The 1,076,365-nt window shown below is 37.7% G+C and overlaps 5 protein-coding genes and 3 long non-coding RNA genes across 23 annotated transcripts; 4 read left to right on the forward strand and 4 right to left on the reverse strand.

Annotated features, from left to right (window-relative positions):
- The first annotated feature begins 162,423 nt into the window (after positions 1-162,423).
- Positions 162,424-187,544, forward strand: LOC120311548. Its single transcript, XR_005557650.1, has 3 exons — positions 162,424-162,519; positions 179,088-179,182; positions 187,350-187,544. It is a non-coding gene; the product is annotated as an uncharacterized LOC120311548 (long non-coding RNA).
- A 19,953-nt stretch (positions 187,545-207,497) lies between these two features.
- On the reverse strand, positions 207,498-218,268 carry LOC120311871. Its single transcript, XR_005557751.1, has 3 exons — positions 218,188-218,268; positions 217,894-218,088; positions 207,498-208,081 (listed from the first exon to the last, which is right to left on the reverse strand). It is a non-coding gene; the product is annotated as an uncharacterized LOC120311871 (long non-coding RNA).
- Positions 218,269-301,736: 83,468 nt separating this feature from the next.
- On the forward strand, positions 301,737-599,904 carry SULF2 (sulfatase 2). Of its 5 annotated transcripts, XM_039351249.1 has the most exons (24): positions 301,737-302,059; positions 330,811-330,873; positions 411,906-411,986; positions 430,469-430,614; positions 504,394-504,639; positions 512,910-513,149; positions 541,569-541,720; positions 544,298-544,467; positions 548,156-548,306; positions 551,139-551,314; positions 556,334-556,462; positions 557,702-557,767; positions 559,395-559,524; positions 572,551-572,758; positions 583,808-584,069; positions 585,416-585,512; positions 587,367-587,461; positions 589,685-589,744; positions 591,033-591,202; positions 591,286-591,428; positions 592,957-593,080; positions 594,149-594,179; positions 594,600-594,650; positions 596,044-599,904. In XM_039351249.1, the coding sequence occupies exons 5-24, from the start codon at positions 504,447-504,449 to the stop codon at positions 596,072-596,074; spliced, it is 2,679 nt and encodes an 892-aa protein (XP_039207183.1). In that variant the 5' UTR covers positions 301,737-302,059; positions 330,811-330,873; positions 411,906-411,986; positions 430,469-430,614; positions 504,394-504,446; the 3' UTR covers positions 596,075-599,904. The 5 variants fall into 5 exon arrangements, with proteins under 5 accessions (XP_039207183.1, XP_039207184.1, XP_039207186.1 ...); XM_039351250.1 differs by lacking the exon at positions 411,906-411,986; XM_039351252.1 differs by lacking the exons at positions 301,737-302,059; positions 330,811-330,873; positions 411,906-411,986 and adding an exon at positions 413,024-413,153.
- A 1,037-nt stretch (positions 599,905-600,941) lies between these two features.
- NCOA3 (nuclear receptor coactivator 3) lies at positions 600,942-694,284 on the reverse strand. The gene is given in 25 exon segments (XM_039351247.1): positions 600,942-603,016; positions 603,379-603,520; positions 604,193-604,367; positions 605,478-605,703; positions 606,289-606,393; positions 607,034-607,333; positions 608,321-608,492; positions 609,818-609,944; positions 611,871-612,107; positions 612,745-612,939; positions 613,259-613,397; positions 614,073-614,926; positions 615,206-615,591; positions 617,292-617,439; positions 618,097-618,234; positions 619,390-619,491; positions 619,624-619,812; positions 620,801-620,829; positions 620,831-620,973; positions 623,890-623,990; positions 625,120-625,292; positions 626,007-626,108; positions 663,101-663,215; positions 669,356-669,399; positions 694,126-694,284. Coding segments are annotated over 22 exon segments (4,185 nt in total). The 5' UTR covers positions 626,099-626,108; positions 663,101-663,215; positions 669,356-669,399; positions 694,126-694,284; the 3' UTR covers positions 600,942-603,004.
- Positions 694,285-710,411: 16,127 nt separating this feature from the next.
- Positions 710,412-731,364, reverse strand: LOC120311591 (translocating chain-associated membrane protein 1-like 1). 2 transcript variants are annotated; one of them, XR_005557668.1, is made up of 12 exons: positions 731,097-731,364; positions 726,055-726,115; positions 725,514-725,632; positions 721,808-721,924; positions 721,656-721,714; positions 720,806-720,890; positions 720,350-720,420; positions 719,667-719,771; positions 718,390-718,533; positions 717,285-717,442; positions 716,935-717,081; positions 710,412-714,100 (listed from the first exon to the last, which is right to left on the reverse strand). XR_005557668.1 is itself a non-coding variant. In XM_039351263.1 (11 exons), exons 1-11 carry the CDS (start codon positions 731,214-731,216, stop codon positions 714,027-714,029), a joined length of 1,113 nt encoding a protein of 370 aa, XP_039207197.1. In that variant the 5' UTR covers positions 731,217-731,362; the 3' UTR covers positions 710,412-714,026. The 2 variants fall into 2 exon arrangements, 1 of the variants encoding a protein (XP_039207197.1); XM_039351263.1 differs by lacking the exon at positions 716,935-717,081 and having other exon boundaries at positions 731,097-731,362.
- Positions 731,365-731,590: 226 nt separating this feature from the next.
- Positions 731,591-858,218, forward strand: ZMYND8 (zinc finger MYND-type containing 8). 8 transcript variants are annotated; one of them, XM_039351255.1, is made up of 23 exons: positions 731,591-731,693; positions 735,608-735,680; positions 786,362-786,432; positions 807,539-807,687; positions 825,511-825,729; positions 827,295-827,408; positions 828,262-828,354; positions 829,516-829,603; positions 830,801-830,856; positions 831,814-831,891; positions 833,808-833,923; positions 835,124-835,605; positions 839,790-839,930; positions 840,480-840,632; positions 840,977-841,474; positions 842,206-842,580; positions 843,653-843,843; positions 845,775-845,855; positions 847,965-848,043; positions 848,778-849,017; positions 849,117-849,274; positions 850,677-850,766; positions 856,818-858,218. In XM_039351255.1, the coding sequence occupies exons 2-23, from the start codon at positions 735,673-735,675 to the stop codon at positions 856,917-856,919; spliced, it is 3,582 nt and encodes a 1,193-aa protein (XP_039207189.1). In that variant the 5' UTR covers positions 731,591-731,693; positions 735,608-735,672; the 3' UTR covers positions 856,920-858,218. The 8 variants fall into 8 exon arrangements, with proteins under 8 accessions (XP_039207189.1, XP_039207188.1, XP_039207191.1 ...); XM_039351254.1 differs by lacking the exons at positions 731,591-731,693; positions 735,608-735,680 and adding an exon at positions 751,743-751,841; XM_039351257.1 differs by lacking the exons at positions 731,591-731,693; positions 735,608-735,680 and adding an exon at positions 751,743-751,841 and having other exon boundaries at positions 843,653-843,825.
- Positions 858,219-866,599: 8,381 nt separating this feature from the next.
- On the reverse strand, positions 866,600-984,013 carry EYA2 (EYA transcriptional coactivator and phosphatase 2). 4 transcript variants are annotated; one of them, XM_039351265.1, is made up of 16 exons: positions 983,724-984,013; positions 934,488-934,606; positions 929,688-929,736; positions 927,918-928,060; positions 923,256-923,372; positions 903,660-903,727; positions 900,373-900,550; positions 899,625-899,749; positions 897,992-898,075; positions 887,651-887,740; positions 876,233-876,291; positions 875,120-875,280; positions 873,508-873,622; positions 872,882-873,003; positions 870,563-870,663; positions 866,600-867,402 (listed from the first exon to the last, which is right to left on the reverse strand). In XM_039351265.1, exons 2-16 carry the CDS (start codon positions 934,594-934,596, stop codon positions 867,322-867,324), a joined length of 1,602 nt encoding a protein of 533 aa, XP_039207199.1. In that variant the 5' UTR covers positions 934,597-934,606; positions 983,724-984,013; the 3' UTR covers positions 866,600-867,321. The 4 variants fall into 4 exon arrangements, with proteins under 4 accessions (XP_039207199.1, XP_039207201.1, XP_039207198.1 ...); XM_039351267.1 differs by lacking the exon at positions 983,724-984,013 and adding an exon at positions 983,172-983,440; XM_039351264.1 differs by lacking the exon at positions 983,724-984,013 and adding an exon at positions 982,950-983,086.
- Positions 984,014-1,018,711: 34,698 nt separating this feature from the next.
- Positions 1,018,712-1,042,848, forward strand: LOC120311855. The gene is made up of 2 exons (XR_005557746.1): positions 1,018,712-1,018,811; positions 1,042,258-1,042,848. It is a non-coding gene; the product is annotated as an uncharacterized LOC120311855 (long non-coding RNA).
- The last annotated feature ends 33,517 nt before the right edge of the window (positions 1,042,849-1,076,365 follow it).

Below are 1,076,365 nucleotides of genomic sequence, written 5' to 3' on the forward strand. Positions count from 1 at the left end.
CTATAGAAAATTTGGCATTTGATTCAGACATTACGTTACCGAGAGTTTGGGTTTCATTTTCAGTGCCCTTTTCCATTAAATTTGCAAATATCTTTACTGAAAACTGCTGGAGAATTTTGTTCAAAAAAAGAATGCAGGCCAAGGTCCCAGAGGTCTACATGAAAATGCAGTATGTGATGCCATTCCTGTCTATATCCATGAAAACAGATATCTTAAGTGTGGTTATAATCTTCCACTCATCAAGATCTACAGCTAAATCTTGACTGGATTTGTTTAACTTCCTAGACTAGGCTAAAAAACTGGGTATTTTGTGTTTGGATGTAATGTGAAAGCCCAGCATCTTTTAGCACTCTAAGTAGCCTATTGTGTTAAGCCATAATCAGAATGTGCAAAACCAAATGTTCTGGAAGTGGAACATTTGGAATGTTCCAACAGTGAGAACTGTTCTGTTCTTCAGAATTGTCAAGCTATATGTGATGTAGTTTTCCAAGCAAAATAGCCTTGTTTGAGGACTTAGACCATGTCCAGAACACCACAATCATCACAAATCACCAGAAACTACGTTTAATTTGGAGGATTAATGGATCGCTCCAGAATAATTGGCTAAATGTGTCTGAAGGAGGATTGGATTGTTAGGTTTTGTACTTACCTAAGCTATAATATGGTTTAGTTTGTTGGATATAACATGTAATGCGAACACAGCAATGCTATTCCAGAGATAAGGTAGATTCTGCTCATATTTAAAATTACAAGGCACTGTTGAAACTGGATAAAATGAAAACATCTTCTAAATGAATAATTGCAGGTTCTACTGCAGAAAGGTTCTAGATTAGTTCTAGGTTAAGCATTTACTTTTATACTAGGTTTAGTGTATATATGTGAGGGAACAGAAACAGGTTTTTATTGCACTGATCTGTGGTTTGCTCAATCATGGATTATTGAATAAGCCACAAATGGTTAGTTCATAATATATTCCAAGGCTGAAACATTTATTTGATTATATTATATACACTCTCAATGGCTCATGATCTAAAAAAGTAATAATTTATTAATTGCCTACTGTCCAATTTCCAGTAACTCTGTGATTGAAACTCCACACCATTTGTATGTGTGTGTGTGTCACATGCAATGCCCATGAAAAAAGGGAGGAGCTTCAAATTCCACAGTTGCAACTGCCACCTTTACTTTTTTTCATAGAATGGAGGTGATGTATTTGAATGAATATGCTCTACAAATTCTTCCAAATGTGGAAGTTTTTTTTAAAAAAAAATACCAGTAGCTGCTATAATGAATTTTTAAAATGCCAATTAAACTTATAAAAGCCAGTGAAAGGAGCAAATTATAATTTCATTAGTTTCATGAAATGACTTCTGTGTTTCTCCCTCCGTGTCTCTCTCTCTCTCTCTCTCTCTCTCTCTCTCTCTCTCTCTCTCTCTCTCTCTCTCTCTCTCTCTCTCTCTCTCTCTCTCTTATCTATCTACCTACCTGCCTACCTACCTACCTACCTACCTACCTACCTACCTACCTATCTAGTTTTAATTTTCCAGCCATTACAAGCTATTTGCTGTGTCGCATTCTCCATGCACACATAAGAGCAGAAAGCAAGCAAGAGAAAGCTTCCAAATGTTTTTCAACTGTGAAAAGTTCTCACAGCTTGATTCAATAAACTTCTGCAGGAAAGTGTTGGATGTATCAGATGTTGATCTATCCTGAGTTATTTCACAGTGCCAGCATTGCTAGATGACTCATCCCTGGAACGTGTTGACTTGTTCACAACTGCTACCCTGCCAGATCTATCAGGATGCCAAGATTTTTTTTAAAAAAAAATTATTGGCAAGATAGTGGCGTGACAGGAGTGGAATGAGGGCAGCCCTTATGGCAACGCATGCTGTTTTCCATTATTTCATGACTGCTTTGTAAAGAGTTTCTAAAAAGAAATCTTTACAATCTGTCTTAAGGATCTAGGTATTGGGTCCTGCAAGTACAGCATTCAGATCTCTTGTGGCTCTGTGGACACATCTTATTAATATTGCTGCCCTGAGAAATAATTGGGTTGCTCATTCTGGGGTGATGAATCTCCTCTCCTGCCCAGGTTGAAGTGACAGTTGCTTATATTTGAGAAAATGTCTACCCGCGGAGAGAAATTAGAACTAGGGGAGGCCTTGTCCGTAAAGAGAGCTCCCATACTGTGGGGCAAGCAAACCACACAACAGCTTCTTGTGCATAAGCAACCAAGCAAGCTGAACCATGAGCATATGTTGAATTGCAGTTAAAACACAACACACATGAGTCACAGTTTGAAAATAGGCTGGTTGTTGCTTTACTTGCATCATTAGACATAATCTGGACAGGAGAATTAATTAGAGATTAATCCTCCCTTCTGGTCTTTGGATGTAAAAAAATAGGAAACTGTAAGAATTCATGCCATTTTTAATCTGAATGGAAATGGAAATGGTGAAAAATAAATCTCTTTACACACAAACATTGCCACACAGCTAGCCAGCCAGCCAGAAAGTGTACCTTTAACTTAGTTGGGACACATATATTTTACACAATTTTTTGGAAATTGTTAATAAGCAAAAATCAGCAAATATTAGCTGTCCAGGATGTTCAAAATGTTTGTTAATCAGTAAACTGGGACTGGCCATGGTTTGCTAGTTCATCTGATGCTGGAGCAATTGGTAAGTGCTTGCAGTGAGAACTGGATCAACCCAGACTCAATAAAATGTGTCTTTGTTAGCAATTTGCAGGATCCAATCTGGGTCAGTTACTTGTACCAGAGATTTAGTCTTCCAAGTTTTGGGACCCATGCTGGAGCCCCCATCCTCATAGAACTTGAGATAGAGAGAAGTTGCGCCAAGATGGACTCCACCACGAGTTCAAAAACTCGGAAAACTAAGGTGACCCAGATTGGATTCAACAAACATTGTCATGGGACGTGTATATTTCCCTTCACTTTTTATTAGCAGGTCTTGAAAAGCTTAACTATGATACATTTTAGTTAAATTAATAAATATTTATGTTATTAAATAACTTTCTGATTGGCACAGCGTACATCATGCCTACCCAACTTGTTGAGGAGAAAGACAAGAGAGGGAGAAGAAAAGGAAGAATGAGAAATTAGGGAAGGAGAAGGACAGAAAATAAAAATAATCTGCAAATGAATACCTGACACATCAATCAATTGATTGGCAGCTAGGGAAGAAATGGCTGTGGAAGTGTTCATGGTGGAAGGAATGCATGGAGAAAAAAAATCACTGAAGTTAGGAGTCCCAAAGATGCTTTTTTCATGAGGCAGCTGGATTTTCTTGTTTCTTGTCCATCCAGTCAGAGCTGAAGAAGCTTCTTGGATGAGAAGCAAAACGTTTTCAAGAAAAAACAAAAAAGTCCAGTTGCCTTGTGAAAAAAGCACCTTTGGGACAACCAGGACCTGGATGACTGAGAATCTCCATAAACATGAAGTTAGGAGTGTATCTTTTAGAAGAAAATATTATTGAATATTTTCAATAATGCTTCAGATGAAAAAAAAATAAGGATGAGTTTTCTTTAGGAAAGAGCAGGTAGGAAACTTTACGTTTCTTTAATCTTTCTACAGCTAAAAAACTTGTAGCATGCTGTCCTCCATTATGGAGAGAGGAGCCAGAAGTCCCAGAATTGCACAGTTCAAAGACAGAAGAAAAAGAGAACTGAATGGGAGAGGAAGGAAAAATAATGGCAGTAATGAAGTAATGAAGACTTTCAGAATATCTGTAAAAGGCTTGCTATATAGAGAAATGCAAAGTTTTGTAAACAAGGAAAGAAGATAAAAGTCTCTCTGTTATTACCTATCTTCACATGTACTGCCCTGTGGTCAGTAGGTTTATAGGTGCTGAAAGGTGATATGTACAAAGCTGATTTCCAATGCTGAGGAATCAGTTTGATTCCTTCTGGTATTTTAACTCACTAAGATGCACATCCATAAAAATCAATGAAAGATCCATAGATGCATTTGCTTGCTACATTTGAAACACAGCAGAGAGCAAAATGCCCCATAAAATTATAAACAAAGCTGTTTCAGAGCACAGCTAAAAATGCTCAGTTGATATTCAATAGGATGAAAGTTAAAAATCACAAATTTCAAAAGGCTTGTGAGGATAAAAACTAGTATTGCTGTTAGATAGCACACTTTGCAACCAAAATGCAATTGCTAGGATTATTATCTAATTAGACAGCAACCACTTCACCTTTTGGCACATTGTTCCCAAAATGGTTGAGCCAAGCAAGAGGAAGAAGCACAGGGGCTATGATGGTTCCACTTTGGTGGAAGTGATAATGGATCAGGGATGGTAACAGAGCTAGCAATGCTTTTATTTTTTCTGTGGATGCATGGATGGGCTACTCAGCAACAAGAGGCAGGTGTTATCAGAGGAGGCAGCTGTGGAAACCCTGGGAGACTGGGGTGTGTGTATGCCAACATTAGGAAAAGGTTATGGAGGAAAGATGGAGCTGTAACCACCATCTGCTGCAAAAGAGTCCCTGCCAAGTCTCCCAATTGCTGTTTTTGGAGAAGATTCACAGAGGAGGAAAAGGAAGAAGGTGGTGCCAGGCACCATGGCAGCAGTGACAATAACAGCTGGGACTATTCTGACATCCTGGGCTCTGCCAAGACCTACCACTTCCTCTAAATTTCTGATCACTCGGAAGGACTAGGACATCTCAGGGCTGGCTATTGAGGGATCTGGACCTGCTCCATCTCTGATGGTTTTTAGACAAAAAAAAAAGTTCATACAAAGTGAACAAAACCAACTAAACAACACATTGACTAGTGTTAACAAAGTGTTAACACATTAACTGGTGTTCTCTCCTTTCTAGGCATCACCTTATTTTAATTGACCTCCAGTGCAGAACGCGGAAGGTTACAAGGCTAGCTAAAGAAGAATGCAGCTTTAAGTCTCTAGGAAAAGGTTCCATTTGCAGCGATTGCTTTGTGCTTTTGTATATATGTCTTGGGGATGGAAGGGGTGGAGGGAGGCATTGAAAGTATCATTTCACAGGCTTAAACCCTTGTGAAAGCCTGACCTAAGTGTGTGTGAGGATCTGTGCTGGATCACTAACTGACTCTGCTAGTGCAACTTGAGAGTAGTGAACATTACCATGTGATGCCTTTTCCATTCATTTCCACTTTGAGTGGATTTCAGAATTGACATGGCTTTTTTTAAAAAAAAAAAATCGACAACTTTTCAGGTTTCTTATTTTAACTCTGTCTTTTGGGATAGACAGACTATAAAGTTACCATTTTCAAATGTATCACACAGGGCATCTAACCACACACAACACCCACCTCCTGCACACACCCCCATAGCCAGCCCATTCCTTTAGCTGGCTGAGGACTTCTGGGAGTTGAAGTCCACAAGTCATAAAAGGGCCAAGTCTGAAGACCCCTGATCAATAACATTGCAACAAATCGTACAGTAAAAAGCTCAGGCTGTGAAAAGTCTCACTAGGGCACAGGCTTAATGCAATATGTATGCCTGAAATACTGCATTAAATACTTAATGAGCTTTCCCCATCCTTTCCCCAAGCTAACTATATTGACTAAGAACTACGGGAGACAAAGTCAACCAAGAAGGTTACCAGGTTGAGAAGCCAGTTTTATCTTGAACAGAGCTAAGCTAGGAAAACATGGACCTTTGGATGTAGTTGAACAGCTCCCAGCATTTCTCAGTACTTCACATGCAACTGAAGCTGTGGGGAGCTGAAATTCAGCCATAGCTGGAAGACTACGAGATCCCATTCTTAGAAAAAACATTCTATTCAATTATATTCTTTGATTTTATTCCATTTATATGGCTACCCATCTCACCATGATGATTCTTGGAAGCTAACAGCAGTGAAAAACACAACCAAGAATTAAAATAATAAAATAAAATTGGTAGAATCACAAATAACCAGCTCAAGGGCTCTAACTGACTATCCAATCTCCAAGACCAGAAACACAGCAATGTCTTCTGGATCTTGCAAAAAAACCAATCTAATCTCTAGGAGAAGGAAGCTCCAAAGGGCAGGTGGCATTCTTTAATTGATAAGACCTGTTGCACATATTTTTGCCTAGATCTGATGGGATAGGTAGAAACACTTGGGGAGAGGCAGTCCTGCAAATAACTCAGCCCTATGCCATGAAGGGCTGGGGGGGGGGGAAGGGGTGACCACCCAGAAGCATACTGGGGTCCAGTGCAGCTCAGAGAATTGAGATCTGATAATTTCCTATGCTACCACTCATTCTATCATTTATATCAATGTTGATTTCACCATATTATCCTTTCATCATCTGCCATCCCATTTCTTTACAAGAAATATAACAAGACAACAATAACAAAAAAAAATAATAATCCAGGAATATTATTTGTTCCTGCAAAAAGCTCTGTAGTGGGTCTATTAGGAAAATATATAGGGCAACACTTTAGTGACAATGAACATAGTGAAATATTTTAACCATTATGGAGAGCCATCAGTTGATTTGTGAATGTATGTATTAAATAAAAAGAAGCACACAGGCCAAATAAATGAAGAATGGTGGAGGAACAAAAGGTATCTTGTGTGTTGGGCAGCGGTCAGTGCTTCAAGAATATTTTGGAATTGCCTTGTGACTTTAAAAAATAAATAGGAAGCCTATCTAAATAAATAAACAACAAAATTTACATCTTGCCAAGGCTGAATATTAAAATAATATGATCTCTTTTCTGAATGATTTTGGACTTTTTTTCACATTGACCAGAAGATGGCACTAATTGCTTGAGCATAACCCAGAACCCCACATTATTAAATATATTTTTAAAGCAACAACAACTGGAATTTGATCTCCTGGAGTCATGAAAAAAAAAGTTCACGCTCTTTTACATAAATAAATGTATATTGAGGCTGTTTGATCAAGATGCTGATAGAATTCAAAGTCCAGTCTATTGGAGGGTTCTATTAGTGTCAGGCCAAAGAAAGGAATATTCTATCTACTGCAACTTCTCCAACACAATTGCACCCCTCTGAAACATAGCAAATCCATCTCTGTTGGCTTCCTACTAATTTGTTGCCCTATTCAAGGTGCTGGTACTAAGCTATAAAATCTTAATGACTTTGGACCTGAAGTGATTTAAAGGGATGCTTCATCTGATCCAGACCTGTTATGTCCCGAGCCTTTGCAAACGGCTCGGGTGTTTGCAGGCAGTCCCGGGCAGGTGCAAAGCTGCCCGGGACCAGACAGGCTGTCGCCAGCGCCGTGCGCATGCGCGGGTGCTGGCACGGGAAAAGTAACCCATTTACCGGGAGTTGCCTATATAAGAGGCTGCGAGGCGTTTGGGCGAGGCTGAAGCCATCTTCCTGTAAGCTGAACGCTGAATAAAAGAAACTGAGAACTCCAGCTGCTTCTCGTGTCTGTTTCCCGCCAAGGAGCGCGCAACACTGGCGACGGGATGGGATACCTTGCACTACCAGGGAACGGAAGAAGTGTAAAGCTTTACCAAGGAGTCCTGAGCGGAGGAAGAGGAACGGCGTGTTTTTTTCCAGGGGGGGGACTCGCAGCTGGCCCGCCAATCCGGTGCGCATTCGGGGGAGGGCTGATAGACCCATCTCCTGAAGATCCGAAGATGGCGAAAATCGGAAGGCTTTCGGAATTCGACGTCTCACATCCAGAGCGGTGGGAGTCCTACGTATCCAGAATGGAGAACTACTTCAAGGCAAACCTGATTCGTCATGCCACGTCTGCGCCTTTTCACCCGTCCACCAACGGTATGGCTGAACGCATGGTGCGCATCGCAAAGGACGCCTTGAAGAGACTCACCTACGGGGACTGGCATCACAGGTTGGCTGACTTTCTCCTTTCGTATCGCACCACACCGTCCACTTCTACAGGGAGAAGTCCAGCTGAACTTCGTTGGGGGCGCCAACTTACTACTAGACTTGACCGGTTGCATCCGGACAGACTGCCTTCATCTACCTCACTTCCTAGGGCACCTAGACAACTACTTGTGGGTGCCCCGGTTTGGGCTCGCAATTACGGGCCTGGTCATACATGGGTCCCCGCTTCTGTGTCCAGGATCACAGGTCCTCTATCCTACGAGGTTGCCCTGGACAACGGTCGTGTCCTACGTCGGCACATCGACCAACTTCGCTCTAGGCGAGACTTTTTCTGCTGAGACTCCTGGGTCTTTTCCAGGGGGGGAGGGGGACCCTTTGGAGCAAAGGGAAGGGCAAGAGCTACTGCCCATCTCCACTGAGGGAGCCACAAACGGCCCATCCCCAGATTCCGCAATTGCTCCGAAAAGGACGTCATGGAGCTTACCCACACAACAGGCACTCACGCCTACTCCAGCCAGGGAGTCACCCCGGGGGCATACTCACTTTCCACACACATCACACAGCACTCCAGCAACGGAGGATACCCGGGGCATCCCAACAAATCATTCCCCGCAAGAGAACTGGCACACAATTCCCAAGGTTGGCCTGACCTTACCCCAAATCCTACAGGGGGTCAAACATACACAGAGTTAGTCGAGGAACCAAGTCCCGACTACAACAACCCTAGCACAATCAGGGAACACCTGAGTTTTGGGAAAGTACAGAAACCCACACGAGCCGAACACAGATGTGGGTCAAGGGAATGACAGCCTCCTGACAGGTCTTGGAACTGACCTGGAGGTTCCTACAGAGACCCCAGCAGGCGGCTATCACTCCAAGGGGCCTGAGGGTCTACATCTAGGTAGGTCAACCAGGTCACAAAGTAACAGAAGCCCTGGCCTGACGAGCCCGGTGGGCAAGCAAGCAGGCCAGGCATCGGGGCACAGTCCTTGGAAGACACCAGGGCACAATAGAGAGAATAGGCTCACGCCTCCCTCCAGTCAGGGGACTTATGCCAGTAACCCACAGCTAAGAAGGTCACAGAGAGCAAAGAAATCTCCCAAGTACCTAGAAGACTACATAACATTGCTGGCAAGGCAAAGGCCAGTAAACAGTGGGAGCACTGGGGAGCAAAATGTCATATAAAATAAATGTTGTATGTTGGTAGTAGTTTTAGCCCGGGGGAAAGGGGTGTTATGTCCCGAGCCTTTGCAAACGCTCGGGCGTTTGCAGGCAGTCCCGGGCAGGTGCAAAGCTGCCCGGGACCAGACAGGCTGTCGCCAGCGCCGTGCGCATGCGCGGGTGCTGGCGCGGGAAAAGTAACCCATTTACCCGGGAGTTGCCTATATAAGAGGCTGCGAGGCGTTTGGGCGAGGCTGAAGCCATCTTCCTGTAAGCTGAACGCTGAATAAATGAAACTGAGAACTCCAGCTGCTTCTCGTGTCTGTTTTCCCGCCAAGGACGCAACAAGACCCATCATCCAAAACTTTGTTCTGAGTGCCCTAAACCTTAGCAAAACTCTGGTTTGCTTTCCACAATCATGCCTTCTCCGTAGTGTCTGGGAGTATCCTGACCTGACAATTACCTAATTATCTTTTCAGTGTTAAGGAACAATTTTCCTCTCAGGGCTTTTAATATTAACTTTATATCTATATTGCAGCTATGCTTTCAAGTCTTAATTCTGTTTCTAGCAGTTTTTATTACTGTTCTAACTCACTGTTTTAACATGTTATATGTTTCTATTTATAGTTTCTTCTTTTAGAAAGTTTTGTAAGCCAGAGGGTTGCGATAAAGATGGGGAATTCAGTGAAACTGGTGCAAATTGGTGAAGATTTGCTACAAGAAGCAAAGAAATAAATCCGATACTACAAATTTGATGCTAGGAATTTGAATGGCGGGAGTTTGTAATTATCAGGAATCGGAAGAATGGGAAGAGAATCTAAACATAAACAGGAGATCACAGGATGAGATAAAAAGAGTTCTAACAGACAGAATGGAGCCGGCAAGGAAATAAAAATGAACAAGAAGGTCACACAAATGAGAGGAGAGGAAGAAACAAAACTGAAGAGTTTGGAAAAGATATAATAATTATGGCATAATGGAGAAACAGACCAAGAGATAAGTCTGGATCAACCTTGTCTGAACTGAATCCGAAGCCATGTCTTTTAACCAGGGGTGGGGTAGGAACTTAAAAAAAAGTCAGAATAGCAGCTATGATCACATAACCCACTGCTTTTTTTTATATCGGTCACATGTATGAGATATATAAAAAAGGGTAGAGCTTTCCATGATTGTGGCTTTCATTTTCACCTTTTTGCTTCTCCCAGGACAATCTTGCACTGCAAGAATTAAGGAAGTGCTAATTCTTGGGAATACTAAATCATCTATGCCAGGGGTCCTCAACCTTGGCAGCTTTAAGACTTGTGGACTTCAACTCTGGGTTGAAGTCTACAAGTCTTAAAGTTGCCAAGGTTGGCAATCCCTGATCTATGCCATTGGAACACAGTTTTTTTTTTAATTAGATTTATAATCTGCAGTTCAAGACAGGGCTCACTGGGGTCATAATTATTTTATCCTCATGAACCTGTAAGGCTGAAACAGTAGATGCTACTAGATGGCATTCAGGTTTTGGATTGCTCCATCATGCATAGTGCATCTTTAAGTCAGGAAGATCATGAGTAAGCAGTCTTTTAACCATGGGGTGGGGAATGTGTGATATATGAAGTTAAGCAAAGTCTCCTTTGAATGGAATTTGACATGTGATTTCATGAAAGTCTAGAATCATGGATAATATAGAAATGGTTTACTATTTTCAGGATTTTTTTTTAAATACTTCCTATTCTAGTTATAGTTCTAGAATTCTCTGGCAGTCTCCCTTTACATATTACATCTATTTAGCTTTCCAAGTGAGTTAGAGGCTGTCATCTGCTGAGAATTAGGAATGAATTATTCATACGCTACATTGAGGCCATTACGGATTAATCCAGGCCATTACAGATTATAAAGTGGCTTCATCGAGATGCAAGGATGACACAGACTTCCTAAACAAACTGAATACATTTTGGGGGAAGATTTGAGGCATCAGTTAGCACTCCTGCTAGGAAAGTAGTGCCCCACCCTGATGAGCAAGTGCTTAGCTTTGAGGTCAAATCTATCCAGAAAACACTGCAGAAAGTTAACATTCAGAAAGCAGCAGGCCCAGATAATATCCCTGGACATGTTCTTAGGGAATACGCAGATGAGCTGGCTTGTGTTCTGACAGATATCTTCAATATCTCATTGCAGCAGGCAGTGGTACCATCGTGTTTTAAGATGGCCATCATTTTGCCAGTGCCAAAAAAGTCCACAATTACAGGCCTCAATGTTACCGTCTGGTTGCACGGACATTCATCACTATGGAATGCTTTGAGAAGCTGATAAAAGACATTATTGTATCTAGCCTCCTGCCAGCATTTGACCTGCTTCAGGTTGCTTACCGACCAAATCGCTCTATGGAGGATGCTATTTTTCTGTTCTGCAGCTGAGCTTGAAACACTTAGAGGAAAGAAATACTCATGTGTGTTTGTTGTTTGTTGACTTCAGTTCAGCATTTAACACAATCATTCTCCAGCATTTAGTAGACAAACTGGACCTTTTAGGCTTAAACACTCCTTTGTGCAACTGGATTCTTGATTTTCTTACTAACAGGCCCCAATATGGGTGATCTGGAACAAATATTTCTAATACCATTTTCTTGAGTACATGTTCTCCTCAGTGCTGCATCCTAAGTCCGCTGCTGTTGACCCATGACTGTTGTGCTAGGTTTGCCACCAACCATATTATGAAATTCGCAGATGATACAACAGTAGTGGGCCTTATTCATTATGACAATGAGGGTGCTTACCGCAAGGAGTTGAGGGCTTAGTAAACTGGTGTAAGGAAAACAGCCTAGTTTTAAACACTAGAAAAACCAAAGAGATCATTGTCGATTTCAGAAAAGGCAGGCACAGCGACACATCTCTGTGCATTAATGATTCACCTGTGGAGTTGATTACCAGCATCAAATTCCTGGGTGTGCAGTTAACAAGTAGGCTGGCTTGGTTGCTCAACAGTGAGACACTGGTGAAGTGAGCACAGCTGCACCTGCATTTTCTGTGTTGCATGAAAAAAACACATCTTCCTTCCCCTATTCTTATCACTTTCTACAGGGGGACGATCGAGAGCATCCTGTCATACAGCATCACAGTCTGGTTTAGAAGCATCACTTCAGACAGGAAGGCGGTGCAGAGAGTGGTGAGGACGGCAGAAAAGATCATTGGCAGTTCCTTCCCTTCCACCCAGGACATAGCACATAAGCGTTGCTTGAACAGGGTCTGCAAGATTGTCTGGGACACTATACATTGTCTTCACGACCTGTTTTCCTTGTCACCTTCTGGGAGGAGGCTCCGTGGTATCTGAAGCAGAACATCCAGATTCATTCAGTTTTGTCCCATATAGTATTAACCTTGTGAACTCTAAAGCTTCCTCCTTCTGTTATGTATTCAAGATGGACAATGATTAATATTTATATGTTACTTATATGTAAGGTGTAGGTCTATACATATGTTGTATACAGGATGTTTAAACGTGTGTTATATATGTGTACACTTTGAGAGCAAGGAATTAAATTTCATTTTTAATGTGTGCCATTGTGCCCTCAGTAAAAATGACAATAAAGGTTATCTATCTATCTATCTATCTATCTATCTATCTATCTATCTATCTATCTATCTATCTATCTATCTATCTATCCAAAACAAAATACCATTCCACTTAATGTAGAAAGTACAGAGTCAGTTTGATGTAGTGGTTAAGCACCAGGCTAAAAACTGGGACACCATAAATTCTAGTGCTACTTTATGCACTAAGTCAGCTAGTTGACCTTGGGTCAGTTACTGTCTCTCAGCCATAGGAAACAGGCAATGGCCAGCCACTGCTGAAAAGCCTTGCAAGAAAACTGCAGAAACTAATTTAGGTGGTCACCAAGAGTCAACATTTATTCAGAAACACAGCTTTATTTTGTTGCTGGCATTCAGAATCCAAAGTTGAGTAAAATATTACTCTACTATTTGCATGAAACAATAACATTATATATTATTATAACATTAACAATAACATTATATAGCAGATTTACATACACACATACATATAAAAACATGCAAGTATAATACATATTATATGTGAACCCACAAGTGTATCAGTGGTGTGCTCCGTTGCTCTCTCTTTACCTGAGAAATTTGTGGATGCTACAAAAGCAGTCCAGCAATTAAAAATGAAATAGAGAATCTTATTCCATCATCACTGTTGATAGATTCCACACTTTATCCAATGTGCTGAAGTACAGTATCTGAAATGCTGTGAGGGAAGGGCACCATCTTGCCTTTTCTCTCAGATAATAAAATGCCTTGGGATGAGGTTACAAAAATTCTTGGTTAAAATCCTCTATCATCCTATTTAGACCTTGTTGCTCAATGCCTGTAATCTGAGAACAGAAATCTCATGAGGAAGCTTTACATGAGGAATTTTTCAGATTAGAGAGTGAGAGCAATCAGTAGGCTACTGAAATTTGGAGAGGCTGTGCAATATCAAAACATCCAGCACCTCCAGTCATCTCACAACAGATAAGTAAGGTTAAAAACTGCTTTGAATGTAAAGACCTTTATAAGAGAAAAACATATTAGGAAATTGGAGAAGATTTATGTGCTTGTAGAAATATGTTTCAAATTGAACTTTGGCCAAGTATTCTCTTTCTCCACTTGCAGACAATACAGGTAGTCATTGACTTACAACAGTTCATTTAGTGACGTTACAACAGCACTGAAAAAACTGACTTATGACCATTTTCACACTTATGACTGTTGCAGCATCCCCATGGTCATGTGATCAAAATTCAGATGCTATATTTATAATGATTGCACAGTGTCCCAGGGTCATATGATAATCTTTTGTGACCTTCTGACAAGCAAAGGCAGTGGGGAAGACTCACTTAACAACTGTGTTACTAACTTAATGCAGTGATTTACTTAACAACTGTGGCAAGAAAAGCCATAAAATGAAGCAAAATTCACTTAACAAATGTTCCACTTAGCAACAGAAATTTTAGACTAAATTGTGATCGTACGTCGAGGACTACCTGTACTACTGGCCTACCCAACATTATTTATTTAGGCATAATTATTTAAATAACTTTAAAAAGAATGAGTATGTCATCCCTTTGAGGTAGGTTAAATTAGGAAACTGACTGGACAAAGGTCTACTGAAACATTATTGTACTGTTGCAGTGTATAATAATAGCATCTTAAAATTCTCATAGATTCTATCTTTCCACTCCTATTCCAAAGAGAATAAAAGTGGGGTGGCCTTGTATTTCAGTATTTGAGGGGCTGCCACAAAGAAGACGGGATCAAATTATTTTCCAAAGCACCAGAAGGCAAGACAAGAAACAACGGATGGAAAGTAATCAAGGAGAGAAGCTACCTGGAATTAAGGAGAAATTTCCTAACAATGAGAACAATTAACCAGTGGAACAGCTTGCCTTCAGAAATTGTAGGTGCTCCATCACTGGAGATTTTTAAGAAGAGACTAGACAGTCACTTGTCTGAAATGGTATGGGTTCTTCTGCTCGAGCAGGGGGCTGGACAAGAAGTCCTCAAAGGTTCCTTCCAGCTCTATTCTATTCTATTCTATTCTATTCTATTCTATTCTATTCTATTCTATTCTATTCTATTCTATTCCCTCCTTTCTTGGGCCAAACTGCTTCTTACAATCAGCTGCTCAATACTTTTTTCAAGGCATCTCTATACTCCTCTACAGAATATGACATAATGGTGTGCCATCCAACTCTCAACACTTCCAACTTTATTGGCTGGGAATTCTACAGCTGAATTTCTAAAACCCAAGAAGTGTGCCAAATTGGATATGACTATAATATGCTGAGCTATAGACCTAAAATGAAATGTGTTGCTGCAGTAAATTTTATTTTTCAAGGAATTGCAGAACTGCCTCATAAACTAAACTTGACTTAAGCCCAAATATGCTATTAGAAAAGACAGAGCTACTTCATCCATAGCTTTCAATGGCAGAAAGATTTATGACAAGTTATCTCCTTCCTAAAACTGCTGCAGACAGAAATGGTCAAACCATGAATCCTTGACATACAGGTAAAATGAGGCAGGCGGTGTGAGTGTGGCCATCAGAAAAATCCTCCCTTCCATGTCTTGATTAAAACATGAAGCATCTGATTTCAAGGCAGCTGTTAAATAAATAATGCCAAGGCGAAAAACTGGCTAAGCGACTTCATCTTCAACCCTGAGTCGGTTGTGAAGGCAATCAAAGCCTTCTTGGGAAGCAGCCTTTTGTCTCATCAGATATGGAAGAGGAATGTTGATATTTCTATGGCCTTTTGCCTATTGAATGGTTCAGTAAATGAATGAATAACTGTTCAGCTTTGTTTTCTATTCTTTGAAAATTTCAATTGAAGTGTGATGTCTGCCTGTTTTCCAAAGATTTTTTTTGAAAAACAGTTTTTCCATTTGCTATGTGTATACTTAATACTGTTCTCTGCTTAGTTATTGATTCCTCCAGCTTTTGTCTGTTAAATGCAACAATTTAATTTTCTTGCACAAATGAACTAATTTTTCTCTTCAGTTTCTTTCCTTGCCTTTAAAGCATATTATCAGCGATTTCAGGGAAGTTTATACAAAGCTCTCTCCATTTTTTTTGTGTGAAGGAGATAGAGTTCATTGAAACAGGGTGCGGGGAGGGGGGGTGATGCTATGAAATGGTTGATAGTATGGTTTAAAAATATGATTTGTTGGTATATAAGTGAAGATGTGTTTTATGGTTATTTTACTGTGCCATTTTATGTGCAAGGTTTTGATTAACACCCCTCTTTGTAGAAGGTGGAGAAAGAAAAATAAGAATGCACCCAAAGTGAAAACAACCCAATCCAACAACATGGTACAGAAGTTAGAAAGGAAACTAAACTCAGTCATAGATTTGTAATATATAAACTGACAATTCAGGTAAAAATCATGTGACAATTTACATAAATCATGTTCTATTGGGACTGCTGTCAAGGGTCACAGGATAATTGGGTTTCCATTGCCAAAATCATGCACAGGACTGTGATGCTGGATAAAGGAATCCAGGGTTCAAAATTCTCTCAGACTTTGAGCATGGTTCAATCCATCACATCAACAAGACCAAATACAATTGGTGGGTTGAGAAAAAAATTGCACAAATTCACTTTACTTAGTGTCACTGCTAAAGAATTAGATGTTAGAAACTTTCATCTACTGTTATTTATTTCCCTTCCACTACAAAGGAATCATCCTTCAATGTTATTAGAAAAAAGCTTTTGTATTAAGATGGGTATAGTCCTTTGTTTTAATGCATCTGTTATTTAAGTCATATACAGTATCAGTGTATATATATACACACTGTCCCCAATTCAGTGCGCTGTGAAGAATGAGAAAAAGGGAAAGCATTTGGAAATTTGAAGGTGCCCACCAACCATGAACATCTGGAAGACCCAAGAGAACTAATAACATTAGAAGTGTGCAAATATTCAGTTTGAAGAATTGATTCAAAGATAATTTGATCAAAGTGATGAAGCAAATCAGTTGCCTCTTTTTGGCATTATATTTTGGAAAAGGTGATGTATTTTCTTTTCTCAAGTAGGGGCCAAACTACCAACTGAGTGGTTGGTGATGGTGGAGGAGAAGAAGAATCTTTTGTTGTGGCATCTTAGTGCATCAGCATTAAGAACAGCTTAATATGCCCTACACTTCTCTTTCCCGGTCTGCATAAGCAAAAGTATTTATAGGTCTACGCCATAAGCTGTTCAGGGAAGTTAGCCGCACATAAATATAACCTTTGCTTTCTAAGCACTTATAATTCTTTTCCTAGCATCAACAGGAGGAGACTACAGTATCTTAAAATCAATGTTTCAGTCCAGCTGAATAGGTATTTTTCCTATTTGTTTGTTCACCTTGCCTTAGGAGAACAGTAATTGCTGTTATCATTGTGTTTCTATTTCTGTTTATAGCCTCATGTTTAAGGTGCCTGTTCCTCAACTAGTCACTGTGAATGTCTGCTTTTATTTATGGCAGTGTTCACCAACTGGGCACCCTCTAGATATGTTCCCAACTATACCTTTTGGAACTGTAAACCACCGAAAGTCATTGATTGAGGTGGACAGCTATAGAAATTGATTGATTGATTGATTGAATGAATGAACAAATCTCCCATAATCCCTATTCCTAGTTGTAGTTCCAACACATTTAAAAGGTGCTAGACCAATCAAGATTGATTTATTGACCTTTTTAGGGGATCTTCAAAGCAGAACAGTTTGATCAGTGCAAATATCGTAAATGAACATTAAAGGTTGTTGCCATAAAGAGGTTAAATTTTAGTAAGCCGAACAATAGAAAATGCATAAAAGTTCACTTGCACTTTGTTCAATACTCACAGTCTTGGGGGGGGGGGGGCAGAAGACCACAGGGTCTCTAGATGTTCTCTTAGGTAAGTGTGCAATGAATCTGTTCTGACTGGTATGGTCTGCTTGAAGGGGGTGATCCTTATATGTCCTGCCCACCAGCGTGAAGTTGGCCAATTCCTATTCTGCCTCTATTGCTCTGCTCCCAGTCAACTGCAAGGCAGTTGCTGGCAAGGGGTGGGGGTTTGGGGAGTAGGTCGGAATAAGTAGGAAAAAAAAAACATTTTAACACTGATGCAGGAGGATTCAATCTGTCTCAGGCAAGGGCTGACAATGAGATTATGGCAATGTCGTAGATTCATGGCAAAACAGAAGTATTATAAGAGTTTGTGTCATGGTTAGGTGTAAGTAGGGAAAGGCCCAGAGACATATTCAGTCCTGAGTTCATGTCTTTTCAGATAATCCTTGAGTTATAACAGTTTGTTTAATGACCATTCAATGTTACAACAGCACCGAAAAAAAGTGACTTATGACCATTTTCCACACACAAAACCGTTGCAGCATCCCTATGGTCATGTGATCAAAATTCAGATGCTTGGCAATTGACTCATATTTATGACAGTCACAGTGACCCAGGATGATGTAATCACCTTTTGCAACCTTTTGACAAGCAAAGTCAATGGAGAAGCCAGATTTACTTGATAACCAGGTTACTAACTCATCAACTGTAGTGATTCACTTAACAACTGTGGCAAGGAAGATCATAAAATGGGGCAAAATTCACTTAGCAACTGTCTCACTTAGCAACAGAAATTTTGGGCTCAATTGTCATCATAATTTTCATCGTTATTCCTTTGTCAATATCTTGGATGACTCAATCAACTACATGCTTAATGACTGATCACTTAATGACTATTTGATTTTGGATTTCAAAAGGATTTCAAAAAAGCTACTTATGACTTTGAAGTTACAACTATTGCATTCCCCTTACATGATTGCTTTTTGGGAACCTGGCTGCTGACTCACTTTTATGGTCAGTTGTCATCATGTGAGTATGATTTGCATTTCTTCTTTGCTCTTTTCTGGTAGACAATGGCAAAAAGCATCTACTGCATTTGATGGATTGTCTTAATGATCATGTGGTTTTTTTTAATGGCCGTGTAATTTGCTCAGCAACCACGGTGACTTGCTTATCGACTATCATAAAATGGTCATAAAATCAAGTCAGCTCATGTGGTGAGCTGATACCTGCAATATCTTACAACTAAAATTCCAAGCTCAGTTGTGATCGTAAATTGAGGAGTACCTTAAATTTCAAATTCAGGTTCTGTATTTGTTGAATGGAACTATTCATGATCTCATTCACAGAATTTAAGTGGCAACAAATGAGAAATGTAAAAATAGTAATGCTATGAGACTGGTTCAAACTCAGCATTGGTGTTTCCTGTAATTGATTCATTAAATCAGAATTGTTCTCTCAAAGGCATTTACCAAGGTAATCACAGACAAGATCACCTCTTTATTCCTTCACTATTGTAACCAATGAAAAAAAAGTGTAGACCTTAAGGCTGTGAAATTATTCTGAAGTGGTGATTCTGAACATATAGGTGTGTATGGTACCCATCTCTTTTGGAATCCTTAAAGCATTCCTGTTTTTTTTCCAAATTCACACAATTGCTTAGGAAGCTTTTCTCGTTGTCTCCAGAGATATGTTCATGTTGAGAAAATTTTTTAGAAAGAATCCAAGGATGGAAAAAGATTCTTCAAATGTTAAAAAGAGAGGCTTTGTTCCCAATCCCCCACACTCTAAAGCTTCTTTACATTTTTTTATACCACTCAGAACAATCTTTCCAATTAAAATGCACAGACTCAATGAATTAACTAATATTGGGGAGGAACTAGCAAAAACTGTAAAGATACTACAGATTCAAATGCAAGGAGAGGAATTAGAACTTCAATTCAAAATACAAATTAAAGAGTAAAATAAGAATTCAGTGAAGCCCAAGTAGGTATTAGCATTGTGCAGTATGCATAGGAAATAAATGTATTTGGAATTAAGGTTGGACTGAGGAGTTTGGCTTGTGGATTTAAATGATGCTATTTTATTTGGTCTGGGACAATCAGTGATGAGGATTTGACTTGGGAAAGACAAGTTTTATATGAAACTGCTGCTGGCAGGAGCAGAACATTTTGATCATTATGGCAAAGGAAGAAGTTTAAATGAAGGGAATGTTGGAGAGGGTGTCAGATTTATCTCTCCCTGTTAGCAGAGGTAGACAAAAAAAAAAAAAAAAAAGCTTAAGATGAGAAAAGAGAAAAATTCAAGCACATGCCCATATATCACTTCAAGCGATTGGTGTGAAAATGGGAGAGGATCCAATTTGTGGAATGAAATCTTCCCTCAAAACAAAAGAGAGAATTGAAACAATTGCCTTTTTACTAAGAATCCTGATAGACCCGTTCAGAAAGTGGAGAAAGGAGATGGCCTGGATTCAGGCCACAACATAAATAAAAGGAAGGAGAAAGAATTTACAGTGGAAATAGCACAGCTGCGTAAAATGCTGACATCTCCTTTCCTGTCTTTCTTTAGAAGGATCCCACTGCTATATTGTGCCTTTGAACACGGAAACTTCATCTTGATTTTATCCTAGCAGCCTTTGCTTACTCCTTCAGGTGAGAGAGAGCATGGAGCAGCTGGGCCTTTTGTAGTAAAAAGCAGTTCTTGGTCTGCCTAGAAAAAAAAACACAGAAAACTTTCTAATCTACAGGCATCTTGCCTAGCTGGTGCTAGAAGAAGTTTTGGTCCAATTCTGAACTGGGATCCGAAGATACAGAACAATTGCTTGAGGTAGAGGTAGTAGAGTTAGAGTTTATTCAAAAAGCCAGACAGCAAAATGAGGGTCAGCAGTTCAAAGATGGGCATGAAGTCAGAATGCTGAGATAGTAATATTTATAGTAACAATGGACTTTGATCGTGAGATGTGGTAGATGTGTAAATTGAAGTGTTCTTGCTCTGGGGATGTGTGAAGTCCAGAGAAGAAAGTTGTTTTTTGCCCTATGGGGATGTGTTGATCTTATATGAGTAAATCTCTTCCTTGGTGTGGAATTTTATAAGAGGTCTGGTGTGGCCTGGTTAGTGGAGTCATCACAGAGCAGCAGTCCTCAACCTTTGTAGCTTGGCTGCCCAGCTGGTGGGGAAGAGGGGAACCGGACTGGGTGTACAAGTCAAACTTTGTGCTTGTGTGCTCCAGCCTGGTTGTGAATAGGCCACAGCCCAGTAGTGGGCCGCAGCCCAGGGTTTGGGGACCTCTGTCATAGAGGTTTTTACCTTTTAACACTGGGAACACTAAAGCTTTTTCAAAGCAATAGCAATAGCACTTAGACTTACATACCACTTCACAGTGCTTTACAGCCCTCTCTAAATGATTTACACTTTACAGAGTCAGCATATTGCCCCCAACAATCTGGGTCCTTATTTTACTTTGGAAGAACGGAAGGGTGAGTCAACGTTGAGCCGGTGAGACTTGAACTGCCAAATTGCTGGCACTTGGCAGTCAACAGAATTAGCCTTCACTATTGCATTTTAACCACTGTGCCACCACGGCTGTCCAAGCAACAGTTGACCGTCTCTTATTAAGCTTGCAGTTTTTATTTCTTTGGAAAGCAGAGGAAAATAGAGGGCAAATATCAATAGAATCACAATTACAGAATGGAAAGGTTGGAAGGGTCAAACTGTCTCCCTAAAGCAGGAAACCTGGAATGAAAGAATTTCCCACCTCCCAGGATCATATATTTTGTTGTTAATTTGCTCTTAGCATTAGGACTTTTTTTCTAATGTCCATCTGTGTTTTTGTAATGCTAACTAATTGTTTGCTATCTTGTCTTCTGGACATTCCAACTATTTGCTAAGGAACTACTTAACATAAAAAGAAATCAAATAAGCTTTGTATCCTAACATTTGTTCATGACAAATACATACTTTTGGTAATCACTGCATTTTTTTTTGAAATTTTTATTGATTATGTTTTTTGACTTGCATAAAAGGCACAATGAAAACAATGTATGATCATTTTTATAATGATACATTGGGAGATAAGGCAACTGATATTTCTCCTGTCGGTTCCTTCTCAATCCTGTGAAAAGAAAATCTTCCTTTCTTTGAGTCCTCATTAGGAATATCTTCTCTGCAGAACAAACACCTGCTTTTGTGTGATACAAGCTGTAAGGCATTGTTACGCAATGTAGTTTGAAAACAACACAATGCAGTCCTTGGTTAACCCGTGAAGCAGTTTAATTTTTTTCTTTCATCTTCTAAGACTGGATGGAATGTATCTTTTAATATATTACTATTATATTTGTGAGTATAAAATATTTTGTTTGGGAGACTGTCTGACACACCCTTGTTACCTATTTCATGCTTTTCAGCATATTTGTGTTGGGTTGGATAGAAGTCCTAAACATGTTTGACACAAACACAATATGAAGGCAAAATACGATGGCATTAAGAGGCACGCCAGTTGATTTGTAACTTGAATAGAAGATGATGTGAAACGGTTCTTTTTTTCTATGTAATGGCATATCCATTCATGATTGTGGGCATAAGAGAAATGGACACTAAGATTGTGAAAGGAGTAGGTAATTGTTTAGATTATTTATGAAATCCACTTTTAATTCAAGGAGCTCAGAGCAAGCAGGAAAACAGTATCTCATTTCCCATTCTTTCTTTAAAAAACAATCCTATAAGCTAGGCATAGGCATGGTTCTTTAAATCTAGGGCTCCACCTCTCAGAAGGGCCTTCTATCCTAATTTTAATCATGTGAAAAAGCTAGTGGTTAAACTGAAGACAGCAAGCCAGTTCTGGTGCCTGGAGGAGCACCACAAGCTGCTGTCAAGAAGGGATGCAAGCAGCAGCAACAGCAGCAGCCTAGATCACTTTGTTGGGAATAAAGCAGGATTGGCAGAGTGCATCAGTCCCAAATCTCATTATCCACTAGAGCAGTGGTTCTCAACCTTTTTAATGCCGCGACCCCCCACCGGTCATAAGTCGAGGACTACTCAACTGGTGCAGCACTGTTTGCAGAATGGGACTTTTGGTGGCCTCAGCAGGGCAGAGATAGCCTGGACAATTCCTATTGGCTTTTGAAAGCCAATAGAATTGGACTCTATTCAAGAGGGTCTATTCTATTGGCTTTCAAAAGTCAATAGAATAAAAGGGAGTAGCACAGCTAAGGAAAAGGGGGAAAAAAAGGCGGACTGTGTTGTTTGGCGACCCCTGTGAAATGGTCGTTCGACCCCAAATGGGGTCCCGACCCACAGGTTGAGAACCACTGCAGTAGAGGACAGCATAAAGTTCTCTCTCTCTTTCTCTGCTGTCATCAAGTGGTTATCCTAATCCATATCACCCAAGGCCACCTAAGGCTACCAAACATGATCCATTATGCATTCCTAGGTAAATGTGTAGGTTACTCCTTGAGCACATCCTGGCATATAATAGAGTAAACCATAACCAGATCTGTTTGTTTGCTTGTTTTTAAAATGAAGCCTGGCTGGATTCCGGTATCCAGGAAATCAATTCACCCTTTCTTTGACTCTATTTACATGATTGTATGGAAGGAAGCAAAGACAGAATCTGACTTTCTTAGCTGAAGAGAGATATGAATCTGGGTTTCTCCACATTGTAACTGCTTGCATATATACATTCTCTTGGCAACAAATAGTTTGGACATATTTATATTTTCCTAGCAATTGTAATTCTTGTATTTCCCAGTTTTCTAGCAATTGTAGGAAATAATTATGCTACTGTAAAGAGTCACAGGAAAGTTAATCTTACATGACTTTTAATATAAGCATAGAATAGATTAAAAGGCTGACTTTTAAGAGCCATACAATTCAACAATAGTTCAACAATGAATGGAAGTCAGAAAGGAAATGGGTGAGGTTGTCTAAATTATGTCGTTAATGGGAAGATTTTGTTTCCTTAAAAATCTGAATAGGTTCTTTTTATCGGTTAAGTCACAAACAGGGCAACTTTTACGCAAAAGTGCCATTGCAGTCAAGAAGGCTGATTCCTTTGAAAGTGTGCTGGAACTGCATTTAAAATATTTCCATGCCAACATGAAATCTCCCTAAAGAAAAATACAAGTTTAATAACTGCAAAATAACTAGGTTGCAATAAAATGTTGCGGTATATCTCTAACCTGAAATGTATTCTGCTGAATTTCCTGTTTGCTTGCTTCATTTGTTAGTTTATTCTGTACAATATTATGATGTTGGGGTGATTCAGGAGGGAGAATTTGGGTAATTTCCTTTTCCCCCAGTACTCCTTCTGCTATATTTTATAACACAAGATATAAACATTTTGCTTAATCTGTTGCCCTTCTATATTGTAATCCCTATAATCACTCAGATAGAATGGAGAATGGCAATAGTCTCTTATTATTGCAAATTTCTAAACTGGAATTGAAAATATTACAGAAGTATAGTAGGAGCGTGGGAAAAAAAGATTGATGAATATGCTCCACAATTTATTTTGCAGAATATACAAGACTTGAAAAATGACCAATATACATCTCATAACAAATGGTCATATAATATGGGAGCACACCCCCCTGCAGTTTTTTCTCCAAATCCATTCCAGAAAGCTGAATTTAAACTAAAATTTGAAATTTTGTGTGTGCATGTTCTTTGTTCTGTGTATGGATTATTTCTCCATATAAAACCATGGCAGTGCCATTTTTATTTCCTCTTCTGCCTATCCTGATGAAAAGATGGTTATCATTGTACAAGATGTAATATCTATTCCTAATTTCCTTTCACAGTACATATGTATATAACTCAAACATGGCTACCCAGTGCTTTTTTTCTAAAAAAAAAAAAAGGTGCCGGAACTCACACATGTCATACAACCTGCCTTGCCTACTGTTAAGTCCTTCGCGAAATGGCAATGACACGAGAAGCAGTTGTAGTTCTCAGGAACTCTTTATTTCTGTTCAGCATACTGGTTACAAGACGCCGACAACGCCCAAATCTCCCTGCCTCTTTTATAGGTGATTCCCGGGCCAAACTGCAACATTTGGTGCGCTAACACCTGCGCATGCGCGCGAGTGCTGGTGACAACCAGTCTGGTCCCGGGCAGCTTGCACTTGCCCAGGACCATTGCAATGCCCCGAGCCTGCTTCCACAGGCTCAGGACATAACACCCCTTCCCCTCCTGGCTAAGACTATGATCATACAATAATAATATACAACCCAATACGAGCGTGGTGCCCATACTACTTTGTACCAGTTATCCCCTCTGCTTCTATTGTTCCCAGTGTTCTATTTTCCTATGTGTACAGGAATACTCTCTGTTAACTCTGTTTTGCCAGTAGAGTTACAAAATCTTCTAAATACTTAGGAGATCTTCTGGCTCTCTGTGACCTCCTGACTTCTGGGTACCTGCCAAGTACCCCTTGACTGAGGGGTGATGTATGCTTGTCCCCCTTGCTACACCCTGGTGATTCCCAAGGACTGTGCTCCAATGCCTGGCCTGCTTGCTTGCCCACCGGGCTTGTCAGGCCAGGGCTTCTTTCTCTGTTTGACCTGGTTGTCCTGCCTGGCTGCAGGCTCTCTGGCCCTCTTAAGTGACTGTCACTGTTGGGCAATTCTGTAGAACCTCCCAGGTCTGTCCTAGACCTGTCAAGAGGTTGTCTTTCCCCTTGTTCCCGTTCTGTACCCGGGCTTGTTGGGGTTTCAGTGCTGTCCCAAAACTCAGTTGTCCCCTGAGTGATGTCAGAGGTGTTGTAGTCGGGATTTGGTTCCTCGACCACCTCCCTGTGTGCTTGCCCCCTTCTAGGGACAGGGGTAGTGTCGGGCCAACTAGACGGAATGTGTGCCAGTTCTCTTGCAGGGTGTGGGTTGTTTGGACGCTCCCGGATATCCTCCCTGACTGGAGTACTGAGTGATGCGGGTGAGTAGTGATTATGCCCCCGGGGTGACTCCCTGGCTGGAGTAGGCACTGGTGCCTGAGTTCTAGTTGGGCTCCATGGATTCCTGTTTGGAGCACTCGCGGAATCTCGGAATGAGCTTTCTGTAGCTCCCTCGTTACTGATAGGCGGCAGCCCGCACTCTTCCCTTTGCCCAAAGGGGTCTCCCTCCCCCCCTGGAAAAGACCCAGGAGTCTCAGTGGGAAGGTCCCGTCTAGTGCGGAGCTGGTCGATGTGTCGTCGCAGGACACGACCATTGTCCAGGGACACCTCGTAGGACAAAGGACCTGTGACCCTGGATACAGTGGCAGGGACCCATGAATGACCAGGCCCGTAGTTACGAGTCCAAACCGGGGCACCCACAAGCAGTTGTCTAGGTGCCCTGGGGTGTGTGATTGTGGAAGGTAGTCTGTCCGGGTGCAACCGGTCAGGCTTGGTAGTCAGTTTGCGCCCCCAACGAAGTTCAGCTGGGCTCGTCCCGGTAGAAGTGGAAGGTGTAGTGCGATAAGAAAGGAGGAAGTCAGCCAACCTGTGATGCCAGTCTCCATAGGTAATTTTCTTCAAGGCGTCCTTGGTGATGCGAACCATGCGTTCAGCCATACCGTTGGTGGACGGGTGGAAAGGTGCAGAGGTGGCATGACGAATCATGTTGGCCTGTAAGAAAGCTTGGAATTCGGAAGAAGTGAATTGAGGGCCATTGTCAGATACGAGGACATCTGGAAGCCCGTGTGCAGCAAAAATCCCCCTCAGTACTTGAATAGTCTTTGCAGTGGTGGTGGAAGAGACAGGTACAACCTCAAGCCATTTTGAATGGCTATCAACTAGGACCAAGAAGAATTGATCCTGAAAGGGCCCAGCGTAGTCAATGTGCATCCTAGACCATGGAGACTGTGTTTCCTCCCATCTATGTACAGGAGCTTGGGGCATTTCAGGGTGCGAGCGTTGACAAAGGTGGCATGCATGCACCTTAGCTTCAATGTCTCTGTCTAACCCAGGCCACCACAAATGGCTGTGTGTAAGCGCCTTCATACGTACAATGCCAGGATGACCCTCGTGGAGGGAACCTAAGACCCTAGTCCTCATTGAGCAGACATCCCTGGAAGGTGGATAACTCGTTCCTTTTGGACCAGAAACTCTGAAACTCAGTGCCTGGACAGCTCTCTGGCCATCCAGATAAAACCCAAGAAAGGACACGCGAAAGTGTGAGATCTGTGGCTGATTCAGCAGCCACATCCCTGGCATCTAAAGGGGACTCAGGCAAGGCCTAAATGGAGAGGATATTGATTGTTGGTGCAGGGTCAGCTTCTATTACCAGCAGGGGTAATCTACTGAGGCCGTCAGCATGGCCCATTTCTTTCCCAGGTTTGTGAAGTAAGGAAAAATCATAGGCAGACAGAAAGATAGACCATCTCAGCATTCTGGGGGAGATGATTTGGGGAGTTTGTTTATGTAAACAGCCCCAACAAAGGCTTATGGTCAGTGAAGACCGTGAAATGCCTGCCATATAGGAAATCATGGAATTTTTTGATTCCAGCAACAACAGCTAAAGCCTCCCTGTCGATTTGAGCATAATTTCGCTCTGCAGAAGACAAGGTTCTGGAGTAATATGCAACAGGAACCTGAATTCCATCTGATCTGAGGTGGCTTAGTACGGCTTCCACCCCATAAGGAGAAGCATCACAAGCAATGCACACAGGAAGGGATTCATTGAAATGTGCAAGCACACTGTTAGAAATGAGTAAGGCCTTAACCTCATTGAAACTTGCTTCGTGTTTTTGTGACCACTGCCACACTGCCTGTTTGTCCAAGAGCCTATGAAGAGGCTCGGCTACACTAGCCTTGTTTGGAAGGAAGGAGTTGTAGAAGTTCAGAAGGCTCAGAAAGGCCTGTAGTTCGGCCTTGGACTTTGGCCTAGGAGCATGCATAATAGCTTTCAATTTGGATTCAGCAGGGTGAATCCCAGTAGCATCAATTTTGAATCCCAGAAAATCTGTAGAAGGCACCCCAATTTTACATTTGTCCTTCTTAAGTTTGAGGCCCGTTTTCCTGAACCTCAGCAGGACAGCCCTTAATCTCTCAGCTAAGTTGTGTGTAGAGTCTCCTGCAATTAAGACATCATCAAAATAGGGCCAAACCCCTGGTATACCCCGTAGTGTGTTTTCCATTACGCTTTGGAAAATTCCAGGAGCGACATTTACTCCAAATTGTAACCTCTTTACCTTGAATGCCCCCCCCCTGTGGGTCACAATGGTTTGATCTACAGCAGCAACATCATCAACAGGCAGCTGTTGATACGCTTGAGCTAGGTCAAGCTTTGCAAAAACGCGCCCGCCCTTGAGGGAGGCCAGGATATGACTGACCACAGGAACAGGATAGGCATGTTGCTGCAATGCCTTATTTAGAGTGCATTTGTAATCTGCACAGATGCGAATGTCCCCATTTGCCTTAAGAGGCGTGACAATGGGGGTCTCCCAAGGACTGGAGTCGACAGGTTCTAAAACTCCTTGCTGAATCAATTTGTCCAACTCGGTGTCAATTTTACCCTTCAAAGCAAAAGGGACCCTTCTTGCTTTAATTCTAATAGGGGTGACAGTGGAGTCTAACTTCAGTGACACAGGGGGTCCTTTGTACGTGCCCAGCTGGGGGCTGAAAACATCTGCAAATTCTTTGCAGACTTCTTGTAGGTCAATTGTTTGCAAGCTGTTGAGTCCTGTGACGTGTATTCCCAAGGCCTCAAACCAATCGAGTCCTATGAGACTCGTTTGTTCACCCCCTACTACTATTACATCTAGTGGACCTTCAAAATCCTTATACTGTACGTTAAGGGTGGCCTCCCCCTTAACACACACTCTGGAGTTTTGAAAGTCTGTTAACACAATGTCGGAAGGCCTCAGCTTGGCCTGAAATCCGCTGCCAGAACAAATCTTCCTAAACGTGTGCATGGAAATGATTGAAAGTGCAGACCCCGTATCCAGTTCCATAGCCAATGGAACCCCTTGTAGCTTCACTTTAAGTGACAGCTTTTTCTTGATGGGCTTGTGTGTGCCTGTCCTATAAATGCTTCTTCGCGAAGCGCAGAAACCCACCCTGTTTTGGCTGGGAACCCAGGTACCTTTCAGGCGCAATTCTTCCCGAGGTTGTACCTTCTGACGGCCCAGACACACAGCTGCAATGTGTCCCTGTTTTCCGCATGCCCTACAGATAGCGGAGCGGAATCTACAGTCGGTCCTCTTGTGGCGACCTCCACAACCAAGGCACTTGGGGAGAGCTGAAGAGCTTTCTTTCTGTTTCCCTTCTTTCGTGGGGTAGAGACGGTCTACTTCATCGTCAGGATCCTCCTCTGGGTTCCTTTGGACTCCTTCCTGGTGCACGGACACAGCTTCTGGAGTGCTTCTGATCGGCCTCATGTTCTTGATGGCGCCGCCCGCTGCCTCTTCTGCAGTAACCTCTCTCAAGGCATCTTGGAATGATAAGTCTTCTTTAGCAAAAAGTCTCTGCTGTAATTCTCTATGCCTCAGTCCGCATACAAATCTGTCTCTCAGCCGTTCTTCTAGATCCTTTAACTTGCAGTGTTTGGTGGCTTTTCTCAGCGCAGCAATGTATTCTTTGGCTGATTCTCTGGGTCGCTGATCCCTCTGTTCGAAGGTGTGGCGCCAAGCGATGACGGACAAGTTGGGCTGGAAGTGTTCCTTTAGTAATTTTTTGAGATCTGTGTAGTTAACAGATTCTAGAGGTACAGGTGCTGCTATGTTTTCAGCGATTTCGAATGCATCTTGACCGCAAACGCACAGCAGGGTGAGGACTTTTAAACTATCTTCTCTTACTTGATTGACTTTAAGATAGTTTTCCACCCTGGCTACGTAGGACTCCCATCTTTCCGGATGCGAGACGTTGAATTCTGAAAGTCTTCCAACTTTTGCCATTTTTGTAGAAAAAGGAAGGGTCTATCAGCCAGCCTACCCCCGATGCTCGCTAGATTGGCGGGTAGCTGCCGAGTCAACGCCGTTCCTACTGCTCAGGACTCTCGGGTAAGCTTACACCTGTCTTCAGTCGATGTAAGGCAATCCCACCTTCGTTGCCAGTGTTAAGTCCTTCGCGAAATGGCAATGACACGAGAAGCAGTTGTAGTTCTCAGGAACTCTTTATTTCTGTTCAGCATACTGGTTACAAGACGCCGACAACGCCCAAATCTCCCTGCCTCTTTTATAGGCGATTCCCGGGCCAAACTGCAACATTTGGCGTGCTAGCACCCGCGCATGCGAGTGAGTGCTGGCGACAGCCAGTCTGGTCCCGGGCAGCTTGCACCTGCCCAGGACCATTGCAATGCCCCGAGCCTGCTTCCACAGGCTCAGGACATAACACCTACCCTACAAGGTTCCATCCCAAAAAGCTGCTGGAACTCTGTTCTGGGCGTTCTATGAGAAAAAAAGCCCTGTGTCTACCTGTAGCCATGCTTTAGAAACCTTTGGGAATATGCAAGGCCAAATGAAGCCCTGCTGATTATTGCTAGTAAATAGTTTTACCAAGATTTAATATTTCACATCTTAGAAATGCTGGTGTTTCTGGTTAGTGTATGTATAATGCCATATGGCTTCAGTAATAGATCTGCCACTTCTCATAAGCATTTATTCCAATTTGGGCACAATGTGTTTGCAATATCTGCTTTCTTTGGATGGTCTTGTAATGACACCAGATTTTCTGTGCAATGAAAGGGCCATAAGTCTGGATAGCAGTTTGAATCCAGAAGAAGGACAAGCTGAGACATAGGAAAAATAATACAATTGACAAAACACTTGCAATGTCCTGTGTTTCTTCTCATAATATGTCTTATGTTACAGATGGCTGTCCACATAGATATTTAGATTTTTTTCTAAATGCCACAGGCTAATTAGTTAATGAATGTAGCTTATATGCAAAATATTTAAACCCCTTAACACACACCATTGCAATAATGAGTGTTTAGATTCAAGTGATCTCTCTCAGTGTTGATAGTTTTGCCTGGAAAAAATCCAATGTTATAACCAAATGCAGGAAATTAAACAATGGATTGTATCAGCCACATGATTTAAGAATTATTGAAGACAGATTTTTATTAACTGGTTTCACAGTCCCAGGCCATGCAATACTATAGCATTTAAATGCACATAAGTAAATTGAACATACAAAAGGGAAAGTTTGTTAATTTTGAAACTATAAGTCAAGGATGGTTATTTTATATTTTTGCAGATGGAGATCCACTGGGAGAAAGTATGTTTTCTTCACATATAACCTTTTGATCAGCCTTCCCTCATTCATTTCCCTACAATTCTGCAGGAACTAAAATTTCAATAATTCTTAAACAGCATTGCCTGTAGAATCGTTAACTGGGAATTTTGGGAGATATAATTCCAACATATCTAGATGGTGTCAAGAGGAGGAAGCCTGCTTTAACAGTTAACAATTTGGCAAGAAAGAAAGTATATGGAGAAGGAGATCTGATTTGTGCTAGATTTTCTTAAGAGTTATTTACACTAAATTGTTCCTTGATAGTAAACATATGAACTAACTTAAAAATATATTAATCTGTTTCTAAAATAGAATAATTCCATATTGTGCATTCAACTAATATGTAGAAGGTAAAGAGAGAATCTTCTCCTATAGTCTATATGTTTTATAACACTACCTCTCATTTGATGACAATATTGAATGAGAAACTTAATTGAATTTAACAGGCACGTGCAAACTCTAGCATCCTAGATTTTCTGTTTCCAAAGTAATTTTGAGCCACAGAAGTATGGAAAATGCTTTGTTGTTTATAGAGGGAAGAAGTAGCTTTCCTGTTCTATACACTATGGCCCCATCAAATCAACCCTCTTTCCCATCCCCAAAGCCTGTAGCAATAGACCTTTGAATGGAAATTAATTGCTTCTAAGCTTAATTGCTTTGGGGGTGGATGTATAAATCTTCTTATCTGTCAATGTGCCTGAAGATCAATAACAGGATATATATTTGCGTTGTGCATGGGTATGAGAGAGAAAGAGAAATGAAAAGTCCTTCCTATTTGACTTTGCCATGGGATACTTTAGATGATGCTTGCTTGTATCTGGCATTCAATCTAGGCTCCAGGACTCTCTTCTGAAACTCTTTTAGAAAATCAGGCGTCTGTATAGAATGACACAATGCTACATGGAAGTTCCTTAGTTAATTCATGGAGATGCCTTTGTCTTATGACTGACTTTCCCTATTCTCTGGTTACTACTTTTTTATTTGCTAACCAGGTGATGGCAGCAGGTCCTTAACAATAATAATGTTTACTTTATCAATCTTCCTCATGGAAAGAAGGAGAAATAGTTGAAGAAGAAAGTCTCTTACCAGTTCATCAAATACAGTTCTTTAGAGATAATACAGGAGAAAAAGATCATAGTAAATCAGAGGTGGGGAACTATGGCCCCTTTATGACTTGTGGACTTCAACTCCCAGAATTCCTGAGCCAACAATATTCTGGGTTTCTGGAATTCTGGGAGTTCAAGTCCACAAGTCATAGAAGGGTCATAGTTCTCCACCCGTGTTAGATGGTGAATTAGTTTTGGTTTAACTTGAAAAAAAAACATTTCCCCCAATCAAATAGTACCTAAATAGGAGACTACCATGAATTCCTAAAATTCCTAGACTGAGAATGTAAAAATAAAATCCACATATCTAAGTACGTGGATATTCTTTGAAGTCATCTGGTTCTAAATATCTACCAATGACAGCTCTTGACTGACCTTATCCAAAATCAAAAGCTAAGCAAGGTTGGACCTGATTAGTACATAATGGAAGACTACCAGGAAACCTCAGAACTGTAACATAGACTGGGAAGTAATTATTTCCAGAATGCTATGAAGGTAATTATTTTGTTCTACTAGATCAAAATTCAACACATCCTACTACTTAGTTCCCACTGTAAAAGGTTGGCTCTATTCCATGAATGGGTTCATTCAATGTTCCAGGTAGTAAACAAACAAACAAACAAAAAAGGGGTCAGGATATATAATCAATCCTTATTATTGAATCAATACTGGTGACACTTTTGCAATTATTTGCAGACATGCAAACAAAAATTGAGTCACCCTATCCACATGTTCCCGAATGAGGCTTAGCATTTGCTAATGAAATGTTTGCTGAAATTTTCTAGAATGTAACTCTTACAAATAATGAGAATCAACTGTTTGAGAGCTGCAGGTATGTAGTAGTGATGCAAGGGTAGACTCAATTTTTCATTTTTTGCTTTTTAGGAATTAAAGAGTGGATGTCAGCTTTGTCAGGTAGTCCAGAAAAGAAACATGAGCAGATAAATTAATTATACTTTATTGTAAAGCTACATTGACAGAATATTGCAAGTCTGAAAATAAAATTTTCCCCACTGCCATCTTTACAACCCGAGAACTTAAGGAGTGTCCCTTCTAAGCCTCTTACCCCACCTACAATGCAGTTGTGGGCTATAGTATCTCTTATCTGACCTTTCCCTAGGCAATATCTCTTTGTCCTGTCTCCCAAGGTCTTTCCCACATACCATTACAGCGGAGAATATGGATTTCCCAACTTTGATTAACAGGGACAAAGTCAGCTCTGGAGTTGAAAGGCTCATAAGAAAGAGCTCTTTTCATATCTCTTTCTTTACTAGGCTCAAAACATATCTAGATTCCATTTTCAATATCCCATAGAGCAGGAATGGAGAACAATGGCTCTATGGTTTTTGTGATTTGTGGACTTCAACTTCCAGAATTATGCCATAGAGCAGGGGTGGGGAACCATGGCTCTATGGTTTTGGTGATTTGTGGACTTCAACTCCCAGAATTCCTGAGCCAGCTGGCTCAGGAATTCTGGGAGTTGAAGCCCACAAGTCATAAAAGGGCCATAGCTCCCCACCCCTGCCATAGAGGTTCTGAGGGTAATTTAAAAGGTAGCTCCTTGGACTTAGCTATCTAACAAGGGACAGTCAGAGCAATAATGCCCAGTGCAGGGTGATGATTTCTGACTCCAAGCATTGTGTGAAGGTACATGCTCAGCTTCACTGCTTTAATGAGCCTAAAGCTCTAATCCTAATTGCATGTATTAATAAGTTAGTTTCAGCAGGATTTGTGCTATGCAGCTGAAACTGTGCTTCTTGATGTGCTAAGACTGGAATACTAAGAAGTCCTTCTCTCTGTCGTTATGAGACTGAACTGATCTTGTACAGGGCAATGAACTTCCTTGCAGAGAGGAAACAAGCAGGCAGATAATCTTTATTGCAAGGCTACCATTAATAAGAAGAACAAAATCAATAGACCAGGATTGAGACTTTCCCAGATGAATGTAGCTGTCTGTAAGCGTGGCTTAGAAACTAATATGGTTATTATCCATTCCTCTCCTCCAGCCAGCATATGCCTTCATGTTTGTCAAAAAGATCTTCTGTCAGATGCTATGTGAAGGATTACAGGCAAGGTATGTAAATTGATGTAACAGGAATGTTGATGTAACAGGAACTATTAAATAGGGATTGGCAGTCTAGGGGCCAAAGCGACATAATAGGCTAGACATCATTAGGGATTTGCTGAGGTCTATTCATTTGCTTGATTTGCTTTCCATGGTTTCTACTTCTTGGAAAGCAGTTGGAAAAAAATGTAACTCAGTAAATTTTATTTATTTATTTGTTAAATTTATTTGCTTCCTATCTCACTCTGGGGCTACTCTAGGTAGCTTACAACAATAAAGAGGAAGAAATGAAAAGGGTGTGGACAGAAGTTAGATAATCGAACAATAAAATAAACAATGAAAAAGAACACAATAAATACAATGATATGATAAATAAGAATGATATTTGGCAAAATTATATTTGATTAAAATTAACAGTGAAGATAAATCAGGACATGTCTACATACAGGTAGTCCTCAACTTATAACTGTTCATTTAGTGACCAAAGTTACAATGGCATTGAAAAAAGTGACTTACGACTGGTTCTCACACTTACAACCATCACAGCATCCTGATAGTTGCTTGATCAAAATTCAGGAGCTTGGTAATTGGCATCTATTTGTGACCATTGCAGTGCCCCAAGGTCATGTGATCACCATTCACGATATTCCCAGCCAGCTTCCGACAAGCAAAGTCAATGGGGGAAGTTAGATTTGCTTAACAACCATATGATTCACTTAATTGAGTGATTCACTTAACAACCATGGCAAAAAAAGGATGTAAAATTGTGCACAACTCATTTAACTACCACTTTGCTTAATACAGAAGTTCTGGTCCCAAGTAGTCGAGAACTACATTTACAGGGCCACGGTTCCTATCAGTCTCTGCTGATACTTTCAGAAGCATTTTCTAGCCACTGGCTTATTCTCTTGTTTTATCTCACATGGCCCACAGGTACAGTACTTTTGTAATTATTTTTGAGGGATATCTCTTCAGAGCTGCATCTCCATCTCATATTCAGCCTGTTGCTGAGGCAGCCTAGAACATCATCAGTTGATCCAGGAAGGATGTAATCCTCTCAGCATAAAACCTCAGATGTAGGCAATATAAAGTATCTTCAGAAAGAACCAGAGGATGACATGGTCAAAGACAGCAATCTTCTCCACTGAATTAGTCCAGCAACATTGCTAAAACAATGTCCTTTCTTTATTTGTTACTGGCACAGGGCCTCTTAGGCTACTTTGGCTTTCACAGTGAGAAAAATTGGATTTCTGGTGAATTTACTTTTTATACTAGAATATTGAATTCCCAGGAGGTAAATAAATCTATCAGTCAGAAATCCAGCTATTTTTTTTCTTTTTGTTTCTCCGTGTGTTAGGGTGATTGTAAGGTAAGAAAAGCACATGAAACAGCAGCTATACTTACAAATGTGAAATAGGAGTGGAAAAGAGAACAGTCTTTTTGCTGGACCAAAAACACTTAGCAAGGAAAATTGGTTTCAGGAGAGAGAAGGGAAAGAATGATTCAGAGACTTTATAGCACTGATAGCTCTTTGGTTCAGGCTTTTTGCTTTGTATTTCAAACTTGTTTTGTATTTTGAATCACTCAGGCAGACTTTTTTTGCGGGGGGGGGGGGAGAGGGTGGGTTGTTTGATATAAGTAAATTGATCTTCTATTTCTCTGACAGGACAATCGATCTCCCAGGAAATTGATCGTCCTGCCAGAAGAAACATGCTGCAAATAATAGAAATAAGGCTAAATAAACTAAATGATAAAAACTAAATCTTGAACACCCAATCCTGCCCTGCCACATGATCAGCTGAGGGTTTGGTAGCTGACTTTAGTGCCAATAGGTGACCCTGAGTGGAAAGGGAAAGAATAACAGGTTTCAACTAGCTCTCATTAATTGTCATGAGAGCAGCAAGATTGCTTGGTCCCATTGCTGAATTTTGCTGAATGTAAACTGTTTATGGGTACTTTATCATCATATGTCACCTTTTTTTAAGCATGCAGGTAGTCCTTAACTTATGACCACAACTTATGAGCCCAAAATTTCCATTGCTAAGCAAGATCATTGTTAAGTGAATTTTGCCCCATTTTACAAACTTCTTTTTTGCCATCATTGTTAAGTGAATCATCGCAGTTGTTAAATTAGTAGCACAGTTGTTAAATGAATCTGACTTTGCTTGTTAGAAGGTCACAAAAGGTGATCATGGGACACTGTAATTATTATCAATACATGCTGGTTGTCACATGTCTGAATTTTGATCATGGGGATGCTGCAATGGTTGTAAGTGTGAAAAATGGTCATAAATCACTTTTTTAGTGTGATTGTAACTTTGAATGGTCAAGGCTTACAACCATTTGTTTAGTACTTGTAATGACTTGGTTTTTTTTTTTTTAAAAAAAATATCTTGTGGGCTTGGTTAGGTTTTCAAGAGATCTGAACAGGTCAAAGAAGGACATGTCCAGTTGAAAAGGAGCACAATGGGAGAAAAATGGACACATTAAATGCAGAATTATGTGATCTACAAACTACAGTGATCATAGATTTGAAGGGACTGGATTGAAGCCAACTGCTGCAATCAGGGAATAAATAACATAAATCTAGGTTGTCAAGTCTATTGATGGAGGAGGGAAAAAAAAGAAATAGATAATTTACATGGTTACAATAAATGACAATTTGAATGATTATTGTTGTAAAAGCAATAAAAATGATACACATAAAGGCAGTCAATATTTGATTTTAAAGCTGTGGCTGTTAAACAGAGGACATGAGGACACGAGGACATTACTTACAATTTGTCAGTAATCTGAAAAATTCCATCTATCCCATTTTCTTTCCCTCAGGAAATTAAAAAGGATCCTCAGCAGAAAGAATATCAAGTTATTTCCATAGCACCACAAGAAAACCATGCAGATGAACATGGAATCAAACTGGAGTCATTATTCACCTCCAGCCAATCCAGGTTTGGGAATGTGTATTTTGACTTTTCAAAACGGTTGTCTAAGATCTTGGTAAAATACAGCAATCCACTCAAGAAGCTGACTTAAGGATGTCTTTGTCACATTGTCACCCCATATTTTTTAATTTAAAAAAAATTAGTCATATTGCTCTGCCTTGCATTCTGTAGCCATGCTTGGAAACTCCATAACCACTGATCGGCTGAGAAATTATTTGTAATCTTTCTACCCACTGAGAAATTATAACTGTGTGAGGCCCTCCTGCCTTAATTTAAATTCTGCTTGGTGCAGATGCTCTCCATGTAATTTCTGTTTTCAATGAGGTTTGTGAACAGTGAACTAATGAAAGAGAATTTATAGTGTTTATAGGGCTACGGTATAAATGCAATTTAATAGCCAAATGTCGGCAGGGAGCTATCTAACCTTTATCAAGTACTCATTAGTGGTCAAGGATTTCTGGTGGAATAATGAGCTCCTGTCTGGCTTCTTTCCCATTTTTTGACAGGAGGACCATGTAAATCTGCTAACAACTAGAGGAATACATGAATTAACTGAACTATAGCTAATTAGTGGCATTTTTGTCCTCTAAGGAAGTTCATGTCTGGGATTTGCAAAAACATCCAACCTGAGAATGATAACAGGCATGAATCTGAGAATGACCTCTGAGCTTTGCATGTTTGAGGCTCAGTTAGCTATGGCTTTAGTATGTGAGATATGTTGTATAGTACAGTCAGTGTTTTTTTTCTTAAAAAAAAGAAAGTGCTGGAACTCACACATGTCATACAACCTGCCTTGCCTACTCTACAAGGTTCCATCCAAAAAAAGGTGGTGGAACTCCATTCTGGGCGTTCTATGAGAAAAAAAGCCCTGAGTACAGTACTGTCCCGTGGTTTTCATATAACCTTGTTTCCATTATTTCTCATCAGGGTAGTTTCTACTAGTACTGTTTTTTCCCAATATTTCCAACAGGAAGAAGAAAGACTCATATAGGTAAAGCTGAATCTTCTCTAGCAGTGCTTCAGGAAGTCACCTGGATTCCAGAAGCAGGCATCCAATGTAATCTGGATGTGATTTTCCCCAGGAAATTAAAAATACTGTCTGAATCACATTACTAAGAATGCATAGCTGACAATTCCATTAATTTGGGGTAGGCAAGCCTTTTCAGCCTGGAGGCTGTATTTTAAAAAATGCATTTTTGGCCTACAAGACATGTATTGAGAATATCTAGTAATGTCACATCATTAGCAGTAGTGACTTCTGGGGCCACCCCTACGCACTTGGAGATCTATGTATTTAAGAATATAATCGAATAGCAAAATAACAGAGTTGGAAGGGATCTTGGAGGTCTTCTAGTCTAATTCCCTGCTCAATCAGGAGATCCTATACTGTACCAGACAAGTGGCTCTCCAGTCTCTTTTTAAAACTCTCCAGTAATGGAGCACCCACAAGCCATTTCATTGGTTAATTGTTCTCACTGTTAGGAAATGTCTCCTTAGTTCTAGGTTGTGTCTCTCTCCTTGATTAGTTTCCATCCATTGCTTCTTGTCTTGCCATCACTATATCACTAACTTTCATTTTACTGTTTTGCTATAACTTTCATTTTGCTACTGAATTTCAGTGGAGAAATCTCAGTGTGCTTTGGGGACTACAAATCTGAGGGGGAATGAAAACACATGTAGCCTATGGGCTGTAGCTTATCTACCCAAATTTAATGCTAGGACATGTGAAAGATAAGGTGGGATGTAAGGTCCTATAAAGAAAATGAGATAGAAGGGAGAGACAAAACCAGAACAGTAAACTTTCAACTTGTTGCACTGCTAATCAGCTGCTGTGCACATTCACATTTTTAAGTCTGGGATTCTGGGCTTTAAAATTTCCCAGAATGCTCCAGAATGATGAATTCATGAAATTAAGGGCTATTTTAAATTATGGCCTCCCAGATGCTTGTCACCATCTTCAGATATGCACAGCTAAGGTTTGGGACTGGAGGCCTACTCTGTCTGGCAAGACCATCAATCAATGATGTGAAAGAATATTGAGATCCTATCCAAGTTGTTATCATAAGCCAAAATTTATACTACACTCAAAGTAGTCTTTACTGATTTGAAAAGCAGAAACTGTAGCTTTGTAATATTCTCTTGGAAGATACTAAGAAGCAAACTGGCGACCTTATTTTTAAATGATTTTATTTATGCATGTTTTCTTTTTTACAGAAAAAATTCTTGGGGGTCTTTCACTGATTATCTTTGAGCTCACTTTTCAGTAAAAACCAGATTTTGATGGGAAGTTATTATTAGTTTCTTGATTTATGCATTTTTAATTTTAATAGTTCAACACTTTAATGCAACGCTTTTCTGATTTTTAAGGAATAATAAATAAATAAGGATAGTTTTATGCTAAACACAATAATTCATTATTGTGCTTTATGTCTGGGTGCTAAATTCAAAAGCATCTGAAATAAATGATTTAAATTTGAGCCCCAAAGCTCAAAGAAGTCTCTTGTAATAATAGTATTTTATGTATGTTATCCTGCATGCATTATTCTAAAGTGGTTGCCAAAACAGCATGTCATGAGGGGCCTGTAAAAGCAGGAGCTATAGCCACAGACTGAACCATGCTTCTAAAGAGGCTACCCCAAGGATAAGTGGTACTGCTGGAAAAGGACTCCATAGGAAAGAGTCTACCAGAAGAGTAACATACCCTCTTTCTGTCTTAAACAGGAGGTCCAAATGTGTTAAGCCAGTGATGGTGAACCTTTCAGAGACTGAGTGCCCAAACTGCAACCCAAAACCCATTTATGCATCGTCGAGTGCCGAGTGGCCATGGCCCATTGAGTGGACGTGGCCCATTGGGTGGGCGTGACTGCGGTGGTAACGGCAGACTGGGTGGGACTAAAGAGTTCAATCAATCAATTCCAACTTTGCAAGATCTTTTTTTTCCTGCGAAAAGTTGAAATTCACTGATTGAATCTTTTTTTTTGTACACGGTGGCGGAGGCCTAAAGCGAAAAGGTTTTATAAAACCCAGCTGAAGGCCTAGGACTGGGGTGATGGCGTGTATGCCCACAGAGAGGGCTCTGGGTGCCACCTGCGGCACGCGTGCCATAGGTTCGCCACCACGGTGTTAAGCAATCAATTTTCAGTTTTTTATATTTCTATTATCTAAGATAAAAGAAGAGATGGACTAGGAAGAGTATTGATGCTTTTTAACTTTAGTGTTGGAGAAGACTCCTGAACAGTGGTGAGATTCAGCCAGTTCGCACCACTTCGGCAGAACCGGGAGCTAATTTTTTGTTGCCCAGACCCAGAATGGACTTACAGAAGCAGCATCCACACAGAGAACTGGTTGTTCACATATTTGAATCCCACCACTGCTCCTGAGCATACTGTGGGTGGCTAAGAAAACAAAGAAATGTCATCAAAAATATCAACCCAGAGTTCAAGGCACAAATGACCAGGCTCAAATTATCGTACGTCAGACATATTATAAAGAGACACTCATGGAATGGCTTGAATGGTGGGAAAGATGGAAGGAAAGAGAAGAAGAGGAAGACCAGCAAGCAATGAGTCCATGATTAGAAACCCCAAAGATCAGGTGAAGGATAGATTATCATCGAGAAAATCTATGTCTTGAAAATAACCCGATGGCACATAATTTGTTGATAAATATAAACAAATATCTTAATAAACCAATAATAATACACAATAAATAACCCCAAAAAGCTGCTCAGGGACTGCTACTGCTGTCACATGCTGCTTCTCAGGTTTCTACACAAGATGAGCATATATATCAAGTTTAATTTCCTAGTTTATTTTTTGCACATGCCTCACATTCAGTTCATTGAACTTGAAAATTAAATATGCATTATTTAAGTCTCTACATTTTTGGCATCCATTTTTCCAAAGGTAAAAAAACCCCTAAAGGCTGGCCTGATGAAACCTATTTTGCAAATAATTTCTCCTAATACAATGTATTTCTAACATTACTTACATAAATATACAGATTTCCATGCAGACATTTTCCTGATATACAATTTTTTGATTGGTGACAAATTGTACTGCAAAATTTGGACTCTTGCAAATTTCTATATCATTTTCAGCTTTCAAGTATTGATTTGAAAATATGAAATTAGGTATATACCCATTCAGATGCAAAACTAATTAATTCTTCTTTTGACCCTTCCTCCCCTGTAATTCTACAATGCAATGAAAAAGGCATTATATTTGAATAGAGCATACTTTAAACTCTTATATTTATTGGTACTTTCAGACACAATGCAAAGAGGTAGGTCTACTCCACTGCTTGTGATAATTTCAAGGATATAATGAAACAACTTTCAGTTTCTACATTTATTCAGGGACAATCATTGCATATGACCAGAAAGGGTTCACATCCTGATGAAGGACAATTCTTGAATTCAATTTGTAACAGTAAGATAAATGTTTGTTTAAGCTTGCAATGAGAAAAAAAAAGAGATTCCACCCTTTCTTTCTCTGGGTCTGCCTTCTAAGGTTTAGCATATTCAGTACAGATAATTATACTTGGAGCAGTTAGGATCTGTTCAGCAAAACTACAAATGTGCTTCAGTACACAAACCAATTGCTACTAGCCTGTTCATCCTTGTAGCTGGTACAGTTGGATAATTCATCACATTCTTACATTCTTCTTTAATGATGTCTTATGAGATAACCACATATATCAGTTTGTAAAGCGGCTATTCCTAAAGCAAGATGGAATAAACTTAAATATAAAAATGGCTCCATTCTGGTTCATTCACCAATCACTTCCAGAATCCAGAGAATCTCCAATATGAACAACAGTTGCAGGAATTGACATGTCTAGTTTAATGAAAAGAAAGACTAGAGATGACATGACAGCAGTGTTCCAATATCTAAAGGTCTGCCACAAAGAAGAGGAGTCAGCCTATTCTCCAAAGCTACTGAAGACAGGACAAGAAGCAATGGGTGGAATTTAATCAAAGAGAGAACCAACCTAGAATTAAGGAGAAATTTTCTGACAATCAGTGGAACGACTTGCCTTCAGAAGTTGTGGGTGCTCCAACACTGGAGGATTTTAAGAAGAAATTGGATAACCATTTGTCTGAAATAATAATAATAATAATAATAATAATAATAATAATAATAATAATAATAATAATAATAATAATAATAATCAAACATCCACATCTGCCTATCCCAGGTCCTGGGTAAGGACTCGATAGGTAGACAAAATGCCAAATCCAGTCTGAACATCTGGCTGACTGTGCGATGACCCATAATAATAATAATAATAATAATAATAATAATAATAATAATAATAATAATAATAATAATAATAATAATAATAATGTTGGAAGGGACCTTGGAGGTCATCGAGTCCAACCCCCTGCTCAGGAAGGAATCCTACACCATTTTAGACAAATGGCTGTCCAGTCTCTTCTTAAAAACTTCCAGTGTTGGAGCATTCACCACTTCTGGAGGCAGGTTGTTCCATTGGTTAATTGTTCTAACTGTCAGGAAGTTTCTCCTTAGTTCTAAGTTGCTTCTCTCCTTGATCAGTTTCCATCCATTGCTTCTCTTCCTGCCTTCAGGCGCCTTGGAGAATAGCTTGACTCCCTCTTCTTTGTGGCAGCCCCTGAGATATTGGAACACTGCTATCATGTCCCCCCTCATCCTTCTATTCGTTAAACTAGACATACCCAATTCCAGCAACCGTTCCTTATATGTTTTAGCCTCCAGTCCCCTAATCACCTTTGTTGCTCTTCTCTGTACTCTTTCTAGAGTCTCAACATCTTTTTTACATCGTGGTGACCAAAACTGGATGCAGTATTCCAAGTGTGGCCTCACCAAGGCATTGTAAAGTGGTATTAATACTTCACGTGATCTTGATTCTATCCCTCTGTTAATGCAGCCCAGTGCTGTGTTGGCTTTTTTGGCAGCTGCAGCACACTTCTGGCTCATATTTAGGTGATTGTCCACTAGGACTCCGAGGTCCCTCTCACAGTTACTACTATTGAGCAAGGTACCCCCTATACTATACCTGTACATTTGGTTTTTCTTGCCTAAATGTAGAACCTTACTTATTTCACCATTGAATTTCATTTTGTTAGATAGCGCCCAGTGTTCAAGTCTGTCCAGGTCCTCCTGTATCTTAAGCCTGTCTTCTGGAGTGTTGGCTATTCCTGCCGGCTTGGTATCATCTGCAAATTTGATGAGTTCCCCTTCTATCCCCTCATCCAAATCATTGATGAAGATGTTGAAGAGCACTGGGTATAGGGTTTCCTGCTTGAGCATGGGCTTGAACTAGAAGACCCCCAAGGTTCCTTCCAACTTTGTTATTCTGTTATTCTGTTAACTGAGGGGTCTTGGTACTCTTTGAGTTTGCTTGTTTTCTTGCAGACATTTTGTTACTGTTTGATGATGTTAACTAGTAATGAAATATCTGCAGGAAAACAAGCAAGCTCAGAGAGCACCAAGGACCCCTCATATCAGTGGTGGCGAACCTAAGGCATGAGTGCCAGAGGCAGCACTCAGAACCCTCTCTGTGGGCACGTGCACTGTCACCCCAGTCCTAGGCCTTCAGCTGGGTGTTATAAAACCTTTTTGCTTTAGGTCTCTGCCGCCTGTACAAAAAAAAAAAAGATCCAATCAATCAGTCAATTTCAATTTCTTGCGGGGGAAAAAACGATCTTGCAAAGTTGGAATTTATTGATTGAACTTTTTAGTCCCACCCAGTCTGCTGTTACCACCACAGCCACGCCCACCCAATGGGCCACACCCACCCGGCACTCGACAATGCATTAGTGGGTTTTGGGTTGCAGTTTGGGCACTTGGTCTCTAAAAGGTTCACCATCACTGCCTCATATCAACCCTGAGCTACAAATATTCTCCTTTATTAGTATTCTGTTAACTATTCCTGTAATATCCCAGTTGCTTTATATCTCTCAAAATAATGCAATGTAGATGTGGGAAACAGTACAGTAAATTCTTTCAAGCAATCTGCAGACCTGAAACTATCCTGCTGTATGAGAACTAGGACAATATGCTAGCTGCACAACAGGCTTTCTTTTTCCCTTTTCTTTCTTTTAAAAAGTTGCACAGTTGTCTTGGCTTCCATGCAGCTTGCTTCTTTTAACTTGGTTTGCTGCAAGCATTGTCATTCAATATGAAGAAACCTGAATTCATTTCTTCTGTCACATGCCAGCTAAGAAATGACTGGAATTGCTGCATTTTTATTCTTCTGCTGAGCACAATGTTGGGAGACTCTTTGGAAAAATAGACTGAAAATAACCAGTTATTCATTATGCCCCCAAACAGGTTTTTACCAAATTCACTGTGGAATTTTCCTCTCCAACTGAAGGAGTTTACAAGGATTCTATCAATCCTCCATCCTCCATCAATTTCATCCTTTAATTTTTTTAAAAATCCTTTTAAAATTATAACAGGAAAAAGAAAACACCCCAAAGTAGCAAAACACAAAATGCATACATTATTAAAAATATATATACAGGAGCTTAAAAAAAGAAACAACAGACAAAAAATAAAAACAAAATATAAACTATATTGTATACTATATCATTGTAGTAAACAATTACAATTGTACAAATAATGATCTAATGCAAACATTATCCTTGTGTGTGTATGTGTGTGTGTGTGTGTTTGTGTGTGTGGGTGTTTCTAATACACTTTATAACTGTGCTTTATCAGACAACATAGGGAGATTTATGGAGTAGTACATAATTCAGTTGAATATAAACTGGTTTTATGTTCAGATGATATTCTTCTGTTTATTTCTAAACCTCACACTACTATTCCAGTGTCGATGCAAGATAAATAGATATTTTTTTTGTAAAATACTAGACTATTATATCAACTTGTCCTAATCAGAGTTAATGCCATTAGATAAAAAATGGTTACCCATCTGTTTAAGGAATATCAGTTCTGTACTTGACCAAATCTACTAAATATTTAGGTATGTGCATATCAAAAGATATAACTCATGTAATATAAATAAAATAAATAAAGAAGGTTCATTAGATATGGCTAGATGCGAGTCAATAAACCTCATCCTTTGGGGAAAAGTGAATGTCTCAAAATGAATCTTATTTCCACTGTTATGACAGATAGGTATAAGATTACAGATTAAATCTGAACGAGTAAAAAAAATCATGGTTTTGCCCAATGGAAAATCAGCTTTGGAAATACATTAATACTTTCTTGGTTCAAGAGTTCCATGTAGGAAATGAGCTTTTCAGTTGATTTAACCCCTGAAGAAAACATGTTCCAGATGCTTAAAAATATGTATAGTGAGAAAATCCCTGCTATATGAGTATAGAGATAGCTCCAGCTTTTAGTCTTATAATTTAAAAGACATGACAGGCACACACATTTCTATGTACATAATGTCTTTTAAATTATGAGACTAAGAGCAGGATTGTATGTTATATTTCCTGTAGAGAACAAAGCTACTGTTTTGAAATGAATTCTTAGCAAAGAAACAACAAAAACTAAAAATAAAATTGACCTAGGGGCACTGTTCAAGGAAGCCTCTAATGCACTCAAAAATTGTTACCCTGAATACTATGACCTAGTTTTAAATATAAATAGAGATTTACAGATACACTTGTGTAGGCAGGTTTTCAGCTGATCTTTGAGAAACCGTAGGACATTTTTTAAATTCCATGCTTTACTGTCAAATATTTATGGACTATAGCTATTGGCATCAGGGAATACTCTAAAAATACTATGGCACTGCAGTAGAAAAATGTGATATTGCATTAAAGAGATTATGGTTTATGAATGCCTTGACCACATAGTGCTTTGTAAAATGATCTTACTTTTATGAACACCCAGGCGTGCCATAACAGACTGGGAGATAGCCAGACTTAAATGCTATGTAAACCCAAATCCAGCAAACTATGTGTACTTTATTCTGTTTCAGCCAAACTGTAGATGGCTGAAATGATTTGACTGCCAATGACATATTCTTCTTGACACATTTGTTGCTGATGGGCCATGACCTAGTTAGAGCTTCATGAATAGCAATAGCATTTAGACTTATAGATCACCCTATAGTGCTTTACCACATTTTCTGGGCCGTTTGCAATATTAATATTATTTGGATATTGCCCCCAACAAGCTGGATCCTCATTTTACCAATCTCAGAAGGATGGAAAGCTGAGTTAATCTTGAATGTGAAACTTGTTGGCCAATCTAATTATCTAAGTATGGGATGTGTATGCAACAGAGTCAAGTCACTGATCTCAAACTACCATCAATCAATCAATTTTTATTATGGTTACAGACCTGCATTACAAATAAAAGCATTAATAATAATAATAATAATAATAATAATAACAACAACAACAACAACAACAACAACAACAACAACAAAAATAGAAATAAAAGACAGATAAAATGGGTTTGGTCAACTGAAGACCAGAAACAAATAAATTAGCAGAACAGAGAAAGTTCATTAAGAATTGGGTGATGTTATTCACATTACAGAATCTATTTTAGCAGAGAGCCTTGGGTAATATGATCAATTTTCTTGGTGAAATTCTCAAATATTTTTTCATAGAATGGCTGTATTATGTATTATAATTTGATACCATCCAGAAGTGGTGGACATTAACTCCTTGTCAGAATAATGGTTGGTTTATTGAGGGATCTTGGGATTTTGAAAATAACATTTAGGGCACTTGGAACATATAAGGTTACAAAAGATTGCTTAAGATAATTTAGGTAAAATAGAATAGAGCTGGAAAGACCTTGGAGGTTCTCCAGTCCAGCTCCCTGCCCAAGCAGGAGAACCTATACCATGTCATACAGGTGATTGTCTAGTCTTTTCTTAAAAATCTTCACTGATGGAGCACCCACAATTTCTGGAGACAAGCTGTTCCACTGGTTGATTGTCCTCACTGTCAAGACATTTCTCCTTAATTCCAGGCTGCTTCTCTCTTTGATCAGTTTCCAACCATTGTTTCTCATCCTTCCCTCTGGTTCTCTGGTGAACAATGTGTCCCCCTCTTCCTTGTGGCAGCCCTTCAGATACTGGAATAATGCTATCATGTCTCCCCTATTTCTTCTTTTCTTTAGACTTTCAAGTCTAAAGAACCAAGCCAAAACCAAGTCCCGCAGTCGTTCTTCGTATGTTTTAGTCTCCAGTCCTTTGATCATCTTAGCTGCTCTTCTCTGAATTTTTTTCCAAACTCTCAACATCTTTTCTTGTGACATGGTGACCAAAATTAACTGCAGTATTCCAGGTGTGGTCTTACTAGGGTTTTATAAAGCAGTCCTAATAATTCGTGTGATCTTGATTCTATGCCTCTGTTTATACAACCCAGAATTGTATTAATTTTTTTGGTTGCTGCTGCACAACTGCTGGCTCATAGTCAAGTGATCGTCCACTAGGACTCCAAGGTCCCTCTCACAGTTACTGTTTTTAAGCCAGGTCTTGTCCAGTCTGTACTTGTACCTTTGATTTTTCCTGCCTAAATGTAAAACTTTGCTTTTCTCCACATTGAAACTCATTTTGTTGTAGCATCAACACTTCCTCACAGAACATACAGAATAAATGTTTTTAATTTGTTTTATTTGGGATCCACATTTTCAAAGGTAGTTCCATCCCAGGATGTAGGAGCACAATTTTCATCATCTTCAGATAATTGGCTAATCGCCATGCTGGCTGATTAGGACTGGGAATTGTGGAACAGCAACACTGGGGTCCTACTAATTGCTAAACTCAAATAAATACATTTTTATAGAGGTAATTTCTAAGTAAGCTTTTGCACCAGAGTCAACAGCAAATCATCTCATTAAGTGCCATTCTCCCTCTATGAGCTGTTTTTTTCAACTTTATTGCCTATGCATATAAAGAATAAAGGGGATTTGCACAACAATGCTATTTCCAAATAAGAAAAGATGTAGTAGATTTAAATATTTAAAAAGATATCTTTTCCTTCACACCTTGTAGAAGAGAAAATATAAATGCCACAAAGTTTTGAAATATGGGGTCATAAATATATTAATTTGCCCTTGGTTTTTTCAAAAACTGCCTTTATACTTGAAGGTATATTTGAAAAAAGTTAAACAATTCACCTCTACAAATCCATTCATACTTTCTTTGTAATGTGCCTCATCTGAATGAAATAGGCTAGAAACTATAGTCTAGAACAAGGGTGTCACACTGTCAGCCTGTGGGCCGAATGCGTCATACTGAAACAGCTCTGGCAATGGAAAAAAAAGTCGTGATACGTCGCAACACGCCATGTGATGTTGCGAGTTTGACACCCCTGGTCTAGAACAAGGCTTTTCAACCTTTTCACCCATTGTACCACTTTTAGGATATGGTAATATCCGAGTACCACCAGTCGCCTATCAAGGTTTTGATGACCCCCCCCCAAAAAGGAAAAAAGTGATGAAGTACAGGTAGTCCCCGACTTACAACAGTTCGCTTAGTGACTGTTTGAAGTTACAATAGCACTGAAAAAGTGTACTCCAAGCCACAGCCAAGCAAGATACCTGCCTGTCCACCCAGCAGCGCTCTTCCTCCTGTTCGAGGTTTTCATTGTTGTGAGCATTTCTGTGGAGGATTGGCAGTGGGGATGGGGTGGGGGGTGTTTGGTTTTTATTCCCCCCATCTGCTGGATGGTTGCAGCAGGTTTTGGTCACTTCACATGACCCTGGGACGCTGTGACTGTCATAAATATGAATCAGTTGCCAAGCATCTGAATGTAAATCACAAGACCCTGAAGATGCTGCAACATTCCAGCTGATCGGCGCTTCTTCTGGGCTTGGCAGAAGTGCCAGAATCAGCGCCGAGCTCCAGCTGGAGCCTGGCGCTGATCCTGGTGCTTCCACTGAGCCCTGACAACCCCGAAGAAGCACTGATCCTGGCGCTTCTGCTGAGCCCTGACAGCCCTGCAGCTCCAGCCATCTCTCGCTCAGGCTTGTGCGGTGCTGCCACCATTCAGCTCATTCCCCTGCCCCGCTACCACTTTTCTAGGATGGTCGCATACCACCTGCTAGGTGCCAATGTATCACAGGTGGTACCTGTACCACTGGTTGAAAAGCCTTGGTCTAGAAGCTATAACTTCTTACTTAACTGAACTGTTAAGTTCATTCCAGTTTTAGAGCTTTTTCCAAAACACCTCCTAGATCAGCAGTTCCCACCCTTCTGGCTCTGTGGACCAGTAGTAGCAGCAGCAAACAAATAGTTTCCTGTGTGCACCTGCGGTTTGCATAAATGGAGCTTCTTGTGCTCACCCACCGCTTGCATGGCCCAGTTCCCAATGGGCTGTGTATCAGTTCTGGTCCATGGACCGGGGTTTGGGGACCCCTATCTTAGATAGCCTAAGTCTCCACAGGAAAGCTTCATAGAAGAGGTTTCTAGTTCAGCAAACAACTTGAAGCTTCTTAAATTTGATGGAAGCTCCCACTCAATCACCTTGAATAATTTAAAAAGTAAGAGAAATACCTGCCTTCCCCAAAGTCCAGTCTGGTGATTTTTCTTCCTACAGATGTTTAATTAAAAAAAGTTATCAGACTATAAATCCCTACCCCAAAGGGGGCAGTTAAATGTAATATACCCTCATACGATGCAGTCAGGATAAAAATTATTGGATTAGGATGGCCAATAATGTGTCTCCAGCTAAGGGAGATTCATAAATGGATGTGGAATCTGATTATATCATGAATGCATAGAATTTCCACAGATCAATGAAGCTCATATTTTTGAATTCTCACCATTTTTATTATGCAATGAGATACGTACCATCTTGCCTTGTACAGTCAAGTGCATCCTTGTCTTTTTTACTTTATTTGATTAATGCAAATGAGTTGCCTGAAGCAATCAGACTCTGTTTGCCAAGATAGTCATTATACAGTGACAAAGATTAGTACGGTGCCTAATCAAAAGAAGCAGTGATTGATACTTTGTCAGTCCTGGTCTTTAATCAGGGAAGCTTTCTTCCAATCATCAACCTTTAAAGAAATTCATTTATTTGGTTATTTTGGGGATACATTTTTAACAAAAGTTAGTTGAAATATTCTGAAACAAGCTCTGTGGCTATTATTATTTTTATAATATTGTTTGTCAGGGAGTCTGATATATTTGTATGAATGAGATAGAGATCCTCCAATTTTCCTTACTCAGCATATTTGTGAGTCATCAAAACTCTTAATAAAATAAAATAAAACCACAGCCAGTGTTTTAACATGGCTGCCAAAAATTCTTGCTGAAGTGAGTCTAATACACAGAAGGCATCTGCTTTGATTGACATCTAGGTCTGTTAAATGGAATGATTTATGATTTAAGACATACCACAAGTCCTTCTAGCCAAATGTAGCATGCTTTCATATGTATGCCTTAAATTTTGCATTTCTACATTACTTATCCTTTTGCATTTCTACATCCTATTCTACATTACCTATTAATGCAGAAACGTGTAACCTTCTGGGACTATACTTAACATTTTTAGAAGGGTTAAGAGTTAGTTCCTTAGGCAATTCTAGGCAACCAACCTTTTTATCACCCAACAGTTCTAAATCCAGCTAAATGCACCTGAAGTTGTACTGAGTTGTTGATGGTGGGTTTTTGTTTTTCACTCTGTTGAAATACATTTGGATTTGGGCATAAATGTACACACATGTACATATAAAGCTTAGAATAGTCAGCCAAGAACTGACTCATCTCAGCTTCTGTGGTCCATATTTTAATTGTACAATACAACTTATTCCATTCACAAAAATAAAGGTAATAAATTGTATTCCCCCAGATTTTGACATTTGCTCTGCTGGCAAATTTTCACTGCCTTTAAAATTCCTAATGCTGGTATGTGAAATAACAAAAATTTATGCACAATTGTCATAGTGAAAGTGTCTCCCCCCCCCAATTTGCTGGCATGATAATGAGGTGCAGAGTTTCTGGGCACTCTGTTTCTAAAAAGTTCGCCATCACTGCCCTATACCATTTCAGACAAATGGTTGTCCAGTCTCTTCTTAAAAATGTCCGATGTTGGAGCATTCACAACTTCTGGAGGCAGGTTGTTCTAACTTTCAGGAAATATCTCCTTAGTTCTAGGTTGCTTCTTTTTTGCACACTTTTTTTTTCCACACTTGTAGTGATGTGTAACAATGAGTGTGTAACATATGGTAAAGAAAATTCCAAATGATGTCAAAGTGTGGCTTACACAAAATCCCTGAGCCCATCATTTTATCTCTTCCTTAATGGCCCTTATTTGAAAGCACTTTAGATTATATGTATATTAACATTAGAATAAAATAGAGCTGGAAGGGACTTTGGATGTCTTCTAGTTATCCCCCTGCTCAATCAAGAGAACTATACTATTTCAGACAAGTGACTAGTCTCTTCTTAAAAACTTCCTGTGTTGGAGTGCCCACGATTTCTGAAGGCAGGTTGTTCCACTGGTTAATTGTCTTCACTGCTAGGAAATTTCTCCTTAATTCCAGGTTGCTTCTCTCTTTGGTCAGTTTCCAACCATTGCTTCTTGTCCTGCCCTCTGGTGCTTTGGAGAATAGTTTGATGCTCTGTTCTTTGTGGCAGCTCCTCAAATACTGGAATACTGTTATCCTGTCATCCCTATTTCTTTTCTTTCTTCTTCTTCTTGTGCCATATCCATTATCGGACGTTGGCAATCATGTTGGCGATCCTGTTTTTATCAGCAGCCACACAAAAAAGTGCTGCTGAGTTTTGTCCAAACCAGTCCCTTAGATTTTGAAGCCATGATGTTCTTTTTCTGCCTGGACCTCGTTTGCCTTCAGTCTTTCCCTGGAAGATTAAATGGAATATGCCGTATTTTTCTGGGTGTTGCACCACATGTCCGAAATATTCTAATTTTCATTTTGTAATTGTTTTGATGATTTCCCTTGGCTTTCCCAGGCGGCTTATCACCTCCTCATTTCTGATCTTGTCAACCCAGCTTATACGTAACAGCCGCCTGTAAATCCACATTTCAAATGCTTCTAGTCTCTTCCGGTGGCCTTCTTTTCTTTAGACTAGCCCAGTGGTTCTCAACCTTTTTAATGCCGCGACCCCCAACTGGTCGTAAATAGAGGACTATTCAACCGGTTGTAAGTCGAGGACTACTCAACTGGTGCAGCACCATTTGCAGAATGGGACTTTTGGCGGGCTCAGCAGGGCAGAGACAGCCGGGACAATTCTTATTGGCTTTTGAAAGCCAATAGAATTAGACTCTATTCAAGAGAGTCTATTCTATTGGCTTTCAAAAGCCAATAGAATAAAAGGGAGTAGCACAGCTAAGGAAAAGGGGGAAAAAAATGGCGGACTGTGTTGTTTGGTGACCCCTGTGAAATGGTCATTTGACCCCAAATGGGATCCCGACCCACAGGTTGAGAACCACTGGACTAGCCAAACCCAAGTCCTGCAGCCGTTCTTCATATGTTTTAGTCTCCAGGCCTTTGATCATTTTAGTTGCTCTTCTCTGAACTTTTTCCAAAGTCTCAGCATCTTTTTCATAGTATGGTGACCAAAACTGGTTGCAGTATTCCAGGTATGGTCTTACTAGGGTTTTATAAAGTGATTTTGTATCACTGGACCCTCATAAACCAAGAGCACAGTCTAATTAGAGATAGTGAGTGTTGCATTCCGACTCATCTCATTTACACAGGGCTTGATTGGAAGAACAAAAAACAGAAACTAAAGTTTTCTGTATGTTCTTGAAAGAACTATGATGAATTACTGCATCATTCTGGTTTAAATTAGATTGTCAGGCAAAGGAGAATAATTATACCAAGGACTCCAGTGCTCAAACTCCTTTTCTCTTGTTTTTATTTTCAATTTGGAAATACTTCTGTAAAGAGTCACTTGAATGAAGTGGGTAGAAAAAAAAGAAGCAGATATAAGTAAAATATAAAGCAGAACTGCATAATTATACTAGATTTATTGTGCAGTAGTACATGACATTTTATATTTGATGTCTGAATTCCCAGTCTCAATCAATAGTATTCCCAATAAAGGAATTAGGGATTGATAATGTGTGGAAATCTGTCTTCCAAAATCCCCAAAGTTTTGTTTTTTTTCAAATGCTATTTTCTTTTAAATCTCTCTCTTTTTTCTTTAAGGAGCTAAGGGAGCCATACATAGTTTCTTTAATTTTATCTCCATAGCAACAAGTCTTCTAAGTAAATTGGTCCCCAAATCACCCAGTGAGCTTTGATGAAGTTGAACTTTCCTTGGTTATAATTCAACAATGTAACCCAAGGTTAACAATCCTTTTTGACTCAGGGGGCTCCACTACAATGCTATATTTTATCTGTGAACTATCACAGAAGCTAGTAGGGCTGAACTTGTCACTTTTTTGTGTGTTTTGTGAGTTGGAGGAGTTAACAAAAGAAATTTTGCCCAATTAAAAAAAATGAAATCGTTAACTATGCTTAGATCTTTAAATCCCCCAAACTAAAAAAATGCAAAAAATATTCAGTTTTACCCACTCTGGAAGGACTTGGGAGTACAGATGGAATTCTGTGAATTCTGTAGGTTGCTCATGGATTCTGGGTTTCCCATTCTTGCCCTAATGATTGCAGCCTCCTCCTGATTTTTTTAAAAAACTTTTTTCTTTGGAAATTAGGATTATAAAGGGTCAGAGTGTACTTGAGCTGCTTTTTTCCTCATGTAACTCTGCAGCCCCATTGGAGTTCTCTCATTATTTCTTCTCTTTGGATTAATTGAATCCATGAAAGGAATGAATAGGAAGTCAGGGATTAACATAATGCCTGGCTACATTTAGGGTTTAGCTTTTATAGGTGGTTTATTCCCTTCAAAAAGATCTCCTCCTCCTCCTCCTCCTCCTCCTCCTCCACCACCACCACCAGCAGCAGCACCACCATGGTGGATAAATGCATTAGTAATTGTGAGGTAAGAATACCTTATTTAGTTGATTTTTCTTCTTGCTGTTGTTTTCTTTAAAACAACAGCGATAAGTATTACCATTTTCTTAGTCCACTGAGTCTGCAGGGAAACATAAAAAAGAAAGATGATATTTGTAGTTGTAGACAAAAATGTCACCCCCCCCTCTCTCTCTCTCACACACCACACACACACACACACACACACACACACACACACACACACACACACACACGGTAGCTCTTTGATCACGTTGCCATAACCCCTCCTCACTGGTGTGTCTTTGTTTGATATTATGCGGGTCAAGTGATCTTCTATAAGTAGAAGAAAAAAGATGATGTCACCTTTCATGGCTCTGATACTAAATGGGCTATTGGCCCTTCTCACTCTTTACCTGCTTCGTTTTAAGATACATTCTTTTTAAGTCCAGGTGAGATTAAAATGGACCAAGTATGTTGAGCATAGAACTAGACCAAACATTTATAAGAAATCAATCAATCAATTAATCAATCAAGCTTTCAAAAGAGCTCAGATAATTGTATGAATTCCATAGCCTGTTTATGAGAATGTTATGGAACTGTTATCCTCTTTCAAAACAAATAAAAAAAGAAAGATATTTCTTTTTTCATGAGTTAAATGAGAAGAATTAAAAAAAATGCATAACTAATATTTCATGCTGAATTATTTGAAACAGCTGTTTGCCTGACATGGGACATTAGGTTTAGGCAGCACAACCACTGAATTGATTATATTGCAATCAGTGGATAAGACGGACAGTTTTATTAACCCTCCCACATTTTATAGGCAATGTGATGGATGGCCTCATGTACTGTATTTAGTGTCACAGATCTAGAAAGGACCCTTTAGATAACGGAATCCAACATCCTGCCAAATTAAAGCATCTCAAACAATCTGATAGATTTAACTTTTCTGTGAAATTGGTTTCACTGTGAAGCTATTCTTACTGATAGGAGAAAGTGTGCCTTGTGCATATAACATTCAGTTAGAATCTGCCTTCCTATAACTTAAATCCATCATTCCATGTCCTCCATTCTTGAATGAGAGAGAAGAGGTCCTGACCTCCTTTTGTGTGATATCTATTCAGGTTTTTCAAAAGTGCTGTGATGCCCCTGCTCAAGTCTTTTATTCTCAAGGCTAAAAATACTCAGCTCCTTATCCTTCATAAGGTTTAGTTTCCAGTGACCTGATCATCTTTAGTGTGCTTTTCTGAACCTGTTCCTATTTCTCTGAATCCTTCTTATAAGAGCGTTTTCTGAAATATGAAAAAATACTTGAAGTCTGTGCTGATAAAAACAGAACAGAGTGGAACAATTCCTTCCTGTGATTTGGAAATTGTATATCTATTGCTGTAGCTGAAAATTGCATTTAAATCACATGGTTAATCATACTTTCCGCCTCCTCCCCCAGCACCATCTAATTCTAAGAGTAAAGCATAAGAAAGAAAAAGGCTTCATATGTTGTCAAAGCAAGAACATCCAATGTTAGCAGCGTTGACAGCAGAAAGAGGAGAAAAAGAGAAAAATTGAAGAAACAGATAAGAATTAAAACTTTTCATCAAAGTCTTTGTTTTTTATCCATGTTCTCCATATACATTACTGAACAGTTGGATAAAAATATTTGTCCTTTACTGAGCACTGTTGACTTCATTCTGCTCATTCAAATCAATTCATTAATCAAATCATTGATATGATTAAGTGGTTATTTAGTGGCCTGATGAAAGTGATGCCCTGGTGAACAAAAGGATGTGCCCTTTTAAATCTGTTCACGAGAGGAAGACTTGAGGACTGACAGATAGAAATTAGTATATTAAAGCTATGGTTTTGAGTTGATGTATTATAGATAGCAGGAGTTTTCCATAGCAATTATAGTGCAGCCATTGAGATAAAAAGGTGATTATATTTTGAAGAGGAAAACATGATTGTTCTATTATTATAGTCCTTCCAAGACAATGAATATAAATGGCCTTGAAGGAATCTGTAATAGTGGGTGAACATATTTCCTTCAACCCTGTCATATGGAATTATGGACACAAAGAAGACAGGAAGTGGCTCTGATGAATGATAATGGGGAGGGAAGAATCATTTTCTGAGTTAAAAACAAAATAAAAAACAGCCTGAAAGGAAACATGACTAACATATATTTCTTCTTAAACCGTGATAGAAAACTCTGATTGAATAAACTTAAGGAAACCCTCCAGCATCGTGGGACAAATTTTGCATTGATAACTGCCAGCCTAGGAGAAATAAGATGCTTAAAATCAAATACTTTATTATAAATTTCCCTAGTAAAATCTGATCTAGCCAACAACTGTTGCTAGAATAAACACTTCCTGTTCTGCCTGCCTGTCTTTTCTCTCCCATTTCCTCCTCCAGAAATCCAAGAGAAATTTTTCTTTTTAAATATTATAGTGAGCCAGTTTTGGAAATCACTCAAACATATCTGTCACATGCAATCTGACAAACAATAACTTGTCAGTTAATGACAGTGTGTGAACTGATGATATGCTGAAAACTGCCTGGCACATTCTCAAATGTTTTCTTTTTTAGCTTCTATTATTTTTTAGCTCATTCTCAGCATGCTGGAGAATTTCTTCTGAATTTCTCTCAGTGGGATTTTGAGTTCAGTTTATTGCTGAATATTAGAAGAATGTGCTACTGGTGGAGTTGCTTTTTCTGTTGCATATCTTTTCTTCACTATAAAAGAGTCCCTGACTGTGTCATGGATAGAATTCACTCTTTGTGTCTTCCTTTGGTCCTTTCATGCCCAGAGAGCATATATACAAAAGACACAGGGCATTCTGCACTCATGATGCTTATTTCATAATTCTTTCCCCTCCTCCCTTCCACACACAGACACTCCCATCCATTGCTTGGATGACTGTGGAAGTCAAGAAAGCTGCAAAACATTTGTATTTCAAAACACAGGCTACTTAAAAAAACTCCTCTGGCTATTTCATTACTAAAGAAGTCCAACATCCCTTCCCTGAAAATTTTAAAGTCTCCTCTTTTGAGTGAATTTCTCTTCATCACATTGCAGTAAAGTTCTCTTTCTTCACACTATAGTCAACTGGCATGAAAACAAATGCAAAAGAGAGGGGTTTTTTTGTGTAGTTTTGAAAATGGTGTATTCAAGAGTTCTCCAAAAGCTTTACAGTCCTTGTTTTGTGAAGAAGAAGAAGAAGAAGAAGAAGAAGAAGAAGAAGAAGAAGAAGAAGAAGAAGAAGAAGAAGAAGAAGAAGAAGAAGAAGAAGAAGAAGAAGAAGAAGAAGAAGCTTGCATCTACATACCATCATCCTCTACTTAGCACTTCATAAGTTCTCCAGTGGAGGAAAAAGTTGTTTAGTAAAAAGCACATCCTAAACTGACCAAATTTTCAGGAACCAAAAGCCTATTAAGTTTATGGTCTCCTAACCATAAAAGGGATTGGAATGTAGGACTTCTATTTCTAGGCTGAACCTGCATAGCAGCTGCAGTTTATTAGAAATGTTACTTAATGTCATTATTTCCTAACATGGGGCCCTCTTCTTTTTATTTATTTATTTATTTATTTATTTATTTATTTATTTATTTATGAGACTTATATACCGCTTTAAGTGCAAGCACTCTCTAAGTGGTGTACACCAGTAAGCAATGTATATTACATTGCCCCCAACAATCTGGGTCCTCCTGTTGATTGGGAAACTCTGGTTGCTAACTTGAAGTCCAGAAATATCTACAGGAGATTTTAAAAAAAAAGATATGATGATAGCTGCGATTGCCTAGTCATGGCCACCATCTTGACTTTTGTGAATGTCCTTGTGGACACTTTTGCCCAAGTTCATAAGTAGCAGTAGCAGACCATCTGAAATGATGGGAATGAATGGAGAATAATCGATACTTCCTATGAATTAGGAACAACGACTTACCACCATTCCTCTGATTCAGAATGGTCTGCAAGAACAATAAAGAGATGCTCTGTATTACAAAACTCAGGTCAATTTTTTTCTCTCTCTCAATTTTCTTTGAAGAGCCACACTGGCATAGTGGTTAGAATGCGGTATTGCAGGCTAACTCTGCTCACTGCTCACTGTCAGGAGTTCGATCCTGACCAGCTTAAGATTGACTCAGCCTTCCATCCTTCTGAGGTTGATAGAATGAGGACCCATTTGTTGCAGGCAATATGCTGACTCCGTAAACCACTTAGAGAGGGCTGTAAAGCACTAGGAAGTAGTGTATAAATCTAAGTGCTATTGCTATTTTAATCTTTCAACAGTGTTTGCTCAGATGGTACAATTCATAAGGGAAATCAATAACTTGGCCAATTATTTTCAGTATTTTCTATGATGATTGGGGAGTCTGCAAGTTGAAACTCAATATATATATATATATAGAGGACATAAACAAAGAAGCAGATGAATATGGTTTTAAAATTTCTAGGCAAGGCATAATCACATGCTTTCATTATATCCTCAAAACAAGTATACCTTTAAAATTGCAACCTAACCATAACCAAGATTCAAGCAAATTATTTGGTTATATTTCTGTTCTGTAGATTAACATTCAATTGATTTTAATTATTTACATCCAATGAATGCACTTAGAATATATATGTAGTGTATATTGGAGGTAGTGACTTTTTGAGAGCTGTATGCAATGAAATTTCATTTTAATGCATGCCAATTAGTGTACATTCAAAGTGGTAATAAAGTTATTATTCTATTCTAGAAATGCATTCCTTGTGTTTCTTTGTGTAAAATCTAAAATGACAGAATAATTAAATTGTGCATTGCATATAGGTCCAACATGAGTGCATCCTATTAACAGAATGGGAAGAAGGCAGACAGTTATTTTGGCACCGGAAAATAAAAAGTGCCAGAATTGGGAGACATGTACAGAACAAGAATAACAAATTATTGATAATAAATATCTATAAAAACTTTTTTTAGTTTTAAAAGATTTAACCAGTTATTCCAGTATCTCAAGTGAAAATGCTCCTGGTCCAAACAATGTTGTTAACAAATGTTGTAGCCTTAAATACTATCACTGAGTTACATCTGATAGGATATTTATCTCTCTGCACAGTGTATGTTAAAAATTCATCCTCATTAGCATCAACTTGTCCAAAGCCAATATCCCTGCTTTCATCTAGTTTTTCTATATTACCAGTTTTTCCTCATTTTTTAAAGTTAGCTTTCCCTATAAAGTCAATTTAACATGGGAAAAAGATTAAACCTGTTTTATTAGACATTACATTCCATAGTTTTCTAACTGATATAGTTATTTATATGATGATGATAAGAGGTCTGGAGGCTAAACCATATAAATGAACGATTGAGGAATTAGATATGTTAGTCTAGAAGGAGTAGGGGGTGATATGATAGCAGTCTTCCAGTTCTTAAGGGGTTGTCACAGGGAAGAGGGGTCAATTTATTCTTCAAAGCACCTGAGGGAAGGACAAGAAGTAATGGGTGGAAGATCATTAAAGAGAAGAACCAACCAAGAACTAAGGAGAAATTTCTTGACAGTGAAAACAATTAACAAATCAGTGGAATGACTTGTCTCCAGATGTTGTGGGTGCTTCATTATTGGAGCTTTTGGGGAAGAGATTGGACAGACATTTGTATAGAATGATATAGGATCCTCTGCTATGGGCAGAGGGTTGGACTAGAAGACCTCCAAGGTCCCTTACCACTTTATGATTCTGATCTATGTTTACAGAAACACTAGAGTTTAGATCTTTATACTATCAATCCAACCAAAAATGGCAAATATGCGTATTACAAAATTGCTCAAATTTGAAAATTTGAACTGAATCTCCTTTTTTAGATTACATTCCATAACTTTCTAACTGATATAATGGTTTCCAAAGTTCTATTTGATTTAGATCCTAATACCGTCCATCCAACATAAGGGGCTATATATGTATATTCCAAAGCTGACCAATTGGGAAATTAAGAAAAATTGTTAGCTTCAATTATTAATAGTAGGTAAGCTTGATGATATAGCTACAGATTTAGAAAACCAAATCCTCCCTTATTAACTGGTAATTGCATTTCCTGTAAAGATATACCCAGAATCTAAGAACCCCATGCATTTTTCTAAATAAAGAATTTATTTTCCAAAAATATTTTAGAGCTATTTGAACAAATATAAAATGATCTGGGAATAATATTCATTTTGAGAGCATTCACCTTTCTCCAAAGAGTGAGGTTTAATCCCTCCCATATATCCATATCTGAAGAAACCTCCTTATATATTTTATTTAGATTACATGTTACTGAGGTACATTTTTCAGTATACACATACCTAAATAATGTTTGGTACAAATGGGGATTTGATATTCCTTAAATGGACGGATAACCAAATTTTCACTCATTGAGCTCAACTCCCATTCGGACCAGTTAATAGAATATTCTGCTATTTTACTAGTGGTATCAATTATTTGCATCAATACTGGAACAATAGTGTGAGATTTAGACATAAACAGAAGAATATCATCTGCAAATAAAACCAATTTATATTCAATTTATATTCATATTTATATTATGTACTACTCTGTAAATCTCCCTAATTTGTCTAATACAGTGGTTCTCAACCTGTGGGTCGAGACCCCATTTGGGGTCGAACAACCATTTCACGGGGGTCGCCAAACAAAGCAGTCCGCCATTTTTCCCCCTCTTTTCCTTAGCTGTGCTACTCCTTTTTATTCTATTGGCTTTTGAAAGCCAATAGAATAGACTCTCTTGAATAGAGTCTAATTCTATTGGCTTTCAGAAGCCAATAGGAATTGTCCAGGCTGTCTCTGCCCTGCTGAGCCCGCCAAAAGTCCCATTCTGCAAATGGTGCTGCACCAGTTGAGTAGTCCTCGACTTACGACCGGTTGAGTAGTCCTCGACTTACGACCGGTTGGGGGTCGCGGCATTAAAAAGGTTGAGAACCACTGGTCTAATAGTACATGACAAGAGTGCCACACAAATATTAAAAAACAAAAAGGTGAAAGTAGATATCCTTGTCTGGTTCTTCTAAATAATGGGACACTAGTATTAATAATATTAGTAATTAACTGTTCTTTACAACTGCAATAATGATAAGATTAAGATTAGATTTTATAGTCAAATTATTGCTGTTCAGTTTATTGTCTGAAGGTTATTATAAAATTTTGTTATCTTTATATTCAGAGGATTAACTACAGAAAGAATAATTATAAACCATGTTGTGAAGTTTACAGATCACTAATAACATGGCAGTCACAATGCCGCACAAGAAGCTGTGAAAAGCAAAATCATGAATTCAAGACCAGGCAGCTGCTCAATATCTGCTTGTCTGAAGACATATAGCCCTACTATACTGTATTTCACCAAGCATAAAATATAAGGAACTCTGAGAGGAAAACCCAGTTGGTCAGATTTTTTGAAGTTATAACAAGATAACTCCTATTTTGCTGAGTGTATACATCTTCCTCCCTTTTGCTTGTGTTTGTGCTTGTGTGCCAACTTTCAGGCGCCACATTTGTGTGCTCAGGACAACTCTGTATCTTAAAGGGATTTTACCTGTTTGCTTATCATTTGAGAGATGCAGTTTTATCGGTTTCAATCAGGCTATTAATTGTCAGTTGAAAGAAGCTTAAGTGATCTTCTCAACATCATATTGTCTTTATTTGCAATAACATTTCTCCTGGTTTTGGCTGCTTGCAGGTCATGGTGATGATGACAAGGAATTCAAAGAGAATTCATGACTAGCAATAGCACTTAGACTTATATACCACTTCACAGCCCTCTCTAAGCAGTTTACAGAGTCAACATATTGCCCCCAACAATCCTCATTTTACCAACCTCAGAAGGATGGAAGGCTGAGTCAACCTTGAACCAGTGAGACTCGAACTCCCAAACTACTGCAGCCAGGAGTCAGCAGAAGTATCCTGCAGTACTGCATTCTAACCACTGCACCACCAATAAAATTATTTCTGAATTAAAATTTTCTTCTAACATCCCCACTCCACGTGCCCCAGATATGAGGTAAGTGGAAAGGAGGCCTCATTAAAGAAGAGGACCTGGAGATGCTCCATGATCCATTGTGCTGGAGAAGCTTCTGGCAAAAATCAGAGACAATTCAGTTGTGCCACTAGGACGTTTTGTGGAATCAAAGCTGACAGAAGCTCTAAATATGTGTAAGAAGGGGTATCTATGAAAACTAATGGGAGGCTAAAGAATGAGCAATGGAGTGTGCTAGCGATGGGAAAAGAGAGATACTGAAATAAATGAGCCATTACAGGGATAGGGGAAAAAGAAATTTGATTTCAACCTCCACCCTAGCCTCAACCCAAGGCCCTGGATGACTTGAACTTCAGCTCTTCTGTAGAATGCCAGGTCTGCCTGTATATTCCCTCATCTAATCGTCTTGGATAAGAAAATGGGTCTGGCATCTACTGTATCACTGAAACCAGGATGTCTGGAGGTGTTTCTCTGGCCACAATTTGCCTAGCTGGGCTATCAATGCTACACTAGCCTTGATATGAATGTTAGAGAGAGGTATGGTGATGATATTCTGGGTGAACTTTATGGTAGCCAGATGTAAGGTCTTTCCAAGCTCCTTAACCTCATCTCTGGATTGCTGGTGGACTCCCCCATTCTTTGGTGCTGAGATAAGCTTGGGAATTCTTGGAATCCATGAGAACTATGAATTTTTCTAAATAATTACAGCACTGATTCATGCCGTTGTCGAAAGATCCTGTTAGTATATTATCTGAGGAAAAGACTTTAAAAAAATCAGTTCCTATTATGCTCAGATCATCTTTCATATTTGACTGTTCCTTTTCTCAGTTGTTAGTCTAGAGCATGGATGTCAAATTCATCACGTCATGTAACGTGTTGCGATGTATTGTGACTTTTTTCGCATTGCCGGAGCTTAGGTGGGCACGGTCTCTGCATGATGCAACCGGCCTGCAGGCTGGCAGTCTGACATCCCTGGTCTAGAGCAAGATAGCAGAAGTTGTTTCAGCTTGAGGACCAATCTTTATGATTCCAGCTCTCTATTAACAGCTTCCTTGAGTTCTGATACATGAAGAGGCTTCAGAATGACTTTGTTATAAACAATCACACAAGTAGAATAATCTAGTTTACGCAAACATTTTTCTGGCATAAACCAAATGTCAAAAGGTGTGCATGAGTTAATTTGAGTTCAAGTGGTTTAATGGATTGTAACCATGTAAACATGTTAGGAACAAAGGCATTGAGAAGATGTATGGACATTTTTAGGGAAACTATGTCTGTCAAGGATGTAAAGAATGAAATGTTAATCAAGAGGGAAAGAACACTTGTGAGAATGTAATTTATCAGTACAAAAATAAACAGTTCAAACAAATAAATACTATGGCTGTGTTGCAACCTAGAATGCTACACATTCTTTACACTTCATAAAGAAAGGTGTTTTTATTCCAATGTATGCCTTATAAGAGAAAAGGGTAGATGAACAAATGGAAGGTAGATGTGGCTTAAGCAATAATATTTTAAAGAGACCCATTTCTACATCCTGGAATGAAGATTCTATGACTTTTGGTAAAATTAAGCTCTCAACTAGTCATTTGAATATGAATGGCACAATCTGAAAGAAATCATGTGCAAGATCAAGGCTGAGACATAGAAAATTAAATCTGAATTTCATTTTTTCCACTTTTATTCCTAGCATCTTGTATTATTTTTTTCTCCCTTTTCCTCCACTGAAGCCAATGTTCTACTAAAGCAGTATACATGTGAGAAATCTAAAATGCTGAAATGACTCTTGAGATTGCATTTTAATACCTTGAATGAAAAGCATTGCTCTAACTGCCTGTTACAAATCCTGGATTCTGCTTTGGAAGAGTGTATTCCCTGCTTCTGGGAGTCTACATTAAAACCATTATAGGATTAGACTGTGAGCGGTGAACCACTCAGATTTTATCATTTTTGCCCTCCTGCCCAAAGAGCTGCTTTCACTAAGCTTCTGATAGCAAAAAGACAATATTTGCTTTTTAATATAACATTTTCAGTGCCCCTGCGGGTTTCTGCAAGTTGGAACTTACATAATTCACCCTAGCTGTAATAATTACCAATATATAACCAACCACCCATCCTGACAGTTGAGCACAAAAGCTAATGCTAATTTTGTTTTCTTCTGTCACAAGCAGAGCCAGTGAAAGCATAGCAAGCATCAGAATGACAATGGGAGAAATAGTGTGTTGGGACCTCATTGCCTTCCATAAAAATTCAATCACGTTGCACTACTTAGATTGCAAGAATATAGCTGTAACTCGTCTCCAAAGGCTTGTTGTCATGTCCTACTAGATGCTAATAAATGCAGTACTTTCTTGTCATCTTGCTTCTTCCACCTCACTGTCTAAGAGATTTTAAAAGCTTCGTTCCATTCTTCTCCTCCCCTCCTTTCTCCTCTATTGAAAAGTAGGGTTTTCTCTCTTTTCATTAGAAGTGGAACATGTGAAGTGAAGGAGAAACCAATAAAGAAAAGCTGTCCCTTTTGGCAAGAAGAAGACAAGTGCAGGTTTGACCTTCAACCATCCAGCCTTGGTTTTGATGAGAACTCTGGCTGCTAAGTGATCAAAAGATGATAATTAATGCAGGGAGAAGCAGGACAAGTCTCTTTATTGATGGCGCATTCGGTTTACTTGGGATCCCAATCAGTTTAATGCACCTGCAGGGTGCACATAAAATAATTTTCTTGTTGCTCCTCATTCTATTTCATGGAAAACAATGTATTATGCAACTGTTATGATGGAAATAAAAGTTATTTAAATTCCTATTCTTCTAAGCTGTTGTTGTTCCCATCAAAATGGTTCAGACTTGCCCAATGAAGTGAATGACTAGTTTACATTTGTAAAAATTAACACTTGCTGTTTAACCAAGTATCAGTGTAAGAGTATATGCAGCACAATTCAAATCCAGTATCTATTCCCAAAAGTACAATAAAACAAGTCAAAAGAAAGAAAAAAAAGAAAACATAAAACAAACAAACAAAAAGGAACACACCAATCTGCCATCCAAACAAAAAATACAATGGAGTTAATTAAATTAAACTCCACTGGGAGAGCTTGGAGTTATCTCCTATCATCCTTTTGTCCAAATCCTTCCAATGGCCAATGGCTAAAGAAGTATTCTATGATCCCAAAAGTGCTTTTTTTAAAAGGCATCATTTAGCTTCTTGGATGAGAAGCGAAATGTCTTCAAGCAAAAACAAAGTAAGTCCAGTTGCCTTTTAAAAAAGCACTTTTGGGACAACCATGACCTGGATGACTGAGAATCTCCATAGACACAGTTTTCTGCAGATCATGCGTGATTTATTTGTGTTTGATGACAGATTTTTTTTTTCTGAGATAGTTTTTGGATGCAATTTAAATAGCTAGAATGTTGATGTAAATATATATATGACAAAATAAAAACTAAAATAAAATAAAAATTAGGATGGGAGTTCTCACTTCTCACTGATTCCGTAGGGATGAGATACAAAAATAAGCTAGTGTGTGAGACAGAAAAGGACATACTTCTTTCTACTGGGCATTTGTTCCCACATATTTTTTTCCCAATACTGTAGGTGCAGCACTGCCAATTGTCCTCTGGCTGGCCATCTTACCGACATCTGTCTGAAACGTGTTGGCTGAAGCATCATAGAAGTTATGTGTTTAGTGTCTGAACAAGAGCCAGAAGGATCTCTGTTTTGTACATTGTTCTATAAGAAGCACAGTCTCATTATGTATAGTTTTATTTTATTTTTATTTAATTATTTAAAACATTTGTACAGCTGCCCATCTTTCAGACAACTCTGGGCGGCTCCCAACAAAATCAAATTTTATTACTCAAATCTTGAAGCCCAACTCCTGGAATCAAATCTGTCTTGTCTGAATTATGAGAAGGAGGTATATAAAGATCATTCCTCTGTAAGGTAAAACAATGAGATTGAAGATATGGCCTGTAAGGACTGAAGCAGTTTGGTCAATACTTATGGAAGGCACAAAATGGGAAGGGGGGGGAGGAGGAGGAGGAGACAAAAGGGAGGGAAAACCTTACACTTGCTATTGTAAATATTTATTTTTATATCCCAAAGTGTTTTGCACTAGTCTTCCTTCAGTGGCACTCCATATGTGAAACATTCTCAAGCAATTCAATCACCTTCTTCTCATTCTTTCAAGAAACTATATTAGCAGACACCCAACTGGTATGAAATAGATTCTTTTATAGCTTGATCTGAAAGTAGGACATTAAAAACACTCAGATAAAAGCTATGTCAATGAATGCTGATACTAATGAAGGAGAATAATTGTAGCTCAGGGTTAAAATGAGGGGTCCTTGGTGCTCTCTGAGCTTGGTTGTTTTCTTGCAAACGTTTCATTACCCTAACTAGGTAACATCATCAGTGCTAGTGAGGAGGTCTGTTTGCTGTCAGTTTATATTCTGGTGTCTTGCCTGTCTGTGTGGGTGGGGGCAGGCTTAGGGATTCTTTGGTTGGGCTATTTACTAATGGCTCTATGGCAGTGTCTTGACTGGGGTATTGCTTACTTGATTGTTGGTCTGAAGTTGACCTTGGAGTTAATCTATGCTGATCTGAGTGCTAATTACTGGTGGAGAGCTGCTGGAGTCTTCTTCTCTTTTGGGCTGGTTGATTGTCTCTTTTACATAATCTGTAGATGTTGTTAATGTTTACGTGTCTATTGATGGCTGATTTATCAGAGTGCCAGGCTTCTAGAAATTCCCCGGCATTTTTGGATTTGGCCTGGTCTAGGATTGTCACATTTTCTCAATTGAAACTATGGTTAAATCTGTCTTTATGTTGTGAAATTAAAGAATTTTCATCTTGCCTTCTGACTGCCAGTTGGTGTTCATGGATGTGTTCTGCAAGTCTTCTGCCTGTTTGTCCTACATAATAGTTGTTGCAGTTCTTACATTGTATGTTGTAGATGAATCCTGTTTTTTTTCTTCTGGGGTTGCTGGGTCTTTTGGTTTGCTTAGGATATTTTGAAGGGCTTTAGTTGGTTTGTGGGCTATGCTGATCCCATGTGGTTCTAATAGTGTAATTGCTGTTTCTGAAATATTCTTGATGCAACAACAAATGGCAGTGTAATTCTTTTTAGGATTTGTGTTGGTTGTGCTGTATTGGGTTGAATGGTCAGGGACTTTTTGATAAATTTGCTTGGGTATCCATTTTGTTGGAATGTGTTATATAGATGCTTCATTTCCTTTTTCTGCTGTTCTGGATTGTGCAGTGAGTTTGGGCTCATTTAAATAAAGTCCTTCCACAGCTTCTCTTGTGAGAAGTTGGGTTGTTGTTTTGGTAGTGGAGCACCTGGTTAGTATGGGTGGTTTTTCTGTAGACTTGCTAACATTGTTTTTGTAATGAGAGAAAGAAGAGGGGGGAAGGAAAGAGAAAGGAGAAGGACTGGGGGGGGGGGAACTCATTATTTGTGAATTTAAGAACATATTTTAAGACAAAGTAGGGTGGTTGTTCCTATTCCAGAGTTATTCACTTTGAATGGAACTTCTCAAATCTTCTCAAGAGAAGAAAAGAAGTTAATTGAGCAATTCCGATAATCAGAGATTCTGAACTAAAATTACTTCCCTGTCCATTTAACCATTATAAATAACTTTCCCTTAAAAAGTTAATTAATGTGCTTCCAGTGTGGTTTATCGATCTTTTTCTATTTCAGTGCAGTTACTTTTCACTTTTGTCATGCTAAGGATATTAGTGTGATATGTGAGCTTCTTTTCAGGATAGCTCCCAGGCAGCATAACTTTGTGAAGAAAAACTTGCCAAAATGAAGTGAGGAAAGTCTATAAATTCAGCTTGCTCTTGGGTTAACAGAAGCAATAATGTAAAAGGATCATGCATTTAGTTTGTTACAATATCCTGAACTGCCTCAAACAGTCTTCCAGATGAAAAGCTGGAAAGTGTGGCAATAATTGTTCTAGATATTCAGATGCACCAAACTGGGTAGGCTGAAGATAGGTCTTCAGTGTGGAAGATATATGATGCTGAAGAAAAATTGAGAATTATATTTTATATCTTGAATACTAGGCAATCAGCTTGATCAGCATAGCAGCTGTAGGCAATTTAACTCCTATAGCAATATGATCATTTAGCCCTTCACAATTGGTTTTGTGGGGTTGGCAAATTTTGTGATTATTTTTTTAAAAAAACTTTTGTAAATGGCTCACCATCGTGAGATGGACAGTTGTATAAATTGATTGATTGATTGACTGATTGATTGAATAAATATAAGACACCTTCCTCTGCTAGATGGCATTCTAATATTGAGAAATTGGAAAAGATTATGCCCATGGGGGGGGAACTACTGTGTGTATCAGAACTGCCATATTTGAGGCATTTGGCTATGACATATGCTGTGCCTTCACAATTTATTTCTCTTGCATGGGCCTCTGTCTTTCTGCTCTTTTAATCTACAGTATCTAACCTTTTGCCTTCTTGTCAAAATCCTGCTCAGAAACAGGCTGAGGTATCCTAAAAATCAGACCCACATCAATGATGCCGAGGTAGTCACACACTTCACAATTCTTACCTTAGGACTTGTAGTCTTTGAATCAACTGAAGAGCCTTTTGCACCCAATCTTTGAAAATGCCAGCATCTAAAGCATCAAACAGAGACAAAGGAATGCTTTGTTGTAGAAAGATGAACTTGACAGGGTTGATCAGGAGTAACCTATTGAAAGATGATAGACTGGATCTAGTTCAACTTTCTTTGGGTGGGGTCAGAGGTTGATTGCTTTTGTCTCCATCATCCAGAGCATGCTAATTCCCTTTTCTTGAGCAAACTTCCTAGAACAATGCTACTCCATAAGACTATGGTAACTTCTTATTCCTAGAATTCTTGGTTGCCAGACCTTGATTCTGTTTGTCTTCTGACCTTTTCTTTTTATCTGGTTTTCCGAATGTTGTCCTCTGAGTGAGTTTCCTCCTCTGTGCAAGAAACTGAACTTATGAATGAGCCTTACGGAATTGCTCTTAACGCAGATTAGATCCATCATTTATCAGATCAAGACATTTATTTTTATTGCTGCACATTACATACTACTCCATCTCCACCACTTCTAATACTGCTTCAACTTCATCCTGAGCTGCCCTATCCCTGCTTCACTACTGTCATAGGCTGTATTTCCACAGATCATGTCCTGACTAGTTACTTTTAGGCTACTTTATCACAACAAGTAGGAAAACCTACCTAATCATGGCTGATTTTGAAAAACCTAAGTAGGATTGGGCCTAGTTACTACTTAGAAATTAGACTGGGAAGTTTAAAAGTAATCTCAAAAGAGAGCATAATAGAACACATGCATATTGTTGCTAAGAAACAGCAGGAGTTGAGCTTGTCTCAAGGGAGACTTTAGTTTTAATTTATAATAGTGCATACATAGCTACAATCTCAACAAATTATCTAAAGCAGCTCTTGGTGTGAGTAATTTGTCTAGGAAATCATTTGGGAGGCTTCTCTGATCAGAAATTCTTGATCCCAGAAAGACTTACCAGCCCATTGATCATGTTTTTTATCACTACATAGTAATCAAGGAAATGAAGTGGTCTACTCTGGATATTGGAAACCCAAGCAACCTATAATTACAAAAGGTCAATACTTTAAACACTTAATGTCACTGCCTCCTATAAGGTGCCATCTCTGCCACATTCAAATTTCTCTTGCTCTTCACCGAATGTTGTTCAATGATGCATAGGACATTATTGTTCAAACAATAATGGTCATGGTTTCCCCAAGTTAGAATATTAAGCAATTTTAACTTGCAAACTTCTCTGTAATTTATTGGTGCTAATCTGGCAGAATTAGGTCCCCTTTTAAAAGAATTTTCCTATCCCTTTCTATCTCATCGTCTTGCTTCTGTTCATTATAAGCAGATCTTGAATATTCAAAGCACCTTCTTCCATTACATAATTATGTGTGTAAGAGAGCAAGTGTGTTTGAGAGAGCAAGTGTGTGTGTGCATGTGTGTGTGTGCATGTGTGTTGTGTATCAGGATGAGACAAGCTGATCTAGAGAAATAAATTTTATGAAGCAATTAACTGTAATTTTTCTCAAGGTAATTCTGATTTTTTACCTTATCTCACATTATATACCATATATGGCCTCTTTGGACTATCTACCTGAAGTCACAGAGCCAACAGTTACAGCTGGGTTATGAAGTCAGGATGAATATGTATTTTTCTTAATAAGTAGTTCAGTCTATAGAGATAGAAAGTATAGAATTTTGTAGGGAATGTATAGGGATTGTCTTTCATGATCTAGTAAATTAAAGTAAACTGATTAATACATCATTAATCAAAATAATATTATGACTGAAATGAAAAAAGTCCTCCTTCTGACTTCACTGGGTTGGATTTTTTTTACTAATAACATTAATTTATTAGATAGAAGAAAATATCAGAATGTGTTTTTGCAAGCATCTGGCAAATGCAGACTATTTGATAGTCTGGAGATTATATTTTCATTATTGTGAATGATGTCAGGAATGCAAAAGTATCTCTTTTTAGCAGTGGCTTAAAAGTTCTCTAGTATGAGGTGCAAGGACACTAGCACACTGGGGTAACTTGGAGAACTTAAAAAAACTAGATTGATAAAGCTGGCACTTGTAAATCCCTGGGATGGAATCTGATACTCATGAAAAAGGCTGGTTGTGGGAAATATTCATAGTGTCCCTCATAGAAATATGATGATATTGCTTGGAAGGAGAATACTTAAAGAAGTGATATCCATGAGGCCAAGCAAAAGAAATAAAAAGAGGAAATGTAGGACTATATTTTGGCATTATTTGGCATTATTTTTTGACTAAAAAAGTTTCTATAGAAACTTAAGACTTCCTGAAGCAAAACAAATCTCTGCTTCTATGTTCTTGGATTTCTCACATCTTCCTGAAGACCCCAAGCTTTAATTAAAGGCTGTGAAAAATAATGGAAACTCCTCGTTTTTCCCAGTCTGGGAGACAAAAATCTCTATATTAAGGTGACCAACCGTCCTCCTTTTGGGAGGACAGTCCTCCTTTTTGGAGTTCTGTCCTCCCTCAAAAAGTGTCCTCCTAAATGTCCTCCTTTTCCATATACCGTCCTCCTTTTGGAAGGACAGTCCTCCTTTTGTGAGTTCTGTCCTCCCTCGAAAATGTCCTCCTAAATGTCCTCTTTTTCTATATTTGAAGACTTATCTGCAGAGCTTTCTTTTCCTCATAGAACGCTCAGAAGGCGTTCCGGGACTATTTTTTGATTATTTTTTTTTCAACTTTTGCCTGAGCTGTGCTACTCCCCCATTGGCTTTCAAAAGCCAATAGGAATTGCTGCTGAGTGCGCCAAAACACCCAGGCGGCAAACTTTGCACGTGCAAGTTGCAGGAACTTTGCACCCCTCACTGCTACCCAACTACACCATCTCCTACTTAGTTCTGCAGGAGGAGACTGGAGCAGTAAGTTTCTCTTGATCTTCCCTGTTCGGTTCTACACAGGGATGCACAGGGTAGGCAGTGGTGCTGGGGGGCGGCTGGAGGGTGGCTGCAGGGCCGGAGCCAGTATGGCTGGTGCTTTGCGAGCTGCGGGGATGGCTCTACGGGGATGCACAGGGTGGGCAGTGGTACTGGGGGGCGGCTGGGGGGGGTGGCTGCAGGGCCGGAGCCGGCACGGCTGGTGCTTTGCCTTTGCAAGCTGTGTGGCCGGCTCTATGGGGATGTGCAGGGTGGGCGGTGGTGCTGGGGGGCGGCTGGGGGAGGGTGGCTGCAGGGCCAGAGCTGGCACGGCTGGTGCTTTGCCTTTGCGAGCTGTGGGGTCGGCTCTATGGGGATGCACAGGGTGGGCAGTGGTGCTGGGGGGTGGCTGCAGGGCCAGAGCTGGCTCGGCTGGTGCTTTGCGAGCCGCAGGGCCGGCTCTCCATGGCAGGGCAGCGGTGCTGGCGGGGCAGGTATGGGCGGGGGCGTGGCAGGCAGTTGACCTTCCATGGGCTGCACCAGCTGGTGGTCTACGCAGTGCTGACCTGTGCTGCCACCACCTCACCCTGCGCACCTACATGGCTGTCCTGGAGCACCTGGCTCACAACACCTGCCTCTGCCGCCCACCCCCGCACAATCCAGCCGTGTAGATTTTTGGACAAGTGAGAAATCGAGATTGAATGTTGATACTCTAGCTGCAGCACTTGCCGTAAAATTCAATATGAAGGATATTTCTTGTTCAAATATTTCCAATATATTGTTAGAAGATGATACATTGACAAAAAATATTCATTCAATGGAAAAGTACTCATTTAAATAATTAATAGGCATGTAAGAATAATTACAATATAAAACGTTATTGTTACAAATGGTTTTTATTATGCATTTATCGTATTATAGTGTATTCTGTATTATTGTTGCAATAAATACAATATTTCTTTTATATACGATATTTTTTTCTTCAATTTATTCGTGTTCTCCTTTTTGTTGTAAAAAAGTTGGTCACCTTATCTATATAGTTCTTCGAATAACAGAATAACAGAATTGGAAGGACTTCTTGGAGGATCTTGGAGGACTTCTAGCCCAATCCCCTGCTCAAGCAGGAAACACTATACCATTTCAGACAAATGGTTGCCAATCTCTTCTTAAAAACTTCCAGCGATGGAGCACCCACAACTTCTGGAGACAAGTTGTTCCACTAGTTTATTGTTCTCACTGTCAGGAAATTTCTTCTTAGTTCTAGGTTGCTTCTCTCCTTGATTAGTTTCTATCCATTGTTTCCTGTCCTGCCTTCAGGTGCTTTGGAGAATAGGCTCACCCCCTCTTCTTTGTGGCAGGCCCTTAGATATTGAAACACTGCTAACATGTTACTCCTAGTCCTTCTTTTCATTAAACTAGACAAACCCAATTCCTACAACTGTTCCTCATAACAATCAACTGCTCAAGCAGCAAACTTTATATCATTTCAGAGAAATGGTTGTCCAATCTCTTCTTAAAAACCTCCAGTATTGGAGCACCCACAACTTCTGGAGGCAAGTCGTTCCACTGATTTATTGTTCTAACTGTCAGGAAATTTCTCCTTAGTTCTAAGTTGGTTCTCTCCTTGATTATCTGTCCTGCCTTCAGGTCTTTGGAGGCTAGGTTACCGTCTCTTCTCTGTTTCTATAAGGACCAAACTATCTTCAGTGGAGGAGGTGGGTGTTGTCGTAGACACCTCCCTTGTGTACTTAACAAAGAGTCATCTTTTTTATGGGTATGTGTACTAAATGTTTGAACATATAGGCTGGAGGCTGGCAGATCACTACAGACAGTCTCAGTTTCTAATGCTAATATGTAAGTTTTGCATTTGTGTGACGCATATTCTAAGGAATACAAGTATTCCTTAGAATTTTTTATAAGTTGTCTTTTAGAAGACCAATGCAAGAACAGTTCCAATACAAATTCCTTCTACCATACTACCTTGTGAGAAAGGATTGAGTAATTTTAAGTATGTTTGGGCTGTCTTGTGGAAGAAAATAATTGTTGAATGTTTGTCATACACATATTCTTGTTTCTCTAACCATTCCTGCCACTGCGGTAAACATAATAAACCTATTTTAATTCTAATTCTATGTTTAAGTTTTTCAAGAAAATTCTGATTGATTTACCAAGATTGCAGCAGCTTTGTCTGTGCCATGAGACTAGCTCCATTTATTAGTGTCATGACTCTGGGATAAATACTAACAAGAGAGATACTTTAGGACAGGGGTCTTCAAACTTGGCCCTTTTATGACTTGTGCCTGGCTGAGGAATTCTGGGAGTTGAAGTCCACGAGTCATAAAAGGCCAAGGTTGAAGACCCCTACTTTAGGATGATGAAGGAAAAAGAAAGAAGACTCATGTTTGCAGTGAACTACAAAACTCCAAATATAATACATGCTATATGACAACACAATGAAAATCCTGCCGCTATATATTTCTGTCCCAGTGTCTGATGCATGGTACTTGTTTCATTGCTATTAACTTCCACCTACCCGTACATACCTATGAATCTTTGGCATTTTAACATCAGCATGGAATAGGACAGCTGTATGGCATCTGGGAGAACCATTCAGTCACTGCATTAAGTCAGATGGATCAATACTCTAATTTTGTGTAAGGCAGCTATAGTGGTCCAACATCTGAAGGTGTTGCAATATTTCTTTGCAAAAAGGGAATGCTGTAACACATTGTGTTATAATATCCCCACTTCATTCATAAAGAAATACAACATTCTTTGTGTGTTGAAATGGAGAACATTTTTTCTTGGATGTTATACATTGAGCCACATCTGCAGAGTAATTTGCAGCTTAATACAGATAAATGAAAAGGAGCTTTAATAGCTCCAATCTGGCTTTGTGTAAAACTGTAACAGACTAATGTCAGATATTGCTGGATAGAATTTCATTGGCTTCCCAAAGTTTAATGGTCCTCAGTCTGATAATCAAAGCAGAAACACCAGCTGCTATGCTATTAATAGTGCACCAACAGCAGCCTAATTTGTGCAGGATCTTTATCAATCTCGTGGTCTAACCCTGCCATAAACAGGCTTATAAAGCACTGCAGAGTTTATATATTTTTATGATATTGCTGCTGATATGAGGAAAATAGGATCAAACAGAACAGTTTTTAGAAGCTACGTTTTTCAGCTATTCACTACTAGTGCCAAGACATTACAAAGCTACAAGACTTGCATTTTATTTCTTTTCAAACCGTGTAAAGGACAGGAATTTGGGCATGGTTTCCAAAACCTTTGACAGATGAAAAACACTTGTCCCCCCCCCAGAGTAAAACTGATTTTTTTCAATAAATTAATAAAATAGGAATTAGCTCTCAGAGCAGTCCTGACCATTTAAAAATGAGCCATAGGACTGTCAATAGGCTTCTAGGTGCAATTCAAAGTGCTGATTGTTGTTGTTAGTTGTGAAGTCGTGTCCGACCCATCGCGACCCCATGGACAACATTCCTCCAGGCCTTCCTGTCCTCTACCATCTTCTGGAGTCCATTTAAGCTCACGCCTACTGCTTTAGTGACTCCATCCAGCCACCTCATTCTCTGTTGTCCCCTTCTTCTATTGACCTCAATCTTTCCCAGCATTAGACTCTTCTCCAGTGAGTCCTTCCTTCTCATTAAAATCCTATGTGGCATTGGATTGAGTTTTTTGTGGGACTGTCTTCTCCCAAAAATATTTCCCTGCTTCATATATATGAATATATATATATAAAGAGATTCTAAGGGACATGAATTATTATGCAAAAATTAAAGAATCAGGAAACAAATACAAAACAAATATACCACTACAAGGAAGGATTTCCATATGCATAACATAAATTCAGCTGAAGTTTTAAAATAAACAATTGAACTTTGATCACAGGCAGTCTTTCAACTGTGAAGAAAGAGTGCCATCTCATAAAAAAGAAAATGACCATATATTTATAATCTAAGACTGAAAATCCAGAATAATTCCTACTTTCCAGTATTTATTTTGACATTTGTAATATATGATGCTATTCCTTCTTCCATTTCTTTCTGTATCCTTCTGTATACTCCAGTCATGAAAGACATCCCACTAAGTCTTGTTAAATCATATTTGCTTTTTGTATTAAGAGCTTAAGCTCATCTTATTTATTTTTCATCACTCTAAGCATTAGTGCATAGGCAGTGAAGGCAGTGAACTTTATGAGCCCATGTTCGTTCTCATTTTAATTCCAGTGGTTTTAAGAGGCTAATTTAAGCAACATTTCCACTTTCTAAAGTGCATGAATTCTCAACTGAGGATCTTATTTCAGGGTTCTTTGCCTGCTCCCTTCAGTTTAAAGACATTGTGTTGACCTAGAAGTACAGTTAGTCCTTGCTTAACAGTAATTGGCACTGTTGCTAAGCAACACAGTCGTATGGCACAATGTCATGTGATTGCTCTGACGTATGACTACAGTTCCAGCAATCTCAGTTGCTGTTGTTAAGTAAATTTCACAGTTACAGCATCCCATAATCACATGATTATTAGATCTCTTGCCAACTTCCCCATTGATTTTGCTTGCCGGAAGCCAGTAGTGAAGGTTGCAAATGGCAATCACATATCCACGGCACATTGTGAAGTTATAATTCTGAGCTAGTTGCCAAGTGCCAAATCATGACCATGTGACCATGTGAATGCTGCTACAGACACAACTACAAAGAGCCATTGTAAGTATTCTTTATTCAGTGCCATTTTAAGTTTGAACAATCTACTTGTTCAGTGCCATTGTAAGTTTGCACAATCTCCGAAAAAGTAGTTGTTCAGCAAGGACTACCTGTAATAGTGAATATCAGAACTCAGCCTTGATAATTCTGTCCTTCATCTATTTATCTAATCAACTTTTAAAGATATGCAAGTTACCTTGGTGCCATGTCTCCAGGCACTTTGGTTAGGGGAAGACAGAGGTCATTGGGAAGAGTTCCTCACAACCCAACTGCCAGCTGGCAGCTGGCCCTGAGGCAAACCATTACCACCATGTCAAGAGCTGTCTCAATGGCCAGCCTTTCCATTGCTTCAACCCTCCTGTTCTTGTCTCCCTGTCTTTTCTGCTGCATTCCTCTACCAACTTCATGGGGTAAACTTCTTCCCCTCCTCAATTAATTTCAAGCTTTCTGGATGTGCTTGGTACAACTCGGTTTCTTCTGTCCAGTAAAACAATATTTGTTGTTTCTTAAGGCCATGGAATGGAGATGTGAAGGATCAAGGTTTCATTCTGATAATACCATACAGAGCCCAAAGCACATTCCATGTCAAAAGACATCAAAATAATCACCTGCTGGTGTCAAGCCTATTGGATCCCATTATAATTGCAAACAATACTTAAATTAGAATCTGTCTTTAGCTAACAGTTTCTGCCTTGAAGAAAATAGCAAGGAGCTAATTTGCCAGGAGACAAGTTTGGACATTCCCACAATTAACAAATATGGCACTTATGCAATCCTATCTCAGGCATCCAGACCACGAATTGCAACACTCAATGTGCACACACTAGAACTCTAAGGTAATTGAGTGAATTGTATTGGTTTTACTTTTATTTGTAAAGATCTATTGTAGTTGATTCCTTCACTGGGCAAGTGACTGACCTAGATGATCTCCAAGATTCCTTACATTCAGTGATTCTATAATTTGTTCTGTTATTTTTACAAAATATATACTTAAGCAGTGTGATTCCTCATATGATATCCTATGAATGTTTTATGGAAGATTTATCTTTCATTGTACTCCAGGTTTTTTTATCCATCCATCCATTATCCATCCATCCATTTTGTACAGACCTTTTCCACCTGAAAGCAGTTTTCAGTAAGAAAAAAACTAATAAAATTTGCAGGGTCATCTGCACATCCCTCTAACTATAACATGAATATGTCCGTTAAATCTTTAAATGACATGTCCTCCTATGTTGCCTTCATTTCCTTCTCAACCTACAGTGGAGGCAGTTTATTAAGCTCTTTCTTTTAAGTAATGTTTTCCCTTTTCTCCCCACATGATTTTTGCCATGGGGTCAATTTAAGATGCTTGCTTCATGATGTTCTTGATGGTGCAGTCTGGGACTGGGATAAGCCAAGTTTCTACTAGTTTCCACAGACTATGGCAGGTACACTTCTTTCTTACTTGAAGGTGGAAGGTGGAGTCACTTTTACGCTCCTGACTATTTTGCTATCCTGGGTGATTCCAGCCACAAAATCAGAATCAGACTCCTTGGTTCCTTCATAAGAAGTTTAATTCATATTAAGTTATCAATTTGTCATCTCTTCCAAAGGGTTATTATTAATTTGCTTGATGAGACAAAAACCTCAGTATAGGGTGAAATAAACCTAGTCACTTTTCCACTCCACTGAGAACAGCTCAGCTTTATTAATTACAGTAGGTGATTAGACTTATGCAATAAACGCAAAGAACATAAACTTGCAATTAAAGAAATAGAATATTGCTTTTAATTTAATGTGTACCCTGTATAAACTAATAATTACAGCTCATGTGGCTGCAAGAGATCTGAGGCAAGTTTGGGGGATGAGAAATTAAATTCCATATACGCCTTCAGATGAGGAATTTAATGGAGCTAGTGTTTGCAAGTTACTGTTCAGGGCAACAACAGACTTAGCTGTTTTGCCAAGTCTGTCTTTTTTTTCCTTTTGCCATTGTTTTATTTTTGGATTCATTGAATAAAAGCAAGAAAAACAACAGATTTAGCTGTATATTTAGAATTTTGCTATAAAAATACTGGCATGCTTAGCAGAGTCACAATAGTATGCAAATCATGACATGAATTGCAGAGTCACAGTTCAAGCCCCACCCTTTTATACTAGCACAAGCATATTTACATATTTCAACCCTTGCTCCTCCTTGGACAGCTTTGAAGTACATTAAGAAAGACTACTAGGCCAGGCAGATCCAGACAAGTTTTAAACTATATATACAGACTCACATAGATGCTTGTACTGTATATTGGGATCATCTACCATTGTTATCAGAAGCACTAAGGAAGGAAGGATACATTTACTGTTTCTTAGGAATACCAGTGTTAGAAGTAAAGTCTTCATCCTGGTTCATCCAAGCCGGGAATAAATAAACAACAGGGCGACTGCTTTGGGAAGATGGTTACAGTTTATTGAAGAGGCAGAAAGATAGTTCTTGCAGGAAAGAACAGAGGGAAGAAGGGGCTGAGCACATGGATAGTTGGTTTTTATACCCCCTCCAGCCTTTTGTTTGGAATAGTTTCCTGTTCCTGTGGCATGAACTTTGAGGCTATTTCTGAGTGTTTTTCTAGGCCTTGATATCTGTGGTTTAATCCTATTATCATATCCTTCTTCCCTGGTGATGGGGCTAATGACTCCTAGAGTTTCTGTGGGGTATGCAGATTTTAAGTCCCTTTGTCTTGACAAACGTTCTGATGGTTTTACATTTGCATATGCATAGGGCTGGCTCCTGTTTGGGATAGAGAGATTTGGGGGCAGAGTTGGCTCCTGCTTTTAAAAATCCTTTTGAGGAAAAATATATTTTTCTGCCCTTTTAATATTTCCTTCTCTGAGCTCTGATTTCCCACACCAGTAAACAACAATCATATGCATTCAGGTTCAGCAATGTTCAGGGGAGGAAGGGAGCACTGGCAAGTGTTAGGATCGCTGCTACAGCAGTATAACTGAAATTCCTACCCTATGTGTTTGTCTCTGTGCAACATAAATACACATACAAAAGGAACACAGCTTTAATTGCACCATCACAACTGTTATCTTGAGACTCCCTGCAGATGGCAGTGGTCAGTTCATTAGAAATTAGCTTACTTGGGCCAATAGTATTACTCTTGTAAAATGAGATTTTAGGTAAGCTTTGTTCTTGTATTTCTCCAGTTACATTTTTCTTGGGTTTTTTTTCCAATGATATCTATCTGACCCACCAGAGCAAGGAAAATGGGTATGTTACAGGTCCCTCTCTTAAAGAGATCCATCTACTGGGATCAAGAAGAAGATCCTTCTCTGTTATGGTTCCCTCTCTGTGGAACATCATCCCTGCAGAAACAAGACCCCACCTTGACACTCTTTCAAAAGGCCCTGAAGAAGGGGTTTTGCCAAAAGGCCTGAGGATCTTAGGGTGATATGGTTTGTTGCCAGAGGGATAGAGGCTTATTGGGTTTTGTGTTTTATTTCTGTAAGCCACCTGGAGTTACTATGAGTGTGTTTGGTGGCCATACACATTTTCTTAATAAATAAATAAAAATATTTGAGTTCTGCTCTGCCATTTTATGTAGAAAAAAATTAACTGTAGAAATACTTTGGGTTCTTCTGGTGGTTCATAGTGAAAAAAGTATGGCCTAAATCTCTTTGCAGATGCTGAAGCCAAACTTGAATAACACTGCCAGATTCCAACAGTGGGATTGCTTCTGATATTGCTACTGATTTCTCACGGCAGGAACTATGTAAAAATGTTTTGTAAACTCTAAAGCAGGCTTTAAGAAATTCAATTCCTCCTTCCCCCACCCCCCCAAAAAGAACAACACCCTAAAAAATCTGGTTCCAACTGTTTGTTATGCAGCTCTGCCTATTTTGCATTATTAGCTTATCCTCTGTACTCCTTCACATTCTCAAAGAATGTGGAGAATAACTGGTATATCTTTGTCTGAGTAGGTGGCATTGCTTTCTGTTAGCTCAGTACTGAAAAGTACTGAAGGAGTCAACTTTCTTTGGCCTTGATGTTTGCCTGGTTTGAAGAGCCAGCTGCCTCATTGCAATAGGAAGCAAGCTGCAGAATGAGATTAGACCTTTAGCTTAATGCGACAGACTCTTAAGCTTCTCTGTAGTATAATGTCAGAGAATTTACTGCTGAACTGTTTCATTTTTTTAAGCCAAAGTTCTTAGACCTGAAAATTGGGCATCAGTAATTGAACAGTTAGAATTCAATCCAGAAACAATTTTGCAATATACACAACTGAACATCATGTGAAAGAAACTCGGTTTTCCAAAATTACAAACATGGTATTCAGCATTTACCAAATTACACTAAAGATATGTAACTTTATTTGGGGTACTTCAAAACCTTTTAAATATATTGTAATTTGTTGAACTCATTCTTTTTATTATTTATTAAATATTTTTATCTCACCTTTACTACTTTATAAATAACTCAAGGCAGCCAACATACCTAATATTCCATCCTCTATTTTCCTCTACACCACAAGCCTGTGAGTTAGGTTGGGCTGAGAGAATGATTGGCACAAGATCATTCATCTGGCTTTCATGCCCAGGACAGCACTTGAATTCACAGTCTCCTGGTTTCTTGCCTGGTGCATTAATCTTTAAACCAAGCTGGCTTTTATCAATATTGTGCAATGTACAATTCATTTTGGAAAATCCAGGCTATTAACTAAATATTACAGCTTTCTTGATTCTTAATTCTTCACTCCTTCCTTTTATAATCTACAGACATCAGCAATAACAGGAAACATACCAATTCATGATGGAAGAATATACAAGTCTGATGGATCTCCTTCATTTTGGCAATAAGCTGAGTTACACAGCAGGGGTGTATTAAAACCCAGGTCACAGACTTATTGCATCTTTTTTAAAAAATGTAATGCCAATAAGGTAAATCCTTTGTGGAGTGGTTCATAGGATTTGTTCAGAGTTTGAATACTCAGCATGTTTTGGATAGATTGATATTCTATCTATATCAGTGGTTCTCAACCTGTGGGTTGGGACCCCATTTGGGGTCGAACGACCATTTCATGTGGGTCGCCAAACAACGCAGTCCGCCATTTTTTCCCCTTTTCCTTAGCTGTGCTACTCCCTTTTATTCTATTGACTTTTGAAAGCCAATAGAATAGACTCTCTTGAATAGAGTCTAATTCTATTGGCTTTCAAAAGCCAATAGGAATTGTCCAGGCTGTCTCTGCCCTGTTGAGCCCGCCAAAAGTCCCATTCTGCAAACGGTGCTGCACCAGTTGAGTAGTCCTTGACTTACGACCGGTTGAGTAGTCCTTGACTTACGACTGGTTGAGTAGTCCTTGACTTACGACCGGTTGGGGGTCGCGGCATTAAAAAGGTTGAGAACCACTGATCTATATAATCATGTCCCAAAGTCTTATTCATCTTCTCTCAATGCTACTATATGTTCTTTGGATTTCCTATGCGAACTGGCTCATGTAGAAGCCAATATGTATATGGATGACTGTAATGTCTAGGATTTCCTTTGTGGGCATTCACAATAAATGTGCTGGGTAAGCTCACAACTTTTGAATGAGACTAACAGGAAGAGTGTTTAATGGATCTGAGAATAGGAACATGTTCAAAACTGGTTGGGTTTTTTTTGCATGTTTTAGTAGCCAGACTAAAATAAGTAAGAGAAGGGACATTAAACTATTTGAAGCTGTAAAGTTAATTCTAAACACTTCCAGTTGTACTCAATACTCAATTGGAAAGCAATGTAGATTTTTCAGTAAACATACCATTTAGCAGCCTAGCTATCATGTTATATCATAACTGAAACTTCAAGACAATTTTCAAGTGTAGTCACACCTACAACATATTGAAATACTCAACACAGGATGTCACAAAGATGTGGATAATTGTCAGCAAATTAAATGGGCTCTGAAATTGTGTGAAAGTGTCTTTTTAAAAAATAATTTAAACTAGCAGCCCCCAACCTTTTGGACACCAGGGACTGGTTCCGTAGAGAAAGGTTTTCCTGTGGACCGGAGGGGGTATTTTGCATTCTGCTTATATGCTACAGATGAGGCTTCACTTGTTTGCGTGGCCCAGTTGCTGGCATGCTATCGACCAGTGCCAGTCCACAGACTGGGGGTTGGGGACCTCTGATTTATACTTTATACAGTTTAAATAAGCTGCCAGACAACAAACTTCTCTTTTTATGGGAGTACCGTATTTCCCTGAAAATAAGACCTACCCAAAAAATAAGACCTAGCTTCCGGAAGTCCATTCTGGGCTTGGGCAACAGAAAATTAACAAAAAATTAACAAAAAATTAGCTACCGGTTCTGCCGAAGTGGTGCGAACTGGCTGAATCCAACCACTGGTTGTGCTGCTGTTTCCACTGCCCTGAGGTGCATTGCACTGCTGCAAGGTGCGTCCTGCCACCCTGAGGTGAGTTGCGCCATTGCTATCATGGCAGCGGCAACGGTGGCAGGACACACCTCATGGCAGTGGCAGCAACAGCAGTGGGACATGCCTCATGGTGGCGGCGGTATGGGGCAGCTCCTGAAAAAAAAATAAGACATCCCCCCAAATTTAACACACACACACACACACACAAACACACACACACACACACACACACACACAGAGAGAGAGAGAGAGAGAGAGAGATGACTTAAAATATGAATCACTGTGACTTTGCTATAAGTACCAGGCACCATGTCTGCAATACCCTTAGTTATTCTTGTCTGGAATTGTTTAAAGCATTAACAAATACACAATCTAAAGCTTGGCATGTTAAAAGCTACAAAAAAAAAAAATACTTTGCAGCAGTACTTATATAGAAATAAGCCAGATGCTTCCATGCAAGTCGAGCTGTACACCTTTGAAGCAACCATTTTCCAAATATCCATTCTCTGCAATAGCCTGTGTGGTACACTGTGCTCAATTTTCTTGATTTCTTGTTATGAAAATATCTCTTGCAATATGTCTATAGTAGATTGTGATCAATTAGAGCAGTGTTTCTCAATCTTGACAACTAGAAGATCTGTAGACTTCAAGATCTGTAGCCAACAATGAATTGGAGTCCAAACTGTAGAACTTTCTGATGCTATTGGTTGGTTCCTGGTTTAAGATATTTTCCAATGGTCACTTAATCCTTTGTGTCTATTAAACACAACCAAGCATCACAGCATTTCTCATAGAGTGCTTTATCATTTTGAATATGTGTATTCTTTGAATTTGACTCCTATTCTAACAACCCATTATTGTGTTTATCAATGGTCTGTTCGGAATCCCTTTCTTTTTTCATTATTTGAATCCACTATTGTAAGGAATTACAACAATGGTGATGCCATTTTTTTTTAGATTATGGAGAAAAGTTAAAAATAATACTGGGCTGGCCTCAAATTTCCTAGGAATGTCAAAGGTGTGACATGCTGTGGAAACAAGCAGAAGATAGAGAAGACAGAAGGAAACAGTTCCAATAATGAGATAGTAGAATCTGGCTCAAATAACTTACATAGTTCTTAATTGTTGAAAGCACCCTGAATTTTTTTTCTTTTGAAATGTAATTTTTGCTTACGAATGTTACCTAAAGCATAAAATATGAATGCATTTTCTATTTGAAAATAAGATTAGTGAAAAACAAAAAGTCCTCTGCTATGACTGTATATTTTAAGGCAATCCTAAATGTTCTGTTGCATAAATCGTTTGTTGGGTAGAAGAGACAAAGAAAGAAATGACAGGATACACAAATATAATTTGGGTATTTTTTTTTTTTTTAGCATTTATGATTAATCTTTCCCTCTCTGTGTCTCTCTTAAAACCAGTTTAATAGCCCACAAGCAGCTGCAAATTCCAGTAAATAAGTCTTTGGATGTGATTATTTTCTGTAAAGTCAAGATAAAAACTTGCATGTTATAATGTTATTACCATGATCTTCTAAATGAAGTGCTTTTTTTAAAAAAAGCAACTTAAAAGCAAGCCACTCAAGCTGAAATCCTTGATGAGAAGTGTTCTGCATATCTGCCAAATGAGTTTTACAGAGCCAGAAGGCTTCAGGGTTGCCTGCCATGCCCAGCAGTTGCTTATGGAAACCCAGCATGTAGACATGTCATTCTGAAAGGTGCACTAGTGAGCAAAATCAATGTGTCTCTTCAGAATTCAAAACATCATGGGGATAAGACATGCCAGAACTTCAAGAAGCTATTCAAGGCACAAAGCAGAGGTTACTATGACTAGAGAGTGGGATTGCAAGTGTTTGCTATGTTACAACAAATCTATTTGCTTTGCAACAATCATTTGTAACCTTGTGCCCTATAGATGGATTACAACTTTCAATACCCACAGCCAGTTTAGTTGTTTTTTGTGTGTGATTTCTGCAACCTGGTGCTTTTTGGAGATTCTGTATTTCAGTTTACAAAATTCACAGCAAGTAGGGTCAAACATCTGGAGGGACCAGGGTGGGGTTAGGGTTAGGGAAGGTAAATATTTGAAATCTCCAATTAAAAGAAATTCTTAAACAAGCTTTTATATTCACCCTTGCTTAAAATGTCTCATGGAGCAGCTTGGATGATAAATGATAACTCCATTAACTATATTCTAATTTATTATTTCAATTTTTACCATACATTCCCCTTCCTAGAACACGTAGAACCAAAAGTCTGCTGCTTCAATATTGTTCTTCTCATCAGGCCACTGTCTTCTAAAAAAAAATCTCAGGTCATTTCCCTTCTGTCACATAATTTTAATACACATTATTTTTCTATCAGTTGTCTTTTTGTTCATTATGACCACCATTATGGAAATCTTTTCAAGGTCTTATTCAAAGCTTCCAGAATTGGCAATAGTTGCAATCATGGTAATTCAGTCTTGCTACATGTTTCTTTCCATATTTTACCAGATATTTTCCCAATAGGAAAGACAGGAACTCTGTATTTATTTCATTGAGTTCTTCTTTATAATTCTTTGAGGCTTTCAGAAAGTCTTAAATCTAGTATTTGTCTTTTATTAAATTTATCTATTAATTCCTGGTATGGCCTCAAGATATGGCTGCCATGATGGCTCAGTGGTTAAGATGCTGGATTTGTTGGCTGGAAAGCCAGCAGCCCAGGTTTGAGACACGAGCTCCATGTGATGGGGTGAGCTCCTGTCTTTGCCCCGGCTCCTGCTAACCTACTGCAGCAGTTCAAAAGCATGCAAATATGAATAGATAAATAGGTACCACTTTGGTGGAATGGTAAAAATCCATGACATCATGCTGGCCACATGACCATATAAATGTCTTCAGACAGTACTGGCTCAATAGCCTTGAAATGAGGCCATTGATATGAGCACTGCCCCTATAGTCCTCAATGACTAGCAGAATAAAATCTACAGAGACTCCTTTACTTTTTCCTTTATCTCAATATATATTCAGTCTGTAATTGTGTATCATAAATCTGAGATTAATGCTACAGAGATATAGCATTTGATAGTTACAAAAATATCCTTTTAAAAATTCTGACCCTTTTGAACAAGGGTGTTCACTGGGTATATTTGGGAGAACTAAGCCCCCTCCAAGTTACGTGAGACCACATCACAATATAGGCAAAGCTAAGAGTTTGTAATGTGTTATTATATTTTTTAAATGGTGATGTGCTAAATTTGGGGCTTACACAACCCGTATTCAAATATTTCCTCTATCAAAAATAGCAGGACATTCTTGACATTAAAAGTCACAAAGTGGGGACTTGGGAGGCACATATAAACCTTGGACCACAGGTTGTTTATCATTGGTTTAGATGAATTTGACATCCATTTTAATATTGTATAATCTATGCTATGATATCACATACATTTTTGCTTTTTATTAAATGAAAGGCTACAAATTCCCCAAGTTCAATAAAACAGTTGAGTTAGAATCCCAAGTGAAGAAGAATCTACTGTAGGTGTCTTTGAACCATATCATTTTCTTTTTTATCACTCAATATGATAACTACAGATGATGGTGATGTGCTTGGCCACTCATGCAACAGTTCTGCTGAGAAGAATCTGACATTCAGAATTCATTTTCTTACACAGAACTACATGCATATTTTGAGAAACTGACTTTCTCTGCTGCTTGGTAATGGAGCAAAAGAAATAAATAATGCCAGTGAAATGAGATACTTTTGCTTCCCTCTCCCCCCACCCCATCCTGCTAGGATAGTCATATGATCATCAGGGAGTAGAACAGGATGAGAAAAACAAATAGATATAAATATGTTTTCACACCTGAGTAGCTGGAAGTCAAATTTTACTTCCAACACTGATAACAGAGGAAATTTCTCAGTAGTTCTCCTGGTGGGAGCTGAATAGACATCACTGGGAGGCAGTTCAGCTATGTAAAAGGAATAAAAACATACAATATTAAAGCAATTGTTAGGATCTTTAAAATGTGAGTTAATAAGACAAAATATTGAAACAGAACTGAACATTCCTTTTTTTAAAAAAATAATCTTCACTTTTCATTCTTATGATCCCTGAATCCTGAGGGGTATGGGCGGTTAATAAAGTATTTGAGAACAGTAACTATTACTAAAGGCTAGAATTTCTTGGTTAATATCTTTAACAGCCTTTCCAATTCCAGATGTGTTAGAAAAGAACCTCCCATGATACATAGCTGGTTAGGCCAAGAGTAGAGTAAGGGACATTGATTGGCCAGCCCAATCTAGAATCTGCAAATGTACATCTTTTAAGCAAATTTAGCCTTAATTAATTTTTTCCTCATGTGAGAATTTAAAGCTATTGGTAGAAAGCAGAGATCCCCCCTCAAGTTGAGCTTGTCTCCTGGGGATAATACAGGTAGTCCTCGACTTATGACCATAATTGACCCCAAAATTTATGTTGCTAAGTGAGATAGTTGTTAAGTGACTTTTGCCCCATTTTACGACCTTTCTTGCTGCAGTTGTTAATTGAAACAATTAACACCAGCTCACTAGTTATTAAGTTAATAACACAGTTGATAAGTGGATCTGTTTTCCCCATCAACTTTGCTTGTCAGAAAGTCGCAAAAGGTGATCACATGACCCTGGGACACTGCAACTGTCATAAATATGATTCAGTTGCCAAGCATCTGAATTTCAATCATGTCATGGGGTTGCTGCAATGATTGTAAGTGTAAAAATCAATCATAAGTCACTTTTTTAGTGCCATTGTAACTTCAAATGGTCACTAAATGAACTGTTGTAAGTCGAGGACTACCTTTATGGCTAATCTTCCATATTGTTGCTAAAAGCTAAATGGTTTATCATTTCTTTCTCCCAGGATGGGGTTTTTTGTTTTGTTTTTTGCTTTCCCATTTTAATATACAACCCTAGGATTTTTTTAGTGGTTTCCCATTCAAATACCAACCAAGATTGAACCTGCTTGACTCTTTGCAGTTCAGCTAAATTCTCCTTCACATTCCACTGTACTTAATTTTGCCTCACTTATAACTACTGTGCTGCCATCTTCACTGGTGGGGGCAGTGAACCTTCCAGATGGGACCAGAATATGTAAACATATTGAAAGCAGAATTCTCTAGATGTTTTCTAAAAATAATATAGAATTACAGTCTTAGAATGGTAGTTTTTATTTATAGACAATAGTAGATTTGTTAAAAAATTATCAAAATGTTTATGCAAAACAAGCAAATGTTTATGTTCTATGTACTGTATACAGTACTTTAAGAATGCTTTTAAAATTATTTTTATAAGCTGGTGGGTTTTTTAAAGATAAAATTTATTATCCTTCAAGGAAACTAAATTAGGAACTTTCTGTGTTATTTTTTTCCTTTAGCTAAAGTATCGTTTCATTTGATCTCAAGGTTTGGCAGCATTTGCATGTTAATTTGATTACATCAACTGAGTAGGGAAGCACACTGATTTGTGTGTTGTGGTTTGATTGTTATCTGTTCATGTGCCATACTTTTTCCAATTTCTTCTTGCCAATTTTTGGACATTCAATTTAATGAAAGCCATAAGCAAGAAAAATCAGTACTGAGACATGTTATGGCTCTTTTGTATGGTCAGTTTTCTCAGCATTGATGTCAGAATTGAGCTGTGGATGAAGAGTACAAATTACAAGATTTTGCACAGGTCATAAAAAGGTGATTTTTTTTTTCTTACAGTATGTATCTATTCTTATCCATTGTTCATGAAGAATCTCTTTCTGAAGCCAAAGGAACCATTCAACTTTCAGGATGCTTTGAATTATTGATGTATTGCAGACTGAATTACCAGTAATTATGCTGATCCAGGATCATTCAGAATGCACTCACCATTGATTAAATATTTTGGAACTTTATCTCTAATTAACAATTTTATGAACATGCACAAAGCTTTGAAAGCTATAGAGATAGGCTTGTTTGTTTGAGGGCCAAAAAAATCAAGATGTAATCAGTCCTGCCCCTCTTTTAAGTGCATCAGGACATATACTGTAGAAAAAAGGACAGGTCTTTAATCTTGTTTTTTTAAAATTTCCCATCTATGGACACATCTGTGTAAATCTTATGATTACCAACTTTTACACAATTAGTATTTCAGTGGTATTCCAAGGACTGCACTTTCCAAAGCTGGGAGGACCAGGAAGAAGAAATGGGTAGAGCAAAGAGAAAATTAAATCAAGTCTATTTCTTTTAATGTATTTAATAAGCTTCTTCAAGGTATTTGAAGCTCAGGAATTGTAAATCAGGTCTACAGCCCCACCTGGACTTGAAGATCAAAGATGGAGAGAAAGGCTATTCCCCATGAAAGACATTAGACATTAGGGTTTTTCTTCCTAATTTAATCACATTCTAATTAAAGATGAATATCTTTTCAGCCCTCTAGACATACTAATTTCTGCTCTTATCATTTATAATCTATATTCCTAAAATCCTGCACAAAATTATTTGAAAGCAAGTCCCACTGAATGCAGCAGAATACACTAAAATTGCATAGAGTAAATTTGCACATAACGACTAATATGTTTAGTTGTTTAGTTATTTGCAAGAATCTTAGCAAAATGTAACTGTAGTTAGAAAGAAAATAAATACTGGCTAAGTAGTGCCATTTTTAAAAGCTGCCCTTTCCATCATCCAGAAGAAGTAAGACAGCTGTAACATCAACCTTATCTTTTATTGCACAGACTATTGGAGAGGAACTTCTATCAGTCACCAGCTTTCAGGATAAATACCAATATTCATTAGTGCCAGCCATTGACACTAACTTTTCCATTGAAGGTGACCTCTCGTGGGGAAGGAAGGAATGAAGGAAGGAAGGAAGGGAGGGAGGGAGGGAGGGAGGGAGGGGGAAAATACTTTGTAAAATCATAGATGAATCAGGATAAAGGGCTAAACTAAGAAACTACATATTTTAAATAATACCCTTCTGGATAGAAAACAACATCTGAACACAATATCTTTGTCCCTGACATTTTCTATACGCTTTGGAATGATCTTCCTAAAATTTGGAAGTGGCTTCACTACCGCTTTTTGGATACTTGCTGAAAACTCATGTCTTTATCTAAACTTTGTTGATATAAGTGTAGGAACAATGCCCCTCGTCCCAAAACCATTTTAATTAATATGTTTTATTTTTACTGATTATAGTCTTAATTTTTGAAATATATTTTACTGTGTATTTTATAAATCTTTCTAGTGTAAACTACTTTGAGATTTGTAGGAAGTAGTATATAAGCATGTTAAATAATAAATAAAACCCAATTATAATAACCAGAATTCTGATGCATAACTATGAACATGCAAATTCTGTGATCATTTCAACCAAATCATTCTATTGCGATCCTGTTCCTTTTGCTTTCTGCTTATATCCACTGTAGACTATTGTGGCAATCCTACCATTCTTTTGGAACAAAATTAAAATCTAGGGTATAGTTCTGATTTGTGAAGATTTATAGGTTGGTGAAGAAGAGGAACTTAAGGTAAAACTAGAGACCAGAATTAAACCCTAAACATTATACAGAATATTGCAAATCTAATTAGATTAATTCTAATAGTAATACATTATATACTAAACAGTCTGAGTATTCATTTCAGAAGAATATAGAATGAAGTTACCTCGTAGTACAGATCAACTTTGCTGAATAAGTCTACACACCTCTTTTAAAATGCTAGGTTTTCGTGATGTAAAAAAGTTAGATCAAGATGAATCACCTCAGATTTTTTTTTCACCTTTAATATAACATGCAAGCTGTACAATACAATTGAAAAAGTAACCAAAATATTTCATGGGGAAAATAACAATAAAAATGTACAATAATGTGGTTGTAAAGTGTACACACCCTTAAACTAATACTTTGTTGAAGTACCTCTTGATCTTATTACAGCATTCAGTCTTTTGGGGTAGGAGCCTATCAGCATGGTAGATCTTGGCTTGGAAATCTTTGCTTGCAAAAGTGCCCCAAATCTGTCAGATTGTGTGGGCATCTCCTGTGCACAGCTCTCTTCAAGTCAACCAAGATTTTCAATTGGATTCAGGTAACGGTTCTGCCTCTGCTTGGGCCATTCCCAAACTTTGGTTTTCTTATGGTGAAGCTGTTCTTTTCTTCATTTGGAGATACGCTTTGGGTCATTTATATCCACTGTACATTAGACCTGCATAGTAGACTTGCTAACAATCAATGAAGAAGACTTCTTCCTGCAGTGAATTGATTGGGGCTGATAATCATAATACAGGTAGTACTCGACTTACGATCACAGTTGAGCCCAACATTTTGGTTGTTAAGTGAGACATTTGTTGTGAGTTTTATCCCATTTTACGACCTTTTTTACAATAGTTGTTAAGTGAATCACTGCAGTTGATAAGTTAGTAACCCAGTGAATCTGGCTCTCCCATTGACTTTGCTTGTCAGAAGGTCGCAAAAGGGGATCACATGACCTTGGGACATAGCAATTGTCATAAGTATGAACCAGTTGCCAAGCATCTGAATTTTAATCACATGATGATGGGGATGCTACAAATGTCATAACTGAAATACGGTCATAAGTCACTTTTTTCAGTGCCATTTGAATGGTCACTAAATGAACTGATGTAAGTTGAGGACTACCCATAATGCAGTACACACATATACATAATACACACCCACATTTTCACACACATATACCTTACTGAGGGTTACAAGAAATAGGCGAGCTATTTATTTAAAGGTTTGGGGTAGCTCAGATTGTCCTGCAAAAATTAGCTTATTAAGCTTCCAAGTGATTTATATTAGGCTGGCTTGGTCACTCAGCAGTGAGAAACTGGTGAAGCAGGCACAGCAGCGCCTGCATTTTCTGTGTTGCATGACAAAAGCACATCTTCCTTCTCCTATCCTTCCTTCTCCTATCCCCCATTTTCTACAGGGGGACGATCGAGGGCATCCTGTCACACGGCATCACAATCTGGTTTGGAAGCATCACTGCTTCAGACAGGAAAGCAGTGCAGAGAGTGGTGAGGATGGCTGAAAAGATCATTGGCAGTTCCCTCCCTCCCATCCAGAACATAGCACAGAAGCGTTGCTTGAGCAGGGTCCGTAAGATTATCTGGGATACTACACATCCTCTTCACGACCTGTTTTCCTTGTTACCTTCTGGGAGGAGGCTTCGTGGTATCTGTAGCAGAACATCCAGATTCAGCCATAGTTTCATTCCATACAGCATTAACCTTGTGAACTCTCAAGCTCCCTCCTTCATTATATATTCAGGATGGACAGTATTTAATATTTGTTATGTATATGTAGGTGCGTGCGTCTATACATATGTTGTATATAGTATGTTTAGGTGTGTGTCATGTATGTGTTCACTTTAAGAGCGGGCAACTAAATTTCATTTTTGATCTGTGCCGTTGTGCACACAGTAAAAAATGAAATTAAGCTTATCTTATTATTTTTTTTTTAAATGAGGGATATTATACTATTGAAAATCATCAAGCTGAGAGTTTGGTGTCAGAGTTTTGGGGAGAACTGCTTAAATGAATCAGGGTACCTCTATTTTAATGGGCTGCCCACAATTCCATTTCCAGAACTACAGTTTGTATTTTAGTATAACTTCTATTTAGGATGCTTGGCATTCTGCCATTCAGTATTTAAATAATTCAAAACACTCCTTTAGACCGATATTGTCACAAACAAAACTCAGGTATAGCAAATTGCTTTGAGTATTAATTGATTATGGACGAGAAGTGAAGTGCAATCCAATAATACAGATTCTAGCTTACCCTTCTGGTCAAGTGCATTTGCTTTCTGGTAAAGATAACCACATTCATCCAATAATATCCCATGATGGAAAAGGGCCAGGATGTAATGTTGAGAGAGGTTATGTGGAGAAGGATTAACACAGCAGATTTGTGCTTGGAATGATGGGGAAATGGCTACAATGGAAAGTGCATAGCTGCAAAAATAGCTCATGAAAATTTTATTACTGAAACCAGGGACTCTACTGCAAAACTAAAGTGATATTAATATCATAGTCTGGGAGGTTTGTGCTTCTTCGTCTTGAGCCATTTCATAGGTTCTCATTAACTGAAATGTTTTCCTTTGTGTGTATTTGTTAGGTCTGTGAAATAGCATTTGCTTCTTTCTTTGCATTAATTAGCTGTAAGCTCAAGGTTAGTTTCAGCCCCGTTGTGATGGTGACCTTAGAGTGTCTAATGAAAAGCTACTACATTCACGGTGGCTTGACAAAGTGAAAGCACCAGCATGTTATGAGGACAATGACCCCCATACTTGCCCCATGGCTAACATTTCATTGCCAATGCTTTCATCAATCTTGATTTTATGGGCCCTTATGGTCAAAGAAGTTTTAATTAAAATAGAGTCAAAGAGGAAAGCTCACATAAGCTACTGGTTTATGCCCAAGAAAGAGGGACAGTTAACTCATTGTTTGCTTACTGCAATATCCACAGGGAAAAAGGAGTGCATTAGTGGAGTCCATTCATCCTATTGCACCAAGTATGGAAATATATCCTGAGGTTGGAGCCTTTGGGGACTACTAATTTGGAAGCTGTGGAACTTTAAGGGTGAAATGGAGGCTCTAACATCTTAAGAAGCTTTAAAGAATCTCTATTGAGCGTTATAGACTTCATTGAATCTGGATTGACTTCTAGGGACTTGACAGCCATTGCCTTCTTTAGGATCATTCCTAGTGGTCTGTAACTCCAACCCTGTTTAGCACATTCAAAGGGTTTTGGGACCACAAAAGAGCTGCAAAGAGCTCCAATATTATGTGCTTAAGTATTAAAGCATATCAAATCTTGTGACAGAGAAGTCACTGTTAAGGTTCAACATATACAAAAATGTATATTGTTTCTGCTGTGTAGCATACTATCTGTAAGATGTGGTTCTGAAGGAGCTGTCTAGTCACTTTCTGAAAGTTATTTCTTCTATAATTCTATTGCATGGTATGTGTTGTGTTCACTTTCAAGCTCATCTTCAAATATTTTTATCCTTTTTAAAAAAACAAATTGAAACTTCTGGTTAAATCTTCTAAGATTGGGGCATAAAAATAATTTTAAATATATTAAATGTTTAATAAAATCAAGTTAAAGCAGACAGATCCCAAAGCAGCTTTGTGCCTGGGTGGCAACAAGGAGCAGAGGGCAAATTCTAGATCTGTGTTTCCCTAAATGGATCTGCCCATCTATTCTGACTGTGAAGAATTGGAATGCATTTTCAATTACTCAGACTCTTCGCACAGAGGATAATATTTCATGGCTTTCATTCACACTATCAAAATGCATTCAGTGCTCCCATGTGAAATCAGATTTGTCATAAGGTCAGGTGCCCTGTGGTCTATTTCTCACATCCTTAATAATTTGTATTTACTTGGGATTGGTGCTAGGAAATAGGCAATCTAAAAATTGCAAATATATAAATGACTAAACCCACATATGACAAAACAGATGTTTCTTTCCTCTGGTCTCTTGAAAGAAATCTGGGAGTGATATCTATGTTTTGTTAAGAACCAGAAATAGTAGATGGCATGCATCTACAATATATGAAATAGATAATGTATCTGAGAACCTGAAGTTTCAGTTGGAAAAACCTATGATGTATAAGAACAAGATGGAAATTATATCATTGAGCTAACCTTCTCTGGATTAAGACCAATGTGTAATGTACTTTTCATTGTAATTAGCAAGTGATAAATTTCTCTGTGTATGTAAAACAGGAAAATGTAACAGCTCCTTTTTCCATTAAGACACAAATCCTACTGCCTGTTTTACTGCATCTCTCCTTTTCATTTGTCCATTTGCTATGTAGCAAAAGCTTTTCTTGCAAACCTTGTTAACAGATGCACATTTCCCTTTGCTCCTAGAATAACAGCAGATCAAGTATGGGACACAGCCTTGAGAACTTTTAGATTCCTCTCCCTTTGATAAATTATCATAGGTAAGGTCTAAAACTCCAGAAGAAAAACTTGAGTCGATTTTTGCAGCTCCTAATCCCTCCAAGTATTCACAAGTATTAGTCATTCTTATTGATACATTTCTCAGGGGCTTAAAAGACAAGAAAAAATGTGATAATACATTGCTTTGCCTTAAAATGCCCTCCTATATGCCTGTAGAATGGAATGGAATGGAATGGAACGGAACGGAACAGAATGGAACAGAACAGAACAGAATAGAATAGAATTCTTTATTGGCCAAGTGTGATTGGAAACACAAGGAATTTGTCTCCAATGCAAAGCTCTCAGTGTACATACAAACAACAAAATATAGGTCATAGATCATAAATCATAGTTACAATCATTAATCGTAAGATACAAACAACAAATCTCTCCCCTGATAATATTGCAGCTTTATTACTTTTATGATGTCACTAATCATGCTTCCTGGGGTCTTGGGAAACCAAACATAATTTGAAAGAGCAAGCCCTAAAAGAAACAATTCCTCCTCTTGTTTAAAATCTAAGAAAACTTAATATTATCAAAATGACATTGGAAAATGACCTTGCAAATTAGGTTTTATTTTAAATGTAATTCACTTGATTCATTAGTCATTCAGGTAAATCCTTCATGGTTGAGGAGTGAGACATAAATTTATGAATTAAATAAGGAATGAAATAGTCTCAGCCCACTGATCAGAATTAACATTATGCAGTAAAACCCTCTTCTTTTTTGTGCTACCTGTTCTCATCTAATTTGATGAAAGAAAATGTGCTTTTGAACTGTGATTAAAAGAAAAAGAATTTCAGTGGGAATAGCAGGAAAGGATTATGGTGCACTTCTTAATTATAAACAGCCAAGGGATTGTGTGAATATTCTGGTATTTTTTTCCTGTACCATTTCTGCAACAGCCCACACATAACAAATAAAAAAGGAATCAAACTAAAAATAATAATGATGATAATTTATGTTATTCTGTCACAATACATGTGCATAAGTCATGCTATTTACGTGATAATATACATGTGTTCATTTGATTCCTCTTCCCCCTGCAGATGCATGTCAGTCTCAAACTCTCTGGCTTTCCAAACTTCATACTTATTCCAAGGAAAAATCACAAGAGAACTCTTGGCTACTTTTTCCAGATTGCAAATTGTAAAGAGCTGGGGATGCTTTGTTTATATTTTTAAATGTATATGGCTGTCCATCTCATCATGCTAACTATCCTGGATAACTAACAACAGTTAAAAAAAAACCAAGCAACAGCAGAAATGAATACATAACCAGCAGCCAAGATAAAAACAACAATCAAACCTTGATTAATATAACCTTCTCATGGAGTCTGATCATCCAAGCGCAAAACATAGGAATACAACTATGATTTCAGGGCTTTGTGAAAGGCCAAAGGTTGGGGCCAATCTAATATCCAAGAAAATTATGTTCCAGAGGGAAAGTGCAATAACAGAAACACCATCCCACAGATGACATCCATTAATTAATGGCGCTCATTACATGGGTCTTCTGCCAGATTTGCTCATATGGGTAGAAACAATAGGAGAGGGATAGTGTTGTTTCTCTAGAATTTAAGTATTACCTTAGGTGGGTATTGGAAATGTATTTTTGAAGAGTCATGGGCTACAATAGATTTTTTTCTTCTGGGTGTGCTAGTTTTTCCTTTTAGTTTACAAATACTGTGAGAGGAATATTTAAAACAAATCTCGTTAAAACATCCCACCTATATGGCTTGAAATGGTCCAATTCATTCTACCACTGCAGGATCCCACCACTTACTTCAGGAAGGAAGCCCATGTAATTTACATTACAAAAAGCAGCTCCTTCTGGTTTAATAAGTGTAAGAAGAAGAAGAAGCTAAGTTCTTCATGCTAAGTCTGTCACTCAGTTGTTAATACTTAATTGTGATATCTGGACAGCAGGTTTAGTATGTTTAAGAAACCCTCTGTACAACTGAAGTATTCTTCTGAATGTAGGATTTATTATTATTATTATTTCAATTCTAATAATTGAATAACAATCATTTCAAGTTATTTCCATATGTATCTCTTTTCACATTGTTTAGAACATATTAATTTGTCTCATCTTTTAGCCTCCAATTCAGAGATTAATTACTTTTTCTTGGGGATGGGTATCTGCCTCATTCTGTTATATGCATAGACCACTAGGCCAATAGCAAAAGGAAAACAGAGAAGAGTAAAAACAGGTGTAGGTCAATGTTCATTCTATTTTTATGCATAATGGTAATGCAACATTCTACTACCCTAAGGTGACATGAAGTAAGATTTTATTTGTTTATTTATTTGTTTGTTTGCTTGTTTATTTATTTACTTATTAAATGTAGGTACTGCCCATCTCTCTCTCTCTCTCTCTCTCTCTCTCTCTCTCTCAATGAAATATGAAAAGAAACATTATCAAAGGCAAATTTATTTTCTTGCTCCTAAGTATTTTTTCTCCACTTTAGACAGAAAGCATGGAACTGTCTGACATACCCTGAATAGTAAGTCAAGGATCTAGCGATTGACATGCCGATCAATAATACTGTCTAGAATTGATGCTTACTGGTAATGCAAAACATTTCCTTGAACAAAGTTCTTTAAAACTATATTACCATCAATGAGACACAGGAGCCAAGTTTCAATCTTTTCTAGTATCCTGAGCTATATTAATCTTAAGCAAACAGTCTACTGTAATGGAGTATGTGAAATTATTCTGATAAATAAAAGAACCAGAACTAGATAAGTATTTATTTATTTACTAATTATTGAAATGTATTATCCATCTCACAAATATATTTAAAACAAATATAAAAACATCAAAAAAGAATGATTCAGCTATTTAAAAACAAGGTCAAGAACAATATAAAAGCACATGAAAAACATCATAAAATACATAAAGAAAGAACTGAGGTAATAACAGAATAACACAGTTGGAAGGGATCTTGGAGGTCTTCTAGTCCAAACTCCCGCTCAAGGAGGAAACCTTATACCATTTCAGACAAATGGTTGTCCAGTCTCTTTTTTAAATCCTCCACAGTGTTGGAGAACCCACAATATCTGAGGCAAGTCTCATTCATCAGTACAGCCACATGTCTGGGCCAACCCCCATGCCACATTTTCAAGGCTCTTGCAAATACCATCAGTCAGGGCCAAAATGCAAATAACCTCTGGGGGTTGATGTTCCACGGGAGAAATTGTAGAAGGAAATACTTGTATATTTTATTTTAGGGTGACCAAAAGGTGAAAAATAGCCGATAGCCTATTTTTGTTTAGATTATTAAAATTCCATCTTTATTATTTTTATAATTAACTCAAGACAGCAAAAATATCTAATACCCCTTCCTTCTCCTAATCTCCTGACAACACCCACCCTATGAGGTGAGTTGGGCTGAGAGTGACTGATGCAAAGTCACCCAGCCAGCTTTCATGCCTAAGGCACAAGTAGAATTATAATTCACATTTCAATAAACAGCGAAGAGAAAATCTAATCAATCCTCTAGAACCTGGGACTATAGGAATTAGTCCTTTAGGAACTATAGAATTCACTGATTCATAAATAATCCAAGAAAATATACCCCTATTCCTGAAGCCTTGGAAAGTGACATTAGTTAATTAGCACTTGCTGCCACATTAAATTGCTTGACTTGACACAACTGCTATGGTCATAAATACAGTTACATCGCAACAGATAAATGTGTTCATCAATTTCAAGGAAAATACAGAGTTTATAGTTTAGATCAATAGCATTTCATTTGGCCAAGATAAATAAAATGGTTTTAACTATCAAATGTTGCAGTGTGCAATCCTATACAAACCTATTACAAGTGAAACATACCCATGTTTACCATGATTGTCTGTAGGAGAAATACTAACACATTAAGTGCTACAAAAAAGTCAATGTCATTTGAACAGTATTCTGGTGGGCCCTAGCCAATAAGCTTCTCTTCAAAATACTGGGTCTGTGCATTGTGTTAAGCTATAGACCCTAAGTTAAAACAAACAATTTACTAGTGTTTAGTGAGAAATATGAAGCAGGTTATTAAGTTCACAACAAAGGAAGGAATACACAGATTAAATTATCAATCATGAGTTTGCATTGACTGCCAGGAAGCATCATATGAGAAACTTCAGAAAAAAAATTGTTTAATTATTTAATTTAAATGTATTCCTTAAAAAAAAGAAATAGCCTAGTGGGACTCTTGTTGATTAACTGCCAAAGTCTGAAATATATATTGCACACCATGCAGAAATGGCTCTTGTACAATTGAATAAAGCATTCTCCCCATGTAATGCCCAGGCCTAGAAACCCTGCTGTATAATATCAATTTGAGTGTCTCACACAATGAATTGCAATACATTTTTCAGAGAAAAAAAAGAGAGCAAGTAGAGAAGGTTCTGCTTTCTGTTTTCATGCTCCTTTCATTTTCAATCAAATATATTTTTACAAGGGCATCAGGAGGCTAGAAGAAACACTGGCAGGTTTTGCAGGATCATTTAGTAGAGCAGTGATCTAAAATGAAATTTGTCCTTAGGCCTAGAGCTCTTTTTCTGTGCATGGACAGTTCCTCACTTTGAGCCTCTTGCAATATCTGTATAAAAGTCAAATACAAAACACAGCTCAACACCAGCATGAAGATTCCTGGAGAGAATCTGCACCATGCAAGCCATCACATAAACTACTTCTAAAAATGCAAAATAAAACATTATATCATCTCTATCTACATATCCCTCTAGCTCTCTATCCCTTTATCCCTTTAGCTCTCTATCCTACTATCCCCCATATCTCTCTTTTCTCTATCCCTCTATCTCTCTCTCCCTCCCTCCCTCCCTTCTCTATCCCTCTATCTCTCTCTCCTTCTCTCCCTCTCCATAAATTATTTGCAATTCTGTGGAACCCCTAGGCACACACCTGAAAAGATAGTGCCAATCTCAGATTGGCCAAATTAACCTATTTTAACTCAGACACAATTTGATTACCTGTGAGATGCCTATTAAACAGCATATCTAATGCAATAAATTTAGACCTGCACGCCGTGTTGCTAGTGCTTTTACAGACTTATATCCATCTTCATATCAGGTCTATTTTTCTTAAACCGATTTCCTGATTTAAAAAATGAGTGCATCTGATTCCCACTTTTCCATATTCAAGCCCTATCTTAGCACTATGAGAAGGAGCAGAGATTATGGTGATTTACAGTCTTTCATCTTGGTAGCTTTGTTGTGCATTTACTTTGATCTCCACTTGGAAACTGATAGATTGCTCTTAGCCTGGCAACAGAGAACATGCATATATGTTTCTCAAATTTCTAGACCTGTCCAACTCCAGAACAATGCTGGGTGGATTATAAATTTAAAGGCTAGAAACATCACAACATTGTAGAAAAGAATGCTAATCAGCCAGAAGGAACAATAAAAATCCTGCTAAAAAGTTTGAAGATCAATCCAGATTTTCAAACTTCATTCAGGCACAGGAGGGGCAATTTGAATCTTGGCAATGGGGGATATTTTTCAAGAGCACAGTACTTTAATACCGTATATTCCGACATATAAGGCGACTAGGCGTATAAGACGACCCCCAACTTTTGAGAAGATTGGGAATATTGACAGAATAGAAGCCTAGGTTCTGGCAATATCAGGACCCTGGGGAGTTCCCTGCAGGCGGGTTGTGGATTGTTGAACCAGGTTGAACAAAAGAGATGCTGTCTGTGACCCATTGATACTTTTAAGACTGTGGTGCAAGTGATCTGTTAGTTCCACGTTTGATTGTTGCTCCCTCTAGTCTTTAGCCACTTGCCTTTCTCAAAAACTTCAGATGCTTGCCAAATTGTGAAACATAGCCTTTTATTTATTCAGCTGGGAAAGATCTATATTTTTTGGCTGGGAAGGCATAAAAAAGTAACAGAATAACAGAATTGGAAGGGACCTTGGAGGTTTTCTATCCAATCCCCTGCTCAGATAGGAGATCCTATACAATTTCAGACAAATGGCTGTCCAATCTCTTCTTAAAAGCCTCCAATGATTGCACACCCACAATTTCTGGATGCTAGTCATTCCTATGGTTAACTGTTCTCACTTATAACTGGTATAATAGTGTATTACTTCTGAATTATTGTGAATTAGTGAGTCGGGGGGCTTTTCTGACTTTTGACATGTAATAGGTATAACAGTTCTCAAACCAAGTCCTATTCTACCTACCTCACCCCCCTCCCCTCTCATCTCTGTCCTCTATCTCATTCTGCTATTATCCGAGGAAACTGAATGGTTGGAAAAGTTTTGGACTATAGGATCCTTTTACTCAACAAGCTCAATAACTAATACTCCAACTCCTGTTTGATATGTGGCTTTGTTTTCCTGATTCTAATTTTCTGATGTTTGCAGTCCTGTGTTGCATAAAGATCTGTTCTCTCCTGATATATAATAATTGAATTAGCTTCAAATGCATTTCTTTCTTGACATTCCTTCTCTGAATCATCCAGATGGAATTTGCTTATATGAGTTTTGCGCATTTTGGAATTGATTTTCATTAAGAAGAAAGACATTTTTTATTTTCTTTAACCTCTGCAACTGATTACTTGAGGGCTTTTATCAATTTAAAAGCTTATTAAGAGTCTAAATGTAACAGTACAAATATTTTATAGAGGGGAGAAAAGAAGATGCTTTGTCAGTAAACAATGATCTATTCCTGACAGAAGATTTTTAGCTAGCACTGACACATTATGGTGACTCAATGGCATTTTAGAAAAAAAAAACAACAATTTGTTAGATGAATCCACAGCAGAATATAACTAGTGAAGTATGAAATCTACAGAAGGAATCCTATTTAAAATTCCATTTTCTGAGGCCTACATAACAAATATCTCCATAAATCTGTATACTTACTTGGAAATTCACCTGGCAGCTTTCATGTGTCAGGACTTTCATGTGGTTGGGAGTGGAAGGGCTTTTCAAGTGCCAGAGTAATTGTGCTGTATTTTCTTCTAGTAATTGTCATTCAGACCGATGGAAGAGGGCTGAAATTCATGGGAGTTGTGATGTATTGTTGAATTTTTATAATTATTAGCCTCAAGGTTATACATGAAGACTCTGTCTTTTGTTGCACAGCTTTTCTACAGCTTCCTGTGCTTTCCATATGTCAAATAAATTCAAAAAGAAGACATCATGAAAGAACTCCTTTCTTTGTCCAGCAACAATGCTTCTGATGCCACCAAAGGGATGTCCTGCCCTTTAGAACTGTATTGAAATAATTTCTTTTTTTGGGGGGGAGAAATTTGGAAAACGTATTCATCCAATTACTTGTCCACAGATTTAGTGGAGAATTTCAAAATGTCACTTATGCCCATAATAGTACCTTCATTTAAAAGCCAGGAATTTTTAATCATATACACTCATTTCCAAGTGTAATATATTATAGAAGTTGGGGTTCTTAGGCAACATTTGAAAATCCACATTTCACAATGTCAGTTTCACTGGAATTGTAGGATTGGATATGGTGAAAGAAATGGTACCGAGGTATAATGTTATGGTCTACTTTTGACTTCTTTGCACTTCCTCCATACCCGTGTTTGGAAAGGATTACTTAGCAAAAGTTACAAATTGTATGTGACTATTGTATAATCACTTTCACTTTTGAGCCTCCTATCTTTATTATAACTTCGAACAAGTAAGATAAAAAGAGTAAATCAACCTATTACATAGAGGAAAGTGAGCAGCAGCATGTTAACAATCTTCCTTAGAGTATTTCTGGTAGACAGTCTATTTGTGACCAGGTAAGATATGTCACCAGGCCATCTCCAAGTACAGATAATACCAGAGTTACAGGCATTCACTTAATACTTATTCAAAGTTACATGATGAGCGCCCCCTAGTGTTTACGATCAAGTCCCAAAATTAAGAATATTGCAGCACCACAGAAGTCGTTCTCCTTTACAAGCGACTTCAGTGGCACTGCAACATTCACCCTATTTCTCCCCACTCCTCACAACTGCTTCCCCCTCTCTTCCTGCTGCACCAGACTCACTTACCTTGCAAATATTCTCTCTGCTGTGGTTTTTTTTCCTTTGAGGGAGATGATAGTTGGCTTGGAAATGTTTTTTGTGCAGAGAATGGAAGTTTCTGGAGTCTGTGATCTTGCGCGAGTATTTGAAGTTGTGCCAAATCATGGACGTGAGAAACTTTCATTCTCTATGCGAAAGGTGCCTGTCTCTTGCTCCTGCCCCCAACTCCTTTCTGCCTGAGGGCAGGCCTGAAGCCTTCAACTGAGGGAGAAGGCCAGGCCCCTCCCACCCGCATCCAGCCTACCAGAGCCATCGCACTGGGGGAGAAAGTGACCCCATTGTCCCCAGAACCTTGGACGCCTCCTCCAAGTGGCCCGGAATGGAGGCTGTGGGAGGCTTCTGCATGGCTCCAGAGGTTAAATGCTGGCCTCGGAGAGGCCCTCCAAGACGTTTGCACCAGTGATGGGATTCAAATATGTGAACAACCGCCGCTTCCAGAAGTCCATTCTGGGCCTAGGCAACAAAAAATTAGCTGCCGGTTCTGCCAAAGTGGTGCGAACCGACTGAATTTCACCACTGGTTTGCACCCAGAAAGGAACTTCTGGAGGTTGGATCCAGGTCTTGGAGGGATTTTTTAAGCTATTTGCACCAGGAACGGAGGTGGGAGGGCACGTGCATGCCTCCAGTGGTTGGATCCAGCCCTCGGAGGACTGCTCCAAGCCATTTGCACCCAGAAAGGAGCTTCTGAGGGCTGGATCCAAGTCTCATAGGGGTCTTCCAAGCCATTTGCACCAGGAACCGAAGTCAGGGGAACAACTGCATGCCTCCAAAGGTTGGATCCAGCCCTCAGAGGATTGCTCGAAGCCATTTGCACCCAGAAAGGAGCTTCTGCTGCCTGGAATGAAGCTTCCAGGGGCTGGATCCAGATCCATTCCAGGTGGCAGAAGCTTGGAGCAGTCCACCGAGGGCTGGATCCAACCTCTGGAGGCATGCAGAAGCCCTCCCCAACCTCCATTTCTGGCACAAATGGCTTGGAAGAATCCTCCGAGGCCTGGATTCAACCTCCAGAAGCTCCTTTCTAAGTGCAAACCAGTGGTGGGATTCCAATCTCTGGAGGCATGCAGAAGCCCGCCCCCCAAACTTCATTCAGGGGAAGGTGACTACATGGCTCCAGAGTTGGGGGGAAGTAGGACGCAGGCACTGCAAACAGCATGAGAATTCAGGCACTCATTCTCTGTGAAAGAGGATTGGTGCCTGAACTCACATGATATTACAGCACCCAGAGTCTTCCATCGACTCTCCTGTCCCTCAAAAGCAGGAACTGTGGCAGAGAGGAGACAGATCTTTTCAAGGTGAGTCCAGTGCAGCAAGAAGGGAGGGGGAAGCATGAAGTATCTTAGTGGTTCGGGAAGGCCTTGGGGGCCTGTTCCATCACTAGGCCCCCCCCATGGCCTTCCCCACCCTGAGATACCTCATGTGCACTTAACGAGAGATGTGTGTTTTAACCAGCAAGGAAGTGATCTCATTCAAGATATGAGATTCACTCTACGAGTTTTCGAGTTACGAGTGGAATGTGCAGGCTCCATTACACTCGTAACTTGAGGACTACCTGTATTGTGCTAACTACACTCCCAAACTCTGAAAAAGTATAAAGGTGGCAAAAGACCCCAATAGTTCAGAATCTTGCAATGGATCTGCCATCCCAGGATCGTGCATTATAGCAGAGGCCTTCAACTTTTTGGGCATCAGGGACCAATTCTGTGGAGGGGGCGTGGTTTCACATGCTGCCTGCATCCCACAGATGGGGCTTCACTTGGCCCAGTTTCTGGCACACTGCAGCCCAATGCCATTCCAAGCCCGTGACCCCTGCATTATACCAACCAACAGACTTTAAGGGGTTTATCCACTATCATTTTGGAAGGATGGGTTAGTAAGTTAAGGGAAGTTGACTGGTCTTTCTATAACTCTTTTAACCCATATATAGTAAGATCCCTTTTGCATTTATTCTGCTGTGAATCTGTTGTCTTCAAATCTCAGAACCTATTGGCCACCAATTGGCTACTGGTGCCAATGTATGTAGACTGGCGGCAACTCTTTGGACTTTCAAATTAGCCAAGTCTACACTGAAGTGGCATGCAAACCTTTAAAAACAACAACAACATAGAACCAGAAAATGATAAAATGGAAGGAAACACATCTGAAAACACACACACACACACACACACACCCTTCCCTCTGTCAAATTTCTTTCCTTGAGAGGTATGCATTTTTGTTTTCAGGATACACAAAAGAATGTTCAAATATTCTATGACCCAATAGAATCCTGAGTATCTTAAGCAACAAAAGCAGAAACTCACAAAAGGGTTCTGAAAAATAAAGACAACCTATTCATTGTCAGAAGCCATGCCTAGACAGAAAAGCAAACCAGAGCTGTAGGTTAACAAAGATTTATTTCTATTGTTTGCATTATTGCTACTTCCTAGATATTAAAGGTCAGCTTGAGAGACTACAGTAGTTCCTCCCATCATAAGCAAGCTTAAAAGAAATTAGTCAACAATGGGAAATGCACACTGAAATTTTAATTTTCATAATCCTCTTTGGGTGATTAATTAGCATGAAGGCTGTATTTTCAGTATTGAATGGAAAACAGCAAGAAATTGAAAAAGTGGAAAAGAGCCAGCACTGATGTCTTCCACTTCCATTAATCTTGAATCAATATGTACAGGGGTTTGCGAGAGACTCTTAATTACCATTCCATTTCTGTGTCTCCTATCAATGCTGTGCATGCTTTAAAGCTTATTCTGTGGGCATCCTGCGCCTGAGATTTCCCTACAGATTTTTTTCCCCTGCTGCTGCTGCTGCTACATTCATACCATTTGTACAGCTGTGCCACTTCTGAGAAGCTGAGCCGAGTAAAATAAAAGGGATTCCAAAACAAAATGCTGAAGAATGAGAAAAGTGAAACCTCAATTAGAAAATAGCTTCCAGGTCAATATTTATGCCACCTGTCAAATCAATGGAGAACAGAGACTCCGTGGAGAAAGGATTAACAGTTTCAAGCATGAACTGACAGTGGAGTGAGAAAAGCTTTGAAATAAATAAATAAGTGAATGGAAAGCAACAGAGCAGATTTGACACTGTATTATTTGTGCCAATACTTAGCAAGGCTTATTTTGCATGCTACCTAAGGCTGCTATAAATCAAAGTTAACTCAGCTAGCAACAGAGGATTTCTGATTCAAAGGAGCAGATCACAGTGCCAATACAGCTTTTTGTTAGGAATTATTACATTGGCTTCCCATTTATTGGATTATCAATATGGTAAATTAATTTATTTGACTGACCTATGGGAGATCCATTGTGTTTAGGGGAAATGTAATTTGACCAGAAACACTATTTAGCACTGGAATGCAGTGGTACAAAATGCAATAGCTTTTCCACAGTTACTACTCCATAGTTCATTAACCCATGTTCCCCAAACCACAGGAGTATTTTAGAAATGGAAGATGCTACAAAATACTGACTTTTCATGAACCTCAGTTCAATTTTTCTTTTTCTCAGTTCTTACCTCCTGTGAAAAATCCTTGTTGGCTGTTTATTGAGTAGTTTCTGCCCACCCTTTAGGATGTTTAGTTCTGAGGAGAATTGAATGTTGTCAATATTCCTCCTCCTCCTCCTCCTCCTCCTCCTCCCCAAGGAGTGGTTCCATGTGGTGGTTTTGTCTTTTTTGAGGCAGGAGTTCTTCTAGCTGTGAAGTAAGTGGTAATATATGCTCTTTCCAAGAGGCCTTTGCTGGACTCCTGCATTCTGGACAATACCATTCAGTTTCCAATCTTTCTAGGGGAAGGTTAGGGAAAAGGCGATTGGATGGCAAAAGTGTTCTTGGAAGAACTGAATTTTCCGGACTTAATTCTGTCAGGTTTCAAATTGGGATAAAGTTTGGAGCCTGTGTTGGTTGCATTTGTCAATGACCTTTGGTGAAGCCAGAATGAGGGTGGTGCATCCATCTTTGTGCTCCTTAATCTTTCATCTGCTGTTGACAATGGCATCTTTCTGGAGCAGCTGTACGGATTGGGAATAGGAGGCACTGTATTGTAGTGGTTCACCTCCTTCCTCAATGGCTGTTTCCAACCAGTTTGATGGAAGGGAAGAGACTGTGTCTGCAGCTGCTTACTTGTGAGTAACATGGAACTCAATATTCTCCCTGCTCCTATTCAACTCCTGTATAAAATCATTGAGTGTGATCATCCATCAGTCTGGAGTTCAGTATCATTAGTATGCCAATGATAACCAGCTCTACATCCCAATCCAGGCTGTACAATTAACATTGTCAATATACTAACCCCTTGCCTGGCGACTGGATCTGGATGGGGAAACCCTGTTTCTACCTACCCAGTACATTTGGGCAGAATGCATGCACTCCAGTAATTGTCATTTTGTGGGACCAATGAAGCATGCCTTCTGGGTCACTGCTCCTGCCTTCTGGAACAGTATTATCCCAGAGATACATATGGCATCCATTCTACTGGAGTTTCAAAAGGCCCTTAAAATCTGGCTTTGTCCCCAGGCCTATTGTGATTTTTTTATTGTCATGGTTACTTTTATTGTTATGGTTGCTTTTAGAGCAGGATGCTATGCTATGCTATGTTTTTCCACTATCTTAATTGTATTGTAAGCCACCCCCAGTCTTTTGGAGTGGGTGACCATTACTAAGTAACAATAACTAGATAAATAAATTTTAGTAGGGACAAATAGATAGTATAAACCAAACTTACGTATTTAGTGTAGGGGAAAGGGAACCGTACTGAGCACTAATACATGTGAAAAAAGATCAGAGACTCTTGATGAGCCTAAACAAAGACTAAATTGAACATGAGCCAGCAATGCAATGCAGCTGTGAAACAAACAAATGTAATCGAAGTCTGCATTAACAAAGTAGAGTGTCAGGATCAAGAGATGTCATCATTCTTCTCAATTTTATGTTTGTTAGACCAGTTCTGGATGCCATAGTGTAGCAAAGACATTGAGAAACTACAATATACCCAGAGTAGAAGGAAAAAATTACAAGGAAAACTTGTAAGATGCAAGTATGCTTAACCTGGAGAAGTGCATACCTTGGAGAAACATGACAGCCCTTTATCAATAACTGAATGGCTATCATGTTGAAAATAATTTGTTCCAGAAGATAGGACTAGAATCAATGAGCTTAAGTGACAAGGATGTTGATTCTGGTTCGTGATCAGGAAAAACTTCCTGCCAATAAGAACTGTTGAACAATTGAACATACTTCCTTAGGAGATTCTTTATTGGAGGTGTCAGGGATATTAGAGTGGTAAATACCTGCAGTGGGCATGGCCTTGGGCTAAATGATTTCCAAGGCCCCTGATCTTTATATTCTATGATTCCATTATTAAGACTACATAGGAAATGTCAACAGCATGCTCAGTGAACTTATAGCTGATGGCCAAAAACTGAAGGTGATGGATTGTTTTGTTTTCTTGGGTTTAAGAATAAATATAGCCATTGCCCTGGAGAAGTAAAGAGATCAATTCTGTAGAAGAAGACAACAAATTTAGACAACACCATGAAGTTATAAGGATATTTCTATGCCAGCAAAGTTTATAATAGTTACAACAATGTTCTTGTCCATTATATTATATTGCTGTGAAAGCTAGATATTGAAAAAGAATGAGGGTAACAGGACAGATGCTTTCGGATTATGGAGGTCAGTAAGAGTGCCATCGACTGCAAAAAGAACCAGTCAACCTGTCCTGAGCAAATAAAAACTGACTGTTTCCTTCAGGCAATAATCAGCAAGCAGACACTAACAAACTGGACATGTGACACAAACAAATGATGGACTGGAAAAAATGACAACAGTTGGCAAGGTTAAGGAAGTAGAATATAATAGAAAGACAATAGATTAGGAGGATAAATGACTTCAAACAAATTACAAGACTGTCCTTGGAGACATTTTAAGTTATTACCCATAGTAGATCAAAATGGCAAACAGTTTTCCATGATGGCTTGATGGCACGTAACAAAAAAAAAATAATTAAAATATGACACATATAACTGGCAATTTTTACAGGTTTTGGCTTATATTTATATTAAATATATTCGAAAATATACAAGTTTATGTTCATGCTCTTAATTACACATGCTAGCAAAATAATGCTTAGGATCATAGAATGCATATCAGATTCTACAAGGAAAAAGACATGCAGATATTCAACCCATAGAAAAGATCAAGGAACATGAGATGTTATTGTGGATTCATGCTAGATAATTAAGAAAGCCAAAGAATAGTGAAAATAAGTCATTATGTACTTCATTGATTATAGAAAAGTCTTATTGTGTTGATCTTATCAAGCTATAGAATGTATGAGAAAAATAGGAATCTCATTGAGAACATCTCATTATCTTCACAAAAAGCTTATATACAGGTAGGTACAATCAGAACGTGGTAAAACAGATTGGTTCCATTGGTTGGCAAATAAGTGTAACTAGATTGTATACCCTCTCCTTATTTATGCCAATATATATTAAGGAAACTGGATTGGAAGAAGATGAGTAAAGAAAATGGAGGAAGAAACATAAAAAAACCTGCAGTATGATGATGACACTACCTTAATAGCTGAAAATACAAAGAATCTCCAAGTTCTAGTAAGAAAAGTCAAGGAATACAATGAAAAATTAAAAGTAAATGTAAATTAAAACTTAAAAGTAAATGTTAAGAAGATCGAACTACTGACAACAGATAGGACAACCAGATGTAGAATTGTTAATGAAGATATTGACATGGTGGATAGTTTCTGCCTTTTAAGATCCCTGATCAACAGTAAAGGAACAAGCAGTCAAGAAATATGCTACAGACTATCCCAAAGGTTCTTTTCAAAAGGCAGTTGGACTTTTTCTTTTTGGATAATTACCTTTTAAAAATGACCTGGATGATTGAGAATCTTCATAGATATGCCACAGACTAGCCACAGAATAGCCCTTGGTACAGTGGCCATGAAGACCTCGGAAAAATATTCAAATGCTGTGAAGTGTCTATATATATATACCTATAAAGATCAGACTCATGCAATCATTTCCTGTGGAACTCTATGGAAACAAAAGTTAGACTTTGAAAAAGTAGGAATATTGATGTCTTTGAACTTTGAAACTGGAGAAGATTTATAGTCAAGGAAACAAACAAATGGGTCATTGAACTAATCAACTCAGAGTTCTCACTCAAGGCACAAATGACCAGGGTCAAATTATCCTATTTCAGACAAATTATCAACTAGCTCTTTAAAGAAAGCTCTGATGCTGTAAAAGATGGAAGGAAAGAGAAAAAGAGTGATCAGAAGCATAGTAAATAGAACCAGTTACAATGGTGATGTATGCAGTGTTGGAAGACCTAACGGACAGGTTAGGGACAGATAATCATGGAAAAACTTCACATTGTTGCTAAGAGTTGACAGTGATTTAATGGTGTATAATCAATCAACTAGTTTTCTATATAGTGTGTGGATCTTTTTAAAACAATTCTTAAAACATATTATGTTATATAGAACATTTTTCATAAATCCTAATAAACAAACATGTAAGAAAAGTGCAGAGGAGTCAAAGGACCCAGATGACCATTTATGCTAATGGATAGTGCCAAAGGTTGTGAGCTATGAACTTTGAATGTAGTCACTCTTAAAACTCTATTGACTATATTGTTAATTGGTTTTGAGAAGGTATTTTAAGGAAGGTCAGGTTCCATTACAAATTTATTACAAATCATTCTCACTTTCTGATTTGGGGAACTCTGAAATGCTTGGAACTGTGGACATCAAGGTTTATCTTGCCTTCTTGTTCTTGCTTACTCTCCCCCTTCACATGTTGAAAAAAAAATGTGAAGAGGATTTACCCTGTGTCTTATATCCTATTGCAAGTGGCCAATATATACCTATTTTTAAATAGAATCAAAAAGTTTTGCTCAGTTTTCAATTAAGTTTCTCTAAAGTATAATTTGAACTGGGCATAGAACCCCCTGATCATATTATTTTCATGATTTGACAGAGCAAGCCAAGGTGAAAAATTCAGAGATAAAAACAATAATAATGTTGGATATAAAACAGAACATAGAGGGAGAATCATTGGCTTCTTCAAAAATCTATTCCCTCTATGGCAGCTCATTGTAATGCAAGCTGCTTTTGTTTGGCTAAACTTTTTTCATTAGCTGTCTTCCTAAAATGCTTTCAGGGTGCCTATCTATTAGTTAAGCATCAAAATAAATTAGCCATGGTGCTTTTACACAGTGTGGAAAAGAATGCGACAAGGGAGATGTCCCCAGTCCCATCACAGTGCATGTTGCATAAAAAGAGAAGATATTGATTGCAATCAATTAAGAACTGTTGCCAGAACATTTGCACAGCTTCTGAGCCAAACCGAAAAAGAATTACAGCTGACATCCCTTTCAGACTCTGATTTCATTTGCATGTAAAAGGTCGCAAATTCTAGTTAATTATAAGGGGACACAAAGCCAAGGTACAGATATGTATTTTTTCCAAGAAAATTCTGGCTTCCATGTCTCTATTTTTTCCTCTTTCTCTGCCCAATTCAAACTTCTTTTTATTAGCAGCAGCATCTGCATAGCCTAAGTATTATATTCCTGTTGATGAAATAGTTAGATAAAATAATAGCACACTTTGCCTTCAAAGCTGATCTGACTCTGTCTGTCTGTCTGTCTGTCTCTCTTTCAGTGCATATGTGAGGTACATACAACTGTGTATGGATATGATATACCTAGATTTTATTCCTTTTTGTATCTCTGGCTAGCTCAATAGCTGTATGAATTGAAGAACTATTACAAACAATTACAAAGGGGAAATGAAATGAGCAACTCTGCCAAATGTAATACCCCCCCCCCCAGGAAAATACCTATTTTATTAGATGTTAAAAACTAATAAATATTGATAAAAGGCACTGCCATTTCCCCCCTTCCTTTCTCTGTCTAACAGAAGAAATAAAAATATAGCTGCCCCTTGAAAGGGTATTAATCCATTTCTATTCTTTCAGGATAATTGTTCCATGTTCTTCTCTGCCAGATGCTCAGATGATTGGATTTATAAAGATTTATAAAGATTCATTTTTTCTCTACCGTTGACACAGAAATGAATAGCACCTAGAGAAATTGATATATATATATTTTGCATAAAAAATGTCTGACCACGTCTCACCATCAATTTTGATTACAGAATAATTAAGCCATCATAGAGTTTTCCTAATTTCATGTGCTGCAGCTGTCAAATTGCCTGCATTTATTCGTTCCTGAAAACCTGGACGTGTCTAATGAGAATCTCTGAAGCATGATAGCGTTCAAGATACTTCTGCTGGTCCCATGGGGTATTCTGAAAGCATAATAAAATTGTTCTTCCTCCACTTGGCTATTTAAGTCTCTTACAGGCTCTTTTTGAATACCCCAGAAAGGCTGTAGGCCTTTGCCATCTGTTCAGACATTCCCAACTAGGAAGGCAAGCAAAGAAAATACATTTGCAATTTTATAAAGCAGAAAGAAGAGTAAACTTAAGAGCACGTAAGCTGTCACCTTGAAAAGTGGGGCATGGGGCATGGGGATACGTGAACTGACTTTTCTGCTATATATATGGTGAGCAGAGCAAGCTCATTCTGAAGGAGAAATGGGGCTTAAAGTCCTTGTAATAAAATTAAATGAAAATGCTAACACTGATTTCTGTCAAAATGAGTTGAAAAGAGAGGTTCTGTGTTACAGTTTTGCAGGCAAGCTATAAAATGGCCCATGTTTATGCTCCATGGGGAATATTATGACAAATGACCCAGATTTTACAGCTACATTTTGTTTTGGGTGATTTAAAAAAATGTGCTCAGTAAAAAGATTACTTATTCAAATATCTCTTATAGCATTTGGGGTTATTCTGCTGAATGGCCTTGGAGCTTCAAACCGTACAATTGTGTAAAAGCAAAATGTTCTCCCCACATAAATTCAATTATTGAGCTGTTTTTACCACTAGAATGGCTAGTAGTCTACTTTTCAAAAGCCTACCTTGGAGCTAAGAGTAGTCAGAGGACAATAATCTATTAAAAGGCATCCTTTATTGAAAGATGTCTATGGAGATTCTCAGTCATCCAGGTCATGGTTGTCCCAAAGGTGCTTTTTCAAAAGGTAACTGGACTTGCTTTGTTTTTCCTTCCTCGCTTCTCATCCAAGAAGCTTCTTCAGTTCTGACTCAATCTGATATTATTCTCACGTCAGAACTGAAGAAGCTTCGTGGATGAGAAGCGAAACACCTTCAAGGGAAAGAAAGTCCAGTTGCCTTTTGTAAAAGCACCTTTGGGACAGCTTTGTTGAAAGGGTTACCAGTTCAGGTCCAGATTTAAGGTAAAGGCATTCTGGAATCCAGAGCAGAGATTTGGATGAGGGGATAGATGGGACACTCATTGAATTTGCAAATGACACCAAGCTGGCAGGAATAGCCAACACTCCAGAAGACAGGCTTAAGATACAGGAGGATCTGGACAGACTTGAACACTGGGCTCTATCTAACAAAATGAAATTCAATGGTGAAAAAAGTAAGGTTCTACATTTAGGCATGAAAAGCCAAATGTACAGGTATAGTATAGATGGTACCTTGCTTAATAGTAGTAACTGTGAGAGGGATCTCGAAGTCCTAGTAGACAATCACTTAAATATGAGCCAGCAATGTGCTACAGCTGCCAAAAAAGCCAACACAGTGCTGGGCTGCATTAACAGAGGGATAGAATCAAGATCACATGAAGTATTAATACCACTTTGCAATGCCTTGGTAAGGCCACACTTGGAATACTGCATCCAGTTTTGGTCACCACAATGTAAAAAAGATGTTGAGCCTCTAGAAAGAGTACACAGAAGAGCAACAAAGATGATTAGGGGACTGGAGGCTAAAACATATAAGGAATGGTTGCTGGAATTGGGTACGTCTAGTTTAATGAAGAGAAAGATGAGGGGGGACATGATAGCAGTGTTCCAATATCTCAGGGGCTGCCACAAAGAAGAGGGAGTCAAGCTATTTTCCAAAGTGCCTGAAGGCAGGACAAGAAGCAATAGATGGAAACTAATCAAGGAGAGAAGCAACCTAGAACTAAGGAGAAACTTCCTGACAGTTAGAACAATTAACCAGTGGAACAACCTGCCTCCAGAAGTGGTGAATGCTCCAACACTGGAAGTTTTTAAGGAGAGACTGGACAGCCATTTGTCTGAAATGGTATAGGGTTTCCTGCCTGAGCAAGGGGTTGGACTAGATGACCTCCAAGTTCCCTTCCAACTTTTTTATTTATTATTATTATGGATCATCGCACAGTCAGCCAGATGTTCAGACTGGATTTGGCATTTTGTCTACCTATCGAGTTCTTACCCAGGACCTGGGATAGGCAGATGGGGATGTTTGATGGTATTACAAATATCGTCGCAGGATGGAAGCAGTTCCTAGTAAGGCCGCCTTTTGCAATTGACTAATAGCGAATTTGTCAATGCCAATGGTATTCAAGTGGTGCTCCAGTTGTTTCGGGATTGCACCCAAGGAGCCTATCACTATTGGTACTACCCTTGCTTGCTTTTGTCACAGTCTTTCTATTTCTATTTGTAGGTCTTTGTATTTTGTTATCTTCTCCAGTTCTTTCTCTTCTATTCTGCTGTTTCCAGGCACTGCTACGTCCACTATTCAGACTTTTTTGTCTTTCTTATTGACAATTGTTAAGTCTGGGGTGTTATGTTGCAGGTGCTTGTCTGTTTGAATTCTGAAGTCCCAGAGCAGTTTAATTTTATCATTTTCTATGACTTTCTCTATTTTATGATCCCACCAATTTTTGCTTACAAGCAAATGATATTTTTTGCAGATCTTCCAATGCACCATTGTTGCTACTTTGTCATGCCGCTGCTTGTAGTCAGTCTGTGCGATCTTCTTGCAACAGCTTACCAGGTGGTCCACTGTTTCTTCAGCTTCTTTGCATAGGCGGCACTTACTGTCTGTTGCTGTCTTCTCAATTTTGACTTTATACGCATTTGTCCTTAAGGCTTGGTCTTGTGCAGCCAGAATTAGTCCCTCGGTCTCTTTCTTCAATTTTCCTGCTCTTAGCCATTGCCAGGTCTTGTTATTATCTGTTTTCCCAGCTATTTTTTTAATGTATTGGCCATGTAGTGCTTTGTCTTCCCATGCCTCTATTCTGTTCTTCATTGGTCTTTCTTGTAGGCCAGTTTGGTCTCTCCAGTAGTCAGTAAGCCTTCCTGATATACTAATTTCAGTGCATCTTCATCATTGTTCTTCAGATATTCTTCCAAAGCCATTTTTTCTTCTTCAACCATCTGATTTATTATTATTATTATTATTACTTGCAGATTGCTCAACAACACTGAGTACTGGGCAATAGGGTCAACAGACATACAAGTCTTCTTCTCACCATCTTCAAAACTAACAATCAGGTAAATCTTAGTTCTTTTCAATTTTTAATTGCTGTTATAAGATATATGAATATATACAGGCGTTATGTGTTAATACAAACTTCTTTGATTTTATTTTATTGCTTCTTGATAATGTGAAAAAGCTACCCGTATCATGAAACCCTTTCTCCCACAAATTTAGGCTTCTGTAAAGGAGAACAAATCCCAATGATTTCCCTCTCAAGATCATCCAATATTACTGGATAGATATTAAATATTATCTGATGTTGGAAAGTAAATAGAATCCTGATTCCCTAGGCTCCATTATATTAGATAACATTGTGTTTATACTAATAATGACTGCCTGACTTACAACCAAAATTCCCGTTCCTATTGTGCTAGTAAGTCAAGGATTATCAGTAAAATCTAAAATATCCATTATTCTCTCCCCTGCTTCATAAGGAACTCTTGTCAAATCACATTCCCACTGCATGTGACACAGAAACTCAGCCCAAACTTGAGAAAATAGCCTGGAAATAAAACCCAAAGTAAGTTTGTCTCTGAAAGGGAAAGAGACAGCCTTTTGCAACTGATGAGGTACCCTAGATAACATTTTCCCATATTGGCATCATTTCCCCTAGGATTGGCAAGGAGTCTATCACAATTAGCACTTTCATCCAGCAGAGCTGATCTCATACTGGCTGGCAAAGGTTTGGTGTTGGCAATTAATTCCATGTTTTATTCATTCGGGAATTTTTTAAAGCTGCAAATCAGAATGCCTCCCTGTGCATTGCTAACTACTTTAGGAAGCACCAAGATTGCAAATAAAAGGGTGTTTTGCATACCAATCAGGTTAGCTCTTTTCAGAGAAGATGAATTTAGTTCTGTATTTATCTCACTAATTTTGTTTGTAACATTGCAGTCAAAAACAGCCTTCACCTCCAATTTACAATATGCAAATCAATTCATCTTTTCAAGTTGCAAATCCAAAACGTGAGCCATATGCTGTCTCCTGGGACTAGAAAATACATTGTTTGAACTGCCAATCCATACAAATCAAATTTATTGGGGGGGGGGAAGAGCTTAGATAATATAAACCATCAGAGAATAATCACTCTCCAGCCATGTGCATTCTGCAAATTAACTGTTGAAAGAAAAATGAGGCACCTGACCAAACACATGTTGCTTTATTTCCACATAATTTTAAAAAGGATGAAACCGTATATTTGCCTTCTGTCCTCACAGGTAGGAGTTAAATCTTAAGGTAATACAGGTTGTCCCCAATTTATGACCATTTTTTCACACTTAAAAACGTTGCAGCATCCCCAGAGTCACATGATCAAAATTTGGGTGCTTGGCCATTGTTCATATTTATGATGGTGGCAGTGTCCCAGGGTCACGTGATCACCTTTTGCGACCTTCTGACAAGCAAAGTTAATGGAGAAGCCATATTCGCTTAACAACCGTGTTACTAATTTATGAACTGCAGTGATTCACTTAACAACTGTGGCAAGAAAGGTCGTAAAATGAGGCCAAATTCACTTAACAACAATGCTGAGCAACAGAAATGTTGGGCTCAATTGTGGTCGTAAGTCGAGAACTATGTGTATTGTAACAGATGAGAACCTTCTCTAACCTAAGCTGGTCTAGTCTATCTTTTGTCTTGGCCAGACAAGCAAGTTTTCCTTATCCTCTGTGCAAACAGAAAATACTGAAGGACATAGATTCTGCTATCATCTCAGGCAAAGAGTCCAGTGACCCTAGAGGAATTCAGACTTCAGACTTGGTGAATTCTAGTAAGAATCAAAGTGAACTCACTTGCTTGACTCGTGCATTGATCAGAATAGAGTTTCCCCACAAACTTTCATGTTCCTTGAATGTTCAGCTGTAGCCCTGGGTATAAAAACTGCATAGAGTATTTTTAAAAATATGTATTTGAGAGGCATTTATATTTTGCAATTGAATACCCTTAAATCATGCGTTTTTATATATCCTCAAATGATCCTGCCTGGTTTCTAAGATCCACAAGAGAGATACCCCTCCCCAACACTTAGGCGCACTATCATTAGAGCTTCATTTGAAAAGCATAATGAAGAAAGCTAGTTTGATGGCTGATCCCAGATTTTGAAATATGCCAGCAACAAAGGTCAGATTAGCTTGATTGCTATTATCGTTGTAACAGAAAGAACTAGCTTTTATTCAAGGAGCACTTGACTTTCAATGTGATTTGCGAAGCAGATTTTAATGGTTTCTTTCTTTTATTGTTGTGTTTAATTATTTTAATTTTTATTTCAATTTGAATTCTGTTTTGCTAGCAGCTCCATATAAAGGCATTAATGTTTAAGAAAGAATAACTAAACATGGGGTTAATGAGTGAAGTCATGTGAAAGTCTACATCAGTGTCAATTAGTAGAATGAGTTTTCTGCTGCAAATGAGGTGATCTATAGCCACCATATGTGGACAGTAGCCAAAACATCTGGAAAACACTAGGCTATTTGTGGGCTAATTAACAAAAAAGCAGTTTTCAAATCTTGCTGGTTTCAATTAATGCACTAATTGTTTCTTGTTGTCTTTTTTATTAGATTTAAAAACAAAGAAGTACAGGCAGTCCTTGAATTACAATCACAATTGAGCCCAACATTCGGTTAAGTGAGACATTTGTTAAGTGACTTTTGTCCCATTTTACAAGCTTTCTTGCTAGAGTTGTTAAGTGAATCACCACAGTTGATAAAATTAGTAACATGGTTGTTAAGTGAATCTGGCCTCCCCATTGATTTTGCTTGTCAAAAGATTGCGAAAGATGATCACGTGACCTTGGGACACAGCAATGGTCAAAAGTATGAGTCAGTGGCCAAGCATCTGAGTTTTGATCACATGATCATGGGGATGCTACAAAGGTCGTAAGCAGTGGTGGGATTCAACCAGCTTGCACCACTTCGGCAGAACCGGTAGCTAATTTTTTGTTGCCCAAGTCCAGAATGGACTTCCAAAACCGGCATCTACACAGAGAACTGGTTGTTCAGATATTTGAATCCCACCATTGGTCTTAAGTGTGAAAAATGGTCATAAGTCATTTTTTTCAATGCTGTTGTAACTTTGAATGAACTATGTAAATTGAGGACTACTTTATCTGAAACATTGATTTCCTCCTCAACGTATGGGGGGAGGGGAAGGGGAGACAAAAAATTGCAGCCTCATGCTTTTTATAATATCTCCCTGCCCACTGCAGCTTTTGGCTTTCACGAAATGATAAGTGCAAACCACCCACCATGTCTAAGAAAAGATTGCCCACTCCTGGGTCAAATGAATTGCAGTGGTTTCTTTCTGTTCTATATGTCTATGCTGTCTAGTTTCAGGTCCTCCTAGTTAAGGACTTCAACTGGGAATTCCGGTGGAACAGGTGGAAGCAATTTGAAAGGCAAAAAGTCAGACTCAAGGTACTGCTGAAGCAATCTATGATTCTAGTCAGATAATAGAGGAAGATATGATCTTATACTGCAAGAAAGAACCAAGAAAGAAATATTGGATAGCAATATTCCAGTATTTGAAGGGCTGTCACAAAGAGGGGGTCAGCCTATTTTCCAAAGCACCAGAAGACAAGACAAGAAACTCTGGATGGAAACTAATCAAGGAGAGAAGCAACCTGGAACTAAAGAGAAATTTCCTAACAGTGAGAACAATTAAGCAGTGGAACAGCTTGCCTTCAGAAATTGTGGGCGTTCCATCACTGGAGGTTTTTAAGAAGAGACTGGACAGCTACTTATCTGAAATAGATTCTCCTGCTTGAGCAAGGGGCTGGACTAGAAGACCTCCAAGGTCCCTTCCAGCTCTATTCTGCTTCGATTGAATCTAAAATAGAAGGAAGACTGAGGTGGCAAATGGGGCTTCTATAAAGAAAAACAGACTAAAGACGTAAACAATACTTATAATTATAGGTATATTAAGTTTTTTAAAAAACGGTCTCAACCATTTTGTAAAGAACACAGAACTTCTAGGGTAAGAACCTCTATTATCTATGACAAGATGTCCGACTTTGGCAACTTGCTGGCTGGGGAATTCTGGGAATTGAAGTCCACAAGTCTTAAAGCTGCCATGATTGGACACCCCTGGTCTATGATGCTGGCAGACATTAGTATTTGTGGATTCTGAGAAAGCAAGGGACAGCAAAGTTTAGATAGTTTGGTTGGGAGGAACAGTTCAAGACAGTTCCTCCCTAGAGGTTCTCAGAGTACATCTTTGATGATCGAAATAGTTTGCTATAGTTGGCAAGATTTCCTTCCAATAAAGGAAATTACTTAGAAAAAAAATCAGTATTTCTTGGATTTTGGAGTCTGGCAATATCGCACATCACTATTTCCAGCTTTTAAGGATTTCATTAGAATCAGCCCTGATTTTTGAGTTCCTTACTGAGTTTCAAATGTAAAGTAAAATTATTTGCCAGATTTCATATGGCAGGAGTCCTATTTGGGCCTGCGTTACACAAGAAGAGGCACATAACATTTTCAAAGGAATCTCTCTATGCTATTAGAAAACCTTAAAACTCCGAGAGACTTCTGCAAATAACTAAATGCTCTCATTCAAACAAAAGCAGATACTTTTAATAGGATGCAAATCTATTATCTACTTTTTTTCTCTGTTATTGAATGTAGGCATATTATAAAGGTAAATGAAATCACAAAGAATTATGTAGAATTAACATTCAAGCCAGGTAACTAGAACAAACATTTGAATTATATAGTAGCTTTTCTTTGTTCCCATACAGTTTGGCATTTTTACTATACTTAATCTTTTTCGTTTTGTTTTATTTTTAATTTTTTAAACAATTGGTAAACTTCCTAATAGGGAGTGAATAGGCAGTCAGAGGACATATATATTTAAATAATAATATCCCGAAGGTGCTTTTTCAAAAGTCAACTGGACTTTGTTTTTCCTTGAAGACATTTTGCTTCTTATCCAAGAAGCTTCTTCAGTTCCAAAAGCTTCTTGGATGAGAAGAGAAACATTTTCAAGGAAAAACAAAGTCCAGTTGACTTTTGAAAAAGCACCTTTGGGACAACCATGACCTGAAGAACTGAGAATCTCCATAGGCATTTGAGAACAATTAATCAGTGGAAGAACCTGCCACCAGATGCAGCAAATGCTCCAACAGTGGAAGTTTTTAAGAAGAGACTGGACAGCCATTTGTCTGAAATGGTATAGATGACCTCCAAAGTCCCTTCCAACTTTACTACTACTACTACTACTACTACTACTACTACTACTACTACTACTATTATTATTTTAAATAATAAAAATAATGTATCTTGGATTCTGGATAATTATGTGGTAGTGGTGCATGTGTTTTTATAAGTATTGTGATTATAAAATTACTTTTCAAGTAGAATATTCTGAGCTAGAAGTAAATATTCTCTCTCTTTAATATTCTAATTAGTATTGGTTAGCAAAATTCTTCCTTTTTAATATTTTCTCTCTCTCTCTTTATTTTTTATTTTTATTCAGAACAATAAAACATAAAGTCCCCCTCCCAAAAAAGGGGGGGGAGAGAAACACAACAGAAGATTCATTATATTTTATCTCTCAAACTCATAAAAGAGAATTTGATTTAGAAATTATTTCAAAGGAAATTAGAATTTGGGGGACAACTAAGCAGAAATTTAATGACAGAACAATTAATCAGTGAAACAACCTGCGTCTAGAATTTGTGAATGCTGCAAAACTGGAAATTTTTAAGAAGAGACTGGACAGTCATTTGTCTGAAATGGTATAGGGTTTCCTGCCTGAGCAGGGGGTTGGACTAGATGACCTCCAAGTTCCCTTCCAACTTTATTATTATTATTATTGTTATTATTGTTATTATTGTTATTATTGTTATTATTGTTATTATTGTTATTATTGTTATTATTATTACTTGCAGATTGCTCAACCACACTGAGTACTGGGCAACAGGGTCAACAGACATACAAGTCTTCTACTCACCATCTTCAAAACTAACAATCAGGTAAATCTTAGTTCTTTTCAATTTTTAATTGCCGTTATGAGATATATGAATATATACAGGCATTATGTGTTAATACAAACTTCTTTGATTTTATTTTATTGCCTCTTGCCTGAAATGGTATAGGGTTTCCTGCCTGAGCAGGGGGTTGGAGTAGATGACCTCCAATGTCCCTTCCAACATTATTATTATTATTATTATTATTATTATTATTATTATTATTATTATTATTATCATCATCATCATCATCATTATCATCATCATCATCATCATTGGAAGAATGTGGTGTTCTTGCACTTAGTGGAATTTGTTTAGAAGATGGGAGGGAAATGGAAGAAAACAGTAATAGTCAATAAGGCTGTACAAAAGCTTAACACTGAATTTTTTTTAGAAAAAAATAACACATAAAGCAGGAGAGCAAAGGGGTTGGATCTGTGGGAAAGTATAGATAGTCCTTGATTTACAACAATTCATTCAAAGTTACAACAGCACTGAAAATAATCACTTAACAAATGTCTCACTTAGCAACAGGAATTTTGGGCTCAATTGTGCTTTTTAAATATTCTCTAGGAAGACTGCAGCTCAGAATCAGTCTCTCAAAACTGGCAAGGGATTTATATAGAGTCCTTTTTGATAAGTTCAAAATAATTTTTAAAAAGAGTGTATGGTACTACTGTTCAAGATATGAAAAGAGTTACAGATAACAAAGAATAGGCAGACCTATTCAAAGCTTATTTTAATTCAGTCTTAGGTTAAAAAAAATAGACATTCCATTGTGCAATTGTGAAATGCTGATTAAAGAGCAGGGGTGCGACTCACGCTTAAGAGGAAATATCTTGAATGGCTTCAAATCTTAATAAAGAGTTGGATTGCTGAAGAATTTTACTAATTGTTTGGCTGAACTTTTAGCTCTGAGAAATCCTGTAGCACAGATGAAGTGCCAGTTAACTGGGAGAAGGCAAATGATGTCTCTGTGTTCAAAAAAAAGGAAGACTCAAGGAACCATGGAGAAATCACTTTCACGACAATTGAACTATAATACAATGATTACAGGGATTTGTTTAAAAACATGTCCTATCAGGCAAATGTTATTTCATTTTTAATTAACTTCAACTGATTGTGGGTATGCTATGAATATAATACATCCTGACTGCCTCAAAACGTTTAGCCCAGCATTATATGACAATCTGATTAATAAATTATGCAAGCATGAACTGAATAATATATATATATTCTCCACTGATAGCTTGAGACACATATTGAGAGAATTCTTATCAATAGTTCCTCACCAAACTACAGTAAGCAATCAAGTTGAGTTCCACAAGGTTAGTCTTGGACTAGGTTCCCTTCATTAAAGACATGAATGAGGAGGGGGAAAGAATGTTTATCAAATTTGTAGATGATACAAAACTGGATAGAATAGCTAATGCTCTAGAAACAAGAACAAAATTCAAAACCATTTTTTGATAAGGTTAAAGAACAATTAATCAGTAGAACAACTTGCCTCCAGATGTTTTGGATGCTCCAACACTGGAAGTTTTAAGAAGAGATTGGACAACCATTTGTCTGAAATGGTATAGGGTTTACTCCTTGAACAGGGGGTTGGACTAGAAGCCCCCAAGGTCTCTTCCAACTCTGTTATTCTGAAAATTGTGTTCCTAAGAAAATTCAGAGACAAACTCTTAATTTGAGGAAAAGAAATTAAGCTCACAGGTATAGAATGAGAAACCTGGTTTAGTAATGGTGTATTATAGGTGATGAATCAGCAGTATGATTCATCACCAAATGCAAAAGGGCAAATTAAAATAAAATAAATCATCATCATCTCATTATTCCTGCAAGTGCAGGGTCTGCTTTCCGGATTGACGAATGCCATTTTGCTTGATCAAACGCAGCTTCCAGGTTATGTCTCCATTTTGACAGAGATGGCTGTAGATCCATGGGTTGTTACAAAAACTAACTGCCTGGCTTGTCGCCTGGACCTGATGGTATGGTCTGTGTCCAGTTCAACACTGCTCTGGTGAGTGAGCAGTATCAAAAGGCATCACTAGGAGCAGCAGACCCCACCGCCAGATTAAAATAAACACTATTTTTAAATCATGGACAGTAATTGTTCTACATGGTGTAGTTTACACTGTTCTGAGCACCAGATTTTAAGAAAGATTTAGAGAAACAAGTTGAAGGCAGTGAGGATCTTGAGGGAATTAGAAACTGTCTGATAAGGACAGTATGAGGGATCTGAATGTACAAGGGCAATTCAGAAATAAACCTCCATTTAGTTATCAATGACAGATACTCTCAGATACAGAATTTTTATTATACACATTAGAAAACTGCAATATTACATCACTTTTTGACATATCACCATTCAAATTGATGCACTTGTCATAAGGATTTGAAATTCCTTAGTAGTAGTCACTTGGCGCCAAATCTGGGCTATAGGGGGGGTGATAAAAAACATCTCAACGGAACTGCTTCAAAAGTCCATAAACTTCACTAGCACTTTGGCATCTTCACATTTGGTGGGATTTTCTATGGTACCACTTCCAGTGCAGTATTGGTTCACGATAATGCTCACCTGCACACCACTAGATGCAACCAAGAACTTTTGAAACAGTTCCATTGGGATGTTTTTAATCACACACACACACACACACACACACACACACACACACACACACACACACATCTGTAGCCCAAATTTGGCACTGAGCAACTACTACTAAGGAATTCAAACCTTGTAAGACATTATGACAAGTGCCTCAATTTGAATGGCGATTATGCAGTGGTGGGATTCAACTATGTGAACAACCAGTTCTCTGTGTGGATGCCACTTCCAGAAGTCCATTCTGGGCCTGGGCAACAAAAACCTAGCTACCGGTTCTGCCAAAGTGGTGCAAACCAGCTGAATCCCACCACTGTGATTATGTCGAAAAGTAATGTAATGTTGTAGTTTTCTAATGTGTATAATAAAAGTTCTGTATCTGTCATTGATAACCAAATGGAGGTTTATTTCTAAATTGCCCTCATATTTAGCTTTGATTAAAAAATGACTGAGGGGTGTTATGGTCCCATGTTGCAAGTATCTGAAAGCTTGTGTTAGAAATGATGGTAAAGGCTATTCTAACTCTACTTCCTCTTAGTGAGCAGAACCAGCAATCCTGCAAGCATTGTAAAACTGGCACATTGATTGACACTCTCGTAAGTACTTACCAACATTTTATAAATAATTGATAAAACATTTTATAAATAGTTTAAGAAAAAGTTACAGTTTTAACAAGTACTGTATTCCTAGTGAGACAGTGACAGTGGCAGGCCCATAAATCAAACTAGATTCCCCAGCTCTAAAATGGGGCTGTTTGACTGATGCCTGATAAGTCAAGGGCCTTTGCTAAAATAGATCCAACTTTGTGTTGCTCTTTCAGTAGTAGTCTGTGTAATAGAAGACTTCTTTTTGCAACTTCTGTTACTACCTGTCAACTGTACCTTTTTTTTCCTGATGTGCAATTTCATCTCTGCCCAGCCTCCACACAGGTTCACATTACTGTTGTTGCCATTTTAAATAAGAATAGCCTGTTAGTTTTGCCCCAAACTTTCCTTCTCAGTTGCAAGTTGCCAAATCATCATCATCATCAAAATACAAGCCACTCCAGTCCAGCCATAATGCATCAGTTCCATCCCAGTTGCCTGACCATTGTTTTCTCCCTTGGAGGTGTGTTACAAGCTGTCACACAGAAGGTCAGAATTTGTTCTTCATTATCCCAGAATGCAGGACATGGATTAATGCTCTCAGGTTACAAACTGATTCAGCTGAATGTCAGGAAAAACTTTTTAATAATCTGAACAATTGGACAGTGGGACCAATTCACAAGACAGATGGCTATCCTCCCTTCTATGGATAGATTCAAAGAGAGGCTTGAAAGCTGTCTGTTAAGGATGATTTAATTTGGATTTCTGTTCTAAATGGCCCCTTTCTATTCTTTGATAATTTGCAGGATGATCAAAGGAGGTGCTTGTGAATGTCCTAGCTTTCTGTAGCTCATCATTTTTCCAGAGATCTGCAGTTTGCTGGTTTCCCACACTTCCATTAAATCCCAAGGGCAGTTCTCCCTGCAGAACTCCTCCTTAATAGTATTAAAAGAGTTGAGTGCTACCCTTATAGAACTGTTAGACAATTTCCCCTTCCTCGTAAGTAGTTCAGAAAATTGTCCATCCATTTTCTCTGTATATAAATTTAGTGGAATTTTCAAATAGCAATTTGTGCCCAGCTTTAATTCCAATGAATTGATAGTACTTTGCTGATTGGGTAGGAAACCAAAAGGATTAGGAAATGCACTGGACGTGAATGCCCATGCAAAGCCAGAACACCCCTGAGGTTTCCAAAGTGAAATTAATGTCTTTAATCACCTCCGACATTTGCAGGAATAAAAGATCTTTGAGCAAGAAATTTATCACGCAGTCCATTTGCTTTCAAATCCAAGGGAAACATTATCCACGTTGGGCAGTTTACTTACGATAAGGTAATTAATGCAAATGCCACACAATATATTCCATCCCATCTCTGCCCGCTTCAGTTTGTTTGTTTTATGGGACTGAAATCCTGCTTAATATGTGTTTGCCTTGACAGTAAAACAACAGAGGTGGTGAAGAAATGGAGGCGCTACCTGTTCCAAATCAACTATGCAACGCCTGCTCTGACGTCTCTTATTTACAGGCAATTTTGAGTAACTCATTAGTCATGCTGCACTGAGCCCAAAATGTCATTTCAGGAAAATGCAAACACTGGGCAAACTGAAGCAGATTTTTTTTTCCTGTGCCACAGAATAATGTGTGTGTGTTTCTGTGAACTGTTTAGGAAATGCTTTATCAAAAAGCAGCTACTGACAAATCTGACGGGACAGTTATATTCAGACCTGCATCAGTATCCTGAACATGTCTTGTCATATTTGAAGAATAACACTTTCTAGCTGTCTTAAGAAGTATAATTAGAAATACGGCTCATTGGATTAAGGGATAAACATGACATTTGCCTCCCACACCCCCAACAGTCCTCCTTCCTTCCTTCAAAAGCATTGGTTAGTTTTGGCCTTGTTTAGAACTAGCTCTAATGTTTTAAACTTTATAGGTTCCTAAAAACAGGTTTTCAATCTTGTGAGGTTTTGTTGTCGGCTGTAGTTCACAGGGCTGTTTCTTTGGGAGAAGGAAAAAGACAAAGGTAAAGTTATCGATTATTTTCATTATTTACAGACCTAATCTCTGCTCAGCAATGGCAAATCAATACTCAAGAACAATGACTCATGTTTTTATCTCTCTATTTTTTATTTGTTCTGCTCTTGGTCTTGTAATACTTTATTGTTTTTAGTAACTTGCCTGTTATTGTTTTAATGCACTGTATTAAGTAATTAAATAAATCCATCCACACAACCTGGCCTTCAGATCATAACAACAAACAACTACCTATACCCTAAAATTCACATGAAAATGCAGCAAGAGTTATATGCTCATTTATATTTATGGTAGAATCCAAATTTTCTTTCTTTATTGGGAAACTGAACAATAAAAGAACAAAGTCTCTGTGGAGTCATGTTGATTTCTAGTGACTTTGTATATATATTTTTTTCAAAAATACTAATGAACTTTTTTTGTTGGTGGTGGTTTCTTCCAGGGGTATTCCCATAGCTTCTGGATTCCTCATTGTCTCTCTTCAGTTTACTAATCTGGTCCAATTTTGCTTAGCTTTTTGAGATCACACAAATTTGGATAGATACTATCATCTTATTCTTCACTCCTGCAGTTTTAGATTCAAGGTGACAAAGAAACTGTCTCTCATGCAGATATTTGCAGTGTTCTCAGGGAGATCTTCAGTGAAAGAGATTACAGCAGGGGTCTTCAAACTTGGCCCTTTTATGACTTGTGACTTCAACTCCCAGAATTCCTCAGCCAAGCATGCTGGCTGAGGAATTCTGGGAGTTGAAGACCATAAGTCATAAAAGGGACAAGTTTGAAGACCCCTGGATTACAGTGACACAATCAGCATGAACTGATGTAGAGAGTAAGGAAGATGACTTAACAGAGATAAGCCAGATCCAATATTAAAGTGACAAGAAGAAAAACATGGCTTAAGTTCAAACCAAACGAAAGTATACAAATGCAGCTGACACAGTCAACCCCCCCCCCCCTAATCCATGTAGATATAAAAGACCATCACAAAAAGTCCCCAGAAAACATCCTTCCATATATCCACAAACCATTTTACTAGTCTCCAGCCATGGTCTGCCAGATCCAGCCAGATCTTCATGATTTCTCTAAAGAGAAGAAGCATAGGGGCTGGATTTCAGAGAGAAGGGTGTTCCAAAAGGCAGGGGCAACTACACTGAAGACACGCTGCGTAAATCCACAAGATGGCAAGAGTTAAGGAAAAGGGTCTGGTGCATGCCCACCTTATCTAGCTGGTGGAATGTCTTGAATGAGTTCAAATCTCAAGGAACAGTTGGATTGCAATTTACTAATTGTTTACCTGAACACTTTACATATTAGTGTTGAGAAATCTTGAAAACGGCAGGGCAAACAATGTCTGTTTCTTCAATAAAACAGAAAATGAGGACTGAGGGAATCACAATCAGTTTGATTTGAGTATTATGGAAAAATCAAAGTATATAATTTAGCAATATATATTACAGTGTGATATAGAGATTCTCATGCTAGCCTGCAATCCAGGACAAAAAACTTTTCATATACATAAGTATTTGACTAGTCAGCTAATTTGTTTTCTTTGTTATTCTAGGTCTTAACATGTTTTGATTATATGCTATTTTATATGTCCTTTTTCAAATTTCTAGAGAGCTTTGTTATTTTTTATTGCAGATTTTACTGCTTACCATCGTGTGTTATATTGAAGGGGGGTTGAAAAATAACGTTGCTGTATATGACTGCACATCAGCTGCAGCAACATAAATTCATATATTTGGGCTACTATAACACAAGCAAAAACTAGGAACTGTGTGTGTTTTTTTCCCCTGTCATCCTCTTGAAAAAGAATATTATAGCTTGTAAAACTTGACACTGTCTCTCAGTTACTTTCCTCAAGCAGTTCCAAATGTAAATGCTTTTAAACAGGTAAGAAAAGAAGGAAAAAAATCATGATGGTCTTGTGTAAGAAGGGGGAAAATTTTTTACTCGATGGCAGCTGGAAGTATTTTGTAATTCCCCCCCCCCAAAAAAGTGGCACATTAATTAGACATTAGTTACATTACCAACACTAAATGAAACTAAATGGATCGTGTAAGCATTAACAAAGGAGCATTCTGTAGATTGAGAGCTCACTACTTTCAGAGATTGCAAGGATATCACACAATAAGAAAAGATTTACTTTTTTTAAAATGCCAATTTAGTAGGCATTCATACTTTTTTGTACAGAGTTCTGTTTAGTTGTATAAACATTTACTTCCCAAGTGCACCACAACTGCAGATACCATTCTAATAATTTATAGTAACATCCACCCATTGCTGTGGCAATATAAAGCATTCTGATGTATCACTATAACAATGGTTGGATGATACAATTCATCACCAGGTTGGGTTGTTGCAAAGAACATGTTCTGCATACAGATGGTTTCACGTTCAGCTTTGGTCATTTCCAGATAATCCTTGAATAGCTTCTGGTTTGAGACTCTGGAAAACTGCTTCCAGTCAGTGTATACATAATTCAGCTATTGAAGCCAAGGAGTTTAATTCTGTAGAAATCATTGTAGGAAGACAGCTGTGTTAGATTGGTACCCAAAAAACAAAAGGAGCCTAGTAGCCTATTTTTCAGTAACAGATTTTATTAAGAGGCATACACTTTCAATAAAATATGTTGGTCAGAAAAAATGCTATTGGACTCTTCCGAATTTCTACAGAAAGTAGTTCTCATGTTCCTGAACAATCAAAGGAGCCACTATAACTGAACACAATGGCATCCATTTCCAAATAAACATAGACAGATTGTGCTTCTAGGCAACTATTTCAACAATTGTGTAATCTCTAACTTGTCTTTAAACCCCTGAAGAACTTTGACTAGTTAATGTTGTCAGGTGAGAGGTAGGTGAGAGCTGAAGCAATTTTTTAACCTTGTATCTTCCTAATTATTCTCAGGGATGCTATTATCTGGAAAGCTTTTGATAAGGAAAGAGATGAGGTAGGGAAAAGGGCAGGGTATATTTGGTTATGTCTTAAGTTCAGTGATCACAGGATCTTGATGGCTAAAATCTGTATTCCTTTATTATTTGTTGAACTGCTTTTCTGATAGATTTCAAGAGGATTCATTTGAATGAATGTCAAAGCTTGGACAAATATGATTTAGCACTTCTGTATGTTGCTTACAAGGTAATCAATGCCCATATGGACTTCCAACTGGGAAAGACTTTAATACTGTGGTTTACCTCCAAAGAATGAGAATAATTCCTCTGAATCTCAGCATTTTATTTCTGATTTTGTTTCACATATTCATGAAACCAGTCAAGGAATAATATAAGAATTAATGTTAGCTCTATTCACCTTAGTACTCTGCTTTCAGCTGACTCTAGACTTCAGACAATCCATCTTTGGTAATCGGAAAATGTATTGGAGACCAGATTACAGTATATTGGCTGGCCTCAGATGACTACACATAGTAGAAGGGCACTCTTCTTATTTTAGCCTCTATCATTTCAAAGGTTCATAATTTCCCACAAAAATCCAGATGCAAACATCTAGATAGCAGAAATAAGACAGAGAAAACATTAACTTTTTGCTGCCATATAGTGGATGACTTGATTTTTTTTAACCTAGCTCTACCAGCCATATAGTGGATGACTTGATTTTTTTTAACCTAGCTCTACCAGCAAGCTCTGTATCAGCATGAATGACACAACACGTAGCAGTTTAAAGTACGTGAAATGTTATTGAGAAGATTGAAGTGAATTCATGTAAAAGCTGACTTTCAGGAATAAGAGCCATGGCTCTGGATCCAGTATCTGCTTTTCACAAACAACATTTTTTTCCTCGTTCACGCAAGTTTTGCATTCCTGTTCCACTGTGACACAAAACTAGATGGTTCCATCAATCATAGCCTGACAGGAGAATTTTCTTACAAAACTAAAGTTAAAACCCAGTCTTTTTGACAGCTCCGAAAATGTTCCATTTCCTTCACCTCTTGGCTTAAAATTTTATCACAGGTAAGAATGATCAAAATCTCTTGTGATGTCTGTAAGCAGTTCTTGCAGCACATAACCAGTTGACCTATTCCTGGGACAGAGTTTCAGCTTATTTTTATTTCACCCATTCTCATTTTCGGGGGGGGGGAAGGTTACTACTTTTTAAAGTAACTGCTATCAAACTGTTATTTTAATCTGTTTTATATTCCCCCCCAAAAATGCCTTGTGCATCTAACATTATTGTTTACATATATGTAGTTTTTTTAAAAAATTTATTGAATACAAAAGAAAAAAGAAAAGATTAAAAACATTGAACATGCTACATCGTCTTTGACATACATCTCTGTCTTGTCAGTCCATACTATATATTTAAATACATATGATATATCTATATACAGCTGTATATACCTAGTATCTGCCTCTACTTATATCTCTTCTGTTGACCCCATTCTTTTTTCCTCCATTTATAGAATTTATTTTAGATTCGATAAAATTCTGTTTCTTCCTGATTTTTTAGTTTTTTAGTTATCTTGTCTAGTTCTGCGCATTATATAATTTTCTTTATTAGTGCTTCCTCACTCGGTGCTTCCATTGCTTTCCACTTTTGAGCAAATAGAATCCTTGCCACCGTTATCACGTGTATGATTAGATATGTGTCACCTTTATTTACATTTTTTACTAATATTCCTAACAGTAATGTCTCAGGTTTATATTGGATGCTTTTCCTAGTCATTTCTGTTACCCATTCCCAGACCATAAGCCAGTATACCTGTGCTTCTCTACATGTTTACCATACATGAAAAAATGTGCTCTTTTCTTTTTTGCACTTCCAGCACATAGATGAGTATCTGTTATACATTTTGGCTAATCTGGCCGGAGGCAACTGCCATCTATAAACCATCTTATAGAGGTTTTCTTTATATGATGTCGCCAGTGTAATTTTGTTATTTCGTTCCCATACTTGCTGCCATTGATCCTTGTTTATATTATATCCTAAATCCATTGCCCATGTCACTATTGTTTCTTTAACCTGTTCCTCATGTAGCTTATATTCCAACAGTATTTATAAATATTTTTAATTTGTTTTTTCTCCATATATGTAGTTTTTGTGAATGTCACCAATTGGCAGCAGCTCAGCATATTCAAGGTTTTTTAGAAAATCAAAAAAAATATGTATCTAGTATCATTAATACAATAAAATAACAATAGCAGTAATTGTAATAATGTTCATCCAAAGGCTATATTCACCCAACATGCTTAATCAGATTAGAGATATATTCACACATATTAAGCTTGGTTAACTTTGGTCAGGAGTTTTTGTTGAGCATGTGCCCTGTTATATATTGAATATATATATATAAAGTTGTGTTAATCCCTGCTAAAGTGAAACTAATTTAACTCCAACTGCTTGTGAAGTTAAAATGAAACTAGATGACCCTGACTGTTAACTCCAACTGTTTTGGAAGGAAACTTTGAACATTCATATTTGGGTGGGCTTTTTCAAGTATTGTGATTGGTTAGGGCCCTGTGGGCTCAGACTATAAATTACAGGCAATTGCCTGCAGTTCTTCAGTTCTAGTTTGAGTCAATAAATGATGTTGTAGCTATGCTGGTCTGCTCCTTGCCTACTGAAACCCACTACATAATATGCCCCCTACCTTACTGCTTTATGTGTGATTTGCAAATACTGTCTAAAAGGCAGCTTGCAATTAAAAATTTGACAATACTTGACAAAAGAGAGGAAAGAGTAACAGGAGGTTAATCATAAGCAAGTACAGTTTCTATGTCTTTATATTAATAACTTGCTAAAGTACTGTTAAACCTCTCTCATGAAGACCTGGCACCAATGCATAAGAGATCACAACTAGAAGAGATCAAGATGCCAACATTCGGTTCCCAAGTCAATCCTAGGGCATTATGATAGGCATTGTTATAAAATAATATGGATATGTATGGATTATGTTTTATACCTACTAATTGGATGCATTTGGAAGGCCTATAAATATTGCAACGAAGGATAATTTGAGCCTGGTTATTTGTGGCTCTTGTGAGAAATCTGGGTTGATATGCTTGATGATCCTTTGTTTGTTTTCTTTGCTGCCAGTGGTATTCTCAGGATAATCAATATTCTTTCCCCTTTCTACAGAAATATTATTGCTTGCATGATTCTGATCTTTGTAGGTAAATATCCAATAACTACCTCTTTATTCTACATGTCTGTTGGAGCTATTGTATAAAACCAGGCCCAACAAAAGTGCAATTTATTACCCAGGATATGGCAGAGAAGAAATTATTTCTGCCATGGAAACACTCTTTTTACTTTAGCTGTTGTCATTTCAAAGGCCTCATATTTCCAAATTCACTAAAAGCACATCTGTCCTTTTGCCCTGTGGAAAAACCACTTGCACAAAGTGTATACACAAATGAAAATACATGGAGAGGGTATATAGAATTGAAAATATATACAGCAGGTCTACATTCTGGATAGGGAGGACCCTGGTTTGAAAGAGGAGTCAAAGAGGCTCTCTGTGTTAAAACTGAACAGCCCTCTCTCAACAGAGGGGGAGAGATGTGACACCACTTACCTTCTGTTTATAATGCAGCCCTTTCAGCAGTCCCACGATGGTTCCACACACATTTGCACTCTGATTCAGGTGATTTCAATGATCGCCAGTCCTCTGGGTGACTGCAAAGAATATAAATGCTTCCATTTCCCTCCAGTTAGTTTGAACTAAAGAAGATTGGGGAGAAGTGAAATGACTTTAAGAAAAATCAAGGAAGTTCAGTTGCCACCTAAAAAAAAGCACCTTTTGGGACAATTAGGACCTGCATGAATAAAACCTCCATAGATAGGGTCAAAATGAATTTGTGGCAAGACTTGAAATTTGTAAAAGCCAAATTGATAGACTCACCTCTCTCCAGGCTCCCAACCAGGCTTACAAATCTAGACATTCCATCCAGAACCTTTACTTTCAGCTCAGATGCTGTCTTTTGAATAATATATGAATTGTGTATTGACAAGTCTTTAAGTGTGAAGATGGATTTTTGCCAAGTCATGTTTTCTATTTATTCTTCATAGAAAGAGGACCCTTGAATATTCCAGATGAATTAATGGCCTTGTATTTAAAGGTTTTTGAAGTGTCTATTGAGATTCTCAGTCATCTAGGTCATGGTTGTCTCAAAGGCAATGGTGAGATTCAAATATGTGAACAATTGGTTCTCTGTGTGGATGCTGCTTCTGGAAGTCTATTCTAGACCTGGGCAACAAAACATTAGCTACTGCTTCTGTCAAAGTGGTGTGAACTGGCTGAATCCCACTACTGCTCAAAGGTGCTTTTTCATGAGGCAACTGGACTTTCTTGTTTTCTTTGAAGACGTTTTGCTTCTAATCCAAGAAGCTTCTGCTCTGACTGGATGGTGGGGAATGAAGGATTTATATTCCTTGCAGACAGCTGGTCATTTGCATTCTTTTAGAGAGACATTGAGGCCATTTGGAGGTTTATCTCTGTCCTCAGGATCACCTGAGTAGCACAAATATGTGTGGAGCCTTCTTGGCTGCAGGATGTGTTCTGCCCTGTGTCCGTTCACTGTTGAAGACAGCTGCAGGCTGTTGGAGATGAACCTGTGTTGTCTGCATCTCAAACTGAAGTGCAAATGGTTCCTGCAGTCTTCAAAATTTTCTGGAAATCCGTTCATACTCCTGCACCAATCTTTAATTTTTCCTGTCTCAGATTAAAAGATGTGGGGACAGAATACAAAATTAATTTAAGGGTTAGAAATTGATTATTTTACTGAAATAATCTTCAATATATTCCCAGTCCCATATTTTGTGGCTGAAGACCCACTCCCTCTTATGCTGCTGAATTTTAGCAAAACAGTGTGCCATTAATTTGAGATAGAAAATATGTGCTAAAATAAATTCAACGCCATTTTAAACAAAGATGTGATAAATGAAGTACCACTTGTAGAATGTAATTATTTGGATGTCAGCCCTGCTAGGTAGATCAGACCAAGAAATCCATTCCATAGGAAGACTAGAACTACTTTTATTGAGATTGACTAATACAACAGAATAGCAATAGCACTTAAACTTATATACCCTCTTTAAGCTCTCTCTGAGCAGTTTACGGAGTCAACATAGTTCCCCCAACAATCTGGGTCCTCATTTTACTGACTTCAGAAGTATGGAAGGTTGAATCAACTTTGAGCCAGTGGGAATCAAACTGCCAAAGTGCTGGCAGTCAGCAGTCAGCAGAAGGAGCCTGCAATACCGCATTCTAACCACTATACCACCGTGGCATCAGAATCTTGCAGTCTGATTTTTCTCTAGCTTCCCCCTTCTTATGCTCCAGTGAACCAGGGAGGCATCTGCTTGAGTTACTTCAAAATGTTTACTTCAGAGGTTACAAAATGTTACAGCTCCCCTTTGCCTAGGCAGCAGTTTTTGCATATTTCTGTCAAGGTTGTCTTCCTTACTCTCTACAGGATGAGAATATTAAGGCATGAGATACATAAAATCTCTAAGAAAAAATAACTAGGTCATAGGCTGTTTTTTTTTAGCCTCAACTGTCCTAGGTATCTAGTAGCATCTGTGAAACTCAGAACAAGAAAAATCAGAACATGAGGGCTGTTAAGAATCATAATTCCTTGTTTGGTTCTCAGATGGCAGATTTCTGCAAAGTTGAAAAGTTATTAAAGAACATACTGCATAGTTATTCCAGACATCAGGTACATGATTCCACTTATATAGATGTGTCCGAAGAAAGATAATTTGAGACTGTATATTTGTGACTCTAGTAAGCACTCTGGGTTGATTTATTTGATGAACACTTGTTTATTTTCTTGACTGTCCACAGTATTGCCAAAAGTCTTCTCCAACACCAAAAATTCAAAAGCATCAATATTTTTTTTATTTTGCTTCTTCAAAGTCCAACTTTCACTTCCAGAGAATGTCACAGGGAATACCATGGCTTTCATAACTCTGGTTTTTATAGGTATAGACACATCATAACGTTTTAATATCTTATCTAAGGTCTTCATTGCTTCTTTACCAAGTACTAGTTTTCCTTTTCTGTTCATGGTTGATCCTAAAAGGCAAAGAGACATTTTTGAAGTATCCACAGAAATCATGAAATGGGTTGTTTGTTTACTTAGTGTTGTGCCATTTATTTTATTTCAGTTGGAGGAAGGCAATGTTTCGGATCTTGAATACATATAAGGGCTTGCTAAATGTGTTAAATACCCTCTTCTCCATAATTGTTTAACAAAATAAAAGACCTGGTGTGTGGGTGTGTGTGTGTTCTAATTCTTTTGGCATCTTATTTTAAGTAGAGTGGGTCTAAAACAATGCATATACCGGTAAGTATCTGGTACAAACCACAATAATAAAAAAATAACAAAATGTACATTGCAATGTATTGACACAAATCCAATCTATTTATTTATACTGGTATCTTGACTTTGGTTTGCACACCTATATACAGATAGTCTTCAACTTACAACAGTTCATTTAGTGACCGTTCAAAGTTACAAAAGCACTGAAAAAAGTGACTTATGACCATTTTTCACACTTATGACTGTTGCAGCATCCCCATGGTCACAGGATTTATATTTGGATGCTTGACAACTGGTACATACTTATGACTGTTGCAGTGTCCCAGGGTCAAATGATCATCTTTTGTGACCTTTTGACAAGCAAAGTCAATAGGGTAGCCACATTCACTTAACAACTGTGCTACTAATTTAACAACTGCAGTGATTCATTTAACAAATGTGGCAAGAAAAGTTATAAAATGGGACAAAACTCAGTTAACAAATGTCTCACTTAGCAACATAAATTTTGGGTTCTTGTGGTTGTAAGTAGAGGACTACCTGTACATTTCATGATTCGATCCCCTTGCCCTTGAGGAGACTTGTAACAATGAAATGTCATGTGAGACAGTACTGCCTTAGAAACAATGATTTATATGATACATTAATTATAATGCTTTTAGTATAGGATAAACACAATACAAGTTTGTAAAATTAGAATTTTGGACAACTTTTAGGTTTTTATCAAGAAATTTACAATTGAGGATACAGATATACTGGGATTAGCTAAACAACTTTAATTAGAGCAGATGTTTCTTACTAATGTTAATATAAAATATTGAATATGCATTCAGTTCAAGATTAAAATAGAGAGGTCTTAACCTACAATGATAATCAAATTCCATTTGATTCTTGATGAATTCATTTTTGCATAAATTTTCTCAAGGTGTCTACACATAAAATATTCAATATATTGAAACTCTTACAGATCATTTCGCTTAATATACACCAAGCATATCTAGCTCAGCAACAACTAAACTTGAGATTTGGGATGAATGTTATTAGTCACTGTAAATTTTATCAAACAGTTAATGCTAGAAGAGGGGAGTTTTTTTGCAGTTTTTCAGTTTCAATTTATGGAAAAAATGGCATAATTGATCAGAAATGTGACCCATGACCCAGTGTTATCATATTAAAGGTCATAATGTATCCATTCATTCATTCATTTTCATATCAGCCTCTTCTATCTAAATGGATTTTAGATTCCTCCACTATCATACTGACTTATCTCAATTTTAACAGCTCCATTGATGGTGATGCCACTACACTGTGGGCTCTTAACTGCCCACTGATCTTCATTTCTTAAAAGAAATGAAAAGGAAAGGAAAAGGAAGTAGAAAGGAAAGATACAGACAAAAAACACACACCAAACCTTGGGAGGAAAGGAGAAAAAACGAGACAATGCACAACGGGGGGGGGGGGGAACCTGAATGCTACATGCAGACCTTCCACCCAAAACATTGCCTTATCTGCATTTGGAAACAGTCTTAAAAATAAGGAAGGCTAAAGCCAGGATTAAGCATGCAGTTGGTTGGGTAGTTGCAACAATTGAAGAGTAAAATTATTTTTTATTTATTTATTAAATTAGTATATATGGGGGCCTATCTTACAAATGTGACTTTGGGTGGCTAACAACATATTTAAACAGTAAGAAATAATATTTACAGAATAAAAAGCTGTCAATAGTAATCAAGGATGAACCCAATAAGAAAACAGGCAGAAACCTCTCAACAGGCCATCTGTCCTACAGGATCTGAGGCACATCCAGGTTTTCAGTGCTTTAAAGGCAGCCAATAAGGCTGGGGCCAATCTGATCATGCCGGATATGGTGTTCTGGATTTTGTGACAGAAAAGACCCACTTCCAAAGCATCATAAGATGACTTTCTTTAATTGAAAGGATATGGAGCATGCCCCTTCTATTGGACCTAGTGAGTAGGGTAACTGCAACCAAGGAAACAGTCCTGCAAATAGCCTAGCTAATTATCTTTGAATGCTGAGTGCATATGGCTGCTAGATATTTATCTGATATGATTAAACATCTTGTGTAAAGCCAGCTAACTGCAAATACCTTGATTTAGATACATACCTAACAGTGAAGACATCATTTCGTACATACCATTACTTTGGCATTATCAGTGGCCTGCTTGTGTGTACAAGTGTGGATGTGCTCTCATATTTTAAATACCCACCTAAACATTTTGGTCAAAGCTGAAATTACAGATAAAGTATTGCAGGATATCATCTAAACCAGTGGTTCTCAACCTTTTTAATGCCGCGACCCCCAACTGGTCGTAAGTCGAGGACTACTCAATCAGTCGTAAGTCGAGGACTACTCAACTGGTGCAGCACCATTTGCAGAATGGGACTTTTGGCAGGCTCAGCAGGGCAGAGACAGCCTGGACAATTCCTATTGGCTTTTGAAAGCCAATAAAATTAGACTCTATTCAAGAGAGTCTATTCTATTGGCTTTCAAAAGCCAATAGAATAAAAAGGAGTAGCACAGCTAAGGAAAAGGGGAAAAAATGGCAGACTGCATTGTTTGGCGACCCCCGTGAAATGGTCGTTCAACCCCAAATGGGGTCACGACCCACAGGTTGAGAACCACTGATCTAAACATTTAGCTGTTTAAATTGTCTCTGCCAGAATGAATGAGCAGAGAATATTTTTGGAGAACATCTGTAAAATTTCCAAAGTTCCTTTTGGAAGGTTGTTCAGTATGACAGCATAGAAATTTAACACACATACAGATTTCTTGGGTTTCTTTTTGCAAAGTTTTGTCTAATATTAAAACGCATAAATCAGTTGACAGCCTAAGTCAACTACTGTATAGACCTTCTTTAGCTATGAAATGCTGCTGCAACATCTGAGACAGACTGATTGTCCACCAGCTTCTTTTCTTCTGCATTCTGTAGTACAAGGAGAAAGAGAAGGACAATTTCATTTCAAGCTCATAGATGGCTGCCAGCCAGATTTAACTCTCTTCCAAGGTGAGAAACTAGCCAGAACAGAATCCCTAGAAACCAAGAGGGGGAGGAAGACTCCCAGCCAGGCAAGAATTGGCACCTATTTTGCCCATTTTCTGGCAACTTGACACTTGTATTATTTCCTGCTATGATAATTATTTCCCAGCAAGTTCTAACACAGTTTGAGAAATAGAACTAAAATAGAAACTCACTGGGAAAGAAAGGAGTCCGGCTTGAGTGGTGGATGATTAGATGCAAAATACAACAGGCCTCCTATCCCTTAAGCAGATTAATTATAATAATAACTATCTTCAGCTTTTCTTCATATTCATTGGTGACGGTTGTAGCAAACAGCTATGGATACACAGAACCTATGAATACTTCTGAATTCTGTAAAACTCAGTTGGAATTCTGTAGCGTTATCTGAATTATTGCTATGCATATGTGATGGAAGAGTGCAGACTTTCCCTCTGTGCACGTCTACTAACCAACGTTTATGATCCATACTGAAGTTAATGGGCCCTAAATAGAGCTGTTATCAATTTAAAGCTCAACATAATTCTTCCCAGCTATAGCTTCATCTCCTGCTCCTCTACCAGCCCATAGATGGTCTTTTTTAAAATCCGAGTTGAATTAAAATGAAACATTGACCTGTGATTAATTAAAATTTAGGAAAAGATCTTATTTCTTTGCCAAAGGGAGAAAAAAAAGGGGGAGAATTCAAACTCAGAATGAAACCAGGTTGGCTCTTGTCACAAACCACAGTGTGTCACAAGGGTGTCATGTTAAAAAATAAATACCAGAAGTGGAGTAAATATTCTTCCATATTCAGAGAAAAGAGAACATCCATCACTGAAAGGACAAGATTATTCAACAGAATGTTAAACCTGATAGCTGTTTAGGGCAGTGCATCATTTAGGGCAGTGTCTTTTAAATTTAATAATTTTAAGATGTGTGAATTTCAACTCCCAGAATTCCCCAGCCAACATGCCTGAGCATTTGGAAGGATATAACACAAATTAAAAAGCCATTGATCTTAAAACAATTCCTTTACTTTTCTTAACTTGTTCTATTTGTCAAACAAAGCAGCAACATTGAGAAGCAGAAGGAAACCATGCCCATTTTATTCCTATTTAAATGGAGCTATTTAATTGTCTTCAGTAGATCTCTTCCAAAAGTGTTGGGACTGCAACTCACTGGGGAAGGCACAAAAGCTAGAGTCAGCTATACTAAAATACCCACATTGCTGGGATGTTTTAATGTTTATCATCTGAAAATTGAAATCCATATTTAGAGGAGGCCATTTCTCACTACTCAGCAATGTTAACTTTGACACAAACTGCTCCAAGTTGGAATGCTGGCCTTCAGTCTCCCAATCAGCCTTTGGTACTTCAATTTTTAATAACAATGAAGTCAATCAAGAGAAAATCATTCACATTTTTGAGGTTTTATTCTTATTTTTTAAAAACCCTGCCCAGAGGCTGCTTTGGTTAAACTCCATGAACACATTTTTCTCCATTTCCTTAGAATAGAGGCAGTCAAAACAATAAAAAATGGAGAAGGGACAGTTTCATAGCCCTAGGAAGACACAGAAAAACTAATGAAATGTGAAAGTATAATTCAGTTAGGGTGTATTAAGAGAAGGGACATAGCACTGAACTACAGAAAGTCTTAGTTTCCTGCTTGGCCTTTCCAAAGAATTATTTCAATCTGAAGCCTCAAAAATATAGGCATGGTAAGATATACAGCAGCTGTGTTTGTGTGACATATTAGCCCATAACTTGTCAAACACATTTTAGTATAATGTGTTGTGAGAATGCAGTGTGTGGTTAATTTATGGTCCAGAGTAAATCAACTGGGTTAAATTAAATAAGCCTCAGTTAATTTAACCATGGGTAAGTGTGTTGTGTGAACCCAACCACTGTAAATATTCAGCTAACATTGTCTAACTCTATATAAAATCAATTTCCATAGATATGGGAGACAGTATCACTGGACATAAGACAATTACTTCCAAATACATGTAGAGAGTTATACTGCTAGGTGTTTGTTTTGTTTTGTTTCTTTCTAATCTCCAGATATTTTTGCTCCAATACTATTACAGTATAAGGTTATTTTTAGAAAAAATAACTTTTATACAAGGCCATTCTGTCTCTGAATCTTGCATTCGCAAGTAAACCTACAATATAATTCAAACAGCATAAGACAGTCTAGTAAAAAATAAATTCTAGTTTTTAAAAAAGAGAATTAGATAAAGTCTTTTGACTCCTAGTCTCCACTCTGTGGCAACTGAAACAGACATACAGACCTATTCATATTGCCACAACATTCCTTGTTATTGTGGTTGTTGTTGCTGAGCAATATTTCAAAACAAGCATTTATGTGGAATCATATAATTTTAGCTTTTTCTGTTGGTCCTGATTCTGAAGTAAACATGCTGAGCGATTCCTGTCATTTTTTTTTTCTTTTAGGGCTATGCAGAATTTCAAAGGTGCAATTTACTTCATCAGAGCTAAGAACAAAGAGCTCCTTTGAAGCAGAACCACAGGGAAAAAAACTACACCCCATCTCAGTTTGTTGTAGAGAGTGTACTTTGATAGCTCCTAAAAATGCTGTAGAAACACAACTTTTAAAAATGAATATTAAGTATTGATTTTAATTTTTTAATTACTGCTGATTTTAATTTTCTCCTTATGTCTAACTGTAAATTGTTGAAAGATCTTGCCCATGATCTATTTAATAAACAAATAGTTGAATAATGAAACATAAAAACCCTGTGTTTTATTCTTGCATCTACTTGGACATGAGATTGGCAGGGCTTGATTGACAGGAAGTTTTGCAGAAGGATGGTTCATTATTCAAGGCCTGGATAATTCTTTCTTTTCTTCTCTTTTCCTTTCTATGGTAAGCGATATCAGCTAGAACAGTGGTTCTCAACCTTTTTAATGCCATGACCCCAACGGTCCTAAGTCGAGGACTACCCAACTGGTCGTAAGTTGAGGACTACCCAACCAGTTGTAAGTCGAGGACTACCCAACCGGTTGTAAGTCGAGGACTACCCAACCAGTCGTAAGTCGAGGACTACCCAACCGGTTGTAAGTCGAGGACTTTCTCTGCCCGGGAGCGCCACGCATGCGTGGTGCCGCCCCCTGCGCCAGTCGAGGCGTAGCTGGCAAGGGGCAGCAACGGTGCAGGGTGACCACCGGCTGGGCCACCAGCTGGCCCAGCCCAAGGGAGGTAAGGCACCCACTGGGCCTCACGTGTGCCAGCAACCCTCCCTGCGCCCGCCGGTCTCCCACCTCCCACCCCTGGCCCTCTTTTAATTACATTTTTAGTAGTTGCTCAGCAGGGAGGGGTGGAAACTTCCAGACAGCTCGCCTTCGCTGCAGACAACTTGCAACACCGTTTGCATAATGGGACTTTTGGCGGGCTCAGCAGGGCAGAGACAGCCTGGACAATTCCTTTTGGCTTTTGAAAGCCAATAGAATTAGACTCTATTCAAGAGAGTCTATTCTATTGGCTTTCAAAAGCCAATAGAATAAAAGCACAGCTAAGGAAAAGGGGGAAAAAATGGCGGACTGCGTTGTTTGGCGACCCCCGTGAAATGGTTGTTTGACCCCAAATGGGGTCGCGACGCACAGGTTGAGAACCGCTGAGCTAGAAGAAATTTCCCAACTTGGTGCATCAGATTACAATTCCCATAATTTCTATCTATCCTGATTCATAAAAGAAATGGAAAATGTAAGCTGACAGTGGAGGACACCAAGCTGGGAAAGGCTGCAATAACAGTTCTTATGCTTTTTTCGTTTGTAAATTTTATTTTTGAAGCATTGCGTATTCTATCACAAATACCCAAAGTAGCCTGAAATTAAATACTATGGGAGGGGGAGAAAAGCCCCAGGAACAGTTTTCTTTGTGTTCTTGGCAATATGCCAAAGAAGAAACCTTGAAGTGATTCATTTCATACCTGAAGTATTTTATGATGTGAAGAATCTTCCAGGTTCTGAAAGAGATTAAAAAGTTTATTTCCCTTTAGGTCTTACTGCTGCATGCCTGGGAAGTGTGATTTAGATGGATGGACAGGATAAACAGTTACCCCCCTGAAAACAGGCAGTAGTTTTAATGCATTTAAAAATACAGAGGATTATATTGTCCCCATATATTCTAGTGGCAGCTGGAGAAAACATTCTAACATTTGTAAAACAGAGCAGTGCTTATCAGATTGCAGTATTGCCAGGTAGCAGTATTCTCATTGTGTATCACCACCATCACCCACAATTATTTCTAATTGCCTGGTGTCCTGCCTCTTTGGATTCACCTTCTGCCTGCTAATATGGCCTTCTGATTACCCTCATTAGCAGGTAACCAAAATATTGTGTAAGCAAAATGTTTAGCTCCACATGACAATTTACAGGAAAAAAGCGATGTCTCTTTGTAACTGTCAGCTTGATACAATTTCCCCATCATTGGTGGTTTGTTTCCATAAGGTTTGAGCTGACATCCTTAGGCTTATGACTGACATCAAAGGTAATAACTAAAAATAAGTATGGTTCAGGATTCAGATACTTCAAATCTCTCTCCAAACAGAGGAATCTGCTAGACAAAATGCAGCATTCTCAATTTCAGAGGGGAAAAGAGGGGAAACCTACTATTGGACAATCCAAGTGTCAGCTCAGATTTGATTTTTTATTCTACATTATGTAAAATAAGAATACTGAATCAATCTCAAAGGGATATCATCTGGTTGAATAAACTGGTATTTATGAGTCATTGTCAACACTCTCCTCAAAGTTTGCAGCCTTTTGCCTACTAATGAAAAGAAGAAACAATGTCAGGGATTGGTAACTTGTGACCCTTAGGTTATTTGCAGCCTTTGGCCTAATTTCAAAATCCCTTTGTCTCATCCCTTCAGCTTCAGAGAAGACAGTTTCAGCAAAAAAAATTGTTTAGGTATTTGTTTTTATAGATATCACATTTAGAAATCATTCATCTCTCTCATAGAGCAACTTTCAGTTGCTTGAGAAAGGGGGGGGGAGATTTCAACGTGAAGAAGCTACCCTATCTAACTTTGACTATGGTGATATCCATTGTTGAAATATAAATAACATCAGTATGTTCAATCCAATACGTTTAACACGTGAATTTTATTTTTTTAATGACTCTCACGCATTATTAAAAACAGCCCAAAGATTTCTAGTCTCACCTCTTCCAGAGAAGCATGTATATCCCAATTCTACCCCCACAGTTGTCAGCAACTGAAATAATAGATTAAAGAAGCTCATCCTCCAGCCTTAAGAATGTGTGTACCCTCTATTAGATTACAAGAAATCAAAACTGCTAATGCCATTCAACTGGCTCTATGTTAGTTTATGAGGTCAATTTTGGTTACAAGGCTCAGATTTCTAAAAGAATGTTTTATAAAAGACAGGTCCAAAATAAAAGAGGTGTTTTTCCATCCATCTGTTGACCTTGGCTACATCATCGGGTAATTTCCAAGCACTAGATAAACAGAATCCCAGACAAGCCCAGATAGGAAGCTGACTGTTAGTTGACACATTTGTCACCAACTCCCATGGGTTTATTTTTTAAAAAGAAATAGCTGCCATGGCAGGCCCAGTTTAGAATGGGATTATGGAGTGCTGGAAAGTGCCCTGAACTCTGACAGACGTGTGATAAGCTGCCATTGAAAAGTGATTGTCTTCACACATATAGAGCTGCTCTTTGTCTGCAAAGCTGTCATTTCTTCTTGTTGAACTTATTGTTTATGTGCAAAGGATTTGGGGTGGGGAAACATTGATGGGGAAAAGAAAGAGCCCTTTCTCGCCCAAATGACAGTCTAGAACAGGTTTCTTGTGTCTGTCTTAAAAATGAAAAAGATAAAACTGGAGATTGATGATCACATAACAAATCGATTGCCATTTCTGATGTCACTCAATAATAGATTACCAATTTGCAACACTAAACTCAGAATTTTCTTTGTATCTGTTGAGCATAACTCAGTTTTCTATAATTAGACTAGGAATGTTTTCTATTTCCTTTTATGAAAGAATGTTCCCATTCTGTTGGTATTACATTACAATATTTCAGCCAGTAACCCTTTAGAAGCTGACTGTTTTGCTCTTGCTTGGTGGTTGTTGTTTTTTTCTATTTGTTTACATTTTTTAAGTTTTTGAAAGTACTAAAAACATGTGGACCCAAATGTTAGAGGCTACATCAACTTTCAAAAAGCTTTTAACAAAGTTCTTCCTCTCAACAAATTATCTTAAGCCAACTATCCAGTCACTGGATAAGAAGTGAGATTGACAACAGAAGCTCCCCTAATCAATTTTTCATGCATTATTCCTTTTGAAAGCAGCATTAATGGCCTTTGAAGATGACGGTTAGTGGGTTGGGTTGAACTAGCCCTGGAGCAAGAGTTCTGCCAGCCTTATTCATGTAAGGATAATAAGTAGTATAGTAGTCTAGTGGTGAAGATGCTTGCTCCCATTTGGAAAGTTGAGAGTTCAATCTTAAGTAGTGGCAAATGTTTCTCAGGGCGCAAAGAGAAAATATCTGTTGTGAATTCCACATGGAGTCAGGAAGGGAATTCAGCCAGTAAATGCTCAGCTCTATCCAATCACCCTGATTCTACCCCGAATTAAGGGATTACAGGTCATAAAAAGGGAGGGTTTTTAAAAATTTATGTAAGGATAGTATTATCTTTTGTGAATATAAGATTTCTCCTAATTGTAAAAAAAATATTGTAACCAAGGACTCATTATAAGTTCATTACTTGGTTTTAGAGTTATAAGGTTCTAGTCATATATATGAGGCATTGAGGCAGTATAATAAATATGTGATCTTTCAAAATGGCATATAACTGTATCAGGGTTCTGAGTTGCTCAGTATGTAATACTCTGATACAGTCAAATCACAATAATATCATAACAGTGTTCTTTTTCATATTTCTTGCCTTCTGGAAGCCCTTTCCCTAATGACCTGACAATGAAGTGATTCCTCACATATGTCATAGAATTTCTGAGCACTGGAAAAGTCCCTGGTCCTAGAAACACAGCACTTTGGAGGCAGTGTTGTTTAGTCTATTGATTCTCATCCATTTTCCTGATGAATGCAGCAAGCTCCTAGAATATATCCACTATAAACAGCTACTTTATAAGCTCAGGCATATAGCTGAGTCTTCCTACCAGGGAAGTCAGGTCTCCACCCAAGATACTTGACATCGATTGCTAAAGGCTAATCTTGGAAGTTGTGTGTGCCTTACTGTTGAACTAAGCCTCTGTCATTATTAGTATAGCTGAATATCTTTGGGTGGAGAAAGAGAGTTTTATTTCTTCTTACCAAGCTTTGATAAGTTTCCAAGTTGTTGTTTTTTAAACTGTTGTAGATAGTCCTCGTTCATCTAGCTAGATTTGGCTTTAGAATGATTAGTTAAACACTTCTAAAAAATAGGAGGTATTATAAAATAAGAAAGTACATTATATCTACAATTATAAGTTGGATAATAATGTTAAATTATTCAATTAAATAATAATAAATAGTAATTCAATAATTTAATTTAAATGCAATCCATCTCACTACAGTGGGAAAGATGAGTTACCCTGATAGTTGAAGCTGGCAAGGCTGAAAGCAAAGAACATGGGTTTAGAAATGAAACTTATATAAACATGGTGCAGGTGCCTTCACATTCAAGGCCAAGGAACAAGGGACAGGTGTTAAGATATAAAGGCAGGAGAAAAAGACATGAAATTTAAGCCCTTCAGCTGTTATATAGAATGGACTGGGTTGCTAGAGCCTGTTGCAGTGGTGCTTCTGCAAGATTAGGTTTTGTAGTATCTGCAATAAAAGCAACCTACCGGTCTTAGCCTCATCTCTGATTCTTCCATTGATAGCTTTGAAATGCTGAATTTCTAGAGAGACATTTATTACCATGCTGTGGGTGAAAGTGCTGCTGATGGTCAATTCTGGGACCCCCTTATCTCTTTTCTCTCAAATGTGGCCCTGACAGCCCTTCAAGTAATAAAAAAAATGTCTTCAGAGTCCTCTCCTTTAAGCGTAAACAGTCTGTCATTGTGGATACAGCTCACGTCCTACTATACCAGTGGTGGCAAACCTATGGCATGGATGCCAGAGGTGGCACTCAGAGCCCTCTCTGTGGGCACACGTGCTGTCACCCCAGTCCTAGGCCTTCAGCTGGGTTTTATAAAACCTTTTTGCTTTAGGCCTCCGCCACTGTGTGCAAAAAAAAAAAAAAAGTTCAATCAATCAGTCAATTTCAACTTCTCACGGGAAAAAAAGATCTTGCAAAGTTGGAATTGATTGATTGAACTTTTAGTCCCACCCAGTCTCCCGTTACCACTGCAGCCACGTCCACCCAGCCAATGGGCCACACCCAGCCAATGGGGCATACCCAGTCAATGGGTCACACCCACTGGCACTCGACGATGCATAAGTGGGTTTTGGGCACTCGGTCTCTAAAAGGTTCACCATCATTGTACTATACTGTACATTCTATAAGTACTCACAGACCCATCTCACAACACCTCACCTGATAAAATGCCAGGGAAACACCAAACTTTTTTAATGTGCAATTGCTGTTATCAGATCAATACAATGTAGTTTATTTGAATATAGCTAACGTGTTATACCGGCTGCAAAAATTAGGCAGACTTTGACTGCCTACCGACAATCCACCTCTAATTGTAATATATTATCTTGCCTTTTTTAAATAAATAAATGCTTTTCATTTATAATGTTGGCCTGTGACCATAATAAACATTATGTTATGATTATGCATAGTGCACTGTGAAAGAGGACATAGCATCATTGAACTGCATACCCTATACCCAAGCAGTACCATAGTGGTTTTGGAAAAATAATACTAAATTATTAAGAATTAGTTAATGAAGAACTCTAAGTGAAGCATGACCTCACAACTTTCAGGATAGCATAGGTGTTTTCAGTCTATTTGGCCAACTCCCTTTTTATCCTAGAGAAGGACAAACCCAGTGTAATACAGTAGTAGAATAAAATCCCCTTCAGGATAGGGCAAATAGCAAATAGAAATCCATTGAGATTAATCTTCCCGTCTCCCTGGACAGTCTTTGGCTGTTCTAAGTAACATACTGACAATATAATCCTCATGAAAGTCTCTGCCTGTCTAGGTTTGTATCTGACACTGAAAGCCAATGAATGCATAATTGTATTTCACTCCTTACAAGCAGGAAAATGAAACAAAGGACATCAGGTAGCAAGAATAAAGACATTAAAATTGCTTCCTTAAACATATATTTCACTCTAAAAAAATGACAACACAATGAGTTGGAACTGCACTTGATTATAGTTAAATGTAGGCCTATCAGAATTGATTTGAAACTAGCATTATTTATATTGAATTCCTGCTGATTCCAATGACATTTTTAAGAACCAGTAAACCTGTATCCATCGCAATGCCATATTTAAAGTTACATACCAGTTAAATTGAGAAGAAACTCATGCCCTTGGAAATAGAACTCAAAATGCACATCCTGGACTGATAATGAAAAGAAATATGATCCAAAGGCCAAAGTGATTTCCCCCCATCCCTGAAACTGCTGCTTGTTTTTACCATTAACAATAATGGGTTTTTTTTTGTGTATATGTGTTCCAAGCAAAAAAAGTCCAAGAACATCTTAAAACGCAAGGAAACTGACATAACAAATACATGACATCCAGGGGAAAAAAAGAAGCTAGCAACATTTTGGCCATATAATATCGACTGCAACATTTTGAAAATGTCACGAGATGTTATTTTTACATTATCTGATATAAATCAGGAATGCATACCCCTTCTCCAAAACTCTTCACAGCTTGGCAGTATAGCTTCAGAATTTATAAAGTTATATACATGTTCTTTCTTTCTTTTTCATTTTTTTTTTTTGAATAATACCTATGGAGGAAGGAGGTGGGAAGCAATCCGAGCTGAGGCCACAGTCCATAAAGGTTGCATGGAAAATGTTAAGATTTTCCTATGAGTTATAGTTTCCCCTGTTGTTTCAGTTAGCAGGGCACATTATAAAAAACACATGGATTTATAATTAAATGTTGCTTAATGATAATAATGGAGATTAGATTGGACAGATGTGCTACCCTTATCATCAACAGGTAAACAGAAGTAAAAATTGCAGGAATCAAGATGCTATATGAAAATAACATTAAGAGTATGGATGAAGAAGTTCACTACAAATACCTGGGGATTCTTCAAGATGACAGCATCAAGCACACTGAAGTCAAAAAGAAGGTTAGAAGTGAATATAGCATGAGACTGAAAAATATCTTAAAGTCCAAACTCAGTAGAGGAAATACAATCAAGGCAATTAACACCTGAGCAATTCCACTCATTAGATACACAGCTGGAATAGTGAACTGGATCGACAGAGAATTAAAAGCCCTATACAGGAAGACCAGAAAAATAATTACAATGAATCCTGCCCTCTGTCCACACAGTGATGTTGACAAACCAAGAAGCATATGGGAGCCTGGAATACTGTAGATACATCAGATGGCTGAAGAAAAAAAAAGGGCATTGGAAGAATACCTGAAGGATAGTGAAGAAGATGTACCGTAGCTAATAAACCATGAAGGTTCACTGAATACTGGAGAGACCAAATTGTCCTACAAGAATGGCCAAATGAAGAATAGAAAAGAGACATGGCAAGGCAAATTATTACATGGCTGATAGATTAAAAAACTAGCAGGCAAAGCAGATAACAACAAGATCGGCAATGGCTAAGAGCAGGAAAATTGAAAGAGACAGAGGGGCTAATTGTACAAGACCAACAAATGTATATAAAGCCAGAATTGAGAATTTCAGCTGGCTACTTAGGTTACCATGTGAAGCAAGAAGGAACATTGATCAGCAATTGCATCTGAAATACCTATACTGAACTGTATTACTTCAGACTGCAGACACAAGATTAGTACTGTATATTCCAAAGATGCTTTTTCACAAGGAAACTGGACTTTCTTGTTTTTCTTTGAAGACATTTCGCTTCTCATCCAAGAAGCTTCTTGAGCTCTGCTGAAATGTCTTCGGACAACACTGGCTCCCTTGGCCATGAAACTGAGATGAGCACCATGTCCTAGGATCGGATATGACTGGACAGGGGAACCTTTACCTTTACCTACTTTCAAGTCGGTGTTGATTCCTGACAACTGACTGGACAAGTCCCTGCACTTTTATTTATTTGTTATTCTTAGTTCTCTCTAATCCCGTCTAGTGTCCAATGTTTCAAATCTTATCTTATTTTTTATTTATATAAAACATATATACAAAACAAAAAGCATTTTCCCTTGAGAAATATTCTTTATGATTAATTTCAAGATCTTATTTCAAATTTATCTATAAAAGTTTTAATTCTAGTCTTGAGGATATTTTGCCAACTCTGGAATCACTGATGTTGTATCTTAAATATAAGCTGGTAGATAGTAACAATGGAAAAGAGCTTTGATGGATTTCTCTAAGCCTAGAAATGAAAATGGATATTTTTAAAATAGTGCAAAATAGGAATGGATTGAAATTTGGATGATATCAAAGAGGCAATTAACATCCTTTCCTATAAGACTCAGAAAGAAGGTCAGAGGCAATAAGGACAATCACCCTTTTAATATACTGGGAAACAAGCACCAAATTATCTATATCTGGTCTCCATGATTTTGTAACCTCTTTTTCTCTTGCAATAAAATGAACTGCCCAGAACTTGCTTTCTTGATTGTGAGCTGCAGTAATGAATGTAAGAAGAGCTATCCTTTCTTCTAATCTAGTCCATGTGTGGGAACTTCTCAGGTGCATTTGTTTGGCCAATATGTGACAGAGGATGCTGCTAGTTAACCTTTTGGCATGATCCAGCAAGGCTTTGCTTATGGTGTTATGTTAAGAGGGCTTGTACAGATAGAATTCTAGAAAGCTAAAGAGATAATAAAGGATATTTAGACAAACAGAATCAGCTAGAAGAATTAAATGGTGCTGATAATCTTGGCAACTCCCTCTCCCCCAAAATTTACAAGCAACACATTTTTTTTTTAATAAAACCATTAATCTATTGCCATTCTTTTTCCACCATCATTGATAGGTCAGTAGGTTATTGTGCTAAAGAGAAGTGTTAGTGCTCCATTTGCAGTGCTTTTTTCTAAAAAAAAAAAAGGTGCCGGAACTCACACACGTCATACAACCCGCCTTGCCTATCCTACAAAGTTCCATCCAAAAGTTCCATCCGTTCTGGGTGTTCTATGAGAAAAAAAGCTCTGTCCATTTGAATGTTAAGACCCAGTAAAATAGATATAGCTGCATTAATTTAAGCTGAATAATTACTGATGGCAACTGCCAACTTTCAGCACATGATGCAGCTGCTCATTTTGATGTCAACAAGTAACCAAGCAAAGCAGAAAGGAACCACTATGCTTGCTTTCAATCCTTGGGGACATTTGTCCTGACAACGTGACATTTGTAATGACCTTTTACAAACCAGTTTGAGGATAGGGAACTATCACTTAAGAGAGTTCAAAGCTTTTGAGCAAAGAGCTGAAATGAAGCCTTGCTTGGATATACAACACCATTGCATAGCCATCTCCTTTCAGAAAGAGGCCAGACGATTACCGCACTGCAAATAAATTAGGGAATAGAATAGAATAGAATAGAATAGAATAGAATAGAATAGAATAGAATAGAATAGAATAGAATAGAATAACTTTATTTCACTTTGAATGTACACTAATCGGCATACATTCAAATGAAATTTCCTTGCTTACAGCTCTCAAAGGGTCACCACCTCCAATATACACTACATAAATATGATAAAATTAAATAAAGATTTATGCATATACCCACATATATTATATGACACAGAGAAACAACACAGTCTTGTTCAGGTTATGTATACATGTGCATGGCGAGAAAAACAAATCTTGAGAGTTTACCAGACAGATGGCATAGGGAACAAAGCTATTACAGAATTAGGTAGTCCTGCTATAAATACTTCAAAACCTCCTTCCAGAGGGGAGCAACAGAAACAGACTGTGAAGTGGGTGTGTGGAGTCTCTAACAATGCTTTGAGCTCTAAGCACATAGTGCTTATAAGCAACATCCTGAATACCAGGAAGTCGTTGGACTTAAAATTCAACATGTCTCAAATGAATCATGGTCCCATGAGATTTTTCAGTGTAAAAATCAGTGCTAAATCAGTGAAATGGGTATAGATCCAGGACTTTCTTTTTTTCAATCTATTGGGTCAACCAAAGGCAATAGTCCAGATTACAGGCATGATAAGTGGAGATAGGTCCTGCTAAAAGTTGATTTGGGGAAATCACAATCTATTTGAAGTGGGGAGGAGATAGGGTTGGCTGAAGGTTGTTGGTTTGTTGTTGTTTTTAGTCTCCTTTTTCTTTCACAACCTCCCGGGGTAAATTATGTTGTGAATTCTCAGTGGTTTGCCACCAAAATTCAATGACAGAAATCCAGGGGACTTCAGAATAAGGAGAGAATCTAACCTATGTATCCCACTAACTGACTATTTGGCAACAATTGATCTTCATCATTGAGTCATAAAATAAAGTGCAGGCTTGTTTAATTTTGGACTTATTGTGATATTTTGTATGAAGGAGAGGGGAGGGGAGGATTTCTCCCAATAGAGAATAGATGTTAAACTATAAGTAATCTTATATTTTCCTCCAATAAAAACAGGACTAATAAGGTGAGTTCACTAGAGGATATGCTGGATGGATTGTCATGGGATTGTCTGCTTTACTGTTCTGCCTATTTCAGGTTATTAAATCCAGAAATAAAGAACATGGCTCAGATTATTATTCTTTTAAAGGAGATAGTTAAAACTTATTCCTGTGTGAATAGGCCAGTATGATCAGTTCATTTCCTAAAAGGGAATTTGTGCATGCAAAAATATGACAGTATATAACTGTTAGTATGTCTTTAACACCTCACAGTGTGGAAAGTGTTAATTAGGAATGCTTATGAAGTTTTTCTCCAAATTTCAAGTGTCTACTTCAGTGATATTCTTAATGAAGCTGAATTTAAAGATGATGAATTCATGATTCTCCCTGAGGTACATTTTTGGAAGTTTTCAGTATATGGATATGATATGTTATGAGACAAGATGCTATAAATTATCTTTTTCCATGCTAAAAGAAAATGAACCTCCTAAATAACAGTAGAACTAACGTTTGTTTTAAACAGATTTTAATTAAGATGTTCTCTGGTAAATTGTGCCATAAGAGCTGAATAACAACCTCCTTTTCACAAACTTTGGAGATATAATAGTCTAGAATTAACAAGTCATTGCCTGTACCCTCTGAATCCCTTTGGGGGGGTCATAATGTCTCCAAGTAATCCATTTAAATAATACCGAAGAATTTTTCAAGATTTTTAGCAAGTATTTAATAAAATTCAATTTTAAAAAAATGCTCCAAATGATAAAAAATAAAACAATTCCAGTCTCCTAGTCCTGTTGGCACCATTGCATTGTCATCTCACCTCCTGTGATCTCTGTGCCACTTTGTCAAAAAAAAAATTTTTAAAAAAATATATATATTTGTTGGCCAAACAAGCCAAAAACTAGTTGGTTCATTTCCTTGTTAGAGCATTTGTCTTTCTCAGTCCATCTGGACAGATGCAGTGCAGTCAGCTCAGTACTGTAGCTATTTGTTTCTGAAAATAAGATTTAATTTATACTGCCTTGGGACAAAGGTCCATCCACTAGACAGCAATAACAATGATAGCAAAAATCCGTTTGGATAGCAAAACAACTCTCTTTTCAGGAAAACTTTGTCAAGGTGATAGGAATAAATGGTCAGGCTCGGAACAGCCATACTCTGAAGTGCTATAAACACCATGACAGCTCAAAAGACAGTTCAAGCACTTTAATATATGCTTTCTTCCTAAATAAATAAATAAATCTAAGCTATCCTTGGCTATCTTCTCAAGTTCAGGGAATGATTCACACAAGATATAAAGTGGCATAGGTTTAGCAGTTCAAAGAAGAATCAAGAGTTTCTACTTTTTTCTTCTTCTCTCGAATGATTTGATCACAAATGCAATCCCAATTTACCCCCTCAATGAAGTACCTCAAAGAGTTTAGAATCTTTATAGTGCCTACTTTGATATAGTCATATCATGACAGGCATTCAAGAAAATATGAATGTTTAATAGTATATCTTTCTTAAGTATGGTTCTTAGAATCAAACCATTTGTTATGTTCATAATATTGCATTGCACAAATTTGCCTTGCTTTATGTTTTAGGATAAAATAGCACAACAGGATTCCCATTTTATATGAGGACCTTATTTTGTGTAGTGGAGATGGTGGAGGAGGGGAAGGCAAATAGTTTTGATTCTTTATACTTTGCTTAAAAAAAAACAGCTTGATTTAGTATTGGTCTCCAATAGCTGAATCTGTATTTTAAAGGGGGATTTCATTTTTATTTTCTTTATTTATCTAATTTTCAAACAGACCATCTCCATCACCGAGGTATTCTGGGCAATGTACAAATAAAATATTAATAACATAAAAACCATAAACAAAATTTAAAAGAAAAAAGCAATGTTAAAAACCAACTTAAAGGTATGGAAAGGCTTTCAGGGGGGTAACCATCCCCTTGGTTCTCTGCACCGCAAGCAAGGTTGCAGAGCCATGTTTTCATGTTTTTATGGAAGGCTAGGAAAGTGGGAGTCACCTCGCCTCTGGGAAAGTATGTTCCACGGGATGGGGGAACTGCAGAGAAAGTTTACTTCTTGGACCCCACCAGTCAGAATTCTTTCACTGACAGGGTCCTCAACATACTTTCCCTGCCTGACTGGGTGGGATGGGCTGAAGTAATGGAACAAAGACGTTTCTGTAGGTAACTTGGCCCCATGCCATTTGGGCCTTAAAGGTCTGCACCGATACCTTGAACTGAACCTGGAGGCAAACTGGTATGCAACGTAGCTCAGGAAAGAATAGGTGTTACATGCACCATTTTTTGAGCACCTGAAATTGTCCATGAAGCTGCATTCTGTATCAGCTGAAGCTTCTAGATAATTTTCCAGAGTAGTCCCATGTAGAGTGCATTGCAATAGTCCAAATGGGTGATGACCAGGGCATGAGTAACTGAGTGGATAGCCTTCCTATTCAAGAAAGGGCATAATAGGCCTTTATAATATGAAGCTGAGGAAAGACCCTCCTAGCCACAGCTGCCACCTACTCTTTAGCAGGAGCCATGAGCCCAGATGGACCCCCAGATTACACATAAGGTCCATCTGTCATAGTACAACCCCATCAAAGACCAAAAATGATAAACTCCTGAATACAGAGAAGACCCATCCACAGCCACTCTGTCTTACCAAGATTCAGCTGAAGTCTGTTCCCCATCCAGCTCCTCACAGCTTCCAGGCACTGCAAAAGAATGTCCATAGCATCACTTACCTCACCCAGGATGGAGATATACAGTATAACTGGGTATAATCAGAATACTTGTGATACATCATCCCATGGTGACATTTTAGATTAGCAAAGCAAGACAAGGGCTTCTGCTCTGATCCAAAATAAAGTAAATTAGCAATATTTATATATATTTTCATATATATATATATATATATATATATATATATATATATATATATATATATATATATATATAAAGTCACTTTTTACTTTCTTCTCTGACCACCATAGGATTAGTCTGAACTAATAGGATAGGATTAGTCTGAACTTTCAGTTCTGTGAGATGGTAGGTTGCTACATAAGATTCTTAGTATACTGAAGAATTACAATTTCCATAAATTGTGGATTGATTAAGTAGCTTGAATTTCACTTCATCTTAATTGATTTTTGAACTTTCTGCAGAATTAATTGACTTCTGGCACCAGACTGTAGTGATGGTTGAGTTGATGAAAATATTTAAGCAATTCATTTGTATGATTTCTAATACATCTAAATCCAAATTTAAAAATGACTTTTAAAGGTCAGAAAATATTTGGCATGTCTCCATTGAAATAATTATTTGCATATGGATTTGGTGAAATAGGCAGTAATACAGAGTATAAATGTCATTTGTTTTAACTTTCCCCAAATGTGATTCTCATTAACAATACTTACTTTCAAGTGGATTCAGTGGTTTGCTGAATAGGAATGAAGCTAAAATTTGGAGCTATTTAACTTCGAATGTCTTTGAGAAATCATTACTCCCTCCTAAAAAATAAACACCACATGTTTTGTATCGCTTTCACATTTCTGAAGTGCTAGTCACTGGGAATCTCTGCAGAAGAGAAAAACAGCATAACTGAAAGTTAGAAATTTATAAGTTAAAAAGGTGTCTATTTTAATATTTGTTCCTATCAAACTCATGGAGAAAATTATGCATTTGAGGGTACTCTATAATGAAAACTATGAAATATACAAATATTCTAGTAATTAAATTGACTTAGTAAAGTGTCATTATGTGGTTTAAAGTTCATATGTTTAAATTTACAGCTTCTGAACTAATAATTGTAATCTTGGCATATGCTATCTGTCTGAGGACTAACTGTACGCTTATCAAATCAATCTGATAAAAATAGATATCAATGCAGAAAGCTAGATAACGCTGAAAAAGGGCACAGTTGCCCTTTTTTATTCCAGTTTTTTGGACATATCATAATTTCTATCAAATTTTGGTGAAAATAACTGGTGAACTTCATTCATTGAATTGCTGAAGTTCAGAACAGCAGCGATTACATGATTAAGGTATTCTTTCCCCATTAAAGCTATGACAGTCACTACTGTTGCAGTCATAATGCATATTGAGATTTTTATTGAAGTTAAACTATTTCCAGTATCTCAAATATTTTCAAAGGGATCCTTCCTTGTAGGAGAAAATCTAATGCTTATGTGAGTCATTTATGTGTCTTTTATTAGAAAACAGGAGGTCCAGTTATAACTTCAGATACCTTCCTACAGCTATACTGCATATACTGTGTATATTCTGTATAATTCTACAGAATACTTTATCCAGTTCCGATCACTATGATACAAAAATGATATTGAGACCCTATTGAGAATATTGCTATTCTCCAAAGCATCTGAGGACAGTACAAGAAATAATGGGTGGAAGATCAATGAAGAGAGAAGCAACCTAGAACTAAGAAGAAATTTCCTGACTGAAATTAATTAATGGAACAACCTATGTCTAGAAGTTGTGGTTGCTCCATTACCGCAGGTTTTCAAGAACAGACTGGACAGCTATTTGTCTGGAATAATATAAGGTCTCTTCCTTGAGCAGGGGTTAGGACTAGAAGACCTCCATGGTGCCCTTTCAACCCTATATTCTCTGTTCTGTAACTGAGTAGAAACAGTGGGACGAACACAGTACATACCTAATGTGATCTTTGCCCACCGTGAATGGTAGCATAATTAGACATGCACGGTCTGATGCACCCATTTTTCCATTATCTTGGCATTTCTTTCTCTAACCTCTGGATTTTGAATGGCAAGTCCAAAAGAATGGCTACAGTGGAACTGTTGATAAAATGAAAGCAAGAAAAATTAAATGAGACATGCACATGCAAATCCAATTTTATTTCTGTCTTTGATCCAATATCGTTGTTGGTTATGATGCCACAAAGCACACCGAGAACATTGTTTTTATTCTAAGTTTAGTATTCTTTGAATATTTAAATTCTTTAGAAGAAATTGTTGAAAAAAGCCTGAGGTTACATTCAAATTCACCAGGGCAAATTAACTCCACTAGAGTTCTAAATCACAAGCCCTTACCACATCAAACAATTGTTGACAACAGAAGATAAATCAAGAAAGGTCAGAGACTGTACCACTGGCACAACTAACAGAGAGAGTTTTATTGCTTTGAAATTCAATGCTTTTAAATTTTAGTTCCCAAACTTGGATCGTTAAAAGATTTTTATATATGTACACTCCCCTACACACAAAGCAAATAAAAATGTACAAAAATCAAACTGAACAATGTGTTCCTAAATGAAATTTTCTATATGGCTATGCTGGAAAATAAAACCATATGAAATCAATCAAAAGAACAAACATTTGTTGAACAGGCTGGGTTGAGTTCAGGCCCTGACCACCATAGAGGTCAGATTAATGTCAGGGTTTGCTGCTTTTTCTTTTTTCCAATTTCTGTTCAATTTCTAAACATGTAAAAATCAAGCCTATATGTCTATCTACACATAATGTTCAACATTCTATCAGTAACCCTGCTGGATTGGGGTTATATTATTTATCTTGATGCTTTCTGTATTTTCTTCTTTTCTTTGACTGACTTGCCCTGTTTGTCACAAGCCAATCTATATCCAGATACATCAAGAAGACTTTTTTTCTTCAATCTCAAGAAGAGATTGGACAGCCTTTCGTCCAGGAATGGTATAGGGTCAGCTGTTCAAGCAGGGGTTGGACTAGATGTCCAAGATCCCTTCAGAATAACAGAAAAACAGAGTTGGAAGGGATCTTGGAAGTCTTCTAGTCCTACCCCCTACTCAAGCAGGGAACCCTATATCATTTCAGACAAATGATTGCCCAATCTCTTCTTAAAAACCTTCAGTGTTGAAGCACCTACAACTCCTGGAGGCAAGTCATTCTACTGATTGTTCCAAATATCAGGAAATTTGTCCTTAATTCTAGGTTGGTTATCTTGTTGATAGTTTCCATCCATTGCTTCTTGCTCTGCCTTCAGGTACTTTGGAGAATAGGTTGAACCCTCTCTTCTTTGTGGCAGACCTTCCAACTCTATTATTATTCTGATTGTGAATATTCTCAGTGCACTGTTTGCCATATGAAGATACTCTTTTTAGAGGATAGATGTTATATTATAGATAACAGATAAGCAAGTTTGGAAAGGCAATGGCTGGAAATTAAAGGAGATGAAATCAAGTGTTTCTGGGCAAAGCTAGACTCTGATACAATTTTAAACTTCAGGACAAATCTGTAGGTGAGTACAGAAATTCTATTTGACCTGCAAAGACCAGAAAGAGGTCTAGGTCAAAAGGACTTGCCTGAGTAATACCAACTAATGACCAATGGGAAGTATGGGACAATATTTATACCATATTAAGTTGATTCACCGGGTGAATCTACATACCATCTTTTATTAATTAATGTAAATAAAGATGCTGCTATGGTGTAAAAAGGAAGGTTACTCATTTGCTAGCAGACCAAAATGTACTTCCAAAGCCAAATGAGGTAGTCCTGTGTGTAAAGCGAAAGGTGCAAACCAAAGAGAGCTGAAATGTGTAAAGAAAGGAGAGCTGAAATAAGACCATAAGACACAGCTTTGATTTTATTTAGCATTCATTTTACATAATGACCGAGATTCAGGTCCCAGCTGTGGCTGCTAAATGAGGGCTACCTATACTCTGCTTGCAAGGATTACATTTCTCTGTGTACAATCGGCTGTTTGGGAGAATACACAAATACATAAGAACCACCATGATGGATTAGATGGATGATAGATAAGATCAGTCAAGCTCTTTCTACAAATCAGTCCATTGGGATATTTCTAAAACTGTATTATGATCCTTCTTTATTATTACTCAGCAAGCTATATTGAGAGACCTGTGATTTCAGATATAGGAAATAGACTTCAGATTAATTCTGGCAAGACTGTGTGGTTTCAGAGGGATTGCAGAGAGGTTCCAGAGATCTATCTTTAGCTCTGACTGGTGATACATTTCCCCAATCAGTATTGGTGTCCAGTTTGGGCATTTTCCTTGACTTGGGGCTCTTGCTTGAAAAGTAGATGTTAGCATTGATGGGGGGGCAGTTTGCACAGATTCAGATTGTGTATGAATGACACACATTCTTAGACTGGGAGGCATTGCTCATGGTGATTCTTGCCTTAATTACCTCCTATTTGCAGTATTTTAATACACTCTGCATGGGACTGCCTTGAAGAGCACTTAGAAGCTTCAGTTGGTCCAGAATTCATGAACGTGGGAAATTCTGATGTTTTCATTATGCCCATAAAACATTCATGCTCTGCGACCTGCCTTGCCTCTCAGAAGGCTTCCAGGTACATTTCAAGGTGCTGGTTATCACCTATAAAGATTTACAGCATAGGACCAGACTATTTGCAGGAACACCTTTCTCCCATTCTCTCTGATAGCCCATCAGATCTAGGAGGGAGGCATGTTCTGGATCCCTTCCATTAAACATGTTGGACCCTGGAGTCATGCCTTTTCAGTGGCAGCACCTGGCATCTTCTGGAGATCCAGATGGTTCCAATCCTGTTATCTTTTTGCAAGTTGCTGAAGATATGGATGTTTCTTCAGGTGTTTAGATTAAAAAGTTAGCAACCTCAGCTGCTGTTCATGTGTTTTTAATGATTAAGGTTATTATTTTATCTGTACATGCCAAAGAGAGAATGAGAGAGAGGAAAAAATGCATTCTTGGTGTTTATGTCCTTATTATGGCCCTGGAGAATTATGGCTAGTTTCAGAAAACTATTTATTTATGTTTATTTACCCATGTATTTGTGCAAAACATTTCCCAAGATCAAATTTATATTATATGTTAGTTGTATGTATGTGTGTACACATATATGTACACAGAGACTTATTTCTAATATGTATATCTACAGCATATGGGTATAGCATATCCACATCTAGCACTGCTAGGTTTCAATTGCCCTACAGCTAAAAGTTGCACTTTCAAAGCGCACTGCTACATACTTATTTATTTATTTATGAGACTTATATACCGCTTTAAGTGCAAGCACTCTCTAAGCGTGTACACCAGTAAGCAATGTATATATATATTTACATTGCCCCCAACAATCTGGGTCCTCATTTTACCTACCCCGGAAGGATGGAAGGCTGAGTCAACCTTGAGCCGGTGAGATTTGAACCGCTGACCTGCTGAACACAGTTAGCTAAAGCAGCCTACAGTACTGCACTCTAACTGCTGCGCCACCTCGGCTCAAAACATACAATAGGTTTTTGGCACTGCTTGTGTATTGGTGCCACCGTCTTCTAATCTCATGCTGCAGTGATTGCTGGGCAACTGAGCTAATTTACTTCCAGCTCACTGGAAGTCATTTATTCCATTTTCCTGTTGCGACAATGGAGTTCTGCAAAGCTTGGGAATGAGGCAGTTTCCCATTCTTGGAAGACCCATCTCCTGGTACCTGAGCTTTAAGCTTGTGTTACTAATCCTTCCATTTCACAACAATTTTTCTTTTAATAGTGCTTCATAGGAAGCACTGACTTTAAAAACAAATACATTAGTTGGAGGGCAATGGGAAAGAAGCAATGTTTCTTGTGCACTCTCAAATGGACCAGACTGATATGATTTTGCATTTTTAGCATTTCAGTGTTGGCTGCAGTGAGAACATTCATCAGTTGGTAGGGTTTAAGGGCAGTGAGAACATTCATCAGTTGGTAGGGTTTAAGGTGTGAAAATGATGCTGCTTGAGAAGTGGGGTGTTTTTTAGTGTCTATTAAACTACTCTGGGCTTTTTTATAAAGAGCAACTGTTGATTCAATTTCTGTAATCTCTTTTTAAAACCATACAACATATGAGTCATCAGAAAATTTTGAAAATTTTCACTACACGTGGAGAAGTACCTCCTTGTATTCTTGCCATCAATGGCTCTGGATACTAGTAGTGGGAGAAGGGAAAACTCCCTCCCAGTCCAAGCATGTCTTTTTATATATTTTTCACCTTCCCTCATTTTTTTCCCTAATGGAGATGCACAACTTTCAAGGGACAAGACATGGGGGAAGGGGAATTCAAAACTTAAGTTCCACTTTAATGTGATCAAAATTAAAAGGAATGAAATATAGTTAGTACAGTAACTCCCCTGAATATCTAATCATTTCAATCCTAACATTTATTTTGTTTTGACTTCATATTTTGTACACATTTGCTTTGGGCCATATATAATCCTGGAAGAACAGGCTGTACATTTCTACATTGGACCAGAGCTAGGAGATGTTGAGGATCAGAAGTTTTGTTTCATTTGCTTGCTAGTTTTAAGAAATCCATGAAAACTGAATGAATTCTCCCCTAGTTTTATGTTCTTTCTCCTATGTCTAAACACATGGATTTGAAAGTACTAATCTGGCTCCCAATGGAACAAACTCAAATAATTGCCAGTTTACCATTTTACTAAATGCTGCACACTCTTACTCAACAAAAACACAGATTCTTCTTCTTCTACTACTTCTTCTTCTACTACTTCTTCTTCTTCTTCTTCTTCTTTTCTTCTCTTCTCTTCTTCTTCTCTTCTTCTTCTTCTTCATATTCTTTTTCTTCTTCTCTTCGGCGCGCTTCTCCTTCTCCTTCCCCCTCCGTCCTCCTCCTCCTCCTCCTCCTCCTCATCCTCCTCCTCCTCCTCCTCCTCCTCCTCCTCCTCCTCCTCCTCCTTCTTCTTCTTCTTCTTCTTCTTCTTCTTCTTCTTCTTCTTCTTCTTCTTCTTCTTCTTCTTCTTCTTCTTCTTCTTCGTCCATTCATTCTCATTCCCATAGGTAATCCTTCCCTTTCACCAGAAGAGAATAAAGAATGCAGACCTTATGTATAAATCCATAATCAAATTGACAGGTTTCATGCATGTTTCCAAAGGAAAGTCATGTCTCTTAATTTCTTAAGGGAATATGGGTAACAGACTTAAAAGCCACCCTCTCTTGGGGTTCAAAGAGATTTTGAAAAATGCTCTATTTGTTTTCAAAATGTTGGCTAATTTTCTGTCTAACACTGACACAATAAGAGATATAAAGTCCAGGACTCTAATCACCCCCCTTCTTTTTTCTCTTCTCCTTTCTTTGCAACAATCGTCTATTTTAATTAACCTAGAAATAGATTGACCCAACTGGCAAACATTTGGAAAGGTAGAAGGTTATTTTTCTAAAAAAAAATTACCTTTATTTATTGATGCAAAGCTTGAGTGGACCAGTTGTTTAAAAATATTCAAGGCGAACTACAGTATTGCTTCACTCAGTGAATCAAATGCCAATTTTATTTTTATTTACTATATTGATCAGTGAATCAAATGCCCATTTGATTCACTGATCAATTTGATAAATAAAAATAAAATGTCTTGGAAAATGGGCCAGCCCTATTTCAAACTAGAGGAGAGTAAAAGCATTATATTCCCATTAGAATTACACCTACTCCAAGAATAGTCTGATATAATTTTACAAAGAGTTTACAGCAGTGTTTTTCAAACCTGGCAACTTTAAGATGGGTGGACATCAACTCCCATGCATTCTGGCTAGGGAATTCTGGGAGCTGAATTCTATACATCTTAGTTGTCAAGTTCAAAAGCAGTGATTTAGAGGCTCACAAGGATTTAGAAAGAATGTTATGTGGCAATGATGTATGAGTACTTCAAAAGCTAGGCGTTATACAGTAACAGTTTCAAAAGATCCTTCCCAGAGATTTGTAATCCTGCTCCGTATTTTCAACTTACAGCCCAATCAAACTGTGAATATTGGAGGCATGTGTTAAAGCTTTGAGTGATTGTAAACCTAGAAAGAACACTGGCAATCTTTGCATACTCAGGTAAGAGAGGGGAGAGTGCTTAAAAGAGCCAGGTGTGGCCTGGAAGTGTGGTCACATGGAAGAGAGATATCTCTGTTAATTAACATTTATAGATTGTGGAATATATTTCTCCTTAGGGGCAGTGTATTTTTAATGTTAGACTTCAGATTTCCTCTTGTTTAGTTTTTCTGGGATGGACTGCTAGTTTATTTGTATCATTTATTCAGTATTATATAGATTTTGCTGCGATCATCTGAAATGATAGAAGTTGCTTTCTAGCCCATGTGGGGACCATCATGTTCCTGAAAGATGCTCTTGATTATGTTAATTAGACATAATTAACATACCTTAAGTTCTAAAATCTTCACAGCTTTCCATCCATCTCTGAGCATGGATCGGGTTTCTTTCAGGCATATGACTCATTTTGGGGGATGTGTTGGAACATGATAATTCCTCATCTGTTACCTGATCTCCTCAGAAGTTAGTTCCCATCTGTGGGAAATCAAAGCTTCACTTTTCCAGTATTGTGGATCTCAACTCATGTACATTCTTATACTGGTAGATTTATGACTCATGTTTCTTCAATACACTTAGTAATATATGAATAAATGAATAGTAAAGGAGTACTCAACAGATTTTAAAGCAAGCTGGCCAAGATTAGGTTCTTGTCTTTCAAACCTTTGGGGAAATATCTAACCAATACTGGCTTTCAGTGAATTTGTTGCTGTTCTTATATTGCTGTATGGTATCATCCAGAATCTGTTTTTTCTGCAGCGTTTTATTGTTTTATGGTTTCTATTTTGTATTTTTATTGCTCACTGCTTTGAGTATTCTTGAATAGAAAAGTGATTTATTAGACAAATATTTAAAGAAAAAACAGATGTGGAGAGAGTAAGTAATGCCTTGTTTTTCTGAATCCATGAGTTCAAAATTTATCCAAACTATGAACTGCCAAACTGGCCTCAGGCAAAGTCCCAGAAAAGCCTTATTACCTTATCATATCACAGAAGATACAGAAACATTTCTATTTCTTCTTCTCTTACCAAGACACATAAAAGAGCTTTATGCTGGTCTTTGACTGTAATAATATTTGATTCATAAGAGAGCTCTGTTTGATTAGTGCAGAGATCCGATATGTAGTTCATAATAGCTGTCTTAGCTGTTGCTAGTGTGGGCTAAGTATGTTGAAGATAAGTGACTTTAATATAGGAGAAAATAGAGGTGAGAAGAAAAATGAGGTGTGGCTAGAAGTTTAAGAAAATGTAGTTTTACTCTTACATGTTTGTGGTTTCAGTTTTGAACATATGTTTCATTGTAAACTGCAGAGATAACTGGATAGTCAGTGCTATAAATAAATCTGCAGAGTGAATACCATATTCCAAGAGAGAATCTCTTGATTCCTAATCTATTTTGACACATGTTATATGTTTGCTATTAAGCAAGTACAGAAGAGGGAAACTGGTGGATCCCACAGAGGAAATATATCTGTAAGGACCCACTTCAACTAACCACCCAAGAAAGCAGAACTCTTGAAACAGGCATTGTCTCAAAAGGATACTTTTATTAGGGGTCAGTGACAGTAGGGAAGTCAAAGCGAGATCTGGGAAAAATGCCAAAATGGTACAGTTAAGCAAGCAATATTCCTCCTCCCACCAAAGTCATAATGTCCATTTGAAATCCAGCCAATCCAAAGGTGGTCTGAAGAGCGGGTAACTGGCACAGTTGGTGCGCATCTCAAGGTCTTCTCCGGTTTCGTTTCTCCGTAACCGTCTCCCTGATAAGGGAAATACATTCCTTTCTCAAAGGGATGAAGGCAGGAGGAAAGAGTAGAAAGCAAAAGTGATCCCAAGCTAATGCAAAGCTCCCCCTCCCCCCAGCAGAATGGCAGGCCCCAAAAGTAGAGTATATATGCAAGAAAAAGAATAAGGATTTGGGGACCTGACAGTATCCTTTTTTCTCCTTTATTCAAAGCTTGGATCATGATGTATTTTGAGGATATATCATGATCCAAGCTTTGAATAAAGGAGAAAAAAGGATACTGTCAGGTCCCCAAATCCTTATTCTTTTTCTTGCATATATACTCTACTTTTGGGGCCTGCCATTCTGCTGGGTTTTAATTAGGGATATGCAAAATATACCGTTCTGGGGGATGGAGAATTCTAATGTTCTTTAGAACTTTCCATCCACAGAACAGTATGTTTTGCACATCTCTATGCTTAACTGATTTTAATTATAGAATTTAATTGCTTTTAATATCTCAGTTTTTAATTTTGATTTTATTTCACCATAAACCCAAGTGACCTCACTAACCTAAAGGAAATACATAAATAAGTAAATAAATATTTGGGGAAAGAATGTCTTCCTTCCCTATCCCAAATAACAGTCCAGCTTAAACAGCCTCAGAGGATGCAAAATGATTGTTGTGCTTGTTGGGGAAGGAGAAACAAATCTGAGATGGGATGAGTGAGAGATGGAGAATGGAATGGAATAGAATGGAATGGGACTAACTGGGTGGTTGACTGCAATCTTAAGTGTTCCACACTGCAATATGTTATTACCAGTCCTGATTATAATTAATAAATCTAATGTGATATTTTCCTTACCTCAGAAATACAGTTAGCAGATATTTTGTGCCTATGCTAAAACATCCTGGAGCATTCTAAGTGTAGCAGGTGACAATGCACTGGAACAATGGGGTACAAAAGCCATTGTTTTATGATCCAGAGCGAGTGGTTTTGGCTTGGTTTGTTGTTTTCAGTTAATGGATCATAAACAGGACACTGGGAAAAGATATTAAGAAATAATAGCATGTTCATGGATCACACTGTGTAGTTATGCTGTCTATGAATAAACTGAAAATGGGGAGACAGGGACATAGCTATGTTTTATAGAAAAAGTAAGGATTTCTGACAAAAGGAAGCAGACACAAATTCAAATTCTGGACTTAACTAATATATTAAAAAGATCTTTGTTCTATGTATCATTTCATAATCATAGGGCTGGAAGGGACCTTGAAAGTCTTCTAGTCCAACCCCCTGCTCAAGACAGGAGACTGTAATCTATTCCAGACAAATGGTTGTCCAGTCTATTATTGAAAACCTCCAGTGATGGAGCACCCACAATTCCAGGAGCTGTTCCACTGATTAATTGTTCTCACTGTCAGGAAATTTCTTCTAGGTTGGCTCTTTCTTTAATAGCTTCCACCCATTGTTCTTGCCCTGCCCTTAGGTGCTTTGGAGAATAAGTCTAAGAATTTTTAAGTAATTCAAATATAAAACCACTGGCATGTTGCAAAGATTGGCCTCTCGCCATGGGAATGGAAAGAATTGCTTACTAGTGGAGGCAATAGAGATCATATGGAGAATAGAGATCATATGGAGGATTACTAGAATCCAGCATGCTTTTATTAAAAACAGATCATGCCAAAGAAATCTTTCTGAGTTTTGTTTTTTGATTTTTTGACAAAGTATTAGATTAGTAGATTAATGAAATGATATAGATTTTGTGCACTTAAGATTCATAAGCTGACCAAAGCCTCCTTCTTGATAAAATAGAAAACTTGGATGGATGATCTCACTATCAGGTACATTCACAGCTAGCTGAAAAATGATAACCAATTGTTCAGCAACTGCTCAAAGTTACGGCTGAACTGAATGAGGGGAATTTACGATGAATTCTCATTGTTGCAGTTGTTGCAGTATCCCCATGGTAATATGATTGCAATTTGAACACTTGGTAACCAGTTCACAATTATGATATCATAGTATCCCACAGTCACCTTTCAACAAGGTTAACAGGGAAGCCAGCAGGAGGTTGCAAATGATGATCCCATAACCACAGGATCCTGCAATCAAGCAGGATTTGCCTTACAACAGTAACTGGGACTGCTGCAACTGCCATTGTAAGTTGACATCATGCTTTATAATTGTATTGCATAGGAATGGAGTTGCCAATTATCATTATTAAGTGAATATTACCTGTAATGCAATATGGGGCTGCACCAAAGGAGGCATAGGGTTTAAATTGTAGGAGATGAGAGTTCCATGCTACAGTGCACTGCTCAGTTTGCACCTAGAATGACATTTCCAGTTTTGGTTGCTACAGTACAAGGAAGAACTGGAAAAAGTCTAGAGAAGAAAGACAATGATGGTGAGCAGCTTGGAAACCAAATATAATGAAAAACAAGGACTGAATATCTTTAGCCTAAAGAAGAGAATGCTAAAAGGGAGACATGATAGCAATCTCCAAATACTTGAAATACTATCTCAGAGAGGAGAGTGTGCATTTATGGCCCATAGTGCCAAGGAGTAAGGCAAAAACTAATGGGGGAAAACTTCACATAGAGTTCCAATTCAGAAATAAGGAGAAAAATTTTGACTGAGACATAATAACAATGAAACAGGCTGTCTCCTGCAATTGTGGGTGTTTCATCCCTAATGATCTTCATGCAAAGATTTTTCTGGGATGATGTAAAGAGTCTAGGGGGGGGGGGTTGAACTTAAAAGACTTTTCCAATCCTATAAATTCAATGTTATGTGTTGGTTGTCAGGATCAAAATAATATGATGAAAAACCCTAAATGTCCTAGCATCTAACTATGTCTTAGGATCTAACTATGTACTCAGGAGCAGTTCTTTGAAAATTCATTTGCTTGAGATTTGACAATCCAGCCCTTGAAAGACAATTTATTTGGTACTGTTCCAATTCTACTACAATTTGTGTTAAGCCCCTTCTCTTTTTCTTTAAAAGAGTACCCAAGATGTATCTTCTTTTAATTATTAATAGATGCTTGCATAGGTTTTAATGTACATCTTTGAATTTTTGAGGGGAGTTATTTGCACTCTGTATTTTATTGACTACTTGCTGCCTTGAGTGCTCAAATCGAATGGAAGAGTGGGACAAAAATCACATAAAATAACAATTTTTGGAGCAATGGCAACCTTTATTGTATATCCCCAGCCATTCATAAAAAACCAGATTGAAGCAATATAAGGCAAAGACTGTCCTCAATTACACAATTTCTTTTGAACCATTTGATTGTACTGTCTCCCAATTGCCTCCCAAATGACCATAGCAATGAACATGGGTATATTGCAGCATTAAATATGCGGACATGCAAATTTGCAGAGGCAGCACTTCAACTAAGAGTTTAATGTCTAAAATTCTGCATTGCTGGCAGGAGACATAACTTAAGCCTGTGTTCTAACATCCTGATCAAGCATGACTCTTTCAATTGGAAGTGAATTCGGTTGTTTATATGGAATAGAAGTGAAATAATTTCAAAAAAGCTCTTTCAGTTCTAAAAGCATTTTAACTCTTTTGTATTACTAAAGCATTTTTTTTTAGCCAGAGAGAGGAAATACACAATAATTTTTTTTTAAAGTTTCAATCTGTAAGGTTTACCTACTGGTTGCCTAAATTACAGTATATAAGACCGAAAAACAATATGATATTTTTGGAATCAATAATATGCAGGAAAGTGATTTGATGTTGAGCACTTTTTATTTTGCCATTTCTTTTATTTCAAATTTTGCATAAGTATAAAAATATGGTGGTGAAGGAACCAACACTACCCCCCTCCTTCCAGGAAAAAGAATAAAAAATAAAGTTTGCTCAATTCTGCGCTATGCAATATCATTGAGTTGATTTTTTTCTCTTTAACTAGATGCTTTTCAGTGTGTGACAAATATCTGTTATGTATATGTGAATTCCCATTTACATGGTGATGTCATCTCATAGCCCAATCTAATTGGCCACACAATGCTGTAGCATTACACACCTAACTGCATGATTGCCTGTAATGTGAATAAATAAAAACAGTTAAGGGAAAATAACTGGTGCTAAAGTAATAGTAGCAACATGAAAACAATGGAACCAATTTAGATAGCAGAAAAGACATTACCTTCACATTCAATTACCTGAACAAAAGCTTGCATCACAGGAAAATATCTACATTATGTTTGAAAATAAATGCAAAAGATATTCAGTGAAGCTTTAACTCCATATTCTTAGGTCTTTCGTCTTGATTCTGTTATTTAGTTTGGAATTCTAGTTAATTCAAAAGCAGTATAACCAGAGTTCTGACTAATAAAGACCTCAGACTGACAGCCGCTCTGCCCTAATTTTGACAGTGATAATTTAATGCAGTTCAGAATAAAGCTGGAAGGGATCTTGGAGGTCTTCTAGTCCAACCGCCCCCTGCTCAGGCAGGAGAGCCTATACTGTTGAGTCCTTGGCGAAAAGCAGACACGAGAAGCAGTTGTAGTTCTCAGTTTTCTTTATTCTGTGTTCAGCTCACAAGTAGATGGCTTCAGCAGCTCCCACAACCTCCCAGCTTCTTATATAGGCATTTCCCGGGTCAATGCGATACTTTTCCCGCGCCAGCACCCGCGCATGCGCACGGCGCTGGTGACAGCCTGTCTGGTCCCAGGCAGCTTTGCACCTGCCCGGGACTGCCTGCAAACGCCCCGAGCCGTTTGCAAGGCTCGGGACATAACACCCCTTTCCCCCGGGCTAAAACTACTACCAACATATAATCATTATTTTATGCAGTGTTCTGCTTCTCAGTGCTCCTATCGTTACCTGGCTTTTGTTTAGCCAGCAATGTTATGTACTCCTCTAAGTATTTAGGAGACTTCCCTGCTCTCTGTGACCTTCTCAGCTCTGGGTTTCTGACAGGTGTTCCCTGACTGAGGGGTGACAAGAGCCTGTTCCCCATATCATGCCTTGGTGCCTTCCAAGGACTTTGCCCCGATGCCTGGCCTGCTTGCTCGCCCACCGGGCTCGTCAGGCCAGGGCTTCTGTCACTTTGTGAACTGGTTGACCTGCCTAGCTGTAGGCCCTCGGGCCCCTTGAAGTGATAGCCACTGCTGGGCATCTCTATAGAACCTCCTAGGTCCGTCCAAGACCTGTCAGGAGGCTGTCCAATCCCTAAGCCCCGTTCTGTGTCCGGGCTCGTGTGGGTCTCTGTACCTTCCCAAAACTCAGTTACTCCCTGATTTGGGCTAGAGGTGTTGCGGTCGGGACTTGGTTCCTCAACCACCTCCCTGTAAGTTTGACCCCCTGTAGGATTAGGGGTAAGGTCAGGCCAACTCTGGGGATTGTGTGCCAGCTCTCTTGCGGGGAATGATTTGTTGGGATGCTCCCGGGTATCCTCTGTGACTGGAGTGCTGTGTGATGTGTGTGGACAGTGAGTATGCCCCCGGGGTGACTCCCTGGCTGGAGTAGGCATGAGTGCTGTTGTGTGGGTAAGCTCCATGAATTCCTTTTCGGAGCACTTGCGGAAGCTTGAAATGGGCCGTCAGTGGCTCCATCAGTGGAGATGGGCAGCAACTCGTGCCCTTCCCTTTGCTCCAAAGGGTCCCCCTCCCCCCCTGGAAAAGACCCAGGAGTCTCATCTGAAAGGACCCGCCTAGGGCGGAGTTGGTCGATGTGCCGACGCAGGACATGACAGTTGTCCAGGGCTACCTCGTAGGAGAGAGGACCTGTGACCCTGGAAATAGAAGCGGGGACCCATGTATGACCAGGCCCGTAATTGCGAGCCCAAACCGGGGCACCCACAAGTAGTTGTCTAGGTGCCCTAGGATGTGAGGTAGATGAAGGCAGTCTGTCCGGATGCAACCGGTCAAGTTTAGTAGTAAGTTGACCCCCCAACGAAGTTCAGCTGGGCTTCTCCCTATAGAAGTGGACGGTGTGGTGCGATAAGAAAGGAGAAAGTCAGCCAACCTGTGATGCCAGTCCACATAGGTGAGTCTTTTCAAGGTGTCCTTTGTGATGCGCACCATACGTTCAGCCATACCATTGGTGGACGGGTGGAAGGGTGCAGATGTGGCATGACGAATCATGTTAGCCTGTAAGAAAGCTTGGAATTCGGAGGAAGTGAATTGAGGGCCGTTGTCAGACACAATGACATCTGGAAGCCCGTGTGCAGCAAAAATCCCCCTCAGTACCTGAATAGTCTTTGCAGTGGTGGTGGATGAGACAGGTACAACCTCAAGCCATTTTGAATGGCTGTCAACAAGGACCAAGAAGAAATGGCCCTGAAAGGGCCCAGCGTAGTCAATGTGCACCCTAGACCATGGGGACTGTGTTTCCTCCCATTTATGCACAGGAGCTTGGGGCATCTCTGGGCGAGATCGTTGGCACATGTGGCATGCGTGTACCTTAGCCTCAATATCTTTTATCAAACCCAGGCACCACAAATGCATGTCGCGCAAGAGTCCTTCCTACGAACAAGGCCAGGATGGACCTACGTGGAGGGATTCGAAGACCCTAGTCCCATTGAGTTGGGAATGAAACTCGTTTCCCGAAGCAGCCACCACTCTGAGAAAGGGACAGCTCAGTCCATTTTAGGAACAGAACTCATGAAATCATGGACTAGGGCCAGTGTCAGGCCAAACCAGACAAAACCCAGTAACGGCCACGTGAAAGTGTGTGATCTGTACCTGTTTCAGCGGCAACATCCCTGGCACTAAGAGGGAGCTCGGGCCAGGCTTGGATTGATAGAATGTTGACAGCTGGCACAGGGTCAGCTTCTACTACTGGCAGAGGCAATCTACTGAGGCCATCAGCATGGCCCATTTCTTTTCCAGGCTTGTGGAGTAAAGAAAAATCATATGCAGACAAAAAAAATAGACCACCTAAGCATTCTAGGGGAAATGATTTGGGGAGTCTGCTTATGTGTGGTAAACAGTCCCAGCAGAGGCTTATGGTCAGTGAAGACCGTGAAGTGCCTGCCATATAGAAAGTCATGAAATTTTTTAATTCCAGCAACAACAGCCAGAGCCTCCCTGTCTATCTGAGCGTAGTTGCGCTCAGCAGAAGACAATGTTCTGGAGTAATATGCAACAGGAACCTGAGTTCCATCAGACCTGAGGTGGCTCAGGACAGCTCCTACCCCGTAAGGGGACCCATCACAAGCGATGCACACAGGAAGGGACTCGTTGAAATGTGCAAGTACACTGTTAGAAGTGAGCAAGGCCTTGACTTTGTTAAAACAAGCTTCATGTGTTTGTGACCAGTGCCACACTGCTTGCTTGTCTAGTAGCCTGTGAAGAGGCTCAGCCACGCTGGCTTTATGTGGAAGGAAGGAATTGTAGAAATTCAGGAGGCCCAGGAAGGCCTGAAGTTCGGCCTTAGACTTTGGCCTAGGTGCTTCTAAAATAGCAGTTAGTTTGGATTCAGCAGGGTGAATCCCAGCAGCATCAATTTTGAATCCCAGAAATTCAGTAGAAGGCACCCAAATTTTGCATTTGTCTTTTTTGAGCTTGAGGCCTGTTTTCCTGAATCTTAACAGAACAGCCCTTAGCCTTTCAGCTAGAATGTGTGTGGAGTCTCCTGCAATTAAGACATCGTCAAAGTAGGGGCAAACCCCCAGTATGCCCCGTAGTGTGTTTTCCATTACGCTTTGGAAAATCCCAGGAGCGACATTCACTCCAAACTGTAGCCTTTTTACCTTAAAAGCTCCCCTGTGGGTCACAATAGTCTGAGCTATAGCAGCAGCATCATCAACAGGCAGCTGTTGATACGCTTGAGCTAGGTCAAGCTTTGCAAAAACGCGCCCCCCCCCTTGAGGGATGCCAGAATATGACTGACCACTAGGATAACAGGAAGGCAGTTGCTGCAATGCCCATATATAAGAGTGCATTGGTAATCAGCACAATGCGAATTTCACATTGCATTTAGAGGCGTGACAATGGGGGTTCCCAAGGACTGGAATCAACAGGTTCTAGAATTCCAGGTTGGATCTAGTTTTGTCTAACTCAGTGTCAATTTTACTCTTTAAAGCAAAAGGGACCCTTCTTGCTTTAATTCTAATGGGAGTGACAGTGGGGTCTAGCTTTAAGGACACAGGGGGTCCTTTGAATGGGGGCTGAAAACATCTGCAAATTCTTTGCAGACTTCCTGTAGGTCGAGTGTTTGTAAGCTGTTGAGTCCTGTGATGTGTATCCCCAGGGCCTTAAACCAATCGAGTCCTATGAGACTCGTTCGTTCACCCCCTACTACTAATAAGTCTAGTGGACCTTCAAAATTCTTGTATTGCACGTTAAGGGTGGCCTCCCCCTTAACACACACTCTTGAATTTTGAAAATCTGTTAACACAATGTCAGAAGGCCTTAACTTGGCCTGAGTTCCACTACCGGAACAAATCTTCCTAAATATATGCAAGGAGATGATTGAAAGGGCAGACCCTGTGTCTAGTTCCATAGTTAATGGGACCCCTTGTAGCTTCACCTTAAGTGACAGCTTGTGTGTGCCTGTCCTGAAGATGCTTCTTCGCGAAGCGCAAAAACCTACCCTATTCTGGCTGGGAACCCCGGTACCTTTCAGGCGCAGTTCTTCCTGAGGTTGTACCTTTCGTCGGCCCAGACACACAGCTGCAATGTGTCCTTGTTTGCCGCATGCCCGGCAGGTAGTGGAGCGGAACTTGCAGTCGGTTCTCCTGTGGCGACCTCCACAGCCGATGCACTTGAGTGGAGCTGAAGAGCTTCCCTTCTGCTTTCCTTCCTTCGTGGGGTGGAGACGAGGATTCCTCGTCCGGATCCTCCTCGGAGTTTCCTTGGACGTCTTCCTGGTGCACGGATGCAACTTCTGGACTGTTTCTGATCGGCCGCATGTTCTTGACGGCGCCGCCTGCTGCTTCTTCTGCGGTGACCTCTCTTAAGGCATCTTGGAAGGACAGTTCTTCTTTGGCGAAAAGCCTGTTATAGATCTCGATGCCTTAAGCCGCACACGAATCGGTCCCTCAGTCGTTCTTCGAGGTCCTTGAACTCGCAGTGCTTGGCGGCCTTCCTCAATGCGGCGATGTATTCTTTGGCCAACTCTCCGGATCGTTGATCCCTCTGCTCGAAGGTGTGGCGCCATGCGATGACGGACATCTTAGGCTGGAAGTGCTCCTTCAGTAGCTTCTTTAGATCTGCGTAGCTAACAGACTCTACTGGAACAGGTGCTGCAAGGTTTTCTGCGATGTCGAAGGCGTCTTGGCCGCAAACACAAAGAAGGGTGGCAGCCTTCAAGCTCTCTTCCCTCACTTGGTTTGCCTTGAAGTAGTTCTCCACCCTGGCTACGTATGACTCCCACCGCTCTGGATGTGAGACGTCGAACTCCGAAAGCCTTCCAACCTTTGCCATCTTCAGGAGACGGGTCTATCAGCCAGCCTACCCCCGAATGCGCACTGTATTGGCGAGTAGCTGCCGAGTCAACGCCGTTCCGCCGCTCAGGACTCACTTGGGTAAGCTTACACTTCTTCCTTTCCAGGTGATGTAAGGCATCCCACCTTCGTCGCCAGTGTTGAGTCCTTCGCGGAAATGTAAGACACGAGAAGCAGTTGTAGTTCTCAGTTTTCTTTATTCTGCGTTCAGCTTCCAAGTAGATGGCTTCAGCAGCTCCCAAAACCTCTCAGCTTCTTATATAGACATTTCCCGGGTCAATGCGATACTTTTCCCGCGCCAGCACCCGCGCATGCGCACGGCGCTGGCGACAGCCTGTCTGGTCCCGGGCAGCTTTGCACCTGCCCGGGACCGCCTGCAAACGCCCCGAGCCGTTTGCAAGGCTCGGGACATAACATATACCATTTCAGAAAATGGCTGTTCAGAAGGCTACAGATGACTGAGAAAAAGATTCACCCATTGTCAGGTGAGGACTAAGTTGCAGGAAATGGATATAGGTATGTAAAAATCACAAGACTAAAACAATATGAATCTAATGATTCTTAGTAAAGAAGAAATAAGAATGTTTGAAGACTAGTTAAGAAACCTTACATAGGCAAAAGCGATTTAACAGTCAGCAATCAGCCTCTAAGCTTCTAAATCAGTGTTTCTCAACCTTGGCAATAAGCTGGGGAAATCAAGGAGCTAAAGTCTACAAATCTTAAAATTGTCAAGGTTGAGAATGACTACTCTAGATCTATGATAGTTCTTTGTCAAACACATGGATTAAATGCACTTGTTTAATTAAATTTAAGGTTTATTCTGCCAAATACTTCCAGACCCTCATTGCCTTACAATACACACAATAGAAATATCCTCAATAAATACATTTTTAAAACAATTACCCATTTAACATAATTATTATTTATAGCTATAATAATTTGTTACCTTCTCTAAACTATTCAATAGTTTCCTGGTTCTTCTATTCTCCCTTTTCAAAAGTCAGTACTATATTTACACAGCTGGTTCTTCATCATTTTTCCAGGATTTCTCAGAGATCATCACTTCATTAGTTCACTCTTAGGATGCAATTTATCTCTCCCGCCCCCAAGATTTAAATTTGTTCCAAGTAAAAATCACTAGTTCCTTATTATTTTTCTATCTGTCTCAAGCATCAGTTCTGCCCCTTTTTTCTATTCCTCATAATTTCCTGGTGGAACATAGACTTCCTTCTTGGACAAGATTGAACCAACAAGTGTTGTCTATTGACTTTTTCTTTGTTATTTTTTTTAATGTATTTAAAGATTTTTTTTTGTTACACAAGCATCCTTTACCAACTTTAGCTCACTCTGAATTGTATTATGTGTAGTGACTATCTCACATCAACAAGATAAGTATTTAGATCCAAGTACTAATGAGCCCAGTGCCGTACACTGAGTTCTCCACACATTAACTATCCATCCCAAATGCAAATAATTCCTAATGCACTTACATATAAAAAGAATTAAAGGTTTCTGTTGTCCAGTTGTGATCAACTCAATGGGGCAGTGCTCAACTCCAATTCTCAGCCTAGGGAGCTGTGTTGTCTGAGAAGTTTCCATCAATGTGTAGCCAGCATGAAAGTATGAACACAGTAACTTTTCCTGCCAAAGTGGTACCTATTTATCTACTTTCATTTGCATGCTTTCAAATTGGCAAGAACTAGGGTGAGAACAGGAACTCACCCCATTGCTTTCCAGCTAACAAGTCCAGCATCTTAACCACTGATTCATCGTGCCACTCCTTTGTATATACAAAATTTTGTATATACAAAATACATTTATCCACTATATTCACATTATTCACAGTCCCATATGTATTTAGCACAGTATTGAATACCCATGGAACACTTTCAGTCAATAAATACTAAATCTAAACCAGATAGTAAATAAGCTCTGAGAACACCAAGCAATTCTCTGCTTTAATATTACCAATTATAGCTTTAATGCAGAACATTGGGAGTAGACTAAATTCTAGTTCCTAGCTAACTACATATTTTCAAATAAAAGTCAGGAAAGCAAGTGTTCTTGAAAAAAAAAAGCAGGAAGGGAATTTTGTGTGACTAGTAATGTTATAGACTCAGAGAAGGCAGAGTAAGAGATAAAGAGGGAACACAGGAGAAATTCCTTACTATATTTCACTATCTAGAAAGTCAAAACATTGTGAAATGTGTAGTCTTAATGCAACTGAAGTTAAATTTCCAATATCTCTTCTCATTGGCTCACACTCTGATTCACAACTCCCACCATCTCTTAAATTGTTCTGTTTTGATATCTGGGCAAATGCTTGCTTATGATGGGCATAATTTAAGTTCAATTAGTCCCTTTTCTTGAGTATTGCAGAGACACCTTCTGTGTATGTGCTTCTCTATTCAGGAAATCTGAATACATCTCTGATTGTACTTAAATATCAATGTTGATTTTGGGTTATCTATCCTGAAGTCCATTAACAGTTTATATTGACACACACACTTTTGGCATGTTTTTGATGCAGATACTTAATCTGTTTCCTTGATTGATAGGGCAACACTTATTGATTGCTAATTGTTCAACACATTGCTTCACCCCCATAGAAGAAAAGCTGCCCACTTATGAACTTGTAATCTTGTCTGTGTATTGCCCAGTCAATGTTTATTTAACTTATCAGTTAGGAATTGACACTGGCTGAAAGCCTGAATGCTAGGTGTGCTCTGGTTTAGAAGTGTCTGTCCAGCTTTAACTGCAAATGAGACCCTCAGTTTGGTGTACTGAACTTTCTACAAAAGACACAGATGGCTGCAAGTCTTCTTATTCTGGCTATCTATACTAGATTTCCAAATCCAATCCTGTAATGATGAGACTCAACTAAGGGCTTGTTGTTTTTTGTTTGACCATAAGTTTCCATTGGCATAGTGACCTCAGTGATTTCAATCTACCCCCCCCAAAATAGGTGTGGGGGGGAGGACAGCAATTAAGAAGAGATAGCAGGCCCAAAGCCAAGAATGAAACATAGTGATTCTTCCGTACTGATCTTTAATGTTTCACTGATCTTCACAAAATCTTACCAGACTGAGCAGTCTACTATCTACATCTACTCCTTGCTTTCAACCAACAAATTTCCAGGCATCTTCTCTGTTGTTTTGTCTCCCAAAGCTGTTTTGTAAACCAAGGAGTTTATTTGAATCAGCGTAGATGGGGAGGTCTTGGGAGGTATAATCCTGTTCATAGTTGAAGCTACTTCCATATTCCATACATAACTAAATCCCCAGCAAAACTATATAACATGACTTTGGGAAAAATCCCAAACATCCTCTGGAAATCACAAGGGCTATCAAGTGCCTGAGTAGACTTATCTAATTCAGCTATCCTCCTTATGGATCTTGGTAATAATGGTCAGTTCCATGGCAATCAGACAGAGATTTGACCATTATAAAGGTCAGGTATTAAGATCATGTCACTTCTGCTCCAGGATATAAAAAAAGCAGATCTAATGTATTCCTTCCTACAAAAATTGGAGCCCTGAGGATCCCAGGCAAGCCCTTGTTTGTCAAGAAGACCATGAACTCACAACTCACCATTTCTCATTTCTGCCCTAGAGGAAGCGGGTTAAAATTCCAATACAAGCAAGCTAGAGAAATCTGTTGTAAATCCTGAAACAGTTCTAACAACACATGTAGAGGGTAGTTAGCAGCACTTCCAACTTCTCCCTGTAATTCAACTTCACAAACAAGGCCCCACATCTATTTAATTGTGAACCAGTGCTTGATAGTAATAACCATTCTATATCCCCTACCTGGTTTCTCCTGCCTTGCATTTATGAGTGGGATGTGCCCTCCATCTATGCTGGTCTTGGTAAGACAGGGCAGGTCAGCCTCTAGTCCATGCTAAGGTTAAGTAGAGATGTATTATAGGTAGATGTAGCCTTATCCAGAGGCAGCCTAATCTCAGGGTCTTTAAGGACTTGGCAATCTAGCTTCTGAGTTTTGATATAGATAATAGACCAGCTTCTAAGACCACTTTTATCTATAGCATGATTGAAGCAAATACTCTGTTTTCCTCTGTTCAAAAAAATAAAAAAGGAGGAGTGGGAGGAGGCAGTACAAGATTGCAGGAAAGCTTTAGAAAATAAAATCACATACCAATCCCCTTTAGTGCAACAATTTGAAACTGGTATGAAAAAGCAGTAGGAGATCAATTGAAAAGTCGATGGAAAATTACTACTAGATGGTAGAAAGATGTTCCAAATGACAGCTTTCCCTTTGTGTGAGCGGGGGGTCCTTCTTTTCTCACTCTAGATTGGAACATCACCAGAACAAAAAGGTGCACTTCAAAATAAGCTCTCAGCTTTTTTGGCGTATGCAGAAACCTAAAAGATACTATTATACATATACTACATGGCAAAGCATGCAATTTATTCTTGCCATAGTTCCTAGTTAAGGTAGGATGAAAGGGTGATGGATGATACATGGATACGAAATTCCAGCCAATTGTCCTGAACAATACCCTCACACATACGTGGATGCCCGGTAAATGAATTGTGTTAAGGGTAAATTTAAATTTTGATTAAGACAAGAAACAGATTAAATTTATGTCTATGGACATCTTTGGTTGTGTTCCAGCAGTACATTTGAGATTTGAGATCTCCAGTGTATGCACTCAGTAAAACAGCCATAGGAGGTCTTAGCTTTGTAACTCTCCACATGTACTATGTTATCATCATATTTTTAAGAATAAAATTTGAAATGAAAATGAAGGCAGGACAAAAACAATGGGGGGAGCTATCAGATAGAAGCAACTAGGACTAAGGAAAATGTCCTGAAGTTAAACTATTATCCAGGGAACACCTGCCTCCAGAGTTTGAATGCTCCAACCTGAAGTTTTTTAAGAAGAACTGGACAGCCATTTGTCTAGATGATATAGGGGTTCGTCCCTGAGCAGGGGTTTGCTGTATAATGCCTCCAAGGTCCCCTTCCAACTTATTATTATCGATCATCGCACAGTCAGCCAGATGTTCAGACTGGATTTGGCATTTTGTCTACCTATCGAGTCCTTACCCAGGACCTGGGATAGGCAGATGTGGATGTTTGATGGTATTACAGATATCGTCGCAGGATGGAAGCAGGTTCCTAGTAAGGCCGCCTTTTGCAATTGACTAATGGTTGGATTAGAAGCCTTCTAAGGTCCCTCCCAACTCTATATTATTATTATTATTATTATTAATTACTCTATCTTTGGCTGTAAGAAGTGGCTTGTAATTTAGATGATCCTATTCTAAACATTTGTCTTGATAAGTCTTTTCGGTAGGATACAGCTTGAACATTCTATAAGGTATCTTTTATCAGGTAGTTATTTGGATATGCTTGTGTTCAACACAAACACAAATCCAAATCAAAACAATGCCAGCAACAATTTTGCTCATTTTTCAGCTTGATGTTAACACAGCGGTATCAAACTGCAGGCCCGCAGACCAGCTGCATCATACGAAGGCCCCGCCCATCCCAGCTCCGGCAATGCAAAAAAAGTGAGTTTGACACCCATGTGTTAACACATGCATAGTTCTTTGCTTAACTTTCAAAACTAGTCATGTTCTCTACAAAAACAGATAATAACCCATAGCACATATATAACATCTCAAGATAGTGGAGCAAGATTATACCTTTATTTGCATAAGAAGCTAAATTTAAAAGTGACTGTTCTGGCTTTAGTTTTGGGCAGTGTATAAATCTAGCCAATGATAAATTATTCAATAAATCTCAGTTAGTAATCCATTGCATTTTATGATATGTAAAACTGGTGTTCCTTTCCATAATTCATGGATTAATGTAGCTTTTGTGATACTTTTATTTGGCCTTTGACCTAATTTTAAGAAATCCCTTTGCAGATAATCAGATCAGATCACTGGTAAGAGTTATTGTCCCCATAGCCTATTGCAAAAAATAGGGTACAGGTCAGTAATGATGAACAAATAATGAATCAGGTTTGAAGGTCAATTCTGAAGGAGCAGGTCAGAACCAAGAGGCAGCCCCCAAAAAACTATTAGGGCAGCACATTTTGGAAACTGGTCAACAACATACAAAATCTGGCAAAGTGTCAGAGAAAATATGCAAAACAGGTTAGGGCTTGGCTATCTGCAGCAATATCTCTCCCAGTAAGAACCTATTTGATTATTTAGAAGAGAAGAAAAGGTCCTGCTGAAAATACCCTCAATTGTCAAAAGTTCCATTGTCTATATATAGGGAAAGGAACTTCAGTTGTATGGTTCCCAGGCTATAAAGGCCCTCTTCATAAAGTTGGTCCCCAACTCTCCCACTGTTTTGGAAGTTAGTTAAAACATAGCATTTATGTCAACATTTCTCGTTAACAATGAATTTATTGTAAGATGTAAAAGGAGAATGTTTTTAATGATGCTAATTTGTTCATTTATTGTTGTAAGATATTTCGATTGTCAGAAAGCTACAGAAGAATATAAATAAATAAGAAATTGGTAGTAGAGAAACTATTTAGACATCTGCATTTTAGGAACATTATCAGTTCAATGCTGATTGTTGTTGTTAATTGCGAAGGCGTGTCTAACCCATCGCGGCCCCATGGACAATGTTCCTCCAGGTCTTCCTGTCCTCTACCATCTTCTGGGGTCCATTTAAGTTCATGCCTACTGCTTCACTGACTCCATCCAGCAATGCTGATTAGAGAACCTAAAAATATTTATGCGATAGAAAGCTGGATACAAAAAAGAGAAATGTTCATGTTGATATTTTGTTTTTTCTTAATTAAGTTGACATGGAAATTGGATGGTAATGTAAAGACATCTGAGTGAATTTGTGAAACCCTGACATGGACCAATTCATTTGGCCCTACAGTTAAGTTTGCACAAAATAGCTTCACTCAAAAGACACACAGATGACAAATCTCTAAAGAATGCTGTCTGGTTTCATTGTAAAAAAAAGAAAACCAGCAATATTTCCACCATCTCTCTCACCCTCTTTTTCAAGAGAGGAAATCCAAATGTGAAATACTGCCTTTGCTTTGGGTCTCCATGGAGACAGTATAAACACATCTGCTTTCTTGTGAAGGATGAAAGCACCCTGCACAGAATTTATAATTGAAAGGAATGAAAGACATTATTATTTCATGCTAAAACATTTCACTGACAGGATAGAGAGAATTCAGCTGAATGTTGTAGGAGTTGGTAATGGTGCAGTGTTTTGGGGCTATCATTTCCAACAATAAAGGCCCCAAGCTATAGGTTCTAAAGCATTGCCACATTAACAGTTGGAAAGTCTGGGCACAATGCACCCAACATTTAATTGATATCATGAAAAGAAAACAGGACACAATGTCCTTTCTCTTACTGCTGAAAGTTAAAATGGCTTCACAACAGTATTCCCTTCTCCAAATATAACTGGGCCATTGCCTTCCTACTGAGCAGGCTATTGATGGCTGCTGTCCTCTTTATACATTTACCTGGGAACATGTCTCATTGAGTTCAGTAGACTTACTCCTTATTTTATGCTAAATTAGGGAGGAAGATGCAAAGTCAGAATTAATGTATTTGACAAATCATAATGGTCTGGGCACACATTACACTAAGTCACAAAGAATGAGTTCACCAATCATATTAAGCCAGAGTGGCATTCCATGGCTTAATGGCTCACATGCCCCCATTCCAATTTAGCTATCTCCTAGAACCCATTAAGAGACCCAGTTTGGTATAGTGATTAAGGCATCAGTCTTCCAATTCTTTTAACCATTAGCCATAAAATTTAGGCACCAAGCCCTTCACAGTTTTTCCACTTTTCCCAGTTCCTCAGCTTTTATCTTGAATTGAGAAGACCATATTTTCCTTTAAAAGATGTTTTGGGCAATATGATATGTATATAAAAAGAAAACCTATTAAAAATTAAAGGCAGACAGAATTTTTAGCCCTGCCCATTGTTAGTACATCACCAAATCACCACCATGTCACCTTGTGATGCTTGAAACCAAAAATAAAGGCAAAGTCAAAATTACATGTTCTGGTAAAAAGATGTTCTCCAACTATGTGTTAATTCAAAATTAATCTGTTTAGATAACATAACAAGCCACATTTAAGCAAACCACATTCCATTACAAGGTGAATACAGTCATCCTCCTTCTCCTTCTGCTTCTCCTTCTTCTCCTCCTCCTAATCATCATCATCATCATTATAATAATCATCATCATCTATATTTTAGCAATCTACCCATTTGCTTATTTTCTTGTCCTTGGGGTGTGATTAGTATTGCAAAATTATAATAATGAATTCCTCATTGTGTTTAAAAGTATAGCATAAATCTCAGTTTAAATTTTTAAATAAATTACAAAATTAGTAATGTTTAAGGAGAGAAGCTATTTAATCACATGTTCAGATGTGCATTTAAATCAAGAACTGTGCATATCATTGCTTAATCTTTTCCCTATTTTAAAGTTTCAGCCTTCTGTCCTCCTCCACTCACAGACCTTCTCAGAACAATTGTTATTTAGTTGTATATTTATACACATCACTGCACATTCATATTTATTACAGAAATATCTTCTTAAGTAAGTAGAAATACCAGAAAGTCAGGCAAATGATGGAACTAATACATCATTCAGTTGTGACATATGATTCCTGCTTTCCTGGAACTAGCTTTCTAGACTGTATCATCTAATTAATCTTGTTGTCCAACAAAACCAAGATAGTGATAAACAACATTGAGGCAATGGCTCTAGACAGCAATAATAGGCAGCTAAAGTAGATAGTAGTAATAAACTGCTTCTGTAGATAACTTCGACCCTGAAAAACAATGGATGGAAAAAGCGATCACCTCAAGCTGCATTTCCATAAATTTTGAGTGATGGTCTCTCACTTTATGCCCATCAGGGAACATAAAGTTTATACTGAGCACTGGGTAACATAACAACTTTAGAATTGGAAAGGGTGAATGTATATGTGATCTGAAATCAGGGTAGGTTTTAAGACACAACAGTTTTAAGAGGCAGTAGCTAGGATGTTTAAAAGAGAGTTGATCATAAAGAATGAAATTTGTATCTGGGCATAAAACTTTAATCAAGACCAAGTAGGTAAAATTAACTGGGGAATTTAAAGGGAAAAGGCATAATGGTGCACACTTTAAAACTTCTGAAAGCAACCATTGGTGATATCTTTTTGTTCAATAGATATTGTAGAATAAGATTTCTTAAACTATGTTCCATGGAGCACCTCAATCTTCTAGAACAGTGGTTCTCAACCTGTGGGTCGAGACCCCATTTGGGGTCGGACGACCATTTCACGGGGGTCGCCAAACAACGCAGTCCGCCATTTTTTTCCCCTTTTCCTTAGCTGTGCTACTCCCTTTTATTCTATTGGCTTTTGAAAGCCAATAGAATAGACTCTCTTAAATAGAGTCCAATTCTATTGGCTTTCAAAAGCCAATAGGAATTGTCTAGGCTGTCTCTGCCCCGCTGAGCCCGCCAAAAGTCCCATTCTGCAAACGGTGCTGCACCAGTTGAGTAGTCCTCGACTTACGACCGGTTGAGTAGTCCTCGACTTACAACCGGTTGGGGGTCGCGGCATTAAAAAGGTTGAGAACCACTGTTCTAGAAGATGTTCTGTGAGCTCCTTTAAAGGGATTGATGCCTTAATATCTGTTCCTTCAACACTGGAAGTTTTTAAGAAGAGACTGGACAGCCATTTATCTGAAATGGTATAGGGTTTCCTGCCTGAGCAGGAGGTTGGACTAGATGACCTCCAAGGTCCCTTCCAACTTTTATTATTATTATTATTATTATTATTATTATTATTATTATTATTATTACATTGTTATGAGAAGTCTTTTCATTAAACTAAAATCAAATATCAAAATAGACTGAATATTATAGCAATTCTAAAATATTGTTAAAATATCACACTTCAGACATTGAAAAAATCATATGCATGTTCATAATCATTAATATTTGTAAAAGAAAAGCTATTGTTAGACATGTTTTATTTCAATGCTACATTTATTTATTTTAAAATTAAACAGGTGTGCCTAATCCTCATTTAAAAAGTTTAGTCTTTCATGATCTTAAAATAACTAATAGCATTATTATAATGGGTGTATTTCTTAAATTGACTGCATTAAGCAACTTACCTACTTTAGTACTGAAAAATGTAATGAGAAGTTAGTGAGAATGGAATGTTTGGTAGTACAGATTTCATCTCTACTTATTAGTCTGAACTAAAACCAGTTATTTTTAGATTTGGATGCTGAAGAAACTGCTTCTCCTACATTCTTCTGAGATTGATTTAAGCCCTTCTTGATTTACACTAGATCAGTGGAAACACTAGATCAGAGAAGAACTTGAACTGGGCAATAAGCTGGACATGAGACAACCATATGACTCATATGGTAGAAGGGCTCAACCGTTCTGGGCTATATCAGAAGAAGTATCATATCAAAGAAACAGAAAGATTTATTCCCTTCTATTCTGAACTAATGAATAGAACTAGTGAAGTACTCTGTATGATTCTGACTTCCACATTTCCAAACTGATTTTGACAAATTAGAATAGGTTTAGAGAAAAGGGGAAAGATTATACAGAGACCTCATGAAAAGACTTGGGGGAGACACAATAAATGTGTTCAGGTAATAAGAAGAAGCTACAGGGAAGAGAGTTGTGAACTATTTTCCATGCGCACAGGAACTAATACCAAAAATAATGGTGGATAACAATAACAACTGAAATTCAGCCATGTTTTTAAAAATTCTACTGGTTTATGATACTAATCTAATTTCTTTCATGGGTTAATTTCAAAAGCAAATAGCCATCATAGGGAACAGCCCACCTCACATTGCCAATAATCGACTTTTGTTTAGCAATGGTGTGATACACATTCACATATTATCACTACTCAGGTAAATACCAGCAAATGGTCAGATTTCTGTAATCAAATTATAACTTTTTTATTAATTACAAAATGACATATTAAAAAGGGAGAGCTCCCTAATTGAAAAATACACATTTCACTGATTTATTTATTTATATACTGAAAACAGCCAGCCATCTCTGTAACTCAAATGTTAGCCATAAAAACTTGTATCCACAAGCACAGTAATGAAATAGGCTAATTATAGCATATGTGCTTTTAATTTTTACCTTACTAAAACAGCAGTTGACTCTACAAAAATCACAAGTAAACTATCATCAGTTAGAAGTCCATTTATTCTCTGGTGCCCAAATCTTCACGCTTTAAGAAAATTGCTGTTGAAGAAGTGAATCTATTTCCTGATCATACATTGTGCTCCACTAATTTTTTCCTAAAGTTCATTTAATTATATGCAGTTGATTTCCCTCAAACTAATATTAACTATAGATATGTTGTGTTGGGCAATTTAAGCTTGTTCGAGTCAAAAAGAAAAAAAAAAGACCTTGTTAATGAAGGTTATTGGGAAAGCAACAGCTGTGGCTGTAGCTTTTCGCTTCCACCCACAAAGGAAAGCAGGAAGGCTGAGTCAGCTGTGTAGTTTGTGTTGCAAAATGCTCCAGAGGGCCCTACCATCTGGGATGGTATTTTATTGTTTTAATCATTTTTAATTATCTCAGTAATTTGGTAAACTACCCAGAGAACTTTGGTTATTAGCCAGATTAGAAATAAGCCAATCAATCAGCCAACTGAGCATACAATGCTCTGCTCCAACTGCTGAAACTCTGCTTTAGGAGGTGCAATGGCCAAATCTAGAAAAACAAAACTAATGGCAGAAGTTCTGAAAACAATGTTTCAGCCCTTTATCTTGGGGTGAAAAATCCACCCATAACATGGATAGTTGTCTTTATTGTGGGGACACAGTTTAAAGCCCCAGGACTGCATTTGGCCTTGAAGGCTTTGGGTGATCCCTCCTGAGCTCTTTCAGCTGAATTGCAATATTTAATATGAGAGTAGATTGACAATATTCAGTAGATGGGAAGTATAGCTGTGAATTCTAGTAAAAGTTTGTTGCAATTTAAATTAAATGTCTTTGTGAACTATTTTGAGATTTCCATTTACATAAAATAGTGTAGAAATGTTTTAAATAAACAAAGGAAGTAAGGAAAAGGATAGCTGCTTAATTATATGGGAGCCACGCTTGAGTTGTAGGCAGAAATTAGAGCTGAAACTATTTTTTTAAGGGGAGAACTAATCATACTCAAATCCCACTTTTAGTATTTACAGAGTGCTTCCATCTCCATTCCTGCTTTAGCTGGGTTGAACATAAAAGCCTAAGTTCTCTCAATCAAGACCTTAAGGCAGTGTTTCTCAACTCCAGCAACCTGAAAATGTGTGGACTTCAACTCCAATCTGCCAGTGTTGAGAAACACTGCTTTAAGATAATCATACACAATAAGGATGGATATAACATGAGTACTCCAATGTCCCTTACTGTTTTGTATTTGGCTATAACTAAGTATAATCATCAGTGTATTGAGGTCAGCATGAACAACTGTGTACCATAAGCATCTGGTTCATAGCACCATGATATAAAAACAACTATATGCATATTGCAATATCTGATACAAATAAGTAAGCCAGATCAGACAAGATAGCAATAAGAGTTGTATTGATTGGTTTTACAATGGCAGATTGCAAGCTGGGAACAAGAATCAAATCTGGATTAGGACCTAGGTATGGTAAGCAGAGAGTGGGAGGGTTTAAAACTTTGTTTTCCATTGTATTATTCACATGCCTGCAACTTGCCTTACTAAAACAAAAAACAAAAAAAAACTTGTTGGTGCTAATGGGAAGAGTAGCATAGAAACCTCATTTTTGAGATTAAATGTCTTCTAACTGCTCTTCACTCCATTACACAAAGTTCGAATTCAACTCAGATAGTGCTTCAGATACTTTGTTGTTGTTTAAAAGATTATTACACAACTGTCAATTGTATGATTGGCATCTTATTTAGTTAGGCCATCAAGGATGTGGAACAACAGGAAGCAAGTACAACAGAGTCCCCTTTCTAGGGAGAGGATAGATAGATAGATAGATAGATAGATAGATAGATAGATAGATAGATAGATAGATAGATAGATAGATAGATAGATAGATAGATAGATAGATAGACAGATAGACAGACAGACAGACAGACAGACAGACAGACAGACAGACAGACAGACAGACAGACAGACAGATAGAATCTATTCTGCTACAACATTTCTATGTTGTTTGCAGATCAAACTATTAAACCATTAAAAATGTTTAAAAATAGAGACATTGCAACAACTCAAAAAAACTAATCAGTAAAATTTAAAGTAGCCCACTGCCAAACAGATTGCTAGCAGAGTCCAAGACAGGAAAAGCTAGATCTCAGCAGGAAGCTGAGCTACTCCAGAGGGTTGAGGCATCAATAGAACAGAACTGCTTTCTGGCAGCCTTTTCATCTCCCAAATTGAAAGCACCCAGAACATGCCCATTTGAGCAGAATGGCCAGACTTACTAGAGTCCTGTAGGTGCCCTAGTCTCAACCTGTAGGGCTTTATAAGTTAAAAATAGCAATTTGAATTATATTTGGAAACCTCTTGGAAGCTAGTGCAGCATCCACAAATAAGTGTTATAGTGCTGAATTGCTTGTCCTCATAAGCAAGGTTACATTACAGTTGTACAAATGTATTAATTCTAATCTCAAAAAAACCCCTTCATTTTGCAAAAAGTGTTTTTGCTTTTCTTTCAGATGTAAGAAGCTTCAGGTGGCTGAGCAAATGAGACTGAGAAGAAAGAAGATAAAACCTTCTAGCACAATTTTAGAAGACTTGACTTGCATCCAGATATAGCCACACATGTTTTGATCCCTATAAAATCACATTCCATTTGATTTCCTTTGAGCTTTTATGCACATGCCAATCCTTAGGTGATGAAAATCAGCCTAGAGTGCATTTTAAGACATTTAGTTAGTAATGGCATCAGGAGTCTGAGTTTTGAAAGTCATACATTCATGTCTAGTTCTGTCATTAATGTTTTGGCTACATATGTTTAATCCACATTTGTTCTGCTGCAGTGCACAATCCTGCCAGTTTGGTCTAGAGCAGGCATGTCAAACTCGCGACATCACATGACGTTGCATGAAGTATCAGGACTTTTTCCCCATTGCTGACAATGGGGTGGGCATGGTTTCAGCATGACTCATCCGGCCCGTGGGCCAGCAGTTTGACATGCCTGGTCTAGAGGTTAAGGCACCAGGCTAGAAATAAGGAGACTGTGAGTTCCAGTTCTGCCTTAACTTCCTAATATGTTAGAAAACAAAAAGAAATTGCTGGCTGGTTCTGATTTTAAAATGAAAATACTTTGTATATCTTTATAAAAGCCCGTTGTTTCAGTATCTTTTTCATATCTTGTTTGAATTTGCAGGTATGGCCACCATGATAAATCAATACCTTGTTCTTGTAATTCAGTTTCCCTTCATTGTATATACTTTATATATCTTGCCTCACCTCACTTAAATATTATATTTAAAAACAGAAAATACTCTTAATAACCAAGGCCAGTTACAATTCCCACTGTCTACTATTTACTACTTTCTAAGGACTATTGGGAAAGTTTGGGACATATACAATAGTCCTGGGTTTTAGAATCAAGCTCAATTAAAAATAATATATAGCTGTTGGTGAGAAGCTCCTGTTCAGTAGAAAGTAATAATAGCCAAGCTAATGACACAAATTGAAAAACCTTTTTTAGGACAAACCAAAAGGACACAAAACCATGTTCAAGTCCTTTAGATGTCATCCTCAGCACGACGCTATAACAGTCATGAAATAGGAAAAAAAACAGAAATATTCAAAAGAATTATGGCAGATTTTACAACCATACAGCCTACAGTTCAAAGTCATTCTAATGTGAAGATGTGATGCTGTCTGAAAACACAAAAGCCTTCCATCTCCAATTTATCTCTTGCCTTGAGCGACATATTCAGGCTCCTTGGTCTGGAATAAAGCACACTTCTAAAATCATTATGGTCTTTGTCTGAGTAGAAAAATAATAGCAGAATACTTCAATTATCAATCAATCAATCAATCAGATTTCTATTTTGCTGATACATATATTCGGGGGAAAATTATACCTATTTTAATAGTAATATCCAAACTTGTCCAGAGTTCAATTATAAAAGATAACTAAAAGCTAAGATTGCTAAAACAGCACCATAATATTAAAAGAAGGCTAAAGTCTCTTAAGAGAGATAAAGGAAGATGTGACTGAGGGAATACTTTCAACAGCACATCATAAGAAAGAAGCCTGTTTCAGTGCCTGCAAACCCTATATAAAAAAATCAGATATAAGGTAATAAGAAATAAATTCTGTCCTTGGCCCTGGAAGTTACTGACCTTGAAATAGATTGTACTAGGATACTATTGGCTGATCAAATGTAAGAATATTTCTTAGGTTCTAAAATCAATGTTTACATTCATACATCCATGTATGTAATTTGTATTAAAAAAAAATTAAACAAGAAGATAAAAGCTAATAGAAACCAACAGAAGCAAGAAAGGAAAAAGAAAAGAAGAAAATATGATGAACATAAATGTTTTTAGTTTGTCAACGTTGGGCATATGCACACTGCTGTTGGCAATGGAGATATCGAGTTAAATTTTTAAAAATCAACCTCTTAATATTCTTTAAATCAGACATATCAAACTCGTGACGTCACGTGACGTCACGCAACGTATCGGAGCTTTTTCGCCATTGCCGGCAATGGGGTGGGCGCAGCTCCGGTATGATGAAACCGGCCCACAGGCCGGCAGTTTGATACCCCTGCTTTAAATTGTACCTTCAGATGTTGCTGAACTACAACTCCCAGCATCCATCATTACTGGTTGTAGCTCGTCCTTAAGGCCATTTGTTAAGTCCCCTCTTTGCCCTGTTTTAAATTGATAAAATGCTTCCAGTTACCAGCTCAAGGTTTATACCACAAGTTGGCTGCATAAATGATCTGTTTCAATCATTTTCACAGCCATGCACACATGGGAATAATTCTGAAAGCCATTACACTGTTGTAAAATGCACTATTACAACAGGTGCCAGACTGGGGAGGGGAGTTCTATATCTTTTTAAAATGTGAGCCAAGAGTGCAGATAATGAGATCCTTCTGTGTATCTTATGTATTCTGATACAGGCAGACAATAAGATACTCAGAAGTTTAGATATGGACAGGCAGCAAGATGTGAAGGCACCACAGGAAAGAACTAATGAAGAGGGCCCTTCACTAAAGATAAGAAAGCCATCAAATTTGCTATTTGCCTATTCTCGGATATTCAGGCAGCTCTTAAAAAGAAGCTATAGATTTAATTCTTTGGGGGGGATCTTTTTTTAGCCATAGGCATTATCAAAAACCGACAATGATTTTTTTCACATGGCTGGGTATAGGATTTAATGTTTCTTATCACTATGAGATAAAAAGAAAAGCTTCCCTCATCTCTTTTTTTAAATGAAATACATTTATTTTCCAGGGCCCCAATGTGAGACTTACAATGAATATATAATAGGCTTGTGCTGAATACTCATATCGTCAAAAATGTTATCTACAGATATTGCTTTGTTGTATTTTTTCCATTTGTAATGATGTTGCTCTTTCATTGGTAGCAAGCTTGGAGAAACTTTTCCCAATTTGATGGTGTCCCACTCTTCAAGGGAAGTTATTAGAGACTATAGTAAGTGGCACCAGAGAAAGCTTTGGAGAAAAGCAGCCTCTTCTCTTGAACCTGTGGATAGGTTAAAGGTTGACCCTACTCTCTGATAACTCTCTGTCTCCTACATGTTCAGCTGGGAGATCTGAAGGAGAAGTGATCTTATTTCCATTTTAATAAAGGCAACGTTCCTTATGCATTATTAAATCTTATGGAATTTTATTCCCATATTCAGACAAATAAGAGTGGCATTCTTTTTTTTTTTTTTTTAGATATCTTGATTGATTTTAGGTGGGGAGAGGGAGAAGATGAAGGTCTATCACAGCAACATCTGCTATCCACTTTCTAGTCCTCAGGCATTCAGATACATTGATTTTTCTAACGTACAAAAAAATTGAACATTTTAAGAAAGGAGAAACAGACACACATATGTATACATGTACATACATACATAAATACATACATACATATGCACACAAAAGAAAAAAAAGAAGTTACAAATCTGACAAAGTTATGATTTTTCTACCTTTGTAATGAATTAAAAGTACCTGAATATATTTGATTCCAAAAATCACTATTAAAATCTATGCAGAATGTGAATATCAAGAGATGCAAGTAACACAATATGGAGAATACAATAAAACTGTGAAATTACAAAATGTGATAAATTATTTTAAAGGAAAGTTTTTTCCTTTTAAATATTGATATTCGAAAAAAGGGGAAAAGGGAAAGAGGGAAAAAGATAAGAAATCTAACAAAGTAAAAAAAAACTAAACCGTATTAAAAACAACTTGCTTGCCAATTATATTCTTCCCTCTCATCTGTTAGTTACAACTAATATATTAGGAAATATTTATAATGTCTATTTGATTCTTTTATGCTATTTTGCAGAGATGAAAAGATTCAAGAAAATGGATTCTTTCTCTCTGCTATCTATTCTCCATCTATCTCTGACTTTTTTTCCTTTGCCTTCTTCCCAGTCCTGGAGTAATGCATTCGTAGAACATTATAGAACAGCCTTCATAGTTAAACAACAGATATTTGTACAAATGTCAAAAATCCAGATAGAAACTGGATTCTGGATGGCAAAAGATATTGGGGCTGAAGATTTGTTATCCAAGCTTGTGGGTTGGTTTCTGAACATTTCATTACCAGCCTAAATAACATCTTCAGTGGAGTATCCTAAATTCTGATGAAGATGTCACCTAGCCTGGTAATAAAATGTTCAGAAACCAGCCCACAAGCTCAGAGAATAAACCTTTACCCTCATCCTATACCCAAGCTACAGATATTTGCCACTATTGCAAAAGATATTGCCTAGGAAAGGGTTAAACAAGAGTGGGGAGGACCCCTCAGAGGCTTAACAGTCATAAGAATAAACTTAGGAAGGGCCAACCCTAATTGATTGAGTGGTTAAAAGTGATGGTGGTAGATTTGTACCTTCAGACTTGAAGGTATCTGTTAATGTTGCCTTACAATAAAGTAGAATCATCTAGTCAGGTTTCCTGTCTAATTTACCTAGGAAGTCTGACATATCTATGCTGTATAGCAGGGGTGTCAAACTTTGTGTTGCCGTGAAACGGATGCAGAAAGGCAGGGCTCTGCATTCCATACCCGATTTTGTCCTGCTAGGGGCCCTGAAAAAGGCCTAAAGTCACCCCGAAGAGGCAATGAAGAAGAAGGGATGCCTTGTTGATCACGGAGAGATGGTGGTCTTTTCATTCAATCCAAGGAAAGCCCTCTAAACAGGCAGGAGAAATACCAGTCACACCTCTGCAGCCGGCCATTAGCTGCTGACAACTGAAGAACAAAAAACTTCAATTAGCATATCATAAACAGCATGTTTGGATCTGGCTGAAAATATTGATCCTTTCTTTACTATTTTACAACTGAATTTCCTGGGAAAGGCTCCCAAGAAACTAAAACATCCAGATGTGAACGGAAGCAGCATTTTAATTTTTTTATGGGGGACAGAAATACACAATACTGAAGTGAAAATAATACAAAACTACAGTTTTGATAAATTTGAGAACTGAGAAAATTGTTAAGATTTTCTCTTTGAAAAAAAATCATTGAGGTGAAATATAAGAAACATAAGAAAACAACCCTTTGTTTTAAGAGTGGAAAATGGACTTTGAATGACATCTAGTGGTGGATTTGAGTACAGAACTATAACTAGCTCTTTGGCTGCTTGGTGACTTTCAGCTTAAGGTAGAACAGCTCACAATAAAGGAAAATATTTTGGCATATTTATCATCCTGACCTTCTTGGACTATGAATACCTACTGAGCTTGGACTTTTAATCTCAAGAGCCAGTGGGAGAGAAAGAAAAAAATCACTTTTGAATATGTCTGGCTACAGGGAGGTTGAACATTTTGAATACTTGGAACATTGTGGATTACAACCTTGCCTGATTGATAATTTTCAGGATACTTGAGACAAAATATTATTATAAAATATTGCCATTAGGACTGGATTATAAAGGTTACATATAAAGACCAGAAAAATAGAGGAAACTTTGTTCAACTCTTACTGAGACTGGTGATATTAGAGGATTTCTAGAAATGATGCCTCAAGAAAAAAAACAAATACCTTTCAGAGGGAAATATTTTCTATGCTACAGCTAATTCATAAAACAATTGTTGCACATAAAGAGGACATAAAAAGAAACCATAATGAGACTAAAAGTAACCTAGATGATATAAATGACCAAATCTCCAAATTGAAGCTACAACTGGAAAGTTCCCAGACAACGACTATAAAGTATGAACAAATAAACCAGAAATCAGAGGATGAAGCAACATAAAAGAGGAGAAAGAAATAATAATCAGTGGGCTTAACAGGTGGAAACAATTTTACAAAACAGAGGCAGAATCCAGTTTAATATTCATATGAATATCCTAAGAGTAGGGAATAGATATTCATTTATTTCTACTAATTCAGTATAATCTCTTCAAATATCCCTGCACACATATCTGTAAATTTGGAGGTCCATGTTTAGAAAGATTCAGCTACTTCAGATGTTCAGAAGTATCCTGTCCTAGAAATCATTCTATATTCTGCACTACCTCTCCATCCTCATTCCAAATTAGTAAAACTCAGTTGTGAGGTAATTGTATGTTTATTTCATTAGGTAATCATCTTTCAGTGAAATACTAGAAGAAGACATCAGAAAGAAAATCTTCCAATTGTTCTATTTCAGAATGAAATATAGGCAAGCAGGGAAGTTTTAGGATAATAGATACCTGTATAGTAGAAACCAATATGATCAGGAGCTCTCTCTGCTAACTCCAATAATAAAGCAACTCAAAAACATCACCAAGAGAAATATGGAAGAAATTCTGAACTTCTTAAAAATAGGGTAGGGAGAAAATGAAATTTCTCTTTCACATAGAAATAAAATGTTCAAGAAACTGGAATGCAGATTTCAGGACATTTATGCAGTAAATATCCCAAAGATATTTTCTAGGAGAGTCAATTTAGGGAGATTGCAGCAGGTTCAGATGTATTAGATCTCAGAAATGTTGGAGACCCAAGCAGGACAGCAAATAGAAGGTAAGTAGGCTATGGATGAGTAATGTAAGTGCACAAAAGCAAATAGGCTACAACTGTTTTCCCTGACTTTCTTCCCCCTAAGTGATCGCCTCATGCTAAACTCAGGTCAATGGGGTTTGGAATCAGCTCTGCATTAATCAACAGGCAGAATGATTGGCAGAATCATTATCCTAAGCCAAAAGGTGCTACTATGTTCCTGATAATTTTGTCAGTGTGCAAGCTGTTTCTTCTAAAGAAAAATTCCCCTTGTTTCTCCTTCTCATTTTTGCAGAAATCCATCTGTAATATTGCTCCAGGGCTATGGTTAGAAGGACTATCTTCAATTCTCAAAGAAACCAGTATTGTTTCCTAAAGAAAAACTTTCTATTTTTAACAGATTCTCCATGGAACTTCTGTTGTTTATTGCAGTATCTCATCTAAACACTGTGCACTTTCTTTAAATCTTGTAGTTAAGAAGAATCAGCAGAATCCATATTCACAATTATCTTAATGAGTCACTAAAGAAAGTTCTACGGTGCACTTTTTAAAAATATTGCAATCGAGATAGCTAAAATAGGTCTGATGCTGTCTTTGATGTATGACCAAGTTGCAGCTAAAAGGGCACTTCCTCAGAGACAGAGTAGCTGATAAAAGCCAAAGTTATTAGTAATTTCACAGCTTGTTTGGTCAGTTTGTGTGGCATTTGATGCCTTTCAGAGAATTTTACTGAGGAATTTCATGACAAAGCAATGCTTTACATGGAAAGAGCGCCATAATTAGTTTGTGTCATGGAAAGCATTCCAATTCATAACGTTAGTTTCTTTTTAAAGTATTATTTTAAAAGGGCAGATATGCCTTTAATTAAAAAAAAATAAAGGCTGCTATGACAATTAAACCTCTAGCCATGGGGAGTATCTGAAGAATGAGAATGTGGGAGTTTATGTTCAAATTATTTTTCAGCATATACCAAATGTGGCAATTGTTAGAAAGGGAGTGGGGGCAGGGAAAACCCCAAATTCTTGTGTTTCCTAAAGTCAGTGAGAAAGAAATGTTAGTGGAAATAAAGTTAAAATGAAATACTTTAAACTGAGTGAATTGATCGTTGCAATTAATCTGAGCTTCCATACCATACAATTATAAGAATCAGAGAAATACAGAGTTTGACTGAGACAGGGAACTGGAAAGCTACCAACAAACTAAGCTGCCTGCTTCAACTTTACCTTACACTTGATATAGCAGGTAGGTAAATAGAAAACTGCATTGTCTATTGGAAGGTTTTTCACATCTCCTGCCAGATTTCATCTGGGATTATTTACAACAGATAACGTAATGGAAGTTTGTTCTTCTCAAGTTTTCAGGCTTCTTTCAACTTGCTAGGCAAGAAGCTGTAAGATTAGACTTGCAAGGATGCAAAAACACTGATAAAATTTATTGTAGAAAAGTTGATAAAATCATGCCAAAAGAATTCTATTGACTGTAGTGTACTAAATGTAAAACCTGTTTATAGCAAATGCAAATTTTTGCACTGTTTTGTTCTGCTCAGACAATGTAACTAACTAGAAGACACTCTCTTGGGTAGGAGGATCAGTTTTTAACTTGTCTTTTGTTTTAATGGTTTGGTGACCACTTGAGAACTGGTTCTCATTCAAGTGCTTTCTGGCTTCATTCTGAACAAAATGCAGCAGACAACTTAAAGCAGTGGTCTTCAAACTTGGCAACTTTAAGACTTGTGGACTTTAACTCCCAGAATTCCTCAGCCAGCCCTGGCTGGCTGAGGAATTCTGGGAGTTAAAGTCCACAAGTCTTAAAGTTGCTAAGTTTGAAGACCCCTGACTTAAAGTAAGATTGTTTTGTGAATGTGAAAAATCTGCTGATATGCTGCTTACACTAGATATAGCAGACAGCTCAGTGGGATTTGAGTTGTCCTTTGGTTGGTTCACTGTCTTTGAGACATCAGCATATAAACCACTGTTGTCTAGTGTCACGTGGATCTACTCTCTCATGGGCTTCCTTAATCTGAAGAAGGAGGACTTGCCCTTCTCTGGTGGTGTCTTGGTCTTTGGTCCAGCTTCTGTGAATTTCCTTGACTCTGTTATCTGTCTCTATGTGTAGACTTTGTCACATGCTTATATGTAGGACGATAATCACTGAAATATTGGTAAAACATTATTCTATTATATTATATTCCCTTCCAGGATTGATTTCTAAAAACTATCCATATTCCATGCAAAATTTATTTATTTATTTATTTATTTATTAAAATTTATAGACCGCCCCATTCCCGCAGGACTCCAGGCGGCTAACAATAAAAACACAATATAACTTAACAAGACAAACAATACAGTAACATTCATCCAGGGGTCAGATTTTATAAACCCCAAGCCTGCCGGAAAAGCCAGGTCTTAAGCAGCTTGCGGAAAACCAACAGAGTGGGAGCGGTCCTAATCTCCGGGGGGGGCTGGTTCCAAGATGTGGGCGCTGTCACAGAGAAAGCCCTCCCCCGCGGCCCCGCCAAATGGTATTGCTTGGCCGACGGGACCTGAAGGAGGCCCAACCTGTGGGATCTAACCGGACGAAGGGAACTATGAGGTAGTAGGCGGTCTCGCAAATAGCCTGGCCCTGAGCCATATAGAGCTTTAAAGGTAATAACCAACACCTTGAATTGGGCCCAGAGACCAATAGGCAACCAGTGCAACTCGCGGAGGATAGGTGTAACGTGGGTGTACCGACTTTGCACTTTGCTCTGGCAATAGAGAATAAATCTCTTTAAGATGATTTTGGTCTATGAATAAGGCTACTGATAGAATTTTTAGCTTTTTTTTCAGAAAAATATTAATAATTTAAGAATTGCATAGGACTTATCATATTGAATAATATTAATGCTCTTTCTCAACAAATGACAGGTTTCTGAGTACACTGGTATGATATGCTGATTGTATCAAATCTTACAAAATGAACATATGTTCATTTTGTAAGATTTGATACAATCAGCATATCATACCAGTGTACTCAGAAACCTGTCATTTGTTGAGAAAGAGCATTAATTTGAAATACCAAAATACATTTGTTGAAAAAGAGCATTAATTTGAAATACCAGAGTTTCAACAGTATCTGTCACATAGAAAATGAATTCTGCAAAATAAATAAATCTCATGCTTTTATTAGGTAAAGTTTATCGGGCAGAACTTTTTATTGCAGGCTTTTAGGTTCCATATGTTTAACCAGACTATTAAAAGTTAATTATTCATCAATTTTCATCAATTTCTGAAAATTTCTATCCAATTCTTACTAAAAAAAGTTTACAGGAAAAGACTCTTTACATTAAATATTATTTAATATCTATTTTTGTACTCTGAAAATGAAAAATAGAACAGAATTATGTATGGAATATGTTAAAATGACATGGAGTAGAAATAAAGTAAATCTGCCCCCTTGAAAATACGAACTAAATTAAATGTAATTAAACCATACCTGCCCCATAAAACAGGGGCTATAGCAAGTGGTTAATAGAAAATGATGAAGCACCTATTTTTACACAAATACTAAAGCCTGGATATACAAGCATATATAGCCAGAGAAAACACCCATGCCAAATCAGATGATTCAGATGCTTTAATGCTTTGAGGGAAAACATTTCACTTATCCTAAAATGGTTTGCAAAGCATTTTATACAAATGCTTTTCATATACCTAGTAAATAAATATGGCCAGAAATATGGACTGCCCAAAACAAAAGACCAGACTGACTGGAAATTTAATATTATGTTAAGTTTCACAATAGGACAGACTTCATGCTTGAGGGCAACAAGCTAGTATTGAGAGAAGAGGGCAAGCCATGTAGTTCAACAAGCTTTGTAAGAGTTGGCTTCCAGAAGGATATAAATTTAAAAGACCATTACATAACAATTAGCTGCAAACTTCCTTATACGTATCAGTGGAGAGGCCTTCTTACTAGTTCATTGGAAAACTGTGAGGAAAAGAATCGGAAAGACTCTGCTCAAATATATAGGGATATATGTTTTCTAAACTGAGAGTAGTTCAGTGGCTGGAAGCCCATCCCATCCATCTCAATAAATCTTGCTAAAGAGAACTCTGAGAAAATCAGGCTTGGGGAAAAAAAAAAACACTTTCAGTTTAGGCAGCTGCCCAAGAGCCTGACAATGGCTGTCATCCATCACCTGGCTGCTATTCTCTATTTCTCAGCCACTGTAGTCTGCAATGGCTGTTTAATAGCATCTAATAGCCAGTTCTCAGAACAATGGATATTTACTAGATCATCCAGATATACTGACACTGATACAAGAAATGCTTGTGCAGAGAGAACAATTTCACCTTTGTCCTTTTTCAGAGGTGATTTCACAACTGCAAGTTTCCAGATGCTGCCTGCACAAATCCTTTCCAATGCAGATTTTGAGCAAGTCTGATCCATCTGGCAGGTGGCACTATATTATGATAATTCCTTTCTTGTTAAGAGTGGAAGCTCTGTTCAGAATATAGAGTTTCCAGAATAGTAACAATTTCAAATCAACAGAGCTTTAAAAATGTGCTTCACAGTTAAAAGTCTGACTCACCTGCTTGATGGAATTACAAATCCGCCATGCTACAATCTCACAACTACTTCACCAAGTAATATAGTATCCTATTTATTTTGGGGGGTCCACAGCCAGAGACAGTAGGAGAAAAAAGGTTGCTTTCCAGTGTCAGGTAACTTCTGTTTTTCTATGATATGTCCTCAGTGGGAATGGCCAAACAGTATTATAAATAATAATAATTCATGCACACATCATTATTCATTAATAATGATTTTTCATATACATTCAATCTTTCATATTTATTTTTTATTAAGCACATAAATATAGCTATACTATTAACAAACATGTATTCAACAGATGCTTGCTCCTGGGAAGGAAAGCTATGGCAAATCTAGACAGCATTCTAAAAAGCAGAGACATCACCCTGCCAACAAAAGTGCATATAGTCCAGGCCATGGTTTTCCCAGTTGCAATGTATGGCTGTGAAAGTTGGACCATAAGAAAGGCTGATCGCCAAAGAATTGAGGCCTTTGAACTATGGTGCTGGAGAAGACTCCTGCGAGTCCCTTGGACTGCAAGGTGTTCAAACCGGTCAGTCCTAGAAGAGATCAACCCCGACTGCTCTTTAGAAGGCCAGATCCTGAAGTTGAAACTCAAATACTTTGCCCACCTAATGAGAAGGAAGGACTCACTGGAGAAGGGCCTAATGCTGGGAAAGATTGAGGGCAATAGAAGAAGGGGATGACAGAGAATGAGATGGCTGGATAGAGTCACTGAAGCAGTAGGTGTGAATATGAATGGACTCCAGAAGATGGTAGAGGACAGGAAGACCTGGAGGAACGTTGTCCATTAACAACAACAACAACATTCAACAGCCTGGAAAAAGGGTACATACAGAAACACCAGATCAGGTTCCACCAAATCCGTCAAATTCATAGCTGGTATAATTAACATGGAATGTTCATCCATGTGTAAATTGGGGGTGAATGTCGGCCTAAGAGGATTATAATTCTGCTTTGAACATTGCTTTTTTTCTGTAAGTTTGATTTGATGAAAGAAAGCTTGCTTTTGAAAATTCAAAGGAGAAACAAATTTCAGTGAGATGCTTATGGGTAGACATTCTGGTCCTTGTTTAGTGCCATCTTTCATTATGCAGGCATCTTTCCAGCAATTTGCAGCTTCCTTGGCAGTACGTCTCTCCATTAAATTTGATGGGAGGATATCACAACATGACGGAAGAACTCCTCCAATAGAGCTGAATAATGGAACTGAATAATGGAAAAGCAATTTACAGTAACCTATCTCCGGTAACATGAAGAAATTCTAAAAAGTCCTGAGAATAAGGCAAAATGAAGATTGCATTAAGACATTTTAAGGCAGATATTAGCCTTATTATTGTGCACAATAATTTTTGGGCTGATGTATTACAATCCATTTTAAATCCAGCTTTTGTAATACTTAAAGCATTCAGCTTTTTGGATATATGATCTTACAATGTCAGAGCAGAATACCTCTGTTTTTATGGGAAAGAAAAAGCATTTGAGGAACTCAAGAGTGCTAGAAAAAAAGCTGTTGATGAAACATGAACGTTTGTCATAAAGCAGTTGAAGTTGGAATTTTATAGTTTATGAAACAAGGAAAGACAATATTTTAGAGGCTAGAAGCTTCAACTGGCATTTTATGGATAAGCACGGCTACTGTGGCAACACATGCAAAACAGGCAGTATTATATTGCATTTGTGGAGAGGGCTATGATTTTTTTTATTTTCTTCATTATGGGAAAAGCTGCTGCATTAAACATATTCTCTGTGTGCATTTCCTGCTTTACAATGAAAATATTTCACTGCCTGTTTTACTTAATCATGAGACCAACATTCAGTCTGTAAGTGGAAAGAAATCCAAAGTCATCAAAAAGAACTTTAAAGGCCATATGCAGCTGTGTGATAATAGGATATCCATTTCTATCCTAATTTTTCCTCTACATGTCTGTAAATTTCATACCTGCATTCAGATTTGGCAGCCAGAAGGTGCAGAGTGTCTAAAGCAGAGGTCCCAAACCTTTTGGGCACCAGGGACTGGTTCCATGGAGAGAGGCTTTTGCGCGGACCAGAGGGTGCATGGTTTTGTCTGCTGCCTGCATCTTGCGGATGGGGCTTTGCTTGTTTATACGGACTGGTTGCTGGCATGCCGCGGCCCGGTACTGGTCCATGGACCGGTGTTTGGGGACCCCTGGTCTAAAGGAAGCAGTGGCTTATTATTTGAAAAAACTGATATTGCATATTGGTGGGAAATTCCTTTAAGTAACAGAATATTAGACTACTTCTGGATTTTTTAATTTAGTAGATCTTTCCTCATCCCTCTGGTGTTCTTGTATTCTGAATATCTGTAACTCTGCAAGCATGATAGTAGTATATTTAATTCTTAAATGTTACATATTGACATAGCAAGCCTCCAAATTAGACCATTATTATGATTTTATATGTTTCCTTTACAATTGCAGTAAAAAGAGGCTTCTTAAAATATTTGTGAACTAACTGTTCAAACGTGTGCTATTAAGCATCATTATTTCTTACCATGCTCTGTTAAGAATGGATTGAACCTACTCAAAATTAACTAAAGAACCAAAGAATAAAAGATAATTATAAAAGTTGTGACTATATATAATACCAGTGGCCTATGGCATAAAGGGACATTCTTTGGTAAAGAAAAACTCTTTATATCCATTTAATGAATCTTAGTTAAATTACACTTACTCAGTAAATTGGACTTACATGTAAAAAGTGAGTGTACAGAAAAATGAGGGCTCAAACTGCATGCCTCTCCTTTCAATTAAAAATAACACATGCATTATCCCATAGGGAGGAAAGCTGAGAAAGAACTTTATCGCATAGCTGCATGTGATAGAACAATGGATGTGTAGAACATGCATGCCATGTGATAATGCCTTTAATGTGATATTTAGATCAAGTCATAAAGAAGCCAGCCTGGAACTAATTTATGGTGAGCTGGCGTGAATCCTTCAGCAGGGTAATTTGCATTTTCACTAAGAATATCTGAAGTACTGATTGGACTGATGTTCTGGAGGCAAGAAGAAAAGAAAAGCCTCTCTGAGACCAGCTCAATCTATACTAATTTACTGAGTTGCTCAGACTAGGAGACATTTTAGTATTAATGGCTTAATAGGATCACCTGCAGCCCTAAGCTATTCGAGTTTCGCTGAGTTAGTAGCTGCAGTACCATCTAAGTCTATTAAGAATGATGATTCTGTGTGATAATAGACATCAAGAAAACAAGGTCCATCTGGTAACTTATCAGACTAATAAAGGGCTCAAGACAGCACTGTCACCTCCTTAAGAAAGTTGGTGATTTAAAGTAATTTTTATAATTGAGGTCTATTATGTTGATAGTGCTGAAATCCCTGTGACTGATTAAAGGGAGTCTACCTTATTAAATATATCCCACCTTAAGATCTTCCATTCCTCAAAAGAGGTATAAAATAAATAAATAATCATTAATATCATTGTCATTACTTGCTTTCTCATGCATATTCATAACCTTCAACTGAGTTGAGAGGGTGCAAAGCAATATATCTTTGTTGAACATCCATCCAGCAGGTCCAACACTGTGAAAGAGAGTTGCATTAATGTAGTTAATGGTAGCTAAAAATCAGAAGGAGCTTAGTAGCCCCTTTCAGTGTAAATAGATGCATCTGATGAACTAGACTGTAGTTCATGAAAGCTTTTGTCTGTTAATAATGTTTGTGAGGCTGAAAAGATGCCATTAAATTCCTGACTTTTCAGTTGGGATGGGTTTCCCCAACTATTAGCCAGCAGCTGCCTGGACTATGCAATCTCATCTGGGTGTTACAAGATATGCAGCTGGAAGAACTGATTAGTGAGATCTTTTACTTTTCCTGCTCCCCCTTAACCTCTTTTGCTGTGTATCATGTCTTTTAAACTGAGAGATGGTCCTTGGTTTCAGGCTAAGAGAGCATTTCTCAACCCTGGCAACTTTTAAGATGTGTAAACTTCAACTCCTAGAATCCCCCAGCCAGCCAGCCAGCCAGCCAGGTTAAGAAACATTAAGATAAAAGATAAATAGTGGGATTAAAAATACTATTGTTGGGTTGAGTCCAATAATACATGAAATAGGTTGAATCTTTTTCAGAACTGGGGAAACAAGGGCATTAGAAGAGAAGAAGGGAGAATAATGGGAGAGGAATTATCTTTCCTCTTTAATTTTCTTGGATACCGAAATAAAAAGTTGGACAGTAAGAGATCATTATCTCTGTATTTTTATGCCATACTAGGAATAGAAACAAACCCCTTCATTTGTTTTTATTCTATGTTTTTACAGGATATTATCTTCTCTCATTGGATTTTCAAAGTTTCTACTTTGAACTTTATGGTCATTGGTGCTCCCCTTTATTTTTTCCAGGGGCTTTCAAGGAGGTATTTTTTTAAAAAAGTCAAGATAGCTGTCAGGAATTGCAGTTGATAGTTCAGTCCTTTTTTGCATGGCCAGCTCCTGGCTTGTACAACATAGGTTTTAAGCTGCTAGGATGTTTCCTACAGCTGCAGTAGTTTGGGTGTTGGACAGCTTGGTCAAATGCACCATTTTATGTGCTATAATACTTAGATTAATTTATCCACAAACCCATTATTTTGATTGTGTGCCATCAAGTCATTGTCAACTCTTAGCAACCATATAGATTTTCTCCATGGTAATCTATCCCTAATTTGATCTTTCAGGTCTTGCAACAGTGCACTCATTGCTACAGTAACTGACTCCATACCCCCTGCTGCTGGTCATCCTCTTCTCTTTCCTTCCAGCATTCACAGCATTGGAGCTTTCTTCAAAAAGCTGGGTCTTTGCATAATGTGTTTGAAATAGGATGGCCTGAGCCTAGCCAGTTATGTTTTAGTGACAATTCTGGGTTGATTTGTTTGATGATCTATTGGTTTGTTTTTTTGGCTGTCTATGTTATTCTCAGCAGTTTCTCCAACACCAAAGTTCAAAAGCATTAATACTGTTCCTGTTACGTTTCTACAAAGTCCAACTTTCATTTCCATAGGGTATCACAGGAAATATCATGGCATGCATGATTCTGATCTTTGTAGGTAAAAACATATCACAGTATTTGAATATCTTTTCCAAGATCTTCTTTAAAGTCGCCCAAAAAGCCTCTTGCCCTATTTTTTCCCCTTAGATATCATGAAAGCATACATAACTTGCAAGGAATCTTTTGGATGTCAAAATTCACCTCAGAAATGGTCCCAACTTTCCCAGTATCTTCTTGCCAAACATTCTTAAAATAAATAAATATCTTTCATTTGCCAATTACAGTTTCTATAGCAACAACAAATCCCCACATGAAATTTATGCTGAAAGATATATACTTAAAGGTAAAAAAATAACACATTTTAAATTAACCTAAGCTATAAGCAGAAATAAATAACTGTTTTGATATGAATGTACCAACATTTGCACATTAAATAAGATGGAAAGAATTTGAGATTTTTAAAAAATGAAATGTGGACCAGAAGGGGTGAGTATTGGAATAATAATGTTGAAATGGGCCAGTTCCTTTTCCATATAAATTAAAACACTCCTGTCAAATAGATACCACACCCTCTCTGAATAATTAGTTTCATTGTTGAACTATTAGGAAATATTTTCTAACATTCAGTGGAATCTGCCATCCTGTGACTTAAATCCATTATTCTATGTTTTGCCAGTTGAGATAATAGAGAACAGATCTTGGACTTTTTCTGTGAAACATCCATTTCGTTATTTAGAAGTTGTTGTTATATCCTCCCTCAGTGTAGATTTCTCAGGGTTATACAACCCCAGTTCCTTAAAATGCTCTTCCTGGGATTGGAGAGGATACTTGAAATATATTTTGACAAATGCAGAATAGATAGATGGATTATTTTCTGTGTTGTAGAAATTACTTTTGTTTATGTACAATAAAATCTCATTTACCTGTTTAGTGAATATATCACATCACATGGCTGAGTCATAATTGGTTTTGTAATCAACTACTACTAGTTTCACAAGTACTGTTGCCAACCCAGCTTTACCCCTATTTTACTTTTGTTTGATGCCTATGTATAATAATAATAATGATAAAGTTGGAAGGGACCTTGGATGTCATCTAGTCCAACCCCCTGCTCAAGCAGGAACCCTATACCATTTTGGACAAATGGCTGTCCAGTTTCTTTTTTAAAACTTCCAGTGTTGGAGCATTCAACGTTTCTGGAGGCAGGTTGTTCCACTGGTTAATTGTTCTAACTGTCAGGAAGTTTCTCCTTAGTTCAAGGTTGCTTCTCTCTTTGGTTAGTTTCCACTTGTTGCTTCTTGTCCTGCCTTCAGGCGCTTTGGAAAATAGCTTGACTCTCTCTTCTTTGTGACAGCCCCTGAGATATGGGAACACTGCTATCATGTCCTCCCTCTTCCTTCTCTTCGTTAAACTAGACATATCCAATTCCAGCAACCATTCCTTATATGTTTTAGCCTCCAGTCCCCTAATCATCTTTGTTGCTCTTCTCTGTATTCTTTCTAGAGTCTCAACATCATTTTTACATCGTGGGGGCCAAAACTGGATGCAGTATTCCAAGTGTGGCCTTACCAAGGCATTGTAAAGTGGTATTAATACTTCACGTGATCTTGATTCTATCCCTCTGTTAATGCAGCCTAATACTGTGTTGGCTTTTTTGGCAGCTGTAGCACATTGCTGGCTCATATTTAAATGATTGTCCACTAGGACTCCGAGATCCCTCTCACAGTTACTACTATTGAGCAAGGTACCCCCTATACTATACCTGTACATTTGGTTTTTCTTACCTAAATGTAGAACCTTACTTTTTTCACCACTGAATTTCATTTTGTTAGATAGCACACAGTTCAAGTCTGTCCAGATCCTCCTGTATCCTAAGCCTGTCTTCTGGAGTGTTGGCTATTCATGCCAGCTTGGTGTCGTCTGCAAATTTGATGAGTTCCCCATCTATCCCCTCGTCCAGATCGTTGATGAAGATGTTGAAGAGCACTGGGCCCAGAACAGAACCCTGGGGCACCCCACTACACACTTCCCTCCATGTAGATGTGGTTCCATTGAGCTCTGGATCCATCTGGTGGTGATGCTGTTAATCCGCATTTTTCTATCTTATCAAGTAGTAGGTTGCGTTTTATTTTGTGATTCTCAACTTATTACTCTATTCTATCAGGAACATTTTGGATTTTAGTTCTTTTTTCTAAAGTATTGTTATTCGTGCAATACTAACTTTTCTTTCAAATCATTAATAAAAAAAATTCAAATATTGAAAGATCAGAACAGAACTTTTGGTATCCTACTCTGGGCCTCTCTGCACTTGACTAGGAACTGTTGATTAATACTTTTTATATATGTTTTTAAGCCAGCTACATACTACATTCTTAATCTGTTACTGATCTATATTAAAGAGATATCATGGAGTACATATAAAATGATTTGCTCAAATCAACATATATTATTTTTTAACATGTGGATTTTAGAGAACTACTATCATATTGGCCCTCTGTATATTCACCATCTCTGTATATTCACCATCCTTTAAATTCACTTTAGCTTGTCAATGTCCTCTACAGTCTGTGAAGCCCAGAAGTATATGCAGTAGGAATTATAGAGGCAAATATTGTCCATAATACTACACTAGTGAATGGTACATTCAAAGTAATGTTTGCCTTTTAGTAGTTCTATATTATACTGTTAGCTTATGTACAATTTCTATCTAATACTAATATAATCACCAAGCCAGGCTTCCCCCAATTTCTGTTTCTTCATTTTTCCCTCCCCAGATACAGAATTTTACATTCTCATTAAAGAATTAAAACCATTTTGGACCACTTTCCAAATCTCTCTAAATCTTTTTGAATGTTTAGTTTCTGAGTATTGGCCACTCTTCCTAGTTTCGTGTTATCTACAAATTCAATAATCATTCTTCAATTGCTTCATCCAGGTTGCAAATAAAAGTAATGAACATCAGAGGGCCCAGGACAGAGTTTTGTATTCAGTATTACCCTCCAGTCTAATATGAGGTGTAGGAAGATTTTTCCACTACAGGGGCCATCTATGGATATTTTCTGGCTACAGTCATTCAACCAGTTATGCATCCATCTGTTGTTTCCCATATTTTATCATTTAATTAATGAGGGTATCATGGGAGATTTTGTCAGATGCTTTGCTGAGATCAAAATATGCTAGTTTAAAGGGCTTTCCCAAGTTGGAAACTTGTGAGAAGGGAGAAAACCTTAATCTGGTGTTATTGTCTGTGATAAACCCATGTCGTCTCTTGTTAATTACTGCATTTCTATGCAAGTACACATAAAATACTATTTAATAATCTGTTTGAGAACCTTGCCCAACATAAATGTCAAACTGACAGGTCTGAAATTTCCTTGGTCTGTCTTTTTCTCTTTTTTGAAGATGTAACATTTGCTCTCCTTCAGTTCTCCAAAGGCTCTTAGCATTCTCCAGAGTTAGCAGGTTAGCAGTTCTATAATCACCTCCATTAATTCTTTCAGTACCCTACAATGTAGTTCATTTCACCCTGAATTAATTTAAGTTTCCTAAATGTTCATTTGCCTTCTCTTTGTCTATATTATTGTCAAGAATAAAACTTTGGCAACTACGTGCCTCTTTGTTTCGACTTGCGATTAGAGTTGTGGGAGGAGGAGGTGTTGCTTTAGAAGTGTTTTGATGGAGAAATGAAACCTTTATGATTCCTCTGACGACCGTGAGAGCCTGAAACATTTCCAAGGACACTGCAGCAGGTGTGGAGAAGCAGACAGTTCCCATAACAAAGTGAAATTATTTACAGAGACTAGGTGAGAGGGTGGGGGTTTGGCCAAAGAAATTATTGTTTAATTCTATGAGTTGATGTCTGGGAACCTCAGAGTTAATTTTGCTTCAACAGTATCATGCCATGCATTCAATAAAAAGTAAGATTTTCAGAATGGAATGAACCTGGTGATTTATTTGGAACATTAAGCTGGATGTTGATAATTATGCTATAGTTCTGCCTTCCAACAACTGATAGAATATCTAAGATTTTGTTTGCCTTCTGAGAACAGACATATATAAAATGTAAATTAAAAGAGTTTGTCTTTTCTATCACCTGTTACCAATTTACCTTTTTTTCCTTGCAACAGACCTACAATTCATTTGCCTTTTTAAAAACATATCTTAATAACTCCATTTTGTTGCTGTTGTTTTGCCATTTCTCCTGAAGTTTGTCCCATTCTGCATTTTAGTCTTTGTAACACAGTTTCTGGTAAATACTCTAGAGATCTTTGATTGTATAGTACAATCCCCCTTCAATTATCTAAATGTGTCTTTTTTTCAGTGTTTTAAGAAGCTTTGTGTTTCCACACTTTTCCTTCTAAATAATGCATTTAACTGGATTTTTAGTCCTTTCTGAATATTTTTCTCCTACAGGATTTGAAATCATTAGATTGATCTACCATTCAAGTTCACCAAAACACTCTTTCAAAATCCAATACCACAAGTCTCTCTCCATAATCAGCTTTAGTTCCCCTAAAAATTAAGAATTCCATTATTACTTCGTTGTATTTGCAATGTTTCTGTTCCTTCCACTTCCTCAATTAGGTTTTCCTTATTGATCCATATCCAGTCAAGAATAACTGAGCTTCTGATTCCTTCATCAGTTTCTGAAGGAGAAGGATCTGCAAAAAAGTCAGGAATTTTCAGAGTGAGTTTATATTCTGGTGCTATTTTTTCATACTTATTGGAAAATCTGCAGTTTGATTCTGAAAAGCATAATCCATATCGCCCCTTTGATTGGACAGGAGATAATAGCTACCAGCAATTGTATTTCTTATATTAAGTCTTCAATGTATTTTCACACAGATAATCTCTACAGTATTACCAAGTTAATTCAGTTAGAGTTCTGTGTGTCCATTTGTACCATGAAATGCAGATTTTCCTTCTCTTTCTACTGCTTTGTCCCTTTCAAGCAAACTGTATCCTTCATTTTTCACCAGTTCTCATTTATCTCTATTAAGTCATATTTTCCTTCCTGTACTGACAGTTCACGTTAATCTTGTTTATTTCCCATACTGTATTAGTATGAGTATAAGTACATAGAGAATGAAGGCCATGAACACTGAGCCAAGTTCCTTTCTTGGTGTTCATTGAATGATTTACTACAGCTGCATTGCAATAATATTCTCACTTAAAGTCTGAGAACATATCCCTGTATGTTGTATATGTATTAAAAAATGGAGATACCAGTAACTTTTTTCCAACATTATACACAGTTTCAGCCTGGGGTTGTCTCACACAGGAAATAGATATACAATAGGTATTGTATTTGGCCAATACAACTGGTTTATATGACATTTGTCCTGGATGACCGAGAATCTCCATAGACATTCAATGGGTTTATATGTGTCTTTTTGTTTTCTTATATCAGATTCACAGATTTATTCATTCATATACAATAATACAAAGAATTTCAGATTTTAAAATTTCAAATGTTAGCAGAATTTGACATTTTTGCTTTCTCTAGCTCTAACACATCTTTCCTCAAGGAAGCCTTTCTGAAGCATGAGGTCAAGGTTGCACATAAGGGTCATCTATGTGTGATATGGAAGTGTCAAGATAGCAACTGTGATTGTGCAGTTACATATGCCATCTTGACTTTTTAAAAAATTCTCACCCTCACAGAGGCCCCTGTTGTACACACTGAGACTAAATAGCTCATCTGTCACCTCATGTTTTGGATGCAACCCCATCAAGCTCCTCCAAAAGTTGCCATCACATTTGTAATTTTAATTAGATAGATAGTAGAAGAATACAAACTACATGGGGAATGAGATTGCTTAGTGTGATCTTCAGCTAAAAAAATATGCATTCCTGTATTAGATCATCACAGAAACTTCAGAAAAAGTTCAGATTCATTTTTTTAATATTTACAGGATTCCAGAAACTGTTTAAAGGCTTATTGTGAAAAACTATTTGGAAATGGTGGGGGGGGGGGAAATCAGAGAGAAATTTAGGAATTCAGACTTTAACCTTAAATTATATGATTTCTAGAGTTGTAAATTCTTCACACAGAAGAACTATAAAGTTGGTTGGCAGGGGAGACAAAACCTTCAGGAAACAAATGGAATAGTATATAAATTAAATACAGCTTTCAAAGGAAACCTGCTGAATTACATGGAGTGCAAGCCAGTATTTCCCTGATATGCTGTGGAGGTTGACTCAAATTGGATATACTAAATTGGACAAATAAGATGTTCCTTTCTAGCTGTCTTGTACTTAGATACTAAATTAATCACAATCAGATAATAACTTTATTATAGCTGTACATTGAGATAAATTTGAACAAGGAAAAGCATGACTAGAGATCATTGAATTATGAGGTGGATATAGATATAGAGGTGGAAGACTTGAATATGGGGAAAATCAAAGAGAAAAGCCAAGAGGACAGGTTCTGTGGAGACAGCATATTCCTAATAATGGATACCTGACCATCTCACATGCCTGTAATTAAGTTTAAATGATGCGAGTAGAAGCTATGTACTAGATTTAGTGCTAGAGTTTTATGATACTGACTTCCAAACATACCACTTTATTTTTAAATACTTTTAATTAAAGAGTTTTACAATATTAACATATATACAAACTGATATCAGTAAGAGAAGAAAAGAATAGAAAAAAAAAGAAGAGTCAGAAAAAGATTCTGTTGAGATATTCTGCTGTTTCTGATATTCCTTGCAAAAATATGGGCAAATTAATAATTCCACACCCTCTATGAAATTACATATGTGGTTCACTTTTTCCCACAACCCACCATTTATTCACAAATCTAGAAATTGGTATCAATTTTGTTCAAATGTTGGCAAAAAATCCATAAAGGTTTCCAGAACTTCATAAAAATATTTCTTATTTTAGCCCTGATCAAACGAGTCAACTTTATATACTTTTTATGGTTTGTAACATAGTGACAAAGAGGCATTTTTATCTCCCTGTCAAGTCTACTCCAAGGACCCAGGATAGGCAGATGTTGATGTTTGATGGGGTAAATACCTTTCTTTCCAGTAGTTCTGGAGCTGCTGGTCTTAGTTGCTCAGCCAACAGTCCTGAGTCCTGTATACTGTTTTCCACCAGATGTCTAGAAACTTCAACACCTAGCAGAGTTTGTGTTGGCCTGGGTGATAACCATGCCAGAATGTGTTTCTATAACATACTTCTCACCATGTTTTTTTAAGGGAGAGACACTCTTTGTTGGCTCCTCTGCAGAGACCTGTCCAGTATGGTTGAACCTCTGGTATAGCTCTCATCTTCCTCAGAGCAGACAAGCCCACAATTGCGTGAAGGTAGTGCCTCGCTGCAGAATACTTAGAATAATAATTATTGTTGCTTTTAAGAACTTAATCTTTAATTGATCAAGTTGCTTTAATTCATGCAATTGAATCTTCCCTTTCAAAAATTTCTTCAATCTTAGAAATGTTTTTTTTTTTTTGTAAATCCAAAAATATTGCTGAGGTCCTCCCGCATCTCTTGATTTGTCATTTTTATTTCTATTCGGGAAACAGTCCCACTGATAATGTTGCTGAAATATACCCACTGCACTTGCTCAGTTTTAACATTTTGTTTCATTGGGCTTATACAGCCTTTAAGTTCCTAAAATGGCTTAACATTCTGCCTTTCCCTCATATGCTCACTGAGGGATTACTATTCCTACAAAAATTTAGCTGTGCTATTTAAGATAAGTGTTAATACTTTTTTTTACACATTCCAGAATCTGACATCTGAATTTAATGGGAACAGAAAAAAATCATTTGGAATTATCAGCATGAACTGTGAACCATGGCTTGAGGCCAATATGTGAGCTGGGGGAAAAAGATATCATTTTTGAGACTCAAGACCCCAATCAAGATCATAAAATTGTTACAGATCATTCAGCACTACTTACTGAAAAATATCTGCCTTTGAAGCAAAAATATTAGCCCCTGTTCTTTGCATAAAATACTTGTATTAGCTACCCCACAGTGATTGTTCTTACAGGTTCAGGTAAGCTGTGCATTCTGCAGACCCCTCACATCCTGGACATAAACTGTTTTAAACTTAATAAATTGGTGCAAAGACAATTGCTGACCCTGAGGCTGTGAACAGAAGAGATTCTGATGATCAAAAAGAGAGGGAAGACTGAGGAAAGGATAAGAAGGATGATGAAAATATGACCTTCTCCATTGAATCCACTATCCAAGTATCTCCAAGAGACCTCTAGTCATATTGCAGAATTATCTGAGTTAAGACAATGTTCAATAGCTTTGAGAAGAATGACTGAGTGGACCAAATTAAGATAAGTATTTAATGGGAGAAGAAAGGAAAAAGAAGGAAGGCCCCAAAATTCCTATATTATAGTATTTGTAATTTGAAATAGCAAAATACACAAATCAACAAACATAATCTATATGAACAAATTTCTACCTATAGATGTACATTGAGAAATAACTGTGGATTTAAATGGGACTTCACCACTTGGTGGGAGATTATGAAGAGGTAATCTGTATTATCATATTAATTGCTTCTGGGCAACTTCAAGACTTCTTCTGTTCTCCTTTTATTGTTCAAGCATGCCTGGAATGGACTGTCCTTCAACTAGAGGACATATTCAAATAGAGAAATGTCCCTTAAATGTAGGAACCATGCCCACCTTCAGTAGTATGGTGAATAGTTGGTAAGAAGACTGGCAGACTAGAAAAAATCTTTGCCATTTCAGTTTCAGAGGGACTGCACCAAAGAGAATTGGATTTATTTCAGAATAATTACCCATTTCTGGCACTCTGAAGACCGCAAATTCAGCCATGCATTAGGAAATGTTTGACTCATTGCAAAACTTGATGACAAACTGGGAGAAATAAAGACTTTCTCTGTTTTGCAAATGCAAATTGAGGAGAAGATAAAATTTCAACATTCGTACAGAAACACATCTCCTATTCCATTCAAAGCAAAAGGTTGTAATAAATAGATAATTTTATTCCCTTTGGGGACTATTTGGCTTCATATTGATAAAAGAATGTGCCATCACTGCTGCTACTTTTCAGACTGATCAGCAACATTTGTCCCCAGTGATTTTAAACAGTAATCAATTATAAAGAAAAGGCAATTCAAGTATGAATTATCAATGTGCCTTGTTCATTCACAGTACACTGTGGTATCATTTTGAAGTTGCTCAGGCTGTGCTGAAGAGTAAGAGAAATAATACTAGACTTCGGCTAATTAATGGCTAGCCAAACCAAAAAGAACCCATGTTTGGAACAGAATGTAATCTCTTTTCTGCCTTGTCTAGCGAATGACCTTTTCTAGTGATCTTAATTAACTGTATTATGAATTAATTAATTTAATTGTATAATGAATAATCAGTCTAATGAAGTATATAGAGTAGAGTCCATTCAAATGCACAATTGCATGGAAATGCAACAGCATGCAGGATGGACTAAAGCAATGAGGACTGGGAAAATTCAGAAATGACTGATGAATAAAAGCATCAAGACTGAGGACATGAACATGAATTCAGGAGCTACTACACAACTTTTGGTAACTATCTGATAACTATCTCTCTGCCTATATTAGTTAAGCAAATGGTTGATTAATAATGTCCATCTCTAATTAGTTATGTTGGGATGGAGAGATTTATTAAAAAGGACAACTATTCAAGCTTTTATTCCATACAATTATTGTACTGTATACTGTTGACTTCTATAATGATTGCGCCCACCAGGGACAAAAATCTTGAGAGGTGAGGCAGCAAGTTTTCTATACATTATAGCAGTGTTTCTCAACCTTGACAATTTTAAGGCATGTGGACTTCAACTCCCAGAATTCCACAGCCAGCAATGCTGGCTGTGGAATTCTGGGAGTTGAAGTCCACATGCCTTAAAATTGTCAAGGTTGAGAAACACTGCATTATAGGATGTGTAGTATAGGATGTGTGAATAAAAAAATTATATAAAAGTGCATAGTTTGTTCACAGGCTAAGTAGGCCATCTCTTTTTCTGAACATAATTGATAGATTTCATTCAATCAAATTGTTGCTGACTCTCAGCAAACCACATAGATATAGTCGATTTTCTCCATGATGATCTGTCCATAACCTGGTCCTTCAGTTCTTTCAATGTGCATTAATCACCATTGTAACTGATTCTATCCACCTTTCTGCTGGTTGTCCTTTTCTTTTTCCTTTCAACTCTAGCCACATCCCACTTTTCCCAAAGAAACCAGATTAAGAATATTTTAGAATTTCTACATGTTTTCTTCCTATGCGTATAAGAGAGTTTGAACTGATCCTTGGCATGGCAGAAGGAATTGTTCCCTTTCCTTGCAGTTATGAAAATAAAAGATAGGAATCTTAACAGATTTCTAGCACAAAAGGATCTGCAACAAAGAACCTCATCCCAGACTCCATTTCATCAGTAATTTTGCTTATGTCACTTGCCAGTTTCAGAGCACAAGCTTGATCATTTATTTAGCATAATGTTATACTCAAATCAGGTAAATTACCCAAATGCTTGTGCTTAATTACCTATTTGCACATTCAGTGAACCAATTTGAACACCAAGATGTAGGAATTCTATGTAACTAAGTGAGGTGGGCATTTATGATTGCAATCAGTATACAATTCTTTGTATCTAGTTAAATGAACAGATTACAAATGTATAGGGTGAGTAAAGGGAATAACATGTTTTTTGTCAGCAAACAAGGAACCTGATGCAGAACTAAGCTTTTCACAAGAAAGACACCATGAAATTACAGATTAAGCCATGGTACTCACTTGTCTTCTATTCTGCTTGTCTAAAATGTTCTGCTTGTCTAAACTGTGTCAGTGGAAGGAGGTACAGTTTACTGCATCCATGGAGTTTCATCTGTTGTAGCAAGCAATAGGGATCTCATGTGAACAAAGAAAGGCATTGTTTAAAGGTTGAAATAATAGTTGACTGGTTCAGACTCTGGGATCTCCTGCTGTTGAATGTCAAGAAATTGGACTTAGAGATGGCTTCATTTGAGATACTGTAGAATTATTACCAGTTTAAGCCAATATATTAGAAATTATAGTTTGTGTTCCTGGCTATGTTTGTATAATAAGCTTAATTCACTTCATTTGTTTTCTAGGTTCACACAATACATTGAATCATAAACCAACTGAAAAGATTGAGTTTTCATTTTAGACTTAGAAAAGAAAAAAAAATCTTATATTTGCAATGTGGTTGGGGATTCATCTAAGCTAGAAATTTATTCTTGTAGAACACTTGCACTTTTAGTTTTCACAGACAGAAATCTGCCTCTATTACTGAACACACCCAATAATATTTCTTGACGTTATTATCTGGCTTGTCCTTTTTGGAAGAAACTTGCATTTGGAACATCACAGGCTACTTATAGTACCATTTGAAAACTGGTCAGGAATTGTTGGGTTGTTAATCACCCCTGTTCTTTTATTGGAGGATATCTGATATTTGTTACATCAGTAGTTCCTTCATCAGTTTACAAATGTATACAATAAGCTCTATAGAAATTCTAGACTAGTTTGTCCCAAATTGGTGTCTATAACTCCCATCAGTTTCAGCTAGCAACAGGAGAATATTACATCGTGAAACCTGTTCTTGTTCATTTTATAGGAATTTTAAAGCACAGGTCGATTAAGTACAGTTGGCTCTTTTTGTCTTATTATTTGTGTTTTGTTTGTTTTATTTGCCTTTCATCAGTTATCTTTATTTTAACTTGATTTATTGTACAATCAAGAATCTGCATTCAGTTTTGGTCACCACGATGTAAAAAAGATGTTGAGACTCTAGAAAGAGTACAGAGAAGAGCAACAAAGATGATTAGGGGACTGGAGGCTAAAACATGTAAGGAACAGTTGCTGGAATTGGGAATGTCTAGTTTAATGAAGAGAAGGACGAGGGGGGACATGATAGCAGGGTTCCAATATCTCAGGGGCTGCCACAAAGAAGAGGGAGTCAAGCTATTCTCCAAAGCGCTTGAAGGCAGGACAAGAAGCAATGGATGGAAACTACTCAAGGAGAGAAGCAACCTAGAACTAAGGAGAAACTTCCTGACAGTTAGAACAATTAAACAGTAGAACAACCTGACTCCAGAAGCTGTGAATGCTCCAACACTGGAAGTTTTTAAGAAGAGAATGGACAGCCATTTGTCCGAAATGATATAGGGTTGGACTAGATGACCTCCAAGGTCCCTTCCAACTTTACTACTACTACTACTACTATTATTATATATTTTGACCTTTGCCGTAGAAAAAACAGGAGCTTCTTGTCCCTTCCCACTCCTTTTCTTACTGGAAATGTATTATGTATGTCACTGCAAGAACTCAAACTTTCAGAAGCATATTTTTTGAGACAGGGGGATAAAGGAATGGAGGATCTTTGCATGCCCTTTTGTACCCAAATTAGTGAATTACCATTGGTAGAATCATATTGACTACATAATTTGTTGCTATGCCAAAGTGAATTTCAGTAGCACTCCTATTACCCCACTACCATGCATAGCTAGCTCACTTTCTTTGTTCAGTTCAGTTTAGTTTATGTTGTAGTCAAAATCTGAAACTTTAAACTTCCTTAAATAATGTTTCATCTTATGAACCAATTATACCAGCTTCTGGACAAGAAGACTTTATTCAAGCCTTAATACCATCCAATTGGATGGTCACAATGCTCTTTACATAGGGCTGCCCTTGAAAAGGCACCAGAGAGCAGGAAAAGAAATAATGGGTGGAAACTTGTCAAAGAGAGATCCAAACTAGAAGTAAGGAGAATTTTTCTGTCACAATTGATCAGTAGAACAGCTTGGGTCCTTGGGTTGTGGGTGGTCCATCACTGGAGGTTTTCAACTATTTGATTGAGATGGTATAAGACTCCTTCCTTGGGCAAGTGTTTGGACTAGAAGATCTCTGAGGTTCCTTCCAACACCATGATGCTATGATTCTATGTTTCATTCAGAATCTGAAACTGGTCCAGAAGATAGTGTTTTGGGATGCTCCATGATATTTTTCCATGCCAGCTCTCCTCTGTGAGCTTCACTGGTTCCCATGAGACTTCAGAATGGACCTTTAGAGCTTCTTCCAGTGGACTTCTGAGTGCAATTTAAGGTGCTGATTTTCACCTACAGAACTTTACACGGCACATGATCAGATTGTTTGCAGGACTGTCTCTCTCTAATTGTTTCCATTCACCCTAACTTGTCTTGTAAAACCTAGGAATCATGCCTTTCTCTGCCTCAACAGCTGCACAATGCAACAATGTCCCCACACACACATACCGAGATCTGGATGGCCCTGATCCTCCTGGCTTTATTTATTAACCAAATTGGACAGTGAGATGGGTGGCATATAAATTTAAATAAATAAGTAAATAAATTGGTATGTCACCCAATCCCAATAACTAAAGCAAAGAGGAAGAGTTTTAATAAGATATTTAAAACTTGGATATTCCTTTAGGCACCAGGAGACCAAATCAGCCTGAAGGACATATCTGCTTCTGACTTTACTGCTTGAAAAATAAGATAATTTTCAGACCATGGGCATTTGATATGAGCATGTGAGATAATAATGATAATGATGGTGATGGTGATGGTGACAACAATGATGACTATTGTTTTGGATGTTTGATTTTAGGTTGATAGGGTTTGGGGCTTTTTTAATCCACTGTGCACTCTTGTGACATGAGTGTCTGTATAAAATGCTTAAATCAAATCAAATATTTATTATGGCCATAGATCAGTATAGTATGCATACATGCATAAAATAAATGAATAAACAAAATATTCTTTTATAGACAGACATCCACATAGAAGGAAGCATGCCAGACAAGACATAAATGATAATGTAGTTTTCTGTGTCACAGAAATAAACACACAAATGCAAACAAAGCTTGTATAGCTATCAGATCACCTTTCTCACATGGAATCTCTAGTAGGAAATATGATTTTGGTCAATGGTAACATATCTAAGCGATTAAAATAGCACCCTTTTAATGGCTTAATTCCCACCTTGCAAAATATTGTGCTAATTGTTAATTATACCAGTCCAGTTTCCAACAGAATATCAATATTAAGGTACATTCATTTTATCAAGCACCAGTAATGAGACACACCATGCAGATGTTAGGAGAGAACTTGGTGCAAGTGACTTAAGCTTGAATTAAGTGAGTGACTTCTATTGCCAAATACCAGGGGGAATATTCACCCTTGGATTGCCAATAAAAAATGCTCACAAGTTGGGAAAACTCCATCAAGCTTGAAATTTAAATTGTTAAATATTTTTTTCTGCAATCCCAAAGTGATGACAATCTCTGCAGCTTAAAATGAAAATTGAATGTATTTAGCTTCACATAATGGGGCAAGTGGATGCCTTCTTTGCTATAAATGGGAATAGGGAGCTGATCTTTTTCTTGTAAATAATGAGTTTTTCAGCTTAATGATAGTTGCCTATGCTTTGAATCAACTCACTTACCTGGCCGTCAATTGTGAGGTAATGCTTTGTACCTCTCTTGCTATTATTTAATTGATAGAAAAGTCTTAGCATAATGCAGATGAATGAATCCACTCCAAAAATTCACCATGCAAACCAACGCATTCTCTCTCCAGGGCCAGCCAGCAGCCTTGATGCTTAGCAATTAGAGCTCAGTTCATGTCAGCAACTCCAAGCCTTTTAAAAGAAGAAGACAATAAATATATTTACAGTATAAATATTGCATGCAAATAAAGCCTAGAATGATTCTTTCTTTATAACTGAAGTCATTCTTACAGTACAAATCTCAAGCTGCCACTCGTCCTCATTATTCTTCTGTTATTTTCCATTGTTTTGAAGCAGCAGGAGAAGCAAAATAAAACCCTTCAAATGTCAAACTAGCAGGTTGTAAATAAACATCTCCCCGCTCCTTCCCCTTACTCAGTGCCAAACACATTTGTTCCATCCTCTGGTTTTGTTTTTTTTTAAGTTTAAAAAAAACATTACTCAGCGTAACATGAAGCCTAATTAAAATTTTACACAGTATGTCTTTTAATTAGATATGGCTGGAGCGGTGAAAGCTATCAATAAGTACCAGGATAATGGTAGAAAATAGCTTTTCAAAAATGAACAGCAGGCACGAATATACTTGGCCACAGGGTGCTGGTTGAAAGTCACAGTCTTGACAGTGGTTCAGAGCTGAAAAAAACCCAGATGAACCCTAGGGGACAGCCAAGAGATAGAGAAATTTATTAACTATTTTGCTGGAATATCATGTATACAGTATTCACTGCCTTGAGTTACTTATAAAGTAATACAGGGATAAAAATCAAACAGGCTGCAACTTTATCTTTATCTTTTACATTTATGATAGATAGTCAAATACATTTAAGAATATCATGCAGTTGCATATACACACAAGCATACAAACTTGAATTCTGTTTATATACATAATTTAGTTACATTATGCTATGCACAATTTCCATAAACCATTCAGCAGCTTTAGAATGAATTAATGCTTTTAAATTCCCTACATACAGGAGTCAAAACTGATCTATAAAAAATAATGATTTGACAAGAAGCAATATCACCTTTAACTTTATTTCAAATGTTCACAATAAGTACCTATTCTCTATAAGTCCTTGTTACCTTGCTTGCTTCTTTCTTTTGTGAAAGAGGATGAAAGAATAAGTTAAAACAATTTCTTTTTTTTAAAAAAAATCCTATGTAAATATTTATTTAGTTGAAGAATGCAGTAAACATAAAACAAAAGATTTAGGTGTGATTGGACTGTCACAGATACAATATAACAGGCAGAACCTTTATGTCACCTCAAATCACTGCAAGTATCATTCTTGTCAGTGGTATCGGTTGACACATTTTGCTACCACCAGTTGTCAAAGCCTGGTTCACACATGTACACTGGCCATTTGACAACTAGATTCTACATTATGACACATCTGTATAAAAGTGTGACAGCAAAGCGTGACTAAAATATTCTCCATGACCTTAGGCACAGAATACTTTCAATGAATCCTCTTCGCACATTCAATTGCTTCTCATTAGATACATACGTATCAACTGTCTCTCTGTGTTCTGTGTGTATAAACCACCCAAGAAGTACAATGAATCAGCTGTAGAGAATTTGCAGGCTCAGGACACAACACCCCTCCCCCCTAGCTTGGAACAATCCTGACACTTCAGTATTCTTAGTTTTGGGAAGACTGTCAAACTTCCTGACAGTCAAGCATGGAAGGGAGTGCCTGAGGTTGCCTCCACCCACAAGTTGCTATCCTTGCTAAGATACTCAAAATCATAAGTAAAACAAAATACATTATTAACTAATAACCTTAAGGGTAGTACCCCTTGTAGCTGGATAGCAACTTCACAAAGTCTGAAAGATATTTGGGAAGGCACTTGGCCCTTTGTGACCTCCTCGGACTGGGAAAGTTTGCTGGTTCCTTTTCTTTGCCCACCAGACTGGGTGAGCCAGGACATTGCTGCCCACTTGCCTCAGGAGACTCTGGTGTTGTTGCCTGACCTACCTGCTCGCCTGCCATGCTCAGTAGGTCAGGGCTTTGCTGCCCCAAGTACCTGGTTGACCTGCCCATCTGCTGGTTAGCTGTGCCCTCTGAGCTCAAACCAACATCCCTTAGAGGGGTGGTAGTCCCCAGATCCACAATGGACCTTTCTTGGGAGCACTGTCCCTCAAACCCAAGGTCAGCAGATGGATAGTCAGGGGTGGCTATAGGGCCCCAGTATCCAGTGGACCCCAAGGTCATGTCTGAGGTACCAGAATCAGGATTAGCCTCTCTGTTTGCCCCCCTTACAGAGGACTTCCTTCTGGGAGCAATTGCGGAATTTGGCCTGCTCCCCTGCTGTGTTGCCAGTTCTTTTGCAGGATGTGAGCTGTGTGGATACCCCTGGTCAGTCTCCCTGTCTGGACTGTTACTAGTTATGGGTGAATAATGTGGATACTCTCGGTGAGACTCTCTGGCTGGAGTAAGTATGAGTGTATAGGGTGAACCCCTGTCCCATGACTTCCTGTTCGGAGCACTTGCAGAACCTTGAGATGGGGGATCAATGGCCTCCTCAGCGGCCAGTAATGGCTGCTGGCATCGATCCTCAGAATGCACTCTATAGCCTTCCTCCCTCCCCAGTGCAGAGCTAGGAGTGGAAGGGTGTAAATCCAGCCTCACACGCAGCTGATCTATGTGTCGCCGAAGAATGTGGCCGTCTTCCAAGGACACTTCATATGACAAAGGTCCAGAGACCTTGCAGACCACAGCTAGTACCCAGAGATGACCAGGCTTGTAGTTCCGAGTCCAAACCTGAGCACCCACTTGCAGGCTCCTTGGTGCCCATGGATGCGACACCTGAGACACCACCTGGTCCGGGTGCAGTCTGTCCAGCTTAGTGATAAGCCGACAACCCCAGTGAAGTTCAGCAGGACTCTTCCCGGTGGCTGGGCAAGGTGTGGTGCGATGTGCAAGAAGAAAGTCTGCTAACCTTTGATGCCAGTCACCGTAAGTCAGTCTCTTGAGGGCATCCTTGGTGATGCGCACCATACACTCAGCCATTCCGTTGGTGGATGGGTGGAAAGGAGCCGAAGTTGCATGGCGGATCAGGTTGGCCTGAAGAAAAGCCTGGAACTCAGAAGAAGTGAATTGAGGACCGTTATCTGAAACCAGAACATCTGGAAGGCCATGAGCTGCAAAAATACCTTTCAGCACCTGGATAGTCTTGGCAGTAGTATGGAGGTCACAGGAACAATCTCTAGCCACTTGGAATGGCTATCAACAACAACCAGGAAGAATTGCCCCTGAAAGGGTCCAGCATAATCTATATGTACCCTAGACCATGGGGTTTGAGTTTCCTCCCACCTATGAACTGGGGCCTGAGGCATTTCAGACCAGGACTGTTGACATACATGGCACCCATGCACCTGGGCCTCGATGGTTTTATCAAGGCCAGGCCACCACAAATGGCTGTGCACAAGTGCTTTCATCCTGACTATCCCAGGGTGTCCCTCATGTAGAGAGATTAAGATCCTAGACCTCAATGAGGCAGAGATTACTACCCTACTTCCCCATAACAGGCAACCCTTGAAAGTGAACAACTCATGCCTCTTCTGCCAGAAACTTTGGAACTCAGTATCAGGGCACGTGTCAGGCCAACCTGACAATACCCACGTCAACATGCGTGTAAGTGTGTGATCAGTGGCAGTTTCTGCAGCCACATCCCTAGCACTGAGGGAGACTCAGGTAGCTCTTGAATGGATAGAATGTTAACAGCTGGAGCAGGATCTGGCTCCAGTGTTGGTAGGGGTAATCTACTCAGGGCATCTGCATGACCCATTTCTTTTCCAGGTTTGTGAATCAATGTGTAGTCATATGCTGACAGGAAAATGGACCATCTCAGCATATGAGAAGAAAGAATATGTAGGGTCTGTTTGGTCATGGTAAGCAGTGGCTTATGGTCAGTGTAGACCATGAAGTGGCGGTCGTATATGAAATCATGAAACTTCTTAATGCCAGCCACAATGACCAGCGCTTCCCTGTCAATCTGAGCATAATTACGCTCTGCAGAAGACAGGGATCTGGAATAATAAGCCACAGGGACCTGTGTTCCATCAGCCATCAGATGGCTAAGGACAGCCCCTACTCCATAAGGAGAAGCATCGCAAGCAATGCAAACAGGCAGTTGCTCACTTAAGTGAGCTAATACAGCATTAGAAGTAAGCAAGACTTTAACCTCATTGAAACTTTTTTCCTGGACCTTAGTCCACTGCCAACAGGCTTGTTTGTCTATGCAAGGGCTCAGCTATTGCAGCTTTATGCGGCAGAAATGCATGGTAAAAGTTTAAAAGCCCAAAAAGGCTTGTAGTTCGCCCTTAGACTTAGGGCTTGGGACCTGCTGAATGGCCTTTAATTTAACTTCAGAAGGGTGAATGCCTTGAGCATCTATCCTGAATCCCAAAAAGTCAGTAGAATTGACTCCTATCTTACACTTGTCCTTTTTTAACCTAAGGCCTGCTCTTCTAAAACGAAGCAAGACATCCCTTAATCTCTCTGCCAAGTTTTGAGATGATTCCCCTGCAATGAGGACATCATCAAAATATGGGCAGACTCCAGGAATACCCCTCAATGTGTTCTCCATGACACTTTGGAATATGCCAGGGGCTACATTCACCCCAAATTGCAATCTCTTTACTTTAAAAGCTTCTATATGGGTTACAATTGTCTGAGCTTCTGCAGCTGCCTCATCAACAGGCAACTGTTGATAGGCCTGTGCCAGGTCAAGTTTCGCAAAAATGCGCCGCCCCCCCTTTAGGAAAGCCAGAATGTGACTTACTACAGATACTGGGTAAGCGTGTTGCTGCAGTGCCTTGTTTAGTGTGCACTTGTAATCTGCACAAATACGTATGTCCCCATTAGCCTTAAGAGGCATTACTATGGGGGTTTCTCAAGGATTAGAATCTACAGGTTCTAAGATGCCCTGCTGGAGCAATTTGTCCAGTTCAGCATCAGTCTTGCCTTTGAGGGCAAAAGGTACCCTCCTAGGCTTGATCCTAATGGGTGTTATGGAAGGATCTAATCGTAGTGAAATGGAGGCCCCTTATAGGATCCAAGCTCAGAACTAAACACATCTGCACATTCCTTGCAGACTTCTGCAAGACTTAACGTTTGCAAATGGTGCAACCCCATAACCTGGATTCCCAGAGCCTCAAACCAATCGAGTCCAATAAGACTCGTACGTTCACCCCCAACAACCAATACATCTAAGGGACCCTCAAAATCCTTGTACTGTACCTTAAGGGTAACCTCCCCCTTAACACACACCTTAGAATTCTGAAAGTCTGTGAGTATCACGTTGGATGGCCTGAGTTTAACTCAAAGGCCACTGCTGCTACAAATCTTCCTGAATGTGTTGAGAGAAATTATGGAGAGAATGGACCCAGTGTCCAATTCCATGCAACCTTACTTTAAGGGACAGTTTCTTCTTTAGGGGTTTATGTGTGCCTGTCCTTAGAACACTTCTGCGTGTTGTGCAGAAACCCACCCTATTTTGGCTGGGGACCCTGGTATCTTTCAGATGCAATTCTTCTCTAGGTTGTACCTTCTGACAGATGCGATGTGGCCTTGCCTGCTGCATGCCCTGCAAATGGCGGAATGGAACCGGCAATCAGCTCGTTTGTGGTGTCCTCCGCACCTGAAGCATTGGAGGGCCGTTGAAGCCTTTTCTGTGCATTCCTTCTGTCTCCTTCCGGCTGCCTGGTAAAGCTTGTCCACCTCATCTTCAGGAACTTCCTCCGACTCTTCTCGCACGTTATCCTGGTGGATGGCGACGGTCTCCGGAGAGCTTCTGGTGGGCCGCATATTCTTTACTACCCCTCCTGCTGCTTCCTCTGCTGTAACCTCTCACAGAGCATCTTGGAAAGAGATATCTTCCTTAGCAAAGATCTTTTGCTGTAAGTCTCTGTTCCTTAAACTGCATACAAAACAATCACGCAGCCTTTCTTCTAAATCTTTAAACTCACACAGTCTGGCTGCTCGTCTCAAAGCCGCAATAAAGTCCTTAGCAGATTCACCTGCCTTCTGATCCCTTTGTTCAAACATGTGCCTCCAAGCAATGACAGACAACTTGGGCTGAAAATGCTCTTTTAGAAGCTTCTTTAAATCTGTGTACGTTACACCTTCCAGAGAGGCAGGGGCAACTAGATTTTCTGCAATCTTGAAAGTCTCTAGTCCACATACACACAACAAGGTGGCAGCCTTCAACCCATCTTCTCAAATTTGGTTGACTCTGAAATAGTTCTCCACCCTCGCAACGTATGATTCCCATCTTTCCGGGTGTGAGACGTCGAACTCAGATAAGCGGCCGATCTTTGCCACTGTAGCTTGCACTTCACCCCTCGCTTCTTCCAGGGAAAGGGTCTTTCAGCCAAACTCACTGTCCAGCGACGCTGTACTGGCAGGATGGATGCTGACTGTAACGCCGTTTTCCCTCTTCAGGACTTCTTTGGGTGAGTCTTATAGCTTCCTTCTAGTTATCTTGTGAAGGATCCCACCTTCATCGCCAGTGTTAAGTTCTCGAAGCAATGGCAAAGGATGAAAACACATTTCTACAGAACAACTCTTTATTGTGCTTTAGCCAAAACTCCAACAACGAGCAAAGGCACGCAGGCCTCCTTTTATACGCCCAGATCCCCGGACATAATGGCAACATAGTCAGGCACTTTTTGGACCTTGCACATGCGTGCAAAGCCGGCGCCACTCAGTCTGGTCCCAGGCAGCTTCTGCAAAGCCCGGGACCATTGCAACATCCCGAGCCTGCATTTGCAGGCTCAGGACACAACAGTTTGCATATGCTAGATGTGGTCCATAAATTACACATGGTGTGCAAACATGATATATATGATGTACATGGTCTTCAGAAGGTTTTTAAGAAACGGGCTGAGTTAGCTTTTCATAGTTCTGAATGAATCATTTGTAGAGGGATGCAGGTTACCCAAAGTTATTCTGAGTAAACTACATCTTACCTTTTTAACCAGTGTGATTTGGTAATTTCTTATGTCTGCTCAAATGGCAGAAAATGCATAGCATTATCTCTCTTTACATATTCATAGCAATCTAAGTATTCAGGACAGACCAGAAGCTCATACTGTATCAACAAAGAAAATGAATTGACTGAATATCCTTTGTATATTCTGTGTATTTCTTTCCAAAGAAATTGATTAGCTTCTCCGAATATATCTGTTCATTTCATTCCTTTTAAAAAATGTTTTCTTTTCCTCCTCAAGGAAATGTTTTAAATGACCCTTTGTTCACAGGAAAGTAACAGGGTATCCAACAACATTTTTGTGTTCTAAAAATTGGGAGGTACTTTTGAAAGTTCTAGAACTGTGGGATTCAGTTAACAATGATAATTGGGATTACAGCAATTGCTGCCAGGAAGTGACATGATTGCATTTTATGACTATATTCACCACATAATGATGGAAATTCCAGCCTTACTTGCCATTATAAGTTGAGGGCCACCTGTACATTTAGAACTCATTCATTTTTTTATTCATTCATTGATATACTCAGAATTGATTCACATGAGTGTATCAAATGCAAGATATATAATATAATAAAAACTTAAAAGTGGACTAATATACTAAGTAAATGCATTTAAATAACTATGTTTTCAGTTGAGATTATGGTATATAAACAATACAATGATGATTACTACTATTATTATTTTATATCCCCCACTATTTATTTATTTTATTAAATTTATATATCATCCAACTTCCAATATCGCTGGGTGGTTCACAAGTAAAATAAAATTAAAAAAAATAAGAAAAATTAAATCAAAAAATAGAACAAAGGATTAAAGACAGCAAAGATGACAAAAAGCAAACAGAAACAAAAAAGAAACAGACTCACATATCCCAATAGGGGCTTTGATCACCTTGGTCAAGGCCTGGGTGAAAAACTACATCTTCAAGGTCTTTTGAAACACTAGTACCGTGGAGTCCACTGTGATCTTGTATCAGAAGGCAAGTACTACAATAGAGAAGGTGCATTTCCATCGCCCCAAAGGATGACATTATTTAATCAAAGAAAACCAGAAAGTGCCAAGCTGCTGAACTGATTTGTGAAGCAGATACTATGGGAGATACATGGTCCCTCAAGTAATCAGGTCCTATGCTATGTAAGTATTTATGGAGGACAACCAGCACCTTGAACAACACCTGGAAGCAAACTGACAAGCAGTGCAACTCACAAAACAGAAATATCACATGGGCTTACTGAGCCATGTCCTCACTGACCATGTCATTGCACTCTGGACCAGTTGAAACTTCTGATGATCTTCAAGAGCAACTCCATGTGGAAGACATTGCAATAACCATGCCATGAGGAGACTGAGGTTTGAGTGACTATCTGACAGTCTCCCAATCTAGGAAAAGACACACATTTTCTTTAGAAGCTCCGGGCATCTTACATGGAGATCTCTCTGTATTTTATGCCCAGAATAATCCCATGGTTGAGAATGGATTTTAATTTTGATTTCCTTAGTTGTAGTCCAACATATTATGCACTGCAACACATTACCTATTATTATAGAAGGAGGATTAATGATTGGATACAATTTTGAGTGCAAAAATTCTTTGGATAATTATTTATTCAGTTAAATATTCAGAAAATTGTGACAATGCAACTGGGGAAAGCAATTCAGGGTTCACAAACAGGAGCAGGAGACCACAATGGAGTCAATGGATGACAACTAGCCCATTCTGTTCTGAAGCTTAAATCTGCTCTACTGGCAGGAGAACAAGGGCAACCTCATGGCATAACTCAGATTGTGACAAGATGTATGTCTAAAATTGGCATTTAGACTTATGTGTTTATTTGCAGGGTTTACAGGCTCATCCAATCAGCCAACTCTGAGCAGTATATAACACCTCAAATACATAATATAGGATTAAAAAACAAATCGCCATATTTAAAAACAGAACATATACTGTAGTCAGATCTAAAAAGCACAAATCACATTCAATATGATTTTTTTAAAAAAATTTATCATGTGGAGAAGAGTTATAAAGAACTCAGTCATTATGATTTGTTGAAGTAACCAAATTCTCTCTAATGTTCTAAAAATCAAAAGAGAGGGGTTTGTGTTATCTGGGGAATTCCAGAGAAGGGGTCAGCAATGAATGAAAAGGCATTTTTCCATGGCCCCTGAAAATGGCACTCTCTGTTTGAGAGGACAATGTGATTCTTATAGGACAAGTAGGAAGGTCATAGGCCAGGGGTGTCAAACTGCTGGCCAGTGGGCCGGATGCATCATAGCAAAACTGCGCCCACCCCATTGCCAGCAATGACAAAAAAGTCATGATACGTCATGACACATCACATGACGTTGTGAGTTTGACACCCTTGTCATAGGGTATTTCCAAGTAGGTCTCACATCCAGGCACTAAAACCTCCTTAGCTTCCATAAAATGTCTCTATTACTTGCCCTTATCCCATGTCCTAAGTCTCAAACTACCAATAAATAATGCCTTCAAGACTTTGGGGAAGGCAGCAAATGTGGTGAGTGACAGATTTTCAGTTCTAGCTTTTTTCCCCCTCACTTTTTAAAATCAATTTGCTGCTGCTGGCAATTTGCTTGGTAATAATAAATTAACCTGAAAATGTCTAAACCAGTGGTTCTCAACCTTGATAACTTTAAGATATGTAGACTTCTGGGAGTTGAAGTTGGAGTCTAGCCATTTAATCTTCTTTCACCAAACAATATGATTATGTCAACTGAACTGTGCATATGCTCTATGGGACTAACTTACAATGGAGTTTGCTGCAGATGGTTTTAGTGATTTATTCACATCTTACATTTCTCATTAGAATTAACCTAAGCGATAGATTGAAATTTGTTCACTGCTGCTGTCTATTTGCATTAGCTTATTACAGATTCCAAATGACACACCTTCAAGCCTAACAAAGGTTACACTTTCTTACAAAAAAACTGTTTAGGGAGAAAGAAAATCTTTATGGGATGAGGCATACTAATAATGATCAAGCCATGTAGTCATATCATTTATCAGGTATTAATCTTACTGTTAGTAAAATCAAGTAGTAGTGATTACCAAAGTACCAAAGTGATTACCAAAAGCCAACATGATCCAAAAACAGATCATGCCAGACAAATCTTATTGCATTCTTTGACCAGGTGACAAAATTAGTGGACTAGAGGAATGCTGTGGATATAATTTACTTGGATTTCAGTAAGGTATTTGATAAAGTAGACCACAACTTACTACTTGATAAGATAGAAAAATGTGGATTAGACAGCATTACCACCAGATGGACTCATAGCTGGTTGACTGGCCATACTCAGCATGTGGTCCTCAATGGAACTGCATCTACATGGAGGGAAGTGTGTAATGGGATGCCCCAGGGCTCTGTTCTGGGCTCAGTGCTCTTCAACATCTTCATCAATGATTTGGATGGGGGGATAGATAGGGAATTCATCAAATCTGCTGGCAGGAATAGCCAACACACCAGGAGATAGGCTTAAGATACAGAAGATTTTTGACAGACTTGAACATTGGACGCTATCTACCAAAATGAAATTCAATGGTGAAAAAACTAAGGATCTACATTTAGGCAAGAAAAACCAAATGCACAGGTACAGTATAGTGATACTGTACCTTGTTCAAGAGTAGTAACTGTAAGAGAGATCTCGGTGTCCTAGTGGACAATCACTTAAATATGATCCAGCAGTGCGCTGCAGCTACCAAAAAAGCCAACACAGTGCTAGGCTGCATTAACAGAGGGATAGAATCAAGATCATGTGAAGTGTTAATACAGTGGTTCTCAACCTGTGGGTCGGGACCCCATTTGGGGTCGAACGACCATTTCACGGGGGTCACCAAACAACGCAGTCCGCCATTTTTTTCCCCTTTTCCTTAGCTGTGCTACTCCCTTTTATTCTATTGGCTTTTGAAAGTCAATAGAATAGACTCTCTTGAATAGAGTCTAATTCTATTGGCTTTCAAAAGCCAATAGGAATTGTCCAGCCTGTCTCTGCCCTGCTGAGCCCGCCAAAAGTCCCATTCTGCAAACGGTCCTGCACCAGTTGAGTAGTCCTCGACTTACGACCAGTTGGGGGTTGTGGCATTAAAAAGGTTGAGAACCACTGTGTTAACACTTTATAACATCTTGGTAAGGCCACACTTGGAAAACTGCATCCAGTTTTGGTCACCACAATGTAAAAAAGATGTTGAGACTCTAGAAAGAGTACAAAGAAGAGCAACAAAGATGATTAGGGGACTGAAGGCTAAAACATGTAAGGAACGGTTGCTGGAATTGGGTATGTCTAGTTTAATGAAGAAAAGGACTAAGGATGACAGCAGTGCTCTAATATCTCAGGGGTTGCCACAAAGAGGAGGGAGTCAAACTATTCTCCAAAGCACCTGAAGGCAGGACAAAAAGCAATGGATGGAAACTAATCAAAGAGAGAAGCAGCCTAGAACTAAGGAGAAATATCCTGATAGTTAGAACAATTTGTCAGTAGAACAACCTGCCTCCAGAAGCTATGAATGCTCCAATACTGAAAGTTTTTAAAAAGAAACTGGACAACAATGTGTCTGAAATGGTATAGGGTTCCCTGCCTGAGCAGGGGGTAGGACTAGAAGACTTCCAAGGTTGTTGTTGTTATTATTAGTATTAGTATTATTAGTATTATTGTTGTTGATGTTTGTCAAAATGGGTTCAGTATTTGAATGAGTTGAGTCTAGGTTTATTATCTTTAAAAAATGTTTCTCAGCCATTTTAAGTATGTTGGCTGGGGAATTCTGGGAGCTAATGTCCACACACAGTGACTAAGATAAAAAAAACACTATCTTAGAGACAAAATGATTAAGTGTTACAAGGAATATATATTTATTTGAACTTCCCAATTATAACTGGGAGGTCCTCATGCAGACGTAAAGCTAACTTCTTTGTTATTCTACAACAGCCCTAGAATCAATGGATGTTTTTTCTTTACAATAATGAACTAAATCGAGAGAAGACAGAATCTGTGTAATCATCAGAAGAATTCTAACAGTCATTTTACAGCAGGATAAAAATTCTTGAGAGATTATAATTTATTTATATTGTGGAGGTATATAAGAGGACAGATAGCCAACTGTCAGAAATGCTGCAATGGTAGGATTCTTGTGTGAAGGAGCAGAGTCAGTCTAGTTGACCATGTGAGAGGATATGATGAGCTTTGAGTTAGATTCAGGGTAAGTGGGACTGGATAAGGAACATTAAAAGAGGGGGAGAAACGTCTGTGAAAGTACTCTTAAGCTAGTAAGACACCTGAAAGGAGGTCAATTTGTGACTGGATAACAGATCCCATTCTAAAAACCTGGCTACCATATACAGTTATATGTTTTGCACTATTACTTCTTGCACAATTGGCACAACATTAAGACTACTATGCACTATATGTGAATTATTAGATTACCAATCATCTGAACTGCAATATTTCCTGCCATGGTCCAAAACACTAACCCTTTTATTAAAATTCTTCTGAAAGAAGAGAGATTTCATGAATATTCATGGCATACTTTAGGTCAGGGATCCTCAACCTTGGCGACTTTAAGACTTGTGGACTTCAATTTCCAGCTTTGCTGGCTGAGGACTTCTGGGAGTTGAAGTCCACAAGTCTTAAAGTTGCCAAGCTTGAGGACCCTTGCTTTAGGTTACTGAATTGGAGAACATAAAGTAGGAAAGGAAGGATGAATCAATATGCACTCAGTCTTCTCTTCCTTCTTTTATGCATAAAATCCGGAAATAGTTGAGCAAGTAGGCAGTGGCCTGTGAAAAGATGACTCTGGGCTAGACACGAAAGAATAAATAAGAAATATCAGAAAGCTAAAGGCATTCATATGCAATGCATCTGGTGTATGTATAAGGGAATTTGAGAAGATTGTGATAAAGACAGCATAATAAACCCACAGAAGACCTGTGGAGAGTTTTAACGAGAAAAATAAGAGTCTGATAACTAATAAACCCAGTGGCTATATTATTGCCCTTATCATAGTTCCTTGTTGTTGTTGTTTGTTAAAAGAGGATCCTTAAGCTTCTTTTAAAAGATATGCTAAGGCAAGTGTGCCCTTGAAATAAGGATATGACTGGAAACTTTCAGGCTATCGGTGTCTTGATATTTTACAAAGACAGATTGGTAAAGTACGGTAATATTCAACTTTTGCAGTATATATGGTAAACATTAGTCAACACTTAGGTGTCCAAAGGAGCAAAATTTAACTGAATATAAGGTGTAAAACAGAGGGTTCTTTCTGAATACCATTTAATCATGTATCATGATGCACTATTTAGAACGTTTGACTACTTAATTTTCCCTTTTAACACTTTGAAGGCTATCCATGATTTTCCTGAATTGAAAACTTCCAATTCAGATGCATTGGGACTACACTCCCCAAGATATCTGTTACATCTGGAATCACATTGTTGGGGGAAAAAGTTATCAGTGTTAATTAGCAATAGCATTATACAACTTTTGAAAGAATCCCTACAAAATATATTCTATTTTTATTATCATCATCATTGTTAGCATCTAGTATATAAATACACATACAGTATGCAATAATTTAGGACTGCAAATCTTACGTTCAACTATTGCTATGGATTCTATAAAAAGTATATCAGAAGCAATGTAAAAACCTACTCCTGAAATGTAACACTGATGTAGTGATTAAGGTACCAGGCTAGAAACCAGGTGTGATGACTCCCTTGGACAAGTCCCCAGATACCTCAGATGTCAGCTTGGGAGAGGATGAGCTGATTCCTGGCACATTAGGAATTGAGTTGATTGATGGCACTGAAAGGCCATCCGGAAGGGATTTGGCTGAGGCTGCAACTGGACAAAGCTTGCAGAAGCAGACAGCCAGCGAAGAGGAGGAGGAATTGCCTTCTGCATCTGATCTGAGAACATGTAGGACAGAGAAAAGGCAAGAGCAGAGAAGGTCAGCCAGACTACTTGAGAGGAGAAATCCCCACCTGTCTTGATGGGCTGCACCGGAAACTGGCTAGTTATTACAGCAGACAGATGGAGGCATTGTTTTCTAGCTGTGTGTTTTCTGGTCATGATTCCTGCCTCTGGATTTATACCGTGTTTGAAACTGAATCATGCCTTTGAAATTCTGGACTTTTCTTGCCTATGTGGATTTAAATGATTGTTTACGCCAAAAGGAAACTTTGGGATGGGAATGTATATGTGCCTTGAATAGATTGTGCCCGCCCAAATGTAGGAAATATTACATAGGCCTTAAAACCGATTAGTGTCTGAAGATAACGTTCTTATATTCGAACATTCTCAATTAATTACTATATTATTACAGCACTTCTAAATATTTTTTTAAAAAAATGTTGAGATGAAGTTCTGTTTAACAAGATAATTAGCCATCAGTACTGAAAGCTGAAAAACAACACATTTTGGCTTCCCATTATTAATAAAATTTTAGACTGACATTCCTTTGCCCTGAGACATGCATATAACTTAAAAACAATACTGCTGAAGTAATTATATCTCTTTATTTATTTCAATTTATATGGCTGCCATCTTAAAAACATATGGCTGCTGCAAATTAGACAATGTGGCACATCAACAATATGTGAGAATCTTCAAAAGAGTACTTCATTTCCTTGGTTAAAAAAGCATTTTTTTTCAAATACTTGAAAAGCTGTAATATCCATTCGTCACTGAGATAGCAAAATTCATTTCCATTGAAACACATCAGTGGATTGAGGCAATTAAGTTCCACTTAATGCCTTGTAGATTGAAGCAACTCACCTATTTGAGTTGTTTCATGGGATAAGGAAAATTAAGAACTGCCTCATAGAACACAGAATATAGAATCATAGGACTGAAAGGTCCTTGAAGGTCTTCTAGTCCAATCTCTGCTCAAGGCAGGAGACCTTACACCATTCTAGTCAAATGATTGTCCAGTCTATTTTGAAACCTCCAGTGATGTAACACCCACAACTCTGGAAGGCAAGCTATTACATTGCTTAATTGTTCTCGCTCTCAGAAAAAAAAAACCCTAACTTCTAGGTTGGATCTCTCTTTAACAAGCTTCCACTCATTACTTCTTGTCCTGCCCTTCTATGCTAGTATGTCACTTTCTTGGTCTGCAAATGATACCCAGGATGTTTTTGAACCAAGGATAATTACTGGTTTTTCCACATTTAGACAGCATAGAACTAAAAGAGTTGCCAGGATCACAACATGATTACAAAAAAGTCTTGAAGGAATCAATCCCCTTATACCTGAGGTGAGTAATGTGTGGCCTGCTTAATATTCAGCTCTCAATAGCCATAGGGGTGATAGAACTGAAAACCAAAACATCTGAAGAGCACCTGATTGAAGGGATGTGGCTTTAAATTGCATTCACACAACTTGCTTAACTTTGGTATTGCATTAACCATTCTCTGGTTTAACACAATGTAGAAATACAGTTGCTTGATATGTAAATGAGCTGGTGAAACGTGTTGTATGAACAGAGCCTTAAGTATCTCTGTACTCGTGAAAACAACAAACAAACTAGTCTGAGATCAACTAAACTTTCAATGTCATCCTTGAAGATAGAATCAAGATCATGTAAAGTGTTAATACCACTTTACAATGCCTTGGTAAGGCCACACTTGGAATACTGCATCCAGTTTTGCTTACCACGATGTAAAAAAGATGTTGAGACTCTAGAAAGAGTACAAAGAAGAGCAACAAAGATGATTAGGGGACTGAGGCTAAAACCTATAAGGAATGGTTGCTGGAATTGGGTATGTCTAGTCTAATGAAGAGAAGTAGGAGGGGTGACATGATAGCAGTGTTCCAATATCTCAGGGGCTGCCACAAAGAAGAGGGAAACAAGCCATTCTCCAAAGCACCTGAAGGCAGGACAAGAAGCAATGGAAGGAAACTAACAAAAGAGAGAAGCAACCTAGAACTAAGGAAAAATTTCCTGACAGTTAGAACAATTAACCAGTGGAACAACCTGCCTCCAGAAGCTGTGAATGCTCCAACACTGGAAGTTTTTAAAAAGAGACTGGACAGGCATTTGCCTGAAATGGTATAGGGTTGCCTGCCTGAGCAGGGGGTTGGACTAGATGACCTCCAAGGTACCTTTCAACTTTATTATTATTGTTGTTGTTGTTGTTATATCAATTGGAATCTCAGCAACTCAGAGGCCTTCAGGGCTAATGACAAGAGACAGGAAACCAGGGAGATGGGACTATTCTTTTATCAATGAGTTATCCCTTTGCCAATTTTCTTCAACAAGTGCAGGCTTGTTTTGAAATCTATGTGCCCAGAGAGGCATTCAGTTTGCCTGCTATATAAAGTAGCAGGTGTTGATTCAATTGCTCCTTTCTTGTCCATACGGTGACTCAGCTGACAGTAAGTGAGTTTTGCAGATGCTTATTGAATTGTGACTTACTCAACTCTGTTGGTATTCTGCTCAAATTAATTTAGCAATGTTCTCCCACCTCCTGCTCGCCTCTTTCCTGGATATTTAAACTACTGCCTTGGAGCGTTTTATTTTTCCTATTTATTTTAGGCTTACTGAAATCTCTGTTGCAGGAACAAACCTTGTACACAAATTATCTTTGTTTCTCTTTATTAGCAATTAGCTGCTAAGACCTACATTCCAGTAGCTTTAATTGCTTACTTCACATTGCACTTTCTGACTCTCTGCCTTTCATCCTTAGGTTCTAAATGGTGGAGTTTATAAGCAATTCAGTTGGGCAGCCACCCAATCTTTTTAGACTCAATAATGAATTTTGACAATATGCGAAAGCCAATGCATATTATGTGCAGTTTGCAGGGTGCTGGAAAGCTTTTTCATTAAAGTTCCACATAATCCAGTATCTGTTTTACAAGGTTCTTAATATTCTAGCCTTCATTGTGCCGACACACTTAAAATCTTTAGGACTGGGCAATTTTCATGCATCTATTATTTATATTTCCCAATTCTAAGGTTAGAATTATTTCAACAAAATTAGCAGAGATGAGTGCAGAATTCTTCTCAAAGTATAAAAATATTTATTAAAATGTCAAGACATATGTGCATATTTAAGCTAACATCCTATCTTAATTCAGGGTTACTAAATATGTAGGCTGTAAAAATCTAGATGACCGCTAGATGGCAGCAAAAGAGATAGAGAAAACCATTTTCTACATTTAATTATCTGAATTTTTTTCAGCCCAACAAGATTTGGTAGTCCTACATTAACCTGATTGTGTTTATTAGATTTCAATCCTCCAATCCTGGGGTTCCCAGATGCCAAGAGAAAGCAGGACATGTATTCCTTTTTGTCCCTGTGTTCTCCATCTGGCAGGCACTTGACATCAACTGTATGTTTTTTAAAACACAATATCTCTCCGTGAGCAGCATTTTCTCCACTGTGCAGTATTTCCCTAATAAGTACCAACTGCTAGTTAACCAGTTCATATCTGTGATCTTAATGTTGATTAGTATCCCTCCAGCAGGCTTGCACTGCTGCCTGAAATTGGCAAGACCTTGATCAGTTACATTCTAAAGCAGGGGTTCTCAACCTTGGCAACTTTAAGACTTGTGGACTTCAACTCCCAGAATTCCTCAGCCAGCTTTGCTGGCTGAGGAATTCTGGGAGTTGAAGTCCACAAGTCTTAAAGTTGCCAAGGTTGAGAACCCCTGTTCTAAAGAGTTTTGCCTCCTAACTGGCTCCAGCATATGCCTGAAACTGAAAAAAAACCCACTCTTTCTGATGCTGGAAAAAGTAATTTCACCTACATGTAAGCATATAGCATAAAACTATGAAAGATAATATAAATCACTACTAATCAAGATGGCTATGTGTTGGCAGTAGATTGGAGATACCAGGCTGTAAAATGCAAGGGGTTGGGATCTAAGAATAGAGCCCATCTACAAGGGAGATGGCTTATGAAGTTTGATATATAAATACATAAATATTCTACAGGTAGTCCTCAATTTACAACCGTTCATTTAATGACCATTCAAAGTTACAATGGCACTGAAAAAAGTGACTTATGACCGTTTTTCACACTTACAACCATTGTAGCAACCCTATGGTCACATGATCAAAATTCAGACACTTGGGAACTGACTCATGTTTATGACCGTTGTGGTGTCTCAAGGTCATGTGATCACCTTTTGTGACATTCTGACAAGCAAAGTCAATGGGAAAGTCAGATTCACTTAATAACCCTGTTACTAATTTAAGAACTGTGGCAAAAAAGTTCATAAAATGGGGTTAAATTCATTTAACAAATGTCTCACTTAGCAACAAAAAATTTGGGCTCAATTGTGGTCGTAGGTTGAGGACTACCTATACATTCTGTTTGGCTCCCAAACTCCTTACTGGAAAACAGAAGGCTGGATTAGAAAGCAAACAGGGAGCCTTGATCTCATCTAATTTTACTCATGTTAGCCTCCTATATTGCTACTTTTAACTATCACTAGGATAGTTATATTGCTAGCATTATTGGGCAGATGGGATATGACCATAGGCTCTGAACTCAAATAAAGTTATTCTGAGTCCTGCCATCCTCTTTCTCATCAGGATAAATTGAATAAAGTCTTCACATCACTATACACAGTCCAAGACATTCTGATTTTTATTTCCTCTTAACGGAGCTTGTATATTTTATTAGCCAGTATTTTCTTCCATCACAAACTAACAAACTGTCTGCTAGTAAAATTACAGCACCCTGTCCTCTTTAACAGCTTGCTTTTTTTAAAAAAAATATATGCTGATTGCAACAGCTTTGCTCTTGCCAAAACAAGTAAACTAAGTGCCTGGTAAAGGTAAACAGAGACATAAAAAATGGGTGGTTTTTTTTTTTCAAGTTTCCATTTAGAATTCATTTGTATGCACACTTAGGCATCTGTGAGGCACTGTAGGCTGCCAGACTTTACAAATAATCACACTGAATAGCCTGATGGCAAATACATCAGTAAATACCCTAACACATATGCACTTATAAAATGAGACCCTTATGCTATGACTCCAAGCGCCCTCAGAATTGATGTAGATTGAATCCAATGGAACAAGGCATCAAGCTAGTTGGTTTCTCTGCCAGGTTCCAAAAAGACCACATTTTTAAATATAACAAGTTCTTCTAGTGGGGTTATATCTTTGCTTTGCTAAAATAAATCTGATTACTGGATATCATATGGACTGAATTTGGGATTTTAGGCATGCAAAGCCACTGCTCCAAAATTGAGCTAATGGTCATCACAGCATTAGGAGACCTACAATAGCTATTAGATTTCCCAGTATAACATTAGAAACATCTACAGTTATCCTGAAGACAAAGACAGAATGGTTGGGAAGTCTGACAGAGATCAGATCTTTTGTGTATCAATTTTTTTGGGGGGGAGTTCCATTTGCCTATGTTGTTCTATGCATTGTCACACCCTATGGTTAATCTTAAACTCTGGAAATAACATTGTAAATTTTTGGTATAATAAAGTTATTTACATGCTGTGTTACTTTCTTTGTGCATATGTGTGTATATGTAGGTATTTGTGTGTGTTTGCTAGAAAAGGAAATATGCCAGGGGTTGATTTTAAGCATATTTGATAGTTTGGGATTGTAAATGAAATTAGTAAATCTGGCAAGTCCAAATTTTAAATGGGCTGAGGATTTCAATAAATGTGTTTAGAACTGAACTGGGATAATCAATTGACATGTACTTCCACAATGATTTATAAAGCTTCAGAATCTTGAGGAATCTAGAATGCAGCTAGTGACCTCACCTAGAAAAAAAATATTTTCCCCAAGCCCACCTATAAATTCCTTTCTTCTTGGTTAAGATTTGATTTGTATTGATGTTACTGTTCCTGTAATATTTGAAAGATAAAATGGCATTAATTGTATCAAAGTTGTTGTAAGCCCTTAAAGCTGTCTGGATCAGAACCAACATTAATTTCTAACTGTGAGATAAAGAGATGAAAATGTAAGGGTTTTCTAATATGTGTTGTTTTGAAGATCTTTGCCAAAATAAAACAGAAATCATAAAGTAACAGACAAATATTAATATATACATTGGACTTCAGCATCTATAGTTCCCAATCAAGTAGATCAGGATTATGAGAGTTGAAATCTACTAAACATAAAAGACATTACATTGGGGAAACGCTGACTTGAAACAAAATGTTCCTCCAGCTGTTGGACACATCAGGTCCATCCAGCAAATTGTTTCTTTCATAATGCAGAACAGAGAAGGGATTATCTGGTGTCCTACTTTTCAGCTCTATTCAGCTGCTGCTGGAATACATCTTAAAGTTGCCCAAGTTGAGAAATATTGATGTACTGATAATGTACAATATTAATATTATTTAAAATCATCTGCTGATTTATCTCTTCTCTGTTGTTCATGGCTTTCTCTCACTGTTTTTACTTGTCTTTTTTTTCCATTTTGCCAGTGAACAATTGTTTATGTTTGCTGATGCTTAATAAACAAACACAAAGCTTTTCTCTTTTATTTTATTTTTGCTAGTTGCCCTGAGAGGCATGTATGCTTCTGGTGTAAATTTAAAGACTGACTAGGAGTGTCTGGTTATCTATGGAATTTTCTAATAACAAATACGAGAGAACCCTGCAATTTTCAGTTCTCCCCCCCTCTCCCTCTCTCTGTAAGTCAATTAACATCCCCATCTTGTGGTTTTTGACATTTTAATACTGTCCTACTTCTAACATCACAGCAACTATGTTTTGAAATGTACAGAATCAACACATAAAGTGTTACTTCCTTTGGAACTTACACTTGACATAGAAGTTCACAGTTAAATAGCCAAATTCATTCTTTGTTTTTTTTTAAATCTTCACTTTATCTCTCTATAGGAATATAGAGATAACTAAATTGAAGCAGCATGTAAAATAAATAAAAGACCTCTGCAACAGGATGAAGTGGGAAGAAAACAGGATAACTGCAAGCTCACTGAAGTTCCGAGCAAAATTGTACCTGTCTTTGTGCTGAAACTCCAATGTAGTTAGTTATTTACAACAGCACAACATAATTCTTTTAAATATTGAATGGAATTTTATAATTGTGCCAATATGGTGTCAATGATATAAATATCTATAGAATGTGTGCTCTTAGAAGAGATTCCTGATTGAAGGATGTGTAATACTCTTTTCTTATTTATCTCTATCTCAGAGGCAACTTGTCTGAATGACAATTAGAGTCTTCTCCCAAAGGTGCTTTTTCACAAAGCAACTGGGCTTTCTTGTTTTTCTTTGAAGACCACATTTTGAACAGAGAGGACCACTGGTTTGAAAGAGGGGTCAAAGAGGCCTATCTCAAAACTGAACAGCCCTCTCTCAACAGAGGGGGAGGGATCCGACATCATCTATCTCCAGTCTACAGCACAGTCCTTTCAGTACCGTATATGCCGGCGTATAAGACGACTTCCAGAAGCGCTAAACTTGGCGCCAAAGACGGGAGTCGTCTTATATGCCGGGTCGCCTAATACGCCGGCATATACGGTAGTTCCATGAAGGCTCCACACCCATTTGCACTACTCAGGTGACCCTGAGGGCTCAGATAAATCTCCAGGTGGTCTCAATGACTCTCTAAAAGAATGCAAATGACCAGCTGTCTGCAAGAAGTATAAAAATGCTTCCATTCCCCACCATCCAGTCAGAGCTGAAGAGGTTCTTGGATGAGATGCGAAATATCTTCAAAGAAAAACAAGGAAGTCCAGTTGCCTCATGAAAAAGCACCTTTGGGATAATTATGACCTGGATGACTGAGAATCTCCATAGAGAATTAGAGTCTTGGCATTCCATGTATATCAAAGCTGCTCTGATGCATTTCAAAGAATGTTTCTATAGTGTCTTCACACTTGGAATAATACCCATTTCTCCCTTTCTGTCACCTGTATCATTACTAATTTGTAAAGCAATTATTTCTGTGTTTGGGATCCTGTAAGACAGTGGTTCTCAACCTTCCTAATGCCCACTCAGCGGAGCCTCCAGCGGGCTGCTCCCAGTAGGGATCCCGGGGCTTCCCCGAGCAGCTCCAAGGCCACGAGGCCCTCACCGTGCTTCTCCCAGGGGGTGGGGCACCCGGGCGCAGGGCCAATCAGGAGCCCTGCAGGAGGTAAGTCAGCCTGAGAGAGAGAAGGGAAGCAAAAGTGCCTCTCTGTTTCTCTCTCTGCAAATGGCGGAGGAAGCCATGCAGAGATGGATGCGGAGCGGTGTCTCGGTTCCTAAGACCATTGGAAATATGTGTTTTCCGATGGTCTGAGGTGACCCCTGTGAAAGGGTCGTTTGACCCCCAAAAGGGTCGCGACCCACAGGTTGAGAACCGCTGCTGTAAGAGATGACCAGGCCGAGTGGCGTGGTGGCCGAGTGCTGAATATGCTCACCTCCCACTTGGAAGATTGATAGTTCAATCCTAGGTAATGGCAGGTATTTCTCTCCTAGGGCGCAAAGAAAAAAATATCTGCTGCAAACTCCACATGGCACATAGAAGGGCATCCGGCCAGTAAACGCTCAGCTCCATTCAGTCGCCCTGACTCTACCCTGAATTAAGGGATTGGAGGGTTGTAAAAAGGAAGTTTAAGCAGCTTAGCATAGGAATAATGCTAGGAAAAAGAAGAAGAGGTCCTCTAGGAGATGACCAGGCTGAGCCTAAGGGAGGGGTCAAATGCATCATCAGTCTCAAGTCCTTCATGCCCACAAGAGGTCTAAGTGCATCCCATCTTGAATTCTGTTGACTCTTATCTTCCACCTATTCGCTTTGACTGTTAATAGTTCAGATTCTTGTAGAGAACTTTAGCATACAATAAATCTATATATTTTTAAACTGCCTGGACTCCTGATTACCTGTGCTTGACAGGTCCTTTCTAGTGTTTGTCCATTTCTTAAACTATCTTTGATCAACATTCTATGTCAGGCCTATGTCATCTTGGGGTGTTTTCTCCTGTGTGCAGGAGCCCAGTGACTCAATCTTACTAGCTTTGTTATCAGCTAGCTTTAGAAAATAAAGTAATCATTATAAAAATGAAGTTATCTTTGTATGCTAAATTTCAGCTTCATGTTGGCGTAGAACGACTGTTGGGCAATTGTCAGAAGTTTCAGAAGTCCTATCATTCTTATTCTTTAATTACACTCAGCATGACTGGAAGCTGCTAGATTGTCTTATTTAAAGGCATGTTTTATATATCTAGCTTTGCATCCATTAGCAAATTATTTCCCTTGAATTACATCAGTAGAATCACACATGAATAGATATGACAACATTTGCACTACATGTCATGGCTTAGGAGCCATCATAGCTGATATTATGGATTAGTGTAATGCACAAAGCCCAGCCTACATATGGTCCCAGCAAATACATGAGTAAAACTAGCAATTTTGCTTGCTATCCAAATATGGATTTCATTGAATCTATCTTTCACACAAAAAAAATCTTCATAAAACAGGCTAAATTTGGAAGGGGTTCTTTCTAATGACCTAGCTATTCAAAACTAGAGATCATCTACTGCAATATATCTATCATATATGTTTAAATTTTATTTTTAACATCAAACATTTTCTACTATCATAGCCTTGGGTGTTCTCTCATTATGTGTAGGCTGCCAATGTATAGTAGTATGATGTCTTTAAATCTTGTTTGACAGCATAGCCTTGGTAGATAAAAAAAGCAAGATATTATTCCCTTTTAAGGGATGATTAGTTTGAGCAATGCTAATAGATGTTTTTGGTCTCTGGCTTAACTTAATCGGCTCATAACCCACTGTATCAATTTGCTGTATTTCTGTCCCTTAGCAAAATAAACCACCAGCATCATCAACTCTTGTGCAACAAAATAACAAGCAACTTCATTGCTCACATTTTTCAAAGGCCTAGGCATGTATAGCTATAACAAATACCAAGATCAAATTCTTTGGCATTTTCTGCATTCTATTTTGAAAGACACGGAACCACTGATTGGTTCAAAATTGGAAAAGGAGTCCGGCAAGGCTGTATACTGTCGCCCTGCCTATTTAACTTATATGCAGAGCACATCATGAGAAAGGCAGGGCTAGATAAATCAAAAGCTGGAATTAAGATTGCCGGGAGAAATATCAACAATCTAAGATATGCAGATGATACCACTCTAACGGCAGAAAGTGAAGAGGAACTAAAGAGCCTCTTGATGCGGGTGAAGGAGGAGAGTGCAAAAGTTGGCTTGAAACTCAACATTAAGAAAACCAAAATCATGGCATCCGGCCCTCTCAATTCCTGGCAAATAGATGGGGAAGAAATGGAGGTAGTGACAGATTTTATTTTTCTGGCTCAAAGATCACCTCAGATGGGGACTGCAGCCAAGAAATTAAAAGACGCTTGCTCCTGGGGAGGAAAGCTATGGCAAATCTAGACAGCATTCTAAAAAGCAGAGACATCACCCTGCCAACAAAAGTGCGTATAGTCCAGGCCATGGTTTTCCCAGTTGCAATGTATGGCTGTGAAAGTTGGACCATAAGAAAGGCTGAGCGCAAAAGAATTGAGGCCTTGAACTATGGTGCTGGAGAAGACTCCTGCGAGTCCCTTGGACTGCAAGGCGTTCAAACCGGTCAGTCCTAGAAGAGATCAACCCTGACTGCTCTTTAGAAGGCCAGATCCTGAAGTTGAAACTCAAATACTTTGGCCACCTAATGAGAAGGAAGGACTCACTGGAGAAGGGCCTAATGCTGGGAAAGATTGAGGGCAATAGAAGAAGGGGACGACAGAGAATGAGATGGCTGGATGGAGTCACTGAAGCAGTAGGTGTGAACTTAAATGGACTCCAGAAGATGGTAGAGGACAGGAAGACCTGGAGGAACATTGTCCATGGGGTCGCGATGGGTCGGACACGACTTCGCAATTAACAACAACAACAACAATTTTGAAAGACTACAAAATCACAATCAAGGGCATGGACCTTTGTTTACCTCATAATAAGTCCTTTCCAACTGATCCTTAGACTTCCAGTTATTCAAATGCATTACCCAGGAACAAAATGGAAATAAACTGAAGTATGGATGGATGTGCTGCAGTTCTCCTATTCTTTACCACAATTACAATAAATAAGTAGAGAGAAGCTGTCTTGAAAGATATTAGGAACTGGTAATTCATTAACAACTTTTTTTATCACTATGAACTACAGTAATGCAGCTGGAGGAAACACATTCTAAGGAAGAGGATAAGAAAAAAGACAGCACAGTCCAGAAATGGATCATGAGAAGAGAAATATGCATTTCATGCAATTAAAGATAATAATCAAGAGTTATAGACATTGTACTGAAAGATCCTACCACTATACTGTCAGAACCAATTAGGAACTAGATAAGACTTTGTCAGTTGAAAATTACATCCAGGGTATAAAAAGATGAAAAAAAGTTAATGGACTTTTAAAAATAAAAATTTAAAAAAAACTGTCATGCTTATTCAGAGACTCTGTACCAGTGCTTCTCAAACTTGAAAACTTGAAGAGGTGTGGACTTCAACTCCCAGAAGTCCCAGAAGCAAAGCTGGCTGGGGAAAATCTGGGAATTGAAGTCCACACCTCTTCAAGTTGTCAAGGTTGAGAAATGACCATATTTAATGATCACATCACTTAGCGATAGAAATTCCTATCCCAAGTTGAGGAGTATCTGTAAAATATCTTTGTGTTGCTAAAAAAAAAATTGATAACAGAAAGTGAATATAAGTTTCATGTAATTAAGTTAAGTAAGTAAATGTAACTAATTTAACAATGTACAAACACACACACACACACACAGAGAGAGAGAGAGAGAGAGAGAGAGAGAGATTAAACTGTCATTTGTCACAGCAACATAATATATTGACATTACTAGTAATCTGATGAGATTTATTGTTTCTATAAATCTTACTTCATATTCCTGTTTGATACTAGAAACATTTCTGTACAAGTTAATTTTAGCAAAATCTATTGACTCAAATGACAGGTATTATGGGACAGATGGGATGAAGTTGACCAGAAATTTAACATAACATCTAAATTATAGGGGGGGCACTTTTTTCATTGACTATGCCACACTATTGATGAACTGTCTGTCTACCAAGTGGAGTTTTTATAACCCAAAATCCTTTCTCAGATGAAAACAGTTAAGGGGCATTTTGAATAGAATAACTGCTTTTGCATATGTCGAAAACCGGCCTAACTAAAAACAACAATGCATTGTATCTAAAAATAAGTATGCTCTCCTAAAGCTATCCTTATTTTCTCCTCCTGCTCTCTGCCTTTACTTTTTGGGAATTATTTTGGGGACTCTTCATACTTTCTTATTAAAAGTTGTTGCTGTGTTTCTTGAGGCAATATTTTGTGTGTTGTTCTGAGGTTTTGCTCAGTGTTTAAATAAGGTATTGATTTTATTTTCAATGTAATTTAGGGTGGTAATACAGTTCTTATTTGATAACTACCCTCTAATGAGCTCTGTGTAAACAAAAGCTATACCTCTAATTTGTTATTTTTGTCATCAAAATCGACCAAGCAGCTACTAGCATTGATGGGTGTGGATTCAAGAACTAAATGTTATGCAAAGCAATAAGGAACATTAATAATGCAAGAAAGTGCTGGAGAAGGCTAAGTAATTGTCTGAGATAGAGCATAGTATGCTATTGTAATAGACCTTCATAGTAACCTCTATTATATAGGTAGTCCTCAACTTATGACCACAATTGAGCCCCAAATTTTGGTTGTTAAGGGAGACATTTGTTAAGTGAGTTGTCCTCGCATAAATGTTTTTTTTCTATTTATGGATAGAATGGAAGCATTGCTAGGAAATCTAAGAATGTCATTAGATTAAAATTGGATCTTCACCCCATGAGGCCTTCATGCACATGTTCCTTACATGTTCCACTTGCTCTCCTGAATCTGAGTTTCCCTAATAGTAATAGCTGGTCCAAGGTGGGAAGCCAACTTTTATTTTGCTTTTCCCAAAATGTTCTGGAGTAGTGCTATGTCAGACACAAATCTGTTGCATTTCAGATGTTGTGGACTTCAACTCCTGATAGATCCAGATAAGATAGACAAAAATCACTGCATTGTGGAAATTATTGTTCAAAGCATATGTCAGAGTCCAGATTGACTATTCCTGCACCATAATATCCAACTAAGGTAGGAGAGCCATGGAACAGTACCAATGAGACTTTCTAGAAGTTTCTGTCACAGAGTAGCTGCTACTGCCAGCCCTGTTCAAAATATAGCAAATGCAGTATATTCTATAGCTCAAAATCCTTGAGGTCAACTTCCAATCAAGATGCAATTTCTTTATCATAAATGAGTTTTTTCCTTAAGCTTTTTTTATTATGGAAACATATCCATGATAGATATGCAACTTCTTTACTTCTTTAATGAAATTTCTTTACTGTAATGTGTGACCTTTCTGTTAGTATCACTTCTACATTAAACTTTATTTCACAATAACAGTCTCAGTAATGAAAAAATGATGTCTAGGGTATATTTTCATTGCAAAGGCTGGACAATTCCAGGAAATCCTTTCTACTTTTACAAAGCAAAGCTATCACGCTCTGTGATTAGATTTGATAGGTACTCAGGCATGCAGTCTCTTAGTATATACAATTTAACAAAATACAATTCCTTCCCGGCTATAAAGGAAGCTCAGGTATGCATTGTCTGTTGACTTTTGCATAAAAATTGTAACAAGGCGAGTCGATGGAGTTGAAAGAACTAAAATAAGAGGTTTGTGGATGTCAGTAAGTTTTCTTTCTTTTGTTGGCAGAATATCAAACTAATCAGTCCTGGAAGGAACTTTTTAGCAAACCTAAAAACAGTTTATCCTTAGGAGTTGTGCCACATGAGGGTCACAGAAAGTATATAACACTCCTGGTTAAATTTGCTTACGATTAATCAATAAGTGCCCATATCCAGAATATCCTGTCAGAAAACTGATTAAAAACATATTCTACACTTGGTCTTATCCAAAAAGCCAAGAAGTAGTGGGATACCATTATTCACCTTTTGTTTTTGGAATTTTAGCAGCACAATTTTGGAGCATGAAAGGTCATGAAAATGACTCACAGAGATTATAAATAGTCTGTGAACCTTGGTTGCCCAAACTCTACCTTGAACTGAAAAAAAAATGGCCTCAGTGGCCCCATCTTGAACTGAGAAAAAATGGCCTCACCAGAATACCTGTTTTCAGTGATACCCTTCATTCTCATGTCCTATTACCACCACTCATGCGCTTGGTAACCAGGCAGGGGCAAAAGGCAAAACAAATATCAATCACTTCTCTTCTTCCTTTCTTCCAGCATAGGTAAAGTGACAGCAAGGAACGAGAGCAAGTAGATAGAGGAAGTTAGTAATGACCTCCTTTGCTGGAGTGAGTGTCTCTGAAAGTGCTCAGTAATAAGATTTCCTAATGGTGACATTAAAATTGAGCAATTTCTACCAACCAGCCATCTTGAAGGAAGAGATTTTAATCAGTGTCCTCATCTTTATGCAAATACTATCCTACTTGGAATTAATTCTCTTCCTGATGGATTTTCTGTCATGGTAGAAACTGTCTCATCCTAAAAACTGTTATGCGTCCCAATAATTTAGCATTGATTTATATGATGTACATTTCTTACTTTGACAGGATGGTCTTGAGCTGGTGTCATATGTCCCATTGGAATATCTGAGGGTTTTTTTTGTTTTGTTTTTTAAGAAAAAAGCTTGTCCTAACTTGTCTGCATTTGAACTGCACTGCATACACAGTATTGCTCTGTTTCTGTTTGGGTGTTTTGTCCTTAGGGTAGACTAGCTTCTGTTTTTAGGACAGAATTCAGCACTCCATCTGTTAAGAGCATTTAATGACTGGCTGCAAAGAGCATAAATCCTTTCCATTCCCTACTAGTTAGTTACAACTGAAGACATTTCTTGGATGAGAAATGAAATGTCTTCAAGAAAAATCAAGAAAGCCCAGCTGTTTTTTTTTAAAGCACCTTTGGGACAACAATGATCAAAACCTCCATAGACACTCTTTCAGCACAGCAACTGCAGTAGTACCCTAATCATTTTTACGTTTCAATCTCCACCTGTCTCTATCTCTTGTCATTTCTTAGGAATTTCTTCACAATTTAAAATTAAACTTGCAGTAAAATGAAGATTGTCTGAGTTTCAAGACCACACTTCATCACTTTTGGAGTTCAGTCCTAAGAGGCAAGTATCTGAATAATTCAAATTATGCTGGACAGCAATCAGTTGAAAGTACTTTAATTTTGATTTCTGCACTGAACAGAATGTTGAACTCAGTGGTCTATATGGCCTCATCCAGCTTTATGTTTATCTGTAGAAATATGTACTGTAAGTATCCAAAGAGAGGAGCCAAATGACAAAATCAGCATCATGCTGTTATGACACAGACACCATCCCACTTGTATGTGCATTGTGACACCACCTCATGTACAAAAGGGTGGAACTTACAGCATAACATTACAATGCTTTTTTCTTCATTTAGATCAGGGGTAGGGAACTATGGCCCTTTATGACCTGTTCAACTCCCAGAATTCCTGAGCCAGCATGTCCACAGGTCATAATGGGGCCATAATTTCCCACCCCTGATTTAGATGAAAGTGTTGGGTTTTGTGAACACCTCTAAATAGATATCTAGATTTCAATTCTTTCCCACTTCTAGCTAAGGGATAAATAAGTACTTTACAATGACAGATAGGGTTTTTGGAATAAGCTGGTACAAGGACAACAGCAATAAAATACTACTTTGTTTGTAACTAGCAGTTACAGAACACTGCCCTTGAAATATTTCATGAAGCAGATCCAAAAGCTGACATAAAATTATTTGCTTATGTGTATGTTTATCTTTTTATCCTCATATCCACACCTGACACTTGCCAAGGACAATACATGAATTTATGTGGTTAAAGACTAGGTAAATCTGTAATGCTTGAATGTTATTTTTTCCAGGAAATAGTTTTCAATCTGCTACATCATTTTTTAGTTTAGGAAGAGTGATGGTGATAAAAGTTATTTTTATTGAAACAACCAAAATTCAATAATTGTTTCATTTTGTTTTTAAGAATAAACCCTTCTTTTAATTGAGAATGTAGTGAAAAGGATATAAATGTGCCTAAAGATGATAGCAAGAGGCGCATTGTCTTGTATTAAGGGAAAGAAAACAAGCAGCAAAATGAATGCTTGGTAAGTATTTCTGAAATTGCATAAATAAATTGAAATTTTATAATCATGACCATAATTCAGATTTGTATCCTATACTTCTCACCATTTAATATGGATGTAAGCAATCCAAAATGTTTTCTTCATTGGCTCCAATCATGAAGAAAGATATTTTTTGGACACGTGGATATTCAAAAATATATGATTCTGTTTAAAAGGCAGACTGAAAAGAATTATCAACCATTTCCCAAATCCCAAGAAGTTGAAATTTAATTTTGGAAGAGACACCAGCTACAGTACAAGTTATTGAGAGGTTGACTGATTGCTTGATTATGTGTTATCAAGTTGCTTATGATTCCTAGCAAACACATAGCTTGTTTTCCTTCATGATCTGTCCCTAACCTGGTCTTTCATATCACCCACCCACTGATTGCCGCTATAGTTGAGTCCCTCCATCTTGCTTCTGGTCAGCCTCTTCTCTTTCCTTCCACCTTTCCCAGAATTAAGACATTTTCCAGAGAGCTGGATGTTTGCATAATGTTACTGAGATATCTCAGTATATTGAGAGCCAGTTTGATGTAGTGGTTAAGGCACCAGGTTAGAAACCAGGAGACTGTGAGTTCTAGTCACATCTTAGGCATGAAAGCTGGCTGAGTGATTTTGGCCCAGTCATTATCTCTGCCAATCCACCACACAGAGTTGCTGTGGAGAAAATAGGAGGAGGAAACATAATTGTGTATTTGCCATCCTGTGTTACTCATAAAGTTAAAAAGGTGGAATTTTTTAAAATATTAATAAATAAATAAAGTGTCCAAAGATAGCTTAATAGGTGGTAGAAAACCTATGGGAATGATTACATTTTTGGCAATCAATACAAAGCTGTAATCTTGATATATTTGTTATTTATTAAAAAATATAAATCTGGCAGTAAAAAATATAAGATCCCATTTACACTACAAATGTAATAGCAATAGCACTTAGATTTATATACTGTTTCACAATATTTTACATCCCTCTCTAAGCAGTTTACAGAGTCAGCATATTGCCCCCAACAATCTGGGTCCTCATTTTACCGACCTCAGAAGGATGGAAGGCTGAATCAACCTTGAGCCAGTCAGAATTGAACTCCTGACAGTTGGCAGAGTTAGCCTGCAATATTGCATTCTAACCACTGCATCACCATGGCTCTGCAATATATACTATAGCATAAACAGCATATCAGGTTGAATACATATTAATACCCCATTTAAAACAGTGGCTCCCAACCTTTCGGGCACCTGGGACCGGTTTGTGGAGAGAGGTTTTTCCTTGGAGCAAAGCAGAGCAGAGCCTGCATGGTTTCGCATGCTGTCTGCATCCCATGGATGCGGCTTGGCTTATCTGAATGGTCCGGTTTCTGGCATGTCCATGAACCAGGGATTGGGGACCCCTGATTTAAAATATTAGTGGATGGACATGTATTCGTGATTGTATGGCCCAGGGTGATATATTAAGAGAGCCAGAACAAATTCTGTGATTCCTTTCTGCTGGATTGCGACATAAAATTACATTGTCCTTCCCAGCTTGGTGACTTCCAGGGAATGCACTTATATACTAATAACACTCTGAAGTTCTTGTTTCAAAATTACTGCAGAACAAAGAAAGCTCTGCAATTTAGCCTTGAATGATTGTACAGAAAAGTATTAACTCAAAATTAAAAGCAAAGTCCCCAAAATGACTTTGGTACAATTCAAAAAATAAACTCAAATTTTGTATTCATACCTGTCTCACTGAGCATATCTGCAAAACCCCCACTATTCCTTGATAAGCAGGGTGAGTTCTGATCAGTGAATGGCAGAATATAAATCTTTGAAATAAATGCATAGTGGTCATTGCCTGAGTTGTGTGTAGGTAATTAATATGTATTTCTTACAATATCAATAATGGCCACAAGAGCTACCCAAATGACGTGGAACACATTACAGGGTCCAAGAAGGAATCTCTCACTGGCAGCAATTTGGCAAATAGATGGCACAATGTTCTCTTTAATATGCAACACCATAATCAGAGAATAGGCCAGCAAAGGGTAGCTAGTTTTATAAGTCTCTTAATTTCAACAGGAAATTTTTAATGGACATTTAGTGGGAAAGAACACTGGAAAGAATATTAGATCTAAATGTGTGAGTCCAGAACTTTTAATACCTGCTCAGCTCCAATATTATTTACTTTCGTTCTTCCTCATAAAATAGAAAATACATTCTAATTTCCTGCTGCAAATGTGAGACAGGTTGAGTTTTAAAACACTTTCCACATTAAACAAGTTGTTTAAAGCATTCAAATTAATTGCTTGCAAGCCTATAATTTTTTGTTTCTATGTAGTGTATTAAACTAACTCCAGAGCTAATTTGCAAACATCTTGAAAAAACAGAGCCAACAACCAGCTGCTCTTCCCTTGTATAATTCCCTTTAGAGTGTTTCCAAATCCATTTTCAATTTTGGTAGAAAAACAGACAGCATTTGCCAAAGATAAGGCTGTATTTTTTTTTAACTATAGGCAATATTTTCATCCCAATAGTCATTAGTCCATGGAATTAGCAAAGGAGAAAAATGTGCTTCATTAATATTGTTAAAGTGGATGAAATACTGCTTGCTAAAGGCCAGCCCAGCAGGTCTAAACATTGTTTTAATATATATCTGCAGCCACATTAATTAGCCAGTTTTAAATCAAGTTTTCATGACTTTTGTTTGTTTATCATTCTCTTGTCTAGGCACTAATCAAAAGTCATTCATATGGGAAGAGAAATTTGAGTATACAGTCATCTTGATTCTTAATTTATTTGCCTGCATCACACATTATTTGAGTACCTTTGTTAATTTGTGATGCATGAAAATACATTAAGTATTTCTCATAGGCAAGTTTAGGTTATAAATAACCAGATCAAACTCACAAGGGGCAAATGGGACTAATTGCTTGAAGACCTGGTGAAACATCTTTTCCAAACATAACCCTGCTAATGGATTCTTGAAGTGTATTAGTTTTGATTGCATGGAATCACTGCACATTGCCTCCAAAGTTTGGCTCATATACTTGGAGAAACAGTTCTCACATAGTCAAAACCAGAAAGCTTGAAATTAGACTGGAGTAATGCCAAAACAAGAGGCAGGTGGAAACCACCTCTCCTGTCCAAAAAAATATCTTCAATGTTCATTATGCCATAGGGATAGGATGCAAGAATTAAGATCTTAGTTTCTCTATAAATATCGTGTTTCCCCCAAAATAAAACCCAGTCCTTTTTTTTTTCCTCCAAAAGAGGCAGTATGTCTTATTTTCGGGGGGGGGTCTCTTTTCAACTCCACCCATGGCGGAAGCAGCAACAGCCCCGCCCATCTGGCCCACTTCTTCTGCAGTCAAAGGTAATGCCTCTGCAGCTGAGAATGGAGCTCCCGCCTGCATTTTGCCATTAGAAGCCTTTCTGGAAGGCCTCTGCAGCATTTTGCCATTAGAAGCCTTTCTGGAAGGCCTCTGCAGCAAAGAATAGAGCTATGGATTGAATCCATAGCTTGGTTCTCGGCTGCAGAGGACTTTCCAAAAGGCCTCTGATGGTGAAATGGAAGCCAGGGTATGCCGCAAAAGAAGTGGGCCGGTGAGGAGAAGCAGGTGTCGATTCATGGGAGGCTTGTTAAGTGGATGCGGGACATGTGGGGCAGCTCCACCCCCCCACCCCCACCCCAGCTTGATTTTTAGGCATGCCCCTCACCCAAAACCTGGACTTATTTTGGGGGTACGGCTTATATTAGGCCCACCCTTAAAAATCAAGCTCGGGCTTATTTTAGGGATGGGTCTTACTTTTGGGGAAACACGGTAGGACTTGCATTTCATATACAGCTCCATATCTTCACATGCCTGTTTCCAGTTTATCTTGTTGCCCCTTATAGTTGCTACTGAGGCAACTATCGGATTTGAACTGCAAAAATCCAGAGGACAGTTAGATGGCAGCAAAGAGATAGTTTCTTTGCATATTTTTGTTGCCATCTAATGGACATGCTAAAATTTTAAGGCAATCCACCTAAAGCAGGAAATCAATTCAAGTACCAACCATTCTGTGCACAAAACAGCTGGTTTTCAAGGTCTCTTCCCTGAAGTGTAACAAGCACATTGGGTACACATACAGATATAGATTAAAGCGTGGTTGTTCTAAGGAAAAGTCTGGAATGTCATATATTTCTCAGTGACCTTCTGGTCTGCATAACCTTTACCTAGAATAAACCCTCAGGACACTTTCCAAATACAGCTGATTTCCATTTATTATACCTTTTTAATCAGAATTCTGCCAGATATCTCCCTAGGTATGCCAAACACACTAAATCCCTTGTAGATTTGTCATTCTTGCTATCTTCCTTTTGCATAAGGGAACAATAAAAAGCATTCTTCCAAAGGTTAGTCACAGATGGAATCCTCACAACTTGTTAAACAAATTGCACATACATTCCATAAACAAACATCTTTATATTTTAAGATACTGTATCTCTGGTATCCTATCTATACCTGCAATCTTACCATTTTTCAACATTTGCATAAGATGTACAATTTTCATTTCATTCATTTCTTTTATGGCAATCAAAATGAACACATCCATTTATTGTTTTGAAGAGCACAGTTGAGGCAAGGAGCAGGATAGTTGTTCTTTAGGTAGATATTTAATGGAAATTTATTGTACTAGCCGGGATCAATTATTTTTCCCCTTCTGGATAATTGAATTGAGTTTACATTCATGAATAAGGTACCCATGAATTGGTCAATATTATATGAAGATTAAAATGATTAAATTGCCACACAAAACTATTGGTATTTTATCCATAAAGTTATCTTGACCCAGTAGTTTTAATTATAAAATGAATACGATACTAAATGAAATAAATTTTGCAGTTCCTTAAAAATTATATCTGCTTTTCTGCTTCTTTTAAATGGAAGAATTTGATAATTAAAATGTCTATCAATAATATGATTTGAAAAGGAAATCTGTCCTGCTATAATTCTATAGGGAATTTTCTTGTATTTGGTGGTCACAGTGGAAATGGTGAAGAGGAAATGGAAATCATTTGGCCAATAATCAAATAATAATCAAAGATAGACAGACCAACATTTTCAGTGTGCTTGGGGTGGTTGGGAGTCAAGAACAAAATTGCCTTATGCCAGCTGATGAAAACAGAAAGCCAGGAAAATATGAATTTGAAGATTTTATAGACAGGCCATAAACTTTCTGAGAGTATTTGAGAATCATGGCCCTTGAGTGGTGTGAGTGGCAGGAGGAACTAATAGCCAAAGAGTAATTAAGTTTTGTCCTTCAGTTCAATAATCAGCAATCAGCTAACAGGAGAAAGGCCAAGGAAGAAATATAAACACTGTCAATAATAGCCCAGGGTTCTAGAATCAGGGTTCTAGAGCTACACCCAGCTTAAATATCAGGGCCTGAATGCAGGACAAGCAATAAGAGCAACATAAATATAAATGCAGAGGCAGACAGTGGCTTCCAAGGTCAAGGGCTTGGAATTTACCTTCCTATATCTCTAGGTACTAGCATGTACTCAACTCAGGGCATTATCACCTTCTCCCCCTAGAAGATACGGTTCAGAGTTGTCCTTTTTATTAGTTTATAACAGGGCTTTTCAACCAGTGGTATGGGTACCACCTGTGGTACATTGGCACTTGGCACACGACCATCCTAGAAAAGTAGCAGGGGAGGGGAATGAGCTGAACCGGTGGCAGCACTGCACAAGCCTGAGCGAGAGACGACTGGAGCTGCAAGGCTGTCAGGGATCAGCAGATGTGCCATGATCAATGCTGCTTTCCAGCTGATTGGCGCTTCTTCGGGGCTGTCAGGACTCAGTGGAAGCGCCAGAATCAGCGCCAGGCTCCAGCTGGAAAGCACCGATCAGCTGGAATGTTGCAGCATCTCCAGGGTCTTGTGATTAACATTCAGATGCTTGATTCATATTTATGACGGTCACAGTGTCACAGGGTCATGTGAAGTGACCAAAACCTGCTGCAACCACCCAGCAGATGGGGGGAATAAAAACCAAACACCCCCCACCCCCGCTGCCAATCCTCAACAGAAATGCTCACAACAATAAAAATCTTGGACAGGAGGAAGAGCGCTGCCAAGTGGGCAGGGAGGTGTCTTGCTCAACTGTGGCTTGGGGGGCACTTTTTTCAGGGCCATTGTAACTTTGAACAGTCACTAAGCGAACTGTTGTAAGTTGAGGACTATCTTTACTTTATCACTTTTTCCCTTTTTTTTGGTCAAGTTTTTGACACCTCGATAGGCGACTGGTGGTACTCAGATGTTGCCATATCCTAAAAATGGTACAATGGGTGAAAACATTGAAAAGCCCTGGTTTATAATATAAAATAGAAAAATACAAAAACAAATAATAGTAAAAATAGGGGAGGGGAAAGGGAAGGGAAAAGTGTAGAAAAGAAGGGGAAAAGAAAGAAAAGGTGTTGACTTCCAACTCCCTTTGGTGCAATAGAATAAGTTAGTAACATCAAACCTCAACTTTTTATTTTTACATAGTAGGATAAACTAGCCATTTCTATAACAAGAAATCTATGTAATTGGCAAAACCCAAAATCAAAGTTTCATTTTTTTCCCACCTCAAGCCAAAAGTCCAGAAGCGGTTTCCAAGGACAAAAGTAATTGTGTTTAATTCTTTATCAAAGCAATCAGTTTAGCTATCTCTGCTAACTCCATCAACTTTTGCAGCCATTCATCCATTGTGGGGATCAAAGTGCCCTTCCATTTTGTGCATAAAGTAATCTTGCTGCCATCAACATATACAACATTAAAGTTCCAATTTTTTCCCAAGTCTTTTTCCATTAAACCCAAAAGAAAAGTTTCCGATTTTATCTTTATATTCACTTTAAGAATCTTCTGTATTAGAATATGAATCCTACTTCAGTATTTCTTTGCTTTATCACATGCCCACCATAAACGACAAAAAGTCCCTTCTTTACATTTGCATTTCCAACATTCATTTGAAATACTTTTATGCAGTGTATTCTTGATATTCTATCTGATGTACTTATCTTATATGCTATACCAGCAATACATCATATAAAATGTTTCTTTTAAATTGTAATTTAGTGTAAATTTTAAACCTTTCATCTACATATTCTCCCATTGTTCAAGCTTTACATTATATCCAAAGTTCCTTGCCCACTGAATCAAAAAGTGTTTTACATATTCATTTTCCAAATTCAAATTCAATATTATTTCATAGACCTTATCAATAATATGTTCATCACTACCACACAGAAGGATTTCCAATTTATTTTTAACAAAATGAAACCGATGTTGAGTTATCAAACCGATAACTCTTTTTATCTAATTTAAATCTTTCTCTCAATTGTAAATATGTAAACCAATAGCAGACGTATCCTTCTGACAGACAATGGTTTCCAAGTCAAAGGCTTGGAATTTGCTTTCCTGTAGCTCCAGGGCATTTTACCTTCTCCCTCCTAGAAGATACAATTGATTGGTTTTGCTCTGCATTTCATAGCTTGCAGTGTGTTCTTGGACTAAGTGTCCTGATAGAGTTTGCCCTGTCATTCTCTGAATCAGCCCTCACCTGCCCAAACTCAATGTGTCTTGAAGCTTTCTCAGATATTTTATTGCTAGCCAGCTCCGCAGGCTGATTGTCCAGCTTGTCTGCTTCTTTAGCCTATGATTCAGGAGATTCAAAGGAGACCATAACAACAACAACAAGAAGAAGAACCTGTTTTCTCAGTTATTGGGGGGAATCTATCTTAACCATTAGTCTTTTGAAGCCCCTCAACTTCTTCCAAAAACTGAAAAAGACTAAAATGTTGACTCTTTCCTCTTGAGGAAGGCTTTGGGGGCGCAAAAAAAAAAAAGGTGCTGTAGACAAGTTGTCTACATCTGAACCAAATCTTCTGCTCAGAATTTACTATATTGCAAAATTCATCTTACAACAGAAACATTAAACCTATGCAAAGCTACACTTAATAGGGTGGTTGCATCACGAGAAACAAATTGCACAAATGGTTAAAGAAGAGCTTGTGTAGCCTTGTGGTAGCTGTTTAATGTGATTTGGAGAATGGCTAAATGCTCTAACATGTGCAGCTGGCATATTTTGAACAGTCTGTTTGGTCCCTGAGGATTGTAATTTATGAAAAACAGCTCATCTCAGGAGTTCTTTCCTGAATACTGAAGTTTTGCATAAAACTTTAGCTAATCCAATTTAGTTTCCCTAGTGACACTCAAGATGGAAAGGTAATCTAAGGCCTGGAGAATAACACCTTAGGGGAAAAAAAGAAAGTATTGTATATTTAAAATATGGATTTCCACTGCAATCATACTCAGTACCAAATTAGAATTATACATAATGACATATTGTTTATGGGCTACATTTAACTGGATCTATCACTTGGCAATTGTGTATCTCCCCAAAATGGCAGAGGATTGATGAGTTTATATCAAGAACTCTCAGGAGACACAAAGGACTCATTCTCATGTCACTGTCTCTATGGCACGGAGGTGCTCTGCTAACGAGTTTTAAAGGACACATCCACAGGATATTTAGTTTTTGTCTCATCTCCAACTGACAATGGCTGCAACTTGGTTGTTTTTCATCTTCTCTTGGCACAAGTCTTGCCTATATATGAATTAGGATACTTCAGCAATTATGAGGCTCATGATGAGATCAAAAGTGAGGATCTGTTAGACACAAAATGTATATGAAAATTCCTGAGTGGCTTTCAAAGATGGAAGCATTTGCTTACCCAAATTTGATTAACTATGATAACCTGGTTAGTTATAAAGACATTTTGGACAAGGACGGAAAACTCAAAGATAGGCAAGCCCTTCAACAACAAGTATTGACTTAACATGATGGTCCTATTTGCAAATTCAAACAAGATATGAAAAAGACATAAAAATAATGGGATTTTATAAAGAGCTGACTTCACTTGATAAAATGCTTTTAAAAACAGATGAACATTTGATTAAGAAACTTTATAAATTCTTATTAAATTGGAAGATGGAAGAAGAACAAGTAAAAGAGACAACGATAGTATGGGCAAAGAACTTTGGATATTCTATAGAATTAGAAGACTGACAAAAACTGTGGGATAAAAACATTAAACTTACTAAAGCAGTAACATACAAAGAAAATGTATATAAAATGTTTTATAGATGGCATATGACACCAGTTCATTTAGCGAAAATGATTAAAAATTTATCAGATACATGTTGGAAATGTAAGCAAAAACCGGGTACTTATTGTCATGCCTGGTGGACATGCTCTATCGCAAAAAAATATTGGTCTAAGATTCATAGATGGTTAGAAAAGATGTCGAAAATGCAGATAGAATTTAAACCAGAATTGTTTCTGTTAGGAATATTAAGACCTAACTATGGCAAAGAAAATGATTATTTAATATTACATGTATTAACAGCTGCAAGAATAGTATTTGCCCAATTTTGGAAAAATGAAAACCTACCATCAGACCAGATTATAATTTTGAAAATTTTAGATTGTGCAGAAATGGACAGATTAACATTAGAGATGAGGAGAAAGAAGACTCAATCTTTTATAAAACTTGGGGAAAACTTTATCAGTGGGTTGAAACACGTTAGAATAAGAAGAGATTTTAGAGTTTTATTATATTAAGTATTAAGGTTGATGATTGGAAATAGCTGTTATGCTACCAACTATGTTAATTATTTAAAGGAATATTAGTGTTTTACCAAATATTGTAACAATACTGATTTATTCTTATAATTGTCTAGTATTATATAAACAATTATACTTAATATGAAGACCCAGACAACAGCTTGTTCGTGAATTATGTATTTACTGTATTTATCCACACCCTGTCCCTTTTATCCCGATTTTCCTGTACCTGCACCGATCCTACCTTTTCCCTACCCATATAAAATCTAATAAAATATATATATTTTAAAAAGTGAGGATCTGTCTAGTTTATATTTTGGACATACCACCTCATTTCTGCAGAGATACTTGCCCATGCAATACCACTTTCCAAAAATACTGATTAGATCTTATACAAGCTTTTTATGCAATATATATGGATTTAGCATTCCTGTTGCATAAGTTGATCTGAAATGGAAAAGAGAGCCAGGTTCTATTAATTGTGGGTTGGAAGTTCTGTCACTAACTAGTATGTTCATTTTGCCTCCTACCAACAAGATGTTTTACATGGTCATATTTTCTACTGATGTTACTGCTGTAGGGTACCATTTTGTCCACTCATCTTTCAAGATCCTGAAGCACCAGGGAACTAACAGATGACTGGAAAAGAGCTGATGTAGTTCCCATCTTCAAAAAAAGGGGAAAAAAAAGAAAGTGATACTGAACCAGCGAAATGCTGTGGATATAATTTACTTGGACTTCAGTAAGGCATTTGATAATAGCAAGAGCAAGAGCACTTAGACTTATATACCGCTTCATAGTGCTTTACAGAATTCTCTATAGAGTCAGCCTATTGCCCCCAACAATCTGGGTCCTCATTTTATCAACCTTGGAAGGATGGAAGGCTGAGTCAACTTTGACCCAATGAGGATAGAACTCAGGCAGTGAGTTGAATTAGCCTGCAATACTGTATTCTAACCACTGCATCAGCGTGGCTCTGTAAATTAGGCCACAATGTATTACTTGATAAGATAGAAAAATGTGGGTTAGACTGTCATGGTTCTGACAATCAGAGACAAATAAAGCAGAACTCCGAGGCTTGCAAATTCCTCAGCACGGTCAAGAGTGAAACCAAGTCTGGATACACACGTAACAATTTCCCAAAACAAAGTTAAATGTCCCACCCATAAAACTATGCAAGCAACTATATTCCCCAATATGATTATTTGGAAGGCTTTTTATGGTCGCGGGAGCAGCGGATGACCTTGGTTCCCAAGGGACAAAAGATTAGTTTGACTAATGAAGCACCTGAGCAACTTCCTCCCTCCATTCTATGTGGCAACCTAGAATAAGAAGAAAAATGGCTGCAGCCATGCTTATTTGTAGAGTTGACATTCAGCCCCTCTCAAAAAAAAGAGTCTCCTGTACAGGAAACAAAAAGTAGGTTAAGTATTTCCTCAAGGTTTGTGAGGATATTTATCATAGCATCACCACCAGATTGATTTGTAACTGGCTGATCAACTGCACTCAATATAGAACTGCATCTACATGTAGCGGGGTACATGTAATATGTAGCAGGGTACCCCAAGCCTCTGTCCCAGTTCTCTTCAATATCTTCACCAATGGTTTAGATGAGGGGATAGAAAGAGAACTCATCAAATTTGCAGACGACACCAAGCTGGCAGGAATAGCCAAAACTCCGGAAGATAGGCTCAAAATACAGAAGGATCTTGACAGATTCAAACACTGGATCCTATCTAACAAAGTGAAATTCAATGGTGAGAAAAGTAAAGTTCTACATTTATGCAAGAAAACCAAATGCATAGAAGAGTAAATGGTGAGTATACCTGATGTGACACAGAAGCAGAAGCGCTTCTACCTACTTTTTACTACCCCTTCTCCATTCCTATTAGGCTATGTTTGGACTTACCACTCTTTCAAAATAGCACTGTGCCCATATTCAAAAACTGGCTGAAGGTTATGGGTCCATCTCCACAACTTTAGCCTGTTAGCAATTTGTCAGGTGGCTAAACCTACCATTTGAAGCACCTTTCTAGATTTGCCTCTTTGCATCCTGATACATATTAGGACAGCAGTGAGGGATTGTTTTCCATCTGGTAGTGATGCTTTGTGGGAGCTAGAAGAATTAACCATCAGGGCAAGACAATTGGAGGCACCCCTTTTTTCTGCCAGTTCAGAAACTGGAAGTTAGCATATTATTATGGTCATGAAAAAAGTTTAAAACTCCCAAGTTGAGAAGCATTTTGTATCAAAATACCATTGCTGGCAACAAGAGCTGTTTTAAACTGCTATTGCCTTGCATTGCAATATTTATATTAGTATATAATAGAGCTAGAAGGGACCTTGAAGGTCTTCTAGTCCACCCCCTGTTCAAGCAAGAGAACCTATACCATTTCAGACAGGTGAATGTCTAGTCTTTTCTTTAAAATCTCCAGTGATGGAGCACCCATGATTTTTGGGGGTAAGCTGTTTCACTGGTTGATTGTCCTCACTGTCAGAAAGTTTCTCCTTAATTCCAGGTTGCTTCTCTCTTTGATCAGTTTCCAACCATTGTTTCTCGTCCTTCCCACTGGTGCTTTGGTGAACAACCTCTGCCTTAGGCAGCCCCTTGGATACTGGAACACTGCTATTATGTCTTCCCTATTTCTTCTTTTCTTTAGATTAGTCAAATCCAAGTCCCATAGCAGTTCTTCATATGTTTTAGTCTCCAGGTCTTTGATCATCTTTGTTGCTCTTCTCTGAATTTTTTCCAAACTCTCAACATCTTTTTTGTGATATGGTGACCAAAATTGGCTGAAGTATTCCAGGTGTCTTACTAGGGTTTTATAAAGCGGAACTAATATTTCACATGATCTTGATTCTATGCTTCTGTTTATACAACCCAGGATTGTATTAGCTTTTTTGGTTGTTGCTGCACACTGCTGGCTCATAGTCAAGTGATTGTCCACTAGGACTCCAAAGTCGCTTTCATATTTACTATTTTTAAGCCAGGTCTCACCCAATCTGTATCTGTACCTTTGTTTTTTCCTGCCTAAATGTAAGACTTTGCTTTTCTACACATTGAAACTCATTTTGTTGGATAGGACCTATTGTTCAATTTTGTAAACATATTTTTGGATCTTGAGTTTGTCTTCTGGGTTGTTGGCTATTCCTGTCAGTTTGGTGTCATCTGCAAATTTGATGAATTCCCCTTCAATTCCCTCAGATTTATAAAGATATTGAAGAGTACTGGGCCTAAGACAGAACCTTGTGGTACCCCACTGCTTACTTCTCTCCATGTGGATGTAATGCCATTGAAGACTACTGTTGAGTACAGTTTGTCAGCAAGCTACAGATTCATCTGGTGGTGATGTTGTCTATTCCACCTTTTTCTACCTTACCAAGGAGTAGATTATGGTCTACTTTGTCAAATGCCTTACTGAAATCTAAGTATACTACATCTGCTGCATTTTGCTGGTCTACTAGTTTAGTCACTTTATTGAAGAATGAGATAAGATTGGTTTGGCATGATCTGTTTTTAACAAACCCACACTGGCTACTAATTATGACTTCGTTTGCTTCTAGTTGTTCACAGATCTGTTTTTTGATTACTTTTTCTAGGATCTTCCCAGGTATTGGTGTTAAATTGATTGGTCTATAGTTTCCTGGGTCCATTTTTTTTTTTTCTTTTCTTGAAGATGGGTACCACAACAGCCCTTTTCCAATCCTTAGGTACTTCCCCAGTGCTCCAGGATTTTTGAAAGATGTAGTGCAACAGTTCTGAGATAACATCTGCCAGCTCTTTCAGAACTCTGGGGTATAATCTGTCAGGTCCAACATGGCCGTACACAGTAAAATATGCAAGATATTTAACTGGATCATTTAAAGACTGAGCATGTGGTGCAAATGCAGGATTACTTCACAAGTAAGTAAGTAAGTATGGGTTGCAAACATCCAGAAAAGCACTGGATGGCAGCTAAGATACACAGAAATCCAGCTTTTTGCTGCCACTTCATGATCATATATTTTCAGCTGAATCATAGTATGCCTAGAAGAAATCTAAAAAAATCCTGGGTTTGTTTTTAATTATTGAATTTTAGTTGTCCTTTAGTTCCATTTTGAGAGGTTTTTAGAACTCTTGTGTTTCTTGTTTTATTTCACCATCCTGAATAATTTCTACAAATTTAACAACTTAATTGCTCACTGATAGCACCAGGTCATTAACCAAATTATTTAAAAATACTGACTACAACCCTAATTCTTGAGGAAATCTATTCATTGCTTATTTACTGCTCCATGTTCTCAGTTAATGAAAAGATCCGTTTCCTTACTATAAGTTTTTCTCAAGAACTTTGATGAACAACCAGAATACTTTTAAAGTATTCTTGTTGGATTATCTTTTCTACAAAAGTTCAGAAGATTGGAGAGGCAAGGGGGATATTGATTATTTTTTAGCAAGGCTCATTTGTCTATGACCTTGATAATTTTCTGTTAAATATTAATTTCTACTCATATATCTGAAAAGAAAAAAACCCAGCAGAATATAGCTTTCTTAACATGGACAATAAAGTGAACAAGCTTATTAGTGATTAATGATTGCATAATAACTAGCCTTTTGGAATCTTTGTATTTAAAATCGCATCCAGATCAGTGATTATGTTTTCATTCTTAGATTACAAACAATAAACAAAACCTCAGGAAAGATGATTAGCTATTGTAAATTGCTTTTATGCTATAGAGCGGAACCATTTCTCCTCACACTGGTGTACTTAAACTTTGAATTGGTCTACTACTGCTAAATTTCCCTCAACAAATCATTCATGACTGAAAACAGCAGCTTCTTTGTTTTGCAACTTTAAAAAACCTTAATCTTGCCACAAAGTATTGTGAATTATACCCGGCCAGAGTCCATACAGATTTGAATGGCTTATAAATATTGCTAAATAAATACATAGATAAATCCACTCAATTGCAGATGGATACAAACCACATATAAGTGTTCTCAATGTTTGTGAAGATTAAAAGCATGATGAAGATAAGAACATAGATATAAATACCACTCCCACCATACTTTTAAGCCTCACATATGCTGAGTTCTATTAAAAGTCTGCAAAAATCCTATCTGGAAAATGTGCAGGAAGTTAATCTGTTTAACTGAATGATTCTATATCTTAGTAGATAAGTCTGTAGAAGAATGATAAAGGTGCTCCTTGTGATGAGTCTCAAAGATATGTTCTCCGCAATTTTTTGAGAACCAATCATCTCCTGCCAATTTCTTGTAAATAAAGTGCTTCATCATATTCTTGCCTAGAAATCTTATATGTCTCGTTATCCTAGAGGAAAATGAAGCAAATACATTATGTATCACCTAATAGACCATATATAAAACTTCATAACTGATAGCAGAGGATGCTTGCTACAAAACTACACAATAGGAAGAGATGGGTTTTCCATACCCAATGGAAATCCATATTATCCAATAATATCCATATGTAAATGAATTTTATCATAAAAATATGGAAAAAAGCACAGTACATTTATTTACACAATATAAGGGAACTTATATTTTAGCCTTTCTTGTTGAATTACCCTTAGGAAAGCCCAGTCCTTATTGGAGCAAGAGAAAGAGCCACCAGAATAATGAGAACTGTCCTCACTATCTTACATATTTTATTGCTGCTGGATATTTTGCAGGAAGGAAAACAGAGGACCCTGTATAAATCATTTTCTAGGAATAAAGCAAAGTCAACATCATAGGACAGGGTAAAATTGGGGTTGCAAGACCATTCTGATGGATGCTGTAAGTAATTTACAATGAAAGACTCTTTGTTAGCTAATTTCTAAGGAAGTGTGGAACAGGGCTTATGTTCATAAATCTGTAATTAATATATGTGGTTATGAGGCATAGTTACTCATGGTTAATTAAAGGCACATTATTCATATTGGATAGTATCTGTGACGTCAGTGATGATAACTGATTTACCCTCCATCCCTGCAGTATTTTATTTATGGTCATTATACTGAATGCCCCTTTCCTTTTTCAATATTGAAACTTAGTGTTTCCTTTTCTTTTTGAAAAGTATATTTCTCACTTTTAATATCATGTTCATGCATTTTTAAAATGCTTGGATAATATGCAACTGAGCAATCCAGAAGCAGGTATAATAAACTAAACTTCCCAACCTGGCGATTTCCAGTCTTGCTGATGCTGCAGGGATTTCTGGTAGGTCAAATACTTCTAGACAGCAGAAGATTGAAGAAGAAACAAAAAAAAATACAGGCAAATGGTTTCCCCTCATCCTTCCTTTTCCATAAGTATGGCCAGTGATGGGATTCAGCCAATTTGGACCAGTTCAGCAGAACCGGTAGCTAATTTTTAGTTGCCCAGGCCCAGAATGGACTTCCAGAAGCGGCATCCACACAGAGAACCAGTTGCTCACATATTTGAATCCCACCACTGAGTATGGCCCCTGCTCCTTCATCATATCTGAATAACTTTTAAGTTACTACAGTAGTGCTGGATCGGAGTAATTGGCATAATAATTTGGGGGGAGGTAATTTGTATTATTTTTAGGAAGGAATGAGACTACACTCAGAGTCTACACAGCCAAAGAAAGAAAATATTACTTTCTTAAAGGCCTTAAACGTTATGAGTGGAAGAATATGAAGAGATGAAAACTCTTCAAAGAGATGGGAAATAACAAAAGAGCTTACATGGACGTATTGCTAAACTGGTGAGAAGTGGTAGTGATGTTTAAATTGACATAATTTCTGTGAACTATATTCGTTCAAGTACATTTACAGCAGCATGAAAATGGCATGGAGTATATTTCTATGCATCTGGAAAATGTATGTCAACACTAGAATCATAAATCCTAATCTCTACCCCCATCCCATCCCACCCCACCCCACTGCTGCCATCATTATTCTCCCTTCCCTTCAGGCAGTCAAGAATTTGGTGGCAAGCTTGATCCTACTTGTTATTTAGCACTGTCAGCTTCTTCAACACGGTTGCTGAAAATATTAACTCAGGCATAAATACACCTGCCTATGATGTAGAATGTAGGCCATATACTGTATCTCCTGCAGTGAATAGACAAGCAAAGAAGTTATTCAGCTTTACTTACATCACTTTATTGTCTCTTGGTCCTTTTCATTTGCTTGTCAGCCAAGGATCCAACTGCATCCCTAACTGGTTTCCTGCTTTTGTTGTCTGTTCTCTCAGATTTGAAACCTCCTCTGGTGGTCTTTTCCTGACTAATTAAGACTTTCCTGTTTAAGAAGACAGTCATTTCACTTGCAGTAGTAAATTTTATTTCTAGTATGCTGCTGCATTTGTTAGACAGACTTTTTGTATTTTTCTTTTAATCGATAATTTTTATTAGTTTTAAAATTTGCTAGCCTATCTACATAAAAAAGATAGGCTAACAAATAAATAGATATCAAATTATTAGCAACATATTCTATTGTCCCCTTTCCCTTTTTGCATCGCATTAGCTGTACAGACTTACAACCATTCATTTAGCAACCATTCAAAGTTAAAACAGCACTGAGAAAAGTGACGTCTGGTCCTTGCACTTACAACTGTTGCAGCATCCCCACAGGCATGTGATCAAAATTCAGGAACTTGGCAACCAGCATAATTATGATGGCTGCAACATCCTAGGGGTCATGTGATCACCACTGGTGGCCTTCCCTACCAATTTCTGGCAAGCAAAGTCAGTGATTCTGCATGATTCACTTAATAACTTAATAACACACTTAGCAACCATGGCATAAAAAGTCAGGCTTGACTCACTTAACAATTTCCCTGCTTAATAATGTAAATTCTGGTCCCAATGTGATTATAAGTCAAGCATGTATTTATCTGAAGAAAGTTTGGATTCTTTTGAATTGTCTGCTTTGGGACATAACTTCTGCTTTTGAATGAAGTTTTCTTTCCTCAGGTAGAATTCTTGATATTGCTTGTTAGATAAGCTAGCAACCTATTGGATTTGACTATATTTTCTTTAACTTACAGTGTATGTTCTAGTTGCGCTTCTGTAATTGTGGTTCTGAATAGTCTCCAAGTGTTCTGGTGATCATTAGTCATCTTGATTTTCCTTTTCAATCTCCTTTTTGTTCTGGAGTTGTTTAATCCTCTTGACTTCCCTTTTCAACCTTCATTTTATCAAACCATAACTCAGAAATGTATTCTTTCAAAGTCAAACAATTTTTGATAAGTTTTAATTTCTGGAGAATATACACATTTGTTATGATCAAGTTATGTGTTTATCCAGACAATGAGGCTAAGTAACCTTTTTTCTTTTGCATGACTTCTTAATTTCCTTTCCCATCATAAGATCAGCCCAGTCAGCATTTTGATCAGAAAGATCCTTATTCCTAAATTACTCACCCATTTTGAGTTTTTGGGTTTGTTATACTACATGGCCTTTTTTAATGTGCAGAATGAACTTCCTATAGTATGCCTGGCCTTGTTTTTCCAATCTGAATTTGGTTAAAACATAATAAAGTCTTTCAATTCCACAATAATTCTATTGTATCCACCATATATGAATTCTTTAACATCTAGGACTCCATTCTCCACCGTAATTTGAGGCTTCCAACCTAAGCACAAAAACAAAGAGAGGAGAACAATAAGCAAAAGCACTTAACTTATATACTGCATTACACCCCTCTCTGAGTGGTTTACAGACTCAGCATATTGCCTCCAACAATCTGGGTCATTTTACTGACCTGACATGGATGGAACGCTGAGTCAACCTTGAGCCCCTCCTGGAGTGAGCAGTGAGTTAGCCTGCAGTACTGCATTCTTACCACCATGCCACCACCAAGAAGGCAGAAAGAAAGAGAAACTGCATCCCTCTTCAAATGACCTTATAGTTACCATGACTTATTGTAGGAATTTGCAACTTCTATCAGCCTAAGAGCCGGTGGTGGGATTCAGCCAGTTTGCACCACTTCGGTAGAATCGTAGCTAATTTTTTGTTGTCCAGGCCCAAAATGGACTTACGGAAGTGGCATCTACACAGCAAACCGGTTGTTTACATATTTGAATCCCACCACTGCTAAGAGCCATATTGGGCTTTACATAGTGGCTATATTTCAATATATCAGGTTGCAAAAGGGATGCTGGTAGGCAATGTGTGGCCCCAGACTGACATTTTGCACTTTTGATTGGTATTCAAAAGTATTTTTACCTTCATTCCTTATAAAAAATATTTTCCTCAGAGATAAACTTATAGTAAAACAGAGTGGGACACTTGTTTTCCAGTTCTCATTAGCCAACTTAGCCTCTGACTAGAAATCTTTTTAAAAAATGGAATTGCTCTAAGATGGTATAATGAAACTAATTTTGTTTCCAAACATGTTTGTGTACTTTTAATGGAGAAAGAAAAGATAAAAGTTGATTCTCCTCTGGGCTTGAGCAAGCACATAGCTTTTTCAAAACAATGAAAGAAAGCTGAACGGAACACTGATTCCTGAAAAAAAAAAAACTGCAGTTTAATCTGTCCTACAAGTAGTCCTTGACTTACAATCACAATTGGGACCAGAACTTCCATCACTAAGTGAGGTGTTTGTTAGGTGAATTGTGCCCAATTTTACAACTTTTTCTGCCACAGACATTAAGTAAATCACATAAGTGAATCTGTCTTCGCCCATTGGCTTTGCTTGTCAGAAACTAGCTGAGAAATCACTAACAGTGATTATGCAAACCTGTTATAAATACATGCCAGTTGCCAACACCCAAATTTTGATCATGTGACCATGGGGATTCTCTGATGGTCATAAGTGTGAGGATCATTTGTAAGTCGCTTTTTTCAGCACTGTTGTAACTTTGAACAGTTGCTAAATGAATGGTCGTAAGTCAAGGACTACCTGTACTTAGGTAGGGTTCTTTAAAATATCAAAACAAGGCTGTGTATTTGTGACTATGTGGACAATATACTGACTTGCCTGTATCCAGTTTATTGCCAGAATGTAATGGAATATAACAAGATATAAATCATCATTATCATCATCATACCTGGATGATCAAATGCAAATTCACATGGAATTGACAGCAGTAAATCAGTAGTTTTTAACTCTTAGGAATGTTCCATTTCAAATAGTACAAAATTAAACATGAAAAGTAGGATCGAATGTGATAAGAAAGTTGTTGCGAGTTTAAAATGGGAAAGTACAAAACTAATATTTTGCTGAAAAGTTGAGGGATCCTACAGGAAAACAGCACTGTCACATATCAGTTTATTTGGGGGCAAGAAGAAAAGGCTGTGTTCCCTTCTCACTTAGTTAATTACTTTGAGTCTTTCTTAAAAGATTCTTCTAATAAAACAAGGCATTGAAAAGAGGCCAGTGGTTATGGGATTTTCTGTCACTTTTTCAAACAAAAATAAAGTATCCATTATAAGCAAAGCTTCTTCTGACTATATATTCAGATTAGTAACCCACTTTTATTTTACTTCCCTGGCTCAGATCAAATTAAATTCAAGCGGAGTAGACTGACTCTTATGTTCATATTTCTGTGGCATAAATAATAATTCTCAGACAACTGAAAATATCAAATATCCCCTTGCAGCATATATTTAAAATATTTATTTCATTCTGTATGTTGCAGCTGAAATCTGGGAGTTAGTTCTTGACCTGGGCATCTCCACCTCTGGCTTTAACTGAGAGGAATATTGCTGGGAACATTTATTTATTTAGCATTGACTAATAGGTATTTTAATTCAACATGCTTTATCATTAAACAGTTTCAACAACGTTTGGAGTGCCCATAAGGTCCTACTATTGGTCTAACAAAAGGTTGACCATGTGTGAGAGATGCTAGAGGTCTGAACTGCATCTCCCAGCATTCCCAGTGGCAAAGAATTCTGTCAGCTTGTATTAATATTGAGAGAACTTTTCAAGGAATATACAAGGAGATAAAAAATATTTCCAGCTAAACTGCTTATCTGGGTATTCTGTATATTTATTACATTTTTGTATTAATACTGATGAATCAGTTCTTTTGTGTGTAGTTTTGTGCATATTTCTTTTGTACATGGTATTTCAAGTGATTTGTTATAATTTGGTATTTTTAAATATATAAACTTTAAGCTGAATTCTGTGCATTTTTTCAGATTGTTGTAAGATAGTAATTTTGCCTTTCTTTACAAAACAATTTCTCAAGAGATTTTGTTTTGTTATGCAGTTTAATTTTCCTTGAAAAGGGGGTTATCTTTTTGAAACAAAGATCTGGGGGAAAGAGATTGAAATACTCATTTTCAATTGTTGCAGTGGTTTTACTTTCATGACTTTTTATATGGAACCAATTCTCTATGGAAGTGGTGATCTTACCTTCACTGTCACTAAGGCCTCAGACAAACTCCTAACCAAATTACCAAAAAAAAAAAAAAAAAACCAACTCCACAAACTCCCTTTAGAAGCTCACAAGGTCCACAAGGCATTTGGGATGGATCAATCTAATAAACTATCTCTCCCCATGGGGAGGAGTGACTCCAGCAAACTGAGTACAATCAGAGAATGCTGCATAGCCAATGCCAGAAGTTCTGCCTAGAAATGTCAAGTTGCCTTTATAAAACACCTGACAGTTGTGAAGTCTATTTTTTTCTGAAACAGAGATATTTTATTGTTATAGTAAAATGAAAGGCAAAGGGCAAGAGCAGTTAATGAAAATTTATCCCAGAAAAAAGGGAGGAAGAAGATGACATAGCAACAAGTCAAAAAGAGCTCCAATGATTTTGCTGACAAGACGGGGAGGGAGGGGGAGGGGGGGACAGAAACAGAGAATGATAATTTAGAGAACCAGCTCAGATAGAAAAGACACTCCTCAAACAACTGAGGCTTCTTTTAACACACTTAACACTATGAACGTAATTATAATCTCATTTACTGGAGGATAAACTGCACAACATTGTTATTTCTGAATAAATATGCATATTGCAGAGAGTATTCATGAATCTACAAACAGCTGACTTTGCTCCAGGCATGCCAGACAACCAAAAACCTTTTGGCATGCTCTTTTTAGGCTCAAATAGTTTTCTTTTACCTAGGCCATTCAAAGCATTCCAATTATCCGTTGGATGCCATCTATTCACTTTATTTGTCCTCTTTCCCTTCGTCTGCTTCCTTCCATTTTGCCAAACATTAGCTCACATCAAATGTCCAAAGTATCTAAGGTTCTACCTGCTGATCAATGCATCAAGGGACCAGCCAGTTTCATTTAGTCCAGGACTGACTGATTGTTACAGCTGATGAAACACTTAGAGACTATCTCCAAATAATTTGATATCTTCTATGTCTTATACTTTCTCATTATTCTGCTGTAACAGTGACTCATTACTACTGTCATGATTACTGTTTTGTTATCACAGCAATAGCTTCACCTTCTGCTTCATGATCTTGAGAATAACAAAACCTGGAAGTGTGTGATATAGGCACAAAGCAAGATAATACAATTTGGGTCCCTTGGGGCAGGTGAAAATGGTGAACACATTCGGTTACAGGAGTTAACCTGACTAGATAGTGCCTAAGGAAGTAATTTGAACACTTCAATAGTTTTCACTATTTCAAAGCAAAAGTTAAATTATCAACCAATTGCAGTTGTTCATTACAAACAGTTCCACACTGCCTCTATTGTATTGTTTCCAAGTGTTAAAAAATTATCAGGTAATCCATCTGTGGATTAGCTACTTCACAACTTCAATCCTTTGAATACCGTTCCCTCTACGTTTTCTTATTTTGTCAAGTTGTTACAAAGCACTGATCAGAACTAGTAGGAATCTGGCAAAAACATTGTTTTACCATCAAATATTGAAATAGTTTCCAAAACAAGTTATTGTTATCTTAAGTAAAAAAAAAAAAACCCAACCCTTGGATAATCTTTTCTACTTGCCTTAGAGAACTCTCTTCTTGCATACAGAGGCCAGTATAATTAAAATATTTACAAAAAGGAATTAGCATAGGGACGTGAAATGTTGGAGTGTCAGTTTCCAAAATTCATGCTTTAAAAAAAACATGAAAAGTTAAGAATTAGAACTTTCTCAGCACAGAAGTTTGATCTGTAACTGAAAATACTGCTTATTATGTTTGATAAAGGCATGCTGTTTTCAATACTTGTTGAGAAGATATAATTCATACTTCAAATGGACAAAAGGGGTTTGTGAGACTAAAGGAATTGAATTAAGCTGAAGCCTAGCTTTTAAAAAGCAAACATCTCCATATTTATTCCACTGAATTCAGTGAGGCTTGCTTTGGAAGAAACATGAATAGGATGTCAAAAAAGCCAAGTCAAAAGAAATGGGCAAGCACAGTCCTAAATACATTTACATTGGAGTAAGTTCCATTAACTGCAATTAGTCTTTCTCATGTAAGCTCATCTGGATTTCCGCCATAATTTTCTGATGCATAAAACACAAGGCCCTTTTATTAGCCACATTGGCACTTAACTTTATATAGTATGCAACTATATTATTCCAGTTGGGGAATGTAAATATATTCTAATGGTAGACAAACTCTCCTCACCTTACGGCTACTCTCACTGAGGCAGGACAGATATATATCATCCCAGTAAAGTTAACCCTCAAACTAGCACAGTGTATTAGCACAGTGATCAAGAGCACTTGCACACTTAACAGCAGAAGTTCTGATGAAATATCAAGGTGCCTTTACAAAGTACCTGACAGTAGTGAGATCTATTTATTTGTTTGTTTGCTCTTCTGGAAAAAAGATGTTTTATTTTTATAGAACTGATGGCAGGTGGACTAAGGCAGTCATTGAATGGAGTCCACTTGATAAAAAAAACACCCACAAAAGAGACCTAAAACAAGATGGAGCAATTATATTAGCAAGTATTACGGGTCCAATTGGCAAAAGAAAACTCAAGACCGTATTAGCTGGAAACATGCAGAAGAGCCCTTCATCCTGCAGTAGCTAGACAATGGCTACAATGATTGTTATAATACAATAAAAAGCAAATGAAATTAATGAACATTTGTCACAGAAAAAGGGTCAGGAGGAGATGTTGTAGCAACAAGCCAAGAGAAGCTCTACAATAATTTGGGGGGATGTGTGCAAAAAGGAGCATGTTTTACACTGGGATGCTGCAATGCTACTTTCATCATTCTAATCTCCTCTCCCCTTTGTCTGGGTATGATGTTGCTGATTGAATTGATGCTAGACTGGAGTTCTTCCATCAAATTGTTCTTTTTCAGCCAGTGAGGCTAAAATAATTCAGTGAATAATGTATAAAGTGTCTCCCAGGCAATCACCTTGCCAGAGAATTGGGCAGAAAACATGGTATAAAGAACCAAAGTTCTTTTCCAAAACTCTTACTTTCCTAAAGATATTGAACAATAAATTTGGAATCTTGTGCATGCAAGATAAGCAACATGGCACTTTCTTACTAAGTTCTTATACAGTAGCAAAAACATAGATTTACATGGAGACCTTAGTCATGTTGAGTGTTCTGGGGACTTTAAATCTAGCATATTTGCAGGGTACCAGGCTGAAGAAGATGCTATATAAGGGCAAAGAGATATCTGCAAAGATGTTAAGCATTCCAAGCACAGCAGTTAAACGCTAAATTATTGGGGTTTTTTTACATAAGATCAGAACTTTGTAACTTCTACATATCTAGGGCTACTTTAAAAATTCAATTTCCTCCTCCTCCTCCTCCTCCTCCTTTGCCCCTCCCCCTTCTCCAGCTCCTCTTCCTCGTCTACCAGTTTCTTTCATTTTCTTTCTTCCTCAATATTTATACTGTCATTTTAAAACCAGAAATACTGTTTGGAAGACAGTGGAAGATGAATCGATCGGATCACTTGTCTTTCCTGATTCTTAAAAAGAGCGATATCTGTGATAGCAATTCCTTTGAACATAACAGTTTCCTTGTTCTTTGTATCTAATATCTTTTCAGTCACATTATTTTTCTCCAGGGTACCACTCAAGTGTCATTTCATAATTCAGACTCAATGTCAGTAGGTATTGATAGGGTGCCCAGTATAATGTAATAGAAGTGGATCTTTTAATATAAATTCTAAGAGAGTTTACTGCTGCATGACATTGTGTATGATTTTTTTTTATCCAGACAGTTAAGTGCCCAACCAGTATAATTTATATCCAGACCTGCCTTTTATATTGCAAAATATGCTTAATGCTTATCCTTGCACTGGTATGAGTTTTCTATTTTGCATTTTGCAATTATTTTCAGAACCCTGAAGTTTGAACTGCTGAGTCACTGGAAAAGAAATAGTAGCAGTTCCATTAAGCTTTTAGTATTAAGCCTTGAAATTGGTATGTTTAAAAATATATTTCTTAAAGCTATTTGAAAAAAACCCATCCATTTAAGAAATATAAATTTCACGTTTGCACCAAATCCATTAAATGTTTGTGAATGTATGTATGTGTATATCCCTAAGTATTTTATTTATATGTTATTAACTGAGTTATATCCTTTGGTGTATAGATATATATCAAAATATTGAGAGAGGTTTCTTCAAATAATGATTGATGGGAGTCACTAAACCTTATCCTTTGCAAAAAGGTGAATACTCTCAATATTATTCACAGATTAATTTACAGTAATTAAAGGAAGAAATTCCAGCTTATAAATCTGGAAAATATTTTCATTAAATAAATTCCTTGTTTGAAATATTTCCATGAGGTTCCAGGAGTATCTTTACAGAAAATGCAATTACCAATTACGAAGGAAGATTCAGTTTTCTGAATATGGAAGTATATCATGAGGCTTACCTATTCTCAAGTATTAAGTACTGGAAGAATTAACTAGTGTTAATTTTCCAATTTGGGCAACCTTCGAACAGGAGGAAGAGGAGGAGGAGGAATGACCTGTTTTCCAATGCAAAATTGTCATTATGGGGAAATCTATCATTAAAATTGAGAGGCAAATTGTGATATGGAAATATTGGATGGAAGCAAGGATATTGAGTTTGGACCAGTTGAAAGACGATGAAGATGAATTTGTAGCATACTTTGTCTTAAGAGATAAATATTATCTATCAGATATAACCCAATGGCAATATTTACTATTACAATGTTTGTTAATATTATTTGGCCCAGCAGCATTTTCAACTTTTTTATGTATATATTTATTTTATTTTATCACTAGGAATAAAATATAAAACAGAAATATAAAACAGAAAAAATATACATCCAACAGTAACAACAACAAAAAAATGTGTATATAAAAGGGGGGGGGGGAAATGACCCAAGCATCCAGTATTAAACATAAAAAAAAAAAATCCACCCGGGCTGGTTGCTGAAAAGAAAATTAAAAAAAAAACCCTGATAAATTCTCCTACTCTTATATAATAGGTCTTACATAACTACATAAATAGTTATAAACTTTCTCATCCTTATTTAACAAGAAAAACATATAAATAAATATTTTAGAAGTGGCAGTCTCTATTTAATTACTGAATCAGTCCAACATCTAATATACATAAAAAAAAAGAATTTTTTTTTTTAAAAGTCAACAGGTTAGCCCAAATATTACACTAGACTTCAAATCCCTCTGTTAATATCTGTTATTGTATTTAGCACACAGAAAGTCCATAAATGGCATTTTCAGCTTTTGGACACCCAAGGTACTAGAACCAGTGGTGGGATTCAGCCAGTTTGCACCAGTTCAGCAGAACCGGTAGCTAATTTTTTGTTGCCCAGGCCCAGAACGGACTTCCGGAAGCGGCATCCACACAGAGAACCAGTTGTTCACATATTTGAATCCCACCACTGACTAGAACCATTTGTTAATGCATTTAAAATGAAAACACTTCTATTAGTTTTTATAGATATTTATTATTCATAAATAAATTTGATATACAGATATTAAGAAATGAGTAGAATAAAGAATTAGAAGTTCCTATATTGTGTAGAAATGGGAGAGTGTCTTAACTTTTGGCATACAACAAAAAAATAATATTTAGAATGTTTTGAACTCCATTATGTTTGTATAGAAATGGACTGTCAAAAACAGTATTTTGTTGGAGATGTGATAATGCTTTTAAAAAGATATATTTCTACTATGTTCTATTCTTATCAAATTTTGAAAGAAAGAATTTGCTTATATAAATATGATTGTGCAACAAAAGCTAAAATTCTCCCAGGGTATTCTCTTTTTAACTACATACCTAGTACTTGGAATTTGACAACTAAACAACATAAATGAATTCTCCATGCCCTTACTAAAGACTGAATGTATGGCTCCTTTCACTCAATAGATTGAGGACATAATTGCATTTGTCATCTATGAATGGATGTCCACTTTGTATGGACAAATGTAATGAAATATGGGATTCATTTTAACGAAACACAGTAGGTTAGAAAAAACCATGATAGTTATATAAATGTATTAGAAACATATGTGTACGTGAATAATAATTGCATTAGGTGAAAGGACAGAAATTTTTATTTGGTTGACTTCACTATTTACATCCAGCACTTTTATTTTCCTAAAAGGAAAATAAAAGTCCATTCCCACTGCTGGTCTTTGGAAGTGAATTGATTAGGAAGCCTTTTCTGATTTATGTTTTTTTTATAGAATCAGCAACTGATTTTGAATTTATTTGATGTAGTGTTTAAAAAAGGCACGTGGGGGTTTCTAGTACTTTCCTAGGCATAAAGCTGACTGAGTGATGTTAGATGGGTCTCTCTCTGTCAGTCCCAGGAAGAAGACAGTTCTGAAGTAATAATTGCCCTACTTATTTCTTCAACAAGTGGCAGCTGTGGCAGTCTAGAAAGCTAATCAGGATCAGTCTAGTTAGGACAGCGGTTCTCAACCTATGGGTCATGACCCCATTTGGGGTCGATCGCCCATTTTTCAGGGGTCGCCAAAGGTGGCGATCTGCCATTTTTCACGGCGCCGTGCACGCGCGCCGCGCATGGGGGCGGCGCTGTGCACGCGTGCCGCACATGGGGGGCGTGCATGTGCGTCACGCATGGGGCGGTGCTGCGCATGTGCGCCGCGCATGGGGCGGTGCTGTGCACGCGCGCCGCGCACAGGGGCATCATGGGTGCGCGCCGCGCATGGGGGCGGCCCCGCACATGCGTGCCATGCAAGGGGGGCGCCCCCATGCGCACGGCACCGCGCATGAGCAGAACGTTTGTGTGACGGGGGTCGCCGTCACACAAACGTTGAGAAGCACTGAGTTAGGATATGGAAGGTTTAAGTCTATAGATTAATCTGGAAAAAGGCAGTGATAAATTATTCCTGTATTATACCAATAAAATAATAATAATAATAATAATTTTATTGGAATACTATTATTCCAATAAAATTAGGACAGTAGTTCTACTATAGTGCTACTATAGTGAATTCATTTTACTACCATAAATTTAGCAAAAGCAATGCAGAACTCAATTCTTGTCACCTACCTATTCTTAACATAAAAGCATTCTTCCGTTTTTATTCAAATATGTCATAGTTGTGGTTTTTGTGAATACCTTCTTAAGAGTAACTCAAAACATCACATAAATTGGAAATGATCTGTGGAATTAATTTGCACGGTCTGACTGCATATTTCCTTGGCATCATATGAAGAAATGAATAAGAATGCAAATGATGTCTAAACATTCATATATTCCTTCTGTCTGTGCAGATTATACTATTATTTGTATGATAGTCCAACTTTGCTTTTTATTTGGAGACATTATTTCAGTTGGAAAATAAATTTGCATTTGCAGATATGTGTGCCCTTCAATACGGGTACAGAGATATCACCATACCAGACACACATTAACTCGCTTGTTTATGCAATTGCTATGGTTTATAGCATTTATGAATTTTAATTTCTCTTGTCCTTCAATAACATAACCACAACAGTTAAATTGTTAAACAGTAATAAAATATGAAGTAAATACAATACTATATTCAACCTATTTTAATATATTTTTGTTAGTATCACTTTCAGTAAATTAAATATCAACGTTAATAATTAAGATTCCATATGAAGAAACAATACCTAGTGTACCTTTCCACCCTATTTAATGCTGCTGTACCTGGAAGATATTCCTTTTATTGCTTTTCAGATTTGCAGATGATATGAAAATAGGAAGGATAATCAACAGCAGAAAAGAACATTTTGACGCAGATTCAGAAGAGATAAATTTAAAATCTTAAATTGAAGTACAAATACACTTACACATATATTTACATGAATCTATATTAAAAATAAATATAAAATGAGGCAACTGGAAAAAAGTATGTGGAAACATTATATGGAAAAAGAATATAGCATCTTCATATTCCAATAAATGGAATATGGAGTAAAAGAATGGTGCAATTTCTAAAATGCTGAGGAACATAGTGTCCAAGTTACACAAAGTAATAGTACAATTACCATACAGAATCATTAAATTGGAAATAAAGGGGTTCCTGAATACAGCTGCAAAACTGTAGACAATTGGATACCCAATGTCTTTGCTGAATTATATACATGGTAGGGACTTTAGAAGTCACCTAAACTGACCTCCTTCTCAGCCCATTAGATCATCTCTAATAGATGACCATCAACATTCTCTTCAAAGACCTTCAACTAAATTCCATTGGCTGACAGCTTGCACAACCTGTTTCATTAGCTGGCAGCTTGCACAATCAGAAAATTTCTCTGACTTTTGATTGGCACCTCCTTCCCTTTAACGGTAACCCATTGCTTCTACTTGTGTCCTCTGGTGAAATAGAAAATAAATCCATTTAAATCTTCTGTCAGACAATCCTTCAGATCTCTGAAGATTTCTTTTATGTCTCCTCTCAATCATCTTTTTTGTAAGTCAAACATACCCAGATCTTTCCATCTCTTTCATCATCTTGGTAGCTTTTCTTCTGAACTTGCTCCAGTTTCTCACTGTCCTGTTTTAATTGTGATGCCTAGAAATGGGGTCTGACCAGGGCAGAAGGGAATGTATTCTGTTCATTTCACTGTATTCTACCCAACTGAACAGCCGGTGCAGGCTGTAGCATTGCAAATCTAGCTCTAAGCTGAATATGAATCTAGTTGATCTCTATGCTACCTTCAAAATATATGTTTGTGTTTAATATAAACATACAGTATATGGAAATATAAGATAGATATTAATTTAGAAGTTTAATATTTTCCTTTTTCCATTTATCAGTAAGCAGTTCTGAAAAAGCAATATAAAATGCTTCTAGCTGGGTAATTGTAAAGAATAATATTCTCTCTATAAAGACCTGACAATGACAAAATGTGTCATACAGTTTTCTCTCTAGGATTACTTGACTTTGAAGTAGTTTAATCAAAAAGATGGTTATTTGGTTTAAATGAGAGTAATAAAATATTTAATAGATTGGGACACTTTAGCAAGTGCCTCATACCTATAGATATTTTTTAAACTCAGAAGACAGTTCAAAGGAGGGTGATGGAGTGCAAGAAAGAAATAATTGCAAATTGAGGAAGATACCATCTAGTTCTGCTAATGCTTTATTTCATATTTCCATCAGTTCTTGATTGTTTTATTAAAATCTGATTTTTCTATGCAATTGAAAATAATGTACTAATACATTTTTTACAAATGTGATTCGAGGCAAGGAGTATTCAAGATAATGAAGAAAATACAGTTTAGAGACAGCATTTAAATTCTTCTACCATAACCTGTATCTTTCCACATTATCCTTCCACCTCTTCCTTTAGATTGAATCTGTATTGTGAATGCTAATTTGATAAGAGCAGGGGGGGGAGGGGGCTTCCTCTTTTTTTTCCAATCCTGAGCTTCAACTACTTGCAATTTTTTTAAAGGTTTTAGACAATACCTATTCCCTAGTGTGGTCTGAAGTGGGATAATAAGAGCATTGATACTTAGGAAGAGCTTTGCTGGATCAAAACAAAACCCATCTAGTTGGGTATTCCATTTCCAGAGTGCACAACCGTATACCAAGGGAAAGGTCAGCAATAAAGCATATTTTATAGGAGCTGATATCTAAAAGCCTCTTTCAGATTGAGTTCTTATATTGCAGTCAGGCATATAGTAGCTCTTATTTTTTCATGACCTAGATGAGGAAGTACGAATTCCTAGTTCTACGGACTCTGCAGCCTTGAATACCAATGACTAAGGCATTCTTCTGTATCGCCTGCCCATGGGATGGTGGTTCTCTTACATTAAGCAAATGTTTTGGTGTCCTGCAAACTTCATCATCTTGAGGGGTTTCAATGTGTCATGCCATATACAGGTGCCATTCTTAGTTTATAGAATGGTCCCCAAAATACTTAGCCAAATTACTTGTGAATCAGATAACTTAAGGAGACAAAAGGAAGACAAAAGGTAAAATATTCCAGTTAATCACAAAAAGATTGCTCATAAGTAAGAAATGAAGAGACACAGAGGTTTTTTCCTGTATGCATATGTCCTACTTGCTTGCCTGGTTACAAGGAAGATGCGTTGGCTACCAGGCAAAGATGCTGGTCAGAGGGAGGGTTGCACCCAAGAGAACAAGAGGTACCCAGTGCATGACAGCTATCTGAGCCAGCAAAGAAACTATGTGAGGGGAAATTAAACCAAACCAAATCAGCGAGAGTGAAAACTTTTCTATGAGACTTTGCAAGTCAATCTTAGCAAAGAGAAAACAGGAGAATTCAACTTTGTGAATATGTCATGTTTGATTCTCCTTTCTGCTCTCTTAAGACCGGCTGCGGGGGGGGGGGGGAGAGGAAGTCAGTCTGATTGACTTCAATACAAGAGCTACTATTGTCTAACTTTAATTGTTTAACAACTATTGTTGTATGTATTGTCTGTAGATTTGGTATTGCTTATATGCAAATGGTAAAACACCTGTTCTTAACTTTGATTTCAAATAAAGTAGTAAAGCTGTTTGTTCATAATTATAAGAGTATCCTGGATCTCTTACTGGATTTCTGAAGGGGGGAAGGAATGCTTCTTAAAATTCCTTGATGGTTGGATGGTTGGCAACATTTGGTATAACTATACAACAAACTGATAAAGACCATACTTTAGAAGATTCCATGGGGACAATTTTTGGAATGTAGGAATACCTATTATGTGAAAAATAGTTTCACAAAGAGGTATAATACTGAAAAAAAACAAGTTATAAAAAAGGCATGTAATGCAATACACACAGCATTACATAGCACTCTGAAATTATCTGTCCATACTGAACTTGAAGCTTCTGGTAAAATAAGATATTCTACCAAACCTAAAGAATTTATAATTAAATCTTTAGATCAGATTAAAAAGGCATAAGATTGGTTGTATAAAAAAATACAGTACTGTAATTCAGTGGTTCTCTTTTGAATTCACAATATATAATTTCATTGCCTGTTTCAAATGAAGTTTTCCTCTACGCTGCTGTAACTTTATCTCTAAATTTAAATTCAGAATTTTGCAGTTGGAAGAAATCATGAAGGTCAATTAATCCAACCTTTATTCAACACAAGAATCACGTAATTACAATATCATGACTGTACTATGTACCCAGCATCTGCTTAAATATAAACTTTTGATCTCTGACGATCTGTTTTTCACAGAGTATGAAAATTATGTCATTGCCAGCCTTTTGCACTCTGTATGGGGGTGTGATCATTTCACTGATTTGGACAAAGCATTTCATGACTCCTGTGACTTTAAATGGAACACTTCTTTGCTAATTTACATTTTATTGCTTCTGATTGTGGGTTTAAGATGAATAGACTATTAATTTCCCAACTCTCATATAGCCTCTCTAATAGGTTCCAGAGTCAGTTTCTGTTCTGTGGAAGGAAGCGCAGTGGACAGTACAGTACTTAAAGTATTTATTTTATTTTATTTTCTATTTAATTTAAACTGAAGAAGGCTTCAGTAATTAAATTCTGCTTGGCTCTTCTCAAGGAAAAAAGTCAACAATAAGACAATGAAATGTTGGAACAAGAAACTATTAAAATGTATATTTAGAGATTACTAGAAATCTGAAGACAAATCAGATTGCATCTGCAAACCACACAATTTTAATTGAAGTTGCAGCCATTTTATGCTAAATGTGACCTTTCCACACCATCTATATAAACATTAGGTAAGAATCTCAGTGATGGGAAAGGACCTCCATTATAGTTCTCCTTGAGGCTTGTTGAAGAAAATCAATCAACAGCATTAAAGGGCTTTGTGCAGGAACAACTCAAGTTATATATATTGGTTGCAGTTTTTATTCAGAAAAGAAAGTGAGTGAATTTTTACAAAATATTTGAGTTTCAAACTATGTGCTGTTCTAGTACATACCAAGATTTTCTCAAGCAAAAAGAACCTTGCAGGTGTAAACTGCAAGAAATTGACCTCAGTTGCAGGGTGGGTATTTATAGGGCATAGAAGCTAATGTATGAATGTTTGACATAATGGAACATAGATGGCTCATATTTGTTCATGGATAATACAACAACTCTTGCATCTGCAAAAGTATGGCAAAGTACTCAATATAATTGAGGCAAATGATGGTATGTTGTTACCCACTTATCACTGGCAACATTTAGCATTAAAACACTTAATTAGTTGATGGAATCCAAGTAACTTGATTAATATACTAATATGGAATTGGCAGATATCTGTATTATTACTTAATGTCGTCTGACAGCAATTATTGCATGTACTTGGAATAAAGGAGGGAACTTTTTCCTCTATATTGCATCTGTTTGCTTTTCTGTGTTTTGCACAGAAGTCTAAAATAGTTTTCTCAATGAACAGAAATGCAAACTGAAATTTTCTGGAATATGTCTCTTTTCTTTATCCAAGTCCTCTTTTTCATTCTACCCTTACCAGAAGTTGGCAAAGCAAAGAATGGACCACTTCTTTTGAGAATGTTTTAGCTTGAAGATTCTGCATGAGCAAACCTTGATCTACATCAGTGGTGGGCAACCTATAGCTTCAGATTTGCATAAGCTCCAGATTCTCTCCTATGACTTCTGAAAATTGAAAAGTATCATTTTATTGCCATTATGAAGTAAAAAACACATGAAAATAAAAATGTGTGCCTATTTTAGAGCTTAGTCTGCATTTTTAAAAATGCAAATAATCCAACCCTCTACATGTATGAAATATGATCTCATTTACTTTCAGCTATTCAAGGTTTTTTAAAGCTTTATAATTCTATGACATTCATTACAACATAGCTGTTTTCTTCTTGCAAGTTAAGCATTGCTGAGAACACTGCTGAGTGGGGATGTATTCACCTTGTTGAAGTATTCATTCATTTGTCAGGGCAGTACTAGGCTACTTTATTTTTTTCAAAAATGCACTTTCGAATATGAATGTAATATCTGCATGCAACTTTTTAAAGCAATGTATCTTTTCCTAAGATCATAAACGAATGGCAGACAGCAGTCCTGCGATCAAGATCACGCAAAGTATTAGTACTGCTTTATAAAACCCTAGTAAGACACCTGGAATACTGCAGCCAATTTTGGTCACCATATCACAAAAAAGATGTTGAGAGTTTGGAAAAAAATCAGAGAAAAGCAACAAAAATGATCAAAGGCCTGGAGACTAAAACATACGAAGAACTGCTATGGGACTTGGATTTGGCTAGTGTAAAGAAAAGAAGAAATAGGGGAGACATGATAGCAGTGATCCAGTATCCGAGGAGTTGCCACAAGGCAGAGGGGGCCAGGTTGTTCACCAAAGCACCAGTGGGAAGGACGAGAAACAATGGTTGGAAATTGATCAGAGAGAGAAGCAGCCTAGAATTAAGGAGAAACTTCCTGATAGTGAGGACAATCAACTAGTGGAACAGCTTACCCCCAGAAATCGTAGGCACTCTGTCACTGGAGATTTTTAAGAAGAGACTAGACATTCACCTGTCTGAGATGGTATAGGTTCTCTTGCTTGATCAGGGGACTGGATTAGAAACCTCCAAGGTGTCTTCCAGCTCTATTCTATTCTAATTTTGGGGAAAGATAAAGTTATCTAAAAAGCTGCACACAGAGGCTGTATTTGTTCTTCTGTAAGTTGCAAAGCACCTTTCTAATTTCCTAATTTTATTTGTTTGTTTATATCCCACCTTTTTTTATTTTTACAAGTAACTCAATGGAGCGAATACTTATTATTTAAGCAGATTACACTTGTTACTACTGTGGTGACGCAGTTGTTAGAATGCAATATTGCAGACTAATTCTGCTGATTGCCAGTTCAATTCTGACCAGCTCAAGGCTGACTCAGCCTTCCATCTTATGCTGACTCTATAAACCGCTTAGAGAGGGCTATAACACACTGTGAATGGGTATATAAATCTAAGAGCTATTGCTACTTGGGCAGGACATCCAGAAGATTCCAGGTCTGTAGGCAAAGTAGAGAAACCAAAGCAACATCCCCAAAAACAAACATTACACAGTACTATGAACAAGAAAACTATGTTGTTATGTCATCAGGAGTTAGGACTAACTCGAAAGATACAAACTCATTTTTGTATCATAAGTGAACTTTCAAGTGACTAATGCAGGCTCCGCTTCTACAAATTATACCCACAGAGAAAACTCTATTAACTTTTAATTATCCAAAATAAGAATCATAGATTTCAGTGAAATTATTCCTACTCACTTAGTATTGTATATCTGTGTTCAAAACTGGGACTGAAGTCTATGCACGTGAGTGTCAAATTACAATATCAGAGACCCAATATTATTGAACTATAGGAATAATAGTTATTTCCCCTTTTAAAAGAACTTTAAAATAAATAGCCCACCTTGGACACTAATGGAAAATTGGGATACAAATCTTGATAACTGATTTATTTACTTAGTTAAATCTCTTGAAAATTATAGGGTATTAGGCTACATGGCACTGAGAATGCAGTCCTAAGCATTTTATTTTCCAGAGTAAAGTCCCACTGTGCTCAATGGGGCTTATTCTATTCTTGCAAAGTATTTTTAGGATTATACTGTTTTAATAGACTTTATTAAGGGGCATGTATTACATTTCGGTTCAGACTTTTAATGCATTTTTTTCTCCCTCATCTTTAATTAAAACAATTCATTGAAACTGAGCAAGCTGTTGACTGATTAGTCAATTAACTATTCTGTTTATTAGCTGATTGATTAATCAGTTAATTAACTAGAGCAAAGACCGGATGCCACTTTGCTTGCCATGCAGGAAAACTTCAGAAAGTTAGTATAGCTGTTTCCTAATCTATTCACCGTGTCCTCTTTTCTCTATTAGTTCTACTGCTCTTCAGTATGACTAAGGTCATTTCTTCTTCAAACTTGTGGGTTTGAAGGGAGAAAAAAAGGAGAAAAATGTAAATCAACTTATGATTAAAAAGGTGAAGCCTCCCTCAAATTGACTGGGTTGGATTTGATGGAATATAAAGACCAAGATCATTCTGTCTTCTTGTGTTTACTTTACAGGTAGTCCTTGACTTACAACTTGTCATTTAGCAACCATTTGAAATTACAACGGACTTACCAAGAAGTATTTATGACCTGGTTCCGAAGTTCTGAGGGTTGTCCCTAGTCACATGACCGCATTCTGAGCCCTTGGCAACCAGGCTGCATTTATGCCATTTGCAGAGTCCTGCAGTCATGTAAGCAGATTTTATGTTAATTTTGCTGAAAATCAGCATTTCTGTTTTCAGCAAAACCAGCCCGTAATAAACCATTGGTTTGCTTAATGACTATGATGTTCGCTTCATCATCACTACAAAAAAGGTTGAGTGACCTAATTTACAACTATCACAACTTATAACAAGTTGTCCATTATGGTTGTAAGTCAAGGACTACCTGAATTTCCTCCTTTCCACGCCAAAGAAAGAAAAATTAGATAGACTGCTGCTGAGTCCTAAGTGTGGTAGGAAAATAACTCCATCACTCCATGAATTGATTCCCATTCTCTATTAGCAATTAACACTGATAAGTTAAACATTTATTTAATCATGATTTACTGAATAAACTATTGATGAGTTCAATTTATGTATTAAGTCAGAAATCATGATTTCTGGGCTGGGTTCAGATAACACACTATGCTAAAAGCAGGTTAAGCAACTACTTTTTATCCAATTAAGATACCAGTAGTAGACAAATAATGCAGCAAATAATCACACAAATTGAAAACGTGATATGCACGTATATGCATGTACTGCAGCACTATTCTCTGGCAGGAAGAGTAAAAGAGCAAAGGATCCCACCTTGTTGTGCTAATCTCCTAACATATCTGGGACAAGTTGTAAATATATCTGCTGTCTGGAAGCATCTGTCATCTAGAAGAAATGATAGATTCATCATTCCAGAAGTAGCTTTTCAAGGCAAAGTTTATATTTCTGCTGAAATCATGAATGTTCAGATTCTTATGTTTGTGTCCTATTATACAACCATTTCCCAGGGGTGACATCCATTGGCCAAAGGATTATGCAACACACACACAACAGAGAGAGAGAGAGAGAGAGAGAGAGAGAGAGAGAGAGAGAGAGAGAGAGAGAGAGAGAGAGAGAGAGAGAGATTATATTTTATACTTTGTTTTTATGCTTCTTGTAAGCTTTGAAAACTTGTGGGTTTGAAGGCAGCAAATATGGCACAATGTGAGATTATTTTTTTAAAGAGAAACTTTAAAGCAAATCTTATTTTGTACCTATTAAGGTAGTCATCAACTCACAATCACAATTGGTACTACAGTTTTACAACTTTTCTTGTTACCGTTCTTAAGCAAACCACTGCAGTCATTAAGTGAATCACACAGGCATTAAGTGAATCCAGTTTTCCACATTGACTTTGCTTGTCAGAAACTGGCTGAGAAGGTTGCAAACGGCAATCAATGACCCAGAGATGCTGCAATCATTGTAAATACTTGCTGGTTGCCAGGCACCCAAATTTTGATCACATGACTGGGGATGCTGTGATGGTTGGAAGTGTGAGGCCCAGTCTTAACTCTTTTTTTCCAGTATTGTTGTACTGTAACTTCAGTGACTAAACAAATGGTTGTAAGTCAAGGACTACCTATATTTGGTACAAACAGCAATAGAAGTCTGTCTAGACATTTTCTGTTCTTTCACAGAATTTTATCAGGGGGCCAGGAAATGTCATGCTATATACATGCACATTCAGATGTTTGCTTTCAGTGTAAGCATGTCATGTGGACCTCTGAAAAGAGGCAAGAGATAATAAGCAGAAGAAATTAAAGGCATGGGGAAAAAAGAAAGAAAATGTATCTAATCTCTTTTTCCTCTCACCCTGTTCACTCTTCTACTAGCTGCTAGCACTGACAATGTTACCTAGTTTGGGCAATAAAACATCTGCAAGAAAACAACCAAGCTCAGAGAACACCAGCCTGATTTCAACCCACAGCTACAAATATTCTCCTTTATTGGATTCAATCTTCTCTATACATTTGTTTTGCAATTCAATCTTCATTCTCTCTTCTCAAACCACCTCAATGCTGTAGTAGTCAGTCAATTTTTGTAAGTCCTCATGCATTCATCAGTTAGACATTCTTTCTGTTTGCTAAAAAAGAGACAATATACTGGGTCATGCAAAGACAATGTTTGTGCCATGCAAATACAATATGTAGCTTTCCAATTTTTTTATGATTAGCTTCTTTGCAATTTAAAAGATAACAACAGGGGGTGGGAGAAATTTTGCTAATGGAAAATATAAAAGAAACAAACCAATTCAATGCATAATTTAATCTCTCTGCAAACAAAATAACATTACTTTTAAAAGAATATATGTACACTTTAAAAAACACAGAAACACAGGAACGTTGCCAGATAGCTGGTAGCAATGTGGTAATTTTACCATATCCTGTGTTTCATGTATCTATCATCATCATCATCATCATCATCATCATCTAATTTATAATTTACTTGGATGTAATTTACTTACTACTTGATAAGAGAAAAATGTGTGTTAGACAATATCACCACCAGATGATCCGTAGCTGGCTGACCGGCCATACTCAGCGTGTGGTCCTCAATGGAACCACATCTACATGGAGGGAAGTGTGTAGTGGGGTGCCCCAGGGCTCTGTTCTGGGCCCAGTGATCTTCAACATCTTCATCAATGATTTGGACAAGGGGATAGATGGGGAACTCATCAAATTTGCAGATGACACCAAGCTGGCAGGAATAGCCAACACTCCAGAAGAATAGACTTAAGATACAGACTTGAACATTGGGCACTATCTAACAAAATGAAATTCAATGGTGAAAAAAGTAAGGTTCTACATTTAGGCAAGAAAAACCAGATGCACAGATATAGTATAGGTGGTACCTTGCTCAATAGTAGCAACTGTGAGAGGGATCTTGGAGTCCTAGTGGACAATCACTTAAATATAAGCCAGCAGTGTGCTGCGGCTGCCAAAAAAGCCAACACAATGCTAGGCTGCATTAACAGAGGGATAGAATCAAGATCATGTGAACTGTTAATACCACTTTACAATGCCTTGGTAAGGCCACACTTGGAAAACTGCATCCAGTTTTGGTCACCACAACGTAAAAAAGATGTTGAGACTCTAGAAAGAGTGCAGAGAAGAGCAACAAAGATGATTAGGGGACTGGAGACTAAAACATATAAGGAACAGTTGCTGGAATTGGGTACATCTAGTCTAGTGAAGAGAAGGACGAGGAGTGACATGATAGCAGTGTTCCAATATCTCAGGAGCTTCAATGGATGGAAACTAACCAAAGAGAGAAGCAGCCTAGAACTAACTAGATATTTCCTGACAGTTAGAACAATTAACCAGTGGAACAACCTGCCTCCAGAAGCTGTGAAGGCTCCAACACTGGAAGTTTTTAAGAAGAGACTGGACAGCCATTTGTCTGAAATGGTATAGGGTTTCCTGCCTGAGCAGGGGGTTGGACTAGATGACCTCCAAGGTCCCTTCCATCATCATCATCATCATCATCATCATTTATATTGTAAAATGTGTGTCTCTCTGTGTGTATGTGTGTGTGTAGTATACATTTTCAAATCCTATTGAACTTATTGAGACTTATATCAGAGGAACATGCATATGGAGTTTTGTCAGTTTACAGTATGTCTGCTGAGGACAGCATGACCAGTCATAAAACATCTGTTCACCAAAAAGTAAATTCATAAGGGTGCTTCACCATATAACCCTTTCCTGTGGGAAAAGGTTATATAATTTCTAAGAATTCAAAGTAACTCACATAGGGATGTCTCCTTATTTAATTTCATTACAAGATTCCTGTGAGGAAGACTGCATTGAGAGACACTGATTGACCCAAAATCACCCTGTGATCATTGATGACTGAGGGGGAAGCCATGTCTTCCCAAATTTAACCCGACAGCCAACCCAGTAACTTAGCTTTTACATTACACTGAATATCCAAGAGACATTCCATAAAAGAAGGCTCCTATGAAAGGCTGATGTTTTTAGTTTGAAGTATACCAGTTTCCAATTCATTTTCATTAACATGATATTTTGAAAAGATTACAGAGTGAAGCTGGACAGGGAGCCTGGCAGCATGTTAAGATGATATCTGTGAAGCACATTAAGGGACTCTATAATTTTTTAAATCAAGTGATTTAATGTATTGCCATAACTTTGAAGACTATGATTAGAGTCTGAATATCCCACATTTAGTTCTCATGACTACCATTATAATTTTAGATCAAATGACATATTTTTGATTTATTCTGATTCTGATGCATTGGAAACAAGTTAATGGGAACTTTCCTATAATTGGCACATTATGTTCACTATTAAAATGAACACATGTAATGATACATAGCAATCAAATTAGCTAGAGGTCTGTAATATACAATGAATACATATGCTGGAGAATTTAGTCAATAGAATCCCATCAAACCTTATAGTCTATGCAAGGCTAAACTTTTACAATTGCTTATTAACACATAGTATAGGCTATTATCCTTCTGAAAGCAGCACTGAATTGTATTAAAATGCTGCTTTTGCAATTTTTAGTTAAAGGTTGAATTTTACTTTGATAAAATGCAAATAGAAAAAAACAGTATTTGGCTTAAACATTCTGTCTAACTTCTTTCTTTTCTTTCTTTCTATTGCATTTTAGCTTTCAAAAACCATTTTGAGAAAAAATATATAAAATTGTCTATTCCATGTATGTGCAACAGTGCAGAGATTTGATATTTCACTTGAGATGTCTGCAACATATTTGATGTTATTTTCAATCAGATTTTTTTTTATTCTAACTCTGCATGTGAAAGTCTCATGAATTTTTCTTGTTGATGCTCATTTCAATGATAATTAGGAAGTGTGCCATTTTTATATAATACTTGTATAAAGTGAATACTTAAAAAAGAAATGATACGTGTGTTGCAGAGTATATCTTTGCAAGATAGCAGAGGTGAAGGAATGCTGGTAGGTTTTACACAAGTCTTTTTACATTGTCTTTCTATTGGAAAGATTGCTGGAATTCAGTGGATAGTAATGCAGAGAGTATTGAGGCTTGCCTTTTCTCTTACTAACAGAAATGCCAGGCAAGGAGTTTCTCTTCCTTTTTGGCCGACGGCCAATATTTTCCCACTAAATAACACTAATCCTATACTACAGATTAAGGCTGTACACCAAAATAAGCAAAGGAAGCTGCAAAAGATCTGGAACATTACTGAAACCCTGGCTTACAATATTCTACCCCACAGAAGTTCTGATGAACAGCATGAAAACACAAAGTCTGTCACTTATTATTATTTACTAACCATCTTTATTAGAAGAACCAGAAGCCAAATGCCAACCATATGCCCAATTTTGTTATCATTGCTATGATATAGTGCTGTGTTTGTACTATAAAGAATACAGAATAAGAGTTGGAAGGAACCTTGGAGTTCTTCTAGTCCAAGGGTCCTCAACCTTGCCAAGGCTGAGGACCCCTGTTCTAGTCCAACCTTCTGCCCAGGCAGGAAACCCTATCTTACAATGAATTCTTCCCAATTTCTTTACTAGCATCTTTAGTAGTAGAAGGCATTTTTTTATTTCTTCTGCTAACAAAGTAATATGGTATGTGCATGTTTATGCTTTTTTTTATATTCTGTAAGTTTGTATGTATACACTGGGAAGCAGTCCAGGCTGCTCAAGATCTACTCTGAGTCACATGACCAGAAGGCAGGCAGGAGAGGGACTTAAAATGGAGCAGGCAGAGGCATTTTGAATACCACCCAACTGCTTTCAGAGGGTTTCATGGAAAGAGAAAAAAACAAACTTTGCAGGGTGTTATGTCCCGAGCCTTGCAAACGGCTCGGGCGTTTGCAGGCAGTCCCGGGCAGGTGCAAAGCTGCCCGGGACCAGACAGGCTGTCGCCAGCGCCGTGCGCATGCGCGGGTGCTGGCGCGGGAAAAGTAACCCATTTACCCGGGAGTTGCCTATATAAGAGGCTGCGAGGCGTTTGGGCGAAGCTGAAGCCATCTTCCTGTAAGCTGAACGCTGAATAAATGAAACTGAGAACTCCAGCTGCTTCTCGTGTCTGTTTTCCCGCCACGGACTCAACACTGGCGACGAGGATGGGATGCCTTGCACTACCTGGAAAGGAAGAAGTATAAGCTTACCCAAGGAGTCCTGAGCGGCGAAAGAGGAACGGCGTCGACTCGGCAGCTGCCCGCCAATCCGGTGCGCATTCGGGGGTAGGCTGGCTGATAGACCCGTCTCCTGAAGATCCGAAGATGGCGAAAATCGGAAGGCTTTCGGAATTCGACGTCTCACATCCAGAGCGGTGGGAGTCCTACGTATCCAGAATGGAGAACTACTTCAAGGCAAACCAAGTGAGGGAAGATAGCTTGAAGGCAGCCACCCTGCTTTGCGTTTGCGGCCAAGACGCCTTCGAAATCGCAGAAAACCTTGCAGCACCTGTCCCAGTAGAGTCTGTAAGCTACGCAGACCTGAAGAAGCTGCTGAAGGAGCACTTCCATCCCAAGGTGTCCATTATCTCATGGCGCCACACCTTCGAACAAAGGGATCAACGGTCCGGTGAGTCAGCCAAGGAATACATCGCCGCGTTACGGAAGGCCGCCAAGTCCTGCGAGTTCAAGGACCTCGAGGAACGACTGAGGGACCGATTCGTGTGCGGGTTAAGGCATCGCGAGCTACAACAGAGACTTTTCGCAAAGGAAGAATTATCCTTCCAAGACGCCTTAAGGGAAGTCACCGCAGAAGAAGCAGCAGGCGGCGCCGTCAAAAACATGCGGCCGATCAGAAACAGTGCAGAGGGTGCGTCCGTGCACCAGGAAGACGTCCGACGAAACTCCGAGGAGGATCCGGACGAGGAAGTCGACCGTCTACACCCCGCGAAGGAAGAGAACCAGAAGGGAAGCTCTTCGGCTCTGCTCAAGTGCATCGGCTGTGGAGGTCGCCACAGGAGAACCGACTGCAAGTTCCGCTCCGCTACCTGCCGGGCATGCGGTAAACAAGGGCACATTGCAGCTGTGTGCGCTGAGCGACGAAAGGCACAAACCCAAGAAGAACGCCTGAAAGGGGTACCAGATTCCCCAGCCAGAACAGGGTAGGTTTTTGCGCTTCGCGAAGAAGAAGCATCTGTAGAACAGCGACACACAAGCACAGAAGAAAAAGCTGCACTCAACTGAAGTACAATGGGTTCCATTTATCTATGGAACTATGACACAGGGTCTGCCCTGTCCATTCATTTCATTGCATTACTTTAGGAAGATTTGTTCAGAAGTGGGTCTAAGGCCAAGTTAAGGCCTTCTGATATTGTATTAAAAGATTCAAGAACAAGAGTGTTGTTAAGGGGGAGGCACCCTAACGTGCAATTACAAGAGTTTTGACGGTCAACTAGACTATTAGTAGTAGGGGCGTGACGAACGAGTCTCCATAGGGGACTCGATTGGTTTGAGGCCCTGGGGATACACGTCACAGGACTCAACAGCTTACAAACACTCGACCTCCAGGAAGTCTGCAAGGAATTTGCAGAGGTTTTCAGCCCCCAGCTGGGCACATTCAAAGGACCACCTGTGTCCTTAAAGCTAGACCCCACTGTCATTCCCATTAGGATTAAAGCAAGAAGGGTCCCTTTTGCTTTAAAAAGTAAGATTGACACTGAATTAGACAAACTAATCCAACAGGGAATCCTAGAAACTGTTGATTCCAGCCCGTGGGAGACCCCCATTGTCACGCCTCTAAAGGCAAATGGGGACATTCGCCATTTGTGTGATTACAAATGCACACTCAATAAGGAATTGCAGCAAACATGCCTATACTGTTCCTGTGGGTCAGTCACATCTGGCCTCTCTCAAGGGGGGCGTGGTTTTTGCAAAGCTTGACCTAGCCTCAAGCATATCAACAGCTGCTGTTGATGATGATGCTGCAGCTCGACCATTGTGACCACAGGGAGCTTTAAAGTAAAAAAGGCTACAGTTTGGAGTGAATGTCGCTCCGGGATTTTCCAAAGCGTTATGGAAAACACACCTACGAGGATTATACCAGGGGTCTGCCCCTACTTTGACGATGTCTTGATTGCAGGAGACTCCACACACATTCTAGCTGAAAGGCTTAGGCTGTACTTTTAGATAGGAAATCAGGCTCAAGCTCAGAAAAGACAAATGCAAGATTGGGGTGCCTTCTACTGAATTTCTGGGATTCAAAATTGATGCTGCTGGGATTCATCCGGCTGAATCCAAACTAACTGCTATTTCTCCTGAATTTCTACAATTCCTTTCTTCTACATACAGCTAGTGTAGCTGAGCCTCTTCACAGGCTACTAGACAAACAAGCTGTGTGGCTGTGGTCACAAGCACATGAGGCTTGCTTTAAAGAAGTCAAGGCCTTGCTCACTTATAACAGTGTTCTTGCACATTTCAACGAGTCTCTTCCTGTGTGCATCGCTTGTGATGCATCCCCCTACGGGGTTGGAGCTGTCCTGAGTCACCTCAGGTCTGATGGAACTCAGGTTCCTATTGCATACTACTCCAGAGCATACTACTCCAGAACAGTGTCTTCTGCCGAGCGCAACTACGCTCAGATAGACAGGGAGGCTCTGGCTGTTGTTGCTGGAATTAAAAAATTCCACGATTGTCTATATGGCAGGCATTTCACGGTCTTCACTGACCATAAGCCTCTGCTGGGACTGTTTACCACATGTAAGCAGACTCCCCACATCATTTCCCCTAGAATGCTTAGGTGGTCTATTTTCTTGTCTGCATATGATTTTTCATTACTCCACAAGCCTGGGAAAGAAATGGGCCATGCTGATGGCTTCAGTAGAATGCCTCTGCCAGTAGTAGAAAGCTGACCCCGCGGCCCGCTGTCAAACCTTCTACAATCCACGCCTTGCCCGAAGCTCCTCTTAGTGCAGGGATGTTACCGCTGAAACAGGTACAGATCACACACTTTCACGTGTCCGCTCCTGGGTCCTGTCAGGGTGGCCTGAGCACTGCCCTAGTCCTGAGTTTCAGAGTTTCTGGTCCAAAAGGAACGAATTGTCCCTTTCTCAGGGTTGTTTGCTTTGGGGAAACAGAGTTGTCATTCCCACCTCAATGAGGAATAGGGTCTTAGAATCCCTCCACGAGGGTCATCCTGGCATTGTTCGCATGAAGGCTCTTGCACGCAGCCACTTGTGGTGGCCTGCTTTAGATAAAGATATTGCGGCTAAGGTACACGCATGCCACCTGTGCCAACGATCTCGCCCAGAGATGCCCCAAGCTCCTGTGCATAGATGGGAGGAAACACAGTCCCCATGGTCTAGGGTGCACATTGACTACGCTAGGCCCTTTCAGGGCCAGTTCTTCTTGGTCCTTGTTGACAGCCATTCAAAATGGCTTGAGGTTGTACCTGTCTCATCCACCACCACTGCAAAGGGGACTATTCAGGTACTGAGGGGGATTTTTGCTGCACACGGGCTGCCAGATGTCATTGTGTCCGACAACGGCCCTCAATTCACCTCCTCCGAATTTCCAAGCTTTCTTACAGGCAAACCTGATTCGTCATGCCACGTCTGCGCCTTTTCACCCGTCCACCAACGGTATGGTGAACGCATGGTGCGCATCGCAAAGGACGCCCTTGACGAGATTCACCTACGGGGACCTTGCTATCACAGGTTGGCTGACTTTCTCCTTTCTTTCGCACCAACACCGTCCACTTCTACAGGGAGAAGTCCAGCTGAACTTCGTTGGGGGTGCCAACTTACTACTAGACTTGACCGGTTGCATCCGGACAGACTGCCTTCATCTACCTCACATCCTAGGGCACCTAGACAACTACTTGTGGGTGCCTCGGTTTGGGCTCGCAATTACGGGCCTGGTCATACATGGGTCCCCGCTTCTGTGTCCAGGATCACAGGTCCTCTCTCCTACGAGGTTGCCCTGGACAACGGTCGTGTCCTGCGTCGGCACATAGACCAACTTCGCTCTAGGCGAGACTTTTCTGCTGAGACTCCTGGGTCTTTTCCAGGGGGGGAGGGGGACCCTTTGGAGCAAAGGGAAGGGCAAGAGCTACTGCCCATCTCCACTGAGGGAGCCACAAACGGCTCGTCCAAGGTTCTGCAATTGCTCCGAAAAGAAAGTCATGGAGCTTACCCACACAACAGGCACTCATGCCTACTCCAGCAACGGAGGAATACCCGGGGGCATCCCAACAAATCATTCCCCGCAAGAGAGCTGGCACACAATTCCCAAGGTTGGCCTGACCTTACCCCAAAATCCTAACAGGGGGTCAAACATACACAGAAGCTAGTGAGGAAACCAAGTCCCGACTACAAAAACCTAGCACAAATTCAGGGAAAACACCTGAGTTTTGGGAAAGTACAGAAACCCACACGAGCCCGAACACAGAATGGGGTTCAAGGAATGGACAGCCTCCTGACAGGTCTTGGACTGACCTAGGAGGTTCTACAGAGATGCCCAGCAGCGGCTATCACTTCAAGGGGCCTGAGGGTCTACAGCTAGGTAGGTCAACCAGGTCACAAAGTAACAGAAGCCCTGGCCTGACGAGCCCGGTGGGCCAGCAAGCAGGCCAGGCATCGGGGCACAGTCCTTGGAAGACACCAGGGCACAATAGAGAGAAACAGGCCGCACGCCTCCTCAGTCAGGGGACTTATGCCAGTAACCCAGAGCTAAGAAGGTCACAGAGAGCAAAGGAAATCTCCTAAGTATCTAGAAGATTACATAACATTGCTGGCAAGGCAAAAGCCAGTAAACAGTGGGAGCACTGGGGAGCACAATGTCATATAAATAAATGTTGTATGTTGGTAGTAGTTTTAGCCCGGGGGAAAGGGGTGTTATGTCCCGAGCCTTGCAAACGGCTCGGGGCGTTTGCAGGCAGTCCCGGGCAGGTGCAAAGCTGCCCGGGACCAGACAGGCTGTCGCAGCGCCGTGCGCATGCGCGGGTGCTGGCGCGGGAAAAGTAACCCATTTACCCGGGAGTTGCCTATATAAGAGGCTGCGAGGCGTTTTGGCGAGGCTGAAGCCATCTTCCTGTAAGCTGAACGCTGAATAAATGAAACTGAGAACTCCAGCTGCTTCTCGTGTCTGTTTTCCCGCCACGGACTCAACACAGATCTAGTTCATTTTTCAATTGTGTGTTTTTTAGTTGCTTTGGTTTTTTTTCCCCCCAGCTTCTCATTCTAAATTTAGACGCATTCTGCTTTCTGAAAATTATCTTGCTGACAGGCAGATGGACAGAATGAGACCCAAGACTTTTTACATAATTTGTAACATTTCATTGGGTCGGAAAGAAAAAAGAAATATGAAACAAATAAACAAATCTAAATTTCTGTTGGTGAACCAAAACCAAATTGGGGAGATGATTTTTTAAAATATTTTTTATTAGTATCTTTAGTGAAAGGTAACATTTTTATACAATTTGTTAAAACAAATGGAAATAGAATGGAAGAGAATAAAATGGAAGCAGATTCCCATTGCCTTCTATTGACATATTTTATGTATTTCCTAGTCTAGCCTACAATCCTGAGATTTCTTGTTGCCTCTCATTAATTACTCACCAGGCCTAACCTACTTTCTTCTTCAAGATTATCCAACTAATTTAAATAATCATCTAATGCTGCCATCTAGCTGGTATTAAACACGTGCTTCTCTTTCTTCCTTACTAAAAATGACAGGAAATCTAGCAGTTATTAAACTTCACATATCAAAAAGGCCCTTGAAGGCCACAAACAGCTAAAGTGTGAGCAATGCATTTTGAAATTCACATTACCTGAAAGGAATATTGGAAATGAATATGATATTGAATAATAAAATACAGGAAAACTTATAAATGGTTTGTCACATTAGAATGACTATTTTGCGTGTACATATTTTATCAGTGGATTCTTGTGAATGGAACTAAAAGTCTTAAGTCTGAGAATATTTTATGAATGGAACCACTTCTATTTCTATCATCATCATCATCATCTATAGTTTCCACATATCCAAAGAATGGAAGTATATTTAAAATAAAATTACAGAGCAAGATGACTAACTTTTCTTGGGGGAAGAAACTAAGTGTTAATTTGATTTTTATTTTCTAAAAAGTTTCTAATGGAAGATATATAATAAAAGTTTGCAAAAATACATGTGACATAGGGAAATTAAACTGAGTTTCCCTTCTCCATTTCACTTGCCAACAGAATTATAATTACTCAGCTAAATTGATTGGCAGTCCTTTAGAGACAAAGGGCCTACTTGTTCACAACATAGGTTTTTAATTAAAAGGCTAACTGGTTGAGAAATTTGGATGGTTTCAAAGTATGGTCAAGTATATTCAAGAGAGCTCAATCTTTCAATAGCTATTACCTATGACAGTTCAATCAAATATCTAGGTGAAAAGTAGCATGTATAATGTTCTGTACTAGTAAGTGAAGGAGAAGACAATGGCCAAAGAAAGTTAAGTGTTGTTCACTGCATGAATGCATGTGATGGCCCAAGTGAAAAAAAGTATGCTAGGGCTTTCTGTCTTCTACAATATCCAGACAATTCCAAACGATTTCATGTGCATGGCCACTAGTCAGAGATTATGGAGTTTTAGTTGAAAATTACTGGGAATACCCATCCTGGGAAAATCACAGGTATATATATCTTTGTACTATTTGGCAGAGCTCATCTTGTCCTCAAATCTAATTCCTTTTTGCACATGATCTGTATGTTCGGATTGCAATCACTGATGCACTGTGCTTTCAGAGTACTTTGAAATAAAGAAACATAATTTCTAGTGATTGTTATGTTGTAGGCAGTAATGTTATATCCATTCATGCAAGTATAGCCCATTGAACACAATGGATTTATTTCAATGCAATTTATAGGACAGTTTGGTTTGTTGATACCTATGAGGTTAAAATCATATTTTGCAAAAGGATTGCAGCTACAGAGATAATTACTAACTAATATTTATTGCACTTGTCTATGTAAATTTATCTCTAGCAAGCAAACAGTACAGGGCCTAAAAAGACATTTAATTTCAAAAGCAATCTGCATGAAATAATTAATCCCAGCTCTGAACATATCAAATTCCTTCTGTCTATGCCAGTAGGCTCTGCATATAACAAATTGTGTGATATTATTTTTTCTTGCATAACTGCATAGTTAGTGTTGTGGCAGTTGGAATGGAGTCAGTGTCGTCTCTCTTATTTTATAAATCAGCATGCTGAAAAATTCAAAGTTGCCTTTAGATTTAGAATTCAGGGCCACTCAAAGCTGATGTCTAATTTCATTTAATCTTATAGATGCCTGGGGAAAAGGAAAGTAACAACCATAGTACAATGAGATCAATTGATTTAAGGAAAATGGGACATTCTATGATGACATGACCTTTACAAAACCCTGAATTATCATGCCTGGTGGATATAATTAACTTTTTAAATATCTGCAAAAAAGTCATGAGCAGGCTATTTTTTAAAGTGATTTATGAACACCAACGTTGAATCCTTATAAGAATTTTTGGAACACCTCTCCCAACATTTGATTTTGTTTCATTAAAGCTCAAACTATGGATACACAATGTAGTTTATCCACTTGTATTGCCCTGAGGATGCCTACATTGCCTTATGCGGACATAGAACAGAAATTGAAGTTAATTGAATAATATTCAATAACATTCTTCTGAAACATTGCAATTGGAAGACTGTAAGCTACCCAGAGTAAGATGAGCAGCCAATAAATTTGATAAACAAGCAAACATCTTGCTCCCTCAAGATCAGATCCATAACCACCTTTTTGTCTTTCAAAAGTCCTTCAAGACATGGCTATGCTAACTAACCTGGTGCCCCAATGGCTGATGGAATAGAAAACACCACACTTCCTCTCTGTGTTCACATTGCTTCCTCCCTCTCTACCCTGCTTAGTTTTAATTGAATTTTTAAATTTAAGATCATTATTTATTGTTTTGATATTTTATACTGCATTTGATTCAGTATCTGTAAGCTGCCTAGAGTTGCCTTTGGCAAGATGGGTGGCATACAAGTTTGGTAAATGAATAAATTCTGTTAAAGAATGACTTGTTCATTCTCCATTAAATGTTTATATAATTCCAGATACTGAATGATTTTTCCTGTATCATATTCTTCCACTTACATATTTTTCTGTATTAATGGTAAATTTTGTCTGTGACAATATTTTGTCATGTGGACTTTGCATGCTGCTCTTTCAAGTCAAGATTGACTCATGGAAATTATCTCTATGTTACTTTGAATGTAAATCAATTACTTGATTAAAAGTACACTTGTCCACTTTATCCATCTATCCTAAATGTTTCCACCTTTCAGTTCAGTTTATTCTTTTTTTTTTTAGACATGCAACATATCTAAAGAAAATGGGGAGATCTTGGTATTTGCTGAGCTTGGTATAATCATATGCATGTTTACTCAGAAATATGTCACGGTATATTTTATGGAGCTTCCTCCCGTGTAGCGTGCATATAACTGCAGCACTAAGTACTTTTAAATAAATGGTGTCTTAAAAATCTACTGCTTAGCATGAACTGAGAAATAATATAGAAATTACTATCTTTAGCAGTGATTAGTACCAGAGAATAGGGGTTTTAGTGCATATACTGCATGTCTTTAAACAAATTAAAATTATCATTTCTAGTCCTGTCATCTGTTATTTAAGCATAACTTGTCTCATTTTAATTCTTAGAAAGATAAATGTAAAGGAGTCAAAATAAATGAGATCCTGAATAAGTATTTAGTTTACATAATGTATGTTTTCTGAGTCGGAGTGTTGTGCTTGGATCAGCAGAATAATCAAGATGATGTTTTTCTTTCTGTTATTAAATTTGTAGTCAACTCCCTCCAGAAGATTCACAGCAAATTACCACATATTATTGGGGGGGGGAGTACAAATGACAAGCAATATCAAAGAGCATGTATTATCTGGAATAGCTATTCCATTGAAACATGAGGTTGGATGAATTGTTCTTATTAAGATATGGTTCACAGATGACTTTAAAAAGAGGATTAGGTAATATCATAAAAGTTCTATGGCCCAATTGCCATATTTAAAGTTCTAGTAATTTTCATTAATCCAAAACTTGCTTATCTGTTTTCCAAGGGCCTTATATTCTTTAAGTATTCATCAATTTTAATGATGGCAGAATTTTGTTTGATTCTTTGAAACGTAATTTCAGGCATGGAAGGGAATGAATAAATCTGTCTGTTTTGTTCTCTATTTTATTTAATATTTTAAACATTTCAAATTCTTTGGATACAAAAACACTTCTATGTGTCAGAAACAATAAATTATGTCAGACATGTTACCTCTGGGCATAAGACCTGTTCAGTAGTGGCATCCTGGTTATTTCAGAGATTAATGGACCCTGGACAAAAGTAGGCCTTCTTTAGTTAAGGGGTGAATTTCCAGTCAGATTTCTTTTCCCCTACATCAGTGTTTTTCAAACTTATAGTAACAACTTTAAGATGCTTGAATTAGTTCTGGGAGTTAAAGTCCACACATCTTAAAGTTGTCAAGTTTGAAAAACATAGCCCTGTATGCTTATTTAAAAAATCTACTGAAAAATATTGAAAGATTTTTTTTTCTGAAACCAGAGAGTTGGACACGCTCTTTTAAACATATGGCAATGGGTCTTCTATCTTTAAAAAAAATCTGCATGGTTAGCTTTTTACAGATCAAATACAGGCCATTGGGCATTTCTTGAGAGCAAAACCTCACAGTGTTTACCAATATCCAGACCACTAGAAAGGCAACCTCCATCCATTTTTTTCTGCCAGGCATCAAAAGTACTTACTGTAACATTTGGGCCAGCTCAGGCAATGTTATTTTGTTCTATACTGTACCATTTCATTGTAGTTGAATGCCTTCATTCCAATTGGCTTTTGTTCAGTGGCAGGGACACCAACTTCTGCCTCCAGTCACTGCCATTACAAGATCTTTTCAAATTCACTAAGATACAGTGAACTTGAAATAAAGGAATAAGGAACAGGGATCTGCCTTTTTATGTGAAAATGACAGAAGTTTTGTCATTTTACCTTTACAGCCAAAATGGTAAAATTGACCAGTATGTTATGCCATACTGCTACAATGTTATGCCATACTGCTACATTTTCAGAAGTTGGAAGAAGATGGCCACTTTCTACATTAAAATAAATAATCAAATCTTTTGTTTCTACCAAATATTATTTATGGGGGGGGGAAAGACTTTACATCTGCTGGCAGTGCCCTAGTTATGCACCTCAAATGAAGGACTAAATTTGCTCACAGGAGAATCCATAGTAGAATGGTGGTGACAATACAGAATTAAACCTACTTTCTGAAGAAAAATCCACCATAACCCTTCATACTATGAGAATGAACATATAGCAGGAGGGGAGATGCTAGAATACCTTTTTAAAATTTATTTTATATATCATTTCCTATAATTTTCCTATTCTTTATTGTTGTTATTAAAAACCACTAGGATATGAGGTATGTGCCTGAAAAATGACTAGATAAAATTGTTGTTTCAGCCATAGGTTATGGGGACAGATGCAGATATCTTATTTACACTTATACAAAATCTCTTTCCAATTGTTTATCTTGCAACATATAATATTTGTCTTCTGGTATGAATTCTCTTTTGTGTTGAGCTAAGGGAGTGTTTCTTAAAACTTGACTACTTTTCCCTTCTGGGAGCCGAAGTCCACATATCTTGGAAGTTGCCACGTTTGATAAATAGTGAGCTAATGACAAAAGTTGACTCCTAACAACTTTGATGGTGCCCATGTAGTTTTCTTGGCAAGTCTAGAAGGAGTTTGCCATTACCTTCTTCCAAAATATATATTTTTTTTCCCTGAGTTCCTAGTGTAGTCTACCAGCTCTGGGATTTCCTGGCCTTCAATCCAAGAAGTATTTCAGGACCCTGCTTAGCTTTCAGCCAAAGTTAGTGACTTGAACCAATCTTTAAAAAAACAAAAATAGGAATAGATAACTTTGAAAGTGCAACCAATGCAGACTACTTAATAGGAGCTAAATCGGGCCAGGCATTGGAAAAATTGCCGCTTCAGTGACAGAGCCATTTCTTTATGAGCAAAAGTTCCAATCTTTGATTCCAGTGTTTCCAAGTGCAGAGTACCACTTAATCCAGCTAGCTCAGTATTGTGCATGCTAATAGTCTGATTTGGCTGGATTCTGATGTCATGCTAAGCCTGAACTTTCAACTGCCTGAATTCATCAACCATGCCATAAACAAAGGCACAATGGCAGAGGGCAAAAAACAGGTTGATCCAAAGTATGTCAACTCCCTTAGTAGCTGCTGCTGCACGGATAAAGGAAGCGCTGCTCTTTTCCAACCTCTTCAAACAATGTAAACTCAAGGTATTTCTCTTGGCGAGTAACCAGGAATTAGCAGGTGGATACAAAAGTTAGGAAGAGGGAGTGAGACCTCAAAAGCAAGAGGCAAGGATGGAGATAGCGAAGGGCGACTTGACTGAGCTTCCAGCTGGGCCTTCAGGCAGATAATTCTTCCCGTCCTAAAACTCCCCCTCCCCAAACACACGCACAGAGAGAGGGGGGGGCTGAGGAAGAGAAAAACACGCTGCCTCTTCCACAACCCCACAAGCCAAAGCGGCGCTTTGCAACAGATGGTTCCAGGCATCCCTCCGTCCCTCCCCTCGGCGCGGTCCTGCCTTGCTCGCCGGCTGTTCCGTCGGGAGCCCCTCGCGAGGCGCACCGAGGGAGGGCGGGACCCAGGCCAAGCAGCGGCTGTGTGGTCTTGCAGGGCGCGCGCGCCGCTTTTCCATTCCAGTGCACGGCTGGCTGGCGGACCTGCCGCGGCCGCCGCTTCGGGGTCGCAGCTCGCTCGCTACTGCCAGGGCGAGCGCCCGCTCCGCCTCAGTCTCCTCCTGGGGTCCGGTGAATTCGGCGAGCCGAGAGCGGTGCCGCCTCGGCCCTTGTGTGCGCGCGCGCGCGCTGGAAAGAAGCGCGCTTGACTACAGCCGAAAGGGCTGCCTGCGGTAAGTTCCCTGGCTGGGGCGAGAGGGGAAACCACCCCCGTTTCTCTCCCACCCGCCTCCCTCCAGTTGCAGCGTTGGAATTTTGACCTTGTTCCTGCATCTGAGGCACCCGCGGCAGGAGAGAGTCGTTGAGAGTGCCGCCTTTAGAAGTGCGGGGATGGGAAAAGGTGGATCTCGCTGCTGCTGCTGTTGCTGCTGCTGCTTGGCCGACCCCGGCGGCGCTGTGTTTGTTTTCCATTGGGGGGCTTCGAGCGAGAAGCCTGCCCTTTAACTTTGCGTGCGGTCTTGTGGGTATCTTTTCTCCAGAAGTCCCGCAAGATCCTCTTGCTTTCATGGGAATAAGGGATGGAAGAGTAGGCTGAATCTGTCTCCAGTGACTTTCAGTTGACGCTTGGAACAGTTTTCAGGGTAGTTTGAACCCTGGGAAGACCAGATAATGTATGAAGCAGGAGGTGTGTGTGTGGGGGAGAACGCCTGAGTATGTGCAGAATAATTAGTGCTTCTTTAATGTTGAAGCTTCAGTCCCGGTTAAAACTTGAGCAGCTGCATGAAACCTGCTTTGGGTAGATTCACTGAAACCTTTTGACTAAGAGAAGATGATGCTTTCCGTACCGTTTGCAAAAGCCAACTGAACTGACAGTTGATGGGCTGCTGAGCTCCACTATATCTGACAACAAGGTAGTACAAGGCAGATCACGTGACACAACAGCTCTGCCTCTTAAACACCATGCTTCTTCAGGCTCCTTATTTTAGACAACGATAGACCTGACCCATTCCCACTTCCTTTGTTTTGAGAGAATTGGAATGTCATTCTTTGGTGTGAGCTTGCATGTGGACTGCATGCTTCAGTGTAGTAACAGGTGTGGATAATCAATCACATCCCAGCTGACATTAGTTACTGAATGTTTGACTGGAGTAAATTGAGTGAGAGAGGAGTGACATTTACAAGAAACTGATTAATTTTGATCCAAGAATCTGATTTCATAATCCCCCAAGTTTCCTTAATGGATCTGTCCATATAATATGGCCTTTTCAACCTGCAGTGTTTAAGGATTCTTTCATAGATCTACTTGAAAGCAACTACTGCTAATGATAAACTTAGAGTTGCCATGTTATTTCATTATGTCGTGCACTTGGGCTAAATGCAAGTTCCCCCACTCGGTGCCTTCCAGATGCATTGTCCTCAAATCTCCTAATTCCTAGTCAGTGTGGCCAACGGAGATAAATTTAAAAACACCCAATTGGCCCCTTAATTGGAACAGATAAAAAGTTCTTGCTGCCTTGGTCTGTGCACTTGTTATAATCATGTTGCTTCCAAAGAATTCATCTAAGTGATTCATTCAGCCAGTTCTAATATTCATGTTGGTTTGCATGTGATATCATTGGGTGTCTGGTTGCCTACTTTATTAAGATTAATGATGCAGAAAGAAGCCATACAAATAAAATGCTGAAGAAAGAAGTTTTCCTCATTACCACTTAAAAGATATTTCTCTTGATTCATTTCAGTTAACAATTATTGCTTGTAAGCAAAAACACAAATAATGGTTATAATGTTTTATTATACTGTATAGAGTGTTGTATAAGGAAGGATTAATAGAACTATTGTGATATTGATAAGTAAAAGTAAGAAAGAAAATCATAGAACCAAAAACTGTACAAAGATCTTGGTTTCACTCTGACAATATAAATCCTGTCGAAGTAACAATATCTATCTATTTAGATCTCTTGAAAATTTTATAAAAATATGTTTGTGAACATGCAGATATGCTCAGATAATTGTTTGCAATGCAATCAGTGCGAGAAAATGAGAATTAAAGTGTACTTCAGGATTCATGCCATATAGTTAGTATTTTTAAAATATAGCATTCAATCAGTACAAGAAACTGAAAGCTTTTGAAGGGATGCAAACTCCCAAAGATATACTCTGCAGGCAGTTCTTGTACTGCTTGCTTCGTTTGATGAAATACCAAGAGCAAAGAACTATGAATTATACTGGCATTGGGTCACTTCTGCACTTTTTGCAGCTTTTAGAATTAGCTGTTTAATAATGGATATGCCACTATACGATCTATGTATAATCTTGAGGATAAGAATTAGAACCTTAATTTTAATGCTTTTGATAATTTGTAAGGAAAGTAAACTTGGGCTTTGAAACAAAATACAATAGGTTAGATCTCAGTCACAATTCAGATGAATATTACATTTCAAAATAATCATAATTGTTATTATAAATGGTCAAGGATGTTAGCAAACTTAACCCAAGGATGTGTATAAATGTACTTATCCTTCCACACTGTGAAGCCCTTTAGATATTTTGAGCTATAAATCTCAACATCGTTTGCATTTTGACAATGCTGGAGGTGCTTATGGGAACTGTAGTTCAAAACATTCTAATGGAACTATGGTAGGACTGTATTCTATAGTGAAATAATATAAAATAGATGCAACATATAAAAGCAGTGTATAAATAAGCCTATGAAATAGGTACAAATAATTCAATATTGGGATATTGAATGCATTGTGAATGTTGTCATAACATAGGAACCATGCTGGGCATACCTGATCATAAATTTCACTTAAGCAGACAGCAAGGTGAAGTTGCTTCTTACCTTGCAGAAGTTTGTTTATTTGATATTTATTCAATTAATATTCCACTTTTCAGTACAAATTAACATTAAAGATAATTGTTTTTTTTAAAGAACCACAATACAGATTATCAAACATATAAAATGAATAATTCCAATTGCTTTTAAGAATGTTGTGTAGATATATATTACAGGATATTTTAAATATTAAAAGAGTAGTATTGCAGACACCTGAAAATCAGAACTTTTGCCCTGAATACATCTTCAAAAACACTTTTTATGCAGATCTTAATAGCCATAAAGGTAATTCCCTTAGATGGTTAGATATTAAGCTTTAAGTCTTAAATATGCAGGTAGTAGTAGAATACTTATAAGCAATTAGCAATCAATGCTGAATTTCATTATAATGTAATTCCAGTACAGCACACCTATTAATAGTGCGGGTGTAGTTTATACTAGGTGCAATTTTAAGACACGAAAATGACCTCTAGAGCATGTTGCAATAGTATAATAGATGTTCATGGCAATGATTGTACTATTTCTACCTGGCACAGCTCTTTTAAGTACCAACTCCAAGAAATGGAGACAATTTAGATCTAGGACTGCAGAATCAAATCCATAGTCCTTGTGGAAACACTATATTCCTTGGATGTTAGGAGTTTTATGTCATTTCTTTTACATGTACAATAAAGCACAGGCAAATTGGCAAGCAAGATGAATTGCGAATCCTAACCAGCAGGTGGTTTCCTCTTTCTCAGCTCACTGACATCTGCAGGTAATGCCATGCTCCAGAATAGTTCTTCTTTGTATAGTTCTTGGGATTAAGCTCCAGTAAATAGGGATGTGTGAAATTTTAATTGGGTGGGTGAAGATTATGTGTACTAGAGTTCTAGCCTTAACTCAAGAAGAAATACTACATTTTGTTCCATATCGTTTTGAATCTTCCAGTATCTAAGAACTGCTTTTTTGAAAAAGAATCCCTATAAGCCATCTGAATGGCTTTTCTTGTTGCAAGACTTGATTCTGTTTACTTTCCTCACTGTTTTTAATAGAATGAAAGGGGCAAACAGATGCAATAAAGTGTTGCAGTGGCAAAAACTTTATGTATCTACATTATCCAAAGTGTAGTCTAGATCTTTGATATGAATCTTGATAGTATATTGATAGCCATCCTTGCTGTAGAACTGGTTCCAGATGTAACCCACCTTAGACATTGTTTTATGGTTTTCACTTGAGGGTAAAACAATATTAGCATATCCTATATATTTCATATTCAGTTTCTGATTTAGTATAGATAATCCTCAATTTATGAGCCCAAAATTTCTGTTGCTAAGTGAAGCACTTGTTATGTGAATTTTACCTCATTTTATGACTTTTCTTGCCACAGTAGGAGATTATAAGTATTGTAGTTTTTATAATGTAATATGTTTACTTTATAACTCTAGTTATCCAGTCTCCTAACTTTTTCAAAGTTTGAAATATGTATGCCTGGTAAAATTAAACTACGACTGAGATTGTAAATACCCTAGCAAAATGGTAAAGACAAATTTGATTCATGGAGACTTCATGAACCTATTGTCAGCAATACAGAGGTAGTTTGCCACAATTCTAGGATATTTACCAGTCTAACCTACAATCTGGAATTTCTTGGAAACCTAGTTATTTAGCAAGAATTAACTCTTCTTAGCTTCTGAAAAGATCAACACATGCTGCCATTCACTGAGATACTAACTTCCTCAGATGCCTACACTCTAGTGGTAGTCCAGCTTTCTGAGCTGCAGTGGTGACCTGATAGAAGTAAAGTCTTCATCCTGGTTCATCCAAGCCGGGAATAAATAAGCAAACATGGCGACTGCTTTGGGAAGAAGGTTACAGTTTATTGCAGAAAGATGGTTCTTCAGGAAAGTGCAGAGGAGAGAGAAGGGAGAGCTGAGCACATGGGGCAGTAGGCTTTTATACCCCCTCTAGCCTTGTTTGGAATAGTTTCCTGTTCCTGTGGCATGAACCTTGAGGCTGTTTCTGAGTGTTTGTCTAGGCCTTGATATCTGTGGTTTTAATTCTATTATCATATCCTGCTTCCCAGTGATGGGGCTGACTCCTAGAGTTTGAGTGGGGTATGCAGATCTTCTCTTTTGTCTTCTTGATTGCTCTGGCTTCAACTTTCTGATGGTTTTACATCTGCATTTGTATAGGGCTAAAGTCTTGCTTGGGGCAGAGAGATAGATTTGGGGCCAGGTTTGGTTTTAAAAAGTCCTTTTGAGGAAAAATATATTTTTCTGCCCTTTTTAATATTTCTTCTCTGGGCTAACTTCCATCAGACCCAAAGGAAAGTCTTCTCTATGTTGCCACATCTTGCAGACTGATTGCCAGTACTAATCGGTTCAATCCCCAAATTTTTGTACTGTATTAGCCCTTATTTTTTTCTAATATTTCACTTTCAATACAATAATTTTTATTCTGGTTTCATTATTTTAATTGGGTTTGTCTCTCCAGGGTTACTTTCATGAGAAGCATTATAGAGATTTGGTTTTTAAAAAAATTGCTCCCTGTTGAAACACAAATCATAGAGAATAGAACAAATCTATGAGCCAAATCTGCAGAAAAACCTTGAGTTGAGTCTATAATAAGAGGTTCTTTATTGGTAGTCCTTTCAGGGACAAATGAGATATTGACCAAAATGTTTTTCAGATGGCAAAGGGTAATGCATGCAGGTACATGCTTGTTTCTAATCATTGTTCTGTTCTGGTACAGCATAGAATTGATGGTGCCTTGGATGCATGCCTGAAAAACCTTGCTGAGAACAAGCAACAAGGTTCATGATTGGTTTCAAGAGGGTACTTGTACAGTTAGAATTGAAACAGGAACTCAAGTTCCAGGAGCAGCTTAAAGACAGTTGATAGGATTCTTTTGACATAAAAAGAGTGTCCTTTAATCAGCAGCTTTCCAGAAATTGCTTTTTTTTTATGTGCACAAAAGCCTTGCTGTAATATTTTAAAAATATCGAAGGGTGGAGGTAGAATGAATCCCTTGACCTTTGCCATCCAGTTAACATCTTTCAGTTTAGTGCTGATAATGTACATCTACTATGATTGGTTCTGCCTGTGTGATTGTAGTCTTTTAAATCCTGTAACAATGCCCTGGTATTAGTAAATGGTAATTTACAATGGTAAAGCTGGTCTTATTCTATTGCTATCTTATCTACAGATCACTCAGAGTATAAGCTAAATTGAAGCATACCTGAGCTTACTTGCTTAACTAAGCCTCTTTTAGTCTGTGAAGAACAATTTTTTTAAAAAACAACTTTTTGGTTTGGAGCATTGTATGGCAAAACTACTAGCTGTTACTCCTGCCTGAGGCCTTTCTCTTGTCTCAAGTTCAGATGATCCTCGACTTAACAACCATTCATATAGTGACTATTTGAAGTTACAATGGCACTGAAAAAAGTGACTTATGGCCGTTTTTCACACAACTATTGCCATGTAATCAAAATTCAACATCCCTATTGTCATGCAACATCCCTATTGTCATGTAATCAAAATTCAGACGTCTGCCATCTTGCTCATATTTATGACAGTTGCAGTGTCCTGGGGTCATAAGGTCATAAGCACTTTTGTAACTTTCTGACAAGCAGAGTCAATAGGGAAACCAGATTCACTTCACAACTGTTTTATTAATTTAACAACTGCAGTGATTCACTTATCAACCGGGGCAAGAAAGGTTGTAAAATGGGACAAACTCACTTAACTATCTCCCTTAGCAATGGAAGTTTTGGGCTCAATAGTGGTCATAATTCAAGGACTACTTGTATGAATCCTTAAAAGTCCTTAATTCAGATGCTTCTTTGAGGTGTTTAGAGTCAGTTGTTGGGAGTCACTGGTCCTTAGTTTAGGTCTGCCACTAAATCTGCTGAACTTTATCTGGATTTTAGCAGTCTATGCTTTCCTGATACTTTCTGAGCTTCACCTACGTTGTTCCCAACTCAAAGTTCATTGTGGCAGTAGCTGAAAAGATAGCATCATGCCAGTTCCAGGAATCACTAGGAATATATGGTACTGATTTAACATCCTTCATATATTTGTATCAATTCTCAGAACCATAGGGATGTCTTTAAGATTTCTTTAAATTTAATATTTAATATAAAAATGTTTTCAAAATATACGCTGAAGAAGGTTCATAGATGTCTTAAAGACTTTAAACATCACATGGGAAGATGCTGAACTATTCACCCAAAACTGAAAATACTGGCAATTCCTTGCTGACTGATATACTATATAACATAGGACAGTGATTCTCAATCTGTGGGTCAAGACCCCATTTGGGGTCGAACGACCATTTCACGGGGGGTCGCCAAACAACGTAGTCCGCCATTTTTCCCCTTTTCCTTAGCTGTGCTACTCCCTTTTATTCTATTGGCTTTTGAAAGCCAATAGAATTAGACTCTATTCAAGAGAGTCTATTCTATTGGCTTTCAAAAGCCAATAGGAATTGTCCAGGCTGTCTCTGCCCTGCTAAGCCCGCTAAAAGTCCCATTCTGCAAACAGTGCTACACCAGTTGAGTAGTCCTCGACTTACGACTGGTTGAGTAGTCCTCGACTTACGACCGGTTGGGGGTCGCGGCATTAAAAAGGTTGAGAACCACTGACATAGGAGAATCTAATGTTAATGTTACTTAATAATGTTTAAGCACTTTACTCTTTTTACAGAATAATTATTGATCCCCCATCTTATTTAATACTAGACATCAATGCTGTACTAAAAGAGCATCAACATGACTTATGTTATTACTTATTCAATTTTTAAATTATTCCATGCCCAATGCAATTACTAAACATTATGAGATACCATTCAAAGCATACAATTATTTAAAAAAAAAAAAAAAAAAAAAAGAAATTTGTGCTGCTATCTTACATTGAAAATAAAAAAAATGAAACAGATCAGGACTTGGAATAAATACTTAGGAGGTGGAGAAAAGAATCAAATTTCAGCATAACAAGACAAATTAATCCAAGGTGGTATGGTAAAGTCCGAAGTAGAAAAAGTAAAAAGTGCATTGGAAAAGATATTGAAGAGGAAATCACAAGCACAGGCTCTTCTTTGCTGCTGTTTTACAGCAGTTACCCCTCCGGCTTGCAGTTATTGGGATTCTCCCTTACTGTCTACTGTCCTCTCTTGTAGTTAGGTGCAAAGAATGAAGATTTTTAAGGTTACAGCTTTAAAACTTGGAATCTAGATTAAATAACTATAGTTCATACATTTCAAACATTTTATAATTATTTCAAAGCCTGACATGCATATAAAACATATGCTGATGTTACAGTTTCATAGATAGACATTATGCATTACAGTACAATGGTATTTCAGCCTTTTGACCCAGATAAACCTGTATGAGCAAAATACTTAAGTATCACAATGTTATAGTTTAAGATTTGCAATGATAAATGTGTACTTTTTCTTCAAGCACAAATACCCAAAATAATTGTATGCTTTGAATGGTATCTTATAATGTTTAGTAATTGCATTGGGCATGGAATAATTTAAAAATTGAATAAGTAGAGAGAGAAACATTAACTTTGCATACCCTTCCGTTTTTATATAAATAGCTTCTGAAAATAAGGAATTCATTAGATCAATACATTTAGAAAATGTGACAACACTGTTGTATGCATGAGAACACTCATTGCCATCCAAGTCTGTTCTAAAATCAGTGACAAATATCCTGTTTATGATCACATTGTGGGTTGGTTTCCAAGTTAAGGTCCCAGTTTTCTTGAGGGTAGAGCAGGGGTGTCAAACTTGCAACATCATGTGACGTGTTACAACTTTTTTTCCATTGCCAGCAATGGGGTGGGCACAGTTTCGGCATGACGCATCCGGCAGTTTGACATCCCTGGGGTAGTGTCTCAATGATAGAAGTCTATGTTGGGGAAAACATAGCTAGTCCTTACACTGTTTAAAGTTTATTTTTAAAGTATTTTCTTATTTGAAATGAAATTTATTACTTTTTATTACACAAAAGTTTGTTTCCCAATTTAAAAAAACTCCAGATGGTTTGCTATCACACCTCATAGTTACTGCAGCCGGTATCACCAATAAAATTCAAATACCTTAAGCATATTATCCTGTTAAAACCAATCAAAACAAAAATGACAACTAACACTACTACTTTCATATGTCCACCAGATTCTTTTTGAAGAATCAATAGGTTGGTGACCAGACAAATTTCATAAGGAATGCTATTCCATAATGAGATTACAAGAGGAAGTCTGCCTTCAGATCCTGTCCCTTGACCATATGTTGATGGGGATTCTAAGTATCCCATCCCAGGATGAATGCACAAAATGGATTAATTCTGAATAGAGGAGAGGGTCCTGGTGGTATATAGAGGCAACGAATAACAGAGCTGGAAGAGACTTTATAGGTTATCTAGTCCAACCCCTTGCCCTACACCATTTCGGACAGATGGCAGTTCAGTCTCTTCTTGAAAACCTCCAGTGATGAAGCACCAACAACATCTGAAGGCAGTCTGTTCCACTGGTTGATTGTTCTTACTGTCTGGAAATTTCTCCTTATTTCCAGGTTTGATCAGTTTCCACCCTTTATTCCTTGTCTGATCTTCAGGTGCTTCGGAAAATAGGTTGACACCCCCCCTCTCTGTGACAGCCCCTCAAATATTGGAACACTATCATATGGTGGCAACACTTTGAACTGGATCATGGAACCTATTGATAACCATACCTTGTTCGTCCAGTCGGTTGCATTTTGGACAAGTTCAGTAATCAAATAAGTTCATTGTAATAGTTTCAGTATTTCAACTTCAGTATTCAATATTTCAATAAAATATTGAATACTTCCAGCATAAAACAAACATCGTGTCTCCAAAATAAGAGAAAATATAACATTAGTAAAGTATATTAAAATTATTAACATAGAATCACAAAATATAAAATAGGGAAAAATTTTTATCAAAATACAATCTATAGTCTAAATATTATATACCATTAAACTAGGTAATTATAGATAAATATATAAATACCAGCATAATATAATATAACCTAATAATTTTGAACTATCCTAACTGACAAAGATCTTAATGCTTTCTGTAGCCCTGCTAGGATTAGATTAGGATTATTGCAACTGTAATCCAATCAAGTAGAAGCAATACAATAACAAGATAAAACATGATATAATTGTAGTTGTAGTTATATATATCGTTTTTAAAAAGCAACAGCAGTTTTACACAATAGAACAAAAGAGTAACAGGTACAGAGTCTGGTTTTCTCCTCTAAATTATCAATGTTGTTGTTGTTAACTGCGAAGTCGTGTCCGACCCATCGCGACCCCATGGACAATGTTCCTCCAGGTCTTCCTGTCCTCTACCATCTTCTGGAGTCCATTTAAGTTCACACCTACTGCTTCAGTGACTCCATCCAGCCATCTCATTCTCTGTCGTCCCCTTCTTCTATTGCCCTCAATCTTTCCCAGCAGTAGGCCCTTCTCCATTGAGTCCTTCCTTCTCATTAGGTGGCCAAAGTACTTGAGTTTCAACTTCAGGATCTGGCCTTCTAAGGATCAGTCGGGGTTGATCTCTTCTAGGACTGACCGGTTTGAACGCCTTGCAGTCCAAGGGACTCGCAGGAGTCTTCTCCAGCACCATAGTTCAAAGGCCTCAATTCTTTTGCGCTCCGCCTTTCTTATGGTCCAACTTTCACAGCCATACATTGCAACTGGGAAAACCATGGCCTGGACTATAGGCACTTTTGTTGGCAGGGTGATGTCTCTGCTTTTTAGTATGCTGTCTAGATTTGCCATAGCTTTCCTCCCCAGGAGCAAGCATCTTTTAATTTCTTGGCTGCAGTCCCCCCCTGAGGTGATCTTGGAGCCCAGAAAAATAAAATCTGTCACTACCTCCATTTCTTCCCCATCAATAGGCAACTCCAGTTGCTGAATCCATTTACCGTAAATGCCGGCATACAAGGCGACCCGGCATATAAGACGACCCCCGTCTTTATAGCCAGGCCGCATTCCTAGAACGTCGTCTTATACGCTGGAAACTACCAGTATTTCCGGCGTATAAGACGACTCGGCGTATAAGACGACCCCGTCTTTGGCGCCGATTTCAGCGCTCGCGGAAGTCGTGTTATACGCCGGCATTTATGGTAGATCTCCAATCTCAGTAGATTAAGCAAGTCTTAGGGACTAACTCTGTGTCTACTGATTTGAAGCCTGACAAGAACTAGTAGACTATGTCATAGACTGCAATTCAAGAGGTAAGAGGCAGCCAGCTACCAATGAGTACAAATAGTCCTTGATTTATGACCACAACTGAGCCCAAAATTTATGATGCTAAGTGAGTTTTACCCCATTTTACGACCTTGTTTTTTACAGTTGTTAAGTGAATTACTGCAGTTGTCAAGTTAGGAACACAGTTGTTAAGTGACTTTCCCATTGACTTTGCTTGTCAGAAGGTTGCAAAAGGGGGTCATATGACCCCAGGACACTGCAGCTGTCCTAAATATGAACCAGTTGTCAAGCATCTGAATTTTGTTCACGTGACTGCAGTGATGCTGCAACAATCATCAGTGTGAAAAATGGTCATAAGTCACTTTTTTCAGTGTGGTTGTAACTTTGAATGGTCACTATATGAAGTGTTGTAACTCGAGATCTACCTGTAATAGGTCTGACTCAGCACAGCTCACTCCTAATTCCAGTTCAGTAGTAAGGAGTCAGAAGCAGACTTTGGGAAGAGTGCCAAATCTTAAATCACACCACCAGTTAAAGAGGCTCCTCAAGGGAAATGGACATTAACTCTAATTAAGTGCAGTCAGGAACTGTGGCTATTTAAAAGTATGCTCCAGATCCTCTTCTCTTGTTGGACCCATTCTTATTTCCAGACCTGTGTTCCTTTAATACTCTGCTCCAGATGCTTTCTGCTTCTTGCCTTGTAATCACACCTTTCAACTTCTATATCAGCTTTCATGGAACTTTCTGGTGCTTCAGCCTACAGATTGCCTTGAACGATTAACTCAGTATTCTTGCCTCTGAACTCTCCTAGCTTGCTGCAGTAGATGTAATTACAAGGCAAGCAACTTCTCCTGCTTCTTTCTCACTGACTAAATAGCCAGCCTTTCTCCCTGCCTCAAGATTTACAACTTGTCCAATAAAAGCACTCCAACTTGAAATTGCTATGCTTGCTGTTTATATCAGCATAAGGCTTGCATTGAACATTGCTTATTTTGGTTGCTGTTTGGTTTAGAGCAGTGATAGCAAAAAATCCTTCCCCCGACAAAAGAGAAACAATTCTTTATCTACAGATAGTTTTTCACTTACAACAGTTCATTTAGTGACCCTTTGAAGCTACAATGGCACTGAAAAAAGTGACTTATGACTGTTTTTCACATGGCTTTTGTAGCATCCCCATGGTCACATGATCAAAATGCAGATGCTTTGCATCTGACTTATATTTATGACAGTTGCAATATCTTGGGATCATGTGATCACCTTTTGTGACCTTCTGACAAGCTAAAGTAAATGGGTAGCCAGATTCACTTAACAGCCATGTTACTAACTTAACAACTTCAGTGATTTACTTAACAACCATGGCAAGAAAGGTTGTAAAAAGGAAAAGAAGTCACTTACACTTAACAACATCTCGCTTAGCAATAGAAATTTTAGACTCAGTTGTGCTTGTAAATTGAGGACTACCTGTGTTCATTTGCTTTTTTAAAAAATGCAGAGAAATTAAGACAGCTCCAGGTTACCTGAAGCCTTTGTTGTTGAAGCATTTTTAGAGAATACTCTTCCACAGTCTCTGCACTCCCCCCTCCCAAAAAAAAAACTGTGTGAAAGTCCACGCCATTCTTGCATGATTTGCAGAGGCTCTGGAGGCTGCATGACAGGACTGCCCTCTCATATTACTTCCAGAGTGTCTAGAAGCTTCGTAAGAATATATCCCGTCCTTCTTTTGTGGCCTCCACAGAGTGTGGGAATAGTGTCAGCTGTTGGTGAACGCTGATGTGTCATCCAATATGTCATGGCGTGTCTCCTTTGACATGCATGCCGTAGGTTCGCTATCACTAATTTAGAATGTCCAGCCCCATCAGGCTGGAAAGGCCTCTACATACTAAGGGGAAATGATGCGCTATTTGCTAGGCAATATGGATTCAGCTTACTCAGTAACTTCCAAACAATGCACATTTTCTACCCTTGTTTCCTCTTCCAGCATTTCTTTTTCTTTGGCCTTGGATTATATTTTTCTTTTAATCAGGGGACAAAGAATTTGATGTCTCTCTCTTCCCTCCCCTCTTCTGTCTTTCCTCTTTGCCTTGCCCCAGCTGCTGAGAAGCTAGACTGTAAGAAATACCTATACCTACTTTACATGTGCCAAAATATAGGTTGTTGTTTCTGTCCTGGATGTCTTTTCAAGGTGTGCCAGTTACTTTGCTATATTCTGTCCCAGTCACATCCAATTTAGCATGAATATGAATGATTTCATCTGCAAATAGTCTTACAAATGTGTGGTTGCAACCTGTTGAAGTCTCATTTCTTACATTGTTCACAAACCCTGAACAGGTTTCCTGATCAAGAAGTAGATAAGTATTCATGCTTTACTGCTCTTGTTGATATGATATATTGCCAAATGGCATCATGTAACCATGTTCAGTCATATTTACATTTCATTTTTTGCCACTGTCACTTCTGTTACTTCATTTCTGGATTTCTAGAAGTCCATCAGAAGCAATCTCATCCTTGTTGCCTACACAGTCCAGAGATTAATTGATTCTATGCCGCTTACCCAACTTAGGCATTGCTAGAGCACATAAAATCCAGGAGGGCAAATCTTTGACAGCACTACATTCTTTTCCTCATCCAACAATTTTCCATATTGTATGTCTATGTGTTTGTCTATCACAAAATATTGGAAGAATATTGACTTGTACGTGATTCTGCGTTGATCAATAGCAGAATGAATCCAAGGTGACTTGTGATCTGTCTACCCAGTTCCTGGGAAGAAGGTGATCAGCTAGAACTGAGGACTGACATTGTTATTGTTGGTTTGTCCCAATCTCGCAAGGCCTTCCCATATGATTGGTCTGGATTAGAAACTTGGTGTTTCAATGAAGATGGAAATTATCCTTGACTGGCAATTCTTTGTGTTGTGCATGTGGAAGCAGTCTTCTACATCGGAAGAACATTGTGTGTGTTTGTGTTTTGTTAGAAGCTAGGCTAAATGAAAACCATAATAAACTTGGTATAGAAACCTTACTTACTTTTACTGTCTTCACTGAAAAATTTTCATATTTTAGGAATGGATAATACTTTGATGGTAGAGATTCTAGATTTTAGAGGGTGGGGATAGGAATTTGGCATTTTTTATTTTGAATATTATTTTAAGGCTTTTTTAGGGTTTACGATACTAATACTTGCCTCAAATGGCTTCTGTTTCTTGCTGTTTGAAGTTCAAAGATGCTCTTGGCAATGTAAACATTTGGAAGCTGAAGCTTGCTTATCCTGTTTATTTTTATATTATATATTGATTATATTTTATATTTATATATTATTACATTACATTATACAAAATAACTTTCAGTCTATACAAAGATCTCTTCGGTTTGCATATCCTATAGTAAATAATACAATATAATACTAAATCTTGCAAAAATAAAACGATGTAATATGTTTTTGTAGAGAAATTTAAAGGGATACATCATCATCATCATCATTTTAGCCATTGTCTATCCACTGCAGAATGAAGGCCTCAAATTTTAGAAAAGTATGAAGTCCATGGAATACTTAAAATTTTTAAAGGAGTTTTTGTTATTCATTCTGGCTCAAAAATAGAGAGGATTCTAAATTTATATAGTGATAGAAATTAGAGACAGTAGTTCATTTTATATATCATAATTTGCTTAATCATGGCTAATTGAATATATCACAATTGATAAAAGGCATACAGATATTAATTAAGATATTAGCATTGATGTTGTTATCTAGCTTGGGTAATGAAACATCTGCAAGAAAACAAGCAAACTCAGAGAGGACCAAGAACCCCTCCTACAGATATTGTTATGAAACATAATTTATATACCACAATGATTGGTTTTCTGAAACACATTAAGTTAAAACCAAAGAACCACATTAAAATTGAATGTTTTACATAAACTAAATTGTATATTTTTACTCATTCTGATATTCTTATTAGACAGTGTATCAATCACTAATTTATTTTAAAATTTGTTCTAGTGCTGATTTGTGCATTTTTAGCACAACCCCTTTCTTGTGTTTGCATTGGTTTTTTTATATATATGCTGCCCAGAATCTCTTTGACTCGGGTGACCTGTACATTTGATTTATGAATAAATAAGTTTCTTTGCACTCAATAGTTTTAAACATTTTGTCAGTCTGTATAAAACAAGTGTATTTGTCATTTGTCAAATTTCTAAAGAATGTAATCAGTTCCAGTTTGTACCTTATCTTTATTATGTTCATGGTCCTGAATATATCTCCCAAAAACATGTTAATTTATATTACCTTTCTGGTCAGAATTCATTCATGCACCACTTCTTTCTCTTTGTTCTGCCATCTGTCAAGTATAAGATATTGACCGCCTCTGTGCATCTCTAACCACTGCTATGCTCCCAAAAAGTGTTTTGGAATGGAAGCCACTTAAATGGCTGTTGAAGTCATTTGCACTTCCAAAGACATCTTGCAAATGCTTTCTGTGGTTTATTTAGCTGTTTAAATGGAACTGGCAGAGGATTGTGTACTAGTACACTTGTTCATTCATGGGAAGCCAGAATTCTCGATGATGTGCAAGTATTCTTAATGGGTTTTGTTCTGGGGAGAATTGCAGAAAGCTAGCCCACTTGGGAGCAACCATCATTTCAAGGTACCTGGAGCCTTTCTTGAAAAAAAAAAAACAATTTACCCTTCACTGTTGCAAACCGAAAATTGATTTGATTGAGTTTATATCAAAAAAAAAAAACAATTTACCCTTCACTGTTGCAGAAAATGATTTGATAGATATAATCCCTGATGCTGAGCCTTGGTCCACCATTGCTGGTAGAGAGTGTCTCTAGAAGCCAATGCAGCTCTCATGCCACAAAATAATTGCCTCATCTAATGTTTTGACTTCCAGCAGCTGCCTGGACAAATCATGCAATTTTCTTGGCAGTATTTTTGGAAATATCTTGCATTGTCTTAATCCTAGGGCTGAGGGGCAGAGACTGGCCCACAATCACCCTGCTGTTTTCTGGGACTAAGGCAGGACTAGAACTTTCCCAATTTCTTACATGATGCCTTTAATCACTGCATCAAATTAGTTCTCCTAATATACAGGGTTACCCTGTTGTATTCACTAAAGCTTTCAGTTGCTTGCAATTTAGCAGCTTGTTTCTGAAAAGGACCAGGAAGAAAAACGTGATTCTCAAACATCACCCCTTCAATTCAGAAGCAAAATAGAACAAGACTCTGGGGATTTTAGGGAGACAGATAGGATGAGAACAATAGAAAAAGCATACATCTGGTGGGTTTGATACAAGCTTAATTCATGCATTGCAAAGCCATTTTTCATTTTTGTGTGAGTGTTGAAAATGACAAGAATGTTGCTGAAGGTGACTCTGTAAAGTGTTCTTGTTACCATTTAGCTTTCTCTCAGATTTGAACAAAGCTGTTAAAATGTTCTGTGAAGAATAAACACATACTCTCAAACTACATCCAGTGAGCTTCCTTTAAGGCAAAGAATGGCAAAACCATTTTGTCTTCTCTAGTCTTAGTAAGATCCCCAGATCATTTGATCTCAAGAGATTTTGTAGTAGAAATGTAAAACAGTGGCAGGGAAGGTAAGGACACATACTTACTGTGGCCAATTGTGTGTCCTGCCTCTTTCTCCTTAGTTAAAATGACTTGCAATATTGTGTACAGGGTATCTGAGACTTGCACAAACCAAAACAACAATGCATTTTTGACTGTTGGCTGCTATTGTAGCCTTGTGCCACTTGTACAAAATGCAGGTTAACAAATGATATCAAGATCTAATTCAAATGATTGGATAGTTAGCAAAAGGATTGTTCAACAAACAAAGTGAGTTCAATAACAAAGAATTTAACTAGCTACACTTGTTTCGAAAGTACAGAGCAACAGAATCCTCCAGTAGTACTGTTAAGAACAAATCCAGGCTGAGCAGACTCTTTGCATTAGCCTTGATCTGCAGTTGGGTCCTTTGACCTAGAGCAGTGTTTCCCAAACTTGACAATTTTAAGGCATGAGGACTTCAACTCCCAGAATTCCACAGCCAGCAACGCCTTAAAATTGTCAAGTTTGGGAAACACTGACCTAAAGAGTCAGTAAATCAAACCAAATTCAGTATAACTAAGTTTATTCTCTTTAGCACAAAAGAAAATATTGTTTCATAAAATAGGAAGATAGAAAAATAGGAGCAAAATATAATGCAGTAACCTAAAATAAAGAAAGGTTAACACATTATATGTATTTATTTGTATCCCACATTTATTATTTTTACAAATAACTCAAGGCGGTGAACATATCCAACATGCCTTCTTCTGATTTTCTTCAAACAACAACTTGTGAGGTAGTTTGGGCTGAGAGAGAGTGATTGGCCCAAAGTCACTCAAGCTGGCTTTCATGGGTATGGTGGAATTTGAACATGCAGTCTCCCGTTTTCAAGCCCAGTGCCTTAACCACTAGATCAAACTGGCTAATGTTAACTAATGCTAAATAATGTGCCATATTTGGTCAAAAGGTTATGTATAGTAACATAACCTTATCTTTTTAATCATGTTCTTAGCCTCATCTAAACTCTAAACTTACTGACCAAATGTTTTTTTCATAAAGTCTTCCTTTTGAACATTTCGTTTGCTTTTTCTGCTGTATAGTACTCTTGGAGGTATTTACTATCATTGTAAATCATATTCTAGATGTTCTCAGATTTGAAGTTTAATAAAAACATGATATAGTTTTTTACATTCAAACATCTAAATTTATATATGAGACAAAAATTTCTCGGGTTACTAATTTTTAATTTTTTGGCAACTGTACAAGGAGTTTTTCATCACAGACTGAAGATCCTTATTATATTATGTAAGTATCATCTTGTATCCCAAATTGTTTGTGAAATTAGGATTTTTGCGTAAAATATATAGTAATACTTGCTTATATTTAAATGGATTAGTTATATTAAATCCTATTCCTAAATTAGGACAATCTTTTTACTTTTATCTTTACATCTTAAAAACATGGGTCATTCCTAAATTAAAATCTTTCTTTAGCAAATTAAAAAGGACTCTTAAGTTACTATTATGAAAGCACCGCGTTTCAAAAACACAGTGTGATATTAATGGATTTAATGTAATAGCATCATCATCAATATTAACTAATTTCTTCATTTGCATTTAAGACATTTGTTTGGTAAAAGGATCATTAAGCATATGCCAGCATTGCATACACTACATGTTCTTGAGATCCTAGCAAATGATCAATGGAAAAATTAGACGTTGCAGCAAAATATATTCTGTATTCTTTGTGAACTTGTATTCTGAAAAGAATAAAATATTCTTCCTTTAGGCAATAGAGAGCAAGAAAACATTTATTATAGTGTTTTTTCACATCAGTAAGAAATGCCTGAAACTATTTTACCTACTTGATTTATTCTCTTTACTTTTTCTGCTGAGCATTCTTGTTGATTTGGGATTTGTCTTGGTTTTGTTCTGTGCAGAAAGATATGCCACAATTCCAATGGATTCCTATATTCTGGAACTGCCTCCTGTATGTATTTAAGTATGTATATATGTATGTTTGAATTAACAGCTGTGAATCATTTGCCAAATGTTTGGTTAAATAACTACATGGTAGATTACAGAATGAGATTTTGTCTTACCCTTTAAATAAAATATGGTTGTTCAAATCTACCTTCCCATTTCTGTTCCCGTTCATGTCTGACGCACCTTTTAAAGCACTTCTGGGTTGAAAGGATTAGCTGGTGACATTATTGTTGTCCAGGGTACGCCCATGGGGGGCTCCTTCCATGTCCCTGTTAAGGAGCTGGAGCAAATGACGGGAACTTACCTTGCTCCGCAGCAGTACTCTGGTCTTGAACATGGGCTTCCTCCAACCCAGGGTCCTAATTGTACGAGCTACAGAGCTCCTATCTAGTTAAGTCTTAGATCCAAAGGGAAGCAGTAGAAAAATTTTAAAATTGTGCTGGCTACAGATAATAAGAACTATCAGTCAATTATGCTATGTTTTCATGTTCTAGACCCAGTCAAATAATATATACTGCTTGCAGGGGTTTTCAGGGGAGGAGGGGTGAAAATCTTCAAATGTTAGATGTAAGTAACTAATGTTGATAAAGCACTGGACTTGTTTGTATATTATGTGTTTAATAAAAAAAAAACCTTTCATGAGTAGATATGAGGAAATGTTGGTCCTATACCAATATTTGTAATAGCTTTTAAACATTTTTACCAAAGCCATCTCCACGATTTTCTAAAGGAAACCATTTTTGATCTTGTGCTCTAGTTGTGCAATTACAGGGAATCATTTCTTAAAAAATCTATCCATTCATTGGATGAGCATTATTGATCAAATGGATTTTTCTTCCCCACTGCAGCCTCCTGGGCCCTCCAGGATGCTTCAGTAGCTATTTGGAAGGAGGAGGAGGAGGCTTCAGATGAGAGGAAGAAGTTTATCTGTGTGCAACTGTATTTAGGCTTGTGGATAGTTTATCTGCAAAAACTAAACATTAAATATTCTTGTTATGTCCTGAGCCTGTGCAAGCAGGCTCGGGGCATTGCAAGCGGTCCCGGGCAGGTGCAAGTTGCCCAGGACCAGACAGGCTGTCGCCAGTACTGGTGCGCATGCGCAAGTGCTGGCGCGCCAAAAGTTACAGATTGACCCGGGGATGGCCTATATAAGAGGCCAGGAGTTTTGGGCGTTGTCGGTGTCTTCTAACTGTAAAGCTGAACTAAGAATAAAGAGTTCTTGAGAACTACAACTGCTTCTCGTGTCTTGCCATTTCGCGAAGGACGCAACACTGGCGATGAAGGTGGGATTGCCTTACATCGAAGAAGAAAAGGTGTAAGCTTACCCGAGTGAGTCCTGAGCGGCAGGAATGGCGTTGACTCGGCAGCTACCCGCCAATCCAGCATGCATTCGGGGGTAGGCTGGCTGATAGACCCTTCCTTCTACAAAAATAGCAAAAATTGGAAGGCTTTCGGAATTCGACGTCTCACATCCAGAGAGGTGGGAGTCCTACGTAGCCAGGGTGGAAAACTACCTCAAGGTGAACCAAGTAAGGGAAGATAGTTTAAAGGCTGCCACCCTGCTGTGCGTTTGCGGTCAAGATGCATTTGAAATCGCTGAGAACCTTGCAGCACCTGTCCCTCTCGATTCTGTCAGCTACGCAGATCTAAAAAAGCTACTGAAGGAGCACTTCCAGCCCAAGATGTCCGTCATCGCGTGGCGCCACACCTTCGAGCAGAGAGATCAACGACCCAGAGAATCGGCCAAGGAGTACATCGCCGCATTGAGGAAGGCCGCCAAACATTGCGAGTTCAAGGACCTCGAAGAACGACTGAGGGACAGATTTGTATGCGGACTAAGGCATAGAGAGTTACAACAGAGACTTTTTGCCAAGGAGGACTTGTCTTTCCAAGATGCCTTGAGAGAGGTCACTGCAGAAGAAGCAGCGGGCGGCGCCATCAAGAACATGCGGCCGATCAGAAACAGTACAGATGCTGCATCCGTGCACCGGGAAGAAGTCCAAAGAAACTCTGCGGAGGATCCTGACGAGGAAGTGGACCGTCTCCAACACACAAAGGAAGGGAAACAAAAAGGAAGCTCTTCAGCGCTCCCCAAGTGCATCGGCTGTGGAGGTTGCCACAAGAGAACCGACTGCAAGTTCCGCTCCGCTATCTGCAGGGCGTGCGGAAAACAAGAACACATTGCAGCTGTGTGCCTGGGCCGTCAGAAGGTACAACCTCAGGAAGAATTGCGCCTGAAAGGTACCAGGGGTCCCAGCCAGAATAGGGTGGGGTTTTGCACTTCGCGAAGAAGCATCTATAGGACAGGCACACACAAGCCTATTAAGAAGAAGCTGTCACTTAAGGTAAAGCTACAAGGGGTTCCATTAACTATGGAACTGGACACGGGGTCTGCGCTTTCAATCATTTCTATGCATACATTTAGGAAGATTTGTTCCGGCAGCGGAATCCAGGCCAAGTTGAGGCCTTCTGACATTGTGCTAACAGACTTTCAAAACTCCAGAGTGTGTGTTAAGGGGGAGGCCACCCTTAACGTGCAATATAAGGATTTTGAGGGTCCACTAGACCTATTAGTAGTAGGGGGTGAACAAACGAGTCTCATAGGACTCGATTGGTTTGAGGCCATGGGGATACACGTCACAGGGCTCAACAGCCTACAAACACTCGACCTACAGGAAGTCTGCAAAGAATTTGCAGATGTTATCAGCCCCCAGCTGAACACATTCAAAGGACCCCCTGTGTCATTAAAGCTAGACCCCACTGTCACTCCCATTAGAATTAAAGCAAGAAGGGTCCCTTTTGCTTTAAAGAGTAAAATTGACACTGAGCTTGGATAAACTGATCCAACAAGGAATTCTAGAACCTGTTGACTCCAGTCCCTGGGAGACCCCCATTGTCACGCCCCTCAAGGCAAATGGGGACATTCGCATCTGTGCTGATTACAAATGCACTCCTGAATAAGGCATTGCAGCAACATGCCTATCCTGTTCCTGTGGTCAGTCATATTCTGGCCTCCCTCAAGGGGGGGCGCGTTTTTGCAAAGCTTGACCTAGCTCAAGCATATCAACAGCTGCCTGTTGATGATGATGCTGCTATAGCTCAGACTATTGTGACCCACAGAGGGAGCCTTCAAGGTAAAGAGGCTACAATTTGGAGTAATGTCGCTCCTGGGATTTTCCAAAGCGTAATGGAAAACACACTACGGGGTATACCAGGGGTTTGCCCCTACTTTGATGATGTCTTAATTGCAGGAGACTCCACACACAATTTAGCTGAAAGGCTGAGGGCTGTCCTGTCAAGGTTCAGGAAAACAGGCCTCAAACTTAAAAAGGACAAATGCAAAATTGGGGTGCCCTTCTACTGATTTCCTGGGGTTCAAAATTGATGCTGCTGGGATTCACCCTGCTGAATCCAAACTAAAAGCTATTATGCATGCCCCTAGGCCAAAGTCTAAGGCCGAACTACAGGCCTTTCTGGGCCTTCTGAATTTCTACAATTCTTTTCTTCCACATAAGGCTAGTGTAGCTGAGCCTCTTCACAGGCTATTAGATAAACAGGCAGTGTGGCAGTGGTCACAAACACATGAGGCAAGTTTCAATGAGGTCAAGGCCTTACTCACTTCTAACAGTGTACTTGCACATTTCAATGAATCCCTTCCTGTGTGCATCGCTTGTGATGCTTCCCCTTATGGGGTAGGAGCTGTACTGAGCCACCTCAGGTCTGATGGAACTCAGGTTCCTGTTGCATATTACTCCAGAACATTGTCTTCTGCTGAGCGTAATTATGCTCAAATAGACAGGGAGGCCTTAGCTGTTGTTGCTGGGATTAAAAAATTCCATGATTTTTTATATGGTAGGCATTTCACGGTCTTCACTGACCATAAGCCTTTGTTGGGACTGTTTACCACACGTAAACAAACTCCCCAAATCATCTCCCCCAGGATGCTCAGGTGGTCTATCTTTTTGTCTGCATATTTTTTCCCTACTTCACAAGCCTGGGAAGGAAATGGGCCATGCTGATGGCCTCAGTAGATTACCCCTGCCGGTAATAGAAGCTGACCCCGCGCCAGCCATCAATCTTCTTTCTATCAAGCCTTGCCCGAGTCCCCTCTGAATGCCAGGGATGTAGCTGCTGAATCAGGCACAGATCACACACTTTCACGTGTCCTTTCTTGGGTTTTGTCTGGATGGCCTGAGCACTGTCCTGGTCCTGAGTTTCAGAGTTTCTGGTCTAAAAGGAACGAGTTGTCCACCTCTCAGGGTTGTCTGCTTTGGGGAAGCAGAGTTGTCATTCCCACCTCAATGAGGACTAGGGTCTTAGGTTCCCTCCACGAGGGTCATCCTGGCATTGTACGAATGAAGGCTCTTGCGCGCAGCCATTTGTGGTGGCCGGGCCTAGACAAAGACATTGAAGCTAAGGTGCACGCATGCCACCTTTGTCAACACTCGCGCCCTGAAATGCCCCAAACTCCTGTACATAGATGGGAGGAAACACAGTCTCCATGGTCTAGGGTGCACATTGACTACGCTGGGCCCTTTCAGGGTCAATTCTTCTTGGTCCTAGTTGACAGCCATTCAAAATGGCTTGAGGTTGTACCTGTATCTTCCACCACCACTGCAAAGACTATTCAAGTACTGAGGGGGATTTTTGCTGCACACGGGCTCCCAGACGTCATTGTGTCTGACAACGGCCCACAATTCACTTCCTCCGAATTTCAAGCTTTCTTGCAGGCTAACCTGATTCGTCATGCCACCTCTGCACCTTTCCACCCGTCCACCAACGGTATGGCTGAACGCATGGTTCGCATCACCAAGGACGCTTGAAGAAACTCACCTACGGAGACTGGCATCACAGGTTGGCTGACTTCCTCCTTTCTTATCGCACCACACCGTCCACTTCTACAGGGAGAAGCCCAGCTGAACTTCGTTGGGGGCGCAAACTGACTACCAAGCTTGACCGGTTGCATCCGGACAGACTGCCTCCTTCTGTCTTTCACCCCAGGGCACCTAGGCAACTACTTGTGGGTGCCCCGGTTTGGACTCGTAATTACGGGCCTGGTCATACATGGGTCCCCGCTTCTATATCCAGGGTCATGGGTCCTCTGTCTTACGAGGTGTCCCTGGACAACGGTCGTGTCCTGCGTCGGCACATTGACCAACTTCGCCCTCGACGGGACCTTCCCGCTGAGACTCCTGGGTCTTTTCCAGGGGGGAGGGGGAACCCTTTGGGCAAAGGGAGGGGCATGGAATGATGCCCATTATCAATGGGGAAGCTACAAACAGCCCATCTCAAGATTCCACGAGTGCTCCAAACAGGAATTCAAGGAGCCCAACTAGATACCAGGCATCAACGCCTACTCCAGCCAGGGAGTCACCCCGGGGGCATAATCACTACTCACCCGCATCACTCAGTACTCCAGTCGGGGAGAATACCCGGGAGCATCCCAACAATACATACCCTGCAAGAGAGCTGGCACACACTCCTTCTAGTTGGCCCAACACTACCCCTGTCCCCAGAAGGGGGCAAACACACAGGGAGGTGGTCGAGGAACCAAATCCCGACTACAACACCTCTGACTTCACTCAGGGGACAACTGAGTTTTGGGACAGTACTGAAAACCACACAAGCCCGGACACTGAACGGGATTCAGGGGACAGACAGCCTCCTGACAGGTCTTGGACGGACCTAGGAGGTTCTACAGGAACGCCCGACAGTGATAGCCACTTAGAAGGGCCAGAGAGCCTACAGCTAGGCGGGACAACCAGGTCACACAGAGAAAAAAGCCCTGGCCTGACGAGCCCGGTGGGCAAGCAAGCAGGCCAGGCAGTGGAGCACAGCCCTTGGGAACCCCCAAGGCAAAATAGGGGGATAGGCATGCATCACCCCTCAGTCAAAGGGTACTTGGCAAGCACCCAGAACTTAGGAGGTCACTGAGAGCAAGGAAATCTCCTAAGTATTTGGAGGATTTTGTAACTCTCTTGGCAAAACAGAGCTAGTAGAAAAGTAGAGCAGTGAGGCTGATGGAAAACGGGGAATACCTGGTATCGGGGAGCATGGCACTACACTAAAGAAATGAGTTATGTGTTATTATGGTATGAGGAATAGTTTTAGCCCGGGGGGAAGGGGTGTTATGACCTGAGCCTGTGCAAGCAGGCTCGGGGCATTGCAAGCGGTCCCGGGCAGGTGCAAGTTGCCCGGGACCAGACAGGCTGTCGCCAGTACTGGTGCGCATGCGCAAGTGCTGGCGCGCCAAAAGTTACAGATTGACCCGGGGATGGCCTATATAAGAGGCCAGGAGTTTTGGGCGTTGTCGGTGTCTTCTAACTGTAAAGCTGAACTAAGAATAAAGAGTTCCTGAGAACTACAACTGCTTCTCGTGTCTTGCCATTTCGCGAAGGACGCAACAATTCTGATTCAAGATTTACTTCAGTTTTTTTCTCTAGTCACATCTGCTGTTAAATCTGATTGCTGTTATTCCTAGTTCTGCTGCTGAGAAGTTGACGACTGTTGGCTGGTTCGTTTGGAAATCTTTATTCTGTCCCTTATGAGCAATCTTTTTCCAGTAAATGAACTGAACTCATCAGCTCTGTACTATATTGTAGGTACATAAGAATGACTAATTTATTGCACATAAGTCTCCTTTTAATAATTGTTCTAAGATATGTAAATTAATTCAAGCAACAAGTGAAAGTCTAATTACTAAAAACCTACATAGAAACATTGGTGTCTGTAAGAAATATATGAGATTTACTCCAGTAATAACTTGCTAAGTTACCAAAGTGTTGAACAATATCAATACGTTTTGGCATAGGACACATATAGTTATCAAAAAATGTAATGTAGCATCACCACAGAGCCGTAGTGGTGCAGTGGTTAGACTGCAGTATTGCAGGCTAATTCTGCCAATTGCCAGCTGTTCGATCCTCACCGGCTCAAGGTTGACTCAGACTTCCATCCTTCTGAGATTGGTAAAATGAGGACCCAAATTGTTAGAGGCAATATGCTGACTCTGTAAACTGCTTAAAGAGGGTTGTAAAGCACTGTGAAACTATGAAGTGCTATTGCTATACAGTAATAATCTGTGTTCAGCTCCAGGCACTGTTATAGCTTAAAAGTCTTTCATTTGTCTAATAAGGCAACCCAGTGGTTAAAATAAAATTAAAAGGACATAAAGAAAATCCTTTATGAGTTTATGTAATGGCTTGATAGATAAAAAAAGAAAACATAAAGCAAAAATATAAATGAAAACTTTAACAAAATGATTCAGATTTCTGAAATCAAAGTATAGGAATTCATTTAATTCAGTGGTAATACATGTTTCTTCGAAGCAGCTAGGCAATAAAACTTTATTTCCAATATCCAGAGTTAAACAACAAATTTATTGAAAGTAGAAAAAAAATGATTTGACCCCTTTTTGTTCAATTAGTCTTTACTGAGTAGCTTTTGCTTTTCAGCTGTCTATGGAGGAAATGTAGAAAATCTAACCTTTCCTTTCATGAATTTCCACTTGCCATAACAAATTCAGAATATGATTTTCTATTGTAAATCTCAGGAATAAAATAAATTTTTGAGCTAAATAGAAACCAAAACTCACATGATGTGCAGCTTCAGAGTCAAGCTTTTATTTTGCTGTAATGTTAAAATCTCAAGTATAAATTTTTCCATGAAAGTTGCCCTGGGCTGATCTTGCTCAGTGACATAGGGAAAGTTTAGAAAAGAAATTATTTCTATATTACAGGTCCTGTAGGATCATCTTGAATATCATTGTTTATTTTCAAAGCATTTACCATCTCTGTTTGCGACTTAGTTATCAGAATTTTAAATTGTTCTCAGTAAATATTTTCAATTCTATCACGATTTCAACTAAAGTAGTAAATCTCTAAGTTATTAAATTTCTGAATTAGATGACCCATTCGGGTTTTCATCTGCATAAATGTAGTCCTCCTAGAAAACCATATATCATGGGAAGAAGCTTTTAAAGCACTGAAAAGCTCAGTTTGGTTTTTTTTTCCCTTTTGCACCTTAGGAAAATTAAATTGAAGCTGTCAGGTGGTCTGCTGCCAGCTCTACAGACTGCTATCTGTAGGGATGGAGGGTTGGAGAAGATCTTGTTTTTCTGTATCTTCTTAATTCCAGACCTATAATAAATCAAATGCATAACACCACTGGCCAGTACTTTAGACTAGAAAGGTTTTCAGTTTTCCATTAAGCAGTAATGCACTCAAAGGGTAAGGAGCTTGCTATGTAACTTGGGAATGAATTGAAGTCATAAGTCACCACACTGATATATCATATTGAAAGTCACATATACTGCCTCAAATCTCATATACTGTCACATCAGCAAATATGTTTCATAAGAACTGCTCACAAAAATGTATGTGTTGTATGCGTGCCTTCTTTCTGATGTCTTTTAAATTATTACCGTGAAAGCAGGAGTAATATTTCTCAGCTGTTATGGAAACTTTTTTTTTCTTCACAAGAGTGAGGCAAAAATTATAATAATAATTTGCTTCCTAAACCTATCCCTATGCTTCATTTTCTGTCTCACATAGCATTCTGAATGTAGCGAAAGGTGGAGAACAAATATAAAAGATTAATTAGTTAGTATTGAATTGTTTTAATAATGGTTTTTATTATATGATGCTGATTACCTTTGAGTCCCAAAGGTGCTTTTTCAAAAGGCAACTGGACTTCTTGCTTTTGCTTGAAGATGTTTCGCTTCTCATCCAAGAAACTTTTTCAATTCTCAATGAATGGTGGAGAATGGAAGGATTTATATTCTTTGCAGTCATCTGATCATTAGTACTCTTCAAGCAAAAATGAGATCCAGTTGCCTTTTGAAAAAATCTCTTTGGGACAACCATGACTGGATGACTGAGACTTTCTATAAACCTTTCAGATTTTTGTTATGAGCAGTCTTTAAATTTTGAGGCTATAAGTAGGATACTTTGATTCATCATCCTCAAATCTAACTAATTTTAAACTAATTTACAATTATAAGGAGAAACTGGTTTAGCAATACCCTCTTTTATTTATACTGTATTTTAGAAAACTATTTGGATTGTGTTTTGATGAAACTTGTATAAACTCAGAAGCTAAGCACGGTTGAACTTGGTGAATACTTGGGTGGGAAATTACAAGGCGTATAGGCTAGACTAGGAACTTAAAAACAATTTTGGAATAAGATAATGTCAAATGACTTTTGTATCATTGCCCCAAAAAACTACGAAGCTATATCTTCAAAGAGACCAGCAATCCAATTTGAGTCAAATTACTTGTCTTTGCTTTGAGAAGTATTGTAGTTCTTTAAAACTATCATAAAGCAACTTGCCTCATCCTTTTGTCTGCTTCATGTAGCTTCTCCAATAGTTCCAATATTTAAAAGAGGATTCTGCACATGTGCAGTCTTTTTTTCCCCTCCTGAATGGTGTTTTTCTATTCAGGTAGCATGTTAGAATTAGAGTTATGAGTTCCTAGTATAGAATTATGTGTAGAATTATGAGTTCCTAGTATAGTTATCAGAGTGAATGATAATTACAAAATATAAGGAACAGATGAGGAAATTGCTGTCTTCTGTCCCTTAGAGTTCTACCTTGTCTTTGGTTTCATCTTCTTCTTATTTCCAAACCAAAAAAAAGTTGAGAGTCCAATAACTCAATGCACTTTTATTTTAAAGAATGCCTATGGAGCCTTTTTGGGATTCAGAGGCATTCTTGGAAGTAAATATGACATTAGAGGCTTGTGTTATAAAATATCACCTGCTCATTATTTGTGAATGTTAAAAATCTAAAATGATTGAAGTAAATGGAGGCAGAGAACTGAAGTTCTATTTTCTGTAGTTCCATTTCACTTATGCAATATCTGAAAAGATGCTAAGGTTGTATCTCTTAAGCATGTTATGTAAAAAATTGGGTTTTCTGCAGCCTTGCATTCTTCATATTCCTGATGAATTCTTATTTTATGTCATATCTGAATATTTATTTTAAAGAATATATCTCTTAAACCAATATCAGCAAAAGAAAAGAGTAAAGTCAAGTTCTCTTGGAGATGAGCCTGACTTCTTGTGATATATCCAAATTGATTAATTGATAATAAAATTGAAGTAGTTTGCAACTGAATTATTCTAGAATCTTTTTCAGATTTTCCAGAGTCTATCCTATAATTTCATGATGATCTTTCATCCAAATTTTAACCAAAACTAATCCTCCATTGTTTTCCAAAATCAGATAAACTTAATTAGCTGCTACCACAGGAAACCAGTCTCAAAAAGTGGAAAAAATTAATACCAGAATTAAATAAGTAACAATAGAAATTGGTGTAAGAGTAATAATAAAATTATTAACAGTATAGTTAGAATATAGTTAAATATTTTTTCTCCTTTTATTTTAAGGTCCGTATGTATCATATAACAGTTCTGGAAATAACAAAGGAACGATGTGGCTTTTTCCTTAAAGTAAGTTATTCTTTCTTTTAGCAACTAATTTCATAAAAGTATACTGTTTTAAATTATGTGGTTAAAGTAATAAAACATTTAGTTTCAATATAGGCTTTGCTTTCATTAATTGTAGACTTAGTAAAACAATGTATATTACATAATATTTTAAAAATAGATTAAGACTAGTTGAGGTGTGATAGAATGAAACAGCATCTTGAATAGTTTAAGTTAAAATAAAATAAATTAAGAAAAAAACACTTATACTGGTTTATCCTGGCATGTGTCAGAATACTGTAATATACCAGGGTCTTCAAACTTGGCCCTTTTATGACTTGCGGTCTTCAACTCCCAGAATTCCTCAGCCAAGTCATAAAAGGGCCAAATTTGAAGACCCCTGCTATATACCTAAGTAGCATGAACATACTATGCTAAAAGGCAAATAGAAATTAAAACTGTTTCTGGCAAGTTTTAAACCAGTAACCTTCTATATCAGTGGTTCTCAACCTGTGGCTCGGGACCCCATTTGGGGTCGAACGACCATTTCACGGGGATCACCAAACAACGCAGTCTGCCATTTTTCCCCCCTTTTCCTTAGCTGTGCTACTCCCTTTTATTCTATTGGCTTTTGAAAGCCGATAGAATAGACTCTCTTGAATAGAGTCTAATTCTATTGGCTTTTAAAAGCCAATAGGAATTGTCCAGGCTGTCTCTGCCCTGCTGAGCCCGCCAAAAGTCCCATTCTGCAAATGGTGCTGCACCAGTTGACTGGTCCTCGACTTAGGACCAGTTGAGTAGTCCTCAACTTACAACTGGTTGGGGGGGTTGTGGCATTAAAAAGGTTGAGAACCACTGTTCTATGTACTCGGCAAAGATTATAGCCACTCTAATTCTAATCATAGTATACTAATACATAGCCACTCAAAGCCCAGAGTTACTTTGAAATGAGATGATGTCAAATAAATCTAATAAATAAATGGATAAATAAATATGATTTTGATGCTTTATCCTGATAATTAGTTGACAGTGAGTAAATTTGGAAAATGATTTATGTTTGGTGAAAGGCACATGGACCAAATGTTTGTTCTTCATCAGGTTATACAGAACTGTGCTTGTATGTTTGCTGAGTGGATAGGCTTCAACTATGGAATGTTCGCATGAATGTGGTCCATAGTATTATTGATAGATTATACCTGTCCTGCAGAAATCGAGGTAGTTGTTTACTACAAGTCAAACAAATTGTTGAAGAAGAAGAATGTATTGGCTGATTATGTAAAAGACAGCACTTGGAAAATTTGAGTATTGACAAAATTTCCTTCTGTCAATTGCAAAGTATCACACAGCTTGGATTTGCATGTAAACTATGTGGATACATTACAATATTATGGTTCTTGGGAAGAACTCAATGTGTATGAAGGCCAACACAGGCTAAAGAACTGACAGCTGTAACTTCACATTGTTGTGAATAGATAATAATAATAATATCTTACTGTATTGCATATTGATGTTTGAGCAGAAAACTAATAAAATTAACTATTTTGAATTCATTGCTAGCCAACTGTGGCATCTGTTCAAATTTTCTTTGGATTTTTGCCTAGGAACATGTCTGTAATGTATGATATATTGCTCTCCCGCAGTATAAAATCGAAGCAGACCACAGAAGAAGTGAATTATTCCTCTTTTCCAAATTTGGAGATTTCCATAAAACTCTGTATGTATATGTATAGGTAAACACTTATGTACTTCTGAATTTTTTTTAATTTTCTTAGCTAGGGATACATCTGGCCTGAAATATATTTTTATAAAATTTGCTTAGCTACATCTGGCCTGTATACATAGTTCATCAAATACATTGCAGCTGGATTCAGTGCACACTGAGTAAAGTAAAGCTAATACATAATAGCTTTTTAAAAAATTGAAGTAAAAATATGTAATAGCAATTATTATAAGGAGCATGCTTTACAGCAGGGTTCCCAATCCCCAGTTTGTGGACTAGTACCGGACCGCAGCATGCCAGAAACCAGTCGACACAAACAAGGAAAGTCCCATCCACAGCATGCAGGCACCACACAAAACAACTGAGGCATATCAATCTTTCCAATATCTGCATAGTTTGGACAGTGATTTTGGATGTCTAACTAATCTGAAGACACATGATGTTCCTTAAGTATTTGTAGGCCTATCCAGGTTTGAGGCTAAGTATCAGATCAGTATTTGCGAGACCGCCTACGTCCGGTTAGATCCCACAGGCTGGGCCTCCTTCAGGCCCTGTTGGCCAAGCAGTGCCATTTGGCGGGGCCGCGGAGGAGGGCCTTCTCTGTGATGGCGCCCACGCTTTGGAATCAGCTCCCCCGGAGATTAGGACCGCTCCCACCCTGTTGGTCTTCCGTAAGCTACTTAAGACCTGGCTTTTCCGGCAGGCCTGGGGTTTATAAAATCCTTACCCCTGGATGATTGTTTTTGTATTGTTGTTTTATTATTTTTTATGTGTTTTTTATTGTTAGCCGCCCAGAGTCCTTCGGGAGTGGGGCGGCTTATAAATTTTAAAAATAAAAATAAAATAAAAATAAATCTCTTTGAATGAAGAAGAGTGCTGATAGGATTTGATTTCTCCAATTTCCATTATGTGAGAAGGTGCGCATAATTGAAATTTAGATCCAAGCAGTTGATGGCAGCTGAACATAGTTTAGCATGTAATGCAGAGCCTTGATTTCTCAGCAACAAATTCATTTGTATTGACAAGGATTTTCACTCTTCTTTCATGAAAAAGGAAATTCTTATTCCATTAATGGCATACTTGTAGAAGAGATTCAGTTGTCAGGTTAGAGATAATGGTGCAACCTTGCCATATACTCCATAGAGTATATGGATTCAGCAGCTTCATAAATTTAATGATAAAAGTCTGTACAGTCTGAAGAAACCTAAAGATAAAAATTTAGCTCTATATAGAAATAATTCACTGTTTTCAGAAAGATGATCAGTGTTAGAAATTCATAACACCTGTTTAAAGGTCAAATATTTTTATGTAGGTGGAGTCTCTGAAAGATAGTACTTTTGTCTATAATAAAAGTCATTCAGAATTATTTTGGTTCTACCAGACCAGATAGATTTAACCTTATGTATATTTCTCTGAATTGGAATTTGTTCTCTTGAAAACCATCCTTATAAGACCAGGTTTGTCCTTTTTTGCACTAAAATAGTTTTATTTGCAATGCCAGTATTCTGAGTAAGCATCCTATCTATTTATATCTTTCCGAAGATTATTAACATGTTCAGATGGATGAAAAGCCTTGTTGTGTGTTCCCAGAATTACATAAAATATTTTAAGCAATTTGCATAATGAGGATGCATTGTTTTTTCTGAGTCTGATTCAGAATCAGATTAGTGAAAACAATGATTAATTGAAAATCTTTGTTTCATGCTAATAGGTTGCAATGTTACTGCTCTTTAGAAGATACTGTCAGCTTGGATTTTGCATTGTTACTTGAAATTGAGTATTTGTGAATGTGTTTTTAATCAGTATTGCCACTAAAAATTCTTTGAAAATATTTGAATCCTCTTTTTTCTACTCCCTGGTTTGATTAAACTAGAATTGGATTTCCTTACATCTTGGAATAAGAGGAGGAAAGCACCCTATTGATTTGATCTACACATTGTAATTGCTATGCAAGGTAGACCTCACTTAGTTACCACAAGTAACCCTAACCCTAACCAACAACACTGTTGCTAAATGTTGCAGTTGCTAAATGGAAATTAACATAGCTGCAATGGGCTTATGACATTACTTCCCCTTCAGTTATTAACTGAATCACAGCATTGTTAAGTTAATATGTTAATATGCGACTGCAATTTTTCTGCCGTGTTCTCCAATAATTCTGCTTGTTGGAAGCCAGTTGTGAAATAATAATGCTCACATAACCGCAGGATGCTGCAACTGTCGTAAATGTGTGGACTGATTGCAAAGCTGGCTTTTTTACATCATAATTTCAAACAAGACAGTAACCAAGAACTATTTGTAGAATATATGTATTACTCATTCCTACTATATAACTATTATAAATGATCTATTTCCATTTTGCATCCTATCATAATTAGTATAAATTGGAGGGAATCAGACTTTTCCCAGACTTGCTTCCATTTCAGAATGGTAACTGGGCTTCTGTGTGAAGAGCTTTGATGTTGTAGACATTACCACAGTTGAATGTATGTGCTGAAGGTGGATAAATTTATCTTTCTCATTGCTACAAATCTGTGAGTTCTAGTTTGTGTTAGTTCAGTAAAATATTCAATATTATTTTTAAAAGCTATTAAATTTTGTAAATATTCTTGTACACATTTCTTATACTTGACCATCTTTAAATAAATAAATAAATAAACTTTATTGTCATTGTATGTGTATACACAGTGTACAAGTTTTATTAAACAAATTTGCCTTAGTACCATGCATTTGAGTGCATTATTTTCACTAGGAAGCAAGATTTCGCTTAATAACAATTATACAAAGAACTGCACTGCAAATTGATAGCAATGTTTATTTTGAAGATTAGTGAATTTCAATTTGTATATTGATTAAAAATATGAAATAGGTTCACATCAAAATATCACTCTAAGTTCATCTGAAATACTAGCATTTGGTATTGACGTGTGCCATAATCTCTTCACTATACTTTTACCTTTTGTAGCAATTTTTTTTCTTTTGTTTCTATCGTTGATTTTCTTTTCAATTCTAGCAAAAATAAAAACCAAGAATAGAAGAGTAGATAACCCATCAACTTGCAGAATGGATAGTACAGACATCATAGCTGACATTTTATCTGTCAAAAATTGATTGTGAGTAAGCAGCTGATACAATATTCCTTCCTTACATGTATTTGCATAGCTACAATGGGTGGAAAATTGGTGGATTTTATCTGCAAAATTACTTATTAAAGATTAGTAGAATTATAGACACACGCACACATACCTTGTATTAACCTTTCTTATACCACTGTAGAAATAAGGAAACAGTTTGTAGGGGTTTTTTTGTATTTAGATCATATCACAAACATAATTAATATTACGTAGATTGATTTAATTGGTAGCAGACATTCAGCAGAATATGCAGCTTGTGAACATATCAAACAGATGGAGTTTGACACTAAGGTTACAAATAACAACCTCTACACTTTATCATGTCAGCTTTTAATAAACCCTAAAGACTCATTTATTTGGTGTTCCAGCTGGAAGGTAGAGATTAGAGTTTGAGAAAGGTCTTTTGGAGTGGGTGGTTTTATTAATGTCCTGTTCCTTTCACTACATGTGTATCACCTTGGGGAGATTTTTGCCCTTAAATTATATTTATAACAGGAATTATTTCAGTTGAAATGCCTACAGTTGACGATCCTGAAAATATGTTCTCATGTGGTAAAAAGTAAGCAAGCTGATACTAGATCAGGCCAATATTGGGTATTTCTAAACAAAGAACAGATAAAAACTGCATCTTCTGCACAAAATAGAATTTCTTTTATCCCTTCTTATAAAATGGGCGGGAGAAAGACGTTCAAGAAACTGAACAGTGATTGTATTATAGAGTTTGTTTATTATTTTTATTTTTATCTTATTATTTTTATAATGAAAATAGGCAGCAAACATACCTAGTACTCCATCCTTATTTTCCCATAATAAAAACCCTATGAACTGAGTTGGTCTGAGGGAGTGGGACTGGCCCCAAATCATCCAGCTGGCTTTCATTCCTAAGGCAGGACTAGAATTCACAGCCTTCTAGTTTCTAGCCTGGTACTTTAACCACTCAGCCAAATTGGCTGTCATACATAGCAGTCATTGGAACTTCTTTATTTCTATTATATGGAAGGCAGGTTTTATTTCACTGCTTCTAGATCCAGACCTTGCCATATTAGTAGCTGCTGAAATGGTCAGTAATGCTGTGCTTGTGTAACTCAGATTGACCTCTTGACTCCAACTGTGAACCAACTAACATAAGACATAGGACAAATCTAGCAATTGCCTGACATTTTTGTGACTATATTGCTTTGATCTCTGGATTCCTTGCTGGGTAAATATTCAGAGAGAAATAAGATCTCAGTCATTTACCCTGAACCAGCAGCTCCATCATATGTGGAATTTCCCACAGCAGTCCCTAAACCCCAGGCTGTGGAGTGGTACTGGCTATACAAAGCAGTGGGTAAGTGAATGAAGCTTCATCTGCACATGCATAGGATTTAGGTTGCATGTGAAACCATTCTCCCTCCTTCCCCCCATCCGTGGAAGACAAATTTTCTTCTGAAACCAATCCCTGGTGCCAGAAAGACTGGGGACCACTGTCCCACAGGGTAGATTTAGATCTAAATTCTTGACCTAGGAAGACCACTATTTGGGCTCTCTAATGCTAACCTTATGACCAGGCGGAAAACTGCTTTTGATAGTCCATCTAATCAAACAACAAAAGACTCAAACAACTGAGGCATGCTATAGAAAGACACAATTACTTTTTCTCATTTCTTCTCTGTCTACTCAGCAGAATCTTCAGAAGAAACTAGGCACAACAGTATCCCATAAAAAGGTAAAGAGTTCCCCTGCCCAGTTGTGTCCAATTCTAGGGAGCAGTATGTTTCCTAGCTGTGGGAGCCAGTATTGTCCAAACACACTTCTATGGTCATGTGGCTGGCAGACTATATACCAAGGTGCATGGAGTATTGTTTCCTCCCACTGAAGGGGTACTTATTTATCTACTGGCATTTGCATGCTTTTGAACTGCTAGGTTGGCAGGAGCCCTGGGCAAAAATGGGAGCTCACCCCGTTACACATACTTGGGTCTTGAACTGCCAGTGTTCTGGTTGACAAGCCCAGATTCTTAACTGCTAGGTCACTGTGCCCCTTTTATAATATCCCATAGATAACTGCAAAAAAATAACGCCATTGCTCAAAAGGCCTTCATTTGTACTGTACTGCAAGACTTTAGGTCATTTTGTATGAGGGTGTCCTGCTAAACTTCCTTGCTCTGAATCAACCATGATATGCTATATATGTAGATTGGGAAGGTATTTTGTAAACTTCACTTGTCAGGAAAAGATTCAATCCCCTTCTAGAGCTCTGAAAGGGAGGAATCCAGCAATTAAGGCTGGTTGTATAATATAGTTTAAGTCCTGATGGTTTCCAGAGCTACAGATAATGCTATTGTCAAGCCCTACACTATTGAGGAAATTCAAGGAAGCACAAGCTATGCAAATTTTAGTAAACTGCTTTTAATCTAACCTGATATAAGTACATCTTAGAAACTGTAAAAGAAATTTCCCACCCTGATTTGTAGTAAGTTAATTAAGTTCATTAACTTTTTGAAAGATTTGAAGTGTTTCTTCTCAGGTTTCTTGCCACCTAGGCTAAGTTGTCATTTATCATATAAACTGCCAACTTATTTACCTTCTATCTTTTGGTTGTTTATGTTTATTTCCTCATTTTTTCTCCTAGCTTCCCCACAATGTCTTGCATTTATAGAATGTTTTTCCATTACATAGAAATAAGTCTTACTAATTCAGAAATAGATTCATTAATGATGAATTTCTTGCACTTTGGGCAATTTCTTAATGTACAGCCATTTTTTATTTCACCTTGTTTCAGCATCAAGAAAACTGGCATCTTGACTTTTCTTTTAAGAATCCTCATAGTACAGTAGGTAAATTGGCTTCAGATTGAAATTCACTAGTTCTTTGGGACCAAGAAAACATCTCATTTCTCTCTGAGAAATGTTAGAGTTACTGATTAAAGGGCCTAGTGCCTTCTCTTCCCCAAGTCCAGGGGTTCCCAACTGGGGTGCTCGCACTCCTGGGGGACTGAGATGATATTCCAGGGGGTGTGAAAACTTGGGTTTTCAAAATTATAGTGTATATACATAATTCGTTGCCATTATTTTGAACTTTTGTAAGGAGTGGGAGAATATATTAGAAGCATTCTAGGGATGCTTGGGAACCACGGCCCTGGTCAATAGAACATTGCCACTCTTAAAGCCATTGCCCTCTGTAGAGGTTGGAATGGGGATGCCCACAATTAAGATCAGAGCATGGGGATTAATCGTAAATTATTGGTTAAAGAACTTAAAGCTCAATTTCTTCCGTGTGGAGCTCCTTCTGGTTATAATGGCTGATACTTCCCAGTAAGCTGAAATAATCTTATTGAATAAAAAATGAAGACAGTATGGTTACCAGAAAAATACATTAGATCCTTGGGGTATGAGAGTGCCAAAGATATACTCCTATAGAGACTAAATGATACTGACATTCAGATGGAGATAAATAGCTCCCACAGAAAAGAAGGACCTGGTTGACAAAAGGTATGTGAGGAGTGGCTAATTAGCTCTCTCTACTGACACTTAAAAACTAAGGAAAGCTTTCTTCTAGATTAAGTATAATATACTCCCTTCAACATTACTGTACTGCAGTGAAGATAATCTTTAGAACTCGCTGGAGAAATATGTCTGTCCTTGAACAGGATATATTGAGACAGCCCAACACATGCTATAGCTTTTGCAGTGCTATCTGAAAGATGTATATAGGATTCTACTTCTCCTTCAGCAATAGCTGGGGAAACAGATAATTTCTGTATGACTACTTTTCTTAATTCAGAAAGTAGCAAAATAACCTGAAAATGAGGCATCAATTACTGCCATAGTTATAATCTAGTTATGTATTAACCATTGTAATGCTTTTATGTAATTTTGTATGATCTTGTTATTATTTGCAGTTTTGTGTTACATCTTACATTTCTAGCTTTTGCCATAACAATAAAAAATATTTTATATTCTGGAATACATTTTATTTTGATAACCAACATATGCTTTTTCACTGGAATCTTTGTTACATAATAAATGAATTGTTTATTGCTACAAATAAAACAATAACTACAAAGTAATAATATCCCTCAGCTGAGCCCATGATTAATCAATGAATCTCTGAAATTATAATTAAAGACAATGAAAAAACCCTGAAGTTGCTCAAAGAATGGACATTTATTTATTAATTTATTCCTTGATTTATTGTATATAGCTGCCTTTTTTATTTTTACATGACTATAGGCAACATAATAAAACAAATAAAAATGCAAAGTACATAACATAAAAATAAAAGCACATAGTAACCAGGTTTGATTTAACCTATCATCTGTGTAACCAGAAAATGGAGTCTCATGGCCAGGGCCCCAGGCTCAAGCACAAAGCCAAGTTTTCAATACTTTTGAGAAGCCAACAAGGATGGGGACAATCTGATTTCAGGGGAAATCATGTTCCAAAGTGCCACAGCAGAAAAAGCTTTCCTTCTGGATGCTACCATGTGAATTCCTTAGCTAATGGTATCTGGAGCATACCCTTCCTACCAGATCAGATAGAACAGGTAAAAATAACTGGGTAGAGATGGTCCTAAGTCACAAAGGGCTTTAAACGTGACAACAAGCAGCTTGAATTACACCGAGAAGCACACTAGAAGCCAGTGCATCTTGGGCAGCTGTGATATCATTATGCCCCGAGTAACTGGCACCAGTATACATATATTTCACCAGTTGAACTTTCAAATATTCTTTAGGGACAACCCCATAAAGCATATTGTAGTAGATCAATCTCAAGGTCACAAGGCCATGGAATGATCTCCCTGGTCAAGGAACAGATTACCTGACTACCTTAAGCTGGGTAAAGACTCTCCTAACTTTGGCCGTTCAAGCTGTGGGAAGGACCCCAACATTGTGCATTTGGGCATGACAGAACCAAAAATGGAAGATCCCCAGATCAGGAAACTCCTTGGTCTTGCTTAGTTTGAACTGAAAACTGTTGATCCTCATCCAGGTCCCTACAGCCTCCAGACACTAAGAAAGAACCCCCAAAGCATTATCAGGTGGCCTGGAGCATATTGACAATATTTTACTTCAAACCATCAGATGGTCTTATCCTGTGGCTTCTTGTAAGATAGGAGTGTCAAACTGCCGGCCCGCAGCCGGATGCGTCATGCCGAAACTGCACCCACCCCATTGCTGGCAATGGGAAAAAAGTTGCGATATGTCGCGACACATCACGTGACATTGCAAGTTTGACACCTCTGATGACGTTCTCAGTCATTATAGATTAGTGTCTATAATGACAAATAAAGCTTTCAGTAAAGTTTTCTGAAAATGATCAGTGCTTTAGAAATTTATTGATCTCATTTTCATAATAATTTCTAATTATATTTAACCAATCTGAAACAACATTATAAATATTTTGCTTTTTAATAATATTGACCTGAAATGATCCACCTATCTTATAGTTTTGGTCAAATGGACATGGAGCACTAAATTTAGAAGAAACAAATTCTGTATGTTTCTAGCAAAGGTTTGTTTGTAGAATTCCTTGAAAGAAATTCAGAGACGAGGTTCGGAGTAGCAGAATAAAGTTTCTTTTATTATCAAAGTTGAGTTTAGTAAAAGAAAACGGTTTGCAAAGCGTGGTGAAACTTTAACCATGCACTCACAAGAGTTGCAGGGAAAAGCCACACCTCCTACAGAAGCTAACAGCAGTTATACCCCTCCCTATCTCCTCCTATACCTACGTCAGCTATTCCTGACGTGGCAGGTCACAAACCTATCAGACGACACAATTATCCTACCTTACCTCCTACTTTACCATATCTGGGTATTCTTTTGTTCTCTACATGTGGACATTCCATACCTAGTTCCAGGCACGTATTCAGGTTTTCCCGCACATGCTCAGTGAGCCTGTTGCTGAGTAGAAAATTTTAAACTTTTCTAGAACCTTCCCATTCAATTCCCCCATTTCTTATTTGGTCACTAGTTTAATATTTTCTTTTATTTCATTTAACCTACTAGTTTCTTCTTTGGTAGTTTTCATTGGATGTGAAGTATTCATATTTTCCAACAACTGGATTTGGTCCTCAATTTCTTTTAATACCATTATGGACTTAGCATTTTGTTGGGCTTGTAATATGCCGTGGACTGAACTGTTTACTAGGTTCTTTATTACTGGAACCAGACAAGGTAACATCATTATTCCAATGAATATAATACATACCATAAACAGAGCCTGTTTCCAATTTCTGAATATTCCTCCCAAGAACCCTTCATCATCCAATATCCCTGTCCAAGTTTGTACAGGTACATGTGCAATTCTAACCATGTCTTTCGTTATCTGGTTAATTACCATGCCTGAATCGTCAATTTGTATACAGCAATTTGTTAAATTAAATTTTCCACAGACACCTCCTTCCTTAGCCAACAAATAATCTAAAGCCAAGCGGTCTTGCATAATATATGTTCTGGACAAAACACTTTCTTTAGCCAACTTAGTTAAAGCCTCAGCTGTTCTATTGGTTATAATTTCTACTACTGCTTGTAATCGGATAATTCTTTTTAACATATAAATTGGGGTCCTATACCCCCAACTTCCATCTTGGGCCCAAGTAGCTGGATCATAATAAGCAATTATTCGTTCGGGTGGCCATTCATCATCTTTCCAATTCCCAATTTTTAACCCTTCTCCCACTTTAGCCACAGACCGCCTTACCAGGTTTCCCACATGTTCATAGGCAGGGACACCCAATAATTGTCTTCTTTGTAATGGCAAGAGGAAGAAAGAGGGTTGTATAGCACCCAGAATACAAGACCCAAACCATCCAGCAGGGAGAATATTATATGCAAATGCTCCGCAGATCCAATATAACCCATCAGGAGTGGTCCAGAGGAGGGTATCGTTTTCAGGATCTTTTAGGAAGGCAAGCTCGGGAATTAAAGATAAAGAGTTGTTAGGGACACTTTGATTCGTTTGTGATATCCAAGTATTGTTTTCCCAGGTATTCAAACAGCGCATGAACCCCAGAGGTTTAGTTCTCCCACTATGGTTACTCCTCGAGTAACATATATTGCCCACCAGGTTAATGGACATCCTCCAAGTTTCATTATAGGTGTTCTGGTAAGTGAACTTTCCTTTCCATTTCTCAATTTCAGTATAATTAGCTTCTCTAGCATGCCATGGCCATTCATCTCCCATATTGGTTCCCCCACACACGAAGCAATTTTTCAGCATTAACTTCTGAGCAACCTCTTGTGCTAAAGCGATAAACATATTTTTAGCCTTTGGTGGAACAGGGAGACTATTAAATTTTGCAATCTCTTCTTGATATTCCCAATATACTTTTACTGGCTCTGAAGTTAACTTTGTTGAACTCACTTTTACTATAATATACCCATATGGATCTTTTCCTCTTCCATTTATACCAATACCAAAATAATAAAAATTAGTAGAGGGGGTTTCAGATGCCTTGATTTGTAAGCAAATCCGTGTACACTGTTCTGGCTTACAATCTGTTGATACTGAGGCCATAGACAAGTTGAACCCCTGGGGTCCTTTCCTCCATTCCCAAGGGGTCTTAGTGGTATACCAATAAGTGTGACTTGGAGCAAAAGCCACCTGGCCTGTATTCGCAGCGGGCATAGCAACTTGGAATAAATATTTTTCTTCCCTCATATAATCTTTTTCCCACTCAAAGTTACCACACTTCATTCCTTGTCTATTATCATGTCCTTGTCCTATCCTTATAGCTTTACAAGTGTCAAAACACACAGACAGCTTGGTATTTCCTCTTGTGGTATTGTGGGCAACGTATCCTCCCTTAGTTTGGGCTATAGCAAATAACCCTTCTGTTCCAGTAACTCCCCCTTTATATCCATATACATAAATGTTAGCAGTAATTGGACCTACTGCTTTTGGTTCATAGCACTGCATCCCTTGGGCTTTATAACACCTAAAATATTGAGTTTGATTACACACACAAGGTTGCACTTTAGTAGCATTACACTCTGGTCTTAGAGTGTGATATAATAAGGTACTAGTAACTATATTCCCTGGCTTAGTCTTTTTAATACATTCTGTGCACTCTTGGCAGGGTCCGAAATTCGTTGTGGTCTGTTTTGTAGTAACAGTAGTTCTCATCTTTCTAACAGGAGGGGATAAGGAATGGACAGGCTGATGAGTCTGAACAAGTTCTTCCCATAGTACTTCACACAGCCCTTCCCATTCAGGTTGTAAATACTGACTCCTAGTATTGTTACATAGAAAGTAGAGATAATCAGTGCTTTCCCCTTCTGTGCCACAACCACTGTAACACAAGGCCTTCCCTATCCAATGGCACCTTGGGTCTCCCCTGGTTGCATTTTCACACATCTGGGTAATTCCACTCATCCACTCTCTACTTTGATTTTTACAAGTCCAAGCTGGATCTCTCTGGGTTTGCCTTGGTGTTACTTCCAGAGTCAGATTACATCCATATTGAGTAGTTTTCCAGTATTGGAACTCTCCCTTTTGATGTCACCCACCTTTTCTCCTGACCTACTTGCTGCCAGTTTGGTTGCAACTTAGATTCACACCACCAAATTTTTGGGTTCAAAGATCCAGTTCATAGGACAGTGTTCACTCTCTTTGTCATTATAACACCGAATTTGTGTCCAAGTTCCATTATGTTCAAAGATTCTAGGCGGCTCAATCCATAATTTTCCCCCAATCGCCACTATTGTCATATTCAAAAGGATATAAGTCATTGTCTTTTTAACACCAGTTTCAATGGTTCTTTTTGAAATGCTTTCCATGTTTTCGACTCCTCAAGATTAGCCTTCTTTACTCGGGTATAATGAGTCCAACCCTTTTTCTTTCGTCCAGACTGCTGTTTCAGAGGTCAGCAACACTGGAATGGTCCTTCCCACTTAGGTTGCAGTTTTTCCTCCGTTCACGTTCGGATCAGGATCCACTGTCCCACCTCAAACTTGTGGACAGGAAATTTCAAAGGGGGTGTTTAGATCAGCAAGCCTTGTTTCCTGAGATAAGACAAAGCAGAAAACAGCCCCAGTATCTAATTCTTTATAAACATGTCATTAGTTTTCATATTGTGGAATTTCCTACTTGAGATGATTTAAAATCAACTTGAATGCATTGAAATAGCCTCACCATTAGATGTTATAGAGCATTTTATGTATTTGTCTACATATCATATAACCAACCATATATTAACAATAGAAAAGTATCAATTATCCCTCCCCTAGCCATTTCTTTTATCCGTATTTACAAACACATTGCTTAGTAAAGAGCCAACAAAGGAGCGCTCACCAACTCTGCTTGAGTTTGTTTGCATACAAATCTTTATTCAAAACATCATAGCTCATTTATAATCCCAAAATTTTCTCAACTCCTTCGTTTTAAACAAGGGTTGAATTACCATTCCTTCAGGTCTCCTAGATATTATGTTTTTATAAGTGTGTCCTGCACACAGACATAAAAACATAAAAATAAAACTACAGTATAGGTGTATTCAAGTTCTTCTCATATTTCATTACTATAAGAATGGGTATTAAATTTCACATCCACCCCACCTTCCTCCCAAAGCAGAATTCCAAGCGGAGAAAAAAAAAAGTTAAAATGAGCAGCCCCCCCCCTTTTCTTTCTGTCTCTCACTCTTAAAGCAACACAGCCAGCTGAAAACGAAGGGTGAGGAATAGCTTTCTCTCCTTCACATGAATTTGCCATAAATTCTCTCACATTCTCCATGGAACTCTTCTCATGCAAACACTTGCTAAAACAATAAAACCTGCAGTTTAAATGGGGGAGAAACTCACTCACACACACACACACACACAGAGAGAGAGAGAGAGAGAGAGACAGGATCAGCATATCCATACATTCACTTCCATTCAAACTGCTTGTACAAACACTTTCACATAGGGATATTTCATTTCATACTTTCTCTTGACAAATCAATAACTATTATTATTATTTCAAGGAGCTGTTCAAAAGCCAATGAGCTCCTTTCCCTCCCCTAGTAAAAACTATCCTCTTCTTCCCACACTGAGTAAACTTGCTGTTCTCTCGCGCGTTTAGGGCAAATTTTTTTTTTTTTTTTAAAAGTGGCCCTTCATTCCACATCCAAAGCATGTTGTCTCCTTATTCTGGTATCCACCTTGAAATCCTCCAAATCCCCTTCCTCTACTCCCATTAACATACTGGTTCCTTTCATCCCCCCTATATCTTGTCTCAAAGGGACTCTTCTTATCCCCAAACTCTCTTCTAGGAGGTTTTTCCTGCTTCATTACTTGCTGTTCTGTTGCTACCATCATCTGTCACCCACATTAGCGCATAATCTAATTCATTATCTAAACTCTTACATTTCTTTTTCTTCACATAGTTATATAAATTGTGACACTGAAAATAATCTGTGGAGCCCTTCCTTGGCCACTCCACATTATCGTCCTCCCACCAAACAAAACAACATAAATTGACCATATCTTCTTTATTCAACCCCAACCTCAAAATCTCCCGGTTATAGGGCAGGGATCCCCATCCAGCCAATATTTTGCCCAAAGGGCCATTCGGGTCGATTTTAAGTTTGGGGTTTTTACGGATCCTTTTAACACACTTTTTCCCCGGATTGGTCGACCCTGTATTGCCCCCCATTTCTTTTATGGGTGCTCAGCCTATCTTGAGTATGTGCGCCTGTGTCCCTCCCAGCAACTCCTTCCAGTTCCACACGTCACCGTCTCCGGATATTCAATAATATCCCCCTCACTCACTCCGTCCTGCAGACCTCCCCGAGGTCCCTCAAAAGGACTTCCACCCGGCCCCGTTGCCAGGTCTCACATCCACACACTCTATCCCGACCGCCCTGGACTCTTGTGTTCTGGTGTTTTCAAACCAGTACTCACCAGGGTCTGCGCGCAGATGTTACCCGGTCTGTCTTCAGGCTGTTCCGCACTTTATTCACCCTTCTCCTAATACGCGTCTTTATTAAAATTTTACGGGTTTTCCAAGAGCTCCGCAGTCCTCTGGGTGGTTCCCCTCCTTTCAAAAGGAAAGGGGTGCACCTAAGGAGGACCCCTCAGAGTCCCAGCGCAGATTGGATCCCGGTCGAGCCCCCAATTTGTTTGTAGAAGTCCTTGAAAGAAATTCAGAGACGAGGTTCGGAGTAGCAGAATAAAGTTTCTTTTATTATCAAAAATCAAGTTTAGCAGAAAAGACGGTTTGCAAAGCGTGGTGGACTTAACCCGTACTCACAAGAGTTGCAGGTAAAAGCCACACCTCCTACAGAAGCTAACAGCAGGTATACCCCTCCCTATCTCCTCCTATACCTACGTCAGCTATTCCTGACGTGGCAGGTCACAAACCTATCAGACGACACAATGATCCTACCTTACCTCCTACTTTACCATATATGGGTATTCTTTTGTTCTCTACATGTGGACATTCCATACCTAGTTCCAGGCACGTATTCAGGTTTTCCCGCACATGCTCAGTGAGCCTGTTGCTGAGTAGAAAATTTTAAACTTTTCTAGAACCTTCCCATTCAGGTTCATTATATGTGGGATTGATTGGTTGATCTCTACAGCATCTTCCATGCCCAAAGGAGTAATTCAACTTTTAAAAGGCACTTTTTGTAAATGATCCATAAACACAATTTATTAGATAAATTGAAAATGCACTTGAAATGACACAGAGACAGATAGAGAGAGCACACATGAGAGACTGAAATCAATCATGAATAATCATTGCATCAAGACTGTTTTTGAATGTAGTAATTCTGAAGCATGTTTTCAGTGGCACCGTAGACCATTCTTGAAAAATTCAGTTGAATCACTTTATATTTTTAATATTAGCACCATTTAAAGTGTTTTAATTGTTGCATTGTTTTATTGATATACTATATACACCAACATAAATGGAAAATGGAAAATAGGCAATAGTAGATATTTAGAACTACAAAATTTAACGAGACACATGAAATAGGGAAATATTGAAATCATATACAGGTAATCTGTGCAGTACTAAGTTAATTATATGTGTTCTTCCCAACAATTTTTATTTACTAAAGAATGAGTATCCATAGAAGTTGAGATTTTAATTTCTCCAGATGACTTCTAGATCAGTTAATAAACACTGAGGAAGAATTAAATAATTGGCTTGATTCACTCTGAACTCATATATAAGATTTAAAAACACAGTTTCTTCCAAAAAAGTAGGCAAGAGAATCAACAGGGAAGAAGTACTGGGGAGAGAAAAAGAATGAAAAAGAAAGAGAATGTTGGGAGTGAGTGGAAGAGAAGAATGTGAGCTTGATGTAGGTAAGACCACAGATGAAAATAGAGAGGGGGGTGGAAGAGAGAGCAGAGATAAAAAAAATTAATGTGAGTGAATGGGGAAAAGAGTGAGTATCTGTGACAGGAATGCTTAGAAAAAGGATGTGATATAGCAAAGATACAAAGTGCTGGAGAAACAGTGGAGAAAACCATAGGAAGCATGGGTGAGCTATTTTCGGTCATGGTTGTATTAAATGAGTATGTTATTTTATGTTACTTTAGTTGGTTTTAATGTTGGTTGTTTAGTATGTTTTTATTCTGATTTTAACTGTTGGATGCCCAGAGCTATGCATATGAGTTTGACAGCCACACATTAAATAGATATACCAAGAAGATAAAATAAGGAAATTGCATTTTTGGGATATACAGTAATTCCCCAGAGTGTACAGTTTTCAGTGTACCCAACTCTGGAAACCCCACTACCAAGGCTATGAAAAGCAAAACATTGTTTAACTCACAAGACTACCCTTCTCCTGTCCTTTGCTTTGTCTGTTATCAGATGTACATCCCTTTCCTGAAGGAGACTCTAGCAATGTGTATCGCCTCACTGGAAGCAATTTCCTATTCCCGCTGGAGGTTTACATTTCTTTTGGTTAATCAGACCTTCATTCTACCAAGGGCAACACTATTATTTTACAATTAGATTCCCATTTGTTTTCATAACAGCTATGTTGTTAAGAAAAAGCAACATTACGTCTACATCTTGCCTGCCAACATCTATGTGTCTTTGGTATTAATTTGTATTACAAAACAAGGAAAGTAGAAGAAAAGCTGCGAAAAGAAATGCCCTCCACTAAACAAATGGTTTCCTTCCTCCCCAGGAGATAGATCAATAGCCAAGAAAAAAAAGGACAATTTAAAAAAAATTAAAGGAAGAAGCTTAAGTCATGTAAATTAGGATGGAGGAGAACAGACAGAAAGCTTCTCATTGGCATTCAACAACTTCTTCAGAGCCCCCATGGTTCATTAGCTAATTTCTATTAAAACATAGAGCTTCAGAATAAAAAAAAAAAGGCAGTGGTTCTTTTCTAAAGGTTTGTCACCACCGAAATAAACATTTCCCTGTTCCCAGGACACCAGAAGACAAAAAATTAACCAAAGGTTAACTGGGTCATTAGCTAAAGCACAATATAGGTCACCACAGTTTTAATTTAGTTTGCCTTCACCTAAAGAATTAAATGCAGCAACCAGTTCTCACAGCAGGGCAGCAAGTAACTTATCAGCATGTTAATGTCTCTTGGATACCATGCATCAGATCTGTCAGGATGATACATGCCTCCTATTTTACAATTGTTTGATGCCATATCTGGTATGCACAGTAAGAAAAAAAAAGTCTGATATGACAATTGCACAATATTGTGTTTTTCATATTTGATGTATTTTATAAATGGAAAGCCTCTAGTGATTTTCAGCAAATGCATAAATGTGGAAAATACAGCTTTTTTAAATGTTTAGCTCTATAGGCATGAGCAAACTGCAGTTCAGCCTGGAAATCTATGTGGGAAGTTATGGTTATTGGACTGGAACTACCAAAGATTCAAAGTCATGGAATTAAGCCTTGCCTTGTTCTGAATTTGATAACTTAATTTCATTTAAATGAAACTGAAAGCCATGGCCAGATTGCTTGTGCTACAAAGGACAAAATAAAGACTGCTTGGGCATGATTTCTCCTCCCCAATTTGAAGCAAGGATTCTCTTGGACCTTGTAATGGGATTAGGTATAATACTCTTTGCTGTACTTGTTGCTTGTAGATTCTAACATTTTTGGATGAAATACATCAAAGTTACCTTGGAACATTTTTTTTTCTTACTGATGTACAACCCCACTCATCTGAAGGTCCCCAAGTTGTAGAAGGATGATTTAGGAAGTAGCTATATATAAATTCTGTCTATGCATAATATTTATAAATTAAAAATTACAGTGCACTGCAATCTACATGTGGCTTATTAATTGCAGCCTTATATTGCACATGTGAGATTAAAATCTTCAGGCTAAAAATAATGTTATATGTTTAACTCTCTTTTAATTTCCCAGTTATTTGTTAGTGATATTAATCACCCAAATCCAAGCAGATTTTACTTTTTTAAAAAAATATATCATAAGTTGCCGCATACTTTAAAACAGGAATTCCTGGCAGTTTGTGGTGTGCAAAATCCCATTGCCTGCAGTGCAGCTAATTCTTCCCCAACCCCTACCCCTGTTCCAGTTTATCAGCTTATTGTGTCAGGGTCTGTTAGTTTTGGTATTGTTAGAGGTTTAACAGGATTTCATACTTGGTAGTGGTCCTCTTGGATCTCCTTTCCTCTTTTCACCTCCAAATGTGTTTGGAGAGGTAGGGAGTCTGACTAAGAAGACTGCAATTACAGATTGTAATTCCTTTATGCATGTTTTTTTGTGCTGGTTTTACTGAGACCTTGCAAATGTTCAGTCCTTCTTTAGATTCATACAGAACAGCCACCTTTAGCTTCTAAAGTAACAACCCTGGATAAAGGGTTATTAAAAAGTATATTAAAACTAGATGGTTGAATTGAAGGTGCCATCTTATTCCCACCCCACATCATTGTAAAATGATGCCGATTTTGTTTCCTTTCAAACAGAATATAAGTGGTTGGATTTTACCATCTAAAGTGAGGTGTGGAGTGTTGAGCCATTATTTATTTAACCATTGTCATCATAGGGCTCTCTAGCAGAAATAGTACGGTAGGTTTCTGTGAGGGAACAGTGAATTTAAAATTGCATTATTCCCTGTTTCATAGCCAATTGATGACTGGAACACCACTAATAATATGCCTGTGGGGCCTTCTGTTTATATAAATAGGAGTCAAAATGAGATGCCTTGAAGAGGGATTTGCACATCACACTAATCCTTTGGAAAGGTCTGTTGCATAATAGAGTAGGATTTTTTTTTAACTGAGCTGTGTTGCAGACCTACTAAAAGTAGGAGATAAATTTCAACTTTATAGAATGCCCACGAAACATTAAAATTGCAATATTGTGCTTTTGTATATAAATGTTGGGCTGTGTACATTGCCAGTTCTAGTGGGATCAAGGCCAGAATGCCAATAAAATTATAGCAACTTTTAGGCAAGAGGAGAAGTAGTTTCTATGGACTAAATGTTGTCTTCTGATATACTATGTAGACTTCCAGAGACATAATCATGTTAAATATTTGTATAAAAAGATAGAATTTTGTGGTATACATTAGTCTTTAAAGTAGCATAAAAAACTATTTTGTCTATTTGTATAAACAAATGTTGCCTGCAAAATTAGTGACTAACATGACTACAAATCTCTTAAAATACTTCAGGTGCCAAAATATAGTCACATCAACATTAAACATTCCAGTTGTAGAGTCAATTTATTAGAAGTTGGATTTGTGTATGATCAGATTGCTCTTCCAGCAAATGCAAATTTGTATTTTGGAAAAACACACAGTTGGCAAGTTTACTAATGAAGCAGCAAAGGTGAGTCACAACTAACATAGCAGTGTGCATATCTAGTAAAAAAAATATATCTTTGTAGGGAAGGACTTATCATATTATTTGAATCAATATTATGTTTATGCAGAAAGCAGATATAATTATATATCTAATTGCTAAGAAAATTACCTCATCCTTAAAGAAATCTGGTTTAATTATGTGAAAGTAGAAGCCAACATGCTTCTGTTCTGTTGTACTTTTTATGTTTGCTTTCTTCTTGGGTATAGTAAGAGAAAAGCCATAATGTTCTTAATGTGTATCATAAAACCTTTTTTGTATTTGTTAGATTTTGTAGTCATTATAGATTTCATACCCCATATCTGCCTATAAAGTCTATTAGTTAAATTAACAGTATTTTAATAATTTGATACTTCCATAAATACATCATTTACATTCTAATATCTTTATTACGTGCTGATGCCAAGGTTGACATACACAAAACATTATCTTGGGATACAAAACAGCATAATGAATAAATATTGTGCAGTTTATGGCTGAGTTGCTTCTTGTGTTTGTGCATAATTTGTACAACAGAAATATTTTCCTTTTCTTGAAGCTGAGTTTTGGGTGGGTTTTTTTTTTTTTGAAACGGAAGTGATATCAGAAGATTTTATTAAACAGCAAATATTTTTCACAAGCACTTTTTTCAGATATGATCTGGCCTTATCTAATATATTAGACTAGGGAATGGAAAGATATATATTTTCAGTATATTTTTATCTGTTTTCTTATATGAATAACTCCAAAACTCAAAGATAGAAAATATTTGGCTCAGGGATGAAAACTGCAAATCCTTTTGCAGCAACACAGCACTCAGATTAAGTTCCTGTGAAATCTTTTCTCAGTTGCTAATTTCACACTTGATGGATGGAACTGTGAGCAGTTTACAGCACATAAATTTCATTTTGATAACTACTTCCTTGGGCTCTGAACAGCTTTTGGTATTTGCTGTCCTTCTTTCCTTGTTTTAAAGACAATTTCTAAAGAAGAAAGTTTTTAATTCTTAAACAGGCAAGTACCTGCACTTCAATGCTCTTTTATAATTCTGAATGCATATCTGAAGAACAATAAAAGGAAAGGACATAATATTTAATTCATACATCTGTTTTTATTATATGTTGTAATTGAGTGGGATGGGGGCTACAGTTAATTGCCTGTTTCCTCAGAGAAGCTCCTTCAAGCTTCAGATAAGAAGCATTTGAGTGTCTGTTCCTAGGGGATTTTATTACAAAATATTTTGTGAAAAGTAAAGATTTTGCTGCAAAAATACATTTTGTAGATATCTTAATTTTTTTACATGTATAACTTCGTAACCTATCTTTTAAGTGCTGTATATTTTATCCCTACTATTTCATTCCTTTAATTTCTGCACCCTTATGCTTCATGTTCTACTTTCCCTCTTATTCTTTTCTATTATTTGCATATTTTATAGAAACATTCTGGTTTCTATAGTTTTATTTTAAGTTAACCTATTCTACCTTACTTTCCTATCTCTTTAGTTATATTTCTTACATTTATAAATTATGTTACTATATTATTATACCATATATCTATATTCTCTTTCTACATTCTTATTTTATCCTTCTGCATTGTGCACACAGATGCTTGCAGTAAGTTTTGTGGCTCAGACTATATTGCCAGAACTGTGCTGCTGTTCTTTATAGCTTCCTTTTTATTGGCTGCTGCTGTCCTGGTCTGGTGCCATGCCTTGGCCTGCTGTTGTCTGAAAAGAGTGACGATTTGAAGATTTAGCAGACCCTTCTGCCAGCTAGGCTGATGTTCTAGCCTGGCATTGAGTGCTTAGATCACTTCATTTCTCTGTCTCAGTATCCTGGGCCATCCTATTGTCAGTGTCTGGACTTCCCTACAGTTGGCTATCTTGGAAAGAGAGTCTAGCTTTCCCAGGTCTTTTTCAGGCTTTTAACTTCACTGGCCCACTAATACTGCCACCTTTGGCTCCCTGCTGCATTATGTGCTGTTGCCAAGTTCTCCAGAGCTTGCCAAGTCTTTCTCAAGTGTTTGTCATCATTCCTTGGCATCCTCGTTCCTTGTTGTTATTCTGTTATTTCTCCTCCTTCTCCTCCTCCTCCTCTTCCTCCTCCTCCTCCTCCTCCCACATCACCTCAGAGATCATTTTAAAAAGTCAGTGTGCAATAATTTCAGAGGAATTGCCCTACAAAAAAACAAACTGGAAAGAGAGGAGTGGGCATTTGCTTGAATTGCATAATATTTATTTCATTGCCCTTCTGAATTGTTCAGTTTCTGCACCAGATGTAGAATGTATTGTCCATGCATTTATTTAGCCTATAATGATAGTGAGCATCAGCAAAGAACTTTTATACTTTTGTGGAAAATAAATTTTGTGTGCCTACAGTGGAAACTATAAATATGCCATTTGCTGCAGCTTTGGACCTCAGCTTTTCACTGGCATCAATGGAGTTACTGCCATTTTGCAAATATTGGCAGTTATAACAGAATAAAAGAATTGAAAGGGACCTTGGATTCTTCTACTCAACCCCCTGCACAAGCAGGAGACCCTATATCATTCTGGACAAATGGCTGTTCAATCTCTTCTTAAAAACCTCCAATGATGGAAGATTCACAATTTTGAAGGCAAGCTGTTCCATTGGTCTATTTGTATTTGAATTTTGCTGGATATTTGGTACTTGGGATTCTTTGAACGGAAGAGAATGTCAAGGTAAAGGTAAAGGAGTCACTGCAGATTTTACTTTTGTAGTCGAAAACCCCGATTATAGGCAGAGGTGCTCATCACTCTTTTAAAGAAGAGTGGTATAAAAACTTATATCTTATTGATTTATTGTTGAATGCTTTTAATGTGTGAAGCTGCATTCCCCATTGCAGCTTAAAGGCCTGTGGTTCACTTCTCCACAGAAACACCTGCATTTTGGTCACAGATAAATTCACAAATTGACATTTAAATTATGTTCATATGAGGCCAATTAAAGAGTCCACCTCTCCGTGAATGTGCATCTAAAATTAATCCCTCTCTGACCCACTCCCTGCTTTTAAAAAAGGAAGCTGCCCTCCCTAACTTCTATCTCCAAGAGGAAAGAGATTATATCTATTGTTTTTTATTGCCAAGTTTCAGTTGGAACCTTGCAGGTCTTGCTTTCCCCAAAATAAGAGTTTCTCGAATACACAGGGTATTCTTCCTTGCTCTTTCTCGGTTTGTTGTGCAGGAAATCCATCATAATAATGATTATGAGAGACATTTTATGAGAGAGCACTTTAGTCAAAGAACGTTGGTTTATTAATTGCTCAATGTGTTCAAAGCAGAACTGCAATCAGTGAATGTTTATAAGTTCACATGTGGATGGGAATAGTTGGAATGTTTAGAAGGCACAACAAGAAAAGCATTTATATTATGCTCATTGAGCCATGATAGTGCAGTGCTTAGAACAGTATTGCAGGCTGACTTTGCCCACAGCCAGCAGTTCAATTCTTACCGGCTCAAGGTTGATTCAGTCTTCCATCTTCCTGAGGTTGGTAAAATGAGGACCCAGATTGTTGGGGGCAATGTGCTGACTTTGTAAACCACTTAGAGAGGGCTGAAAACCCTATGATGCAGTATATAAGTCTAAGTGCTATTGCTATTATTTGTAAAAGACTTACTGGCTTGTATTCTAAGAATAATAATCAAATGATGTCTTTCCCTTTATTTCCTTGTAGCCTTCAGCATGCCAAACCATTGCCATTAGGACAGTAAATGAAGAGAGAAGCCATGGTATAAGTCAGTGTTTCCCAAACTTGACAATTTTAAGGCATGAGGACTTCAACTCCGAGAATTCCACAGCCAGCAACGCTGGCTGTGGAATTCTGGGAGTTGAAGTCCATATGCCTTAAAATTGTCAAGTTTGGGAAACACTGTTATAAGTGGAAGGGATGCTTCTTTCCCATTTCAGTTCTCAATGTCTAAACCAGGGGTGTCAAACTCAATTTCATTGAGGGCCGCATTAGCATTGTGGTTGTCCTCGGGGGCCTGGGTGGGTGCGGCCAGCGTGGGTGCGGCCTACTGGGTGGGTGTGGATGGAGTGGGTGTGGCCTACTGGGTGGGCATGGCCAGCTTTACATCGTTCGCGTCAAGGGTGCCTGTGGGGGCCTGGGCAGGAGTGGGACAGATCTGAGGGTCTCTGGCAGAAGAGGGTGGGACCGGGACAAGCGCCAAGGTATGGTCCATTTCTTCCTCACAAAGGGTGACACCTCCCCAGCATGCACCCAGGGGACAGGGCCGATGCGGCAGGGGCTGGTTCTTCGCTGTATTCAGATGGCCTTGTGGAGCTAAGACTGAATGCGTTTCAGCATAGATGGCCACCACAAAATTGTACAGTGACTCTCGGCCGGCCTGGGCCAGGGCCAAGGCAGTGGGGGCCATTCCCTCACTGTTTCCAGAATGGCTTCATGGGCCACATGAAACCACTTCACTGGCCACATCTGGCCCCTTGTGTTTGACATGTCTGGTCTAAACCATTTCCTTTTTTAAACTTTTTTCTTTTAATTTTTTCAGCATCTGCTGGCTGATTAGGAGCTGTTCTTAGTCCTTGCTCAATTAGCTCTACAAGTAAAACTCAAGTTGTTATCAAAATAAATTATTTATGAATTAATGTTAGCTAATTTTTTATTACAAAGGCCTTATCAGGGTTTTTTTTAACAAAAGATTTCTTACAAATAAAATATAAAATGAACTCTTCAGGGGAAGAAGCATAGATACAGATAATAATTGCATCCAAGCGTGAAATAGAAATCCAAAAAGAAAAGAAATAAATCTTTACTTAGTGGCAGAACTGAGGTTGTTCTATAGTTGGTGGAATTATGTTAAAACTATGTCCTAATTAGGACTTTCCTTCAGCCATTATTTTTTTCTTAAAGGCACTTAAGAGCAGATCAGTTTTAGCTTATTTCAGGGAATAGGATCAGGCAATATAAGAGAATATAAGAAGCTGTGAACAGACAATAGTTCTTATATTTCTTTCTTCCTCCTTTAGTCATAACTAAAAGCCAGGTTTCTTAGCAAGAGAATAGACAAGACTATTTTCAGGCCTTTTGCTTCTGATTTCCTGCTCTAGCCTTTACAGAAAGTGACCTACAAATTAGACTGCATAGCAAAATTCATAAAGCCTTGAATCTCTGTTTGACACCTATTAATGTAAGAATACTTCTTATGAATAAAGTTCCTGGTCCAACCTTTGAATATTTAGTTTTCTGGGAAAATAGACTAACTAAGTCTTTTTCACTGACTGGAGATCCCAAGAATTATACTACGACACTTCTTCAGGGAAAGCATGTAATCTACACCATAAAGAATGGTGTTCCCTCTTTATGAGAGATTCTCAATATGTCATTGAATTGGTTGGTAGCCTCTGTAGTAGATAAATACATATGCAACATGTTTTTACAATAAAATGTAAATGTTCTTGACCATATTGTTTATTTGCTTATATAACAGTAAATTGTGAATGATGTTAATGCTGGGATTCTTCCTAACATTGTTACTCCATGAACTAATTTTCCTGTGTCATGTAACAAGTATGTATACTAATTGCAGCATTTATTGCTAGGCAGAATGTTTTATGGAAAGAAAAAACAATAATTAAAATTAATCAAATGACATTCTCTTGATATCAGAAAAGCATCAAACATTTAAGGCAGTCATTTAAAAAATGTTCTATAAATCCCACGAGTTCTTTATGAGCCTACCTGCAGAGAACTTAATTTTGTTTCTGCAAGTAAATACAAATCCTGCCAAATATTTTTAATTTCCATTTTTTCTCAGAGGTAATACAAATATATATTGCTCAAGGATCACAGAATCATAGAGGTAGAAAATACCATTTAGATCAAGATCAATTCTCTGTTAATGTGCAAGAATCCAAATTAAAATATTTCTGTTGAGATGGTTGCTAAGCTTTCAATTGAACATCCCAAGTAAAGGGAAGGTTACCACCTTCCTATGAAGTGGATTCCACTGTCAAACTGCTCTTACTTTTTTCTAACTTCCCTTTGGAATCTGACTTTATTTTTTTCAATAGTTTTTATTAAGAATTATATTAAACAGATAAAATAAATATAAAAACCAAAGAAAAAAGAAAAAAAATTAAAAAGTCTGGAAGAGAGGAGAAATATCCCCCAAAGGACGTATTAAGAAAATACGTCATCCCCAGCACAACATTAAAAACTTGTCACTGTCTATTAAATGCAACCAAATATATCTTCATTTCATACTTCTAAGTCTTCAACTCTCATGAATAACCAAAGGTTCAGTAAAAATTAACGGTGTAAGTGTATAATCCCCTTTCCATTTACCAAAATCCCTCTCTTTAATAATCAAAATCTAAATCCAATTAACAATTAAATATTCCAAAAAATTAAAAACTATTAAATATTATCAGAAATATTAATCCTTTATTTAGGTAACAAAAGTGATGTAAATATTGCAAATTAGTTCATTACACCACATTAAACATTCCTTTCCTTAAAAAAACCTATTCAAGATAACCATTAAGAATCAACAGAGATATCAATCTAATATTTAACCATAATCAAGTAAAGCAATTCTGTAATTGTTTTCTTCTTTCTTCTGGCCATCCTTGAGTCCCATAGATAAAACAGAGACCCCTGTTTTACTCTACAATCTTTGCATCATCTCTTTATATTCTTATCATCTTTATCCAATTCCATTTGTAAGTTACACATAATTCCAGTAAATCTCTTATATTTCAATTTAAAAGAATAGTCCATATCACTCTTTTGGTACATTATATGTATGTCCTTTTTAATTTTTAAATGATCATCCAATTCCATTTGTAAATCCAGTATTTCCATCTCTTTCTTATAGGTTATAGTTGTTAAGTCTACTTTAAAGTCCATTTCAGTTAACTTCAAGGGAACCTGTTCATCTTCAGTAACAACATTTGGTTCCTGTATGGAATCTGACTTTCCATAACTTATATCCTTTATTCTATATCCTGCACTCTGGTCTTCTGGAGAATAGGTCTTGGCCTTCTGTATAATTCTTTTCAAGAATTTGAATGTGCTTCATTATCTCCATATCCCAGTCGTCTTTTTTTTCAGAGTTAAGCTTTCATCTTAGAATGAGATGTTAGGGGAGAAAAAAATGTAGTGTTATAGAAAAACAAGGTAACAAGAGAATAACCAAGTAGTAACAGATAACATAGAAAACAAAATGAAATAAACCAACATAATTAAATAATTTGGTAAAAACAAACAAAATAAAGTTTAACATGTATTAAAACAATTCAGTATACAAAAATACTAAAGTCCTAAGCCACATATTAAATGTTAACCACATGAAGTTGTAATCTATGTGGATGATGTCATTCTATCCTTAGCAAGGATCTTTGTGTGCCTTATCGATAGTTGAGTTGTCTGAATGCGAAGGTTACAGGAATTCGCTAGCATTTTTAGATTTAGCTTAGTCTAAGATGATCACAGTTTCCCAGTTGAAATTATGGTTGAACCTATCTACGTGTTGTGAGATTAAGGAATTCTCATCCTATTTTCTGATTGATAGTTGGTATTCATGGATGTGCTCTATAACAGCCAGCATTTAGGACAGACAGGCAGAAGACTTACAGCTTTGGTTAGGCACACATAGAAACAATAAAAAAGTTAATAGTTTTTATAGTTGTATGATGTCAATATTGTTTGAATATAATGTTTTTCAAGTCCTTTTAAAATTTTTGTTTGTTTATTTTTAGTCTCGTAAAATGGGGCAAAACTCACTTAACAGATGTCTTACTTAACAACATAAATTTGAGGCTACTTGTGGTCGAGGACTACCTGTACTGCTGTTTCAGGGGAGCAAATGACCCAGTAGCACAAATTTCAGCACAGTGAATTTTCTTTGTGCAGTCCATTAATTTTTGACAAAGAAGTCACAATTTAACAAAAGCATTTTTCTTATGAAATGTAAATGTGAGTTGTTCATTCTCGAAGTTAAGAGCAGTTCAATTTGTTTTGGTATAATCATTCAGGAATTACCTGTAGACTGATAGCAGTGTTGTCTGTTAACAAGTTCCATGACAAAGCAAAAAATATAAAATGTTTATGAAAAGAACTTGAGCACTGTGTATGTTTCTCCTGACATAGAAAGCCCTATCTTGTAACAGACCCATTTGGTCAGCATATCATCTGCTTCTTTTAACCTTTGTTAATGTTTGTATAAAATGCATATCATACTAGAAGAGATCCAGTGAATTAGAAAATTGTATATAAAGTTTGGTTTTTTTTCATTGGCAATTTGGTAAAATACTCAGAAAAAATTGAGGAGGGAAGAAAGTTTACAGAATGCAATTTTAAGTGGAAGGAGTTTACGGATATATGCAGCTTGAATTCTGGCAAATGCTGATTTTAAGAGCCATGTGTTTAAATTGTTCTGATTACTAGGAATGGGAGTGAAAGCTCTGGGTGGGATGACTTTCCCCTAAAGGGGACTTTCTGCAAAGAATACTAGCTTCCAAGTCCCTTCTTGTTGCACCTTACAAGGAGTAGGAACAGCCAGCAAGCCTTCTCTACAGATAAGTCCTTTGCAGACAGATTCTATTTGAAATAGGTAGCAAGGTAACCAGGCTCCAAACAATGTGGAGCTTTAAAGGTAATCACTAGTACCTTGAATTTCATCCTGAAACAAACTGACAACCAACATAGCTCCCACGTGTTATGCACATGTCACAGCATTGATTGTACTAGTTGCAGTTTCTGAGTGGGTCTTCAAGGACATGTAGAGTGATTATAGTAGTCCACTCATGAGGTGAGAAGGGCATGAGTGGCTATGGCTGATGCTTTCCCTTCCAAGAATAGATTCATTTGACACCAAACAAAGCTGGGCAAAAGCCTCCTGGCCCCAGCTTCCACTTGCTTTTCCTGCAGGAGCTCATAGTTCAGGAGATGGGGAGTTCAACCCCATCTAGAGCTTAGGTTGGTATTGTCCCAGGGTTAGATGGCATGGTGGAATATAATCTAGATTCTCAGGAAGAAGGGACTGTATTGCAGAGGACTAAGAGACAGCAAATTGTAATTAGTTGTGTTGGAAGAAAGAGAGTTAAGACAGCTCTTCACTAGAAATTATCTGAGTATATCTTTAATGATGCAAATGGTTGTTTTAGTTTTGGCAAGATTCCTGTATAGGTGAGGAACAAAGAAGGAAATTGCTTAGAAGTAACTCTATATGTTTTCTTGATGTTTGGAACCTGATAGATGGCTTCTGAACCTATAGCCATTCTGTCTTGCTAGGGTTGAATCTCAACTGAACTAAGACAGCCTGAGCTGAGTCTAGGACAACTCATCCTAGCTGAATTGCTACAGCTGTCTGGTCCAGTCGACAACTTGCCACAGCCAACTTGCCATGGGACAACTCATGGGATAACTCAAGAGAGGGACAAGTGAATTGCAGCAGGTCTTGTCTTGCTTTAGTTTTGAACCTTCTCAAGTTAGAAGTCCTCAAGGCTAGGGTGAGTTGCAAGTCTACTTGTGCCTCTGTTGAGTTATCCCATGTTGAATTGTCCTGTGGTGAGTTGGCCATGCAGGTTGGCCAAAGCAAATTGTCCCATTCCAGCCTGAGCTAGAGATGTATAAGTGGGCATCATCAGCATATTGATATTATAAAACTCCAACAAAAATAATGGGTTTGGGCTATGTCTTAGACCTCTTTCTTTAAGATTCTAACAGGAATGTACGCAGACTCCAGGGAATTATATAATTTACATTTAAATTAGACATAAAATTTTGGCATCAGTACATGTGTCTAAAATTTCTGATAAAATTACTGATTAGATTTTATTTAACTTGAATGTACTGCATGTACAAAATGGGCACTTTGGCTTGGGGAAATAGGATAATACAGTATTAGTAATCTTTTCAAACTTGAAAATATAATTCTGAAACAAGATTTGGTCTTGTGCTACACATGTTATATAATATATTAATGTAAAAATAAATATTTGGAACATCTCTATCAGTCAAGTGTGCTTCCTAACCTATATTAAATTTAATTAAGCCTCTGCTTGTGTTTATTTCTACTGCAAGAAAATTAATGGCAATGCTTCAGCTCTTCCAGGAAATTAATGATCTCTGTTGATCCTGTATTCTTCTAATCTCCTCATTACCTTCCCTCCTAAATCCTGTTATGGATGGAATGCCAGTAGTTCCATAAGTAGAATGTTTCAGTGCTAAGGGCAGGATGTCTGCATTTTGAACATGAACCAGCTGTTTGACTTAAGCATCTCATTCCTTTTGAGCAATTTATTCAGATGATGACTCTCTAAATTGCCAAAATTTTGCAATCACTAACCATGTGAAGCAATGATTTATCAGCTTGAGACAGAGAGGAGCCATTTGTTAGATACAGGAAAGGGTAACTGGTTCATTTGCAGGGCTTGACATTTTGGATCTGCAGCATCATTAAAAGTAAATGCTTGGCCTTATAATCCCAGTTGGAGACAAAAAAAGGAAGGATAAATATTTGATTTTTTAGAGTAGTGCTTGACAGACCTTGCAGGATATTATTGATCAGATAAGTTAATCCTCTTAGTAAATGCTACATTTCATTGGAAAAGTAGATAGATAGATAGATAGATAGATAGATAGATAGATAGATAGATAGATAGATAGATAGATATTGTGATATATAGATATTGTGATAACAACAACAATAACAACAATAATAATAAAGTTGGAAGGAACCTTTGATGTCTTCTAGTCTAACCCTCTGCTCAGGCAGGAAACCCAATGGTGGGATTCAAATATGTGAACAACCAGTTCTCTGTGTGGATGCCGCTTCCGGAAGTCCATTCTGGTCCTGGGCAACAAAAAAATAGCTACCAGTTCTGCCAAAGTAGTGTGAACTGGCTGAATCCCACCACTGAAGAAACCCTATACCATTTAAGACAAATGGTTGTCCAGAATTTATACAAATAGACACTGTTGTTCATGTCTGTAATTCAAATCAGTGTTGAAATTGCCTGATCCCTGTGTAAGTATTAATTTTATTTATTTATTGTTATTTGGAAGCATCATCTGAACTGATCCATGCTTGCTGTGGAATTAACCAATAAAATTAACATGAGAATTTATCTACTATTGTATTCAAGGAAATTCATAAAAGGATTTCATATTAAAGCTACTACTAGAACAAGAAAAGCAGGTATCGCTCTGCATAAATTGGAGACTTCCAAATGTCTTGCATTCAAAACTGTAAGAGAAGTTAGCAAGCCACAAAATACACCTGACTTTTTAAAAATTATGTTGTTTTATAATCATTGATAACAATGTGACTAATTTATAACAAATGTCATGCTTCACAGCATAAGGTGTTCATTTTCAGGGCTTGCAAGAACTGAGAAAAGAAAGAGCCTCCTGATATAATTACTTTCTCCAGCACTGGAGATGGATAATCCACGCAGTGGGTTGAGACTGTATTCCTGGCCAATCAGATCAGTCAGCCAAAGTTGCCACGCCCCGTCTTGGACCATGATCCCTAGTCTTGGCTGATCTGGCCATACAGAGACACCTACAACTTTTGGCTCCTGGGCAGGTATAGTTCCTTTCCATTAGGGGGGATTTTTTCTAGTAGCTGAAATTGCTTAGTTTAAAAGTTAATTAGAGATAATTTAATTCAATTTAATTGATCACTCAAAAATTTCCTTGCTAAATTGTAAGACTCAGGAAGTCAGATTCCTACAGGGGAAACCACCCCCACTTAAAAGGGGGAAATCCCTAACTCCCCTCCCTAACCCAAAAACCCCAGCCACCTTCCAGCAGCCGGCAGCCGCCTTAAACAAACGGGGAGGCTCGGGCAACCCCGCGCGTTTAAAACAAACAAACAAAAAAAAAAGACAGAAAGGCAAGCAGTTAGCGAGGGAAGCGGAGGACAAAGGGGACGCATGCTGGGAGGGAGATTGATTAAGGGAAACAGCTGGCATGCGAAGGAGCAGTCTTTTCACTCCAGGCTGCTCAGGATTTTTTAAACGAGGCGCCATTGTCTGCACAGCTGGAAGCACGCGCAGCTCTTTGTTACAACCGCACGTGGCATAGGCAGCCTTGTTAACACATGCGCAGTAGTTTCCTGGCCGCGGCGGCCATATTTTTTGTCCAAACAGGGGAGTTAAAGTTCCTTAAGAAAGCTAGGTTCAGCCGCTGGAGTGAATTAATAGGCAAGCAGTACTGGGGTACTAAAGCATCTATTATTCATTCAGAGACATTCTAATCAGACACATAGCTACTGGTTCCAGGACTTGGTGTCTTCTACCTAAAGTAAATAAGACCCTTTCATAACTAACTGTGTTTAGTTGCCTTTGGCTCCTTCCAGACTTCGGGTCCCCCATTAGTGGCCCGTACGCCTCTGGATTTAGTGGTGGGTTCCAGGCATCCACAGTCGCGTGCCTGTCCTTACCCACCATAGTCAAGCCGGGTTCCAGGCATTCCCATTAGCGTGCCTGTTCTTATCCGTGCACAGTGACTAACTCTGACAATTTTGCATAGTCTGCTCCTGAGTTCCAGACGCCCCCAGTAGTGCGCCTGTCCTTACTCAAAGTTGGAGCTCTCCTACTACCTGGGTCCCCCCTATCGCGGCCCAGCTTTAGTGGAGAATGGAGGAAGCAATCATTCCCTCCACTGGAGCCCCGCCTTCATCCTCTGGAGCACCTGCTTCAGAGGATTCGGAATCCTCTGCAGCCCCTAGAAAGGCGGCAAGGAAGTCATCAAAGAAGGCTGACAAACAGGCAATCAGAAGACACCAAGCCCTAGAAAAAGAGTTCGACAGAGCCCAGAAAAGGGCCAGAATTGAAAATAGGCAGAATGGGGGAATAGGTCCTGATCTACCGCTGGGTCTCCCTTCATCCCCACGGGCCATTTGGTCATTAGGGAGCTCCTCACAGTCCCAAACAGAGGGTGGGATAGGCGAATTCTCATCGCTCTCCCGATCCCCCTCCCCACGGAGGTTACAGGAAACCCCGAGGACCATGCTAACCACAGCACCTGCAGGGTCGCAGGCAATGGTCACTCCTCCTGCATTGACGGGGGATCTGCTAGCTACCCTAATAGCACAGGCAATGGACCATGCATTTGAGGCCAGGGCTCAAACTTCAAAAGCCAAGCCTCTAGGACTTAGAACGAGGCATCGGGAGGAAACGGAGGACCATCAGGACCTCTCCTCCGTCTCAGACTCGTCGGTCTCTGAGGAAGCTTACCTGGACCAGCCAGGTACGTCACAAGGGATTCAAATGTCTGAGGAGGAGGAGGACACCTCACCTCAAGGGCCGTCCTTCAGCGGCCTGTTTAAGCCTTCTCTTTTTGTTACTATTCTGCGCAAGGCTGAGGCCACAGCCCATCTGGGGCATGGGACACCAGCGGAGCCTGTCACAGTTGACACGGAGGCTGAGCCGACGTTCGCCGAAAAGGTACCCACTCAACACCGCATACCATGCCCGACCATGTTCCTAAACACAATAAGGAAACAGTGGGCAGCGCCAACCTCCCTACCGCTTCCTAGCAATGCGGAGAGGAAGCTATTTAACGTAGCAAGGGAGCTAGAGGGAACATTGGAGGTACTGGTGGTGGACGAACCCATAGGTCCCCTGATATCGGACACGGCCATATCAGGAGATTTTGCTGAGGCTCTTAAAGCCGAGGACCGAAAGAGTGAGTCCAACTACAGGAGAACGCACCAGGCAATAGCTTGGGCTACCAGGGCGTCTACCTCCTCGTCCTTTTTCACCAGAGCCACACTTTGTTGGCTCCGTGAGCTACAGGGCCGGGTTCCCATGGAAGATATACGCACTCATCAGGAACTCAGCAAAATGGTAGTGGCCACGGAATATGCGTCGGACGCAACACTTTTAGCGACCAAGTTTTCAGCCAAGGCAATGGCGGCAAACAACACGAGCAGGCGCATCCTCTGGCTAAAGAACTGGCAGGCGGACACCAAATCCAAGTGGAAATTGGCTTCGGCTCCGTACCAAGGGGCAAAGCTGTTTGGTGAGGCACTAACGCCATACCTGACAGAGAACCAGGACAAGCGCAAGGTCCTTAAACACATGCTTAAAAGGCAGGACAAGAGACCCGGCTCCTGGGGAAGGAAACAATCCTTTCGTACGGAAGCCAGGGTCAACTACTTTCAAAATTCCCCACCCTTCCAAGCTAGACAGGATAGGGAAAGACAGGGGGACAGACAGAACACAAGACATAGGCAAACACAGGGAAGACGGCCCTTTCGGGGGAACAACCGCCCCTTCCGCCGTACCAGATGACTCCCTCCCAGACCTTCCCATAGGGGGCAGACTAGCAGGGTTTGCTCCCCAGTGGGAAGAGACCACCACGGACGTATGGGTCAGGAACACCATACGTCATGGTCTATCTCTAGAATTTCTCTCAAAGCCCCCGAACCGCTTCCGCCCGTGCCCCTGTCCCCCAAACCCAACAAAGAGAAGGCTCATGAACGAGGCCGTTCAGCACCTTCTAAACATACGGGCCGTAGAGCCGGTGCCTATGAACCAGAGAGACCAGGGGTTTTATTCTATCCTCGTCGTGGTCCCAAAACCCTCGGGGGGTTGGAGAGCCGTTTTGGATTTGAAAAGGCTAAATTTCTACATAAAATACCGCAAATTCAAAATGCAGACACTACGCTCCATCCTTGGAAGCGTAAGGAAAGGGTATTTTCTGGCATCGATCGACCTCACGGAGGCATACTTGCACATCCCTATCTCTCTGGCTCACCGCCGCTTTCTACGGTTTGCCTACAGGGGGCACCATTTTCAATACAGGGCACTTCCATTCGGCCTGTCATCAGTGCCCAGGGTGTTCACCAAGATTCTGGCGGTTCTGGCAGCACACCTAAGAAACGTACCAGTCAGAGTCCAGTGCTACCTGGACGATATTCTAATCCAGTCATCGTCCGCCCAGCAGTCTCGGGCGGACCTAAAGTTAGTGATAAAAATGCTGCAGGACCACGGCTTCTCGGTGAACTTTCCAAAGAGTCATCTAACCCCAACTACGAGAATACTCCATCTGGGAGCAGTCATAGACACAAAGGAATGCAAGGTGTACCTATCACAGGAACGCCTCAGCAGCATAAAGAAAGCCGTAAAACAGGTAAGCCGCGGTCAGTCAGTGATGCTGGTCTGCCTCTCCCAGCTGCTAGGGAAGATGATATCGACCATAGCAATAGTTCCTTTGGCAAGGCTGCACTCAAGAGAACTGCAGTGGTTCATGCTCCCGTTTCAGAGACAACAAATCAGTGCATCCCGGAAGAGGGTAGGCATACCTCTGAGAGTACGACACTCCCTCAGGTGGTGGCTATCTCCAGCTCTCCTCAGGGGGGTCCCCCTTCAGGGAACCAGACAGAGTAGTAGTCACAACAGATGCGAGCTTATTCGGCTGGGGAGGCCACTTGGGGACCAAGTGGACACAGGGCCGCTGGTCAGCGGTGGATCTCCGACACAACATAAACTGGCTTGAGCTGCGGGCTATTCACCTAGCGTTAAGGCATTTTCACAGCAGCATAAAAGGCAGACACGTACTGGTCCTGACGGACAACGTGACAGCCAAGGCCCACATAAACTGTCAGGGGGGCACACACTCTCGCTCGCTCTCGGCCGAGGCCCTCCTACTGGGGGCCTGGGCGGAACAAAATCTGGCCTCCATAAAGGCCGACCAAATATCGGGGGAGGCAAACATCCAAGCAGATCTGTTGAGCAGATCAACAATAGATCACTCGGAGTGGCAACTACACCCGAGGATCTTCAGGGAGGTCTGTCACCGCTCCGGGCTTCCCCAGGTGGACCTTTTTGCCTCTCCTTCCAATGCCCACCTAACTCGCTTCTTCTCCCGATTCCCATCCAAGGGAGCAGAGCAGACGGACGCGTTACGGAGCCCATGGCCAAGGGGGCTCCTATACGCGTTTCCACCCTTACTTCTCCTTCCGGCGGTAGTACACAAGATTCTGCGGGAAAGGGCCGAGGTAATCCTTGTGGCCCCTTATTGGCCAAGGAGACCTTGGTTCGCAGACTTGAGGAGTCTCTCCTGCACGAATCCATGGCGGATTCCTCCGGAGAGGATCTCCCTCAAGCAGGGGGAGATCTCCCACCCAGAGCCACAATGGCTACAACGAGCCGTCTGGCTCTTGAACGGTCAATTTTAGCCAAGGGGGCTTGCTCACAGGGTGTAATTAGGGTCATACAGGCATCAAGGCGCCCCTCCACGAACCGTATCTACGAGGCCACGTGGAGAAGCTTCCAATCATGGTGCTCTAAACAGGAATTGTTACTCGAAGGGATCACAATTCCCAAGATCCTAGAATTTTTACTAGATGGCCTAGAGAGGGACCTCTCACCAAACACACTGCGCAGGCAAATCGCCGCCCTCTCAACTATACTTTCTGCCAGCCCCGGTGAATCCTTGGGCAAGCATCCCTTAATACGATCCTTCCTCAAGGGGGCTGCGAACATCAGACCGCCAACCGTGCACAGGTATCCATTGTGGGAACTACCACGAGTACTACAAGCTCTTACCAGAGCGCCCTTTGAACCACTCAAAACATGTGACATTCGCTATCTGACCCATAAGGTAGCATTCTTGGTTGTTATAAGATCAACATTCATATAATGGGTTTTGCGAGTTTGATAGCACTTTGAGTTTATAAGTTAAATTGTATTGCAAAATTCAGCTATATAATTTCAAGGTTCTCCTTATCACTTAAATAGCTTAGGCCCAAGATACCTGAGAGACCATCTTCTCTGGAAGGATTCTATCAATTCTATTCAATCAGCTCAGAGGGGATACTTTCAGTTCCTTGTCTTCAAGAGACTAAGCCAGTGGTTCTCAACCTTTTTAATGCCGCGACCCCCAACCGGTCGTAAGTCGAGGACTTCTCAACCGGTCGTAAGTCGAGGACTACTCAACTGGTGCAGCACCATTTGCAGAATGGGGCTTTTGGTGGGCTCAGCAGAGCAGAGACAGCCTGGACAATTCCTATTGGCTTTTGAAAGCCAATAGAATTAGACTCTATTCAAAAGAGTCTATTCTGTTGGCTTTCAAAAGCCAATAGAATAAAAGGAAGTAGCACAGCTAAGGAAAAGGGGGAAAAAATGGCGGACTGCGTTGTTTGGCGACCCCCGTGAAATGGTAGTTCGACCCCAAATAGGGTCCCGACCCACAGGTTGAGAACCACTGGACTAAGCAAAAGGGTAAACCCAAAGGTTTTTCCATGTTTTAATTTTATAAAATATAACAGATATGAAAAATACAGTAATGGTAATACAATAAAATTTTAAAGAATTTAAAAATTAAGAAACTAATAAAGAACAAAGCTTCTTGAATGTACTCTTTAACATTAGTAGTATACATTTCTTCCCATCTGTGCAAAACCCCAGGCTTGATAAAGTCATAAAATGTCAAATTCCAAATGAGTGAAATATATATCAACATCCCATTTTTGTTTTTACTATTATTTCCTCAGGATTATATTAACATATGTAATGATCTCAAGATCAGTGGTTGAGATTAACTCTAGCTCAGGGGTGTCAAACCTGATCACGTCGCTAGCCATATCATGAGGTATTGGGATTTATTTTGCCCTTGCGGGGCCAGGATGGGCATGGCCTGCGCAGGCCGCATCCAGCCTGCGGGCCACATGTTTGACATGCCTGTCTAGCTCCTCCTAATGTTTTTGTTTAAGTATATTTTATTGATTTTTTAGAATGACAGTCTTTAGTGCTTAGTAAACAATGTGTTGTCTGGGTTCATATATTTAACCATGAATAGTAGTTAATTTCTATACTTTCATAATCAACATATTAACTAGAAATACTATTCCTTGGTCCTCTCTTCTTCCAATAGGTTCTCCTTTTACCCACATTAAGCAAATATAGTTCTTAACACTATCGATACATACAGATTTAAATAAAAACATTTTTAATGTTTAACAATAACATCAGTATGTAATGTCTTTTCTAATCAGCTTATTTTACAGTTCATTTGCAAAAAAATCATCTTACGTAAATTACTATATGTCCTGTTTTTAAAACTCTTATTTAAGTTTCCCCTCAGTAGCCAAAATATTTCTTGTCCATTATAGTTTTCTCAAAATTGAATACATTTAAATATCCAAAATATTTCATATGTTTAAATCATCCCAATATTTTTACATTTCTCATATCATAAAAAAGAAAGAAAAAAATACTATGTTACTTGCTGTAAAACCCCTTCATTTCCAAGATTTAACTATTCTTTTAACCATATTTAACCACATGTTTGGTCATATGATATTCCATCTGTTATGTCAAATCTAGTTCTCACCTGTTCTTATTTAAACTTAGGTGCCCTTCAGTATTCAGAATATTTCTTATCAGTTATAATTTTCTCCAAGTTGATTACAATTGAATATCCAAAACATTTCATTCATTTAAATCATCTCATTATTTTTACATTTCCCATATCATAAAGCAGTACTATACTACTTATAAATCGCATGTCTCTTACTATAGAACCCATTCATATCCAAAATTTAACTATTCTTTTAACCATATTCAAACAAGTGTTTAGTCATGTAGTACTCCATCTGATAGGTCAAATCATCTTTCTTGAGTCTGGCTCTCGCCTTCTTCTCTTGCCTGGCAACTTGCCAAGTCAGTGTGTTCAGCTTGCCATATAATTCTTCCTGTATTTTTATAGATGTTAAGAATGGGAAAGACAAATTGAGTAAGGTGCTTTTGAGGGGGAGTTTCGCCCATTTATACTTGTTAAGATGCTTCTATTTTTCTTCTCCCTCAATTTCTCTTTCCATTTTTTGTCTCCCAGACTCTAGTGGTTCTCCTAACAGCCCTATTGTCCATTTTGTCAAATCTTCTTTCTTGTCTCCAAGTTTGTTTTGATATTCTGAAAAATGAAATGTCTTTTCCCTTTCCAATATTATAGCAAGATCTTGTAAATTTTTCTTTGTCTGTGTTAAGTTGTGGTTTTCTTCATTTATAGCCTCCATCTTTGAATCATTTTTCTCTAGTTTTTGATCTATTATCACCATTTTTGAGAATTTTTAATTGTAAGCTTAGACCAAAAATGTGTTCATTTATAACATCAAAGTTATTTTTAATCTCATTATGATTTGAAGCCATTGTCATTTGAATTAGTTGTAATATAGCATACATTTCCTCCTGGAAAATATTTGCTTTGTCTTGAAGTATTTCTCCTGCAGATCTCTGATGTTCTAGACTGGAGGTTTTAGAAAAGAATACTGCATGTGGTTTCTTACCACTTTAGTTGTATATGCAACTTTCATTTTCATCAAACCAATCACTTTTAAATTCCAAACACTATAGTCTTATATATCAGCCATCTAAAAACCATCCAGTGATTTCCCCCTAGGAGAATAGCTAAAAGGTCAAAGTTTTTCTTTCTCTGTAGACTATTCTTAAACTTAAATATCACAGCTCAGTAAGTATTTATAATCCAAGGAGGTCAGCAGTTTTCATAAACAATTGTGTTTCTCATTCTGCAATAGATAACCCACTGTGTTTTGTTTCTTCTATTCCCAGCTGTTCTGTGTTGGGCTAAGAGTCCTTGAGGATCAAAGAGATAAAAGTACTTTGTTTCTGGGCGTCTTGCCAGTTTCTGAGGAAAGAGGGCTATAATTCTATACTCTGTTCCATCACTAGATATCAGTGTCTGTTTATTTTCCAGCTTTTAAAACAAAATGATTATTCTTGTAATTCCATCAATATTCTTTTAAGTAGAAAAGCTTAACAATTTCCATAATTTTCAGTTTTATCCAAATTATAGTTTTACATTAGTCCATTTCAATGTATTTCTGTCCCCCATAAAAACGAAATCGCTGCTTCCACCTATGGAAGGGTGGGGTTATAGTCCCCTTCTCACTTTCAGAGGATTTTTTGCTTCATGGGGATCTTTTCTAGGAAATCAGTTTCAAAATAGAGAAGAGGAGATCAATATTCTCACCCAGCTCCAACACCGTTTACAGTTTTTCTTAGCTGGTGCTTTTGGCCTTTGGATGCCAGTAGCTTGGGCTAGTCACTGGAGTGCAGCTAGCCTTTCTCCTGTCGGGTTGGAGGGCTTCCCCTGGATCAAATGGATTGACTGCCATCATTCCATGATCATCAGGGTCCCCCTCCTTTGCTGCCTCTCCATGGTGACATTAGACCCATTTAGGGTCCTCAGGCAAGGCAAAACCAGCTATGGTGTGCAGAGCTCCGCAATACCTCAACTGTGTCACTACGATGCAAAACCGGAAGTCCTCTAGCTCCTCCTAATGTTTTGCATTCACACAGCCCATCATGTAGCCACCATGGATCTGACCCAAATCATCTGCTATTACCCCGTCCATAGACTAACCATCAAGTAGCACTTTTTAAATGACCTGTTCCTTGTTGGGAAGAGACAGGCCCAAAGAGCCTTGAAGAATACTCAAGAGATCTAGTGGATAAAGTTGCTTAGATTTGCTCAGAATTGAATTCTGACTGATCTGGTGAGATTGAGCTGATATAGGCATGAGCTAGCATGGTCATGGGGTGGTTCTTCATCTCTTTGAGTGAATGAATGGTTCCACCAGCCTTGAAGGATGTAGCATGCCCCTTCTCAGGAGACCATGATTGGATGTAACCATTCTGGATCATTTTTGTTTAATTTCCAACTTTACTTTTCAAGGTTGTTAAAAAGGTTACCGGGTTGCAATTACAGAAGAAGCAGATAATTCAGACATTTTCCAATTGGGATTCAGATTTGGTCAGAGTATTAAGAAAGCATTGATTGCACTTGTTGATCTACACTGGAGCCTGGATTTTTCAGCAGCTTCCAATTGTATCAGTCACACTATACCTCTGGATCAGTTGCACCAGGTTTGGATAGGAGACATGGTATTATAGTAGTTCTATTTGCACAACGTATCCTTAGAGTATATACATAGATTGCAGAATATGAGTTTTAAACAGTAGCATTCTCTCCTTTTAAAACATTTTAATGCCTTTTTGAGGCATTGCATCGGAATTGGCCATAGAGGCAAAAAATTCCCTGCTAGATTTTGTCTTTAAATTTTTTTTTGCCCTATAATCATATGTAAACATAAACCATATCCTATATTGGGAAGACTTTGTCCAAATAAGGCTTATAATATCTTCTCTTTCATGTTCAGGATCAGATTATGAATGACTTTAGGGCAAGATGTTTTCAGAGGATTGTTTTTCTCATTGCTATTACAGCTCTCCATTTGCTCATAGTGGAAAGGACAACAAAAAATGGTAACAGAAAAGGCCTGGTTCTGTACTCCTGTTGAAACATACTAATATCATGCAAACCTCTGATACCTTATATTGCAGGAAAAAACTCTAAAAACTTTGGAAAAAAGCATATATCCTCCTCCCTCAAATGAAATATGAGTTGCACATGATAGCTATTAATAGTGGATGTGATTATTTTTCTCCTTTGGGCGATAGTTGTCAACATCTTTTTTATAAGCAATAATCAGACCGGTTGTGAAGAACAAAATACCGTATGAGAACCACCAATTCATGTTTAAAACTACAATTTGAGGAGGAAAAGGGGACAGAAATATTACCCATTAATTGAAAACTGTCAAGAGGGAAACTTTTTGTTCCTAGTGTAGTTCAAAGTTATTAAGCAATCTTTTCATGCCTCACAGGGAAAATCAGTCATCATCTTTTACTGTGCTGTTCCTAATGGTAAACCACTATCAATAATAGCCTGAGGCTAAGAAAGTGGGTATTGTTTTAAGAATAAAACTTTCAGCACATACTTTACTACATGGTATGAATGCTGAGTCATTGAAAGGACTATATGTAAATAGCTACTCCTTAGAAGTGAAACAAATGAGTGCAAGATGCCTCAGGTTCTGAATTGATTTTTAGGTTAAATTATTACAGTGCATAAGTGAAAATCAAATAGAAAGGCCCCTCCCTGGGTAAAAAAAAAATCACTTCTATTAATACAAAAAGGCTAGTTTTCCATGGCATTCTTAACTAAGCTAATTAAGGGCATTCATTATAATGTGTAAATCCAAAAAAATAGGTGGCTTTGGTAATCAAATTAGTTGCATGAAACCAGATAAACACTGGAGTGAAGACTAGGGTAACATCTTTTCCTGCCAGTCAAATTAATGTACTGTAATTTGCATAAAATCATAATATTTTTGTTATTCATGTGGTTTCTAGCTCACATTTGAATATTTTTCCATTCAGCTTTTATTTTGCTTGGTGTATCTCAGTAATTACTCACATTTGGTGGATCAAGTTTTGTCAGTTTTTTTTTTAAGAGAAACAAACATAAATGTTCCACAAACAAAAAAGCCCTTTAGGACCCTAATTAATGGTTTTTCTTTTCTTTTCAGCTTGTAACAGAAAGATATATTGGCTAATATTACATTCCTTGCAGACATATGCTAATTAAAAGGCATAGTATATACAATTGGTCTCCATCAAAGTGATTGAAAGCATACAAAGATGCTTTCTTTTGCCTGTGGCATGCACATGGAAGACACTATCACTCACCATGACATGTCTTGGGAATACTTGCTCCTGTTTTGGATGCATACTATTTTAATGTAGAAAAAAGACTTGGAAAGTATTTCATCTTCTAATTTTATATGCTACTTTCCCAATTCATTGCCCTCCAGATGTTTGGTATTCAACTCAGTTCCCAATCAAGATAACGATTGAAAGAAGAATTTTCTGAATCTGTAATTCTATAGTTTTATGGCGTAACATAAGTTTACATTCAGTTGATGTTATAATTATATTCCCACATGTAGCCTGAAATGTGTCAAAGAGGACAGATGTTTCATTGCCTATGTTTAAATTCAGCATATCTGATTCTGTTGAGTTCCTGGATATATTCAGTTAGAAACACTATATTTGCCCCTTAAATTTTCTATACATAGAAAGCAGTCTAAATGACTCTTATATTTTCTTTTATATGAATTTATATTGAAGAATGGTATAAAATGTTTGTGTCAACACTGCTAATATCGGATATTCTTGCTTTGACAACAGATGGAAATGCAGCCATTTTCTCTATTGCTTTTAGAATTAGTTGCTGCTGGGAGGGGGAATAAGGATGAGAGTCCAGCTAGTCATAACAATAACTCAGCCATGGGAACCCAAGGACATTGAGCCCAGAGTTGATAGAGTTTTGGCGGGCTGGAGAGCTGGGGAGAAAGCCCGGCTTCAAGCTAATTGGGGAATATGATTTATGATTGTTTATTGCAGGAGGGAATTGCACTTTGTTACTTTGTATCCAGGGGAGGGAAATTTAGTTTCTGGTTTCAACTATATAGTGCCAATACTTTGTTTCTCGAATAAAAGATTCTTTAAGGTAAACAATGCCTCTTTTGAAAAGGTTCATCTGTCGGAACCAGATGTTTCATTGCTTATGCTTAAATTCAGCATATCTGATTCTGTTGAGTTCGTGGATGTACTCAGTTGGAAGCACTATATTTGCTCCTTAAATTTTCTATACATAGAAAGGTGAGATACAGCAGTCTAAATGGGCCTTACATTTTCTTTTATATGAATTTATACTGAAGAATGGTACAAAATATTTGATCATGAGTAATACATGCCCAAATATATTTATAATAAATACATAAATCATATTATGGCTCAAAACAATTATTTAGAACTCTGTTTTACAAAACAATGCAAAGCTTACAATTTATGTAAAATATTTTATCCCACTTTCAGTTAATTTCAAGACAGCTCACTAAGCTATAATTATGTTAGCATGTCAACAGTGCTTTAAGTAAAGTAATGCATTCAACAGAATAAATTTAATTCAGAAAATCAAAAGACTGCCAAAAATGATTTAGAGTTCCATAATTTTTTCCTGTGTTGCCATCAACTGAAACTCTTTATTGACTTACCAAGAGAAAAAAAAAACCTTGTTGCAAGTTTGTATCTCTTCTGGGAAAGACAGATTAAATTGAACATGACTGTTGTGCTATGAAATTCCAGGTTCTTTTGTCAATTTTGCATGAACTAATTTGAGAATTTAATGGATTGGTTAATTAATAGTTAAATTCTTATGTGTTTGAAATCTAAGATTTTGCCTCTTAGGACATTTAATTTAACACATCTGGCATTTAAATGCTATGGCATGCTTTGTCAGCTAATTGCTATATATAATATTTTACTATACACACTAATTTTAAAGATAAACATGCTACTAAATTATAGGTTACTTTTATGTGCTTCTTCTTTGCATGTTTATCAGCTGAGGCAAAATAAATAAGTTATTTCTTTTTTTCCTTTGGTTATCTGTTGTAAAATATCAGTAGTGGCTAAATCTTGGGAGATTGTTAGTTTAAACCTTGCAGATTATTTTTTGGGAATGCTTGTGTGTGAATTTGTTTATGTGCTGCATTCATTTACCTAAATATGTGTATAGTGCTTTGATTTCCTGAATGTTCTAGTATGTGCTTTTTAAAAGTACATATATCTAAGACATGTATGGTTGAAACAATTTAAATTCTGAAAAGTGGCATATTCATTTAGTAATATCTGTTGTCAGGATTATCCTACAGAGCAGACTGCACTGAACAAAAATTTTAATGCATATTATGTTTCTAGTAATTCTAGAGTAAATCATATGACCCTTGCTCTTCATTTGTCTCACATGGTTCAAGGATGATTAAATGGATTTTTCAGCCAGTTTGTCTCAGGACTTGAATGACTCTGATATCTGAGAAAAGGTGACCAGCTGAAGATCTCCCAGCTGCTTTCCATGCCTAAAAGAGGACTTGACCACTATAGCAAGCTGGCTATCCTAGATCATATCCCCTATAACAGGGGTGTCAAACTGCCAGCTCATGGGCCGGACGCGTCATGCTGAAGCTGCACCCACCCCATTGCCGGTAATGGCAAAACTCTCCTGATACATTGCGCGATATCATGTGACATCGTGAGTTTGACATGTCTGCCCTATAATATTTGAAATATATTGAAATATAGATAAGTTTAGATGCAGAGTTACATTTAATAAATGAGGAAGGGTTGTAAATATTTGGACAGAACTAAATTAGAAAAGGCTATGCTGAAGTATTGTGATAGAATCTTGGGACAAGGATGAAGGAATGATTTGTTTTCATATTTTAATACAAACCAATTCAATTCTTAGTTCCAAATGCAGGGTTTTGCTATTCTCCAGTTTTGGAAGATAGTTCTCTCTAATCTCAACAAGCTGATCAGAATTGGGTAATACTTGAATGGGAAATCATCAGGAAATACTAGGCCTGTGGACTATGCCAAGAAGTACAGAGAGAGCTTGGATAATAAAGGAAAAATATGAAGAAAACAAAACATGCGAAGAGTAGCAGGCAAGAACAGATGACCTGGAAGAAATAATCTTCATTGAACTCTAGCTAACCTTATGAGTTAGTGCAACCACTATAACCTCAAACAGGGAAAAGCTAGTTCTTATCTGCTCTGAAGGTAAACATGTATATGTAGTAGGCAGGTGTAAGAAAACTTGAAAACAGAGGTACTCATGTTTATGATGTAAACCTGCTCAGCTTTATTTTTTATGAATTCTATGAAAATTAACTCAGTGAACATGTCAACTGGATCATATATATTTGGTCTTGTTTCTATTCTAGTACTTTTTCCTTTCTGGAAGAGTGCCCACTGATTATTGTTCCATTTTTAAAAAAATAACAGTTCATCTGTTTATCCTCAGCAGCTTACTAGTTGTTTAATTTGGAGTGTTTCCCCAATGGAAGTAAAAGAAGATTCCCCAAGGAAGACAGCAAATGATATTATGTATTTGCCAAACCCCCCACCCATATATGAATTATCTAGAAATCTCCAGGTGTTGAGCTAGACCTAAAGGAAACTTTATATTTCTTTATATATTCCACAGAAGGGAGCGCAATGGCTCAGCAGTTAAAGATGCTGAGCTTGTCAGCTGGAAAGCTGACAGCCTGGGTTCAAGACCTGAGCACCCTCAAGGGACGAGTTCCTGTTACTTGCACCAGCTCCTGCCCACCTATCACTTTGAAAGCATGCAAAAGCAAGTATATTAATAAGTAGCACTTTGGGAAGGTAACAGTATTCCATACGCCTCATAGTCATGCTGACCACATAACCATGGAAAAAGTCTTTGAACAATGTTAGCTCCCTTGGCTAAGAAACAGAGATGAACACCACCCACTAGAGTTGGAGACAAGTGGAGCGGGAAACCTTAACCTTTATATATTCTACAGGAAAGGCTCCATGATAGAGAACTGTTGACAGCAGGTTCCAATAAAAACACAAAGTTGATGTTAAAGCTAGAAGTATCACTCTTGTCTGAGTGATGTAAGTATGTTTAAGAGGTTTTTTTTAAAAATTGACAGGTCAGTTCAATTTAGCACAAAGTTTGTTTCAGAATCTCATTTATTGCAGAACATCTTTCTTCCAGATGGCAGCTGCAAGCAAGCCTTCTCAGATTACTTTAGTAAGGAGGATTAGAGAGAAAAAAATTGGTCTTTCAGATAATATGGAGCAAGTTGTATATGTAACATGGTCTATTTGAATTTTTCAGAAGTCAACAGCTGTTGAATTCTATACTAATTTAATATTAGGATTAGACACGAAGGCATAGTGCATTAGTTTTAAAATTAGTTTAAAATTATCAAGACTTGTAGCCCTAGTTTAAAATTATTTCATCTTTTACCAGCTCAATCATAAGGTACATAAAATCATACATCTATAGGCCAGACGAGTAAGTTTAAAAGAAATAGGAAGGTACATATAATATTAGGAATAAAAACATTGTGATTATTTGTATTAATAAAAATTAAATTAAATTAAAATTAACACTAAAAAATGACACAGGTGCCCCTGAATGAAACAGTAAAACCATCTATAAAGAATTTAAACCTCTGACAAACTCAGTGAGGATTATAATACAATACATTCCACATAAAACTGTATGGAAAAAATCAATCTTTGACTTAATGTTGAGAATAAATCATATCTGGCCAACCAGGCTCGATCAGATTTAGGTCCTATTAGTTACTATATGTCTTATTTTATATGCAACCACACAGAATCTGATTACATTGCATTTTAGATTATTTACCAAATAGAGATAGTGAGGTGAAACAAAAAGTTAAACCCTGAAGTAATATAATCCAGACTTCAAATCATAGAGTCTGTTAATCATTCATTTGTTAGTGTTTGGATTCACTTGAAATAGGCTTTCCTTTCAATTGCTACAAAGATATCTATCTTGAAACCTAATCAAAACTTGTTTATACTTTTTTACAAAATTTATTGGTCCGATAACAGTTTTCAAAACTTATTGCCTTAGATACTTAGGAATCTATGATATGTAACCCAAGAAAATTTCTGCTCTCAAGATTAAAAATGGACCAGTTCTTAACAGAAGAAACATTAGCAACATTTGCTGACATTGACTCAAATTACTATAAATCATATTCAGAAAACCATGGTAATATAAATTTTGATAAAAAGTTAATTGTACTTAGTGTGCATTTATTCAAATCAGTAAAGTTTAAGGTACTTGAAAGAATAATAATACTCGTGAATCTATTACTTACAGATTCAATTCATAATTTGTCTGGTTTTATTATCAAACACTGGGATGAAGGACAATAGGAAGATTAGGTTACAGATAGAGGAGATAATTATAAAATTTAAAGAGCCAAATAATCTAAAGCCCACTCTTCCTCAAAATCTGTTAGTCTTAGATTGCAGTTATTTCTCTAGGATTTGGAGAACAACTGTACCTATATAAACTTCTTTTTCTTTTTCAAATAAAGGCTTGTGTAATAATTTTGTTTGCTGATAATTCAAGCTTCAGCATGTGAGGGCATGGGCTAATTGTATACGTGATTACCTAGCTGACAGCTAGTGTACAATTATTAGTCAAAGTTACAGAAGTTATATAAATAGTGAGAAAAATGTTACAATGCCTATTAAATAGGAGGAGTCGGAAGTTCTTTCTGAATAATTCTTCTGACAGGTTTCTGCAGTGCTGAAACCTGTGCAAAGCCATCATTGCCCTAGCAACCATTGTCTGTCTTCACTAAATTACTGATATTGTTCCAAAGCAGTAAAGATTAGGGCAGCCTATTATTTTCTTTGAAAATTTTATCCAGTGGTATTACAATACCCTTGATTTTGAAGGAACCTCTTTAAAAAGAGCATATATTCTTATTTTAATCTTCATTTGCTATTATAACCCATTTGTTGTTGTTTGCAATAATTAAATCCTTCAACTTGCTATAAATTTAGATTAGTTTATAAATTTGTAAAAGTTCTAAAATAGCTGAAAAAACGTGGAGATTCACAAATGTCATATCAAATTTTAACCTTGTTTGTTTATTTTGAATAATTTCGAAATAAACAAGTGTCTCTTGTCTATTATATTTTAAATCAAGAGTTATATTTTAAACTTGTAAGAATTCTTAGTCATAGGCTGTATCAATGTATCAGAAAGATGCCAGTTTTGGAATGCCAGCTTGGTCCACAAAATGAAGTGTTGAGGTTGAATATTTGTTCTTGCTGTAGCCTGGATAGGTACTTGTTCTGTAAGTCTCAAGACCTTGCATCTGTTGCTTTATTTATAATTATTAGAGCTTGTAGGATCCATGAACACTGAATAGAGAGAGGGCTGACATGATATTAATCTCATTTATTTAATTTATACTGTTGGAAGGATTCTCATATTTAGCTACTGTTTCCTCCACCTCCGGGAACTTCATAACTGACAATACCAATATAGGAGGTGCTAAGAATAAAATGTCTGATAGTAGTATTTTTAAAAAAAGGTCTTGTAGGTATAATTTCTTTACAAACTAAATATATCAGATGGGAATCCTCAGAGTTGCCCTGGCTAGACAGAAGTGAAGAGTCTGTTTTAAGAACTCTGACTTAATTTCAGAAGCATTTTATACATTCAGTTGGACAAAGGGTGTCCACTCATTTGAGACTTCCTTGATTTAAGTGATCCCCAAGAAGTTATTTCATCTCACATTCAATGCATGGATGCTTCTCTAATAGTGGCACAATTGCAGAAAAATAAATTCTAGTTCTAGTAGCCTAGAAAACAATTTTCCGGGAAATGTGGATGCTTCAGACTAATTCCTCTGGATATAAACATCCACTTGACACTTTTGTGGGAGATTATCTGAGTGGCATTTTAATGGTGATGGTTCCTAAAAGAGGGAGATAGGTGATCAGATTCCTCTTGTGATGGGGAAGGGATGTAGAGAAGGAAGTGTGGAGCATTGTTAAGAGAGAAAAGAGATTGGTTCTCAATTTGTTGCTGATCCTCTTAACTCCAGAGTCTGGGATATGATATGAGTTTGAGGTGACCTTCCATCAGTAATAAAACATTTGTTCATGAGTTGATGCTAAATGAAATAATTTATCTGGCTTTTTTTTCCTATCCTGGTTTTAATACCAAAGGATGAGAAGTAAGGTTGTGATGATCTTTAGAGATAACTTGCTGTGAGCAAGAATTCTGCTTCTAAGCTGATGGGATGTGAACGCTGGTATACAAAGTAAATTTATTTATTTATTGAATTTATATGCCACCCATCTCATAGTTCAAGGCAACTCTGGACAGCATAGTAAAGCCCCAGAGACATGTTGAGACATGTGCACCTCTCTCTCTCATGCTGGTTAGCAAAATTTCTTCTTGGATTTTTGAACTTATCACTGAAATAGTATTGGAATTCCCCTAGGGAACCATTTTCATGCTATGGTGAGCAAGGCTGGGCAAGACTCAGGGTTTCATTGCCTCCATGGGACCCATGGATTTGTCCCAAGCAGTCATAGGTTGAACTCACAGGTGGGCATATTATAGACCTCATTTTTGTTTCAGAGCAATTGCTGGGAGATCCAAGATGAAGGAAGTTGCAAATATCCTCATTGTTGAATAGACCTGTCTCCATGCCACTTCATAGGAAGCTGCTTTTGTGAAGAAGGGTTCTCTAGATCTGGCTTTATCTGTTCCAACCTCTATTGGGAAGTTGGTGAGATACAACTGTAGTTCCAGATACACAGTGCCCTAGAAGAAGCTGATTTTCTGGATCTTCCAGTCAGGATCCTTGGCAGAGGATCAAAATGAAATTAGTTGCTCTGATAGATAATTGTTATCAAAGTATAAACTGGGAGAGTGCTTCTCTCCTCATTGTGCTTAATCTTTCAGCATAATTTAATATCCTCAACAGCTGTGGTCTACTTATGAATCACTTGTAAGGGTTAGAGTTAACAAGCATTGCTTTATACCATCTGTGCTATCTAAGTGATTATTCCAAATAATCACTTAGAGGTGTCAAACTCGCAACGTCACGTGACGTGTTGCAACGTATCATGAGTTTTTTGCCATTGCCTGCAATGGGGTGGGGGCAGTTTCACTATGATGCATCAGACCCCTGTTCTACAGGGTCCCATGAGGGTTGTTCTTCTCTCCTTTATTTTCTAGTATCCATGCTAGTTTTTGGGGAGGTGTCTCCTAGGCTGAGCTGGAAACACCTCGGAAGTCTTAACTTATTGTTAAACTACTGGATTAAGAGCTACTGTTTGTTCAGAATGCCATCAAGTGTAAGTGCAGATTTGTGACTTAATTATCCTCCCAGTATATATAGCTACTCCTGGAAGTTTAAATGTTGGCAGTGGCTAAGAGATGCATTACCCAGCTTCAGCTGGTGAGCCAGTTATTGACCTTTGGAGCATGATGTCTTTGCAATTGTAATTTCTCTTCTTGGTATTCTAAGGAGCTAAACTACTGCAATCTGCTCTGCTTGAGGCTGTCTTTGAAGGTAACTTGTGAACTGCAATTGGTCTACAATTGTAGCTGCCTTTGTGATGATGGAAAGAGCTGTTATATCCATGTGACACCTATATATCAAGAGAAATTGGTTTCCATCAGGTTACCAGGCATTATTCAAAATGTTGACTTTAACTTTTGATGCCTTACAGCACTTGGCTCCAAGGTGATTACAGGATTGTCTCCTTCAAGTAGAACAGCCCATCCAGTGTGCTCATCTCATTTGTAAATGTTGGTGTTCCCTATTATTGGAATATCAGTGGGGGTGTGACAGCGATGTTCCTGTCGGGACTTCTGCTTTGTAATATAGTCTGTCCCTGGAGTTTGGATTGACACTTATTCTACCATTTTTCTATAAAGCAGTCAAAGAGTTATTCCATAGAGCTTTTGCAAGTTGTGTTGCAAAACTGGGTTGACTCCATTATATGTTTTAAGGGTCACTAGTAGCTTACTAACTAGTCTTAATTATTTTTTATTTACTGTACTTCATTTTTAATATTTTATTATTGGTAACTACCCTGAGACACAAGAATCAGCTTCCTACTGTATTATGCGTGACTTAGTTTGTGCATGAAACATCTGTGACTTTGTGTATGAAACACATGTGTATATATTGGTAGTAGAAATACAATCATTGTAAACATCTTTATTCAGTATTTCTATCTAGAATTACATTTATTCATCCAAAGATAATATATTAGGAAAAACATTTCAATTGCCAATATATAATTAAGACATTTTTGAGTAATTTCATTCTTTAAACAATAAAGAGTTTCTTTATATTTTTTTTAACAAAAGCAATTTGCCATATTTGAACAATAACCAATAGTAGTACTCATACCTAAATAGTTTTGGGGTTTTTTTATAAAAAGAAATACGCACACACACACCTTGTCAGTATATTCATATTAGTAAAGTTGGAAGGGACCTTGGAGGTCATCTAGTCCAACCCCCTGCTCGGGCAGGAAACCCTACACCATTTCGGACAAGTGGCTGTCCAGTCTCTTCTTAAAAAATTCCAGTGTTGGAGCATTTACTGCTTCTGGAGGCAGGCTGTTCCACTGATTAATTGTTCTCACTGTCAGGAAGTTTCTCCTTAGTTCTAGGTTGCTTCTCTCCTTGATTAGTTTCCACACGTTGCTTCTTGTCCTGCCTTCAGGTGCTTTGGAAAATAGCTTAATTCCCTCTTCTTTATGGCAGCCCCTGAGATATTGGAATACTGCTATCATGTCCCCCATTGTCCTTCTCTTCGTTAAACTAGACATACCCAATTCTCGCAACCGTTCCTTATATGTTTTAGCCTCCAGTCCCCTAATCATCTTTGTTGCTCTTCTCTGTACTCTTTCTAGAGTCTAAACATCTTTTTTACATCGTGGTGACCAAAACTGGATGCAGTATTCCAAGTGTGGCCTTACCAAGGCATTGAAGAGTGGTATTAATACTTCACGTGATCTTTATTCTATCCCTCTGTTAATGCAGCCTAGCACTGTGTTGGCCTTTTTGGCAGCTGCAGCACACTGCTGGCTCATATTTAAGTGATTGTCTACTAGGACTACGAGGTCCCTCTCACAGTTACTACTATTGAGCATGGTGCCACCTATGCTGTACTTGTGCATTTGGTTTTTCTTGCCTAAATGTAGAACCTTGCTTTTTTCACCATTGAATTTCATTTTGTTAGTTAGTGCCCAGTGTTCACGTCTGTCCAGATCCTTCTGTATCTTAAGCCTGTCTTCTGGAGTGTTGGCTATTCCTGCCAGCTTGGTGTCGTCTGCAAATTTGATGAGTTCCCCATCTATCCCTTCATCCAAATCGTTGATGAAGATGTTGAAGAGTACTGGGCCCAGAACAGAGCCCTGGGGCATAATATATGCTATAGTATATGCTAGAAAAATGGAACTTAATACAAGTGGTCCTTGACTTCTGAGGACACAGATTGTTGGGGGCAATATGCTGACTTTGTAAACCACTTAAAGGGCTGTAAAGCACTGTGAAGCCATATATAAGCCTAAGTGGTACTGTTATTGCTATTTGTTTGGTGACTGTTCAAAGTTACAACAGCACTGAAAAAGTAACTTATGACTGCTTTTCACATTTATAACCATTGCAGCGTTCCCATGGTCACGTGATCAAAATTCAGATGCTTGGCAACTGGCTTGTGTTTATGATGTTTGCAGTGCCCAGTTCATGTGAGGAACTTTTGTAATCTTTTTTTTTTATAAATACATTTTTATTGAAATTTTTTTAAAATTTTACAAAAACAAGACAACCCTTCCCCAAACCTCCCCAACCCTCCCATTGCCTCCCCCGACCTTCCCAGAGCTGAATATAGGCTTAATTAAAATTTCTTCAAAAAATCTTAAAAAAAGATATAAACCATGAGTAAATCTAAGTACATTAATTAAACAAATTATAAAATAATTAACAATAATATATATATGGAAAAACATAAATACCCAAAAAAATACTTAAAAGGAAAAAGAATAAAGAAGAAGAAAAAAGAAAAAGATAAAAGAAAGTATAATAAAAGTAAAAATAAAAAGAAAGTAAAGTCTATAAAATATTTTAAATTTTAAATATTAAATATCAGTTATTAAAAAACTAAGTAATATTTTTTATATCCAACTTATGTTGTATAAAATCTATCCATTTTTTCCATACCGCAAAATACTTCTCTTGCGATTGATCCTTCAAAAAAGCCGAAATCTTTGCCATTTCCGCCAAATAAGAAACTTTAAAAAACCAGATAAAATAACCCCCAAATATTTTACCTTATTAACAACCTCAAAATCTGTCAACTTAACCAAAGTCTGCTTATCCAAATTAGTCATATTTTTAAGCAATATTTCAGTCTTATTATTATTAATTTTAAAACCCGAAACCTGTCTATAATAATGTATCAATTGTAATAACTCTATTACAGAATAAGTAGGTTGAGATAAGGTAACCACCAGGTCATCTGCGAAAGCCCTTAGTTTATATTCTTTTTTATTAACTTCTATCCCTTTTATTTGCTGTGATTCTCGAATTTTAATCAACAATATTTCCAAAGTTAAAACAAACAGCAACGGTGACAGAGGACAACCCTGTCTAGTCCCCTTCTCTATTGTGAACACCTCTGACAAACCCCCATTAACTATAAGTTGTGCCGTTTGTTTTTGGTAAATAACACCAAGAGCTTGTAAAATTTTTTCTCCAAAATTCATTTTCTCAATTAGTCTTAACATAAATTGCCAATTCAATTGATCAAAAGCTTTTTCAGCATCTAAAAATATCAATCCTGCAGAGACTTGATTATTTTTGTCTAAATATTCTAATAAATTAATAATTTGTCTGACATTATTCTTCATATACCTTCCAGTTATAAAACCCGTATAACATGATGCAAAACCCTCATAAGCCCATTAGCTAAAATTTTTGCAAAAATCTTATAATCTACATTTAGGAGAGATATAGGTCTATAATTCTTTGGTAAAGTAAGGTCTTGATCTTCTTTTGGAATTAGAGATATAAAGGCTCTACCCCATGACAGAGGGATCTTTAAACCCTGTAATATGTTATTAAAAAGCTCACTTAAAGGTTGAATCATCTCTTGTACCAAAGTTTTATAATAAATAGATGTCAAACCATCCGTGCCCGGTGCTTTACCTAATTTTAATTCTTTGATCACCGTCTCAATTTCCTCACTAGTAATCAAACCATTAATTTCTTGTTTCTGATCTTCTGTTAATTTAGGGAAGTTGGCTTCATTTAGATAATTATCTATATCTAATACCTGTACTTTAGTACTCTTATATAATTTTTGATAATAATCTAAAAAAGATTTCTTAATCAACTCCTTCTGGTATACCAGTTTACCATTATAATTGATTTTATCTATAATTCTCTGTCTCTGTTTCTTTCTCAGTTGGTAAGCCAACCATCTCCCTGGTTTATTAGCATTACAAAATGTATTTTGTTTCATATACAGTAAATTAGTTGCAGTTTGATCAGCCATCAACATATTGAATTGTGATTTAAGCAATTTTATTGAATCTTTAACCTTCTCATCTGTAGGATTTAAAATCAAAGTTTTTTCTTTTAATTTAATCTCATCTTCCAATTCCTTACGTTTCTGAATCTGCTTCTGTCTATGAACATTATTCATTTGTATCAAAATCCCTCGCATGAAGGCTTTACCTGCATCCCAGACCATTGACATTGAAGTTCCCTTATGCATGTTTAAAACAAAATAATCCTTTAAATGCTCCTTTAATTTTTGAACATTCTTTTCTTGTCTAAATAAATTTTCATTCATCCTCCACGATCTCCTCTCCTCTTTTTCATCGACCAATTCCATCCAAACTGGACTATGATCCGTCAGTGTCCTAGGAAAAATTTTAACATTCTTTACCCTAAAATATAAGTCAGTTGTAATCAGGAAAAAGTCAATTCTTGAAAAAGATTGATGTCTATCTGAAAAGAAAGTGAAATCTCTCTCCTCCTGGTTGTGTTCATGCCAATAATCTCGCAACTCCCAGTCCTCTTTCAGATCAAAAAAAGCTTTAGGTAATTTAGCCTGTTTAAAAGAAATAGAAGATCCTTTTTTGTCTCTTTGTGTATCTAAAACACCATTCCAATCTCCCATTAGTATAACAGATCTGTAATCCAACAAGGTTAATTTTTGGTGTAACAGTCTATAAAATTGTTCCTGTTGTTGATTTGGTGCATACAGTCCCACTATAAGTACTTTCTTACCATACAAACCAACTTCAATCATAACATATCTCCCTTGAAGTTCAGATTCTACCAAACAGGCTGATAAATTTTGCTTAACATAAATAACTACTCCCCCTTTTTCCCAGGGGCAGAAGATACAAAATGAGATCCCAAACGAGCATTAACTAAATATTTTTGATCTTTAGATGTAATATGTGTTTCCTGCAAGCAGATAATATCATTATTATGTTGCTTTAAATAATGAAAGATTTTCTTTCTCTTTTGGGGGGAATTAAGGCCATTAGCATTCCAAGTCAGGAGCTTTACCATCTCCCTTAACCAGAAGCCTGGAGAAGACTGCTTGAAGATCTGCCATTGAAGAATGTACTGCAGAACTCTTGGGTCTTGCTCCTCCCACCGGCAGCGAAACAATTTCTTGAAGAGATTCTTTGACTTCCTTCTTCTGTTGATCCTTTTCCTTGTGTCTATGTGCTGCACGAGTCATTCTTTGCTCTTTGATCTCTGTTTGTTGCGACCACTCCGCCTGTAACTTTCCAGCAACCATCACTCCTACTTCTTCAGACTGCTGTTCCACTTCTTTACCATCCAAAACTTTCTGCATCGTAGGTGGTGGTGGTCCTGCTCCCAGGACCGAGTTGTAGAACTCCTTTGCTTTAGAAACTGTATTAAGTCTATAACGTGTCCCCGCATGGCTCACGACCATACCCATCAGAATCTCCATCTGAATGGCATCAATCTTTTTTTAAGTTCATTAGCTAAGAAAGCAAACTCTTTTCTCTTTCTTAAAATTTTGGATGGGATCTCCTTTAAAATAATGACATCTTGAGCAGCAATCTGAAACCTCTTATTATAAAAAGCTTGTATGATTTCATTACGCAGAGATCTCTTTGCAAAATAAATCACCACATCTCTTGGTAAATTTTTTTGCTTTGCAACCCAGGAGTTAACTCTATAAATTTTTTCAACTTCTCTAAATATTTCCTCTTTCTCTCTATTCAAAATAGTTGCAAAGTCATTTACCACAATCTCTCTCAGATCTTGCTGCATATCTTCTTTCAGACTTCTGATTCTTAAAGCATGTTCCATCTCTCTGACTGAGACATAACAATATCATCTTGTGAAATTTCCATCTTTTTTTCCATACCTTCAAATTTGTCTTCCAAAATTTCAACCTTGTCTGCCACCTCTTCCACTCTGGAATCTAACTTCTCAACCACAGAAGCGAGTCCTGTTAAAGCCATAACTATATCTTGCCTCAGAATAGTATTATTCTGCTCTAAAAGGTTCTTCATTTCCCCTCTAATTTGAGTTTTATTCTGCTCTAAAAGCTCCTTCATTTCCCCTCTGATTTGAAACACAGCACTTCCCATTATGTCTTTCATATCTTGTACTGTTATTGCTGGCAAAGGAGGAGAAGGTGGTGGTGTAGCTTTAGGTTGTTGTGCCGGTAGAATCGCAGGAGAAGAAGCCACCTTAGGTACTGTAGAAACTGCTTGCCTCTTTGAAGCCATTTTTAAAAAGGAAAAAATCTTATTTCTTCTTTCTTCCTTCTTAAAAAAAAAACAATTAAAAAATCCTCAAAAAAAAACAAAGGAGAGTTTAAAAAATCATTCCAAAACACAAGTCCACCTTCAGAAAAAATTTAAAAGAAAACCATATAGTCCATAACATTCCATTTCACTCAGTTTCTCCGGAAAGAAAAAAAAAACTTTCAAATCGCCATTTTACTTTCACTCTCCACACAAAAAAAGACTCTCCACACAAAAAAAAGACAAAGAAAAAAGGAAAAAAAAAGAAAGGTCAGCCTTTCAAACTAAAGTCCAAATAACATCCAATAAATCAAATCCTTCTGGTGGTTTAAGCGTCGGTGATGGCGGCTACTCTGTAGCCGTCCTCCTGGGAAAGCGTGAGAACCGCGGAGAACAGCAGGCACCAGCTGTTCCGCGGCTCAAAACCTCCCTCCCGGGCGAAGGGGGGGAGGGGAGTATCACCTGAATAGAGGTAGAGCCTCGGAGTTCGGGTTGTCTCCGCCTCCCAGCTGTCTTTGGTCCTTTGGGAACAAAGCAAAACGCTGCTTCCACCTCCGTACTTAAAGGAACTGGGTGAGTTATTTTTAAAAGCGGACAGAGCTGGATAAAGAACTTTTGTAATCTTTGAAAGTCAGTAAGAAAGCTAGATTCACTTAACTATGTTACTTATTTAGCAACTATAATGATACTCTTAACAAATGTGCCAAGAAAAGTTGTAAAATGGGGCAAAACTCACTTCTTAGCAACATAAATTTTGGGCTCAGTTGTGGTTGTAAGTTGAGAACTATCTGTACAACTTAGTTTTAGTAGAATATAATATTGCTAGGGCTAGCAGATTTTGGACTGCCAAATCTAGAAGGTATCTTTTTTGCTAGTGGTTATCTTGATTTTTGCAGTGCAAATGTATTAGGCATAAATATATGGACTATATTTATGATAAAAGTTTCTGATAGTTTGCTGAAATAGATTTAAAAGCATCTTCGGTACATACTATTAATTTACAGATACACAGCAGATATTGATTAATTATGTGGCATCAAGTTGGGATTTACTCTTGGTGAATGCATAGATAGGATCTTGTCCAGAACGATCTATCATCCACATAGCCCTTCAGATCTCCCAACAGTATACCCTTTACCATAGTAATTGTGTCCATTCATCTTGCTGCTAGTTGTCTTCTTCTCTTTCTTTTCATCCTTTCCATCTTTGTGGACTTCTCAAAGGAATCGAGTTCATTCATCTTAAATAGTATCAAAGTTCAAAAGTATCAATATTCTTTCTGTTTTGCTTTTTCAAAGTCTAACTTTCCATAGAGTGATCACAGGGATTACAATTGCTTGCATGATTGTGACCTTTGTAAGTATAGACATCTGAAGATAGATAGACAGACAGATAGATATTTTTTTATTTTCTAAAGTAAAAAGTTAAAATACAAAATTAAAACCAAAAGGGAAAAGAGGACAACAGGGAAAGTTAAATATTTTTTCCAAAGTCTTCATGGTTTCTCTACTGACTGCTAGTCTGCAGTATATTTCTTGTTCCTTTAAAAATTGCATTCATTTGTCTTCATTGTCAGTTCTAAGGCTGGTAGTTCTTAGTTTGATTTTCTTTATATTTAATTTCAGTTCCTTTTTTTAATACTGTGCTCCTTGTCTTTTATTACCAAGGCTTGCAGAATCTTTGCACTTTAGGTTACCTGCGTAGTGTCATCAATATAATGTAAGTAATTGATTTTTCTTCCTCCAATTTTAAAATTAAGTTCCTCTTCTTCCAATCCAGCTACCCTTAATTCATCTTACAGATTGAATAAATAAGCCTTGTCCCACTTCTTTGCCAACATAGAGCCAGTGTTTCTTCATGTTCTGTCCTTACTGTGGCTTCCTGACCTATATATAGTTTTCTCTTGAGATAATGAGATGTTCTGGGATTCAGTCAAGTGCTCAGTCTGTACTATCCATCAGAAAATACAGGACTGGGTTAATGAATTACTGATTTGAATTACTTTAATGATATTCCATATGTTTTGGATGTTGCATATTTGGAGGATAAAATAATACCATTTATTTAAGATAGTACAAACGTTGATAAAAAATTGTAAGCCACCCAAAATTGCTGTATTATGAGATGGGCGACATACAAATGTAATGACTTTTTTTTAATTATCTGGTAATTACATCAAATACCAGCCCAAGATTTTGCTTGTTTGTTCCAGGAGATAAATCAAGGAGATGACGTCAATATCTTGCCCCAGTGTCTGGAAGCTGGGATTAGCTCTACATGAGATAAAACAGGATGATGTTGATTTTCAACAAGATGGAGTTCCTGTTTGTTGACTAAAGACTTCATCTTTATTTTGAGTACAGTATCTGAATTCTATAGATACTGTACAATTGCAGGGCAGAAATACTGATCTTCCTGCTGTCAAATTTGATGCTTTATTGATGACTTTCATTTTTAAAAAATTAAAGTCTCAATGCTCATTTTATAATGACCTAATATAATTCGGAATTGGAAGGAATAATAAAAACTGCTGCTAAAGAAGAATAGGATAGGATAGGATAGGATAGGATAGGATAGGATAGGATAGGATAGGATAGGATAGGATAGAATAACTTTATTGTCACTTTAAATGTACACTAATTGGCATACATTAAAATGAAATTTTGCTGCATACAGCTCTCAAAGGATCACTGCTTCCAATATGCACTACATAAATATGACAAAAAAATGCAAATACCCACATATATTCTGTGGCACAGAGACACAACAGTCTAGTTTGGATGTATACATGTACATGGCGAGAAAAATCGGGTAGTCCTGCTGGAAATATTTCAAAACCTCCTCCCAGAGGGGAGTAACAGAAACAGACCGTAAAGTGGGTGTGTGGGTCTCTAACAATGCTTTGCACTCTAAGCATGTAGCGCTTATTAGTAGTGTCCTGAATAATCTTCCATAGGACAATGTTTTTTCTATTTTATTTTTAAAAAACATGTAAAGGGAAATGTGACAAACATTTATAAAAAGGATAGACTATCTTGATAAGAATGTACTAAATTTTACTTGAGGTACTGAAGATCATATTTCTTTTCACAGATTTTTGTTAAAAGGTGAATTGAGCTAAATAACAAACCATCGCTGATCAAAAGATTTTACCTTTTTGTAGCCTTTAACATAAATGCACATTTTTTAAAAAAAGATCTTTCCATGTTGATTAGATCATTTCATGTCACTGTTTTGTTGCGGAAGAATATTGCTTTTAAGCATAGAGTCTAGCAATGGAGCCACTCCTTAAAATACTCCATTGCATCTGTCTGAGCAATCTGGAGAAAGGATGTGAAGTTAGATAGGCTTGTAGCCATTCCAGCACTGCCATATATTGTATGATCTATCTTATGCAATTTTTTTAACGTTTTGCACTTTCTATCTAGCTTGCAAATTTGGAAAAATCAATTTGCTTTTAATGCTTTTCTATCCAGTATGGATCAATTTTTCCCTCAGGAATAAATTGAAGATATAGTAGAAGTATAAATGACTTACTTGTGCTTAGTGCAGAATGGCAACATTGTGAATGAGGAAACACTTGTATAAATAAGCATGTATCTTGCTTTTTACCAGCTAAATATGCTTTTTTTTTTTTTTTTTACAAAAAATGAATAGTGCCAACAAATTTAAAATTAAATATTTTGTCTGCTAAAATATCCTGTTTTCTGTTTAATCGTACTTTGTTAAATGTCCTAAGACACAATGCTGAATTTTAAGTTTGTTTTTCGATCTATCACGCATGAAGTTATTGCAAGCTTAAAAAGCTAACTTTGAGGAAATGAGCTGTTAAACAAGCCTAATTAGACTCCAGATGCATGAGCTATGTGACCTAATTTACTCTGTGATTCAGCATTGATCCAACTCTTTCATATGTTTTCCCTCTGACTCTTGGCTTTAAATCAAGAATGGGTGAATCTATCAATTTCCACTCAGATTTTCATTTCCCTAACAGTTTGTTCTGGCCTGGTTTTGCATTAGTCAGGGAAATTGATTCTATTTTATAAAGATGCAAATTTAACATTCTGTAACATAATATTTTTGTACCATTTCAGATATTATAATGCAACACAGAACTGAGGAGCTACAAATTAAATAAATGAATACAAATTTTTTAGATCAACCAGTTTCTCCATCAACTCCATCAACATATCTTCAGTGGCTGAGCTGAACCATTGTCTCTAATAAAAGCCATAATTAACTTTATTTCAGCTCATAAAGACAGCTATTCCTAGCAGATTTACAAATAAATCAGGTTGTGCCTGAGGCTAACATTTACACAAAGTGGTTTATTTTAAGTGTCTCCAATATTTAGAATTTTAGTAACATATTTTGTATAATCTTGCAGTGTGGACCCCTTAGGAGACACAGTCAGTTACAGAATATTTAGTTATCCATTTTTCTAGGTCGTCCTAATATTGTTTAACATTGTCCTTTTATAGTGCATACAAACATACATCCAGAGTACTAGCTATAATTTCTTTAAAAAGAAATATCAACACACAGAGGCCATTATGGAGCCCAAAATAATTTACTGGAAACAAAAATAATGCTAAAATGTGATACAATATGCCAACTTCCCATTTTTCAAAATTAATCTTATTGAGGGCATATTTTTGTTGACTGTAATTTTCAGTTGATGGTACTAGGAGATACATATAGCAGTATTCAAATGCCAATACATTTATTTGCAGTCTTGAAGTTCTTTTTACCTAAATTATTCTTTATTGTTGAATAAGCCTGGCAGTTTGAATAGGGCAGTAATCTCCACTTGAAGGATAGTATTCTCCATCATCATACTGAGAAAAGGCGTTCAGGTAAGACAACTCCCCTTTTCAGGTAGTGTACACAATTATATCCTCCATTACCTTACTAAAAAATTTTGTTGTATAATTGCATGGACAACTTTGTGGGAAACTGGAAGAAGGGAAATAAGGGAAATATTAATAAGTGTATTCCACATAGCCATGATTAAGCAATTATTGGCTTAAAATGATTGTCATTCTAAATTAAGAGGGTTGTAGATTAAATAATATTTCAAATAGAAGTAGTTACATTGGTATATCTCGAGTTACCTTCCAGTTGACTAACATATGGGCTTTGTTTCATTAGAATATATCTGCCCATATATTGGTTTCTATCTTAATTCAGGGGATATCCATATCATATCAATTCTGGACCATGATTTGTGCCTGTTTGAATAAAATGTATATTGTGGTTTTTGCGGGTTCTTTTCTCTCCATATATCCTGTATACAGCTTTCTTCTGCCATTTTAAAGAAAGTCTTAGGTAGTACATTCCTTCCTTTTTTCCCTATTTTACTACTTCTGTAATCCAGCTTCCCGTCTACAATTGCATTAAAGTCTCCCATTAAGCAAATATTTTGATATTCCAATTCCACTATTTTTTATGTAATTCTTGTTTGTTATTAGGTGCATATATTGCTACCATCAGTATCTGGTTTTGATTTATCATTATTTCCACTATTAATATTCTTCTCTCTTCATCTGCATTGTTTCTTTAATATATAAAGCTGTTCCTCTTTTTTTTTGTTATGCTAGTATGAAGTGGAGTTTCCCGATTTTTGGTTGTTCCAACAGTTTAAAGTGTTGTCTCTTAATATGTGTTTCTTGGAGACAAATTATATCTGGGGGTATTCCTAAAAGCAGTTTGATGAACTAGCCCTTGATGTTATATATAATTGATGTTATATATAATTGTTCCATTGTTGTGGCTTCTGCCAATCAGAAACAAAGACAAGGAAGGAATAAAAGAATAGAAAAAGATGGAAGGATTAATTTAATTGAAATTAATTAGTTGAAATTAATTTATCTCCAGTTTAAAAGAATATTAAGCTTCCATCTGGAAAGAACGTTTTATTCTGGTTGGATTAATTAGGACTAGGCTTGTTGGATCAATGTTCTTCCCAACTTTCAGCAAAGAGGCTAAATCTGCACACTCTTTTTGGTTTGAATGAGGTATATAAATGTCTGAATCAATCACAGAAGAAACTTCATTAAACAAATGAAAAGTAAGTAATTGATAAAACTGTCCATTAATAAGTCTGTTGATAAAAGAGTGCAAGAGAGAATTTTTGTCTTGATTGAGTAAGCTGTCAAGAAGATGGTTTTGTAACACAGTTATGCTTATGGGTTGTTGTTACTGTTCACATAAAAGATAGCAACATGTTTGAGGAGAATCTGAGAAAGGTACTCTATAGACTTGAGTGCTTTATTTTTGGCCTCCCGGTGAGATTACCAGGATGATAAGATGGGCAGTAGTTAGTAATGAAGGACAAAAGGTAGTGCAGAACACAATATTCTAAAGAAAGTACTAGATAAAGTAGCAGAAGCAGCTACCGTACCTTCTAGTGCCCCCTGCATAGTTTGGGAATCTGTATACATTTGAAAAGATAGTCTAAATGGTGTTCTAATTAATTTTAACTATTTGTTCCTCTAGTTAAGTTCTAACTAATTGTTCTACTATAGTCTGGATTGATCATATCCTATCTTAAGTAGTGACTCTATTCTGACCTTTTAGTAATAGCAATAGCACTTAGATTTATATACTGCCCCATAGTACTTTACAGCACTCTATGGCTGGTTTACATTGTCAGCAGATTGTCCACAACAACCTGGGTCCCCATTTTACTGACCTCAGAAGGATAGAAAGCTAAATCAAACTTGAGCCCTGTAAGGATCAAACTCCTAGCTTTGGGCAGTTTACCTAACCATTGCACCACCAGGGCTTCTTTTAAGGTTTCAGAGAAATTGAGGTAAATCCAGTGAAAGGCAACAAAAACGATCAGGACAATTAGTGACTAAGTCATATGAGGAAAAAGAATGTAGACACATTTAGCCTTGAGTAGAGATGACTTGGTGGAGATGTGGTAGCATTCTTCAATTACTATACATTACCTATATTTTATCATCCTAGGGAACAAGACAAAGAATACTATATTTAATAGTTACACAAGGACACTTTTGAAATAATATTAAAAAAACCTTCCTAATAATAAGACTAGTTTAGTTGAGGGGGAAAAAAGTTATTCCTGGTTCACAAATACAATTTCTAAAATGTTTATAGGGGATGACTGAGTATTATTTTGGAACTTGCATGTAGACCTTGCTTCATATATATTTAGCTGTTTATTTATAAATGTCAATTTAATTATAAATGTCTAATGCATTATTACCACAAAATAGTTGACCTTGTAAAAGACTGCCTTTCTGGAACTTCCTACCGCTTTCAGTAGGTGGTAAGTGCAAAACAAGAGTGATTGATTCAGCACTGCTTCTGAAGTTTTATTAATAGAGTTGTACAGATAATCTTTACCTGAAATGATAAAAGAATGGAAACCAGAATAATCTTCAAACAGCATTGTAGTGGATTTATAATAAATGTCTCACAAGGCAAGAGCCATTGGAATGAGTGTCAAATCACATAAAGCGTTTGCCAGCAGCATGTAGGCAGAAAAATAACCATTCTATACAACAGAATATGACTTTGATTCTAGAAATTAGAGATTTCAGAAATCATTGTATAAAAACAAAAAACTTGAAACCAGAGAGACAGTGGAAAGATAAAAAATGATAATTTACTCAGGCAACCCTCCTACACTGAACATTGTGGAATATTACAGGAAAAGAATAGTTATTCAGAGGATTTAATTTGTTTTCCAGAAGGTGTTTAACATATATCTTTCTGTATCATCTCTTAAAGACTATTATAATAATAGCTATTAAACATTATAAAAAGGCAACAATATAACTATATTGGACTTAAAATTTTTCTAGATTTGATTGCTGATTTGAATTGACTTAACATTTTAAATGAGTGTAATGATTCAAATTAGAGCAGAATAGTTCTACATAAATTGACCCTCTTTCAGAAGAGATCAACTTTTTAATCCAGTAATTACCATTTTCATCCCCTCTACCCTGCATTTTAGGATACTAGTTAATTCTAAAATGACTTACAGATAGCAGAGATGGAATACCAATTATGCTTGTTAGGACTATTTCACCACCCTTGATAAGATGCAAGTTATCCCTCTTGGAAGTAAACCTTGTGGATTTCAGTGGAATATCGGTAGTATACTATTTTTCTTTGGTTGATTTCCAATATATTCATCCCATTCTTGAATTCAGCTAGCTTTTGGAAATTCTAGTTTACTAGTGTTAACAAAAAAGATTTAAACAGTTTCCTTTCTGAATACTTTTTTTTTTTTTAAAAAAGAGTATCTGTTGTGTGTATGTCTGGTAGAACATTAAGATCAACTCATTGCTTATCTCACAGGACCTTGTAACAAATGAAGAGAGGAGGAACAAGAATTAATTACACCAATTACATTAATGACTCAGTCTGAATGTTACTACTAAATTGTCTTTCAGACTGCACTTCATCTCTTTTGATAAGTATGATCTACAAAATTAACACTGTTCTTACTAGCTTTTGTGGTACAAATTAAATTGCTTATTTTAGAAGTTGGAAAACATTTTAATGAAATATATTAAAGTAGGAAATATAGATGTTATGTTATTTTTCTCTTGTTTATTCATACTATGAATATTATGGATTTGGGTAATTGTTTCTACTGGTACAGTGTTTCTTTTTTTCCCTTTTGCAGAATGATTTAGCTGACACAGAGGAGACAGTGTTAAATGCATGTTTATTTCTATTTATCTAAACTTTGTTCTTTCATGCAGCAAACTATTAATCTTCTAAGACAATGGTCCTTTTTCCTTGTCCTAAAGTAATTGCAGTACTTATAGATAAGCCAACAATGTACAAAAATTGTAAGCTTATTGCATCATTTCCCCATTTTTGCTTATTTGTGGTTCTTCATTCATAAACATAAGAACATGCAGTGCTCTCTGAAAACAATTTTAGGGCTGTGACTTATTTCTTTTTACATCCCTCCCTTTGAATTATTGAGGAAACTATAAATTATAAATTTATATGTTCTTCTTCCAGCATTTTTAGATTTATATATATATTGTTTCATTAGAACTGGAAATAATAAAACAATTGCAGGGATAGATAAAATGTTCAGAAGGTGGTGGCATTGGTGAAACGTATTTAAAGAATCAGTCTCGGGGTATTCCTTTTTTAAAAAAAAACAATATGGACAGAGCATTTCTGTCTGAAAAAAATAAGGAGACCTATACTAATAGAGAAGAGTATATTGGAATATATGAATAGAGAGTGTGTGTAACAGAGAGAGAATGTGAATCAGGCAGAGATTTGTGTAAAGAGTTTGTGTCTTTATAAGTCAGTAGACTTCTTGTAAAAGTCAAGACCTCAAGTAACCTTGTTCAGGGCTGCTAATGATTAGGACTCAGTTTGGTTTATATTCAGGACCTTTCACAAATAGTATATGTCTTCCTGTTCAAGATTTAAAAAGACTAGGTTCCAACAGCCTTTGATTTAAGAGAAGATTTAAAGTGCATATGCAATCACTCATATGCCAGAAAACATTAAAATTATAGGTTAGGTTGGTGACTTTCAGAGCCACATGAACAATAAATATATTTACTATTTAATAAAACTGGCATTTTAAATTCAGAAAAGTTTATTATGAAAATCTATTACTAAGCTAATTTCCACTATGGAAACTCACTGTATGTGTTTATATTAATTGCTTTCTTTCTCTTTGCCCAATCAGTATCATTGGCTGGTTGTTATGAGGAAAATAGGGAGAGTGCCATAAGTTGGCTACAACTTTTACAGTTTATATGGTGACTTGATGTTAGAAAAGTTTCACATAATATTGGGAGTCCTGGCTTAATAATGGTGACTGGAACTGGCAACTCTATTACTAAACAAGGAGGTCATAAGGTGGCATGTCACATGACTGCAATTGCGGCAGTTCTGGTTGCTATTCTTAAGTGAATCTTGCAGGGACATTAAGTATGATATCACATGATTGCCGTTTGGGATTCCCAGCTGGCTTCCCCATTGACTTTGCTTGTCAGAAGCTGATACTGAAGATTGCAAATGGTGATCACATGACCATAGGACACTGCAATCATTGCAACTGTGAGCCAATTGTTAAGCACTTGAATCACAACCCTAAGACCCTGGGATAGCTGTAACTTGTTCAATGCTGGCGTCACGTCAAACAGTCACTAAACAAGGAGTTGTTAAATGAGGACTATCTGTACTGTATTGCCATTTATATTTTATTCATACATTATGCATAGTTTTGGATTTCCTTCTCAAAAAGAATGTAGAATTTAAAAGTAATCTCTTCCCTCTCTGCTTTTTTTTAATTAATAACTAAAAATCATTCAGTAAAATTGACTGGATACAGCTCCAATTATTCACACAGTCTAATTATATTATGGATCTCACTGGATCAAAATGTAAGTTGCCAATTGAAACTCTTACAAGAGGACGAGATTGGTATCAGTGGCTATTAATTACTACAGATATAGATTATGTTAGGTGCGGAATATCAGTTCTTGCCAAGAAAAAGGCAATTGTTGTTTTCCTATCTTGATTGTAGGCTTCCCAAGATTTGATTTGCTATGTGACTTTCTCCATGCAAGTAGAGAATGGGAATTCATTAGTGTCTTATATTTTATATCGCTAAACTAAACATGTTATATACTGCAACACTTGAATCAAGGGAATTCATCTGTTGACAATCATTGCTCTTAAGCTCACATTGCAAATGCTAGATTAGTTAGTTCATAATTAGTCTATAATTTTTATAAGAGAGCTGTGACAAGCAATACAATGATGTCTTTCTTCAAAGTTTGGTCATAATCTTGAAGAGGTACTTACATTCAAATATATTATTATTCTCAAGCTTTTCCCACTAGGGTACTGACTTTCACACAAGTGATTTCTTTTGTTTATTTTTTGTTATTTCTTATCTATTGTGAAAAATATTTCTATATGGCTTATAGTGAAACCAGCCAAGGTGTATTTTATTGCATGCACATTCAGATTTCTGTATACAATACAATAACACTTGATGTCCCTCCTGTCTTTTCAGATATCATGTCAATATTTTAGTGACATTCATTTCGGTACAATCCAGGGCATTGCTTTTCAAGAAGTATAAAATAATTCAACTAATGTAGCCATTCTGAATTCTGAGCATGTTTCTTACTAAATCGCAACTTATTACCTGTATTAGATTAGTAATACTTACTGGAAAGAGAAAAATATGTTTAACATTCATTTCTGGTAACTATTACCCTTTAAAAGGTTATTCTGTTAATTCTTCAGAACAAAAAAAGTATAAGGCTGTAAATTGACTTGATCTGGGAAACTGTGAATGTATGAATATTAAAAAATCCAGAATACAGGCTGGACCTGTATTCACCTAACGTTTTGAACTGACAAACTTGCAATATTTGCCATTAGCTGATTTAATTACATATACCTGCCATAATTATTACTTCAAAATGCTCATTGTGTATTTTTATGCACTTCTAATAGGTTATATACTCAGAAGTTAATTTCATTGTTGTCTAGTACTACATTTACTGGAAGTTGTGCAAGCTGTACTTTAGGAACAAAAAAGAACTAACTAGTTGGGCTTTCTGTTCTTCTGGCACAATATAATTTATTCTGGCTTTCCCCAACTTTTTGGCTTCTCATATTCATCATAATGTCCCTGCTGATTAGAAGTTTTGGTCAGTAACTCAATACATTTGGAGAATACCAGGTTGAAAGAACTGTCTATCGTTGCTATTGGCATTCCAGTGTCAGTATTTTTGTGTCCTGCACCCCAGTGTTTTAATACAGCACTTCTAAATCTCATTTAATTGACATTATTTATTCTTAGTAAATTAAATTTTACATAGTTTCATAAATGATATAACATTGAATAGATCTACAAGTCATGCTTTCCATCATATTTTAAGTAATATTGCTACCAACCTATAATTTTCTTAGTTTTGAGATGAAGTAGTTCCCAAACCTATAAATTAATTAATTAGGGAATGCTAATTGTTAATGAAGTCTTCTAATTTTCATTGAGGAGCTTCTTAGTTGTTGTTACTTCATCTTATTTTTGACCAAAGCCGTCATACATTTCATTGAAAATTATGTATCAAAATTGAATAATCAGACTGAAGCTGGCTTCTTACTGGCCTAAAATGTTATCTAGAAGACCAGAGATGAAAGCCTGTGTTTAGAACTCCACAAAGTAATGTGTCCCTTGCTTACCTCAAAAACTGATATTAAAAATCCACCAAGCCTGAAAAAGTGTAGATATTCTGGTTCTAGAGATATAGCTTCTGATGGTACAGTAATAAAGACTAAATCAGAAGAGAAACTTTCTCCAAATGATTGACAAACTGAAGCCTGGGTAAAATTCCAGAGCTCTGGTTTTATAAGCCTTAATTCCCAATAGCCAGTGATTGAATAGCTTGAACCTACCATTTTAATCTTACCTGCTTTCTTTGAAATATTGAGACCCTCTTTTTACCCTTGGACTAGTTTCCAGTTTTTGACTCTTCATAAATGTTGATTTAGATCAGTGTTTCTCAACCTTGACAATTTTAAGGCATGTGGACTTCAACTCCCAGAATTCCACAGCCAGCAAGAATAAAGAGTATAAAATAAGAGTATAAAATAAATAAGAATAAAAGGTTAAAATCAGATAGCAGTTCAAAATAAACGATTCTTTGAACTCTTCACTTATGCTGCCTTTCCCATTTTAGTACACATAAGTACTGTAAACATTTCTATCAGTTACTGCAAAAGTATTGTTTTTTAAAAGATTAAATTTTTCATTCAACAAAACTACTGAAAAATGAAATTCCAGCCTCCAGATACTTGTTCTCTGTATTTATAAAGTGTATCAATAAATATCTAAAATCTATATTGAGAACACTGTTTTACTAGGCCAACAGTTTATAAGCTTTAAGGCCGTTGAGCAGTTAGATCAGCTTCATCCTCTCCTCTCCTCCTTTTTTCTCTGGATTTGTAACCATTTTACTTGACAACGTATTTTTGGAAACTTGAAAATATCAATCAGCCAAAAATTGTTGAGAAACCCTCATTGCACGGATCATCCTTGATTCAGCAGAAATGACAGGACCCCAAGTTAGGCAAGATTAATCCTATACATAATGAGCACAGGAGGAAAGAGATCAAGAACAATTGTTCCAGCTTTGCACAGCTTTTGCCCTCCACGTATTACCATCTGCAGCAGGGGGCCTTCATGTCAGTACAGACTCTCGGCATGATTTAGAACAATTAATAGAAGAAAAGAGAAACTTTCAGGCAAAATGACTGTGGTTAATTTTGATATTCTGGGGCACCATGGCTTTTATTGAAATGGGTAGAAGAATATACTCCAACTAGACTAGAGAGAGGGCTATATGAGTGAATATTCTTCATTTTCTTGCAGGCAGGATCTGAATAAAATGAGTAAATTCCCTTCTAAATTGCTTTGTATATTTGCTGGACTTTAGTTAAAAATCATTAAGGATACTTTCTTTTCAAGATCATTTATGTAAGTACAGTCAAGGAATTTAAACATTTAGACTGAAAATTTAATCTGGAATCGTAAGTACTGTGAGCATTTGACTAATTTTAAAAGATACGGTTTTTTAAAAAAAGAATTAACTTCCTTGACTTTTAAAACATTTTTATATTGCTTTTATATCTTAAAATTTTAAAGTAATTTACAAAAAGCAAAGAAAAAGCCAGACTTTTTTATCTGCCTCAGCTTGCATGAGTGACAGAGAGAGAGGTAGTTATTATCATATAGTTATCATATACATTGCTATATATATTATGCCATTTTTAAATATATGACCATGAGTCCTGCTGGAAGTTAGAAGGGACTATGGAGTTCTACCTGGGTCATTTTCTCCAGTCAGGTTTGATTGATGTTCTACTTCACAGCAATTTGTATTTTGGATGAAAGATGATAAGCGATGGTGATTGGTTCCCTGTGGAATGAGAAAACACAGGGAGTGTCAAGTGCAGGAAATCAGAAATTTCAAATGAAAATAGGTTTATTGTACGCTAATCTCTCTACAAGAATCTGACCTACTAATGGCCAAAGCAAATTGGTGTAGATAAGAGTCAATGGAATTCAAGGTGGGCTGGACTTAGTTCTCTTGTAGGTGCGAAGGGACTTGAGACTGATGATGTGTTTAATCCCTCACTCAGGCTCAGCCTAGTCATCACTTAAGGGGTACTATTACATGAGCCCAGGGAAAGTGGACTTTGGCTGGTATGGAAGCATTTAATGATTTACTGGATTCATAGTTTGGTAGTGATCAAGGGTAAGGGTGTGAAATAGGTTGATAATAAGATTTCTCTCTTTCACAATCTAAGTCATGGATGAGCAAGCAAAACAAAACAAAACATGGTCCTATCTGAAATTTGACTTCTGGAATGTCTTCAATTTACTGTTGAATCTGTTGCTCAATCATTTTCCTTCCTGAGCTCCTCAACCTTGTTGTTAGGCTGTTGTTTGTATTTCATCAGTAATTGGTGTTAAAGGATTTCAGTCACCATATCCTAAGGGAAGGGTGCAATTTGGTAATGCTGAGGAAATTCAGGTCTCAATAGCAAACATGAGGTTTCCTCAGAAATTCTATCCCAATTCATAGAGGCAGCTATACATTAGATCTCATTTTATTTGGACATTTTTACAAAGGATATTAGTAATAGATGGATCTCTAAATGGTCCAGATGAATCTCATCACTAACTATGACTTCTGCAGACCATAAAGTATCTTATGGACCTGGATGGGTGTTCAAGGATTTCCCCCACAATCTGGCAAGCAGTTCTGATGAGATCTTGGTCAAAGTTAGGAATTGATAGGTGGCTAGAGCACTTATTGCTGCTTAGTGGCCTCTCAGTTTGACAATCTCAGGCAGCTTCTTAGTTCAATGAGGAACTCGTGTATATGAATGTTAAGACATGCCTGGAGGAGAATTGTAACGAATATGATCAAACCCAGATAGGAGCTTCTATTTGAGCCCACTTGCCAATTAGGGTGTCAAGACATTAATACCTATCTTTCTTTATTAAATTGGGTGGGCCATTGCTCAGTGGCACTGTTTAAGTTGACCTGTTTCCTACTGAGTAAGAGTATCATGAAGAGTTGTTGGTGCAACCCTTTATCACTAAAATTGTAACATTCTATGTGTTCTGAATCGTGGATAAATAAGGACAACAGTGGTACAGGAGAATTTCTGTATGACCCACTGTTGTGAATCATCTGGTAGGCAACAGAATATGGCAGATGGGATTCATTTAACTTTCATAGGTTACCAAGTATGTAGGTCTTGCTTAGTACAAAATAAATTCTCATGTGGATTCACTCCAGTGCTGAATTGTTGGCACAGAGTCAATTAAAAATCAGATGTAGTCTGTAGACTTATAATTTATTTAGGTCACATACTGACACTGCTTCACCTGATCATGCTCTTCCTTGCTAGAATAGGCCCAAAGTGCTTTTAATGATCCCCTTCAGGGAGCTCATTCTCCTACAATCCTATATTGTTGTTTGTCACATCCTTCCCTAGAAAGTGAAATGAATTAAAGTAAAAATAATATGTTGAAACTTTTTCCTTGGCTTTTGGATTTGGTTCACTTTGTTACTGGAACTTTTGGAATGGGAAGAAGGAAAATAAGTATATTTATTTATTGCTGGATATGTAGAAAAGAACCTTGTGTGAGCATTTACAGTTGTCTGTCTATTTACACAAGAGACAACATGATAGCAAGCTATAAGGAAACTGATTCATCAACTTATTATCTGCCTTAACTTGCTCTTATCCAGAAACACAGTAAAAGAAAACAAGGGAAGATCTAATCTAGTCCCACTACTTCCTGCTTTATCATTTATGAACAATGTCTCTCTTGATGAACACAGATTGTGGGTTATAGCTTCATTCTAGGTATAAAATAATATTTAATTATGTTAAAATTGCTGTTCAGCTTTACAAGTTTAGTGTAAAGAGTTGAGCATAATGCACAGAAGAAGCTAATAGCAAACATTAATTTATCAGTTTGTTAAAATTTACCATAATTTCTCGATGCAATTTTAACAGTTTTTTAAAAGCAAAAAAGCTGCTATTGAATGCTGAAAAGTTCAACTGATATGGAGAGAAACACTAGCTAAAGGATACTATAAGCAATTTTATCTTAGTTACTTCAAGCTGTAGTGGCTTAATCAATTTTGACCTTTTTATGATATGCCCCCAAACAATAATGTGTTTTTTCAGTCACTTATTAAATAATTTTTGTGAACACAAATGCACATAATATATGTTTATATTAAAACATATAAAAAAGAAATGTGTGAAAATGTGCTAAGCTCAACTGTTTTGAAAATACAATCCAGAAACTTCCTAGAGTATGACGTTTAAACCCAAGTAGTAAAAGTAGAAATGTGGGCATGTATATTTTCTCCTTACAACCCTGTTGTTAGAAGTCACTGACACAAATGAACCATGTGAATCATTATAGCAACACCAGAAGCTTAACTCATATCTAGATCAACAAACTGAAGATAAGTTGTATTCTAAACTAATTTCTGAACTAATTATCCTAGAGACAAGAAGTCCATGAATCAGGTTCCAGAACAAGGTCCTTCTTTACATTCATTGTCCGCTAGTCAAGAAACAAGAGGTACAGTCATTGTGAATTAATCTAATGCTAATTTCCAGAGCAGAGAACTATTTTAAGTCATTTTTTTCCTGTGGGCTAAGCTGGGTAACTAGGGTAAATGGAAAAAGTAGGCTGGTCTCAGTTGAGCTTCAAAATTCTTTGGAGTTACGTTATATGTTCAGAGCTGTCTAGTTCTTCAATACCAGCTAAGCCCAATTAAGTTGATGCCAAGAATTCATTGAACCCTTGACATTTCAAGTCAGGGTGCTAATATTATAAACCTTTAACACTATAAACGTCTTGTAAATTGGTTGCCTTAAGGCTTTCTTCTTTTATGAGATCTTTCCAATAAGCTTGATCGTCATTTGAGGCAGTATTTTAAAGCCTTCATGGAGCTAGGCAATGTTTTCATGTTTGTATGTGAATCGGTGTGTCTGATTATCACACATTGCACTCATATACTCTACAAGAAGGGGGGGGGGAATGTCAGCCTGCAAGAATGACAACCTGCATCAGTCCACTGCAGGATGAAGGTCTCTTCATTGAAGGTTCCTGTGTGGTTGGTAGACAGATATATATATTTTTGATTGACATAAGAAAACATTCTCTTCTTATGTCAATCAAAAATACATTTTCTAATTAAAAATAGTTATCCACGCATTAAAACTGAGTAAGAATCTTCTATGCACTTATTTCTGAAATATTTTAAGATGCATTATAAATTTATCACTCCATACAGAAATGTCATGTTATTGTCAGGATGACAAAATATGATTTACTTGGGAAGCATGTTGGTGTTTCTGTGCAGTCTCTCTCTCTCTCTCTCTCTCTCTCTCTCTCTGTGTGTGTGTGTGTGTGTGTGTGTGCGTGTGCGCGCGCGTGCTTGTGTGTGATACTTCTGTTGACTTTAGTCCCTTGTGAATTAAACTATTTAAAAGATGAAATGGAAAAAAACCTTCCTAATCTTTCTTTTGAATGAGCCATGAAATAGGATCCATGAACTGCCTGAAGTGTGAAGAGGATACCATGGCTGAGTTCCAAGTCCTTTCTGTGAGATGTTAGGAGATTTATTCTCAGATGAAAAGCTAAGGAGGAAATGGTCATTATTTTTTATACAATCATATTGTGCCTCCAAAGATACTGCACATTGGAAACTGAACACTCTTTTGGAAACATTGTAAGTTTGGAAATACACTACGTAAATAGTTTATATATTTAATTATAAATTACCTTTATTGGACAAAAACAAATAGCTTAATTTGGTGAGTATAGTTCTGGAAACTGGTTGCCTATTGTTGTTCTCTCTGCAACAAATGGTATCTCAGCCCTAATGTGCAGATTTACAGAGCTGTATTTAGTTTTATTAAAACAAGGAAGTTTACAGTTTGTTTATGTGAGTTTCCCCGACTGAAAAATTTAATCTGATCTGCCAGTGATGATCACAAATCAATGTATGTTCATAATGAAACAAAGTTCCTTCAGTTGTCCTTGTGCTAAATTATGTAAGCCTTTCTAGGTAAGAACCAATAATTGAATTGTGGGGAAACAAAATAGAAGATTGTCACTACTTGAAAACTTATTATACTTACCATTTTAAAGACACAAGAGATAAATAAAAGGAAAACAAAGGCTCCAATTCATAATCTTCATAATATTTTAATGTCCCATTAAACAAGTGTCTTTTCTAAATAAAGAGCTGCTCAAACATTGGTGCAGACTGCAAAAACTACCTGGTGGATGTTGTAAAGGCTTTTTAAGTTGTATGTAATAATACTCATGGCTACCATATCTAGTCTGCAAAGATGAAAATTTCTTTCTAAATTTTTGTTGCTAACTAGTGATCATCTATATTTCTACAGCCTAGGTATGCTAAATCTTTTCATACTGATTTGGTGACTATTGTTTAAAAGACTTAAATATTTCTCATAATAATAATAGTATAGTATATACTATTAATAACAGTAATAGTATTAATAATAATAATAGTACTGAGCAGCAACCAATAGAAAGTGACAAGAGTATTGATGTTAATGAACAACAGCAAGAAGAACAAACTGGTTGCTAAACAACTGTTAATCAAGAACTAGTTGGGAAAATCAAGGACTAAATGAGACCTGCCAACACTGAATCAAATTAACAAGAAAACTCTGACTAAAACAGCAACAATGTTAATGAAGTTGTTAAACTGATTCCAAATGAGCTGATTGATATATTCCCCCACTTGTATAACCACTGCAGAATTGAGTTAAAATACAAAGGAAGGAAGTTATTAAGAAAGTAAAATCTTAATGGAAAATGAAATTGGAATTTAAGGTAAAGAAAATTTGCACATATTTGAGCAATTTGAAGAATTTGAGTGAAGGAAACTTGAAAAATAAGAAAATCAAGACTAATCTGTATGTGAAGTGCAACCTAGAGAATCAAGGAATTGCAGAGCCACTAGAACAATTGAAACAAAGGGTCATGATTGTTGCCAGAGAAGATCAAGTGATGTGATAATGAAATAATTTAATTCCAGCAAAATTTATACAAAACCCTTGAAAATAGGATCACAAATAATGAAAAGCCTATCAAAAAAGACACCCTAGAATTTGGAAAGGTTTGTGGGAAAACAGTAGCAGACAAAATATGAATGGATTTTCAAGCAAGTTGAAAATGGAGGGAAAGTACCCAAATGAGCTATGGTGGCATAATGGTTAGAATGCAGTATTGCAGACTAACTCTGCCCACAGCCAGGAATTCAATCCTGACTGATCCAAAGTTGACTCAAGGTAGACTCAGCTTTCCATCTTTCTGAGGTCAGTAAAATCAAGACCCAGATTGTTGGGGGCAATATGCTGATATTTGTAAACCTCACTGGATTGTTCCCAGACCAGATGAACTCCATGGATTCAGGCTGAAATCATTGACAAATTTATACTTGAGGTTGGCAGAAAAGATGAATAGGGGTTTGGAAGCACCAGTAAATAAAAAATGGCTAACATCTAGAAGGACGTTCCTAATTCAAAGAAGAAGAAGGGAAATGACTCTGGAAACTACAGACCTATATAACCAGTTTACCAACAATGTATAACTACTTCTGGGCATAATTACAAATAAAATCTACAGCTATTTGAAAATAAATGATTTACTCTCTGTAAAACAAAAAGGGTCCTGCAAAAATTTGAAAGGAAAGAAGATTGGTTATTAATTGACAATTTGGTTTTAAAGAATTCAAAAGAAGAACAATTTTTTAAGGCTAGGATCAGTCTTAAGGCATTTGATTCTGTTTCACATAGCTGGATTGAGAAATGTTTCAAATATTTGGAGTCAGCAGAAACATTCAGCAATTTATGAGTACATCAACGAAGTTTTGGTGAAAAATGTTGATGGCTAATAGAAAACAGATAGGAGAAGTCAAAATCAAATATAGGCAGCTCATTATTACTGTTACTCTTTATATTATCAATGGGCACTGACAACAGTTTTGAATAAGTTAAAACTATGGATATGAATTGGCCAAAAAAGGAGTAAAATTTTGTATTTACTCTGTATGAATGATTTAAAATTATTTGGAAAAACAAAGTCTGCACTAGATTTCTTATTTAAAAGCACAAAAAATTCAATAAAGATATTGGAATAGTTTTACAAAAGTTATTAAGTGATTTCAGAACATTTTGAAATGAAAACTAAATGAAACTTCATTAAAGCAATTAACACGTGGGGAGTACCTGGTTTTGCTTGTTGGAAGCTGAATGGGAAGGCCACAAATGGCAGTCATATTAACCCAAGGCATTGCAGCTATCATAAATATATGCTAGTTTCCAAGCACCTGAATTTTGATCATTGGTGGTGGGGATGCTGCAATGGTCATAAGTGCAAAGACTGGTTTTAAGACACTTTTTCCAGTGCCATTGTAGCTTTGAATGGTCACTACACAAATGGTTATAACAAGTCAAGGACTACCAGTACAAAGGGATACTGTCACTTTTTTGCCAATAAACAGGGTTAATTGCAGTCTTGTTTTGCTGCAGCCAATCTAACTAACTGGAAATATATCCATTTTAATTTAAAATCGAGGTTCAGTAGCAGTAGCAATTTTAGGCTGCAAAGCTAAGTATATTTATTTGGAAGGCAATGTTACTGAATATAGTGGGACTTACATCAGTGTAAAAAAGGCAGAATAATACACTGCCCAAAAACCTTACAACTAATGAAATAAGATAAACCATAACCCCATCTTTTTACTGTATCTTATGTATTATGATAGGCTTTAGGAGAGAATTAAATATCAGGTGACATTTCAACTTGGTGTATGACTGAAGGCAGGGCCAAAATGAAAAATGTTTATAAAACAGTTTTTGCTTAAAATCTTAATCCTTATTTTGCTTAAAATCTTAATCCTTATTTCAAGGTTATCATGAGTTCGGGAACTACTTACTATATTATCTCATCTATTATTCCTTTTGCTTTGGTATTTTATGTCTTTTTTGAAAAATTACAAAACATTATTCTAGACTGACATAATATTATTTTACAATGTGCAAAAGTCAATTAATGCCACTGACTGTAACTGGTGTTTTGTGTATGATGAATAGGAAATATAGATAGAGTTTTGATTTATACTGCTGTCCTAATGACTTTTAAATATTTTAGGATGAATTAACAGAATCAATTCTTCATTACTTCATCAGCATTTGTATGTCAGATTAAGTTGAAATTCATCATAGGTAAATGTTTTAACCAGTTTAATTCTGAATGTTACAAAAAGTTTTGATTTTTAGAAACTATATAAGATTATTTCCAGCATTTTAAAAATATTTTCTTGCATATAGTAATATTGTGTGCTTCTTTATTTGAGGCTATGAAAAATATCATTTGGTGTTTAACAAACATTCATTTTAATGTATATGCCTTCCTTACTATTAGTACATTAAAATTGAGTGTTTGCTGCATAATAATTTAACACATCCATTCTTCACTATAAAAGTGGTTTCTATTTAAAAATTGCAATTTCAACATGATACATTTGAGAAGAATTAGTTGCATAGCAGTTTAGATTAAAAGATATTTCAATTACTTTTAAAATAGTGCTAAATTATATTACTGCTTAGCTGCAATAATTGAGACAACCATTAGAATAGAAAGGTACTCTTTGCTGCCATCTATGATAACTCTAATAAGTGAGACATTTATTTCTCCATCAGCAGAAATTTGGGTTATTCATATGGTTTATGTGTAAATTGTATTCTGTGGAAGTTCCATCTTTATTTCTGATACCTTTGAATGTGTGTAAGTTTTTGCCTTGTCCAGTGTTTACTCCCCTTTGGTAGCTCCAAAAGACTGATCAAGCAATAAAAACAAAACATTTCCCCAATATCAGTGTCACTAATTAGATCAGTGGTTCTCAACCTGTGGGTCGGGACCCCATTTGGGGTCGAACGACCATTTCACGGGGGTCACCAAACAACGCAGTCCGCCATTTTTTCCCCCTTTTCCTTAGCTGTGCTACTCCCTTTTATTCTATTGGCTTTTGAAAGCCAATAGAATAGACTCTCTTGAATAGAGTCTAATTCTATTGGCTTTCAAAAGCCAATAGGAATTGTCCAGGTTGTCTCTGCCCTGCTGAGCCCGCCAAAAGTCCCATTCTGCAAACGGTGCTGCACCAGTTGAGTAGTCCTCGACTTACAACTGGTTGGGGGTCGCGGCATTAAAAAGGTTGAGAACCACTGAATTAGATGAATTTAAACTAAGAGTCTAATTATATAATTTATCAATAGAAGTGATGTGGTTGCCTGGCATTTTTCTAATATATATTTTAAGGGTGGCCAGTGTAATAGAATGTCATAATAGACATCCTAGTTTGATAGACCTATAGCGTGTTATAAATAGTAGGATTAACAGCTGTTATAACAGATGTTAAGCTTGCCACTAATTTTAAGAGTTAACTAAAATATTTCCTTTCACATGATTAAATATGTAAGCTTCATACCTCATGGAAAGCAAAGTGTCTCCAGGGTATTTCTATTGCATTAATTTTTCTACTTGTCCTATTTTCTTTTCCCATGATCAAATGAACATCAGAGTATCTTCTCTTTTTATCTTCAAATCCATCCCTTTTTCTGTGGCTATTTCTCAGATTGTTTAACAAACACATATGCTTTGTTTTTCAATTAATTTATATAAAAATGCAGTTAATTCTTAGTACCTAAAAGTACCAGAAGTTGTCTTGAGACAGTAAAAGTGTGGGACAGCTGCCCACTTAGAAGTATCTTCCTAAAAGAAGAAAAAATCAATGGAGAAATAGTTGAGAGCAAGGATGCCAAGTATCTTATGTCAGTGCTTTGCATCTCTCATAGCAACCCCATTGTGAACAGAAAGCCTTGGTCATTTTTTGAGAGCACCCATCACATGTATTTCAGGTTCCAAGTGTGCCCACTATTCCAAATTGGGTGGAAATTTTTTATTCAATGTGATAAGGCAAGAGCTATCTAGAATGAAAACAGCTCTTTCTTAGTTCCAGTTGATGCGACTGGGAATAAAGCTTGCAAATTGCTTTGCCCACTTTTAACTCTTCACTTTCTCCCAAATGTTAGGTCATTGATATGTGATTGTATTGGTTTATTAAGGCATATACAGTCATAGACCAAAAGAATTATATTCAGTTATTTGCTGAGCAGAAAACAGTTTATGTTGCACTTCTTGAAACATGGGCATTTTTGCATGTCTTGCTATAGGAGAGCATATCAGCCACAGCCAGTGAGCCCATCTGAACATTCACAGTGAAGCTTTGTGGTGGTCCATTCAACTTGACAGAGGTAAGCCACCTTTGTAACCCATCTAAGTCTTGTGTGATTAATGCTAAAGAAAATGAGGTCACCCTCCATGGAAGATGGCTTTGTAAAATTTGTAATGCTGCTACTAAAGGTTGAGTTTCATATAGAAGGGTAATAGTAGGCACTCTGAGGGTACCATGAAGCCCTCAAGAATTTTTTTTAATGGATCTGCAAACCCTGTACAGAGATAGGAACTAAAAATTGCTAGCAATCCCTGCCATTTTAATAAAAGTGATCTAAGCCCTAAGATAAGCTTAAGATAATTTAAAAGGCGTAGCAAAACAAATCCATATTCAAGACAGAAATTAAATACCTAGCCTCCACTTATAAATTTGTGACATGATCTTGTACACTTTGCCCCATCCACTGTTCCTCACCCTTCCTAAAATTTGTAAGTGCATTCCTCAGCTACCAAAAGATGCTTCATGGATTTTCAGATAGCTCAAACCTACTCCTATATACATTTTCCTCAGAATATAAGGTTTAAGGGTTCTCCTCAGAAATTCAGAACAGCTCAGTTTTACCAATAATTTTTGTTTATGCTCATGACATGTATTACCACTATAATAAACTCTCTTCTGGTACAGGCAAACGGTGATTTATATCTTCTTTGCCACAACCATAGTTAAAGTACAAGTCCTGTTTGTATAGTGCACATTTGTAAAAGAAAATGATACATGAGTCTGTTGCCTCTGACACTTAACATAGGATACTGCCAGCAAATCACAGTCCTAGCATAATTAAATCTTGACAGCAATCAGGAAGTCTTCCCAAACAAAGATAAGCTTGTTTCTAGCATTGCCAACCAGTTGTGAAATACAAAACCTCACAAAAACCGTCAGTGTGCCCTTTGTATCCCATCAAATCCAGTGATAGCAATAGCAATAGCACTTAGATTTATATACTGCTTCACAGTGCTTTACAGTCCTCTCTACGCGGTTTACAGAGTTGGCATATTGCCCCAACAATCTGGTTCTTCATTTTACCAACCTTGAGCTGAGTCAGCCTTGAGCTAGTCAAGATCGAACTCCTGGCAGTGAGCAGTGAGTTAGCCTGAAATACTGTGTTCTTACTACTGCGCCACCTAAAAATCCAAGCTTGCCAGCCAGCTCTGAAGACAAAGTGATCAGAGAATCCACCAGAGGGCAAGTAAGTGGTCATTTCACCTTATGACTGTAGACAATGTTTTAAAAAATGATGCCGGCTTCAAATTTTCCTCTCCAAATTGAATCAGGGCAGATTTGCACAGACCTAGTTACTAACAACTTAGCCACCGAGTAGCCATAATAGTATGTTTACACATTGACTCAGTATCTTGATCATTTTAAACTTCAGTGAATTGTCTTTGAATCGCCTACCATGTTGTATGAACTCATCATACTCACTATTACTGTTTTTATTCTGCATATTTCACCAATTCTAATTACCTTCTAAATCAGATAAGAAGATACTTGAGAAGAAATATTGTAACAGCTGTTTTCATCTCACTATAGTGAAGTGTGATCATGGGCTTATTAATAGATTTTTTTTTTGGTTATAACAGTTTAAACATTTTAGAGATAAATTTGAAGAATATATCCAATAATGTTGTTAATTGCGAAGTCGTGTCCGACCCATCGCGATTATATCCAATAATACAATTTTCAAATAGAAGAATTTTGCATCGATTTTGTTTCTTGAATATCTGATTCTAGAAGATAAAAATGGAAATTGTAATGAAGCATTTTGAATAGGAAGAATTTAAAAGCTGTTTTCCCATTACTGCAAAACTTTGCCCTCCCAATTGTTCCTCCATAGTTGTTAGAAAAGCAGTTCAAGAAGAGTCAGTAACCATTCCACTGAGCTCATTCATAATCAATCACCTGGCAAATTGCAATTCACCACAAAACTTGGTGACTAAAATGAAATTATTTACAGCACCAGCTGCTGCTTGTCAAAACACTCTGATTTTCTTTTTTAGTTTAATGACTGGACTGTGGGACAGGTAGGATTTAGATCTCCCACTGTTACAGTTAGCCTTCATGCACTGCCCATGCACTGCCCATTCTATTTTTTTTTTTAAAAAAAAAAAACAAAAACAAAAATAAAGCCATTGTTTTCTAGATGTGTTTTCTAAGCAGCATGCTAATGAGGAGTTTAATATTTAGTTTGTTTTGAAGCATAGTTTTATGTTTTGATATATGCTACTGTTGCCCTGGACCTTCCAGGAGCCTCCCCTACTCCTCTGCAGAACCCCTCCCCCTCCTTATCTAGGACTCCCTCCACTTAACAACACATGATTCTCCCTTTATGAAAGCTAGATGGCCAGGATTATAGTTACTAAGTAGTGCAATCATCTTGCTTTAACATCTTGCTTTATGACTGTTTTACTTAGCAATGGAAATTCTGGACCAATTGTGACCATACATTGAGGACTACCTAAACTCAGTTGTTTATTTTGCATAACTCTGCTTTCTACCTCCCCAGTTAAATGACTGGATTTTTCATTGTTAGGGAGGTGTTCTGTCTGTAAATTTTTTTTTCTTTTTACAGTTAAATGTCAGAGCTTCAATAAATGCAGCTTACTCTGTTTCCATTTCAACCTTCAATACCATGACTTCTTTGCCAAGGACAATAACTGATATCAATTACAGATGATGTCTATAAACTTAGAATTGATTTGTTTACTTTCTGGGCCTTGGGTGTATGATCCTCTGAGTCTGAGAGGCATGGATTACATGTGTAGTCTGAATATTTTCAAGGGACATAAATTATAGCAATTAAAGTGACCTGGGGGGGGGAGAGAAATGCATTATTAATTCGCATACTCATTAATAGCTGCAAACAGCCTACAAGAGATATAATGTCAATACCTAAGCACCCAAAGTGATGGAGTGTGCCTTTGATGGCATTCACAACCTCAAATGACTAAAGATACAAGCAATGACACACAATACTATGACTCTCCCCCATAGTAACAATTTGTTCAATTGGAATATATTTTAAAGGAACAATCATTTTTAAACGACTAATTCCAGGGACAGGGACAGCATAATTGATGAGCTCTTCAGGATGTCAGGATTAAATATGGAGAAGCATAGTTACTGTAATGGACTGTGAGAATAACTTTCGGAAACAGTAGGAGGTTCTGTAACTTAAACAATAATCAGTCAAGAGATACTTCAGCCCAGAGAAGGAATGTAAGTGGAGAAAGCATCACACAAAGGACCCTCCCCAGTTCTCTGGAAAATAAAAGCAAGGGAGAGGAGAAGTACATTCAAACTTGTAAGGCAGGGGTGTCAAACTCGCAACATCATGTGACGTGTCGTGACGTATCACAACTTTTTTGCCATTGCCAGCAATGAGGTAGGCATGGTTTTGCTATGATGCAACCGGCTCGTGAGCCAGCAGTTTGACACCCCTGTTGTAAGGCATTTGTTACTGTAACATTGCAGTAAAAATAGGGTTAGTATTCAGGCTTTTGGTTTCTTGTCTGGACTACCTTGAAGGGCTGACATCCTTATCAAAATAACCAACCACATGCTGTGCCAAATGCAGAGGAAAGGAATATTTGTCTTCACCATCTCTACAGTGGCTTAAAACAGTACAGAGTTTTAATATCCCTCACAGATTGCAAAATCAATGACATTTTTCCTATATGGAGAAAATCTCAGTGTACCAGCTGCCCAGTTTAAGTGCTTGTGTCAAAATACATTGTCTATAACAGCGGTTCTCAACCTATGGGTCGCGAACCCATTTCGGGTCGATCGACCATTTTTCGGGGGTCGCCAAAGAAGGCGATCCGCCATTTTCTCCCCTCAGGGGGCGAAGCCGCGCATGTGCGCGGCGCATGTGGTGACGCCGCGCATGCGTGCCGCGCATGGGGGGCGATGCCGTGCATGCGTGCCGCGCATGGGGGCGATGCCGTGCATGCGTGCCGCGCATGCATGCCGTGCATGGGGTGATGCCACGCATGCGCACTGCGCATGGGGCGACACCCCGCATGCGCTGCATGCATGGGGCGATGCCGTGCATGTGCGCTGCGCATGGGGCGACACCACGCATGCATGCGCACCACGCATGGGGGTGACGCTGCGTATGCGCGCCGTGTGTGGGGGCGGCGGTGGCGCGCCGTGTATGGGGTCGACGGCGTGCATGTGTGCCGTGCATGGGGAAACGCCGTGCATGTGCACGCCGCACAATGGGGCAGCGGCGCGCATGCATGTGCCACGCATGGGGATGCGGCGTGCATGCATGCGCCACGCATGAGGCGACACCGAACATGCATGCGCCGCATGGGGGCAACGCCGCACATGCATGTGCTGCGCATGGGGGCGCCGCCACGCATGCATGTGCTGCGCATGGGGGCGACACCAAACATGCATGCGCCACGCGTGGGGGCTACACCGCGCATGCATGTGCTGCGCATGGGACACCAACGTGCATGCATGCCGCGCATGGGCAAGCCCACCCCTATGCACACGGCGCCGCGCATGCGCAGGACGTTTGTGTGACGGGGGTCGCCGTCACACAAACGTTGAGAACCACTGGTCTATAACGATGTCCCCAGTTTTTTTCTACATGAATTTCAGACTGGTAGAAATTAAAGTATACTACGTGTCTTGCAAATGTGGGCGCAGGAGACTTGTGGGACCTGAAATTTTACAGATACTGTTGAGAAGGTAGTGTCATGGTCAAGTTGCCACAAGAGTTGTGAGTCTTGCTTTTGATTTCAAAGTACATTTTATCACAGAGTCCTAACTTTTGAAACTTAACAGGAAACAACAAGCATGAATAAGTTCCATTTGCACGGTAATCTTTCCTTCACATGGAAAAATGGCCAGAGATCTTATCTCAGTTCAGAACTATAAAGTAGAAAGGCAGTTGTTTTCTTTCCTAAATCTCTGTTTGTGCATACCAATGTATTTTGGAGATCAGAAGAGCTCTGTCAATTCAGAAATCCAACACTATTTCTATGTAGCTGTTCCATAGCTGAAATCAGGCATACTCTCTCCTCTCTGACCAGAATTATTATCATTGCATATTTTAGTAGTGTCCCAAGCCATAATTATCTAATTGTATTATATTACTAGTTGCAATCATTACAAGGAAGAGCTGGTCTTATTCACACAGCCTCATTTTCTGAAGTATCCTATGAATGTTTTTATTCAAGATTTATAAAGAGAGATAATTTATTTCTGGCTAAAGTTGAGACCTTAGAAACAGCTTATTTATGTCTATTTCAGTACTGATAGTTAACCTTCTGTACTGAATTATTAAACCTTCTGTACTGAATAATTATTAAATTATTATTAAACAAACTCCATGATTGCTGTTTAAATGGTCTCTAATTTCTGCAGCTGTTCTAAAGTTAAATGAAATAGTTGCAATTCACAATCTCATATAAAGAATCTTTTGGTGTTTCTGTAACTCCTGGTAGCAAAATATGATTAGAATTGTATTAGGGAAAAAGAAACCATGATAATTGGAAACTGTGAACAAAAAACTTACTTTTTGTTAATTGCTACTCAAAGATCTTCTATGATATCCACTACATCAATATATTTATTGTTAAGGAATTCTCCTTCTAGCTTCCTAGTATTTCAGCCTAGCAATGGGAAGTAAAACAAAGAAACCGAGTATTATCTATCAGTTACAATTTTTATAAGAATTAGTTTGAGAATATGATGTATAAAGGATGAATTCTGAAAGTTGAAATTATGAAGGTTTTCTGCAGTCTTCTAGCATTTCATATATTACCACTTTTGCCTGTGGTGCAATATCCCACCAGGCTTGATCCACAGAAAGATTAAATAAAATGCAGAACAATAAGACCGATCTACCTAGCACTTGTAATTCAGCTCTATTTGGATAGAGATCCCTATAACCTACATGAAATTTTTGATCTTCTAGGAGGAACAGCCTAGGTTATTGCCAGACTTCATTGTAGCACAATAATAAATCTCAGCTCTCTAGACATTTTATTCTGTTTTCAGGAACTTGTGTACAGCACAAGCTCAGGGATACAACATTGCTAGATAAATTGTTTGATAACAAAATGTGTACTGTAAACAGAATTTAGTTTTCCTTTCATTAGAAGAAATGCTATGAAAGAATAGAAAATACAGGCATCCAGAAGAATGATTATGATCCAAATGATTATGTCATTTGCCATGTTGTTGCACCAATTATGTCCTTGCAACAGTTGTGCCACAATACCAATGACAAGCATTATTTGTATTATTTGTCCAGTGATATAATTTGCCTCATTGTCTCTTTGCTCCTCTGAGGACATGCATAACAGAAAATGTTAAGAAAATGTAATCTTCAAACAAAAGAACCTACTGTAAAATAGAAAACTGATAATCATACAAATGTTAGCAATGTGCAAACAGTGTCTAATTTAAAACCACAGATCGATTAAGAAGATCAATTATTTTTATCCAGTTCACTTCATATGACCAAACTGATTTGGATCAAAACTCCGAATCTGTCATTATTTGATTACATTTTAAGTATTAAAATGCACATATGCAGAAAGCACTTGAAACTGATTATTCCTCCTGTTGATTACAAAATACATAGCTAATTCTGTTTCTGGGAAGTCATGTTTCCAGTATCTCTTCTGCCTCCAGATTTTCCAGAGTTCCTGGTATTTGTTGTTTAGAGATGTTAGGATTTCATCTCTAGTAGCAAAGATCCTTCCCACTTTGCCCTCTATTCCATCCCATTTTCCCCTTAAGTATAGCTATGTGGATGAGGGAAAAATTCCATTTCATATCATTAATCCTAACTCATTAATTATTTATTATTATGTGTAACTTAGTTATTTGTAACATCAGTTAGTAAAACAAGCCACTTTTATAAATTGTAGTTTTGTATAAATCTGTTTGCTCTAAACTTTAAGATTAAGCACAATTTATGTAACATGAATTAACAAAGAAATGTATGGTTATACATTCTATTCTTCAGAACCGTAGCAAAGAAATTCCAAAGTTCCTTATACTGTAGCTATAACAGAAAAGTAGGTAGTTCCTTAGGCATATTTTCTAATGATATATTGGAATTATTTTTTATTTTTAAAAATATTGCTTTAAAAACTTTTTTATTTTTTTAAACAGAAGAAATAGCCATGTAGAACAATGGAAAATAATACAAATAGCAAATAAGATTGATCGGAAAGTAAATAAATGTTGGCTAGCAAAACTATGTTGGATTAGATCTCTTTATACAGCTGCAGGGTTGTTAATTCCAGAATAGTCCAAAGTCTATGAAGCAGAGCAGTTTGCCTCCTGAAATAACAGCTGGGACCAACTTTAGGGGAAATTTACCCAACACATATGGTTAGAGTGGTGGAAGATGAAAGGTTTTTTAACAGCTAGAGCAAAAATGCAGCTGCTAGCTTGACTGACAGAGAAAGAAAAAATGCCCATCTACATAAGCCCTTCCTTCATTCTAAAATTAAGAAGAAGGGTAGGGTTAGAAATAGAGTACCACGAGTATAATTAGGAGTGTGTGTGTGTGTGTGTATACATATATACAGACACACACACACACAGACAGAGAGAGAGAGATCATATATATATATATACATGCGTGCGTGTGTGTATGTGTGTGTATGTATGTATGTATGTATGTATGTATGTATGTATGTATGTACTTAGACGGTTTTATCTTGTACCAGGAGCAGGGAGAAACATTCTTCACTTTTCAGTTTAAGTATATATATAGTTTAAGCTTGAGAAAAGCTTTAATAAACTTTAATGTACTTCTAACTAGAACAATTTTTTAAAACCCAAAAGAGCTCTTTTTTGTTCTGAGACACTCTCATAAATAGCAATAGCACTTAGATTTATATACTGCTTCACAGTGCTTTACAGCCCTTCCTAAGCGGTTTACAGCATATTGCCCCCAACAATCTGGGTCCTCATTTTACCAACCTCGGAAGGATGGAAGGCTGAGTCAACCTTCAGCCGGTGAGAATCAAATACTTGGAGTGAGCAGTGAGTTAGCTTGCAGTACTACATTCTAACCACTGCGCCACCATGACTCATAAACCCAATGAAATCATAGGCCGTGTCTATTACCAATAGTATTCACTTGTTTGACCTTGATTTCCTTTTCAGGCACCCTATTTACAATCTTAATAATATTAAACCAAAATGGTATCACCATAGAATAGAACCAAAACATATGAGATAAAATTTCTTTTAATCTTTATAAATCAATACACAGAGGTTGAAAATCCACATCTTCTGAGATATCCAGTGTACTTGAAAAATAATTTCATTTTAAAATAACAGAATACTAATTTAACATTTTTTTAGCTTCTAACCCATTGATTTATTAAAACAAGACATTGTGGCTCATTATTCTAAATTACCTGCAAATTACCCATTATCTATCTTGTTTTTTATCTTTTTTTTTTTTTTTTTTTTTATTGAAAGTTTTATAAATTTTACAAAAAAGGAAAAATAATACAAAACAAAAGGCAACATATACAGAAAAATAAAACTAAACAATACATATATTAAATAAAAAAAAAAACAAAACCCCATCCCCCAGCCCTCCCAAAAAAAAAAAAAGGAAAAAAAACCCTCCCTTCCCCCCCCCCTGAGCTTCCCAGAGCAGAATATAGGCTTAAAAAATAAAAATAAAAATTAAATTAAAAACTTTATATTTATATATATAAAAAAATTATCTATAATATATATGAAAATAAAACTTATGAAAAAACTATATAATATTTTTGTATACCCAATCTAAATTGTATAATTTTTATCCATTTATCCCAAACAGCAAAAAACTTCTCTTGCGTTTGTTGCTTTAAGAAAGCCGAAATCTTTGCCATTTCTGCCAGATAAGCTACTTTAAGAAACCATTCCTGCAATGTAGGCAAGGATTCCTTCTTCCAGTATTGTCCTACTAACAGCCTAGCGGCTGTGATCAAGTTTAACATCAATACAACCTCCTTTGTATCACAATCTGTAACAATACCTAACAAAAATAATTGCGGAGTAAATTTTACCCTCCTTCTAAAAATTCTCTGGATATTCCACCATATTTTAATCCAAAATGCTTTTATCTCTCTGCATGACCACCAAATATGATAATAAGAAGCCTCCTTATAACCACATCTCCAACATTTGGGTTGCACGTCAGGATACATATAAGACATTTTTTGTGGATCAAGGTGCCATCTATAAAACATTTTATAAAAATTCTCCCTTAAGTTCTGTGCTTGAGTAAATTTGACATTTCTCACCAAATAGTTTCCCAGGTGTCCAATGAAACTGGCTCACAAAAATTCTGCGCCCATCTAATCATACAATCTTTAATTAGTTCCGTTTCTGAGTCCAATTCAACTAAAACCCCATAAATTCTCTTAATGTGGGTTTGTCTTTGATCCTTCAGTTGCTTAATAAGATTTTCATCTCTCTAAGAAAACCCACCTTACAATCCATCTTCCATCTATCTAATAGTTGCCTATATTGGAACCAAGAATAAATAAAATTTTCTTGTGCTAACTCTTCCCGTGATTTTAATTGCCAGTTTTGTCCATCCCATTTAAGTAACTGTCTATAAGACACCATATCCATTTTAACCCCTCTTTTTATTCCTTCTATCGCATGCCAATGGGATAGCCCATAATGGTACTTTAAAATCACTTTTATAATATTTTCTCCAAATCCTAAGTAAAGAAATTCTTAAAATATGAGATTTAAAAGCCCAATCTATTTTTTTATTAAATATTAAATAGGCATGCCACCCATAAAGTAAATCCCATCCCTCTAAGTAAAGTATCTCAGAATTTGTCAAATTTACCCAATCACTAATTAATGTTAAAACCACCGCATCATAATATAATTTCAAATTTGGTACCTTAAGTCCACCCCTCTCACGGAAGTCTTGCATAATTTTAAACTTAACCCTTGGTTTTTTCCCTGCCCAAATAAATTTGTTGAGACCCTTCTGCCACTCATTTAAATTAATCTCATTTTTCAAAATTGGTAACATTTGAAACAAAAAAAGAAACTTGGGTAGAATATTCATTTTTATCACTGCAATTCTTCCCATGAGGGATAATTGCAACTTTTCCCAATTCTTCAAGTCCTTCTGTACCCTGACCCACAACCTTTCATAATTATTTTTAAATAATTTTGCATTAGAAACAGACAGCATCACCCCCAAATATTTTACCTTATTAACAATCTCAAAACCCGTCAAGTTGACCAAAATCTGCTTCTCCTGACTCGACATATTTTTAGGTAAAATTTTAGTCTTATTTACGTTAATCTTAAAACCCGAAACCAAACCATAATGATGAATCAACTGTAATAAGTTTACTACAGAATAATCAGGTTGCGACAAAGTAACAACCAAGTCATCCGCAAAAGCTCTCAACTTATATTCTTTTTTATTAACATATATTCCTTTAATTTCCTGAGACTCTCGAATTTTGATCAATAATATTTCCAATGTTAAAACAAACAACAATGGCGATAAAGGACACCCCTGTCTAGTACCTTTCTCTATTGTAAAAACCTCCGACAAACCTCCATTAACAATAAGTTGTGCCGTTTGTTTTTGATATATTACCGTAAGGGCTTGTAATATCTTTTCACCAAAATTCATTTCTTCCATTACTCTTAACATAAAATGCCAATTCAATTGATCAAATGCTTTTTCAGCATCTAAAAATATGAGCCCTGCAGGAACTTGGTTGTTCTTGTCTAAATATTCTAGTAAATTAATAATTTGTCTGACATTATTTTTCATATACCTTCCTGTTATAAATCCTGATTGATCTTTATGCACAAGATGATGCACCACCCTCATAAGCCTATTTACCAAAATTTTTACAAATATCTTATAATCCACATTTAAAAGAGATATAGGCCTGTAATTTTTTGGTAGGGTAAGATCTTGATCCTCCTTTGGAATCAATGATATAAAAGCACTACGCCATGAAGGAGGAATCTCTAAACCCTGTAAAATACCATTAAAAAGATCATGTAATGGTTGGATCATCTCCTCTATTAGAACTTTGTAATAAACAGCTGTTAACCCATCCGTACCCGGTGCTTTCCCTAATTTCAATTGTTGAATTGCTGAGGTAATTTCCTCCTTAGTAATTAAACCATTAATTTCATCTTTCTGATCCTCAGTCAGTTTAGGAAAACTTGCCTCAGCTAAATATTTATTTATATCTAGCATTTGTATATTAGTAGATTTATATAGGTTTTGATAATAATCCAAAAAAGATTTTTTAATCAATTCCTTCTGAGAAACTAATTTACCCTTATAGTTTATTTTCTCTATTATTCTTTGTCTCTGTTTCTTTCTTAATTGATAAGCCAACCATCTCCCAGGCTTATTGGCATTACAAAATGTATTTTGTTTCATAAATAATAAGTTGGTTGCAGCTTGATCTGCTATCAACATATTAAATTGTGACCTTAATAACTTTACAGATTCTTTAATACTCTCATCAGAAGGATTTAAAATCAAAGCCCTTTCTTTTAATTTAATTTCATCTTCAAGTTCTCTACGTTTCTGAATCTGATTTCGCTTATAAAAATTATTCATTTTTATCAAAACACCGCGCATAAATGCTTTACCTGCATCCCATACCATTGACATTGAAGTCCCCTTATACATATTCAAAGCAAAATAGTCCTTTAAACACTCCTTTAGTTTTTGAACATTCTTTTCTTGTCTAAACAAATTTTCATTAACTCTCCAAGATCTTCTTTCCTCTTTCTCTTGAATCAGCTCCATCCAAACTGGACTATGATCCGTCAGTGATCTAGGAAAAATCTTTACATTCTTTACTTTATTATACAAGTCCGTGGTAATCAAGAAAAAGTCAATTCTTGAAAAAGATTGGTGTCTATCAGAAAAAAAAGTAAAGTCTCTCTCCTCTTGATTACGTTCCCGCCAATAATCCCTTAATTCCCAGTCTTCTTTCATGTCAAAAAAGGCTTTAGGTAGCCTTGCTTGTTTAAGAAAAGGAGAGGAACCTTTCTTATCCCTTAGTGTATCTAAGACACCATTCCAATCACCCATTAATACCACTGATCTATAATCAAGCAAAGTTATTTTTTGATGTAACTGTTTATAAAATTGTTCCTGTTGTTGATTTGGAGCGTAAAGTCCAACTATAAGTACTTTCTTACCATATATACCAAGTTCAATCATCACATATCTCCCCTGGGGATCTGATTCTACCAGACAAGCTGGTAGGTTTTGTTTAACATATATAACAACTCCCCCTTTCTTCCCAGGAGCAGGAGATATAAAATGAGATCCCAAACGAGCATTAACTAAATATTTCTGGTCTTTAAGTAAAATATGAGTTTCTTGTAGACAAATAACATCATTGGTATGTTGCTTCAAATAATAAAAGATTTTTTTCCGTTTCTGAGGAGAATTCAACCCATTAACATTCCAGGTCAAAAACTTTGCCATCTCCCTTGGCACGCAGCCTGGAGAAGACACCATCAAAATCTGACAGAGCTGCGTGTGTTGCATAACTCTTGGGTCTTGCTCCTCCCACCGGCGGTGAAGCACTTCCAGGAGAACTCTCTTTGGGCTCTTTTTTACGTTGCTCCTTCTCTTTACGCTTATAGGCTGCACGAGTCATCCTCTGCTCTTTAGCCTCCGTCTGGCGTTGCTTTGCCGCTTCTATCATCCCTGCGGAAACCAAATCTAATGCCTCAGATTGCTGCTCAGCTTCCTTAACACTCAAAGATTTCCGACCAGATGAAGTTGAGCCTGCACCCAGGACCGAAGTATAAAAATCTCTAGCTTTATCAACTGTGTTCAATCTGTAGCGTGTCCCAGCATGGCTCAAAACAATACCCATCGGAATTTCCCATCTAAATGGCATCGATCTAGCTTTAAGCTCATTGGTTAAAAAAGCAAAGTCTTTTCTACTTCTTAAAATTTTGGATGGGATTTCCTTTAGAATGATGACATCTTGGGCGGCAATCTGAAATCTTTTGTTGTAAAAGGCTTGTATAATCTCATTCCGCAGGGACTTCTTTGTAAAGTAAATCACCACATCTCTAGGCAAATTCTTCTGCTTAGCAATCCAGGAGTTGAGTCTATAAATTTTTTCCACTTCTCTCTGTAATTCTCCTTTATCCATATCCAAGGCCAGCGCCAGATCAATAAAGACCACCTCCACCAAATCTTGATTGATATCTTCCTTGAGGCCTCTAATCCTCAGGGCATACTCCATCTGTCTGTACTGAAACATCAAAATATCTTCTTGTGAGGAGTCCACCTTCCTTTCCACGTCTTGAATTTTGTCATCCAAAGAGTCAACTTTGTCTTCCACTTCCTCAAGCCTTGCGTCGAGCTTAACCACCACAGTAGCCAAACCTGAAACAGCTGCCAATATATCTTGTCGTAGTTCATTATTATTTTCTTGCAATTTAGACTTTATCCACGTTATCTCTTCTTTGAGATCAGATTTAATTTCTGATTTAATCTGTGAAACAAATTGATTCATTTCCTCTCTCATTTGAACTACAATCTCTCCCATTATGCCTCTAACCTCTTGTGCTGAAAGTCCAGATAGAGGAGGGGAGGGTGGTGGCTGAGCCGGTGGTACATGTTTAGATTGTTGTTGGAGCTGTGCAGTGGAAGTTATAGGAGAAGAAATAACCTTGGGTATTGAGGAAGGCTGCTGCCTCTTTGAAGCCATTTTAAAAAGCACAATTGTCACTTCCCTTTCCCCTCCAGCCAAAAAGGGAGGAGGAAAAAAAAGAAAAAAAAATTTTTTAAAAAGAGACAAACTATAGTCATTAAAAGTCCAGAGTAAATCCAAAGAATAAGTAGTAAAAGAGCAAACAGTTCAAAAGAAAAAATTCTAAACCAAAATCAAAAGCAGAAGCAAAAAACAGTCCTTAGAAAGGGAAAGTAAAACAAAAGAGAAAGGAAAAAAAACTCCGACAGTTTCAAAACGCCATCTTAAATCCTTTCACTAGTATAACAAAAAAAAGGAGGAAAAATAGTAAAAATCAAAAGATAAAAAAATAAACACCTAAAATATAACAAAAAATCCTTTAAACTGCTCCGTCCGTTTAAAAATTACTCACCAAAATGCTGTAAACACGGAGATAGAAGCGGCGGTTTCTTTTGCTTCCTAGGAAGCAAAAACAGCTGGGAGGCGGAGATCAGCAAGAGCTCCGAGGGAACACTCCTTTCACCCCCTCTAGAAATAAATCCAGAGGGGGTTCAGGGGTTCTACCTCTACTCTTGCGTTCTCTGTCCCTTCCCTTTGCCCGGGAAGGGATTTCCGAGCCGCGGGCCAGCTGATGCGCGCTGCGCTCCGCGGCTCTGACACTTCCCCAGCTGGACGGCTAAAAGCTAGCCGCCATCGCCGTCGCCTCCCACCGGAAGCTCTCCACCCATTATCTATCTTAATGCAACTTTTCAACTGCAAATAAAAATTAACTGTAGATTTAAAACTTCAGGACTTAAAAATATGAATAATTTCATAGACAGCTAATGAATCAGCTCAATTGTACATTCAGGAAATGTAATTGATTAAGAATGAGATGATTTAAAGTATAATTGTCTTTTTGCCCATTAACTAATTTTTTTTGCCATTATATTGATCCTAAAATGTTGTCACTGAAAGTCATTGATCTTTTGTGTCAAAAAGTACATTTTTGTCTGTTTTGAATCTGCTACCAAATTATTAATTTTGTTTGCCTGATAAGACTTGGGTAAAAAATGTTTTTTCTGATTTTTATTACAACTTAGTATTTTTATCCTAATTAATCTGGGTTGAATGATTATGCACCTTTTACCCAACTACTTAATCAAAATTTAAAATTTTCTTATTAATAAAATCAAACTGTGTCTTTGATACATACTTTAGTATGCTGCCACTCATTAAGTTGGTTTACCCTTTCCTACTCATGTGTCACGTACTAAATTTAAACTATTTTAAACTATTTTAAATTTCCAGATTTAAGTTTATGACATCTGGCATACTCCCCCTCTAGGTAAGGGCAGTTTTCCCACTGACTACATTGAAATAGGTCTATTTGACATTCCTCATATCCTGGTGGCTGTTAGGTTCCAACTAAATTGGAAAGTAGGACATTCCTATCAGGGTGATATATGTATGTATTGTTATGTAAATAGGTATGATGTATTCATATAATATGTTTACAGCAGAGTTGGGTCTCAGGGATTCAGGGCTTATTGCATTACAAATATCATATAACATTACAATTTAAAATTATAAAAACAAGACAGTTATAATAAAACATAAATTTGATATAAAATCAAAATCATAAAATAATAAGGATTATTATGATCGTGCTTAATAACATTATTAAGAATCCAAACTTGCAAGTAGGTCTTGTAGTCCAGTTAGATGTAAGAAGAGTGATGAAAGTGGTAAACTAGGATCAGAGAACTCCAGGTCCTCATCTCCTGTCTTCCTCCATTAGATTCGGAAGACAGATTATTGACTTGTGATTTCTCTCAGCCTAACTTGCTTCAGGCTCTGCAACATACTGGGTGAAAAACAAAACCATTTGTTGCTTCATGCTTTGACAGTTTTGCTGTGAAAACCAGGCAAATTCAGTGCAAAAAAAAAAAAAAAATGGATCATCTAATGAAGCAGGAGAAATGCTAAGAACAACTGCACTAAGATATCAGTACATACAAAATAATGCTGCTATACTATAGTATATAGTATATTATATACTACTAAGTATAGTAGCATTTGGTGTACTACTATAATTTGTAAGACAATACTTTGCTTTTGGGTAAAACAGAGGGTATACTTTAAATTAATTAGTATCAGATCAAAATGATGATGATGATGATGATGATGATGATGATGATGATGATGATGTTGGAATGGACCTTGGAGGTCTTCTAGTCCAACCCCCTACTCAGGCAGGAAACCCTATACCATTTCAGACAAATGGCTGTCCGTCTCTTCTTAATAACTTCCAATGTTGGAGCATTCACAGCTTCTGGAGGCAGGTTGTTCCACTGATTAATACTGCTTAATACACTGATTTGGTAGAGAAATGGCCTTGAAAGAAATATTTCGAAGCCATTACACAAGGAGAGGGGGGGGGGCATTTTTTGAGCCCTGGAAAAGGAGATGGCTGGATCTTCTGGCTGGATCCTCTGTGATTCCCTGGGTATAAGAGGGAGGTGGGAGAAAAAGCAGACTCGGATTTGCAAGATTCTGTCACTGTCTCAATAAAGCTTAGATCTAGTCTTCTTGTTGAATCTGTTTTCCGATTTGGATGTCCTTGAAACCTTGAAAATTATATAATAGGAAAAAATGAAGATTACAAAACAAGAGTAAGAGATAGTACCTTTTCTTTCTGCATTTTTTTGTCTTTTTGTCTTTCTTTTTTTCTTTCTTGTCTTTGTTCTATATTAGTTTGTGTTTTATGTTCTGTTTAAAATTTTTAATAAAATCTATTTAAAAATTGACATTTTTAAATTTACAAAGTTGAAATATAATTCCACAAAGAGTGCGGAGTTGGCAGCATCTTCAATTAATTCTTTTAAAATCTAGATGCGGGCTTGTAACCCTAAGTCCAAAACTATTATTGTGAATCAGTTGGACACCCATGCATCTTTTTAGGAACGTATTGGCAAGTTAGCTTAGAATCGTTTAATCTAAAAGGCAAGGGGCCTTTTAGGACAGTGCAATAATCCAAATCAAAGTATTCCAAACAGACATTATCAAGTATTTGATGGTAACCAAAAATGATTATTTTTCAAACTCTAATAGAGTTCTCTTTATCAAGATTTATTAAGTTGAAATTATATAAATGTATAAAAATTCTGGCAAGTGAACTATTTTCAGTTTAGACTTAATATATTTTGGTACACAAAGCAGAGCCTTGATGATCTTTTTCTCACAGCCTTTTTCATTGTAAACCACTCAGAGTAACTGAGGTGAGATGGGCAGTGTAGAAATGGAATGAATGAATGAATGAATGGTACACTGGAGGAGACTTTTTCCACTTGATAACGGAAGGCTGCAGCTGGTTCATTACATAATGATCACCTGAATTTTTCAGTCTGAAAAACAACTTTCTCTTCAGTCTCAGATCCCATACGTTTTCTTTCCCCCCTCTTGGGAAAACCCCTAGTTGAACACAAATCTTCCATTCCCATAGAACAGCCTTTTGAATTGTATCCAAAATCTGTTGATGACTAATGTGGAATCTGCAACAGAGGATTATAATCTGTTGAACTTTCTCTCATTTATTAGTAGGCAGGCTGCCAGTTTTGTCACCAATTACAGTATTCAAGTAGTCTTCAGAGGTGGCAGCTGCAGCTCTAGCACATGGCAGTATTTCAAACATGAATTGATAAAGGCATGAGTGACTTCAGCCAAGGAATCCTACATTATCTGGCACACCCAGCTGCAGCTGAACAAAGGCTGTCCTGGTCATGACCTCCACGTTTCTTCTGTATTTGCAACCAGCAGAGGTTGCAAATACAGAAAAAACCTCAGATCACGCAAGTGCTCCTTCAGAGGATGTGCAACCTTATCTGGGCTAGTTAGAGTTAATCTGGAGCCTGGTGGTTTCTGGCTAAATAGTCACTTAATTTTGCTGGGATTCAGCTTCACCACACTGTAGTCCTTGGTTCTAACAACTGGTATCAGGTGCAACATCCATAGTTTCTTCTGTTCAGCCTGGGCAAATTCCTATGTCTTGATATCATCAACCTGTTGATACTTCACTGTTTTTTTGGCATCTTCATGCAAATATTATAAAAGACGGGGAGAGGGGCAATTCCTTTGGGATCCCATACAGGAGCAGTCAGGTGTTTGACCTCTCCTCCCCCATTTACTGCTTGGTACTGCCACTACTCCAATTTCCAAAATCTTCTTAAAATATGGGGTACAGAATATGACATAGCATTTGAAGTATAGTCTGACTAAAATAAATAAAACAAAATTTTGTATTATCAGAAATCTGTAAATCATACTTCTGTTAGTGCCAGACTTACATTTTAGTTGTAATTTGTAGCCACATCATATTACTGATTTTATACTCAGGTTGCAATCAACTCTTATCCAAGTTTTTTTTTTTTGCACAAATAAGACTATGAAGTTAGATATTGTCAATATAACTGAGTGTTTGATTTTTGTTTCCTAAATGAAGAATAACAAAATAAACAAAGTTGGAAGGGACTTTGGAGGTCTTCTAGTCCAACTCCTTGCTCAAGCAAGAAACACTATACTATTTCAGACAAATGATTATCCAATCTCTTCTTAAAAACCTCCAGTGTTGGGGCATCCACATCTTCTGGAGGCAAGTCATTTCACTAATTAATTGTTCTAACTGTCAGGAAATTTCTTCTTAGTTCTAGGTTGCTATTTTGTCCTTGTTTCTATTAAGTATAATTCTGTTATTTTTAGCCAACTGATTTATTTTATCAAGATCATTTTTAATTTCATATCTGTATTTTAGGTCTTTGGATATCCCACCAAATTTTGTGTCCTCTGGAATTTGATCCACATTCTCTCTACGAGTTATCATTAAAAAATAGTGACAAATAGAAGACCCAGAACTGAACTGTGTGGAGCTCCAGCCAGTACAATCTCCATATGTTGAAGGTATGTTCAAAATGCAACTTTGGTTATTGTCATATGATAATGTACTATTGTCCCTTTTTTAAAAAAAATGTACAGATTAATTTACATATTAATTGATAATATGAATTGCATATGAATATGTAACACTAATTTAGTCTTTGAAAAATAGTCTCTAGGCCCCCACTCTTTTGCATTTAAAAATAAAATTACAACTTCTTATGTGTTGATCACTCATGTGAAGAAACTATAGGCTTATTAACTAGCCTTTCCCTTAGTACTTATTTATTAGCTATGTGAGAGAGTGTATCCCCATTAGGAGCACAGAATTTTACTGTGCAAGAAAAATGATAGTCCATTAGTCCTAAATGAATTGACACAGGAGAGAGCAGAATTCTATTCTTTTAACTTGTATTCTTTGCTACTGGATGGAATTTGGAAGTCCAGCATTATGGTACCTTTCTTCTGAAATAAACCCTCAAGGAAGAGCTTTTATTCCTATTGGTGGCTATTAATACATCCCCTATGCTATTAACTGTCATTATTTATGGCTTAATATGAAGAGTCATGCCAATGCTTCTCTTTTCTATTTGTTACTTCTAAGGCTGATGTGGAAATTCTGAACATGTGTCCAAAGCCAGTGTTAAAATAGGGATGGGCAACCAGTGGATAAGAGCTCCTCATTATTTGCTGGATAATTGAACCTATGAAAATTCAGGCATAGTTTTAGTACTTCTTTAATTTTTAGTACATCTTTAATTTTGACATTTAATGTTCTAAACCAGGCATGTCCAATCTTAACAACTTCAGTATTTGTGGACTTCAACTCCCAGAATTCCCCAGCCAGTTGCCAAGGTTGTCACCCCTATTCTAAACTGTTTAAAATCAGGTTATGTGAACTAATACATGCAAACAAGGTTAGGTCTTACTAAAGACTTCAGGATTCCTCTTGCTGACCAGAAACAAGAGCCATCAGAATAGTGGGCGCTAACAATAGAGTCTTTTTTAACAGTAACCCTGCTTCTGGTTTCTTTTGGAAAATCATATGTAAAACATGGTCATCTCAAGAGCTCCCTTTAAATAGAATCATTTTGTGTTTTGGTTTTTGCTTTGTTGGGGTGGTTATTTGCTGGGTTTTAAACTGTTGTTGTTCTCAATTGAGTTTGGAGTTTTAATTCAGTTTGTGTTTCATCTGTAATGTTTCTATTTATGAGTTTTATTTTTCTAAACTGCTGTGAGAAGACTTTGCTTTGAAAAATGGCATATGGAATCTCTGATGTTTGTAAGATTAAGAAAAGTGTTTTAAAAAGGTGCCTTCCAATTTCAGCCTGAAGTGGCAGAGCCCATCTGCCCTGGGGATTTTGCCATTTCTATCAGCTGGCTGTATTATATCTAAGTCATTTTATTGTTGCAAATTTGTAATACATTAGCAGAAATGCTTACTGTATAACTATGAATTGACTTGGATGTTTATTATTTTATTGCTCAGTAACCTAAAAATCTTCTGAACAGCATTATTTCCTAAGCACTTTTAACTTTTTCATTATAGAACCAAATTTTCATTTCCACAAAGGCTGACATACCTTCTTCTACTTACTTTGCTCTTGAATATGGAATCGTGTCAAAAGTATTTTTTTCTGTTGTATAATTTGCAGGTGGATTCTGCCAAAATGTCTGGCTTTAATCTCTAGAAGGAGACATTAGGGTAGGCCAGGGCAAATAACATGAATTTCCTCCTTTAGACTTGTTCTGGCATAAACAATGATTTGACAGGTGATTACTTTGGGCTATGAGCACCTGATTGTTAACAGCATCAGTGAAGGCTTATTACCTCAAGCCTTACTTCACTTTGCTCCATCTAGTGTAATTTTTCTACTATGTTGGGGGGTTTTTTACTCTTTTTTTACAGTGTTACTTTAAAGTTAAAAAATCTGTAGAAGATCAGGTGAAGTTTCAGTCTGTAAAATTAAAGCTTGTCCAGAGGATTTTACAGTATAACTATAGAAATTGCAATACTGCATATATGTATTAACAACTAAAATATATTTATTTATTTACCCATTGTGTACATTTTTATGGCCACCCATATTTTTTTCCTGAAAATGGAGCTCATATTCATAATTCCCAGATTTTCAGGGGAAAAATCACAACCAAAAATCTCACATGAAAAATAAGTTCCTATAACATCTTCTACTGTCAGCTGTTGAGCATTTAGAGGGTATAGAATTATTAAACGATATTGGACTGTGTTTTCCAGCCTATTATCTTTCTTCTATGTTAGATTTCAACTCCCAGCCAGAATTCAGTATTTCATATGGCCACATTTTGCACATAAACTGCTCCTATGCAGTCTAATTACATTAGTAATATATTACTGGAACATCACACTGCTGTAACACTACTCATTTTATTCCTAGGAAATAAATATAAAGATATAAAGATATTTCCAATGACTATATTGATAATAACATTTGGATGGCTATAGATATAAATACTTACTGCCTTTTGTTTGTCTAGAAAAATAATCTTTGGAGATGTCTTTACATAAGAATCTAAGTATAATCCTGCCAATCAGCCCCATATAATCCAGCATTGTACTTCTCACAGTGGCCAGTCAGAAGCTGATGTGCTCAAAAGCAGAAATAGTTATATACATTAGGTGTACACATTCATATACATACATACATACATACATACATACATACATACAGGTAGTCCTCGACTTAGAACAGTTACAGCAGCACTGAAAAAAGTGACTTATGAACATTTTTTCACATTATAACATTTATAGGATCCCCATGATCATGTAATCAAAATTCAGATGCCTGGCAACTGGTTGATACTTAGGACCATTGCTGTGTCCCAAGGTCATGTGGTTACCTTTTGCAACCTTTTGACAAGCAAAATCAATGGAGAAGCCAGATTTACTTAACAATCGGGTTACTAACTTATCAACTGCATTGATTCACTTAACAACTGTGTCAAGAAAGGTCGTAAAATGGGGCAAAACTCACGTAACAATTGTCTCACTTAACAACAGAAATTTTGGGCTCAATTGTGGTCATAAGTTAAGGACTGTCTATACATACATACATGCATACATATACTATCAAAACCCTCAATTATATTAGAAGGAGGGTAAAATTTACCCCACAATTGTTTTTGTTAGGTATCATTATTGATTGTGATACTAAGGAGACTACACTGATGTTAAATTTAATTACAGCCGCAAGGTTGTTAGTAGGGCAATGTTGGAAGAAGGAATCTTTGCCTACTTTGCAAGAGTGGTTTCTTAAAGTTTCTTATTTGGCGGAAATAGCAAAGATTTCGGCTTTTTTGAAGGATCAATCGCAAGAGAAGTATGTTGCGGTATGGAAAAAATGGATAGATTTTATACAACATAAGTTAGATATAAAAATATTATTTAGTTTTTTAACAATTTATATTTAAAATGGAATATTTTGATTTTTTTTTCTTTGTTCTTCTTTTTTCCTTTTTTTCATTCTTCTCTTTTCTAAATATTTATTTTTTGTATTCATGTTTTGTTTATATATATACTATTGTTAATTATTTTATAATTTTTCTAATTAATGTATTTAGATTTTTAACTAATGTTAGACTTATTTATGGTTTATATATTTTTTTAAGATTTTTTGATGAAATTTTAATTAAGCCTATATCCAGCTCTGGGAAGGTCGGGGGAGGGAATGGGAGGGTTGGGGAGGTTGGGGGGGAGATTGTTTTGTTTTTTGTAAAATGTCAAAATTTAATAAAAATTATCTTTGAAGAAAACCCTCAATTATTGATCATGCATATTCTCTGGGTTTAGGTTAATCAGGTTCTGTCATTCTCCTAGGGGGCAGGGGGGTGGCCAGGGGCTTGTAGTGCATGTAGACCATTTCCTCTATTTGTTTTGATGTATCCTCTATGGGGTGTGAAAGAAATGTCTCGGAGCTATCTGCCTATCTCAGTGCACAGGGAGGAACTAGAGAAGACCTAACAACCTTGAGAGAGGCACCTGATTGGTTGCTTTCCCACAGCTCGATGTCACCTGTGGATTGGCCTGTTTGAACTGTCTGGATAGACAGTTGGAGTGGGGTTATTGTTTTGCGGGTTTAATCTATTGATTTTGGCGGGAAGTCCTCAGATCTTGCCTAGTTTTCCTGCTTTCTGTACCTGCCAATAAAAGTTTCTTTTGAAATGATGCTAGCTAATTTCAAGAGTTCTGCTTTCTTGGTAGAGAAACAGAGGCAGGTCCTTACATATACATATACATATACACATACATGCCTACACACAAAAGCACACCATTGTTTGCCTCTACCTGGTATTTTGAAGCAAGCTTGTTGCACAGATCTTTGAATCATTATGACTTGCTCTCAAAAATGGATTCAGTATCTTTTAAAATAATGCAGGTTAGTGATCAATATCACATTTTATAGTATTGAATATTATAGGATTCAAAGATTTTGTGAAGAAATTCTTCCTTGTATTTGTTTTGGATTTCTGTGCAATATAATTTATTCAGTTTTGGTCCTTGAGTTTTGAGACGGTGCATTTATTCAGTTGAATTTAATTATTAGATGCTTCCAAATTTGGCCTGTTTATTTTTCTTCTAGCTGAAGATATAAATTTACAGTATAGTTTTCCTTATTCTTGGAAATATTTTCCAACTGGGCAAATTTCTTCATCTCATGGATGGTATCTATTTTAATTTTCTATAATCATCTCTGTAGGTTCTTAATCCCATTCCACCATAACAAACTATCCTTTAGCTTTCATTTTTTTCAAGGTTTGCAACCTTCTTTTCTCATCCTCTTATTTCACCCATAGCATGTCACTTTTGATTAAGCAGTCATAAAGCCGTTTTCCCAGCTTCTAAAGGGTAAAAGTCAAAAATCAATAATCTACTGGTCCTCCCTGAGCACAGTAGCAGTCAGAGGTAAATGAATGATTAAACATGATGAATAACTGTGTAATGGAAGACGCAAAGTAGGGGAAAGTGCTCACTTTAGCCTAAACTCTGAGATTTATTGCTGAGTCCTACAAATAATGGAATCATCAATCTTCCAAGGACTAAAAAAGGCATTCACTGTAGTAACTTTTAAAAGCATTGAAAGAAATCTTACCACCTCATCCTTGATAGTTGTCATTATCTATTGAAAAGATATTAATTTGCTGTGAAGAGAGAACATTCATATACTAACTGAATATTTTTCATAAATAACAGCTAGCTTTAGTTAAATTCACCACTGTTCTGAACACTTGACTCACAAAACATAAGACAAAAGTTTGATTTCTGAAAAGTGGGATAGAAAACTAAACCAATGAAGATTTCCGGTTCATCACACAGCCGCCATGGACGGTTGGGAGACTTGTTCTCTCTCCCCCATTCAGTTTCGCATCACTGGGGGCCCCTGAAAAGGGCTGAAAGTTGCCCTAAAGAGGTGACCAGCAAGGAGAGGCTTTCGCTGGATCCCGGGAGAGCAGCAACTCTTCCGTCAGATCAGGCGATTCCTCCAAACCAGCAGACGAAAGGACCGGCCATAAAAATATGGCTCAAGTCCCTAGGCTGCAAACAGCCGAAGTCACACTACCATTTGGCAACTTCAAAGCAGCGTGGACAGGACTGGGTGAGGTTTGCCTCTCTTACATCCTAACTACTTAATTACCTGCATAAGCTGCTAAAGTACTTTCCCCCCTGTGGTGAGGGAAGGGGGATTCTAGCCTTCCCTCCAGAAACAGCAGCTATCAACCACTTGGGAGTTTAAAATGTTGGGAAAATACTGAGATCTTAATTGGAATCCTATTTCCTAAAATTGGTGGATTATAAGATTTGTAACTTTCTGCTTTCTATATATATCTTCCTTGATTTTTATTCTAATTACTACTGAAGATTTGGGTTTTCCCCCCCTTAGAATAGAGCGGAAAGAAACAACTAAACCAATGAGCTGACGTACATACATACATGCATGCATGCATGCATATAAAAATCTTTAAAATATATTAACTCATGTAAACTCAGTTTTTAATAAATTTAGTTTGGAATGAGAAAATTGTGTGTGTGTGTGTGTGTGTGTGTAATTAATTAATTAATGATGTGCAAAAATAATCTTTGGCTGAAAAGAATAATCACCAATTAAATTGTTTGACACCGATCAAAGAAAATTATCCACACTTACCATTTAAGCTACTCCAGTCTTGTAGCTTGACTCTAAGCCAGGTTAAGGTCCTAGCTGGTCTGAAACATTTTAGTACAGGTGGTCCTCAACTTATATCTACAACTGAGCCCAAAATTTCTGTTGCGAAGCGAGACAGTTGTTAAGTGAATTTTGCCTCATTTTATGATCTTTCATGCCATAGTTGTTAAGTGAATCATTGCAGTTGTTAGGTTAGCAACATGGTTGTTAAGTGAAGTTGGCTTCCTTATTGCCTTTGCTTGTCAGAAGGTAAAAAAGATGATCACATGACTCGGGTACACTGCAACTATCATAAATATGAGTCAATTGCCAAATGTCTGAATTTTGATCTTGTGACCATGGGGATGCTATAATAACTGTAAGTGTGAAAAACAGCCATAAGTCACTTGTTTCAGTGTTGTTGTAACTTCAAATGGTCACTAAATGAACTGTTGTACATCGAGGACTACCTGTAACAGCTTTTTTTTCCCCAATTGTATATTGCTTATTCCCAGGCTGTAAGGAAGATGCTGTCAATGTCCTTTCTCAATCCTGTAAACTGTAAAAGTCTAGATGGATGGTGATATGGCTGCCTAGTAAGAAGGAATTGCTGTTTGACCATCAGAACTCTCGATTACCACTTGGATTGTTTTTTGACAGACAAGCACTACCTTGCCTGTAAAGGTCACAATTTGTGGTCCTCCTTGATTACTCCTTGTAGTAGATTAACATGTACAAACCATGGCTGAAAAGCGGGAAAAAAGCAGGGGAACCTGGTTGAACTACTGTTTTACACCCTTACCACTGCTTGGCAAAACTACTGCCATGCACTTTACATAGAGCTGCCCTTAAAAGACTACTTGAAAACTGCAATTGGTCCAGAACACAATAGTTTGTGTGCTTACTGGCTCTCATCAGTGCACACATATAACATAAATTCTGCAGGTCTTGCATTGGTTACTGTTTGGTTTCCATGTATTATTTAAGATGCTGGCATTGATTTATAAAACCTTTTATGGCTTGACATCTGGGTAACTACAAGACCATCTGCTCCAACTAGTATTGGTCAGAGGTATTAGAAAGAAAGAAACTACTTATCCTACTTTTTCAAGCATTTCAGATGCTAAGGCTAAAAGTACTCCCCATATGTCAATGCTATATGAAATTCCTCTTGAATTCCATAAAATTCCTGTATGAATTCCTCTTGAAATAGATACCATAGACTGTTTGACTCTCCTGTTTACACTCTCTTAACAGGATAGTGTGCTATGGTTTTAGAGTATAACATAGAAAAATACATATACTTAATGTATCTATTTTTAAATCAGATTTAATCGTCTTTTTTATTTTTTAACACATCATGAATACAAGATATGGAAGGCTGGTGAGAGGGAGAGGTCCGCTTAAATTAGCAATTTCTTCATAACTAAAGAAATACCACATGGCTTGCCATATCTTCCATCTCTACAGAAAAATTATGTCCAGTATCTAAAATTACCTAGTTGCAACACTGAATAAATATGTGACAGATGATTAAAATAAGGAATAAGGAATACATAGCATACCTGTTAGAAGACAAAACTATATAATATTTTTTGTTCTACTGAAGATACATAAAGCAAAGACTATAATTAAATATTAGCCTAAGATCTGATAACTGAAAAATTCACTTAAGGATAGAAATTCTGCTTATTGCTACTACATATTTAATTCTTTGGCTGACCACTTAAGAAGGAATCTAAAAACCAAGAGTTAATTAAAAGGGGGAAGTTGCCATTTATGTCCAGAAATAAATAAGACATGTTGTAACAGAATGTATTTGTGTGCGTGTGCATGTGCATGTGTGTATTTATGTCTGTGTGCATATATGTAGAAAGGGCAATGAAGGGTCTCCATTTCTTCTGATCTTAAGGAATAAAAATAGTTCATTCATTCATTCATTCGTTGTACAAATGTATGATCAAGGAGGCTCATTATAATATAGCACATCTATAAACAGTATAATAAAATTCCCACAGTATACTAAATAAAAATCATAGATAAAAATCATAAATAAAAATCAAAGCAGTTATAAAATACCCATAATGCACAGATAAAAATTAATGTATTATAAGTAGACAGTCATTAACATATAAACAATTACAGGTGATCCCCGAATTATGAGCGTTCCCTTAGCGAACATTTCAAGTTATGCAATAAGTGCCTCCTAGTGTTTATAAAAAAGTCCCGAAATTACAAATGTTGCCATACCATGGCAGTCGTTCACCCTTATGAACGACTGCAGTGGCACTGCAACATTCACCCTGGCTATTCCCTTCCTCTCCCCCCCCCTTGGGTCTCCCTAGGCACTAGACCTGTGGATACTCACCTTACAAAGATAGAGAGATCCTTTGCGTTCGTGGCTGCTCCTGGCCTTCAGCTACTGATCTCGCATGATCTCACCGTAGTTTAGCCCTGTGTTCTCTGCAACAGAGAACAGAACGGAAGCCATGGGAGGCTTCCGTGAACTTCCAATCTGGATGTCAGAGGTCTTTTCTGGGCCACTGCCACCCGGAAAGGCTGGGGGACGCTTCTGTTCTGGGCTTCAGAAGCATCCTCCATCCTCCAACGCCCAGAATGGAAGCCAGGGAAGGCTTTTTCATGCTTTCAGAAGTCTGTTCTGGGCCTTGGAGGCCTCCTCCAGGCTGATGAAGCCCAGAATGGAGGCCGGGGAAGGCTTTTGCATGCCTCCAGAGGTCCTTTGTGGACCTCATAGGCCTCCGAGGCCTAGAACAGAGGCCATGGGCGGCAGCCACGTGCCTCTGGAAGTCCATTGTGGGCCTCAGAGGCTTTCCTCTGCTCTTGCTGGGAACAGAGAAAAAAAACAGAGAGGCTGGAAAGGAGACAGATCTTCACAAGGTAAGTGACCCGTGCAGCAGGATTGGGTGGGAGAGTAATTTTGGGGACCCAGGGGAGGGAGCATGAGGTATCTCAGTGAGGGGGGGCTTGGGTGGTCTTAAGCAGGTGGCCTGTTTCATCACTAGGCCCCCATGGCCTTCCCCACCCTGAGATACCTCATGTTCACTTAATGAGTTGCGCATTCACCCATGCATTAAATTAGCGAATGCATGGACGAAAGTTGGAAGTGAATTGTGTTCAACGTACGAGATTCACTCATATGGGCAGTTTCCATTACATTCGTAACTCAAGGACTACCTGTACAGAAAAATGTAAAAAAATGACAATACTTCATATCAAAAGCATTCTGAAATAATTCCAAATGCCAACAATATGGAAATTGGTAAATTTCCATGAGGCAGGGAGGGAGGGAAAGAAGGAAGGAAGGAAGGAAGGAAGGAAGGAAGGAAGGAAGGAAGGAAGGAAGGAAGGAAGGAAGGAAGGAAGGAAGGAAGACTAATGATAGGAAGATGGGAATTATATCACAAGTCTTTGAGGAAGTGGTAGTATATCTTATTAAGAAGCCTTCTTGGGTATACTTATAATGGAACTTTACTACTTTATCTTATATCTTCCTTTTTTGGGAAGGTTTTTAAGAAGGTCGTAGAATTTCAGTTCCAGAGTACCATAGTGGATTGTCTGGATCCCTTTCAAATAGAGTTTAGACCTGGGCCTCAAATGAAAATGGCATTGTTGCTTTGAGAGATGACCTTTGTTGACACTTCTCAATGAAAGTCCTCTTTGACTTCTCAGTGGTATTGATCATGAGGATTGAAGACACTGTATTTACTGCAGTATTGCTCTTTCCTAGGAGGCCAATATATCTTTGGACAAGGGATTAAAATTCTGGGATGAGATACTCAGTAACCACCAGCAAGTGGACAATTGTCTGTATTCTATTACTAACCAGAAAGGGCAAAACCTGATTGGCTGATGGTTCTCTGAAACCTCTATAGCAGTGGTTCTCAACCTTTTTAATGCTGCGACCCCAACCGGTCGTAAGTCGAAGACTACCCAACTGGTCGTAAGTCAAGGACTACCCAACCGGTCGTAAGTTGAGGACTTTTCCTGCCCGGGAGCACCACACATACGTGGTGCCGCCCCCTGCGCCGGCCAAGGCATAGCTGGCAAGCGACAGAGACGGAGCAGGCCGACCACCGGCTGGGCCACCAGCTGGCCCAGCCCAAGGGAGGTAAGGCACCCGCCGGGCCCCACACACGCCAGCAACCCTCCCTGCGCCCGCTGGCCTCCCACCTCCCACCCCTGGCCCTCTTTTACTTACATTTTTAGTAGTTGCTGAGCAGGAAGGGGTGGAAGCTTCCAGACAGCTCGCCTTCGCTGCAGACAACTTGCAGCACTGTTTGCAGAATGGGACTTTTGGCGGGCTCAGCAGGGCAGAGACAGCCTGGACAATTCCTATTGGCTTTTGAAAGCCAATAGAATTAGACTCTATTCAAGAGAGTCTATTCTATTGGCTTTCAAAAGCCAATAGAATAAAAGGGAGTAGCATAGCTAAGGAAAAGGGGGAAAATGGCGGACTGCGTTGTTCGGCGACCCCCGTGAAATGGTCATTCGACCCCAAATGGGGTCCCAACCCACAGGTTGAGAACCACTGTTCTATAGCCTTGGTAAAATGTAAGTGTTCCTGTGTTAATAGCATCCTGATGCCCAACTGATCTGAAAATAGACACAGTCACCCAATTATATATATCTCAGTTGTTTTAAATTGAATTCAGAAGGCTGAAAGACTAATCATATCATCATATGAACGTCCCTGTAATATAGTTGCTTCATTGACAAGTAGTACTGGAAAAAAATGAACAAATTAGTTTCTTACAGTAATGTTCCTATAAATATATTGTGACACAGTACTAAAGAATAATAATATTGATGCTATCACAGACTGTACTATGGAAATGCATGCCTTTTAGCTAAAATCTTCTGGCTCGATTTTGTCTACGAACCATCTGTTGTTCCTAGCTACTTTTAATGCGGTTCCAACATTTTTTTCTTTTTTAAAAATGCATTAAGACAACGTATATTTAATTTTTTACATACCTCATATCTAAAAATGGAAAATTTCACATGCATATTTTATAACAAAATGCTTTGTCAAAAAAAATACTCTTAATTTTTTTTTTAATCTTACCATTCTTTATTTTCCTAACAGCTGAAACTACTTACAGCTCTCTTGTTCATTTCTAAGATGATAAGAGTGGATGCTTCTTCCAAAGTCTAGAAAAAAGTTCATTATTTATTTGCATGTATTTAAGTTATGCACATTTGAATAGCCTACTGAGAAGCATTAACACTTGAGCTAAAGAAAACTGGTTAGTCGGGTGGTAATATAGCATAACTACAGCGTGTATTTTTAAAAAGCATTAAGAAGTAAGTGCTTTCCTTCTCCCTGGAGCCAGAATGTGCAAGAATTTTGAGAACATGCCAAACAGTGTTTTCATATCTTGTTATGCATCATTTACTGAACGACTTGTGAAGCTGCTTCCTCAAATAATCCTGGCTACCAGGAATTGTTTTTCACAATTTATATTCTTATTACTTTCTTCCCTTTTCTTAAAAATATCTGTGTATTTTTTTATGTGTCAGAAAAGGGGAGGAAAAAGTGCCCAATTAACCTCTCACACTAACTTCTTCTCTTTTCTTTACTCTTGTACAAGAGGAAACAGTGGGATCTTGAGGCAACACATTAAGAAAGACTTCCATAATATGTAAACTTTATTACAAAATATTGTGGCAGTTCTTAAGAAGCCCTCATTAGGCATTGTAATAAACATGTGAATTTTAAATTTTAACTTTAGTGCATGGGGGGAGTCCTTATTGTGTAAACAACATGATGAAGTCTTGGGTTCAACCAGGCGCCACCTCTGTATGTAATAGGATCAATTTGCATGTCTGTAGTCTGCTCCTTGATTCTGACTGTAATCATAATGCATATGCAACTTGAACACTGGTCATGTTTTCTCTCTTCTCTTTTTATTTACTTCTTTTAAGTATTTTCTTTTCTAATTGATAGTTTTTGAGAATGTGAAAGCTAGTGCATTAATTTGTGATAAACAGGTAGCCCTTGACTTAGTGACCCTTCAAAGTTACGACCTACCTAATAAAGGGGAACTTACAACCAATACCTAAGAGTCCAATGGTCATGCCTCCCCATGGTCACATGACTGCACTTAGGCACTTGGCAATTTATGGCTGTTTGCAATGTCCCATGGTCACATGACCACATTTTTCGACAGTTTTTCTGAAAACCACCACTTTCAAGTTTTTTGGCAAAACCACACCATAGTAAACATGGGTTTGCTTAATCACCATAGCATTTGCACTTAAGACAACCACCACAAAAATATCCTAAAATTTAAATGGTTTCATAACCATTATGACTTACAGTTATAATGTCTAGACTCCACTGTTGTTGTAACTCAAGGATTAACTGTAAAGGTATTGTTTTAATATGGATTATTTTTTCTGATAGCAGCACTTTTTATGACAAATCTGATTTCTGAACAGGCTTTCATTTAATACCGCATACTGGCTACATTATTTTTATGTTATAAACAGTGAGCAATCAAGAGTATGAAGCTATTGAGCCATCTATGCAAACCTATATTTTCTCCTTAAGGTCCAGTGAACATATCTGAATGTCTTGATGATGACTTTGATACTTTTAAGTCTTTGTGCAGCAGATAGAGTGCCTTCTTAACTAGGCAACATAAATCTCTATTTCAGGCCACACATTGTTTGAACACACACTGATTATCAATTCTGCAGAAGTAAAGTAGAAGTAGGGGTGTCTGCAGCAACAATCACTGGCTTCAAAATTGCAAGTGTAACCAGATGATGGAAACCCCACAATATCCAACTTATACCTCACCCACATTGCACAAACATACTTTTCCCGTGACTGGGAGATCTTATAAGCATCATGTATGCTGCCTACTGTGATAGAAAAGCAAGCTATAATATAAACATCTACAATACATGAACTAATACTTAGGATTAGGCTAACCATTACTTCAGAAACAATATTGGTACATGAGATGTGCTGTACAGCATTCAGGTTCTTGTACAGCGTTGTAGAGATATCAATCACAGTGTTTACATGTGCTTCATTGATTTCACACCTTGGTTCTAATTTACATGAAAGCTGGGACATGACCGTTGAAGTAAAGACAAGGATAGAAAAAGTCCAAACAGCATTCTTCAAAACGAAAAAGGTCTTCTGCAGTCACGACATAAGCCTAAGACTGAAAATCATTCTTGTCAGATGCTATATTTTTTCTATTCTACTCTATGGAGTAGAGAGTTGGTCTCTAACAGAAGGCCACCTGAAGAGACTAGAAGCATTTGAAATGTGGATTTACAGGCAGCTGTTACGTATAAGCTGGGTTGACAAGATCAGAAATGAAGAGGTGATAAGCCACCTGGGAAAGCCAAGGAAAATCATCAAAACAATTAAAAAACGAAAATTAGAATATTTCGGACATCTGATGTGACACCCAGAAAAATATAGCATACTCCATTTAATCCTCCAGGGAAAGATTGAAGGCAAACAAGGTCCAGGCAGAAGAACATCGTGGCTTCAAAATCTAAGGGATTGGTTTGGACAAAACTCAGCAACACTTTTTCGTGCAACTGCTGATAAAAACAGGATTGCCAACATGATTGCCAACGTCCGATAACAGATATGGCACAAGAAGAAGAAGAAGAACCATTACTAGTTTAGATATCACTGTATTAAATAATTAGACAAATTTGTGTAGGACAAGTCTGTTAATGGTTATAAACTAAATTGTATAATGGTTCTTTTGTGTTCATCTCAATCGGTAGCCTTCACTTTTAGGATTGCATGCAGAAGCCTTAATAAGCATGCCACTGCTGAAAATAGCAAAGGAATACCTATTAGAGTGACATTTCTTTTCCTAAAACCAACTGAAGGGTAAGAATGCAAGTGCAGTACCCGTCTCCATTACCTAAAGCAGCTGCTGCTTTATCTGTGATCATGCTGCTATGTGATTTTGGAAAAGGGTGTGACTAAGGTGTTGGAGATAGGTGCTATGTTCATGCTTATACAAGCTTTGAAGCATCTTTTGGAACTTGAATTTTGCATTCTTAGTTCCTTTACATTTCAAAACAAAAGAAAAACCCTGAAACAGTAGATGCAACAAACAAATAACCTCTTCTTGAGCTGCTTTTTTTCTGCAGTCTAGGAGTCCCTAAAAAGCGCTAACCAATCAACAAGCTAACTGTGCAATCTTAATTAATTCATTAGACCCCTCCAATTTGTGCTGCTTGCTGACACTGACAAGGCCCCTATCAGTTTGACACTAAAGATTTTTGTTTGCTTCCTAAGTGCTGGGCAAACAACCGACATTCCTTTTGATATATATATCCCACTGTATGCCTGCCTACTCTCTTGTAATCTCTTCATAGTCAATGAATGTAAATACAACCATCATTTTTTTTTCTGGCTAAAAGGGGAAAATGGCCCAAAAGATTTCCTCTTTTACTAGCTTACTCATGAGTGAACTTCCAGAAAGTACCATTGGGCTCACCCACTTATTTGGGGTTCTAGCCTTTTGACACTAAAGCAAAGGAAAGCTGAAGCAAAATTGTAAGCAGAGTTGCAGTTACTGGTTTTTCACTTAGCAATCTCTTAGTTTAACAACCAATCAATCAGAATAGAGCTGTAAGGGACCTTGAAGGTCTTCTAGAACAACCCCCTGCTCAAGCAGGAAACCCTATACCATTTCAGATAAGTGGCTGTTCAGTCTTTTCTTAAAAACCTCCAGTGATGAAACACCTACAACTTCTGAAGGTAACCCATTCCACTGGTTAATTGTTCTCACTGTTAGAAAGTTTCTTCTTAATTCCAGGTTGCTTCTCTCCTTGATTAGTTTCCATCCTTTGCTTCTCGTCTTGCCTTCTGGTGCTTTGGAAAATAAGGTGACACCCTCTTCTTTGTAGCAGCCCCTCAAATACTGGAATGCTGCTATCATGTCATCCCTAGTTCTTCTTTTTGGTATTAGTGGTCACTTAGCAAAGATTGCTTATACAGGAATCCACCTAAAATAAATTTCTACAAAACATCTGGGTACCAGATTGAGGAAAGGTAGCATACTTCATGATAATATTGGTCACCTCTATCCCAGAGAACTGATCATTAAAATTGAAAGCATAATTGATTAAACAAAAGAATAGACAAACATCAAATTGTTGGAAAGAGATGATGTTTTAAAAGAAGGAATGAAATCATCATTAAAATATATCCTTATATAAGTATCCTATCCTGTAAGTAAAGAGAGTTGATATGAAACATGTTTTGAAATATATTCGGTGATCTACTACTTTGTATAGAAAGAAAAGGTAGATGCTTAGGCAGCTGTTAAGTGTTGATAAATACAATATTATCTAGACTTCCTTTCACATTTTTCTTGAAGTGATTATGGTAATAATAATGATTAGCTTGAATCCTGATCCACTGAGTATTTTACCCTTTCATCCTGTATATCATGTTTAAAAAACTACCATAAGCTTAAATAATTAAAGAAAAAATCATTTTAAAGCATGGCATTTGACTGTCCTGCTAAACTACCAGATGTCATGAAATAAATAAATCATTAAAGCTCCCTGATACTTCATAGCAAAGCACATGTTTTGATGGACAGGCCATGCATGAATCAGTTCAATTAGGATAGCTGTAAGCTATCTTTGGCTTGACAGTGTTGTATAAAAATTCAATCTTGGTATGGAATGAAATTTGCAGAAATGAACAATCGGTTTCTTTCAAAGGCTGTTTGATGCGGGCTGTCCCCTTGTTCACACAACAGGTACCTGTGCTGAGAGGGTATTGAGAGTAAATCTGCGTATGACTGTTGAGAGTAAATCTGCGTATGACTGAGTATTTTAATCCCACTGATTATTATTTATATTGAAAAGTAATATAAGTGGAAGGGCACTGTTTTCAACACCTGGGACACAGCTGAATATGAACATATTAATCTACTTCAGTGTGTGCACATGTATGTTATATAAAATATACTGTTAGATTCAAAACCTGCCTCTCAGTTAGGAACTCAAAGGAGCACGTCCTCTTCCTATTTTTCCTTACAACAGCCCAATGAGGTAATATGGGCTACGTCACTAACTTACTGAGCTTCTGTGCAGATTCAACACCTAAATCAAATTAGAATGCAGCATATTATGATGTAACAATTTGTATTTTGTTATATTTATCAGATATATTTCCTGGCAGCATCTGAAACTTCATTCTTAAATCTCTTCACAGCAAATATCTCATTCCATGCTAATTCTAATCTATTTCTCTGCTTGACAAGCCCAAATACACAAAACTACATACTATATTGCCTTTACAATTAGCTTTGTAGAAAATCTCAGCAAATTCAGTTCTGCTCAGGTGAATTCTGATTCCGCCCAAAAAGAAGAGGAAAATAACACTAACTAGCAAACTCACCTGCAAACCTTTATAGAAGCCTGATTTCGCTTATCAAGAACCTGGTGAGACAGCTTCAGTACTCCTTTAAATTTAATGCAGGTAGTCCTCAACTTAAACCATTCATCTAGTGACCATTTAAAGTTACAACTGCTCTGAAAAAATGGCTTATCATTTACAAATGATGGTAAATACTGTGGCTATAACTCTTGGATCAGTTATTCTCTTGCTTAACTCAGTTCTAAACTCAGTCACCAAACAATAAGTATTGAACTGTATTGTTTAAAACCTCCCCCATTTCTAATCAAGATTTGTAGTTTGCAAGCTTTAAGAAAGTATACAATACACGTGAAATACAGCATACGTGAAAGCATATGAAGATTGATCTCCATATTAAGTTTTCCAAGGTTGTTGTTTTTTTAAATTCTATAAAGCCATGATAGTCTGTTTTCTATCAATTAGTTAAATATAAAATGGATCATGGTCTCTCTAAAATCAATGGCAAGTATTTGTATAGATAAGCTAGATGAATATGAAGCTTTGAAAATATTTCAAAGTGGAAACTCTGAAACTCATTTGGTGCTATTCATAATTCAAATGCTTTTTTTCATTGGTTAAGTAATAGAGTTTAGCAGCTATTATGAGTACTGGTTTCCACACATCCTTTATGATTATACTTTTTATGCTAATATTGGTAATTTGCATTCCTTGATGATTCCATTGTGCCAACTGTAGCTGACTGTTTGCTTTGGGACAGCATAGGTTTTATGCGGCATTGGACCACTCACATACATGCACAAACTTTTTAACATATTTATTAAGCTTGCTACAATATATTTCTTTTGAAATTCAAAATGGGCCTGTAGATGCTATATTTCATTCTGACAGTACATAATGGGGTGACATTTGTTTACAAAAAACTGTGGCTCAGTGCAAATGTCAGATAAGTTTCTAAAAGCCTACCCTTCTCCTCCCTCCAGTGAGCCCTGATATTTGCCATATGTGTTGTAATGCAAATTTGCTTTAAAATAAATGAGATACTTAATATTCCAGGTAGGTTGCTTTGTTAGTCTTTTGCAGCAATCACACCAAGGAATCTTGTAATCCATTAAATACTAAAAGGTTGCTTATATTATTAAGTATCTACAGACTGGTATCCATTTCATCATCTGACACTTTTAATTTTATAGACATAAGATCATAACTGGTGAAAAAAATAACTGATCCTTTGAAAAAATAAGAGATTAATTGGACTGAGATTTGAGTAGGAATGCAGCAGTAGTATCCTACTGGTACTTATAGGAGTAAATGGAACTGAATCATGTCAGTTGAATCATTCTGAGCCCAGAAAAATATAGGCTACATAGCACAGGTGGCAGTACTTAACTGATCTTGGTTAATCCCAAAAGAATCAAACACACTTGGATACTAGCAATTCCAGGAATGTGGCCTAAACTAGGAAAATAGAAAGGATAGCCTGAAATAAGGCGGTAGTGAGCCATTTCTGTATTGTTAAGAAAAGTATGTGATTGTCCAGATACACAAAGGTGTCTTTATTTTTACAAGTGACTTTTGACTGTAATTGAGCCTGCAATTTTGTTCATAAGTTGTGGCAGTTGTAAAGTAGATAGCTACAGCAACCAAACCCAAGTTTATGACCTTTTCTGTGGTGGTGATTAAGTGCCATAAAGTAGTAAAGTAACCTAAGTAAATGCTGGTTTCTGGCAAAAACATAAATTGTGGTAATGTGGGACACTGCAAATGACCATAAAAGAGGCAAATGTCAAAAATGCAGTCACATGACCATGATGCAAACATTGGAACTTCATAAGTAGCTTTTGGGGAGTCCATCATAACTGTCATGCTGGAACATCATTGGTAACTAAAAGGAGGTAAGTAAAGGTGTTGATATGGATGGGTTGGGCAAATTAATGGGGTATATCGCACTTGGATATTAGTAGCAGAGGTAGAAAAAAAGAAGATAGGAGGATAGATGGATTGGTATCAATTTATTACACTGACATAAAGATATTGGTATTGGGTTCCTGTTTTGAAGTCTTGGTATGTTTTATATCCAACATGTGAATGCAGAAAAACAATCTGTTTATGTTGCTTATAACTAAAAGAGGCAAGTTTTTTTTAAAGGTAGATTCCAACCTCCCCTTTATCTATTACACAGATAGGGATGCTGATTTTAGTTACCAGACAGTTAGGTGGAGTCCATTATACTAAGATTAGAATTATTAGTAATGTTTACATTAGAGTTGCAACATGAATAATAACAATTACAGCAACAATCATTATACTGATGATAGTCTAGTTTCTTTCCCTGCCTTTATGACTCCTTGGTGTTGCATGAAATAGTCTTGTTTAGATAAACAAATTTATAACTTATGATGATATTTTAGTACTTAAAATAAAATACTAATTATAACCATAGAGCACACAATCTGCTTTGTGCTAAAATGTTTTGTCTCACTTTATATTCTTCCTAAAGATAGGCAGTTCATATATACACACAGTTTTTTTCCTTGTGGAAGCAATAGAGAAAGATTCAGGGAAATAATGGTTATAAATTAGGGAAAGTGGCTGGTGTTTGAATAATTGACAAAAACTGTTTGCGTTGTAGAAAGAATTGTTTCATAAAATGAAGGAATAGTTGCAACCAGTAATTTTAAGTTCTGAAAATGGACATTTCCATGGCAACCCTGGTTGAATTAATAGAATATAAAATAATAGTTTAAGTTTAGAAAAGCTAATTTTTTAATTGTTTTGCTTATGCAGATATTATATTGTTTTATATGATGGGGCCCTTCAATTTAACCAAGTTGTCCAACAAATTATTATTTTTTTTTTTATTGAAAGTTTTATAAATTTTACAAAAAGACAAAAACAATACAAAACAAAAGACAACATATACAAAAAAGAAACTAAACATTACATATATATATATAAAAAAAAAACCCATCCCCCACGCCTCACAAAAACCCTCCCTTCCCCCCCCTGAGCTTCCCAGAGCAGAATATAGGCTTAATTAAAAATTAAGAAATAAAAATAAAAAATTAAATTAAAAAATTTATATTTATATATATATATATAAAAAATATCTATATATATATATATAAAAATAAAACTTATAAAAAAGCTATGTGATATTTTTGTATACCCAATCTAAATTGTATAAATTTTATCCATTTGTCCCAAACAGCAAGGAACTTCTCTTGCGTTTGTTGCTTTAAGAAAGCCGAAATCTTTGCCATTTCCGCCAGATAATCCAACAAATTATTTTTGTAGTGGTGCCATCTATCTACTTTGTTCATCTCTCTATTACTTACTTAGTTTTCCTATTTGGGTTTGCCCCTTTCCATTCACTTAGTGCAACAACAATTTGGGTTAGTTGGCAGCATATATAAAAAATAGAAGACTTAAGCTATAGTAGTGAAATTAATCTTATTAGTTAATAAATGGAAGGTAAGAAAAGAAGATCTGAATAAATCCAAAAAGGAGGTAGAAGAATCCTTCCTCTACTACTGAGGTAACTACAGTATGGTAAGAAGTGTTAGAATTTGCAGGTGAATTGCGTTATTAGAGAAAGGATGCTTCAATGTTTTTGTTGGACCTGTCTTGGCAGGGGAGTCCAAATCAAAAACATGGCAGACACGGCTGTGAATTTGAATGTGTGACATCACAGAACATCCTAAAGGGGTGGGGCTTGCATTGCAACTCTCCGTCTGCCAACTTTGACATGTATATGGATGCCATTGGCGGTGGTAGTGGTTCTGTTTTTGCTGTTACTGCATTTATATTCTTTTTTTCCTTTGAAAGCTTAAGGCAAGCTTAAGTAGGATTTGAACATCAATCTTCCCAGTCTACTAAATTCAAAACTGCTACATTGCACTGCTTTTGTTATCTAATTTTCTTGTCTTAGTCACATAATTTTATGAAGAGTCCAGACATCAGTAATCCTATGAAAGAATCCTATTTTGCTGCAGCCATTTCATTTTTCTTTCCATAATGAATCAGTTAAGAAGGAGAAACTAAAATACTTGCACATAATCTTGTGTTTGGTTGAATCCAGATTCTCTGTTCAGTAACAGAAGATGGGAGGTTGGAAATGTGTGTGTGCGTATGCGTGCCTGCATATATGAGAGAAAGATCTGAAGATCTAGGGAAGGGGAATATGCCTGCTGGATAAAAGGCATTTCACGGGAGGAAATTTGTTGGCAGAAAAACTGATTGCCGATAAGAATATTGTGTAGGAGCAGAAAAATTGTGTATAGAGTTTCTCTTTGGGGTGGGGGATTCTTAAAAATTAGAAACTTTTGAAGCTATAGAATATTTCTACAAGTTTGAAAACTGTTTTGATGTCTGAAAGACATATACATTCCAACTAATTGGATGGATTTTATAGGTAGTTATCAGTTAACAAACTATTCGTTCAGTGACCTTTCAAAGTTACAATGGCACTGAAGATCCTCAAAGTACCAAGCCACCCCAACTCATACTTACAATGGTTGCAGCATCCCACGGTTGCAGTTTATAACCTTCCTGCCAACTTTCTGCAAGTAAAGTTGAGAGGAAGCCAGCAGGAAAAGTCACAAATTGTTTGGGTAAGTCTCACCCATCCATTCCCCCAGCCTCTCTGCATTCACATTGTGCCTCACCAGCCAACCACACAACCACATTGAGTCTTGCTGTGCTTGGGCTGCACCTCCCTAGTAACTTGCACATCGTCCTCAGCAATTCACACACTTTTCCCCACCTGACAGCAGCCACCCCAATAATAATGGGTATAAATTGCAGCTACCCAGATTTTATTTAAATATATGAAAAAATGCTCTGTTGGTAAAATCTATACAAGTAAAATAGTCTATCCATGGATGCTTTTAATGGACATTTTAAATGGTTTTTCAGCACATTGCAGAGGATTAAATTAGATCCTTTCCAATTCTGCAGTTATATGATTCTAAGTTCTGCAGTTATATGATAGACTTTATCTTCATAAACTTGAAAACGTACAGGAGCGATGATTAAAACCATGAAATATGCAACATCTGCTAACTAGGAGATAGACTGTGAGGGTTTTAAACAAAATATTTATGTTCAAGGAGAAATTGCATTGACAACAAAAATATTGTCAAGAACATAGTTTTCCCATCTGTGAAAACTGAAACATTAGAAAAACTGAAGGAAGAAGAAATGTGATGTTGAAAAACTTTCCTGAGAATACATTGGCCTGCTGCAGAGAAAAAGGAAGATAACCTGGACAGAGATAGAGCAAATCAATAACCAAAGTGACAAGAAGAAAACATGGATTTAAGTTGAAAAGAAGAAAAAGGCATATGCAAACAATTCAGGCAGACACCTCCCTAATTCACATGAATATAAGTGGAAGGGGAGTAAAGTCAGGCAGGTTTACAAATTCTTGTCCTATTTTATACTAAGTATAAAAATAATTTTGTCTTCTGTGGAGTTGATCTCTTGATAGTGGGGCTGACATCACTTGAGATAGTCCAGACAAGATGTATTAGCTCTAACTTTATTGTAAAACATTATTGTTATGTCCCAAGCCTTTGCAAACGGCTCGGGCGTTTGCAGGCAGTCCCGGGCAGGTGCAAAGCTGCCCGGGACCAGACAGGCTGTCGCCAGCGCCGTGCGCATGCGCGGGTGCTGGCGCGGGAAAAGTAACCCATTTACCCGGGAGTTGCCTATATAAGAGGCTGCGAGGCGTTTGGGCGAGGCTGAAGCCATCTTCCTGTAAGCTGAACGCTGAATAAAGAAACTGAGAACTCCAGCTGCTTCTCGTGTCTGTTTTCCCGCCATGGACTCAACACTGGCGACGAGGATGGGATGCCTTGCACTACCTGGAAAGGAAGAAGTGTAAGCTTACCCAAGGAGTCCTGAGCGGCGGAAGAGGAACGGCGTCGACTCGGCAGCTGCCCGCCATTCCGGTGCGCATTCGGGGGTAGGCTGGCTGATAGACCCGTTCCTGAGATCCGAAGATGGGAAAAATCGGAAAGGCTTCAGAATTCGGGACGTCTCACATCCAGAGCGGGGAGTCATACGATCCAGAATGGAGAGAACACTCAAGGCAACCAAGTGAGGGAAAGATAGCGAAGGCTGCCACCCTGCTTGCGTTTTGCGGGCCAAGACGCCTCTCGATAATCGCAGAAAACCTTGCAGCACCTGTTCCAGTAGAGTCTGTAAGCTACGCAGACGCTGAAGGGAAGCTGCTGAAGGACCACTTCCACCCCAAGGTGTCCGTTATCTCATGGCGCCACACCTTCGAGCAGAGGGATCAACGGTCCGGGGAGTCAGCCAAGGAGTACATCGCCGCGTTACGGAAGGCCGCCAAGCCCTGCGAGTTCAAGGACCGCGAGGAACGACTGAGGGACCGATTCGTGTGCGGGTTGAGGCATCGAGAGCTACAACAGAGACTTTTCGCTAAGGAAGAATTATCCTTCCAAGACGCTTTAAGGGAAGCCACCGCGGAAGAAGCAGCAGGCGGCGCCGTCAAGAACATGCGGCCGAACAGAAGCAGTGCAGAGGGTGCGTCCGTGCACCAAGAAGACGTCCGACGAAACTCCGAGGAGGATCCGGACGAAGACGTCGACCGTCTACACCCGACGAAGGAAGAGGAACCAGAAGGGAAGCTCTTCGGCTCCGCTCAAGTGCATCGGCTGTGGCAGGTCGCCACAGGAGGAACCGACTGCAAGTCCGCCTCCGATACCCTGCGGGCATGCGGCAAACAAGGGCACATTGCAGCTGTCTGTGTCTGGGCACGAAGCACAAACCCAAGCAAAGAACGGCTGAAGGGTACCAGTTCCCAGCCGAATAGGGTAGGTTTTTGCGCTTCGCGAAGAAGGCATCGTAGAACAGCACACAAAAAGCTAGAAGAAAAGCTTGTCACGCAACGTGAAGCTACAAGGGGTTCCATATTCTATGGAACTAGACACAGGGTCTGCCCTTCCATATTTCATGCATACATTTAGGGAAGATTTGTTCAGTAGTGGGTCTAAGGCCAAGTTAAGGCCTTCTGATATTGTATTAACAGATTTTCAGAACGCAAGAGTGTGTGTTAAGGGGGAGGCCACCCTTAACGTGCAATACAAGAGTTTTGAAGGTCCACTAGACTTATTAGTAGTAGGGGGTGAACGAACGAGTCTCATAGGAATCGATTGGTTTGAGGCCCTGGGGATACACGTCACAGGACTCAATAGCTTACAAACACTCGACCTACAGGAAGTCTGCACAGAATTTGCAGATGTTTTCAGCCCCCAGCTGGGCACATTCAAAGGACCACCTGTGTCCTTAAAGCTAGACCCCACTGTCACTCCCATTAGGAGTAAAGCAAGAAGGGTCCCTTTTGCTTTAAAAAGTAAGATTGAGACTGAATAGGACAAACTAATCCACAGGGAATCCTAGAACCGTTGATTCCAGCCCGTGGGAGACCCCCATGTCAGCTTAAAAGGCAAATGGGGACATTCGCATTGTGTGCTGATACAAATGCACACTCAATAAGGCATTGCAGCAACATGCTATCTGTTCCTGTGGTCAGTCACATCCTGGCCTCTCTCAAGGGGGGGCGTTTTTTTGCAAAGCTTGACCTAGCTCAAGCATATCAACAGCTGCCTGTTGATGATGATGCTGCCATAGCTCAGACCATTGTGACCCACAGGGGAGCCTTTAAAGTAAAAAGGCTACAGTTTGGAGTGAATGTCGCTCCTGGTATTTTCCAAAGCGTTATGGAAAACACACTACGAGGTATACCAGGGGTCTGCCCCTACTTTGACGATGTCTTGATTGCAGGAGACTCCACACACATTCTAGCTGAAAGGCTGAGGGCTGTCCTGTTAAGATTCAGGAAATCAGGCCTCAAGCTCAGAAAAGACAAATGCAAGATTGGGGTGCCTTCTACTGAATTTCTGGGATTCAAAATTGATGCTGCTGGGATTCATCCTGCTGACTCCAAACTAACTGCTATTTTAGAAGCACCCAGGCCAAAGTCTAAGGCCGAACTTCAGGCCTTCCTAGGCCTCCTGAATTTCTACAATTCTTTTCTTCCACATAAAGCTAGTGTAGCTGAGCCTCTTCACAGGCTACGAGACAAACAAGCTGTGTGGCTGTGGTCACAAGCACATGAGGCTTGCTTAAAGAAGTCAAGGCCTTGCTCAATTCTAACAGTGTTCTTGCACATTTCAACGAGTCTCTCCCTGTGTGCATCGCTTGTGATGCGTCCCCCTACGGGGTTGGAGCTGTCCTGAGTCACCTCAGGTCTGATGGAACTCAGATTCCTATTGCATACTACTCCAGAACACTGTCTTCTGCCGAGCGCACCTACGCTCAGATAGACAGGGAGGCTCTGGCTGTTGTTGCTGGAATTAAAAAATTCCACGATTTTCTATATGGCAGGCATTTCACGGTCTTCACTGACCCTAAGCCTCTGCTGGGACTGTTTACCACACGTAAGCAGACTCCAAACAATAATTCCCCTAAGAATGCTTAGGTGGTCTATTTTCTTGTCTGCATATGATTTTTCATTACTCCACAAGCCTGGGAAAGAAATGGGCCATGCTGATGGCCTCAGTAGGTTGCCTCTGCCAGTAGTAGAAGCTGACCCCGGGCCAGCTGTCAACATTCTATCAATCCAAGCCTTGCCCGAGCTCCCTCTTAGTGCCAGGGATGTTACCGCTGAAACAGGTACAGATCACACACTTTCACGTGTCCGCTCCTGGGTCCTGTCCTGGTGGCCTGAGCACTGCCCTAGTCCTGAGTTTCAGAGTTTCTGGTCCAAAAGAAACGAACTGTCCCTTTCTCAGGGTTGTCTGCTTTGGGGAAACAGAGTTGTAATTCCCACCTCAATGAGGACTAGGGTCTTAGAATCCCTCCACGAGGGTCATCCTGGCATTGTTCGTATGAAGGCTCGTGCACGCAGCCACTTGTGGTGGCCTGCTTTAGATAAAGATATTGAGGCTAAGGTACACGCATGCCACATGTGCCAACGATCTCGCCCAGAGATGCCCCAAGCTCCTGTGCATAAATGGGAGGAAACACAGTCCCCATGGTCTAGGGTGCACAGTGACTACGCTGGGCCCTTTCAGGGCCAGTTCTTCTTGGTCCTTGTTGACAGCCATTCAAAATGGCTTGAGGTTGTGCCTGTCTCATCCACCACCACTGCAAAGACTATTCAGGTACTGAGGGGGATTTTTGCTGCCCACGGGCTGCCAGATGTCATTGTGTCCGACAACGGCCCTCAATTCACCTCCTCCGAATTCCAAGCTTTCTTACAGGCAAACCTGATTCGTCATGCCACGTCTGAGCCTTTTCACCCGTCCACCAACGGTATGGCGGAACGCATGGTGCGCATCGCAAAGGACGCCTTGAAGAGACTCACCTACGGGGACTGGCATCACAGGTTGGCTGACTTTCTCCTTTCTTATCGCACCACACCGTCCACTTCTACCGGGAGAAGTCACAGCTGAACTTCGTTGGGGGCGCCAACTTACTACTAGACTTGACCGCGTTGAAGCCGGACAGGACTGCCTTCATCTACCTCATCTAGGGACCTAGACAAACTACTTGTGGGTGCCCCGGTTTGGACTCGCAAGTACGGGCCTGGTTATACATGGGTCCCCGCTTCTATTTCCAGGATCACAGGTCCTCTATCCTACGAGGTAGCCCTGGACAACGGTCGTGTCCTGCATCGGCACATCAACCAACTCCGCCCTAGGCGGGATCTTCCAGATGAGACTCCTGGGTCTTTTCCGGGGGGAGGGGGACCCTTTAGAGCAAAGGGAGGGGAACAAGCTGCTGCCCACCTCCAATGATGGAGCCACAAACGGCCATCCCAGGATTCTGCAATTGCTCGAAAAGGAAGTCATGGAGCTTACCCACACACAGGCACTCACGCCTACTCAGCCAGGGAGTCACCCGGGGGCATACTCACTTTCCACATACATCACACAGCACTCCAGCACGGAGATAACCAGGGGGCATTCCCAAAAATCATTGCCCCGAAAGAGAGATGGCACACAGTTCCCAAGGTGGCCTTACCTTACCCAAATTCCTACAGGGGGTCAAACAGACACAGAGCTAGTCGAGGAACCAAGTCCCGACTACAACACCCCTAGCACAAATCAAGGAACACCTGAGTTTTGGGAAAGTACAGAAACCCACACGAGCCCGAGCACAGAATGGGGTTCAGGGATGGGACAGCCTCCTGACAGGTCTTGGACTGACCTAGGAGGTTCTACAGAGACGCCCAGCAGTGGCTATCACTTCAAGGGGCCTGAGGGTCTACAGCTAGGTAGGAGAACCAGGTCACAAAGCAACAGAAGCCCTGGCCTGACGAGCCCGGTGGGCAAGCAAGCAGGCCAGGCATCGGGGCACAGTCCTTGGAAGACACCAGGGCACAGTAGAGAGAACAGGCTCACGCCTCCCTCCAGTCAGGGGACTTATGCCAGTAACCCAGAGCTAAGAAGGTCACAGAGAGCAAAGACATCTCCTAAGTACCTAGAAGATTACATAACATTGTTGGCAAGACAAAAGCCAGTAAACAGTGGGAACACTGGGGAGCAAATTGTCGTGTAAAATAAATGTTGTATGTTGATAGTAGTTTTAGCCCGGGGGAAAGGGGTGTTAGGTCCCGAGCCTTGCAAACGGCTCGGGCGTTTGCAGGCAGTCCCGGGCAGGTGCAAAGCTGCCCGGGACCAGACAGGCTGTCGCCAGCGCCGTGCGCATGCGCGTGTGCTGGCGCGGGAAAAGTAACCCATTTACCCGGGAGTTGCCTATATAAGAGGCTGCGAGGCGTTTGGGCGAGGCTGAAGCCATCTTCCTGTAAGCTGAACGCTGAATAAAAGAAACTGAGAACTCCAGCTGCTTCTCGTGTCTGTTTTCCCGCCACGGACTCAACAATTATGTTAACAACATCTTGCGAGTCTGAAAGTACATTTCTTGTCCCTCACCTTTATAGTATAAGAAACTAGGGAAGGTCCCTTCTGGGATGCTTGTCACACCCACATTCCTTCTATTTTCCAAGGTCATTATCACAAACCATTGCCGATTCTTTCATTGTAAATGGAGTACAAACTTGAAACTGAAGCTGCTTACCATGTGGCTTTTTACATTTGCTTAATTCAAAATCTTCTTCCAGTGTTGTGAGATTTATGGTATCAGAGTCTAGAAGTATATTCTCAAGGCAAGTGGGATTTCTTGAATAGAAAGCAAAACAGCTAATACAATTTTTCCACATCTGTCTCCACAGGTGGTACCGAAGCAGTAACTTTTTAGTAAAGTAATCAGGCAGCTAAGAGAAAAAATATTAAGTTCTCATCTACTTTTTCCCACGACCACCACTGGATCAGATAGATTGAGCTGAGAGACAGCAGTGACCCCAAAGTCGCTCAGTGGTAATAATTTGGGTTTTCTCACTCCTGGTCCAACAATTTAATGCTCCACCACATTGCTTCTCCATAAATAAAAATTATATTTTTCCACTATAGACCTGATACAGAATATCATTGTGTCAAATAAAACAAAGGTTTAGAAATACAGTGGTATCTTGGTACTCATCCTTAATTGTTTAATTGGTTCCGGGAGTCACGATGAGGAACAAAGAAATTTTTCTCAAAAAGAATAATGTGGTGAGTCAACAAGGCAGCTCATACCAAACAAGTTGTAGCTTGTGCATTGAGTACCAAATAGACAATGTGTACTGGGACAAAATTTTCATGAGCACCAAATTCAATGAGTTTCAAAGCAGTTGAGTACCAAGGTACTACTGTAAAGGAAAAGACCTGGTAAACTACTACATCTTGATTGAAATAATTAATACAAAGTAAGATGCTGGGGGTAAAATATGTATTTCTTATTATTTAATATTGTTATTGGTATCTTTCATTATATAATTCATTAAATCAGCTGTAAATGAGGAAGAAAATATTTTTAAATAATAAAGCTCTTCCCGTGATTATTGAAACTGTCATTCTAACCGTACCTTTGTCTCTTCAAAAAATAATAGACAGTATTAAAATTTTGAAAGCAGAAGAAGCTCCTGGTCCTGATTGCTATCCAAACTAAGGGTATAAAATATATTAGGTTGCAGTCTAGTACTACTAAGTTTATCTTAGTGAAGTTTGTAGTGACCCTTGGCGAGGTTTATATTAGATTTGGAAAACTAATAAAGATTCTGCTGACTGCAAGCCACTATCTGATTTCCTTGTTCAATATTCATGCTAAAAAATTGACGACTCTTCTGCCATGTAGATTACAAATTTTACTGCCCATGATTATCTATCCCACATAATCTGATTTTATAAAAGGTCAACAAACATTTGTATTAGATTATTAACTGATTTTGTTTTGCTACTCATTCAGAAATAATAAATTCTTTGGCTGCAGAAAAGACCCTCACTCAGTATAGCATAGACCTGTCTGTTTTTAAAAATTGATTGAACTAAAATGTGGTACTCAGATCCTTTTGCAAGCTTTGTTACAAATGGAATTACTTATGTTTTGAGGTGTCTTGTGAAATTCATCACAAGATGTCCTACCTTATCAAACATTTAGAAGCTATTTTGGATTAGCTGTGTTTGAATATAAATTACGATTTTAGGCAAGTGATATAATATTTCTTAGTGATAACCATGAATGCATATTATTGATATTGTGATTATCTAAAATTGGTAAAAACCAATGTACAGTTAATTTATACTCATGAAATTAGCACTGGCATTCAATATTTGGATCCTTGAACATTAGCATTAAGAATTTCAGTTGAAGGATCAGGGAATTTAATTGTTAAAAAGACTGAAACTATTGGCTGAATCTTTGCTGGGGAATATTTTCTACTGAGCTTAATGGGAATTATTTCTATATAAATACATACACATGCATACATATTACATATATACACATGCTTACAAGCTTCATCTTTAAGATCGTGTTTTTCTTTAGAAAAATACTTAGCTTTCTATCTGGATGATTTATCATTGCTATTATCCATTGAACAAGACTATCCATTGGCAACAAAGTCATTCCATTTATACCATTAGCTGAGGATAGAAGTTGCTCATTATCATCATCTCTACTTTCATTTCGCACCCATTCTCTGCACCTGTAATCCATCATCACACAGGATGGTAAATGTTTAGAAATAGTATGTCTAAGGGGGCAGAGGTACTGAAGAGGGGCTGTGCTTCAGCTTTCTCATTTTGCCCCATACATTCCTCAGTGCTTTAGACCTGTTAGGCAGCTTGACAGTTGACCATTCTAAGTACTCAACTCATTTAGTGTGGCCCCACTCCCTATTAGAAACCATTTTCTTTAATTTGATTTTCAACAGATGATGTATTGCTTATTGACTGCTGTGGAATAGTAATCAGCGCTAGGGATACACAATATATACTGCCATGTTTTTATACCAATTCAAGAACTGGTAAATAGTACAGATAGTCCTCAACTTATGACCACAATTGGGACCAGAATTTCTGGTGCTAAGTGATGTGATTGTTCAGTGAGCATGTCCAATTTTATGATCTTTTTTTGTCATGGTGATTAAAACATAACACTATAGTTGTTAAGTTAATTTGGCTTTCCCCATTGAATTTGTTTTATGGAAGCCATCTGGGAAAATTGAAAAAAAAATCCCAGGATTGTAAATACATGACCATTGCCAAGCCACCGAATTGTGGTCACATGACCATGGGGACGCTACAATGGTCATAAGTGCAAGGAATAGTCCAGTAGTGGTGAACCTATGGCATGGGTGCCAGAGGCAGCACTCGGAGTCCTCTCTGTGGGCACACATGCCGTGGCCCCAGCCTTGCCTCCCCCATGACCACTTCCTCACTAGGCCCACGTGGAGCAGCGCAGCCAAGGACATGGCAGCCAGGCAGCGTAGACAAGACTCTGTCCCCACGCCCCATCACGCACAGAGATGGGGTGTGGGCAGAGAGCGTGGCTGCCATGGCGCTGCTGGGCTGCCTGGGCAATCTGCGGCGGGCCGGGGAGGCAATTAGTGGCCCTGTGGGCAGGCAGGGTGGGGGTGGAGCAGGGGCAGGGCCAGTTTTTGGGCACTCGGTCTCTAAAAGGTTCACCATCACTGGAATAGTCATTTATCACCTGTTTCAGCACCGTTGTAACTTCAAACAGTTGTTAAATGTGTGATCATAACTCAAGCACTACCTGTACTTTAACATGGAAGAGTTCTAAGTCAAGTCAATGTGTGTGTGTGTGTGTGTGTGTGTGTGAGTATTTTTACAGATGTATGAATTAATGCTTAAAGTGATCAACTTTCAGATTATTTGGTGAAAATCATCATTCACAGATTCAAACAGTATCATCTAGCACTTAGCAAATATATTCCCTTTTCCTCTTTAGTTCCTCTAGTTCTCATTTACAGTAAATATAGTTTAAACTCATTACTGGACATGCTGCTTGTAATACTATAAAATTCTGAGAAATTGCTTTAATTGCATTGATTAAACAAATCCTTGGAAATGTTTCAACCCAAAATAACATCTTCAAGCAAACTTCATCCAGCGCTTCCTGAATAGATGTTAACTACATACTTGACCTTTAATCTCTTGATAAGAACATTCCCATGTGTACAATTAAGCTGAAGCGATAAAACGAAACATTAATAAGGCTGCAGATATCAAAGGTGTTAGCAAGCTTTTAAAGATGCTTTACAATAGATTTATTAAGCTGTTAAGAAGGCAGTGCTTTGCACTACATGCACAGAACAGTCCTTGTTGGATGTGCAGATAGTAGGAGAATAACAGATAGTCATCCTTATAATACATAAATTTTGCATTTGGAAAATTTGGGAACAGAAACAGAGAAGGGATAAGGTAACACAAAAGAGAGCAAAGATATGTGCTCTGAGGCATTACTAGTTTTATCCTTAATGGATCTGGTAGGAGCCAGTTTTGACTAGTGGTTAAGGCACAAGGCTAGAAAGCCTGAGGCCATTAGATTAAGTCCCACCTTAGCCATTGAAAGCCAGCTGAGTGACCTTGGGCCAGTCACTGTCTCTCAGCCCAATTCACCTCAATGGTTGTTCTGGAAAAATTGGAGGAAGGAGATATATTGAATATGTTTGCCATCTTGAATGATTTGTAAAAATAAAAAGGTGGGATACAAATAAATCAATGAATAAATAAAATGATGCATTATGAGCTACATCCTACAAGTGAGCTTTTTTTTGTTTGTTTGTTTTGTTTGTTTCCCAACACTGTTTTACAACTATAGTTGTAACTTGAGTAATTATGGGTGCATCTCAGTTTGCTCATATCAGCCTGTTACCTGCACTGGCTTAAAATACTGGTGATTAAAGCCCTTCAGGAATTAAGTATTTGTGAGATTCACTACTCCCAGTAGGAATTATGCACCAGAGCTCCATCACTTCTTTTCAATGGAATAGCATCTACCCAGAAATCTGAATGGTTCCTACCACAGGGCTTTTCTGAAGTCATTAAAACCTGGCTATTTCCAGAGACCTTGGGGGTTATAGTGTAATACTTTTCTCCTTATCATTGGATTTTGTCTTTTAGTATATTAAGTGATGCTCTCGGTCTTTATTTATGTTTATTAAGTTTATATGTTTTGATAGGTTTATTTGTTACATTTATGTATTTAATAAGATTTACAGATGCACAGTTACAGATTTACACATTGCTTAGAATTAGTGGTTGGAGTGGTCTATAAACCAAGTAAATAAATAAATTGACTAGAAAATTATGTAGCAACAATGTTCTATATGAAACTTTAAAACACTTCTGAAAACTGGGGTGTGTCCCTTAAATATCTCTGAAGATTTTACTGAATCTTAATTGTAAATAGAAGTAAAACCATTAATCACAAGTTTAGAGAGTAGTCATACTAGCTAAATTTAATTTTAATTAAATATAAATGCAAGTGAAATTAAATCAGATTTAGCTTTCATCTTGGCCTTGTTCACTACTTTTTTTTAATACAACCTCTAGCTCAGAAAACATTGAATACAGCAGCATTCTTATTTAAATTAATGGGAGCAATCAGAATCACTACCTTGTAAAAGTTTCAGTTGATTTTTGGTATCCAGTGGATCATGAACAATGATCTTTTTACTTTTTTATTTGTGAACCTTTCTCCATCTCCAAACTTTTAGATAGTTATCTAAGCCATTTACTATTGTTTTTACAGCAGAAACCTCAGCAAAATGATTGCTGATATCATCTCCACTATCATAGGAACAGCATAATGCTTCATTGTATCTACTCACCATCAGTTTCCTATGTAGCTAATGTTATGCTCCTAGAAATAGCTGCCCAAGTCATAATCTGTAGATTTTATGATAATGTCTGGGGGTAAGTTCCAAATATTTCAGCGGTTAAATTACAGAAGTAACCAATGTCTTGCAAACACAGATGTACTGGAGTGACCCATGAGACCATTTTAAAGCAGCAATACATTTCAGGTTGTAAAAACTACTGAGCCTAGTTATTCTTATCTTAACTTTTATTACATCTCTAAACATAATCCAAGGTTTCATGAGCACAACTGCAGAGGCACATAGATAGAATTTATACAGCATTATGTGTGATATTATAGCTTTTTTCAGGGGGAAGAACAGAAATGTTCCTGTGTCTGAGGAGTGTTAAATAAAGGTACTGCTCCAGAAGTCAATGTTTATGATATTCAGGAAAGGAAAATTGGGGATATTTCATATGCATGAATAGAAAACGTTTGTAGTGAAAATGCAGTTCTTATTTAATGTAATTAAGTCTGTCATTGCTGCTTTGCTAAAACATTATAGGTGGTGTTTCTCCACCGTAACTTCAGCTTAAGAAACCCCAGAATACTCACTCTCTTAATTCACCTTAATTCATCTCAACTGGGATCTTCCTCTTGGGAATTAAATAGATCATAAGTTCAGACTGGAAGATACCATAGGGTTTAATTACCCACTTCAGCAAATTGGTGGAATTAATTCAGAGCACAACACTCTGTCCAGAAAACTGAGCTCCAACTGTTTGTGTTTCTGTGTTTTAAATAATCTTAGCAGAAGGAGAGATGAAATAGAAAACGAAAATCTTTCTGTTAGCATTATCCCTGTTAGTAGAATGGCTACTTCACTACAGGAGAGAATGGAATGAAGTCTGTTCTGTTTAGATACTTTAACTTTATATTTATTGACTTAGCTGACTTGATTTTTTTCTGATTATAAAGACAGGATATTAGTGAACACAATTAATAACTTAATTTTCAGCTGCTAAACATTACAAGTGAACATCTTGTTTGTTTTTTAAAAAAAAACAATATTCCCTACTGTGTTCCATGTTGCTACATTTCTATCTGATCTCAGATTGTTTGATTATTATATTAACAAATTAAAATATTCAGAATGAATCTTGCCCCTTAAAGTATTAGTTAAAAATAAATTTTAAAAAGATGTATTTCTATCAAGTTGTTGTATATTTCATATAGTTTTCTCAGTGAGCTGATCTGATCCTATAATTTACCCTGTGCTTAATTTTAGTTTGTGTCAGTTCTATTACTAGCTCCCGATCACAAATATAGGTAGTAGTAAAAAAGGAAGTTGTTATTTACATGTGTCCTATCCTCCAAAGCTCAAGGTGACATTTCTTTCACAGTGATATGTACTTTTTGTCCCCAAGCAATTCCCTAGGATCAGTTAATCTAATATAGAAGTGCTGCAGGGTTATAATAAACTGTGGCTTATTGTGATTCAATGCCTCAAATAGACATACAAGTCTCTGCCACATCTTCCTCTAGCATGTCTTGAAAGGAAGCTTGAATGCTTTTACCCATTTTTAATTAAACCCAGTTTACCATTTTTTTATCTAAGCCTAGGTTCGCCTTAATCTTCACTAGGGTCTTTTGTAAAACGAAACTCACAATTCATGGTTTGTAATTTTTTTATAAATTGAAATGTATGTGCTGCCTTTGTTTCCACTTCTGGGGTGGGGGGAAGAATGTTATTGGGATTTTTGAGAACTGTAGTCCTAAATTCCCTGGATGATGCTGTTTGCACAATAAGAATCCATGTCCATGCAAGAGTTTGAACCATAACAAACCAATTTGCCATGTTATTATCTTGGTTTCTGATTAATAGTGTATGGAAAAATCTCCCATCTTTTTTTCTATGCTTCTAATTCAGTTTCATAGAAAAGATCTTGGCCCTGAAATGTCTTTCAAAAAAGAATTTTGGTGAAAAGATTATGGGTGGAATAAAGTATTCTTTCTTATTTATTTATTTATTTATTTGTTTATGAGACTTATATACCGCTTTAAGTGCAAGCACTCTCTAAGCGGTGTACACCAGTAAGCAATGTATATATATATTTACATTGCCCCCAACAATCTGGGTCATTTTACCTACCCCGGAAGGATGGAAGGCTGAGTCAACCTTGAGCCGTTGAGATTTGAACTGCTGACCTGCTGAACACAGTCAGCTAAAGTGGCCTGCAGTACTGCACTCTAACTGCTGCGCCACCTCGGCTCAATTCTTGTACCTTGGATAAGAAATACCGAAGGTTTGTGTGTATGTAATTATTATATCTTTCACTGCACAATCACTTGTCCAGCAATTTGCAACCTCCCACTCTTTTATTAAATCTTAGCGGAAGACATAAAAAAGAAACTTCCTATTGGGAAGTGTGGATATCCAAGTGAATTTTAGAATGAGAGGAAGCTGTGCAACACAATGCTTGTCGTCTATAGTAATAAAATGAATTCAAAACATCAAGAAAAATTGAAAGGAAGTCTCAAGCAATTAAGGATAAGCTAGGATCCCCTTCTTCAGCCTAATTTCAGAAATTCATTCATTCATTCAGTTTTTAGCCTCTCTTTGCTGTGTTTGGAGATATATGGTGTGTTCTCTATAATGTAAATCTTTCCTATGCATCAAACATATAAATTCATTTTTAAAAGTATTTTTTCCATTTTCATCCCGCTTTAAAAAACTTTTACAGTTCTTAGAAGTGCTGAAGTGATTTTAATATTTATGGATATTAATGGATTCACTACAGGAGACAATTAAATCATAGGTACAAGGAATATAAAAGAGGAAACGTAACTTTGCAAATATCCCCAAATCTGCAGAATAAGTGACATGGAAATTTTGCTTGTATCTTCACTTTACATGAGATACATTAGCAATTTTAGGAAAGCTGCTTAAAGTTTTGGATATAATGGAGCTTTCTTTAAGGTATCATGTTGTGGTAGAGAAACCCCAGTATTTGTTTACAAAGAGATAGTTTAATCATAAAAATAAAATTAATTCTTGATCACACTGACATTTTGAAAGACTTTAGGAGTCATAGTAAATTAGTGAAATATAAATTTTTACTTCATATTTTAGCACATTTCTAACTTGATGGTAGAGTTTTACTGCTATCTGTTTGCATTTGTGGGCGTAGTATTAACCAAAATAAGCCTTTTGATCATTTTTTAAATACAGCCTGCCAAAGGATATAGTTATCAACTACAGAACTAGAATTTATGACAGAACTCTGGGAATTGGTATCTGTTACAGATTATGACATAGGGAGTGTAATTCTTCATTGCATTCCAAAGTTACCAATTTATCTTTTTATCTAGTTTTCCTTCTGATCTTTGCCTTTGAACTGGTTCCTGGATGGATTAGGTTGGCACATCATTCATTTAAATATAGAAGCTGCTCTGCTATTTTGTTAATTTGTAGTTTCTACCTATCCATCCCAGAATCCATAGAGAGATTTTGTGGTTCCACATAGAGATCTGAAGAATTTTGTTGAATCATCCAGTATTTGACTCTTAACAATCCCAGACGTTTAGTTCCAGACTGTCTGGAGGATTAACAATTTGTTATAAATGTAATAAGTGCTTCAGTTCCAAAATATCATTGCTACATCATTTGGTGGTTTGATGCAAAACAGGGCAATGCTAAACTAATATCACTGTCTTGGTGAGTTAATAGTCCTCCAATAAGAACCGGGCATTAAATTACTCTTAACAGCATTTTGCTTTTAATGTACCTGGCATTACCATGAAAGAAGTCAAGCAGGTACATGTATAGTTGTGTCAACTCTTATAAAATTCTCTCTTTGCGTAATCTGCATGTTTAGTGATACAATACACACATTCACAAATGCATAGGGATAACATTCTGAATGTAAAACATGCTGCTTTGTAATAATATGCATATCAATAATCATAAACTGCTAACTCTTTAATGTAGGGTTCCCAAATAGCACCTTGGCCCCTACAGAAATCACCATAGACCTTTGAAGGCTCCCGCCCAGCTGATTTTTAATTATTATGGTTTTAATTAATAAATAAATGGAAAACTGGCATGCTATAAAACAAGGTGGCAAACCTCCAACATCATATTTATTTCCAAGAAAGCTTCTAGGATCCAAATGAGTTCCATGAATATTTGCAACCTATTAGAATGTGGCCACTTTCCCAGAGGTAAGGAAGGGGTCAGCAGAAGTAGTAGGAAGAGTTCAGAGTTAGGTGTGAGGAAGGATTATAAATAAGCAGTCTGCAAAATCAGCCTTCTGGGATTGGTTTTGCCCTCAATGGTATAGTTGGAAAGAGCAAACCTTCTTTGCATCCATTTCACATAAGTGCCTATAATGTCTTCTCAAAATTCCAAATATATCTACCAAGGCAAGAAGATTAGGGTTACTTGACATAATATATATAATAAATTCTAATACAGTGGTTCTCAACTTTTTCTTCACCATGGACCCCCTTTAAACAACTTTTGTGGGCACAGACCATGGCCATGGACCCCCCCCCAAGACTTAAATCATAACATTTCTTCAAGCCTTTGTGGACCCGTGTGATGACATCGAAGATCCCCAGGGGTCCACAGACCACAGGATGAGAACCATTGGTTTAATAGAGGCAGAGGATGTATGTCAGTGTATCCTAGTGAATTACTTTTCAATATAGACTATTCGTTGCATAGTACCTTGTTAACGGTTTATTAACAAACATACAGTAGTGGTCAAAATTGTGGAAACCTTTTGGGAAAATGTTTTTTTGAGATTTGATGGCTAATAACACCACTTTTTGGGGAGTAGTACCATAAAATTATATATCAGTGATAAGATAATTTAATTCAATTATCTGTACTGTATTCTATGAAATGTTATAGCCAAATAACCAGAAAAAGAAAGCACAACTTGCTTAGATTGATATCAGGTAACTTTCCTTCATCTGATTGGAGCAATGAGCATGAGTGTTTAGAGAGCCAATCAGGTGTCATATTGTTTTGGCAATGAGCCAATCAGATCACAGTAGGATTCAGTTATTGATGTCATGTATTGAAGCTGAGAGGAGGACATTTGTCAGTGTGTTATGTGATCATTATCAAGTTGGTTGGGTTTTTTTGTGCTCTTTCATTTAGTGAGCTTGTAAAACATAATAAAATTAAAGTAATGGTGCAAAGAGTTGACTGGTTGCCCAGAAAACAATGTAAAATAGTATTATTAAGTGAACAAGGCTATAGTTATAAAGAAATTAGAAGAAAAAATGGTGGAAACTTAATCAAAGGTGGCATTTCTACTGTACACTTTTCCCAAAAGGTTTCCACAATTTTGGCCACTGCTGAAGGTTCTCCTGCTTGAGCAGAGGGCTGGACTAGAAGACCTACCTGGTTCTATTCTATTCTATTCTATTCTATTCTATTCTATTCTATTCTATTCCCTCCTCTCATCTCCTATCCTATCCTATCCTATCCTATCCTATCCTATCCTATCCTATCCTATTCTACAGTAGAAGAGTAAAAGAAGATGGAAGTGAGATACAGGTTTAGCTGAGAGAATAACATACTTTTATTACAGTTTCTTGTATTTCTTTTTATGCCTTTGGCTCCCCTGTACAGCTTGTGTACAAATTTGTGGCAAGAAGAGGAAAGGGAAAGGGAAGGTCATCATTTGCTGGATCAGTAGATGAAGCACTTCAGGGATTATCCTCATGGTTTTTTTTTTCATTCTGAAATCTTTTAGTTGGATTTTAATTGAATTAAAATAGGTATACTGTTACACCCACCAATTCACATCTCAATTCAATCACAGTACAAACTGTAAAGGTATGAGGTTACCTAAGATTGTGTTTTCCTTGGATTAAGGCTTTGGCATTTTTGGCTCATTTTGAAAGTGCAAATTGATCCGAGATAGGAATTCAGAGTTTTAACACTTCCATAACACTCTCTTCTTTGATTTCTGCAATATCTATAATGCTTATAGATAGCATCCTCTCCAATCTTTTGCCTTGAACTATAATGAATACATGAATGGAAAACTTGAATGTGCAAAAACATTAAAAGTCTCAATCAGTATTAATCTGTTTTTGCTTAATATAGTTGCTCAATCTGATTAATTCTTTTTAAAATCGTAAATAAAAAGGACTAGAGAAGCATAAGAAAGTGTTCTTCTACCTTGTCAAATAAGGAGAGAAATTAAAACATCTAATAATTCTATGGCTATGTTGAATAATGAAAAGGACCCAACTAGGAGTTTATAGTATAGTTTATATTAATAAAATCAAGTAAAATCAAAGTTAGCCAAATGGGTAATATTGTAAGCATTTGAAACTAAAATAATTATTTTGAAAGCCCCCAAATACTAATGAAGTCAGATTACAAAGTAATTATCTCCAACTGCTGTCAAAGATGAAAAAGTTGTAAAGAAGGCGGGGTCCTTGGTGCTCTCTAAGCTTGCTTGTTTTGTTGAAGACATTTCATTATCCTAACTAGGTAACATCATCAATTCTAGTAAGGAGTGCAGTTGTAGTTGTAAAGAAAAGAAACATAAATGCCACGATGTACATAAAGTAGTTGAAAGCTAACTCTGTTTTGAATCTATATGAACTGTAAATATTTGTTTGTAACACAGTAAAGGCAAAAATATGTTGGGAGGGGGCATTATTCTGAATTCTACTTGTCGTCCCATGTCATCCTTTTCTGCCCGTTCTACATGAACATCTCTCTTCAGCTGATCACCCCTTTCTTATCCAAATCTCCATGACACAGTATTACCGGTAGATTTTATTTATACTACATATTAGATAACAAAGATATTTTTACTTTGCTAATAATGTACAGTTTGACTGTATTTAATTTCTGAAAAAGTTTGTGAACAAACTGAGAATGAAAATATTAAAAGTGTTTTCTTGGGGAATGTAAAAATATTCATGAAACTCCAGTTTGGCTTGTGCTTTAATCTGAAGGCTGACTTAACAGAGGTATTAAGAATGGGATTTAGAAAATCATGAGTTCAACTCCTAACTTAGTGCTGAATTCACTAGGTGATTTTTGAAAAAAGATGTTGCACATCCTTATATTACTAATTCTCTACCATATAAAGAGGGAGTTAACGTGAGGATTTGTTTCTTTCTTTAATCTGGCATTTATAGGAGTCCTGTATTCAGACCTCATATATAAAATTCCCTTCTGAAGAAGTCATTATACATTCATTGCAAAGGACTAAGATAAGTATCTAAATATGTTTAGTTATGCAGATTTAAATCCCTTCCATTTGGAAGCATACAATTTCTAGTTTTGGGTAAGAATTAACCTGAATCCACTGCACAGTTAATACATACAAAAGCTATGATGATATGGACTCCCCAGTGCTGAAAAAGCACAGACTACCCACCTCTGCTATTAAAACTTTATTTCCTGCTAAATATTTCAGGAGCAGGAGAAGATTCTAACTGACTTTCAGTGGATTTTTGCAATGGCTACTTCAGGGAATCAGATATAGATTTATCATTACAGTTGTTATAATTAACCTATTCTGCTAATGCATATCTTTTTACTGTATATTATTTGTGGCTTTTGGGTTTGCTAAGGAGAGAGTTGGAGGATATGGAAATGAATTTATATGGAATATATAAATACGTATTTTTGTCCCCGAAGTAACTTTTAAGCCTATTTAGAATATTCCCTTCCCCTTCCAGTAATTTATGATGAGAAGTGTATGAAAAAATGCATAGGAAAGAAAAGGAAAGATTGTGCAGTTTTTTGTTTAGTGGTCTTGAAATCTTGCTGTCTGTCTGAAAATGAATAAAAAAAACAATCTTGGGACTAATGGAGACAGGACTGGCCTTTTCTTGGAGACTACTATGCAGCAGCATAGTTATTATTGTAGAGAATACTTAATAAAAACTAATGAGAAGAAATGATTTGGTTATATAAAGTAATAAAAACCAGTCTGATTTTAAGTAGCCTTTTGAGTACTTTTCAAGTGGAGAGTAAAATATATGTAAAAAAGATTAAAAGTACAATATTTGAGATTATAAGCAAATAAGTCTTCAAATAAACTTTTTGCAAAATATGTTTTCCAGCTGGGTACAATATAGTGAAGCATCTTAAGCCCAAATAGTTGAAGTAAATATTTGTGCTTGCCTTGTTTGCCTTATTTTCACTTTTTTTCTCCTTTTCTCTATTATCTCCATTGTCAGATTTAATACTGTAATCATCTTTTCCAGCTTGATGCCCTCCAGATATTTTTGGATTGCAAATCTCAGGGATCAGCTAGAAATAAGTTAATCACACTAAGGTTTCTGCATCTATTTCGTTTTAGAAGTATGTACCAGTTGAAAACTGTCATTACATGTGCCCATTGTCTTATGTAAATGTATACATTTATATAATTCAACAATAAAATATAGAATATGCTTTCATCAGGATGAGAAAATAAGAGTTGGATAGACTAGAGTAAGTAGAGTAGAACAGAATAGAGTAGAATTAAGAACAGGAATAGGAACAGAACAGAATAAAACAGTATATAATATTTGGCCAAGTGTGATTAGACACACAAGGAATTGGTGTCCTGTGCATAAACTCTTTGTGTAAATACAAAACAACAGAATAATAATACATAATAACGATACCAATAAGAGAAGATAGTAGAAAAGATGAGAAGGATAATAGTAATATAATACAGGATAAATGCACTTAGACATAAAACAATGTTGTGGAAATTAGGATAGAGAAAAGTATACAATATTAACTCTGATTTCTTTGTTTATTTTATTTAAAACATTTATATAGATGCCTATCTTGTACCAAAGTCTGAGCAGCTCACAACCAAGAGTTACTTAGTTACAGTAGACTAAAGCTATATTTAATATCTGCATTAATTCTCTAATTGTCACGATTGTGGATAGTTTCAATAAAAATACATAGTAACATAATATTTATTTAGCATTAGTCTATTCATGCTTACGATTTTAAATGCTGTGGTTTTCCTGACTTTTTCCTCCTTAAGATGATTAACAAGATAAGAATTAACATGAACATGAAGGAGTTTGTTTTGTAATCATGCAATCAAAAACTTAGAAGGGGCTAGGTAGGCCCATGCAAGAATCTATACTAAAAGTCGTCTGTCCTCTCTTTCAGGATCCGCCATCTACTTGGAAATCTAGTTGCAAAAAGTTAGAGTGAGTTGGGGTTAGAGTTCTTTACTATGTTTTTCAAAGGACTTAGTTTACAGTCTCCTGAACATTTTTATCACCCCTCTATGAACCTCTTGATCTTTGCCAAGAATTGAACTCAGGGTGAATTCAAGGTGAAGTCCAATTAGTGCAGCATAAAATGATCTATTAGTCCCCAAGATTTAGAAACGGTATAGACAGCCAATTTGGTATACTGGTTAAGGCGTCAGTCTAGAAACCGGGAGACTATAAGTTCTATTCCTGCTTTAGATATGAAACCAGTTGAATGACCTTGAGCCAGTCACTCCCTCTCAGCTCTAAGAAGGAAGCAGTGGCAAACCATTTTGAAATCTTACCAGAGAAACTTCAGTGACTTGTCCACAAGCCAAAACTGGGTGAAAGGCACCTGCACCTGTACAGAAACTGTACCTTGGATATGTATTAATATGCCGCATTCACCCCCAAGCTGGTAGTATTCAGACAGCAGAATATTACCTGGCAATGTAATCTCCTGGCAAGATAATTTCCTGGCTACCTTTCCATTCACAGAACTCATAAAATAAAAGAGCATATTAGGGATAAAACTGAGTTTGGGCTGTATTTGTGATAATGTCCTTACCATTAACAGAGAATGCTGCATGTGATAGAGGTATTAATAAGGTCAGTAGCCTACTCTACACCATCTCTAGTTTACCATCTCTACTTAAAGGTATGTTTAAGATGTTGGACTAGAAATGGGAGACTCAGATTCAGCCCACCCTCATCCACAAAAGCTCACTGGATGACCTTTGACCAGTCAATCTCTGTTATCCCAAGCTATCTCACAGGATTGCTGTTGTGGGGAAAAGTAGGACTTATAGCTATAAGTGCCTATCAAATTAATATACTGTACTATACTAATACTATACTGTAAAAGTGTAGAAAAAAATGACAGGGCCATTTTAAAAGCCAAAAATGAACGAGAACAGTGACAGATGAACATCTTCTTAGGAAAGATCTGTTTCAAATAAGGGGTTTAAGTACATTTACTGATACATATGTATGGGAAAGGAATTATGAAAAGTATGATTAATATGGCTGTTTATAATGGAAGATTAAGAGCAGTAGTGAAGGTTACAAAAGCAATGAGATATTCTGAATATGGAACAGACTATTATTTGGCAGTATTAATATGACTCTTGAATGAAAAATGGTAGTGGAAAATAGAAAACAAAGAGAATAAAACTGGAATGACTGCAGGAAGAAAAAGAACTTCACCTAAATGAAAACATAGGAAAAGATAGTTTACTCCCCCAACAGAAGACTGAAATTTAGTAAAGGAAAGAAGATATGGAAGCTGCTTGGAACAGAGTGAGAAGAATTATATTTCAGAGAATGCAAAAAGAGGATGCTTGGTGGAATGAAGAAATGAAACAGGTGATGGGTGAAAAAAGGTATAATGTGTAGCGAGAGAAAAGAATAGTTACAGAGAATATTGTCAAACAGAGCAAGGAACAATTAAAACAGGGAGAGAAATTACAGAGCAGTTTTGATGGAAATAAAAACTTATTTTGGAAATGGATGAAAAGTGCTAAACAAGGTTCCTCCCAAAATTGAATGGAGTTAAAAGTAAAAAGTAAAAATAGTTTGGGATGAAATTTTAATGAGGAAGTGCTGGAAGGAGTGTTTTATGATGGTAATGGGAATATTAGGCTGAAAGGCAGTAGGGAAGCAAATGTTATAAATGTTAGTGCCTGATAAAGAAACTGATGACAAGTAAACCATAAATTGTGTAAGAATGTTCAAATGCTAAGGCTGGTTGTGTAACTGGAGAATTGTTAAAATAGGGTTATGGTTTCCTCGTGACTTCTCTTCTGCTGAATGTAAGAAGGAAAATGGAATTCTCCAATACACAGGAAAACACTGAGGACTTGCTGTGGCTGTATAGAATCAGACCCTTGAAATCACACATAAATAGTATCAGCTATGCTTGTGTGGAGGCTGAGAGAATCTGGGGGAATTTAAGAACCTGATAGATTATTTTTTTTCCATAACAGATTGGTATCCTGACATTTTGTTATCCCAAATCTGGGACCCCCATTTGCCTCTATGATGCTTTGTCCTTCTGTGTTTTTGTTACCTTGCTGGAACAGTTTGAGAATGAATTTAAATTGAATTACTTTATAATTTAAAGAACAGATTTGCTTTCTAGTGTAGCTGATTTATCACATGTCAGGTTTAGCATGTCCAGATTAGGTATTAATGATCACTTCTAAAAATCACCTTGTTGTTTTTTTAAGTACTTAGAGATCAACTGACAGTGGTAGACTGAGTGACCTGTAGTTTTTTAAAGACCTTCCTTTCCCTTCAATTTGAAGATGAGGATAACATTTGCCTTCCATCAGTCCCTTTGTACTTCTCACACAAAGCATAAAGGTTAGGCCAGATTATCACCAAATCCTTTCGTTGCCCTCAAATAAAATTCATTTGACCTTGAAGATTTAAATTCATTTAAAATAGTGTTCCCTGACCATGTTTTTTAAAAATTCAAGCTTGTCCCTCATCCTGTTCTTAACATTTTCCTGTTGTTGGAGAAAACTGAATCAATTTTTTGAGCAATCATGAAGCAAAGGTATAAAATTGGTGTATCAAGGCATGCCCATAATTACTTATGCCATTCTGGACCAGTTGCAGTTTCCACATTCTTTACGATGTATGAAGATTATGCCATCCTCATTAGACATATGATTTTTTTCCTTTTCCTTATATGTTGTGTGTATCTGAAAAAGATTTTCAGATGTTGTTGTCCTTAGCATCTTTAATAAACCTCAGTCCATTCTAACCTAGGTTCACACCACAGGTAGTTCTTGATTTATAACCATTCATTCAATGACCATTCAAAATTATTTTAGCACTGAATGAAGGGACTTGCAACATGTCCCCAAAGTTATCCTCCTTGCAACACCCTCATAGTCATGTGCACAAAAGTTAGGTGCTTGGTAGCCTGTCCATATATAAGTCCACAAAGGTGCTTCAATTCTCTCACTACCTATCTTCTTCCAATCTCTGTCCTTTTGGATACCCTGCACTCCATTACATATCTCTGCTGCCTTCTGCTACTGCCCAGTTAACCTATGCCATTGTCCTCCTATTGGCAACCCAGGATCCAGGCACTGAGAAAGAATACATCCCTGGGATCTGTGTGAAAAGTAGAGCAGAGCAGCAGAGCCTCATCTGCCAAAAAGAACTTGCTAGGCCCGTTTGGGTAGAAGAGTGTGGGATGGATGAGACATGTCACTCTACATTTCCAGGCAAGGTGGAGAGCCAGCAGCAGTGCCCCAGGCAAAGATGGAGGGTGTGTGGAAAGAGCTCTTTTGGGTAGCAGCAGAACTGGAGAAAGTGGAAGGATGCAGGCTTCCTGGAGGTGCAGTGAGCACTCTGCAGCTCTGTTGGAAGTGCTGAAAAATCTGTGGGCTTTAGCAATGGATGGAGGCAAGCCAACATTATCAAAATTACCCATCTGCCCTCTGCTCACTCTTACCCAGCCTTCCTCCTGCAAAGCCTGACAAACATCCAGCAGCTTCCAGCGTGAGTGCGTGCCCCTGGAGAAGCATCTGCAGGCTTCAGCACATTAGAAGCTGCTCGCCATTTATTGCCAGTCTGACTTGGCTACATCATCTCTACTCCTTCAAATATATCCATTTTGAATGCATTTTGATGTTCAGAATAAAGCGGAAAACAATACTCTAATCAAGGAATCACCTAGGAGGAAATTAAACATTCCTACCAAAACTGGCAGGCAAGCTACTGCATATAAATAAGTAGCAAACCTCACTCTCACTTGCACTGATGATGTTACCAAGTTGGGTACTAAAACTTCTGCAATCATATCACCCAAGCTCAGAGAGAACCAGGAACTCCATAGTTCAACTATGGGGTACATACAATCTCTTCTATTGGATTTACTTTTTACTAAGAATTCAAGCTTATACAGACAATTAACGGGAATCAATTTTCTAATTTTTATTCAGTGGCTTAATAATTACCATTATGATAGCACTTCCATCCCACAGTGCACAAACTTTTATATATGATCCATGCCTCAGATTTTTTTTTTTTTTTTTGTCTTGAATCTCCCACAGGCTTCAGCTGAAAGCTCAACTAATAAAATTCAAACAAAGTCTGTGAACTACAGTACATTTAGCACCAGTGTTTCATTATCCTGATAACTCAGAACATGGTCCAAGAAACCAAATCTCTGTTACTGCCAACATTTCTGAAGCTTTTTTCTTTGAAGCCATTCCCATGAGCTGGAAGATTAAATGAAACATTACAGAAAGAGCTACCTGTAGTCAACATGTGCTTGAGCAAAAAGGAATAATTTTCAGTGAAGTTGATATACTTGGGAAGTTGTTCTGAAACATCCTTAATCTGTACTCCTGACAGATGGCATACTTCCTGGGCCATTGGATTCATTTGTTTTGGTTCCTCATTGCAGGCACAACTGTCCTCTTATTTTTGTTGCCTTGCAGAGTGCAGCTGCAATTTCTCTGATCTTAAAAATTCTTCTCTCCTCTCTCTATATATTTAATACAATCCCTTTTTTTCCTTAGAGATTGTTTCTTCTGAAAGGACCTCAAAGATGTTTCTGAATTCCAGCATTGTAAAATATTGTACACTGTACTTGTTTCTTTGTTTGATTCTGTTCCTCATGGAAAGTTAATTTCTCTCTTGGTTGCAGGACCTGTTTTGTTTGCTCTGATAAATCATTTCCTTTTTTTTTTTAGAAGCTGAAGTGTGGCCACTTACTGCTTTAATCTTTTGACTTTTTCTTCAAGGACTACTACAAGCTTACACATGCTGCATATATTTGCCAAATTGTTTTTATGCTGGAGCATGCCATAAGCATTACAAAGAAGTGTACAGTCAGGTCTCTCCTTTAAGGCACCATCACTGGTGGGACTTTTTATTTATTGCACTTTCCTTCCTTAGGCTGTCAGATTATCTGAATTCCCATAACAGCCTAGAGGGAAAATTTGGAACAGACTTCCATACAGAGTCCTGGTCTATACAGAGTCCATACAGAGTTTATTTTGTAAGCAACAGGCACCAAATTTGCTTATTTTGACAAAATGTAGGTTTCATAAGAGTGGCCAATATAATATCTTAAAGGCTAACATATTTGTGTTCTATAAAACTGTATATCAGTCTTCCTCTACCCAGAGTTCCCTAAACTAGAAATTCTGGGAGTTATAGACCAATATGTCTAGACAACACCAGACTGGGGGAAAATGATTCACTGGAGAAAACTGAAAAGGAGATTAATTTGGTGACTAGAAAAACACATCTCTGGGAAATGTATGACAAATGGAGTAAATGTAAATATTGTGGAAAACCTATGCTGGAAAATAAGAGGTTGTCAGAAAATAATAAATGCATCTTACGTGCTACTTGTATGACATGCTTTAATTTTCTCAGTGGAATTGTAGCAAACAAAGGAAAAAATAATTTAATCTGAGCAAAAGTTTACTGCATTTGTTTTCTGGAATCCAGTTGAATTGTCAAAGAGCCATGTTGGAAGACATGCACTTACAGTGTAGGGAGTGCTTTTTTCTAAGCATTGGGTAAGCCAAAATGCAGAGTTTTTTTTTTAAATTAAACCTTATTTCAGTGTAAACTTGTGCAAGATCTGCTATGTTGGTCTAAATCCCCATCCCCAATACATATTTCTTCAGAAATTTGGTATCATATAGGAACTGGAAATAATGCTTATATATGTTAACTATAAACTAACAACAAAACCTAATATAAAAGGACCAACGTAAGAGGCAATTGCAGCATTTTAAAGAAGTATTAGTCTATGTACAATTCATAAAATATTTTCCACTGGCAGTTTTCCTGATTCTTTCCAAAATGTCTGTGTATGACATGCTATTTGGCTGTTAGAATACAGTTTTGATTTTTTTTCCAGGTGTATCTGTGTATATAACCCTACATATGTACATGTATATAAGCATATATGTTTAATATTATTTATACTAAAGGAGACTAATCTCCATGCTTCTTACCTGATTCTATCTCTCCTGCAGAAAATGTTGTCTTGTGCCATCTAGTGACAAAGCAAAACATTACAAATGAACTATTTTGCTGCTGTTAGCCATTAAGATCTTAATCTAAGGCTACAGCGGCAGTGTTCCTTCCAGCTTCTCTTTGTTTCAATACATATCTGCTCTGTTTTGTATTCTATCCTGTCCAAAATAAGTCCTGTCCAAAGTACCACTACACAAAATAAATACATTGCAAACCAAGAGAGATGACAAGCTAAGGTCCTCAATAGTTTCTAGCAGATCTGGTTAAAAAATCTGTACCCTGTTGAATGCTTCCCAGAAAACACATATTTCAGCCAATTTCACTCATCTGAGAGGAGTCAGTAAAACAAATTGATCAGGCTACAGTTCCTCATTCGAATGCTTGAAATTCCTCAGATGTAAAACTATATTCAACAAATTATTTTTAAGACTCTTGGTCTGCAATTTACAAATAACAAGTCTTGGATGACGACAATGTCCTTTCCTAATGTTTGCCCAGACAAAACAATAAATTCCAAGAAAGAAACAAACATCTCTTCAGTGAATGTGGCAGTTTATTAAGAGCAAATTATTCCTGATCAAATTAAAAGATGAAGCATGTATTGGTGTTTCTTAATAGAACTTGTTCCTCAGATATCTTTAAGAGAAACTTGTATCTGCATGAAATTCAACATTGCTTGCTAAATACTACCAATACAGTCTTTGAGAAAATAAATCAGCCCTATTATTGCTGAATCTTCCCTATTACTACTGGGAAGAAATGCAGATACTACCTGCTTTTTCTGAAATTTATCCTTGGAATTATTTTTAAAACTCGTTTTTAGCTTTTTTAAAATATATTTTAAAAGGCATGAGGAAGAATACACAAGGAAAAATTATTTTTTATTTTTAAATTAATTTTTGTTTATTTTTCTCTTCATTGGTACTAGTATTGGTTTATCAGCTTTTTTATAGATTACTATAAAAGAGCCAGATGATCTGTAATATAACTTCCTTATCATTTTATCTATATTTTTGACATTTTGAAAATAAATAAAATATAAGACAAAGCTTGGAATCTCCATTTTAGAAGCTTTAAAATTAATTGTGCAGAAACAATACAATTAATGTTAGGACTCTGTCCATACAGCAGCTATTTCCACTCTCCAAACTTTTCTAATAATCTTCAAATATATAGTGTCCATCTTCTCTCTCTAAGCTCCTCACAACTCCATAAGTGCCATTAGCACTCTCTCCAATTGACACATGAGGGAATGCAAAAATTAGGGGCTGTATGATACCCTGAAACCTTAACCTATATTTCAAGGGATTCGGATGTAGGACGTTGAGATAGGAGTTGCTGTCAGTGGGGTGTGGCCTTCCTGTCACATTCCTATTGCAAAGCTTCTTCCCACTTTCATAACTGTAACACAGAGAAAAAAAGCTAATTTTCAAGGTTCATGTTCATTTTCAGTCAAGGCTCTTTGTGAAATTTTGTTTGAAAAGTTAGAAATAAAGTTTTGATCCTTTGCAAACAACATGATCATCTCATTCAAAAAAGCAAATATATAACAGCATATTTATATGAAAAATGAAAAGGTTAATTTATGTGTATAGATGTCACTTAGAACTACTGTGTAGAGAGACAATGGAATATATCATGGAGTGTTATGATGAGATAACCTTTATGCATGCTCAGTCTGCTGTCTAAGAACCAACTGATTAATGGACAGAAACATGATTTAAAGTTCTTTCTGCCCTCTCATCCCACAAACTGCATAGACTTCCAAAACGAGATTCCTCCCTCCCTCCCTCCCTCCCTCCCTTCCTCTCTCTCTCTCTCCCTCCCTCCCTCCCTCCTGTCTCCCTCCCTCCCTCTCTTCATATTGACAAATTATTGTGCAAAAAATCATCCCATTTGAATTCAGTGGTATTTCCAAGTAAATATGCACAGTGTCCACTTTTAATCTGCTTTATTGTTGGAATTATAATGTCTCTATTTCAGATACAGTATAAAAGTATAAATATAAATATAAAAGTAAAGGAATAAGAACTACCTTAAAATTCCTTCTTTTGATACATTCTTCTTTGTCCACTTTTGCATTTTCTATATTGATCTTCATTTGTTCCTTGTGAACCATATGAATCATTTTTATATTTGTGTTTCTTATTGTGTACTTTCATTGCAATAATGATGTATTTATATGTTAATCATTGGCAGGGGGAGTTGATTGGACATTAATCAATATTATCACTGTAATTTAATACCAGTTTTGCTATAATCCAAATTCATCATCTTCAATATTTAATTATTTCAACCCCATCATGTGTATTTAAGAAAAATATACACATTACATTGAATTATTATCATCAAATGTATAAATGTATAAAATCCTACTGTGGGATCTAATGCATAGAATCATAGGTCTGGAAGGCACATGAGAGGTCTTCTAGTCTAACCCCTGCTCAAGACAGGAGTCTTATACCCTCCTAGTCAAATGGTTGCCCAGTCTATTTTTGAAAACTTCCAGTGATGGATCACACACAATCCCAGGAGGCAAGCTATCCCATTGATTAATTGTTCTTACCGCCAGAAAATTTCTCCTTATTTGAAGCTTGTCTCTCTTTGATAAGCTTCCATTACTTCTTGTTATGTTCTCTGGTGCCCTAGAGCAGTGGTTCTCAACCTTCCTAATGCCGCGACCCTTTAATACAGTTCCTCATGTTGTGGTGACCCCTAACCCCCCCCCCATCCAGTTGGCCAGGGAGGCCGCTCTGCTGGCTCCGCCCAGACTGGTTGGAGAAGCGCCATTCCTCTCCCTCTTTCTCTGTCTCTTTCCTCTCTCTCTCTCTCTTTCCTCTTTCTCTTTCTCTTTCTTCTCTCTCTTCTCTTTCCTCTCTTTCTCTCTTTCCTCTCTTTCTCTTTCCTCTGTTTTCCTGTTTCTTTCTTCTCTCTTTCTCTTTCCTGTTTCTCTCTTTCCTCTCTCTCTTCTCTTTCTCTCTTTCCTCTCTTCTCTCTCTCCCTTTCCTCTCTCTTTCCTCTCTTTTTCTCTCTTTCCTCTCTATTTCTCTTTCCTCTCTATCTCTGTTTCCTCCCTCTCTCTTTCTCTTCTCTCTTTTCCTCTGTTTCTCTTTCCTCTCTCACTTTCTCTCTCTTTCAGCAGCATCGTTGGGGGTCCCCGCCACACCCAGCCCAGCCTCCGCCGCGTCCTCAGCCAAACGGGCAGAGAGGGGGAGCAGGACAGGAGGCAGCAGCTCTGGCGGCGGTGGCCACTGCTGCATTGTCGGGGTCCCTGCCGCCCCCAGCCCAACTGTCATCCCCACCGGGACTCTGTGCTGCCTTATCCTCTGTCCATCGATGGAGCCGTGGTGGGGGCTGGTGCCGTGTGGCCCCTGCCAGCCCCTCTGCCAGCCCAGCTGCTCCTTCCCAGGCACTCCTCTTGCCCCGGCGCCCGCCTGAGCCACCGTGGGGGCAGCAGGAGGAAGGAGAGGAGAAGGGAGAGAAAATGGCTGCCGCTGCCCCAGCCGGGACTCCGCGCTGCCCAGCCTCGCCCTCCGCCCATCCAATGGAGCCATGATAGGGGCTGGTGCCATGTGGCCCCTACTAGCCTGTCTGCCAGCCCAGCTGCTCCCCCCAGGCACCCCTTTTGCCCTGGCGCCCACCCAAGCCGCCTTGGGGGCAGTAAGAGGAAGAAGGGGAGGAGGAAGAGGATGGAAAGGAAGCTGCTGCCAGCACTGGGCCCCAGGAGGCGGCTCTCCTCTCCTACCTTTGCTGAATCTCCTTCTTCCTTCCTGGCAGCCTGGACTCAGGTGCGCCTTCCTGGCCAGCGGGTCCAATGGTCGGGCTGGCTGGGGATCACAGGGGCTGGTCTCCCTTGGGCCACGGCTTGCGAGAGGGCTGGCCCGCTCAGTGGAGCCTCCAGCGGGCCGTTCCCAGCAGGGATCCTGAGGCTTCCCCGGGCGGCTCCAAGGCCACGAGGCCCTGGCAGCACTTCTCCCAGGGGGTGGGGCACCCAGGCGCAGGACCAATCAGGAGTCCTGAAGGAGGTAAGTCCACCTGAGAGAGAGAAGGGAAGCGAAAGTGCCTCTCTGTCTCTCTGCAAATGGCGGAGGAGGTCATGCGGAGACGGATGCAGAGCGGTGTCTCGGTTCCTAAGACCATCAGAAATATGTGTTTTCCGATGGTCTTAGGCGACCCATTTGAAAGGATCATTCAACCCCCAAAAGAGTCGCGACCCAAAGGTTGAGAACCGCTACCCTAGAGAATAAGTCAATCCCATCCTCTTTTTGACAAGTAGTGGAAGATAGTTTTCATGTCTCCCCTGCTTCTTCTCTTTGATAAGCTAGACATTTCTAGACCCCTCCACTGTTTGTCATACAATTTAGTGTCCAGATCCTTTCTCCTTTGCTTTTCAGGCCTCAACATCTTTTTGTATTGTGATGACCAGAACTAGATACAGTGTGGTCTCACCAGCACAGTGTAAAGCAGTACTATCACTTGTCTTGACATTGTCCTTCTGTTGTACATCCTAGGGCTACATTTGCCTTTTTGATAACTGCAGCACATTGCTGGCTCATACTTAAGTGATAGTCCACTAGGACATCTAAATCCTTCTTATGGATACTACTGTTGAGCTATTCTATATCCATGAATTTGGGTTTTTCCTACCTAAGTATAGGACCTTACATTTCTCACCACTGAACTGCATCTTGTTGGATTGGACCCAGTGCTTGAGTCTGTCAAACATTTTATGCAACTCTGTAAAGAAATGTGGAAATTGATATATTCCGTAGATAACTACCTGTACAAATGAATAGAATTGCACCTATGGTATTAGCAGATGGTTAATGCCGTTACTTCATGTATATTCTGTTAAGGAAATATTTTGTTCTACATTTTATTCTATTGTTTCATCTTTCCATTTATGACAAATGTATTGCTGTGTGCGCATGTTTATTTAATTATAGGTCATGTTTTATTTTTTTATTATTTTGTTTTTGATGGTGAAAATACTGAATATAAATCTAATAGATTAACAAATGTCACTTTATAGTTTTTATTTTATATTGTGTTATATATTATACAGTATATTAGCCTATAGTGATTTTGCTCATTTTCTAGTCTTTAGTCTAAATCTTTAGTCTATCTGAACTCCGTCACCACCTGCGGTGTAAAATAAGAACTTCAACAGCAGTACAACATGTAGGTTTAATCTTGAGTTATTAAAGTGATGTGTGGATTTAATGGAGATATTATGCCTTTTTTTTTTTAACCAGGGCCACCTCCAAAACTACAAATTGAATAGTAGGGGTTATTTTTATGTAGAACATAATGACATTGCATTTTGTAATATTTTGACCACAACATTCATAACTCAGTCTGCATATGCTGTCACACATGCCTTCCCATTTTACAGTTTGAGATTAATAAGTACTTTCATTTTGTTAAAACCTAGAATCGGATCTGAAGTGCCCAGCGCTGAAATGAAGCATGGGGGGGCCCAAAAGAGAAATAGAGTACACACTTGAAAGAGAAATAGGTTACAGGTAGTCCTCGGTTTACAACCATTTGTTTAACAACCATTTGAAGTTACAGTAGCACTGGAAAAAAATGACTTACAACCAATCTTCATACTTACAGCCGTTGCAACATCTCCCAGTCACATGATCAAACTTGGGCATGTATTTATGATGATGCAGAAACCCAGGATCATATGATCACTATTTGTGGCTCCAAGAAACAAAGTTAGTGGGGAAAACCAGATTCATTTAACATCCAGATGGGTCGCTTAACAACTGCAGTGATTTGTTTAACAACCATGGCAAAAAAGGTCATAAAATTGAGTGTGAATCATTTAACAACGATCTTGCTTATCAATGGAAATTATAGTCCCTGTTGTCCTATGACAAAGAATTCTTGCATTGGTAAAATTAGTAGAAACAGTACAAATAAGTTACAAGAAAGGATACAGAAGGGTGGTCACACATCCAATTTACAGAAGACATTTCTTCCATTTGAAGGATTGCCCAATTAAATCTGGTTTAAAGAGAATAATAACTTGAATTCTAAAAAGGAGAAGAGGTCCTGACAAATATTATAGGCTATGACCATGTTGGCTGGATGGAAATAGGAGTTGTAGTTTAATACCTGACTAATAGCTAAAGCTGGGCTCTTTTATGACTGGAATGTAAATTGTTAACAGTTTCCAGCAATCACTAGAAGTGCATACTTTGCATATGAATTTCTACATTCAGAAGCAACCTGACATATTCACTTATGTTTTGTTTCTATATATTTCATAAGACATTGTTTTCTCTAAATCTATTTCCAATTCACTAGAGAATCAAACTAATTTCATTGCTTTTTTGACACAATGCCGATCAGCCTATTTACTTTGCAAACTTGTTACCAACCAAGGGATATGTTATTCTTTCTATGCACTTTTATAATTTCCACCAACCTTGACTGGAATTTTTATTATGTGCTTATACAATGTATAAAATGGAAGTTCCCTTGTGACAATTTTTAATGACATGGTTGGTTGGTTGGTTGATTGATCGATTAATTGATTATGTTCAATCAGGTTGTTGTTCACTCTTAGCAACTTCATTGATAGATTTGCTCCATGACAGGTTCGTCCCTAACCTGATCTTTCAGGTCTGCCAACTGTTCACCCCTCTCCACTATAATTGAGGCCACCTACCTTATTGCTTGTAGTCCTCTTCTTCTTTTTGTTCCATCTTTTCCACCATAAGTACCTTCTCTTTGTATAATGTGATAATTAGAGCTTGATCATTTGTGTCTCAAGTGAGAACTTTGAATTGAAGTATAATTGGAAGGGGTAAATAATTAAAAAATAGAATTCTGCTGAAAGGCATGAGCACTTCTTGACACCTTTCATCACATCTTTTTCTCCTCTTATAAATGTATTTTGAAGGTACTTGTGTAATATAGATAGTCCTTGTTTAGTGACTGTGCAGAGCTATGACAGAGATAAAAAGCAACTTTCCTTGCACATATGATCTTCACAGACCTGGGAAGCAAAGGAAAGCTGATGTAAGGTCATAAACACAGTCTCAGTTTCACTTAGCAACCGCTTAGAACTTATAATAACAGAGTAGGAAGAGACCTGGATGTCTTCTAGTCCAACTTTCTGTTCGAATAGGACAACCTATGCTACTCTGGACAGATGGCTGTCCCATCTTTTCTTAAAAATCTCCAGTGATTTAGCACCCATAACTTCTGGAGCTTCACTTAACCAAGTCGCCAGTCCCAACTGAGGTCAGTAAACAGGGAATATCTCTGGACAAAATACAACATAGATTTTCTCTTTCCCCACTATCAGTTTTCCATGACTTATAACCAATTTGTTGGAGTGTTATGTTTTCTTTTAAACATTAAAAAAAGTATTTCACTATGCCTTTGTGGGCCATTTAAGAAAAAAACTCTTATACAAGTAATTTGATTATAAAATCCTATGGTATATCATCAAGCATGTATTTATTGCTTCATTTGTCCTGCTCCAATAGCATAGATACAGAACACCCACTTCGATTCACTGACTTCATTTCTTCTTTCTATTTTTCACAACTGATACAAATACTTTATGAGGTATTAATTAAAAAGGTTTCCATTTAGCCATGAACTATTCAATAAGGGTGGGGGGGATACCATAATAGGAGGATAGTTGCTTTTTTCAAAAGTATTGATAAAGTAAATTATGATATATACACATATATAAATATACATACACACACATACATACATACATATATACATGCATACGTACATACACTGTGTATGTGTGTGGGAAGTAGTGGGGGAGAAAAGCTACAAAATGTAGAAAATATCTGAATCTATATGGAACGATACCAATACTTTTGGCCATGCCTGTATACATTTGTTCCTGAAATAATATCTTAAGTTTAAAATAAATTATTTAGGAGAATTATATCAGTATTACCTCTAACCATTGCAAGTAAGATCTATCATCCAACATGGACATTCTAATTACACACAGATAGTTCTTGAGTTAAGACAGCAATTGGGACTGGAATTGCCATTACTAAGTGATGTGGTCGTAAAGCTCAATTTCACATGATCACATTGTTTAATGTTGGCAATCTTGGATACTCCCAATTGATGTAACCCCAAGACTTGCAGTGCTGTGTGGGTGATTATGCGTGAAGAGGCAGGAGTCTGAGGTAAGAAGCACAGGCATGCCCACAAGGAGATGCTGGGAAGGGCTGTGGCAGGACTTACGGGAGGGCCAGCTCAGGCTGTGTGAGGCTGGGGAGAGGGTCAGCACAAGACATGCCTGAGTCACTTACCAAAGTATTCCCTTCCAGCTTTTCCACTGACTTTGCTTATGTGAAGGCAACAGGGAAAGTAAGAAATGATTATCACATTACCATAGCTCCCTGCGATATTGTAATGTGAGCTGAGCATTTTGAATATCCAGATTGTAGTCTCATTTTTTCAATACCACCAGAATAGTACTAATATAACATAATAACAATAACATAATAAGATAGAAAGACTGTGGCAAAAAAAGCAAAGATAGTATCAATAGAAATAGGCACCTTGGGTGCAACCACAAAGCAACTGGAGCACCATCGGCATTGACAAAATCACCACCAGTCAATTGCAAAAGTCAGCTTTATTTAGAACAGCTTACATTCTGCAAAAGTATCTTGAACTCCATCAAACAACATCTCCTATCCAAGGTCCTTGGGAAGGACTTAATAGATGAATAAAAATGCCAAATCCAGTCTGAACATCTGGTTGACTGTTAGCAGATGTTCAGACTGCATAATAATAATGCAGCAAATAATAATGCAAATAATAATGACATTTGTTGACAGACAACTATTTGAAAAAAAAATACCACATGCCATTTAGATTTTCAGTTTCATGTCCCATGGTTTATTTCCTGGATCAAACCTGATGGGTTGCTATATATTTTACAAAGACCCAGAAGTTCCTATCAAAATCAGGCACAATCCTGTATTTGTATGTTATTACATATTATTTCTCTCAGCAACTCTCCTTAAACATAGATTTTCTTCTGTAACCACTGCAACCACCAATCTGGTCCTCCAGCTATTGAAATACCCCGTATATACAGTATGTGTTCAAAGTTGTCTATGAAGGGTGCTTTCCACAGAGAAGCCTTGAGGAAAATCAGTGCAGAGATTTTTTTTTCATGAAAAAAAAAAGGACCCCCATCTCTTACCTTGGGTTCAGATGCTTTCTCTTTTGATATATTCCTGTGAGAGATTTACTCCTTAGTTAACCATAATGGACTGAATTAGCTTCCTCGGCTTGTAAAACACATAAAGTAAGCACAGTGCCTCAGTTTACACAATCCACTTGGCTCAGTGAGTCTGGTTAGTTTTGGGGTTCATACACAGAGGTATCATGGAAAGAAAAACTTGACTTTTCTGGCAGTGGGAGAAATTGGTGTATGAGAATGGGAGGAATAGACGGAGTAAAAAGACATGTCTTCATGTGCTAAAGTTTGAGGGTCAGGGTGTTTTTGAACACCTATTTGCATGCGGGGTGAAGTTTACACGCCCAGCCATGCCTGCGGTGAGGGGGAAAGGGGGTGATCGCGACAGATTTCCTCGGCCTTTTGACAAATGCCGCCGGCGAAGGAACAGGTTTCCACCCCCTCTGAGCCGCCTGGGGATTGCGTCAAGATTGGAGAGGAGGATCCTCCTAGAAATAAATTAACTTTAAAAAAAGGCGTCCCACACTCTCCCCGCTCCTCCCTCCCGCTCTGTTTTGAAATGGGATCTGGCTGCTGCCTTTTATCGGGACATAAGTGTTTTCTCTCGTGCTTGGATCCGCACCGGCGGGAGCGATAGGAGAAGCGCTTCGCTCCTCGCCCGGGCACGGACGAGCCTGGCTGGCATTTTGCATTAAACCGCGCTGCGTGAGACAACCGACCGAGCCCCAGGAGGGCTTAGGGGGCACTAAAGCCGCGAGGGAAGAACGGACCGGGGCTGAAGCACTCGAGCAAGCCAAGAGAGGAGCAAGCAACAGCGGCAACGCGAAAATAGCCGGAGACGAGAGGAGAGATGCGATCCCGGCGCGTCCTCCCGGGCTCGGCGGCGGCTGCAGCCACGGCAGCGGCGCAAAGGGCGAGCTGCTCCTGAAGGACAGGGCGGAGGGCCATGGAGCCGCTCCCAGGTGAGTGGGAGGACGGGGGTGGGGATCAGCCGGACTCCCTCCAAGAGCCTCCCGGGGGGCTCTGCGAAGGCTTCCTGCCTTTTCTCCCCGCGGCGGGCCCGGCCTCCCTGACCCCGCACATGGGGCGATGTGACCCAGCCGGGTGGGGAGGGGGAAGCTTCCGTTCGCTGGAGAGAGGCTCGCCGGAGAATGTAGAGGTCCAACTTGGCGGGTGTTTTTTTTGGGGGGGGGGGAGAAGGGGAAAGGACTGGGTGGGTGAAGCCGGCTGGGAGTCGCGCGCCAAACGACAGCCGGCGCCTCGGCGCTGCCCTCCGCAGGCTGAGCCGGTCGCCCTGTGCGCCCCCCTCCCAGAGCAAGCCGCCAGGTTTTTCGGGAGCGGCCAGTTTTTAATTGCCTTCCTGCTTTTCTACTTCTGGCAGCACTTTGTCCGATGGACACGTGTATGCTTTTTTTTTACTTGAGGGCTGGTCGCTTAAGTAGTGAAAGGTAATGAAACGTGTGGGTTTATTATGCTTAAATATAATGTGTCTGGACTGGCGTCTCGGTGGGAGGCTCCTTCACAGATGAAGGTTCTCCGACAGCTACTCAAGAAGAAGTATGCCCCCCCTCCTCCTCCTCCCCCGAAGACAAGTCTTGAGTCTCCATCTAGGCCGGCTTCGCTACCCTCAAAGCGAGTGGTTTCAGTTCTTTTCTTTTGCAATTTCTTCGACAGAGAACCATTCTTAGGAAATGGTCCTAGAAAATGAAACAATTAACGTGCAATTGTGTTCACTATCCATAAAGACTGTTAATTCACTGGCATCATAGGAACAGTCCGTTCTCTTCCCCCCCCCCAAAAAAAATCTCCACTCTTACAACAGCTTTCATGAGTAATCCCCATTTCCTAAGACAAGTGAAAGAAACTGAATAGACAGCTCTCTCTATATGAGAATACTTTTGTTAGACTAGCTTGAACAACAAGAGTAGAAAATTGTATCTTTTTTGCTGAACAAAAGTACTTCAGATAAAGTAAGAATTATCCCGAGGTCTTTAACAAAAATGATATGTTTGAAATAGCATCCTGTCTTAAAGGATTAAATAGTCCTGTTAGCCCAGGACTATCCAGTCCCTTAAGATCCAGTGGTCCCATAGGCACAGCTCTTAGGGGTCCCTGGATTTCTCTATCTTGGAAGCTTTAAATCTGTGAGTTGTTTGGGTGCTTATTCTTAGCTGGAAAATTACTCAGTATAACTTCTGAAAGCTTTATTTAAAAAATTATTATTTGTTACTTCTGAAGTCTTTGGATTAAGAATCAGAATAGGGTGAAGCTGTCTAAAGGATTAGCTTTTCCTGCTCTATAATAATGCAGTTTACCTCTAGAGTAGATTGTAGTCATTCCATATAGGTACTTGGAAGCAGTGAAAAGTTGGTTTTTTTATTTATCAAATTTGTATAGCCACCCATCTGATCAAAAGCAGTTATTCCAAGATACAGATATACAAGATTTAAGTTTTCCTTTTCTGTTATTTTAATTCAATGCAAATAAGGAACATATTTGAGGAAATGCTAATTAATGTATGTAGGAGAATATTTGTAAGGAAAATTTATGTTTTTGTGTGTAAGAGAAATTGTAGGAAGTCTGGCTATAGTTGCCATTATTTGTAGGCTTCAGTGGGAGAAATCATTTAAAACCACTTGTTACATAATTTTTTGTTTAAAAAAGTGCCTGGAATGGTTTCTTATTTTTTGATGAAAACTTAGACATATGAACAAAAGGTATAATTTTCCAAATAGCTCAACTATGTAAATTAGTTCTATTAGAGGAACATCTAGCTGTCATAGACATGATTTCAGCTTTAATTCTCCTTTATACTTTAGTATTAGAATTGTCTAGAAGGACAAAAAAGCTCTTTTGTAGTCTCTCTCTCTCTCTCTCTCTCTCTCTCTCTCTCTCTCTCTCTCTCTGTGTGTGTGTGTGTGTGTGAGTGAGAGAGAGAGAGAGAGAGAGAGAGAGAGAGAGGAAAGAGTAAAAATGTAGAAATATTATTTATAATACATGTTATGTTCCAACAGGATTATTGTATGAAACAGGAAATGACATTTTACATTAGTGAGATAGAAAGAAAGCCGTCTTGGTGGGAAATGTTAACCTTAGCGACAATTAGTACCCCCTAAAATTACAATTGGTTTTATGTGAGTTTTAATATATTCTGAAAATCTCAAATTCAAAACAGTCTATACTAAAGCAAAACTATGAAAATCAAGGGAATGGAACAGAAGTACTTGTATACAAATATATACACATCTGAAATAAAAAGGTAGAATTGATATAGTTATCATCATACCTGTTTTATTGGGCAATTGCTAAGGAGTGAAATCATGGGGATTTTTTTAATGATAGGAAATATAAGATGCATTATGCAATTTCATCTACTTAAAAACTAATTGGCATAATTTATCAATTATATTGTATCACTGGCAGGTGCAAGCTACTGCTAGTACCATGTATTTCCAAATTTACTATTGTTTGTCAGTCTTACTTGCCTTTTTATTTCTGTATTTCAGCTACTGATTTAATTACATTTCTCTCCATTCCAATTATAAATATATTTACTTGAAATCAGCCTTCTAGAACCACATAACACTTGCTTTCGGTTAAGTTCATAGAATCGTAGATGTTTGCTATTTTTAGCTGTGTATAATAATATAATTTTTGATTTTTAAAATAAAAGGGGAATTCAAGAGAGAACTTAAGTTTTATGTTATTTTCTAATGAAAAAAGTCCACTAAGCATCCAGATGGTATTTGATGGGTATGATATTTCTTAGTGTTTGAATTTGTATCTATATAACTATGATTAATGGATGAGCATTCCATAATATTCTATTATATTCCTTTTTTAACTTTGTGGCTCTGAAAAATCTATTTCAATGGATCCTTCAGCCCAAACTTTATTTTCCTATAATTCATTTCATGACAGTAGCCCAAATAATGATTTATTTTACTCATACATTCAACTTACCTACCTAGGCTTTATTCCTGCTGTTCAGTTCACTTTGCCAAATGATCAGTATCAGTCTTAAATTACAAGACTGTGTCACATCTTTTACTCTTCCAAGAGATGAACATAAACCTCCTAAAATAAATGCTCTTAGGAAGTGTCTGCATCTTGCAGCAGTTCAGAAACTGTTCCAAATTTGTATGTACTCACAAAATTGGTTTAGATAGTAGGTTGACTTATGTCAGTTTGGAAGAAATCTGGATCTTTCCCTTTGTAATATTGAACCTTCATCTTGCTTGTAAAATGGTCATTTCCCAATTTACTGGAGCTCTTGCTTCACTAAAGATTCTGGTTACTGGGCTCAAGACAATAATTACTTTCATTTTTCCTTTTCCAATTTCTAATGTTTGTCTGTAAATGTTGTTAGGATGTATTTTCCCCTCTCAAGTCACTGCAGCATTGTGCAACCATTATTAAGGCTAATAGGGAAAAAAAGCATGCTTAAAAAAAATGCAAGCATGCTATAATTCACAATTACAGTTTACCAGAGACTTTTAAATGCAAGAAGAATGTTAACCCTCCAGTTATGAAGCTTCTCCTGCCCTGATATATTTTGCAATGTATCAAAAAAATAAACACAATATGGGATGCTAAGAATTTGTTATCATAAAATTTTGGACTTGAAAGAGGCTATTGAAAATCTAACACCCAATCCAGTGCTTTTTGTAAGAATCCAAATTAAAACATGTACTGTTTATGGTTGCCTATCTTTTGCTTGAAAATGTTCAGTAAAGGAGAGCCCATCATCTTCTTGGGAGAATGGTTCCACTATCAAACTGCTCTTATGGTTAACAAGATTCTTTTATTCTGTAACTTAAATCCATTATTCTATGTCTACCCTATCATCCCCAATGCAACATCCTTACAGGTACTTGAAAAAAAATAGATAACTATGATTTCTCTTGTATTTCTTCTTTTTTTTAAATTGAGCATTTCCAGTTATTTGTCCATGAACTTAGTTCCACTTAGTTTCATATTCCACAATCATCCTTCTTGCCTTTTTCTAAACTATTATGGTATCTTTGAATCCTTTTTTTAAAGTATGGTGGTCAGAGCTAGTCTCAAGATAGGGTCTGACCAATATGCAATTCAGATGAACAATTATTCCCCATGATTTGGAAATGATATTTCTATTCCTGCCTCAAATTGGATCTGCTGCTGATTCAGTTTGCAATTAATTACTATTAATTAATCATGAGTAGTATTCTCCAGGCAGATGTTCCCCATTATATATTGGTTCATTGCATTCCATTTTACAGAGAAAGTTATTCTAGCCATCTCTCTAGTCTCTTAAGAGTGTTTTTATTTTTGCTTTATAAGCTAATAGTTATATCACTCAGTTTTATCTCATCTGAAGGTTTAATAAACATTCCTTCCATTCCTCTAAGTTATTTATAAACATCTTCAGGAGTACAGAGCCCAGGAGTGAACTTTGTGGCACCTCTTTCGATATCTATACTGAGTGTGATGAGGCAATGTTGAAGATCAGTAATTTTAAAGTATGATTTTCAAGCCAGATATATATTAACTTTTTGTTAACGTTAACAACTACCCTCCTAAACATACTATGATGAAGAATGTAGGATTTCTTGACATTTAGGATCTAAGTGCTCAAGTTCTCAAGGTCATATATAGTTTCTAATCTTGGATGTGATCATCAGAGCTATCTAAAAGTTGCTACCAAATTCTAGAACTTAATACGATCGTGTATAGTAAGGGGATACTGATGGGGATAACCATAAACTGTTATCTAGGCAAAATGTCATGTTTCCACAAACACACAAAGAGGGGGTTGCAAACTTTACTGAGAAGATGATGGAGCAAATAAACAAGCAGCAAAGGAAATGTGAATGCAAACACATGGGTTCACATATTTATTTTGGGGAAAATAAATCCCCCACAATCCAACAAGTTTCAGATCCAAAACAGCAGACATAGCAGTGGTCGAGTTAAGTCCAAGGGTCCAAACATTGTAGAAGGATTGTCAGCCAATCCTGGTCCAAGTCAAAGTCACAAGGTTTCAAATCCAGAGTCAAGGCATATGGAGTCTGAGTAAATGGTTGTTATTGTCAACGGAGAGGCATGAGCTCACTGCTCTTCTTAAACAGAAGCAATCCTAGTATGTGCTGCTCATTTGGAAGAGCATAACCTTTCCAACTAGAGAGAAGCTGAACAAATGAGATCTACTTGGGAGATATGCCAGGAGGAAACATTTGCTATATAGAAGAAAACAGGAGGAAAAGACTAAAGTTTGCCCATGAATACCTAGACAAAGACCAGAACTTTGGGGAACAATGTGCTCTGGACAGATGAAGCAAAGGTAGAGTTATTTGGCCCCAGCATCAGAATCAAATACAGTATTCATCAGAAGAACCTGATACCAACTGTAAAACACAGTGGTGGAAATGTTATAGTTTGGGACTGTATTGCTGCATCAGAGCTTGAGCAACTCATCATCATAGGATCCACTATGGATTTTTCATTATACCAGAGGATGCTGAAGATAACATGAGACCATGTCAGAAAATTGAAGCTCAACCAAAAGTGGATATCGCAACATTACAATGACCCTAAGTATTCCAGTAAATCCACCAAGGAATGGATGAAGAAAAAAAGAAATGGACAGTTCTGGAATGTCCAAGTCCAAATTTAAATCCCATTGAGATGCTTTGGGTGATCTGAATACATGCAAACGTTGCATAGCTGAAGAAATTCTGCAGGTAGAAGCGGGGGAAAATTCTTCCAGCCTACTTGAGGTTGTTTCTTGCAAAGGGGGCAGACAATACCAAATGGCAGAACCAAGAGTGTACTTATTTCTTCCACAGAAGGAAATGGAATATTTTGTTGAATAAAATTATTACAAAGTAAACTCTTCATAATTTTTATGTTTAACGCCTTTACCTTTATTCTTTATATATGCTTGAATGAAGATAAAATATACAGTAGGTCCCAGTGATTTGAAAAAAGAAAACTGTACTTCTCTCTATTTTTGGCATGTCATGCAGAATGTTATATAGCTGAGTCATATCCATGGTGGATGCTGTTGAAAGTATCTGAGATGCCAAGGAACACCAAGATGGATGCATCATTCCATTGCAGCTCTGTCATCAGTAAGAACAACTAATGCTGTCTCCATCATAAACTTCAAATGAATTGGGACAAGATAATCTACTTCCTCCAGAGTCTTGTAGAGCAGTGGTTCTCAACCTTTTTAATGCTGCGACCCCAACCGGTCGTAAGTCGAGGACTACCCAACCGGTTGTAAGTCGAGGACTTTCCCTGCCCGGGAGCGCCGCGCATGCGTGGTGCTGCCCCCTGCGCCAGCTGAGGCGTAGCTGGCAAGGGGCAGCCACAGCGCAGGGCGACCACTGGCTGGGCCACCAGCTGGCCCAGCCCAAGGGAGGTAAGGCATCCGCCGGGCCCCACGCACACCAGCAACCCTCCCTGCACCCGCCGGCCTCCCACCTCCAACCCCTGGCCCTCTTTTACTTATATTTTTAGTAGTTGTTCAGCAGGGAGGGGTGGAAGCTTCCAGACAGCTCACCTTCGCTGCAGACAACTTGCAGCACCGTTTGCAGACTGGGGCTTTTGGCGCGCTCAGCTCAGCAGGGCAGAGACAGCCTGGACAATTCCTATTGGCTTTTGAAAGCCAATAGAATTAGACTCTATTCAAGAGAGTCTATTCTATTGACTTTCAAATACCAATAGAATAAAAGGGAGTAGCATAGCTAAGGAAAAGGGGGAAAATGGCGGACTGCATTGTTTGGCGACCCCCGTGAAATGGTCGTTCGACCCCAAATGGGGTCGTGACCCACAGATTGAGAACCACTGTTGTAGAGCTTAACCACAGGTCATCTCAAAGGCAGGAGAGGTCTGAAACTAACAATCACATTGCTAGACTTTCACATGACTCAGGGATGTTTTAGACAGTTTACTTCACTTTTGTGGAGATAATTAAGTGTATATTGAGATGTCCATTTGAACATCACATTTCCATATTCAGTAGGGAACATGTAAATTTAATAAAATAAATTCATGCATCAGTCAGATGTGTATTTGTTGATAAAATTCCCTATTAACAAGCAATATTATTGCAGAAAATGTATATTAATTGTCCCTTTTCCTTGAAAGTTTACTAGCTGAATGTTTATATTATTTAAGAATACAGAGATGTTTCTCTGGGTCTAGTATTAGCTAGTTCAGGGATAGGCAATCTTGGCTCTTTTATGACTCGTGGACTTCAACTCCCAGAATTCTTGAGCCAGCCATGCTGGTTCAGGAATTCTGGGAGTTGAAGTCCACGAGTCATAAAAGAGCCAAGGTTGCCTACCACTGAGCTAGTTGAACCATATTTGCTATTGGCAAAGTTTTAAGCTCTTAATCTTCATTGTTTGCCCATGTTTCCGTATCCCCTTGAGTGTACAGTAGGTTCATACTCATTATGTTATTCAAAAGAAAAAAATGAAATTCTACTGCATTATATCATCTCACTTTTGAGATCATTTTCCTTTGATCAACTTAGTCTTTTTAATTCATCTTCCATTTCTGTTGCTTTTAAATTATATTGTAATCTTATTGAGACAGAGCTCATATTTTTGATAAAATAGAATTTCTTGTTCAAGTCCTATTGAGTACAAAAATTACTCAAATGGTTTTGCTTACAGTTTCTTACATATGTGTATAGCTATAAAATAACTGTTAGTTTTATGAGCATAAAGCAACGTGTTTGCTTTCAAACATTCTTTCCCAAAATAATTACTTTACAGCTGACTTTCCTACATAGATGTTTAAACTATTTTCACACATTACATCTATCTCATTATCAAAATAGCTACTCTTCATAAGTGCTCTTTATAGCTGTCTCTGAAAGCCTGCAATCAGAAGGTATTCGGCACATAATAACTTGATTTTTTAAAAATTACTATGTGTTCTGAAAATGTGTATAAGTATCATAGAGACAGGTTCTCTGTAAGCTTTTACTTTTGCTGAAAAGTATATTTAACACCTTGCAATAATTCATAAAAATGGCATTGGACGATAGCCTCAGATACAGTGTAGAATAGAATAGAGCTGAAGGGACCTTGGAGGTCTTCTAGTCCAGCCCCCTGCTCAACCAGGAGAATCTATACCAGTGATGGCGAACCTTTTAGAGACCGAGTGCCCAAACTGCAACCCAAAACCCACTTATGCATTGTTGGTTGCCAGGTGGGTGTGGCCATTGGCTGGGTGTGGCCAATTGGGTGGGTGTGGCTGCAGTGGTAACAGCAGACTGGGTGAGACTAAAAAGTTCAATCAATCAATTCCAACTTTGCAAGATCTTTTTTTTTCTGCAAGAAGTTGAAATTGACTGATTGATTGAACCTTTTTTTTTTTTTTTGCACATGGCGGCGGAGGCCTAAAGCGAAAAGATTTTATAAAACCCAGCTGAAGGCCTAGGACTGGGGCGACGGCACGCATGCCCACAGAGAGGGCACTGAGTGCCACCTCTGGCACCTGTGCCATAGGTTTGCCACCACTGATCTATATCATCTCAGACAGGTGATTGTCTAGTCTCTTCTTTAAAATCTCCAGTGATGGAGCGCCCACAATTTCTGGAGGCAAGCTGTTCCACTAGTTGATTGTTCTCACTGTCAGAAAGTTTCTCCTTAATTCCAGGTTGCTCCTCTCTTTGATCAGTTTCCAACCATTGTTTCTTATCCTTCCCTCTGGTGCTCTGGTGAACAAAGTAACCCTCTCTTCCTTGTGGCAACCCCTCAAATACTGGAATACTGCTGTATGAACAAGATGATATCATAGAATTCAGAATTCTGTTGTTTTTTTTTCAATTATTATCTGTTAGTAAATGCTGCACTATGTCAGATCAAAATACTGAGTGCTTATCCATGCAACTAATTGCCATTGAGAAAATTTAAAGGTAATAAATCAGTTCTAAGCTTGGCAAGTTCTCTAACTGATCAAATTGTGTTCAATTTGTTGTTCAATTCACATTCATGCTAGTTTAACTCAACCCACTTTCTAAAACATTCTCATTGGCATCATAGGAATGGTAACTATTGCTATTATCTGTGTCAAGCTGGATGTGGTAAGTGCTAGGGTTGCAGAGGGCAAGAGTGTATTGTAAACAAATAATTTTAGGAAAAAATTGAAAACACTTTGAAAAACTAATTCATTTTATGCATGTCTTAGCCCTGGAATCAACAGCAAGTAACATATGAAAGTGATAAATACTACTTGATATTCAGTTCTGAAAGAAAAATAATGCAGAAGACAGCTATCAGTATAAGAGTAGATGACAGATTGGGTGTAAATATTTAAATGGCTACTCAAAGAAGAACTTATTTTATATCCTCAAAAAAGGACAAGAAACAGTGGTTTTAAATTTGAGAGAAAGAGATTGAGATTGTTTTATTCAGTCTATACAAAAACAAAGCAATTCAGTCTGAACATTTATTTAATTCTTCATAGGATGTTCGAAATTTATACTGTTGCTTTATAACTGCTTCTTTTGGAATGGACAATTGGTCAGGTTAGAATTTCCTATGAAATGCCTACTAACCAATTTACCTACTAACAAACTTCTGTATAATACGATTCACATAACATGCTAGACAAGTTAAAAGTTAGAGAGTTTGTGATTCAGGAAGTTATGGAAACCTGATTATTCCCTTAGTATACTAAATGGATCAGTCAATAATATTATTTATTCCTTTGGATGTAACATGTTATATCCAGTTGTAAGTTATTCTGTGTTTTATCAATATGGTTTAGTATAGTATATGAACCTGCCAGTGTGAAATGTAAACTAGCTTATTGTCCTTGCAGACCCAGAGAATAAGTTTTCTCCTTTAGAGGAAAAGGGAAAGCATAAGATCAGAAAGCCTTCATTTGAGGCTAATCAATATGGAATGCAGTTGATAAAGTAGACATGACAGGAACATTGGGGGAAAGTTCCAATATAGTGGTATGCTTATAGCCTAAGAATGATTCACATCCTAGCCACCTGGACATTCTTCTCTTACTAGTTAACAGAACAGCCTCACCAGTTCACACAGATGCCATTAGTGGGGGAAATCCCACATTTACTAGCTGAGAGAAAAATTGTCTTCTAAAAACATTCCATTTTCTGTAATCTTATCCTTTTCTTTTTCCGCAATTCATGTCAAAAGAAACTCAAGGAAAATTTTGCTTTCTGTTGAAGTGGGCTGCCAAAGGTTTTAGACTTCCATAACAACAAGGACTCAGCAGTAAACCTCATCTCTTAGCTTTACACACACAGTTAAACTGATGTCCTTGGTTAGGACTTGAGAAAAGTCTTATGGAGATAGCTCAGTAAATGAATCCAAATAAATAAATGATTGACCACTGCCAAAGTAAAAGTGTGTTTCCTCTGGCTATTATACTCCTGCTAGTTCAAATATGTAACTTTTTTTCTTTCCTGTCCTTTCTACAGATTAACAGACTCTTTGTAAGGGACATGATAGCTTTGAAGCTGTGTGCTTGCATAACTTATCAACTCTAGATCAAGAACTATTGACTACCAGCTTATCTTTTTTCAATTAATTTTATTTAAAGTTTTAAATAAAATAGTGAAAGATAATCATATTAGAAGAAGAAAAAATATGAAAACAGATAAATGTATTAAGGGAAGAAACTCTCACCCACTAAGAACAACTCCTCACCTCAGGTATATACGATTCCCTAATCTCAGCACCTCCTGACAGATACAAAATTCTTCATCCCATTTCTTTATAATAAGCAAGTCAAGTAAGTAACATCATCAGTCCAGTTACCAGCAAAAGATCCAAAGAAAGCTATCAGCTTGTCTTTCAAAGAAAGGAACTGTAAGAGTTATAGGTAGTCCTTGGCCTATGATCACAATTGACCCCAAAACCTCTGTTGCTAAGCTAGACAGTTGTTAATTGAGTTTTGCCCCATGTTATGACGTTTCTTGCCACAGTTGTTAAGTGGATCGCTTCCATTTTAAGTTAGGAACCGGTTTTTAAGTGAATCTGGCTTTGCTTGTCAGAAGGTTGCAGAAGGTGATCAGGTGACCCTGGAACACTGCAACTGTCATCAATACGAACCAGTTGCCAGGCATTCAAATTTTGATCACGTGAAAGTGGAGATGCTACAATAGTCATAAGCATGAAAAACAGTCATAAGTCATTTTTTCAGTGCCATTGTAACCCTGGTCACTAAATGAAGGGTTGTAAGTCGAGGACTACCTGTAGTTCTCACATTTGTTAGAGATATGAGAGTGTTACATATCAAGCCAGCTGAAAATGTCCTTGTTATCAGTTAAAAAAATTGACTGCATTGATTTAAGGAAAGATGTTAGAAATAAAATCAGAAAGCCTGTTCCATGATATACTAAGAATTCCATCTGCTGCAATAATTTTTACTAAAGAGGACTCTGTGAGATTGATGTTTAGAAAACAATTACTTTCCGTTTAAGCAACTGCCCAAGAGCCCAACACTGACCACATAATCCTGGATTATTTAAAGTTAAAGAAAACTAAAGATAAATATAATGGAACATATATTTTGGAGTCTTAAGTGTTCTTTTTTAAATAAATAAAACAAGACAAATGATTCCATAACAGAAGTAACTAAATAAGAAAAAAAAGAGCTCAAAATGTATGGCTGTTCCTGAAAAAGATACTGAAAGCAGAATTGCAAGGAGGAAAAAGAAAGAAATGACCCCAAAACAAGGTAATATAGTTGCACAAAAACTTAGTGAGAATCAAGGAAGGAAACAAAACCTAAGTAAGAAGTGGAAGGACATCACATCACCAAGAAAAAGACTGTTCTTAATTACAGAGAAGAGATGAGAACAGCTAAAGGTCAGAATGAACTCAGGCTAATGAAACATGTTAAGATAAAAAAAAAAAAATCCCAGGGCTTCTTCAGATAAGTTCAAAGTAAAAAGAAGAAAAAAAAATTAGTACAGCAAGTACATAATTACAATTGTAAATATTAACACTTAACAATAGCAAGAGAAACTAGAACTACTCAAATCCTATTTTCTTTTGTCTTTGAATGAATTTCATCCCAGAGTACTGGGATTTTGCTGCTATACTTTGTTGACATTGTGAAATCCTGGAGAATAAAAGTATCAGATGAGTGAAGAACAAATTGTTATTATTGTCCTAAAGACCAGCAAAGAAAATCCAGCAAACCTCCTTAATTAGGTCAGGATTTCAGTAAGCATAAATTACTGTGATTTCTGCAAAGGAATTGCCACATTATCTAATGATGTTCTAATTAGCAACCTAGTTAAATTTGAGGTGGATTACTTGACAATGAGGTGCCAAACAGGTTGAAAAAGAATGCTTAGCAGCAGTTGAACAATACAGTATTCAACAGAAGTTATAGTTTCTAATTATTTATTTTTTAGTAGTCAGATGGCATCTTGAGGATTTTGTCCAGTTCTAAGCCTCACATTTTTAAAAGGGTCTGGTCAAAATCAGATTCAGACAAGATCTGGGACTACAAACTTAAATATTGGTGAAAGAAAAGAGAGATTCTTGGAAGGTTGCCTTGATATATCTGAAAAAATATTGAACAAAAGAAAGCTATATCATTTTTTCTATCCTAGGATACACAATAATAAATTTTAAGTTATAGGAGGAAGAGTTGGTGAAATGCTAGCAGTAATTTCTTAAGGATAAAAACAGTTTAACAATGGAATTAATTACTGAAAACTGTAGTGGGTTTAGAAGATATTCTCAAGAGGTGCTCAGCTGTCTATCAAAGTTTGATTTGGATTCGTGCACAGAATAGGCAGCTAGCTTCAATAGCCTCTTCCGGTTTGATGACTCTAGTAAATGCATTTGAGGATTATTTTTCTTACACCAATGCTCAGCTAATATACATGCAGGTTCACTATTATAGTTTTCCTGGTTTTCTATCTTTAGTTGTAGCAAAACTTGATCTTTTTCTTTTAAGCCTGTAGTTTGCCACAGCTTAAGAACTTTTTAACTTAAGGTTTATCTGAGCAAAGTGAATTTTGGCACAAATGCAGTGCTTTTTTTGTTAAAAAAAAAAAAGGTGCCAGAACTCACACACGTTATACAACCCGCCTTGCCTACCCTACAAGGTTCCATCCAAAAAAAGGTGCCAGAACTCCGTTCTGGGCGTTCTATGACAAAAAAAAAAAAGCCGTGCACAAATGTATAGATATATTTACTGGGAAGTAAAAGTAAAATCTATAGATATATTTACTTGGAAGATTCCACACTTTTATGAGATAAGATGTGTATGTGTGTGTGTGTGTGGGAGAAAGAGAGTGGGAGAGAGAGAGATACTGTACTGTGGATATTTTAATAATTATAAGATGCCATGAGAAATGAAATTGGCAGCACAGAAGTTTGATCAACATGGTTGTGATAAAGTTGCATAATATGAAATGAAATCATGGTTTATAAAAATTAGTATAAAATTTGTAGTTTAGTGCTTTGCTGGTGATGGTGATTTTTAATAAAATATTAAAAGGTGCTTAGAGAATTTTGAGCTGTGCACCTTTGCAAATTGTATTTCTTGGGGATACTAAATTCAGTGAATAATCAAATAAGAATATGACAGTTCTACTAAATTCTGGACAAGAAAAGCTGTTGACTGTTGATTTATATCAAATAAAAATCTGTATGGCAGCTTATGGTTTTTTTTAAGAACGGGTTCTCTGTTTTCCCTTTTTAAAACAAGTCCAGCAACCTGCCTGTTTTTCTCTTTTTAAAACAAACTCACTGAGTTAAAATAATAACCCAATCTTGTTGACATAACACTGAATATCTACCTACACAGCCAAAAAGTTTAGAAAGTTCAGAATTAATTATAGCACTCTTCTAAATTAATCCTGCATTTGTCAGACACATGGAAAGAAATTCAGTTGTGATGTCAGTAAGCATACATTTTTTCATTGCTTTGAGAGAATTACTGCAGTTAAATTTCTGAGGAAAGTTACCATTTCGATTACCTGATAAAATTAATTTAAGCTTATTGCTACCTTGCCCTAAAACAGTGGTTCTCAACCTTTTTAATGCCGCGATCCCCAACCGGTTGTAAATCGAGGACTACTCAACCGGTCGTAAGTCGAGGACTACTCAACTGGTGCAGCACCGTTTGCAGAATGCGACTTTTGGCGGGCTCAGCAGGGCAGAGACAGCCTGGACAATTCCTATTGGCTTTTGAAAGCCAATAGAATTAGACTCTATTCAAGAGAGTCTATTCTATTGGCTTTCAAAAGCCAATAGAATAAAAGGGAGTAGCACAGCTAAGGAAAAGGGGGAAAAAATGGCGGACTGCGTTGTTTGGCGACCCCCGTGAAATGGTCGTTCGATCCTAAATGGGGTCCCGATCCACAGTTGAGAACCACTGCCTTAAAATGTTAATTCTATAGTTTCTGTATATTGCCATAGTATAAAAAGGATTGTTAAGGGGAAAAAAACCCAGAAAGATGGACTAACATCTTTTTACCTTTACCTGTAAACCCCCTCAACAGATTGTTTCTTTATTTAATGACTAAAATAAATAAATAAATAAATAAATGTTAAAAATCTGTTCTGGAGTGTCCTTTTCTAATTTTAATACCAATCCAATCTTATTTATGGGTTTTCATTTTGTTTTGTTTTGTTTTTTGTGGTTAAGGTAAGTTATGAAAGGAGAGCCAGTTTGATGTAGTTGTTAAGGAACTTAGTAGACTAAAAACCAGAAGCCTTTAATCTTAGTCTTGCTTTAAGCACAAAGTCACCTTGGTGACCTTGAACCAGTCTTCCTTTATTAGCCCTAGGAAGAAAATGGCAAACCACTTCTGAAAATCTTGCCAAGAAAATGGCAGGGACTTCTCCAGGCAGTTAACCAAGTTAACAATAATTTGAAGTCTGTCTGTGTGTTTATCTATCTATCAACTATTACCTATTCCAACTGTTGTAAATAATAAGTTGTTTCTTCTGGTTACCGTCTAAAATGTAAAAGAGAGATAACTATCTTCAATTCAAAGTGATTTAGTGGAAGTATATTGGAAATGAAGGCTATGGATGGCTATTTTGTATATGTTCATTCAGATTTTATAGGCATGCACATCTTCTGCTAATTGCTATGATTGCCATATAATGTGCTTTCACAACGCTTGTGAATACTCAGCTTCAGAAAGATGCCTCAGAGTATGCAGTGTTGCAAGTGTAGCAAATGCACCCATTTAAAGTAGCCACATCTTTTCTCGGGATCATAGGATAATTATGGAGGATAGCTGCACAAAAAAATGTGTCTTTTTATAGAACTGCAGATAAGTGCTCTTTGTATATTCTGCTGTACTCTAAAATTCTGTTTTGGAATTGAATCTGAAGGGATGCATAGTTTTCCCATTTAAAGGAAAATCTATTTTTAATTTAATTAAAATTTAATACAATTTTGTTGTATTTAAAATTAATGGTTTGGAAAATATGTCTATATTTTTATTGCATATTTTTTTACATTTTTAAAAAATTTTTGCTCCCTCTTAGATCAGCGTTTGAAGAAGAACCAGAAAATACTCCCTCAACTTTGCTCGAAGAGCATGCAAAATCAGAACAATATGGCACAGCGTAATATTGCCATGGGATTATTCATAATGACTCTCTTATACTTGTTGGATGACAGTTCAGCCTTCCTGTTGAATCAGCGTCTGAAGGGAAGATTTCAAAGGGACCGGCGGAATATCCGCCCAAACATCATTCTTGTTCTTACTGATGATCAGGATGTAGAACTTGGTAAGAATTAAAGGGTTGTATGGTACTAATTAATTAAAATATGGTATACATTTCACTGGTCCTAGAATTCACTTTAGTTAGTTTCTGGTGGTCCATAAATTTGTCTAGATCAGAGATGAGCAACCCATATTCAATGGTTTATATCAGTATTTCTGAACCTTGGCAAATGTTAAAATCTATGGAATCCAAAATTCTCCAGCCAACATGAGAGTTGATGTGCATACATCTTAAAGTTGCTAAGATTCAGTAAGATCCTAGAGTCCTCCATTTGAAGCCACCAGCATTGCTATGTTGTATCATTAAAATATGGAAGCAAAACAACCAAATTCTGTATTTTAATTTCTGAAGCATTCTGAGCAGTTTTCAGGTATGGAAATATGAGTGGTTTGGCTCTTCAAAGCTTCCCACACTTCCATCTTTTATCCTTCTCAAAACATGAATAAAGAGCCCTCCCCATTACAGACCAATTCCTTCCAGTGCGTCATACCATTTCTGGATGACCTTCTGGAGGTCTTCAGAAGGGCAAGATGTAGTATTGATGCTTCAAGCTTCATTCATCCAGGTAAAAATTCATGTGTAAACTCAAACAATCTGGAAATGAACTGTTGCATTAAAAAGGAGAACACAAATTGCTATCTGATGTTAAATGAAATGCATTCTGTGCTACACAAATGAATTTCTGCTTATGCAGTGTGTTTCTCTACCTCTCCTAACATCTAGTAGATATCAAAGCACAATCTATGCCATGTATATAATTCTTTTTTAGAAACCAAAATCATTTGTTTAAATCATTTGTTCAAATGCTTGGAATTGATAGGGATATACCTTAATAATAAAATAGGCTGTTGTTTCTTTGATTCTAGATTTCTAGGAAATGAGGCAGACTTTGAGAAAGGAATTAGAGCTTCACATTGTTAGGTCAGGCTGGCACAAGCTCTAGTTTTGCCTTCATTGCACATCATAAGTGTACTAAAGAAGGCTGTGTTTGTTGCCACACACACTTACACACAGATATCCACAAATAAATATTCAAAGGATAACATGGAAATAGCAGTAAGACAAGAAAACACATAAGTCATATAATTAAAATTGGAAGAATACTTGGTTAGTTTTATTACTGAAAAAGTCACCTTTTCTTTTGTGTACACAATATTTTACTTGTCTAGAAGAATTAATGTCAGGATGCCATCTTTCTGACGAAGATGGATCATTTCACTAATTGAAGATTTAATTGTTGAGAAACAAGTTTAAATAATTATGTTCTTACAGCAACAATTTGTAGAAATGATTATCTTAATCTTTGCAAAATTGTTTAAGTACTGGAAATTAGTTATGATAATATCAGAGTATTTTTATTAGATTTATGCCATAAGTCTAATTTAGAGGTGCCAAATCTTAGCCCCAGAATTTCATGTTGCTTTTGAAAGCCTCTACAGAACCCAGAAACCATCCCCAAAATAATGCCAATACTAGTGTATCTCCAATTTTCAAATGAGCATCCTTTGAAATGCATTGCATTTATATTTAATTCTGTAAAGAGTAAAGGAGATGCTGTACAAGTTACTCAAAATGTTTATACTATAAACATTTTTAAACTGACAGTTTTGGACTTTGCAAGGTCCAAATGGTTATTTCTCTCATGTTTTTAATAGACTCATATAAAAAACCTGGTATTAATCATTGTGAGCTATCCTAAGGAGAATTGCAATAAAACTACTTATTTTTGTGCAATAGAAATTCAAAATACTTACATTAACACTATAAGAAGAGTCATAGTTATTCGTGGGTGGCTTGTTAATTTTGCTGATGTTCCTTTTTTAACATGATTTAAAATCATAAAAATTATTTACATTTCCTTTTAAATTCTTAAATCATAACATATATCTACTGTATCAAGGAAGGAAATTTTAGTTTAATGAAGCATTTTTGGGTGAGAATCTTATGTGTCTCAGAGCTAGACAGACCTGTTTTAATAATGCATATTCCAAAAAGCTTTGCACATTATCTCACAGTCTCTTGTGACTAAAATTTAGAGGGTGGTCCTTAAAAATTTATCATGATCTGTTTTATGCCTGGCTGCTTGTCTCTGATGCAATTGGCAAAGTTCTCTGAGCAGTAGAGTTCCTTACTCTAATAATCTGTTGTACTTCGGCTGATTTCAAGCCCAATGGCTCATGTGTCCAAACAAATTAAGATCTGCTGGACAAAATGCATCTGACAAAGCCATCTGTGAGATCATATAGTGCTTTAGAATACGAATTATACTTAAAAATTGGCTTTAGGCTACTGTGTCTAATTTCATTTGTCTGAATGGATATATATATTTTGATGGATACAAGTTCCTTCTGCAGTTTGGATCTCTTTCAAATAGAAGTAAACTAACAGTTCTAAAAGTGTTCATTTTGTGGTTTTGCTGCAGGGATGGAATTGAGAAGAATATTGATCAGAGAACTATTACATGGAAAGGCAAAATAAGTGGTCTGTTGTTTTAGTTAGAACCCCAGGGTTTTAAACAATATATTGGGTCTGAGATATTATTGAACTTACTTCTGAGGATACATTCTTAAAGGTTGCAGGCATAACATTGTAATTCACTGATTTCTATGAAGTCAACGTATCAATAAAATACTATATCAGTAGAACAGTTCACTACAATTAGTATCTTGCAGTTAAATACTTAACAAATAAAATCACGTTAAACAGCAAAGAATGATACAAAGAATATCTACTTTTCAACAATAACAATGCACAACTTTGTGTATTTTTAATTCCCCGGCCCTTCTGAAATCAGCAATACATGTTTTTTAGTTTTATGTGAAAAAAACATAAAAAATCTGGAATATTTTTGTACTGCTATACAAATTTAAAGCGGTTAAAGAGCAAGGAGCAAAAATTAGAATAGGAGGCGATATCTTGCTTTTACTCCAAAGGCAAACATCCTTCATGTAAATAACCAAATAAATTTTTAACAAGAAATGTTCACCCAAGATCTGTAGATAGCGAATATGTAGCAATCATATAGTTTTATATATAATCACAATTTAAATAACTCTTACAGTGACATTCAACAAAGCAAATGAATCTACTTTAGGTAGCATAAGAGAAAAGAGGTAAAGTAGTAAACAGACGGTTTTGGATAGTTTCTCCCCTCTCCAATATAATATTTTCAAAGTCAGTGTCATTTCTGGTTAAACATTGCTGCCACTGTATTACTAATAGGAAAAATAAGTATAAATGGGTAAGAAAATACATTGGAGACTAGATTGGTAACTCCAAATCATAAATCCAAATCTCAGTAATAAATAATTCACTATCACAAACTATACACTTAAATGATCTGATTGGTCTTTATGAGATGGCATAGCATCACATCCATCCATGTCTTTGCAAGATATAGTTACATGTAGTTGCAATATTCCAGTATGTTACATTAAAAGTGGATAAGGACTATACTATATATTCTTTAAACCTTTGAAAGGCTTGCCCAATGTTTGTTAGGGCACCAGGCATTGTTCAGTATAGTAATGCTGTGCCAATAACTCCTAAAATATATGTATAAATAATCTACAATTAGAAAAGCATTCTTCAAGCCTTGTCCTCTACAAATAGCACACCAATATACTGTACAGTATATGAAGGGTCCCCAACCTCCAGGCCATGACCCAGTGCCAGGCCACAGTCCATTCAGAACTGGGCCACAGAAGTGATGGATGAGTGTGCACATAGTTGAAAGACATCAACTCCTGATATTTGCTGCTTCTGTACATCACACACATCAAAAAAATTTAGATTTTGATATTTTATTTTTTTTAAAAAAAATTAAGGATATTTTTTAGATTTTATAGGCACTTATTTTTTAAAAAAATATATAGGATTTACTTTATATTTGCAGTAAACCCCCCAAAAATGCTCCAGAAATTTGTTTAGGATTGGTATGATTGAAAAGAGCTCCAAAGGTATAGATTCCCCCATCTTCTGTTTAGGCATTAAACTTATACAAACTTCTATATCAGCTACATGTTGATGTTTCATGTATTAGATTGCCATTAGCATAGTTTTGCATTGGTGTGTGTGTGTGTGTGTGTGTGTGTGTGTGTGTGTGTGTATTTTATGTAATAATATATATATATAATATTTATATTTATAATATAATTATATTTATTTATATAATTTATTGATATTGATATGTATAATAAAACTTCAATTTTATTATATATTATATATAATAAAACTACTAGTTTCTATTCTCCAGAATTCATTCATTCAGTTCAGATTCTTCAAGAGTTGGTGTTAATGGTGTGATTTCTGCTAATAAAAAGCAACCTGGTGAAAAATGCAGCTTAATGGAGGTCAATAATTAGTATTATAGGTTGTAATGTATCACATATCCATTAAATCTGTATTGCACAAAAGGTTTTCTTTTTTTCTTTTTGTAATGTATGAAATGCTTTCCATAAGTTAGAAATCATACCAATTAAATATGCTCAGATTACACTGAAAAGTGGGACTGGGAAAAATCTGAGAATTTTATATCCTGAGGGCTATCTGATCCTCTTAGTGATTGCATGCTAAATTTCTGTCTCCCAAATCAAATCCAGACATTTTCAGACTTTTGGTAAGAAAGTCAGAAATTTGGTAAGTTCCTATTATGTTTGTCTAGAAAAATACAGAGCTTCTACAATTAATTGCCATGTTGCAAAATATATCTTTCATAGAGAAAGTTTTTCTTTTATGTAATTTGTAATTGCTAACAAACTATAACAGCTGGAAATGGATTACAACTAAAGCAAAGCAAATTTCTTTGTTTCTGTTTGACCGTTCGTCATTTCCAGACTAAAAGTGGTGAAAAACAGAACAGGCATGTTAACAAAATGGGCAGAAGGGTGACCCCTGTAAATACCCTGCTCTATAATTCAGCTTCTAAATTTTTTTCCCTTTGCTTCTAAGCCAAGTTTCTTGCTATTAAGACTGCAAGAATATATGGAAAATGCCTCCCAAGATCCTAAAATAGTCAGACAGAACTCTATAGGAGTTCACAGAATTAAGTAGTAGATAGAGATTTCAGTGTATAACTCTTATCTTTCTTTGAGATCTGCAATAAAAGAATAAGATTTGTATAACAGACATATGTACCATGTTTTCTCTTTATGGAGAATTTGCATTGTAGGATTGAGTGAGAGAATATGTACTATATATGTATACATAAACAAGTTTCAATGTATTGTAAATGTGTTTGATAGCAAGACTGATGTAGAAACTTTTCATGTCTATAAGGCATTAATCGCTTTATAGAAAATTTCTTGTTCTTCCACTTTACAGAACAAAAAGCCAGTGTAATATATCTATGTTACCTAGTGTAATATATTATAGGGAACAAGAGACCAAACATCAGCCCTTGCATATTGGCACTGCTTCCATTCCAGTGTATTCCAATGCATTAAAAACATTTTGAAGACAACCTTGAAATTTCCATTTGGGCCAACCTCAAAATAATGAAAACAAATAAAATTGAATTCCTACTCCACCCCAAATTTCCAACATTTTCCTGAAATAAGAAAAAATGCATCTTGCCTAGTTCCACACTACGTGCAAAAAGAAAAGAAAGTTAATTGGATACACATGCCTATCCATACATATGTTGTATGCATTTGTTGTGGTCATTCACAAAGAAATTAAGAGATTCCTATGATGGGAAGCTGAAAAGGATCAAGCAATCTTTCTTCTTGAAAGACTAGGAGATTGGGGGCCAGAAGGAGTGATAAGGCAGGTTATTTAAGTTAAGAAACCAAAACAGTTGAGTAAAAATTTGCTCAGATCTCAAACACAGCAAATTTGATGTGATTACAGAAGCTTGAAGCAGCTTTTAATCTCCTACAGAGTCCCATAATACCATTGATTTACCCAAATACCTGAATAAATATTTTAGAAGATCCCAGCAAATTTAGAATGTCTGGATCATTTAAGTTCTATTAATCTTATGTGATGTCCATTTTTTCATGATATACAAAGATAAATATGGTTTAAATATAACATTACTACTAAACATTGCAACGTAACTGTTAAACTGTCTGGAATAGTTTTTCTCCTTCAGAGACAAATATTTTGCTTAGTTTAGTGTGTCCAATTAACAGATAAGTAATGATGTTCCACAAAAGGAATGAAATCAGTTGTTTGGGAGATCTTATTTCCTCTTGCATCACTTGTCTTGGGAGACAGGATAAAGGAAGGAAGTTTTTGTTGGATGAGTTGCCATTGTTTTAAAATATTTAAAGCCAGTCTATTTAGCATTGTAACAAGAGGGAATGTTTACCTTTCACTAATCTTCCCTTTGGATTAGTTCTCAAACTAGAAAGAGATTATAGGTTTCTGAACTAAAGACTGTTTATCTATAGGATCTTGTCATTACAGCGGATTTATTAAAAGAAGTTAGTGTCCGCAAGGGGAGATATAACACGTACTATTATTTCAATTAAAATGCCCTTGTCATTTAAAAGGGTTATTAAAATTATGTTTTAATAACAGAATTACAAAAGATTGATGAAACCTGGATTCATTAAGAGGAAGGAGGCAGAACTCATAAGATTATGAGATTAACCTTTTAATAGTTTAATTAATTATAAAATTTCACCTAAAATGTCTACTGCATTTTTAAAAGAGAGGATGGAATAACAGAAAATAAGTACATAAGTACATAAACATTTTTATTATGTATTTATACTGTAAAACAATGGGAAAAATTGTATTGAATCTGGCAGTATCTAAAACACAACAAATCAGTAAAAAATAACATGGACTTAATATATTTCATTTCAGAAATTACTTTCTATTGTATGATTAATTTGATGATAAGTACTTTTTTTCCAAGAAGGCAGAGTAAATAAGTTAATAACATAGTATCTAATAAAAAGTGCAGGAAGATCCTTTTCAGCTGTTTCCTCCATTGCAAATTCTTCACATGAATTTTTCTGGGTATCACTATAATTAATGGCCCCTCCTCTAATTTGCATTTGGGTAATAATTGTGTATAGCAGATGGGACTCAATTTATATTCAGGATGTACTGGTTTATACCTATTGTCTGTTTTCAATGTCTGTTGCTGCTGAGAAATCATTTGGAAATTCCAAAGTTTATAACTTTCATCTTGTAGTCTATTTTGAGGTTTGAAAAAAAAGAGCTTAGGCAAATGAAATTCAAAATGTGTATGTGCATGAATTCCTTTTTGGTCTGGATATTTTGTATAATATATCTAAAGATGAACAACCGGTTGAGAAATAGTTCTTCACTGCCATTGCAAATGTACTCTTTTGGAAATGAACTCTTCCTTTTATCAGTAATTTGTATACCATACTGAAGATAGAAACTCTAATCAACCACATGCATTTGTAAAAATCTTTAGGACAAATTAAAATTTGAAGTACAACTGCTATAAATCAAACAATTGTGGCCTAGAAATCATAGGAAATAATCAATGATGAACATTTTTATAGTCTATTAATTATTTTTAGTTTATAATTTAAGAGTTCCATAGATAGTCATTCACCATGAACTCAATGGTGCTTAATTAATGTAGAGGCACGGGTTTTAATTGTACCAATTTCTTTGGCTATAGTATGTATAAGAGCTGGAAATGGGGATGGACATGACCTTTCTCTTGCTCAATAGTTGATCTTTGTTAAATGAAAAAATCTGAAGGGCATTTTCCTTGCATGTGCTTGAATGTGAGCAAATATTTCTACTACTTGATCAGGAAGTGAAGATGTGAAGGACCAGATTGGAGACAGATCATCTTAAAATAGATTTATTTATATAGTCACTAACGATTCACAGTGATAATGAATCTTATCTATGAAATCACATTTCAGGAAACAGAATAGCCCTATCTGTTGAGATTGTCCTGCTTGATTATTTTGTTTTGTTTCTTTAGTTTTTTTCTTTGTGTCTGATATGCTTCTTTAGATTTAAATCTTAAAGCTTAACTTGCTGACAGTTAGGAACTGATATGGCTGTTGTGCTATTTCTGTAGCATACTGTTAGCTTGAATATTAATATTGGATTGTTTGGGTTTGTTTGTTAAACCTTCAAAGAACTTAAAATATCAATGCTTTCAATAAATGTATACTTTTACAGGAATAATAACAAATGTGTCACCAATTTTCCCTTGCTTAAATGACTTTGTCGTGATTGGCTCCTTTGACTTGATACTTAGGATGAAACTTCTACATCTGATAAAACTTGTCTTTTTCTACATGATATTGTTTGTCTTTCTTCAGGTTCAATGCAAGTGATGAATAAAACAAGGCGGATTATGGAACAGGGAGGTGCTCACTTCATCAATGCATTTGTGACGACACCCATGTGCTGTCCATCCCGCTCTTCTATTCTTACAGGGAAATATGTCCACAATCACAACACCTACACCAACAATGAAAACTGCTCGTCTCCGTCCTGGCAAGCTCAGCATGAAATTCGCACATTTGCAGTATACCTCAATAACACAGGGTATAGGACAGGTAAGATCGGCGCAAAAAGCCGGCTTCTTTATTCAGACCCATGCTTTAATGATGAGGTTGAAAATGTATGTATTATACTTGCCATATAAATCTGAATTTCACATATGCTAAAAATCCACTCCCAAACTGTTGCTCTACCAATGTTTTATACTTCATCTTCTAGAACTTGCATCAACTCTGACACTTTGGTCTAGAGTAAGAGGAATCAAAGGTTCATGTCTGCTGTTAATCATCAAAGCTTAAGGTTGCTGTGAACCATTTACTCTTTCTCAACACAATTGACCTCAAAGGTTTTCATTGTGGGAGAAATTTAGAAGAGGAAGTGCTAAGTACATTGTCTTAAGTGGCTTGAAAAACTAACGAATGATAAATAAATAAATAAATAAATAAATAAATAAATAAATAAATAAATCATGATATGGATAAGAAAAGATAATGGAAGGTGTCCTTAGTGTGAAATAAAATGAAGTGGGTATTAGGCACAATTAAAGGATTTAACTGGAAGACAGATCTACTCAAACCACCAGGAAGTTTTTCTTTGAAATAATTGAGAATTATGCAAGGATCTGGTAATGCAGTTGCACAACTTCCATTAATTTTATACTTGTGACTGGAAAGGCAAATTCCCAGGGTATTACATCTCATTTTTGTCTGTAGGTGTGGAAAAGGGTGACATTTAAATTCTGCCATAGAAACCAAACATGTTTTGGGACAGCCTTGGAGAATAAGAGTATTCAATGCAAAAACAAAAGAGGTCTAAATCACAGCTATCCAAGAATTTCATCCAATATATTTCACTAAAATTTGATTTTGATGGTAAATGTGGTACAATGTTTAGACTTTGAACAGTCATATATTTCATGTTTCTTTTAGCTCTTTGCCCTTGTTCTTTCAGCAGCAGGCCTGCAATCATCAGGGTTGAACTTTTGCTCCTGCAACTCCAGGTTCCAAATCTTTTAAGCCTATTTCCTACAGCAACTTGAGTGCTTTTGAAATAGAACTTGATTTTTTTAAAGTCAAGATATCTATCCATATATCCTGCCAGGCTTTTGTTCCTTCTTTGTTATGATCTATTTATTGACTGCAACATACCACTCACTCCACTTTTATCTTTAACAAATTTTATATTAGTCATGTACTTCGACTTCTGTATTGCTGACCTATTGCTACTGTTCCTGCTGCATACATCATCAGAGATTTGATAATTCAGCCTTTTTGTTGGAGGGTGGGGAGAGGGGAAAGACTTGATCCAGAAAAGGAAGTGAAAAGGACAACAGGCTTCTCTTCTTTTGCTACCTACAGTATGCTGATTGGATATTTATCCCTGATTCGTAAAGATGCCCAGGTGCATCTTGCTTGGGTCTTAAAGTTAAATTACTTTAACTGTACAACATGTCACTGACCTTTTTGTCTTGTTTTGTTTAGCTTTTCCTTAAACATACAGTAGATGCTCAGGGCCCCAATAATGTTAATTTTACTTGTCTGTAGCCACTTCTGAAATAAACATTACAACTATCCATGCATGCATTGGTTTTAAAGTTTTTAGATGTATTTAAACCCTAAAAGACAAGGATGTGGAGAAAACTGTGGCTGAAGAGAAGGTCTGAGCATTCTAACATCTGCCCTGTGTTGCAGCCTAACATCTAGGCTGCAAACAGGCATATTTATCTTTAAGAAGTAATAAAAAGTAGCCACATATTATAAAGTAGCATGCAGGCCTATAGTAAGCTGCTAAGAAAATGGGAGTCAGCAGAGAGACTAGCATTACTACACTTATTAAAAGCAGGCATAAGCATTTAGTTCTCTTGAATGCTATTAGGCAGAGGAAAGGCCAGGTGAGAGACACTAATATAGGTGGCCCTTTTCCTGAAGAACCATTGTAAATGCTAGTATCATCGTATCCAGGCTACAAAAACCCTGAATATCTATTAGGTAGCACCAATGATTGAGATTTATTTTGTATCACTTTGCTGCTAACTAGTTTTTGCCTGGATTTTTGCAGACCAGGTACATTGGCCCTGTATTATCAGGAAATCCCAATTTAATTCAATGTTTTCTGGGAATTTAAGGGGCTGCAATCTCAGCACAGTTTTTGATGTTGATGGTTTTCACTATAAGAAATTACCTTCAAATAAAATATTAAACCAGTGAATTCAGATTAGAAGAAAAGAAAATTAAATTAAACATTGCACATGTTTGGGGGACAGTAAGAGTTATTTAACAATGCAACAGATTGTCTTATAAAGTCATGGACTCCATCTGAAGGTAGTAATGGACTGAATGGGTGCTGTATCAGGACTGCTGTTGTAGTAGTAGTAGTAGTAGTAGTAGTAGTAGTAGTAGTAGTAGTAGTAGTAGTAATAAAGTTGGAAGGGACCTTGGAGGTCATCGAGTCCAACCCCCTGCTCAGGCAGGAACCCTACACCATTTCAGACAAATGGCTGTCCAGTCTTTTCTTAAAAACTTCCAGTGTTGGAGCATTCATCACTTCTGGAGGCAGGTTGTTGTTATTCGCTTTTGTTACTTTGCCCTTTTGGTACACCTAACTATGTTCAATGCTAGAAGTTGATTATAAAAGGATAAGTTGTTAGCAAGAGAACTATTGAAGCACTATTTCAAACAACAGTGATATATTGCTTTTTTCTTTTTCTTCACCACATGATTACTTTTCATATTTTGCTCTTCAAGACTATTAATTGTGTGCTGCATCTGACCTACTAAGATGTTCTGTACATCAAAGACACATAATCTATATGCTGTTTTGACTTTTGAATACCTGCAAAACTCTCTTGATCAATGAAACAAAAGCAATCTTTAGATTCCCATAGGAAGCAAATTACAACTCTATCACTGGAAATTGCTTGAAGGACAATTATCTATTATTTAAAATAATAATAATTAAGTTATTACTATAATTAGTTATAATTATGTATTATAATTATATTATATCAGAAATATATTTATATACTATAATATTAATATATTAACAATATATTAAATATAATTAATAATTAAATAATAATTAAATAATAATCCAAATGACTTTCAAAAATTACCCTCCATGTATTTGTTATAACAATTCAATTCTACACTTTTTTTCAAGGAACTGAAGAGTTCCTGTGTGTAAAGACATTTTATTCTAACAAGTGTCTGGTTATAAAGATTGTACTTTGTGTTGGACATTTTTGATATTTATTTTATATTACCTTTAATCTACAATTTTATTTTTTTCTATTCCTGTTCAGAATGTTGTTGCCTTCAGTGATCACTGAAACAGAAATTCAGGGTATAAAATTATGAAAATAAAATTATTTATTTAGTTCTTTCAAGTCAGTCTTAACTCTTGGTGACTTAATGGACAGGTCCATGCAGTTTCCTTAGCAACATTTTTGGAAGTAGTTTGCCATTGCTTACTAAAGGATGTTTTTCAATTTCTCAGTCTCAGGCCAACAAAGCATGCCTGGCCCCAAATCACAGCTGGTTTCTTGCCTAGTGGAAGACAAGAACTTAGGTATTCTACCTTAAACACCTCTTAGGAAGATGGGTGGCATATAAATTTAATATATAAAAATAAATAATTACTAAATCACATGGACTCCCTATTGCTAATCAGTGGCTGAAGGCTGGAAAATGAGTCATAGGCCTCATTGGTTCAACCTAGTCTTTCTTTTCTGTTTGATAGATCTTTGACTTTATTTTAAAATATACATTTGAACCAACTCTTACATAAACTGTTGCTTTAAACAGTATTTGTTTTTATTTTTCTGCATCTGATTTTGTGACTACATCCTCCTAATAAATAAGGGTTTGTTTTTCTTGTATCATCTCACAGATTGCTCCACTTTGCTTTTCATCATTCCACTGCCTCACTCTAATAGATGTTTACAGATATTTTTTCTCTACTTTAAAATATTATTTTAAAAGTTTGCTTTATTTGTATTATAAGATTACTTTCTTGGCAGCCGTGAGACCAAAAGGGATGTAAAAATATCCAAATGGATGCAATTCCAGAAGAATTTGTTACAAATGTGCAAAGTAAAAAGTATGGATTTGAAAAGTAAAAGGTGATTTAGAATGCATGTCTTCATGTAGCACATAGGGAAAACTTTTTAAAGAATCTCTGATTTTTTCCTGAGCTCATGTGATCTAGACACTATGAGATATTACCAGCAAATGCTCACCATGTGCATGCTAAATCATCTCTTTCCATTTGTATCTGGATTACTGCAGAATCCTAGATTTTATATTGGTAATGATTCACCAACATTACTAGAAATTTGGTACTCTGTAAGTATGTAGTCATATTCTTCTATGCAGAATAAATGAATATGTCATATTATCAACATTTCATAATCCAGTATTGTCTATATGTCTATATGTTTATAAGTCAAACTGTGCACTATGAGTGCGAAGATCCAGATTTGAAATATAAAATTTGAGCCTTCACATATATGGGTACAAGGTGCTGCCTGTCAGGAACACCTTGAACTAAATATGTCTTTTCCCAAAGTTGTATGTCAGTTGGAAAAGGGCAACTGCACAAGCCCCAGGAAAAGATGCAGATGCTTTAAGGTGTTTCTAGCAAGTGCTATATGCACATTTCGAGTCATAGCTCTCTTGTTTGCCTTTGTATTCCATTATTATGTACAAAGACAAAATGTCTACCTCTTTGTTCTTTGCATACAAACCAAAATTTGCCACTCCCTCTGTATTGGCTATGATTGATCAGGACAAACCTTGAAAGTGTTCTGTTGGCCAAATATCAGCTAATAGCTTTCCATAGAGTAGCTGGTCTAAACGTTTTTCCATTACTAAATGTAGGAATCCATATACATTTTCTTCAGAGCTTGTTTTTTCATGATGAATATGACTATTATGTAGAAATGTCAGTGTTGAGGTAACCAGATATTAAATCTGCATTGTTGCATATATGCATCTATTCCAAAAGAGACAGAGATCTTCTTGTAGGCATAACACCTCTGTTCTTAAGGGGAGTTTCCTATCTTTGCTTTTATTACACCCAATAGGAAGTTAGGCAGGAAGACATTATATGTAAACATGTCATGTTAGTTGAAGGATTAATCTGAGAAAGTTCTCCCACACAGTGGCTGAATCACCTCTGCAAAAAAGAATGGCCGGTCATACTCTTGAATCAAAAGCATATAAAAATAATTGAGGAACAAACAAAAGATTCTTACAGTAGTGGTTTCTTGGTATCAGAAACCAAGGAAAGATTCTTATATAAACAATTACAAAACAACTGTTCCCTCTTTTTGCTTTTTCATAAGTGCAACTTCTTCAAAGAAGCATTTAAAATGATGAATATTGTTATAGAAGACAAACATGAGGGAGTGGTGCTTGTTTTCTCAAATCCCTTTAGAAATGCTGTTTTTTATATTCATTTTGATTGGGGGGGAATGAACCTCAGCCCCCCCCCCTTTAAGTTTGCAGCTTCATTTGCAGGCTTATGGGTGCACTATGTATCATCACTTTTTTGTAAAGGACTGATGACTTCCTGTTTCACTTTGTTGACCTACATGCCTGTTAGAATATTTTTGTTTGATTTTATAGTTGTGAATATAAATGGCAAAGAAGAAACTGTATTTTACACAGTACAGTTTGAAAGAAGTAAACATATATACTAGAATTTGACATATATTGAACAGGAAATAATATTGACAGCAGATCGGATTTCAGTTCTACTGTTTTGAAAAGTTGTTAGTAGCTTCAAAAAAGTATCCCTTCATTTTATTCGAAAATATTTTCCTTTGCATTGCCAGATATTTCAGCAAAACGGAACTGACTACTGAGTTAAATAATGTCATGCCATACATTATATAATGCCTGGTGGTTGGGATTGGCATGTGTCAGGTCCAGGAGGCATTGTCTTCACTCTCATTCAGCTTTACTTTCTCTTAACAAATACAACAATGCAAAAGTGTGATATTTATTACATCTCATCTGTTATATGATTTCTGTTGACTAGAGTTTTAATATCCATGAAGCTAACGAACTAATGAGCAGGAAAAAAATATAGACAGTGCTGTAATAGATAAGAACAAAAGATCAAGCAATCAATTACTACAAGGTGTATTCAAAACCATATTCTGCATATTCAAAACCATATTCTACACATGGTGGTAAATGATTTGCTTGCTGTAACTTGAATCAGCAAAGAGTCAACATTATCACGACTTTTCTATGGATTCCAGACACTGATAATTCATAACTGAAAACTTGCATACATCAAGTATGTGTGTGTGGTGACAGATTACTATACAAAGTGACTGATATGTTATGCCTACATTAAAACAACTCTCCAAATACCACTATTTTGAAGTGGACTTGTTAATTGTGCCTGACAAAAATAGGTAAAATTTGTAAAATTGTATTGCAATCTTTTATAAATGATTGCATAGGGAAGAATTTTACTCAAAGCCAACAGATCAAAAGTATAGACAGCAGAACTGTATTATCTGAGGTTGCAGAATAAGTGACAGCCAAGCACAGGGATGTTGCTCTCTGAATCATAGTTCTGTTTGCTGACTTCTAACCACTAAAACTAGATTGCTTCCCACTGAGTCTTCTCAGGTTATATTGCATATATTATTGAAAAGAAAAGGCCAGTGTTCTATTCTAAATTAAGAAAAGGATGAGGTATTCTGTAGAACAGGGGTCCCCAACCTCCAGTCCATGGAGTGGTACTGGGCTGCGGCATGCCAGCAACCAGTCCATACAAACAAGCAAAGACCCATCCATGGGATGCAGGCAGCACACAAAACCATGCACCCGCCGATCCACGGAAAAATCTCCATGGAACTGGTCCCTGGTGCCCAAAGGTTGGGGACCTCTGCTGTAGAAGATAGGATAACATTGAATAATACCCTAGTGATTTTATAAAGGTGCAGTTTCTGAAACATCAGAGATGTGTTTAAAGGTGTATAAGAAATCTGATTGGCCCAAGATCACTCAGTGAACTTTATGACTAGGTGGAGATTTGCATTTACATCTCCAGGACTTTATTCCTGTTCTTTATTAACAACACCTTGCCAGCCCTATTATATTATTGAAACAATTATATTTTGTCTCATGCTCCCATGCTGTGCATAGAACTCCCAGGTGGAATATCATCTAGATAACTGTGGACTAAATTCATGCTTTTTTTTTAACCTTACTAATGAAGGCGAATGTGTGTTTCCCAGGATAATGCTGGAGGATCCAATCTAGGTCAGTCACGGAGACAGAGGTTTTGCCTTCCGATATTTCAAACTCGTGCTGGATCCCCCATCCTCAAGGAAGTTCTCTCTAGCAGAGCATGTGCTATTCTGTGTGTAGCATTTATATGGTGCCTGTTATATATGACTTTTTAGATGCTGATTGGGTGTGTTGATGGCTGGCTTTTAAGTAATTGACTATTGTTTGCTCGTGTTGCCCAGCCCCCACTTTTTAAGTACTTGATAAGATGGTGGTAAATCTGCACTTGATTGATTGACAAGGGGCCTGTTTCCCAGGTTTCAATCACTTCCCTGGCTGTTTCTCCAGCACAGGAGATGGAGAATCCACCAATGGGTTTAGATTGTGTTCCTGCCCAATCAGATCAAGTCAGCCAAAGTTGCCACGCCTCTCCTGGGCTAGAGGATCCCAGTCTCAACTTGATCTTGCCCAGGACAGACATGCAGGTTTGGCTCTTAGGCAGGTATAGTCTCCATTGGTGGATTTTCCATCTTTGGCCATTTACCAGTTTTCCTGAACAGTGCTGGGTTCAACACTGGGTTAGGATTGCTGTTTTCTTTCCAATCCCCCCCCCACCTCCCTTACCTTCAAAGAGAGGCTTAGCAAAGCCTTTTCTTGCATTTCTTGCCTTTTGTTTTCGTTTTCCACCCCTCCCCGAGATTCCATTACGCCTGGATCTCGGCTGAGATCATTCCTTTTTTCATTCCTATGGGGAGCCTTCCTCATCCCTCGGAGGCAAAAATAGTTATTTTTTTTCCTTTATATTTGTTTGAGTGCCTTTCTTTGCCGGAGCCTGCGGCTGCAGCTCCAAGGGGGGGAAGCTCGTAATCGCGCGCACGGACCAAAGGAGGTGGGGGAAGTTCAGCCCACTTAAGGGAGGTTTCCCTAAAGCTTGGGTTAGTGATTCTTGTTACTGGGACTGTGGCTGCAGTTCCGTAGTCCTTCCGGACAGAAATTTTCACTCGCGATGATCGGAGGGTTGCGGCTGCATCCCCGGCGTCCTATTGTGTGCGCAGGCCCGAGAACAATTTGGGGCTCAAAGCGAGTCAGGGAGGCTTCCCTGTGGTTTTCGGATGCTTTTCTGGTTGCCAGAGCTACAATTGCAGCTACAGAGATTGGGTGGCTCAAATACTTTTCTTAGCTGCTGGGGGCTTGTGACTGCATCTCCAGTCACCGGACAAGCACGCGCTGTCTCCCGATTGGGTTTTTTTTGTGAAATCAGCTGGCTGGTGGCTCCGTGAGGCGGCAAAACATTTGGGCAGCGCAGACGAGCTCTGTCTCCCCTCGTAGGCGGCAACAGCACCCCCTGGTGATTGTGATCGTTCCCTTTCTGCCCGGTGAATCACAAGGGCCTATAGAGACTCGCAGCACCTATAGGGTGGTGGCCTATTAGCCATTCCATACTCGCGGCCGCCATTTTGTGGACGCTAGACACTATTCCTCCTGAGGAAGAGGTTCCTCCCTCCACCCCATTCTTAAAAAATAGTCTCAGCAAATTTTCTCATTGGAGGGACAGCCGCCATTTTGGATCCGGCTGCCATTTTGAGAATCACTAGTTCTCTCTCTCCTTTATCGGACAGCCTTTATTTGGGGCCTGTACTAATCCTCTTGCCCTGAACAGGATTACTAGGCCAGCAGTCCATTAATTTTGTATCACCATCTTGGAGGTCTTGAAGTGGTGTCTCTTTCTCAATACTCAGCATAGCTGTACAGACATACTCTGTCCTTGTCTTCCCCTGTATAGTGGTGTTTTGGATTCCAGGTGTATCCTATCGTGCACCTGTGCTGTCCACAAGATTAGCAGTCCTTGGATACCAGGTGTACCCTATCGTGCACCTGTGATTATCCATAAACAAAAATAGCAGTCTCTGGATTCCAGGAGTACCCCATCATTCTCCTGTGGTTATCCACAGAAAAAAAGGAGCTGTCTCTGGATACCAGGGGTACCCTATCGTGCTCCTGTGATAATCCACGAGGATGGAGGATACTGGCTCTTCTAAGAAGGGAACTTCACCACTTTCATCAGCCTCTAAAAGGCATAAATCCTCCAATCTGGAGTCTGCAGGCAAAATCTCGGCGAAGGCCAAGACCAGGGCCGGATCAGCAGGCAAAACCTCTAAAAAGGATGAAAAACAGGCCATTAGAGAGGGAATTCTCTAAAGCACAAAGACAGGCCAGGACTGAGGCCACTCAGGCTGAAGTCCCCTCCTTCGATTTGCCACTGGGACCCTCTGCTTCTCCCATGGGAATCTGGTCAACAGGGGATACTGTCTCTATCCCTGGGCCGGGTGACACATCTCACCAGGACTCCAGCTTCCAGCTTGACACCACGTGGGCCCAGCATTCAGCCCTGGAAGCCATCTTCACCCCTACTGCGGCTGGCCTCAGACCAAGAGAGGTTCCCCTTCCCACAGAGGACCGCCTAACTCAGTTGATTGCACAGGCGGTAGAACGCGCTCTTCAGGCCAGATCACAGGTACCTAGGTCAACCACGGTTTCTCCCCTACCTATCCACCAGCCTACTACTGAGGTCCTTTGTGCACCTTCTTCACCTTCTCAGTCCTCTTACTCCGAGGGTTCATCTTCTCATGAGTATGATGCGGAATTGGGGATCCTGATGTCAGATGAGGAGGAAAATCCTCCCGAAATGCCATCCTTTGCTGGTCTCTTTAATCCGTCTCATTTTGTACCCCTACTCCAAAAGGCCACTTCCACGGGCCCATCTTGGACCCAAACCCTCCACATCGGCATTGATGGCCGCTCCAGACTCGGAGGCGGATCCGAACTTCACTGAACCTGTAACCACACAACAACATATCCCCTACCCGCCCATGTTTTTGAATGCGGTCAAGAAACAATGGGAATCCCCGGGTACCCTTCCTCTCCCGAGTAGCAGTGAAAAAAGATTTTATAATGTGGCCCAGGACCTTGCAGATGCTCTGGAGGTCCCCTTGGTGGATGAACCCTTGGGGCCCCTGGTATCTCCCACTGCCGCTTCTGGCAATGTGTCTGATGCCCTCAAGGCAAAGGACCTCGAAAGTGAGCTCACTTTCCGCAGGACACACCAAGCTACGTCTTGGGCTATTAGGGCAGCTACCTCAGCATCCTTTTTCAATAGGTCTGCCCTCCACTGGCTTCGACAGCTTCAGGCTAGGATTCCGGCGGAAGATATCCGCACTCACCAGGATCTGAGCAAGATGGTGGCGGCAACGGAATATGCTTCCGATGCAACACTACAGGCGGCCAGATTTTCGTCCAGGGCCATGGCTTCCAATGTCACCGGACACCGTATGCTTTGGCTGAAACACTGGCATGCTGACGCCAAGTCTAAATGGCGCCTATCAGCAGCCCCTTACGGGGGGGGAAACTATTTGGGGAAGCTCTAGATCCTTACCTTATGGAGAATAAGGATAAATGTAAGGTCCTCCATCACCTCATTAAACATCCGGAGAAGCGTCCTTTCGTATGGGAGCTAGGTCCAATTATTCCTATCCCACCCGCTCCTTTCCCGTCAAACAGGACAGACAAGATAGACAACTGGACAGAACAGGCTCTAGGCCCAGACAGCAGTTTCAGAGCAATCGACCCTTTCGTGGGAGCGGCCGTCCTTTCCGTTGCTCCAGATGACTCTCTGGCAGTCCCTCCCATAGGCGGCAGACTTTCCCTCTTTGCCCACCAGTGGGAAGCCACCACCACAGACGCATGGATGCTAAACACTGTTCGACACGGACTCTCCCTGGAATTCTTCACCTACCCTCCAAATCGTTTTCTCTCTTGTCCCCTACCAAGAAATCCCACAAAGAAAAGATTAATGCAACAGACGATTCAGCACCTTGTAAACATAAGGGCCATAGAACCAGTACCGTTGGATCAGAGAGGTCAGGGATTCTATTCCATCCTCTTCATTGTCCCCAAAACCTCGGGGGGAATGGAGAGCAATCCTAGATCTAAAAAGACTAAATCATCATCTTGTATACTGCAAGTTCAAGATAAAAACGCTCCAGTCCATTCTCAGAAGCATAAGAAGAGGAGACTTCCTGATGTCAGTAGACCTCACGGAAGCTTATCTTCACATCCCCATCTCTCTCAGCCACCACCGGTTTCTAAGATTTGCTTACAGGGGCCGGCACTATCAATACAGGGCATTACCGTTCAGCCTATCCTTGGCTGAAAGGGTTTATATCAAGGTCCTAGCGGTTCTAGCAGCTCATGTCCGGATGGCGCCAGTCAGAGTCCAGTGTTACCTGGAGAACATTCTGATTCAGTCTTTGTCAGGCCAAGCTGCGCTGGCGGATCTCGAACAGGTGATAAACCTTCTCCAAAGTCACAGCTTTTCGGTAAACTTCTCCAAAAGTCACTTGTCTCCCACGACAAGACTTTTACATCTAGGGGCCATCATAGACACAGTGAACTGCCGAGTCTATCTATCCCAAGAACGCCGGGACAGCATACGGCAGTTAGTCCTTCAACTATGTGGGAACCGTACGGTAACCTTAGCAAGTCTCTCCCAATTACTGGGAAAGATGATTTCGGCCATTGCCATTGTGCCTTGGGCCAGGCTCCACTCCAGGATCCTTCAGTGGTTCCTGCTCCCCTTCCAGAGACTGAACATCAGCTCCTCCACTCAAAGAGTGCGAGTTCCACTCTGAGTCTCACGCTCCCTCAGGTGGTGGCTCTCATCGGCCATGCTCCAGGGGTCCTCCTTCACGGAGCCGGATTGAATCACACTTATGATCGACGCCAGCCTGTTCGACTGGGGAGCGCACCTACACTCGCAGTGGGCCCAAAGCCGTTGGTCCCGTTCTGACCTTCGGCACAATATAAACTGGCTGGAACTCAGAGCCATACACCTGGCCCTTCGACACTTCTGCAGCTCAGTAGTGAAATGTCACGTACTGGTCCTTACAGACAACATTGCCGCCAAGGTCCATGTGAATTGGCAAGGGGGCACCCAATCTTGTGCTCTCCTATCCGAGGCTCTTCTGCTGGGCTCTTGGGCAGAATCCAACCTGGCCTCCATCAAGGCCGATGACATTTCAGGAGAAGCAAACACACAGGTGGCTCTCCTCAGCAGGGCGACGGTGAACTACTCGGAGTGGCGCCTGCATCCAAGGATTTTCAGGGAAATATCCCACCACTTCGGACTGCCAGTCCTAGACCTCTTCGCCTCCCTGACACACACTCAGGTACCGAGGTTCTTCTCCCGTTTTCCATCCCGGGGAGCAGAATGGACGGACACTCTTTGGAGCCAGTGGCCGGAGAGTCTGCTCTATGCCTTTCCTCCTCTCCCTCTTCTTCTGGCGGTCATCTGCAAGATCCTCAGGGAGAGAGCAGAGGTTCTTCTAGTGGCCCCATACTGGCCTCGGAGACCATGGTTCGCCGACCTCATGAACCTCTCCCTAGCAGAACCGTGGAGGATTCCCCCGGACAGGGTCTCGCTCAGTCAGGGGACACTCATTCATCTGGACCCCCAATGGCTTCAATTAGCCGTATGGCACTTGAGCGCTCGGTCTTATCCCAGGAGCACTGCTCACCAGGAATCATTTCCATAATCCAGGCCTCCCGTAGGCCCTCTACAAATCGTATTTATGAGGCCACATGGAGGAACTTCTGTTCGTGGTGCTCAAAGCACCACTTAACAGATTTGACAATTTCAGATCTGACAATTCCTCACATATTGGACTACCTTCTGGAGAGTCTGGAGAGGGGTTTGGCTCCAAACACATTACGCAGACAGATCGCTGCTCTTTCCACCATGCTCACATGTGACTCGGTGACTTCCCTAGGTCACCATCTCTTGATCCGCTCTTTCATCAAGCGTGCTACTAACACCAAAGCCCCTGTGGTCCATAGGTATCCCTCCTGGGAACTACCGTGGTTGTTGCGGGTTCTTACCAATCCGTCCTTTGAACCCTTTAAAACATGTGATTTGCGATACCTATCACACAAAGTAGCTTTCTTGGTGGCTATCACCTTTGCGTGGCGGATTTCCAAATTAGTGGCACTCTCCACCACAGCTGATTTATACATTTTTCACAGGGACCGAGTGGGCCTTCGTCTTGATCTGACCTTTGTTCCAAAGGTAAATTATTTATTTCATAGGACTCAGGAAATCATGTTACCAGATTTCTGTCCTAATTCATCGCATGCTCTGGAACGACAGTGGCACCTGCTAGATGTCCGCAGACCACTCTGTTATTACATCTCACAGACAGTTTCCTTCCGCTCCTCCGAGGCCCTTTTCGTTTCCTGTCACCCTCTTTCGATGGGTAGGAAAGTATCCTCCTCCACGATTGGCAGGTGGATTAGGGCTTGTATTACGGAATCGTATCAGGTGGATTCAGTGCCAATTCCAGGGTGCATCACAGCCCATTCCACCCGTAGCATGGCTACTACTGCGGCTTGGGACACCCAAGGGTCTATTGAAGATGTTTGTAGAGCGGCCACATGGTCCTCTCCGTCACCCATTACAAAATTGACAAGTTTGCCTCAGTGGAGGCCTCCTTTGGCAGGAGAGTTCTCCAGCAGGTACTACCTCAAAGTGCCACACTGGGCAGGCCTGATTCCCTCCCTCAGGGACAGTAGGCTATGGTATGTTCCATTGGTGGATTCTCCATCTCCTGTGCTGGAGAAGGGGTGTTGTCTTACCTGAACGCCTTTTCTCAGCATGGAGATGGAGAATCCACTCCCACCCTAGTAGGTTTTTTAGGCCTAGATCTATATTTATGAGCCAACACGTCTTGCTGTCAGTCATGGCTTCGCCTGCGTCGAGACTGGGATCCTCTAGCCCAGGAGAGGCATGGCAACTTTGGCTGACTTGATCTGATTGGGCAGGAACACAGTCTAAACCCATTGGTGGATTCTCCATCTCCGTGCTGAGAAAAGGCATTCAGGTAAGACAACGCCCATTTTGTGTCTGCTCGTCCAACAATCTTAGTAGCTGCAAAGTTGAATGTGTGTCCATGTTCGTTACAGTGTGAGGCTACCTTAGTTTCTTTAGCCTAATTTCAGCAAAGTTTTACATGATATTTTACAAACATTCCCTGAGATTATTCAAGATGTATGTGTGTTTATTTACATTCACCTTGTTTCATCCTCCCTTCCCCATATGGACTTAGAAAAAGGGAGATTATTGTAGAACTTCGAAGTAATAATCCTAGTGCTTTTTGCTCTGCCTAGTATCATGTATATGGATATATTAAAGAAATACTATAGAAGTAGTCACGCTGAGACTATTGAGCAGGTTTCTTTCTTTCTAGTCAAAATACATATATAGCTATAAAATGTAGCTGAAGAATCAATACAAACATTTAATGCTCCCTTGTGTTTTCCTGAAACCATTATTTGTCTGTTTTCCCTCTCTTTATTTTTAACAAAATATACCTCTGTTTGGTGCATTTTTAAATTGTCTATTTTCTAGAAGGCTTTTCCTTTTATTCTCCCTTGCTAATGTACTGTTCTGAGGGGACGCCAGCACCTGCATTTAAAAAATAATGTTCTCTCATATTGATTTGTCATTTCAGCCAAGAAATAATACCTAGTTTGAGATTTGCTTTTAAAAAAATCAACTTGAGGTCTTCAAAACAAGAACTAAGGTGGACAATTTATCAAAGGCCTTCTACAGTCCATGATAAATTTCAATCCTATAAATACCACATTAGTATAAAAAAACTTATCAGATTATTGAACTTGAGCCTTTAAAAAAGAATAATATATATTCCCTAAAAAAGAATGTGCTTCGAAATTCTCCATTTGCTATAAGTGACGCATTCCCAGTTCTGCTCTCATTTGGATGTTAGGAGCCAAACTGTACAGGACAAATAGATTTAGGCTCTTGTTAGTCTTTTGAGGTACATTTATAAAATGCACCCACTGGGAAAAAATAGTTTTTTTTCTCATCTTTTTCACCTTTTTCTATCCTTTGGAAACAAAGCACTAAGGAAAGCACTTGCTATCTCCTACCACGTTTAGGTGATAGAAACAGTTTAGGAAAGATATTCAACAGAAAAAATACCACAAAGAAAAATAGTATCTTAGACTACCATCACTGCAGAGAAATTTTATCTTTCAGAATAAAAGGTCACAATATATAGACTATATAATTGTGCCCTCACCACCTTGGATTTTACCAGATCTGTATGTGAATCAACCTGATTTACATTTTCTTTTAAAAAAAATCAAATTTCAGAAATAGGTTACAACAGACTTAGGAACATTCATGTGACCAATGCAACTAAGCAGCGATGAAAAATATATTCAGGGTGGTTTACAAAATATGAAGGTCACAATCAAAATAACAATTTACCACCAAGAAAAACAGTAAAGCCTAGTGATACAATTGTATTGTAATAATTGTAAAGTAAAATAGTTTTGAAAAATAAATTTTGAGATGAAATTATGATAAATTAAAAGCTTGTTTAAACCTAAAACATAAACAATTTAAGATGAGTTTTATTTCTTTAAACATTGTTGGAACTGTTAGTTTAGGTCTTTCATGTCAAAACAAGTTTTTGACCTGAGGAAGGGATCAATAATATTAAGAAAATAGGTGTGATCATGTGATCAAAAGCCCTCTTATTTTTATGTGCTATCTTTTATTTTAGCCACCCTGAAGACACCCTTGCTTTAACTCATCCTCTTGTAAACAGGCTGAAGTCATATCGGTGACCAGTCTCAAACCCAGTAAAATGGACTGCAACATTTGGCACTAGATTCAGGTTCAGATTTCAAAAATCAGAAATTCTTTACTTAATAAAGTTAATAAATCCTACAAATTCTAACAGAAAATACATAGAGCATCTTACCAAGTAGTGAAGACTAATTACAGTCTGAAAAAAAAAATCATAAAAACAGGAAAATGGATAACAGAGATTGAAAAAAGAAAATGCAAGCATTATGTCAGAATCCAATCATATTTCATCTTTAATTATCAAATATAGAAACTCCCAATTCTGCCTTCTTTGGATTCTGCCATAAGAGGGAGAGAAGGGGGAGAACAAAGGGGCTTTATGGCCCTCACTTCCTTCAGTACACTTCAAAGAGCTGAATGCTGAATGTGTGTTTATTGTAACATCAAAGCGTTAGCACTAGAGAACCTTATCATAACAAAGCAGGATACTTGCCTTTCATGTAGTTACCTGAAGTCTCCATTCAGACGGAAGAAAGAAGAAAGGGGGTGGAATTGTGATACTTGAAACTATCACTGGAAGGGGGGTTGATTGGGTGGGACTACTGGGGAACCCCTTAAAACCTTGAATGGGAGAGCTTGAACCCCAAGTCCTGTCTAGCATGCCTGCAACCATTTTCTCTTAATAAAGGATTCCTGTTGGAAGAATTATTCCAAGAGTTCTGTCTTCTTAAGATGCAAAGTGGGGTGGGTCCTTACATTAGACAGGACTTGCAAATTAATCCACCTGGAAGGAAGACCCTTGCCGGGGGATTTTGCAAAAATTTACCATGTCAGACAATGGAGCAAGAGAGAGGGAAAACTCCCTGGAAAGAGAGCCGCTGACCCAGTTGGAACCTTGCCAGATGTTGGGATCCGAGAGGCCAGATTCCTCAGGAGAAGAAGTGGTGGAGACACGGACCACAAGCCTCGCTGGTCGATGGACGTTGGAAAGAAAAGTGAGTGGAGAAAGGAATGAAGAAAGGTGACCCTGAGACGGGGGACCAAGCAACCAGAATGGAAGCAGGAGATGGAGAAATCCTGCACGCAAGTGAAGAGGGAGGAAGCTGGGCACCGTACTCAGACTGGATCCTAGAGAAAGCTATTGACCTGATGAAAAGAACTCTCAGCGCCCTAGGAGAGGAGAATACTGAACCCTACGGCCGCCCCAGTTCCTGGAGCCGCAAAGGGAGAGACACCGAGGGGGACATGGAACCTGCAACCCCAGGGACATCTACTGATCCAGGAGCCCCCACCCTCTACCGGACCACAGATGGCAATCTGGACGGAAGACACTACCACCCACAACAGAGGCACCGATCCATTCCAAGACGTCCACCGTTGGAAGTGAAATTCAAAGGGGAGCCAACACGCTTGGGGTTTTTCCTAACCCAAGTCCTCAGCTACATGGAGGAATATGGGCAGGATATTCCCAGCGACAAAGCCCGCATCCGGATCGTGCAATCTGCCCTGGATGGACCGGCTGCAGATTGGGTGGTGAACTTGCATGACTCCAATGCCCCAGAACTCAGTAACTTCAACCGTTTCATGTCCTATTTGAGAAGACGATTTGAAGACCCCCTGGCTGATCGCAAAGCCCGTGAAAGAATAACAACGATGAGGCAGGGCAAACGCCCAGTGGCTGAGTATACACAAGAATTTCGGGCCATTGCCAGCAAACTGAATTGGCCAGAAGACATCCTCCTTGTCCATTTCAAAGACGGACTAAACTATGATCTATATGATGCTTGCCTGCCCCGAGGGGACCCACATCGACTTGAGGAATGGTACGTCTTGGCAGAGGAAGCAGAGATCGACATATTGAAGAGGCACCGCCGAGGAAAACAATGGAGCCGCCCCCCGCCTGAGCTGACACACCAACCGGTGAAATCATTGGATACAGCCAAGACGCAAATGGGATGTTTCAAGTGCGGAAGAGAAGGGCATCGAGCTGTAGAATGCCGCTCAAAGGCCCCCCAGCACAACCCAGACAGATCCCCAATCAACAAACCCGGAAAGTATTCAGCTAAGCTAAAAGAAACGGCCATGAGAATGATGGAAATTGCAGAAACCCCCACCTCTGCTCACCAAGGGGAAAGGACTCCAGCCTACACCACAGGGCCGGTGGATCCTAGATGACAGCTCGGAGGGCGAACCCCTGGTAAGTGGATGCATCACACCCATCTTCAAAACAGTGACTATATTAATCCCCCCCATGCCCGAAGCTGTAAAGGTGAAAGCCTTAATAGACTCTGGCTGTACCCGCTGCCTCATTAGCCCAACACTAGTGGGGAATCTGGGCATCCCATCCAGGAGACTGGAACAACCAATCTCATTTGGCCAGCTATATGGATCCATAGCAGGGGGGGTGCCAGCTACCCTAGCCACTTTGCCAATACATCTCTCCCTGGGCAACCATGAAGAGGACTTAACGTTTGTGGTGACCCCAGGTATGGAATGCCCAATGATTCTAGGGATGGAATGGTTGAAAAAATGGAAACCCTGGGTAAATTGGAGGACGACAGAAATCAAATTCCCGAAGGGGGACCCTATGGACTTAAAACCCCAAGAGAGGCTACCAGAATCAAGAATAGAAAAAGCATCCATAGGAGAGGAAAAAAGATTAACAGAAATACCAGAGGAATATAGAGACCTTGCTGAAGTTTTCAGTGAGGAGAGGGCAAATGAGCTCCCCCCCCCACGACCCACAGACTGTACCATTGAATTCAAGCCTGGGGCAAAGACTCCCGAAGCCCAGATTTATACTCCATGCGCCGCAAAGGAGAAGGAGGAAATGGAAAGATTTATAAAAAAAAACCTGGAGAGCAGTTTCATTGAGCCACCAGCCTGAGTGTGCTGCCCCGGTCCTTTTTAGAGAGAAGAAGGACGGCTCTTTACGTTTATGCGTGGATTATAGGGCCCTGAATACAATCAGTGAAAGCAACCTATACCCGCGGCCCCTCATGAAAGACATGCTGTCACACCTATCGAAAGGGAAAATTTTTTCTAAACTAGACTTAAGGGAAGCTTACTATCGAGTGAGAATCAAGGAAGGGGACGAAGGGAAGACTGCATTTAACTGCCCCATGGGGTGCTATCAATTCAAAGTCTTGCCATTTGGATTACAAGGGGTCCCTGCAGTCTTTATGCAATTAATCAATGACGTTCTAAGGGAGCACCTGTTTAAGGGGGTCCTTGTTTACTTGGACGACATTCTTATCTTTACCGAAACAAAAGAAGAACACGTCAAACTTGTCAGAGCGTTTAAGAGCTGCGAGCCGCTCCCCTATATTGCAAACTCTCAAAATGCCGATTCCACATGAAAGTATAGACTACCTAGGCTATCGCATATCCCCCAGGGCATTGAATGGACCCAGAGGAAGGTCAAAGCAGTACTAAATTGGGACACCATCCCGCACAAGAAAGCAACTACAAAGTGCCTGGGCCTTGCAAACGTTTACCGTCCAATTTCATCCCCTTCATTTGCCCCATAGCTTGCCCCTCACTAACTTACTAAAAACGAAGGGAGCATCCTCAGTAAAAACCTGCCAGCCCTAACATGACATGGAGTCGCAAGCAGCGTTTGAGCGACTAAGGACTTTTTTCTGCCGAACCAATACTAAGGCACCCAGACATGGACAAGCCCTTCGTACATACAGGCAGATGCAAGTGATGTTGTCATTTGGGCTTGTGCTATTACAAAAATGATGGATGCAAGTATTGCAACCCTGTGCTTACATCTAAGAAACTCACGGAAACAGAACAGCGCTGGCCCGTATGGGAGAAGGAGGCTTATGGGATACGTTGGGCATTACTCACGTGGCGACAGTTCCTGGAAGGCAACAAAATCCCCTTCCAGGTATGGACTGATCACAAAATTTTAGAAGCCCTGAAAACTCCCAGGAAACTCAATCCCAAACAAGCCCGCTGGTCCCAGCATTTTCACCAATTCCAATTTAAGCTCAAACATTTACCAGGAAGAAAGAACTTCCTGGCAGATGCTCTATCTCGCATGCCCCAATATAACAGCGCCCGAACCACAGACTCTAGACCAATAATGGCAGAGTCACAACTGGCAGCACCAGTAACCACAAGAACCCAAGCCAAAATAAAACCACAACTGGACAGCCAAACTGGGATTGAATTCAGAAAAAGCTTGGAAACAGATGAATGGTTCCAGAAAAACAACAATGTGTGCACAATGAGAGACGGGTTGCCTTGGGTAGGGGAAAAGTTATATATACCAACAACTCAAAGAGTAACTTTCATGCACCTTTGCCATGACACAAAATCAGCAGGGCATTTTGGAATTGTAAACTGATCACAAAAATTTAGAAGCCCTGAAAACTTCCAGGAAACTCAATCCCAAACAAGCCCGCTGGTCCCAGCATTTTCACCAGTTCCAATTTAAGCTCAAACATTTACCAGGAAGAAAGAACTTCCTGGCAGATGCTCTATCTCGCATGCCTCAATATAACAGCGCCCGAACCACAGACTCTAGACCAATAATGGCAGAGTCACAACTGGCAGCACCAGTAACCACAAGAACCCAAGCCAAATTAAAACCACAACTGGACAGCCAAACTGGGATTGAATTCAGAAAAAGCTTGGAAACAGATGAATGGTTCCAGAAAAACAAAAATGTGTGCACAATGAGAGACGGGGTGCCTTGGGTAGGGGAAAAGTTATATATATCAACAACTCAAAGAGTAACTTTCATGCACCTTTGCCATGACACAAAATCAACAGGGCATTTTGGATTTGTAAAAACTTTACATTTAATTAAACGGCAATTTTGGTGGCCATCCATGAAAAAGGACATTGAAAGTTATATAGCCAGTTGTCCCAAATGTGCCACGGCAAAGAGGTTGCAAGGGAAAGTGCCAGGACTATTGCAAACAGTGGCAAGTCCCTCAGCCCCCTGGAGAGAAATCGCCATGGATTTTATAGTGGAATTGCCAGAAAGCAATGGGAATACTGTGGTCTGGACGGTCACGGACTTGTTTTCCAAACAGGTGCACTTTATCCCTTGCCAAAAGATTCCCACTGCAAAAGCCTTAGCAAAACTTTTCATCCAACACATTTACAGATTGCATGGGGCACCCCAACGCATCATCTCTGACAGGGGGTGCAATTTACGTCTGCATTTTGGAAGGAATTTTTATCCCTCTTAGGAACCACTCAGGGACTGACATCTAGCCACCACCCTCAAGGAAATGGGGGGGCTGAAAAAATGAACTCCGTACTTAAGCACTATTTAAGATGTTTTCTTAGTTTCCAGCAGACCGAGTGGGCGGACTTACTCCCTTTTGCAGAAGTTGCCTACAATAATGCAGTCCACTCCAGCACAGGTTACACTCCTTTTCAAATAGCCACCGGTCAAAGTTTCAACCCCCTGCCAGAATTAACCCCCAACGAACCAACGTCCCCTCGCTGAATAATGGATGGAAGAAATTACAAAACCCTGGCCAATAGTCAGAAAGCACTAGATGAAGCTAGGCAGGCATAATAAACACAACCGATAAAAAAGGGTGAGCCTACAAACCATTCATTAATGGAGAATGGTGTACCTTATCTACAAAATACCTAAAGTCCCTACAGCCCTGTAAAAAACTTGGACCAAATATATAGGACCTTTTCCAATTAAAAGAATCATAAATCCAGTAACAGTAGAATTAGATTACCCAAAAATCTCAGGCAAATACACCCATTTTTCATTGCAGCTTGCTGAAAAGAGAGCATCAGTCACCTCTACGGCCAAAAATCCCCCCCCCACCACCTCCAATCAGGGTGGAGGGTGACCAACACTTCGAAATAAAGGAAGTCCTTGACTCTAGGAGATATCATGGAGCAACTCAGTACCTAGTTGCCTGGAAACACCTCCCTCCCTCACAAAATGAGTGGGTCCATAAACTTCATGTCAGAGCCTAACAAGGGGAACCCCTTAAAACCTTGAATGGAAGAGCTTGAACCCCAAGTCCTGTCTAGCATGCCTGCAACCATTTTCTCTTAATAAAGGATTCCTGTTGGAAGAATTATTCCAAGAGTTCTGTCTTCTTAAGATGCAAAGTGGGGTGGGTCCTTACACATTAATTCTTAATTTGTTTAGCTTCTTATACAGCAATAACCAGCAGAGACATAGCTCTAACACTATATAGGCTTTGATGACACCAGATGTTGTGGGACTTCTTCTCATAGCTCATCCACCTCTTAACTGGAGCTTTCATAAACCAAACCCATTTAAGGTATTTAGGTTGGTTGATTCCAAAGTGTTGGAAAAATAAAAGCAAAATAAAAATGGGATTGTAGAGAGCTGAGAAGTCTTACCTCTTCAATGAATAGGAGTTAAACTACGAAATAAAGTTCAGTATGAGCAGCAGCAAGACAGCCTAGGATAGGATCTGTGCTGATGGTGATAAATCAGGGTCTCGGGGTCATGATAGATGTAAATGTCAGCACACTACATAGCTGCTATAAAATAAAACCATGTTAAGGAAAGCTTAAGGAATTCTTGCCAAACTGTTTACCAGGATTGGCCACAAGAGATACCTGTAGTTTCTTCTATTTAATAAACTAATGCCCTATGTTTGGGTATATTTCTACTTGCATGAGCAAGTACCCGTGAACATTTCCATGTACGTTGGAAAGCACAAGGCAGCCTGGAAGCAGAGCATATTCAATATTTTTTCTAGAAAATATTTTTCCCATAATTGAATTTGACCTTTTTTTTTTACCCCATCTTTCTTTGGCCAATTTCTCCCATTACACTAAAGTGGATCCTGTTCTATTTCCGTATTTAGAGATTTCCTGTCGATGGACAAGTGGGCAGACATATATATATATTCTGACCACCATATCTGGAAAGTGGATATTTTAGAACTGGAAAAGATACATAAAGGGGAAACAAAAATGACTTAGGGGAGCTACAGCAATTCTCCTCATGAGGGATGTCTGAATTTTTACCTTGGAGCTAAGGCAAGTAATTGGAGATATTGCAGAGGTACTGTATATAAGATTAGACATTGTATAAAAATATGAAGGGGGCAGCCTTTTCCTCTCTCTCAAAATGTTAGAACTTATTAAAGCTAATTGTGATGGGACTTTGGGACCAAAGTCAGGAAATACTTTTTACGCTAAACACAACCAAACGTTGGGGGTTCATTGCTGACTCTACAGCACTATGAGGGATGTCTGAATTTTTACCTTGGAAAGGCAAGTAATTGAGATATTGCAGAGGTACTGTATATAAGATTAGACATTGGAAGGGGGCAGCCTTTTCCTCTCTCTCAAAATGTTAAACTTATTAAAGCTAATTGTGATGGGACTTTGGGATCAGGAAATACTTTTTACGCTAAACACAACCAAACGTTGGGGTTCATTGCTTCTGACTATTCCAAAAGGAAAGGTGAAATGTGGTGGAATCTCCAGAGAAAGAGAGGAGTGAAAAGACTGGTGAGCTTGTAGTCCTGGCAGGGAAAGATGCAACAGAGGCCAGAATCCAGCCCTGAGAGTTCCTGAAGCCTTTATTTGGCTTTTCCCAAGAGAACGTAGTCAGTCTGGTGAGATTATTATAAATAGATAGGCAGCAATAAAGAAGTAACTGATCAGCTCACAATGTCATTCTGATTCCTTGTGCCTGACCTCCCAGTATCAGGGCATTCTAATGAATGTAATTTACTGCCTCTGGAATTGCAAGCAACATTCCTAAATACCAGCTAATAGGAGCAAGGAGTAAAAGTCCATTTCTCTCCCACCATGTTTATAATGGGGAATTTCTTGAAGGAATCTGGTTGGTCACCTTACAATTCATTCACACTGTTTTTTACAAAACCTTGAAGGTTATATTTCTCAAACAGAAATGTCAACCAGCATTTTTATCAGAACAGATTTTTCTTTCTTTCAAAACTTTCTCAAGAAAGAAGCTACTTTAAAATGTCACAGTTGAATCTTACAGTTTGTGTCGGAAAACAACTTATGGGAGAATAGCATGTTTGTGGTTAGAAAAGTCAGACTTTTAATGGATGGGAAGTTTCTCTTAATTAGATTATTAAGAAGAGTCTGTACATTCTCTTTGTCTATTTATTTACAAACTATGTTTTTCTGAATTCTTCATGCAAATTTATTGCTAAACCAAACAAAACAAAGGTATTCTTTTACAACTGTGATTGAGTCTGGAATTATGGTTGAAAGTAGTGCTGATCATTAAGCAGGTCATCACCTGACCAATGTGATTTTACAATATTTTTTGAAGCAGTCATTAAACAAACACCACAGTTGTAAAGTGAAGCCATTTTCCACAATGGGTGGTTGTTGTTTTTTTTTGTTTTTGTTTTTTGCTGAGAACCAGAAATAAACACTGGTTTCGATTAAAAATAAATAAATTGCAATCACATGACCATGGGATGCTGAAAAGGCCATAAGTGTAGATTGGATGCCAATCATCCAAAATGTGATCACTTGAGAGCAAATGGTGGCTAGACCACCAGAAGTTCAAATCCAGGTTATAAGTACCTTTTTTGATGTCTGTTATAACTTCAAATAGTTGCTAAACAATGGGTCATGTCAAAAATTATCTGTGTTATTTAAGTATACTTTTACATCACAGAACAGAGTCTAGTAATCAGTTACAGTAGTAAGACTACCAGCTCTGGGAATGCATCAGCAGTTTAGGAAAAATTGTATACCATTCTTTTTATGCTGAAGTCATAATATATGTGAGGAAATAGAGGGACATTATTTGGACTTGTTCTATATTCACCTCATTTTGTTCTAATACATGCTTTAATGTTAATAATGAGGTGGGCAGGAAATAGTTCAATATATCTATATCTTAATAGGAATGCTTGTTGCTGATAATAGTTAATAGATAATATTAAGTTTGGCTGTGAAATGTAACCTAAATCATATAATCTGTGTGTCATAATTGTAGAGATGTGTTCATGCTATGTAGAAACCATTTTACAAGAAGTGTCAGTGTCAACTAAAAGTCACAGATGTTGTAAGATAGCACCCGTGTAGAGAGGTGTGGTAAGACAACCGTTTGTATGAACTTCTCTCTTTTAGTGTGTTAAAGGTAGATAAGAAGTCATCTATTAGGTTAAGCGTGGGCGGCAAGCTGTATAAAAGTGACACCCTCAGAGTAACTCAGGGTTCAGAATTTGTCATGTGAATGCTCTGAACCATTGTGCATAAATAAAGCCTGTTTTCTCCAACCCTTCGTGGTCTTGTCTTCTGATGTAAGTATCGTGGTTTTTGCCACAACAATAAGATTTTGGGAAGAGTAATAATGTGTAAAGGTGTTAATATGATATTGAATTATGTAACAAAAGCTTGGATTTATTTTTTGATTTATGACTATAGTTCTGTGTGGATATAGGCATTTGCAGTTAGCAACAATGATGCCAACATGACAAAACTGATGGGATATCATGACACCCGATTGGCCTTTTGCAATTAATTGCGACATCACGATTTCACAAGAGAAGTGTTTACATCACAAAGTTGTAACACACTTTTTGTTATTTGCCTCATGATAGATACTCATGAAAATTTAAAAACTGAGTAACTTTCACATACCTATTGTTTTTTGTTTTTTTTTTGCTGTAAATTATATCAGTATATATGAATGGGATGAGTGGGATAGAATAAGATGGAATAGGATAGGATTCTGTTTTGTAAAAGTCCAAATGAAAATTTCTTTGGGGAAAAACTTCTAATTCTGGCACATAAAATGGTTGTCTCTGAGATCTCATGGTAATAAGCAAACATAAGTAAATTCACAATACATATTTCAACAAAGTATCCAGTGGACAACATAATGGAGACTGTTTTTCTAATGAAAAACATTGCATAATGCACATTGCTTGCATTTGGCAATCAAAAAGCTCAAGAGTGTAACAACAATATGTATAATGTTCATGCACAATGCATATTTTGCATTTGGCAAACTGCCTGAAAAAGAAAGCACAACAGACACAAAACCCTTAGGAACAACAATTGCATTTAAAAAGTAGAATTAAAAATGGATTCGAATTACACATTCTAAGATCTCATGCACACATACCTTGCGTGACTACCATCTATTGGTCTCAGCAGAGACCAACAGAAGAGAGCCAGAGAGAACAGTAATGACATACTGTATATAGCTAGACTTTAAACTCGTCAAGTCATAAAATATTCTTAAGATGGTAGTTCTGGGTAAGTAACACAAGAAAATAGTTGAGGAAAGAAGAAATATCCCTGTCCGTGGAAATGAGGTTAGTCATCAGAGTGGAGATTCTTATTCTTTTACTAATTAGTAAACCTTGTGAACTACATATTTTATATAAGTCAGGGAGTAAAAAGAAAATAAAAGAGAACAAAGTCTAGAGCAAAATAAATGTCTTCAAACAAACTTGCTGGATTCTGTTAATGTAATCTTACAACAAAGCAGAATTATCTCATTTGGTCATGTTTCCTGTCTGGGGTACTGGGATGGTTGACATCAGTCTTGGAAATCTGGTAGTACAAATCTCCCACTATCTGTCTCAAAAGTGCTTTTTCAAAAGGCAACTGGACTGTTTTTTTTCTTGAGGAAGCAGACAATGCTTCATCGGTTCTGGCAGTATGTTGGGGGCTATGGAGGGATTAGTTTGATGAAGGGTCATGATTCTTTGCAGTCATCTGGTCTTAACACTCTCCCTGAGAGCTCTTGAGGCCATTGGGGGTTTATCTTCTCAAGAGCTCTCAGGGAAAGGGCTAAGACCAGATTGCTGGAAAGAAATAGGTATGAATCTTCCAACCGCCACTGCCCCCCATCCTTCTATCAGAACTAATCCCTCCATATCCCCCACTACTGTATACTGCCGGAACTACTACTTCTTCCTCCTCAAGGAAAAAAACAGTCCAGTTGCCTTTTGAAAAAGCACCTTTGAGATAACTATGACCTGGATGACTGAAAATCTCCACAGACATCTCCCAATGACCCTTATACAGCCTGAGAAGTTAGGGAGGTTCCTTTCTGATGAGTGTCTTTGCTTATGCAGTTGTGGACTATGCCCTGTCTTATCTGATTGTTCTTTGGCAGCATCTCTTCCTCCCACCACCAGCTCCCAAGGTCATTCCATGTAATGACGAGGCACATTAGATGATTTGTACCTGCTTCTCTGGATAAGAATCAGTATCTTAATCTATTATCTCCTAGATTTCAGGGCAAGAACAGTGCTTCCTTGCTCACTTGCCCACACATTATTGTAGATTGTATTTAGCTCTCTAAATATGAAAAGTGGCTCAGATAGCAATCTATCCTGGGAGACCATCTCAGGTTCCACAGCCTTTTATTGAATTTAATTATGTGTGTCTCTGCTTTAATCACAGTTGTTTAAATTTTGTTGTCATTTTGGAAGGACTATGAAGATGACCTAATTAAAGGACATTAATGGTTAAATTGATGGAACTGGAATGTATTACTATATCTCTGACTCTGCATGAACCTAGAAGTCAACTATGTAAAATCTATATACCAATCTATGCAAGATGACCCAAAATCATGACTGCCCTTTCATTAGGCAAAATGAGTGCATGTAGAAGCCCACAGTGTATAACTCCATCTACTCACAGTCACACAGTCACTACCTTCTTGTAAATCCCCAAAACCAGTGAGATCCTTCTTATTATGATCAGGAACAGCACATTCTCAATGACTGTATCTAAAATCTGGAAGTCATTTGCAAAAGCCAGATTTCAGAAATCATTAAAAACATTCTGCTCTTTCTCTCTCTCTTTTTTTTATTTGAGAGGACATCTATATGATTGCTGCCTCTATCAAAAGATTGTTTAAATATTTTTATACTTTCTTTAGTATTTTCTATTATTTATTTTTATATTTTATAAATGAGAGCCAACTAAACCACTGTCAAAAATTGACAGGAATAAAACATTTAAAGTTATTAATAATATATTAGTGACTTTGTAAATAATAATTTGCATAGAAGTTTTTATTTTATTTTTCTATAAAGATTTTATTGTTTTTTCCTTAAACATATGTTAATTTTTCCAATCAACAAGTTGTCTGGAGTTTACTATGCTAATACACGTTCAATTACTAATGCTTCATTCTTGCATAGAAGTTTTTAATCGACATAGCAAAAAATACAAACTAAACTAAATAATAAAAGGAAAGTAAGCAAGAAGTTAAAAAATGCAAATGAAAAAAAAGAAAGTAAAAGAAATAGGTGAAAGAAATAAAGGCTATGATAAAGAAGTGGCTTCCAGCCTTTATCATACTGATTATAACCTAATATAACTTCTCCCTCAACAATAGATTAGTGACTGTCATAAATATTATTGTATACAGTATTATTGGGGCAAGATCAATGTGTATTTTATATTCTTTTTTACCCGTATAGAAAGTACATATTAACACATCTTTTTTCATATTTCATATTTCTGAGTTGTATGAAATAAAAAATCTTTCAGATGATATCTGAGACATGTTTATGTATTGCTTTCTCTTTACCTATCTTGTCATCCTCTGCTTCCAGCTTTCTTTGGGAAGTATCTAAATGAATATAATGGTTCCTATGTGCCTCCTGGCTGGAAAGAATGGGTTGGATTACTTAAGAATTCTCGTTTTTACAACTATACACTCTGCAGAAATGGAATGAAGGAAAAACACGGATCTGACTACACTAGGGTAGGTCCTATTGATTTATTTTAATTTCATCCCCTTGACCCTAACTGTGAGATTACCCCAGATACATTATGGATTTAGTCTAATTAAAGTATTTATTTTATAGCTGAGAGGCACTGCTGGTAATATATATAAACTGTAATCCATAAACCTGCTCTTTAGGCTGTACATTATCATTTTACTTCTGGAGGGATATATGATTTAAAATTTATTTAGTGACAGCAGGCAATTCCTGAGATGGTAAACATTCCAATATGCTTACCAGCTGAGAAATAGATTTGATTGTAGCTTGACTCATACTGTTTTGGCTGGTGTTCTCTACTTTAATTAACATACAGGGTTATATTCTGTACTGCTGTATGCCTGTAATTCTTTTATTGCAAAATCATTGCTTCCGTGGTTGGGAGATATTGCTGTTGGTCAATTCTAAATCTGTCACTAATCTCTAAATTCAACATTTAGTTACAGGGCTATGAAAATGAGATCAAAAGTACATTTGTGATATAATCTCTTAATTACAATGATCCATTAAAAGTAAAGCTATTTGGAATGTAACATTCATATAGCATTGCATTCTTTTATTATTCATTAAGAGTAGCAAAACAGGAATGGGTATATTCTTGTATGCATATTCAGATTTAATAGTGAACAAATCTTAAGTTTCAATCACGAATGTTAAATTAATAAAGGAGTGCTTTTAAAAACAACTGATTCTCTATCATGTAGAGACCTTTTTTCTTTTAATAGCAACTCCCTTGGGTGCATCACAAGCTATTTTTAAAACTATCTCTAGTTTCAAAAGAAAATAAGAATGTGTCTACCTATTTAAAAATCCATCTTCTAATGCAACTCTCTTGTTTCCAAATGTATTACTGAGCTCAATTTAAAGTGCCAATTTTAATATTTAAAAACCTAAGTAGTTTGAGATGAGGTTACCTTTTCTTCTATATTTGTTTTTGATCTTTAAAATCTTCAGAATCTCTGCTTCATTATTTAAAGCCAATCAAATAAACTGAGGTAGGTTATTACCAGATGGAAGAATATTCTTGGATATGGAATAGTCTCCTTTGAGTTGTTTATTTGGCAGTATTCTTGAGGTCTTTTCAGTTGCAAGGCCCTTTACACATTGCATATAGCCTCAGACTCATTTTTTAAAAAAAAGTATGGTTATAAATTTATGATTTTCATTTTAAGAGCTTCTGTTTGCATTTACCTTGTTGTAATACAATCACATTTAGATTGTATTATTTTGCAATCAAGTAGTTTTATATTATGGATCAGCAAATAAATGTTATTAATAAATCTTCTCTGTCTAGTGCCATCTAGATGTGTTATATGAGATAGAGATTATTAGAATTGTGACCTAACATATCTAGACATTACTGTTAAAGGGTGTTGGAAGCTGGTGTTGCTCAATGACAGCTGGTCCAAGATTCCAGGAAGGTGTCTTTTCCAAACAGCCATGAGATAGCACAATATGCAGTTTCTTAAATTTAAAAATGGATTTCAACATTGTACTGTGATCCTTCTCAGTTTTTTTCTTTTTACAGTACATCATTAAATTTTAAACTTCTTTTCACTAGACGAGACATACCCAATTCCTGCAACTATTCTTCATACCTTTTACTCTCTAGCCCACTAATCTTTGTTGCTCTTCTCTGTTCTATTTTCATAACCTCAACAACTTTTTTATATTGTGGTGCCGAAAACTGGATGCAATGTTCCAAGTGTGACTATATTCCAAGTGTGACTGTACTAAGTCTCACAGTTACTGGCAATGAGCCAAATTTGACCTAGCCATAATAACATCTAAGCAATAGTCAAGCTTTATGTTTTGCTGCAAATCTAAGTACACCATAATTTTAAGTCACAGTTTTATATCCAGAACTCAGATTTAATATTTTTACTAAAGTAGTGAGTTTCACAGCATATGGCCTCCTGTTTTGATGGGTCCTATGAGTATAACATATTCTCTGTAATTTTAAGGTGACAAGACAGTTGTGTGTTTCGTTGTGTCATAACAGCTGTGTCAAAGCTGAAAATACCAGGGCTATACCTACTTTTCCAGCTTTCTCCAACTGTTCTGTTTTCTACAGTCCCTCCCAAACATGGCATAATAGTCCGTTTTCTTACTTTGACCCCTAGTATGCAAGTGAGGAAGAACCAAAATGGTTAAGAACCTGGTGGAAGAACAGATAGTTTTCAAGCAACATAATATATCTTCTCAGAACAATGTACTTAAGAAAATACATTTGAAGTAGAACAGTTGCATATATAAATAACTATTGATTTTCTCTTCGTTCTTAAATGATAATTTTATATTTTGATTTTGCTTCTCTTAAGTTGTACTTAAACTTATGTACCACTCCATAGTGCTTTACAGCACTCTCTAAATGGTTTTTAGAGTCAGCATATTGCCTCCAACAATCTGGATTGTCATTTTGCCGAAGAATGGAAGGATGGAAAGTTTAGTTAACCCCAAGCCATGTCAGGATCAAACTCCAGACTATGGGCAGAGTTAGACTGCAATACTATATTGTAACCACTGTTGTGATCCTTATCTTCATTTCATTCTTTCAGGACTATCTGACTGACTTGATCACCAATGACAGTATTAGCTTTTTCCGAATTTCAAAGAAGATGTATCCCCATCGGCCAGTTTTGATGGTTCTTAGTCATGCAGCCCCACATGGTCCAGAAGATTCAGCCCCTCACTATTCTCATCTCTTCCCCAATGCTTCCCAACACATGTAAGTAAACAAAAACAATACACAGCAATTTTATGCAACTCCAGAATAAAGTAATTAATATTTATTATAAATTAAATACATTTTGGGGAAATAATTAACAGATTATTTATATCTTGTCATTACTTTATCCTGACTGCAAAAAACAGAATAGCTCAGTATATTTTCCAAACTCTGTAATTATTTGCTGTTCGAGTATAATGTGTAGTTATGCAAAGTTTCCTTTTTGGTGTGGCAGAAATATTGTCAAGGACTGAAAAGTAATTGGGATAAATAGATACATAGGTTAACAATAGATAATAGGATAGGGCTGAGATTTAAATTGTATTATTTAAGTATGGTTATCTAGACGTCAGGCCTATTGACCACAGACAGACTTGGTTTGCAAATACATTAACCTACAAACCATCAAATCAAAGTTACCCAAATAAAGCTTAAAATGTGCAAATCTGTCTTTAACTGGTTAGGTGTGTTGGGTAAACACAGCAATAGAAATTTGCCCCTACTAATTGCATATATTGTTTTTATTTTGTAGATGAGGTACAGTATGTAAGTGTGTGTGTGTTATTTGGAAGATATAATGTTTTAATAAAGAGATACAGATTCAAAATTCCAATAAAGAATTCACTGAAATATTGGAAGGGAGGAAATATGTAAGTGCATATGTGATTTCTTAAAGAATATTGAAAGGTTAACTATTTTGCTGAAAGAAACCATTACAATATGTAAAGTCATAACTTTAATATAAAAATAAATCCTCATTTCAATTTCTACATGAAGTTTTATTTAGATTACACAAATAGTTTCTTGAGTTCTCTAAAAATCTTTTTCCACCATAGCTGGATAGGTTTTATAAGACACATAGAACTGCAGATGTAAACTGTATAGTTTGGCTGCTTCTCCAAGGTCAAATATAGAGGATTTGCAGAGCAAAGGATTTCTTCCCAATCTTATCACTTCAATGATGGATTTGAAGTGGTTATTTTTGTTCAAATTCCAAAGTCGTTATATGTTGTGTATTTAAAAATAACATGGACAATTCTTTTAAGCATAAGAGGGTTGCATTTGTAGTAATCAAAGAAGATTGTAGACTTTGGATGAATTAAGCAGCGGGAGGCTTCAGATGAGCCAGGAAATCACAAAGGATATAGGAAAAGGAATTTACCAAGTGTTTTAGATTCATTCAGGGCATTACATAGCAACAGTTTCCATAACCATCAGCATTTTCAAAGCAACGCTGTTGTTATCCTGTCTCAATAACATTCTGAAATCATAGGGAACATTAGCCATGTAGGAGAATAATAAGCAACCTTTTCTCCTTGAAAAAATAAACCTCCCTTCCTTTTCTCTGAACACTATCTGAATCAGAAAACCTATATCAAAGCATTCCATTTGCTGAAACACCATTAAACAAATTTCTAAGCCCATTCAGGATGCTGGAAAACCAGAGACTAATTTTAACCTATTCTAAACATTTTTCCTATCGCCTCTATTCAAACAAATAAATGCATAGGATATTTGCATGTAATCCTGATATATTAGTAAAGCTCAGGCTTTCAAGATACATAAAAATAGCACCTGGAGTCATAGTCATTACAAGTGTTGACTGCTTCTTTCCAGAAATCTGGGCTTAGAAAAATTGGAAGACTCAGCATTTATTCCTCTATGTCTTTTTCAGGCATGCCTGCACAAAGTCCTAGGGAGTTCACCAGGACTGCTTAAACTATTTAGACTTGACGTCCTTGATGTTCAGCCAGGATAGTCTCCAATATTCCACTGTGCCAGGCATCCAAACTTCTTTCCAGCTTCCTCTTCCAGATGTACCTGTCTTCTTTCTTGCTTTTGTCATTGGGTAGGATGCAAATTTTGCTAAGCATTTAGGGAGAATCATTACATGGTACTTGTGCAAGCTGGAGGTAATGGAAATTACACAGTTTAAAGGATTAGAACATGGCTTACAAAAGCTCATTCAAGTCTGGCTTACTTTGCAATAAAAATAAGAATTTAATATAGCTTGTTTTCATGGTAACTACTTATGGAGTCATATTGAAATTCTGCTAAATATTCAACTGCCAAATATTGTTAAGAGAGTTTGTAAATTGGATCCAAAAGCAGACTGGCACCCAATCCATCTCACACACCAAAGGTGTCACATGCACTGTTCTGTGGGTGCCCAGAATTGCGCTGTGCATTCTCATTTTCTACCACTGAAGCTTCTAGATACTTTTCAAGGGTAGCCCCATGTAGAGCATGTTGCAGTAGTCCAAATATCACTTGCATCCTACTTTCCTTTCTCAAGGAGAGCAGAATTATATTTTAAAAAACAGGCTTTCTGATTGACCCTTTTCCTCTGTGACAGTAGTAGTCATCCTGTAGGTGCATGAGGGCCTGGGTATTGGACTCATTTCAAAATCTTTCTGTGGGAAATCAGTTCAGGCCATTGGTTGAAAAGAAAACAGAACATACATGTCCATAGCTATAGAGAGAATAGTTTTTCTCTGGCTTCCTAGACTAGAGTATCAGGAGGAGGGAAGGGACAACCGAGGAAGAGTGGCAACATGCTACCATAGCTTATTTCAATAACCTAGTGCAGTGATGGCGAACCTTTTAGAGACTGGGTGCCCAAACTGCAACCCAAAACCCACTTATGCATCATTGAGTGCTGGGTGGGCGTGGCCCATTGGGTGGGCATGGCTGCGGTGGTAATGGCAGACTGGGTGGGACTAAAAAGTTCAATCAATCAATTCCAACTTTGCAAGATCTTTTTTTTTTTCTGTGAGAAGTTGAAATTGACTGACTGAACCTTTTTTTTTTTTTTTTTTTTGCACATAGAGGTGGAGGCCTAAAGCGATAAGGTTTTATAAAACCCAGCTGAAGGCCTAGGACTGTGGTGATGGTGCGCGTGCCCACAGAGAGGGCTCTGAGTGTCGCCTCTGGCACCCGTGCCATAGGTTGCCACCACTGGCCTAGTGTTCTAGTGTTCTTTCCTTTGGGGTTACTCTCCTGATCTGGTCTTTCTCATAGGGCTGACAATAACTGTTGCTCATGAGAGAAAGATAACAAAAAAGCATTGCATTGCTACTATTGTCAAGAGCATTGCATTGCTACTATTCAAATTCCACTCCTTTTTTCTATGACCTGCAATACTACATGCACACTGCAAAGGAACAGAACTTGTCTGGCAACATTGCTTTCATTATTTTGACTAAATAATTTGTCATAATTATAAGGAATCACCTGTGTGGGAGGTGGGCAGCCATATAAATTTGTACAATAAATAAATGTTTTTCCTGCTTGCCCTCACAAATTACCCCTGAAAGTAATAGAAAATTCAATAGAAAGATTGTTTCCCACCTCTGCCCAATAGCACAAGGATATTTTTATTTATTTTATCATATTTATAGATCATATTTAATTACCTCCCATCTCCCTGACAGAGTGACTCTAGATGGTAAACAAATACTGTAGAAATGAGGAACTTTTTTAGGAATGAATATCTACGAGGATTTGAAACTGGAGTTTAAAAATTTCAGCTGATGCTGAACTGAATCTCCATTCTATATTGAATGTTGACATGTTGTTTTTGCAAGCCTTTTGCAAGTCACAATGTGTTCTCCAAAATATTGACATATTAGGGGGGGCGGCATACTATGTTTATTTTATTGGCTGTTAATTATTTCTGTCTCTCTAGCACACCCAGTTATAATTATGCTCCAAACCCAGACAAACACTGGATAATGAGATATACAGGTCCTATGAAGCCTATTCACATGGAATTCACCAATATGCTACAGCAGAAACGACTTCAGACACTCATGTCTGTGGATGATTCTATGGAGGCGGTAAGATTAACAATCTCAGTCCTCAAATCTTAATTTTAGGCCCTAAGTTCCTGGATCATTCAAGAAGCAAGTGAAGTTTTGAGAAACTAATCCAAGGTTTACACAACTGTAGAAATTCAAGTTTCTTCTTTTGGTTTATAAGGTTGCATTGGTCTAGGAAGAACAGAGGCACTAAATTATAAAACTGTTACAATAGCAAATATTTCCTAGTATCCATTATAATTGTAGTCAGAGATACACATAAAAATGGAATAAGAAAAGTAGTCTGCATTGGTGCTCTGAAATTTAATAGCACTTGATCAGTATTTCAGTCCTTTTAGATGAAATGGCAGGAAATAAAAGGTGTTTTGATATTGATATATGTTGAGTAGAGGTTATTCAACAAACATCTGGAAATATCCCTAATTAATTAAATCTGGAAGTTAGACTATTTCTTACAATTATATTCATAGTCACACAGACACAAGTGAAGAGATCCAATCAGCAGAGGCTCTTGAACAGGAGAAAGGGATGCTATTTCTTCTAGTTTCCTGAAATAGTTCTAGAGGAAGCCATTGTGGGGGGAAAGGGTGAAGTTTCTTAACTTCCTTGCTCTAGAAATGAGGAAAACTGGCCTTGCACTTCAAAGCCTTTAAATACTTTTTTTTCTAAACAATACATTAACGATATGTTAACAATACATAGGAGTTTTTTTTTTCTGAAGCTCTATGTAGGAAGACTACAAATGTCTCAAGCAGTGTGTGAATTGAGATAGACGTTCACTTGTGGGAGTTCTCAAGTCCTCTTGTTGCCAGAGAGGAATTACAAAGAGTTGATCTACTCACTACTCATTCTCCATTCTGACATGGTTGCCAGCTCCAGTTTTAGCAGAGCCATCTTCAGTTGGAAGCCTTAGTTGGTATCTTCTGTGAAAATTGATGCTCTTATTCTCAAGTTTATAAAGCTGCCAGATAAACATGGAGGAAAAAACAATTTACTGCTGCTTATTTGACCTTCTTATAATTTGTTTTAGATTAAGTATAACACAGTATTCCATGACAGTGAAGATTAGGATTACATTGAGGCTAATTGTGATTACATTATCACTGATTTGTTCTAGAATGTTATAATCTTTGTTAATGCTACTGTATTTAAGAAAATAGTAGTCTTGCAATTTATCATAGTGGCTATTCTGCTTGAAAATAATCCCTAGTAAATTTGTTGACATAAAATACATACTTATAAATAAGGATGAGACATTTTAAAATCCTATCAGTCAGGCAGACTTAACCTTCTGTTTTATCACAGATGGACTCCAGAAATAGTTATGCTTTGACCTGCTTTTCTATATAAAAAAATGAAGGTATCTGGGTCATCATAAAATGTAACAGTTAGCATTCCTTGTTAGCTAAAGGAACAGTCTTTTATAAAAACAAGAAATACAGTTTGAAGGAAAACGTTTCACCTAAGATACGTTAACCAAAGCAGAATTAAGAATGCATAATTCCATAAAATGTAGTTATTGATAACAATAAATCATAACAATTTGTTCTGTGTATATTCCATCTCAGTTGAGGATAGCTGACCTTTTAAATAACCAAGCCATTATGAACTGAGAAACCATTAATCCATTTTGGACCTCAGCCCTATTATAGAATTTTGAGGACTAAAACCTCAAAAATATGTAAGACTGGGGAGAAAAAAAAACTGCTATATACTGTGATGATTATGGGAATCATACCGTTTTGTTCCTATTTTAATTATCTCTGGGTAAAATTAGGCATAGTAGAAAAGAGATTTCATATTAAGTAACATGAACCCAAATCCCTTCTATTGTTTTCAATTTCATGTAACAAGACACAGAACAGTTAACTTGCCCCCTTAAGTGTTGTTAAAGGATTTGAGAACATACTTTGGTCAAACAGAAGAGTAATCTTTGGCTTGTGCATTTCATGAACAAATTGTTTAAGTTGGCCCCTATAATTACAGTTTTATGCTTTTTCAGGTTTAGTGCATGTTCTTTTTAGTGTGTTGCATCTGCTTAATGTATAAATGTGTATTTTGATTTGGGAGGGAGTGTAAATTGTTACATGGTTTGCTAAATGACAGAATATTCTGCAGCATAATATATTAGCCTTCCATGATGTTGTATGTTCCAGAAGAGCTAGACAATAACTTGTATCATTCCCAATAGCATGCCATATGTTGTTCAAAAATTCCACAGATCCAGTAGATGAAGGCAGCTCAGAGCTTAGTCCTGAAAATATATCTTTTGCTTTCATTTATTTATTAAATTTATTTGCCATCTGTTTCACCGTGGGGCTACTCTAGAAGACTTAGAGCAGGGGTGTCAAACTGCCGGCCCGCGGGCCGGTTGCATCATACAGAGGCGTGCCCACCCCAGCTCCGGCTAATGCAAAAAAAGTTGTGATACGTCGCAACACGTCATGTGATGTGGCTAGTTTGACACCCGTGGCTTAGAGTAATAAAAGTGAAGAATAATGAAAGACGTGTAAACAGAAGCAAAATAATAGAACAATAAAGTAAACAATGACAAAGGAACAGTTATTGCCACTTTCTTCATTCTTTGTTTATAGTTTAATTTGGTTGAAAGTTTAATTGTGCAGATAGCAATGTAAGTATTTATTGCCTTGATTGTCTAACATTTTTTTTCTTTAAAGAGAACCTGCCAGAGGGGAGAAAAAAGGTAAAGAATTTTTAAGTATCAAATACTTTTAATAACAATGGAATAAATTTCCATAATAACAATGGGATTATTCTTTTTTTAGTCTAGGACATAGTGTCTATGAATATATTTATTTTATTTATGAATGTGTTTATTTTATTTTTCAGATTTATAATACATTAGTTGAAACAGGTGAACTGGAAAATACCTATGTAATATACACAGCAGACCATGGCTATCATATTGGGCAATTTGGACTGGTGAAAGGAAAATCCATGCCATATGAATTTGACATCAGAGTTCCTTTCTATATACGTGGTCCAAATGTGGAGGCTGGATCCTTGTAAGTTAATGTGCTTGGTTTCTACAGGGGAATGAGCTGAATCAACTGGTTAATTTTGCATTGAGTAATGTACTTCTGTATGAGTGCTTAGAATCAGGATAGGCACATACAAAGATTTTTGTTATGGGTTGAATGTGTTTAGGGCTTCAGTAGTCAGGAAACTCAGTAAAGAAGCTAGGAATCCTGGTAAAGATCTTCCTATTGAATATTCAAAGATCTATGAGACAGTCAGGCATCTAAATGTAATAAGGAAGAATTTGTACATGTGCCAACATTATTTCTTACTTTACTTCTTCTTGGATGTAGGATATATCTGCATAAAACTAATATTTTGCTGGCATTCAAGCAATATACAAAACATCTGTCTTTAATAAGATGAAAGGTAATATATTTCATTATTAGGTTCTCCTATCATAGATTACCTCTTTGTTATGTATCCTCTCTGAAATTCATCAACTTGCGACTATTACTTTTGTTCTATCTACTATACAGTCTTGAAGCTGCCATTCCTCTTCCCCTCGGCTTACCTTTTCATCAGGGGTTATTTTTCCAAGAGTGATATCTAGGAAAAGAAGTTGCAGCATTGTACTTTAGTTGACTTTCCTTTAGTTGATTTTCCTAGTGCCAGTTTCCCTAATTTCTGTTATAGATATGTTCTTAATAAGCTAGAAGCATGTGGAAGGAATAACAGAATTGTGGATGGTATATTTCCCCCCGGATTTTAAAACCTTTACACTGCAATATATGTCCTTAATTAAAGGATAATGTCTGAATGTGCAAAACAGAGCAGCCTTCCAGACTAATTTTCCTCTCCATCCACATAGGGATAAATGACTCAGTTTTTCATCCATTCACTTTGCACATGTTCAGTGTCAGATCTATTCATCAGATTTCATTTTTTTCCAAGCACACATTTCAGTGTTACTCAGGGCTTTTTTTGTCACAGAACGCCCAGAATGGAGTTCCGGCACCTTTTTTGGATGGAATCTTGTAGGGTAGGCAAGACGGGTTGTATGACATGTGTGAGTTCTGGCACCTTTTGTTTTTACAAAAAGAGCACTGGTGTTACTCATCTTTCTCATATTTCCAGTTAAAATGTATAGTTAGGCCAAGATGTTCAGTGAAGGTTAGAGTTTAAGTGAAGCTTGGTTTGACTGAGGTTATACTACCACAAAAGGCAGATCTATAATTTGGGAGTTCTTCTTGACCCCGGTTTCCACAGGATTTGCAGTTTATGTCTATGATAAGGAATGTTTTGCAAAAATTACTTTGCAACAGCTATCCATGATTTGGTTACAATCCATCTTGATTACTGGAAATTACAACAGGTGCAAAATGTATGTTAACCAATATTAAGTAGAAGAATCACACGATGCCTATACTGAAAGATAACCATGCTGACCAAGCCCAGTTTAACCTTTCAAGCCTTGAGGTTCTGACTTTTTAAGGCAGTGTTTCTTAATCTGCTGGCTGGGAAATTCTGGGAGTTCATTCATCTGAAAGCTACTGCAGTTGAGAAGCATTAATTTAAGGAGCCACTTCCACTATTAATTGGGCCTGGTTACTTAAATAAGGGGTGTCAAACTGCTGGTTGCATCATATGGAGGCCGTGCCCACCTCAGCTCCGGCAATGCAAAAAAAGTCGCGATACGTCACGACACATCATGTGATGTGGCGAGTTTGACACCCTTGACTTAGATCATCAGGAGAGGCCCTTTTGAAGATGCCTTTGCTTCCTAAAACTCAGTTGCCTGGTGCAGAGAAGAGGCCTTCTCCTGCATAGAGTACTCTCCCTAAGAAGGAGCATCTGGCCCCCACTTCCCTAGGTAGCAAAATGGCAAAAAAAAAAATGTTTAATTGTTTAGGATTTGTTTTAAGCCACCTTGACTGCTTATTAACAAATAATACATATCCAAATGATACCCTACCTAAGGCAATAAAATAAGGCAACAGTTCTATCTATAAAATCTCCACACTGACTATTCACAAAATTTTCAATTTAAATGAATTTCATCAGGCAATAAAACAGATCAAGAACAACAAAATAATAGTGTGCCTATAATCGGATTAAAAGATGGAGCAAGGAGACCATTGAGCAAGGAATAACATTAAAGGAAGATATGGCTAAAGGATCTGACTTCCCTTATACTACCTGGAGGACTCGAATAGGTTGGGAGTTGGAGTGCCTAAACGTCAAACCAATATGCTCAAGTGGAAGCTCTTAGTGGATAACAATATGCTATGTGAATATGGAGAGACACAGAACCCAGCCCATCTGCTGGTATGTCGGCTACTACCGATAATGACTTATTTTGGGCCGACAAAGCCAAGAAAATGGTTTCATTCTGGCAGTTTAAAGTTTGTTTTAGACATGGAAGAAGAAGACCAATATACTTCTAAGAACACTGATACTATCTCCTTAGCCAACATCTGATACTATGTATGTTATGTATAGTAAGGAATGTTATTCAGTGACTGAAACAGTACCAGCCACATTGGTAAGCAATAATTGTTCGCTGGGGAGAGGGGGAGGGAGGGAGGGAGAGAGAGAGAGCACAAGCATTGGCTTGGAATAATTTGATGAGCTTGACCTAGTCTGTTAAAACAAAGGCTTCTGACTGAGCATTTTGTGAGATCTGCCCTCTTCAGTCCAGGGACTCCAAATTCTCTGAATAATCAAATCTGATGCGAGTTATAAATCAAAATGTCTAAACAGCACCAACCTAGAGAAGGTGGGTGTAAGCAGATACGCCTCATTTTAAACAGTTGATTTAGTTTTCTAGCTTCCCTAGAGCTCTTTTTTAATCAATGTGAGAAATCTTGTACACTGAATTGCATGTTCTCTTGACTAATTCAAAATTAACAAAACCTATGTCGAGATAATTCTGACTCATACAAACATTTTAAAGTTCATAAGTTAATGGAAAGTTCACAGACATCAAGAAACCCCGTTCCCTCCCATGAAGAACTCAGATAATTAACCTGCAAACAAAATTAATGATTTTGGTCTAGGGTAAGCAAATAAGCTTATCCATCGCCTTAGGTAATCAAATTTCAGTCTAAATCCCCCAGGAAATTTGCAACCCCCATCAAATTTGTTCAAATTCCCCAACCAACAGTTTGAAAATGCCAGCATTAAGGGATTTAAAGACTCCAACACAACCTTGACTGGAGGAAGGGACAGGAATATTGTTTTCACCAATTTACCCTGCATCAGCTTTCATGCTGCTGCCAACAGTCGCCCAGTTCTTCAGATCAGCTTTCAGAAGGCACAGGAGGAAAGAGGAGTAGTAAAGATTGCCTCCTTCATGTCTTATAAAAGACATATCATGTTTGTGTGTGTGTGATGTTCTAGAACCAATTAAAGGAGCACCCATTCCTATATATTATTAACCTTGATTCTTCAGAACATCCCGAGCGTGTAGCATTTTAGAATGCTTGCCATTTACATTGCACAGGAGACTTCATTTCAGAACCTTCTTAGAATCAAAATTCATTGTTTTGTAATGCTCCCATAGGTCAATCAAAATGACCCAGTAAATCAGAGTTCATCCCATTAGAGAAAATGGTAAAAAGGGAACTTATATCCACTCAACGAGGTGATTTGTCAGATACTCAATTGGTATGCTTATTTCTATACAGAGAGAAACATCCACAGCGATATTTTTGCTAACGCCAGTTGCATCTACCTAAATTAATCGCTGACTGCCACCCACTTATCATCCCTGATTTAACAGTCATTGCTGTGGTGAGGCCTCATTACCATAGGTTCATTACTTCTATCCTGAAATGTTACACTGCATTAACTGGTAATTAAAATTGAGCTGCACTTGTCAAGCAAATAAACAAATGTATTATCTTTGGTTCTTGTCGTTGTTTGTTTTCAAATCCAGTAATTTACAAATGGATTCATTCATTGTTGCAAATTAGCATATTGCTGTCTTGCTGTGTTTCTAAGCTGGAAATTTGCAAAAGAGCAGAAAACTAACCATATGGCACTATCTTTGAATTGTAATTTCTCTCTGTAAATTATGGCAAGTATGTTCTTGTCCTCAGAAGATCCCTGTAATCATTTTTCCAAGGCTTAGTTTCTTGATTTGCACTTCTTGATGGTTTCAATAAGCATCTTAGCTGGAGCTATTGTAATGTAATGATTAAAAATGATCTATGAATCAATTCCTGTTGTTTTTAATTTTACCTCTTCCATGAACTCAACTAGGTGGCCTTGGAAAAAATGCTCTTTTTAATCTCATTTTTAACTGTCTTCCCCCCGATCTGTAATATCTATTTTTATATCTATATCTGAATTGCCCTGTAAGGGCTAGATAATCACCTTAACCTGAATGCATTGAAAACATGAGTGACAGTGTCAATATTGGTGGGAGTGGTCTTGGTAATTCCTTGATTAGGCTGTTGTTTACTGTTAGCTTATTTGTCTGAGTTGATAGTTCCAACTACCAAGATCTCTCCCACCAAGAATACTATAGTAAGCCACTAATATATAAAATGAGAACCCCACTCCATTTTAACACTGATAATGCTACCTAGTTTGGTATTGAAATGTTTGCAAGAAAACAACCAGGCTTAGAGAGCACCAAGGATCCCACAGTTCAACTCTGAATTACAAATATTCTGTTCCAAATCTATTTTTGCATAAGCTTAATACTATCCAACCATATCTTCCTTACAAAAATGGAAGAAGCAAAACCTAGTGTATCTGGATTAAGTACAACTAATAATACAGTACAAGATTTCATATCTTATATAGCATTTTATGGACTTCACCTATCAATAAATAATGCTAATACAATGGCTGTAAGGATTACAAGCTATTATAACTTAAGCTTGACACTCTCCGATGCAATATAAATTCTAAATTATTACTAGTTTTCCCCCCAAATTGATAAACACTTGGATCCCCAGAAGAGTACATGGTGTAATTCTATTTCCATTACAGATTAGGCTGGGATTATTGTTCCAGCTGTCTTGTAAAGATTGTGTATATATATTTCTTTTCAGGAATCCTCACATTGTATTGAACATCGATCTTGCTCCTACAATTCTAGATATTGCTGGCCTGGACATTCCACCTGACATGGATGGGAAATCTATACTAAAACTGCTGGATTCTGAAAGACTGGTCAATAGGTAAGGGTGCAAAACATATGCAGTACACTTACATATACTGCAATGCACTGTTCTTTAAGCAAGCTATGGGAACGCTGGTTTTGATTATTAAATAGAGCATTATGGTACATTGTGTCTTGTTATATCAATGCTATTTATGTTACATAGAAATTCTTAGAGGAAAGGAGAAACACACACACACATATAAGAAATCATTCCTCTTGGTATCCGTGCTGTTTTTAATAATCCTCTCTTATTCTGGTGCAGGGGGCAAAGTTTTATGAATTTTCATGTGATCTGGGGGCATCAGTGGGAAGCAATTTTTGTTTTTCTCAATTGATACAACTCCAAATGGAGTAACCAGGGTCAACTGAATGAGGTTTTACTCCTTTTTTTGCATATAATCAAAGCCTGTTTACTAATCTTCCTATTCTGAAAATTTCTATTCCTATTAATATGCTTCACTATTCTATAGTGTCTCGATAAATGGGCTTTTTACAGAAGTAGCAATAATAAGAGAGATATAAGTAATCCTATAATGAAACTAATATCCACAATAAATATTTAGGATGATGGATGGATGGATGGATGGATGGATGGATGGATGGATGGATGGATGGATGGATGGATGGATGGACAATAAATAGGCAGGCAGACAGACAGGCAGAGACTATTGGTAATAAACAATGTTCTGAATTTTTTGCCTTAATCATGAATAGATTGATATTTGCCTAACCTGAATAGCTGTTGCTGTTATCCAAAGATTAATAATGAGACACACATGGTTACCAAAGTACTGTTGATTTCAAGGTAATATTCACAACCTTCACAATTACACATATTTTTTAAACAATAGAAGTCTTGCACATTTGTCAGATTTTCCAAGATTTTAGTATATAAGACCTTAGCTGATCTTAGAGAGACAGTCAGAATCGTACAAAATGTCAGTTTATCAACCAGGATTTCATAGAATCTTTCAATAAGTTCACCAAAATTTCATTGGCTTTAACAATCTGGCACAATTTGGAGCATTTTTATCCCAATTCTGCCATAATACTAGACTAGGTACTTCTGACTAAGATCTGTAAAATTTGCTAACCCTGCTCCAACCTGACTGATTAAAAAGATGATAAATAATTAGACTTTTCTGAGTGTTTAGATAGGTAAAATTGGTTTCAGAGAAACATTTGGGATCTTAACCAGAGTTAAAACAAGTTTGTACTAATCATAATTAAATATTGATTCAAACCTATGTTTCAGTTTTTCCAGATTCCATTTGAAAAAGAAAATGAAGGTTTGGAGAGATTCATTTTTGGTGGAACGAGGGTAAGTAGTTTGAAATTTGTTTTATTTTTTTAGAGATTTCATTGCTTAAACCACAAGTTGCTAGAATTATTGTAGTCAAAGTCAGTTGTTTATCTTAAATTATGTAATTTCTTCAGCAATATTAGGTTTTTCCTTTGGGAAGTTGCTTTACTAAAAAATGAATTTATGATTAGATTCATTTTTAATGAATGTAAGAACACATACAGTTGAATTTGATCAACATAATATCTCAGCTAATTGTTTTTTAATGAGATAGATAGTTCTTTGCCATACTTAATGAAATCAGTCTATTGTGAAAACTAGAGACTGAACCATACTATCTAGGTGAGCAATTTGCTTCCTTTATAACCATCCAGATGGTTTCTACAGGATGTCCAGAGAAAGCATAAAGACATTCTTCCTGTATTTTAGTTCTTCAATACTTGCTGTCTAGAATCACATTGTCTCCGAATAAGTAGTAGTAAATCAAAGGAACTAAAAGCATGAAATAAGCAAAAGGAAAAGAAAATACATGTAGTCCTCGATTTGCAACAGTTCAAAGTTACAACAGCAGTGAAAAAAGTGATTTATGACCATTTTTCACATTTACAACCACTGGGCTGGAATTTCCATCACTAAACAACATAGTCATAAAGCATGGCATCACATGACTACATTGCTTATCAGTGGTAGTTCTGGCATTTCCAGTCGCCAACTTTAAGGACTGGCCATAAGCTCTATTTGTTCAGCACCATCATAAGTTGAACAATTGCTAAACAAGCGATTATTAACCAAGGACCATCTGTAATTAAATAAAAGAATAAAATTTATTCTTTCAGTTTCCACTTTTCTTTTTCGAAAATATCAACAGTTCCAGGCAACCAACACTGTTTTGGTGTTTGTTTATTTTCAAACCATTTAATCTTCCCTTCATATTTGTTTTATGTTCAGTTTTCATCTTCTCTCCTTACGTGCCTATGCTACAGCAGTGTGGTTTTTTTCATGTTAGTAAATCATTTTTGTGTTCAGTCCAAAATCATTTATCACCTATTCACTCTTAGCGCCATGCCTTCTGATTTTATCAGACAGATTATCTAAATACCGTATTTCTACTGCATTCAATTATTAAATTTGTCCTGACAGTATATCAGTACCTAACAAAAGTATCAGTTCCTTATGCTGTTCATTCATGAAAACACAATATATAAGCAATACATATTAGTGTGTACAAGAATAGTGATTCCATGAAAACATAGAAACAGGCACAGAGTTTAATAATGAATACAGAATTCAGTCCAACCTCATGATTGTGATTGGTAGTAAGATTTCAGTATTGTACTTTTGTGACAAACCATCATAAATTATGTAGGTTTTTTTTCAAAGTTCTATATTACAAAAAATAAGACAACTATTCTCCATACAAGTCACTGAATTCAGCTTTGTTTTATATAAGGTGCTAAGAAGCATGCACAAGAAGCAGTGAGATCAAGAAATAAAATATGAATAATCAAGTAGCTAATGTTGTCAATTGGCTTTATGTAACAGAAAATTTGTTAGTATATTTCTGTTGTGTCAATTTCATTATTTTTCTTTACCTATTGAAGGTACTTGTATTTCCATAAGCAAAAAAGCATCTTTTTTTTTCAAGCAAGCTGTTGCACAAAAGAGACAATGAAAAAATGGATGCTCAAGAAGAAAATTTTTTGCCCAAGTACCAACGAGTGAAAGATCTCTGTCAGAGAGCTGAATATCAAACTGCTTGTGAACAACTTGGACAGGTGAGAACCATTTGTCAAAAATATTCAGCATCTTGAGACTGAAGTATCATAACAAAGGCTTAGAAATCCCTTTTTTTAATTTTCCAGGTGGAAATTGGCAGAGTTAACAGAGTAATTTTTCCTTCTGCTTATGTTGTAGTAGCAGGAAATGTATTCAAGAGTACAGCATGGAATTTGAGTGAACACTAAGAAATAGTTCCTCTTTTTTAAAATTTTCTTTCAGCTAAACAAACTTTCATATAATTTTTCATTTGGAAATTCCAGAGGTAATAAAAATATGTATGTGAGACTACTGCTTTGTCTCTTTAAAAAAAAGAATAACAGAATTTGGAAGGACTTTGGAAAAGTTCTAGTCCAACCCACTGCTCAAGCAGGCGATCCTATACCATTTCAGACAAATGATTATCCAATCTCTTCTTAAAAGCCTCTAGTGATGGAACACCCACATTTTCTGAATGCAAGCCAATCCACTGGTTAATTGTTCTGTCAGGAAATTTCTCCTTATTTCTCTAAGAAATGTGCAAAAGTTCTGCTGTTTATTCCTAGAACATTCCAGTTTTCTTGAGAGTGTTCTATTTGTCTCTAAGACTATAGCAATATCGAACCAGCCATTCTGGGAAAATGGATCCTTTCCTGGGGACCACTTCTTGTGCAGATTTATCCCTAAAATTTTAAAATTTTTGCTAGGAAAACTGCAGGGAGGTGTCTAGGTAGTCACCAGGGGTCAACACTGACTTGAAGGCCCCCCCCAAAATTGGGGGATCATCTCTTTTTTATAAATATTTCTTCAGAAATTAGGCAATACAAAAGTAATATAAAGAAATAATTGCTGATTTATTTTTTCATTTTATGACATAACTAAATAGTAAGATGATACAAGAACCCTGCCTCTCTCTTAAAAAAAATACCACTTCTATAGCTTTTTTACTCTGAACAGATGCCATTATATGGTTTTGTTGCATTGTTTTTCTACCATCTCTCTATGTTGATACTTTTATGGAGAAAGAAAAACATCTCATTGGCTTTTCCCTTTCCTGCAGTTTTTTTGTTATGCAGCAAGGTCTAGAAAAATATTTTAAAGACCATGACTAATCCTTCAGATGACTTTTTGTAAATGGTTATTTTAGCCCTGTTTTATCCTCTGATTATTACAGGCTGTTTGAAGTAAGCAGCTTTCCAAACAACATTATACATACCTTTTGCCCTTTCTCTTTCTTGTTTTAAAAGAGGTAATAAAGTCTTTCTGCAGTGTCTACAGAAAGTGAATAGCTACCCATAAATTCCATTGCCTGTACTGCTAGTAGAGAAGAAATGATGAAATTGCTGTCGCCTATGTGTTTGTTGTCAAGGAACCAAAGAATGGTTTGAAGCATTTCAGCATGAATTGGTTTGGGCACTGCAGCATAGGATAAAACTGAGCAAAAAAGAACATAACAGAACTTGCAGGCATCGAGTTGATTAGTCAGAGCACATTTCCAAATAGTGACCATTCCCATCATTCATTGAGTCACTGGCCTACACCTGTTGTTCTATCTAGACAATAAATATCTAGTCAGGGAAAAATGTGTCAGGAGACAAAAACCTTTTACAATATATTTGTACAAAATGAGCCAAATCTGTGAATGGTAGGTATTTTTTATGAATGTGTGGTACTGTTCTTTCAATATATAGTGTTATCTCATTCATTCATGGTCTTAAAAATATGTGCCAAATGCAAGCTGTTGGTATGTAAGACTGTTTTCATACTAAGCTAAACTCTGAATTCCATAATCTAATGTGGTGTCTTCTCAGAGTGAATTCTAAATCTTATTCTAAATCCTTGATATACAGAACACTTGCTAATCAGGATGAGCTCCAATCTGTTCATTCATTCAAACATTTTGTACCTAAAGCCAGTTTTGGAATGTTCATACAATTCTTTATTTTTACACGGAGGGGGTCGGGATTCAATTGGGACATACTGTGTGAATGTATTCATTTTTAATTGTTATATTTGTTGTTTTAATTTTGTACGCCACCCTGAGTCCCTAGGGATTGGGCGGCATATAAATTTTATTAATAAATAAAATAAATAAATAACCTTTCACAGGCATTTCAGATGGATACAGGTTAATCAGGATAGAAGTAGTTGCTATACTAAATGAGGTTGCATATGGCTCATGAGTTGCTCACTGATGCATTCAGGTGCTACTTAAGTGTTCATATGTTATATTAATTACTCTTTATCTATTTTGGTCTCTTGTTTCTGTGGATACAAAGGTAAATATATGATTAGGTTTGAGATCACTACAGTCCTTGACTTATGATCACAGTTGTGACAGAATTTTTGGTGCTAAGCAAGGCAACTGATTTAACAACCTTTTTTGCCACAGTTGTTAAGAGCATCACTGTGGTTGTTAAGTGAATTATGTGGTCATTAAGCAAATCCAGCTTCCCCCATTGATTTTGCTTGTGAGAAGGTCACTAGAAAGTTCACAAATGGTGATCACATGACCCTGGGATGCGTTGCCAAGTGCCTGAATTTTGATCATGGGACTTTAGAGATGCTGGGAAGATCATAAGGAGCAGCTGTAAATCACTGTTTTCAGTGTTGTGACTTTGGTCATTAAACAAAAGGTCATAAGTTGAGAACTACCTGTATATCAAAAGGGATGTCATATTTCTGTCTCTGCTGCTTCTCATCTGAAACATGATGAGACTTTGGAGCATAAGAAAATTCTTATTCTTTTTAAAACACATTGGGCCTTGGTTCTTTTAGATAGGTTCTACATATTGTGGAAACATGACAGTACATTCCTTGTGTACTGTCCTGTTAGCTTGAATATCTGGCAATACCAAATTAGCATAATGCATAGTGTTTTGAAATTTTAAATATATTGTCCCTTTACTTTCAAAATCATTATTTATATATTTACTTATGCTTACCAGATTCAGGACAGAATATTTATAGCCTAAAATGAAAAATTTAATATCTAAAATAATTTAAGTGACTTAAAATGGTGATGATTGAAATAGATAGTATTATTTCATAATATCCAGAAGAATTACTTTTTAATTCATATCTTAAAATTATTTAATAGCTCTATTTCACAAATTTCTTTGTTTTCAGTGCTATACAGCCTATCATACAAATATTGCAGCATAATGTCTATGAGATAAATATGTTCTTTTTTTAAAAAAAGTAACCAATTTCACTAACGGCGCTGCTGTGTGGCAGATTCTTAGAAACATGGCCAGCTGAGCATCATGTGAATTTCAGAGCCAACACATTTGGGAGCAGCAGACTGTGGGAGGCAATTCTAGTATTTCATTAGATTTTGGTCAGAAAATTTATGTAGCATTGTAATGTTTATACAGATTTGTTTATTCAAATACATCTGTTCAATTGAAAACTTTTAGAAGAGAATTTTGTCTGGTATATAAGAGTAATTTTATTATTTATTTACCTAAATAATTTTTGTACAGTAGCTGCTTAGCTAGGGCAATCCTAGACAGTGTACTAAAGGTAAAACAAAACCATATGATATCACACACTTAAAAAAAATACCATTTCATATCAAGATGTAATGATATATTCAGCCAATGGCCCTCACTTAACTTGCAGTCTTTATGACCTCTAACTTCCTCCTTCCCCTCTGCTTTTTATTCTTATAATTGTTGAAGACACATACTTCATTTACAAGTTCTGCTGCAGTGACTGCTAATATTATTTTGTCTACTTTAAACCCAAATAGGAAAGATATAAATTCATGGAAACGAGACAGATCTTACTATTGCCCTATTGCCAGTTATCATCTAGCCTAAACAGGAGGGATGAGCCGTATAATTCAACCCTCAGACCTGCTTTAATTCTTAATCATGTCTCACAACTCTTACCTTCTCTTATTGTACATAACCTCTCTTATTTTTCATAATAGTCGTCAGTGCAGTGAATCTTCCTCATACCCACTCACTAAATATCATTACCAAAAACTTCAAATGAAAATTGAAAGTCAGTTGACAAGTAATTTGCTCTGAAGGTATATTAGCTTCAAACTCATCAATATTGTAGCCTCTTTAAAAACTATTTTAAGTACCGTAGTATAATTTTCTAGGAAATATTTAAGCAATTTTTATGACTGTAACTTACAAGAAAAGGGTACTCCTCCTTTAGTGATCATTCGCAGTTATGATAGTGAGGAAAAAATAACTTTACAACCAATCCTCGCATTTACAAGCTTCACAGGTCTGCAAAGAAAAGCTAAAGTAAGATCATACGCACAGTTGTGTTTTCACTTAGTAACTGCTTCACTTAACTGTGTTGCCATTGCCAGTTGTTTGTTAAACAAGGACTAGATAAAATACAACTTATATATTTTTTTTCTCTTCCTTGAATTAATTTCCCATTATTTAAAACCAATTTCATCTACTTAAATGACCAAGTTGCCAATCCCAATTGTGGTTGCTAACAAGGACTACTTGTACTAATAAGTGGCTGATTATAATCAATAGTTTCATCCTTTTAAACATGAAAGATTCTTTTCACTAAATCAAAGATCTGATTCTGTATGAGTTCCCTTAAATCCCATTGGACCTAATAATTTCTGTAACTGTGATTCAAGGTAATAACTGAAAGTCCTCTGCTTTGATTTATCCTTCAGAAATCTCTGATACTCACTCCAAGCTTTTAGGCAGTTTGTGGGCAATTCAAGCTGGATTCAGTCAATTATTGACATTCTTCCCATCAACACTGTGTTTATGTGCGCGCGCGCGCGTGTGTGTGTGTGTGTGTGTGTGTGTGTGTGTGTGTGTGTTTGTGTTTAACAAGCCATTAACTATGTTCTGAGAAATCTAAAGAGAGCGTGATTTTCCAGAATAGGAAATACGAAGAATATTCCTCTTGGGAATGACTGATTTATTTGAACTATGTCAAGCATTTTAAAATATTTTTCCCACTTTCCTCCAATGAAATATTCATTGTACTTTGGAGATTGGTCTCTTAGATTAGTTTTTAATCCCCACCCCAAAATGTGTTTTGTGCCATATTAAATGCCAGCAAATCTTATTTTGATAAAATTATTTATACAGAATTGTAGGACTGCCACATCATAATATTTATTCTCAGCTAGCAGATACATGCACCCAATAGCTTATGTGCATATAAACAGATATATTCACAAATATACAAACAGAAGAAGAAATATAATCATGAACCTTGAGGCTAAGTAGCTGTGGTGCTGTGCCATTGTGATACAATGTTCAAAGACATACGGTCCAAAATTTCCTTAATTTTGCTATTGCAGTTTAATACCTTATATTAGAATATGTGTGATTAATGTTTCCAGTTACTGTTATTATAGTGATCACTATGCTTATCTTGTATCCATTTGAGCATTGTATAAACATGCTACAGATCAGATCTTTTCAACCTAATGGACCTTTAGCTTCTATGGTTGCTATTTTTTGTTCTGGATATGCATCTATATATAGGATACATTCAGTTAGACCAGTGATTCTCAACCTTTCTAATGCCGTGACCCCATAATACAGTTCCCCATGTTGTGGTGACCCCCAAGTGGGTGTGGCCACCAATAAGAGGGAGTAGGACAGCTAGGAAAAGGGAAAAAAATGGCGGACAGCATGGTTTGGTGACCCCCGTGAAATGGTCATTCGACCCCAAATGGGGTCCCGACCCACAGGTTGAGAACCACTGAGTTAGACTTTCTTTTCAGAAAGTATTCATAGAATTGGCTAGAAATCTTTTACCATATCACAACCGTGACAGTTAGAACAATTAACAAGCGGAACAACCTGCCTCCAGAAGCGGTGAATGCTCCAACACTGGAAGTTTTTAAGAAGAGACTGGACAGCCATTTGTCCGAAATTGTATAGGGTTTCCTGCCTGAGCAGGGGGTTGGACTAGATGACCTCCAAGGTCCCTTCCAACTTTACTATTATTATTATTATTAACAACCAACATATGTTATTTTGTGTTAGATCAGGTGACTGCTAGAAGAAACATTCACTATCCAGACCTATCTCCATTAATAATAGTAACAGTATAACAAGTTGGAAGGGAATTTGTGGATATTCTGGTTCAATCCCCTGCTCAAGCAGGAGATCCTATGCCATTCCAACTGACCATCTTATGTCCAATTTCTTCTTAAAACCTCCAGTGATGAACACCCACAATTTCTGGAGGCAAGCCATTCCACTGATTGATTGTTCTTATTGTCAGGAAATTTATCCTTAGTTCTAGATTGGATCTCTGATAAGCTTCCAGTCATCACTTCTTGTCCTGCCATAAGGTACTTTGAGGAATAGATTGAACCGTCTTCTCTGTGACAGATCCTGAAATAATTGGAAGATTACTATCAAGTTACCCTCTCATCTTTTCTTCGCTAGAGTAGACATACCCAGTTCCTACAGCCATTCATTGCCTGCTTTATTATCCAGCCCCCTAATTATCTGTGTACTCTTTCTAGAGCCTCAACATCTTTTTTATATCCAGGTGACCAAAACTGAACACAGTAATCAAAGTGTGATCTTTAATTAAAGCAATGTTAACACTTCCTGTGGTCCAGATACTATCCCTTTGTTGATGCATTGGCTTTTTTGTAGTTCTCATCTCACCTTAGGCATGACAAACCAGTTTGGTGACCTTGGACCAATCTGTATCAGGTTTGTTGTTATAGGGAAAATAGGAGGAAAAAGATTATTAGATATGTTTGCCACCTTGCGTTGTTTGTAAACATAATAAAGGCAGGATATCAATCTGTCAATCAGTTCCACTGATGTTCAGTTGAAGCCAGTGTATCTAACAGGTTTATTTCTTCTCTTCTGCTTTCCTCAGCCCTATCAAATATAAAATATTTCTAATGCATTCACCATTTGCAACACACTCTAAAAAAATTTCTTATTCAACTCCATTTTTTCTTTTTTGCATTTACCATGATAAATTTAATTTTGGAATATTTTTCATTCAGTAGACAGTGTTGTATGGCCTATAACTTCATACATTATTATACATTATCTTAAGTGAGAATAGATTTTTTTTCCTTTGGAATTTAATTGCATTCTGGTTGAATTAGTCAAAAACCTAGTGCAGGGTATGTGTCAATCCATTTATATACTTTATTTCCCAATTCACCTGAATTTATTTTTAATCAGTATAATAATTGACAGTAAATGCTTGGTGATAAGCATGGAATTTGCAATTTGATATTTCTCTCCTATGTGCAGAACAGAGAAAGATTTAAACTATGACAAAATAGAATAATTTTTATTACATCTTTCATTACAGTCCTGAGATAATTTTTTCTTGACTTAGAAATTTGAATTTGGAATCAGTAGGAAAAAAATAATAATAGGAAATCATAGGGAAATATATTACAAGAATAAAAGTTTAATAAATTCCTTCTCCCAAATTAGAATAGATTAAGACTTTTGATGTTCCACTTGAAGAAAAAATATGGGTCTCCTATAGACAAAAACTGCTATAATTTTCTAAAGGTAATGAAAAGCAACTCATTGGAATATATGTACATGTACAAACTATAGAAATTTAAGATTTGGATTACACATAATTAAATCACACCAATTCTTTTTATCTCTTCTATAAGTGTAATAAAGTACTGTAATTAAATTCTGTGTTTTGCCCAGAGGATCCTATCTTGATTGGCCTCAATCTGCCTGGAAGAAAGATTTTGTGTGGCCTCATATCTAAAAAATGAATTTTCCACCCCAGTGTAAGTTCAGGTTGCACTGTTTTTCAGATAAATTCTGTTGTCAGAAGAAAGTGAGTAATCTAGTGTTCCACATATTAAAAACACTGAAACTTATAAAAGTCTTTGTGTAGGTTTTTTTACTGATATTTTTCTAAGGATGTATCTGAACATCAAGTGAGTAAAACAAGTGAGCTACATCCAATAATAGAAAGGTCACAGTTATTAGATCATGTTTCAGTCAACTTATAATTTCCATAGTTATATAAAAAGTTCAATAAAAGTTAGAAATCTCAAATGTGTCTAACATAGAGAAGGTCCAACATGAACATCATCATAAAACTGTCTAAAGAAATAAGGTAGCTCAATGTCAGCATAATTAAGGAACTATGTCCAATGGAAGCATGAGTTTATTTTTATTCCTTTGCGTGGTTGCTCATCTTAAAGTACAACTCTGGGCAGCTCACATCAACAACATGAAGTCTAATGGCCACTGATATTTCTTCCCAAAAACTTTCAGCAGTTCCAAGAAGGTTCCACACCCATTTCCACTATTCAGGTGATCCTTAGGGCATAGACTAACCTTCAAGTGGCCTCAACGACTCTCAAAAAGAGTACTAATGACAAGATGACTGCAAGGAGTATAAATCCTTCCATCCTCCTCTATTCAGTCAGAATTGAAGAAGCTTTTTGGATGTGAAGCAAAATATATTCAAGGAAAAACAAGAAAGTCCAGTTGCCTCTTGAAAAAGCCCCTTTGGGACAGCCATGACCTGAATGACTGAGAATCTCCATAGACACATTCCCAAAGTAATCTAGCCTTGAAAATTGCACTAAAGCAGCTGGGAGGGATATAGGAATGGAGTAAGGATGAAAGTAAGGTCTGAGACCTTTTTTTTAAGGTTGGCTGGGCATGTTGCTTCAAGGGTATCTAAGCTGAGTTATTTAGAATTTTTTTAAAAGAATGTATTTATTTTTTAAAGAATTTATTTATTTTAGGTAAATTAACACATATATTCAAATTTTTAAAAGGAGAGTTTCTTGGCCAATATTTAACTGGAAGTAAAATTCTCATTTTCTCATGCTACAGTTCCCAATTGTTGTTTGTTTTTAGCATGTAATACCATCTCAAACAAGCCTATCTGTAAGCAAATTTTGATTTTATTAATCTGTTTGATAATGCTGTTGTATTATTTCCAATAATAACATGAAATTCTACAATGTGTCATTAAAGTCTAATATGATTGAGGTACAAAAGCTTAGATGAACATATTTGCAGAGTAACATTTCTCACCATTTCTGTGCAAATGTACTTAGCTACAATAAGTATTCTATATATTAAAATGTATCTTTTTACAATTTTGATCAGTGGTGGGATTCAGCCAGTTCACACCACTTCAGCAGAACCGGTAGCTAATTTTTTGTTGTCCAGGACCAGAATGGACTTCCAGAAGCGGCATCCACACAGAGAACTGGTTGTTCACATATTTGAATCCCACCACCGATTTTGACTGTATGATTTTCAAATACTTAAAAAGTAAAACTCAAAGAGACATCGTTAAGATTTTCCCAGAAATAGTTTTGTTGGTGGAAATTCTTCCTACTTAACTAAGGTTTTCATATTACTCATTTCATTTTTTCATACAGCTGTGGACATATTTAAATAACTTTGTTAAAAGCTAACAACTGGGAAAGTTAAAACTGTACATGTGTTTAAAAAAGCAAGGCTTCTTATAAGTAGTGTAGAATATTAAAGCATTAATACAAAAATAAAGTTAAAAAAAGGAATGATTTTTTTTCTTGTAATATTATCAACATGAGCATGCTAACGAATACAACCAAATTATTCCTTGCCCTTTGGGGTAGTAGTCTAAATTCTCTTTTGGTGCATTTATTTGCATTTTATACTGCTCTAAAAATATTATTTAACAGAGCTGAAAGTAGAGTTTGATTTACTCAGTGGAACAAACCAACTGGCATAATCTCTATTTATGAGCTGCGCCATCTGGCCTTTCTCCCTGCCCTTGTCAAGATCCAATTGACTATTTCTTTAAATTATAACCTTCTGGTTGCTGGGCCTGTTTAGCAGTACTAAACAACTATTAAGTAAATATGCTGAGTTCTGTCATTCATACTATTTATGGCAGGAATTCACTGGGGCTCTAGCACAGGAGGCAGTTCTTTCAGGTTTATTTGCCTTAAATATTGCATATTAATTAACAGAATCTAAGCTATATCTGAGAGGACAGCTGCCATATTTGGTCTTTACTATGATATTACTTTTCATAGTTAAATGCCAATTAAATAATGGAAAATCTTTTTTCTGCTTGTATTGATGGTTTGAGTAGTAAGAGTTTACTCTTAACTAATTGAAAAGTAACTGAGAATCCAAAAGCCAGATATGTTTGCCTTATAGCAGTAAGCACTATTATCTGAAGATGAAAAGGTGTCATCAGTTCTCTGTCTATGACTGGTACATAAGTTGATCATCATTTTGCCTGTTCTCTGCAGAGGTGATAGCCAATTAAGATAGTCTGAACCAGGTGCCTAATGGATCCAGATGATTTCCTGAGGGCACTTGGGGGCATTCACATAAATAGTACCACTGCATATCTGGTTGCACTCTGGAGTTCAGAGGTGACTTGGCCATTAAATGAAATTGCCACCAAACAGCTTCTCCTGAATCTCAAATGATGGGGTTATCTTAATTTTCTAAAGGACTTCAGGAAATGAAACTGATGGTGGTGAAAAGCAAAGAATGAATGTAACTGAACACAGTGTGGGTACATTCATGTTCAGGGGAATTTTGTGGCAGTAAAATTGGTAAAATACTCTCCACCTTGACTGGGAGAACAAACTTGTTAAGATTGGAATCTTTTGCATATAGAGGAGATCAGTGTATCATTTTTGCAAGATATTTTGCTAAGAACAGAATCATAGGATCCATTTTCTCTTGCAAACTCTATTCATTGAGGTATGATTTCGAGCATGTTAAACTGAGTTCCCTCAGATGGTAATAGAAAAATATAAAAAGCTGGGTTCGATAAGACCAAAGATTATCTAGTCTACTAGATTGCAAGGGTGACTCCAAGATATAATTTTATCATATTTTGTCTATATTTTAAATTACTATACTCTATTTTAATTTCATTTTAGACTGTATTTTATTCCAATTTTATTTTAAGTCGTATTTTACTCTAATTCCATTTTAAACTGCATTTTATCAAATTTCATTTTAAATTGCTTTTATCAAACTTCAGTAATAATTTGTTGCTGTAACTTTGCACTTTGATATGGCCCAAGGGCTAATCAATAAAGATTTATTTAAAAAATCTAGTCTACTATTGTATTTCCACATTATGCAGTGCTAAAGGATATTCCCCAACAGTCTCTAGAAAACTTACATAGCTGTTACAATGATTAGTTGTACTGTGTAGCTATTGTGATTATTACTTTATGATAATATTAATACATCATCCATAAATTTGTTTAATCCTTTTATAAAGCTTTCCAAGTTGCTGGTTATCATTACAACATAAAGTTGCATATTCTGTGAATTCTATTCTATAACCTATGTGCTGGGGTGGTTGGGTGGCTGGGAGGGGAGAGATTTACCTTTTCTGAATTATCACTCTCTTTTGTTATTGGATCACTCAAAGTTCTGGTATCTTTCAATAGGAGGTGCAGAATAACTACCATTTAATGCAGATCCAATCTAGAAGATCTATAAAAACCCAGAAAGGAAAATTTCCATTTTTATTGTGAATTTAAATTTTCTACCATTCTAAAATTATAGTGTGCTTACAGTAGTAGTAAGTGGGTTTTTTTTATAAAAAAGTATGCTTTTCCCTTGTTTTTGTTTTTGAAGAAGCATCCTGCAGTTTTATTATACCACTGTTACTTTGATTTTTAAATAAAAATTAAACAATTATAAGTATTTTATAACCCTCCTCCCCCAATTATCTTTGCTTTCTTAACCTTTTTCATTACAAATCATGAATTGTCTCCAGAAAATTTTACAAGCTCATACTTGTTGAAAAAAATAACTAGATGGCATCATTGTTCTTGCCTCACAATAGAACAACTGCAGTTGTTGATGAGTGCTACCTTAGTGATGCTTTGTTCAGTTTTTTCTATAATCATTGGCATCTTTCCTCATCAGTTGCTCCAGGCAGAGGTGGTACAATGGTTTTTTTTTTTCCTTTGTTCTTACTTCCAGACTTCAGTTTTTGAACTAAACTGCAAGAAAGGTCTTGTTTGTTTTGAAAAACAAGATTTGGTTGTGGTTCATTTAGACTCCTTTTTTTAGTTTCTGACTGTTCGATTTGTGTTTGTCTTCAATATGTCTTGGTATATGAGGGTGTGCATGTGCATGTAGACATTTACAGCACCCATGTACATTTTGGCTCTATAAATCTTGCACTGGTTTCCATGATTGCTAGGGTCAGTGTTCATGTTTTATAATACCAACCAACTGTTCTTCATGTCAGACCTGCCCCAGTCAGGTCCCTTCGGAAAGAAAGATCCTCAAGTTCATTTTGGTGAAGCGATAGGTTCTTTTACTAAAGGCTGGTGACTGCAGTAAAGTCAGGTTAGAAATAAATTTCCCATGCAAAAAGTTACACATTTTTCCCTTATCCCAGCCCTCCCCCCCTGACCAGTTCATCTTCAGCCAATGAAGAGTCTGCCTAGGTGTTTAAAAACACTGAGATGTTTGGGACGACTACATTCCAATCTCAGAGTGCATGGCCTTGAGTGTTGGCACAAGCTGGTTCTGTGCTTTCCTGGTCTTTGTCAAGCTGTCATTCCCCCCTCCTTCCTATTTCCCATCACATCCCCATACATATTTATTGCCCATTTGTCCTCCTTTCCCACACTTACCTCCTAGCCTTTGATGGCAGGATGCCAGCAGGGTGCCAAGCCAAAGATGGAAGATCTGACACCTCTACACTTAGAATTAGTAGATTAGAGAGAGGAAACCAAATAGGAAAACACAACTTTCTATATCGCAAAGTATTTAATTGAACAAGAAGCACTCTATTCTAGAAGAGTGCTTATTCTGCTCTAATACTGCTTCTAGAAAGTTGTTATTTGAGAAAAGAACATATCCTGCTCTATTACTTTTTTTGATTGGCTTCAGAAAACTTCACACGATCTGGACCACAGGTTCACAAATATAAGGAAGTCCTCTTTCAAGCATGATTTTCTCCACTATCCTATGTTTCCACCTTGTTGATAATACCAACTAATTTCAAATATAAAGGTATATGGAAGGAATGTGTTCTTTACTATTCCATTATTTCTTTTTTTATTGCTTTTCCAGAAATGGCAGTGTGTGGAAGATGCCAATGGGAAGTTGAAGTTGCATAAATGCAAAGGCCTAGCTAGCCTTATGGCTCCAGACAGTAGTAAAGGAATCTCCAATCTTCTGCCCAAGTATTACAGCAAGAATAATGAGGACTGCAGCTGTGATGAGAATGAATACAAGCTGAGTCCCATTGGACGGCGAAAGAAATTATTCTCTAAGAAGAGTAAGTGAAGTTCTTGGGGGTTTCTGTGATGGCAGAAAAAATTATAAATAACTAACCTATTTAAATCTACATATTTAAGAAATTAAGCAAAGTTTATACTAAAAAAATCTCCAGCTTAAAAATGTTTCAATAATACAAAATAACTAAAACTTGGGAGAGTAGTGAATAAAGTAAACAACAATTCATTTTTAAGGGTTTAGCAAATAACACACCCATCAATCAAAAAGAAGTTTGCACGGTAATGAAAAGTTTGCAGTGCATTGACCATAGTACGGTAAATGCTTTTTCCAAACTCCTCACAAGCCACTCCTTAATAGAGGAGAAAATCTCTCATAGATTTCAGTGAACGAGCAGTCTCATACAGAAAAAATAGGTCTGCTTAGATTTAGAGATCAATAAATTTGAAGCACTGGACCACATCCAATGTTGCACTTGTGAATGTTGATTTTTGCAGTGGATCTTCCTGCCCTCTCTTTCTTCTCCTGCTCTCTAGAGCAGCAGTCTCCAACCTTCCAGTTTTGTGGACCGGCGGGGGGGGGGAGAGGATATGGTTCTGTGTGAGCAGTATGTGCATGCAGCTTCATTTGCGTGAGCACATACCTGCTACTTGTACAAATGGAGCTGTGTGTGCACCCCACTCAGTTGTGAATGGGCCATGGTCCAGGAGTTGGGGACCCCTGCTCTAGAGAATCTTCAAAATTTAACAGCAGATTTCATGGGGTCCTAAAAAGAAGAATCTATACTGATCTAATTTCAGTAGACAGTCATAATTGAATTCAACGCAAAATGTCTGTTACAGATCTAGATTAAAGTAACATCTCATTAAAGCTGAATTTGCCTCCTAATGGCTACATAAGCCATGTAACAGTGGTCTGTCATTCTGTCTTCCTGGAGGCGCTTTTGATTTCCAGTCTATCATCCTACACTAGGATTTCCTGATTGTCTCCAGTCTGGGTGCTAATTAGGTCTGATATTGTTTAGATTTTTTTCACGATCAGATAAAGTCTGCTCAGTGCTGCCATATGATTGTGACTGTTATTTATTATATACATGTTTGAAATATTTTAACCACAAGAATCTTTTAAAAAAGCAACATTCTTTGCAGGAAAAGAGAAAGAAAAAAATTAAATGTTTCTGGATTATAAAACTAAGCAAGTAGCCCTACCCAATCAACATTTATCTTCAAGCTAAATGGGGGCAGTGCTTAGCCTTCTGATTGATAAGCCCAACCATCTTAATCACTCAGCCACCATAGTTAAGAATTATGTACAGTAGTCAATTTTCAGTTATGGATTGTTGGACCTTAAGTTGCTCACTCCCTCTAGTGCCCTCACTCTCAGCATCTTGTAATCAGGAGGAGATTTATAAGTCAGGATTGAACTGTGGAGTTTTGGGATCTTTCTGAGCTTGGTTGTTTGCTTGCAAACATTTCATTACCAACTAGGTAACATCATCAGTGTAGTGAGTGTGGGGTTTGTGCCCTGTTTATATACAGTAACTTCTCTGGCAAGTTAGTGTAGCATTTATCAGGGTGCTTAAATAAGTACCAACTAAATGGGTGCTTATTTAAGCACCATGATAAATGCTGGATTAGTAACTATTTGTATGTATCTGTACTCTCAAAAGTAGGCAGTGGTAATATCCATTATTCCTTTTTAGAAACTACAATAGTCCTGCATTCTGCACTTGACTAGTTCTCAGGGTATTGGAGCATTATTTAGCCATAATAAGAGCACAGGTAGATGTTGTTCCCAAAACTGTTGCTCCCATACAATGTTTTCTTTTCACATTAAAGTGGAGCTGGCTCCAAAAACTGCTGATTTTCTTTGGCAAGGCTCAGGCACTTTGTGGCATAACCTATTCTACAGACTCTTCTTTAACTTGAGTCAGCTGAAAATCAACACACAAATGCACAGACATGCATTTGAAGTGTGCATAGTTTAATTATAGATTAAAAGAGCCCAACAGCAGCTCAGAATTATTATTCGTCTGTAAAGTTGCTTTCGTCTCGCTTCACAAGTGCAGAGCTTTAATTATTTAGCAGATTAGACTTTCTCAGTAATGACCTGGCACAAGCTTCAAACGGAGTTTAAATCGATTTTCTTCCTTTATATTTGCCTTGCAAGCTGATTAGTAACTACTAAGCTAATTTTTAGGTGAATAAAATTACTGGTTCTCAGGTACAATCACCAGCTATGGCAACTGCCAAGAATGCATGGCAAAATCTTTAAATAATGCTTAAGCTTGTGGTTCAGTTAAATTGTTTAAAAATTATAACCCTAAATATAACTCATTTTATAATTTTAGCATAACATGATAAACAATCTTCAGCTGCATTATGCTGAAGATACCTGAACTCCACTTATAAAATTTAAACCAGATAAAGAACTCCACAAAAAATGTATTAGCAACTTTTTAAATATCCCTGTGGCATCCCAGTTAGGCTGTGCAATTATGTCTCTCAGTCTTCAGTATCAGAAACCTGAGGGCCTTTCCAAATAATCTTCCATTCACATAATAAATGCACAGTAGTTAATTCATTTGCTGTACACTATCCAGATGTTTTTCTTCCAGGTAGTTAATGCTTTGTCTGGGACAGAACATTTTACAATACATAAATGTCATGTTTTGGGTGCTGTAAGGGAGATTTTCTCCTTTCTTCCTTTGTTATTTCTCTCACAAGCAAATAAAACTAAGAGGAAGAAGAGTGGATATTATCCACTTTGCTCTGCATGCAGAAACTGGAGAGATTCTCAGAGAACATGTCATAGTTTGAGACCAAGCTGCATCTCTGACTTTAGATGCAACAGGCTACTTTATGCACATTAGCAACTGGCTTGGCTCACACAGAAATGGCTAGTGGAACTGCAGCATATAAGGCAGTGGTGGCGAACCTATGGCACAAGTGCCAGAGGCGGCACTCAGAGCCCTCTCTGTGGGCACACGCACCGTCGCCCCAGTCCTAGGCCTTCAGCTGGGTTTTATAAAACCTTTTCGCTTTAGGCTTCCACCACCCTGTGCAAAAAAAGAAAAAGTTTCATTCAGTCAATTTCAACTTCTCACAGGAGAAAAAAGATCTTGCAAAGTTGGAATTGATTGATTGAACTTTTTAGTCCCACCCAGTCTGCCGTTACCACCACAGCCATGCCCATCCAATGGGCCATGCCCACCTGGCACTCGACGATGCATAAGTGGGTTTTGGGTTGCAGTTTGGGCACTCAGTCTCTAAAAGGTTTGCCATCACTTGTATAAGGATTACAAACTATTTTGTATTGTATAGGCACCGAGATGAAGCTATTTCAGAATTTTGAAAATGACAAAAGTAAGTGGGGTAAATTCTTTTGGAGCATAGGAAGCTGTTTATACTTATGAGTCATCGGTAGAAAATATAGAGGTTTGAGTTTAGATAGTATTTTCATTATACCTAGATATATCTAGGACTGAACTTGGGATCTTCTGAGCACAAAGACTTTGTTTTTCCCTTCAGGATCTTCCTCTTCCATTGTTCCTAAGACAACATCAAATTTTCACACATTAGATTTCCTGTTTTTCACTTAGACGTTGGAGGTAGAAATCCCTCATTTTCTGAAGATGACCTAAAGCATCACAGATCATATTAAATCTGCTATTATTTTCTCTCCTCTTATCTTCTAGTCTACCTAGTGTAAATCTGTTTTCAATGCAAACTATATTTCATACTCATAGAATTTGAATATAATTAAGCCTAAAAACATTCTTAAGCATTAAGATTTCCCAGGGCCCCAAAATCTAATTATATGGAAATATCAAATATATTGCTGATATTCATGTACATTTATTTAATCAGAATAGAGCTGGAAGGAACCTTGGAGGTCTTCTAGTCTAGTCCCCTGCTCAAGCAGTAGTCCCTATATCATTTCAGACAAGTGGTTGTCCAGTCTCTTCTTAAAAACCTCAAGTGATGAAGCACCCACAACGTCTGAAAGCAACTGTCCTCACTTCTAGGAAGTTTCTCCTTAATTCCAGGTTGCTTCTCTCCTTGATTAGTTTCCATCTGTTGTTTCCTGTCTTGCATTCTGGTTCAAATACTATCACGTCCCCCTTGGACCTTCTTTTCTCTAGATTGTCCATTCCAAAATCCTACAACCGTTCATCATATGTTTTAGTCTCCAGGCCTTTAATCATCTTAGTTGCTCTTCTTTGAACTTTTTCCAAAGTCTCAACATCTTTTTTGTAATATGGTGACCAAAACTGGATGCAGTATTCCAGATGTGGCCGTACTAAGGCTTTATAAAGCAATACTAATACTTCACATGATTTTGATTCTATGCCTCTGTTTATATAACCAAGGATTGTATTAGCTTTTTTGGCTGCTGCCGCACACTGCTGACTCATGTTTAAGTGATCGACCATTAGGACTCCAAGGTCCCTCTCACAATTACTGTTATTGCATTTCTAGAGTTTCATTTCAGCATAAGGTCCCATAAGCTATTTGGAAAAGAAACAAAATTATAAATTGTACATGGATGTGTGAATGTTTCCTCTATATGTTGCAAAAACAAACAAAACAAAACAAATCTTGTGGTCAATTTGTGATGTTAACTGCCATTCTTTACTGTTCCATTCTGTGTAATGTGGCAGCTTAAAAAAGTATGTCATCTGACTCTCAATAATTTAGATTTTGATTGTAACATAACTACAAATGAATTTATATTGACATCTGATTATGTTTATTTCTATGTACTCCCTTTTCAACATTCTTCTTTTAAAAAATCCCAGCATTCATTTTAAAGAAAGGAGAACAAGGATGGGATCCAGATATAAAATTGGCCATAACAGAAACATTGAGAATGTATATCCTTTCAAGACATACATTAAAATACATTATGCACCATAAATTGTAGTAATTTTACAAAGGAACAAAATGCATGTATTAATTACATCTGTTTTGAGTAACAATGCATGCAAATAATAAATGAAAAGAATCTCAGTATACCACGGAAGGAGAAACAAATAAAATTCAGCACATTTTATCAACCATAATCACATTTTATCCATCATACAAATATCCTTACCGGAATGTCTTACCAGGGTTTAATAATAGATTAAACCCAGATTTACCCCAATCATTTAGCTGAACAGAATATTGGAATATATATAAGAATGATCCAGATTGATGTGTGTCCTTTAACAATGGCTACATTTATAGCACCATCACTTTTCCAATTTATCTGAAGCATTAGGTCAGTGGTTCTCAACCTGTGGGTCGGGACCCCATTTGGGGTCGAACGACCATTTCACGGGGGTCGCCAAACAAGGCTGTCCGCCATTTTTTCCCCTTTTCTTTGGCCACGCCCCTGGCACCCAGTGATGTATAAGTGGTTGGGGGTCACCACAACATGGGGAACTGTATTATGGGGTCGCAGCATTAGAAAGGTTGAGAACCACTGCATTAGATAATATTTCATTAAAATACACAGCCCAGGAAATGTAGATTTCTAGATAATGTCTTAACCATATAGCTCTTTTTTTCTTAGACTTCACCTACTTTTAGACAACAGTTGAGGGACTTTGCTGCTCTATATCCCACGTAATGTTTAAGCCTTGTATGAAATTTCAGAATCCAAAATGGATGGCAAAATAAATCAATTTTAAATTTATTTTAAGATACCATACAGACTTCTCCCTCTGTTTGAAATGTACAGGACTCCCAAGATCACAGTAATTGTGCCCTGTATGTACCTAAAACCATTTTTAAAATTATTAAGGAAGAAACAGCTCTGTTCTCCCTATTGAAGCTCCTCATCTGAACCCTATGCTTTAACAAACATTCTGGAAAGATGGGTTCTTCACATATAACTGTGCAGTCTTTATTAAAATGTCAGCTCTATTCCCTGAAAATGTACTGTATTATCGTAAGTATCATACAAAAAGAGAGGAGCAGGTATATTTAGATCCTGATAGCTAAAAGAAGAATGGCAATGTGGGCCATCCAGAGAAAATTGCTTAGGTGTAAAAGAATTTAGAGCTGACTATGGAGAAAAGAAAAATTAAAGAGGGAAAGAAGGAGCAAGCCATTAATAGAAGGCACGGAGAAGAGATTAGACAGTCCAGAGATTGAAATCATCTTGAGAAAAAAACTTAGAATAACCCAGACTTCATTTTTGTTTAGTATAAGGTGGACAGAGAGAAAATTGGATATGTTTTCAAGTTGCTCTCTGAGTTTGTTAAAGTCAGTTCTTTCGAAGTTCAGGACAGTGGTTGGATTGTTTTCTATTGCTAGTGTTTGCATTATATTAAATTCTAGTATGACGTGGTCACTTTCGCCCAAGGTCCGGCAACTTCAACTCCCTCTATCACTTCTTCTCTATTAGTTAGAATTAAGTCCAGTATAGCTTTACGTCTATTTCCCACCTCCACTTTTTGGATGACAAAGTTGTCAGCTAGGTTGGTTAGAATCTGTTTGATCTCCTACTCGGTGCAGAGTTTGTCTCCCAGTTGATATCTGGATAGTTGAAGTCTCCCATTACTACTGTGGTATGCTTCCTGCATACATTTGTTAGCTGGTTGGCAAAGAGTTCATCTATTTCTTCTGATTGGTTGGGTGGCCTGTAATATACACCTATGGCAATGTCACTTTTTTTCTCTTTTATATTGATCCATATACATTCTGGAGAGATTTTATCTTGGATCATGTGCATTTCTGTAGATATGTATCTCTTACATATAATGCAATTTCCCCTCCTCTTTTTGTAAACCTGTTTCTTTTGAACAATTTGTATCCATCCATCAGTCCATTCCATTCATAGGTTTTGTCCCACCAGGGACGAAATGCCAACTATGTCATACACTCCCTCATGTACTATTGCTTCTAGTTCGCCCTGTTTGTTCCCCAAGCTTTGAGCATTTTTTTATAAACATTTATATAAAGCATTTTATGCCTATCCATGGGTATGTTTCCTGAATCTCCTGATTGTTGTTTGGGTTTTTCTTTTTTCTTGTCTCTGCCTACCTCGTTGTTTGATTTGTTTGTCTTGGGATTTATGATTGGTTTTAGGTTCTAGAGATTCTAAAGATTGGTCACCCTCTCCCCTCAATTTTAGTTTAAAGCCCTCCTGATGAGTTGGGCCAGTCTTTTTCCGAGTACATTTTTCCCTGTTTTCGTGAGGTGCAGCCCATCCCTTGCCAGGAGTCCTTCGTGTAGGAAATGCAGTCCATGATTCAGGAAACCAAAGTTTTCTTGATGACACCAATGGTTTATTTCTAGAATTTTTTTTTCCTCAATAGGTGTTGGCTTTAAGTTGAGAGTACAGATGAGAACACTACTTGTGCTCCTAGCTTCTTAACTTTATTGCCTACTTGTTTGTAATCTCTCACTATTGCACTCAGGTTCTTTGTTGTGTCATTTGTCCCAATGTGGAGGATGAGGAAAGGGTAGTAATCGGTAGGCTTAATTATTTTGGTTAGGTTCTCAGCCCCATCTTTGATTTTTGCTCCAGGGAGACAACATACTTCCCTGGATTGTATGTCTGGTCTGCAGATGGATGATTCCATTCCTTTGAGGATAGAATCTCCTATTACCAACACTTGCCTTCCTTTTTGGGGGGCTGCAGTCTGGGGTGCTTTTTTGTTTATCTCTGGTGTGTTTGTTGATGTGACTTTTTAAGGGATATTTGAAGTTGGGTTTTTTTTTGAGGGGAGGTTGTGGGTCTGCGTGTTTCCATCTAAAGGGAGAAATTGATTGCTCAGTTTTAATGGGGCTGTTTCTGGTTGGGTTGGATTGGGTAGAAGGGGTTAGTTGTATGCTGCTTTTTTCTTTGAGTATTGTGTTTTCTTCTATGTGTGACGTACCTCCACTTGTCTTCAAGGGTTTATCAGTAGGATCAAATCCTCTGGGAGTTAATTGTTCATTAATTGGTTCAGTTTGGGTATAGCTTTCTTTCTTTCGTAGATTGGGGTTTGGCTAGAGTTGCCTCTAAGTTCCTTACTTTTTCCTCCAGTAGTTTACATAGTTTACATTTAATGCATGTACAGTTTGAGTGTTCTTTGGGCATAAGCACATACATGGAACATGTATTGCATACCACAATAGTATCAGTCACCTGTTCCATGAGTTTGTTGTTTGAGAATCCCTCTTTTTGGTTTTTGCTGTCTGCAGGCCCTGGTCTACCGTTATCCATAGCACTTGGTCTGCTGCCGTCTGTAGGCCCTGGCCTACCACCGTCCGTAGCACTTGGTCTGCGGCCGTCTGTAGGCCCTGGTCTGCCGCCGTCCATAGCACCTGTCTGTTGCCATCTGTGGGCCTTGGTCTGCCACCATCTGTAGCACCTGGTCTGCTGCTGTCTGTGGGCCCTGGTCTACCACCATCTGTAGCACCTGGTCTGCTGATGAGAACTAGTGAAAAATGATCATCTCCACTTTTTGTTCTTTAGAGGCAGCCCATTTCTCCTCTGTTCCGGTAGCAACTTGGAATAAAATATCTTTGCATTGGTTTCATTTCCCATTGTTCATGAATGGTATTTCATGAGAAAATAGATAACAAGTTGAATGCTAGTGCACTTACGCAAGTAAAAGTTTATGGTTTTCTAAGAAAACGTTACTTCATTTTCTCTGCAATTATTGCAGTTGTCCCAGATGTTGCAGTGCAATATTGTAACAAACTACAGAATCATCCCATCCTTTCCCTAGTCTGCTATTGAAAAACTGATTTGTGAGAGAATTAATCTAATGAGCCCTTTTTTTTTAGTTTGTAGAAGTGCATATTATCAATTTAGGGTCTAAAAAGTCATGAAAAGTTCCCAAGGGTGATTTATTTTTCATTTATCTTTATTTAGGTCTCTAACTCTGACCAACTAGCTACATATAAGCTGTTTTGACTCATGTATTTAATTAGTTCTCTTTATCTAGTTTTAGAAATTGTGTGGTAAACAGATCACATTTTAGATCATAGTTATGCAGAAACATTGAAAATTCAGAAGGCTTTACAGATCTTTGAGCACCCACAGTATCAGTCAAAATAAAAAAAGAATTTGCTTCTTTGAATTTCATTGAAAAACACCACTTCCTGTGTGGTTGGTATTAAAATCTCTTATTTGAATGACAAACAGTGCAACAGATTCATTTTTGGTAATTAGTTGGTTGTTGGAAAATTGTTCAGCATTTATAAATGTTATATTCTATTCAGATTTTACAATGGGGTATATTTTTTAATACCAGCAAATGGAAACACAAGGTTCATAACAAAGGAAACAGATTCCTGCTGAGAAAGTCTCTTTTTAGTTTCTTCTTTTTGGGTGTAACTTCTTAGAATTTCCTCTTAGTATTAAAAGGGAAGGGAGTTTCCTCATTTTAGTCAAACATTTCATAAATTAGAACCTATTTTTCCCCTAAAGCTATGATTCACCTGGCTAAGCCTCAGGTGGAAATTCAGAATCCCAGGCTGGTGAATAATTCTGTTGTACTCTGTGAATACTCTGAATAACGCTACCGGCCCATCACTCCTAAATGCTGTGCAAACAGTGACTCCTTCTTATGAATTAGTAGAAATGAGATTAAATAAGAAATAGTGGACAGATATAGATTTCTATATGAATCAATACTATTATCCTACCCAATGCTGCTGAGTCTGAGAAGCGAGGGTAAAGCCATCCAGTTAGGTTTCCAAAAATCCATCTAGTGAGCTTTGAAACTGCTGGCAATTTCTGGGAATTGAAAGGGAGAATTTCAAATTTGGGAACTTCCTGGGGTTTCATGACCAGAGGGAAGAGGAATTGCCATCTAGAGTTTCACTCATATGGGTAAATTGTGAAAGAGAAATAGAATACAACAAAGCTTGAAACTGGCGTTTAAGGAGCAGGGATTTGCTGGGTTAATAGGAAAAAAAGTTGAAAGAGAGTAACTAGAGATGAGAAATATGGAGTAATAGTCTTCAGTCTCCTGTTTTTCAGAATTCAGTAGACGGGAAAGCAGTTTCAAAGGAAATTGAAAGCAAAAAGCACCATAAACCATTAATAAAAGTTCTTCTGTGGCTCTTTAGAATGCATGAAATATTCACACTGAGCATCATTTATTTTTACTTCTTTTCTAACTTTCTGAACTTTTGCTGCCATCACATGGCAAGAATGTAGAAATAAACCATTTCAGTAAAAAGTATGTTCCCTATATAAGAACATACACTAAAAACTATTTGATTACTTCCTTAAATTTAGGCCATATAAAATCTTCATTAAAGATCTTCTGTAGGCCAGCTCTTAATCCTAGAGCAATGAATATTGCAGCAGATGCATATTAGTTCTCTAACTCTATGATCTCATACTAGCTGGAAGATAATTTACACAAGGAAAAGCTAGTCCAAAGTTAATTTAGTTTTTCTAAAACCTTCCAAGCATAATAAAATAAAATTATTCTCAGCTGTCATATAAAACAAGATACATTTTTGCAGTTTCATTTCCTTTGGCTTTTATATCTATTCATCCATCCATGCATTCAGTTTTAGCTGGTTGTGGTTGGTCATTCTTAGTAAGTAACAATAAATTTTTCCATAAATTTTCAATAAAATGTCAAAACTCTCCTGTTCCGGCAGGCCTGGGGTTGATGTCCCCAGGGGGGCCGGGATGTGATTGGGACATGCTGTATGAATGCACTTATTTTACTGTTTTATTGTTATATTTATTGTTTTAATTTTGTACGCCACCCTGAGTCCCTAGGGATTGGGCGGCACATAAATTTTATTAATAAATAAATAAACAGTATATTCAAAAGTACATTTTCAAAAATTGAAATCATAACATTATATGAAAAATAGAAGTTTTAACAAGAACTAAGCAAATGATGTGCCCTTATTATAGTAAGGTCTATCCTAGCAGTATTAAATTTATAATAAAATTTGAATGATGTATGTAGGAATTGATTACTTTTCATAGAATTAGATCACTGTCTGAAAAAAAAATATTATTTTTGGAAATAAAGAATTCTTCCATCTCTGATCTAACCAATTTTTCAGCAATAAATTTCTGTCAATCCATATCTGACCTGCTAAATACACATAAATTGTGTTCATTTCTCATGTAGAATACAAAACGAGCTACATTCGAAGTCGTTCAGTTCGTTCAGTGTCTGTTGAGCTTGATGGAAAGGTGTATAATTTGGATTTGGAGGATGGCTATCAACCTGTTTTACCATGGAATAGCACAAAACACAAAAATGATCAAGAATCAGGTGGCGGAAAAGGAGGAAGAAGAGAAGTTGATGATGTTAAGGATATGGAGGAATACAGTGGCACTGGCAGCATTTTAGAGAACACTACACCAAACTTAATAAAAGTGACACACCGGTAAGTCTTTGAAGAGATTAATTAGTAGGCTGTGGGTTTTGTTTTTTATATACTTGAATATATATGCAACATTATATGTACATACAAACATATATAGCACTATGTATCGGGATCATTTTATCTATTGGGGGACATTGTACATTGCATCATAGAAAGGAGGGAAAATTGCAAGTTACAGATCTAACAGTAAAGAATATAGGTAGCTCAGGATTGAACTGTTGGGTTGTTGGTGTTTTCTGAATGTAATGGTTCAAGTAAGAACAATGCCCTAATCAAGGAAGACACCATGCTGCAGTCAAGGCTACATATAAACAAGCAGGACATTCTATTCTTCGATGCACTGATGATATTACCTAGCCTGGTAATGAAATGACGAAAGCATGCTTGGAGAACACCAAGAGCTCTACAGAGGAAGGTACCATGCTTCTTTTCTGCCTTAATATATGGGAACAAACAAGCAAAACACCAGGCTTAACCCAGTGAGCTAGATGTATATTTTCTTAACTGCATTCTGTAATTCCCATAGTAAGAGGGCTTCATAATCCAGCAAATAAGGTCCTGTTTGTGTCCGCTTAACAATTAAACATAATATAACATACACTATATAAGTGTTAGAGTTTTTCCATACAGTTGAGACTGGAACTTCTGTTGTTAAGTAATGCAGTTATTAAGTGAGTCACCAGGTGAGCGATTTTATGACCATTTTTGCCCCGTTCATTAAGCAAATTTGGCTTCCCCCATTGACTTTGTTTCCTAGAAGCTGGCTGGGAAGGTCACATGGCCATTACATGATGCTGGGATGCTGCAGCCACTGTAAATGCAGACTGGTTGCCAAGCACCGGATTGTGGTCAGTGAATGCTGCAATGCAGGAATGCTGCAATGATTGCAAGTGGGAGGTTGTGAGAGGCACTTTTTTCAGTGCCATCATAGCTTCAAACTGTTACTAAATGAATGGGTGTAAGTAGAGGACTACCTGCAGGATTACTACACCTAAGAACAAGGTTGCCTAATACATTTTGTTAAATGTTTGTCTAAATTCTGGGAATGCATACTCAAGACCACAAACATGTCTAAGTGCCAGTGTTTGTCTTTATACTTAGGCTTCTTTGTAAGATTTTACTTATTTTTTTAAAAAAAAATATTTATAGTATTTCAGTATTTTTTTCCTCCAAGTAATTCAAGTTTCCATTGCACAGATTGTTTACTCGGGTTGCAGTAGGGGAGTTGCCCCTCTTTCTTTAGCTCAAAAAAAAAATGATCTTCATGAATGTAATGCTGTCTGTTTCCAACAGCTAGTCATTGCCTCCAGTATAATGACCTTTTCCTTTTTTTTTTTTTTGAACAGATGCTACATTTTAGAGAATGACACTGTTCAATGTGACACAGACTTATATAAATCATTACAAGCTTGGAAGGACCATAAGCTTCATATAGACCATGAGGTTAGTGTTTATGCCCGTGTGAATCACCCTTTGAATCACATTTCCAAATTCCAGGGACCCTTGAGTGGACTTTTTTGTCAGGCTTTACTCTCACAGGCACAATTCTCAGTGTTGTCGCCTTGTCAGACCCCCCCCCCCTTCAAAAGATCAGTGTTTAATGACAGCAAGGCAGAATGTTAAATAGTCTGATACCAGCTTTGGCTGATGTCTGGATTGACTTTGAAATAAGAAATAAGACTGGAGGGTAAAACATATAAGGAACGGTTGCTGGAATTGGGTATGTCTAGTTTAACGAAGAGAAGGATGAGGGGGGACATGATAGCAGTGTTCCAATATCTCAGGGGCTGCCACAAAGAAGAGGGAGTCAAGCTATTCTCCAAAGCGCCAAGGACAAGAAGCAACGGATGGAAACTAATCAAGAAGCAACCTAGAACTAAGGAGAAACTTCCTGACAGTTAGAACAATTAACCAGTGGAACAATCTGCCTCCAGAAGCTGTGAATGCTCCAACACTGGAGGTTTTTAAGAAGAGACTGGACAGCCATTTGTCCGAAATGGTATAGGGTTTCCTGCCTGAGCAGGGGGTTGGACTAGATGACCTCCAAGATCCCTTCCAACTTTTTTATTATTATTATTATTATCATTATTATTATTATTATTATTATTATTATTATTATTATTATTATTATTATTATTAACATCTTGTGGAGAAGATGCTTTTTGATTATCAATTTAACAGCCTGTGATTCGGGCAATTTTGCTGACCAAAATAGACTGCATATAATAGTTCCCTTTTGTTTCTGGAAGAACTTAACAAAGGTGAACATATTCTTAACACAGTTTTCCTTAACGAAGCCATAATCATCAGTTTTTCCTTTTGCCACATTCTGCGTTGCCTTAAGAAATCTTACTCCTCTGGATATGATTTTAAGGGTAGAGGAAGCCAGAGGATGTGAAAAATATTTCTCTTTGTGGAGGCCTCTGCTCAGTCCCAAATCCTTCTGAAAAAGGGCATTGTTGAAGCTAATTTAATATCCTTAATTACTAAAAGGGCAGCGCAGGGAACATATGGATAAGAAGTTTTTGAATAAATGGATATAAAATTATGCATTAACAGTATATTAAAGATTTAGAACTGCCCTGTTTTTCCTATTTTCCTCTTGCCCTCAAAGTGCACATATAAACATATAGTACCTACAAGTCGTACTTTTTGATAGTTCAGAAATTGACAGAAATGCACATCATTTCCCCCGGATTTTTTATTAAATTACCCATAGATCATTGAACTTTCATGATACATGATGCATGAGAATTACTTGTTGACCATCAATTAAAATATCCCCAACTTTAAAAAAAAACAATAAAACAAAAAATGAGTCATTTCATAGTGGAAAAAACCACATTCATTCCAAATTTTTTCAGTTTACTTGTACGTGCTAGTATAAATTGCCCTCCCTTGGCTGTTTCTCAAGGTTTTCTTGCAAATAAAAGAAAAGTGGTAGATATTTTTTTTTTCTTTCGCCTCTGCTGTAATTACAGCAGTTAGGAAATCTTCCTCCAAAAATCAAATTATGTTCCTTGCTAGAAAACGTCCTGGCTGCTGCTTCCAAATTTCCACCAGTGAACTGTGTAGCTAACAATATATGATAATTGTAGTAATAATCTGGATTTCTGGCTAAAGTTTGGAATTTTAGCATAAACTCTTCTTTTCAAAAAAACACGTTAAAATAAAATAACTGGGATACAGAGAGGTTTTAAAGAAAGGAATTTAATGCCTATTATCTGGGCAAGTTGAATGACAGCCAAATCAATCAATTTTGCATCCATCCATTTGTTCTTTTTTTATTATTATTAGATTGAAACTTTACAAAACAAAATTAAAAACCTGCGAGAGGTAAGAGGTCATCTAAAGAAGAAGCGACCGGAGGAATGTGATTGTAACAAGATAAGGTACTTTCTCTTTGTAGTCAGAAACTGCAATAAGGAGGAAGTGAATTTAATGAATTTAGACAGAGTATAAGACACAAGACTATTTTATCTTATTAAAGTCAGGTATCCTCCAGTGCCTTGATAATTCCAGTGCCTTATTGTGTCTCGTCCAGCAAGGCAAAAAAGAAAACCAAAAAACATTCACGTCTCATCACACTCTTCTATTAAAAACAAAAATAACATTTCAGGCCAGTTCCTCTTACCTTCCCATAGCTAACACTCTACTTTCTTTTGGAAGTTCTTTCCAAATTTGAAATTTTCTGACCTTGGAAAGTACAAATTAAAGATCTTCAACTTCTTTGGAGTACAAAGGCCCCTGGGATTTATACCCCAGTGCTTTTTAAATTATCTTGAAATTGAAATTCATTATTGGAAGAACTGGAAAGACGTACCACTGATATGTTGTTTTATGTTACACATCTTTCAATCACTCTGAAGCTTCCCTGGTTGCTCAGATTTCCCACCAGGAAAAAGCCTCTGAATGGGGATCCTTATGATCACCTCCTTTGGTAACTCAGTGAATAATGGAAATCAGTGAACTAACTGATTGCCTGTTGTAGAGACTATTGTACTATGAAAAACAAGATATTCAAACACTTACCCTGTGCTAAGTAAATAAATACAAGAACACTACCCATGAGAATTTATTCAAAATTCTCTACTGCTTTGAAAGAAATTTTAAAAGCAAATTCTCTACTGTCAATCTGAATTCAAACTGGTATTACACAGCCCTGGTATGTTTCTAATTAGCGTAACTAGAGAGCAAATGTTTAGCACAGAGCTGGCCAAAATCCCCTTCAGTCAAGATGCCCTTGTGACCACAGCTTCCCATTCATTGCCTAAACTTAGGAACAGAGATCTACAGTATTCATCTCTGAGGTGGTGAAGTTACTTCAGATCTTGGGTGGGTGGTACCTTGAAGAAGCTTGTGGCACCTGTTGCCTCCTCCTTAAGACCTTCTACACTCAAATTTGTGTTTTTCTGCTATTATGTAAGTACTAAATAAGCAGGAAAAGTTGCAGCTTCTTTAAGAGTACAGTGAATATGGTCGCACCAGATTTAAAAATAATTTCCAAGCTCAGAGCTGACTATTTGCACATCCCTACTTGGCACCATGGCCAAAGAAGCTCCAAAATTTCCTGTTCTGTGCATGGCAGAAGCTGGGCAAAAGAAGCATAAATATTTGTTCTCCCACTGCCAGACACTGCGGAAAAATAGATTATAGTGGTACGTTTTCAAGCAGAAACCATAAGACATTGCTTCTGCTCTCAGAATATTTTTCTTATCAGAGACATTTCCTTAGTGACTTCTATAATTATGTCCCTTCTTTCCCCACCATCAGCAGCCTTTCAACCTTTCAATGCATGGTAGGAGCTGCTACCGCCAGTGAGAAAAGAAAGAATATCAGTTTCTGTTTTAGCCCAATTAGTGCTACTATTTATCTGAAGTCATCTAGCAAGCAGGACGTGAGACCCACTTCCTGGTTTACAATATAATAAATTTTTGGTCCAATTGTTTCCAACTGTTATATCCTCACACCCAGACATTGTGTCAGCCTTCTTTCTAACTTCACATTCTGCATTTCAGTGATTGTGAGTAAGTTTTAGTGCAATCCTGAGATTTGTAATAGTCTACCTCCAATAAAGGTCAAAGTGGAAAATACTGCCTGATCTGGGCAGTGGAGCCCTTTCACTTGATCATGTTGCAATTCAGCCTGCCAGCCAGAGTAGGAAAGCAACTTATCATCCAGCTTTTATTTCATATTAATGTCTATGTCATTTTTTTACTTTAAAACCAATAAACCCCTATACAAAGAGTAGCCCTTCCTCTTTCAGTTAAACAGTTACAAGAAACTCTTAAACTGGAGCCTAAACTGATGCAATATAGATTATTTCTTTATTTGCTGAAGGGGAACAAATTTGGAGAAACCCTCTGATTCTCTTTGTTTTAGAGTTTGTTGTGTATTTTCTCTTTACTGCATGGAAACCAAAGCCAAGTACCTTTCAGCAAACTAAAACAAAGGTTTTGAATGGACCATGTATCCAATTAGAGGACTGTGTTTTATATTATTATCCTTGGTTTTCTCAGTTTTGTAAACTGCCCCTAGTTTCAGCGTAGAGAAGCACAAGTATAAAAATATAAAGAATTGTGTTTTAGATAATTGTAGGGATATTTGTTTTTCAGCTTCCAATCAAAACACAAAGGCAAACTGAGGCACAAAGGATCTGGTCTCCATCCTTTCAAGTAAGTTCAGAGTCATCTTAAACTGACAACAAATGTAAAGTAGTTCCAATTTACTATTTCTGGCTTGGTAATCAAGAAGTCTGAGAAAATTATGAATGTAATCTGCTGTGTTGGCCATGGTTTACAATTATTTGGGATTCTTATCGAAAACTGCTCTTTTAGCTGTGCATATAATGAGACTTTCAAAGTAACTGGTTGACTTCTTTCATCTACAAACTAAATCATTTTTTAAGAAGACAGTATTGTGCAGAAGGAGGTAATATAATTTTGAACCGAACCACTTCAGTATTCAGAAAAAGTGTCTTATTTTTATAGGTGTCTGCAATACAGAAAAAAAAATAAACTGTATGATTGTGTTAGCTAGCATAGCATAGATAGGAACATGGAGGCTAAGCTTTAATAATGTCTATGGACATTCTCAGTCATCCAGGCCATGGTTGACCCAAAGGTGCTCTTTCTCAAGGCAACTGGACTTTGTTTTTCCTTGAAGACATTTTGCTTCTCATCCAAGAAGCTTCTTCAGTTCTGACTCTTTAATACTTAATGTATCAAACAAAAGGGGTGGATTCCTCTTATGGGACATCTTCAGGTCAAGCAAGGAATAAACAGCCATTTGTCATATATGCTTTCGTGGAGAGTCCTGCAGAGACTTGGACTTAAAATGACTCTATTTCACACAGACTTTTAAGAAAAGTAGCAGTGTACAATCTGAGATTGGGGTAAGTGTTATTATGCATGGTGTTTGTTTGAAAATTTCTCTCATGGCCACACATTTATTACCTCAGTAGAGTTCTACCACAAGGATTTTGGATTATTGGCTTGGAGGCTATTTTACACACATATAAGCATAATGATGGCCAGGTGACAAACAGGACAGAGAAACTTAGTCCTGACAAATAGGAGTAAGTAAAGTTAAGAGCCCAATTTGGTATACAACTAAGGCATCTGACTAGAAATCAGGAGTGGCTTTGTCTCTCTCTCAGCCCTAAAAAGCTGGCAGTGGCAAATCACTTCCAAAGAATATCTTGCCAAGAAAACTGCAGGGAATAGTCCAGGCACTTACCAGAACTCAAACTCACTCAATACCAAAAAATAAGAAGATAAAGTTAGCATCACAAAATTAACTTTGCTATTATACAAAAAGGAAATGAGATGGGAGGTGAATCCCTTCTCAGATTGTCTGTGATAGCCTTCTGCCTTGCTGCTAGACTTCTGGGTCTATAAAGCAGTTGGTTTTATCTATGAGGCAATTTGTAAGTTATTATGAATTCTTGATCTTTATGTTCAGGAAAACCTTTCAGGAGAAGGATAAGCTGTGGCTCCTCCGAGAACAGAGGCGAAAGAAGAAACTCAGGAAGCTGCTCAAAAGAATAAAAAATAATGACACATGTAGCATGCCAGGCCTGACATGCTTCACACATGACAACCAGCACTGGCAGACTGCCCCCTTGTGGACATGTAAGAGATATCTCTGTGCATGTAAAGCATTTAAAATTATTTAGAAAGTACAACTGTTGTCAAATGTTAACATTTATTTGTAGTGGGTCCTTTCTGTGCCTGTACCAGTGCAAACAACAACACATACTGGTGTATGAGGACAATCAATGAGACACACAACTTTCTGTTCTGTGAATTTGCTACTGGCTTCCTTGAGTACTTTGACCTGAACACTGACCCTTACCAGGTAATTAAAAAAAAAACCTTCAAAGTTTGCATATGATCAACTTTCTTTGACTCATACACACACAAAAAACCCCTAAAAGATTCTACTCTAAATTTACCATTTTTAATAACATCAATTGGCACACTACATTTTGCAGTGGGTCAGATATAACTCCACCAATGTTGGCTGCAGAAAACCTTTTCATATATATCAACTTTTCCATACTTCATGTTTTCTATATGTCTTCAGTTTGCAGGTCCCACAATTTATTCTCCATCATGAACTTGTATTAACTTTGTATTGATGTTTGTGAGATGACAGGCTGCCTATAAAATGGCCAACACCTGCTGGTACCATCCCTTTAAGGCAGACATGTCAAACTTGCGACATCACATGACGTCGCGCAATGTATCGGGACTTTTTCCCTATTGCCAGCAATGGGCTGGGCGCAGTTTCAGCGTGATGCATCCCGCCTGCAGGCTGGCAATTTGACATATCTGCTTCAAGGCTCTCCCTAGCCAGCACAGCAATGGCTTAGTCAAGAGGTTCTCCAGCAGTAGGTCTCACAAAGAGTAATAGTTGGAGGAGCAATAGGAAGGGCAGTATGAAGTAAGAAAGAATGGAGTAAAGGGCAGTATAAGCCTTTTGAGTGTATGTGTGTGTGTGTATGTGTGTGTTGACTAGGGACCAGATTTCTTTTGTTGGCTCTCTTTTGTTTTGGAGTCACTAACCTGGGTATACATAAAAATGACCTGTGGCAATGTTACAAATGAGAGCTTATAATATTATCATCCTCATGAGGTGAGGATGAAGTTCAATTCTACAGTTGCCTCCATTACGACTTTTTTTTCCACCAAAATCTCATCTCTTCAAAACAAGAAAAGGGTGGTAGAAATCTAACATTCTCTTAGTACCTCTTCCTTCTGAGTGTTAGGAATCCCAGTGCCTGTATCCAGTTTGGGGGGGGGGGAGTGATCACACACCCTCCCAGCAGACTGACAGGAGTCCACCTTTCGCTTTGCCACCCCTTTCTATCCAGAGAAAAGCAGAAATGGACACATAATTGCTTTAGATTTGGAGTGTTTTTAGAACATATGGAAACCCCACCAGATTTTCCACAATCATTCACATAGAACTGTTTCATTTTTTTTGTGCAGACTTCTAATCATTTTTCTCTCAGCCTTCTATCTCAGGTGGAAGTGGAGGGTGTGTGTGAATGTTACAACTCATATGCTCTCCCCATAGAGAATAACAGACTGGCCTGAACTGCATTTATTTAAACATTCACTGGGTCTCTTTCATGAAAAAAATATGTTGATTGGCTAGATAGGGAGATTCCACATAAACCTTTCACTTCAGTTCATTTGTCTTTTTTTTCTTGTGCACACAATTGTGGTATGGTTTTTAGAGCTGAATGCTAGAGTCTGCCCCTTGATTATTCCTGCAACTCGTTTTTTTAAAAATAATAATCTTACTGAAAAAAATCGATACAATCTCTACTGTGCTCATTGAATACCCACAGTAATTTAAAAATTGTGTCTATGTGCAGCTAATTAATGCAGTAAACACACTACATAGAGATGTTCTCAACCAACTGCATGTGCAGCTGATGGAACTGAGAAGTTGCAAAGGCCATAAACAATGCAACCCAAGGACCCGAAACATGGAGCTTGGTAAGTTTTGTTTTTATTTCACTTTGGTAAGAGGAGTGTGCTCCAATAATTCGAATCATGGGTCCTCAACCTTGGCAACTTTAAGACTTGTGGACTTCAACTCCTAGCTGGCTGAGGAATTCTAGGAGTTGAAGTCCACAAATCTTAAAGTTGCCAAGGTTGAGGACTCCTGATTTGAATGATACTGTTTCAAGTCACTTGTATATATCTTTAAGTAGTTTAAACAGGAAATCTAAATCAGGGATAGATTTTAATCACACACTTAAACTTAATATAGATGTTATAGGAAAGGTCTTCATTAATTCCATCAATTCTAATTGTCCTGCGCCTGAGGGCAGGACAAGAAGCAACGGATGGAAACTAATCAAGGAGAGAAACAACCTAGAACTAAGGAGAAACTTCCTGACAGTTAGGACAATTAACCAGTGGAATAACTTGCCTCCAGAAGCGGTGAATGCTCCAACACTGGAAGTTTTTAAGAAGAAACTGGGCAGCCATTTGTCCGAAATGGTATAGGGTTACCTGCCTGAGCAGGGGGTTGGACTTGATGAGCTCCAAGGTCCCTTCCAACTTTATTGTTGTTATTATTATTATTATTAATTATGAATCTATAAATAAATTCTAGAAACTATCATAGGTATTACACTAGTAAGATAAATAGGAATACAGACATTGGGAACTTTGTTTAAAGTGATAAAATATTAGTTAATAGCTATATGTGTCTTTGTGGAATAGCAGTGTAAAAAAGTGCAGAGAATGGCTTTACTCAATGACTTTATTTAAATTCAGTAGTCCATTACTTCGCCTATGTATCAAGCTGAAGTTGGGGCATCATAAATGTGAACCAGCTTTGGATTTATTAATAGGAATATAACTTGAATTGGGTAGATTGAACTGCCTCATTCTACATTCAGCTGATATGGTTTTGTTCTCTCAAACCTGTGTGTTTAGCAGGTACCAGTCCTTAAAACAAACTTTTGATAGTTTATTTTGTTTTTACAATATGCTTTCTCCCCCCCCCCTTGTTTCCATAAACTCTTGTTAATTAGTATTATTTTCTTTATTTAGGTCTTAAAGATGGAAGCTATGAACAATACAGGTACTACTACTAATGATAAGTTTCCCCATCTCCAGAAGTAAATCTACACTAAATATTGAAATAATCCATAGGCAAATAGAATTAGGTTATGGTGAAGACAGCAAAACATTGGATTCCTTTTGGTACTTTAATGTTATAAATGTTCAATATTTTATTGCCTACCCAGCATACTTGCTTGCTTGCTTGCTCTCTTTCTTTTTCTTTCTTCCTTTCTTTCTTTCTTTCTTTCTTTCTTTCTTTCTTTCTTTCTTTCTTTCTTTCTTTCTTTCTTTCTTTTTCTTTTTCTTTCTTTCTTTTCTTTTCCTTTCCTTTCTTTTTCTTTCTTTCTGTCTTTCCTTCCTTCCTTTCTTTTTCTTTTTTTTTCTTTCTTCAATAAGATATCTGACTAATTTTTCTCTCCCATTGTGTCTCAAAAATTAGGCAGTTTCAACGTCGAAAATGGCCAGAAATGAAAAAATCTTCCAAGTCACTGTAAGTTGAAATGTATTCATGTAAATCATTTTTATGTTATTTCTTGCACGCAGTATATATACAATTTCATATATTCTAATTTTAGTCCATCTTCACAGAGAGTAGGTTGACAGAATTCTTGGAGTCTAATACTTGGAGTCTCTAGCAAAAGGTTTACTGGGTTCAGTACTAATATGATGGAACCTTCAAAGTTGAATTACTATATCACGGAGCCCCAATACTTAGAAAAGATATTTTTTGTCTGAATTCTGAATTTGCCTGCTAATCAGAGTGGAATGCTGCCTTATGCCTATATAGAGATAGTCCTCAACTTACATTCATTTAGTGACCTTCAAAGTTATAGTAGCACAGAAAAAAATGACATAACTTTTTCACACAACTGTTGCAACAGCCCCACAGTCATGACGTCAAAATTCAGATGCTTGGCAACTGGCATGTGTTTATGACAGTTGCATGTTCCGGTATCATGTGATCACCATTTGTAATCTTGCCAGCCGATGCCCAACAAGAAAAGTCAATGGGGAAAGACTTAACACTCAACTGTAGTGATTCACTTAACGGTTATGGTAAAAAGATCATAAAATTGGGCAAAATTCATTTAAGAGCTTCCTAGCTTAGCAACAGAAATTCGGAGCTCAATTGTGGCCATAAGTCAAGGACTATGGTATGGAATGCATTAGGCAAATGTGTTAGCAGCCTTCCAGCTGTGCTAATCTAAAGCAAAAGCTGGAGCTCAAACTTGAGCCCAAGTTTAAAAATCATTAAGCATTATATTAGGACAGAGAATCTTATGCAGCCGAGATCTATCTTTCTTCCTTCCTTCCTTCCTTCCTTCCTTCCTTCCTTCCTTCCTTCCTTCCTTCCTTCCTTCCTTCCTTCCTTTCCTCCCTGCCTCCCTCCCTCCTTCCTTCCTCAAAAATTGTTGCCCTATGATACACTATTTTGCCCAGTTAAAGGTCATGACAATAAAATGTTTAGAGATATAGCAATAGCACTTAGATTTACATACTGCTCCATATTGCTTTACCCTCTGAGCAGTTTACAAATGGCATCATATTCCCCCAACAATCTAGGTCCTCATTTTACTGACCTCTGAAGGCTGCAAGGCTGAGTCAACCTTTAGCCACTCAGGATCAAACGCCTGATTGTGGGCAGTTAGCCTGCAATACTGCATTTTAATTATTGTGCCACCACAGTTCTTAATATAGATGTCAAATTCCTTCTAAAAATTCAGGGAGATGATGATCTCCACTATTATAGAAGGTTCCATATGTAGCCTGTGGTTCACATTCTTTTCCTTGTGTGAAATTAGTAAAATTAGACTTCTCCTTTCTAGTCCAACTGGTTATGGTGACAATGAACTAATGATATGTCTTTTATTTCTATTTCACAGAGGGCAACTTTGGGAAGGCTGGGAGGGATAATTTCCCAGAACTGCTAGACCTCAATGAGGATACAACCTGGCCGGAACTTGAATTCTTGTACAGACTTAATAAAGTATGTATGATTTCAGACAGAATTATAATCTTAGCCTGGAGGACTGGATGAACTTTGATGCTAAGGTAAATAGGATATTTGCATTTTGATGCAGTCCAAAATGATGCAGTTATCTTCTGGAGACTACTGTTGTCAAGATCCTGTATCCTACTAGTTTATTCGCATTTGCTTTGGATTATACCTCACTTGCTTCACAAGCTATTTTATTTTGGTCAATCACCTGAGATACTATTCCAAAAGAGGACAGCAGAGAAACATCGCAAGCCTTAGAATCCTGAAAGGCAAAAGCACAGATCACATTTCAGCAGAAAACCATTTTATATTTTCTTTAAATTAAGGCATTGGAAAGGCAAATGAAGATAGTAACACAATTCTTTTTTCTTTCTGGCTTGGACAAATTAAACTTTGAAGCACTGATAAAAAAAAATCTGCTAAGGTATTCTAGGATCTGCAAAGGATATTACTGAAAAGAAGCACCAATTCAGCACTGTAATATTGTCACTTCTTTGTCCACCACAAAATGCAGTTTAGTTCACAGTTTTCACATCTTCCTTGAGTTTGACAGAAGAAACAGAAAATAAACCTGCGCTCAGAGAAACCACTTTTCCACCATTGTAATGTAAATACTCAGTGTTCCATTTCAAAAAAAATCCAATCCAGAGGACTTTTGTTACTGAAATATTGGCATGCCCCAATGTCATTTCTGAAAATGTCACTTCACTGCATAATGAAACTTTAGAATTCATCATTTTTTTTAAAAAAAAAAACACTGCAAAATTAAAAGCAGTTGATGTATGTCTTGAATTTTAACAAAGTTGGATTTGTATTAAGTCTTTGTGGTTATATTGTATGTTTAAAAAAAACAAAATTATTACTATAAAAAAGCACTTGTTTACTTTTATACTTGGAGCGTTTAAAAAAGATAATTCTATGATCAATATACAAGCAACTTAATTCTAGTTTGTTACCAAAAGATGAATTTGTATACCTGTATGTTAGAAGAAATACGTTTCTGAAAATTTACAAACATAACTTAGAGGATGGGAGAGAACTTTTCCCAATAAGACCTGACTTTTTAAAAACTGAACTGTTTCCAAATTCAGTCTCATATAAATTTCTCTTATTCCATTACTTGAACACATCAAAAACAGAATTTCAATTTCCTTCATTGTTTTTCTACTACACATTTCATCTTCTGCCGTTGAGAAATTGTGTTTTTTTTATTTTGTTTATATAGTCATAGTGCTTGCCTACCAGCCATTCATTGAAGTTACTGTGGTACTGAAAAACATTGTGGCCTATTTATGACCAATACAATCTTCTGAGGCAGCATCCATCATGGTCACCATTACTGTCAATTCACATTGTTTTGTGGCTGACCTGTGAGGTTTTTTTTTTCTTTTTCCCCCCTTGCAGAGAGATTGGCAATAAAAGGATTGCAAGAAAGTGAGCTGCACATTGAAAGCAATACAGTCATGCAGACTGGAAACCTCAGATGTGTTATTCATCGCATGAATTCTCACTTAGCAACCGCTTTGCTAGCCCCACTTAAGAAAGGTTAAGCAAGGACTACCTCTCTGTTTTTGTAACAAACACCACACACAAAACCTTCTCAACACAATTCTAGGTGGTTTACAACTATGAAAAAAATACATACAGCCACAGTAATAAACCATAATTAAGCAAGCCCAACCCTTACAAAACAGACTTCTCCAAAACTTCTAGGAAGCACTTTTTAATGAGGTGCCATTCAGTAGCAAGCTGCTGCAGAGAAAGGAGGTCACTCTGCTAGCTCTGATTTCCCAGTAAGGGGAAGAACTCTTAGCCTCATCATAATGGCGTATACATCTGGAGCAAATACCGTAGTCATGAAGTTAGCATGGCTCTTATCCATAAAGAGCTTTATAGGTAACTAATAAATAAGACCTAGAAGTCAGCCAGCACTGGTAATATTTATATCATTCTTCTATATCATCTTTTATCAGTGAGCAAAGCAGGTGACGGCATTCTGCTCCAGCTCCCAAATTGTTTTGCAGAGTAGATTCATGTTGTGAATTGTAACAACAGAACTAGGAGATAACAAGGGCTGAAGAAATTATAGTTAGCACATCCTGATCCAGGTAAGAGTACAACTGGAAGATGGAGAAGGCTCTCCTGCCACAACTGGCACCTGTTGCTTTAGTGAGGTGAGATGGTTCCAGGAGGACCCCCATACACACACTCCTTCAGAGGAAAGCTGCCCTATCCATAGCTAAGCAGGGAGCTTTGCTGGTACCAGAAGGCCTCTGCAGAAACAGGAACTCCTCTTAGTGGGATTCATTCTGAGCCTATACTGTGCCAGTTAGTTCCTCAAAAGTCGAAATTTCTACAACTCCTGTAAAGTCATGAGTGGAAATACAAAGTTGGGCCCTATTAGCATAGTACCAGTGCCTCACCCAAAGTTGGCATATTATCTTTCTCAGAGATGTTAATTTTTAATATCAGAGCTTTTACATATGGCACATAGAGGAAATTAAAAGACTTGAGCTTTTAAAATCCCAAAATAGAAATAGTGAAGGACTTTTCTCTACTTTCTTTCCTAAAAAAGAGAATTTGGTGGCAGGACTTTAGTAATCTACGATGGTTAGATCAAGTGATGGCTTCCTAAAGAGAGACAACATCCCCTATTTCAAGACGAGTGATATTGCAGTGACTGGGAGATGCCAAAAATATCACAATTTTCGTTGAAGTTTTGTCATGTGGCCCACAATCATGCATATATCTAAGTTTAAATCATGTTGACTCTGGTTTTTCAAACAACTGCATAGAGAAAAGGAACTTCCATTTGAATATGAGTAAGGGCTACATACAGCCAATGTTAGCTTTAAGTGGCAACCATAGAATTTGGTCTGTGCTGGCTCTTTTATATTTATCACATTATGGAATAATTATAAGTGCAGACATTCTATAGAACCATTATGTTGAAACTTACGTAGTATCAAATGTATAACAAGCAATTATGAAACTAAACACTATCAACCAATTATATTCAGGCTTTTTCTGAATGAAAAATGTTTCCTTTATGCATTGTATCCAACTCTATATGTCACCTGATTTTGGAAATTTAACTTATATTAGTCAATTATATTAGGACAGAATCTAATTGAGGAGTAAAAATGTAAGTGAAAGTATATAGTGCTTACAATTTAAGATTTAATCATGCCACCAAAGTTCAGTTTCAAATAGAAACCTTTATTTACATTATTATCCATATTCAAACAAAACAAATTAACACCATATAAACAAGACCACATCCCAGGCCCCCATTGTTTAAAATGCCAGTGTCCACCGGAGGCTTTGTGTGATGTAAAGATCACTTGTACAAGTCATGTTAAGTGTAAACTAATTCCAGAATTAATTTTAAATATTGTAGGCCAGGGGTGTCAAACTGCCAGCCCACGGGCCAGATGCATCATGGCGAAACCGCGTCTACCCCATTGCCAACTATAGAAAAAAAGTTGTGATACATCACATGACATTGCGAGTTTGACACCCCTGCTGTAGGCCTTTCTCCTGAGACAAGAAATATTGCTTTCATTTGAAGGATTTCAACATTGCTGCCACGTGACAGTCTGCTACTAAATTGTCTATGCTAATTTGTGCAACATTCAAGTGGTTTCATCTGAAAAAGGTTTTACTAAAGTAAAAGCATAAAGAAAAAAGACTAGATAGAAAGTAGCTAAACTGGTTAACCAAGCACAAACCAAGAAAAAAAAAGTATGCATCCCAGCAAATAAATTGGGTGGGATGAGAACGGGCTTACTACAGAGATAATTTTTTGCCATAATAAACCATCCAAATGCTGTACAATCTGCACTACAGCTACTAAATATACTGCTTTTTAAAGGAGAATATTTGTAGCTCAGGGTTGAAATGAGGGTGTCCTTGGTGCTCTCTGAGCTTGATCCCATGATCATGTGACCACAGTGTGCAACTTTTTTGCCAATTTCTGATCTGTTCTTATGATTATGCGATTCACTTTACAACCGCATGATTCATATTTATAATCTTGTGATTCGCTTAACTACTATCTAAAATTAGGTCCAATCACTTGGGTGTCTCGATTTATAACCACTGTGACTTGTCACCAAAATTCCAGTCCCAATTGTGGTGGAAAGTTGATACTTTGAATTAACAGTACTTAAGACTTTTCTTCGTAGTAGCGATTCAAAATGCAATTTTTGAAATGTATGATTGTTTTTGTACTTAAAATTTATTTTTAAATTGTTGGAATCAATAAAGTAACAACAGGGAAAAGAATCAGTGGACAGGAAATACCAGATTTTACAAATACTCAGGAATACTCATTCATATTCAGGAAGAACTAATTTGAAAATGTAATGGAAATAATGAAACCAGAGTTTAAAAAGAAGGAAATAGAAACTGTCAGATGACAGACCAACTTTATAAAGCAACTGAGTTCACAGTTATTACCAAAATTCTCAAGACCTATAAAACTTTAAATTTTACCAACTGTTCCAACTTCATAGGAAGAGTTCTCATATTGCAGAATGCTTCACGGGATGTAAGAACAGCCCTTTTCAAGTTTGAAACTAGTTTGGGATTCATAATGTTTTGCACATATATGCTTTTTAGCTTTTCACCATGAGGTTGCCCTTTGCACTGAAAATGGCTTCCAAAAAGCTTTTTTTTTACTGTAATAAACACAGTAAATAACTTGTCTACAACACAATAAACCTCAATTCAGAGGCACCTTGAATGCTCAGAAGTTGTGATATGAATCTGTACAACATATTTCCTCAATTATTTATTATTAAGGTTTTAATATGTGATGAGATGTGGAGTTTCGTATGAATTACTTTAAATAATTACTCAAAGCTACTACAATTTAAACATTAAATATAATTCATTAACTTACAGATTAACTGATATTTCAGAAAAAGTAAAAGGATCAGGAAGCTTCTGGTCATTTGCAGGGAAAATATGCACATCGGAATACACATAACTCTGGATCAAAACTCAAATATTTAAAAGACAACTTTAAGAAAATGTAATACAATCACTGGGTGAACTATATAAAAAGGCCACAGTTCAGTGTGTGCTCAGAATACAGCAGCCTTGGAGTAGAGAGAGCAAAGAAATTCTATCTCTCAGGATAAAATTGCAAAGCTTCTGCAAAAGTTAAAATAAATTTCCAATACAAATCAAATACTGTAATCAAAATTACCAGTTTACATATTCAGGAAGAACTAATTTGAAAATGTAATAGGAATAATGAAACTACACACTACACTGCTTCAGACATTTTAATCTACCTTTTGAAATAGTTCATTCTGAATCACTACAATTATTTTCCTGGAAAAAAGGCAATACACAGACTTTCATTTATTTGCCATAAAGAGAAAGAAAAAATATGGCATTTCTAGCCTTAAAGTTGTAGATAATGATATGAAGGGTAATGCATAAAAATAAATTTATTTGTTGCCCATATTGCAATAAGGCGTAATATAATTGATTAATTGCCATTCACAAAAGATTCTGGGGAAGTTACACAAGAGATTTGGCCTCCAGATGACAGAAGACATTTAACACACACAAAAACATGTTCTGAGTAACACTGAATTTCTTTAAAAAAGTTAGCCAAGTGGCCTGGAGCAGAGGCTCTTTTGTTGAAAAAGCAGATTATATTAAAAATTCAACAAACTGTTAACAGCTAAAATGAGCCTTTTTGTCATCAAATTGCTCTCTATTAAAAAAAGTAACAAAGTGCACACTTAAAGTATAGAGAAAAATTTAAGACCACTAAAATATGCCCAAAATATCTTAAAAAGCCAGTACATAATTTTCTAAATAAATTGTCAGAAACCAAGAGACAACAAGGGCTACAATTACCCAGCTCCAAAACCATTTAAATAATAATAAAAAAAATCCTATTTGGACGCCTCTTAACTAAATTGAGTTTACAGAAATTATCTTTTGTTAAATAGCTTCACAAACTCTGCAAAAATGAGTTAGTGACCTACAAAAGTCATATATTTATCGTACAACATCTTAAGATATTTACAAAACATATTCACAAACATTTTTTGTTTCAAACTCCAATGTCTTTTTGAGTTTTATATGAAGTTCAGGAACTGTGATTATTGCTTCAATTACCATGATTAGAAACACAGTATGTAACTGCAATTTAGAATGATCTTTAAAAGGGAGAGGTTCCATCCAATCATTCTTAACCATACTGCATTTCCATATATCATTTTGTAAAGTGCACAAATCTGCACATCAGGGTGGAGATCTCTGTCATAATTATACGTATCTCCCTGAAACCTTTTGGCATCAAAAGCATAATTTGGATTCTATGATGCGTATGAGTTGTAATATGCAGATCCAAATTCCAACATACGGAAGCAACTTTAACAGCAGCATGACAATTGACTGCTTTGTTTCATGGTTACATCAAGGCCAAGAGCTACATTTTATCAGAAGTTCTTACTATGTAACTCAAGATTATTACCAGGATTTCTCCAGGCACTTTGGTCTGTGGTTATGGGCTTTGAATAGAATTAGTATACAAACTATCTGCCCATTACACTTACTCAAATGTTGTTGCTATGTTTCTATAGGTAGAATGCCAAAGTAATATTTGACCCTTTTGTAACATTATACAGTGACATTTTGATTCTATCCATCACATCCAAACTTCATAACTTATAAAGTCACTAAGGATATCTTCATGGAAAGGAAGTGGTTTTTTTCCATAAGGCTACATGTTTGACATGATACTTTGTGCACTTTTCTGTAATACAGTTCACCAACATCTATGGCATCAGCCAGTTAGGGGATCCTGGCGGGATATGTCAGCAATATTTCTGCAGAAAAGAACAATAGAAAAATATAAGAGAAACAAACACTAGAATATGATGAAAGTAATATTGCAATTCTAGAGATTAAGCATATAAACATAAATTAATTGGCAATTGGTGCTTGGAACACTGCAGAATGAATTTTGGTCCCAAAGTTACTTTTTTAGTTCTGAACTGCAGAAGCTTCTTGGATGATAAGCGAAACGTTTTTAAGGAAGAAAAACCAAGAAAGTCCAGTTGCCTTTTGGAAAAAGCTCCTTTGGGACAGCCATGAGCTGGATGACTGAGAATCTCCATAGATTTCTACCTTAAAGTACTTAAAGGAGTTGATCATGGCTGGTGATCTGTGGAAACTGAATGCCGCTTACCTGATCAGGACCCATGGCCATTCCTGACATAGGCATAGTATTAATATTCATCTGGCCCATGTGGCCTCCACTACTGTTCATGTGTATCATATTGTAACTTGCTGGATTCCCTGGGTGGCTGAACTGCTGCTGTGGAAAAGAACTACGGGACACAAGAATACGGAAAAAAAAAGATAAATTACTGAATATAATTGCAATTTCACAAGACATAATAGGAGATGGTAGCAATACCATCAATATCGAAGTGGCTTTAAAAATAGCAGAGGTCATTCAAGGTGAGCAAATATAAGATGATGGATAGCAAGGGACTCTGATTAATTCTGATTTCTATTTTTCTTATATTTCTTAAGATAGCTAAAGTCTGCAATATAAAAAGTTCTACATTTTTAAAATCAAATATTCTAACTTTTATTTGAACACAACACTCTACCTATTTAAATATAAGTGGGAATAATCTAATTTATATCTAGCAGAGTAACATGTTCAGGTTAAGATCTAGATAAAAAGTTACATTAATTAGACCACATGGTCTATATAGTCTCTCAACCATGCAGAGAGCATTATATCCAAGGAAATGAGTGGAACCTCACTGGAAGGAATGAGCAATTGGAGCTCGTTTCTCAGAATGTTTCCATTTTTTTTAACTCTTTGTAGTTTTAAGGTTCTGCTGACAGTTGATACATCAAGCTACAGTTAAGCTAAAATCTGAGGCAAAAGTAGAAAAAAAGGCAAACAAAAGGGCTTCCTCCTGTTATTGAAAACCTGCATTTGTGCTGTCACTGTCGTTCTGAAAATGCCAAGATTTTTCTCTCACCTGCTCCTGGCAATGTTTCCTGAAGGCCATCCCTTCATCTCTGGCGTTGGGTACATTGGTGAAGCCTGGGGATGTGGCAATATTGAATTTTGTGAAGGTCCAACTCTTTGAGCCATCATGGCATTGGGAGGACTTGATACCCTGCTAAAGGCAGGATCAGGTTGCTGGCTCATTCCTTGAAAAGGACATAAGGTAACAGTTTGATCATTATTTCTAATTCAATATACTTTTGTTTAAGGAAGAAATGCATTATGATGTCTTTATGTAGTTCAATCAACACTGAACCCTGGTAATAATCAGTTCAGCATATAGTTCACAACATGGACCCTAGAAAGGATTTCCTATATTTGTCTTGAATTTTGCTCATTTTTAACAGATCCTTGATCATATAAAACTAGCTACTGACACAACAGACACTGTTCTCCTACTGGTATGTATGTATGTATATGCTGTTGCTAAGTCAGGGCTGAATCTAATCCACAATGAATATTATTCCTTTAGTAAGTAAAAGACTTGCAACAACATGCAATTTGAATGTTTTGCCTTTTGCTTTTATCAGAAGTTATAGAAAATGGTTTTCAAGATGCAGAATTTCTCTTCATCTGATTTAATCAAATACTTACTAAATAAAGAACCTAGTGGTATAGTAGAAGAAAGCATCATTTTGAAGAACCACAGTACTCAAGAGAACTGCATCTTTAGTTCTGTACCAGTGTTAAAAGGTCAAGACTCCCTCTTCTCTTAATGGATTCAGATACTAACTGAACTTATGTACTTTCTTCAATTTCATAGGTTGCCAACATGGATATAAAACATATATTCACCTAGTATATCTATGTGGTTGCCAGAAGTCAAAAATGACTTCTGGTACATAATCAATCAATGTGATCAGACTGGCTAATTTGAATTCATTCTGAAAAAATTAAATTGTTGGAATAAAGGAGAAATAATTTGAATGTAGGAAACCAAAGTAACAAATTTAAGATACTTGTATGCTCTTGAACCATTTCACTGACAGAAGAGAAACATTTTGAGCAATTAAGAAATAAATGAGCAGTAACCGAAATCAAAGCCCTACAATCAACATAATTGCAAAGATAAATGCCATCTAATCGTAAGCCTCTCTCTGACAATTCTATTTTAGATCATTTGAAAATTACCAATCTCCTTCCTGCTTATATTTATTTATATTCAGCTTTTGTCCTTAAGAACAGAGGTACTTCATTCAGGCCAACATTTAGGTCCAGAAGAGAGAGGAAGAAAGCTGAATCAGTGAAATTAGTACCATAATTTGGAGAATACGGGAACTGTTGGGGTGGGACGGGAGCCATCAGAGAGCCTGTAACAGCACCATCGATGTTTCCTGAGGCAGATACATTTGGGGGAGGACTGAAAGCTGGAGGTTGTTGCTGTTGCTGCTGCATCATCATGGCCATTCTTTGCTGTCTGATATGATGACTTATTAACTCCCTGTTGCGTTGTGCCACCATCTGAGCATTAAGGAAGCCTTGCTGTTAACACCAAAACAAGAGGATAAGGAATAAGCCATTCACCATAAAAATATTAAATGTGTTGTCATAATACTTATTTAATAAATTTAAACTCTGATGGAAGATGTACATCAATTCTACAGTGAAAACACATATTATGATCTGGTATATGATAATTCAAAATTCACTGCCTGCCTGCTCTATTTATGCAGCCAAAATCACACTATCCATGCAGAAGAGAGCAGTATGAGGGTTAGCCCAAACTCTGGACAGAATAATCTGAAATAACAGATGATCATCTGGGCTGGAGGCTTGACTGACAAGTCCAACCATCTTGGAGTAGTGTCCCACTTCTGTGTTGTTATAAACCAAAAACTAAATATGCCTATGTAATCACTAGAATTCAGGGTCAATCTGAAGAACATTTAACTTTTTATTTAAAGCTTCAGCAGCTGATAGAGTAAAGGTATCAATGACCAAATACAAAATATGAGAATGTGATTAGATGGAGAGAACCAAAAAGGCAAAATAAAGCAGGAAATGGGAGGCCCTTGTACAGTCTGATTCTAACACATGTTGACCAAGACAATATCCTTAATGACTCACTTGTGATCCCATCTGGGGAGGTAGAACAGGTCTCATCACCGATGCACCACCAGGATTGGTATTTTCTATTTTTATATCAAGCGTTTGACGAGTCTGATTCAAAAACTTAAGAAAAAGGAAGCGATACATTGTAAAATAACTATATAAAAATATATCACGTATGCAGTTCTAGAATTATTGTTTTTGTTCAGCAACCAAAATTACCATGGTGCTGAATGAAGCAATTTATCACCGGTGCTTAAAGTTGCCATTGTGATGCCTCCATGGACTCATGATTGTGATCTGGACTCTTTGCAACCTCATTTGCACTTACGACAGGTTGCCAAACCCTCTGCTAGTGAATGGGGGTTTGCTCTCTGCTTATATAAAGTAGCTTGCCCTGCCCGTATTTGATGGGGGTGTGGTTTTCTCCTTAGTAGGTCCTTGATTAGGGTATTGCTTACTGCTAGATTGTCTGTCTGAAGTTAATTCCTGTTTATCTGGGAATTGACTGCTAGAGAGAATGTGATTTGGTCTTTTTGTTTCTTTCTTAGCTTTTTTATTGTTGATTTTGGCAATCTTTTCCAGCAATCAACATCCTCTCCAGCAGCTAGATACATAAGGAATACACCAGACAAACAACCAAGCAGAGTAGTACAGCAATGAAGACTGAATTATTACTGTCTGTATTAAACATTCCAATAGAAGGGGGGAAAAACACAAATGTTACATTTTGGCACAATCCTACTTTTTCAGAACATATTACCTGCTGTCCTTGAAGCCTCTGCTGGAGTTGCATACGGAGCTGCTTTGGAGTATTGCTTCGCGGTCTCATAACATTTGCTCTGGGATGCATGGTTTGCATTGGAAAATTGTTCTGCTGATTCATCTGAGTCATCATCGAGTTAAAGGCTGCCTGTTGGCCCTGAATGCTGCCACTAAAACCACCGGGCATTCCTGCTCCTGGCCCATGGTAGGGTTGACCATATATTGGAGGCTTCTGGTCAATCATGACTGTAGAATCTTGGCTATGAAATGCTTCATGTTTGGATTCCAAAGCTTGTCCCTTCAAAAGAATAGGGAACTTAATTCACTCTCTGCAATAATATATTATGTATATTAATAGACACAACAGAATAATTTTATTCTGCATTTGAGAGAAAGAGAGAGAGAATGAATTTACCTGGAGATGATAATGGCTATTGGAGGAAGGGCATAACTTGACATCTTTTCTGGCACTTCTATGAAAATTATTAGGTGATTTTTCTAACATAATCTAGAAATCTCATTCCTTAGCTCCACTGACTCCTTTCATTCAAAATTATGTTAACAGTATCTGTCATCCACCTAGCATCATTCATTTAGATTAGTAAAATGGTATAGGATTACATTTGCTAATATAGACAAAATATGTACATACCTAATTACAATTATGTACAATAATGGAGCAAGTACTAAGAACAAAACAATTTTAGATGAAAGAATTTGTTTTAAATTATTAAATGGAGCGTTTTTCTCACTATGATTTTGCAGGTTTTAGTTGTGGTACTACAGCAGTGGTTCTCAACCTGTGGATCGGGACCCCATTTGGGGTCGAACGACCATTTCACGGGGGTCGCCAAACAAGACTGTCCGCCATTTTTTCCCCCTTTTCTTTGGCCATGCCCCTGGCACCCAATGATGTATAAGTGGTTGGGGGTCACCACAACATGGGGAACTGTATTATGGGGTCGTGGCATTAGAAAGGTTGAGAACCACTGCACTACAGTATCTTGTGCAGTATTTTGTATCATTTGTTATCCTTTTAATGTATGCTCAGAACTGAAAAAAATTCCCACTGAGCAACAATAAACTGAACTTGAACTATGCTCAGTTTGAGGAGAAGGTGAGAAGTAACAGGTATATACAATCTAAAAACAATTCTCATAGAAGAGAAATATCTACAATAGTGCAGAAAAAGAACTGTACTAGGATGTTCCTCAGTAGCATCCTTATACTTTACAGTATATTCAGCTAAGCCAAAAATAAGAGTTTAAGCGGATCATTTACTTACTTGGTTTACAAGATCTGGAATTCCTAAGGCTCTATCAATTTCTTCAAGGCTGGTAACATCAGTATTGCTCAACAATGTATGCAATTGATCTAGTAGAGCTCTTTCATCACTTTGCCCATCTACGTTTGGAGTAGTATATAATAGGTCATCCAAGGAATTTCTAACTAACTGCCTAGGAAAGACAAATGCTGAAAATGAGCAGGATCTTGTATATTGAAAGCAAGAACTTCTCTGCTAAGATTAATTCTGAAGAGTCCTTGGGGAAAATCTAAGTTAAAGACAGTAAAGACACTGGTACCAACATATAAGAATTTGTCATCCTGAATCTGAAAAAGAAACGCCTCTCTAAACCAACCCATATAATGGTTTTGATTTATTAAAGGGGATATTGTACTATTAATTAGATGATTTAATATGGTGGGAAACAGATAACTTTTAGAAAATAGAACAAGAATATAATCAAATAGATGTGTATTTTGAATATTAGATTTTGTTATAAATTGCGATAAGGGAAACTTTGGTTACCTAAAACCTAGAAATTATAAATATCAAATGTTAAATTTGAATATTGATGGGAAACTAAAAATTGGGAAAAAATCAGTAACAGGACATTGATTGTCTATAAATATTGAATGTAAAAGTAATTGACATATGTATAAGCTAAAAATTTATTGATAAATATTGTAATGATATTTTTACTTAGTTGATATAATAAGAACTGTATTAGCTTAAGTACGAGATATTAGATATTAAAGGAAAAAGAGAGGAAATATTTGATGTTGTAACTTGAGATTTGTACTAAAGATTTTTGTATGTTATTGAACTATTGATTAACCCAGCCACCACGTTGCTTATTAAATACTTAGATGTAAAATTGGAAAATTAATAAAATATTATTTTTTTAAAAAAGAAAAGCTGAGAATCTTTCTAAGTTATAATTATGTGTATGATGAGGCTAGATAAAAGCTTTCAGATATCTAGTTGCTGATGTTATCATACAGGAAAGAAAAGCCAAAGTGGCAAAGACAGAATTACAGTTGGAACATGGAAAGTTAAAAATACATGAATATGAGAAAGCTCGACCAGGTGAAGGACGAAACGAACTACTCAATCAGGCATCAGTCAATTAAACATCGGCATCTCAGGTATTAGCAAATTGAAATGAACTGGAACTGGATACTTTCCATCAGAAAATCATACTACCCGGACCACAAAAAACAAAGAATAAATGGTACTACTTTCATACTCGGTAGGGTTATAGTAGGGAGAATACAATCCAGCCAATGACAAAATAATATTAATTAAACTTCACAGACAGCTTTTAATAGGCTGGTTCAAATTCCAACCCCTAATGCAGAAGATGTGGTTATGGTCAAAGTCAATTTGAAATTAACAGAACATAAAAGCAATATTTGATACTTTTTGATTTGACCAAAATATTTTTCTTATTTGACTGTGACCAAACAATAAAATAATCAGCTAACTAGTCATTATTACCTGTCTTGCAAGCCTTGAGGTGCTTGTTCCATGGAGACTATGCTGTCAGGCCATACATTTGGCTGATTAGGTGGTCCTGGATGTGCATAAGGACTCCCTCCCATTCCTACATTATTCTCATTTGTCCCTAAAAAAAAGAAAAAAAGAAAAAAGAAAAAAAAAGAAAATCCACAGTTGTTTCATTTGCAGGAGCAACAAATATTGAACAGTAATGTAATCATATTAAAAAAAATAGCACTTTACACCGTGTGCACAATTATTAGGCAAGTGGGTACTTTGACCATCTCATCGTCATACATATTTTCCACCTCCAAGCTGTATAAACTTGAATGCTTAGTGGATATAAGCATATCAGGTGATGTGTATCTATATAATGAGGGAGGGTGTGGCCTAAGAAGATCGACACCCTATATCAAAGTGCATAATTATTAGGTAGCTTCTTTTCCTCAGGCAAAATGAGCCAAAAAAGAGATTTAACTGAGCTGAAAAGTCAAACATTGTAAAAAGTCTTTCAGAGGGATGCAGCACTCTTGAAATTGCTAAGATATTGGGGCATGATCACAGAACCATCAAATGTTTTGTTGCAAATAGTCAACAGGGTCGCAAGAAATGTTTTGAGAAAAAAAGACGCACATTAACTGCCAAAGATTTGAGAAGAATTAAACATGAAGCTACCAGGAACCATTATCCTCCAGTGCTGTCATACTCCAGAATTGCAACCTACTGGAGTGCCCAGAAATACAAGATGTTCAGTGCTCAGAGAGCACTCAACCATCACTGAACAAGACACATAAGTTGAAATGGCAAGACTGGGCCAAGAAATGTCTGAAGACAGATTTTTTTCAAAGGTTATATGGACTGATGAGAGTGAATCTTGACGGATCAGACGGATGGGCCCATGGCTGGATCAGTAACGGGCATAGACCTCCATTTCGACTCAGATTCCAGCAAGATGGAGGTGGGGTACTGGTATGGGCTGGTTTTATTAAAGATGAGCTAGTTGGACCTTTGGGGGTTGAAGATGGACTCAAAATCAACTCCCAAATCTACTGCCAGTTTTTAGAAGACACTTTCTTCAAGCAGGAAAACATCTGCATCTTTTAAGAAGACCATGATTCTTATGCAGGACAATGCTCCATTGCATGCATCGAAGTACTCCTCTGCATGGCTAGCCAGTAAAGGCCTTAAAGATGAAAAAATAATGACATGACCCCCTTCCTATCCTGACCTAAACCCTATTGAGAACTTGTGGGCCCCTCTTAAACAGGAGATTTATGGTGAAGGAAGACAGTACACCTCTCTGAACAGTGTCTGGGAGGCCGTGGTTGCTGCTGCACAAAACATTGATCGTCAAAAGATCAAGAAACTGAGTGACTCAATGAATGGAAGGCTTATGACTCTTACTGAAAAGAAGGGTGGCTATAATGGTCACTATTTTTTTAAAAAAATGTTAGAAATGTTTATTTGTATATTTTGAATTATTCGTTATTCTCACTTTAACAGATACAAATAAATGAATGAGATGGGCAAATTTTAATTTTTCATTTAGTTGCATAATAATTCTGCATGCTAATAGTTGCCCAATAATTGTGCACACATAGATATTCTCCTAAGAAAGCCAAAACCTCACTTTTACTTTCTTAAATATTCAGGTTTGAGGTTTATTAACATTTTGGATTGTCCGGGAGCATTGCAGTTGTTCAATAAGAAAATTAATCCTCCAAAATACAACTTGCCTAATAGTTGTGCACACAGTGTAGTTATTAATAAATAATTGAAGTTATATTCCTTTGAACATGGACAGTACAAAATTGATTATTATGGCAGCATGTTTCATGAACAAATTGATTTAGATATGAATCATAACAAGTCTCAAAGTTTGAGATTTACTCAAAGAAATGAGTAATAATGTCCAGAGTAAAGTATAAAAATATGCAAGTGCCAATGACTAGCTGGGAAAAATATGGAAGAGAGAGAAAGAGAGTGGGGTTTAAGGTTATGCCCAAGATCTGAAATACTAAGGGTTCAGTAAATAATAATTGTAATAACTCACTCATATGGATCATTTCCTGTTGGAGCATTGATCTGGTGCCAGGCATACTATTTGACCTCATGGGCAAGCCAAGCATGGATCCTCCCATGGAAGATCGGGCAAGAGAAGAACTGCAGTCTGACCCAGCCCTTGCCATTGAACCAGAAGCTGTAGGCTCCATCCTGCTCAGTTTTGAATTTTGTAGACTCCAATCACTTGCTGAATGCTGATTCACTGAGATGTTTCTGTTACATATCCCTGGAAGAATTGACATATTTAAAGCATTTTACTATCATTACTGAAAAATAAGGAATACAATTCACTTTGTTAAAGTAGGCATTTCTGCTCCTCCTCGTATTCAGATTATAATTCGAGGCCAGAACTGAAAGTATTGTACATATTACAGTATTTTCCCCCATCCTAGTATACGTTGGAATTACAATTTACTGAAAACTTGCCGATTTGGAAAAGACTACACAAGGGCTTTTCTGCCTTTGGATTCCAACTATACTCACAACACATTAAAGTCAAGAAATCCTTGTATAGGAGCATTTTTTGAGGTATGCAGCAATTTCCACCAGAAGAGCTAAACTTTTTAAAGTGGGGATGTAACATGTGAACTTCAAACTTATATGGAATCCATCGTTGAGAACTGATTTTCTGTTCACTTTTTTATCCACTCTGCATTTATGAATCAAATATTTTAGACTCTAAAGTACAGAACAGTCATGTCAATCATTTGTGGTTTCAAATTTCAAAATTTGCAAACCAAACCAACCTATTGTTTACAATACTTGTTTGTTGAAGGATTGCAAATCATCTTTTGATCATACAGATAGAGATTATTAAAATTTTGGAATCCTGATTAAGGTAAAGACAGGAATTACAAACAAACCCATATTGGCTCCAAAATTTTCTTGACTTTCAATCATTCTTGGTCTCTCAGCCAACATGTTTTGCTTCTGTAACATAGAATATGAACTGGCATTTCTCACTGATGAGACAGAATCCATCGATATAGGATTATCTAAAGATATGGCTCTGTTGAAAGGTGGGCGGATGGTCTGCTTAGACAGGGGACTTCTAACACCTATTGAAAAATTAAAATAGAATTGTAAATGCATCATCTGTAAAAAATATTGTCTGTATGTGTATTCAATTATTATTAAATAAAGTATTAAAGAAATATAGTGAAATACTCAAGATCTTATATTCCAGTGTGAAATTAAATTAATACAATATTTCTCCTTCTCTGTACACTTTCAACTCTATAAAGGTCAAGAAAATACAAAATAATATACAAAAAATGTAAAAACTTAACATTAAAAATGAACTACTGTATTGATTTCACTGATTTATAAACATAAACTATTTTGTGAAATAAAATCAGAGTGCAAATAATTCCTTACCTATTAGTGTATTTCCTTGACATAGAGGTAGCTTATTCCCCATACTAACTCCATTTGTAGGTACAGGATTATGGCAAAAATCTGAACTATTTAGATCACCCAAAATTGCATCTAAATTATCCACCAAATTGCCATTTATCTGCAAAACAACATTTTAAATAATTTAGGTTTTAAAATTTCTAGAACAGATTTTATAAGCTAGTATGGACTCAAAACATATGCCTCCAAGACTTAGTATTAACTTTAAAACAACAAAAACAAATGGACAAAATAAAATAAACGTACGTTACAAAATAAAATAAACATACATTTTTGTCTAGGAAGAATAAAAACAACTATTCTGTAAGCTCATACACATAACCCATTTAAAGGATAACTCAGAAAAAAAAAGAAACAGTAATTGCTTAGTTTATCATTTCATTTATTTAACCTGATGGAATCATTTTAAAATAGTTATTAAAATGTTCAAACTTTTAAAATATTAACCACTAAGTTCTTTAAATCTTATAGATGGAAGGCATCTAACTTAAAAGAGTTATTCCAGAATAACTCCTACAGAAAGGAATACCTCTTCAGAATTGGTCTCACCTGGAACCATGTAAAATCTAAAAACAAAGAAAATTGCTATTATATAACTGAGTTAAGAACTAAAGCTGAACAATGTAAGACAATTCCCTCTGGAGTTTTACTTGTCCATGGGACTGTCAAAATTTTTAACAAGACACTGCTTATCAAATAAGCTTGTGGTATGAAACTAAGAGTAAAGAAGTTTTTAACAGAAATTCTGCTTAACACTTGAATACTCATACTCTACCTCTTCTGTGGGTTCTGTTTTTATTTTCATCTCCTTTTCATTACTTGATGTAGGTATGGCTGAACTACAACACTGTCCCATCTTGGTATCCACAGTTTCAATTTTAGGTTTAACGTCTTTTAAAAACGGCTCTTTTCCATCATCCTTATCAAGCAAGTATCTAAGCAGAGCATGATTCTCTTTCTTTTTAGGACTCATCTGTTCCTGTTTTACTTCTCCACAGGAAACTGTGTTAGTATCATGAAATGGATCTTTACCAGTAGCTTCAGCTGTGATTTTTGCTACTTCGGCTGGAGAATTACCATTTCGTAGCAACTTATGTAAAATCTTATGCTTCTCTTGCATGTTTGATGAAGAAACTCCTCCAGATGTAGAAGATGAAACACCAGATGAAGGACTTGTAGCATTGTTAGAAGATTCTTTGCAGCTGGAATCCAAGGGTGAATTTGAAAGTGTTGGATGTCCTCTCTCCTCTGAGGAACAGGTTAGCAATTGAAGAAGCTTTTTATGTCCTTTGCTTTCAGCTGGTCCCCTCTGATCAGCACCTTCAAGGCTCTCCTCTTTGCTATCTTTATTACTATTTGAGTCCCTGGTGTTTGACTGGCACACAGAGCTCTCCACTTGATTCTGCTCACAAAATATGCCAGGCGGGCTTTTTGAATCCTGACTTCCCATTTTGCTTTGTGCAGGAACATTCATATTTGGAGAACTGTCCAGTTTAGGACCTGGTGAAGAAAGTGTGGAGAGGAGAGTTGTTCCAACTCCCTCGCTAATGGCCTGAAGAGCACTAAGTGAGCTGCTTGAAAAGTTGTTGCCGCTTGAATTGCTGACCGGTCCCATTGGAGAGTGTACACCTATAAAAATAGTTCATACTTTAATTAAAAATAGTTTATAAATATTTGAAATGTCTCAGGAAAAAGGAAAACAATGCAAGAAACCTTTCCATGCAAGGTTTCTCACAAGAGAATAATGATATAATTAATTTGAGTAAACTGAGTCTAGGTTTATGTTTCAATACATTACAGGAAATATTTTTAAAGACTGAGTTATAAATAAAAATAAAAAAGCAATATTCTGTAGATAAATGGATATCTTATATTGAAATGGAATATTACTTAGAAAGCCATCTTTACCTGGTACAGGAGAAAACTGGTGTGAATTCACTTTTGGACTCCCACGATTCCTAGGCGATATCATTATATTTGGTTGACTGGCATTCAAGCCTGGGCTGCCATGTGGTGGACTGCTGATATTTAATCCATAATTATGTTGATAAGGAAAAGACTGCACTCCTTGCCCAGAGTTCATTGGTCCCATATTTCCTGGACCCCCATACCTAGCACCACTCATCTGCCCCATCATGTTAGAATCTCCCATGCCATAGTTTCTGTTTTGAAGAGGTACATTTTGCCCAGGTATCATATTCATAATACCTCCACATGAATTGGTGCTTATTGCTGTAGAAGCTCTTATGTTCTGTCCCACGGTATTAGGATTTGGTCGATACCCATTTTGTTCTCTGAAAAGTTGAACAAAGGGATACAATAAAATCAGACTCCAAATCCACTTTTTAATTGTGTTACATTACACACAGAAGAAAAATATACATACGAACAATATAATTCAATATCTCAACATTAATAAAAGAAAAAAGGAAAGAAAAAAGGTTTGGAAAAATGTGGCATAACTCCTCCAAAATCACCAGCTTCTTTCCTGTCCTTTTTAAAAATGAAAATTGATTACATATTGATAATCATTACAATATTTGGGTGGAGTGGGGTCTGATGTGATCAGAACGATCCTGCCTGCAGGGGAAAGGTTGTTATGGTTAATAGTTACTACTTGGTGCAGAAGATAATGGATTGCTTTTCAGCATTATTTATTGTTCAATCTGTTTAATCTAAAAAATTGTTAAGGAAGTATAACAGGAAAGGACAAATACACTGGTATTAATTCAATAAAAGACTAATTGCAACTAATAAATCATTAATATGATTAATTTTTTAAATGGAAAAAGATCTACCGCTCTCCTGTTAGTCTTACCTGCCTGTCTGCTTGCCTGGATTCTAACCTCTTCCCATGTCACAGTCATGTGAGGTTTCATCTCATGAACCATGTAGTCCTCAGATCACAACAACAGCCAGGATGACCAGGATCGCCCTTGTTAAGCAATGCAGGCATATGACCTCCTGCTTTATGACCGCATCACTTAGTGATGGAAATTCTGGTCCCAATTGCTATTGTTATCCAAGAACTATCTGTAACCTATTTAAATGCTCTGATGGTGTCTTTCGGGCTCCAAAAACTAAGAAATGATTAGAAAGCTTTCCTCCTGTTGTTCCTCATCCATAGATAGAAATATTGCCAAAGTAAAGCAACTACTTGCACTGTCTGGGAACTATTAAGGAAGATTCTTCATCACCCTTTTTTCCCACACAAATTCTAAACTACACTGTGTCACTTCAATTAGTTCCACTAAAACCAAACCCTGATTATATTCTACTCCACAAATGACATATTATCCAAGCCAGTAATTTTAGGAAGTTCTGTTTTCAAAAAATGGTTAAGAAAGAAAATAAACACCTTTTCTTCTTCATTCCTGTCCTCTTGAGATTAGCTCAACTGAGCCTCAGATACTGCAGAAGCTCCAATATTTATGCCCACTGAAATAATACATAGGACTACCATTTTATTATCTTTAAGCAAAACCATAACAAAAAATAATTCTTTTGGAAGGTAATAAGTAACATTACTTATTTCGCCATGGAGTGAATCTACTTTCCATAAATTCAGCTGCTAATTTTTTTAATCACAAGATATGAACAAGCTCAGTTGTTTACCTATCCATTTGGTGAACTAGCTACTAGGTTACAGCCAAAGGTATAACGCAGGGATAGAAACTTTCAATAAAAATTACCTGCATAATAAGTAATCATGAGCTGTACTCTGAAATAAGATACCATCTCATTTTTTTGTCATTCAGACAATATGTTAAAAAGAAACAGTGAATTCTCTAGCATGACTTATTTGATCATCTTGTTTTCCTGCCCTGGCTTACAAAACAGAAAACCAGTCTTACTCCATGAAAACCATTATCTGAATCTGAAATAGTATTAGGCTATACAAACATGTCACATAGCAATGTTAATATCTCAACTTTTGCTCAAATAAGCATTTAATGAAAGTTTGGAAATCCTAAAATATAATTTGCAATTTTACCGTTGAAGAAAGTGGGTAGAGATAAACCCATGTCGGTCATTGGTAACCGGATTTCGGAATAATTTACTTTTTGTTTGTGCTGTCACTATTGTTCCATCAGCTAAAGAGAACCGGTAGAGTGGAGTTTCAGCAATGCCTTGCATGTAAGCTGTTAAGAAAAACAGATTTTTATTAAAAGAGCACCTTCCTGTTCGTATTTCATGTTACAGAAATTGTGGCTTGCAAAGATAGATATTTTAAAAGATCAAGTTTGATGTCTACAAAGTTATGCTTAAAATGCATACACATGAAAGACAACAACAAGAACAAATATATATAGCTCGTGTGTGTGAATTTGTAGTGGGAAGGAAATGTCAAAAAGTAACAGAGCTAATCCTATTTTGCCCAGGTTTCATTGTAATAATCATTACCTGCAGAAATATAGACTCTCAATTGGAAGGGTCAGGGTTTTATTAAAGCAAGCAGGAACTATTTGCATATGCCACCTCCCAGCAACCATTTTATGAACACAAAGCATCACTACACAGCAATGGGGAAATTCAGTGGCAGCAAGATAGCAAGCAAGATCTAACAGGGTGTCTTAAGCTTGTCATCCTCTTAAGAATGGAAGAAAGGCTTATTTCTCTATCATACTTGACATAATTAGACATCAGCTGATACTTATTTTTTTATGAAAATATATGATCCAATTAGAACTTCCAAGACAATAATTCACTGTATTTGTTTCAAATTGGCCCTAAAAATAAATATTCCCCCTTTATTTTTAAAACTAACCCCTCAACAGCTTTGAACTTTCAGGTTTTACCTTCCTGATAGTGCCGCTTGTTTGACCAGGGCTGACCTTCATTTTGGCATAAAAATCTCTGAATGCAACGGCGGATTATATCTTCAAATCCCGGTCTCATAGACCTTAAAGAATTTGTATCTATGTTAACAAGTTTACCTGCCAAATAGAAAAAGAAACTATTGGAAATTACCTTGATATATTTATTAATTAGCTGAATGTTGTGTTAGCAGAATTTATAGAAATATGTATTGCAATGTTATTAAAAACAAAAGCATAGAACCTTAATTGAATAAAATACTGGAAAAAAGTTGAGAATATCAACCAAATAAAAATTATTCATACTTGAATCAAAAAGAATGGAGGGAAGTTGCAATTCTGGAGAAAAAATATTCCATAATTTAGGAGCAATATAGAACAGAGTCATTTCTGAATAGGCCTTAGGTGAACTAGTTCATATAACCAGACAGACAATTCATTCAAGGTTTAAAACAATTTCAGTTCAGTCAGAAAACAATAGACAAATGCTACAAACTGGAAGCACTACAAGAAAAATATTCTAAAATATTAATTGCCTTATAGTCTCCAACCTTGTGCAAAATGCAGCAGTGTGAGCAGTTAATGGTGCCAATTAGTTGGCACATATAAAATCATTGCTCTGTGATATGCATTGGTTACCAGTTTGCTTCTGGGTGCAATTCAAGATGCTGGTAGTTACCTTTAAAGACATATGATTTGGGCCAGGTTACTTATATGACCGTCTCATCATCTCATCGTTGTCTCAATGTAATCCAGTAGGAAGTACATTCTGGGTACTGTTGGCCGAGAGGTGTGTGCTTAGCAGGGCCTTGAAAAAGTGCCTTTTCTGCCCTCACACTTGTCCTCTGATGTTTTGTAAGATTAGGCTGGCCCCCACCCTCATTGTTGCTTTAGTTTTTTTGGCAAGATTTCAGAAGTGATTTACCATTGCCTCTTTCCTAGGCTTATGGGAGAGTGACTGGCCCAATGCCACCCAACTAGCTTTGTGCCTAAGATAGGACTAAAATGCACACATTTTCTTGTTTTCTAATTTGATGGCCAAACCACTACACCAAGATAGTTCTCACTTTATTTTTATTTTATCTTATTTTAGCAATTGCACTTATTTATTTTAAATTTGTGTGACACCAAATTGGTGTATGTCAGATGGACAACCAAATAAACTGAATGAATTCATAAATAAATGCTTGAGGGCAATTAGTAACATAAACCATGTTATTCCTATAGTTTGCATTAAACAATATATTTGATGGGTTTTTCAAGTAGAACTCTCACCTGAAAGATCATGCCTAGTAACAAAGCTCTCTGTGTTTGGGGAAAATACTCTCTCTATTGTAGAGATACGACGCGCTACACATATCATACAGGACTGCAAATCTGCAATACAAAATATTTTATGACATACTTAAAATTATGTAAAATTGGTAGCATTTAGCCATTCAATGTGTAAGATATGCTGCAATATAAATGAATAGAATACATTTAAATAAATAGATGATTTGCCATTACCTTCCCCTTCTTCTAGCATAGCTCTTGGTTGTGATAACGCAAAACACTGCATTGTTTCAAATCTTTGATGCGATTCCTGACTGCTCCCTATATCTTCTAGAAGTTCCTTTAATGGTTTCACCATCATGCGACAATTAAATGTATGACTTTTTTGTCTCGGTGCTTCGTTAGTCCAAGAAACTCCATTCACTTAAAAAAAAATAGAATTTCTCATTAAATTGGTAGATAAAGAATGATGACTTTAATTCTGTATTTATCCAACTGCATTGGCTATTTAGAACTAAGGAGCGTTAGGGTTAGAGCATCCTATTGTATGTAACATTTATGTAATGTTAAGAATTATCCACAAAAGGAAAAAACCTAATTTAATGTATGGGATATCATATATCAGGCAGACAAAAACCAAAATCTGTTATAAATCTATTAAATCTATTAAAGGTTTACCTATTAAGGGGTGGAAGAAGGTAGAGGACTCTTCTAATATCAACCATCAGTGTTTGCAACATGAACTTATTTATTTATTTATATCCCACTTTTATTATTTTTACAAGTAACTCAAGGCTGCGAACATATCCAACACACTTTCCTCATCCTATTTCCCACAACAATAATTCTGTGTGGTGAGTTGGGTTGAAAGAAAACTTAACTCTAATAGAACTAATAATATTGGCCACAACTGAATTTGCATCTTTTCATATTTAATATTTTGTTATGATTAACATCACAATAAACATCAAATTTACTTAAAACATTATGATGGGGTAATAGACATCTATTACAAAAAAATTAACAAATTTTGTTTGATATTATGTTCACCAAAGTTTAGTAAAAATGAAAGTCAGTATTTTAACAGAATCCACACAACAGTATATTTTAAATAAACTGAACAGCAATACTTCAATTTCTATTAAGAGAGAATAGCGTGTGTTTACTCACTGCATATATACTTTGTGTTTTTCTATAACAGATTAAGGCATTTTACATGAAGGAATCTCCAAAATTTAACTTCCCAACAACCCTGTGGAGGTGGGCTGAGAAAATTCAATGTGAATGAAAATCTGAAGATGTATTTTAAAGTTAATGCTATAGTTTAAAGTTAAACATAAAAGTTATTTTTTTAAGAAAAGGTCAATTTTGCACATTTGACATACCAAGCGATTATGAAAAGCTTTCTTACCTGCAGATTTAGGCAAATTTTTAAGAAAATTTCCGATCTTCCTCATGTAAGATACTGTAAACACTAGTATTAACCAGGTCCTCTTGTTTATATTGCAAATACTGAGTGACATTTTCAGATACAAATACAATGTTTCCATCCCTGTTTACTACGAATAAGAAGCCATCTAATGCCTAGAAATAAAGTTATGGAAAGCTAGTATTGAGACATTTAAATACACATATATATTAACAGTTATTATGTACTGAAATAAACATCAGTGTTGCTGAAGATGTTACTTAGTTTGGTAATGAAACATCAGCAAGAAAATAACTAAGCTCAGAGAACACAAAAAACCCCACAGTTCACCCACAATCTACAAATATCCTCTGCTATCAGTATTTTATAATCCTATACTTAGCAACACAACATCTATTGTATTCATTTATAATCCTATACTTGCATTATGTCTATACACAGCATATGCCTCCTAGTTAATAGGTTGTGGGCAAAATTATATTGGTTTACAACATAATCTCTAGATTCTAGCTTGGATAGATTAGCAGCAACATCCTTGGAATAAAACTGGACTTTCATTATCCTTGCATGATGCTGGCCAAAATGTGCCAATAGATCAGTATTGTCCTTATTTTTATCAGGAATGCTGCACTCTGGCATGAAAATGATTGGTCTATATCTTTTTTCTCTTTATAATGTATTTTGAAAACATTACGTGAAAGCCTTGATTAATCAAAGGGCAATAGAGGTCAGTATTTCTGGGCCAGTCCATGCCATACAGAAGGCTGTATTATGCAATGTAAAAGAAATAAACCTAAAAGGGCAGGGAATTAATGAATTAAAGAAAAAATAGATATGTTTTATATCTGTGAAACTAAGAAAAAGAGGAAAGAATGTAACTGAGTGGAATGGTCTGATCCTGTGGTGTGAGTATCTATAGGGAAGTGAATGCATAGGTTTAATTATGAATAAAAGAATGAAAAGGTACGTCGTGAAGTATCAATAAGTTATCATGGATGCATATGAGAGCTAGAATCCATAGATGGATAAAGATTGCATGTTACACTCCGGTGAATAGTGACAATGGGAAACTGGAGATGAGATTGGAGGAAAAATTGTGTAGCATTCTGAATGAATGTGATACAGGAGACTGGCTCATATATAGAGAATGGATGAGAATCAACATACATAAAGGAACAGCAAATGCTTTGAGATGTATGGAATGATTCAGGAAGTCATGGATGGATGGAGTTGATGAGGTCTTCATAAAGAAGATGATGAAAAGTTTAAAGGAAAGGGGGCTATATATAAGGCAGTATGTGGATGTGATGAAAAGAACAATGTCTACAAAAACAAAAGAAGAATGAAGACGTACGGATCATCCGCGACTTACGAATATCATTGAACCCAGAATTGCACAGTGAATTAGTTAAGTGAATGCGTGGGTCATTAAGCAAATCTGTTGTCTGCTACAGGTGGGTTTTTTTTAAACAGAAATTGGAAATTGGTTCTCAGCAAAAAAAAAAAAAAAAAAGTAATAAATCTTGGTCATGTGAAATCACGGGGGCTGTCAGAATTTTGAATCCAGGTCATAAGTAGTCTTGGGGAGGTCTGTTGTAATTTGTACGGTTGCTAAGCGACCAGTTAAGTTCAGAACCATCTATATAATAAATTGTTTTGTGATAAATTATTTTTAACTATTTCTATTCTTTTTCTCAACATATACTTTTCATTTAAATGAAATAAAGGGAGATGGGCAGCTCAAAAATGCAAAACATAAATAAAAAAAATTAAATATTTCTTTGCCTTAATATGTCTTGCAGAATCCAATCTGGATTGATCATTGGGACCAGAGGTTTAGTCTTCTGAGCTTTCGGACTTGTTCCGGAGCCCATCCTCAGGGAACCTCTCTCCCAACAGAATATGTGCTTTGAATTATACCAGGGTAAGCAATCTTGGCTCTTTTATGACTCGTAGACTTCAACTCCCAGAATTCCTGAGCCTACGAGAAGCTGGAAGGTTTTGGGGGGGTTGGTCCCTGGTCACATGGCCAAACAAGAGCCAATCAGGGGCCAGTTTGTTTTTGCTTTTGCTGCAATCTGTTGCTACCTGCGCTGGAGTGCTACTGTAAGTATTTTAAAATAATTTTTTTTGTTACTCTACCGTGCTTGCGAACAAACAGTTTACAAGCACTTTGGGAACTGCTCTGCTTTTTAAGTACTGTACTTTGCAAACTATTGTGCTTGCAAACTATTCAGCTTTTATTTTGGAGATTAGCATATATTACTGTAGTAGTAGGTTTTAAATTTAAACTGCCTCCAGAAGTTGTGGGTGCCCCATCACTTGAAGCTTTTAAGAAGAGAGTGGATAGGCATTTATCAGAAATATTGTTCTCTCCTGTGAGAGCAGTGGGTTAGACTAAATGACCTCAAGGTCCATTCCATCTCTGTTACTATTGCAAGCAGGGAGTTCTGCAAATCCCTCCCCCATCTCCCTCTGAGTGTGGCTGGAGACTCTTAAGCTAGCAAGTGTTTGGTTTTTTTAAAAGCAACGGCTCCATCCCCCCCCCCCCCAGGCAGTGAAGACGCTTGAGTTTTGTTGTTTTTAAATAACTTTAATGGCTGCAAGCCCTGCTTGGAGGCAATTTAGTTCCTGAACCCAGCATTGGAAACAGCTGATGGGGTGGCTGGCGAGAAACCCTCCCAGTTCAGTTAACATGGCAGCTATGGGAGAAAATAGTAAGTCAGATCTTTGTTCATTTAACAAAGATTTAATTAATGCATTTGATATAAAAAAAATATAAAATTGAGTCTGATCCATTTGACGAGTTTTTTTGACTTATGAGCCTAATGGCCAGGCTCCATTAGATTTGTACCTTGAGGACTACCTGCATTCATTTTCTGGGAATGGAGAAAGAATCTGAATTGTCACAGTTTTTGAACTGTAAAAATATTGAGAGCTGATAGAATCTTCTGAACATAGCTATTTAATAACTACAAATATAGTAACAAACATAGAGCTTTCTGCTGTGCTAACGACTCCAGAATTAAGCTATTCTAACAATATTAACACTAACTAGCCTATATACTTGCCTGTAGGAGGAGTGGTCCCAGTGAATCTTTATCAATAACACCCTGTCCAGTTGAAGATACATCTGCCTTCTGAACATCATCATCAGTAGATGCTGTTTTTCCTGAAATTAAAAAGCAAGTCTTGAAAAGTATATGTAAGCATGCCACTGAATATATGCAGATTTAACTGTTAATATTTATTATTAACATGCTTACAAATATTTAATGAGAATTTAAACTGCTGAAAAAAACAATACCAAAACATATACAATATTAATCTTTATTCCGTACTAAAGGAGAAAAGCTTCCTTGGAGACACAGAAAATATAAATGCAGCTTAACAATGACATTGTTTGATAATGAAATAAAAGATAAAGGAGTCCCTGTGGATTTTGTTCTGCTAGTCGTTATCGATTATAAGAGATGATGCTCATCTCCATTTCAAGGCCATTGAGTCAGCACTGCCTAAAGACACTTCCGCGGTCATGTGGCCAGCATGATGTCATGGAGCACTGTTACCTTCCTACCAAAGTAGTGCCTATTTATCTACTTGCATTTGCAAGCTTTCGAACTGCTAGGCTGGCACGAGTGGGAGAAAGATGGGAGCTCATTCCTCTTGTGGTGTTCAGGTCTTGAACCTGGGCTGCTGGCTTTCCAGCCAACAAGCCCAGCATCCTAATTGCTGAGCCACCATACCACCCTTGATAATGAAGATTGGAGAAGTATTTAAATGAGAAAAAACAAACCAGAATTGTGTTATGATAGCTTGAAGTCTACGTATTTCTTCCATGATGTCTTTTATATTCTTTACTTTCTCCCTTCACAACAATAAAATGATTGTGGAAAATATTTAAACTGTTCCTTCCAGCTCTTGATTCTATGGCAGTATGACTTGGCTCTTCTATCATACATGCTAGTCCATGTATGATATGCCATTCACTAATAAATAAATAAATAAACAAACAAACAAACAAATAAACAAAATCACTTGGATGTAGCCAATCTGTTATTTTACTGATTCTTAACGCAATGTAATAAATGTAAATTTATGATTTGTTTGGTAAAACGTTAGTCAATCCTTCAGTTATTTTATTTGCAGTATCCATGTTGTTAATGTTAGCTTAAGCAGCCAAATTTTTAACAGAAAACAAAATGGGTCTCTTATTTTAAAGCTACAATCAGATTCATGCCTACTGAAACATAACGTTTAGATAAAAGGGATTTTTTATATAGATTAAGAATCAGTCTTGCCTTGTTCCTTTATCTGACGTATTTGTCGAACTGTTTCCTTTAAAATTGCACATTTATCTGGTTTGACATTGAAGTGATCAATGTCACTCAAATTAGCAGATATCAGTTCAGCCAATTCTTCAATATATTTAGTTTCCTGCTCACGTCGCCGCTTCTCTCCACTACATACGAGACTTAAAGAGAAAAAGATACAGAGGTTTTATTAAGTTAAGGCTTCTGGTCATACGATTTCCTTTTATAAAATGTATTAATCAAACTGCTAAATTAAAAGTGGTTTTTATTATCCAGGCCAAAGTATGCATAAAGTATAAATGTATTAAATAACTTCAACTCAGTAAGTTACATCTAACCCTTTGGAAATGACAACACACCCTCCCCTCTATGGCCACACTGATATTTCCCAACTGGGTGTCAAGAGGCTGAATGTTACTGTTTCTGAGGAAAACTTATTTCTGAGTAAGAACTTACAATAATGTTTTTCAAGGTTGAATAAAAAAATACAGGAATGCAAATGATGGGGGGAGGGGAGGGGAGGGGAGAGGAGGGGAGAGGAGAGATCTGCAACTGGCTTTGCTCAACTCTCAGTTTGCTTCAACTCTCTAGTATATAGGATTTGAAGAATCAAGTCCTTGACAGAAAAATGACTGCCTGGTCCTACTCTATTGAATTAAACAACACGGACCTGATTTATATACTTAATAATCTCTTCCTCCTCCTAAATAATTTATTTCTTGCAATAGTATGAGTTTACCTCATTTCAACCTTTTAAGTATGCTATCAACTAAACTCTAATCTAAATAATAACTCAATTTTAAATTCTGAAATTACCCTACATTTTTGTAAATGTTCTGTAGTCACAATATTTAAAAAACATGGAAATACTTTACCCTGTTCCTGTGATATCACACGGTTTGCGTTTTCTTGAGTCACTGTTCATACTGTCCAAGATGTTCTCTCCTAATCCACTCATTCTGATCATGCATCAGCAGCTGAAACCATCAAGGAATACAGTAATCACATTTAAAATTTTGCTTCAGAAAAGGTAAACCATTCAGAAAAACATTCCAGAATGACATGATTGTGAACAACTGATGATCACGTACTTTAATGGCTTTCAGTTTATTCATCCACTGATGTTTTAAAACTCAACTTTAAAACTCAAAGAAGTCAATGAGATTTTCAAACTTTAGTATTATCAATGTGCTATGGTACACATTTCTTTGACTGCTGAACTCTTAAATAGGTGTGTAGATCCAGTTTTCATTTAAATAGTACAGACAATCTGAAACCTAATTGGTAAAATGAAGCATAGCAGTTCATTGGGAAACTGACCAATATGCCCAGCAACAGGCAACTATTTCTGAATGGAATCCACCTGGATTTCTGCTATTTGGAAAAGAACACCTAATTTATTTCACTCGTATTTCAAATATTTTAGTTGCAAACATAGATAGAATACAGAATACATAATTGCAATTTGGAAATGATCCTGGAGATCTTCTAGTCCAAACCCCTGCTCAAGGAGAAGACCCTATACCATTCCAGACAAATGTTGTTGAATCTTTTTAAATACCTCCAGGGATGGAACACCGACAACTTATATAGGCAAACTATTCCTCAGATTTATTGTGGATAATTTTGGGTGGCATTTCTTGCTGATATTTTTCTTTGCAATGTTATATAAAGCTGTTCTAATAAATTAGGTTTAAAAATAATTGATACACACAACCATCAGGATTTTTTTAAAGAAAAACAAATTGTGAGTTCCATTCATGCCACTAGATGGCAGATCAACATTAAAGAACTAGACAACTGCCATTTAAAAGGACTGAAAATCACTAAAGGGCAGGCTTTTCAATGAAAAGGCAAAATTAGCTATCTTGGTCATGCAAAAAAACACATATCAGCTGTATTAGAGCACCAGCTTACGCTTTTTATGTGGCAAGTTATGTCTCATAGCTTGTTTTATAACAAAACTCAAATCTTGAAGCAGAAGTTCAGATGACAATATTTGTTTCTCACACAAATCCATTTCTAAAGAAGCACATATTTTTTATAGCACTAAAAACTGCAGGGAGAGACAGGAAGTAACAAAAAAAAAACCCCAAGATAAAGAAGCTTAGAAAAGCTCAGGAAATATGAAGACAAATAAATACATCAAAAACCCACCAGCATTTTACTATGCCAAATAAACTGCCCCAATATCTTTTTTAAAAAATCAAATTTTGTATAGTATTTCTCTAAACATGAAACAATATTAGCAGTATACTGAGCTCCTAAATAAAAAGCTTTTTCAGCTTGGACAAGAATAACTTTCTGAGAAGAAAAATGTACAATGAATATTGCCTTTGAAAATTATATGGTTCAATTGTTAATAACAGAAAATTAGTCCATCTCATCTGTATTATACTAAGCTTTTTTCTCTTTCTTTCAAATATACTTAAAGGAGGAGAGCATTTAAATAAAGGTTAGTAACTCTGATTCTACCTGTTTCTCATAGTAATTGTTAAGGCTGAAATAAAGAACATCTTACAAGAAACTAGACCACTATACAATAGATACAGTGGGGCAAAAAAGTATTTAGTCAGCCACCAATTGTGCAAGTTCTCCCACTTAAAAAGATGAGAGAGGCCTGTAATTGTCATCATAGGTAGACCTCAACTATGAGAGACAAAACGAGAAAACAAATCCAGACAATCACATTGTCTGATTTGGAAAGAATTTATTTGCAAATTATGGTGGGAAATAAGTATGTGGTCACCTGCAAACAAGCAAGATTTCTGGCTCTCACAGACCTGTAACTTCTTCTTTAAGAGGCTCCTCTGTCCTCCACTCATTACCTGTATTTATGGCACCTGTTTGAACTTGTTATCAGTATAAAAGACACCTGTCCACAACCTCAAACAGTCACACTCCAAACTCCACTATGGTGAAGACCAAAGAGCTGTTGAAGGACACCACAAACAAAATTGTAGACCTGCACCAGGCTGGGAAGACTGAATCTGCAATAAGCAAGCAGCTTGGTGTGAAGAAATCAACTGTGGGAGCAATAATTAGAAAATGGAAGACATACAAGACCACTGATAATCTCCCTCGACCTGGGGCTCCACACAAGATCTCACCTCGTGGGGTCAACATGATCACAAGAACGGTGAGCAAAAATCCCAGAACCACACGGGGGGACCTAGTGAATGACCTGCAGAGAGCTGGGACCAACGTAACAAAGGCAACCACCAGTAACACACTATGCCCCCAGGGACTCAGATCCTGCAGTGCCAGATGTGTCCCCCTGCTTAATCCAGTACATGTCCAGGCCCGTCTGAAGTTTGCTAGAGAGCATTTGGATGATCCAGAAGAGGATTGGGAGAATGTCACATGGTCAGATGAAACCAAAGTAGAACTGTTTGGTAGAAACACAACTCGTCATGTTTGGAGGATAGAGAATGCTGAGTTGCATCCAAAGAACACCATACCTACTGTGAAGCATGGGGGTGGTAACATCATGCATTGGGGCTGTTTCTCTGCAAAGGGACCAGGACAACTGATCCGTGTACAGGAAAGAATGAATGGGGCCATGTATCGTGAGAGTTTGAGTGCAAACCTCCTTCCATCAGCAAGGGCATTGAAGATGAAATGTGGCTGGGTCTTTCAGCATGACAATGATCCTAAACACACCGCCCGGGAAACGAAGGAGTGGCTTCGTAAGAAGCATTTCAAGGTCCTGGAGTGGCCTAGCCAGTCTCCAGATCTCAACCCCATAGAAAACCTTTGGAGGGAGTTGAAAGTCCGTGTTGCCCAGCGACAGCCCCAAAACATCACTGCTCTAGAGGAGATCTGCATGGAGGAATGGGCCAACATACCAGCAACAGTGTGTGCCAACCTTGTGAAGACTTACAGAAAACGTTGGACCTCTGTCATTGCCAACAAAGGATATATAACAAAGTATTGAGATGAACTTTTGATATTGACCAAATACTTATTTTCCACCATAATTTGCAAATAAATTCTTTCCATATCAGACAATGTGATTGTCTGGATTTGTTTTCTCATTTTGTCTCTCATAGTTGAGGTCTACCTATGATGACAATTACAGGCCTCTCTCATCTTTTTAAGTGGGAGAACTTGCACAATTGGTGGCTGACTAAATATTTTTTTGCCCCACTATACCTTTAAATAAAAGAAAGCTGACAATCTTACTCTAGCAACAGTGCTGTCCCATCTTACATCATGTTTTCTTTAGCAATGTAACGTAATTATGCCATCAGTTTGCCTAGGAAGACCCTATGCTGAAAATGTTTAATGACATTAACTCCTTTATGCTCCAAGATACTGTCACTACAATGCCAATTAGCCAAAGCATTATTAATGCAAAAAAATACTCATTAAAAAATACAATGAAATTGGCTTACAAAAGGGTGTCAAACTCAATTTCATTGAGGGCCGCATCAGCATTGCAGTTGTCCACGGGGGGCCGGGTAGGTGTGGCCAAGGTGGGCATGGCCTACTGTGTGGGCATGGCTGGAGTGGGTGTGCCTACTGGGTGGACATGGCCAGCTCTACATCGTTCGCATCAAGGGTGTCTGTGGGGGCCTGGGCAGGAGTGGGACAGATCTGAGAGTTTCTGGCAGAAGGGGGTGGGACCAGGACCACTTCCAAGCGATGATGCATTTCTTCATTCCTTACAAAGGGTGACACCTCCCCAGCATGCACCCAGGGGGCGGGGCCGATGCGGCAGGGGCTGGTTCCTCGCTGTTTCCAGATGGCCTTGTGGAACTGAATGCGTTGCAACATGGATGGCCACCACAAAATTGTACATTGGCTCCCAGCCGGCTTGGGCTGGGGCCAAGGCAGTGGGGGCCATTCCCTCACTGTTTCCAGGATGGCTTCGCGGGCCACATGAAACCACGTCGCAGGTCGCATTCGGCCCCCGGGCCTTGTGTTTGACATGTCTGGCTTACAGAAATAAGGATATGGTTCCTTCGGGTTTTTTTCTGCATGTATAATAATAATAATAATGTTGGAAGGGACCTTGGAGGTCATCTAGTCCAACCCCCTGTTCAGACAGGAAACCCTATACCAGTGGTTCTCAACCTGTGGGTTGGGACCCCATTTGGGGTCGAACGACCATTTCACGGGGGTTGCCAAACAATGCAGTCCGCCATTTTTTCCCCCTTTTCCTTAGCTGTGCTACTCCCTTTTATTCTATTGGCTTTTGAAAGCCAATAGAATAGACTCTCTTGAATAGAGTCTAATTCTATTGGCTTTCAAAAGCCAATAGTAATTGTCCAGGCTGTCTCTGCCCTGCTGAGCCCGCCAAAAGTCCCATTCTGCAAACGGTGCTGCACCAGTTGAGTAGTCCTCGACTTACGACCGGTTGAGTAGTCCTCAACTTACAACCGGTTGGGGGTCGCAGCATTAAAAAGGTTGAGAACCACTGCCCTATACCATTTCGGACAAATGGCTGTCCAGTCTCTTCTTAAAAACTGTGTTTGTCATGACTTTTAACTAGGCAAAACAGTGTATCATATGACAACCATTTTTTAATCAAAGTATCTCAAATTGGCTAACTTACAGAACATGCCCAAAATCCAGGTGCCATGGATAAGTTTTAGCTGCTTCAGTGCTACTGGTTGCTGCTGGACTGGTCTTTATTTTCAACATTCCCTGCCAGTTTCCCAGCCAGTCTTGCAATCCCTCATTCCCTGCCTCCCCCCAGCAGCCATTTATCTGCAGGAAGGGAAGGGGAAGGGAAGATTTCTGGTGCTCCCTGCCAACTTTCCACAAGGAATGGGGAAGCTTTTTTTGCCCACTCATGGTCATTCTGTTTCTCTGTATAGGTTAAAAAAAAAACTTAAACAATAACTTAATGAAGTACGAGCTATCCAGATTTTTAAAAATAAAGTTTGCATAGTTTTGTTTTAGTATTTCATGGAAATATGAAAACACCATTCTCATTTATTCCAGATTTCAAACTATTTCATTAAACAAAAAGTCTCTTTAGAATAATTACAGAATTCTAGTTCTTATATGTATATTTCAGGTAATATTATGGATCTCAGCAGATAAATCAATTTTGGGGGTGCCCTGAAATCTACTGTGCATGTTTCAACAGGAAAGAGCAGTGAGAAGCTGCTTACCGCTTTAAATGTTCTTTCCTGTGGTTTAGAATGACAGAATTTCTGGAAATAAAAACGTTACTAACTGATATAAAAAAGAACTTTTTGAACTTAAACCAAAGATTTTGATTCATTGGATTAGAAAAGAGTGTAGTTAAAGATATATTTATTCATTTATTTACTCATTCATTCATTCAATTTGTAGAGCTGCCCATCTCAAACCAGGGACCTTTTCTGTGGTCGATTCAGATGAAATGAGAATTACTTGAAAAATGTGACAAACAACATAGCATTCTGATGCAGAGACAGCATGGTATTCAAAATGTTCGGTTCAGCTAAGAAAAAAAGCTGCAGAAGTACTGATTTTAATGTTTTTTTTTTCAAACTTGTGATCTCTTTAATAGACTGGTGAAATATAAAACCCCTTAGAAATCCTTTTAGAGGAGACATTGTGTAACTTAAGAAAGTTGCATTTTTACAGAAACATGTTCTTTCACATAAAAAAGATTTCTGCAAAAGATGGACTGATCAAGTACCGTATATATTATTAGTACAGGTGGTCCTTGACTTAAAACAGTTCATTTAGTTACTGTTAACAGTTATAACAATACTGAAAAAGGTGACTTAGGATCATTTTTCACACTTAGAACTGTTGCAGTATCATCATGGTCATGTGATCAAAATTCAGATCCTTGGCAACTGACTCATATTTATGACGTGATCATTTTTTGCAACCTTCTGAAAAGCAAAGTCAATGTGGAATCCAAATTCACTTAACAACCATATTACTAATTTAACAACTGCAGTGATTCACTTAACAACTGTGGCAGGAAAGGACTTAAAATGGGGCAAAATTCACTGTTTTGCTTAGCAGGAGAAATGTTGGCCTCAATTGTGGTCTAAGTCAAGAACTACTTATATATGTATCAAATTCTGCTATTTGTAATAGATTAAGAAAGTAATTTTATTACTTTATTACTGGTATGCATTAAATATTTAATACAGGTAGTCCTGAACTACCTGCAAATGGATGCTACAATGGTCATAAATGTGAAAAATGATCATGTCACTTTTTTCAGAGCTGTTGTATCTTTGAAAAGTCACTAATCAAACTATTGTAAGTCGAGGACTATTTTTATAAGAGAAAATCTAATTTATTATTATTAACTGATGTGGATGGCATCTTTCAATAAAAGGTACTTTGAAAATGCATTTTCCTAGCAGTAGTCTTCACTGATGATATTCCAATTACAAATGAGTTTAGTGTCAGTCCTTGTGATTTAAGGGTTGGCACATAACTCTTGTTTCTGGAATGGTTTCCAGAAGAGGCACAAGACTGAGGCAATATTTCTAGTTCTTCTCGCTCCATGTGATTCTATGGACTTATTTGCAGTATATCACTGTCTCACTCAAATGATACACAATGAGTGCATACACTGTTGAGAGACTTCAAGTTCCCAATTTAAGCTTTAAAATAATCTTTAGAGTGGTGCTGAAGATACTGCTTCAGTATTTACGTCTAATCTTAAGATTTAATCGCCAATCAAAGGCAGCATAAAATAAAAATAGACCAGAATGCAGAATAAAAAGAGGCCAGGGCAAAAAGGTAGTTCTTAATTTCTATGATTATTTAAAGCTGATGCATTTGGAATAACTTGCTGAAATTTTCAGACAGAATTGAGATCAAATTTTGCTAGATGGAAAATCCTAAAAACTGTTGAATTGATCTTGCTACAAAAGAAAGTTCCTTAATTCTCAAAGGTAAAGTTTAGCAGTTGGCAAACTCCTTCTCCTAAATGGAAAGCACAACTGTTCAAGATATTATAATAACCGTCTTGTGGCATTTCAAATGTGGATTAGTTTATTTTTAGTGTCATTTTTTTAAAAACGTGCTTCATTGAATGTATTAGGCTAATGAGATAATCAGAAAACGTGCTTACAGTACAAATAAAATAAAATAAATGAAACTATGGAATAGAACCATAGGAAATCTGTCACCACAGCAGGTGTGCAATGAATTATTTTACAAATAGGAAACTCAGGAACGCTCTCTTTGAGGGGAAAAAATTCCTAATTCAAATTTCTGTTCAACTTTGAACTTTCCAAATTGTCTTAAAACCATTCATTACCTCTCAGGTCCAAGTCTACTTCAAAATCTAGAACTAACATTGAAATCTAATATTAAAGGATTACTAAAATGTAGCCTGCTGGAACTGGGATTCAAAATATTTCAACCCATAAAGATTATACTGAGTTATTTCAGTAGTACATGCCTTCCTCTTCAGATGAGCTGGGCTAGAAACAGACTCAACAAGTTTGCCCAGAAAAGGCTGGCAGGGAGGCGGAGCCCACATTGATGCAAAAATGAGGCTGCAACCAGTCACATACCAACTATGCTGCTTGAACAGAGCAAGGAAGTATTTCTACACAAAGAGGTATCTGAGCTTAATTTCCTGGATTTATTTTGTTACAGTAATTTCTTTGCCATTTATACCAAGAGATGATGATGATGATGATGATGATGATGATGACGATGACACAATAAAACCACAACCTCTTAAGAACAGGTTAAAATAGAGAATACATACTCCCCCCCCCCAAAGCATTAATATTATCAATAGGGATCATTGGGGACACAATGGAGCTGAGAGAAGATATTTTCTCTGCCCTAGTATACATGAAAAATATTTATGACTTCTAGAAAGATTAATGTGTACTTTGTTTTTTGTCCATCACCATTATATTATCATTGCCATAATATTTACTGGTATTTCCTTATTAAATTTCCATATTTTCCAGTGTGTCTCTGATGAAAACATTTTCATTTTTGTCATTGTAAACTTTTGACCATACCAGCTGGTCTGCACATGCTTTGGCACTGCTCCCTTGTTTACATCCATGATGGGCAGCTTATTTTTTTAACAAACTTAGGTAGACAAGAAATGGAAGAAATTACACAGGATGTGTGTCCCTGGGTGTTTTCTTTTTTTGGAAGGTTCATCTTAAATTTAGTAGGGCTGTGCCAGCTGGTCACGTCCAATAGTCATCTAAAGTCTTGGTAAATTTTATTCATAGGATGATTCATAATCATCCAAATTATTTTAGCAGATCACAGCAACTAAATGAACACATGGAACCCAGGAGTAATATGAAAAATTCTAAATACTCAAAAAGTGAACATCACAGTACAAAGTAAGAACATTAGAAAACCAGACCAGTATATAGGGGTTGGTAGGATGCTTTAAAATATTGCTTTAAAATATTCATCTATTTGTCTTACTATAAATTAATATTCGGTACAGTCTTACTCAAATTATACTCTGCTTGATCATTTGCAATGTAACATTCACAGTTGCTACCTAGCAGGATCCAGACTTATAGGATCTACATCAGAGCTTGTGATAAAACAGATTGGACTCTCTTTCTCCCCTAATGAGCTATAATTTTCATATTCATGGCTTTCCTTTAAAGATCTAATATCAATCATATAGCTGGCTGGAGAAGGACTAGGGGTGACATGATAGCAGTGTTCCAATGTCTCAGGGGTTGCACAAAGGAGAGGGAGTCAAGCTATTCTCCAAAGCACCTGAAGGCAGGACAAGAAGCAACAGATGGAAACTAACCAAAGAGAGAAGCAACCTAGAACTAAGGAGAAATTTCCTGACAGTTAGAACAATTAACCAGTGGAACAACCTACCTCCAGAAGTAATGAATTCTCCAACACTGGAAGTTTTTAAGAAGAGACTGGACAGCCATTTGTCTGAAATGGTATAGGGTTTCCTCCCTGAGCAGGGGGTTGGACTAGAAGACCTACAATGTCCCTTCCAACTACTACTACTACTACTACTTTGGGCCATTCACTTTCTCTTGGCTCACCCACCTCACAGAGTTGTTGTTGTGGAGAAAATAGGAGGAGGAAGGAGTATCAGATATTTTATTTATTTATTTATGAGACTTATATACCGCTTTAAGTGCAAGCACTCTCTAAGCGGTGTACACCAGTAAGCAATGTATATATATATTTACATTGCCCCCAACAATCTGGGTCCTCATTTTACCTATCTCGGAAGGATGGAAGGCTGAGTCCCTTGAGCCGGTGAGATTTGAACCGCTGACCTGCTGAACACAGTCAGCTAAAGTGGCCTGCAGTACTGCACTCTAACTGCTGCGCCACCTCGGCTTTGTTCATCCTCTTGAGGTATTTATAAAAATAATGGCAGGATTGATTGATGAAATAAAAAAATGAAATACAGTGACTCTTAAAAGTTAGTCCTGCTTTTTGGCATTCTTAGTCAATGAATGAACTAAAAAGACCGACACATGTACTGTATCCTCTCAACTGAGATATACTGTAGTTACTGCTTTCCTCAATATCAGATTATTTGTATTGCTGAGTTTGGGCAACAGGAACAAAAGCAGGAACAAAAGCAGATCTTTTAAAAATAATTAAAATATTTTTCCTCACAGTTTTCTAAGTTTCTAAACATTAAAAATCAGGCCAGTGTCTGAAACATGATAGTGATAGTTAGGAAATCCATACAAGGTAAATGTTTATTATTGTCCCTATTTGTGGTATGGGTGTGTAACTCAGCCTCTTGATATACTAGACTGGAATACGAGATTCAAGATGCAGTCCAAAATTATACTACAAATAAAAGTTACAAAGGACTAGAGCTGCTTCTGGTAAATGCAAAGCTGTTTTCTCTTCTCTTATTTCCAGTATGTGGTGGTCTTCTTCGTGTTAGGGTGATTTGATATGTAGCTGCTCAAGAATTAGTTTTTCTTGTGTAAAGAACAGTATTATCAAAATGTGGAGGTGTTAGCAGTTACTACACAGCACCATTTGGGGTGAGGATTGGAATGCAAATTAGATCAAGTAGCATTTCTTAATTAAAGAAAGGAAAGGAAAATATTTATTCAACTTATATCAAGCTTCTCTCCCAAGATTATATTCCAAACCATTACCAGACAGACAGGAGACCAAGGCTAAAGCTGAAATTGAAGTTTGAAGCAGTGATAAGCTCAGCCATATCCATGGGGAAGGGGATTCCAGTCAATCACCTACTGGACCCGTCAATCATTGCCCTATATATACATGAATGTATCTGCATGAAAGGAACAGCTTAGAAATAGAAAATCTGCTTTGTATGTAGACATTTTCAAGCTTAGATTCTATCCTTCCAGAAAAAAAATAGGAAAGACTTGCTTGAGCAAGGGGTTGGACTAGATGATCTCCAAGGTTCCTTCCAATTCTGTTATTCTGTTTTATTCTGACTTCCAGATGAAACTCTAGTGAATGCTCCCATTTTAGCATAGAAAATACTGAGCTAAATAAAGAGTGACCTAATCAGTACAAGACAGCTATTTTTTTTTACATATTATGAGTTGTCAAACATGAAAAAAATCAATAACACATATACAAGAAAACTGGACAAATGTGCAATAGCCATTGGTGTTAAGCATACCCGTTATATCCTATCATGAAGCTGCCCACAAAACTCCTGCAAATTTTCATGAATCTGCCTCTTGAAACATTTGTTGAGAGAAACATGCCAAACTTGTAGGTTTCTAATGGGAGACCAACTAAAGAAGAAAGTAAAATAAGAAATACCTATGGGAGGAACAACATGGCTTTTCATGTGTTCAAGATGATCTCATAAGATCCTGCTTGCCTTTTTTAAAAAAAAATCCATCTTAAAAGATTTTCTAATGTAAATTTGGCCCATATTAATGGAATTAACGAAACTCTTAATGGGATATTTCAAAAATAAAAAAAACATGCAAAAATTAGTTTTTATAATCCATTTCTCAGCATAAGATAACTTTTGTATCAGCTACTATATAACAACACTGAATAAGTCTATTGTTAAAACAAGATAGGCAAAGATACTGACAAGTTCTTTTTCTACATCACCTATAAGGTTTCACATGGAGTTTATTTTGTTTTATAACATGACTTGTAAAAAGTATATTATTAAATCCTATCGCTAAGGTGGACTATTAGTATGTCATAGAAAGTTACAGTTGCATTTCTAATAATATCTTATTTATTCTGAACCACTGAATTACAGAAACATAGAGTCAAAAATAACCTAAGAGATTATCAAGTTCAGCCTCTTTTGAAAACCTCCAGTGAAGGGGAAGAACCACTCCATACGGTTTCCCCTGACTGATAATTCTTACTGTCAAGATATTACTAATGTTTATTCTGTATCTATATCCTTGAAGTTTAATCCTATTACCCCTTGAAGTTTAATCCCATTAGCTCTGGAGCAAGTGAGAATAAGCCTGAACATTCTAGAATGTAAAAGCTTGAACACTAGGTCTTTTAGCCAATCCTCATAAGATTTAGTCATCAGTCATTTTACCATCTTGGTAGCCCTGCTTTGGATTTACTGTAGGCCAACCAATAAAAGCATTGCATAAAACAGACTGTTCTAAAAAAAATAATACATAACTTTTTGAAAATATTTTAAAAATATATAAATATATAAAAGCATACACTACTGTTTCATTCAAAATTCACATTTTCAAAACTGTTGTTTCTTTTAAGGCAACTTAAAGGTAAATTATCAGTAGCCCAGCAAACAGCTATGTACAAGTTTAAGTTGACATTTTTATATTCAGATGAACACTATTCACGAGAAGAGTGATTGGAAATAAATGGACAAGATGAAGATCTGCCAAATCTTGATAGATTAAATAAGCATGGATGTTCTCTCAAGCAAGGCAGAGCCTAAATTGAAAGCAATATCAAAATCTTTTTTAGCCTCATTTATGGACAGAGATTTCTCTGTCCAATAGGTCAGCAAAAAAGAAATAGTAAAACTATCAGGATTTGCAACAAACACAGTTTTTTTCTTTTTCACATTTTTATTATAACATAGCAACATTAGAAATTATTAATGCTTACAATATATTTTTATATATTACATGAAGTGAATGTTAGAACATTCACCTTTTAGTCTACCAGCTAAGAAAACATTTTTTCCTTAAAAGAAATGAGGCAACATTACCAAAGTACACAACTCTTATATTCAGTTTCAGAGCACTTTGCCAGTGTGTGCTGCAATAACTATCCCTTTAATGTTGAAGACAGGACACATCATTCTAACACTTTCAGTAACTAAGAGCAGTTATGTTCCTGTTCAAAACAGGACATATAATCAGCTAAGCATACACAATCTGGCTCATAAAACAAAACCAGGCTCTTATCTTGTCAAAATATATTGTTTAGTTCTGCATTTCTACTATCTCTATTGTATAAAAATATATCTTAGTGAATTTTCTGAGGAAGATATATCTAGCATATTAAAGCACTATTTTCATGAACACCCATTTTACAGTGTTTCCAAGTGAGTCTGATTTTAAGAGTGCATTTTTACTCCTTACTCTCTAAACATTAAGGAAGGTCTTGATTCTAACCTGATATTATAATTTGGCTGAAGATTTATTTAAAACATTTTTCATGTTTAAGAAATTTAAGGACCTTGGATTGAATGTACCAAAAGAGGTTATAATCATATTCAAACAGATCTACGGTCAATTAAACAATCTCCATACTCTAAATCTGGGAAATCTTTGTGTGTTGCTTATTTACAAACCTTTACAGAGAACAGGAAATATTTCACCTACTTATAGTTTGTAATAAAATAATAAACATTACTGCAGAATTTCTGAGGAACTATGGATGGAAGGGAGCTTATGGAGGGTTTTGGAGGTTTAAAGGATATAACTGCATTTATTTATAAGAACCTTCAATATTGTATCTCTGAATCAAGATAAGGCATGACATTTAATCCAACATTCTGTTTCTGAGTGCCTCCCTGCCTGCTCAAGGTATTTTCTCATGTTAGACAAGGTAAACCTATGCTGCCCTCCTTTATCATTGATTGAACCATACAATTAAAATCCATACCAGATAGATTTTAAATCATACTTTTCATGTCTTCTGCTTTTCTTTGGTTATCCTCCACATGTGCTTTTAAAATTCTAATTAAATTAATCACTTACATTAGTTACATAGCTATAACTTCATCACATTAAATTTCTTGGTTCTATATTCAAAATCATGTATTGTTCTGTTTCATACTACTATTACAAAATATATAAAATGGGGACTTCTGTGGTGGCTCCGACCTGGTGGAATCAACTTCCCCCCGAGGTTCGAACAACTCCCACCCTGCCGGCCTTTAAGAAAGCCGTTAAAACTCTCCTGTTCCAGCAGGCCTGGGGCTGATGTCCCCGGGGGGGGCGGGACATGATCGGACTTGCGGTATGATTGAATTATTTTATTGTTTTATTCTCGATGATTGTTTTCATTTTGTACGCCGCCCTGAGTCCTTTGGCATTGGGCGGCATATAAATCAATCAATCAATTAATCAATCAATCAATCAATCAATCAATTAATTAATTAATTAATTAAATAAGACTTAAAAATTTATCCCCATTTCACTGCATAGAAATCATAACATTAGCATCTAGCTTAACATCAGTCAGTTCTTCTTTCCTAAAGATTTTTAAGTACACTAGAACCAAACATCTATTGATTGTCATACTGTCTAGTCCATTTTTAATTAGCTTGCTGATCAACATGCCATCGAATACCTTGTCAAATGCTTTGCTGAAAAAAATCAAAATATATTATATCTAGAGATGTGCAGCTCTTATAACTCAGGTTGGACCGATGCTTCGGATCCAGCTGCTCAAGCCTCCTTAAATAAGCTGCAACCTTTCTTAGGATCACACAGCAGCCAGTAGTATAAGCAATTCTTACTTTCTGATATTAATCTTAACATATAAGATTGCCAGCTTCTGTGTGGTGGCATACAAATTTAGACAAACAATGATTAAGAGCAATTGAACTTGTTGAGTAAGAAATGGCTTTGCCTCAGCATTACCTACTGGTCATTTTTTTAAAAATATCAGCTACTGTCCCATACCTTCCTCAAATTTGTCAGGGGCTCTATAATTCTAGATTTTATGATAATTTTAAATAAGAATGAAGCTTTTTAGCATATATTTCAATGTATCACTCCTCCTTATTTATTATGTTCTGGATATTTGAAAACTATTTTGTTCTCTTTTTTGTTTATGCTGGTTATTTGAATTTGCTTGACCTAGTTGGACGGGTAGAGACTTGAAAAAAGTCAATCCCTCAGGTGCCCCAGTCCAAAGCCATGTAGGACTTTATAGGTAATCACCAGCACCTTGAATTGCACCCAGAAACACACCAGTAACCAGGGCATCTTATGTAGGGGTGGTGTTATATGTCCTATTTATGTGGCACCATTTACTACCAACATGGCTGCAATTTACACAAGTTGGAGTTTTCAAATGGTCTTCAAGGGTAACCCCATATAGAGTGTGTTACAGTAGTCTAACCAGGAGTTTACAAGACCATGAGTTACTGTGAGCAGGATCTCCTGGTGTAGGTATGGGGGCAACTGGCACATCACCCAGAGATGTGCAAAGGCCCTCCTAGCCACAGTTGTCACCTGCTCTTTAAGCATGAGCCACAAGTACTGGAGGATTCTCAGATTGCATACCGGATCTGTTTGGGGCAGTGCAACCCCATCAGAAGTAAACACAGAAGAACCTTGTTTCTGGGGAGTCCAAATACCCATAGCCACTCCATCTTGCTAGGGTTAAGTCAGAAACTATTTTGTCCCAGCCAGTCCCCAACAGCCTTCAGACACTGGGACAGGATGCCCAGGGCATCATGTAAGAAGCCTGGGGTAGAGATATAAAGCTGGGAGTCATCTGCATACTGATGATATCTCACCCCAAACCGACAGATCACCTCCAGCAGTGGCCTCATGTAAATGTTAAATAAAAGGGGAGAGAGAATAGAGTCCTTAGGGATGCCATAAAGTAGGGGCTACGGGCTAGATCTCTCTCTCTCTCTCTGTCAACACTATCTGGAACCGGCCACAGAGAAAGGAGGAAAACCAGCACAATTCAGTCCCGCTCATCCCCAGTTCCCAGAGTCAGTCCAGAAGGATACCATGATCTTTGGTATTAAATGCCACTGAAGGTCAAGAAGAGCTAGGACAGATGTACTACCTCCATCCCGTTCCTGTCAGAGGTCATCCAGCATGATCAATGCAGTCTCAGTCACAAAACCTGGTTTGAACCTCTACTAAGAGGGGCCTAGATAATCTGCTTCACCCAGAGTTCTCTGAAGCTGCCATGCAACGATTCTCTCCACCAACTTCCTTAAAAGGGGTAGTTGGAGACAAGATGAAAACTTTCCAGGCTAGCTTGGTCGAGCAGTGGTTCTTTGGGGCAGGGGCACATCACCACCTCTTTAAGAGCTGACGGGAGCACTACTACTCACACATCCCTTCCTACAAGGCCTTCATTAGTCAGGAAGAACATAGATCTAATACAGAAGTGGCTGAGCTAGCAGCTGAGACATCACTTCCTCAAGTTCAACAGGCTCAAAACTCTTTCTAGATCATCTTGCTTTAATTCCTTCCAGGTGATAATTATGCACATAATTAAAAAGTCCCTTGGACTGCAAGGCGTTCAAACCGGTCAGTCCTAGAAGAGATCAACCCCGACTGCTCTTTAGAAGGCCAGATCCTGAAGTTGAAACTCAAATACTTTGGCCACCTAATGAGAAGGAAGGACTCACTGGAGAAAGGTCTAATGCTGGGAAAGATTGAGGGCAATAGAAGAATGGGACAACAGAGAATGAGATGGCTAGATGGAGTCACTGAAGCAGTACGTGTGAACTTAAATGGACTCCAGAAGATGGTAGAGGACAGGAAGACCTGGAGGAACGTTGTTCATGGGGTCGCGATGGGTCGGACACGACTTCGCAATTAACAACAAAAAAAAGTAAACAATGATTTAAGTTTTAAAAATGAAGACCATAAAGCAATTAATATTACTGAAATTATAATCAAGATTGGTACAAATAAATAGGGAAATCAGTTACCCCAATTGTCATTGCTGATTTCTATTTGATGAGGGCAGCTCATTTTTTTTGAAGCTTCTTTTTCACAACTATAGACATTCCAGTTTCATGATGCATCAGGAAACAAGTGATTTAATCTGAATTACATAGGCTCAATAGTACAATACCCAAATATTTGTACATTCTAAAAAAGAGAAGTTTAGCCAAAACAGGCAATGAATGAAGCAGTGCAAGAATGCTCATGCAAAGAAGCCTATTGTATTTTGTACATTTTTAACACCCAATTGATTTAACTTCAAAAGCATAAACTACTGCAGGCTTTACAACAGCCAAAATGTTGAATATATTACTATTTGCTCTTACTAACTAGTTCTTAAATAATCAACATAACATCTTTTGAAGTCAACTAAATAGCCTTTGGTAAATACTTAGAAATACGTAACTATCAAGAAAAACATTTAATAATACTTTTGAGCCATAGCTTATGTTAATAGCTTTATCAAAAAATGTATAGCTTAATGTATAGTATGCTTCAATACAAATAATGAAGTTAATATTTTAAACCTATAATTCTTCCCTTTTCTTTTTAAAAATATACTTCAGTCAAAACTTTATCTTATTTTCTATTATGATTAGGTAATTTTGAAAAGAAATACAATTATGCAAACTGATGAAAGAACAGATCCTGTCAAGACATGTTTCATTAATCATATAATTAGCAGCTGGAAACTACAGCAAAATTCTATAAGAATCAGTATTTGCATAAATTAGAAAATCCCTTAATCTTCTATCTGTAATTTCTGTATTGTATTTGCATTGTTTTGTATTGTATTGTACAAAGAACCAAAACATGATTTCTGGGCATGCTCAAGATATTAGTGTGTTTTAGAACAGCATTTTCTTATGTTATGTAGGAAACCATTACTCAAACTGAATCATCTGCTATACAACATGGGAACAATTGTTGTTGCTGTTTTTGTTATTATTATATTTTTATCTCATCTTTTCTATATATAAAACTCAAGGAGGCAACATATCAAATATTCCTGCCTCCTCTTTTCTCCACAACAACAATCCTTTGGGGTGGGGTGAGCTGAGGGGGGGGGGTCAAATTCATCCAGCCAGCTTTTGTGTTTAAAAGACGCCTAGAACTCCCAGTCTCCTGGTTTCTAGAACAGCACCTGCATCACTACACCAAACCGGCTCTCCAGTTGATCAAACACAAGAAGCAGGAAAAAAAAAATCCTATCTAAGCACTACTAAACAGATTTCTGTTTAGTTGTCTGTTACTGTTAATTAATATACATTTTATCTAGAAATTTATATGCACTCATACAAGTATACAGAACTTCTGACTATGAGCCCGTTGTCTCATTTGGTTAATGGTGGAATCCCTTTGTATATACAAATCTGATACCTTTAGAAGCCAAGAAATTACAGCCCACTTCAGATAGTATTATAAAATAGAATTCACTACTTTATACATAGCTATTGCAAATTAAACTCTCAGATTCTGCCACCAATCCCTTCTTACAACCAGATTATATTTTTTGCTTGTAAAAAATTCCACTTTCAAACATCTAAAGAGAGGATTCATTATATAAGGTTAAATAAAGCATGATCCTAGCTTCTGGCTGTGTCTGCTCTACACATCCAAGCAACAACGGCAATTCATAATTTTGTTACCTAGTCACAACTAATCGGAGACCAAGACAAGTTCAGTAAGCAGTTTCATCAATTGTGATTTCATATCTTCTCTTATAAGCAACAACTAAGCAAATAGTTTAGATAATACCTGAGACTATAGTTTAACAAGTCAGAACAGATATACTGAAAGTGTCAAGTGAAGAAGCAAGCAAAAAAGGGCTCCTTCTCAAACTGAAAAAAATTATATATATATATATATATATAGATGAACTATGATACTGAATTTTATGTTATTTTGACATCCTCGAATTGTACAAAATCCACTCCAATGCTATTGCTTTATTTATGCCAAGTACAAACATTTTAACCCAAAATAGCATGCTTTCAGTCCAAGAATGAATCCAAGAATGAGTCATTAATCTATTTGTTCTTCCTTCCCTCCTCCTATGCGTAGCTTCAATTATATAACTCTGATTTCTTAAGCTGTCACATTACAGAATTGTAGACCAGTCTATAGCACAGATGTAAAGAAATCAAAAGTATTTGTTCCCATTTTTAATTAGCCACACTAAAGCTTTTTGATCCCCATGCTCCATCCTTGCAAGCAAGGCTAGGAGAGCTCCTGCCTAAGAAACTGGAAAACAGATTACAGCAATCATAGGGAGGGCAACATTTGAGGAGTCAGCAGCTGATCTCTTTTGACCTTCCAAAGGGTCAGAGGAGGCTCTGGTGCTGTCAAAGGAAGGGGAAATAACTTGAAAAACATGAAAAAGGATACCAAATACAAAATAAAGACTTTAATATCTATTCAAGTAATACCATCTAGGTGAAAAATGTAAAAACAAAAAGCACTTTCCAATATCTCAGCCAAGTAATGAAATTTGGGAGCCTGGAATTGCCAATCATTGTAAGTCAAGGCATCTAGGTGGTTGGATCCTATTTTATGGCTTATATTGCAAGTGTTTTTTAAGTGAACATTAAGGAAACACAGTGGTCATTAAGCAAGCATCATAGTCATTAAGCAAATCCACTAATTCCAGTGATAAAGGTGAGCCCAGTTGCCAAGCATCTGAAATGCGGTGATGTGACCACAGGGGCTATGCAGCAGTTGAAACTCCAAACTCGGCCATAACAGGCTTTTTTGGGGGGGGTCCCTCTTAATTTCAAAATTCCCTTGTGACTGGTCATTAAGCAAGGACTGCCTGTACTTTAGCATCTTGAATGGATGGCCATCTAGACTCTGTGTCACGCGTCCTTCTTAGTCTGTGGGAAAAAACCAGGAACACTGGAACGGGTTGACAAGCAGTTTAATATGTACAGGAACAAAGTCAGCGCTGGGATTGATCTGCTTCCAGTGCTTTACATAGCCTCCCCCACCCCACAGTTCTGCCCCCAGTCAACAGGCCAGCATCTGGCGTTCAGCTGTGAAAAGCAACATTCTGGTGCCTGGCCTCCCTCCTGCCGCTATCTAGTTCAGGCGTGTGTCCCAGCATCTCTCGCTCTGGGCTGCTCTGGCCTGCAATGGCTTTGCCAGGGCCCCTTCCGCCATTGGAGGCAACCTACCCCACCTGGCACCAAGCCCCGTGCTGCTAATCGGGACCCGCGGCTCTCGCCAACATCAGCAAGCCATCCCTGGGCAGAAGTCATGGCCACGGGTCTTCCGTGGAGCACCCCACCCTTCGGCGATGTCGCTACACCACCTCCTACACCGCCAGCATCCTCGAGCGGGAACCTGCTGTAATGGACCACCGCCCGGACAGTCCTGCCAGCCACTGACTGGTAGGCCTGTTGTGTGCCGCCCGGTAGGTCCAAGCTGACGACGCCGGAGCCTCCTGCGCCAACCGGTTGGTCTGCTGTGCTGGCTGGGACTGCACTGCACTGCATGGCGTTTCTGGCGGCTGGCTGCTTGCTTCCCCCCCCCCCCGTGGGCTCGACACTCTGCTTTAAAAGCTTGCATAGACAGACCACATCTCTATCTGTATTAGTTTGTTCTACTAGAGTACAACTCATGTTATCAGAAATTGTGAAACTGATTACCTTGATTTCTCAATGTGACACATCTCTAAAAAAATATTAAAATGGTTTATTTATCCCTTATATTAAGGGACTTAAAAAATCTGATAAATTACACTGAATTGTGATGTGAGTGATTTTACTTGATCAAAGAAACAGCAGCATGTTATCAGTTACTGAAATATAATAAAAAAGAGGCAAAGATAACAAACCCACTTCCCAATGACAGACCATTTTAATTAACAGCATAAGAACTTAAGAATTAGAAACAAATATCTGAAGCCTCCAAGCAGCTTTGGAAAATATTCCAACTTAGCCTACTTTCAAGACACAACATACTGAAAATAAATACCAGACTTCCTCATTCAGACACTCTTGAAATAATTCTTGCAATTCAAATGTTTCTCAATTGAAGGCAAAGAAAATAACATGATCATCAATGTATGCTTAGTAATTTATTATGTTATGTTATGTTATATAGCCAGAGAGTTAACAAACATTTGAAGAATCAAATGTGTTCAAGTCCCCCCACCAAAAGGGCTTTTTATTCAGTTCCTTAAAGTTTTACATCTGGAATTCTTTTATTCATCGAGTAACTACTGTGCCTATCCAACATTTTCGTTAAAATACCTCCAGTAAAAACGTATCAGTAAAAGAAAACAATCTATAAAGTTTTCATATTCTGTTGTTTGTTCAGAGGTTACAAGTTATCACAGAAATATATATGACAGGCAAGATATGCATTACTAGGAACAAGACTACATGTCAAGAAGTCTGTAAACTTAAATCCAAATAAAGTGTGTGGGTGATCAGAGTTTCTTCCATGATCTCATAGTGGTAAACAGATCAAGGATCTGGGAAATTCAAATATATCCAAACACAGCAGTAGGAACCTCAAAGCAGTTGACAATTATTATTCTCTCCTGCCTCTTTTTTGATGAACTGTATCTTAACATGAATACAAACATATGTTTGATTTTCTAGAACTTTGCTGTTTTTTTCCTTTAAAAATAATTGCAGAACTTTGTAAAGCTTTTTAAGAAATCAAATAAATCTTCTCCTCTGGTTATTTAAAGTCACTATGATCTTCTTTATACTACCATTTGTTTAAAAAGCAACACAAATAAAACAGAGTTTTGCGTTATTCACACAATGAACCCAGGTGTTAAGCAATCAATGTTCCTGCAACCTATTTTAAGCCTGTCAATCTCTCTGCCCAACCTCACTGTCTAAACAATAAATAAATAAATAAATAAATAGGAATTTTGTATGCCATAAAGCAAAGCACCAGCATCCATCATCATTATTTGTAAGAATGTTTCAGTCTTATATAGATCTCAGGAGTTTTTAGAAAGTAGTCAGTGGTTGCAGTTTAGTGCTTTGTTTAAACTGTGTTAAGCTTCTTAGGAAAAAAAAAAGAGGAGCTGAGGGTTGGAGAAGAGAAAGAATCCTTCAGGATTCAAATGGTAAACATAAAATCAGAAGGTGTCTAGTAGCTTCTTTTCCATATAATAAATTTATTAAAACACCTATATTTTCTTGAGCTGCAGCTCTTTTCATCAGATGCATAGCATGGCTAGATTAGGATTTAAATTGGGGTGAGATGAAGTAGAAAGGGAAAAGAGAGATTGGAAATGTAGACATAAGTTACGTTTGAGACAGATTTTACCAATTAACAGTTCCAACATGTTAAAAACCCATTCTGAGATTGCCTGTAATCTTTTGATATTCAGTCTAAGACTTCCAAGGATTTTTTCTTTTCTTTTCTTTTGTAAAAGTTTTATTTATTTTTTACAATAATAACCTTAGTGCCTGGTGTATAGCGTGTTGTTTTGGTTCATGATTTTTTTGTACAATCAATAATAGTTAATTAACAGTCAATAATTAATTTTTATATTTCTATAATTAGTATATCAATTGATATTATATTTCCTTGATCCTCTCTTCTCCCAATAGTATTCTTTTTCTTCAGCATTAAACAAATATAATTTTTCATATTTAATATTATCCATATATAAATGATTAAATAAAAACATTTTCTTCTATATTTATACCAACAATAATAGTGTCCATATATAGCATTTTTTTCTTATCAACTTATGTTATGTTCATAAAAGTCATCTTATTAATTCACCATGTCTTATTTTCATAAATCTTGTTTAAACTCAATTTCTCCAAAATATTCAAACAATTCTTATCAATCATAATTTTCTCAACAATTAACATCTAAATATCCAAATTTTCCACTTAAATATATCATCCCAGTATTTTTATATTTCATATATTACAGAAATATCATAACATCTACCTATAACATCTTTTCTAATCAATTTATATTTCACTTCTATTTGCAAAAATTACTTAAATCACTATATATCCTTTTTTCAAAATTTTTATTAAGCCTAATTTCCCCACAATATTTCAGTCATTCCTTAATTCTAAATCTTTTCAAATTTGATTTGTCTTTAAAGTTCAAACTTTTCCTTTACTTTCATCAACCTAATATTTTTGCATTTTGTATCTTATCAAAAAATACCATATTACTTATATCTCTTATCTCACTTATTCTAAAGCCTCTTTATAGCCAAAGTTATTTGTTAATTTAGCCATATTCAAACAAGTATTTGTTTGTATAATATTCCATCTGGTAGGGCAAGTCAAGTCTCTTAAACCCGTCTCTAATTTTCCTTTGCCAAATTGTTTTCCAAATCAATATTTTCAACTTGTCAAACAGTTCTTGTATTTTTGTACTTGTTGTTAGGCGTAAAGCAGACATGTCAAACTCACGACGTCACATGACATCATGCAATGTATCTGAACTTTTTCCCCATTGTCAGCAATGGGGTGAGCGCAGTTTCCTTGTGATGTGTCCGGCAGTTTGACACCCCCTGGGGTAGAGGATGCATAATACGTAAGATGTATGCTTTCTGAGTCCCAAACAGTGATTCTTCTAGCAGTGTCCATTTTGTTAAGTCTTCTTTCTTCTCAGGTTTATTTTAATGTTCTAATGCGTAAGGTATCTTTCCTATATTTATTGTTGTATCCAAATCTTGTGACGTTTTTCTTGTTTGTATTAAGTTATAGTTCCCTTCATTTGTGACTTCACCAATTAAGTCATTTTTTTCTAGTTCACATTGTTATCTGATTTGTTTGTTCATTCTTTACCATCATTCTTTGAATGTTTTTTGATTGTAGATTTAAATTAGAAGTATATTCCTTTATGTTATTAAAGTTATGCTTCAACTCCTCATGGTTTAGAGTTATTGTGATTTTTAAACAATGCAACACATTGCTGCTCGAAGCACGAAGCTGAAAACACCAGCCTGAAGATGACGAATGGGACTTCGTCGAAACGTCGCCAAGACACTTCCAATTTTACGCGGGAGAAAACCCGAACAACCAAAGACCTACACATATATATATATATATATATATATATATATATATATATATATATATATATATATATATATATATATATATATATATATATATATAATTTCATCAAAATCCTTTAGAACAGGCATGTCAAACTGCTGGCCCATGGACCGGATGCATCATACTGAAGCCGTGCCCACCCTATTGCCGGCAATAGAGAAAAAGTCGCGATATGTTGTGCGACATCACATGACATCGCGAGTTTAACATGCCTGCTTTAGAATATAATCTTAGCAGTTTGTTTTAGTTTCTAAGTTTGATCATATTGTAGTATTTTAAATTTAATTTCAATATGTTTCTTTCCTACTTAAAGGTTAATTCGCTGCTTCCATGTATGAGGAATGGAAATGTAGTCCCCTCCCCTCACTTTTGGAGATTTTTTTGCTTTGGGGATCTTTCCCAAAAGATCTTTTCTCCCTTAATTGCAAAATAAGGGAGAAAAGATCAAATACTTTCACCAATTCCAAGCGCGCTGTTCACCGTTGTTCTTATTAGTGTTCTTGGACTTTTCGGCTGCAGATAGCTTGGGCTAGATGCTGGCATGCAGTCAGCCTTTCTCCTGTCAGATTCAGAGGGCTTTCCCCAGATCAAACAAAGCGATTGCTGTCGCTTCATGATCAACGGTGTGCCCCTCCTTCACAGTCACCTCTTTGGGCAACTTCGGACCTATATAGGTCTGGCAGGGCAAAACTAACCATGGAGAGCGGAGGTCCGCTCTCGTGTTGCCATGCGCTACAGGCACAAAACCAGAAGTCCATTTCCAAGGATTTTCAATACCATTTGTCAGTTGGAAAAAGTGCTAAAGATTCCTTCTGATTTTTTCCACTATGAATATCGACTTGCAATCTTTTTTGTCTGTTCAGTTACAACAGTGCTGAAAACAGTGACTTACAACAGGTCTGAACACTTATGGCTATTGCAGCATTCCTGCAGTCACATGATCAACATTTGGACACTTGGTAACCGGCATGTGTTTACAACACTTGCAATGCTTCAGGAGTCACATGATCACTATTTGTGACTTTCCCAGGGGCTTCTGACAAGCAAAATCAACGGGAGAAGCTGAATTCACTTAATGATCAAGTGATTTGCTTAACAACATGGTGATTCACTTAACAGCGATGGAAGTTTCAGTCCCAATTGTGGACATAAGTCAAGGTCTATCTATACTAAACCTCTGTTTGTTTGTAACCTTTAATTGGGCAAAACCAGAAAGTACAGGGCAACAATTATGGAACCAGTGTAACTCAAATCAGCTTACTTACAGAATGCCAGGATCAAAGACTCCTATGATAATGAAATTTGAGAAAGTTGTGGCTGCTTCAACATCACAGCACATTTGGGCTACACTTCCCAGGAACTCTGAGGGTGCATAGTGCAAGAGAAGATGGGAGGCTGTTGTAGATGACTAGGTTAAATCCGAGGGAGAGATCAAATGTGTTATCAGTCTCAAGTTCCTTCACGCTCACAAGAGATCTAAGTACAGCCCATCTTGAATCTTATTTATTCTTATCTACCACCAATTTCCTTTGGCTGTTAGTAGTTCAGATTCTTGTAGAGAAGATTAGCATTCAATAAACATATATTTGAACTGCCTGGACTCGTGATTTCATGCACTTGACAGCTGTATCCCCGCCTACTTTCCTCTCTCCCTCTGGCCCCTGAACCAACTGGCAGGTGGTAAACCCCAACAGGTTAATACCAATTGGCTGCTTTGGAATCAAGATTAAAGTGTGCAATCTCCTAACAGTGGTGGGTAGCAAGTAAAGGACAAGGAGCAATTCAAATGATTGCTGCTGAAGTAGAGCTGGCTGGGGGGCACCGGTAGTCAATGAGTAAGTTTCCTTGTTCCCTGGAGGAAGGGGGCCCTGGGATGGGAAGTGGGGGTGGAGTTTTCCCTGCGGTCTGCAGCTCCCTTTATCTTCTCTCCACCAGAAAAGTGGTAGGTGGTTCAGCATATCAGCTAAGGAAGAGGAGTGATTTCTGACACTGCCTGCAAGCCTCCTAAACGCAAGTTAATGGGGAAGTCAGGAGGAAGTCAGAAGTCGCTTCTGATCCCACTGCTGTGCCAAATTCGCTAGCAGCAAGCTTGATGGGCAAGAATTGATTGGTTGTTTTGGAACAGAGGCTGAAATCTGAAATGTCTCAGTGGATGTGAAAGCAGCTGAGATGCCTGCTGGTGAGGTAGAGTTGGCTAGGGGATGCCGGCAGTTGACAGGTTGGCAGAGCGGGACCCTGAGGGTCATACCACAATGGGAAGAAGAGAACGCAATTTTGATTGCAATCTGTAACTCCCTTTCTTCCCTTTCTACTCAGCAAACTGGCAAACAGTTCGGTGGGTTAGGCATTATATCTTTATCATGACCAGGAGTTCTAATAGCTCTTTCTCTTAAAAGTATACAAATTAAACTTTGGTTTTCTTCATTCATATTCTATAATAAACACTAAGTAATAAAGATCCATATTCTACTTTGTGAAGACAAAAAGCTCTAGAAAGTGCTCTTTTTTATCCAAAGACAGCAAATATTTAATATTTCTCATCACAGTCATTCTTTCAACATCCAGAATAACAAACTGAAGCTAACAAGCCAGCTGAATTAAATGCCAACACATTTTTAAAGTCTGAATCTTTGACAACTCTTTATGGGATTTGATCTTTTAAGCTAGCTTGCTTTGGAATAAATGGAACATAGTCTTGCCGCAGTTAAGACAACACAAACATTATCTTTCTATATAACAGTAGTTTAATACTTTTTCCTGATAAAACTGCCAATGGTGTGTTGTGGTATGTAGGCCTCACTTTTATTTCATTGGGAAAATTTTTATACACAAAGAAAACCAAAGTGTTGGGATCCATTATAAAAACACTGGCAAACATATGGCTCCTGTTTGTTAAGATTTACTTTGCGTAGGCCAGGGCAAGTAGCTTTCTTTTGTTTTTAAAAATGAGTTATGATTGTGATGAAAATAAACTCGGCCCATAAGCCATTATTTATTTCTGTTTAATCCACTTTAAAGAACAGTGTGTCCTTTCAAAGGGTAGCACAACTTTTGAGGCATAGTAGTAAAATAAGGTCAAGTCTAATAGATTATCTCAATAGCTTGTATGCAATGTAATCGCTTTACTGCTAAAGAGATAGTAATGGCTTATTTTTAGAAAAATAGCTTTTACTATGCTGAAATAAAACCTCTAAACTCTTGACTGAAGGTTGATATTCCCATGTATAATGCATTACATACAGCTGCTGAAGTACAAATCGCTTTTTCTACGTTTCTGGTATATGAAAAGTAAGAGAGTTGCTGAACTACAGGACAGCTGATATTTATCAAGAGTAGCAGGACTTTTAATTTTCTCATTTTAAAGCAAATTTTGAAAACTTAGGATATCTACAACATATGTTGAACATGTGTGCTCTGTGTCTAAGCTTTGAAGTGTACTGGAATTTTTAATACAAGAGGTCAAAGTATAAAAATTTAATGATCCTCATATAACAAACTTGTGCATAATATTATTCTCATGTAGTAAAATACATAAAATTGAGTATCCTTAGAAGAATGAGAAAGATTAAAAGCTTTTAAATATGTATATGGCACTGAGAAAGGATTGTTCAAAGTGTCCATATTGAAAATTTTCACAGAGGTCTTAGCAATTTTGAAAGGAAAAAAAAGAAGCAAAAGTAAGAAGCTTAGATATTAAGTATGGATGGGAAAAGAGTTTACTGAGTTAAACCAACAGAATAAATTAAATTACAGAACTCAATTCATAATATTAACATTATTCTATTCAGTGCTTTTTTTGTAAAAAAAAAAAAAAAAGGTGCCGGAACTCACACGTCATATAACCCGCCTTGCTTACCCTACAAGGTTCCATCCAAAAAAGGTGCCAGAACTCCGTTCTGGGCGTTCTATGACAAAAAAAAGCCCTGATTCTATTATTTAACCGTGTTGCAGCTGGACAATTTCTTTGAGTTTCTATTTTTATTGCTTTGTTTTGGGACTAGCTTTTTGCAGTTATAGTGGTAAGTCAAGCTTTAATATAGGGGACCCCAACCTGAGTGTCATGGCTCACTACCGGTTCGTGGCCTATTTGCAATCAGGTTGCATGTGTGGCTGGCTGGTCTCACAGGGGCGTCGCAGGCGCTTGGGGCCTCACTTGCACGAGTGTCCCAGGTACTCTCAATTCCACTCACGTGAGCAATGGGTGCTCATGTGCACACGTGTGCGCGCGCACACACACACACACACACACACACACACACACACACACACACACTGCCCCTCCCACAAAACCATCTCCTCTTTCCCCCAGAAAGGTTGGGGAACTCTGCTTTAATATGTAGAACACACTGACTTGAAATAAGTTGATTGGTGTAATGTCCTATTTTAATGTACTAGTATGGTACCAAGTTATCTGTCAGCAACAGCACATGAAAATACAATGCCAAATGGTTGCTCTAAAGTATTTATTTTATTAAGATCATCCATACTGTCCCTTATGACGGAGGGCCAATCACAGTGGCATTCAATAAACCAAGTATTTTCAAAGGGGGCCTTTGTAGAAAAAAGTTATATTAAGCCAGCATTTTTCAAAGTATGATTGCAGGGCAACAGACGGTCAGATAGTCACCAAAGAATGCCTTTCAAGCAAGTCTTGACACTAAAGATGCTGTTTCTAACTATAGTGTAAGTCAGGTTGGTAGATATAGGGCAGCCTCAAAGATGTGAGTATCACTGATACCAGGATTCAGTCATAATAATGAGCAGAGATATCTCTGTGCTTTTCTTCCCATTACAGTTCCTCTGGTGAAGGTTGGACAATCATTTAGATTTTAGTACAACAATATAATCTATGTGTTTCCATGATATTGAAAATAGGGCCTAGGGAGTTAAACATGTGATTCAAAGGTTAATCAGTGTCTTGAAATGCTTATTCTCAAAGAAAGATCTAATTTCTCTGCTCCTGAGAGAAGCCATTTTGATGATTGGCACAATTATCTCATCCAAATACTGGGACTGTTCATTTATTTGTGGAAGCAAAAAAATGTATCAGCTGTAATTATTCCATTTTGAAGTAAATCTGCTTAGAGATTAACAACAATTGCTTTGCAACAACAAATAGCAGTGCTTAGAAGGACTGGTCTTCTATTTGAATATCAAATGAACCCTTTAGAAGGCATTCATTTTAATGTTTGTAGAAAAAGGATTTTTTTCAAATAGAGGAATTTTTAAGGAGTAGGTAAAATAGATGGGGAAGAAATGGAGGTAGTGACAGATTTTATTTTTCTGGGCTCCAAGATCACCTCAGGTGGGGACTGCAGCCAAGAAATTAAAAGACGCTTGCTCCTTGGGAGGAAAGCTATGGCAAATCTAGACAGCATTCTAAAAAGCAGAGACATCACCCTGCCAACAAAAGTGTGTATAGTCCAGGCCATGGTTTTCCCAGTTGCAATGTATGGCTGTGAAAGCTGGACCATAATAAAGGCTGAGCGCAAAAGAATTGAGGCCTTTGAACTATGGTACTGGAGAAGACTCCTGCGAGTCCCTTGGACTGCAAGGCGTTCAAACCGGTCAGTCCTAGAAGAGATCAACCCCGACTTCTCTTTAGAAGGCCAGATCCTGAAGTTGAAACTCAAGTACTTTGGCCACCTAACGAGAAGGAAGGATTCACTGGAGAAGAGCCTAATGCTGGGAAAGATTGAGGGCAATAGAAAAAAGGGACGACAGAGAATGAGATGGCTGGATGGAGTCACTGAAGCAGTAGGTGTGAATTTAAATGGACTCCAGAAGATGGTAGAGGACAGGAAGACCTGGAGGAACGTTGTCCATGGGGTCGCGATGGGTCAGACACGACTTCGCAATTAACAACAACAACAAAATGAGATCACAGTAGCTCTTAAAACAATATTTCTATTTCTGATAGATTTGAACTAAATTTTATTTATGTAATTGATCATTTTAAGTGCAGTAAAACAATTTTAAGAGAAAGACAGACATGACAGGCAGACAAAATAAAGTCAGATTTTGAGTTGAAAAACTAGGAGCAAAGTCTGAATCCAGATTTGGCTGGTCCTATACAAATACTAATCACACTTCTCCTATAAGCATTGTGATTTATTTAAAAAGGAATACATTGTTGGATGGATCCTACTCTATATCAAGCTGTATCTAAATTAAAGACAACGATGTTTGCAGCTCAGTTACATATCTTTTGTTACGATGTATATATTATTTATTTAAAGTTATTATTCTGCTTGATATCATTATAATGTTTTATATAGTTATTTGTTTGTTATCAATCCTTGTGTCTTTATCTATTTTTTTATAATGTATTCTTCTTGTTCATAAACCCTAAAATGTTTCTGTGGAACTGTCAGCTATCGATTTTATTCTGGAATAAAAGACAAAATGGGAGAAACAACTGTTCAAAGCACAAAAATCTGAGTGTAAAGATTAGAAATAACAGGAAGACATAGCAGATTTTGCATTAAAAATAAATTGCAATCCCAGATAAAGAGGAATATGTTTTCAATTTATTAAATTCTTTTGGCAGGATTAATGCAAACGCATATAGAATTCGTGTTCCTGGTGGAACATTCAAAAAGTTTTTAAAAGGAAGATTAAGTTTACTCCCCAACTGTTTCTTTTGGGAATTTTTGTGGATTTTAATGTTAAAGAAACTATTTTAATGTTGAATTTAATAACAGCAGCAAGATTACTGGTGGGTCAATATTGGAAGAAGGATACTCTGCCTTCTTTAGAAGAATGGGTATTTAAGGTTTCTAATTTAGCAGAAATGGCTAAAATTTCTTCTTATTTAAAGGACCATTCACAAGAGAGATATTTTAACGTATGGAGAAGATGGATAGAATATGTTCATAAGAAATATGGAACTACAAAGTTTCACTTATTCTAGGAGTAATGATTTTGTTTATAAATTTATGATGTTAAAGTTTGAAGAGAGTTAAGGGTTTTTATGATTTTGTTTATTGTATAATTAGTAAACTTAAATAGATTATGTTTAATATGTTTGTATAATCCTGTATTTTGCTCTGGGATGTCGGGGGGGAGGGGGTGGGGGGAGGTGGGTGGATGGGTTGAAGTTTAAGTAGTTCAGATAAAGTAGAAATAGTTTTATTGTATATAATATTAATGTTTTAATTTTGAGAGAGGAACTGCTCGGGCATTTCCCCTGGACCGCATCAAGAGGGAGAAGAAGAAGGTGAGAAGTAGGAAGGTGGAGGTGAAGGAGGAGAGGGGGTGAGTAAAAAAAAAGAGGGAAAGAAGTAAGTTGGTTTGAGGTGGGATGCGGTTTGGGGGAAAATGGGTGGGCAAGACCGAACGTGGTGTGTATCAATTTGTTTTGTTTTTTATCTGAAGTATTTGTAAGATCGTTATGTATTGTAAAATTGAAAATAAAAAATTTTACAAGAAAAAGAATTCGTGTTCCAGAGCTGAAATCTATGAAGAAGCAGGTCTCAATTTTCAGCAATGAAAAAGTTAAATTCCAAAAATTGTAAATGAAATGATGTCTTTGGATATCAAAAAACTATAAAGCTAGGAATCCTGAAATTCCATACTTAATATTAAATTTCTTTTTTGACTGGGGTAGTATGACAAATAATTTCATATACAAAGATTTTCATTTAAGAAATATAGCAAACATTAATCAAAGTTGGCAAAGGCTGTTATGAAAATATTTGTCTAAAATGTATTTCTGTATTTTTTTAGTTTCTATGTGCTAAACTCAAAACTGTGGCTCTGTGGTTCTACCCTCTGAAAGTAGGATGGATGAATTATAGAAATTTTGCTGTTGTCTGTTAGTACATTTGTACAATCATCATATATCAATAAGTACAGCTCAGATACTAGCAACTATTAAGACATGAATATGATTAGCTATTCTTGAGAATCAGGTCTCACAAACAAGACAGTCGCCTTATTAAAATACTAGAATACATTTGTACTGATTTTTCACAGACTCTCCCATGCCATTTGCATGAAATTGGTGAGCTATTCACAATTTTTTAAAAAAATTGTTGAAAACTCTAAAACTAATAAAGAATGGGCCAAGGTGGAAAATTGAGAGGATGCTGCCATAGCTTTTACTCTTAATTTCTTCAATGAAATACCCCAACTGAAAAAAGTACATAGCAAATAATATGTTGAATAAGTGTGAGCTCAAGCACAAGCAAATGGAGCTATATTTAGGAACGTTTTAAAATATGCTTTGTGCTACAATTTTAATCATCTTAACTTTTATTAAAACTATTGCATACCACTCATGACAGAAACCAATTTAATCTGGATTTCAAAAAACAAAAATATTTCACTATAATGATTATTATATCACATATTCATTTGACAGTGACTTATTTCTAATTCAATCTTTGGCACAGTAAATCAGTTTAAAATCTGGTATGTTGTACTAAAATAAATACAGAATAAATCCAAAGATATTTTGTATGAGAAAAAAAACCAGACAATGTACCTATTGTAAAACAATCTGTGGAAAAATAAGGGAAAAGAATAAAAACATACAATAGCTGATTTGAACAAAGAGGAGGCTACCAAGTATCATTTGAATCCATTTTGCTTTTATTGCCTCAAGGGGAACTGCAGAAATAGAGAAAGATGGAAATTTGTTATTAGTCGTATTAATTTCATTGTTCTTTCAATAGTGCTTGGTAGGCTCTAAGAGGAATCTACCTCTTCAACTACCCAATCAAATTTTAGATAAACATTACAGTAATAGTTTGTACTTACAATCCTTATCGATTTACAGTTTTTAAATATAAATAACAGCTACTACAAAGATATTCTATTTAATAACTATTAATAGCTATTGCAACCTATATTTTATATAAGCTCTTTCTAAATTTTAAATTAGAAATTAATACATTTGGCTTTTAACATTTCTATCTCATATTTTCTTTGAATTAAGGCCAAAGCAAGAAACTGGATGACAAAACTTTGATTTAATTGAAATCTTTGGCATACCAATGACATGGTTAGAATACTAAGCTAAGGATTTCCATTCATGGTTAGGGGAATTGTTAATTGATGCAGGAAAATATCAGTTGATGATATTACAGTATTCTCAATATTAGGGATAAAATAATCCCATAGATTTATACTTAAGTATAAAGTATAAAAATTTATATTTAAATAATATGTATTTAAATCTAGCTTGAGATTTGTTACAAAAATGTTAACAAATTTTATAAGTAATGAGCCAAAATAATAAGCAAAACCAGTAGTTACCAATTTAATGCTGCTTAATTAATACAATCCTGAACTCATGACAGCAAAATCTGGTGAAAATCTATTTTATTGAACTTATCAATAAAATAGAACTAGATTAAACATATTTAGGGTGCAACAAACTAACTTTGCTCTCAAAGGTGTGTGTGTGTGTGTTTGTTTTCTGGATACAATCCAGAATTTATATATACTGCAATCTATAGATACCAGATTTGATCTGCAAAAATACTTCATCAGTTCTGCAAAACCATCTTAAAACTCAGCCTTGGCTTGGAAGTAAACCTTGAAGACCTCCAGAAAATATCAGAAATAACTCTGTTAGGAAATAAAAGAAACAAATCATTGCCAGAGAATCTCATGGATATTCTTGAAGAAGTTGATCTGTCCCTCTATGGCTGCAATATTAAGTTCATAGTCCATGGCATAGGAGATACAATCTAGTGGGTTCAGGTTTTCTACAGTCCCTAAAACTATAATTTAAACTAATCAAGAAAATAATTTTGAGATATTATCTTGAGACTAAATGGAATGCTGCTCATTTTCCATAGAATGAAGCCAATATACAAAAAAACTTTCTTTGCCGGTTTGCGATTGTGGCGCTGGCGTGCGTGTAGGGAGGCTGCTCTCTCCGCCGTCCATTTTTTCTCTGCTGGAAGACCCTGCAAAGGGTTGAAAGTCGCCCTGGAGGGGAGACCACTGCTGAGGAGGATCCTTGACTGACCGCGGAAGGGCGGAAGCCCTTCCGTTGGATCTGAGGCAGCTCCTTTGGACCAACAAAGAAAAGATCGGCCATTAACATGGCCAATCACCAAGCCGTTCCAGCTGAAAGCCCAAAGACCTTACCTTACCTTTCCTGCTTCCGAACTATTTTCCTGTAAAAGCCTTTGGAAATACCCCTTCCTCCCTGCTCAATTCTGCGGCTCCTGCTTACTTTGGGAATATAAAGTTAAGGGGGGAAAAAAGAGAACAACTAAACGACTAAATATTTGGACTTGTAATATCTGGATACCTGGGCTCCCAAAAAGTTCTTTATTCTTACAGAAACCTATTGTTTTATTTGTTTGCTAAGCTGGGAAAAAAAAGGAATATTTCTCTTTTCCTTCTTTGAACTCGATAAAAGTATGTTACTGGGGACATCTTGTGGCAAAATGTGGTACAGTAAGTGAAAAAATTTTATGACTGGGAGACTTCTGAGACTAAAATTTGTCCTTGGCATTTTCAAAAAAGATAAGAACTTGAAACAGCTGGGTGGTGAAAATAATTCTCTATAGTGGAGGTGGATAGGTATTGACTTTTATTAAAAATAGCCTCCACTAAAGGACTATTTGTAAATACCACAGAAATGGAGGAACACCACCCACAGCTTAACTTCAAATTTATACTTGAAAAAATCTTAGAGGCTACTGAGCTAACGAATTCCAGAATGAAAGATATACATGCCACCTTAAAACTACAAAACATAGCCCTGACTTCAATAGATGAACTTACAATCCAAAAAGTAACAGAAGAAGAAGGAATTAACACTAAAGTGAATTTGAAAGAATGACAGCTACAATCTACTCAGAACTCCGACACCCAAACTTTGATTTCATCTAAAGAATCTGCAATTTCAACAGCAACAGAAACTGAAGAAAGCAACAGGAGGTCTGGCGATGGCCACCAGTCTCCTTTGCCACCCCGCCCATCCTCATCTCCTCCTCCGCTCGTTCATGTTGAGCCCGCCAGGGCTTGACAGGAAGAGAGGGAGGGAAGGAGGAAGGGACTCCTCCTCCTCTCCTAAGCTTCAAAGCACGATTGGCTTTCCAAGGACGCCACAATCCTCACAAAAGCGGGGGAGGGGGAGAAGCAAAGGGGGCGAGAAAGCTCGTGGCGGGCTCGAAGGAGCACCTGTCAGCGTTGGTGACGAGAAATTCCCCACAAACCCAGGGAAGGGGTGGAGAAAAGAAGCCTCCTTTGGGAGAAAACTGCCACCTTCTTCTCCTTGGCTTTGCGCTCTTCTGTTCCTCAGCAGCCGGGCTGCCAAGCCTCTGCTGGCTGGAACTTCCTTTCCTTCCCTCCCTCTTGGTCTCTTCCTCTTTCCCTCCCTCTCCCATTGTCCCTTCCTTCCTTCCTTCCTTCCTTCCTTCCTTTCCTTCGCCTCCCTCTTTGTCCCTCCTTCCCTCCCTCTCCCCCTTGTCCCTTCCTTCCTTCTGCTTCCCTCTTTCCCCTTGTCCCTTCCGTCCTTCCTTCCTTTCCTCTTGTCCAGGATCGGGACGAGCCTCTACAGCTGCTCCGCGCTTCTGCAGCTATAGCTGCTCTCCTTGGCTCCTGCCCAGCAAACTTGCTAGAGCTTTGCTAGAAAACATGCCACTTGCCAATTTAGCAGAAGTGCAAATCAGCTGTAGCCCAGCACTGATCCTGGAGCTTCTGCTAACTTAGCAAACAGCATGTCTTTCAGTGAAGCTGAGCAAGTGAGCTGGGCGAAGCTTTCCTCTGTATCTGACTGTGCAGAGGCAGGTTTGCCAGCAGCAAAGCCCCCAGCCACGCTGGCAGCCTATCCTCCTCCCCTTGTCCCTTCCTGAGCACGGAGGGGGGGAGGAAGGAAGAGACAAAGAGGGAGGGAAGTAAGGAACAATGAGAGAGGGAAGGAAGGAACAATGGAAGGGAGGGAGAGAGGGAGGGAAGGAAGGAAGGAAGGAAGGGACAATGGGAGAGAGTGAGGGAAGGAGGAAGAGACTAAGGGAGGGGAAGGAAAGGAAGGAAGGAAGGGACAATGGGAGAGGGTGGGAAGGAGGAAGAGACTAAGGGAGGGGAAGGAAAGGAAGGAAAGAAGGAAAGAAGGGACAATGGGAGAGAGTGAGGGAAGGAGGAAGAGACTAAGGGAGGGGAAGGAAAGGAAGGAAAGAAGGAAGGAAGGGACAATGGGAGAGAGTGAGGGAAGGAGGAAGAGACTAAGGGAGGGGAAGGAAGGAAAGAAGGGACAATGGGAGAGGGTGGGAAGGAGAAAGAGACTAAGAAGGAGGTGTAGGAAAGGAAAGAAAGAAGGAAGGAAGGGACAATGGGTGGGAGGGAAGGAGGAAGAGACTATGAAGGAGGTGAAGGAAAGGAAGGAAAGAAGGGACAATGGGAGAGAGGGAGGGAAGGAGGAAGAGATTAAGGGAGGTGAAGGAAAGGAAGAGAAGAAGGAAGGAAGGGACAAGGAGAGGGAAGGAAGGCAGGCACCCACCCCAGTCCCATCCCAGAGACCCACAGATTCCCCCCCACAGGCAGTCTGCAACCTGAGTGATCAGCTGGCCACGCCCCCTGGCCATTGATCACGTGACCCTGGGACACTGTGAATGTCATAAGTATGAATCAGTTGTCAAGCATCCAAATGTAAATCACATGACCCTGGGGATGCTGCAACAATCATAAGTGTGAAAAATGATCATAATTCGCTTTTTCAGTGCTGTTGTAACTTTAAACAGTCATTAAGCGAATTGTTGTAAGTCAAGGACTACCTATACTTTCCCATTTTTTCCTTTTTTTGGGGGGTCAAGTTTTTGATACCCCCCAGCTAGCTGGATGGGGGGGTTGGGGATCATCACAACATGAGGAACTGTATTAAAGGGTTGCGGCATTAGGAAAGTTGAGAACCACTGAACTAAGGGAAACAGAGGAAATTTTTGATGATGTAAACTGACATATATATGGATAAGCTTGTTATTGGACTATGTATTACCCAACCACCATGATGCTTCCTTGATACCTGAAGCTTTGTAAAAATGGAAAATTAATAAAACTTGTTTTTTAAAAAAATACTTTCTTTATTAGCTACATGTCAGAATGGCTTTTAAACTGGACTTTCAAAGCCTTTAAAATCTCTAAAAAGATTAGCATTGCTAACATGCAGGATGAAAGTGCCACCTGTGAGTTATAAATTATCAGATTTCTAACTACCACAATCACCATCCATTTATAATTTCTGTACAGATTTAAGTCATCAAACGAAGAAAGAGAGAGTCATCCTTGTAAGCTGGCTGTCCATTTGTTTATCAATTTCATTCTCAGGCTGCCATTCATTTTTAAATTGCTGGTGTTGTTAAGCAGAGAGGAAATGCCAACTTTGCTGTTACTGGAATATGCTTGTGTTTCTTCTTCCTCACCCCATTCCAAAACCTTGCACATAGTGCTGCATCATCAAACAGAATAATACAGGAAGAGAAGCAAAAAGCCACTTTTTCTCTGGGCAGGGAAGGCATTCCATAACCACTGCTATGAGTTCAAAAGTTCACAGTGGTTTCAATTTCATCTTTTAGCAACCAATGAGAAAATAGCAATTGCAGATCGATCCTCTGGCCACAAAGGAAAAATTAACTCACTGACTTGGTTAAGTAAAATTCCTTTAAAAAAAAAAACTATCAATTACAAATGTTGATTCCTTTTTCCAAACTGCAACAATATATTCAGTAACCTTTTGCTTAAAAGAAAAGCTTTTTCCCTGAAAGCTTCCACAGAGGAATAGGCTACTGATGAGAGAGAACAATGTAGTTTTTCCTCATTCTTCCCACCCTAATCCATTTTTTTCTCTCTTCCAGAAACTTAAAAGGTAGAGCTCCCTACCTTGTAATTTTGTTAGCTCAGAATTCTTCAAACTTGGCAACTTTCAGATGTGTGGACTTCAACTTTCCAAATTCCACAGCCAGCATGCTGTCAGGACACAATTCCCAGCACACACCTGGAAATTTTCAAGATTGAAAAACACTGAATTCCCTCATTACAATTATTTGCCAATGCATTCTTTTCAACCCACAAATTCCTCTGCATTTCCCCTTCAGTTTAATCTTATACCACTAGAACAGGAGTGTCAAGCTGCCAGCCCGTGGGCCAGTTGCATCATGCAGAAGCTGCGCCCACCCCAGCTCTGGCAACGCGAAAAAAGTCGAGATACGTCATGACACGTCATGTGATGTGGCGAGTTTGACACCTGTCCACTAGAAGAATAGAATTCCTTTGCAAAAATTAAATAACAGTTTTATTTTTCTTCTCTGTCAAAAAGGTTTCTTTCAAAAATGTGAAATCTTAACAAATGACTTATAGGGTTTCCTGCCTGAGCAGGGGTTGGACTAGATGACCTCCAAGATCCTTTCCAACATTATTATTATTATTATTATTATTATTATTATTATTATTATTATTATTATTATATATTCCTCCTTCGGTCTCCAATATTGCTCTAATAAAAATAGCATCTGCAGATGTTCATAAATTCAATGTATGTCTGCAGAAGGAAAGCTTCAGCATACACAGCCATATGTGAAAAGGCTTTTCCTCATGCAAAATCTCACACTAAACATGGAGCTGTCTGCAAGAAGACAGTATCATTAGAGTAACATCAACATGGGGAAAGATTAACCAGAGGGCTCATTGGATATACATCCCAAATAATCCACTTTTCATACAAGAATAGTGTATGTCTAAGTTGTAGGAAACTCATATTGGCAATTGACTTTTAAAGCCTCGCTTTTTAAAGTTGAAGGATTAAATAATTATCAACTCTAAAAGTTCCAGAAAAAAAAGAAAAATATGTCCATAGTAATATATTCATCACTTAGAAATTTGCAAGAATAGATTTTCTATGCCAAATGCCTTGTAAAGTTTCAACATTCAAACAATAAGATGTTCTTTTCTGGAATGGACAAAGTTTTATTATACATAGCCAAAGTTTAAAAATATCCAACAGAGGTTTTTCAGTCATTTGTTATAAAAACAAGAGTGTAGCAGAACACCAATAAAAATTAATAGTATGTCATGATACCCTGCACAAGCAGTAAAAAAGAATTAACAAGCTATTAAAAGGAATCTTGTCAATATGATTATGAAGGGAAAAGCATTTTTGCCAGAGTTGGAAACAGCGTAAGTTCTTAAAATATGTATTCAAATAGTTATCTCAGTTTTCTGCATCCAGTCCTTGTGTAGAAAAAAATGTCATCATATAAAAGTATCAATATGCTACTTATTTTTTCAGATGTGCAAAACAAAAATATAGAGAAAAATCTAAAAAGATTCCAAAACAAACCAAGGAAGAATAAGCAAACTCAACAATCAAATGAAGTCCCAAAGATACTTTTTCACAAGGCAACTGACTTTCCTTTTTTTCTTTGAGGCTTCTTGGATGAGAAGCGAAATGTCCTCAAAGAAAAATAAGGAAGTCCAGTTGCCTCATGAAAAAGCATCTTTTGAACAGCTATGACCTGGATGACTGAGAATCTCCATAGATAATCAAATGAAGTTTGACAGAAAAAAATATCTAGAAATATACTGAAGTATAATATATTCCATGAGTCAACAATTTGCTGTGGATCTTTGGAGCTGCAAATAAAAATAAAAAAAACTACATATTAATGTGAGAAAGGTAAGAATAGGAAAAGACGTATGACATAACAATGTGACAAAAAGCACTTGTCTGAAATAACAATAATTTATTGTTTCAGCTCATTTTTCATAAGTAAAATAATAGAAACCAGACAAAAGGAAATATTCTTTAATCTTTAAACAGTTCCTAAAACTAATTAAGATGTTTTAATTTGATTAAATTTAACTATTTCTAGAGATATCTGAGACCCAGTTTGCTGTAGTGGTTAAGGCGTCAAGATAGAAACAGGGAAACCGTGAGTTCTAGTCCTGCCTTAGGCACAATGCTAGTTGGGTGACCTTGAACCAGCCACTTTCTCTTAGCCCTAAGAAGCAGGTAATGGCAAACCACTTCTGAAAAGCCTTACCAAGGAAACTACAGGGACTTGTTCAGATAGTATCCAAGAATCAAATATCAATCAACCAGAATATAGCTGGAAGGAACCATCAAGGTTCTAGTCCAACCCCCTGCTCAAGCAGGAGACCCTATACCATTTCAGACAAGTGACTGTCCAGTCTCTTCTTAAAAACCTCCAATGATGAAGCAGCCACAATTTTTGACGGCAAGCTATTCCACTGGTTGTCCTCACTGTTAGGAAGTTTCTCCTTAATTCCAGGTTGATTCTCTCCTTGTTTAGTTTCCATCCATTGTTTCTTGTCCTGTCCTCTGGTACTTTGGAAAATAAGTTGACCCCCTTCTCTTTGTGGCAACCTCTCAAATACTGGATTACTGCTATCATGAGCCCTCTCATCCCTCTTTTCTCTAGACTAGCCATACTGAAATCCTGCTACTATTCTTGATATGTTTTAGTCTCTTTAGATGTTTTAATCATCTTAGTTGGTCTTCTTTGCACTTTTTCCCAAAGTTTCAATATCTTTTTTATAATGTGGTGATCAAAACTGGATGCAGTATTCCAGGTGTGGCCTTACTAAGGCTTTATAAAGTGATACTAATACTTCATGTGATTTTGATTCTATGCTTCTATTCAACCAAATATAACTGAACAGAAGAACAAAGAGAGACAGATCTGCAAACTTTGAATACATTCTCTGCCCATTAAATCTTATTTTAAACATATTTGAACAATATGTTCATAAACAAAAATTGTTCTGCTGCCAACACATGGGGGGGGGCTCTAACCTACTGGAGATATTGCTTCAAAATTCCTTTCTTTGATTATTTCTTAGGTTGCAATGAGGTCCAAACAAGGGATTAAGAATTCTGAAATTATCCAGAAAATAGCTGATAATAAAAGAAGGATTCTCTTTTTGGCTTATTTGAAAAAAATCATTACCACATTCAGAAAACATGGTAGGCTAAACTATGGGTGCATGGTTTCTTCCACTTGTTTTTTTCAATTGTAAATTTAATTAAATATCATAAAAATTAATTCCAATTAAACATGCTTAAAATTGCAGTAAAAGTCATACCTCAAATTATTTAATTATTTATTAAGAAATTTTACATGGCCATCCACCTCATTAACAGTGACTCTGGGTGGCTATAACTATATCTTATCATGAAAATATCTCAGACTTGTCCAATATCATGTTTGAAAGGCTTAATTCTAACATTTTGTAAGGCAACAAATAGACTTTTACATAGACAAGCAAAATAGCACAACAATTTAACAAGTGTGATCACATATCATTTTAGCATTAGTATTAATCATAAACACATTATCTTAAAATTACAACATCTTCACAATTATGCCATCTTACTTCATATTCATAACAATAAAAGAGCAACAAAAGCAAAATAATTTATGAGCATATATCGGAGTGTTGAGATGGGAACCAACAGTTCCCCAACCAAAAGCAGTTGTTATGTAAACATACAACACCAGCTCAGCTTCAAGGCCACCAAGTAAAGCATTACATCAAATTTGGTCACCACGATGCAAAAAAGATGTTGAGACTCTAGAAAGAGTACAGAGAAGAGCAACAAAAATGATTAGGGGACTGGAGGCTAAAACATATAAGGAACGGTTGCTAGAATTGGTTATGTCTAGTTTAACGAAGAGAAGGACAAGGGGGGACATGATAGCAGTATTCCAATATCTCAGGGGCTGCCATAAAGAAGAGGGAATTAAGCTATTTTCGAAAGCACCTGAAGGGAGGACAAGAAGCAACGGGTGGAAACTAATCAAGGAGAGAAGCAACCTAGAACTAAGGAGAAACTTCCTGACAGTGAGAACAATGAATCAGTGGAACAACCTGCCTCCAGAAGCGGTGAATGCTCCAACACTGGAAGTTTTTAAGAAGAGACTGGACAGCCACTTGTCCGAAATGGTGTAGGGTTTCCTGCCCGAGCAGGGGGTTGGACTAGATGACCTCCAAGGTCCCTTCCAACTTTACTAATATGAACTTTGGCAAATATCCATTATTCTGGAAAGCTGGGAAAAAGAAGAAGCCACAAATTTAAACCTCATATTTACATCTTCTGATAACAATGGGGAATGGGTTGATGTATTCTTCATTCTTGTATTCTTTATTATTGTCTACAATAAAGATCCTGATCTAGCTAAATAATATTTATGAGTCTTCCATCAAGTCCAGCAGAAAAGTTGAGCGAGCCATGAAATGTCAGGAGATTTGTTATTTACTGCTTAGTCCTGATCAGCGGAATTTGTCAACATGATAGAAAAATTCTTGTCAGAGCTATTAAATCCACCAACATACACTACACTAATAATTCCCATTTACAATAATGAAGCTTCTATATGATCATTTAGGGGCATGAGTTCCTTGTACATAACATACAAATCAGCTAATTAGATAAATGCTAGGCTGTGTTTAGAATCAAATAAATGCTACGTTTCTTTGATTTTTATATTTTAAGAAATAAGTCAATTTAACTGAGATTTTAAACATAACCCTTATCATGGTTCTCCTTTAAGGTCCTTATAGCTCCTTTAAAAGTACTTTGAGTTTTTTTTTTCCTCCTTGGTACCCCATTTTGAATGAAAATATAATGTTGGTTTATATTAAATTGGCATGTTACCAAACAGCTTTTCTGTGTGTTCTGAATTTGATTAATACAAGTCAAGGTCACTTCCTGAACTATATGCAGCACTGTAGCTGCAAACAAACCAGTCTTCTCTGTACAGTACTTTAAGACTGGGGGATGGGCATGCATGATGGCAGTTTTTAACACCAACTCAGAAACATTAAATTTAACACCTTCTAATAGCTAGGATAATGGAAGGAATAAAATATTCAGTATGTTTCTGAATGTACACATCAACACTGTTGTTGGGGAGGATAGGTTTTTGTTTGTTGAGGAAGGTTGTTCTTTATGGGAACCTGATGTCGTTCTCCAGATCAGAGAAATACTAGCAATGGCAAGGAAACTTTTAAGATGGAGTCTAAGGTTGCAATCATATACCCAGTGGCCCAGGAGAATATTCTGCTGAATTTTAACCACTGCTATTTCTTCTCACATTTACACGGAGCATGTATGTATGGGAATATATTATAAGCCTATAAAATTACTGGTCTGAATTTCCTTTAAATTCAACATAAAAAGAAATAATATAATAAAAAGCTTTGTGCATATTTCAAAGGCATTTTCTAGAAACCATTTGGCTTATTTCTATATTAAAAATATTGTTCTGGATCCAAGAAACAATATTAAAGGGTTTCTTTTCAGATCACAGCAAGCACATTTTGGCACCCTTGCCAACTTGAGGTATAAATCAGGGAAATTATTCTAGTGTTGCAAGATGTACACTTCGGACATTTTAGGAGCACAGAAGATGGCAGGAGGACTTGTAACTCCCATGCACTGTTGACAAGTCACAAAGCGTAAGTAATGCTTGAAACAAAAATACAACATTATTGTCTAAACTAAAGTTCCATGGAACTGTAACAGGAAACCAAGACTCTCTTACTGTAAAAAGATTAAACATGTGAAGTAAAAAAAAAAGGAAACAGGTTTTTTTTTCAAAACTGACTATTTCCTATATATTCATTGAGTACAAATGCCCTGCAAATCTCAGATCCAGTGACTGAAAAAGGCTGGAAAAGGCCAGACTAACATGATACTTCCAGTACACATACAGAGGTTTCCATAGACATAGATATATTGGTGATATTTTCTATGATGGGAGGTCCTAAAATAAAGTGGCTCAAGGGAAGTCTGAGTCAGAGAACATTTTAGATCCTTTTGTTTCTAGACTCCTTATCTAATATAAGTATTTTCTCTTCTATTAATGCTACTTTTCTGACAGCAAAAAAACCAGTAATGGCTTGACTTTCCTGACTGGAATTAGCTAATAGGACCATGAAATATTGGACAACCTACACTTCTAAAATACTAACTGGGATTTATTTATTTATCAAATTTATTTGCCACCCATCTCGTAGTTTAGGTGAGTGAAGTTCAGGCACCTCACAGCATTCTGTTCAAAATGCTCTGTCCATGATCAAATATATTCTAACATTATTATACTGAACACTTACTTGGAAATGTATTCTTGTCAGTAACATTCACACACCATCTTTACCTAGAGGAAGAAAATTACAAAACACTAATTAGCTATTAAACTAAAATAGTTTATCAGGTGTATAGAAAAGCATATGCACATATATTTGCTTTTTATGATACAAAGCAAGATCCTCTTTTTTATAGTATTGATCCCACAAAGATTGCACTGTTGCACTGCTTTGGGACACAATACAGATTGTTTGCAACAATCTTTAAAATCCTGCTTGAGAGGTGCCACATGGGTTTGAAAGGGTGTGTGGGTATGTGCCAGAGATGTATTTATTTTATTATTTTGTAACTATTTTTAATTGTTTATGATTATTCACCACCCAGAGCCACCTTTTTGAAGTGGGTAGCTATAGAAATTTCTAAATAAATGGATGTCATTTATGTCTAAATAAATGAATGCATTACTTAGAGAAATGATCTACTAAAGAGTAATTATCTGCTCAGATTATTCCTAATTAGCACAATTTCTGCAATCAGTTCTAGTCAGCACAAGAGGCATATTGCTAGAGACAAAGATCTTCTATAACAGCTTTTGTCTGAAAACAGATACAAGCCAAATAACTTCTGAACCAGCATGTTTTGTCAATGTGTGGCTTGATTTCTCAAAAACTGATTTTTGTCTAGACTTCATAAGATTTAGCTTCTCAGACTTCTAAACCACGGTTGCAATACTGAATGCTTTGTCTTGACTTCTAAAACAAATCCTGTCAACATCATTACCATTCATTTATATCAGCTTCTGCATCAAGGCAGGTTTCAAGACATATAATTATGCAACAAATAGCAGTTCTAACAATGAGCTAGTACTATCAGAAACTCCACAGGTGCTTTGTCCAGAAGGCCATGAGAAGACCTTGAAGTTGCTGCACATTTGAGTAATTACAGATGTTTCACATTTCATGACAGAGATCCAGATGGAAGCTGAAATTATGAGCAAAGCACTTCATCAAATTATCTGCAGCAGTTTATTCCTTTGTGTAGAGATTAAAGAAGATGACCTTAATGGAAATATGCAAGAACTGTTAGCAAGATAAAGGAGACTGAAACATTGTCTAAGTCCTGGGAAACAAGATAATATTCAGAAGAGACCTAGCCAGTTGTCTCAATAATTAATTGGAATGTAAGGGAAAAGCATATACAGCATAACCAGACTTGCAACATTCTGTTATTATAGCCAATTTTAATAAAAGTATTTTAGTGCCATGGTGGTGCAGTGGTTAAAATACGGTATTGCAGTCTAACTCACTGCTCACTGCCAGAAGTTCAATTCTAACCTTCTATCCTTTCGAGGTCAGTAAAATGAGGACCCAGATTGTTGAGGGCAATATGCTAACTCTGTAAACCTCTCAGAGAGGGCTGTAAAGCACTGTGGAGTGGTATATAAGTCTGCTATTCAATAAAGGAGAATATTTGTAATTCAGGGTTGAAATGAGGGGTCCTTGGTGCTGAGCTTGTTTTCTTACAGATGTTTCATTACCCTAACTAGGTAACATCATCAGTACTAGTAAGGAGTACTGTTTGCTGTCTGTTTATATTCTGGTGTCTTGCCTGTCTGTGTGGGTGGGGGCGGGCTTAGGGATTTTTTTGGTTGGGCTGTTTACTAATGGCTCTGTGGCAGTTTCTTGATTGGGGTATTGCTTACTTGACTGTTGGTCTGAAGGTGACCTTGAAGTTAATCTATCTGATCTGAGTGCTGATTACTGGTGGAGAGATGCTGGAGTCTTTTTTTTTTTTTCATTTTTGGGCTGTTTGATTATCTTTTTGCATAGTCTATAGATGTTGTTAATGTTTACGTGTCTATTGATGGCTAACTTGTCAGAGTGCCAGGCTTTCAGAAATTTCCGGGCATTTTTGGATTTGGCCTAGTCTAGGATTATCACATTTTCCCAGTTGAAGCTATGGTTAAGTCTGTCTATATGTTGTCAAATTAAATAATTTTCATCATGCCTTCTGACTGCCAGTTTGTGTTCATGGATGTGTTTTGCCAGTCTTCTGCCTGTTTGTCCTACATAGTAGTTGTTGCAGTTCTTTTATTGTATATTGTAGATGAATCTTGTTTTTTTCTTCTGGGATTGCTGGGTCTTTTGGTTTGCTTAGGATATTTTGAAGGGCTTTAGTTGGTTTGTGGCTACGCTAATCCCATGTGGTTGTAGTAGTCTATTTGTGGTTTCTGAGATATTCTTGATGCAGTGTAATTATTTTTAGGGTTTGTGTTGGTTGTGCTGTATTGGATTGAGTGGTCAGGGACTGTTTGATATATTTGCTTGGGTATCCATTTTGTTGGAATGTGTTGTATAGATCAGGGCTTTTCAACCTTTTTACCCATTGTACCACTTTTAGGATATGACAATATCCAAGTACCACCAGTCACCTAGCAAGGTGTCAAAAACTTGATGACCAAAAAAAAAAAAAAACAGGAAAAAAGTGATAAAGTACAGGTAGTCCTCAACTTACAACAGTTCGCTTAGTGACTGTTCGAAGTTACAATGGCACTGAAAAAAGTGCCCCTCAAGCCACAGCCAAGCAAGATATCTGCCTGCCCGCCCGGCGGTGCTCTTTCTCCTGTCCGAGGTTTTCATTGTTGTCAGCATTTCTGTGGAAATTTGGCAGTGGGGATTGGCAGTGGGGATGGGGTGGGGGTGTTTGGTTTTTATTCCCCCCCCCCGTCTGCTGGGTGGTTGCAGCAGGTTTTGGTCGCTTGACATGACCCTGGGACAATGTGACCATCATAAATATGAATCAGTGGCCAAGCATCTGCATGTAAATCACAAGACCTGGAGATGCTGCAACATTCCAGTTGATTGGTGCTTCTTCAGGGTTCAGCAGAAGCACCAGGATCAGCGCCGAGCTCCAGCTGGAGCCTGGCGCTGATCCTGGTACTTCTACTAAGCCTTGACAGTCCCGAAGGTGCGCCAATCAGCTGGAAAGCTGCACTCATCCTGGCACTTCCGCTGAGCCCTGACAGCCCTGCAGCTCCAGCCATCTCTCTCAGGCTTGTGCGATGCTGCTACTGGTTCAGCTCATTCCCCTCCCCCGCTACCACTTTTCTAGGATAGTCGTGTACCACCTGTCAGGTGCCAATGTACCAGAGGTGGTACCCGTACCACTGGTTGAAAAGCCCTGGTATAGATGTTTCATTTCCTTTTTCTGCTGTTGTAGGTTGCTGTAGTGCAGGGGTGTCAAACTTGCAATGTCACGTCACGTGTCGCAATGTATTGCGACTTTTTTGCCATTGCTGGCAATGGAGTGGGTGCGGTTTTGCTATGATGCATCCGGCCTGTGGGCCAGCAGTTTGATACCCTTGCTGTAGTGTGTATGGACTCATTTAAATAAAGTCCTTACATAGCTTCTCTTGTGGGAGGTTGGGTTGTTGCTAAGTACTATTGTTATTGCTAGTTTCCTGACTGGTCTACCTAGTCAGGCTGACAGTAAGTTGTGATGGTTGAAATATTTTAACTACTGTTTTTAAAATTTGATTACAATTAAAACAATGTATTGCAAAATTAATTTTGAGATATATCTGCCTATAACAAACTCCACTGTAACATTTCTTATAAAAACTATAAAACATTATAAAACTATATAGCCCAGAGTTACTTTTGATATGGATTAATTTGATTAATAAATTAAAAAAAATAAACACCGGCTCTTAGATAAGCAAGCTCCATAGCAGTGGACTAAGGTCCATAACAGGAGTTTTAAAGAAGTCAAGGCCTTGCTCTCATCAAATGCTGTATTCTTGAACTCCTTTTTTGTTCTTTTGTAATATAAGTAATACTCAGAAACTACTGGTACAGTTATGGAATTATTACTTTGCCCATCCCCTATGCCTATGATACATATTTAAAATGTTATTAAATCTAACTGATGTAAATAATTGTGTGTTTATTCACATACCTCACAGTACAGTATTTAACATGAAAAGGAATAAAAAGTGAACATCCTTACATATTATGCATCTGTATTTTGCTTAAAATACAAGCACACTGGGCTATGGCTGATGAGTGACCTTGAGGCAGCTCTCAGAAGGTAGTTGCCATAGCAACATTATCACAAAAGTGGCTCATCCTTTGCAATATACACCAACCTGGCGCATCATATGTTGCTAGATATAATACAACTATTCTGTAGTGTTGCTGAAACTGTAATGTGCATTTCAAATAGAAGTAGCAGAGTTAGATTGCTTTGTATAAATTACTATCCCTGTATTTTCTTCTTTCTACAAAATGTAATTAACACACTGAACTTCCAAAAATACATTACACTACATTATTTGGATAATATATCCCATATTTTTTATGATTTTAATGTTAAATCTTATGCACAGTAACAAAAAAGCCTCTTGTTTTGAAAGTTTTCTTACTATATTATGTGAGAGTATGTTACAAAAGTCATTACTAAATTAGGCCCTTTTTTGTCAAGCAGCACAAGGAATTCCACTTGTGGAATTATGAATATATTTCTAGATTTTCTTATTTTAGACCTTTCAGAATTGATGAGATGGGAGGAAACACATATCAAACCAAGAAAAAGCCAAGATTCTAGGTTCAGACATAAATTATGTTTATAAAAAGGATATTAATTCAAGTTGGTTTGATAATATGGTTTCAAATTAGGATCTTTTACCAGAAATATATCACAGTTTTTTTGATTCAGGTAATAATACAAAACATAAATCTGAAAAACAAAATATGGCCTTATGCTATAAATAACCATGTGTACATAAAAGCAATTTTAATTATATGAAACATCCATATTAATATTCCCTGTATTTTTCTTCCATGAACATTTGTTTTCATTTTAATTTTTCAATGTTGCACAGCAGTATTACATTTTTTTATTTTATATTTTTTCTGAAGTCTAATGGATATAGTATATAAGCAAACATCTCATTCAAAACCATGTCAAGTGCTTAACTAAGAAGGATCAGGTTGAATATATTAACATTGTACTTAAATGTTTTTCATATTTATTAATTGCAACAATAATAATTTTCACTGAATTCTCTCTGGGATACTTTCAGACCCAACAAGCATTTATTTCATTCAGAACTGAACAACAGAATAAGCAGTGCTTAACTTGTCATTTAATAATTGTCCCATATGTGGGAACTGAGATTATTGAACAATTAGAGAAAAAGAAACAAGGGGTAGGAGAAAAACTGTCTATTAGCTAAAAGAAAAGACTGTAAGGCAAAAAGCGTTAAGATAAATCACAATTTTGGTTTTGATGCTATCACATAACTATATCTGAAAGGTGATTACATCAATTTACTAGAAAAAAGGCAGATTTTTTTTAAAAAAATAAAGCATGCACAGAAAAATATTATACATAATAATAAATCAGTATCAAGAAGGTAAAATTTCTAAGATTCTAAGGAAGAATTTCAGGTTCCCAAAGTTAAATTTTGTGTTCAAATATGCCTGCTGAAGAATATTTTGCTGCTCTGTATCTATTGCTAAATTTCCTTTTAGGAACAATATTAGCTGATGTTGCTATATTGTTAGAAGTTAGAGCTCAAGTTTTAAGACATGAGAAAAGTTTAATTACCATGGATATTAGTTACCATAAACTCTTCATTTGTAAAGTGCCTAACATGGAGTGCTATTTCAACAAGTTAGAAAACATTTCAGCTTAGAAAGCAGCCATACATAATAGGGCTTTTTAATATCTCAGATTAATTCCCAAAAAAAAATGCTTCACATCACACAAGTGTACAAATATAGTATCTGTCTGCAACTTTCTAAAGCAGCCAGGTCTCTTCTTGAGATTGTGAAGCAGCTGCTTGGGGCAAAAGAACCAAGAGCTTTAAAAAGTTGTACTCAAGTACAGTTGTATACAACACATTTGAGGATGAAATGTGCTTTAGAATCCTAATATGTAATGTTGTATCACTAACACTATTCATATTAATCAATATCTGTAAATGAAAGCCCATGGAAAAGAAATGTTTAACACCTGATTATTGAAAGAGATCAACTATCAAACAAAAGCCTCCTATAAGAATTTTCTTACTATAGATTATTAATAGGTTGTTTAATTTTGATCAAGAAAGTTTTCTGAAAAAACAAGTGAACTCATTATCTGATGAACTTTGCCTAGACTACAAAGAAGGGTCTGATTTGTACTTTGTCATTTGGAAATCTCAGTGCTGTAGATTAGATTGTAAAGCCAAAATAGAAGATACCGTATCATATCTTGATACAGATACTGTACCATATAAAGATTAATATTCAATTGAAGCCAGAACTTTTTCTTTCAGGATTAATAGATAAACAATTAGAAAAAAGATATGAAAATAATTTCAGTTACTGCAGTGAAAATATTATATGCACAAAGATGGAAAGATTTGACACTATACACCATTGAGAATGGTTGGTGAAACTGACAGAACTTGCTCAAATAGATAAACTAAGTCCTTTGATTTGGAGAAAAGACAATATCTATATTTATTAATGACTGGAAAGTCTTTATGAATTTTTTGTGTAAAATTGAAAAAAAAAATAACTTGTGATTTATTATTTTGATAATAGGATAGAACAGGGGTCCCCAACCCCTGGTCCATGGACCGGGCTGCAGCATGCCAGAAACCGGGCCACGCAAACAAGCAAAGCCCCATCTGCGGGATGCAGGCAGTACATGAAACCACACCCCCTCTGGTCTGCAGAAAAAGTCTCTCCACGGAACCGGTCCCTGGTGTTCAAAAGGTTGGGGACCTCAGGGATAGAATATAGAAAGAAGAGAGACATGATGCAACGTTAGACAGATTGCCTTGGGGTAAGACAGGCAGTAAACATATTTTTAAAAAATGTTTACTTATATCTGCTTTAAATATAGAAAGCTATTTCTTTATGCCTTTATATCTTGTTCTTTTTTCTACTTTATTTTATTTTCTTCTTGCTCTTTTAGCTTTTATTTCTTTTTCACTTTTTTCTGTTTTAATTTAATTTGTAACATTTATTAGCATTTTTCTTAAAACTTTCAACAACAAAAAAGAGCCACTGGCATTGCCAAGAAAATTAAACAGTTGCATCCAGGAAGTTGCTAGAAATCATGCTTGTCTTGAGGGCAACTTATGATTCAAATATAAGTTTATGTAAGACTATGTTTACTATATGATGAAGTACTGTTGCATCCTGATAAATACTAATGCATTTTTGATACAGATAGTGGAGAATTCATGAAGATTGCATATATCAAGTAAGTCATTAATTATCCAAGTATGCTTACAGTCTAATACTGGGATGAAGCAGTTTTTATACTAAAAAAACAAGTCTGAGGTGATGGAGAATTATTCTTTGTAAGAGTGATATTCTTTAAGCTATTATCATGTTAAAGCATTGAGACCATTAAGCCTTTAACATGTTAAAAGATAGCTCTGGTTTTTTTATCAAATTATAGTTTTTGTAATTACAAGGTAGTGTTAGGAGGATATGTGGCCCTGAAGCAGACTGAGTCCCAGAATAAAACACAATTATACTAGTCGGAAATACATTTAAATGACTAATCTCTATATTCTTTTATGAATGTCAACAGTACAGACAGGTTATAAATCACCAGTTTTTCATAAAGCTATCAAATAATTAAATTTAAGAAAAAACTGACAAATTACTAAAGTCTGAATATAAGAGCCATTTTAAAAGTAGAGAAAGAAAAATAATTATCCTGCAAATGAGGAAATTTTTAGCAAAATCTGTCTTAAATATTTATTTTTTTTCTATTCTCTACATAAAACTAAAATATTATTGTGCCCCAAATTCCTAATTTTAATTAAAAATATAGCTAAAATGGAATTTAACAAAGAAATGTGGTTATATCTAACAATCCAGAGTGCCATTGAATATTAAATTATAAAATCATATGGAAGGTACCTTGGAAGTATTTTAGTCTAAACTAAAGGCAGGAGTCTTGGCTTATACCATCCCAGAGAATGGTTGTCCAATCTTTTCTTGAAAACCTCCAAGGTAGGAGCACCCACCAGGAGGCAAGCTGTTCCATTAACCATTTTCACTCTCAGGAAATTTCTCCTAATTCCAAGGTTGAATCTTCCTCAGACAAGCTTTCTCCCACTGTTTCTTGTCCTGCCCTCAGATGTTAAGGAGAGTAAATCTTGTGACAGCCATGTGTGTGTGTATGTGTCTATCTTCACTGTTGTCTTGAAAGTGACCCCAGATATGGAAAATGAATTCTAAAAAACAGATACTTCAATGTATTAATGTACATGCTTAATAATGGATATGTATGAATTTGTTTCTTATTTACAATACAGTATTCTAAAGCTTATATCACTCGATCTGAACAATGATTAACTGATTAAATAATAAAAATGTAAAAAATATTAAATTCCTTTGCTGAAGTTTGTTTTCAGTACTAAAACTCTGCTACTTGCCTGTATATGACAGACTGAATAGCTTAACATTCCATTCAGAGTGAAAACTGCTGAGCAGACTATCAGCAATGTAAACATTCACTGCAGGTTTCACCGCTTCTGGAGGCAGGTTGTTCCACTGGTTAATTTTTCTAACTGTCAGGAAGTTTCTCCTTAGTTCTAGGTTGCTTCTCTCCTTGATTAGTTTCCATCCGTTGCTTCTTGTCCTGCCTTCAGGCGCTTTGGAAAATAGCTTGACTCCCTCTTCTCTGTGGCAGCCCCTGAGATATTGGAACACTGCTATCATGTCCCCCCTCGTCCTTCTCTTCATTGGACTAGACATTCCCAATTCCAGCAACCGTTCCTTAAATGTTTTAGCCTCCAGTCCCCTAATCATCTTTTTTGCTCTTCTCTGTACTCTTTCTAGAGTTTCAACATCTTTTTTACACTGTGGTGACCAAAACTGGATGCAGTATTCCAAGTATGGCCTCACCAAGGCATTGTAAAGTGGTATTAATACTTCACGTGATCTTGATTCTATCCTCTGTTAATGCAGCCTAGCACTGTGTTGGCTTTTTTTTTGGCAGCTGCAGCACACTGCTGGCTCATATTTAAGTGATTGTCCACTAGGACTCCGAGATCCCTCTCACAGTTACTACTATTGAGCAAGGTACCCCCTATACTATACTTGTACATTTGGTTTTTCTTGCCTAAATGTAGAACCTTACTTTTTTCACCATTGAATTTAATTTTGTTAGATAGCGCCCAGTCTTCAAGTCTGTCCAGATCCTTCTGTATCTTAAGCCTGTCTTCTGGAGTGTTGGCTATTCCTGCCAACTTGGTGTCATCTGCAAATCTGGAGTTCCCCATCTATCCCCTCGTTTAAATCGTTGATGAAGATGTTGAAGAGTACTGGGCCCAGAACAGAGCCCCGGGGCACCCCACTACACACTTCCCTCCATGTAGATGTGGTTCCATTGAGGACCACACACTGAGTACGGCCGGTCAGCCAGCTACGAATCCATCTGGTGGTGATGCTGTCTAACACACATTTTTCTACTATCTTGTCAAGTAGTAGGTTGTCATCTACTTTATCAAATGCCTTACTGAAATCAAGTATTATATCCACAGCATTCTTGTGGTCCACTAATTTTGTCACTTGGTCAAAGAATGCAATAAGATTTGTCTAGCATGATCTGTTTTTGACAAACCCATGTTGGCTTTTAGTAATGATTTTGTTTGCCTCTAGGTGTTTGCTGATTCGTTGTTTGATTATCTTTTCCAGAATCTTCCCAGGTATTAAGGTCAGGCTGATAGATCTGTAATTTCCTGGATCCATTTTTTTCCCTTTTTTGAAGATGGGAACTACATCAGCTTTTTTCCAGTCCTCTGGTAGTTCCCCAGTGCTCCAGGATCTTTGAAAAATATAGTTCAATGGTTCTGAGATCACATCTGCCAGTTCCTTGAGAACCTTGAGGTGTAATCCATCTGGTCCTGGTGATTTGAACTCATCTAGGCTGGACAGGTGCTCACTTACCATTTTCTTGCCTATCTTAACTTGTGTTTCTATTCTGTTTTTTATGGCACTATTTTTGATAGGTTGGTCTGTTTTTTCTCTTTGTGTAAAGACAGATGCGAAAAACGAGCTAAATAGTTCTGCTTTCTCCCTGTTGCTTGTCACCTTCTTGCCACTTTCACCCACTAATAGACCAATCTTTTCCTTTACTTTTTTCTTGTTTTTTACATGTTGAAAGAAGCTTTTTTTGTTATTTTTGACCTTGGTCGGAAAGTTCATTTTGAGCCTTAGCTTTCCTCACTTCATCTTTGCAGGCTCAGGCAATTTGCTGATATTCTGACTTAGTTATTTGTCCCTCTCTCCACTTTCTATACTTGTCCTTTTTATCTTTCAATTGATCAGAGAGTTCTTTATGCAGCCATGCTGGTTTATTTTGAAAGCTGTTATTTTTCCTCTTTGCTGGTATTGTGCTAGACTGGGCTTTTATTATCTCACTTTTCAAAATTTCCCAAGCTTCTTGAGTTGTTTTCCCCTCGAGGATTCTCATCCATGGAATCCTTCCCAAGCCCTCTCTAAGTTTATTGAAATTAGCTCTCTTGAAGTCCAAGACTCTAGTTTGACTGTGTTTTATTGCTTGTGCTTCCATAATGTTGAATTCCAATATTGCATGATCACTTCCTCCCAAGGTTCCTATGGTTTCAACACCTTCTATCATTTCATCTCTGTTAGTGAGAATTAGATCCAAAATGGCTAATCCCCTAGTTCAGTGATGGCGAACCTTTTAGAGACCAAGTGCCCCAAAAGGCCCTGCCCCTGCTCCATCTCCTGCCCCGCCCCCACCCCGCCTGCCTGCAGGGCCACTCACCACCTCCAGGGCCCACCACAGATCGCCCAGGCAGCCCAGCAGCACCATTGCTGCCATGCCCTCTACCCACACCCCACAGCATCAACTGTGCACAATGGGGTTAGGGCAGGGTCTTGTCTACGCTGCCTGGCTGCCATGTCCTTGACTGTGCTGCTCTGTGTGGACCACGCTCGGGAGTGACTCTCCTCCGGGGGGGCTGCTGGTGAGGAGGGGGTCACAGGAGGAGGCAAGGCTGGGGCAACAGCACAAGTGCCCACAGAGAGGGCTCCGAGTGCTGCCTCTCGCACACGTGCCATAGGTTCGCCACCACTGCCCTAGTTCCCTTCTCAAAGTTGTCTGCTAGGTTTGTCAAGAATCTGTTTGATCTTCCACTTGGTGCAGAGTTTGTCTTCCGGTTGATGTCAGGGGAGTTGAAGTCCCCCATTACTATTGTGATGTGCTTCCTACATACCTTAGTTAGCTACTAGCAAAAAGTTCATCTATTTCCCCTGTTTGGTTGGGTATACACCTATGGCAATGTCATTTCCCCCCCCCCTTTTATATTGACCTAAATGTATTCAAGACAGTTTTCATCATTGTTGCGCTCTATTTCTGTAGAGATGTAGTTAGTTCTTATATAGAGAGCAACCCCACCTCCTCTTTTATTTGGTCTGTTTCTTTTAAATAATTTAAATCCCTCTAGCTGTGTGTTCCATTTGTGGGTTTCATCCCACCAAATATCATATCTGCCCTCATTAACCTGAATTTCTAGTTCACCCTATTTGCTGTTCATACTCTGTGCATTGGTGTATAGACATTTGAGTCCTTTATGACTGACCCTGTGTTTACTATCTACATAACCTGTGTGGTGCCTGAGTTCCTCTATTGTCTTACCACCTATTTGGTTAGTGCACTTTGTGTGGCACTCACTATTAAAACTTTGATTTTGCTTGACTGCAAGGTTGATATTCTTGTCCACACACACATCTATGTTACATGCACTGATAGCCCTATAATTTTTAGATTGCTAGGTACAGGGATGTTCTGTATCAATTAACTCACTGTCCCTGCTGTTTAAATATTCCTCCAGAAAATCTGTGAATTTATAGCCAAGTAATTCAGTCCCTTTCTTTGATGGGTGCAAACCATCTCTTTTGTACATTTTGTACAAACTATCACTTTTGTACACTTCCACGATAGAAGTACTTCCAGTGTAATTGAAAAGGTTGGAAAATTCACTAGGTAAGATCCTAAAACTGTGTACTTAAATAATGCACCAATTAAGTTTTGATCTCAAATTTGCTTTGGAAATTTTAAAAGATTTTATAGCTTTTAAAATCATTTGAAAAACTGTATTCTTGCTACAAGTTATAGTCTCCACTCAGTAACTGAGACTAATTCAATAACTTGGGGCAGAACATACACAACACCCCTTTTTAAGCACTATAGTGATAAAATGGATTGCAATACACAAAAGCTTACATTACCTGCATTCAATAGACTTAAATTATCCACTATAAGCACTTCAACAATGCCACAAATATAAACAATAGTCTTGTTGTAACACGATTATTGTTTACATCTGATGAGTTGTTGAAGTGCTTTCAATGGATCATTTAAACCTACACTATTAAATATAGAGGATAATACTCTGATTGTATCTATATTGAATAATGTCAGAGAAGAATGTAATCCTTCATCACAACTGCAATCGTTTCATTTCTAGCAAGCATGTAATTAGTTAGTATCTGTTCATTTGTAATATATGAGAATTTCTTCCAAGCAACCAACAAAGGAAGTTTTCTTCCTGCAGGTATCAGTATAACACAATAGAAACACAGCATATATAGTAATAACACATAGAACTGCACTGAGAAATAGGCTACTATTTTTACATAGGTGCAGTACAGAAGACCTTCTATATCAGGGGTTGTCAAACTGCCGGCCCACAGGCAGACGCGTCACAATGGAACTGCACCTACCCCATTGCTGGCAATGGGGAAAAAGCTCCGATATGTTGTGCGACGTCACATGATGTCGCGAGTTTGACATGTCTGTTCTATATTAAAATTTTGTAGAAATCTCTAGCATATCATTGGGAAAAATACATTAAATCATTCCATTATTATTCTAATAAAGGAAAGCATTTTAAAAAATTACTGACATGATCCTACATGCTATTACATTGCAATTATAAACAGTGAAAGAGCGATGCAAATCAAAATGTGAATTCAATCAGTCCCTACAACAGCTAGAACAAAACTCCATGCCCTTAAATCACAAAATGCATTAAGCATACAGTATTATACTTTCTGATAAATGAATCAGGCTTTATTCATAACTTTCATTTTTACTCTTTCCTTCTTTTGGGGATTGCAATCACCTTTCTCTCTTAATTTTTGTACACGTTATTTTTTCTTTACTATTATTATCATCAACAAGATACCTACAATATAACTATTAAGCATTTGGTAGTATAGCACAGACTTTAATATGGAGTCCTTGTTGCTCTCCGAACTTGATTGTTTTCTTGCACACATTTCATTACCCTATTAGGTAATGTCTTCAGCATTAAAAGAGAGTGAGGTTTCCTTTCTGTTTCTCTATAGTATCTTGCCTTCTTAAGAGTTGGTGGAGGTGTTGTTAGTCTGTGATAGTTTCTGGATTGTTTGCTGGTTGATTTTCTGAGTTGATAGTCTTATTTTTTGTTTATTTTTCATGTTTTATAAACCGTCCATCTCCGTCACAAAATGCAGGGGGCTATCCTTGATTATGGTGTTGTTTATTGCTTGTTTGTCTGGTGTTAATCCTGATGTTAATCCCAGTTTATCTGGGTATTGATTGTTGACAAAAGATATTCTGGTCTTTGTTTCCTTTTTAGTGTTTTTATTTTTTAAATGGTGTGTAAATATAGTTTATCTATGTATCTGTTGGTGACTGATTTGTCTGATTCCAATCTTTCATTCCACTGTGGAATCCAAGGAGTCCACAGTTCAACCTAACCTCTATGTTTCCTCTATTACAGTGGTTCTCAACCTGTGGGTTGGGACCCCATTTGGGGTAGAACGACCATTTCACAGGGGTCGCCAAACAAGGCTGTCCGCCATTTCCCCCCCCCCCCTTTTCTTTGGCCATGTCCCTGGCACCCAGTGATGTATAAGTGGTTGGGGGTCACCACAACATGGGGAACTGTATTATGGGGTCGTGGCATTAGAAAGGTTGAGAACCACTGCTGTATTAGTAATGTTTGCTATTGAGGAACAAGCAGTTTGGAGAATTTGATAAAAGTCCTTAAACACAAATACTATAAAGCAAAGATAGGCAATCTGCTACTTTCAAAACTTTTATTTCACTAATTATCAGGCTGCATGCCCAATGGCAAGAGACTCTGGGAACTAAAGACCAAAATGGTATGTCCACAGAGAATAGACAGGAAGTCGGCCAAGCCGGGAAGGTCGCTGCAAAAGGAAGAGGGGGAGGGCCTCAGAGGGTGAAAAAGAAGTCAGCCATGCTGGGAAGGTGTCTGACATAGGAAAAGGGACAGGCAGGAAGTCCTTTCCAGCCAAAATAAAGGGTCATGTGGTAAGTCATATGATCTGACACTTGTCAGTTTTAGTACTTGTCACATCTTCTGAAACCAATTAACAAGTATCAAAGTGTCACTGTAAATCAGAAATCAGGGAGTGCTATTTTGATCTAAGCCGAGGGATTTAAACTGGACTTACCTTCAATTACATTTTTTGATTCTGCAGCTTAGAAATTAAATCAAAGGTTATTATTATCATTAGAGAGAAATCCAACATAATAAATAAAATCTAATATAGAATAATATATTCATGGAAACATAGAGGCCTTGGAGATCTTCTACTCCAAACTTTGGCTTAGGCAGAAATCCTCAGACCTTCCCACCTAAATGATTATCCAAGCTTTGTAGGAAAATTTCCAGTGGAGGAGCAGTTATGACTCCAGAATCCAGGATATTTCCTACTTAATAGTTCCCACAATTAAGAAATTACTCATTTCAGGTTTTAATCTCTCTCTGTAAAGCTTCCATATATTGTTTTTCGTGCAATCGGGTAAATTACAAGGACTTTACAAGATGATGAAGTTATGATTTTTCCATATTTGTAATTAAAAATACCTGACTATCTCTAATCCTGAGAATTACCGTCAAACTCTATGCTGAATCCATTAGAGTTGGCACTTATATTAAATCTAATAAATAATAATCCTAGAATGCAAATATCTGGATTAATAAGCAATGCAGTATAGATCACACAGTAAAATTACAGTTATAAATTACAGCAACATAAAAAATCAAGAAAAAAGTTTACTATTAAGACACAAAAGAAGAAAAGGGAAAAGAAAAAAAACCAAACCTCCCAAAATGAAAATATGAAGAAAAAATAGAATAATAGAATAAAAATTCCTAAAACACTATTTACAAAGTATACTCTTCCCTCTAATTATACCCCAAACTGTTGACTGCACCAATACATTAGGAAATGTTTCTGATTTCTATTTGAATCCTTTCATCTCAATTCTTCTTTTTTCTCAAAAATCATTCTCTAAATATCTATGTTCACCTTTTTGGACTATATATGATATATAAAGGACCCATTCTTGGGTGAATTTAGTTAAATTTCTATTGTGAATATATCTGCCATTAATTTTGCTATTGCAGCATTTTGTTCAAGTTTGGTTTCCCAGTCTGGTATTGTCAGCAAAGTGTGTATTTCCCAAAGTTATGCCTGATTTGTCCTCATAGCTATGAATGTGCATTCTTAATCAATTATGATATTTCTTAATTATACATGGTGACATAGTAAAATTAACTGAGGCTTCAATTAAAATTGGTTTTATTTTTTTATACAACATTATTACTGCTTCTCTATATTTGGGGGGATTTTTTTCATAACTACGACATACAACAAAATGTTCATCTATCATAGCATTTCATTTTTTAATTATATGATTTATCTATTTTTGAAATTATTGATGAAGTTATATGCCATCTGTAAAACATTTTGTACCAATTTGGGTTATAACTTGGAATAAACATTGCTGATTTTTCCCATAATACCTCCTATTGTAGTATTGCCAGTTTAATACTTTTTTTCTTTCTTTTAAAAAGTTTTCAATTATTTTTTGCTTTATATTTTTGTTTTAATTTCTTTAAAAATATTTTTTAAGATATTGTTTATCTCTAAAATTTTCCACGCACACTGTCATTCAAAATTTGACTTGATCTGTTTCAGTTTATAACAGATTCTTAATAGATTCTATTATTCTATTCATACAGTCTTGATTCTATATGAATATTTCAAATTCTGTCTTTTCTTTTAAAACTTCCCCTTCTTTTCTAAGATTTCTTTTTACTCTTCCAGGAATTTGTAGATTCCTATCCTCTTTGCTCTGACTTTAATTTTTTCCTAGAACTTAATACACAGTAAGCAGGCAAGCACCATATTATATACTTCTTTGCTGTAAGTGCTCCACAACAGAAACCATTTGAAAGGGTTTGAAATGGTGAAATTGCTGGATTTATTATTAGCTTTAGGGAATGTCATATTTTTATTAAACTTCACATATAATATGTCCTTTTAGGTTTGTATCTTCTTTTATTTTCTTATGCAGATAGTCCTCAAGTTACAACAGCAATTAGGACAAAAAGTTTCATTGCTAAATGAAGTTGTCATAAAGCACAACCGCATCACTTAGCAACGGCAATCCCTGCAGTCCCAATTGCCATTATTAACTGAATGGCAGTCGTTGTTAGAGGAGGATCCCCTTGTAACTTCCTGCCAACTTTCCACAACCAAAATCAGTGGAAAAGCCAGCAGGAAGTTTCAAGTCCCAGACAGCTTGCAAGCAGGCTTGCAGACAAATAAGCGACTGCTCCCAAGGTACTTGGAAAGACTCGGGGTGGTTGTTGCCAGGTGAGGAAAGACCAAAAGGGAGGTGTAGCAAGGCTTGAGGCGGATGCATGGGGTACATGAGTAGTACATGGGGTGTGTGTGAAACTTTATAAATACCTGTGAAGTCCATTGTATGACAAGCAAGTTGCATGAAAATTTAATTTCCTTAAGTTTAACTGTTTAAATATACTATTATCTACAGCATTCCCTTGTTCTACTAATCGGCTCATTTTATCAAGAAAATCCCAGTAAAATTAGTCTGGCATGATCTGTATCCCATGTATGCTCCTAGTTTCTTTCAAATAAACCAACTGTTTGATGTTCTTTTTTAGGATTTTCCTAGGAATTCAATAAATTATTCAATAAATTATTATGTGGTTACCTTTGTAGGTAAGTATTCCCTCCGGTGATGGTGTCCCTTCCACAATGTTTTTCTTTCTCTAACTAGTAAAATTTGCCACAGAGGTGACTTTGTTATTTCTGTCTGCCATATAAAAATTGCTCAGTGCAGTTAAGATTATTTTAAATGGCTGGAATAGCTGTCATCTTAAATCAAAATAAAAAGCAACAACTTATTTCACAAAGTCAATACTACAGGTAGTCCTTGAATTACAACCATAACGGAGTCCAAATTTAATTGCTAAGCGAAATAGTAAAATAAGTTTTGCCCTATTTTTCAACCTTTTTTGCCACAGTTAACTGAATCACTGCAGCCATTAAGTTAGTAACACGGTTATTAAGTGAATCTGGCTACCCCATTGACTTTGCTTGTCAGAAGGTTGCAAAAGATGATCACATGGCCTCAGGACATTACAACCATCATAAATTGATCCAGTTGCCAAGCATTTGAATTTTGATCACATGTCAATAATCCTAAGTGTGAAAATGGGTTATAAATCACTTATTACAGTGCTGCTGTAACTTCGAACAATCACTAAACGAATGATTGTAAGTCAAGACTACCCAAATCTGATCTATGCGACCTAGTCTCAGTGACCCTGGAATATTCTTGAATCTGCCCTCTAGGATGGCCGAAGACAAAGTATTAAAACACACCCTAGATCAGGGGTGTCAAACTGCCGGCCCACAGGCTGGATGCAGTCATCTGGAAACCACGCCCACCCCATTGCCGGCAATGGCAAAACCGTCCCGATACGTTGTGCGATGTCACGTGACGTCGTGAGTTTGACATGTCTGCCCTAGATAGATTGTAAGATTGTCTTCTCTTGAAGGCTCCAAATAGAGGTCTTAAATGAATTCTACAATAATATAACAGGAATCATATTTGGCTACTTGCTGGATTAAATTATTCAAATGTAAGTGCTCATGACACACAGAAGGAGATTGCTTTAAAACTTTCTGATAGATGACTTCCTGTAATTCTTTAACTAATGATTTATAGGCTATGTTCAGGAGTTGCTAAATCTGCAATTCCTTTCTATAGCAATTCTTATGCTGAGGGCAATTTTAAACTTCATGATTTTGATTTAAGACACACAATATGATTGATGGTGAAGATAAAGACTTCATGTTTCACTTGTAGGTATTAACATTACAGACATTATTTAATATCTGTTCACATCAAAGGAATTTTCCATAGACCAGGGGTCCCCAACCTGTAGGTCGCAGACCACTACTGGGCCATGGCCTACTGGCCATCAGGCCGTGGGACAAGCTGGTCAGTGCGTACACACACACTGCTATGGAAACGGGGTGCCGCATGACAAAAACAGGGCGCCACACAGCAAAAATGGGGCGCACTAGCGCCCCATGTGGCAAAATGGGGCAGTGCTAATGAGTGTCATGCGGGCACTAGCAACATCCCATTTGCATCGCTTGTGCTTGCAGCCCAATTTGTGTGCATGCATGCGTAAAATGTTTCCCCCTCCCTTTCCCTCCGGTCCACCAACCAAGAAAGGTTGGAGACTTCTGCCATAGACAACCTCAGCAGGTTGATGGCATCAGTTCCTGGTCAGTATGCAATATGCTAAAAAGAAATTTGCTACTTGATGATCCCTATGCCAGGAACTTACAAATCATAAATTGTAATTGTATATAGGACTGGACAAAGCGACACTGCCAAGGGATCAATCAGATAAGAGTCACCATGGCCCACAGCTGAGTTTTGGCAATGCAAGAGGCCCAGAAGATCCCTCCCTAATTTCTATTAATGTAGCCTTACAATAAAACAGAATTAGCAATTCTGTCAGCCTTCCCAAGTAGACCCAACAGGAAACACAACTAGATGAGCTAATTCTATTTTATTGTAAGACTACATTAACAGAACCCTTCAGTTCTGAAAATACAAACCTCCCACCATCTCCTTTACAACCTGCAAACTTTGTGCCTCTTTTTCTGTCCATTATGCTTTCTCTTATCTGACTGTTCCTTCCGCAGCATCTCTTTCTCCATCTCCCAAGTTCATTCCCACATACCATTACAGGCCAACATAAATCTGAAAGTACATTTCTCCTCTTCTCTCCTTTACAGCTTGAGAAACTAGGGAGGATTTCTTCTGAGCCTGAGAAGAAGCAATGGGAGCAAATAAGGATAGTCTTTCTAATAGACTGATTGGTCAATCTATGAGATTTGGATTTCAATTCTATCTTCAAGTAACTCATCTACCATAACTTCATCTACATCATAAAAGGATTTCAGAGGAAACATAAAATCATTGGGAGAACATTGATCAATGTATTTTCTTTCATTGGGAACAATGAATAACTTCCTCAAATTTAACGAATCCCACGTTTTGATTTGTATATTTTGAATATCTTTCTTGAATTTATGCAACAATTCTCACCAAGGACATATTCTCCTTTCACAGCAATGATAAGCCAAATGCTATGTGAATTATTAAATCAGTTTTCCTATCATAAGATACACTATTTTTGGTTGGTTGCCTGGACTACTCTGTTAATCCACACTTTATCTTCTCAATGGTATTTTGGAAATCTCCCTATACCAGTGGTTCTCAACCTGTGGGTCGGGACCCCATTTGGGGTCGAACGACCATTTCACGGGGGTCGCCAAACAATGCAGTCCGCCATTTTTTCCCCTTTTCCTTAGCTGTGCTACTCCCTTTTATTCTATTGGCTTTTGAAAGATCTCAGTGCCGTGACAGTTTCACGTGTGTCAGTAACCCCTGGAACCACTCAAAGGTTCTTCCACATGGTTGGACAGCTGGCTGGGGAAAAGGCCAAAGGCTTCCAGGTCTGCAGCAACTTCCGGTGTGCCAATAGGTTCTGGAGCCAGCCAATGCTTTCTACCACAGCAAGTTTCCACATGCTGATAAGCCCCAAGTCTCCTCCATTCCAAGGCATTTCCACACTCCTTTTAATGCCCCACACAACTGCTTAATGAATGCAACTAGATGAGCCAGGATTGCTATTGAGTGAAGCAGTCACATGTTCAATCACTTGATGTTTCATTTAATGACCACTTCACTCCAATCCCAATTGCAGTCAAAAGTTCAGGACTACCTGTATACACTTGCACAAATGATCAAAGTTATCTCACTTTCTACGGAGTAGTAACATTCTCAGTGGTTGTACTTATTTTGTGTTGGTAATAAGGAACTTACTAGAGACCTAACAGCCTGAATCAACTAGTGTAGCGTTCATGGGATCTCTACATCTTCAAATTGTGTTATCAGTTTTCTTTGATAAGGATTGAAGGTCCTATTCCTCCTATTCTTCTAGCAAAATGAATGTTACTAAGAATATGTCATTTGAGTATCTCAACAAGAATGAAATAGGTTTAAAAACAGTATCAACAAAGCAGGATGGCACTGTTTCTGAAGCCAAAAGCAATACATTTTTTAATTAAAAAAACACCTTATTTCTGGCTCCTGAAGACTATAACAATAATGTTACTGGATGTAGTATATTGAAATTTGGGGAAGTGGTGGCTGCTACTATTGCAAGATAGGTTCAGTAAGCAAAATAGGTTCAATAAGCTTCCAGAAGACTCAAAACAACTATTCTGTTGCGTTTCTCCTTGAACCAAGTCTCACATTGTTACTACATTAATTAACTGAGACATCTGCAAAAATGGACTGAAAGTCATACATTCTCCACCATCCACAAAAACAAGGGAAAGCTAAAATGTCAGACAGAAACCTATATATACCTGGAAGTGATGAAAAATAAAAACCTTATGAAGAAAAGTTAACAAGAGAAAGGAATACACAGGCTGCCTAAGTATACTATCTAATATGAATATTATTTTTAACCAAAAAGCTCAGTTTAAGACTTGACTGAATGAAAACTAAGAACATCTAATAAATACATTGGAATTCCTTTCATGTGTCAGCATTTCTATCATCTCTTAAAACAGGAGTCAGCAATCTACAACCATAGACTGGATATCCACTCAAAATCATCCAGCCCATGTTTCCCCCCAAAATGATATTCATCCAGGCTCACAAGAGGGAAAATCACTTGCCACTTCCTCAGATGGGCATTTTCGCAATGGCTTCACCAGCCTTTTGGTATGTGAGGAACAACTAGTGCCCCCCAAATGGTGATGGCAGCATAGCCTCTGGCCCGTAGACAAAGGAAGATTGCCAGTTGTTAATTCTGAGTCCTGAATTCATTAACTTCATATTCAATGGCTTTTCTGCTTTAAGGTGTATCTGGGATTGTCTACATGAAACCAAATATTTTACCAATACTGGTGGGAGTAGGATTGAATAGAGCTTTGATTTTTATATAGAACTGATCTTCATCCTATACCCAGACCCGAAAATCAACTTGAAAGGATCCAGATAATCCACTGCATCCAAGGAACTCTGTAGCTGAAGCCCACTCACTCACTGGAGACTGATCTATAATTCTCTAAGCATGGAGTTCCTATAGATGGCATTCCCTTATATCAGCAAATCCCCCTCAATGAGATGTCCTCGTTCCTCCTCAGGTAGAAAGAGAAGGCATTCTTGGAGCTAAGTAGGCCCTTAGCCATGTAGGGTTTTAGAGGTGATAACCATTACCTTGATTTGCACCCAGAAGCTGACTGGAAGCCACTGTAGCTCCTACAGCAGTGGTGTTGCATTGGTGAAACTAATATGCTAAAACTATTAAAACTTCTGAATGGTCTTCAGAGGCAGTATGATTAAATAAAGCTACAAATATTGATGAAAGAGAATATATGTAGCTCAGGGTTGAACTGTGTTGAACCCACAGCTACAACTATGAATGACCAACTTACACCAGTAACTGTATTCCTGAAGACTGGAGTAAGAATTATTAATCTCTACAAGACATTCGTTCAATCTATTTTGCAGATACTTTTTACATCTAAAAGGAAGTCAATTGCTTGTTAGATTCATGGCAGTTTACTCAGAGATCTTGAATTTCTAGTGAAGAAGAAAATTCCCTTTAAAAATGGATTTCAGTAGGTTTCCCTATTGAACATTGACATTATTAGTCAATAGAAAGTTTCCTGAAGGAGAGGATTTTGCTCAGTTCCTGGTCAAGAACTGTCCTCATCCAATCCTCTTGGTCCTATCTACCTCCTACAATGATACATTCCAATCCCATGCTATTTCAATAACTTAAACTGTAGTTTTGTCATCTTGATTGTATATAAAAGAAAAATTAAGAAAAGAGCCAATGTAATAACAATTAGCCATTTTTTCTAAAAGTATATCCTGTCTAATTTTGTAGATTTATCTGCAGATTTATATTATGTTGTATGTGTTTTTTTTCTAAACAAATTATTTTATTTATGCCATATTATTGGAATGGTTGTGTTCCAATAATTTTGGGGAGAGTATTGCTAGTAATTCTGATTGAAATTAGCAGTTTTGACATGGGTTTGTTACAATGTTTAAAATCTACTCTATGCATAATCTATTTTACCTTTACTAAAATTATTCTAAGCATATCACAACTTGAAATATTCAGATAATTGCTAATTTTAACCAAGCACTAAAAATACAATATCACAATATTATATTGTAATTGCTGCACAAAAATAATTTAGATGCTAGAGATAGTGTTCTCTTCTTGTATTCAGAATAACAGCATGTCTTAAGCAGTGCTGCAAGACAATGCAAAAATAAGATCTTCGATTACTGCTCATATTGCTCATTTATATGCAAGACCTGAAGCAACCTCTAATGTCAGACTAGTATCCAGTATCATTTGAGACATAGTAACAGAGTTCATCTTACATACAATATATTCTTTCATCAAGTGTTTTAACAAGTGTATTTTTATGATTTTTCCAATATACAGTATGTAGGAAATCAGGCTTTTTGTTTGCTGAATATTTTAATACATACAATCTACATTGTTAAGCTCTATACAGTAAAGGAATAAGTATTCCTTTTGATTCTATTGTGATCAGAGCTTTATTCTTTAGCTATCTGGTGTATAACTGATAAGCAAATTAATATACAATGACAACTTCCAAGTTAAAAACATGCAATGCAGCCATATTCAATTTATTAATATTTAAAAATAAAATATTGTGCAGGTTATAACAGGCTTGAAATAGCAAATATGAAAAGCTTCTTCCAGTGGTTGTTGAAATTTTCTGTAGTGATTCAGTAGAAACTATAGTTTTTAGCTGTCAACATTCCTGTTGACTATTAATAGATTATATATCATAAAAAATAAATTTGTGTATAAATATTATAGACAATGTAACATATAATTAGGTGTTAGAACAAAAAATGTTACAATGTAGAATGTTCTTATGACAACAGATCAGACAAATGAATTAAGTATTCCATACCCCATGTCCTATTATCAAATATTTGTGGAATGTATGCTTTTCAATATCTACATCCATTACAAACGCTTTTTTCATTTCACTACCCAAGCCACAGAAAATATCAGTATCATGGAAAGGGATCCTCACATAGTATCTTATATATCAAAAACCAGACATACCTGTTATTATTGTTGTTGACAATATTAGTTTAAGACTGTTAAACAGCCAAAAGAACATTAATTTTTGCTGTTGATCTATGTCGTGTATACATTTTAAAATACATTTTTTTCATTGAGTTTTAGACATTATAGCCATAGGATATCTTTTTTTTTAAAAAAAAATCATTTTTAATAAAAATAAAAACCTGGCTAGCCACACTACAAACCAGACTGGAAACATGTTTTTTCTTTAGAAACTTGCCAAAGCAAAAAGATACACTGGAAACACAGCCAACCAGTACCTTGCACAGAAGCAACGGAAAACTTCAAACTTTTAATAATAAATAACCAGGCATGGTTAGAAATAAATGCATCTGGGTATAAATTGCTCCTATACCCCGAGGCTGTCCCCCTCTCCCCTCGTCACTTGGCTTCGCAGTGGTTGTTACCCCTGTTTACAAGCAGGAAAACGGAAGCCGCCGATCCAAACCCACTCTTCAAGCCCAGCGCTTGCTCTCTCGCTGGCTATGGCTGAGAGAAGACAACCCAGCAAACCGGGACCCCGGGCATCGTCATGCCCGGAGTCCTCGGGCGACTTCTTGGGAGACGCTCCAAACTCAACAAGCCGACGAGGCAGCGGGGCTGGAAAGCGGCTCTTGAGTTTCCTTCGGAGTCACCTCGCCCTGCAACTTCCCCGATGGCGAAGAAGCCCGCTCCCCGCCCTTAATCTCCCGCGTTCGCCCCGTTGCTCCAGAAACAGACACCAAAAGAGACTCGCAGGTTCCTTTCTCACCGCTCCCGACATCGGTGAAACACCCACCCTGAGGACTTCAGATCCGCGACCGGAGAGCGCCAAATTCTCTACACCAGCCCCCTCCTGGCTGCAAGAAAGCCTTTCCTTTCTTCGCCCCTCTGCGGGCATCTTACATACCCCACCGAACCGTCCGGGAGCAGAGCCCTTCCCCGGCACAATCTCCTGGGGACAAGTCAGCTCCCCCCCCCCCACACACACACAGAAACACATTTTCTTCTCATCGCCAAGCCCCACTTTAACCCCCCTCAAGCCCGAGGACGCCCCCCTGTGGAAGAGGCGACACGTCCAGGGTCGGAGGAACTAAGACTGCCCTGCAAACTCTTTCACTAAGAAGCAAGCATTCCTCACTGGAGACCCGCTACTTCCTCTCCGCCCCTTGCATGTGGGAATGCACTCACCGCCCCCGGGAAAAGCCGCCGAGCGCGTCTTCTGCTCCGCGTCTCTCTTGCCTTCCCCAGCTCACACTCAGCTCGCGGCCGCCATTTTGATCTCTGTCTGGATTTGAAGTAGAAACCAGCCTCCTCAAAGAGCTGGAGCCAGTCCGGCAAGCGCGTAGTCATCTGGGACTTGTAGTTCACCAGTTTCCGCACCAAAGGGACACCCGGCTCGAAAAGCCTCTGCGACTGCCTTGCCACGCCTGAGTTCTCTTACGCCGCAATGCCCTTTGGGGTTTGTAGTCACTAAGCAATAATGTTCGTCCTGGCTTCTCCAAATCTTTGTGTAAGAACGCTTTGGGAAAAGCGTGCGAACTAATCCTCTGCGTTCTTGGACATGCGCCAAAATTAATTTGTTGGTTATATATTTTGTAAATGCCTGAGGCTTTTAAAAGAGGTGTGCGTTGGAATGAAAGTGTAAAAATTTACACCTAATTAATACCTTTACATTCCAAAAAGTTTAATAGAACTAAATATTAACATCAACTTTAAAGCTAGAAATTTCTAAATTCAAATTATCAGATAAAAATTCACGAATCTTCATTATTTTCACTCTAGATATCTCACTGTCTAGTAGTTAAGGTGATGGATTAGCCTACTTCATAGGACTATTCATATTTTTTGGTATGGAAAGAAGTCCAACAAATGTTTTATACATCACCTTAGGCTTTTGGAGGAAAGGTGAAATATAAATTCACAAATATTCCCCAAATTCTACTATTAATTCACAGTTTACACCTACATTATGGTATTAGGGATGAATTCTGATAATCCTGATTGTTCTTTTTATCTTGAGTCCAAGAAAAATTAGATCAAATCTCATCAAAATCTCAGGTTGCACTATACAGTAGTGGCCAAAATTGTGGAAACTTTTGGGAAAAGTGTACAGTAGAAATGCCACCTTTGGTTAAGTTTCCACCAATTTTTCTTCTAATTTCTTTATAACTGTAGCCTTGTTCACTTAATACTACTATTTTACATCGCTTTCTGGGCAACCAGTCAACTCTTTGCACCATTACTTTAATGTTATTGCGTTTTACAAGCTCACTAAATGAAAGAACACAAAAAAACCCTCAACCACTTGATAGCGATCACATAACACACTGACAAATGTCCTCTCAGCTTCAATACATGACATCAATAACTGAATCCTACTGTGATCTGATTGGCTCATTGCCAAAACAAGATGACACCTGATTGGCTCTCTAAACACTCAGATGAAGAAAAGCTACCTGATATTAACCTAAGCAAGCTGTGCTTTCTTTTTCTGGTTATTTGGCTATAACTTTTCATAGACCGCAGTACAGATAATTGAACAAACTTTGTTGCATTACATTCTTGATTAAATTATCTTTCCATTGATATATAATTTTATGGTACTACTCCCCCAAAAAAGTGGTGTTATTAACCACCAAACCTCAAAAATACACTTTTCCCAAGAGTTCCACAATTTTGGCCACTACTGTACAATTCATGGTATTGATGTACTCTAAAAACATGATTGCAAGTCATAGATTCCTATAATATCCAATTTTAACCACTCCACAAATACGTAGATTAAATCTTCAAATATTCTCAGCCAGAAGGCATCAGGTTGGGAAAGTATGAAAGCCATCAGTAGATTTCATCATTTGCCATAGATTTCATAATTTAAAAAAAAACCTTCTGAACTCTTTCTCTTCAAATCCAGGAGTCCAGCTAAGAATTACCAACCATCACAGCCAAAAGTCTAGAAATGTGGATGGACAAAAACGTAAGGAGAATCATGATGCAAAACCCAACTTCTTTTCCCCTCACAGTCAAGTTTATTTTCTGTTGAAATAATGGCAGGTCCTTTGTTTCACGTTCCCTCAAAAGAGATTGATTAGATTCTTCAAAATATATCAATACATTCTAAATTCACCATCATAAATATACTTACTAATCAATTTCATGCAATGAACATCAATACAAATTTATAAGAAACAAATGTATGTTAAAACCCATTCCCCATTTGTATTTCAGCATGCTAACTTTTTTAAAAAAATAAAAAGACGACTTTACCTGGCGTGCGATGAATTAAGGTTCCTTAATTTGTTGTCTTAATACACATGTTAATGTTAAATGAGTCACACCCAATTTTGTGACCTTTTTATCACTGTTGTTAAGTGAATCACTGCAGCCGTTAATTGAATCAGGCAGTTGTTAAGTGAATCTGGCTTCCCCCCCCCCTTTTGTTTGTCAGAAGCCAGCTGGGAACATTGCAAAGGGGGTTCACATAATCCTGGGATGCTGCAACTATTGTAAATATATGTTGGTTGCCTGAATTTTGATCACATGACTGTGGGGATGCTGTGATAGTCATAAGTGCAGGGACTGGTTGTAAGTAACATTTTTCAATGCCGTTGCAATTTTGAATCGTTAAATGAATGATTGTTAAGTCAAGGACATCTATATCAAGAAAAAGCAATTGGGGAGGGAGCATTCAGCTGAAGTATCCTGGAGGGAGTGCTGGTTAACAAAAAAAATAAAGGGTAATTTAAGGGAACATGACAGAAGTTTATAAATATGTAAATGGAGAGAAGAATTGCATTCTAATCAAGTATGATATTGCAACCTGAGATAACAGATAAGATTGCACCCACCCAATTCCACTTACATAAGCAAAATGGACTAACAGTTTTATTTTACTTCCAGTGCTGAAGGTAGGCCAGTATTCTTGTCTGCACCTAAAAATAGCAGGTTAGTTTAGGTGAGGCAAGACAAACCATGTGTCATGCTTCACAGACTGGAATGAAGTCTCAGGGTAAACCTCTCCAAGGGCTGCTTTTGCTGACAGTTTCTACTGACTGACGCAGTTACTTCTCTCTACTTAATGGCTGATGTCCAGGAAGCATCTCCTGCTCTTTAAAGACCAAAAAGATATAGATTCAGATTTGGTAACACTAAAAATAAACACAGTGTAACTAAGAGGAATTAATTAGTTGTGACTCATTTGATTTCAACTAGCTTACCCAGGATATGCCTGCATTTGGATCAAACCTTTTGGCCTTGACAAAAGGAACAAGGAAGGAAATGTTGCAGAGAGAAAAGCTACAACAGTAACTGGGTTTTATAAGTCAGGTTAAGCCCTCATACATTTAACAAACCACAACTGGGAAGATTTGCACAATGTATTAAGTCAAAACTAGAAAAACCAATTTTGTCTTTAGAATACATATGAATCTAGTCTATGTATAAGAGATAAATCAGGAGGAGTTGGGATATGGCTTTGCTGGCCACAAGCACCAAAGGATATGCTATTTGCTCAATCACAGCTCTTCTGTATTAATATATCAATCAAGTAAGGAAAAAGCTCCAAGATATATCCAGTTTTTCATTGTCATAATATAAAAAAGATTTGAGACTCTAGAAAGGGTGCAGAGAAGAGTAAGAAAGATAATTTGGGGGGCTGGAGGCAAAAACATACAAAGAACGGTTGTGGGAATTGGGTATGTCTAGTTTAATGAAGAGAAGGACTAGGGGTGACATTATAGCAGGGTTCCAACATATGAAACGCTGCCACAAAGAAGAGGGGTCAACCTATTCTCCAAAGCACCTGAAGGAAGGACACAAAGCAATGGATGGTAACTAATAAAGGAAAGAACCAATCTAGAACTAAGGAGAAATTTCCTGACAGTTACAGTAGAATAATTAATCAGTGAAACAACTTGCCTTCAGAAATTTTACAATATTTCTGACCTTTATCTGTCTAACATCCATTTAAGTATTAAAAGATAACTATCATCTTCATCTCAGTTGTCTTTTTTCAAAACTAAGCATACTTCAGTCTTTCTTCATAGGGATGTTTCTAATGGCCTGATTATTTTTGTTGCCCTCTAAACCTGTTCCAATTTCTCTGAATGCTTAATGTGTGAAACTAGTAACTAAACACAATACTTGAGGTCATGTTTCACCAAAGCAGAACAGAGTGAACTGATTGCTTTTCATGATTTGGAAATTATGCTTCTTTTGAAACTGCATTTACCTTTTTTGCAATCACATCACATCACTGTATCATACAGTAGTTTTCAGTTTCCCAACTTATATCTGTGCATTTGATTTTTGTTTCCTAAATTAAAAATTTGACACTGTTAAATATCATTTTGCCATTTGCAACCCCTTTACTGAGCTTTATTTCTGATTGCAACAGCCTTAGCTAATTCCTCCAGCTCTTTATCCAAACAATTAATGAAAATACTGAAGAGCAGAGGGCCAAGAAATAATCATTTGATGTGCTATTTGATACCTCTCTTCAATTTGGTGAGGAAAAATTATTGAGCATTCCCTCAGTGCAGGGGTCTTCAACCTGTGGGCCATGGCCTGCTAGTGGGCCATGAGAGTTTTGCAACAGGCCATGGAAATGACTGGTGAGTGTGCGCACACACATCCTCACATGAGCAGCCAGTGAGCACATAAGCGCATACTCCATTTGCATGAGCAGCAGGCCCATATACATGCCACTCACATAAATGGGGTTGCACACGATTGCACACTTGCCGACCTCTCGTACAGAACCATTCCTATCCTGTCCCCCCTGCAGGTCCACAAAGATGGAAAGGTTGGGGAACTCTGCCTTAGTATAAATTTTGAAGTGAAATGTTTCTACCTAATTGCCATGTTATTCAGCCACTTAACTAGCTTGCTAATGAGCCTATCAGTGAATACTGTGTCAACTGTTTGATTGAACTCAAGATATATATACTACAATTACAGCATCCCCCAATCCTGCTAAGAAATTTACCCAGGCAAAATATAATATTAATCTGGAAAGATTTGTTTTTGACACACCCATGATGATTTCTGAAGATTAGCACATTGTTTTCAAATACTTACAGATTGATCTATTTCTGACCTTCCCTAGAATCTTCCCAGGTACCATGGTAATGTCAGACAGACAACTCCTTCTTTTCCTTTTGGAGTGAGGGAAGTTAGCCCAGAGAAGGAAATATTAAAAGGGCAGAAAAATATATTTTTCCTCAAAAGGATTTTTTAAAACCAAACCTGGCCCCAAATCTATCTCTCTGCCCCAAGCAAGAGCTAGCCCCATACAAATGCAGATATAAATCCATCAGAAAGTTGAAGCCAGAGCACTCAAGAAGACAAAGAGAAAATCTGCATGCCCTACCCAAACTCTAGGAGTCATTAGCCCCATCACCTGGGAAGCAGGATATAATAATAGGATTAAACCAGATATCAAGGCCTAGAAAAACACTCAGAAACAGCCTCAAGGTTCATGCCACAGGAACAGGAAACTATTCCAAATAAGGCTAGAGGGGGTATAAAAACCTACTGCTCATGTGCTTAACTCCTCTTTCCTCTCCTCTGCTTTTTCTTGCAAGGACCATTTTTCTGCTTCTTCAATAAACTGTAAACTTCTTCCCAAAGCAGTCGCCATGTTGCTTATTTATCCCCGGCTTGGATGAACCAGGATGAAGACTTACTTTTGAGGATATGGATAACATTTGCTTTCTTCAGCCATGTAGGACTTAATCAGATCTCCAGGATTTAAAAAATAATGCCTAAAGTTTTGGCCTTTAGAAAGCTCCTTTGCTAAAATCTTAGAATCTTAGAGATTTAAACCAATTCATAATGAAGAAATATTCTGCTGCTATCATTGTCAAGCTTAAGTCCTGCACTTTCAACTTGCTCTTCACAGTTTCCTGGCGGATCACATTGCTTTATGCTGGAAGAAACTGAACCAAAGTAGATGAATAGCAATATCATTTATTTATTTGTTTGTTTATGCTGTCCATCTTACTATTCAGAGTGACTCTTGGCAGCTTATAATAGTATAGAAGCTTAAATAGAAAAGCATTTATAGAATTAAAATTTGCAATAATTAAATGTTAAAAATAGTTTACATCAGAGTTACCTTGAAGTAAGATGGGTGGCCTATAAATTTTATAAATAAATGATAAAAAACATGGATGGTTCAGGGGTGGGCTTTTGTTTCTCACTCAATCAACCATTTCCAGGGTAGCTATGCTTCTGGTATGCTTTTGTACCACATACTGATGATTTCAGTTGTATTTGACCATTATAAAAATGATATTAAAATCAATATATCTTCTTTGACTCAAGATTGATTCCTTATTACTTAAGAGTTCCACATAGTTTTATTGATAGCAGTATTGATATGACTGGCCACAGTCTTTTTCCAGGATATTTGTTCAACTTCACAGACTTGCCATTAGCTCTGGATTTTCCTGGATCATCCAAGTACTAGAGCTATGCCTGACATTGCGTCCAGCTTAGATCATTGCCCAGTGATGCCATCTGCCAGAAAAATATAGGAAATATTTTTGGGTGGCGGGGTGGTAATCATGGCAGTATCAGAGAAAGGTAATAGAACAATTTCTATTTCAAACATAACATTTTAAAAAAAGCAAAACTAAAAAATTCTGGGATATTTCTGGCCTTTTCATTCTCTGCACCAGGATAAACAAACAATGGTCACAGTATCCCCACAATCACATGATCATAATTTCTTTATTTAAAAAAAAATTGGTCACCCATCTTACTCCAAGGTAATTCTGGGCGACTTATGACATTGCAGTGTCCTATGGACACATCAAGGAAAGTCAATAGAAAAACCAACAGTAGGTTGCACATAGTGATGTGACATTGTACTTCACAATGTTGTGCAAGTCACTTAACAATGGCAACCTAAAGAAAAATGTAGAAGTTCCATTGCTACATTTTACAACTGCATTGCTTAGTATAGGAAATTACTTCCAATTACTGTCATTAAGTAAGGACTATCTGTATATCTTTTCAAAGTATTATGCACATTGTTTCAACTTATGTTTCAGTGTCCTTTGAATTACCACCTTTTCAATTACTCTCACATGTGGAGATGATATTTTTATAGGTGGTCCCAGAAGATAGGAGCTGGGAGGAAAGGGTTAGGAGTTTTCTGCATCACTTTGTTGTATCATGTGGTTGTCTTCATTTTCAGTTTTCAACTCATTGCTCAGCATCTGAGTTGACAACATAAACGGGAAGCAAGGATTTTTCTACCCCACCTGCTAAGGTCCACTGCAGATATTCTTCTGAAGTTCTTTGCTGTTCTTTTTTTTTTTTTCATCCTGAACATTGAGCTCTAGACAAACGTCAGTAACTCACTGCTCCCCTTTTATCTAATAAAGTGTAATTCCTGTCCACCATGAAAAATATTCCACAAACATTATAGTTATACAATCCCAGTCTCATAGATTTTAGTACAGTATTGGGTTTTTGGATTTTTAGGCTGATGCCTTAACCACTACACAAACTGGCTCTCTTATAAACCTCTCTTACACAAACACTTCACTCCAACTTCCCAGGGCAGATCCTCTATCCTTATAGACATTACAGGAAGAAAGCAGTGTTCATTTATATTAGCAAAAACATCAAAAGAAAAACAGTTAGTACCTTTGCCTCCAACAGATTTTATTCAAAGGCATCAGGTTCCCCCCCCCCCACGAAAAGTTCATAAAATCCTTAGCCTTTGAATAAAATGTGTCTGTCGGAAAAGGAGCTAGGTTGTCCTGATCTTTGTGCCACCTCTGTTATTATGAATTGCATTTCGAGTGAAAATTATTAGCCTAGGATTGCCGATGGCGCTCTCAATACCCTTTTCTGACCGCTCTGCAATGGTCCGAATAGAAGAAAAGAAAGCATGTGTGTCTGTGTGTGCGCGCGCGCGCGTGTCTTTTTCTCTCTTCCCGTTTACAGCGTTCAGGATGATTAACAGAAAGAAGGATAATACAGTACTATGACACTGCCCTAGCCCTAATACGAACGCTTTCTGACAGGAAACCAAGGATAGCGCGGATTCCGTTTTATCTTTAAGCCCTGCTCCGCCCCTCATTCCTCGGTTACCGTGGCAACCCCCAAAGTGGAGAGGGAGGCGGAGAGTTGCGATCGCTATTCTCCCTCTCGAGGCTCCATCTCGGTCGTTTGGCACCTAGCTCCTTTCGGGTAGAGCGCGGTCCCTGCCTCCCCCAAAGTCAGGTCCATAATGACCACCTGCAGGTGGGAAGGGAGCTGCTTGCGTTTGTGTGAGGGAAGGAATGTCAGTTAAATGCAGTACTTGGGTCGGGGAGACGCATGGTAGGAATAGTGGATTAATGGAATAAACCATGGTTTGAGTAATCGTGATTAAGCATGCAGCGAAAACATAGCCCCAGTTATCTTCTGACCTTGTTCCTCCTTTAAGTTCATGGCCCTGAAATTCTAATTAAAGTCAAGACTTGTGGGATAAAGGGAATAAGGATGAAATCTGAACCTTTTCTTTTGTTTGCACTCACCTTCATTGGTTTTGTGTCTCATCTATGTCTCTTGGAGCAAAAGGTAAACTCTACAGCATTTTTTCCTTCTACATCTACAATATCCCTCTAAGATCAGTTAGGGAAAAAGATATAGACCATCTCCAGGCCATTCAGTGAGCTTTCCTGATTGAGTGTGGACTTCACTGGTAGTCTCTTGAATTCTAGTCTGTAGAACTGTTGAAGCTCAGGAAAATGGAGACTGGGGGGACAGCCTCATGGCCTTCTGAAGTTTTGGATTCACTTCTTAACATTTCTAATTAAGATGGCCAGTGGCAAGGAATGATGAGGTTGTATTCCTAACATTTTGCAGGTTTTGGTTCCTTGCTTTTGAGGAAGTCTGGTGGGCGTGAATAACCAAAGATAACATTTTTTTCCTCCTGGTAAACTACCAAGTCTGGGTCTGTAGATTGTATAGTTTTCATTATTTCCTGTTTTGTATCTTTTCCTGGTATTCTGGTGAAGTAATGCCATTAAAAAAAGTTCAAAGAATCATGCACCTCGGTTCTAATTTACATGAAAGCTGTAACATGACCACTGAAGTAAAGACAAGAATAGAGAAAGCTCGAACAGCATTCTTCAAAATGAAAAAAAGGCTTCTGCAGTCACAACATAAGCCTAAGATTGAAAATCAGATTTGTCAGATGTTATATTTTTTCTATCCTGCTCTATGGAGTAGAGAGTTGGTCTCTGACAGAAGGCCACCTGAAGAGACTAGAAGCATTTGAAATGTGGATTTACAGGTGGCTGTTACGTATAAACTGGGTTGACAAGATCAGAAATGAGGAAGTGATAAGCCGCCTGGGAAAGCCAAGGGAAATCATCAAAACAATTAAAAAATGAAAGTTAGAATATTTCAGACATGTGATGCAACACCCAGAAAAATATGGCATACTCCATTTAATCCTCCAGGGAAAGATTGAAGGCAAATGAGGTCCAGGCAGAAGAAGAACATCGTGGCTTCAAAATCTAAGGGACTGGTTTGGACAAAACTCAGCAGCACTTTTTCATGCGGCTGCTGATAAAACAGGATCGCTAACGTTACGGATATGGCACAAGAGGAAAAGAAGAAGAAGAAGAAGAAGAAGAAGAAGAAGAAGAAGAAGAAGAAGAAGAAGAAGAAGAAGAAGAAGAAGAAGAAGAAGAAGAAGAAGAAGAAGAAGAAGAAGAAGATTAGCTCAACTGCCTTAATTAAAAGTTAGCAGCTCTTCTTACAATGTATACATTAGAACCCAGGAGGAAATAAAACAATCTATAATTTAGTGCAGATTGGAAAATAGTTTGGTGCTTAGCCAACCAACTTAAAGATTTGTTTTTAGCCAGACTCCTGATAGCACTGATATCTAGGAGTCTGTTTTTAAAAAGTCTCTTGCCTGGGAAGCTGTTGAGAGTAAATGCTGTGTAGAAAACCCATACTGTGGAATAACTTTGATAAATCTGCTCATCCAGAAATTGGGCTGAACCATACTTATCTGTTCTGCTAAGCATCTTTTGGAAAGTCGTTCAGGGTCCATAAAGTGGATCTTCTGCTAGTATATGAAAACTAATTATTAAATGACTATGTATGGAATGGATATCTGTTTCTACTCTGACTGCAGGGGCAGATGTGTACTTATCAGTTCCCAATAACCATCTTAAAAATTGGTTCAACTTGTTGAGGAAGGATAAAACCCGGCAATTCTACACCATAGTTCAGCATTGGGAGTTTGGTTTTAATTTAGTAAAGTAGTCCTTGATTTACAACCATTCATTCAGTCACCTTTCAAAGTTACAGTGGCACTAAAAAAAGTGTCATGGCCTTTTTTCCTACTTACAACTGTTGCAGCATATCTATAGTCATGTGATCAAAATTCAGAGGCTTGGCAACTGGCTCATATTTATGACAGTTGCAGTGTCCCAGGGTCATGTGATCACCTTTTGAACCTTCTGACAAGCAAAGTCTGACAGGTGCAATGATTCAGTTAACCAATATGGCAAGAAAGGTTGTAAAATGAGGCACAGCTCATTTAACAAATATCTCACTTAGCAACATAAATTTTAGGCTCAATTGTCATAATTCAAGGACTACCTGTATTGCAGCTCGTAGACCATAGTTTAATTTAGTGTGTTGTATGAACATAACTAGTCAACAGGGAACCTAGAGCTCATGGAAAATTGCTGTTTAAGACTTTTAGGTATATGTGTAATTGAACTACCTTTCCATCCTATTTTAAAACTAGATTATAGGCCCTGAGTCCCTTGTAATGGCTTCATTTTTTTCTCTCATTACCAAAATTAGTTTTCTGTGAGTCAATTTTTTGGCTATTTCCAGTTCTGAAACCAGTTCCAACCAGTTCTAGATTATGCAGTTTACTAATGTTTAAATTCTTTTTATAGTTCCTTCTTTCCCTGGAATAATTTTTTTCTGTCTTGATCAGCTTTGTTTTAGCAGTTCACTAGTACCTTAGTTTTCTCTGATCATGTGACAGGCCAATGTCATAGGTTCTATACAATACTTCTTATTTCTGTTCTTTGGTACATACCCTTGCTTCTATGTTCAACTTTTCCCTCTTCAAGCTATGTTTATTCAAAATGCTTTGTGACTTTTTTAAGGGCAGAAATAGGCAATATTTTTGGTTTAAAGGCTTATCTGGAAGAGTGAGAGTAAGTTATGATGTCTTAAAATGGCTGCTGGGGATTGCTTTTTCATAAACAATGAAAAGGGCAGTTACAAAACATCAGTTTATTAGATGTTATTTCCTGGTTTCTTTTTGTTTTGTTTTTTGATTCTCTTTACATTTCCCACCCTCTCATTGGCACAATTTCAAACAAAGCAATAAACTGAAACCATTGATAGTTTTATTTCCTAAAAGTACTTGTGGGACTTCTATAAGAGTCAGAAGCATTGTTGTAAATACTGTAAGGTTTGCTTTGCAGCATGCCAGCTTCTCATTTAGGAAACAATCGTATAACATAACTAAAATAATGAGCAGTAGCGATGGGATAATAGAAATGTCGTAGGCGCTACATTGATCACTTACATAAAGGTAACAATTAACCATTTTTTCCTCTGCAGGTGAAATTTGAATCACAAGAGAATTGTACAGTACAGGTTATCCTCGACTCACGACCACAATTGTGCCCAAAATTTCTGTTGTTAAGTAAGATATTTGTTAAGTGAGTTTTGCCCTATTTTATGACTTTTCTTGCCTCAGTTGTTAAGTGAATCACTGCAATTGATAAGTTAGCAAGCCATTTGTTAAGTGAATCTGGCTTCCCTGTTGACTTTGCTTGTCAGAAAGTCGCAAAAGGTGATCACATGACCTTGGGACATAGTAACAGTCATAAATATGAACCAGTTGTCAAGCATCTGAATTTTGACCACATGAGGATCGTGAGGATGCTGCAAAGGTCTTAACTGTGAAAAACGGTCATAAGTCACTTTTTTCAGTGTCATTGTAACTTTGAACGGTCATTAAATGAACTATTGTAAGTCGAGGACTTCCTGTATAAACTCTCCCTAGCATGAATGCTCCAGACCAAATTGAGCCCTTTCTCATTTAAACAACCTGCACTGATTGTTAAAAAAACCCACAAGGACTTTAGATATGGCTTTCCATCTATAAACCAGTATTCTAGTGGGTCCCCGTATAAGTATATATTTTATCACTACTATCACATAAGTAGGATGATAAATTGAATCCTATGTGCTATATCTGTCCCTTTTTATATACTTCATAGCTTTCTTTTATGTGATGATCTTAACTTTTACATTTTTTTAAAGTCAGAATTTAATTATCTAAAAGACACCATTAAGAGTTATACCAGTTTCCTGGAGTACCACAGCAACAGACTAATCAGTTTGCTTGAATCTAAGGATTTAGACTCAAGGCTTTTAACATATGTGTTTCTCAAACACTTTTAAGGAGAAAGAACTGACTGTGATTACATAAAAATATTTTTCTTCATAAGCAAGGAAAGTTAACCTTTCCACACTATCAAAAATTAGTTTACATAATTTTTAATAATCCAAATACTCATTAATGTTCTCAGTTGTTGGCTGAGATGATGAGATCTGTCTTTTTAAGAGTAATTATATCATATGACAGAATTGTGAGTCCAAATGAAATAATTATAACTGTTCACTGCTTTTGAGATAAGAGGTCAAAAACAAAGTCAGCAATAAAAAACGGTGAGATATTTGTTACTATCTATTGCATGTAACATTTATAACTTAATTCACCTGAGCCAGGTGAACATTAATGACAGCTATTGAGTTAGTAAATTGCATAAATACTGCTAGATCTGAAATTTATTTCTATCAGCACCTGAGGGAAATAAATGGATTATTGATCCAGGTTGAATATAACTGTCTGAATTGTGCTACTCGGCATCTACTGGGTTTTGTTAGAGTTAAAACAAGATATAGGGCCCGGAGTGGGGCATACATAACTGGATGTGACTGATAAAAGGTAAGAAGATCTCATCTCTGCCCCATCTCTGTCTTGGCTCCTGTTTTTAGCAGTTTTAATGTTGAATAATTTTAATCTTTTAAATATTTTTACTTGTTTCTATAATTTGTAAGCTGCCTAGAATAACATAGTAGGGGTGACAGGTGGCATAGAAATTTAATAAATAAATAAAATAAAAAATATGGCCCTTTACTGGGGCACTGTACAGAATATTGCCAATAAAGTAGTTCCAATGTGCATCGTTATGGAAGGTGAGTTTCTGACTGCCTTGAAATATGTTCTGGATACCTTCTTCTGAAGAAGTTATCTCTGGATCCAGAGAAGCTAAATAACTATCAAGTTTATTTATATTTGCACTGCCTATATCCTAGCTAAATTATTTTAAATCCATTGTTCATCTCTTTTTACCTACATTGATTAGACATGACATATCCCCAGGGACAAGGAGGCTGGCCATATACAATCTCAATATACAAGAAAGGGAACAGTGAAGATCCAACTAACTATAGACCCAGCAGTTTACTGAGTGTACTAGGTAAACTATAAACTAAGAATATAAATTAGAAGTTTTAAGACTGCATAAGATCTGAACAAGAACAAGCTGGATTCTAAAAGTGCTCCACATTTTTGTATTGTACCATGTTATACATAAGCACTTGTACAAATTAAAGTCTCTCTTGTGCATAACCTTTGTCTTTAAGGCTGGATTAATTCCATTTCATGGATAATCCTGTGGGAAGGGTTTCAGAATACAAATATTGACAAATATCTTTGTTCTCTATTTGGATACCTTAAAGTGAGGTGTGACTTGCCTGGGTAGCTATTCAGACTCATAAGCATAGAGAGAGAGAGAGGCTGTTTAATTTTTATATTAGCTTCATGACAATGGCTTAAATCATCCTGACTTCCATGTTTCTAACATTTCTGGCACAGAATCCCCTTTTCTCTATTTGGATGATGCAGCAATCATCTTGCATACTCCCATTAGACTTAGAAGGGCCATACAGGAAAAAAGAAATAAGCTGAATGTAAATTACAAAAAATCTATTTTTTTTTGTATTCACAAGACAGCCACAGCAATACAGATGGATAATAAATAAAATAAAAATGAACAGGTGTGTACCTTCACATATTTGGTAGAATACACTTTTATGTACAGAAGATTTGGAAAGGCTCCCAGGAATACATAACTCTAGCAGCTTCAAAATTATCAGTTTTTAAGAGGTTTTTACATTAAAGGAATGGAATTAACATTTCAGCATTAAAATTGTTTGAAACTAAAACCCTTGCTCAGAGTCTATTCAGACCCCAGGTAGAACTTTATATAAAGGAAAGCATACTGAAACGCATACAAACAAAACTTTTAAGATCCACCTTACTGCCCTAACACAGTACTCAGACTGAAGAGGTAAGGTCATAATGTATTGGCTGAAGACTGCTTTCCTATGATATTAGAAATAGAGGATTTTGTTTGAGACTGTCTTTTATTTACCTTTCATGTTCTGTAAAAATGAAGCAGTAATGTTAAAAAAAAAGCTAGATTGGTGATATACTTAGTATAGATCTAAGAACCCTCATGCAGACAGTTCAACATTTGTCAGGGGGCCAATCTTGGTAAGCATGTTTCATGGGGTAAACTCTTGGAAGAAGTCCACCAATGACTTGGTTTCTCATGAAAATGACAAGGCATGTCTCCAAGCCTGTTTAAACCCTCTTCAAAAATTCAGTTCATAAATTCATCTAAAATGTTAATTTACTTTTCTAAATGCAGTTAGTTTTGTGAATTTATATGATTCAAAGCATAGGAATTTGTGATTTAAATGTTACCAAAATAAACCACAATGAACATAATATTCGAACAAACAATTATGGAACACAAAACATTTTGTTCTACAGGGAAAGGTCATCTTCTGGGCACATCACCAAGTAAATGACAGCTTTATCATTTCACACTAGTTGCAATGCTTTACAATTAAATAACTTCACTCCCTAAAAATGCATCAAGAAAATATGCTAAAACAATACGGCTTTTTCCCCTGGATGTTTTTTAAAAAAAGCAGTATGCATTTAAGCATAAACTGATGCTATAAGTATAGGCAGCTTTACCCATAAATTATAAGAGATTATAAAAAGTAACACACCATTAACATTTCTAACAATACTCTTAATTATTATATGGTCAGTAATTACAATGGTTAAAGGAGGATAACTGTGCTATTAACAAGAGAGCTTATTTATGTTGGGAATGAATCTTATTTCTCCATGACTAAGGGAGCATAGATAGCCATTCAAGCAAGACATGAACATCAGAAATGCCTATGAGTTTGGATTGGAATTGCTAATATATTTTGTTTTTAAATTATATCTGTTTTTAAAATATATACTGTTCCGAAAGCTATTTGATTGAACAGATATTTAGCCTGCATGAATGTAAAATATTCAGGCAGTTTAAATGTTGACTATGCATTCGCTGTTGGTTGTAGATTGTTTTTTTTTTTCTGTCCAAGTAAAGACCATAGAGCTTGATTTCTGAGTAATCATATTAAAGATCACATTGGAAAATATATCTACAAATAAAAAATCATAGAAAAAATAAATTTGCTAGATTTTAAGATAAAACTTTTAGACATTGTAGAAATTGAGTTCTCGTGTGATTTCAGTATGCTACTTATCATTTGGTGCACAGCAAGCTCCACACTTCAACTAATATTTTTAGATGCAATTTAAAGAGGCTTCTATATAAATGCTAGCCTATATACCTAGCTAGCCTATATACCTAGCTAGCCTTATACTATATAAGTTTATAACCTTATTAATAGCAATAGCGCTTAGACTTATATACCACTCCAGTGATTTACATGATTCTCTGAGCAGTTTACAAATGTCAGCATGTTGCCCCCAACAATCTGGGTTCTCATTTTACTAACCTCAGATGGATGGAAGGCTGAGTCAGTCTTGAGCCCATCAGGATCAAACTCCTGACTGCGGGCAAAGTTAGCCTGCAATACTGCATTCTAACCACTGTTCTGTCACCAGAACTCCAATCCTGAATGTAATTTCAATATATTTTCCTTCCATAGAATCCAAGCAGTGTGTTTAGCTTACAATAATTTTGTTACAACTTGTGCCTTGAGATCTGAGATTTTGGAATATTCTGATGAATAGCACTTATAATGGGAAAAAATGTAGAGAACTGCATTAGATCTTGGCTACAAATGCTTGTAGTAAAGGCACAGAGGTTACTGTGACATGAAAAGGTAGGCAAACCCTGATATTAAACTTTAAACTTCAAGTCTTGCTTCTTTAAGAGTTTCAGCTCCTATATACAGTATATACAATTAACTCTCCCCTTTTATCCTATCAACTGATTTTAAATTACAATCTTGTCTGTTAGAAATAGCAAACTTCTATGAATCATTTTTTATACTCCAGTATTTGCAAATATTGTTTAGAACATAACAAAACAAGCTTAAGGCACAGGCCCACCTTTTATTTAACATTTGATAGTACATAAAACATTCATCTGTGCAATCAAGTGCAATGACACAGGACAGTATGATATTCCATTTATATTCCTCCCATGCTGCAAATTTTTCTACTCAAAGAAACAAGGTGTACACACACGCGCGCACACACACACACAAAATGTTTGCATTTCAAGGATATTGTAGGTAACATACATTTTAAACTATTTTAGTTTAATTTTCTAGAATTTAAAAAAGGAAATTAAATTTCTGAAGTGTACAGGGATAGAAGAAATGGTAGGCTAAGTTAAATAGTTAATTTTCATAGCAATACAATAGTTGAACTATGATCTTCTATAAGGATGTAATTCTAGCCTGCAGAACAAATTGACTCCATGAGTTAAAAGGCCACATCTATTTCCTAAAAGCTTTTATTACTGATAAATCTTATAGTATTCTGTTTTGAGAGGCAAAGGAGTTTTCCATTTTCTTTTATTTGAAATTAGTAAAATAAATCACTTTACATGAACACAAGTGTTCATGATTAGGATGAAGATATAACCAGTTGTCCTATTTGTAACAAGTCCAGAAGCACAGACATGTGACTAGAGAAAGCAACATCTTACAAGAAGTACAGTGAAAATTAATCAGAAGGGGTTTTTTTTTAAGCAAAACGGCTCAGAAGATTAAGGTTCTATCAAATGAAATGATTATATAAATTTCTATCAAAATCATTAAAATGCTCATTCTATAGCAAAATGGGTATTATGAGGTCAGCAGATAAAAATCTTAAAACAAATTGATACACAGATGACAAATGAAGAAAAGAATCAAATCTAGAATAGTATTTTGACCTAAAATGTTTAAGTAATACAAATCCCCCATTTCACATAATAAAAGAATGATTTCATCTATATAGTAACATCTAAATATATGTGATTAAATTTATTGAATGCTACTGATAAATTTTAAAAAAATGTAAGCCACTTGTTTGTCACAGGAACATGGTCAAGAGGCAAGGCGAGGTAATTTCACAATGGACTGTGAGGCAGCTATCTTGACTTCTAAATCAATCACAAACATTTTTGTCAGAACTAGAGAATCATTTTTAACTCTTTCTTATTAGTACTTTAAGTGTCAAACATTATTAAAAAGTATGGCAAATCATAAAAAACAATAGCTAGTTATAATTAAGGTATTTAGAATGGGAAATGTAACAGTCAGTCAGTCTGTGTCCATATAAAACAGACATCTTTGGCACTTCTACTATTTGTGCTCCCAGTGATGAATCTATTAATATTATAATGTGAAATGTTTATGGTACCTATAGTTATCTAAAAAAAAACCCAAAATCTGATGCCTAGAATATCCCAGATTGCAATGTTAAGGCAATTCATTTTCTCTATGGCAACGTAGCCATGCTGGCTTTAATTAGCAATCCAAAAATTTGAAAGTGCTAGGAAAGGGAAAACTACTATACATATAGCATGAGCTGGAAATATGCAAGTCATATTTTTGAATTGCAGCCCCCAACATCTTTCATTTTACTTCTTATTCCTAATTTAATTAAGTAGAATTTTCTTACATTATGGCAATGCCTGCCAAGATAAGCATCAGACTTACAAGATATACAGCAAATATAATTTTAGTAATATATAGACTGAACTGCTATATCAGCCTTCTCTGATCCAATGACCTACAAATATTTAAGACTATATTTCCTAACATTCCCAGTTGTTAGAGATATTGAGAGACTCCCAAAGATTCTATTGGTGAAGACTTCTCTATAGTCTTTACAGCAGCCTTTCCCCAAAAGGCACCCCTTAGATGTTTTGGAACTATAACTCAAAATATCCCAGCTACCATAATAATAATAATAAATAAAGTTGATAGAAATTGTGGGAACTAGAGTCTGAGCTCATAGGGATAATGCCAGATTGATAATAGACACTTGTAGAATTCATTTAGGTTTAAGCAATTATCAGAGCTTTTAGAAATTCAAACAAGGATATGGCCTTTATTCTTTGATTAGCGGCTGGTGCTACAAGACTTACAAACAGACAAGATTCTAATTGTTTCATTGTGAATTATAAAGTAGCCATGGAGTTTGAATTCTAGTTTCATAACTGCAAACTAATCCACTTTAACTAAACAAAGACTACTCCAGTTTTGAACAGATAACCTGAGAAAGCAGAAGAGAAAATCCTTAAATAGAAATTTGAAAATAGTACGACTGTTTTAAATCTAGAAGTCTATATTTATAATATAAAGAATCATGAACTCAATTCTATGAATCCAGTAGAACTTCTAACAGTAGGTCCAGTAAATCATATGGCATGACATACAGGTATTTAAAAAATCCACTTTGAATGTTTTCCATGCCAGGTTGCAAAGTCTACAAGGGTAATAAAAGCCATTTCCTGTAGTTTTGAATTCCAATCAATTGTCTCAAGTACAAAACCATTTTTCCAAAAGAAGGAAGAAAACCTGTTTTGCTTCAGATGTTCTGGACTTTAACTTCTGTCACCTCTAACTAGTATGGTTAATTCTAGAAGGCACCAGTTGTCCTACCCTTTTGAAAGAATTATAACAGGAGATTTTGGCACAATCAAAAATGTCCTGTTTCTTAGTAAATATGTGCATTTCTGCTATTACAATAAGCATCCAAGGAAAGCTATTATTTGGTAATAAAAAGCTTTTGGTATGATGGAGGATCAGACTAAATGGCAAAATTATATTGCAGGGCCTGGTATTTTTAATATTGTTTTCTGACAAAAATGCAGAATTTATGAATGTCTTTTTAGTATTTAATGTTACAACCTGACATTTTTTCACACTAGGAAAATAATTTCAAAATGTTTTAAGTTCTGCAAATTAAATATTAATTATATAACAGTTTCATGGATCTCTAAATAAACTAGCACTTTTTAGCACCATATTGAAGAAGCATGTAGTTTCAAATATTTTTTTTTTTTACAAATACTTCAGAATCCATTAATATAAAACCAGCTTTTTGGAATTAAAAAGGATTCCATTCTTCAAAATTAAGCATTAAATTATTACATGATGGGAATTGTTTGAAAGCACATTGTTGGATATGCTAAACTGACATTTTCTAAAATTATAGTATTAACTGATGTTCTAATGACAACTCATTTAACCAAATGGAGAGGTAATAAAAAATAATAATTTGTCCTCTAGCCTAAAAAGGAATTTCAAGCACTTTAATAATAGAAATTTTAGAAAAAAATTGCAAAATAAATCTAACTTTAATTCTAAAATTACATTTTATACAATGAAATAAAGTTCCAAATAAAAGACAACTGTGATTTATTAGATTCCCCCATGCTGTTCTATTAATATTACAGCATTGTAATTAGAGGTCAGGCTATAATAAAATATCCTATTTTCAAGATGATTGTGTTAAATAAATGATTTTAAAATAATATTGTCATTGTAAGTTTGTTTTGATGAACATACACTTAAAAATATATTATTTTAACCAATGTTCTTTAGCCCAAATAGCCAAATAGAGTTGTTCTATGGTCAGTGTGATGTAGATTTTCTATTTAAGGTGAGAAAGTCTTCAATTAAATCAGTGTCCTCTATATCTGTGCTCTTCACAAAAATTTTGATCTTCTTTTCCTAGGTGATATGCCCTCTTCAGATTTTATTGTTCCATTTACGAAGTTAGCTATAACACAAAAAAAAGATAAACAGAATATTAGGATTGGGATAGGTGGTATTAATAGCTATACATGTAATAAACAATGCTTTTATTTCAGAAGTATAAGTTGGCAAATTGAAGATATTTAACACATACAACATATTTAAGTTAGGAATGCTAATACTTTTTATGGATTATATTAAATAATGTTTTTCATAGAGAGAATGGCTTCTATTTCATTTTGCTTCTATAACCTACTCTACACAATCTTTTTATGTAACAATGGATAAAGTGTGGGCAATGATTAACAAGATCAGAGCTACACATTTTTCTTACCTGAGGCAACAAAAAACGTAATCAATGGAAATGGAGGAGATCATGTGCAGAACTAGATTGTTTTGTAATGACAAAATAAGGCCTTAAAGCTTGCACAAATTTAAGGTACACATTTTACTCCTAAATCTCGCAAAAAAGCAAGTACAAAAGACTGGGAAGACTGTGGGTTAGCCATCACTCCTTTATGCCCATATTGGTGGATTAGCAAATAGTTGTATGCAAAAACTTAGGCATCCCTGGACAAATAGTTTTAATCTGTGATTGAATGGAACCTGACACAACCTCTACATGGTACAAAGTTAAAAATAACATCTTTTTACATCTTTTATGTGCTGTTATTGCAGATTCAAATTAAAAAGGGGGGGGCAGGTACAGAAATTTGCATATCTTTTCAATCAACAGTTTATAATAATTCTTTTGGTAGAAATGATAGTTTCCAAATCTTTTTATTCTGGGTTTTGAATGCACTTCCCCACTCTCCCTTACAGAACTTTTTTAGCTCAGAAATCATCTGAGGACCACAAACATCATTCCAAAACTTGTACTTTAAGTCCTGTAAGTGTCCTGAATAGTTCTGTGTAATTTCCATTTCTTATAAGTGATTCTTATAGTTAGCTGAAAACATTTATAAAAAATATTTGTACAGATTCCTGTATTGAGAGAATTGTGTTCAAATTCAAACCTGCTTAGCAGAGTCTGTTAAACAAATATTCACATCTTGAGAAGCTGGAAGGGTTATGATATAGTTTGACCTGTAGAATTGCCTTGACATGTCATGGGGAACAAGTGACCATTTAAATCAGAAAATGGCTTCATGGGCCAAGAAATAATCACCCGACCCCTAAAGGCCAATAAAGAAAAAGAAGGGGTTCTGTCAGGTTTTGGAGCAGGAAAAGTTGGGTGGGGTCGGAGAGAGTCAATGATAGTCTTAGATGAGGGGTTAGGCAAGATTAGTAAATTAATTTTGTCTGTATTTTATATTTTTAAAACTGTGTTGTGTTCAACTTAATTTATTTTTAGCACTTTTAACAACAAAATTTAAAAATTCTGGAGTTAATCATTTTTTTATTTTTAATTTATTTTATTGATTTATTAAATTTATTTGCTGTCAATTTTGCTGTCATGCAACTCTGGGTGGTTTACAGTTGGATAAAACTGTAGTATAAAAATTAAAACAATACAACACTGAAGCAATAAATACATTAAAATTAACGAGAAATAGCTAAGATGGCAGAGGGATATATAATAGAGTGGAGGTGAGATCTTCTAGTTAATCCAGTAACCACCTCCAGGATGACCAATGGCCTTTTAGCACCTATTTCCACTTGGTTGAAATACTGACTCCCAAAGTTTTTGTTTGGCTTCGCTTTCTGTATTTAGCCCATATAAGATGAAGATTTTCCCCTCAATTCTCTAATGGTTTCCCAAAGGGCTAGTGTAGAAGGAAGAAAGTTGTTGATAATGAAGAGGTAGTAGAAGCAGTAAGAAATTTTCTAATCATTGTTCACCCCTAGGAATGTGTTTTCTCAGAACGAAAGCACCTCAGAGGATGGGGCTAGTTTGCCAATTAGGACACCTTTCCTGGCTAATTATACACCTAATGAGGGAATTACCTTTTGGGGCACTATCAATAATTCTACCCGAATAATCTGAAAGGGTTACTTTTTCTGAATCAGTATGCAACTGCACATAATTAGTAAATCTTCATACAAATTTGTAGAAAGATGTCACCTTCCATATTTTATGTCTTTCCTGTATAATTGGGCAGAACTGACATGCTCCAGATCCCATCCAATAAGTAATCGTATGAATTGGAACTGGGAATCATGCCTTTCTGTTGTTGTCCCTACCCTCTGAAGGAACATTTGCCCAGAGATCTATTTCAAACCTGTCTGAAAAAGCCCTTAAAATATGGCTCTTTCCCAAGTCTTAGGTTAGAGCAGTGGTTCTCAACCTTTCTAATGCCGCGACCCCATAATACAGCTCCCCATGTTGTGGTGACCCCCAACCACTTATACATCACTGAGTGCCAGGGGTGTGGCCAAAGAAAAGGGGAAAAAATGGCGGACAGCCTTGTTTGGCGACCCCCGTGAAATGGTCGTTCGACCCCAAATGGGGTCCCGACCCACAGGTTGAGGACCACTGGGTTAGAGTGTGTTATCACTCCCATGTGCAGTATTGGCTTCTGGCCTGTGTTTTTCTGCTTGTAGTTTAAGTAATATTTTTAACATTGTACACTGCCCAGAGTTACTTAAAAATATAATACAGGTAGTCCTCACTTAACAACTGCCTGGTTTAGTGACTGTTCAAGGTTATGAATGTGTTGAAAAAGTAACTTTGTGAATGGTCCTTTGATTTTTGCAGTGTAACCAGTCACGCGATCAAGATTTGGGCGCTTTGTAGCCTGTGGGTGCTCACAAGTGTTGCAGCATTCCATGGTCACATGATCATAATTTGTGTGCTTTACAATAATCTTGCAACTAACAGAATCAATTTGAGAAGGCAGCAGTAACATTGCGACTCACAATTAGGTCTTGCTTAATGATCGCGGATAACTACAGGTGGCTTGACAGGTGTGGTGAAAGAGAGGTCATAAAGCCATATGACGTCTTAATAACTATTGCATCACTTAGTAGCAGAGTTGTCAGTCCCAACTGTTAAAAAATGACTATCTGTAAATAAATGTTTAACTTTGTATTATATAAAAATCATGTCAGATTTTGATCATTTAGAGGTAATAATAACATTCTATACTACAATTCTCCATCCAATATTTAAAAAGGAAACAAAGTGGTGTTATTTAACAAGCAACTGTCACTCTAGTAATGTACATTTGTGATTTTGATACCAGTAGAAATATGAGGGCTATACTTACATCTGCAGGACTCTTTTTTTGTTGACTTAATTTTTGTGTTTGTTTTTTTCTTAGGAATTTGATTCTGTGCATGTTCTCTCCATTTCTTTAACTGGAAATTGATGAATTTCCACATCATCCAAGCCTGAGTCAAACAAATTGCGGCCAGACAGCTAATTCTAATTAGTTTAACATAAAAAGTTATAGAGTTAGAATAATAGTGTTAGGGTTTTTGAGATAATCTCTAAAGATTATCTCAAAATAATAAATAAATCCAAAAAATAAAGTTACTCATACAATCCAAATGCTTTCTGATTGTAGGCTAGCACATATCATATGTCTTTAAAGAGCATACATTTCTAGATACTATGACATATGTTTAAGATCATGGCTATTACAGTTGGAAACTGTATTTTGCATCAATATTGCTCCAATTTGCATGTGCTGTATCAAATAGCTGAAAATTTCTTTTCCAATAAGCATTCAAGGCAGAAAGTATATGAACAGATGATATATAAAAATTGGATTTTATTTAAATTGTTTTATTTATAAAACTTTAACATGAATATATATATTTGAATGCATTTGAAAATCAATTTGGTCTAGAGGTTAAGGTACCAGGCTAGAAATAAGAGGCTTTGAAATTTAATCCTGACCTAGGCACAAAGCCAGCTGGATGATTTGGAATCAGCCACTCTCTCTTAGTCTTAGAAATGGCAAACTACTTCTGAAAATGTTACCGAGAAAACTACTAGTTTAGCCTGTTGTCAGGAAACTATAATGATTGGAGGGCATCCTTCCTCAAAAAAGGCATGTATTGGAAAAATAAAGATAGCTATGAAGTTTACAGTCGTACCGCGTTTGCTATTAGGGCACATAAAATGCTGAAGTTTCATATGTTACAAAGAATATAGTAATGCATTCTTATGATTGTTTAATATGACCAACATTATAAGAATAGACTGAAAGTTTCTGAGATAGGTTTACATGTTATCTTCCAAAATAAATGGTAGTTTAAATAGTAATAAGAATAAAGAAAGACTATTTTTCCTAGCCACAATTTTCTACTTTTGGATCTGTGAATGTAAAGAATATTCTAAAAAAGTTATTCCGTAAAAACTTATACCTAATTGTGAGTATATTGAAGTTTCCTTCTGCTACAGAAAAGCCAGAGTTTTCTGCTTTTGTGAGACCAAATCCAAAGGTGAGAACTGACAAAGTCAGGGTCAAAAGACGAGCCATTACAAATAAAAGTGCCCAAAGGGTAAATCTGAAAAAAAAGACAATTATTTCGCTATCAGTTGCTTTATATCATTAAATAATATGAGCACAACTGTATCATGGGTATGACCAATAAAAAAAACCTTATATTTTTACTATACATTGTAAAAGCATATCCATAACATCAGGCATGATAACAGAAAACATCACTTTTAAAAACAGTAACTACCTCAATAGAATAAAAGCCAAAGAAGAAAGCAAATCACTTTAAAGGCATAAGACAAATAAAATTCAAATCTTAATTTTAGTTGAACAAAAGCACTCTTAATAATCAAACATGTATTTAGCAAGTGAGAAATCTAGGTCTGTGAAGAATGTCTGCAAAATCAGTATGTTTGTATGAAATTTTCAGGAAGGCTAAGTGCTTTTTGAACAAAATTTGAAATTTTTAATTTTTTCCCCCAAAAACAAAAATACCCCAGTGGCACTGAAAATGTCTTACATTAGCAAAACAATGCTTATTAGTGAAATAATAATAATAATAACAATAGTAGTAGTAGTAGTAGTAGTAGTAGTAGTAGTAGTAGTAGTAAAGTTGGAAGGGACCTTGGAGGTCATCTTGTCCAACCCCCTGCTCAGGCAGGAAACCCTATACCATTTCGGACAAATGGCTGTCTAGTCTCTTCTTAAAAACTTCCAGTATTGGAGCATTCACCGCTTCTGGAGGCAGGTTGTTCCATTGATTAATTGTTATAACTGTCAGGAAGTTTCTCCTTAGTTCTAGGTTGCTTCTCTCCTTGCTTAGTTTTCACCCGTTGCATAAAATGGATTAAATAAGTAGTTGATACAAAATTATTCAACAGGGCATGAAACTAAATTTGGAGGAAATGTTTTTAGAAATTCCACTGAAAATGAAGAGTGGATGATAGGTAGAGATCATTTTAGTTATTTGTGAAAAGTCTTGATCTTTCTTGGTGATATATTACAAGCAAGACCTTTAAGACCAATCTTAAATGAAGACAAGTTTTTCAAGTAATCTGATTCTAAAATGTTTTTTATTTTTGCAAATATAGTAAAAGAAATAATAACCTACAGGCTGACAAGGACTAAGAAAACTGTAAAAAAGGAAACTACATTAATTATCTGACAGTAACATGAAAATTTAAATAAAAACAAGATTACCCTTTCTGTTTATTCTCATCACTGAAGTAGAATAGACGTGAAGCGTGAAAAATGAGCTCTACAAGATAATGAGGTATCAGCAAAATTAGACCCAAGCGCTGAAGGCTGAAACAGTAAAAATAAATATTTCATTCTGAATAGTATTCATTCATTAACAATGTTCAACAGCAATGAATTAGGTTCAATGTATCTTACATATAAGAGAATTAGTTGTGCTATCAGGATGAGCATTCTATGGCTTGTTAAGCTATGATCAAATCCGATAGATTAACGCTGACACAAATATACTAAATATTTTTTCTTAACAGAATATTGACAAATAGTTTTTGAGTTACGACTGCAACTGAAACCAGAATTTTGGTTGCTAAGTAAGTTGTTAAGTGAATCGCACACAATTTTACAACCTTTTTTGCCATGGTTGTTAAGCAAATCTGGTTGCCAAGTGCCCAAATTTTGATCACATGACTGTGGGTTGCGGTGACAGTCATAAGTGTGAGGAACAGTCTCAAGTCACTGTTTTGAGTGCTGTTGTGACTTTGAATGGTCACTAAGCCTATGGTTATAAGTTGAGGACTACCTGTAATATATTGAACAGTATTTTATAAGATAAATCCTTGATGGAAGTCTAGAAATATGATAAATAATACACAAATAAATACACAAATAAATAAATAAATGCTTACTTCAAGATATAGGCACCAGATATATGGGCAATATAAAGACAAATATAGTGCAACTGTCTTGGAATATCTTCCTAGAAATACGGAATGGAAAAGATGAACATGTTACAATAAAAGCAAACATTTTAATATGTGTTAGTGTTCCTTGTTCTGTACGGTTTTGCACTGTAATAACTTATGAATAGCTTTCTTATTGAAAGGAAGTTTTTCAATCAAGTTTTTCTTTTCAAAAGCACCATTAACAAGGGCATAAATAAGCTGAGTGCCAAAATAATATATTGCATTATCTTACCTATCCAACAATATATTCCTATATAGTATGACTCTCTCACCAAGTTGATGGAAGTACTTTTCTCTCCATTATTATTTCTTTTCCTTATTTAAAGTATCATGCTATATTATTATAAATTAAAGTAAATAAAAGAAATATAATGCCTGAATTAAAGTTACCATTTATACCTTTCTAATCTTTTGGAAGTACAGTTCTGGAAGTGCATGGAGCCAATAGGCAATTTGGCAAATATAGAAGAATTTAACCTGAAAACTAAAAAGAAAAGTATATATATAAAAGCTGTATACATAGCATTCAATAATTATCATTGCCATTCAAATCATCGTAAGAATTAAAAGCCATGAACCCAATTTTAAATTGTTTAGGTAAACCAAAATTGTTCAAACAACTTCATAAATTGTTTTTATACTCCCACTTTCCCTCTGTAATCTAAGATTGGAAGGCAAGTTTGGAATGGCTAAGCTTAAACCTCAATAAAGTATTTCAAACATTTTCAAGAAAGTGTTAACATTGAAAAAAAAATCCATTCTTTTTGGACAAGGAATGGGCAGGTAGAGAGGAGGAGGTCAAGACTAGAAGTTAAATACACAGTGAATATCACTAGAATCTGCATTTAAATTGAAGGATTTTAAAGAAAATAATATAAGATAAAGTATGTGAATAGTTATAGAATAGTAAGAGATATAAGATACTAACTGTAAAGACTTTTGCAGCAAGCAATTGGAAGAACAATGTACAGGAGACTAGTTGAAACTTACACATACATTTTTATACATAAATATACATGCCAAAAGAATCTAATACTAATTAACACTTTGTAGAATTCACTGTCTAAAAACATTCATATCCTATTATAAATGCTTTAAAAATAGTTCCTTGACAATTGGTTCATAGATCTGCCCATGTTTCATCTCTAATACTCAGATGCCTGGGAATTAATAACCTAGATATGTTTGTTAATTTGAACAAGCAAGCAAAACGCCTAGCACAAATAAAAGAACAAATAAAAAAGCTTACAACATATGAGAATGAGGGTAATCCTTCCATAACAAAGTTGGATTTGTTGTAAATTCTTCCTAAGGAAAAAAATATAAGGTTAAAGGATTTGATATATTTTAGGCAAATGTTCATTTAAATTAATTTCCAAAAAGATAACTTGACTTACTTACTGCAGACAAAATACTTGCTCCCCATACAAATGAAAACAAGTAGAAAAAGGCTAGTTGTCCTGACTCATTGAATTTGCTATGTTTTGTTTTTGACAAGTGGAGACGTCTATTAATTTTCTAGGAAAAAAAATAACAAACATCAGAAGTATTAATTTAATCACGTTCAATTTTTTCTAATGAATATGTTATCCTCCTCAAGAAGAATGCTAGATTATCTCTAGTTCAGCATTTATATCCCAATACTACAAAATGCTAAGCTGGACTTTTCTCTTCATATTACTTATTAGACAACTGAATATTAAAGCATGACCCACATAGTCTAATAACTGCTGTTTAAGTATTAGAAAAACAAACTACGTATAAAGTAAATTACCACTCTTTGTGCCACACAGGCGTTTGAGTTTCACAATCCAATCTATAACCCAAGACTATATACAATGCCCCAAATGAATTTGTCTTGGATCTCAATTGAGACATTGGTTTTGTATCTATATACCAGGGGTGTGAAACTGCCGGCTGCACCCACCCCAGCTCCGGCAATGCAAAAAAAGTCACGATATGTTGCGACATGTCACATGAAGGCAAGTTTGACACCTGTGCTCTATACCAACGATGGTGAACCTTTTAGAGACCGAGTGCCCAAACCGCAATCCAAAACCCACTTATTTGTCGCAAAGTGCCAGGGCTGCATCAGCATTGTGGTGCCCTCAGGGGGGATGGGTGGGCATGACTGGGTGGGTGTGGCTGGGGTGGGCATGGTCACTTCGATGTTGCTCATGGGGTGGAGGCCTGTGGGGGCCAGGCAGGGTTGGGGGAGATCCAAGGGGTCTCTGGCAGGTGGAGTGGTGGGCAGGGGGTGAGGTGGGGCAGGGTAGGGGTGCCATTGCTGCAGGGCAGGGCAAGGCAAGGTGAGGCAGGGAGGCTGCTGCCAGACACCATTGGCCTCCGCACACAGAGGCCAGCAAGCGCATGAGGGTCGATGGTGTCCATCAGCAGCCACAGCCTACCGGCCCCTCGATCGGCGCACTCTGGGGCTCCGCAGCCCACTGCCAATACTAGGCCAGGTGCCAGCAGCAGGTGGAGTAGGGGAGGGGGAGGAATGTGATGCAGACCGCCAGACAAGCCTACTCAGTCCCATTTGTTTTTGCTTATGGTTGGAGAGCAGGTTGCTGCTGGTCATCTCTTCGGCCCCCTTGCAGATCTCGCCCTTGGCCCGTGCATGGAGCCTGTTCTTCTCGTCTAGCCGACGCACCTTGGCCCCACCTCAGTCCACTGCCACCAGCAGCTCATGCAGGTCCATTATGCCACCTCTGCTGCCTGGAGCGGCAGCCCCGCCCAGCACAAAGGAGGTGAAGTGGCCAGCTAGCAAGCTCAAGTAGAGATGGTAGAGAACACCCACACCAAGCAAGCCAAAGGCCACCCTGAGCGGGGAAAGCCGGATCCCCATCGGCGCCATGGCCCCCCAGTCCCAGCTGGATTGCATGCTTCCCCCCATCTGTGCTGGGCCTGGGCAGCCACAATGCCAATGGGGATCCGGCTTTCTCTGTTCAGGGTGGCCCTTTGCTTGCTGGGCGTGGGCATGCTCTCCCACTTCTTCTCAAGCTTGCTAGCCGGCTGCTTCGCCTCCTTTGTGCTGGATGGGGCCACCGTTCTGGGCAGCAGCGACGGCCTAATGGACCTGTGTGAACTGCTGGCGGCAGCACGCGTGCCCAGAGACGGCTCTGAGTGCCGCCTCTGGCACGCGTGCCATAGGTTCGCCACCACTGCTCTATACTATGCTTTCACATTATCTTTCTTAGTGGTTCACAGTTTGCATGCTGGAACACACTAGGCTCTGAAACACAATCTGAAATTGGTTTTAGTCTTAGTTTGTGTGTTCTGATAAGCATATTTTCTACTCCCGAACATTTTCAGCTAGGATGTGGCAAAGAAAGGGGAAGAGAGGGTAGTGCAAGTTTGGAATGCACAACTACTATATCTTTGCATACCATAAACTGAGATATATATCTCTAAACCAAATCTATTGACCAATACAAAATATAAGGCAGCTGTTGTTTTCATTCTAGAATAGAGGATAGGAAGACAAAACAGGAAGTGAAGTTTTCAAGGAGTCTTGCAGTGGTTTATTTATGACTAAGTTTCTGATTGCACATTGCAATGCAGAGTCACAGAACAAGCACTGTAGTTTTATCCTAGTATAGAAAGATATGAACCATGTCCAAACTTCTACATTAGACTCATTGCTTGAAGATTTTTCATATTTGGACAATGGCTGATTTTCAATCATGCCATGTTTTAATAACATGCCATGTTTTAATAACATGGCAGAATTCAATTTTTATTTAATACTTTAACATTTATAGGACTCACACTTTTTATACTTAAAATAAAAACAGCAACAAAAAAAGAAAAAGAAAAAAAAGCAGAGTGTAAGATTTTAACATAATATATAATAAAGAAATAATGAAATTACCTTTATCAGCAGATTGCCTAGTTAAACTTGAATATTGAATTACTGAAGAAATAAGGAATCCATTCATTGATGGATATAATTTTTATTTATTTCAAAAGAAATTCATAGTGTGGTATATAATTTTTAGTGAAGTTACCATAGAAATCATATTCATAATCCAGTATAATTTGATTAGGGATTCAACATGCTGAAAGCTGCCCATCTTGCCCACATGCCAATTTTCAGAGAACCACATATTAAGTTCTGGTCCAAAATTTGGGAAAGGTTCAAATTCTGAATTACTATCCAGAATATAAACTGACATGGGGTATGTGAAATATTTGACTAATTATAAAGCCATGATATTCAATGCTATAGAGTCAAAAACTGGTCAAATATCAGATAACAAATATCATAACTCACGTGGCCATAACAGATATACTTAATTATGTCCAAAGGCACACCTCTTGGTTCTTGTCTTTTCTTACTTTTTAAACATTTTAGGTTCTATTTAAAAAAAAAAGGAAGCTAGTAGGATTTAAAGTAGGGAATCAAGATCATGTAGGTCTCTTAGCCACTATCAGAAAATAAAAGAGGAAAGTATGTCTATCTGTTCCAAAAAGCGAAAGCTGAAATAATAATGGCAGGCAATATTCTTGATAAGTAAATATAAAGGGCAACACCTTTACTTTTTTTGCTTTCTGGTAAATTTTGAGTGCCACTTTGTGAAAATTTGCATAACATGCTTTCAAAATTCACACCAGCCCATTTACTTTTAGGAAAAAATGCAATCCAGGGCAATTTATTCATGATCTGCAGGTAGACTATTGATTCTAAAGAAATACCCTTCTGTAATGTAGATACATGGTTGATAATGAAAAAATCTGGGAGATGTTTATTAGATATTATTAAACATATATAAATATAAATTATTAAATTTACATATTTTTCAGAATTCAAGGCACTATTACATGCTCACATTTCTATTTTTTCCCACAATCATTACCCTTTGTGCTGGGTTGAACTGAAGCTAAGGGATTGGCCCAAAGTTACTCAATCAGCTTTCATGCCTAAGAGAGGACTAGATCTTCTGATATCTTGATTTTCAGTCCAGTACTTTAACTACTATACCAAATGGGATCTTATATCTTTCAAATCCAATAGTAAAGCATATTATTTAATAAATGCATCTTGAAGAAATTGGAACTGAATTGATTTCACATATTCACATTTATCTAATAATTGTAAACTTACATCTAGTATATATTCCTGAATCACTGCATGCAAAATAATGGCTATAAGCATGTAGAAGAAGATGGTGGCCATGTCTTTTGGACCATACTCATAGAAATGAACTGGGTCAGATCCATCATCTGAAATGCACAATATCTTACTATTAATAGCAGTACAGGCTATACTTAGAATCTTATTATACATCAGGAGAACATGCAGAAAACAAATTTTCAACAGTGTTTTCCCCTTACATTTTTGCAATAAATTCTGATTTAAAATCTATAAATTCATGTTGTACATCCTTTAATATGTTTTTATAACATATTCATTATTCGGAGAAAAACAGCATAACAGAATTTTGTAATAAAAATGCAGAGAATCAGGCTATACAGTAGCATTTAGGCAAAATCATTTAAGACCGCAACCCTACATATAATCTAGCACACCTACACATGCACATATATACATTTGGAGGTGAATAATCTAAGTAAATATGTAGAAGACATTACTGAAAAATATTTTTAAAAATGAAAACCAGACATAGAAAAGATTTTATATTTACCTATGTTGTATGTAACATTGTATTGTACAGTTATAAACATGATGGCATATTTGGATGTAACCTAAAATTTAAAACAGAGAAAAATAAGTTATTAATCTCTTTGCTATACACTTTTTTCTGAAGTTGCTATTAAAATTTATATTTATTATGATTGCTGCAACTATTTAAGTTTCATTGTTGTAAAATTCCTCCCAGCAGTGATGGCATTTCTACAGCCTAACAAAACAGCCAATTTAAGAACTGAACAAGACTGGAGATGATCTTATTGACTACTAAAGGATCAAATTTGAGACATAGGTTTTGAAAGTTTAGTTATCAAGACTAATAATACAAATTGTTGCATATTTTTCCTTGTTTATTGATTAATCAAGCAATCATACTGGATCACAATATAGTACTTATATAAAAATACAATGTAAAATAAATACAACATATCAGGATACACAAATAAAACATATCAGGACACAGAAAAGCTGTTCAGTAAAATATTCAAATAAGATCATCACCTTGACAATTAACTTCAAAATGATCTAATTAAGAAGTTCACTGATGAATGACTTCAGCTATAAACCTGTCAGTCTTTTTTACTGCCCACCATGTGTATCTTGAAAGAAGTAAGGCAGCCTATTGATGGGGTCCAGTGAGCTGTCCTGTTGATTAGTGGCTCTAAATCAGTGGTTCTCAACCTTTTTAATGCCGCGACCCCCAACCGGTCATAAGTCGAGGACTACTGAACTGGTGCAGCACTGTTTGCAGAATGGGACTTTTGGTGGGCTCAGCAGGGCAGAAACAGCCTGGACAATTCCTATTGGCTTTTCAAAGCCAATAGAATTAGACTCTATTCAAGAGAGTCTATTCTATTGGCTTTCAAAAGCCAATAGAATAAAAGGGAGTAGCACAGCTAAGGAAAAGGGGGAAAAAAATGGCGGACTACGTTGTTTGGCGACCCCCGTGAAATGGTCGTTCGACCCCAAATGGGGTCCCGACCCACAGTTGAGAACCGCTGCTCTAAATGCTGCCCTTTGGCTGAGGTATATAGCTGGCAATCAAATACAGTATATGTGATATTTTAATGCATTTAATGGAATTGCCTGTGATTTACAATAGAATTCAGGAACTCAAATCTCTCTGGTTGAGGTTGTTCTTTGGCCCTGTGTCAGGACTACTGTTGGGTATTTGTCTAGTCGGAAAGACTTTTATTCTAGGCCAATCATTTTAAGGATTTGATGTTAGCAAGTGTCTCTATGTCAACCTAAACACCATACTGAAGGCCCTCTGTTTCAAAGTGCCCTTGGTTTGATGGCTGTGCATTTGTTCAGTGACCAAAGTTACTACAGTGCTGAACAAAACGGTAATTACAGTGGATCCTTGAAATTATAGCCGTTGCAATACTGCCCCCCCCATCTCTGCCTTTTTGCTGGCCTGCACTCTGCCACTATCTACCCCGTTGCACCCACTAACTTTCAACTCCTCTTCTGAGCTTCACATACATTCTGATCTGGAATTACTGATAAATATTTAAGTCATTTGTTGAATTATCTGGAAGTCACCTATCCTTAATCTCAACTGTTTCATCTTGGAGTCTTATATCCAATTAATTCATTGGTATCTTATTTCTTTTCAGAATAACATTTGATATGCATATATGTACATGCAATCAATCATGTAACACAATACTATTGGCTAATAAGAGAGGAAAAAGAACTGAAAGAATACATAGTGTGTATAAATATAATTTAGAGTACATAAAAATGCAATGGTTGTGAGCCATCCAGAGTTCCGGTTCTAAGATGGATGATCATACATCTATAATTTTACAAATGAGTAAAATTAAAAAATAAAAAATAAAAAGATTTTCTCATTCTCAAATGGTAGTAATGGGAAAAAGAACCGATTAAGACAGCTATTTGCAATCCCTTCTACCTAAATGCTTTTTGTTACTATTGTTCACATTGTTTTTCTGCACAGCTTCATATAATGCTTTGAGCTATAGCTCCTTCAGTGATATTTTTAAATAAATGGCCCAGAAGCATTAGTGGCAATAAAGTTTCAACCAGTCTTTGTGACATGCCAATTATTCTTTTAATTAAAATAATTTCTGAAAATAAATCAAAAAGTTGAAAGGGCCAAGGTGATCAATGAGCATCAAAGGTAGTATCAACTGATACACAGGTAATCCTCAACTTACAACAGTTCATTTAGTGACTATTCAAAGTTAAACGGCACTGAAAAAAGACTTATGACCATTTTTCAAACTTATGACAATTGCAGCATCCCAACAGTCATGGGATCAAAATTCAGACACTTTGCAACTGATCCACATTTATGATGGTTGTATTGTCCTAGGATCGTGATCCCCTTTTGCGACCTTTTGATAAGCAAAGTCAATTAGGAAGCCAGATTCACTTAACAAACACGGTATTAACACTTGCAATGATTCACTTAACAAATGTGGCAAGAAAAGTTGTAAAATGATGCAAAATTCACTTAACAAATGTCTCACAGAAATATTGGGCCTAATTCTGGTCATAAATTTAGGACTACTTGTATGTACCAAGTTCTATTTTGAGAAGTAATTTTATGATAACTGAAACCAATACAGTCTACTGGTTAAGATATTAGATGATCACAAAATAACTTTGGGTCAATCATTCTCTTATTCAAATTTACCGTATTTATTACTGTGGGGACAAAGTAGAAGATATATCCCATTATGCCAACTTGAGTTCCCTCTCAAAAACAATTTTTTGGAGTAACACAGAACTGGATTCATCTGGATCAGGTTCTCAAAATGTGGTCTGGAGATTTCTGTAGATCTTCAGATACATATTTTAAAATGACTCACTCTTAATTCCTAGTAGTTTAAATATGAATAGATATAATGCACAATGCCAAAGCTCTTTGGGTCCTCAAATCACTTTTAAAAACATAAAGAGGTCCTGAAACTAAAACGTTTTAAGAACCATTTATCTACATCAGCCTCTTGTCAAATGTAGGAATTTATACCTTAGTGTTTCCTAACATAAATGCATAAAGTTTAATTCTCTGAATTCCTCAGTCAACACAGCCATTGCTGAGAATTCTGGGAAGTTCATACAATTAACTATGTCTGGATTAGGAAAGACTGTTTTTAGTTTCTGCTTATAAATATCCAACAAAAGAGATTCTACTAGCAAGCCAAGGCCACCTGTTCCACTGCTGAAGAACCTGGGTCAGGAAATTCTAAAGTGCATCAAAATCCTTTTCTTTTTGTCAGAATCTTGCTCTATCTTCTATGTAGTAGCCAACAGGCAGCATCCAAAAGGACTGATAATTCTTCAAATATTTTATTAGGTTCTCCAATTATATCATTATTTCAGTTCTTCCCAAACTAAGCTTAATTCCTTCAACAGACTGATCTCTGGATTTCTTAGCACCAATTTTACTTTAGTTCAGATATGGCCCAGTTTGCATTTGAAGAAGAATATCAACATGACAAAACAACTTAAAAACCATACAATAAGTTTCAAATTAATAGTGGAGGAAAGGGGAAACACAATTCAGGGAAAGCTTTAAAAAGACATGGTTTCCTATATATAAACCAAATTTATTATATATTTATCTTCCTGTTTTCTATAAATCCTAACATTGTTCAAGGCTTCATTTTTAATTAATCACTTATAACAGCTTTTTATTTAAAGAAACAAATGTATACTTGTGGCAGTCAGTCCATATTTAATATTCGGGTATTAAACTTCCAGTTCCATTCTGTGGCTTGGTGACTCAGGGAGTGAATATCATTATGTAAATTTAGACACCCCTGAGACTTGGCTGTTTATAAGCTTATCAGCAAGACATGAGACTGTGATTGTCATAGGGGATGCAATTGGATAAGTACCTTGTATGTCAAGATTAGTCTCTGCCAATAAAATGTGTAAGCAAAAAATAGTCCACTTAATTCTTAATTCAGCATTAACTCTCCTATACACCATTGGGTCTGTAAGAGATTTATCTTGTTCCAAATAAATATGGTCAAACTCACCAAACGCCAAGCTCTCCAGTGGAATTATCTACTATTAGTAGCTATCAAACCAATTAAGATCAGCAGTATGCCTAATGCTACTGCTTATTCATAAGGACCAAATCCCAAGCATAATCACACAAGCCCAGTAGGAGCAATATCACACTCTAGAGTCTAGACCAGGGGTAGGCAACCTCGGCTCTTTATGACTCATGGACTTCAACTCCCAGAATTCTCGAGTCAGCTGACTCAGAAATTCTGGGAGTTGAAGTCCATGAGTCATAAAAGAGCCGAGGTTGCCTACCCCTGGTCTAGACTGTTTACGATATTTAACTTACAATCTATAAACTCTTCCTAAACCAGCCACCCACCCGTTTTGGGAAATCATTCTTCATCTTCCAAGAACACTTCATTTTTATATGAAACCCAGGATTGTACTCCAGGGCTGAAAATTAGTACTAGGACCGAGTCCTAACACCGTCACCAGTTCTAAAGGGAAACAAGAGGACAAAAATGGGAAAAGACCACTGTACGTCCCATTTCATATGATTTAGTACGATATTAAACGAGACCCATTTCCTTCTCTATGGAATAACGAAAGACTTAACTATTTTTCTACAGGTATCGCAAATTGGTCAATTATACATTATTTCCCTCTTCCCTTCAGCCTTTGAAAGCGGCTTGGCTGGCTTGCACAAATTATCTTCTCAGTGAGACTGCCAGTTTAATTCCCCTGCTCTTTGGCGGCGGAGAAGAGAACCCAGGCAGGATGCCTAGCGGCTATAGCTTAGCCTTAGAAGTTGAGGATCGGCCTTGCCAACAAGCATCGCACAGGATACGCCCGCTCCTTATGTACGTCAGCATGTAAGAGGGGAGCGCGACCGTGAGAATTAGCAGCCTAAGGGAAAACAGTAACAGGAGAGGAAGCGCCAGAGCTCGAGAGAAGGGCGGGGCCGCACTTGAACGGGGGGGAGGGAGGAAAGGGGGCGTGCCCGAGCCCGCGCGCTGCCGCTTCCTCCCCGGCCCTGTATAGTAAGGATACCTCGAACATGAGCCCCAAGAGGAGGCCCATGGCCAGGCAGGATACAGCATCCGCGTGGTTCTGGATAACGAACTCATGGCTCAAGACTGGCGGACTCTTGTTTTTCTTCCGCAGTCCCATAGCGGCAGAGGTTTCCGAAAGTGGGAAACTCCAGGACCCAAGTTGAGGGTGAAGTACGGATGAAGAACTGCAGCTCCCCTACTCTCTCAACAACCCCTCGCTCTTCACCTCACGCCCAGTAAACACCAGCGATTCTTTTCCCTCCCCCCCCCACTCTTATCCGCCCTGCGTTCCACGCTTGGCCAATCAACATGCGGGATAAAAGTGAGTGATAGGTTCAGCAGCTAATCGCCAGTCTTAAACTGGGAGGCAAGCTTTCTAGGGGTGGAGTTCCAAAGAGATTCTGAGGCTGGTCAACGGTCGAAACGGCAGCGGGGGAGGGGAAAGAGAGGGTGCGTGTGAGTGGCCTGAATTTTGGCCATTCAGAGGCTCCTGGAGGTGGGACCTATAGGTTCCCTGAGTTTGCGTTTAATTTCTCTATGGCTGTAGTGGAAACAAGATCTTGCAAGTTCTGCTCGGGAAGAGAAAGAATATCAGGTATTGGATTATTTTTTTTTTACTCCGCAGGTTTGTCGAATATGTGTTACAACAGGGAAAACTTCTTTCAAGAAAGATTTCTGGCTCCACAGCTGGGGTTAAGATGCTTTCTCAAAAGAACACTTCTTGGGTATTTTTGCACGACATCCTGAACTCTAAGCAAATCAATCCCATTTTAGTCTGATACATTGAATTAATCCTGCCCGTGCAGTTCCTTTATGGTTCAGCAGCGTCTGAACCCAAATAGGCTACGTAAGAGGAGATGAAGTTAAATGCGAGTGAATGCGCCTCCTGAATCGAAGCAAAATCCATGTCTGGGGGAACCCTTCATTTTGAAAAAAAAATAAAAATCACCCGACTCCAGTTAAAAAGGCGAATCCTTAACGTAGTAGTAAAGCATGTCCTTTGCTCTTGGGGAGGGGAGAGAATAAGCATATCCAACGGCAGAGAGAGGGAAAAAAAACACACGCCTGTTGACAAGGTTGGAAAGAGATTTGCTCGCAACTTAAGGAAATCACTGCTAGTCGGAGCAAGTTTAAGGTCCTACGTATGTTTAAGATAACATGCTATTTTTAGTTAAGCCTGGATCTCCCCCCCCCTACACTTATAGCTTGAAATAAAATTTCTAATTGATTTATTCATAAACATCCAACAAAATTGTTAGTCATTTATTGAAACTTTCAGCCAATCTGAAGCTATGACTTTTTGAGGAAACTTCAAAGCAATCATTCTCAATTCCAGAAATCAATGGCCATTGTTGGTTACCATTTGTAAGTTATTTTGGTACTATTTACGAATAAACATGTGCCCAGGTATAGAGCACTGAACTAAACTAAAGAGCACTACAACCAAATTTCAGCTTTGCTTATACTGAGAGGGGCCATCTTAGGCTGGCCTTCCAGACACATTCCACACTCCAGTCAATCTACTTTTTTGCAGTTAAAAATATTTCTATTCTGGCCTGATGGTAGGTAGGGTAGGGGAAGACTTTGATTCCCTTCATCCCTTTTATGTTTCTATAATATTGGGGTTGGAGAAATTCCATTTCATAACTACCTTAGCCTCCCATCTTCATGTCTGAAGAATAGAAGAGAGCTTCAAAAGGTTCCCTAGGCTTCCAGCTCTCTAAACCTAGAAGAGAAGGCTATTTTGGAGGTAAGTTGCTTATCATTACCCACCTCCCAAAATGTGGTTTAGATTTTCTGTCATAACTAATCAGTGTTTTGTCCCAATTCAGATGATACTTGTGGCTTTAATAACTAATTACCTTGCTTAGTCTTATACCTTGCTTAGTCTTATGACTTCTATGGTTAGTTTATGGTTCATTGTTTAAAACAAACCCAGCCAATTGGGTAAATTCTGTAAATCCTGGTTGACATAACCATAAAATCACAGTTAATGAGCTTGCAATTAAAAAATAAAGTTTTCTGTACAAGAAAGTCAAGAAAGCAGTTAAGGATACAGTTGCCAGGAACTGAGCCTGACTTGAGGGCCTTTCTAAGGATTTATTTTTGGACAGATTTTTTATAACCTGTCAAGATGGAAAATGACCATCAATGTAGGATTATAGAAAAAAAATCAAATTACAATAATAAAGCTACAGTATAATGTGAGAATATGATAAGGATCTTCTCTTGGCTCAAATGGAAGGAAAAGGGGCAATATGTGGTTAGAGGAGGAAGAAGATTTGTTGGTTGTGCTTGCTGCCTTGAGTTATTGGTAAAAATAGTGAAGGATACAAATAAATAAAAATAGATAAGGAGCTGGTCTGTAATATTGTCTTTGCTGCTTCAGCCTACTACCTCCTTTCAAGATTCCTTGGAGAAAATCCCAGGTTCAGTTCTGTGAATATTAAAGCAAACAATGATCTAAGGTATTGAGTCTGATAAATAATACAGGCTTGTGTTGATGAGCTGGAGGGTTGTTGTCTCTTAGAATGGTAGGTAATATTTGGTTACTGTATAAAGTAGGTAGTCCTTGACTTATAACAGTTCATTTATTGACCATTCAAAGTTACAGTAGCACTGAAAAAAATGATGAATGACCATTTTTCACATGTATGACCATTGTACCATCCCTATGGCCATGTGATTTACTTTCGGATGCTTGACATCTGGTTCATACTTATGATGATCATGTGATCATCTTTTGCAAACTTCTGACAAGCAAAGTCAATGAGAAAGCCAGATTCAGTTAACAATCATACTAACTTAATTACAGTGGTTCGCTTAACAAACATGGCAAAAAAGTTGTAAAAGGGGGTAAAACTCACTTAACAAATTTCTCACTTAGCAACATAAATGTTGGGCTCAATTGTGGTTGTAGGTTGAGGTGCTCTAGAATATTCAAAGTGCTTGAAAGTAATATATCTGAACAATCTTTTGTAAGTAGAATATAATGGTAGATTATTCTGATAATTCATATGAAGTAGCTTGTCAGTTCTCAAAGCATAAAAACAGAGGAAAGATCAGTTACCTGGCAGTTGACTACAGTACAGAATTGTGGTGTACACTGCAAATCTATGAGTCTATGCAGAAATAAACTTTTTTGAGTTAGTAGGATTCACCCCAAGGGAGTACAGTAAATGCAATATGGAGCCTTTTGGAGTACATATTTATTTGTTTCATACTGATTTTATTATGTTCATGTTTGTTCTTTTACATATACTAAGAACACTTCTATGTATTCTAGGTATATAGACTATTATTTCTTTTCACTGAGAATAAAAAGATGAGATGGTAAGAGGGCTAGGGAATACAATTTAACTTTTTGGATTTTGGGTTCATTCTACTTCGATTGATTTTACACATTATATAACTACCATGTTTCCCCGAAAATAAGCCGTAGCTTAATTTTTGGGAGTGGGTGTAATATGAGCCCTATCCCAAAAATAAACCCTAGTTTTGTAGTGAGGCGCATGCCTAAAAATCAAACTACGATAGGAGCTTACCGTTGCAGCCAGGCTTCCCATGGATCGACACTTGCCTCGCTGGAAGGAGCAGCTTCATTCTGCAGCTGAGAATGGAGCTCAGGCCTGCATTTTGCAATCAGAGGCCTTCCTGGAAGGCCTGTGTAGCTGAGAACCCAACTATGGATTCAATCCGTAGCTTGGTTCTTGACTGCACAGCCTTCTGGAAAGGCCTTTGTGAAATGCAGGCTGCACTCCATTCTCAGCTGCAGAATGAAGCTGTGCTCCTTCGGCCATAGAAGAAGTGGGCTGGCTGGGCGTGGCTGTCGATGCTGCCGCTGCAAAGTGAGTGGAAAAGACACTGAAAATAAGACCTGGTGCCTCTTTTAGAGGCAATATATATATTTTGGGGAAACCCGGTATAAGTGCATTTGTCTGTATTTTCAAAGGGAATATAACTGAAGGAAAAACATGGGAAGTAGGGCCAATTTAAGGATTATTAATTCATCAATTGAAGGAGGATTAAACTCTGGTTTTTTGCTGTATCCCACCCAGAGTCACTATATCTGATTGGGCGGTTATATAAATTTGTATTATAAATAGCCATTTAAACAGACATTCTATTTTTTTTAAAAAAATCTGGAATATAGCCATCTTGCAAATTTATCTAAATGTGGGAAAGAAAAGATTGCAACTTTTGGGCAGGTGTTTAGCAGTTTAAGTGAGCAGTTTACTCTTGCTCACTTTCCTTTTTTAAATTAGTTACAGTATAAACAAAAGGAAATAAATGAAATCTACAAGGAGACAGAAAAAATTATATGCCATTTACTTTGCTTTTTATCCTTATTGCAAAGGGACAATTGCTGTGATTATTTTCTGTTCTGAAGATTACAATCCATTATATGTCTCCTTAGCAATAGTTTTGCCTATTTGAATGTTACTACGTAGGACTATACAATGAAGAAAATTAGCTGAGTATTGTTGATTTTTGTTTTTCTGTATCTAGAATCTAAAAACATACTTATTCAGGCTGCCTTCCAGACGAAAAGAAAATTATAGAACTTGGTTGTCATGATGGGGTAAGTACCACTACCCTAAAATAACCAAAACTAAGATATTAAAGGATAAAAGTATATATTATTGTACGTTTGTATTATATATGTATAACAATACAAATATTTATACATATAGATTAGTATAAAAATGTCTGAAGCATTCACTCTCAAACTGTGAATCTATAAATTTGCGTTAACTGCAAAATAGGTGTAAATAAGGATAACAAGTTTGATACCTGAACTCAGAAGAAGTGCCAATTGAAGGAAAAGTTGGCTTATTTTAGTTTTTTTTTTACAATTTGCTCTTTGATTTACATGTAATGCTTTTCAATAGGATTACTGGATATGGACTGTTAAAAAAAACAAGATGACTACTAAATAGCAGAAAATATTTTTTTTCTTGCATTTGTAATCCTCTGATGGTTATCTGGATTGTGGCAAATCAGATCTGGTAGCTTTGTGGCTGTTGTTTTATCCATGGTTTACATAGAGTGGCATAGTGGCAGGTATTTAGCTCAGTTTGCACTATATTTTGTTTCATAGTTTGCCAAGAGGAGTAATTTAAGTTAATCTGAATTTTTATTGATTACATTTATTTATTTTATTTATTTATTTATGAGACTTATATACCGCTTTAAGTGCAAGCACTCTCTAAGCAGTGTACACCAGTAAGCAATGTATATATATATATATTTACATTGCCCCCAACAATCTGGGTCGTGACATCAGTATTCATGACAGCAAAATTGATTACCATTGTCTACTGCCCAATTTAATTATAAAGCCCAGGATTTTCTGATAATCTCACATGAAAGTATTAACTAGGTCTAACTAACAGTTTTTTATGATTTAGTTATTAGGGTCAGGTATTACCTTGTGCTTCATTCAGGACCTTAAGGTAACTTACAGAGTGATCCATATTCTTGTTTTCTCCTAAAAGAATAATTTTGTGATGTAGGTTGGACTGAGAATCATAGGACCTAGTCATATTCTACGATGGAGTAGAACTTGGTTCTTCCCACTCTTAATGCAACACTACAACCGATGTAGCACCTGTTGCAATCTTTTTGAGAAAGAGATTCTTTTGTTTTAAAGAATTACTTGATTTGGAGACTTAGTTAATTTCCAGCAAAATAATCAAAATAATATTACTGTACTGTTATTTGGTATCTTGGTGCTGAATTTTAATGAGGCAGTCTTAGAAAGGTATTTCCAGGACAGTAAGGCTATCAGTTGTCAATTCAAATGTAAAAGCTTGGGTAAAGATAAAGGTTTCTCCTGACCAGTTGAGTCTGACTCTAGGCCCGTGGTGGCGAACCTATGGCACACGTGCCACAGGTGGCACACAGAGTCTTCTCTGGGCACGCGCACCGTCACCCCAATCCTAGGCCTCCAGCTGGGTTTTATAAAACCTTTTTGCTTTAGGTCTCCACTGCCATGTCCAAAAAAAAAAGATTCAATCAATCAATCAATTTCAACTTCTCGTGGGAAAAAAAAGATCTCGCAAAGTTGGAATTGATTGAACTTTTTAGTCTTACCCAGTCTGCCGTTACCACTGAAGCCACGCCCACCCAATGGACCACACCCACCCAATGGGCCATGCCTACCCGGCACCCGGTGATACATAAGTGGGTTTTGGGTTGCAGTTTGGGCACTTGGTCTCTAAAAGGTTCGCCGTCACTGCTCTAGGGGTTAGTGCTCATCTCTGTTTCTTAGCCAAAGGACCCAGTGTTATCCAAAGATTCTTCTGTGGTCATGTGGCCAGCATGACTATAAAGCTGAGGCACACAGAACACTGTTACTTTCCTACCAAAGTGGTACCTGTTCATCTACTCACATTTGCATGCTTTCAAACTGCTAGGTGGGCAGGAACTGGGGCAAGTAATGGGAGCTCACCCCATCATACGGCACTCAGATGTTGAACCTGGGCTGTCAGCTTTCCAACTGACAAGCTCAGAGTCTTTAACCGCTGAGCCATCAAGCCCCAAATCTTGGGAGGTAAGGCTTTCCTTGGCTAAACAATGCCTATTATCATTGGTTAATATTTGCCTTTGGAGCTAATAATTGCTTGGCAATTCTAAATCCCTGAAGCCATAACTACTTAACTAAGTAATTTCCTTGAAATTAGTGAGCCTCCATAAATGTAAAATTTGCATAACAAAATATATCACCAGTTGAGCATCTCTGATAATTCTGAATCTTTGTATCAGCAGATTCATGTTTTATGGGTTTTCACAATTCAATAGAGAAATAGAGATTTGAAGCAATATTTATACTTGGATAAAAGGGACTTCTTTTAACATTTAATAGCCATACTAGTTGATTTTTAAAAGGTAGATTGTATATATGGCTAATTTTTCAGCTGCAAATCTCACAATTTTCTAACATAATAAGATTTGTTAGGTCTTCAGCAAATCATATAATTAGATCAGTTTGTTACAAAGGCATCCTAAAAGTACTTTATTAGAAATCAGTTACATCAAGTTATATTGGACTCCTTTGTCAGTAAAATGGCAGTGTTAGGATTGTATTCTTTCTCCTATTCTTATTAATCCTAATTTATCTTTAAAATGATCTGCATTACAACAAGTATTCTGTTAAAGTACAGGAAACACTTCTATATGTTGCCAGGCAAATTACCTGAATATATTGGTGGAACTGCTAGAAGTCAAGACTGATATTAAGGAAGTGTTATATTATGATAGGAGTATAATAAGGTAATCTGGATTTCTCCTTAGGGATCTGATACTGGACCATTACTTTTGGTTGATCTTGTACTGGACAATACTTTTGGTTGCCTTTTTATCATGCTTTAGCTATGTCTCCAGTTTTGCCGATTTTGAATGTTTGTAAATAAGTGCAAATATAACAAATGTCAAAAAGTATTCAGTACCTAATCTAAGTGTGTACTTCAAAATAGTTCACCCTTTCTAAAAGTAGGATATACATTGCATCATTTGTATTGGGTACATAGATGATTTTCTCTTTAACTATTCTCCACAGAACACAAATTTTCTTTTAAGTACAGAAGCCTGTTTCAAATGTAATTCCATTGCTTTTGCTGTTATTTAAACTCTAAACACTAGAGGGCGCTACATTTCTGTTAAAATAAAGGGAGGAAACGAAGCAACTTCTAAAACGCTTAACACTCTTCTCATCCTCAGAGTATCTTTATGCCTACTTAGTTCCATGACTAAAATACTGGTTATCAAAGAGCATAAAACAGAGGGTGACACTTAAATAACAACCATCTAATGCCTTTATTTTGGTATATACGTCCATATGATAGAAGTCACTTAACCCTGAAATTAATTGAAATTTAAGTACTGCATCCTAAAGGCCCATCATACCAAGATAATGCTGATTTATGCATTATCTTGGATGAACAGCATTTTTAAATTTTAATCCTAAATTTGCTTACTTGGAAATAATATTTAATTTATCAGAACAATACAGATAATCCCCGAGTTGTGAATGTTCACTTAGTGCCGGTTTGAAGTTACATGATAAGCATCCCCTAGTGTCCCAAAATTACAAGTGTTGTAGCACCACGACAGTTGTTCACCCTTATGAATGACTGCAGAGGCTCTGCAACATTCACTCTATTCCCCCCCCCCCCGTTCCCCACAACTGCTTCCATCTCCCATCCTGCCATGCCAGACTCACCTTGCAAAGATCTGTCTCCTCTCTGCCATGGTTTCTTTGCTTTTGAGGGAGAGGAGAATCAGCGTGGAAATGCTTTTTGTGCCGAGAGTGAACGGTTCTGGGGGCCATGATCTCGCGCAACTTCAGAGACCCATCCGCTTTTGCAGAGAATAGGTACCTGAAGTCATGCAAGATCATGCCCCCAGAACTCTCGGCACAAAAAGCATTTGCAAGTGGATTGCCCTGCTCCCAGTGTCTAGCCAGCTTGCAAATGCTTTTTGTGCCAAGATTGGAAGGTTCTGAGTGCCATGATCTCGTGTGACCTTACGCTGCAAGATCACGGCACCCAGAAACTTCCAGTTTCTGCACAAAATATTTGCAAGCTGACAGAAAGCTTTGGGTCAGCGAAATCATCTGCTCAGCTTGCAAACACTTTGGGTGCCAAGACTGGAAGTTTCTGGGCGCCATGATCTTGCGGTCTAAAGTCACATGAGATCACGGTGCCCAGGATCTTCTAGTCTTGGTGCCCAAAGTGCTTGCAAGTTGAGCGGATGCTTTGAGGCAGAGATTTCGTTGACCCAAAGTCTTCTGTCAGCTTGCAAACATTTTGCGCAGAGACTGAAAGCTTCTGGGTGCCATGATCTTGTGTGGCAGAGAGGCTGGAGAGGAGACAGCTGGAAAGGAGATAGCTCACTAGATCTTTGCAAGGTAAGTGATCCAGCACAACAGGAGGAAGGAGAAGCGATTGTGGGAGAATGAGGTATCTCAGTGGGTTGGGGGAGACCTTGGGTGGTCTTAAGCAGGTGGCTTGTTCCATCACTAGACCCCCCCTCTGGCCTTCCCCACCCTGAGATACCTCATGTGCAGTTAACAACCTGTGTATTCAATTAGCAAATGCATGGGCAAAAGCAGGGAGTGATTGTGTTCAAGGTACGCAATTCACTCCTACAAATCCTCGAGTTACAAATGTAACGGGCAAGGTCCATTACATTCGTAACTTGAGGACTACCTGTATTTACTCACATATAAACATTTTCAATATTGAGGCTGTTTATTTTCAGGACAGGTAAAATGTAATTTGATTTTAACTGCAATATTTGGGCAAGAGAGAAAAAGGTTAATAATCAAAATTGTACCCCATCCTCATCCAATAACTCTGGAAAAGTTTTGAAAGAAATAGAAACATGGATCTTTGTTGTTGTTCTGTTGATCACAAAAAATATTTTAAGTTTAGGGCTGAAATATTTCTGTCTATATAGTTAGAAATGTAAAAGACTATAAGGTGGCTTCATCAATGGGTCTAGCCTGGAATGAATTATACTTATCCTAGACCAGCAAATAATTGCAATAGCGAATTAATTGTTTTTATGCATGTGAAAATTAAATAAAATATAGCATGTTTTTATTTTATTTCTCTAAAGGTCAATCAGTCAAAATTGCTTCTTTTGTTAATGCTAATTTCTATGGAATAAGCATTAAAATACAGTGTTCCACTATACAAAGAGATCAAAATCTGAGTACAGCAACAAAGCAGTCTCAAGCAAAATACAAAGTATTTTATTTCCAGGTTGGAATCCTGGAAAGAACTTTTCTTCCATGATATTTCAAAGGGTCTCCCAACCTTCTATTGAGCAGGCTACAAAGAGGAAGGAATTGCTAAAAATGTCTTCATCCTCTGCTGAATGGAGCAAAATCCCTGCTTGATATAAAATACTTCCATCAGGGCAGGGGCAACAACTGGATGTAATCCAAAAAAATTACCATTAAATTTCCTTTTCACCTATAAAGAATCCCTCCATGAATTTACCAGGGGAGAGCTAAGTCTGCAAATAAGCTCTACAAGGCATACACAGTCAAAAGCAGTTTGTGTGTTTACAAGGAATAAAATATAACTCATGTTAAAATGGTTGTATTTATATAAGATCTGATAATAACTAACATTTTGATATTTGAGACTATTGATACAAAATTACTTTTGCTAATATAGGTTGATTGGTTTTAGCAGAGACAGCAGGAGCTTTCTATTAACAACTACCGTATGTCATATGGATATTGCAAACTGCAAACATGAGGTTGATACCAGAATCTGTTATAGGGGTGATATATAAATTGTATGAAATAAGCAATTAAAAACTCAATGGTATGTGCTTTTGGCAAGCAGAATATTATTTTGAAAATAGAAAATTATTTTGTCAATATTAAAAATGAGTCCTTTTACTTTGACTCAAGGGAAAATTATACATGCAGTAGCAGTTGCAGATTAATGTCTTTGAAACTGATTGTGTCACCTTAAGGAACAATGCTGTAATGTGTGCAGAGTTAAGTAGGCTATATAGAACATTTTTGCATTCTGCTTTCTCTCATACCCTGTCCTGAAGAAAAAGAAATGGGAAGAAGAGATTGTGAAGAAGAAACAATACAAGAGGAAAGGATTTGATGTTATAGTCTGAATTTGTAATCATTTTTTTCTCATCCAGTCACTGTACAGTCTCTTAATGTTGTCTACTTTTACAGCACACGTTATTGTAACAGAGTTTGACATCCATTCACATATTAGATAATGCAAATAGCAAAACAGCTGTAGCTCTCATCACTGCCTATTCTCAAAGCAGCTTTCAATTTAATAAACATAAGATTATAATCCTGAGAATGCTGATAAAACTTGTACAATTGCATACATACGCCTTCACACTTCTTGTCCCATGTATACTTGGAATTAATAATGAAATCATTTATATAATTTTTAATGACCAATCCCAACAAGATCAAAAGTATATACCACCCATTCGTAATCTGAGATATTTAAATATATGGAAGCTAGCTCCTTGATTTTCAGCAACAGCCACACCAGATGAGTAATTGTGGGGTTATTAAGCCTGTATGCCTGGAGAGCATCTAGATGTGCTTGCTAAAATTGCCAGTGTAGTGTACCTGAAAATCATGATTTATATTAGATATTTGCATCAGAAAGAAAGTTTCCAAATTAGCACTCTCCTTGAGAATGTATGTTTCAATATGGGAATGCCATTAAAGAAGCTAATCCTAAGTAAAACTGGTATAGTACAACCACAAGAGAATACAATGTAATGTCACAACATATCATTAGATAATCCAGAAATAGGAAGGAAGGAAATACCCAGAGCATTCCTTTAGAAAAAGCATTAGGTTTATTGTCTCAGCAAAGTAGGTTGCTTGAGGTTTAATTAGTGTCATAACAAAGGTTGATGAAATTCTGTGGAAAAGCACTGTGTGTTACTACAATTTATAGCATGACAGATAATGGTCCAGTAGGAATCTATGCTTTATAGTTCATTTGAATTTTGAAAGTTGCATGTTTCAATTACTTTTGAAATTTGAAGATGATAAATTTGATTTGAACTGATTTGAAGGACAATGAATTATTTGTCTATTGTTCTCTTTTCTAGGCTTGGGAACTAAAGATCAGACTTAGTTAACATTTGTTTGGTAGGCCATTCAGAGAACACCAGAGCTTTAGACTAAACTTGAAAGTTAAAAATAAAAATAAAATTCTGGAAGCAGTGGCAAACCACTTCTATACTGCAGCTAAGAAAACTTCCTGATTACAGTATATTGACGAAGTCACCTAGAATCAAACTCAATTTAAAGGAAGCTTTTACATTTGTATAACACACTGCCCACTACACTTTACATCAAAAATTTCGTTATTGTGAAATAGTGCTAAATTATTACAGAAAGTGTCCAGTGTAAAAATAAGTAGTTTTCAAAAACTATTTTAAAAGTACTTCTTCACTATAGATTGGACGAAGTGCATTACATTCTTGTACTTATTTTTCTGGGTTGGCAGGTATGCCTCAAGTGTAAGATACAGGTTTTATAACCACAATTGAACCCAAAATGTTTGTTGCTAAGTGAGACATTTGCTAAGTGAATTTTGCCCCATTTTATGACCTTCCTTGCCACAGTTGTTAAGTGAATCACTGCAGTTGTTAAAATAATAACATGATTGTTAAGTGACTCTGGCTTTCCCATTGATTTTGCTTGTCAGAAGGTTGCAAAAGGTGATCACATGACCCCCAGGACACTGCAACGGTCATAAATGGTTATCACTACTACATGTATAATATGCAAGATATCAAGACATAGTAGGGAGAGAGCTGTGTTGGTTTGTAGTGACAATAAAATTGAGAGTCTAGTACAGTGATGGCGAACCTTTTAGAGACCGAGTGCCCAAACTGCAACCTAAAACCCACTTATGCATCGTCGGTGTGACCATTGGGTGGGTGTGGCCCATTGGGTGGGCGTGGCTGCAGTGGTAATGGTAGACTGGGTGGGACTAAAAAGTTCAATCAATCAATTCCAACTTTGCAAGATCTCCCCCCCCCCGCAAGAAGTTGAAATTGATTGAACTTTTTTTTTTTTGCACATGGCAGGAGAGGCCTAAAGCAAAAAGGTGTTTATAAAACCTAGCTGAAGGCCTAGGACTGGGGTGACGGCGTGCACGCCCACAGAGAGGGCTTCTGAGTGCCATCTCTGGCACTTGTGCCATAGGTTCGCCACCACTGGTCTAGTAGCATCTTTTCCAACTATCAATGTTTTTGAAAGCATAAGACTTTGTGTTATAGCTCCCTTCATGAGATGCATGAGAAAGAGGAAAAAATTTATTTTATTGAGTACCATACCTTAATCAACCCTTCATTGTGCAATTTCAGTTTCTGCTTCAATTATACTATGTGCCATTATCAAATGTGAATCTAAGACTTTTTCCAGAAATATTTTAATGCTTTCTTCTGTGCAAGATATAATTCCTTCTAATTGTATGTTTATCAGTTTATAAGTGAAATACGTTAATCTAAAATTATATAGTACCACAGTTTATGTATATTTTGTAAATTAAAAATCAGGAAGAAGTCTGCTTCAGGACAAGCAGATTATTGGGAGTAAATGTGTATGCATGTATTTGTGTATGTATAATATAAAATATGCCCTCTCCATGCTGGAGAAAAGCCTTAATATGACTGCCTTCATGTCACCATAGCTTATTCAGCTAACTATAGTTTAAAAATCTTGACTTAGCAGGATACATATAGCTTTGTTATATCTCACACGAGCAAAGTTGATGCATCTGATTCTGCTAGTGTAGCAGGCCAGAAAACGTGGAAGGATTTTTTCCCCAATGTATCTTTTACCTTCATTCTCTGAAGCTGCTCCTTGTTTCCTGGCTGGATGATTAAAGATTTGAATATGTGCTGCTCTGTCAGGGCAAGGGGTAGACAGCATCCACGTCCTCAAATGTTATATTGTTGCTTTTAGCTATTGGATCCTCTTTTAACCATTGCTGGTAAAAAAAACAGTGACCCAGTTTTCTCAGGCCTAAAACTTAACGTAATTAAAATAAACAAAAGTAAAAAGATCCCAAGATTCCTGTCCACCAAACTCTGAGAAAGAATAGAAAATCCTGATCCTGTCCGTAAGTACAGCATTATCTTTCCACATACATTGTCCTTTGTTCCTCCAAAACTGCTAAGTGGTCTCCAGCCTGGCAGGTGAGAAAAAACTGTGGCCAAATGATGAAATATGTTTGGCAGTGTAAGCATACAAATGCCTAGACTTACATACTTGTGTGAGATATCAGGATTCAAGTACACAATGATGGCATTTACATCTTGACATCATTGCAGGTTGCTACAGTTACCACTGAATTATGCACAGAGATAGCAAGAAAGAAATATCTTCATGTTCAGCTGTGAAATTAATGCTTGTGTTGAATTTGGACTACTAGAAAGTTTTCAGATGCTGGGATATACTTATTTTAAAATGTAGATAATAAAATATAAAATATTCATTATTATAAGGCTGTATTGCCCCTGCTTCCTGCCTTCCAAGAAGAAAATGACGGCAATTTTTGCTCCTGCATAAAGGCAAGAGAGGAAATTCAGAAACATTCCTACACCTTTCCTTCCAAAAACAATACACTATAGTAGCGGAATTTTGTAACTAAGAATTAGTGCCTGAGTTTGTTTTCTCCCTCTCTCCTTTGGCATATTTTTTAAATAATAAGTTTTTTAATGAAAAAAATGGGAAGCTGGTACATACATACAAAAAGTAGTAATTGTTTATTAGTAAATGAGTAATCCTTTTTACTGCTGTATACAAATAAGGCTGATGTTATTTCTCAAGATGATTGACATAGGTGAAGGCTGCTTGGCATTCTTACTTTGTTTATTCATTGTTGTTCTCTTGCTTTTGAGCCTGGATTGATATAGGTAGTATCTTTATTATTTATTCTTTTATCATTTCAGTTACATTCAATTTTGTATCCACGTCTTAACCTTTGTTTAGAAATTTTACAGCAAAACAATAAACATTTAGAAACAAAGACTGATACTCTTGATATTATACTTTTGATTTCTCTTATACAAACTTTCAGAAAGTCACTGTAATATCTGAGAATGTTATCTTTCAAGAAATACATCTTCCCACCTGCGTGTTGCTTAAAAATTATTTTGTTTTTTCATTGTGCAAATTAATTATATCTTGAAGGTAACACATACCAATGTATAGTTTTTCCAGTTTTTCAGTATAACTTTGTTTTTCTTCTTACTGATTAGTTTTGAAATACTGTTTTTTGTCTGTCAACATTGGATGCATATTATGTTCCCTTCTTTCAGAAACGTTCTTCATGTATTCCATCTGGTGTAGTAAACCATCTGAAGCAGTTTTCTTGCTATTCTGTAGAATACAAATTTGAACTGTCAAATTTTATGTAACCTTTTTTCCTCTTTTCATATTTTGTTTTCTGTTTATTGTGCAATTCTTTCCTTTCTGTCTCAGTGTAGCTTAGCAATTATGGTTCTGTCTTTTGAGCCAAGATCACTATTTCTTGAATAATCTTTAGTTTTATGTGTCAGAGGATAAATGTTATAGAAGGGGATTTCTGATTTGCAGTGCTGGGTCACAAGTCACAGATAATTGATGCTTGCTAATTCTATGTTCAGTTTTTAAAAAAATGACTATTTGTATATCCCTAAATTAAATTGCTGAAATGAAGAAAGCAGGGTCTGGTTCTTATATTAAGAGGACTATGAGGTGAATTAGATCTGATAATCTGATCAAATTATTGAACCAATAAATTGTGTTTATATTTTGTGTTCTACTGTGGGTTGGTGGATCCAGTTAATACAGCAGGAATAGACTGCCATTATCAAAGGCATGTGTTTTATAAATATTATTCCATCTTAATAATATGTAGTAGGTGTTGTGTTTGAAACTCTCCTTAAAGAAAACAATTGGAAAAGTTTCTAGTTTCTTTATGAGGTTGTCATTGGTATTGGCCTCTTTTTTATATTCCCCCATACTATTCACTATTCTAATTCTTCAGACAGCTGCTGATTAACATCTCTTACTTTAATCTATTTCTGCCTTCCAGTTCTCCCTATTTCATTGTTTTTCCTCTCCTTTTTACCCCTCTCCCCACCTAAACAACCACACCCCGGAAAAGCAATTGGCTCAGCCTGCAGTAGGCCATGCATTTTAATTGCCTTTTATTACAGGATAAGAGACTTCATTCATTGATTGCAGCAGGGGTTTCTTTCAGCTGCTTTAGTCTGTGGCTTGAACATTTGCTTGTTCTCAGTAACATAATTTTTTTCCAATAAAATGGTACTTTTCCTTTCCTTTTCCTTTTCATTCTTTGAGGGCATAGTGTGCAAGATAATTCCAGATTAGGAAAATCAAGCTCCAAGATTTTTTTAGAACTTTATTTTTATTAATACTTAAATAATATGTTTGCCATAGCAAGACAATTCTCCTTATGTTCAAAACAATTCAGATTACCTAAGAGAAGCTCCAATTACTCTGTTTTGCCCATTCTTCAGATCCTTTACTTTTAGTTCAATAAACCATTTTGTTGATTTAAAAAGCAGAACTCTGAGGCCTGATCTCTAGTTATTGTTGCTATTAAATTACTATCTGATATATGACCAAATCGTCTCTCCAGGGACTGAGTGTGTCACTTTGGCTGGATGCCCAGCCACCATCAGTGCTGTTACAGTCCCAGAGCCAAGACATGTTTCCCGCAGAGAATCAACTAGATTTTAGTTGTATTTGTTTGGGAGTGCTCTTCTTGATATGAACAATATGGAAATAGAATCACCAGCACAAGAAAACCCAGCTAGTTTCAACAAAGGAATAATTCAATAATTGGTAGTTAAGTTCACACATTTGTGCTAAATCTTGATTTGCTTAAATATAGTTTGTTGGTTAAGCCACATGGTCACTCAGGTTTGTGCATCAGTTAAGCCATATTGTGGTTTGGATTACTGTCAGACCCAGAACATAGGAATTTGTGACTAAAGCGGGTTATTTTAAATGCAGTTTCTACCCATGGTTTGTATAAAGTAATCATGGTCTGGTCACTCTTCTCAAATAAATTGCAGTTTAAGAAGCAAAATGAAAGAATGACTGCAGGCAGAGCCTATTCTGCAACAGTGACCCAGCTGCTCCTATTTTGCTTGTCCCCCCCCCCCATGGGTGAGCAGTTTATTTTTCAAACAAAGGAGCTGGTGAAAGGATTCACTTCCCCCATTCTGAGTTTGGTGGCCCCCAATCCAATTGGGGCTCTGCAGGCTTTTATAGGTTTTTCCCTCAGCATTTCAATCAGAAAGGATACCCATTCACTTGAAGATATTTTGATAGTAATGTGAATGCTGGCAATTGTTGCTTGGAATTATCTCCGTTCAATTACAAATTACACATTTGCATTATTCCATTATTTCCCATAAGAATTAAATTATTATGGATATCATTTAATTTTTTTAAGGATGCTTTCATTTTTGTAAATTTACTGGGTTTTTTATATAAATATAGGGAAGAAATAGGATAATTTAATCAGTGATTACATTTTATAAATTCGATTATGAGCTCTACTGTTATAGCTCTATGTGGTTCTTATTTGTGCAAGAGTAGAAACAACCAAATGAATTATCCTCTACTTATCTGGGAAGACAAGAAATTAATCAAGAATAGGTTTTTATGTATTATTAATCCAATCAGAATCTTTTTTATTTAAAGTCTATTCCGTCTTTTAAACTTAGCTCCTTTCAGTAAGTGAGGACTCTAGTGAAAAATAAAATAAACCACAGATGCTTAAGGCTGACTCATCTCTTCATTACAGTGCAAGATTGTGTTAAAAGCTATCATTCTGGTCACATGCTCTGAGTACTATACCTAGCTCTACATTTCCTTACTTTGTGGAGTTGAAACTCTTTTATCTTTTTTATAAACGTCATTTTCTGTCTTTTCATTTTTACTTTTTTTAAGTGTCGTATAAACATTACAAGTCCTCAATGAAATGGTATTGGAGTATTTCTAAGCTATACAATTTGTTTAATATACTGGAAAGCTGAAAAGCATTTCCTTCACTCCTTCCTGTTACTCCCTGAGGTGGTGCAATAATATATCCTATTTCTCTGTTTGTGCTCTCATCCCATTGCCCACAGTTACATTCCTTTTATAGTTGCCTATTTATAGGAACATTGTCTCAGATCTGTGTTTCCAGTGTCTCTAATAGGAATGGTCCAGTTTTCCCTAAGCTTCACACTAGTATACACATGCCCTAAAAAGTAATACTTTGAAAATAAAGCAGCTCTGTGTGGCAAGTTGACAATGGAATGAGATTGATTGTGTTGTTTGGACCATGATTTACATGATTCCAGTCTACTTCATTGCCAGTAGACTCAGGAAGAGTGGATGGGTGGGGTTTTCTTCATGCAGCAAACTGCATGTTCAAACAGTCCGGGGAAAGGAAAAACTGGAATTCTGCCATTTGGACTGGCAGGTAATCAAACTTGGGGGAGGGGGAAGAGCCAGTAATATAATTTAATGACGTAATTGAGAGATATGGATTCAAATTCCTTCTGGGACATGAAAGCAAGTTAGTATATTTCTATCTGTTTTGGAGAAAAAACTTTTCTTAAAAATCAATATAAAATCATAGGAGTTATTTCTTAAAGCTTTTAAACCATCTTTTCTATATCATGCTGCTAAAACAGGAATGAATCATTGGGTTTTTCTTATCTTTTGATAACAATGATTTAATCTGTATTGTTATTTTAAGTACTGGATAGAATGTGACTATTACGTTGCATACTTTGTTTATGTGGTGTCATATGTGGAGCCATTAGATGTGGGAGAAGACATGAAAGTAGACATATATTTCAAACATATTTACTAGACTATTTCAGTTTAAAATATGCAGTGTTAGAAGCTGTAATATATGAAGCTATTGGTGTTGATTTTAACTCTCAGAAATAAAATATCAGAATTTAGATCATGGGCTTTATTATTCAGCAGTTTCTGCTATTGAATAACATTTCATTGATAAACAGCACTACTGCTTGATTACTCTGTTTTGCCTTTGGAGTTGCAATTATAGCAGGGTTTTTTGCTTTGTTTACTGAGATGAACTTTCTGACATTAACGCAAGTAGTTTATTATTTGGGCCATTTGTATTATACTCAGCAGACAATAGATGGATTCCATGAATTTGCTTCTGTTTTTCATGCCTTTGGTTTGTACCTACCCTCTTTTATTATAAACGACTTCCTGCTGCATTTCAAAAGGAGAACAAAAAAATATCAAAATGCATTTAGAGTTTTAACAGTCTCTGACTGGAATTTGAAAAATGAAATGTCTTCTTAGCAGAAACCACAGCAAAATTGTGTATGAAATTAGCATTGGTTTAATTGACATGTATAGGCTGAAAAACAGCTTTGATAGTGAACACCCAGTTTCTTAATAGCATGAAAATTTCTCTGCAAAGTCTGAAGATGATTGTGATTTCAGGGAACACACACACACACACACACACACCAGCCACAGTACAAGATAGGATAGCCTTTTATTATTTCTTTGTATTGGATTATGCAGACTCTACCCAAGGTTTGTTTCTATATGTATGAACTTTCATCATACTACTTGCTGTATCAATTTACAGTAGAGTAAATTTAGAGTAATTTATCTAGCTTTTATTGTGATTGTAAACAAGAATTTTAGAAAGGCATCAAGAACCTTATTTTGGTTATTGATTTCAAGGCCCATTCTTAAGTGGATCCTCCCTCCCTCTGTTCTTACATATTATAGCACCATAAAAATAGTTTAAGGAGAAAGATGTGTTAGTGTTCGCCACCTTGAGTTATTTGTAAAAAATAATTTGTAAAAAATAATAAAGGCGGGATAGAAATAAATATCCATGTGCTATTTGGGATATCCACTCAGGACTTTACTTTTTCATACTGTTTGTGGCCAATTTTGCTTTCATTTTGTTGTCATACACTTCTGTGTACATTATAATTTTAGTTGCCTTTATAGTTTTTCTTTACCTGTATTTGTAAATATAACCAAAAGTCAACATAAATGTACATGTTTTTTTCCCCTGCAGCTTAGCAGTGTAGGCCTGTGGTAAATACTTTAAACTGAAATACAGGGTGCTTGAGAGAACTAAAATATCTCAATGTTTCTCCTTGCTTAAGAAATGGCCACAGTTCAAAGTTATCTTCCTTCGTTTATCTTCATTTAACAACTAAATGAAATTTGCTAAATTTACATTATACTTCATTGTTCTTCCCTGTGTAAAAAGACCTCTGGTATTTTTCCACACACTGAAAATCGGCTCTTCATAAGTCCTGCTCTTAAAAAGAGCTGAGTGTGATAGGGTTAATGGTTAAGAAGCTGCAGCAGATTAAGAAGCAGGTGAGATTGTTGTTTAACTGGCAAATTTAGAAGACTGAAGGATAAGAGAAATTTATTCATGCTAGTGAAAAATGTATTTTCTGCATCTATTCTGTTAGGAAGATAGCACTGCAACTGATTAAGAAAAGAGTTCCCACTTCAATTCAGTGCATACATGTGGGAGTTAAAATCCACAATGTGAATTCTCACAGTTCACCAGTCTTATATATTTGGAAGAATCAAATGTGCTTTTTGAGCAACATAGATCTTACATAACTATAGCACATAACTACATGCATTGTGCTGCATACATGTATTGTTTCAAAATTTTTCACTTACTATCAGGGCATTCTTGTTTTCTTTCTGAATTGTTTCTAGAGGACAGCTTTTGTGACCTGGGAAATCCTGCAGGTTATTAAAGCCTCAAGCAAAAGCAACAGATGTGGTTTGAGAGAGTCTTTTAGTCTGCCACTTGGCGTTCACTTTCTTCTGTTTGAAAATCTGTTTTCTGCAAGGAATTTGTTTATGTATGGCTTTCCTTTTAAGTTTCTTTTACTAAAACAGGCCTAGTTTAGCCTGTGTCTTCTCTGTGCACAGGATGGCTCCTGCTTGCCAGAGCTGCACAAAGATAATCGCTCAGGAAGTGTTTCAGCCAATCCCCTGAAGCTTTACATTCAGATTTTCCAAAGTAGCCAATCCAGGATTAGCTTTTATTAGGGAGACAGATCATCAAGCTGAAGTGCCAAGCCCTTTCTGTCTGAGTACTGAGAGCCTGTCCTCCATGTTTTATAAGTATTGACATAACACTGTGTTAACAATGCATCCACAGAGGTAAGCTTTACTTTTTTACATTTTTTTCTCTGAAACCTATGAGTTGTGGCTTAACAGTGTGATTCTCTGTGATCTGTTGCGCAAAACTCACCCCACAGCACTTTAGTAAGTTGAAAATGTTTAAAATTGCTTTCTTGGGTCACATGGTTTAGTAGCCATTAGCCATAGCTTTATTTTACAGACTGGCAAAACGTTTGCATACATATTCTTCACAAGGGGATGGTGGTTTTAGAGTTTGTCAAGGTACTGCTCTTCCAAAGCAGCTTTCTGTGTCTGAGCAGTTTGCCTGCACTATTGTCTGTTGTGTCACATGCCTGCTGAAGAGAAAATGGAAGCTAGGGAGCAGATGCATTTAACTGCCCTACAGGGAGACAAGCAGAGATAATGGCAGACAGCAGAACAGGCAAGTTTACCTTTTCAAACATAAAAATAAGAGCTAATCTAAGTTACCCCTGATAAAATATGGGATTTTTAGCCACTTAGCCTGCAGTAAATAGTGATAATGGCAGATTGCAGATACTGGGCCTAAGTAGTGGAGTGCTATTGCATCATGTTTTTGTGCAGTTTTACATTAACTTAAAATGGATACTTTCTTACAGGAGGATTATAGAAGCAGGGTGTGTGTATTTTTCTGGGAGAAGTATATTCCTTTAAAACTGTCTTTTTAAAAATGTTTTTCTTATTGTAGATTTCAGAAATAGTTAAGGTCTAGGTCTGAAACTATCAGACATAGCTATGCATCTGTTTCAGTTCCTTATTTATTTAAAGACATCACTTTTTTGAACTGTTATCTACCTTTTCTGTAATACAAAAAAAAACCCTAATGGACTTAACTGCTTTTTTTTCTTTTGCAATGTAACAGGCTGAGTTCTCTGAGGTGGAGTGATAAAAAAATCATGTGTGGTTCATGAGAGTATTACATGTTCATTTTTTTCTCCTCTTTTTGGGCTTTTCTGGTTTTTGGCATGATGCTACGTAATTATTTCAAAAATTTCCTTTTGGTCAATCCCAAATCTGCCAGCTTGTTGTATCTTATTTATTGGGGAAAATGAGATGGTTGCTTGAATGTTTGGTAAGTAAAACTTGTCTGCTATTCTCTAATAAATTTAAGTAGTTTTTAATCTTTTGCTTTTAACAGGATAAATGTAATACATCCAGGGGATTTCTTTTTTTTTTTTTTTTTGCTAATTAACTAAACTAAATGTTGATTTTTTCAAAAATTATTTAAAACTGTGTGCCAATTTTAATTTTGTTTTTTTCACAATATTCTGTTATACTTGAAATATAAACTTCCTGTTTTCTTCTGAGAACAACATTCTGCTTATTCTTTGTTCACAGAGGCTCTTAATTAATGCATTTGCAGATTAAAGCCCAATTCATACTTCCTCTGGCTTTTGAGTGATGAATGTGCTAGTTTTCAGCAAAGTAATCTTACTGTATTGTTATATGGTTATCCTTCAGTTACCCTATGCTTTTTTATTACCTTATATGACTTTTGGTTTTAGAATAACTTCCAGTTACTGATGTTTAAAATCTAAAACTAAGATATTTTATATGCATGTCTCATCTAACAGTTTTTGTAGTAGACATTTTCTCACATTGCAGATTGTGCTGTATATTCAATTTATGTACCATTTTGTAGCAATCCATCTTGTGCTCTGACACAAATAAGTCTTGAGAAATAATTCCTTATCACAGCTTATTCAGGGATATCATGGACTTGATAAACTGTAATCTAGTTGTTGTATCCCTTTTGCTATTGTCTTTAACCCAGGTTTGTGGTTGGTTTTAAAGTGAATCCTTCAAATCATTAAAAATGCCTAATCACTATATTTCCTCTCCCCTCCCCCTGCAATCTGTTTCTGTAGGAGTTAAAGTTACTTACCCAGTTTTTCTCTGTTATAGAACTGATTTATATATATAAATGGTACCAAGATATAGTTGAGAAATACATTTTACTGCTTTGGTTGTCAGAATTATGGCCAGACAGTATTTGCAGAAGTGCATTACACATTAGCAGCTGGGTGTGGAATCTTAACACTAGAAAATGCTATCTTATGAAGGAACAGAAGGAAAGTGAGCTGAACTCAGAATGCTTGAATTAAAATGGCTCCCTTAGGTTTTATTGAAGAAAGATGTGTCTCAAGATCTGCATCTCCAGAGCTATTGCTGACAAAGGAAAGCCTATTTGCATGGACTATCCCCTGTGCACATAATGAAACACAGCATCATAAATTCCCCGAAGTTCACCCCTTTAAATTATTTGAACGCTAATTCTTTCTTAGTTCACAATATATAAATGTCTGCATTGCAGCAAGATGTTTGAGGCAAGAAGAGACAGCAGTGTTGTTCCCGGATCAGCCCAATCATGTTGCTCTGTTGAAAGCCTGACCAATAAAAACAGAATAGGTTAAAGATTGACAGATATTATAGCAAGGCTGAGAAAGGCCTTCCAGAAATTTCTCCATCTTTGTTCCATTTTAAGCACAGAAACTGAGCCAAGCTCAAGTATTCCACAATTTGTATGCTTTTAACATTAATCAAATTGGATTTCTTATGGTTTGTCACATTTAAGAATGGTATGCATAGAGTCACACTCTGCTTTAAGCAAGATGATGCAAGATGATGCAGGTTTGCTGTGACTATATAATTAGATGAACACTTACTCTCCTGTCCTAACAGAACTGAACTAGAGCATTTAAATATTGATTGTAATTTTACTGAATAACATAGCTGATATAGGCTCCTTTGAAATAATTATTTTGGCACAATATTGCTTTTATTTGTTTATTTTGGTCAACATAAATTCAATTTACCATTATGATTTAGCCCCCACTCTCTTTTTAAATTAAATATTCCAATAACATAGCACAGATAGCAACATGTAAACTCATTAAAACAATGAGTTAAAATGCACATGCCTTTCAATCTGTGTGCAGATTATTTGAGAACCAAATAGAAATGGGTAAAATAACTTGCATTTCTAGAAGGTTTTTTACAATATTTAGCCACTCTTGAAAAGGAAAGAGTGCTGTGAACCTCAAAACAAATATCCTACTGTCTCCCTCTCTCCCCCATCACACACATGTGCACACACACACACTCACATTTCTACTTTGTTGATTTTGGAAGAACTTTTTGGCACATTTTCACTACAAATACTGTTTGTAAATTTAACATCATTTTGCATAATCTTCATTTATTACACACCAGTTCTCTTTTTGTTGTAAGATAACCCATGTTGCAGTGTTTAGTGTATATATACACACAGATACAGACACTTGTTTGTGTGCTTGTGTGTATGCATGCATGTTGTATTGTGTGTATGTATAGAAATAAAATCTCATTAACACCTACCATTCAATATCACTTTTGTACCTCTTCAATAAAGAGATTACATTTGTTTTATTCTTGTAAAGAAATTCAGCTTATTGTAAAGCTGGTGCCACCTTGTACGCATATAAGTAGTAGTAAGCAGTAAGTAATGTCAGTGCCCTAGAGTATGTTGGGTCAAGAGTGGCATATTAAAATCCTACATAGCACCTCAGCATTATGGGACAGTTTAGCAGTATACATTATAATAGGTAATCAGATTGGGGATTGAGAGTGAGGGTTCAGAATTTTATCTCTTCTACAGACTGCTACAAACCACAGATTTTAATACTTTTTGCTACAGACTGCTATTGACGATTGTAAGAATCAACCGTAGGAATTACAGTATTTCATACATGTATTTAAAACATGATCAGAAGCTTTAGGGTAACATTTGTGATGCTAGCTAAGAATTGGTTACAAAGCTAGAAGATTTGTTAAAACAAGCTATATTTTGGGATTGTGCAGTTCCTTTCTATGAAAACATTTGACTTAAACATTCCACTTTCTCCTGGGATTGAAGTGTTGCTATTTGTTAGCCAAGTGTTGATACATAATTGCTTTATGGATTCTGGTATTTGTGAACATTATTGTACACTTCTTATATTTAAAAAAGCGAATGTCTTAATTTTATCATAAAACATTTAATTCCTTTTACATTCACCAGATCAGTAGTTATTTTTAATCTTAAAATACATTAGGCTTTGCAGGGTAATTGGAAAAGAATCAGTTCTTAGAATCTAAGGATTTCCTTAAGAAATTAGTCTTGGGCATTTTAGTTTACAATTGGGGGATATTTTATCATCTTGTAATATTTTTTTGCTATTTAAAAATCTTACTGCTTAAAAAAGATCAGTTATTGAATAAATTGCTACCATTTTAGCCTCTGTATAGGAATGAGGCAATGCAGTGCTGTCAGACGCCATTTTAAGAATCCTGCATAAATAGCATAGCTACCGATGAGTAAGAGACTGTTATAGGTGAGTGCTTATACACAGATGCTCTTTATTCAGTTATGACAAGCAAAATAATATCTCAGTTTTGTGAAATGCAGTTTTAAACATTTTATTATATGCTTGCTACTTGTACTGTAGAAGCATCAGTTATTTTGAAGATAAAATTGAAGTCTAGTTCTTAAGAGGGTTGAGCATTGTTTTTAATTTAAAAAAGATTTTGCCCAAATGTATGTGTCTTGATAGTAAGTTATTTCATTACTGAGGCTACATTATGGCCAGTATTGTCTGGTTGTTTTCTATCATTGGATTTCTTATCTAAATGTCAAGTGTAGCAGTTCATTTACAACTTTTTCTCTTTATAATTAGGTTAGTGAAAGCATAGGTGTTTCTTCATTTATCCATATGTTAAATAATGATGTTGCAGTAAAGAGTGGTCCTTAACATACAGTATTTTATTTGTGAAAAATACAAGTTTTTTTTAAAAAAGCAAATCACAATTCCTTACCAATAAAAATATTTTAGTTATGTAAAATATACACTATAAACATTTTTGATAGTTGGGTTTATTTGTATCATTCAGTACCTAGATGTCATCTGAAAAAGAGTAGGGGAAACTTTTATTTAGCAAAGCTCTAAAGTCTTTGTGCAAGTAATTTGTTTCATTCTTAAGATTTGAGGCTTTGGGAGCAGGGTTGTGGTTTTGTTTTACCGCACTTGATAAATTCAGAGATAAGTTTGGGGGGTGAATATAAATTCAAGTCACTTCATATTGTATTTGGCAAAAGTTTACTAATATAAACATTTATGTCTGCCTTCTCAAGAAAATCATACAGTATCAGAGAACAAGGTAAATGTTCTTTGTAATATTAATATATGTATTACAGGTCTTTACCAGATTTAATAGTATATATGTACAATCCCAAACAATTACTTTCTTAACTGCATTTTAAAGGAAATTGTAAAAAGGCTATTACAATTGGAAAAAAACTATACAATATGGGAGATACCAAGATGATGCACTTTGATCCTTTAATCCTTGTGGTCTTTTAATATTTACTTTCTGCTAAGAAAAAGTACTACAAATAATATTAAAGTGCAGTTATTTGGAAAATGTTTCTTTCCCTTATCTTTTAAAGTCTTTTTGGGACAGATTATAAATAAATTGTGATGGGATGGAAAGCACACACTTGAAATCTACTGAATCTAGAAAGAAAAAGTTATCCTAAACAAATATTAATCTCCTGCATGGATATTCTGAATATCTATCCCTCTTTCATTGCCATCAGTGAAAGTATTAAGCAGCTCAGTATATGCTATGGTGGTTTAGGCAGAAACAAAAATTTTATTGAATTTATGAAATTATTCAAAAGTCAAGTATTTTCCTAATTTTTATCTGATATTTCAAAATATTTTTGCATTGTTTCTAACTTTCGTTTTATCTAGTTTTCTTAGAAAATTATTTCAAGCCATAAAATAAATCTTAGTTACAGAATTTCCCATTGATAGCTTCATACAGGAAAACAGCTTTATATCCTTGTGGAACTCCTTTATTGCATATCAAAGCCCAGCACAAACGCTCTTAGGTTTGAACCTTGCTTTTCAAATGGTTTAACATTTTGAAAATTTCTTTAATTGGAAAGAATAAATTGCAAAGCTATGTTTGAAAACTTGTGCAATGTGTGAGTTATACATATCTTAATTTCTGTTTCTTTTCTCTCTAAACAAAAAGCCAATATTTCTTTACCACAGTCAAAATGCAAATTTTACCTAGCCTTAAATTCTATAAGATATTCAATTACAACATGTAACATCCTGTTACATAATGTTCAATTACAATGAAGTATATTGGAAGAAACCATTTAATTCAAGAGTATCTTGCTCAAAAGAAAAAGATATTTCTTCATTTTTCTCTGCATTCTATTGCATCTCATCCCTTGTTCCATTCTACCAGTATATGATTAACATACAGACCTATCTAACTGGCTGATCCAGAACAGGTCCTGAACCAGATATCTGAAAGTTGGGGAGTCCTCTGCAGTGTCTTAGCTGATCCTAGGACTGCACACCTCTGGAGAGAGAGCTGTTGATGCCATTGTCCCAGCTTTGGAGTTACTTTGACTTTTACATCCTTTCTAGTTCTTCATTTAGGCCCTGATACTTCCCCAGCTTTTCATATTCTTTCTTCCTAATGTTGCTGTCACTTGGCAGTTTTTCTGCGTCTTCTTTCTATAATACTGTCTAGTTGATTGCCTGGTACCTGCCTGGAACTGTCCATCTGGAATCTGGAAGTTTCACAGGAACATAGTCCTCTTATTCTCTATGGCCTTCTGTGGAATCTCCTATCTGACTTGGGAGGGTCCAGCTCACACATTGCCTAGCTGGGGAATTTTGGGAGTTGAAGTCCACACATCGTAAAGTTGCCAAGGTTGAGAAACACTGCTGTATACAATGCCAGCTACTTGATTATGTATCTTATAACCTGCCTGCATCTTATAACCTGCATCTATGTGTTGGACTGTCTCTGAGGCCTTTCTGCACAATCTGTACCTTTGATTCTATCTAGTGTGGTAGATCTCTGCTTCTATGGATCTCATACTTAGTACCTGTTTTTGGGCTGCTATGATCAGTGTCTCAGCATCTTTCAGTCCGACCCAATCCAGGGTTTCCTAATGTTGGCTGCCTTAGCTATTTGAGATATATCCAAATGCAGGGTTTTGTCTTGTTTTGCCATGGCACTTTTCTGCTTGATCTTCCTCCCATGTCTGCTGCTGTCACAGCCATTCTCTCAGCAGCTCATCTTCTAGCTAATGTGCAATTTCTGGGAGGTGGGAACCTCCACACAATGTGGGGAGCTTTTGAATCTTCAGTCTATATCTCCCTTTGTTCAGCTCACTATACAGGCAGGGTATCTAATGGCTGGTAGGGGATGCATGTTGATAGTGTGGATCTTGTTCTTCCCATTGAACTGACTCTTCAGGAATTGTTTTATCCTTGTTGGTATTTGGATGTTGCTATCTTTTTTGTGACTGTGGGATACCAAGGTACTTGTAACTACCAGCAAGCCACATATGTCTGCTATGTGGCCTGCTGATAGTTTCATCTCATCAGCCTGTTTTGTGTATCATCTGGTCACAATTCTTCAATCCAAATGACATCCCAATGTCTCCACTGACACAGGTGAGTTGATGTCTGATTTACTCTTAGCATACAGCTTGAAATCAATCTGTCAGGACTTTCCATGTTGTGAGGTAGGTTATTTGGTGGTATTTGAATAGTGTTGTTTTCTCACAAGGTTTTTTCATTAACAGCACTGTTCTTCCTTGTGTTTGCCAGTTTGGGTGGGAATCCTGCTGCTAGCAGCTGGTTCATCTGTGCCGCTAGGCTTTCATGCAGTGCTGTTAGTTTCTTTAGTAAGTGTGGATCATGTCCGGGCCAGATACTATCCTACTGTTCATGTTTTTGACTTGCTGTTGGATATCTGCCACTATGATGGTGACTGGTTCCTGTTCTGAGAGAGTATTGTGATTTGTTTCAGATCTTGAAGCCACTTTGCACTGTTGTTATGTGTCTTTTCTTTCTCCCATACATTCTTCCAGTACTGTTCAGTTTCTCTTCTGTTGTTACTGTGTTGGGAGTACACTTTGGAAGTATACTGTGTTGGAATACACAGGGCATTTATCTTCATAACCTCTGGTTCTCTAGTGTGTCTCCTTAGCCTGTGTGTTCGTAGCCTCAGTGCTGTGAGCCTTAGTTTAGCAATCTCTCTGGCTTCAGATAGAGTCAGGACCTTCTATTTTTTTAGTAGCCGAGGCTTATCCTTAATCTTTACACCATTCTGTAGTTTTACTAGCTGACTAACTTCTCTCCAAGTTGCCCTGATTTTAGTCTCCAATTTCATTTTCGAGGTGGATTATGTTCTGCTGTTCTTCTGGTTGTGTAACATCTCCCCAGGATTACAGCAACTGTAGCATATTTCAGTTCATTGCATAGATCAGTGGTGGCGAACCTATGGCATGTGTGCCAGAGGTGGCACGCAGAGCCCTCTCTGTGGGCACACGCCATCGCCCCAGAACACATGGTCTCTAAAAGCCTGGAGCCACCATTGGGCAGCCCACCATCCCACCCGCCAGAGACCCCCTGGATCTCCCCCAACCCTGCCCGGCTTCCACAGGTGTGGCCATGCCTACTCCAGCCATGCCCACCCAATCTGCCATGATTACTGCAGCCACACCCATCCAGTGGCCACGGCCACCCAGTTTGCCAAGCCCACTGTAGCTGCACCCGGCGAGTGGGCCACACCCACCCGGCACTCTGCGACACATAAGTGGGTTTTGGATTGCAGTTTGAGCATTCAGTCTCTAAAAGGTTTGCCATCACTGGCATAGATTTATGGTGGTAGTAGGGATTGTAGTGAGGGCTCTACTGGCATCTTCAGATGTATTTTCTTTATAATAGAATAGAGCTGAAAGGGACCTTGGAGGTCTTCTAGTCCAGCCCCTTGCTCGAGCAGGAGAACCTATTCCATTTCAGACAAGTGACTGTCTAGTCTCTTCTTAAAAACCTCCAGTGATGGAGTGCCCACAATTTCTGAAGGCAAGCTGTTCTACTGGTTAATTGTCTTCACTGTTAGGAAGTTTCTCCTTAATTCCAGGTTGCTTCTATCTTTGGTCAGTTTCCAACCATTATTTTTTGCCTTTGGTGCTTTAGAGAATAGTTTGATGCCCTCTTCTTTGTGGCAGCCCCTCAAATATTGGAACACTGCTTTCACATTGCCCCCGTTTTTTCTTTTCTTTAGACAAGCCAAACCCAAGTCCTGTAGCCGGTTTTCATATGTTTTAGTCTCCAGGTCTTTGATCATTTTAGTTGTTCTTCTCTGAACTTTTTCCAAGGTCTCAACATCTTTTTTGTAGTATGGTGACCAAAATTGGATGCAGTATTCTAGGTGTGGTCTTACTAGGGTTTTACAAACCAGTGTTAATACTAGGATCAGGGAAGAATAGATCTTGACCATCTTCTTTGAAAAGATATGTCTCCTTGCTGAGGAACCTTCGACTCCGAGATCTCTCTCACAGTTACTATTACTGAGCAAGGTAGCACCTGTACTGTACCTGTGCATTTTGTTTTTCTCGCCTAAATGTAGAAATGTAAAATTTTATATTCTATAGGTAGTCCTCAACTTACAAACATTTGTTTAGTCACCATTTGAAGTTACAATGGCACTGAAAAAAATGATTTACGACTGGTTCTCACATTTGTAGTTGTTTCAGCATCCCCACATGGTTATGTGATTAAACTTCAGGCACTTGGCAAATGGCATGTATTTATGACATTTGCACTGTTCTCAGGTCATGTGATCACCATTTGTAATCTTCCAACAGGCAATAAGTCAAAGGGGGAAGCCAAGTTTGTTTAATGACCGCATGATTCACTTAACAACTGCAGTGATTTGCTTAACAGCTGTGGTAAAAAAAGATCATGAAATGAAGTGCAACTCACTTAACAACTTCCTTGCTTAGCAGTAGAAATTTTGGTCATAAGTCAAGGATTATCTGTAGTGGCTTGCCCTGTCAGTGGAAGTGTTTTGGTAGTTTCTTAATTAACTGGGCTGTTGTTTACTGTTAGCTTGTTTAGCAGTTCCTTGATTGGGATATTGTTTGCTTCTTGATTGTTGGTCTAATGTTAATCTTGGTGTTAATTTCTGCTCCTCTGGTGTTGATTGCTGGTAAGGTGGTGTTTTGACCTTTTTGTTTTCTTTTTGGCCTTTGGATTGTCTTTTTTGAATGGTATGTTTGTGGTTTATTATGTTTGTGCTTGTTGATGGCAATTTGACTGAGTGCCAGGCTTCCAGGAATTATCTATTGTTTTTGGACATTGCTTGATCTAGGATGCTCATAGTTAAAACTATATTTAAGTCTGTCCATGTGTTGTGACATTAAGAAGTTTTCATCATGTCTTCTGACTGCTAGTTGATGTTACTGGATGTGCTATGCTAGTCTTCTGCCTGTTTATCCTACATAGTGGCTGTTTCAGTCCTTTTACTGTATGTTGTAGATGACTTCTGTTTTTCCTTCTAGGGCTGCTGGGTCTTTTGGTTTACTTAGGATGTTTTGGAGGGCTTTAATTGTTTTGCGTACTAACGTGATGCCATGTGGTTGTAATAAGTTGGAAGTTTCTGAGAAATTCTTAATATATGGCAGTGTTATCTTTTTCACAGCTTGTATTGGTTGTGCTATATTGAATTTAGTGGTCAGCCACATTTTGATAAAGTTAGGTGGATACCCATTTTTTGGAAGATGTGTAGATGATCTATTTCTTTTTCTGATGTTCAGTAATAATGGTACACTGATTGGTATGGGTAGTTTTATGATAGAGTTGTGTTTCTAATTTGCCATCACTGCCTCTGCTGATGGAGATATCCAGGAAGGATAGTGTTTTGTTTTGTTTTTCCTTCCCTTGTGAATTTTTATTCCTTTGAAGATGTTGATGATTTTGTGTGTGTTCTCTAGTTGGTTCTTTTTTATTATGGCAAAGATGTTATCTGCATATCGGATCCATACTTTAATTGTATGTATGGGATTGCTGTTGATTTTAAGCATTACATTATAGTCTTTGCTATTAGACCTGAAAGTGATGATGCCATGGGTGTTCCTTTGATTTGTGGATATAGTTGTCAATTGAACTGAAAGTACGTTAGTTAGGCAAAGATTGATAAGATCCATGATTCTTCACCCTACCAGAAAACAAATGCTGACTCATTGTTATCATGGACAGATCACAATTTATATAAAAAGCGAAATAATTAGTACAAGACAAACTTACATCCCAGTGAACACCAATCCAATGCAAAAACTAGAGAATGGATCAAGAGAATTCTTGGTAACTTCTCCAAGAAAGGTAAAATCACTAAAGATCAGTGGCGGATGAAAAGTAGTGAACCTGTACTCCCATGCTTCCATGGATGTCCCAAAATGCACAAGCCAGATATATCTCTCCATCCAAATATATCATTACCATTGGACCGCAACATACAACATCACCAAAAAATTAACAAAAATGTTTGGACACTTCACAGAGGGAAGCAAATAATTAACTCCGTACTACACTGATTCCAAAGAATCAAAGATGTGACCCATAGATAAAGATGAAATCAGGGTCTCAGTTGATGTCACAGAACTTTTTACATCCATAGACCCAGAATTAGCCAAAGAATTCATGGCAGCACTATAACACACCAGACCTAACCAAATATACCAAAATTTAAATACATAGAATAGCTTGGACGTTCTTTTTGTAATTGGGTTTGTTCTCATCTTCTGGTCTGTGGTATGATAGTTTATCTGATTCTTTCTTGGCTCTCTGTGGGAAGTTCTATGGAAAACCATTCATATTAACACTGACAGGGCAAGGTACTAGAATATAAAATGAGAGCAAATCCCATTCCTAACTAACACTAATGATGTTACCTAGTTTGGTAATAAAATATTTGCAAGAAAACAACCAAACTCAGAGAGCACCAAGGACCCCAGCACTTCCTCTTCACTTCACTTTGTTGAAGGGTTGAGTAACTAGCTGTTTCTGAGTTAGTGTGGATATAAGTCTTCTATTGATCCATAATTCCCTCATACATTTCATATATTCCCTACAGTTAGATTTACTGTTGTAGTAACATTTCATCACTTCTGAGTTCTCTTGTCTCTTTTATGTATGGTTTGTTCCAGTAGCCCATTTATCATTAGATTGTTCTAGTCCAGTGGTTCTCAACCTGTGGGTCGGGACCCCATTTGGGGTCGAACGACCATTTCACGGGGGTCGCCAAACAAGGCTGTCCGCCATTTTTTTCCCCTTTTCTTTGGGCATGCCCCTGGCACCCGGTGATGTATAAGTGGTTGGGGGTCACCACAACATGGGGAACTGTATTATGGGGTCGCGGCATTAGAAAGGTTGAGAACCACTGTTCTAGTCCCTAGCATTTGATGCAGACCTTGTTAATTTGGTCAACATCTAATTGTGGTTCTTAGTCCATGTCACTCTCATATCCAAAGTATGCAGGTAAGCATTAGGGAACCTTTGCCCAAAGACTAGCCAGGATTCTAATCTTGTTCTCTTACATCAGGGGTCCCCAACCGCCAATCTGCGGACCAGTATTGGTCTGTAGCATGCCAGTAACGGGTTCGCACAAACAGACAAAGCCCCATCTGCAAGATGCAGGCAGCACACAAAACCACATACTTTTCAGTCCACGGAAAAACTTCTCTCCATGGAACCAGTCCCTGGTGCCCAAAAGGTTGGGGAACTCTGTCTTACATCAAAGGTAACACTCTATCCACTATGCCAGGGTCCCCAACCCTCGGTCCATGGACCAGTACTGGGCTGCGACATGTTACCAACCAGTCCACACAACATGCAAAGCCCCATTCACGGGATGCAGGCAGCACATAAAACCATGCATCCTCTGTTGCACGGAAAAACCTCTCTCCATGGAACCGGTCCCTGGTGCCCAAAAGGTTGGGAACCTCTGCACTATGCTATCCATACCCACCCACCCCCCAATATATTGGAGAGCATGGTAACCCATTTGTACTTCCTTGGCTCTAGTCAACCTATTTACCAAAGATAAGATAGATATGAAACCAATTCTGGTCCTGCATTCATTTGGTTCTATTATGAAGTCTTTGTTTTGATCATTGAAAATGATATGTATTATCTCTTACAGAGAATTGAATTATTCTTTTTGAAATATAAGAATTTTCATAATTTTCAACACAGTAAGAGATTAAAAAGGAGTAGATTTATTATATCAGTCCCCCTCTCTAAAGCACACTTACTATTTTAAAGAAACATTTAGCTAGATCAGAAATTAATTTAGAACAGCGGTTCTCAACCTGTGAGTTGTGACCCTTTTGGGGGTCGCATGAACTGTTCACAGGGGTCGCTTAAGACCATCGAAAAACACATATTTCCGATGGTCTTAGGCAGGGCTTGTCAACCGCCTTCTCGCCCTCCCCCCCTCCACTCCACCTCACTTGTTTGTGGAAAATATGCTGCTTGGCAGCAGTCTGCACGAACTCTACCAAATGTGCCCTGCAGGGGGCGCATGAAGAGCACAGGCGCAGAGCAAGGCCCCGCCCTCCCCAGAGACTCATTGTGCAGCAACCAGATTGACTTCTTCTCATGCACGCAGGTCAGCAAAGGGGAGGCCACCGCAGCACCCAACTCCTGCACCCGTCAGCTGGCGACCCCCAAACTTGCGCTTGTCAGCCAGGAGGTCTGATGACAGCCACCGGTCTCCTTTGCCACCCCGCCCGTCCTCGACTCCTCCTTCACCCGTTCATGTCAGGCCCCTGGGGCTTGACAGGGAGAGAGGGAGGGAAGGAGGAAGGGACTCCTCCTCCTCCCCTAAGCTTCAAAACATGATCGGCTTCCCAAGGGCGCCACAATCCTCACAAAAGAGGGGGGGGAGAAGCAAAGGGTGCGAGAAAGCTCGCAGCGGGCTCGAAGGAGCACCTGTCAGCGTTGGTGATGAGAAATTCCCCACAAACCCAGAGAACGGGTGGAGAAAAGGAGCCCCCTTTGGGAGGAAACCGCCACCTTTTTCTCCTTGGCTTTGTGCTCTTCTGTTCCTCGGCAGCCAGGCTGGCAAGCCTCTCCTGGCTGGAAGTTCCTTTCCTTCCCTCCCTCTTGGTCTCTTACTCCTTCCTTCCCTCTCCCATTGTCCCTTCCTTCCTTCCTTCCTTCCTTCCTTCCTTCCTTCCTTCCTTCCTTCCTTCCTTCCTTCCTTCCTTCCTTCCTTCCTTCCTTCCTTCCTCTCCCTCTCCCCTTCCTTCCTTCCTTCCTTCCTTCCTTCCTTCCTTCCTTCCTTCCTTCCTTCCTTCCTTCCTTTTGCCTCCCTCTTTGTCCCTCCTTCCCTCCCTCTTTCCCCTTGTCCCTTCCGTCCTTCCTTCCCTCTTGTCCAGTATCAAGGCGAGCCTCTACAGCTGATCCACGCTTCTGCAGCTGTAGCTGCTCTCCTTGGCAGCTTGCTCGAGCTTTGCTAGAAAACAAGCCACTTTCTAATTTAGCAGAAGAGCGAATCAGCTGTAGCCCGGTGCTGATCCTGGAGCTTCTGCTTGGGCATGTCTTTCGGAGAAGCTGAGCAAGTGAGCTGGGCGGAGCTCTCCTCTGCCTGTGGCAGCCTGCCCCCTCCCCTTGTCCCTTCCTGGGCATGGAGGGGGGAGGAAGGGACGAAGAGGGAGGGAAGTAAGGGACAATGAGAAAGGGAAGGAAGGAACAATGAAAGGGAGGGAAGGAAGGAAGGGACAAGGGGAGAAAGGGAGGGAAGGAGGAAGAGACTAAGAGGGAGGGGAAGGAAAGAAGGAAGGGAGGGAAGGAGGAAGACAAGGGAGGGGAAGGAAAGAAGGAAGGAAGGAACAATGGGAGAGAGGGAAGGAAGGAGGAAGAGACTAAGAAGGAGGTGAAGGAAAGGAAGGAAAGAAGGAAGGGACAATGGGAAAGAGGGAGGGAAGGAGGAAGAGACTAAGGGAGGGGAAGAGAAGGAAGGGACAATGGGAGAGAGGGAGGGAAAGAGGAAGAAACTAAGAAGGAGGTAAAGGAAAGGAAGGAAAGAAGGAAGGAAGGGACAAGGGGAGGGAAGGAAGGCAGGCACCCACACCAGTTCCATCCTAGAGACCCACAGATTCCCCCCCACAGGCAGTCTGCAACCTGAGTGATCAGCTGGCCACGCCCCCTGGCCATTGATCACATGACCCTGGGACTCTGTGAATGTCATAAGTATGAATCAGTTGTCAAGCATCTGAATGTAAATCACATGACCCTGGGAACAGTCACTAAGCGAATTGTTGTAAGTCGAGGACTACCTATACTTTCCCATTTTTTCCTTTTTTTGGGGGGGGTCAAGTTTTTGATACCCCCCCCAGCCAGCTGGATGGGGGGTTGGGGGTCACCACAACATGAGGAACTGTATTAAAGGGTCGTGGCATTAGGAAGGTTGAGAACCACTGATTCAGAATATATCACACACTTGGTCAAATAATGCTAGTACATAGCTTCTGCACCCAAGAGGTTTGGAGGCCCATACAAACCAGTAACCTCTTAGAAACATTTTTTACCTTCCATAATCTACTCTCCCCCCATGATTTTCTATTAGATTGATAGTGTTTATAATTTAATATACTCATGAACAATCTCATAATTGTTTAAAAATGCAAATAAAATTATTTTATGTGGGATGATAAAATGTGAAACAAACTACGTACTTTCCAGAAGAACCCGAGTGTTCCTTTGATTACAGAATACCAAGTGTTAATAATGAATTATTATTAATAATGAATTCAGTTGTAAAATGGTATGCTCTAAGCCAGCAGTCCCCAGCCTTTTTGGTACCAGCGACCTGTTTCATGGAAGACACTCTTTCTCCAACAGGATGGCTGTAGAGTCCACTGGATGGGTTCTATGACAGCCTTCCCGCCCGACAGACTAGGTCAAAACTTTGGCCACACCCTTCCTTTGGGCATGACTCCAGTTTTGACTTAGTCTCGTAGCCCGATAGCAGCAGAAAATTTAGCTCCGCAGATAGTCAGGAAACCTATTTTCTACCTTAATTAGTCAGTCATCTGAATTCTTAGGGAGCACAGGAGGACAATCCCGGTTACTAAATTGGAGCATCGAGCCTGTCCGTTTGAGCCTTGTGGTGAGCGTATCTGTGCAGATTGCACTGAGAAAAGCCCCCTTTAACATTAGCCTTGCTCCTTTCGTAAAAAAAAAAAAATCAAACAGCTGAGATGCGCGGATCCCGCGGCCCTCCGGAGCGACCGGCAGGTCTGCGGATTGCCGTTTTTTCTACCGGAGAGGAAGCCTTACAGCCCTTCTCGTCGGGAAAGAGCCCTTTCCCCCTCAGCTGCAGCGCGAAAGGCCCCGCAATCTCTGGAGCGCCAGGCAGATCCGCGGATCACTCTCCTCTGCAAATTCCTGCGTTGTCAGTTTAAAAGGGGGATTTTTTCTTGACTCCCCCCCCCCCTCTTGAGACCAATCTTCAATTTGCCTCAGCAGGGTTACCAAGAGCCTCAAATCGCCATTTTAGCCTCGTGGCTTTGGCAGTTGGCAGTTAGGGGGCATGGCCTTCCCCTTCATCGCCATTTTGAGCGTGCTCACTGCTGTCCTCCATTTTAGGTGGTTCAACCACCCGGAGTTTTTTGAGAGCAGGCTGATACTTATCTCTATATATAGAGATATATTTAAAAGAAGAGAGAGAGGGAGAGCGAAGTTTTACTCCCTCGGGTCTGCTTTTTAACAGCCCATGCAACGGGGGACAATACAATAATTCCATCCAATCACCTCTTGCTTAACCTGTGATACTACTAATAATTAACCTTGGTGAAGGAGTGTGAAGGAATTGTCAATTTCTCCCAGCTGTTCCTTAAGGTGACCTTTTTTCCCTTCAGAAAGGTACCTGTCTGTCCGGCCATTGTTTGTTTTCAGAGTCAGGCTTGCAGCCTTCATACTCTGCAATTTGATCTGCGTGTCAGTGTTTTCCCCCATTCCAGGTATTGCCTACACGGGGTACCTGGACACAATGGCAGACAGTGTCTCGCATTCAGCTACACAGGGTCCCCAGCCACCCCCCCCCCACAACAACAACAAAAGCGCAGATCCACAGAATCTGATGTGGGGGGGGGGAAGAAGAAGGCCAAAACAAAGCACCTTACCCAAAGGGGACCCTCTAAAACAGCTGAGCGAGAGGCCTCGAGGAGACATCTGGCTCTAGAAAGACAATTCTCCAGGGCCCAGAGAACCAGATCCAATGAGGCAAACATGGTTTCCCCTGCCCCATTGGTGGCCCCTATACCAGAACCTACTTCCCAGGAAGTCCTTAGATCTTGGTCTCCTGGGGGAAACCGAACAGATGGATTCCTCTCACTCCTCCTCACCAGTATCATCACCGGTCCATACTCCCACTATAGCTGCATCTAATGACAAAGCTCAGGAGGACATATGGTCCGCCCAATTTCAGGCATTCATGCAGGATGCCTTTTCTCAGTTTATGGCCTCTAAAGGTCAGATAACTTTTCAACCATCCCTTAAGGGACGAAATAAGGCTCCGGCTACAAATATCTCTGAGACCTCCTCTCAAATAGGAGAGGGGGAATCAATAGATCTGGACATGAATGACATGCCCCTTTCAGAGGATGAGGGGACCACTCCTGAGCAGGCAACAAACTCTAGCCTCTTTGATCCAGCTCTTCTCAAATCACTTTTAATAAAGGCAGTCTCTACGGTCAATCTAACCTCAGTTCAGGAGGAAAATCCTTCCACAAGTAAGGAGGCAAACCCTCTTTTTGCCAAAAAAAGTAACACAGGACAAGTACATTCCTTGTCCAGAGGTTTTCCGCTCCTCTGTAGAGGAGCAATGGTTTTCCCTAGCAACTCCACCTACACCTAACAGTGTGGAGAGGAAACTATTTAATGTGTTTCCTTCCTTTTCAGACATGCCAGAGGTTCCCACAGTAGATAGTCCTTTGATTTCATTATTCTCCACTTCTGAGATTCCAGGAGACATGGCGGAGGCCTTGAAACCAGAGGACAAGAAATTTGAGCACTCCCTCCGTCGCTCCCACATGGCCGCAGCCTGGGCGGCCAAGGCGGCAACTTCCTCGTCATTCTTCGCCAGGGCCTGTATTATGTGGCTTCGCGAGCTGCAAACCACTGTACCTCCTGATCAGGTCAGAACTCACCAAACTTTGGCCAAAATACTGGCTGCCTCACAATTTATGGCTGACGCCTCACTTCACGCAACCAAGTATGCATCAAGGTCAATTGCTGCCACAGTAGCCTCCCGTAGACTACTGTGGCTTAAAAATTGGAAAACAGACCTAAAGGCCAAGTGGCGGCTATCAACGTCCAAGTACAGTGGGTCACTCTTGTTTGGATCCATTTTGGATCCACATGTAAGCGAGAGCAGGGACAAGAGAAAGATTCTAGTCCACCCATCAAAGAAGCTGGATTGGAGAGGTACTCAAGAATTCCGGAGACAGGGTTTCTGCCCAGGAAACTCCTGGGACTGGAGACAGCCCTTTCGATCAGGGCAATCCTGGGACTGGTCTAGAGGCTCACGATCCTTCTATTCGAGACAAGATCGTTCCCAGGATCGCCCAAACATGGGAGCCAGAGGCCAATCCCAATCCAGGCGTCTCTTCAGAGGATCGGGAGCCCGACCCTTTAAATGTTCCAAGTGACGCCAGGCAAGACACTCCCATAGGGGGTCGGTTAGGGAACTTCATCGAGGTCTGGGAGCAGACCACCACCGATGCCTGGGTATTGGAAACAATCAGGCATGGCGTGACTTTAGAGTTTTACTCTCCCCCACCAAACCGATTCATCAGGTGTCCCATTTCCAGAAAGACATCCAAAGCAAGATTGGTAACCTCGGCCATTGCACACCTTTTGTCAATTCAGGCCATAGAAAGGGTACCAAAGGAATAAGAAAGGAAAGGATTCTACTCCATCCTCTTTGTGATCCCAAAGACATCAGGAGGGTGGAGGGCGATACTGGACTTAAAGGGTCTGAATTATTATATAACCTACAAAAGGTTCAAAATGCAGTCCCTAAAGTCCATCTTGACCAGTATCAGGAAGGGAGACCTCCTATCCTCAATAGATCTTACGGAGGCATACTTGCATATTCCCATCCATCCCAAATACCGCAAGTTCCTCAGATTTACCTACACAAACCGGCATTACCAGTACAGGGCTCTACTCTTCGGACTGTCCTCAGCTCCAAGGGTGTTTACCAAGATTCTAGCAGTCATAGCAGCCCATCTCAGGTTGATGCCGGTGCGCGTACAGTTTTATCTGGACGACATTTTGATTCAATCCAGCTCACACGAGCAAGCAAGATTAGACCTTCAGACCACAATCCGCTTCCTGCAGGATCACGGATTCTCAGTCAATTTCGAAAAGAGCCATCTCACTCCCACAAGGAGGCTTCAGCATCTGGGAGCAATGATAGACTCATCCCAGTGCAGGGTATATCTTTCCCAGGAGCGTCGAAGCAGCATCTCGAAGCTGGTTCATCAGCTTCAGAGAGACAAGAGAGTACCTTTGATACAACTCTCGAAGCTCCTGGGGAAAATGATATCTTGCCTGGGCATTGTGCCATGGGCAAGAATCCATTCAAGGGAGTTACAGTGGTTCCTCCTCCCTTATCAGAGAGGGAACCTCAGTACCTCCAGCAGGAGGGTCTTGGTACCAAATCTCTTACTGAGGTCCCTGAATTGGTGGATATCACCCACGATGCTCAGGGGAAACATATTCAGGGAGCCGACCTGGCTCACGCTCACGACAGATGCGAATCTATTCGGATGGGGAGCCCATCTGGGAACTCAGATAGCTCAGGGCCAGTGGAAACAATCGGACCTCACTCACAGCATCAATTGGCTGGAACTTCGGGCCATACACCTGGCTCTACGCCAATTCTCCCACCTAGTAACGGGAAGACACGTTCTCGTTCTAACCGACAACGTGGCAGCAAAAGCCCATGTCAACAAGGAGGGAGGAACACGACCCTTGGAACTGATGCAGGAAGCATCAGCTCTAGCTCGGTGGGCGGAAGCAAATTTGAGTTCCATCAGAGCGGAACACTTCTCAGGGGAGGCAAATCTCCAGGCAGACTCCCTGAGCAGAGCCAAGGTGGACCAATCGGAATGGCGTCTGGATCCGGCTCTGTTCGAGGAGATCTCCCGGAGGTTCGGGCGAACGCACCTGGACCTATTTGCCACTCCGAAGAACACGCAACTCCCCAGGTTCTTCTCCAGATTCCCGACTCCGAGGTCGGAAGGAACGGACGCTCTCAGGTGTCGATGGCTGGAGCAACTCCTGTACGCCTTTCCACCACTCCCATTGATACCGGCGACCATACGCAAGTTGATCCTGGAAGGTGCAGAAGTACTCTTGATTGCTCCACACTGGCCACGGCGTCCGTGGTTTGCAGACCTTGTGGATCTTTCGATATCACCCCTGTGGAAGATTCTACATCTAGACCCTCAGTGGCTGCAACTAGCCGCTTGGCATTTGAGCGGCAAAGTTTAGCCATGCAATCCTATTCCTCAGGGGTGATATCGATCATACAAGCATCAAGACGACCTTCGACAAACAGGATCTACGACGCTACATGGAAGGGGTTCTGCAGGTGGTGCTTTCTACATCACCTAGATCCAATTTCAGTGTCTATTCCCAATATCTTAGACTACCTATTAGAAGGACTTAATAAGGGCCTATCAGTCAACACCATTCGTAGACAGGTATCGGCCCTCTCAACTGTACTTTCCTGTGACAACTTAACTTCTCTGTCGCAACATCCGGCTATTAGCGCCTTTTTAAAGGGAGCAGTCAATACTAAACCTCCTGTTATACACAGGTATCCGTCCTGGAACTTGCCTAAAGTTCTTCAAGCCTTGACTTCAGACCCATTTGAGCCTCTCGACTCATGTTCTCTCCATCATCTATCCTTGAAGGTAGCCTTTCTAGTTGCTATCACTTCAGCGAGAAGAATCTCGGAACTAGCAGCATTATCAGTCAGGAAGGATCTCTGTACCTTCTTCAGGGACAAGGTGGTCCTCAGACCGGACCCTACATTCATTCCGAAGGTAAACAGCATCTTCCACAGATCTCAGGAACTGATTCTTCCTGATTTCTGTCCAAATCCCAAACATAGGCTAGAACATAGATGGCACAAACTGGACGTGCGTAGAGCACTGTGTTACTACGTAAAGCGCACTTCATCTTTCCGTAAGACGGAAGCTCTATTTGTTTCCTTCCAACCATCAACTATGGGGAAGAAGGTTTCATCTTCTACCATAGGTAGGTGGATCAGAGCTTGTATAGCCCAAGCCTATGTCTCTCAGGCAATTCCAGTGCCCCCACATGTGACTGCTCATTCAACACGCAGCGCGGCCACATCAGCAGCTTGGTCCACACAAGCCTCGGTGGAAGAGATTTGTAAGGCCGCAACTTGGTCCTCTCCTTCCATATTCGTTAAGCATTACCGTTTAGACTCCTTTGCCGCAGCGGATGCTGCCTTTGGTAGAAGAGTGCTACAGCAAGTTGTTTCTGCTCAGGATCCAGTGGCCTAGACACTCCGTCCCAGGGGGACATGAGGGATTTGGTATGTCCCATCCAGTGGACTCTACAGCCATCCTGCTGGAGAAAGGGCGTTGTCTTACCTGAACACCTGTTCTCAGCAGAATGATGTAGAGTCCACACACCCCCTATGTAGAAGGTCTAGGCAGGCATCGAACAAGGAGCTGCTATATATATATAAAATTCAACAAACAACTCGTCTCAGTCAAAACTGGAGTCACGCCCAAAGGAAGGGTGTGGCCAAAGTTTTGACCTAGTCTGTCGGGCGGGAAGGCTGTCATAGAACCCATCCAGTGGACTCTACATCTTCCTGCTGAGAACAGGCGTTCAGGTAAGACAACGCCCTTTCATGGATTGGGGGGGATGGGAGGGAAGGATGGCTTCAGTTTTGCTCGCTCACCTGCTGCTCCATCTCCAGCTGTGTGGCTCTGTTCCTAACAGCCACAGGGTTGGGACCCCTGTTTTAAGCAAAATAATTCTAATACAGTGTATATAATACCATTCAGTCATTTTTATATGTAATTTCTACAAAAAATGGGGATTATAATAGTTTATCAGCAGTACTGGTTAAATACATTATAAAATTAAAAACATATTAGAAAGGGTAATGAAAATAAAAACTGTATTTGTCCTTGATGTTATATTGGGAGTTTGTTTGGACTTTCAGAATTATGGTTTCCCAGAATTACAGAAAGCATTTATTCTCTTAACCACTGTTTTACTTTTGTTCAGAACCAGCTTTTGTGTAAAAGTCCTGGTTATGATAACTTAGAGTTCTCCATTATATATGAAGGGGAAATTGAACATCTTAAAATTGATTTTCCTCAAAGCGGGAAAATAATAAGCTATAATTTATGAAGCCATAGCAGATGTATAGGCATACTTATTTTGAGCTTCCCAGAAACATTCAGCTAACTGATCCTAAGTAGAGAAGTCTGGTTTTTTTATTAAATGCAGAAAATTAGTTTTTATGACATGATTTTTAATATACCTGCTATGTGTTACTTCTGTATTTTTAATCAGTTACTGTGTAAATGTTTCTGTTCATGACATTTAGACAGCCTTATCAGGCACATAGACATTTTCCAATTATGTTTTCTAATACTTGAGCTTCCCCAAACCTTCAGTATCAATTAATACTTGATATTTCTAGCTATAGAAAGTTTCAACTATTGATCTGGAAGGCAGGTTGTTAAAGGTGAAAAATGTTTTTTTATTTGTTTTTCAACTTAGATTTATGGATTTTTACACTATAGATAGTGTAGATGAATGGATGACTCCAGATGACTGGTGGAGAACAGATGTTCTCTCTGTCTTCAAAAAGGGGGTAAAGGAAGATCCAGCAAGTAACAGAGCTGTCAGTCTGACATTGATACCTGTGAAGCTTCAAATCTTAAGAAATCAATTTGTAAGCACCATAAAAACAATTTGTTAATAACACAGACAGAACACAGCATGGGTTTGTCAAGAGAAATCTTGCCATTCTCCAGTACAGGAGATGGATAATCCACGGATGGGTTTTCTCTGTCTGCCTGCTCTTGAGACCAAGTAGCCAAAGCTTGACACGCCCCCACTTCCTGTGGAGTCCATTCTTAACTTGGTCTCTGCTCGAGAAGACTCGTTTTGGCGTGGCTCTCAGCTTATCAGGTTAGACAAGAAATCCATTGATTGATTATCCCTTGATAATTGGCTTCCCCTTCCAAAAAAATTGCCACCTATAGGAATTTAACCACAAAATTTTCTGGGGATCAGTCCTGATCTCAAACCTAAAATTAAAAAGGGGATTGGTGGGGAGGGAAACTTCCCCACAGATATCAGCCAGCCCCAGGGCTCTGGGGGGGTGGAAAGGGGGGGAAGAAGGCATCAGCAGAGACTACTTGCTGAACCTTTTCCCCAACCACTAAGTTTTCCTTGGGATCATCCCTGATCCTATATTAAAATTGAAAAAGGGGGTGTGGGGGGGGGGGAAACTCCCCACGGATCCCAGCCAGCCCCAGGGCTCTGGAGGTGGAAAAGGGGGGGGGGAAGGCATCAGCAGAGACCACTTGCTGAGCTTTTCTCCCCAACCTTCCAAGGGATTTTTTCCTCAAATTGGGGGAAAAAATAACAATCTCCAGGTCCGGATTCGAACTTGAATTCGGATCATCGGAGATTCCCTAGCAGCCCAGGGCAACCGCGGGCGCCATTTTAGTTGCCGTTTTCAGGCAACAAAGGCAATCCCTGACTGGGATTCCCTTAAAACGTCACCAGCGCACCAAATTTAAATCCCCGGGGCACAAGCAGCTTCTGGGAGGCCGCAGAGCTTATTTTCAGAGGGAAACGAGCCGCGGATTTTTACACTATAGATAGTGTAGATGAATGGATGACTCCAGATGACTGGTGGAGAACAGATGTTCTCTCTGTCTTCAAAAAGGGGGTAAAGGAAGATCCAGCAAGTAACAGAGCTGTCAGTCTGACATTGATACCTGTGAAGCTTCAAATCTTAAGAAATCAATTTGTAAGCACCATAAAAACAATTTGTTAATAACACAGACAGAACACAGCATGGGTTTGTCAAGAGAAATCTTGCCATTCTCTAGCATGATAGATGTAGCATCCACCAGTGGGTAATCTCAGCCTTCCTGCTCACTTGAGACTAAGACCAAACTTTAGCTACGCCTCCCTTGGGCGGTCCTTTCCCCAGTTTTGTCTTAGTCTCAGCTCAGTAGGACACAATTTTTTTGTAGCTCCTCAGTTAGGCTAATTCAGAAACAATTCAAAAATAATTTTAGTATAGGATAGACAAGTTTTATTTCAGAATAGATTTATTATTTAATAGCTGTAATTGTTCCAGTTAGAAAGTTTGATTAGGGTTAGAGCTTCATCCCCAGTGGGCCTGCCTGGCCTCAGGGGATCGATTGGAACTGCGCAGGAGAGATCGTCAGTTCAGCTCTCCCAGACTGAATTTAGTGACGACGGAGGTTCCTGGTCGGGAAAGACAGACGCGTTTCATTCTCGGAGCTTTGGGAAGCATTCGGAGCAGCCGGCCTGATTGCAGCCTGTCTAGCCTCGTGGCCACGAGGCTCCGACAACATTCTGATCGCAGCGAGGACTGCGCAGCTTAACTGCAAGTCTTATTTGCCTTATAACTGAAAAGGGGGAAATAGAGAATAATTTCTTAAAGTTCCCTTGGGCTCCGGAGTGGAGAGAGGACTTGCGGAGACTTAATTACTAATCTCGGAGAAATCGCCATTTTGGGTGGCAAAGAGACTAGCGGCCACCATCTTGTTGCTCACACTGGTTGTGGCCGCCATCTTAAAGTAAAGTGGTTTGAGGCCTAGATCTGGCCTTTCTCTTTCAAGTAGCCTACTGTGCTAGGCTCTAAAAGGGGGGTTCCTGAAGAGATTAAATATCATTAATCTGAGGATCCGGCTTAAAGGAGGTACAAACCTCATCAGGGTTTAACTATTTGATCACCTACATATTGTTATCTGACAATTCTGAAGGAGAGATTTGTAAAACCTGTTCTACTTAGCTCGTGGCGCTGTGTCGCAGGGCCTAAGCCGACAGTTCTAGTGGGCTGTCTGGCTGTTTGTCATTGCGATTGCTCAGGGCGCAGGAAGCTTCCCTCCCGGGCAATTAGATCTGCGTAATTTCCCCCCATTCCTGGGCTTCTCCTATCTGGAAAGTCCAGTGCGCAATGGCAGATGGTGATACTCCTCAGACTTCGCAGGGTTTGATGTTCCCCCCGCACAATCTAAACGCAGATCTTCTGATTTGAGCACTGGGGGAAAGAAAAAAGCTAAAACCAAGCATTTAACTACCAAAGAACCCTCCAAGGCTGCTGAGCGAGAGGCCTCGAGGAGACATCAGGCACTGGAGAGAGAATTCTCCAAAGTTCAAAGGCTCAGATCCAGCAAAACTGAAGTGGTTCCCCCTGCTTCGTTGGACAACTCACCATTTGAGCCTCCACTGGTGCTGTCTTTTCAAGCTCCCAGAGCTTGGTCTCCTCAAGGGGGAACTGAACAGGTTGGTCTCCCTCCTTCTATTCCTCCTATTTTTCAACCTCCTCTTCCTCCTCCTTCGGTTTCTTCTGCTACCATATCTCCACAGGCTCCTGAAACCACTGCAGCTGGTGTTGGTTCTGCGGAGCAAAACTTATGGACACAGCAGTTCCAGACATTTATGCACCAGGCCTTTGATCAATTTATGGCATCTGCCATGGATCAAAGAGCCTCACTCAGATGCCGCCTCTCCCACCCTTGTCCATAGGTCACACTGGACATGTCCAGTTAGCAGGCTCGGGTATTTCTGAGACTTCCTCTCAGCTAGGCGAGGCAGAGTCTATGGAGTTGGAAACTACTGACATTCCTATGTCAGAAGATGAAGAGGTTGCCTCGGATCCGACTCCAACATCGAGTCTTTTTGATCCTTCCCTATTTAGGTCACTATTGTTAAAGGCCTGTACCATGGCTAATTTGGTTATAGGAGCCAAAACCATCTACCTCTGCACAGGAGTCTAATCCATTGTTTGCGGTACAGGTTGTGGAGGAAAAACAGGTCCCTTGTCCGGCTGTTTTCCGCACTACGATGGAGAAGCAGTGGGCTTGTTTGGCCACTCTACCTCCACCCAATAGCACAGAAAAGAAACTTTTCAACATTTCATCTGCATTTTCTTCCCTCCTAGAGGTACCTACAGTGGACGCTCCCTTAACCTCACTGTTCTCCACATCCACGATTCCTGGAGATATGGCAGAGAATCTCAAAGCGGAGGACAAAAGATTCGAGTTTTCTCTCTGCAGAGCTCACCAGGCTTCGGCCTGGGTGATCAAGGAGGCAATGTCCTCGTCCTTTTTCGCGAGGACTTCTATTATGTGGCTCCATGAGTTACAGGCTCTAATTCCTCCGGATCAGGTATGTGCACAACAGACCTTAGGTAAACTAGTGGCTGCAGCGGAATATATGGCAGATGCATCCTTCCATTCAACCAAGTATTCCGCTAGATCTATTGCGGCTACGGTAGCATCACACAGGCTGTTGTGGCTCAAACAGTGGAGGGCTGATCTAAAATCAAGGTGGCGCTTAGCTACAGCTACATACAGTGGTACTCAACTGTTTGGTCCGGTCCTGGAAGTGAAAGACCTTGGCTCACCCCTCCAAGAAGGTGGATAGGAGACTCCAATAGGAATTTCGCAGGCAGTCTTTCGTGCCGGAAGTTCCTGGGAATGGAGGCAGCCCTTTCGAACAGGGCAGTCCTGGGATTGGCCCAGAGGTTCCCGATCCTTCTCCCCTAGACAGGATCGCCAACAGGACTGCCAAAGTTCAGGAACCAGGGGTCAATTCCACTCTAAGCGTCCCTTCTGAGGGGCTGGGGGCCGCCCATACAGGAAATCTAAGTGACGCCAAGTTGGATCCTCCTATAGGCAGTCGATTAGCTCTGTTCAGCGACACTTGGGAGGTCACCACCAACGATACCTGGGTAAGGGAGACCATAAGACCATAAGATTCAGTCTAGCTCTAGAATTCAGATCCATTCCCCCAGAGCGCTTCATCTAGTGCCCATCTTCAAGGAACGCAAGCAGGGCTGAGTTAGTATCCACGGCCATATCCGACTTGTTAGAAATAGAGGCCATAGAACCAGTACCTCTGGACCAAAGGGGAAAGGGGTTTTACTCCATTCTCTTTGTGGTTCCCAAGGCCTCGGGGGGTTGGAGGGCAGTTTTGGATTTGAAGGGACTAAACTACTTCCTAACCTACAGGAGGTTCAAGATGCAGTCCCTCAGGTCCATTCTGGCCAGCATCAGGAAGGGAGATTTCCTCTCTTCCATAGATTTAACAGAGGCTTATCTTCACGTTCCAATCCGACCCCATCACCGCAGATTCCTTCGGTTTTGCCACGCTCTACCCTTCGGCCTCTCATCGGCTCCTCGGGTGTTCACAAAATATTGGCGGTATTAGCGGCCCATCTCAGATTGTTGCCGATGCAAGTGCAATGTTAACTGGACGATATCATTATCCAGTCCAGTTCATTCCGTTCTGCCCAAAGAGATTTACAGATTACAATAGATACACTTCAGAGGCACGGTTTTTCCATGAATTTCAAAAAGAGCCACACGACTCTGACTACTCGGATCCTACATCTAGGGGCAGTGATAGATTCCAACCTGTGCAAGGTTTATCTCTCACAGGATTACAAGGACAGCATCAGATCTCTAGTTCACAAAATCCAGAGAGAGAGGGTAGTTCCACTGGTCCAGCTGTCTCAGCTGTTGGGAAAGATGGTCTCATGTCTGGGAATAGTGCCATGGGCCAGACTACACTCCAGACTTCTCCAGTGGTTCCTACTCCCATTCCAGAAGCAGAATGTGAGTGCATCCACACGGAAGGTGAAGGTTCCGCATCACACACTGCTGTCCCTCCACTGGTGGGCATCATCAGCTATGAACAGGGGGTCCCTTTTCAAGGAGTCTCACAGGCTCATACTGACCACGGATGCCAGCCTGTTTGGATGGGGCGCACACATACAAACACACATAGCACAAGGACAATGGTCCCAGTCCGACATCACGCACAACATCAATTGGCTAGAACTCTGGCCAGTACACTTGGCACTTCGCCAATTCTCCAACATAGTGAAGGGGAAACATATCCTCATTATGACGGACAACGTCGCAGCCAAGGCCCATGTCAACAGGCAGGGAGGGATCAGATCGTGGTCCCTCATGCAGGAAGCCCTGACCCTGGGTCTGTGGGCAGAGTCCAATCTGGAATCCATCAGCGCAGAACACATATCTGGGGAGGCGAATTGCCAAGCTGATTCACTAAGCAGGGCGACGGTAGACCACTCGGAGTGCCGCTTGGATCCAGTCCTGTTCAGAGAAATATTGGACAGGTTCGGCCAGCCTCAAGTGGATCTGTTTGCCTCGTCAACAAACGTCCAACTACCCAGATACTTCACAAGGTTTCCGTCACGGGGCGGAGGGAACGGATGCTGTCCGCAGCAAATGGCCCAGGGGACTACTTTATGCATTCCCCCCGCTTCCACTGATCCCAGCGATCATTCGGAAACTTCTACTAGAACAGGCAGAAGTAATCTTACTGGTCCCACACTGGCCGAGGCGAACGTGGTTTGCCGACCTCGTGGATCTGTCGATTTCCCCGCTGTGGAAGATTCTGCCAGATCGTATCTCGCAAAGTCAGGGTCAACTTCTGCACCCAGATCCACAGTGGCTTCAACTAGCTGCTTGGCACTTGAGCGGGAGAGCTTGTCTAGGCAGTCCTATTCCTCTGGAGTGATTGCCGTAATTCAAGCCTCCAGACGTCCTTCAACCAATAGAATTTATGATGCCACGTGGAAACATTTCTGCACATGATGTAGCACATGGAAAATTGATCCTCTGGCGGTCACCATTCCAATTATATTAGAATACCTTTTGGAGGGTCTAAGCAAAGGCCTATCATAATACCATTCACAGACAGGTCACGGCCTTATCCACTGTGCTCACATGTGAAAATCAGGTTCAGTTGTCACAACACCCAGCAGTTACGGCCTTTCTTAAGGGAACCATTAACACTAGTCCCCCTATGGTACATAGATATCCCACATGGGACTTACCAAAGGTGCTGCAAGTCCTCACAGGCTCACCGTTTGAACCCATTAGATCTTGCTCACTACACTTTCTTTCCTTAAAAGTAGCCTTTTTGGTAGCCATCACATCGGCAAGGCGTATTTTGGAACTGGCCGCGCTCTCGGTCAGGAGTGACCTGTGTATGTTTCTGGATGACAGAATGGTCCTCAAATTGGATCCTTCTTTCATTCCAAAAGTCAATACCTGGTTCCATAGGTCTCAGGATCTGGTTCTTCCGGTCTTTTGTCCGCGCCCGTCACATTGCCTGGAAAGGTTGTGGCACACCTTAGACGTGCGCAGGGCTTTACATCACTACATAAAGCAAACTTCAAAATTTCGCAGGTCGGAGGCACTGTTCGTGTCCTTCCAACTTTCTTCCATGGGTCTGAAGGTGTCTTCTTCCACCATTGGAAGATGGATCAGGGCGTGCATCTCTTATGCATATAGGGTTCAATATCTTCCTGTTCCTGCCAACATTACCACTCATTCGACGCATAGCGCGGCCACATCTGCGGCCTGGTCTACCCAGGCTTCTGTTGAGGAGATTTGTAGGGCAGCCAGCTGGTCTTCCCCCCTCTTCGTTTATAAGGCACTACAAGCTTGATAAGTTTGCCGCGACAGATGCATCCTTTGGCAGAAGGGTCTTGCAGCAGGTAGTTTCTACACACGGATCACAAGCCTAGACTTTCCCTCCTGGCAGGGACATGGGTGGTTTTGGTATGTCCCACCTGTGGATGCTACATCTATCATGCTGGAGAAGGGGCGTTGTCTTGCCTGAAGCCTTTTCTCAGCATGAAGATGTAGCATCCACATCCACCCTTAACAGTCAGTCTAGGCAGCTTTTCTTACAGGAGGAGCTATTGTGTCAGACCTCATGAATGCTTCACCTCGTCAAAACTGGGGAAAGGACAGCCCAAGGGAGGTGTGGCTAAAGTTTGGTCTTAGTCTCAACTGAGCAGGAAGGCTGAGATTACCCACTGGTGGATGTTACATCTTCATGCTGAGAAAAGGCGTTCAGGCAAGACAACGCCCCATTCCCAAAAATTCAGCGAAATGTTTGAAAAAAAAACGCCTCATGATATGCTGATTAGCAAGACACTGAACTGTGGACTGGATGGAATGAGTGGAAAAATAACTGGCTCTGAAACAGTACTCAAAAAGTGCTTCTCAAAGGTCATCACCAAGAGATACTAATTAGTGTACTGCAAGGAACAGTTCCTGGTGCTCTGTTGTTAAATATTTTTATTAGGAGGCAGAGAAAATAATTTTCAGACTTGCAAAAGATCTAATTTGAGAGGGATAGCCAATATCCTAAACAAATTTCAAAATGATCTTGATTATTTTGCAAGTAACAATGAAATTTAAGATGTAGGTGCAAAATTTGCTTAAGGATGCAAAAAAAAAAATCAAATTCTTAGCTATAAGAAGGGGAAACCTGACTTGATAATTGTATCTGTAAAAGCTTATTTAAAACCAGAATTGTGATTGGCTCCAAGGAAATAAAGTTGTTGCTGTTATCGTTATTATTTATTAAATTTTGAGGCCACCTGATTTTAGAACAAGACTGGGCAGCTTATATTAAAAACAGAAATTAAGAATCAATAATCATATACCAGTCTATATACCATAAAACATGGTCCATAGTGGCTTCATAGCCAACCTGTCCGAAGGCCTGGGAGAAGAGCTACATTTTAAAGACTTCTGGAACATCATCAGAGTGAGAGCCACCTGAACCTGGTAGTTTTAGGCTGTATCATGGAAACTGTAATTTCTATAGGAAATAATTATTCTATTATGAGGGTGAAGGTTCATTTTCCGAGCTTGTGGATTGGTTTCTGAAAGTTTCGTAACCATGCTAGGTAACATCTTCAGTGGAGTTACCTAACCTGGTAACGAAACGTTCGGAAACCAACCCAGAAGTTCAGAGAACAAACCTTTACCATCGTTCTACAGATATTCGCCACTATTGCAAATTATTCTATTATGCTAGGTTTTTGTTAGACCCCAAATATTGTATCTTGTTCTGTATACAGTATGAAATGTTAAAAAAGATTCAGAAAACTTGAAACAAGTTCACAAAAGGGCAATAAATATTATCAAGGGACTTGAAATTAAGTGTAAAATGCGATTGAACGAGCTGAGTATGTTTAGCCTTCAAAAAGACAGATAATTTGGAGGATAAGATCATCATCAAATAGCTGAAAGGATGTCACAGAGTAAGGTTTTGTTTTAATTCAATAATGCAGGACACACAGAATTTAAGTTGGAGTAAGACAGATTCTGACTGAATGTTAGGAAAAGTTTTGCAGCAGTAATAATTTGATACTAGCAATTCAGATGAGTGATTTAACTCCTTACATTAAAACCTCTGTCTTTAATTTATAATGAGATGTTTTAATTTGAATTCTTGTACCAAGCAAGGGTTTGTTGTTGGCCTAAATGGCTCCTTCCAATACTAGAATTCTATGATTCTAATGAATGAAGGAAAATATACATGTCCCAGAATAATGTTGCAGGATCCAATCTGGGTCGGTCACCGTATCCAGAGGTTTAGTCACTTTTGGACTCACACTGAAGCCCATCCTCAGAAAACCTCTCTTTGCTTTGGGCTATTTTATGTGTTGTATTTATGTGGTGCCTGATTGTGTGTGACTTCTTAGTTGTTGACTGGGTGTTGAAGGCTGACTATTAAATCATTGGCTATTGTTTCCTTGTGTTGCCAAGTCCTTGGCTCCTAATACCGGATAAGCTGGTGGTAAATCTTTGATTCTAAATTTAAACATCTTTGGGCAGTACTTTTGTGTAAATTTAAATATTAAAAGAAGTAACCACAGAATTTCAGTGGTGTTCTTGAATTATATAACAATTATCTAGAGTTTGGGCTAAATGATAAAGTGACCATGTTAATAATAATTTTTATTTTATAGTCACAGACCAAAATGCAAGTGCAACAAAAGAAAACACAAGAAAAATACAATCACAAACAGTTAATACCAGAAGCCTTGGCTAAAGGGAATTACAACATTCTCCTCTAATAGTTACAGCTCTTAAAAGAAATTTAGAAACTTGAGAAGTAATATAGGAGGAGTCATCCCCTAGACCAGGGGTAGGCAACCCAAAACACTCAAAGAGCCACTTGGACCCGTTTCCCATCGAAAACAAAACACTGGGAGCCACAAAACCCTTTTGATATCTAAAATGAAGATAACACTGCATATATCCTTTTTTACCTATGTGTGTGTGTGTGTGTGTGTGTGTGTGTGTGTGTGTGTGTATGTTTAGCTAGCAATAAATGCAAGAGCACCAGGAAATTATAAAACTACAAAAAGTTTTAATAAATTTAAAACACCAAGCTTTCGCCGGCAACTGCCGGCATCGTCAGGGTGGTGTTCATGCATTTATTGCTAGCTAAACATGAGTTTACCCAGGAATCACCTTTTTATTTTTAATATTCTTAAGAATATATGTATATGTATATATGTAGGTCTTTGGTTATTCGGGTTTTCTCCCACGTAAAATTGGAAGTGTCTTGGCGACGTTTTGACGAAGTCCCATTTGTCATCTTCAGGCTGGTGTTTTCAGCTTCGTGCTTCGAGGAGCACGAAGCTGAAAACACCAGCCTGAAGATGACGAATGGGACTTCGTCGAAACGTCGCCAAGACACTTTCAATTTTACGTGGGAGAAAACCCGAATAACCAAAGACCTACATACAAACACCCGCGAAAACCTCAGAAAACATATATAGATAGATAGATAGATATAGATATAGATATATATAGGTCTTTGGTTGTTGGGGTTTTCTCCCGCGTAAAATTGGAAGTGTCTTGGCAACACTTCCAATTTTACGCGGGAGAAAACCTGAACAACCAAAGACCTACATACAAACACCCGCGGAAACCTCAGAAAACAACACACACACACACACACACACACACACACACACACACATCATAAAGGTAAAAAAGGGTATATGCAGTGTTATTTTCATTTTAGATGTCAAAAGGGTCTCTGTCTCTCCCCCCTCTCCCTCCCTCTCTTTCTGTCTCTTTCCTCTCCCTCTCTCTTTCTCTCTCTCTTTTTCCTCTCTCTCTTTCTCTTTCTGCCCTTGGTCTGCCAGTCCTCTTCCCCCACTCTCTTTCTTTCTCTCTCTCTTTCCTCTCTCTCTCTCTCTTTCCCTCCCTCCCTCTCTCTTTCTCCCCTCCTCTCTTTCTCTTCTCCCCCTCTCCCTCTCTCCAGTCTTCTGCTCACCTGGCAAGCTGGCTTCAAGCTGTTCTCCAACAAGCTCAGGGGTAGGCAACCCTGGCTCTTTTATGACTCATGGACTTCAACTCCCAGAATTCCTGAGCCAGCATATCTGGGCTAGCTAGCTATCTCCTGCCCTTCCTGCTTCCTGCTTCCTGCAGAGACTCAGCAAAGGGAGGAGCTCCACCCAGTAAGCTTTTCAGTTCTTGGAGAACACTGTGAGCCCACTCTCTTTTTTTTACACACACAGACACACAAACACACACACACACAGAGAGAGAGAGAGAGAGAGAGAGAGAGAGAGAGAGAGAGAGAGAGAGAGAGAGAGGGGAAGTGCAAGTGCCTGTCTCTGGAAATGGCAGAAGAGGCTGGGAGCCGCAGGGGAAGGCTCAAAGAGTCACATGCGGCTCCGGAGCCGCAGGTTGCTGACTGTGCCTTAGACAATATAAGACCAAATTACTAACATTAACAAAGTGACCATGTTTTTTTGATGTTCAAGATAGTAAAACTAGAAGCAGATTGTGAAAAGCTCCAAAAAGATAGCTTCTGACTGGGTAAATGTGTTTCAGAATGGCAAATAGAGTTTAATATGAGCAAGTGTAAAACAACGTATGTTGGCATGAAATAGGCAAGCTTTAAGTATACATTAATGGGATTTGAATTTATTTTCTGCCTCTTATTTTATATAGCTCGGCATAACATATATAATGCTCCCTCCTTCTGTTTCTCCACAATAATCCTATGAAGTAGGCTCGTTGACATAGAATAACTATTCCAAAGATACCCAGCATGCATGGGTATGGGCAACATTATAATTTTTCTGGAATTCTGCCCTTATAAATGAGCACATGCATATCATCTGATTTCAGCTTCAATGTATTATCCATTATGCAATTTAATATTTATTTATTCAAAGGAGATGGACCATTTCCTGAAAATGTTACAAAAATATATTTTGGTGTTATCAGCACAGTTGATAGCATTGACCACCTCATCTCTCCTAGAGTTCTGATAATGGTAGCCAATATGTATCTTTTAAAACAGGAATTAGACAAGTTTTTCAGGCTATCCATACTTATAAATCATAACATCACTAAAAGCAACACAAGGAAACTGGATCATGTTACAGTATTTATTGTTTTGTCTTCTCTTTCATTTCTAAACTGTAATCAATATAAATATGTGAACATCAAAATTTCTGTACTCTTACAGCTTGGCTGAAGAAGAAATAAAAGCAGAGCAGGACGTAGTGGAAGGGATGGATATCTCCACTCGATCCAAAGGTGTGTGAAAACATATTTTAATTATACATTTCTACCTGGTTCTAAGGATAAAAACAGTTTTGTCCCTGTTTCTTACAACCATTCAGCTAATAATTCTTTTATTCCTTGAGGCTTTTGATGCCAATAAAAAAACTGAGTACTGCTTAATAACATCTATATATTTAGATTAGTTTTTCCTTTGCTCTTGTAAATAATTCAATCTGAATATGTGATGAACTTATTTTGTATATTATTTTACTGAAAGTTAAGGCAAATTTGAAAAGCCATGGTGGCACAGTGATTAGAATACAGTATTGGAGTTAATACTACAATAGCCACAAGTTTGATCCTGACCGGCTCAAGGTTGACTCAAATCCATTCTTCTGAGGTCAGTAAAATGAGGACCTAGATTGTTGGAGGCAATATGCTGACATTTGTAAAGTGCGGTAAAGCATTATGCAGCAATAGATAAGTCTAAGTGCAATTGCTATTGCTGTATTTTTAAAAGCTTTATTTTGCCTTTCCTTATACAGGTAGTCCTTGACTTACAAAGAATTCATTTAATGACTGTTCAAAGTTAGAACGGCATTGAAAAAATTGACTTATGACCATTTTTTACAGTTACAACCTTTGCAGCATCCCCATGATCAGGTGATTGAAATTCAGATGCTTGACAACTGGTTCATATTTATGACCGTTGCTGTGTCCCATGGTCATGTGATCACCATTTGTGATCTTCTAACAAGCAAAGTCAGTAGGGAAGCCAAATTTATTTAACAACCGGGTTACTAACTTATCAACTGCAATGATTCTCTTAACAATTGAGGCAGGGCAAAACTTACTTAACACACTTAGCTACAGAAATCTTGGGCTCAATTGTGGTTGTAAGTTGAGAACTATCTGTACTAATTTCCTGAAACGCACTATTACTTAAGGCACATTTGACTAGATACATACCATTAACTATGGTTCACAAACATACCAATTCACAATATTTTATATATTATTTCTCATTGTACATCTTTGCTTTTGGTCAGGTCATATTTTGCTATGACAATTCTCTTGTTATAGTTCTTTTTCCCCCGTCTTACCTTAACCTCTGTAAACCTACTGCCTTCTTGTGTTTTGTATTATAACTCCCATTATGCTTACTAAGAATGTTGGAGATTGTAGTCTAATACATCTGGAGATCACCAGAAATGTATTGCCAAAATCATGTATTTCTCCAGCATGAGGATGGAGAATCCACGAATGGTTTAGACTGTCTTCCTGCCCAATTAGACTAAGTCTGACAAACTTGCCACGCCTCCTGCTGAGCTTGACTACCACCCAGTCACGACTTAGTCTCAAGCCCAGCAGAACACGATTGTGGTTGGCTTCTTTGTCAAACTTATTTGAACAGGTTGTATATCTCCCATTTGTGGATTCTCCCTGTTCTATCGAGCGCTGTGACCAATGCTGCCACAAACTGCCCAGCGGTTTTTCCCTCACTCCCCTTAGTAACTTTTTGCTAAACAGGGATTCTAGTTGAAAGAAAGCTTTCCCAGGCAGTTTTCACCTTCCCCCTTCGGTCGTAGCTCAACAGAGCGTGCTGCCTGGCTTTCGGTCCCAGCTGAGCGTCAGGTTCAGAGAAGCGCGCTGATGACCATCCACTGCCCAGCTGATCGTCAGGCCCAGCAGAGCGTGCTGACAGCCGTCCACTGTCCGGACAAGCATGGGGCCCAAAGCCTCAGTCAGAAGGCCCTTTTTTGCCGTTCTTTCTTTGGTGCGCTCGTCATGGCTGCCATTTTGTGAGCTGTGCGAGGAGCCATTTTTCCTACTGTCATAGCTACAGTCAGCTCCCGGCCCTAATTTGCTTTGTCTCGGCCGGAGAAGCATTTTCACAGTCAGGAGCTGTTTGATTCCAGTATTTAACTCCGTCCCTTGGCTTCAGACATGTCGTCCGGCACTCAATCTCCCAGGGTCTCAGAGCTCTTCCAAAACGCCCTCATTTTTCGGGCACCATTTTAGGTGTCTCATACATTGAGCTGACCTTGTGGGGGGGAGAGAGAGAAACGGACAGGATCACTTACCCTTCTTCAATCAGTATTCTAATTGCCTATACCTGCACATAAGATCATTAGGAATTGAGCCTGAAGCCTGTCTCCCCCCCCCTTTTGGCCTCAGCCCCAGTCAAGCCAGGCCTCAACAGCGTTTCTCACTAATTATTTCAACATCGGTGTGTGCTGGCCCGCCTTTGGCACTGCCGCCACTACCTAGGCCAGTGTGCAGGCACTTGTCACTGAGATGATTTGCCGCCACTAAACGAGTTATGCGTGTGCTGGCACTCAACAACTGTTGGTTTGCCACCATCGTACGTCTGACTAATACGCTATAAGAGCGTTATCAGGCTTTGTCAGCCATCAGGAGTATTACAGGTATGTGAGAGCCCATTAGGTTGGGCCAGCTACCACCGTTCCCTAGAGCAGTCACTGGTTTCCAGCACTTTGAGGCACAGTCACAATCCAGTGCTCTGCTCCCAAGCCTTGAGATACCTCTCAGAACTCCACTGAGACATCTCCATTGTGATGGCAGACAACGTGGTACCTCAGAATGTGCAAGAAGCGCACAAGAAGCGCAAGTCCTCCAAACTGGAGGCTGCAGGAAAGCTTAAGGCCAAGGCCAAAGCTATTTCGGGCAAGAAGCCCTCTAAGGCGGCTGAGAAGGAGGCCAGCAGGAGACACCTAGCCTTAGAGAAGCAGTTTTCCAAGATTCAACAGTTGAACACAAGTGGAACGGTCCAAGCTTTCCTGGTTCCACACGAGAGTTCGCTCTTTAACTCGAAATTTGCCCCATCCAGCTCTCTGATTCAACGGGCCTGGTCTCTGGAAGGGGAAGCCGGGCAAGGGGACATTCTACCCATCAACCAGGGACCAGCCCCCCAATGGGTGGCTCCTTCGCCCAGGGTCCAGTCGGGACCAGAGGCCACATTCACACGCACAGCGGCCAAACTTCATCCCACTGAACCTTAAGGGGCATGGCCAGAACAGCTTCAGGCGTTACTCGTTCTGGCATTTGCCCAGGACATGGCCTCCTCCTTCCACCAGAGGCCCAGGCCAGAATTCGTGGCACCCATGACACCATCTCACTTCTGGGCGGAAGCTCCAAAATATCCTTGCTCTGTCTCTTCTGACCACTCCTCTTAGGACAGAGATTCAGGTTCCGAGGAGTACAGGTCAAGGGGCATTCAATTGTCTGAAGATGAGGAGTCGTCTCTGGACCTCTCCCCCTTTGTTGGTCTATTTGACCGAGGGTTGTAAAAGTCACTGCTACTGAAAGCAACTACCTCGGCCAAGATTTGTCCTGATCAGGAGCCTCAACCGGTTCCTTCAACCAGCCAGGACTCAAAGCTGCTATTCTCCGAGCCTACAATTACGGAAGGGCATATCACTTTTCCCCCCTTCTTTCTGAACACCATTCAGAAGCAATGGGGAACTCCTGGCACACACCCCGCACCGGGGGGGACGGACAAGAGGCTATTCAATGTTACCCCTGCCTTGTCAGAACTTCTGGAGGTCCCGAATGTGGATGAGTCCCTAACACCACTCTCTTCTTCCTCCACGATGTCAGGGGACATGGCTGAGACCTTAAGGGCGGAGGACAGAAAATCAGAGTTTTTCCTATGCAGGTTTCACCAAGCCTCGGCATGGTTGGTAAAGGCATCGACATCCACCTCCTTCTTTGCCAGGGCTTCCATTATATGGATTCGAGAGCTCCAGGCCATGATTCCCCCGGAGCAGGTTCATGCTCACCAGAATCTGGGTAAGTTGGTGGCGACATCTGAATACATGGCAGACACGTTACTACACACCGCCAGATTTTCATCCTGAGCCATAGCCTCTAATGTCACAGCCCTCAGGCTCCTATGGATCAAGCAATGGCGAGCAGACTTAAAGTCAAAGTGGTGCCTGGCAACCGCCCCCTACCATGGTGGACAACTATTCGGAGAGGTGCTCAACCCTTACCTGGTGGAGAACAGGGACAAGCGTAAAGTGTTGGCCCACCTTACCAGAAGGGCGGACAGACGGTCCAACCCATACTCCTATAGACAGCCCTTTTGATCAGGATCGGAGTAGGCTCAGCCTCCCCGCTCCTTTACCCCTAGGCCTGACCAATCAGAGCGTGTCGCTCCCAAGCCTCGACGGCAATTCCAGGCCAAGCAGCCCTTTCGGGGCATGGGAGGCTGTCCTTTCCGAAGCAACAAGTGACTTCAGGACGGCCCTCCCCATTGATGTCAGACTCACTTTCTTCATTCATGAATGGGAGGCTACCACAAAAGGCGCCTGGGTGCTCAACACCATCAGGCGCGGCCTTCCCCTCGAGTTTTTGTCCCGCCCAATGGAACCTTTTGTTTCTTGCCCAACTCCCAGAAATCTGGCCAAAATACGACTCATGAGCGAGGCCATTCGTCATGTGTTAGAAATCAAGGCCATAGAACCAGTATTGACTGGACAAATACATCAAGGTTTCTACTCCATCCTCTTCGTTGTTCCAAAGGCTTCGGGAGGATGGAGAGCAATATTCGATCTGAAGGGACTAAACTCTCATCTTGTCTACAAAAAATTCAAGATGCAGACGCTTCAGTCCATTCTGGCCGACATCAGAAGGGACGATTTCTTGACGTCTATCGACCTCATGGAAGCTTACCTTCATGTCCCCATCCTTCCTGACCATCGGAGGTTCCTCAGGTTCTGTTATGGGAACCATCATTATCAGTACAGGGCTCTACCATTCGGCCTTTCGGCTGCTACAAGAGTATTCACCAAGATCTTGGCAGCACTGGCCGCTCACCTGAGACTGGTCCCTGTACGGATCCAATGTTACTTGGACGACATCCTCATCCATCCACCTCCTTGCAGATGGCTTAGTCGAAACCTGGCCTTGTCCATCAGGACCCTTCAAGACCACGGTTTCTCGGTGAAATTTCAAAAGAGCCAGACAGTTCCCTCAACCCGCCTCCTTCACTTAGGCGCGATCATAGACACAAATCTCTGCAAGGTCTATCTGTCGCCAGAACGTCAGGACAGCATTTGGGCCCTGATCAGGTGGGTCCAAAGAGAGCGTGTAGTCACACTGGCCATGCTTTCCCAACTCTTAGGAAAGATGGTTTCTTGTATGGGGATAGTGCCATGGGCCAGGCTACATTCTAGAAACCTGCAATGGTTTTTGCTCCCATTTCAGAGACTGGGCACCAGCTCCTCCAACCAGAAAGTAAGAGTTCCAGCTCACACCCTAAAGTCCCTTCAATGATGGACCTCCCCAGCGGTAGCCAAAGGCTCCTTATGCAAGGAACCAGCCAGGCTTACCCTGACTACAGATGCCAGTCTGTTCGGCTGGGGGGCGCACCCACATTCACAGTTAGCTCAGGGCCGGCCAGACCTCAAACACAACATAAATTGGCTGGAGCTGAGAGCCATACACCTGGCACTGCGCCACTTCAGCGACAGGGTGGCGGGACAACATGTCGTTGTGCTCATGGACAATGTGGCAGCGAAAGCCCATGTGAACTGGCAGGGGGGTACTTGGTCCACGTCCCTTATGACCGAGGCCCACTTGCTGAGTACTTGGACAGAGATCAATCTCTCCTCCCTCAGAGCAGAGCACATCTCGGGAGAGGCAAACCAGCAGGTGGACTCCTTCAGGTTTGGACTTCCATTGCTGGACCTGTTCGCCACCCTGGCAAATTCCCAGCTTCCGAGGTTTTTCTCCCAGTTCCCATCTCCAGGGGCGAAGAAGGTGGACGCCCTCCGCAGTCCATGGCCTGAGGGCCTGCTCTATGCCTTTCTTCCTCTCCCTCTGATACCAGCTATTATCTGGAAGATACAGCAGGAAGTGATAGTCATTGCTCCACACTGGTCAAGATGGCTGTGGTTTGCTGACCTCATGAGCCTTTCCATCTCTCCCCAATGGAGGATTCCTCCAGATCGTGTTGTACTCAGCCAGGGAGCTGCAACCCTCGGTCCTTCAGTGGCTCCAGTTAGCCGCCTGGCACTTGAACGGCGGCTCCTGACCCGAGAGTCCTATTTGACGGACGTAATCTCCATGATTCAGGCCTCCAGATGCCCCTCAACTAACAGGATCTATGACTCCTCGTGGAGGAATTTTTGTCACTGGTGCACTAAGAACCACCTCGATCTCTTGACCATCACTATTCCGAGAATCCTTGAATATTTATTAGAGGGGCTCAACAAGGGCTTGGCACCCAATACCATCCGCAGCCAGGTGGCGGACTATCCATGATGCTTACATGTGACAATTAAAGGCCATTGGCTCAGCACCCCATAGTGCGTTCCTTTATCAAGGGCGCGACTAACACCAAGCCACCCATGGTTCATTGTTATTCCTCTTGGAAGCTGCCGCAGGTCTTGCAGGTCCTGACCTCGTCACCGTTTGAGTTCATTGCAGTTCTTAACCATGAAGGTAGCCTTCCTCGTAGCCGTCACGTTGGCGAGATGCATCTCGGAACTAGTTGCTCTCTCTGTCAGAGAGGACCTATGCGTCTTTCACAATGACAGGATAGATTTTGATTGGATCCATCATTTATACCCAGAGTAAATACTTTGTTCCACAGGTCGCAGGAGGTGATTCTTCCAGATTTTTGCCCTCGACCACCTCACGTTTTAGAACGCCAATGGCACACCTTGGATGTTCGAAGGGCGTTGCGCCATTATCTCAAGCGGACCTCAGCCTTCCACAAGTCGGAAGCGCTCTTTATCTCCTTTCAACCCTCTTCCATGGGGCAGAAGGTCTCGTCATCGACTATAGGCAGGTGGATCAAGGCTTGCATTGCAAGAGCATACCAATCGCATTCCCTATCAGTTCAAGTTATATTACTGCTCACTCCACACGCAGCGCTGCAACATCCATGGCGTGAGCAACTCAGGCTTCCATTGGGGATATTTGTAGGATGGCGACCTGGTCTTCGCCTTCCCTGTTCATGAGGCATTACAAGCTGGATAGGTTTGCCTCCGCAGAAGCCTCATTCGGCCAGAGAGTGCTCCAGCAAGTAGTGTCATCAAGTGGGACACAGGCCCAGACAGATTCCCTCCCATAGGGACAGGGCAGCTTTGGTATGTCCCATTCATGGATTCTCCATCCTCATGCTGGAGAAGGGCTGTTGTCTTACCTGAATGCCTTTTCTCAGCATGATGATAGAGAATCCACACCCACCCCTTTAGGTCTGCCAGGTCCTGTGTCGGGTAGGGGAGCCAACACGTCGCATAATTGTCAATAGCTTCGCCTTCGTTGTGACTGGGTGGTACTCAAGCCCAGCAGGAGGCGTGGCAAGTTTGTCAGACTTAGTCTAATTGGGCAGGAAGACAGTCTAAACCATTCGTGGATTCTCCATCATCATGCTGAGAAAAGGTGTTCAGGTAAGACAACGCCCCTTCTCTATTTTGAAGTCATGCAGAAAAATTTCCCACTTCTTTGTGATATATGTTTTCTTATGTGCAGAATCTTTAGCGTGTTATAGAGCTAAATTGTATTTTGATAGACCTAGAAAATAGTATCTCACAGTGTATGCTCTTAGGACTTAACCATAATTCTCTTCAGTTCTGTTTTATTGCTGTTGAAATAGCATTTATTCTCTTCATGAAGCAAACATAGTCTGAATGTTATTATTGTAGTTTTCTGGATGGCGGTTAAATTTCTGTTTGAAAAATTCTTATTCAGTTATCTATCTCTTTGACACTTTGGCAATTTATGGCTATAAAGGCTGTTCTCCATAAGAAATGAAATTGTAGAAATAAGTTACCTTCATTAAATAATCACATATTTAATTGATTCATGTCTTCATTGCCAGAACTTTACAGAGTAGTAGTGTGTCATAACAGAACTTTCAACTTAAGAACCCTAAGAGCAGGCACTTTGTGTCTTATTCAACAGCATTGGAACCAGCAAATGCCTCTACATATTGAGGGCTAATTTGAAATGCCATTCATCAATAAGCACATTGCCTTACATGTCTTCTGAGTCAATCCATTTACAGCACCATCCATTGCAATATCATCAATAGTAGTTTGGACTTTGCAAATTCTTCTCTATTCTTCCCTGTGACCACGATTTTACTTAGGCACTATTTAAGGAAACCCAATACATTCTCAAAATTCTGGCTTTACCCTTAATAGGAAGAAAAAGAAGTTCATGAAGAGAATAAAGTGCATCAGTCGACTGTTTGGCTCCATCTGCTGGCAAATTGATTTGTAACCATAGATAAATCTTTAATAGGAATTGGGGCGCACATTATAGTAGTATCAAAGTTTTGCATAACAATGTTTTTTGCTGTTGGAATACTTTGAATCTTTTGTCCAATAAGGATCTAAAAGTGGACCTTGACTCATGACCATTTGTTGAAGTTTGAAGATGGTTGGAAAAAGTGACTTATAGTCTGTCCTTGAAGTGAAAACCATACTGTCTTTCATTGGGTATTGCATCTAGACATCGCTTTCTCTCTATTCATTTATTCATTTGTGTCATTACATTTATTATGGTCATCTATTCCAACGGACTCTGGCAGTTTACAAAATCTGATACTAAGATAAAACAATTAAAAACATAGATTTTTGACTCAGAATATTGTTTTACTGTTCTGTTTCTTTATCCAAAAGTCAAATATAATTGTCCCTGATATTTGCTATGCTATACTATTTTATGTTGATAGGGCAGCTTCATTTTAACACATTTAATATTCTGGAAATTATGATTATCAGAATGGTTTGCAGACTTCCTCACAGAAGAACCATTTAATAGAACCATTTGTATAAGGATATCTGCAAAACCAAAAAAAACCCTCAGAGAGATAAATATTTGAAGAACTGTTATTAAGTATGTTCAACTTTCCTGTATTTACTGCAGATTATTTTTGTTTTTTTAAAGTTCTGTATAATCTCTGTTTCTTTCATAAATATTGCTCTTGAATTGCACTTGAATCCTAGTATATTTATAGTATGATCTACATTGTTTGAATTTTATCAGTCTGAGCTTCTTTTTCTTTCTTTTTCTCATTGACGTTCTCCAGTACAGGAGATGGAGAATCCACCAATGGGTTTTCTCTGTCTGCCTGCTCTTGAGACCAAGTAGCCAAACTTGACATGCCCCCTTTTGCTAGGAGACCCAGTCTTGACTTGGTCTCAAGCTCTTGAAGATGTGTCAGGGTTGACTTTCTCAGCAGATTAGCATGTAGTAATCCATTGGTGAATTCTCCCTTTAATAGTAATATCCCTTAATATAAGTTAATAATTCTCACAGTCTGGGAATCATTTCCTCCAGTTCCCCTGCGGTGCTGGGCTCAGTGCTGCCTCAAATCGGAGGTTGTTGAACTGCAGGGTGTGGTGGTGGTGGTGGGGGAAATACAACTGCCTTTGATTCCTTCTGTTTTTCCCCAGGGCTCTGGGGGGAAAGAAATTTGTTGTTTTTTGTGAGCAGCTCATAAAACTGCCTTAGGTGAAATTGTCACCTCCCCTCTTAGGACCCAGAGAATAGCGTTCCCACCTCAGATTGTTTCAATTTCACTTCCCAGACCTCTGGAGCCGTTTGGGATGCTGCGGGCGCCATTTTGGTTGCTGTTTGAGGCAGCGAAATTTAAAACAACTCCCAAGGCTCCGTTTTTTCCTCTCTCACGATCAGAGGCAAATTTGAGCAATTTCCCACAGTCGGTGCACAAGCTTCTGCCAGGACCTTCCCAACGTTGGGGAAACTTCCCCTGTGTGGTCACAGTCATTTTCGGCAGCAGAGCGAGTGGCGGCCGCCATTTTGTTACCGCTAAAACAACGAAGAGTAAAAAGTTTTTCCTTGACATACCTTAGGCTGTTTAATCTTCTTCCTATGATTTAATTGCCTCTGCCTTCTGGGTCTTCAGTCCCTGGTCAGGACACACAGCCCTAGAGTTTCTAATTTCCACCCCAAATTCTGACGGCTGCCATTTTGAAAGCATGTGGAAATTTTTTTAGACCTCATCAGGCCAGGGCCTTGTAGTCACAAAGACCTGAGTGATTTTTGAGGGACGTTTGTCCTAATATTTACAGTACACGCTAAATTAATCAAGCTTCTATTTGTCCTCATCTTTCCTTGCCTGGCCTCTATTCAGGCCCTCTGTGCCCTTCATTGGGCCCTCTGGTGCACTTTGACTGGGCACCTAAGGCCTCCGGGCAGAGCCCAGAGTGGGTCCCCAACTGTGCCTTTGGCATCAGCTGCCATTGCCGTGACCAAGCCCAGATAGAGTTGCCTTTTTTTGGTCAGGTGGTCAGGGGAGCAGTCCTTGTTACTTGCTCCAATTTCGCTTCTGCCAACTGCTTGCCTGCCAGAGCTTCACCTCAGTTTCCCTGAGACAGCTCAACCTAGGATGGGGGACTCCACTGGACCTTAACCCATGTGCACAGCTTCCCCATCCTCTAGTTACAGCTGACAGACCACCTCCAAACCGGAGGGAGCAGGCAAGCCCACAACCAAGACTATGGGCACTCTCAGGAAAACTCCAAGTTGGCGGAAAAACATACCAGCCATAAGCACTAGGCTCTGGAGAAGGAGCTCTCCAGAGCGCAGAGACAGGCAGGATTAGAGATGGACCAAGTGGCGGCCCCTGAGTTTGACCTTCCTTCAGGTCCTTCGACTTCAGCTCAGGGCGTGTGGTCTCTGACAGAAGCTCCCATTACACCTTTGGCTCTAGTTCATACAGCTCTAATTCCTCACTTACCTTGGGTTCAGCCCCTGAGGCTGCCTTTACTCCAAATGCAGCATAGCTCAGAGGTCCTGACCTCAGAGATATTTTCTCCAATGGACGAATGGAGGCCCTGTTATCCAAGGTGATGGATCACGCTCTAGCAGAACGGTCTTTCCATCCACCTGGACAGGAGGCATCCACATCAGCTGTGCCACCTTATGTTCCTCCTGCAGGGATCCTTATGCTTCAGGAGCCCACATCTCCCGCACACTCCTCAGTGAGTGGATACTCATCTCCGCAGGGTGAGGACCAACCCGACTTCAATCTTTCAGGGGAAGAGGAACTCCCCCCCTGAACCCTCCCCATCTGGAGGTCTATTCAATTCGCAAGTCCACCTCAATAGCAAATATTGGGTCAGATCAGTTCTCTCAACTGCAGGCCACATTGGATTCAGTCCAAATCTGATATTCTTTGAAACTGTGGCAGCCCAGCACCACATTCCCTGTCCTTCTATATTTCTCAAGGGGATCAAACCGCAATGGGTCTCCTCTTCCTCATTTCCTTCCATAAGCAGGTCGGATAAAAAGATCTATGGTACCTTTACAGACATACAGTCAGGTCCAGAAATATTGGGACATCGACACAATTCGAACATCTTTGGCTCTATACACCACCGCAATGGAGTTGGAATGAAACAAACACAATGTGCTTTAACTGCAGACTGTCAGCTTTAATTTGAGGGTATGTACATCCAACTCAGGTGAACGTGGTAGGACTTACAGCAGTTTGCATATGTGCCTCCCACTTGTTAAGGGACCAAAGGTAATGGGACAATTGGCTTCTCAGCTGTTCCATGGCCAGGTGTGCGATATTCCCTCATTACCCCAATTACAATGTGCAGATAAAAGGCCCAGAGTTCATTTCAAGTGTGCTATTTGTATTTGGAATCTGTTGCTGTCAACTCTCAAGATGAGATCCAAAGAGTTGTCACTATAAGTGAAGCAAGCCATCATTAGGCTGAAGAAACAAAACAAACCCATCAGAGAGATAGCAAGAACATTAGGCGTGGCCAAAACAACTGTTTGGAACATTCTCAAAAAGAAGGAACGTACCGGTGAGCTCAGCAACACCAAAAGACTCGGGAGACCATGGAAAACAACTGTGGTGGATGACTGAAGAATTCTTTCCCTGGTGAAGAAAACACCCTTCACAACAGTTGGCCAGAACACTCTCCAGGAGGTAGGTGTATGTGTGCCAAAGTCAACAATCAAGAGAAAACTTCACCAGAGTGAATACAGAGGGTTCACCACAAGATGTAAACCATTGATGAGCCTCAAAAACAGGAAGGCCAGATTAGAGTTTGCCAAACAACATCTAACAAAGCCTTCATAGTTCTGGAACAAGATCCTATGGACAGATGAGACCAAGATCAACTTGTACCAGAGTGATGGGAAGAGAAGAGTATGGAGAAGGAAAGGAACTGCTCATGATCCTAAGCATATCACCTCATCAGTGAAACGTGGTGGTAGTGTCATGGCGTGGGCATGTATGGCTGCTAATGGAACTGGTTCTCTTGTATTTATTGATGATATGACTGCTGACAAAAGCAGCAGGATGAATTCTGAAGTGTTCCAGGCAATATTATCTGCTCACATTCAGCCAAATGCTGCAGAACTCATTGGATGGCGCTTCACAGTGCAGATGGACAATGACGCAAAGTATACTGCAAAAGCAACCAAAGAGTTTGTGAAGGGACAGAAGTGGAATGTTATGCAATGGCCAAGTCAATCACCTGACCTGAATCCCATTGAGCATGCATTTCACTTGCTGAAGACAAAACTGAAGGGAAAATGCCCCAAGAACAAGCAGGAACTGAAGACAGTTGCAGTAGAGGCCTGGCAGAGCATCACCAGGTATGAAACCCAGCGTCTGGCTCGCCGAGTTTACAAGGCCCACAACGCTTCACTGGTCTTACTCTCCCAGCTCCTGGGGAAGATGGTCTCCTGCATAGCCATTGTTCCCTGGGCCAGACTTCACCTGCGGGAGCTCCACTGGTTCCTTCTTCCATTCCAGCGGTTTGAATCTCAGCGCATCCAGCCGGCAGGTGAGACTTCCGGTCCATACCCTCAGGTCTCTCTACGCTGGTGGTTCTCACAAGCAGTAACCAAGGGGGTCTCCTTTCAAGGATCCGGACCGCCTCACCATCATGACGGACGCCAGCCTCTTCAGTTGGGGGGCCCACCTTCAGTCTCAGTTTGCGCAGGGCCGTTGATCCCGTGCAGACTTGAGACACAACATCAATTGGCTGGAACTCAGGGCCATTCACTTGTCTCTCCGTCAATTCCGACGCTGGAACAGGGGACGTCACATATTAATTCTCACGGACAATGTGGCATCCAAGGCCCACGTGCTTATGTCTGAGGCCCGATTACTAGGATCCTGGGCAGAGTCCAACCTGGCCTCTCTCAAGGCCGAACATATCTCAGGGGTCTAGAACCGGAAAGCGGACTTTCTGAGTCGCTCCACTATAGACCCCTCAGAATGGGGACTACATCCGGACCTTTTTTCTGAAATATTCAGCAGGTTCGGCCGTCTGGTCATCAACCTGTTTGCATCGTCGAGCAATGCCCAGCTCCCCTGGTACTTCTCCCATTATTATCTTCCAGGGGTGGAGGGGACGGATGCCCTGCAGACTCCGTGGCCGCAGGGTCTTCTTTATGCCTTCCCTCCCCTTCTGCTCATTCTGGCGACCATCCACAAGCTGCTTCAGGAGCAGGCAGAAGTGATACTCGTGGCCCCATACTGGCCGCAGAGGCCCTGGTTTGCCGATCTAATGGATCTGTCCCCCTCTCCTTTGTGGAGGATTTCCCCACATTGCATATCCTTACACCAGGGGGTCCTCCAACATCCAGACCCTCAGTGGTTACGCTTGAGCGCAACATCAGGACACAAGTTATTCTCTCCACGGGCAATAACCATGATTCAGACCTCTCGTAGACCAGCGACCAATCACATTTATGATTCCACATGGAACAATTTTGCCATTGGTGCAAAAGGCGGCAACTGGATGTGTACAATTTAACTATTCCCCAGACCATGGACTATCTTCTTGACGGTCTGGACAGAGGCCTAGCCCCTGCGACCCTTCATAGGCAGGTAGCGGCCCTATCGACATTGCTCACTTGTGCGGACTCAGTTCCTCTAGCTTATCATCCCAGGATAGACGCTTTCATCAAGGGGGCTTGCAACACTAGACCTCCCGTGGTAAACAGGTACCCTTCTTGGGACATGCCTTGTGTGCTTCGCACACTAACAAACTGCCCTTTGAGCCCATAACTACTATACCATTGCGGGCCTTATCTCTTGAAGTTACATTCTTGATCACCATCACGTCAGCCAGGTGTATCTCAGAACTGGCTGCTTTCTTGGTCAGGAGTGATCTTTGCACCTTCCAACGAGTCCGGGTGGTCCTTCGGTTGGATCCTGCCTTCATGCCCAAGGTCAATTCACTTTTCCATAGGGCACAGGGAGTCATCTTGCCTGACTTTTGTCCTGATCCCTCCCATGACTTGGAGCGGCAGCGGCACACGTTGGACATCCGCAGGCCCTGCAGCATTACATTAAGCGCACAGAACCTTTTTGCAGATCTGAGGCTCTTTTTGTTTCCGTCCATCCAGCTTCCCTGGGACAGAAGGTATCCACTGGCACTATCGATCAGATCTTGTATAGCGGAGGTGTACCAATCTTCCTCCTTACCGACTCCAAATCATATCACGGTCCATTCCACTCGCAGCGCTGCAACATCTGCGGCATGGGCCACTCAGGCATCCATCAAAGAGATTTGCAGGGCTGCGACATGGTCATCGCCCTCCCCTTTTATATGTCATTATAGGATTGACCGCTTTGCTTCAGCAGACGTCTCCTTTGGTCGGAGGGTCCTCCAGCAAGTGGTCTATGGGGACGTAGATTTGGCCTTATCTGTTTCCTACCCATCAGGACAGTGAGGCTTTGGTATGTCCCATTGGTGGATTCTCCATCTCCTGTACTGGAGAAGGGGCATTGTCTTACCTGAACGCCTTTTCTCAGTACGGAGATGGAGAATCCACACCCACCCTATGGTCAGTTAGGCCGTTATTAGGGAAGAGAGCAACACCTTGTCCTTGCATCAGCCACTTTCGCCCTCGTCAAGACTGGATCTCCTAGCAAGAGGGGGCGTGTCAAGTTTGGCAGACAGAGAAAACCCATTGGTGGATTCTCCATCTCTGTACTGAGAAAAGGCATTAAGGTAAGACAACGCCCCTTCTCTATTGCTGCTTAAATTATATCCAATTTATACTTTATACTTTTTGCCACAAAACTTCAACTTCTAAGATCTACAGTTTTTATGAAACTTTAATATTTAGCTATTAAACTTGATTCTATGATCCGAGAATTCTTGATTGCCATCTGGAAATAATATATAGTAAAATCTCTCTTGAATTTATTCACATTCAGCTCTTGTTTCTTCTGCTTTTTCCTTTTCTTCTGCCTTCTATTTGGTTATAATACAGATATAATCGCCTTAATGATGCTAATGATTAGAAACTCTGTTGTTAACAGACATTTATTAATCAAAAGAATACAAATGCTGCTAACTGCAGTTACTGAAGTCCTGTGTGGGTCCTTAAGGAAGAACCTCACATAACCACAACTACAACTTTCCCATTGACTTTGCTTGCTAGAAACTGGCACAGAAGGTTGCAAATTGCAATCATATGACCATGATAGTATATTAATGGATTTAATGCATATGGTTCATCTCTATATTTGAGGAAGAGAAGGCATCTACCTCAGTTGTTCATAGTCATTGAGGTTCAACATGCTAGTTTTCCTTCCTAGATTGAAGGTCAAAGCTCTACAGATAGCATTGCAGAACATAATCCATATTATAACTTACTTTCAGTCTTTTGGTGGTTCATTATATACTGTGTATAGAAAATTAGAAGACTTAAAAGAGTTGATTTCTGCTAGTTAGTTGAATTAATAATAATAGTAGTAGTAGTAAAGTTGGAAGGGGCCTTGGAGGTCATTTAGTCCAGCCCCCTGCTCAGGCAGGAAACCCTACACCATTTTGGACAAATGTCTCTTCTTAAAAATTTCCAGAATTGGAGCATTTACTGCTTCTGGAGGCAGGCTGTTCCACTGATTAATTGTTCTCACTGTTAGGAAGTTTCTCTTTAGTTCTAGGTTGCTTCTCTCCTTGATTAGTTTCCACCCGTTGCTTCTTGTCCTGCCTTCAGGTGCTTTAGAAAATAGCTTGATTCCCTCTTCTTTATGGCAGCCCCTGAAATATTGGAATACTGCTATTCCAATACTGCTATTAGTTAATGAAATGTGCTTATTGTTGTAATGCTGTATTTTAAAATATGGAAAACAGATGGCTGTTCTAACTGTTCCCTTAGGCAAGTTTTTTATAATAACTCTGTAAGGTAGGCCATAATTATTATTGTGGGAGGGAGAACTATAACTAAGAACTAGTTGCATGGTTACAGTTATTGTCTAACTTCATATGCTTTTGTTTTAATCTCAGTATTTGGTCAACTACATTCAGTTTTTAAATTATAGAATCAAAGAGCATAAATTAATAATGAAATAAATAAAAAATAGATAACTGCATCCCTGTAACCAAAAGAGAGGAGGAGGATGTAATAGGTATAAAAGAATTGGTAGAGTTGAGAATACATTACAGAAAATGAAAAGAGAAATGTAAGAAAGCTAAGCTATGGATGTCTGAATCTAGGAATCTCTGTTGAAGCCACTCTGCCAGCGTAGGAGCCATTGCCGCAAGTGCTCCTGCCATGACTAGGACTGCTTAGACCTTTACTTTCCACATCTTTTCTAGTTCTGTCACTTGACACTGTTACTTCTGTCACTGTTGTCTTCTGATTCTTGTCTACTACTATGATGTCTGGTTGATTGATCTATATCTGCCTGGATCTGGAAGTCCTGCAGGACCTTAACCCTTTTATTCTCCATGACCTTCTGTGGAATCTTCCATCTGGACTTGGAGGGTCTAGTCCAGGGGTCGGCAACCTTAAACACTCAAAGAGCCACTTGGACCCGTTTCCCAGAGATAAGAAAATACTGGGAGCCGCAAAACTTGTGTGTGTGTGCGCGCACACACGAGGGGGCGAGAGCTTGATTGAAGAGTTTAATTAAAAAAAAATAGAGGCTGATGTACATGAGTTCTCATTCTCTCTCTCTCTGCTGCTGCTTCCTGGAGAGAGAGAGAGAGAGAGAGAGAGAGAGGGAGGGAGGGAGGGAGGGAGAAGGGAAGTGCAAGTGCCTCTCTCTTCCTCTGCCTCTCTCTCTGCAAATGGCGGAGGAGGCTGGGAGCCGCAGGAGAAGGCTCAAAGAGCCACATGTGCTCCGGAGTCACAGGTTGCCCACCCATGGTCTAGTCCATACACTGTGCTGATGTTTCTACATATAATGCTGGCTCCTAGATTTTGCTATTCAGTCTGTATTGTTCCTGCTTGCATCTTACACATTGCTGCCATGTATTCCTCTGAGGCCTCTCTGCACAATCTGCATCTTGGGTTCTGTCTGTTGTGGTAGATCCCTGTTTTATGGATCTGATTCTTAGTGCCTGTTATTGTGCTGCTATAATCAAGTGTTATCTTTTTGTCCAGTGATTTTCAGTTACTGGTAGATTTTTCAGTTTTAACCACCTCAGTGACCTGCAAAGTTATGTCCTTTGCAGGGTCTTGTCTTTCCATAGCACTTCCTCTTCTTGATATTCCTCCCATGTTTACTGCTGCCTCAAACATTCTCATTTTGGGTGCTATCTTACTGATAAATTCCTGGATGCTCTGGATTTCATCCTAGTACTTTTGACACTGACTAGACCCTTCCTGCCCTCCTTCTGGCTGGTGTCCATTGTCAGGAACTTCTGGATCTTGAAATCAGAAGCCTTCATGTCCTGTTTTTAGTCTGTTCAAATTAAACATTTTTATAGCCACTCATCTAACTAGTGAGTAAAGATAAAATGATAATTCAATTATCAAAACCAATTAAAAATAATTTATCTTCCTCTCCCCCCCCCTTCTATATTGATGGCTTGCTTGAATTGGGTAGACTCTTGGAGGTTTGGCCTTTGGTGCCATTTGTTTTTCCTTATGGCAGGGTCCCTAGCTTTGGCCATTTTATGACTTGTGGACTTCAACTCCCAGAATTCCTCTGCACGCATGGCTGGCTGAGGAATTCTAGGAGTTGAAGTCCACAAGTCATAAAGTGGCCAAGGTTGGGGATCTCTGCCTTATGGTCATTGTATAGCATTATTTTTTTTAGCCATTTGTGGAGTCTTTAGAACAGTGGTTCTCAACCTGTGGGTCGGGACCCCATTTGGGGTCGAACGACCATTTCACGGGGGTCGCCAAACAAGGCTGTCCGCCATTTTCCCCCCCTTTTCTTTGGCCATGCCCCTGGCACCCGGTGATGTATAAGTGGTTGGGGGTCACCACAACATGGGGAACTGTATTATGGGGTCGCGGCATTAGAAAGGTTGAGAACCACTGCTTTAGAATGTATTTAAAAATGTAAAAACTACTTTGCTGGTTAAGTTAGTAATCTTAGAATTGTGTGTTTATGTGTACTCTCTATTCATGCTATTGTGTACCATTGATATAAGCCATGGTGCACTTTGCTACAGGAACATGCTTGAATTTATTGGAGTTTTTTTGTCTGTGTGCTGCAGTTTTTATTTTGCACTTCAAATGTAAAGAGTTACTTTTCTGATCATGCCTTTACGGTTCATGAATAATGTTTTTGTTTTATGCTACACTGTGTACTGTAAATAATGTAAGGTAATTTCATTCAAGATGTAAATGCTGACAGCCAGGCAGAGAGGGGTGTCTTCGGTATATTTCCAAGGTTTTTCTTTCCTTTTGCTAATTGATTCCTCTTCACAAACAAAGAAACTGCTATTATTTTCCTTTTTTACTTCTTTGTAGAAACCAGCCGTGGTGGAGGGAATATAATCTAAAGAGATAATCAATGTTCTTCACATCTTCAAGATTAGGTGGACAAGAAGCAAATTAGAGACTTAAGTTTTGCTTTAAAACATTGTTTTAAAGTAGCCCCAGTAGACTAATTGGAATTTATTTTGTATATTCTGCCATGGAAGAGGTAATTGATTGAACAGGTTGTGTCTTGTGTGCCAGATGAATGCAATTTATATCTCCTCATAAACTTTTTAATTAGGATACTATCTGGAGCAAATTATGTTTTTAGTTGAAAGAAAACTAAGAGGAAGTCTACCACATCTGGACTCTTAAAAAATGGAATAATTGTTACCCAGCAGCAACTAACTAGATTTTTCTGTAAGTCTTTACATTTAGTGGCCATCCAGATTTTTATAGGCAAGAAATCTGTTTTTAGCTACATTATTTAATTTATTTGGAATGGTTGTAACTCTTTCACATGTGGGATTTTGTTATGTCTCAAATGGGCTGGTCCAGGATATGAACTGAATTCCCAGAGCACAGTATTCTGTTCTGTTTGAAAAAAAATACATATTATGAAAATACATATTATTCATTTTATGCATTTTGATTACTGTATTTACATTGCTCCACATGTTACTAACATAATAAGATGTTGGGAAATAGTGTGGTTTAGAAACACATAAACTAAAGAAACCCAGTCTTTTTTTTTTTTCTTACGGAAAAGAATTTGGAGCTTGTTGTTCCAGTTCCACAAGAGGCCAGCTGGCCTAATAGTTTATAATTTTAAAATTGGACAAAGAGTAAGGATTTGCATGTAGTGACTTCTTGTATACCTCTATGCTTTGTATCAGACTGTTTTTGCGAGCTCTTAAATTTATAGATGAAGGGGTGCTGGTCATTAATTTTTGTTCATAGTAATAGAACTAATTGTCTAAGAACACACATTCCACGATGTGGGAATAATAATTTAAAATAGAATATTATGAGGAGTATTTTGAGGAAATATTCTAGATGAAGAGTTATTACGTTGGACAGTATAAGAATTCTAATAATTTACCTGCATTAATAAAGTTTCATGAAGTCACTATGTTTTGTTTAGTGTTTTTAAGTTATTTTAGTCATGTGAAACTGCTCTTAGCTATTTAATTAAAATAGAAGTTGATGTTAGGTGTTTTGGTACTTTTATATATCATGTTTATTCTTAAACAAGGAATGTGCCTGTTTATGCTTCTGACTCCTCCCCAATTGCTATGGCTTTTATACTGCTATTGCTTGTTCACATAAGGCTTACTCTCATCCAACTTAGGAGGTACAGCTTTCCTGATCTCAACTGACCAATGATTGTAGCTTTAAACCAACCTGTTTCATACATTCTCTGTTTAATTTTGACTGTACATTTCATGTATCTTGAATTTAGGCAACAGTTTAAGTCAGCACTGATTGTTGGCTAGCCACACTAGTTGGGGAAAGAGTCAACAGATGTATTTTATGATTAACATAAACATAGATATGATGTGAGTTGATGTGATAACTGACATACATACACACTACTGAAAAATTTGCATGTGAATATGCAATCTTAAAATTAATTTAAGATTTCTGGGTATGCTTTATATTGGCAGTAGAACCTTTCTAGAGCACTTGCTTTTATATCAGTGGCAGAACTAAAATGTTTTTTTTTTTTTAAAAAATTATTTTAAGCTATTGATTTTTCAGTTGTGTTTAACAGTGATGCTGGATTTTATATAGCCCCTTCACTAGGCCCATACTGTTACTGAAAACTGTATAGAACTTTAAAGTAATATAACTCTACTCTTAACTTCAGTTTCATATTTTTTCTAATTTCTCTTGGCTTCTTAATTACAGATGGATAATAGATAAAATGGAGAGGTAAATTTTTACCCAGGTTTTTTTTTTGCTACACTTGGATGCAATATATTAGGGAAACAATGTTTTTTGCATTACAAATAAATTTAAATCTGAATGTGAAAATGAAAACTCCATGAGCACTCTGCTTTGGAATATCCTGCTCAGAGCACTTATTCAGATGTCAGTTCAGTTCTAGGATTACTTTTTAAACTTTCTCTGGCTTTTTAAGCTTAATTTTAACATTTTATGTAAATGTTGCACCATGGTATTTAATTCATTTTATTTTTGTTGCTTCTGCTAATGGGTCTTTGAAAAAAATTCTATATTGTTCTACCGAGGTGGATGTATTTTTAGATATCACTAGTTTGCTATTAATTTATGTACAGATTTTTTGGCACAAGATTTCTGTTTGGAAAAATGACGTACAGATTCTTAATTAAAACTATTTTTAAAACCAGTTCACTTTTAAATCTCCAAAGGTAAATGCTATTGTGTCCATTACTAAAAAGTAGTGCAAGTGTTAATAATATCTTATATTTTTTCAGTGTTGTAATTCTTTAATCTTTTTAAAAAGATCCTGGCTCTGCTGAACGTACAGCTCAAAAAAGGAAGTTTCCAAGTCCGCCACACTCTTCTAATGGTCATTCCCCTGAAGATTCATCAACAAGCCCAATTAAAAAGAAAAAGAAACCTGGCTTATTGAACAGCAATAATAAAGAACAGGTAATAGAAATCGTGACTATGAAGCAATGTACGTTGAACAACAATGTTGTAAATGAAGTTGTGATAGTATCTAAATGTTCTAGTATGTCTTCGATAATCATGTGTAAGAGGAAAGTTGCTTCTTGATTTCTAATTTTTCATTCAACTAAGTTTTTTTTGTAAAAATAAGTAAATTTTGTAAAAATAAGTAAATACATATATACACAAACACACATATACTCCTATATAAATAGATGGAATAGAGAGAGGGACAGAGAACAACTCAGCAGCAGAACAAACAATTTGTATTATAAGAACCTTCTGGATCAAACTATAGACTTATTGTCCCATAATTCTGCTTTCTGAGTGTCAGCTGGACTCTGAAAACCCTAAAGCAAGATATCTGGATAGGGTTCCTCTTTTAAATGTAAAATCTGCCAAACATTATTTGAAGAGCCGTGGTGGTGCAGTGGTTAGAATGCAGTATTGCGAACTAATTCTGCTGACTGCCAGCAGTTTGATTCTCACCAGCTCAAAGCTGACTCAGCCTTCCATCCTTCTGAGATTGGTAAAATGATTCAGATTGTTGGGGGCAATATGCTGACCACTTAGAGCCGGCTATAAAGCACTGTGAAGTAGTACGTAAGTCTAAGCACTATTGTTACTATTCTTGTTCATCAAAGCAAATGATATTCAGAAGTATGCGCCATCACATCCATTTTGGACTAGTAGCTGCCCAGGATCTTTTCTGTCCCTCTGATTCCCATCATAAGTCAGTAAACCAAAAACAGTTCTAGTAGGTAGTATATAGCAGAAAGCCAGATTCAAAAAATAGTGAAGCAGGCCCAAGGCTCCAACTTCTTAAAGAGAGAAGCCCATATTGCTATTTGTCTTTGTACCTGCTTTAATTTATTAAATTATTATGCTACCCATCTGCCCTACAAAATGAGTCTTAATTATTATTCAACAGAATTCTCAGAACTAGTGGCCAGATTCCCCCTATCAAAGCTTTCATGCCATAGCCTAAGAGAACAGTCACCTTCAAGATTGCTCTACCAATAGACTTTTCTGTAGGCATAATCTGGACAGTTCTGGAACAGTATGATTTATGGCAAATATTGTTTGGAAGTAAAATCTAAAAATGTAAAATCTGCTAACCATCATTTGAAGAAATATATTAATCTAAAGAATAGGATATATTTGGTTAATATCTGTAGTAATGTTTTACAGTGCTCTTTTAGTTATTACATTTTATATTTATAATAATTCATTCAGTATATAACAAGTTATTTTGTTAATAAGCTTAGCAAGGGGATTCAGTGAGGTATTAGAATTGCTGATAATTGTTATTTACTCAGCCAAATTGTTGTTGTTGTTGTTGTTAATTGCGAAGTCGTGTCCAACCCATCGCAACCCCATGGACAACGTTCCTCCAGGTCTTCCTGTCCTCTACCATCTTCTGGAGTCCATTTAAATTCACACCTACTGCTTCAGTGACTCCATCCAGCCATCTCATTCTCTGTCGTCCCCTTCTTCTATTGCCCTCAATCTTTCCCAACATTAGGCTCTTCTCCAATGAATCCTTCCTTCTCATTAGGTGGCCAAAGTACTTGAGTTTCAACTTCAGGATCTGGCCTTCTAAAGAGCAGTCGGGGTTGATATCTTCTAGGACTGACCGGTTTGAACACCTTGCAGTCCAAGGGACTCGCAGGAGTCTTCTCCAGCACCATAGTTCAAAGGCCTCAATTCTTTTGCGCTCAGCCTTTATTATGGTCCAACTTTCACACCCATATATTGCAACTGGGAAAACCATGGCCTGGACTATACGCACTTTTGTTGGCAGGGTGATATCTCTGCTTTTTAGAATGCTGTCTAGATTTGCCATAGCTTTCCTCCCCAGGAGCAAGCGTCTTTTAATTTCTTGGCTGCAGTCCCCATCTGAGGTGATCTTGGAGCCCAGAAAAATAAAATCTGTCACTACCTCCATTTCTTCCCCATCTATTTGCCAGGATTGAGAGGGCCGGATGCCATGATTTTGGTTTTCTTAATGTTGAGTTTCAAGCCAACTTTTGCACTCTCCTTCTTCACCCGCATCAATAGGCTCTTTAGTTCCTCTTCACTTTCTGCCATTAGAGTGGTATCATCTGCATATCTTAGGTTGTTGATATTTCTCCCGGCAATCTTAATTCCAACTTTTGATTCATCTAGCCCTGCCTTTCTCATGATGTGCTCTGCATATAAGTTAAATAGGCAGGGCGACAGTATATAGCCTTGCCGGACTCCTTGTCCAATTTTGAACCAATCAGTGGTTCCGTGTTCGGTTCTCACTGTTGCTTCTTGACCCGCATATAGGTTTCTCAAGAGACAAATGAGATGGTCTGGTACTCCCATCTCTTTAAGAACTTGCCACAATTTGTTGTGATCCACACAATCACAGGCTTTTGCATAGTCAATGAAGCAGAAGTAGATGTTTTTCTGGAACTCCCTAGCTTTCTCCATGATCCAGCGTATGTTGGCAATTTGATCTCTAGTTCCTCTGCCTCTTCGAAATCCTGCCTGTACTTCTGGTAGTTCTCGATCCACATACTGCTGGAGTCTAGATTGTAGGATTTTAAGCATAACTTTACTAGCATGTGGAATGAGTGCAATGGTGCGATAGTTTGAACATTCTTTGGCATTGCCTTTCTTTGGAATTGGAATGTAAACTGACCTTTTCCAATCCTGTGGCCACAGTTGAGTTTTCCAAATTTGCTGGCAAATTGAGTGTAGCACTTTTACTGCATCGTCTTTTAAGATTTTGAATAGCTCAGCTGGAATACTGTCACCTCCACTAGCTTTGTTGTTGCTCAGATTTTCTAAGGCCCATTTCACTTCACATTCTAGGATGTCTTATCGTGGTTGTCTGGGATGTTAAGCTCATTCTTGTATAGTTCTTCTGTGTAGTTTTGCCATCTCTTCTTAATCTCTTCTGCCTCTGTTAGGTCTCTGTCATTTTGGTCCTTTATCATGCCCATCTTTGCATGAAACGTTCCCTTCATATCCAATTTTCTTGAAGAGATCTCTGGTCCTCCCTATTCTGTTGTTTTCTTCTATTTCTTTGCACTGTTCATTTAAGAAGGCATTTTTATCTCTTCTAGCTACTCTCTGGAATTCTGCATTCAATTGGGTGTATCTTTCTCTTTCTCCTTTGCCTTTCGCTTCCCTTCTTTCCTCAGCTATTTGCAAAGCTTCCTCAGACAGCCATTTGCTTTCTTGCATTTCTTTTTCTTTGGGATGGTTTTAGTTGCTACCTCTTGTACAATGTTGCGAACTTCCATCCATAGTTCTTCAGGCACTCTGTCTATCAGATCTAATTCCTTAAATCTATTTGTCACCTCTACTGTATATTCATCAGGAATATGATTTAGTTCATACCTGAGTGGCCTAGTGCTTTTCCCTACTTTTGTCAATTTAAGCCTAAATTTTGCAACGAGAAGCTCATGATCTGAGCCACAGTCAGCTCCTGGTCTTGTTTTTACTGACTGTATAGAGCTTCTCCATCTTTGGCTGCAGAGCACATAGTCAATCTGATTTCTATGTTGACCGTCTGGTGATGTCCATGTGTAGAGCCATCTCTTGGGTTGTTGGAAAAGAGTGTTTTTTATGACCATCGTATTCTCTTGACAAAATTCTATCAGCCTGTGCCCTGCTTCATTTTGTACTCCAAGGTCAAACTTGCCTGTTATTCCGGTTATCTTTTGGCTTCCTACCTTAGCATTCCAATCCCCATGATGATAAGGACATCATTTTTTGGTGTTAATTCTATAAGGTGCTGTAGGGCTTCATAGAACTGGTCAATTTCATCCTCTTCAGCACCAGTGGTTGGGGCATAGATTTGGACTACTGTGATATTGAATGGTTTGCCTTGGATTCGAATTGAGATCATTCTGTAATTTTGGGGATTGTATCCCAGTATTGCTTTTCCTATTCTTTTATTGACTATGAAGGCTACTCCATTTCTTCTGAAGGATTCTTGCCCACAGTAGTATACCTGATGGTCATCTGAGTTAAATTCACCCATTCCTGTCCATTTTAGTTCGCTGATTCCTAGGATGTCGATGTTCAGTCTTGTCATCTCTTTTTTGACTACGTCTAGCTTGCCTTGATTCATGAATCTTACATTCCAGGTTCCTATGGAGAAAAAATCTTTACAGCATCGGACTTTCCTTTCACCACCAGATATATCCACAGCTGAGCGTCCTTTTGGCTTTGGCCCAGTCGCTTCATTCTTTCTGGCGCTACTAGTACTAGCCCTCTGCTCTTCCCCAGTAGCATATTGGACACCTTCCGACCTGAGGGGCTCATCTTCCAGTGTCATATCTTTTTTCTTTTAGTACTGTCCATGGGGTTTTCATGGCAAAGATACTGGAGTGGTTTACCATTTCCTTCTCCAGTGGATCACATTTTGTCAGAACTCTCTGCTATAACCTGTCCATCTTGGGTGGCCCTGCACGGCATAGCTTATAGCTTCATTGAGTTACGCAAGCCCCTTCGCCACGACAAGGCAGTAATCCATAAAGGGGACTCAGCCAAATAGTTCCAGGCTAATCAGTCAACCTTGGACAGAGTTCTGCATTATCCTGTTCTAAATTGTTAATTATTTAAGTTGAAAGAAAACAATAGAACAGAATTTTCAGAATAATGGAATTTCCATAGTAATAACTTTATTGCATTGATAAAATTTGATTTATAAAGTTGATTTATAAAAATCAGGTTTATTAAGCAATGTTTATGTGTATAAGTAATATATTCATCACTGGTTTATATTTAACTTAATTATTAGAACAGTTTGTGCTCTACCACTTCAATTACTGTGTCATAAAACAAGGCTGGGGAATGTGAAGTCCTTTAAATCTTGTTGAACTTCAGTTTTCATAAATATAATCAATAGCAAGATATGAAGAGACTTAGTCCAAAAACATATGTTATACATAAATTATGTATAAATTACTAATGTAAGTGTCATGTGAATATTGCGATTGTTATATATGGTTCATGATCCAGCATGATGCTTGCTAAAGTATGCTAAAATGCTTATTTCTTTGACTTTCAAACTGTCTCAGTTGCCATAGAAACTCTAGGCAACAGACAGGAATGCAACAAGGGTTTATTTACAATGTGTACAATCACCATGGCACAATCCAACCACAATAAAAATAAATATATTAGAATTAAGCAGCAATTAAAATTATATAAAAGGAACAAAACTAGTATAGACCATGAAAAATTTATAATCAAAATGAAAATACTATGCAATTATAAAATCTTAAATCTGTCTGCCATCTACTGTGTTTCCCCGAAAATAAGACCAGGTCTTATTTTTATTTTATTTTATTGCCTCCAAAAGAGGCACCAGGTCTTATTTTTGGAATAAGCCTTTCCTCACCTCCAGCAACGACAGCCCCCACCAGCTGGTCCACTTCTTCTGGATCAGAATGAATGAATGCATTCATTTAGGCCTGCATTTTGCAGTCAGGCCTTTCCAGAAGGCCTAAGCAGCCGAGTACCGAGCTATGGATTCAATCCATAGCTTGGTGCTTGGCTGCTGAGATCTTGCAGAACTGAGTTATGGATCGGTTCTCGGCTGCACAGGCCTTCTGGAAAGCCCTGTGACTGAGAAATACAGGCCTGGCTGCAGAAGAGGCCTCAGAAGAAGAAGTGCGCTGGCAAGGAGAGGCCTGGCTGCAAGGTAAGTGGGTGCGGGACGGGTGGTACAGCTCTACACCTGTCACCCGTGTCCTAGCTTGATTTTTAGGTGTGTGCCTTTCCTTAAAACTAGGGCTTATTTTTGGGATAGGGCTTATATTAAGCCACCCCCCAAAATCAAGCTAGGGGTTATTGTTGGTGTAGGCCTTACTTTCGGGAAAACATAATAGCTTTATTAATAAGATTTAAAAACAGCCCTTTTGCCGTTTTCAGCGTCAGCTCTCAGCCATCACTACTAAGGAGACTGCTTCATTGAATAAATTGGATTTTTAAATCCTCCTTAAAAGCATTAAAATTAAGTTAATAGAAATTAAAACAGTCTGACAATAACAGCGAGAATATTAGCCCACATTAGGGTTAATACAGCAATTTTGCAACTTATAAAACAAGTTGGCTAAAATCAATATCAGAACTTAGGGGGAGATCACAAATTACCCTTCCCCTGGTTCTGCTGAAAAGGTTAGGTCGTTATATTAAGATTGGATCTGTATGGACCTTAGGAGGAATGCTATTGCATATGGTAGGGTTTTTAATAAAGGTATCACTCTTAATGATCCAGATAGTATACAACATAAAGTAATACAAAGGTTTAATACATCCAAAGTTCAGTATACTTCAACACACATTAGCAATAACTATCAAGAATGTATGTGCAATATTCATTTTGGTTAGCCTCAGGGTCATTGCTGGACAATAAAAATGATCAATGATTTTGCAAAAATGCAAGTATAGATTTTTAATTTAAACTCAGCTTTTTTTACATTTTTACATTTTTGAAATCCAATCAGCAAAGGATAGTATTACCCTTAATGGAGTTAATGAAGCCATTCTGAAGTCGCATATGTTACTTGTTATAGTAAAACTAATATTAAAAGAGATCTTTGGGCAAGACAGCTGAACTAGTTACTTGGTGCCCTAGTAGAAAAATTGAGCACCATTGTTGGATCATCTATAATTTTTAAGGCTGTGGATCAACAAATAAACTGTTATAGGACCAGATGGACTCAAGGACTCTTTCATCCTAGAACTATATAGATAGCTAGCTTCAGAGGATAGAATGTTTGGTACATTATATGTCATTTCTTGAGAACACCATAAAACCATCTGCATTTTTTCCTAAGTTTGGTGGCTGTCCTCCATAACTTAGTATGCAATCCCTGGAAAATGCACATTTGGCTTAAGAAATTTCCAACAGGTGGTACTTGTACTTACATTCATGAACCAAAAGATATTTTGTTTTTCAAATCCAGTTCTCTGCACAGGTCCACTTTATTTCTTTGATGTGTCCTCATAAAATCTGAAAAATATCCCAATCCTTTGAAATGCAAAATGTTTCTTCCCCTGCCTGCTGTCAAGCCCTGGATGTACTAGTGATGCTGTTTCTGCTCTGAAACAAGCACCAGTGTCCCCACCATGAAACCTAACTACAGTGATGCTTTGCCCATCTGGTTTTGTATGTGGATCCATATATAGTGAGGTACAGGTACAGCCAAAAGTATTAGTGCCCCTCAACTTTGCACCAAAGAATACCTCAACTTTTGCCCAAAATGTGCACCATATGAACTAAAGAATGGTAGATGCCATATACTTTATTTCATAGCAAATTGGGATTTTCTGGCGGAAACTTGGGAATACCAATAGTTTTGGTTACATTTGGAAATCAAACGACTCTTAGTTCTCTGCTTAATTGTCTACCATCAAATTGGTACTGATTTTTAGTGACTCCATAGGCTCCAGAACAATCTGTCCCCAAGTTAACTCTTTGGGTCCTTGTAACAATGCACTCATTGTCATTGTAATCGAGTGCCAACCATCTTGCTGCTGATCATTGTCCTCTTCTTTATTTATTTATCAAATTTGTATGCTGCCCATCTGGCCAAAGGTGACTCCTTCCACCCTTCCTAGCATTATAGACTTCTCAAAGGAGCTGCTGTTTTCATATGTGCCGAAATATGGTGGTTTAGTTCTTCATAGTACAATATTACTGATATCTTTTTAAAAGAGTGTCATGGAAGGAGCAGCATATAATAATTGCAACTTGTAATATAAAGTTAAAATTTGCCATGGGAAGTCTCCATTGTGCACTAATGTCGGGTAACTGTTGTTTATATTTATTCAATATTTATATACTAGTCTTTATGAATCATGTCCATAGCATTTGAAAGCTATGCAAAACTGTAAGGAAAACTGAAAATAATTTACGGGACCTACCTACCTGAGATTGTCTCTTCCTGATGGTGTCTACCCATCCAGTTAGATCCAGTAAGAGAGGTATTTTTTATTTATTTCTAAAATTTATTGGTCACCCATCTTACCATAAGGGTGGATTACACTCATTAAAATATGTTTACAAATATACATTAAAATATAAATAAATTCAGCCATTAAAATCTAAGGACATGTGGGAAGGGCACGATGAAGTGAGATAAGGTGGGATTTTATTCCCCCAGAGATTAGATTTGCCCCAACCCTGCTGGCTTTTCACAAGGAATTAAAAACTTGGTTTTGCCATCAAGCCTGGAACCCTAATAGTATGGCTGAACCCATTTCTTGGTCATGGTTACACTGAAAGTATGATGTCATGATAATTCTCAGCTATTTTATTTATGTTGTTTCCGATATTTTTTTCGCTTTTTATTCTACTTTATTTGTTAGCTGCCTAGAATCATGTATGCAAGATGGGTGGCCATATAAATTTATTAAATAAATAATGACATTAACCTAGTCAAATTAATACTATCTGTTATTTGTCTCACTGAAAGTATGATGTCATGATAATTCTCAGCTACCATTTATCTACTTTATTTGTTAGCTGCCTAGAATCATGTATGCAAGATGGGTGGCCATCAAACCTAGTTTAATACTATCTGTTATTTGTCAACATTTACACCATTTATCTTCATTAGTTCTCAAATTTTAATATTACAAAAGAAAGGAAAAATGTTTCAATCTTTTAACTACCCAACTCCTAAGACTACAATCCTGTGTCATCTTGTCCTTACTTATTTTTATTTCTTTTTCTAAGCTTGTCTGGAACATAGCAACCTTTTTGCATAATATTTTTTGGGTCTATAATTTAGTTATATTTTTCATCATATTATAGCTTTATAGCATTTTTGAAATCCAATGATTGCAACTCCTTACATGATACTCTGTATGGTACCATACATTTGAAACAAAATCTCTTTGTCAGTTTTATTTATATTCTTCTTCAGATTGAATTTTTTACAGTTACAAAAGGCGCCCTCTCTTAGTTCCATTAGATAAACTTAAGAAATTGGCAGGAGATACAAGAGACATTTTTTAAAAGATTTTAAAAAACAAGTTGGCCATGTTATAGGCACTAACAGTACTGATTTAATGCTTAAAGGTAATCAAGATTACTATCTGAATTGCACCCAGAAGTATTTTTTTAAGCCAATATGATTCTTTGTATGAGCAGATAATATCTCAATAACATGTTTCACTTAACTCTCTGGCTGCTGGATTTTGCATCAGCTGAAATTTCTGGACACTTTTCAGTGGCAGTCCCTAAAGCATATAGAAAGGTAACTTAAAGATATCAGTTACAATGTCCACATCTGATATATCTTTCAGTGAAGATAACATCTGCATACTTCCAGTGGCTAATATAGTCATTTATTTTGAGATGAAACATAAAACAATAGTAATGTTGAACAGATTTCCCAAGGTTCATTTTAAACTTAATCCAGTATAATTTTAAGTATTGGGATTATAGTAATTTAAACAATCATATGATTTATTAGATGATTACATTGCATTAAAAAGACTGGAAGTATGTAAAAGATGTGGGATACTGTTTCTATCTTGTTTTCTTACTTGAAAAGCTGAATATGTCAAATCTCAGGTGTGATCTTGCTGAAGATAATATGAATGAGGAACCCTCTAAAGACTAGGAGTTTCTTTTAATAGGAATTGTAAGAGCATTTTATTTTACTGCTGCTTGATCAAGGCTTCTATCAAAGTTTTATCAGTTTTCTATTCTACACTATTGCTAATTATTTTAGAGTGCATTTTTAGAAGTTCTATCATATTTTGGAATGCCATATTATAAAAATAACAATCTAAAGATTATTTTTGCTAGGATTATATTTTATTGTATTATTTTCTAAAAGCTTTATTAATCTTAATGTGTACATTTTCTGCTTGTATATGATTCACGTATATATATGTGTAAAAGGAATTTCATGTGCTAATGAAATGATAGTTGGAATATATCCTCACTCAAATTCAAATATCTTTACCAACTGTCCAGTCTTTAAGCAACTTTTACATTAAAAAAGAATTAGTTTAATGTAGCAATTTGTTATGGAGTGGGGGGAACAATAGGAAAATAAAACAGCATATCAAATTAAAAGTTTTGCGTAATTCTGTGCCTTAAGATAATTTGTCCACCTGATATGTGAGTGTGAGGTTACTATCCTTTAAAAAGTAATTCAGGTAGTCCTCAACTTATGACCATAATGGAACCTGCCCATTATGATCATAAGTTGTGATGATTGTAAAACAGGTTATCATGTGACTGACACCCCTTTTTTGTGACAGTCGCTGAGTAAATGTCCAGTCATTAAGCAAACCAATTGTTCACCATGGGGCTTTCCCCCCCCCAAAAAAAAACCCATTTTGGGGGGCAAAAATATAAAGCACAGTCACATGACCCCAAGATGCTGCAAATGGCCATAAATGCTACTGAAAATGAAGAGACTGAGCAACTGCTCACATAATGACTATACTGGATTGGTTAGATTGCATTGGAAAAGGCAGTCCTGAAAGTACTGGAAGAGCTAAGCCATAAAGAAGTTATGGACTTTGAAATGTAGCTGTAACCTACTGCTTATTCTGTATTAATTTTATGCCTTTCATTGTTTTACTGTATTTCGGGTAGAAGAGGATGTGTGTCAGACTAACTTGTAAATAATAATAAACTATATACTGGACATGAGCCAGAGCCATTATTAGGATCTACCTTGTGGCAGTTGGAGTGGTGAAATATAACTATTTCTCTGCCCTTGTTGCCCAGTGTCTGTATTTGGGTGACTTGGTTGCTCTGCAGAGAGAGCAATACTGAGTTTCAACTAAAGTGTCGCTGTGAAGAATATGCTATGCAAAGTCGGTCATATTTGTTCAACGTTGGACTCCAGCCTTGTAGCAAAATCAATGGAGGTGGTGGGTCGTATGTCACGCAAGGGTTGAGCCCATGGAACCTGAGGAAATGGACTGGACCTGCTCAACTGCTACCGTGTTTTCCCAAAAATAAGACCCGGTCTTATATTTTTTTCCTCCAAAAGAGGCATTAGATCTTATTTTGGGGGAATATCTTATTTTTTTCCAGGAGCAGTCCCATGCATCCCACACCCTTATCATGCTGCAGGGCTCCTGCCGCCGCCACGGCATTGGCAGCAAGGTGCATCACGCCATCGCAAGGCTTGCTGCTGTTGCCGCTGCTGCCGTAAGGCACATCCCGTGATGCACCTCGTGCCGGCAGTGGCAATGGCGGGATGCACTTTGCAGTGGTGGCAACAGTGTAACACACCATGGCGGTGCGATGCATCTCATGGCAGCAAGACACGCTTTGCAGTGGCGGCAACAGTGGCAATGGCAGCATGACGTGCCTTTTGGCAATAGCAAGAGCCCTGCGGCATGGTAAGCGGATTTGGGGTGCATGGGCAGCTCCCCTCCCCCCGCTTTGTTTCATTTTTTTAGCAAATAAGTAAGTCTTATTTTTCAGGGAAACACAGTAGTTCAGCCACTTGTGTGTTAAATCCGTGCTCCTCCTGGCTAATTAAATCTGTGTGGGTCTAAGTGATAGGTAATTCCTTAAGAATTAACTTTTAAAGAAGCAGTGGTATGCCCCCTCAAAGGACCATCACTTGGCCCAGGTTGTCCTGACAGCTTTCGTTCATTCTCCAATCTCCTCTTTCTAGGGAAGCTGGTAGAGAGACTGGTCATATAACATCTTCACAGAACCCTGAATAAGGTGGATTATCTAGACACCTTTCAGTTAGGGTTCACACTGGGGTTTGGGACTGAGTAGGCATTGATTGTACTCATAGATGATCTCTGGCAGGAGCGAGATGGGGGTAGTACATCCATCCTGGCTCTTCTGGACCTTTCAGTGGTGTTCAGTACCATTGATCATGATATCTTTCTGGGCTGGTTTCAGGAATTGAAGGTGGGTGGCACTGTATTGTGATGGTTTTCCTCCTTTAGGTTCTGTTCTCTCTCCCCTTCTATTTAGTATTTACATGAGGCCGCTGTTGAGGTGAGCCATTGGTTTGGGATGAAATATTAATATGCTGATGATACCCAGCTTTATATCTCTATCCCAGGGCCTTTGGATGATGCTGTGGATGTCCTATCCCAGTATCTGGAGGCTTTGGGTGACTAGATGGGTGACACAAACTCCAACTCAACTCTGGCAAAACAGAATGGCTATGAGTATTGAGACAAGGAGACAAGGTTCTTCCATGTTTAGTTCTGGATGGGGTTATACTACCCGAGACAAACCCAGTGTGCAATCTGGTGTCCTCCTGAACTCAGCACTCCTGCTCAAAGAGCAGGTGGCAGGCATGTCTAGGAGAGCCTTTGCACATCTTTGGGTGGTGCGGCAATTGCACCCATATATGCTCTCGGAGGCCCTGAATACAGTAATTCATGCCCTTATAACCTCTCGTTTAGACTACTGTAACACACTGCATGGGGCTGTCCCTGAAGAGCATTCAGAGTCTTCTTCTAGTGCAGAATATGGCTGCATAGGTAGTAAAGGGTGCCAGATGTACAGCTCATATAGCACCACTTCTGCTTGAGCTGCATTGGTTACTGGTATGACACCAGGTGCAATTCAAAGTGGTGGTTGTCATGTTTAAAGCTCTACATGCTTTGGGACTGGGGTACCTCTTTTTCCAAGGATCTCTATCTGGTCAACCCAATTTAGCAGAGTGGACATGCTGCAGATCCCATCAGCCAAAGGCTGTCAAATCGTGAGAACTAGAAGACAGATTATTTCCACAAATGCCAAATTTTATTTTTATATGTGTGTGTGTGTGTGTGATGTTTTTATTTTTTATTTTATTGTTTTAAAATGTTTTCAGTGTTTTAATTATAATATTTTTTTGAATTGTAAACCAACCAGAGTCATTGACTGAGATGGGCATCTGCAGAAATTGAGTAAATAAATACATAAAAACTTTATATGATCAAGCTGGAATATTGAGTTCAAATTATCTCTAAAAAAGATGCTAAGAGAAAAGGGAGGGCTTTTTAAAAAAAAAGCCTTAAAAAGTCATTTTACTGTCAACAGAACACATCCAATTTATTTGAAATGAAGCTAAATTACAACAGATTATAGATTTTTACATTGTAGGCAAACTGTATAAATCTAGAGTTTTAAATAATGGTGCAAGACATTGCTGCATACAGTATTCACACTTGGCTCCTAGACAGAGTAGCTGTCAAAATAGTTCTGGAAAGGATTGTAAGTAAAAAGTGTATTTGGGGGGACAGTCTTACCAATTATGTTGAGCTATTAACTTGGCTGAATGTTAATTACCATATATTGTTAATAGGAAGTAAGTTATACTGTAGCGATTCTTCCATTGTTTCTTGAAACAAAACAAATTTCTCAACACCATAGTATTTAATATAATTATGTTCTCTTAACAGAACTAATTCTAAGTATATTTTGTCTTTTAAAAGGAAGCCAATGTATCATTATTACGTGCTTATGATATATGTTAGCAATTCATCTAATTGTGCAATTCCTTTGGTAAAAGAGTTTTATATATAGAAACATGCTAGATAAATCAGCTAAATCAGCTAGATAAATTACACAGCTTGGGCTTTTTGGATTTCTGTAATAGAGGTTGTTAGATTTAAAACATTATCTAATTATGCATACTGTTTGGAAAAACAGTTGTATTTTCCCATTTTCAATGGAATAGCACAGATCTCTCTCTCTCTCTCTCTCTCTCTCTCTCTCTCTCTCTCTCTCTCTCTCTCACACACACACACACACACACACACACACACACACATACACACACACACACACACATATACACACACACACACACCAACCAACCAACCAATCAAAAAGTGCAGCCTGGATTTAATATATTTGTAAGATTGTGTTCACAGATAAGGAGGCTGGAGATGGTTGTGCAGACAGCCAGCTGAAAGTTATTCCTGTTATCCTTGAAAAAAAATTGCTTCCTTGCCAGTTCACAGATAAGGAGACTGGAGATGGTGGTGCAAACAGCCAGCTGAAAGTTATTCCTTTTATCCTTGAAAAAAATTGCTTCCTTGCCAATTCACAGGAAAGAAATTAGAAAGAAATTAAGAAAGTCTCTTTCCTAATGTATTATGGGATAAATCAGTTCTCAGAAGGAAATAGTTCAGCTACAATATTCTTGTAACTAGCTTTAGTCTCAGTAAATATTTTAAAAGAAGATTCATTGTGAACGTTGCTTTGAAATAATTATTTCAATACATCTCACAACCCCTGGCTCCATCTTTTTCCAGTGGCCACTTTTCCCATTGAGAGGAAATTTAATTATATGTGGTTCAGTTATAGAAGTTTCTGATCCAGATCAATTCTACATAATATAAAGAATAAAGCCCTCCAGACCATAATCCCATAAGTTTTCGCTTGAAAGGACAAAGGAGCAGGCCAAGATGGACTTTCCAAAGAGTGATTCTTAAAGAAAAAGAATTTAAGGAAAGATTGGAGAAAGAGATGCACCTTTTCTTTCAAGTGAATGACAATGAGGATACATCCTTGTATCTGGGATATGGCAAAAGCATACATGAGGGGTGTAGCAATTTCGTACATGGCCAAGAGAAACAAAGAGAAAAAACAATATAGGATGAAGCTCGAGGATGAATATAAACAGGCCGAAACACAATTTCAGAGAGAGCCTGAAAACAAAGGATTGAAAAACAAAATAGATTTTATTAAACATAAACTATGTATAGAGGATTCAGAAAAGTTAGCACAAAAATTACAGGCAACTAAGCAAAATAACTTTGAACACGTGAATAAACCGGAAAGATGGCTAGCGTATAAACTAAGAAGGGAGAAAGAGAAGCAACGGATTATTAACTTGGAAGACGAGAAAGGAGAGATTCAGGGGGAGGAGACTATAAAAAGGGGAATCGCCCAAAGATACTATGAAAAACTATATAAAAGAAAGGAGGGAAAAAATGCAGAAAGGATAATAGAATACTTAGAGAAGGCAGACATATCGAAAATTCCGGAGGAAATAAAATCTATGTTAAATGAGGAAATAAGAATGGCTGAAATAATCAGGGCTATATATAAACAAAAAATTAATAAGGCAACTGGCCCAGATGGAATACCAGCGGAACTATATAAAGAACAACAAAGTGCACTCAATCAATACCTACTAGAAATTTTCAACGCTGTATTAACTGATGCTAAAATACCTAAGTCCTGGTCAGAGGCAAATATAATATTGATTCCAAAAGAAGAAGTGGAAAAAACACACATAGAAAATTATAGACCTATATCATTATTGAATTCTGACTATAAATTTTTTGCCTCAATAATGGCAGAGAGATTCAAAAAGTACCTAATTGATTTCATACATTCAGATCAAAATGGGTTTTTACCAAACAGACTAAGCAGAATATAAGAACAATCTTAGACATTCTCGAATTTTATGAATCACATAGTGATCGTCAAGTGGCACTTCTGTTCCTTGATGCACAGAAGGCTTTTGACAATGTCAATTGGCAATTTATGATCCAACAACTAAAATTAATGAATGTTGGGGAAAATTTTTTAAATGTAATAACCACAATATATTTTGAACAAAAGGCCCAGATCATAATAAATGGAGAGGCTACTGATAAATTCAACATACAAGACAAGGATGTCCTCTTTCGCCATTGTTATTTATATATACATTAGAGATTCTTGCTAATACATACAAACTTCAAGCTTATGCAGACGACTTAGCATTTATAATAGAAGACCCAGAACAATCAGGGCAAAAATATTGGAAGAGTATGGGGATCTGGCAGGTTTGAAAATAAATAGAAACAAAATAAAGATTATAACAAAAAACATGACTAACATATAAAAAGGAAACCTCGAGGCAAAATTAGGTATACAAGTAGTTTCTAAATTAAAATATTTAGGAATAGTTATTTCAGCATGCTGCTCATCAATTAAAGAAGACAATTATGGCAAATTGGTAAAGAATATAAAAGTAGATTTTGACCGATGGAAAAATTTGCATCTTTCATTACTTGGGAGAATTGCTGCAGTGAAAATGAACATCTTACCTAAAATGATATTCCTGTTTCAGAATATCCCAATTCAACTAGACAAGAAATTTTTCAAGGAGCTGAATAAATTAACTTTAGAATTTGTGTGGTCCGGTAAGAAGGCAAGAATAAAATTAAAGGCATTACAGGATGCCAAAGAGAGGGGCGGTTTAGGTTTCCCAGATTGGGAGCTATATTACCAAGCAGCGGCCCTAACATGAATTAGAGACTGGATAACCTTAGAAAATAAAAGATATTTACATTTAGAGGGTTATGACCTCCAGTAGGGTTGGCATGCTCACATATGGATGGGACAAAGCAGAAACCATCAATATTTTTTAAGGCATCAGGTTCGGCAAGAATTAATAAAAAGCTGGAATATAGTTAAACGTCAATATTACACAAAGATTCCGGCTTGGCTATCGCCATTGGAGGTAGTCACATATCCCAATTTGTATAGGAAAGACAAGGTTATTATATATAAAGACATCTTGACAGAAGATTATTTAAAACAAAAACAATTGCTAAAACAACAAGGAATAGACATGGAGTGGTGGTCTTATCTCCAGATACAGCAAGATACATGAAGGATAAGCAAGAATGGGGTATTAAAAGACAAGATACGGGGTTAGATAAAATACTGCTAGACCCGGAGAAAAAAACAAAGAATATTTATAAACACCTGTTGGAACATAAGCTATATGAGGAGCAGGTTAAAGAAACAATGGTGACATGGGCAATAGATCTAGGATATAATATAAATATGGATCAATGGCAGCAAGTATGGGAGAGAAATAACAAAATCACATTGGCGACAGCATATAAAGAAAACCTCTATAAGATGGTTTACAGATGGCATCTCCCTCCGGCCAGATTAGCCAAAATGTATAACAGATATTCATCTATGTGTTGGAAATGTAAAAAAGATAAGGGCACCTTTTTTCATGTATGGTGGACATGTAGAGAAGCACAAGTGTATTGGCGTATGGTCTGAGAATGGCAATAGAAATGACTAGGCAAAGCATTCTATACAAACCTGAGGCATTACTATTAGGAATACTAGAGAAAATGTAAATAAAGAGGTCACATATTTAATTATTCATGTGGTTACGGCAGCAAGGCTATTATTTGCTCAAAAGTGAAAAGCAATGGAAGTACCGAGTGAGGAAGTACTACTAAAGAAAATTATGTATTGCGCAGAACTAGATAGGATAACTAAAAGATTAAAAAATCAGGAAGAAACAGAATTTTATTGAATATGGAATAAATTTTATAGATGGAGGGAAAAAAATAGAGGTCACAAACAAAGAGATAAGTTAAGATAGAGATCAGAAATGTATAGTTTGTATATAGATATATTACATGTAATTAATGTACAATACAGACTGAGATGTCAAAGACGATATACCATGTTCAATGTTTTTAATCTTTTTTTTTCTTTGTACTCAATAAAAACTTTATAAAAAAATTTTTTAAAAAAAGAATAAAGCCCTCTTCACCTATCCCTAAATATTGATTATTTTTTAAAATGCCGCAAAATTACTAAGCAAATGAATAATGGTTCGTGTAGTTTGCTTCTAGTTGAAGATCCAATGGATCTGATTTGGAAAAAAAAATATATTTACTTTAATGAATATAAGCTTTGTTTTCAAATACTCGTGGTGTGCTGAATGAGAGTTGGAACTACATAAACATTAGATGGGGGCTGATTGGTCATATTTGCTTATTTTAATTTTAAAATACAAATTTGTTTTGAAACCAAACCTGTCTTTCTTGCCTACATTTCAGTCAGAACTAAGACATGGTCCGTTTTACTATATGAAGCAGCCACTCACCACAGACCCTGTTGATGTTGTACCGCAGGATGGACGGAATGATTTCTATTGCTGGGTTTGTCATCGGGAAGGCCAAGTCCTCTGCTGTGAACTCTGCCCTCGGGTTTATCATGCTAAGTGTCTGAAACTGACAGCGGAGCCAGAGGGGGATTGGTTTTGCCCAGAATGTGAGGTATGAGGCCCATATCTGTTTCCCTGCTCCTAATTTCTCACTTTCTAGAAAATAGTTCTCTTATCATTGACTTTGAATGTGTAATCATGTCTTGAAAAGATAGAAGGTTAATGTAAATAATCATATTTACATTACCATATTTAGCAGTTTTATGTTTTGTTATGATGTTGTTTTTTTAGTCACAATTTATTTTATAGGCTCATTGGAATTGCTTTGTCAGATACCATGGAGAAGGGCATATGAATGAGAAAGCAGAGGATATTAAGATTACATGCTATCATGATAAAATGTTTCACTCTGGCATTTTCATCATTTTATTTTGAAATTATTCATTTTGTGTATTAAGTATATGGTATATGCTGGCGTATAAAGCGACTTCCGCGAGCGCTAAAATCGGCGCCGAAGACGGGGGTCGTCTTATACGCCGAGTCGTCTTATACACCGGAAATACTGGTAGTTTCCGGCGTATAAGACGACGTTCTAGGAATGCGGCTCGGCGATAAAGACAGGGGTCATCTTATATGCCGGGTCGCCTTGTACGCCTGCATATACGGTATATTGTACAGTGTGAAAACATTTCAGAAAAAAGCAGTTTCCAGAACATTTAAAATACCATTTAAAAGACAAGTTTAAGTTGTTGTGTCTGTAAGTTTATAAGGAATGTGAACAGAGAATAACAATAGATTTTCTCAAAACATGCTAGATATGACTAATAATTTGCTTCATACAAAATCTGCTAATTGTTACCACTATTTTTAAAAAGAAATAGGGTTATTTTAGAAAAAATGTATTTAAAGTTCTTATATTTATAGACTGTTTGAGTTTATATGCTGTGGGACATGAGTCAAATAATTGATATTGCCACTCAAGCATTTTCTTCTACTATATATAGGCAACTATGTTACCTTATTTTAAATTCTGTTTTATATGTATTGTATTTATTTTGTACATGTTGTATCTTCCATTTACCAAAAACAAAAAATGAAAAATTCTAGGCCATGGACATGCTCAAGAAAGAAAGTTAGATTGGGATAATAAGTTGATTAGATCCAGACTTGATCACTCTTAAAATATTCATTGAAACTAGAGATTTAAGGAAGTAGTAGTTCCAGTGATTTCAACATAATCAAATATAGATTAAGGCTATGCATCTCAGTATATATAATTAATTGCCTTATGGGCCTTTAAAATCAGTCAGGAAAATAATGAAGTGAATGTGAAGCCTGCTTCCAATCATGCTAGATTTGTGATAGATCATCCCTATGGTTTTATTGCCAAGAATAAACAAGTAGCTTGTCACTTTCCCAGTCTGATTTATAGCCCTAAGTTTTCCTAGTGGTCTGCCATCCAAATACTAACTAGATGAGACCCTACTTAGCTTTTCGATATTGGTCAGATGCAACCATGTGCAAAACATCTGCGCTCCACCCTGGAGAAATAGCACAGTATTTTCATGAACATGGATAATTCCACGTAATGTAAAATAAATTTCAGTGTTTGCTTTTGCATGTAAAAATTGTAAATTATTTTTAAGAATTTTCAGTATTTTTTATTTCTATTTTTAGAAAATTACTGTAGCAGAATGCATAGAAACACAGAGTAAAGCTATGACAATGCTCACTATTGAACAGCTATCCTACTTGCTCAAGTTTGCACTACAAAAAATGAAACAGCCAGGGGTAAGAAGATATGTGTTGATATTTGACTCTACTGTGTATTATTGCTTGTTTGAAAATAAATTATCTTTAGATATCTAGTTATATATATGTGTTAACATTGTACAATGTCTATCTGTCTGTCTGTCTCTCTCTCTCTCTCTCTCTCTCTCTCTCTCTCTCTCTCTCTCTAGCTGCTCATTGCGCTGAAGCAATGCTAGGCAGCTTATAGTTATTCAGTAAAAATACCATATAAAACATTAAAAAATAAATAATTAATAATAAATAAATAAATTTAAAATTCAGTTAAAATTGGCTTGACCAAGATGAAGAGGAAGAGTATTGTTAGATCTGCTGTGTGTTTGTCAGTGTTTTAATAAACACATAGGTATAGACCTGGGAGAGATTCTAAATATGAATGTGTTAAAATTGCATTAATTTTGTAATACGTATATGAACATGTGACAATTATAGAGAGTCCTCACTTAACCATAATTAGGATTGGCAACATGGTCATGATCATGTGACTTTGGTATGCTGTAACAGTCATAAGTCTGAGGACTAGTTGAAAAGGAACTTTCAATGCTTTTGTAATTTTGAACTGGGCAGTTCTTAAGAGAGGACTACCTGTCATTATGTTCTTATTTGGGCATGAATTGGGACTAATGAATGCCTAGTGATTATAATATATGACGTCTGATTTTCAAGCTTTTACCTGATTAAATTTAAACAAATGATTCTTGCTCAGTTTGATTGATTAGCTAGATTGTAAACATAATCACCCTGGTTTTAACACATTATTTGTTTTTAAGCAATATAATTGTTTTTAGAAGGATTTTATATTGTAACTGTAATTTTTTTGTGTTTATTGAAACAGACAGAGCCATTTCAAAAGCCAGTTTCACTGGACCAGCATCCAGATTATGCAGAATACATCTTTCATCCAATGGACCTTTGTACGTTAGAAAAGGTTGGTAGACAAGAAGGAGATTATTCCGCTGTATGAGATGATTGTTAATTTTTTTCAACTTATCTCTCACAGAAAAAGTGAATTTTGTTGATGTGATAAATAAGGGCTCTCTTTCAAATGTGTGAAGTTCATTAAGTGAAAATATGGAGTTGGAAGGGAGCTTAGTTTACTGGTCATTTAATCCAACCCCTTTGTAGGTTCTGTTTGGACATCTCTGACTAATGATCATCAAGCCCCTGGTGAGGATCTCTTCCAAAGGGGACTCAATCACTTCCTGTAGCAACTTATACCATTGGTTGACAGATTGTATAAATAAAAAATATTCCTTTGACATCTAGCCTCAATCTCCTTTCTTATATCAATCCATTGGTTCTGGTCCTGCTCTATGGGGCAATAGAGAATGTCCACTTCTTGCTTTATGTGGAAGTCTTCTTAATTATTGTGATATGTCCCCACAATTGTCTCTTTTGCAGGGCAAACATTCTTAGAATCTTTAACATAGGGCCAGTTAGTTGTTTAGTTTCAAGAAGCATATCATTTTTACTTTTATCGAAGAGCATTCTGCTTATATTATGTTTTGGAAATAAGTGCATGCAAAGTTTCTGAGAGAGTGGGAGAGGCAAAGAGTACGATGTTAGTTGCCTAATTTAATTTAACTATAGAGGGCATTCAAATATCTGTTTCATAGAATCAGTTTTGAGGCTTGCTTCCTGTGAACATTTTTTTTTTAATTTTAAGTGACATAATTTAAAAAGAAAGTATCGGTGATTCTTTTTTTCTTCAAGTGTATTATGGTACTCTGTTCCATGATACAAAGTAGATTTTCATATATAAAAAAGAAATGACCATAACAATACGTTTAAAAATTCCTATAATTTGGTCAAGTTTCAGTAATTATATTTGATATGCTGCAATTATATTCCAACAACGTTGGTAGCCAAAATGGCACCTAATTGATTATATTGAGGTTTATAATATCTAACTTTTTGAAAGCTCATTCCTGAATCTAATGTCTACTCCCAGTTCATGATTATTTTAATTTTAATCTTTCCATTCATTTATTTGGAATAAAGATATTAAGAAAATAAGATAAAGTAGATAGCTTCTGGATTTAGATATTATTTCCTCATTTTAATACAATGTTTATGTTATCTTTTTCAGAATGTTAAAAAGAAGATGTATGGTTGCACTGAAGCCTTTCTGGCTGATGCCAAATGGATTTTGCACAATTGCATTATTTACAATGGGGGTATGTATATGCATATTTCCTTGAAGCTACATATTTCCTTGAAGGTATACTTAATGACCACAATTAGGATCAGTAACTCCATTGGTAAGAGATCCGGTCATTAAGGAAGATGTCACGTCTGACAAACTTGTAACTTCACTTCTGTTGTCATTAAGTGAGGTATCGCGTGACCATAACTTGTGATTTTACTGCTGGCTGCTCTGTTGACTTTTCTTGTCAGAATCTGGCTGTGAATTCCATGCTGTAAAGTTCATAAATGCGAGGACCAATTGTAATGTTACTTTTCAGCACTCCTCTAACTTTGAATAGTCATTAAACAAGGCAGTCAATAAGCAAGGAAAACTTGTAATTAATTTTTATACACTAAATTGAAGTAAATGGCCCAAAACTTTCAAGTAGAAAGAACACAAATCTTTTCAAATATTTAGTAATGAAAGTAGTGTGTTTTCCTCCAGTGCCCCCTCCCCCTGCCCAAAAAAGAATGGAAGGCTTTTGGGATGCAAATCTTTCACAAATCAATTTGTTTTTCCCCACATCATAAAATCTATCGGTAGAAGGAAACAAGTTGAATACAGCCCTAAGTGACTCCAAAGAGTTAAATGTATCCCTTTCCTTTCTCTCTTTCAATTTAAGAATCTTTTAGATAAGATGGGACAATAGTTGAGATCCTATAGTTGAGATCCTATAAACAGGTCTTTGAAAATAGCTTTTTTCACATTGAGGTTTTATATTGAGATTAATCCTATGTGTGCTGTATATTAATGTATAAACTGAAGTATTTTATATCTCCCTTACAATAATGCTATGATTTGCAAATTTAAATAATAATAAAATCAGGTGTGATATACCTATAAGATATGTTCATTTGTCTTTTAAAATTGGGTTGAAAAGGTGCATTCAAAATGATTTCTCTGGGAATGCTACAAGGTAACACTAAAGAAAACATTACCTAATAATTATAAGTTCAATAAGAATGAATACTTGTGAAATGTTGTCGCTCTATTACATCTGGATTTATGAATGACTTACTTTTATGACTTGCCATTTCTACTGGTAGATTCAAGATTTGTATTTAATTAATTTCGCCTTTTAAAACACGCATGTGAAACTGAATATGTTTGCACTCTAAATAATACAAATAATAAGCATCTTTTGTAATAGATTTAATTAGACATCTGTACTTACCTGTTTTCTCAGGAAATCACAAATTGACACAAACAGCAAAAGTCATAATTAAAATCTGTGAACATGAGGTATGTATTTCCAAGTTTCCATTTATTTTTATTATACTAATTTAACCAACAATTTTATGTAATGCTAAGAAAAATTGAAATCATAGTTTTAGTATTTTCATTACATAAAATGAAGTAGAATTTCAAAATTTCAGGAATTGGAATAATCTGTATTCCAGTTTTTAGATTGCAATCCTCTACTCATGTATCTAAAAGAACAAAGTCTATAAATAAAGTATTTCTGCATAGACATATATGGAATCCCTGGGCCCATTAAGCATAAAGACTAACTAATTGAAGTCATAAATATCAAATTATAATTTCAGATTATATATAAATCATACTAGATTATTTTCAGTGATTTTGTTATTTTATAGCATTATTCAAACATATTAACTTTATAAAAATCTGTTTTGAAAAATATGGATCTAGAATTGGCATTGCCAAGTTGAAAATACCTTTGAAAGTGCATTGACTTTTTCAACATGTAGTGGAAATCTGCAGCCTTTTTCCTTCTGCATTCCTCCAAAATCTTCACAAAATAATCCTTTAAGAATTCTAAACAGATTCTGCTGATAAATATTGTTCCATCAACAGATAAAGGCAAATTGTATGCCATGCATAAAAAGTCTAAAGATCTTATAAAAACTCAATATGCCAGCATCGTTTAAATGTATTGTTTAAATTAAGATTTTCTTATGCAAAACTATGATTGTTGCTATCAAGCACAATGTTTTTATACTTTCATTTATTTATATATAGTCATTGTTTACTGTATAGTAAAAGACTGATGTTGAACCTTATGAAGCAGCAAAAATTAGTATGCATAAATTCCTGAATGCACACAGACAAATAATTATTTGGAGTAGAAAATTATAAATGACTGCCATGTTACTCTTGATTGCAGGATTGAATAGAATTGTAAATACATTTAATCTTATGCTCCAACTCCATAATAGTTCATGTTTGTTTTTACAGATGAATGAAATTGAAGTATGTCCAGAATGTTATTTAGCTGCTTGCCAAAAACGAGAAAATTGGTTTTGTGAACCTTGTGTAAGTAAAAAAGGAAGGGGGGATATTAAATGATAAATAGCATATACAGAAGCACAGTGAATTTCATTTTTATGCATACTGTTTTAAATAAAAATTCTTCTGTTTGTGCTCAAAACCCACACATTGCCACTGATTGATAATTAATAGAAATTGAATAGTTAGTCTTTTCTTCATTTGAGTATCTCTGATAGAAAATATAAGTGATCTAGATTTGGTTAATATTTCCAAATCCTAAAATCATTTGGCACTGTTATTCAGGTTTAAATATAATACTTTAATAATGTTATAAATGAGCAAATGGACATATATTTTAATAGGTAAGGCAAACTTTAAGTGAAGTTGTTACATAAATACTAGAATCACAATTCAGCTCTGAGATAAAGCCTCCTCCATTGTCTCATCCCTGCTTTATCACCTTTAATGAAACATGTAATGAAGTTCAATGCATTCAAATATATTTTTTTGAAACTTTTGAAATCTACTAACAACCAGTTTTTTAAAAATCAAATCTCAGAAGCCCCTACTTTTTTTCTATACAGCATCACATTTAATTACACAATGTTTTTAGCCTGTCTGGATTTCTTATGGTTTGGGGAATATACAGCAAATCCCTTTGTTAAGAACACTCTGTTTAAAGGACAACTCATAGTTAAGAACAGAGCCTATTGTATCAGATTTCAAGTTAAATATAATGATTCAAGTTAAATATGCAGTGGTTCAAGTTCATTACTCAGTACTACTTATACAGCAGTATACAATAATACTGTTCCAACTTTTATACAAATTTGATTTAAGGACAGACTTTGGGAACAGAACCTTGCTCTTAAACTGGAGACTGCTTGTTTAGTAGGGGAATTATTTAGGAATGATATGCATAATGATGTGACATATGCATATATGCATGTATTTTAAGTAGCGATAGCATATGCTTTATTTCTTTTGTGCTTATAACTAGCAAAGTATAGACATGGAATTAAAAAAAATTGAAACAGTAACACATTACAGTTAACCATTACCTTTAAATTAAAACATCCATAACAGATTTTATTATTCTTATTTTATTATTATAAGCTCTATAAATTATATCTCTGTGTGGTGGGCCACATTACATTCTATATTTTGGAAAATCCTAAAATAACTTAATACTATACTTACATTGATGTCATCCATTTAACTTCAAACTGACAAAGTTCAAAAGTAATATTTGAAAATACTATTTCACAGAAAGACTAATGGAAGCTTGGAACCAACTTCCAGAGGAGATAATAGGTTAATCATCAGTAACTGAGTTTAAACATGCCTATGATAAACAGATGTCCATCATCCAGAAAAATAAAAAATAAAATAAAAATAAATAAAATATAAAAATAATTTAAACAACTAATCTAAATTAATTAATTAAAAAACAAACTCAAAGGAAAATCTAGATATTTTTCTGCCAACAGTTTTCTATGTTTCTGTGATAACAGAGAGCTATATAAAAACATTATTTGCACTGCCCAAATGTAAGCATTTTCCTAAAATAATGCAATGGTAATCTGATTTTTAATTAAAATTATGAATATTGTATTTTGAGAATGGAGTATCTGTACAGATTAGTTTAAATTAATTCGATGTTTGAATTATTCTGAAGTTATCTTTGAATAATCAGAATGAGGCAAAAGTTCACTGACAACTAGTTGCTACAGAGAGAACAGGTTTTAAAAGAAAACAAAAATAGTTTTAATAAGATGGGAAACCTCTCAAAACTATACAGTAGCTGGACAAAGAATGACTTCATTTAAAGTTGTAAATTTGAGACATTTTTACAATCTCAGTCATATAAATAACTATTGTCTTGCATGTCAGCAGTTAGAAAATAATGCATGGCTTAAAATAGTTTTCTCACCATGTGGTCACTATGCACTTTCCTCTAGAGCAATCCACACCCATTGGTTTGGGCTAAACTCAAGGGTTTCCCATTCTGGCCGGCTAAAGCACTGAGAGATAAAGATGGTCAAGTTGATGCTCGTTTCTTTGGTCAACATGACAGGTGGGAATTAATAAAAAAAATGATGGAATAATTCAGATCATTCCTTTTTGGTGAATGATTAGGTGGTAGCTGCATTAGTTAAAATGTTAACATTCTGCAAATAGTGATTTTTTTTGTACAGAATATAAGAAGCACATTGGGAGAACTCATTTTTAAAAATCTAAAAAGATAACATAATTTTGTCCACTGAAGGGATACATTTAGTCAGATTTGGTAACTGATGTTTACGTAACCAGACATGACAAAATTATGAATTAGAAAGTCCATTTTAGTTAGGATTTGTAAAAGGAATTTTTGTTCAGAAATGGTCATGGTCGACCATTAATTTGAGTGCTGTAAAAAGGAAGAATTTTCAGCTACATAAAAGCTCTAAACCTCAGTGTAAATCATGAGGGAAGGATTTATCCCACATGGTTTGAAAGATTTGATATTTGTTCAAGTGACAGAAAAAGCCTCTTTGTTCACTGCTATTGTTTCTGTGATACAATTACAGGATTTCTAACTATTTCTAGTGTTCTTTATTTTAACAGGAAACTTTATATATATATACATCGATTTCATGAAGAGAGCCAATTAAAATATGGGCTTTTATTTTTATGAAGAAAGTAATTTTTTTCCTGGATTTTGAGCAGTATCCTCAAATATGTAGAAATTTTTATATTTATTATGGTGGGGCCTTCTTTTACTGGCCTGTTGGTCATCATGAGGTGGCCACCAAATGTAACAGTAGAAGGAATTATTTATATATACCAATAGTTTAGTCCTAAGGAATCACCACATATATAGAGTGGACTAAATGATAATGTAAGCATAATATTGCAAAATGATTTGCTGTGCAATAAAAGAATAACTGAAGTTAACGGTTATTTCTTTGTTATTGTATCACCGTCAGTTTAAGAAATTTGAATTGCAATATATAGTCTTTTGCACATCACCTAGTATTTGAAGATTGGATTTTGAATTTCCTTAATTTATTTTTTTAATGAATTGTTTTGAAAGATGTATTTCTAGAACTTTAATTTTTGCTGGAGTCTGATTAAGTAGACCTTTCAGTTTACAAGTAGGTGCTAAATAAAGTTTCTACCTTAAGCATGTATCAAACACCCATTGAAATGTATAAGAATTGCTTTTTACAATGTTTAGAATTGAAATAAAAATTAGGTACCATTTATATGGTTTCTTTTACTATCTTATTTGCAGAGCCTGGGTTCCAGTAAATAATTGCTACCTCATGTCTAAAGAAATTCCTTTTTCTGTGAAAAAGACTAAAAGCATATTCAACAGTGCAATGCAAGAGATGGAGGTTTATGTGGAGAACATTCGTAGAAAGTTTGGCGTATTTAATTATGCACCTTTCCGGACACCATATACTCCCAACAATCAGTACCAAATGTTGTTAGACCCTTCAAATCCTGGGGCTGGAACTGCTAAGACAGATAAACAAGAGAAAATCAAACTTAATTTTGATATGACAGCATCACCCAAGATTTTAATGAGCAAACCTATGCTAAGTAGCAGTACTGGACGAAGAATTTCCCTAACAGACATGCCACGTTCACCAATGAGTACAAATTCATCAGTACACACTGGATCTGATGTGGAACAGGATGGAGAGAAAAAAGCAACGTCTAGTCACTTTAGTGCAAGTGAAGAGTCCATGGATTTTATTGATAAAAGTACGGGTAAGAGTACAGAAACAAAATTGCTATATCAGATGGTATTTGAACTTTAACATCAACCAGTGGAGGGAATTTTATAAAACTGGAAGGAAAGTTTTTCTAATACTTTATAGGATGTGTTACTAGACTCAGGTGCAGCAGTATTCCTAAGCTTCTATCCAATGTTCTTGGGACCAATTATAAGAGATGGGTAGAAGCATAAAGGTTGTCTCCCACACTAATAACAGGGTAAATTGTGATAGGTCAGCCACCTGGGAAGAATTTATAATGTAGGGAAGAGCCCTGAGTTAACTGAACAAAAGGTATTAAATTAGAGGGGCTTCATGCAAGAGGAGGAGCATGATATGGTTATCATGTAAACTAGTACATAGAAAAATGCTTTGTAGTCTTCAGGGTTAATTGGACTCTCACTCCCATTAATAACCTATGCACTCAATAATTTTTCAGCAAGGTGTCTGTTTAGTGCCTTGCAGATTTATATCATATTACATCATTGTGGATCACACCTCTAATTTAAAAGAACTTAGTATTCTAAAAATTAATTTCTGGTTGTCCTCAGCTGCTAAATTATAATGAAACAGAATCAGAGTTCAGAGAATACTGAAATGATAAGTACATAATAATAGGTTTTTGTACATTTTTCTTGGGAGTATAGGAAAAAAGTACTTACCTTTCTGAAACAAGATTTGATTTACAGTCATAGGCAAAAATATTAAGAAGATAACGTAAAACAAAATTAATCAAGTTAATTTATTGTTTCAGAAATATTTATGTCAGCAGCACTATATCCAACATTTTTATGTTTTTGGAAATTTGGGCCACAGATAAATGAAATAATCTGATCTTGAACAAACTCAGAATTTGCTTTCTTTTTTAAAATCAATGCTTGCCAAATGTTACAATTAAACAGAATAAACTATTATAAACCAGTTATAATTATTATAATCCATTTGGAAAGCTCAGCTATTCTATATCAAGCATTATCCTTAACATACTAATTTGCATTGAATTCCTTAGGTGAATGACAAATAATATCAGAAGACCACCTAAATATTGATGTACGGCTGTTTCTGATCTAGAGCAAAGAAGTAAATGTAACTTCATTTGGATCCAATCTGGATATCTTTGTACTTTATACTTTTTAAAAAATAATTATTTTTATTCTCTTATTTAGCAGTTTACCTATGGAAAGCACATTTTAAACATTTCAGAATAATTTCTTTTTATTTGTTATGCACTCTTGTTTTAATAACACTTTTTAAATAGAACTAAACAAATTGTGCCTTATTTGTTTGAACAATGACATTGAGGTTCTAAATTGTTCTTTAGTATATTTGTGATATTCATGTTATATATACATACACATACATACATACATACACATACATATATACACACACATACAGACTATCATAAAAATCTTAAGAGGATTGAATATCCCACCTAATTTTGAACTCCTGCTCACATTTCATTTATATTTCATGGATATTCTATGGCAGGGGTATCAAACTCAATTTCATTGAGGGCCGCATCAGCATTGCGGTTGCCCTCAGGGGGCTGGGTGGGTGTGGCCACGGTGGGTGTGCCCTACTGGGTGGACATGGATGGAGTGCGCGTGGCCTACTGGGTGGGCGTGGCCAGCTCTACATCGTTCGCGTCAAGGGTGCCTGTGGGTGCCTGGGCAGGAGTGGGACAGATCTGAGTATCTCTGGCAGAAGGGGGTGGGACCAGGGCAAGTGCCAAGGTATGGTCTACTGGAGGAGCCTCACTGTTCCTCTCAGGCCGTGTGGGGGGGGGGGGGGCTGGATGGTGGTGCAGGCTGCCCGGAGCCCTGGGCAGCAGAGGTCAAACGCCCAGCCTGGCCCTCAAGCGTCTGCGGCACCAAGCCCAACCCCACTTCCCCAAGGGGGCACCCAGCTGCATTTACCTCCTCCTCAAGGCTGCTGCTGCTGTGCTTGGTCTCCTTAGCCAGGTTGCTCATGATGGGTACAAGGGCAAAGTCAGAGGGAGCCCATTCCCTCTCTATGGGAGGACACCCGGCTTTGTATCCAAAGCTTCCTTAGCAATAGGATGGGAGACCCCCAGGATAGGCCAGGAGGAGGGGGCAAGGGGATGATGAAAGGGCAGCAGGGCAGGACTAAGGTAGGACTTCTCTCAAACCCTCCCTCTCCTTCTTTCCTTCTTTTTTTCCTTCTTTCCTAAGTACGGTTTCGGCAGGCAGCGAGGCACTCTCCTCACAGTGCTGAGAGGCTGCGCCGGGCAGTGCAAATCTGATGAGAAGTGCAATGCTGCCTAGCCCCCAGTCTGCCCAATTTCAGCAGGCAGCAAAGTGCAAAGCTGGCGAGCTTCGCACCGCCTGGTTCAACCTTGGCGCTGTGAGGAGAGCACCCCGCTGCCTGCCAAAACCCCTCCCCTCCATCAAGCTGGATATATGAAGTAGGCGAGGGCCACTTGCTGGCCACTTCCAGGCGATGGTGCATTTCTTCATTCCTCACAAAGGTGACATCTTCCCAGCATGGACCCAGGGGGTGGGGCCGACACGGCAGGGACTGGTTCCTCGCTATTTCCAGACGGCCTTGTGGAGCTAAGACTGAATGCGTTTCAGCATAGATGTCCACCACAAAATTGTACATTGGCTCCCAGCCAGCCAGGGCCAAGGCAGCGGGGGCCGTTCCCTCACTGTTTCCAGGATGGCTTCGCAGGCCGCATCTAGCCCCCGGGCCTTGTGTTTGACATGTCTGTTCTATGGAAAGAAAATAAAAATATTAGGAATACGTATATGCAGTACTTATTTTCATTCAAGTATTCCTAGTATAATGGTTTGTAGTATATGTTCTGTTGTGAAAAAAAATTGAGCAGCCACTTCCTACAATCAGGATTTTTTGGGGTCATTCAATGCTTCATGGCTTTTGCTTATGACTGCCTGGGTGGTTCTTGTTAGCTTGTCTTTTCTCACCTATTGTCTTCAGATAGATTTTTCACATTATTGTTGTTATTCTGCAGACCTGATCATTCTCCTGGTCTCTGTTGATAACTTTTTCCTTATTTCAAATTGACTATTATTTAGCCACAACGGTTTGTACTAACCATGTGAGATTGCGTTAGAAGAAGTGATGTAAAAAACAAAAGATTATGGCTTTTCATTTAAAGGCTAAACAGCATATTGAAACATATTTTATAACATAAATATTATCCTAGATTTCTTGCTTAGCTTGATACCAAAGGAGTCAGTTAGAATATGATTTATTTTTGCCAGTCATTATATCTGAACTGTCTTAGTTAATAAGTAATTAAGTAATTACTGAGTAATTAAGTGACAGCATATAAATGTTCTTGGATGATCCCTCAAAAGCTAAGCGTGATCTGACCTTAGGTGCCACTTGCATGAAAGACCATGAGGGAATACCAGCACTATTAGGGTAGATTGGATATTGAAAAATCCCTGAAGACAGCAGTGACACCAAAGAAACTACATAGACACAGAGCAGTAGTCATCCAGAATTAAACATGCCTCAAGAGAGTCTTTTTGCTTTGAATTAGTTATTTTCAGAAAAAATTAACCATTAAATATGGTTAATTATTAAATAAGGTTCATATTTAATATATTAAATATGAAATTTACTACAAGAAAAAATAGAAATTTAAATGGATAGAAAAAAGAAAGAATTCCAAAACTAAATATTCCTGTTCTAAAATGAAAGAGTTAGCAAGTTCATATTTTATGTAATTCTTGATTTATATAAGCGTTCCCTCGATGTTCAGTTTCCCCTGAATATTGGTTAAATGAACTTTAAAAGGTGATAAGAATTAGAGAGAGTGGTTAGAAATGCATGTTTCATTGGAAGTCTTGAAGAAGTTTCTCACTACTTTTATACCTTGCTTCTTATTTCTTTTCTGACATTAGATAATTTAATTTGGATTCCATGGCCAACATACGAAAGAACTACTTTTGCATGTCCCTTATCTATGTTTTTTTAATTGATTTTGCATAGGTACCTTATTGCCAGTTTCTCTCATGTGAGAAAGTGTTTGCTCTCAGTTTCAAAAGCAATTTGTGATACTTTGTAGGGAGTTACTATTCAAAAAATGGGAAACAAGTTACACAGAGGGACTTGACCTTTATCTCTGCCTAAATAACCTCAGTTTATAGTTGAAATTTACTTTGTGTCAATTACATTCTTTTTCAGCTTCTCCAGCACCAACAAGGACAGGCCAAACTGGAAGCTTGTCGGGTAGTCCCAAACCTTTCTCTCCTCAACCATCAACTCCTACAGCTGCAAAGCAAGAAAGAACATCTACTCCAGGCAGCATTCTTAATCTTAATCTTGGTAAAATAAGATTGTCCGTGCAGTAATGGATATGAGGTTTATATATGATGGTGGTAATTAGAGAGCACACCTGCCTGCAAGTGCTGCTACTAAATTTTGGATTAATATTCTCTTGGTTTTCAGCCTAAATACAATAAGTGCCACTGAAAAAACTGATAGTTTTACTTAAATATGATGGCTGATTTTTGTGAGAGCACTGATTTAAGGTTGGACCAACTATATTATACTAGTATATGGAACTTTGGTATCAACTTAAGGATTATTTGTGTCCTATTCAGTATTTATTCACTAGCACAAGAAATGTTCAGAGTGTTGATTAGGTACTATCTTAATACATAATTAAATGCATAATTTTTATTATTTATTTATTAATAAAATTTATATGCCACCCCTACTTCTGTCCTGTCCTAAAATAAGCTATTATAAGTTTATAACCGTGCATCCAATATTTGCAGTAGTAATCAATAATATTTAATGAATGTAATTAAATTATTTTGTGATTGCTTAAATTCAATTACTTAATGGAAATATTTTAACTTAATATTCTAGATCGTAGTAAAGCTGAAATGGATCTGAAAGAGTTGAGTGAATCTGTCCAGCAGCAATCTACTCCTGTGCCACTGATTTCACCAAAACGACAAATTCGCAGCAGATTCCAGCTGAATCTTGACAAAACAATAGAGAGTTGTAAAGCACAACTAGGTATCCGTATGTATTTGATAAGATTGATTGTATATGCACTGAATACGTTCTTTTTACCAATACTTCATAAATATAGTTGATAATGGAGTATTAGCCCTGTATCCAAAGAAGCCAGGATTCAGAGCCCTTTGTATTCAGATTTTTGAACAAGCGAATGCTACTTTCATACAGTATTAAAATATGAAAGATTTTCTTTCACAGAATTTTTGTTGTAAGATTTAAAATCAGTGGGCTGCTATGAATAGATCTGTTATATGCATGTTCACTGATTCACATGGCTTTATCTTTAAACTATAAGCTATTGGAAATAAGTGGGGTAAAAATTGTTTATTTTTTATGATTAGGAATCAATGAAATATCTGAAGATGTTGCAGTAGAGCATAGTGACTCAGAGGATTCTGAAAAGTCAGACTCCAGTGATAGTGAATATATCAGTGATGATGAACAGAAGTCCAAAAATGATCAGGAAGAAGAAGAAAAAGAAGGTATAAGAAATGATAAAGAATCTTTAATTGTGAAAAAAAAACTAAAGCCACCAACACCAACAGAAGAAAAAGAGGAAATTAAAAGTACAAGCTCAGAAGTGGAGAAAATAAATAGCCCTGCCAAAGAGAAGGCAAATGTAGACTCTGATAAAGAGCTTACAGAAAAAGTGAAAAATTTGTCACATCCTGCAAAGGAAAAATTGAAAACTAAAGAGGAGACGGACTCTCCAACAGTGCATCTTGGTCTAGATTCTGATTCAGAAAATGAGCTGGTTATTGACCTAGGTGAAGACCAGTGTGGTCGTGAGGGACGAAAAAACAAAAAAGAAGTCAAGGAATCGCCTCCTAAACAAGAAGGTAGGATACTTTAACATTTTTTCTTGATCATGAAAATACTGAATACCACTTTCAGAATACCACCTTGCATAAGAATTTCCATCTGCAGGAAATATCCTAGGACTTATGTTTTAACTACTGTTTCAGAGGAAAACGTTAAAAAGATCCAGGAGTCATTCCTTAGGAGAACTAAAAGTTAAAAAAATAGATATATGAATCTCTGCTCAAGAGACTCAAATGAAACATAACTGATGGTATATAGAATAGATATATGTGCCTTATGATAAATATGAATGCTAATACAGCTAAGGGTTTAAAGGTTTCTCATGTTTCTTGATAACTGCAGTTGGGACCAGCAACTTTTGTTAGTTGAAAATGCCTTGATTTCAGTTTTACTGTTTCAAAATCCGAAGATTTCAGCTTCTGATATCATGGATAAATATAAACTAGTGACAAAGAATATTAAAAACAGGACATACAAGAAAGTAAAAATGACAGGAGAGTACAGTAGTGAAACGTCAAAACAAAAAGTCGAAACTCTAAGCAATTATATATAGCTATTTACTTCCATTTAATTATACTTGTGGGTGAAATGATGCTTTTGCAAACCCTTGTAAATTTTTTCTAAATCTAAAACAGTAGATTTTCACTTGATAACAAAGAATCAAATGCTTGAAAATCAATGTTTTATCCTACTCTCTTATAACACTGAATTTCCAATAAATCTTTGTTCTTGCTTTTTACCTGGTTAGCTGCAGCTAAAACCCCAATTCCTTCAAGTGTCAACAGTCAGCCTCCAGTTGAAACCCACGTGCTTACTCGATCAGCATCCCAGACACCCCCAGCCGGTGTTACAGCTACGACAAGTGCTGCTTCTGCTGTCAGCACTCCAGCTGCAGCTACTGGCAGTCCAGTAAAAAAGCAGAGACCTCTCCTACCAAAGGAAACCGTCCCAGCTGTGCAGCGGGTAGTATGGAATTCTTCAAACAAATTTCAGACTTCTTCCCAGAAATGGCATATGCAGAAGGTGCAAAGGCAGCAACAGCAGCAGCAGCAGCAGCAGAATCAGCAGCAGCAGCCTCAGTCTTCCCAAGGAACAAGATACCAGACAAGACAAGCAGTGAAAGGTATTGCCCACCTTTCCTAATGTCTGCTCATTGCAATCCATTCACAGTAGTTGTGCCCAGACCTCAAATATGAATTGTACAAAAATGAGGAAATTATCAAACTTTCCACCATCACATATAGTAAGAAACCTTTCAGTTGGAATATGAATTGTCCAGTCCTTTTATTGATGATGTAATTAACCTAATAGATTTAACATGAAAATTATATAAGAACACAGGTTATTATGATAATAACACTGTTGTTAGTGATAAGTTGAATCTAGATAGGCCATCCTATAAAAGGAAAATTTCTTCTCAAATATGAAAGTCTTTTGGAACCAGCAGATGTTCCCTTATGCAGGATGAAGTGGTTATTTTTGCTGACCATCCTCTTTTCACAAATCACTCCTGAGCCCTTCATAGCGACATTTTGAAAGGGGGGAAAAAAAAATTGCAGGAGAAAGGAAAAACTGGATCTCTCTTATCTCATTTTTTGATTGTGGGCTGAATTCTCTTTAAATAAATCTCTAATAATTGCTTGAGTTCATATTGTATATTAAGAAACAGTTATTGTATTTGTAACAGCAGTTTTTCACATAACTTGAATATTTATGATGTAATATTGTATATTGTGATATATAGTATATAATAAAACAAATTTACTTAAATATAAATTTACTTAAATACTTAATATTGCCTGTATTTTGTTTTAAGAACATTAAAAACTGCAGTCTTTGGACTCACCACCTCTTTTTTTTCCACTACCACTTTGGTTTTACACTGAAACCTTTTAAATGATTTTGTAATGTTCTGGTTGGTCCTAATAAACATAATGCCTTATTAATGTGTGAATCCCTACAGGGCATTTTACAGTTGATAAAATCAGGATGAATACTCACAGAAATATGTCTTATTGTTCCTGTCTGATTTTTAAGGCTTTCTGTTAATAACATCACCCACAGATTAAATGGTATAGTTCTAGTAACTAAGAAAAACTACCAAACAGTATTTATTTCAGAGATGGCTTGTTTTTAATTTTCTAAATGCTTTGAAATGTATAGTAACTCATTTTCAGATTTGTTTTGTATTCTAGCTGTACAGCAAAAAGAAATTACTCAGAGTACTTCAACGTCAACTATCACCCTGGTTACAAGCACTCAGCCTGTTTCTATAGTAACCAGTTCTGGATCAGCAAATACACTTTCATCTTCAGTTAATACAGACTTGCCAATAGCAACTGCTTCAGCAGATGTGGCTGCAGATATTGCTAAGTATACTAGTAAAGTAAGCTTTTTAAAAAGTGTATTTAATGCTTGATTTCAGTCAATGCATTTTTTAACATGTGCAAAGTGTTCATCATTCCTTTGTTATTTTCACTATTCTCATGGATTAGGATTAACATTTGAACTCACAGAACGTAACAGCAACATTTAAAGTTGGCTCCTAATGTATACCCAGAAGTTGCGTAATTTTTTTCCTGTTCTATGTTTTTTAGATAAGAATAGAAGGGAAAATTAGCCAAAATAACTTGGCCAACCATTTTGAGGGTGAGAAACTAAATGGAGTTAGGCGCGGTTAGTACTTGCATTGGAGATCGCAGGGGTGTAGACTATACTAAGAAGTTAACAGACAAACAAAAAAGGATCCCATATTGTTGTTGAAAATAACTATATGGACACGTCTGTAAAGTCATCAGGAAACAAACTTGTTTTGAATAAATCCTTTATTCACATTTTTGTGCACAACACAGGTTAATTTGTTCTCCCTATTAAATCTATCTATCTGTGCTATTTGTTTGCGTTCATTAGATACATTAGAACAGTGATGGCGAACCTTTTAGAGACTGAGTGCCCAAACTGCAACCCAAAACCCACTTATGCATCATCGGGTGCCGGGTCGGTGTGGCCAATTGGGTGGGTGTGGCTGCAGTGGTAATGGCAGACTGGGTGGGACTAAAGAGTGCAATCAATCAATTCCAACTTTGCAAGATCTTTTTTTTCCTGCAAGAAGTTGAAATTGATTGATTGAACCTTTTTTTTTTTTTTTTGCACACAGCGGCGGAGGCCTAAAGCCAAAAGGTTTTATAAAACCCAGCTGAAGGCCTAGGACTGGGGCGACGGCGCATGTGCCCACAGAGAGGGCACTGAGTGCCACCTCTGGCACCCGTGCCATAGGTTCGCCACCACTGCATTAGAAGATGGTTGGAGGATTTCTTTCATGGTCAAAGATCCATATAAGTACATAACAACAGTGGACAAGGCCATTCAAGACAGGCCTGCTTTCCTGGTTCATTTGCCTAGAGCAGACACAGATCCTTTCCATTCCCCGTCCATCTCATTTACTTAATATGCACACACAGACACACGCACGCGCGCGCGCACACACACACACACAGACACACACTCAGCTTAGTTCACCTTCTCTCTCAGCATATACTTACCCCACTGACACAAATAACATGTTATGGTGAGATTTTAAACTGGTCCCCATAGAACAATGGAATTATGTCAAATTTCCCTTGAATATGTCCTTTCTAGGAACATGCTAGTTCAAATGTTCAAAGCTAATTCAAAGTCTTATTGCAGAATTGATATATAGTCTTTCATAGAGGTTAGATTATAGCATTGAGGAAAAAAGGTTTAGAATGCAAAGTGAATGATAACCCCCAGTTTATCTAGATTCTTCACTTGAAGAGCAAGAGAAAGGTATATAATGTTTTAATCTTCCCTCTGACCTGGGTTATTTATTACCCACTTGAATGTAAAAGGCATGATACCCAGATACAGATTTTAAACCAAGCAAAGAGATTATAGTGTCTACTTTTGCCAATTCTTCTCCATAGTTTTTTGAACAGAGGTTAAGGTGCAATGCCAGGTGGTTTTCCATGGAATACATTGCTAGGTAGCTGCTGGAGATAGAGCTGCTACTTTTGTTTATCAAGCGAAAGCAGTGGTAAGTTTGGAAGTGAAGGGGATCCTGCTTAAACAATATTTGTGCTTTAAATTTGGGGATGGGAATATATTCAGTGCTCTTCAACAGGCTCAGTTGCTTGAGAGTAGCATTTAAGTCTGGAATGGTAAATTAATGTAAAGTATGAAATCTGTAATAACCATTTTATATTCTAGTATCCTTTTCATCAAATCTGGTGTAAACAAAACTGAAGGAGCTCTTCCCAGTAAATAAATATCTAATTCTGTATTTTTTCTTTTAAACAGATGATGGATGCTATAAAAGGAACAATGACTGAAATATATAATGACCTTTCAAAAAATACTACTGGAAGCACAATTGCTGAGGTTAGTATTCTTTACTGTCTACATGGGGCTGCCCTTTGAAAGTCACCAAGAAGCTACTACTGATCAAGAAGGCAGTGGCTTGAGTAGTGATATATGCCACTAATTATTCCTACTTCAACTATCATAACTGCTATATATTATTAATTACTTTCCAGATTCAGTTCAAGGTCCTGTATGTCACTTATAAAACTGTATATGATTTGTGACCAGGATGTCTTTGGAACCACTATTTCCAATGGTTTCTGCTCATCCAATTATAGACTGGGTTCTCTTTGGGTACCTCTCCTAAAGGGTTGATCCCTCTTCTTTAAAACAGCATTGCTTCTACCCCTCCCGAAGATTGGACTGGCTCTCTCATTTTTAGCTGTCTGGAAAGCTGTTAAAATCTGCTTATAAGGTAGAATTGTGACAGATGGAAATATACCCTGCTATGGTATGAATTTGGAGTTTGATATTCCTCTAGCTTGGTTTTTGTATATATTTTGATATATTGTTTTTTGTTCTCTTGCTAGATAGGATTTTGTAAGCTGCTCTTTGAAGCTGCATTTAAGTTGTAGTTAAAAATCTTACCCTTCCAATTTAATATGTGTGTTAAATCCAGCAGTATTGCCCTATGGCTTGAGGACCAGTGGCACTTCTTTAAAAAGTCTTGATTATAATCTCTAGACTCTCCAAAATTATAATCAATACAATTTTAATGTGATAGAAAGGGAGATACAAATATATGGGGAACAGTCATATTAATTGAATAGTCCATTGTATGTGTTTGACTTGGGAGTACAAGTCTTGGGACATAACTGGCTGTTATATCTGGTTTTACAGAAAGCTATCCTTAACCATCCAGAAAGTTCAGTTCAGAATGTCATAGCCTAGATAGTAACTAGTCCAGCTTAGTTTATGCATATAATGCCTCTGCAGCAGGAGCTACACTGGCCTTCTGCAACTGAATGTGTTGGTATACACTTTAAAGCTCTTTATTGCCTAACAAGACTCTTTACTTCATACGGAATGCATCTATCCAATGAAATCCAAAAGGAAGGCCAGGCTTTGTTGAGCAGTTGCTACTCTGACTGTGAACATTACCCCTTCTTGGGGAAGTTCTCCATAAATTACCAGGCCTTTTCTTACTAACATTTTGGAGGGCCATTAACATCTGGAATGGAAGGCTTATCACTGCTCCTGAATAAAATGGTGTCATATGTTTTCAGGTATATTGCAGATTATATGTGTGTTACTTGGAGGTGGTGTTTTTGTTGTTTTTTTCACCTTAAGTATTGAAGTCTTGTAAGCCATTCAGAGTAATCTAGGCTGGAGCGACCTAGAAGGCTGAGAAATAATATAATGGCCAAGTATGGCCCTTGGCCTGATGAAAGTTGCACATCCCTATTTTAAACCTTTTGTTTCTGTCTCTGTTCTTATGTTAACTCTTGAAATAATTAATTGGGTGTTATGTGCATGAGAGACCATAGTAAAATAAAGAATTTATCTCATATGGATAAGACCTTCTATGCCAAAAGTAACAATATAATAACACTACTTCATAACTGGTACAGTAAATTCAGTTTTTAAAGATTTTTCTAGTAGCTCTACCAGAAAAGATAGTGCAGCCTATTTATTGTACAAATTATCCAAGATCCAATTAACATTTGGAAGTACTTAATTCACAATATCATTATATCGGATTACGTAGTGAACACAATACAATACAACTTAAAATTTGAGTTGAAAGGGATAGTATTTACTATAAGACAGGAGAAACAAGTATATATCTTTGGGAAGAGCTTTATTTCACCTTTTGATTCATGCACATTTGCCCTTTCTTTCTGTTCCACTGGGAGAAAGAGTAGGTGCGTTATTTATTTTGCCTAGTTTATAGAAAGCATATTTATTCTGAGAAAAATGTTTTCATAAGAGTGATTAGTTTCTAAATAAAGATTTTCATCCAGTGCAATTGGATTTTCTTTCATGGTCTCTCTCACTCCTTTCCTGTCACCCAGAGCTGATTTAAAGAGTCCCCCTAAGTAATAAATGTGGGGATAGAGGAGAAAGAAGAATTTATTTCTATTTTGACTGACATTCCTGGTATTACTGTTTTTTTTAATATTTCAGATTCGTCGTCTGAGAATTGAAATTGAAAAGCTTCAGTGGTTACATCAGCAAGAGCTCTCAGAAATGAAACATAATCTGGGTATAAAAATATCAATATTTTTGTTAAATATTTTTGTGGTTCATAGTCTGGTATGTAATGGAACATCTGTGCTGATCTGTTTTTCATATCTATAGTCAATTATAGTGGTCCAGCTCAGTTGTCACAGTACATCATCATGATAGCCAATAAACCTCTTAAATTGATTGGCAATTATTTCTTGAATGACACCTAAAAATAGTGGATTGTTTCAAAAATAAAAAAACATGGAAGTTCTTAAGACCTTATATAGCAGTGGTTCTCAACCTGTGGGTCGGGACCCCATTTGGGGTCGAACAACCATTTCACGGGGGTCGCCAAACAATGCAGTCCGCCATTTTTTTCCCCCTTTTCCTTAGCTGTGCTACTCCCTTTTATTCTATTGGCTTTTGAAAGCCAATAGAATAGACTCTATTGAATAGAGTCTAATTCTCTTGGCTTTCAAAAGCCAATAGGAATTGTCCAGGCTGTCTCTGCCCTGCTGAGCCCGCCAAAAGTCCCATTCTGCAAACGGTGCTGCACCAGTTAAGTAGTCCTCGACTTACGACCGGTTGGGGGTCGCGGCATTAAAAAGGTTGAGAACCACTGTTATATAGTAAGCTTACATATATACGTATACACATTATAGTATAAATTTGTTGACCTTGATTGTAATAAATTAGTATGTTTTATTCCCTTTAAGGTAGCGTACTCTTATTACTTGGAGATCAGTTACATGCTGTTCATCTGTTACCTAGAACTCACAATGGCTGAAATGCGACAAAGCTTAGAGCAAGAAAGAGATCGTTTAATTGCAGAAGTGAAGAAACAACTGGAATTGGAAAAGCAACAAGCTGTAGATGAGACCAAAAAGAAACAGTGGTGTGCCAACTGCAAAAAAGAGGCCATCTTTTACTGTTGTTGGAATACCAGCTATTGTGACTATCCTTGCCAACAAGCTCATTGGCCAGAACATATGAAATCTTGTACACAATCAGGTAATTGGCTAGTGTTTCTACAGTTACGTTATTTAACTTTCAATCTATTTGTGAATGAATATGACCTCCATTTTTAAATTTGCTTGGTTTTTATTTTAGCTACTGCAACACAGCAAGAGACAGATAGTGAAGTTAGTTCAGAAACATTAAACAAAGCATCCCAACCTGGTTCCAGTGCACAGCCTGCACCTACAGAAACAACCAGTGCTCCAAAAGAAAAAGAGGCAGCTGTGGAAAAAAGCAAGGAAAGTGTTACGGTAAGTATGTCCTCCTTGGTGCATCCTTTCTTTAAGGATGCACCAATAAATGTTTGGTTTTTTAGTTTATTTTATTGAGAGCTGGTGAAATACCTTGGTTTTTATTTTACCTTTACAGAGTTAGTTCTTAAGGATCCAGAACGTATCTAATCTTGTATGTGCTACCATATTTTTTTCATTGCATAATATGATGAATTCTCACCTGATTTTTGCCCTGGCTCCACCCACCTGGAGGTGTAGTGACTGCTCAGGCTCATCACAAATATCCCTCAAGTCTTCTCTTATTGTGAAATGTGTATGGTATCATGCCCCAGTTCTTTTGTCAAGTGCTGAAAACTGAGTTTTGAAAATATTTATCCACATCTTTGCTTAATTCAGTATCCTTATTCTTCTGCAGAATAACAGACACTAGAATTGCTAGCCATATATAGATAACTATTATTGTTCTTTATCTTGTATGGGTCGAATATGGGTCCTCGCTTTCTTTTTAAAACAATACTAGAAGTTACAATAAACTAAAACTTTATTAATAAGTACATTTCTGTTTTCTATCCATTCCTGTATGTCCCTATTAGTTTTACTTAAAGCACAATAGTACATTCTGTTGAAAAAAATGAAACTCTTTTATCATGACATTTTATATGGGCTACAACCTCAAGAAGTTAGTATCTCTTACAAAACTATATAATTTAATTGCTTTGCTTTATTTATTCTGAGGAAAAGAGTCATAGGTCTAGAGAAAAAGAAAGGATGGAACAGAGCATATTTAGTATTCAATACACTGAAAAATACTATATATCTTAACAAGAAATGGCTAAATAGATGCCCAGTTACTTGTAATTGTACTGTGCTCTGTGATAACGTTCTTATCATGAAATATTCTGCTTTGGAAATCTCAAATTGCATTCACATAATTGTTATATCTGTTTGAGACATCAAGCTATATGCATTGCTCACTTTCATATTTTAAATTTTGCTTTTATTTATAAAAATATAACCTGTGAATTCATTAAAATGGAAGTGTTTTTTTAAGCCAAGCACTGACATTTGTATGGGTTAAATCCAGAGTTTGGTTTCACAAATGGGGAAAAAATTGTGAGCAAATTTCACTAAGGACCAAAAAAAAATGGGTAATCTCATCTATCACAATATGTAGCTCTATCTCTCATACTTCACAAAGATCTCTCAACACTTCCTTGTCCCCCATAGCAGATTGATGGGGGCTTTTGATGCAGCAGAGAGGAGGAATCTGTAAAAATCATTTCCCCTCTTCTCCCAGCAATCAGAGGGAGTCCTTCCATTTATGAAAAGCAAGATCTAAATCCAAGACCATGTTAATAAATAGGTGGCATTGACATAAAAACTGAACCTTTCACTCTGGTTACCTGTGCTGTCTCTGCAGATAGCAACAGGTGTGACAAGCAGCCAGCCTATAAAGTTGGTCCAGGTACCGCAGACCACTACCTATATGCCAACTACTCAACCCACAAGTGTAAGTACTGCTTTTGGCATTGAAACAGCTCATTTATTTTGGAGGGAGGATGGGCTTTCTCCTGTGTTACCACAATATGAATTCACTGGTCTTAACTCTATTTGCTGTGCAAAATGCTTTATTTTGCTATACATTTCTATTTCTTTTACACCATACATTGTCATACAGGACAATCAAAGAGTCAAGTTTCATTTATTGATTTAAAATTCTATATTGCTATCATGGTTTCTGAAGCAGTTTAGAAAAAGCTATGCTATTCTTCAGCTGCTGTGTTTTGTGTAAAAATGATTGCACATTCAAACAATTTTTTCCTTTGTAAAAAAAAAGCTTTTTTATTTCAAAATTGCTAGCTAACCTGGCAACTTAGTTGTCACATGACTGGAGTGTGTGTATACACATGTGCCTGCCATTCACACACACACACACATCCCTAGGCTGGGCCACCAAGTTGGAAAGGTTGGGGACTTCTGAGTTAGATGGAGAGGAAATGTGGTTGTGTATAGCAACCACCTCATAGCTAATTTACTGATTTGCTTATATACTTTCTCAATCACTTAAGCAAGTCTAAGTGGCTTATATAATTCTAGGTGCTAGGAGACTTCCACATCAATTTCAGCCTGGGCTATCTGGTATGACTCAGGAATTCATAGCAGCTGTGACATTTATGACTTTGGATCTTAGGGGCAAAGTAGAATGCTGGTCACATCAGTTGGTCTTTTATTCAGCTGAAAGAATGGTTCATGGGTGAATTCCCATATCATGCCCCATTGTCATGAATGAACTGCAGTCACTTTCCATCTGTGTAGAGCTGGAGGACAAAGTCAGTTTTTTGGATCTACTGGTTTTTCCAAGGAGTCATAACAGTGTTTTAAAATAAGATTCTGCAGGCAATTCAGATAATGCCTGATTGGGTTCTAGAAATGGGAATTTACTAGAGTGGTAGACAAAACTGCATGAATACCATCTTCCCTTTTTAAAGTCCCCTCATAATATGTAGCTCATGGAAGAGCATGGTGGAATGAAGGAGAAAGTAAGATGGCTAGAACACTAATGATAACAATTCGTTATAACACCAGTAAGGCACAACATAGAGGTCATTTGAGAGTCTGTGCTGTGGCAGTTTATTCAGAAGAAAGTGATACTTTGTTGCATACATCGTATGTAAATATTCCTGTATAGTTGTTTAAAGTTGTGGGACAATTAACATTAATTAATGAATGTTAATTAACACCAATTAATTAACCCTCAGTCTCTGAATTTGGAATTGGAACTTTCCATGGCTTTCTGTGATACATTGGGTATCAGTTAATTTCTAGGTATGGTACAAAGTATTACATATTATTTGAACGCCTTATATGGATTGGTCCTAGGTCACATTATGGAATGCTTCCTCCTACAAGAGTCCCACCATCCACTAAGATCATCTGTGCTTCCCACTAACCACTAAAATTGTGCATTGAATTTTACCATTCATTAATTTCTTAAATATTCTGAATGCTTTAAATTGCTAATAGTTTTTCTGTATATCCAAGAAATTTGGTCAAAACAGGTTTAAAAAGTAGATAGATGGAGAGATAGACAGACAGACATAATAGAATATTTGGAAATGTCCTTATTGACATGGGCAATGATGCTCTTAGTTTAAGATTAGGCCAAGATTACAATTTGGTTTGTGTTCCATCTAGTATTCAGGCAGTGTTGGAAAGTGTCAGAGTTGTATGATGTAGGCTATTTTGCATTTTGATGACATTGATGGTAAGGACAAAACAGGTGTTTTAAGACCCAGAAACCCCCAGTCCTCCAGAAATAAAAAATATTTTAGCTCTATCAGAGAACAAATATGCTATCAGATTCCACATTCATCTAAGAGGTTGCCTATCATTGAATTATGTCTTTGTTCCATAATAAGCATGAACTGCATTTAATTTTTTAGCCGGTGCTTCTCTATTCCCAAAATCTTTTCATGCTCAATAAAGGAATCCAGAGAAATAATGAAATCTCTCAGGAACTATGGGAGGGGGTGATGGCTGATGATTGGAAATATCCTGTACTAAGAACTTGAAATTTGACCTGCTTTATGCTATGATTGGAAAATGATAATATGCAGCATTCTTCAACTAAAGTCTTTGTTTGTTCTACAGGTAGACCTAATTTACCAATCAGAATTGCAACTGACAATTCTATTACTAAACAGCACAGACCTTGTGTAATGTCCTATGACCATGCCAACGTATGGTCATTAAGCACAATATCAAATGATTGTAACTTGCAGTTTCCTGGCGGTTCCTCCATTGACTTTGCTTGTCAGAAGCTAACTATGAAAGTTGTAACAGTGTCTGTTCAAATTTAACAATGTGCTGAACAAGTGGTAGTTATGACCGGTCTTTGGAGTTGTGGCCATTGCAGCATCCCCTCAGTCACATGGCATGATCCAGGCACCCAGCTCACAGTTATGACATCACAATGAACTATGGTCAATCTGCTTGCTTCCCACAAACAAAGTCAAAAGGGAAGTCACTAGAAAGTCATAGAAAGTCAGAGGTTGCAGTCCTTGCTTAATGACCTGTGTGGTCTCACTTAATGTCAGCAATTGTGATTGCAGGAAAAATGATACAGTCATGTGTTGTCATGCTTTACGATTGCATCTCTGAGGGACAGTAATTCCAGTTCCCATTGCTGTCATAATCCGAAGACTATCTATGTCCATGTAAAGAAAGTTTTTGCTGACATACCAGGGAAGCAGTGTGACAGCTTCCACCTTTTGCTATCATTTAGTGACCAAAGATTCTCTATGGAAGGAACAGGAGTACAGGTGTGATTATAGACAAGAACTGTACTTTCTTGTAAATAAAATAATTTGGTAGAGAGACCTTGGCTGATATCAACATGTATCTCACTGGTAGCTCCAAATGTACAGCGTATACATTTACTCTTATGTATGTCATCATAATGTTGATATTCATATGCTCCATGGCCTGCCCAAATTCAGGAATTCTTTTTCTGTACATACTAAAAATATTTTATTTTATTAGTTGATTTTAGTTGTATACTTCTAGAATTATGGAATGCACATTGAGTTTGCTAATAAATTTACCAGGTGGGCTCATCTCCATTGTACTTCTCAGAATGAAGAAAAGAATTGTATTTATAATATATATAAGGAAACTCTATTCTTCTAATTCAGTTCTACCAGCAGCAGGAATAGAGAACAGTAAAGATATGTAAATATTTCAGATTCAGATTTTAAAATGGGCTGATCCACATTTAGTTAAAATGAAACATTTTTATTATAGTCAGAACAGTCCAACAGTTTCAACTTCAAAACTTCAAGCTAGGAAAGTTTTGGTTTTGAAATATTTTACACTCTTCTAAAATACATCTTTGTCTGAGAGGTGCTGAAGAATAAAAAATAGTTCTAATAGTGTATGTATGTGTGCATGTGTACATATATGCGCACACACACACATATACAGTGCATTCAGAAAGTATTCAGACCCCCCTTTCACTTTTGTCAATTTTGTATGCTGCAGCCTGATTCTACAGTTGAAATTCATTTTTTCATTAATCTACACTTAGCACCCGTTAAGGACAAAGTGAAAGCAGAATTTTAGAAATGTCTGTAAATTAAAAAGAAAAAACTTGGAATATCACATTGGCATAAATACTGTATTCAGACCTTTCACTCAGAACTTTGTTGAAGCACCTTTGGTAGCAATTATAGCCTAGGGTCTTTTTTGGGTATGACGCAACAAGCTTTGTACCTCTGGATAAGTGGTTCTCAACCTTTTTAATGCCGCGACCCCAACCGGTCATAAGTTGAAGATTACTCAACCGGTCGTAAGTCGAGGACTACTCAACTGGTGCAGCACCGTTTGCAGAATGGAACTTTTGGCAGGCTCAGCAGGGGAGAGACAGCCTGGACAATTCCTATTGGCTTTTGAAAGCCAATAGAATTGGCTTTCAATTGTTTGGCAACCCCCGTGAAATGGTCATTCGACCCCAAATGGGGTCCTGACCCGCAGGTTGAGAACCACTGCCCTGGATTGAGGGATTTTCTGCCATTGTTCCTTGGAAATCTTCTCAAGCTCAGGCAGGTTGGAGGACAACCATTTTCAGGTCCCTCCAGAGATATTCAATAGGGTTCAAATCAGGCTCTGGCTGGGCCACTCTAGGATATTCATGGAGTTGTTTCTAAGCCACTCCTGTGTTGTCTTGGCTGTGTACTTAGGATCTTTGTCATGTTGGAAAGTGAACCTTCACCCCAACTTAGGTCCTGAGCGCTGTGGAACAGGTTTTCATTGAGGATATCCCTGTATTGTGTTCCATTAAGGTTTTCCTCAACCCTGACCGGTCTTCCAGTCCCTGCTGCTGAAAAACACCCTTTATAGCAGTGATGGCGAACCTTTTAGAGACCGAGTGCCCAAACTGCAACCTAAAACCCACTTATGCATCGTTGTGTGCCGGGTGGGTGTGGCCTATTGGGTAGGCGTGGCTGCAGTGGTAACAGACTGGGTGGGACTACAAAGTTCAATCAATCAATCAATTCCAACTTTGCAAGATCTTTTTTTTCCCCGCAAGAAGTTGAAATTGACTGATTGATTGAACTTTTTTTTTTTTTTTTTGTACATGGTGGCGAAGGCTTAAAGCGAAAAGGTTTTATAAAACCCAGCTGAAGGCCTAGGACTGGGGCGATGGCACACGTGCCCAGAGAGCGTTCTGAGTGCCGCCTCTGGCACCCGTGGCATAGGTTCGCCACCACTGCCTTACAGCATGATACTGCCACCACGCTTCACTCTTGGGATAGTATTGGGCAGGTGATAAACAGTGCCTGGTTTTCTCCAGACATAATTTTTAGAATTCAATCTTGGTTTTAGCAGGCCAGAGTATCTGTTCCTAGAAGGCTGTGAGGCCTTCTGTAGAGAGGTGTGTGCCTTTCCAAATCTTGTTCAATCAATTTAATTTACCACAGGCTGACTCCAATCAAGGTGTAGAAACATGTCAGCAATGATCAAGAGAAATGGGAGGCACCTGAGTTGAATTTCAAGTGTTGCAAAGGGTCTGAATATTTATGCCAATGTGATATTTCAGTTTTTTCTTTTTAATAAATTTACAGACATTTCTAAACTTCTATTTTCACTTTGTCATTATGAGTGTAGATTAATGAGAAAAAATGAATTTCAACAACTAGAATCTGGCTGCGGCATAACAAAATTGACAAAAGTGTTTATTCCAAATCTAGTTTGGTTATAACTGTGTAAGAAAAATTGGTGAAATTTTGGAAGATGGAATTATCAATGACTATTCAGATGGATAAATGGCAGGCTACTAATTCAGTGAATTGATACTATTTATAAAAATACTTTGAATTAGTGTATTATGCCTGACTAACAGTTTTGTGATCTCTCAGGATTATTTTTAAATTCTTTTGCTGTGGCCATGCAAATTTTGATGAATAAGAAAGACATAAATCAAATGAATAAAAACGTTTGACTAACCTTCATCAGTTTGAATTATTGAATTATATAATTACTGAGCCAAAATGAAAATCTGTATTGATATAGGTTGCATTTAAATATTGTAGTTGATAATCTCTGTTGAACATCGGCTTTTTACATCATTTTCTATATTATGCACATAAGCTACCATTGAAATTATGATTATATACTCACATGTTGGCATTTTTTATCTGAAGCATTTCCAGTAAATAATTTCTGGAATTATAAAATAGTCCTGACAACCAGTGCAGCTATTTGTCTAACACACATATGAATTAGCATTTGATTTTGATCTCTTGAAGGCCTATTTTTATTTTGTCTGAGCTTTTATTATTAATGAATTATTTGTAAATATATTGAAAAATATTTATTTGCAGGCTTGAGAATGCATATTGTGGAACAAAACACTAGCAATCAATACTCTGTCTTGTATCATTACAGAAGTAATTTACATAGTGGTGTGTTACGAAGTTTTTGATGATAGCCTGTTTGGGCTTTTTACATGACACAGTTCTGCATTTCTGAAACGATGTATCTTTTTGCTTTAAATCTGCAGACCATTCCGGTAGTAGTAAGTCCTACAGCTGGGACTGTGGCAATGAGAACAGGAGTTCAGTACGTTCAAACGACCATGCCTGTCCAAGTACGAAGAGTCTAACTGCTAATAAAGGAGACCAGGCAACTGTTGGAACAATAATAATCTCTTCATTAGAAATGTGAAAAAAAAATGCCTACAGTTTTTTGGATTAACCTCAAAGGTTGAGACTTTTACTTTTGTACATGTGTACAAAGCATTAACTACACTACATTAATGTAAAGCATTAGTGTTGGCTTTAAAAAGCCAGAGGACTGATAAAATTGATGATAAATCTATACTGTTGTAAATTATGTACAATTTGTGGATGACATTAAGAGTGCCATCCCTTTTTTATATTTGTACTGACTTTAGCACATGTTGGAAATTTGTGAAGGAAAGACTAAATCAGGCTTGCCTAAATGTCATCAAGAGGAATGATCTTCTGGGAATGACAGTTGCACATAGAAACCGTTCTTCCTCTTTAGAGTTTAAAGAAGAGAAGATCCGGAATAGTTGGCTTGTATTTGGAAAAGAAGACAATGCTCTGTGTGTGCAACTGAAATTAGTACTGGCAATTTTTAAAAAAAATAATTTTCAATCTTTGGGTCTCAAGTACATTAAACAGCAAATTTTGTGTAGCGTATTTAATGTGAGAGAGAATGTTTACAAAAAATAAAGTTTTGTTAATACTAAAGAAAAGGAAACAAGAACCTTAATAACAGTTGGCAATACAGTAATCAAATATTTTGGACACAAGTGGATCTGGGAGATACCCTTCCTACTGGGTTTACACACACATACATATCCATACAAGCTTTTCTGGAGGACTTTGGAAAAAGGGAACACAAGAATAAGAAATGGGCAGGTCGCTTGGGAAAATGGGTAAAAGACATTGATGCTGGGCTAGAGCATGTATTATGGGATTTTTTTATGTTTTTATGTGAGCATGAAGCAGTACAGTATGAGAGAGAAAGTAATCCATGAAAACACTGTCTGTTACACTTATACTGTAGTATCATTTTGTATGTTGTATAAACAAAAGCATTGAACAAAGCAAGATGATGTATGTATATGAGCAAATTTAATTGTATGATATCATTCCAGTACATTTTGTTGTACATTTTAGTCATAATTGATTTCTCCCATTGTTTATACAGAATGCAGTCTGTACAGTCTCCAGCTAGTATGCACATTAGAGGAAAGAAAACAAAAATGAACAGGAAAAAAAAATCAAGAGCAGACTATTTGTGAATTGCAGTTGTGTCAAAGATAGCCTAGCTGGCCTTATTTGTGAAGCATAATTGCTTTTAGCATATGGAAGTATTTTTTCACATTTTCTTTGTATAAAATTTGTATTAAACTAAATATCTTTTTTGCTTATCGTGTTTCTTTGTGACTAAAACAGGTGGCATACACTAAACTATGGGACTTCCATTTTTGTCTGGGTTCTTTGGGTTCTTTTTAAATAAAACATAAGACTAGATTACTATTTTTTTGTGACAGGCTGGAACACACGTATCTTTCAAGCTTCTCTTTGTTGCATTTGTATTCTCATCCTAGCTTCTGAATTAATTACTCTCAGATGGTTAGTGAGAAGTACCCTCAAAGTACTAATATCCTCCCCGTGTCATATTAAATACAGAAAACTATTTTATTAAAGAAAATATTTAAGATTTTTTTTCTGTTTGTAAATGCTGCACTAATTTAAGAAACTACTCAGTAACAGTAACGATTGGTGCACTATTAGAATACCTAAAGATTAGGGACAGATCATCATGAAGAAAGTCTACGTGGTTGGTAAGAGTCAACGCTGACCTGATGATACATAAATCGGTTAAAAATAAAATGGTGAGAAATTTACTATATTTCAGCTGTTCCACTTTTACTGTAGAGAGAAATAGAAATTGACATATCACTAGAAAAGCTTCAGTTTCAAAGCAGAAGTCACTTATTACCAATGAGATGAAATTTAACGAAAACTAATCTAGTAAAATGTCGATGTCAACGCTGCTAATATTGAATATTGCTTTGACAATATGCAGAACTGTCTGGTATTTTTAGAGTTAAATCAGGTGACAAGGAAAGCGAGGAGAATATAAGGAAAGGCGGGGGGGGGAACCGGAAGTGAATCTTTGCCCTCCAAGTTAATTGGAAGATGTGAATCATGACCCCAAAATAGGGGAGGGGAAATGCCTGGAATGTTATGTGCAAAGGAAGAGAAATTCAGATCTTGGCACACCATGCTGTGCTGACATCTCTGTAACACTAATAAAAGCTTTTTAGGTTAAAAAAATGCCTGAAAGTTCTTTGAAGTGTTTCGTTAATCAGACACATGACAGTCAAAGTGAAACTCATTTAAATACTACAGGGTATGTCCAGGTAGTTTCCTTAACAGTAACAACCTACATGTATGTCCACTTTACTTAAAGCTCAGATTTTACATTATGTTTCGTTCTCTGTGTATCATTCACACAGTGTAATGCTGAGTGACCTGGATTCTGCTTTTATTTCTTCCCACCCCATGGCAAAAGCCCCTCCGGTATAAGTCCATTAACACAATGGCACCATTGGTGGAAATTAAATTGCTCAGTGTTATCAGATAAATTTAGATCACATTGTTCAGCATAACTGAGACAGAAGGGAAAGTAAAAGTTATCTCAGGGGAAAAATGGAACAATTTTAGTTTTTCGCTCTTGGTGATTTGATAATATCTAGTTTTCAAGAATGAAGAACAGTTTGAAGGAAAACAAAAGATAAAAGCCATGGCCAAACAGAAGCCGCAACACTTTCCTTATTATGAACTCAGAATTTGTGACAAAATCCAAGAGTTTATTGAGGTACTGAATCACTAGTTTAGCTAAGCCAGTTATGGTACATATGCCAGAGGTGACAATCCGTGTTTTTGGTGACATAAAGCGTTCACCAATATCAGCAACAACTATTCTCAAAGGCATGCCTTGTTCTTGCGCACTTTTTAAAGACTGCCAAGGCCACACAGTAATGGGATATGCTTTCACACAACTTCCAGACTTTCTAGAAGTTGTGTGAGAGGGCTGTGGCCTTCTCTGTTCTCTGGAGCCTCCGAAAATTACATTAAAATGTCTGCTTTCACCTGGTTTATAGAGGCTGCAAAGATTGCAGAAGAATATTCTTTAAAGCCGCTTCAAGGACAAAGGTTTGTATGACCCAGAACAGCCTCGGGTAGACCCCAAGTGCCTGTCAGCAGAAAGAGAACACTGTCCCAATGTAAACAGCAGATCTTGAGGATCACAAGGATGATTGGACTGTATTTTTTTAAAAAAAATAAATGAATATGAAAGATTCGTTTATTTTTTGTTTGGGGAGTACATGCCAGCAGAGCCAAGTTAGATATTTTATGAATTTTTGCCAAAAAGTTCACCATTACTAAGCTAGTCTGATTTCATTTGAAACTCTGGGCATCCACAATATCTTGTTGCTTTCATGAAAATATGAAAGCAACGTTTCCTCCATTGTGCCTCAAGTTCTGCCCATTTCACACATGAGTGTAACATCACAATGCATGCAGCAGGATGACACAGTTCTGCTTTTATCCTTACGTTCCCCTTTACAATCTCCTGTGGATATATAGAATTCTTTTTAAAATATTTAGTAGTTTGGTTCAATTGATTCCACAGAAATGTCTCACCAAAATCTTCCCCAAGTACATGATAGCAAGTTTGTTAAGTTTGTATTTCTGGGTTTTGAGCAGGACAATTTAATGGACCTTCATGCAATGGTGGGATTCAGCTGTTCTCACCACTTCGGCAGAACCGGTAGCTAATTTTTTGTTGCCCAGGCCCAGAATGGCATCCACACAGAGAACTGGTTGTTCACATATTTGAATCCCACTACTGTCTTCATGTTTTCTCATGAAGCACTGATGGGTGCATCAGGCATGTCTGGGCACCTTGAGAGTTGAGCCTAATTGGTACCAGGCAATTGCAATTACAAAGGCTGGGATTCTGCCAGTGAAATTTTAAATTATTCTAGATCAGTGTTTCTCAAGCTTAGCAACTTTAAGATATGTGGACCTCCATTCCCATAATTCCCCAACCAGCCAGTTTAGCAATGTTATGCCAGCATGGCTAGCTGGGGAATTCTGGGAGTTGAAGTCCACATATCATAAAGTTGCTAAGAGTGAGAAATACTGTTCTAAATGGATAATCACATTAATCTGTCATTCCAAACAATGAATCTTGAGTCCCTTGGCAAATACAGCACATTTACTACAGTCTTTTTAACATATTTATTGTGTTTTACTAATCTAGGTGAAATGTTAATATATATTGCTAATCCATGTATGATATGCCATATGTTAAATAAATAAAATACTATGGTCTATATTTTGGGGAAATGCAGTCTCCCATGTAAGAAGCAGGAAATCACGTTTTTGAAGAAAAGTCATTTTCTGTGTTGGCTGTTTCAGTTTCCCCTTGGGTGGATGGGGAAAATAGCCTGCTAGTGCAAAACAAAGCATATTGTAATGTAGATCAAGGTGAAGAACCCTGCTGGCTGAGAGTGAATTGTTAGACTTTGCTGCCCTCCTGTGTTCACACCTGGGAAGATTGGAAAATTAGCACCAAGGGCATGTGCAAGGTGTGATCTAACAGTGTTTCCCGATCTCTGGAGTAATAAAATGAACTTTCAGAATTCCTCAGCCAGTATAACTAATTTTCATGATACTAATTATAACTTTTCCTTTTCCAGGTACAGATGGTCCTTGAGTTACTTCCATTCATTTAGCAACCATTCCAAGTTACAACAGTATTGAAAAGGTGACTTATGACTGGCCCTCGCATTCATGTGATCAAATTTCAGGCACTTTGCACTTGTGTATTTGTATTTATGACAGTGGCAGCATCCTGGGCTCTTGAGATTGTGATCTGCAACCTTCCTAGCTGGCTTCTGACAAGTGAAGTCAGTGTGGGAAGCTGGATTTGCTTAATGACCTTCTGATTCGCTTAACAATTGCAGTGACTTGCTTAACAACTTTGGTTAAAAAAAAGTTGTAAAATTGAGTGTAACTTGCTTAGCAATTGTCTTGCTTATAATAGAAATTCGGTCAAAGTTGTGTTTGTAAGTTGAGAATTATCTGTATGCCACTCAAAATTATGTTTCAGTAACATGGACATAGAAACTTTGTGTTTTGTTCTCAGGCTAGGATTATGGCAGAAAACAGATTGGGCACTGATGGCCTTTTGAGTTTTCAGGGTCTGCAGGAGAGACCACTTTATCTCTGAACAATAATGTTCAGACTATTTTTTTTTCAGATTAGAAGTCCAAAATCACAACTCTAAAGAGGCAATATCTTTACTAGATTAATTGAAGTTTTATAGCATTTTGAGATTATAATTTTGAGATGACATTATAGCTGAAATATTTAAATTTTCAGCTTCTTTCTACAATTTTTTTCTGATTTTTAATATCTTACCTGATAATATCTTACCTGGAGAACTCAAAAGCTGACGTGTTATTTTATTACTCTTTTTGCTTAGTAGTAATACACAACCCATAAGAAACAAGTAGAGCTTTGATTGTACTATTGTGGCTATTGTCTTGGTCACCTCCTGCTGCATTAAGAAATCCGGATTAAAATATCCCCAACAGATGGTTGTCTAGTTTCTCCCAGAACACATCTGGCTAAACAGACCCCTCCAGCTCAAAGTGACGGTTCATCCATTGAATTGTTTTCTCTCTGTGCATTTAACTTACTATATGATTTAACCATTTTCAAGATCATTGAAACTAGAAAGTCATGAACAGCTTTCTTCCAAATTATTCCAAAGTGGATTACCCCAGGGGTCTGCAAACATGACAACTTTAAGACTTGTGGACTTCAGCTATGCTGGCTGAGGAATTCTGGGAGCTGAAGTCCACAAGTCTTAAAGTTGTCAAGGTTGCAGACCCCTGGATTACCCAATTCTTCATATCGTTCAAGGCAACTTTCTTCGGTTTGGGCTCTACCAAGGAGATAGGCAGCCAGAATCACATCCATGCTTGCACAAGACATCTGCCTGATTTATGGCTTTGGCCTCTATCTTTTCCACCACAAAGGATAACCACAGAGGGCACTCCCATGGAGCACAAGTGCTGCAGGAAGCAAGGGAGAAAAGGACTGGGGCAGCAAAGCACTCTTGGAGCAGAAGGGGGAAAGTGCTGAGAGTTTATTCCCTTGGAAACCGCTTGCCTTGCAGCATTGCAAGATGCATCTTGTCAAGAGCAATTTATTCCTTTATAATTATAGCTTTCTGGCTGCAGTCCCCTTGGCATCTGTGTTGCTAGGAAAAGGAGAGAGGAACAGATAGTCACACCCTTCCAGGAGATCAATCTTCACATCTTTCTGCCACCAGCTGAGTTATAGCTTTCAGGACAAAACACAAACATGCAAGCCTGGGCTAGTTCTTATAATTTCCCCCACAAATCATGGTTTGGGAAATGTGATCACTGCACTTTAAAAATAAAGCAAAACAATATTAGGTGCTGCATCACTCCTTACGAATGTCCAGAGAATTGGAATTGCTATTCAGGACAAAGTCACAAGAAACCCAACAAGAGTTAGTACAATTCATTTCATTGCCCAGATTTCATTCAATGGCATCCATAATGCTTGATATAAGTCTGTTATTTGTTTGTATCATTTTTTTTAAAAGGCTACCTTTGAATGTATGATAAACACATATTTTGGGCAAGTTGATCTCATATTGGGGGGCCTTGAATAGACAGAATTTCTTATATAATCTCTTATATAATTTCTTATATAATCTTTTTAATGTAATGGCAGACAGAATTGATAATAAATTAATTCCTTTATCATTCAACTACCAGGTGCTTTTTCTGTTTGCTGCAAAAAGTCATTATTTCAGATAATGGGCATTTTCAACTTACTAACTGAGCAAAGCAATAATCTTTCCCTAAGGTTGGCTTTGATCTTCTATAAAACTATGGGACTAATGCTAAATAGAGAGACCGAGTAACAAAACAGTAGCAAAAAGAAGAGTCTGCCTAACAAAGTCCAAGCAGAAAGTCCAGCTGATCTCTTGCTATCCTCTCATCCCTGCAGTGAATTCTGAGCATCTTCTGAAACCTGAGCTCTTATTAGCTAATATGCAACTAGTAGAGGAAAGATGTCTTTACTGATTTTAATTCAACTGTATGCAAGCTAGGTAATTTGCAACACAATCTCAAAAGTCATGTATTTCTTAATCATAATATAAAATTCAGATTTTGGGTGAAAAATCTGATGCTCTGTAAATGTTACTGAATATTTGTTCCAAACATTTCTCATGATTAATTAAGGCTGCATAGGATTGGTGGGAACTATAGCTGAGCATCTTAAAAGTAGGAAATCAAAGGCAGAGTTATAATATATGCTTAATTTTAAAGATTTTAGTAATTGAGCACTTCTGTAAAACTGGTAAAAACTGAAAAAACTCTTACCAGACTGCAAAGCCCATCTTAGCCCAGCATATTCTTTCTCACAGTGCCCAGCCATTGACTATGGAGTACTCATAAGCAGAGGATGGAGGCATAACTGTCTCCTATCATTGTTCCCATACAAGTGGTAGTTGGAAGATGGTTCTTCTCCAACCCACCCTCCCTGCAGAAAAGCAAAACACCAGAAAATAACACAGATACCACCTCCAATGGTCCTTGATAAATCTGCCCTCCATGAATGTATCCAGTACCATTTTAAAGTCATCCAAGTTAGTTAGTGACCATCACCATGTCCTATGGCGATGGATACCACAATGTTCTGTGCAAAAAAAATCATCCTTTCTTCCAATCAGCTTCATAGGATAACTCCTTGTCTTACTCTGAGATGGGGAAAAACATTTTCTTGTCTACTTCCTCCATATCATGCATGTTTTCTTTATACATCTTCACATTCCCCTTCCACAAATTGCTTCCCTCCCCCAAACTAGAGCTACAAATATTCTAATCTTTTCTTGTAGAGGAGAATTTGTATCTCTGTGATCATTTTCATTGTTCAAGGGCCTCCTTCTAATATGCAGATTCTTACCCAACTGTGTCAAGTGTTTTGAATAACTTTGCTAAGTTCATGTCAAGGAGAATACTTAGATCTTTTATCATAGTGATCATCCAGTATCAGTATGGAAAGGTCTCCCAAATTTTTTCTCTAACAGCTCAGACCACATTGGCATGTATGTTTTAGGTGTGCTGGAAGTGTTTTTTTCCCATAGTAAAATAATTTATTAAACTTGTATGCTGTTCAACTCATATAATTATTCTTTAATGTCATTGCCCTGTCTTCAGTAAAACTGGGTTCCCAAAACTTTGCAATTCCCAAAGAAGTGGCATAGCTGACTCCACCTGTTGATTCTTGGAGTAACTCAAGTTTTCTTTTTTTACTTCTTCAACAGAAATAATTTGAAATTTTTAGTCTGGAACAAAGGATAATATGGAAATAATAGTGAATTATGTTAAGTTTAACTGGATAAATATTTTCCAGATATGTTAACAATGCTTGCTGGAAATTTTGGGAGTTACTATTTCAATATATCTGAAGGAAACAAGATTGTGGAATGTTGCAATAAGCTATAGTGAGTGATGGAGAAATCCAACACAGAATAATACTTTAATTTCCATCCTGGGAAGCAAGGTAGATCTAACTAACACTAAGGAGTGTGCAAGTCATCTCTAGCCAATTAAGTACTGAAAACCCAAGTACAATAGCAAAGCTAATGTATGGCAAGAGCTGGTTAGAATGCAGTATTGCAGTCTAACTCACTGCTCACTGCCAGGAGTTCAATCCTGACCGGCTCAAGGTTGACTCAGCCTTCCAGCCTTCCAAGATGGGTACAATGAAGACCCAGATTGTAAAACCACTTAGAGTGGGCTATAAAGCACCATGAAGTGGTATATAAGCCTAAGTACTATTGCTAATAGAATACATTCCATGCATTTCTGACTTAGAAGTGTTGGGTTGAATAACTGAATCTATGCTGGTGCTTAATGGCTTCCATAAGAGGCTGGTTGTTTTAGCATGGTTCCAAAAAAGAAAAGCATGCATGGTCTTCTGTCACAAAAGAGACATCTAATTAGTTAATGAAAAAATAACACTTGGTTAAATAGACTTTGTTTTCATAACTGAATAAAGTATCTGGTGTTCTAGCATTTATTTTCCATCTAAGATAGAGTTTCCTCTGTTTCTAAAACTATAGAAGGGAATTGCTTGACACTTTTTTCAGTTACTGCTGTTATATTAATGGGGAAAGCTGCATTAGATCATGAGTCCCCAATCCCTGGGTCATGGCACAATACTGGACTGTGAGCCATTCGGAACCTGGGATGCAGAAGTGGCGGAATGTGCATGCACTTGCATCCCCACTTGCATGAGCAGTGGGCAAGCATCCCTACTGCTTGCGCAAATGGAGCTGCATGTGTGTGTGTATTTGCCAGCCACTCATGTGGAACCATCCCCTCTGCCCTCCCCCCACTCATCTAGAAAACTGGAAAGTTTGGGAAACTCTGCACTAGATAACCTTTTTTTTTTTACAGAATTCTTGAAAGCATGAGAGCTCGCTCAAGATTTAGATGCTAGAGATTCTAAACACCAAGCAACTCTAGAAAACTTTTGGTTTTAAAATTTACATCATTGTTTAAACAATTATTAGGGAATTACTGGCTATATTTAAGCAGACTTTTACAAGGACTTCTCCAGAGGAAAAAACTAGAAAGTCAGTAAGTAACCCATGTCAAAAACTCAACATTTAGCCCTATATTGTAAACATAGTTTTATTGCCATTCACTCACCATAAGGTAATTTCTCCTCTCAGCCATGAGAAAATCAGGTGGTAGCCTATGTAGGCATGTGTAAAGACTACATGCCACTGTTCTCTATAACTAGCTCTAATTCTTAGACTGACAATCCCAAATGTGCTCATTTCAAATGTACACTATTATGATTATCCCTCCCCCAAAGTTTACCCTGGAGAAAAAAGATATTAAATTAGAAAGGGCTGAGTCCGTCCAACCCAGTAGATACAAACACAAGTACTGAGCTTAACATTGGAATAATAGTATTAGTTCATAAATTAAAAATACAAAAAAACCCCACATCTATTTCAATCTTTTTTTTTCCTCTTCAGAAACTAATTCAGATAGATAACTGTCCAGCCTATTTGCGTAGAAACTCCATGTCATGTCTTCCCAACTTTTATCCATTTATTAAAGAAAGAAAAACACTATCAAATAAACCAACACCTGGTCTTCCGCATGCCTAGGAGCTATGTACAAGGCAAAAGTTCTATTCAGTTATAAGCATCCAGTTTTTAAGAAATTTCAATGCTTTTCCTCCATTGTTCAAAAGAGGATGTGAATATTCTGATGCAGGTTTTTTCATTTGAAGGTTCTCCACTCCGGAAATGGAGAGCATAAAATGCCAATAAAATAGATGGCGTCTTCAGTGATCAGAAGGCTGCTGCAGATACATCTGGATTTGCTACAAATATTCTAGCTCAAGCGCATGCCGTAGAGCCTCGAGATCAGCATGGCAGGAGATCCTCCAGAAAGGCATGTTGTGCTAAAACAATGCATTTTAAAAAGAAGAAAGAAGTTCAGAAGATGTTTTCTAACCGATAGTCAAATAGTTATAATCTTAGAAATACAATAATCAAACTTAAATCATGTAGAATTACATGATTATTGTAAGGCAATCTGAGAAACAGACAGAAAATAATAATGTACAGAGGTGTGTGTGGAAGGAAACAAGACCAATTGTCATGAATTACTTTAATGATCTATAAAAAGATAATGAAACTATTTTCTCAGATCCCATTCACACAGCATATCCCTCAGTGATTTCAGAAATGTTTCCTCTATTGTTGAGCTCCATGTGAAACAAGTCAGGTTGAAAAGGTTCTTACTACATGCATCAGAGCTGCATTTTGGTACTTAAGACAAAAAAAATAGAGAATTCTAATACCAAATTGCAAGTTGCTATCTTTTGGGGTAAGGGTAAATATATTGTAAGATGGCTGTGATTTCTTGTTTTGTAGACATTTTGAGAAAGCCAAATGCAGAAGGATCAAGCTGTTTTTAACTTCAAAGAGAAAACTATGTCCTAAATACGTACACCAACATTTGTTCCAATCTACCTGGAAAACACCTGACCCTCTTCTACTACAATTTGAAAGTAAGGTGCAGGAGATCAACTGGAGCCTATTATCAAAATACAGAACAGTGACAATCAACTGTTTCATTTTTGTTTTCAGCTTTCAGTTTTCCTAAACAAGTAGTGTAGTATTGCATTTTGTTTCACCTCTTTCAGTGCTAAGTAGATAAATTACAAACCATTTAAGCAAGACTGCATGTGTAGATCTAACTATATATATTAGCTTTGTCTGTTATATGCTTGTTGCATAGGGATAAAAACCAGCTGTCCCTAATCTGATGTCTTCCAGAGGCATTGGGTTTATAGCATCCAGGGTTCGTAACTGAATTTTGGTAGCAATAATCTTAGCACATGTAGTCAATAGCAAGTTGAAAAATACTGGTCTACAATCTCCAATTGTTGTACTCTAGATGACTTCTGGCTCTTTATTAGGCAAGGGCCAATTGAAGCAGATTAATATTATCTAATTGTTAAAAATGATTGTCTCAAGACAATTCAAAACTGAATTTTGTGTCAATTTCAGCAATGGATGCACCATTTAAAGCAAGTCTATAACCGAACCACATAATTTCGATGTCAATTAATCATTTTATTCTTATTCTTTGACCAGAGCTGCCACTGCATAACAATGCATTAATTCGTAAAAAGTGGGAAACAAATTAGCGAGATGGAAAGCAGAATGTTCAATTTAGACTGAGGAAAATCAAATCTCTGCTCAGGTATGTGGATCTCTGATGTAGATCAGACATGTCAAACTCGCGATGTCACGTGACATCACGCGACGTATCGGAGTTTTTTTGCCATTGCCAGCAATGGGGTGGGCGCGGCTCTGGTATGATGAAACCAGCCCACGGGCAGGCAGTTTGACACCCCTGATGTAGATGGTGGTGAGAAGATGAAATACACACACACACACAAAAAGATTAGAAAACAGCTTTTGCTTAAAAGAAAAAATGTCAATCTCATCCATACACTCACCTGCTGTTTTCATGTGGCTTTGTTTCTCTTTAAAATATCTATTTTAATTTCTCTAAAGAGAAGAGATGTTGGCAGTTCAGCCACACCTGCTACTTAGTTGCTATCAATTTATCATAGGGGCGACAGGTGAAGAGAAATGACTCACTCAGGCTGAGATACCATCAGTGCTGCTGGGGAGGCAGTGAAAGGTGCCCTCCCTTCCCATGGGTTTATAAAGCTCAGGTGTGTAGCCATCCGTGCTAATGATCACTATCAATCAAAGGCTCTGACAGGTCCAGCTAAGAATGCCTTCCTGTTAATGGGAAGGAGGCTTAAAGCAGGCGACACCAGCAAAGGGGCCTCTTGGAGCAGATTTGCAAAAGGTATTGCTTTAACTCTTCTGTTAAGGCCTGGTGGCCTTTGATGCAATCATGTGCGCTGATCCAGTTGCTTTTTGAAGTCCACAGAAGCCCTGTCTGAGGCCTCACTCTTATCATCCCTTCACTTTTCATCTATCCATTGTAGACCTTCTTTAACTCTTGAGAATGTATTGCTTGAGAAATGCCCGGCTTGTAAAACACTGTTGTGGCCAAAGAAAGAAAACTGAGGAAAGTGAAATCTACATCTGGTTTAGAGAAAACTAGAAATGGGAGAGAGAGGTCCCAAGAGATTGGTGCAGAGTTTTGAAATGCTACAGAGCTGTGGATCATTAAACCACCAAAGGCATGAGTTTTCTTCCTGAGCTCTCAGGGTCTCATAACAATATGAAGATGGACTGAAATTGGGGGATGGGTAGGAAAAGTAATTGCTCTTCCCTTTTTCTCTATAACTTCCTTCTTTCTCTTTAGTTCACTCAGTTCACTTCTATTAGAATAAAGTCCAACAGTATCAATTTTCTTCTAGTTATTTTACTAGTGATCCAAATCTTCCCTTTGGTACTGTTTGGCCTGTGACAGTTATTTCCCTTTCTAGAATTTCAAAAATTCTATCATGTTGTCCAACTATGTCCTCCATTGATACTCTGACCATCCACCATTCATCTGTTTTATTTTTGTGGAAATTGCTGCCAATCATGGTTGGATATTTACATCTGTGTTATATGAATGTTTTCTGCATGTGTGTGTATGTGTGTGTACTACACAAATTCAGTCTCCATTTGTGTTATGTTTCAGATAAGTTAAAAGAAAAAAGAAAGAAAATAATACATACTAGAGAAAACTAATGTCTTATGAAATTACTTTGCTAGCTTCCATTTCATGGTGCTATATTTAATCGTCCTTCCCACTTACTTTTAGAAATGTAACCATGCAGTGGAAATGAGCAAAGACAGGTTATGATACATCTTGCGCCTTATGTATTGAACAATGGTGCTGTTAATCAAGAGTAGTATCTGTAACAGGTAGAAATTGTTGGAAAGGCTTCAATAAATGCCAAGGGAAATGAAAGCAGGATATACAGTCAGAGATTGGTTAGAATGCTTTATTGGATTTTCAAACTTGAAAAATTGAATTATTTCCAAATACCTTAGAAAGGGAAGGAATTTTTATCTTATTTCGGGTAAGTTATTCTTCAATTTTTTAATAAATTGGGATTCTAAACAGGAAAACTATACCTTTTTGGCCCCCTGTTCCTCTTCAACACCATCTCCTATTACAATGTACACAGCTTTCCTCCCGAACCTCTGCATTATCCTTTCAAAACAGCTTTCTTTCCCTGTGTAAGAAAGGACAAGCATTAAATATCCTTGCAACAGAACAGAGAGGTAAAACTAAGCCTTGATTTTATTTCTTTGATTGCTTCATTCATTCATTTCTTCATTAATTAAATGTATATCAGCCTTTCTACTCTGACAAAAAGAACCAGTTTGGAAAGGTTTTTCCATGGACCAGATGGGGTGTGGTTTCATGTACTACCTGCATCCTGCAGATGGTATGCTGCAGACTGGTGCCAGTCCATGGACCAGGTGTTGGGGACTCCTGGTCTAAGGGGTAAGGCACTAGACTAGAAAGCAAGCGTCTATGAGTTAAAGTCCCCTCAACCATGAAAGCCAGCTGCATAATCTTGGGTCAGTCTCAGCTCAATCTCATTTCACAGAATTGTTGTAAGTAAAATAGGAGGAGGTAGGTGCCTTGAGTTACTTGTAAAAATAAAGGCGGAAGATAAATAAAATACATAAATAAATTTCTAGAGCAACTGTTTGTTCTTTCCACGAGTTTTCAGGGATGGGCTCATCCATCTATTTTCATTGCATCGAAGGATGGGATCCCATATATTTCCATAAGAAAATACAAATGGAAATGAGAAGAAGAAGAGACACTCTAAGATATTGCTTATAAAAGAAGATTCAAATAAAACACAGCTCTGTCAATATTTCTGTACATAAATTACAATCCAATTATTTGCTAACCAACTAAACAAACTGTGGATTCAAACTGTTATTCTATGTATTAATTATTGTTAATCGTATTCTCATCTAAAATAAGAGTAATTAGCTATGTCACATTATTTATCTCTGGCTGATATAACTATCATCCATATGAATTGCTGCTTTTTTATACTATCTTAAGCCTGAGCAAATGGAGTCTCTACAAAGGGACAACAAAAATGACAACTTTGAGTCCCACCATTATAAGCCCAGCTAGAGATATCTAAATTGTATAATGATAATGAAGTGTTCTGTAATAATTTTGAAAATCTGCACCTGCATAACTAGAACAATAAATTCCCAAGTCATCTGGGTAAAAGGGACCATAGCTAACACCAGTTTCATTCAGGTATCCTTATTAAGAACCATCAACAAATATTTATCTGCACTGTGCTAGAAAGCATTCAAGACATCAGAGTCCAATACAGGTAGTCCTCAACCTAAGATCACAATTGAGCCCAAAATTTCTGTTGTTAAGTAAGACATTTTTAACTGAGTTTTGCACCATTTTACAACTTTTCTTGCCACGGTTGTTAACAGAATCACTGCAGTTCATAAATTAGTAACCCGGTTGTTAAGTGAATCTTCCCCATTGACTTCACTTGTCAGAAGGTCATAAAAGGTGATCACATGTTCCTGGGACACAGATCAGAAATATGAACCAGTTGCCAAGAATCCAAATTTTGATCATATGATCATGGGGTTGCTGCAAAGTCGTAACTATGAAAAATGGTCATAAGTCACATTTTTCAGTGCCGTCGTAACTTTGAACGGTCACTAAACAAACTGTTAGAAGTTGAGGACTACCTGTACTATTTTAAATAATTGGTTCCATTGCTCTTATTATTAGTTTTTACCAACTAGCCAGTAACTAGTAAAAGGACTATTATTTTATACCTTGCACTTTGGAAGAGTAGAGAATAGATTCTGGCCTTCTTGTACTCGGAGAACTATATCTCAAATGCATATATTGAGAGAGAGGGACGAAGAGAGAGAGGGAGGAGGAGTATGTGAGCATATCTGTATTTATATATATATATGCTATATCCTGGATCTTCTCTCAAGCCTTGAGTTAGGTTGGTTCAACCTGTGAGGAAATGTTTGGGGCTGTAAAGGCTGTTAGCGTGATTCACTATCCAGTCTTGTTCTTTATTTTCTTTTTTATTCTTTTGTTAATGTACTATATTTTTTGTATTTTATTTGCTTTTATTGTACAGTGCCCAGGATCAGTTTGGACAGTGCCTAAATCAAATAAAATAAATCTCTGAACATATGGCTGAACATATCCAGTTCTCTCATAGGTTTTCAGATACCTGATCATTTTCATTGCCCTTTTTTGAACTTGTAATACCAGGATATAGTACCTGAGGTGGGATTTAAATTACGCAAAAGAGAATGGATGTCATTGTTCCTATAATTTTAAAATCAAATTACTATTGACAGTCCAATGTTGAATATTAATAAAACAATAGTTACAAGCCTGTGGTTTCCCTAGACTGTTCTTACCTGTTTTGGTTGCACTATAAATATTTTCGATGGGGAAGACAACACCTAGTCCATACAACAGAACTTTTGCAAGTGCTGGGATAAGCTGAGTTGTAGTCACCAAAACATTTACACAGTTAGGCCTGCAGGACAGGAAGCAGCATCAAAAAAATCGGTTACAGTGGGCTTTTTCCTTTGTGGAACAAGCACTTTTGTTTTTCTGCGGTATCTTATATTAAATGAAATAGCATGTAAGTTTGTTAAAAAGTCCCATGAAATCAGTGATCAACACAGGTAGTAGTGACTAGACTTTTCAATGCTTTTCTCTCTGTGTAATTTGTAGAACTAAAACTAGTCCGAAACTGAAATATGTCATAGTTAATTACACAATGGGGATATAAATGGTGTAAAACTTTAATAGTATTGACACTGTGTTCCTGTTGGGGTAGCCAGTTTCTTTTATTTCTTTTCCTGCTTTTACAGAAAGTGGAAAGGAATGAGACAGGAATGGGACCTTTGGAACTAGTTCCTCCACCCATGTCCATAAATTTGGATGAAGATGTCCTTGAAATTAATGTGCCTTTGGAGAACACAGGAGAGAAGTAAAACTTCTGCAGCCTGGGAACAACTTGTTAAGCCACTCTTACCGGGAATGTATCAAATCCAATGCTTTCAAAGCATGCGTTAGCCAGAGATCAGTGAGTGCTTCCAGTTCTGCTCTTAACTGCAGCCAGGTTTCCCTCTTAGGAGCTCCTATTAAACCTACAAAGGAAGCAATATGGGAAGACTCAGTACATGGAATCTCTTGTACAAGGCTTCTGCAAAGCTTGGAATCACAGGCTGAAATGAACCGGAAAACTTGAACTCAAAAGGAAAAGGCCCAATCATCCAATGTTAATAATGTTAAAACAGGCTAAAAATAAAAAATATCTCAAGAGTAATACAGTAATGGAAATAAAATTGATTACAGGAAGAGTATTCCTGTCTGTAGCATCCACTTTGGAGGTGATTTGCTGAAGTCCCACAATGGCACTGATAAAAAAGAGGAAGCAAGGATTACATCTATATATGCATACTCATGCTTGATAATAATCATACAATTTGAAGTGACCTTAATCCTACCTCTGGTTGAGTGCAGGATCCATTAGACTAGCTGACAGATGACCATCTAGCAAAGCAGTACTCATAATTAAATGTGGCAGTCTGTTTGTACAGTCAGGAGATTCTTCCTCATATTTAGGCTGAATCTCCTTTTTTGTCGGTTTAGCCCATTTGTTATGGTTTGTTCTTGGGACAACAGAGAATAACACTCTTCCCTTTTCTATGAGACAAGTCCTAAGATAGCTGGAGACTGCTATCATATTTTGTCTCAGTTGTCTTTTCTGTAGACTAAACATTACCCAGATCATTTAACCATCTCATAGCACTTGCTTTCCAGATCCTTCATCCTCCTCTGAAGTTGCTAAACTTTGTAACTGCCCATGGTGCCAGAACTGGACATAGTATTGCAAGTGAGATCTGCCCAAGGCAGAACAAAGTGTAATAATTACTTCCCATGTTATGTATTCTATGATATTGTTAATATAACCCAAGACAGTGTTTTCCTCTGATTGGTGGGAATTATTGTCACCGGTGTTAGTATGAAATTGTTAATATAATTTTAGTTTGATATGCTGGTGTATAACCAAAAAGAGACAATTTAGTTTAATTGTTAATATAATATTTAACAATTTAATTTTAATATGATTTTATCTGTCTCATTGCTGTTATTCTTTGTAAAAAATCTACAATTTTTTAAAATCATAGCAGTTTACATTGTTTTACAAATAACATAAATGAAAATAAAAAGATCTTCAAGGTCTTACACAGAGAGCTTTATCCATTTTTTTAAAAATGGGAATGTTAAGAACTACTTCACATATTGTATTTAATCATGTTCAATAAACTTGTATTGCGTTAACTAGCTCAAGCAGTATGTTGGTCAATCAAAACTTCGTAGTGTTACTCAAGACACTAAATCTCTCCATTTTCAACTTATAAGAAAAGGCACAATAGAGAACCATGAGCCTTTTGTTTCAATCCAATCCAATATTCAAACCACCAGATGAATCACAGACATTCATAAAACATTTTTCTCCTTTGATGTTTCCATCTCTCTCTAAATTACATAGTGTTCTTTGATTTGCTCATAAGAACAGAAAAGCAGATTCTTAGGGAGATGAGAAGCTGACTTCCCTGATGGGTTGGGGAGACACTTACCACCAACATTGTTTTTGTAGGTGTTGTAGAGTTCTTTCACCCTCCGGTAGCGGAATGCTAATTTCCTCATCCAATCAACTCCCCCGTGAACTCCGGAGCCCAGACAGAGATTTGCTCCAGCATTTGAACTGTGAAAACCATCTGCTGAGAAATTATATGTGCTGTGGAAAAGGAAGGAAGAGAAGGGGAAGAAGTGAAAAATAATGACCTAATTTTCCATTAGGATTGAGAAACTAACAAAGACAAATTAAGAGACATTAAGACACATTGCCAGGCCTCTGGCCAAGTTAAGGACAGAGGAGGAAAAAAAAAAACCTCATGCTGTTTTTCTCTTCCCATCTCTCTCCTAGCTGTTCTGTCTTTGCCAGTGATGTAGCTGTCATTGGATGTACCATAATGCACTGTTGGTACAGAGTATCAAATCTTCAGTAAGCTTCTCAGATTTCCAAATTTGACAAACAGAAACAATAAGACAAAGATTCCAATTTACTAGTAAGTTGTTTTGTGCAAGGCCACTGAAATAAAGTTTTCAAAAACTCTTGCTCAAGTCTTGAGCTTTGAAAAATGAAAGCTAATTGCGCAGTAGTCCCAATGTTGTTGATTCTTTAGTCTTATTTTTTAAAATATTCCCATTATATGATCCACATTAAAAGCAAATAGTCATTTTACTCAAATCTGATAAAATATAGTTTCCTTCAAGTCACATTTGACTCCTGCTAATTTTATGGAGATGTCTGTACATTTTACTGGGGAAACAATATGTAAGTAGTTTGTCATTGCCTTCTTCTGGGACATTTAAAAAAAATTTCTAGTCTAGTTTGTAGTGCTGGCATTTCCTGATGGCCTACTATCAGAACTAATCATCTAATTCTGCTTAGCTTTTCAAACGCTAGAGGATTAATTGAAATATAAGGGATATATCCATTTTACTTCTGAACCAATTCACTGTTGACCACAATATAACAGTTTTCTTATCACAATACAGAAATTCTAATATTCTAATATTCAAAAACATAAAAGATTTCCCAACATGAATTTATGCCATGACTTTTCTTCCTGGCAGGAATATATAAATCTAGTAACACTGGATTCTTCAAGACTGGAATGTCTTACCTTAAATCTTGTCCATTGTCATCTGACGATACATCATCTATGTGTATCTGGTCACAGTCCTGAAAATCATTCCAGAAATAGTCAGAAAACAAATATTGCATTATAAAAAACAACAACAACAATGGAGTGTTTTAATGCAATAGAAACTATGCCGAGAGAAGATTTTTGTTCAATTACGGTAATCAGATTTCAAGCAGCATTTCAGATTCAACATTTCTGAAATGTCATATGATTAAACTCAATAATACTCATATACAATAAAGTCACTCATAGAAGTGTCTGTTCACCTAAGGTTCCCTTGTTTTCTATTCATTCCAGGCAATAAAAGAACAAGAAAATAAATAAAATAACATAAATATAAATGTTCTATATAAAGCACAGTTTTACAAACCCAAGTGGGTGAGTCCATACAACATGCTAAAGAATGAGAATAGGGATAGAACAGAAATTATGATGCAGAACTCCAAGTTACCAGGCTATTGAGGTGTCATTACAGGTAGTCCTTGCTTACTGACTACTCATTCAATGACCAAAGTTACAACAGTGTTGAAAAAGATGTTTTAAAACCAGTCCTTGAAACAGCAGCCATCTTAGTATCCCTACAAGTCACATGATTGCAATTCAGGCACCTGGCAAAAGATATGTATTTCTGATGGCTGAGGCCTTCACAGCTGGCTTCTGACAAGCGATGCCAATGGAGAAGACTTCAATAAGTTGCAAGTCATGGTCAGGTGATATCAGACCTAATGACCCCTAATGATTCACTTAACAGCCTCAGCCAGAACTGATGAACTGACATTGTAAGTCAGGCATAGTCATGTGATTTTCACTTTATGATTCCATTGCTTAGCAACAGAGTTGCCAGTTCCAACAGCAGTTGGTAAGTGAGGACTACTTGTACTATACTGTATATGCATATAACATACAATTTCTAATTCATAAAAACCATGTATTTTTACATGTGCACCTTGTTGGACTTTCTTAGAAACATTTTAAGACTTAGAGAATTCTCTGTGTTAAAAACTCAAAATTCACTTTAGTTCTACCATACACTTTAAAAGATAAAAATGTTTTTGCTGTGGGCAAATCTGACACAGCAATTCCATACTGATTATTTTATCTATAGTTCCTTCCTTCCTCAATCTCTTTCAGGCTGCATATTAAGTCAGGACTGACCGTACAAACATGGCCTGACAAAATGGAATTAAAAGCACTTTTGAGACAATTAAAAGCACATTTCTATAATCCAAAATGATAAAACCATTCACAACCATGCATGTGAAATATGAAAGCCACACTGGAACAATATTGTCGCAGCCCACTCAACTTCAGTTGCTCTGAGCAGCACAGCTATGTCAGGGGAAAGGTATTTGAGGAAGATCTGTTTTTTTCATTTGTGAATGAACTGTTCTCTATGCTAAAGTTTGACAACAGTAGTGATCACATTTCTGACTTAATAAAGTACCATGACACTTGGTGAGACACTACCTCATAGTCCACTGCTGACTGATACTATCATGTTACTGGGCAAAACGCAGCAAAACTGGACAAGGTAAGTAAGCAGATCATAGTTTTACTCCATTACTATGTTACCAGACTAATTTTTCATTCTTGCAGATTTTGCTTTTGAGACTTGTTGAGGAAGGCAGGAAGAAGTGAACATCTGGGTGACTGAATGTAAAGTTTAAGGTTTTTTTTAAATATAGAGTGGTAATGAGTTATTTCCAAGTGCAGGATTCACATCTGTTAGCTTTAATTGATATGCTAAGATCTTACAGAGTTCTTTGATTAGTGGATCTCATGCTGGCCACGTGGGCAGTTAAAATAAACACAAGCTATTTTCCAAAGCGCCTGAAGGCAGGTCAAGAAGCAAAGGATGGAAACTAATCAAGGAGAGAAGCAACCTAGAACTAAGGAGAAACTTCCTGACAGTTAGAACAATTAACCAGTGGAATAACCTGTCTCCAGAAGCAGTGAATGCTCCAACACTGGAAGTTTTTAAGAAGAGACTGGACAGCCATGGTATAGGGTTTCCTGACCTCCAAGGTCCCTTCCAACATTATTATTATTATGGATCATCGCACAGTCAGCCAGATGTTCAGACTGGATTTGGCATTTTGTCTACCTATCGAGTCCTTACCCAGGACCTGGGATAGGCAGATGTGGATGTTTGATGGTATTACAGATATCGTCGCAGGATGGAAGCATTTCCTAGTAAGGCCGCCTTTTGCAATTGACTAATAGCGAATTGTCATGCCAATGGTGTTCAAGTGGTGCTCCAGTTGTTGGGATTTTTTATTATTCTTATTATTACTATTATTATTATTATTAATTATTATTATTACTATTATTATTATTATTATTATGGATCACGCACAGTCGCCCGATGTTCAGACTGGATTTTTGGCATTTTGTCTACCTATCGAGTCTTCCCCCAGGACTGGATGGCAGATGTGGATGTTTGATGTGAGTTACAGGTATCGTCGCAGGATGAAGCATTCCTAATAGGCTGCCTTTTGCATTGGACTAATAGCGAATTTGTCATGCCATATGGTGTTCAAGTGGTGCCCAGTTGTTTTTTAGGGATTGCAACCCAGGGAGCCTATGACTATTGTACACCCTTGCTTGCTTTGCCCCGACAGTCTTTTCTATTTCTTTTTTAGGTCTTTCTCCAGTTCTTTCTTGTCTATTCTGCTGTCTCCAGACACTGCCATGTCCACTATCCGACTTTTTTGTCTTTCTTATCGACAATTGTTAAGTCTGGGGTGTTATGTTGCAGGTGCTTGTCTGTTTGAATTCTGAAGTCCCAGAGCAGTTTAATTTTAGCATTTTCTATGACTTTCTCTATTTTATGATCCCACCAGTTTTTGCTTACAGGCAATGATATTTTTTGCAGATCTTCCAATGCACCATTGTTGCTACTTTGTCATGCCGCTGCTTGAAATCAGTTTGTGCAATCTTCTTGCAACAGCTTACCAAGTGGTCCACTGTTTCTTCAGCTTCTTTGCATAGGCGGCACTTACTGTCTGTTGCTGTCTTCTCAATTTTGACTTTGTATGCGTTTGTCCTTAAGGCTTGGTCTTGTGCAGCCAGAATTAGTCCCTCGTTCTCTTTCTTCAATTTTCCTGCTCTTAGCCATTGCCAGGTTTTATTATTATCTGCTTTCCCAGCTATTTTTTTTCATGTATTGGCCATGTAGTGCTTTGTCTTCCCATGCCTCTATTCTGTTCTTCATTTGGTCTTTCTTGTAGGCCAGTTTGGTCTCTCCAGTAGTTAGTAAGCCTTCCTGATATACTAATTTCAGTGCATCTTCATCATTGTTCTTCAGATATTATTCCAAAGCCATTTTTTATTCTTCAACCATCTGATGTACTTGTAGCATTCCACGCCCACCTATTTGCCTTGGTAGATAAAGTCTATCAATGTCACTGCGTGGATGAAGGGCATGATTCATTGTCATTATTTTTCGGGTCTGCCTATCCATTGCTTTTAGTTCTGCTTGCGTCCAGTCCACTATTCCAGCTGTGTACCTAATGACTGGGATTGCCCAGGTGTTGATTGTCTTTATGGTATTTCCTCCATTGAGTTTGGATTTTAAGATCTTCTTCACTCTCTTTATGTATTCACCTCTAATCTTTTTCTTGACTTCAGTGTGCTTGATGTTGTCAGCTTGAAGGATACCCAAGTATTTGTAGTACTCTTCCTCATCCAGACTCTTAATGTTAGTTTCGTGGGGCATCTTGATTCCTTCAGTTTTCACTATTTTTCCTTGTTTGATAGTAAGTGTGGCACATTTGTCCAAGCCAAACTCCATTACAATATCTTGGCTATATATACGGACAGTGTTGAGCAGCGATTCTATTTCAGATGATGTTTTTCCATACAGCTTCAGATCATCCATATAAAGGAGGTGGGATAGTCTGGCAGATGTTTTTGATGTTTGATATCCATGTCCTGAGTTATTCAGTATTTTTGACAGAGGAACGTGCAATAACAAATAGTAATGGTGCTAATGAATCTCCTTGAAATATTCCTCTCTTGATCTTACCTCTCCCAGCTTCTCACCATTGATCTGCGACTGTGGTCTTCCATTGTGCCGATCAATCTTGCACAATATTCTTGATGTGTCTACTGACTCTGTTATGTCTAGCCCTTTTATTACCCATCATGTGGCAGAGAGTCAAATGCCTATTTGTAGTCAATCCATGCCACATTCAGTTGGTCTTCCTTCTCTTGCAGTTTTTCAAGATCATTTTGTCTATTAGGAGTTGATCTTTTGTTCCTCTGCTATTGGGGCGGTTTCCTTTCTGCTCAGGTGGAAAGAGATTGTTTTCAACTAGATGCTGTTGTACTGCATCAGCTACCACACCAGTTAGTAATTTGAAAGTTGTTGGTAAACAGGTAATTGGCATGTAGTTGCCTGGTGGTGCCCCTTTTGCTGGATTTTTTATTATTAGGTAGGTTTTCCCAGTTGTTAGCCGCTTTTCAATTTCTCCTCCTTGTAGTATATTGTTGAACTGCTTGGAAATGAGTGGGTGTATAACAGTTAGATGTTTCAACCAAAACCCATGCAGTTCATCTTCACCTGGTGCTGACCAATTTTTGATTTTCCTTGCTCTTTTTTTCTACCATTTTTGTTGTTATTACTAGTTCTTTCATTTCAACTTCTGTTTTATTTGCATCCACCTCTTTTAACCAAGCCGCATCCTTGTTGTATTTCTTTGGGTTATCCCATATCTGCTTCCAGAACTGCACTGTTTCTTTCTTGTCATGTACTGACTGATTCCTTGCAGTTTCTCCATTGATGGATTGGTAGAAACGTTTCTGATTGGATTGAAATTGGAGGTTCTGCCTATAGTTTGCAATTCGAGCTTCATATCTACTGATTTTCCTGGCTATAGCTGTTATTTGTTGCTTTATTATTTCCAGTGCTTCCTTGCTCTTCCTTGTTTCTAAGTGGTATTTCTTGATTAGGTATTCTTTGGTCTTCTTGTTCTTCAGCTTCTTTTCTTTCCTCTGTTCTAGCTTGCTTGCATGTGATCTTAACTTGCTGATCTTATTTTCTAGTCTAACCTTCCATTTTTGTGGTGCACTGTTTGTTTGTTTTTCTTCTTTGTTGATTTTGCATCCCAGGTATTCAGTTATAACTGCAGCTTTGCTGTACATTAGTTGGTTTGTTTCTTGCAGTGAATTGGTGCTTATACTTGATATTGCAGTATTTGCATCTTTTAATGCTTGTGCTAGCTGTTTCTTTGGAACAAGCTTCAATGCAGGTAGCCTTATTCTGTTGTTTTTGTGCTGTTCTAGATGCTCAGTTATTCTTTGTTTCAATTCTTTTATTTCTTTAGTTAGAGGGTTTTGTTCTTCCTGAGGTAGAGGTGCCTTGTTTCCAAATGAGAACAGTTGTATATCTCTGCTAGATTCCTTCACTGCCAACTCCCCCTGGTTTGCCTCTACATTCTGAATTACTTCTGGTAAGGCTTTGATTTCTTTGCCCTGGGTAAACCTTTGCAGTTCGTCCAATTCTGTTTCTGTGAATATTTTGTTTCGTGTTATAAATCGGCTTTGATCTGCTAGTCTCTGTTCTGTTATTTCTGATTCTGGATGTTATTCTTTCCAGAACTGGTGCATTCGTTTTAGATATCCTCTTCTTGTTGGACTTGATCTGTAGTAACAGATCATTATTTCTTTGTTTTCCATCACTGTGTATCTGCGACGGGTAAACACCTTTTCTTCCAGTAGTTCTGCAGCTGCTGGCCCTGGTTGCTCAGCCCACAGTCCTGAGTCCTGTAACCCATTTTTCACCAGATATCCAGGAACTCCAATATCTAGTGCGTACCTTGTTAACCCGGGCGACGTCCGAGCCGGTATGGCATTCTGCAATTTACGTCTCACCCTATTTTTTATGGGAGAGACACTCTTTGTCTGACTCCTCTGATGAGACCTGTCCATTATGGTTGAACCTCTGGCATAGCTCTCATCTTCCTCAGAGTACACAAGCCCCACAACCACGTCAAGGTATTATTATTATTATTATTATTATTATTATTATTATTATTATCGATCATCGCACAGTCAGCCAGATGTTCAGACTGGATTTGGCATTTTGTCTACCTATCGAGTCCTTACCCAGGACCTGGGATAGGCAATGTGGATGTTTGATGGTATTACAGGTATCGTCGCAGGATGGAAGCAGTTCCTAATAAGGCCGCCTTTTGCAATTGACTAATAGCGAATTTGTCAATGCCAATGGTGTTCAAGTGGTGCTCCAGTTGTTTTGGGATTGCACCCAAGGAGCCTATGACTATTGGTACTACCCTTGCTTGCTTTTGCCACAGTCTTTCTATTTCTATTTGTAGGTCTTTGTATTTTGTTATCTTCTCCAGTTCTTTCTCTTCTATTCTGCTGTCTCCAGGCACTGCCACGTCCACTATCCAGACTTTTTTGTCTTTCTTATTGACAATTGTTAAGTCTGGGGTGTTATGTTGCAGGTGCTTGTCTGTTTGAATTCTGAAGTCCCAGAGCAGTTTAATTTTATCATTTTCTATGACTTTCTCTATTTTATGATCCCACCAGTTTTTGCTTACAGGCAAATGATATTTTTTGCAGATCTTCCAATGCACCATTGTTGCTACTTTGTCATGCCGCTGCTTGTAATCAGTTTGTGCAATCTTCTTGCAACAGCTTACCAAGTGGTCCACTGTTTCTTCAGCTTCTTTGCATAGGCGGCACTTACTGTCTGTTGCTGTCTTCTCAATTTTGACTTTGTATGCATTTGTCCTTAAGGCTTGGTCTTGTGCAGCCAGAATTAGTCCCTCGGTCTCTTTCTTCAATTTTCCTGCTCTTAGCCATTGCCAGGTTTTATTGTTATCTGCTTTCCCAGCTATTTTTTTCATGTATCGGCCATGTAGTGCTTTGTCTTCCCATGCCTCTATTCTGTTCTTCATTTGGTCTTTCTTGAAGGCCAGTTTGGTCTCTCCAGTAGTTAGTAAGCCTTCCTGATATACTAATTTCAGTGCATCTTCATCATTGTTCTTCAGATATTCTTCCAAAGCCATTTTTTCTTCTTCAACCATCTGATGTACTTGTAGCATTCCACGCCCACCTATTTGCCTTGGTAGATAAAGTCTATCAATGTCACTGCGTGGATGAAGGGCATGATTCATTGTCATTATTTTTCTGGTCTGCCTATCCATTGCTTTTAGTTCTGCTTGAGTCCAGTCCATTATATTATTATTATTATTATTATTATTATTATTATTATTATTATTATTATTATTATTATTATTACATGTATTACTTGTGGTCTCCCAAAGCATGTGTTACTATGTCTTAATATTTAAAACATTTCATTGGGTAATCTACTGTGAACTAATGAAAGTAACTCAACAAGAGCGAGCATATACTTAGACTTTATCAATAAGGAGGAATCATAGGTTAACCAAATTCAAACAATCTATCAGGTTCAAATCAACATTTTGAAAGAAGAAAACCATAAAACTGTGGATTCAACTAACAAGCATCAGAATGATATCAATGGTATCAATCACAAATGGTAAATTTTTTATCTGCTAGTCAAATAATTTACTGGTCTTAATAAAACATTACCCATATGTGCAGACATAAGGAAATATTCCATTATATAATCTGATCAGAGATCTTTACTTAGGTTTTATTAATTTTATTTACTTAACATTATTTCTAGGTTGTTTCAATCCCAAAGGATTTGAATTAAAATTCAAATAACTTTACTTTAATCAGCAGAAATCCCAAAGGATTAAATTTCTAGAGAGAAAAAAGTCAAAGAACTAAAAAATCACACCACCAAAACAAGACCAATATGTTGCTGAATTTCTTTTGCAGAATTGGGAAGTACTGGGGCGGGGGAGGAGAACCTACAAAGAATTAATGGGTCAATTCTCCAGTCCTGATTTAAAGTATTGTTTTTAACTAAAACACAGTTTATTCCAATGAGGCAAACCGATTTAACTAATGAAATAGTTAATATGTAAACTGGGATTTAAAAAAATACAAAACCAAGTTGAGATTACACTTGAAGGAACTTCCTATGCAACTGAAACAACAAAAGATTATATTGCCATCTGAGCTGGATGGAAAACCTAATCTGATGCCTCTTATCCCCACCGTACAATCTTATAGTTCTTTCATACATACTAATATACAACTGTGCTTGTGGGATAAAATCAGTTGTGCATCCCTTCCTAAACCACTTGATGGTGGTGTGACGTATTTCATATTTAGTATTCTTTTCTTTCAAGAATCTTTCCTGCTTTAGGCCAGACTTGATGAGACCTTCAGAGCATCTAATGTACTGTTTTGTTTTTAGGTTATAGTGCAGGTCTACCAATCTAATGAACTCTCGCCATTTCCTCTGATCAAAAGTTCCCAGAAGCATTTCTTCCTAGGTAAATATACATTTATCCTTTAGGAGTAAAAGCAAGCTGATGAGGAAAGCACTTTTGCTCAGAAAAATGACTCTGGCTCAGGAATTCTGGGAGTTGAAGTCCACGAGTCATAAAAGAGCCAAGGTTGTCTACCTCTGCACTAGACCAAACTGGCTCTTCGTTGAAGTGGGAAAAAAGGATATATTTTTAAACCCTTTTTAAAATTCTTTTGATATTTTCCATTAAAGAATGATAGACCCTCATTGATCAGAAGAGGTGTATTTGTCCCATTTCTACTGTCCCTGGTGTTTTAGTATCCAAAATCACAAGCCCTGAGCCAAATTATCTTTGATTTAAGCCTCTAATTAGCAAGGAAGTGAGGGCCAAATAATATGATATACATCTTTTATTAACTATAAATAGCAGTCATTAAAGAGGCACAATTAGGAATGGAGCTATAATTCAAAGAGGGGATAAAATATTCTGTTCTCAATCTTGGCAGCTTTAAGATGTATGGACTTCAACTCCCAGAATAACCCCTATATAATGAAAATCTTTTTTTTTTTCTTTCTCCAGACAGGGGCAATGCAGTTACATCAGGACCAATGGGTCTCTCTTCCTTCCCATGATTTCTGTACTCTGGTGTGTGTGTGTGTGTGTGTGTGTGTGTGTGTCTGTGAGCCCCTGTGTGTGTGTGAGAGAGAGAGAGGGGGGGGGAGAGGGAGAGGGAGGGAGAGAGGGAGGGAGGGAGAGAGGGAGAGGGAGAGAGAGTAAGGGGGGGGTTTCAGTCTGTATTTCCCATTTAGCACAAGGGTCTTCATAGTTTCTATTTAGAATTTTTTAAAATTAGTGAATTAATAAACAACATGTTTTGGGAAAAACTGCACACTCATTTCCATCATGAAATATCCCAATTGCACTGAATTAACTGTATTATTATACTGTATACTATTATTATGCTGTATTCATTGTAGTGAATACTAATAAAAATCAAACCGGGACCTTTGCATGTATTTTACTTTGAAAATACTCAGAATTTTGACTTAAAAGTATTAATAGGTGGAAATTACTATTAATAAGTAGAATCTAAGAATTATGGGTGCAATATAAATATTCATGGAAATAAATTGATGTTATAAAGTTGTTTATTTTCTTTGGTAACCTATTGAAAGGAATGCTATGTTATCCACGGATATTTCAACCACAACACAACGCAAACTGCTCCATTCAGCTGGGTAAACTAAACTGAGTATAATTTTAGCTCTGTAACTGTATTTTGTGGCTGTGTATTTTAGTCAGAGGACCCAGTTTGCCACATGTGTCATTATACTGGAAATACCCAGATTTTTAATACATAGCTCTCAGGTGTTAAATTTTGTGCTTAACATATTGAACTTTAGCTATTATTTAACCTAGTAAAACACTATAACAGTCTAAAGTATTTTAAAATTGTCTTCAGTCTTCACAATGGTAAAATAGAAAGAAAAAAGGAGCATATTTAAAATTATGCTGATAATACTTAACCCTTTATCTCCATCTGTGGCCAAGCAGTTCTCACTTGGTGTCTACGGTTGTGAGGGATTGTATGGGAAATACTAAACTTAAATTTAATGCCAGAAAGATGGAGTGCTTACTAATCCAGAAACAATCTGATATCAGGACAGTTTTATCTGGTTCTGGATGACGGTGTACTCTCCTGAAGAAGCAGACCTCTATTCTGGAGGGTCTCTTTGACCTATGTTTCCTAGTATAGGAACATATGCAAGCTTTACTCAACTTCAACTGGGCTGATTACTGCATATATGCTAGCAATAGTCACAGGTTTTTGTCACCTTGCATTGGACTAGTGTAACTTGCTCTGCAAGGTGCTGCTGAGGGGTCATTAAATCTCTCTTTCTCTCCCACCCCATAGCAGATAAGCTATTTTTGCTGTAGTACCCACTTTGTGGAAATTCTCTTTTTGGAGATCATGATGGCTCCCAACCCCGAAGGCCTTTAATAAGATCTTAAAGACCTGGTTCTGTGTGCCTGTACTATGAATGAACAGAGCTGATGTCTGCTCAATGACCAGATCAACTAAAGTTTACATAAGGTATGCAGTTTGCATAATTTACAGAGGAAGTATGCAATCTTGGACTATATACCACAGGTCATAATCCTAAATTTCTTATTATGTAGAAATGAATTAAGTAGAGGGAAGAAAACTTTTTCTCTCTCTAACTATATTAGAATTTGGGAGTGTGATAATCTTGTTTGCATGGTTGCTATGGTATTCATAGTAGATATATTATTCCAATAGAAGAGAATATGTGTAGCTCAGAGTTGAATTGTGGAGTCTTTGATGCTCTCTGAGCTGGGTAGTTTACTTGCAGACGTTTCATTACCCAACTAGGTAACATCATCAGTGCACTAATCAACGAATTGATGATGTTATCCAGTCAGGTAATGAAACATCTGCAAGAAAACAGCATCAAGGACTCCACATATATGTTGTTCTTTAGATGGTTTTTATGGTCCAAGATTTATTTAGAAACAGCAAATGCCCAGATGTGAAGCAGTAAAATTGTTAATATTGTTACTAAATGAAACAAAAAAGCAAATATGCCAAATAAGAAGAAGCACCTTCACTGTAGTTCTTATTAAGTTGTGATAATTATCTCCATTTGATTATTATTAACTAGCTTAGTGACTTCCATACTTGCATTATGTAACAGGAAGATTACTGAAGCAAAAATGTATGCAAATCTGCTTTAGTTTTCTTTTCCTCACTTTGATACATGGGACATGAACCAAGAATCATCTGCAACCTTCAAAGTAGTCCTCGGTGGAGAAGCCCCAGGCTGTGATTAAGTTGAACCTTATTTAGATTTTTTTGCTTCGCTTGATAAAAGGAAGAAGGAAAAGAAGCAAATGATAATTGTTTGAGCCAGTACCTCCAATCTAATGCCCTCCAGTTTTCAAAATTCCCAGTTAGACGATAGAAGAAATAAAATGAAACAAAATTAGTACCTACCTCCAGGTCATTAAAGAACAGATGTGTATCTGCAAGATTGAAAATCATTTCTTCCATCATGAGGCCTATCCGAACTGATGTAGTAGTGTCCTATTGGGGAAAAATAAAAGCTATTTATGTTTTTCTACCTATCAGTTTTGACTCTCAGAGTGAAAGTTCAGAAAAGTAAATATTATGGGCTTTAATTCTGAAAGGACAATTTCTGCTATAAAAGAAGGATTATTTTGATGAATAGGCTATAAATGTTGTGATTGTGCTCACACATCTGAAACACTTCTAAAACTTTTGCATACCTTGCATATTCTTGTTCGTGATAAAAATCCCATCCTATATGCCTATAAGCTAGAACCTGTACATAAGAAGTTGTGTTTTGCTGGGTGCTATCAGTAATTATTATGGGTGTGCAAAACTAATCAAGAGAAATGCTTGAGCCCTGATCAAGGGTTCAGGACCCTTATTTCAAAAATAATTCCATGTAGTGTGAGAATAGGCCTAACTACTTTAAGTAGTAGCTTCACTTGCTTTGTGACGAGTTCATCTGAATAATTTTGTGTGACCCTATTACTTTACCTATAGAATCCACAGTACCATCTCTGAACTGGTCATTCTCATAGGAATCCTAATTCATTTTCTTATTTTCCAAAGGAATAATTTTAATGATAGACATTAAGATCAGAAGAAGAAGTTCAGATCACCATGAAATTGGGAAATCATATAGCCTTGGATATTCTGGCTTAATCTTGAAGGTTATTGTGATATTAAAAATGTGATTTTTATCTTATTGGAGGATCACCATACAGATACAGGTGCAAATAAAATGCAATGGAATTTATAGGCGGCTCAACCTGGTTTTCTATCTTCAAAAATCTACTCTAGCTTAAAAAAAAAATGCAACATCCCCATGAAAGTCAAGTAGTACTGATGTCACACTTTGTGACTTCAATACTGATCAGGATGGTGGTGGATAGGAAAGATTATTGCCAGAGATTTACACATGTGGTCCCATTTAGATTATCCTCCACAATCGGTGCTTTGCTCTATAATAAATATTCAGAGTTAAAGCTTTGAACAGAATAATCTGTTTGATCCTAGCTTGAATGGGAACGTTTATTAAGTTCTTGAAGCTCCTCTTTACTGAAAAAAAGAAAAATTGTTCCACTCACTGAGAGACCATTGCACAGATGAAGGTGAATGTGAACTAAGGAATATGAGTGTATGAAAGGCCTGTTTGCAACATTCTGCTGGAGTTCCTCCCTTGTGTTTATTAGCATGACTATGAAACTCACTGTCCCAAAATAAAATTCACTTCAGGCTCTTAGTTTTATTTTGAAAACAGACAACAAACAAACATTTGCTTAGACTTGTTTTAAAAATGTATCTAGTGATTTCTCTCTCCATTTTTTTTAACCACCTGCCCCTATCCATATAAATTTGGTTGGATTTCTGCTGGCAATTCTTCCCCAACTCCTCTTCCTCCATCGTCACCAGTAGAGCCCTTGCTGAAATTGTAGCAGGAAGCTGAAGGCAAATTTATCTTTGGCAATCTCTCAAACGCAAGTCACTCTTTGTCTTTTCAGTTTCTACTTCCAAATCATTCACAGCCAGGCTTAGGTTTTAAGTGGTAAACTGTTAAGACTTGTATGCTGCCATTTGTGAACGGGCAGGGCTTGAGTGCTCTTCCATCTTACCCAGGTGTCAAGTCATCTGACATTCCAAATGTTTGTCATGAACTTCTACATCTCTTTTGCTTTTCAAAAAACAAGCCACACACACACACACACACACACACACACACAAAGCTCCAAGCACAGCTATTCTTGTATTGAAACAATCAGACTTTTCTATCTTCCTGCCAAGTACTTGCTAATGCCATGAACAAATAATGACTGTTCCACCAGGAAGAAAGCATTAATTAAGTGTATTTGTCAGATTTCCATTCTACAGGGAGGGGGGTTATCTCTTGGAGGTGTCAGCCAAAGGTGAAAGGCAGATTACTACACAATGCAAGGCCTTCCAAGTTAAATCTCATCTTTGTGGTTAGCTTTTAATAATAAAGTTGTCACCAAAGAGTTTAATGGTTTTAATTTGGTTTAATTACTTGGAAATGGAACCAGTTTGTTTGCTTGTATTAACTAGAAAGAAAGGAGATTGGGAGGGGGAGAAAAAGAGAGTCTGACACATGCCTGAGTGAGGATAGGCTAGCTTTATTCTTTAGTTATTGAATGTTATGCCTTGATGAGAATATAAGAAAGCAATTATACCACTTAGTATTTAAGCAAGTTTGTTTTGAGTTCCAGAACAAATTCTACCTCCCTCCACCATATCTTGTGTTCCATTCTTCTCTAATTATTTATTTTAAAATGTTGCTTAAGGGAATTATTTATGTCAATAAAAGAGTCAGACTGGGTCTCTTTTGACAACTGGTTTTTTTTTATAAGCATTCATGAATCTTTTCATAAAACAAATTCTTATAATGGCAAATTAATGGTTGCCAGGAGGCACAGGCACAAGCAAGATTAATATAAGATTCTTGTATACAGAAGAATGGAAAATGCAGTATACTTTCAAATGCTTAAAATAGATTTTTAAAAAAATCATATCAATTGTTTTATATACATTATCAAATATTGAGGCAACTGTGTATATAGCAGAATGGCTTAATGAGACAAAATACTACTAGGAGAAATATTAAAGTTTTTTTTCTGCCTTAAGAATATGTATGGTGTTTCCTCCCAGTTATGCCAAACACTATTGCCTCTTTCCTCTTCCAATCAGACTGAATGGAAGAAAATGTTGTATACAAGAATGCTTGTATCTTCTATTGCAGTGGTTTCCCATCTTTTCTTCACCATGGACCCCCTTTAGATACCTTTTGTAGCCACGGACCACCAAGACTTCACTTAAGATTTAAATCATAATATTTATACAAGACTGTGCACTTCCTATGACATCGTGGCCCCCAGGGAACTGTGTACCACAGATTGAGAATCACTATTCTATTGCATATCTGGTGCCTTCCAGCAGAGTGAATGCCCTTCAACTCCCCTCAATGAAATGTTCCATGTGTCTTTTCTGTTGCAAACCCTGCCCTATGAAATGTATGAATCCTGCCTCTCTCAAGATAGGTACAAATTCCAGTTCCAGGCCGGTCCCTACTGGGTCTGTTTTTGAATGTTGGGAATGCTGTGTGTAGTCCAAACAAGATATTTTAGTTCTGGTTTTAACTTATGCCCCCTAAACCACCCAGCGACTTTCTCGGGTTAGACAGCTCTAGTAAATCTAATCTAATCAATATGCATGAAGAAAAGAGCTTGTCTGTTTTTGTTAGGCATTTCCCACCCTTAATTTGGAGGCCTATCCAACCATCCTTGAGTTGGCAGAAAACTTCCCTGTGGTTCTTCTTCCCTGAAGTCTATTGGGTTCCACCCCTGTTGTGATCTTGCAGATCTTTAAAAATCTGAGTCTTTTAACATGTCCTGGGACTGGTGGGTTTATTTATTTATAATTCATACAGTCTTATTGGATTTCTTTCATGTGATCATGATTGGGCTTCATTTTGTTTTTTTCCTGAATGTGCCATTGGATACTGTTGTTCATAGTTTGGTCATTTAGACTATTCTTATTTTCTTATTTATTTTGGCTCTAATACATAAACTGCCTAGAGTCACCTCCATTTATTTAAATAAATGTGAATATAACAAAACTAATACTAAGAAATGTGTTGTCCCTGTTGCTTATTCCTATTCTGCTTCTACAATTTTGTATTTGATCCACTGCGGTCCTCTGATTTCTTTCACAGGTAATAGTCCAACAGATTTTATACAAGCTGAGGTTGCCCTTGGACAGTGGTAGAGTAAAGGAGAAAAAACTGTATTAATTCTAATGTAGCTGAGGGCGACTTCAGACTGCTCTGCTCACAATCTGGAACTGAGAAGAAAGCATCTCCTCTTATGAGACACAGCTGTGACAAAATATTGGCAGGGCATGTTTGTATCCTGGTTAGGTGCAAGGGAGGAGAAACCTTCAGACATATATGAAGGTGTATCCTTATTCTGCCAGTCTTTTCATTTTTGAGTAAAGCTCCAAAGAGGGGGAAAAGTAGCCCATGTGCATCTCTGCACACTGGCCACAAAAGGAACACAAAAAGCACACTATTTCAAAAGGCAATTCCTATGTTGTTAATAATTTTTAATCCATATATTTTCAAAGATAATTTCATCAACTACTCAGTGGATTTTACAACAGCTGTTCAAAGTAAACCTGGCCTGGGAGATGGCAAGGAAGAAAAGACTAAGAAGGAAAATCCTGTTGGAGAGCTAGGATTTACAAATGAAAACCTGTATTTTACTCATCAATAATGGAGATAACAGCAACGACTCTAATTATCATGCCTTGCCTTCTCTACTTTCATGTCAACCCGTGAAAGTCAAATAAAGATAGTCCTTAACTTACAACAGTTCACTTAGTGACAATTCGAAGTTTACAATGGCACTGAAAAAAGTGACTTATGACTATTTTTCACACTTATGACCGTTCCAGCATCCCCATAGTCACGTGATTTACATTCGGATACTTAACAACTGACTTACATTTACTATATGACAGGTCCAGTGTCCTGGGGTCATGTGATCACCTTTTGCAACCTTCTAACAAGCAAAGTTAATGTGAAAACCAGATTCAATTAACAACCACGTTACCAATTGAATAACTGCAGTGATTCACTTAACAAATGTGGCAAGAAAAGTCGTAAAATGGAGCAAAACTCACTTAACAAATGTTTCACTTAGCAACATAAATTTTGGGTTCAGTTGTGGTCATACGTTGAGGACTACCTGCATATTCTAACATTTTTCCTTTTTTAATTTTTTCCCATACTTTTTTAAATCAAGAGATGCAAACATCAAGGTTACCCTATTATGTGCATCTCTTGATTTAGCGAACTAGATCTGAAAAATAAAATGTGAATTAGAAGATGAACATGTGCATAGTTTTTGTCTGAAACATAAAACAGCTCCATTTTTTTCTGGGACAATGCATTGGCCAAACAATGCTAGAGATGCATTTGGATTAAAATGTTCATGTGAGGTGCCAAAGAGGTGCTCATGCATGCACCAAATCATACCTTTGTCTTAGATTTCAGATTGCTACGCAGTCATAGCACACTCTATTCCAGTTCTCTTGCTCTACCCTCACAGCAAATGACAAAATGTCTTGAAGCTGCTGCATTCATTGTATGCTTTTATTATTTAGCACTGAATATATGATTCAGCTTCCATCTGCCTTAAGTAAATATTTCCATATTCCTAAATAAACCCTTTCCAAATTTCATTCATATTGAGTTAATCCACCCATTTATGAATTAAAGCTTATTTGTTTTTATAATCTATTTGAGAGAATTCCAAAGAATTGTGTCTTTCTTTTGAAGGGCTTGTTCTGCCCTTTTCCCTTCTAAGTTTCATTTTTCAAGAGGGGTGTCTCCTAATAGGCTCCAGTGGCTTTTAATATTCCAAGGTACCCAGTGCACACGAGTAACAAAATGTAAATAAACACAGCTGAACCAGGAAGAAAAGTGAGGGTTTTCTCATTAAAGAAATAAAATAAACAGATGCTTTTAAGCACTTTGCCTCATGTTTGTCAAAGGAATAGAGGACTCTTTAGATGCCTGTACAGCACTGATGGGGCCCATACTTATTAGACCAATTCCCAAACAAAGCAAAGAATACCCAAATTGGCTAACAGAGGTCAAGGGAGAAGCAGTTAGTTGATCTGAACTCAAGCAATGAGAACCTTTACAAACCAAACAAGTGGCTCTGACTCTCTACAATTAACTTTTTAAGTGCCAGTTTTTACTTCTTCCTAGTACAGAAATAGTAAAAGTAAAGTTTTAGCTAGTAAAAGTACAAACAACATTTCCACTGCTTTTGGGGTAAGGTATTAATTTTAAGACAAAATTACTTTTGTCTTACATTAAAATTATATTAAATCTCAGCTCTGCTAATTTTTATGAGAATTTTTCATGAATGATCCAGTGACAAATTGTACTCCATCCTGCTTTATCTTTTGAGTAAAGTATATTATAGGAAAACAAGTATTGGAAAAGTTGTTTAAGAAAGTAATTATTCATAATATAACTGTATTCTTAACTCATACAGTTCACAAAAAGGCACTACTTTGTCAAGTTCAAATACATGTCTGGTAAGAATGTAACAAAAAAGACTGTATAGGGTATCTTCTATACAGGTGGCAGAACCTCTCTGATATGGCTCCTGGACTTTGGAACTTCTTGCTTCTATCTTTCCAATCTAGCCTGAAATTCTCTGCTGGCTTTCCAGCCAGTTATTAGAGGCCTAAGACTGCTTAGGTGTAGACAAGGTAGACCAAGTGCTGCTATTGCTGAGACACTTGGGAATTGGGTATATCTAGTTTAATGAAGAGAAGGACTAGGGGTGACATGATAGCAGTGTTCCAATATCTCAGGAGTTGACACAAAGAAGAGGTAGTCAAGCTATTCCTTTAGGAGTCAAGCACCTGAAGGCAAGACAAGAAGCAATGGACAGAAACTAAGCAAAGAGAGAAGCAACCTAGAACTAAGGAGAAATTTCCTGACAGAACAATTAATCAGTACAACAACTTGCCTCCAGAAGTTGTGAATGCTCCAACATTGGAAGTTTTTAAGAAGAGATTGGACAACCATTTGTCTGAAATGGTATAGGGCTTGCTGCCTGAGAAGGGGGTTGGACTAGAAGTCCTCCAAGGTCCCTTCCAACTCTTGTTATTCTACTTTCAGCATTTATAAAGAGAAGGGTAGGTACTGATGGAAAATGCCCATGCCTTCATCTTTCCTTTTCTCTTTTTCTTCACAGGCTCCTTCTCTTTCAAATTTGCAAGCCTGTCCTTTAAAAGAGGCTTGGTTGTGCATCATTGAAGGAGAAGACCAAAAAGAGGGAAGAATTGGAAAAAGGCCAAGAAAGAAGACAGAAGAAGCTGAGAGCTGAAGTTTCAAAAAAGACACAAGCAATTCATAGGCAATGGAAGGGAATGTTGGTGGTAAAGTAGAATGTTGGTGACAGTGATATCCTAAGCAAAGCCCAAAGCACTGACATGGGTGATTAAAGGCCCAGTATAACTTTCCCATGAAATAGGACACAGAGTACCAGTACCAAACAGGCTCAAAAGCTGGCCAATGAGAGACCAAGTTCTGGCAGCTGGTCTCATTGCACTGATGAGAATAGGAGCCTTCAAGCACTGTCAACCCCTTCATAAGGGCCCAAACTGGCAGAACCAATCTTCAATGTACATATATGCCATACCTTAAAGAAACAAGCTAAAATATGTACTTTGGGGCATATCCCATGTATTGCAAGATTTTGGAAAGTCCACAAATTGCCCATTTTGATTGAAACCATACAATATGGCAGCAAACAATGACTGAGTTATAATTTTAACACCACTTGATTATTATCCTGCCTTCCTGCATTCTCAGCACACCACTAATATATGTGAAGTTAGTGGCTCATCACTAACTATGAAATATTTGCCAGGTAAAACTTCAGAAGTTTCTAGAACTTTCGTGTAAAGTAATTCTAGAACAAAAGAGATCAGGATATGAACAAGAGATGAATTCCAGCAATTAAAGTCTCTTATGGGCATGAAAAGCTATTTTAAAAGCTAGTAGGTAATTTTTTTTTCTCCCATGGAAAATCATTACTTCACTCCGATTGTGTTTCCTTTTCTGCTGCTTAGTACCAAAAAAATATTAGCATAATGTACTTTCCCATTTCTAGCCCACCTGTTGAGATCAAAAAGCTAGAAAAGAGAAAAGAAGACAAACTTAGAACAATGTCAAAATACACCAGGTGTTCGCAAATCTTGTGCTGACCTCAGTTGTCCAGAGATTTTGCTTTAATATATACTGGTTTTGCAACTGGGGAATTAATGCCTGTCATGTGTAATTAATGATGGATTATATTGCAAGATTTGCATGGGAAATCTACTGAGTATAGAGTATGAGAACTAGCACAACTAATGTAAGTTCACCCTTGCCACAATTAGCAAAGGGAAGGTGAGCGCATGCAGTTATTTGTATGGGGGGAAAATCACTGCATAAGAAGTTTTTTCGAAGTCTTTCATGTTTTTTTCCTTTTGATTACACTCTAAGACTGATAGCTAATTATCTCCTGCAGAACATAGTGGTTGCTATATTCATTTCTTACCTTTGTATACTTATTTCTGCCTTAACTCTGTTTTTTCTATCATTATGTAAATCTTTTACCTTGACTTTATTTTTTTTCCCATTAACAACCTGTCTGAAGAAATACTGCTTTTCAATAGAGTGATTAAAATGGATTGCAAAATCTTTACCAGGTCATTTTGTGTGAGAATAATTTCCTAGTATTTATTGCCTAATAAGTTCTAATGGAAAAGCTTGGCATGAGATTTGACTATTGAGTCCAAAAGCAGGACTTTTCCTTAGCGCTTCAAAAAATTTTACCCAGCAAAACATCCATGTGTCACTTCCATGAAATGAGCTTAATGCTGGTCTCCTCCACTCTCCTGAGGCATCAACACATTCCTTATCTCAAACTCCATCTGCCATCTGGAATTGCGGGTTTTGAGAAAAGCAGTCATGTGAAACCTCGCTTAATGACTGTTTTACTTAATGACTCAGATTTTTTATTGGGCTTCCCAGAATTGGTTAAAAGATGGGCAGCAATATAAATATTTTAAATAAATTAATTCCTGTCCCAATTGTGAACATAAGTCAAGAAATACTTGTACTTAAATTAAACACTATGCATAATATTCAGTATTTCATTTGTAACTGTTGCTGGAGCATTTAAGTTTCAAGCAACCAACATTTTAAACAAATGTGCTCTCTTTTCACAGGGAAAGATTAGAATACGTAAACAGGCTTCAGAAATTTTCTGTATCATCGACATTTTGGATCTTTTTACATGAGTTCAAACTTTAAAGAGGGCAATAAATCTAAGCTTTGGTTTACTTATCCCTATTGTTGTAGCCATCATAAAGTTAACAGCAGCTGGTAGAATCATAAAATGATGTCAAATCTTATTTCTGCAGTCATTGCTACAATAGTCAAGTCTATTTAAATCACTGCCAAGTTAGTAATCCCATTCTAATAAATAGCAAATACAGCCTTCTCCATACCACATGAAAGAAGCAACATGATCTAATATCAAAAGAATACAAACTTATTTTTTCTTTATTGATAAAAAAAGTATTCTACAAGTTAATACTTGCTTACTTTAGAGTTCTGTTACTTTTTCTAAGTATTTCATGGAGCTTGTAGAGATGTAAAATCTGTAAATTATGCACATTATAATATTTGCAGAGAAACCCTCTAGTTAAATGTTGCACGGAAAAATGCAATTATTTTGTGGCAAAGCCAAGTTTGCACCTGATATATGAGAGCAAAGAATATGTCTGAAGTTCCACAATGTTGTCAACATCCAATTTTCAAAAACAAACAATTGTGAAACAGGTTTTAGACACGTTTGTAAATCTTTGCAGGAAGATTCTAATCACATTTTGGTAAAAAGTGACAAAAGTGTAATAATTTTTAACCTGAGTTATATTTTTAATATGCCTCACTGTAATGTTAGATGGATGCGGTATAGCTGGAGGGTGCAGAATGAGTTTTTCTATAAAATTGAAAGGTAACTTGTAGAGATCGTACATTTAGAAACATGTCCAACTTCCTTAGCATTACAAAGGATAACTTCAAGCATTTCAAAAAAGCGATGCAGAAGTATCTTCTCCTGTTGGCAGAGACGTTCGCCCCCCCATACTCTGAAAATTTGGTTCTTCTGCTTCATCTGGGACCTCAACAAGGGTCTGCTACATTGGGGGTGGTTGACTGGGTAGAAAAGATGCACACACTCAGACTACCCATCATCTCGTTTTTTAGCTTTTTTATTTTTCCTCTATTTTAATTGTCCGACTTTTTTTTTACTTTTTATCATATTATAAGCCAGAGTTGCTATATCAGCGAGATGGGGGCATAATTTAATAATTAAATAAATAAATAATAAAACAAACTTTCCTGCTCATTGCTGACATCCAGGTATTCTTGTTTAAAGGTGAATCCAGTACTAAGTTCAAACTATGAACTTGACTTTTCAAATACAACTCTAAGTATAAGTACATTGTTAAAGTAAGTTCTGTTGCCATAACTGAACTTTCAGACAACCTGGATGACTGAGAATCTTCATTGATATACTAGATGAGTAACATTGGTTAGGATTCTGTTGCCTTTACTCTTACAATTCTCAATGAATAAACAGTAACACTGGAAAATAACACAAGTGAACTCAACAGTACCTTCCCATATCTGGAGGCAAAGGTTCCCGTGAGTAAGGAGTGAAAAATAATTATCGTCTCATCCAGGTCCCATACAAACACACGCTGTCATAGGAGTGGAAAAATAGAGAAAAAATATACTAATTACTGGCAGAAATATACTAATTTTGGATTACATAACTATGTAAATAAGAACCTCTTTGCTTCCTCTCAGTGATCATGCTTATGTGGGGCATTACTTCAGCTATTTGAAAACTTCCTGTTCCTAAAATATCTCACCCGTTTCTTCTTGCCGTCACAGCTTCCTCTTGCTGTCAGAGTCCCAGAAGAATGCTTCCTTGAGATGCCTCCCTTATTTATTTTAAACTGCTCCAAAATCTAAGGCCAAACAAACAAAAGCACCCTTTTCTTTGAAGTAGTTAGAACAATTTTCTAGTCCCAATATACTGCAACAATGCTTCTGAAATTTTTACTTTTTTCCTTGACTATTTTTCACTCACCTTCCCTCTGTTTTTTACTGTATTTTAAAGGATTAGCCTCTTTGAATATTGAGTGTCACATCAATAAATAATGTATTACTTTTTAAAAACCACTTGAGACTTAGATTAGATGCATTCCCTTCTCTTTCATTTAAAATAGAAAGGTGAAGACAAGGCTGCCGTCAAATATGTTTGGAATCCCATTGCAATGCACATGGTCTCCCCTAAGTTAATAAGCATCTCATTTGATGTTTGCCACTATCCTTTTCATAAATTTTAATAAATTCCTTTTCAACTACAATATTAGCATGATATAAAGCAAAGCATAACTCTCTAATGCCAAGTCACTCTAGAAATATTTCATTGAAAATAAATGGCCAGCTGCCCAGAAAAAGTTAAATTGGCCTTTATTTTTATAAAGTTATTCATATTTTCTTTGGGTTTTTGAAGATTGGGAATGTTATAGACATTTGGACAATGCAGAATAATCTACCTCTCTTTCTCCATGAGACCCCTTCAGATACATAAAGACAACTACTATGTGACTCTTCACCTTTTTCTTTCCTAAACATGTTCAACCACCTTCAATGGTTCCTCATAAACCAGACATTCACTGCCTTGTTCTCGGCATACATCATTCATAGTACTACATTTTATTTCAGGCAAAATCTCTAACTTTTTAAGCTGGTGGGCAAATATAAATCTTAACAATAAGGTTGTGGGTGTTCTTCCAAAAGGGGGGAGGACACGTGCCCATTCACAAAACAGCTGCCATTGGGACATAAGCAATTATAAAGCACTGATTTCCCAAAATGCTACCTGCCATACCTCCCCCATTGCCCCCAAGGACAATTTTACCTCCGGTTTTCTCTAACATTTTTTTCTTGGGCAGTTCTAAAGCAAGCATTGGACTGTAGCATTTTTTAAGAAAGGTCCCGCAAGCATTCTTGGAAGTGAAGCTGATGCTGGAGAAGGCCACTTTGCTTTGCAACATGCTAGTTTTTCATCTTTGGAGTTAAAGGAAGGTTTCAGACAAATTAAAATTCAGGTGGGTCAGTGAACCTAGTCGGCATAATGAAGAATCTGGGATCACATTAGTGCCTCATAATACCATGTTGGAGATGCCAGATTTAAGCACCAAAGAAAGGAATAAGAAAAAACCTTATTATTCTTACCTCAATATCAGTGTCTCCTGCCGGGGATGGATCACTGCTTCTTTTTGATCGTCCTCGTAGTTTTCCATCGGTCCCTCTGTGCTGCCGGTCAGATTCTATGCTTTTTACAGATGTTGTATATTCACCTATAACAGGAATATGACTTAAAGTAACATCCTAAGTTATTATTCTTAGGCTGTTTCAACAAATTGCCGAAAATAGCAAAGCAACAATCATTCCAACAGCATAAATTAGAGACATAAGTTTATAAAATATTCTGATTTTTTTTCTCTCTTGAAAGGGATGAAACAGTCATATTTTTCTGCCAATTCTTTAGCTCTTCCTATTATTTTTAAGTATAGAATAATTATTAGCGAATGACCAAGGCTTTGTTTATGCTTTGTAATGTTAGCCTGGTATCACCATTACTGTAGTTCAACCATAATACTGAGACTGTTGTGAGGTTTCCAAATAATATTATTATATATTAATATGTACAGAAATGCATTCTTTAAAAGAAATACAACAATTATTGTTTTAGGGAAAATCACAAAGTAAACTAAATGTAAATTTTCTTCCTTTTTAAAAAAATCACAAACAAATGTTACAAACAAAAATCTTTTGCGTATAGTTATTCTTAATAGCAAAATTAAGTCCCACGTGTCTCTAAAAATAGGATCTGCACCTAAGCCCTGGCTGAAATTGTGGTTTAAGAGATTAATCTATAGTATCAATAATGAAAAATACATTTCTAGTTTGAAGCCCTTACCAGGAAGTGATTCAGTGCTCTGACTGCTAACGTTGTGTGATGACTCTTGGAGAGAATAAGGTGACGTTGGGATGGTTGATGGGCTAATGTTATTTGCAGACATATATGATGAACTGTAGGAAGAGTTGTAATACTGTGAATACTGGCTTTGGGTGAAGCTGGGATAGGAAGAATACTCCTTTGAAAAAAGAGACATAATTTTAATTATTCTATGCAAGCAAAACAACCTGCACATAGCCAATATATATAATTTATTAAACAGATTTTTAGAAATTCTATTCTGGTCATCTCTTATAATTGAACTACAAATTCACAGATCAGCTGGCACTCTGTAAGGGGTGTGTGCAAAAATGTATCTAGGATGCTGAAATGTATTCAGCCCAGGGGTTGGTGATTGCTCACTCAGATCTGAAAATGAGGCAGAGGTCTTCTTCTTGAAATCGTATTTTTAATTAGTCTGCCATGGACTAAATCTCCTACTCCCTTTTGTCCAAGAGGAAGCTGCTGTCAAAGCTTATGGAAAAAGAATTTAAGAGTGTAATTCTTAACATTTCTATGTCCCATAGAACTTGAATTTAGCCTTGAATGTTCATTTCAGCATTTATGTGAAGAAAAAAGAAAAGAAAAGTGATTTCATATGTGGACTACATCAACTTAACCAGCATTCTTATATAGCCTTTCTAAATATAATGTATTTATACCATTTATTTATAGATATGATTTACACATACAAGGGTGAACATAGCAGTTGATAAAAGGAAAACAAAATCAGGAAAATCATCTTCCCTGTCCGTTTCATATTCACAAAAGTTGCCGTGTGATACATTAAAGCTTAAAAAACAAAGCAAAACAAAACCAACCAATGATTACCTAAAGCCAAGCATGGCAAAGAAACATTTTTATACAATGTTGGAAACTGCTCGTTTTTCTTTTTAAGTTGTTCATACAGTAGTGTGTGAAATGCTTTCATCATTGCAAATGAATGTTGACCAAGGACCAAGGCTGGCCAGAGTAGGAAGAGAGGGTAAAGGAAAGATGGACGTGGAGGGAGGGGAAAGAGAAGGAAGTAATTTTGAGAGCAATTATTGCTAACTTTTCTGTCAAGCTATTAAGCTCCGTGAGTGTCCACAGGCATGCTGCTTGTTTTGATCTCCAAATATTAAGATATGATAAATTATTATCTGAATCACAACATCTTAAGGAAGTATGGTAATGTCAACTTTCATTTTATCATGGTTCCAGTCCTTCCTGAACAATGACTTCTAGAAGGTGATACTAGATGACTTGTCTCAATGTTTGATTTACAGAACTCTTCAGAGCTCTGTTTGTCACTCATATTAACAACTACTACATGGAGCTATTGATAAGGAGAATGGAACCAGCAAGAGATTTTGATTTTAGTTTTATTAACATGTATATAATCATTACACATTTCTACCTTTTGTCCATAGAGGTTATGGCCCTTTGAACTGATATATGCATAAGACCAGACAAATAATTTTTATTAAATCAAACAGAATCACTGTACTGTAGACTACTTCAGACAGAGATCTCTAATACCGTAATACTGTTAAATGTGACTGCATTCTTTTTACAGTGCTAAGTGTACAGTTTGATCACTTAGTTTTGATACTAATTTGAAACTGATACTGATCTGAAAAGTCAGCTAGAAACGACGACATCTGTTCTGGCTGATCTTTTTTTTTTTTTAATTTTTATTTTTAACCAACAAGACAAAACAGAACAAAGCAAAACATAACACACATACACACACAATATATACTCCTCCTTTTTTTTACAGCAATTACATAACGGTAATCTAATATTTACATTTCCCCCTTATTCTTCTTTAAATATTTGTCCTTATAGCCCCATTATTTCTTATTTACATTTTTCTTCCTTCATATTCTACTTCTTACTAAGAATAATTCATATTATTATTATTATAAATTATTGTACACATATTTTCACTTTTGACCTTTCCATATTTATTCTTCTCTATTATTTCTAGTCTCCAACCAGAAATACACCTTGTTCCATACTATATAATACTCTGTGTCTTCCTTTTCTTTTATCTCTTTTGTTAATTTGTCCATCTCAGCACAGTCTAGGATTTTTCTTATTACTTCTTCCTCTGATGGTATATTCTCATTTTTCCAGCACTGTGCATATGCTATTCTTGCCACCGTTATTATATATAAAATTAAGTACCATATTTCTTTACTATATTTTCTATTTAAAATACCCAACAAAAAGATCTCTGGTTTCCAGTCTACAGGTTGGTCTATTATTTCTTGGATCCATTTTCTTATTGTAGACCAATATTTTTTTGCAACTGGGCATGTCCACCATAGATGATAATATGTTCCATGTACTTTTTTACATTTCCAACATGTTGGCGAATTATTCTGGAACATCTTGGCAAGCTTTGCGGGTGGAAGATGCCATCTGTAAAACATTTTCAACTGGTTTTCCTTGAATGCTGCCGACATAGTCAATTTTATATTTATTTCCCATATTTTTTCCCATTTCTCCAATTCTATATTATATCCGAAATTTTTTGCCCATCTAATCATTGTGTCTTTGACAACCTCGTCTTCCATTTTATATCTCAATAGGTATTTGTATAAATTGCTAATTAATTTTATTTTTGTTCCATGTATAATTTTATCCAATTCTTGTGGCTCTTTTTGGATTTCATATAATTTTTTGTCCTGTCCTGGCTGATCTTTTGCTCCTACTCAGAGTAGAAGAAGCTTTATCTTAGTTACAACCACTCTAATAATATAAATATAATGTATTAAATTTTATCAGGAAGTTCAACTAGTGCAATCCAGATCGTGATGGGAGTGAAGTGATCAGAATCTGCAATTGTTTTATTACACCAATTTTATTATTACACAGGTTGGCAGTGTGTTTCTAGGACCACATTCAAGTGCTGGTAAATTCTTATTGGCCTAGGACCAAGTTGCCAGAAGAACTATCTTCATCTCTTTCAACCTGTCAAGTCTTTTAAAAGAAAGTCTGGAGCCCATTGTTGGACCAACAATGTATACGTAAGTTTTAATGTGTTGCTCTTTGTTTTTCTGCCATTTTCACCAATTGACTTTGCTTGAATTTGCTGAGCTGAATACTCTATTATTAATCTGAATCTAAGATATTTTATTATTCATTTTCCTAGCGACTGGTTGATGGCAACTTAAGAGGCTGGAAAGGAAAGGCAGCTCATAAATATTTTCAATATAAAAGAACTATCTTTTCATACTTGAAAAAAACTGAAGTTGTACCTGGTGCACTGTGCTGAACCCTGCAGAACCCGTCAGGCTATTAGGTCCCTGGTAGATCCCTGAGGTACCTATGCCAAAAAAGCAGAGAAAAAACAAATGAGCAGATAAATGATACATTAGTAGGCACAATCTAAACAGATTTGATGGACCATCTGACAAACAGAAAAGAAAATTTTAGATTAGGACTTGTGGCCAGGGGTGAAGTTAAACCTTGGAGAGCCTGTGAGCTCTTGGTAAATGAGACACGTTTACATGAGACATGTAAAATTTGTTTGGTTCATTGTTATTTTTATTTTAAATTATGTTTAGCCTTTTGTAGGGCTTACATTATAATTTCCATGTATTAAAAGAGTGAAAAACAATTTCAATTTCCCAGAAAAGAGATTGAGAGATTCTTTTTGGCCCTAGGGTTATATGTCACTCACCCGTTTCCACTCTTAAGAATCTGCTGCTATAAACTTTATCACAAAAAGAGCAGGCTGAGCCCAGGGTTGTCCACTCTGCTAGCATTATTTTAAGAATTCAGTCTTACTCACTATCTACTACCTTTAAAAAAGCAAGTGGAAAAGCTGAGGTCGAACTTAGTATTTTCTGGATATAATAAACATTTATTTGCCTCTTAGATATGGCTAACTAAATTACCTACTGATACAGTATGAGGTCAAATACTTTGACCACCTGATGAGAAGGAAGGACTCACTGGAGAAGAGCCTAATGCTGGGAAAGATTGTGGGCAATAGAAGAAGGAGACAACAGAGAATGAGGTGGCTGGATGGAGTCACTGAAGCAGTAGGCATAAGCTTAAATGGACTCTAGAAGATGGTAGAGGACAGGAAGGCCTGGAGGAACATTGTCCATGAGGTTGCGATAGGTCAGACACAACTTCACAACAACAACCACAACAGTATGAGGCAAGGTGATCTCAAGACCTATCCCGAACTTCAGTCATTTGAATCTTAATTATTTGAAACTAATATGAGGATTTCCTGCATCTCTCCTACATAGCTTCGAAACTCTTCATAAAAACAGCCTGCTGATCCCAGAAATAGGAATAGGGTGGCAAATGAAAGAATGATTCTCAGAGGCTAACGCCTCTGTTGATACCTTCAATATTACAAATTTAAGTAATATTGTACTTAAGTAATAAAAGAGATGTTCTACATCTCTGTGGCAAGTTTTCTTCTGTGCATGGATATGCTAAAATTCAGAAACTTCAACATTTTGTGGGTTCTTTTTATTAAAAACGTATTGGAACAAAATTAGAAATCATAATTCTCATATGTACAGAAACACATTGGAAGTCTCTGATGGTTTTTACACATTACATTTTGTTACTAAGGCAAAGCTTCCTACTGTTCCTGAATTTTGTTCTGGATCCCTGGCTGTGTATTGAGCATGAATTAGCTGGCTTTATTTGGGGTAACTAGAACTCAAACGATCAATCCCCTGATGCAGTTTTCTTTTAATTGGAGCTCTTTTAACCATAGGAGAGAATCAATGCATGGGACCAGTGAAGTGTTTTCTTAGCTAAAGTGTAGGAACAAATACTTTTCGGTGTCTCCATGCTGTGTCCTTTTTCTGAATATCCGCTTGTTTGTTTTTATTTTAAGACCCCAGATTAAGCAGGAGAATGGACAGCTGAATAAACTGCGGCTTGCCAAATACAGACAGTCACAGAAGTACATACAGGGAGAAATAAATCTCAGCCCCCATCCAAATCAAACCACTCAAGGAAGAGAATCAGCTTCCAGAACTAATTTGCCATCACATCTGGCTTTTAAAAACTTTTTTTTTCACAAGGAGGTGGGGTGGATTAAAAGCAGAGGCCGGGTCAAGAGCTAATATCGTTCAACATGGAATCTGCCTTAGGGTGGAAGCCAAACCCATTATCTCCTCCAAAGGTTCTTGAAACTCTTATTGAACAATTCATGTCCAGGAGATAAATCACAGGCATTATTTAACTGTGAACAACTTTGTATTTTCAAACCTTTGTGAAAACAAACAAACAAGTAAACAAATAAAATACTGCCTAAGCATGTTCAGCACCTGAAAGAAAATTCTTGTATATTCAGAGAGCTGGGCTAGATGAACTGAAGACAACACAACTGAGGCAAAATAGTAGTTTATTTGGTTCCACCAGAAAAAAAATCAAGTAAAATATTTCCCTAAAGATGAAAAACAGAATTTTTTTAAAGCTACAGCAGCTGTCCTAGTATTGGTTGAAGGAACAAAGAATCTCTTTATTCAATGCAGAACTAAATAACTTATAACAGTAGAGAGCAAGTTTAAGTATAGGGGGCAATGACTTCCAATGGAATTGGAATTAAACAGGATTTGGGGGGCTTCAGGGTGAGGGCCTATAGTGGATTAAATGTCCCTGTGAGTCTCTTCAAGATCAGTGGACAGGTGGCAGGTTCTGGCTGACAAAATTCTCTCCAGAAAAGGAGAGTTAGGAAATTGCCCACTTGTGCCTTGGATGATTACTTCTCATGAGGAGACCACAGGAATTGAGTTTTTGTCTCTAGTTGTGAGATGAATGGCTTGGGGGTCAAGAGATTATATCACACTCAAAACCTCTGTCTAGTCTTATAGACATATAATTCATAAAAAGCCTCACTTCCTTAAATACTTTTGGACACACTTCATTTGCAAATTATGAGAGATCTTCCAAGCAGTAGGAAAGAACAAAGACACTTGATGAGTGCCTCAAGAGAACTTGCATAATTATTGATCAGGCCAGAATTGTGGTGGCTCCTGTAATGCCTTCAGAGCTTACCTTGACTAAATAGACATCCCTTGGACTTAAACCAATGATTTACATACTAAAATACATGAAACATGCTAATACAAAGTCAGTACTGTTTGCATTCAAAATGTTTCCTACTGTATTTATCTTTTAAAGCCTACTGTACATCAGACTATATTTCATCTTGGAATTTTCAAAACCAATACAAAAGATAAACAGGCAAAACAGACCAGCCGGAGAAAAGTAAAACTTTCTATTTTCTGTTGTTTTTATTATGGGTTGACCTAATATTGTTCTGATTTACTTATTTATCATATTACATCTATTCAGCCCACGAGAATGGGAACCAGAGCATGTTATGGGTCCCATAGATTAGGGATTGTCATCTGGTGGAACCACAAAAAATGGCCTTCTTGGTGGTGGCCTTGTCATTATGGAACATGATTCCCCCTGAGGTACAATGGTTCCCCGCCGCTGCTTTTCTGAAAAGCCCTCAAAATGTGGCTTTGTCAGCAGGCTTGGAGACCACAAATGGAAATAGGAATTAATCAAATGGCTAATTTAAGATAAGATAACCTTTATTGTCACTTTTTTCTGTGAATACACTGGCACACATTAAAAAATGAAATTCTGATGCCTGCTCTCAAAATAACACACACACACTCCTATACACATACACGCCCATACATGCACGTATGTATAATCAGATTGTATTATCTGTATACAAATCTGATTGTATTGTTGCTACCATGGGGAATGGGCTAGGTTTTTTTTAAAACAATTTCATTATATGATGGATTTTTAAATTTTTTAAATGTTGTAACCCTTGAAGGATTCTCACTTGATGAGTTTTCTGTCATCCCAGAATGTGGGAATCACTTAAGTTACAGAAAGGGAGATTTTATTGTCAGAAAATTAGAAAAAACACTTCCTAACCCAGGAGCATAGGAAATCATGTTTAAAACAAAGTATGGCTTAGCATGGTATCTGAATAATCTAACTGAAAATGGAAATATGTCTCTCCGCTTACAGTTTTTTTCTTTCCAGAGATACTTTCCTTGATTGTTGGTCCTCTATATTTTTGGCCTAGCTGTTTTTAATAATTATACAAACTTCAGAACAGTTATATTTTTCAGAATAGCTCCTGAAATTATTGAAGGATTGCACATCCAGCTAAAGGAAGCTAACTTCTGGCTGATGGAACTTTTGGGAATGTCTGATGCGAAACCTGTATGGGGGAAAAAAATGTACACATTGCTTGTGTAAGTCTAATGCAAATTGATGCCTGTGTGGTAGCTCTCCATAAACAGTATGCGTACAAAGCTGCTCAGACTCTTTGCTAATTTTTAGAGCTTCTGACCTTTGCAACAGGAAGGGCAGATGGGTAAATGATACATTTATTCACCTATTCTGGTGGTGGGTCTGGGACATTCGGCTTCCATTTAATCATATGTATTCCTTTAAAATGAGAACCGCACGCCAAGATCTTTCCCTTCTGGATCTTCTCCACATGGAGCATAGTTCACATCTGTGTTCAATCAAATCAGCTGCTAAAATGTCACAATGCCCTCATTCACAGGTAACACAGAGAACATTTAACTGGTAATAAAACAACTTAGATATTAGTGGAGAACAGCTCTTTGGATATTCGGTACTGGTAGGTGCTCAGTGGGAACACTCAAAATTGACCTTGCTCTATGGACTTTCCTAATGATGGATTGTGAAATGAGACATCTGAATGTATAAGAGCAACCATTAGTAAGCCCATGAATGAAATAATCTGCATCCTTTCATGAGAAACTGATTTCATTTGCAATTTCTTTCATGTTTTTTTTAAATGTGTGCCCATCGTTGAACCACAGATGTGGCTCTACTTCAACAATAGCCTGAAGACCCTTTTGACCACCCAATCTGTTAAAATACTGAAGAAAAACTCTGCCAATCCAATAAAACTAAACTGCTAGATATAAAATGAGCTTTCAATGCTATGTAAATGTTTCAATGCTGGGAAGTTACATTGTTTCTATGCATAATATATTTAGCATATAAAAAGATGCCCTAAGCTAGAAAAGTTACTTTTTAAAAAAATCAGCCAATATACATTCTTATAATCAGTTAATGAGGTACTTTAATCAAGATATATAATACCCTCATCAATAAGCAATTTAATAATTATATTTGAAGGTACAGTTAATCAGTGATCATCAAGTTCCAGCTGTACTCAATATTGTACTGTAGCTCTAGTTAAATGAACAAATAATTTTAAAAGTGGAACCAGATGGAGAGCTACTTATCATACTTTGAATCAAGTCTTTTTCAAAAGATGCATCAACACACATGCTATTTTATACTACATAAAGTTTGAAAAGTCTTTCCTTCATTTGGGCTCTGACTTTACCATTTCTTTGATGTACTTGTGCCTGGCAAAAATCAGATGCCCGGCCCAAGTATTCTACCTATTTCCACTCATTCACTAGGGCTAACACTCTTTCTTCTGCTTTCTTAATATTTTTTTTATATAAATATTATAAAAAGTAGCAGCTCATTATTGGAAATCTGATTTTGTTTTCTAATCGTCCCAAAAAACTTAAGTTATTTGTTCAGATTCTAATGGTGCAACTAGATCTTTTCTCCCTGTTTGAATCATACTGGATTTACAGATTTACAGGTAATTTCAACATAACTGCCCTAATATAAAAACAATCTTTTTTTCAACCTTTCACCTGAAATCATCTAACTCAGGGGTAGGCAACCTTGGCTCTTTTATGACTCGTGGACTTCAACTCCCAGAATTCCTGGCTCAGGAATTCTGGGAGTTGAAGTCCACGAGTCATAAAAGAGCCAAGGTTGCCTACCCCTGATCTAACTGGTGAGCTGCCCAAAAAAACATATTTACCCATCACACAAGAGAGAGGGAGAGAGCACTTGCTATCTCCTCAGACAGCCATGTTGACACTGGCTTCACCAACTACCTTGGTGTGGGTGGAGCCACAAATTCTCTGGAAATGACAAAGGCAGCAATGGCCTCTGGCCCCAACAGAGAAGGTTGCTGACCCCGTCCTTGATTTTGTCACCCACTATTGACATGTTTGCAGTGACCTGAAAGAGAGTTAATTGAAGCGGTACTTGGGATTTGGATTTGGTCAGTCAAGTATGTGCTCTTACAAGCTTTCTGCCAACTCAAGTATGGGTGTAGGACACTTCAGCATAGCAGTATAGAAAGGCACTCTGTCAAACATGAGAGAATTGGATTTCGGAAAAGTAAGTATGCCTAAGCAAATTTCTACTTTAAATATTTTAATATGCTTTAGAAATGTTGCAGCCAAGGTATTGTCTATGCACCCATGCCTGGGTGCATGTCATTGAAATTTGAGCAATTGCCAATAGTCTAAAATTTTCCACTGGCCAATGCTGTTAGTTCGCTAGTAGGAAAACTGCTACATTTACAATATACAGAAGTTCCTCCAAAATCATTGCTTTTCTTTTCAGTATGAGTTATATATTGAAATAAACAAACACAACAAGACGTTTAATTTTATAACCCAAATCTGATACAATTAATGCTCCTTGTTCACTATAATCACTATTTTAAACTATAATTGCTTTTTAAATTCATGTAAAATTCTTATTTTGTTGAGTCTCTGTGGAAAACTACTGATCTATTAATTAAATTTTAGTCTTCTGGTTTCTAGCCTGATGCCTTAACTGGCTTTATTGGTCATAACACCTGTAACTGATTCCCAAGAACAGAGGTAGCATGATCTGATTTCTTGTTTGGATTCTTGTCCAGATTCTGGCTTTCCATATGCATGTGGTTGATCCTGTGGGCCATATTTTATAGTTTCAGGTTGTCCTAATTTAAAAACAGTTTGAAAAAGTTATGGCAAAAGGAAGGTGTAATACGTTTTGAGGTGTCTGTTTTCCTGGTATATTTAGGTTATTACGTCTCAGGATTCAGCTTATTGCAGTTGCCCAGCTTGGAAGCCATTCTGGATAATTAAATTCTGTAATGGAAATTGGTTCCTTTCCCATAATGTATTGGTTCAAGGTTCTTGGTGTTTAAGAGAAAAGATGAATTTCACATGTGAGAAGTTTTACATATGTATCTTTTGTTTTGGCTAACACTGCACTCCATTCTGGTTAAATGTATGAACAAGAAGCAGCTGCTCACTTTAGACTAAAGGCAGAATTCCTTTCCCATAAGCTCCAAGCACTTCAATTATTACTTTGTGATATAGTTTGAATTTAATTCGAATTCGGAGTCTTAGAGATGCAGCAGAAATGAGAAATATTTTAAGTTTTGATCACCTGCTCATATTCATGATTAGCTCTCATTTATGCACATGATATTTCCATTTACATATGCAGTGTCCCAGAAAACCACATTACACAACAATAAATAAGTTTTCTAGATGGGATTTCAGATTAAGATTTATTTGAGCCTTTACCTGAACTCAATACACCAGGAGTGGATAACTATGTTCCCTTTCTGACCTGTGGACGTAAACTCCCAGAATTCCTTCCAGATGGAAGACTTCAGTGGGACTACTTAGAAAGGGAAGCAAAAGGATAAATGAAAATGGGAATAACAGTGGGACAAGATTATTGTACAAGCCAGTTATTTCTGGATGTTAAATTCATATGTAATTTTGGAAAAACAAAACAAAACATCCCTTTTTTGTCCATATGTCCTTGGCATTTTGTTTTAAAAGTACTATTTAATAACAAATTGCATTATCAACTTTACACATAATGACATTAAACTACAGTTAGACCTTATTCAACTATGGTAATTGGGACCAGAATGTCCATCGCTGACACAGCTGTCATGTGTCCACATCATATAATTGTGATGCGGCTGTATTTCACCAAAAATAAGATCTAGCTCAAAAATAAGCTCTAGCTTGATTTTTACACATGCACCTAATATAAGCCCTACCCCCAAAATAAGTTCTAGTTTTGGGAAGAGACATATGCATAAAAAAAAGCTAGAGCAGGGTGGAGAGTGGAGCTGCCCCACGTGCACCACACTCGTTTACCTTAGGACTGCTGCAGCCAGTCTTCCCACACTCTGACATGTGTCGCGCTGCTGCCTGAGTTGTTCTGTGGCCGCTTGCCTTGTGGCGCATTGTGCTGGTGCTGCTGTGGTGTGCATGAACAGCAGCACCAGCGTGATGAACCACACGGCCTGCTGTAAGCAGTGGCACTGGCGCGAAGCACCCCGTAGCATCCGGCTGCAGAACTCAGGCAGTGGTGCAATAGGTGTCGGGGTGTGGGAGGCCTGTCTGCCTAAGGTAAGTGAGTCCCGGTCACACGGGGCAGCTCCATCCCACCACCCCAGCTTGATTTTTACGCCTATGCCTTGCCCCAAAACTAGAGCGGCAGCACTGGTGTGACGATCCATGCGATGCACTATGTGGCATCCAGCCGCAAGTGGCCACAGAACAACTCAGGCAGCAGCGCGACACATGTCAGAGTGTGGGAGGACTGGCTGCAGCAGTCCTAAGGTAAACGAGGTAAACATGTGTCGGGGAGTGGGAGGCCTGGCTGTGGCGATCCTAAGGTAAGTGGGTAAGACATCCCGCCAAAATGAGACCTGGTGCCTCTTTTGGAGGAAAAAATATATATAAGACCGGGTCTTATTTTCAGGGAAACCTGGTATTGCCACTGTTAAGTGAATCCACAATGTCATATGGTTATCCTTTGTGACTTCCTGCTGGTTTCTCCATTGATTTTGCTTGTTGAAAGCCAGCAGAAATGGTAGCAAATGCTGATTTTATCACCATGGATTACTACCATGCGCCGAATGCCCAAATCATGATCATGTGATTGTGGGGATGCTGCGATGGGTACAATTGCATGGGCCTGTCATAAATGCCACTTAATTCAGTATTGTTGTAACTTCAAATGGTTGCTTATTGGAAGTTAAATGAGGATCAGTACTCACAATACAGAACTTGTAATTTCAGCATTGGTCAAATGTTCCTTTGCAGTCAATGGTCAGACTACATCCCTGGGTGGCACCATATGCAATGAGGACAGCATTGTCCCTAATAAATAATAATTTATAAAAAATTGTAAGTTACCCGACTCTCAACAAGTCTGGGCATCTCACATCAATAAAAGAAATTGCAATAAAACATAAAGAAAAAAAAAGATGGGAAGTGTGATTCAGTGAGGTTCGTCACTCTTACTTGCCAAAGGCCCAGATGATAAACTAGATCTTTACAGTTCTTTTAAACAAGAGTACTGCAGGCCATCTGGATTTTGTTCCCCAGGGCAGGGGCTGCCACAGAAAAGGCAATGCCAAACCTAGAGGTGTCTAAAACAGGCTTTCCCTCTAGACAGGACCACAGCATTCCTTTTCATTTCCTGGCTGGTGTATTTCCCTTATTCTATCATATCACACTGGTTTTTAAATCATAACACATTTAGCACAGGAAACTTTATGTTTGGTAGCTCTTGAAAGAAGTAGCCTTTGCTATTACTGCAAAGCTGTCTTGAGCAGAGGCCTCTCTTGCATTCATGCTGATGTGATGCATAACTCTGTGTCCACAGTCTTAAACTGCACCTAATACAAACCAGCTGTGAGAGAAGCTTGGAAGAAAAGGAACAACTACATTTCTATGTTAGGTTTTAGTTTTATGAAGCTGAAGCATTGCAGGGACAGTTTGCCAAACACAGCTTCTCCATCTCCTGCATTTTCCACAATGCTAGATCTAGCTAAGATTTACAATGCAGAGTAATTTACATTTCTTAAGAAAGTACTGAAATTTGTACCGCAAAAGCATTTTTAGTTTCAGAGGCCCCCAAAGGAATATTGTAACAAATACCAAAGGCTGTGTCAATGAGATATCTAAATCACCACCACTAATGTGTACAATACTGTCATACATACTTTAACATTTAAAATAAGATTTATGCTGAGTATCCAGGTTTAAGCAATCTGTATTCCACAAGCCACAGAAGCTCATCAATGTGGGTTTCTTTGTTTTTGTAGTCTTGTGGGTACAGAAATCAACTGATAGCAATAGCAATTTTAATAGCAATTTCATTAAGCACTACAATTAAAAAAATAAAAACTAATACAAACTAAGGCAAATAAAAAGAAAAAATAAGTACAAAAAATAAGAGAAAAAATAAAAATATCATAGAGAAAAAGAACAGAAATATACGAAGAAATTACTTCTCCCTTCATCACAAAAATTAACAATTTTAGTAATTTATTTCCATTAGTAACTAAGAGAATAAATGATGTCTTCTTCCCATAAATCCAATCTCTTATCTGCAAACAAATCCTTAAACCCTTGTCATTTCAGTCCTGATGTCAGCAAAAGTCCATTAAGGGTTATAAAAGATCACAACATATCTATTTTAACCATGATCATATAATCCAATGTTATATTCCTTCTTTTTACTGGGAATAGTCTTAATTTTTAATTTCTTTTAATAATGTCCTAGCATTTGAATTCTTTTTATGTCATGAAGTCCTATCTTCTCATGTTTATTTTAAAAAAGAATTTAAAACAACAGCATTTTTTCATGGGAAGGATCCTTAGAATTAATTTCAAAGTCTTATTTCAAATCCATTTGGATTCTTTATTTGTAACTTTCTAAAAATCAAAATTTTAATAATCTTTTCCTGTTTATTCCAGGTTTTTAAAAAGCCTTTAAACATAAATTTAAAACTTCAGTGCTGTAAAACTTGTCATTCCAAAAGTTCTTAATAGCTAAAAAGCAGTTAACAAGGAATTTCCAAACGTGATTAGAAAAGTAAGTATTTAAACCATGTGTCCATAAAAGTGCTTACTACAGCTTGGGCCAAGACAGTGTTTCCTTTTCTCACAGAGTGCTAAACCCGCTATGAGTAACGACTTCTGGAACACTTGTGGGTGATCCCAAGTCCTCTCCTTGCCTGGAGAGAAATCCCGAAGAGCCAGTCATTTTACTGGCTCTTCATTTCCCTATTGTTGTCCACTTTACTCTCACTGGAACTGTTTTCAGTTCTCCATTTCTTTCCTGTAAGTAAGAACTTGACTGATTTCTTTGACCTTCATCTTCCCCAAGCCAAAAAAAAAAAAAGTAAATCTGCCTTCCACAATTTACTGCCTTCCAGATGTGTTGGACTGCAACTCCTCATTATTGCTCATCAGAAATAATTACCATTCAAAGGCACAAGGGTGTGGAAAGCTGATCTAGATTCTCACCAAAAATGGCATCCTGCCAGCATGCTCTGACCTTGGTCTTCTCTGGATGACCAGTAGTATCAAAGCCACACCAATGCCACATTCTTATAATCTCATTTTCCTCAGGAAGCTGAGCCGATTATCTTTTGGCTCATGTGCAACATTGTAGAGCAATTCAACTTGCAAAAGAGTTTGGAAGAATTCTTGACTCCTCCACCTCTCCTTACTTGAACTTGGAAATCTCTAATACATTTTATAAGCAACCTTATCAGCTAAGCAAATCTTAATCCTTCTAGTCAGTCAGTTTCTGCATTTTGAAGGAGAGAAAAAAAACACACAGGCTTTATTTGCCCTGTGCATTTAATTCCTGATCTGCTTCCCAGCCTTTGAGTTCAAACAAGCCATTACTTTCCTTTCCCCACCCAACACACAGTCACTCTAAACTGCAATCTACAGAGTTGCAGCTGCTGAGAACATGTGAGAACATTTTTGTTACTCTGAGGTGCATAGCTAAAGGACCAAGAAATTAATATGAGTATTTTTGCAATCTGCTATTGACCAGCTGGCAGGAATACTTCAGTATTCCCTGCCCATTATCAGCATCCTGAGATGGACAGGAATGAAAATAGTAATGGTACAATATGCTTTGCAGCAGTTTTTCCCAGTCATGGCAAATTCCAGTGGGATTGACTCATCCCACTCACTGTGGCAGAAGGGGCATGCTGCAGATTCCATGGGCCACAGAATTGTGCCTGGCAGGTTTGTCTGCCATGGCTCCTGCCTTCTGAAGCATTGTGCCCTTTGAGGTGAGATCCACTCCATCCCCTTGCGGTCAAAACCTAGTTCTGCCAATTGGCTCGGGATTCTGATGCTGGAAGAGGTTAGGGGACTGAGAAGACCCCGACCTCCGCTCCGTTGGTATTTGATTCCTAGATTACTCAGTTTGGTTAATTTTAATGTTTTTATCTTTTTGTTTTTGTGATGTTGCTCGACAGTGAGATGAATAAATAAATGAATGAATAAAAACTCCAGAATTCTCAGGAATGGCAATATCAAGCCCACACATCTGAAGTTGTCCAGATGAGAAACATTGCTTTGGAAGAACTGGAAAGTATGTGTCATGGAGCAGCCCTGTAATACCTTGTTGAAGTCAGAAACAGACCAAAGAAGATTCCTATTGGATCAAAGGATCTCCTAATCCAGTATTCTATTCCCACTGTGTCTGACCAGAAGCTAGCTAGAACATTTAAGGAAAACAAAAATGCAGATCTATTTTCTTACACAAGTTTCCTAGCAGCTGATATTACCACACTGAAGATATCTATCCACTGAGACTAGTGAACGAAAGAGATTCTCATGCCAGCATTAGTTAAATCCTTTGTGATTTGCTTGCTTAGGGCATGCAATCAGCACAGAAAAGTAGTCTGATGATGCTGTTATCAGTTTGTCAGTAAATAGTATCACAGTTACATAACATGCTGGCATATTTCTGCAACATGCACTGCTAACTGCCTCATGTGTGTAAAGGGCATGATCTGGTTTTTCTAATTCTTTTTGCCCCAGGAGTTATTAAAATATATTTAGGAGAAAAGAAAGTTGATCCCTCCAGTAAAATAAAATATTATGGTTATCTTCCTATATACATGCAATTCTGTGCAAAAATTATAAAACATACAAATATATCTTACAGAAGACTCAGAGTAACTTTCCCTTCCATTGTGCCATTTATGGCAACTTTTTTTTTTTAAAAAAAATGCTTGAACCAAAGTATAGGACTGATACTTTCTGACTCATAAGAGGGTAGTTTTTAATCATAGATAACCAAGCATTCTCTGAGAGGAGTGAAACTAAATCTAAAGATGATTTCCTGCTTATGCAACTGTTCCATAAGCATTAGCATGAAAACTGCCACATATGTCATTTTACCCTGTGAAATCCAAGTTTATAGAAAAGAACCAGTAGCTTTGTCCTTTTCTACATCAATTTCTTGGTTACAACTTAAAGTATGGTATATGGTGTATAGCATCCAATTCCACCTGTCATAAGACAAAAGACTAATCACTTCTCAGCTCCAGGACAGATCACAGTAAGTTTATAATTCACTATGCTGCAAGAATCTAAAGAGTCTGATAAATCACGAGGCCAAAACTGTGTCCCCATGCACAATTTTATGTACCTCTATCACATTAACATCCGTCTAAGTTAAAGAGCTCTAGATTCTATTATTGGGGTTGCTTTATGCTCCAGGCCCCTATTAATTTGAGTAGTCCTTTCTGACACAACTCCAGTATATAAAAGTTGCCAGCAGAACAAGCATGTCAGGCAACCAGTGAAAGGAGACCAGGTTATTTGTTATGAGGAATGCCAGAAGATCCAAGGGAATTCATCTCTTTCTTTCGTTGCAGAGTCAAGTATAAGGAACACCTCAATTGGATTTGAAAAGCACGGGAGTGGGGGGTGGGGGGAGGCTGGACTGCATTTGCAGCTGTTCCACTCTGTCAGATCAAGGCACTTTGCTGTATAGCCAACAAGACCATTAACATAAGGCAATGGGGCCTTACAAGCTGCATGGGGGAAAAGTGCTTATTTTCTTTTAAGAGGCTTGTGAAAGTTGGGGAATACAAGGGAGGGATACAAAAAACGGCAGCCTGCCCTCCCAGGTATATGCAGTGTGGGAAAGCTCTAAAAGCACATTCCTCAAAAGAAGGAAGGAAATGTTCTGAGCATCCCATGAAGAGCTTTCATCAGCACTTTGGAAAGGTAAATAATGTCCAGAGATAAAGAGCTTTTTTTAAAGACATTAAAAAAACCCATGGTTGGGTGGACTCTTTCTTCTTTTAAGCAGCTGAGATTAATTTGTTTTTGCTGGAAAAGAATTTGAGTCTCTGGGTAGTATTCCACTCTTAAAACTACTTTATGAATGTATATGGTCACGCAAAAGGCAACTGAACTTTTCTTTTCTTGAGGATGTTTCACTTCTCATCCAAGAAGCTTCTTGGATGAGAAGTGAAACATCATCAAGGAAAAGCAAAAGTCCAATTGGCCTTTTGAAAAAGCAGCTTTGGGACAACCATGACTTGGATGGCTGAGAATATCCATAGGCAAGGAAAATAATCACTCTGGATCATTTGAGCTATGGGTTTTTGTGTCCAGTTGCACAAAGTGGGAATTGCACATGCCATTGGTACTGTGAAAACTTCCCTCACCGTGTGAGCTGGAGAGCAATCCAGTCTTGATTTTCTGGTAGTTGCCTCAACAGGCCCTTTTCAAGGTAATTTTTGGGTAGGGCCTTAGTATAAATCCAGAAACTGCCAATCCTGAATTTAAGTTGTTTAAGTGCTGAAAGAAAGAGGAAAGGTGCTTAGCTCTAGCATGCACACAAATCATGGTGTGGAGATGAGCTCTAAGATATGAAACAGTACAAGTAATCCTCCACTTACAACTGTTCACTTAGTGAAAGTTCGAAGTTACAACGGTACTGAAAAAAGTGACTTAGAACTATTTTTCACACCATGGCAGTGTCCCCGTGGTCATGTGATCCAAATGCAGGCGCTTGGCAACTGGCTCATATTTATGACAGTTGCAGTGTCCTGTGGTCATGTGATCCTCTTTTGTGACCTTCTGATAAACAAAGTCAATGGGGAAGCCAGAATCACTTAACAACCCGGTTACTAATTTAACAATCACAGTGATTCCCTTAGAATCAGAAAAGTCATAAAATGGGGCAAAACTTACTTAACAAATGTCTTGCTTAGCAACAGGAATTTTGGGCTTAATTATGGTCATACATTGAGGACTAATGGTATATCCTTGTTCTTTTAGAAATAGCACCAGTTTTAGTTTGAAGTGCTCATAAATCAACTTTCAAGAACTATCATAAAGGTATCTCTCCCAGTCTGTTGCCCCCGAAAGATATCATAATACCCTAAATTCTCAATCTGTAATGGGCATAGGAGTCTTGCAAAGCATTTGTCCTTTTTTTTTTTTTGGTAAGTACAGGATTAGGAATTGTAACTGTTGCTTTTCAGCTTAAAAACAAACATGTTCTAATGACAGCTAGGAGTATTATGGTTTAATCTCAAAGTGGCTAAACAGTTTCGCCCAACTCAAGTAATTAATTATAAAATTCAGGGAGACAAAACCTTGTATCATTTCTAGCCGTTATGCTCTAATGTCCTGAAGGAGGTGACTTGAAATCATAAGTGAAAAACACAGTTATATGATACAGGAAATGGCCATAAAGATGAGCTGGTTGCCAAGTGTCCAAAATGCAATCACATGACTGTGGTGTGTGTGTGTGTGTGTGTGTGTGTGTGTGTGTCCATTGGAATTTCGAAATCGTGTCATAAGTACTTTTGGGGGAAGTCCATCGTAACTTCAGAAGGTCACTAAGCAACCAGTCATAAGTTGAGGACAATCTATATCTATTTATGACTTAGTTTCTATATCCATATAATGTACTTAGGATTTGCATTTCTAGGCTGGCAGTTCTACCAGGTATCCACTCTTGGGTGTTAAAATAGATCATGACCAAATACATATTTTTTTCTAATGAGGAGATTGCGGCAATATATTCAAAACCCCAACCAGACAAAAGGATGAAATTTAACGGATTTCTCTGAGTCTCAGCCTCTGTTACAGGACTGTTGTGAATATAACATTCAGAGGCAATGGTAGCAATTGATGTACAGACAGTTTTGAATTCACTGGAACAGATAATTAAATTTGGTGGGAGAACCTTCACCTAGTTTTGTTTTGTTTTGAGCACCAAGCTTATGTAATACAGATACAAACAGGGCCAGGAGATAAAAGTGACAGTGAACCCAAACTTCAGGATATTTAAATAAGTCCAAGTGTAAATGAGTTAATCAGAATGGTGTTTCGTAATTCATCCAAACATTTCATAATTCTGAAGAATAGCTGGAGTCATCAAGAGCTTTCCAGGTTTGCTGAATCAGGAATCAGGTTTACAAAACTGTAAGAGCCCTTTCATATTTGTCTAGTTATCAGCTGTGAGTCAGCAGAACTAGGTAAGGAATAGCTCTAAGAATATGCAAGAGAACCTGGGTTTAAAGAAAGTGTCAGATGGCATCAGAGCAAAAGTCATTTTGTCTGGCACCCTTTTTTAAAGGCCAACCAGATGTTTCAAGTGGTTAACAGATAGGATGAAAAGATACAACAATCTTTTTGAGTTTTCCACTGAAATGCTGTTCAGGGAAAGTTTGGAAGCCTTTCAGAGTACAGATACTGAGAGCCCTTACTTTTGTCCAGGACATTTGCCCCTGCTTGGAAGATATTCCTACCTATTTTGAGAGACTATTAACATCTCAGTTGAGGCCAAGCCAGTCTTTTCCATTTGTTTTTCATAATAAACTGTTGCCTTTGCTCCTATGTGCATAGGTTTCTGATCAAAGAAAGCTGGAAACAGCAATTTCTATTCCTAATTACTATTGGCTGATGTATTGGTTGGGACCCTGTGATACATAAAGAAATAAAATAAAATAAGACAAATAACATATTGCTCAGGGTACAATTTCCCAAGGTTTAAAAAGAGAAGATGCAAAATTGATCTTTGCCAAAATAGAGCCATTTCTTATGCTAGTCTATGACCGTAATTATTTAATTTGAGAACCATTGCTATTTGTTCTAAGATTAATTCCTATGGATGCTTTTCATCATGAATAAAAATCCTTCCTATATGACAGTCTCCCATATGATTAAATTCTCACCAGTAGAAGTTATTGTCCACCAGGCTGGAAGGCAGTGGCTTGAAGAAGGCTGCTGCAAGCATTTTAATGAGTTATAAAAAACATTCACATTCAGTTCTTGGATCATGTAAAACATTTTGCTCTGGTTGCCCAGCTCTATTCTGCCCATGATTGCAGCTGTCTTGATTGTTTTAATGTGGACAAGTTAAGGAAAGTAACTGAAGGGTTCCCCCAACTTAACTTCTCAATGAAGATTACCTGTATATGGAAAAAATGTTCATCACTCACATTTTCACAAAAAAGATGAGATTGTTTAGGGCAAGGGTAGTGGGGTGTTTGGAATGAAGTTGGTGTCAGAACTCAGAGGTTGTGGGTGCTTCATCACTGGAGGTTTTTAAGTAGAGACTGGACAGTCACTTATCTGAAATGGTATAGGGCAGTGATGGCCAACCTTTTAGACACCAAGTGCCCCAAAACCGCCCCACCCTGCCTCCCCACCCGCAGGGCCACCTACCGGCTCTACAGCCTGCTGCAGCAGATTACCCAGGCAGTCCTGCAGTGCCATGGCGGCCACGTCCTCCGCCCCTGCCCTGCAGCATCATCGTGCAACAGGGCAGAGTCTTGTCTCTGCTGCCCGGCTGCCATGTCTTTGGCTGGGCTGTTCTGCGCGGGCTGCACCTGGGGGCGACTCTCCTCTGGGGGACTGCTGGTGAGGAGGGGACTGTGGGGGGAGGGGGCTGGGTGATGGCACACGTGCCCACAGAGAGGGCTCTGCGTGCTGTCTCTGACACGCGTGCCATAGGTTCGCCACCACTCATATAGGGTCTTCTGCTTGAGGGGGGGGGTTGAACTAGAAGACCTCCAAGTCCCTTCCAGCTCTATTCTGATTGAATGGCATACACCCAAAACCATCAATGAAGTAATGTTCAATGACTTAGTTCACCCAGTGCATTTATTTTGAATATTGAATTAACCAGTGACTAGGGTTCACACAATTAAACAAACAATCTGGATTCACAGAATCCAATAATCAAACCAGGATTAGCAGCATAGAAACCAGAGCACCATATACCAACTATTGAAAATCTTTGAGTAAATGAGAATCTACTTATACTGGTGGGAAAATTTTATATTAGAGGCTAAAATTTTAAAAATTGTGAAATCAGATTCATGCGTGCAGTTGAGAAATTCAGAAAACGAAAGCTCATGATATCCAAGACTTAAAATGGGTTGATGACAATGCAACAAAATTATTATTGTATAAGAATGGTACACTAATTTCTTTTACTGCATTCTACTTTCACTTTTATTTTACTGCTTCTCTTTTCTTTGTACCTCCACATCCAGTTTTTCTCAAAATCTATCTCTGACAATGCCCCAAACAATGGCCCATTCCACATTTAGAAACTATCATTGTCCTTGCATTCTTCACCAATTCTGTCAGTCTTTCTTCATATATAATCAAAACTATCTTAGATTTATATTCATTGATTTAGCATGTATATATATGAATGGACATATGCTGAAACCACATTTTACCCCATTATTTCTAAGCAGTTACCTATCAGTCACCATCCTCATTCATTCTTTTTCCATATTCACTCATCTCAGTCATCAACTTCAGGTCACCAGTTAGAATATTTTTTGCCCATGGACTACATTCATTCCATAATTTTCCTCAAAACTCATCTCTATGTCTTCCGTTATCACCATTCATTGGAGATTGCCAATTTATGGACTCCTATTTTCAGACGTATCCATAATAATATAGAAGGCACCAATTTATATTTTGCTGATACATGCTTTAGCCCTTTTACTCATAATTAAGTTTATTGGGATATATTTATTGATCCAATGCCACAAGATCAGGCTGCTTGTTCAGTTCTATTCCATCTTAAATCAGGCACATGACATATTTTTCTTTCATTAATTCATCTTCTTTATTTATTTCTAACTTTAAGGTTAGGTAATAGTCAGTTTTAATACATCCTGGTGAATATGCCACAAGCACAACCACACTCCAGTTCCATCCCAAAACTATTCATGCTATTTCTTATAAGCTAGGCTCTCAAAGCCAGAAACCACCTTTCAACTCAACATACTGCTGACTGCATCCCAGAAGTAGGATCTACAGTACAGGCAGCATGCTGATATATATTCCGGGTGCAAAAGTATTTAATATCTATGAATAAAGTACCGTAAATGCCGGCGTAAAAGGCGACCCGGCGTATAAGACGACCCCTGTCTTTATAGCCAGGCCGCATTCCTAGAACGTCGTCTTATACGCCGGAAACTACCAGTATTTCCGGCGTATAAGATGACTCGGCGTATAAGACGACCCCCGTCTTTGGCGCCGATTTCAGCGCTCGCGGAAGTCGCCTTATACTCCGGCATTTATGGTATTATGTACAAATGGGGATTTAAATATGACATAAAAGGACATTCACTCTTCTCTAAATGCAATCTGTATTCTAAAAATGTTGAGCAAATAAATATAAGAAACAATGAAACAGAGGCAGCAGTTTTTTCAGGAAACAACATGATTTTATATGACTATATCTATATCTGTTCAGTCACAAATAGCACATTCGTGTGCACGTGTGTGTGTGTCTATAGTGTGTGGGTTTGTATGTATCTCTGTGTGTGTATGAGACAGAGTTGAAATAGCTAAAATGTTTTGGGCCTTCAGGCAAGATCATAATGATTTTATAACATTTTGCCAATTGTGCAAAATGTAGACTTTTTAAAACAAATAATGCTTTAATTGAATGTCAGTGAGCACTGTTTATTACCCCTGCAATACAGAGTAGGCAGTTCTGTGCAGCACAAGGTTGCTTCAATGTCTTTCTGTATGCTGTATAAAAAAATTGTTCCAACAAAACAAAGAAGAATTCTAATGTAGACACACTGATACTCCTGTAACTGTTCTTGGCTGCAACAGATTTTGAATACTAACCATGCATTTGGTAAGCATAAGGTGTCTGGCCTGATGCTGCTGTGCTGAAGCTGGATCCATAGCTAAGAAACCCACTTTGACCAGGTGAATGGCTCAGGCTATCTTCTGTTTTGATGGCTTAGGAGACAAAGAAGAAGGAATATATATTACCAGGAAGCTAATACGAAGCATGCACAAATATTTGATGGACTAAGATCATTTTCAGTAGTGTTTGTTCCTATTGTAATGTTTCTCCCCCACCTCTAATTCATCCAGCAGAAGATGGAACAACCTCCAAAATAAAGGGCAATATGACAGCATTTTCTGGATAAGAAAGGGAAGGGAAACTGTAGGTAGAATTGTTCAAAGGCAGGGGGCAATTTGAATTCCGACTCTTATTCATATCTTAGATCAGGGGTGGTCAAACTCGCAATGTCATGATGTGTTGTGATGTATCGTGACTTTTTTTTCCATTGCCGGCAATGAGATGGGCGCATTTTCACCATGACTCATCTGGCCCGTGGGCCTGCAGTTTGACACCCTTGTCTTAGATAATAAGGACGGTTCTATTAATGGCCTTTCAACAGAATTAGAAGTTTTTGTACAACATTTAGCTTGTACTTGACATTAACTGCAGGGGGAGGTCAGAAATGTATGCAGAACACCATATGGATCACATTTCACCTTTAAAATAGAAGAGATCCCACTGCAAGCTGCGCATCTGCCCAATAACACTGATGGTTGCCTCTTGCAGCCATTTAGAAATTGGAGCAAATTTCTTCATGGGATAACAATGGCACACAATCGTGTTATTTGCAAAATCATCTCCTCATGAGAACATCTGTCTGTTGTACTAGATCTGGGCATTCTCTGCATCCTATCCTTTAAATGTTGCCACCTAGCAGGGCCTAGATAGCACACCTTCATGGTACATGACTCTGCCCTTTGAAACACCCTCCCCACTCTCCAGATCTGGCACCTTATCCTCCTGGCCTTCCAAAAATCTGTAAAGGCCTGGCTTTGCCACAAAGCTTGGGGTAGTATGAGTCTGGAGCTCAGGGAAGCTCTAAATATTATTCTGGATATGTTGCATTTGGGTACCAGGAGGTTTTTCATTGGCTTTTATACTCTTTACTGTTTTTACTACTTGATTATTGTTTGTGCGTTGCCATAACATTGGCAGCTATAGAAATCTTTTAAATAAACAAACTTCCCATGCCAAAAACAAGTTAATTTGTTTGGGCAACCATGAGTGATTATAAGTTACTACTGCCGACTCCATAATTGTTGGTATCTGAACTGGACTTTTGAGGGTATATGGTAGGAGAAATTGTTTTTGTTTCCCTGACATTTATATTCTGATTGCAATCGGCAACTTTCATGCAGAACACTCAACACATTATAGGCTTGGCCACAATTAATCTTCAGTGACAGATGCTTTATGGAAGCCTGTTTCAGACAAAGAAATAACTTGGCATCAAATTAATTTCCACATAGTTCTCCGTTTTGTCTAGGAACTTGGGATAGTTTTATTTTTTAGCCAAAAAAAAAAAAAATACATTGTACTTGGTTGTCTGCCAAGTGGGATTTTTCAGAATGTACAGAATTGCATGGTGGGCGTAATGAAGAGGGAGGGGGGAAAGAGGAGAGATTATTGTACAGAAGATGCAAATAGGCAATCTATAGGGTATGTAACAACAGTGCAGACCTGACAGGCAGATGGCCCTACCACATATCTTTGTGGACCACTGCAAGTCCTTTAGGATGGTGGTGCTCTACAAATGCAATAAATAAATATATGAATAAATAAATGTTTAAACATAATGGACCAAAGACACCAGTTTGTCACCAAAGGACTACTCTTCACCTGCTGTTAATAACAACTGTTTATTGTTTTTCTTGGCTTTTATCCAGCTAATATAACCTCACATATACTATATAAGTATGATTCCAGGAAAAAAAAATTCTCAAGCCACCACAATTAAAATAAGAATCATAAGTCCTGTTTTTCCACTGTAGAGATTGAATAGAATAGAGCTGGAAGGGACTTTGGAGGTCTTCTAGTCCAGTCTCCTGCTCAAGCAGGAAGGCCTATACCACCTCAGACAAGTGACTGTCTAACTTCTTCTTAAAAATCTCCAGTGATGGCGCGCCCACGATTTCTGGAGGCAAGCTGTTCCACTGGTTAATTATCCTCACTTTCAGGAAGTTTCTCCTTAATTCCAGATTGCTTCTTTCTTTGATCAGTTTCCAACCATTGTTTCTTGTCCTGCTCTCTGGTGAATAACGACCCCCTCTTTTTGGTGGCAGCCCCTCAAATACTGGAATACTGCTATCATGTCTCCCCTATTTCTTCTTTTCTTTAGACTAGCCAAGCCCAAGTCCTGCAGCCATTCTTCGTATGTTTTAGTTTCTAGGCCTTTAATCATCTTAGTTGCTCTTCTCTGATTTTTTTCCAAACTCTCAACATCTTTTTTGTGATATGGTGACCAAAATTGGCTGCAGTATTCCAGGTGTGGTCTTACTAGGTTTTTATAAAGCGATACTAGTACTTCACGTGATTTTGATTCTATGCCTCTGTTTATACAGCCCAGGATTGTATTAGCTTTTTTGGCTGCTGCTGCATCCTGCTGGCTCATAGTCAAGTGATCATCCACTAGGATGTTTATGAACTAATTTTAAATTCTCTTACTCATTTAGTCGACCAGGAACTCATTTAAATTTTTAAAGTTATGTATCTTTTAAAAGTCAGTATCAATTTATTATGTTTCAAAAATCATAATCCAGGATATATGATGGATCATAAAGAGTTCCTATAGAATATATGTCTATGTAAGCTCTATGAGAAGAAAGTACAGAATTTCAAGTCTAAGGAATTAAAGCTGTCAAACGCTTGCACAAAAAAGCCTCGGCAGATTACAAAAATGTTCAATGTCTGAACCTCTCTCATGGTCAAGTATTACATTTTATTTCATGCTTGAATATAAAAAGAATGCAATGTGTCATGGGTCATAATATACATTTAATAATTAACTTTATCTTCGCATGTTCAATTATAATAATAGTTCCTTATTTATATTCTTTTAAACTACGTATATATGAATACTGACCTAGAATGTTGAAGAACTGATTAAGGGCAACTACTGTGAAAAATTACAAAATCTTTAAAGGATGTCTTAAAAAACCTAAATGTGTATATAATATTATTAATTAAGAAGCAATGCAGTGGGTTCGTATGTGTAGCAATCCATTTGAATTTCTGGAATCTGATATTGCTACCTATAATTTACCACAAAACCAGTCATGCCAAAATAAACTGAAACTGAACTGTGTTGGCAGTTTAAATTTAGATTCAGTATCAGGAAACTTTTACGGTCTAGGTCTTGGAACAGTCTATAATATGAACATGCTGACTTATGCTGTGTGATTCATTCAGTCAGTGTAAGCCTACAATCACTTTAGGTTGGTGAGGAAGAATAACATATGCAGAGTTACTTGCATATACATAGAAAATTGAGTGGATCAATATAGTTATTTGCACAGACCAACTTTGGGGCCAGTTATTTTGCTTTAACACACATATCATGCTCTTTACACTCTGGAGAATGCTAATTTACAATTATCTGGATAGAAGTAATTGAACTGTATCTAGTCTGTAAGTCTAACTACATCATTATCTCTTGAATTGGAAAACCAAAAGATTACTGCAGTGAGTTATTAAGAAGACTATTTCAGAAGAGTATCTGAATGGTTTAGTTCAGGATTTTTCATACAACGGAACTTGTTCTCAGAACAATTAATTGAGTAATATAAAACTGGTAATAAAATAAAACTTTGTGATACAAGATTCAGCAGCTAAGCTGACCACCAACTCATGATACCAGGGTCATATTTTGCCTGTCTTAAAATATTCTGGAAAGGACCTAGTCCAACCCCATGCTCAAGTGGAAATCCTACCTGATTTCAGACAAATGGTTGTCCAGTCTTTTCTTTAAAAACTCCATTGACGAAGCACCCACAACTTCTGAAGGCAAACTTAGGCAGAGATTCAAAGCAAGTACCTACTTTCTGCAATTTTGCCCCAAGGGAAATAGGCAAATGTAAAATATAATAGAGCTTTGGGTGGGCATCAGAGCTGTTCCAAATTTTCTACTGAAGTGATATAAGTATTGGCAACAATATTGCATATATAATATTTTAAGACAGACAAAATATGACCCTAGTGTCATGAGTTGGTGAGCAGCTTAGCTGCTGAATCTTGCATCAACTAAAGCAGGATTTTTCAAACTGGGTTGTGTAAAATTTTAGGTTTCCATGAGAACTTGAGGAAGATCCATAAGAAATAGAGGGAAAAATCAAATAACTCCAATATATAAATTAAAATGAATAATTACAACAATCACAAGTTTTGTTTTATTACCAGTTTTATATCACTCAATTAATTGTTTTGAGAACAAGTTCCCTTGTATGAAAAATCCTGAACTAAAACATAATTTTCTGAGATAGTCTTCTCAATAACTCACTGCAGTAATCTTTTGGTTTTCCAATTCAAGAGATATTGATGAGTTAGACTTACAGACTTGATGCAATTCAAGTCCATATCAATCCAGATAATTGTAAATTAAATTGTAAGGAAACAATTAAGAAAGCTGAGTTTTTCTTATTAACCAGTACACTACTTACAATAGGAAGGTATTCCATATGGTTGTCCAGTTGGTGGATACGCAGTATAAGCAGCAGTTTGCTGGATGCCTGCACTGTACTGAGTCTGCCCATAAGTAGCCATTGTTGCAAAGGATGGAACTGTTACTATATGGGGATAATGTCTAATTAAGAAAGAAAATTGCATCAGTTGATCACTTTTGGCAATGACTATGGGATGATATGAATAGTTAATGCATGAATTGGAAAGGAAAACTAGTTTTTCATCCCTCAAATAATTTATCTTTATATTTTCTGTAAAAATAGTAACGGAGAGATAAGAGAGTTTTTTTAAAAAAAATTCTTTAATTTAACTTTCTGTTTGGGAAAGAGTGTTATTTTAAATTCATGGCCACTTTTCCTCTGGGTAAACATTTTATGTTTCGTATTACTACCAGTAATTCTAATACAATCTTTTGAAACTTCAGATCTATATTTCGCACTCTCATAGGCAGCTCTATTACAATCCACTGAAGTAATTCAGCTTTCCAACTCTAGAAAATATTGTGATTGGAATATCAATCAAAACTGTCCAAAAGGCACTTTGTGCCATAACGGCCATAATAGCGATGGTTATAGGATCACCACCAAGTATTAGCAATATCTTGGTTTTGCCTGACAATGCTTCGGTCTAATAGTCATTACCACAGGTGAGTAGAATTCTATCAAAAACAAAGACGCATAAAGCAGAGGATAGGAGGGAAAAAAAGAATGCTGGTAATAATGCCCTTCACACTCCGATGATTTCATGTAGCAATTCCTGATAGATTTTAAACAGAAGATGGGATTACAGAATTGCCTTCTAAAAACGTCCAATTAGAATGGAACTCATGACAATTGTGTCATGACCTATCCAAAAAAAGACAGCTGGTTCAATTATATCAAAGCTACTGAAGGTCAAAGAAAATCAGCAAAATAACATTCCTTTACTTCTCTCATAGAGCAGTCAATTCTGCCATAACCAGCTCCGATCCCTGACTAAAATGGATTCAGAAAAATCAGTTTCTTCCAAAGAGCATAGATTTGGTCAGTAATTAAATGCTCAAAATTTAACACCAACTCTAGGCTTATAAACTGAGATGTCCAAATCAGTAGTGATATTACTACTGCCTCCTTTAAGAAAGTTTGGACCAACCCATCTCATAAAAATGACTAGGGGCTACAACATTTGCTTGACTAACCTATGAAACCTTGAAACAAAATTTGGGTACATTTAATTCAATAATAAAATAAGATTGCTAAGTAATGTGAATTAGTTTAAACACATGACAGATTACATCATATTTTGTACTTTTATACTCTTCTACAACTTGGTGCCTATTACGCATACCAGATTGCAATTTCCCCTAAATTCCCGCATGCATAATCAAACTATAATGAGACTAAAAATTCTGGGGATTCTTATTCCAACCTATTGAATAGTCAGAAGATAAAGGAAGACTGCTTGTCAATGAAGGCAAAATGCTTCTTGTGAGTTAATACTTGCTGTGATATGTAGACATTATCAAAATAATAATTTGCCTTTAGAATCTCTCTCTCTGTGTGTGTATAAATGCATATATGTATCTATTTATGATTATAACGATTAGCATCAACTTATCATTTCTACTCAGAATTAATTTCAGAGAAATCAGAAGAAATGTATAAAGAAAATGTACTTCATATCACAGTGGAATATTTCTATAATTGGCTGGCAATCCCTAAAAACAAATGATTTATTCTGACAGAAATCATTCAATGTAGCTCTCTTACTTGGTAGTGTAGAGATGAAAAGAATGTTGAGGTGCAGATTTCCTGTTGCCTATAAAACAAAATTAGTACAGTTAATGCCATCAACTATATTAATGCCAATGAAATAATATTCTGTTAATTGCTTGCCAAGATCTGTGAATAACTGCAGTACACGAATAATAATCACATTCATAATTGTTCTAAAGGTTATGGGATATGTTAATACAATATATCTGGACCCAGCTAAAGAAAGTATTAGTATTTAAATGAGAGACAATGGTTAAGTGCACTGTCCTTCGAAGGGGACATTTTAATGGCAGTAGAATATTTAAGTCATTTAGATAAGTTGTTTAGTAAAATGAGGAAACAAAGTCATCAGCATTCTCACAGAAATATCAAACCATTAGAATTTACTTATCCCTCGAGGGTTTGAAAATATACATTATGGTCTAGAAGAATCTAGCAGGACAAAATTCAGAGCCATTAGCAAATACACTGAACAGTTCTTAGGAAATTGTTCAACATCTTTTTTGGCATTTCTTCCTTAACCATTCAGAAAACCAAACAATTCTGTTAGATTGTTGTAAGATAAAATAGTCATTAGTTTATAGTTTTATTTCAAAAGTTAGTTTGAATTGAATTTTTCAATTGTAATTTGAAGATATCATAGACAAAGCACTCATGTGTTGTACCAACATATGATTAAGGCAATATCAAGTGATCCTCTGCCTTACACATCATGTACTTTGTATTGATACTAAAGAAGATTCATCATGCATAAACCTACATTCATTTTCTGGGCACCATAGAAGATATCACTCAAGTAGTACTACATACAAAGGCTCTTTTCTTACATTGTCAACAGCCAAGATAATTGCCAAAAGCTCATTGGTATGATATAATTTCCAGCTCAGGCACAGATAGGATAGGATATGTTAACCATCCCATTTGGTACTTTCAACTAAAGAAGCTCCTGGTTCTTTAGCTTGACCAAGAGTGTAGCTTTATTGGAAAATCCATCTAGGCACGGTAGAAGCAAAGTAAGTTCTGGGATTTTCCCACGAAAACTCACATAGGTAACTCCCTTTTTCCTCTCTGGGCCACCCACAGTTCATAGTTCACTAACTGAGTTCAATTCTTTTGCTTTGGGAAAATCTGTCTGCTCCGGTCAAATATTCTTCCTTGGCCTTGGTAGATAATGTCTCTCTGACAACAGAAGGTTCACTTGCATTCCATAGCTTCCACCGCCCTTAGGAATTTATCACCCTCCTCCCATCACTATTTGGCAAAGCTGCGAGTGAAAGCAGTTGCAGAGAACTATGGTTGAGTCAGGTTTGACAGGATAGCATCATTGTCATCATTCTGTAATCCATATATATGGCTTATGGTTTTGTCATTCAGATGTTAAAGCAAGATGGGGCTCTCAGAAAGCTGTAAGTTGTTGAGAACAGCTTCAATACTTATTCACAATAGTTAAGCACACTGCAACTAAATAGAGCTCCTAGTTTTCAACCACTCTCAGAATAACCTGAAACATTAAAAACCAGTAAAAAACTAAAAAATAAGGTGCCTTCCTCTCTCCTCTCTTGTGTTTCCCAAACAAAACAAAGCCTCCAGTTGTATGAGTGAAGACATGTTTGAAAATACATTGCTAAAATAGTGAGATAACCATTTAAGCCTTTAAATGGTTGGAAGTGAGGCTTTAATATTCTCAGCCATTTCACTTCTCTATCAAAAATTTTCTTTGCAAATAATTTAGGTCACTGTAAATCTGTATCTAAGAAAATACAAACAAATCTGCTTTAGATTAAGGATGATGATGATGATGATGATTCCCGCTATTTTTTTTGCAAGGCCAATTCAAACTAAATCTCAAGACTATTTTCATTGGCAAAGCACAATGTATAATTTCCATTAACCATTCTGATTGCAGATACTTCATTCTTGAAATCCCTTGTTGATCAGTTATGTGTGTTGCAATGTAAAAATAATTCTCTCTCAGATTATTACATCACTCTGAGTTCGTTTCATTTTTCTCATGTCTTGCTGCCTTTTGAAGGCAGAGGATAGGGCAGTTGAAATAAACTGGTGACTGCTTTGTCAAAGCAAACAAAAGCAAAACATAAAGAGAGCTGGATTCCTAAGCAACTTGTAACTCTACTATAGTTTGATCTCAATTGCATTTTTAAATTGGACTGTTTACTTTCTTCAAAATGCTAATTAGTGGACTAATTAACTGATAATGGATATCCCATTTACAGTAGCCTTCCATTTACAAGCTGCCTTTGTTTTGCAAGTATTAAATGAATAAGAATGTGCTTAATATGGTAAATTAGTATTTTGATATATATCAACACAACTAACTAATGCTAATATAAAGAATCTCATTAGCATGGACAGTTTTCTACTTTCTCCACATATTTCCTTTTAATTATTCCACTATTTAATATTTTGTTTCTGGATTTCTGCTTTAATCTTTCCTTCAATCCAGGAACCACAATTTCAACCAACTATTTTTTAAGGTTCCTTTTTGTTGTAAATTATCTTCCTCTCTCTGCCAACGAATACCTGATTTATAAGTATTGGGATGAAAGTTTGTATTCTCTCACAAGCTAAATTTGAACATATTGATGTTTTGTTTTTTTAAAAGGAAACAAAATAAAAATAACTGAAAAGTTCTTTGGAATTTCAGATTTCCAAATATTATTTTAAACCTACTAATTTTTTTAAAAAGCCATTTGTAATAGATGCTAATTATGAAAGTTTAGCTTACAGTTTTTCCATTTCAATAATATTATCTCCCTGATGGTACAATTTTTTTCCTCTGAGCCAGCTTTCTTTTTGATGCCATTACAAGGTAACTCTAACTTCTATTGCTTTTATAAGTCCAAGGGACTGAAATAGATCAAAAAATAAATCTGGAAGATAGATGATTAGTTCATCTTGAAATATTTATTTCCCATTTGATCCAGTGAGATTTACTCATCCATTTCAGCAACTGATACCATGTTGCCAGTATTAAAAGTACATCTACTGTATCTATCTATGATCCAGGATCTCCAAGTAATGGCTGACTGATGCACAAAGATGGAAATTGAATAAGGGTATAATTGTAGTCTCATCAGATAAGCTAGCTTTGGACTTTCTTTTTGGGGAAAGGACAAAACGCATTACTGTAGAAGTCATGACAGCAATTTACAAGACAATGCCTGTTCAAAATTATTCATATTTTCAAATCTATAAGCAAGATTGTGATCCAGTTTCTGTCTAATATATTATGGTTGCAGGATTAGACATAGTTGCATGCCAAAAGTTAATCATTCTACTTAACAAGCATCTCCCTTTCAATAGGCAGATAGCTGGACTTTTAATTTCAGCAAACAATAGCTAGAACTGTATTAGCAAAAACTAGTCCAGCAACATCATTTGCCAATAATTTAAAAAACAGATTTAACATTCCATCTTCTTTTCTTACCCCCATTATTTTTTCATACTGTCCAAGTGAAGACAGAAAATGGGAATTGGGGTAAGTAAGGCAGATAAATTTCCATTGCCTAACCTCAAATGCCAAAAGAATGTGTCTTAATACCTGCCAAGCATGAAACTTCAGACCGCAGTTTGGAAGGAAGATTGTGTCTGTGTGTGTGAAAGAAAGAATGAAAAGTAATTATAACACTGTCAGCTCTGGATTCCTGATCTTTCAAAAAGCCACATTATAAGAGCAGCATCAGTACATCCTGCAATAGACAGGAATCACTCAAAAGACCATTGCACCATTCTTTCCTCTGTCCATATTGCCTCTAAATTATGCACGACCAAAAATAGTAATATTGTATAAGATTTCATTTTCTAATGGGTTTCTATGAATGTAATGGAACAACTGAAATCCAAACACATTCAACATTTTAGAATATTCACATGCATGGGATATACTGAAGCAAATGAACTGGCAAGATGAAGTGTATTTATGGATTTACTTCCGGTGGTAACAGTCGATTTTGATTATGTATACTCATACTCTAAATGCAGAAATATGCAGCAAGAGAACTGAAATTGGAGAAACTTGGAATAATGTGTAAGGCATCCTTTGAATCTTCCCCAAATAAAAATTAGGGACAATATTTAAAGCAGGGAAGACTGGAAATTAAAGTACCATTCTTTTTAGAGACTGCTGGAGCATATAAAGTCCAAGGCCAAAATCAGAGTAACCAACAAGAATAAATGCATTCTTAAAATCTGCTACTTTTCTAACATCAGATAATAACAGAAATAACTTTGAGCTAATGTTGACATGTTGACATAAGAAATGCAGAGCAATACTACGAGAGGCTTTCAATTACTCATAGCAGGCATATTAAATCTCATTATTTTTACATTTAAATAAAAATATTTCCTCAGACATTTTCTGCTTTGTCCTTTAACTGCCCTAAAATCAACAAGCAAACAAAAGCCAGACTTGAACTCCTCTTTGATCTCAACCTAGTATTCTCAGTTCTGACCAGCTATATCTCTGCTTTATCTAGAGCTTCTTACCCAATGGTCTATAAATTAGAAAAGCTTAAATGCTTTTGAGGTGAGAAGGAGCTGGACTTGAATAATAAAGATCTTCAACGCAATCAAAAAGTAGAGCATCTTCCATACACCTTATTCATTCAGAAAAGATCCACAATTAGGAACAATCCGCAGAAATGGTTTTCTTCCCATTTCAAAGAAAAAGACTGATACAAACCTAGGCCATATGCTTGTTCATTCTGTCTTTTACAACCCTACCCACGCAGTCACAGCTAGGCATCTGAAGTTGAAGCAGAACTAACAACTTACCTTCTATGTCATCTGGAACCGTGGCATAAGTGTTAGAAAGGTTAAGCTTCAGAATGTCAGGATATTCTTTATTTACAGTCAAGCTGGGTGGTGTCACTAGATCTAGCATTTCCTTATACCTGGAGAAAAGCAAAGGGGGGGGGGAACCCAGATAATTTATTCATTAATTATGCACGCTTGCTAATGACTCCACTTTTTTCCCTAGGAATACACATATTAAAGCTGATTACTTAAACCCAGCCTTAATATAAATTCTACATAAACAACATTCACGAAAAAAGTTTTCGTCCAAGGGAAACTGCTGAATTAAAAATCAAGCATTGACTTTCCTCGGAGATTACAGCTATATTTGATTAAATATTTTCCTGTACATCCTGGATTTTGCCATCAGATGATTACATTTATGTATTGCTTAAATGCCACAAGGAGCAAGGCACAGATTCTAGTATTACCATCATTTCCCAATGCATATGATTTTATCTAGAGAAGACTGCAAGTCACCACACAGTTTTAAACAAGAAAGTTCTTAACAGCACTGCTGTTATGGAGGATTTAAAGAGAGGACACCATTAAATGGGAAAGATCCAGATTAACATGCCCAGTTTATTATTTATTATTGTGATAAATATGATTTAAGAAGGCTTCATTTTTTGTAGAATTGGGTTTAAACAAATAAACCAGTGTTTCTCAACCTTGGCGATTTTACTCATCTTAAAGTTCCCAAGGTTAAGACATACTGTACTAGACCAGGGGTAGTCAACCTTGGCTCTTTTATGACTCGTGGACTTCAACTCCCAGAATTCCTAAGTTGTGCTGGCTGGGAGCTGAAGTCCACGAGTCATAAAAGAGCCAAGGTTGACTACCCCTGTACTAGATTCTCCCTTAAAAAAAATCTTTCTGTGATCAAGACATTTAATGTCAAGTCAATTAGACACAATTTCTAATGTTAACAGATTGGCTTTCAATATATTTTTCTTCAAAAAATAGCAAATGGGATCCACACAACATGCGGCTTTTTCAGGGATGGATCTGGACACATTCCCATGCTAACACTAAGTATTGATGCTTTGCAAATTTGGAGACTCTGCTGAAATATTTAGTAAAGTCAACAGCATGCCTAGCTGATCTGAAAAAAGCCCAAGTAGGTACAAAACTCATTGAACTTCCTTGAAGGAGAGACCAATAAATGAAAAGTTGCAAAATCTCCCAGGAGATAACACTGGAAGCCATTTTTATAATTTTATCAAGAAATAAGTCATGACCATGTAATCACCAAGCTTTTTACTCTTTATGAATCTACATTTGATATATTCATTTTAATTACTGAATTAGTCTATTCATCTATTGTTGCCTAACTACTATCCAAGCTACTCTAAATGCAGTCAGTATTAGAGAAAAAGAAGGGTTCTTTAAATTCAATCCATCAACTCCCCCACCCCAATCTCAACAAATTATGCCTCCTTATCATAACAATTCATACTTTTCTTACAAGGAGGCAAGCAGGTTTTAAAGATTTTTTTTCTTTCATTGAATTGTGTCTGATTCTCGAAAACTGCCTGGACAATTCCCTGCAGTTTTCTTAGCAAGGGTTTTTCAGAAGTGGTTTGCCACTGCCTCCTTCCTAGGACTGAGAGAAATTGGCTGGCCCAAGTCATTCAGATGGCTTTGTGCCTAGAACTCACATCTCCAATTTTCTAGTCTGATGCTTTAACCACTAGACCAAATTGGCTCTCAGATCTTAAAAATACATTTTAATATTTACTGTTTAAGTTTTTCAGATATCTCAGGGTTTGTTGATTATTTAAAAAACTCTGATAGTTCTAAAGGATGCATAGTTCATCAGAAATTTGATTAACACCTCTGCAATTAAGTAAGAGACAAAGGGATTACTGAGAACAACATGTTGTCTACAAAGTCATTTGAAAAAAAAAATCAGCTCAGGTTTGAGCACTGAAGATGCTTATACAGTTGTAGAAAATCAGTATACATTCCTTCCTTTCACTATCCACATAACTGAGCATCAAGGAAATCACTCATGCAAAGCTCAAATTATACAGAAAAAAATCTCTACAGACAACAGCATATTGCTAAAGTAATTATGGTGTTAGCTCCATCGCACTCTACTTCTGCAGAATAAAGGACCAATATGGCATAGCAAACAGAGGACAAGATTTTGGTCATGTCATGTGATGGGGACAAATGTTGTAGTTTCTCCTCTCCTCTTGCATTGTTACACTTCACACTGAAATTGCAATGGCCTTTTTTTAGTATGAGAGAGAAATTAATCATTTCTTAACCTATCCAGATTTCTTCGCTTTATATTACTGAGATAAATTTATAATGAAAATGAAGGATACACACACACACACACACACACAAGCCTGAGAACCTTGTTCTCTCCAGACTCTCAATCTCAAAAAATATACTGCATCTTCTAGTAACTACCTACTCAACCACAATGAAAAGCATCACTCTGCATGTTTGAAGAGATATTTCATGTTTTTTTAAAAAAGGTCCAGAATTCAATATAGGCTACATAAGTAACTTCATATGAAGAACTATCTATTTGTTAACTAGACTTCTGCAGCAATTCTGTCCATAGAAAAATTAATGCATTTTTTGTGGATCTCTTTATTTTGCATTGTCAGCTTCAGGAATCTTCACTGCAATCATACAGATACATTCAATTCAAGCAGTACAGGAAAATATGTATCCTCCCCGCCCCCCATAACCCATCCCATCTAATGTTCTGTTTTACAGCTGTACAGAGCAGATTGCACCATTTGTTAGACCTGTCGTCACTCTAGATCCCCTGGGGCTGCAACATTAAGGCAAAAGCATGACTGTGCTTTTAGAAGAGTACTCCCCAGCAGTGCAAAGGAGCAGAACTTAGGAGCTGACAGCTGGGAAGTGGGAAGGGGAGGAGAGCAACTTCAAAAGGTTTCTACTGCTGCTAATGGATTAAAAGCATATGGAAGGTTCCAAGTAGGCCCTGAACCAGCTCACCTTTTGATTTACCCTTGTGGGCCTTTGTTCAGCTACCTAAGCTGCAGATGACTACCTAGGCTGTGAGATAAAGATACAGCATTCTGCAGTAGAAAGGTAACAGATGGCATGGCAGTGACCACAGGGAATGACGAAGGGGAGAGCAAGTTACTGAGGTTAAAGTCACTGACTTAAGGGATGCACTATATGAGAATAGCTCACCTAACCTAAAGAAGGAAGCCTCTGTTTGCTAATATATGTAATAAGAGAAGTATAATTTGTTGTTTATCCCCTAGCATAAGGCTTGATCTGTAATGGACACAGTGTGCCCTTTTTCCAAGAAAGCAGGTTTAATATTTCTGCATCAACAGACGCTGTCAGGAAATCAGCCTTGGAGAGACTCTGCCAGCATAGTTAATATTGGACTAGAAGGATCAATGGTCTGGCTTGGTAAATGGCAACTTCCTAGGCTGTGATAATGTTAATTATGTCGGCATTTGTGAAAACCCACCATTAAGACATTTTCATTTAGTGCAAAACAGAGGCAACTTCTATGTCTATTCTTGTATCTCATGTTTATGAATGGTTGAGTGTCTGTTTACAAGAAAAGTCAGAAAGATTTTGGATTACGGGATGGAAAGTGGTTCTTAATCTCATCCCTCCTCACTCTGATAGCTCTTCCCCTTCAGAAAAGCTCCTGCTTATGTTCAGCAATATACTGTAGATTTTTAAGATAATGGCCGTACTTCCAAGTTTTCAAAGAGGAATTTAACATAATCAACAACTTACCCTACATAAAAATACTCTCCAATGTATTCATCACACACAGCCTATAATTGTACAAAACTCCAAATGGATTACAGTTCTATCTGTATCCATTGAATCCACAGGCATATAATGTAATTAAAGTCACAAGTAGCAATGTAATTCAAGAAAGGAGTATTAAAATGCCCCCAGAGTCTACCTCCAATTATGTTTTTTGATTGGTACTTAATCAGGCATGCTGTCATGTGTGTTGAGAGCACAATTGTCTATAAGTGCTCTGAAATCAGATTCTAATTTAAAACTGAAGATCTGGTATTACAATTTTCCCCAACCTTGCTGGGAATTATGGAGACAGATGTCCAACATATATGTGAGATACCAGAATAGAGAAAGCTGCATTAGCAGAACCTACACAATAACGATAAACACTTTGATGGAGTAAAGGGAGTCAAAATATGAGCCTTCATGATTTAAGTTACCGTGAAAATTAACAATGAACAATTATATAAAATGTAAAGTGGTAGATATGAGTATATCCCATTGCGAACAATTATGTTTGTAGTTAATTGAATTCAGATGCATTCTGCTATCTAGTTTCATTTAGATTCATTAAGCTGCATAATTTATATGCAAGTACAAAATGATTAGCCTTTGGCTCTAGAATACTGCCTAGAAATACCCTGTTCCCAGGTCACAAAGAGTCAACAACGGAACTGGAAATTAAACTCAAACATTTCCCAAACATTATTTCTTTAAATACTACAAAACTTTGTGAGATTAGTAAATGTATTGTGGTGCCATTATTAAAGGACAGCCTATGATATTTACCAAGAAAATTAATACATTTGAAGTGACTAATATATATTTAAATTATTTTATATAATGCAATTCAGATACAGCTGACTGGTGATAGAACTGCTCTTTTGGTTATTTCAGTGCCAGAGCTATAATAATTACAAACATCAGAACTGGAACAGCTTCCAAATCATACATTTTTTTTAAAAAAAAGTAATATATATATATGAGTGAGAGAGAAAAAATAATGAAATATTTCCATCATTTTTTAACCTACTGAATTTCAGTGTCTTCTTTGATTCATAGCAAAAGATCATATCAAGAAAATCAGGTATTTGTTTGACTTCAGGTTGACTGCAACAAAACTGTTAAAATATAACTTGTGTTTTCTATCTGGACTATAGCAACCGAAGGATACAACTTGTTAAAAAGGTACAGAAACAGAACTGAAAGAATTTATACTGTTATGTTAAAAATTGAACTCCACTCAAAGTTACAAATTCTGTAGGCAGCATCCCAATTAAATATTCTGGATTTTTTTGTGCTAACAATGTTATGTCCAAAGTTGATGGAAGATACAAGTGAATCAGCTGTCTTTGACCTAATAGTAATCAATAGGGAAGATTTAGTGACTAAAGTAAAAAGTAATGTAGCAAAAATATTTGAAGTGACCTTGTAGTGTTAGAGTTCTTAAGGAAAGTAAAACAGAACATAGTTAAAAAAAGACAAATTCAGAGTAATGATAAATAAGATCCATGGGCAGAAGTTAATATAAAAAGTAGATCAAGATAGGCTGCCTTAAGGAAGAGATGCTAAAAGCACTATTGCAAACTGTGAGTATGAAAAATGAAGAACTATGTAAAAACTGAAAGAAGATCTGAAAACCAAAAAAGACAGTTGAAAGAAATGAGAAAAGGTCACAAAATAAAAGTAAAACTCGGTAACTTAGGAACATTGAGATGGCACTGAGTATTCAAACTCAGAATAAGCTGAAGTTGACCAAATCTGCTAAGAGTAACAAAAAGGATATCCTTAGATATGTCCAAAGTTGAAAGGACAATGAAAGCAGCAAAATATTAATAGTTAACAAAAAAGACAGAATTTCTCAACTGCTATTTTTGTTCGTCTTTTCTAACAAAATCTTATGTGGTCATATGAACTGCACTTTAAGGTACTGAAGAAATGGTCTGGCTATATTACCCTGTGTTTGTTTACTGAAGGATAGCAAATACTGTCCATATCTTAAAAAAGAGGGACCAAATTATAAACCATTTTAACATCAATATTAAAACATATAGAGTAATAAATATCTGGGAAAATCTGAAGGCAAATCACAAAGATCTAAGCTGCTTGAAGATAGTACACTAATTACCAGGTTAGCAATGATTTGTCAAGAAGAAACCTTGCCAGACTAAGATATCTTTAGTTTGGCAAAACATTTATCAAAGGAATGCTGATTAGCAAGTTAATTAAGTGTAGGCTTGATGGCATGACAATTAAACAGATATCTTATAACTGGCTACCCAAAGAGGGCCATCTATGATTTCTCATCAAATTGCAAAGAAACATAAATGATGTCATTAGGATCAGTCCTAATGACTTGAATGAAAAGTAGAGAGAATGCTTATCAGATTAACAAATAGCATAATATTGCCATTTTATAGGTAACACAAGAACAAAATAAAATCTTGGTACCATAGTCAGAAGAATGGGCTGAAAATAACAAAGGGAAATTTAACAGATAAAAGTCCCAGATTCTTTATTTAAGAAACAAAAAATCAAATACTGAGATATATTATGAGGAATGCTTGGCTTAGTAAGAGCTTTTGCAAAAAGTTCTTGGAATAGTAGTTGATTACAAACTGTACATGAGCCAGCAGGGAGATGTAGCTGCAAAAAAACAACATATGAATTTTTAGGCTGTATCAAAAGAAGTATAATTTCCAAAACATGGGAAATAAATTTTTACTCCCTAATTATTTTTCTATTATTACAAATTACTACAGCTGCCAGTTTGAGAAAACTGCGGCTTGGTTCACAGATTACAATAAACCATAATGTGGTTTGTTTAGTTCTGGTTAGCATGTTATATGAATTAACCAACTGTGCTTCGTAAATCATGGTTTGTAGAGAAAAAGGGGCCAGATTAGTAGCTTCTGATTCAGTTTTAGATATCAAATATCCTATATTTCTTTGCCAGAATAGTTCAAGAGTTATACTCAAAATTCCAGGTTTTAGGATTTCAGCCCCAAATTAGTGGGCTGCATGTTATAGTCAACTTTTTCCCAACCTGTTGCACATCAGAAGACCCAGAATGACCAAGAGGTTGAAGAAACTGGTGATCAATCAATCAGTAATTCCTACTGATTTCAATAGGACTTACTTCATATATGAATGATTGGGCAATAGGTTTTCTCTAACCAGATGATACACCAGTAATTTCGATTGATTCAGTATTTTTTTTAAAAAAAATTACTCTTGCCCTGTAACCCTAAACTTGGTCTGTTTTTAATTACTGAGCTTATTAGTTACACCCTCTCTAATCCAAACAGGCAGAGTAGGAGAAAGTTACATAGATGGTAACTATTGCTTTTTACTAAAGTAATGTGGGTTCTAAATAATTTACCATAACTTATTCAGATATATTTATTGGAGAATGTCATTTTAAGTAGGCCACTAAGCAATTTAAAAGGGGGAAAGAATCACTTTGAAGCTTGAAATATGGGTTGTTGGTTTGATCTCTGAGCCAACCCAACTACCAACCCAAGCTACTAATATTCAAACACAACTCAATGAAGCTTAAAATATATTTCTTATGCATTCATCAAATTCTTTCATACACCCCCCCCCAAAACAAAAAAAAAAGAGGTCAGAATAATTCTTACAAGTAAATAGGAACAGACCACAACAAACTGAACATGAGTCAGCAGTATAATATATCAGTTAAAAAGGTTTATACAATTCTAGGTTCCATCAATTCCTGGTCATATTCAGAAGAATTTCCAGTATTTCTAGAATGGAAATACTTATTTGTGAAGAGTACATCAACAGGAACAAATCTAACAATGATGGGTTAGAATGTTGGACTACCCCAATAATTTGCTTTCTCTATTCAATCTAGCTTTCAAGGTTCTTGTTGTGAGAATGAGATGTGATCCCATCTATGCTACCTTGAGTATATAATGGTATTAGCCTATCATTGTAATTTTTTTACAAATAGTTTGTGGCACAGTACCAAAATATAAATAAAATACTTTTCAAGCTTAAAATCTCACAAAATTTCAGATGAAAAAATTTCAAGGGATTTTGCACTCTGGCAAGAGTCTGGCTAATTAAAAACTAAAACTAATTTTTAAATTAAAAGATTAAATTGTATTTTTAAAAATAATTAACTAATGGTCCTGAGTGGGAACATTCATATTTGTATTTGATTTCTGAGGGGTATAAGTATATATGTTTACTTTACATATTGCTATAATTTACTAGAATCCTCCAGAATAGGGATGTATTATGCAATAAACAAATAAACAAAGTTAATGTTAGGGTCATCTGGAATTACATTACATTTAATGTATACATGCCTTGGTATCTATGAATATTGCATTAATAACATCTGGCTTATGCAATATTCAACATTTTTTATTGATGATATAATGCTCACCATGAGGGAGATGTGGCATTTAAGTAAACTAATAAACTAATGCCCAAACCTAGATGCTATCTCTATATTCGTCTAATTAATGGAAACTAGTAAACCAACTTCAAATTCTAATTTCAGGTTGCAGTTTATTTAGGGACTGACAAAGTAGGGCCCTAAATTTTGAAGTTACCAAAAGTTTCTTTTTAAACATTAAGGCAGAGGATTGTATCCAGAACATAAGATGTCATGGTATGTCTTTATTTGACCCTGATGAAATCTTTAAAAAACTAATCTATGCAGTTTTGGCTATTCTAGTTTAAGAAAGGTAGAATTGAATATATCCAAAGATCTGCAAGAATTATAACAAGAAATTCACAGAAAGCAAGGAAAATCTAAGAATCTAATCTGAGGAAGAGACAATTGAGAAGATATAAGAAGTCCATACTTATTATGGACATCTCCAAATATCTGAATGTCTATCATAATTGGAGTAGATTTGTTCTCTGATTCCAAGACCCAAACTAACAGGATCAAATTACCAAATAAATAATAAGTTTTGATTTGACAGGAATACTGTGACCATGAATTGGACTCTGAAGATAATGCCCTTTCTCACAGTAGAGGTTTTAACCACTGACCACTTAACTGGGATGCTGGAATTATGGAGTTCTTACAAGAATACAGATTGGAGTGCTTATTTTTTTAAGGCTTTAACTATCTTTGTCATGATATGAAAAGTAAATTATAATAGAATTTTAAATAGCCCATGATAGATTCTTCAATGAAAAGTTTTACAGGAAATATCTCTTCAACTTCTCACTTTAATGTGAGATATTCAAAGACTTTTTTTCTGGACAGAGATAAATGAATGATACATAATAATAATAATAATAATAATAATAATAATAATAATAATAGTAATAGTAAAGTTGGAAGGGACCTTGGAGGTCATCTAGTCCAACTCCCTGTTCAGGCAGGAAACCCTATACCATTTCGGACGAATGGCTGTCCAGTCTCTTCTTAAAAAACTTCCAGTGTTGGAGCATTCACCGCTTCTGGAGGCAGGTTGTTCCCACTGGTTAATTGTTCTAACTGTCAGGAAGTTTTCCTTAGTTCTAGGTGCTTCTCTCCTTGATTAGTTCAACCTGTTGCTTTGGTCCTGCCTTCAGTGCTTGGAAAAATAGCTTGACTCCTCTTCTTTGTGGCAGTCCCTGAGATATTGGAACACTGCTATCATGTCCCCCCTTGTTCTTCTCTTCATTAAACTAGACATACCCAATTCCAGCAGCCGTTCCTTATATGCTTTAGCCTCCAGTCCCCTAATCATCTTTGTTGCTCTTCTCTGTACTCTTTCTAGAGTCTCAACATCTTTTTTACATCGTGGTGACATTATACAAAGCAACATTATACAAAGATCATTGCATATAGTAAATTTCCTTTATTTTAACCATCAGGTTTGCATAATTTTAATTTTTAATTAGTATTTATTATGGAAAGTCCTGTTTCAGCCATGAAACATGCTGGTTGACATTTCTTCAGCTTAACCTAGCCTCTCTATGAGGATCAAATAATAGGGAAACATACAAAACATTCATTCTACCTTGACTTTTTTGAATGAAAATGAAAACTATTAAATGCAAATAATTTTTAAATACATATACCAGGATATTTTATCATAGATGCCTATAGAAATGCACATAAAATCACTGAAACTCTTGAGTACGGCAGATGAGACCTTGGTAGTTTAAGGGCCAAGCCTGAATAGACATGATGGGAGATTTCCAAAGAACAGCTGAGTTTTAGGCCAGACTATAAAGCTAAAAGAATGTTTCCCCCCCAAAGGTAAACAACTCATAATGTTGCCATGTAGACTACATAGATGTCTCATTAGCAGCTGAGCTTGACTTGAAGGTTGGGTGGGGACAGCTAACCTCAGATAACTCCCAAAAAATCTTTTGCCCTAAATATACAAACAGAAGTAGCTGCAAATGAACAGTTTGGGAATCTAGGTCCAGATCATTTTATTAACTTCCTTCCTTTCCTATATTTCAGATACCATAAGGCTATTGTAGATAGTGGCTGCTGGCAGTTCTTCAGCATTTCACATAGAAGTCCTTCTCATCCTAATTTGGAGAAAGTTATTTGGATCTCACACTGAGCTGTGAACTGTCCCTATTTGTGTATGTAACTGCCATGTAAACATCTATCATGTAAAGTTTGACTTATTCCTCAGATAGGTTTTTAGAAGCTATTCCTCTATGGTGGTTTTTTTAAAAAAGCAAAACCAAGCCAAAGCTGGACATAGGTTCCCTTTACAAGAACGAAATATATGTCTAATTGCAAAATAGTTTTCTCCTCAAGCTGATTCCCCTGAGACCATGAGCATTAACTGTCTATTCTTTATATGACCAAATCAGTTTTTGTTTTTGTTTCTTTACATTTGAGAACTCCATTGTTAATGCCATATTCAGCCCTCAGGGTCAGAAACAGATCCTACAACAGGAAGAAGGAGCAGAAAGAGGGGAAAACAGGCTCAGCACTTCTCCAGAATTCTTCAAGAATGCCGCAGGATTCATTTCAATGAATTTCTCCACATTAAATTCATGTGTAAAAGAAATGAGAGGAGGGAAAGAACAAGACTAGAAAATAAAACCTTGACATTATCCACAAGAAGCACTAGTATAAAAATTCAAATAGATATTCCATGCTGGATGTATCTAAGCTACTTTGTGTATATTTTAAACAACAAGCTAGAAGATGAAACTTGCCCAAAACCTCAAGCGTTATGTCTCTGGAGATTCTCAGTCATCCAGGTCATGGTTGTCCCAAAGATGCTTTTTCAAGAGGCAACTGGACTTTGTTTTTCCTTAAAGATGTTTCGCTTCTTATCCAAGCCAGTTCCAAAGAAGCTTCTTGGATAAGAAGCGAAAAGTCTAGTTGCCTCTTGAAAAAGCACCTTTGGGACGTTAGGCATTATATGTCATGCATCATCTAAAAATAAAATTAACCAAGAAAATTATGTTTGGGGAGTAGGAAAGGTGAGTCTATTAAACAGAACCTAAATATGTGACAATAACATGGGGTGGGATGAGGACATTAGACTCTTGAATAGAGTCTAATTCTATTGGCTTTCAAAAGCCAATAGGAATTGTCCAGGCTGTCTCTGCCCCGCCAAAAGTCCTATTCTGCAAACGGTGCTGCACCAGTTGAGTAGTCCTCGACTTACGACTGGTTGAGTAGTCCTCGACTTATGACCGGTTGGGGGTCGCAGCATTAAAAAGGTTGAGAACCACTGCTCTAGATCAAGGTTTTTCAAAGTGTGGTCCATGCCCCTTAAAACTGTCTTAGGGGTCTGCAAAATCAAAATTATATGTCAGCCAATAGTGAAAAATACTACAATATTAAAATACAACCAAACAATCATGAGAAATGGCAGCAGCAGTGAATGCATTTTTATTTTTTTATAGGGTAAAGTATTGATGAATAAAACCCATAGAACCAGAAGCCATTTGGGATACTCCATAATATTTAAAAGTGGGAAGAGGTTGTGAGAGAAAGAAGTTTAAGAAACACTGGTCTACCTTATTTGCAACGAGAACCCAGCCAGGGAATACTGCGTTGTCACAAAACGCCAATCACAGTGTTTATAATCAGAAAACTATTTGATGCAAATGATTCTCACCATCACCCTTACATTTTCAGGATGTTGCCTATCATTCCAGGTTACACTTTTTTGTGTGATTGTTTTTCTGGACAGATACAGTATCTTGAAATAAAACACTTCATAAGTGGGGGCCAGAGTCATTTCTGAAAATAAAGTTGATGTGTTTTCCTTGCCTTTTATAAGTTGGGCAAAGCAAGGTCCTGACAACTGTAACAGAGATGTTGACATGTATCTTGGTACCTGTTCTCTCCTTTTTCTTTACTATTTATTCTTACAAATGGGCAAAAGAACTCAATTGCCATTTATTTCTGTGGGGCAACAAGGAAGACACTTCTTTATAAAGTAAAGTTATTTTTTTTCAAGTTCAGCCTTTTTCACTAACTTTCATGAAGTAACATATTAACTGTATTTTTATCTTAATTTTACACAGTACATACATACATACATACATACATACATACATACATGGTTTTATTAATGTTTTGAGCCAGAGTTGCCTCACAGGCAGATGGGTGGCAAACAAATTTAATAATAAATATTAAACTTACTCCTTATTAGATAAATGATTAGCTTTTAACAACATCCAAAGATGTAGATGTGGAACTTTAGTCTTAAAGAAAGGAGATGATTATAATTATTATTGGTTCTCAAATTACAGAAAATGTCTTTTCTGGTTCACATGCTTTTTTGGGAGGTGAATAACTCCTATTCTCATCCTTAAAATCCCCAAACACATTAAAAATGAGACAAAAATGTCTGACCTCCACAACTCCTGGTGTTGTTACCACATCACTGAAAGGCCTCTGGCCAGCTGGTTGAGAGAAAACATTATGTGCCCAAGGCAAAGAAATTTGCTCACCCCTGATTTCAGCTTATGTTCAAACAAATCTTATTTCATTATAAGTCTTCCCTTGTTCTGCCATATATCATTAATTGGAACCTGTATGCCATTAGTGGTTACAATCTATCTATCTCCACTAACTTAATGTATATTTCCAACCTCCTGTGGTGTACATCATACCAAATTTTTATAAGGGACTTTCTAGCAAAATCCAAATCTCCTTGGAACTGCTGTTAAAACCATAGTCTTAGTTTAGTTTAAAAGAACAAGATGCAGATAGTTCTGAATGTATGTATTCTCCTTCACTCTTCCCCTTAAGAGAGTGATCACTGGGATTATTTTATTTAGTTATTTTTTTTAGCCAACCAACTCTGGGACTGCGGGTGGTGTTCAAAACTAGAAAAAAAAAGAAAAGAAAGAAAAACAGTTACAAGCATTAAATCAGATAGACAGCCCAGATTAAAATGATCCAATAAACAACAAAATCAACAAGAGAAACAAAACAAAATAGAGCCCTTAGAAAAATCATAAACATCAATGCCATACCTCGAATCAAAGCCAGATTTTCAAAGCTTTCCGGAACCCTAGGAGAGAAGGCGCCATCCTTATCTCTGGGGGAGATGCTGTCCAAGGAATCTTTAAATTGGCTTCAAGTTTGAGTATTATGTGCTTATTCTTAAATATGGGTAATAGGAAAAGGGCAGCTTTGTTAATCAGGTTTCAAATTATTTCACCATAATTACAACATTATTCACAGCTTGGCATCTCATGTTTATTTGGCAGCTGTGCCCAGTCCACAAAGAACAAGGGGAAGTGAGGTTAGGAAGGTGACATAAAATGATGAAGGGTTAGGGTTGCCCTAGTTAATGGCATGAAGAAAACAGTGTACTATGCAGCGCTAAGTGCATCATCATTCATGAGAGGTGATGACATCATTGTTTGTGCACAGGATTCCTCCTGAGGATGCAAAATAGGAGAGGATGACTTCAGATTCCTCTTCTCCACCTTCTTACCAGCCTTGACAGTTCACTTTTATAGTCCGACCATGGAAACAAGGCTTTTATTCCTATTGCTTCCAAACACCTGTCCTCATTTCCACCCAGCCATTGCAACCAATAAACAGAATTCTCTGAGCAACCAGAGTTATTTTTCTTTATCCTAAGAAACAATGATGAGGATAAAACAGAAGCAATCATTCAAGAGTAGGGAAGAAATGCAAGCAAACCTATAATCCTCTAGGGTCATTGTAAGAACACTCAGAACTGTGATACAACATTATCTTTGAACCAATCCACTGCATCACGAATGAAGCATAGTCTTTTAAGAATAATTATAAGTATAAGTCACTTCTGACAGTAAGGATTTAAAAAGCAAATGCTTTTAGAGATTATTAATCTGCTCGGTCATTCAATTTCTGTGCTATGTCTCTCTGGGCTTCATTCAGGTCAGGGAATGAATTCTAGAAAAACTAAGATCTTTATTGGTGCAATGATTATTCCTACCCTACCTTGGCAAGTAATTCTTCTGCTAGATAAGGTGAAAACATGTACCTGCACAGGTAGTCATTGATAACTAATGCAAAGTGGTCAATATGCTCATTGGCCAGGCTTCATATTGCCATGTAAACCCAGTGCTGCAGGAGCTGCCCTCGTTACTGATAGATTTTCATAGGCAACTCAAAGTGCTACCACTTATAAACCTTACTTGGCTCAGATCCTGGGTATCTTCAAAGTATTTTATGCACAGATTCTGCAGGCCAAATCCAAAGACATACTTAATGCCTGCTGAGGATCCTGACCTATTGAAAGGGATCACAGGAATGATCCTTAAGCAGGCATTCTCCATGGGGCTCCCTTCCTATGAAACAGGTTGTCCCTTGACTGTTCTGGCTTCTGGACACTTGTAAAAACTTGGCTGTTCCAGAAGCTCTTTGAGATTTAAGAGTTATGGAGCTCTAGAATACAATCATTACTGTATTGTAATTAATTGCAATTGCAGGTGTAATTGTATGCTTTATTAGATTGTATTATGTATTATTTTATTATTGCATGGCTTTGACTGTTGCTGTGTCTACCATTTTCATGTATGTAATTTATACACTGATGAATAAAATGTAAAAAAAACCCCATCTTAAATCAACAAAAAGAAAATAAACTCTACCCTTCCACCTTCCCCATATTTTCCTGAACGAGCACTTCTGTAATCAGAAAAATCTGGTGGGTTGGGAAGGAGGAAGGAGTGTTGGCTTTGGAATCTGGCTTAGTATATTGTAGCTAATTCTTAAACAGGGTGGAAAAGGTGAAAATTGGATTGAAATTGAATTTTAGAAGAGTGAAATCCCACTGTGCTGTGGTACCAATATGATGAATTAATTCCATGGAAAGTGGAAGTGAAGGTGAGCAAAGTGCTTTGAAAAAAATGACCTCACTGGATCTTACTTTGAAAGATCTTTATCCTCCAGGAAGGAAGAAATTGCTGGATCTTTCAATAATGCCACAAATATATTTTTTTACTAATTATAATGAAGTTTTCAGGTTTAAGAAATATTTATCATGGCTTAGACAATGTTTATAGATTTGGCTATAATTCAGAGATTATATCAGAAAAGGTTGGGGGGGGGGGCTAATGAAGCAGTCTGAAGCTCCAGCAAACCACTCGTGTTACTTCATAGAAGTAACTGAACAACTGCACAGCAGAATGTTTTTGAAGTATTACGTGGAGTTGTTTGTGACCAGCGTACAAAGTTCCTGCTACTCCTGAATAGAGAAACACAATTTAATACAGGACATTATGTTCTGGATTTTTTAAAAATAAATTAAACTCTACTTTGAATTAATACACAACTAAAGGGGGAAAATAAAACCTCTTAGAAGTAGGCAGGCACAAGCAACCAGAACCACTTATGAATAGTCTCAAACAGAAGCTTTACTGCTGGTCACCTATGTTACAAGAATCTTACCAGACTGATAGCATTCTCTTCGGGAAGGGTCGAATAAGGTTTCAAGGATTCTGGGGGAGATCAAACCTGTTCCACTTTCTGCAGTGCAAGGGTTCTAAGCTTGTCTCTTTCTTAACGCCTCCTTCCTGTCTAGTTGGAGGTTCCACCACCTCAGGAAATCTAAGGAATATTTCTGGTAATAAATGTAAAATGGAATTAGAATAGATTATACTGCATCCTTTCCTAATGTAATCATTTTCCAGGTGTCTTTGACTTCTAAAGTCAACTATCAGTTTTAAATTTATTATTCCTTAACATTCTTCCATATGTCCCTGTCCTTAGATCAGGATTATGGTCCTATATTTTCATGCTGTTATCTTTGCTGAGTAGCTGAGCTGATTGGCTTCCTGATCAGTGGCAGTTTGGGGGAAAGTTATTTTAAAAAATCATGATCAGTTTTGAAGCTGAATCTTTGGAAACAGTAGCTTCCAATTGGCTTCACGGCTGCTCTGTTCTTTTTCCTCCTATCTCTCAAGGATATTGATCTAGAGACCATTATAGGCTTACAACAATCAGTTTTGTTTTTCTGAAATTACTCAGGAAACACAAAGACAGAGTAAGGAGCACAAAGTGCTGGCAGAATAGTGACTGTTGTGATTCCCTTTGAACTAGGTTAAAGGAGTGATGCAATTCTTAGTATCTCAAGGACAATTGTAGTAAGGAATGCTATCAGTTGTGTGAAAGTACCAGAAAAAACAAAACTGGAAAACTACAAATAACTCAGTAGACTGGGCCATTTGCTATGGGACGAGAATTAAAAAGCAAAACACTGGAATGGAACATTTTCATATTATTTATTTATTTATTTATTTTCCCAAAGGGAAGAAAGGTCTAGTTATGAGCAATGAGACTCAGTTCTTCAGATGACTCACTTCAAGTTATTGTGGATTTGAATTTCTAGAGCTGCAGTTTAAAATCTGGCCAGGAAAAAACTAGTATAGTTAAATAGATGGTTGCAAGATCACTGAACCATCATCTCAGATAATTTTGGGAGAGCCTTATCAGTATAATGCATCCCTTCCATGTAAGTTAACTGGAATTCCATTTCAAATACCTATATCTTCAGATGCCTTCTTGAGCATTATGGACAACAAGTTTTTTTCTTGGAAAACATGCTCCCTAAAGGTGCTAGACACATTTTAAGAATAGTCAAATCTTCTTAATTCTACTGCAATAATCCATGAGAGTGGCTACAGTTTGATCGTTAACTTAGTCTTCTTAAAGCAGCTATTATATTTTCATTTTGTTGTTCTTGTATATATCACTATTGGGGCTTGGTTTTGATATTACATTGTCTGACAAAGCAACATGAAATCTTTGTAAAAACATAAAAAGAGGCTATATGTGTTTTGAAATGAATTATTCTGACCAATCTAAGCTATTAACAGGAAGGAATACATTAGAAGCAGAAAGCCAGATTTACTTGTAGAAGACCCCAGATTTCCTTATTAGGGCTGGGGGAAATTCTTACTTGAAACTCTGGAGAGATTTTAATGCCTCTCTGCATAAACCCACTTTCTCCACACTAATGTCTTTCAAATGTGTTAGAGGCCAGCATAGATGACACTGAGCTAGATGAGACAACAACATGACCCAATTGTGGCATTCTTCCATGTTCTCAGGCTTTTCTCCTCTAAATAAGCAGCACTGTATAGAGATCTCACAGGAGTATGTGGTTGGGCAAAAAAGCCTCAACAGACTGGAATTAACCCACAGACTTTATAACACTCACTGCTGATTTAATTCATACCCCAAATTGTAGGTCTGAAATCTTCATGTGAAAAAGTAAGGCACTTTAGCAGCCAAACAACAAGGGATTCTGGGAAGTCACAGTGGAAGAATAACCAAAATTGTACGTTCAAACAATGAATGAGGCCATTTCAGAATGGTAAACTCAAGTTTGATATCTATCATAAACACAACAAGCAGTTCAAGCTCCCGGCAACTTCCTGAAATATGTATAGTAAACAGAGTTAGTATCCCTAATGCTTATTTATTTAAAACATTTATATAGTTGCCCTTCTTATAGCAAACTCTGGGTGGCTCCCAATCAAGAATTAAAACAGTACTGGTAATAAAACAACATAAAACCATATTAAATCTATTAAAACCATATATATTAAAAACAAGGAACAAAAATTTGCCCCCAAGTTAAACTTGCAATGTGGAGTCATCTCATCCTATCCCAGCATTTGAAGGACAAGTCAGGTTTTCAAAGCTTTTCGGCAGGCTAGGAGAGTTGAAGCCTGCCAAACTTCTGGGGTAAGAGTGTTACATAGGGCAGGGGCTACCATGGAAAAGCATGCTTCCTAGATCCCACAAGGTGGCAATGTTTAAGGGAAGAGACTAGGAGCAGGCCTACCCTATCTAATCAGGTAGGACAGGAGATATCTTTAGGAAAAGTCAGCCTGACAGATAATCTGGCCTTGTGTCACAGGTGTAAGGGTAATAACCAGCATCTTGAATTGCACTTAGAAGGAAACTGAAAGAGTGCAGCTTATGCCACAGAGGTGTTACATGGGTAAACCTAAGAGCATCCATCTGTATGCATGCTGCCACATTTGGACCAGCTGTAGCTTCCAAATGGTCTTCAAAGGCAGTCCCACGTAAAGTGCAGTGCAGTAATCCAAATGGGAGGCGGCTAAGGCATGGCTTCTACCGGCTCCTTCAAAGATCCAAATTGCATCCAGAATCAAAGATGAAATATCATCTGGACTGGGGAAGGGGGGCAAAAACCCAAAGCTACTTTGTCTTTCCAGGGTTGAGTCAAAGTCGATTCCTTCCCCATCCAGATCTGACAACCTCCAGCATTCAGCCAGGACTGAACAACTTAAAAACAAATATCAAGTCTGTTGTTGCAAGTGAAATGAGTTTCTGTGCCTTTAACACTTAAAAAAAAAATCTGGGAAAGGGGAAAATGGAGCACACGAGTTATGCACAGTCAAATTTTCCTTTATGAATCATGTAAGTAGATCCATGCTTGACAGTATATCTGAAAACGAGCAATTTTTTCTAAAATGAATTTGTAAATACTATCAATAGGTGTGGTCTGATGTTTCCCCCATTACTATGTAAATTTTAAAATTTCAGAAACCATAAAACATTAAAACTATTAACAATTTGTACTGAGTTAACAAATTTTTGCAACTTATTTTTTATACTTGGGAGCACAATTTAATAGAAGTGTTTTATGCCAAGACTTTACCAAAATGACTGAAAATGTTAAATTGCTGTTTCTGTAGAGATTCTATCTATTTCAGTGGAATGCATACAGTAAAAGTTTCTACTTGACTTTTGCATGCTTGTTATCTATAAAATTAGGGGCAGCAGTGGTGAGAATTTACTTTTCAGTAATACAGTTCTTAAATTTAAAAAAATGACATCATGCCTAAAAAGCACTCATTAAGCCAAATCCTTATAGAGGAAAAAAGAGAACTTTAAATAGAACGGTCAGATAAGGACTCCATATCCCTTTCCTGCTATGTAGCAGTTGTCCTGAGTTTTGCAGGCTATATATGGTAGTCTTGGTTAAAAATTTTGACAATGAAGAGGATGAAGTTTATCCTAATTTGAACACATTATGCAAAGAATCAACTCCCTTGAGAAAACTATAATGCTGGAAAAGTTGAATGAAAGAATAAGAGGAAGACCAGAATCAAGGTGATGGATTCAATTACAGTAATAATGAGTAAGACCTGAAGGATCAGGTTAGTTCATCATGGCGAGCATTTATCTATCTGGTTTTAAATGCTGAAACTGATTAGATAGCACATAATAAAAAAATGATACTTATGGATTATAAAAAGCACTGGCTAATCAAATTTCCTTAAGAAGATCAAAATCAATTTAAATTTATTTTCATTGCAATCTGATTCTATATTCCATAGGTCACAAGGCTCTACAATAGGTACAGTCAATTTTGAAGTCTGGATCTTTTCAAAACTTTTTTGGGGAGATTGGAGGGAAAGCAACTCAAAAATATTTAGATGCGGCATTGATGTCACTAGAGAGAATGGGACCACAATTTTCTCCTTTTAGAAAAAGGAGAATTTTAATAGATTATCATAAAATATAAAAAGTCTGTCAAGTCAATCAGGTTAACACATCCATTATATTGGGGAGTTTTGCGCAAATGCAAGGACAATTAATGAAGTAAGGTTTTACTGAAATAGGTAGCATCTGAATAAGTATGAAAAGATGCCTCTGACATTATGCTCAAAGCCACTATCTTATATTTATTCAGCTTGAGTGTCTGAACTATATGCAATCATCCATCAAACCTTAATGTGAAAAGCCTGTAGGAGTCCACTGCAGCAGGGACCGCAAACTCCTGCGTCTCCTGATTACTCATTGCCTTCTATTAATAGTTTTGTCCTTACAGGATTCTCTTTCTGTGGATTTCTTTTAAAGTTCTGCTAAACGGAACACTTAGTTGGTATGCTTGCTGTTAACTGCCAATTGAACATATTTATGGTTGCAATGGAATTTCAGGCTCTTTCCATTGCCTGAAGATAGCACCACACAAAGAGTGACAGATTCTCCTTTGGGGAGAAGTCTGTTCCATGTTTGGAAATAATTCATTTCTACTCTTTAGTCAAGTCTGAGTCAATTGCATGTCCTCAGAACTGGATTCTGTGGGACTTAAAATGCTTTTTTCATTTCCGGGCACAGAAAGATTTCTGAAATATAGGGCTTATTGTCCAATTTAAAAAACAACCTCAAGTCAATTTGTTAAAACAAGTTTTAATTAACTGACTATGACGGCATAGAAGGAAATAAAAAGCTCTTTGTTTTTAAAATACACCTGTGCTTGTCATAGTTCCATTTTTGTAAGGTATGTCCTCTTTTGCAAGACAACAAGAGATGCTGCTTCAAATGAATAATAAAGGAAATGTCTCATGGCTTGTTTTCTAAATAAATCTGAACTAAAAAAGCAAGTATTTCACTGGAGATGAAAAGTTTCCAGCACTTAGTTTCAGAGCTAAAATGGAATCAGGTAACTATAGCTATCAAAAATTCCTTGAGGTTAAGAGAATCACAGCTTATATTGCTTGTTTGCTGGCAGAGGACTCCAGTAAGAATCAATGACCCATTTCAAGCATTGGAAATGTTCTGCCACACATGTGGAACTCATTCATATATGGTGCAGCTTCCAATTAGGGTAATATTATTGGACTCTCAAAAGAATAAACTGTGAGTTTCACTCCCAGGACAATGCTCACTCCATGTAATTGAAGATAATATTTCATTTTCATTAAAACCTACTTTAAAATTTATTGCTAGTTGTTTGGGGTATTTGGGCCATATTACTAGTTTATGCTACAGTATTCCCAACTTTTCTCATACTGACCCAGCACACACGCTGGAATGATATTGTCGACCAATGACTAGACTATATCATAATGATAAGTCTGGATCATGCCAAATGTAGGTGTAACTTGTCCAGTTTTTAATTCAAACTGGCCTCTATATGAAACTACTCTTCTCTTGCCTTTGCTCCCCTTCTTTGCACAGCGCGTGCATCTTCACACAACCTTTTGAGGACTGGGAAACAGGACATTTTTTTACTTGCAAGCCACTCAGAGTCACTTATATAATGAGATGGGCAGGGTTGATCAATTAATCAAATAAACTAGAGACTATCTCATTACACCAGGAAATAATGACAGAAATTGACAAAACACTTGTTAATTTTATATCTTTTCCTTCTTTCCGGGCTACTGAGATGGAACAACAAAGCTGTCAAGCAAGTTTACCCTTTTTGGACCTGTTTCTCAAGAACATGGGTGAAAAAAGAGTTTCCCCAAAAGGGAAACAGCCATATCTTCCCCTCTGCTATTAGTTTCAGCAGTTTTAACAACACATAACTGAGTCAGATATGCAACAGTGTGGAATTCATGCACTACTTATGTTGTAGGAACACAAAAATCAAGTGCTCCCTTCAAACTCTGCAGAACATCTACATCAGTGGTTCTCAACCTGTGGGTCGGGACCCCATTTGGGGTCGAACGACCATTTCACGGGGGTCGCCAAACAAGGCTGTCCGCCATTTTTCCTCCTTTTCTTTGGCCATGCCCCGGGCACCCGGTGATGTATAAGTGGTTGGGGGTCACCACAACATGGGGAACTGTATTATGGGGTCGCGGCATTAGAAAAGTTGAGAACCACTAATCTACATTGAAATAGCCTTGTCCTCTTAAGATACAGTCCCTTAATCATATTCTGAGCATAAATAAGTTTAGATTCAAGATATATTATGCAAATGAATGTTATTAAGCTTGCTTTTGCCCTGTTTATGAGTACTGCTGTAATCATAGCCCTCTCAATATGTATCTAAAATGATAAAACTGGTGTTATATTTACATTATGAATTAACATCTCTGTTAATGCAAGCACACAACACTGTGGTGTATTCAATTAGCTATTCAACTTTGAGGGTTCACCAATACAATGAAGGGTAACTACACAGCTGAGTCAACTCAACTTTCTAGGAAAAAATGCAATCAATTAGTTTTGATTTATTGGGTCATCCCAACTCAGCCAATCTATCTTTATCTTTCTTGTTCTTTTTGCAATACTTTATTTCTTCTTTAATTCCATTCTATATAATTTAAAATGTACTACAATAGTGCAGATCTTTCCTGAGCCAAAAAGAAACAAGAGTCCTATTTCTTTTTAAATTAATATTATACATTACAAAGCATGACAAATCAGCTCTATCAAGATTTGTCTGGTGCTGGGTGAAACATTAGGTGTAGAATTCACTGGCACTGACTAATATATAGCTGAGAGAGAAGGTAGGGGGGCCTGATATTAAAAATTAAGTGGTTGGCTCACAGTTCAGTGGATTTATGGAGAAATGTATATAGAGTAATCCTACTTCTTCCAGAACATAAAATGAATGCTGGATGCCTTAAAGCTAGAGCAGTATATAGCATCTGAAATATTCTTTGGTTCGTTGTTTATTCTGGCTGTCAAACAATAAAATTAAATTTTTGAATGAAATTCAGGAGCTCCTATATCAAGTTCTCTATTATATTATACTAGGGAATATAGTGGCTAAGAGTATGAGTGCAAACCCAGCTCAAAGCTTGCCTCAATTCATACACTTTCCAGGTCAGCTTGAATAAAGTAACTTAATCCATCATAATCCTCCTAAAGGAATAACATTACCAATGAAATATATAGAGTTTTAGAAGGACTGTAGAGATAATATATTACAGTATGGAACATTCATTCATTCATTCATTCATTCATTCATTCATTCATTCATTCATTCATTCATTTATTTATTTATTTATTTATTTATTTATTTATTTAACCATTCTTATAACCCGCCCGGTTATACAACAACAGTAACAATGAACAACTAAAAGAACCTTCATCACAATGAAAACATCAAAAAACAGAAACAATCAAATAGATATCTATAACTAATCAATTGCAGGCAAAGATTCAATTTAATACTGCACAATTTTTTTAAAAAAGACATTTAATTGATTATACTGCATCTATGGCCACTATTCTTTCTTTTTTGGAGATCAATGTATATTGAAGGATTTACGATAACACTGTTGAACTACCCATACCAATCCTATGTGTTTTAAGCAGAATGGGTTACTGAATTCAGCAGGGTATATCTAGTAGCTGAGGTCGGCAATCTGATAACTTTCAGACATTCAACTTCCATCAGCCCCAGTCAGCACTACCAAAGGCAGAAGATTGTGAAAATTGTCCAAAACATCTGGAGAGTATCAGAATGGCTTCTTAGTATGCAAGACTACATACAGATTTTCTTCCTGTATAAAATGGGATTGATACTGAGTTGTTATAAGGCTTTCCATAATATATAATATGATTTAATTAATAACAATTATACACAATTTATATTTATGAATACTATTATTTGAATTATGAATCATTCTGAATTAAATGCTTTTATAGAATTGTTTGAATCATAATTCAAGCTGTACTATAAAGGCATTCATAAATCATTTGTGTTGTTTTTGTATTCTTTATTGAAGAGTTCCAATAACACAGAATGGGAAATCAACTATTTGTCTTCCCTGTTTCCATGAGGTTACCTGGAATCAATTCAAAAACGGCTTTAGCCTTCATTTTTTTTCAGCATTATTTATTTTCTCCCCTCCATTCTTATGCTTGAAATTTCCTTTTACCACCTTTTCCTTTTTTCCCCCATTCCTATCTTTTTCTATAAAATTTTAATGAGTTTCACCTTCAAAGGAGTTTTCTAAATTCAGTTACTGGCAGTTGTCCAATAGCTGAGCTTGCTGGATCAAAGCAGCAGGAATCATCTGTACTGTACTGAAAATTGCTTTGTTTTAATCTTCACAGAATTTTAAGTTGTATCCAACCACACTGGCCGTCCATCCTTTTGAGGTTGGTAAAATGAGGATCCAGATTGTTGGAGGCAAAATGCTGGCTCTGTAAACCACTTAAAGCAGAGGTCCCCAAGCCCTGGTCTACGGTCTGGATCTGGTCCATGGCCTGTTGGGAACTGTGGGCGAGCACATGAGCCTGCGAAGATCCATTAGTGCAAGCGGCAGGTGGGCGCACAAAACCATCCTCTTTCCCCCTGCCACCGCTGCCATATCAAGAAATGCTGGAGGTTGCTGGCTTAGAGAGTAGTAAAAGTAGTATAAACAAGACATTTCTATAACAACAAAACTATTGTAATACAGCACTTTTCAACAGGCTGCAGATTTAAGGGAGAGTAAGATGGTTCATGTTTTTGGACTTGAAGGATTCTGCCTACCTATCCTCAAGGTTGAGAAATACTATGCTAATATATGGAGGAGGGTAGTCAAGAAGAATTAGTGGAAATGCTGGTGTTTTCAATCTAACTGGAAGCTGTAGTTAACTCAGATCAATTTAATTACAGACAATGATTTAATTAACATGGCATTCAGCATATCAGTTAGTTATGGAGAGGGGAAAAATCTGGTAGAAAAACAAATATGGTCCTAACAAAAATGGGAAAGTCCTCTAGAGTGATTGTAGGATTCCTTAGCATAATCCTACTAACCTTTGAAAAGATGCTAAGAAGCTTAGTTCTTGGAGAATATGGAGGAGGTCAGGAAGGATTTGGCAGTAGGAGCAGGTGGTACCTGTAGGTGGTGTGAAATAGTGATATCTGAGCAGAAGCATAATAACTGAGATATTATAAATGAATCCAATCACTGGTGAAGGCCAAATTGGTTGGTAGTTTACATACCAATGAAGTTATTGCTCTAAAGTGACATTTTTCCTCCTGTTTCCTCCATCCGGCTATGTGGTAGACAACAGATGGAGCTTTGGTTACAGTAGGTGAAACAGAATTTTCCAGAATATATGCCATGAATTTGTGGCACTATCAGAAATGAGACTAAGCAGATTGTGACTTCAGGAAAGTGGAATAAACAGATGCGCTGTTTCAGTAGTAGAGCAAAGTCCATGTCAGGAAGAAGTCAACTACAACCGTTACACATGATAGAACAGTTTAAAAAAAAAAGTTCAAATAAACCATGTGCAAATGGACCTTTGGAAAGCACAAATGTAACAGTTTAGCCGGTTTGTTGGTGATGTCAAGGAGAAACATAAGCTTGGTTTCTCCCCCTAAAATGTCCAAAAATCACAGAAAAGAAAGTGGATAATTTTAAATATTACAAAATGTCTGAGTGTAGCCATCATAATCACAAAGGCATTAAAGGCTTGTCTAGTGTCGACTACAGAATCCTCAGAGTAAACGACCAATTTGCCCAAACACCTAATAAAAGATGATCTAGAAGCTCATAAAATATGATTCATAAGTTGAATGAAAGCATGTTCTTATCTTTAGTATGTTCAAATTTCTACTGAGAACCAAAAATTGCTAAGTATTTTCCCTTTTCAGTCAAATCAGACTGAAAGCCTTTCTAATATCAAAATGTATGCCTCATACAGTCATTCCAAGAATCAGAAAACAATAATTCTTAATGGCTATATAGTTCAAAAACTAGCCATCATGAACTTGTGGGATTACATGTTAGTTCTTCTTCAGCAAAAAGTAGGAGAAATGGGGTTGAGGTGGAGGGTGGGTTGGATAAAGCCCTTCTAGAAGTTCTCATTAAAAGTTTTTTTCTTTTAAGCATACCAAGTCTGTCTCTGATAGGTAGTAATGTTTTGCAGGAATCTGACTTAAGAATGAGACTGATGGTACCATCACAGCAATGATTCCTAATATGGAATACAGAAATCAAGCTTTATACATAGCTTCAGAATTTCTCAATGTCCCAATAGAGAAAGAGACTTCCAAAGAATCACAAGACTTCAGATTGCAACCAGTTCTTGCACTCCCCTAATTAAGCAATGAGTAGGTTTCTGAAGGATTGTGATAATGAAGCCTACTTGGAGACTAGCACAAAGTGACCTTGGTAGGAAGGTCACTTCATATAAGCTGGACGTGCCTATCAGCAACTGAAGAAAAACCATGAAGATAAGTGGGATGCTTTGCTGGTGGGCTGCCTAGCTGGCCACGGCCAGTTGAAATTGGAAGAACAAAGGCGGGTGGAGAGAATTGCAGTGGCCCTTCTGTCATAACTGTGGATAGGCTGCCAAGTACCTTACTTTTCTTCATGTGACCACGGGATGCTGCAATGACTATAACTTCAGGCATAAGCCAGTAAGTCCCTTCATTCAGCACCATTGTAATTCTGAACAGTCACTGAACAAATGGTTGTAAGTAAAAGATTATCTGTATTTTGGTTTTCTACCTGCAATTTGGCCAGGTTGAAATCTACTGCATTTTCAGTTTTGTCTGCTGACCACTGAACCATCAAGATACCTACAGAATAGTTTGTACAGTGCTTCCATTTCCAAAGACTTCTTCTAGCATGCTAATTTTTAACTATAATGGTCCTTCTGATTAAAAATGTTACCAGATTGCAATACTGATGTTACTGGGGGAAACGTTTTGTTTCCTGGTCACAAATGCAACCAACAGTTGTGGCATGAAAAAACATCCTATGTCTGGAATCCCAAAACTGTAAGTAATTACAAAATCTGGAAGTCAATTACCATACAGGTCCTCGATTTACGATTATTCATTCAGTGATTATTTGAAATCACAACGGCATTGAAAAGTGACTTATGCTCATTTTTCCCACTTACGACCATTGCAGCATCCCCATGCTCACGTGATCAAAATTTGGGCACTTGGCAACTGGAATGTATTCACATGGTCATGTGAATGTCTTTTGCAACCATCTGAAAGTAAAGTCAATGGAGAAGTCAGATTCACTTAATAACCATGTTAGTATCTTAACAACTGCAGTGATACATTTAATAACCATGGCAAGAAAGATAATAAAATAGGGCAAAACTCAACAAGGAGTTGATTGGAGATGGGAATATTGGGCTCAATTGTGGTTGTTAAGTTGAGGATTAAGGATACTTGTCACCAATAATATGTATCTGTGCTAGGATAGCTCATTTATCAGAATTCAGATTTACAAACTATTTTACTTGGTCTCCTAAAATTGTTAGAAGCAGCCATCTTCTGGTTATTGCACTATTCTTGATCAGGAAGAAAAGAAAACAACCCCCCCTTTTATACCATTTAAACCATTAAATAATTCTATTTAAACACACTGACATCCATAGTAGAAAGTTCCTGAACTTTCTATACCTACATTATCTAGTGAATATGGCTTGGAACATCTATAAGGTTCTGCTTGGCATGCTACCTTCACCTCATATTTTAAAGTGAGTGCAAAAGATATTTAACACCTTAAAATGAAAATAGTGAACAATGTAGACTGTGTTTTCTTTCCAAACTCCATTTGTCCTCATAGGGGTACAGTCCAACCTCTTTGAAATGAAAACTTGTAGTTGTTCAGAACCATTTCTACAGTTACAACAGCTACTTGCATTACAGTACGTGACTTCATCCTGAGCAGGATTAGCAGGAACTATTAGTATTAGTGGAAATCAGTAACTGAGCAGAAGTTAGTTTTTGCAAGGGATCACTATTTCACACTTCCTTTGAAGCTGGAAGTTGGAAAGCTGTATTTTGTAATTTCTTCTTTAAAAAGTATATTGTAGACTGGTAGTATTTTTTATGATAGAAAAAATAGGTACCAAAGAAGAGAAAAAAATGGTAAACATTAAAAAGAGTAGCAATACTGATGAATGCTGATGAAAACAGTTTGGTTTCCTAAAGTTTTGAAGCTGATGACAATGCATAGGTGTTATTTGCAGAGAAGACAAAGTGGTTAATTTAGCATTCTCATTTTTATTGATTCAGCCAATTATTTTGAGACTTGAAGGCAAATCTGTCTCCTTTTGCACTGTACTAAGCTTATACTTATAACAGATTGGGCATCAGTCATTTATGGTTCAATCACCACCAGACTGAACTGATTTCATTAACTTAGGTAGTCCTTGTTCAGCGACTGCCTCATTTAGCAACTGCAGTTACAGTGGTGATCAAAAATTAACTTTATGATGGATCCTTGCATTTATGACCTGGGCAGATCTGTAAAGCAAAGGACAGCTGAAGATCGTAAGCACAGTTGTGGTTTCACTTAGCAACTGCTTTGCTTAATGAGTTCCAGTCCCAATTGTGGAAGCTAAACTAGGTCTACCTGAATACACAGAACTATTTTAAAAGACAATCTGAAAGTTTCAGTTCCAGAATATTTTGAAACTGCCTTTCCATATCTAAACAACTTCTATTCTAATGCCTTTGTTCCTCCTCTGAGGTGTCTACTTGGCCTCATATGTTTGTTTTTCAAGCTTTATTTTAAAACAAAGATGGCTGTATTAGAATGAGCTTGATTATGATTGATTATGTGCCTTCACGTCATTCTCAATTTCTAGCAACCACAAAAATAGATTTCCTCCATGAAAATCTATTCCTACTTTATTCTTTCAGATTTTCCAATGGTGCCTCCATTGCTGTTGTTACTAGGTCCATCCACTTTGCCGGTGTTCACCCTCTTCTCTTGTTTCCTCCTTTTCCAGCATTATAGCTTTTTCCAGAGAACTAGGTCTTCATATGATGGGCCTGAAGGTAGCATAATTTTAGCTTGATCGTATCTGCCCTGACAGACAATTGTGAGCTTGCATAATTTTAAACATTATTTTATAGCATGTCTTTTCATCATTTTTGTACTAGCAACAGCACTTAAGTCTTATATCCTTCTTTGTAGTGTTTTGTAGCCCTCTCTAAGCAGTTTACAGAGCCCGCCAATTTCCCTCAACAATCTGGGTCCTCATTTTACCTAGTAATACTTCAAATATTATATTTATATATTTTTCTTCTAACCTGATTGCAACCTGCTTTATATACTATTTAAAGATATAAAGCATACAATGATAAATACAAAAAATATGCATACACACACTCTCACACACATATATATGTCACACAACTCCCACATTTAATGTATTTCTTTAGACAGAAATATCTGCAGCTATAATCAGCCAATCAAATTGTAATCAATGTTTTGAACTCCAAATTCTCTCAGTTTTTATGTTTCCTCACCACTACTCTTTCTTGTTCCCACATGTTGATTGGTGACTTTGTTAAACAAAAGCAAGTTCTGAGGACTCTGATCAGCACTGCTCTGTTTTGGAAAGGAGTAACATCTGAGCCAAGTTGAAAAGGTCAAATGAGGGCAGAGTCCAAAGCAATTTTAAGTGGCTGAGCTAAGTAGTAAGGAGACTAATGGAAGCCGTTTTAATTTATTACAGTCTTCCCCAGTGAATATAAAGACAACATTTTTCTACAGCAGCTTGATTAAAAAGTCTGCAATTCCCATTGTGCATATAAAAAAGAAAACCACTGTGGAGAGTACAGATCAAGCATCAGAAAAAAAGAAGGCTCTTTCCACCCTAACTGTGAATAAATATTATAGGACAGGGATTTATTTTTTTACATATGTCTTTTCAATTCATTTTTCTCTGCAGGTTTCTAGCCAGATTATATTCTACTCAGGCACATCCCCATACTTCTCCCACAGAGAGTTTGCAACTTTCTTTTGATAATTCCTCCATTTAAAGGCATACTCTTCTTATCAGGATATTTTTGACAAGACAAAAAAGGCTCAATTTTTATTTTATGAATACACTGTATGTATTGACTTTTTCCATTTTGTTGTCTATGGAGATATAGTTATACTCCTCTCAGTTGACAGAATATATATGGATGCCACAGACCTTATCATGAACAATTATGTAGTATGTTTAAAGATAAATTCTTGCCACTGTAGCCTTCTTAGGAAATTCTGAATGCCTGTTTAGAAGTTAACACTGATCTCATCATAAACTCTTTTATTTTGCTTTCTGCAAAGCACATTGGCATCAATTCCTAACCCACAGAAGATATTGGTATAGACAAAATGGTGCATCTAAATATTTTTATGTGCGGCTGCTTAAAACACAATCGCCAATATGATTGCCAACATCCGATAACAGATATGGCACAAGAAGAAAAAATATGTTTTCAACACCTATTACAGGGCCAATGAGAAAAAATATGGAGACAATCATCAAAAACTTTTAGAAGACAACATGTAATGTGCTTGATATGTAGAAGAAGCAAAGTTGGAAGTGTCTAGTGGAACTCCACTGAAACCCAACATTCAAGTTAAACAGAGTCTTCAATGTATCTAATGCCTAAACAGTATCAGGTTAAATTAAGCACTCTTTTCAGACTATGAATATATTAACACATAGAAAGGAAAACATTTATGTAAGACCTCAAATACATAGAGCAGGGGTGTGAAACTGTCGGCCCGCGGGCCGGTTTCATCATACCGGAGCCGCCCCCACCCCATTGCCGGCCATGGCAAAATAGTCCCGATACATCTCACAATGTCACGTGAGTCACGAGTTTGACATGTCTGACATAGAGCAACAAACAAATGCTCCCTAACATTTAAATAGAGCATACACACAAACAGGTGTTCAATGACTTTAAAGGGATCTCCATAACAGAATGCCGAAAGTATCATTTCTGAATGTCTATTTCATGTGAATACTCCTTTGATGTATGTTCTTTTTCTTTTCTTTCTTTCTTTCTTTTTTTTTTGAAGCATACCATGGAATAAGACTGAACTCTACTCTTATCAATGATGTGTAGGGAAACCGTTTAACAGAGTAATCAGGGGAATGGGAAAACTATTATGGAGGAAAGTCCATTGAGGCAGTGGGTATGACACTGTAGGGATTTATATAATACTTCATGCAAATGACACAAATTTTGTAATAATTTATCTGATATGACTTAAGTCACCACACGAATTTGGTCCCCTACAAGGAAAGTTTGCATCATGGGTTCCATAAAAGCAAGTTTACAGTGCAAGTTTATTACACACAGAATATTGGGAAACATTAAACCCTTTCACCCTCCCAGAACTCTACCATAAAACTATTTATAATTATATCTAAAAACAGTTTGGTCTCAGTATTATTTCAGCCTAAGATCTGCTCCCTGTAAGTTGATTCATTGTTTATGTAACCACTGTGATTCCTGAATAACATTGATATTTCTGCAGTGAACACATACAATGTGGACATCAAACACAGATTCAGAATTCCCTAAGAAAACATGACAAAAATTCAATTCAGGGATACATGTTTCTAGAGGTTTTGTTGTTTTGTTGCAAACAACAACAACAACAACAACAACAATGCTCTAATACAATCATAGTGACAGTAAACATATTAAACAGAGATTTATTTATTTATTTATTTTCAAATATTTATATGTCGCCCAATCCCAAAGGACTCAGGGCAGCGTACAAAGTTAAAACAATCATAAAACAATAAAATAATACAGTCATACCGCGAGTCCGATCATATCCCGGCCCCCCGGGATTACTCAATCAATATTACAAAATTAAATTTCCTCTGTGAATTTAAGAAAGATTGCAATAAACTAGTGAAGAAACTAAGTGACAACGAATCAGTTTGTTTCATTTGTACCTGGAATCCATTTTGCCATGCAACTTATTACATTTTGGCTAATTTTTAATTTGTTGACTTCATCTCATTTATCTAGTTCATACCCCTCTAGAGTCTTCTAGTGCATTTTCCAAAGGAATACATTGATGTCTACATTCTGGAGCAATTACTGCCTTTTTATGACAGCAAAGAGAAGCCTCTGGGCTCTTTTCTAATAACATTAATTAATAATATTAACAGTGATTACACTGTCTGCTTAGAACAAAAAAGAGGTGTAAAACCATTCATTTAGCTGTCATTTAGTTTGCCTTTGATCTCACCTAAAATTTTACCATCTTGTCCTAAGCTTGCTGGATATTATTTGTACCTATCTGTTTCTTAGTCCTTAATCACAGTCAGTTTGTATAAGATGACAATATATCCTAAGGTTAAATGGCTGGCTGCAATTTGCATTTCCAGATAGACAACATCTACCACCTGAGCTACAGATATTTTCTCCCATTTCAAAGATAAATATGTAGTTAAGTAGGCAAGTAAAGGAAGAGAAGGGAAGTTTGGGGAAACAAAGTGATTCCAGATAAAAGTTTAAATATACTGTAATTAAAAAGGAACTATAAATTCAGTTTTTCTATCTTATCCCAATGGCTCTGTTTTCCTATTATATTAACTAATAATGCATTCCTAAAAAAAAAAAAACCTTGGCACTCACAAAGCTCACTATCCTACCTGACTTAAAGATTATTTTAATTAAAAACATAATATAGGAGTCAAGCATCTTTAGCATGAGCAGCGAGGATCTATTAGCATCGAAGTGTTGGAACTCCATGAAGAGAGAACATTCCATTTCTCCAGAAAGCCTCATCTGCATTCTGCTGAGTGACCATACCACCACAGTAGCCATGTTGCAAGTAACCAAGTCTCCATTTTGTGCATGATTACAATGCATTATTCAAAATCCGAAATGTGTCCTCAGCCCTCCAAATTGCTTATCCACCAATTATCATTGACAGAACAAATTCTAAGAGAAGTGAGTCCAGGAAGACTGACCACTTTTTCCATAAGGCTCATCCTTAGCTTTTGACTGACCTGCTAGGATGCAATCCACAAAAGATGCAAAACAATTAAGTCTGACTTATTTTCATTTGCAATTGTAATTTGCATTCAATGTCATTAACATTAAATGTAGTTAACTTTATTATGCTGTGGTAAGTAATTGTTTCCTCTTTTATGCTGTATTAAAAATGATATTGGTGGCATGTTTCAAAAATCTCTTGGGACTGCTGCCCAAAATTTCATGCATGTAGGGTACAGTGGATTGCATCATTCTCACTGATGACTACTTGGGTGCATGTTCATTGACTTTACTACAAGGAAGAGTAAATTCTGTTGTCCAGTTAAGAGATTGCATCAAATTAATACTTTATCAATGATAAATAACAGAATACATTTTATTGGCTGCTACATTTAATATAAGCATGTAAGGAATATGGTAGCACTTTCTTAGTATAAGACATCCTTTGAATTTTTTAAATAGAACGAATTGCTTCTTTTATGATAAGGGGCGTTGTCTTACCTGAATGCCTTTTCTCAGCACAGAGAAGTAGAAGTAGAAGTAGAAACAATGGGTTAACTCTGCCTTCCTGCCCATTAGACCGGGTCAGCCAACTTATCATGCCCGTGCTGGGGTAACCACTCCCCCATTCTTGATGAAGGCGAAGCAGCCAACTACAATTCGACGTGATGGCTCCCGGTTCCCTAATATGATTTTTAATAATTTTAAGGGTGGGAGTGGATTCTACGTCTCCGTGCTGAGAAAAAGCATTCAGGTAAGACAACGCCCCTTCTCCAGCACTGGAGACGTAGAACCCACCAATGGGACATACCAAAGCCTCACTGTCCCAATGGGTGGGAAACAGAAGAGGTCAAAGATGTGTTTGTAGAGATTACCTGTTGCAGAACCCTCCTTCCAAAGGAGGCAAAATGGTCTATCTTGTAATGTCGGATGAAAGGGGAGGGAGAAGACCATGTTGCCGCCCTGCAAACCTTCTCGATAGAGGCCTGTGTGGCCCACGCTGCAGAGGTCGCAGCGCTGCGAGTGGAATGCACTGTGATTTGTCCTGGTGTTGGTAGAGAAAGCGATTAATATGCTTCCGCAATACAAAATCTGATCCACCTGCCTATGGTTGAGGCGGACACCTTCTGTCCACTAGAGGTGTGGTGAAACGAAACGAAGAGAGCTTCTGATTTGCGTAAGGGTGCCGTTCGTCTGATATAATGTCATAGTGCCCACCGGACATCCAGTGTGTGCCACTGTCATTCCAGGAAATGAGACGGGTTGGCACAGAAGTCCGGTAGGATGATTTCTTGGGCCCTATGGAACAGGGTGTCTATTACAAGATAAGCTATATCATTTAACAATAAGGTCTGATAATCCATTTGTTCTCAGAAGTAATTTATTTTATATTTATAATTATTTAAAATACATATATTCAACCTTTATGCATGGAAACAAATACATGTTCTGTATACAGTATCAAGAGTAAACAGTTTGATGCTTGCCAGTATTTTGGAGTGCAATTTGAATAATCTCTGATTGCTAGCCATTTTGATCATAGTTTGTAAGATTTATATTCCATGGTTGTTTATCATGGCTAGAAAACTGATTTGGAGGAATAAAAGAATACACTGTCTTCACTTCTGCATAACAAGATATGTCTAATATTTCTGCCAGATTTGGCTACATGATGATCATGTCATAAAGCTATCTTTGAGCAAAACAATATTCTTTTCTCATTTTGAATAATAAATGTTGCTTTATTTTCCATGCACTTGCAAACTTTTATAAAAACCATAAATGAGTGTTATTAATCCAGACTTCACTAGGAAGTAAAAAGTGCTTATGCCAGGTAGCAGTATTTTAAAATAAACCATATAGATGACAACAGCCTCTGAACCTTGGTTAGAACAAGAATTTCCATCTTTCTTGCCAAAAAGTTTCATTTATTACAACTGTTCTATCCTTCTAAGGCAGCTGTTGACAGCAATTTGGAAAATTAAACTGGGAGTATTATCAAAAGCCAAGTTATAATATGATTTTCATTACAGTGAAAAGTGTTTCTTGCAGTTAGGTAATCTGAGGTTCATAAAAATAGAGTAGAGTAGAGTAGAGTAGAGTAGAGTAGAATAGGACTCTACCAAATTATCTATACATCGCATGAATATGATCCCTTCTTCTCAATGGTTGCTTATACATAATCAAGGAAGATCATGTCATTCAATTCTAAGAGGAAGATGCAGCATATATATATGAATTATGCAAGCATAATGAGCAATGAGAGATGAGGAAGAAGCATCAAGAACTGAACTAAGCATGTTATGGCAGGCACACCCTATTTAAGAAATCTACAGCCTATTGAACACTTAACCTCACTGAATTATTCTTATCAGTCCTCATTTTAGATTGGCACTTGACATGTAAATGAAGCCCCCCCAGTGACTTCAGTCTTAAAGATTGTATTTTTTTTACCCTACTATTTCTTCAAGGAGTTGAGCAGTTGGCATACATGGATTGTCAGACTTTGCAAATGCAGTGCTCCTATACCAAGTATCCACTATGTTGGTTTGCAAATGCTGCTGTTGAAAAAAACTGGCACTCATTTAATATGATCCTGGCTGTTTCTTTTATATGCATCACATTAAGATCAAGATGCAAAGAATCGTTCTTATTGCATCCTTACACTTATTGTATTTATTTATTTATTTTATTAAGAAAATGTATATGATTGCCCATCTCACAGTGATTCTTGGCAGCCTGCTTAGTCTTGTAGAACAAAATACTGAATTCCCAATTAATGAAGAATGCCATTAACCATGGCAGGGCACCTAAAATTATGTAAGAAGCTAGAGGAGTATACAGCTGTTAAGAGGCTAGACTTCAGTGCAAAGAGACCCAGCATCAAAGCCACAAAGGAAACCCACTTGGAGATTTTCAGACAATCATTTTCTCTCAGCCCAACTGCTGGGGGGGGGGGGGGCAAAAATGAAGGAAGGAATACTATATGTGTTACTTTAAAAAAAAGAAGAAGCTTCTTGGATGAGAAGCGAAACATCGTCAAAGAAAAACAAGCAAGTCCAGTTACCATCTGAAAAAGCACCTTCGGGATAACTATGACCTGGATGACTGAGAATCTCCATAGATACCCAGATGAAGAGATTGCTCAGGATAACTAATGCCTTCACACTGCCAGACGTTTTTAAATGTTGCGCTCAGACCTATTTTGCTGCACAGATGGAAAATTTCAGTCTGGAATAAAATGTGAAGTGGCAATGTATTCTAACACTTGTTAATTAGGGTGAAACATAATTTGATAATCTAATTTAAATCATAGAGACAATGAACAGAAGAGTTGGAAGGAAACTTGGGGAAATATCTAGTCCAACCTACTGCTAGTGCAGGAATTCACTACTACAGCATTCCTGAGAATTGGCCATCAAGTATATGTTTGAGCAGGAACTCATTATTCCTTAGTGATTGCAGTGCAACTTGATTAGTTCTGAATTATAACATTATAACAAAAGCAAAATATTTCCTTCCTGTTTGCAATCAGAGGAGAGTAAGAGGAAAGATACTTAACAATCCCACAAGTCATTCCTAGGATATTATATCACAGTTAATATTATATGGAGTTGTCCAATGGCTTTCTATCTAGTTTTGTTGTCTGCATAAGAGATGGTCATATTTCCCACCAGCTGAATGCAACCCATACAGAGTTCCAGCAAGGGATAGCTGGTATCCCTCCCTAAACTGGGCTTTGGACTAATATTTGTAACTGGAGATGCCGGGCAAAAGAAGGAAGAACACATTTCTGTCATGAAGAAGCAGGTGTAAGATGTCAACCCAATGTGGGTGGAGGGCCAATGAGGTGTGAATTTAATTCTAGTTGAGACTGATCACTAAATAGGGAACTGTTGCTATTGTAAGGAAATCAGAGAAGCAACACAGGGAAGAACAATTTTGATTAAAAAAAAACTCAAGTAATTGGTTGAACAGATCTATGTTTTTATACAATTTTTTATCTTGCTCAGTGGCAGAGTCCATTTTTAGGCCAGATCATAGCTACAGTATCTGTCTATAATGAGTCGTATTCTGCGACAGAGGCACGTAGCTTACATGCCTGCAATTGAAATGGGAATGCCATTTTAATGAACATGACAGATGTCAGTATACAACTGGAAGGCAAGATTACATGAGCATGCAATATCCTTCCTGATGAGGACGAAATAGCATTCTTGGGTTTGAGAAAATATTATTAGAAAAAAAGAGAGGCAGTTGGATCCTGAGAAGGACAAGTGGGATCTTTACTTGGCCAAAGAGCCTTCCTTGGCTTCTCTCCCTACTGTGGGTCTAGTGTTTATAAACAGGATTACAGTGATCCAGGAATAAGTCCATCTTTAGTTATAAAAGTTCAGCTGATGATTCTGGCCCGCCTTTTCTCAGTCCAAATTACTCTACAGCAGGGGTTCTCAACCTTGGCAACTTTAAGACTTGTGGACTTCAACTCCCAGAATTCCTCAGCCAGCTTTGGGAGTTGAAGTCCACAAATCTTAAAGTTACTAAGGTTGAGAAGCCCTGCTCTACAGGGTGAATCCTGGTAGCGCAGTTGTTAAAATGCAGTATTGCAGACAAAGTCTGCTCTCAGCCTATGATCCATCCTGACAGAGCTCAAGCTTGATTCAGCCTTCCATCCTTCTGAAATCAGTAAAATGAAGACCCAGATTGTTGGGGGAAATGTGCAAATAATGCTTCTACATTGTAAACTACCTATGAAGCACTATGGGGCAATACATGCCTAAATACTATTGCTGTTATGGGAGAAAATTGAAAAAAATGGAAATAATACTTCTTCATATCATGGGAATCTGATATCTAAGAGGTCAAAATGGTAGACACATAATAAAAGCCCCATCATCTTTTTTATGTCTATCATGCATGCTTTGATCATGTAGTCACCACCTTGATTTTTTGATTTACTTCCCCATTAAAGGATGATCTTTGCCAGATATTTTGCCTTGACATTCTAAAATAAGCCAGAATATAATTCTAATAAACAAAACAATCTTCCCCAAAACTACACATGAGAATTGGGGTACCTACTAGGGCAGACTGTATGAAACACAATGTACTGGAAGAAAATAGAGATAGTGGTGCTGCATTAGGTTTTATGTATTACTTTAACTTGTATCTCTTTCTCTTTATTTTTTTCAAAACTGTTAAATATCTTGGGAGGGTAGGAAAGCACAATATAAATTTAAAACATAGTTAGAAAGGTAGAATATAAATTGTAAACATAGCCAACAAAATTTTAAAAAGTAAATCAGGACTCCACCATAGCCAAAATGTCTAAAAAATCATCTTCCCTCAGCCTATAGATTTATATAGGCAAGACTGGGATGTCAACAACCCAGAAGTCAATTTAACCCAATTCTGAGGCATTGCCAAGAAAGTTATATGGACATGCCTATATGCAGTCACCAGAAAATGAGACTTAGTCCAAAGAAGTGTGAAAAAAAGATATTGCTGCTTTAAAGAATAACCAAAAGATACATTGTGCAAGATCCATTAAAGCACTTCTTTGACTAATTTTCAAATCCATACAGCCCTGATATTTAATCTATCCTTTGTGAACATTTTTTAAAAATTTGGTCTAAGTCATCCTGGAATATAAGCCAGGTTGACTATTATTGATTTTATTGTTTATCCTTTTCTTGTAAGGCAAACAGAGTCACATTGTTTGAGTTGGGCAGCTGTCCATATTTTTTTTTAATCAATGAATAAATCAGTGAATAAAATAAATGTTTGTTTTACAATGTATAGGTACTTACTCACTATATTAACCCTTAGCCAGTGAGTTCAATTGGTTCCTTGGATGAAAATAAGGTGAGCATTTTAACAAGGCAGCCCCATCCATCCTGCCACATTTTTTCCTGTCCTAAAGTTAAAGAGACCCTGGATGATCTTGGGAAAGCGATCTTCTCTCAGTCATTACAAAAGCAGCTAGTAGCAGGACAACTTTTTTCATTGCTCTGAGTCTACCTTTGCTGGTATTTATCTTTTGCATTTCAAAATTAGTGGTGGTTCTCTCTTTACCTTCAGCAACTCTGGTATTTTGAAGAACCTCTTGCCAGGTACCATAATCAAGACATTCTCAAACCTTTCTTTTTTTCCCACAGTCTTGAAGAATGCTGGGCAGACTAACATGCTTTTCTTCTATAACCCATGATAATAACCAGAATCTTGCACTTCTAATGCAACAAATATTCTGTAAAACAGATATGAAATTTGAACCTTGCCCAAGCCTACCTAGCATTATAGATAAGACATGGTTAAAAATATAGTTGACTTCCATTATCAGACATGAGAGACTGTCAGACCCACCAGATAGGTCATGCCAAGAAATCAATTCCAAAGAAAGAGTAAAACTACCGTATATGCCGGCGTATTAGGCGACCCGGCGTATAAGACGACCCCCGTCTTTATAGCCAGGCCGCATTCCTAGAACGTCGTCTTATACGCCGGCAACTACCAGTATTTCCGGCGTTTAAGACGACTCGGCGTATAAGACGACCCCCGTCTTTGGCGCCGATTTCAGCGCTCGCGGAAGTCGTCTTATACGTCGGCATTTATAGTATTTTTATTCAGCCAATCAAGGATAGCATCATCTCCAAATCAAAAATTGATATTCTGTATATATGTGTTTCTGTGTCATCTATCTTCGATGTATGTATGTATGTATGTATGTATGTATGTATGTATGTGTCTGTCTATCTATCTATCTATCTATCTATCTATCTATCTATCTATCTATCTATCTATCTATCTATCTATTGTTCTACTCTATTACACACACACCGCCATCTTATTGTCAAGCACAAAAAGTCTTTTCCTTCTACTCAGTTACTAGTAAAAAATGTTATTTTAAACCCCAAACATTTACCAACCTGGCTCCCTTTCATTCAACCCAGCTACCTCTCTGATCATACTTCCAATGTTTTCTTGGATCCCCATAATACACAGACCAATCCTTGTGGATCAGAATGGAAAAAGCATTAAACTGTATTCATATTGAACTATAGGAGCTATTTTCACAGGGCATAATCTGAGTTGCACCGTGAATGCAAACGGAGTCCATATGCAAGGCATGGACATTCTTATTAGGTCACAAAAGAAAGCAACCAACAATTGACAGGGACCTTGATGCCTCTTTCTTCTCATGATGTGATTTGCACAGACTTCCTGCAACTCTGTGAGACCACAACATGGGGAAACAGTTTCATCACCTCTATCAGCAATCTCAAAGCTGTTGTTTTGTGCAGGAGTTTTGTTTTTTCGTTTTATGGTTGTTTTACAGTTAATGGTTTTATTGTTGTAAACTACCAAGAATTGCTTAGGATGGGCAGCTATATGAATCTTATAAATCAATAAATAAATCTGATAATAAGTCAGGACTTTTTTATAGAACACATTATGCTATTTAATGTTAGGAAAAAAAACAGGCTCTTTTAATTGAGAAGAGCTTAAGAAGATTTTATTGGATTATGACATGCATAATTTCTGACTGCTAGCTATGCTGACCATCATAATAAACTGCAATCCAACTATACAGGGAGAGCCACAAGTCCCCCACTTTCATTCACCTTTATGTTTTTTATTTTATTTTACTTTTCTTATTTATGATTTCTCTATCAGCCATCAGTTCATTTTGGTGTAACATCTGCAAACACAGAATAGAAATTAGGATAAAGAATGTCCATTTCACGAAAGCCAAGGTAACTGTATACACAACTGAAGCATGTTTTCTTCCCAACTTTTTTTCAAGCTCTCTTATGCCTATCTGTTTAAATTATTTCATCTTCACAAAGATTTTGCACTTTTTAATAATAGTACTTATTTCTAGAAAAGACACAAAGTTTCCCAATTCAAACATAATTATTAACACTGTTCTATTCTAACCAAGGACACCAATTAACAAAAGGCAATATAATTTCATAGACTTTAACTTAAAAAAAAAACTACTTCACTTTTGAATTATGTCAATTAATTCATGTTCTTTGTTTTACTGAAATGGTTTTAATTAGGATTCAATTTCTTAGACAAACAAGCAGTTCCTCATGATATATTTTTAAAAACATGCAAGCTCAGCAAAAGATTCTTTGTTTTGTAAGTACAGAAGGAGCCTACTGCATATAATTATATTTAAAATGTATCAAAAGTCAGGCTATATAGACCAATCACATTATATTTTATTAATTTTATTAACTAATGTTTTAAAGAGAAAATGTTATTATGCTTAATAATGCTCAAATATCATATAATAAACAAGTGTTTAAAAGAAAATGGCAAAGAATTCTAACATTTAATGTAATTTATAAAATAAATTGTCTACAATCCCTGACTTTTTGTAAATTACATGTATAACATGCTGTATTTGTTTGCTCTATACGCAAAATTTTCAGTAACTTAAAAAAGAACTTCACAAACACTCTGTAAAAGAACCAGTTCACATTTAAATTTAGCTTTCTCTAAAAAGTACCTTACATTTTCATCCTTTGAAAAACTGTAAAGTGACTTCCAGCACATTACAATCTTATACATTTATACATTTATTTTGAAATAAGTATAAATCAAGCAATTAAACCCACTTGCCAAGGTCTGATTCTACAAACATACTCTACAAACATTTTGTTAAATTAATATTAAGATCAAATTTCAAGACCACAACACAGAACTAGTTTTTGAAAAAACATATGGATTTTAATCTACAGGAATTAGTTTGTATGTATTTTAATAAGTGATACACACAATCTTATAGCCTGTAGGAATGGAAAAAGAATGAAAAGGTATAAAGTTACTTTCCACTGAAAGAGAAAAGAGAAAAAAACATTAAATATATGTGAAACAATCATTTAAAAATGATTTAAACAGTTTTAATGGTTTTTTTTCTTTTGTGTTGACTTCTTTTTGAAATATTTATGACATTTTTAAAAATCCTGCATCTCTGTAGATTTTTCACTGTGTAAATTTTAAAAATGTAAACATATAATTGTGGCAAGAAAGGTCATAAAATGAAGCAAAACTCATTAAACAATTATCTCCCTTAGCAACAGAAATTTTGGGCTCAATTGTGGTTGTAAGGATTATCTGTACTTTAAATGTTATGATAAAAGGAAAGGCTTGTATTATTCCACAGTATTGCTAATAAGTTTTGTATCTTTTCAAGTATTGCTAATAAGTTTTGTATCTTTTCAAGCATAAAAAGAAGGATTCTGCACAGTCACGGTTCTCTTCAAGAAACAACTCCTTGGTGATTTTAATAGGTATCACCCACTCTTATCCTCTTAACAGATCATTGTGTATCTATTCAAATTGAACGAATTATCTGTGGGATGTGAATATGTAGTTACACTTACCCTAATATGTCCAATGTCAAGTGAAGCTAAGAACATCCAGTGGCTATTCAGTGGCTTTGTAAGATTGTTCAAATCTCATTGTTTCAAATAATGATATGCTGTGTTTTTTTTTTTTACATGCTTGATTTATATTCTACTGGGTTTGGAAGTTGCATTTTTGTTATTTATTGTTATATGTACATCCCACCTCACCGCATGCAATACCTAATTTTGCTAATGCTAAAAGTAAATCTGATACAAATAAGATACTTTGTATAAAAAGACAAATCCTATTTTTAGATCAACATCTAAGGTTTTTTGGACCCAAATTGTAAAACCACAACTTACTATAGTATATTTCTGCTAGGAACTCTTTCTGTACATTTTTTACTGAAATGAATAGACACATGTCAAGACCGTAGCAAGCAATTTCTGGTATATTCATAGGGGCACGTGCAGCAGCTGATGAAATGTTTTTGCAGCATGCAAAAGAAAACTGGCTTAGCTGTTTAGAACAACAAATGTCTAAAGTTAACGGGCCAGCAGGGATAAGCAAAATATTTCTTTTAGCTTTGTTTTATATACTCTGAAAGAATGGAATTTTCCTATCCATTAGAACATGTACAAAATGAAACAGTAGCACGGTTGATATTAATTAAATAGTCTTCAAGAATTAAATATACTAGTGATGGTAATTTAATAACAGGACCAATCTTCACATTCTTTACTCTGTAGAAAAATAAGAGATTATGTTCTTCATATTAATGTAGCTATACTAGACTAACAGCTTTTAAAATTGTGTCTAGACTAGTAAGTAAATTATAACCATTTTTTCTAGAGCAGAAGTTAAGAGAACTGGGTAGAATCTAGAAAACTACCGGGTACTATAAAAGCAAATTAATACAATAGTATTCAGATGCATAGCATCCTGCTACGGTTGTAATATAATTTGTATCTACAGTTGAAAGCTTTGCAATCATGCAGTATACAGTACTGTTTATGTTTGTCAATTAAATGCCTTTTAATTCAGTTGTTATTAAAATCCATTACTTTCACTGGATTGTATCCATTTTCAAAAACTAAAGCACAAAAATGCAAACAGAATAGTAACTTGAACTACAGGTCTTTACTATAGTAGAAACTAATCATTTAGAATCTATTTGATTCAAAACTTTTGATATTTTAAAAAATACTAATAAATCCATAACAAAATTATAACATTAATTGCTCTCTTTATATAAAACTGCTTCTTTCTCTTGTATGCTGTTTATAAGGGGATGATAAAGAAGAATAAAATGCTGTACAGTAAATAGTTATTCAACAGAAACAAATCAAAACTGCATATACTCACTAGATGAATGGAGTGGAGATTGGATTACCCAATTTTAAATGCATTTAAAATTTAAATATGGTCACCAATGGAACTCTATCCAATTATGATAATTTTCAGTACAGTTTTTCCTCTGCCATCTTTTATTGTTAACAATCTATTGAAATTAGCATAATTTGAAGTCTCTTTAGCATAAGTTAATGTCACAATTATGACAAAAGGTATATAATCAACAAAAGCTATAGAGCCCATTTCATATATTCAAAGCAGAAGTTAGTAGCATAAATTTGTAACTCTAGTTACAAATTCCTCTAGTTCACCTCTTCCATATTCTCCATCTGTCCCCATTAAATGTTACTGGATTATTATTAAGTAATTATGCTTTGAAGTTATCAGTTATAGTGGTGTCATTCACACCTACCAGTGAACATAAAGATTTTATTTACATCCATGCAACAGAGTTCAATTAGGTTTTCTTTGTAGAACCAGCCTTTATTTTTTAAACGCACTTGTTCTTAAGAAAGAAACTACTTCTCAAAAAGTTGTTTTTCTTCATTTCCTTGCAATATTGCCCCCCAAGCCTTCCTGCAACTGGTCACTGCTTTAAGCCCCTGAGGCATGATCATCAAGGTGCTGTACTGAGTCACTTAATTGTGGGATTTATCCACACCTCACCTAAAACAGGGTGTTTGTTAAAGATCATTAGAAGCATTAAGATCTATAAATAAAGATTTTATATATAGCAGTATTTTATATATAGCAGTCTGGTTAATGGAACTTTGAAGTAATAATTGTAAACAAGGATCAAGCAGGCCTGGGAAGACTTGGTTTCAGAAAGAAAAAGGAGGAAAGAAAGAAGGTGAAAGAGAAGAGGGCAGTTCTCTTCTGTTAATTGCTTTGTGTTTGTTTAGTTCCCAATCTTATTCCTATTCTGTGGGCAGTTGCTTTTCAACAAAAAAGATAAGGAAAAAAGAAAATAAATGATTATGAAATACAACAGAAAGTATCTATACATTTTAGAAGATCACCCCTTCTTGTCTGTATTCGTATTTATTTACAAGACATTTTCAGCTGTAAAATGAAAGGAAGGAGAAAAACTAGAAGTGAAATAATATGTGCTTGATGGAATGTGTTTGTGATTTTATAGAGCAAAATATACTTATCATACAAATCAAGTACTTTTAAAAAGTGTAACTAATAAAACAATAAAATACAGCAACTACATATTTTCTATTATTCCATTTATCCACCCAAATTAGAAGATGGAATTTTGAGTATTCTTTTACAAAATGCCAAATTAAATCAACAATAAATCAGTACTTATGTTTTTTCTCAAAATAAAACTGTTTTTTAAAAATCTGCTTATATTTTATACTTGCCTTTTTAAAACTGAGGGCATAAACTAACTGTACTGAATTTAATAGGAAGGAGTTAAATATATTCTTAACCATTTTCATTGAATTTAATGGGACATAAAATGCTTATTTTGACTACCGTAAGTTTCACTTGTAGCATTACCCTGAATAATCTCATTTATACTTACTTATGTAACATATCATAGGGACGGAAACATATTGCTCATGGATGCAATTACATTCTTTAATTTCCAAATATCTTGGAAACACTGTGTTCCTTCCAAATAAAATTCTATCAACAAACTTCTTATTAAGATGCTTGTGACTTTACTGCACAAGGAGATTATAGGAAAGATTAATCAACAATAATTGCAGGTTTCACCAGTAGAAGATACTGCACATCTCTTTAAAATGTATGGGAGAGGTTTAATGGGCATTATAATCAGATCACAAAGTAATTAACTAGTGACTGTAAGGAGAGAGGGCAGATCTCAGATACTAATGTCTACAGCTATAAACCTTAATGCATTTAAGGGAATGTTTCTTGGCATGAATGGATGAATCCCTCTCCCAAATGTCTGAATGTCCATTGGTCCCAGTTACAGGGTTTTCCCCATTAACTAAACCAATGGCCCTGCAGGGGGAATTTGATGTGAGGAATGTAGTTAAGGAAGTTAGAAGGAACACTTTCTTTTTTATAGGGTATAATTATCATTCCTATAACAGCCCAGATAAGAAAATGCTTTCTATTAGAACCAATCAACATTTGGAGCACTAAGCAATAAACTTTGTTTGTCTAAGCCTTGTTATATAAGCAACTGGATGATTTTTGTCAAGGAAGACGTGGCAGTGAGGAACAGAAGACAGTCCAAGAAAAGTCAGTGTGAGAGAAGATGAAGTTGACTATTAAATAATATGAGAAGCCTTTTTCAGATTTATCAATTCTGTGTTAGATTCCATCTCTATTTAATGCATGTGGATATTAGGGATATGGAATAGATACATTGTGACATCACCAAACCACTTTGTGGTTTGATATCTTTGGCTTTGTACAGATAACACACATGACCAGGTAAGTTAAAGATCTAATGATCCAATTTGTACAGCATAGTAGACTTGATCAAAATTAATTTTTCTAGAATATTTCTCAATTATCACACCTAAATATTAATTGGCCAGTGCAAATTTTAAAAATATTTTGTCCAGAGGGCTGATGCACAAACCTTTTAAGCATTTAGCAATTTCTCTTTATATTTACTTCAGACTAACTCCCATAGGACTGCAATGTTAATATAGGTAACTAGACTAGAATGTTATCCTTCCACATACCAATTAATTTTAAGCATAAAAGTATATGAATGTATATTAAATCACTTTAACTTCTATTTGGCTGAAACACTATTTCCTATTGCCTCTTGGGACAATATAGTAAATACATTCATGCTCATTTGTGAATACAGAATCATTCTAATGCAGTTTTGCAGAAGTATGTAGATAATGAGCATCTACATAAAGATACTTGGGTTTTTTTCTCTACCTCATTAAGAAAGCAATTCCAAGTTTGGCCTTATACTAAATGAAAAATTTCTTGAACTTTGGAGGAGAAACAATTTTGGAATTCTGGTAAAAATTTCTGCAGTCAGCACTATATTTTAGAAATTTAATAACAAGAAGGGAAATATGGTAAAACTGAACAACACAGCACTTTGAAACGGCAGTTGTGCATAGCTGATTTATGATGTCTCTGAAGTTCAGTTGTGCAACACATTAAGTGTTCACAGCACACATACTGAACATAAATTATTGCTTGTTAACAATTGAGGTCCCAAGGTAAACTATAAATAATTTATGATACTTAGGTACAGAGATTTTTAAGAAGAAAAAGAAATAAATGTTTAACAATTTCAAAACAGAAATATGCAGAATTATAGATTTAAAAACAAGAAGGTGAAGAAAATAAAGCATGCCAGGAGTACAGCATAAGCAGTACAGCATAAGTTGAAGAAAATCAACCAACTACACAGAGTAAAACTATCCAGAGAAACTAGATCTAGAATATATTATTTAACTATTATTATATTTAAACAAGATCAGCACATAAAAGCAGCTAAACCCAGATAAACCAATTGTATTGAAGGAATAAATTCTTATAGAAACATTAAATTCAGTTAAGTGGTTTACAAAATGTTCTGTCAAGAATCTGACCCAAATCTTTTAAGAGTACTATAAAAAGCAGTGCTTCAGATTCTTCCGTATTAATTTTGAGGCAAACAGGATATTCAATTCAAATTTATTAATCTAAAAATATTTGTTAGCCAACACAACCTGTAGATCACTAATTTCTTATGGGAGCCTTTCTTTGGGCACCAGTATTTAATATCACACTCAAAAATGTGTAACTTTGTACTGATTTTTCTTTTCCAGAAAACAAATCAACTTCTGATCTCTAATGAAACCTTCTTTTAGGGAGGTTTTGTCACATCTTCTAAACAAACCTGAATCCCAAACTGAATTTGATTTGGAACAGGATCCCAAAAAACTCAATATTCTTTTTATGCTTTGAGCAAAAATTATTTTAACACTAAAAACAGATTAAAATATCAGACCCCGAGGTAAAATAAAATTCATAGTTTATACCACAAAAGACATCTGTGTTTTGCTGATAACTGTATTATTCAGGCAAGCTGCCATTCACTTCCAATTTTACTTTCATATTTTAAAGAGAAATGTTCTTTTCCTGGAGTTCTTTGAAGTAAATGCTAAAGTTCATACATTAAAAACTTCAAGCAGATGCCCAAGGCCACATTTATAGCTTCAATAATATTCACTTTTTAAAATTAAAGTGGTGTTAAAATTACAAGGCCATTACTGAACTTTTACATAATAATTTACATACTCAAAACACTTCATCCAGAATATAAAAAGAGGAATATTATGGACATTGATCTGCTAAAGATTGACAGAAAAGTAAAATCAGTTATCTACATGGCAAATACACTGAATATCTGTTCCATCAAAAGTATATATAGTTCTTAAATTGGCAATTTTCTCACACATACAAACACACACACACACACACACACACACACACACAGCTTTCTATAATGCATGCTCCACAAGAAATCCTCCATATCTTAATAGGAAAGAAATGAATACGGACTAAGGGTCAATATTCACCTACTCAAAGTAATACAACTTAACCCATTCAAAATGCTGAGAAATCTTTCCATAGTGAAAACAAACAAAAAATCTACCCAGGAAAAAGCATTCACTTTGATGTTTTTTAACATTTTGGAAAATATTCAAAACAGTGACACAGAGTTAAGCCACTTTAGCAAATCACCCATCAGGTGATTTGGTAAACAAATGACTAACAAAATTAATAAAACTTTCTGAAAAGCATACAAGAATGAGGAAGAAACCGTGGTAATTCACCACCATTCGCTTGCTGATCTGGCAGCCCCCTTAAAAATCTCCAACGCAACTTGGGACGCACCACTCGTTGAAGTTTGGATGGGCATTTTTGGGCAAGGTTCTAGGGGCTGACCAAAAGAATCGGTGGCATGAAGGAAAAAAAAGCCCCTTCTTCTCCAAAAGACGGGACGGAAACCACACCAGACCTAAACTAACAAGCCCCCCCCCCAAGTCAAAATACACGCAAAATAATCTCCCTGCGGAGGATCGAGCGCGCATACCGTCACCAGGGCAGAAGAAGGCCCGCAGACCCCCGAATCCTTCGGCCGCCTGCCAGCCCTTTTGACAAGTGCGCCCGCCCGGTGCCCCGTGCGCGCAACCCGCCGATCGCTGCCCGGAGACGCTTCTCAAAATCCAGGACCTGAACAAGAAAAAGCGGCATCGGAGGGATATTCAGGGATGGGGAAAAGTGGGGAGGGGGCTCCCGAGTCCCGTCCACTCACCACAGTTTGCTACTGAGCGTCTTGGCGCCGCCGAGCTCCCCGACTCCGCCGGCGCTCGAGCAAAGGAGCGAGCCTGCCGGCGCTAAAAGGTAGCCGCCGCCGCCGCCGCTCTCGGGCTTGAAAGTCCGCAGCCGGCAAAGGCGCGATTCACTTTCCCTTCGAGAAACGTGCCCTCCGAAGTCCTCACGAGGTCCCAGTGAGCATGTGCACGCGAGCTCTGCACATGCCCATTTAGGACCGAGATGCTGCCGCCCTGCCCTTAGCTTGCCCTTCACCTAAAGACCAGTGGCTTTTGCGCGCACCCCGAAGGCGAGAGTCTCCGGCCGATGGAAGGGAACCGTTGGGGCGGGGGCGGGAGGGTCTGGGAAGCATAAAAGTGGATAGTAGGTGTGCAAGGGAGGAGGAGGCAGAGGAAGGCAAAGGAAATAAAAGGAGACCCCGGTCAGTGGGAAGGCGTCTTGCAATTAAGGATTTCGGGGCGGAGGGGACGGAAAGGGGGGGGCACAAGGGTCCCCTGGTAAGTTTGCTCACATGCGGATCATCTCCAGTTACCTTTCGTTGCGTTGTAACCCGAAGCGGCTTCTCTGGGCGATTACCTCGCGCAAGAAACACGAGAGCTTCGGAGGGGTGGACGAAGGCTCCGCTGGACTCGCTCCGTGCGCCTCTAACGCAGATCCACTCCTTTCTGAATTACTTGGGAAGCCCCGCACGTAGAGCGGGATCCATCCAAATTGTGGCCCAGTATATGAAAGCGTATGGGAGTCAGTGCTTCAAATTGGAAAGTCGCAATCTCTGAAGACTGCAGAAACCATAATATGAAGACCATATTATTTATACAGATGATATGGGAATAAGCCCTGTTGAAATCAGTGGGATTTATTTTTGTAACATATGTGTACAGGATATAGGATATTATTACTATAATGTGTTTGCGTCCACCTTTCCTCACATTAGGTCTTTGCATAATGTGATCAAAGTATGATAATTGAACCTGATTATTTATGCCTCAAATAAAAATTCTAGGTTGATTTGGTCATCTTCAATGCCTAAGTTCAAAAACATTAATATTCTTTTTGTCCTGCTTCTTCAAAGTCCAGTAACTGGAAATATTTAACTTTTAAAAAATGTAGAAAGGTGGCTTCAGGTTTTAATATATAAAGATTCTAGTATTTAATGCTATTAAAGTGCTGAATATCAGTTTTGGGGAAAAGCACATCTCATGATGTAATAGTCACCTGTGTTTAGCATATTTTCATTGCAGCAGAGATAATTACACTATTAAGTTCCACAATTTATGCGAAATACTGCAATCCCACATGTGGTCTGTACAAATAAGTGTAATGAAATCCCTTTACATCTAAAAATGTAATATTGTCTGGTTGTGGTATATAATTTATCTAGTATACCTTCCTTTTTGCCAGTGTTTTTCAATCTCAGCAAGGTTTAAGATTTGTGGATTTCAATATCAAGAATTCCTTAGCTAGCATGATAGGAAATAGGAAATAGATCACCTTTATTGTCATTTTTATTGTGGGCACACTGGCACACATTAAAAATTAAATTCTGTTGCCTGCTCTCAAAAGTGTACACATACATAACACACATGTAAACGTGCTATATACATCATAAGTATATAACCACACAACATGTATGTACAACATATGTATATACCTATGTACCTGATAGCTGGGAAATTCTGGGAGATGAAATCCATACATGTTGCTGAAATCCAGATATGTGGCTGAGATTGAGAAGCACCGCTTCTCAACCTCAGTGTTATATGAGGTTACAGGTTTAAAATAAGGAGGATCAGACTTAGTTGATACTAGTGTGGGACAACACCAGAAAATCCCAGGGCTGTTGCCTAATCTGGGAAATTAAACATCTCTAGAAGAAGGTGGTAGCCAATTATACCTGTATTGTTCCCAATAAAAATAGATGGACATTTGGACTCAACCCCTTGAACATGTTGTTTTTATTTTATTTTATTGTTTATTTCAAAATTTCTATATTGCCTTCCTTCTCAGGATTCAAAGTAATTTAATGTTTTTGAATCACTGAATTGGATACATGGTGATGCTTGAATGAGTATCATATGTTTATTCAAGCTTCATATACCAATCATTTTTGTTTGCTTGTCTTTTTGAGAACAATGTTCATCCTTGCTGTACACATTATTATTATGGATCACTGCACAGTCAGCCAATGTTCAGATGGGTTTGGCATTTTTATCCATAACATATTAAGATGTCTAGATCTGTTAGCATTCTTGATGAACAGGCTCACAGTTCTTAAAATATTAGGCTTTGTAAGAAATGATAATGCAGTTCTTTAGTTGCAATCCTTTCTGCTTCATGTACATCTTTCCAAGAAGTCATGATGCTTAAAAATAAAATAAAATAAAAATATTGTTACAAGAAGAAACAGCAGCATACTGTTTCTCTCATAGTATATAGAAAGCTCTTTTAGAAAAAAAGTAACCACAAAAAAGCATCTGAATTCAAAACCTAAAATCAGCCCTCCTCAAGTTTTCCTTTCAGCTTCTAATAATGCAATGCAAACTTAGTTTTAATCAGGCAGCTGGTTTTGCTATCATTTGTTATCCCACATTTGAATCCCAAATGTGCCCCAAAAGAAACAAAGCCCCTAGCATCATCCACTAAGAAGTTGGCCAGCATTTTACTTATATTTTGGCATAATCCTTGCTTCATCATTTCTAGACAAATTCTTGCAAAAATTTCTTTTGCAATAGTGACTGTTGAACACATTGTTCTAAACTTGAATTCGTTTTAACCATAATTTGTAGACAACCAATAATAGTGGCCTGATTCATACATAATGCAAAACCATAAACTATGCTTTTCACATTTACAATTGCTGGCTTCACAAAACACACTAAGGCAAAACCAAAGCTGTTTATGGCATATTATTACTGTATTCGTGTCGGGAGCACTGAAGCGCTTCTGGGTTGAAAGGATTAAATGGTGACATCACCGTTGCCCAGGGGATGCCAAGTTGGAGGCTCCTTTCATATCCCTGTTAAGTTGCCCTGAAGTACTCATCTATCTACTTGTAATCACCCACTTTCAAACTGCTGGGTTGGCAAGAGCTGGAATGTGTGATGGGAGCTCACCCAGTCCAGCCACAGCACCAGGTCTCGAACACAAGCCTGCCAATTTTCAGTCCAGCATTCTAACTGCATGAGCCATCATGCTCCATCATTATGGTGTTGGAGTCATTGGGTTATCTGGCCTGTTAGGCTGAGTCATCAGCTGCAGTAGGCCAAGGTATGCGGAAGTCAAAAGTGAAAAAAAACAAGTTTGTGCCGTGCGGTGCAAGGGAATGTTGTTTTGGTGTTTGTTAGTGCCGTGTGCAACAGCTGTATAGTAGCGTGTGCAAAACAAAGTTAGCAAGTGTAATATGCTAATATGCTGTGTCATAACAAATGTGGTTGGTGTAAGGTGGTCACCAGGTGCTTATAAACCCGCCTTCTGATAACACAATAAAAGGGATGCTTCGGCTTTGTTTGAGGCTCCCATCCCGAGGAAACCACGTGTACGTGTCTGTTCTTCAACACCCATGGGAGACCGCTGGGCGCGAGAAAACCCACAAATGGTGATCCCGACGTGATTCAAGTTTCTGAGCACGTCTCTGGGTACTGCAACTCAGGGCCGGTCATCAGCTAGACGAAGCACCCTCCCAAAACTGCAACTCAGGGCCGGTCGTCAGCTAGACGAAGCACCCTCCCAAAACTGCAACTCAGGGCCAGTCGTCAGCTAGACGCACCCTCCCAAAACTGCAACTCAGGGCCGGTCGTCAGGATAGACGAAGCACCCTCCCAAAATATTACGTCTCTTGGTACCCTCTTACTCACTCAGCGGAAGAGCTCACTGCAACTCAGGCCCGGTCGTCAGAGCTAGACGAAGCACCCTCCCAAAACCGTGAGTATGGGGACAGAATTCTCTAAGCCTCAGGTTGCGCACCTCTCAGAACTTAGAGAATTGACCAAGTCATCAATAATTGTTTGGAAAAACAATGGGAAAGATTTGCCGCTTCCCACTAAAAGGGATTTGATCCTCCTCTTAAAATATGTATATCAAAATTGCCCTGCATATCCCGAAGGAGGATCCCTAAAAATGTCTGTGTGGGTTAAATTAGGAAAGTATTTTCATGAATCCCCTCGTGCCCCTGCAAAAATTTTGTCTACATGGCGAATTGTAATTGAATGTCTCCAAATCCATGAAGATGCCATGAAAACAGAGAAGGGGAGGGTAGACCCCCCTCCTGCCTATAACTCTGAAAAGCCTGTAGACTCCCCGCCTGCCTATGACTCTGAAAAGCCCAATGAGTTAAAAAAGGGACAGAGTGCAGAAGAAAAATCCTCCTTGGCAGTTTATGACTCTGAAAAGCCCAATGAGTTAAAAAAGGGACAGAGTGCAAAAGAAAAATCCTCTTTGGCAGTTTATCAAGCCGATGTGTCTTTTGAACCTTTCGCGCCAAAACAGGAAGGAGGAAAAGAACAAAGAAATCCCAACGTGCTACCTTCCCCTGCCAGCGCCATCTCCAGGGCACTGGCCGAAGCTTATGAAAAAGGGGAACTGCAACCTGAAGAATATCAATTTTGTGCACCTGTTTTTATTGATCCCATCACAGGCAATCGCAGATATGAAACAATTCCTATAAAAAATATTAGGGAAATTAAACAGGCTGCATCAAGTTATGGGATTTCTAGCCATTATACCTTGGGTCTGATAGGTCACATGGCTACTAGTTTTTTTTTGTTGCCTGAAGATTGGAAAGGGCTATTCAATATGATTTTAACATCTTCTCAATATGTGGTTTGGTGGCCTATTGTGATGTGTGAACCCAATCACATTGAGTCAAGAAATCCACAACTAAGGCCAGTGTTCAATTCTTAGAAGTAGTGTTACTACTGATGAAGGTGAATATATGTGTCCCAGGATAATGTTGCAGGATCCAGTCTGGCACTATAAATAACATACACAGAACAGCACACATTCTGCTAAAGAGATATTCCCTGAGGATGGGGGCTCCAGAACAAGATGTCTGAAAGCTCAGAAAACTAAACCTCTGGTCACGGTGACCGACCCAGATTGGATCCTGCAGTGTTACTACTGCTTTTTATTACCAGAATGGTATCTAAATTATGATCCCTGATCCATGAATCTGGATTTCATTGGTAAAAGGGGACTGGGAACATTCATATGACATCTGTCAATTGAACATCTCCTTAAATCAGACAAATATTTCTAGAAAAAGATGCACATTTTTAACCTAGTTGTTGACATCCATTTAAAAGTATCCCTTCAGATCCAGATCACTGCACAATGCTACTGTATATCGTATAATGACAAGATTTATGTTTTCTGAAATCTTGATTGTTTTTTAAATGTGCTGTTAAAGAGTGGGGGTATGTATTGTTGGAATTGCATTCTTAAGAATTCAACTGACACCTGAAGTTTGTTGAAATTAAATATTATTTTTTATGCATGAGCCTATATGCAAACAAACTCTAATATAACCGTATCAAATGGTAATATATTCCCTGTTAAAATACATAGACTAGAAACACAGCTTAATTCACATAAAATTATGGCAGTACAGCCTTTTGTGTCTGAAGTCTGAAAAAAGCGAGGTTATTTTAATTAAAAGCAGAAAGATGTTGTGCTGGTACAAAGCAAAACAAATCTGAAGGTTTTCAATTCATGCAACATCTTAATAATTACTATAAGGTAAAAGGAAAATAGGGGGCAGGTTTTGTGTAGTGATTTAAGGCATTGGATAAAAAACAGACAATCATGAGTTCTTGAACAAAGTTGGTGGGCCGATCACTTTCCCTCAGTCTTGGGAAGGATGCAATAAACCGGTGCTGAAAACTCTTGCCAAGAAATCTTCAGGGATTTCTTCAAGTAGTTACCAGAACCCAAACTGACTTGAAGGCGCACACATACATACATGCAAAAGGAAAAGTGAAGATTGTGAACAGGTTAGTTATGTACTTCACTCTGTTTAATAGACAGGATTGATGAGCAACTTTGAGACCTTTAATTTTTCCTTCTTCTGGTTCTCCTAATTCAGCTTTGATCAGACAGAACAGCCACTTACCCAGTTTAGGAGCTTGCTGGGAGGTGGCTTACAACACTCAGTAATTGATCATTATCAAGAATTGAAGGCCACTCATTCAAGGGATACCCAGATTAAGAAAAACTGAAATAACAGAATTAACAGAGTTGGACCTTGGAGGTCTTCTAGTCCAACCCCCTGCTTGGTCAGAAAACCCTATATCATTTCAGAAAAATGGTTGTCCAATCTCTTCTTAAAAACCTCCATTATTGGAGGCAAGTTGTTCCACTGATTAATTGTTCTAACTGTCAGGAAATTCCTCCTTAGTTCTAGATTGGATCTCTCCTTGCTTAGTTTCCATCCATTGCTTCTTGTCATGTCTTCAGATGCTCTGAAGAATAGGATGACACCTTCTTTGTGACAACCCCTTAGATATTGGAACACTGCTATCATCTCACCCCTAGCCTTTCTTTTCATTAAACTAGACATACCCAATCCCATCAACCGTTCTTCATATGTTTTAGCCTCCAGTTCCCTAACCATCTTTGTTGCTCTTCTGTGCACTCTTTTGAGAGTCTCAACATCTTTATGTTGAATAAAGGATGTCTCTAAAAGAGGACTGTTCTCTAGAAAGTGAGATGCATTCCTACCACTTGCTTCTACCAATAGTGTACTGAAGAATATCTTTTCCAGGTGCCCTTATTCTCATAAAAAGACATTCTGTCTTCCAGTCATATAGCATGTAAAATAGAATGTCTGATACATGACATATTATGGAGCTATTGCTTCTTGGAACACCATTCAAGGTCATTGGTAGCTTTAACAAATTGCTTTTTGTTTACAATTAATTTGCAGGATGTAAAAGAGAGACAGGGAACTTTGTTGTTGTCAATACAGAGCAAGAATTTCAATGTTAGTATAATTTTCTGCCGCCTAAAGGGTTGCTGGATAGTACTTTAGCTCAGGCATAAGAAACAGCCATGTGTTTTTACCTGATCCTTAAACCGGCACCTGAGAAAGATTGCTCATTATTTGCAGCTACTTTGGAAATTAGTCTAAAGGTCTTGTAAAACTGGTTGTGTAATAACCCTATAAGAATGCCAGTTCTTTAACTTTCCTAGAAAAACCTTTCTGGAACAGTGAGTAATCTTTTTGCTGGCTAAGATACATTAACCATGCTCTGCTCCATAAACTTATGCTAAAGAGGATCACAGAATTTAGGAGACAAATACAAAATGGCAAAGACAAGCCAGGAGACCTCGAGAGTGGGGGATGGGGCAGAAGTAATATTTTCTATTACTCTTATCTCCATTCGTGTAGCAATGGATCTGTCTATAGAATTCAGACTCTCTACTGGGAATTGAATTCATGGATTCATATGACTGCATTCTTTATGAGTCCTGAACAGGTCAAAACTGATTTTGTGTACCTGCGTGCATGCGTGCGTGTGTCTCTGTGTGTAAAATACCACATAGGATACTTACCTGTGTTAAAATAGGAATCCCCCCCCCATGACTTATATGAGGGGATATTGAAGTCTTATACCAGTGGTTCTCAACCTTTTCAATGCCACGACCCCCAACCGGTCGTAAATCGAGGACTACTCAACCGGTCGTAAGTCGAGGACTACTCAACTGGTGCAGCACCGTTCGCAGAATGGGACTTTTGGCAGGCTCAGCAGGGCAGAGATAGCCTGGACAATTCCTATTGGCTTTTGAAAGCCAATAGAATTAGACTCTATTCAAGAAAGTCTATTCTATTGGCTTTCAAAAGCCAATAGAATAAAAGGGAGTAGCACAGCTAAGGAAAAGGGGAAAAAAATGGCGGACTGTGTTTGGCGACCCCCGTGAAATGGTCGTTTGACCCCAAATGGGGTCCCGACCCACAGGTTGAGAACCACTGTAAAAACATCTACATGAGGTCATGTCCCATCTATATCTATCAGGTTTGAGAGCTTAAGAGGAAGGTCTGTATATACCACTCTAAACATACATTCTAAATCTTCCCTCTTGTAACTTTACTGAGCACCAGGATCTGGATAGCTCCTAAGGCTATAACACAATATATATCATCCCTTAAAATGCAATGGCCCATGAGTTCAATTCCTGGTACTATAGTAGGTTTGAACCTAATATAATATATGGAGATTTAAAATCCAGAAGAGTTTTTGCTGTTTCTTTTTAGTATTTAGCACTAATCTATTCCTCCTTGAACTGACATCAGCTGGATTTTAGTCATCTGTTTTTACATGCTCAATCCAAGTTTTTAAAAACCCAGCTTTACTTTCAGGCAATAATCCATTTTATTCCTTCAATTGTTAGAATGAATTAACATATGCAGATTAGCAAGTCCTCATTTTGCATGTTGGCACATTTAGCTTGCTCATCAGGGAGTTCAGCCTTCACATCCAGACCACTGGGAAAAAGAATATTTAGCAAGATTTAAGTGAACTGGCATGGGCAGAGAGCATCTGCCTAAGAAGAAGCTAAAATTCAGCCCAGACTTTTGTTTATAATGCTGGCCCTATAGCTTTGGCAATAGGCTTGGCATAGACTTTGCAAACGGTAGTCCAGATGAATATTCCTGAAACACATTTTCACCAGAATATACCTGGTGATAAGGGTAAGTATTTTAATTTAAAAAGATAAAGGGAAAAAATTGTCCTTTGGGACCACGTGGCTCTGCAGTGATAGGCAGTGGAAAGTTGTACAGGAGAAGAGAAAATGTGATGTCTGGGAAGGCTTCTTTCATCCAACAGGTCTCTGTTTAAAGCACTGGATTAAAATAATTGTACAGTAATCCTTCGTAACAGGCTGCTTATGTCTACAGTTGTTCACGCTGTAACTTTGCCTTTCTTCTTCAATTACATATCTGAAGTGGCAGCTCTTGGCAGGTATGTGCTGAGGATTTAAAAACAGGTTGGTACACCAATCCTTAACCACTTCGCAAAAAGGACTGCTAAGTGCAAGGAGAGGAAACTAATCCAGGCTAAGAGATCAAAAAGATATAGAAGGAGAGAGTGCACAACAGCTTCCAGTTTTGTTAATTGGTGCTGACTATCTTCCCCTGAATGCCTTTGTGGGACTCTGGGAAGCCATAAAAATAAAAATGTGCTGTTGGGATTTCAAACATAGGCACAAGAGAGTTTTCCCAAAGATTGTCAAGGAAATGCCATCTTTGTTCTTGTATCCTCCTCCTCCTCCTCCTCCTCCTCTTCCTCCTCCTCCTCCTCCTCCTCTTCCTCCTCCTCCTCCTCCTCCTCTTCCTCCTCCTCCTCCTCCATCATTTTAGGCATTGTCTATCCACTGCAGGATGAAGGCCTCTTCCACATGTTTCTAACCAATAGGGTCCTGAGCTTTCTTTTGCCAGTTGGGCCCACAATACTTGCTGATGTCGTTGATCAATCTTGTTTTAGGTCTCTTTTGTGGACACTTTTTATCAAGTGGGATCCATTCTATGACTGCCTTGGTCCACCTGCCATCAGTTCTTGCTTTGTGACCAGCCCATTTCCATTTCAATTATTTTACTTTATTGATTGTATACTTTTGTTTGTTCTCTAATCCATGTGCAGGTCTTTCTATTTTGCCTTGTAATGCCGAGCATGTATCTTTCCATGCTTCTTTGTGCCACTTGTAGTATTTGTATTGATTGTGAGGTTAGTGTCCATGTTTCACTGGCACACACTAATTGAAAACCTTTCTCTTCGGGCACGGGGGGGGGGGATGTTCTTGAAAATTATGCTTAGGTTGCTGAATGTCTGCCAACTACATTTAACATGCCATTCAATTTCCTTTATTGTATCACCTTCCATTTGTTCTTGTATATTTCCCCATAAGAGTTGTTTATAGGAATCCAAAGAAGCTGGTGATGGAGGCAGTGTTGTGTTAATGTGTTACAAACATTGCCCTTTTTGCATGTGTATGGTGATATCACATATGCATAGGAAAAGGCTGGAATGTACATTGCAATGGTGTGACATGGTGTTTGTCATGCTGGTGAAAGTATTGGATCTTGTGGACTTGTCTATACTCCATCTGTAACCTAAGCATAAAAAAAGTGAACAAGATATCAGCATAGGCTTTAAATCCCAGTGTACTCATTTTCATAGACCCTCCTGCCTCTCTTTAAATATCAGATGCATTGTACCTGAGGTACACATGTGTGAAAATATTCAGTACAGTGTAAGACCTACTCAATCATATTACAATATCTGGGATGGGTCATGTATCTGCCAATCTGGCTTCCTTCTCCTGGAAAAAGAAAAGAAAAGGAAAAACTAATCCCTGGTGGCTATTCTTCTCAAAAGAACACACTGTCTAAAGGATATTCTAGATGCCAGAGAGAGAAATGCATACAGTCAAGTGTCACACAGGAAAAGGATTAAGCTCACAAACTCCCAACATACCCATAAATTGGCCGGATGGTTCATGTATCATGTAGAGATACCATCATTCATTACACATTTCTATGGATAATATTTGTGGTACAAATTAAGTGTGTGTGTGTGTGTGTGTGTGTGTGTCTGTGTGTCTGTGTGTCTGTGTGTGCATGAGAGAAAAAGACAAATAGATGTGGCTGGATTTTATTTTTTAAAGCTGTTAACAAAAATGCAAAACAACAGGGTTGTGAGAACTTTTTATTGCTTGCTTATAAAATGTATAGCATCCATTGATGCTAACGCAGTGGTTCTCAACCTTTCTAATGCCGCGACCCCATAATACAGTTCCCCATGTTGTGGTGACCCCCAAACACTTATACATCACCGGGTGCCAGGGGCTTGGCCAAATAAAAGGGGGGGGGGGAAATGGCAGACAGCCTTGTTTGGCGACCCCTGTGAAATGGTCGTTCGACCCCAAATGGGGTCCCAACCCACAGGTTGAGAACCACTGTGCTAACGAGATAGATATAGGTGCAAAAATTACTGCTGTCATTTAAACAGAAGCTTGATATATTTCCTGGGAAAAATGAAACTCACCAAATGTCCTGTGTTTTTGCTTAGTCTGCAGTGAAATTGCAGTTCACGAATGAGAAATCTCAAGGTCAAAGTTCTACCTTTACAATGGGCTTGGATTAAATAATTTACATCTTCAGTTACAAAACCACCCTCTGTATACACTCATGTCAGAAGCACCAAGGTGCTTCCTGGTTGAAAGGATTAGCCAATGACATCAACCTTGTCCCACACATCTCTCAGGTCTCAAATGTGGGTTTCAAATGCTAACCTTCTCCACAGCGTCCCAACCACTCGAGCCACCTTGCTCCTCACCTTCTGTAAAGGAGGACACTATCATTATTTCAATGTGTGCTAAACTCTTCCCTTTCACTTCTGAACTGATTCCCACAATGGATTTTATAAGGTCCTCACGCATGCTTTCAAACCAAATTTTAGTATTATTACTTCTTACAAAATTGATCTAGTTATAAAATATTCAACTAAGTACAGCCATTTGCAGGTCCAAAATATACAGAGACCACCACTTTGGAGAAGGTCGCATTAAACATACATAAACAGTGAGTTGAGTTCAGTGAGTCAGTGAAGAGAAATGACTAAGAACTGCATTAATTGGCTTTTTACTGTTCAGAACATTTGTAGCTCATAAGCAAAATGTATGTTAGCTATTAAAACTCCGTGTAATAAGGGAGGAAAAAGTAATTTGAGAGGAAGATTCCTTAGCTATTGATAATACTGATGCTTTACTTCAGACTTGTGGACCCCACCCTACCTCATTTTTAACAGAACACCCATCAGACACCTGCATTTTTTAAATTACTGAGTGATGAATGTGTTCTCTTTTCCTTTATACAGCTTACAGATAGGTTCATAAAGCTAAAATATTGTTCTTGGGCTGGTTTGAAAGAAAACCAACATAGAGCCAATTTCAGAATATGTATGTTTCATAAATATGCAGCTATCAGTAGTCAGATTGGTATTGTTGCAAAATCCTGAGATAACCTTCTTTCTGGTTAATGTTTGCCAAGAGTTTATAGAGAATACATATCATAAGCAAGTCCATATTGATTCCTTTGCAGGTCGATAGATAAGGAAATGTCTCTTCCAGCTTGATCCTGAAGTCCTTCCACGTCATTATTTTTAAGGAATTTAGTTCCCAACGATTTACCTACAGCCACCTCTCTTTGGATTCACAAGATTCCTCTCTATTCTATCTGATTTTATTTTTTCTTAAGGAAGAAAAAAATGGAAAATAATTATGTTGCAGCACAGTGACAGCATCAAGTGCAATCTTTACTACGAAGAATGCTTCTGAGCCCTATTCTCCAGAAGCCAGTTCTGGATGTGATAGTTTATCAGGACTTGCCCGGTCTCCAACTTTTAAGGAAGAGAAGACGATAGAGTGTCAGTGTCAGAGTGTTCTTGAGAGATCATATTATCTAGGCCCATTCTGTTTAGCTACTGCCAAGCAATAGAGATTATGATGTTTCCCACTCTGGCTGGGGAATGAGTTCCCTACATCTGAAAGTTGTCAAGGTTGGGAAACATTGATCTAGACCACGGGTTGGCAACCTGCGGCTCCAGAGCCACATGTGGCTCTTTGAACCTTCTCCTGTGGCTCCCAGCCTCCTCTGCCATTTGCAGAGAGACAGAGACAGAGACAGAGAGAGGCACTTGCGCTTCCCTTCTCTCTCCCTCTCCCTCTCCCTCTCCCTCTCCCTCTCTCTCTCCCTCCTTCTCTCTCTCTCTCTCTCTCTCTGTGTGTGTGTGTGTGTAAAAAAGAGAGTGGCCTCACGCTGTTCTCGGACAAGCTGACAAGCTTATTGGGTGGGGCTCCTGCTTTTGCTGCATCTCAGCAGCAAGCAGGAAGCAGCAAAAAGCAGCTCTCTCTCTCTCTCTCGCGCACACACACACACACACACACACAAACACACACACTTAGTGGGGAAAGAGGACTGGCAGACCAAGGGCAGGAGAGAGCCAGCCCAATAAGAATGTGTGTCAGCTTGTCAGAGAACAGCGTGAAGCCAGCTTGCCAGGTGAGCAGAAGATCGGAGAGAAGGAGGGAGAGAAAGAGAGGGAGAGAGAGAGAGGGAGGGAGAGAGAGAGAACTCATGCACAGCAGCCTCTATTTCTTTTTAATTAAACTCTTCAATCAAGCCCCCCCCTTGCGCATGTGCGCGTGTGCACGGGTGCACAAGTTTTGTGGCTCCCAGTGTTTTCTTTTCTCTGGGAAATGGGTCCAAGTGGCTCTTTGAATGTTTAATGTTGCTGACCCCTGATCTAGACTAACATTATCAAAAAACTGTTTCTGATGTGTTCTGTAATTTTTGGCTAGATATGCAAGGAACTGCAGTCCTAAGACAACTGAAAGGCATCAAGCTGGGGAAGGTGGATCAATTATATTTTAAAGTTTGATGGATGTCCCAAATAGTAAAACAGAAAGTCATATAAACGTAACCTTGGCATTCAATGGGGATACCACTTTCAAAATTAAAGTTTAGTCTATAAACTAAATTATAATCAAGTACATATATATTATGTAAATTATAATTAATTTAAGTATAATTAAAGTATGTCTCCTCAGTAGCCATTCTAAATAGACTTATGGAAGTCTAGCAGTATCTAGAAAGCTACAGATTCTCTATCACTGCTATATTTTGGAACTGAATTATTTAAATATGATTCATCCAATGCCCAGCCTGTATAAATAAATTCAAGCATTGCAAAATTCCATAAGCCCTCAGAGACTTCCTTTGAAAGAATGCTAAATGTGTGTCCTCTTTTCACTTAAAACCAACCAAAGAAATCAGATGAATGCTACGATATTTTTATGAAAAGAATTAAAGTTGTCACACTCTGTTTGTTGAACCTCAACAATGGGCCCTGCAATAGATGGTATTTTAAAAACATGTTTTAAAAATCCAGAGTGCAGCTTCTCAAAAACGTCTGCAAAAGGCATTACCAACTGTGCTTTTAAAAATAATTGCTTCAATTTAGCCATTAATTTCATTCTATTGGTTCTATAGTTGCCTTCCCCTCCCCCCTTGCCCAACAGGGCAACTTGCAGTGAGCCAGATTGTAAATATAATACAGGTCATGAAGTAGTGTCTATATTACAAGTAGCAGGTTACACTTCAAAACGCTTGGTTCACAGAGCAGAAGGCTGTTCATCATTTTTATTATTCTAAAGGACTGGAAACTCTTTAGAATCTTTGCCTAGGAAACAGCGTGGATTCTGAACAGCTGCACATAGTTTCTGCTTGCATTATCTTTGCTTTTAAAACAGAGAGCCAAATTGCAGTAAATTGTCTGACCGTTGTAGAAGTTTGCTGTTTTAATGGGAAATCCATTTCTCACAAAACTTTTTTTTTTAATAAGAAAGATTTTGTAATGATTCTTAGTGAATTCAACATGATTGATTGCACAAAGTGAGCAGCCGGAGGATTCAGAAGCATGAAACTTCAGAATTATATGCACCCCTTCAGGGCATCTGGAAGGGGTGGAGTGTATCCCCAAAAAGTCAAAAGGGCATTTCCATCCATGCAATGAAAGTTTTTTAGTCCCCTGAACCTCTTTTTCTACATTTCCTGGAACATGTAACTACAATGTAGAAAAATCATGCTTTCGCCCAATTTCAAAAATAGAAATATATACACTATAAATGCTAAAATGGCCTTATGGATCTCTTGGCCCTGCCTATTTTACATTATTGTCTCACCCATTGCAGTACTAACATGAGCTAAACTTTTAAATTTTTTTCTAGAGCTCTAAAAGGTACTTCATCCTTGGCTTAATATGTCACCAATAGAATTGTGGTAATATCACACACTGAAAAACTGTTTAATATGTGGTGGAGTGGTTTTGTGACTGTTCTTGGGTGAGCTCTGATTCGTTCCTTTCAGCAACTGAGATAAATTATATTAATTGTGCTCTTGTTCAACATTTATAAAAAATAACGTGAGATGAATGTTGGCCCAGTTAACCTATATTGAAAACATGTCATTTGGTGGGGACATATCATACCATATGTCATACTTACAGAAGTTAGTATTTGTTTTTAGAAAGGTTGCTCAGATTGTTGAAGCTATAGAAGAAAGTGTAGTAATTCTTCCTTTGTTTCAACCCACGTAAGATACTTGGGATGGAGATTCCCCATTCTTGCACATTGGGATCTGCTTCTGCCATCGCCCATCTTTTCCTTAAATTAAGAGAGCAAAAACTTGTAAGTGGTTGTCAGCATGAACAACCTGACCCACAGGTGCAGAGGTCAAGCTAACTTCTTTATTATGTTCTGCCTTTAATACAAGAATCTCCCCAGTGTGGCAGCCTACTCTTGGGAACAATTAGATAAGGCTACAAGAAACTTGGTGGGAGGAGGTCAGTTCTAGTCCTTCTGTAGTTGTGCAGCGACTCCAGGCTAACTCTGTGCTTAATTCCTCCTCCCTGCAGGACTGGGTGCTGTGGTCAAGCTGGCTGGAAGTTGCAGTCCCATCAGATTTAGAAGATACTAGACTCCAGTACTTGGGAGCACAATAAGTCTTTCCTAGCTCTGCATAGCCATCAATAGCTCATGAAAAGCGCACTAGTGAAAGTATAGTGGACCTTAGCAATATTACATTTACAACCCAATCCACATTTTTTTTGTAATTTAAATTGTTACATAACATAAATATAAGAGCAGTTGTAATCCAGCTTTAGCCATTGTTACATGGTTTTCAAAAATCCATTCAAAATTATAGACATATTTATAAATAAAATATTAGTTTCAGTTATAAGGAAACCAGAGAACACTCCATTCTCATTATTTGATACGGATCTTGAAAAATTCCATTAAGGATCAAGGAATATAATTTGAGAAATGAGTCCAAACATGATAGGAGAAGGAACTGAGAAAAAAGAACTGTTAAAGCACATAGTTTGGGATATGTAGAAAGTATGTACGTAGGAGACTGGGCTGTTTTAAAACATCAGGATAGGGGAGAGGGCATTTATTTTTTCCCCCTTCTTTTCAGGGTCTTCAATTTGGATGTTTTTAATAAACTCCCCCATCCTTCAAAATTCATCCATTCATTTCAATTCACACAATTCAGCTCACACTCAACTCAGTGCAATTTACTGCTGAGTAAAAATCCATAGGAGCAGGGGGCACAGTACTTACTGCAAAAGTCACCAGTGATTTGACCAGAAAGCTTTGAACTCAATTCTAAGATACCCACAAAGTTCATGCACAGGACAGAAACTGTCTTTTGGGACAGGGCTTACAATATGTTTTTGTTTCTTTTCTTGGAAATCCAGAGTGTTTGTCAATGTGATGGAAAAAATACCAAATTTTCTGCAAAATCCTTTCCCCAAAGTCAACTCTGTTCTTGATCATTTTCCACCAAGGTGATGCAATTTCCCAGTCTGCTGTCATCATGTTGCTCCTAAGATGAACTTTATTCATATCTTGGTATTGCTTGTTTTTGAAAAGCTCCCTCCAAGCCTACTAAGGAAAGTATTATTTTTGTTCCCCTGCAGACTTATGCCTTGAAAGCACTGAAGCATGTTGAATACAGGCAAGTAATTTGTCCCCTCAGGCTGTCTATGTCATTATTAAAATTTACAAGTGTGGAATCCTTAGCTGAGAGAGCAAATATCTTTCAAATATGAGGTAGGAAGACAATGGATTGTAGCTAATCCCATTCATTTGATGATAATAATGGAGAAGGTTTCTTGTTCTTTTCTTTCTCTTTCAGCCTCTTTGTTAGATCAGATTATTTCTCATTGTCAGTATAATTACATCTAAATCAAGAACTTGATGTGTAATTTTATATCTCTTCTAGTAGGAGAAAAAAGTTGGGTTTTTTTGCTTTCTTGTGTGAGATTTTTAAGGAAGCATTTGTCACTAAATGGACTGATCATGACTAAACCGATGTTTAAAATGCCTGCAGATTGCAATAACGCTGGCAGAATGAATACAGATTCATTCTTTCTTCCTTCAACCATATTTATATACCGTTCCACCTCAGTTGACAGGGTCTTGGTGGTGCACAGTACAATACAAAATGGGAACTAAGCTCTCTAATTCATATTAAAATGCCAAAGTTATCATAGTACCTTGTTATGACCAAAAATGACAAAGAATGGTTCTAAAATACCTTCTCAAACATCAGAACAGCAAGAGCCAAGTTTATGTAGACACCCAAGACAAAATCCTTAGAGAAATGGCACAGAGACAAAGGTTGTTTAAACATGCTTTAAGCCCAGGAAGCAAAGAAAACAGAAGGAATTAAGACTGATGCCTCCCTAATTGATTACAATATAAGGGGGTGGGGAAAGGACTCAGTCAGTCTTTCAAAATTCTGTTGCTGTAGTCTAGTCTATGTCAATAGAGTTTTAGTCAAATGTGTGGAATCTGTTTTCTGCCACAGCCTACCTTAAAGATCAGACAATATACTTCTGAAGGCAATGTATTCTACAATATATAGGTAATTGTGGAAAAGGGGTGCCTTCAGTCCAAGATTTCTCTCACTTCTTGTTGAGTGGCATTTCTAGATGGTCCATGAGTATTTATTTGACTGTATACTGGTGGTCCCAGAATACAAAATTAGCAGTTGTAGCACTTGCAAATAGAACAGATTGTTCCACACAGAATATTTGGCCCTATTTACCTGCAAGATGCTCATATATTAGATCTGTATACATGGAAAAGTATGGTATATGCTAGAAACTGGAAGGTCCTGAGTTCTAGTTGTACCTTAGGCAGAAAGCCAGCCACCTTAGGCACAAAGTTGGATGACCTTGGGCCAATCATATTCTTCTCCCTCTAGGGAGGGGGAAATTGCTTCCAAACCACTTCCAAAAATGTTGCCAAGAAAACTACAGGGATTTGTCCAGTTGCCAGAAATCAACACTGATACAAAGGCATAATATAATAATTCTCAGTCCTCAGGAGGCAGTGAGTTTGCTAATGGTTTGTTAATGGGCAACATTTCATTTCCAGCCTTTTTTAAAATCTCCAACTCTTTGACTTGGATAGCTACAATAGGTAAAGAAAATGGATCAGTTTTATGGGTGTTTCTACAATGCAACTGATTGGGTGGAGTTAGTTTAAAACTCTTTGTGTGATTGGGTCTGTTTGGGTTAAATTTAACACCTTTGGAATTAACTGACTGTGTCAATTGACTCTTTTTTGTGTTCTCTTAATACATTAAACTCTGCACTAACTCAGTTAAGCATATTGTATGAGAAAAAGCCAAAGCATTAGGTAGCTTGATTCATTAGATAGTTGTACCCTCTTCATCTCTTTCCCACTTATTTCAAGTTATATGTATCTCACCATCTTTTAGCAGATAAGACCTTTATTTTTGTAACCTTATATTACTGCAGCTTCTGTTTCTGTTTGGCAAGCATGGAGTTGCCAGTGTTCTCATGAGGCTGTACTAAACATTTCAATAATAATATCTATCAATATGATATCTTGGAAAAAGTGATTTCTGGAACAAAATAATGCAATCTGCTTAGAAAATGCAGGATATCATGATTTATACTTCACAGAAAACACAACTAATTATTAATGAAGATCTAACCAAACCATGTGAGATACTAAAAGAAACAAGACAAGGTACTTAACACTTTCCCCTCTCCTCTTTATTTTAGTTCTTGAAATATTGAATATAGACACATACCAGGATGGGAGGATTGCGGGCATAAAGATTAAAGAGACTTATAAATTAAGAGCACTTGCAGATAACTTGGTTCTTGAAGATCATTTAAAGGCAATTGAAATTAATGGGTAAATTAAAAGAATTTGGTGCACTAGATGTTGGCTGAGCCTGAGGGAGGGGTTAAGCCTGTCATTAGTCATGAGTCCCTATGTGTCCAAAAGAGATCTAAGTCCAACCCACCTTGAATTCCTTCTTAACTCCCACTTATTTCCTTTGACCATTAGTAGGTCAGTCTCTCATAGAGAGCTTAAGCTTGCAATAAACCTTGATACTCATATGAACTGCCTGAATCTCCTGATTTCCCCAGTGCTTGACACTAGTAGGTTTTAGGATTAATAAACAGAAGACAAATATGTTAAAAAAGTATGAAATTACAAGATCAATCAGAATTGATGAATAAAACAGGTTTTAAGATTGAGAAGAAGGCCCCAGGTATCACATGACAAATTTGAATTGTATGTTATTTCAAAACAATTATGTTAAAACTTGAAATGAAGATACAAAGATACGTTAATATGGAGAAAGTACTGCTGTGATTGTTGGGGAGAATTTCTGTGAATGTTTGCTTAGAATGTTATTTTTGTTTTAAACAATATCTGTTTTGACAACTGATGCACCATTTAACAACGGCAGAAGCATATATCTAAGTTTACATGCAGGGGGAAAACCACAAGTTAAATACAAGGTATCACAAGATGTAGTAATATTGCATTTCTGCACTGTATTTGGGAGTTGGTGTAAATCATGGGTGTCAAACTTGCTGTGTCACGTGATGTGTCACGACATATCGCAATTTATTTTGCATTGCTGGAACTAGGGTGGGTGCGGCCTCTGTATGATGCAACCAGCCTGTGGGCCAGCAGTTTGACACCCCTAGTATAAATAATTAAAAGAATGTATACTGCAAGGGAAGAACAAATGTATCTGGTCTGCACAAAGAATTATGAAAGACTTTGTGTAAATGTATGCTGTATGTATATCCATGTTATGCCAACCTAAAGTGTTAAATGTTCCTATGCATAACCTTTCACATTGGTGCATTTTATGTTAAATGTTGTGTAACGTTTAGCAGTTCTGAAAGTCCTGCTAGGATATAAACGCTATGCTTACAAGAAATATTTCAAACAATATACTTAATTCACTAAAGCCATCAGAGCATATACAATCTCTGCATGAAACAGAAAATTATTCTCACAGGTATACTCTGTTTAATTCATTTGAAAAACATTTTCAACTTTTCTTCCCTACTGTGACCCATCATACCACTTGCAAATTGGAGAGTTCTTTTTTTACAAGATGCACATAAAATCTACACCTCTGGTCATGCAAGAGAAATTGCTGAAAAGTGTTTGGCATTCTGGTTTTGACTTTCACTGTACAAAGCCATCAAGACTGTTTTTCAGAAATGTTGCACTATGTTAATGTGTAGATCCCACAGAGAGTCACAAGACCAGATAACACATTTATTGGCAATGATGATTGCTTACCCTAATTATTTGCTCATCTCAGAACAAAACAAAACACATTTATGTACTATCCAAGTTCTCAGTAGAAATTTTGAAATACATTCTCATTTTCTTCTAGCTTTTAATTTCTAAACTGACACCGAAAGCAATAGAAAACTAAGGGCATAACAGCATAATCATATTCATTTGCTTTGTGTGTGTGACACTTCCAATTTGATGCGGGAGAAAACCCAAATAACAAAGACCTACATACAAACACCCGTGAAAACCTCAGAAAACAAATATATATATTTGTTGTACACCTCCCAGAATTACTATAAATCTGATGAATAAATGATATATGCTCCTTACTCTATGGTGCTTATTACTGTGATTACTGTGAACTATGTGATCAATTGGCTATCTATTATGAAATGAATTGAGTCCTTTCAAAATGATTCTGGTATCTACTATACTCAAGATGTGCTATGTCCTGTCCTCTACCAGCTATGCATATAGGGGGATATGTTTTGGTAAAGAGCATGTGCTTGTGTATTTTTAACAACTGCTGCTGAAAACATGGAGAAAGATAATGCAATATAATTTATTTCATTGTCTCAAGAGAAGAATACTGCGTTGATTTGCAGCTTCAAAAGACAGGAACTTATCTTGATTGCTGTTTTGAAGTCCTCTAGTAGGAATGTGTGCTAGTTGTTCCTGAGACAGGCAGAAATGGCTTTCAGTCAGGGACATCCAGGGGAAGAGAGTCAAAAAAATCAAGAGAGTGGCCACAACTACATGATCAAACTCCCACCTATTTTTACGTGTATAATGCAGATGCACATAAAAGAAGGCAAGGTTTCAATCACATGTCACAGTTGCCATCTTGAACTTTTTGGCCTTGTCTGTGGATGCTCCTGCTCTGCTTTAACAGCAGTGAGGACTCAGTAGAAAGAAATCCAAAGCTTGCTTGGTGTATCTTTTACCATTATGGCTCTTGTGTGGGATTCTGAATATCTGCCATTACAATCACTTTCTCATATATGAGGCTGTGTTGGTTATGAGATTCCCATTAACACAGAAAGCCAGTATAGATGCCTAAGTAGTTCTCATTATGTCAAAGAAACCTAAAAACATAAACACTTTTCCTCTTTGTCATGTCAATTAAAGCTTCTGGGAAAAAAAATGTGAAAATAATAGAGGAGGGATAGCTGAAGGAAAATCCTGTCCTCATTTATTCTTTTTTAATATGGTTTTTTAAAGGAAAACTGCTAAGTCCTAAGAAGCAATATGTATAATTTAGTCAAGCTGAAACAAAAAGGCAGGATATGAGCAAATGTTTTCTTGGGGATTATTGTGCAAGATTTTTTGTCCTCTTTCCTCTCCATTATAACCAACTTGTCCATAAACTCAGCCAAATTGAAAACTCCAAAACAAATATCTATATGAGGAGTCAGCATTACTTTCAAATGAACCACAAGCATCCCAGCAAATATCACAGTGAGAAATCCTGTGGTGGATTTCCAATTCACCTCCAAGTTACTAACACAATTAAATACACAAGCTCTGTCAAATATATATCTAATGTAGTGTTTCTCAACCTTGGCAACTTGAAGCGATGTGGACTTGACTTCAATTCTCAGAATTCTGAGAGCTGAACCCACACTTCTTCAAGTTGCCAAGGCTGAGAAATGCTTATGTGTAGTTACTGGGTATACTAAAAGCAGCATGTATTTAGCTCTCCGATCTAAATGTGTTCTTAAAGCTGGCTGTTTCAGAAGCTCTCAGTTTACTGTCCTTCCTACTGACTTAGCTAATTTCTGTTAAACCCTGCCATTCTGTTACCATAGTTGCAGCAGAGATTGACACCATTTCTTTTTTGTGCAATGTGCTGTGTTTTGGCTATAATATTAGAAAAGTATATATATGAGAGCTTGAAATGAAAATAACAACTTTACAGAAAATTTGCTAAACTCTATTCAACCTATGGTGGCTGTCAGCAGAACAGTATGGATGCTTATCCCTGAAGGGAATAGCAAGATAAGAAAACACTCTTGAATTGTTTCTTTTCTTTGAAATTACAGTATGAATGGAAGAAGAAACGGAAGGTCTTTTTTTTCTTTCCTTTTTTGCATCTGCCATAAATTAAGTCATTACTGATGCAAATGGCATCTCAGGTTTCTGTCTGGGTTTGGAAACATTTATGAATTACAGTTGATTGAACTTCTCAACTCTGAACTTCATCCTCCATCTTCTTACCCAACTAGCACCCAGAACATACCTCTTATTTTCTTCCATATCTCACTGATGTTGGATGAAATACTATTGTTGAATGACTTGATGAGGGGGAAATGATACTCAAGAAATATTGCTTTAAGTGGGATCACACAAATGCTCTGAACCCATTGGTTTTGGAGGGTTTTTCCAAGCTCCCTGATTAAACTGCTTTTCACCAATTCTGTTAGTTTCACCAACAGAAAAGTAAGGTGGCTCGGCGTGGCCAATTCAACATGGCCAACTCACCACAGCCAACTTGCCGCTGCCAACTTGCCATGGTCAATTTATTGTGGACAATTTGCCGCAGGACAAGAGTTACACTAATATTGAAGAAATGGTGGAATAGAATTATTAAAGAAAAAAGCAAAAGAAGGGACAAAATAAAATGAGAATGACAAAAATTAAAATATTTTAATTAGTTTAAATACTTAAATTGAATTGTTGAATTGTCCAGCAGCAAGTTGTCTCATGGTGAGCTGGCCACAAGTTGTCCCATGGCGAGTTGGCTCTACCAAGCTGTCCCATTCTGCCTGTCATGTATCTAGTCCCTATGTTTTGGCTTTCTATCAAAGGGTGGGATCTTGATTTTATTAATGCTCTGTGTGTTAACCAAAATAACTTGTTAAGCATCTAGAATATTCTCAGCTGATGGGAAATCATCAGCCAGTCCCCAGCCATCCATGTTGCATAGATGGATGGACTTGGGAAGATGACAAGTTTTAGACAGAAGTCTTAAACCATCCTCTTTCCTGGGTTGCTGTGGGCAAATTTTAAAAGATGGTCAAACACTTTGGCTTTTGTTCTCAGAAAAGTATGAATTCAACACACTGCTAACTCCACACTTTCACAAGCTTACTGAATCAACTTTTTGAAAAAGTTCAGAAGAACACAGCTTTTCAGCATAGTAGTAGTAGAAAAAAATGCATGAAAACTATTGAAGGGTATGTGCCTGTGCTAAGTTTGCACTTGTAAAGCAAGAAAACTCTTTCATAATGAGGGACCTCATAAGCCCTTTTCAACCTCTGGCACTTGTCCCAGCCCTTTCCACATGGGGGTGGGGAGATTCAAGTTTAGTTCAAGTACTTGGAGACCAGAGTGTGGAGATGTGCCCACACTAATCTAAGTTGGCCTAAAGCCAGGCTGATCCTGTTCTGTATGGGTCACCAGAGTGGACTGCCCATGGTATGAATAGCAATCAGATTTCAAATTGTTACTGGTTGTTGACTTAAAGCATGGGTATCAAACTCACCACATCACAAGACATGTCGCGACATATTTTTTGCATTTCCGGAGCTGGGGTGGACGTGGCCTCTGTATGATGCAAATGGCCTGCAGCCTGGCAGTTTGACACCCCTGACTTAAAGGAAAAGCAATGCTTTAACACCAGAAAAGCTAAAGGTGACTTAAGTTTCATGCATGGGCTGTCGATGAGTATAGGTGAGAGTCATACTATGGTTAGTTTCAAATGAGGGAGTTATTATGAAAATCTTAAGTCAATTTCTAAATAGCAAACAGAATCTACTCACTGCTGAGATCCATACATTTCATCAAGGAAAAATTAGCAAAATGCATCTATAATTAGCAACCTATTATGGATAGGTTTATTTAATGATTTATTCATGGGTTCTAAATTCCCAGGATCTTTCAAGGATATCCCTCATTATCAGGACATGATTATACATGATTTATTTTCTGCAGGAAATGAATTTAAATATATATTCTAAACTTAGTACGGGTAGGACACAGACGTTGCTGGATTCATAATCAAACTAAGAAACTAAGTTTTGACTTAGCTCAAGGTTGGATGATGTTCTGATGAAAATATGATGATGTTCCAGTAAATATTTGTTAGATGTGAGAGCCCATAGAGGGCGAAACAGTAATGCAATAATGTGCATACGATTATCACATATGATGTCATCAGAATCTGATTTTCTATTTTTCCCATGATTGAGAGACTTAAGTGCTTTATTTTACTTTTAAAGATTATAATAAGCTTGAAAAATATACTATATTTCATGTTCAAATTTTTTGGAATGTGTGTCCCTTTTCCAGCAATTATAAAACTTTAGAACTGCAAAAAAAATCTGCATTTCCTTGAAATCTCAAGTTATCTTAAGATATGAGTGTGGTGATAATAGGGTTTTTATACTATGGGTTTTTAAAGTTGTGATCCATCTGTAGTCACTGTGTGTGAGTTGGGCAGCCATATAAATTTGTTAAATAAATAAATAAATTCCACTCACTGTGATTTGAGAAGAATGGTTTATGCTTTGTGTCAAGCAAATTGAGATAATTATTCAACCAATCATGGATTAGAACAACATATTAATGTAAAAGGCATTAATTGCTTGTTTTTTTAAATCATGGCACTGAGAATAATTTCTCTTCTGTTTTAGTTGTATATGTATATGTGTATCTGTGTCTATGCATGTGTGCAAGAAATGTTAAGGATAATTCTGTGGTACGAAAAAAAGTTACCCAATGTTATAATGGTGTAGACCAAATCTAGAACTGACAAACATAAGTTTCATCTGCTATCTACATCTCCATTTGATTTTTCAATGTTCAATATGTCTTAGAAATATGTTTCTTAGTCTTCTTGGACAAATTACATATTAGTCATCATCTCCCACCCTCCCACCTCTCATTTCCAATCTTCTTTCAGATAGTAAATACATATTTGTTACCCTGGAAAAGGGTAACTGGTGCTGTGGCTAGAATGCAACATTGCAGGCTAACTCTGCCCACTGCCAAGAGGTTGACTCAATCAAGGTTGACTCAATCTTCCATCCTTCCTAGGTTGGTAAAATGAGGACCCCGACTGTTGGGAGCAATATGCTGACTCTGTAAACCACTTGGAGAGTTCTGTAAAGCACTATGAAGTACTATATAAATCTAGGTACTATTGCTATTGCTGGAAAGCAGACAGTTGCTTTCCTAAAACCTATCTAAGTTTGCAATATTGTTATGTTCTGTCATAGCTGCTGGTTGTTTTTACAACAAACATTTGGAAAAGAAATAGGATTACAATGGAGAAGCATAAATGTAGAATTCCAACAATGTTAGAACATACTTTGGAGTATGCCAAAGACTTTCTATGTGCAATTCAAGGAAGGGATGACTGACCTAAACTATGAGTTTATTGAGATGGTAATGTGGGTATAAATTAGGCCACATTTCTCTATCACTCATGAAGAAGAGTAGAATCTACATATTGTGAGAGAACATAGCTACTGATAAAAGCAGAAATGAAATAATCAGGAGCTAAGTGAGGATTGAGTGTTTTGTAACCATATGTCATAAAATAGCTGGGTGGCTCTTCTACATTTGCTAACAATGCTAAACTTTTATGTAGAGTCAAAGGTAAAAGTGCATATGCAAGGTTGATGGATGTGTTGAATAAAGCAGAATGACCTGTTTCCAACTCCTGTTCTGGGATGGCAAAAGGCATTAATACTGCTACTGGTTGGAGTGGGAAGGAAGGTTGAATTGCCAGTAGCAGACTACTACTGGGCTAATAGAAGAATTGTGATCTCTCCAGGCTTTGTGTTTGTCATTTGTAGAAAATAAACTATGAAGGAGATGCTGCAGAAAAGGCACAATTTTGCAAAAGCAATGGATAGTGAGAAGAAGGATGTTAGAGCCAATATTTTTTTTTCTCATTTTAATATGCCTTTTCAGCTGAAAGACATCTGGTAGAAGCCAGAAAGAGTTCATGTACATCATGATTCACTATGCAAATAATATGTATTATGTAACTTATCTCAGTCATGTCCTGATGCAAATAATTTACAGATTTGGGCATAGATGTACATGATGCCACTTTGAAAAATGGTCACATACCCTTTCAACAGATAGCTAGGTTCCTTGTTATTTTTTCTTCGTTTTATCCATCCCAATGTAGTAATTTTTATTACATTTCTGTAGCCATTTGTCTTTTGTTCATATTTATATAAACAAATATCTTGGGGAAGAAAGATCCAGTGCAGCAACCTCTATCTCAACTAATTCTTTGTTTTACATATCAGTGATAATGTTGGTCATATATAAAGCTTTGTTAGCTAGTCAAGATTAGCAAGCCAGGAAACAATAGTTACTAGAAGTCTCAGCACCTAGCTTAATGCAATTAGAGTATTATAACAGAATCTGGAAAGCCTGTCACAACCCCTCTCTACTTCAACCTATACCTAACAACATTAAGATTGAATTGTTTTGAGGGCTTTTTTTTCTCACACTTTCTGCTTTCCCACAACTTGGATATCTCTACTGTAATGTCTTGGCATTCTACTCTCCTTCTCTGAATTTCAACATTCTGTCATAAGCTTGGATGAAAAACGACACTGTCACAGGGGATGACAGACTAGGATAAAAGGGAATTGAGTAGAATTTAGCCTAGCATTTGTTTTACATTGTGGGACATTGTTTTAACATGCTGTTAAAGCAGACTATGTCAAACATGTTAAATCATATTATGTTTTAGTGGTTTGGGCATAGCATTTTATATGAACAGAACCATCATATTTTGTCAGTCTGAGGTTAGCATTTCGCATGCTGCTTGAATTCAATCACTGTGAATTTTTATCTCTCTTTTTTTAACATAGCAAGACTTCAGCTTTAGAGCATCCATGGTCTCCTAATATTTTATATACATTTTTCTTGCCATTTCATAGAGCCACAGTCAAGGTAGAGATCAACTGTATAATCAAAGCAAGTTCTGGTCACAATAAAGCATTTAATGCAGATTTTCGGAACTCTATCATAATAAATTTCTCAGCACTCCTAAAAAAAAGTAAATTTAGTAAATATTTGTCAACACAATAAAATGCTATACACCTTGCAATACTCCATGATTTTGTAATTTGAAAATGATAGCACCGACTTGAACATAACTTTTCACAAAAGATAACTTTTATAAAATAAAATATAATAGTTTGGACGATGGAATTTTAGAAATAAGAATTAGCAGATAATGCACTTAAGCACAGAAGCAACGAGGATGTAAACATATCTTCAGTCCCAAACAATGAACTAGTTACTAAGCAAAGATCTAAGTCTAAGAGATTATATATTTATTTGTTAGCTCATTGTCTGCAGTTGATTCTTATTTTTTCCTTGTAATTTTTTTCTCAACTGCACCTTCTTTTTAGATAGAAACTTGGTGAGATAAACCTTTGGGAGATAATTGGTACTCTTATTATGACACTTGAGTTTCCTCTCAAGCAAAGGCCAATTCTTGCTTGTCATAGCCAAGGAGGAATAGGAGAATATAGGGCTTATATATTCCTGCAGTAGAGTTTTTCAGGCTGCTTTTTTATTATTGCAGGCTTCTCTCAGGGAGTTCCAGTAGAGTAGCTTTTCAAAGCAATGTCTCCAGACTGGGGTAGAGACATCACCCTGCCAACAACAGTGCGTATAGTCCAGGCCATGGTTTTCCCAGTTGCAATGTATGGCTGTGAAAGTTGGACTATAAGAAAGGCTGAGCGCCAAAGAATTGAGGCCTTTGAACTGTGGTGCTGGAGAAGACTCTTGCGAATCCCTTGGACTGTAAGGCGTTCAAACCAGTCAGTCCTAGAAGAGAGCAACCCCGACTGCTCTTTAGAAGGCCAGATCCTGAAGTTGAAACTCAAATACTTTGGCCACCTAATGAGAAGGAAGGACTCACTAGAGAAGGGCCTAATGCTGGGAAAGATTGAGGGCAATAGAAGAATGGGACGACAGAGAATGAGATGGCTGGATGGAGTCACTCAAGCAGTAGGTGTGAACTTAAATGGACTCCAGAAGATGGTAGAGGACAGGAAGACCTGGAGCAACGTTGTTCATGGGGTCGCGATGGGTCGGACATGACTTCGCAATTAACAACAACAAGAAGAGAGAAGAATAGGGCAAGCCTATTTGTCAGTATAAGATTTCAACGTGAGTGCTACTATGGCTTTATGCAGACATTCCACGATTCCCTCCCTGAGGTTATGCCCTACTCTCTCTGATGTATCTTATGCCCATGAGTTCCTTTCCCAACAATCAAAGGGCTAAAACCAAATTCATAATAGTGAGGAAAATAGGTTCAGGTCATTGTTAGTATTTTTTTTTAAGGCTTCTTAAAACCTGGCTAATATCCTTGCATCTCATTTTAACAATTACTGAATTGCTTCCAAGAAAATGGAATAGTTTCAGTCATTAGGAGTCAAACTTAATTTGAAGTTATATTTACTTTTATTAAAATACAGTTTCAACATTGGAACAAATATTAATATATAAAATCCAATTTAGTAGTTCTATTTATATTAAGAAATTGATTCACACATATTTTTTGCTTTCTTTTCTTTTTACTTCTCTCATAACCTAATATTAGGACTCATTGTCATCATGATCATCATATAAGTAAAATATATTATTTGCATTTAACAGCCAGATTAAAACAAAAAGCAAAGCATCATAATATTAAAATCTCTTGTTATCTAGTTTAATCTCCAGCTATCACAAACCAACACAATACATACTGTATATTTCTAATGACACAGAAAAGATGAATAAAGCAAGCTCTGAGAATGAATTCATTGAGACATACATAAATGTCCACCAGTTTAGTACTGAACTCTATACGCAATACAAAAATCCAGTCGACATCTTCTCAAAATGTACTGTACTGTAAGTCATAAATGAAAAATTGCATATGTGAATGTTTCCCCATATTAGAAACAAGAAGAAATTATGATTAGGGTTGGGATTGGAAGGTTTAATTTGCAAAACTGGCTTTGAAATATTTCTTCCAGGTCATTAACTTGGATTAACTTGGAAGGAATCATTTGGAAGAAATTGCTCAATTACACGACAAAAACCAGTACAGTATTGATTTGCTGATGATCAACTAGGTGTGTAAACAGATTTTGGTTTGATATTGCTAAGAGCAAATTGGTGTTTTTTCACTTTTATGTATCCTGGTGGAAGAGATACTCGCAGGAGTGAAATCTAATTGGTATTTGTCTTCCCAAGGAAAATAATGCTACTAGTTTTGAAAATGTAAGAAGTTGCTAGCGTTCTTGGCTTCTATCCCATTTTTGTAATAAAAATGGTTTAAATATGCCAGACATGTGACTACCAATGAACAATTGCATGAGAATAAAATGTTAGCATAAATAATGCCTCAGCAATTAAAATCAATAGAGTGCAGACACCATAACTGAGTCTGAAGATAAAGAAATGTTATGGAGCATGAATGCTGTACAGCATGAAACTGAATGTGCTCCCACATTTCTTTATGAACTTTAAAAAATACTGTGCTATAATATCTCTATTAAAGGAAATTACATAGGAAGTAAATTTATAGCGGGGTTAAATACAATCCCTTTGCTCTTTAAATGCATCTCTGAAAGTCAGGCATTCTAACATAAAACAGATTTGTAAGTCAAGAATTTGCAGTAACATGAGGTAACCTTTTTTTTTTTCTTTTAGTCTTTTCTAAGCTGGGAAGAGGGGAAAGCAATGGATATTTCCATTACAAAAACAGCAGTTCCAACTGAAAGAGGAGAATTTTATAATTTGACTTAGGTATTAAATGTAGATACTATCACTCAAACGTTTTGGCAAAGGAAACTCTATAAAAATTAAAATCCAAGGAGCAGGATTGGACTATACCAAAAAATATGGGATTTTGAGGAGTCAAAAATATAGCTTCAATACATGTCTTATTCTTGCCTATTCAGCAGCTTCTTAATTTTGGAATAATTTCCACCTACATTTATTTGCAGTGGATGGTAGATCTCACATTGATTGCTTTTATGTTTTTGGTGGTGCAGTAATATGTCATTGCAAGGCAGTCTATTTCACCCCCCAGTTTGGTTTTTGTGGCTTGGAGTTCAGTGTTGTAAAAAAACCTCAGGTTGTAAAATTCATAATGTAACTTTAACAGCCACATCTGTTTTAAACATTTTGCCTGTAACAATCCAATGTGCATTTAATGACACAGCTATAAAAGTAAAAGTTGAGGGAAATTATGACAGATCTGAAAACCTTAAGAATAGACCCCATGTTGAAGTGAGTAATCATGTGACAAAAGAACAACCTGTTTGCATTTACAATGATAAATGTTTCTATTTAAACATTTAATTTCAATTTCTTATGATCTGCAATTTTACATTTGAAGTACATTGTTATAATTGCATTTTTCTTTCTGTTCTCCAAAATAACTGAGCAAAAGGGGTGTCATGGTTCCGAAAGAAGAAGCTGTTCAAAGAACTTTGAGGCCTTGTTTACCTTAAAGAATCCTTTTATTGCTATATAGCTTCGGCACATACATAATGAAGCCAAAAACTGAATTCTCCCTTCCCCAAACACCCGTAACAAAGCATAACTCACTCCTTCATTTAACAGTCATCAATCACGTTCTCCAATTAGTTTGAAGTGTGAACTTTCCCTCCCGTAACTCCTCTGGTTACAACTGACCTTGGAAATACTGTACTGAATACTGTACTTAAATATTGTTATGGCTAACTATCCCCCGAGTACATACTTTCCCCCCTCTCTTCTAACATTATCTGCCTTTAACTCTAGAAGTGATATACAAGTTAAATAAAACATGTTTGCTTCTTCATATATTGTCAAGCAAGAACATCCAATGTTAGCAGCCTTGACAAGGGGTTTCTATACAGTGTTTAACTTTTGTATTTTATTATATTTTAACTATATTTTTCTTAATATTATTAAAACTATCAGTGAGCATTTGTTAATTTCAACTGTAGATATTAACAGATAATTATGGAAAGGTTTTTTGATACAAGAAAGCAACATAGTCTGGAAGAACTATTTTGCACTGCAGATCTGAAACACCACAACAATTTAACTTTTGTACTTTATTATATTTTTAATTATATTTTTCTTAATAATACTAAAATATCAACTTGCAGGTATTATCAGATAATTTGCCATTTTACAAGATGGAAAGGTTGTTTTTAAAGACATGGACTAGAAGAACTATTTTGCATTGTGGATCTGAAACATCACGACCTTTAAAATTTAAACATTACATTTTAGAAATATTATTCTTAATTATGAAAAAAATATGTTTGTTAATGAAAATTGAAGCAACTTCCTTAACATTCACACTTTGTCAATAATAGTGGGGTCACCTCTAGTTTTATTTCTGAACATTTCTATGAGCCTTTGGTTATCTCAAGAACTCCCAGATTTATTGCCTTCTGTTTTAATATAATAAAAACTGAGACCAATTGCAATGTTAAGAGATTTTCTAAGAAGTTCAGCATGCCTCAAAGGCAGCCAACTGACTTAGAACAGATTCATGGGCATGATCTGTCTCTGCAGACACAAAAACAAGTTAAAGACAGCAGCGGAGTAAACTGAGATACTAAATTTGATTCTGGAGGTTTTATATAGGTCAAAGAATATACCTATATCTTTGATCAGTGTAAAGCAGTTTCTACTGCATATATTACTGAACCAAATTCTGTTCAGTTCCTTACTTTATGAAGAGCCATGCAAGAACATATAGACTAAAATATGACTTAATAATTCTCCAGATATTCCAGGTCTCCCTAGAAAGAAAAAAACATATCCACTGTGTATTGCCTCACTCTATTTCACTCACTCATAGGTGACTCTGTTACATGTAGTAATGGACCCTATTTCACAAATATAGATACCCTCAATCATAACTGGAACCAGAAATTCTGTTGTTAAGTAAGTGAAATAGCAACAGTGCTTACGACCTTACTTGAGCATTCCTTTGCTTTACTGACTTAATTTAACTAGGATATAGCTGGAAGAGACCTTGGAGGTCTTCTAGTCCAACCTCCTGCTCAAGCAGGAGATTCTATACCCTTTCAGATAGGTGGCAGTCCAATCTTTTTTTTTTTTTAAAAAAAAAACCTCCAGTGATGAAGCACCCACAGCTTCTGAAGGCAAGCTGTTCCACTGGTTAATTGTTCTCACTGTTGGAAAGTTCTAGGTTGCTTCTCTCCTTGATTAGTTTGCATCCATTGTTTCTTGTCTTGCCTTCTAGTGCTTTGGAAAATAGGTTGACCCTCTCTTCTTTGTGGCAGCCCCTCAAACACTGGAATACTTCTATCATGTCACTCCTAGTGTAAGGACTTGCCCCAACTAGTCCTCTCATGAAAGCACAACTCTTGACATCAAGAGGTTAATCAAAATAACTTTTACTGAGAAACAGTTGTTGCAATGGAATCTAATGTTTTCGTGCAAATCATCAAGCTATTCTTCCCACTTTGAAACTCAACTCCCCTGACCAGTCCACTGGCAGACAATACAGTGGTGCAAGTTTGTTTTGAGAATGCTGAGGTACAGGAGAGATAACAGGTCATCCTCAGGGTGTGGCAGCCTTGGAGTCAGGCTAGAACTGGGAGGGAGTCCATCCCATCTCTGAAGACGATCCCCCTTCTTAATTCCCACATGGTTACAGCAAAAATAAAAGCATGCAAAGAATGTTCCCCCAGAATTTCTTCCTTCCCCATTCAAAAAATGGCAGGGCACTTGAAGGGGACCTGAAACCTAGTCCTTCTTTTCTCTAGACTGGCCATACCCAATTCCTGCAACCATTCTTCATATGTTTTTGTCTCTAGGACTTTAATTGTCTTAGTTGCTCTTCCTTGCACTTTTCCCAAAGTCTCAAAGTCTTTTTTATAATGTAATGACCAAAACTGGATGCAGTATTCCAGGTGATTTTGATTCTGTGCCTCGTTTATATAACCAAGGATTGTATTAGCTTTTTTGGCTGCTGCAGCACATTGCTGGCTCATGTTTAAGACTTTTGAAGGTTGTAAATGGGAAGATTGGTTGAAGTTACTTTTTCACTGCTATTGTACCTGCAATCAGTCTCTAAATTAGGCAGTAGCTAAAAGATAATTAAACAATTAAACACATCAATCTTAGTTCTAGTCAGATATTTAAACTCACTTGACCGTGTATGTGACATATGAAGTAGTAGTACTTTGTATAGATATGTATGTTTGTGTTTTTGTATGTGTGATGGAAAGAGGAAATACTTGTTATCCTTTCTTTCTGGATAGTAAATTATTTTAACCACATGGAAATCCTATTACAATATACTGAACCACCATGACATACTATGGATGGAGCTTACAAACCTTTGTGTCTTTCTCTTTTCAAATATTCTCCATCATATGAGATTGAATACTTCAGCAAACAGAGTTTCTAAAGAATTGCATGTTTCTTTTGACCCACTCAGCAGATAGAATACACATTGTCCTCATGCTATTAAATTACAGGTAGTCCTTGAGTTTCAACCACAATTGAGCTCAAAATTTATTTTGCTAAGTGAAACATTTGTTAAGTGAGTGTGCCCCATTTTACAACTTGTCTTGCCTCAGTAATTAAGTGAATCATTGCGTTTATTAAATTAATAATATGGTTGTTAAGTGAATCTGGATTCTCCATTGACTTTCCTTGTCAGAAGGTCACAAAGGCTGATCACATGACCCCAGGACACTGCAGCCATCATAAATATGAACCACTTGCCAAGCATCTGAATTTTGATCATGTGACCATGGGAATGCTGCAATGGTTGAAGTATGAAAACAGTCATAAATCACTTTTTTCAGTGCTGTTGTAACTGTGAACCATCACTAAATGAACTGTTGTAAGTTCAAGGACTACCTGAATATAAGAACAAAACTTTATGTGCACCAAGTGAGTCACTGTCAGGAGAGAGCAACCATTACCGCCCCATGTATGTGGCTGCAGATCGTGACTGAATACCACTGTGTTATGTGCCGTTAGGCAGAGGTGCCAATGTGAGAGACCTCTTTGGGCTGGTGGCCACCTGCAGGGGAGGTCGGCAGGGCCCAGACTTAAGCAGTCCCTATGTGGGTGGCACTACAGATGCATCAACAGAACCAATGTTATGATCATTTCCTTATCACAGGAAGTAATTATTCACCTTGTTTTATATTGGTCCATCTGAAATACATGATCCTGTATTACTCAGAGAAACTGGACTAGGTGAAGAGAAGGGCAGCAAGAAGTCTCATTAAACGAGAAACTGAGTCTTGTCAAAAGAAATGGCAGGAATTGAAAAAGTGTTTAGAAGAGAAACTGGGAGGTAATATAATAGAATCTGAAAAAATATCACATATAAGAAGATCAAATCTTGGTCTCTGTCCCCCAGAGAAGAGGACAAGGAATAATGGTTTTAAGTTACAGGAAAGCAGATTCCAGTTTAATATCAGGAAAACCTCCTAATAGGAAGAGCAGATGCTTTACTGGCAATTCCAATTCTAAATTAAAGCCTAAATGCCCATTTTCAGCTTGGATCGTTAGATAAGAACTATGTAGGATTCTTTCCTTCTAAAAATTAAAAATAAAACAGATAATTTGCTAATCCAATCGAGAGAGAGACCTCTTTTGCGGAGGGGTTAATTATCATATCTTCCTCCAAAAGATAAAACTATCATGCTTTGTAGACCCTAGCCCAATCTATTTTTCATTAAATATGTCTGAATAACTATCCCTTGAAGATTGGGATGACAGATCAGATTTCCATCAGAGATTTCATGGGAGCTTACAGATATCAGAAGTGAGTCCTTAATTAATCTAGAAGACCCCAAAGTACAAAGAAAAATGACGGCAAAAAAACCAGCACAAAACAAGCACCAGGCACTGATTATTATTAACCATACTAACACATTAATATTAATACAACCCCCCCCCAACATCCAAAAAACCTCTTAATTAGGGTTAGCTGTTTTATTCCAGATACTCATAAAATTTGCTGATCTATGTTTTGGTATTTTTTGCCCCTGAAAAAGTAACAGTTTTATCATACAGTATATGCAAACAAGCTTTTCTTTTACTTCAGTTGGCTTTCCAAAACATTCAAGCCTGCCTTGTACATTCTATACCTTCCAGCTTTGATTATTCCTCTGACAAATAGAAATGCTAAAAAGCTGGGCTCTCTTCCATCCCCCGCCACGTATCTGGGAGCAACGACCGCATTTTACCATCTGTACAGGACAGGTGTAGAGCTCTGAGTAAATGCCATACACAACCTGATCAACTTAGCATACTGCATGCATTGTCCTGCCCATGGGCCACTAATTCAGGAGACAGCTGTTGAGAGACAACCATCTGCATAGGCCTGGATAAGGAGGGAAAACTAAGGCCTCAAAGGGACAGACCCCTAAATGTGAGTAGCAGCTGACGTAAGCTAATTTATTTGACATAGATATTAGCAGGTGCTAACCTGTCTCAAACTAGAGCTAATGAGACATTCACTCTTGGGATTTAGTCCAAAAGGCCATTAAAAAGCTTAGCATTATTCTATCTAGTTTGCTAGAAAACATTGTACTGCTAGTTACAGTTAGTGGGCAGGTGTAACTGAGTTTAGGCTTTTTCTTCTTTAAAGAATAGGTTATATATTTTCTAGTCGTCCTAATTGGTTTTAATGTGGAATATCCCCGCATAAGAAAAAATATTATGCCAAAAATACAAGCATGCCAAACAACCATTTTTGTTAGGTCCTGAATTTATTGGGTGTGGAAGGAATAGTTTGTATAGAAAGCAGTATAGAAGTCATGTGAGCTCTTACTGGAAATCAATAAACCTTCTTTTGAAATAGTGAATGAACTCTGGGTCAGTTCTGTAGCTCCATACCAGCCCAGGTATGAAATCTACTGAGGATTTACATAGAATTCATTATAAATTATGTTTTATGTCACTGCAAACACTCAGATAAGGCAATCTTTGGCTTACTTGCATTTGTTTAATGACTGTTCAAAGTTAGGACAGTGTGAAAAACAATGACTTTCAATCAGTCCTCACACTTAAGACCATTGCAGTGTCCTCACAGTCATGTGATCAAAGTTTAAGTGCATGTATTTGCAATGGTTGCAATAGTCCGATCTTCCCAGGGGGATTCTGACCAGCGAGAACAATGGGGGAAAGCCAGATTCATTTAACAACTGCAACAAAAAAGGTTGCAAAATCAGGCACAACTCATTTAATGGCCTCGTTGCTTAGGTCAGGGATCTGCAACCTTGACAATTTTAAGACTTGTGGACTTCAGCTCCCAGAATTCCTCAGCCAGCTGGGAGCTGAAGTCCACAGTCTTAAAGTTGTCAAGGTTGCAGACCCCTGGCTTAGGTAAACATTGGGGTCCCAACTGTGGTTGTAAGAAAAAGACTGCCTATACCCAGATCATAACCACTGTGTGAAGAGCTGTTTTGTGGCGAGGCTTGTGAAGTGTATTGTGATTCACACAACTCTCTACAGTGTGAAGTGAAGGTATCAGAATACCTACAATGAACATCCCTCAGTCCCCCCACCAGCCCTCAGGTTTCTTTACTCTGATTTGCTCTGAGACTTGTTTTTCAGGCTTTTTTAAAAGGACAAATCTAATCTCATTGATCTCTCACATTTCCAGCAGAGCTAATAACACAGTGGTGATGTTGACACGTAATCCTAGCAGAAAGTCTTCTGGCAACTGGCCATGGGAGACAAGGCAGGGTAATTCAATTTCACTGCAACCATACCTACCTAAGACTAGTGTCATCACTTCATAGTAGGGCTATCAGATCCAGGTTGCAAAATTCCAGAAAACTACTAGATGGCGGCAGACAAATATAGAAATGTCTAATTCTTTGTTTCCATCTAGTGGTTGTCCAAATTTTTGCAGCTCAAAGCGCTCATAGAGTGTTCTGCATCCAGTCCCCTGATCATCTTTGTTGCTTTCCCTGTACTCTTTCTAGAGTCTCAACATCTTTTTTACTCCGTGGTGACCAAAACTGGATGCAGTATTCCAAGTGTGGCCTTACCAAGGCATTGTAAAGTGGTATTAACTCTTTATGTGATCTTGATTCTATCCCTCTGTTAATGCAGCCTAACACTGTGTTGGCTTTTTTGGCAGCTGCAGCACACTGCTGGCTCATATTTAAGTGATTGTCCAAGATCCCTCTCACAGTTGCTATTATTGAGCAAGGTACCACCTATACTATACCTGTGCATTTGGTTTTTCTTGCCTAAATGTAGAACCTTACTTTTTTCACCATTGAATTTCATTTTGTTAAATAGAGCCCAGTGTTCAAGTCTGTCCAGATCCTCCTGTATTTTAAGCCTATCTTCTGGAGTATTGGCTATTCCTGCCAACTTGGTATCATCTGCAAATTTGATGAGTTCCCCATCTATCCCCTCATCCAAATCATTGATGGAGATGTTGATTATAGAAGGAACAAACTCTCAACAATAGTTTTCTGAACATAATTTTATAGCAAGGAATGGGATGTCAAATCAATACATAGGATTAATAATAGTGGGAACATACTGAGAGGGATTGCCACTGTCTCAGATGGCCACATTAAGTCCTGAAGGACTCAAAACAGTGAGATACAGTCTAGGGCACAGTGAGTAAACTAAGCAAGGGAGTTGTAATGATCTTTAGACAATGGAGATAACAATACAACAACTGACCGCACTGACTTTCTCCCTTAAAAAGTGCTGCACTTTCTGCAGGCCTGAAGGGAAAACCAGGGAAAGCCTGTTCTTTGAAAGTGAACATGTTAGACTCCAAATCATAATATAAATTAAAATATAAATTAAAAATATAATATAAATTAAAAACCTCTGACAAGAAGTATAAACAAAGAACTTCCATACAAACATATTTTAAATAAATTTGTCAATATCTGGACATTTAACAGCTTTGTGTTTTAATGTAAATACAATATATATCTTTCTATATAGATAACTTTCTAAGATAAACCTTGCATACTGATACACTTAACTAGACATAGAACTGTTAAAATTGGCCTCTTTCTCTCTATGTGTTTTGCACAAATTAATCCATAATCTCTTGGTGGGCCCTTGACATCATGCATCAATGATCTAACCTTGGACAATAAAGCCCAAAGTTGCTTTTAATGAAGCAAATCATAAGTGGTGGGAAGAAAAAAAGAGAGGAATTGATTGGAAGTGCCTGGTGTTGTACCGATACATAATTAATGAGACTCCTAGAATGGCTTCAATAGCTACTAAATTATTCAGAACAGGTTCATTAGGGAAAGATTTCATTATGGGATAATTTAATTAAATGCTGGACAAAAAGAAGTAGAAACCTTATGGTAGCAAACCCTTCCACTAACACCGATAATTTGAAAACTGAGTTAGGGAGAATCAAGTTTGAAAAGGAAGCTACTGTTAATTGTAAATATGCTGTACGTTTTCAGACTGTTTTCATTCTCTTGCAGCTTTGGTTCCAGGGATGCATTACAATTTTTGAGGCTAGTTTGTCAATATTTATCCAGTCTTTACTATTTGAAGGATAAAGACTCTAAAGGATACCTATCAGTAAAGAACCAGTTCAAGCCTTGATGAATTGCTCTGCATGGCATTCACTCTTACCTAGGAATGGTGACATTAGGCAAATATCTGAATATAGTAAAAATGTTAGATGAGAATCTTTCTGAGTAATGTTGGCAGTCTTCCCTCCAGCTCCTGCAAACTCTCTTTTCACTCCCATTAATGGCTCTTGCAAGGTAACAAGTCTAACCTAATTCATGTCTGAAATAATTCATGGATCTGAATTTCTAAGAAAATCCAAAGTAATGATTATTTTAAAGACGAGTACTACGTACTTTCCTTAATTGGAGACTGACATTTTTCTTCATGAGAGTGTGTATCTATTAAGAACTAAAGGGATGTAAATAGAAATGGAAATAATGGCAACATTTTCTCCTTGCATTTGATGTTGGGAGATATTTTTTAGCTAGCACAGAGAAGTGAGGCAATAGTTAAAATTTTCATGACATGAAGCATTCATTTTTTTTGCCTACCCAATATAACTAATGAAAAATATAAATTCATCTGCTTTCATATCAAATATGAAAATTGTTATGTCCTGAGCCTGTGGAAGCAGGCTCAGGGCATTGCAACGGTCCTGGGCAGGTGCAAGCTGCCCGGGACCAGACTGGCTGTCGCCAGCATGTGCGCGCATGCACGGGTGCTGGCGCGCCAAATGTTGCAGATTGGCCCGGGAATCACCTATAAAAGAGGCCGGGAGATTTGGGCATTGTCGGCGTCTTGTAACCAGTATGCTGAACAGAAATAAAGAAGTTCCTGAGAACTACAACTGCGTCTCGTGTCATTGCCATTTCGCGAAGGACGCAACACTGGCGACGAGGATGGGATTGCCTTACATCGACCGAAGACAGGTGTAAGCTTACCCGAGAGAGTCCTGAGCGGTAGGAACAGCGTTGACTCGGCAGCTACCAGCCAATCCAGCGAGCATCGGGGGTAGGCTGGCTGATAGACCCTTCCTTTTCTACAAAAATGGCAAAAGTAGGAAGACTTTCAGAATTCGACGTCTCGCATCTGGAAAGATGGGAGTCTTACGTAGCCAGGGTGGAAAACTATCTTAAAGTCAACCAAGTAAGAGAAGATAGTTTGAAGGCCGCCACCCTGCTGTGCGTTTGCGGTCAAGATGCATTCGAAATCGCTGAAAACATAGCAGCACCCGTACCTCTAGAATCTGTTAACTACACAGATCTCAAAAAACTACTCAAGGAACACTTCCAGCCCAAGCTGTCCGTCATCGCTTGGCGCCACACCTTCGAACAGAGGGATCAGCAACCCGGAGAATCAGCCAAAGAATACATTGCTGCGCTGAGAAAAGCCGCTAAACACTGCGAGTTCAAGGATCTAGAAGAACGGCTGAGAGACAGATTTGTATGCGGACTGAGGCAGAGAGAATTACAGCAGAGACTTTTTGCTAAAGAAGACTTATCATTCCAAGATGCCTTGAAAGAGGTTACTGCAGAAGAGGCAGCGGGCGGCGCCATCAAGAATACGAGGCCGATCAGAAGCACTCCAGAGGCTGCGTCTGTGCACCAGGAAGGAGCCCAAAGGAACCCAGAGGAGGATCCTGACAATGAAGTAGACCATCTCTACCCCACTAAAGAAGGGAAACAGAAAGGAAGCTCTTCAGCTCTCCCCAAGTGCCTCGGTTGTGGAGGTCGCACAAGAGGACCAACTGTAGATTCTGCTCCGCTATCTGTAGAGCATGCGGAAAGCAGGGACACATTGCAGCTGTGTGTCTGGGCCGTCAGAAGGTACAATCTCAGGAAGAATTGCGCCTGAAAGGTACCAGGGTTCCCAGCCAAAACAGGGTGGGGTTCTGCGCTTCGCGAAGAAGCATTTACAAGACAGGCACACACAAGCCCATCAAGAAAAAGCTGTCACTTAAAGTGAAGCTACAAGGGGTTCCATTGGCTATGGAACTGGATACGGGGTCTGCACTCTCGATCATTTCCATGCACACGTTTAGGAAGATTTGTTCTGGCAGTGGATTTCAGGCCAAGCTGAGGCCTTCTGACATTGTGTTAACAGACTTTCAAAACTTCAGAGTGTGTGTTAAGGGGGAGGCCACCCTTAACATACAGTATAAGGATTTTGAAGGTCCACTAGATGTAGTAGTAGTAGGGGGGGAACGAATGAGTCTCATAGGACTCGATTGGTTTGAGGCCTTGGGAATACACGTCACAGGGCTCAATAGTTTGCAAACACTTGACCTACAAGAAGTCTGCAAAGAATTTGAAGATGTTTTCAGCCCCCAGCTGGGCACGTACAAAGGACCCCCTGTGTCACTGAAGTTAGACCCCACTGTCACCCCTATTAGAATCAAAGCAAGAAGGGTTCCTTTTGCTTTAAAGGGTAAAATTGACACTGAATTAGACAAATTGATTCAGCAAGGAGTCTTAGAACCTGTCGACTCCAGTCCTTGGGAGACCCCCCATTGTCACGCCTCTAAAGGCAAATGGGGACATTCGCATCTGTGCAGATTACAAATGCACTCTGAATAAGGCATTGCAGCAACATGCCTATCCTGTCCCTGTGGTCAGTCATATTCTGGGCTCCCTCAAGGGGGGAGCGCGCGTTTTTGCAAAGCTTGACCTAGCTCAGGCGTATCAACAGCTGCCTGTTGATGATGATGCTGCTGTAGCTCAGACCATTGTGACCCATAGGGGGGCATTCAAGGTAAAGAGGTTACAATTTGGAGTACATGTCGCTCCTGGAATTTTCCAAAGCGTAATGGAAAACACACTACGGGGTATACCAGGGGTTTGCCCCTATTTTGATGATGTCCTAATTGCAGGGGACTCTACACACAACTTAGCTGAGAGATTAAGGGCTGTTCTGCTGAGGTTCAGGAAAACGGGCCTCAAACTTAAGAAGGACAAATGTAAAATTGGGGTGCCTTCTACAGATTTTCTGGGATTCAAAATCGATGCTACCGGTATTCACCCTGCTGAATCCAAACTGGAAGCCATTATGCATGCCTCTAGGCCAAAGTCCAAGGCCGAACTACAGGCTTTTCTGGTCCTTCTGAATTTCTATAACGCCTTCCTCCCAAACAAGGCTAGTGTAGCCGAGCCTCTTCACAGGCTTCTGGACAAACAGGCAGTGTGGCAGTGGTCACAAAAACACGAAGCAAGTTTCAATGAGGTCAAGGCCTTACTCACTTCTAACAGTGTGCTTGCACATTTCAATGAATCCCTTCCTGTGTGCATCGCTTGTGATGCTTCTCCTTATGGAGTGGGAGCCGTACTAAGCCACCTCAGATCAGACAGAACTCAGGTTCCTGTTGCATATTACTCCAGAACCTTGTCTTCTGCTGAGCGAAATTATGCTCAAATAGACAGGGAGGCTTTAGCTGTTGTTGCGGGAATCAAAAAATTCCATGATTTTTTATACGGCAGGCATTTCACGGTCTTCACCGACCATAAGCCTTTGTTGGGACTGTTTACCACACATAAACAAACTCCCCAGATCATCTCCCCCAGAATGCTGAGATGGTCTATCTTTCTGTCTTCCTATGATTTCTCCTTACTTCACAAACCTGGGAAGGAAATGGGCCATGCTGATGGCCTCAGTAGATTACCCCTGCCGGTAATAGAAGCTGACCCTGCACCAACAATCAATATCCTCTCCATTCAGGCCTTGCCTGAGTCTCCTTTAGATGCCAGGGATGTGGCCGCTGAATCAGCCACAGATCTCACACTTTCACATGTCCTTTCTTGGGTTTTATCTGGATGGCCAGAGAGCTGTCCTGGCACTGAGTTTCAGAGTTTCTGGTCCAAAAGGAACGAATTGTCCACCTTCCAGGGTTGTCTGTTTTGGGGAAGCAGAGTTGTCATTCCTACCTCAATGAGGACTAGGGTCTTAGGTTCCCTCCACGAGGGTCATCCTGGCATTGTACGCATGAAGGCGCTTGCACCCAGCCATTTGTGGTGGCCTGGGTTAGATAGAGACATTGAAGCTAAGGTGCATGCATGCCACCTTTGTCAACGATCGTGCCCTGAAATGCCCCAAGCTCCCGTGCATAGATGGGAGGAAACACAGTCTCCATGGTCTAGGGTGCACATTGACTACGCTGGGCCTTTTCAGGGTCAATTCTTCTTGGTCCTAGTTGATAGCCATTCAAAATGGCTTGAGGTTGTACCTGTCTCTTCCACCACCACTGCAAAGACTATTCAAGTACTGAGGGGGATTTTTGCTGCACACGGGCTTCCAGACGTCCTCGTGTCTGACAACGGCTCTCAATTCACTTCTTCCGAATTCCAAGCTTTCTTACAGGCCAACATGATTTGTCATGCCACCTCTGCGCCTTTCCACCCGTCCACCAACGGTATGGCTGAACGCATGGTTCGCATCACCAAGGACGCCTTGAAGAAAATTACCTATGGAGACTGGCATCACAGGTTGGCTGACTTCCTCCTTTCTTATCACACTACACCGTCCACTTCTACCGGGAGGAGCCCAGCTGAACTTCGTTGGGGGCGCAAACTGACCACCAAGCTTGACCAGTTGCATCCGGACAGACTTCCTTCCACACTCACACACCCCAGGGCACCACCGAGACAACTGCTTGTGGATGCCCCGGTTTGGACTCGTAACTATGGGCCTGGCCATTGATGGGTCCCTGCCACTGTATCCAGAGTCACAGGTCCTCTGTCTTACAAGGTGTCTCTGGACAACGGTCATGTCCTGCGTCGACACATCGACCAGCTCCGCACTAGACGGGACTTTCCCACTGAGACTCCTGGGTCTTTTCCAGGGGGGGAGGGGGACCCTTTGGGGCAAAGGGAAGAGTACGGGCTGCTGCCCATCATTAACGAGGAGGCTACAGACAGCCCATTCCAAAGTTCCGCGAGTGCTCCAAACAGGAATTCACGGAGCCCAACTAGAATTCAGGCACCAGTGCCTACTCCAGCCAGGGAGTCACCCCGGGGGCATAATTACTACTCACCCGCATCACTCAGTACTCCAGTCAGGGAGGATATCCGGGAGCGTCCAAACAAATCACACCCTGCAAGACAGCTGGCACACATTCCCTCTAGTTGGCCCGACACTACCCCTGTTCCTAGAAGGGGGCAAGCACACAGGAAGGTGGTCGAGGAACCAAATCCCGACTACAACACCTCTGACTTCACTCAGGGGACAACTGAGTTTTGGGACAGCACTGAAAACCCCACAAGCCCGGGGACAGATCGGGAACAAGGGGAAAGACAACCTCTTGACGGGTCTTGGACGGACCTGGGAGGTTCTACAGAATCGCCCAACAGTGACAGTCACTTAAGAGGGCCAGAGAGCCTGCAGCTAGGCAGGACAACCATGTCAAACAGAGAAAGAAGCCCTGGCCTGACGAGCCCGATGGGCAAGCAAGCAGGCCAGGCATTGGAGCACAGTCCTTGGGAATCACCAGGGTGTAACAGGGGGGATAGGTATGCATCACCCCTCAGTCAAGGGGTACTTGGCAGGTACCCAGAAGGGAAGGGGTGTTATGTCCTGAGCCTGTGGAAGCAGGCTCGGGGCATTGCAACAGTCCTGGGCAGGTGCAAGCTGCCCGGGACCAGACTGGCTGTCGCCAGCACGTGCGCACATGCGCGGGTGCTGGCGCGCCAAATGTTGCAGATTGGCCCGGGACTGGCCTATAAAAGAGGCCGGGAGATTTGGGCGTTGTCGGCGTCTTGTAACCAGTATGCAGAACAGAAATAAAGAAGTTCCTGAGAACTACAACTGCTTCTCGTGTCATTGCCATTTCGCGAAGGACGCAACAAAAATGATTACATTTTTTTCATTCAAAAGCATACTTGGGTGCTAAACAGGATTTGGCAATGTAATACTATTAATTATAAGAGTTTTATGCTATGCCATTGCTTTACAGAAGAAGATGGCAAAGGTTTTCATAATATCCGGGAATCTTTTGGATACCGTAAACAAATGCATATCAACAATACTGTACATTTTTCAAAATTAGTATTATGAACCTTTAAGCTGAAATGTTTGGTTAGTATTATGAACCTTTAAGCTGATGATCAGCTGTTTCCTCCCAGCAAATATTTTTTCAAGATAAAATAGACAAGGTCAGTACATGCAAATAAAAAAATATTTAAAAAGAAAGTGCCAAGCATAGCAATCGCATAAAATTAACATTTATAGGCAGATTCATCAAATATACTTAAATGTCTTTTAAACTTTTGTATTGAAATAGCAAACATCTGTTCAACTTTTATGTATTATGTAAATCAACCCTATTTCATGGGACTCTGTAGGATTCACAAGATACTACTTGTGAACTTTCCTTCATATGATTTATGCTATGTTATTTGTATTCATGAATTCAGGTCTTCACTCAGGAATTCAAGTCATCACAAGTAATAAAAACAAATCAACAAACCAAAACTCTGAAAAAAAAACCAGGTTTAACAGTGTCATAAATTTTACACAATAAAATTAGATGGATTTCTACTCAGCTCACCCTACTGAAAAAAATTAAGATGCTTTCAAATAGCTACATCCAGGTTTGGATTGCACGTGTCAATGTGGTTCCTCTAAAACAGGATTGTGTAAGTGCTATGCTTGTACATTGAAATGACAGAACCAATTCCAATATATAAACATCGCAAACACTGATTTAACTACATCAAATTTAATGGGATTATTTTCAATGTATTACATTTTTTTCTTTCCCATTTGCTCACATTGAAAATGATAATTTGATTATAATTCTTGGAACAGGACTGAAGCTGTACATATGATTTGGGAGAAGAGCTTGCACATTCCTATGGCCTCTGACTGTGCTCTCTTGTTCTTAACACAAATTGTTGGTTTTGTATAATTTTTTTTTAGAAATCTACAGTGAGCTTAATTCCTCAAATTTCAGTGGGATTAATACACAAATTAATAATTGTCACCATAGCACTTCAGTTTCCAGAAGGTGCTTTGAAGTGCATACAAATGCAAATCTAGAACCCAAATGCAACACTTTTTAGCCAGCCAGTGACAGTTGCTCCTGAGTGCATCAAACACCTTCAAGAGAGCAAAACACTGCACAACTCTGTTTAAATATTTTTAATAATAAGTGTGTGAAAATGTTCCATCCAATAGAGCTGTTCTGTACAGTATACTATAGAGAATTCTAATTGAGTTGTACAATGATATATAATATTAAAAGTCATCTAAGTGTAAGTTGGACAGCTATATAAATTTTTTAAATAAATAAATAGAAGTAGTTCAGTTAGGATGCCAGCCTGAAGCAGATTTTGATCTAAACTAAACTAAACTAAACTAAACTAAACTAAACTAAACTATTTTCTAAAAAGCTAATGTGAGGGCTTCTTGTTTAACCAAAGAAATAAAGTTTGACATATGGGAAAAGGAGAGATCTTGTACTATTTGCTTGGATCACTTTCACTTGATAACATCCATCAATGCAGCAGGTCAAGGGCATGAAATTGATCAAATACCAGGATGACTCTGAATATCCCCCCATGTAACAGCCATTCTGACAGTTTTAAAACTCTTCTGTTTTGCTGAGCTGCTGAGTGCTTTTTCCCTCTCCCAACATTGTCCTTGCTGCATGCATATTTTACTTATTTTTTTCAATTAGGGCAGATCATATACATTGGAATGATTTATTTTTTTAAAAAAGAATGGCTTAAGAAATTTCTTCATTTTTGTTCTTTGCTTCTAAAATGTGGTAAATGTTTTTTTGGCTTCCACTGTAAGGTGTCCAAATCTGATGTAATAGGAGGCAGAGATTCAAAAGCAAAGAACTGCTTTAAATTAAATAGACAATCACAATTAAAGAGCTGAGGATAAGGTAAGGAAATGAGGAGTTATGCTCATTTACAAGATCTGAAATACAAAAACCAGGTACCACTACTTATCTTCAAGTAACAGTGGATTATACCCAGACTCCTAACACTTGCAATCTTTCCAAAGAGACAGCTCCCCTGTCTCTTTTAAAAAACTTATTATCTTACTTATAAGAGCCAGACCAAAGATTTCTGTTAAAGTTATAATTAAAATTAGCATTGTAAAGAAAGATTCTTCTGCAAATTTGCTTTTGGAATTTCTTTCAAAGGAAGACAGAATTTGATGGATGGAATGTGATGGTTTTGCACTAATTAGCCAAGAGGTAGATGTGAATGTCCTGTCATTCATGATACTGCCATCCTTCCACTAGCCTGCAATCAGCTTGGCTTTTCATGCTTCAATAAAATCTTTAAGAGTTTAATCATGAAGTGATTTTTCCCATGGGCTTCTTAAAGGAAAGTGAGGAAAGTGAGTTCCCAGAGACCCTGGGAACAAGGAAAAGCTGTATTACAGAAAACAATCAGGCGTGGTGCCTTCTGCCATGGAAGCCTTGTAAATGATGTGGCCACTTTAATATTTCAAAAATAAGTCCTTTGGTCAACCAACGTGCTTTGCGAAGCACAACTTTCAAACACTTTGCATGTACTGTAAACCATCATTTTTATTTATCAAAAAGCTGTTGTCCCATATTATACTGAAGTTTTGTGGGCTTCACTGTGGCTTAAAAAGTACTGTGAAATTTAATATATATTTATAAAAAAAAGACAAATAATAGCCAGAATACATGCCAGAAATAGACCAAGTTGCAAAAGTAATCAAAAAGCAAATCCGTACCTGCCTGTCTGGAATTAAGCCTCATTATATTCAATAGAGTTTATTTTTCTGTATATATATATATATAACTGTATTGTCTCCAAATGCTGGTAGAGAAGCCAGGTTTTTCCCCCCAAAACTAAGCGCCTATAGTTTTCCTGCTTGAAACATAAGCTATGAAACTGATTGCAAAATAATTTGCAAGTTCAATGCCCACCTGATCAAAAGCTTATTTCAATTGTTTTAGAATAAAAGGCTTTTTAAAGTATCAGGTGAAATTAATCAGGTCTCTTTTCAGTTGGAAATCCTCTTTCTCCTGGAACTACAATTTGTATTTCCTCAATGATAATAGAAATTAGAGATGGAGAAAACATATTAGACTTACTTAAGACATGGATACATTCCCAGGCATGGGGGTTAGAATATTACAGGGAACCTGTGATGTGCTTATTGTTTTGTCTCAATTGGTTCAGTTCCTTGGCTGCTGTGTATGTTGCTTTTATATTGTTTTTAAATGGTTCTGATTTTTGCAAGATCACCAGTAGTTTGAGATTTGGAGCATTATTAATATATTAATCAGTGATTAATATGCTGGGCTTGTTGGCTGGTAAACTGGCAGCCCAGGTTTGAGACCTGAGCTCCATGTGATGGGGTGAGCTCCCATCTTTGCCCTATTCCTGCCAACCTAGCAGTTTGAAACTGTACAAATGCAAGTAGAGAAATAGGTACTACTTTGGTGAGTAAACAGCAGCATCCTGTGATGGCATGCTGGCCACATGACCATGGAAATGTCTTCAGACAGCACTGGCTCAATGGCCTTGGAACGAAGTTGAGCACCACCCCTTATAGTTGGCAATAACTAGCAGAGTAAAATTTGCAGGGACTCCTTTACCTTTTACCTTAATAATAAATTCCTATTTAGCTTGGGGGTCACGTGGATGCTATTTAGAATGTGATGACACCACCATATTATGTTACCTAGAACTCTTTGCAAATTGTTATTTTTGTCTGATGCAAACTGCATGTGGGATACTGTATTCACCCTATTTCAAGACAGGCTTACATACAGGCTTAACTATTAATGCACCAAGCCAAATGCAGCTCCTGTTCATGGACAACAGACCATAGTTTATTTCTTCTGCTTCCATACCTGGTAAGTATCTGACAAACCACAATTCACTTCTGGTAGACTGAATTTGGCTTGTTGTCAGGTCACAAATTGTGTGGGTCTTGCCTGAAGCTTTAAAGAGTAAGATGTAATTGGATATCACTTTGGGAAGTGGAAAGTTGACAATGCAAACAAGAGGATAGAACCAAGGAGTCAATAAACATATAATTTCAATTCTTCCTGCACATAAACTGAACTGGCAGGGGTGTGACATTCCTAGCATTTTAACCCAGGAAAAAGCCTAATCCCTGTTTAATGGTCTTTCAATGGAAGTGGTCAGTAGTTTGGTAAATGTTTAAGTGACAGATTGATAGACACTGAGCTAACACTTTAATCCTGCCTGCAGGCCATAGCACCAGCAGACAGGTTCTCTTTTACACTCCAAAGTTTGGGGTAGAAGGCAGGAGGGATTTATTTACAAGTCAACCTAAACTGAGAAGAGAAAGCCAAAAGAAGAACAAAATCAGCCATGGGTATTTACAGGCACGAACAAACAGACCTTTAAATATATTATCTGCTGTATCTAGCTATTTCCCCCCTCCTAAATCACCTTTTACAAAGGGCCTTAATTCTTAATCCTTTTTATCCTATTTTACTTATCTATTTAAATAACTTTGTGTACTAATGTTATCTGTTAGTTGTCCTGATTGATTCTATAGAATATTTCCATTTTATTAAATAAATAATAAATAAATAAATAACATCACTCAACCAGTCACTGCAGCATTTGCTTCTTCTTTGAGCTAGAAATATTGCAAAACATCTCCATAGAATTTGACTTGTTAATATTAAAATAGAATAGAACTGGAAGGGACCTTGGAGGTCTTCAGTTAGCCTCTTGCTCAAGCAGGAGAAACTATATCATTTCAGACAAGTGACTGTCTAATCTCTTCTTAAAAACCTCCAGTGATGGAGCGTCCACGATTTCTGGAGCCAAGCTCTTCCACTGGTTAATTGTCATTGTTAGGAAATTTCTCCTTAATTCCAGGTTGCTTCTCTCTTTGATCAGTTTCCAACCATTGTTTTTTGTCCTGCCCTCTGGTGCTTTGGAGAATAATTTGACACCTTCTTCTATGTGGCAGCCCCTCAAATACTGTAATACTGCTATCATGTCACTCCTATTCCTTCTTTTCTTTAGACTAGCCAAACCCAAGTCCTGCAGCCGTTCTTCATATGTTTGTCACCAAGCCTTTGATAATTTTACTTGCTCTTCTCTGAAGTTTTTCCAAGTCTCAACATATTTGTTTGTAGTATGGTGACCAAAATTGGTTGCAGTATTCTAGGTGTGGTCTTACTAGGGTTTTATAAAGCGATACTAATACTTTGTGTGATCTTGATTCTATGCCTCTGTTTATACAATCCAGGATTGTATTGGTTTTTTTTTTGGCTGCTGCTGCACACTGCTGGCTCATAGTCAAGTGATTGTCCACTAGGACTCCAAGGTCCCTCTCACAGTTACTGTTTTTGAGCCAGGCCTTGCCTAATCTGTACTTATATCTTTGATTTTTCCTGCTTTTTATTTTAAAATGGGAGTGGGCAGCTTTTTGGGGTCAAGAGCTGCAATCAGTTTGGGTCAGAGTTGATAACTGGATGGAGCCTCAACATGCATATGGGAGGATTTGAGGGGAAATTGTGGATCCAGACATATGGGTAGACATAGGACCACTTACAGAATATTGTATAGATTCTTTTATCCAGGGATCTGTGGAGAGATGGCCCAGTATTGTAAAACTTTCCTGGTGTGTCAGTTGGTAAAGTCAAAAGGGGAACACAACAAAATTCCTTTGGAAAGAGTAACTTTAGTCTCTATTCCCTTTTCTAAAGTAGCTATGGATATTGTAAGCCCTTTGCCACGATGTAGTAAAGGCAACGAGTATATTCTGGTTAACAGAATAACAGTTGGAAGAGAGCTTGGAGGTCTTCTAATCCAAACCACTGCTCAAACAGGAGGCCCTATACCATTTCAGACAAGTGTTGTCTGTGACTATGTCATTTGGTATGTTGAAGCAGTTCCATTAAGGAATGTGACCATCAAAAGAATAGCAGAGGAGCTCATCAAAATTGTTTAATGCTCTTATTTTGTATATGTTTTGTATAAATTTATATATACTTACTTTGTTCCAGAATAAGCAATGTAGGGCCCATGGATAACAAAGCATTAATATTTTGTAAATAGCATCAAAAGATATTCCAAATTAAATAAAAAGTATAAATTATTTTTTATAATATTGAAATAGCTGAGGTCGCTGGTCATGAGATTTCACCATTCTTTCCTGAGATTTCACAAGATTCTAGGCAAATACATATGAATCTTTTAGTGTAAGTCTGTAGAAATCCTGTAAGATTCTCACCATTTTTGAAAATTAAATGGTTTCCTACTAACCCATTTTATATGTTTCTTTTAATGTTTTAAAAATTAGCATTATTTTTGTTTTAAAAAATATTGACTAGGAAAATATTTTTATTTTTTGAGGTGCTTTAAGCCAGCGGCTTCCAACCTTTGGGACATCAGGGACCAGTTCTGTGGAGAAAGGTTTTTCCGTGGACCGGAGGGAGCGTGTTTTCGCATGCTGCCTGCACCCCACAGATGGGGCTTTGCTTGTTTGTATGGCCTGGTTTCTAACATGCCACGAGCCCCTGCTTTAAGTCACCTGTTGGAAAATAAGAGATAGCAGTAGTAACTAAAAGTAATAAAGAGGACAGGTAACTGTTATATAAGGGTGGTAAAGATAAGTCTCTTTGAATCAAGCTCACTTTTGGTCCATGTACTTTCCTTAACAATAGTAATAGAAGTTATGATTATAATAGTATGGAAGTTATTTTTTTAGACTTCCCAATCTAACCTGCCATTCTGGGATTTCTTGGTGGTCTTTTATCAAAACACAGACCAGGTTTGATACTGCTTTTTCCAGATCAATGGAGTCCAGAAGAATGCTGCAACTTGCTGTGCTGGACTGATGCCTAACGAGGTAGATGACAGCACCTACAAGAAGTGATCAGAAAGCATCAGGTTAAATAACCTACCAGTAATGTGTTCAAAACTATATTATGTAATTATGTATCCATAAGCTGTTATTAACATGTCTGGCAGATCAGTCTTTTGTGTAGGCCCAACATTGATTTTTATACTAAAATAAATGTTTAACTAAAATAATTTCCTATGTCTAACTTTCTCAATAGAATTAGAATAATGTTTAAATTTTTATAATATGTTCTTTTCTCTACAGGGTGTGTTAAAATACATATCATTCCTTATAGCAATAGCATTGTATATGTCTGTTAGTAAATCAGAATACATACATACATACATACATACATACATACATTCATACATACATACACACACACACATACACATACTGTACATACATACATTTACTCTTGTTATAGTTGAAAAAAGAAAATGAGCTTAAGTAGACAATCTAAACTGTTACACTAGCAAAAGAAATATGATAGTTTTTTGAATATATGCATCGGATTTTAGTCAGATTTTCCCCCCATTGAAACTGGAAATTTTCTTGCCAACATATTTCTGCTGGAAAATGTGTGTGAGTGTGTGTGTGTGTGTTTAAAATACCTTACTCATTGGGAAATATTTTTTTAGAAAAGAGTTTCTGCTAATGATTGACAGCTGCACTCAAACCATGAGGATTATAAGGGAACAGAGGGATTTTCTCATTTATTTTCATTAACTCTTAAATTATCATTCCCCATTTACTTCTGAATTCTACTTCAGTCTTCCCAATGTCTTTTAACAGCTAATTCTGTTGTCAAATTCAGATTTGAGTGTGTGAGAGAGTATAACTGTGTTTACAGTATATATATGTATAATTATTATTTTCTAATCTACATAAAAACAACTAACAGTGCAATCCTATCCTTGAAATATTTATTTACTTATTAATCACATTTATATAGCTGCCCATTTCATAATAAGTGACTCTGGGCAGTGCACAATAGTCAGTAAAAACATACTGAATGAGGATAGGATTGCTATAAAATCTGCCATTTGAATTTTCCAACATCTAGATAGGCTTCTGATGACTAACAGTCAAGAGATAAAATTAAAATGTTATAAAATAAAAAGAATTACTCTCATTTGTACTGTCCATAGGGATGGTTCATTGTTGAATGTGCCATCTGGCGAATGTAACTTAAGTAAGAAGAAGTTTTTCCAGATATGATACCATCTTCACATCGCCATCCCTGAAATTGGCTCATGAGTTTTAGAATGTAGTTAAATCTATCTAAAAGCAGGTCAGTCATGTTGATTTGTGGGAAACAGATGGCAGCATGGTAATCTTCTTCAGAACAGACTTGCTCAAAATAGGATGATTGCAAGATATCAAGAAGATAAAATCACAAAAGTTACTTCAAATCTACTTTTCCAGATTCCAGATTCCAAATCTATGTTTTGCCATACAAAACACAAACTGAAAAAAATGTACATGTATGGTCTTTACTGGGAGTCAGACAGCATATATATTTAAATAATAACTTGAAATGCAGATTGTGCGAAGAAGCAGGAGAAAAAGCCTATCACACAGTATACTCAGCTCATGCAAAAATTTGCACAAACTGAGTAAAAACAATAATATAACACAGCATCAAAATGATTCACTGAAACATCTGTAAAAATTACCCTGTGCCAGTAATGAAAAATTAGTGGGAACATATATTTGAAAAAGTAGTTGAGGATGAGCAGACTGAAATATAGTGGGATTTCCCACTATATAACACTATATAACACATAACACACCAGATTTAACTGATTGAAAAGGAAGAAAGTGTGGATAATTCCTGTGGCAATACCAGGGAATAGTAAAATAGAAGACAAAGCATTTGGGAAGATCACAAACTATTAAGATGAAAATGGAAGTTGAAAGATTATGACATAAACTGGCCTTGGTGGTCCCGGTGGTTATTGGCATATTGGTGCCATACAAAAAAAAATCTTGGACAGCACTTAAAAAATCTGCATATTGATAAATTTTTCATTTGTCCATTACAAAAGGCCTTACTGCTTGGATCTGCAAATATACTACACTGATATACATTATGACATCTTCGGTTCTTGGGAAGAACTTGATGTGCACGAAGGCCAACGCCAGCTAAAAACTGACAGTTGTGATCTCCCGTTGTTTATATAATAATTATGCCTGCACCTCCACTTGCACCTGTGCCCACCCATCTATGCCCAACCACTTATACTATCCTCACTTTAGCTATGGTGTCCAGTCGCATAGATGAAGGTATTATTGATGAACATGGAAAAACTTTTGCACCTTGTCTTCCTGTAACAGGGGGATAGCTGAAGCAACTGGTGACTTTAGATTGAAGCACATTTGCATTTCAAAGCTCTTCCTGCAAGATGCATCAGGGCTTTCCTCTAGGTTAGACTGTTCTTATTTGGCAAGTCAACCAATTATGTCAGACATTTCAGAGACATCTGGACTTAATTATGGCAGCATTAGCTGTTCATTGGGATGTTTTGACTGGAGCTCTTCAGTAGGATTTATTGTACTTTATAGTTGTTTATTTGCCAATCAAACTCCATCTTTAACTCAGAATTGGTGCTTCAATCTTTTCCAAATAAAAGGAACACAAAATAGACTTCCACTGGCCCTCTAGGTTGAAGGTCATTCATCCATTAATCAAAGACTTAAGGCTCTGAAAGCCAAGGAAAAATTGCTTGTTCATAGGGAGAAATCTTAGAGCAAGTTAAAATTAACAGAACCAACTAATTAAAAAATGGGTAAATATTTCTTGGAGGGGAAGCATTTTTTTAAACGACATGATGTACAAAATGCATTGGATCTTCCATTATATATTCTGCACTAACCTATTCTTAGAAGATATTGGTTGAGGTCAAAACTGGTCCATCATAGATATCAACTGGGATAGTTAATAAAATGGTCAATGAGAAAATAGTGGGAAAGAGTTGTAGATGCAGTACTGCAGTGGAAGAGCAAAGAAACAATTGAATGTGTGTTTTCACTCAAGATTCCTTGCTACTTTCCCAAAATCTTCATTTTAATATTTATACAATTCTTGTATATTTTAATTTCTATAACCTCAAAACAGTGTACACAATATTGTAAACCAGCGTACACAATATTGTAAAATAATAAAGCAATCCAATAAAACAATAAATATTCCAGGTGAGACAGAATTTTAAAAAATCTTCTTAAGCAAACTAAAAAACTCTAGGGTCTCAAACTCCTTGTCTAGACTCTTGCTAAGGGCAGGCCTATAAAAATCAGATTCAGTTCCGATTCAAGGATTTATTTTTAAAGTAATTACTATATTAAAGGATCAGCTTTCAGATAGAAAGATTAATTGCTTTTAATGGGAAGAGGCCAGGATAAATTCTAGCTATTGCCTGCAACAAGTCTATGGGGTAGGGCAGAAGTTGGGGAGAATAAATAATGGCTTGCTTGAACCCAGAAGAAGGTGGGGTAAAAGCTTCTGCTTGTGGGAAAACAGATTAACCATTAATCCTGCAGAAATCCAACAATTTGAACAGAAAAACCAGGTTTGTAATGTTTCAAATAAGCAGGTGCAGAGCCACTAATAAATTCAATCAGTTCCAAAACCAGACAATGCATGAGACCAAGCTGGTCTAGAGATGATTCTGAATTAAGTTCTCTGATCCCCCTGTCTAGCAGTTGTACCGATTGTCAGTTGTTTATGAGTTCTTCACTCTCTTTCCAACTTCCTTCTTCTCTGACTTTCTCCACAGACTTTTCTGTTGCCCCATCCACTCTGATTACACTCTTATATCACATTCTTTTGATGTCAATTGCTCCTCCATTCTCCTTTTCCAGTGGGATGGAGAAGTGATAAATGAAAGTCTTTCTGAGCTGGTGTATATGAATATTCACTCTACTGAGAGATTGATACTGCATGTGGATGCTGCCCTTCACTGGACAGCAATAATTTTCACAGTTGAAGTAGCAATTATGTTGCCCAGTCCCAGGAAACTTTATACTGCCTGCTTGTTTACTGCTAAATTTTTGCAAAGCTTAACTTGTTCATGTTAACGAAGGAGTCAATGGGGGTAAGTGATAACATATGAACTTTGTATCGCAATAGAAACATGGGTGGCTTATTCTCTTTTTGCTAACCGCTCCTTCTTTAATGAAAAACATTCCAAATGAATGGACTTGTAAGGCAACAGTTCTTGGGGGCAGAAATTACCTCATGAATAGTGAGGAACCAAATGGGTTGGTTGTCTAACAAATTTAAATGATGGCAAGAGGGTCACTAATAAAAACTGAGGCAGAGGAATTACGTCATCAGATCACTGACCACTGGACTTCGTTGCCTGCTCCCAGCTTTGGAACTCTGTATTTTGTATGTAGTCAAGCTAGCAACTAAATACACGTTTTGTTGTGCGTGCTTTTGATACATTTGAATACAATTTTCCATTGTATTTTAATGGATGTTATTTTCATTTGTTTGTTTGACTTGCGTGCCATTTATGGGGGGGGGGAATTGAAGCAGAATATCAGAAATAGTAAAATAATTCATGAAAAGCAACACAAGTACTGAAACAAGGGACAATAATAAATAATTTATGATAACAAGACATATGCAGAACTAGTGGCTCCTCCACTGTACTTCCGTGCCTCAGCCAGTAATCCTTCCCTGGTTACGGTATAGAAGTTCTTGTGTGGTAAAATCTATGATTTTCACTTGCATCTGGGTTGCTAACTGCTTCTGTTTCACTTCCTGTGTATAGATACTCCTTGACCTATGACCACAATTGGGATAAGAATTTCCATTGCTAAACCAGGCAGTTGTTAAATGAGTCACAGCCAATTTTATGAACTTTTTTGCTTGTTGGCGGTGGTTGGAAAAGTCATAAATGGCAGTCACGTGACCCTGGGATGCTGTAACTGTCATAAATACATGCTGGTGCCAAGTGCCTGAATTTTGATCACATGGCCATGAATTTTGATCACATGGCCATTTTTTTTAATGCAGTTGTAACTTCAAATGTTCGCTAAACAAATGGTTGTATGTTGAGGACTACCTGTAGTTCAACTGACTGAGCACCTAGAATGCCAAGTGCCCCTACTTCTTTCCTCAATGGAATGCATGGAAGAAAATGATTCATATTTATAAGGTAAAAAAACTGAAGTTCACTGAGATTTTTGTAAACCCACTTCCCCCCCCCCCAGTCCACTGGACTTGGGTGGCCAATAAATATAAATAAATAAATAAGTTCCTCACAACTGTATCCAAGTCTCATTTGTTGTTTTTCAGGAGAGGAGCTAAACCTACAATTTAGCATTCCAAATTCAGAGAATCATGATTAAAATGATGGATCATGTAATATACTATGAATACGAAAAGCAGATTAAAATATATCTATATGCCATCGCATTGTTAAATATACTTCCGCTTTACTGCCTTTAAAGAAGTGAGACTCACATGTCCCTGCCCAGAAGCCAAATATATGCCTAGGATACATATTATAGTTTGATCTTTGGTTTATTTGCCATATGATGTTTTTAGTTTCCAATGATCTACAGTTGTAGAATGTCTCGGGTACCCAAATATGGACAGCCAGGAAATACTTTCATAGAATTGATAAATTGTATGTCAAAATCCATCACTGTAGTAATTTGCAGCTTTACATATATACTAATATTATTTTATAACCCCTAAATTGTTTCTCATTTCTAATATTAGCTTACATTCTGAAGGGGAAGCTCCTGTATCTTAAAAGAATTTAGGGTAATAGGTTCCAAATCTTTTTTTGTTTTTTGTTTTAAATAGATTATTTTGCCCTGTATAAAATATTATTTATTGAACCTACTTTGGTTAGTCAAGGAGTTCTCAAGTATCATCACTAGCAATGAAAACATCTGTTTATAATTAAACTAGATTTGGGGAGAGGGCAATCTACACTTAAAAGGTCATGTCATATAATTATTTTAATAATTTCAATTGCACATTTGTTTATGTATGGTGCATGTAAGATAATTTTTGAGATCAACAAACATTTATTCAGAGGCTTAATATGGGCAACAAGATTGGGACAATGGCATTTTCAAAGGATTAGCTTTGCAAACACAAATGCACATATGGCAAACACACTTGTTATATAAAATATAAATCAGCCCTAAGAGAATGCTTTAACAATTGTTATCACTAAACACACACAATAGACTAATTGCTTTGTTATCCCTTTGTGACATAACACCTGAAAGCACCTTTTAGCTTAGCAACCTTTTAAAGGACGATGTTATGATGTAGGTCTTTAATGCACTTTTGTTCTCTCTAATTATAAGGAGGAGTTGATGGGAAGGGCAGGTGCTAGCTAAGAACAAACCTGTTTGCTTCAATAATCAAAGCTGAATACACCAGATATCAGGAGAGAAAAATAATTGTTCCAGTAAACCTGGAAACATAGTTTAATAAAAATATAGGGCAATTCTCTCACTCCAGACATCTGCCAAGATCAGCTAGTGTAAAACAGTTTCCTGAATAGGCTGGATCATCATTATTGAATTTAGCATTATCACAAATCTGATCATTGTTAGCTTGAGTTTCATATTTTTTTTCTATTTTCCTTTCCTATTCCCTTCTTAGTTCGCCCCAAGAGAGCTTTGTCTAGACAGTGACCTAGGAACGGGGAGGGGGTCGATGGGCATATGGGGAGCGAAGAATGAAAAAAGATGACATGAGAGGGGGAAGGGAAATCCTCTACATTTGCTTTTATCTACAAAAGCAAGACCCAGAAATCCACTTTCTTAAGTTCTTCCTTTTTCTTGAAAGTGAAATTTGACAGAGATGAAGGTTCGTTTATCTGTGCAAAAATACATTTGAGAGAAATTAATTCTAGATTCACAGGGTTGGACTCAAGGCCAAAGAATGCCTATTGGCATCAATGAGACACATTAATCTTCAGCTCACTCCAAGTGTGACTATGTCTGGATTCAAAGCATTGTTCTCAAAATTACAAGTACAGTTACATGTATGACAGCTACAATAGCCACTCATTCACAATGTCTTGTCCTGACTTCAGTGAAGAGAGAGGTGGAGAACCAGTAGTAGGTTGACAGCAACTATTTATGCCTGATGCAGGCCTGATTGGATTCTATACAGGTAGTCCTCCGAATTAGGACCACAATTGAGCCCAAAATTTCTGTTGCTAAGTGAGGCATTTGTTAAATGAGTTTGGCTCCATTTTATGACCTTTCTTGCCACAGTTAAGTGAATCACTACAGTTGTTAAGTTAGTACCACGGTTGTTAAGAGAATCTGGTTTACCCATTGACTTTGCTTGTTAGAAAGTCGCAAAAGGGGATCACGTGACCCCGGGATACTGCAATGGTAATAAACATGAGTCAGTTGCCAAGCATCTGAATTCTGATCACATGACCATAGGGATGTTGCACAATAGTCATAAGTGTGAAAATTGGTCATAAGTCACTTTTTTCAGTGCCGTTGTAACTTCAAATGGTCACTAAGTGCTTTTTTTGTCATAGAACGCACCGGAACAGCGTTCCAGCACCTTTTTTTGAAGAGAAGAACCGGCTCCTTCTAAGCCACCAATGTGAGTAAAGCTCTGGCTCGGTGAAAGGAAGCTGCTCGGGGAAATCTGGAGCATTGAAGGTCGACCCGGAAACACTTCCATGGCCCTGAAAGCAGACCCTCTTCTCTTCCTTGGTTCACCGGGCTCCCCCCATCTCCACCACCTGTGCTCATCCCTGCGTTGGTTGGCAGGGACCAGGACGAGGTCCTGGAGCAACTCTCTTTGAGGGACCAGGAGTGCTCCCAAAACAGCAGCACCGCCACTGCCTTGGGTGCTCTGGCTCTGGAGGAAGCCTCTGCCATCAGAGGCGGAGGAGGACAAAGTGGCAGAAGACATCCTGGCTCTGAATAAGCGCCCTATGAAAAGCCATGGCAATGCTGTCCATCAGCTAACGCTGCTCACATGATCTGTGCCTCGGAAACTCCCTAAAGTGGTTCTCCCCCGCTCCATAAAGGACTTTCGACTGGAGCGGGATGCGGCATGCTAGAGGCTTCCGCCAGTCCATCAAAGCTGTGCGTGACTTCTGACACCTTTTTTTTTTTTTTACAAAAAAAGCACTGACTTAGTGAATTGTTGTAAGTCAAGGACTACCTGTATTCCATTATGTATAGTTTTCTATTCCTGGTGTGAATATTAGATAATGTAGTAAAACACTTGAGAGAAATAAAGTTGCCTTCCTATAGTGGCCTAAGAATAAGCCTCATAGTAAGTTTTGCTATTTTCCTAGCTGAGGTCTTTACTAGAGAAATATTTTCTTTTGCATTGATGACAATCTGGCCACATTTCTTATTAATAAACACCTTTTAAATGATAGGCATGGGAGTATCAGACATAACTCTAGAGATTGTTTATACATTAAAATATGTTCAGCAAGCTTCAAAGAAATTCATTTAGTTTGAAGTTGAAAGTGATTGCATCTAATTTCACATTTTTTATCTAAACAGAGAAATTGAAATTCAGTAATTATTTGAAAGTCATAGTTTATGGATTTTACAATGCATTTTCCTAAGCTCAAAATTTCTACATTTTGTATAAAAAGCAACATACAAAATATATTAGGAAAAACTGTTTGTGAAAATTGTGTAGATTACATTTTTTTACCATCTGTAATGCATATTTATGGAGAATAATGTACCAAAAGACTGACATATTTTAATGTAAACTTTAAAACTTTTCAATGTCACCCTCTCTTCTTCCAGATTGGGATGTATCTTTCCAAAAAAAAATCCTTTATCTTTCATCCTTTAATTTTAGCATTTTTTGGGAGATAATATTGACGTGTGCCATTGGCTTCCATCACCAAAAATATATACACATCAGAAGTTCCATTCAGAAGTGTCAGCCAAAAACTACTGAGCACTGAAAATTGAGGCTATTGATGTTTTCTATAAATATATATGAACTTATTTCCTCCCTAGTGATGTCTAATATAAATATGGTACATAAAATAAATGTTCTGTGTTTGCCTAAAAAAGTACTACAGTAGCTGCACATCTTAAAAGAGATCCTGTAGATTAGAGGCAGTCATGAAAAATTAAAAGTAGTCAACTCCAATTATCAAATAAGCTTGATCCTTCAAAGGACAAAAAAAGGGGGGGGGCTATGCTACAGCAATTATTCTAACAGAGGGAAGGGAATGTTAGTAGTTATATAATTTAAAACTGTACAGTTATTTAAAAAAGGGAAAACTTATCTCCATTTGTTTAGAATCAGGGGTAAATCATAACAAGTCTATAAAAGTTAAGTTTCTGGATGAAATTCTCTATATAGCCTAGTATTTGCACTCAGCTAAGGAAAATCTTATTTTGGTATACTGTAAATCAGAAGTGTCAAACTGCCGGCCTGCGGGCCAGTTGCATCATACTGTACAGAGGCCGCGCCTACCACAGCTCCAGCAATGCAAAAAAAGTCACGATACATTGTGACACATTGCATGATGCGGCGAGTTTGACACCCATGCTGCAAGAACAGATGTTGCAATTAGAATAGAAATGGGAAAGTTAATTTCTTACAGTTTAATGAAAACATTTCATTTATTTATTTCAATATATGTGCATGTATGTATGTATGTATGTACATACTTAGTTTGAAGTATATGCTTCAAACTAAATGTTTTCCAAGATCACATATAAAACATAAGTTATCTCTCAAGCTGTTCTTTACTGTATACTGGAAGGAGAATTTCATGTCAATGGAAGCTGCTACCCTGATGCATTTGGTGAAAATTTCATCACAATGAATACTCGCATGAAAAGCACAGAGAGTTTTCAGTTCCTAGATTAATTGAGTTGTCATATTGGATCAACACTAAGATATGAAGCCAACTTCATTTCTTATCTGAAGACAGAAAGAAAACAAAGAATGTTCAAGAAGACTCATCAGTTTTTTCTCAATGATTTGGCAACTGTTGTGAAGAAGCCAATTAGGTATTTTCTATCATAGGTCATTTGGTTCAGACACATGATGTCATGATAGCATTTAGTACTTCTGAATAAGTCAAGCAAAAGTAATCTAAGAGTATTTCTTTCAGATATGTTAAGTGTTCTTATAGAAGCAAGACATTTATGATAACAGCAAGAGAGTAGAAGCTGAACAAAGCAAAGGGCTTTCTGCATTAGCTGGACTCAAGAGATGCTATCTTTAAAAGTAAGATTTACTTCCTTCACATTTAGCTAAATACCTGGTGACCTTATGGGCACAAGCCATGTAATTCTTTTGGCAACAATGGTTTTCTACTGTAGGGTACCAAATTCTTCCAGAATGATTTTTCAGCTTCCTAGGTTGGCCTGCAGCTCTGGATTTCCCTAGTACCATTCCATTTAACTAGTCTGTTTTCCACCATATTTGGCACTCATAACCAAAATGGTCAGCCAGGTGCTTTGACCTGCTGAGATGAGGACTAACACAACAGAAGTTAAATATTATATTCAACCATCAGCTCAATCCCATACAAAGTAAACCTTGCCTGACTCCACACAGCAAGATCAACTAAGAAAACAAAGCAGTGCTTTAAGGTACAAGGCTCTAGATTTAAAAATAAAACAAAGCCCTAATTTTTCAATTGTTGCTACTTTTTTTTTCTAGAAAAAGAAGGAAATCTTGTCATTATATCACATGAGAGTTTCATTTTTAATTTTAGTTCATTATCTTTCCTCCTTATTAAGAAAGGTAAATCTGCTTTGTGTTTTCATTATCCCATTAGCTCAAACAACCTCATCAGCAGTGCAAAAAGCTGCCAACCTAAATAGGCAATTTTCATATCCAAGATAGTCTAATTTGCTTAACCATCTATTCAGGAGAGGCTGGTGCTAACAATTAGAGAAAGCTGCGTGATTTGAAAATAAGTTACAATTGATTGCATTTCAGTGGAAATGAAGTTTGCAATGTCTAATTGGATTTGGCCCAAGAATCTGAGCCACAATAAGTTGATGGGAGATTTCAAGAGTAAAGAATCTTCCTCTGAAATCTAAATATATAAAATAGTTTAATGTAATATTTCCAATGTAATTAAAGCTATATGCTAATGATGACATGGCTTGTTATCACTGAACAAAAAGCAACAACTTCTCTGATGCCTTTAAACATTTGTTTTGGATTTCCAAGGCATTCCAGAGCAAACCATACCAACAGTGGTCAAATGAATGCATAAACCAGATTCCTGTCCATGACTATTCTGTGGCTCTTGTATGCCTGATCAGAAGTCCCATCAGTAGGATTATTTCTGAGATTGGTCTGTAAATCCCCTGAGACAAGAGTCAAAATTCTTATAACTTCTCTGGCCTTATTTTTATTCTACTCCTGTTGAACATCCTTTTCTCTTACCTACTGTACTTGTTTTAGTTATATTGGAAATCATATAAACTCTATATATAAGGAAGAGGGGCAAGAATAAGCAAGTAGTTGTAGCTTATATAAAGTTCAAGAATCCTTGGGAAAGAAGAAGGATGGATAGAGGAAGAAAAAAAGGTAATTATTTGTAATGCTTGCATAAAGGAATAAGTCTGATGAGAAACCTGCAACTTAAATGAATCAAGCCAGCATTGACTTGCTCTCTATAAATTCTCATCAACACAAAACAAAAACAGGATTAGACAAAACAGAACAACATATTATGCAAATTTGAGAATTGTAACTAAATATCAAGGGCATTGAACAGCATGATGCATAGCGTAGGTTGTGGTAGGGCAAACCTGCATACCAGTCCAAAGGATATCAGCTATGCTGGGACAATGCCTGCCAATTACAACCCAGGCTTCCTTATCCTGACATTGTTTAATATTGTTTATACTGGCTCTGCAATTTGGAATTGGAATCCCAGCACTGGTGAAGAGCATTAAATTAGGGAACAACAGAATACATGGCACAGGATTAGGTGGACCAATTATTTCAGCACAAGGCAGGTTAATAAATCAAGTGCATTAACTAATTACTTGTTTTTAGTTCATTTTTACAATTTTCAATTGAATTTTAAAATTCAATTGAATTTTAAAACTCTTTAAAACCTTCAAAGCCTATTTTGCTATAACATGATAAAAAGGTAAATCCTCCTGCAAATTCTATTAGTCTCCTCATAACTAGGTTACTAGACATCTGGCAAAAGGAAGACATGGCTTTAAAATCAAATATTGCCTGGTTTTGAATGTCTTTCTTTTAAATTTAACTGTTTTCATAACAGTACTGTAGTTACGTGTGACCTTGTAAATTGTCTGCTTCTGTCAGCCATAGAGAGTAGTCCAGACAAACAGCTGTAACTTTCTTTTAAGGTTACTTTATTGTAAGTTTACATGGTGCTGGAGAAGACTCCTGCGAGTCCCCTGGACTGCAAGGTATTCAAACCGGTCAGTCTTAGAAGAGATCAACCCCAACTGCTCTTTAGAAGACCAGATCCTGAAGTTGAAACTCAAATACTTTGGCCACCTAATGAGAAGGAAGGACTCACTGGAGAAGAGCCTAATGCTAGGAAAGATTGAGGGCAATAGAAGAATGGGACGACAGAGAATGAGGTGGCTGGATGGAGTCACTGAAGCAGTAGGCATGAGCTTAAATGGCCTCCAGAAGATGGTAGAGGATAGGAAGGCCTGGATGAACATTGTCCATGGGGTCACGATGGGTCAGACACGATTTTGCAACTAACAACAACAACAACAAGGTTACATTAATAGAATCTTACACACCTTTGCAGTCTAAGAAACTAGAGAGGATTCCTTCTGAGATGTTTGTCATGCCCACATTCTATGGTGGCACAGTGGTTAGAATGCAGTATTGCAGGCTAACTCTGCCCATAGCCAGGAGTTCGATCCTGACCAGCTCAAGGTTGACTCAGCCTTCCATCCTTCTGAGGTTAATAAAATGAAGACCCAGATTGTTGGGGAAAATATGCTGACTCTGTAAACCACTTAGAGAAGGCTGTAAAGTACTATGAAGTGTTAAAGTACTATGAAGTCTAAGTGCTATTCCTGCTGTGGGCTAAGCAGCCTCTTATCTGTTTCTCTGGTTATGGCTTTTCTCTCTTATCTCCCAAAGCCATTCCCAATATCATTACAGTTTTTTTCTTTCCCTGATCTCTCCACAGACTTGACAATCTAGATTTACATTATTTATTTCTCGACTCTAGCAGCCCATTTAATTTAGCATTTTCAAATCTATGATAGCTGTAAATCATAGATGTTTCTACATGTGGATCTATGCTGTAGATCATAGATGTTTATATGTTTCTATGGTGAGATTTGAAAAGCATTTGTTGATTCTATATTATTGTTAGCATTTGGTCTTGAAAATAAAGATTTGTTAGAAAAATATTGCAATTGAAAAAACAGTCTTTTTGATAATGGAAAAAGTAATTTCATATATATGTAAGCCTGTGTGTATTTTGCTGTAATTTTTGTTGCAGATGCTAACTGAATTAAACAATTGGTGTGTCCTCTTCCCCATCCCTCCATTGTCCATGTCCTTCTTTGCCTCTTTGGATATCTTATAGCCCTATTCATGACTTCAAAGAATATCATGTAGATTTCTTAGTAATCACAAATCTACCACCTTCTTCTGGTATAGCAATTTAATTATTTATATTATATCTTGCTGCCAGGAAAAGAAAGGGGCATTTGTGATATTTTTCAGTTTCAACAGCCAAATTAATATGTACATCTTGACTGGGGAGATGGGAACGTGAGGTCTCTATAGATAAATTACAGTATGTGTTGAATTTCATTCTGAAAAATGGGCTCTTAAAGAGAATCCAGAATCAACCAATTCTGTTTTCATTAAGCGTTATACTAGGCATGGATGCCTGTGGGAATTTAAGATTTGTTTGTTCTGGTCATGCTTTTTATTTCTTTCTGCTTCATGATCAAGGATTCACTCAGTTTTACAGTCAAGAAATTTTTCTTCATTAAATTTATGTTTAAATCTTAGACAAGATTTCCTGTGTTAGGTCTGTTCCAGATTGTAAAGATGTTATAGGTTTGAGGGATGGAGGGGGAAGAAACTTTCTTCAGACCCTTGTTTAATTTTTAAAAGTAGAACTATAAATAAATTGTTTTATACAGCAACATACCGTACATACAGAATGTAACTTTTCTCATTGTAAATTATATACATGATTTAAAACTCTATTTTGAAGTATGAAAATATGTAGGCTTTCAATATCTAGGCTGACAGCACTGATCTGCAATTAATTAACTCATAGCAAATTGTATGCAATTAATATATTTTATTATATACAATATAAATATAATAAATATAATTCTATAATAGAATTATATTATATATAATTACATGTGTATTATATATACTATATTAAATATAATAGAATTATATATATTATATGACTGCATATTATTTAATATATCATTTTAATATTCTGCTTTGTTTTTGCTTTGTTTTATATTTTGTTTTTTTATAGTTTTTGGTGTATTTTAATAATTAATCATGATAAAGATTTTAGCCATTTATTAATTCTTTTACCTTTTTTGTATGCCACCCAGGTTTGCTTGACTTGTGGCAAAGTACATTGGACAAGATAAATAAATAAATATTTGGAAATTCTGAAAACTGAAAATCACCAGCATAGGTGGGAATATAATTAGATTAAAAGTCATTCCAAGATTTTCCTTCTTATTAAAGTTTCTTGGGTTGGGGGAATAGAAAAAATCAAATGTGGAGCATAATGCTCCTGACCTCAGTGCCTGCTCCAGACTCCCAAATATTGGGTCAGTTCCATTCTTCATGGCTTTCTGAATATGGTAGACATCATGTATATGAGAATGGATACTTTGGTTCAGCCTTAATTTTTTCCTTTCTCTCATAGCTACAGTCTAAAAAATCTGTTGTCCAAAGCGACTCTTTACATTTCACAAAACTCCCACTGATAGTGTTCTCTGGAAGCTATCTTGCTGTCTGTAATCCAGTTTTTGCTGATGTAGGAAATCCACTGATCATTGGTATCTTTTTTTTTTTATTGAAAATTTTTATAAGTTTTTACAAAAAAACAGAAAAAAATATAACAATACAAAAACAGAAAACAACATATACAAAAAACTAAACATAACATCCCCTTCCCCATCCCCCCCAAAACACCCCCCCTTCCCCCCCCTGAGCTTCCCAGAGCAGAATATAGGCTTAATTAAAAAGGAATTTAAAAAAATTATATATAAAAAAGAAAAAAAATAAGACTGAAATATATGTATATGTATATAAAAATAAGAATTATGAAAAAGCAATATGATATTTTTTTATATCCAATTTAAATTGTATAAATTCTATCCATTTATCCCAAACAGCAAGAAATTTCTCTTGCGTTTGTTCCTTTAAAAAAGCCGAAATCTTTGCCATTTCCGCCAAATAAGACACTTTAAAAAACCATTCCTGCAGTGTAGGCAAGGATTCCTTCTTCCAATATTGTCCTACTAACAGCCTTGCGGCTGTAATCAAATTTAACATCAATATAACCTCCTTTGTATCACAATCAGTAACTATACCCAACAAAAATAACTGCGGAGTAAATTTTACCCTCCTTCTAAAAATTCTCTGAATATTCCACCATATCTTAATCCAAAATGCTTTTATCTCTCTGCACGACCACCAAATGTGGTAATAGGTGGCATCCAAACAACCACATCTCCAACATTTAGGCTGTAAGTCCGGGTACATGAAAGACATTTTTTGTGGGTCAAGGTGCCATCTATAAAACATATTATAAAAATTCTCCCTTAAATTCTGTGCCTGTGTAAATTTGACATTTCTTACCCAAATAGTTTCCCATGTATCCAATGGGACTGATTCACCAAAGTTTTGGGCCCATCTAATCATACAATCTTTAATTAATTCCGTTTCTGAGTCCAATTCAACTAGCACCCCATAATCATTGGTATCTTAACCATCAATATCTGATTGAAAACTTTGAAGAAGAGTTGACCTCATTACATTGACTAGAAGTTCTGAATGACTTTCACATCTAAACAATTTTTTCTTCAGTTAAACATACCCAATTTCTTCAGGTTTCCCCCATGATACAATATTTTGGCTTCCCTCTGGATATGTTCCAAACAATGTGAAAAGTTTTACCCATGCAAACAACAACACGATAGTAAAAAACTGAAAAAAATGCATTTATTATGGGCAGAAGGAGCACCAAAACTACTTCTTGCTTAGAACAGTATTTGCTCCATCCCAAACTAAACCTACTTTAAGTCATTGGTAGAAAGGATGAGAAAATACTCAGTGTTAAAAACACCATGAAAATTAGAAAGTAGCAAGAAAGCTTGAGAAAGATTTTAGCGTCAATCCTGTATATAAATATATATTTTAAAAACCTCCCTGTATTGTCTGTAAGCCAAGGAACATGTGATGGGAAGTTTTGCTAAAGACTGCCTTGTTGTTCACATCTGGGAAATAAATTAATTAAAAAGAAATCATTGTGTTCTAAAGTGAAAATAAGAAACTTTGGGGGACTGAATTAAACTGCCAGAATTTTATTCATGATTTATACTTATAAGAATCCCTTGTTCTCATAGACAGATTCTGTAAAACCTGGGAGCTCTATGTGTTTAACCACCTAATAATCCAAAGACCACCTAAAATTCATTATTGTCAACACTCTGTATGTTTATGTGACACACACATTTCCAATGGGATGCACCATCAGAAATTATGTTTTTGGCAAATATTCTAAATATATAAAAGGAAAGAAAAAACAAAATAAAACAAAAAAGTTAAAAACTCTGGCTTGGCTTAGAATTTTACAAACTTCTGAAATTTTAAAAATGCTATAGATTTTTTTTTTTTAATGGAAACTTCTAAGGCTACATTCATTTGGAATGTTCCAGAGAGAAAACAGGGTGGTAGAAAACTTTTTATGGAAGTGTTTCTACTAATGCTAATAAAAATGACATGATTCAATCAAGACTTAAGCCTTTTAGACTTTAGTCATGTATCTTAGCACAAGAGAGCCATTATAAAAACAGCCAGAGGGGTGGAAACATTCATTGTGAAGCAAAATAATGTCAGTAGAATGATTTGAGGGTATTTTATATGATGTAGTTCTGCCCCAGCTTTCTTAGGTAGTTTGATTTCATCACACAAGGTTTTTTTTTATTTTTAGCTTTTTAAAGTTCTGTAAAATCCATTTTTATAAAAGCTAAAATGTTCTTTAGAGCACTCATTTTTCCATAACATTCATCTTAGAGAGTAGTTGGTTCATCATTGATGAAATATAAAGATTCTGAATTGAATTTAAGGTGTCAATATAGGTGTGTGATTCCATAACAAATGAGACCATTTTCAATTACTGGTAACGTGAAACAAAATAGTGGAAACAGGAAAGACCGTTTCTTTAAGCAATTGGAAGGCCATTTCCAAATAGCACTGTGCATTAAGAAAACAGTGAAGTGTGTACATATGTTTTTTTAAAAAAGAATTGTTCCCCCATGTCTATAATACCATAAAATAAAAAGATTTTAGATAAGATTCCATTCAGTGAATCAATTGCAAAGCCATGCAGTGTCTTAGCAAACATTCTATCCTGAGTCTAATGGAAATTTTTACGAGGATGTCAATGTTAAGTTGATTCCTACAGCAGAAAGCACATACAAAGGATCCAATTACAGCTGGAAACCTAAAAGACAGTATTAACCCCCAAGTCTCCAAATGTGTGAGAGTAGACGAAAATGCCTTTGCTGCTGTTCTACTGAATGGTCTTTCTCCTTAGGCCTTTACATTTTTAATTCTTTGGATTTGAGGTTCAGAATGACCCCACCGCTTGTGATTTAATTTACTATAAAGTGAAAAAGCAAGCAAGCAAGTTTTTTTTCCTGCAATAATCTTATTTTATACTGCCTGCAAATCCCATTTTGGGATCCATTATTCCTTGCTTTCTAAATTAGAGCTGTAATTTTAGATTGATTCATCTCATACAGTGTTTTTCAAACTTAGCAGCAGTTCCACACTTCTTAAAGTTGCCAGATTTGAAAAACACTGATCTAAAAGATCAATTGTAAGTGCTCAGCTAACATCTTAATGGTTATGTCACTATGCAAAGCCATCACGTTCTATGATATTAACTCCCAGATACTTGTATAAAATAGGGGTTCCCAACTCCCAATCTATAGATTGGTACTGGTCTGTGGCCCTCTAGGAACCATGCTGCGCATGTGGTGGGCAAGAACGTGAAGCTCCATTTGTGCAAGCAGCAAGCACACATGAAAAACCACCCCTTCTCCCCACTGCCATTGCTGCTGCTGCCAATCCATGGAGCCAGAAATGTTGGGGGCTGCTGGTGTAAAAGACTGCAATGTACTATTTTAATCGAAAAGACACCTACAATTAAAAAGCGGCAAAATTTTTGTTTTGTAAAGCTATAAAAATTGGAAATAGCTTTTACCATTTTAAAAAGAAGCATTCCATCTTTTATGCATTGGAATACATACTGCCTTTAAAATGGACTGTGCTTAGTGTTGGCCTGTACAAAGAATTAAAACAACTTCTTTGACCACATGCAAATATAGAAACAAGTGCTAATTTAACTAGAATTATAAATTTTCATGGGGGACAGTGGACCAAGGAACCCAGTGTCTACTCATTTGACTATCTAGAAATCAGTTCTGGATGGAAAGCTTCAAGCCCCCTGTGTGCCTCATTATTTTTACAAATCTTTTCTCTTTAAATATAATCATTTATACTCTGTTGAAAGTATTTCTAAACTGATTTTCCACCACAAGAACTCCCAAAAGCAGCTAACCAAACTATATTTAGAAAGTTACAATATTCAAAAACAATTATAACAGTTTTAAGACAAATATAAATACATAAATATCTGAAGTCTATATAACCCCAGCAGGAAAAGCAAAGAAGTAAATTATGGGTTTTTCAGATTCAACAGGAGCCAGAGGAAATATGGACAAGAAGAAATTTCACAGTATTTGTGAACAAAGGGATAGAATCAAGATCACATGAAGTTTTAATACCACTTTACAATGCCTTGGTAAGGCCACACTTGGAATACTGCTTTGGTCACCACGATGTAAAAAGATGTTTTGATTCTAGAAAGAGTACAGAGAAGAGCAACAAAGATGAATCGAGGCCTGGAGGCTAAAACATATAAGGAATGGTTGCTGGAATTGGGTATGTCTAATTTAATGAAGAGAAGGACTAGGGGTAACATGATAGCAGGCTTCCAATATCTCAGAGGTTGCCACAAAGAAGAGGGAGTCAAGCTATTCTCCAAAGCACCTGAAGGCAGGACAAGAAGCAATGGATGGAAACTAACCAAAGAGAGAAGCAACCTAGAACTAAGGAGAAATTTCCTGACAGTTAGAACAATTAATCAGTGGAACGACCTGCCTCTGGAGGCTGTGAATGCTCCAACACTGGAGGTTTAAAGAAGAGACTGGACAGTCATTTGTCTGAAATGGTATAGGCTTTTCTGCCTGAGCAGGGGGTTGGACTAGATGACCTTCAAAGTCCCTTCCAACTTTATTGCTCTTACATTACACTACTCGGCCCTCACTTTTTTGTTTGATCAAATTCTATTGAATTTAATTTTAAAGACTGTGATGGTTTATAAAGATCAGTTTAACTTGTAGAACATTTCTCTAGGCTACATAGATTCCTGTAGGATAACTTGAATTATAACTTTTGAGGCTTGGAACTACTCTTAAAACAAACAATGTGTTCAAGCAAAGAATTCCCCCTCCCAATTCAGCAAGACATATGGCTTTTTGTTTTTGTTTTGGAAATATTGGTTTAGGCCCATGCATTTTTAGGTAAACTCAACTGAGGAATTAAAGCTGAATACAAGTGCATGGGGAATTTTTCCATCTTAGATTAGAGGAAAATTTTGGAAAGGGAAGAATTAGTGACTAACATTCAAGCACCTGTGGTGGCACAATGGTTAAAATGCAGTATTGCAGACTAATTCTGCTGACTGCCAGCAGTTCATTCTCACCAGTTCAAGGTTGACTCAATCTTCCATCCTTCTGAAGTCAGTAAAATGAGGACCCAGATTGTTGGGGCAATATGCTGACTCTGTAAACCACTTAGGGAGGGTGTAAAGAACTATGGAGCAATATATAATTCCAAGTGCTATTGTTAAGTGCAAAGTGCTACCCTCTCCTGGACCATCAGCTGTGCTCTTCTTCAACACTGCAATTCTAGCATAAAGTTTGTGTCACTGACTTTATGAATCAGTTCCTTGTTCGCTGCAAATGAGATATACTTTGTGCTAGCTTTTGTCTTAAGTTTTCATTTGTTATGGCAATACGAACCTGTTCATAAAATTGAAAGATGTTTAGCAAAATCAAGAATAAATCATAGCAGACAATAGAAAATGAGTGTGGATTCGGATCTTGATTTTTGTCATTTATAAATCTTCTTACCACAGTGTTCTAATTCTGATTTAGGGGTGTTGGCCTGCAGATTCTCAATTATAAACTATACCTTTTGGCTTTGTTTATCCACCTGTGGAAAAGTAGGAGAGAACCAGAAGCCACTGGGCTATGAGCTAAAATACACTGTTTTGCATACATATAAATATAGCCAGCACACCTCAAGTGAGAATAAAATAATATCTTCCTTCTAGCTTTAGAGGAAAGAAGGGATACAAATAGCCCTGAAAGTATGTGCAGATACTTTATATATTTCACTATAAACAGGTAGATAAACTATTACTGATTGCATTAAAACAACAAAACCAACAACTGGAACTCTCACTGCTGGAGCCTCAAGTAGAAAAAGCGATTGCAGTCCATTTTTCAAAGAGCCTGTGGGTTGCATCACATTCCCTAAGAAAGAAAAACTGAAGCACAGATGTCAATGAAAGATTGAGATTTGACTCAGAAATGCAGTGAAATCAGGAAATGCACTTGGATCCCGCTCAATTCTAGTGAGCACAGAGGAAGAAAACACGGCATTATTTAAACTTCTTGACAATTTTTTTCTTGGTGCTTTTTTTCATCAGATATGAACTGAATACTTCCTGTGCCCTGAGTAATTTGGCCAGTATCCAAAGAGAGGTGACCCCCCACCCTCACACACACACAAAAAAAGGCACAAAGCCAGAATTCTTAGTGGTGGTTTCTTGGTTCTTTGTTTTGAACAAAGACAAGTAGAATACAGGCTTTGGGATCTTTTAATCTCCACTGATTCTGTTTATGCTTAAGTTGTGGACATTTGAGACATGTGGGAATGTAAAAAATGTCTTGTAGAAGCCAAACTTTCTCACTTAGCCATGCAGTGTTTTGCAGATTTTATCTGGATTTCCAAAAAGAGACAGGAGGAAAAATCCTCCAGCCTTGTTCTCATTTCAGAAGAGAAACTGAACCAGTTGCTGCTTGTTGAAGTAGGCTATTCTCATAAATCGTTTCTATTGGCAAAATGCTGAAGGACAGGTCCAAACAAGGATTATAGACTGCGAATTGCGCTAGATGGTATTGAATGACATTCCCTCCCTTTAGCATCTAAGTCATCATCTTTCAGCTGTCTTCTTGTGAATGAGCCAGCCCAGGGAGGTACCAGATATTCTGCCCTATCCCAGAAAAGATATCTGTACATACTTTCAAGGCTATTTGTATCCCTTCTTTCCTCTAAAGCTAGGAGGAAGATATTATTTTATTTTCGCTTGAGGTATGCTGCCTATATTTATATGTATGCAAAACAGTGTATTTTAGCTCATAGCCCAGTGGCTTCTGATTCTCTCCTACTTTTCCACAGGTGGATAAACAAAGCCAAAAGATATAATTCATCATGATGTCAAGACCTAGAATAATGGTTTGGGTTTTTTTCCCCCTATCCCCCCCCCAAAAAAAACAAATCGGAATATGTAAGAATGTAACTTATGCTAGTTTGGAAATGATCTTAGATTGAAGCAGCATATTAATCTATCTAACATTTTCTGATTTATGTAGGGGCTTTGTAGGGGTGAATGCGAGTAAAAAAGTTTGTAATGTATACTGGCTCAAATTAGAAATGTGCATATTATACTGTGTGTTTTATTACAAATTATGTGTCACAATTTATTGTCTGTTTTACTGTATTGTGCTGCTTTTTTGTTGTAGATGGTTTTACTTTTTACTTTTAAATTAAATTGTTTAGTAGTTGAATAGTGTAAAGATAAAGGTTTTCCCTGTCCAGTCATGTCCAACTCTAAGGGGCAGTACTTATCTCCTTTTCTTACAAGGGGAGCCAAGGTTGTCCAAACTTGTTTTCATGGCCATGGGGCCAGCCTGGCTATAAACCAAAAGTGCACAGAATGCTGTTACCTTCCCACCAAAGTGGTATCCATTTATCTACTCCCATTTGCATGCTTTTGAACTGCTAGGTGGGCAGGAGCTGAGACAAATAATGAGAGCTCACCCTGCTGTGCAGCATTCAGTCTCAAACTCAGGCTGTAAGTTTTCCGGTTGACAAACTCAGTGTCTTTAATCACTGAGTCACTGAGCCTCATTAATTGAGTAGTTTAGAAGCACAATAAAATAGAAAAGAGTCCTTCTTTGAGGCACATTGATGGTTCAGAAATGTGAAGAAAGAAAGAAAGAAAGAAAGAAAGGAAGGAAGGAAGGAAGGAAGGAAGGAAGGAAGGAAGGAAGGAAGGAAGGAAGGAAGGACAAAAATAAATGGAAGTCATCAGCACAAAGCTTCAAAACATGGTAACTGTTTTGAACTGTTCCTAATATAGCTCCATTACATTTTACTATTATAATTTTAACCTAATGAACTGTCATCTCAACTTTTAAAGAAAATGGAACATATCAGACAGGTTGTTCCACTGATTAATTGTTCTGTCAGGAAATTTCTCCTCAGTTCTAGGTTGCTTCTCTCTTTGGTTAGTTTCCATCCATTGCTTCTTGTCCTGCCTTCAGGTGTTTTGGAGAATAGCTTGACTCCCTATTCTTTGTGGCAGCCCCTGAGATATTGGAACACTGCTATCATGTCACTCCTAGTCCTTCTCTTCATTAAATTAGACATACCCAATTCCACAACTATTCTTTATATGTTTAAGCCTCCAGTTCTCATGGTTTTACATGTGTCAAATATTCAAAGCCATTTACTACCCTTGCAAGTCTCATGTGGCTTTAAGTGACTTCATTTGTTTCAGTGATATCATATCAGAAATAAATTTGGTAGTATATATATATGGCAGCTTTCATTTTATTAATTACATGTAATTCTTAATTAGTTGAAATCATCAAAGTGACTAATCATGGCCACACTGTCTTCATTCTCTAAAGGTAGTCCTTGACCCATAGGACCCTTCATTCAGTCACCTTTCAAAGAATAAATGGTGGTTAAAACCAATTCTCAAATTTCTGTCTATCCTAGCATTCTCGTGATCACATAATTGGGATCTAGGCACTTAGCAATTGGTTTGTACTTACAACTCATGAATACCTGCACATTCTCACACTCTTTCTCTGACCCATGCTGCAATCCTGTGCACCCCCTTAACTCTCACCATGCCTCTCACATATCCCTGGAAACTCTTTTCACTCCCTATCTGGCAGTAACCACTTACTTGCCTTCTTACTGGGAGTTGCTACTTCCTGCAGGCTTCCCCACTGATTTTGGTTATGGGAAACGGCAGGAAGTTGCCTAACCTTATGACCATTGGTTAACAATGGAAATCAGGACTGCAGAGATTGCCTTTACTAAGTGATGTGGTCCTACTTTATGGCCATATCAGAATTTCCAACCCAACTGCCAACTTAAGTTGAGGACTATCTGTAAACAAAATTGATTTGTTATGTAAAAACATCACTTTGATCATTATATGTTTCTTTCGTCATATGCTTTGGGAATCACTTCTGATTATTCCTTGAAAAAGAAAAAAAATCTCACTCAAAGCGATAGAGGAGAAGGAATGATGAAAGAGATATGAGCTGAGATGGACTCCTGATGACTTCATGGACATATATTTGTGGTTTTTTTCAGTAATATACAGAAAAGATTTGCCACAGCCTTCTACTGAAATGGGTTTTTGACTTCTCAGTCTAACCTATAGCCCTGGTATTTCCTGGGGGCTTCTTATCCAAGTGCTAACCAAGCCTTAGCTAGCATAGTTTCTGAGCTAAACAAATTCAGTCAGAAGCTGCCACCTGTTGAGGTTGTTGAGGAACACGTAATACCTAAAAGAGTTTTCTTTTTAAGAAAAGGAATATTTGTCCTCCTTCTGCCTTTCTTTCAAAATAAACAAAAGAAAATCAACTCATTTCCCACTCTTAATTATTTTAATTCTAAGACTTCTTAGAATTCATTATTTTTCTACATTTCCCAAAAGGGAAATGATATTATATGGAGAAATAACTGCTAATTATATTGGGGTTTTAATTTTTAATTGCTTTGAGAGTGCTGGTAAGAAGTGATATCTGTATTCTAACAGTCATTATATGCATTATAAACTCTAAGATTATATTCATATTGAACAAACACTGACTGAACCAACACTAATCCTGTACATTATACATTGTAAATATGAGACCATCTCTATAATGCCATTAAATCCAACTGGTAATTTGTTTGTGCTGGTTCATTTGTTTGCTTTAAGCTACATACTATATCTTTAAATGTAAAGGAAAGACTTTTTCATCAATTGCTAAATTTAGAAAGAGTAAGGAAGTCTGTGTTGGTCAGTAGGGAATGTTGACATTGAATAGTAACTGATATCCCTGAAGCACAGGTCAATAATCTGACCTTTTTGCCTACCATTAAAACAGCTGAAGTTTTTGTTATTTTTGAAGACAATTGAACTAACAGATGGTTGTTCAGAAGCTATGCAATGGTCAACTGCTTTCAGAGTCTTTATAGCTGGCACCATGATGTTAGTAGATCAATCAGTTCTTCAGAAAAATTCAATGCATCTTTTTGATTCTGAAAAAACATGATGTTACTTCAACGTACTGCCATTTATTGGCAAATGAGCATATTTGTTCTACTTGCATATGCTAGTAGGTGATTTGAAGATCCCTTAAGCAACCAGCTATGAAACTTAGCTATTCTAACTCCCCCATCTTTCCTTGCACACACAAAAGAAAAATACAGACATCCTTTACATTGCACAGTTGAACAATTCTACCCCATTAAGCACAAACTGCATACTGTGCAGACATCTATGAATAAGGTGTTGTTTTTGTACTTATTAAATGTGGCAATGATTGACAATAATAGACACATAGTCACACTATTATGATTATAATTAAAATTATAATTAACACATGCAATTAATCAATTAAGAGGTTATCGTTCCAATATGAAAATAATATTAGCATTTATCAGATTCAAAACTACTATGGTTACATGTCAACAGAAGCTAATATGGGTAAAATATTTTCACTAGCCAACCACCACCACCACCACCACAACAAAATAACAGAAATAGAATTATTATCCTTGGGAGTTTTACAGTCTATCACTGAGAAAACCCTGAGAGGTCTTACACAAGTCCTGAGAGGTCCTATACAAAGGAGATTTAATATTTAAAATTATAATTTAATACAATTAAAGTATTATTTATTTATTTATTTAAATATTTTTTCAAATGTGGCCCAACCTCAAAATAGAAACTGGTCTACCAAATCAAGGGTCCCTGGAACAGCCTTTCCCACCCTGGGTACATATGAATTTCAACTCACAGAATTTTCTATCCAGCATGGCCATTGTCCCAAAGATGCTTTTTCAAAAGGCAACTGAATTTTGTTTTTCCTTGAAGATGTTTTGCTTCTCATCCAAGAAGCTTCTTCAGTTCTGACTGAATGATGGAGGATGGAAGGATTTATATTCCTTGCGGTCATCTGGTTGTTAGCACTTTCTCTGAGGGTCGCTGAGGCCATTTAGAGATTTTTCTGTGCCTCAGGGTCACCTGAATAATGCAAATGGGCATGGGACCTTCTTGGAATTGCTGAGAGGATTTTTTTTTTCAAGAAAAAACCAAGTCCAGTTGCCTTTTGAAAAAGCATCTTTGGGACAACCATGAAATGGATGACTGAGAATGACCATAGATATTCAGCCGGGCCATTGATGTATTTTCTTGGAGTTTGGTGTATATGTTTGAAAAACTTCAGATTATGGAAAGTTGCATTTGAAAATCCTGTAATATAGGATCAGTTTTAGATCCTTCTTTTTTTTAAAATATACATTTTATTGGTTTTTTTAATTTTAACATCAGAGTGCTCAGGAAAACACCATGGTGAAAGGGTAATCAATCATAACAAAACAAGTCATATATATATAACTAAAATTAATACCTAAAAATAATAATTCCCCCCTCTATTTCCTCACATGATATAACAAATTTAGTTTAATCTATTTCTTCTTAAAATTCAATCAATCCACAGAATCATCCCTACTATTACATCTACATAAATCACTCCTGCTTTTAAGCTCCACTAATTTCAATTAAAATATTCCAATTGATCTTAAACAAACATATTAATAAAATTTTGGGTATCCCTTCTACAACACACATAATATTCCAAGAATAACATTCTAATATTTTCGCATATATTCCATCTCTTAATTTAATACATCATTAATTAATACCCTTTCTTCTCTTATCATAGATCTCTCTAATTCTTCTGCTATTACAAAATAGTTTTCTATATAAACCGAGTAAAAAAAACAAAAAAGAATCATTTCGAGTAAAATTTAACTCTCAACCAAATTAACTATCGTATCTAAGACAAACATATTATTACACCAATTATGATCTTACTGCTTTCATTTACTCAATTAGATTGTCCAATCAGTCCAGATTTCTAAAGCCTTTTTGACCCAATAATTAAAATTTTAAATCACATTTTTAAATCTAACTCTGGCTTTTTTTCTAACTGTTGAGTCTGTGGCGGGAAACAGACACGAGAAGCAGCTGGAGTTCTCAGTTTCTTTTATTCAGCGTTCAGTTTACAGGAAGATGGCTTCAGCCTCGCCCAAACGCCTCGCAGCCTCTTATATAGGCAACTCCCGGGTAAATGGGTTACTTTTCCCGCGCCAGCACCCGCGCATGCGCACGGCGCTGGCGACAGCCTGTCTGGTCCCGGGCAGCTTTGCACCTGCCGGGGACTGCCTGCAAACGCCCGAGCCGTTTGCAAAGGCTCGGGACATAACACCCCTTTCCCCCGGGCTAAAACTACTACCAACATACAACATTTATTTTATATGACATTTTGTTCCCCAGTGCTCCAACTGTTTACTGGCCTTTGCCTTGCCAGCAATGTTATGTAGTCTTCTAGGTACTTGGGAGATTTCTTTGCTCTCTGTGACCTTTCTTAGCTCTGGGTTACTGGATAAGGTCCCCTGACTGGAGGGAGGCAGTGAGGCCTGTTTCTCTTATTTGCCCTGGTTGGCTTCCAAGGACCTGTGCCCCGATGCCTGGATGCTTGCTTGACCCACCGGGTCGTTTAGGCCAGGGGCTTTTGTTGCTTTGTGACCTGGTTGTCTACCTAGCTGTAGACCCTCAGGCCCCTGAAGTGATAGCCACTGCTGGGCGTCTCTTGGTGAACATCTTCCTAGGTCAGTCCAAGACCGTCCAGGAGGCTGTCCATTCCCTGAACCCAATTCTGTGCGCGGGCTTGTGTGGGTTTCTGTACTTTCCAAAACTCAAGTCGTCCCCGATTGTGCTAGGGTAGAGGTGTTGTAGTCGGGACTTGGTTCCTCGACCACCTCCCTGTATGTTTGACCCCCTGTAGAATTTGGGGTAAGGTCAGGCCAACCTTGGGGATTGTGTGCCAGCTCTCTTGCGGGTAATGATTTGTTGGGATGCCCCCGGGTATCCTCCGTGACTGGAGTACTGTGTGATGTGTGTGGAAAGTGAGTATGCTCCCGGGGTGACTCCCTGGCTGGAGTAGGCGTGGATGCCTGGTAGTTAGGTAGGCTCATAGAATTCTTGTTCGGAGCTCTCGCGGAACCCTGGGATGGGCCGTTTGTGGCTCCATCAGTGGAGATGGGCAACAGCTCGTGCCCTCCCCTTTGCTCCAAAGGGTCCCCCTCCCCCCCTGGAAAAAGACCCAGGAGTCTCATCGGAAAAGTCCCGCCAAGGGCGGAGTGGCGATGTGCCGATGCAGGACACGACGTTGTCAAGGGCTCACGTCGTAGGGAGAGGACCTGTGACCTGAAACAGAAGCGGGGACCCATGTATGCACCAGGGCCCGTAATTGCGAGCCCAAACCGGGGCACCCACAAGTAGTTGTCAGGTGCTAGGATGGAGGAGATGAAGGCAGTCTTGTCCGGATGAAACCGGTCAAGTCTAGTAGTAAGTTGGCGCCCCCCACGAAGTTCAGCTGGACGTCTCCCTGTAGAAGTGGACGGTGTGGTGCGATAAGACAGGAGAAAGTCAGCCAACCTGTGATGCCAGTCCCCGTAGGTGAGTCTCTTCAAGGCGTCCTTTGCGATGCGCACCATGCGTTCCGCCATACCGTTGGTGGACGGGTGAAAAAGCGCAGACGTGGCATGACGAATCAGGTTTGCCTGTAAGAAAGCTTGGAATTCGGAGGAGGTGAATTGAGGGCCGTTGTCGGACACAATGACATCTGGCAGCCCGTGTGCAGCAAAAATCCCCTCAGTACCTGAATTAGTTTTTGCAGTTGTGGTGGATGAGGACAGGCACAACTCAAGCCATTTGATGGCTGTCACAAGGACAAAGAAGAACTGGCCCTGAAAGGGCCCCAGCGTAGTAAATGTGCACCCAGACCATGGGGACGTGTTCCTCCCATCTATGACAGGAGCGGGGATCCTCGGGTGAGATCGTTGGCCACAGGGTGCATGCGTGTTACCTTAGCCTCAATACCTTATCTAAACCAGGCCACCACAAGTGGCTTCGTGCAAGAGCCTTCATACGAACAATGCCAGGATGACCCTCGTGGAGGGATTCTAAGACCCGCGTCCTCATTGAGGTGGGAATGACAACTCTGTTTCCCCAAAGCAGACAACCCTGAGAAAGGGACAGTTCGTTCCTTTTGGACCAGAAACTCTGAAACTCAGGACTAGGGCAGTGCTCAGGCCACCCGGACAGGACCCAGGAGCGGACACGTGAAAGTGTGTGATCTGTACCTGTTTCAGCGGTAACATCCATGGCACTAAGAGGGAGCTCGGGCAAGGCTTGGATTGATAGAATGTTGACAGCTGGCGCGGGGTCAGCTTCTACTACTGGCAGAGGCAACCTACTGAGGCCATCAGCATGGCCCATTTCTTTCCCAGGCTTGTGGAGTAATGAAAAATCATATGCAGACAAAAAATAGACCACCTAAGCATTCTAGGGGAAATGATGTGGGGAGTCTGCTTACGTGTGGTAAACAGTCCCAGCAGAGGCTTATGGTCAGTGAAGACCGTGAAATGCCTGCCATATAGAAAATCGTGGAATTTTTTAATTCCAGCAACAACCGCCAGAGCCTCCCTGTCTATCGGAGCGTAGTTGCGCTCGGCAGAAGACAGTGTTCTGGAGTAGTATGCAATAGGAACCTGAGTTCCATCAGACCTGAGGTGACTCAGGACAGCTCCAACCCCGTAGGGGGACGCATCACAAGCGATGCACACAGGGAGAGGACTCGTTGAAATGTGCAAGAACACTGTTAGAAGTGCGCAAGGCCTTGACTTCTTTAAAGCAAGCCTCATGCGCTTGTGACCACAGCCACACAGCCTGTTTGTCTAGTAGCCTGTGAAGAGGCTCAGCTACACTAGCTTTATGTGGAAGAAAAGAATTGTAGAAATTCAGGAGGCCTAAGAAGGCCTGAAGTTCGGCCTTAGACTTTGGCCTGGGCGCTTCTAAAATAGCAGTTAGTTTGGATTCAGCAGGATGAATCCCAGCAGCATCAATTTTGAATCCCAGGAATTCAGTAGAAGGCACCCCAATCTTGCATTTGTCTTTTCTGAGCTTGAGGCCTGATTTCCTGAATCTTAACAGGACAGCCCTAAGCCTTTCAGCTAGAATGTGTGTGGAGTCTCCTGCAATCAAGACATCGTCAAAATAGGGGCAGACCCCTGGTAGACCTCGTAGTGTGTTTTCCATTACGCTTTGGAAAATCCCAGGAGCGACATTCACTCCAAACTGTAGCCTTTTTACCTTAAAGGCTCCCCTGTGGGTCACAATGGTCTGAGCTATAGCAGCATCATCATCAACAGGCAGCTGTTGATATGCTTGAGCTAGGTCAAGCTTTGCACAAACACGCCCCCCCCTTGAGAGAGGCCAGGATGTGACTGACCACAGGAACAGGATAGGCATGTTGCTGCAATGCCTTATTGAGTGTGCATTTGTAATCAGCACAAATGCGAATGTCCCCATTTGCCTTTAGAGGCGTGACAATGGGGGGTCTCCCACGGGCTGGAATCAACAGGTTCTAGGATTCCCTGTTGGATTAGTTTGTCTAGTTCAGTGTCAATCTTACTTTTTAAAGCAAAAGGGACCCTTCTTGCTTTAATCCTAATGGGAGTGACATGGGGTCAGCTTTAAAGGACACGGTGTCTTTTGAATGTGCCAGCTGGGGGCTGAAAAACACTGCAAATTCTTTGCAGACTTCCTGTAGGTCGAGTGTTTGTAAGCTGTTGAGTCCTGTGACGTGTATTCCCGGGCCTCAAACCCAAATCGGTCCTATGAGACTCGTTCGTTCACCCCCTACTACTAAGAAGTCTAGTGGACCTTCAAAACTCTTGTATTGCACGTTAAGGGGGGCCTCCCCCTTAACACACACTCTTGAGTTCTGAAAATCTGTTAATACAATATCAGAAGGCCTTAACTTGGCCTTAGACCCACTTCTGGAACAAATCTTCCTAAAGGTATGCAATGAAATGATGGACAGGGCAAACCCTGTGTCTAGTTCCATAGATAATGGAACCCCTTGTAGCTTCACGTTGAGTGACAGCTTTTTCTTCATGGGCTTGTGTGTGCCTGGTCTACAGATGCTTCTTCGCGAAGCGCAAAACCCTACCCTATTCTGGCTGGGGAATCTGGTACCTTTCAGGCGTTCTTCTTGGGGTTGTGCCTTTCGTCGGCTCAGACACACAGCTGCAATATGCCCTTTTTTGCCGCATGCCCGGCAGGTAGCGGAGCGGAACTTGCAGTCGGTTCTCCTGTGGCGACCTCCACAGCCGATGCACTTGAGCAGAGCCGAAGAGCTCCCTTCTGGTTTCTTCCTTCGCGTGGTGTAGACGGTCGACTTCTGTCCGGATCCTCCCCGGAGTTTCGTCGGACGTCTTCCTGATGCATGGACGAACCCTCTGCACTGCTTCTGATCGGCGCATGTTCTTTTAGGCGACGCCTGCTGCTTCCCTTCTGCGGTATTCCTTTAAGGCGTCTTGGAAGGATAATTCTTCCTTTGCGAAAAGTCTCTGTTGTAGCTCGCGATGCCTTAACCCGCACACGAATCGGTCCCTCAGTCGTTCCTCGAGTTCCTTGAACTCGCAGGGCTTGGCGGCCTTCCGTAACGCGGCGATGTATTCCTTGGCTGACTCACCGGACCGTTGATCCCTTTGTTCGAAGGTGTGGCGCATGAGATAACGGACACCTTGGGGTGGAAGTGCTCCTTCAGCAGCTTCTTCAGGTCTGCGTAGCTTACAGACTCTACTGGGACAGGTGCTGCAAGGTTTTCTGCGATTTCGACGGGTCTTGCCGCAAACGCAAAGCAGGGTGGCAGCCTTCAAGTTACTTCCGTCACTGGTTTGCCCTTGAAGTAGTCTCCATTCTGGATACGTAGGACTCCACCGCTCTGGATGTGAGACGTCGAATCCGAAAGGCCTTCCGATTTTCGCTCTGCGGTCTTCAGGAGACGGGTTCTATCAGCCAGGCCTTACCCACGAATGCGCTCCTTTCCAGGTAGTGCAAGGCATCCCATCCTCGTCGCCAGTGTTGCGTCCTTGGCGGGAAAACAGACACGAGAAGCCGCTGGAGTTCTCAGTTTCTTTTATTCAGCGTTCAGCTTACAGGAAGATGGCTTCAGCCTCGCCCAAACGCCTCGCAGCCTCTTATATAGGCAACTCCCCGGTAAATGGGTTACTTTTCCCGCGCCAGCACCCGCGCATGCGCACGGCGCTGGCGACAGCCTGTCTGGTCCCGGGCAGCTTTGCACCTGCCCGGGACTGCCTGCAAACGCCCGAGCCGTTTGCAAGGCTCGGGACATAACACTAACCAAGCTGGTTTCCGTAATGTCGCTTCTATATCATCAAATCCCAGTATTTGAGTACTAATGTTTATCAACAAATCGATCTGATCAAAATTATCTTCCCCTTCTTCCAGTATCATATACGCAATATAGTCCATTTTATTCCATATTATAATTTCAGCTTGCTTATCCAGGTTGTCATAACTTTCAATCAATCGCGTCTGGCTGTCAATTCCTGTTAATTTTGGCAATGGGAGAACTTCACTTATAGTCATTTCTTGATCTTCAAAGTTCTCCATTTGTACATAGATTTATGAAATATCCTCCTCTGTAGTAGTTAGTTGATTTATAGAGTAGTTATTTAAGGTCTCAATCTGGGATTCTGGGTCCAGAATTTTTCTAAAGTTCAATTGATCAGTGAGTTCTTCTAACTCAAATTGTGTACACTGTTGCATATAAGCTTCTTCTTGGCCTGTAGATTGGTCTTTTAAAACTTGGGGCTCAGCTTGTGCTTCTAGAAGATGGCCTTTAGTTTTTCTCCATGACTTCATCTCCTCTGTCATTTCCAATATTTTTTCCAATATCAGCTCATAATCCAGTCCAGAATTCAACTGAGTTTTAGATCCTTCTTAATGCCAAGGCCCAGTGCTGGATAATATGATATAGTTCAAGAGAAACTATTGAGCAAATATAAAATACATTCTTGTTTTTGTATATGCAACCTCAATACATATACTGTAAATTGTGTCAGCATTTATGAGGTAGACCAGACACAAAGCACACCCAGGAGTGCTAGTTTTATTTTTAGTCTAAGGTTGCATCAACAGAATTTTGCAAATCTGAAAATATGTCTTTCCTAGTCCAGGAAACTAGGAAGTCTTCTTATTGAGACATTTGCCATGCCTTCATTCCTTCTGTGGGCTGCCTCTTATTATCTAATCTGTGGTTTTTCCTCTATCTCCCAAGGTCATTCCCACAGACCATTATGCATGTTTAGAGTTTTAAATCAACAGTCAGTAGTTGCTAATAGCTGTATGCATATACTCTCCAGTAGTGTGGGTGGAATTTAAGAGATGATTCCGGTCATATGCAGTAAAAGAACAATCTCCAAATAGATAAATAGTCTGCATCTGGCACTAGATCTCAGAGTCTCCTGGTTTCTAGCTGAGTGCCTTGTATGTAGAAATATGTAATATTAACTGAATGTACTTTAGTTAGAAATGTTGAAATGTTAACTGAAAAGGCTTTGTATACATTGGGAGTGATGAGTGATATATATATATATATATATATATATATATATATATATATATATATATATATATATATATATATATATATATCCTTAATAGTTGTAAAAATACGAATCCTGGGCATATGTGTTCAATGATGCAATCTTCAATCTCCGGGAAGAGTATACTCCAGTTATTTATTGTTAAAACAACATTTAAAAACAATAAAAACAGTTATATACAAGGTTAAAACAACTTAGCTTTCACTGGTCCTCTGCCAGCATCCTCAGAGTGGGGCTTAGGGGGTGGGAAAGTTCTTTTTATCCCCTTGCTGATCCAACTGCCTACTCATTGCCCTCGTGACAGGGCCACTCTTCCCGATTGCCTGTAACTGCCTTAACTGTTCCGCCCTCTCTTTTTTGCACTCTAACATTGTATTTTTCTGCTCTGTCATCCTTGTGCCGTCTCCCCTTCCCTGCATTGTTATCACCAACACACTCCTCAATCCCTCCTCTCTACCCAATGCAAGGTGCCTCCTCCGATTCGGCACTACACGAGTCCTGTCACGGAGTTTCTCCTTTTTATTCTCCCTGTTGGGCTGCTGGTCTACCTATATATATATTCAATCAATTTGTATAACTGCCCATCTCAAATAAGGGACTTAGGGTGGCAATACATTAGATCTATTAGAGAGAAAATTAGGTTTGTAAAATGTATTGCAATGATTAGAGAATTAAAGCCATACGAGATTGAGACTCAAATCCTAACTCCAATCAATCAATTTACCAGGAAATCTGTGAAGCTAAAATGTAATTCTAAATTCCTATGAGAAAGGATGATTTGTGAATATAGTAAATTCTGGAGAATAATTCAAAAGCATACCATAAAAAATAAACAAACAGGTCCCTTCTCCCAGCCTTAAAACAATGAAGAAATAATTCCATAGAAGTGTAGGTCTAAACTCAGTTCTTAACTTTGGTTACATTTCTGCAGGTCTGCTTTGAAATATTTTTCTGCTTCTGTTCTCTGCTGTGCAGTGATATGCATGAATTGTCTTTTTGTTTTTATATTTATTTTGTTTTTATATTTATTTTGACATCATGATTTTTTAAAAAAAATATGTAATTAACATATAGAATGTAACATTTATTGTAAAAATAAAATCCTAGCAAAACTTTCTTTTTTTTTTTTATTAAGGAGTTTTATAAATTTTACAAAAAATAAGAAACAATACAAAAACAAAAAACAACATATACAAATAAAAAACAAACATTACCCAACAAAACCCCCCTTCCCCCACCCCTACCCAACCCCCCCCTTCCCCCCCCAGGACCTCCCAGAGCAGAATATAGGCTTAATTAAAGAAAAAGTTAAAAAAAATTATAAAAAAAGAATATAAAATAGAAAATATATATATATATAAAGTTAAAAATTATGAAAAAAATATATAATATTTTTTTATATCAAATTTAAATTGTATGAATTTTATCCATTTATCCCAAACAGCAAGAAATTTCTCTTGCGTTTGTCCCTTTAAGAAAGCCGAAATCTTTGCCATTTCCGCCAAATGAGACACTTTAAGAAACCATTCCTGCACTGTAGGCAAAGATTCCTTCTTCCAATATTGTCCTACTAACAGCCTCGCAGCTGTAATCAAATTTAACATCAATATAACCTCCTTTGTATCACAATCAATAACTATACCTAACAAAAATAATTGTGGAGTAAAATTTACCCTCCTTTTAAAAATTCTCTGGATATTCCACCATATCTTAATCCAGAATGCTTTTATCTCTCTGCACGACCACCAAATATGATAATAAGTAGCATCCATACAACCACATCTCCAACATTTAGGTTGTAAGTCAGGGTACATAAAAGACATTTTTTTGTGGATCAAGGTGCCATCTATAAAACATTTTATAAAAATTCTCCCTTAAGTTCTGTGCTTGTGTAAATTTGACATTTCTCACCCAAATAATTTCCCAGGTGTCCAATACTTTCTGAGGAACTGTGCAAATGGAAGTACGCACGCACGAGTGTCCACTGCTCTCACAAATGCAGCTGTACACACACATGCGCATGCTCGCCCACCGCTCACACGGCCAGTTCCAAATGGGCTGCGGCCCAGGGGTTGGAGACCCTTATTCTATAACTTCTGACTGAAGGACATTTTTGTAGGTAAACTTTGATTCAAATTTGCTGCTGGGCCTTAGGTGGCCTGTGTGGGCAATGATGCCATAGCACAGTTTATTTATTTATATGTTAGACGGGAGTTCTAGGTAACTTATATAGAAACTGATCTCCATCTTATCTCCACAGCAATAACCTTGTGAAATGAAGTGGCCCAAAGTTGCTTCACCTAAAACAATCAAATCACTTTGAAGATATAACATAATCACACAGTATGTATTAGGCTCAACGTATTGGTACTTTGCTGAGCGGCCCTGAACAAAGGCAGAACTATAGCTCACTGTATATACTCTTGGCCTACTACATTGCAAAGGCAAGACAAAGAAATGGGCAGACATGGTGTAAATTACAACATGACTTTGGAATGTTTTTTTTTAAATAAAGCCATCAGTGTGACCTTATTATTATTTATACCTTTCTATTAGCTTAGCATGCTTGCTATGCTATGAATGAGATTTGGTTAGTGAATAGAAACAGTTTGGTTTACTGGCCACAGGTCTTCCCGCTCAGGGGGAATTCAGCCTGCTATGAATGTTTTCTTTGTTTTCTTACAAAGGTACTTTAAGCCGTTGGGGGAGATGGCGGGGTGTGTGTGTGGATCTTACATGGTTGATAGTGAATGTAGCTTACCTGTGAATGGAGAGAGAATGGATAGCCTGAAGTCACCTGCCATATTGACCAAACTGGGAATCTCAAGATTGGATCACTGCAATGTAATTTATCTGAACATGATCTAGAAATTATAATTGGATCACAAAGCTGCTATTGGGATACTAACAAGGACAGTTGTCAGGAGCCATGTAAGACTGGTCCTGAAAAAGCTGCATGGATTGCCTATTTTTAGCCTAAATTCAAGATTCTTGGTGGGAAATACTTCAGTACAAGAGAGGACCTTTTTTTATATCTGGGCTCCAGTTTTTTGAATGCCTATTCCCGAAAGATATGCAAGCATCAACTTCACTGATATCATAATATGTGGTGAAGATTGGCTATTATTGTAAACAATATAGGTGGATTTATTGTTAAAAGTTTTGATTTTTTTAAACTGACTTTGATTAGTAACTGAAGAATGTGTGGCTATATTCTTCAGTAGTCCTGATTTCTAGTACTATATATACATACAACATCAAAAATATTCCTCCAAAACCCACCTTTGACAATGTTTTTTAAAAAGTTATTTAAAAAACATTCTAATGCTAAAGTATGCACATTTTAATCCATATGCTTTCTGTTTACTTGAAAGTTAGTCCTTGGCAACCCTTGCCAGTATATCTTTAAAGAATATTCATACAGCCAAATATAGTAAAAACAAGAAGAAGTAGACATAAATTCAACATTCATGGATTAAAATTTACACAGACATATGTTCCTTCTGGTTCCTTTTATAAATATAAATAAGTTAAGCTAAAGGGCTTAAGTAGAAGACTTCTAGCTTGTCTAATTGCTTACGTGTAATAGTCTGCATTTAAGTAATTTTTCAGCCAGTTAAGCTAAAGGGCTTAAGTAGAAGACTTCTAGCTTGTCTAATTGCTTACGTGTAATAGTCTGCATTTAAGTAATTTTTCAGCCATAACTTTCAATCTTACTTTCTCTTCAGGGTATATTCTGATGCCCACAGTTGACACTGATCTTTCTTCACTTAAGATGCTTGGGTAATATGATCTTTCTGAATTCTGAAACAAACTGGCCTGATCTGTGCCTCCTAGGCTAATGAGAGGATTGAAACATAATTATCTTTTGAATTTTGCTCTTTGCAGTGAATTTTGCAGCTGAAAACAACCGACTGCATCCAAATGTTATTTAAAAAGTATATTTAAACAAGATATTTAGAAATGCATACATCTTGATAACATATCTTTATAAATACACATTGATAAGAAAAATGCATTGAAATTGTTTTTATATCTGAATGTTCATGCAGATTTCTTTAAATTGTGTACACTATTCTGTACTAAATTATGCAGAAATGGATTAGAACAAAATAAGACACATCTGAAATTGGAAAAATATAAATAATCAAATCCATACCATGTATGACACAAGACGTCTTCTGATCTTGCTAGTTTGAATGAGATCAGAACTTAAGGTGTTGTAATTTTCTGCTCTGGAGTTTCAACAGGTTGTTGAAATTAAGGAATAGCTGTAGTTTACAAACTGCTGATCAATGATTTATATATTCTTTCTTTCTTTCTTTCTTTCTTTCTTTCTTTCTTTCTTTCTTTCTTTCTTTCTTCTTTCTCTTCATTCAAATTTTTCATAAGCCCTTGGAGGGGGAAAAAAGGAAGAAGAAGCTGTAGGACTACAGGTAGGAAAAGAAAGTAGTCTGACTACAGGCATCTACTGCCAAAGTTAATAATAATAATAATAATAATAATAATAATAATAATAATAATAATAATAATAATAATAATAATAATAATAATAATGAGGCACTACCTTGACGTGGTTGTGGGGCTTGTGTACTCTGAGGAAGATGAGAGCTATGCCAGATGTTCAACCATACTGGACAGGTCTCATCAGAGGAGTCAGACAAAGAGTGTCTCTCCCATAAAAAATATGGTGAGACGTAAATTTCAGAATGCCATACCGGCTCGGACGTCGCCCGGGTTAACAAGGTCCGCACTAGATATTGGAGTTCCTGGATTCTGGTGAAAAATGGGTTACAGGACTCAGGACTGTTGGCTGAGCAACCAGGGCCAGCAGCTGCAGAACTACTGGAAGAAAAGGTTTTTACCCGTCGCAGATACACAGTGATGGAAAACAAAGAAATAATGATCTGTTACTACAGATCACTTCCAACAAGAGAGGATATCTAAAACGAATGCACCTTCTGGAAAGAACACATCCAGAATCGAATAACGACAAGAGACTAGGCAGTCAACGCAGAGTTATAACAGGAAATAAAATTCCACAAAACAGAATTGGACGACTCAAGGTTTACCCGGGCAAGAAACAAATCCTTACCAGAGTAATTCATAATGTAGAGGCAAACCAGGGAGTGGAAGTGAAGCAATCTAGCAAGATATACATCTGTTCTCATTTGGAAACCAGGCACCTCTTCCTCAGGAAGAACAAAACCCTCTAACTAAAGAAATAAAAGAATTGAAACAAAGAATAACTGAGCATCTAGAACAGCACAAAAACAGAATAAGGCTGCCTGCATTGAAGCTTGTTCCAAAGAAATAGCTAGCACAAGCATTAAAAATGCAAATACTGCAGTATCAAGTATAAGCACCAATTCACTGCAAGAAACAAACCAACTAATGTACAGCACAACTGCAGTTATAATTGAATACCTGGGATGCAAAATCAACAAAAAAGAAAAACAAACAAACAGTGCACCAGAAAATGGAAGGTTAGACTAGAAAATAAGATCAGCAAGTTAAGATCACATGCAAGCAAGCTAGAACAGATGAAAGAAAAGAAGCTGAAGAACAAAAAGACCAAAGAATATCTAATCAAGAAATACCACTTAGAAACAAGGAAGATCAAGGAAGCACTGGAAATAATAAAGCAACAAATAACAGCTATAGCCAGGAAAATCAGTAGATATGAAGCTCGAATTGCAAACTATAGGCAGAACCTCCAATTTCAATCCAGTCAGAAATGTTTCTACCAATCCATCAATGGAGAAACTACAAGGAATCAGTCAGTACCTGACAAGGAAGAAACAGTGCAGTTCTGGAAGCAGATATGGGATAACCCAAAGAAATACAACAAGGATGCGGCTTGGTTAAAAGAGGTGGACACAAATAAAACAAGTTGAAATGAAAGAACTAGTAATAACAACAAAAATGGTAGAAAAAAGAGCAAGGAAAATCAAAAATTGGTCAGCACCAGGTGAAGATGAACTGCATGGGTTTTGTTGAAACATCTAACTGTTATACACCCACTCATTGCCAAGCAGTTCAACAATATACTACAAGGAGGAGAAATTGAAAAGTGGCTAACAACTGGGAAAACCTACCTAATAATGAAAAATCCAGCAAAAGGGGCAACACAGGTAAATACGGCCAATTACCGCTTACACAACTTCCAAATTACTAACGATGTAGTAGCGCTGATGCAGTGGCAACACAACTATTTGAAAACAATCTCTTTCACCTGAGCATAAGGAACCGCCCCAACAAGAGGAACAAAAGATCAACTCTAATAGACAAAATGATCTTGGAAAACTGCAAGAGAAGGAAGACCAACCTGAATGTGGCATGGATTGACTACAAAAAGGCATTTGACTCTCTGCCACATGATTGGATAATAAAGTGCCTAGAAATAACAGGAGTCAGTAGAAACATCAGAAAATTTGTGCAAAGATCGATGGCACAATGGAAGACACAGTTGCAGATCAATGGTGATAGGCTGGGAGAGGTTAATATCAAGAGAGGAATATTTCAAGGAGATTCATTATCACCATTACTATTTGTTATTGCACTGTTTCCTCTGTCAACAATACTGAATAACTCATGACATGGCTATCAAACATCAAAAACATCTGCTAGACTATCCCACCTCCTCTACATGGATGATCTGAAGCTGTATGGAAAAACATCATCTGAAATAGAATCGCTGCTCAACACTGTCCGTATATATAGCCAAGATATTGTAATGGAGTTTGGCTTGGACAAATGTGCCACACTTACGATCAAACAAGGAAAAATAATGAAAACTGAAGGAATCAAGATGCCCCACGAAAATAACATTAAGAGTCTGGATGAGGAAGAGTACTACAAATCCTTGGGTATCCTTCAAGCTGACACCATCAAGCACACTGAAGTCAAGAAAAAGATTAGAGGTGAATACATCAAGAGAGTGAAGAAGATCTTAAAGTCCAAACTCAATGGAGGAAATACCATAAAGGCAATCAACACCTGGGCAATTCCAGTCATTAGGTACACAGCTGAATAGTGGACTGGACTCAAACAGAACTAAAAGCAATGGATAGGCAGACCAGAAAAATAATGACAATGAATCATGCCCTTCATCCACGCAGTGACATTGATAGACTTTATCTACCAAGGCCAAATAGGTGGGCGTGGAATGCTACAAGTACATCAGATGGTTGAAGAAGAAAAAATGGCTTTGGAAGAATATCTGAAGAACAATGATGAAGATGCACTGAAATTAGTATATCAGGAAGGCTTACTAACTACTGGAGAGACCAAACTGGCCTACAAGAAAGACCAAATGAAGAACAGAATAGAGGCATGGGAAGACAAAGCACTACATGGCCAATACATGAAAAAAATAGCTGGAAAGCAGATAATAATAAAACCTGGCAATGGCTAAGAGCAGGAAAATTGAAGAAAGAGACCGAGGGACTAATTCTGGCTGCACAAGACCAAGCCTTAAGGACAAATGCATACAAAGTCAAAATTGAGAAGACAGCAACAGACAGTAAGTGCCGCCTATGCAAAGAAGCTGAAGAAACAGTGGACCACTTGGTAAGCTGTTGCAAGAAGATTGCACAAACTGATTACAAGCAGCGGCATGACAAAGTAGCAACAATGGTGCATTGGAAGATCTGCAAAAAATATCATTTGCCTGTAAGCAAAAACTGGTGGGATCATAAAATAGAGAAAGTCATAGAAAATGATAAAATTAAACTGCTCTGGGACTTCAGAATTCAAACAGACAAGCACCTGCAACATAACACCCCAGACTTAACAATTGTCGATAAGAAAGACAAAAAAGTCTGGATAGTGGATGTGGCAGTGCCTGGAGATAGCAGAATAGAAGAGAAAGAACTGGAGAAGATAACAAAATACAAAGACCTACAAATAGAAATAGAAAGACTGTGGCAAAAGCAAGCAAGGGTAGTACCAATAGTCATAGGCTCCTTGGGTGCAATCCCAAAACAACTGGAGCACCACTTGAACACCATTGGCATTGACAAATTCGCTATTAGTCAATTGCAAAAGGCAGCCTTATTAGGAACTGCTTCCATCCTGCGACGATATCTGTAATACCATCAAACATCCACATCTGCCTATCCCAGGTCCTGGGTAAGGACTCGATAGGTAGACAAAATGCCAAATCCAGTCTGAACATCTGGCTGACTGTGCGATGA

This window comes from Crotalus tigris, unplaced genomic scaffold (assembly GCF_016545835.1).
Source record: "Crotalus tigris isolate CLP2741 ecotype Arizona unplaced genomic scaffold, ASM1654583v1 scf7180000018371.15429387391:27106975, whole genome shotgun sequence".
NCBI lineage: Eukaryota > Metazoa > Chordata > Lepidosauria > Squamata > Viperidae > Crotalus > Crotalus tigris.

Bases quoted from the DNA above. Each gene is read 5' to 3' on its own strand.
- SULF2 (XM_039351248.1), top strand. The intron at 513,150-541,568 runs GTAAGATCGGCG...CTCTGCTTCCAG, and splicing joins TAACACAGGGTATAGGACAG to CTTTCTTTGGGAAGTATCTA. The intron at 556,463-557,701 runs GTAAGGGTGCAA...CCTATGTTTCAG, and splicing joins TCTGAAAGACTGGTCAATAG to TTTTTCCAGATTCCATTTGA.
- EYA2 (XM_039351265.1), bottom strand. From the start codon at position 934,596: ATGCTAGATCTAGTGACACCACCCAGCTTGACTGTAAATAAAGAATAT. The intron at 929,737-934,487 runs GTAAGTTGTTAG...TTTGTTTTATAG, and splicing joins GGTTCCAGATGACATAGAAG to GCAACAGGAAATCTGCACCT. The intron at 898,076-899,624 runs GTAAGAATAATA...CTCCTATGACAG, and splicing joins CAGGAGACACTGATATTGAG to CGTGTGTTTGTATGGGACCT.
- ZMYND8 (XM_039351254.1), top strand. The intron at 835,606-839,789 runs GTAAGAGTACAG...ATTCTTTTTCAG, and splicing joins TTTTATTGATAAAAGTACGG to CTTCTCCAGCACCAACAAGG. The intron at 842,581-843,652 runs GTATTGCCCACC...TTTGTATTCTAG, and splicing joins GACAAGACAAGCAGTGAAAG to CTGTACAGCAAAAAGAAATT.
- LOC120311591 (XM_039351263.1), bottom strand. From the start codon at position 731,216: ATGGGACTGCGGAAGAAAAACAAGAGTCCGCCAGTCTTGAGCCATGAG. The intron at 721,925-725,513 runs GTAAGTTTACAA...TTTTTTTCCTAG, and splicing joins TTCAGGAATATATACTAGAT to AAAATTAATAGACGTCTCCA. The intron at 719,772-720,349 runs GTAAGCATTTAT...TTACTGTTTCAG, and splicing joins TCTGGTGCCTATATCTTGAA to CCTTCAGCGCTTGGGTCTAA.